Below are 1,076,592 nucleotides of genomic sequence, written 5' to 3'. Positions count from 1 at the left end.
TCCCATTCAGGTCCTAGCCAGGCATGGCCACATTTAACCAAATTAGGGCAAGGTCATGTATGTTCAGAGAGATGGGATGATAAATAGTTACCTCTAACTGGTGGTAACGTTCCATATTTTCAGGCAAAATTCTTCCCTTGCCCAACTTCGAAATCACTGGTTTCCCATGGTGGTCTCCCCTCTGTGACGGTCCAGAATTGGCCCTGCTTCCAAAATGAAATGAGAACAGATGTGTTTAGGATGCTGCACCCCAAAACACAAAAGGAAGAGAGGCATATTTTTTTGCACAAAAAGGAAGGGGCAAAAGCTGTTCTCTCCATCAATGTCTATAGTAATTGCGAGAGTTAATTTGGAATTATGTGCATGTCTGAATGGGTAGGAGAGCTGAATCTTGCCAGCCCACCCCCCATTTCAACAGGTCATATAAAATTAGACGCACAGCTTTTCAGACCCATCAGGGGGAATGCAAGAAGTAATTAAATGAGTGGCTGAGCCTGTGTCTTAACTCCTGTGTTTTATAGCCGATGTGCACCATCTTCGGGAACCTTTTACTTTGAAGTTAATTAAAAGCTTGAATTAAGACCCACAAGATGCCACTTGCGTGAAGAAATGAGACATAGTCTGAAAATAATGATTCATTAGTTTGATCCATACTTTTTATTTTTCTTTCGGAAGAAGCCCTGAAGGTCCATTTTGCGGTACAGGACTGATCTTAATTTTGCCCATAAATGAAGATCTTAAAGACAGTTTAGAGAGTGTGCTTTGAACTTTATATATTCTGCAGTGGAACAAAGAATGCTACGTTTAGTCTTTATTTTATAAAATATTTTACCCCACCTTTTACCTAAAAAAAATAAAAAGGCCCAAGGCGGATTACAAAATTAAAAGACAACATTTCGGACTAAAAACAGTAAATATGCAAATACTAAAATGAAACAAACAAATGCTGCACTAAAATTCGTTAAACAAAAGCAACACCAAAAACACGTTCAAAGCAGTAAGGCACAACCATCCATTTGAAACCCCCACTCAGTCAGGCACTCAGGGAAAGCTTGCCTGGAGACTAAGATCTTTGCCTGCTTGTGGAAGGACAGCAAAGATGGGGCCAGGCTGGCTTCCACTGGGAGGGAGTTCCAGAGTCTGGGAGCAGCCACCGAGAAGGCCCTCTCCCATGTTCCCACCAACTGCACCTGTGAAGCTGGAGAGACTAAGAGAAAAGCTTCTCTCCTGATGATCTTAGTACCTGAACATGCTTTCATCTTTCATCTTAACTGCATGCAACATTCCTTCTAATTTTTGGTCCTTCCACATGGGAGGCTTGCTCTGTGCACGAAGAATGGAAAGTAAGCAAAACAGCAGCCAGTTTCCTGTGACCGGCTCTGATGGAGCTCTGTGTGCTCATGCACGTAGCTTAGAGGGAACATTGACTACGCCCCAGAATTAACCCCAGCAACATGATCCTGCTTCCAGATTCTGGAGATCTGTACTCTAAAAACACAAATTTGCACACATCTATTCAAAATCTTTTTTTTTAAGATGAGAAAATCACTCGAAAAAGGCCTCCCCCAATTTACCCCCAAAGAGCTAGTCACAGTTATTTATACCAGAATCATTTTAATGATAAAAATCCATGGCTAAAATGTTGTTGTTGTTGTTTAGTTGTTTTCGTTTCGTTCGTTTAGTCGTTTAGTCGTGTCCGACTCTTCGTGACTCCATGGATCAGAGCATGCCAGGCCCTCCTATCTTCCACTGCCTCCCGGAGTTGTGTCAGATTCATTTTGGTTGCTTCGGTGACACTGTCCAACCATCTCATCCTCTGTCGTCCCCTTCTCCTCTTGCCTTCACACTTTCCCAACATTAAGGTCTTTTCCAGGGAGTCCTCTCTTCTCATGAGATGGCCAAAGTATTGGAACCTCAGCTTCAGGATCTGTCCTTCCAGTAAGCACTCAGGGTTGATTTCCTTTAGAATGGATAGGTTTGTTCTCCTTGCAGTCCAGGGGACTCTCAAGAGTCTCCTCCAGCACCACAATTCAAAGGCATCAATTCTTCGGCGGTCAGCTTTCTTTATGGTCCAGCTCTCACTTCCATACATCACTACAGGAAAAACCATAGCTTTGAGTATTCGGACTTTTGTTGGCAAGGTGATATCTCTGCTTTTTAAGATGCTGTCAAGGTTTGTCATCGCTTTCCTCCCAAGAAGCAGGCGTCTTTTAATTTCGTGGCTGCTGTCTCCATCTGCAGTGATCATGGAGCCCAAGAAAGTAAAATCTGTCCCCTTCTATTTGCCAGGATGAGATGGGACCAGTGGCCATGATCTTAGTTTTTTTGATGTTGAGTTCAAGACCGTTTTTTGCACTCTCCTCTTTCACCCTCATTACAAGGTTCTTTAGTTCCTCCTCGCTTTCTGCCATCAGAGTGGTATCATCTGCATATCGGAGGTTATTGATATTTCTTCCGGCAATCTTAATTCCAGTTTGGGATTCCTCCAGTCCAGCCTTCCGCATGATGTACTCTGCATATAAGTTAAATAAGCAGGGAGACAATATACAGCCTTGTCATACTCCTTTCCCAATTTTGAAACAATCAGTTGTTCCATATCCAGTTCTAACTGTTGCTTCCTGTCCCACATATAGGTTTCTCAGGAGATGGATAAGGTGATCAGGCACGCCCATTTCTTTAAGGACTTGCCACAGTTTGCTGTGGTCCACACAGTCAAAGGCTTTTGCATAATCAATAAAGCAGAAGTAGATGTTTTTCTGGAACTCTCTGGCTTTCTCCATAATCCAACGCATGTTAGCAATTTGGTCTCGAGTTCCTCTGCCCCTTCAGAATCCTGCTTGTACATCTTGCTGAAGCCTACCTTGTAGGATTTTGAGCATAACCTTGCTAGCGTGTGAAATGAGCGCAATTGTGCGGTAGTTGGAGCATTCTTTGGCACTTCCCTTCTTTGGTAATGGGCTGTAGACTGATCTTTTCCAATCCTCTGGCCACTGTTGAGTTTTCCAAACTTGCTGGCATATTGAATGTAGCACCTTAACAGCATAATCTTTTAAGATTTTAAATAGTTCAGCTGGAATGCCATCACCTCCACTGGCCTTGTTGTTAGCCAGGCTTTCTAAGGCCCACTTGACTTCACTCTCCAGGATGTCTGGCTCTAGGTCAGCAACTACATTGCCTGGGTTATCCGGGATATCCAAATCTTTCTGATATAATTCCTCTGTGTATTCTTGCCACCTCTTCTTGATGTCTTCTGCTTCTGTGAGGTCCCTTTAGTTGTTTAGTCGTGTCCAACTCTTCGTGACTCCATGGACCAGAGCACGCCAGGCCGTCCTGTGTTCCACTGCCTCCAGGAGTTGGGTCAAATTCATGTTGGTCGCTTCAATGACCCAGTCCAACCATCTCATCCTCTGTTGTTCCATTCTCCTCTTGTCTTTACACTTTCCCAACATCAGGGTCTTTTCTCTTCTCATGAGATGGCCAAAGTATTGGAGCCTCAGCTTCAGGATCTGTCCTTCCAGTGAGCACTCAGGGTTGATTTCCTTCAGAATGGATAGGTTTGTTCTCCTCACAGTCCAGGGGACTCTCAAGAGTCTCCTTCAGCACCCCAATTCAAAAGCATAAATTCTTCAGCGGTCAGCCTTCTCTCATAATTGCTATTTTTAAAAAAGGTAATTTACTTATAATAATTTTTAAGGAAGATTTTTAAGCAATACGTGGGAATCTGTGAAATGCCATATTTTAATAAGTATGATCTTTAAATATGTTTTTAAAAGTTATTTTAATTCTTGATTTTTAATATTGACAAATTAATTGTTTTAATATAGTCTGTGTATACTATGTTAAACCTGTTACCACTGTATGGTTTCATTTACTGTGAGCCACCTTGAGTTACCTATGGGGAGAAAGACAGCATAAAATTAAAAAATAGACAGACAGACAGACAGACAGACAGACAGACAGACAGACAGACAGACAGACAGACAGACAGATAGATAGATAGATAGATAGATAGATAGATAGATAGATAGATAGATAGATAGATAGATAGATAGATAGATAGATAGATAGATAGATAGATAGATAGATAGATAGATAGATAGATAGATAGATAGATAAGGTCAGTTCTCAACAGGACAATAATGTGATTTTTAATATGCCATATATCATGTTTGCAGCAAACATTTATGTGGAAGATTAATTTTACAGTGTATTTATCTGCTCGGCCAGATTTCCCCCCCCCCTCCATGTTTGGGATCTGGGTTTTCATTTTCATAAGGGTTTATGAGGTTTTTCTTTTTACTGTTGTAAACTTCTTTTTGTAATGCAAATGTACAGGAAGACTGGAATATAGGATTTCCAAATAAATAAATAAATGCCTGCTGCAGGGTTCACAAATGCATTTTCTCATCGGTCAGACAAAGTCCAAAATGATGGCAGCAGAATAAGAAGCATGATTTGTTCAGAATCTCTGGAGAGTATGATGATGATCAGAAGCCAATTAACAGGTGGCTACGTTTAAGTAGAGATGCTGTGCACCTTCACTGCAGATGGATGCTCAACAGAACATGCTAAAAAAAAACCACATACAACTTAATTGAATATTATGTGTTGTTGTTTTTTGTATAAAGAAATAAACACCTCATTTTGTTCTTGCTCCAACAGGATGCTTAAAGGTGAACATGTGTCCGGAATATATTTAGACCTTAAAAGAACACCGCTGCTGTCGTATAATTTGATGGAACAAAACAGTGGAGGTTGGGAACTCCAATGTGTAGGAGGAAAACCTGTTTGGAGATAGGGTTCAGAATGATGGAGAGCTGTTCTGAAGTTCAGACAAAAATCCACAGCAGATGTGCCACTTCCATGAAACTGAAAATTCTAGACTCTACAGGAAGTTCGAGATGACCTCCTCAAACGTCTTCTTCAACATGTGAAGAACAAGAGTTCCAGGCTGCCCAAATGAAGTTAAATGGACTGGTGGGTGAGTGGTAAGGTTTTGGAAATTAAGTTTTTGAAATGGAAGAGCATTGAAGGCTGGATTGCGCATGCACATCCAGCAGATGACGTCCGAAACATTGGGTCATTAAGTCCATTATCCCTCCCGTCACCTAAACGTTCCCCCCCCTCTGAGTCTGCAGTTGCACATTTAGCTACTAGACACAGTATGGACAGAAACTCTGTAAAAAAAGTCCTAGGATGTTCATGAACCCGGCTCAAGATCACTGATCCTGCCTTGTTTTATATTACATTGGTACTCTGTATAGCACAATGTGAGGTCTGTATTTTCAAATTATTACTTATACTTGTGATAACAACAAGAAGGCACTTTTTAATTGGGTGGAGCCAAAAGTTATTTTTAAAACCTGCAAAGTCATGTTTTCTAAATCCTTACCTGATTAGGGCCAGAAGGCATCCCACTATACACCTCTCAATTTTAATTCCTCATGATCCCACCATTTTATGACCACTTCTGTGCCACAACCAGCCATTAATAGCCTTTTATCCTCCTGTCCTCCCTGCTAAGAGATCAGGATGGCTGTGGAGGGTCGTTAAACCACCCCTCTGTCCTTCTGTATGAAGAACCACAAAGTCTTCTAACTCCTCAGGCATTCCAATCTTCTCCTTCTCTCTCCAAGAAACAATTAGTCATATTGTTTCGCCAAGGCACTGGCTGAACGGAATTGTTCTGAAATGAATAACATTTATTAAACTTGCACACAGAAGGTTATCGGACACCCATGGAAGCAATTACAATTTCATGCAGCTCAGAAGCAACTTGGGAATGATTTCAGCAGACACAAACCCAACTGCCAACACCATACTCTTGCAACAGAGTAAATACAAGAAAAATGGCATTTCACGTTTTATCGAATTCTCAGTGCAGAACCTGAGCGACATATCTTTCTCATCCCCTTCTCTGGACATTCTCCCAGCCCATAATACTGGACTCCCCTCAATGTTTCTGGATAACTAATTCCCTTTCAACACTGACCTCACAATTGGAAGACAGGAGGGCCTGGCGTGCTCTGGTCCATGGGGTCACAAAGAGTTGGACATGACTTAACAACTAAACAACAACAATGATGTTGGTTTTTGTACCTCTGTTACCACTAGGTACCTGGAAACTATCTTTCACTATAAATCCTTCCTTCCTTCCGTCATTCCTTCTCCACCAGGTTACATCAACTGTTGAATCTTCCTGATTAGCCCAATGACATCTCACTGTGTCAGGCTGTAGCATGATCCATACCAATGAACTGAAACTACAACAAAGACAATTAAGCTAAGTATTGGGAGAAACCTCCTATCAGCAGGAGCTATTTGATGGTGGAATTGGCTACTTCAAAGGGTGATGATCTCTCTTTCCCTGGCAGTTCTTAAAGTGGTTAGGTGGCCATCTGTCAGAAATGCTTTAGCTGTGTATTTCCTGTATCAGCAAGGCTTGACTTGGTAACCTTAGAGTTCCTTCAAGTTGTGCAAGTTCCACAGTTCTAGCTTTTTTTGGATGTGTGGGTGAATGGAAAGCATTATTATGGCCTCAGCAGCCTTTGAAACAACTCAATTCTTTCCCACACCTTAGCTCTTCCACTCCTGGAATTTTCCATTGTCGCCGAGGGACTGCCTTTGATTTGAAATGTCACTAAGGTGTCCCTTATTTGAAGCAAAGCAGACAGTCTCATTATCATTCCAGGCTTGCAGTTCAGGCTCAAATGTCACCGAGTACATAGCTCACCTTTATGCACGAATAGCGTCTCCATGCCTGTGGTTTCATTTCGGTGACAGATCTACTCCGAAAAGCATTCTCAGGTCTGTCGGTCATAATGCTGGAGAATGGCTAATGCAAGCAATAGTGGCAGAGCTTCTCAAGCTCTCCTTCCAGAAAGTTCAACATCTTGGTGGGGAAAACAGGAAGCATCAGGGGGGAAAGCCAAAGGGTGGACCTTAGAAACCTTGAATAGGCCCTATATCTTCTTAACGATACAATAGTAATTTGCTATTTGCTCTTTTTGGTATTATTTTGGAAACATCCGAATAAACAGTGCAATTTTGCATAATTTATCTCCATAAGAGGGACGTGGTGCTGCTGCGGGTTAAACCGCAGAAGCCTCTATGCTGTAAGGTCTGTAGATCTTCAGCTGTAAGATCGAATCAACGTGATGGAGTGAGCACCTCTGACTTGTCCCAGCTCCCGCCAACCTAGCGGCTTGAAAGCATGCAAATGCAAGTAGATAAATAGGGACCACCTCGGTGGGAAATTAACAGCGTTCCGTGTCTGAGTCACACTGGCCATGTGACCACGGAAGATTGTCTTCGGACAAAATGCTGGCTCTATGGCTTGGAAACGGAGATGAGCACCACCCCCTAGAGTCGAACATGACTGGACAAAAATTGTCAAGGGGAACCTTTACCTTTATCTCCATAAGACCAAGGAGGATCACATTCTCTATTTTCAGCACTTTATCAAGATTATTAGGAAAAATTTCTCCAAAGTGGACAATATCTGCTTCATGTCAACTGCATCAGTGGTCCCCAACCTTGGGCCTCCAGTTGTTCTTGGACTACAACTCCCATAAGCCTTCACCACCACCTCTGTTGGCCAGGATTTCTGGGAGTTGAAGTCCAAGAACATCTGGAGGCCCAAGGTTGGGGACCACTGATATACAGGACTGATTGATAGAGTTGTATGTGGTAGTGTCCTATCCCTCTTTCATATATTGATGTCAAGCCTTACTTGGTCTTGCCTCTTGACTCTTTAGCTGTTGCTACATGTCTGTTTGCCCCTTTACTCAGGCCACTGTAGCATCACATAACCAACCTCAAGTATTGAGCACTACACCACTCAGCTTAAATTAATTTAATAAGACTTTATTAAAACAATAGTGTCCAGAGGATATTGCTTTTTCCTAGGCTTTGAATTTTAAGTATTTTAAATATTGTCTTTTAATGAAGTTCACCACCATTGTAGACTCATTGTTTTCAACTTGAAATATTATCTTCCATTGTTGCAAGCTGCCTCGGGTCCTTTTCAAGGAAAAAAGGTGGGGTAAAATTATTTTAAATAAATAATAATTGAATAAAATCCATTGGCACAGTGCTTCACTCTCTCCCCCTCAACCTCCCAACACTTTTATTAAAAAACACCCCCCTTGCCTCAGTGGTTCCCAATCTTGGGTCCTCAGGTGTTCTTAGACTGCAGTTCCCAGAAGCCTTCACCACTAGCTGTACTGGCCAGGAATTCTGGGAGCTGAGGTCCAAGAACACATGGGTTATGTAAGGTTGGGATCCATTGCTCTACATGGTCTCTCTATACCCCCGAGACTGCCCCCTCAAAAACCCAACCAATACGATATTTCCCCTACTTCCTCCCAGCTATTTTTTAGCAACATTCCACACTCTTCACTCACATCCTTCCATCACACACTTACCAAACCAATGCTTTTGAAAACAATGGTAAGTGGATTGTTTTGTTATGACAATGGTGTCATGAAAGCAATACATTGAAACATAAACAGGCATTGTGTGCAGCACTCAATTCATCTACAGAAATTGCCCCATCTTTATTGAATATTAAGGGCTCGGTTAACCCTTATGCCTCCTGCTCCGTTAGGTCTGTCTCTCCACTTCATTTTATTCATGTATTTATTTTATTTGCCCCACCTTTCTCCTTTAAAAGGACTCAAGGCCACTTACACCATTAAAAAGCAATATTTGAAGCTCATAAAAGTAAGCATACAAGTGCTAAAAAGGGTCAAACAAATACCAATCAAATGAACGGTGAAGAAAAGCAATAGCAAAAATCTATTCAAAGCAGTAAGCTACAATAATTCGTTATGAAAAAAAAAACCCAACAACCAGGCAGGCAGTCGCTGAGGGGAAAGCTTGGCTGGAGAGAAAAGTCTTCTCCTGCTTGTGGAAGGACAGTGAAGATGGAGTCAGTCCAGCCTCCAGTGGGAGGGAGTTCCAGAGTCTGGGAACAGCCACAGAGAGGGCCCTCTCCCATGGCCCCACCAAACACACCTTTGAAGGGGATGGAACTGAGAGAATCCTGGTCTGCCTTGGCCCACCAATTCTTCCGGAAACTCACATTTCATTAAAATATTTCAGGCATTGTCTTGCTCCTTCCTTCATCGCTTTGTCAATGTAGACAGTGATAAGTGTAAAGGAGAGAGCTTGTTGTTTCCATGGAGATTCTTTGTGTGGGAAACCTTAAATGGAAGTAGTTATCCAAGGATGAAAAGTTTTCTGGAGTCCTCATGTTTATGACATTATTCTAAGGTTGTCTAGGAAATAGATCTCATCTCAAGGCTGCACAGTTCTTTGGACCTTGCAAAAGAGCTTCTCCTATTCAGTCTGTCTCTTGTCCATCAGGCTCTACCCTTCAGGTTTCCACATGACAATGTTTCAAGTGAGTAAATCCATAATTCTGTGGTTGAGCCTCTTATATAATTGGTAAAGGTTTCCCTTGACATTTAGTCCAATCATGTCCGACTCTAGGGCGCAGTGCTCATCCCCGTTTCCAAGCCGTAGAACCAGCCTTTGTCCGAAGACAGTTTCCATGGTCACGTGACCAGTGCGACTAGACACGGAACGCTGTTACCTTCCCACCGAGGTGGTACCTATTTATCTACTCACATTTTTACATGCTTTCGAACTGCTAGATTGGCAAGGAGCTGGGACAAGCGACGGGAGCTCACTCCGTTGCATAGATTTGATCTTACGACTGCTGGTCTTCTTACCTTGCAGCACAGAGGCTTCTGCGGTTTAACCCACAGCATCACCACATCCCTTTATATAATTACTAATAGGTATATTGTAAAGGCAACTCTAGCCGCCTAGAGTGGTCATGTTACCAGATAGGCGGGATATAAATAGAATGAATGAATAAATATTAAATTTTAATTATTGTAAGCTGCCCAGAGACCTCTGGGTAGTGTGGGCGGCATATAAATTGAATAAATAAATAAAATAAATAAATAAAAAATAAAATAAATAAATAAGAGCAGAGGAGAGTGCTTCCTACTGAAATTGTGGATTAAGACCCCCCCCCCAGACAAATGAACAAGGAGGTCCTAGATCAAATCATGCCTGAAATATCTCTGGAGGCAAAATTAACAAAACATAGGCTGTCCTATCATGAGAAGGGAAGATTCACTAGAAAAAAATAATAATGTTAGGAAAAGTTGAAGGCAGCAGGAAAAAAGGAAGAGGAAATACAAGATGAGACTAGCTTGCTAAAGGAATCCGCAGCATCAAGGTTGCAGGAATAGAAAAGGGCTGTTGAGGACAAGACATTTTAGAGATCACTCATTCATAGGGTCACCATAGGTGACTTGATGGTACATATCAACAGTAACTACAAGCCTCTGCCACTCTGTCCACAACTAAAAATTGTGAATGGACACCTGTAACATGCTTGATTTCCCCAAAGTCATGCTCCTTCCAGCTATTATTGTTCCAGAAAAGATACGTAATCATACTCGTATAAAGGGTGGATTTAGTTAAATCAAAATGGTCAAGCTTTAATTAATAAGCAGATGCCTTATTATTTTTAGATTGCACACTGGGGTCTACTTTTGCAACTGAACATAACTCTGCCTTCACTTCATTGCTTTCCACTTATTTCCCACTTCTGTCACAGATCCTGAAAACAGCATCTTCCAAATGTTTTGTGACACATGTATTCACATTGGAAAAGTACTGTCTGATCCTCAGAAATTCACATTCACAGTTGCTTTTTAGAACTGCTGGGTATATAGTGGCTGAGTCTCGGGTTTAGGTTTCCGAACACACAATATAAGCTTTCCCCAAATCCATGTCTCACAGATATTCTGGATTACAGGTCCCATCCTGCCTCACATTGTCATGTGCTCTGGGGCTGATGAGAGGTTTTTAGTCCAAAACTTTGGGGTGGGGATGGGGGTTCCATGTCACCTACGATTGCCTCTATGTACACACCAGTGAGAGAAGAAATTGGACTTCCACAAGGAGCCATAAATGTCAGAAGAAAGTTGATTTTCTTGTTTATTAAATGCATGCTAATAATGTTGCTACAAACCTAAGTGGTCTATTGATTGCTATTGTGAGTCAGAGACTGGTCTCCAGCAGGCGGCCATTCGAAATCCGCAGCACTTGCGCACGTAAAAGTCAAGCAAGGAGGTGGTTGAGTGTGGACGTAGAGAGGTGACATTATTAAACCTTGAAATAGCCGGCTTCGTGGGCTACAAATTGACCCTTGTTCCCCTCTGTCCATAAAGCACTAAGCAGCTCTTTTCTCTGTAAGTTCTGGAGTTCTATTTGCTTCAAAACCCAATGGCTTCCTAGATGGTTAGATGGCTAAATCTGTACCAAAATAAAGCCATTATATCAAACTGGCCACTGCTGGAAGCTAGAAGCTGAAGAAGACAAATCCTTGGTCTAATCCAGCAGGACATTTATCAAGTTCTTCTACAAGACATTAGAGACATGTAACTTTGGAGAGCAGAATTTATTTGTTACATAGAATCAAAGAATTATAAAATCGTAGAACCACAGAATCATACAATAATGGATTTGGAAGGGGCCTCAAAGGTCATTGAGTCCAACTCCCTGCTCAAGGCAGGAATACAACTCAAGGGATATCTGCCAGGTGGTTGTCCAAGTTTCTCTTGAATGTCTCCAGTGTTGGAGCACTCACCACCTCTCAGGCTAATTGGTTCCATTGCTGTACTGCTCTAACAGTTAGGAAGTTTTCCCTGATATTCAACCAAAATCTGGCTTCCTGTAGCTTGAGTCCATTGTTGTATGTCCTGCGCTCAGGGTTGATCAAGAACAGATCCTGGTTCTTCTCTATATGTCAACCTTTCAAGTAGATGAAAAGTGTTATCCTTTCTCATCTCAGTCTTCTTTTCTTAAGGCGAAACATGTCCAGTTATTTCAGGCTTTCCTCATAAGGCTGTGTTTAAGAAGCATAAATATGCATGTACATGTATGGACACATAGAGAAAAATATACACAGTCCTCTTATTTATTTATTTATTTATTTATTTATTTATTTATTTATTTATTTATTTATTTATTTATTCATTCATTCATTCATTCATTCATTCATTCATTCATTCATACATACATACATACATACATACATACATACATACATACATACATACATACATACATACATACATACATACCCCGCCCATCTAGTCAACTGACTACTGTTAGCCTTTAAAAGATAAGCATTGATATTTTATAAGCTTACATTTTTATGATGACTTAATTTAGGAGTTGGCAACTCCAGATACTGCAGTATTAGAACTCCTTGCTGACCAGGGCGGGGGAGAGCTGCAGTCCCACAGAATCTGGAGGACACGAGCTAACTGTGCCTCGCTTAGTTCAGCTTTGAAAGAGTCAGATCAAATTCACGGAGGAAGCCCCTGTGAGACCAAGCTTGTCATAGTTGCTATATTGTGAGGAGCTAGTGAGGAGCGAGAATTAGGAATCCTCCTGTTCTGGATGCAGCTATAGTGACTCATTCCTTGGTTGGACCTGTTCTGGCCTGCCCCAGGCATTAAGATCATCAGGAGAGGGGCCTTCTCTTGGTCCCAAACACCTTCACAGGTGTGTCTGATGGGGACACAGGAGAGGGGCCTTCTCTGTTGCTGTTCCCAGACTCTGGAACTCCCTCCCACTGGAGGCCCGTCTGGCCCCGTCTTTGCTGTCCTTCCACAAGCAGACAAAGACCTTTCTCTTCGGGCAGGCTTTCCCTCAGTGACTGGCAGCCTGAGAAGGTTTTTTTCAGATTGGTTTGTTGAGTTCTGTTGCTTTTCAATGTCTTTTTAGTATTGATTAAGTGTTTTTTAATATAATTGTTTAATTCTTTTTTAAAAAAATATTTATCTACTTATTGCTTTTAGTTTTTATATATTGTCCTTTCAGTAATGTAAGCCGCCTTGGGTTCTTTCAAGGAGAAAGGCAAGGTACGTGTGTATGTGTGTATGTATGTACGTACGAACGAACAAACAAATGAAGGAACAAAGGAACAAATGAAGGAATGAACGAACCAACAAGCAAGCAAAAAAAGAAAGAAAAAAGAAAGAGGTAGGTAGGTAGGTAGGTAGGTAGGTAGGTAGGTAGGTAGGTAGGTAGGTAGGTAGGTAGGTAGGTAGGTAGGTAGGTAGGTAGGTAGGTAGGTAGGTAGGTAGGTAGGTGGGTGAATGGATGGATGGATGGATGGATGGATGGATGGATGGATGGATGGATGGATGGATGGATGGATGGATGGATGGATGGATGGATGGATGGCAAGGCCAGTTCAAGAAACCTTCATAATTGAGAGTGAAGGCAAGATAGCAGCTCTTCCTCTTCCATAAACAAAGCCTGACTGGACTTTTAATAACATCTTTCTTCCATGCTACCAAGGGCGGCAAGCTAGCTTAGAAGAGCCGGGACAGGCTACACAGCTTGAAGCTCTTTCCTGCAACATTTTGCTGTCACCTCTCTGTTAACTATCCCTCTCTCTACTATCTAAAATGTCTGCCTGCCTCTGTTCAATGGTAGGACCAGTCCTTGTAGGGAGAGTGACAGAAGGGGTCTACTTCTTCCACCTGAGACTTTGTTTGGGCAGACTGATGTTGCTATGCTGTGTCCCTGAATAATCCCCTGCTCTGCCGTGTGGCTTAATCTGTCAACTGTGATTCCTTATCCTGCCCTTGGTTCTTATCTCCTATTTTGTCTCTGAAACCTACCTAAGACCAAGCCCTTACATGTGTCAGTTTGCCCATAATTTATGTTATAGCTGAAATCCATACACTATGAATTTCACCAAAATGGGTTGGAATCTCAGCTACAGTAAATCAAAGCAAAATGTGCTGCTTATATACTGTCCTGTCAGGCTTAAAAGGGACGTGGTGGTGCTGGGCTGAGGGCGAAGGCCAGGTCTGTTTGCATGGATGCCATGCTGAGTTGTTTTTTTTCCTGGGATTTCCTTTTGTCTCCTGAGCACATGGCCTGGGGGTGGGGCCTAGGGGTGGGACTTCCTGCTTTATAAGAGTGTTTCCCAGGACCCAGGACCCTTTTCCCTAGGAAGCTGGGCTGAGGGCGAAGGCCAGGTCTGTTTGCATGGATGCCATGCTGAATTGTTTTTTTTCCTGGGATTTCCTTTTGTCTCCTGAGCACATGGCCTGGGGGTGGGGCCTAGGGGTGGGACTTCCTGCTTTATAAGAGCGTTTCCCAGGACCCAGGACCCTTTTCCCTAGGAAGCTGGGCTGAGGGCGAAGGCCAGGTCTGTTTGCATGGATGCCATGCTGAGTTTTTTTTTCCTGGGATTTCCTTTTGTCTCCTGAGCACATGGCCTGGGGTTGGGGCCTAGGGGTGGGACTTCCTGCTTTATAAGAGCGTTTCCCAGGACCGCGCGCCTAACGGCACGCGAAATTCTCAAATTTTGTATCTGGCCTTAATATGGTAAATAGGAAAGCCAATTAGATTTGCATAAGCCGGGGAGTCAGGAAAGTTTTAAGGATCAGATCATACTTTTGCACTATTAAAGAGCAGGCCGGGTAGGTGGGGCTCGTCAGCCATGGAAGGCAGCCCATCTAGGAGAAGGAAACTCCGATTTCAAACCTCCACTGCCTTGTGGCTATATCCATTCATGGAAAAGGCTTCAGGAGTTAACCTCGAGGCAAAATCCGGAGCTGGAGTCCCGAAGGCAGCATGTGTCGTTCTGCCAACTCCTGCGACATTGCTGGAACCAGTTGTATTGGCTCTTGCCTTTCCATTGGATCATTTCAGCAATGTGGAGAGGGGGGATCTGCTGCTTGGGTAACAGCCTATCCTCCATATTACCTTACCCGGGCTTCATGCTCTGGAGAGGACACTCCTCGATTCAGAGCTTGTTACCATAGTCTCTTGAGACTGAAGGATGCCTATGCCGGTGCTGCAGGTTAACCGCAGAAGCCTCTGTGCTGCAAGTTCGGAAGACCAGGCATCGTAAGATCGAATCGTGATGGAGTGAGCGCCCGTCGCTTGTCCCAGCTCCTGCCAGCCTAGCAGTTTGAAAGCATGTAAATGCGAGTAGATAAAGAGGTACCACCTCGGTGGGAAGGTCACGGCGTTCCATGTCTAGTCGCGCTGGCCACGTGCCCACAGAAACTGTATATAGACCAACGCTGGCTCTACGGCTTGGAAACGGGGATGAGCACCGCCTCCTAGAGTCGGACATGACTGGACTAAATTTCAAGGGGAACCTTTACCTTTACCTATCAGGCTTAAAGCACTTTTTGGATGGTTTACTGCTTAACAATGCAGGCTACACATTGCCCCTCTAATGACTTGAGTACTCAGTTTACTGGCCTCAGAAAGATGGAAGGCTGAATCAACCTTGAGTTGACTACTTGAGCCTATAAGGATCAAACTCATGTCATGAGCAGAGTTTTCACTGCAGTACCACAAGGCTCCAGATGATGCAGAAACTCCAAAGCCTAACTTTGTAAAGCATTTTTGTACTGACTTTTTGTAGAAATGTAAGCCTTACATGGTCTTTTTTTTCTTTTAGTTTTTTTAATGAGAATACAAATCCATACATGAACATGTATCATATGTTTGCCAAGCCATTAAATGTGAAGAACCAGAATGATCCGAATATAATTCTCCTATCAATCGCATATGATAGTGAGTTAGTGAAAATAAATGGGACCACATTTATAGTATTGAAAAATCTCAGACAAAGACAAATATGTTCAGTAGGTTGAGAATAACAATGATATTAGTGATGCACAAATAGCTGGGTCCCCAAATGTCAAGTGACAGATTAATTCATAAATGACTATTTAAGTCAAGCCATCATTGACTTGATCTTTCCCACTAACCATAATTGAAGTGCATTACACATTTTTAACTGTCAATATCAAATAAAATAATTGCATAATAAGAACAAAATTACTTTCAGGAGTGATTAATTTGGGATACTTTGAAATGTGTTGAGATCAGAATGCAAAGCAGGGAGGTTGGGGGGTGGGTGACTTTTACAGCTGTGACCCGAGAAATCAGCAAAGGTGTCTCGTGATCAGAGTCAGGGTGGAGGGTGAGAGATGGGGGGCACCATGAAACCCAGGCAGGGGCACCACAGGAAAAGAGATGGAACACAGAGCTTTAAAGACTATGGAGGAGCTGCTTATAGCTCTATGAACGACTCCTGTATAACTTTCATAGGTCTACAATGGTACCTCAACTTACGAACATCTCTATTTATGAACATTTCGAGTTACGAATGGCTCCGTTTGCAAAATTTTGCTTCGACTTGCGAACGGAGCTTCGATTTACAAAAAAAAACTTCCCTGCGTTTTTTCCCTGCCTTTTACTTGCGAAAAGCACCTCGACATAAGAACGAAAAACAGCCGGAATGGATTAAATGGTTTTCAGTGCATTCCTATGGGAAATTTTGCCTTGACTTACGAACATTTTGACGTACGAACGCCATTCCAATATGGATTAAGTTCGGAAGTCGAGGTACCACTGTATGTCTAACAGGAACAAGTAGTGAAGGCCATGTGCCTGCCTCTCCGTTCTCCATCTCTATGGTCCCCAGTGGAAGTGCTTGCCAAGTAGCCTCAGAAGTTTCCAGTGTCAGGACCTAATGGGCCCTCGGGGATATTTGAGTGGGGGAGGGGAGGGGATGGTTGGGTGGGTCAAGTTCCTGCTCCTGATTGGAGAGAGAGCCCTAATGTCCGCTCCAAACAAGGGAAGCCCCGAGGCCAAAAATGTTTGGGAACCACTGCCTTACATCCTTGTGCCACTCCGTACCAATAACATCTGGAAGCCTTAAACTTGCTCACAAACTTTTTCCCCCCCAACATCCAATCCCATCATTATATTTTCCACTGACTTTGAAAAAAAGGGAAGGCTCACAAAAACGTCTGGCAGAATCATGGGCTGCTGGCTGGAAAACAACAAGACTCCAAGCCAATGTGAGTGTGAGTCTAAATTAGTTGATCTGGGAACAATTTAAAAGCATATCATGTGAATTTGTAGGAGTTAATCCTATTTTGAATAATCCAATTCTGAATTGGAGCAAGAGTTAGAAATGTGTGAAATTGTCATGTTTTTCTCATTGCATTTCTCATTTTCTCACTGGCATTCTTATTCCATTTTCACCCGGCATCGGATTGCAACGCACCCGTCTTCTACACACAATATCAAAATTTAAATATATTTTCTTTTGCATTTTTAGAAGCTGTATTCTTCTGGGGTATGTATTTTGGATTCTATTCATTTTCTACGGATTTGTCCATTCACTAAAACATGTTCCAGAACGCCCTTGAAATATATGCATTTTTATCCATGCATATTTTTGACATGCGCATGTGTCATCATGCACATTTCCCCCCTCTGAAATGCATTTTGTTCATTTGGAAGGTCCAAGTATTTTTAATTCAGGGTGTGTTGCACTCCATGGGAAGTCTGGGAAGGTGCAAAAGAAATAATATTCCATCAAAACCCCAAACCAACAAATATCTTACCCAGCCTCACCAGAGAGATTGCATAGACCAGTAAGCTTAAGGGTAACTTGGATCCATGACTAAGGACAATAATTAAAGACACAGAAACTCCTATCGTACATATTCACAGCTGCATATTCCCCACAAGGGGAAAACTTTCAAATTTCGTTCATTTGCAGTTTCCCTAGGGTGCATCTGCGTTCCTCATTAGTTTTTGGACCCTTTCAGTAAACCTGAAAATACCTGACAATTTTTTTGGGGGAGTATACTTTCAGTTGGGGTTTCCCACTTGAGGTTCTGGCACCAGTCCAAAAATGTCCAGCAAAGCAAGGAGATGAAGGGGAAAATACTGGAGCCAGTGGTGGAGGTCAAGATAGGTGTGCATAGTGGCAAGACCGTGACAGCAGAGGGAGAAGAAAGATGAAGTGGGCAGAACAGCAGCTGCGAAGTGAAAGAAGACAGAATAAGACTTTATAGACACGGATCAATGGACGGTAATCTGATAGAGGAAACCCAACAGAAAACCAAAATTTTCAGGTCTGTTTCATTTGGAAAGCCAAAATTATCAGGTTTTTCAGAACCTACCAAAAGACTCTTGCAGAGTGTGGGCAGCATACAAATCAAATCAAATCAAATCAAATCAAATCAAATCATATCATATCATATCAATCAATCAATCAATCAATCAATCAATCAATCAATCAATCAATCAATCAATCAATCAATCAAAAGAACCAAAACTGAAAGAAAAAGCCTTTTATGTGTTTTCTGTGTGGACGGGTGGATGCCTGTGGGTAAGAAAGAGAGTGAGCACATGGAAGAGAAGGATGTCTGTGTGGAAAGGGTCATGAATAAGACTGCATGCAAGAAGATAATTCAAAAGAGCACCTTGAGGAATGCTGATGTGACATGAAAAGGTGCTCGGGATCAGGAAGAAAACTAGAGGGGGAACTGCAACTTCTTAAATCTGCAACAGAAAGAGATTGCGGATGAAGTCATTTATTAATATTGTCAAAAGAAAGAGGCAGATCAATGACATTCCAGCAGAAAATAAAATAAAATAAAATAAAAACGGGTAAATATTCATCCCTTCATATTCGTGGGGGTCTCTGAAACCCACAAATACGGATCAACGGATATTTAAAAAATCAGCTATATTTGTTGGAAAAAGCGATCTGTTTTTATATTCGTCCTCATCTCTAATGCAGATCAATGATATTCCAGCAGAAAACAAATCTGTTTTTCAGGTTAGAAAGCTTACTCTAAGCAATCTGTTGAAGGTACAAGGGAGATCAGACAGAATGATTAGAGGGAGACATTTGTTATAAACAAACAACAAACAGTGTACAGATGTGCAATTGTCACCTCTGATTTTACTACAGCAGGCAACAGCGATTAAGTGGGGAATATATAAGCACAATAAGAGATTATTAGTAAGTCTCCTTGGAAGAAATTGTTGCAGAGATCAGTACATAAAGTTCCCTGAAAACCCATCATCTATTCCTGCCATTGGTGCCTTGGCTGTTCCTGTCGACTATGGGATCAATGAGGCTGAGTTATTAAGCAAGTTGTAGCAGGTCCAAATTAACAAACTTCAAGCACTGCGATTTGTTAGCGGCATTAAAAGAAAGGTTGGCAGAAACCTACATGGCACAAGGAGGTTTAATTCACATTACGAACTATTGGCCATTTTGTGGTTTGTCGGGGGGGAGGGGATGTAATAAAACACAGAAGCAAATTTCCTTGAAGGCAGGAGAAAATCGTTCTGACAATCTTATCATTATGGCAATCTACAAAAGCTTATCGGGGAGTCTGCTTGCTCCACTCTGTGCAGGGTGCAGAAGCTGAGACAGACATTCCTTCTTGAAGTATGATCAGCTGAAGTTGTTAGTTTACAGGTTGGAATGTGGTGGCGCTGCGGGTTAAGCCACAAAAGCCTCTGTGCTGCAGGGTCAGAAGACCAGCCATCATAAGATCGAATCCACGCAACAGAGTGAGCTCCCGTCGCTTGCCCCAGCTCCTGCCAACCTAGCATGTAAATGTGAGTAGATAAATAAGTACTACCACAGTGGGATTAGGAACGTGGTGGCGCTGTGGGCTAAACTGCAGAAGCCTCTGTGCTGCAGGGTCAGAAAACCAAGCAGTCGTAAGATCGAATCCACGCAATGGAATGAGCACCCGTCGCCTGTCCCAGCTCCCGCCAACCTAGCGATTCGAAAGCATGCAAATGCGAGTAGATAAATAGGTACCATCTCGGTGGGAAGGTAAACAGCGTTCTGTGTCTAAATCACACTGGCCATGTGACCACGGAAAGATTGTCTTCGGACAAATGCTGGCTCTATGGCTTGAAGAGCGGGATGAGCGCCGCCCCCTAGAGTTGGACACGACTGGACAAAAATTGTCAAGGGGAACCTTTACCTTTACCTTTACCTTTACCACAGTGGGAAGGTAACGGCCTTTTGTGTCTAGTTGTGCTGGCCACGTGACCACGGAAACTGTCTTCGGACAAACGCTGGCTCTACGGCTTGGAGACGGGAATGAGCACCGCGCCCTAGAGTCAGACACGACTGGACTAAATGTCAAGGTTGTCCAACAATGACAGATCCAAGGGTGTTATACCTACTTCCCAGGTATACGCCTTCCTCAAGAAATGCATCGCAGTGGGATGACACGTGGATACCATGGAGGAACAAGCAAGAAACAGATCCTCTGCCTCACGTTCATCATCTTGGAACTTCAGAGATGGAAGTCACCCTATGGATCACTGAATTCAGCCCCTCTCAGGGTGGCATCATGGGGAATCGAACTCCCAACTTCTGGCTCTACAACCAGAGAAGAACACTTCAGAGTTTTACAAAGTTTTCCAGCAATTCAAAGAAGTCAAACAAGAAAAGGGGCAGCAAGAGAAAAAAAGAGGCAGCTGAAGTGCTGGTTCTTTCCAAATTGTATGTTTCCCTATATGCTTCCTGCCTGTACCCTGGCGTTTTTATTAGGTCATAAAAATAACAAAATAATTTTGGGTGCCGGCTATCTCGGCAAACAAGATCAAATCTCTCCTGAAAATATTAGGAAGCATATTTTAAATCTTCTGATTTTATTGTATTTTTTCCCAATGTATATATTTTAACATTGTACACTAAACATATTTTATGATGTCTGGAATTGGTTTGTAATAGCCAAGAGCTTGCAATAAATTGCTCTGACTGGATGCAGACGCTTGAAAATATTTAATGGGAATGAGTCATCTACGCCAAAGGTCCCAGCAGAAAGGCCACTCACTTGCGCCTTGTGTGTTTATTACATTTGCATCCTGCCTTTTCTCTATGAAGCGGAGGCCAGCAAACAAAGGGTTCCCTAGTAGTCTTCCATCCAGCCCCTGGTAGCAAACCAGACTCAAACCAGCTGCACTTCCACAAATGTTAAAGACATCATCTGACATCAGCCAACAGGGTGATATTGTTGCCAAGAGGATGCCCAAATGTGTTCACAGTCCTTCTGTTCTTCAAGGAGGTTCCTTCCACGTTCCTCACTATCTGACATGAAAGCTGCAGAATCATTATCTGGTTGCCAAAAGCCAACTCCTATTGAGAATTCCTCCCTCCCTCCCTCCCTCCCTCCCTCCCTCCCTCCCTTCCTTCCTTCCTTCCTTCCTCCCTCCCTTCCTTCCTTCCTTCCTTCCTCCCTCCCTTCCTTCCTTCCTTCCTCCCTCCCTCCCTCCCTCCCTTCCTTCCTCCCTCCCTCCCTCCCTCCCTCCCTCCCTCCCTTCCTTCCTTCCTTCCTTCCTTCCTTCCTTCCTCCCTCCCTTCCTTCCTTCCTTCCTTCCTTCCTTCCTTCCTTCCTTCCTTCCTTCCTTGGCATCAACTCTTCCATGGTACATGTTGAGGACATGAAGTTGTCTGTTGTTTTTTTCTGCACTTGTGAAGGCCTGTGTCAGTGTGGATGCTTCTAAAAGCCGACACTTGATCTGAAACATCCTGGCAGCTGCTGGTAGCAAGGTATGCACAACTCCCTGAGAATGTCTGTGTCAAAAAAAGGGGGACTCATACAATGCACCTTCTCACTCCCATTCCAGATCAGTGTGAGAAATAGTCACTAGACATGGTCCCAACATCACTATCGTGGTATATGAAAATGACTCTCGCTTTTATAATAATAATAATAATAATAATAATAATAATAATAATAATAATAATAATAATAATAATGATGATGATGATGATGATGATGATGATGATGATGATGATCCCTGTAGTCATCAGGGCTTTGGGAAGAATATCAGGAAACTTCACACAGTACTATAAGCAGTTGCAGATCTCAAAAAATAATGCCATCAGAGCTACAAAAAATGACCATATTAAGAACAGCATACACACTGTGCTGCTATTTAACAGATACTTAGGTTTTTGGTTAAAACTTGTATGTGTTATATAATACCAGCAAATGTTTTTTATAATTTTGACTGTGCCTGGTGTTTTGATGATGATGATAATGATGATGATGATGATGATGATGATGGTGTTGGTGATGATGATGATGATGATGATGATGATGATGATGATGATGGTGATGGTGATGATGATGATGATGATGGTGATGGTGATGGTGATGATGAAGATGAAGATACACCACAAATATATCGCATATAGACTTACTGACAGTTAAGAAAGCTGACAGGGGAAAAAAACTGATTCGTTTGAATGGTGATAGTGGAGGAGAGCTTGGCAGAGGCCCTGGACTGCCTGAAAGACTAACAGGGTCGTAGATAAAATCAGGCCAGATCTATCCCTGGAGGCCAAAATGTTTAAATAGGGGCTGCCCTCCTGTGGGCACCTCATGAGGAGGCAGGAGTGTCTGGAAAAGACCATGGTGCTGGGAAAGGTGGAAGGAAGCAGGAAAAGAGGAAGACCATATACGAGATGGATTGACTCCATAAACGAAGCCACAGGCTTGAGTTTGCAAGAGCTGAGCAAAGGTGCCGAGGGGAGGACATCTTGAAGATCACTCCTACATAAGGTCGCTGTAAGTCCGAGGTGAATTGATAGCCCATAACCATGGCAGGCTCACCAAAGATATCCGTGAACTCAAACTCACTTCTGTTATCACTGGCAAATTAATGAATGCACCACTGCTTACGAGGTGTGTTTCTGGATCATCATCCCACCCATTCTAGTATTATAGTGAGACTAATAATTATTTTGATTTTGTACCTTCAGGTCTATTCCAACCTCTGGTGACCCTTCCCACATTTGTCTAATTATCCGGTCCTCAGAAATGGTTCACCTGTCCTCCTTTCCACAGGTACTACAAAGAGCATGCAGCTTGCCCAAGGCTGCACAGGCTGGCTCTTCTCCCAGGAGGCGCAGAGCAGAATGGACCTTCCAACCACTGGCCCTGCAACCAAGTACTCCAACTTACTGAGCTATCCAACCAGCTCAAGGGGGCAGGGGGGGGGAACAGCAACCAAAAACGAATGGATGGCGGGCCTTGCAAAATTTTTCAGCAGTGCTTTGCGACGGAATGTTTCCGGGCAGGGCTGCTGAGTTCAAGCTGCCTTTTCAACAACTTTGCCCTCTGAAAGCAGTTGACGCGGCTTTCCAACAGCATGAAATCGCTGCATCATCAACTAAAATAGCATTGGAAACATTCTAGGCTTGCAGGCATTCAAGAGAAAATTGGACCACTGCCTGATCTGAACTGCTTTGATTTGGGTTCCTGCCTTGAGCAGGGGGTGACACTCTGTGGTCTTAGAGGCCTCTTCCAATTCAAACTTCCTATGATTCTATGACTCTGCTGCATATTACGTTGTGTAAGTAGAAGGTAGGTTTTTTCTGCACGGAGATCACCACTTGCAAAACCCAGTCTGCACAGGTGGCATAATCCTCCATCACCGGACTGTTGAGGCTTTCTGCTTAATGCAAGCCTAACATAATGAATTCTGAACATGGGAATATGTCCAAGAAATGAACGGACTTCCTCCCCACCCTCAACCTGCTTTTCGTCATCCCCAAATCTTCATTTCAGCCAATTAATTTGGAAAAGGGATGGGAAATGTTGTCGGGAGTCAAAAATCCATGCTGACCTATAAATCATCCAGAACTTCAACAAAACATCTAGAGATCTACCTTTGGCCCACCATGGATATAAAGGGCTCTGAAACAAGGCAGCTTGTGAACTGGAGCCAGGGAGGGGTCCCGATCCAACCTTTCACAGAGGACCACTCTGCCCCTGGTCAGGGTTGATCTCTGCTCAGAAGTGAATGCCGTCAGAGGATGAAATAAAAACATTTCGTTATGTCCGACTGTGCAGGTCTCCATTTTTTAAAATCCAAATTGTGGGTTTGGCATCTTTTCGTGGGGGGAAAGGACAAAAATTTAAGTTCTAGTTAAGCACTGGAATATTCTGAAGCCTTTTTGCTGTTTCCACAACACCATTTTTCTTGTGTTGTTTTCTTTCTCTCGTTCTTTTTTCTTCCTTTTTAAAAAAACCAGCAATTTGTTTGATGTGGTTCAGAGCATCTCCAGGGGGAAAATCCGATTCTTTGCCCTCTGTAAAGTCAGCCTATTGAATAGTCGAAATACAGCAGCTTACCCTACATAGCAAATTTCTGTTTGATGCCATCAGCCAAAACTGTTTTTTTTATATATAAATTGGAATTTTCTGATTCTGCCCTACAAAATACCCCGAGGGTCTTTGGGATCCCACTGGTCATAGGGTGGCCATTGAAGGCCTACGGGGCCATAGGACTGGGGTGAGAAATGTTTGATTTCCAAAAATTGCTGCCAGCAGTGAGACCACCCTGCTGACGGTGGTTTTCGGAAATGACAGACCTCCCTCTGTCCCCTCATTCTTATACTTGAGGATTGTTGATTAATTCGGCTGCTTTTGATGGGGATTTACTTTGTGGTCTGCTGGTTTCCTGGGAAAGTGGTTATTGATTGCTAAGAGACCTCTGTCTGTGTCTTATAGGAAAAGGCTCTACATTTGATGATTGAAAAACCCTTGATCCAAATGCACTTGAGCACTAAGACATTTTGGAAACCACTGTTTAGTACTCACATTATTATTCCTTTCTAGCTCAAACCAATGTACAATCTCTCACGTAAACAAGAGGCAGCCGTTCAACCATTCGCTTTGGACTGCAAGAGAGTTTGATCATCTTGTCCACAACCTGTTATTTGCACTCCTTTGAATCTCCCATTCTTGAAATACTTAGCATAATCATTTCCCAAATATTTCACAAGTTGGGTATTTCAGGTCACTTTTCTTAAGTGATAGAAAACCCATTGAATGCATTATTTTCCCTTTGCCTGAACATCCTAAGCTTTTTTTCTTTTTAAAAAAAATATGCCTATTTTATCATGTAACTCCATTTTGTTGTTCGTGATGGGAGCAAGAAATTTCACATTGGCTCAGTGAGTCAAGATTGTTTTTGTTTACCATGGATTAAACTCTATAGGACTGTTGAACCCAAAGCGTGCTGCTTATATATAAAGTGTGCTGCTTATATACTGCTCCATAGTGCTTCAAGCACTCTCTGGGCGTGTATACAAGTTAATTATGCAGGCTACACGTTGACCCTCCCCCCCCCCCCCAGCGAGCTGGGTACTCACTTTAGCGATCTCAGAAGGATAGAAGGCTGAGTCAACCTTGAGCCGGCTACCTGGGATTTGAACCCCAGATCGTGAGCACAATTTTGGCTGCAGGACAGCAATTTAACCACTGTGCCAAGAGGCTCAGCAGTTATTTGGCCCAAAATTCCAGGTGGAAGAGCAGTGAGGAGCCAGGATGAATCAGAATTTCATTTCCAATTCATATTTATCAGAATATATGGTCACATGAGATATATATATATTCTATATATTCCTTGAATGCCAGAGAAACTAAAGTTAACGGGTTCATCACCCAGGCCTGGGACTAGGAATAAAGATATAATAAATATACAAAAATATTCTCATCCTTGATGAGATTCTCAAATTCTCAACACATTAAATCATTGTATTGAAAAGGTGGGTAAAGGTTGCAAAACATTATCTTCATACAACATACATTGTATTTTGCATTGAAAAGTTTCTGGGCCAAAAAATAAACATACATGCATTTTTTGGCCAAAAAGATGCCAATATTATTATTATTATTATTATTATTATTATTATTATTATTATTATTATTATTATTATTATTATTATTATTATTATTATTATTATTGTTGTTGTTGTTGTTGTTGTTGTTGTTGTTGTTGTTGTTGTTGTTGTTGTTGTTGTTGTTGTTGTTGTTGTTGTTGTTGTTATTGTTGTTATTGTTATTATTGTTATTAACAACAACAACAACAACAACAACAACAACAACAACAACAACAACAACAACAACAACAACAATAATAATAATAATAATAATAATAATAATAATAATAATAATAATAATAATAATAATAATAATAATAATAATAATAATAATAATAATAATAATAATAATAATTCTTAATTTTGCCCAGTGGGAGGAAATGGTCTGAATTTTTTTTGTTCATGCCCGAAAGAATAAAAAAGCAAAAATTTGCATCTCCGTGAGCAGTTTAGCAAATGATTTTCAAAAAGAGGTCTTTGAATCTTAAAGTATTCAACCTTGACAGGCGTGAATTGGGACTGTCATTCTGCTGCCTGCTGAAACATGCCTGCATGGTACATGATCTTCTCCATGCTGAGAAGAAGCTGCATCTAGTGAACTGATCCAGTGCAGATCAAGCAAATTTTGTTTAGATTTGTTTCTAAAGAATTAATCAAAATCCATAATAACTTGAGGGTTAAAATAAGAATTTGAAGGTAGGAGAAAGCAAAACAGGCAAATTTTACCATCCTTAATGGAGAATCAGGGCCAGCTACAGCTTATTCATTTGAGACATTCTGTTTCATTTTCAGATGAAGGCAGAAAGCAAATTATTTCTGCAACCAAGAAATCATAGAATCACAGGATCGCAGAATAATGGAGTCAGAATAAGGCCATTGACTCCAAACCCCTGCTCAGTGCAAGAATTCAAATCAAAGCAGGTCTGACAGACAGTTGTCCAATGTTCCCCTGAGGACTGTTCACCACCTGCTGAGATCATTGCCTCCATTTCTGTACTGCTCTAACAGTTAAGATGTTTTTCCTGATATTCAACCTACGTAAATATACCAGATGGGTGGGATATAAATCGAACAAACGAACAAACGAACAAACGAACAAACGAACAAACGAACAAACAAACAAACAAACAAACAAACAAACAAACAAACAAACAAACAAACAAACAAACAAATAAATAAATAAATAAATAAATAAATCTGGGTTCCTATAACTTGAACCCATTATTACTTGTCCTGTACTCTGGGATGATCAAGAGCAGATCCTGCTCCTCCTCTATATGGCTATCTTTCAAGTATTTGAAGAGTGCTATCAGATCTCCCTTCAGTCTTCTTTTCTCAAGACTAGACTTGTTTTGATTCAAGTCCCTCCCCGTTTCGATCATCTGCAGCAGCAGTACTGCACGTTGTTCAGTTGATATCATCAGTCCGATATCCATCCTTCAGCATGGAGGGAGGGAAATGTTGTTTCTATGAAAAGGGGCCAAAATCAAGTCCAATTCAGGTATTTGGAGAACAAATACTCTGGCATTTGGGTAAGCCCATAATGCCCATTTCTATTAGTAAGCCGTGAAGTAGAAGACCTTCATTCTAGAAGCACACCGGGCATGTTTTCATACTCGTCACACAACAACAGCAAACGAGCTGCTATTAATGGCATGCACAGCAACTGAAGCCATAATTACACTCAAAGAACTTTTCAAATAATTCTAAACATCACTTAATACCCCTATTTGTAAATGCTCAAGCGATATCAATGAATCACCGCTACGCCTATTCATTATTCTGTCAGGATGCAGATCCTGCAGATGTTATGATATGAAATCAAGAAGGCAAGTCCCCGGCCCACAACGTGCAAGCAGTGGGAAGGGCGTTAATGTATTTGCCCTATCTCTTGATAGATGAGACACAAGATCAGACGGCCAATAGCACTATAGATACATGTAAGGATATCAGCTTTGGCTTTACATTGAGTTATGCTGTTTGTTTGCCTAATCCAATATTCTGAACTCTGATCCATCTTGCTTTTTTAGGGTTTGAGGCAGAATTATTCCATGGCCCTACCTGGAAATCCCCGGAATTGCCTGGTGGAGATTCTTCAAAGATGGCATAGCTATGGTGGGAATACTGGTAGGAATTATCTGTACCCGTCATAGTATCCAAATGCCAGATGAGGCAATGCCCTGACCCAACAGGACAATGGAACAGTTTGAGATCCAGAGCTGATAAAAGAACCTGGTCATTCCTTACATGGCGCGTCTGAAAAGCTCAAAAGGACTTTTGGTAAACACCACATACCAATGCACTTCAAACCTACAAACAAACTAAGGCAGAGACGCATCCACCCAAAAGGCCAGATGCCAAAACAGGAGTAATATAGTCTATGTGGTCCAATGCAAAGAGGAGTGTTCAGAACTCTACATTGGAGAAACCAAGCAGCCACTAAACAGGAGAACGGCCCAGCACAGGAGGGACAATGGCTCAAGACCACAATCAGCAGTGTTCTTTCATTTGAAGGACAACGGACACTCAACAGACAAAATGTACTCATTTCGGACTTGAGAAGATAGGTGGTTTGAGAGAGGGGTCAGGGAGGCCATATATGTACATATAGAAAATCCCTCACTCAACAGGGTGGAGGCCTTAGATGCAATCTGTCTCCTATTTACCCAAGCTGCCCTTTCATCCTTTCCCGGGAAGATCAGGACCACACCAACCAGAAAGGCCACTCTTAATGACTGTTAATGATCCATGACAAGGGATGAAGAAGGAATGCAGGCTTGGGATTTTCACTCACCCCCCCCCTTCCATTATCCATTTTAGGAGCCTATTCAGACCAAGGGGGATTGAAACTATTGGGAAGGATATATCAGGAGTTTCCTATCAACTGTCCTGAGACTGAAGAAGCTGCTTGGATAAATAGCAAAATCTTTCAACTTAATAAGGAAGAAGTCCAGTTGCCATGACTCAGCTTCCAGATACCCTCACCTGGATGACTGAGAATCTTCACAGATATGCCGGGTGAGATTTTGTGTGCTCAGAGATATAAGATTAGACTGGCTGGACAGAGTAGAGAGCCTGCTTTTAAAAAGTTGTGCCAATCTGATACGCAGGAGGCTAGAAAATACTAACAATTTGGTGCTGAATAAGTGTTATTCTTCTGATGAAACAGGTGAATGGCTGAAGTAAGAGTTTTAAGGAAATCCACATAAAGATCTATAAGGAGACCTCGGTTTCATGTTTTGGGTCTCAGAACCTAAAGGAGACCTCAGACTTATATTCCAGACCCCGGAGTGGGTGGACTTTTGATCTCTTGCAGTAATAACATCTCAGCATTAAAGGTTGTGAAGCTGGGGCAACAGTCTGTGTTAGCAAAGGAGAATGGTAGCTTGTTGCTTTGATTTTTGCTCTCTGTAAGGCTACAGAGAGAACAAAGACTGATAGGACCCAAAGCTCTTCTGGTAGAAAGAACAAGGAGAAATGCTTCAACTCTTGTTTGGACACCACTGAGTCGTGCCCAGGACCGTCAGTAATAAGAAGGCTGAGGGTATTCCCACTTGACATCTATTAGCTGAGGTCATTACTGAAGTGTGGACATCTTTTCAAAGTGCCCTCAATATGCAGTTTTCTGAACTTAGGCTTTGATCTAATTTTTCAGGGTTGGGGAACTTAGTTTTTTCCCAAGATGGGGAACTAAAGTAGACTAAACTCGGCTCACCTTTTCAATACTACTAGATTTAAGGTTAAGGACCTATTTTAGTTCCGTAACCTTTAAACATAACCCTTTAGATTTGGATAAGTTCTATAGTTTGGCTTCTAACTCACCTACTTGAAGTGCCAGTTTTAGCTCTCTACTTATTGAAACATTGCAATATTACAGCTCAGGATTTTCAGTGTAGATAAGGTGCTCTTGGTTTGTATTTTATTTTGTACTGACCACAACAGTTACCATTTATTTCAATGGAATTATGAGGATACCAAGAAATAGCCCCCACCACCACCACCAGCACCAAGAAGTAGATGTATGGACCCTCAACATCAGCGGAGCAGAAGCAATATTATTTTGGCTTTAATCTGACTTCAGTTGGGTAAACTTAGAGAATTCACTAAATTATCACCCGAATTCTCAGATAGAAGACTCGGCTTTTCTGTGTCATCTCCTCCCCTTCTTGGCCAAGTAGAGATGTGCCCTTTTCAAAGAAAGGCCAAATGGGAAGGTGTGTGCATGCATAGTCTGTGCCTCTTTGTTTGAAGAACTGGGGTGTGATACCCAATCTACAGCTGCCTCAACTTTTAAACAACAACTCAAATGCTGCTTGCATATTTCCTGACAGGTCTAAGAAAGATGTGCCCGGTGAAATCAACCTTACTAAGAATTTTTGGACTTTGCATGGAAGGAAGGAAGGAAGGAAGGAAGGAAGGAAGGAAGGAAGGAAGGAAGGAAGGAAGGAAGGAAGGAAGGAAGGAAGGAAGGAAGGAAGGAAGGAAGGAAGGAAGGAAGGAAGGAAGGAAGGAGTTGATGATGGATGGACGGTGGAAGGAAGGAATTGAAGTTGGAGGAAAAATGAGGGCAATTAAGAAGATGCAGAGGAAAATCTGTGTTAGAAGTTTCAGTATGACACAATTCACAAACAGCCATGAACAAGACATTTTGTGAGTGCTTACCACATCACTATAACGTAATAGCTAAACTCTATACCAATACTATTCACTGTTGATCAATGGCCTGAGTGGTTATAAGGTGAACAGTTCTTATTAGGGGTATGTAGAAACCTCCCCACCCACCCTGTAACCCAAGTAAAGGGTGTATAGATTATGGCTGGTCCATCCTTTATCATTTAGAAATCAGTCTGCCCTGTTCCATCCCCAGCATCATCACATTATGTGTGTGCTTCTGTATCTCTCTTTATGAATCCGCCAAAAGTTTCCATGAGTGGGAAGGAGGGGGGAAAAACACAGAGATGGCTATGACCTATGAGGCCCCCAAATTGTATGACTTCCCCACTCAAAGCCATAGAACAACCACCCTTCCACAATCATTTGCACACTAGTCTTTCAGTAAAAGTTTCGTAAACTAAGCTGAGTAGGAGAAGAAAAGAAAATATAGAACATTCTAGAACACAAAAAGTGTGTCCAATAAGCAACACAGGTCATCTACTGCTCTGCAGCCATACAAATGGCTGAAAGATTGGCTTCAAAATGGTTACTTCACTGTGCAAAAAGTCCTTCTTACTGTTTCAGTGGTTAGTACTCAAGACCTTTTCATTTGAAACTACGAGCAGTTCAGTCTATTGTTTTACTCTTCCCTCTCCTCAAATCACAGACCATCTTTTCAATCCTTCTGATGGGATACAAAGAATCTGTTGTGATGTTGCTCGATCTAGGGTGAACAATGGCTCTTTATACCAATGGTCTTGTCAGTTAGTGTAGTAAATTACAGCAGAGTAGTCCTGTTGATCAATGGAGATTTGGCAAGCCAACTCCTCCATAAGTCCCATTGATTCCATTGGGTCTATGCTAATTTCAACTTCCTATGCTAAAGAAAGTCATGGAGTGGGCCTATTGGATCAACGGAACGTATGGAAGAGTGGACCCAACTGAATTCCCATTGATTCAATGAGCCTACTCAAGTGCAATTTACTATGCTGTCCCACAAGATGTTGCCTACTGTGTACTTGAGTTGGAACTAGACAAATGACCCTTGATTTGATCCATTTTTACACATTTGTCCAAAGAAAAGTCATATGTCTAGGTCTTGGATTTCTTTCCGTGTAGTTCTGGCTTTTAGATATTTGGCAAATTAATTCATGAGGAAGAAAAGGTGATGGGGAGCATTTTATGTCAGCTTGCATCTGTTTTCAGAGACACCGCTGGGGTCTCAGATGTTCATCTTGTGATAAAAAAGTTAACCGAGGAGAAGGTAATGAGGGAAAAGGAGGAGAGGCGTGAGCAGTTTTGCCAGAGTGTGTTCCTGAGATCCTTAATTTGGTGCATTACAGTCAACGAGCGGAGAAGGGGGAGATTTCACAAGAGATGCCGTGGCACTCCTAGGCTTTGGAAACGAGACATCTCTGCTTTTCTTATTTAACCAATATGTTTAATTAGCAGTGACGAAAATTTCTGTCCAAAGTGCATACAGATTAAAGAAAGTGCAGCCTAATTGAATCACTCCAATTCAAACACGCTTTATTGAATGCCTCCAGTCCTCTGGCATTATTAGACAAGCACGGAAGGAGAGGGAAGGAGTGGGGGGTAGAGAGACAGAGAGAGAGAGGTGCGGATTAAAAAGTGAAACTGTCCAGCGGCTTTGAGCACCGGCTTAGGCCAGAAAGCTTGGCAAAGCTCATTTTACCCAGGTCTTAAAATCCATATGCTTGCTAATGAGCAATGGGCGCCTTCCCAACATGAAAAATGGAGTGTACTTTGCTTGCCTTGTGTTTGTAAATTGGTAAATTTACATTGATCCACATCTAATTTGTTTGCTCCATTAAGTTTCATAAGGTAAGAATATATTAACCAGTTCTAAACGTGGGAAGAAGGATTTGAGGAACATTTTTAAAGGACTATACAAGCAGACTACACAGGCAGATGGTAAGCGCTATCTTGTAGAGAGGGACATGTAGAGGATTGCTTAGGTTGTTTTGTCCCTAAGTGACAAGTTAAAAATATGTATAAAGGGAAAGCGTTTAACAGCCAACGCAAAGACAATCATGACTTGTCAAACAAAATCAGCTGCCTTGCAAGGAGGGCGACTTTCCTAGGGTTGGCCCTATTTTCTACTGCATAGGACAGTGGTGGGTGGCTTGTGGCACTAGAAAATCAACTGCCTAAGGCCACTTCCCCACCATTTTCACTGCTAGGACCTGCATAGAATTCTAGCCTCAATTGCTTTGAAAGAATAATATGGATATATTTGTGGCTGGCCTTTTTTTCTTCCTATTGTGCTACCCAGGTCAAGGGGTCACTGATGTGCTGGGGTGTTGACACTGGGTGGTTGACACTGAACTCATACTGTTGTTTTCTCTTTTCAGATTTTGGGGTGTTTTACTGCTTTTCATGAGAAGAGAAGACTCCCTGGAAAAGACCCTGATTTTGGGAAATGTGAAGGCAAGAGGAGAAGGGGACGACAGAGGATGAGATGGTTGGACAGGGTCATCGAAGCAACCAACATGAATTTGACCCAACTCTGGGAGGCAGTGGAAGACAGGAGGGCCTGGTGTGCTCTGGTCCGTGGGGTCACGAGGAGTCGGACATGACTAAATGACTAAACAACAACAACAACTGCTTTTAAATTGCTCGGTAGGTGAGTGAGGGTTTTCTTTTGCTATCTGAGTAAGATTGTTGATGTGGTGGTTCTCATGGGAACCCTTGTGTTGCCTCTGGTGATGAGCAGCACAGTGGGGTGTGCCCTGCTATGAGCTTTCTTTCCCTATAAATTAATCCTTACACAGGTCTGGTGATGATTTTTCTTTCTCATCTATTGCTGGTTCCTTCTCGAGTAGATTGATTCTCTGTTGCCTTGCCTCTCTGTTTCCTTTTCTTTTTTTCTTTTTTTTGGACTAGTTTTTCGAATTCTATATGGCTTTTGAAGTGCCAGAGAACAGAAATGGGAACACCACCCCAATGAATAAATGCAAAAGAGGCTTTTCCTTTCACATTAAACCAAAGGACCACTACTTGAAAACATGAAAAATGATAGGAACAGTGGTTGTTGTGAGTTTTTCGGGCTCTTTGGCCATGTTCTGAATGATAGGAACACTTGGGAAAGAAACAGAAGAAATACAATATATTCTCAAAGGCTTTCATGGCTGGGATCTGATGGTTGTTGTAGGTTTTTTGGGCTGTCTGGCCATGTTCTTGAGGTTTTTCTTCCTAACGTTTCGCCAGTCTCTGTGGCCAGCATCTTCAGAGGACAGGAGTCAGAACTCAGCACAGACAGAGTCTGCCTACTGAGAATATTCTGCCGCCTTTCAATGATAGCTCTTCCATAGATTAAACTGCCTCAGGTTATCTGTTTAGCATGCAAGGAAACCAAGATTCAGGAGTCTCGACTAAAGCTTCTTCCACCTTCTGTTCTCTTCCATTGGATGCTACAACAATGGTATGCAATTGTGGATATGTGAAATAAAATGGACGATTAATTTCTCACAGAAGGGACAATCAGGCCAAACCACACAGTCCACCTTTCACACCTGTTTGGATAATCCTTCCTCCTGGGCAATCACCGTGTTAAAAACAAACAACAGTATTAAAAGCTAAAAAGAGCAAATTATTCAAATACTTTTAAAGAATTAAATAATTCTTATATTTAAAATGTTAGGTAAAAACATTACCGAGAAGCGACAAAAATAAAAACCATACTGGCTCTCAGTATGTATGTCGTAGGTCCTAAATATTAAAAATAATATGAAGTCAAGGATTTCCTCATAGGCTTGCTTTCCTAATCATCCTTAGAGGAGGGCAACAAGGATGATCTGGGGACTGGAAAGGCATGTTTAGCCTTGAGAAAAGAAGATCGAGGGAAAATAGGATAGCCCTCTTCAAATACTTGAAAGGTATTCATACAGAAGAGGGGCAGGATCCGTTCTCAATCACCTCAGAGTACCAGACAAGTAATAATGGGCTACAGGAAGCCAGATTTAGGCCGAATATCAGGAAAAACTTCTTAACTGTTTGAGCAGTATGACAATAGAACTAATTACCTCGGGAAGTGTTGAATGCTCCAAAGCTAGAGACATTCAAGAGAAAATAGGACAAATATCTGTCATATCTGTTTTGATTTGGATCCCTGCATTTGGTGGAAGGTTGGACTCAATGGCCTTATAGGTCCCTTCCAACTCTATTAGTCTCTTATTCTGTGACCTACACAATTGTAGCACATTTGGTTGGCAGTAGTTTTAGGGCTCATAAATTAATCTCCAATTAGCATCTTGCTGTCTTGACAAGTCTCATGCCCCACCTGTTCAGAACAGGTCAGTTTGTACTGGCATTCATGAAGATATAATTCCTTAAGGATTACCACTGGAAAAATGTCTACATTGGGTTTTTGTCAGCATAAAATGACCAGTAGCTACACACACGCACAATGAAAATAAACCATTTCACTTCAAAGATATTGCACTGATTATCTTTGTAACCACTTTCAGGTTCTGTTGCAGACTTTGCACCAAATTGGGCTTTTCGTTCCTTTCAGAATATCAATCAGACACCTACAGTTCCTTGCAAAATCTCTCTGCTAAGTGGCTGGACATGGCGACCTTCGTAGAATTGTTCATAGAGAGGGATTGTAATGATAGCAGCATTAAAAATACATAAATAAGAAAGCAACGAGGCACGATATGACTGCGTTTACAACCGGGTGAGTTACGAGCTGAAGAGAACAAGTGAGCGAGATGAGATTGCGGGAAAAAGATAGAGAGTCAAATTGTCACCCATGGAAAGGGGAGGAGGGAAATTCCCTTTGATAGCAGGAGAAAATTGGCAATTCTCTGAGACATGTATACAAATTTCCATAACTAAAATGCCTGCATCAAAATAACTCTACGGCTTCCTGACCTCGGCATTGCATGAGGAAAAATTGTTATACTACATGTAAACTGCTTTTGAATTGCCGTCTTTGATATTCACAGTGCAAAGTAGACCAATTCCTCTCAACCAGGACAACATGCACTACAAGTTTGTTCATATATTTCTTTATCTTCCTTCCCTTCCCTTTATTTTCCTTCTTTATTTCTTTCCATGACGTTCAAGGCACCAAACAGGGGTAAAATAAAATAAAAGCAAATATAAGTCAAATTGAGAAAAAACATTAACACAGAGAAACAGCTTAAAACATAATTGGATGCACATTGGTAAGGAGAAAAGAATACCCAACTTCAAATGGTCCTCCGGGAAGCAACCAGCTGGGAATCCTCCACCATATCCCCTTGAAGATACCTGATCTGAGTGCATAAGATAAGCAGGATTAAACCCAGACTGATTCCACTCCGGGTGGTTTTTAGCTCCTCCAAGACAGCAAGAAGCAGAAAATGGAGACCTCTTCCACTGAGATTCTGCCCAATCAACAAGCAGTAAGGATCCTCTGATCCTGAAGCCCAACCTGTTCTCTAGTCCTGTTTCCTGATTCATCCTCTGCTCCAGGTTTCTTCTGGCATCCAACGTTGATGAGTTTCAGAATGCTGCTCCATCAGCCAATCCTTTCAGCTGGCAGAGATCACTGCTTGGTCCAAGCCAGGAAAGCACACACGTCCGCATCAGATTTGAGCAAAATGTTAACATGGAATTGATCACTGAATCATCCAGGAAGGACTCAGGGTGCAGGGGAGAGAAGATTCAAAATAAATACAGGAGGCAGCTTGAATGTGGACAATGCCAATAGTAGCCATCATGATGGTCTGCAAGATACCCTCTTCTGTTCTGTACTATTCACAGAACAGAACAATTAGCATCTTGCTGTCCACTGACCATTGTTTCGTGTTTGGGCGAAAAGTAGTTAACTGGTGAAAAAAGGAGTCAGCTTCTGAGATTTCCCCTTACTTTGTGTTACTTTGTGAATGGTCGTGAGCAGAAAAGGGGATCCTGTAGGCCATTTGGACTGCTGCCATGGGTGTTAGCAACAATCAGACTGCTCTCTATTACATAAAGCTTGGTCTTCTTTTTCCTGCTGTCAACGTGGGCATGACATTGTGCAGCAATATAAGGTCATTTCCTAGTGGAGGATCTATCAGGGATCGCCTACCAACCCTCCTCAGACTGAAGAAGCTGCTTGGATGAGTAGCGAAACATTTCAGCCTAACAAGAAAGAAGTCCAGTTGCCATGACTCAACTTCCAAATAACCTCACCTGGATGACTGAGAATCTTCAGTCATTTTCTAGTGTTTTGAATCGTGGATGCAGGAGCCCAATATCCCACATTTATAAAATAGAGATTTTTTTTTTTGAAGAACTGGTTTTTAGAATAGAAAATTGTACCACTATGGTAATCAGCCACCTTGAACAAATTCAGATCTCTAGGGCCGAATGAATTGCATCCAAGAGTACTGAAGGAACTGGCTGAAGAACTCACAGAACCATTATTTTCTTGAAATCGTGGGAAACGGGGGAGGTGCCAGAGGATTGAAGGAGGGCCAATGTTGCCCCTATCTTCAAAAAGGGCAAAAACTACAGACCAGTCAGCCTGACATGAATCCCAGGCAAAATTCTGGAACAGATCATAAAGCGGTCATTGTGTAAGCACCTAGAAAACAATGCAGTAATAACTAGAAGCCAACATGGATGTGTCAAGAACAAATCCTGCCAAACTAATTTGATCTAATTTTTTGATCAGGTCACCTCCCAAATAGATGGAGGGAAGGCTGTAGATGTAATATATCTTGACTTCAGCAAAGATTTTGACAAAGTGCCCCATGATATCCTGATTAGCAGGCTAACTAAGTGTGGGCCGGATAGATCAAGGGTCAGGTGGATGCACAATTGGCTACAGAATCATACTCAGAGAGTGATGATTAATGGATCCTTCTCTAACTGGGAGGAGGTCACTAGTGGAGTACCTCAAGGCTCATTCCTGGGTCCGGTGCTTTTCAACATTTTTATTAATGACCTGGATGCTTGTCAAATTTGCAGATGACACAAAATTGGGCAGAATGGCTAATACCCTAGAAGACAGAAACAAAATTCAAAATGACCTCGATAGGATGGAGCACTGGTCCAAAAGGAATAGGATGAAATTCAACAGGGATAAGTTCAAAGTACTGCACCTCGGAAAAAGAAACCAATTACACAGTTACAAGATGGGCGAAAAAACTATGAGCAAGAAGGATCTTGGAATTGTCATAGATCACAAGCTAAATAGTGGACAGTGTGATGTGGCTACAAAAAAAGTCAAACGCTATTTTAGTCTGCATTAATAGAAGTATAGTTTCCAAATCCTGCAGGGTGCTACTCCCCCTCTATTCAGCACTGCAAGCTAACAATGGTGAGTATCCAAATACCAAAAGATCCAACAAATAACTTACTAAAAATATTGTTGCTGATTAGTTGTATCCGACTCTTCATGACCCCATGGATCACAGCATGCCAGGCCCTCCTGTCTTCCACTGCCTCCGGAGTTGGGTCAAATTCATGTTGGTCGCTTCAATGACCCTGTCCAGCCATCTCATCCTCTGTCGTCCCCTTCTCCTCTTGCCTTCACACTTTCCCAACATCAGGGTCTTTTCCAGGGAGTCTTCTCTTCTCATGAGATGGCCATATTGGAGCCTAAGCTTCAGGATCTGTCCTTCCAGGGAGCACTCAGGGTTGATTTCCTTCAAAATGGATATGTTTGTTCTCCTTGCAGTCCAGGGGACTCTCAAGAGTGTCCTCCAGCACCACAATTCAAAAGCATCAATTCTTCGGTGGTCAGCCTTCTTTATGCTCCAGCTCTCGCTTCCGTACATCATTACAGGTAAAACCATAGCTTTGACTATTCTGACTTTTGTTGGCAAGGTGATGTCTGTGCCTTTTAAGATGCTGTCAAGGTTTGTCATCACTTTCCTCCCAAGAAGCAGTCATCTTTTAATTCCATGGCTACTGTCACCATCTGCAGCCACGAAATAAAATTCTAAAAACTTTTAGAAATATCTTCTCAAAAATTAAAAAATATATAAATTATATTTTTAAAAAATATGAGCAATGCCAAAACACACTCAAGGTAGTAAAGTACAATAATCCTTTGAAAAGCCCCATTCAGACAATCACTCAGAGAAAGGTTGCCTGAAAGGAAAGGTCTTTGGCTGCCTGCGGAAGGACAGCAGAGATGGGGCCAGGCTGGTCTCCTGTGGGAGGGAGTTCCAGAGTCTGGGAGCAGCCACAGAGAAGGCCCTCTCCTGGGACCCCACCTGTGAAGGTGGTAGGACCGAAAGACCTCCCCTCATGATCTTAACACTTAAACAGATGTAGAAAGATAGATGCAGTCCTTATGGATCCAACAAATTTGTCTTCCACCCCTAATCGGACCTTGCATTGGGAGAAAGATACTTGATTTGATGCTGTGCCTCGGGCAGCAGAAGTACCATGGGGCAGCCTAGTTGAACGTTGAGGCTAGGCTGCCTGCTGATGGACAGTTAAGAGTCCCTGCTGCTGTTCGGCAGTTGAGGAGGGATTCCTGAAAACCAGAAGGTGTTCATTTGTCCTCTTGTTCATTAGTAGTTCTGCTAATGTTATGTTGAAGAAAAGTAATCTGGCCTTTTTGGAAGCATGGCTCTGATTAATGCCACTCCTCTGCAATTCCACCCCTTATAAAAGTTTGATAATAGACCAACCACCTCTGGCGAGAACCCCATCTCTGTCTATTCATCCTGAAGCAGCTTTAATGGATGAGCCACAATCTTACTCTCTGTCAAGGAAAGGTGACCGTAAACATAAACAACCCCAGGAAGGCGTCTTCCCTGACATGACCCTTATTCACTGGAGCTAAAAAGTTCACTGCCCTTGATTAACATTGCGCTGCTGAATTTGATATCCCGTTAGTGACATTGATCAAGGTTTGGAATAAGATGGAAAGCGCTGTGCCATGAATAGTTTTAAATCCGCTGCTTGCATTTGCTCAGCATCTTAAAAACAATTCTAAAATTAGCTGGGGAGACGGCGCCCTCCTCCCGTCATCTCAGAAGCTGCTAGGCTTGTGAACAGAAGGAGTGACGGTCCAGGTGGGGAGAAGACTTAACACTGGAGCCATAAACCACAGCATGATCCCTTGGATTAGGCTGTTGCTCAGATAGGATCAGTTGTACATTCCAGTTGGGAAGTAGTAGTGTGTTCTTGTAGCTGTTTCCTGAAGAGGAAAGAGGAAAGAGAAAGAACAATGATTGCTATTACAGTTATTGAGTATCGGCAGATCTGCAGAGCTGGAAGGGGCCCTCTGGATCATCCAGTCCAGCCCCCATCAAGAAGGCATAAGTGGGGAATCGAACTCTCAACCTCTGGCTCCCCAGCTCAGGAGCTAAACCACTACGCTACCCAGGAGTTCAAAAAGAATGGGAATCATCTTAGAACTAAAGAACTGGACAGGACATCCAGTTCAGCTGTGATGTTCACCTCTATGAAGCACCTACTTTTTGTGCCCTCACAAAGGTTCCAGTCTTTGTTTCCCTCACTGCCACCAGTGGATTACCTCTATCCACAATATAAAAGACGTCTGTCCAAACACTTGTCTAGTAAATGCAAACAGAACTTATTTATTGAAGTGTAGCAAAGTTAATAATAATCATAGATGTTCTTCAGTTTTTCCATTGCACACAAGCTAATCATTCACAGGTCTCTCTAAACATACAGTGGTGCCTCACAAGACAAACGCCTCATGGCACAAAAACCTGCTAGATTAATGGGTCTGGCTAGGGTTTTGGTGCCTCGCAAAATGAACGTTCTAATGGAAGCAGGGCCTGCTTTGCCGGGGTGGGTGGAGGCACCCCCATGCCCCCCACCCAGTGCCGCTTTCAGAGGTCCCCTTTTCAGAGGTCCCCCGCCAGCCTTACCAGCACCATCGGAGCCTGGACCCAGCAGGGAGGTGGCAGCCACTTTGTTCTCTTCTCTGCTCCCTCCCCGCCTTACAGCTGATTGGCGCTGGGTCTTAGAGGCTCCCCCAGGCTTGTCCAGCACCGAAAAGATGGAAATTAAAAAATTGTGCTTTCCTGCTGCCCCCAGGGAAGCCTCTGAAAGCAATGGGGGGCCGGGGGAAGCTATTACCAGCTCTTTTTTGGTACTGGGCAAACCCAGGGAAAGCTTCTAAGACCCAGGGCTAATCAGCTATGAGGCGGGAGTGGAGAATAGCACAAAATGGCTGCCGGCTCCTTGCTGGGTTCTGGCTCTGAGCTGTTTGGTGCTCTTTTTCCTGCTTTTTGGGGCTACCAAGGCACTGTGAGGGGCCAGGCTCAGTCTACAGTACCTAGTAAGTGACTTTATTTTATTTTATTTTATTTTGGACTTTTTTCCCCATAGGAATGCATTAATTAAATTTCAGTGCATTCCTATGGGAAACTGTGCCTCTCAAGATGAACTTTTTGCTAGACGTTATTAACCGTGGAACGGGTTAATTTCGTCTTGCGAGGCACCGCTGTACTTTCTTCTTGACATATAATTAATTACCACCTTCTCAATCTATTTATCTTAAGCAGCTTAGCTCTATTAATATCTCTTCCTTCTCTCTCTCAGACTCTATGGCTCTCTGACTCTCTCCTCTTGACTCCGCCTTTTAACCTCTCTCTCGGCTCCGCCTCTCCACCACATTTGCCTAGTACATGAATAATACATGACTTGTTTTGCATAACAAGGGGTGAATGCTACACCAGCCCCTGTCAAAAAGACAGAGTGGGGAATTGAACTCCCAACTTCTGGCTTCACAGCTAGATACCAAAACAACTGAGCTATCCAGCAGTGCCCTAGCAACTTAATGGCTGTAATCCAATTATTAGTCCCACACGTCAAGTAGATGTGTTGAATCAACATAGTTTGTGTAAGTGTTGCCTTACCATGCAGCAACTGATTCAACGGACCTACTAATCAGGATTAAAACTTCATTGTAAGCCATTATTTTCAGAAAGAACTCCCAGAATCAATACTGAAATCCTGATTTGTACCAGTGGTAGCCTCCCTGGCGTTTCTCCCACTGCAGATTCCTCGAAAGCAAAGGCAAATCCCCATTTGCATGACCCAGAAATGCATACAAATTAGGATCAAGCCAAAAGATTTGTTTTATTTATTTAAAATATTCCTGCCTCACATTTCTCCTTAGAAAGGACCCAAGGTGGCTTATCTCATAAAAAGACAATATTTAAAAGCTAACAACAATAAGTATAGAAATACAAAAAGGTAAAGGTAAAGGTTTGCCCTGGACAATTTGTCCAGTTGTGTCCGACTCTAGGGGGCCGTGCTCATCTCCATTTCAAAACCACCGAGCTAGCATTTTGTCTGAAAACAATCTTCCGTGGTCACGTGGCCAGCGTAACTAGACATGGAACGCCGTTACCTTCCCACCGTGGTGGTCCCTATTTATCTACTGGCATTTTTGCATGCTTTCGAACTGCTAGGTTGGCAGGAGCTGGGACAAGTGATGGGGGCTCAGTCCATCATGTGGTCTTACGACTGTGGGTCCTCTGACCTTGCAGCACAGAGGCTTCTGCAGTTTAATCCGCAGCGCCACCACGCTAAAATGGTAAATAAATGCAATATCAAAAATGCATTCAAAGCAGTAAGGCACAACAGTCCCTTTAAAGCCCCACTCAGGCAGGCAGCCATGAAGGGAAAGCCCGGCTGAAGAGAAATGTATTCACCTGCTTGCAGAAGGACAGAAGTGATGGGGCCAGTCTGGCTTCCAGTGGGAAGGAGTTCCAAAGTTTGGGAGGAGCAAGAGAAATGGCCCTCTGCCATGTTCCCACCAAACACACCTGTCAAGATGGTGGGACTGAGAGGAAGGCCTCTCCTGATGATTTTAACAGCTGGGTAGGCTCATAAAGGGAAAGGCAGTCCTTCAGATAGCTTGGACTCAAGCCATTTAGGGCTTTATAGGTTAAAATTGTGTCTGGAAACAGATCGGCAGCCAGTGCAGCTGCTTTAACAGGAGGTTATTTGATCCCTGTGACCAAAACATGCATCTAGTGCAGCATATGCCATCTTCCACTGGTCTTCCAGTGGTAAGACATGGAGCCTCTCTTATTGTTGTGCCTGAACTGAGCTTATGTTGGTCTGATAACCAGTTTTTCTGTCTTATAGCAACCAACAGCCATGCAAAATCATAACTGGAGGCTTTAAAATATGTTGGAAGAGTTAAGAAGGTTGCCAATCAATTGTCCTTTTATCTGATTCACAGGCTGCAAACTGACCCCAACATCTTCTCCAAGATTTGTGGTCCAAAAGATAATGACCAAGGGTGGTAACAGACTAACCAACAACATGGTACATGAATCTCTGCTCCGTTTACTCCCAGGAACAGTAAATCACGCCAGTGCCTGAAGTAGTACTTACTCTAAAACCTCTACCTCCATGGCTATTATAAGCACTTTATCTTCCTCGGGATCATTAAGGGAGCAAGTTCTCACACACCGGCAGGAAACAATTTAGACTTTCCAACACAGAAAAACAAGGGAAACAAATAGAAGGCCAGCCACTGAAGCTTCAAGAAGAATTACCGACTGAATGACAGCGGAAGGTTACTCAGCTGATGCTTTGGAGGAGCTGGATAAGAAGCAGGATTTCACCCATAACATCCTGGTTTAGTTGTCTGGGTTCTTCTGCTTCGCTTTCCACTTAACTCGAAGAATTTCTGCAAAGGATTTTAGAATGGATGCATGAAAGTTGGTTGCTTCTAGTCGGTCTCTTTTTTTTTATTTCACACACCTTCTGTTGAGTTGGGTGTCTGGCTGTGGAGCCAGAGTTTGGGAGTTTGGGATTTCCTGCTGTACATCCCAGGAGAAGAGCCAGCCTGTGTGATCATGGACAAGTTGCAGAGTCCCAGAGCAACTCCAGACAAATGGAACAGAAAACAACTATTGGGTATTCTCCACTTAGAAAGACCCAGAGATGGGGACTCAAGCCATGGGTCTTACTGTCAAGTCAGGCTTAAGTTTCATTGGCTTTTTTTTTTTTAATGACACCGGCTTGACTCACAACTCACCATCCAGCCAACTCCATCCTTATTTCTGGTGAAAAAAGCTTGCTTTTAATAGGGACTTGAACTTAAGACTTAGGACTTGGGACTTGGTACCAAAGACTCAGACTTGGGACTTGGTACCCAAGTTGTGGAGTCATACTTGGGATTCAGACCCAAATATTTGCCAACATCTCTGGAAAGACAGGGAAACATAACTCAGAATCGCTTTGAAGGTGCATAATTATTATAAACTGTCTGTCTAACTCCGCCTCTCCTGCCCTATCCTTGGCACCTCCTCCTTGAGCTTCTGTGATGGACAGGCAGGAATGACGCCACCTTTTGGCATTTTGCTACACAGAGAATTGATGTAATTGCATTAGGACTCCTTGTTGCACAGTGGTCCAATTACTGGAATGCCAAAACACTTCCCTGACTTTCCAGCATGCTCAGCTTTCCAGAATCCAAAATGAGGGGAGAGCTTTTTATGATATTGGACCTAGGGTGCAGAACAGTGTATTGGGGGATAAATCAACTGACAGGTGGGTAGTCAAACTTGAAGAATTCTCAACTGCTGATCAGTACCATTTCTGTCTCCCCGCTAGCCCATGAACCTAGAAGGAAAACCCCATCTCTCACCAATTCTTTCATGATATCAACAGCAAAGAACAGCTGGGAGGGACAAGACTCAAGGAACAGGCAACACCGCTAAGCAGAGAAAGCTGGGGACAATTTCATCCTATCCCTAGAATCCTAAATTTGAAAAGAAATTATCTACGTTACTTGCTGAGCTGTTGCCAAATGAAGGAAGAGCCCATCAAAACTGAAAATAAACACCACATAAAAATTACGTAGTACAGTGCATTCTTGTACACTCTGTAAAATTTCATTGCAGAGGTTCATTTAAAGCTTGATTCATGAATCAAGGGTCAGTTTCGGGGAACCTGTTAATTGTAACAGAGAACCTCGCAGTGCAGTGGTTAATCTGCAGTACTACAGCCAACACTCTGCTTGCAGCCTGGGTTCGATCCCAGGTAGCTGGCTCAAGGTTCACTCAGCCTTCCAGCCTTCCAAGGTCAGTAAATTGAGTGCCCAGCTTGCTGGGGGGAGGCACAATGTGTAGCCTGCATAATTAAATTGTAAACTGCCCAGAGAGTGCTTGAAGCACTATCAGGCAGTATATAAGCAGCAAGCTTTGTTAACTTATTGGGTCAAATTTGGCAGTCTAAAAATATTGCCTGGTGCCAGCTATTCATTGAAGATGAAAACCTAACTGTTTATTTGCGTTATAGAAGATCATTTGATTCCACAAGTAGGATTACATGTTCCTTGTGCTCTTAGTCTTTGCAGCATGCTGTTGTACCACAACCACAATCATAATGGGGGAAAACATAGGGCAATATTATCTAAAGAAATCCGTTCTCCATCAAGTGCTGTATACCACAATCACCAACAGAACCCAATATCATAGGTATAGCAGGTCACTGCTGAGGAAAGACCCTGTTGGTGGTGGCTTCCCCACTTTGCTCTGATCTCTCCAGGGAGGCTTGCCTGACTCCTATCACACATCAATGCTAAGCCAAGACCCCTTTAAAAATAATAAGAAGAAAATCAAGTCTTTTTAAACTCTTTAATCTAATCTCTTTTTTTTCAGTTTGCTGTTTTATTATGCTCTTTTCAGCTGATTTTGACAACTTGTTGGAAAAGGTATTTTTTGCAACAATTAATATAATGCATGCCAAAGCCATCTGCAATTAGGATCTAGAGCCACATCCTAGCAGTGCTCAGTTATGGACAGCTTCGTTATGCTACCATATTCATCAAGAAACTTATTCCTTATGCCCGCTGAGAATCACTAATAGTTAAGAAGACAATGTTTTTCTTGGAATTGGACACCAACAGCCTAACCTGGATGTGGGGGCCAATGTGAGCGACGGCTTAACTAGCTGGCAAAATTTATGCTGATGGGCTTCCATTGGCACAATTCTTCAACTGGATTCCAGCCATCCTACTTAAGAACAACTTCTCTGAGCCCTGCTTATTTGTATGTCTCCCATTTTTAAAACCCAGCGGTATTTTCTATTGCGATTGTTTCAGGAGGTTTCCCTGGGAATGCGCTTGAAAAATGCCGCAAGCATTTCTAAAAGTAGCAAGCAAAGTTAACTCACAAGGGCTCTGTGCATTTTATGTTTTAATGCCATTTGAAAGAAAAACTTTGGGATGTTACTTTGGGTTCCATACAAAAGCCGAGGGTTTTGTTCCCTCCCTACTGAGAGATTTTTCCAGCTGGAAACATTGTAGACTGACACTGGGACCTCAGAGAACTTCTGGAATGGCGTCCCCATAGAGGCTCACAGTACAAGGAGTCCAAATTTTATTGCCCTTGGGCAAAAATACACTTTTTTTTAATTCCCAAAAGTTTTCTAGACCATGAAGTATTGTTATTCAGGAAGCACTTACAAATGCTTTGTATTTTTATGATTTTTATGTTCATTCCACGTTTATATATACTTAGTTTTTAATGTTCTGTGTTACTTTGGGTTACTTAATAATAATAACTCTGTGCTGTCAAATCGATTCATAACTTCTCGACCCCAACCAGGGTTTTCTAGGTAAAGGATACACAGAAGTGGTTTCCCATTCCCTTCTTCTGGGGGGTGCCCTGGGAATGTGCAGTTGTCCCAAGGCCACCCAGGCTGGCTTTTCTGAGATGTGTGGTGGGGAACTGAACTCTCAGCCTTCGGCTCTGCAGCTAGATAGCTAACCACTGAGCCATCCAGCCAAAAGCCCTAAAGCTGGATTACTTAATCTAATAGATATGCTTCTATAATTTAATGTGTGACTAACTTCATGTTGTAGATCATTGGTAAATCCTTTATAATTAGCAGCATTTAATGTACAAAAACAACTGCGCAGAGTAAGCATAAGAGAATAGCTCAAGTCTCAGATCTACCCCTTCACACTAACTAGCACTTTTATGTTAAAACTAAATCACTATGGAAGCATTTTAAGTAGAAAAGTGTGTGTGTGGGTTATTTACAGTTGTGATCAGTAGTTTAAAAAAAGAAGAATAAAATGAAGGAAAATGGAGTCTCCACCATGTAGAAGAGATGTCCTCCATGCTTACTATATGCTTGGAAGATCAGGAAAGGATAGAGAGAGACTAACAAAGGAAGTGAAGCAAACAAACAAAATATATAAGAGGAAAGCCAGAGGTGAGGAAATGAACTTTAGCAGTAGGTTAGTGGCAAGAGACAATCATTTTATGTTGTGAAGAGTCCCTTCCCACCAAGACCCAATGTTAGCGCATGCAAGATTGTTATCTGTCCAGTACAGTGGTGCCTCGCTTGATGAGGATAATCCATTCCAGCAAAATCGCTGTTAAGCAATATCCTCATCAAGTGAAATAAAAAATCCCATTGAAATGCATTGAAAACCCGTTCAATGCGTTCCAATGGGCTGAATAACTCACCATCCAGAGAAGATCCTCCATGGGGCGGCCATTTTCTGCTCCCTGTCATGCAAAAAAAAGCCTTCCTAAACACACCGGGAAGCCATTTTGTAGACCCGTCAGCCATTTTGGAAGCCGACAATCAGCTGTTTTTGATCGTCGTAATGCGAAAAATCGGTTCCTGAAGCAGGGGACCGATCATCGCAAAGCAAAAAAACCTCATTCAAACATCGTTTTGCGATCATAAATGCGATAGCAAAAACTTCATCGTGAAGCGGATTCGTCATCAAGCGGGGTAAGCCTTAAGTGTGGCACCACTGTACTTCAGAGATTTTTTTAAAACAAGGAAATACTGTAGCACATTTGTAGAATATGAGTCTATCAGTGGTTATCAAGTATTGTCGCTCGTAAAAAGGAACCCAGAAGAAAAGATTTGAAGCCAAGGATATTGATTCGGACTTGAGTCATACTTACAAGGCAAAGGAGAAATTATTAAACCTTTTTTTTCCCCTTTCAGTGAGATGGCAGGGTTTTGTGGGGGGTTGTTTTTGTTGTTGTTGTTGTTGTTGTTGTTGTTGTTGTTGTTGTTGTTGTTGTTGTTGTTGTTGTTGTTGTTTTTAATAGTTCTGGATAGCTCTGGAGAAGTATTTTTGAGACATCTTTGTACACATTTCTGTGAAAAGCTAAGTACTCGAAATTTGAGCAAACGCAGCATGACTGGGAAGGGAACTTGTATGTGTCTTTGTGACCAACCATCCCATCATTTTGCAATGTGTGTGAAGGAATCCCATCTGCTCATCCTTGTTTTGATTGGGTTGGGAGACCGTCTATTTCCTTCCCATAGCAAAATATTTGCACATTTTCCCTAAAGTCTTCATTTGACAAAAATGTGTAACATTTGCTAGTGTTCAATTATTTGCGCATTATCTTTTCATTTTGTGTGTGTGTGCACTTTAAACCTTTAAATCTTTAAACCTTGCAACGATGAGAAATTTTGAGATGATGTGCCTTCTCCTAGCAATTCTCAGGAAGTACAAAAACACTTCTTTCATCATAACAATGGCGTACAAGTTTTTCCTCCATCCCTGTTGGAAACAATAAAAACACCCCTTCTTGTAAAACTCTCAACCTACCTAAGCTTCCTCTCTTCCCCCTTGGTTTGCTTTGCTTCTTTTGTTAGTCTCTCTTTCCTCCCCTGACCTACGAACATGTAGCTACCTTTGAAGCACAAAAGGGGCATGGGGCTTTCTTCTACTTTGTTTCAAAAGAGGTTGTAAGGAATATAAATGTCTGTTTTGTTCTTTCTGAGACTCCTCAACTGGGAATGTTGAAGCCCATGAGATTCCTTTCTTTCCGATGACAATGAGAAGACTGGTATTATTATTTTTCTCAGCAAAGTATATTTTTCTCTATCATTTATGCAAGTGGCCTCTGAATAAAACTGCAACTCTTTCTTTTGAAGAAGCAAGGGAATGCACACAACCTATTGGAACCAATTGGATGATTGCAAATAATCTTTTCCAAGCCTCCTATTCTTAAAAGAGTCGTGCCCAGATTATGGCAGTGGCCAAGAATGCATTTGCACAATTAAAACGAAATGAGCCAATAGCTACCGTTTCTAAAGAGAGCTGATCTGGCCACTGTGGCACATACTCTAGTTACTTTGTAGCTGGATTACCGTAACAAACTCTATGGGATGCTGCCAATGGAAAGTCCCCAGAAACTTCAGCCGGTCCAAACTGCAGCAACCAGATTGCTGACTGGGGCTGGTTACAGGAATCGCATAACCCCCCTTGTTATAACAGCCCCACTGGTTGCCAATCTGTTTCTGGACACAGTTCCAGTTCAATGTGCTGGTTTTAACCTATAAAGCCCTAAGTAGTTGGGGCTCAAGCTACCTCAAAGACCACGTCTCCCATTATGAACTGGCTGGGGTATTAAGATCATCAGGAGAAGCCTTTCTCTCAATCCCACCACCTTCACAGGTGCATCTGGTGGGGACACAGGGCCTTGTCTGTGGCTGCTCCCAGACTTTGGAACTCCCACCCACTGGAGTCCCAGCTGGCCCCATATTCGCTGTCCTTCCACAGGCAGGAAAGGACCTTTCTCTTCAGGCAAGCTTTCCCTCAATGACTGGCTGCCTGAGAGTGATCTTATTTTAGATGCATTTGTATGCATCACTGCTTTGACTGTGTTTTTAGCACTGCTTGTGTTTCCCATGTCTAAGAAGGGTGTTCTGTTCCTTTTTAATATTTCTGCACTTAGTGTTTTTAGCTTTAAGTATTGCCTCTCAATGATGTCCACCACCTTTGTATACTCATTGTTTTGTTCTTAAATATCATCTTTAAATGCTGTAAGTTGCCTTGGGTCCCTTTTTAAGGAGAAAGGCAGGGTAAAATATTTTAAACAAAAAAAAAGTCCAAAATCCTTTTGAGCAGGGTCCAGCTACATGACAGAAATAATGCCATCCCCAGCAGGAGATTGCTGTTGATTAAAAGATCCCTTTTGCAGTTTCAGAATGAACACAACCTCACTGTGGGAGTGCAAATTGTGTGTGTCACCAAATCGTAAAAAGGGGAGCCTTTAATCAGGGGAAATCCACTGTTGCCAGTGGTGGCCTTCCCATTGTGCAGGCGGCGCTGCACGACAGGATTTCAGCCAAAGCTGTTTTCACAGAGGCAGCAGCCTTGGTATGTTGCATTAACAACACCACAAACACAAAGAAGACTATTAAGGCACCTTCAAGACTAAACAACTCTGGTCCTTGCTGAAATCAGAATACGGGAGCAGAATAGCAGCTGATCTAGTCAAGCGAGGCTCTTTAAGTCACTTGCTGTGCAGGCAGTCACGAGCAACAGATGTTTTCACTTTCCCCCTCTTGGTCTGGCAGAAGGCTGTATTTTCTGCTTGGACTAGCAGAGGGCACTTTAGAAACTCTGCTGAATCGGAGAACATTTTGCCGGGACAGAGGTGGAAGCGGCTGTTTTAAAAACAGATGGCCAAAGGCCCCCCACGCTGGGTGCACCGAGACAGTGTCATCGACCCCCATTCCCTCACCTATTGTTGTCTTCTAGGCTGCTCAGGAGAAAAATAAGGCTGCTGTCTACAGGGACCTCTAATTACTCTACCACTAGCCTGCCAGGTTCATGAGAGGCTTTCATCCTCTCCACTCTCAAGTGGCAATGCTGTTCATTTCAGAGATTCGATTTCTACAAAGTCACCGTCTCCTGTGATTCAGAAGGCTGGCTGTGCTTCTTTATATACACTGGCAAGCCAATGAAATGAAATGAAATGAAACCAAATGAAATAAAAGAACAATTAAAACTACCAAATAAAGCACCATGGAAATGAAACAGGAAAAGGGAGAAGAATTCCAACTGTTCTTTGGGGGGAAAGTGCTATAATTAACTGCCCAACTGAAGTGGATTTTTGGCTTCTGAATGTTCTCCCTGGACAATGAGCCAAAGTTGGTGTTAATTGCTGTGCCTTCTGAAAACACCACACAAAAACAAGGAGCCTTCAAGAACTGGCTGGTTGGTTTCAATCAATAAATGCAACAGCTGCCCTCAGCTTCTTGGCCACTGTTGCCAGGCCAAACTGTGCTGCTGTGATAAAAGATGTCAAATTTCCCCCCCCAATGAATATCTTTTAAAGCAGCAGTGACTCCTTTGCAATGTAGACATGGCAGGTTGGTTGGTTGGTTGGTTGGTTGGTTGGTTGGTTGGTTGGTTGGTTGGTTGGTTGGTTGGTTGGTTGGTTGGTTGGTTGGTTGGTTGGTTGGTTGGTTGGTTGGTTGGTTGGTTGGTTGGTTCACTAATTTTGTTTCTTGGGTAACCCTCAGTGTTTAAATTTTGAATTGATTTATGTTCTATTATGCTAGTATTTATTTTTATACCTTTGCTGATGCTTCATTTGTTCTGTAGGTTTGATATTTTGCTTATTTTTTTTACTGTCTTGTGTTGTGAACCACGCAGGGTGGCCTCTCTAAATCTACTAACTAACTCACTCACTAACTAACTAACTAACTAACTAATTCCCCACTCCTTCTCTGTTCTCCAAAGAGACACTCAGAAGCCTTTGCTAAAGCACATTTAAAACACAGGAAAAGCAATGAAACTAAAACAGCAATCGAAACAATAAACTGCCCAATAATTTAAAAAACAAAACCCAAGAGCATCAGCACATTTAGCGTAACAAATGGAAAGGATTCGTGCCTGGAAATAATAACTCCCTGTATTCTTTTGTCAAGTTTGTCTGCCATTGTTTATTGCTGCGCTAAAATAAAGTATATTTAAAAAGAATTGGAAATTAATCCTGGACTTTCCTTTATGTCAAAGATCTCAGACTGCATTAAAAAAAATCTTTACTTGTGACCATGAGGAATATTTGTGAACCTTCTGTGGCAACATAATCGCTCAACCCATCGTTGGCAGAGGCTTCATTGCCACAAAGAAAACCCAGCAACAATTCCCACCAAAGGCAGCCATCTCTTAACCAGACTCTATGGGGGAAAGTGTCTCAATATTTATTTTACCTACCTCGTCCTAATGACTGATCCCATCCAAAAGACAATGAACTGCATGCTAAATTATTCCAACTTTTCAGGGTAAGCTGTTAGTTTCATGACCTTTTGACCAGCCAAGTTATGTGGTGACAACTTTTGAATACGAACATGTGGGAAGGTAGACACAATAAAACTGTTTTCTGGTCGCTCTCCTCGACCGGGACCATCGCAGCACAAAGGCAAAGAGAGAAAAAGTTTACGTTTTGGATGTTAATTCCTAAATATGGAAGAATGTAAGGATGGTGGACACATTCTGTTGCCCTAGACAATGGCAGTATCTTGTATGCTGGTCTTGCCACTCCTGAAGCAACACTGCATCACTTCTGACATGAACGAAGAAGAAGAACCAACAATTATATAGGTCCCATGCATTCAGTGGGGCTGACAATGGAATTTAGCTCTTTCATAGAATCATAGAATAGTGACGTTGGAAGGGGTCTATAAGGCCATCAAGTCCAACCCTCTGCTTGACTGCATGAATACAAATCAAAGGATATATCTTTGATCCTAGGCAGGTCTGTTACTTTTGTAGAATTTGTTGTTGTTTAGTCATTAAGTCGTGTCCGACTCTTCATGGCCCTAAGGGCCAGAGCACGCCAGGCCCTCCTGTCTTCCACGGCCTCCCAGAGTTGGGTCAAATTTGTAGAATTATCATAGTCCAATTGAACGGGGTTGAGGATTGGTGTAATGAGGCAAAAGAGTCATACTGGCCTGAGACAACCTCCATGGATTTTAGTGTGCCACTACTGGACTGAAGTAGCCCAGAGAAGAAGGATGAGATCAATCTGGCATCATGAGGGGTTGGAACACCAGTGATCTGAGGAGGTGCTGTATCCCCAGCTGTGCAGGAGGAGGAGGAGCTTCCCAACAGAGATCAACACGCAAGAACAGCTGACTCCAGGGACAAAGACTTCCTGGAGGGGTCAGGTGAGGGGGTAGAGCAAGAGCTGGTGGCTATAAGGGAACCGAAAGCAGTGAGCAAGGGGACATGGAGTCTTATGAAGAGGAGACCAAGGAAAGAGGCAAAGCAGAGGAGGGGATGATGCCAGGAATTGGCTGAGTCCATGCTGGAGAATAGAGATGGGCATGAATCCAGATTGTCAGATCATGCTGGTTCATCGTGCTGGCATCACAGGTGCCACACAGTCTCTCCCCCCCCCCCGCCAGCCAGATTCTTCCACTCACCAGCTCTGCTTCTTCTCCTCTTCAGTCATTTCACCAGGCACAGCTGGTGCACAGACTTCCCTTCTCTGCCTCCTCCAGCAGCTGCCCACTCAAACGAGGAGGTGGGGCAGGGATAGCTGCAGCGCTGCTGGAGGAAGTGGAGAAGGGAAGTCCATGCTCCTGTCACAACTGGTGAAATGACCAAAGAGGAGAGGGAGCAAAAGCATATGCTGGCTGGTGAGTGGGGGAATGCAACCAAGGGAGTGGGAGAGAGGACCATGCAGTGGTGTCAGTACAATGATCCAGCACCTTCTGACAATCTGGATGCATGCCCAGCTCTATTGAAGACCTTTTGTAGTGATTTTTTCCCCCTTAGCCTGGGACCTGGACCTACGCCTGGGACCAACACCAATCCTCAGGAAGAGTAGGAGATATTGAACCCCTTACTCAGAAGCATTTCTTCTGAAGAAAGTGACAGGTCTGGACCCTTAAACAGCTGTGGGACAATCTCCAGGCAGGTGAACCTGAAGATGTCCCCCAGAAAAGACCCGTCACCAGCCACTAAGGGCTGGGACATTACAGACTCTGTCAAGAAGATGAAGGGAAGATCCCCAAGACAGATCAGGGAACTGCAACAAAAGTTAAGAGTACTACTTGTACCTGGAAACACTGTTGGTTGGTAAGTCATTCCTTCAACAACCCTCTATCCATACAGGATCTGGGGGCACGCACATTGGCTAGCTTCTTCCTTTACTAAACTGACAAGATCGGGGGGGGCTAATTAAAGTTCACAGCTGACGGCTTTAGCAGCATTAACTTTTGCTTCTCTGCTCTTCACCGATCATCCTCATTATTACCCTAACAAATCACTTGTTTGCATTTGAAATCTCTCCTGGCTGCAAGGCTGTTACAGGAATACTGCAGGGGGAAGCAAAATTAGCAGAGGAGACTTCCATTAAAAGAGGCAATGAAATGAAGCATGTGGACAGATTCAACAGGCCCTCACAATCCTGCCTTTGGGTTTTGCTATGGAAGAATCCATTAATTTTTGCAACCTAAGTTTGGTTGCAAGCCGGAATTAAGATTGCCGGAAGAAATATCAACAACCTCCGATATGCAGATGATACCACTCTGATGGCAGAAAGTGAGGAGGAATTAAAGAACCTTGTAATGAGAGTGAAAGAGGAGAGTGCAAAAAGCGGTCTGAAACTCAACATCAAAAAAAACTAAGATCATGGCCACTGGTCCCATCACCTCCTGGGAAATAGAAGGGGAAGATATGGAGGCAGTGTCAAATTTTATCTTCCTGGGCTCCATGATCACTGCAGATGGAGACAGCAGCCCTGAAATTAAAAGGCGCCTTCTTCTTGGGAGGAAAGCGATGACAAATCTTGACAGCATCTTGAAAAGCAGAGACATCACCTTGCCAACAAAAGTCCGAATAGTCAAAGCTATGGTTTTTCCTGTCATGATGTATGGAAGTGAGAGCTGGACCATAAAGAAAGCAGACCGCCAAAGAATTGATGCCTTTGAGTTGTGGTGCTGGAGGAGGCTCTTGAGAGTCCCCTGGACTGCAAGGAGAACAAACCTATCAGTTCTAAAGGAAATCAACCCTGAATGCTCACTTGAGGGACAGATCCTGAAGCTGAGGCTCCAGTACTTTGGCCATCTCATGAGAAGAAAAGAGTCCTTGGAAAAAACCTTGATGTTAGGAAGGTGTGATGGCAAGAGGAGAAGGGGACGACCGAGGATGAGATGGCTGGACAGTGTCTGCGAAGCAACCAACATGAACCTGACACAACTCCGGGAGGCAGTGGAAGACAGGAGGGCCTGGTGTGCTCTGGTCCATGGGGTCACGAAGAGTCGGACACGACTAAACGACTAAACACACACAAGTTTGGTTCATTCTAATTTGACATCAATCTGCCACTTTTTAAAAGCAATGTTAACTACTTTCATGCCCTTTTCTCCTGACTCATTTCCCCCAAGATTTGTCACAAACATACACACTTTCCCCCCCTCCTATAATCTGCACTTATTGATGTATCTAAATATTTCTATTCCGAGATCTCAGAGTGAAGTACAGGCAATGAAATAACTTACATTCATAGATCTTTTTGAATAATTCTGCAGTGTAAAACAAGGAACAGACATCCACAATTTGGGGGTCAGAGATTGGAAGGAACTATCTATAAGTAATATTATGACTTATACCTAGAGATGGGCATGAATTGCTTATTTGGAGGTTCTACTTGGTTTGTTTACAACGTGTTCGGCGGTTTGGTGCTTTGCCCCCTTTGGTGGGCACCCACTCAGAGGCAGCACTTGGAGGAGGTGGTGCAGGGAAACCAGGACGCTGCTGCCATGTGTGGGGTCCTGTCAGAGGGGGCAGGGCACCCAACCACTGAACTCCTGTTGCAGTAGTAAACGAACTGGGAAGAACTGCCAAAATGGCAGTTCGTGCCCATCTCTGCTTATAACCATTTTTCTGGAGAAATTAAAATATGACTAAGTAACATTTTAAAGGTAAACAGTTTCCTCAGATTAAGTATTTATTTTTTACTGAAGAACTTCAGGGAAGTGCAAATATAAAAGTACAAGCAGAGTTACAGTTTGCCTCTTTTTTTAATCCAGAAGGATAAATCAGAATGGGAATCAAACAGATCACTCTGTCTTCCTCACTCAATTTACGTTCTCCCTCAAGTAAAATGTGGGGATGATATTCAAAGAGCGATATAGGGTAATTATGTCATTGCTGATTGTAATGTGCTGTTAAGTCACCTCTGACTCATGGAGCCCCATGAATGAATGATCTCCAAAATATCCTACCCTCAACATCCATGCTCCCCTCTTGCAGACTCAAGTACTGTATATACTCAAGTATAAGCCTAGTTTTTCAGTGCAATTTTTTTTGCTGAAAAAGCCCCCCCCCCTCAGCTTATACTCGAGTCAGCATCAAAATTACATGTCCTCCCCTGCAGTGTAGGTGTTCTCCGGACTCCTCCGCTCATCTACGGGCGCCTGCAGCCTTTGTGGGTGGTCCGATGACCCAGGTTAAGTACACTGCATTTCCACTTCCAGGACACTCCCATCCTCCTCCTTCTGCATATTCTATGTACCCACCTTCCTCCTCCATCCTCTGTCTCCCTCCATCTTGTTGCGCATCAGTAGAACAATAGATAAGTGCAGCAACTGATATGAGTCCTCCCTCCGCAGGCAGTGAAGTGTGTCTTGCAACTCAGAAGGGCAGTATCTTCAAAAACATTTAACCGACAGATGCCTCAATTAATGTAATTTTATTGGTATCTATTTTTATTTTTGAAATTTGCCAGTAGGTGCTGCATTTTCCACCCCCAGCTTATACTCGAGTCAATGAATTTTCCCAGTTTTTGTGGTAAAATTGGGTGCCTCTGAGTCTATCCATCTCGTATTTGGTCTTCCTCTTTTTCTGCTGCTTTCCACCTTTCCCAGCATTATTGTCTTTTCAGAGGATCACGCCTTATCAGGATACGCCCAAGACAGGACAGCCTCAGCTTCAATATTTGTGCCTCCAGAGATCATTCAGGCTTGATTTGATTTAGCATCCACTGGATTGTCTTTCTGGCACTTCAGGGTATCCCCAAAGCGCCCCTCCAGGATTGCATTTGGAGTTACTCTATAGTGTTTTAAATATTTCCTTTCCAAAATTCTGGATCACCAAGTTGAGATCTGGCATAAACTCCTATGCATGTTTTGAACAGCCATCCCTAGAGGGGAAGGTGAGTTAATTTATCTGCCAGATCAGTCTGGTTTTCCTTTTATTCCTCTTCCTCCTCCCCAGTTCCCCTGAGGGCAAAATATATCACCCCCTCATGACAGAGGTCAGTATGAGTAGACTCTCTTTCTATTAATCTCAGCTTTCTCATGCCTCCTTGTCTGGACTTGCCCTACTGATTTTAAAAACTCTGAACCGTTCCTCCACTTCTCCACTGCCAGTGAGAAGCAGATCGGCGAGGGAGGAGGCAGTAGCTCAAGAGAGCATGAGAGATCCACTTCGAGAGTCCAACACGGAAGATGCAGAATCACACTGAAGAGTCCGCCTTGAGATGCGTGTCATCAAGTCTTTGAAACAGGCCCCTAAATATGCAGACCTATCACCATCTCAGCTGGCTCGTAGCTGCAGCACCTTGATACGAAGACATACACACAGAGAGGAGTATACACAACTTCCTCACTCACTTTGATGGAAGGGGGAAGAAAATAGCTGGCTACTTCGAGCTTGGAAAAGTCAGTTTTGGATCTGGTTACCCAGCAGGATCTTTCAGCCAGCAAGACCAAAAAGCTGGCTTTCCCAAACTCTATGCACAGACCTCTGTCTGAAACCAACTCTGTTGGTTTCAAATAACCATTTCAACTGGTTGTTGTAGGTTTTCTGGGCTATTTGGCTGTGCTCTTAAGGTTTTTCTTCCTTTTTTGTAGAATTTCTGTTTTTGTCTGGCTGTGGGGTTCACCATTTCCTTTTCCATCTTTCTGTAGGAGAGGGTATCTCGATCTGGTCGCAATCTTGACTTCTCTTTATTTGGCTGGTATTGATGTGTAGCAATAGGGGTTCTTTGTCTGTGGAGGGAGCTGTCAAAAATCATTGTCTAGCGTAAATTGGTTTGCGAAGCAGGGACCAAACATTGTCCAGCGAAATTCCCCCATAGGAATCACTGTTTTGCGAATCTCTATAGCGATTGCAAAAAGTCAATGTCTAGCAAAAAAATGTCATGCAGGGTAACTGTCTAGCGAGGCACCACTGTAAATAACTTTCCTAAGCTCACAGAGCAGAAAAGATCCCCAGCAATTGCTCACGGGATGAAGAAGGACACCAGGGATCATGGCAAGCTAGCGGCTTGATGCTGAGCCATTACCTTACCATTCAGTCTTTCATTATCTTGCAGCACATTATGTGTTACTGAATTACAGTTGCCTATGACTTACCTTTCAAACTAACAACTTGATTCTGAACTAGAAAAAGAGTTAACAGTTTGGAGAATCGGGACGGACAAGGTCACTGGTTAACAAGAGTTTTTAGACAGAAGTAGTGATCGAAATCCAGTGGGACAATGTATTGGAATGCTAATTATTTCTCTTCAGAAGATGTGCCTCCCTGGATCCAAGCAGATAAAGGCAGAAAAATGTTAAGATCTTCTGTGTTTTTAAGTTACTTTGTTGTAGCAAATTAATGCTGGCAACTGCATTTGCTTAACTTCTTCTCAGAAAAGTGTTCCTCAGACACAAGATACTTGGTTTGCTTCCATTAGTGTACAATACCCTTACATGCATGTTTAATAAACCACTTGATTCACTATGTGGTCAAGCGCCTGGCCTGGACGACACATCTAATTGATTCTTGGGGGAGATAACAAGGGGTTGAAATTCTCCCAGACTTGGAAAACTGTCGGTCTCTCAGTACAGCGGAGGAAAAAAGAGGGGGGGGGGAAAGGCTTATTTGCCTCCAGTAGCCATAGCTGTTCCCTCATTAAGGAGGAACAGAGGATAAAAGGCCTGCAATAGGATTCCATTTTGCCTGCTGGAGAGAACGCGGTTAAATGGCCCTGTCAGCCATAAATCATTCACATTTTGGTCAGAGATGAGAGAGTGGTATACAGCAGGATACCTCTGTCTCCCAATTAAATTAGCATTTGGGGGAAATAAATTACTGGCGGCTACATGAGCTTTCTTCGAAGAATCCTCAAGAAATCCATAACAAGGAATTTGAAAAACCTCCAGGCTCTGATCCATTGTGTTTCTCTGAGATCAGACGTTTTCTTCCTGGCCTTTGGATAGCAGTTTGATGTTTTTATTCCTACTGAAATTTGTCCACATTTTGCACGTCTTTTCCTGATGTGAGAATTTATTTATTTATTTATTTATTTATTTATTTATTTATTTATTTATTTATTTATTTATTTATTTATTTACTTATTTATTTATTTACTTATTTACTTATTTACTTATTTACTTATTTATTTACTTAAGAAGGTTGCTCATTGACCAAATTGTGTTTGCGTTTTTATGCAATTACACAAGTGTGTGTGTGTGTGTGTGTGTGTGTGTGTGTGTGTGTGTGTGTGTGTGTGTGTGTGTGTGTGTGTGTGTGTGTATTTTGCACCATCGGGTTATTTCCAATTTATGGTGATACGTATAAGGTCCATTATACCCACTCCCTCTCATACAGAGTTCTAGCCACAGACATTTTACAATTATATCACAGACAACATAAGTAATTATAACAACAAAATGCTATTGTTTGCTTTGTTTTATCTACTGTTGTAAACCACCCAGAATAGTGCTTCACACTAGTAGGGCAGAATAGAAATCAAATAAATAAACAAACAAATAATAATATGTTCACCCAAGACCTCAACAACAATGCCAACACAGAAGGCGCCTGGGGTCCTTTTGGGGAGAAAAGCAGGATAGAAATATTTTAAATAGATAAAAATAAATATGTTGCTTGTAGAATTGCAAAGTTCAAGTGTCCTTTTAAAATTCACATTTACACAAAAATCCAAGATCTCTTCCTCAATGGGGTTGGGTGTCCATAACACAGAAGCATCAGCTCCATATGCAGAATCTTCAGAATTGTGGAATAAATTATCAGTCCAGTTGCAAATACATGACTTTTCTACGTGGGTTCACCCCTCCAGCACAAACATATAGGAATTATACCTAGACCAAGTTGACAAGGTCCTGAGCAGTAGCGAGAGCATCTGTGGCCATTTCAGTTCTCCCACTCTTTCTAATCCAAACCTTTTACTCACAGCCCTGCTCTTTTTTAGTCCCACCCCTTTGGGCTGAACGAATATTTCATAAAGGTTACATTTGCACGTTATTTCTATGAAACAACCTCCTTCACCTTAATTCTCAAGACTTATCTTCTCACAGTGACTCTCAAGACAACTGAAAGTGCTAATTTCATCACAACAGTTGGATTCAGCAAACATCTCTTCCATCCCAAACTGCATGTAACCACTGCAATGGACAAATCCACCCATCAGTCACCTTGAATTTGCCTTGGAAACGAACACGTCTCCACCTCCATCCTTACAAACCCCATAAGAGTCCTAAAATTCAGCTCCTGGTCCTACAGACATTTCTGAAATCAAAGCAGGTCCACCACCAGGTCTTCTAAAAATTCCTCAACATGGAAGGGCAATTTATGGTCTCTTGGGAAGTGCCCTTTTAGTGCAGCCTTAAAAACCAGGAATTAAAAATAGCATGTGGACATACTGTGTGGATCGCTGATCACACTCAGATTTCTAAAGGCCTTCCAGAGAAATTGCTCGAATATTACCATTCCCCTTCCCACTAGCAATTATTATTGCTATTTAACTTGAATCAAGGGGGTTTACACCAAGAACGCTGCATTGCTTCATTAAGTTTCATTTTATGACCCCATTCTTGTTACCACCAGACAATCAATCCAAGTTGGCTCCTGTAATTAAACTTTATACTACAGCACATTTATGTTTAGATACTCCTCCCAAACCACCTCCCTGGGACACACACGTATTCTCTTCTGTCTCTCCCAGTCTATATGTGTCTTCGGAATAGATGCTTGGCTGCCTACAGTAATGCCAATAAATCCTTTTTCCTTGTCTTGCCGAACTGGTTTTTATCAAACATACTGTAGAACCATAGAATCATGGCATTGGAAAAGGCCTATAAGGCCATTGAGTCCAACCCACTGAAGAAATTCAAGTCAAAGCAGATTTTACAGAGGGTTGTCCAAGTTACTCTTGAATTCCTCCAATGTTGGAACGCTCATTGCTTCTCGAGGTCATGGGTTCCCTTGTCGTACTGCTCTAACAGTTAAGAAGTTTTTCCTGATATTTCAGCCTAAATCTGGCTTTCCATAGCTTGAGCTCATTAAGACATGTCCTGCACTTCAGCTTTGCCCGCTTTTCATGCTGCTCATCTTCTTTCATACTCAAGGGGGGGGGGAATCAGAAAGTTTTGGGTGAGGCTTCTTTAGGTGAAGATTTAAAAAAAAGCATTGAAATGGTTGGCTGACTAGAGGAAAAGTCAGCACAAAGTATTTGTCTACTCAAAAAATAATATTGCCCTCACTCTTCATTGACTTCATTGCGTTCATCGTATCAGCATGCAGACTAATCCAACTGGCTGGGAACTGCTTCAATAGCAGTCCCCGTTGATATTGACATGCCTGAAAATAGGCAGATTTTTTTTGTTTGATTCATTTTGGGACAACTGTTAGTTATAAAGGATACTGGAAAGACCTCAAGAAAATAATCTTAATGCTGTAAAATTTAGCAGGCTTTACTGGCTTCCCCAAAATTGGCAGGTAACAATGAAGTCCATAATAAGAGTCCATAAGTAAAAACATCCTCTGTTGTTTGTGTTGCAGAGTTTTCAATTCCTGATCAAATTACCTTTGTATTACACTGGAGTGCATTAACTGACATTTGTTGTTGTTGTTGTTGTTGTTTAGTCGTTAAGTCCTCTCCGACTCTTTGTGACCCCATGGACCACAGCACGCCAGGCCCTCCTGTCTTCCACTGCCTCCTGGAGTTGAGTCAAATTCATGTTGGTCGCTTCGATGACCCTGTCCAACCATCTCGTCCTCTGTCATCCCCTTCTCCTCTTGCCTTCACACTTTCCCAACATTGGGGTCTTTTCCTGGGAGTCTTCTCTTCTCATGTGATGGCCAAAGTACTGGAGCCTCCGCTTCAGGATCTGTCCTTCCAGTGAGCACTCGGGGTTGATTTCCTTTAGAATTGATAGGTTTGATCTCCTTGCAGTCCAGGGGACTCTCAAGAGTCTCCTCCAACACCACAATTCAAAAGCATCAATTCTTCTTCATGATCCAGCTCTCACTTCCATATATCGCTACTGGAGAAACCATAGCTTTGACTATACGGACCTCTGTCGGCAAGGTGATGTCTCTGCTTTTTTATATGTTGTCTAGGTTTGCCATCTGTCTCAACTGGCACTTATAGTCTCCTTTATCTTCTTAGTTGTCTGGCCCTGGATTTCTGTAGCAACTCTTCTCAGGTCTCTGTCTCTTCAGCCTAGCCTTTGTATCTGCCTGATGCTTAGTCTTACTTGTTTCTTCAAAAACACAGTGTCTCTGGGTCTCTCATTTCTTGGATTTCCTTCCAACGAACTTCCCAGTCAATACTCTCCCTCACACAGCTCCTCTTTCCATAGACCTTGAGTTCAGCTATCACCCCAAATGACAATAGAAGCAAACTTGTGTGACCCTTTTGTGCAGACAGCTTTGTCCACTGAACTGCTTGAGTGTGCCTGCACATTCATCACATTATCCTTGCTTCTGCCATTATCATCTCCTTCTTGTCTACACTTTGAATTGTAAGCTACTGTGGCCAACTATTTTGTTTTAATTTTCCACCTGCAGGGCCATATCCTCTCCCTTCTATCCTTCCACCGACAGCTGAAGACCACACTTTGCCAGTCAGGCTTTTAACAATCATGATCAGGTCACTGAATGCCGTTTTAAATTAACATAGTTTCTTTTTTAATGTTTTACATGTTTTTAATCATTTAATGTATTTTAATCAGTCTTGTAGATTATTACAGTATTTTAATGGATAACTCATTGTGTCTATTCTTTCTAATACTGGGAGCCAGCTTGAGTCCCCTCATTGAGAGAAAGGCAATGGATGGATGGATGGATGGATGGATGGATGGATGGATGGATGGATGGATGGATGGATGGATGGATGGATGGTTTAGTCAATGGATGGATGGATGGATGGATGGATGGATGGATGGATGGATGGATGGATGGATGGATGGATGGATGGATGGATGGATGGATGGATGGATGGTTTAGTCAATGGATGGATGGATGGATGGATGGATGGATGGATGGATGGATGGATGGATGGATGGATGGATGGATGGATGGATGGATGGATGGATGGATGGATGGATGAAACACGAGACAGAGAAGGGTCTGAACTAGAGATGGGGGTACATGAATACGAATATTCCCACACAGGTGGAAATAATGAGGGACAGTTCCCATGGAGCCAGGCTGCCCACTCATGATTTCACTACTGACACGAGGTCATCAGACCTTCTTATCACACCATCATCTGCAATCGATTACCAAATCCTGGCAGGAGGTGGGATGACAAGCCTCTGTGCTAGGTCGGAGAGTGGCTATTCCATTGTGGACAACAAGAAGCCATTGTCCTATTGTGAGTGAAACCCTTGTTATTTCCACCTGTTCGGGGACATTCGCATACCAATATGAATACCCCCATCTTTAGTCTGAACAAGCAAACAAGACTTAACTGTATTGTATAAAGAAAGGAATATATCATGTTCTTATGCATTAATTCATTTTCTAAGTACTTCTTTTGAAAAATCCCTGGGTAACAGAATAATCTATCCAAGCCCCAAAGGGTATGTAATCACTAACCTCAATAAGTCACTTTACTACATCATATGCCTTTAAACAGCAATTCTTCAGCTCTTATGGCCACAAAAGCACACGGCTGCACACATGATATGTGGGTTTTTTCTTCCTTTTCCCTCTTTGAGGAGATGCCTTCTCCTACCAAGGCACTACCTTGGTGACCTTCTTGGGATTCAATTTAGATTAGTTACCCAAACACACTGCCTCTGAACTTTGCAACCAAGGCGATGCTTAGGGTGGGATAGGAATGCATGTTTCTGAGTTAAGGAAGGACTCCGCTCTGATGTGGGGCCACAACACACAGCTGAAAGAAGCTGCAGCGCCACCCTTGCGATAGCCCAGGCTGCAGCACTCCAAGAGGCATTCCACCATTTTTAAATTCACCACACAGCGTTCTTTCTGCCTATGCAAGAATTTGACTTTGTGGAACATTTTACAGAGAAAGCGATTTTTAAAAAAAGAAAAGAAAGAAAATCTTTTATATGTAACCTGAAGCAGTACAGTCCTTTCTGCCACCTTATTCTGCTGAATAGGTCGTTCAGGCATGAACTGTTTGCTAATGAAGGAACAATAAAGTGTTGTGAATTTGGTTTTCAATGCTAAGCACATAGACTAAAGCACAGATAGGCAACCCTACTGGAGGTGTGAAGTCCATACACATCCAAAATACAGTCATGCCCCGCTTAACGATTACCCCGTATAACAACAAATCCGCTTCAAGACAACGTTTTTGCAATTGCAATTGTGATCACAAAACAATGTTTTAATGTGTTTTTTTTCACTTTGTGAAGATCGGTGATCACTTTGTGCTTCAGGAACCGATTCTTTGCATTACAACGATCAAAACAGCTGATCGTCGGGTTTTCAAAATGGCTGCTGGATGCTCAAAATGGCTCCCCGCTGTGTTTTTCGACGGATTCCTCGCTCTACAGGCACCGAAAATGGCCATCCCTATGGAGGATCTTCGCTGGATGGTGAGTTTTTCAGCCCATTGGAACGGTTTTCAATGCATTTCAATTGGCTTTTTTATTTCGCTTTATGACCTTTTCGCTCTACAGCGATTTCGCTGGAACGAATTAACGTCGTTAAGTGAGGCACCACGGTAATCTTTTATATATATATATATCTCTCTCTCTATAGTGTTTTTTTTAAAAAAAAAAAATACTGGGGGCTCTGCTAGAGTACTGAAGGGGGCAAAATTGCCCTCCTTAGTAAAGGTAAAGTTTCCCCATGACAGTCAGCCATGTCTGACTCTAAGGTGGAGTGCTCATCCCCGTTTCCAAGCTGTAGAACCAGCCTATGTCCAAAAACAGTTTCTGTGGTTACGTGGCCACAGCAACTAGACATGGAACACTGTGACCTTCCCACCCTGGTGATACCTATTTATTCGCTTGCATTTTTACATGCTTTCGAATGGCTAGGTTGGCAGGAGCTGGGACAAGCAAGTTTGCTCCATCGCATGGATTCAATCTTATGACTGCTGGTGTTCTGACCTTGCAGCACAGAGGCTTCTGCGGTTTAATCTGCAGCGCCACCACATCCCTAAAATTGCCCTCCACATCACCACAAAACAGAAGTGCACATTTCCAACATAACAACCCCTAAATTTTAGTAGGCCAGGTCCCCCCCCAAACGGCTGGGGGTACACATTAGGGTCCTGAGATGCTGCATGCAGGTTATAGCCTGCATTTCAGAAATGAAAACCAGCCTTGTTGATCTCAGTGGCATTTACTTTTCTCTAAACATGTTTAGACTTTGGTTGTTGTAGGTTTTTCGGGCTCTTTGGCCTTGTTCTGGAGGTTTTTCTTCCTAACATTTTGCCAGTCTCTGTGGCCAGCATCTTCAGAGGACAGGAGCTAGAACTTTTCTCTGTGTTCTGGTGTACTTCTCCATGTATTATGGCAGCAACTTTGGTATACATGTAACACTTTTATTTTCTATGAGGCTTTTTGCTTACTGCTGATACATCTTGCAAACGCCACTTCACAAAATATGTATCTTCTTATTTCATAGACAACATGAATAATTATAACAACAACAGGTATAAACATCACCTCAGAAGGAGGGGGAAGGAGGCAGGCATTTATTCCTCAATCCACAGACCATCCCACACAAGTAAATTCCAAATGACAAACTAGCTGGTTGTAAAGTAGTTGCCTTTGCTTTCCTGACATCCGTCTCCCAGAGCGAAGGTGCTGTACCGGAATCCAGTGTTTAAATTCATAATCACATTTTGTGAACTGCAATTCTGCCCTTTGTACCGGCAGGAATACCTACAACACTTCAGTGGTTTGAAAAATGCACCCTGCACATGCGAAGAAAAATCATGCCGAATTCGGAGAGCCGTCCTTGGCCCTCAGCTACAGGTTCCAAGGTTTGTCTTTGTGATGAGATGGGTTTTTGAGTTAAAATCTTTTAAGGCATATGGGTTTTGTAATTAAGAAATGAGCCAGAGAGGTTCCATCTTGTTTCTTTGTATAAAGTATCTTTGCTATGCTGACAAATTATTTTCTAGGCGAGCAGAGAGAATGTTATTCTGATAGCCTGAGAAAAAGGACTCGGTGTGATTACATGGGAATTGTTGTGACTCTTTGATAAACTACAGTAACCCAAATAACATCTGGTGCGTATGGGAAAGAAGTCATGTGATGTAACAGGACTGTTTGCCTAGTAACGAACTCTGATTGGATGACATCGTGGGAAGGTGCGATGAGCCCTTGCCAGTTACTCTTGAAAAAGGAACTTTTTCCCTATGGACATTGTCTTTTCAAGACCGATCCTTCAGTCATTCGTGACACATGGGACTAACCTTTACTATACTGGATTATCCTTGGACTTATGGGATTTTTCCCTAAGGACTATGCATGGACTATTTTCTATGGACTGTTACCTATGGAATATTCTTTATGGACTTCTTTTCTTGGAATACTCCATATGGACTATGCTCTTGTAATTTTGTAAGGACTATGGTATATTTACTGGATTTTTCTTTTCTAAGGACTATGGGACATATAATGGATTTTTACTTTTGTTAAGGGATTTTTATTCTACAGTATCACTGAGGACTATAGCCTTTTTATAACCTACTTCGATTATTTTGTCTTTACTAATGATTTCCTGGACTGGAACTGTTTTTATTCTTTTTAATGGCTTTTTGTGTTTTTGTAAGGTTTTTGAACACTTTTCTATTTTTCATGTTTTCTTTGCCTCACTACATCTGTGTAACTTACCAGCACTATGCTAGTTTATTTGTTTTGGTTTGATTTGGCTTTGATACCTAGTAACATGCTTATTCTTTAATAAAATAAAGATTATAAAACTCAGTTGGTTTTCCTGAACAGTACACTTGTCATAGGGTCATCTGAGAGTGCTGCCTCGGCCTAGCTTACTTAGAGTCCTGTCAGTGGTGCAAGTTAAGTCTAAGGACTACAAAGCCCACTTGACCTTTTCATAATAATATCTGAGAGTACAAGGGTGTTCTTATGTGGGCAGACCTGTGAGAAGGAGTGTTGTATCATGGCTAGCTGAATTTGGACTCATTCAGCCCATTTTAGCATGTGCAAACTCCTGATTGCTCTCTGTCCAGGCTTACACGTGTTTTTGGATCCGTGTTTGCTGGCAGTCTTCAACTTAATTTAAGTCCAGCTGCTGCATTTTATGAAATGCCCAATTCCATCAAGAGTCAAAAAAAGAAAAAAAAGAAAAAGAGATACCCAAGGGTAGATGTCTAATTACCATCTCAGCCTCCTCAACGGAGGGCCTTTATCTGGCTGCCTAATCTTTGAAACAGTTGTAAAACCATCATCATAAATTGGCAACTAATTTACCAAGGTGTCCCAAATAATGGGAAATGATCAAGGAGATGTTAGAATGATGTCAAACTGCTAAATGCCGCTTTACAAAATAAAAAATGGACAAAAAAGCAACACAGCTTGCCAAATTAATAGGGCGAATTATGCACGACCATGTTTTCAAGTCTTCACGGGCGTCAGGTGCTGCTAAATATTAAAGCTGCTAACAAAGCAGTTAGCAATAATATGGGCTGAATTGACTTCTAAGGATTGGATTGACTTCTAGAGGAGGTCATAAACGGGCATCTGCCATGAGATTTAAGGAGGGCACAAAAGTGTACACAACCCCTTCCAAGACATTCTTGTTTTCCATCATGCACGGGGGGGGGGGATGTGTGCATGCATTAGATCCATTTCCAACAGGACAACACCTTTATGTCCATTATGCTTCCATGCAAATTGCTTTGATGGGGGGGGGAACTCCACTGATTTTTCTGCATATTTTTAAAAATATACATGTTTTTGTATATTTTTTTAAAAAATGAAATTATACACTTGTAGTCAGCTATGGACTAGAGTGTTTCTATCCATTTCTAAATGCATTCTATTATTTTTAATGTGCACATGTTATCGGAGATATTTGTCCAAGCCCCAGAAAATGCAAAATTTAACCAGTGCTGAATACAGGAGAACTAATACTTCACATTAGAGATGGGCACAAACCACTGGTTCAGCAGTCCGTACTGGTCCATTCATCAGAAGAACAGGTATTCAGTGTTCCCAGCCCCGCCTCCCCTGTTGGGCTCCCACTCAGAGGTATTGCCTGGAGGAGGCAGGGCAGGGAATCCAGGGGCCTCCTTCTGAGTGGGTGGCTGCTGGAGGAGGTGAGGCTGAGAACTGCTGAACACCTTTTCTTCCAAAGGATGAGTGAGCATGAACTACTGCAGAAGCAGTTCATGCCCATCTCTACTTCACATGATTTGGGTTCTTTGTTCATTCGTTCGTTCATTCATTCATTCGTTCGTTCGTTCCTTCGTTCCTTCCTTCCTTCCATTATCAGTCCCTTCCTTCTATCCTTCCTTCCATTATCAGTTCCTTCCTTCCTTCCTTCCTTCCTTCCTTCCTTCCTTCCTTCCTTCCTTCCTTCCTTCCTTCCTTCCTTCCTTCCTTCCTTCCTTCCATTATCAGTTCCTTCCTTCCTTCCTTCCTTCCTTCCTTCCTTCCTTCCTTCCTTCCTTCCTTCCTTCCTTCCTTCCTTCCTTCCTTCCTTCCATTATCAGTTCCTTCCTTCCTTCCTTCCTTCCTTCCTTCCTTCCTTCCTTCCTTCCTTCCTTCCTTCCTTCCTTCCTTCCTTCCTTCCTTCCTTCCTTCCTTCCTTCCTTCCTTCCTTCCTTCCTTCCATTATCAGTTCCTTCCTTCCTTCCTTTATCAGTTCCTTCCTTCCTCCCTCCCTCCCTTCCTTATCCTGCCTTTCTCCCAAAAATGGGACTCAGTGCATTCACAAAAATTAAAGAAAATGTGCACGTTACATTAAAATACGATTGGACCGACTATAATTAAAAAACATGATTAAACATGATTACGCTGAAAGCAGTCTTAGAGTCCCTTCACCTCTCAAATTAGCAGGCTCTCCTCTCTGGCCATTTACTTGGCAACATCTTAACTGAACACAAAGTGTTTGGTTTTTTTCTTGCTGAAGGAAAGATCAGCATCATAGAGCTGAAAGGGGCCCCATGAATCATTGACCCCAGCCCCTCTCGAGGAGACACAGTAGGGAATCAAACTCTCAACTTCTGCCTCCACAGCCAGAAACCTAAACCACTAAGCTATCAACCTACGGTAACTTTTATTGGGTATTTTGCAGCTGAGGAACAACAACTGAAATGGCATTTCTGGTACCCTTTTCCCCAGCAATACATCCAGCATGTAGGCATCAACCAAGACTCAGGATGATACATGGAAATCTTTATTGCATCGTGCACCAGGTCTCTGGAGAAGGAGCTGAGCCTGCATGGATTTACAAACTGATTCCACGAGTCATATTATTCATGCAATGGTTAATGAACTGAGCATTTATCAACTCAGTCAACGAATGTATACTCTACTTGCATCACAAACAACTTTTATAGAGAAAGAATGCATCCATTTGTCTGCTAAGTACGCATAGACACTTCACTGAAAAAAAGAAAAACAAAACAAAACAACACAGAGGTGGTTAAAAATCTGTCACACCGGATAGCCTGGAGACCTGCATAGGAAGTCAGACATTGCACAACTTGAAATATTGAGTTTGATAGCAAATTTATTTATTCAGCCCCTGATCTATGTAGTCCAGCTGCAATAATTGGTTTAGTCTTATCAAGGCTATAGCAAGTCTGAGGGAGAGATCAAATGCTTATTTGGATGGAGCTCATTAAGTCATGCCTTGTCTCATGTAGGGCAGTGCTCATGGCTTCACATGTTGCATCAGAGAGCAAGATGGAGTCACACAAACAATACATGCTTGTGACAAAGGGCTCCAGTTATTAAAAATCATATGTGACTAAATATCTTCAGAACCATGATCTTGAGTTTTGCAGAAAGGTACCGTGGTGCCTCGACTTACGACCATAATCTGTTTCAGAAGATGGACGTAACTCGAAATGGCCATAAGTCAAAGCACCATTTCCCATAGGAATGCATTGAAATGCAATTAATCCGTTCCAGCCGAAGGGAAAAAAATCACTGCAAGACTCATTAGAAACACAATTAATCCCTTCTGGCTTAAGGTGGGGGAAGCAATCAAGCATGCAAGGCCCATTGGAAATGCACAGAAAACCAATGGAGCAGATCGGAAATGCACAGAGAACAATGGGGGCAGGTCGGAAATGCAAAGAAAACAAAGGGAAAAGCAAGGGAAGCATGCAGGACCCATCGGAAATGGGGGGGAATCCCAAAAAACAACAAAACACCCCAAGACCCATGGGAAATGGGAGGGAAACAAAAAACAAATAAACCCCCCAAGACCCATGGGAAATGGGGAAAAACACTCCAAAAAACAAACAAACCCCCCAAGACCCATCACAGCACAGAAACATAACTCCCTCAGCTCAGAACCACGCTGCAAAAACACCCAGAACAGTTTTACACACACACACACACACACACACACACACACACACACACACACACACACACAAGGAGGCAGTCCCAAGCATACGACGACGACCCACACTCTCTAACTGCTGGGGCAAAAGAGCTACAAAGAAGCAGCCTCGTCGCCATCAACAGTTATTTATTTATTTATTTATTTATTTATTTATTTATTTATTTATTTATTTATTTATTTATTTATTTATTTATTTATTTATTCAATTTATATGCCACCCACACTACCCAGAGGTCTTAGTTAGTTAGAATTTTGAATTTCCCCTGCCTTTTTCTGTTCGTAAGTGGAAGCTCCGGTCACAAGTAGAAGCAAAATTTTGTGGCGGGAGCTGGTCATAACTTGAAATGGTCATAAATCGGAGCATTCCTAAATTGAGGCACCACTGTACTGTTTTGGACTGAATGGGATTATTCCAAAGCACTCCTTATATGACACATTGGACTCACTTGATTGAATTGTGATGAAGCACAAACACAGGTGATGCATTTATGTCCTTTCAGGTTGAATCCAGCTTAGCAGATCTCAGTAGCTGGGCACATATATATGGCAACACTAGCCAAGGTTATCTAGGTATGGAGTACCCAGAAGTATGTAGTTAACCATTCTTTTATTCTGGTGGCACTCTAAGACTCTACAGCTTGCCCAAGGCTACACAGGCTGCCTCTTCTCCCAGGAGATACATAGGGACTCAAACCTCTAATCACTAGAACACCAACTCACTGAGCTGTCCATCCAGTGACCCAACCAGGTTACTCTGAACGTCAAAGGTTAAAAACTAGGCATGTGTGTGGTCTTTGGACAAGTGTGAAAATATAGCATAGTTACATACTTATTATTATTACCGTTGGTTTAGAATTCTGCAAGACAAGAAAAGAATCCCAAATGCTCCTTTTATAAATGCTACCCAAACTGCTGGTCAGCAACCAAACATTCCTGGCTTTAAGGAGGTGATCCAGGCTGTGACTTGGTAGCAAATGTGTAAGAATGAATCTATCACCAAATTCCTATTAGTTACATCAACTGGCATAATGGAATAGGTGCAAATCTCAGCAGTGAACTGCTACCAGTTAAGATGTGAGCACAGGCATGTGCAGTTGCACACTGGGATGTGTGACAGGTTACACAACATCTAAGGACTTTGTCAACATCTTGAAATTGTCACAGTTGACCCCAAATATTTATGTCGATTACATTACATGGGGCTGGTCTAAATATATATAATTTCACATGTAAGGTCAAATGTGACAGGTTTCCTATCTGTTCCATGTCAATTCCATATATAATGGCCTGTGTCAAATGTAATGGAATTCCTTCTTATGTTTGGTCTACATCAGTTTCACATGTACAGTAGCACCCCTGTATCCACGGGATCAATATCTTTGGTTTTATTTCTCTGTGGTCTGAAAATATTTAAAAATATTAAAATAAAATAAAAACTATGAATACATATTTTCACAATGTATTTACCAGAACTGGCCATTAGATGGAACCAGAGGCTGTGCTATGTATTCTTTGCTGAAGAATGCATAGAATGGTCTCTGCCTCCCTCTACTGGCCAGCTCTGGTAATACATGGGGAAAATACTTGTTTCTGGATATATATTTTTTACTATTTTGTATAGCGTTTGCTGAAGTTTTCAGCATCCATAGGGGGTGGGGTTTGGAACCATTCCCCCCTTGCATATGGAAATCCAGTTGTAGCAATCTATACCAAATAGGATAAGATTCCTTCCTGTTCCTTTGGCCAACTCAAATTCACACGGTCAATTTCATCCACCAGTTTGTTGCCTCTAAAGCTTGGACCCATTAGCACTAATGCTAACTTGTTAACATTACGGCAGCAAGGAAAATGAATTTGCTAATGTTAAGCCATAAAGAGAGATTGATTAAATTAATTCATTACGTGAATTGTTAGCAATGCATTATTCATGTTCTAGGCTTAAATTTTAAAAAAGAAAAGAAAATGACTAAAGCTAGTTGAAAATACCGATGCCTTTGAAAAGTAATGAATGTCATTAACATAAAAGATTAGTCATTACTAAGAAGCCATTTCATTGGTATTTACTGTTTTTTTAAAAAAACAATACACCCACTTAGAGCAGCGCAGGTTAAAAATTAGGGATGTGTGCCATTTTGGACAAATGGGTAAATACAAACCAAATGAAGGGCATTTGTACAATTCACGGGAAACCATGGGGCAGAGCAAAGATTCCAGAGTTATCATTAGGGCAGAGAAATCTGCCCACAGATCCCTCATGTTAAAGCCAGCATTTACACCTCAGGCTTATAATTAGGGAAGGAGAAAACTAAGGAAAAGGCTGAGCTGGCAGTGCCTGGAACGGCATGCTACTACGCTACCAATCTTTCTTGCTCCAAAGTAACAGAGTAAACCTTCAGCCTTGTGACTGCAGCACCGACTCCTTTCAGATCCAGAGCATAGAGAAGTGGCCACTGATTACCCTTTTAAGAAGGAAGGTGTTCTGTTTGACCTTCCTTTTGGAGACCCTCGTTCTTTTTTCCAGTTGGCATTGCCCTTTTAAGGTTGAATGGTCTTTTAAAAAACCCTCCCTCCCTCCTTTCCTTAGGGCTGGGATTTTCTCCTATCAGCTGGGGAAAAAAAGAAAGGAGAAATCAAAATGAAAAATAACACAGAGTACCTAGCTCTCACCGTGTGGACCAGGAGCCTTTTGTTCTGCCTACATTATCCAGAGTATGACCTGGCCTTGAAGGTCGTCTTTCCCCATTTATGGGAATGGAGTTTCTCATGGACAATCAGAAACAGACAAATACCATCATGGATTCAGCATGAGCATCACAAAAAGGGCACAGGGCTGGTGGGGCATCAATCTATCCACCCCCTTTTTAGCACAGACCGTGTCAAACCTTGCCTTTGAAAAGCATCCTCCTTTGATCTTCTTCCATTTTTTTTAAGATTTGGAAGAAGTAATCGTTTGTGTGATTAAATCCGATGCCGGTAAAAGTCATTATTCTTTTCTTTTGTTAAAAAAGAAGTCTAAATAGCAGGGCGTGTTTCTAATTATTATAACAGGATGTGCAATGCTGACTAAATTTGGGAGTTAATTATTCACGAAATAATGGTGCTATTCTCCTTCTAATGAAACAAGGCAGAATGTGTTTTGTGGCTCAGAGGTTCCACTGCTACCAGCACAGTCTCTATATTTACTGATGTGTAGCTCATTGTAACATTTAAATGAATCCCAATCAATTCTCCTGCACAAGCGGCGTGTACAAATTTTTGCTAGCAAATTAAAATGATGACATCTAACGACTCCCGTGGGACAGAGGAAAACCCCTGTAGAAGATGCTCAAATTATTCTTTGCCAATGGTTTGAAGAAATGTTAAACTAATGCCAGCATGCGTTCTTTTCTTTCTTTCCTGGACTGTTCCGTATAATCAGGAATTATTCTCCCAATAGCTGGATGCATAAACCAAAGCAATAACTGAACAGTCTAAACCAGTGGTTTAAATGGTATAATTTCACCATGCTAACAGAACAGAAGAATAAGAAAAGGGGAATATGAGCTGAGCTCTGGATGTGACAGGCTACAGCAGTGGCTGCTTTGTGGAAAGATAGGAGCCATCATGGCAGTGGGAAGTAGACATCAGAAAAGGCTATGACTGCATACTTTGGGATACTTTGGCAGCTGTCATTCAGAGAACATTGTGGTCCAGGTTTGCATTTTTGCTCATTTTACACAGAGGTGTTTTTGTGCAAATTGTGGGGAAGGCTTGTTTTTAGCAGGGACTCAAGACTTGATGCTTTTGAGAAGAATGGATGCTTTTGAATTGTGGTGCTGGAGGAGACTCTTGAGAGTCCCCTGGACTGCAAGGAGAACAAACTTCTCCATTCTAAAGGAAATCAACCCTGAGTGCTCACTGGAAGGACAGATACTTTGGCCATCTCATGAGAAGAGAAGACTCCCTCGAAAAGACCCTGATGGTGGGAAAGTGTGAGGGCAAGAGGAGAAGGGGACGAGAGAGGATGAGTTGGATGGACAGTGTCATCAAAGCTATGAACATGAATTTGACACAACTCCGGGAGGCGGTGAAAGACAGGAGGGCCTGGCATGCTCTGGTCCATGGGGTCATGAAGAGTTGGACAGGACTAAACGACTAAACAACAATAGCAGACTGGATAATAATGTTGTATACATTGGCTCCTGGAAGTCTCAGTGAAGAGACAGATCTTATCCCCTTCTTATATTCTTACTGCTATTCCTCCCCATAGCTGTTCCTCAGCTGTATGTATCTCAGTCTGGCCTTGTAACACAGCTGTGCAATTATCTGGGCATAAAAATGTTCCTCTCTCACAAGTTGACATTAATCATTCAAAAGCTGGTGGACTCAAATCTAATAAACAAACTGTCTTTCTAAGTAGAGCTAACAAAAATACAACCTTCATGGCATGCACTGTATTTTGATCTCCTCACGATAACATTTAATTATGTTTTAGTCTTAAAATGGAATGTGCATTGCTAATGAAATTGTTTATATTTATTTGATTAGAAGTTGCACAATACAATTCAACTGTATGAAATGCTTAAAATGTTGTCCCTAGAAAGAAAAGAAAATAATGCTATAAATATTTTTTTTTGTTCTGTTTCATATGATAAAGCCCTAGAAGAAGGCTGAAAAGGCCAAGCCAAAACCCACCGGAATAAAGTGCAATACAGCCCAAGTTTAATAAATTTTAATTTGGAATAAAGTGCATATTATAATTTTTACCACCTGGGACCATCGTCTCTTCTTGCCTAACTGTTTTGGTGGATGTACCTGTTCCTTTTTATTAAGACAGCACACAAGGCAGAAGACCAACCTTCAAGAGGTAGCAAAGGTGCAGATTTCAGAAGAAGTGGTCTGAATCAGAAAGACTGTACTAAAGAAATAACAGAGAGCAAGCATTTGAGGCCTGTGTGAGCAGGGGAGACTTGATTCTATAGCAAATGTTGGACCATAGGAGTATAAGTACAGTTGTGCCCCGCTTTATGATTATCCTGTTTAACGACGAATCCGCTTGACGGTGAGGTTTTTGTGATTGCTTTTGCAATCACAAAACAATGATTCCAATGGTTTTTTTTTTTTCATTTAACGATGATTGGTTCCCTCTTTGGGAACCGATTTTCGCTTTACGACAATCAAAAACTGCTGATCGTCAGGTTTCAAAATGGCCACTGTCTGAAGAAAATGCCCCCCCACTGTGCATAGGGACAGATTCCTTGCTGCACAGGCATGGAAAATGGCTGCCCCTATGAAGGAGCTTCGCTGGATGGTGAGTTTTCAGCCCGTTCGAACGCATTGAACGGTTTTCAGTGCATTTCAATGGGCTTTTTTATTTCGCTTTACGAAGTTTTCGCTCTACAGCGATTTTGCTGGAATGAATTAACATCGTTAAGCAAGGCACCACTGTAGACAGGCAGAGGAAGTACGAAAAAAAGAGAGATTAGTGACTGTGATTATCTGAAGGAGAGTAGGATTTGTAGTCAGAGAAAATGGAGACTGTTAGGTTCAAAGTTACATGATTTTAAGGCATTGGAATGTCTTAGGCAGTGAGACTGTTTTTCAGTTTTACTGACTGCCTGGTACAGAGAGAACTGCGATAACAAGGCAAGGACGAAGAGGCTCAGGGAAACCCAAACAGGCATACTGTCTTAATTGGCAGCGAGATAACGCACCTTGATTTCGTGAGAATTCTGGGTGGAGAGTCTTGTTAAACCTCTTTGAAGTTAATGGGTTTACAGCTATTGAGTGTCAAAAGTAGGAGGTCTTAGAGATGTAAGAAAAGATGGATGATGGGATGTGTTTAGAGTATCCATATCCGCGAGGATCAAGAATCGAGGATCAGCTAGATTGTGTTATGGGATAGAACGCTTACAGAAAGTAGCAAAGGAAAATCAGTTTGTCTTTTAAAAATCAGAAAAAGGAGGGGGAATAGCCCACCTTAGAAGCTACAATGATTACTTAGCTTAGTTTTTAGTGTTTCTTATTTTAATAAGAAGTAGCTGTTTTATTTAACCATTGTAATCTTTTGGATATGTTTATGCAAATACTTTTGCAAACAACTGTTCTAAGAATCTTTATTTTCTTAATAAAAATACTTATAAACTCAACTGAGGACTAGTCTCTTGAACAGCAAGGTTACACTTAAATCCAGTGGACTGGAATAGGTCACTAACTGGCTACTAAGAGAGGTCCTACCTTGCAGAGCTGTGGTATGTTCTACGAAAACACAAAGCCCATGCTTAAGTGCTTTATGAGTAAGCAAAAGTTTTATTTTATGGTCAGGCTTGTCCTTGGAGCAGATGCTTCGCACCTCTGAGGCTTTAAGGACCTATCTCAGAGAAAGGGTGGTAGATTTGTATCCACAGTAACACCCTGTCCAAACCTCATATTCTCTTTAGGGAGAGGTGAGCATCACAGTGGTGCTGGAGGAGGCTCTTGAGAGTCCCCTGGACGGCAAGGAGAACAAACCTATCAATTCTAAAGGAAATCAACCACGAGTGTTCACTGGAAGGACAGATCCTGAAGCTGAGGCTCCAATACTTTGGCCATCTCATGAGAAGAGAAGACTCCCTGGAAAAGACTCTGATGTTGGGAAAGTGTGAAGGCAAGAGGAGAAGGGGATGACAGAGGATGAGATGGCTGGACAGTGTCTGCGAAGCAACCAACATGAAATTGACACAACTACGGGAGGCAGTGGAAGATAGAACGGCCTGGCGTGCTCTGGTCCATGGGGTCACGAAGAGTCGGGCACGACTAAACAACTAGACAACGAGAGCGTCACAATGACCATGGTTATTAACTTGGAAAACTAGTATTTTGGACAAAGAATTTTGGGAGCAGAATTCTGTCATGCCTCAATGGGAAATCTAAATGTACTATTAGGTGCAGAACACTCCTGGCAAATGTAGAGTATAATGGGTTCAGAGATGCAGCACTCAACACAAACTGTGGCTTGCCGATACTCAAGCCTATGAATGTCCCATTGAAAGCAATGGGTCTTCTCATGCATCTAGGGTACTCCCTTGCAGAAAGACTATGGGAAAAGATGATTACTTTGTGCACAGTGAACTGTGTGTACAAAAGTTAAAAACCAAAAGGTTTTAGGTCTAGGACATTAATTTCAAGCTCCTGTAAATTCAGCCGAAAGAAGAATTGAGACATAGTCTTTCCACCATTGTCCATTACACACAAAGGCTGAATTATCCAGAAAGAGAGAGATGTGGACATCCTCAGTGCTTAAGGCAATGACAGAGAAATGAGTGGAGTTGAAGTCTTTATCAGAAGCCTCAGAACCCCAAATGCCTTTGCTAAAAATTGTTTTGAAAATGAAGTCTTGACAATGGAGCATCTTCTTGAAGGGCAAGACTTAAGAGTTTCAACTAAGATCAAAAGCAAAAGGTCAAGCACAAGCAGAAGTTCTTGGGAACCAGTTCTGTGCTGCTTACTTGTGACTTCTTTGTTGCAAGGGGTGGAAACCTGGCTGTGTCAGTTTCCACGTGTTCAGTCCTGATGTTCCCCATCTCTGAATGGCTGAGGCTGGAACTGAATCAAAGTGGAGTGAAAAGCTACTTGTGTAGGTCTCATGTCCAACAGAGTCAGAGTTATGGAAGGAAGCTTGAATGTTTTAAATTCCAGAGGTAAACAGATGGTAGAAATAGCATGTTGCCTGTAACAGGGGGTGCAATCAAATGGACATTGGTCCTACTGTTTGTTCAGCTGTGGTGATGGGATGGTTCACTCCTTTTTCTGGTGATTAGAGGATCTAATTTCTAGAATGAACCAGTCTGTCCCCTGGGCATTCCTTTCTGGGTCTCTGCCAGACGATACTGTTTTGTTTTGTTCTTTTGGTATAAGTAGGATTGCTCCATTTTGCTTCATTTCCAGGATGTGCAATCACTGCGATCACTTTGGTTCATTTGGAGATGAACCAAAATGGAGCTTGTGGCTTTCAATTTCCCAATAGCATTAAGAGGTTGAAGAAGGTAGCTTAACCATTTCACAATATTGGGAAATTGAACATTTTATCCATTCTTCTCTGGAGGGCAGAGGAAGGAAGCATTTTATTTTTAAAGAATCTATTAGAAAGGTACTGAAGAACTATAACACTTAGAAAAAAAATTAAAATAATATTGAAAACTTCCTCCCAGAAACAAGAGAAAAGAGGAGGGGGCAAAGAGGAAGAATTTTTATTGTTGGTTTCAATGGGGAGACCAGTCAAATAGGTGCCATTTGGAGGCATGGATCACATGAAATGGCATAGTGGACCTCTACCTGACCTTAAGCAACTCTATTTAGCCAGATCCAGCCTGCTCCAATTGAGCCTGTGTAGACCAGCCCAAAGGTCAGAAGAGGTATCAACTGGGAAATACATGTGTGAAAGAAGAAGGTGGATAGTACCTAATTGTCCCCATTTGTTGCCCTCACAAATTAATCTAAAGGTCCTGGATAGGACCAGTAGAAATCATGCTAATGCACTCCCACATATATTCATGTGCACAGACACATAATATGAATCAAGGTTTTGCTTTAGAACAGTAGAAACAAGTCTTGCTAAAGACAGACTGACTCGCTAAAATATATATATATTTAAGTGAGTAAGCCCATCTTTTGCAGGACTGCTCTATTCACGTATGAGTTGTTAAGACAGTGCTGATTCACTATACCACTTAGAATTTTTTAAATACCAAATTAAAAACTTCCTCATGGAAACAGAAGGTGAGAGGAGGGGGCAGGAAGGGGGATTTTTTGGGGACGGAATGGGTGTGTATAGGAAGACCTAGAAAATGCTACAGAGAGACATAAAATTCTGTACCATTGGCCCATGTTCCACCACAGGTGGAAGAATGATTTCTTTGCAGAGTTTCCCAAACACTTTGAGATCTAGTACCACACAAGGCTGAAGATAGGTATAAGGTGCTATCATCTACGGACATCCAACTTTGCTGGCAGGCTTCAGTATATTATATGTTCCATTATTTAGCAAGCTTATTCTCTGAGTAATTCTTGTTCAATTTCCTCAAACACCAGGCTCCATTTTACATTCACTTAATCTACTACTTAAATTTTGGCTGGTTCCCACACCCATGTCGAAAACGAATGACTATTACAGGATGTCAGTCACTGGCATGAAGATTTCCTCTCCAGGTTTCTTGTGAATATTGTGTCCAATTAATTCCATCTGGTAGTGCAGAAGAGCTCATTTTTTTCCTCTCCGGTTGCTTAGACTTCTTATTTTCATTTGCTTCACTGATTCAGAGGTAATCCAGTATAATAGCAGCACACGGTCGCTGTCCTCTCCCCCATGCGCTTCTATACCGTCTCCTCCCTTCAGATTATATTAAAGGGCTGTTCATTTAAGGCAAGTACAAACTGGGAAGGAAGTTGGCATATGGATAGAAGCTGGAATAAATCAAGATATGCCCGCCATAAAGTAAAGATAATTTGAAAGAACTGACACACACCTTCCACAACAGATAGATTCCCTGCTCTAGGAAGTGGAACAGGGAAATGTAGACCAAAATCCTCTTGCTTAGCATAGCAAGCTGAAACTAGAGTAGGCCCATTGAATCACTGGGAAATTGGTTAGTCATTTTTCCCCAGAAGTTCCATTGATTCAATGGACCTACCTTTATTAGACTGAACAACAGAATTTCAGCCAGTGTACTTACTGTATTCTGGCAATCTTTAAGAAAGGGAACTACAGGTTTCGCCAGTCTTGAACTATCCAACAAACTGCAACAGAGCACGGACAGAGTTCCTACTCCTGTCCTCTGAAGATGCCGGCCACAGAGACTGGCTAAACGCCGGGAAGAACAACCTTCAGAACACGGCCAAAGAGCCCGAAAAATCAACAACAACCAACGAACATTAATTTGTTTGTTTATTCAATTTTTATACCTCCTGATTAGCACAAAGCAGTACTTCGGGCAGTTAACAAGAAATAAAGCAAATACAAATTATATAACAGTACATAAATAAAAGTAAATAATAAAGAAAAAAATGAAAAGATAAGAGCAAACAGGTCAGTGAATCAGCATAAAAACAATAAGAACATGCAGAAACAGCCATCGAAAACGACAGATACAAACTGCTCTTCTCCGAATTCCCCCTTTTGGACATTTATGACAGAGGAGAGCCAGGAGGTAACGTTTCCAGAGGCGTCTTCCAACAGTTAAATGGAAGACTCATCCATGTAAAACAGACATTTCTGGTTCTGCATAAAATTAGTTCTGTTGACATGTTACTTCACTCTGTACGGATCCTCGGACAAGCACAAGATTTCAGAGGGCTCTCTCAAAAACAGTGTGGTTCGGAGAGAGGAGGGTTCTGTTCTATAGCAAACAAAACCAGCTGCCGCTTTCCACATGGTCTGTTGCCTTCTATGTGCATTTTCTTTCACAACTCCTAGAACACCTTAGGTTGGTTGATTGATTATGTTTGCTAGGCTCAAAATGTTGCCCTCAGGAATATCCCAAGACTCCTGGGCAACATAGTTATTGACTATGTATGGTTCCGACCCTCGAATTTGTATCTCATTCTCTTGTAACTTTTATGCAGTGCAGAAAGGCCATATAATTTGCCCTGTTTTGGCTGAATGTCAGGTTTTTCCTGACAAATGGCTGGATAGCTTAGTGGTTTAGGCACATCGGTTGGGAGTTCAATTCCCCACAGGATTGGACCCAATGATCCATAAGGTCCCTTCCACCTCTGCAGTTCTAAGATTATTATTATTATTTTCAGACCAGAAGTATTAAGGTACTCCCCAAGTTGCTAAGCCTTCCTTAGCTGTCATACAAACACGAGTTTAGCTGTTGATGAAGATTGGATATTTTCTCTCTCGACCCACCCCCAGCCCCACTTTCAGCTTACAATTGATATATTAAAAATAAACAGTTTGACTTGTACTATGAATGGGTGACTGTATAAAATTCATTGCTTGATGAACATGTGTGTGTGTGTAGTTTGGAGGAAGCTTAGGCCAAGAAAGGTGTTGTGTCCATGGATGTATCAAAGTGGCTGGAGATCCACCAATACAATGGGAAATGACACGTCAAAATAAAGGACACTTGTCCTTGAGGTTTTCTTAAGCATTCAGAATAACCGTTCTCAGTGTGTTTTCTCTCTAATCTTTTCTGACGGGGCAAGTATTCAGAGAAGCAGAAGGGGGAAAAAATGAAAGGAGGTTTGACACCTCTTGTTTTGACATCTATGGTGGCACATGATCACTGCGGAGTTTAATCAGATGCGATCAGGTTGTGTTAAGAACATACGCTTAGCAGTCCAGTGCAAAATACACCTGCTCCGGAAGCATCCTGGTGTCATGTTTCATCTTCTAAATGAGGAGATGATCAAAAGTTCAGAGCATTGTGCACTGCCCGGGGCCCTCACCTTCTCTTTTATATTTCCACAGCTCATCGTACCTGGCAGATGAGACGGATCAGCTGCCTACAGAAACCTGCCATTATTACCCATTAATTACACCTTAGTAGCTTCACAATGGGGAAGTGCCACCTGCAAACCTATGGCAAATCCATCAAATGTTTATGGCTAATCACCTGGACTGCCACCTACCACCATCAAAGTACTGGACAATTTTAAAAACAACGAATATTATCCTAAGTGCCATAAGGTGATATTGGAAAAATGGCAGGAGTCATAGGGAAAAGGAGTAATATTTTAAACTTGCATTGATAACAGAAAGTGCTAGTGTTAAAGAAGAAGAAAAACAAGCAATAGTTTTCATGATTAGTTTAACTGCTGGATAGCTCAGTGGCTTCGACATCTGTGGAGCCAGAAGTTGGGAGTTCAATTCCCCACTGTGCCTCCTTGACAGGGGCTGAACTTGATGATCCATAAGGTCCCTTCCAGCACTGTAGTTTTAAGATGATGATGATTTAAAAATCAATTAGATTGCTATCTTCATGTTGGCATAAGCCAACAAACCTGACAGATGGAATCCAGCCAGTTGTCCCAGGGAAAGAAAACCAGTTGAATCAATGAGTCTTTGTGGCACCCAGTTCAAGTCAATAGGTCTACCAATTTTTGTACTGACAATTAGATTTGTGTGTGTGTGTGTGTGTGTGTGTGTGTGTGTGTGTGTGTGTCTTAATAGTAACTTAAGATCTCAGTGAAGATGCAATACCTTGAAGAATGGGACCTCAAGCCAGCCAGGCTACCTCCTGGAAGATTTGTGGAGCACAATTCAATATCATCCTTACCTTGTTAATTCAGCCTTCCATAACCCCTGCCTGCACCAATACCACCCTGAAAGAAATATATTTTATTAGAGCATCTGTTTTCTATATTGCAGGGTAGTATTTCAGCTCCCCGCCCCTGCCCCCATTCTTGTCAGTAATATTGATGTTTGCCTCTTACCAGCATATCTCTAGTTGATGTGGTCAAGAGGCATTGTAGTATATTTTTAACAAACACGACGGGAGGGGACCGTTGGGGCTTACAAGCCATTCGTCAAAAAGTGCAGTTAAGTGACATTGTCCCAGCAGTTTAAAGACAGATGTTTGTGTATCCCCTAGCCAGCTTCCTTTATATTACAGTTATTTCATGAACACACCCAGAACAGCAATAAAATAAGGTGTGTGTGTGGGGGGGGAAGAAGTGGGTTTATGGTCCTTCCCCCCTCTATGGAGAGTAAAATCGAGAGGGAGGGGAGAGAGATGCCCATTCAAACATAAACTTTTGCAGGCTCTTGGAAATAATATACATATTATGGAAGGTGCTACAGCCCCGGGAACAGGGCATTTCCTGTCCTCAAGGAAGAATGGACAGTTGCCCAGATGGAGTAGAAAGAGCCATTTAAATCCACCCAGGGAAAGAACATTTACAGGAATGCAGCCCTCTAAGGTGGAACACGGATATCAAGAAGCTGTCCACAGATTCTATACCATAGAGGAGTAGGTGGGACTGTGTGTGTAGCCCTTTGTGCTTCTCGTGTGCAGGGCAAAATTCTCAGTAGAGACGAGGGTGTGGACATAAACTCCACCCTAATTGATCCCATCATCTTTTCATCTGTCAGACCTTTGAAGCTTAAGATCTGAAGCAGACTCTGCAGAACCATTTGGTGGAACATAGTTAACAGACTCCTCTTTGTATTTCTGCATTCCCCATACAAAAAGGTATGTAATGCAGTGGTTCCCAACCTTGGGCCTCCAGATGTTCTTGGACTAAAACTCCCAGAAGCCTTCACCACTAGCTGTGCTGGCCAGGATTTCTGGGAGTTGTAGTCCAAGAACATCGGGGCCCCAGTTTGGAAACCACTGTTCTGATGCTTCCAGTGTCCATTAACTGGTTCGCTGACTATTCAGTTGACTCCTGCCTGAATATGTTCAACATGTTTCAAGGACAGTGCGTGGTAAAGATGAACATGAACCCAAGAAATGAACCTGGAAGTTTTGGAAAATCACTGGTTCATTAGTTTGGGTCATTTCATGTTCATCCAAACCGAAGAACATGAACTTTCTCAAACTTTTTAAGCATTTTCCTAAATGTTGTTGTGGGTTTTTCGGGCTCTTTGTGAGCACTCTTTGAGAGCACAGAGTGCTGTCCTCTGAAGATGCCGGCCACAGAGGCTGTGAAACGTTAGGAAGAAAAACCTTCAGAACACAGCCAAAGAGCCCGAAAAACCCACAACAACTATCAGATCCCGGCCGTGATAGCCTTCACAGATACATTTTCCTAAACTTTCCGGTTCATTTCCCCTGCCCCCACAGTCTGCCCCCAATCCCCTTCCTGCTGCCCCTGTCTTTTGCTGTCATTGCCTCCTCCTCCTCTGCCATTGCCACCACCAGCTTGAAAAGCAGCCAGTCTTCCCTTTTTTAAAAGACAGCCACTGGGGGCCAGCAGGACTACCTCTAAGCAAAAGCAATATCTATAAATATTCTTTTTTTTTAAGACAGCCCTGCATCAGCTGAGTCAGCTGGGCCTTTCCTCCCCCAAGACAGCCACTGGACTGTCTATTTTTTAAAAAAATTCCCAAACAAACCAATTTGTGTTTCGCCTGGGAAACATTTAGAAATTTGTGGTTCGTAAACTTTGACAAATCACGAACCGAGACAAACCGTCATCTTGCTGGTTCGTGCCCGTCTCTAGTGTGTAGCCCTTTCCTTCTTCATTGTTATCTTCTCTGCATGGAGACATGTCTGCAGAGGAAATGTTCTAGCTCATCTGCAAGATCTACAAGCAAACAAGAGCCCTGCCCTTCCAGAGTTCTAGAGCCAGCTCACAAGCAGGGGTGTCCGTTCAACTGACCAGTCATCTTCCACTCGCAGAAAGCAACAACAGATCAGAAAGGTTATACAGTGCTGGAGGGTTTTAATTTGTACTTAAATCCCTCTCACTTTCCCTGCAGAAGTGCAGGGAGTCACACAGCAGAATGGCTTCATATTCCCTGGAGCAGTCCACCCCTTTTTATCATTAATTGGTTTCCTCAATAAAAACGTGTTGCATCACTGCTGGCTCATCTGTGTCCAATTCTCTGCTGGAGATGAGCTCACAGTTCCTAAAAGCCTCAACATTAAGGCTAAGAGAATCTCTTGATTCTCCTCTTCCTTGCTGTTGATGCCAAGACATACAGGAAGTTCTCTTTTCTGAACAAGCCAGCAATGAACGAGATGGAGCTGTGTATGACAGTACTCTTGGGATATCCTTCTGGGAGTTTATGAAGAATGGGTTGGGAAAGAGAAGGCAGGTAGACGCACCCGGCCAATCAGGAACTGATGGTCGCTCTCCCACACGACGAGCCACATCACATTCGAAAATCATTTTCTGGACTGATTTTGTTCAGGCAGGACTTGGGCTGCTTCGGGTTAGGAACTACGAGTGTTTCTTTTCTTTTGAGCCTCAGTGGTGGGCCTGTCTTTGCTTCTAATGGTTCTGCCCAGACTTTTGGCTTGTTGTCTGATCCAGTCATGACACTCCCTAATACCTGCATCCACAACTGGAAACTGGGCAGAAGAGTGGGGGACATACTGGCCAAAGATTTCTGTGAGTTGTTGTCCTCAAAGTAACTTTTCCAAGCGCTGGAAACCAGGCCAAAGGAGTGGCAAACCAACAACCTCTGAACACAGCCTTCAGAGATGCCTTGTGGATATTTCTCCTAGTTACTTTTCTCAACCCGGGCCGCCATTTGCCTTGGTCTGTGCAGATCAACAGCTTGAAAGGCTGCATTCCAGCTTCTTATTCTAGAGGTGGATTCTTTTTTTTTAAAGGGGGGGGGGAGAATATAATAAAATAAAATAAATTGCTTGTCTCGTCTGGATAATAGGTGCATTCACCATCACAGCAGTAACCTAAAGGAAGGGAGGCCCCCAAGCCGACAGATCTTTCCCTCCACACGTAATTCTCTGAGCTCTCAATTATTGATACAACACAACAACACCTACTTCCGAGTTTCCAGGAGCTTTGTTCGAAAAGACCCTATTATTTTGGACACATGGGGAGGTCTCATTGCGTAAACATCATTCATAGCGATTCTGAGCCCTCGGATGTGATGAGTTGTTCAGCAGTGGGATTCCTCCCCCTACGTCCTGCCTGCTTTTGATCTCCTCTTGGTTTGGCCAAACCTTTTGCACACAACAACTAAGGAAGAGGCAGGCTAATTCTAGCATGCAATCTCGGAGACAAAGGGGATGTGCTTGTGAGACCCGTAGCCTCATACAGTGAGCTACACGCACCGTTGACTATTATCTGCGGCCGAAGCAGCCAAGACTCGATTCATCTTGCCACGAGCCCTCTCTGCCACTGATTTAGAAGGATGCTTGTTCTTTCCTCCCCAGTAGATTAGGGACTGGCAAACATGTACATATGTAGGCACCTCTATCAAAGGCTTTGCTCGGCCCCATGCCTGATCATTCGTGGACATTCAAAAAGGGAGGCAAGAGGCCAGCAGCCCAGAAATCCCAGCTGTACCCAAAGGGCAATGAGTGTACAGGTCCATGATGGGGTGCAGAAAGAGCCAACCCTACCATTTAGCCAGAGTGAGACAACTAGCTGCCTCGGACAACTTAAGCTGTGAAATGGTAGTGAAATGATGGAGAATGGTATGCTAGTCAACGGGTACTGTCCCTCCCAGTTAGACTTCTCCTTTCCTCTAGACCAGGGGTGGGCAATTTATTTCTATGGGGGGGGCCACATGAAAACTCTGAACTGTGTTTGGGGGCCGAACCAACTTTACTTAAAAATAAAATGAAACAGTGATGGTATGATTGTTTTTATTTTAAACTTGTTAATCTTCACAAATACTAAAGAGTTTTTTCACAGTATGTTAAAGATAAGCAACTGATCAACTTTAGACAAAAGGCTATAAATGGTTTTGATGTCCGGAGGGCCGGACAGGAGCGGCGCGCGGGCCGTATGCGGGCCTTGGGCCAGACTTTGCCCAGGTCTGCTCCAGACTTTGAGAGGCCTGATCTGTTACATTGCAGCTGGACTACTGTAACACACTCTACATGGGGCTACCTATAGAACATGTCAGGAAATGTCTGCGGTTCCAAAACACACTTGAACCAATTAAGTTAGGTGGAACATTTGAAATTAAAATAATTTAAAACATATAAAACAAAGTAAACTATATAAAACCACGTGAAATCTTGAATGCCTCCTCACAACAACCAGCTTTGCAACCTACTCAAGCCGAGATCCAAGAGTGTCTGGTAAAGAGGCACATTTTTTTAAAGATACATTTTATTAGTTTTTCATTCTATCTACATTTGATTTGTGCTTGTCAAACATCGTGTTACATGATTTGCTTCCAATTATTTGTTTTTTACATCTCAGTGTCTTCCCAGTTGTCTCCCCCCCAAATTCCAGACATCTTTCAAACATTCAAACCATTCATATACGTATTTTAGTATATATTATTGGCTACTGTCATAATATTACTTTCACAGTGTACAATATTCTCAAGATATTCTATTGACGTTCTTAATAAAAGTAGTTCCAGATCAGTGGCACTGAATTGAAACCAGCACCAGTGCCTGTCAGGCCTCTGAGAGAGAGTGAACAGCCAAGGTGGTGCAGCCAAAAAAAGACCACATGCGCAATACCATCCTAAAGATGGGACGTGGTGGCGATGTAGGTTAAACTGCAGAACCCTCTGTGCTGCAGGGTCAGAAGACCAGCAGTCGTAAGATCGAATCCACGCGACGGAGTGAGCACCTGTCGCTTGTCCCAGCTCCTCGCCAACCTAGCAGTTCGAAAGCATGCAAATGTGAGTAGATAAATAGGTGCCACCACGGTGGGAAGGTAAACAGTGTTCCCTAGTCACGCTGGCCACGTGACAATGGAAACTGTCTTCGGACAAGTGCTGGCTCTACGGCTTGAAAATGGGATGAGCACCGCCCCCTAGAGTCGGACACGACTGGACTGAAAATTTCAAGGGGAACCCTTTACCTAAAGATTCATATATAATGTTGTCAAGTCCCATGTTGCTAAGCCAACAGACCTAATGGAAAGTCAGATGAGAATGAGGTCCTGTTATCCACGCCGGCAAGTTTCCTAGCCGGGTCCAACTCGCTATTGGTGGCAGAATAAATGCGCATGGACACGATGTCAGCTCATTAATGTCTTGATTTAATGAATGGCTCTGGGGCCAATGTGACAATGTCGACAACGTGGGGCTGAGAGCAAGTGTTTTCAAAAGCAAATCTATTCAATGAGTCTGGGAAGAGGGGTGTCCAAGCGACAGCTTTGTGCCAGCACACTTGATAAGGGGTCTGCCGACAGCAAAGGCTGTTGCAAGAACATCAAATGATGTGAGAAGAGTTTTCCTTAGAAAAGCCCAATCAAAAGTAATTAGCAATAGAGAGTCCTTGTGGAAATCCCAGGGGAAAAAGACCTGCTGTCTATTGTGTATATATGGCCAGGAAACAGCTCTCACTAATCAAGAGAATCCTTTTAAGACCATCTGAAGAAGATCCACAGTATTTGTTTGTTTTGTTTTGTTTATATACTTCCACATTAGTGTTGCACACTATTCTGGGTGGTTTACAGAAGCTAAAAACATATAATAAGGTAAAGGTTCCCCTTGACATTTAGTCCAGTCGTGTCTGACTCTAGGGCACGGTGCTCATTCCCATCTCCAAGTCATAGAGCCAGTGTTTGTCTGAAGACAGTTTCCGTGATCATGTGGCCAGCGCGACTAGACACGGAATGCCGTTACCTTCCCACCGAGGTGGTACCTATTTATCTATTTGCATTTTTACATGCTTTTGAACGGCTAGGTTGGCAGGAGCTGGGACAAGCGACAGGAGCTCACTCCATCACGTGGATTCGATCTTACAGCTGCTGGTCTTCCGACCTCGCAGCACAGAGGCTTCTGTTGTTTAACCCGCAGCACCACCACAAAAATATATATACATATATATAAAATCACTTATTAAGCAATTTAAAATAAAAGAAAATGTCAAGAGGTGTAAATTGTAGAAATAAAAACGTGGGACACAAGGCATACAAACAAGCAAGCAAACAGGACAGACAAAAAATGCATCAGGTAGGGTTGCCCCCCCCCAAAAAGGCATGTCTGTAAAACAGTGTTTTTAAATGCCTTTTAAATATGGTATGGGAGGGAGTTAGGTGCAGTTCTACCAGAAGTTGGTTCCAGAATATTTGCACCACAGCAAAGAGTGGATGATTTCCTGGCCTCCTTTGGAGTGGTTACTCGGAGACACATGGCCTGGGAGGAGCTTCTGGAGTGGGTAGAAAACCTTGGAGAAAGACATCCAGACAGGTCAATTGGTCCCAAACCATGACACAAAGCATGTAAAGATAAGTTAGGATTCATATGAGGGTCAAACAGATCTGTACACTGATGCCCCTCTGTGGCAAGACACCCAATGAATGCCTTTGGTTCCCAAGCTTGAGTCGCTAAGATATTCTTGGATGAAAATTCTCAGAAGCCTTCATCCCTAGCTGTTCTGGCCAGAATTTCTGGGAGTTGTAGTCCAAGAACATCTCCTGAAGGTTGAGAACCACTGTTCTGTGCTATGGAGTGGAAGAAGATTGTTTTCCAAATTTCCACATGGCTCTCTCATTATGACCATCACTATGATGATTGGTTCTTCCTGACTGGTCTCCAGTATGGCTGCTTCTGGCTGAAGCCCTGTTGTTGCTTGGGCAAAAGCATGATCTAGTTTTTCGTAGGTGACATTCTAGTTCCTGTCTATGTCACTTTCCTCAGCCTGCTCCCCTTTTTTCTTCCGATGTCTCCTTATCTTTGTTCCTCTCCACCGTTTTCTGCACAATGTCTGTTCATTTAGAGTCTAAGCTGAGCCCATGGCTCAGATTTTTTTTTTTACTTGCAATCAACTCTGCCTTGGACTTCCGGACTTCTTCTCCATCCAGACTTAAGTTCCAGTCCTGGTGGGACGTGCATCTTTTTCTTTTTCCCAACAATATAGAAGCACTGGCAGGGAACCAGAAAAATTCAGACACACCGTTCAGTCAGAAGAAGAGACGACCGCAAACACAGGGCTATTGCTCAAAGTGGAAACAGACATTGACTTCATTTTCCTCTTATCCTTTGTTGTTGGAGAAATCTATATAGGTCACAGAGATGAGGTATAATAGCCATTTTGAAACATCTGAAGGGCACCCACGTGGAAGATGGGAGACATGATGGGCTGCCATGAAGGAGAGAGAGCAAACTGGTAAGTCCACATTGCGACAAAGAGTTCGAGAAAATGGTGGAAAAACACAAAAGGTATTTGACAGCGGTCCAGACTAGAGGTGGCCATGAACCACAAAAATGGTAGTTCGTGGTGGTGCATGGCTACCCACAAATCACGAACCATAAACCATCCAAACTTCTTAAATAACCATGAACCAGTCCACTTTTAAAAAAGTTTGGGCCAGGGAGGGGCACACACAGCCTGACTCCCTTCCTGCTGCCTCTGTTGCCTCTCTACCTGGTCTAGCCTCCTCTTCCTCCTCTAGTGATGAAAATGGGCAGTCTGGCACCATCTGCCCCAATCTAGCACTGCATGGTGCTGGATCACCCATTTGTAGCCTTACAGCCTGCCCCCACCTGCTTCCCACTGCCCACATGGCCTCTCTACCTGATCCTTTTGCTTCTTCTTCTTCCTCCTCCTCCTCTTCTTCCTCTGTTGCTGCCATCTTGAGAGACTGGCCAAGCTTCCCTTCCAGAAGCCAAACCTGCCGGGTCTGTGCATGTCCCACCTATCAGCTGATGGGCAGGGGCCATGCACAGCTGTGTCTCAAGATGGTGGCAGAGGCAGAGGATGAAGAAGAGGAGAAGGCAACAGGACCAGCTAGGGAGGTGATGGAAGCAGTGGGAAGGGGGTGGGGACAGGATGCGGGGGTGGGGAGGAACAAACCAGGAAGCTCATAAAATAATTAAGAAATTCATGGTTGAGATCTGTTTGGTTTCCTCAGTTTCAACGAACCCAAGCCAACCCAAAGCAAAAAAAAACAGTGTTTTTGAACAAACTTCCAGGTTTGTTTGTTTTTAGTTTATGCCGATCTCTAGTTCAGACTATTCCAGCTGCGCCCATTTCTTGAGAGGTCTGATCTGGTCATGATAACACATGTCTTGGTTACATCTTGGCTGGATAATGTGACACGCTGCCTTTGGAAAGTGTTCGGACACTCCAGTGGGTCCCAAATGCAGCAGCCAGATTGCTAACTGGGGCTGGCTATAGGTGACATATAACTCCCTGGCTACAGCAGCTCCACTGGCTGCCAGTCCATTCTGGACACAATTCAAAGCGCTGGTTTTAACCAATAAAACCCTAAACAGCTTGGATCCAAGTTATGTAAAAGACCGCATCTCTCTCTATGAGCCTACTCAGGCTTTGAGGTCATCAGGGAGGCCTTTCTCTTGCTCCCACCACCCTGATGGGTGCACTTGGCGGGGGACACAGGAGAAGACCTTCTCTGTCACCCTTCAGAGACGCTGGAACTCCTTCCCACAGGAGACCTTCTGAAATTAGGCAAAAACTTTTCTTTTCGGGAAAGCGTTTCCTTAGTCGCTGGTGGCCTGAGAAGGTTTTTTTTCAAATGGGCTGTTGTATTTCTGCTGCTCTCAAATGGGATCTTGGTATAAATAAATAAATAAATAAATAAATAAATAAATAAATAAATAAATAAATAAATGAAAGAAAGAAAGAAAGAAAGAAAGAAAGAATGAATGAATGAATGAATGAATGAATGAATAAATAAATAAATAAATAAATAAATAAATAAATAAATAAATAAATAAATAAGACCGTAGAACCTCCTCCATAGGGGGTTTTTAAACAGAGTTTGGATGGCCACCTGTCAGGGGTGCTTGTGAATTTTCTACATCAGGAATGACTTAGACTAGGTGGCATTCAGAGATCCTTTTAGTTCTAAATTTCTCACAAGTCTATGATCATGTCATAATCAGCCATCCATGAGGATACAACAGGCTTGTGTGGTTGTTTCCGCTACCAGTGGGAAATTCACATGGGGCTTTGGTGCAGAGTAGATGATAATACCATTGGAACAAACTGAATAAATACACTAGGATCCTGTTGGTGGGTGCAATTGTCCAAATACTTTGCACCTTATGGGTGGTGGCTCTTGTGCCGTGGTTCGCGTACTGCTGGTGAATTCGGTAACAGAGCTGGCATACCTTAAAGAGTGCAAAAGGCTGGTGTGATGACCATTGTGTCTTTTTACAAATGGACATTTAGCCATAGTGCTTTAGCATCCGAAAATTGACCTTGGGTGAAAGACATCGTGACTGAGCTGGGGAAAGCCAAGCGAGCTTGCAACCTTTCCAGTTATTTGGAATATTCACCAATAATGAACAAAACCTGCTGTGGAACAAGAGAGTTCAGTTAATTTACTGTTTCCTCCTTCAAAAAAGGCTGAGAAGGAAGGTTACTGAGCACTTGTAACCTTTGTCCTTCATAAGGGGAGCATTCCGTTATCTATCTCTCTGGACCCCTTAAATCGGAACCTTTCAATCCTTTGAGTCCTCTTTCTGCTCTCAGAAAAAAAAAGGAGTCACACGCATGATGAGAAGCACTTTCTTTGAGAATCTGTCCTGCCAGGAGACAGACTTTGGCCGCGGCATTTTAAAGACAACACAACCTCTCATCTGGAAATTACACTTTAGCCATGGAATCCACAGGGGAAGTAATTAAATTTCATAGCAGCCTTGTCTTCTAAACAAAGATATCCACTCTGGCCCCATCAGGGAGGGCGGGTAGAAGTGTGGAAGAGCAGGGATACCTTCTTACTCCACTGAGAAGGGACCGGCTAGCCTCCGAAGCGTTCTCACATCAGCGCAATGACTTTCATGTCCAGACTCTCCGTTTTCTAATTATCTTTGAACAAAGCCCAGGACGTCGACAAAGAAGCAAGCATGGATGACGTAGCCGAGAGGATAGGCATTTGGTTAACATGAAAAATGTAAAGGATGTCCTCTGTGTTGATAAGGTGGATTAAGGTGAAATGCTTGGGGCAGTTGATACTTCATCTATTGAATGAGTCTCTCTTTTTTTCTCAAGCCAAAATAACAACCCCATTTGAATTGAATGGGGTCCAAGTTATCTCAAGGACCACGTCTCCCATGATGAGCTGCCTCAGGTGTTAAAATCATCAGGAGAGGCCTTTCTCTCAGTCCTACCCCCTTCACAGATGCATCTGGTGGGGACATGGGAGAGGGTTCTGTGGCTGCTCCCAGACTTTGGAACTCCCTCCCACAGGAGACCAGGCTGGCCCCATCTTTGCTGCCCTCCTGCAAGCAAGAGTAAAATATTCTTTTCAGTCCAGCTTTCCCTTAATAGCTGGCTGACTGAGTGGGATTTTTAAATGGATGATTGTGTCTTACTACTTTGAATGTGTTTTTGGTGTTGCTTTTGTTTACTGTCTTTTAGTTTGATCCTTTTTAGTATTTGTACTACTATTTTTAGCTTTAAATATTGTCTTTTAATGATGTAGGCCACCTTGGCTCATTCTTAAGGAGAAAGGTGGGGAAAATATTTAGATAGATAGATAGATAGATAGATAGATAGATAGATAGATAGATAGATAGATAGATAGATAGATAGATAGATAGATAGATAGATAGATAGATAGATAGATAGATAGATAGATAGATAGATAGATAGATAGATAGATAGATAGATAGATAGATAGATAGCAATTGTAGTGGTTTGCTTAGGACGTATTGGATCCTGCCAGATGAGAAATGTAGAAATGTAAAGGTCCAGGCTTACAAATCACTGCACTGAGGCCATGGTCCATACATGGTGATCAGAGATACCAGATTGCAGATGGGAAGGTAACAGGGAGACGGAATCTCATCATTTTGAAATCATCAAAAAAAAGAAGAATTCATTCAGAATGTTTTCCTTCCCTAGCCATACTAGGCTGTACTATTCAGATAACTTTATGGACCTGTAGTAAGTGTCCTTACTTGGGACCAAGTTACTCACAGCTATATATCATCTTTCATAGTGGTAAGCGGTTACAGCTATTATCTGGTTAGTAGCCACCTTACTGCGCCTCGTCTACACCTGCCATTAAGAAGTACATTATAAATAACCCCTAAGGCATTTCATGGAGTGCTCAGCTGGTGGGTGAACCCTGCTGGCTCCAGTTTCTTTCCCTCAGACAGACGTTGTATGTGGATGTATTCTATACGTTACTTAGAGAAGTTGCTTTTGTGAACTGCAGCTCACATAATCAGCCAAGTGTGACCTGCTGGTTAGGGCGTTTTATGAGTGATGGTCTCAAAATGCAAATCCCCCAAGTTCTTGTCTCTTCACAGAGGATGATGATGGGGTACAGTCATCACTTCAAGAGGCTTCTCTCGTGACCGTCAAGGTATACAACCACCATATCATGTCTAGCCCGGTGTTGTAAACTTTAACTTGAAGGAGATCTACAGCATTTCAACAGACTTACCAGGGCGTCTCTTGGTGGTCTCTATCCACGCATTAGGCCAGTCCTACCTATAGGGACGTGGTGGCGCTGCAGGTTAAACCGCAGAAGCCTCTGTGCTGCAAGGTCGGAAGACCAGTTATCATAAGATCGAATCCATGTGACAGAGTGAGCTCCCGTCACTTATCCCAGCTCCTGCCAAGCTAGCAGTTCGAAAGCATGTAAAAATGCGAGTAGATAAATAGGTACCACCTCGGTGGGAAGGTAACAGCATTCTGTGTCTAGTCCGCTGGCCACATGACCACAGAAACTGTTTTTGGACAAACGCTGGCTCTACAGCTTGGAGACAGGGATGAGCACCGCGCCCTAGAGTTGAACATAACTGGACTCAATGTCAAGGGGAACCTTTACCTTTATGTATCTGTACTTAGCTCCCAAAATCAGGAGAGCTTAGGTTTATATAGAGGAAGCATTCTGGGAAGGTTGCGTCTCCAGGTTGACCATGACATCCCTCAATGCCCTGGATGGAGAAAAGAGTCTCTACCACTAAGCTACAACCTTTGCCCCTTTACTCTTTTAATCAAATAGGAGCTCAAAGAAGCTCTGAGACCAAGATCCTCAGGTTGGCCTGGGTAGGATTTCTCTCCACTCCAGCGGGATAACTTTTTTCCTCTCTCTTTCTTTAAAGATTCTCTCCTCTCAAATCTGGTATTTAGATTTGCTATGGTGCTATTTCAAATTTGACAGATAGAGGGTTAGGAGGTATCGGTAAAAGAAAAGGGAAGGAAAAAGGAGGGGAGAGAGATGAAGATGGATTTCTCTGAGGAGAGGAAAGAAAACTATTGAGAGAGATAATGAAAAGAAGACGTGGCAGTGAGCAAAGGGTCTTGGCTTACACCATTAATTTTGTCATCTCTGCAAAGTAACCATGATGTGTGATCTTCTAATAATTGTTTCTTTTATTGGTGGCTTCCAAGGCCAGCATTGCTAGGATACAGAATGTTATTTCTCCAGTTTAATTATTTGGCACATCATTTTCAGGGGAGGGGTGGGGAGAGAAGAGTTTGTTGAATTTGGCTGGCTTTGTCTTTTAACTGCTTACATCTTGGCCTCCAGACATAGCAAGGCCGTTGCAATTATATTAAGCTCTGTGGCTTTATGATGTGAGTGAATGGAGCAGACTTTGAAGAATGCTGCATCATTTATCTCATGGGGATGGTCTCTTTGGTTCACGAGTCTTCTGGAGAAAGTCTACGCAGATCATCCCCACCTAATCATGCAGAAACTATGCCAGACCATTATGAATGCAGGGAATCTAAGGTCTTAATGGGGATGAACTGGGAATCTGAGAGGGAAAAGAGAGGAATTTAAAAGGTGCAGTAATGACCAAGGAATCTACTAAAACAGGCTTTCCTGACTTCTCTGGATTTCACCACCACCGCAGCTCCCATCATCCTCAAGTGGTTTTGGCCAATAGTTAGTGAAGATGGGCATTGTAAGGCAAACCAACCTAGATGGCAGATTGTTGTTTTTGTGTTGTCTTCTCCTATTTAGCATTTTTTCCCCAGATGGATTACAAATCCTTAATATAGATGTTGCCTAAAGCTGGTGGAATCCAACTGGAAAGTGTCAGGTTGGAAAAAGTTTGTCTCATTCAAAATAAAAAAAGGGGGGTATCTCTTCTAACAACCTGTCCAATGGCATTTTGTCCATGAAATGAAGGAAATGAAACAAAGATGTCTTATTAACTCTTTGAAAATAAGTACGGGGCAAAAATAATAGTTAAACATGTTCTAAAATGGATCCAAACTCTGTATATGCACTGAGACAATATCTTCTGTTTTATTACATCTGTTTATGTCTTCTTTCTAAACGCAGTATCTCCTGGATTATCCAAATACAGCTTAAGAGACCTAATTTTTCCCCCCTGGACCAGCTAGAAAAATGGACATCAGAAATGAAGGTTGCAACTCCGTGCTCATTTAATTAAGCTCCATTCATCTCCGTGGGATTTACATCTAAGTTGACACATCTTTGTTGTGTGGTACTTTCTCATTTTTAAAATTTTTTTGAAAGAAAGAGACAAAAACAGACCATGTTTTGTATCCTTTTCCTACAAAATCATTCATATATTAAACTTTATCGTTACTGGACAATGTATTTTCAAAAAATAGTTAAGGAGCAACATTTGATTCTGCAGCAGACAGATGGACTTCTACACTGCTAGCTGAATCTTCCCCCCCCCCCCCCAGTCTTGGATTGGAATGAGTCAACCCCTTCCTCAACATCTCTTCAATTAGACATGGCCAGAATTAGCATGTCAAGAAACCTTTAAGCCATTGTCTGGCTTGTGGCCTCTTCAGCAAAGGACATAGCGCTGACTGATGTGAGAAGCCTTGTTAGCATTACATTAAAGGATTAAAATTAGATGAAAATGTTAAATGTCTGCTGTTATGCCCATGTGAAGCATATATTAGAACAAAGTTAACAAATTTGAATTTTAGTGAATTAAAATTGATGGATTATTCCAAAGCTCTGAGAACACTAGACAGCAACAGAATATTAACACGGTTCTTGCAGTGATTGAATTGCCGGGCAGTTAGTTTCAGAGCCCAATTTTACATGCTGATTTTTTAACTTTAAAGTCATCCATGGCCAGGGGCCATACAGAACTCTACCGCCATGTGTTAAAATATTCAGGGAATGGTTGACAGAGATCATATGCACTGTTTTCCTCAGCGATAGCCCAGGGGGGCTGTGGAAGAGCTTCTCAGATGTAATTCACCAGAGTACATGTTCTCACTGAAGTGATAAATCTGGGTCCAAGTTGTACCACAAGAAGGGGTGTAACTCAGTGCTGGAGCATACGTGGTACACGGGGGGGGGGGAAGTAACAGTTTCAACTTCTGGCCTTTCTGTGTAGAGCTGAGAAGAAAAGTCTATGTCCAAAATCCTGAAAAGTCAATGGTCTCCCTTGATGTGCACCTCAGACTATTGATGGGGATCCTTGTGACTCATCACTCCACCAAACTAATCCCTACACAAAGAAAACTATGTGGTGGTGAGACTTAGCTTTTCCTCCTGCCATGCTAGCTTTCCTTCTGCAAGGTTTTTTTTTTTGAGGGGGGCTTTTTGCAGGTTACGAATTATAGAGCTAGAGCCTACAGTTTGTACACGGGGATGCTACTGAAGGTTTAGGACAGGGGAGGGCAATTAATTTCTGTAGGGGGGGACCACATGAGAAATCTGAGCTGTGTTTGGGGGCCGAACCAACTTTACTTAAAAATAATATGAAACAGTGATGTTATGACTGTTTTTAATTTAAACTTGTTAACCTTCACAAATACTAAAGAGATTTTTTGCGGCATGTTAAAGATAAGCAACTGATCAACTTTAGACAAAAAGCTATAAATGGTTTTGGTGTCTGGCGGGCCCGACAGGAGCGGCTCGCAGGCGGTATGTGGCCCTCGGGCCACAGTATGCCCAGGTCTGGTTTAGGATGCAGGATTGCTCTTGTTACCAGAGCAATTCATGCTGCTCTTCACTGGGTTTCTCCCATGAAGAAGTTAGGGGAAAGGCAAGAAAAAAAAGCCCTGAAAAATTTGGATTAGCAAGATGTAAAACATCAGTTTTTCACACTGAGAAATTGTTCGAATGTTCGCTGTTTGTTTATTCCTAGGCCAGACCAAGTAGCTTGGGACAGTGAGCATGGGCAAAGAGACTAAGAGTCCTGAGGTCATTTTTACTGTCTCCCAGAACAAGGTCATATTGCGCAGAGTCCTGTGCTAGAAACTATAATTGTGACTCTATAAAAGCATACCATTTTTGGAATATGGTGATTAATGATAAATTAACGTGTGAGCTTGAAATAAGAAAAGGAGTAAGGTGCATTAATGACTTTAGAGATCTATAGAAGCCATTCTTGTTACATGCATTTGAGAAAACGAATGGCTTTATTCCCGGTGAAGACTTCTTGTACTTCTGGAGGGAAAGGGGGCAATCATACAATAAGTAAAAACAAGTAAGTAAGTAAGCAATTATAAATTTGGACATGTTAATAGAGAAACTATCTCAAGTGGTGAAAGGAGCACAAGAGTGTGTAGCATTATTTGCTATATTCCTTTGCTTTATCATCTTTTTCTCTTGTTATTGTGTCTATTCAATTTTAGAAATAAAACTTACGTATATATAATTTTTTTATTTCTAAAAAGGTTTTAAATTGTTTTATATGTTTAAAGCACACCATTTATGGGGGACATTTTGCAGGAAAGGGCTTACAGAGAAAGTTCAGATGGCAGGACCATGTCAGATAACAGTTGGAGAGCATCTGTTTACATGCCTAAGCTGGCTCTCCCTCCCTCGCGTAATAAATTTGTTCGGTGCAAGATTCAGAGGAAAGAGACACTGATGGATGTAGAATGGGCCACCCTTACAGGCTGTCAGTAAATCCTCTGAGATGGAAGAGAAGCACATCCTGGCATTTCTCCAGCCAAACACAAGGAACCACCAGACCAAGGAGAATGCATGCCAAGCTTTGCAATGCCTTCTGAAAACAGGATCTGACTTCGGGGAAGTCAGCCAAAAAGAATGACAGTTTTTGCATCCACAGCTCTGTACTATTTTCACCGGCCAAAGGCAAAACAGCATGACTTTCTGAATAACCATTCTCTTCTGAAGCTCAAGGGCAAGAGAATGGGGCCACTTTATACCCTGTTGTCCAATTTTTTCTTTGCAGTCTGTACAGTGGACCCTCGACTTACAGACGGCTCGACTTACAGACTTTTCGAGTTACAGACTTCTCTGGCTGCAAAATTTAGATTCGACTTGCAGCCAGAGAATCAACTTACAGACCAGAAAAAAACCAAAATGGAATAAAAATAGAATAAAAACCACTGGTTATGGGATTAATCGGTTTTCAGTGCATTGTAGGTCAATGGAGATTCGACTTACAGACTTTTCGACTTGCAGCCACCATTCCAATACAGATTAATTCCTTAAGTAGAGGGTCCACTGTATCTGCAGTATGGCGAATCTGTCGTGAAGCATAAGCCCTACGAAACTTCGCATGCATTTGTATTTCACAATTAGGACAGACACTGAAATGAGAAGACACCAATAACCTGTTGGTGTAGTTATGGAGGAAGTAGGAACAGGAGAAACAGATTACCACTTGCAGCTTGTTACTGGCCTGATCGGGTTCTGAAATTTAATGACCTGTAGAAAAATGTGGAATATATAAAGTGTATTGAAAGTCCAGCTCATTTGCAGTCTGATATGAATGTGAGCTTTCTTAAAAAAAAAATAGAATGGCATATAGCATATTTTAAAATTATCTGTGGAATCTGTATACTTTGTAACAGTAGACCTATTTTTCTGAAATTATACCAGGCATTGTCCTTCATTACTTTAATTAGATGATCTGTGATCTACGTAAAGATTTCCCCCACTTTTGAACAGAGAGTTTTTGCCATTGAAGACCTGCTCTTCACTTAGAAAGGGCCATTTTCTTGATGAACTGAATAATTTACTGTGCGCGATTGTTCATTGCCTTCAGTTTTCAAACTTGCCGGATTACTGACTTACTGCCACTTTCCCCAAGAGATCGTTTATTCAGACTCGCTGGCTTTGTTTACCTTTTGTCAAGGAAAAAGAAATCTCTCTGGAGAAGATTTGCAGCTTGCTCTCAATAATAAGATGGTAAAGGAAGGTGGCATAAAGGCTTGGGTCGGAAAATGAAGTAGTATTTACATAGTTCCAAACACTTTGGAGTAATCTTCGACTGCTGGATAGCTCAGTGGTTTAAGTACAAGTTGGGAAGTCAATTCCCCCCATGCCTACTTGATAGGGGGTGGAGTTGATGATCCATAGGACCCCTTCCAGCCCTGCAGTTCTAAGATGATGATGATGATGATGATGATTCAAAAATATCAGGCAAGGTCAATCAAAACTCTAAAAACATTGACTGGTATTGTATAACAGATACAAGTTTTGGCAAAAAACCTAAATCATCATCCTATTGGCCTACAGGCAGCACTGTCCATGCTCTGCCAATGATGATGACAGTGGTGGCATCTGCAGTCTATGATTCCACTGACACACATGCAATCATTGACTTACTGGTGAAGTTTTCAATGATTTTGAGACCTTCCACTTTCCCAAAACATTAATTTTTTAGTCCTTGAAACAGTCATTGAAATGAAAGAGAATGGCTTGGTGAAATCTCAGATATTGGAGTCTGGATCTCTGTGTACATGTGAGCATGTATTGCTCAAAGGACATATATTTAGCTAGAAGGAAAGGGAGGCTTAGGTCTTTCACTAGCTCCTCTCTTCTTTTCTCTCCAACTAGAAGAAAACAAATGCATCATGGAACTCCCCAGATTTTCAACTTACGAGTGCTTTGCACACTCCGTTCAGTTGACAGAGGATGTGTTTTCTTGATGCAGAATCCCAGCAGAGAATCAATGCTGAATTAGGCAATAGGAAAGTCACAAACATAAGCTAGCTCTTGACTCTGAATGAGTCTTTGCCAGGCCGGCCATTACAGAGCTGGTCATCAAAATTTTTTAAAGTTCCAAAATCCATGGCCAGATGTGGATGGGTGGCTCTTTTTGTTTAAAACAAGCTGCCTGCTCTCAGAGATGGTAGGGGTCTTATTTCACCTCAGGCAATGTCAATTAGAATGTCTCAAACTTGTTAGACAAAGAGCTGTAAGTCACTAAGAATCCTTCCCTCACAACCCTTGGCTTATTGAAATACATGGTTCCTTTTTGGCCAGGGACAGGGGCAAACAGAAATGTGACAGCCCCCATATCAGAGAAGTTGGGATAAAATGTCATTTTCTACACTGGGTAAGCCAGCGGCAACCAAACTAAACATATTACAAAGTGATTAAGTAGTTGTCCTCAAATCACAGTTTTATTTGGGGGGGGGTGTTACAGGTCCTTGCTTGCCCTCTGGGTTGGTTATGCAGGGTAACCATAGTCTAACAAAAAAAGAAAAAGAAAATCCATGTGATTCTACACAATCTGAAGGCAAGGGTGGGCAAAACCTTTATTAGACTACTAAAAAAAAAAATCACAGACACAAATTACCTTTCAGCCCCGTGCCAACTCTGTAATGCCGAGTAACACTGATACGGAATTGAAAGCTAGTGTTTGTGACTTTTTTTTTAACGGCCTGATAAAAGTTTCACCAACTGTCTTTGAATTGTGTACAAGGACCACATACCTTCCTGTCTTGTGAAATGTAGAATTAGAACCAATTTGATTAATTTTTTTTTTTTGCCATAGAATTCATCGTTCGGGGAAGATTCAGGAAAACCTTGGATTGCCACGAGGAGTTGATTGAGGCCAGCGACTGTTTTCCATCGTGGTGGTGGGTGTCAAATTCACAACGTCTGGGAAGAATACGGTCCCTGGGAGCACTCAAGAGTTGACAAGGGAGGCTGCAGACTTAGTCACTATGTTTGGATGCCTGGGCATTTAGGTGTGGTCTTCAGGCATGTATTATGCCTGTGATGTAACAGCCTAGAGATTGTAGCGATGGCCAAAGATTGGAAGGTATTAAAAAGAGAGTTATAAATTAAAGATGAATGGAACTTTAAAATGGTATGACTTGTTCGAGCCTGATGTACAAAAATACTTATGCTTCCAGTAGGTATTGACAGGGGTAGAAAGAGTACAACATTTTTTATTAGCTGTTAATGACCATGAACTGCTTAACCAGAAATGTGTTAATTGTCTGCCTCTTGGATATGACTCCTCCTGTTGACTTCAATTAACTGTTAGAGCAGTACAACAATGGAACCAATAACCTCGGGAGGTGGTGAGTGCTTCAAGAGAAAATTGGCCAACCATCCGTCAGATCTGCTTTGATTTCGATTCTTGCCTTATGCTGGGGGTTGGACCCGATAGCCTTATCAACCCATTCCAACTCCATTATTCTAAGGTTCTATGATTAATGGCGTACCAGTGAGATCTCAATATCAGCATGCAGCTAATCTTTGTGGCTGGCAAGACATAACACATTCTTTCAGTGTGAATGGAGGGCATTGATGCTTGACCAGGTCTGTTTCAACCACCATCAAACAGGGCACCCAATGTTCCAAGCACAACCGTATTATCATGTGACATTCCTGAGCGGAAAGTTGTCCGGTTCTTATCTTTGAAGCTTTATTTTTTTTATTTTAAAACTTCTGTGCCATACTCTCTGACATTGTGGCACCTAACGCAGTGAGTGTCATAAGAAAACAAGAGAATATACAACATATATCCCGAAATCATTTGAAAGAGCAGAAACCACCAGGCACGGAAACAGTAAGAGAACAGCCAACAAAGATGAAAAACCAAATCCAATCACGTTCCATCAGCACAAAACACTGTGAGATGTTTAGGTCCATATCTCTGTTCCCTACAGAGAGCAGCTTAGGAGTCCACGGTGGGCTGGCGGAAGCTATCATCTCTGGTTGTGATCTTTGTTTGTGATCTGCGTCTATTCCTTTCCTACAAATCTTGAGAATAATTCAAGAGAAACAGCAAATGGGTTCTCAGAGTAGCTGCCTGCTAAGAAAAAGATGAATTTTATCATAAGCAGTGAAAGATTTTCCTGGATGCAGGTGAACCCTCAAATTGTTTTTGTCCTTCTCACATGCTTATGCTTTCTTATTTGCACTTCAGCTGCAATGCATCTTGATAGATTTTACAATCACATATTCTGCAAACTTGATGTGCCTTCATCTGCAACATTGGTGAGCTCAGAATACCTTAGACACGGCTCCTGGTCACTCTCCCATCCAGAGAGCCCAGGCTCACTCTGCTTCTGCAACAGAGTTCGCTTTTATGCTTTTAACATGCATGTTGAAGGACCATACCTAGTGATCTTAGCCCTTTTTGCTTTAGTAGCTGCAGTGGTAGCTAGCCATGAAAATTATAAATGCTTGGCTTGAGCCTGTACAGATATCGGGATACAGCTGTGTATAGTGTCAGGTAATATATTACACTAATGTGAGGAGGCTGAAGGACAGCTAAGAGGGAGACAACACAAGATCAGATTTTCTAGCGACATGCTGAAATTTCCATGGATGGGAACACCATTTAGGAGAGGTTAGGGGAGGTCCGATACCTCTCCTTCTGTCCTGCAATAATATAGTAGTTCACAGAAGATGGGGCATTGTGGGTGAATGCCTTCTGGTTTTTGAGAAGACTTCAACAGGTATATGAATCTCTAAATAAATGTTCAACCCAACAGTCGTAGCGCTATGCAATATACATTATGGAATGTGTAGGGGGCATGGATAGACATCTCTCGTTCACTCGCTCTGTGCATATATGTGTACATGTAGGTAAAATAACTGAATGGCTGAACATCATGACCCATACCGAGAATTCCAAGGTTAAATAAGTTTATTGAGAATTAGCAGTTACGACGGTATATCAGATACCTTGTAATCCAAAGCTACACCTACATATTCGCCTCTAAATTCTCACATGTGTCAGTTCTCGCATCTCTACACATTCCATCACCGGTTCTTCTATTTCTAATAATATTAATAATAATAATAATATAATTATAATAATAATACAAAAGGCAATGTCAACCACCATGTTGTGCTTCATACTCCACCAGAAGAAATTCAGTTGGCAAAAAGTAAACCATTTTCAGAAAGAAGGAGAGAGGAAAGAGAGCGCGCCAAGAACTTTGTTCATGTCAAACTGGAATTGTTGAAACAGAAGCACTGTCATAACACTACTAGAAATGACTTTTAAAAGTGGGTTAAAAGAAATGTTAATATATATTTTTTAATCATCATTATCTTTGTTAAAAATAATTCACATACCGTAATGGAGGTGACTCAAAGTTAAATCATCTCATTATCCGGCCCACACATTCAAGCATATTGGCTAGTTACATGATTACACTGTAACAAAAGCAATACAAGCCGTTATGGTCTAACCATTAACAATTTCCAGATTTCCCACCTATAAATATTCCAGGCAACCTAATGTTTCTTGCATGCATTAAGGATTTTTTTTTTCCGTCCGTCCGTCCGCGCTGACTGAGGTGCCCTTCCTCCACCCTGGTCTCCCGACACCATTTTTGGGTGGCCACGATTTTGTCGCTTTTGGCCATTGTGGGAAAAGAGGTCAGCGTAACAGACCTCCATTTTAACACAAGAAACACGGTGTGTCTTTCGGGAAGAGAAACTGCAGATTGCTTAAGGACTTTTAATAGAGTCTCAGGTTGCATGCATATTGACACTGCTTCATTTATCTTGGTTCCCCCATGCCAGACGCATACAAGTCGGCAGGTATGCATACAAAAAAAACAAGGAAAGAAATAGAAAACCCTTCGTGGTGAAGCCTAGTGAATTAAAAGGAATCCATCGCTTTAAATTCACTTAGAGCCTGTACGGGAGAAATATGTTTCTTCTGAGACCCTCTTCTCACTCTTGTCTGATATTCCTCCGGCTTTTCTCTCTTGACTAACGGTTTCTTTTCCGGCGCCTTCATCTTCCAAGACACAACCGGCGAGTTGACAGCAGCTGTGCCATAGACTTTTTGATATTTGGTCGAAGCCACGTATGAAGCTTTTACAGTGAGGACCACAGCATTCATCAGGTTTTTAGCTGCTTGGATGAGTGACGTGGCACTGTCCAGCTGGAGGAAAGGAACAGAAAGCAAGGGAGAAGACGGTCAATGTAGGATGGGCTTGGAATCATTTGATCTGGTCATCTTGGTGGAGACACCCTGCACAAATAACTCTTCTACAAAGACAATTAACCGCTGGTGGATTATTTTTTTCCCAGTATGTTGGAATGATAGGAGTGGCAGCTGAGCGTTTAGAGCTGGAACTCTTAATGGTCAATCTGACCAGAAGAGAGGTTGCATATGGGCTCACAACACCCGATCTTACTTGTTCTAAAGCTAAAAGCAGATCTCCAACTGATGCCATACCTAGATCAACATAGAATGAAAGGACAGCCATGGGCGTTAAAGGGTGTGGGTGCAAAACCGGCACAGATGCTTAGGGCACATTAAGCATTAAAGGCTACCAAGGTTTTTTCCTGGCACAGCCTGGCTGTCGTATGTTTTATGACAACTGGTTGTTGTGGGTTTTTCAGGCTCTTTGGCCATGTTCTGAAGGTTGTTCTTCCTGACATTTTGCCAGTCTCTGTGGCCGGCATCTTCAGAGGATAGGAGTAAAACTCTGTGCTCTGGTCTGTGCTACTCCAGATACTCTGTGCTGTCTCTGAAGATGCCGGCCACAGAGACTGGCGAAACGTTAGGAAGAACAACCTTCAGAACACGGCCAAAGAGCCCGAAAAACCCACAACAACCATTAGATCCCGGCCGTGACAACTCTTTGGATAATTTTCTCTCCTTGTAATTTTTGCACCCCTATTCCTTCTGTTCCCTTTGATATTAATCTCTGTGTATACCCATGGACCAATTTCTTCTTTGAGCTGTGTATACTCATGGACCGAATTCTTCTTAGAGATGGAGGCTTCACGTTCATATACGAATTATGAAACCCACTGGCATGGGTGTTCAGCCTGACTACCTCCCACCCCCACCTTCTGGACCACTTACTGCATGGCGTGTGCGGCCAATGTCGTCTTCTGTGCCCCAATTACAGCAGTAGCTCAGCTGCCATAGCCCTGCCTCCCTGGGCCAGCAGGGAGGCAGGGCTATGGCAGCCGAGCTAATGCTACGATTGGGGCGCAGAAGATGACACTGGCCATGCGCACTGCAAGCTGCATGGTAAGCAGTCCGGCAGAGTCTGTGGATGGGAGGCAAGCAGGCCAGCCACCTGTGCCAGGAGGCTTTGTATTTGTATACAGATATGAAGCTCCAGTCCCATTTCTTTTATTATGCTTGGATTGGGGGGGGGGACTCCTCTTCAGCATGTATGTATCAACCTGCTTATCTGAGCTTGGATGTAAATTTCAGCTATCAGTTACCTCTGAACGACTGTTAACAGCCACCATTAAGATCTGCAGTTGTCACCTTCTAAGGGCTCTTACATAAACCTTTAATGGCCACTATTATCACAATGAACAGAAGAAACCTTTTGCTTTCCTATTACATTTTGCATTCTCCCCTCCCAGGTGTGCATTAGATATCTGACAATTGGTGTAATGCACCAGTGGCCCCCAACCTTTTTGACACCATGGACCGGTTTAGCATGCATGCAGGGTGTGTGGGCATCTGTGCGGGCATCTATGTTTGCAGGAGTACGTCTGTGTGTGCATCCGTGCATGCATGGACATGCGTGCATGGGAGGTGCGTGTGTGGGGGTAGCGTATGTGCGTCTGTTCATGTGGGGGTGTGGGAAATCTGTCTCCGCGGCCAGGTCCTGCCAAGGACACAGACCAGTACCAGTCTGCAGCCCAGGGGCTGGGGACCGCTGCTTATACACCATGCATCTGAAGAAGTGCACAGCAGTCCACCAAAAGAAAAAAGAAAGTAAGTAAGAAACAAAGCTTTCAAGGTGACACAAAACTATGTGAAACAAAACTTTCAGACATTATGCAATTCCTACTGAATTTGAAACTGCCAAATGGACTCAAAATTACTTGAAGTCAGCAATGTGTCACTGATGGCTTAAGGATATCCGTATTGATGCCTCAAAATCAGCTGAACAAGCAGACCAAGTCCTCACTTATCATGACTGGTCAGGCAAACTGCATGTATTATTCAGTTATTTATTATTTGTATCTCATTCTTTTATTAAAATAACCCATGTGGCTTATAATACACAAAGAGCATTATTATGTCAGAAGGTAGTGAAAACGATTGGATTGGAAACGCCTGTTTAACCAAACTAGCTAGCCGGTGTGAAACAAGAATCAAACTAGAGGGTAGATTTAGCATGTTTTGGGAAGTGCTCCCTCATGTCATGGAATATATGTCCATCTATTACAATTAGACATGGAGACAAATAACAAAAGGATTGTGCAATTCATGAAAAATCGCTGATTCATTAAATATTTGTCCCTTCATATTCATCAGTTCCAGAGAACCCAATGAATACGAAGGGACGAATATTTCCCCATTTTTATTCATCCCTTAGGGGTCCTATGGCTTGCCCATTCTGCCTATAGGCACCAGCCAGTCCCACAGCCACCCACCCCACAGTCTATCCCCCACCCCCTTCTCCTCCGTACCTTAGCCGCTGCCACCATCCACCACCGCCCAGCGCCGCCATCATCTACTGCTGCTCGCTGCCACCACCATCGATTGCTGCTTGTTGTGGTGGCCTCCGCAGCCATGGCCTGCCGTAAGGGACACTGGCTGCAGCTTCTTTTAGGGCAGGGAAGTTGCAGCTGCCATCTTTGCAAAGGGCAGCCTGGATTCCCTTAGCCTGCCTTGAAGGAATCCAGGCTGCCCCTTACAAAGATGGTGACCACAGCTACTCTTAGGCAAAGGGCAGCCCATAGTGGCAGAGGCCATTGCAGCAAGCAGTGCTGGATGGTGACTGCATAGGCCACTGTGGCATGGGCCTCTGTGGATGGTGGTGGTGGCAGCAGTGCAGACTGCAGCAGCCAAGGTAGGGAGGCAACAGGGGTAGTGGGAAGAGGGCAGGCTGTGGGGGTAGAGGGGTCAGCTTTTTTTAGACCCCCCCCCCACAAACTGACAAATATATTCATGCTTTGTCCATGGGGAGGATATTCGTGCTTCATCAACTTTGACGGACCACGAAGCACAACAACTCGCCAAAATGGCAATTCATTCCCAGCTCTAATTATAATACATGATTTTCTTCATCTATGTATTTTGCCTTTAGTATGCTTTCTTTCCTCCTGGTCATCTGGTTGGTCACTGAAAGGTAAACAAGGGCTTAATTTGCAAATCTGATTGTTGAGACTACCCTTTTCTATCTTAAGGAAATCTTAGGGAATAAACTGTCCCCTTAATGTCTATTTTGACCAAACGTCTGTCTGTACAACTCACAAATAAAGATACCTGTTCTTGTTTTGTACTGTCTTTAAATACGGAGATTTATTTAGTTGACATGAACTTGCTTTTTAAAAATGTAACATCAACCAGTAATGTTAGTCACCTCTAATGGCAATCCTAAATTTTGTACACAGGATGTGCACTTTGTGACAAAGTCTCTTTCATACTGCTCAACCTGTAGCTAATCATCTTTATAGGTAACTTCATTTTGTACTGCTATGAAAATAAGAGTCCGCGTGGGGAATGATTAAAATAGGACGATGAACTCAGCATAAAGAAACATCATTCACTTCGTTCCCTGACTGCTTTATCAGGTTATGCTGTCATTTCAGGATCTAAATAACAAGATGCACGTACTCTGTTGGAAGTAAGGTTCTCTAGAATGGCAAAAGATAAGTCATCAGAGTTTAGCCCAGTCAAAATGTGGAACTTGGAATTTCTATAGAAGCTAAACATCACTGATACTGACCCTAACCATCATTCTGATGAAAACCAAGAAGCTGTTATTTTAATTCATCTTATAGCATTGATGCAGGGCTTTTGATCAATTAAAATGGCTGCCACTAATGAGCATTATTGCCGTTTCTCATCGCCCCCAATGTATGTTCAACAAGGGCCCATGGATTTAGGATGGAATCTGATGAAGAACATTTTGCTGAGGGCCCTTCAGAACGGTGAACTTTTTCTACCGTGAAAAATACTGAGGGATTCCCAGGGAGCATAGTCATCCTAAGCAACAATTTGGCCAGCAGGCGTTCTAAGATACACAGAGTACCAGCAGTTCTACCGATTTCTCTTACTTCGCTGAAATGATTCATCATCATGTGTCCCTCAAACTGGTAATTAATTTTTAATCTCCAGATTCAAGAACATTTCCACCTGCCCACACAAACAGACGCTTATTTTCCATCTTTCCCTCTTGAAAGAAAAACAAGTTTTAAGATGGATAGCAACATTATAATGGCAACAACCTGCCAGCTCAACAGGGAGCTGTAATGTATTGTCGAGCATAATGGTCTTGTACCATTCTGCTTCATGATTTATAACACAGCTTGTGTGTTCGTTGGCAAATCGCCGATCATGCTGTATTAAATTAGGATATTTTAAATTACCACAAAGATCTACCGTCAAACATTGTAGGCTACTGAATGGCTCCTTTCCAACACCCATCAAATGTCAGAGCAGGAGAAAGCCGTAGGGACATGTGCCTTTAACCTTATTTTTTTGAGGGGAGGGGGGCGGTCTGTCCAACCACTCAGCGCAACTGAAAAAAGTCATTTTTGAAGAATAAGTCCAAAGATGAGGGCAAAAGTCATCTTTCCTCCTTTCTTTTCCTCTGGCCAAAGGTGATAGGTAGAGATGGGCACAAACCTAAAAATGAACCAGGAAGTTTGTTAAAAACTGCCAGTTCTTTGGTTCGGGCCCGTTCAGATTTGTGTCACACCCAGTGAATCCGAACCACAAACTTTTAAAACAAGCTTCTTAGATAGGAAGGTGCGTACAGAGACACAGCTGGCCCAACTCCCGGAATGGAAGCTGGGCCACTGTTTCTCAAGATGGTGGCGGCGGTGGTTGGAAGAAGAAGCAGGACTGGGTAGGGGGGCAACAGGGACAGTGGGAAGGGGTGGGTGGGGGGTTAGTCTTTTTTTTAAAAGAGCACAAACTTAAAAAAAGTAATCAGAACCAATTCATGCTTCACTTTTTTAAAAATTCAGATGGTTCATTGTTTGTGGTTACCCGTGACTCACAAGCCAGTACAGACCACAATTTTTGTGGTTCATGCCCATCTCCAGGGATAGGACATCTTGAACAGGAATTTAAGATGGGCCAGGCTAAAAATGAAGTTCTTGTCTGGGATTTATTATTTATGTATGGGACAGCTTATTTTCTGTATTACTGGATGATGTACATTTAATGTACACAGAATAGCAACATGCTAGATGTGCAGCATATACATTGAATAAAGAAATAAATAGTTTAGAATATATCCTGCCTTCACTCATCCTTCCTTGCAAGTAGATCCCTCCTCCAAGCAAGTATGAAAAGAAGTAATGTTTAATCTTGGAAGAGAAGCTACTCATTCCCACAGAAGCCACACAGTATGAATGGCCCAAATTGAGCAAAAGCACATTTGCTGAAGATTTCCTACAGATGTATTTTTCTTTCCAATGTGTGGAATTGGGGGAGAACGAATGGAAGGAACATCGTCTGTAGGATAGTCATTTGGGGGTTTGGTAACACGGCATTAAGACTTTGGTCCTGATAGGGTGAGCATAGCATTCAGACCAATGTGCAATGTGTGTGTGTGAGAGAGAGTAGGAGGGTGTTATGTTGTCCCTTTGCATGTAGCTTCTATGTTATGTGCTGCCAAATTGAAAGCAACTTATAGCCACCCCAACCAGGTTTGCAGGTAAGTAAGTTATTTAAGGGGTGGTTTTTACCATCCTCACAACTGTGAGTTCTAGGTCATCTATCGATCCACTACCCAGTGGTCCCCAACCTTGGGCTTCCAGATGTTCTTGGACTATAATTCCCAGAAGCCTTCACCACCACCTCTGCTGGCCAGGATTTCTGGGAGTTGAAGTCCAAGAACATCTGGAGGTCCAAGGTTGGGGACCACTGCAGTTCACCACACTGGGTATCTGTTGGTTCTACGTTGGCTCACATACCCCACCAAGATGCTTAATAATAAATACGTGATGCAGGATGAAAGAAAAACAACTCTGAAACTTGGCATTGGAGATAACATGACACTACAAATGGCAAGATCTGCATTTCTAGGAGCCTGTCTACTTCCTTCATGACCTGGAGGAATGACTCAGCCAGATGCCACTGAGAGTTCACCTAAAGCAAAAAGGGAACCAGATTTCTCCTTAGAGGAAGCATCTGAAGATTCGTACAAGTCAAACCACTTCGGAGGGGACCAACATAATTTCAGATGGGTTTGCCCCTCCCTAGAACATGAAAGGGTATGTGGGCCTAGAAGCACTTGGTTGGCCTGTTTTATCTCTTTTCGTCCCATAAGGGTGGAGAGTAATATATTTATATTACCATATTTTTCAGTCTATAAGACGCTACTTTTCCGTAACTCATTACATTAAAAATTGAGGGGTGTCTTTTACACGGAGGTAAGCTGTGATAGCTGAGGAGAGAACAAAATGGCACATACCTTGCCTCTGTAAACAGGCTTCAGTCACGAGACTTAGCTTTCTACAGTCATGGAACTGATGGAACTGATGTCTTTTGATCCTGAACAAACCAATTGGAACACACCTCCTTGGAGGTGGATTCTGTAGGGTTAGATTCAGCAGAGACTCAAAATATCCGATGTTCTGAGCCCAGAGACTGAATCCTCAGAGCTAAGTTTTCTTAATTTTTGAGTCAGAAAATTGGGGGGGGGGCGTCTTATAAATGGGGGCGTGTTATAAACGGAAAAATACGGTATATTTTGATTTTAATTATGGCATGGACATCAGGAGGGTTAACAAGGCTATGGGTTATAATAAGAACCTTTGAACTGCAGAGCTGGAAGGGACCCTCTGGATCATCGAGTCCAACCCCACTCAAGGAAGCACAATGAGGAATCAAACTCCCAACCTCTGGCTCCGCAGCCAGATGCTTAAACCACTGAGCTATCCTGCCAGGAGAAAGGAACTGTCCTGGCATTGAAGCAAGCTAGTACAGTTCCCAAGCAGGAGAAGGGGAGAAGCAACACACAAGAGAAAGGAGTAAAGGGTTCTGTTATATTTTTACCCATAGCAGGTACACAAAAAATGCCTTGGAAAGGAAGCTATTTTCTTTACCAACAGCTACCATCAAACCTGGAATGGAAGAGAAGCTCTTGATAAGGGAAGGGAAAATCTAATCTCCCTTGGCCACTCAAACAGCTTTTTCATTACGGAGCACATCTCTTTTACCACCTTCCACCTTCGGCCCTTTTTTCACTGGGATGGTATGCTTGCATCTTGGCTGTGCCAATATTAAACAACCAGGGGAGATACTCACTTGACTGAATACTTTGCTATGCAAATAAATCCTCCCACTCAGGAGTTTGGCAGGTCCGGGGGAGAAGCATTCTAGCCCAGCCGTTCCCCTGATGTTCTTGCAAAATTAAACATTTCTAAACATATTTGCCCTGGAAGCAAAGATGCAGCAAACGGTTGTAACCCCAAAATGCACATTTTATACGCACTTTGGTACTGCGTCAGAACATGCTGACAAGAAGCAAAATCAAAGGTATAGTTTCATTCCGGTTTGTAACAGATATGTATAAACACACGCACGCACACACAGAGGCTGAAATCCTGTTAGACAAATGACTACCTTTTAGAAGTGAATTGGCATAAGAAAACTCTGTAGACATCTGTTGCACTAGCCATGCAATTACACTGAGTTGCTAATTACAGCATAACTTATATATATATATGAAATGGGCACGAACCACGAGTTCATTTATTGGCCAAAGTAATTTGTTTATTGGGGCTTCCCAGCCCTGCCTCGTGTGGCAGGCACCGACTCAGAGGAAGCACACAGAGGAGGCAGAGTAGGAAAGCTGGGGCACTGCCTTTGAGTGGATTGCTGCCAGAGGAGGCAAGCCTGGCAAGTGCCGAACACCAGTTCAGCCGATAAATGAACCAGCATGAACTGACGAACTGGCCGTCTGTGCCCATCTCAAAATACTGTACAAATCCAAAGACATCTCAACATCTCTAAAACAGTATCGTGGCCAAAAGTTTGAATGAGATAGTGGGGAAGGTGACTGCTTTGAAGTCTTTTTTTCTGAATTTGCTCGCTATTACTTAAATTTGGCATTCGTGGTCTCTACCTATAAGGAGTACTGCAACATGGTCAAACTTTCACCCACATCTTAGGTTGAGCATCAGAGCTTGCAACACGTGCAATGGGGCTTTTGGGATACAATGAATGCTTTAAACATGCTAGCATCCATATGGTCGGCCAGTATAATTATTTTCATAAAAGAGACTGGGAGCTGAAACTGCTCCAATAATGACTTTCCTAAGGTCTTGTCAGGAGCAACGTTGGCAGTTTTTTTTTTTTCAATTACAAACCCAGGATCCTCCAGTCTTTATGGTTAGTAGCCATGCTAGCTAGTGGACTGGTGACTTTCAATAAAACAAAACAAAAACTTTGATGAAGATTTGCTTTGTGTTTATGGAAGAGACACCATTTAAACTGAGGGGTTCTGGGTTCTCAGCATCTTATGCCAGATTTATCCCTGCTGCAGAACAAAGTGACAAAATTCTATGACTGAAAAATTCTAAGACAAAGTTCTATGGCCGAAATCCCCCACAACTTTAAGATGCGGTGTAAGGCTGACTTAATTTCCTAAAATGGCTGCTGCCAGGATAATGAATTTCCCTCTCCATCCCACAACCCTTAATGGCTTCCCCACCATGAAACAGATCACGTTTCAGGACCTTCATGTGCTTTTTTGGGGGGTGGATTGGAAATGTTTCATGGTGTCCTTGTTGCTTTCTCTTTTCATGAGGCCACCAAGCTAAGCCGGTGGAAGCCCGAAAAGAACCTAAATTTTCTGGAAGCAATAATTATAATAATAATATTGCATAATATGAAAACTTAGCAAAATTCCTGTTTAAGGCTTGTTTCCATAATACCCACTCAGCATTAGGTTATGTGGCTTTTTGGCTTTCATTCCATTGCTTGGAGACAACTCTGAAAACACATCCAGTTTCCCCATTACTGTAGCATTTACCCATGTAGCGGGAGAAAAGCGGGAGTTTTTAATGTATACCCTTATTAGATCCTGTCAAACTGTGGATGGCTTAATTCACTGGCTAAACAACTAGAAAGTCTTGGGTTGTTTTTTTTTTTTGCAAAACAATTGAATAAAAGAATAATCACATGTTTTGCCTCTTCTCTCACTGCTATAAGGACTAAACTGGGCCACCAGCAGTGCTTGTGAAGAGGTGGATTGTTAACACTTTATCTGGTGGCGACTACCACTGCTTCACGCTCTTCCTGAAAGCTAAACCCTTCCCCTATAAAAACGCTTAACAAATGAAGACAAAAGGCCCCAAATTCTACCCGCTGTGCTATCTTTCTGTTTGCTGAGCACTGTTATAGGAATGTGTACATTCAAGAACTAAATCCTTCCACCACCACGTGCCGACTGGCCACTATATCACTTTTGGCAGAGACTCTACTATGAGTCTCTATTTATTTATTTATTTATTTATTTATTTATTTATTTATTTATTTATTTATTTATTTATTTATTTATTTATTTATTTATTTATTTATTTATTTATTTATTTATGCCCCGCCCATCTGGCCTATAAGACCACTCTAGGTGGCTTCTATGAGTCCCTACTACAGCCTACTATGAGTTTACTAGAGCCTTCGCGAATGCACTCTACTACCTCATTCCCGTTTAATTCTGCTGCACATTAAGACACCGCTCAAGCCATCTCTGTATACCGGAAGGGAAGCTTGTAATGGAGTTCTGCTGTCATTTATTGCAGGAAATCAAAGTAAGATAGCACATTTTGGAATGTAGCCATGACTCAAAGGCACACAAAGGTTTTAAGCTGAAAACTGCGGGAAATGAATCTGTTTCCCCCCACTTCTGGTTATTATTTTCTTTACTTCATCACATTTAAAATAATTTACTTATCTGGACGAGATGCACTTTTAATTCATTAAAGTAGATAGCTGGATACTATAGCTGGCCAAGCCGCCAATTACTTGCACTCATTTGCATTTTTTCAATTATTAGGAAGAAAACCACTGGGACTCCCAAACAAAATTAGTTGTATATTTAACAAATCCTGAATTTTAATGTGGCCAGTAAATGCTACCCTCTTCTGGATAACATGCAATGAAATACCCAGAGCTACAGACAGCTGTGCACCAGAAATATTTGTTACTTTGAAACGAGAAGTTAATACTTTAAGATTGCTTGGCTATTAGTTTCACTGTGCAAAAGAACAAAATTAATGGGGGGAAAAAAACCAATCCTATATATATATATAGGATTGGTTTTGGTTTTTTTCCCCCATTAATTTTGTTTTTTTTTTGCATATATATAAGATGCTCCTAACCAAGCACACGTCATACATAGATTTGCATTCAGAAAGATACATTTCTTCACCAGAATGATTTAATTGCTTTAGCCACTCTAATTTTTAAACAATAAAATTTAAAAATCAAATCGCACCTCATTTTGCATGCATGGAACTCTCTTTTTAATATAAGTAGATATTTAATTTATGATAACTGGGGGAAACAAACTAGGCACAAATGCAATCATAAAAGATAATTAAATATGCCTTAAAAATTTCAGTTCAGTCTGTGAATTATCTCACTGAAGACAGAGTCCTTGAAGAAGTAATAGATATTGTTCCACCTAAGTTCACAATCTGGAATAATTGCTCCTAACAGGTAATTCTAATTATATTCACTCTAAATCAGACTGGTTGGTACATAAATCTGTATACTTAAAACATGTTGATATGAATTACTTTATAACCAGTGGTTCCCAACCTTGGGTAGCTCAGATGTTCTTGGACTGCAGCTCTCCGAAAGCCTGGCCAGCAACAGATAAGTGATTAAATGTTCTGGGTTTTGCAGTCCAACAGCATCTGGGTTACCCAAGACTGAGAACCACTGCTCTACATGATAGCTCTAAAACAATGGTTGCCAACCCTGGTTCCCCAGATGTTTGCCAGTCTCTGTGGCCGGCATCTTCAGAGGATAGGAGTAACACTCTGTGCTCTGGTCTGTGCTACTCCTGTCCTCTGAAGATGCCGGCCACAGAGACTGGAGAAACGTCAGGAAGAACAACCTTCAGAACACAGCCAAAGAGCCCAAAAAACCCACAGCAACCATCAGATCCCGGCCGTGAAAGCCTCCCAGAATACAATTCCTCAATGAGTCAAGATCTGGCCCTTACTGCCCTGGCAGCTGCAGGATTGGGGCCAGCCGGACCCAGGAATGGCCAGGTGTTTGCAGGCTCAGGCCCTGGCCTGGGTAGCAGCTGGTGGGCCACTCCTGAGGCTCACCTGGAAACCTGGGGGGAAGCCCTATTTAAGGAGTGCTTCTCCCTTCCAGAATGGGCTTCAGTAATAAAGGTTTCTGGCTGGACTTACTGCTCCTGAGTTTGAGAAGCTGAACTGGAGATAGTGGGGTCATTGCTGGGGATTCTGCCTGTGGTGGTGGAGAAAGGGAGACTAGTGGAGTGCACAAGCACCCATAAAATCTTCTATAGGTTGCACACCTTCAAGTGCTTTTCCCTTTGCAAGCTTTGTTATGACAATTTGCCAAATTTAACGGCGGTGGAAATGTCTGGCTTGCACCATAGGTGCTCTGCTGTCTGCCTGGGATGGAAGGAAAGTCCCTACTTTTGACTTCTTTTATAAAACCAGACCTTCACATATAAGGATGTGGTGGTGCTGTGGGTTAAACCGCAGAAGCCTCTGTGCTGCAAGGTCGGAAGACCAGCCGTTGTAAGATTGAATCCACGCGATGGAGTGAGCTCCCAACACTTGTCCCAGCTCCTGCCAATCTAGCAGTTTGAAAGCATGTAAAAATGTGAGTAGATGAATAGGTACCACCTTGGTGGGAAGGTAATGGCCTTCTGTGTCTAGTTGCGCTGGCCATGTGACCACAGAAATGATTTATAGACAAACGCCAGCTCTACGGCTTGGAGATGGGGATGAGCACTGCCCCCTAGAGTCAGACATGACTGGACTAAATGTCAAGGGGAACCTTTGTGTTACCTCCACATGCAACAGAAAGGAGCTCAGATCTTCAGGTGAAGGAAAGGACTGCCCCAGGTGGGGGAATTGTGTGTGTATGTGTATGAAAGAAAATATCTGAAAAAGCTGTCAAAGAGGATTTCCCCCTAAGTACATTCAAATTGCACAGTCCATGTCTGCACTCTCCTGCACGTGTAGAGCAAATTGGGCCCCAATTTTTGTATTATGTACAATGTGGTGTAGTGGATAGAGCGACAGACTAGAACTCTGGAGAACAGGATTTGAATCCCCACTCCCACATGGAAACTCACTGGCGGAGTAGAACTGGCAAAAGCACTCCTTAAAATATCTCACTTAGCCTTGACAATCCTATCAGGGTTGCTTTAAGTTAGTTCTGACTTGACAGCATGGAACACACATGTGCAACATGGAAATAATCATCCCCACCCCAGCAACACACCCTTGTTTTGTTTGATATAGTTCAATCTTATAATCATCACTGTTATTATGATAGTTGGCGAGCCACTGAAAAGCAAAATAAGCTAACCAAACAGATGTGATTCCCAAACAAAGCAAATCACAGGAGTGTTATATACAGAAGAGAACACATTTGTGTTTTCATTACAGCTCATTATTTCTAGTGTGATTAGTGGAGTGGTTTACCATTTGCTTTTTAGTTAAACACCCATTTTACAGAATTTTGCCATCTTCCCTGTGGTTTCACTTGCAAAGGCAATAGACATTCAGTTTGCCTGGAATTTTTTTAAAATTGTAGAAACATGTACATGTCTGGTCTCCCTATAAAATAAACAGTATAACGGCATATGTTTGACTGTGTCAACCATGCCTGACTAGCAGGGGGACAGGCTTTGATAATAGGTGTCTGCAAATATCTTTTTTTCTAGTAGCACTGATGGTGATGCACGGAGATTTCCCAGGGTAAAAGCTCTACAATATTTTGTACGTTCTAGGCCATAAAGATAATCTCATGAGGCAAAGATGTTGCTGTAGTTCCCAGCTGACAGTTTACAACAACAAGCAGATCTTAAAAGTAGAAAAGTGACAATGAAAAAGAAGCCACGCTGGACAAGTTCAACAGCCCACCAAGTCCAGCAAAGAGAGCTATGGGGTGGCCCTTGAACAAGACATGAAAGTGATCATTCTGTACCTGTTTCTCAGTGACTACTATACGTTTTCTTACACACAAATACATCTTACATCCCTTTATTTGAAAATATTTTGCTTGGTTTCAGATTTCAAACTTGACATTGATGCCCCATGATTCAGTCAACTACATTTCAGAAAATTTTCTTTTTTTTTTTTTTTTTTTTTTTTGAGAATACAGATCCCAGAATCCCCAGCCCGTTGGGCATGCTGATTGTGGGATTCTGGGCACTGGAGTCCGAAAAAGGAAAGTTACCAAATGCTGGATGCAACACACTTATTTGCACCATCTAACTTTGAAGAAGGTATAATTGAAAAGGGCAATTGGCCATATGGATTTGTGCTGGACTCTGCCCATTTTCATCATCAGTGACATGGACAAGGGCCAGCCCCTTAGCCAGGTACCTCTTTGTATGTTTGTAGCATGCTACAGGGCAGAGAGATGGAACGTGCCACAACTTGGGGTCTAGAGATCAAAGGTGCATTAAAAATGATCTATTAGCGGTAATCAGGCTCCAGATGGAATCATGGAATTCACATTACCAAGATGCCGTAATTATTATGTCACTGGCCAGTGTCCTAGGTGGTTGGCATTTGTCCCCTGAATGTGCAAACATTCCAGTGCTTTGAAACAAAACATGCAATTGGAGTTAAGCAGCAGCAATACTGTCCAATTCTTCCAATGCAAGTAAGCCGGGCATTTTACAGACTGATAGAAACTGAAAAGTTCTCCCTTGTCTGTCACATATATGTCACAAAATCTGCAAGGTGGAAAGGAAGGAAGAATGCATTCTGATCATTGTTTCTCTCCTTTATTTTCTTTAGGATAAGACAGATTCTAGAAGAGACCCAACTGTCAAGAGCTGAGGAAGCCAAGATTTTGACAGGTGGCAGGAAGGCTCCAGCTATGGAAGAATGAAGGCAAGATTATTTTTCGTAGTGGGTTAGGTCTCTGGCTGTGGAGCCAGAGGTTGTCAGTTTTATTTCCCACTGGATGTGTGAGGCCTTAGAGAAGCTGCACAATCCCAGGACATTCCCATACACTTCTGAGTATTCTCTCCTTCCAAAATCCTGGAAAGGGGTGCCATAAGTTAAAATTGACTTGACAACATGTGATTAGATTATCAACTGTATCGGAACTATAGCTTTAAATTTTCTTTAAAATATGAAAATCATACACTTTGGCCCCATGAAACATGGGATCTCACATTCTTCTCTCCCCTCCCACAAATCTATGTTTGTTGAAGAGGCATTGTCTCTAGAGATGGGCATGAATTTAAAAATGAATTGCAAAATTCATCAAAAATTGCTAATTTGACAATTTGTATTCATACAAATCAATACCCACGATGAATACAAATCAATTATTTTTTGCGATTTTTGATTTGTTGGTTCATCGGGCTATAAGACAGCCCCCCAGGAACCTAGATACACCGAAACTGTGGAGATGTTTCCTCTGACTCTCCTCTATAATTCCTCCAAGTTTGGTGAAGATTGAGTTTTGGACGTTCGAGTCATACATCCATGAATACCCCACCAGAAAGTCCCCCCAGGCAACTAGAGGCACCAAAAGAGAAACAGAGAGACTTCTACTGACTCTCCTCTAGAATCCATCCAAATTTGCAAAATCAGGGAGCTGGACAGGGGACAGATTGTATTCGTCTTCAGTGTGGAAGGGATGGTCACTCTCGAATTGGCCTTTTCAGCCACACTAGACGCTGTTCCAAGTCCTCGATACAGAGCACGTTACCATAGTCTCTTGAGACTGAAGGATGCCTAAGAAGAAGGGTTTTACGTCAAGCCAACTGCTAAAGGGCACTTTCTGGGGAGACACACTAATAGACAAACGCAACACAAGGTTCTTTTACTATCAGCAAATATGATTTGGTGAGTGAATTTTTGAATATATTTTTGTTTTAAAAGAAGGGTAGGTGCCTTGTGGATTTACAGATTGAATAGCAGATGTATTTACACAAGCAAACAAAATAGGTGATATTTTAGAATAGAGATGAACTGGCATATTTTAAAAGGCTTTTCAATAAAAACCCATCTCAGTAAAGACAGGCAAGCTCCAGGAGTGATGTTTCCATTTCTGGTGTTTGTGGAGTGTAGACAAAATTCATTCTTGATTCATTCAAAAGTCATCCACATCCTTGTCCTCCGAAATTCAAATCCTTAGGGTACAATTTGACCACAAGGAACTTGAAGCTTCCACTTTCCTCCATGATTTTTGGAGATCAGAGGAGAGGACTTCAGATGGTCTCTGTAACCTCCAGGAACACCTTTGATTCCTTTCAAAGTCTTTGTCAGTGAAATGACTAAGTCCTTTTGTGCCTTTGGGAGACACTCTCAGTTTAAGATAGGGATGTGCAGCTCGGCTTATCCCCTCCTGGATCTTCAAGGGTTGCGCCTCCAACCAACTTTCTTGATGTAACAAAGAGCAAGGAACAAGGTCCTCAAAATGCCAAGCTGCACCCTTAGAAGATTCTTAGAACCCTATGTGGCCTACATGCCACACTTTGCCACCCAGCTTGGAGGGAAGTCAAACGAAGATCCTCATGCTGACCCTGATGCCACTATTGGACAGCAAAGACAGAAGGAAACACACTTTGGCTTCTGCTGCTGGCTAGTGAACTTTGGGCTCCACCCTTTGCCCACAGGAAGAACAGTTTGCTGGGAGGAATCCCTACCTGCGCCCATCCATTGGCCAGAGAAGGAGTACACGCAGAAACTCCCTCCTCCTGCTCCAGAAAGAAATACTATTTCAACTTTTCATTCCCTGAACAGAAACAGACACCAGATAAGTAGCTCCGAACCTTAAGTCCCCAGACGTTGCTGGATGAAAACTCCTTCACCACTAGCTGTGTTGGCCAAGATTGATGGGAGTTGTGGCCCGAGAACATCTGGGGACCTAAGGTTGGGAGCCTCTGCTCAAGACCTTAGTGCTGGCCCCAAAGTGTACAGGCTCCAGAGTTGTGTGTGAATGGGGCTATCTTTCAATGTTTGTAACCCACCAAGACAACAAAACAAAAACCCAAACAAACAAATACAGTGGTGCCTCGCTTAGTGAGTGCACCGTATAGTGATGTTTCCGTATAGCGATCCCTTTTTCGGGATCACTATACGGAAACATACCTGATCTTCGCAATGGGGAAAACCCGCATTGCGAAGATCAGGTATTGCGGCGGCCATTTTGGAGCCGCCGAACAGCTGATCGGCAGTTCCAAAATGGCCGCCGGAAGCCCGGAAATGGCTGCCGGCAGCCGTTTTCACGCCCTGCCCTCGCTTAGCGAGGGCGCGAAAATGGCTGCCGGCAAGGGGAATCCTCGCTGAACGGGTAAGTAAGCAAGGTATTGGAACGCATTAAACTAAGTTTAATGCGTTTCAATACGTTTCCCCTACCCGTTTAGCGCCGATTCCGCATAGCGAGGGTTAATCCGGAACAGATTAACCTCGCTATGCGGGGCACCACTGTAAGTGAAAGCCTCCCATATCTTCTAAGTAGTTCATTTAGACAAAATTCAGACAATCATGGACTCTGGAGATAGATTGTTTTAGGTGAAAGATTTCATGAAGTTCCTTATGAACAGGTTGCATAATCTAGATACAATACGGATAGTAACCGTATTTAGGCAGTCAGACTGGGGTTATATCCATATGGGAAGGGAGTTTGCTAGAATTGCTTCCTCCACTTTTGCTTTAATCACGCGAAGAGAAGAACCCCTTTATGTGTAGGTGGTCTTCACATGAACCAAGGAACCTTGGAACACCCAAGCTCTGCTTAGATGTCGACTAGAGATCGGGGGTATTTGTATTCATATTTGTACATGAATACGAATATCCCAGTGCAGCTGGACTTAATGAGGGTCTGGCCCCTGGGGGCCTTAAGAGACCATTCGGTGGCAGCCTTGCTTATCTTGCAAATCATTCCCAGAGAACCACTCTCTTTCTGCTTGGCTGGCTACTCGGAACCGTGCAAGGAGACTCGTCCTTCCTCCTTCTACCTGGAGCAGCTAGCCGAGCGGGAAGAAAGAGAGGCTCTGGGAGTGACTGGAAGGAAGAGTGAAGCTGCTCCCGCCGTTGGACACATGAGTGGACAATTTGGCCTCAGGGGTTGAACCCTCATTAAGTCCAGCTGTGCGGGGATATTCGTATTTGTATACGAATACCCCCATCTCTAATTTCAACTGTCCATGTAGAGAAGAATCTCTTCTCCTTGCAATCTTCACTTTTCACAACGTAACAAGAGAGGTGTGGGGCTCACATGCTTCCTTCCTTGCTGGCAGAATCAACCCCATTTTTTGGAACACCTGAGTAGAACTAGCATCCCATCTGCAAAGCTGGCACATTTTTAAAGGACAACTTGCGTTCTCACTATTCCCATTACATTCATTGGTAACAACCGTTAGTGAAAATTAACACTTGACAACTACAAATGGTTGAACATTTCAACACGTGCATGGTGACCGAATGGCGAAGACAGCTGATTCATTTCAGAGAGTCCCTGCTACTGATCTGACAAAGTGTTTCCAGTTGTGAGTGGGTTGTAAGTGTCAGGTCTTCCTAGTCTCTCTTTGTGTGTGACACCCACAAAACACATGGAGACCACACCAGTTCTGATGTATCTGTCTACCAGCCCAAACAACAAGGCATAATTGGCAAAGGTGGGACAGTTGAAGCAAAACAAATTTTGTTGTTTTTGTTTTTTTCCTCGAAATTCTTGAGATGTTTTGCTGTCGAGCAAGAACGTTAACAACACGTCTTTGCCATTTTGTCACGGCAGCCCCCAGTTCCATCTAAAACACGTATCAGGTTTTCGAAAATTGCTCACACTGGTAGCATCCTCTAAATCTCTATTCACTTTTTTTCCATCTGAGGGGAAGTTTGATAGCAGCTTCACTTGGGACTCTTTCTAAAGGTAGCGCACAGTAAGCCACACACCTTGACACCAATGGCAACGAAGCTGTCTAGAGGTATGTTACATGCACACAACCTGACACACACATTCTGATGTTAATGGGATATTTTATTTTCACCCAGAAGAATATCAACCCCCCCCCAAAAAAAAAATCAACTGTCTGCTCCCCACTAGGTGAGACTACAGGCTATTTTTGTACATTTTTGTTGTTGCTGCTGCTGCTGTGCAGAAAATCTTGCATTCTGAGCAAACAACTGTGTATTCTAGTAAAATACAAGGTGTCCCGTGTGGGGGAAAAAGATTTAAAAAATGGTGGTCTTTTAGCTCTCATGCAGGAATGTGTTATGTGTGGACAAATCTCATAATGATTGACAGCATTGTTTGAAAGAATATCTTGAGACATTCAAACACTCTTCCTTTGCCGAGGACAAGGGAAATTGTGAATATTGGCTACATGGTTTTACACACACACACACCTTTCTGTTTATTCTTAAAACTGCCAGAGCAACCACTGGCTGCATCAGAGCCTTAAGAAGTCCCCTTTTTTGTCTACCACTGTCTGAACCCCCCCGCCCCCCAAGACTCTACTGATTTTACAGTTACGGGCTCTGATATTTTCTTTTTTTCTTTTAAATGGGTGCATAGAATTCCGGAGTTCTCCTATTCAAATAAAAGAACAAAAATATGGACTTGCAGATGGTGTGGGAATGGATCTTTGCTGTTCCGTATGGAGAGGAATACTTTCGTTTTATTCTTCCCCCTCCTCTTTGGATCAGGGCTGTCAATAACGAATACATGTATCATTCCCCTCCACCCGTTTCAAAGAGAGAAACTGACACAATTCAAGCCCCATTCATGGTTGGTCTGAACATGTGAGTTGGGGGGAGCCTTGGGGTCAAAATCCCTCTCTGTATGCTTGAACATCAGCCTTAAATCACTCCCACTTTAAGGGCCTGCTTCCCCCGTACCCCCCACACATGCGTTTGTCTGGAAATGCATAAAGATGAGAAACAAGGCTACTCACCATGGAAGAGTCACCGCCTCCGTTTGCAAGCGTAGCTCCCTCAGCACAGGTGGGTAGGTGGGTAGAAAGTTGACTAGCCCTGCCCCCATCTATGACATCACACTCTACCTCATAAAAGGTAGTGAAAGTGCTCTGAACTCCAGTCTGATTTCCGAGAGATACAGAAAAGAGAGAGTGAGAGAGAGAGCAAGAGAAATACGGTGCCCTATTGTTGAGGGGGGGACTGAGAAAGGGGGGTGGTCGGGGAGGGACAGAAGTCTATGTGTGCTGAAAGAGCTAGGCTCGGGGAAAGTTGTCAGGGACTCTTGAGTGACCGGTGACCCTGTCTGGCCAGTCCTCTCTCTCTTGCTCCCTTAGCACAGGTCAGCTGAGCCCTGGTAGAGCTTTCCTAACAACGTGAGTTATGGGGCTCAATATTAAAACCAACTGCAATACAACCATGCGTTGCATGTTGTGTAACTAGGGTGAAGGAATGGTCTAGAAAAGCCGGGTTGGATCCTTTTGGCCACAAAATTGCTCTGGCTTAAACTCTAGTACCACCGCCACTTGGTCTGTGTACTGGGTTTGGTTCTGCCTGCTCCTGTTTCGCCCAAGGAAAGCAGTCATGCATGGTTGGAGAAACAGGCTGGGTGGGGCCCTCTGTCTGGTGATGCTTTCCTGTTTGCTAAAGGTGAATTGTCAGTTTTCTACTCCCGGAATGGCTTCTGTCCTTAGCTTCCACTTTGAAATACCATATTTTTCTGTGTATAAGACACCCCCATGTTTAAGACACCCCCACTTTTCTAATCCAAATTTAAGAAATCTAAGTGGGGCTTAGCAAGTGTAGGGGGAAAGGGATCAAAGCACTGCAGGATCAATTTGATCCCTGCTTTCCCCTCCACTTGTTTTCTCTCTCTCCTCAGCTTACCCCTGTGTATAAGACGGTCTTCAATTTTTAAAGATTTTAGACAATAGTATAGTCTTATACATGGAAAACTAAGGTATTTAATTTTGATGGGGCATGTGCATGTATATAGATGAGATGGTTGGACAGTGCCATCAAAGTGACCAACATGAGTTTGACCAAACTCCGGGAGGCAGTGGAAGACAGGAGGGTCTGGCGTGCTCTGGTCCATGGGGTCACGAAGAGTCGGACACAACTACACGACTAAACAACAAGTGCATGTGTATATGTGTGAGTGTGTGTATGTCTGTACGAGAGAGTTTAATGGACTTTAACTTATAGGAAAGAGGGACTTCCTCGGCCTGGGAGCTTTGTCTGCACGAAGGCTATTCTCCCCCCCCCCCTTAACTGCTTAAAGAGTGTCTTACTTTGTAGCCAAGAATCTAAAATTGAGGTGTATGAACTCTGCTAAGCTGTGCTGAGGGAGTAAGTGAACAGTGTCCAAGGATTTACAAAGCACACTTGAAATGTCCGGGAACTGATTGCAAATTGATAGAGAGCTGATAACTGTCTTAAGTCCACCCTTTAGGTTCAGCAATGCGAACAGAATGCAAATATGTTTCATTTTCTAGAATAAAAACAAGTGCTTCCTAAAAGATAGACAAATCCTACTAAACAAAAGGGATGTGGTTTTAATTTGGTTCAACAGAAACAGAATGAACATTCAAAATACATTTACTGTATGTCTATTTTTGGGGTCTTATTACAGGAGGGGGTGTTGGGGTAAGGAAGGAAGGGTTTACAGTAACCTCCAGAAGTTCTATTCTGGCTGGGTAGTGTTTGCATCATCATCCACAGTGGAAGTAATTCTTTTAAGGAAATTCAGAGAAGTCCTGGATAAAAAGACATGTGTAAAGGATTCCCTTGCTGAAACAAAATTCTATTTGATACCTGCTCCCTTTTCTTTACTATTACATTTATGAGTCCCATTAAGACAAACCTGTTTACCTTTGCTTTCCTGAAGTGAACTCCTTTTCTACTTATTTTTCTCTCCCTCTTTCTTCTAGAATAGACTTTTCATTAGCTTGATGGAGGGCCAGGAAGTTTCAGTTTTAATTTGTGTATTAATATTAGCAACAATAAAATAATTTCTTGTTAATTTCTTGTTATTATTGACTACTCAGCAATTATGCTGCTCCTAATATTGCTGCCTTTTGTAACTCTGATGGTGTTATATCTGAGCTCCACAACTGCTTATAATATTGTGTGAAATTTCTTGATACTGTTCCCAAAGCCCCAATGATTTCGGGACCACTGAAGTGTGTGTTTCATCCACAAGCAAGATGTTTCAATTGCCAGGTCTCTGTCCTTTGTTGGTTTTTCCAATTCTTTATCTTCAACTCTGGCATCTCCTGGAATTGCAATGTCAATGATTCTGACATTTCTGTGCAAAATGAAGAAGTTCTGGCCTGCAGAACAACTCTTGAGTCTCATTGAATACTCTCCTTGCCTTAAGAGGTGCTGAGACTCATATTTATGAACTAGGCTCCCAACCTTGAATCTCCAGATGTTCTTGGACTTACAGCTCTCGGAAATCCTGGCCAGCACAGCTAGAAGTGAAGGCTGCTATGAGTTTTAGTCCAAGAACATTTCAGAGTTTTAGTCTGAGGTTGGGAACTATTAAACTAGGGCATGCGTGTGACACTAATTTGTCTTATCCTACCTTCCACTCATATTTCTTCATTAAGTCCTCTGCCTGGGCATCCCATCTGCTCTGACCCGGGCTTTAACGTGTAACCTATCATTGATTTTTTAAAAAATGGTTTAAAACAAAAACTAGCAACAGGAGTCTTCCAAATGATGCTGAAAAATAACTTGGTGCAACACTATCAACTGACTGGATGGAATCTGAAGAGGCTTCACTATGGGTTAAGACTGATAAAGGCCACCACTGACAGCCTGCCTTCGCTCCCTCACTACTGGAAAGAGAATTAGTTAAGACACAGCATGGATTTTCAGCAGCAGAAGAAGGCTTGAGGGTAGGAATTAATGAATGACGGAAAGATTGAGAGAGAGGGAAAGTGTTAGGCTACATGATTATCCAAAAGTCATGTCAGAGAACTAAGATATTTGGAAGGCATATATTTCAGAACACAAGGGACGGAGCAGAGAATTATATCAATGTGTAATTAAATTAACACAAGCAAAATGTATGTTTTAGCAGATAGAGAGTAGATCAAGGGAGAAAGTCCTTCAATCTCGAAGCAGTTTTAATCTGAAAATTATTGGCGAAAAATATATGAAAACCTCTAATTTCTAACCCTAAAGACATTTTTTTCTCTTTTTTTTTGCATCCTGAATTGACATGGTGGATAGATAGTTATTTGTTTAATTAATGATTGCAAACGAAATGCCTTTTTGTTAAAGAATGGGCAGATGAAAGAAAAATAGGCAGAACAGTGGTTATTTGGAATACAGAACGTAAGGAGCACAGAAGTTACTGCAACTTGGTATAAAAGATAGGGATATGCTGTGGATGCGGGGAGGAAAAGTAGCTGTTGTATTACTGCATTGAAAAGAGAAGAGGAAGACAACAGAAATGGAAAACGTCATATTGTGAGGAAAACAAGTGAAGTAATGTGGGACAAAGATAATATTCTTTCCTCTAAAAGAGTTCTTTTTTCCCCACCAGAAGACTAGGTTTTGTTGCTATGTCATACTGAAATTTCTCTTTGGCATGATTTGAAGACAAGCAAATTTTGGGATTTAAAGATTCCACACCAAATAAGTGTCAGTACGAGTAGTATCCAAGCAGAGCCTGTAGAAAGCCAGCTTGTGGCTGAGAGCGGTCACTCTCTCTCTCTTCAATCTCCAGTCTAGAGCGGTGCTTCCCAACCTTGGACTACAATCCCCAGAAATCCTAGCCAGCGCAGCTAGTGGTGAAGGCTTCTGGGAGTTGTAGTCCAAGAACATCTGGGGATGCAAGGTTGGAAACCTCAAGCTGAGTGGCTCTGATCATATAACACAGTGGTCCCCAACCTTGGGCCTCCAGATGTTCTTGGACTACAACTCCCAGAAGCCTTCACTATCACCTCTGCTGGCCAGGATTTCTGGGAGTTGAAGTCCAAGAATATCTGGAGGCCCAAGGTTGGGGGCCACTGATGTAACAGACCAACAGCCATTGTTTCTCATCTTTTCCAGGGAAACCCCCAGTGAATTTGGACATGCTAATCTGTAGGAGAGTTGCTTCTCTCTCGGAACAACAATCGGCACCGTCTTCTGTGTGGGAATACTCCCGAGGCCCTTCCGTGTGCATTTCAATAAGACCGCTTTCACATTTGCTAGAAACTGATAACACAAACACACCACCGAAGGGCAGAGAGTTTCCCCTCTTCTCCCTGAGGCTGGCCAGTATTCATCCCTGACGTGGTGTTCACTCCACGGTGGCTTCCATGCGTGCAACGAAGCAAACTGTGCTGCTTATACATTGCCCCGTAGTGCTTAAAACACCCTCTGGTTTACAATTTAATTATGCACACTGCACATTTTGCCCTTGCCTCCCCCCGCCCCCCCCCGTGAGATGGGTACTCAGTTTACAGACCTTGGAAGGATGGAAGGCTGAGTCATCCCCGAGCCAGTTACCTGAGTTCGAGACTGAACTCAGGTCACGAGCAGAGTCTTCACTGCAGTACTGCAGTTTAACCACTGTGCCACAAGGCTCCTCTCTAACCCAGCTTTGAGGGTTCAATTGCTAGATGACGAATAGTTCTACCAGTTGCAGAAACTGTTCTCATATGGATGGAATTGCAAACAGGAATAAACACCTTCTGTTCAGGTGTCACTCCCCCACCAAGGGCTGCACAGGGGAGGTCAAGCTGTATCCCCCACATACCTCTCACATACCGTGTTTCCCCGAAAATAAAACAGGGTCTTATATTAATTTTTGCTCCAAAAACACATTAGGGCTTGTTTTCAGGGGATGTTTTATTTTTTCCCATGTACAATCATCTATATTTATTCCAATATGATGGATTTTCCTCTTCTTCTGGTTGCTGCACAAGGGTGGAGGGCGGGGTTTCACTTCAATGGGGCTTTTTTGGGGGTAGGGTTTATATTACGAGCATCCTGTAAAATCATACCAGGGCTTATTTTCAGGTTAGGTCGTATTTTTGAGGAAACAGGGTAGTTTGTGCTCAGATTTTACAAAAATTAATTTACAAGATGCCTCTTGCTACAAACACCGCTCTGCACTTCAGAGTGGCCACAAAATTTGCATGTCCCCCCCAAGAGGTCCAAGTGAGCTCTAAAATATTATATCCAGATAAAGCAGTTAGACAACTGTAGCTAAAACTAAGATTACATCCATAGGCTATACACAGCTACAGGCACGGAAGCAAAACACAGAAATGGAGTGCAATTTAAATATACCAAATATCGCTTCTAAATACAGTGGTGCCTCGCTTAACGAAGATAATCCATTCCAGGGAAATCGCTGTTAAGTGAAAACATCATAAAGCGAAATTAAAAACCCCATTGAAACGCATTGAAACCCGTTCAATGCATTCCAATGGGGTAAAAACTCACTGTCCAGCAAAGATCCTCCATACGGCAGCCATTTTCGCTGCCTGTATAGCGAGGAATCCGTCCCTAAACAACGGGGAGCCATTTTAATTACCCGGTGGCCATTTTGAAATGCCAATCAGCTGTTAGAAAAACATCATTTTGCGAAGAATCGGTTCCCAAAGCAGGGAACCGATCATCGCATAGCAAAATTCCCCCATTTAGATCATCATAGCCACTATAGCCCGCATGATTTATGGCTGATCTGCTGCAACCCCTCTGAACCAACAAGAAAAACAGTTTTGTCTCTTTTCTACCTGCATTTTGCATACTGGTTTCTTAACAATACAACTCAGCCAGAACACTTACAGTTCCTAGCAATTTCCACTTGAAGAGAAAGGATGTGGCTGGATGTTTATCCTTTTACGTCTCCCATCTCAGTAGCCACACACAACCCTCTGTCTAGCCTGCATTCACCGCAAACGTGGAGAAAAAGTGGGGCCATGCTCACAAGACGCAACGGATGGTTACATTTTGATGTGCTTGTTTCCCACGATCCCCAGCGGACATCCGTGTGGCCATCTGGGAAAGCAGGACTGGCCCCTCATGATTAACCCAGTATGAAAGGCCACCCTTAGGACACCATGGTGGGAGTATCATCAGAGTCACAACTAGAGAGCCACTTCCCAGGGCCACATTCCAGGGAATTGCCAGTCCACAAACAACTTATTATTCTGAGACTTTACCCAATTCCTTTTGCCAAAGAGATTCACTTTCAGCTATTTTCAGCCAAGTCCTCCTTGACGTAGGTAGGACACGGCCACAGAACTCAAAAAGCCATGGCAACAGAGCCGGAAAGAATAAAAATGGCCTTGCTGGAAATCAGGTTGATTTTGCCCAACCTTACTTTTCCAGTGAGCATTGCTGTGTCTCAGAAAATAGCTTCCCCCTCTTTGTTTGTGCCCAAATATTTCACCACCAAATGCTCACTCCATCCCAGTTTCCTCTGCATCCTATTAATAACTTGTAACCATAAGCGAACTGAACCTTACATCCCCCTCCCTATAGATGTAATTGTACCTAGGTCTTCATAACTAATGCCTCCCCCAAGGTATAAAGCATTGCATCTTGCAAAGGAAATGGAATGTCTTTTCTAAGAGAGGACCTGTTGCAGCCTGTGCATGACCCATCCCAAAATTTCTTCAGATGTAACATGAAATATGCAAGTGCAGGCACATTCATTCGTTCGTTCGTTCATTCATTCATTCTACCAACCAACCAACCAACCAACGAACCAATGAACCAACCAACCAACCAACCAACCAACCAACCAACCAACCAACCAACCAACCAACCAACCAACCAACCAACCAACCAACCAACCAACCAACCAACCAACCAACCAACCAACCAACCAACCAACGGACAACATCTTGTTGCGCAACTCTGAGCCCAGCATAACTGGGACTGGGCACCAGAAATATTTAATTTACATGAATTAAAAGCTTCCTATGGCTCCATGCTACGTTTGGAGGGTTCTAAGGGTCCCTTCTCCCTGGTGAGGCATTTTGGAGACTCGGGCCTGGGGCCAGGAGAACTTGTTAATAGTGAAAAATTGCTTGATGGCAGCTCTCCTGATCCCAGCAGCAGCGGCTTTCAAAGGCTCTTCCTCCCCCTATCCTGGGGCTCCCACAGACTTCCCACGGTAAAAGAGAACTCTAGGGAGCCTTGTAACCTACAACAGGGGGATGCAAAGCTTTTAATTAGTACAAATTACATGTTTCCTGCACTCCGTCTGCATTACGTTGGGTGCAGAGCTATGCAAAAGCCCAAACAATACTTGCGTGCAGTTAATTTCCAAGCATGGAGCCCTTTCTGAGATGTCATTTTCAGTCTAAATGAACACATGGAGGGAATTGCTGAGGTTCGTTTGTTGTTTTAACTTACATACTGCCCCATGGTGCTAGAGCACTCTTTGGGCTGTTTGCAACTTAATTATGCAAGCAATATTTAAGCAACTCCTCCCCCCCCCCTTCCCATGACCCGGGTACGCATTTTAGCAACCTGGGAAGGATGGAAGGCTGAGTCAACCTTGAGCAACTACCTGACTTTGTTGGGATCAAAGTCAGGTCATAAGCAGAGTCTTGCCCGTAGTCATTTAACTATGGGGCTTGCAGGTTGGCCTTCCTGCCTCCAAAGCATTCAAGTGTCGATCTGCATAGAATCCACATGTGTACACCCAAAATATACATAGGCTCCTGGATGTGTAATCTAGGGTTTTCTCACATTTCAAGTTACTAAACCACATATATAGCAAACTGCACGTTGCGGGGTGCATTCCCAATTGGCACCACTCCATTGTCCATCTCTTCACATTTCAATTATACTGAAACAAATGTACAAATCTAGTTTGCAACACACGGGTACCCCCACAAGTCTGTCTAGTCCAGTGATTCCAAACCTTGGGTCACCTAGGTGTTCTTGGACTGCAGCTCCCAGAAACCCTGGCCAGCACAGCTAGTGGTAAAGGCTTCTGGGAACTGTAGTTCAGGAACACTTGTGTTACCTGAGGTTGGGAACACTGGTCTAGTCTCATCTTTATTTGACTTACTGCAACTTCTCATGATCAGATCTAGGTTTTTTAAATACTGTATATTATTTGCTGTTTAATTAAATGAAAACTCCATGGGAGGCCATGTTTCCAACCTGGATCCTTATCAAAGACCATAAAGATTATTATTTTTTAATTGCAGATAAATATATAGCTTTTCACCAACTAGTTCTACAGTTCTCCAGCCTCAAGGATGCTGGAAATGTCAATGAATGCAGAGATATTTTGAGTTCGAAGATCATCAAATGAGAACACATGCATGCTCGTGTCTCCTTTGGAGAACGTACCCCTGTGTGATCTTGCTAGCTGGCCTAAGCCCGTGGAGATATGGTGGGCCACAAATATTAAAACATAAAATGGGTTTTTCCAACTGTAGTGCTTTGGGAGAGACCATGAGCTCTGTACTGTATGCAAGTTTCAGAGCAATGACACTCGGTTGTGATATGCAAATAAAAAACAGTTTATTTGCAACTGGCTATCCAAGAGAGAATGAAGAACAAGATGGAAGCAGAAAGCAGGAAGTCGGCCGCAAAGCCACAGATGAAGTGGGGTTCCAGATCTCTGGATAGTCCTGGAGCATACAGTACCAGCACTTTGAAGCAACAAATTACCGACTGCCAGAAAGGTATGGCGCTCATGGAGGTTTCTTAAATATACAGAAACAATACTCTCCAAAAGAACAAAAAAGAAAGCAAATCTTCCTATTAACATTTCATATGAGAGAGATGAAGGAAAGCCGACACCAGCAGCCTCTGGATTTGGGTTTTGGCTTCCAACACACATTGCGAATGGCAATGCCAAAGGAAATTCATTATTTATAAAGATGGCGTTTGGGTTTATGGCTGAATGAAGGGGTGGTGGTGTAAAAAAAAGGATAAAGACGGTGTGGTGATGGAAGTTTGGAAGCAACAGATGCGGAGGGCTACCAAACTGGGGATAAAGAAGTCAAACAGTTTGGCTGCTTCAATTTCACAGCATGGGATGGTCATGCCAACGACAACGGATGCAAGCAGTCGGAGCCGAGGGCCCCACACCGGCGTCGGCGGGCGGTGACAAGAGCAGAGACAGAAACGCAAAAGAAAGCACAACAGCCAAGCCAATGCACGTGCTGACTGGCAGAGTTGATTGGAGGCAGGTGGGGGAGGGGTGGCTGTAATTAATGAGAATGGGAAGCAGGTCCGGGTATGCCAGCAGGTATAAAGGAGAAAGATCTGAAGAGAGAGAGAAAGAGAGAGAGAGCTACAGATGGAAGGGTAGTTCTACAGCGGGTCAGACCGTCAAACTACCACACTCCGCCAGTGGTTCAAGAAATAGAGGAGAGGAAGGAAAAGCACAACACATTCAAGCGGGACCTTTTGGCCGGAGGACAAAGGTGCTTTCACCACAGTTGTTCAGCTTGGATGCTCCAAACCCATTCACAGGTATACAATAACAAAATCCCTGGCGTTGCGTGCGTGTGTAGGGAAGGGCGGTCGACGCAGTGCGAGGACTGAGGAACGTTTGCATGTGTGTGCGAAAGAGAGACTTTGGATACACACTATGGGAAGTATGACAAGGATAAATTGGCCTTCCAGAGCTGGGCTAGGTGAAGTGATTCTAGGCTTCATTTTTTAATTGAATTTATTTATTTTCTATCCTGCTTTTCTTTTAATACAGGGATCCAATGTGACACCCTCCCCGTGGCACTGTTATCCTTGACTGTAGCCCTTTACTTTTCCCCAGGGAAATCATTCATATATACCTGGAAGAAAGTAAAAAGGTACATTTGAGATACTACCAGAACAGATGTTGCAAATAACCTGTCAATGGAGCTCGTTCCTATTTTCGTATGCCTCCATTCTGTGCTCTCTTTGATGGTCACACTAGAGTGCAACTGGATGTCAGGAACTGGATTTAGGTCATGGCGAAAGGCCAACCTACAAACAGTCTGCACGTTTCTACTCTACTCTAAAATTAACTTTTTTGGTCCCTGTCCACCTAGTTGGATTACTGGAACGTTACTCCACAGAGAGGGAAAAATTTAAAAAAAAAAACTGGCCATGAACAGTCATTGGGATGGCTTGCTGGAAACGGTTTCAGAATTATTGTGCAAGGGAAACGCCATGTCTGGGCAACAAAGGAGCGTGTTTTATGAGTGTTTTAAAACTACATGTTTGATTTTGTTTTTCCTAATTCAAAATGTTTTTTTTCCAATTTCATCCTGGCGAATTGTTATCCATTCAGTGTAGAATGTACAGGACCCTCAGTGAGGGCAAACTTATGAAACCTGTCCTATGAAAAAATAATATTTTTGGATTATAAATCCCAGCATCCTTTGGGAAGGGTGTATAGGAAGGGTGGGCCATTGGCTTTGTTCAGACTTCTAATCTCAGGATTCTACAATAGGCATTCCGAATGCCTGCCAGACCCAGATCTAGATTAAGCCCACGCAGAAAAAGGCCAAGCTGGAAGGCTTCATGGCTTAGGGTAGGTCAAGCTCTCCCAGGGTTTGATGGGGGATTTCTAACAGGCAGCTGAACCATATCTTTGGCCTCGCCTGGGCTACGAAGCCTTCCAGGCAACTCAGATCTGGGTCTGGGGGACGGAATTCCCAAAGTAGAGAATTTTTTGAATTTAGAGTCCCAACAAACGAAAACAAAAGGGACAGCGGGCCGGGATTCTGGGAGTTTATCCCAAAAAAGTAACCTTCCAAGCTCTACTTCAACAAGAAATGGAACTCTGACACAAATGAGAACCACCTTATTCTCTCTGAAGGAGAAACAAGTGTGAATCCCCAAAGAAAGTGAATTTGCAAAGAAACCAATAGATGCAAAAGGTTCAATTCATTATAATATACATGGCTTGATGCTTATATTCATTTGCATGACTGCCATTTGTAGGAGTCCATTTTACTAGATGAAGTAGAGAATTGCTGGGGATGGGGGGGACACTGGATAACTGAGAAGCTCACTGTGGCCGCCGGAATCCTGACCCATACATCTGTTTTCTTGTGGACCTCTCTACATTGCTAATCTGAGTGAGTAACTGCCATGCACCAACCATCAGGTCTCATGAAGTGTATGCTGAAACTCACACTGGCATGAAAGATATCAGTGTGGCTTCAAGAGGGCACAATCAGGGCAAAATTCTGCCTACATCTCTCTTGATCAGAGTTTGGAGGAACCCAGTAGCCAGCTTGACCACTGCTCACACTGAGGACCTCTGGGAACAGTAATTTTTAAAAAAAAGGAAAGAAGAAAAAGAAAAAAGAAGGGTAAGGTTTCTACATTCTGCTCTTAATTCTCAGAGGACAAAGGAACTCCTAGCTTTTTGGCTCTTGTTAACATAACACAGAGCTCCTGAGAGTAATAAGGACCTTATCAGGGTGATAACCTTTATAATAATAATAGTGACATATCTTTTGAACAAGGATAACAATGACAAAAACTCGGTTGGGATTTGTTATGTATTACCCATCTTCGTACTACAGCCAACCCCCAAAGAAGGAAGGGGGAAAAAATCATTTATAAAGATAAGAAGCAGGGCAGGAATAGGGTGAAACAGGTGCTGGCTTACCCCAGACACGATAAGTTCGCCTCCCAAGTTCTGGACTTCTGCCTTCACTTTGCTACAGATGTTGAGCTGGTGACAGTAAAGGGCAATGCGCTGGAGGTAGGCTAAAAGGTCTTGCTTGCAGGCCGAATCAGGACACTGTAAAGAAAGCAAGAGATAAAGAGCACGCCTTTGATTTACCTGCAAGGGAGAAGCTGCAGGCTGGCCAAAACCCTACAAGAAGTATTTGTTTTGCTTAACCCCTTTCGCTGTGTATTACGCAAGAGCTGGTTCTCCCCTATAGCTGTAGACTGTGAATTAAAGCACAAAAGGAACATCATCAGCGCTGTTTGTCAGTTACCTGATGAGCTGTAAAGCAGACAGAGTAATATCTGTAGTCATTTTTTCAGGACACGGCTCAGTTTGCACTAATAATAACATTTTACCAAAGCATAGTATGTTATTTACTTGTACTTCCTCCAGTCAGTGATATCATTATTACTGAAATATCTGTTGTATTCTCTACATTGGCAAAAACTAGCATAGTACCTTTATGCTGATTTGTTTAAGCTATTTTAACAATGATTGCAAAGGTCTTACTGCTTAGGTGTTGACGTTAACCATTTACAGAAACACACCAGTTATACCCCAATTGTGTTAGCTTTTTGGTTAAGGGGAAGGCGCTGCACTTTAAATTTTATTCACACTTAAATTATTCACTAGTTATTAGAAATAGTTTGTTACTTAAACTTGTGCCTCGTGTCTATATTTCATCACGTTGAAAAAGGATCTCGGAAGCAATACTGATGGAGGCAATTTGTCTTCTGCAAGGGTCTCCACCGGCCCTCATCCTTCTGCTGAAGGCAAGACAGCAGGAAAAGCAAAGGTTGCAGGCAGAATCTCTCCCCTATCCCTTTTAACCAGTTCACCTCCCAGAGGAGGAAAAAACCTCTAGTCCTGAGCCTGGCTTTGGTGCACGGGGGAAACCTCTATGTGAGTAGAAGAGGTGGATTCATTCCTTCATCAGGGCTGGGTGGGTTGGTGACTTTATTCATGGGTGCAGCCCATGTTCAGGTGATATGGTCTCCAAAAGGTATCTGAGCTGCTTGTAGCTCTTAATGTCACCAGTCGCTCCTTCTCATACAATAGCCTTTCCCATGTCTTCATGCAGTAAACCTCCCCTCTACATTCAGTCCCCCCAATCTTTCAGGTTCCCTTGCACAGCCTGTGGAAACAGGAAGGATTTGGAATATTTCCCCCTTTTATTTGAGAATAAGACCAATGCAGTCTTTAGCATTTGTTGTGTTCATATCTGGGTGATGAAAAGGGAGAGGGTGTTCCCTTACTTTTAAAATTAATGTCAACAGTACCAATGGCAGTAATCAAGATGGTCTACAGAATCCCCTTTTGTGCCTGCCAGATTGGGACAAACTCTATCCACCTAACTTGTGAAACGTTAATATTAATATGGCTGCACATATCAGCATTCAAAGCCGAAGAATTCTCACCCTAAAGTTCTCTACGCTGAATCTAATTTCTTCCCAAGCAAGAAAGCTAACAAAATTGTGAGCCATCCCCTAGACCAAAGGGCAGAATTCTAAACAATGGGAGAGACTGAACAAAATGAAAATTTGGAGTCCGATGTGATGGAAAGAACTGTACAGATGGAAAGAAGGGGGTTGATAAAGATTTGAAAGAAAACTGAGTGGAGAGGCTGGTGCCCTCGCAGCAATTATACTACTTATTTTCCCTCCTAAATCAATAAAGCCAATGCTGAGAGAATTCTCTAGGGTAGTTAAGGATAATCTCTGCCTCTGTGTATATGATAATGCCATGAAATTAGTCCCTTTCTTTCCGCCCCCTCGCTTTCTCCAACTGTTGCCACATCTTTCAAGTGTAAATCCCAAGGAGGCATTTCTCCACTTAGTAGCCATTTACTGGAGTCATATTTATTCTCCTCTGGAGGCCTCGTTTCAGAAAGAAACTTTAAAACAAACTCCCTGGAGAGCTGATGTAGCATTTAAATAGTAGTAGGTTTGCAGCAAATTAAAACTTATGATCTCTCTCTCTCTTTCTCTCTCTCTCTCAGTAATTAAAAATTCAACAGTCCATATAAACTTTACTTTGCCTTGGAGGGGCTCAAAACTTCTATAAGATGTCATTATATTTGAAACTCTAAAGAAGGACCAGTCGTCTTCCACTTTTTTTGAAAAAAAAACTATGCCTCCAATAATTCTGTCCTCCCACGTTTTCCGATCGATGCCCTGATTTCTGTGTCATTCACGAGGAGTGGTAATTGAGTTCTTTGTGGTTGGCCTTGGTATGAACTTGATTTTTCAGTACTGATCACAGAGAACTCTCGGGAAATCTTCCCCCTGACCCCAAAATTGTTAAGCATCTATAAAAGGAAGGGAGCTTCCCAAAGGGGATCTATGCTGTTATCAGCACCATGAGATCCCACATTGAACTGCCACTTTGGATGCTCCCTTGAGTCACTGACAGGCCTTTCCATGCTCTTTTCAGGGCGTTAGAGCAAATCCCAGCTAGTGTTTGTGTATGAAGCACTCCTGAGTTGTTACTTACACGGTTCTCTCCCATATGATTGGTGGAGACTGCCCTGCCCAGCCCTCTCTGTTCTCCTTTTTGATGCTCTCCCCACCTTCTGTAATATCCGACCCAATGAAGGATCTTTCAGGACCCCAAAATTTGCCAGTATTTGATATTTCAGTGACCCATGTCTTTGGATTTAAATAAGCACAGCCTTTTTCTTCATTTTAAAAATGGCTCCAGATCCCTATTCAGTTCATATGTCAAGGGAGTGCACTAATCCTATCCTTTCTGTTATCACAAAACCATCTGAAGACAAGAAGGCTGTTAACCTCTCCACATGAGTTAGATCCCTTGAGAATTCACCCTCGAAACAATGCAGAAACAGCCAACATGGAAGGCTTGCATTAAATGATAGACCCTCATCTTTAGGGCATGAACTAATTTAACAAATGCACATGGAGAAGAGTCTCTGATGTTGAGGGGGATGCTCGGTAGTTCCATCCAAGTCTTGAAAGAAGAAACCTCCATCACTGCTACAAGCTGTCCTTTGTGGGCTTCCCAGTTTGAATATATGGGAGCCGTAGTTTTCCTACTGAACAGAGGGGAAGAAATTGACTTTTTTTGAAAAGTTTGGAAGCTATGCACAGCAAAACAAATTCTATTCGGTTAGTCATAATAACTGGAAAGTAAATAAAATAGATGTTGGTGATTAATGTTGAGGAAACAAAAGCAAAAGAAAACAAATAAACCAGAAGGATGATCTCTGTAGCATTAAGGACAGCCATATAACAAAAGTGTGGGTTCACTTAAAAATCAATTTTAAGCGGCTTTGCTGCCCTTTGCCTCCCAAGGATAGCTCTTCACCCGAAGGCAAATTAAATCAACATGATACAACACGTTACATAATTCATTGCTATTAAATCATGTTATCACATATTACTTTTTAAGATCTCACAGAAACTGACTTATATAAAAAATTGTCCTTGAAATGCTCAGGGGAGTTCCTGTTTTGGTGCTTGCAGGTCCTCTTCTGTGTTGACAGTTATTGGCATTGTCTTACAAATGTACCATCCCATGGTTAGATGTATGTTTAAGCAGCTTCATCCAGAACGTTGGCAGTGATGGTCTGAGGCTACACTGTGGTTCCTCAAACCATGGTTAAATATAAAATGTTGGCATAGCTGTGGGAAATGGAGGAAGGACACAAAGGATGAGATCCTGTTGCACAACTTAGTGTGCAACAGATAATGCTTAAGAAGATTTCTTACGTCATGACAATTCACCACTAAAAGTTATGCCTTTTGTATAATTGCAGAATAGGATTTCAGCCAGAGTTTGAGAGGAGAGATTTTTAAAAAGCTAATGACCATGCTAGTTAGGCAAGGAGCTTTTTTGACCATGGTTGCTAGAATTTGCTAGGAATTTCACCAGCCAGAATTCTGGAATTGTAGCTAAAGCCGAATCTACAGAGGAGTTTCAGTACTAACACCCGTGCCCTGGCAAAGCTCCCTCTGAAGCCCCCATTATTTGCCTGAAGAGCCAATAGTTAGGGAGACTACCAGTCCCTAAATCCCTTGCAGCTCCCATGGAGTTTAGCCAATCCCACCCTTTCCTTCTACTTCAGGCACATATGAGTGGCTACAGAGGAATACTTGCTCAGAGTAGATACGAAGATTGAAACTCCTCTGATGATGTTAATATTTTGGCTACAACCACCAGCATCCTGGCTGGAGGAATTCCTGGTGGATTCTGGGAGTCAAAAATTGTAGTTCAAGAATAATGTATTCTGATCTCTGCTTCTTAGTCACTAAAGTTTGGAAAAAGCTAATTATCTTTAGATCAAAAGAGACATTCAAGAAAAAGTGTCTGAAAACATTTTCCCTCTGTTGATGGGGATACCTCAGCCATTAAGACTTGCAAATTATGCTTGGGTTTACCTTCCAGTGACCAATCTAAGAGAAAAAAGGCTTGATCACCATAAAGGTTGATGACAGATGTGTTGAAGAGGTATGCACTAGTAGGGGAACATCTGTATGCCGTGTGTGTGTGTGTATGTCTGTGTATCTGTGCACACTGAAGTGTAGGGGGCATATTCACCTGCAGAGTGCGAAAGTGTAAACATTCATGCACAGGCAGAGTCTCGTGAATGGTGCTTGTGTGTGTGATTATGTCTCTGCATGGGCATGTGGTGCCACCCATGTACCAGCTAAGATTTGATGCAGCCCTCTACAATGAAAACCATTTTGCTTCCTGCTTTAAGGACCTATATTGGACAAACTCTGTATAATCTCAGTACCACTAGGGCAAACAACTTTGGCGGTTGTTTCTGCTGGCCATGTTCATGTCCGCCATGCCACTTTGAACGTATCCAGTCTCACCTGATTTCATCCACTGAGCCGTGTCAAGCCTGGTCACTTCTTGGATAAGACTCCACCAGGGAATGAACTGACAGCTTTAGGTAGAGCTAGGAAAGAATCCTGCTTGGTATCCCTAGACCAGACAGATTTGTGGTCTGATTTTCAGTGCAGGCCAGCTTCCTAGGTTCTTGTTTTTGAAGGACAAATCATAGAATCGTAGAATAGTGAAGTAAGAAGGGACCTGTAAGGCCATCAAGTCCAACCCCCCAATCGATGCAGGAATACAAATCAAAGGATATCTGCCAGGTGGTTGTCTAAATTTCTCTTGAATGCCTCCAGTGTGGGAGCACTTACCACCTCTCAAGGTCATTGGTTCCATTGTTATACTTCTCTAACAGTTAGGAAGTTTTCCCCTGATATTTAACCAAAATCTGGCATTCTGTAACTTTAGCCCATCATTGCGTCTCCTGCACTCTGGGATGATGGAGAACAGATTCTGCACCTCCTCTGTGTGACAGCCTTTCTAGTATTTGAAAAGTCTTATCCTATCACCCCTCAGTCTTCTTTTCTCAAGGCTAAACATGCCCAGTTCTTTCCATCTTTCCTCACAGGGCTTGGTTTCCAGCTCCCTGATCCTCCTTGTTGCCCTCTTCTGAACTTGTTCCAGTTAGTTAGCATCCTCCTTGAAGTGTGGTGTCCAGAACTGGACACAGTACTCAAGATGAGGCCTAACCAGTGCTGAATAGAGAGGGACTAGAACCTTGCGGGATTTGGAAACTATACTTCTCTTAATGCAGCCTAAAATAACGTTTGCGTTTTGTTGCAGCCACATCACACTGTTGGCTCATATTCAGCTTGTGATCTACGACAATTCCAATACCTGATCGGCTACAGCACGGGCCAATTTGTCCATTCTCGAACCTGCTTCTGCGATCTTCTTGGCCGCGTTAATGACATCCGACGTGTTCTTTAATGGTCCTTTCCCCCTGGAAAACACAAGGCATTGAGAGTCCCATTTAATTAAATTATGGGAATTAATAGAGTGAGTAGCCCTAAGAACAGTTTTTATTTCTTCTTCCTAAGAATGGTAGTATGACTGTCTTCCCAACTTAGCAAAACATCACCTTATTATAGCACAGTTTGATGAGGAGATGGGGGGGCAGTGGAGAGGCCTTCTGGATTTCTGCGTATCCTCCAAAAATGCTTTGCCAGCGCTTTTTTCTTTGATTTTTGCCTCCAAGCTCATGAACGATGTTAATAGTATGTGCATTTTTAAGTGCTCATTAAGACGGTGTCTCTGGAGGAATGCAGTTTTTTTCCCCAAATTCTCGTTATTCCCTGAGCAGCACTTAATGTAAAAAGCTGGCATGCCAGATCCAAAAATGGGCCAAGTCGATTCAGCGGGGAAAAGAAGGGCAGGGAGCAAGCTTCACAGGATGTTTGGAAGGACCACCATGGATGGGCGGGGAGCTCAAGACAAAAAGAGGTGAAAATGGCAGCCGAGTTCCATTAGATTCAGGGAGGCTACGCTGTTTGGGTTGTTGCTGGAGTTACAGTTAAGGAGTTAAAAAACACAACCTTCTTGCATCTCTGAATATATAACCCCAGCTAAGATAAGAACCTTGTCTCCTTATTTAAGAATTCATCAGAATAAGTACAGAATACATTGTCGCTCTTGAGGAATTGTGCCATGGGTGTGAAATTTCTTAGACAGCATATCTGTATCAAAATTAAAGCGTTTTTCAAGGTCAAAAAGTATTGTGTTCAAAAGAAAATTCAGCAGTGGAATGAAATGGGTGAAAGAACTGCATTTGGACTTCTTGATAATTGTTCCCTACACATATTGGAGCCTTCCCAACCTGCCTTCCCTCCCCCCCTCCCTCTCTCTCTTTCTCTCTTTGTGTTAACAACTTACAAGATAAACACAATCTAGGGAAAGAAAGGTACAAGGTACACATATATATAAAGGTGAGGGGCACAGTGACTTCTCCACCATTCCAGACTGTGTTTCTGAATTCCTGCAGTTCAAAAATCATGGTGGTTCTCTCAGTCCGGTGGGAGGCATCAATGGACGTGTTCTTAGCTGAAGGAACATTTAGCCTGGCCAGTGAAAAAAAACATAAGAGGGAACATCGTTCCTGCAGTCATGTTCAGAAATGATGTACTTCTGCTGCCACTCATTCCTCTCCTACTGGAGGCTGCATGTCAAGTTGTCCACTTCAGCAATGGATGTGGCAGATCTACACCATGAGGTACATTTGCAGTCAAACCAGTCTCCATGTTTTTTCTGCCAGTAATTCTTCCTCTACTTCCTTTCCTGTTTATTTTAGTTTGAATGATCAGTGGTAGGAATGTGTGTTTTTTTCCTTTTTCAGTATATGAACCACAATATTCATCTCATCCGGGACATCAGCTCTTTAAACTATTACCATCGAGAAGGAGATTCAGGGTATTGAAAGCAAGGACAAGTAGATTCAAGAACAGCTTCTACCCAAGTGCAGTATTGAGTTTAAATGCGGGGTCATAAGTTTTTGGTGGAATTTTAATTGCTGGGAGAAACGGGGTATCTATATTTATATGGTGACTGTTGTGTATATTTTAACTTTTTTTTTTTTGTAGTGGTGTTGTCCAGTTTTACCTTGGGGAAGAGCACCTCATTTCATTGCACCCACTTGTGAGTGCAATGACAAATATATTTCTTATGTCTTATGTCTTAATATTCTAGGCTTCTGTATTTTGTGAGTTTGCTAGTCTTTATTCAGCTGTTTTAATTCTTCTTCGTGGCTCACTGTCTTGATCCAAGGAATTGTTCATACCTTCTGATAAATCCACATTTGAACTGCTTCTAGTCTGTGCTAAAGTCCATGACTCTGTGCCATACAAGACTACCAGGCCGTGCACAGTAGGCCGCCTCAAAATCAGTTGTAAGTTTTTGTTGCCTGCTTTGCTTTTCATTTTAAGCAAGTTGCTCTAGGCTCTTCCCTATTCTGTGACAGAGTACTGAATACTAGATCTGGGGAAAAAAGGCATCATCTGAATGTCACTGAGCCTCAGTGGAGATACTATAGTGGTAACATTTCCCATTCTTTGATCTCTCTGCCAACAGAGCCATTTGAGTTTTCATCACTCTAGGCAGTTCCTAGAAAAGCTGGACACTCAGAAAGGCACATACATTTCATTGCTGCTGAGACAGGTATCGGAAGCGGAACATTACTCCCAAAGTGAACAGGCGCCCTGTCAGGAGGTCATTCCTACGAGCTTAATGCTCATGGGAGAAGCTGCAAGGCAAGACCAGTCAAGAGGAATGCTGGAGAAATATCACTGGATCCTGCGCCAGAAACAAAAATGCTTGCAGCCAATCAAACATATTTTCATTTCTAGAGCAAAGTTTCTATTCATAAATTATGTTGTTCCACCTTCAAAGAGAGTAACTCGAAGATCCTTTCACACACCCAGATAAGACGTAAGATCTCAGTTTTTTTTTTCCAGGAAGTTGGCCTGTGTTTGGCCTGCATAATGTCTGTGTGTAGTTGGGGGGCTCACCCCGACCACAGAAGATGTTCACCTCAAGGAGAAAGTTTCTAAGCTAAGGGTGATTTCAAATTCTGCGTGAAGATTTCTGCCATCTATTTATGACAGTCATATCTTCCTTTTTCTCCATCATGGATGCCAAAGTGTTGTTAAGAGGATTTGCTGGCAGTATTTATTGAGATAATAACAACCCTGCATGCCCTAACACTGGGTATCAGTGGGAGGAGCTCTTCACAACCTATGGTGATTATCCTCTGCCATTAACTTATTGGTTACCTTCTTTTCCCCACCTCTGCTTGCTCCTCCCCTCTTCCTGTTCGTTTGCGTTACTTTTGTTTTTTTTTTTAGTCTCTCTCCATTCCTGATCTCCAGCCATGGGGCCAGCACGGAGGGTCTGTCTCCCACATGGCTGAGACTCATCTCTCCTCTTTTTTCTTTTCCACCCCCTTCTGACTGTAACTATAGACAGCACTGTAATAAAAGATGCCTTCTTTTCTACTTTAAATGCTTCTAGAGTAGTTCTATACCAAAAACATACAACTTTGGGGGAGAGGTATTAATGAGATTTAGCTAATTTCTCCACATTTCTCACTCTGCAAACTAAGGAAATAACAAAAAACAATTTTCCCAACAGTATTTCATGCAGACACCTGACCAATCCATTTACTGTGTTTCCCTGAAAATAAGACAGGGTCTTATATTCATTTCTGCTCCAAAAAACACATGAGGGCTTATTTTCAGGGGATTTTTTTTCATGTACAGCAATCTATATTTATTCAAATACAGTCCTGTCCTCTTCTTCTGGTTGCTGCACAATGGTGGAAGGTGGGGTTTCAATTAACTAGGGCTTATTTTGGGGGTAGGGCTTATATTACGAGGATCCTGGAAAATCACACTAGGGCTTATTTTCAGGTTAGGTCTTATTTTCAGGGAAATAGGGCATTCACTTTGGCTAGTTGTCTGTATCATGCACAGACCACATGCAGCTGATTCTAGCAAAATATCTCTTTCTTTTTGACGGGAATCGTGGAGGTTGAATCTGTCCAGGTTGCAAGGAGAGGCATCTCCTCCAAAGGTGGGAAGGGGCTACTGGTCCTAATGCTTGATTTTAAATAGAAGTTGATACTGGAAGCACAATGATGCTCCCAGGAGCTTCTGCTGCTGAAGAGTGCCAAGTTGAATTGCAACCTGAACTACAACCGCCACAATCCCTGGCAGAAATGGCAAGCCTTGTTTTCCGATAGCAATGATGGGGTTTGTAGCTCAATCCGCTACCCAGAAGAGGACTCTACCAGTGCCACTGGAAGTATCTTCATCAATTTAGAGTGAAACGTGGAGAAAAGAAGTAGCTGTCTAGGAGAAGGATTTCCATTTCAGAGACCAGGGCTGGCTTGCAGGGCTGTGGGCAATTAGGTTTCAAGCCATCTTGCACCCAGTCTACTTTACTGCTCCATTGTTCTCTTCAATACTCACTTTCAAAGTCAGGGCTCAGTCCTTCTGCTACAGATATGAAGAAATATTTCAGATTTCTCATTCATCTTTGAGGAATCTTGACATAGCAAGATTTATTCTGCAGAGGGTTTTCCAGCTGTGAAGAATCTTACCTCCTGGGCAAAACCCAGAAATGTAGCACTCTTTTTTGCAGTTTAATTCATTTCTACAGAGCATTTCTGCTTTCTCCTTTCTGAAGCTAGGCACACACATACAACAAGCACATCGGTTGCTCACAAAGATGCGAACCAGCCAACTATGCTTCTTCTTTTTAAATAGTCCTTTCAGCAACAAGGTAGTAGTACAGCTGCTCTGAATTTTGTAAGATTGCAGGAAAACTCCCTCACAAATGCACACATTCTTTCGAGACCCATCCCTCACCACCATCATAGGCATCCTTCAGTCTCGAGAGACTATGGTAACATGCTCTGAATCGAGGAGTGTCCTCTCCAGAGCATGAAGCCCGGGTAAGGTAATATGGAGGATAGGCTGTTACCCAAGCAGCAGATCCCCCCTCTCCACATTGCTGAAATGGCCCAATGGAAAGGCAAGAGCCAATACGACTGGTTCCAGCAACGTCGCAGGAGTTGGCAGAACGACACGAGCTGCCTTCGGGACTCCAGCTCCGGATTTTGCCTCGAGGTTAACTCCTGAAGCCTTTTCCATTGGTGGATATAGCCACAAGGCAGTGGAGGTTTGAAATCGGAGTTTTCCTTCTCCTAGATGGGCTGCCTTCCATGGCTAACGAGCCCCACCTACCCGGCCTGCTCTTTAATAGTGCAAAAGTATGATCTGATCCTTAAAACTTTCCTAACTCCCCGGCTTATGCAAATCTAATTGGCTTTCCTATTTACCACATTAAGGCCAGATACAAAATTTGAGAATTACGCGCGCCGTGGTCAGGAGACAAAAGGAAAGCCCAGGAAAAAAAAAAAAACTCAGCATGGCATCCATGCAAACAGACCTGGCCTTCGCCCTCAGCCCAGCTTCCTAGGGAAAAGAGTCCAGGGTCCTGGGACATGCTCTTTTACAGCAGGAAGTCCCACCGCTAGGCCCCACCCCCAGGCCATGTGGTCAGGAGACAAAAGGAAAGCCCAGGGGAAAAAAAAAACTCAGCATGGCATCCATGCAAACAGACCTGGCCTTCGCCCTCAGCCCAGCTTCCTAGGGAAAACCCCTAACCCTAACCCTCACCACCACCACCACCAAAAGCAAGCTTCATTTTCAAGAAGAATATTATTCTGAGGGATACACTTCCATCTTTAAACACATGAGGATCAACTAAGTCCTGATTTACATCTGAAAGGTTTGCCCAGTATGAATTCACGCATCTGGTTTCATCCCATTGGGTTTCTGTGTTGGGCGTGAGTTGATTCCTCATCAATGGCCTTCATAGTGGCAGGGCTTAGAAATGGTATTGTTTTTGAGTATAGCTCCCAGAATCAGATGCTCAGAAGCTGTAGGTCAAGAAAGAAAAGTTTCCTGCATGAAGATGAGCCTGATAAATACATACCTTGTGAAGTCTGTCATTTCCATCATGATCATGCACATCTGTTTAGCAAGTACAATGATATCATTGCCACTGTCGTCCCACTTGGCCACTTCTGCATCCAGTTTGCTCTTTTCTTGGTGGAATATCTCTACCTGCTCAGCTATCTTAGCCTTCTCCTCCTGCGGAAGCTGCGCCATGATTGCCTGCATTAAAACAAACACACACTTTTTCTTCTCTTTGAAATGAATGCTTCTCAGGAACAAATGTGGTGAATTATCTACCCACTACTTCTGCGTAACCAGAGAAACCAGTTCGCAAGAGTTGAATCTTCTAGCTTGAATAAAGATGGGTTGGAATAGTCTCTTTGTGCCATTTGTATTATTCCCAAGAGGCAGCAATGGTTTCAGAAACCCAAAATCTGTGTTTTCACCTTCCGGATTTGAAATCTTGGCTTTTGAAAGTACAAAGGGAGCAACCTTAGCTACCCCTAGCTCTGATATTTCCCACAACGTAATGGGTTTTTTGTTTGTTTCACTTTGGGCACTAGGGCTCAGAAAGGTTCGCCGTCACTGACCTAGGGAATAATATCTCATGGGATTTGGAGACTATACTTACATTAATGCATCCTAGTGCAGGCTTTTTTGCAGCCACATCTCACTGTTGGCTCATATTCAGCTTCTGATCTACAACAATTCCAAAACCCTTTTGCCCGTAGTATACTATAACTGACTGCAGGATTACTTTCGCACCATCCCATCCTTTCTCCAGATAGTGGTCATGGAATCAGACAGAAGGTAAGCTCACACAACTCACTCAAAAGCCATATGGAGAAGCCAATACTCAAAGCTGCCATGAGGGTTTGGTGAGCTGTTCTGGCCTGTAGTGAAGCTCCTTAGTGCAAGAACTGTTAACTGTCCCTCATCTTATCTTATCAGCAAACAAAGGCAGGAAAAAACTACAATCTATCAGACCCAAAATCTTATTCCAGGTCCACAGAACAAGCAAGGACTTGGCAGTGTTTTGACCGTCCAACTTCAACGGCTCCATTGCCTCAATTCTCCATCAACTGGTTAGAGCAGATCCTTAGGACAGGAAGATCTCCAGCTGGAGAAGGTACTTTCATTCCATAGCACAGGTTTGCCCAAACTGCTTTCAGGCACACACAAAAGAGGTGTGTGTGTGTGTGGGGGGGGTCTTGAACATTATTTTTTAAAAAGCCCTCAAGGTTTATGAGCAGAGCAAAATCCTTCTAAAACTTTTTCTGAGGTCTCCAGCCATACTTAATTCTGACTCGCACTTTCTTGACTCCAGAATAGAAACAGGCACAAACCTCGTTTTGGAGGTCTGGCCCAATTGGTCACCACACTTGCAGAGGCATGGTGCAGGCATGGTGCCCTCCTTCCTTCCCTGAATGCTGGCCCATTCTTCAGGTGATGTAGGCCTCCCTCCTCCACCTCCTCCATCAGCCACCCAGTCAAAAGTATCAGTTTAGGAATCCCTGCCCCACTTGTCTGAGTGGGCGGCTGACGGAGGAGGTGGAAGAGGGAAGAGCACGCTGCAAGAGGCGAGTGGGGAGTCACGCCGGGTAGGTGGGGAGGGAAGCACATGTCACCTGAGGAATGGGCTGGTGTGCAGGGGAGGCAGAGGGAGGGCGTTGTTTGTGCACAGCGCCTGTGTGAGCACAATGACATATTGGGTTAGATCTCCAAACATGCCCATCTCTACTCCAGAATTCTTGTGAGTGCTTTGAGCATTATGGGGTGGTATATAAGCAGCACACTTTGCTTTTCTTGTGTTCCTTTTCACTTTTGCCGCTATAATTTTTCTTTCCATCTTCTTATATCTCCCCTCCCACACACTTCCCTTTGGTCCCGCGGTGACATTTTCAGGATTATGCATCCAGGAACATCAATAGACATTAATCTATCTGCTTCCTTTCCCACTTGATGCCTACATTTTACATTTTGGTCTTATTTCTCCATGAGAATATGACTTTGATGATCCGTTTGTCTTCTCGACAGGTCTGTGACTGCCTAATAAATAATAATAAAACTGAATGGAACTGCACATATGTTCAATTTCATACACATTTGTACTTGCATGCTGTGGCATTAGTTTGGTGCACCAACTCTTTAATCCATGACTTGCTTTCCACCCATACATCAACATCAGAAGCTATGTCTGAAGCAAGACATTATCTTGAATGTCGGGTTGCCTATGACAGAGAGAATTCTTAACTGCAATTCCATCACTTTCATATGAACGTGCTCAGCCAACCCTCGGTTAGCTGTTCCCAGAATTATTTCCAGCACATTCTTGCCAAGTGAAAAAGGAGTGCATTACCTTTATTAAACATTTTCTTAGGTCTAAAGGTTTCCTGGCACTTCTATAGACAGACCTACCACATTGCATAGAAATATTAGGCAGAAGGTTCTTTGGTCAAATGAAAAAAGGAGGAATTGTTCAAAACAGGTCTTCCGATTCTGATGAACCAGAGTCACAGAAACCTGGATTCCCATTGACTTCTATAACTCAGAAGTTCTCAGGTCACATTGACTGTTTCCCAAAGTCTGGAAGAACTCATAGGCGCATAGGGATTCTGAGGGGTGAGGAACGGATTGAGTCACAGACCTGCAGAATTGCAAGGGTCCTAAGGATCATCTATATAACTCTCAATGAACATAAGATGCCAATAGCTAGCTCCTCCCAGAAGATGGCCATCCAATCTCTTCTTAAAAGCCACCCATGAAGGACAGCCCACCTCTTTCAAAGGCAGTCAATTCTGCTCTTGCCATGAGGACGTTCCTCTGAAAGTTTAGTCACTGTAGACCTGGGAAAGGGCCCTATGGATTATCAAGTATCTTCCCCTTTTCTGTAGGCGTCCCTCTGCCTAATTCTACTGTTGTTAAAATTATTTGTTGAACTTTGCTGGAATTGTGTCTGGGGCGGTTCTACTCCTAATCATAGGGGGTGGAAACTGACTGCTGGCAGGGTGAACTCCCCCGCTAGTGTAGACCCACTCAATCCTGTTGCAGAAGCAGAGGTTATTTGTGCGAGGAGTACTGGCTAGCTTGCACAAACACTGAAAATTTGGGATTGGATCTTCATATTTCAAGGACGTCTGCCTCCAGAATCCACCGGGAATATTCCAGGCAGAATTCTCAGTGCGGGAGAGCAGAAATAACAAGGAGAGGTTTCCCCACTGCCTTCCACTCCATTCTCTGTGTTTCAGATTTAAAGGATGGAACCCTGCTGCTCACTGGCTACCTTGGAGTTGCTGCTCAGCTGCATGGGAAATGTAGTCTTACTATCCATTAGGATTTATACACGAACCTTCTCACAGACTACCTGAACTATGTGGTCCTAAGGGAACTCCCCTTAGGCTATACCGGCGGGGTTCTGAAACACATGGAATGGAGTAGAATGGCAGTGGGAAAACCTCTTTTTTGCCTGTCATTTGTGCTTCCTCACTTCCAGAATTCCTCCAGGGGGATTCTAGATGAATTCTGGATGTAAGAGTTGGTCAAATATTTAAAAAAAAAAGTCTTTCCTGAAAATCTCAGACCGGTGTTATGGGTGTGGTTTCCATCTACTAGATTCTAGTCTTAGATTCCAGTTTTTGTTGTTGTTTAGTCATTAAGTCATGTCCAACTCTTTGCGACCCCATGGACCAGAGCACGCCAGGCCCTCCTGTCTTCCACTCCCTCCTGGAGTTGGGTCAAATTCATGTTCATCACTTCGATGACCCTATCCATCCATCTCATCCTCTGTCATCCCCTTCTCCTCTTGCCTTCACTCTTTCCCAACATCAGGGTCTTTTCCAGGGAGTCTTCTCTTCTCATGAGATGGCCAAAGTATTGGAGCCTCAGCTTCAGGATCTGTCCTTCCAGTGAGCACTCAGGGTTGATTTCCTTCAAAATGGATAGGTTTGTTCTCCTTGCAGTCCAGGGGATTCTCAAGAGCCTCCTCCAGCACCACAATTCAAAGGCATCAATTCTTTGGTGGTCAGCCTTCTTTATGGTCCAGCTCTCACTTCTATACATTGCTACTGGAAAAACCATAGCTTTGACTATGCGGATTTTTGTTGGCAAGTTGATGTCTCTTCCTTTTAAGATGCTGTCTAGATTTATCATCGCTTTCCTCCCAATAAGTAGGCGTCTTTTAATTTCGTGGCTGCTGTCACCATCTGCAGTGATCATGGAGCCCAAGAAGGTAAAACCTCTCATTGTCACAGATTCCAGTTTACCACCCAACTTTTACAAGAACCTAGCAAGCAAGTTACAAAGTGGAATGGTCAAATTATAATAATTGGATCCGAAAATCAAATGGGCATTTTCAACAATGACTTCCAGCCTGTAGCGCTGTTTGGCTCCGGGGTCCGACCAAGCCGCATGGCATATTTAATGGGGTGTGACATATATTTAAGTGTCATTACACTTTTCCTTGTTTATGTCACTTTCAATCAGCCATAGCCTCTCTCTACGTATTCTTAAAATGCTCTTGGCTTTTAAAAAATTCATAATTGACCTTTTCCAAAACCGGAATTAAAAAAGGTTATCTAGAAACAAGAGATCAGAAAAGAGAGAGAGAGAGAGAGGAGAGGAGAAGATGTGCAAGTTAATCAAATTAAAATTCAATGCCTGAGTTTTAATTAGGCCTTATCAATGTAACTCCGCAGTCTGAAATGTTAATGTGCAAAAAACCTTTCCCCACAGAAAAAAAAGAGGTGACGACAGCAAGTGCCCAGAGTGACTGCAAGAAAACTTGCTTTATGCATCTGGTGTTTATCTGTATTGCTAAGAGGATTCATATTCATGTGTGTAAGCAGAGTCTCTCTCTTTCACACACACACACAGAAACATAGGCGCTAATTTTCATTTTTGTCACTGATAAGTGGTGTGATTCTCACCTCAGTTAACACCCTGACCTTGACTGTTGTGCTTCTTTTAAAAACAGATGTGCTTTTGAAAAAGAGCCCTCGCTCTGTAGGAAAGGCGCAGCGTTCCGACTCCGTCTGTATTTACAGTGGTGCCTCGCATAGCGAGGTTAATCCGTTCCGGATTAACCTTCGCTATGCTGAAGCATCGCTGAACGGGGCAGCGATTTCCATTGGAACGCATTAAACATCGTTTAATGCGTTCCAAATAGGCGAAATACTCACCGTTCAGCGAAGCTTCTTAATGGCCGGCAGCCATTTTCGCGCCCTCGCCTCGCTTAACGAGGGCGCGAAAACGCTGCGCGCGGCCATTTTAGGCCATTTCCCGGCTTCCGGCGGCCATTTTGGCTGCCGAACAGCTGATCGGCGGGGGTCGTTTTGCGAAGATCGGTAAGCGAAACGCTTACCGGTCTTCGCAAAGCGAATTTTTCCCTATAGGAAAAACGTGCGATCGCATTAGCGATCCGAAAAAACGGATCGCTATGCGATTTAATCGTTATACGGTGCGCTCGTTAAGCGAGGCACCACTGTATTTCTAATCATGGAGAAACATCCGACCGTTAAACCACTTGAAGCACCTCTAGAATGGAGTTGCATCTACTTATACCCTCCAGCAGAAGGATGGCAAGGCTGTTGGATTGACCAGGTCCGGCCAAAGGCTCTCCTGTCCTCCAGGACAGGGCTGCACGGAAAATGCAACTACGGGGCCCGAACAAAGAATCCTGCACCTTGCGAGTCTCAGGTTAGAACAACAGCCGTTGGAGGGGGAAGGAGAGGAGAAACTAGGCCAATGTCTAATGCTTAAGGGTGAGAAGATGAAGCTGAGAGACAAGCCTTTGATAGTCTCCATGACATTAGCAACAGTAGAACAAATTCTGAGATGTCTGCTCAATGGATATACATGCTTTCTGTCCTTTACACAGGACAGAATTTGAGGCTTTAGCATCTGGACAGTGTTGCGAATGCAGCATTCTTCCCGGACCCTGGAGATCATGATGAGCTGTTATTAGATTGCCAGGGGTTACACCATTTCATGAACATCCTTATAGCTCAGTGGTTGAGGTCTTTGGCTGGAGAGCCAGAAGTTGGGAGTTCGGTTCCCCACTGTGCCTCCTAGACAGGGGCTGGACTCGATGGTCCATAGGGTCCCTTCCAGCTCTGCAGTTCGAAGGTTATCCTTTAAGTAGTATTGGCAAACAAAACTCCAAGCAGACTCAAAATGGGAACCATCCCAAAGCTCTTGCCTAAATTTTAATGTCTCTCATACCTGTAAATAAGTAAATACGAGCCATTTCCAGCTTGGAATTGAAGGGAATTATGGAGATACGGGTAGTTTTGCAAGTTTTGGTATGGAGGTTCAGAGGCGAGCCTGCACACTTGACAACGGAAGCCCCATGAGGGTGGTCACAGGATTATGTGGCCTAGTCCACTCAATACCATGGCCAGCAAAGAGGGAGAACAAGGATAGAAGTCACAGAATTCCCCAACCAGCAGGACATGGCCATGCTGGCTGCGGGATTCTGGGAGTTGTTGTCATTAAATTAAATGCTAGAAAGGATTTTATGGACATAACTTCTGTATACGCCTAGAGCAGTAGTGTCCAACCTTGGCCCTCCAGATGTTCTTAGACTACAGCTCCCAGAAGCCTTCACCACCACCTCTGCTGGCCAGGATTTCTGGGAGTTGAAGTCCAATAACATCTGGAGGGCCAAGGGTGGACACCACTGGCCTAGAGCTTCTCTATGTGAGTGGGGATCCTGTATGGGCCAGAGTTACCCCATATATGGAGGAACTCATGCACAACCCTTCCTAACGTTCTCAGGATGTTTTGGGGAGGGTTTCTGAATTTGAGGAGATGGCGCAGGGCTAGTCCGTACAGAGGGACTGGTCTCTCACAACCACTAAGGTTTAAGTGAAATTTTGGGTCTGTTCACTACCCACTTTGTGTGCCAGTTAACCAAGTCCTTCTATTCTCCGAAGCAGTGTCAACCAGAGATGTTGCAAGGAACGTTTATATGTAAGAAAGTTGAGAGGAGCAAAGCTATTATGAGAGCTATTAAGACGTCCTGGGATTTATGTTCAAGATGCAGGCAAAAGACAGTGTTAGAGGGCAGCTTTATGCAATTTAGACCTTCCTAATTTATTCCCCCATCTACGAAGCAGAAGTAACAGCGGCCTAATAGGTTGACTGTGAACTTCTTGAGATGATCCACATTGCTATTTACCAGATATTTTGGAGCAGGGTGAAATTGCAATAAAAATAATTTTGGTATTTGGCACTAAAATGGGAGAAAGAAGGAAATGCAAGCACGTTTCGACCATACTTTCAAAACCATAGGCTTCTACTGGCTAGACGCCCCCCCATGTAGAACGCCTGCTGTGTGCATCATTGATGGATGCTCTAGGAGTTGAAAACGCAGAACAAGTGTGCCTTAGGGCCAGGGCTGCTCCATACATAGAAGGTTTGCAGCTTGTACCCAAACTTGAGCTGTTGCTTGCATTCATGTGTCCCTTAATGCCTCTGGCGAAATCCTTACAACAGCCAGTCCTGTAGCTTGGATGGTTGGGTGAGCAAATAGAGAAGAAGTAAGAAGAATAGATCTGCATGACTTTCAATCTTAGCTGCAACAGTTTGTTCCAATTACAGTGCTTGTCAAGGGAATACTACAGTTTCAGTAGAAAGTAGAACAATAGACAGAACCCAACATTTTGCTCGGATTCAACACTTCCAAGGCTGAACCTGACTAGTTAGGTCTGGAGATACAGGCCCAAATCCTTATCACATAAAGTTACATGGTGTAAACCCGATGGTGTCATCATCCAGCGGCAGTAATATTTAATGTAAGCTAATTTAAAGCTGGCAATTCCCACCGCAACTCTTTTGGGCTACGGGGATCTCTAAAGCTCCCTTTTGCTAAAAGGAAGCCTTTAGGAGCTATATGTTGGGGGTCTTTTGTCAAAAATTGCCACTGGATCCCCGTTGGCAGCCCTTATTCAGGCAGCAACAATTTGGCAGTGATTTTGGACGATTAAGACTTTCCCTGCTTCTCCACTCTCCCGAAACTCACAAAGGCTTCCTCAAGGCAAAAAGATAGCACTCGGGACCCTGAAAGAGGGGGAAAGGATACTTTTGATTATTTTAAATTAAATATACTGGTGACAGAGGATAATGTCATCTGATTTGAGCTATGAAACTTCATACAAATGGATTTTGCCCATTATTTAGTTAGGCATCCTTCATTGTCGAAAGACTATGGTAACGTGCTCTGTATGGAGGACTTGGAACAGCATCTAGTGTGGCTGAGGAGGCCAATTCGAGAGTGACAATCTCTTCCACACTGAAGACAAATCCAATCTGTCCCCTGTCCAGCTCCCTGGTTTTGCTGCTTTTGTGACTTCCTCTTTGCCTCGGCCTGCTGGACAAGGGTCTCTTCAAATTGGGAGAGGCCGTGAAACACTGCCTGCCTCCAGGCTGAACGCTCAGATGTCAGGGTTTCCCATCTGTTGAGGTCCATTCCTAAGGCCTTCAGATCCCACTTGCAGGCGTCCTTGCATCGCAGTTGTGGTCTTTTCTTCTCTGGAAACAGTAAGCATGACTCCCCATGTTAAAAACAAAGAATGCTGCATATACTCACTTATGGTCGGTGTATTTTTTTCCCTTGGATGTTAGCCTTGAATTCCACTGATTTCATGTATCAGCTTTCGCAGACCACTTAGCGAAAGGTAAACATTGAATTCAATAGCAGTGAAATACATTCTAAACATTCAACAAGCTTCAACAACCATCCTTTGAATGCAGGGGTCACCTGTCAAACTAAACTAAACTAATCTGCAGTCTTCTCGTGTAAGTTAAGGTCATCCGCAACAGCATCTTCAGTTTATCATGAAACAATTACCTGCCTAAAATTGCCCTGATTCAGAAACAAGTGCTTTCAGGCACAATTAGATTTGTAGCAACTACTTAGCACCTGGAAACCGTCCACCAAGACAAATGAGCATCTTGAAAACCATGACTAATGGATAACCGCGTGAAGTACGGCAGATGTTGGGCACTTTCAGACCCCAGGTGTCAAGTAACTTTAGGCATGTGGATTTTACCCGTGACACTATGTCTGACTCCCTTTCCCCCTAGACCAGCCCTGCATGCTATGGGCTCACAACTGTGTGCCACTCCAAACAAACACAACATTCTACTTTAGTTGTGCTTAAGTTGAGGGCTCATGCCAAGAATGGTCGAAACGTACGCCATTGAAGAAATCAACCTTTGTTTGTTTTACATGGACAACATTTCTAGGTGATCTTTTCATGTGACGATGACACACAGAATGGCTGGGGAACCTGGCACTTCCAGGAATTGAAATAGCATAGCTAAGTGGTTCCCAAGGTTCGTGGTACCCACTGAACCCAGGTGTTCTTGGACTCCATCTCCCAGAAACTCTGGTGAGCACATCTGTTGGCAAAGGCTTCTGGGAACTGCAGTCCAAGAGGCACCGGTTGTGGGTTGTCAATCTTTTTGCGATCGCAATTGTGATAGCAAAACGATGGTCTAAATGGTTTTTTTTCGCTTTGCGATGATCGGTTCCCTGCTTCGGGAACCGATTCTTCGCAAAACAACAATTTTAAAACAGCTGATCGGTGGTTTCAAAATGGCCACCGGGTAAACAAAATGGCTGCCCACTGTTTTCTGGGACAGATTCCTCACAAGACAGACAGCGAAAACAGCTGCCCTATGGAGGATCTTCGCTGGACAGTGAGTTTTGACCCCATTGGAAAGCACTGAAGGGGTTTCAATGTGTTTCAATTGTTTTTTTCCCCGCTTTACGATGTTTTCGCTTAACGGCGATTTTCCTGGAATGGATTATCGTCATTAAGCGAGGCACCACTGTATGTATTTTTGAAGCACAGCGTATTTGGTCCCTGGTTCAATCACAGGTATTGATTAGATTCCAATTGCTTTTCACAAAAGTGACAGCAGTTTATTGTTGACTGTGTTACCTCATGGCGAGTTAGCAAGATGGTGAAGCAGACGCTTCCAAAACTTCTTAGGGTTCTTTCGTATAGAGTGTTATATTTCAAAATGGTGTAGAGGGCATTAGAGACATTCCAGAGTTGGAGACCTTCAAGAGAAAATTGGACCACCCTCTGTCCGATCTGCTTGGATTTGGATTCCTGCCTTCAACAGGGAGTCGATGGCCTCAAAAGCCCCTTCCAACTCCATGTTTCTCTGATTCTATGACACATCCCCTCAATATCTAACCTTTTCATATTGCTACAGAAAGTCCAAAAACAACTGGTTGCCACATTAAGCTGAGCACACTTTCAACCTTCCATGGGTTCAAAAGCTCTTCCACTTGGGCAGAACTCTGAAGCCCCATCCATCTGTTATAGCTGCTGTCCAGTTCTTTCTCAGCAACAGAGGGAGTGGATGAGCAGGACTGGAGGCTGTGCTTGCAAATAATGACCAAACAGGGCCAAGACTCAGAGAGGAAGTGAAGTATGAAGTGAAGACAAATATTTTCAATCCAAGAAGACCACAGACTGGAGAGGACAGGGCAAACTGCAAAACTACACCACTTACTTTTGAGGCACATCTCGGATAACTTTGGAGTTCCTCAGAGTTTCAGTCACCCAAAAGTATCAGAATAAGATAATACTGTCCTGGTTCGGTAGTCCCTTTAAAGGTTCTGTCTCTCTGTCTCTGTAGGGTTATCCACTCCTGGTTCATGAATGCCCATTCTTTGACTCTCATGGACCAAAATGGAACACCTTAGTCCCCCAGAGTCACATTTTCTTGTAGAACTCACAGACAACTCAACCTGCACTGTATTCATTCTGAAGGATGGCCACCTGCACAGCTGTAAGCCATGTGCCCAACTTTCATCCATACAGCACATACCATTTTTAATACAAAATAAATTGGGACAAAAATGATTTCAGCAAATCTATTGCATTTTGCCATTACAGTATAATTTTATCCCAGCCGGTGTAAGGTGCTGCCATTTTAAAAAAGTTCTATACTGGCCAGGGAGGGGCAGGATGGCACCTATGGTGCTGTGCCAGCAAGCCACTGGGAGCCTCCAAGCTGAAGTTCATCCCCATCTCTAGTCCTAGAAGTATAAGCCAGGTCTGTACACATGTGGATGTTTTCAAAGCTTTTTTTTTTTTTTTTTTTAAAGATACCCCTACAAATTGATTTTATGTTTTATGGTATGGCTATTTGTGCTATAATTCAGTGTTTAATGTTTGTTAATGTAAATGGGGTGGTATGTAAGTTAAAAGTAATAAAGAAGTAAATACCATATTTTTCAATGTATAAGACTATACTTTTGTGTAAAATCTTTAGACTAAAAATTGAGGGTCATTTTATACACGGAAGTAAGCTGAGGAGAGAAAAAACAAGTGGAGGGGAAAGCAGAGATCAAAGTGATCCTGCACGGCTTTGATCCCTGTTTTCCCCTCCACTTGCTAAGCCCCACTTAGATTTCCTAATTTTGTGTTAGAAAAGTAGGGGGCGTCTTATACATGGGGACATCTTATACACGGAAAAACTACGGTAATAAATGCCATTTTTAAATAAACTTGAATGCCAAGAAGTATATATTCTGGTTCTTAACAGGCTGGCCCGCTTCAGGAAGAACACTGGAATTTTCAGTGGTTACAGGAAATAGAAGACATTGACATTAAACCCGAACCCAGCTACTAATTCTCATTACATGAGTATTCTCAGAGAGAACTTACTCCATCCAAGTTCTTTTACTCTGGTGGGAGAAGGCTAAATATTGAGAAATGCTCTGTGTTCACATCCCTATTATGCGAGGATATCTCCAGTTCACCACTTAATATGGGACTGCCCTGATGCTAATGACCTCTATATGGGTATAGCGCAGTAATGAGTTGGGATTTCAGCCAAAGCTTTCATATCCAATTTTTGTTTCCATAAGCACATGATCTAGAAACTTGACCACAATCTTGTGGCTTTTTGTTTGTTTTGTTTTGAACATCCAAACTGAAATTCTTAGGACACTTCCTAGTTGGACCACGTGCTGAAAGCTAGTTTTCTTCACTCCTGGTAGCAAATATTGGTCATGGGGGAAAAATGAACATCACGTAAATTCAACGACACTTTCCTTTTTCAATGAACTTCCCAGGCCAACTGGAGGTGTCCTAAATGATTTCTGACATGAGGCAACCCAAATGGAAGCTCTTCTATTTGCAGTTTGGTTCCCCAAACCAGCTTCCAAGAGCACCCCTTTTGCTGAAGAAAGTAAAGCGATGCTCATACACTGCATGGATTTTAAACTCACTCTTGCACTCTGGCCCGCAATCAGCTGGTCATCCTCTGTCTGCACACTCGTCCGGCTGCGAACATCGTAATCTTCCTGCTCAAAGTCAGAGTCATCTTCCAGCTCTTCGGGAGTCTGGATTTTAAAGACAAAGAGGAAAAGAAAGAGCAAGAAGAGGAGAAAGGGTAGGCTTTAAAAGGATGCAGGCAAATCCTGGCAATCACTTATCTGTTCCTCTTTCATCAACTACCTGCCTAGAGAACACTGTTTCTTCTTCATATTAAATTATCTTGTCTCCAAAGGCAGGCAGGACCCCAAATTGAATTGTCTTTTTTTTAAAATGATGCTCTTCCAGCCCTGCTTCCCCACCCCCCCTGCCCCACAAGTAGCATCCATCATCACCTTGCTGTGATCTCTCTTCCCTCCGTTAACAGGGTAAGAACACATTTTGCAAACTAACCCCCACAGGCTGGTTTCCCCTCCCCCCCCAGTCCTAGAATGTGATATTTCCAAATAATTATATTTGGTCTCTGGATAGAGAACACCGGTAATATTATCATGCCAAGCTGACTGGAAAATCTTTCAAGAGATTAAGGGAAGGACCTCACAAAAAGGCACTTTGAGCCAGGAGTAAAGCCAAAAGACCGGAAACATAACACAGAGCTCCCACACCACCTACTACCCCAAATGCAATTTGATTTGGACCGATTCGTGAAGTGCCGTTCATTTATTTATTACTAAGCCGGTCAGAATGGGCCAAGGAGGTGGAGCCAGCGTGAAGGTTTGGACAAGAATGCAGTATCATGCATCTGTGCCTGGATCTTCTGCTTCCACATTCCCCTTCACAGTTCCAAAGGTAGTGAGGAGCTCTGCTTTTAAAAGGGAGAGATGAGTCGTAGAAGACCATCCATGGCAATAGGGTTTCTAGTGCCCTCCTTGTCACAACTCAAGTGATGGCAAGGCACAAGATATGAGGGGCAAGGAGAGAACCTCGAAAGCTCTCCTTCCAGGGGAATCAAGATTTCATTAGCATGATCGCTTTGTGGTGTTTCCAAAGGACACTATAGGACAGATGTTCCTCTAACCCAGTTCTAGCCTCTGCTTTCCCTTGCTTGCTCCTCTCCCTTTCAAACCCACATAAAATAAGCAGGAGTTCTGTGCACATAAGAGGACAGCAGTCAGGATAACCTTTCCAGAGTAACAGGGGGAAAACGTAGCTCTCCCACACTCTGAAGGGAGGCTGTGCCATAGACCTTGACAGCCCAATAGAGAAGGGTATGGACCACTGAAATGGTAGTCCATTTTGGTTTGTGGAAGTCCATGACTCACAAATTTATAGTTTTTCCTGAACGAACCACAAATTGGTTCGTCAGCTCCTGCAGCCACAGCCTAAACTGTGCCCCCTTCCCCCTACCTCCATTGCTTCCCTACTTTGTCCTGGTGTTGTCTCCTCCCCTCCCTCCACTGCCTTTTTTTTTAAGGTACCTGGCTCTCGCAGGCCGATGGCCTCTGTGAACAGCTGAGAGGTGGGGACAAGTGCAGGAGTCAGCTGCTTTGTAAGATAGTGGCGGCCACGGTGGAGCAAGTGGCAGGAAAAGGTAGGGAGACAATGGGGGCAGTTGGAAGGGGCAGGGAGCAGGTGGTGGTGGGGCAATGAAACAGACTGTTTGTTGGGTCACCGAAAAAAATTCATTGATTCCAGAAAGTTCAGGTTCCCTGGTTTGGATGAACCTGAACTGATCTGAATAACGCATTTGCAATTTTTGACAAAATTCCCGGTTTGTGGTTAGCTTTGTGCTCATCTCTAGAGCCCAACACTCTAGAGCACAGGGTTCAAAGGAGCAGTGAAGTTGCAGGATCCATCCATCATTTGCAATCTTCTTCAGGTGACAGAAGGCTATGCATAACCTTTCCTTTGCCATCCCTGCTCCAACCAAACAACAATTAACAAGGGCAGGAAGATATTTTAATCAGACCGTGTCTTATCTGAATTTTATCCTACAACGGCCTTCTGACATGGAATAGGGGGCGAGGAAGCTTTTCGCATCCAGATATTTTGAACATTTGCTCCCAGAAGCCATATCATGCCAAGGATGGTCCATGACTGGGAATTATGGGACTTGGAAGTCCATGCTGCTTAAAATTTCCATGGATTATTGGCATGAGTGGTTTCTGTGGAGCTCCGAATCATGAAAAACTGGAATTAAAAGGGAAGGAATGTAAAAGGACAGGTGAGGAATATTAACAAATAACAGGACATCAGGTTATCAGCAATGACGGCCAAATTAAGAGGTAAATTTGACTCGGAAGCTGTCATAAGGACTAGACCTTATCACCTGATGTAATCCTTGCCTCCTAGATGTGGCTGGTTGCTCTCTCTGCCCTACTTCTCAAGGCATTATAAAAGCCCCATGTCTGAGATGTGGAGAGAGGTCGAAAGGGGATCAGAGAATAACCGCCTTGTTCTATTCTCGTTTCTGACTATTGCTTATATTAATATCTTTTGCTGCCTAATCCTTTAAGTCTGCCTGGATTGATTGATTGATTGATTGATTGATTGATTGATTGATTGATTGATTCATTTATTTATTTATTTATTTATTTATTTATTTATTTATTTATTTATTTATTTATTTATTTATTTATTTATACCCCAGTCATTTAGACAATTTCTACTCTGGGTGGCCAGCAATAAAAATAGACTAAAAGCAATCTAATATGTCAAAACAACAATTTAACAACAATAACAATATCATTCCAAATGGAAAAATAGAATATTTACCAACAGTTTCCCAATTCTTGCATCAGTGAAACAGAACGAGAAACCTCTAAAGTTACTGTAAAGCAGCCACTCTCAACAATTTCTTTTATTTTTTGGGGGGTGGGGTGGAGGGCCCACGGCCAAAAACATAATATGAAAGAAATACAGGACAAATCAGGGTTGTGTAAAGTCACCTAACGAACCTTATAAGGTGGTGTGTGAAGAATTGTTTCCATCCTGTGGCCCCTTTCGGATGCACTATAGCCCCCCAGAGGGCTAATATGGCCTCCCGCATTGAGAATGACTGCTCTTTAAAGCACTGTCAGCAATTCTGGTTATCTTGTCCATGATGACTTGAGCAAGGGGTAGGGGGATCCTCCCTGATATTCTGGGAGGAGGAATCCAGTCCTGCCCCACTGGGCAGCCTCCGGTCCATATTATAAAACCTGCGGAAGAATTTGCTCTGGAAAGGGAACACAGTGGTGTATTCACCATATATTTTATTTTATTTATTTATTTATTGGACTTATATACCGCCCCATAGCGCTACAAGCACTCTCCGGGCGGTTTACAATTTTTTTAATTATACAGGATACACATTGCCCCCCCAGCAAGCTGGGTACAAACAAACGCCAGCTCCAGGAATGTGAGAAAAATGCTCAGTCCATCTCACTGTCCAAACAGATGTTAGTCCTTGAGTTGCAATGAGCAAATCTAAGTGATGGAAAAAAAATATTGCCGACAGCAGGAGTGACGCTGAACAGCCTGTCGTATGAGGAGAAATAAGATGCAGAAGAGGACACGCATTGTGTTGCTTCTGGACTTTCTCGGCTGGGTTTCATTCCAGCAAGGTGTCCCAGGGAAATACTGTAAGTAATTGAGGCAAAAACTGTATGTACCAGTCTGCCTCCAGGGTGATGAAAGAAACAAGGCAGGCCAGTCTATTCCTTTCAATTTCAGCTGCTGAAATTATCTGGCTAAATATATTACACAGGGAGTATTTTTTTTCTCTCTTCCCCCAACTCCTAAAAGAGTGGCAGAGGGAACTAATTTTCTCCCCACCTTGATTACTAACACGATTAAGATGTCTTTACATCTCTGGTTCACCTCCACGTAGGTGGCAAAATGCAGCTCGACAGAGATGATGCTTCTTCCCTTTCGATTACCAGAGTGAGGTGAAAGGAGACCCCTTTTTGTGTGTAGTTTGAAGAATAGGCTTCCTTTCCTACGTGCTGTAAAACAAATATCCCTGCTAATTTCTTTGTTCCATGATGTGTACTCCGAACAATTACTGGAGGGGGGGGATGAATGGCTCTGACAGAAAATCTGATGTGATTACGAGTCATTTTAGCGCTCAGGCTTTTCAGAAAAGATTTAAAGAGCAAAACAGGAGACTTACTGTGCCTGAACAAACAGTTCTGAAATTATGTTCTAAAAAGGAAATTTAAGCTCCAATTTAGTGCCTTCAGTACACACTGAGCTAATGGGCCCGGATCCCCTCAATGTCAGTCTATAGGTTTCAGAAATATCAACAGAAACATCGCCATATTTCCTGTGAGAGGAGACAAACCTTCCAGTGGAGTGACACGAATATGGGCTCTTAAATAAGCTGGTTGAAGGCAGGCTGATGAAAACAAACTCACAAAACCTTCCCTCCCAATTATTATGCTGTTTAGTTTATTAAGTGGGGAGGGAGAAGAAAGAAAACGGCTGATAAAATCAAATCAACTGGTTACTCAACGTTGAAATGACAATTTCCCTACCTGAATAAACATTGAGAACTACCCCTTTGGAGATTCACTGGAGCAGCAAGTTAATTTATTTATTCATTTAGATATTAAGAACACCTATCTCTTACCCTGAGCTCAATACGTACATTAATGAGGCACAAACAGTTCTAATCTTCATTACACAATTGAACTATGGTAAAAGCGAGATAGCTGGATGCTGTGGGTAATGTGCTATTTTTCTGCACAAGAGGGGTGTGTGCAAAGGGGGGGGGATGTCTGCCTACTGTTCGTTTTCAGAGTTGATCAGGACTGAATTGCAGATCAGAGGTAAACACTTTCCAGAGCTGCCTTCCAACCCTGTTGTGATTCAGATGATGGATCTGGAAACGGATTGTATCCACTTTGCTGTTACCATTACATACAAGGGAATTAAGCACTGGTGGACTATGATTAACTAGGGATGTGGTGGCGCTGCAGGTTAAACCGCAGAAGCCTCTGTGCTGCAAGGTCGGAAGACCAGAAGTCGTAAGATCGAATCCATGCGATGGAGTGAGCTCCCGTCGCTTTTCCCAGCTCCTGCCAACCTAGCCGCTCGAAAGCATGTAAAAATGTGAGTAGATAAATAGGTACCACCACGGTGGGAAGGTCACGGTGTTCCGTGCCTAGTCGCACTGGCCATGTGATCACGGAAAGATTGTCTTCGGACAAACACTGGCTCTATGGCTTGGAAATGGGGATGAGCACCGCGCCCTAGAGTCGGACACGACTGGACTAAATGTCAAGGGGACTATGATTAAGGAGGGGGAAGTACCTCCGGAAAATATTGGGGTGAGCCTCCCTCAATTCGCAAGATTTATGAAAGAAGGTCTAAGTATTCTGGCCCAGTCCCTTGCCGGTGATTAAAGGGGCACCACAGGAAAGACCACAGACGAGGGAAGAAATACTGCTGGAATAATCTTGGCTAGAGATGGCCACGAATAATAATAATAAAAAAAACACAAACCAGGCAGTTTGTGAAAAATTGCTGGTTCATTGATTGAGATTGGTTTGGGTTTGTCCAAACTGGAGAACCTGAACTCATCTGAACCACAACTTTTTTTTTTTTTTGGCATTTTCAAAAACTTCCTGGTTTCTCCACCCCCTCACTGCCCTCATCACCTCCCTACCTTGTCTTTTATGATCCTTCCCAGAAGGAAAGCTATTGGGGAGGGCAGTGGGAAGGGGATGGGGGGTTGTTTCCGCTTAAAAAGGAGTGAACTTAAAAAAATTGGTTTTGGTTTTTAAGTTTGGATGGTTCGTGAGTCTTTGTGGTTTGTGCCCATCTCTAATCCTGGCACCTGACAGGGACCATATTAATTTAGTTCCTGAATCTAAGGGATATAACGTGTCATGTAAATATTCCAAGTATATCCTGGGGGATGGGGGTTGCAAAGAAAAAAATATTTTGAGATTTGGAAGGATGCAGTCTTGGGATGCATTTTCCCCTGTGACACAGCCTACGTGATGGGATTTTATTCCACTAAATTGTTTCATCCATTTAGGAAAGGTAGGAATGGTGAGGTACAGTGGTTAGTCTAGAACTTGAGAGATCTGGGTTTAAGTCTTTACTCAGCCAGGAAACGCACTGAGTAACTTTTGGCTCAATGCAGTCTTTCAGTCTAATTGGCCCCATAGGGATAAAGTTGGAGGGGGAAAGACCTACAAGAATGCCTCAAGCTTATGGAGGGAAAGGGGGGCATATCACACGAATATTAGTTCACACTGTTGCGTAAACCAGCATAGATGTGAACATTCAGTCCCATCCCATCTTTAACACACATGCCAGGAACACCCATCACTTGCGGGTGGTGATGGTGATGGAATCTATCTCAGTGGCATTCTCCACCCCACACCTCTTTGGGTCCTTTTAACACTCGAATTCAGCACCTCCAGTTGCACAGAGGTTGAGCAAAACCTGTCACTGACATTGCCCACCCACGTGCATGTTCATGCAAGCTCCATTTTAGGCAATTTTTGAGAGCCACAATGAAGGAGATGGGTGCTAGGTCTGGTAGGATGCTGGGTTTGGGACAGCAGAAGAGTTCCTTTTTGGACTACAGCTCCCAGAATCCACTCACCAATAGGACTGCATTGGCAGGAGGATTCTGAGAGGTGCTGAAAAGGTGATGGTTTCAAATACTAGTCTGGATGTCAGAAAGCCACTTGGGGGAGCAGAAGGACTCAATTCTGAGGAAACTCATGCCCAGATACACTGGTTAAGGGATTCTGAGTATACTAACCCAGAAATGGAACATTTCCAATCTTCTGCTTTGCATGGGGGAAAGAAACTATCAAGTTCAACATGGCATCTCTAGTTAGTAATAGTTAAGACTCTTGACTGTGACTCCAGAGATCCACTTTGAATGAATATTGGCAGTACGGGGGGCGTGTATTTGTCCGTAGAGTAATCTTCTGACTCAGGAAAAGCAAGCTTTTTATGTTCCCACATGATTCATAGATCGGAGCGCCAGCTGAGGAGACACCTGGTTTAAGGCTCAGCGCCCTTTCTATTTCATGTTAATCTATTTCACAAGGTTGGTGGAAAAACCAAGCACGCCCCAAAGGAAGGATCAAACCTATTTTTAAAAATAGATTTCCCCCCACCACCACCCAAAATGTGATCAGTTCTGGAGTGGAGGAAATCTCGTCCGTGACAAAACAATGCAAATGCCAGGCAGCAGTTCCCTTCCTGCTTTCCATCAGCTTTTTCCCCTCCAGGCTGAATTTTTCTCCGTTTCCCCAGATCCCTTGACGTACCCTTATCATCAGAACAGCTTTCCGGATGTCACGAACTCCATCATAAACCAAGCGGGAGGCGTCTATGAACTCGTTCTCTTCAAATGGCTGCGGGATGTTCGCACTCAGAGCTTCAATGGCCACTTCGACTTGTTCAGCAAAACGTGGCATAACTAGATTAAACCAAATGAAAGGCAGTGAGAAGGCAGGCCTCCTTTCATGTACCTACTTCCTGCCCTCGGGCATAAATATTTTCTAGCAGTCCCTGGAACATGCTGATGCTGTGGCACCGGGGCATGCAAAATGTTGTACAAGAACCACAAAGCTTTATTTTTTTTCCCCTTTCATTTGATTCTGGAATGATCTCTTCCTACCATTCAGGACTGCTGGGAGGGAAAATGAGGAGAACGACACACACACAGCTTGTGGAACAAAAACAACCTAGCATCAACTTTTAAAAAATAAAATAAAATCACATCAACAGGCAGTCTCCTCTGTGTTCATCTGTAACTGTACAACTGTTTTTGTACATCTTTCTTCAGTGGCACAAAGCTGCTTACTGATCTACTGTAAATTGGGCATTTCTCACTAAATATCCAAATGTCTTTGTCACTTAACAAACCATGCTGTAATGCTTCTAGCAAAGCTGATCGTCCCCCGCCCCCTCCGTGGTTCACTTACAAGAGTCGTATTTATTTTACTTCTGAAAATGAAATATATATAAATAAAAGGATATACATATAGGGGTGGTACTGGAGGAGGCTCTTGAGAGTCTCCTGGACTGCAAGGAGAACAAACCTATCCATTCTAGGAGAACAAACCTATCCATTCTAAAGGAAATCAACCCTGAGTGCTCACTGGAAGATCAGATCCTGAAGCTGAGGCTCCAATCCTTTAGCCATCTCATGAGAAGAGAAGACTCCCTGGAAAAGACTCTGATGTTGGGAAAGTGTGAAGGAGGAGAAGGGGACGACAGAGGATGAGATGGTTGGAGAGGGTCACCAAAGCGACCAACATGAATTTGACCCAACTCCGGGAGGCAGTGGAGGACAGGAGGACCTGGTGTGCTCTGGTCCATGGGTTCACAAAGAGTTGGACACAACTAAATGACTAAACAACAACAACATATAGGAGGGAATGTATGTTCTGTGAGAACAACACTTCTCCTTCATCTTTAAGAGCTACAAGAGGGCAAGTACAAAATCTGAATGTGGGAAATGTCAAAACATGGAGTCATCCATCCCTGTTCAAGGATGGATGACTTCCCAATGAATGGATGTGCTGGAGGCACCTCTGGAACGTGGTTTAGAAATTAATCACTTAACACCACCACAACCGACATGTCTTTGACTGCCAACTCCAGTCAAGGCTTGGAAACATTGTTGGATTAAAACTGCCCCGAATTCCCCAGGTCAGGGGTTCCCAAATTGTACGCCATGGCTCTGGAGGACACAGTGAAACCCGGGCAGGGATCCCACAGTAAAAGGGATGGAAGAGAGAGCTAGGAAAGGATCCTTCCTCTAGAAGAATCTAGAGGAGCTGCTCATGAATGGCTTCTCCAGTGCTCTCATAGCTTTATGTCTAAAAGGATAAGGAAGTGGAGGTTGTGTTCCTGCCTCCCCATCTCTATGGTCCCTGGTGGAAGTGCTTGCTGGGTAGCCTCAGGAGTTTCCCGTATCAGGACCTGGGAGGATGGTTTTGGGGAGAGATTAGATGGTTTGGGGGGGATGTTGATGGTCAAGATCCTGCTCCTGGTGGCAGATATTGCCTGATGGCTCTTCTGAGCTAGGGGAGCCATGGCCAGTGGTCAGAAAACGAAGGGAGTTGTGAAGACAAAACGTTTGGGAACCACCGACCCACATAGTACGGACAATGTGATGCCGGCGGGAGCATTTTGGGATTTGTAATCCAAACAAAGTAACTATGCTTTTGGAATTCAACTGTAGGCCAACTTTGCTATTCCCCAGTAAGCCTGGAAGATGCTCACTTTGAATTCATCAAGTGTTGTTCTTGTTGTTTTTAAACAAAAAAGGCACAAATAATCTTTTACTACGAGACCATTTTAGCTTGACAGTCCTAATGTAACTCACCATGAATGAGTAAAATGGCTTTTTCTTAAAACGCTAAAATCAGACACACAGGTCCCCAACCTTGGGCCTCCAGATGGACTTCAACTCCCAGAAATCCTGGCCAGCAGAGGTGATGGTGAAGGTTTCTGGAAGTTTTAGTTCAAGAACATCTGGAGGCCCAAGGTTGGGGACCACTGCCTTAAAGTATATCCGAGAGCAACATGTTTCGACGCTCCAGCAATGAGCAGAACATGAAACACGCTAATGGCTACAGACGAGCAATTCTCAGTATTAATGGTTGGGGCAAACATACATACTTTATGAATAGATGCATAATGGGCACATTCAATATATATTTCAGTAATATATATTGCAAAGGGCCTTGGTAGCTGGCAAAAGTAGAAAAAAACTGCAGAAGACTGTTCTGTTGACCTGGCACAGAAATGTGAATCGAATGGAATATTGCATTCAAAATGGAAATTGTTTGCACGGACAACACTTGACTCAACAAGGTGGTGATAACTGCCATCTGCAGGCTGTGGGCAGGTGATGGATGCCAAAACCTTGTGATGGCTTATAGCCTTATAGCTTTATTTTTGAACTGTGAACCGATACGTCCTCCTAGGATGTAGGATCGACATATCTCTGTCTTTCAGCTCCACCTGCCTTTTTCATTTGCAAAATAGAGACTTTAAAGTTGACCAACCCTGGAGGGTCAATATAAGGATTTGGAGATAATGTACACCCAATGTTTGGTTCTCTATTATCATACTTATCTATAAGTTGTTGGAGGCTCAGGCTAGAACACCATGTCTCAGCTTTTGGCTCCATATAGGGTAGTGAGGAATTTCCCCAGCCCTACCTGGATATCACCCTGACAGTCTGTCTCAATACGCTGAGACGCACTGTTGAGAAATCCCATGACAAACCCTGAACCCCAGGAGATGTCTCACCTCTGCTGCAAGAAAAAAAGAGAGAGAGAGAGTTTTTCTCCCTGCCAAAGTTCTACTGACTGCATGAAAACAGTGCTGTGCAAAACTAGTATCTTTTCTTGTTTTTAAGCAAAAATCACATGGAGTGTTCAGAGAAAGACAGGCTGAAGTCATCCTAAACAACTCATCCAACAGATCCCAGTTTTTAAAAGTCCATGCACCGAGGTAGCAGCTGTCACACTTCTGCAGGATTTGGATAATTTACAGAACTAACAGAAGTCATTCTCATGAAGGTGAGAACTGGTGGAATTATAGCACCTGAATATTATGACTTCAGGAAGTTTGGATGGGAGAGGCTTTGGGGTGAATGTCAATCACTTAGCAGCAACCAATTTTTCACTCTTTATTTCTGATTCCTTTCCCTGCCATTTTACTCAGTCAGGGTTGTGTGTCAGTTAGCAATGTTAGTGTTCTGTGTGCATTAGAGTTTGACAGTTACGGAGTCAGCAGTAAAGCGTCTGAGTGAAGTGTTTATATAACCAGTCCATTAATCACAACAATGATGTCAACCAGTTAAGATCTCAAACTATGTAACAAGCAAATATGTTTTGTTTGTTGTTCTGTCATATACGAAGATTTGTGAGTAAAACAGAAGCATGTTTTATTCTTTCTCAACACTGGAGTCTCTGAGTGAATCTATTGAAACTATGTTGTTAATAGAGGTAAAATTAATCAAACAATAATGGGTGGTACATCTGAGGGAGACTTGTAATTATAATAATCTGCTCTCTAGGTCTCTGTCTGGATTTTTTTTTCCTTTTCTCTATCATGTAGTTGGATTTTTTAAATCCTGCAGTTTCCACACTCTGCCAATAAACTTCCATTAATGCTGGGCTGATGTTGCCTTGCAAGTAAGGAGGGGATGGAAAAGAACTGTTTCTCACTTTCAGGTGTGAGGAAAAGACAGGTGAAAACAAAACCAAGTGAGGATCGTTTCATTTACTATGCTCCTGTTGGATGGAAACAGGGGCCATAGGGCCAGCCCTTGAGGTTACTATCTTGGAACGTCAGGCGATAGAGGAGGACTGCAGAGAACCACACGGAAGGCCACTCTAGTCCTCCCTCTTCTGTACTTCCAGAATTCAGCTGCAAGTTGCCAACCGGCTTCCCAGACCCCTGTCCCTCCTTGACGTCAAAGGTTGCTTCCTGCTATCACCTTCCTTCAACTTTGGCAATGCATCAAGAAAAATAAAATTAAATCAGTTTTTTTTTAAACAACGATGGGTGCTGGAGAAAAAAAAAGGACCTGACATAACATGTACTTGTTAAAGTCATCATAAGCATCAGAGGCATCCTTCAGTCTCAAGAGACTATGGTATCGTGCTCTGCATGGAGGACTTGGAACAGTGTCTAGTGTGGCTGAGAAGGCCAATTCAAGAGTGACAATCCCTTCCATACTTAGGACAAATACAATCTGTAACAAGCAAATATGTTTTGTTTGTTATTCTGTCATATACGAAGATTTGTGAGTAAAACAGAAACATGTTTTATTCTTTGCCAACCAGCTTCCCAGACCCCTGTCCCTCCTTGACGTCAAAGCTTGCTTCATGCTGTCACCTTCCTTCAACTTTGGCAATGCATCAAGAAAAATAAAATTAAATCAGTTTTTTTTTAAACGACGATGGGTGCTGGAGAAAAAAAAGGACCTGACATAACATGTACTTGTTAAAGTCATCATAGGCATCCTTCAGTCTCAAGAGACTATGGTATTGTGCTCTGCATGGAGGACTTGGAACAGCGTCTAGTGTGGCTAAGAAGGCTAATTCAAGAGTGACAATCCCTTCCACACTTAGGACAAATACAATCTGTACCCCGTTTAGCTCCCTGATTTTGCTGTTTTCGTGACTGCCTCTTTGCCTCAGCCTGCTGGACAAGGGTCTCTTCAAAATGGGAGAGGCCGTGATGCAATGCTTGCCTCCAGGCTGAACGCTCAGAGGTCAAGGTTTCCCATCTGTTGAGGCCCATTCCTAAGGCCTTCAGATCCTGCTTGCAGATGTCCTTGTATCGCAGCTGTGGTCTCCCTCTGGGGCGATTTCCCTGCACTAATTCTCCATACAGGAGATCCTTTGGAATCTGACAAAAAGGGAAGGGTTCTGTCAGCTACAACCTGAACATCCTGTGTTTATGAAACACTTGGGAAAACTATCTGGGAAAAGCCAGCACCACCAGGAACGTAACTGTGGCTGTTTGATTCCTTTCAAGCCCTGGGGATTTCCCTCACCTCCAAAAACTTACATCCATGCAGGACGTAACTGGCCTGAAGCTACAGACCTCCGTGGCAGTGGAGCAGCCGATGCACGTAACCTTTTCTGCCTTCCTCCTTTGGCCTTTAATAAATGCTTTATCAAAAGACACATTATCTTCATGCAATCAGAGTATTGTGTGCAGAACTGATGATGCATATTCGCTTGCAGGAAGGTGGGGGAGAGGGACAAACATATTGTCAGCACAGAGGGAGAACGGGGAGGTTGGTGGGAAAAGCTGCTTCCTTTATGTGAGGAGGAGCAAACGCGACAGCCACTCTGACCTCCTTCCTTTCACATTTCTGAACTTTACGCATCTTTGCTTTCTTCGGAGCTTTGGCAGGAGAAACTCTTCTGCTAAGTGCTAGGCTCCCATCATGACTCACTGGAGTGAAACCTGTTACAGGAATTAATCTATCCAAAATAAAATTAATTCTGCCAGCCTTCGCTTCTCTCCTGACATCCTTTCTAATGCCTCAGTGGGTGCATTCTTCAAAGTGGGGCCTTCCTGTTCAATACACACCATGTGTAGACACCCATAGGGCAACAACAATGACAACAACAACGACAACAATCACAATAACAATAACAACGACAAGAACGACAAGAACGACAATGACAACGACAACAACAGCAACAACAATAACAATAATAATACATAAATTTGGTGTCCCTTCACTTTGAAAAGTAAAACAGAGAAAAGCAATCATCGACTAACAGGTTGACTGTTAAGATAAATAGGATACCTCCCCAGTTCCCTGTTTCGAATCCTAAAAGGTTTGTGCAGTAAATCAACAGCCAGAGTAATTTTGCGTGATTTGTCCCATCTGCATTAAGGCACTTTTTGCAGTATCTCCACAAATTTGCTTCATTTGGCCAAAGAATTGCTCCTACCCTTGGTCTCTCGTGTTCTTTGGGAGTCCTACAAAATACTTAGCCATCTTTCTACTCTGAGAATAATTTTATGGATCTTTGTCCTCATGTACAAGGCTATGAGGGACATGGTGGCACTGCGGGTTAAACCGCAGAAGCCTCCGTGCTGCAAGGTCAGAAGACCTGCAGTCGTTAAGATCGAATCCACACAATGGAGTGAGCTCCCGTCGCTTGTCCCAGCTCCTGCCAACCTAGCGGTTCGAAAGCATGCAAAACACAAAATGCAAGTTGATAAATAATTACTCCCACGATGGGAAGATAACGGCGTTCCATGTCTAGTTGTGCTGGCCACGTGATCACTGAAGATTGTCTTTGGACAAATGCTAGCTTTATGGCTTGGAAACGGAGATGAGCACCGCCCGCGAGAGTCGGAAACGACTGGACAAATTGTCAAGGGGAACTTTTACCTTTACCTTACAAGGCTATGAAATCAAAGATTTATACCTTTAAACTCAGGGGGGTGGGGGAGGAAGAAGAGAGACCTGGCAGAGGTCAATGTCCGATGGTACATTTCCAGTAGGAGAAACTGCTTCCGCCAACCAGAAAGCGAGAGGGTAACTTTCCAATGCCTGAAACTTCATACATGGCTTAAAACCCTGGTTCATGGGACTAGGCCAGCGATGGTATAACCTATGGCACACAGAACCCTCTCTGGGGGCACGTGAGCCGAAAGTCAGCCGGCTGCCAAACCTGATGCAGAGAAGTTTTGGATGGGAAACTATCATCTAGTGGTTGAGACTAGGAAAAAGAAAGAAATAAGGGGAAAAAAATCACAAAATGGAAAAGGGGGTTGGCTCAAGCTCATAGAATCATGGAGTTTGAAGGGGCCTCTGAGGCCATTGAGTCCAATTCCCTGCTCAAGGCAGGAATATAAATCAAAGCAGATCTGCCAGATAGTTGCCCAAAGCTGTTCTTTACCAGCCCAATTTTTTTTAAAAAAATGAAACATTTCCCCATTTCCTTTTATTTGTTTAATACACATATATGCCACCTTTCCTTGAAAAGGCTCTGAAGAGCATACCTGTCTCCCTTCCTTTCCACTCCACTGACAGGTGAACCTTGCAATGTAGGTCAGGATGTGAGGCTTTGACTGGCCCAAGGCCACCCATTGAACTGCACGGCTGAGTGGGACTTGAGTTCCTGTCTCCCAAGTCCTAAACTGAACCTCTGAACCATGTCTTGCATCCCATTCCCCGGTGGGTTTTAAAAGCCCTTGCCTTATTACTCACCTCTATTCTTCCATGGAGCTAAGTAGCAGTATTGTATCAAAACAGGCTGAGTTGGGGGGAGAAATATGGTGAGGGTGTTTGCCTCAGATCTGCGGCTCCTCTAATGTGCCAATGTGGCACTAGAGACTTTTTAAAAAACTCAATGTCTCCAACATTTTTCTCCAGCACCTGCCCTGCTCTGTTCTTTCAAAGAAGGGTGTTCTACAGTCCAATAACCCATTGTTGTTGTAGTTTAGTCATTAAGTTGTGTCTGACTCTTTGTAACCCCATGGACCAGAGCATGCCAGGCCCTCCTGTCTTCCACGGCCTTCCGGAGTTGGGTCAAATTCATGTTGGTCGCTTCAATGACATTGTCCAACCATCTCATCCTCTGTCATCCCCTTCTCCTCTTGCCTTCACACTTTCCCAACATCAGGGTCTTCTCCAGGGAGTCTTCTCTTCTCATGAGATGGCCAAAGGATTGGAGCCTCAGCTTCAGGATCTGTCCTTCCAGGGAGCACTCGGGGTTGATTTCCTTTAGAATGGATAGGTGTGTTCTCCTTGCAGTCAGGGGACACTCAAGAGTCTGCCCCAGCATCACAATGCAAAAGCATCAATTCTTCAGTGGTCAGCCTTCTTTATGGTCCAGCTCTCACTTCCATACATCACTACTGGAAAAACCATAGCTTTGACTATGCGGACCTTTGTCGGCAAGGTGATGTATCTGCTTTTTAAGATGCTGTCTAGGTTTGTCATCACTTTCCTCCCAAGAAGCAGGGGTCTTTTAATTTCATGGCTGCTGTCACCATCTGCAGTGATCATGGAGCCCAATGTCAGTGCCTCCATATCTTCCCCTTCTATTTGCCAGGTGGTGATGGGGCCAGTGGCCATGATCTTAGTTGTTTTGATGTTGAGCTTCAGACCATTTTTTGCGCTCTCCTCTTTCACCCTCATTAAGAGGTTCTTTAGTTCCTCCTCACTTTCTGCCATCTGAGTGGTATCATCTGTATATCTGAGGTTGTTGATATTTCTTCTGGCAATCTCAGTTCCAGTTTGGGATTCATCCAATTCAATAACTCTTACAGAAGAGAAATTCTTCTTCAGGATACATAATAAACAACATCTACTCTACCCACACTGTGGCACCATTAAACTTTGCTTCTCCAAAGACAGCCCCTACTTCAACAGGTTGTCTCAGCTGAACATCTGCTTTGATCTACACTCCCCTGTGCAGGGCAATGGTTAAGAGCTGAGCAGCCACAGAAATGAAGGCTTCTGTGTGTTTTATGATCTTCTAGGCTGGGTTATATGCAGAAGGGCCACAGAAATTGCCGCCTAAGGCACATCAATAAGAAGCTGAAGTGCTGAATATTTTAAAGGGATTATTTACTTGATGCGGTGCAAGAGCTTTGCTGGCATCCTAAAAAATATGTATGTTATTTTAAAAAGAAAACTGCAAAGAAAGCAGGGCAAGAGGTCCTTGGCAGAGCACAGGACAACCACTGCATTTTAACAAGCTTTCTTCATTTTTTTTCTAAAATGTGTGTTGCAATTAATAGTTTGGATGTGGGAGACCTCTCCCTCAAAGTACAGATTTTATTTATATCCACCCCTGTTGGGTTGGCGCCGTACAATTGTTTCCCAGAGCAGGGGAATTTCTTTATTCCTCCCCCCCCCCATCCTTCCTTATTTCTGATACAGTTGTGCTCACACCATCCTGTTGTTGTTCTTACTTAGGGTGACCTTATGGAGAGATTTCCAGAACATTCTCCCCTCAACAGCCCTGTTCAGCTCTTGCAGACTAAAGCCTGTGGCTTCCTTTAAGAAGTCAACCCTTTTTGTTTTTGTTCTTCCTTTTGTCCTGCTACCTTCAACCTTTCCAGAGAATCCTGCTTTCGCACAATGGGCTCAAAATAAGATAACCTCAGTGTCGTCATTTTTGCTTCCACAGTTCAGGCTTGATTTGATTTAGGATCTAAATGTTTCTCATTCTGGCAGTCCAGGGAATCTGCAAAGCTCTTCTTTAACACTAGATTTCAAATTAATCAATGTTTTTCATGTCAGCTTTCTTTACTGTTCAGCTTTAAGTCCCATACATAGTGATCAGGAATACAAGAGTGTAAATGATATCGGTCTTGGTCTCCAGCAACACATCCTTATACTTGATCATATTTTCAAAATCTTTCACTGCTGTTTTTCCAAGTCCCAGCCTTCTTCAGATTTCTTGGCTGCAGTCCCCATTTGGATTGATGGTTGAAGAAAGGAACACAAAATCTCTAAATATTTTAATCCCTTCATTGTCTATTTTAACTTCTACATTGATTCTCTCATTAGGTTTTGTATCTTCTCAATGTTTACTTCAAAGTGTGCTGCTTATAAACTGTCCCATAGCACTTAAAGCACTCTGGGTGGTTTACAAGTTAATTATGCTGGCTACACATCCCCCCCCCCCCCGAGAGCTGGGTACTCAATGTACCGACCTTGGAAGGATGGAAGGCTGAATGAACTTTGAACCGGCTACCTGAGATTGAACCCCAGGTTGTGAGGACACTTTTGGCTGCTGGACAACAGTTTAACCACTGCACCATGAGGCTCTCACAAAGTCCTGCTTTAGCAGTTTCTTCTTTCACTTTAATCAGAAATCATTTCAAGTAAGTCCTGCTTTCTGCTGATACGATGATGTCATCTGCATCCTGATTCATCATTCACGCTTGCTGAAAAACAGCCCTGACAATTGCTTTGTGTTTGCGTGAGAAGTGGTTAACTGATGAAAAAAAAGGAGTCAGTTTCTGGGATTTTCCCTTGCAGGGGGTCCGCTTTTGAATGGTCATAAGCACAAAAGGGGATCCTGTAGACTGTCCTGACAGCTGTCATTGGTGTTGTCAACACTCAGGCTGCCCTTTGCTGTGTAAAGCTTGGCATCCTTTTTCCAGCTGGCAACACAGGAACAATACTGTGCAGCAATGTTGGGCCATTTCCTGGCTTTCTGAATCATGGGTACAGAAGCACTATATCCCACATTCATAAACTAGAGGGTTGTGTGTGTGTGTGGTTTTTTTTTTAAGAATTGAATCATTTGTTTATGGGGTAATGCATCATTGCAGAATATTCTAACACTGTTATCAAGAATTTTTAAAATGTACCTTCTGTTGTTCTCTCTCTCTTTACTTGGAATGACATAGTGGTTGCAACTTGAAGTTACTGTGCTCTATATTGGACATCTTGATAAAGCAGAAACGTCCTAGTTCCTACTACAATCAAGCTACCAAAAAAAAATTGTGGAGGTTTTTCGTCAATCATTTTTATATACACAGTTTTGATGTTGTTATTGTTAAGGTTACTGTAAACTGTATAAAACCTGCCTTACTGTGTGTGGAGTCGGTTGTTGGGAATACTTCCGAAAACTGGACAAAAAAGCTGAAGTGGCATTATATGTTTTAATTGAAAGACAATCATTTGATGACAAAATAGTGCAATTGCTGTTTGAAATACAAGCATAAATGACTTTGTTCAGAGTCAGCTTAGTAGAGAGTGTTCTTTCCCCTTCATCTCTCCACAAAGTTGAACATTCTCCCATTTCCCTTACTGTTATAAATTGTGGCCAGAAAAATATTTGGGTAAGCATAATAATGGGGACATCCTGACTTCCACTTTTGTTGAAGTCAGGATGGTCATAAGCACAAAAGGGGATCCTGTAGACTGTCCTGACAGCTTCCATTGGTGTTGTTAACAACAGGAGCAACTTCACTAACTTGTGCCAACTAGAGATGGGCATGAACAATGTGACGGTTCATTCTAGTTCATTTCTCAGATGAACAAGTTTTCAGCAGTTCCCTGGCCTGCCTCCTCTGGTGGGCACCCATTCAGAGGCAGCCCAGAGAAGGAGGGGTCAGGAAGCCAGCCACTGTCTCTGAGTAAGGGCCCACCAGAGGAGGCAGGGCTGGAAAGTGCCAGATGCCTTTCAGCCAACAAATGAACTGGCAGGAACTGCCGAACTGGTGGTTTGTGCCCATCTCTAGTGTCAACCATAAATTCTTTGTGTGATGAAGCAACTGGTGCACATCTGATCTAGGACATGGCATTGGTGGAAACGAGATTTTCTGCCAGTCAACCCTTCCACTCCAGAAGCACAACTGGATGTGACTTTTGTGCTGGCAATGTTAAAATTCAATGTAAATTAAATGCAGTTTTTTTGTCTCTTCATGTCCTCCTTTTCAGTGATGCACCAGTGGCCGCCCTTAGAATATCCAAGTGACACATTGAACTCTACCGGTGATAAATTATGGATAAACAAAATTAAGTACTTCTTCATACAATGCACAATTAATAAATAGAACAGAATTTATCACACATGGGAAATGCTGTTGCTCACAATCTTAGGTGACTTTTTAAAAAAAAGGATTAGGCACATTCCCAGAGATTGGCTAGTAGCTATGGTGATTAAGCAGAACCTCCATGTTTTAAAACAGTATGCCACTGAATACCCCTTGCTGAGGATGGGTCTTTGCCTATTTGTTAGGCTTTGGACTCCCCAGAGGTATATGGCTGGCTACTGTCAAAAAGAAAGATAAGAGGATAGTCCTTCAGTCTCATTCAAAAGAGCTCCTTCTATGTTGTAACACAGGGGAGGGAAATCAGAAATCTTGGGGGCACTCCAGTTCCCATCAACCCCAGCCACCAGAGCCAAGGATCAGGGATTGTTGCCATTGTACTCAAGAACAGATGAGTAGGTTCCATGTTCTTCTTATAACTATATGATTTGGGATGTATCAGTCTACACAGGCAGTGTTATCAATACTACTTCATGGAAGCTCTCAAAATTTTGCCTGTTTATTCACATATCATTGCTGCAGCAATGTTTTCCCAGGGTAAGATAAATCTCCCTGCCCCCCCCCAAAGAAATCCTTGCACTGGTGGCCCATCATCTCAGCTGGTGGGGACTGGGGGGGGGAAGAACTGCAACCTAATGCATTATGATCTCGTCTCCCTATTCAGACCGTAATCCATGGCTAGAAGAGCTTGCAAGCTAAACCGTGTCAGAGGCAGAGAAGGGAAGAGAGAAGCACACGGAACAAGACATCCTTCCCTGAAGACTTAAGAATGTCTATTTTGGGCTCTGCTTCCAAGCTATAATTAAGATAAACAAAAGACTTAGTGTTTACCTCACAGCTTCTGCTTTGGCCAAGGGAAGAAGAGAACAGATCAGCATAAAATTCGAGGGGAATCCAGGGAAACAAAAAACTGAGGCGGTTGGCACTTCCAGGGTAGAGCACATGCCTCTCATCGAGAAGGCACCAAGGACTGACTGTGGCATCTCCACTCATTCAGAAGGTGGCAAAGATTAAACTTGACATCTCTAGGCTGGCCTGGAGAATCTTGCCACTGTTTCTGGAGAACCACCGTGAGTCAGAGGAGACGATTCCCGGCCCCATGTCTCAACAATCTGAGGCTGTATAATGTAATTTCATATTAAAAACACATGTAAACTAAATATTGGTTATTTCTGGGGGCCATGGGGGTGGAGCAAAGAGCCACAAGTCATCCACAAGGCTGACCAACATCTCCACAGATTCTTTAGGTTAAATCCAGCATTTATGCATCACAATGAGAAGTGGAGAAAGAGAAGAAATCCTCTGTAAAATGAAAAAAGACAATGCTATTTACCTTAGAAATGAATTTTTCTTTTCTGTCCTATTGTAAAGTCACTCACTGATTAATCAAAACAGTGCATTACTAATTGCAGACCCAGGCAACAGAAAGGGGCAGAAGGCAGAAAAGGTCACTGAATATTGGTAACTAGGTTGACATACAAAAGGGACAGGGGTGGCACTGTGGGTTAAACTGCAGAAGCCTCTGTGCTGCAAGGTCGGAAGACCAGCAGTCATAAGATCAAATCCACATGACAGAGTGAGCTCCCGTCGCTTGTCCCAGCTCCTGGCAACCTAGCAGTTCGAAAGCATGCAAATGTGAATAGATAAATAGGCACCACCATGGTGGGATGGTAATTGTGTTTTGGGTCTAGTCGTGCTGGCCACGTGACCACGGAAACTGTCTACAGACAAACACTGGCTCTACGGCTTGGAAACGGGGATGAGCACTGCCCCCTAGAGTCGGGCACGGCTGGACATTTGTCAAGGGGAACCTTTACCTTTACCTAAGTTGACTTACATAGCTAAGAATGCACAAGAACAACAACTTATTATTAAGGCTGCCAGGATTACAAAGTTGTGCAATGTAAATCAGAAACTATGATTCCAGGCACAGTTTTCAAAAAAGCCCCCAGATCTGCAGAAGTATATGATAACATAGATGTATTTTAAAACAGCCAACAAGATTTCTATGGCTGCAACATCCGTGGGGATGAAATCATCTCAGCAACAGAATCAATCTCATGGAATGCTCATTTCCTAGAGCTTTATTCCTGGCGGTATACCGGACTTCATAGCTGAACGTTGCTGCTTACTCACAAAGTGTACGTGTTGGTGCATTTGTGTGTGACAAAGAGGGAGAAAAGGAGGATGGAGGGGGAGAGAGAGCTGCTTGTAGAATCATGGAATCGGGGATTTGGAAGGGGCCCAGAAGACCATCGAGACCAACCCCCCTGCTTGATGCAGGAATAGAAGAAAGCAATACATGCAATGGCCAGTATTCTGTTGAATATCTGCTGAGTAGAAAGTCACCATAAGATGGGTCCATGCGATTTCCATAGGAAGATTTCTGCTTAAGCGACAGCAGAAGTAGCATGGTCTCACATTACTACACCTGGCTGGACTTTCTGCTCAGCAGAAGCTCAATGGGAGACGGGTCCCTATGTCTATTTTTAAAAAACAGATAATGAGATTCTGAGAGATTTGTGGTGCAGCCAACTTTCACTGTCCTGTTAAAATGCAATGCTCAACCATCTGGAAATAAACTCATTGTTTGCTCATTGTTTTGAAGTAGGTTAGACCTTCAGAGTTTTCAGGGAGAATCTGGGGAACGGTTGAACAACAACAAAGGCATATGCAAATCCGTGTCCCTCATGCATCTCTCCTGGGTCTTCTCCTTGTTCTCCTTTCTCAAAGTAAATAGCCTCAGTTTTTTTTTTAAATCATTTTCTCCTTGTGCAAAATCTTCCTGTCCCCAATAAACCTTTACTCCTTTGCCGTCTGGCTCGCAGGAAACCTCTCCAGAGAAGTTACGCATTATTTTCTCTAATGATCTTCACCCGTCAGATCATTTCTTTTTAATATCTACATGAAGCCGCTGGGAAAAGTCATACAGAGATTGGGAGTTCATTGTCATCAATACACAGATGACTCAGAGCTCTCTCTCTCTCTCCCTCCCCTTCTCTTCTTCCGCAGGTGATGCCATGCAGGTCCTTGAGCGCTACCTGGGGTTGCTAATGGACTGGCTCAGTGCCAACAAACTGAAACAGAATCCAGATAAGACGGAGATCCTACAGTTGGGAGGGCCATCATACCTGTTAGAGGAACATTTACCTGACCTCGATGGGTTTGCGCTTCCTCTGAAGGATCACATTCGCAGCTTGGGGGTATTCTTGGTCCCAGCGCATGCGGGCACAAATCTCTGCTGTGGCCAGGAGTGCCTTTTATCAACCTTGATGGATTGCCCAGCTGCACCCGTACCTGGAGCAGAACTGCTCAACAACGGCGTTCACGTGTTGGTCTTCTCTAAAATAGGCAACTGGAACACACTCTATATAGGGCTGCCTGTGAAGTCAGTACAGAAACTTCAGGAGGTCCAAAACTGATGGATGTGCTGCGGCCAGACTGATTACAGCTCACAGCAGATATAAACGCATGTCCCTGGTCTTGGCACACCTTCATTGGCTTCCTGATAGGTTCCGTGCGTAATTTAAGGTGCTGATCATAACCTATAAAGCCTTAACAGCTTAGGACCTTGATATTAGGCAGAACGTCTGTCCCACAAAATAGCTACCCATCCCACACGCTCCTTGCGGTCCTCTGATGTTAAGAATGGTAACACCTAAAGAAGTCAAAGAAAACAAAACAAAACAAGCCAACAATCAAGTCTTCACAGTCATGGTCTCTTCCCTCTGGAACAGGCACAGTCACTCCCTGTTTTTAAGAAGCTAATGAAGACCGAATTATGTAAAACTGCCTTTTAATAGTGCAAACATTGGCCAGAGATCTATAAATTAACTCGAATCTGTGTACAGTGGTGCCTCGCATAACGAGCACACCGTTTAACGATGAATCCGCATAGCGATCCGTTTTTTGGATCGCTAATGCGATCGCATTGCAATGCTTTAAGTGCCAAAACATCGCATTGCGATGATCGGTAAGCGTTTCGCTTACCGATCTTCGCATTGTGATGTTTTTTTAAACAGCTGATCAGCGGTTCCAAAATGGCCGCCGGGTGCCTAAAATGGCTGCCCGCAGCATTTTCGCGCCCTGCCCTCGCTTACCAAGGGTGCGAAAATGGCGGCCGGATGGAGAATCTTCGCTCAACGGTGAGTTTTCCCCCTATAGGAACGCATTAAGCGGAGTTTAATGCGTTCCTATGGGTTTTTCCATTTCATTTAACGATGTTTCCGGATAGCGATGATTAATCCGGAATGGATTAATCTCGCTATACAGGGCACCACTGTACAGTCAACCCTTGACTTACGAATGGCCCTAGTTACAAACATTTCGACTTACGAACCGCTCTGATAGGAAAATATGGACTCGACTTGCGAACTTGGATTCGAGTTATGAACAGAAAAAAGTGTGGGGAAGGCAGTGAAAGTGGGAAATTTGAACTTTCAATTAGTGAAGAGGCTGCTTGTCTACTTCCTCGCTCGTCCAAGTGGTTAGAGAGTGGGAAGAGAGACCTGGGACTGCCTGAAACTGCCTGGTATTGTCATTTTTAAATGTAAAATATAGTTTAAAAGGTGCTTTGTTTGGGTAAAAGGGAGCCCGTTTTTAATTAAAACCTGCTTGGGTAAAAACGTGCTTGGTTGCTTTAAAAGCTGCTTGTTTTGATTTAGAAGGTGCTTGGTTAAAAACGTGCCTGTTTTGGTGTGATTTTAAAAGTGTTCTTTTTAAACAGTGTTTGTTTGTTCCCTCCCTGGTTTCTTGCCTTTTTTAAACAAACATTCTGCCCCTAGTGGTAGGAACGGATTAACTGGATTTGCATTAGTTCCTATGGGAACTAATGATTCGAGTTACAAACCGCCCTTCAACCTAAGAACCAAAAAACAGCCTTAACTATTTCACAGAGATGCTGTGAATTCATATATGGGCTGCTGACCTGAAGCAACTGATCAACAGAACTAAATCTGATCTGATCCTCCCAGGAGATTCAGTTCAACAGACCCAGTCGTTCCGATGGATAAGCATTAGCCTTGAATCCAAGTCTTCTGGATTGCCCTTCTTCGGGGCTTCCACGTTTAATCCTGATTCATCCTCAGTTGGGAAACAACTATCCACCCTCATCTCGCAGTAACTAAATTAAGAAATACCGCTGTGGTCTAAAACCACTTTGGCAACCTTATGTTTTTGTTTGGGTTTAGCCCCATTTATTAATTAACTCTATTATCTACAGCAACTGAATGTCTACTAGCATGTTAAAGAACAATATGCCATTCTAATGGATTACTGTAGTGGGCCTGATGCCTATATTCTGTCCCCTGGTATCCTCCAGAAGCCTCATAGTCTGCCGGTGTGTAGGGTTGCCAGATGTCAGGCAAAAGGAGGACATGTCCTCCTTTTTAGCCTAATGTCCTCCGTCAGGCAGGCAAATATAAAAACCTTCAAAAATGTCAGGCTTTTTTATATTTTATGTTATAATTTTGAATGGGAGGGGGAGAGGTGGAAGGACCCCCTTCCCCTTGGCTTTCCCCACCCCTACCTGCCCGCCCACCCCTGGTATTTTGAAAAAAAGCCTCCATTGAATTTATTTTTAATTTTTAACATGACTGTTTCTTGCTCGGTTCACTAAGAGCCATTTATTGGCAGCTATTGTAATAAAATTGTATTGATTATGGGTTTAATCTGGAACGATTCAAATGAAACATTCAATATGTCCTCCTTTGTCCTCCTTTTTGTCTTTCTATGTCCTCCTTTTAGTACCCATGTATTTATTTATTTATTTATTTATTTATTTATTTATTTATTTATTTATTTATTTATTTATTTTATATCCCGCCCATCTGGTCGGTTAAGACCACTCTAGGCGGTATCTGGCAACCCTACTGGTGTGTGAAACTGGAAGTGGGATGAATTACACTTCTAGATTCAAAACATAGGACTGTTTAGTGTGAAATGGCAGGAGGAGGCTGAAACATATTTAAATGTGAATTATTACTCCCAGAGTCTCCCAGGAACGATTCATCTTTTGGGCCCAAAAAGGAGGGATTGTGGAAAAGTTTGGGCACTCCAAAGACTGTCTTGGGGTTGGGTGGGACTTCCCACAAGGCTCCACTTTGTTCAACCCCTAAATGAATCTGGTGCCAGGCTGGCATCTTGTTGCCTTTGTATCACATCTTAGACACCTCGCTCTGTTTATCAATGTCTGCCTGTGTGTTTGGTGCTGTCAAGTCAGAACCGACTTGCAGTGACCCTTGTTACATAACAGCACTGATGTTACCTGTCTGTCATGGGTTTGGAGGGAAAGTTCCATCCTATGGGGAGTGGAAGGCGGGACATCAGGAGGAGGGGCTGTACTGTATAAATATGTGATGCCTGTGTGGTGAAGAGTAGATGCTGAGACAGACTGTGAGACACTGGGTTGGGACGAAGCAGCAGCTGGGGAAGAAGAAGCTGTTGTGGGAGTCTGGGTGTCTGACAGGGTACTACTGTGTGTCAGAGTACCAACCTGATAAGTTCAGGTGTCTGTGGGTTAGCCAGAACTGATGGGTTCAGGGTCTGTGCTTTAAGTTAAAGGTTCTAGGTGAACCAAACTGTATGCTTGTGTGTGTGAGAATAAGCCACGTTACTTTATTTTATTCACCTGATTGTTTTATTTACCCTGTTTGTATTTAAAATAAACCTTATTCTTTTGTTGTTTAAAAATCCATCCCTGGTCTGTGTGACTTATTATAGGGAATGGTTGGTGGCAGCTTAGTAACTGTGTGATAGATCCCAGTAGGTCTGGGTTTGTCACATTGATTGGTGTCCAGCGTGTGGGATACGACTGGTCCAGTTGTCCAGCGGTCCAGCAAAGCCTTGGCAGGTGTGCCCAGAGCAAGGGGGGTCTAGTCAGGGACAGTCTGAGGCGCGTAGGTAATCTTCTAGGTGTACCTCACGGGGAGGTGCGCTAGTAGAAGAACGTGCCAACTGGGGAGACTTAGATTAAGGTGCTCTGAGGCAGCCTAGTTTTGGCGGGAAAACGCTGAGGCAAAACTGCGTAGCAACAGCGAGCTAGCTTGCCAGCTGAGAGGCCCAGCAGAGGGGGGTAGGCTCTGACTTGATACTGTTACAAGTTTAGTGCTGAAGAACAGCAGCAATCTCTAGGGAGAGCTGGTTCTGAGGCAAAAAGGAAAAAAAGTGGTCGTTTTATTTTGAGGCTTGACTTTTTAAAGCAGCCTGTTCTGAGGGGGGGTATGCCCTTGACTCGAAGCCAAGTAGCAGACATGAGTGAAGTGAAAGACCCCCAGATTGACCAAGGTTCTGAGGATGAATTTGGCTCAGTGCAAGGTGACAGCACAGGAGAGCAGAACCCAGAACTTAGAAAATTGATCCTAGCCCAACAGCATGAACTGAGGGTGAGGGAAATGGAGGAAAGATTAGAGAGAGAGAAAATGGCATTTGAATTAGAGCGAGAGAGAGAGAGAATGGAGAGGGAAGAAAGAATGGAGAGAGAGAAAATTGCTCTGGAAAAAGAAAGGATGGCGTATGAGTTAAGAAAACTGGAAATGATGAACCAGAACAATAATAATAATAGGGATTCTGAGGGAGGCCAACTGTCTAAGGCTGACCTGAAGAAATTCCCTGTGTACCACAAGGGAGATTGTCCTGAGGTGTTCTTTTCCTTAGTGGAAAGAGCGTTTGTGGACTTCTCAGTGAGGGAAACTGAGAAGATGACCATCATGCGGTCTTTAATCAGTGGTAGCCTGGCTGAGGTTTATGCCGAGATGCCTGAGGAATTGATGAAAGATTTTGCAGAGTTTAAAAAACTGGTGTTTGCGAGACATGGGATAAATGCAGAGCAGCTGAGACAAAGATTCAGGTCCCTTACCAAGAAGCCAGAACAGACTTTTACCCAAGTGGGGGCCCAATTGGTGAGGCTGCTTGAGAAATGGCTATCGCAGGAGGGAATAGAGACCTATGAGCAGCTTAAAGACTTGATAGCCCTGGAACAGTTCTATTCAGTCCTGCAGGGGGAATTGAAATTCCAGGTGAGGGAAAGGAAACCGAAATCTGTGGCAGCAGCCGCAGAGATCGCAGATTTTATCTCCCAAATAAGAAAGCCCTTGGGTGAGGGGAAATCTGTAGGTAAACCCAAAGAAACCTACAGCAAGTACTCTCAGGGACCAGGGAAAAGCCAGCAAGGGGGAGGGGCCCATGGTGAAGGGAAGCCCTCAGACATGAAACCAAGACCTCAGATTTTGGAGGGAAAACCAAAACAAGATGAGAGAGAATCAAAATATACCAGAAAATGCTATTTCTGTCAGGGAAAGGGTCATCTAATCTCAGAGTGTGAGAAATTAAAGCAGCTAAAAGGAATGGTGCCTCAGAATTCTAGTGGGACCAAGCCAAAAGCTGTGTTCTGTGTCCAGAAAGAGCAAAGCTCATTGTCACAGAGGGAGCCTGTTGCCATGACTACTCAGTCTGGAACAGCTACCTCTGCTGATCAGGCTGAGGAAAATGGTCCTCTTGGGGAGGTAAAGCGCTGCTTGCTGGTAAAAACAGATTCTCAGTTGTTTGAGACAGCCGGGGTGGACGTAGGAATACTTGACCGTCAGTATAGGGGGCTGCGGGACACTTGTTCCCAGGTAACCCTGTGCCATCCAGATATTATTCCTAGGGAGTTTATAATCCCAAATGAGAGCATGAAGGTGGCAGGGATTGAGGGGCAGATAATCTCTCTGCCAGTAGCAGAGGTACCTGTCAACTTTCAAGGCTGGAGGGGAGATTGGCGGATAGCGATTTCATCGACTCTGCCAGCAGCCGTGCTCGTGGGAAATGACCTGGCTGAACATGTGAAACGGGTGCTAGTGATTACACGCTCACAAGCCACCACAGGGACAGTTCAGGGGGGTAATGATGAGCCAGAGACGGAAGCAGGTGGGGGAAGTTCAGAAGCTGTGGTGGAAACCTTAACCACAGACAGCAGATTTGGACAGGAGCAAAAGGCAGACGCCACTCTCCAAAAGTGTTTTGAACAGGTGACTGACGCCCAGCTAACACCTGAGACCCCAGTGAGATTTCTGGAGAAAAAGGGGATTTTATATAGAGAAACCCTGAGGAATATCTCAAAAGGGGGAGATGGGATCAGAAGTCAGCTGGTGGTACCTGAAAAGTATCGCCCCATGATCTTACAAAGGGGGCGCTCTGACATGTTTGCTGCACACTTAGGGGTCAACAAAACACAGCAGAGAATCACACAGAATTTCTACTGGCCTGACATAGGGAAGCAGATCAGGGAGTTCTGTAAACAATGCGATGTGTGTCAAAGGCAGGGGAATAACCGCGATAGGACCAAAGCAAAGTTGTGCCCTTTGCCTGTGATTGACACTCCGTTTAAATGCATAGGGGTGGATATTGTGGGACCTTTGCCCAAGGCCACAAAGAGGGGGAACAGGTTCATCCTAACAATTGTGGACCATGCCACAAGGTATCCTGAAGCCATACCCCTGACTAACATTGAAACTAACACAGTGGCCGATGCTTTGGTGGGGTATATGTCCAGGATGGGATTTGCCTCAGAGATAATCACAGATTTGGGCGCATCGTTCACATCAAAGCTCATGAAACGCTTATGGCAGATCTGTGGAATTAAGCACAAGGAAACCACTGCTTATCATCCTGAAAGCAATGGGTTAACTGAGAAGTTCAATGGGACTCTAATGCGCATGATTAGGGCTTACTTGGCAGAGAATCCAAACAATTGGGACCAGAAGCTGCAATCCCTTTTGTTTGCTTATCGATCAGTGCCACAAGCCAGTACCGGGTTTAGTCCATTTGAACTTCTATTTGGGAGACGGGTGAAAGGGCCCCTTGATTTGATCAAACAAAATTGGGAGCAGATCACCCAGGATGACCCACAAGACGTTGTGACATACATAGACACCTTGATGAATGACCTAAAAAGAAATCTAGAGCTGGCAGCAGAAAACCTGCAAGCTCAGAAGGTCAGACAGAAAACATGGTATGACCACAAAGCTAGAGAGAGGCACTTTGACCCAGGGGAGGAAGTGCTTTGGCTTAGGCCCTGCAGAGAGAATAAGCTGCAGCTCAAATGGGCAGGACCATATAGGGTCATTTCCAAGATGTCAGATCTGAACTACCTAATAGAGCAGGAGGAGAACCAAGCAAGGAGGGTGGTTCATGTGAATGCCCTAAAACCCTACTACAGAGGGGAACAGAGGGTTTTATTCGCGATAAAAGCAGCTGAGAGTGAGGAAGCGGAATTACCCTTCTGGGAGGGTAGAGGGGAAGTAAAATACAACCCAGAGGAGGTAAAGATCAGTCCTGCACTCACCCAAGACCAGCAGCAAGAACTAAAAACGCTGCTTAGTAAATATCAACAGGTGTTTTCCAACAAGCCGGGGATAGTGAAGGGAGTGATGCATCGGATCCACACAGGGGATGCACCCCCGCAGGCAGTATCCCCATACCGAGTAACGGGACCCTATAGGGACAAGGTGCGGAAGGAGCTGGACGAAATGCTTAGGGAGAACATAATCGTCCCCTCTTCTAGTCCTTGGTCCTCTCCGATAGTCCTTGTGGACAAGCCTGATGGGAGCATTAGGTTTTGTGTCGATTACAGGAAATTAAACCGTGTAACCACTCCTGATGCCTACCCAATGCCCAGGCTAGACAACCTGATTGAAACCATAGGGGGTTGTCGGTTCATCTCATCATTGGACCTGGTAAAGGGATATTGGCAATTAAGAATTGATCCCAGGGATCAAGAAAAGACTGCCTTTTGCAGCCCTTTTGGTCTCTATGAGTTTCGAGTCCTGAGCTTTGGTCTCAGAAATGCACCAGCCACATTCCAAAGGCTGATGGACCAGACCTTGGCAGGGCTCAGTGACTTTACAGTGGCCTACATTGACGACATAGGGATCTTCAGTAATACCTGGGAAGATCACCTGATACACCTGGAGTTAGTGCTGCAGAGGTTAAGTGCAGCAGGGCTAACAGTAAAGGCCAGCAAGTGTCAGCTGGGTAGCCCAGAAATAAAATACTTGGGTCACATGGTAGGGGGAGGAATGATAAAACCCCTGGAGGCCAAAATAGAAGCTGTTCGTGATTGGCCTAGACCCAACACCAAGAAAAAGGTCAAATCATTTCTTGGGTTGGTGGGCTACTACAGAAAGTTCATCCCGAGGTTTAGCGAGATTGCGGCTCCGCTGACCGATCTGACGAGGAAGACGGCTGATGACCGCATCCCGTGGACCAGCGACTGTGAGGCGGCGTTCCAGAGGTTGAAGGAGGCGTTAATCAACTATCCTGTCCTGCGTGCTCCAGACTTTGACCGGGAGTTCATCATCTACACCGATGCGTCTAACAGCGGGGTAGGAGCAGTTCTGTGCCAGGAGGACGAGAATGGTGACCAGCATCCAGTGTCCTACCTGAGTAGGAAACTTCAAAAAGGTGAGAGACATTTGGCAACCGTGGAGAAGGAGTGTTTGGCCATAGTCTACGCGATCCGGAAGGCCAAGCCTTACATCTGGGGAAGACATTTTGTTCTGTGTACTGACCATTCACCATTGCAATGGTTAAAGACAATGAAAACCCACAATAGCAAACTTATGAGGTGGGCTTTGAACTTACAGGACTATGACTTTGAAGTGAAGGTGGTCAGAGGGTCAGTGAACTGTGTTGCTGACGCCTTATCAAGAAGACCTGAAGACTGAAGACGGCGAAAGAACATGGACTATATGTATATAATGAAAACAAAAAGTTAAATGTACCTGGTTTTTAAATTGGTTTGTATTAATAAAGGTAAATTGATGTAATGTATATGGTAAATGTTTAAATGCCTATTTGAAATGTTTAACTTAGAATGTAAGTAAGTATAATATGGTAGGTATAATTGGTGTTGTGTGTTTTATACAGGTTGTTTTTTTGGGAAAAAGCACCTTAGCTTTCCCCCTACAAAACAACTTATAAAGAGGGGAGGTGTTACATAACAGCACTGATGTTACCTGTCTGTCATGGGTTTGGAGGGAAAGTTCCATCCTATGGGGAGTGGAAGGCGGGACATCAGGAGGAGGGGCTGTACTGTATAAATATGTGATGCCTGTGTGGTGAAGAGTAGATGCTGAGACAGACTGTGAGACACTGGGTTGGGACGAAGCAGCAGCTGGGGAAGAAGAAGCTGTTGTGGGAGTCTGGGTGTCTGACAGGGTACTACTGTGTGTCAGAGTACCAACCTGATAAGTTCAGGTGTCTGTGGGTTAGCCAGAACTGATGGGTTCAGGGTCTGTGCTTTAAGTTAAAGGTTCTAGGTGAACCAAACTGTATGCTTGTGTGTGTGAGAATAAGCCACGTTACTTTATTTTATTCACCTGATTGTTTTATTTACCCTGTTTGTATTTAAAATAAACCTTATTCTTTTGTTGTTTAAAAATCCATCCCTGGTCTGTGTGACTTATTATAGGGAATGGTTGGTGGCAGCTTAGTAACTGTGTGATAGATCCCAGTAGGTCTGGGTTTGTCACAACCCTAATAGAGCTTTCAAAGTGAGCAAGATATTTAAGGAGTGGTTTTAGCACTTCCATTACCACCACCCTAGGGTTGAGTGGGGATTGGAAGCTAAATTGCCTTACTCCTAGTCTGTCAGTCTGCCTGCTACACCACACTGGGTTACAATGTCTGCCTACTGGGACTATAACTTATGCCAGTGAAACTTTACGATGCTACGAAACTCTTTGCTGTTTTTTCCGCAATTAACTTAGCGAGCCCCCTTGAAACCTACTATTTGTACAAATCATAATGTATGCAACTTTTTAAAAAGAGAACGGATGGAGCTGAGCAATGTCCACCAGATGGTTGTCATGGTATGGGGCAAAGAGTTAAGGCTAGACTCTGAACTGGTAGTTGTCATTTGGCATTCTATCAAGAGATCATCTTGACCATAGTAAAAGTAAAGGTTGCCCTTGACATTTAGTCCAGTTGTGTCTGACTCTAGGGCGCGGTGCTCATCTCCGTTTCCAAGCCATAGAGCCAGCGTTTTGTCCGAAGATAAGTTTCCGTGGTCACGTGGCCAGCACGACTAGACACAGAACGCCGTGACCTTCCCACCGAGGTGGTCCCTATTTATGGACTCGCATTTTTACATGCTTTTGAAGTGCTAGGTTGGTGGGAGCTGGGACAAGCGACGGGAGCTCCCTCCGTCGCATGGATTCGATCTTACGACTGCTTGGTCTTCCAACCTTGCAGCACAGAGGCTTCTATGGTTTAACCTGCAACGCTACCAGGTCCCCATCTTGACCATATTTTCTATTAATTGTTTACCCAGATATGGCTTCTTTTGACATTTGTCCTCATTGCATTCTGTCTGTTAATTAATTAATATACATAATGTTAATTTTGTCACCAATTTCAGGACTTGCAGTATGAAAGCTCTCTCTCCACCCAACATGGGGTGATTTATCTTTAATTTCCTGTCTCATTACCCAGAACTTAATCCACCAAAGATGTTTTTTTTTTCTATTTAAAAAGCTACCTCTCAACAGAAGTGTCCCAAACAGCCAGCTGGGATGGACTGTATAGAAAACCTTTCAAAATATATTCAATTATGCCCACACAATCCCATTTTCTATGGCATTGCATTATTATTCTCTTTGCAAAGCACCTTCACTTGACAACAATTCTGGGTGTTCAGAAGAGCATGTTGAACCTTACAGAATGCATACTGATTTATCCCTCTCTCAAGACACTCAACACTATTTTGAATGGGGATATTGTTTTTATTCCATTCTGCCTTGCACTGAATTAATGTTTCTTGGCTTTGTGCGACTTTGGACTACACTGGAGGCCTACTGAAGAACCACCCAAACTAACTAGCAAAATGGTTCTCCAGAAGGAAGAATCGGAAAGCTTGGTTTGTTGCTAGGCTGGTCGGAGTATTAGGCTGGAATCCAGCAAATTAATAATACAGCTTTTGACCCCAGTGGCTAAGAACCAGTGCTAGCAAGGACGAATCAACAGGAAATAAGCATATGACTAAATTCTACCCATACAGGCATGTGAACAAAAATAAAAGTGCAGTTTCTGCATTCATGGACGGAAGAGTTCTTCAGATTTATGCCTGACTTTTTAATGTCCTCATCCTATACCAAGCAGGCTTCTAATTAGGAAGATACCCATATCCCCCATTTAACTGCTTTTGTAAATTAAAGCATTTCTGTCTGTTTGCTTGTTTTTGCTTGAATGCTTGTCAACACAAGAGAAATGATTAACATAGATCTTCTTGTTCAAAAAACTTTTTTAAAAAGTTAGTTATTTTTGATCCTATCTTATGGTCTTATTTGTACATGCTAGGCCAAGTTCCTGGATGCACTTTTTTAATGACTGAAATTTGCTGTCCAGGGATATTATATGTGGCATAAACCAAGAATGGCCAAACTCCAAAGCAGTTTATTTGGTCATCATCAGCCTCTAACAGTGTCTTCTTATTTCACACTCCTGGAAACCTCGAGACTGGTGATTTACATTTAAGTACGTGGTGCCTCGCATAACGAGCGTACCGTTTAACGATGAATCCGCATAGCGATGCGGATTTTGCGATTGCTAATGCGATCGCATACTGATGTTTTAATAGGGCAAAAATCGCTTTGCGACGATCGGTAAGCATTTTGCTTACCAATCTTCCCATTGCGATGGGGGAACAGCTGTTCGGTGGTTCCAAAATGGCTGCCGGAACACCCAAGATGGCCACCGGAACACCCAAAATGGCCGCCGGAACACCCAAAATGGCCACGTGCAGTGTTTTCACGCCATGCGTGAAAATGGCAGCCGGATGGGGAAACATCGCAGAATGGTGAGTTTTGGGTCCATTTGGAACGCATTAAACGAATGGGCTTTTCCGTTCCATTTAGCGATGTTTCCCCATAGTGAAGGTTAATCCGGAACGGATTAACCTTGCTATGCGGGGCACCACTGTAGGTCTCAAGGGTCTCCTACACCATTTAGCAGCCTCAAACATCCATTTTGGAAAAAGGAAGTGGATTTCAAGCCACCTCTGGTTTGACTGTTCACACTTTTTGGCATGTTGGGTTGTCGGTACATAGGGATGTTGGCAAATCTTAGGGCCCGAGTCCCAGGTTCATGTATTTGGTACCAAGTCCCAAGTCCAATTCTGAGTCTTTGGTACCAGGTCCCAAGTCCCAAGTCTGGGTCTTTCATCCCAAGTCTGAGTCCGAGTCTTTGGTCCCAAGTCCTAGTCTGAGTCTTTGGTCCCAAGCCCCAAGTCCAATTCTGAGGCTTTGGTACCAAGTTCCAAGTCTAGGTCTTTAGTCCGAAGTCCAAGTCTGAGTCTTTGGTCCCAAGTCCCAAGTCCGAGTCTGAGTCTTTGGTACCAAGTCCCACATCCCAAGTCTGAGTCTTTAGTCTGAAGTCCAAGTCTGAGTTTTTGGTCCCAAGTCCAAGTCCTTAGTACCAGGTACCAAGTCCCTATTAAAAACAAGCTTCCCCCCCCCAAAGGGAGAGTTGGTTGGTTTCTGAGTTGCAAGTTGAGTCCAAGTCATGGGGGGGGGAACTGAGTTGAGTCAATGGTGTGACTTAAGTCTGACTTGATACTTGCTTACTTCCCTAGACTTGACTTATTTCCCTAAACCTGTTTGGGCTACCCTACCCCTGCTACCTACTTTACAGGCTAACAGCTTTGAGAATGATATAATTGATCTAAATAGCATGTAGTGAAAGATTTAGAACCCAGCCTCCTGCAGCATCACAGCCCTGATTCAACCCCACCACTTGATACTTATGTTTAGACACGACTTGGAGGCTGGATCTCTAGAAACCATGTCTCGTATCCAAACTGTATCCATGTCCTGTCAGAAATTGCAGGAGGAGATGCAGGAAAAAACTGAGGAAGTAGGGGTTGTGGCTAAAGAAACATTTCCAGGACATATAAGCCTCGAAGTTATATTGTTGTGGACAACATTTGAGCATTGCAGGAATAATTAACAGTAAACGGTACACGTCCGTGTTTGTTAAAATAGTGACGGCTGACTTTCTGAAAAATTACAGAAGCAAATTAGCTGCTTTATTATCTGGCAGACCATGACCAGGACTGACAGACCAAAGCATTCATTACCTGGATGAGTGGCATGTACTGGAATAAAAACAAATTTAAAGGTAGAGAACCAAGTCCACCTCAGATGTAGCTTGTAATTCAAATTATTTCTCATGGAATTGAAAGAAGATGAGCCCTGTGTATAATGACGGGGAGAAAATTCAAGAGGTGTCGGCATATCTTAAGGGTGCTGGACTGTCTCATTAGAAGGATACAACTCATTGAAATGTACAAATATTTGAGTCTATGGGTCTGCAGTTTCATGGCCGGCATTAAACGGCAATCAAATGTCACATTTTCTCTGCCCCCCCCCCCGTTTCTCAAAAAGGGGCAGTATAATGAGACAACAGCACTTTAAGAAAGTTTTATCCACAACAGAACATTCATTAGCGCCAATGTCAAAGGGACTGGGGGAAAAACACAGATGGGATCAGATGAGGTTACAAAGCCTTCAAGAGCACAAGGGGGAGGACTTTCATCATTATAGCTGAAGGAAAAGAAAGCACAAGGGTTCCAGTAAACATCAGAACGATCTGGAAACATTCCGAAAAACATAGAAATTGGGAAGGCCAGAAATACAGGCATTTTAAAGACATATAGGTTTACACTGTCATGATCCAGTGTATATATCCCTGATCCTATTTACTTTGGTCTTCTTTCTAGTTTCTTACTAGATCACTCTCGACTGTGTTGCTTCCTATCCTTTAAGAGGAAAGGCTCATAGTGAGGGAAGGAAAATAACGTTGGTGAAATACTCACTGAACGTACTTGGCTTTGCATTTCTTAAGACATTCTTCATCTGTGGCAGCCTTAGGAAGCACATGGTCCTTTTCACCTGATCCGGACCAAGTTCTTTTCGGACCACAAAACACAACTCACAGAAGCCTCTAGAAGTGATGATTCACCTCTTAAATACACCACAGTTCCTCTGTGTTAACACCCCTAAATATCCACGTCTAGCTAGTCTTTTTTCCCCCTTTTCTTCTCTCGTGCTCTCCCCTTCTCTTCCTCTCTTTTGGCTTTTTGTGGCAATTTAGGCATGCTGTGCGCCCCAGGGGAGAAAACTGGTCCTAGGCAAGAGGTATGAAGAACAGCTGAAAATATTATTTTCAAGGGCTTTCTGGTAGAACATTACAAAGGTGTCATGCAATTCTCCCACTCTCCTCTGTGTAAGTGAGTGGTCCCCACACATACGGCCACAGACGTTCCTTTGGTTACAGCCCTCAGAAGACCTGGTCACTTCATCCCCAAGTTAAGGACATTGGAAGCTGTAATCCAAAACCATCAAGATCCCCAAATTTGGGACCTTCTGATTGATGAAACTATCAGTTGAGTTACTAACCAGGCTTTTTTTTTTTAAAGGAGAAAGACTAAAGGGTACTTCAAAGGAAGTATATCTGATGGGTGTGATTCTTTCCCTATAATTCCAGCTTTGCTCCAAAGTGCAGACATGGAAATTTAGTTTTTTCCCACTTTAATCCAACTCCTTTTCTTAGTTCTTTTCTCGTTTCATGTTTCTTCCTTTCTCCTACCTTCTTTCCTTTTTTTCTTTCCTTTCCAAATTCTGCCCGTCTACAGAGAACAATCTGTTTGCTTTTACTGCCTTCTTAATACTGTTCCAGAGTACTTACGTGTCATCATCTCACTTTTTTTGGTGCACTGACCTATATACAGTTGCTCCAGCTATGTGCCATGCTTTATCAGTGGTCAAGTCCATTGTTCTCACTTCCAGTTGTGAGCTTAAGGTTACAATTAGGGCTGAGAACAAAACAAAGAACTGCCACTCCTTAGTCAGGTGGTCTCACACTTGTATATATGTTATATACACAGTCACCGAGAGGTGTTCCTATCTTGGTCAAAATTGGCAGCAGGGCAACTGAATATGCCCCAGTTCATCCCTTTTCCTTCCTTCCTTCCTTCCTTCCTTCCTTCCTTCCTTCCTTCCTTCCTTCCTTCCTTCCTTCCTTCCTTCCTTCCTTCCTTCCTTCCTTCCTTCCTTATGCATGCACTAATGGGATGACTCCTACTCAACCAGTCTTTGGTCACTGGCTCCTCCTAAATATGAAGGACCAAAGAGTTTCTTCTTATGAGATGGGGCTTCTCAGTTCAAAACAAAAGAAAACAAATAACAGCATCTCACAACAAGGTCAACCATCTTTCAAAAAGCCTTCTTTAGGGGAAGTGATATTTTTTTTAAAAAAAATTGAAATGTAAACTTGTGTAGAGACTTCAAAATTCCACAAATTAGTATAAAAACGGGGCAGTCCTTGAATTCCAGGGGGAAGAATATACGTGAAAGCAAAAACAATCCAGGAGCTGATTGACTCACCCAGCTGCCCTTTCCCCCCCGGTTCTTGCGTCTTCATGGCCAGGCCTGGAAAAACCTAGCATCTACAGAGGAGGTCTAGCTTTGCCATAAGATAAAACGAGGCAGCCACCGCAGGCAGCAAATCTGGAATTTCACCAATAGGCTCGAAATGAGAATCCTGTACTTCAGCATTAGCTACGTTTGTGATTAGAGGATAGAGACTGAGGAAAATGAGCAAACCCAGTCATATTTGGTTCCATCCGTGGCCAACAATAGTTTCAGTCCCACTTAATTCTTGATGGAAACGTAAGGCCTGAGATCACAGCTGTGGAGAAAAATATCACTCTTGGTGTCTCTTATGGACTGGCCTGAAGTCCACAAAAGCTAATGCCCTTAAAAACTAGCTCGGTTTAAGGTGACACAATATTGGCTGTTGTGGGTTTTTCGGGCTCTTTCTGAAGGTTGTTCTTCCTGATGTTTCGCCAGTCTCTGTGGCCGGCATCTTCAGAGGAACAGGAGGAGGAACTCTGTCCATGCAGAGCGAGACATCAGGAAGAACAACCTTCAGAACACAGCCAAAGAGCCCCGAAAAACCCACAACAACCATTGGATCCCGGCCGTGAAAGCCTTTGAGAATACATTGACACAATATTCTTTGTTGCTGCTGTTGCAGCACACAGACAGCCCTAATCCATTTGAAGACGTTCTTTTTCCTCTTCTTTTTCCTCATTTTTTTCCACTTTAGCAGGTAATTCCCTTAAGAATCAAGAGGGGCAGGAGCCGTGAGCATTAACTACTCAAATTAAGCCAAGTTAAGTTAAGCCAAGAGAAACCATGATGGACAGAGAAAGCGTTTCTGGGGCCCATATTAACAATGAAGTGGCTTCTTCTTCTTTTTATGCTTTCCCACAGGCCTCTTCTCTCTAAACTATAATCTGGCTGACATCCTAGACGACTTGTGACAACATCCCAAAATATTGAAGTAAGGTAAGGTCCAAGAAAAGCCAGAAGACATGAGTCTAAATTTGCCAGGCTGGAAAAAGTCGTGAGCTCAGCTCTCTTAGCAAGGTTTTGCTAACTCTAAGTTTGTCAAGGATCAGCATGGATTCTAATTGCTGATTTCATTCTGGAACTATTAAATTAAATTAAACTACTCTAATCTACAGCCTCATCTTCACCATCAACATGTGACAGCCCCTCATCTACAGCCTAAGATCGTGTATTCAAAAACAAGGTTGTCTGCCAAATTCAACATGGTTGTTGGTAATATTATAATTGTTCCCTGATGTGCTTTCAAATTACTATTTGATCTCTAGCTAATCAGCTGACCATGTCACTTATTGGCTGAAATCTTGTTGAGTCACTAAGCTTACGTAATGTAACATCATAGTTGTGGCAGCTGCCACAGGGCTATGGTGAAAGGGTTATAAATGATGTGCCTCTACAGGCGCATTGCGCAATCAGTCAAAACAGAGAGCGACTGCACAACCAAATGGTGTAATTTTCATTGCCTGGGTAGAACAGGCAGTGTACTTATGGAGATGTAAAGTTACATTGCAGCTAAACGAACAGGATTCCTGTAATTGTGTCTTTATTTATAAATTCATTGGCCTCAAGCTATCCGGCAATGAAACACAATTTAAATCTTTTTTTTTCTTTTTCTTTTCTGCATGTGTCCTTAGAGCAGATGTCTCCATGTGAGACCTCTGGAAAATATATACCAACCCCTACAAAACAGATGGAAAATAGCATTTCCTACACAATGACATGTGGATTTTTTAAAAAACCACTCAACAGGCAGATGTTTTTCTTGAAGCGATCTCTGAAAATGTAAATAATAACTAAGAAAGGAGGCCGCACTGAGTTCCCCCATTTCTATTATTATTCAAATTAGTTCCCCTCTCGATCTTCAAAAGCTCCTCGGTGGAAAATGAATAAACGTTCAACAAAAGAAAAATAAAAAAAGGTGGGTGTATGATAAATGGAGTACAAAAGGCCATCCCCATCATCCTTCCTCGCGAACGCATCAGGACCTCTCAGGTTCATATCTTTATGTAACAACAGCAACCCACATGCTCTCACAGTTGACACCATTAGTTTATGAAAAAGGAAAACAGGCAAAAAACAAAAAAAACAAAACCTGGGGCAAACCCTGAAAGGCCCACAATGAAATTTAGAAAGCAACCCTCATAACGAAGTGATCACGACTTAACTTTTTAAAAAGTCATTATGTAGGTAATGCAATACACATACTGATAGTCCTCCACACAAAAATACTGTAAAGGCAAAGGTAAAGGTTCCCCTTGACATTTTTAGTCCAGTTGTGTTCGACTCTAGGGGGCGGTGCTCATCCCCCTTTCCAAGCCATAGAGCCAGCGCTTGTCCGAAGACAGTTTCCATTGTCACGTGGCCAGCGTGACTAGGGAGTGCTGTTTTACCTTCCCTCTGAGGTGGCACCTATTTATCTACTCGCATTTACATGCTTTCGAACTGCTAGATTGGCAAGGAGCTGGGACAAAGCGACGGGAGCTCACTCTGCCATGTGGATTTGATCTTAGGACTGCTTGGTCTACTGACCCTGCAGCACAGAGGCTTCTGTGGTTTAGCCCACAGTGCCACCACGTCTGTGGTTTATTAATTTCTTTTGGCCTCTAATCTGTTTTTAGTTTGGGGGGGAGCCCCCCCCGGACCAAAGACAACCCTGATGTGGTGGTAGTCCTGGTGGAAGAAACGGGCCAGATTAGTCATCGGTGTTTTCTTGAGTTGAAGGATTGGTCTCGACTCCTGGAAGTCACCCGCCCTAATTCCAGCTGTTAAGTCCTAGGTGGAGTTACATGGGGCAGAATTTCAGGTTTCAAAAGGCAATTTGCATCCAGCCAACCAGGCCATGTGGTTTTGGGGTCTGTGGTGATTCCCCTCATGGTACGAGGTGTTCCCAGAGATGTCGCAGTCAGCAGAGTTTTGAAAGCACACCACAGCTCTGTGAAAAACCCTTGCTAGCGGTAACACAGGAAGAATTCAGTGAACTGCAGTACCACATATGGAATTTTACTAGTATCTGCTCTGAACTGCTAGATAGCTCAATAGTTTAGGTCTACAGCTGCAGAGCTAGAGGTTGGGAGTTCAATTCCTCAATGGGCTTCATTGAAGGGGGATGGACTGGATGACCCATAAGGTCCTTTCTAGCTCTGCATTTCTAAGATTATAATTATCATTACCATCCATGCTGGTATATGGGAATACCATCCCATATGACGGCATATGGGAATGCAGCAGTGCTCAGAAGAGTCTAACAGTATGCAAGCTCTTGAAACTGGGACATGTGCTGGAAGAGTCCTTTCCAGCCTCAAATGTATTCTTCATTTAGGAAGAATAAACAGACATACTGGATTAATCTATGGAATTCTTAGCATTAGTTTCACCCATCCTTCTTGAACGCTCATTTCGTCAAGGATTGGTGCAGATTCTAATTGCTTACTCGAATCTGGAACTAATAGATTAAATTACTGTAATCTACATCCTCATCTTCATCCTAAACCCCTCATCTGCAGCCTAAGATAGTGTTTTCAGAAACAGGCTTGCCAATTTTAACATGGGTGGTGGTGACACCGTCATCGTTTCTTGACATGCTTTCAAATGGCTGTTTCATTCTGTAGATGTACTAATATTATCAACTGACCTCGTTACTTACTGGTTGAAATCTTGTTGAGCAAACCAGGCTTACATACTTTAACAACACACTTGGGGCACTTGCGATAGTGCCATTGGTGGAAGTCCTACACATGAAGGTGCATCGCACAAGCAGACAAAGCAGAGAGCGGCTGCACAAGCAAATGGCATCATCCTCGTTGCCTAATTAGAACAGCCAATATATTTACAGAGGTGCAACATTACACAGCAGCTAAACAAACAGGATTCCTGTAACTGCGTTTTTATTTGTAAGTTTTCCCCTCCAATCTTTTCGAAACTGCCTCGAGGCTCAGTTTTGGCACACAGGGAGGGCATTCTAAACTTCATCATCTGCTCTGAACTGCTGAACAGGTCAGTGTTTGAGGCATCTGGCTGTGGGGCCAGAGGGTGGGAGTTCGATTCCCTACTGTGCCTCCTTGACAGGAGCTGGACTTGATGGTCCATAGGGTCCCTTCCAGCTCTGAAGTTCTAAGATGATGACGAGTGACTGATTAATAGCTTAATAGTTGTAAGGACTAGATCAGCTAAGTGAAGACGTATGGAAGAGAGAGAGAGAAAAGGATGCATGGTTACAAAGAGAAAAGGCTTCAGAATTCTTTGTATTGCGGCAGAAAGAGAAAAAGGAATGTACTATGAAGGATTTTTGGAAGAGGAGGCTGGGAAATGGGCTAAAAAATAGGGTACTAAAACAGTTCAGATGGTTTGTTATAAAATGTGAATTAAGGATGAAAGCATTTATCTTATTCTGCTCTTTACAGTATTCTCTGGTTTGTTATATGCCCTGTGTCCCAATATTCCCGAATTCTAGATTTCATAATAATTATGTGCTATCAAGTCAATTCTGACTTCTGGTAATGCTTTCCATTGCTTCCTGTCCTTCAGGAACAGTTGACTAGTCCCTACTTCTGGGGGTGTTCTGTCTTAGTGCAGCTTACCCAAAGCTACACAGGGTGGCTCTTCTCCTACAAGGCACTGTAGGCAATTCTAGCCAGCTGAATTCCAGATTTACTGCAGTCCTATCCAGGCTTTATAACCTACAAAGAGGTATTGTTTCAACTGAACTTGTGTACAACCCCCTCTTCAGACCTTAGCAGCCTCAGGGTTTCATACTATCCCCAATGCTGTTCAACATCTACATGAAATTGCTGGGAGAGGTCATCAGGAGGTTTGGGCTGAGGAGTCAGCAATATGCTGATGACACTCAGCTCTACCTCTCATTTCCCACCAATCCAGGTGAGGCGGTTTCTGTGCTGAACTCGTGTCTGGACCTGATAATGAACTGGATGAGGGTTAATAAATTGAAACTCAATTCACACAAGACAGAAGTGCTGTTAGTGGGTGCTTCGCTGGAGAGGCTGGAGGGCCATTTCCCTGCCCTGAAGGGGGTTACACTCCCCCTAAGGGACAGGGTCCACAGCCTGGGGGTGCTCCTGGACCCCAGTCTAACTCTGAAAGCCCAGGTGGACTCGGTGGCCAGAGGCGCCTTCCTTCAGCTGTGGAAATTATACCAGCTACGGCCCTACCTGGACAAGCGGAGTCTCATGACAGTTACACATGCACTGGTAACATCTCGTATAGATTACTGCAATGCGCTCTATGTGGGGCTGCCTTTGAAGACGGTCCAGAATCAAGCTGCGCAGCTGGTGAGTGGTGCGGCCACTAGGGAACACATCAGGTTGATTCTATTCAAATTACATTGGCTACCAATTGCTGCCTGGGCCCAATTCAAAGTGCTTGTTTGACATATAAAGCCCTAAACGGCTTGGGCCCTGGATACCTGAAGGACCGTCTCCTTCCATATGAACCTACCTGGCAATTAATATCTAGCCAAGGGGCCCTCCTAAAAGAGCCATCCCTCAAGGAGGTAAAGGAATGGCTTGTAGACAAAGGGCCTTTCTCAAACTATGGAATGCCCTCCCGAGTGAGATTCGTCTGGCGCCAACGCTGCTGACATTTCAGCGCCAGGTCAAAACCTTCCTGTTCCAGAAGGCTTTTAATTGAAATAATATCAACTGTGGGTCCTGATGGCAATTTTTAGAGTATATATTTTTATTGTATTTTAATTGTTGTAAGCTGCCCACAGATCTTTGAGTACCGTGGGCGGCATATAAGTTAAATAAAATAAAATAAAATAAATAAACATATGAAGCTCTGGTTGGCATCAGTGGGGTGTTAGTGGTCAATGTTATGTATGTGCTCCTAGTCTTGCCTACTGTGACAAACCCAGACCTACTGGAGGATGCCACAGTTTCACTAAGCTGCCACCAACCATTCCCTGTAAGAAGTCACACAGACCAGGAATGGATTTTTAACAAATAAAAGAACAGGGTTTATTTAAATAACACACAGGGAAAATAAAATGATCAAGTGAATAGGATACAGTAACGTGGCTTAGTCTCAATCATACATACACCAGTTTGGTTCACACAGAACACCTTTAAATAAAGCACAGACCCTGAACCTATCAGTTCTGGCTACCCATAAAGACACCTGAACCTATCAGGTAGGTACTGACTGACACACAGTAGTACCCTGTCTGACACACAGACTCCCACTCCAGCTTCTTCTTCCCAGCTTCTCCTAACTTCTCCACACAAGCTCCACATATATATACAGTACAGCCCCTCCTCCTGATGTCCCGCCTTCCACTCCCCATAGGATGGAACTTTCCCTCCAACCCATGACAGACAGGTAACATCAGTGCTGTATGTAACACCTCCCCTCTTTATAAGTTGTTTTGTAGGGGGAAAGCTAAAGTGCTTTTCTCCAAAAAACAACCTGGATCCAAAACATACAAAAACATTTATACAATAACATACAATACCATACTTACTTATACTTACACTCTAAGTTAAACATATCAATTAGGCATTTAAACATTTACCATTTACAATACATCAAGTTACCTTTATTCATACAAACCAAGCATGTTTAATAAACAAGTACATTTAACTTTTTGGTCACCAAAATATACACATAGTCCATGTTCCTTCGCCGTCTTCATTCTTCGGGTCTTCTTGACAAGGCGTCAGCAACACAGTTCACTGACCCTCTGACCACCTTCACTTCAAAGTCATAGTCTTGCAGGTTTAAAGCCCACCTCATAAGTTTACTATTGTGGGTTTTCATTGTCTTTAACCATTGCAGTGGTGAATGGTCAGTGCACAGAATAAAATGTCTTCCCCAGATGTAAGGCTTGGCCTTCTGGATTGCGTAGACTATGGCCAGGCACTCCTTTTCCACGGTTGCCAAATGTCTCTCACCTTTCTGGAGTTTCCTACTCAGGTAGGACACTGGATGCTGGTCACCATTTTCATCCTCCTGGCAAAGAACTGCTCCTACCCCGCTGTTAGACGCATCGGTGTAGATGATGAACTCCCGGTCGAAGTCTGGAGCACGCAGCACTGGATAATTGATGAGGGCCTCCTTCAACCTCTGGAACGCCTCCTCACAGTCGCTGGTCCACGGGATGCGGTCATCAGTCTTCTTCCTCGTCAGATCGGTCAGCGGAGTCGCCATCTCGCTAAACCTCGGGATGAACTTTCTGTAGTAGCCCACCAACCCAAGAAATGATTTGACTTTTTTCTTGGTGTTGGGTCTGGGCCAATCACGAACTGCTTCTATTTTGGCCTCTAGGGGTTTGATCACTCCTCCCCCTACTATGTGACCCAAGTCTTTTATTTCTGGGCTACCCAGCTGCAGTTTGTTCTCTTTGCAGGGCCTAGGCCAAAGCACTTCCTCCCCTGGGTCAAAGCGCCTCTCCCTGGCTTTCTGGTCATCCCAAGCTTTCTTTCTGACCTTTTGAGCTTGCAGGGTCTCCGCTGCTAGCTCTAGGTTTCTCTTTAGGTCCTTCCTTAAAGAGTCTATATATGTCACAACATCTTGTGGGTCATCCTGGGTGATCTGCTCCCAATTTTGTTTGATCAAATCAAGGGGCCCTTTCACCCTTCTCCCAAACAGAAGTTCAAACGGACTGAACCCGGTACTGGCTTGTGGCACTGATCGATAAGCAAACAAAAGGGATTGCAGCTTCTGGTCCCAATTGTTTGGATTCTCTGCCAAGTAAGCCCTAATCATGCGCATCAGAGTCCCATTGAACTTCTCCGTTAACCCATTACTTTCAGGGTGATAGGCAGTGGTTTCCTTGTGTTTAATTCCACAGATTTGCCATAACCATTTCATGAGCTTCGATGTAAACCATGCGCCCAAATCTGTGATTATTTCTGAGGCAAATCCCATCCTGGACATATACCCCACCAAGGCATCTGCCACTGTGTTAGTTTCGATGTTAGTCAAGGGTATGGCTTCAGGGTACCTCGTGGCATGGTCCACAATGGTGAGAATGAACCGGTTCCCCCTCTTTGTGGCCTTGGGCAAAGGTCCCACAATATCCACCCCTATGCATTTGAACGGAGTGTCAATCACAGGCAAAGGGCACAACTTTGCTTTGGTCCTGTCACGGTTATTCCCCTGCCTCTGACACACATCACATTGTTTACAGAACTCCTTGATCTGCTTCCCTATTTCAGGCCAGTAAAAATTCTGTGTGATTCTCTGCTGTGTTTTGTTCACCCCTAAGTGTGCAGCAAACATGTCAGAGTGCCCCCTTTGTAAGATCATGGGGCGATACTTTTCAGGTACCACTAGCTGACTTCTGATCCCATCTCCCCCTTTTGAGATATTCCTCAGGGTCTCTCTATATAAAATTCCCTTTTCCTCATGAAATCTCACTGGGGTTTCAGGTGTTAGCTGGGGGTCTGTCACCTGTTCAAAACACTTTTGGAGAGTGGCGTCTGCCTTTTGCTCTTGGCCAAATCTGCTGTCCGTGGTCAAGGTTTCCACCACAGCCTCGGAACTCCCCCCACCTGCTTCCATCTCGGGCTCATCATTACCCCCCTGAACTGTCCCCGTGGTGGCTTGTGAACGTGTAATCACTAGCACCCGTTTCACATGTTCAGCCAGGTCATTTCCCACGAGCACGGCTGTTGGCAGAGTCGATGAAATCGCTAGCCGCCAAACTCCCCTCCAGCCTTGAAAACTTACAGGTACCTCAGCTACTGGCAGTGAGATCACCTGTCCCTCAATCCCTGCCACCTTTAGGCTCTCATTCGGGATTATATACTCCCTAGGAATAATATCTGGATGGCACAGGGTCACCTGGGAACAAGTATCCCTTAACCCCCTATACTGATGGTCAAGTATTCCTACGTCCACCCCTGCGGTTTCAAACAACTGCAAATCTGTTCTCACAAGTAAGCAGCGCTTGACCTCCACAAGAGGACCATTTTCCTCAGCCTGATCAGCAGATGTAACTGTTCCAGATTGAGTAGCCATGGCAACAGGCTCCCTCAATGGCAAGGAGCTTTGCTCTTTCTGGACACAGAACACAGCTTTTGGCTTGGTTCCACTCAAATCATGAGGCACATTTCTTTTTAGCTGCCTTAATTTCTCACACTCTGAGATTAGATGGCCCTTTCCTTGACAGAAATAACATTTTCTGCTGTACTTGGAGTCTTTCTCATCTGTTTTTGGTTTTCCCTCCAAAATCTGAGGTCTTTGTTTCATGTCTGAGGGCTTCCCTTCACCATGGGTCCCTCCCCCTTGCTGGTTTCTTCCTGGTCCCTGAGAGTACTTGCTGTAGGTTTCTTTAGGTTTGCTCATAGATTTCCTCTCACCTAAGGGCTTTCTTATTTGGGAAATAAAATCTGCGATCTCTGCCGCTTCTGCCACAGATTTCGGTTTCCTTTCCCTCACCTGGAACTTCAGTTCCCCATGCAGGACTGAATAAAACTGTTCCAGCGCTATCAGGTCTTTCAGCTGCTGGTAGGTCTCTGTCCCCTCCTGCGACAGCCATTTCTCTAGCAGCCTCACCAGTTGGGCCCCCACCTGGGTAAAAGTCTGCTCTGGTTTCTTGGTGAGTGACCTGAATCTTTGCCTCAGCTGTTCCGCATTTATCCCATGTCTGGCAAACACCAGTTTTTTAAACTCAGCGAAGTCTTTTAGCAGTTCCTCTGGCATCTCTGCATAGACTTCTGCCAGGCTGCCACTGATTAAAGATCGCATGATGGTCATCTTCTCAGTTTCCCTTACTGAGAAGTCCACAAACGCTCTTTCCACGAGGGAAAAGAACACCTCAGGGCAATCTCCCTTGTGGTACACAGGGAATTTCTTCAGGTCAGTTTTAGACAATTGGCCCACCTCAGAATCTCTATTGTTATTATTGTTCTGATTCATCAGTTCCAATTTTCTTAACTCAAACGCCATTTTCTCTCTCTCCAATTCCATTTCAAATCGTCTTTGTTTCTCCCTTTCCCTTTCCTGTTTCTCTTCCTTTTCCCTTTCAAACGCCATTCTTTCTTTCTCTAATCTTTCCTCCATTTCCCTCACCCTCAGTTCATGCTGTTGGGCTAGAAGCATTTTCCTGAGTTCTGGGTTCTGCTCTCCCGTGCTCTCATCCTGCACTGAGCCAAATTCATCCTCAGAACCTTGGTCCACCTGTGGGTCTTTCACTTCACCCATTTCTGCCATTTGGCTTCGAGTCAAGGGCATAATCCCCCCCCCAGAACAGGCTGCTTTCAAAAGTCAAGCCTCAAAATAAAGCGACCACTTTTTTTTCTTTTGCCTCAGAACCAGCCTTCTATAGATTGCTGCTGTTCTTTCAGCACTAACTTGCAACTGTTGCCAGCCAGAGTCCACCCCCCTCTGCTAGGCCTCTCAGCAGACAGGCTAGATCACTGCTACTTTACACAGTTTTGCCTCAGCTTTTTCCCACCAAAACAGGTTGCCTCAGAGCTCCCTAATCTAGTCCCCAGAGTTGGCACGTTCTTCCACTAGCGTACCTCCCCGTGAGGTAAGCCTAGAAGATTACCTACGCGCTCTCAGATTGTCCCTGACTAGACCCCCCTTGCTCTGGGCACACTTGCCAAGGCTTTGCTGGACCACTGGACAACTGGACTAGTCGTATCCCACACGCTGGACACCAATCAATGTGACAAACCCAGACCTACTGGAGGATGCCACAGTTTCACTAAGCTGCCACCAACCATTCCCTGTAAGAAGTCACACAGACCAGGAATGGATTTTTAACAAATAAAAGAACAGGGTTTATTTAAATAACACACAGGGAAAATAAAATGATCAAGTGAATAGGATACAGTAACGTGGCTTAGTCTCAATCATACATACACCAGTTTGGTTCACACAGAACACCTTTAAATAAAGCACAGACCCTGAACCTATCAGTTCTGGCTACCCATAAAGACACCTGAACCTATCAGGTAGGTACTGACTGACACACAGTAGTACCCTGTCTGACACACAGACTCCCACTCCAGCTTCTTCTTCCCAGCTTCTCCTAACTTCTCCACACAAGCTCCACATATATATACAGTACAGCCCCTCCTCCTGATGTCCCGCCTTCCACTCCCCATAGGATGGAACTTTCCCTCCAACCCATGACAGACAGGTAACATCAGTGCTGTATGTAACACCTACTTTCAGACTTTCAGCCATTTTCCAACTCCCTTGCCATGCAATTCCCATTACACAAAAGAAACAATGGAGGCAAATCTATCAACCCTGCCCTTTCCTTGAATGCATTCCCATGGCCTTCCACAATCTAGGGGCTGAGCACTGGCAGAATGGAGTCTTTTCTCCTTGAATGGCTTCCCTGTGCAATTTAAAACCCCGAATCATCAGGTCCCCTTCCCACTCCCTGTTGGACGGTTCTCCAATTTTCTTTTGAAAGTCTCTATCATTCAGGTCTGTGCAGTGTACGGCTGAATCAAGATTTTTTTGGTGAGTATTTCTTTTCCCCGGGGCGCACACTGCTTTTGCACGGAGCAAACTATCCCACAAAAAGGAGCTGGACATAATTGTACAAATAGCCTCTCCTGAGAACTCCCTGGACTCTGTTACTGGCAAAAGCCCACTGACAAACCACCCACGGAGCTGTGGGAGTTGCTGAAAAGAAGCCGCCTCCAATTAGAAGCCGTCTCTTATCAGCACAGCGGAACATCTAGGGCTCTTAAACTTATTTTTATTATTACGCTTTTCTGTATTAAAACCCTAAACTAGACACAGGTGCACCACAGAGCGCGGCTGGCACTTTATTAGAATTCCAGGCTTATGAAAGAACACATTAAGTATGCCATGGGACGGCTGTAGCCTTGGTTCATTGTGTTTTTATCATTGCGAATTAGTTTTATGAAAAGGAAATAGAGAAAATCTTGCATAATGCTGGTCTAGATTTTTTTTTTTTTTGCAATTATAGATGCTGAACAATTACCATTCTTTACTTACCCTGAAATCACATCACTGCAAGAGGACTTTTGAAACAAACAACATATCTATTTAAAACGAAGAATTCGGGGAAACGAATGAGAGAAATCTGGACAATCCCAACACTGAGCTGTGTGACGGAAATTTAAAACCACCCCTAGTGTGTATTTCAGCCATTTGAAGAAGAAGAGGGACAGGAAAGAACTCTAAAAGAAGGTTATTCCCATTACATTTTAGGTATTGTTAGAGCTCATACTAACTCTTGCTTCTCATCTGTAAGAAAAACTCCTCCTGTTAAGGTTCAGCCCATCTTTGCTCACACATGCTGGAGGGGGCAAAGAATCCCTCTTCAAGGACTTGTGCTGAGGAGGACACATACAACCGCCCCCCCCACCTTCTTCATTACCTGGAAGTCCATTGGACCTTGACCCATTTAATGTAAAGGTGTGAAATAGAGACAGTAAATGCATTCAGTTGAATGTCTTTTCAGACCTCAAGTCATTATCTTATCAGGGTCCCAATAACAGGAGCCCTGAAAGCATGTTGAACCAAAGGTGCATACACTGAATTTGGCCAGTGAGGGACGTAAAATTCAATTTCTGTCTGTTTTTTGGAGAATTTACCCAAATGTTCAAATCTCAGAGGTTTTAAAAAAATAGTGCAAGAGAAAGAGACTCTTCAGAATTACATTAAGATTCTGTCTCCTCATTTCTAGTCGGCACTGAAGACTTAGTCCAATGGCTTCAATGACGCAGCTCATGAGGAAAATGTCTCCTCAGAAAAGGGGGTGGTGACCAAATGCGGCCTTCAGGAGGTTTCTTGCCTACGACTTCCATCAACGTTAGCCATTATGACTACCGATGGGAGCTGCAGTTCAGAAACATATGGTGGGCTACAGCTGCTGATTCTTTCCTTAAAAGTTGACCCCACATAAAGAAGAAGAATTATGGGCCGTCAAGTCAATTCTGACTTATGGGAATCTTTTTCAGGGTCTTCCAGGCAGAGTGTTTTTTCATTCCGTTCTTCTGGGGGCACCCTGGGAGTGTGCAAAATGCCCAAGGTCACACAGGCTGGCTCTTCTCCCTGGTGGCCCATTGGGGGAATCAAACTCCCAACCTCTGGCTGTGCACCCAGATACCTCAACCACTGAGCTATCCACCCAGCTGAACAAAGGACACAGGAGCTGTACAAAAAATAGGGTGATTTAAGGCAGTGCGTAAGGACATCTATCACCAGTGATGGGCAAGAAAAAGTTCTACCAGTGAAAAAGGAGCTGATGTAGCTTTCTAAATGAGCTCGCACAGGAAACGTACAAGAAAATACCATCCGTAATTTATGCCGGCTTGACGTAGAGGCCTCTCAAACTGTTATGGGCTTCCATGTTTTCAAATCTGTTGGCAGTATCAGCAATTTGGAAAGTTAAAAAATGGCACTGGGCTCTTTAAAAAGATGTTACATAATACTTCTTGGTTTGCGTTAGAATTTGTCCGATCCAAATGGATTTCCCTTGTCCCAGTCTCCAGCTTAACTTCAAGGTTCTGAAACAAATTCCTATTTTGAATTTATGCTTCTATCAGCTAGTCTTCCTTTACTGGCTTCCCCCTTATTTGGAATAAGAACTTATATCATTAGGATATTGAACTTTCCAGAGACATTTACATCAAAATTTACAACTTTCCATAGATGGGATGTCTAGTTTATTTACCGATGCATGTTAATGCATCAACAACTTGAACATATGCCTATCCATCTTTTGAGGAGACAGGTACAAAAGTTTTGCTGAAGATGCTTATGAGCATCTCATAGAATAATGGAGTTATTCATTGACTTCAGCTCCCTGCTCAGTCTCAAACAACCCAAGCCCCCTTTGCCTCAGTATTTAGCGGCTCTGGGCAAGCGATTGACTTGCAGCCTCTGTTCCCCAGGAAAAGAAGGTCCAACCTTACAGGGTTAGATTTTTTAAAATGTTCCCCTCCCCCCACCCCCCCAAAAAAATTTGGAGATAAAGGACAACTATTAAATTGCCACAGAGACCAGAAACAGAAAGGGATATGAATGTAGTAGTTGTAGGCATCCTTCAGTCTCAAGAGACTATGGTCACGTGCTCTTTATGGAGGACTTGGAACAGCCTCTAGTGTGCATGAAAAGGCTAATTCAAGTGTGACAATCCCTTCCACACTGAAGACAAATCCAGTCTGTTCCAGTCCAGCTCCCTGATTTTGCTGCTTTCGGGACTGCCTCTTCGCCTCGGCCTGCTGGACAAGGATCTCTTCAAATTGGGAGAGTAAATATATATCTGGCTGTAAATATATGAATTTACAGCCAGACTATCAAAACCGTGAATTTTCACATCAAAGACAGTTTGCCAACCTCTCATTAAGTCCCTTATTTTTTGACTCTAGAATAAGGGAAGTTGTCAAGTGCTTAGCTGGCCAGAATATATGGTTGGAAAACTGAATTAGAACTGGGGGATTGGAGCCTCCACTCAGCTAATGACCAGATGATAGTGACTTGTTCAAAGCTGCCCAGACCGATCTGTTGCTCAGTTCTTATATGGTAAAACACTAAGGTGGTTAAGGGGAAACAAATAAAACATAAGAACCTAAGAAGAGCTCTGCTGGAGCAGGTCAAGGTCTCCTCTAGTCCAGCTTCCTGTATCTCCCAGTGGCTCCACCAGATGCCTCTGGGAGCACACGAGACAATGGGAGACCCATCTCCTGATCCCCTTCCCCTGCATCTGGCCTTTGGAGTTACCTCCAACAATTATTTCACTTAGGGATTGCATTACATGTCAGAATGGTTGGTTTGGGTATACCAGTGAGGCCCACAAAACTCTAATTGGTTCCAACTGAGGAAGAATCTAAACTCACTGCAGATTCTTTGCCGGTTCCATTTTCACATATCTACCTCCATAGTTGTTGCCACAAGACTTTGACTGTAGAGCTCTCGGTTGGAGCTTTGATCCTACTGTCATGGTTCTGGAAACTCTGAAACCACGTGGGTAACATAGTTCCCACAACTTTTGAACCTCTACTAGGGATGTGCATTTTGGACTTGTTCAACTCCAGGCTCCCATTTCTTTCCTTTCTAGGAGTTCCACCTACAGGACTCAGATCTGATAGATAACTAGCTTGTATTCACCTAGAAAGAAGGCCCAGCTAGCAGGACTTATATCTCAGGTAGATCTGACTTTTTCTTTGAAAAAGGAAGTTGCAGCCATGGTTGCTGGGAAGTTTCCCTTTCAGACAGGAAGTCAGGCCTGTCCCAAAGGATGAGGCCCTGCCAGTTGGGCTTTCTTTCCTGGTGAGTACAATTTAATTGTCAGGAAGCACCGGATCCTTCAGATGGAGCTCCCTGAAAGGAGAATTCTGGGATTTTTAATCCCAAAAATCTAAAATGCACATTTCTAGCATTTACCAGGCACATCCAGAGAATTACATTTCCAAAAACCCTTGATGTTTTAAATGTGCTGAGGCAACACCAGAAGGCATAAGAGAGCTTGCATTGTGTACCTCCATAGTAAGAACCCACCCTTCTCACTGCTGTCTGGCAGATCTTGGAAAAGTTACTTTTTGGAAGTAATGTTTCCAAGAAACTGCTAGGAAATATGATTAGTGTAGTCCAAAAATGTAATTTTTCCAAGTTCTGCTCCTATATACTAGAAGATGCACACATGAGTCCAGAATATAGATGGGCATAAACTGGTTCATCCTGGTTTGTAAAGGCACAGCTGCTGCTACTTCCCTCCCCAACCTCCTCTGACTTTCCAGGCCCGGCGTGCCAGCTTCCTGCACCTCCTCAACTGATCTGCCGGTCCCGGCAAGAGCTCAGGCTTCTCTGGCTCCGCCCTCTTGGTTGATCTCCCAATCAGAGAAAAGGGCGGGGCAGGGAAGTCCATGCTCTTGCCCATGACTGGGAGATCAGCCAAAGAAGTGGGAAAAGCAAGCAAGCTGTGCCTGGTGAGTGACTGATCGAGCCAGGGAGGGGGGGGAAGCAGCAGCACCTGTGCTGCCACCTTTACGAATTGGGACAAACTGGTTTGTGCCCATATCTAATCCAGAACAGCCATAAACCTGAGAATTGTTGGGAAGTAATGGGATGAAGGCAGGAAGAAGTAAAGAGGACATGTATCTGGATCAGTGCATACGCATGATGCCAAATGTACAGCAATTATGGCTTGATTCTGTCTCATTTGCTCTAAACAACTGGCAGTTGCTTCAGAAGCAGGAGGACAAGGTTTGCACTACCACTTTCAGGTCAGATCAGAGCTCTGTGCAAACTGGGATCAGGGTCTTTGGACGAAGGACGCATCCTCCCATGTGAGCCTTCCTGAGCTTTAAGATCCTTGCGTGAAGCCCTTCGCCTGATCCGGTGTCCCCTGGAGGCCCACCTGTTGAGGGATGCAAGAGAGGGGCTGCTCCCAAAATCTGGGTCTTCTTCTTGTGGCAGACTAGAAGTGTGTCTCCCCCTCTTGTGGCTTCACCATGAAAGAGGATGGCTTGCTTTGATGCTGCTCCACCACATGTTTTAATTTACTGGATTTTATGTGGATTTTAATCTGGTCCTGTCAGTCCTATGAGCTGCTCTTAGGACCCTTTTTGGGGTGGAAAGGCAGGGTTTATGTTAAATAAACAAATGAATGTGCCACAGGGGTCAGAGGTGAACATAAATTATGCCCCCCCCCGGGCATCCACACTCACCTGTTTCAGAAAGCAACTTCGTCGCTTCTAGCACTTTCTCTGTGTAAACGCCGGCTTCGTAATTTTCCATCTCAGCATTAATGATATGGATGACTCTGGCCGCGCGGCCTCGGATCGCCCCGGCGGTTCTGTCCAATGTATCTACGTCTCCCTCTTGAAGTGCAATCACACACTTATTGACATCCTCCAGAATATGGTTTTCTGTGGAAAAATATATATATATATATCATGGTTGCTACTCACTAGTGTAGTTTTTTTAAAAAAGGGGCTGAATCCTTCACAGCTAATCTTTACAGCTGCCCTGTTACATGGGGGAGAACAACTCCAATTTACAGAGAAAAGCAGTAGCAAAAATCATAGACAGAAATGTTCCAGAGACACTGAGGTAATCCTTGTTTGAGCCTGGTTTCAATCCAGGTTGCGATCAACCCGCTATACGTCTCAGCAGTTGAGATGCAGGCTAGTGGAACCTTGGAATTCCCACAGCATTTTTCGTGTGAGGAAAACATGAGGAAGGAAGCTAACAGGGCCTTTTGATGAGGGGAATTGTTCTCCAAAAAAAGGTAACTTTTTCAAATTCCTCTGCAAAGCACGCGTCCTACACCCCAGGCTCACATGTACATTCTGCTAAGAGTAGCTGGTTACCATGGGAGTGCTAGTTACCATGACACCCTCCCAAAACACAGCCCCAGCCTTCATTATTACGATCGATGCTATAGATCCACCCTAAAGAAAAGAGAACCCTATTCTTGGCGGAAATTATGCCTTTGAACGTACTTATTTTTGCATAAATCTCCTCAATTTGAGCCTCTACAGAATTTCCGGATGTTCTCTCCATCAACAAACATGACGAGAACAATGGTTGCAATAATGACAATGGTGTTGTCTGACCCCTGCACCAAAAGACCAAATCATATCAATGTTGATCGTCAAAGGGAGATTATAACAGACAGCGAGGAAAGAAATGTTAAAGGAGTCAGTTTAATGAGAGGATTATGAACAGATGAAGACAGACACAGTTGTAGTCTCAGTTGCAGAAGCTAGCTTTAGGAATTGGCCATAGTTCCTTGAACTGGACAGTCTCAGTGAAGTAGTGTTTTTGTCTCTCCCCTGAATTAGTGGAGGAAGATATGGACCTTATTTTGAGAATTCACACATTTCCAAAGCTTTATGAGGCACTTCAGAGAAATAAGGTACAGGGGGAAAAATTATGAACACATTTTGAAATGCAAGTGGCTAATACATGAGGGACTTTCCCGAACGGACATGTTTACTTACAAGTTTAATGTCATTTACACATTTTCCATCCGCTGATTAAAATGTGTTTTTCTACAATTTTTTTTCCAATTGTATGCCCTGAGCGTGTTTTTTTAAAAACACATTTTTGCATAAATCTGCAGTTTTTTCACCACTGGAAGGCTTTGTCGATGGCAGCCATGCCTTTTCAACCCCCTTTTTGGTACTTGTGAAGACAAAACATTAAAATCTGTTTGTCTACACTTTTTCCCCCCAATTGTATGCCCTGAACATATTTTAATCAGTGGATGGAAGGTGTGTAAATGATGTTAACCATGTAAGTAACTATGCCTATCAGGAAAATGTGTCCACGGTGTAGTTGGAAATGCGTGCACATTTCCTAAAGATAAGTGCAAATGCTACAGAAATGTGTACAAAGTTCTCAAAAATGTATCCAAATTTTAACTCTGAGAAAAAAAACACAAGGCAATATAAAACGAGCACGATGAAAATGCAGGCCAGATGCAGGGAAATATAATAGAGCCATTGCTCTGAGCTTTTCAGCTCACTCGGTTGGTTTACAGCAGTCACTTTTTACCTCTGACACAGGGGCGTACAGCCATTCAGAAATACAAATTAAAATCCCTCACCACTGGAAGGCTTTGTAGATGGCAGCTATGACTTTCCAACTACTGTACTTGCGAAGACAAAACATTTCTTTTTCATTAAAAAGGAGCCCATTGAACATCCCACACAAGATGAGCTGGCTGGGGAGTACCTACATATGGAATGACGTAACGGGAATAGACCCTGATGATGGGAAAGCATGAAGGCAAGAGGAGAAGGGGACATCAGAGGACGAGATGGATGGTCATCGAAGCGACCAACATGAATCTGACCCATCTCCGGGAGGCAGTGGAAGACAGGAGGGCCTGGCATGCTCTGGTCCATGGGGTCACGAAGAGTCAGGCATGACTTAACGACTAAACAACAACAAACGGGAATAGGGGATGTTTCTCTACCATAGCTCTCGATGGTGCTCAGCTTGAGACTGGCCAGTAAGATCTAACCACTTGAAACCACTGTCTCTTCTCCTTGATCTGGATGGAGGTCTTCCAGATACTGAAGCGACCCCAGAGTTTCAGGTTTGATCTGCCATCATCTGTTGCATGTACAATTTACCATTTGACTTAAGAGGCACCATATTCTTTCCTCCTCGAATACCAAGTGAGATTTCAAATGGTTTGTACCCTTCGTAACAACCAATGTGAGGGAGAAGATACCACTGAGAAAAAAATGCTTTGGGGAAAGGACAGAATACAAGGGCAGTGGTGTAGAATTTATTATTAGTATTATTTTAAACCAGGAAGGCTATTTCTCATCTGAATAAAAAGCAGAGGTTGCTGTTTCACAGCAAAAGGATCTTATCCTATATTATTGTCTTCAAGACTGAAAGCTGAATAAGAGATGCTAGGTAGGAGCTCTTTCAGTGAGAAAGCTGATTTCAATTGATTGGATCATGAATTGCATCACTGTTATCAAGTGATCTCTCTGACAACTATAATCATTTCAGTGCACGTACTTAACGAAGACTGCCTGTGCTGTTCCCACGTACTCAGTACAGACTAGTACGGCACATCTCTTGCTATAATGATGAGCTGGGTGTCCATCTTCCCTTCGCAATGCACATGTAACAAGAGGGGATTCTACATTTGGCTTCCTGGTTCACATTATTTTTCCATGAAACAAGTAGAGATGAAGAGGAGAAGACTGCAAGCATCCACAGACAGTGTCCATGTTTTCCAAAGCATTATGCACCCCCTCTGTAAAATGTTGCCTCCACTTTACGCACGGAACAAAGCTGTGTTCCCCTCCCCCTATCTCTCCACAGAACCTCAGACGGAAAAAAAAATCTATTTCGTGCAGTAGTCTTATTTGGATATTAAAACTTAACTAGAAGTTTCCAATCAGAGGACTGAAAACCAAGCCCTAGGTGGAAAGACTGAAAGAACTGGGCATGTTTAGCCTTGAGAAAAGAAGACCGAGGGGAGATAGGATGTACAGTGGCACCTTGACCTGCGTTTGTCCCTACTTGCGAACGATTCGAGTTCTGAACGGCTCTGTTCACAAAACGTTACTTCGATCTGTGAACGGAGCCTCGACATGCAAACCAAAAAAGGGGAAAAAACCACCTTTCCTGCCCTTTTTTTTGACCTAAGTTCACCTTGAGCAGGGGGTTAGATGTGATAGCCTTACAGACCCTTCCAATGGCATTATTCTATGAGTCTATGACTACAGCACATTCTGTTCTCACTTCCTCTACAGGGAACATAATTTATTTATTTATTTATTTATTTATTTAATTTATACCCCGCCTATCTGGCCCACCGGACCACTCTAGGCGGCTTCCAAATATAAAATCAAATAATAAAACATAGACAAATACATAATAATCAAACAAGAACAGCAGTAAAGATAAAAAGGAAAAGTAAGAAAAAATCAAGAGTTGGCTGGAGGGAAGGCCTGAATAAACAGCCATGTTTTTAATTGGGTTTTAAAGGTGCCCAGCGTGGGGGCCGCGCGAATCGCCGGAGGGAGATTGTTCCAGAGGCGAGGAGCCACCGCCGAGAAGGCCCGGTTTCGTGTCTTCTCCTTCCGGGCCTCTCTCAGCGTCAGGCTCCTCAGCCTCACCTCCTGACTCGCGCGGGTGATCCGGGTAGACCTTGGTGGGAGGAGGCGTTCCGCCAAATAACATGTTTAATGGGGACAGCCTACTGTATGTATGGAGGTTTTCCATATGAATTAGAATCCTGATTTTCTGGGGCTTCCTCTCGCAGAGAAATACAAATAGCAGACCTTCCTCCCAGATCCACCACCCTCCACACCTACGAGAATGACAGAGCCAGAGGCTTCAGAGGAGGACATTCTAACCGATGTACCTGAGACAGAGAGGAAATCGTCCACCGAAGTGATGTCGTCCACCGCCTCAGTGAGGACCCGCACCTGCTTCTCCCATTGGTCTTTGAAGACATCCATGTTGTCCTGGGCGACTTTGCTCTGCGGCCTGGCTGCTAACGTCAGGGCCGCATTGATTACCTAGGAAGCAGAACCAGTTCCTATTAGCAGTGGCAAAAAGAGAGAAAGACCCTTTTCTCCAAAGAAAAGAACAAACACTGATTAAACACGACGTTAAAAGCACAGCTATGTGCTTTGATTGTTCTGTCCATTAAGTGAGGCTCGATATACCAATGGCATTTTCACTATTCAGGCAAGGCAATCAACAGCAGAATGGAAAGTGCAAAAACTCTAATCTTGTTGTCAGGCGTTTTTCCACTTTAAATATTGGGGATAAATAAGCAAAAATGTGAATGCATAGATGAATAAATATGGCTCACCTGTGGGCACAGGCTATCAATCTGGGTTGCTGCCATACGGACTAATTTTACACCCTCTTCGTTATTGGAAATTGAACACGCCAGATTGGCAACCTGCAATTAAAACCAGTGGGATAAAAATTGGATATGAAGGCAACAAGGATTTTTCCCTCTTAATCTTAATCTCTCTCTCTGTATGTGTTTTTCTCTCTCTTGAATAGAAACTTGCAAAGGTCTGCTAAGGATCACAGGTTGTTTTTCTTCCTCAGTCCTTTATAGATCTACATAACGAGCTTTGAAACATATAAATAAAGCATAACAAGAGAAAAGTATTTATCTGGAAGTAATGAAACAAAGGAAAAAGATGCACAGGCACTGAAGTCCCACTGAGGAAAACAGAATATGCCATGAAACTACTTCTTGACCCAGTAATTCTCCATTAGTCTTTATTTATTATCGAGGAAAGGAATATTCCTTCCTTTCAATGTAGCTCTTGCACTAGTGGTTCTTCCACCTCTGTCAACTCTATGTTCATCGATACAGGAATTTTCTTTGATGAGCTTTTGCGAGATCCATACAAGTGATGTAGCTATATTGGTCCTGTACTGCATTATCTGTAAGTATAGTACCCTGTTTCCCAAAAATAAGACTTCACCTAAAAATAAGCCCTAGTAGGATTTTTCAGGATGCTCCTCATATAAGCCCTACCCTAAAAATAATCCCCACTTAAGTGAAACCCCACCCTCCACCATTGTGCAGCAACCAGAAGAAGATGACATGACTGTAAAATAAAACCTCCCCTGAAAATAAGCCCTAATGTGTTTTTTGGAGCAAAAATTAATATAAGACCCTGTCTTATCTTTGGGGAAACATGGTAATTCCCAAAGCATGGAAAAGTAACTTCATCCTCATCAAGGTGCTATCAAGTCAATTCTGATTAATGGTAACTAGGGAGGGGACTTTCGTGAGGTTACTCCGAACCTCTGGAATTCTGGAAGTTTTAGCCCACAGACCCATACCTACAGATACCTGCATTTTGCTCACCTGTAGCCAGGTCTAGTTTAGTTCTCTATACCATTTAGGCCTCATTTCCTGTGCTAGTAATTTCTAGGAAGAAGCTGCTGTAACGATTCCTGGGCAGAGTAGTTTTTCAAGAGCACTCCATACAACCTAAAAGTCAACAAGATTGCTGCATCCAGGAAACACCGCAGCAGTAAATAAGGCCGAGAATATTATACAGCCTCGGAGGACTAGGCCTAGCTGCAGGTGAGTGAAATACAGATCTCTATAAGTTTGGGACTATGAGGTAAAACTCCAAGAATTCTGGCTGGGGATTCCTGGAATTGAAGTCCAAGAAGAAAGAAAGAAAGAAAGAAAGAAGAAGAAGAAAGAAAGAAGAAGGAAGGAAGAAGAAGGAAGGAAGGAAGGAAGGAAGGAAGGAAGGAAGGAAGGAAGGAAGGAAGGAAGGAAGGAAGGAAGGAAGGAAGGAAGAAAGAAAGAAAGAAAGAAAGAAAGAAAGAAAGAAAGAAAGAAAGAAAGAAAGAAAGAAAGGAAGGAAGGAAGGAAGGAAGGAAGGAAGGAAGGAAGGAAGGAAGGAAGGAAGAAAGAAAGAAAGAAAGAAAGAAAGAAAGAAAGAAAGAAAGAAAGAAAGAAAGAAAGAAAGAAAGAAAGGAAGGAAGGAAGGAAGGAAGGAAGGAAGGAAGGAAGAAAGAAAGAAAGGAAGGAAGGAAGGATGAAGGAAGGAAGGAAGGAAGGAAGGAAGGAAGGAAGGAGGAAGGAAAAAAGAAAGAAAGAAAGAAAGAAAGAAAGGAAGGAAGGAAGGAAGGAAGAAGGAAGAAAGAAAGAAAGAAAGAAAGAAAGAAAGAAAGAAAGAAAGAAAGAAAGAAAGAAAGAAAGAAAGAAAGAAAGAAAGGAAGAAAGGAAGGAAGGAAGGAAGGAAGGAAGGAAGGAAGGAAGGAAGGAAGGAAGGAAGGAAGGAAGAAAGAAAGAAAGAAAGAAAGAAGAAAGAAGAAAGAAAGGAAGGAAGGAAGGAAGGAAGGAAGGAAGGAAGGAAGGAAGGAAGAAAGAAAGAAAGAAAGAAAGAAAGAAAGAAAGAAAGAAAGGAAGGAAGGAAGAAGGAAGGAAGGAAGGAAGGAAGGAAGGAAGAAGGAAGGAAGGAAGGAAGGAAGGAAGAAAGAAAGAAGAAAGAAAGAAAGGAAGGAAGGAAGGAAGGAAGGAAGGAAGGAAGGAAGGAAGAAAGAAAGAAAGAAAGAAAGAAAGAAAGAAAGAAGAAAGAAAGAAAGAAAGAAAGAAAGAAAGAAAGAAAGGAAGGAAGGAAGGGAAGGAAGGAAGGAAGGAAGAGGAAGGAAGGAAGGAAGGAAGGAAGAAGAAAGAAAGAAAGAAAGAAAGAGAAAGAAAGAAAGAAAGAAGGAAGGAAGGAAGGAAGGAAGGAAGGAAGGAAGGAAGGAAGGAAGGAAGGAAGGAAGAAAGGAAGGAAGGAAGGAAGGAAGGAAGGAAGGAAGGAAGGAAGGAAGGAAGGAAGGAAGAAAGAAAGAAAGAAAGAAAGAAAGAAAGAAAGAAAGAAAGAAAGACAAGAAAGAAAGAAAGAAGAAAGAAAGGAAGGAAGGAAGGAAGGAAGGAAGGAAGGAAGGAAGGAAGGAAGGAAGGAAGGAAGGAAGGAAGAAGAAAGAAGAAAGAAAGAAAGAAAGAAAGAAAGAAAGGAAGGAAAGGAAGGAAGGAAGGAAGGACAGGAGGAAGGGAAGGAAGGAGAAGGAAGGAGGAAGGAAGGAAAGGAAGGAAGGAAGGAAGGAGAGGATCAAGAAAGAAAGAAAGAAGAAAGAAAGAAAGGAAGAAGGAAGAAGGAAGGAAGGAAGGAAGGAAGGAAGGAAGAAGGAAGAAAAGAAAGAAAGAAAGAAAGAAAGAAAAGAAAGAAAGAAAAGAAAGAAGAAAGAAAGGAAGGAAGGAAGGAAGGAAGGAGAAGGAAGGAAGGAAGAGAGGAAGAAGGAAGAAGGAAGGAAGGAAGGAAGGAAGGAAGGAAGGAAGGAAGAAGAAGAAAGAAAGAAAGAAAGAAAGAAAGAAAGAAAGAAAGAAAGAAAGAAAGAAAGAAAGAAAGAAGAAAGGAAGGAAGGAAAGGAAAGGAAGGAAGGAGGAAGGAGGAAGGAAGAAAGAAAGAAAGAAAGAAAAGAAGAAAGAAAGAAAGAAAGAAAGAAAGAAAGAAAGAAAGAAAGAAAGAAAGAAAGAAGAAAGAAAGAAAGAGAAGAAAGAAAGAAAAGAAGAAAGAAAGGCACTGTTCTCAAAGCTTGCTAGGTATAAGTACCAGAAGTGGCATATCATCCTGATCATTATGGTGCTCTGAGACTGTGCAGCTTACTCAAGGCTACACAAGCTGGCTTTTCTCCCAGGAAGAACAAATGGGACTCCTCCCCTCTAGCTCTGAAACCAAATGCTCAACTCTCTGAGCTTTAGCAGTCCATTAATGTGGGTTAGGGGAGACGTAATACATTCATAGGCAATATTCAAGCTTCTGTAAACCCTCTCCCCCCCCATCATGTTGCCTGCCAACTGTCGGTGGCATTCCAGTGGCTCTCTAGAGACAGAATGTGAGCCCCATCCTCTGATTAGATGCAGTGCTCAGAAGTCAATGTGCAACAGTTAAGATGGTTGTTTTCTGTTTCCAAAAGACCCTCCCTCCAGGCAGTGTTGAACATCCTGTTTTATAGTTAGCGTCTCAGCTTCTTCTCATTCTTTTGGTCTGCTTGCCATAGGCTGAGGGAACGAGAGTCACTACCATCAGGCAACCCATCTGTCTCACTCAGACTTCAGGATTAAGTATATTTATGTGAAAATATGGGATCATCACACAACCCGTTACGGACATATTAAAACACACAAGCACACCGATCAAGCAGACATGACACACGTGCAAACATCAACGGTTTTCTTGTCAGCACACCTTGGTGTGCACAGTAATCATTGCACATACATAAAGAAGTCTTAGAAACCTTGAACAATCCCATCAAAGACAGAAATTCTGCAAACGGATTGCCTCTGAGTATTCACAAAAGCTCAGGAGCTCTTTTGGAATACTGACAAGAATCCTGTAGAGACCTCTCCCCTTGTAAACCCAGCCTAAAGCAGGAGGAGTCCAAAAACCTTATATCTGTTTAAAAGGAAAGGGGAAGGGGCTTCTTGTGCAGGTCAGCTTATTCACAGCAGGAGATGCTTTTAGGGCATGGGAATGACCTTCTCCAGAATGGAACCTCAGGGTAGGAGGGTGGCCTTTTTATCTCCCAGGGCCGGTGCCTTTTTTCCTGGGTTCAGCTTCTGAAATTAGCCCCTGAGCTTTACATACAGACTCAAGCAGGGATGTACAGTCTATTTCCGATCCACACCGTTTTGGCAGGCGGTTTATTCATGAGCCCATCCCTTTATTTCTGAACACCTTTTATTTTTAGATGAGAACGGCACCGCAAAAGTAAGCTGGCTACATAATGTTCTGATTCACACATTCATCTAAGACAGGGTGGTCAACTTCTTGACATGCTGCGCCTGCCTTCAGCCCCTGCCAGAACAGTAAATAAGGGAGGATTTTGGGGAGTTGCAGTCTAACCATATCCGGAGGCATACAGTTGCTCACTCCCGGTCAGTTCACATTAGCACTGAAAAAGGTTAAATTCCTCGAGCATCTGGTAAAAAGGGTGGACCAGACAGTGCTTGGAATATGCTCTGTCTGTGATGCTGCTCGCAACAAAATTAATTCTAACCCCATGCTTAGTGTGTTCTGTGGTGGCATCTGGCTGCGTTCATGCCAATGTCTCCTGCAAGTCATACAGTATTAGTGCCATACCTGATGCACATTGGTCTCCCAGTACGCAAGGTCTTGGGTCTCATCCATTCTCCACCTCTCAGGCTTTGAACCTAAGATCTCAAGGAACGAGATGCTGGCAACCTGGCAACCCTAGATTCACACACTGGCACCACTGAGTCTCCGCATGGTCTGTCTACACAAACTGTTTCGCCATTGTTACTGAAGACTGTCCCCTGTGAGATCACAAAGGCCTACTGCTACATCTTAAACCTTGGCCTTGAAATGCCACGGAATGCAATAGTTCTGCTCTGACAACCCAACCATAGGGGAAACATTTAACCAAACAAAACCATGGAAGAAGCATATTGGGTATGATAGGAAAATGTATTGTTGACATGCAAATGTCTCATCCTGTTCTCTTACCTTCTTCCTTGAATACATGTCTCCAGTTTCTGAATACGTACTCAGATTTCCCCTAAACATATGTTCCTCTTTTTTTTGCGCCTACTGTCATGAGTGGCAATTCATTATACAACATAAATGGCTCTCGGAAAAAAAGTTTCCCAAAACATTTTCTATATATGGACTATATCTCCCCATATGAGCCTTCTCGGCTCAGAAGAAGCCCTTCTCTTGGCCCCATTGTCATTATAAGTATGCTTGATTATAGGTACGAGAGAGGGCTTTCTCTGTAGCATCTTCCAGGCAGCAGAAGGCTTTCCCTCAGGTGAGAACATTGGCCACCTCCCTTTTATCCCTCCAACAACATCTAAAGACCCACCTTTTCAGGCAGGCTTTTAATGAGTCCTGCATGCTGGTTTTTAGTTAAGTACTTTTTTTTAAAGATTCAAATGTTTTAATCATTCAATGTAGTTTAATTATGATGATGATTTATTTCATTTTTAATGTTCAATGTACAGCGGTGCCTCGCAAGACAAATGCCTCGCAGGACAAAAAACTCGCAAGACAAATGTTTTTGGCAATGGGGGGGGGGGTTGATGACTCGCAAGACAAACGTTCCTATGGCTGTGCTTCACAAGATGAATGTTTTCATTTTTTTTTGTTCCTGCCTCATACTTGCTGATTTTTAAATGTTTTTCTATGATGTTTGAAAATTTAAAGGTTTTTTTACTGAAATTTTTGAAATCATCTGCACAATATGTATGGCTTTAAAGAGCACTTAATAAACCCTTTGTAAACCAAATTTGACTTTGTTCTGACTTTTTTTGCCCATAGGAAGGCATTAATTAGATTCAGTGCATTCCTATGGGAAAACGCGTTTCACAAGACGAATTGTTCACAAGACAACATTAACCAAGGAATGACTTAAATTTGTCTTGCGAGCCACCACTGTACTGTGTTTTTAATCCTACTTGTTTTAACCCCGTGAGCCACCACAAGTCCCCTCATCGGGAGAAAGACGGCCTGCAAACGTAACTAAACAAACAAACAAAAATAAATCCCTTCTCAAAGATACAGAACATCAGCCACTGAGCAAAGTTCAGACATTCGTGAAGCAGACTAAGCCTACCTCTTATTCTGTACACTTTTAATGCTAAAGACAAATGCTTGATGAAATTTGAAAAAAGGGGCTGAGGGAGGAATTTTTATAGAATAAAGCTTGATTTGACTGGGGATCTCTGCAGAGATTCTTGACTCCACATTCTGATTCTATTAAAACAAATAGGCGTTTAATAACTATTCTGCTTGAGTATTATTTATTGTGCCTACAGGAAAGCTACCAGTTGGAAATGATTCGTGAATAAGTTCAAATGTCCCCATTTCTCTTTGCCATTCCTTTGGTCTCCCCTTGTGGCAATAATCTGTTCAATGCACCACACCGTATAAGCTCTGATCCATCTGTTCAAGTACGCTCCCTCCCTCCGTCCCTCCCTCCCTCCCATCAGTTCACCCCACATTTCAATTCCTGTTATCAAGGACGTGGCTTGCATGCATCACTCTGTCAAACCCTATGGAAGCAACAACCACTCGAGGCGCCGAGAGAAGCCTTCCAGACATATCCCAGTCTCCCTCTTGATTGAAACATGAGGGATCGCATTTTTTATTTCAAGGGGAGACAAATGATTTGCCCTTTTCACTTAACAGCCTTGGAGCGCTTGCATCCAAAATCCCCCCCCCCCCGCTTTTAAAACGACATCCTCCAGCTGGTCTGTGAGGTTTGCTAGTAAGCTGCTGCTTTGCATACATCAAATGATACCCCTAACCTTCATTAAAAAGCCCCGAAAGCTACAACAAATAGTAATTACGATGCAAAAGGAAGGGGACCACTCAAATGCTTGAACTCAAATACGGAATGCGGGATTAAAGGCCTTAGCTGACTAGGATGGAACATTAAAGTCTGGAGGAAAAAGGGCCTCTTGTACTACAAAGTAAGCCATCTTTCAAGCTTCCCTCTCCCCCTTTTATGATCATCAAGATGAAAGAAGTGTCCTGGGGCTCAGAAAGCACTATATATCTTACCTTCTCCTAGGTAGTTGGAAACAATCTGAAAGCCATTTTAATGGCACCATAATAGGTACCTTGAGATGGCAATAGAACCATCAAGGCAGGGGCATGCAAACAAGAGCGCAGCTTTCTTTTTTATCACCAGTGGGTCATGATCTCAGACTCCTCTTTCTTCATCTACCAAATGACATCTTTAATCTCGGTCTGATTAAGTTTGTCTTCAATGTCTCCCCCACGTTTCCGCTTTCTCCCACTTGATCCCACATAATGCAAGATGCCACAAATACAGTATAACAGAATGTTTACAGTTATTAAAACCAGTTTGCAGGTGAGCAGGAAATGTTTAATGAAAGATAAATAAAAATCTGTTTATGATTTTTTTGTTTGTTTGTAGAGGGATGTTGCAAGGGAGAATCCGGCCTGGAGAGTGTTTATCACTTCTTAAGGGGAGTCATGGAAATAGACATGTCTCAACAGCATGGCAAAGAAGGAGCTACAAAGCTCTTGAAAAAGGTGAGGATAAAATAAAATAAAAACTTGGCTTTTCCTCACTTGTAGAGGGCTGGAGAAACTATGTGGGATACAACTTTGCTGTTTCCAAGTGCATATGCAGAGACAGTGTCAAAGCACTGCTGAGATGTTCTGACTTTTCCTGATTTTTTTTTTCAAAATGGGATAGCCTATATTTTCAAAGTTCTCAGCTGGTGGGCGATGGTATAGCTTGGATCTGGTCTTTCTTTGCAATTTTTGTCTCTGGCATGTATCAGAGAAAGCAGCAACGGCTTTCAACAAACGCTGATGAAAGCCAAAGAATGAACTGCACCAACAAGATTAAGTTGGACATTAAGAAGGCCAAAACCACAACAGAAGAATTACATAATTTGAATATTAACAAAGAAGAAACTGAAATAGTTAATGATTTCCTGCACTTTGGCCCAATCATCAAATGGAGACTGCAGCCAAAGAAATCAGAGGAAGGCTGAGATTGGAAAGTCAGAAAGGAAGGATTTAGATAGATAGATAGATAGATAGATAGATAGATAGATAGATAGATAGATAGATAGATAGATAGATAGATAGATAGATAGATAGATAGATAGATAGATAGATAGATAGATAGATAGATAGATAGATAGATAGATAGATAGATAGATAGATAGATAGATAGATAGATAGATAGATAGATAGATAGACAGAATGAATGAATGAATGAATGAATGAATGAATGAATGAATGAATGAATGAATGAATAGAGAAAATCCTTAGGGTAAGCTTATGTCACTGGAGACCAAGACCAAAATCTTCCAATGCTATGGTTTTCCTGATTGCTGTGTTTAAATGTGAAAACTCTGGAGACAGGAAAAATATTTAGTGATTTGAAATGTGGTGCTGGAGGAGAACTTCGTCTCTAACGTGAACTGCCTGAAGATATGTATGTGGATGCTAGTTTAAATCAAAGACTTAAGTCCCTCTCGAAGCAAAAATAAAAAATGGCAAAACTGAGACTGTCATATTTGTGCAGAATATGAGAAGACAAAATTCAATGGAAAAGATAATAATGCTGAGATAAGTGGAAAGCAGCAGGAAAAGAGGAAGATCTAACTTGGGATGGATTGGCTCAATAAAGGAAACCAGGGTCTCGCGTCTGCAAGTCCCTTGCAATGCTGTCAATAATAGGGTCTTCTAATGTGGTGGCGCTGCGGGCTAAACCGCCGAAGCCTGTGCTGCAGGGTCAGAAGACCAAGCAGTCGTAAGATCGAATCCATGCGACGGAGTGAGCGCCCGTCGCTTGTTCCAGCTCCTGCCAACCTAGCGGTTCGAAAGCATGCAAATGCAAGTAGATCAATAGGGACCACCTCGGTGGGAAGGTAACAGCGTTCCGTGTCTAAGTCGCACTGGCCATGTGACCATGGAAGATTGTCTTTGGACAAAACGCTGGCTCTATGGCTTGGAAACGGGGATGAGCACCACCCCCTAGAGTCGAACACGACTGGACAAAAATTGTCAAGGGGAACCTTTACCTTTTAAAAAGTCATTAATTAATAGAGTCAACATAGATTGGAAGTGACTTGATAGCCCACGACAACACTAATATGATTGTAAATTGTAGTCTGTATGGAATACAAAATAAGTTGCGCGAATATGCCTCTAAAACAGAGATCTAAGGAGTGATTTTTTTTCTCAAATCAGAGATCTTGGTTAGACCAGCAGGTTTTCTGTGGTATCAGACCCTGTGAAATCATCCATGCCAGTGGTCAGAATGCAGGTTTTTTTTTTTTTTTTTTTTGCTTATCTTAGATTCAGGGGATGTTCCAGCCATCCCACTACAGCTCCCCATGCATCCAAAAAATTCTGCTTTGGAGGGCTGAGAAATCACACTGAACTGGTTTTTGGTCCATAAGAAAAGGCAGAAGGCTCAGCAATACAGTGGTGCCTCACTTAGCGATTGCTTTGTTTAACGATGTATTTGCTTTGCGATGGGTTTCTTTGAGGAATTTTCAGCATCGTTTAACGATGTTCTCTATGGGGGAATTTCACTTAACGATGTCCGTGTTCGCTCATTTTTAAGTGTCTTACAATGTTTGGAACATGTTTTAAATGGTTGGAATAGTTAGTCCAGCGTGTGAAACCTATGCACACTTAGTTTGGCTTTCTTCTGAGTCTTCATTAATTTTTTGTGGTTTTTTGTTTTTTCCCTCATTGGATTTCAATGAGGGAAAAAACAAAAAATCACCAAAAATTAACGAAGACTCAGAAAAAAGCCAAACTAAGTGTGCATAGGTTTCACACGCTGGACTAACTATTCCAACCATTTAAAACATGTTCCAAACATTATAAGACACTTAAAAATGAGCAAACACGGATATCGGAAAGCCATTCAAAAGCACTGAAGCCGGCTTCAGTGCTTTTGAATGGCTTTCCATTGGGGAAACATTGTTTCACTTAGCGATGTTTCCTATGGGGATTTTCGCTTAAGGACGTTAATCCGTTCCCATTGGAACAGATTAACCGGTTTTCAATGCATTCCTATGGGAAATGGTGTTTCACTTAACGATGTTTCCCATAGCGATGGGTTTTTTGGAACCAATTAACATCGTTAAGCGAGGCACCACTGTATTGTGACCGGGGTGCTGGGCTTTCTCTCTTATTCTCCACCTTTCCGTTATCCCCTTTGCATGGAATTAATCACATTTGCCTTCTCAGACTGAAAGAAAATGGAAACACACCAGAATTATTCTAAAAATATCCTGTTGGTTTCTATTTCCTATTGTGAGCTAATAATTGTTGGCTGCAGTTTTTAAAAGGTGGGGGGGCAGCAACCTGCTTCCCCCATCTTTCTGTGGACCGTGGCTTTCCTAGCTGAGTCAGCTGTCCCGTTCCTGAGTTAATCTCTGTGACCTTGTAATAAAAAGGCCTCCCCCCCCTTGGGTTGCATCAGCCCTATAGAAAGTACACATTTAGCAGCTTGAGCCACTCACTGAATACTAATTTAAAGACCAATTTAGCCAGGTACTTTTGGAACACCGATACATTATATAAGCCAGCGTTACTGCACTCCGTTTCTTGGTGAGATTCCACCGGTGTTCTACAATTCAGGCTTCAATGTCTGCGTGTGATCTGACTGAGAAATGCATTTAGATCAGTTGTTCCTATATTTAAATCTGCCTATAATGTACTTTAGTGCAGGTGGCAAAGGCTCTAAATGGCAAAGGAACAGGATCTGTCTCTGTGTCTGTACATTCCTGTAGGAGGTTTGCTTGTCCTCTGAAAATGCCCGTCAGCCATACTGCCACTACCCACAGGAAATGCCCCTTGGCTGCACTACCACCATTATAGTTGCAATGAATCTATATTTCCGGGAGTTTTAATTCATTGTGAGGAGATATGTCCAGGACTGCAGACTGGGATATATTTAACACTGGTAGAAAAACTTCCTAACTGTTAGAGCAGTACGACAGTGGAACCAGTTACCTTGGGAGTTGGTGAGTGCTCCAACACTGGAGGCATTCAAGACAAACTGAGAGAATCACCTGGCAGATGTGCTTTGATTGCATTCCTGCGTTGAGCAGGGGGTTGGACATGATGGCCTTGTAGGCCCTTTCCAACTTCACTATTCTATGAAATTAAACATGGGAGTATAGGAGATGGCCAACTGTCACAGAGTATCCCTTTGCTGGAAGATGGTGTGATGTTTACCCTCACGGCCCCTCTCTGTTTACCCCCAACAAGGGCTCATGTTGCGTTTTCTTCTCGCTGCCACTGGTGGATTACCTCAATCCATAATATAAATGGCGTTTGTCAGAACACTTGTCTTGTGAACAGAAACAGAACTTATTTATTGAAGGGAAGCAGATTAAATAATAACAGAAGTTTCTCAGATACACAGTATACATAAGCAAATCATCAACAGTTCTCTCAGTACATACTTCTTTTCTCTTTCAACATCATTACCACCTTCTCTACTAATCAGCTTTATCACTCTGATTAACCAGTCCTATCTTTCTCAGTATCTCATCCTAGTTTCAGTTCCCTCACTCTCTCTCTCTCTCTAACCAGCCCTATCTATATATCTGCCTGCTCCTCCTTCAGCCAAGCCTCCTATATCTTCATTGACTCAGTCCCTCCAGCTCTCTCATAGGGTCATGCAAATAAGCTCATAAATATGAATAGCATGGGTGAAAGGGCCAATCACCACAGTTGGGTTTATTTATTTATTTATTAGATTTATATACCACCCATCTAGAATGTCTTTGTGAAAGTGTGGCCATTCTCTTGCAGTGCCGGCTTTTGGAATCAACTATAGAATCATAGAATTGTGAAGTTTCAAGGCACCACAAAAGTCATCCAGGCCAGCCCCATGCCAATGAAGGATATACACAGGTAGAGCTTTCCAAGCGAATGGCCATTGGACCTCTGTTTAAAGATCTCAAATGAAGGACTGAGTTGGTAAGGCCCAATGAAGGCTTGCGTCTGATAGGTGCTGGCTATAGGAGATCTAAGATCATGGTCACTGGCTGCATCACCTCCTGACAAATAGAAGGGGAAGATATGAAGGCAGTGACAGAGTTTACCTTCTTGGGCTCTATGATCACTGCAGATGGTGAAAGCATCCATGAAATTAAAAGACGCCTGCTTCTTGGGAGGAATGCAATGACAAACCTAGACAGCATCTGAAAAAGCAGATGCATCACCTTGCCGACAAAGGTCCGCATAGTCCAAGCTATGGTTTTTCCAGTAGTGATGTATGGAAGTGAGAGCTGGACCATAAAGAAGGCTGACCATCGAAGAATTGATGCTTTTGAATTGTGGTGCTGGAGGAGGCTCTTGAGAGTCCCCTGGACTGCAAGGAGAACAAACCTATCAATTCTGAAGGAAATCAACCCTGAGTGCTCACTGGAAGAACAGATCCTGAAGCCGAGGCTCCAATACTTCGGCCATCTCATGAGAAGACTCCCTGGAAAATACCCTGATGTTGGGAAAGGATGAAGGCAAGAGGAGAAGGGGACAACAGAGGACGAGATGGTTGGACAGTGTCACCGAAGCTACCACCATGAATTGGACCAAACTCCAGGAGGCAGTGGAAGACAGGAGGGCCTGGCATGCTTTGGTCCATGGGGTCACGAAGAGTTGGACACAACTAAAAGACTAAACAACAAAGAGGAGATCTCAGCAGGTCTTCTTCCAGTCATGCCAGTAGATCATTTTGGGAGAAACCCAAATTCTTCTCAGACCACTTCCTCCAGCAGGCACCAATTCAGAGGCCGTGCCCAGAGGGGGCACGGCAGGGAACTGCTGAACACCTATTTGTTCAAAGGATGAACCAACGGTTCGTGCCTATCTCTTGACACCAAATCAATAAATTCTCCCCAAATATCTGTGAAACGATTCTTATTTAACAACCACTCCTTTCCTTTGATATTACGCATTCATTTATCATTAATAGCTAAGTTCCAAACAGAATCGTCAGTTTGTGCCCATCTCAATTTTGTATTAATCAACTGGAAGAGATGTGTACCCTCGCAAGAGTCAGTAACATTTTTTGAAAGGGAATGGGGATCCATAAAAGGAAGTTCAGTTAGGCATCCTTCAGTTTCGAACAAATATGGTAACATGCTCTGTATGGAGGACTTGGAACAGCATCTAGTGTGGCTGAGAAGGCCAATTCGAGAGTGACAATCTCTTCCACACTGAAGACAGGAGGACTTGGAACAGCATCTAGTGTGGCTGAGAAAGCCAATTCGAGAGTGACAGTCCCTTCCACACTGAAGACAGGAGGACTTGGAACAGCATCTAGTGTGGCTGAGAAGGCCAATTCGATAGTGACAGTCCCTTCCACACTAAAGACAAATACAATCTGCCCCCTGTCCAACTCCCTGATTTTGCTGCTTTCGGGATGGCCTCTTGGCCTCGGCCTGCTGGACAAGGGTCTCTTCCAATTGGGAGAGGACGTGATGCAACGTCTGCCTCCAGGCTGAACGCTCAGATGTCATGGTTTCCCATCTGCTGAGGTCCATTCCTAAGGCCTTCAGATCTTGCTTGCAGATCTCCTTGTATCACAGCTGTGGTCTTCCTCTGGGGCGATTTCCCTGCACTAATTCTCCATGCAGGAGATTTTTTGGAATCCAACCGTCACCCATTCTCACGACATGCCCAAGCCAATGTAGACGTTGCTGTTTCACTAATGTATACATGCGAAAAATTCCAGCTCGTTCTAGGACTTCTCTATTTGGAACTTTGTCCTGCCAGGTGATACCAAAAATGTGTCAGAAGCAACACATATGGAACATGTTCAACTCTCTATCCTGCCATGCACAAAGGGTCCAGGACTCACTGCAGTACAAAAGTGTACTAAGGACACAGGCTCTATAGACCTGGATCTTGGTATATGCTGTCAGCTTCTGATTAAGCCATACTCTCTTTGTGAGTCTAGAGAACATGGTAGCTGCTTTGCCAATGTGTTTATCCAGCTCAACATCTAGGGAGAGAGTGTCAGAGATCGTTGAGCCAAAGTACACAAATTCATGGACAACCTCCAATTCTTGCGTGGAGATGGTAATAGAGGGTAATAGAGGGAGGGAAGTTGGTTATATCTCCAAAGATCCTGGTGGGGAGAACATTTTTCCCCCAGAATTAGTCTGTATGTTTTGCCTTATTTGCTTTTTTTCTTCATGTTTTCTAAAATTAAAAATAAATAAATAAGAATCCCCTCCTTCATTTTCCCACTAGTTCTGCACATCCCTCCTAGATTGAAGTCAAAGCACTGAAAACACATTGGGCATCAATCAAAAGCAAAGAAAGCTTAACTGGCCAGAACATTTAAGAGGGACTGAGAAACCAAACTCCCCCACACGACAAGAACACGACACGTACAATCGCGCGCAGAGGGCTTTTTTTTCCCTGTGATGCTGACAAGCAAGCCCTTTTTTTTAACTTTAAAGTCGTGCCCAATTATTTCCAGCTCTTGCTGTGACATGACAAACCAAGGTTTAGCTCTCTGCCAAACAGTGGCAGGTTCTTTAGGAAAAACAGAAAATCTCTTTTTTGTTTGTTTGTTTTCGGCTTTTAATCATGTGGGATGACATTAGAACCACTGTGCCATCAGCACTATTTCTCAGGTTTGATTATTTTTGTTTACAATTATCATAGCATACTGTACAATGTAGGAGAGGAAGGAAAAAAACTTGTGTGCAAGAGGGGAGAACTGTAGGATTCTATGAGGAGCATCTCTCTGCTCATCCAGCACTGCATTACGTCCTCCACTTGGTTAGGATAGGTATCAATCATGGATTACCGCTTTTTCGTGGCGAAGGGGCTATGGGCTCTGCCGTGCAGGGATACCCAAGATAGACAGGTAATAGTGGCAAGTTCCGACTAAACGCAATCCACCTGGAGTAGAAATTGGCAAGCCACTCCAGTATCTTTGCCAAGAATACCCCATGAACAGAAACAAAGGGATCATCTAATGACGGAAGGGAAATCCATCTGTGAAGATTCTCGGTCATCCAGGTGTGGTCCTCTGGAAGTTGAGTCATGGCAACTGGGCTACTTTCTTGTTGGGTTGAAATGTTTCCCTACTCATCCAAGCAGCTTCTTCAGCCATGACTCAGCTTCCAGACTGAAGGGAACTGTGTCTTGATAAGTTTACCTTAACAAAGTCTGGGCGCTCATGTCTAGCAAGGGTCTAGACATGAACGCAAAAACTGAGGACAACCCCCCCCCCAAAAAAAGAGGCACTGAGCCCAGATCCTAAACCAGCTGAATCGGACATCGCTGACACTTGACAGCCAGCTTGATAAGAGATTCCCAAACCTGAGACAAATTTGCCAAAACAATATGGTAACTTCCTGGGCCTGGCTTCAGTTGCATGGGCAAACTGCCCTCTTCCAGATGCTCTGCTCTCCTGGGAGTCGATATGCCAATGCCAGCCATGTGCCCAGCAGGCACTCCTGAAAAGGTGAGAAAATGCCAGGCTTGTGCCTGGGAAATGTTCCTTTTAAGGCTTCCTACTGGGTGGGGAGAGAGGGCAGCCTGCATCCATGGCCAGTGCAACTGGCCTCACTGGGAGCTCTCCTTGGTGCTGAGCTTTTCTGGCTGCCCTGCAAGTTCACTGAACAGGCCTGAGCACACCAGCACCTCATTCTGCTCTGCCAGTTGTCGAATTAAGCCTGTAAGAAGACAGTCTTATACCTACCTACTCAGAATTCCAGTAACTTGGTGGTACTTATGCCTATATAACATGAGCCCCAACTTCCTTTGTACATTGTACTAGAAGACGTTATCCAAAAGTATGAAGGCAGCCCTGAGTCAACAGCTGTACAGAAGACCAACCTTACTGAACTTGGTATCATCTGGGGATGCCAGGAATTGGGTAGTCTAACATATCTGGAGGACATCGTGTTGGATGGACCAGGATGGAAAAGCTTCCTTCCTGGTGAGATTGGCTAAGGGTGGAGGAGGACTTTCGTCCCTATTTTCCATATTGCTGTTGCTCGGATCACTTAGTGTGAAGTGGACCAGCAACCTGTCTGATTTAACCCTCCTCCCCACCTCTATACAGGAACCACGCCTGCTTCTAAGGTCTTAAGTGCAGATGGGCATGCAATGGTTCATTGCAGTTCGTAAAGGCGGTAGCGCAACTGTTGCTCCCCTCCCCTCCTTCCTCTGGGCTCAATCAGCCCCTCACCAGGCCCAGCATGTGAGCTTCTTGCACCTCCTCAACTGATCTCCCAGTTCTGGCAGCAGCTCAGGCTTCTCTGGCCCCGCCCTCTTGGCTGATCTCCCAATCAGAGAAAAGGGTGGGGCATAGAAAGCTGTGCTCTTGCTCCTGATTGGGAGATCAGCTGAGGAGGTGGGAAAAGCAACCAAGCTGGGCCTGGTGAGCAGCTGATCAGCTGAGGAGTCAGAGGAGGGGAGCAGCAGCACCTGTGCTGACCGCCTTGACAAACTGGGATGAACTGGGATGAACCGGTTCACGTCCATCTCTAATCTTACATTTCAATATTTTTAAAAGCGATCACATAGGCTGAACTCAAAAGACCCATTTTAAATCAATGCCTACAAAACTTCAGCAATAAATGTTTCAGTTTTAATGGTTTCCAAAGAGGGATAAATAACACATCCATTATGGGGAGAAGGGAATAATTGCAGGTAGGCTTTGACTGTTTCTATTTGCCATCAAGTTGGAACTGATTTATAGCAACCCTAATAGGGCTTTTAAGGGAAGCGAGATATTTAAGGAGTGGTTTTACCAGTTCCACACCCCCAGAGTGAGCTTCCATTTGGCTGAGTGGAGATTTGAACTCAGGCCTCCCAATCCCTAATCCATCACTTTGTCCACTACATCATACTGGACCTCGTCAATTGCAATATTAATTTGAGAACATAGTGAATTTGTATTCCTAAATTACTGGGATCTCTCATTTAAAGGCTGCCTTATTGCAGAGCTACCAAGACTACAAATTTTCAACTGAACAGTAAACCAAACCATATGGTCTATCTGATTAAAACTGCAATGGGGATAATATCGCTGATGAGGCCTCACGTATTATCCTGGTCCACAGAGATTTGCAGTTTAACTTAGGAAAGCAGATTACCTATTTCAAAGGAGCATTATTAGCTCATAAATACCTAAGGCCCGTTTGCACATAATTTTGATGCCTTTCTGTCCGTTTCAAAGCTCTCTGATTAGGTAGCTTTTCTTGCCGCGCTTAAACAAGCAAATTAAAAATTAACAATATTTCTGAGCAGTCAAATACAATTTTCATAATGAATTTCTAATAAGTATATCTGAAAGGAATATTTTCAGCAACCGGCTCTGTTCGGTAGAAAGTGGAAAGAAAATACAAATCGGGAAGTGCGTGTGAGTGTAATGTTTATGCTTATTTATTTTATATCTTATTTTTAAAAGGATAAAATGGCACCCGTTTGGCAATGAGGTCTAAACAGAACCATGAACTGGTTGTTGTGGGTTTTTCGGGCTTCTTGGCCATGTTCTGAAAGTGGTTCTTCCTAACGTTTCGCCAGTCTCTGTGGCCGGCATCTTCAGAGGACAGCACAGTTTGCTGTCCTCTGAAGATGCTGGCCACAGAGACTGGCGAAACGTTAGGAAGAACCACTTTCAGAACACGGCCAAGAAGCCCGAAAAACCCACAACAACCATTAGATCCCGTCCGTGAAAGCCTTCGCAAATACATAGAACCATGAACTGTTTGAAAATTCTGGGTAATATTACTCCAAGACATTAATGAACACAATATTGACTCTACTTCCCTTCTTCTATTTAAAAATGTGACTGGTAACCCCAGATGATCTGAAGGAAGAAATTTTCTCCATTTCTCCTCAACTACTCTGCTTAGCTTCCATGCCGGCTGATGAGATAAAGAAGCCTCCCTCCAACAGGTTCACTTTTTATTTTTAATGTGATCGTACATTATTTACACTTCCAAAACAAATGGGCACGAATGGAAACATGGTTATCGTTTGGTGTTAGCGCTTTGCTGCATTTTGCAATGTAAATTTTTATACACGGTCGCTGTATTGTGGGAAAGGACACACAGAAATACACGCCGTCTGTGAAAACAACAAACCGATATATGCCTTCTGATTAAGCAAATTGCTTTCAAATCAAAAAGTATTTATGAAGGGGGGAGAAATGCAATTTCAGGAAGCATATGTTGGGCAAAATCCTACTGCATAAATTTACACCAGTGGAAGCTGCTGCTGGCAAAATTTTGATTTAAATGCATCGAAAGCTTCCTACCCCCCCAAACCCCATTTTAGGTTCTGAGGCTCCCACAGCCTTCCTTTTGACCCAGGGAAGCCTTTGTGAGAACTGAGACTTTAATAGCCTTTAATAGCCAAAATTTGCTTCTGCTAGGATTAGGAACCACCAGTGGTGATCTGATTTTTGACTAATAAAGGCTCCCCTCCCCATCCTGAGGCAAAATAGAGGACTAGGAAGCCTCAGAACCTGGAAGGGGGTGGGGGGAGGAAGCTTTCAATTCATTTGAGTTGCCAGATCATGACACCATCTGTTTCCGCCAGTGTAAACTTATGTCAACAGGATTTGGGCCAGTAAAAGAAACAAGTATTGAAACATGTACAAATATTCTTTGCTTGTCTATTGCGCAAAGTGACATGGAAATAGGACCAAACAAACTTTAGACAGACAACACGAGAAACGGAGAGAAACCAGAATCAGCAGTAGCAGTTTAGTCTGTCCCTGGGTTTTACCCTAAACTTTTTCTTCCTGGGATGAATATGAGTACTGGCCTATGTTGATATTGTTTAGTTTTTAAGCAGTGTCTGACTCTTTGTGACCCCATGGACCAGAGCACGCCAGGCACTCCTGTCCTCCACTGCCTCCCCAAAGTTTGGTCAGATTCATGTTGGTCACTTCGGTGACCCTGTCCAACCATCTCGTCCTCTGTCGTCCCCTTCTCCTCTTGCCTTCACATTTTCCTAACATCAGGGTCCTTTCCAAGAAGTCTTCTCTTCTCATGAGATGGCCAAAGTATTGGGGCCACAACTTCAGGATTTGTCCTTTCAGTGAGCACTCAGGGTTGATTTCCTTCAGAACGGATAGGTTTGTTCTCCTTGCAGTCCAGGGGACTCTCAAGAGTCTCCTCCAGCACCACAATTCAAAAGCATCAGTTCTTCAGCGGTCAGCCTTCTTTATGGTCCAGCTCTCACTCCCATACATCGCTACTGGAAAAACCATAGCTTTGACTATTCGGACCTTTGTCGGCAAGGTGATGTCTCTGCTTTTTAAGATGCTGTCTACTGGCCTATATAGTTGATTGTATGGATTCATGTGTACAGTAGCTTTCCTTTTGACTGCCATTTCGCTGGCTTCTATCCTTCTTCCTGGGCTTGAGAAGGAAAGCAGGACTCATTGCCTTTCCTAGCAGAGAGGGGCATATGTCAGATCAACATCAGTTTCTGTGTACCTTAAGGGTTTCTGCTCATGACCTCTGGGAGCAGCTCCTCTGTTTGTTTTCTCCCGGCCAAACCACTGGGGACTGAAAGGTTAATGCTTTGGCATAATCCTTACATTTTCTTCTCCCCGGGATGTGGAGCCTTGGCCTGAGGTTCACACTTACCCCACCTGTTTTATATCTCAAGACAAATGCAACAAGTAAGTTTTGAGAAGCAGCTGAGAAAGAACATTGTCCTGCGATACGGCGATTCAAAAACAAACCTCACTGGAGAGTCATTTGTGAGAGACGTGTGTGAATCTTCCATAACTAGGGCAAGAATTTTAGTTTGGCAATAAAATAAAATAAAATGTACAGGACACTTAATGAAAAAAAAGAAAGAAAATGAAACTCTCAGGAGGTAGGCATACCTGAAACCCTTTTATATGCTCTCAAGCAGAGATTAAGTGGTTCAGACATCTGGCAGTGGAGCCAGTGGTTGGGAGTTTGATTCCCCACTGGCTGGACTTCATTCCTAGGATCCCTTCCAGCTCTCCAGTTCTACAATTATAAACTCCCAATATTTCTCATCCCTGGTTATATTGGTGAGGGTTAATGTTGTAGTCTAACAGTGCCTTGGGGGGTCTCACTTTGCCCAACTCTGCTGTAAAGGATCACAGGTTTAGTAGCTTGCTGGCCATCCCTTTGGTAATCATATCTGGAGGAGGGTAACTAAATACACCCGTAGGTGAGCCCTGGTGATAAGGGCTGCTGGCAGGATCATTTGGTCCAAGCTTCACATTACAGAGGGACCTCACCTCAGCCAAGGAGGCATGACTGTGTGGCATTGTTTATATGTTGTACAATGTACACACTAGTCAAGCTGGAGTCCCTGAAGAAGTAAGTACTCTCCTGCATTATACATTTTTTTTGGTAAAAAAAAATTAGGTTGCCTCTTTACAGCAAAATATATTTTATCCTTCTTATTAAACAATGAAGAAGGTTGACCGCTTGGAGAATTGATGCTTTTGAATTGTGGTGCTGGAGGAGACTCTTGAGAGTCCCCTGGACTGCAAGGAGAACAAACCTCTCAATTCTGAAGTAAATCAACCCGGAGTGCTCACTGGAAGGACAGATCCTGAAGCTGATGCTCCAACACTTTGGCCATCTCATGAGAAGAGAAGACTCCCTGGAAAAGGCCCTGATGTTGGGAAAGTGTGAAGGCAAGAGGAGAAGGGGATGACAGAGGATGAGAGGGTTGGACAGGGTCATCAAAGCAACCAACATGAATCTGACCAAACTTTGGGAGGCAGTGGAAGACAGGAGGGCCTGGCGTGCTCTGTTCCATGGGGTCATGAAGAGTTGGACCACAACTTAATGACTAAACAACAACCAGCCAAAATTATCTATCTTGCTGAGGCATTTTGGGCCCACTGGAGTTTCTAAACAGTTCCCAAAGGCAGCCCCATGTAGAACATGTTGCAGTAATTCAACAAGGATCTAATAAAGACATGTGTCACCATAAAACCTTTGCCATTCCATGTTCTTAGCGGCTAGCTATCCTACCCATTCTAATTCACTGGCTAAAGTATTGTTCAACAGGTCACTTAAAAAAAACTAATATATCCACAGGATGACTATAATCCTGCTACAGGACTCATGTACCAACAGCTACAAATATGGCACTACCAAACTGACATCACCGAAATTCACACATAACATACCTCAACCTATCCTTGCTTTCCTATCTGTGAAAGAACTGTTCAGAGGCGTCTTCCTTCTACCCATTTTTTGCAAGTTACTTTCGCTTTTACCTTGACTTTTGCTCTTTGTCAACTGTTACAAGCAGCATGATATGTAAGAGCAACATATATTTAAGTGAAATGTTAATGTCTTTATTTTTAGACACCATGATTCTTAGCTGGATGATTAAGAATAAGTGGTGATATTTTCCTTCTCTTGAGGAAAACAAGAAAAGGTTGTAATTTGAGCCTTAAAATGTTAATGGTTAAACAAAAGCATGTTGTTAATGCTGATGGTTAACTGCTGAGAGATCTTAAATGCCTGTACGTTAAATATCAAAGCAAATTAAACAAAGTAATAAAGTGTGTTTGATATATTTGTGTGCATGAGAGCTCATATATATACTGTATATTTGTAAATTTAGATACTACTGACTTAGCATGAGCCACTACTCTAAGCAGTTTACAAAATTAAAATAAACAATAACCCCAATTATATCTTTAGTATCAATTGTAGAGCACATTTCTCACTATAAGGGAACTGAAGGTGGCTTCACTACGTTAAAAAAAAAACAGAATTTATAACACAAAATATGCTCTAAAAAGCAATTAGACCATAATAATTATTAAAAATACGTTAAATGATCAAAAACATTTAAAACTTTAAAAACAAATATGCTGAGCTAAAAACCATGCAGGACTCATTTAGTAAAAGCCTGCTGTCTCTAAATCTAAATTAACGGAAATCCCAATCTGATTTCCCGCACAGTCAAAGGTCCATCATTTAATCCATTGTTAGTCAATAGCAATGCCATCTGTACTCTTGATACCCATGGGGTATCTATTCCATCCAGAAAGCCAGAGATGGGTTGAATATCAGGAAAAACTTCCTAACTGTTAGAGAAATATGACAATGGAACCAATGACCTCATGGGGAGGTGGTGAGTTGCTCCAGCACTGGAGGCCTTCAAGAGAAACATAGACAATCATCTGGCAGATCTGCTTTGATTTGTATTCCTGCCTTGAGCAGGGGGTTGGACTTGATGGCCATGTAGAGCCCGTTTCAGCTTCACTTTCTATGATTCTATACTACCCTTCTTGAATAATAATACAAACTAGAAATCAGACTTTACTGTGAATGAAATGACAGTGTGGTGGTACAGTGAATGGAGGCTCAGAGATAGCAAAAAGTCCCTGGTTGTGTCTCCTGTTTTGTCTTGCATGATTTTGTGTATGCATTCATGTTTGTGTGCACTGAAAGAGAGAGAGAAAGAAAGAGATCTAATGAGATAACACACACTGTAACCTTTGCAAGACCCTTGAGATATTCTGGGAAAGCAATGCCAACCAACGAAAATAGCAGCCCTCACTTGGTGCTTGCATTAAGAAGGAAGTAATGCACATTGGGACAAAAAAACTTTTGTCATCAGTTGATGGTTTTTTGAGCTGTCTATGACGGATCAAGAAATAGAGAACTTGGTGTGTTCTGAGAAGTCTATGCCAATGTATATACTGCCATGTATTCATTTCTAACCAAGCCTAATATATTATGATAGAAGTTGTATCACAACTCTCTCTGTGCATTTTCTTATGTCTGCGTCTTTACTCTGCTAATGAAGGGGAGGATTTGACGCAGCTAGATAAGAGGCTCTGTGAAACTTGTCTTTAGCTCCAAGGTTTGTTTTGCCCAGAGTGCTTGTACAAGCTTCATCTCCAATCTGACTCCAAGCTTTTGGAGAGGCAATAGCCATATAAACCCTCTGGAGTTGGCCGCAGGCCAACAAGTTTCTCAGATGCCTATTGTCCACATCCTAACCATGTGCAAGGGACCAACGCCGTCTAAACAGGTTCCAGATCTTAAGAACCCCTCTCCAGAAACTTACGACCCTACAACTGGTAAGAAGTGAAGTTACACAAAGGATAGGGGGAAAAATCACCCCAAGGTGGCAGAGATATTTGTGAAGAAATTCTGTAACACGTGTTGCTGACAGTCATGCTGAGTATTGTGCAATCAACTGCACAACTAAGTTGTGCGATGATAACTTCCTGGGAGTAACATGCCATACATTTCTGCAGATGGAACTTTAAAGTGATGCCAAGTTCAACAGGATTTCATTCATCATTAGAAAACGCAAAATCAATAAATTGATAAATAAAGGTCTTTCCCCAAAGTCTATTTTATTCAAATAGCTGTTGAACAAGCCCCTTCTGAGATTTTTCCAGTCTGAAATCCTTCAAGAACACAGGAAGCTGAAAGATACGGTGTCATGCTGTGTGTCCATTTATCCCCATGTAATCAACTCTGTCCAGCTGTGAGCATCTAGGGTTTCAAGCAGGAATCTTTCCTATCCCGACCATTTCCTATTCCATACGGTTGACTCTGGAGCCTCTTCTACACAAAGAGCAGATGCTGAGCCATGACCCTTTTCCTGGTAAAGGCAGCAAAGATTTAAACTGGACTTATAAAACATGTCCCCATGTCTAGCTATTGTGTGGGTCCAAACTACTAATGGCAGGAAGGAAAAGCATATCAAATTGTGAAAGCTAATTCTGGAGGTTAATGGGCCAAAAAAGGAGCTTTCTTTCCTCATGTGTTTCCCTTCCCTTCTGCCTGCTGTGCTCAATTCCCCACCTCTAATGGTTTACCCAAGAGGACTCCTGCAAGTCTCAAGCAGGTAAGACACTAAGGTCTATTGCCCTACAGAATAATTTGCATTACTACCACTCTTCATTTCTTCAAAACATGGATTTAGCAACTGACTGATTTTAATTCCTAGTTCCCCTCCTCCCGGTATATTATTTGCACTGCTGCTTATTTGTTTAACTACAACCAGGATTTGTCTAGTTATCGAGGGTCAATGCACATGCAACATGGTTCATAAAGTGATATTGAACAGAGAGAAAACTGCATTCGAATGATACCTGAATAATAATAAGCCGACTGCTGGAGAAAGTTTGGCTCTCTTCTGAGGGTTGACATGCTGTTGTTTTGTTTTCTGCCAGAAGCAAGACTTGTTCAGTGATTGTCACTCTCCTTTCTTTATAATTAATTCTTGTAAACATTGTCCAATCCCTTCTGGAAGCAATTAGGGCCACAAGCAGCTGGCGAGCAACATGGGGTGCGTCCAACCAACAGGGTCCGTCCACACCATGTGGCTGCCATAAGCTCTTGATGTACTTCAGTCCACAGACGGCAAAACACAGGTCTCTTGGCCTTGCGGGATATTCAGACTACCACCTCCGGTCTTCTCCTTCCAACACTCAGGACTGCAACAGACATGACCCAGTGAGGGGTGAACTGGCTAGATCGCTCGATTTTAAAGAAGGAAGAGTTGTGGTCTACCTTAGGTAAGCGGCTGTCTCTCCGCTGCTCCCAGGGTTCCTATCAGAATAAGTAAGAGCTTGGTTGCTATTATGTGTTTTTCAAAGGCAGTGGGAGAAAGCAGGACGACGAGTATACAATACATACATGAGTGCTGGGTGTTTCGGTTGGTTTTTGAACACTGCATTACAAATCAAAATACCCCATGGCCTGTTTGACCAGGGTTTGAAAAGTCTGGATGATCTAACCATAGTTTTTCCCCACAGCATGGCTTCTTGCCTTCAAAAATGGCAGAAAATGAGTACCAGATAAACACAATAAATAATTTGAAACACGAGAGGAGCAGGTGGGGAGTTTAATATATAACCAGGTGCTGCTTTCTCTTCTTTCTCCAAAATAGCCACTTGTTGATACATAGTATGGGTGTACAGAAGAGTAGATACAGTAAATAGGCACCACCACGGTGGGAAGGTAATGGGTTCCGTGTCTAGTCACGCTGGCCACATGACCACGGAAATTGTCTACGGACAAACACTGGCTCTATGGCTTGGAGACGGGGATGAGCCCTGCGCCCTAGAGTATGACACAACTTTACTAAATGTCAAGGGGAACCTTTACCTGTCAGATCTGCTTTGATTTGTATTCCTACGTCGAGCAGGGAGTTGGACTGGATGGCCTTATAGGCCCCTTCCAACCTCGCTATTCTATGATTCTATGAATAGATCAAGGCCAATCTTCTTCATACATTTTAGGAGACATTCTGAAACCCCTCCCTTTGCCCTGAGGTTCATGACATAATTTGCATGTTTTTGGATCTCTGCTTAAAGAAAACAGCATTCCCATGAATGGGAAGGAAATACAAATGGTCACAACTGGGGTTTACAGAGTCACTTAATCATGTGATCTGCTTGTTCAGAGCTCATACGTAATCATCGATCAAAATCACTCACATGCACAATCCTAACAGTGGAGTAATATTTCAATGAAGTTTAGTCAACAGAGCTGACAGTAAACAAACAACCTTTCAATGTATTCAAGAAGGCTTTCGTGGCCGGGATCTAATGGTTGTTGTGGGTTTTTTGGGCTCTTTGGCTCTGGTGCAGTTTGTTTGGGAGTTGAGTATTTATAGCTGTTGGATCAGCTTTACACCCACAATGAAAACATATTGATCACCATAATCACCCATCTCCTGAAAAGGACAAAGCTGATCCAACAGTTATAAATACTCCACTCCCAAACAAACTGCACCAGAGCACAGAGTGCTACTCCTCTCCTCTGAAGATGCCAGCCACAGAGACTGGCGAAAAGTCAGGAAGAACAACCTTCAGAACACAGCCAAAGAGCCCGAAAAACCCACAACAAGCAAACAACCTTTCCCCACCCCAAGAAAAACCAAGAATATTCCAGAAGGTGAAAAGGATACTTAAGGAGCAACGTAAGTCATTCTTTTTCCCTGCAGCTCTGTGAAATAACCGAGGGATACAAGAGGACATATGGTGACTTCAGTCAGAGCTTTCCCTCATGCCTAAGTGGCTGGCCGTCCCTCCCCTTCTCCTTTAGCACTGGCAGCTCAGTCGACCGTATCCCTTTCCCTTTCTCCTTTGCTCATTTCCAATCGCTAACTGACTTTTTAAACCTACGAACACTGAATAGGATACAAAGATTCTGTCGTTGGGTTACTCTGCCCCGAGGCAGAACAGCGGCTCTTTGCTGAACCCCATAATCATCCTGGAATTATAAAAACACCTAGTTTTCCACATCGATCTGAAGACAGTTTATGTGCCTGATGTCCCACCAGTTCTCAATAACTCATTTCCTTCCTCCTTCGCCTCTGAAGCATGATTTACCTGTGTTCCAGCATATGGGCCATTTTCTTCCAGAGATAAGTAATGTCAATCATGATGTCCTAAAGGTTTGGGGCTGGCATATGTGCAGGGTTCAATGTACCTTCCCCTATACTGTTTGGGGGGGGGGTCCTGCAGGTTCAGGTAGCTCCATTTTTAATCAGTACCCATCTGTAGGCCAAGCTGTGGGAGGCATGTCAAGACAAGAAGGCAGAGGTAAAGACTGCCCATCTGCGCACAGCACATGAAGACTTGGGACGCGTAAGGGCTTGCCAGCATATCAATGATACCAAATGCTTGGATCATCAGTGCCAGATGAGAGGGACGTACTCAATGACACATAAAACCAACAGATAAGTCAACTTTAAAGCCTCATCCTGGCACAGCTTCAATCATAATTAATCTATTAAAGCCGAGAACAATTTGTGAAGATTTCTGAGGGCTCCGGTCTTCTCTTCCCTTTGCATTCACCTGCTGCCATGAAGGCCATTTTCAAATTAACAAAGATAATCATCTCTCTGTAATAAGCACCAGCCCCGCGTCTGGCGTTATCAAGCAATTTTGTTATTTAATGAGCACCATCCCGAACCCAAGATAACAAGGGGAATGTCATATAATTAACAGCTTGATTTTTTTTTTTTTTTGAAAAACATGTTAACTCAACAAAGCTGCTTCACACCTCTATTGTACAGGGATTTGTATGTTATGTCGAAAATATTAATTACTGACAAATAAGAAAGAGTGAATGGCAAATTCTATAAACTGCACATTCGGATCACGAGTTGAAAGGGGCCCATGTTCATACAGACCAGAGTATACTTAGAGTGTGATTTGCAAATGGAGGAAGACAACGGGACATGTCAATGCATAAAAGGTACTGTTGATTTGATCTTAGAATTGCAGAGCTGGAAGGGGATGCTATGGATCACCAAGTGCAATCCCCGTCAAGTTGGCACAGTCAGGAATCAAACTCCCAACCTCTGGCTCCACAGCCAGATGCATAAACCACTGAGCTATCCCACAGATCTGTCCTGCATTCCCCACATCATAGACTGGATATGGCAACAATTTAAAGGAAAGGTGGATGTTCCTTAATGCAGGAGCCTTCAGAACTTCTGCAGGATGCAAGAGAACTCTGACAAGACTCGTTTTGCGTCTTCAGATCATCGCTAGTCATAACCAAGAGTGATCTGCCAGCTTCAGATGCATTCAAGAGTTTATTCCATTTTTAACCGGAGCTTAGAAGTGTACTTTTAAAAAGTAATTAATTGTGTAACTCATTTCTTCGTGCAAAGTTTTCCCAGAAATTTGTTATTTTACTCATAACTTTCTCTGTTACTTTTTTTTGGACAAAAAATTGGGTGAAGTTTGAAACTCCCCCCCCCCCGAGAACTTTTGCCTACAAAAGGTAACCAGCAATTTTTACTTATTGCAGACATAATGACAGCTGGAAGGAAGAGATGTTATATATGTTTCTTCCCACCTCATCCTCTTTCTTCCCCAGGACACCTGAGGCTGTCAAGGCCAGTGATAAAAAATAAATTTCTCAGGATTCCCAGTTGCTGGGGTGCAAGGAAAAAGAGCAACAGCAAAGCAATGGGAAGTATGGCGGAAGAGGCCCTAATCTCTCTCCATGGTGTCCGAGAGCAGCATCTCTAACCAATTCTGCAGCAGCCAGACAAATGGACAGGAAGGACAGAGGAAGAAGGCTCTTCCCTGGATTTCCGTATCAGTCAGAGAAGAACTTACAACTCACAAGACCTCCCATATTTTTAAACGCAGTGGTCCATATTGCAAATCAGGAAATTGTGAAGCCCAGGGACATCTCAAAACCAGATGCTTTTGTACAAATGAAGAGTGAGCCCATTCTAAAAGATAAAAATAGCTACAGTGCAATAACAATTGAGTTTGGCAGGAAAAAGGCTATTGAGTGCTCTAATAAAACTCTGCAGTCAAATTTCAGGACAGAGAGGTACTCTCTTTTTCCAGGAACTGGCATCCAGAATGCTGCCATTATTAGATAAGTTGTTGTTGTTGTTGTTGTTGTTGATGTCGTCTAGTCGTTAAGCCATGTCCGACTCTTCGTGACCCCATGGACCAGAGCACGCCAGGCCCTCCTGTCTTCCACTGCCTCCCGGAGTTGGGTCAAATTCACATTGGTTGCTTCGGTGACCCTGTCCAACCATCTTGTCCTCAGTAGCATCTTGGACACCTTCTGACCTGAGAGGCTCATCTTCCAGCATCATATCTTTTAGCCTTTTGTTTCTGTCCATGGAGATTTTTTTGGCAAAGATACTGGAGTGGCTTGCTAGTTCCTGCTCCAGGTGGATCATGTTTGGTTAGAACTCTCCACTATGACCTGTCCGTCTTGGGTGTCCCTGCACAGCATAGCCCATAGCTTCTCTAAATTACTCAAGCCCCTTCCCCATGACAAGGGGGCAGTCCGTGAAGGGGTATCAGATAAGTAGTTTCACTCTAATATCCTTTCCACTGGAAATCATAATCATCATGAAGAAACCATGACCTACTTCTGTTTCCTATTGCAACCTCTAACATCAACCAACAGGATTTCCTAAGGATCACACACCAGAACAGAGGTTGCTTCTTGAATCTCGGATTGCCTTCTTCTTCGAGGTCATATAACCAACATGACCCATGAACACCACTGCCAAAGAGACCCACCCCCAGTTTCTAGCTATGGAAACATTTTATGTTTTAAATGTAAAATTTACATTTTCTATGCATTTTTTTTTAAAAAAATCTCTTCCATATGCTTTATATTATATATGGGGCCAATCTTAAAAGCCCAGGACACATGTTACTGAATGGACTCAGGCTGTACGACCAAAACAAACAGAGGCCAGAAGGGAAAGAGTTACAAATAACGTCCTTTCAGCGCTGATATTTCTGATCTTATCTTGCAGGTGAAAATGAACTCATTTGCTTCTCAGATAAAGAAAGTGTGCTGTTCCTCAGGAATCCCCATGCGGTTCTTATCAGTTGATGGCTGCTTCTTGTCAAAAGGGGGTTTGCTCTTTTTGTCTTTTAGCAAAGCATCTTAAATTCAAGGCAAGGGAAGCTGAGCAAAGGGCTGCTATGCATGCATACATACAGCCTAGCTCTCATTTTAGTAAGAATTGAGGAGAGATCAGCCATAAGGGTTTGAGATTATCTCAGGGAGTCCCCGAGGAAATGCTACTGCTTTGCTTTATGTTAGTATCTGGACATATAGTAGGGTGGGGGGAATCTATTCTGTTGTGTTCTGTTTTAGCACTACATTGGATGATTTACAAGTAGCATAATAAAGTCTGATGCCTCCTTCCCCATGTAGAATCACAGAATAATGGAGTTGAAAGGGGGCCTCTAAGGCCATAGAGTCCAACCCCCTGCTCAGTGCAGGAATCCAAATCAATGCAGACATGACAGATAGAGGTCTTGAATGCCTCCAGCATTGGAGTGCTCACCATCTCCAAGGTCATTTATTCTATTGTTGTACTGCTCTAATAAAGGGATGTGGTGGCACTGCGGGTTAAACCGCAGAAGCCTCTATGCTGCAAGGTCAGAAGACCAGAAGTCGTAAGATCGAATCCATGTGACAGAGGGAGCTCCCGTCACTTGTCCCAGCTTCTGCCAACCTAGCAGTTCGAAAGCATGTAAAAATGTGATAAATAAGTACTACCTCGGTGGGAAGGTAACGGTGTTCCGTGTCTAGTCACAGCGGCCACGTGACGATGGAAACTGTCTATGAACAAATGCTCACTCTATGGTATGGAAATGGGGATGATAACCACGCCCTAGAGTCAGTCATGACTGGACTAAATGTCAAGGGGAAACTTTACCTTTACTGCTCTAATAGTTAGCAAGTTTTTCTTGATATTTAGAGAACTGTGGGAAGACTATATAACATAACTGTTTTTTTTTCTGAGCTTCCCTCCCTCTTTCCCCTTACCCAGAGCTGCCATTCAGTTCCCAAAATGTGGGCAGACTAATTAGCGTATTTTTGTGTATGAATAATAAAATAGATTCATTTCATTATGTGTCCAGTTGCTCTTACCTTAATACATCATTTCAAAGAGCAACATGGCTCTATGGTAGTTCATTTGCATTTTTCTTGTCACTTATTTGCAGTTCATCTTCATATACTTCACAAAAATCATGACCAGTTGTCACTGACTATGCCCATTCTGTCTTTACAACACTATAAGCTATTGTCAACCATAACATTTTTATAGTTATGCAACACTTAGAGGATGTTTCCTTCAGCTCCTCCACTTATTGCCTATTGATCTAATTGAAGACAATGACTCAGACGAGTTCTAGTGTTTTAAGAGGGAGGGGTGTGTGTGTTTGTGTGAGAGAGAAAGAGAGAGGGAGGGAGATACCATATTTTTCTGTGTATAAGATGCCCCCATGTATAAAACGCCCCCCACTTTTCTAATCCAAAATTAAGAAATCTAAGTGGGGTTTAGCAAGCGCAGGGGGAAAGGGATCAAAGTGCTGCAGGATCGCTTTGATCCCTGCTTTCCCCTCCATTTGTTTTTGTTCTCTCCTCAGCTTACTTCCGTGTATAAGACGACCCTCAATTTTTAGTCTAAAGAGTTTAGACAAAAGTATAGTCTCATGCATGGAAAAATATGGTAATATGTGATGTTACTTGAATAAGCTTTTCTAGATTTTTCCAGCGAGATCAACTTTCCATTTCTCTCCCAGCAGCTGGCACAAGCTGCCCGAGTAGAGGCCAAGTTGCTTTCCTTTGACTGTGCGAACGTTCGTGAATATCCTGTGATATGAAAGCCACTCAGATGATGGTTAGAAAAGTGACAGAATTCTGCAGTATTAAAATGACTCTTGCTTCTGTTCTAGAAGCTAGTCATCCTACTGGGCAGCTGCGTTCAATCAACAGGAACGTTACTCATCCTGCTTCCTTGATCTTCCTGGCTTGATAGCACTCTGCAACATCCTGCTGATCAATACATTTATAGCTGCTATTTCTGTGCCCGAATATCCTATCATTTTAGGGATTTGGGGGAAGAGATGTTCATAAGGAATAATCTATGTGTAGGTGGGAATCCTGCTGAAACACAGAGGATTCTGGTGGATGGCAGTTGAGGCCTTACCTGACACTTACAGCCTTCTGTACCTTGTGCTAAGTTCTTACTCATTTGCCTCATCACAAACATTGGTCTCTTGACAGCAAAATAGGAATAGCATCACTGCTCTTTGTGCTTAGATTGGGCTCTTGCTGTTGCCAACAAAATCCAACAGGCTAATATTTGAACAAAAGATCCTTCTGTATTGAAAAGAATTCTCCCTATCTCTCATTTAACTGACACTTATTTATGTACTCCCTGCCACTCTTTTTCACTTCCATGTCAACGTCTTGCGGTACGATGTTGAGCGCTACTATCACATAATTATCGTCAGCTTCCTGAGAATTCCAACATTGTCGGACATGTTAAAAGTATCCTACCATTTTGCACGTTACTGCTATCATCCAACTGGGCCTCTGAACTGCTCAGTGATACTCAACAAAAGTAATCAGAGCTTCATAATCCAACGTGATGTATGTGTGTCCAATTAAATTTATTTAAAATATTTTTACCCCGCCTTTCTCCTTAAAAGGTCCCAAGGTGGCTTATATACATAAAGGAAGACTGCTCAGCTGGTTTGAAATGCCAACGATGGCACTCACTGTAGCATGGACTATACTGATCGCAACATGAATGTGTGGTCTACCTTCTCCATCTGGTGCCAAGAACATACAGATTGTCACAGATTTTCTCATCCTTGACTATCAAGAATGTCTTGACACCATGAAGAAACTGCCCTGAGAACAGCGTCTAATGTGGCTGAGAAGGCCAATTTGAGAGGGACGATCCCTTCCACACGGAAGACAAATAAAATCTGTCCCCTGTCCAGCTCCCTGGTTTTGCTGGTTTCGAGACTGCCTCTTTGCCTCAGTCTGCTGGACAAGGGTCTATTCCCCCACCAAAAAATGTCATATTCCAGTCACTTCTAGTTTTGAAAAAGGGGTGGATCGATCCCTTTGAATTTGCTGTTTCCATTAACCACCGAATCCAAAAGATGTGAACCTCCTCAGGGGCCAATGCATGGATCTGTCTCCTCCACATACAGTCATGGCCAAAAATATTGGCATCCTTGCAATTCTGTCAGAAAGTGCAACCTTTCTCTCCAAAAATTGTTGCAGTTGGAAATGTTTCAGTACTCACATGTTCATTTCTTTGGTTTTGCATTGGAACAACCCAAAAAACAGTGAAGAAAAGTCGAATCTGATACAATCCCATGCAGAAACCCAAAAATGCACTGGCCAAAATTATTGGCACCCTTAATTTTTGGTAGCATCCCCTTTGGAAAAAAATAACTGAAATCAATCGCTTCCTGTAACCATGAATGAGTTTCTTACACCTCTCTCCTGGAATTTTGGACCACTCTTCTTTTACAAACAGCTCCTGGGCCTTCAGAAATGAAGGATGCCTTCTCCCAACTGCTGTTTTGAAATCTCTCCACAGGTGTTCTATGGCAGTGGTCCCCAACCTTGGTCCTCCAGATGTTCTTGAACTACAACTCCCAGAAACCTTCACCACCACCTCTGCTGGCCAAGATTTCTGGGAGTTGAAGTCCAAGAACATCTGGAGGCCCAAGGTTGGGGACCACTGTTCTATGGGATTCAGATCTGGACTCATTGCTGGCCATTTCAGAACTCTCCAGTGCTTTGTTTGTAACCATTTGCTTTTTGAAGTGTGTTTCGGGTCATTGTCTTGCTGGAAGACCCATGACCTCTGGTGGAGACACAGCTTTCTGACACTGGCCACTACATTGCACCCCCAAAATCTTTGATAATCATCAGATTTCATGATACCGTTCACACAGTCAATGCATCCAGTGGCAGAAGCAGCAGAGCAACCCCAAAACATTTCTGCAGCTCCACCATGTTGGAATGTAGGGACTGTGATGTTTTCTTTGAATGCCTCATTTCTTTTTCTGTAAACAGTGCCATGATGTCCTTGACCAAAAAGCTCTACTTTTGTCTTATCTGTCCACAGTATGTTCTCCCAGAAGGATTGTGGTTTTGCCACATAAGTTTTGGCATACTCCATTCTTGCTTTTTTTTTTTGCCTTTGTGTCAGCAGTGGTGTCCCCCTGGGTCTCTCGCCATAGCGTCCCTTTTCATTCAGACAGCGATGGATAGTGCGAGCTGACACTGTTGTACCCTGTGTCTGCAGATCAGCTTGAATTCATCTGGAAGTTAATCTGGGTTCTGTATCCATCATTCGAACAACCCCTTTTTCAGTAATTTTGCTCTTCCATCCATGTTCAGGAGGTTAGCTACAGTGCCATGGGCTGTAAACCTCTTAATGATATTGCACAGAGTGGACACAGGGACATTAAAATCTGTGAAGATGGATTTGTAGCCTTGAGATCATCAATGTTTTTCCACAATTCCACAAAAAGTTTCCACAGTTTTTTCTCTCAAATCCACAGACAACACTTTACGCTTCATTCCTTTCTCCATGCTCAGTGTCACACACAACACAAAGGTTGAGTCAACTTTTCTCCATCTTAACTGGTTGCAAGTGTAATTATTATATTGCCCACTTACTTGCAACAGGTGTGACTAAATACAAATTAAAGGAGCATCACATGCTTGAAAAGCAATTACAATTTAGACAGGGTGCCAATAATATTGGCCAGTGCATTTTTGGGTTTCTTTGTGGGATTGTATCAGATTTGACTTTTTTTCTCTGTTTTTTTTTGTGTGTGTGTTGTTCCAATGCAAATCAAAGAAATGAACATGTAAATACCAAAACATTTGCAACCGCAACAATTTTCTGAGAGAAGGGTTGCATTTTCTGACAGAATTACAAGGGTACCAATATTTTTGGCCATGACTGTAGATCCTTCAACATAGGATTTAAATCTACACCCAAACAAAGGACCTAAATCTACACTGGAACTATGCCAACAAGCTGACAAGAGGACGGGGAAGAGTTTGTGTCACATTTTTAAGCACACAACCCTTGAAAGAAATTGTCATGAGACAATGCAGTCTTGAGAGCTGTGGACAAGTGGTGAGGAACCTGCTAACAGAAATGGCTAAGCCTCTAAGACCTGTCTTCTCCAGAAGAAGCTGTGGAATGAGAGGCAAGAAAGAGCAGCTTTAATGATGGTCACCACCGCTAGTTTCTGGAAATCTAGTAAAAGATCAGAGGCTGATCTGTTCCATTTCTTGGCCTCTATTTTGTTTGAAATCTGGTGCTGGAGGAGAGCTTTGCAAATATCTTGGATTGCCAGAAATACAACCTGAAGTATTTCTGGAAGCAGAAATGTTAAACTTGAGGCTGTCCTACTTTGGGCACCTGATGAGAAGGCAGGATTCTCTGGAAAAGACAATTGTGCTGAGAAAGGTGAAAGGAAGCAGAAAAAGAGGAAGACCAGATATGAGATGGATTGACTCCCTAAAAGAGACCATGGGCTTGAGCTGCAAGAGCTGAGCAGGGTGGCTGAGGACAGGGCACTTTGGCGATCGCTCATTCACCATGGGGATGTGGTGGCGCTGTGGGTTAAACCTCAGAAGCCTCTGTGCTGTAAGGTCTGTAGATCTTCAGCTATAAGATCGAATCCACGTGACGGAGTAAGCGCCTGCTGCTTATCCCAACTCCTGCCAACCTAGCGGTTCGAAAGCATGCAAATGTGAGTAGATAAATAGGGACCACCTCGGTGGGAAAGTAACAGCGTTCCGTGTCTAAGTCGCACTGGCCATGTGACCACAGAAGATTGTCTTCGGACAAAACGCTGGCTCTACGGCTTGGAAACGGGGATGAGCACCGCCCCCTAGAGTCGAACACGACTGGACAAAAACTGTCAAGGGGAAGCTTTACCTTTACCTTGACCATTCACCATGAGTCGGAGATGACTTGATATCACGTAACAACATCTGTCTTCTTGTATATTTGGAAACATAATAAACATTACAATGATATCACAGTGTTATGCAAGTATTAACTATGTGTGATGATGAAACTCTGTGCCTCCACTTCCTGAGTCTCTACTTCTCTCGCCCTCCTGTTTGTGTAGTCTGAAGAGGAGAGCATCCATCATCTATCACGGCTTGCCATTTGAGGTGGGATTCTTATTTTCTACTGATTAGTGGCTTTCCTCTTCAGACCTGTCGACCACCATGAATGGGAATTATAATAGTGGGGAGAAGTGGTGGTGCAATCCTGCTCCTTGTCTCTGTTCATCTATCCACACAGTCACTACCTGAATAGGTCTGATGTGTCGCCAGTGCTCTCTCATCCGATGGAAACCAAGACCCGCAGTGCTATTCTTCAACATTTCCCCTATTCAGAAGGGCATAGAATTATTAATAGGAAATCCGTTATTTGGGGCTTGATTTTTCATTAATTATTTTGATGCCAGAATGGCAGCCTGTCTGATTGCACATTTCATTTTCCACCGAGAGGCTGCTATAAATAACTTACATCAACTCTAAATAACTCGGTTGTTAGATCCAGATCCCCCCCCCATTATTATATACATGAGAACACAGAGTTCTCAAATCAATAGTACCAGCAAAACAACAAAGTGGTATAATTACAATGTTCGGCACATGTGAACGTGCTTTTTATTATCTGCATTTGGAAGGGAAAGGGTACCCGGGAACCACCGTTACACACAGCAAATGTCCTCTTCTTCTTTTCCTTCTAAGTACTGAAGGATCTTAGACTCTGTCTGGGTAACTTCAGATGTTCCATTATCCATTGGTGCTGAGGTTGGACAGCCCATATTTGGGGGATATTAAAAAACAGTTCATCAGATGGTGACATCATATTCTTTTATTTGCCGGCCATAACCTTTGGAAGGGTAGACTGATGAAATATATCAATACAACAATAACTAGGGAATATATAGGCATGGTTTCAAGCTCTGGGCACTCCAGTTAATCAGTCCTATACATGATGGAAGCTGCAGACTGGCCTGTTTTCCCTTTAACTGGAAAAGCAGCTGGCTGTGATATGTCTGTCTAATACAATCACCTGTCCAACTAGCCTTCGCGGACGTCAAAAACCTAAAGGAGTCTATCTAGCAGATATGAGCAATATGTGTGCATTCTTAACACTTCCTGTGCCCAACAGATATCCATGCTGGCCACAATGGAAGTTAAGTTTCCTTTATTCTGCTCCCTTCGCTCCTGCACTTCTATACATTATCCACATTGTTTCATTTCACCCATAGTGAAATGAAAATCCTGATTTTTAAAAAAATAAAAGTGAAAAAGCAAACGAGATATTATGCTTTGGTGCAGAGAATCAACAGAAGCCAATGGAGGAGTTTATGCTGTTGCCAACTTTTATTTTCTGAGCTCAAAATTGCTTCCCTGCTACTCAATTCTTCCTAGAGGTTCCAGATGCATTGTGTGATGGAGTGGTTAGAGTACCAGAAGGGGACTTCCGGGATTTAGGTTTATATTCCTATCGAGCCACAAAACTGCTGGGTTACTTTGGGCCGGTTGCTGTCTTTCTGCTGGACTCGCCTGCCCTGTGATGGGGACGAACAGAGCCCTGCATGCCACCTTCACTAGGACATAAATGCACCAAATCGATGAAAGCATGAAACCCAATGAACAAATAAAACGGTTGGTAATACGGTGTCTAGAACAGATGAATTTGAGGGGTGAGTGGAGGAAAAGGAAGCCTGGACAACTCAAGCTTCTTCTTCTTTCTTGCTTTTCCTTCTGCTGAAAATCACAACTGCAGAGGCTTAAAATGAATCCATCCTATGCTATGAAGTTGCCTCTCCTGCTTTCTTACTACAAACAGAAACAGTGTTTAGCTTTTTTTAGATGAAAGCGCAATTTGACGGAATTTGTTTGCATGCATGACAAGTCCGCCGTGTTCACAACCAAAATACAGCCGCACCTGCTTTGAATCATAAAAGCAGAAACCCACCTAGAAACAGCCATGCAGCCGTTTTTGATATCCCCTCCCCGTCGATGAACAAAAAGTAATCCCAGTTTACAAGAGCGCAGGCATTAAATCAAAGCGCCAATTGACATGAAGCATTTAAGGAAGCTGTAAAGAGATAAAACTGCACTGTGGTGCAACAGCAGGCAGGTAAAATTCAAACTGCCTGGAAACAGAATTGGTGTGTGCAACAGGCAGGCTGTCCCAGTGGATAGTCCAAGGGGGAACACCTGTGTTGTGTACCACAGGCTAAAGGGTTGGTGGGTATGCTGCTAAACGGCAGCAGGGCCTGCAAAGCAGTAGAGAACTCAAAAGGAGAAGTGGAATAACCTTTATTGTACCAGCTGGGAATCTTTGGTGGGTCTGCAGGTGGAATTTTCTTGAGCTCCCACCGTGGGCCAAACCAGGCTTCAAAATGGCTTCAAGTTTGAAAAAGTAAAACCAGCATTTATTTATTAAATTTATACCCCACTCATCTAGACCACAGTTTAATTTAGATTACTCTAGGTCTGGAGTGTGCTTTGTTTCAGTCTTGGGGTGGGATGGGGTGGGGTGGCCATGGAAGAAGAGGGACACAAAGAACGGCTATTTTTGCCTATCATAGTGGGAGATAATGTCTGATTCATGAATGGGGGAAATGAAGAAAGATAATGTCAGAGCAAAAAAAAAAAAAGCAAGAGAATAGGTGGGGCTGCTGGAATTCGAACTCTGAAGCCTGATAGACATCAAGTCTGAAATATGGATTTTACTATGATTATCTCGGCCAGTAACATGTTGGTATTTAGCAAATGGGGAAGCAGTTCTTCAGTAAGACACTGATCATGTGATTCATCATGCAACTCATTGTGCACTCAAGTGTGTGCCTGGAACAGTGCAAAACAGCTGCTTCCTTGAGTGACAGTCTTCACACAGTAAATATAAAATTCATTTTTAAAAAAACACAACCGTATGGTTTATGAATGTGAGATATTGGGCTTCTGCATCCAGATTGCTGTACAAGATAGTGGCCACGTTGCCAGCTGGAAAAAGGATGCTGAAAGCGACATAGCAAAGGGCATCCTGAGTGTTGACAACATCAATGGCATCAGTCAAGATGGTTTACAGGATACCGTCTTGAGCTCACTTATCATTCACACTTGTCAAAAAACAGCTCTGACAACTGCTTCGTGTTAGGATGAGAAGTGGTTAACAGATGGAAAAAGGAGTCAGTTTCTGGGATTTTCTCTGGCTTTAGTGTTGTTTTGTGAACAGAATGAAACTCTGGCATTAGGTGGGGACAGCTTCGACATGTTGACCCTTTGTGGAGAAGGGTCACTGACAAACTGTGCCACGGACAACTATTAAAATAGTTTTACTTTTTAAGAATCATAACTCGTAACCCCTTTGTCCAATCTTCCCTAAATCTGGCACGGAGTAAGAACAGACCATCCTCCATATACGTGCAAAATTTGGTGTCAATCCAAAGTCCAGTTTCAAAGTTACAATTGTTTTTTTGTTTTAGCTGCCCCCATTTTTAGAATTACCTTGCAGAATGTTGATCTGCTCTGCTGCACAATAGCATAGATGCACTACTGTGCAGCTATAAGTTAGGCAATTTGGCTCTTATATTTAATTGGAGATAACTCCCTTTTAACAAGAGAGGGTTTCTGTGATCTTATCATGCTCCATGAGTCTAAATTCCCTGATCTGAATAGTTTTACTTTGCTTTCCGTCAGACTTGTACAGAGAGCATGTTTTAGATGTTGATGATGACTTCAATATGTGTGTGCGGGTGTGCTTGCATATGTGTGTGTGTTGGAGAGCAGCAAAAGTAAAATCAAAAGGATAGTCTCACTTTAAAGACGATCAGATTTGGATGCCCTAAAAATATAATGAGAGATTGAAGCAGCACTTGCCTTCTAATGATCGGTGGGAAGATCACTGAAAAAAAAAATGACCAAGAAAGTTAAATTCATAGAAAGGATCCTCAGCTGTTTAGAATTAGCTTGGAAACATTATTCTCACTCCAGTGGATAGCACTTGCTTCTGGTGAATTAAGTCTTAGCAAGATTGGTCTTTGAAACTGGAGAGGAAAAATTCACTCGGGTTGAGTCATTAAAAAATGGAAGGAAGGAAGGAAGGAAGGAAGGAAGGAAGGAAGGAAGGAAGGAAGGAAGGAGAGGTGAGAAAAAGAAGGAATCTGAGACCATCTTGTTCTTGATATAGTAACAATGCAGTGAGGTTGGGGTGGAATGTTGTCCATACAGCCTAAACATGACACTGCGAGTCTTATGACAAATATCATTTCACTCCTATGATGCTTTTTTGGAGGGGGTTTCATCCTCTTTTGTCCAGCCTTAATCTACTGTAAAAGGATACTAGTTTGCAGGATATTTTGCCCCTAACTCCTCAACTTCTGAAGTTGGATTATTTTTATTTTTTGAGTTACCACTGAATCAGGAAAACACAATTTGACTTAACGGCGCTGTAGCCGATCCACCGTGACGTGGCTGTTAAGGTTGAGGTGGCACTTTCCCACTAAGCCCTTCTTCTCGGCCTCATATATAACGTCTTCGAGCTGTTGCCCCGAGGCTGAACATTTCTCATGCTGGATTCCAAGGCAGTGGGCGAAAGCTTGTTGGGGCTTTGAAGAAAATCCGTCCAACTGTTTATTTAAGGTGTCAGTGTATGGGAAAACAGTAATTATTCTCACACAGGGAAACTGAGACTTCCTTTCCCTCCACATATTGCAGTGCTTGATATGCCACAAAGGAGCTTTCTGAGATCTGGGTCTTGCTTGTCCTTTACACTGTACAGGAATAAGACACGATGCTTGCTCATCTCTAATTCTCATCTCTGTTTGCTCTCCAGGACGCTTCAAGCCGTACCAATGGATGGTTCAGAAAATAGATGCCTTCCCAACAACAACACACACACACATTTTAATCCCTCTGGGAAAATGCCACCAGGAAGATCTCTTTCACTATTTTGATTTTAATTATTTTAATTAAATAAATGAGTGAAACAGCTAGGAAGGCTTGAGGATTCCCCTCGGTTTGCATTTTTAAACAAACAAATCCTGTTTGTACTTCCAGGCTGATCCACGGATGAGAAAATAGATCTTCGACTTTCACATTTCCTTGAGTTTGGGCTAGAAAAAAATAATGGAGTGTGACAATATTGCATATTCTAGGACAGTGCTTCCCAAGCTTGAGTAACCAAGTGTTCTTGGACTGCAACTCCCAGAAGCCTTCACCACAAGCTATGCTGGCTGCGGTTTCTGGGAGTTGCAGTCCAAGAACATCTGGGTTACCCAAGGCTGGGAACAACTTCTAGGATGTACACTATACACAAAATATGCTCCTTAGACTGATCACATTATAAGATATTTGAGAAGGCAACTTTTTCCCTGCCAATTAATCCACAATAAAGATTCACAAAAGATCTCCAGAATGGAGAATTTGTGCAGGGAAATCACCTCAGAGGGAGACCACAGCTGCGATACAAGGACATCTGCAAGCGGGATCTGAAGGAACAGACCTCAGCAGATGGGAAACCTTGACCTCTGAGCATTCCGCCTGGAGGCAGGCGTTGCATCACGGCCTCTCCCAATTTGAAGAGACCCTTGTCCAGCAGGCTGAGGCCAAGAGGCCATCCCGAAAGCAGCAAAATCAGGGAGCTGGACAGGGGACAGATTGCACTTGTCTTCAGTGTGGAAGGGATTGTGTCACTCTTGAATTGGCCTTCTCAGCTACACTAGATGCAGTACCAAGTCCTCCATACAGATCACATTACCATAGTCTCTCAGGACTAAAGGATGCCTAATCAAACAAGTCAAAACTTTTCTTCTCCTCAGTGGAGAAAAAAAGGTGTTCTGACAGACTGAGACAGCCTGTTGAAAAATCTGTTTGCTGCTATAGGATTTTTTTGCTCCTGCATCAGAATGAAAAGAGCAGCACTCCGGAGGCAGCAGCATTAGAAAGAAAGTATTGCTTTTTGCACATAAAAAATACAAGGGTACTTATTTTTGCACAAGACAACAACAACACAGTTCTGCTTTAAAAAAACAAAATAATCCTCTGAAGCTTTTTGTTTCTTCTGCCCTTTCCAGGTGACCATTCTCTTGAAAAAAAATAATTGGTTATTTCGTAAACTTGTTCCTAGTAAATACTGTGCAGGAAAGACACTGCATGTTTCTTTTCCTCACTGCAGGTGAATTTTACTTAGGAAAGGTGGAATTTTGTGCATGAATTGCCATTTCTAAAAAAAAATTCTGCAGAATTTCTCAGGAGGGAAAATATTACAAAAGGAAATCTCAATGTGAGGGAAAGCTCTCTCTCTCTCTCTCTCTCTCTCTCTCTCTGTTACATAGCGACCACTGACCAAGATGCTTTGAGGATTTGCAAGGTCGGGACGACTGGAATATATATATAACCTATAGAATATAGATAAATTGACATATTTTCTGTTTCTGTGGCTGAAAATAAAATCAAAACTATACATTTTAAACCCTTCTATAGATGTCCATGTTTCAACATGTCCACGGACATGTTGAAACATGGACATGTTGAAACATGGACATGTTTCAACAGCATGATGATGCTAAAATCGGTACCTATCTTGAGACTGGTGTTCAGCCACAAAGCTTTCTTTCCTTCTCATTTCTACCTGGGTTATCATATGCTGTTCATCATCTGCTTCAGAATCTGGAAGATATTTCAGTCAGACAATTAAGGGCACCTAGTTTTCTTCTGAAAGAGGATAATGACAAGAGAGAGCAATTTGGCTTGTTTTCAAACATATGCATCCTTTTTGAGATTTCACAGCTGGGGACAAGCAAAATGGAAAGGGTATCATTGTGAACACAATGTTGTGAGTATATGAAGTGCCATAAAATACAGTGGACTAACTTGGAAAAACAAAGGAAAAGAGAGGAGCTGCCAGTTTCCAAATAAAGAACAGTTAAAGGTCGGCACAACACGCCATACAGTGTGTTAAACTCAACATAAAGAGAATATGGTTCAACATCCTGCTAAGGATGTTGGCTCTCACTGGATGGCCCCCTTCAGCATTTTTCAGTGTCCCTTTAGCGGATGGAATTAAATGAGGCAACCTTCGAGCAACCATCCCGGCACTGCAGAGGTAAGGTGAAATATGAATGTGTTGGATAAACTACTAAGATTGCAGTGCAAAACAGGAAGATTTCCTGCTACAAATATTTAGAATCGGTGCTCAAGGCTGTTATGTTCCAAAAACAAGTTAAGAGAGCAGACGTCTCTCCGTGCATCATCTTTCAGGCGAATGCTACCAAACCTGCCATGTTCTCTCCCTGAGTACGAATGAAAATAAAAATAGAGACGATGTCTATATACAGTTCTGAGGTGCCAGCTTTCCCCATATCAGGGATAGAAAGAAAACTTGACAAATTCCTAACTTTCTTCCTTTTAGAGCTGTTGACGCAACACAACACCTTGACAACCGAATTTTTAAAACTCCATGACATTTTTGGCCTCCAGCTGAGAGTGAGGTGAAGCTTTTCTCTCCACCCCACCTCTGAGATGTCTGTAATTTATCTAAAATATCCCTAATGTCCTCTTCCATTAAGAAGGAAAGTGTGCACCTTCTGGTGGCCTACACGGACTGCACAAGAGAACAGGGCACAAAGCCACATCCCCTCGGAGTGATCTTGACTGGACCCTTTCCTGAGAGACACAGTGAGGATTCCGTCTCTACAGTCAGGTACTCCAATCCTCTGAACTGAACCAGGTCATAGAATCATGAAGTTGGAAGGGGGCTTATAAGGCCATCAGGTCCACACACACACACCCCAATCCAAATCAAGGCAGATCTGGGAGAAGGCTGTCTGATTTTCTCTTGGAATTTTTTCTCCAGCCGATTGTCATTTTGCTACTGGTATCAATTACATTTGCAGTTTGGAGTGTTAAGCAAGAGTCCCTGGGCATGATCACAAATCGAGATGAGTGCATTTTTGGAGAGGGGAAGGTGGCTTCTGAGTGCATCAAGCAAGATTCTTGTCGGTGCTTAGAAGAAAACAGCTGCTCCCCAAGGAAATGAAAGGAAAGCTGCAGTTGCTAAGTACTCTCGACTGAAGCTTCAAAAATCCAGAGTCCCAACTACTATAAAGCTTCTGGACTACTACCAAGGGCAGTTACATGCAACCAGAGTCTATTACTATACCTGCCCCAGCTGCTAATACATTTCAATGAGAGTGAATAATCTAGGCCTTTCAAAGTACTTTGGGGGCATTGCTAAAAATCCACAGGGCTACTATCACCAAAATTACTCCTGTCCATGACAATGCCCTGAGCAAGCCTGTGTTCTCTCTACTGCACCCAAGCCCTGCCAATAAAGATTGTTAAGGAATGCACTGCAATCGGCAAAACACCAGCTGTCCAAGCCATCACCTCCTCCTCCAGCCGGCTCAGCCTATTCCTGCACAGCCGGCTTGCCGCAGGGGGAGTTTTCCAGCCAGGATCCGCATTCACATCCTCTCACTGCCAACAATTCCAACTCTCAAGGTCTTATGCCAAGACGGCGGGAGCCAGTGCTGATTCCTTGGGCTAGAACTGACAGTGCCTGGATTTTCCTCCAACCTGAAGCTGCTAAACTGAAATGGAACAAAAATTATGAGACATATTGAGATGGTGGGTGAGTGGCAAAAAAGGTAGAATCAGAAGGTTCCGAGTTCAAATTCCACAACACTTTAGGCAAACCAGCTTCTTTCAGCCTCTCTGCCTGTAACTGGTGGATGGATCATAAGAAAATTACATCTCTCTCTCTCTCTCTCTCTCTCTCTCTCTCTCTCTCTCTCTCTCTCTCTCAATCATGCACACACATGCTTCTAAGTTTTTTAAAAAACTGAAAAGTTACATTGCTGTTTTCCAAGACAATCACAAAATGTGGGGAAAGGGAGGAATCTGGCCAGCAAGAAGCTTATTTAATTTTTTTTCTATCTAAGGTTGCAGTCTTACACACACCGTCAAACTCAGTGGAGCTTGCTTCTGAGTACACAGGCATAGTAAACTTGCAAAATGAATGTAAAGTTTGCTTAACAAAGGCTTGTTCTGCTAACTGAAATGCAAATCTTATGAAAATGTTGTGGGGAGGCACACTGTGGCTTACAAAAGACACACTGTATAAATAGGAAATCTTACAAAGGCACTGCGTAATTTAAATGGCTGAAGTAGGAGAACAGGGTTTCTACTTGATGCCCTTTCTTGTTATCTTGACTGTTTCTCTGATTCCTGTTATTTCTGCCATTTTTTTCTCCCTGACCCTTTTGCATACCTGCATTTTGGATTCAAAAAGATGACAACTCCAGGGGTCTTCTATTCCTTGCTACTGAGAGTTGGCATTGGACGTAGACTCCACTGTGTTAAAGAAAAAGCCCAGCCTGACACAATGTGCCAATCTGCCATTTGTGACAGGACACTGCCTCCAGGAAAGTGATGACAAATCTCGACAGCATCTTAAAAAGCAGAGACATCACTTTGCTGACAAAGGTCAACATAGTCAAAGCTATGGTTTTTTTCCAGTAGCGGTGTATGGAAGTGAGAGCTGGACCATACAGAAGGCTGACCGCCGAAGAACTGACGCTTTTGAACTGTGGTGCTGGAGGATCATCTTGAGAGTCCCCTGGACTGCAAGGAGAACAAACTTAGCCATTCTGAAGGAAATCAACCCTGAGTCCTCACTGGAAGGACAGATCCTGAAGCTGAGGCTCCAGTACTTTGGCCATCTCATGAGAAGAGAAGACTCCCTGGAAAAGACCCTGGTGTTGGGAAAGTGTGAAGGCAAGAGGAGAAGGGGATGACAGAGGATGAGAGGGTTGGACAGTGTCATCAAAGCAACCAACATGAATTTGATCAAACTCCGGGAGGCAGTGGAAGACAGGAGGGCCTGGCATGCTCTGGTCCATGGGGTCACCAAGAGTCGGACAAGACTAAATGACTAAACAACAACAACTGCCTCCAGGTCATCTGCTTGCCTGATACTGGCTACTCTGGAGCAGGCTCAAAGCTAGGTTGTTTCACAGAGTGAGTCTGAGCAGCTGTGTGGCTTTGTGCATCACAGGACCTCTCACCTGTCTCGGCAACATTGGCCAGCAGATAGTCCAGCTACAGCATCACAACAGTGTTTTGATCATCAGCTATTTCCCGTGGTTGACAGTGACACCGAGTCTCACCTTGATTTTACTAGACACAAATTGTTGAATTTTGTGAGTCAAAGGAGCATAGTAATTGTGGGTGAACTCTACGACACTTCCCTCCCCCCAACCCCCCTCCCCCAAAAAACTCACAACCCATGTGAGCTCTCTTATGAAATCATTCTTAAAATGTGTTTGTGTGTCACGTTCATGAAAGCTCAAAGTGAAACAAAATGTTCGAGCATAGACATTATAACGTAACACTTCTCTCCAGCCCTTTCTTAAGGGGGAAAACATGTGCATACATGGGTATGTGCGTGTGCACAGACACGCAAACACATGTTTTTAGAGGGAGGAGGATGAGCAAAAGATAGCATTTGAGCCTGCCCTTGACTCTTTCGGGAGCGCTGCAGCCACTGATGGCTTACTCCAATGTGCCAAGTGGTCTACTTTCCACCTGGAACAGCTGCAAAAATGTTGCACCACAACCATAATGGGCCCAAATGCCCCTATACTGGTTTTAATGTTAGGGTTTTGAGATGTGTATGAGGAAGGCTTTGGGACCAACCCCCTCCTCCTATTTCCTGCAGGTATCCAGAGCAGACAAAGGAATTTTTGTTTTGCGTGTATTTATGTATATTTGCCCTAGAAAGTCAGGAGGGCTCTGGGGTGGCCCGTGGGGTTGGCCAAATGCCCTTAGAGGTTGCATAGGGCCCTGAGTTGAGAGGAGGCATTTCCAGTCTATAAGAAGCCCCATCTGCTCTGCTGCTACTTTCCTTCTTCCCAAATGTAAAGGTCTTTTCACCAAGGAAGAGGGAAGCAGGGAACCTGTCTTGGGGGGGGGGGATTCTCGTTTCCACAGGCCTATGTAATAAAGTCTTCTTGTTGTTTATTTCCACAGGTCTGAGTTCAGAAGATCCATTTTGATCAACACAGCATATACCATTGCTAATGGGTTTGACAGGGATCATTGCAGATCCTGCACTGGCTTGGCCCGATTTCTACTCTCCTGGAAAAAAGGAAGGGGGAGGGAAGGAGAAATGCAACTTCCTTTAGAGCAAAGGAGCTGACATTTCAAAAAGTCAGGATAGTGGGGTGGGGGGGGAAGATGGAGACTAAGCGAAGGTGCCATTTCCTGACTCTGCAAAAGCAATCTTTTCCTAAATGGTCAAGGATCCGGATGGTCACGGGAATGTTAATGAATGGGTCCTGTAAACTTAATAGACAGAGAGACTATAAAGCAGGAATTCAAGTGCTGTTCCTTCCTTCCCTCTGCCTCAAACGACTATCCTTCCCTGTGAGTCTATTGATTTGCCTGCACTATATCAAATTTTAATCACCATAAAATATAGGCTTATTCAGCTCTGCCATCAGCAAGTGGCAACTGCTTTTTTTTTGATATCCCTTGAACCAAGAGGTTAGACAAATTGGCTTCATAAGATGGTCCTTCCAAATTAGCCCTGCAAAGTGACTCAGGCATATCACCTTTGGGAAGAATTCTGTTATGGCTCCAAGGGATGTGTGGGCCCTGAACGAGGCCAAAGACCCAGCAGAAGTATTTTAATAGCATTTTAACGTAGGCTTTGGCTCAGAGATGAGGGTTTCCTTAAGGAAACGAACTGTGGCAATGATCCAGACCTAGTCCTACAACTGGTGCATATGAGATTGCACCGGCTCATGCCACATTCACAAAATAACAGACTGTCCTGAGTCAAGAAGACAGATTTGACACCTATTTCCTTCTTAGTCACCAAGGCAAAAACCCATCTTAAGGGTCCCTCTGTTGATTTTCTGCTGAAGCAATTCCAGCTCGCCTCTCTTCTTACCATGAGTTGCAAAGGTAAATGCCCCCCTTTAGGCAAAAATAGACCACAAATCAAATTCTCCAAAATATTCTTCTTCTGGTTGAAAGCAGTACATGACGTTCTCGCCTTCTTAGAACTCCACACCAGAGGAAAAGGCTTTTTCAGGGCAAATACTGGATCTGAAGTGTAATGTGGGCTGCAATGGGTCTTGCAACGTTTCAGGGTTTGCTTCTCATATTAATTTGTCAAAGTGTATTCTTCAGACACCAACCAATCGACACTTTGAACATCCCTTGTCAATGGGACAAGTGCACAACATTTTTTTTAAAAGCTTAACATCTGGAACCACCTGATGAGTAGGGTCGGGGGCCCCTTTTCCCCTCTATTCCTCCGACATGCATGCTTCCTCAGTTGCAATTTTCCACCAGACTTCCAGTTCTCTTTCTCTGTTACCAAATGCCCTCACCTCCCCAACTCAAGACATAGCTCTCCATTTTAACATGTGATCTGCTAGCAGATCTGCTCTGCCAGCAGAAGAGCCAAAGGGGGGGGGGGAGGGGACCAGAAAAGGCAGGGCAAGGGGGTGGGAGTCAAGATAAACTACACTGAAACTTTCAGACCAGTCACATAGCTACAAAATTAGCACAAGGCTTGATCCCTGTGACAGACAGCCCTTACTCACTTCTAATATCCCTAGGCTGGAAGAGATTTAGATTCCACGTAGCTCTGGCTGGCCTAGGGTTGCCTTTGCTGGCCCTTGGCCATCTTTTTTTACTCACAATTACATTGTCATCTTTTTATACACACACACACACACACACACACACACCCCTCCTTTCCAAGTCCTCTCAGCTCAGCTGTCAACAACTGAAAGAAAGAAAGAAAGAAAGAAAGAAAGAAAGAAAGAAAGAAAGAAAGAAAGAAAGAAAGAAAGAAAGAAAGAAAGAAAGAAAGAAAGAAAGAGAGGGGGGAGAGAGAGAGGGAGGGAGGGAGGGAGGGAGAAGCTAAAACTTTATTTTAGACAATTCATCACGTTACAAACATATAATGCAATTAGCTATTCATCTTACTTACTAAATATTTTAACATTCTAAACACCCGCTATGGCTCTGCCATATTTGAAGGAGGGCACAGACAGGAAACAATTATTCACCCACCACCTTATAAGGCTCATTATGTGACTCATACAATCCCGATTCAGCCTATATTTCTTCCATATTGTGTTTGTGGCCGTGGCCCAAACGGCTGTTATAACACCATCTGATCAAGGAAGGGATAGTTTGCAATGGGCCAAGCCATGTGCAGTCCAAAACATGAGCCGTCTCTCTGTCTCTACATGGCTCCCGGAGTGGGGACTGGACATGCCCCGATCTTTGCATTTGATTTCTGTAAACAAAAGATCCCCCACAAGGCTGAATATAGACGTGACTTCCTTTGGTTCATTTGGTGAAAGACAGTGAGATTGGTGTCATCTCCAGAGGTCTCAAATATCAGGCTAATGTGCCGCATTTCACCTGTCTTTGCAAGTAGTATATTTTATTAAACCTGTTGGATGCATAAATCCTTTGGGTGAGATCCTGAAAACAACCCAGCTCCCCTTTGCCAAAAATAACAGTTTCCAGGCTGTTCCAGGGAACACATTGCAGTTTTATATTTACTGTAAGTAGAGTTTAGGCAGAGAAGGAGAACTGATGCCAAAGGAAAGCCACTGTTCTTTGTCCGCATTCTCTTTTTAATATGGCATCAACTATTGGGGAGAGACAGTTTAATAATTACCCAATGTGCTTTCTAATCCATTCGTGTCAGCTGCAGCGCACTGAAACATCTCTCTGGCTTTCTGCCTGGTACAGACAGCCGCCCTGCCGTAATGCTCAGCTGCCAAAGTTTTAAGTGAAATTTGCTTCTGGATTCTAGCGATGTTATTGACAAGGCACAGAGAAGGTAGGGTAACCTGCCATTGACTCCATACTCAGGATGTGACGAGTACTTGGAAATTTTCTCATTCTCAGCAATTTTCTGACTCTCACTATGCCAAGACTCCCTGATGGGAAATCTCACATATCAGAGAGATTCCCAGCTTCCCATAAATATGAGACCCTGGTCTTGCTCCCCACCCCCTACCCCCACTTCTCCACTTTTCACCTGTTGTTTTCTGCAGAAAACTGCCAAATCTTACACAGTTTAATGGCCTTTGGGAGGACTTCTTCACAGGGAAGGTGCTATTCTGAGAAGGAATTACAGTAATCTCACACAGCTTGATCCTTCTTCTACCCTTCCTAAGCAAATCCGGTGCAGGCAAGAGGCCTCAAAATGGCTGAACAGCCCCGACAGCTTGGCGTTTCTTCCAAACAAATAGGACCGCAGTACTTTAAAGAAATCCCACAAGATTTTGGCAGAGATCGGGAGATGGAACCGTGAACAGAAAAAAAAAATCTGGGAGGATAAAAGAGATATTTGTTCCCCAGTTTGTTTCTTTTTCTAAACAAAAGAACGAGCAACTGCTAGATTCACCTTTCTCTTCCATTCAGTTTACTATTGTGAAGCAGAAGACCATATAAGGCTAAATGTGTTAAGGAAATGGATTTTAACTTAAGTCAAAGGCCAATGCCAACAGTAGATATTTCAACGTTTGAGAGTCAACATTTCTCTCTCTCTCTCTCTCTCTCTCTCTCACACACACACACACACACACACACACACACACAGACACACACACACACACACACACACACACACACATTGCACATAGATGACAACTGGTATGAATATGAGATCTGAAACCTGAGGTAAGTACTGGCTGTTGCTTCTGATGTTCTCAACTGCAGGTTCAAATGTAAATGGATAGGCAAAGACTCCTAGGACTGTCCCCCATTATGCTAGACCACTATTGGTGGCATCAAGCCTAGTTCCAATTGAACCTCCTCTAGCATGGAGACAGCACATCCTTCTCCTCAGGGTAGCCAGATCAGCATCATCTCATATCTTGAACTATTAGAACCAAAGAACTGAAGAACGGGCCACAAAATGTACTGATCAAAGAATACTTTCTTCCGACGCCGTCCACCAATGCAAATGTCATGCCTTGTCTGAGCTTCTGGAGGAGTACTTGGAAATTACATGTGAAAACATGCTAGGTTTGAAGCCAAAGCTAGTCCCTTTCAGGCCTTCTGCACACAATAATCAGGGACCCAGGAATCCTTCTGCTGCATCACCCACAGGACTGGCATCGTGATAATCTCTAGCCCTAAATAGGGATGGGGAAATAGCCCTATAAGCCACAAAAAGTGACAAAATTCTGTATTGGCCAATCCTTTGGGGGGTCAGTAGAAGTTTAAGAACAAGGCATATTTTCTCCAAATTTTTTTGCCATCTTCAAATATCAATATTCAAAAATGTGGGGGTAAAGGAAGAGACAAAATTCCAAAATAAAATAATTTTAAAAAACTACACATGATGATCATTACATTTCACCTCGAACTACCAATTTGGTTTTAATCACCCTTTAGCTTCATGTCACAATGGGATTTTATCTCCTGTTTTTTTCTGACATAAAGACTGCTATGTGGCTCCCTTTTTTTCCTGTATTTCAACAGAGGGAACCAGGTGGTAATGGGCAGATTAAAAGGGTTCTCCATGAGGCGTTTGCCTACAGACAGAGGAGAAGCTGTTCCTGATAGCCCCAAACTTTAGATTTTTGCTGAACTTGCACTCTTTATCTTGCTGTGCTAAGGGCCTACCTTCAAGAGCAATGACCACAATATCTGGCTACACATTTTTAGATCTTCTCCCTATCTCCAAACTTTACAGCAGTTTACGGCTAAAGAGGAATTCCGGAAAGCATGAAAGTTCACTTGATTTGTACATTTAAAAAAGGCGGTGCCAAACCCATGATGCTGATGATGACAACGACTTACGATTTTTGCACTTGCTGCTACAATTACACCCTACTGCTATTACTACCGTGTTTTCCCGAAAGTAAGACAGGGTCTTATATTAAAATCTGCTCCAAAAAACCAGTAGGGCTCATTTTCAGGGGATGTTTTATTTTTTTCATGTACAACAGTCTACATTTATTCAGATGCACTCATGTCATCTTCTGGTTGCTGCACAAGGGTGGAGGGAAGGGTTTCACTTAACTAGGGCTTATTTTTGAGGTAGGGCTTATATGACGAGCATCCTGAAAAATCACACTAGGGCTTATTTTCAGGTTCAGTGAAACAGGGTAGTACTCACTTCTATAATATTTTCTAACTGTTGCACATAAATCCTTAATATGGTTGGGCCTGATCCCTTATACCTGCCTCCTGAGACAAAAGCTTTATTGATCAGAAGGCTATAGACTCAATTTGTAAAAATAACACACATATTTTAAATAAATAAATAAATAAATATTTGTGCTTTGTTTCATCACAGTCTCACCCACTAAAAGGCATTAAAGCACGGAATCCCCGCTTACCTCCACTAACTTGTTTGCATGTTCACGGAACACTTGAGCGTATTCCTTCACTTCTTTCTCATTACCACTCTTTGCTGCTTCAATGAGAACGAGTAACGGAACGTTGGTCTCGAGGAAGGAATCGGAGATATGATCCATCACTGCTTTCCGGAGCTGTGATAAAAGAGAACAAAGAGCAGTCAGTATATGAATGTCTGATCTACACATGGTGTGGACAATACTTGCCTGCCATTTGGCATTAGAAAGGCATTCAAGGGTCCCTAGAAAGCTCCTGCCAGAACTGTTTTTACAGACCTCTGTTAATATAAAAATGCAGAGCATCAACTTAAAAACAAACAAACACCCAAATTAAAGAGCTGATTCCCAAGGAGCTAAAAAACAAAACAAAAAGAACATAGAGTACAAAGTAAGTGGAAGACTTAAAGCACAACAGTGTTTTTCATTTATTTATTTTTATTCTGCACAACTCCGCTAAGAAAACAGATAAAACTAAGAACATTAAGACTAAAAAACTCAGAGAATAAAAATAGAAGTGCCGTCATAGAAAAAGAACAATAACAACAAAGCTAACCGCAGCTATATGTATCCTTTAATGAAAGGCAATAAAAATATCTTAAAAAACACACATCCAGTCATACAAAGTTGACATTAAAAGACCATGTGTTCAAATGCTAAAAGGTCATAAGGTCTTACAAAAATGACGAACATCTTCTTCCGTTGCAAACCTTAACCTGCCTTTCAAAGAGAATTCAAAACAAGTAGGGGTCTAAGGGAGGACATCAACATGTCTAGCTCCCTACCTATCTCATAAAATATGTAAGTGTCTAATCATACGTGAAGATGAACAACAGAATCTCAGAGCTGGGGAAGACGATTTATTAGAAGTCAGACCACTGCGTCATCTCATCTGCTATCATACCATCTCGTATTATCAACTGTGACAGAACGTGGATCTCCTGGTACCCCAGTTGTCCTATCCAAGTACTAGCCAAGTCTCAACATCTTTAGATACAAAACTTGGAGGGGTTTTGTGTAACACAGGGCGAGGCACTTAGGCTAATGAATGGGCATCTTTGGAGCCAAATTATTTCTGAGGATGACTTAGTCTGCCTCAGGGCTCCAACAAGTCCCCAGATGCTCCCAGAAGAAGGGAAGACGAAAAACATTTCTTAGTATTCTTTTACCTAGAAAAGGTCACCAATGGCATGTGATTATTTATTATTCAAAAATACCAGGCATTGTCAAATGAAATTACAAAAACATTGACTGGTATTATATAACAGATACAAGTTTTAACCAAAAACCTAAGTATCTGCTAAATATCAGCACAATATGTACGCTGCTCCTACTGTGGCCTTTTTTTTTTGTAGCTCTGATGGTGTGATTTTTGAGATTTGCAACTGCTTATAATACTGTGTGAATTTTTTTTGACATTGTTCCCGAAGCCCCAATGACTACGGGGACCACTGAAGTGTGTTTTATCCACAAGCTAGGTGTTTAGATTGCTAGGTACTTTATTAGTTTTTCCAATTCTTTATTTTCAACTCTGACATCCCCTGGAATTGCAATGTCAATGATCCAGACATTTGTTCGTTCTATTACTACTATGTCTGGTGTGTTGTGTTCAAGGTGTCTATCTGTTTGGATCTGGAAATCCCAAAAGATCTTGACTTCCTCATTTTCTGGCACATTATTATTATTATTATTATTATTATTATTATTATTATTATTATTATTATTATTATTATTATTATTATTATTATTATTATTATTATTATTATTATTATTATTATTATTAAACTCCAGGCACATTCAAAATTATAAAAACATTTACTGGTATTATATAAGAGATATAAGTTTTAACCAAAAACCTAAGTATCTGCTAAATATTGACACAGTATTATGTTGTTCCTAATATTGTCCTTTTTTAAATCTCTGATGGTGTTGTGATTTCTGAAATCTGCAGCTGCTAATAGTACTGTGTGAAATTTATTGAGTGGTCCTTTCGGACTAGATAGGCGGGGTATAAATCAAATCAAATCAAATCAAATCAAATCAAATCAAATCAAATCAAATCAAATCAAATCAATAAATAAATAAATAAATAAATAAATAAATAAATAAATAAATAAATAAATTGATATTGTTCCCAAAGCCCTAATGGCTATTATTGATATTGTTGTTGTTACTGTTGTTGCTGCTGCTGCTGCTGCTGCTGTTGTTGTTGTTGTTGTTGTTGTTGTTGTTATTATTATTATTATTATTATTATTATTATTATTATTATTATTATTATTATTATTATTATTATTATTATTGCTGTTGTTCTGTAGGCATGGGAAAAAAAACAAAGAAGGAAGCAGAGGAGGTTGCGGTGGGCACACAAGAGAAAAATAAAGGAATAAGAGACAAAACAAGGAGAAGCAGAAGATTTCTCTGTGTGAGGTTTGGACGGCTGCAGGTGGAGAAAATCATGAGTCATTTTCCTTTTAAAGAAATAGAGATAAATCAAACTTTTCCTGATCTGGCACACAATCACAAGAATCACAAGAATCGGTGGTTCATTTTTAAGTTCCTGGGCACTCGGGACTGACTTTGGCGGATTAAAAAGCCATTACCTGAACTGACCTGCAGTCCAACCAAAAGATATATGACTTAACGAGTCAAATTTCTTGCTACACCCTCAGGCTAGATGGCTTCAAGCCCGTCGGCTCTGAGTGCGCCGTTTTTCATTTTTAATAACAATTACACCCCCAAAGCTTAAGAAAATACGCTAAGCGGTGACGGTTACATGATCAGAGAACGACTGCCATCCCGACAATGCATTATTTATGGTTTCAGTCATCTTCCCAGTTACCTCAGGAAACCGAGCAAAGTTTGACACTAACGTGTAGTTCGGAGACTAGCCGAGGAGAAGAGCAGGCCATCTGTAACTAGGCTGTTCTGTACCGTGGCTATAGATAGGGTGGCTCATGCAGAGCTGCCATTTACATGGACTGTCAGATCTGAGTATCTCATCCCCGGGGAGATCCCCCGGTTCCTGAAGGCAAAACTTTTTGGGCTACTAACCTTATGAGAATCAGGGGTAATGCTACAGATGCAACTCCAAACAGATGGCGCTTGCGGCACGTAACCGAAGCTGGCAAGGATGGGCATTGCCAGAGCCAGTGAAGGCTGTAGAACAGGGAATTCAAACCCAGTTTCAGTGTGAGCTACCCAGGAATTAGGGAAATGAAGTTCAGCACCATGGATAGATCCCATAAGGCTCAGGCTGAAACCTGGAACAGATTCACCACCTCACAGACATCAAAGCCATTTGATTCTCCAGCCAGGACTCAGAACTGTGGTGGCTTTTGAATGCCTTCACCTTTCCGGAGCTTTAAACCCTGCGGTCACCAGCTGCCATGCTCCAAACTCCTAGCTCTTAAAAAAAAATGCTTTGAAATGGGAGCTGATGGAGGAAACAACTAGTATTTCATGAACAGGCCTTGAAATCCCATCACCCTGGCTTCACAAGGAAAAGTCTTCAGGGTCCCTGTGGGTCAAAAATGGGCAAAGGAGAAAGTATTCTCATCTCCGAAGAATCTGCAAAGGCTTATTTCAGGATTATTATTTTTTTAAAGCAGCATGGATTAGATAGAGTTGCTTGTACCAGACAAATGGCAAAATTAAGCCCCCAGCACTGACTTGAAATGATTTCTGATGAAAGTGAAAGAAGAAAGTAGGACTTTATGAGAGTGTTGTGGCGCCGTTGTTAAACTGCAGTACTGCAGTCCAAACTCTACTCGTGACCCAGGGTTCAATCCCAAGTAGCTGGCTCAAGGTTGACTCAGCCTTCCATCCATCCAAGGTCGGTAAAATAAGTTCCCAGCTCACGTGTGTGTGTGTGTGTGTGTGTGTGTGTGTGTGATGTGTAGCCTGCATAATTAACCTGTAAACCACCCAGAGAGGGCTTGAACTGTGATGGGGTGGTATATAAGCAGCATGCTTAGCTCTTTTTTTGCTTTGATATTGTCTAATGATTTGGGGGGTATAATCTTTAACACAAGAAAACGTACCAAGGTTGTTGTCTTATGGCTGTAAAACCTAATCAAAACATAGTTATACAGAAAGGGGGAAAGGGGAAAGGGAAAAATCAATTCGATGTGAAGGAAGAAAATCAAGATAGTGATTGTAAAGGTAAGTCAAATAAGCATTCAATAATGAGCAAGTAACTCAATGACGATCTGCTCTTCTGCTTATCTATGTTTCATATGACCCTAGCTCCCTGTGGAAAGTCTTGAAAGGTGTGCACCTGTATTAGAGTATGAAAACGGATTTTTTAAAAATTTTAAACTTACTCAAAAACTAAAACTAAAAAGTAAATGCTCATATTCTTAACTAAACAGACAACTAAAAGATAAATATATATATATATATATATGACAATTTGGGGGTTATATTTCTGGAGAGGTATCCTTCTCCTGTAAAGATTTTTTTTTAATAAATAAAGTGTACATCGCATCTATATCATTACAAATACTATTTAGTCCATCTTCATTGCAGTTCTCCTGGCTAGTTTAACCTCATCGTCAATATTTTATTTATTTATTTATTTATTTATTTATTTATTTATTTATTTATTTATTTATTTATTTATTTATTTATTTATTTATTTATTTATTTATTTATTTATACCCCGCCCATCTGGCCTAAAAGCCCACTCTAGGCGGAATTTTCTAGGGGAGAAAACTCAATACTCATACAAATAAACACTGCAACATCCTTTTTGAATTTTTTCCCCCTTCCTTTTGGAATGTCCTTGTATGCATGTTGAAAAGTATAGTTTACAGGTTTTACATATACATGGGATACCAAAAACTTAGCAATCCATCAACAATAGCCTATAAGGAATAACTTGACAAAATCATTTGTTAAATGTGACAGGAGTGTGAACATAAGGCGTTCTTCTAATAGCTTGAACGAATGCATGACAAGGGAATATTAATTGTCCCAGACAAGATATCCAAAGGTATTAGCTCAGCAGAACCAGTCTATTCTATCCAATTAAGGCCATTCATCAATGTAAATAACTGTAGGAAAGCTAATCTTATCTCCCCGCTTCCCCACACTAGCCATATCTTGCAAGAGGAATCCAGATCTATTTCGGAGGCTTTCTGTAAAACTAGCAACATTTAAGCCCCTAGTAGGAAGCAAAGAAGATCAGTGACACTTTAAAGGTTAGTTAATGCAGGCTGCAGGCTGGATTCTATCAGGTGTTGGTGTGGAATAGATATACCCATCATCTTTTCTCAAAGAGATTATGTCCCTTCAAAAATCTACCAGGGAGCCCACGCATGAAAGGCAAAGAGACCAGTGGCCCCTTGTAGGGTAACTTGTTTACTGTAACAGGCAATTTCATGCATTATTGTCCATCTCATCATATGCATAGATCACTATTAAGGATTCCCGAATAAGCAAAGCAGAGTGGGCTGGTTATATACCACCCCATAGCACTTTTGTGTCTCTCTGCCAGATTACAATATAATTGTGCAGGCTACACATTGCACACTTTTTGGTATCACCTGACAGGACAAAGTTCTAAATAGAGTAGTCCTAGATCAAGCTGGAATTTTTAGCATGTATACATTACTGAAACAGTGACGTCTATGTTGGCTCGGACATGTTGTGAGAATGGCTACTGGTTGGATTCCAAAAGATCTCCTGTATCTTTCAGTGCAGGGAAATCGCCCCAGAGGGAGACCACAGCTGCGATACAAGGAGATCTGCAAGCAGGATCTGAAAGCCTTAGGAATGGACCTCAACAGATGAGAAACCTTGATCTCTGAGCATTCAGGCTGGAGGCAGGCGGTGCACCATGGCCTCTTCCAATTTGAAGAGACCCTTGTCCAGCACGCTGAGACAAAGAGGCAGACCTGAAAGCAGCAAAATCAGGGAGCTGGACAGGGGACAGATTGTATTTGTCTTCAGTGTGGAAGGGACTGTCACTCTTGAATTGGCCTTCTCAGCCACACTAGACACTGTTCCAAGTCCTCCATGCAGAGCACATTACCATAGTCTCTCGAGATCGAAGGATGCTTAATCATACATTGCTCCCTCCCTCGGTGAAATGGGGCCTCCATTTACCGACCTTGGAAGGATGGAAGGATGAGTCAGCATTGAGCTGGCTACCTCAGCCGGTCAAGACTGAACTCAGGTTTTGAATGGAGTCTTGACTACAGTACTGCAGTTTAACTTCTACACCATGAGGTTCTACAGTGCACCTGATGGTGAGAAAAAGATCAAATGCACTAGACATTTAAATCTTCGCCTGCCTCACCCTTGTAACTGACGATGAAGAACCATTTGCATTTTCTTATGCCCTGCAAGTTGGAAGGGTCTTTTGTGGCAAGAGAAAGAAACGAGGGGGAGAGTTATTTTTGTGTAAATTAAGCAAAAGTGTGCACACAACTTTTCATTGAAAGCGAGGAGAACACACAGGGTCCCAAATGGCAAGAGCTACTTTGTTGTTGCATGGATGCTTCAGGATCAGAAACATCAGAAGGATTGTCTGTGTCTTTTTAACAACAATCATTCTGTGGTTTTCTGCTTCCTCTGCCTGTTTTTTTGTGTGTGATTGTGCTTTGCTGCTGAAAGGAAAAAGGATGCTAGCTTTTATCACAGGTAGTTTACATAACTGAGAAAGGTCTTGATGAATAACAAATAGCAATCAGCATTTTGCTTCCACCTGTAAAGGAATATTGTGGAGTTTGCAAATTCCTCTTGTGGTGCCTGATTGAGCCCGAGTCATCAAGGATGAAGAAACAACAGCACAATCCAAGTTCAAGGATGGTTTTAGAATTAGCAGAGGAATCTTGTGCTCGTATACCTTTCTCTGTGTGTGCCAGCACCACATCCCTCTGTGGGCTCATCAGATCTACTGCTATGCTTCTGAAAAACCAAAAACCAATCACCCCACCAACCAACTCAAGACCTGAGGTAGGCCAGATCCAAACCTCCCTCAGCCCTGGCCTACAGCCACTGTGACGGACCAGTGCAAAGTAAGATCAGGGTGATCTTGAATGATTTCCAACCTCCTTAGGCTAGAAGTACAGTGGTGCCTCGCTTAACGGGCACCCCGTTTAACGATGGATTTTTTGTGATCGTTTTTGCGATCGCAATGCGATGTCTCTAATGGGAAAAAATCAATTTGCGATGATCGGTAAGTTGTTTCGCTTACCGATTTGCGCATAACAATGATTTCCCAACAGCTGATCGAAGGTAACAAAATGGCTGCCGGGTAAAAAAAAAAAAAGGCACCCGCTGTGTTTTCGCCCGGATTCCTCGCTTACCAGGAAGCAAAAATGGTAGCCGTATGGAGAATTTTCACATAAAGGTGAGTTTTTTGCCCATAGGAATGCATTAAACAGGTTTTAATGCATTCCTGTGGGCTTTTTTTATTTCGCAGTGACAAATCAGTATAGCGACGATTTTGGCTGCACGGATTATCGTCGCTATGCGGGGCATCACTGTAGTTCGGATTCAACAGTCTTGGCTGGCTTCATGTCATCTCAGCTGGCCATCAGCTTTCTTGGCTACTGAGGATCATACCCTTCATGAGTCTTCTTTACTGACAGACCCAAAGATTGCCACTGGATACTCGGCTGCTTTACTAATAGATGGTGATGGAGTCCAGACCCTTGTTTCCAGCATCTTCCCTGACTCAGTGCAAAGAGGTGCTTGAGGGAGACCGTCCACCCAAGCCAAAAATGGACAGCCCGTCTTACCACTACTTCAGTGAAAAAATCAGGGTGTGCTAGAAGTATTTACAGAGTGTGAGCCAGGGTGTCCAGAATTCAAATCTCATGGCAGCTGCGTAACTATGTGGTGGTTGTGGGCAACCCACTTTGTGCACTGCTGAAATTCCCATTTCCTCTTGGAATATGGGGACAATCATCCTGGCTGACTTGACAAAACTGTAGAAAGGATTACTGAGTGCAGGTAGGTAAAGCCTGGAAATCTCTTCTCTAAATGCTAAGGATTATTACTACCCCCCCCCCATTATTAAGTGCAAATAAAATGCATAATTGATTCCAGTCTGGGGTACTCCTAATTTTGTTGTGATCTCAAAAATGTCTCCTGGCATTGGGGTGGGGGGTGGGGTGGCAGCCTCCGAAGAGGCAGACCCATAGGATTTTCCCGTGCATTCCATCACAGTCTTAAACGCCTGAAAAATATGGTCATGCAAAATGCAAAACACACCCATATGTATATTTTACTGGGGGAGGGGGTGCCATTCTATGTGTCGGAAGAGAAAACTGTCTCTTCATTCAACCTCAATTGTAACTGCACTCGGAAAGGTTGGGCTGTGCTCTGCAATGAAGCTTTTCATTACTGTGTGATTATTTTCTTCTCTTGCACACACATGTGCCGAGAGAGCGAGAGACAGAAAAGCCAGCTTCCCGCTTACAGTCATAAAGTGAATTAAATGGCCTAACGTTGACATGAGCAGGTAATGCCCCAGCGGGAGACTCATGGCTCTTGCAGATTGTTACACTTTTATTAAGCATTTGCTGTTACTAGGCTCACTGGTAACAAAAGTTTAGTGCGCCCCCCCACCTTCCCCAACAACACTGGAAAATAGCATGGCTTTCAGTGTTCCCCCTCTTTAAGGTGCAACAGCTCAAGAACCATTGACAACACTATTACTTGCTGCCATTGTGTGGGAGCAATCAAATATTGATTGGCATGAACCGAAGCGAGCTTTTCTGCGGCAACTTAATCACATCGGGAGATAGGCATTGCACCTTTGAGTCACAGGGTAGGCGGCTGGAGGGAGTGAGGGAATGCAAAAATTGTTCCCCCTCACTCTCAATCAGAGGGATGTGGTGGCGCTGCGGGCTAAACCGCAGAAGCCTGTGCTGCAGGGTCAGAAGACCAAGAAGTCGTAAGATCGAATCCACGCGACGGAGTGAGCTCCCATCGCTTGTCCCAGCTCCCGCCAACCTAGTGGTTCGAAAGCATGCAAATGCGAGTAGATAAATATGGACCACCTCGGTGGGAAGGTAACAGCATTCCGTGTCTAAGTCGCACTGGCCATGTGACCACGGAAGATTGTCTTCGGACAAACGCTGGCTCTATGGCTTGGAAACGGGGATGAGCACCGTCCCCTAGAGTCAAACACGACTGGACAAAAATTGTCAAGGGGAACCTTTACCTTTACCTTTACCTCTCTCAATCACACACGCATACGTGCATGCACACATGAGTACACCCATGTACCTACGAGCATCTTAGAATCACAGAACACAATCGCAGAATAATGGAGTTGGAAGGGGCCTCAAAGGCCATCAAGTCCAACCCCCCACTCAGTGCAGGAATCCGTTGAGGCAGATCTGACAGATGGCTCTCCAATTTTCTCAAGATCATGGGTTTCATTGTTGTACTGCTCTAACATTGAAGAAGTTTTTCCTGATATCCAGCCTAAATCTAGCTTCCTGTAGTTTGAGCCCATTATTGTGGGTCCTGCACTCTGGGATGATCAAGAACAGATCTTGTCTCTCCTCTGAATGACAGCCTTTCAAGTATTTGAAAAATGTTATCCTAGCTCTCCTCCTCTGTCTTCTTTTCTCAAGGCTAAACATGCCCAGTTCTTTCAGTCTTTCCTCAAATGGTTTCCAGCCCCCTGATCATCTTTGCTGCCCTGCTCATCTTCTGAAAGCAACTACGACGACCAGAACAGCACACCAAGCTACATCGAAGGATTAGAAATGAAATGTATGCTTGACCTTTGTGGCCATAATTGGCCACATTTATGGACATATTAACCAAAGAAGTTTGAAAATATTATCTGAGGATGGTTTTTCTCATCCATTTTCAAATTTGGAAAATATTCCTTAGGAATGAGTGAGTCTCTTTTGCTGCATTGCTGCAATTATTCTGGGTGTTTAACCTCACACAGCATTATGTTCCAATTTTATGTAAGAATTTGTAAAATTGTGTGTCTCTCTCTGTGTGTACATGTGTATATTTTGATTTAATCAATACACGGCAATAAAATATTATTTTAGACCCACGGGGTCCTCAGGACAGGAAACATTTTAAATGTGTAATTTTAAATATTTTATGTATTTTATGAAGTATTTTACAATTTGACTATTTTTATTTTCTGTCTATTCTGAAGTTTAATTATGTCTTATTATGTTTGATTATTGTTTTCTTTTGTACTGTAAACCACCCCAGATGGCTTTTGGCCAGATGAGTGGTATAGAAATTAAATGAACAAATTAAAAAATATATTTTTAAAAAAATACCCTGGGTGATGACATCATCAGCCTTCTGCCATGAAACATACAGAAACAGAATCTTTTAATTTCAGTTCCAATGTTGGGGGAAAACACATTACACTGGAAAAATGCAGCAGTGCAAATTCAGGATGTTGAGATCTTGATGATGTCACAGCACAACTTGTCCAATTATATTTTGCCTTCATAATGACACCGGTGAAGACAATTGCCACCAATATTTAGGACAGGGAATATTCTCATTGTGCATTGCCTGATCAATAGGAATGTTCCATTAGTTTGCAGTGTCAATATGTGGAGTCCCCATCGTAAGTTTCACTTGCTTTTGATGAGAAAGAAATAATCGAAATAGAGCCATTCTGAGCACTGTAAACATGTCCATAAATTCCAGTCTCTTATTCTGGCTCAAGACTAGGTTTAGGGGTTTATTGGCATATATTTCATCAGATGTAATAATAAGGAAGACCCAGTGTGATTGAGTCCGTACCATGCTTCAGGTTGATTCCTTGAATACTCACCTTCCCTTTTTAAAATGCCAATACTTGGTATGAAAAAGTCTAGCACTGTGAATGTGGTCAATACCACCAAGAACTCATTTTTTAGAGGGTAAGAGATCCCTCACACCTTGCAATGGAAGACAGCCTCAGCAAGAGAAGGCCAACATGACTGATCTGTTTAGCTACAAGCTGTTGAGATCCCATCCACTCTACCAGATCCCACTGCTCTGAAGAACCATTATGTTGTCTAAATCGATCCCTCTAAGAACAGACATTGTTTCTCCAGCTGTTAAAATACGAGACAAGGGTTTTTTTTTAACGTTGTTGCGTACTTTTAATATGGTTGAATGTCAGGATCAACATGAAAGCACATGGACAAAACCGAATACACTGAAAAAAGCAGCCAGGATACCCACAAAATAGGGAGGAAAATCTCATGACTGTTGCCTGGCCAAATGCATGCAGAATGCATGAAGAATTGTGGAAGGTTTCTCTCTGCAGGCCAGCTTAAATTTCTCAGGAGAGAAATTCATTTTCAAGAAGAGAGAAGGCGGCTGAGATAAAAAGAGATTCCTAGAAAATATCTGAAAAGCAGTACACATTTAAATGTTTGTGGGTATGTAATTCCATATTTAGATTTAAACTGACATCAGTATCAACATGAATATTTATATAAAGATAACAAGATCCTTTTCTGGGTCCATAATGGTTCTCTTGTTTATTGTGAAGGCTCCATTCCTCGCAAAGGGAAAACACACACAAAGACAAGTGAATGGTGAAGGCAGGGCTCCCCAGAGGTTCTCAGATTAAAACTCCCAGAAGCCTTTGTCACTGACAATCCATAGAGGTGGGTACTTATTTTCCCCCTTTTTTCCAGCCTCCAGGAGAAAGCTTCCATCACTTTCCTATGGCAGTCACCAGGAAGGGAATGAATTATGAAATTTAAAAGAGCAATGGTCACCGTGATGTAATCAATTCCTTCTTAAAAGGGCAATGCCTGGAGGCTGCTAATAATAATAATAATAATAATAATAATAATAATAATAATAATAATAATAATAATAATAATAATAATAATAATAATTTATTGTCATTGTAAGTATATACAAGTCCTGCCCTTCCTGATCCCTTGCTCCAAAATCAGTGGTGTTGCAGCTACAAGACTCCAGTAAGTTACAGCATGAAAGAGAAGGAAGGTCCATTTCTAGGGCTGAGTTGCTTCTTTCTCCACTTCTAATTCCAAAGTATGAATGTTGGATTTGACAAGAGGGATCTGTAGCGTGCTGATCCACTTCTTTAATGCCATTTCCCTGACCTATGATCTTCGCTCTGTGCTCTGGTCATATAAGACATGCACAAATATCTGTGATTCGATTCATTTTTACAAATGAAGTGAAGATACAGTTACATAAAAGGTGTAGAATGCTTCACTGTTTCTTCTAACTCAGTGGTTCCCAACCCTGGCTCCCCAGAGGTTCTCGGACTAAAACTCCCAGAAGCCTTCATCACTAACTGTGCTGGCCAGGATTTCTGGGAGTTGTAATCCAAGAACATTTTGGTAAAACAATAAATCATGGGCTCTTTGTTCCCCCATACCAACTGAGAATATTTTACAGAATGGTGCACTCTGTTTTGTTATAAGCAAATCAGTATCAGAAATTGAAACTGATTTACTTACAAACCAGTATCAGTTGAATCTGTTAGGCATAATAATCAGTATGGGTACCCTTGTTCTGGCCCTTGCTTTCACTGCCAAGAACCTGCTGTCTCTTCCTTTCCAAAAGAATGCTTCATGCAGCGCTCATGAAAAACAAAAGGAAGGCACTACCTACTGTATTAGGTCCTTCCTGTCTCTCTCCAGCAATTAGCCCTGTGTGGTGAGCAAGCTGGCGTATGGGTGGCAGCATGTGGAGAGGGCTGGGTAGGAGAATAGAGAACCTGGACATACCTACAACAGCTACAGGCAGGCTGTATCTTCCTATGAAACAGAGCCTTCAGACTTCACATCCAAAAGAGACAGTCCAAGGTTACATAATATCTGAGGGCACAGCAGCTTCTGCTAGAATCTGTTGTTATGTATCAGCAAATCTCTTTCAAATGATGGTGACCTCAATGGGGTTTGAGGTATGGGAGACGATGAAGGTATACTATTGCCACACCCCTTCATTGAATTTCCATGGAGAGCTTAGCCTGACTTCTAATCTAGTTCTCTCCACTACACCATACTGGCTGTAACCACTATACAGTTAGAGATGGAGGTATTTGCATTCGTATACGAATATTCCCCCACAGGTGCAGATAGAGAGGGTCCAGCCCCCTGGGGCCAGACCGACCACTCATGATTCCGCTGCTGCCGCAAGTTCTGCGCACCATTCCTACCACTCCGGAGCTTGCGATGGATTAGCCACTCCTGGTAGAAGGCAGGATGATGAGCCTCTCTGCCAGGTCACAGAGTACCTAATCTATCACAAGCAATGGAGTGATAGGAAGGCTCTGTGGAGCTTGTGGCAGTGGCAAAATCGTGAGTTTTATCTGCAGCTGTGGGGGGGATATTCATATTCGTATACAAATACCCTCATCTCTACTATACAGTATTTTCCTTCTTACCCCTTATCCCTTCCAGACAGGTAAGAGCTCTCCAGAAACAGAAAATGCTTGCTGCCTTGTGTTTTTGTGATTAAATATGATAACAACAGATATTGACAATATAGCCCAAAGAGCTTATTACTGTACATGCTTGTGATCCCTGACTTCAACGAGATCCCATCTTTCTGATGGCAATTTGCTGCTCATTGAATAATGTCTCTCTCCTAAGAACCAGATAACGAATAATTAATTCCATAAAGGTCACTGAGAAGATTGGCAGATGGGGGGAAATTGCCTGTTGTTACTGGTTCCATAAAATGAGATATCGAGGTTTAGGATATGATACAGTGAAATAACAACTCTTTGCTAAGGAAAGAAAAAACTCAGTTGCCATGATTTGTCAGCAGAATAATGACCTGGGTGATTCCAAATACATCAAACGGTATCAAAATGTCATCTTTTGATCTTTTAACCAAGGAGATGAGGATGGAGGAGACTGAGATCATTGTGTATTATTATTTTTTAACATCAGCATGAACTTTTGATTCTTGGATAGTTGACATTTTGGTTCTTGCATGGTTGAATTCTGAAGGAACTGGGATGACAGTGGTGGGAAACCCAACTGATGGTGGGTTCTACAGCCTCCTATCACTGGGTTCAATCCAGTGTTTGCACCCGCAGCTACCACCAGCACTATAATCAGCCAAGCAGCCATCTCTGCTGAGTTCAGAAAATATCAGCACTTAAAACTAGCTAGTAGTACAGAATGAAAGCAACTAGTTGCTAAAAACATTAAAAAGTCAACACTATCATTGAAAGCTTTGCTGGTTGTCTGGAACAGGGACTTGAGTTGCAGGACCCATGTCCGATTTAAGTCACACTGCTGACTCGGCATGGACTCCACTTTTCTTTTTCCAGTGACTTGGACTCAACTTGTGACTCAGAAATCACCCACCCCTCCTTTTTTTCAGGGACTCAAGACTTGATGCTTTTGAGAAGAATTGATGCTTTTGAATTGTGGTGCTGGAGGAGACTCTTGAGAGTCCCCCGGACTGCAAAGAGAACAACCCTATCCATTCTGAAGGAAATCAACCTTGAGTGCTCACTGGAAGGACAGATCCTGAAGCTGAGGCTCCAATACTTTGGGCATCTCATGAGAAGAGAAGACTCCCTGGAAAAGACCATGATGTTGGGAAAGTGTGAAGGCAAGAGGAGAAGGGGATGACAGAGGACAAGATGGATGGACATGAATTTGACCCAACTCCGGGTGGCCGTGGAAGACAGGAGGGCCTGGCGTGCTCTGGTCCATGGGGTCTCAAAGAGTCAGACACGACTTAACAACTAAACAACAACAAGACTTGGGGCTTGGGATTCAAGACTTGGTACCAAAAACGTGGACTTGGGACTTGGACCCAAAGCCATGCCAATGTGTCTGCTAGTTGTTACTACAGGATTGAACAATAGAAGCCATATTGGAAAGGTTTTGGTTTCCTAAGATTGCTTAACCCATCCCAAACAGAAATACACACAGAGATTTTTACTACTTGGCTGATGGCCTTTGTAATTTATATTTATCTGCCCCAAGCCTCCAGAAGTCTCCTTATACTTACTAAGAACCAACCAACCGTTCCGCAGCTAGTACAGTATAATGGATAGATTGATGGAGTAGGATTCCAGAGACCTGGATCTGAATCCCTGCTCAGTTCTGAGAGCTCATCGGGGTAGCTATTGTAAAAGCTCTCCTTATCTCATGTGTTTTGAAAACCGTTTTAAGGTTGCTATAAGCCAGAGGTTGGATGGGACTAGAAAATATATAATCAACAAAACTTCAGTAGTTATTTTTCTGTTCCTTAAGAGCCTCCAGAAGGAGCAGTTCCCTCAAAACCCAAAATGGAAGAATCTGTCACCTCTACCCTCTTCTCATATTTTGGCACTTCTGGTGCACTGGTGTGACCCATGGAAGGTGGCCCCACGCTGGTCTATTTGAAGCTCAGCCACACTGCTTTCCCATGCCCCTTCTTTCTACTGAGCACACGAGCCTCTTCTTTGAATTGGTTTTATTTATTACATTGATTTCTCAACCACCTCATCAGTGCAAGGTACTATTCTGAAGGCACTTTGTTTAACTATGAAAACAAATGGAAAAAAAAAAAGCAAAACACTTAATTAACTCAAGAAACCATCCAGTAAAGACTCAGGGAGGAACAGCTAGAGATAACAGCAGCAACAGGTGGGACACGGAGGTGGCAACAGTGAACCAGACACCACCAGGTGAGATCTCATAGAATGAAATACAGAGAAGGCACAGACAGTATGAAACAAAGCCACCTTCTGCAGCTGCACTCCACCAGTTGCTGTCTGATGTCATCACATAACTTGTTGTAGGACAAGTTACACGATTTAGAAATTACCAGCTAGGCATTTACTCCTCTCCCCCCTTTTCTTTTCCCTGCAAAAGAGATAAAACATGTAAACCCAAATAAACGGCAGAAGGGAACACCCTGCTGTCGTGAATGTTCCTGCCTACTGTAGCCTGCAATGAAATAGACTTTTGTTGTGTTCTGTTTGACAAGCTTGTCTGCAGGAGAAGCTCACAGAATCCTGCCAGTTGGCACAAATTCCATTCAGACTTCAAACCGCTTGTCTTGTCCATGCAGTGGAGAAAGCGGCACCCGACGCTATATGCTGCTGCTCTGACATGTACGCATACGCCGAAGCGCTCCCAGGCACTTTGTTCATGGCCTGGCTCCCTTCCCTACATCTTTCACCGAACGGCATTTGGAAGGCATTCATGGAGACGTACATGTCTCACACACCCAGGGGAAAAACCAGACAAAGAATCATTCCAATAAGAGGAAAGAATTTTAGGTGACTTGCAGGAGACCTCCGTCTAGGATTCAGAGATTGAGAAAGACTCAGTAAATTCTTCATTATCACTGAGCCAACCAGTCTTGACAGGTCCAGGCCTCTGTGTCAGGGATATTCAAGTTTTCTCACTTCCTGGGCGAGAATGCTATAAGCAGTGTTTTCCCTTCGTCAGCCGTCCTGTAATTTTTTGTGCAATGAGCCCCATTTATTCAATTCTGCAATTTGCACAAAAATTCGTTCTTGCCAATGCATGCATGTTGGAGAGCACCAGGGCATCTCCCTCCTTCTCAACAGGCAAGGAAAAATAGTTTGCAATATCTTCACTTCCTTACAAAGGTATGAGACGAGCAAGGGCTTATTTGGATTCAGTTAGCTTCCGGATCTAACCTTAGAGATGGTGACATTTGTAATTGTACGCGAATACTCCCGCACAGCTGGAGTGAATGAGGGCCAGCCCTTGGGGCTGGACTGTCCACTCACTCATCCGTGGCCGCCGGCCCCACTCTTTCTTCCAATTGCTCTGGAGTGCCCGTTTGGCTAGCCACTCGTCAGCCAGGCAGGGAGACTCATCTTCCCTCCTTCTGCCAGGAGTGGCTAGCCAACCAGAAGCTCTGGAGTGACTGGAAGGAAGAGTGGGGGTGGACGCATGAGTGCAATGCAGCCGGACCCTCATTAACTCCAGCTGTGAGGGGTTATTCGTATTTGTATACAAATACAAATGCCCCCATCTCTAATTCTTGACTTCTTCACTGCCACATCACGCCTTGCAAGACCGTACATCTATGCTGCGAGCAGCACAATCAAACCTCTGCTATATTGCAAAATCTTAACAGTTATGTTTCATCACTTTCCTTCTCTTACAAAGCTCCTCTTCCAGTCACCAGGTTTTGCCCAGGCATAACGCCACCCATGCCTGTTTTTTTCATGAGCACCGTTTCCCTGCTGGATCTCCTGTCACCACAGCTTTTGCCATGGTCACTGAAATGTGAAGAAGAACCCATTGGTTTCTGCTCTACTTTACTGACAATAAAATGTTGTTGCTGGGTTTAAATCCTCTCTAATAAGTTAGGTAGGTGTTGTTCATACTGTTTTCCAAAAGAAGATTTCAAGATTAGTTACTGTGTTGTTTAAGCCTGCAGTTCCCAACCTTTTTAGGTCCGCGGACTGACTGGAGAAGGTGGGGCACCCCCACACGCTCATGCACATGCGTGAATGGTGGCGTGGTACTTGTGCTCATTTGTGAGCATGCGCGAATGGCGGTGTGGCGCTTGTGCAAGCATGCTCGTGCTTGTGTGCATGCATGGATGCCAATGATGCCATTTGCGCATGCGCATGAATGCCCACGCACCCGCACAAGCACCACACCACTGTTTGCGCATGCGCACAAGAGCGCAGACAGGCGCAAGCAGCTTTTGCAGGGGTGAGTGCATGTGGGGAGGGTGGGAGGTATGTCTTTGTGGCTTGGTTCGGCTCAGGCTACGGACCGGCATCAGGACGCAGACCGGGGGTTGGGGACCTCTGGTTTAAGCCATCCAGCAGAAGCATCTTCTCTGTTCTACCAGAGAGCAAGCTTCAAGATTGACTAATGAGCCCCTTGGACTCCACTACAGACAGGGGTGGCTGGCACATACGGTAGCTGATGGGGCAGAAGGCACAACACAGGTGAGCCGAACTGAAAGGACCGGCAGAGCAAAGGAAATCTTCACACGTACAAACACACAAACATGCAGACAGAAGAAGGCAGGTCAAATGTTCACCCCTATAGTAGGAAAGGAACAAAGATGGAAGCTGTGAAAGGAGGCAGGGAGGAAAGCGGTGGCGAGGGGTAGCCAGCGCCTGAGGAGAGACAGTACCCCCTCTCACTCTAACGGACTAGCCACCATTTCTAAGTGCTTGGAAATCCACAATTGCAAGCAGAGCCCTGATGGCGTACAAAGTGGGCTGTGCAGGAAAGGGCGGCAGGTGTTATTCTGATTGAGGTGATGACTGTCAGCAGGTTCCAAAGGGTTCCTACTGTATTTCACTTCCCTTTTGCTCTTCCTCTCCCCTTTGGAAGGGATCATTCCTGAGCCTCGGGGCTAAAGTCAGTATGGGGCGTGATTCTGGGGCTGATTAATGGAGAAACAGGGAAGCTGTGCACATCCAGCCGCCCCACTCTAGTATGCCCCATTTCAAGGCCGGGCAGAGGTTAGACCCACAGAACTTTCTGCACATGCATCTAGGGGTCTTTGGAAGGACAATTCCCTCAACAGACCTGCCCCCCAAGTCGGCTAGCAAAGGGGGAACCTCCCTCCCTTACCCTAATCCCCTCCTGGTGGGAGTTACGATTTATGTTTAGTTCCCTTGGCTTCCCCTCCTTCCGGTTCTGACTGATCTGTATCTATAGCAAAGAAACAAGAGACGAAAGGTCTCAGGAGAGCGCAGGTAAGAAATGAAAGCACAAACCTTTTTTTTTGTATCTCCCAGTTCAAGCTCACTCAAACTTCAAGGACAACCACACACACTCTTTGTTCTATATCATAGAGACACCAGCACACTTGCGGAAGGCAGCTGCTTGTTTGGTTCCCTTGATGAGCGCCAGCACATCTCACATTAAATAAAAAGGCCTGGATTATAAGTGCCTAGGACAATTCATGCTCGGGCAGAACGTAGACCTATCTAGTCCCGCACTCTGCTCACTGAAGCCAAACCATTGGCCGTGGGAAGCCCAGAAGAATGATATGGGCAAACAACACCCTGCCAGCCCCCCACCACCACCACATTGCCTTCGGTTTCAAAGGGAGTCCACCGCCATCACCACTAGCAGCTACTGGCAGTTCCGCTCTCATGAAATGATCCAGTCTCTTGTGAACGTTGTCCATATTGGCAACCATTCTAAATTGTGTGGTAGTCCAATTCCACAGCTGAACTGTGCACAGTGTGAATATATCCTTCTTTTTATATGTCCAGTGCCCCCAACCATTCAGCTTCAATGGTTACTTTACTGGATTCTAGTAATATTTATTTATTTATTTATTTATTTATTTATTTATTTATTTATTTATTTATTTATTTATTTATTTATATCCCGCCCATCTGGTCAATTGACCACTCTGGGCGGCTAACAACAAATAAAGATAAAACAATTTTAAAAATAACAATAATACAGTATACAGCATCGGTAATCAATGGCTCAAGACGGAAAAGAAAAAAGAAAAGATAAATCAAACAGTGGCTGGAGTGGCTATATTGTGTTTGTGTGTGTGCATGTGGGAGCGAGACATCCTCCCTCTCTCTTCTTTCAGGACTGATGACCTCCATGGGTGTCAGTTGGGTGCTTTCTCTTTCCTCCACCATCTTACATTTCTTTATTGTTCTTAACACACTAATGTGTTGCAATGCATTGTTGCAGCGCCGGCTATGTACAGTATTACGCCAACATGCCACTACGCAGTTTTCTCCCTTGCTCTGGAAGAATTCATCCAGAGACCCTTGCAAGGCACAGATCGTGTTTCTCCAAGATCTTCAGCATCCCTACCCTGCATCATTTTCATGCTCTGTTGTGTTTATAGTACCATCGCTAATTGAATTTTACTGTCACTGAGCACGTATGTGATTTTGTGCACTTCCTTGACAGGCTTCAAACCAAAGAAAAGGATATTAACATCTTTTTTAAAAAAACACACAATAATATATAACTATCAGATCACAGAAAAGAGTGATCCTTGGAGACCACTGCTTCTCCCGGACTTGGCATTCTACAGGAAGAACCAGTTCTTTCAAACGTGAAGTCCTCCCCACCAGGATGGGCAAGGAGGTGCTTGCTAAAATGGGACACCTCTTTCCACACTCAGGTGGGTGGCTCAGCATCTGAGTCCTGCAAAAACAACAACAAAAACACCAATAAATTTGACAAAACACCTCTCTTACCTGTCTTCGTAGATCTCTCGTTTTCTTGGTCATCTTGTCGATCGCTATATTCAGTGGGTCTCCCTTTTCTTTCCTTCCAGTCTGTTTAAAAGACAAAAAACAAGGGGGAAGAGTTAGTTAAGAATAACAGCTTTTATGGGCATCCAAGTTGAACAGGGATTTGCCTAACGCGCATCTTTTGGGAAGTTTTCTCTCAGCTTTCCTCTTGACTGCCCACAATCTGGGTTGCATTCATGGAAAACTCCTTTGTTGTTCTTGATCCCCACGCTGCAACTCCACCAATACAGTGGTACCTCGACTTACAACCGTCTTCACTTGCAACCAAATTGAGTTACAACCAGTTCCGGTTGCAACATTTTGCTTTGACTTGCAACCGGCGCATTGAGATATGACCGGAAAAAAGGCCTCCCTCCTTTTGTACCTTTTTTTTAACCTTAGAGGTCATCTTAGGTTAAAGAAAAAAGTCTCCCCCAGTGGACGGATTAACCACTTTTGGATTAGTTCCTATGGGATTCGTTCTTACTAAAATGCTTGAGACTATACAACTAAGGTTCAATGTTATGAACAGGTCTGAGACTGGCCAGTGATTATCCAGTGCAACAGGGGTCAGGGAACACTTTTTCAACAATGATCTTGTTGCCTACTCTTTTAGGAAGTATGGAACCCTGCCTTATTCCAGGGAGGTATTCACACTCCCCTTCGTTACTCAGCCAGTCCCCGCACTTATTTTGTGAGTTAGGAAGGGCAAGAGCTGAGCATCCTTTTGAAATTCCTTTGTCCACAACCTTGAGCTGTACAGATGGTAACTTATTTATCAGCACAAGACAAGCAGATGCTAATGTTATGCCCATGGGACCTGTTACCACCTACAGTGTCCATGTCAGAGTGGATCCAAGCACATTGATCTACAAAGTGTCAAGAACATTCTTCATGAAAGACTAAGGAGGAATCTATCTTCTCTTCTTATGGACCATGCTGTAATAGCCCCTTGACCACTCAAAACAGCTGTTGGGCAACTCTAGGTATACACCATCCTGGCAGAAAAAGGACTTCTTCACTACTATCACCACCACCATCGAATGGTGGTCCTCTTAGCCCCTGTTTCATTTGATTGTCAAGCCTCCAACCTGCTCATTTCATCATAACCAGTTGCCAGTTAAACCAGGGGGGCAAAATGGCTCCATTCCCTGGGTGGTAACACTTAGGAGTGATCCTGTCTCTTCTCTCGCCAGTTCCTCAATTCCGTGAAAGAAGAATGAAGTGGTGAAGGGAACTCTGAAGGCAAATTGAGATAAAGAACGGTGGGATGAGTGTTAGAATGAGAGTTAGGTTAACTGGCTAGCTGCATCACAGATAACATTGGTTAATGGTAGAATTGTAAATCCATCCATCCAGCCTACATTATTTGCTCACTCTAGAGCCAAAGACTACAGGAAGTACAGCGGTGCCTCGCTTGACGACGTTAATCCATTCCAGCAAAATCGCTGTAGAGCGAAAATGTCGTAAAGTGAAATAAAAAAGCCCATTGAAACACACTGAAAATCATTCAATGCGTTCCAATGGGCTGAATAACTCACTGTCCAGCCAAGATCCTCCATAGGGGCAGCCATTTTCAGTGCCTGTAAAGCGAGGAATCCGTCCAAAAACACAGCGGGGAGGCATTTTGAGCAGCCGGTGGCCATTTTGAAAACCCGACGATCAGCTGTTTTGATCGTCGTAATGCGAAGAATCGGTTCCCGAAGCAGCGAACCGATCGTCACAAAGTGAAAAAAACCCATTAAAACATCGTTTTGCGATCGCAACTGCAATCACAAAAACATCGTTGTGAAGCGGATTTGTCGTTATACAGGGTAATCGTTAAGCGGGGCACGACTGTAGCTTGTGCAGCTCCCGTTCATTTCAAGGAGACTTGCTTAGCAGAAGAACCTGGCAGCTTATGCTGCCTGTCTTTATGGCATTCATTTTATTTTCAAGGCAGATGTGAAGTCCTCTTCTAAAGTACATTTTCCCCACTCTGTTGTTAAGGGGATAACTGCTGAGGGCAGCAGATTACTTTAAAACAAACCATAAAAGAATGAAGAAGGGAAGATTAAGGTGACTTAATAGATTGCAATGAAGTTTTGTGCTAATGTGTTATATCCTTGTACTGTAGCCTTTGCTCTGGAAAAGTAAAAGGGAAGAAGCAAAATCTGGCAATACTCCTCACTTTAAACGAATATTAAGAGCTTCTAATCTCCATCCCACCAGGCAGCAGGGAAGTTAAACATGATAATAAGCAGCAAAACAGCTTGAGGACAGAAGGAAAATGTTCCTTACGACAGTAACAAGGCCCACATTGGCAGGCATTAGGTGCAGAATAAGGATGATTTCCGCTTAACACTTCTTCTTCCCCTTCCCGATGCTCAAAAAGTTAAAAAAAAAAAATGCACAGTGCAGATTTGCAGAAGGAAGCTGAAAAGGAGTGGTGAAGTATTTTACCATTCCCCATCCAATTAAAACACACGTGGACCAGGAAGAGAAATAATGTTGAGCTCCTGAAATATGTCTCTCTGTGTGTGTCTGTATATCTTGCCTTTCAGGAGAAATGTGCTTCTTTAACAATTATTTTATTTCTTCCCATGTATTTGATAAACCACTGAAAGCTTTCACCCTGCTGCCTTTTATTCTTCAACGTGCTTCCTTCCCTCCCTGCTACAAGCCAGCTCTTCTGAAGTGGAAGTGCCAGCTGACACCAGAAAGGAGAGACTGCCTTTCTCTCTTCAAAATCAGTCAAGGAAGCACAGCCGTGGGTTTTCAGCAATCCACTGAACAACACCTTGTGGCAGGAGTGGGTGATTTCATACACCAAACCTAGAAATGGCCATTAAACAACAGAATGTGAAGCACTCAAATGAGTTCCCTGGTCCGTCCGTCCGTCCGTCCTCCCTCCCTCCTTCCCTCCTTCCCTCCCTCCCTCCCTCCCTCCCTCCCTCCCTCCCTCCCTTCCTTCCTTCCTTCCTCCCTTCCTTCCTTCCTTCCTTCCTTCCTTCCTTCCTTCCTTCCTTCCTTCCTTCCTTCCTTCCTTCCTTCCTTCCTTCCTTCCTTCCTTCCTTCCTTCCTTCCTTCCTTCCTTCCTTCCTTCCTTCCTTCCTTCCAGGGAAGGGTGGGATCTGGAGGCATCTCAGCCAGGCATTTGAACCAAAAGCCACTATTGCTGGAGTTTTGCAAAAGCTGACATGTTCCTTTTCAGCCAGAGGAATATTTGGGGGATCATTTTTCTCCAAGAAAGGTCTCGTGTGGCCTTTGGGGGTCAAAAAACGCCCTGGGGGCACATGTATTTTACAGGCTACCTATAGGCCACTCCAGTCCTCGCAAATTAATCTTTATGAGCTGGCTCCACGATTAATCCCAATGACAGTAGGCCTAGTGAATCAATGGGATTTGTTATGCCAAGCTTTGCATTCACCCCAATGGGTGTGCTGTGCTTGGGGCTAACAACTGGACAGAATCCACACAGGCAAAAATGGACTTTGTGTTATGGGGATTGGGCATGTTGGGAAGTTTGGAGCAGATCACTGAAGGCAGCTCTAACACTCAATTTTTAACGAAAAGCAGAGTGACACGTAAGCCATGTTCAGGCATCAAACAATGGATATGACAAATGTGGGGCTAGACACTCTATTTCAGACCTCTTCATGTTTATCTGGAAGGCTTTTGGGAGGATCTAGTACATTCACTTGGACACAAATGAAAGTCTCCAACGGATCAGGAAGGCTGATACAAGAGCACTTTCAATCACGCTGGGATTTCTACAAACCCACTTAGATGCTTTCTGTAAAAGTCTCGATGCTCAACACAGGAAGACTGAGGACACACAACACCATGGCCCCCCTGGACATGGAGAAGAGGCGAATTGGCTACTGCAGTCCATTAAAAAAGTTCCATCCACAAAAAATACATAAATGTTGGCATTTTAAGGAAGACTTAGAATTAAGAGGCGTTAACGTATCTTGCCCTATGTGTTGCAAGTAATACTAGCCACACTTCAAGGCTGTATGCAATGGTTCGATTTATGACACGGAAGTGATGCTCTTTTTCCGAACAGCTAGAAGAGAAGGTATCAAAGATGTCCACTCTCTTCTAATACCAAAGTGGTTGCCGTTCTAAGTAGTCTTTCCTTTGGTATACAAGTCAGGGGGCCAGTTTAGCAACAGCCTGTCCCCTGAGATTTCAGGGCCAAAATGTATGGCTGGGGTCAGAGCCTTGCATATATCACAAGGTCCTTGTGATGCCACAGAGGTGGGGTAGAGAAAACGGGGAGGTGAGTGCAGGTAACACCTGTTTGACCTGAGCCGGTGAGTCCTGGCACAAGCTGAGGATGGAGGGAAATCAGCGCCCAAGCTTTAAAACCACATCACACGTGAAAAATAAAACCTTCTTCCCTCTCCACCACTATTTACTGTGACATTTTCATTCTGAACTGGAGCTCTGGGGAAGTTCTCCAAACAGTGCCGTGAGACCTGGAAACCCAATATATAAGTGAAAGCTACAGCAATGCCAGCAGCTTCACTTACTAACAAATTATTACACATTGGGTGTTCAAAACATCCCAGTGCCATTTGCCCAGTAATTTATCCTAGAAGAGATAGCTGGACAGATTACCTATTGATCCAACAGCACTAGTGCCTTAATGTACATTTCAACCCCTCTCTCCCCCCACTGCCCATCCCTGATAACACCATTATTCACAGTTCATTCAGAATTTCAGTGTCATACTCTTTTATTAAGGCATAGGTTACCACTGGGGAAAGAAAACAAACAAAGGGGAAGACGGTTCAATGAAATCAGCTCACTTATTCAAAAGGCTCTCATCAAGTGAAGTACAGACGGCACACGCGTGTCTGAAGCAGGTCCAAGACTAACTCATCACGTGCCATGACTACCCTACACTGAAATGGCTATGGGAATCACTCCTAATGGAGGATCACTTCAAACTGCTAGGTAATGTTCTTCATTTGACCTAGCTGACTTTTCCCAGGAGTGTCATGGCATGCCAGATACAAAGCTAAGCTAACATGCTCCTTTTTCCATGGTAAGTCACACCTATGCAAAAAAAGAGAGACCATATTACAATGAGTGTGAGGTCTGCAGGCAGAGACCAGGATGATACTGAACCAAGGCTGCTTTGGATCAAAAGATTGAATACTGGGGGACAACTTGATCTGTGTTTCTGAAATGCCCAAAAGACGTGATTTGTTGCTGAGTATATTGGCTGAAATCCTGTTACACAACTATAGAAAAGGTATAACTTTTGGAGGTGAATAGCCTCAAGCTAAGAAATCTCTGTGGACACTAGCTGTTGGATGTGGAGTTGTGCGACTCAGTGGGCAACAGATATCGTAACCTGAGGGAATTCACCCCTCAAAAGCTACACCATTAGTGTAGTAGGGCAGCAGGAATTTGGCCACTGTGAACTTCAACCAGCAGTTCAGATTTCTGGCACAAGTCTTTTCCAGCCTTGCTTTTTAAAGACACGAAGAGCCTCAGCATATGTTCTCCCATTGTGCTACAGCCTTTTCGATAAAATCAAACACACCCTCAGATACAAGGAAAGAAAGGAGAATTAAAATTTGCCATCCAGCCTCAGTAATATTTCACCCACTGTTAAATTTCAATGAGTAAAATAGGTGTATTTATTAAATACACATATTCTTGAATGTCACAGAAGTGGAAAGGATCCAAACGGCATACCAAACCATTTGCTAGGAGAATATTATTCATCACCTTTGAGGGAGAATAAGAAAATCCAAATTATATTTTAAGCTGCAGCCATTTGCATGAAGCTCGTCGAAGGATGCAAATTCAACAAGCAACAAATATAAGCGATTGTTTTGCAGCTAAGGAAATGATTCACCATTAAGTGCTAAAAGAAAAAGAGAAAAACACACCCATTTGATTATGGTTGAAGAAAACAGGTGCTTCTAATTTAACACAAACATACACTTTTACGATGGAAGGAGATTTTTGTCAGCAGGTAGTAGATTAACCCCACTATATAGTTAAAACATTATCTTTAAGGTGCAGGGACCTTAGCACGCACACAGAAACAGAAACACACAACATGGTGACTGAACTGGCATCATGGAGAGGGAACATATTTGGAACTGTCTTATGTGCTGGTTGATCAGTTAGGCGTCAAAAATATACCTTTGTTTTAGAAAAAAATAATAATAATACGAAAACAAAACCAGTGTTGGAAATGGTTTATCACACTTTGGGAATGGTTTCAAATATCTACCGCCAGCTTGCTTTTCATCTCAAGCAAACAAACAATGTGATGCTTGCATAAATTCCAAGACCAAGGATGGGTAAATGACATTATCAGAGCACTAAAATATTAAACACACATGAGTTTTGGAGTCTAGCAATATCATCAACTGGCATAAGTCATCAGGCTAGCCACTGCAGCTCTTCAGGGGGGTGGGGAAGACTAACACATTAACCCAACAGCCATTTGGTCCATATGCTGCAGGTTCAAGATTTGAGTTAAAATTTTCCAAAACCTTCGTACTACAAAATATATAGACTGGATATTTTTGGGCTATTCTGTCCTCCCACCTTCTTTGCAAAGCCCAGTCTGATGAAGGTTCCTGCTAGACCTGAAAGCTCACCTGCATTTTGTGACTCAATAAAAGTAACTGCCCACCTTCTTTTTGGAGTTTGTGCAAGGACCACACAGCTCTTTGCCATTGTTGCTGTTAGTGGAGTATGAAGAAAACTCAGAATAGATGTCCACAGTAAGAGTTGCAACCCATGAACAGAGATGATCTCTCATTCAGGAAGGACTGTTTAACCATGTTCCTCAAAAGCGCTAAGCAATGCTCTTAAGTTGACATAACTGACCTTTTCCTTTATTTATCACTTAAATTTAACATCCAGAATCTTCTTGATGGCTTTTGTTTCTATAAGGCTCTACTCTCAAACAAAGAGCTATATACATCCATGCAAGGTAGTGGAGAATTTTGTCAGTTGATTGCTAAACATTTGTCTATAGAATTAGGGAAGGGTGACTCCGATCATCATCATCATCATCTTAGAACTACAGACCTGGAAGGGACCCTATGGACCACCGAGATCAGCCCCTGTCAACGAGGCCCAGTGGGGGAATTGAACTCCCAAACTCTGGCTTCACAGCCAGAGACCTAAACCACTGAGCTATCCAGCAGTTGACATTGCTATGGAAAAACCTGACCCTTTATGCTGATGAAACAAGCTTGTCGTCTGTATCTGGGCAGTGTTCCAGCTCAGGGATCACCAGTTAAATAAATCAGCACAGTCTTCCTCAGCAGGGATGAGACAAGAGAGAGAAAAACTCATAATTTCAATATTTGCGAATATTTGTTTCAAGTTTGCTCAGCATAAAATTAATAATCTTCTTCTCTCCTTTGCTCACAGATGAGTTCTTTTTATCTTGCACTGGATAACCATTCCCCCACTTCTAACGTATTTCTTTATCTATTTATTCTCCGTTCACTTTCATTGGAGGGACCAGAAGGGTTCCTTTCAAGGCCTACTTTGCTTTCCTTTGGCATTAGATACGAGAAGCTTGTAGTATTCAGTTTTTTGCTGTGTTTTTTTTTTCACATACACAATGTGACAAAGACAGAGCAAGAACTTTGTGGGAGGAGTGCTCAGATAGGAAGAAAATGGGTTTTCAGAAGGCCAGTTCAAGATTGTGGGAGGGAGACAAACAGCTGAGAAAACAATCGCCCTCGAATGAGAAAGGCCATCCCTACTCTTGAGATCTCCAGAAAGACCTCTCCCGAAGACCCTATAGAACTGCTTCCAGGAAGAGTAGACATGCGTATATATGCTAATGGTTTGAGTCAGGAAACTCTGCCTGCTCCTATGCTGGTATAGAGGGATATATAAGGCAAGGCTAATTACCTGCCAGATTCTGAGAACTAGTGACCATCGTGTTTTCATTTAAAAGAGAGAGGGAGAGGGAGAGAGAGAGCCCTTCTAAACCAGGTAAAAACACTCATTTTTTAATTAGTCCATTTAACTGTCCATTTCTAAGTTTGCAGGAATTAAGCGGTTGGCCTTCCAAAGGAAAGCCTGCAGATGTCTTTACTCAGATGGCAACAAACATTTCATTGAAAGAGCTAATTTCTTAATTACCATCCACCATAGCCCCCACAATGAACTCCTAATTTAGGGACCCGAAGCTTGCCAGCTGTAGATTGCAATCTGTATTCATTTACTCTTTACTTCAGTTCTCTACTTCCTGGTTTCAAACGAACGGCTCCATCAAGGTAGCATGAAGTAAGCGCATCTCCCAGCTAAGGCAACTGATGCAAAATATGACAAATGCATTTTGCAATGGAGACTTTTAAAAAAGAGTAAGAACTAATAAAAAGAGCTGGTACAAATCTCAAAAACTAAGAGGATTGAGCCTTCTTAATTTAATGTATTCGCGAAGGCTTTCACGGCCGGGATCTGATGCTTGTGGGTTTTTCGGGCTCTTTGGCCGTGTTCTGAAGGTTGTTCTTCCTGACGTTTCGCCAGTCTCTGTGGCCGGCATCTTCAGAGGACAGAAGTAGCAGAGCACAGAGTCCTGACACCTGTCCTCTGAAGATGCCGCCCACAGAGACTGGCAAAACGTCAGGAAGAACAACCGTCAGAACACGGCCAAAGAACCCGAAAAACCCACAACTTCTTCTTAATGTAGTTATATTTAGAGATGGGCGCTAGCCTCCGGTTCGGCGATTCATGCCAGTTCAGTGCTTCATGTACACAGCTGTTCTGTGGGTTCCCTGCCTTTCCAGCCCCCCACCTCCACCAGTGGGCACCCTCTTGTGTGTGTGTTTTTGTGTTATTAAGGTGTTTTTTAAAAAAGTTATCTCTCTTTTTAATTTTATGAGATTACAAATTTTAATTTTACGACATTACAAAAAAGTAAAGGCAATTGACCTCACCTTGAACTATTAGAAAATACAGATTTTTTTTAAAATACAATATACAAAATTTAAAGACACAATGATTTAGATTAATAGTTTAATAATTCAAAGTACTTTCATATATAAACGCCACACGGACAGTTATAAAACAGACATCCCTCCAATAGTTCTCAACATTCAAATCCAATAAACCATAGGTTCTCCACAGATGGTCTCCAGGTCACAATAGGGGCAAAAATAATGGAGAAATGGTATCTCCACTGGGGATGTGCCATTTGGATTTTTTGGACTACCAATCCCATAATTCTCCATTCTGAGTTCCACCTGAAAGAGAAAGAATTAGATGTGGTGGACCTTGAAGAAAGGCCTAAGATGGCCTTGTGCCCTTACTAAGCCTATTTATTTATTTATTTTATTTTATTTTATTTATATCCCGCCTATCTGGTCGGTTAAGACCATGCCTAGCTCCACCCAAACTTCCTGTTCAAAAGGAAGCTGTCCCAGGACACTTGGGTGGAGTTAGATCTTAGTTAGGCCACAAAACCTTCACGTTTAGGCCTTCCTCTCACATGAGACACATTCAAGTATTTGCAGATGTCTGTCTGTCAGGTGGGATTCATAGAATGGAGAATTGTGGGATCTGCCATCCAAATTTCCCTATGCTGCATCTCTAATCTCCACCTCTTCCTTTCTCTACACTTCCAAATACTGAGTAATATCGTGGTCTGAACTTGTCCATTCCAGGTATGATTTTGCAGTGGATGGAGACGGCTGTTGAATGTTGAATTTTGGTTAATTTCCCCAAGCCGCACAGCCGACGTGCAGGGGAATCACAAGGCAGGACTGTTTCAAGTTCCTTATTTAGTCCACCCATTTTATTCAACTGTTATTTATAGTCTCAATACCTTGCTGCAACATTTGTAGGAGAAAGAATAAAGGATTTCACTTACTTACCGATCAACAGCAAACAAAGAACAAAGACAGTTGCAACAAGTACAGTATCCCAGACTCACTACTTCCAACGGACTGTTTGACTCCAACAGGACAAAGGAGAAAGCTCTTAGTAGAGAGGCATGGCTCTCTTTAAATTCAGAGGCAGAGAAGGAACTATTGGTTAATGCTGTTAGTGATTGACAGTCACTCCAGTTCAGAAAGATCTCTCCTAGCCAAACCCACTAAAAGCAACATGCAAGGTTGCATAAACTCCATCAGAGCTTTTGATTAGGACTAAGACTCATTTGGCCCGTGGGGCTGACCAAGGCCTTTTGTGTGGCCACTGGAAACCTGAAGCCTCATTATATACAGTGGTGCCTCGCTTAACGAGCGCACCATATAACAACGAATCCGCATAGCGATCCCGTTTTCGGGATCGCTAATGCGGAGGCATAGCGTCGGCCCCAATGGGCAAAACTCGCATATTTTAAATTGAAGATTATCACATCTTTAAACCAGAATTCTGAAAAACACCCTCCCTCCATTTTTTTGGGACAAAATTTGCATTTGTCAGCCACTGGGAGCTACCTCCTGGTTTTATCTAAATAGGCAGGTGCTACTTGTAGCCGTGGGTCAGGAAAGTCCACATACACACCCTGCCCTTCATAACTGCCTGTCCCTGTTCTAGGTAGCTCCTGTACTTGCACATGCTATAATGACATGAAATATGCAAGCAACCTAGCACCATGCTGCCCACATTACTTCAACACCTACATCCTAGTAAATTATTCCCCTACCAATAAACCCAGCCAACTGCCCATGCTTCTTCTCCCCACCTGCCCACCTGCATTAAGCCTGTTTCGTTCCCAGAACCTCTCCAGTCAACATAATAACAAAAGAGTCCACCATGCTCTCTTGCAGTATGAGATAGCTGCCTCGTGTAATAAATAGAAGCAAGTACTATTTATAGAGTTATACTCACTTGGGGAGGACGGTGAATTTGAATAATGAGAATTTCTGGGTTACTGTTGTTGAGGAAACAGATTTTAAAGTGTAGTGACTTGTCAGGATTACTGTTGGTATATTGATGGAATAGGATTAGCTTTCAGACATAAAGGCGGCTCAGAGGGGAGAGAATTACCTACTTAATTATCTATAATAATCCTTAACAGTTTCTGGGAAATCTCCCCATTTAAGCCTCAACCCTGTCAGCTTTATGGATCAGAGTGGATCTCCGACCAAGGTGCAGTGCAGGGCAGGGCAGCCCGAGGTTTGCATTTCTCACAGAAAGAGCGAAACACGAATAAACGAAACCAGTAAGAAAGATGTTGATTCTATTCCTTCTCCTCCATCGACTTCCTCTGTTGATCTAAGAGCTTTAGATCAAACTATTCATGAGAAACATGTACCCCTCCTCCCCTTCAAGCCACAATGGGATTTTCCATTATCCACATTATAGATCATTGGTATCTCCCATTTGGCCGATTTTTGGACATCCAGAAATTCTGCTTGTTTTCAAAGGCCTAATTATTTCTATTTCAATTTGTTTGGGTTGTTTTCAGGCATGCACACCAACCATCAAGCCAAACACCCAAAGCATTTGTCAGATGTCGTGAGCACCACAACTTGTGTTCTTGGCAGCTAGCCTTCCTCAGCTGGCCCTCCCCGAACGGAAGCGTCACCTGCACTACAAACGACGGCCATGGCGATTAACTGCACATATAGTGACACTTCCATCTCTTGCTTTGAATTAACGGCTGGCTGGCGAAGACGACAACGATGAGGAGATCCTCATTAGTGTAAATAATGTAGCGCCACTGAGCATTAACTCTGCTCTTTGAGTCTAAGAATTTCCCTCCAGGCCCCTGCGATCAACACAGAGTCTGAAACATATATTTATTTTTATAGAGGGAGAGGAAAGGAAAGAGTCAAAGGAGGACTGCCTGTTAGTTCCACACTATTTTGAGCAACAGGTACTGCATACAACACACCAGAAAGAGAAAGAGAGCAAGCTATTCTTGCTACCACCTCCGATCAATGTTCTAAGTGATATCAATTCAAGTTGCTTGTCAGTTTAATTAGGGAAAGTGAAACACAATTACAGGGCATTAGTGCAAAGCCAGTACAGAGGGTCCATGTGGGACACATTGCAGCGGAGAAATCCACTGACTTATGACACTTTCTATCAAAAATCTTAATTAAAAGCATTACCAAGGGGAGAAAAATATAGCAAGTGCCACTAATAATCAACACTGTTTTCATCGGTACACTAATTAAAGCTCATAGATTTATTTTAGATGGGGAGTTTTGGCATTTCCTTAGCTGCCATTTGGCAGACAGGGAGAGATGGGAAAAAATTAACCAGCCATAGTTTATGAGAAAGTATTTCTGTCCACCCCACAACGGCACTTTCAGGTTTAGGCACATTTAAAGCATCTGTATGTAAAATCAACTTTACTGAGAGTGGCGATGGGTGGCTTCAGTTTTGGGAGTCGTCTACGAATCCCCTTTAGGTTTTAGTTTGTATTTTACAGGTGCTGAACCCTATCCCCAAATAGCACCTTGGACAGCTCCTACGAAAGGCAAATTAAAATCAGATTCTGTACTGTGCCTCCCTGAGAAGGGCTGGACTTGATGATCTCTAGGATCCCGTCGAATTCTAAGATGATGATAATGATAATTATGATGAAAGCGTGGGGCATGGGCATTCCTCTCCTCACAGATTAACTGCATTCTGGAGAATAGGAGAATGGGCTGACATCTTTTCCTTTCCACATTCACTCGCCCTCCTCCAACAGCACCCTCTCCTTCACTTGGAAGTCAGTCGATAGTTTAAATTCTTCTCCCTCCTTGTGCTGTCAGCACTTCCTGTTTTATTTCCTTTGTCCGCCAGGTCTTTGCAGGGGTTTATCAGCACACCAACAAGCTGCCTTATTGCAAATCTATCTTGCTCCTCCAACCCGGAGGGTCATTGTCTGATATTATTATTACTACTAGTATTCCAAGCACCGATTATTAAGCTCGAGGCCGACTGCCATTTGCTTTTGGTTCTCTTTCTCCCTCCTCCGAAAACATCAGGCAGCCGAGAGTCTACCTTGATTTTCAATTATAGTAAGCAAGCTTGGCAGGGATGTGCCAAGATACATATTTCAGCATGATGTACTGTCTCAAACTAACTGGTTTACACGCCTTCCCTGGGATCTTTTTTTCCGATACCCTGCAGCAGAATTGGGCAGTTGATGCATTCTGATGATCAGACAGGACTCCTTCACTGCACCTGAAAGTCAAACAGAATTAATCCACCAGATCTCGCTTGAGTGTCTTTTGCCTCCCATAGCTGTCAAGTAGGAGCAGTTCACCAGCATTGAGGAGAAGAAAGGGAGAAGTATGCCCGATTCGAAAGGCTGGCATAAACTTTTATAGCAGCCCTACCTCCTCTTTGTTGATCAACAGATAATTTTCAGGAAGGAAAAAATAGGGATGATATGTCACCATCATAAACCTATAAGTTTTGGAGTTGCCACAGTAACAGACTTGTATACCACATGTTCCGAATTTTCCACCAAATGATGATAATTCTTTGTCATTTGTAACATTATGCTATGTTGTGAAGCCTTCCTGAGTGATCCAGGTTCAGCTGAGGTCATTAAAGTTAGTGGGGATTTTTTTACCCTGTTTGCTTCCATGCTTGCTAGGGGTGTGGTGGCACTGCAGGTTAAACCGCAGAAACCTCTGTGCTGCAAGGTCGGAAGACCGGTCGTCATAAAATGGACTCCATGCGACAGAGTGAGCTCCCGTCGCTTGTCCCAGCTCCTGCCAACCTAGCAGTTCGAAAGCATGTTAAAAATGCGAGTAGATGAATAGGTACCACCTTGGTGGGAAGGTAACGGCATTCCGTGTCTAGTTGCGCTGGCCACGTGACCATGGAAACTGCCTTCGGACAAACGCTGGCTCTACGGCTTGGAGATGGGGATGAGCACCATGCCCTAGAGTTGGACAGGACTGGACTAAATATCAAGGGGAATCTTTACCTTTACCTTGACTAGGTATGCTCCTGCCTCATACAATATAAATGCAACAGATGAGTTATGCATTTGTAGACAGAGCAAGTAAATAATGTTAGCATATTCCAGGACCACTTGGGCCAAAACACCTTATATAGTGAGTTCCAGTTGAATGAGCCACTTAATTTTTTGGATTCCAGACAAACCCTGCCCTACGAGTGTGATAAAGAAATTCAGAACTCATGGTTGAGGAATGCCTTTATTTAATTTAATTTATATTTTACTTAAAATATTTTACCACACCTTTCTCCTTAAGAGCATGGATGGGAAACTGATGAAACAATTTTATGATTTTCCCCTGAGTGGTTGCATTGAATTGTCAACATATGGTGATGGAGGATTACGATTGGAAAAATAAAAGGGGAGAATGTAATTATTGTTTTCAAGTTATGATGTTACAAAAAAAGTGCTGGCACTTTTCAAATCCTGGAATTTCCGCCTTTCTTCTAAAAAGCTTCCGCTATCATGACTGCTCAGATAAATCTGCAGTGGGAAAGAACTAAAGGATCAAACACAGTAGCAAATGAAAAACAATCAAATGTAATTTTATTTTCATTTTAATGACTTCTGTGTAGGTAAGCTACCTCAGCTGGTGGTAACCATCCTGGCTAGCTCTTTATATCCTACCTTTATAACAAAACAAAACAAAACAAAACAACAACAAAACCTCTGAACGCAAAGTAACATAAACCATTTTGTAATAACCGTTGGAACTGAATTGTTAAAAATGCCATTGAATTTTGAAATTATTTATATGCTCTTAAAATGTTGTAATGAAACCTTGGGAAATTGTGCTAATGGAATGCCTATCTGATAAAGCACCAATCTAAGGTGCAACTTTGAAAACATACATAGGTTTTGCTAATAACCTTTTTTATCTGCGCAAATGACCAATGCAAATTGTATGTCTTCTCAGAAGTTATAGGGGATGTTCATTGCAAAGAGATAAAAGCAAGCTATTTTCTCAAATTAAAAATCAAAGTGATCACAGATCATTCCTGCTGAGGTAATGAAAGGAGATGGTTTTTCAAATATTAGCTCCATGTAAGTCTTTGGTAGCCAGTTCAGGCAAGGTAAAGACAGATCAGCTTTAGAAGGGCCAGCAAACTACTTGGTGATACTGGTATCCTTCAAATAAATATGTCCCTGATGTTTCTCGGTCAGCAATCCGAGGCTGTATGACTAGATCTTCAGATAATGAGGCAATGCTTTATTTTTCACAGACTTGGGGGAAAAGGAAGGGGTAATGCCTTCCCTAAGTCTGTGTCTCCTGCATTTTCCCCTACCCATTTAACTTAAGATGCTTAGAACTGAAGCTCTGAAGTCTAGGAAAGAGAGGAGGAGGAGGAGGAGGAGGAGGAGGAGGAGGAAGAGGAGGAGGAAGAAGAAAGGAGATGATGAAGAAGAAGAAAGGAGAAGGGAGAAGAGGAGGAGGAGGAGGAGGAGGAGGAGGAGGAGGAGGAAAGAGTGGTTACCAACCTGTAACCATGGTTCTTCTAGTGGTCCTCTGTGAATGTACACAGAAGAGTAAGGTAAAGTCAATCAGAGTCAAGAGGGAAAAGAGAGTGGAGAGGGAGACAGAGTGTGGTATTTGGGAGATCTGAGGTGTGATTAGAGTGAAGAGTGAATAAGAACTGTTATATCAAATAGGAGGTTGAGACTGATGATCCATAAACCTGGAAAAGTTACCTATGATTAATAATCAAACATCTGTAATCAATAAACAAGTTTTATTTAAAAGACAGTGAAGTTTGGACCTGTATCTTCGTCCTTCCATAAGTAATGTTGATTTAGTGATCAACTGGTGGCAGCGGGTAAAAAGGACTATTGGTTTGCCTTTGTGTGCTCTGTGTTTGGGGAATCAGGCAGGGGCCACAAGGAGCGAACGCCACAATTGGTGCCCCCACAAGGGCGCTCCAGAATCACCTCAAACCATCTCTCATTGGATAGTTCAAACTATATCATTGGCCTATGAGCTTTCAGGCAAAACACCTCCTGAACATCTAAAGGCCCATTCCACCAGAGCATTGTCAACATCCACTGCTCTCCATTGTGGGACAGAACTACCAACCATCTGCCGATCAGTGACTTGGTCCAATCCTTCAACCTTGGTAAAGCATTATCGTTTTGATTTCAGGGCAAAGAATGAAGCTGCATTCGGCAGGGCAATCCTGACATCTCTTCTACCGTGACATCCCACCATCCGGTAAGTGAGCTTGTCAGTCACCCGATTCACAGAAGCCACGAAGAAGAAAGAGAGGTTACCTACCTATAACCATGGTTCTTCAAGTGGTCCTCTGTGAATTCACACATCCCTCCCTGGCTCCCCTTGGCTCATCTCATTGTCTTTTAATATAATACCATGACAGTGGCAGACTATAGAAGGAACTGAGGGGATGTTTGGAGGGCGGAGGATGCCTTGCAGGGGGGGCTGTCTCATTGTCAAATGTTTGTTAAGCTCTATAAACTTCTGAAATGTCATGCACAGGCACAGAACCCAATTGGGTGCATTCACAGAGGCCACAAAAAAGAAGAAGAAATAATCCAGAAGCAGCCCTAAATCTGTGTTTCCCCCTTTAAATTCCAAGTTTCATCAATGGTGTGTACATGTCAATATAGCAATATGTGCAATGCACAAACACATACAGTGGTGCCTTGCTTAACGACGTTAATTCATTCCAGCAAAATCACTGTAGAGCAAAAACGTCATAAAGCAAAATAAAAAAGTCCATTGAAATGCACTGAAAACCGTTCAATGTGTTCCAATGGGCTGAAAACTCACCATCCAGCAAATATCCTCCATAGGGGCAGCCATTTTCGGTGCCTGTAGAGCGAGGAATCCATCCAAAAACACAGCAGGGAGCCATTTTGATAACCCAGCCGCCATTTTGAAAACCTGACAATCAGCTGTTTTGATCATCGTAATGTGAAGAATCGGTTCCTGAAGCAGGGAACCGATCTTCGTAAAGCGGAAAAAAACATTTAAAACATCGTTTTGCGATCACAACTGTGATCCCAAAAACATTGTTGTGAAGCGGATTCGTTATACGAGGTAATCGTTAAGCGGGGCACGACTGTACACTAATGATGACTTAAGCTGAGTCTCACCATTGATCTGATTGTCTCCTCTGACAAGCAGCAGTTTTCCAAGGGAAAGATGTTTCCTAGTCCTGCTACTGAAGGTCCTTTAACTGACCAGGATTTGAATCTGGGTCTTTCCATTTACAAAACATGTAGTCACTGGCTACAGCTTTTTCCCATTACACCGTAAATTTACTGGCAAAATAAAGCACATTTTCTGAATAATAATGATTTTAAAAAATCAAGTTGCATGTAAACTGGCTGGATTGACCGTGAAATGACATTTAACATTAAAAAAACCACCACATTTACAGAATAACATTCTTTTTCTCTTTGAAATGTGTAAGAGAATGGAGTTGAATGCCTTTCAACCCGGTGCATTGTAGAAAATGGAAGGATTAAAACAAAACAAAACCCCTCACTTCCAGAGTAAGCTAAATCAAGAGACATCTAAGCCCTTCTTATGTCATGAGATGGGTTAAGAAATGCAAATTTCAGGTGGGTGCCTCTGTGAGTCTTTCTCTCCCCCCCCCCTCCAATGTGAGTGACAAGTGTGGCAATCCCAGTGAAAGATGAGACTCGGAGAAGGATAAGTGACAAAAACTTCCTGGAGGAAAGTCCTCCTTGCCGAATGTCACTCTGTTTTCAAAAATGTACACTTTTGACATCAGAAACAAATGGCGATGACATGCAGAAGCAAGAAACTGCCAGACAGCGTGATTTGTCCTGGGTATTGTCCACTGGCGAGAACAATACCATTTCATGGATGGGAATCGAGTTTTGCGATAAGGCGTTTGTAAGAGCCTAGTTTATTGTTCTTCGGGAGGGGGAACAAAACAGTGGCAAAGAACAGTTTCTGCCACTTCATGTTTCATCACACCTTTTCAATGTAATCTGATGAGATAAACGGGGGTGGAGATTTTGATCACCTGCCCCTGAAAGAAAATCATGTTCACAAACAGCCTAATTTTCAATAACAGGACATTTTGATAGATGACTAGGCTGGAGGTTTTTCCAAACAATGGCTCTCTAGCATTGACAATTACCATGGAGCTATTTGGTCCTTTTGTATTCGAAATGTGTTTTTTACGGAGTCCAGACATTCTCCTCTCCAATTTGTATCACCTCCCTTTTAGTTCCCCAAGACAATTTCTTTTTAATCTCCTGTTTTCTTACCAAGGGAAAACACAGACCCCTGAATCTGTGTCCACACAGTGCTGCAAAAAGCCACATTTTTGAATACTGCTTCTCTTTAGGAAATACTCAAAGCCACTGGACAGAAACATCTGAAATCCATTTCCCCACTGGGGTTCTGATGCTGGAGAGGTTCCTCTCCTCGTATCCATTTGCAACTTAACAGGAAACTTCTGATCAGGAGAATCCTGCTGTGGAAATGAAATTCTCACTGAAAAGTACCATAGCACTAAAATCTGATGTGGAACAAACCCCAGAACAAGATAAACCATTGCTTCAGCTGAGACAAAAAGAAACAGAAGATGAGGGTGAAGTTGCCATAGACATTGGATCAAACTTTACATCATTGGAAGGGCAGGAAAATACAGAAACCAATATTGCAAAACTCTGTAGTATTACAGGAACTTGTGCTTTATATGGAAGAGCTATTAATTGGGGGTCTGATATGGTATATTATCTACAAAACACAAGATGCCTGTAGTGAAAACTAATTTTCTAGGGTCATACAAGGAGAGACAATTTGGATGCACAACAGGCAAAATCCTGTTGTGTAGCTGTTGTTACATAACAGCACTGATGTTACCTGTCTGTCATGGGTTTGGAGGGAAAGTTCCATCCTATGGGGAGTGGAAGGCGGGACATCAGGAGGAGGGGCTGTACTGTATAAATATGTGATGCCTGTGTGGTGAAGAGGAGATGCTGAGACAGACACTGTGAGACACTGGGTGGTGACGAAGCAGCAGCTGGGGAGAAGAAGCTGTTGTGGGAGTCTGGGTGTCTGACAGGGTACTACTGTGTGTCAGAGTACCAACCTGATAAGTTCAGGTGTCTGTGGGTTAGCCAGAACTGATGGGTTCAGGGTCTGTGCTTTAAGTTAAAGGTTCTAGGTGAACCAAACTGTATGCTTGTGTGTGTGAGAATAAGCCACGTTACTTTATTTTATTCACCTGATTGTTTTATTTACCCTGTTTGTATTTAAAATAAACCTTATTCTGTTATTGTTTAAAAATCCATCCCTGGTCTGTGTGACTTATTATAGGGAATGGTTGGTGGCAGCTTAGTAACTGTGTGATAGATCCCAGTAGGTCTGGGTTTGTCACATTGATTGGTGTCCAGCGTGTGGGATACGACTGGTCCAGTTGTCCAGCGGTCCAGCAAAGCCTTGGCAAGTGTGCCCAGAGCAAGGGGGGTCTAGTCAGGGACAGTCTGAGGCGCGTAGGTAATCTTCTAGGTGTACCTCACGGGGAGGTGCGCTAGTAGAAGAACGTGCCAACTGGGGAGACTTAGATTAAGGTGCTCTGAGGCAGCCTAGTTTTGGCGGGAAAACGCTGAGGCAAAACTGCGTAGCAACAGTGAGCTAGCTTGCCAGCTGAGAGGCCCAGCAGAGGGGGGTAGGCTCTGACTCGATACTGTTGCAACTTTAGTGCTGAAGAACAGCAGCAATCTCTAGGAGAGCTGGTTCTGAGGCAAGAAGGAAAAAAAGTGGTCGTTTTATTTTGAGGCTTGACTTTTTAAAGCAGCCTGTTCTGAGGGGGGGTATGCCCTTGACTCGAAGCCAAGTAGCAGACATGAGTGAAGTGAAAGACCCCCAGATTGACCAAGGTTCTGAGGATGAATTTGGCTCAGTGCAGGGTGACAGCACAGGAGAGCAGGACCCAGAACTCAGGAAAATACTCCTAGCCCAACAGCATGAACTGAGGGTGAGGGAAATGGAGGAAAGGTTAGAGAGAGCGAGAATGGAGAGGGAAGAAAGAATGGAGAGAGAGAGAATGGCGTTTGAATTAAGAAAACTGGAACTGATGAACCAGAACAATAATAATAATAGGGATTCTGAGGGAGGCCAACTGTCTAAGGCTGACCTGAAGAAATTCCCTGTGTACCACAAGGGAGATTGTCCTGAGGTGTTCTTTTCCTTAGTGGAAAGAGCGTTTGTGGACTTCTCAGTGAGGGAAACTGAGAAGATGACCATCATGCGATCTTTAATCAGTGGTAGCCTGGCTGAGGTTTATGCCGAGATGCCTGAGGAATTGATGAAAGATTTTGCAGAGTTTAAAAAACTGGTGTTTGCAAGACATGGGATAAATGCAGAGCAGCTGAGACAAAGGTTCAGGTCCCTCACTAAAAAACCAGAACAGACTTTTACCCAAGTGGGGGCCCAATTGGTGAGGCTGCTTGAGAAATGGCTATCGCAGGAGGGAATAGAGACCTATGAGCAGCTTAAAGACTTGATAGCCCTGGAACAGTTCTATTCAGTCCTGCAGGGGGAATTGAAATTCCAGGTGAGGGAAAGGAAACCGAAATCTGTGGCAGCAGCCGCAGAGATCGCAGATTTTATCTCCCAAATAAGAAAGCCCTTGGGTGAGGGGAAATCTGTAGGTAAACCCAAAGAAACCTACAGCAAGTACTCTCAGGGACCAGGGAAAAGCCAGCAAGGGGGAGGGGCCCATGGTGAAGGGAAGCCCTCAGACATGAAACCAAGACCTCAGATTTTGGAGGGAAAACCAAAACAAGATGAGAGAGAATCAAAATATACCAGAAAATGCTATTTCTGTCAGGGAAAGGGTCATCTAATCTCAGAGTGTGAGAAATTAAAGCAGCTAAAAGGAATGGTGCCTCAGAATTCTAGTGGGACCAAGCCAAAAGCTGTGTTCTGTGTCCAGAAAGAGCAAAGCTCATTGTCACAGAGGGAGCCTGTTGCCATGACTACTCAGTCTGGAACAGCTACCTATGCTGATCAGGCTGAGGAAAATGGTCCTCTTCTGGAGGTAAAGCGCTGCTTGCTGATAAAAACAGATTCTCAGTTGTTTGAGACAGCAGGGGTGGACGTAGGAATACTTGACCGTCAGTATAGGGGGCTGCGGGACACTTGTTCCCAGGTAACCCTGTGCCATCCAGATATTATTCCTAGGGAGTTTATAATCCCAAATGAGAGCATGAAGGTGGCAGGGATTGAGGGGCAGATAATCTCTCTGCCAGTAGCAGAGGTACCTGTCAACTTTCAAGGCTGGAGGGGGGTTTGGCGGCTAGCGATTTCATCTACTCTGCCAGCAGCCGTGCTCGTGGGAAATGACCTGGCTGAACATGTGAAAAGGGTGCTAGTGATTACACGTTCACAAGCCACCACGGGGACAGTTCAGGGGGGTAATGATGAGCCAGAGACTGAAGCAGAGGGAAGTTCAGAAGCTGTGGTGGAAACCTTAACCACAGACAGCAGATTTGGACAGGAGCAAAAGGCAGACGCCACTCTCCAAAAGTGTTTTGAACAGGTGACTGACGCCCAGCTAACACCTGAAACCCCAGTGAGATTTCTGGAGAAAAAGGGGATTTTATATAGAGAAACCCTGAGGAATATCTCAAAAGGGGGAGATGGGATCAGAAGTCAGCTGGTGGTACCTGAAAAGTATCGCCCCATGATCTTACAAAGGGGTCACTCTGACATGTCTGCTGCACACTTAGGGGTGAAAGGGCCCCTTGATTTGATCAAACAAATTTGGGAGCAGATCACCCAGGATGACCCACAAGACGTTGTGACTTACATAGACACCTTGATGAATGACCTAAAGCGAAATCTAGAGCTGGCAGCAGAAAACCTGCAAGCGCAGAAGGTCAAACAGAAAACATGGTATGACCGCAAAGCTAGAGAGAGGCACTTTGACCCAGGGGAGGAAGTGCTTTGGCTTAGGCCCTGCAGAGAGAATAAACTGCAGCTCAAATGGGCAGGACCATATAGGGTCATTTCCAAGATGTCAGACCTGAACTACCTAATAGAGCAGGAGGAGAACCAAGCAAGGAGGGTGGTTCATGTGAATGCCCTAAAACCCTACTACAGAGGGGAACAGAGGGTTTTATTCGCGATAAAAGCAGCTGAGAGTGAGGAAGCTGAATTACCCTTCTGGGAGGGTAGAGGGGAAGTAAAATACAACCCAGAGGAGGTAAAGATCAGTCCTGCACTCACCCAAGACCAGCAGCAAGAACTAAAAATGCTGCTTAGAAAATATCAACAGGTGTTTTCTAACAAGCCGGGGATAGCGAAGGGAGTGATGCATCGGATCCACACAGGGGATGCACCCCCGCAGGCAGTATCCCCATACCGAGTAACGGGACCCTATAGGGACAAGGTGCGGAAGGAGCTGGACGAGATGCTGAGGGAGAACATAATCGTCCCCTCTTCTAGTCCTTGGTCCTCTCCGATAGTCCTTGTGGACAAGCCTGATGGGAGCATTAGGTTTTGTGTTGATTACAGGAAATTAAACCGTGTAACCACTCCTGATGCCTACCCAATGCCCAGGCTAGACAACCTGATTGAAACCATAGGGGGTTGTCGGTTCATCTCATCATTGGACCTGGTAAAGGGATATTGGCAATTAAGAATTGATCCCAGGGATCAAGAAAAGACTGCCTTTTGCAGCCCTTTTGGTCTCTATGAGTTTCGAGTCCTGAGCTTTGGTCTCAGAAATGCACCAGCCACATTCCAAAGGCTGATGGACCAGACCTTGGCAGGACTCAGTGACTTTACAGTGGCCTACATTGACGACATAGGGATCTTCAGTAATACCTGGGAAGATCACCTGATACACCTGGAGTTAGTGCTGCAGAGGTTAAGTGCAGCAGGGCTAACAGTAAAGGCCAGCAAGTGTCAGCTGGGTAGCCCAGAAATAAAATACTTGGGTCACATGGTAGGGGGAGGAATGATAAAACCCCTGGAGGCCAAAATAGAAGCAGTTCGTGATTGGCCTAGACCCAACACCAAGAAAAAGGTCAAATCATTTCTTGGGTTGGTGGGCTACTACAGAAAGTTCATCCCGAGGTTTAGCGAGATTGCGGCTCCGCTGACCGATCTGACGAGGAAGACGGCTGATGACCGCATCCCGTGGACCAGCGACTGTGAGGCGGCGTTCCAGAGGTTGAAGGAGGCGTTAATCAACTATCCTGTGCTGCGTGCTCCAGACTTCGACCGGGAGTTCATCATCTACACCGATGCGTCTAACAGCGGGGTAGGAGCAGTTCTGTGCCAGGAGGATGAGAATGGTGACCAGCATCCAGTGTCCTACCTGAGTAGGAAACTCCAAAAAGGTGAGAGACATTTGGCAACCGTGGAGAAGGAGTGTTTGGCCATAGTCTACGCGATCCAGAAGGCCAAGCCTTACATCTGGGGAAGACATTTTATTCTGTGTACTGACCATTCACCATTGCAATGGTTAAAGACAATGAAAACCCACAATAGCAAACTTATGAGGTGGGCTTTGAACTTACAGGACTATGACTTTGAAGTGAAGGTGGTCAGAGGGTCAGTGAACTGTGTTGCTGACGCCTTATCAAGAAGACCTGAAGACTGAAGACGGCGAAAGAACATGGACTATATGTATATAATGAAAACAAAAAGTTAAAATGTACCTGGTTTTAAATTGGTTTGTATTAATAAAGGTAAATTGATGTAATGTATATGGTAAATGTTTAAATGCCTATTTGAAATGTTTAACTTAGAATGTAAGTAAGTATAATATGGTAGGTATAAATGGGTGTTGTGTGTTTTATACAGGTTGTTTTTTGGGAAAAAGCACGTTAGCTTTCCCCCTACAAAACAACTTATAAAGAGGGGAGGTGTTACATAACAGCACTGATGTTACCTGTCTGTCATGGGTTTGGAGGGAAAGTTCCATCCTATGGGGAGTGGAAGGCGGGACATCAGGAGGAGGGGCTGTACTGTATAAATATGTGATGCCTGTGTGGTGAAGAGGAGATGCTGAGACAGACACTGTGAGACACTGGGTGGTGACGAAGCAGCAGCTGGGGAGAAGAAGCTGTTGTGGGAGTCTGGGTGTCTGACAGGGTACTACTGTGTGTCAGAGTACCAACCTGATAAGTTCAGGTGTCTGTGGGTTAGCCAGAACTGATGGGTTCAGGGTCTGTGCTTTAAGTTAAAGGTTCTAGGTGAACCAAACTGTATGCTTGTGTGTGTGAGAATAAGCCACGTTACTTTATTTTATTCACCTGATTGTTTTATTTACCCTGTTTGTATTTAAAATAAACCTTATTCTGTTATTGTTTAAAAATCCATCCCTGGTCTGTGTGACTTATTATAGGGAATGGTTGGTGGCAGCTTAGTAACTGTGTGATAGATCCCAGTAGGTCTGGGTTTGTCACAGCTGTGCCTACATAACTCCAAGTTTTACAAGGTAAATGTCATACCCAGAAATTCATATCCACAGGTCCAATGGTGCAAGTAGCTGCACAACTAATTGTACAATCAGCCAATATCTCTAATTCGATGCATTTGATGGTACATTCAATGGTACAGTCACTCTATAGCTTTCATTCATCCCTCACCCTCTTCCACACAAGAGCTGATACTTCTACAAAGAGTATGTATCCCCCCTCCCCTTAGCCTCTGCAATGCCCAGCCTGATAAAGACTTTCAGACTTGTGTTTCTACAATATTTCACTGGTTCAATAAATGCCCAGCCCCCATTCTGTATTTTGCCCACAGACCATGATGCCTTGTTTGAGTTTCCTTCTGGTAACATGCCTGTTTCCTTTTGAGTCATACCAGCAGTCACCAGCATTATGTGCCTCGCTTTCATGTCTGGGCTCTTAGAACAGGAAAATCCTGTGACATCACAGCAGTCTGTCTAAATAATGAATAGCTTCACTGGCATCATAAGCAAAGATAGGAGAGCAACAGTCTCAGCTGACAGTAGTACTGTATTCATGCTATGAGTATCTTGCTTTAGCTAAAGGCAAAATGTTTACATCAGCTACATTGACTTTAGAACTGTAGAGAAAAGAAATGGGGGGATTAAGAGGTGGACTGCACATCCTGGTTCCCGAGTAATTTTCTTGCTTATTATATAGTATGTGGATCACCACCAAGGTGGTTCAATTCAGGAACAGCTAAAAACTGGTTGTAGCTCAAACCTGTAACTAAGAAGCCCAAGGCAGCTTTAGATCTGCAAAGAAATGCTTTCAAAACTATTAAAGAAAAAGATTTAAAGTACACTATTTCATCAATGTGCCTTTAACATTTAAAATACACAGTTTCATGTGTGTATGTGTAGCTTGGCAATAAACTGGGCTGAAAGTAGCATTAAAAAGTGTAACATGTTTGTTTAATTTCACAAAACAATTAAAACTTCCAAGACTTTTACTGGAAATGTTCCTCTTATATCAGCTAAATCTACTTACAGATGAGAATGTCTAGGGTTTTTTTTTCACTTAAGAAGAATCATTTAAAAATTCCATGCTCCAGAATGAATTGATAGCCACAACATCCTGGGACATAAATGCATGTACACATTTCTCACAGATACTAGGGCAGTCCCAAAGAGGTAACAATAAGGAATTAATTAGATTAATTAGAGGCCAAGTGAAACCAAGAGTTCGTTTCCTTATTTTATTTTCAAGGAATAATGATGATGATGATTCAATTAAAACATATCAAAATACCGCAGAAAATCTTAAAATCAAAATTAAATGGGGGAAATACAATCAAAGCCATAAACACATGGGCAGTTCCAATAATTACATAACAGCTGGAATAATAGACTGGACTCAAAACGAATTAGAAGAATTGGATAAAAAACACAGAGAAACTAATCAACATCCAAAAAGTGATGTGGACAGATTTACCACAAAAAATCAGAGGCCGTGGATTACTGCAAATACAGCAGGTAGTGAAAAAAGAAGCCTAAATTATTATAGCAGCACAAACAGAGAAAAAATTATTTACGGCAGTGAAAATGGAGAATATTTTGAAAATGACAGAAACAAAGCCTCAATATAAGAAGCAACAATTTGAAAATAAATTAAAAAGTTGGAAAAGTAAACCACTACATGAACAACATCTGAGAAATACTGATGGGAAAGCATGATCATAATTCAACATGGGCATGGCTAAAACTGGAGACCTTTAAGAAAGAAATCAAAGGATTGATTTTTGCTGCACAAGAACAATCACTCCAAACCAATGTGATGAAAGCTAAGATCCAAGGAATTAGTGTTAACAGCAAATGTCGACTCTGACAAGAAAATGATGAAACTTTGTTATATCTCATCTGTGAATATCCAAAGTGCACAGATTACAAAATTAGACATGATAGAATTGAAAAATTAGCGCACTGGGCAAAATATAACTTGTCAGAGTCCAAAAACCCATGGGAACATCAGTTAGAGAAGGTGTCAGAAAATGAGGAAATCAAGATCTAGTGGAATTTCCAGATCCAAACAAATGTCTGTTGGAAATGTGAGAAGGAAATTGGTAAATACTTTCATATGTGGTGGGAATGTGAAAAAGTACAAAGATTTTGGAAACAATTTTTTAAAGAATTAAATGATATATGTGGAAAAGACATAGAATTGAATCCTGATATTGCTTTGTTATCAATATTTAAGAATGTGGAACATGATGAGATGATTAAAGAATTGATAACTAATTTATTAACAGCAGCGAGATTAATAATAGCTAGGCAATGGAAATCAAAATCTGAATTTCAAATGGATGAGTGGCATAATGAAATATGGAATATAGCTATAAATGATAAATTAACTTGTAATCTAAAGGTTAAGAAAGGAGAGTTGAAAAAGAATACTTTTTATGAAATATGGGGCAGATTCTTGGAATATGTATTAATAAGAGGAAAGGGGAAGGCTCCAAATCAAGAATTAATGCAGTTCTGGAGAAGAGAACAATAAAAGAAGAGGAAGAATATAGATGGAGGAAGAAGCTTATTGCAAGAGGTTCCGTCTACAGTGGTGCGGAACACAGTTATATTGTATTTTGATCTGTGTATTTTATGTTTATGTTTATGTTTTAGTTAATAAAAAATAAAAAAAGAAACTTCACATAGTACTATAAGCAGTTGCAGATCTCAGAAATCACAAAAAACAACAATACAGTGGTGCCTCGCACAGCAAGGTTAATCCGTTCCGGATTAACCCTCGCTGTGTGAAAGCATCGTTGAATGGGGCAAGAAAACCAATTGGAACACATTAAACAGTGTTTAATGCGTTCCAATTGGGCTGAATACTCATCGTTCAACGATGCTTCAGGGCGGCTGGCAGCCATTTTCGCGCCCTCCCCTCGCTGAATGAGGGCACGAAAATGGCTGCGATCAGCTGTCCGGCGGGTCCAAAATGGCCGCTAGAACAGCCGAAATGGCCGGCCGCAGCGTTTTCGTGCCCTTGGTAAGCAAGGGGAGGGCGCAAAAACGCTGCACGTACCCATTTTGGGGTCGCGCGGCAGCCATTTTGGACCTGCTGACCAGCTGATTGGCGGGTTGCAAAGTGAAGGTCGGTAAGCGAACCGCTTACTGACCTTCGCTCTGTGAATTGTGCCTTATCTAGGTGCCATTTTGCGATTGCAAAACGGCACCGTTGCGCAGATTCATCGCTCTATGGAGTGACCATTCTGCGAGGCACCACTGTATTAGGAACAGCATACATACAACAGTATTTAACAGGTACTTTGGCATTTTTTTTTTGTTAAAAATATGCCTGTTACATAATACCAATCAATGTTTTTATAGTTTTGATTGACTGTGCCTGGTGTTTTTGAATAATAAAAATAGTGTACCGTCAACTCAATTCTGACTTATGACAACCCTTTCCAGGGTTTTCTAGGTAGGGGATAGACAGAAATGGTTTATTATTCCCTTCTTCTGGGACTGTGTAGCTTACTCATGACCACAGAAGCTGGCTCTATTTGTAAGAGGCAAAGTGGGGAATCAAACTCCAAACCTCTACCTAAACTACTAAGCTATCTCAGCAGTACTTGAATGTTGCGTATTCCACTGATGAGGGCAGCAGGACCTTGCATGCCTCCAAACAAAATATATCAAAGAATATGTACTTAGAAACATGTTTTCAAATACATGTTGAAAAGCCCGGCTTAAAAAACTGATGCAAACACCAAATTTCATGTTGACATTTTTTTAAAAATGCAGTAGAATGGATCTATGGGTGGATACATGCAACAGTGACAAGGATTTAAAATAAATTACATTTATTTATGAATGGCTTCCTCAATTATTTTATGTCTATTAAAAATACATCCAGTTTTGTTTCATGCATCCATGTTGGAAATCTAGCTTACTTGAACGAAAGCCTCCATACACACCACAAATATAATTATTTCACCTTTTTTACAGGTTATTGGGGGTCATACTTAGGGTACTTTTGCATGTTTCCATTCCTGTTGCCACCAAATCATTTATTATGTTCAGAGATCCTAATTTTATAAAATCTCTCACATATTGATTGATTGCTTGATTGCAGTTTTATTCCATATGGTAACAGTCCTCTACTTTAGGGAGCTAACAGTAATAAAGGGAAATAATAATCCACCCACCAATACATACACCCAATAAAAAAATCTGATTAAAAAAAACACCAGAAACAAATTGCAAATAAAACTCACTTAAAAGCACTAGGGTCTGTGAAAACATAAAAGGAGAAAATGTTTCCAAAGGCAGCTTTAAAGAGCTCGGTTTTCAGCCATTTCCTGAAAACCAGAAGGGAGGGAGCTTGGCAAAGATCGGCAAACAACATGTTCCATGGGTGGCCACCACCAAGTAGGCACTCTCGTCACTCTCCACTCTGAAATCGTTAGGCAACACAGCACATCTACAGTGCTAAAATGACTTATTTCACATTTTCATGAACGTCAAATACTGTACTTTCTGACTACCTTTTCTGGCCGGCACATTAAAAATGACCTACCGTCGAAAGTGGCTTAGCTCAACGTGATTCTCTCGCCTTTCCTGAACAATAGGCTGATCTAAAAGCAGTGCGGGTTCCAACCGTTTGAGACAGAGATGCTTCTTCGCACAGCCCATCTGCCCATAGGGCAGGAGCAACGTCACAAATCTGTTATTTTTGTGCATCACAAACAAGGAGTAACTTTTATCTGCACGATGTGCTCAAGCTTCTATTGTTATTCTGGGTGCTTTAACTTGGTCATCCCAACCATTTCACCTTGCAAAGTACACATATGTGAACACCCACACCTGCACACACCTGCACACACCTGCACACACACACACACACACACACACACACACACACACACACACACACACACACACACACACACAGAGAGAGAGAGAGAGAGAGAGAGAGAGAGAGAGAGAGAGAGAGAGAGAGAGAGAGAGAGAGAGAGAGAGAGAGAGAGAGCATCTTTCAGCAGTATTCTGATGTAACCCACTCAATCGTTCTCATCCACATCAATCATTCTCTGTGGTTCTATAATTGACTCTGTTGTTATTCTGTAGCACAAATGACCATCTTTTTTTTGCCCAACTAGCTATAATAATCTCAGAACTGCAGAGCTGGAAGGGGACGCTATGGATCATTGAGTCCAGCGCCTGCCAAGGAGGCCCAGCGGGGGAATTGAACTCCCAACCTCTGTCTCTGCAGCTGGAAACCTAAATCAACTGAGCTACCCAACAGTTCCATAATAATAATAATCTTACAACTGCAGAGCTGGAAGGGACCCTATAGATAAGCAAGTCCCTGTCAAGGAGGCCCAGTGGGGAATCGAACTCCAAACCTCTGGCTCCACAGCCAGAAACTTAAACCATTCAGCTATCCAGCAGTTCATGCAAGACATATACTTTTGCCTCAGCAGATGCATTTGGGTGACTGGGAACCTGGCTATGGGATAAAAGAAACCCTTCTCCTTCTCCTTTTTCCAAAATATAAAAAAAAATCTGAGAATAGGAGCAAAAGAAAAAGTTGAAGCTAAAAGCTGCAGATATGGATAAATTATAATATAATCTACCAATGGCTCTATTTGGGATGTTGTTGACAATGAAGACTTCACCCCAACCCAAGGGTTACGCGATGTCCTCAGCAGAGGTGTCCTCCACCAAGGATATGATCCTGTGGAACTGGAGGCTTGTAAGCCTAATGAGGTGGAGGACCTGCTTGACCCATGATCCTCAAGGAACCAGGGTTGTGAGCCTATGGATGATGGGGGCTCAGGAGCTGAGTCCAAGGAGAACAAGGGATGACCTCCCAGCCTTTGGGAGCAAAGAAGACTGCCGAGGAAGTCTCCTTGTGAGTAAGTGGTGTCCTCACGAATGAGGAAGACGCAGGGGCCAAAAACTGCAAGCTGGGTTCTTCCCGGCATCTATGTGCTGGGTCCAAGCTCTACAAGCTGCTGGAACCAACTCTTCTAAAAGCCTCTGCCTTGTCCCTATGTCTTTGACTCCCTTGTTCCAGATTGCCTGAGTTTTTGACCCTTGAGGTGGCTTCTCAGATTATGATCCTGGATTGCCCTTGTAACGGCCTCCTTCTACCTCACCAAGGAAGGTCGCTAGGTCACTCCACTGTTACTCTTCTGGTAGTCTGCCACCATCCATCCCCTGCAATAAGTATCTTCAGGCCGGAATGGATTTCAAACAAAATAACTGAAGTTTATTGATTGGTACATTAAGATTGGTATAACAAATAAATCAGGTAATCACATAAAGAAAGGCTCTAGCTCACACAGACTCATATCTCCACACAATCTGATCACTATCTCATCTCAACACTCACAGATCCTGATCTGCCCCTCACACACATTCACACCCCTATTTATCCCAGCTCCTCCCCCTGATGTCCCGCCTTCCGACCACCATTGGATGTTAACACTCCAGCCTAAACCTTGAAGGACAGGTGACATCATAGCTGTTTGTAACAGCCCTGACCGTCTTTCTGCTTTGAAGAATCGTTCCCTGCTTCTCATTTCCATCTTCCTCCTCTGCATGGAGGGTGAGAAGTCTGAATAAGGACAGCCTATGTTATCCATTGGCTAGGGTCCCGATTCACAGGGAGAGCACCTCCTACAACAGATCTCTCCCTCTTAAGATTCACTGCCCTTCATGTGCATGAGGGCAATGAGACATCAGATGGGAGGGTTGTGTGTACAGAGGGCTCCCTTCTATCCATAATGGGTTTGAGTGGTCATATCGACCAGATACGCGGGATATAAATATAATAAAATAAAATAAAATAAATAAATAAATTTAACAGACACCATCTGAGTAGGGTTCTGCAGAACATATTCAGGATCTGAAAGGTCTGAGACAAAGAAGAGAGATATGTATCAATCAAAGTAAACAGTATGCGATGCTTGTGAATAGGGAGAACTATCAACAAAAAGGATCTGCAGATGGATGAGGCAGTCGGAGGAAGCAGAAAGATCCGAAGCCAACCATACTTAGTTTCCAAAATCAGGTGAAATCGTTGTGGGCTCAGGATGGTTTGGGGTCTATGGTTTGTAGATGTACACTTGTCCTTTAACATTTGTTCCCAGTGAGTTACACATCTGAGTTTAAATAAGGACATGTACACCACCAATTATGGGGAAAGAGAAATATGTGACTACTTACTTACTTACTTACTTACTTACTTACTTACTTACTTACTTACTTACTTACTTACTCTGCCTTTCTCCTAACAAAGGACCCAAGACAGCTTACATCATTTAGAAACACATCTTAAAAGCTAAAAACAGTAAATGATTCAATTTTTAAAAAAGAATTACATTAAATAAACACATAAAAAATGTTAGGTATTAAAATTTTTAACCCCTTCCCACTAACTTCTCAGTGTAAACCTTGCATTAAGATTAATTGCCTCTTAATCAAAACAGCAGGAGAGATCTTAACACATACAGATTCTCCAAATCTGCCTGTACGCTCCTCATTTGCTAATAGACTCGTGCCGTGCTTTCGATGCAGAAATAGAATTTTTGATGAAGTACCTTGTGGCAAATTTGAAATGCTGGCCTGAGGGCCCCAGTGAGGCATAATTCACTCCAGTAGCTAGAAGAGCTCTGGCTTCAACATCCATTCCTCTAAACTCATGATTGGCCCGCGGGAAAACGCTAGCCTTAAGCAAATTTTAATGAAGACTCTGGTGTAGTCCTTGCTGTAGCACTAAATGCGATAATGAGAAACAAACCACTTAGCAGCAGTAGACACAAGACCTGTATATAACCTGAAAAGTCAGATTCTTGGGTTCTTGGGGGAATCTTCCTGGAGATGAAGCTGACATCCAAAAAGAGATTTAATTACCTTGCTAGCTAATTTGTTGCACAGAACTCAGTCAAGCTGACCAAATTCACGCCTCATCTCACTACATGCATCCATGCCATATTCTGTCACTGCCAGAAGGAAGCAAACAGTATCCGTTGGGTAAGCAGTGACTATTTATGTATGAGGTGATGCCATACTATTGTGATAATATGGTGTTATCTTTGGGACTCTAATCATTGCAATGTGGCTCCTTCCTCTACATGTGCCTCATGAAACGTCCATGCTTCAAATAATGTAGAGGGCCACTGGATCAGCCAACTGACTCCCTACAGCAAATAAGAATCTGGGTCTCCACTCCTAGGAGACAGAACAGGTGGAAAACACCATGTGTTGCATCTTCTGGAAAGTCATCATCATCTTAGAACTGCAGAGCTGGACGGGACTCTATGGCACAGTGGTTAAACTGCTTTACTGCTGTGCTCACAACCTGGGGTTCAATCCAGGTAGCCGACTCAAGGTTCCCTCAGGCTTCCATCCTTCCAAGGGTGGTAAAATGAGTGCCCAGCTCGCTGGAGGCAGGGGAGCAATATGTAGCCTGAATAATTAACTTGTAAACTACCAAATATATTTATAGAGGATGATAATTCCTCTTTCCAGAGCTCCCTTGAAACTCTAAAACAAGAAACAAAAATAAATCAAGAACCAAGCCAGCATGTTTGCCAAGAAGCTCATCACCTGAGTGAGGACAAGGTTTAGACTAGGCCACCAGGAACAAAATCAACCCAATTTCTCAGCTGCATGAACCAACCTGAGAGAGAGGCCAAAGCCTCTTGGCTTAACAAAATGGAATGAAATCCAGAAACATCTGTGAAAAATATTGTTCTAAAGAACCTAAAATTTCTAAGAATAACCCTTTGAAGACACAGATTTTTTAAATTTTATTTTAACGAAATACTATTTCTCTAGGACTGGGGTAGTCCTTAGAAAATGACAATCAATGGACGAATGGAGGCCTAGAATGATCCAATCACAGACTAAATTCAACTGTGATTCACAATCAGGAGATGAATAGGATTTGCCAGAAGGTGTTGACTGAAGAGGTCCCTGTTCCATGAAGGGTTGTACTATAACTGGAAACAACAACAGGATTGATCTCCCTGTGTCTTCCAGCTAGATGATTCCCACATTAACTTATTTCACTAACGGTTGAATCTTCCAGAGGGATGAAGGGGGATAAGCCTGCTTCAGGTGTGTATTAAGTAATGTAGATTTTGCTCTCTACAAGACATGTATTGGCAGTTCTTTCTTCAGATTTATAGGAGGAGAAGTGAAAGCAAGAATTTGCCACACAGCAGTGAAGGAACTAAACCAGCTTAACATAGCTGGGATTGTTTTTGTATCAGGCAATGGGTGGGATATATACAGTAGGACCCCCGTTCCAAGACCCTGCCCCATGGGTGCTGAAAAACAGAAATTATAGCAAACACTATTTTAAGAGTCAATGCTTTACATACCCTGTTTCCCCAAAAATAAGACCTAACATGAAAATAAGCCATAGTATGATTTTTCAAGATGCTCTTAATATAAGCCCTACCCTGAAATTAAGCCCTAGTTAAGTGAAAGCCCGTTCTCCACTACTGTACAGCAATTAGAAGAGGACATGTATTTGAATCAATGTAGATTGTTCTACATGAAAAAAACAAAACATCCCCTGAAAATAAGCCCTACTGCGTTTTCGGGATCAAAAATTGATATTTATTCCTTGTCATTCCAAAAAATGGGTTCACTGAGTTGCTGCCCTTCTTTACATTTGTTATAACATTTAATCACTAATCTCTCTAATGCAATCACTAAATCACACACTCTCCTCTTCTGATTTCAAGGTTGGAAGCCGTTTCTCTCTGGTTGGTCTAAAATAACCTAATGGGTGATTCCAGTAAAAATAGAATTGAGCCATTTATCTAGCCATGCCTTATCTATATATATACTGTATATATAAATGAGAGATGCAGGAATTTTCTAGATATTAAATGTCAGGAAGACTGGAGTTGCCATCTGCTGGAATGTGCCAAGAATGGCAACTGACAGATTAAAATCCTGCACGGGAAAAACACATTCCCACTGTGCTGTCAAAACTTACCAAGATTTTGAATGAAAGATTATTTCCCAGTGATCTCTCTGACAGTCTACGTGCATCCCTTACATCTCTCAATTCAATACCTTTTACAACAGCGCTCACTCTTTTTCTCTTGTGTAGTATACTCTTCCAGTTATTAGATGGCTGGGATCTTTCTTATTTTAATCCACTTGCTTTTAATGAATGATAGTTGATGTGTGCAATTTTAATTCTGCTAATTGGTCAGGTTTCTTCCTTCCTTCCTTGAGTTGCTTCTGCTGTTTTTAATGTCTCTAATGGGTGCACTCCCCTTCATGGATTGCTGCCTTGTCATGGCAAAGGGGCTTGAGTAGTTCAGAGAAGCTATGGGCTATGCCGTGCAGGCCACCCAAGACAGACAGGTCATAGTGCAGAGTTCTGACTAAAAGTGATTTGGCCTTGGAGTTCAAAACAAAGCAGGGAAAAGGCTAATAGAGAAGAGAACAAGCTGGTCATCACAAACACTCTTTTCCAACAACACAAGAGGCGACTCTACACATGGACATCACCAGATGGGCAATACTGAAATCAGATTGATTATATTCTCTGCAGCCGAAGATAGAGAAGCTCTATACAGTCAGCAAAAACAAGACCTGGAGCTGATTGTGGCTCTGATAATCAGCTCCTTATAGCAAAACACAAGATTAAACTGAAGAAAGTAGGAAAAACCACTGGGCTAGTCAGATATAATCTAAACCAAATCCCTTATGAATACACAGTGTAAGTGAAGAACTCCCCTGGACTGCAAGAAGAACAAACCTATCCATTCTGAAGGAAATCAACCCTGAGTGCTCACTGGTAGGACAGATCCTGAAACTGAGGCTCCAATCCTTTGGCCATCTCATGAGAAGAGAAGACTCCCTGGAAAAGACCCAGATGTTGTGAAAGTGTGAAGGCAAGAGGAGAAGGGGATGAGATGGATGGACAGTGTCACTGAAGTGACCAACATGAATTTGACCCAACTCTGGGAGGCAGTGGAAGACAGGAGGGCCTGGTGTGCTCTGGTCCATGGGGTCACGAAAAGTCGGACGTGACTTAATGACTAAACAACAATAATGGGTGCACTATTTTCAACTGGTTTCACTCTGTATGATGTTGTATTTGCATAGTTTTTGTAAGATATTTTTAATGGTTTAAATACAAAGAACAGCAGATATAACTCAACTCATCAGCATTCTCCTCCTTCTAATACTGGCTACCCTAAAGGAGACCTGGTACATCTAACAGTGTGCTCATGAGAAATTAAATAGTGAGATACTGTCACTCTCACGCATTTGTTGCAAGAATGGGCAAATTAATAATTGGAAAGCATGTTACAGAGTGAAACTGGAATCATAAATCAGGTACATACACTGGTTGTAGCAGGACGAAGAATCAGCAAAACTCTCTTCTGCGAGCAAAAATCTCCTTCCACTTGCAGAACTACCCTTATGGCAGAAGAACCTCTTTTGGTTGGCTGACATGATGGATCTTCCTGTTGGAGTTATAGCAACCCCACATGCTGCCTATAATAGGCGTGGCTGGGAGGGAACCTTCTGGTTTGGGGTAACAGTCACTAAGAGCACTAATCAATAGTACCTTCCCTGCCTCTGAATTCTAGGATAACCAGGTAGAAAGAAGCTTCTAAGAGCTTCTTTCCCTCTCTGCCAGTCTGCTGAAGTCAGTAGCCTGTTGAGGCCTGTTTCTGAAAGCCTGACAGTCATTTTTGTCCAGTTTGCTGCTTGATCACTTCACAACTGTAAGTAAAGATAAGATGAAATTTTAAATATGTGTTTGTGTGTGTGTGTAATTTCATCTTACAAATATTCCAGAGTGAGTTATTGAGACTGTAAGTGGCAGCTGATGAGAAAGCAGAGGTGGATTGAGCAGGAGGACTTGAAGCTAATTTGGCTTTGTGAATCCCTGCACCTCTGCTGTATAGCTAGAAGAATTTCAACAAAATGCAAAACACTTCCAGCCTGAGGACACAAGTACAATGCCAGCAAAGTCAGGCTGGCGTGAGGCTCATCCTATGTAATTCGCTAAGTAAAATTATTCTAACTCCTAAACAAATATTTCTTACAAAAACCATGTAAGGGGGTTATGGGTTTCGTTTTGGAAGAACTTCAGCTGGCCTACTGTCAGCTCAGCTTGCCCTTGGTGCTCTTGGCCAGGTAGGACCAATTGCACTCAGGTGAGTGAAACAGGTGGCTAAAAGACCAGTGGAGTTTCCTCTCTTGCATTTTTAGCATTGGACTGCCAACTGCAGAATGGAAGATCTTTCAAGCATGAAGATACTAAGGGATTCACCAACATTCCACAATCTGATGGTTGTTGTGGGTTTTTTGGGCTCTTTGGACATGTTCTGAAGGTTGTTCTTCCTAATGTTTTGCCAGTCTCTGTGGCCGGCATCTTCAGAGGACAGGAGTAGCACTCTGTGCTCTGGTGCAGTTTGTTTGGGAGTTAAGTATTTATAGCTGTGGGATCAGCTTTTGTCCTTTTCAGGAGATGGGTGTTTATGGTGATCAGTGTGTTTTTGTTGTGGGTGTATTGTTGTGATAAGGAGGAGGAGATGCTGGCCACAGAGACTGGCAAAATGTTAGGAAGAACAACTTTCAGAACATGGCCAAAGAGGCCGAAAAACCCACAACAACCATTAGATCCCATCCGTGAAAGCCTTCGCGAATACATCCCACAATCTGTTGCAAAATCAGGGCTTGAAGCATACTTTTTCATGCCTTCCTCAAAGAAGGAAACTTCCCATTCTTTTTTAAGGATGGAACTCTCTGCGCCGGCATAGGACACACAAAACAGTCCCCACTTCCTGGGGAAATCTGTATATTCAGCCCACCCTCTGTGTGTCACAGCACACAAAGGGCTCTGGATCAAAGTGACTATTTGGTATCACTTGCCCAGAGCTTGGAAGCAACGAGTAACACATAACAGCATTATCTGTAACCTATTCCTTTTGGGGTAATGAAGTTACAAAGGCTATTCCTTCTGCAATGTAGTGAGCAATGCAATGAAAACCATGCTGAGTCACTAAATAAGTGGGATGTCACCATAAACGTTTTGGAAACTTTACGGAGATGAACTGCTTTCCAGGAGTTTTTCCAAGTTACATTCACACATTGCTTCTGGTAAAAAAAAGTTCTACACTCTGAACAAGACTCGAGATTTATGTGTCTTTGCAGGTTGTTCATCCTGGCTGTTAGTTGCATCCAGCAGAATAAACCCTGTTGCATAAACATACAGTTTTATCTTGCAGACATACTGCCTCTTTTCTCTACTCTCTAGATTGTTGACCTTAATAGACAATTTATTCCTAAAAGAGCATGAAACAAGCAGTTCTAAGCAGAAGTTGAAAAATCTAACGCTTTTGCTTTGTCTCAGCATTCACATTTATTAAAGCTTGGAATTCTTTCCATCTCATATTTTTTTTAAAAAAAAATCAGTCATCACATGGAAACAAACATTCCACACACCTCCTTTTCCAAGTTTAGGCAAAGATAAGGACAGAATTTTTCTTTAACACAAAGGCATATAAGCAGTAACTCTAGGTTGTACAGTGGACCCTCTACTTACGGAATTAATCCGTATTGGAATGGTGTCTGCAAGTCGAAAAGTCTGTAGGTCGAGTCTCCATTGACCTACAATGCATTGAAAACCGATTAATCCCATAACCGGCGGTTTTTATTCTATTTTTGTCCTATTTTGGGTTTTTTCTGGTCTGTAAGTCAATTCTCCAGCTGCAAGTCGAGTCTAAATTTTGCAGCCAGAGAAGTCTGTAACTCAGAAAGTCTGTAAGTCGAGCTGTCTGTAAGTCGAGGGTCCACTGTACTGTTTAAGACTGCAAGTTTATCAGAGCCCAAGTCTTTCAGAGACAAGAGGGCCTTCTTAAATGAACAATGCAAAGAAATAGAGGAAGATAACAGAAAAGGAAAGACCAGAGATCTGTTCAGGAAAATTGGACATATTAGAGGAACGTTTTGTGCAAAGATGAACATGATAAAAGACAAAAATGGAAGGGACCTAACAGAAGCAGAAGACGTCAAGAAGAGGTGGCAAGAATACACAGAGGAATTATATCAGAAAGATTTGGATATCCCGGACAACCCAGACAATGTAGTTGCTGACCTTGAGCCAGACATCCTGGAGAGCGAAGTCAAGTGGGCCTTAGAAAGCCTGGCTAACAACAAGGCCAGTGGAGGTGATGGCATTCCAGTTGAACTATTTAAAATCTTGAAAGATGATGCTGTTAAGGTGCTACATTCAATATGCCAGCAAGTTTGGAAAACTCAACAGTGGCCAGAGGATTGGAAAACATCAGTCTACATCCCAATCCCAAAGAAAGGCAGTGCCAAAGAATGCTCCAACTACCGGACAATTGCACTCATTTCGCACGCTAGCAAGGTTATGCTCAAAATCCTACAAGGTAGGCTTCAGCAGTATGTGGACCGAGAACTCCCAGAAGTACAAGCTGGATTCCGAAGAGGCAGAGGAACTCGAGACCAAATTGCTAACTTGCGCTGGATTATGGAGAAAGCCAGAGAGTTCCAGAAAAATATCTACTTCTGCTTCATTGACTATGCGAAAGCCTTTGACTGTGTGGACCACAGCAAACTATGGCAAGTTCTTAAAGAAATGGGAGTGCCTGACCACTTTATCTGTCTCCTGAGAAACCTATATGTGGGACAGGAAGCAACAGTTAGAACTGGCCATGGAACAACTGAGTGGTTCAAAATTGGGAAAGGAGTATGGCAAGGCTGTATATTGTCCCCCAGCTTGTTTAACTTATATGCAGAATACATCATGTGGAAGGCTGGACTGAAAGAAACCCAAGCCGGAATTAAGATTGCCGGAAGAAATATCAACAACCTCCGATACGCAGATGATACCACTCTTTTGGCAGAAAGTGAGGAGGAATTAAAGAACCTTGTAATGAGAGTGAAAGAGGAGAGTGCAAAAAACGGTCTGAAACTCAACATCAAAAAAACTAAGATCATGGCCACTGGTCCCATCACCTCCTGGGAAATAGAAGGGGAAGATATGGAGGCAGTGTCAAATTTTATCTTCCTGGGCTCCATGATCACTGCAGATGGAGACAGCAGCCCTGAAATTAAAAGGCGCCTTCTTCTTGGGAGGAAAGCGATGACAAATCTTGACAGCATCTTGAAAAGCAGAGACATCACCTTGCCAACAAAAGTCCGAATAGTCAAAGCTATGGTTTTTCCTGTCGTGATGTATGGAAGTGAGAGCTGGACCATAAAGAAAGCTGACTGCCGAAGAATTGATGCCTTTGAATTGTGGTGCTGGAGGAGACTCTTGAGAATCCCCTGGACTGCAAGGAGAACAAACCTATCAGTTCTAAAGGAAATCAACCCTGAGTGCTCACTGGAAGGACAGATCCTGAAGCTGAGGCTCCAGTACTTTGGCCATCTCATGAGAAGAAAAGAGTCCTTGGAAAAAACCTTGATGTTAGGAAGGTGTGATGGCAAGAGGAGAAGGGGACGACCGAGGATGAGATGGCTGGACAGTGTCTGCGAAGCAACCAACATGAACCTGACACAACTCCGGGAGGCAGTAGAAGACAGGAGGGCCTGGCGTGCTCTGGTCCATGGGGTCACGAAGAGTCGGACATGACTAAATGACTAAACACAAGTCTTTCAGTACTGTAGAACCACAGAATAAGTGCGCTGCAAGGGGTCCATAAACCCATTGAGTCCAACCCCCTGCTCAGGGCATGAATCCAAATAAAATAAGATCTGACAGATGGTTTAAAATTTTCTCTTGAAGGCCTCCAGTGTTGGAGCGCTCACCAGCTCCCAAGGTCATTGATTCTGTTGTCGTACTGCTCTAACAGTTAAGATATTTTTCCTGATACTCAGCCTCAATCTGACTTTATGGAGGGTGAGACCATAATTATGTGTCCTGCACTTCAGGATGACTGAGAACAGATTCTGTTCCTCCTCTGTACCTTTCAAGTATTTGAAAAGTGCTTTCCTATCTCTTCTCATTCTTCTTTTCTAAAGGCTAAACATGCCCGATTCTTTCAATCTTTCCCCATAGGGCTTGGTTTGCAGTCCCTTGATTATCCTTTTTATCCTCCTCTGAAGACCATAAAAACATGTATGTAAAGATACATAGGGCCATGTTGTTAATATTGTATGGTCTAATTCATTCCTTTACACCAGAAGTCTTTTTGAACAGGAAGGACACTACAAAGCTCTTGAATTCAATTCTTAGGAATACGTGATGCCTAACCATAAATGGCTGAAGACAAGCTGGCAGGAAACCAAGAGATTTTTTTAAAAAAATATGGAAATAAAAGAATAAAATCTATCATGCAGTGTCGAAAGAGGAAATCATCTTCACATTCAGAGGCCGCTCAAAGGACACTGCTATGCCGTATGTCTCCAACCAACTGAGGAACACAACAGGCATTTCTGCAATTTTAGTACGTTTCTTTATAATTTATGCTGATGCATACACAGATCCACAGCTAAGCATCAGGGTTCTAGACCTTCCCACCCAATATTCAGAAAGCATATACAAACTTTGCTTTTCAGTATATCCTCCTCTCATAATTGCTTGTTATATAGCTTTATTTGACCATTTGAATTTGTAATTGTGTTTGTCCATTGCCACCATCTTGATTTTTTAATTTGTTGTCTTTTTAGACTATATTCCTTTATTTTTATTTTTTTTGGGATGGGGGATTGGTTTCCTATACTTATTTTTTTGCCACGTGGAGTAGTGGCAAGACCACTGGATGGTGCAGCCTAAAAATATAATAAACAGACACAGACAGACAGAGAAACAGAGCACTGTTTTTGTTGTGATTCTGTTTGGCTAGAGGACATGAACTGGAACACATTGGCGGAAATCCTGTTGCATGGCTACACAAAAGCTAAAGCTTGTGGAGATGAATTGGTTCAAGTCAAGAAATCTCTGTAGACCGATTATCTTTTTTCACGCTGAGTCGCACGACTCATCACAAAAGTTGTGTTGTTTGTGTCACAGCACCACAGGATTCCAGCCATTGTTACAGGCTTCTGTGACAATTTTTCTTCCATTTTATGTAGGCCGGTATGCCTTTGTACAGGGAGAGAAGAGCCAGAGAAAGGGGAGGGAAATGCTGACTGAAATCCTGTTGGTGTAGCTCAGCATGCGTGTGGCTGGTAATGTCATCAATCATGGTGTGTTATCTCTAATATTTTTTTATCTCCTCCGCCCACTCCAAGGCTCCCGAAGGATTTCCTTTGGGGGATTTGCAATGGACTTTAATGTCCGAAGATTCCTGTCAGTGGTTCTTCCCACCAGGACTGGGCATTTTTGGGACATTAAAGACTCCCCACACACACACACACACACCGCAATCTTGAGCCCCCCCCCCAAAAAAAAAAGCTTTTTCAGGGTGAAAAGGATTCCCAGGGAACTTTGGAACCTGAAGGGAGAGGGATAGGAAACTTCTAATTGGCAGTAAAAGGCTTCAGCCGATGACACCATCAGCCTTACATGTGATGACCTACAATAGCAGGATTTCAGCCGTTGTTTTATTTCATACATTGTAAACATATAAACCAGGTCAAGACATACCTTCTGAGTTCCATTTGATGAAAATTAATTAATCCATAAAGAAAAATAACTGAGGTGTAAAATGGCCCACTGTGCCCCCAAAGTCTCAAGGTGCCATGTCTGGCCATTTAAAGGCTAGATGACCCGCTCCAAGACCCCAGTAGATTAGAAACAGACTTGATCCCCTCCATTTTTGAACCAGTGTATGCATGAAAATGGGGTCACTAAAGCCTCCAGATCCTTGCTGATTCCACGCCCCTGCTCGATAACCATCTTGGAAACACTCTGTAGTGAGCAACGGCAGTGTGCTCAGGGTGTGTTTGGCAGGGTTAGCAATAGAGGATATGACAGAAAAGGACTTGGGGTCCTGGAAGAGCGTAAGGCAGTAATGAACCTCTCACTTTGTTAACATCAACGACCTGAATTGGAGACAAGCCACAACTGCACAAACATTCCATTGGAATGGCACATTCTTAGAAAACTCTGAAAGGAGATTCATTGCTTGATTCTTCTGGACGGCTACACCAAAAGGCTTCCGATGTGTCTCGAAACCAACAGTTCCCAGGGTGGTCTGAGGTAAGCCATGGCAACTCAACCAGTTTAAACCAAATCTCGACCCACATTGCGACACGTGATCGGGCTGCTTGCAATTCCACACTTGATCTACATAACACAGGTACTTCCAAGGGCTACAAAACACTTACAAAAGGAAGTGGATTCGCAGTGCTTCTTGACAGACTTCTGGAGGGCTTTTCCTGACAACTCCGCTAAGCATGATTATCCTAGCCCCTTTTTCTTAAGTGTACAGGATGTGAGCAGCCAGCAAGCAATTAGCTGTACGATAATGCATGTGAGTGGCACAGTGGTTAAAACGCTGTGCTGCAGCTAAAACTGTGCTCACGACCTGGGGTTCAAATCCCAGGTAGCCGGCTCAAGGTTGACTCAGCCTTCCATCCTTCCGAGGTCAGTAAAATGAGTACCCAGCTTGCTGGGGGGGGGCAATGTGTAGCCTGTATAATTAAAAAATTGTAAACCGCTCGGAGAGTGCTTGTAGCGCTATGGGGCGGTATATAACTCCAATAAATAAATAAATAAATAAATAAATAAATAAATAAATAAATAAATAAATAAATAAATAAAAATGGTTCCCTACAGTAGCAGTGATATTTCATACAACATCACAGGAAAGGGAAGTTATGAGGAGACACTCTTGCTTATGTTTTGGTTTCCCCTTGTTGGGTATATCCTTCTGGCTAGAAATGGTTTGGTGGTTTGTGCCAATATACTTCTTGGCCAAACAGGGATTTGGCACTTCAAAGGGCGTCCTCATCCATCAGTCACCCACTCCGAGGCAGCGGCCTGGCTTCCCTGCTCTGCCTCCTCCCGGCACTGTCTCTGAGTGGGCGCCTCCCAGAGGAGGTGGGCCTTTGAGGCGCCAAAGACCTGTTCAGTTTATAAGTGAGCCAGCCTGAATTGCCGAACTGTCGTTTGGCGCCCATCTTTACATCTGACATAGGGTTTAAATGGCAGTACTGCAATAAAGACCCATTGATGTTGGGAAAGTGTGAGGGCAAGAGGAGAAGGGGACGACAGAGGACGAGACGGATGGACAGGGTCATCGAAGTGACCAACATGAATTTGACCCAACTCCGGGAGGCAGTGGAAGACAGGAGGGCCTGGCATGCTCTGGTCCATGGGGTCATGAACACAACTTAATGACTAAACAACAACAACACTGCAGTCAAACCAGTGCTCGTCAACTGAGTTAGATTCTGACGGGTTGCTGGCCCAAGGTTGTTGACTTAGCCTTCCATTCTTCTACAATCAGCAAATTGAGCACCCAGCTCATGTGGGTGGGGTAATGAGTAGCCTGCATAATTAGATTGTAAAGTGCCCAGGGAGAGATTGACGTGGTGGTATATATGCAGCACGCTCCCTCCCCCATCACTGCCTTCTCAGCGTCCTGACAAACTGCCTCCCACTCTCTGTCAAAGCAGGCTGGCAAGGAAAGGCCAACAATATATTTATATATCATACATATGGGACATTATTGTAGAACAAGTTATGAGATAAAATAGATACAAGTGACAGTCCTGGGAAAATATTATTACTCATAATGCTGAAATAAGTAAGTTAAGGAGGAGGAGGAAGAGGAGAATAGCAGCATCACTCACTATTTATGTAGGTCACCTCCTCGACTGATCTTATAGCTACACACTTACATCTGGTGGTGAGAACAACTGTATCTACGTGAATAAATGTACATTTGGCACACTGTCAAAATAAATAAGGCTATTGAAGGAGTAGATCCTTTGCCGGAAGAGAAGAGCACATCCCATGTACGTACTAAAGAAGCAACAGCTTGAAAGTTAATGACACTTACCACAACACGTTGAAGTTCCATTGGAGTGAAAAATAGTAACTTATATTTTATGATGGGGGAGGGGGAGAAGGTCAAGCATGTCATGGTAATCTAACTTGCTGGCTCCTTGCTCAGCTGAAATTCTGTTTAAATTCCCATTTAGCAGGGGCTGTGCAGCAAATGTCAGCAGCATTCCAGATGTAAATATCAGAGAAATAACTCATTTAGCTTACTACTCTTGAAGTCTTCGTTCCCTCCTCAGTTCTTTCTTTAAATGTTCCCTTTATAAGAAACTCCATGGTTCGCTGCACTTGGAAATTAAAGACGACAGAGTAAAGATCAAAGTTTGAGTATGTCCATTGCCAGCCACAAAGGGAAATTAAAATCACCACTCAGATTCCATTTTATAGCACTCTGATGGATATTGCTTTGAAAAATGCAAGCGGCCAAGAGCAGACTGGTGATGTTTCTTGGAATCCGAGCATCCTGCCATCAGTGTCAGGTGCATATTGGTCAGAAAGACGAGCAGGGGCTACATGGCCATTTAAATTAAACCAGCTCATTTTGAAACATAGATTTTTCAGAACAACTTGTTCAAAAAAGTCGGTCTCAACCACAGTTTCTCCAAAAGATTGTTTCAAAAGATAATCTAAATGGAGAAGCAAAACCAACCGGGTGGAGATAGACCCCATTAAGACATCAGCATCATGACTCACAGTGGGAGAGTTGTGTGTGTGTGTGTGTGTGTGTGTGTGTGTGTGTGTGTGTGTGTGTGTGTGTGTGTGTGTGTGTGTGTGTGTGTGTGTGTGTGTGTGTGTGTGTGTGTGTGTGTGTGTGTGTGTGTGTGTGTGTGTGTGTGTGTGTGTGTGTGTGTGTGTGTGTGTGTGTGTGTGTGTGAGAGAGAGATTGGGCAAAAACAATGTCGACCAAAGACAGGTGAGCCACGTCTAAGGACAGCTTGTGGACCTTGTGGGAACACCGCAATCTAAAAAGGGTTTCGGTGTTGTTGTTGTTCTTGTTGCTGTTGTTTTAGAGGCAGCCCTCCAGTTTTCATCACAGGACAGCAACTGTAGCACCAGAGTCTTCAGCATTTGAGGTGAAGGGGGTGGCAAACCACTAATGAGTCTCCTCTACCTGGAACACCCTGAAAAGGGTCACCCTAAGTCAAAACTGACTTGACAGGACATGATTATTATAGAAACCAAGAAACAAAGAAAGAGTGGCGGGACCAGTGGCAATGACTTGCAACCATTACTTCCTCTCCCCCACCCCAAGGCTGAGGAAAGGGAATCCCTAGCAAGCTTCAGAATGGGGAGTGGTAGGTTTGTGCTTCAGAAATTAGTAATAAAAGGTTGTGGCTGTTGACATACATACATACATACATACATACATACATACATACATACATACATACATACATACATACATACATACATACATACATACATACATACATACATACATACATACATACATACATACATACTCACTCCCTGTTTCACAGAGCCATTAAAAGTAGAGGGGTCCTGCACTGGTTGTCTAGGAGCAGAAAAAAAAATGAAAATCTGGACAGCAAAATTATGAAAGGCTTCACGTGGTAGGGATGGCATGAGTTTGGAGCAGGGGGCTTGAAAGAAAGGAATATGTCTGAAGAAGGGATGGGGGCCCTACCTGAGTGGCCTTTTCGTGGGAAACAAGAGCACCTTATTCCCATTGGGGTCCTGGTTCATGCAGAGAGGGTATCCAAATAGCATTGTTTTAACCTCTTCAGACTATCACTTTGACATGCTGAAAGCAACCACGGAAGGGATGGTGTTTTTTAGCACAGTCTCCTCAATGCATGCAGGGACCACATACTAAGATAATGCCTGAAGAGGGCTGAAGAAAGTGAGGCCTGAATAATAGGAAGACAGAATATGTTCTTGAATAAGATCTGGAAATAAACTGAAAGTATTGCTATAATGTAAATGCACATTCAGATATATATCTATAGGCATGTTTGCATGCCCTCTGCACCAGTAATACCAAGAAGTGATTTTCTTGGTTTCTTCACCACCTCTGCCAAGATTACTTAAATTAAATGTACATAGCCCTAGCATTGATTTAGTCAGTCTCCTTTAAATACATATATATATATAGGCCTCTCCTGACAGGCTATTTAAAAATGCACACACATACGCACTCATTTAAATCATTAATTTATACAAGTTGCCACTGGCTAGATGTAAATCTTTGCGAGGAATGTGGGAGGGTAAGATTTTAGTAATAATGAGCTTAAACCAAGAAAAAGAATGAAGCAACTTTCAGAATAATTAGACTACAAGAAAGTTTTATGGGAGTAAGAATCAGCATTTGTTGACCAGTCAATTTAATGAAATGTCCTGGAGAGAAAAAGTTGTAAATGGACTCTCTTTTTTTTGCACCAAACGGCTTTACTGAGGTATGTGAACTGTTTGGATTACTATATTCCTCCTCTACAGACCTCTCTGATATGGGATGCCTCAGAGCTGTTGAAAAAGCAAACCATTTGCATAGACAGGAAACATGTTAATTTGTGTGGGGAAAATGTGCAGCAGTACTCTGATAGGTTAGTCCCTTTTCTTTCAGGGCACGGCCAGATTATGTGAATCGTAGCATCGCAGAATAATGGAGTTCAAGAAGGCCATTGAATCCAACCCCCTGTTCAGTGCAGGAGTTCAAATCAAAGCAGATCGGACAGATCGTTGCCCAATTTTCTCTTCAATGGCTCCAGCACTGGAGCGCTCACCACCTCATGAGGTCATTGGTTCAATTGTCGTACTGCTTGAACAGTTAATAAGTTTATCCTGATATTCAGCCTAAATCTGGCTTCCTGTAGTTTGAGACCATTATCATGTGTCCTGCACTTTGGCAGGACTGAGAACAGATCCTGCCCCTCCTCTGTATGACAATCTATCAACTATTTGAAGAGTGCTCTCCTATCTCCCCTCAGTCTTCTTTTCTCAAGGATAAACATGCCCAATTCTTTCTGTCTTTCCTCCTAGGGCTTAGTTTCCAGTCTCCCTGATCATCCTCACTGCCCTCTTCTGAACTTGCTCCAATTTGTTGGTGTCCTTCTTAAAGTGTAGTGTCCAGAACATTCCTTCGTGCTTATTATCCCCATGTGTGTGTGTGTGTTTTTTTTAGTTGCGTGATGCCTACGAGTGCACAATGACGCTTGTACTGTCAGCGTCAAGCCTTATGTGGGTCTTGACTAGATGGGCTGAATGGTGCCAGGTGCGGAATCAGAGAGCACAGCACAATCCCTCAGCTCTGACAAAAGGAGGACACTGGATCAAGCAAAAGAACCAGGAAACCTGAGTTAGCTGGTTACAGATGGTTAAAGGTTCATGTCCACCATCACCTGCATACTAGCCAAGCCTAGTAGGACGTAGCATTTTAGGGCAGCTTCTGCTTTATGGATAATACATGCTGCCTGCAGAAACACAGATACTTAACAATGGTTACTCATAGTTAAATCCAATGGTGCTTACTCTCAAGTTTGCACTGTACTCCAATCCCGCCCCTGAAAAAGGCTTCTGTGTCAAGAAAAGACACTGAAACTTACACAGAGACAGGAAACAATGGCTTTAGGTCTTTGGAACATCTAGGGGAGAATGTTCCAGCCATATCCCAAGGCCTTCTACATGACTGTCCGCTGAAGTGTGCTGTTGCAGTTGTTTTTCAAGTAAAAAAAAGAGAAAAAAAAAACAGATGAAAGTTCTGCTTTTTTTCCTGCATTGGTTACCATTTTGCTTCCATGCCAGGTTCAAGGTTTTGGTCTTCACAGACAAAGCCCTAAACAGTTTGGGACCTCATTACTTGTCTGAATGTCTTTGGCCAAGTTTGACTGCCCATCTCATCAGATCTTCACAGACTCATACCTGCAGATACTGACACCTCAAGAGGCCTGGAAAAACATTGGCCGGAAGCTGGGCCTCCTCGGCTGTGGCACCTTCTCTGTGGAATGCGCCGCCACAGTTATTGCCAGGCTCCCTCCCTCCATGCCTATAAAAAGCAGCTGAAATCAGCTTTTTAGAGAAGCTTTTAGGAAGCCGCTCCCAAATGGAATGAAATAGAGGAGGAGGAGGAGGAAGAAGGAGAGATCCATGGTATGCCAATTAATAAGTTTTTGCTGCCTGTCTTATTTATTTCTTGTAGGTTAGGTTTAGCTTGTCATGGTTGTTTTATATAAAATGTGTCTTTACCTCTGTTGTCTGATGCCCAGAGTAGCAATTTGCTAGATTGGTGGTATAAAAATCGAATGAATAAATAAATTCCTTCCCTACTGGCTCTCCGCTTCTCAAAGCCGATCCAGTTCCCACTGCCACCCAACAATCATCATCATCAACAATGCTACAAAAAACAGCACACATACTGCACCAATATTTAACAGATACTTAGGTTTTTGGTGAAAACATAAGTTAGGTTTTTGGTTAAAACCTTGGTTGTACAATACCAGTCAATGTTTTTTATAATTTTGGTTGACTATGCCTGGTACTTTAGTAGTACAGTGGTGCCTCGCAGGACAAAAAACTCGCAAGACAAATGGTTTTGGCAATGGGGGTTGATGACTCGCAAGACAAATGTTCCTATGGCTATGCTTCACAAGACAAATGTTTTCCATTTTTTGTTCCTGCCTCATGTTTGCTGATTTTTAAATGTTTTTCTATGATGTTTAAAAAGTTAAAGTTTTTTGAGTGAATGTTTTTAAAATCATCTGCACAATATGTATGGCTTTAAAGAGCACTTAATAAACCCTTTGTAAAACCAATTTGACTTTGTTCTGGCTTTTTTTGCCCATAGGAACGCATTAATTAGATTTCAATGCATTCCTATGGGAAAACGCGTTTCGCAAGATGAATTTTTGGCAAGACAACATTAACTTCGGAATGAATTTAATTTGTCTTGCGAGGCGCCAGTAGTAGTAGTAGTAGTAGTAGTAGTAGCAGCAGCAGCAGCAGCAGCAGCAGTAGTAGGAAGAAGAAGAAGAAGAAGAAGAAGAAGAAGAAGAAGAAGAAGAAGAAGAAGAAGAAGAAGAAGAGGAGGAGGAGGAGGAGGAGGAGGAGGAGGAGGAGGAGGAGGAGGAGGAGGAGGAGGAGGAGGAGGAGGAGGAGGAGTGGGGGGGGAAGAAGAATCAATTTAGCTTTTTTTCCTGTTGGGAGCTACTATGTGCAGAGGTGAATGAAACAGAGGTTTTCAAAAGAAGAACATCTGGAGGAGAAGAAGGCTTCCTTCTCTGCCCCTCATTGCCAAGTCCAGTGACTACACTTTCCATTAAAATGGACACGTTGCAGAAAATTTATATAGAACTCCATATAATACATAGTTTATACCTTGAACGAACTTTCCTCTGTATGTTGGCTCCTCTATGGCCCATGGCAAGCACAGATGATTGGTACTTTATAAAGACCACTTCTGTGGCCGGGGTGCTTTCCTCTCTTGCATATTTAAAGGGGAGCATCCCTGTTGTCATCCTCCTTTGTGTGGTTGAGCGACAACCCACCCGCCCGCCCTATATTCTAGTGTGAGATTAGCTGGTCACTCATCGGGGGGGGGGCGGATAGGAATTTTTGACCCATCTTCTGATTGGCCGGTGGAGGCGGGGATTTTTCACCTATCCCACACTGGAGTAGGAGCGTTGGCCTTTTTTATAGGTGGTAGTAAAATTCGGTCATGCTGGGGGCAGGTAGTGCGGATTTGAAAGGCATTGGAGCTTGGAATATATGGTAATGGCTCAAAATTGCAGCATATCTGAAGTTGCAGTGCTGCCGATCAGGCGATCTCAGCGCTGGGAGGGAAATGGGGACGCACCCGGACCCCCGGTCAGCACAGAGAGAAGGAGAGAGGATTTGGGGAAATTAGAGGCCAATAGTTATCCCATGGTAATAAAGAAGGGGATGACTGAGGCTGGAACACAGCCTGCTGGCTGTTCAATGATCACGTGATGATCAAGAGATAATCCGAATCCGCACTACAGCAGGACCCCCTTTTTGGCCAAAGGATGGCAATGGTCAGGAGAATAGAATGGAATGGACTTTAATAAAGCGTGGCCCATGTTTAACCCGTACACTTGGTCTCGCGTGGTTATTCCGGTGTAGGATGGCAAACGTTGGCTGTCAGAGTTGGACAGGCTAAGAGTTTGGCTTGATAAAAACCGCCTTCTTGTGTGTTCCTACAACTTCAGTCAAATGCTCATTTTTTTCCCTTTCAGCTACCTAAGGATCACTGCCTCGTGGCGCAGTGGTTAAAACGCTGTACTGCAGCTGAAACTGTGCTCACGACCTGGGGTTCAAATCCCAGGTAGCCGGCTCAAGGTTGACTCAGCCTTCCATCCTTCCGAGGTCGGTAAAATGAGTACCCAGCTTGCTGGGGGCGGGGGCAATGTGTAGCCTGTATAATTAAATTGTAAACCGCCCGGAGAGTGCTTGTAGCGCTATGGGGCGGTATATAAGTCCAATAAATAAATAAAGAAATAAATAAATAATTATGAATTAAAAGCTGCAATGGGACAGAGGTTGTAGCAATAACATTTCTGTCTCTCTCCCTCTCACCCTCTCTCTCTCACACACATCCATTTTAATTCAATCTTCTCTCCCCTCCTCCAAGAGAAAGGAAAGGACTCGGTCATAATTTGCAAAAGAATCAACATCCTTTTAAAAGCCATGTCAGTTGCTCCTTGAACCCACAGAGATGCCAAGATTTCTGGTTCCTCTTCGGTCCAGGCAACGTTCCACGTGTAAGCTGACCCATTATTGTCCAATGTACCCATCCAGCCTCAGGCAGGATATTATACAGCCTTCCCCTTGCCCATTCCTCTTTGACCAACCTCCCTGCTGGTTTTGTATACTCTGCTACCACTGGGCAGAAGCAGCAGCACAGAACTGCCTGCGGAGGAAATGAGGAGGCAGGAGAAGGAGGTGGTGCCGTCTTTATACCACCACCACCCCTCCCCGAGAGAAAGAAAAAGAAAGATTCCTGTGTGTTGGGATTCAAGCTTGCATCTCTCCTTAAGTATCCACTCTGCATATTAAAAACACGAGGAAGGAATGTTGAAAAGGTCAGGTTGAGTTTTGGAAAAAAAAAAACAGCAACAAAAAAACTTCCAAACACTCGCTGTTTTCAACATAACACATTGTGCCAAAATGAATCCCTTCTATATCTTTGGTAACTTTTTTTTTCATGAGCTATGGATCTGGGGAGACTTCCCTAGAATGGAAATTCATTTAACTGTCCTCCTTCTTTTCTACTAGGTGCCAAACGCAGACGTGCCACAAAACACACTGAAATAAATTCAGAAGAAATCAAGATATTGGTCAATACCATGCTAGGAAATGAGAATGCCACTCCGGTTCCGTCTCAGCAGAGCAGCTCTTGAAGAAGGAACCTGGCATGCATCTTTCTTCAGCACTGCGCTGTGATTCGAATGTGCAAGAGACCTAGGATTTAGCTATCAAAATATTGAAATTTGAACCGGTTGCTCCAAAAGCACCGGCCACTGGCAGGCTTTCAGGGGTGTTTTCAAAAGATCGGACAGCATTTCCCTGGCAACAGATCAGTTCTTCTTCCCCCAACTCACGAAAGGATGCAGAAAATGTCTGTCAACAATGGCCTTTTCCATACCTAATGATGGCTGAAAATTAGCCAGCAAGCATTTCTTGGTCGGTTTAACAAAATAGCAGCATAGTCCTAGAGAACTTGGAGGGGGGGGGGTTCTACAATCCTGGACCAACATCAACACACACACACACGAACACACGGAACAAACTACACAGTAGACTGATTCATAAACACATAAATAACTCTGCTGTATGCTGTAGACAATAACACTGCAATTTTATTTATTTATTTATTTTTGGTCACCAAAAATGCCATGAGGGAGAGCCTGTGCTAAATACTGTACATTATTAGGGTTACAATGCAGAGGAGTTAAGAAGACCCCCCCCCCAAACAGCAGCCGGTCATGCATGAACCCGGTTGTATCTGCAACAGCCTGACTTGGTTTGTGCGTGGCAACAACAAGCATCAGCCGGCCATCAACAGCAGAGCGCTCCTCTCTCCCAAACGCACACACACACACACACACACACACACATCGGAATGAGAAGGAAAACTGACACACACTTTTCCCTAAGAAATGACTGGGGGGAAAAATCAAAGCCTCCATTTCCAACAAGAGAGGATAACGCAAAGGGTCATAATCGGCGCCCATTCCTCCTGAACAGTCAGCTGAGTTCATCCAGACGTCCCGTGTTGAATCCCCTATGTGGCCGATGCACAGGGACCCCTGAAACAGAAGGAAAAAGGGGGTGGGATCTACATTTCAAAGCTTCCTCCTTAGAAATGTCTTGCTGTTCCAGCTGTGTCTCTCTGTGTGTGCATGTGTGTGTGTCTGTGTGCCTGTGTGTGTGTGTGTGTGTTTGAGCAACAGTGAGAGGGCTTAAAGTATTTTCCATTTCATCAGAGAACATATATTCCTTTACTGGTTCACTAAAATGTTGGTTTTATGCCCACCCCTTTTCCCATTTGCCCATGTCGGCGAAGCACGGCGCAAGGCATACAATCATGAAGAGCTTACGACACTCAGTGAGCGCTAGGTGCCTCTGCATGCTGGAGCTACATACTGCTCGGCTGGAAGGAAGGGGATTCTTGCTGTCTCTCTCGGTTTCTCTCTCTGCTCTAAGCATCTTCTAACAAGCCAAGCCAACCAGGAATGGGAAATAAAGCCATCTTGAGCCGGTCCGGTCCCTGAATGAAGTGTAAGCTGTCTCAGTGGAGTAAAAAGGTTCTCGCCGCTCGCTCGTCTCCAATGATGGACATTAAAGAGATGGTCAAATCCTGGGGAGCTGTTGAGCAAAGAGTTTTGGAAGGGGCTCCTTGCTTTCTTTTTCTTTTTTCTTTTTTTTTTCCTCCTCTCTCCCTCCCCACGTCACAGAATTAACTGCAGAGGAAAAAAAAAAAGGACCGAGGGGGGAAAGAGAGAAAGGGAGGAATGAAGATCAACCCTTATGCCCATACTTCTGAAACTTGAAGGTCCTGGGAGTCAGCTTAAAAATAAGGGAGGAGAGAGAGAGAGAGAGAGAAAGAGAGAGAAAAGAGCTAGCTGGACATGCCTCTCGCCCTTTGAGACGGAGCAAAGTGAGATATTGTGAGCCTGCCAGCCTCGCAGAAAGCTGAAAGAGACAGAATTTGTAGCAACAGAGAGCTCTTTTTGAGCCGTGCATATAATTAAGTCCAAACACAAAGGAAGCCGGTGAATGGAGCTTGTCACTCTCTGGAAAAAGGGTGGGTAAGACTCTTTTTAATTTCATTCTTTTGCGGAAAAGAGAGAGATTTTTTTTTTAAAAAAAAATTGTTCTATTCTTTGCTGCGGCATCTAAAATGGACAGGCACCCGTGTACCTTGTGAATGCGTCTGAACTTTAATGCTGTACAGATTTTCCTCTGCATGCTGTCTTTTTCTAGAACAAACAAAAACAAACCCTCAACAGTGACATCCTTGGCCCGATGATTCTCTTATTTTTGCCTCGTCCCTGTCCCTCTGCCCCCCGTTTGACATACAATATGGTGTAGAATTCATACGAAAAGGGCAACTGGCGAACAGAGAGATTCAATGGACATTCTCCAGCACATTTGGGGATATTCTTGCTAATGGATTTCCTTCTTATTGGTGTCTGTTTAAACTGGCTGCTGAGGAAGCCCCCAGGGTTGATCCTGTGTACGCTGGGTATTTTTTGCAAAATGCTTCCAGCCGTAAATAGCGGGTGTCCACAGCTCTGTCGGTGTGAGGGCAGGCTTTTGTACTGCGAGTCGCTGAACCTCACAGAGATGCCGCACAACCTGTCGGGTGTGATGGGCTTGTCGTTGCGGTACAACAGTCTCTCTGAGCTGCATGATGGACAGTTCACAGGGTTAATGCAACTCACGTGGCTCTATCTGGATCACAATCACATTTGCTCAGTGGAGGGAAATGCTTTTCAAAAGCTGCGGAGAGTTAAAGAGCTCACTTTGAGTTCCAACAAAATCACACAACTGCCCAACACCACCTTCCGGCCCATGCCGAACTTGCGCAGTGTGGATTTATCCTACAATAACTTGCAGGCTTTGGAGCCGGACCTGTTTCATGGGCTGCGGAAGCTGACGACTTTGCACATGCGGTCCAACGCCATCAAATTTGTGCCCGTCCGCATCTTCCAAGACTGCCGTAGCCTCAAGTTTCTTGACATCGGATACAATCAGTTGAAAAGCCTGGCTCGAAACTCCTTTGCTGGCTTGTTCAAACTCACCGAGTTACACCTTGAGCACAATGACCTGGTCAAAGTGAACTTGGCCCACTTCCCAAGGCTGATCTCCTTGCACTCCCTCTGCCTACGGAGGAATAAGGTCACTATAGTGGTGAATTCTTTGGACTGGATATGGAAATTAGAAAAAATGGACCTCTCGGGCAACGAGATTGAATACATCGAACCTCACGTTTTCGAAAGTGTACCTCATCTCCAGTCCCTTCAGCTGGATTCTAATCGACTCACCTACATTCACCCAAGAATCCTCAACTCCTGGAAGTCCCTCGTTAGCATCAGCCTTTCTGCAAATACCTGGGATTGTGGCCGTAACGTTTGTGCCTTGGCCTCTTGGCTGAGCAACTTCAAAGGCCGCTATGACAGCAATCTCCTTTGTGCCACCCCTGAATATGCCCAGGGTGAGGATGTCTTGGATGCAGTCTATGCTTTTCATTTATGTGAAGACGCAGCAGACTACACAACTGATGTTAACCTCCTGTCTGCTGTGGCAAACAACAGTGACCAAATGTTCAGCAGCAGTCCTGGCACGGTCAACTACGACCTGCAGGACCTCGAAGGGGACAGAACGACGTATGCCTTCACGGTAACTATGCCCAACGAGAACGCCGAGAATGCGGTTCAGATTCACAAGGTGGTAACGGGGACCATGGCCCTCATCTTCTCTTTCCTCATAGTGGTTTTGGTGTTGTACGTTTCATGGAAGTGTTTCCCAGCCAGCCTTAGGCACCTAAGACAATGTTTTGTGACACAGCGTAGAAAGCAGAAACAAAAACAAACCATGCATCAGATGGCTGCCATGTCAGCCCAGGAGTATTATGTTGATTACAAACCCAACCACATTGAAGGCGCTCTGGTGATCATTAATGAGTATGGATCTTGTACGTGCCATCAGCAGCCAGCAAGGGAGTGTGAGGTGTGATGATTTAAATGCTTTTTCCGGTGGGGGATTTAACCGAGTGTGCAACCAAATAGCTGTGGGCAAAGAGACGGTTGGATGAGGGTTGACTTGTGTTTACCAGTGCCCTTCTTTGACAAAAAAATGTTTAAAAAGAGAGAGAGCTGTCCAAAAAGACTCGATATTTTAGCTTTATTGTGGCTTAAAATCTCCAAGACATTCGACTTTCAAAAGATAAATGATATTTCGCAAAACAGCTCTCTCTAAAGATCTGTCAATATGCAGAGAGAGAGAAAAAAATCTGAGAGTGTAAAAAAAGTACCAATTATTGACTCTTTTTTTTGTAAAAGAAAAACAGAAATAATGTTTAAAATAAAAGGAAGATAGCATTTACAATTTTTAGACTGGTGTACATTACCTGACTTGTTAATCTTTATGGGGTAAGGTGGGGAACATGTCTTAAATTCCTCTCAGCCCTACAGGGTTGAGCCTCGAAAAGCATGGCTCAGAATAACCCACAGAGAAGCACATATTTAAATCAACTTGATGGCTGGAGGATCCTTTGGTGTATTGTACCTTGTGACTGTTGCATTTTAAAACCAAGCAGATATATATATTTTTTCTCCTTATCTCCTTATAATGCTACTTATGAAATCTGTATATAGTCTACAGAGGACCAGAGTAATCTGGCGAAGCTTTAAGGTCTAACGGCAGCTGTGCCATTTGTCAGAACTGCATAGGGCTTGGGGGCAAAGCTTTCTTGTGAGTTGCACCAAGAAACACATACCCCCCCCCCCCCAAATGCAGCATCTCTCTCTCTCCTCTTGCATCAAAATGGTCCTTCTCTCAAATCTCAGAAAACCTGCCTCAAATTTCTATCTCCTTCTTTTCTCCGGGTGCTACAAATTCTTCAAAGGCTTTGCTCAAATCTCATGTCATCCCCCTTCTGTTCATTATGATATGCAGCACCCCCCAAAGGAAAAAAAAATTAAAGAGGAATCAGCACTACAAATCTTACAGAATAAGGATGGAAGGTGAGACAGAGATGCAAACTGTTTACGGCAGTGGAAAAGCACTCTGTGAGTGTATGCATGTTTTGGGAGAGAGGCTATAGAGCAGAATACAGAGCTTAAAACAATGTTTGGGAACAGTCTGCCGACAACAGAGTTCAAGCTGCTAGAGCAAGCCCTGCCCCCCCCCAATGAGTGATAGGTGTCATTAATCCCTAAACTGGGCTGGGCCGAGTCTGTGTTAGGGATGTGGGGAGAGACCACAGATTTTGCATGTTCTACTAATTGCTGCTTTGGACATCATCGTTCAGCTCACACAGCAAAAAACTTGCTAAAGAGGCCACTTGGTGGTTCTATTTATGTTCCTTGCTAAAAATGACTGCATTTTGCTTCTTCCCCTGATAATATTGTACCCGAGTCACCCCAGGACAGGATCTGTCCACTGACTTCTCTGAAAACAGAATGTGGACCTGTGTGTGCTACCTGTGATGGCTTTTTAAAAATGGACAATCAGACAGGTGTATCCTTCCCATCCTCTTTGCCTCCGGTAGGACTCTCTCTTCCCCTTCCCACCACACACCAGCCAGCTAGCTCATCAGGCAGCTTACTATTTCAGTTAAAAGAAAATAAAAGATATATAGCAGATTTTGTAAAAAGGAAAAAAGAAATGCATGCTTGCCTGCAATTCATGCCTGGCAGTGGCAAATGCTATGGAATTATCTTGCCTTTAATTAACTCAAAATGTCATTGCTTTGAAGCAAATAAATGTATGGAGTTGAGAAGCAACACCCGGCTTGAGGAAGGGAGAGGGAGGGACAGAAGGAGGGAGGGAGGGGTACAGAACATGCAGAGGAGGCTAGCGTGGAAGTAGACTCCTTCTCTCGTCCTCCACCCCTCTCTGAATCTGCGCCTTGGAAAGCGGAAGCTAAAATCAGGAGGAGAGTCTATTTTGAAAGTCCCATCTCTCTCTCCCTGCCTCAGCCTGAGAAGAATGAAAGGCTGTTCTGTAACACAGACACATCGCCATCGGAACTAAACTAGGGAGCACCAACTGATAGATAGATAGGGCTCCTGGCACCAGGAGAGGACATATTCTTCACCGCAAAGCCCCACCCCAGATTAAATGTGCTTGTTCCAAAGCCTCCTACATTTCAGTGAAGGTTTTGCCAGTAGGGTGGGCAGAGGCAGCCTCCTACTGGAGCAGAGATGGCATAGTAGCTCTTGCTGATCATTGCAGGAACAGAAAAGCTTCTCTTTCTTCCCATCCCTTCCTTCCTTCCTTCCTTCCTTCCTTCCTTCCTTCCTTCCTTCCTTCCTTCCTTCCTTCCTTCCTTCCTTCCTTCCTTCCTTCCTTCCTTCCACCCATCATCAGCTCCTTCCTTCCTTCCTTCCTTCCTTCCTTCCTTCCTTCCTTCCTTCCTTCCTTCCTTCCTTCCTTCCTTCCTTGCTTCCTTCCTTCCTTCCTTCCTTCCTTCCTTCCTTCCTTCCTTCCTTCCTTCCTTCCTTCCTTCCTTCCTTCCTTCCACTTTGGATCTGCTAACAGGAATTTAGCAGAGTTTACTAACGTTAGCCTTCCTGGAGCATGATCACGAACAAGTCTGCAAACAGAGGTTGTAAACATTCCAAAGATCGCAGGCATCGGCTGTTCAAATCTGGCATCAAAGCCTTATTGTTTAACCATATATTTAGATGTTTCAGTCGAGACAGGGGAGGTGGTCTATTTATGAATACAGGTACAAATGAAACAAGACATGCCCAACCAACCCTCCTCTTCAAAGGGGGCAAAAGGTAGATAGGTTCTCATGGACTCCTGTTGCTTATGTGAAGATATCGCTAAGGCTAGTAATAAATATATCTTCATCAGTTCTCACTGATTATTTTTTAAAAAAGAATTTTGCTGTAAGATCTCAAGACTGGCCTAAAAGACTCTGAAAGAACTTTATCAGGAACTACAGTAGTTGTGCCTAGTTTCTTGTGAATATGTAGCAGGCAGAGAAATGGTAAGACCGATGCAGGGTCAGGCAACACTGTTTTTGCCCAGGTAGTAAGTAGCCTACCTGGCCAGCAAAAGCCAAAATGGTTTTCCTGTTGATTAAGACTGGCTATTTAAAGCCAGATACTTTGAGATACTTGTTTTGAAGCCCAAGTTTGGAAATGTATTCATTCCTCTCCTTCTTGCATCTGAAGTTGACAGTTTAAGCTAACTCTAAAATGTATTAATAGTCTACTTCTGAAAGGCAAAGCACTTTCAAAAATGTGTGATTTTGTGACATTTTCATGAGAAGGAAGGAAGGAAAGAAGGAAGGAAGGGGAAGACAGAGGGAAGGAAGCAAGGCAGGCAGGCAGGCAGGCAGGCAGGCAGGCAGGCAGGCAGGCAGGAAGGAAGGAAGGAAGGAAGGAAGGAAGGAAGGAAGGAAGGAAGGAAGGAAGGAAGGAAGGAAGGAAGGAAGGACATGCATTTCTCTAGGGATTTTTCCCAAAGTAGTCAAAAAAGAGAAATACAAAAAATAAAAAAAATATAACATTCCATCACATGGGATGAATACCAGAGCAATATGTTAACAACCTGTAATCTAACTAGTCTTGGCACTGCTGATTCAATCTATTCCACCACCATACCAATAAAAATGGCTGCTCCACAGGCTGCTTCCCAGACAACATAAGTCAGTATAAGAAATAAATAAAAATTAGCAGAGCAAAAAGGTAAGCATTAATTTCCTGCAGTAAAAATAAGATCTTCCTGGCAGGTATCAATGATTTGATGGAATACCACTGCATTTACTGTGCACATGGACCAGCAAGGAAAGGAGAAAGAGCTTTCTCTTAAGTATTTATCATTTTCCACACTGGAAAATCAGCTGCAGGAATTCAACAACAGTGGTTCTCTTCTCCTCAATTAAAGACCCTTCACCAATTTACCTCCTCCCCAGAAAGCCCTAAAGGAGGCTAATCCTCACAGCTCCATTCTTTACTAGTAAAATCCGTGTACACTGTCATATAGGCATATGTCATCAGTTCTCCAAGACAGCTACAGTGTGAAACTTTGAATGCATATGAGGATGGATGGTTTTCCTTAACATTTCTGCCTCCTGTACTATACTACTTGGGTATAGGTATCTATCACAGAATGAATTCAGTATGTGCTTTTCACACCACGTTCAGCATGTATTTTGCTTACCAAAAATGCAGAAGAAATTTCATCCATCGACTGAGGTGCCTTGCTTTACCATAAGGGTTAGAAGATTTTGCAGGGGGGTCTCTAGGCAACTGGGAACATATGGTGCGCCCTGTTAGGGATGCAGGGAGAGTTGTCTTCTCCATAGTGGGGCAAGGAAAAGATATGAGGAAAAAGAAGAGCTATTCCACAGATGGAACCTCATGTCGAACAAGCAAAGAAGCACTCAGGAGCCACAACATGTCTTTTCTTCTGCTCTGAAGGAAAGGAGAACTTGTTTTTGCAAAAGATGTGTCTATGTGTTGCTCCTTGGTTGACTTCCTTGGATAACAAAGCTCCATTTGTATCACATGTGTTTCCACTAAGCAGTGGGGGCAATATTACTTAGAGAGCAGACAGTAACAAAAGAAACAGATTCAAAAGGAGAGGTGGGGAAAGGGGGAAGGTCAAAAATGAAAGAAGCTGAATGACTGTAAGTGTGCACGTGAGCAAGAAGAAGGGTTGAGATAAATAGGAAGCAAAGGCGCCATATTGAATCGAAGGAGATACAATGCGTGCAAAGGGAGACATGACATGAAAACAGACTTCATGTCAAAACATATAGTCATGATAAGGACTGGGGGATTCAACCATTTTTGGAATATATTTATGTGAAATTTTACAGAGCATCAAAATGTAGAACCAAGCAGAAACATTCATAGATCTCCAGCTCATAAAGCTGCTCTGAGGAATTCTTTCTATCCGTTGAGGAGGTCCTGTGGAAGATCTCACACACAGTCGCTAGTTACAATGCTCCCAGAGCCTTGTTCGGTGAAAACCAGGGAGTTAAATCAGCATACTCTACAGGCATAACCCAGGAGCTAGAAAATAATTTCCTCATCCCACTTTCAAAGTGCATTCTATCACCCTTTCTCAACTGTTCTTTAGAATATCAAGCACGTGTTATGTATTGCTGTTTATTCATTTCCTCCTCCCTTCCTGATGAAAACCTGTACTTGCTCTTAAGAAAGAGACAGAGATTCTTAAAAATACATGGAGACTCAAGCTGGCAATCAATAGATCTCCTTCTGCACCAACAGGCCTTGAGCCTCCTCACTCATAGGACCAGCAGCAGCAACAACAACAAAGGAGGAAAAAAGAAATACAAATGCTGTAGTTTTATTTATTTATTTTCCTCCCAAGGATAATTTATCAACAGGCCACAAGGTTCCTTATTACACATTTCTGTCCAGTCCTGACCATATACATGCTCAGTCTAGTGTTAAGAAGTTGAGCCTCCAGGCTCAGGCAGTTTTATATACACATCCCTTTCTCAAGCCTGTTGTTTGTTTGCTTGCTCATATGTTATCTGCCTCTTCTGTTGGTGGGGTGGGTGGAAAAAGCCAACAATCTAAAGGTTAATGGTTTAAAGTATTACCCAATGGTTAGCTGGGACATCCACTTATTTCAGGCAGGTATTTAGAAAATCATGTGCTTGTTTATTTAATATAGCTAAAAAAATTGCCCAAATGGTTCTTTGATGAAGCATGGAAACCTGGTTGTGGTTTGGGAAGGACTGGATGCCACCATATCTTGAAAATGGCCTAGGGAAGAAACAGGGCCATGAGAAGGAAAATCACGTAGGGTACTGGCCAGACAAACACCTTAACTGGGTAGGTGGATGTCAATTTCAGAAATACACTGTGATTCTTGTTTGTTTGTTTGTTTGTTTGTGGGTTTATAGTTAATCCATTGGTTGTGAAATTTCCAAGTCACAAGCTGCTTCTACCTCCTCTTTTCTTTAATTAAGAAGATTGTGCTATTATTTGATATTCGATACATACAGCTCCTCCATTTCTAGCTGCTTGAACCAATTATTGTTCTTGATCTTGTTCCTTAGTATCGATCATCCATAACATGAATTTCAAGAAGAGGAACAAATGGGAAAGCAGTGCGCTTTCTGTCTTTTAATGCTTTCATTTTAAAAGTCTTTGATATAAAACAAGAGACAAAGTGTAAGAGGATGAAGATGCAGGGTACAAATGAGATCGTCCGGATCTTACATTTCAAGGAGGGACTGGTGGTGGAGGAGAAACTTTGGGCGATGGTAGCACCCATAATGCCCACTGATTGTAACAGGAAAATGTTGTGGTTCTTAAATCCCTCCTTCTGAAAGGCAGTGGGAAGGAGAAGTGCTAAAGGTAGGCTAAAGTGGATAGGCTGATTATGATGTGTGCAGTGCACAGACATTAGTGGACTGGATATACGTAACATAGACCTTAGACAGCACTATTAAAAATTATAACTGGTGTACTGGGAAAGCTACTGAACTGTAGTAATGAAGACTAAGCCAATACTCTACAACCCTGTTTGTAAGCTGCAAGCACTGGCCAACAGAGACACAGGACACAGGTCTCTGTGGTCTACACAAGAGTAGACCTTTGGTCTAGATGGGCGGGGTAGAAATCTAATAAAATAAATTAAAAAATGAAATACTAGGCAGAGGAAAGGCGACAACAGGGCATTTCTGCTTTTCCATTTCTTTGATGCAACCCTACCTGGACAAGCAAAGGAACTGCTACATCACAGGATGAGGAGAGATGCTTCTTTGCTTCTCTGATCACACCCCCTCCTCCTTCTATGGTGACAGGTACGTTGCTTGTTCTGGCAGTGGAGCACCAGTATAACAGGCTACACTATATTGGGACACTCATTTAAGGGATCCCTGATTGGTTAGGATGAGGAAGGGAAAACAGGGATGGGGAGAGATGTAAGAGCAGAAATAGAGAGGGACACACCGGATGTAAATAGCCACAAAACAGCGCAAGAGACACAGAGACTGGGAACCTTTTCGGTTTTCAATCTGGACAACAATTTGCATCTCCCCAAATCATTTCTTTCCTCTCTAAAATATGTTTGCATATTAATTCAGTCCAGCCCTCGTTCAGCTGATAAGTTTGGGATCTGAGAAATCTTTACTACAAATTTCACCTTGCTTATGAACACATTCCCCGGCCAAAGGCATTGCAAGCTTTTCTCCCTGTCTCTCTGGTTCAGCCTCATGGTCACCCACAGAGGAAGGGCAAAGGAACCATTTGCCCCCTCTAGATTCCTAAATGTATTTATTATTTGAAAGTAAACAGACAGGCCCAACAACGAAAATATAAGAGATGAATTGCCATAAGTTAAGAACGTTTTGTGACTCAGTATGTAACAGATAATGGTTATGAACATTTCTGAACTTGAAGCAATTAACATCTAAGAGTTATACCATCTGCATAACAATTGAAGAATTCAGCAACTATGGCTTAAATCATAAACCACTTTGCAGCTTTATCTCCCTACTCCCCAGATAATGGTCACCCTTGACCAGCATTCAATCTACCCTTGATCAGTTGGGAGAGAGACAATCATGCTGTCCTATCATCCAGGACAAGTGCTATCACACATCTTGCCTGAATAAACATTCATGTTTTAATGAAATTGTCATATCATTATGAACTTTCAAATAAACCTCTGAAGGGGAGGGAGCTTTGTTTACAAAGGACAGACGCATGGTGTGCTGGAGGTATTGCCTTAAAGATTCATTTTGTGAATGGTATGCTATAGGAGTGGTGATCCTCTTAAAGTAAGTGTCTCTTTCCATTCTTCCACCCCATGTGTCTTTCTAATCTAACAGGAATCTCCTCGTCTGGATATATTTTTTTAATTCAATGTCTTGAAGTTAAGACAAAGTTATTAGCTATACAGGAGGGGGGGAAAGGATCCAATCTATTGCAATTTTGGAAATCAGTATGAACTGTAGAGTATCTTATAAAATTATTGTGGAAAGAATTAGCTCAGTTGGTAAGTTACTTTTTCAGTAATCTCAATTGTGTTCTTTTGTATTTATATAAAAGTATAAGGCACTTTGTACATGATAACTGCCATGCAATTAACTATCCGACTCTTACCCAAAAAAATTCCAAAGGAAAACATTTGAAATCAAAACTGGAATTATCTCTCATCAAGTTGAAGCAAAGGACCACCTATTAGTGAAACATTCCAGATCAGGAAACAGCTCAGCTAAGTTCTTCCCCTGGATTCATCCTTTTATAGCAGTCTTTATTGGAAACTCATGGATGTTAAGGACCTCTGGTGGTACACAAGCTTTTGCTTCTGACACTAGTTTTTCCAGACACGGCCCTTCCGAGTGATGGGTAACCTGTCATTTTCTCTGCCCTTGACCTTACGCCAAATTAGAGAAGCCTTTACAGGTTTCTAGTATTTGTGTTGCCATTTGTCGGGCATTACAGTCGTGCCCCACTTAACGATTGCCCTGCATTATGACGAATCTGCTTTACGACTATCTTTTTGCGATCGCAAAACGATGTTTTAAATGGGGTTTTTTCGCTTTGCGAAGATCGGTTCACTGTTTTGGGAACTGATTCTTCGCACTACGACAATCAGAACATCTGATCGTTGGGTTTTCAAAATGGCCACCAGGTGCTCAAAATGGCTCCCCGCTGTGCTGAGGGACGGATTCCTTGCTATACAGGCACCGAAAATGGCCGCCGTATGGAGGATCTTCGCTGGACGGTGAGTTTTTTAGCCCATTGGAATGCATTAACTGGGTTTTAATGCGTTTCAATGGGTTTTTAATTTTCGCTTTACATTTTCGCTCTACAACGATTTCGCTGGAAAGAATTAACGTCGTTAAGTGAGGCACCACTGTATTAAGCTCTAAGTCCTGTAAACACTGCTGCTTGTTTCAATGATCAGCCCATATCCAATATTCAACTCCGCATAAGCCTGAGGATGTGGTGGTGGACCAGCACTGATGCTGTATGCAAGTATGCAGTGGTAGACCTACGAGAGGAATCTGATCTTCTAAAGATGTATGAATCAGAGGTCAACCAAGGTTCAAAGTTTGTTTCATTTCTGAAATTGCTTTGCACGTTCCAATTGATAAAAAGTGCTGGGAAGAGCCACTCTCTGAATCCCTTCCTACTTTCTTTTTTTAAGCACAATTTTATATCATTGACACTCCCAGGTTGTCCGGAGGGAATAAAGTATTAAAAACAATATACGGAAAGATTCTTGTGATGCCACTAACCCGCAGGTTCCATTCACTGAAGGCAGACTAGCAATCTCCTTTTATGATATAACCAGAAATTCCAAGAAAAGAGACCCAGCAGACGAGTCACCAGCTTGGTGTTTTATCTAAGCTGCCTTTCTCCACCTTAATGAACATGGCATGCCATTAAATTATGCTTGACTGATGTCATTAGTGACTAAGCACACAACCTCCCTCGTTTACATATGCTACCCCTCTGTGCTCATTTTCAAGACATGCTGTTCTGTTCTTTCTCTCCCTCAACCCACCGGGAGAAAAAAAAAGACCCACAAAAAACCCCCACAAATCTCAAGCAGGCAAGCTGTGTAGCTGCAGAGTTTAACAACAGACGACCTCAAATTGTTTTCTCAATAAAGTCCCTGACAAGAAATATGCCTGTGTATCAAACTGGTAAAGAAAGGGCTTATCCAATTAAGCTTTTCACATCAGCTTCACTGGAACAATTCTGCTCTCCTTATGTTCAGACAGCAATGGGGAGGAGACAAGGAGGGTGCTTAATTGATATAGAATTGTCACTGGGGCACATTTTCAAAAGGATTTGGAGAAGCAAAAAGAAAAAAATGGCGTTAAACCAGATCTATTTTAATAATAGGCCCACCCAATCTTCAAATTAGCCCTTCAAATATTTGACATATTATAATTTTCTATTGGAAATCTGTGGTCAGGAGAACAGGAGCTAGAAATACAAAGTTTTAAGTGACATATGCCCATGACAATCATCTGGGAAGGCCTGCAAATTGTCTGTTTCTCTTAAATAAAATAGAGACCTGACATCGATCTGGATGAATGCAATTAAGAAAAGAATCAATTCTGTGAGACACAGTGACAGAATACAGTAACATTATTTAAATGCTTGAGTTAGAATAATCTGTATGAAAAGAACGTACAATTACATAGGCAAGAATAAGGTGCCTTGTTTTGTTCGGTTTGGTTATTCTTAATCTCTCACGGCTGTATCCTGTACTTCCTTCTGAGAGATTGAAAGGGGCCCTATAAAATCACCAGGTTTATCCTCAGAACAATTCGGGGGGGGGGGGTTAGGTTGAGGAACAAGGGTTTGCTGAAGACTTCCCTTATTGGGCTCGGGAGTGGCGGGGATGGAACAGTCTGTCATGTTCACGCTAAATCCCAATTGGTCAGTGGAGATTTACATTTCAGCAGACACTTACAAGGGTTTTACTGCAAAGGAGGGGGACATGATGTAGGCTTACAAAATGCATGCATACATACACATATTGAAATCCATGTATGTGGGTATCCTCCAACATCTATCTATCTATCTATCTATCTATCTATCTATCTATCTATCTATCTATCTATCTATCTATCTATCTATCTATCTATCTATCTATCTATCTATCTATCTATCTATCTATCTATCTATCTATCTACCTACCTACCTACCTACCTACCTACCTACCTACCTACCTACCTACCTACCTACCTACCTACCTACCTACCTACCTACCTACCTACGTGGGGCTACCTTTGAGGCTGCTGCGGAAGCTACAGGTGGTGCAGAATGCTGCGGCCAGATTACTTAGTGGAGTGAGAAGATACCAACATATCTCACCCACTCTGGCCGCATTGCATTGGCTGCTCATCCGACTCCACATCGACTTCAAAGTGTTGATGCTTACTTACAAAGCCCTAAACAGTTTAGGACCTCGATATTTGGCGGAACGCCTTCTCCTGCCAAGAACTACCCGTGTCACTCGCGCGAGCCAGGAGGTGAGGCTGAGGAGCCTAACGCCGAGGGAGGCCCGGAAGGAGAAGACAAGAAATCGGGCCTTCTCGGCGGTGGCTCCTCGCCTCTGGAACAACTTACCTCCTGAGATTCGCATGGCTCCCTCGCTGGGCATGTTTAAGAAACAACTAAAAACGCTGATGTATAAGCAGGCCTTCCCAACAGAAAACTCCTGACGATTTTTCTCTATATATCTTTCTTTGATTTCTATCTCTGTTAAGCTGTAACGTTTTAAAATTTATATTGTTGCTTTTTTATTGTAAGCCGCCTAGAGTGGTCTAGTATGATCAGATAGGCGGGATAGAAATAAAATATCTATCTATCTATCTATCTATCTATCTATCTATCTATCTATCTATCTATCTATCTATCTATCTATCTATCTATCTATCTATCTATCTATCTATCTATCTATCTATCTATCTATCTATCTATCTATCTATCTATCTATCTATCAGGATACATGAAGCAAGTTACTTTTGCACACCATCATCCACATAACTTGTTTCCACAAAATGATTACCATTCATGAGGCATTCAACTAGCCAATCATCAGTCAGACGTGCTTTGATTTGGATTTCTGCACTGAATAGCGGATTGGACAAGATGGCCTGCTAGGCCCCTTCCAACTCCATTATTCCATGATTCTAGGAAATACAGTATTATAAAAAGTTCATGTAGAAGTGACCTTTGAGATCTACCAATCATGCTAACACAACACAACCTTGACACACACAGTGGTGATGCATTTTTGAAAGCAACCCAACAGAGTGAGGAGCTGTTTGTGCGGCCAGGAAAAAGAAAGCTGTGGAAGAGTTACTTCTTGGAAGATGGACTGATCCAGTTCAAGATCACACCACCAATGTTATAGATAACCAGGAATTTGAACCCAATTATTTGCCAGCCCACAGAGGATAACATGTAATGTTTTACACGGAGCCTTATGCAGAGATTTAGCTTGAGTAAAGATCTGAATATGGAATCACACAAAAGTGTCCTGCGAGGGTACAATGGCTATTAAAAGAAATCATTTCAGCAAATGCCATCTGCGATGGGCATTTGCAAACAACAAGAAGGAGAGCTAAATTGTCCTCTTTGGAGGAAAACCCAAATGTGATGCACTATATTAGTATCACTCGGATTTGGTAAGAGAGACTTTACTAAAGACCATTTATAACCCCAAGGTGTTTTTTTTAACACTTGGGAATTAAAATAATAATTAATCCTGGCTCAATACTAAAATATCATGATGAGGAATTGACTTCTCTGATCCAGACCGTTTCACAAAACAATTTCCAACGGCAAACATAAATTTGTGGCGCCTGCCAAAGTGGCTTCAATCTTTGCGCTAAAGGGGACACTGGATGTCAAAAGCTTACTTCAATTTGCATGCAAATATCGTAATTGTATTGGGTGCCATTTGCTTTGATCTAGCCACCTCAGCTGCTTCCACTCAAGGTCTTCAGCTGTAATGGGGAGGCATGCCCCCTCCCCCAAATCAATGCTGATAACTGAATGACTAATTTCACCAGCTCAAATGCAGAGCGACTCGTCCACAGTGGACTCATTAACAAATAGGGATAATCCAATTAACGAAAGGCCACTTCAGCTAGCAATTCAGAAGTGCTGGAGCCAGTTATGCTGAATAAGGGTCTTCTGCCAAAAATGGCAGGCACAAGCCTGCCTTCCCGCTGCTGTCTGTAGTTTGCAGTTTTCCATGCCCTGACATCATAATGCTCAGTTTTGCTCTTCCCTTGCTAGCGACAGTCCCTGATTGAAACATGACTGGGGAAAAGAATAGGACAGGAAAAATCCAACTGCCAGTTTCTAGCTAGAGCGGTGTCACTGAATCAGCAGCGTTGACTAAGGGGTGCTTTACCATTCAACAATTAATTCAATGAGTTTAATCATGCTTTGATTAGCAACTGCATTTAGGTCCACGGTTTCATGCCGAAAAGAAAGCTTCTAGGATTCTTATTGGGTGGACAGCTGCCGAAGGTCTAGTAACTAGTTCAATCGCTAGGTTTCGTCCACCAGTTGCAAGTTTGTTATCTCTTTTCTCCGGAAAGTCTCCCATGCCTTTTACAAAGAAACAAGAAAGGGGCAGTAATAAATAGGGGCAGCATTGGGCTGCTTTAATTTGGTAACTTGAATTTTTAGCTTACCCTTTCGGCAAGTCAACCACTGCTGAATTAGGCAAATGGAAGCTTTTGCAAATTCCAAAGACTCAGAGAAAGGGGACTCTTTAGGAGAAGCAGCCACATGCCATTTCAGAAACACACACACACACACACACACACAAACCAGTAATGCATTATTAGTAACAGAGATGGTAACATAATGAAGATCTGCTTTCTATATTAAAACACATAATAATGAACTTGTGAAATAATGCTTCACTTCATGGAACAGCTTATTTACACGTACCATCCGGCTGGTGAACCTCTCAATTTTATACCAAATCTTCTGGATTCAATAAATGTACAGCCTCGTCTATTTATTGTTTATCCTACAGAAACAAGTAGCAGATGTTGGCAGCTGCATGTTTATCAGCATTGAGAACTTCTGGAACATTTAGTCCAGTTGTTGATGAGCTGTTTCCTAGGTGTCCCAACTCATTAACTAAATGTCTGCTGGAAACAATGAGGGGATTTATTTATTTATTTATTTATTAAATTTTTACCCCACCCCTCTAGACAACGTCTACTCAGGATGGCCATGATGGCCACAATACATGGCTTTCACCAAATACTTTCAAAGATTTCTCCAGTTCATTTTATAGGTTCCCCTTCTATGTGTCCACTAATAAAACATCTCATGCATTTGATGTGAAAAAAATATTCATGGTATCCTTTCTGTATTTTTATTAAAATTCTTTTGGCATCGTGTTTTAGCAACATTTGGAAGCATTGCATACGTACGAATGCAGCTTGGCCCACCAAAGAATACATTCAGTCAGGAGTGACTTTTCCACGATTGCTTTTTTACGGCGTTTGATTAATGCATGCATGCATTCCTTGTGATGAAAGTGCAGAGAAGACAGAAATGAACCAAGGGAATTGAAAATTGCAGCAAACGACACATGCTACAGTTTTACTAGTTCCCCTGCTTAAACGCCAATTCAGATTGAGTGGGATGGAAGATAGGATCACAGCAAAGCAGGAATTGGAAAATCTACTTATAAAAGCATTCAAGTTCCTTTCCAGTTGAACCAACATTCAGGACAAAGTCTTTAGCAGCACAAATTCCCCTTTTATGGGATGAGCTTCAGTTGCTAACTTCAAGGATATAGACAAAGTGCTTGGCACAGGTTCCTTATTCAACTACAAGCCTGCTTGATCCTTTTCCATCTTGGCTGCCGAGGGGCTTGTGGAGGGAGGCGGATGAATTCAGTCCTAGTAATCATTAACACATCATTGCAGGAAGAAGGAATGCCATCTGCTCTTAAGGAAGCTATAATAAGGCCACTGCTAATGCAGTTTTCCAGCTATTCCCCTGTCTTAGGAAATACGAAACCCAGAGAAACAAAATGGCAGATTTCCTGTCCTGCAGATCCATGTGCACAAGGTTGATGATGTCATCGCCAGCAGCAAATAACCTAGGAAATGCAAACTGATGCTGATTAAAGGTGATTTCAGGGTGCATGCAACTTGTGCCCAAAGCAACAAAACCACACGAACCCTGAAACTGCCAAAAGAAACCTGTAATCAGCAGTGATTTGCTGCTGCGGCTGCTCCTTGAGATGATAATACCATCATCATTGCACACATGGAGCTAGCCTGATCGTACGGTGGTTAAACTGCAGTCAAGTCTCTGCTCATCACCTGAGTTCAATCCCAACTGGATCAGGTAGCCAGCTCGAGGTCAAATCAGTCTTCCATCCAGCCACATTGGGGATTGGGAGCAAAGTGTTGTTTGCATAACTGTAAACTACCCAGAGAGTGCTCTGACACTATGGGGCGGTATATAAGTCTCAACAACAACAACAACAACAACAACAACAACAACAACAACAACAACAACAACAACAACAACAACAACAACAACAACGTTTCGGCCAACTTTTCCATTGTAGCTGGGACTAGGCAAAAATTCCAGTTCAGTGTATTTTTATTAAGTTTATTTCCAAATTAGCAAATTCTTTCATATGTAGGCTAGAAGGAACTTTAGACAATAAGAAGTGTATAAGAAATAAAAATTTGACAAATTTGTCCATCCAGGGCAAGGGTTTTGACTGTGTGTAACTCAGTGTGTAAGTCTAGCTTTGAATTTTTTATTCTTCCATGTTAGTGCTGAATTAGGGCCACTCTCCTTTCTCCCTTTCCCCTTCTTTAACATGGAGATGGCAGACAGATACAGTGCGATCTTAGAGGACCTAGGTTTACTGACTTTGGCCAATGTAGATGGGGAAGAACTTCATTTCAGCTTATTTCTACAAAATTTACTAAAACCTACAAATTTCTCAATGTTTCAGATGAAGAGAGAAAAAAAGTTGTTGTTTTGCCAGAAATGAAACTAGGATATTTCCTTGACTCTCTGTAACCAGTATGGTTAAAGTGGGGAGTGAAATATGAATTTTGGGTGCTTTCAGATTAAAACATTTGACATTCTGAATGTAAACCAACTTGTTCCCCCTAGAATCTACAGTGGTAGAAATATGGGGTGGTGGTTCTGGTACACGTGACATTTTACAGATCTTTTAATGTATGTGGATGACCTTCATAATAGCTGTCTTGTGTAGTTCTCATGTAGATTAGGACCACGACATCATGCTTTGCAGTGCTGGTGGCCTAGTTTTCTAAGGATGGTTTCAAGCTGTGATGCTGAAAGATCAAGGAGTTACTTTCTTGAATGTTAACAAATAAATGTGTTTTTTTTTTAAAAAAAAAAAAACATTACATTTAAGTAATGTTCTTTTCTATAATTTCCCCTTGATTCCAAAATATTTAAATATCTGTATGGAACCACTGGGTGAGGATTTCTGGAGACTGAAGTGTGGTGTCATTGATACGTCTCCGGCAGCTAGCTTTATTTCTGCTTTCTTTTCATATCTGTTGGTGACACTGTTTTTTGCGAAAGACAGGTTATGTGTCATGTATTCCATCTCATTTATTCAGTAATGTGGCTGAATAAACCAACATTCAATCCGCACAGCGCAAAATTGCTACGAATGAAAGACCAGGCCTATTCTGGACAGTATCAGCTCTCACCGAGACCCAAGAAACAGGCTTGCAGATGGGGTATGCTGTTGGATCCAGGATTGCTCCTCAACCTCCAAGAATGGCTCCCCACCCCCACCCCACCCCACCCCTCTTAAGCTGGTGTTCCTGCTCTAGAGATAAGATCTTGGTCACACTCCTTATTTGTTGCATGCCTTGGTACTCTTTCAACATGACCACCAACTTGGGTCTGTGTTGGGAGATCTTCCAGAAACTCCTACAGGAAGAAAATGTGTCTGCGAGAATTTTGTCTAGAGTTGACTCTAGAGCTCATACAATACTAGTCTTTTATCCTCTGTCAACCGTGACCAAAGCTCATTTGTGAACATGTGCGCGCACACCCTACTACATATGCAATGTTAATTAACACAATTAACAAAAATTTAAGAAATGCAAACCATGTTGGAACAAGTTCAGAGGAGGGCAACAAGGATGATCAGGGGGCTGGAAACCAAGCCCTGAGGGGAAAGACAGAAAGAACTGGGCATGTTTAGCTTTGAGAAAAGAAGATGGAGGGGAGATCAGCTAGCACTTTTCAAAGACTCGGCAGGTAGTCATTTAGAGGAGCAATAGGATCTGTTATCAGTTCTCAATCATCCCAGACTCCAAGACATGTAACAATGGGCTCAAGCTATAGGAAGCCAGATTTAGGCTGAATAAGAGGAAAAACTTCCTAACTGTTACAGCAATATAACAACAGAAGCAATGACCTCAGGAGGTGGTGCGCACTCCAACGCTGGAGGATTTCAAAATAAATTTAGACGACCACCTGGCAGATATCCTGCACTGTACCAGGGGGTTGGACTCAATGGCCCCTTCCATCTCAATTAGTTTATAGTTCTGTTTCTGTGTCGCAGTACCACTGTAGGCAATCCTCTCTATCAATAGTAATAATAATAATAATAATAATAATAATAATAATAATAATAATAATAATAATAATAATAATAATAATAATAATAATAATAATAATAATAATAATAATAATAATAATAAAGCCACTACCACCTCCATCAATGGTGGTTCCTTGCCCAAGTGGCATCTTGCAGTCCTTACAGACAGTAAAAGATCTTCCAGTACCTTTGGTAGGAAGATCTTATGTAGCTAAGATGCAGAAGGACTACTGCTTGTGCAACATGAAAAACAAACATATTGTGGCAGTACAACCAGATGACCAGGAGAAACAAAGTCAGAAATTTCATAAAATAATTTCCCCCGTTTTATCATTCTGCAATAAAGAAAGGGGATTTCCCTCCCCTTTACAAGTCAATAGCACATTTGTCTATGAGTATATTTTCAATTAGGGATGTGGTGGCGCTGCGGGTTAAATCACAGATGCCTCTGTGCTGCAAGGTCAGAAGACCAGCCGTCGTAAGATCAAATCCACACGTCGGAGTGAGCCCCCATCACTTGTCCCAGCTCCTCGCCAACCTAGCCGTTCAGAAGCATGTAAAAAAAAATTCGAGTAGATAAATAGGTACCACCTCGGTGGGAAGGTAATGCCATTCTGTGTCTAGTCACACCAGCCATGTGACCACGGTCGATTGTCTTCGGACAAATGCTGGCTCTACGGCTTGGAAACGGGGATGAGCACCATGCCCTAGGGTCAGACACGACTGGACTACATGTCAAGGGGAACCTTTACCTTAAGCGTAGTTCATATCTTTTACCAGACCAGTGAAAAATCAAGCAGAAATACATTTGTTTGGACTCCGGACTGCAATTTTTCTGCACTGTCCATGGAAACGCAGTGATCAGCCTGATGAAGTGGAATCTTCTCCATGAAAGCTTGCAATTAGTTTGCTTGGTGTTTTTTTTTTAGTGGTCCAATAAAAGGCATCATGCACTCTAACAGTTCTCAGTTCTCATATTCAGCTTTTCTGGGCTCCATAAAAGGGGACATGGTGGGGCTGCGCGATAAACCGCAGAAGCCTCTGTGCTGCAGGGTCAGAAGACCAGCAGTCATAAGATCGAATCCATGCGAGGGAGTGAGATCCCGTCGCTTTGTCCCAGCTCCTGCCAACCTAGCCATTCAAAAGCATGTAAATAGGTACCACCATGGTGGGAAGGTAACAGCGTTTCGTGTCTAGTTGCACTGGCCTTGTGACCACAGAAAGCTGACAAACGCTGGCTCTATGGCTTGGAAACAGAGATGAGCACCGCGCCCTAGAGTCAGGCACGACTGGACTAAATGTCAAGGGAAACCTTTATCTTTACCTATTGTTATAATTGTAATTGTATTCTTTTAATGATTTTATACATGTTTATATTGATATGTTTTTATCTATGTAAGCTGCCCCGAGTAGACATTGTCTAGAGGGGCGGGGGAAAAATCTAATAAATAAATAAATAAATAAAAATAAAATAAATTTTGAACTACAGGATCATTTTCCTGTTGCCATGATGAAAATATATTGGGGAGTAAATCTCCAAGTTGTTTTTGATTTTTTAAAAAAGCATTTAACAATCACCCTGCCCAATATGACAAAAAAAGCTTACAAAAAACTAAATAATTATTCATTTTAATTTTTCTGATTTCCTTCCTCTTACATCATCTTATAACTGACTGATACTTGTATTATTTCCCCCACACACACACACACACACCTGTTCTAGATACCTGTACCTCTGGCAGAACACAAGCATTCTCAATCTGCCCATCTATCACACATGCCACACACTTATTCTTCACCATTAGGTTTCTTGGCAGTGTTTTAGCAGCTGGAGGGTAAATCCACAACACAATTACTGTCCCTGCTGTAGTGTATTTTGTACAGAAAACAGCTGTATGTTGGACACAGTATCTTTTTTTTTCTATTCCAGACCTCTTTACCCTTTCCCAACAGCTCTAAGTGTATTCCTCATGAGAGGAAATGCAAAATGAATTTACCTGTCAATTGTGAAGGAGGAGCACGTGGCAGATATTGTGTGATGCTGTTATTTTAATAAGAAAGGCAAGTTTGTAGAAGTCCATAAGCCTTCTCAGTAAGCACCTTTACGATCCTGCTGAGAGATAACAGGTTTTATAACAGACTTAGGGGGTGGGGGCTGTGTTTAGCTTGTGGAACAAAAAAAACTGGGACAGCTGGTGATAATTTCACACTTTCCATGTACTTAGAAGGATCAACTATGTTCTCTTTGTATGGAAGACGACGACCACGACTTAGACATCCAATAGATACTTTTGCAAAGGAAAGATCCAGCATCTCACGTTTCATTGAAGGCCATGACAATATGGTTCACATCAAATAAAATAAAACAAAATAAACAGAGTTTGTACCCGTTACTTGGGAGGCTGGGAAGGGTGGTCAGGTGTCCTACGTGGCCAAGGGCAATCCTCTCTTTGAGAATATCCACTTTCTGTCTAAGCCTTGAAGAGCAAAAAAACATGAGAAGAGACAAGACCATCAGGACCTAGCACGAACTGAGATGGAGCAGACTAGGAAAAATCTCACCTGATCACAGTTTCCCCAGTGATTGGAAGGATACAACCTTAGATAAGGGTGCAAGCTGGAGATGGACTCCTTTTCTCACAACTTGAAGGCCACTTATCAATACGGAAGACCGGACACTGTATAAATGACACAACAGGCTGGGCTGACATCACCCCGTCAATAAATACTACATCTCTTCCAATGGCATATTTTATTTTGCTGATTGCAAAAGGGGGGAAGCGGCAGGAGGGGGAGACTAAGGACTAACTGTTTGATTGCAATGGTTCACCGACTAAGAAAAATGTTACTGTGGAGAAATAAAAAAATCCTGGAAAAAAATATGCTGTGCGTTCCCCAAATATGTAGCTACTCTCCCTCTAGTGGCGAGTGTCTGCAGAAAACGGAGAAGAGGAAAAGAAGAAGAAAAAATGGGTGTTGGAGGGAAGAGACAAATGTTATCTCTAGAAACTACACTAAATATATGTTATCGGTAGAAAATTACAGGATACCATTAAAGGTAAAACCGACAAGGATTTTTTAGACAGCTGGAAATGCCACACATTCCATTCAGTCTGAAGTCTCACAGTAAGCGTCCCCAAATTGATGGGTGTGTGTGCATTAGACCACAGAAAGTGACATCTCTTATTCCAGAATTGCTATCATGCACAAGTTATCAAGCCATAATTATCAATGCATATTAAAGATTAAAATGTGAGCACCAGCACCCTGAACTTATGCCAGGGTGTCACTGTTCCTTGTAAAGCTGATGGAACCTTTAAAGGTTAACACAATGTATGACACATGTATATGCCTGTATCAGTCCTAAAAAGCAAAGTTATGAAATTCTAGACATATGCAAGGGCCACCCCTCGAAAACAAGATGTGTTGGTGAAACTCTGATACAATCTGCTTGTGTCAGTGGTTGGTAGACTGCTTCTGCAGAGATTTTGGAGCTGTTTTGGGTCTAGATCAGTGTCTAGTGCTCGTAATGAACTGGATGAATGTGAATAAACGGAAACATAATCCAGACAAGAGAAGGTCAGTTGAAAGGCAGATCATAGAACAGGGATGCAAAGTGTGTTGGACGGGGGGGGGGACACTCCCCTGGAAACCGGAGGGCATGTACTCCTGGATTTGTCTCTGAGCCTGGATGCCCAGGTTTCGGTTGCTGCCAGGAATGTGTTTGCACAGTTAAAACGAGAGCGCCAGCTGCGCCCATTCCTGGAGAGGTCTGATTTGGCCAAAGTGACACATGCCTTAGTGACATCCCAGCTGGATTACTGTAAATGCACTGTAAGCAGAGGTGTCTACGGAAAGTGTCAGGAAACTTTAGCAGGTTTGAAACAGAGCAGCCAAATTGCTAACTGGATCTGGATGCAGGGATACCACTCTGTTTCTCTCTCTCTCTCTCTCTCTCTCTCTCTCTCTCTCTCACACACACACACACACACACACACACACACACACACACACACACACACACACACACACACACACACACACACACACACACATCCATTACAGCAGTTCCATGATAGTCTGCAGTGGGTCAAGGTCTTCCATCCTTCACATATAATTCTGCAGGAGGAGTGGGCAGCATGTGGCCCCTCCAGAGGCCCTGAGGCAGGTCCTCCCACTAAAGGGCCTCTACCAGTACCCCCAAAATAGAGAATGACTTTTGATTGGCTTCAGAGGTCCCCATGTGCACTTTAGCAGCTGTGCCATATTTTGAGGGTCCCCAGAAGCCAGCTCGGCATTATAATATTTTATATCTTTGGACTATTTACTACACAGGTTGCAAGGATGCTTTTCTGGTTAACACACACACACACACACACACACACACACACACACACACACACACACACACACACACTTTTGCCCCTCCCTCCCCCAAAAGATCCAAATTGTGGAACAGGACCCCTGGCGGTTGTCCATCTTGTTCTAGAAGAAGACCAACCCTTTCTTGATCTCTGCTGAGAAAACTGTCCTACTGAGACCAACTCAGAATGAACTCTCTCTTTTTTCATGTGGCTGTGCCCTTTTTTGTTTTTTGTTTTTAATCTTATTAAAAACTCAGGGCACCCATTGCCCACTGCTCTCACCCTGGATTGTTTTCTTCCTGAAATCATTTGTTGCTGAAGATCAGTTTGCTCGCTGAAAGAAGTTTGATTGCTGGATCACATGGTTGGTGGTTATGGAGGCACCTCATCCACAACACCACTGCTCCACAAGAGAAAAAAACAACAACCCACAACTGGTAGGAGGCGGCGGCTGCTGCCTACGGCTGCCATCTTTGATTCCCTCCAATGCTAGTTGATCGGAAGGGGGAAAAATCTGAAAAGGAAACCTGCCTTCAGTCCTCTTCTAGAGAAAGATACAGGATGTAACTTGCAAACGTATAAAGACAATCATGCCCTTTTTCCAACTAACTGCTAGCAGGCTTACTTTGCCCGTATAACACAGAGGACTGCAAAACTATTTAATTCCACTGAATTAAGTGTTCAGTCCTAAAAATTGACAGGCGAGGAGACATGTTTGCAAAATCACAAATTTTCCAATTTCAGGAAGCTTATCATCATTGTCGTCATCAACTCAATGTGTTGCATTTTACCAAAGCAGGGGACAATTCAAGGATAAAAAATAAGACCAACAAGGAGTTTATTAAATGTGTAGCAGAGGAATTGCTTGCTTTTGCATTTTTTCCCCGCTCCTCACCCCTTGCCCTTTCTTACGGGATGTAGTCCTTTGGTGCTCTGTTTATTCCACGATATAGCCTATTAATTGATTTCAGGGGGAGCCATTACTGCCATAAATTAAGTGTCAAGCTACAGGTCAATTAATCATGCATTAATAAATAACAGCAACAACTCCCTTTTCATTACCGAGAACATAGAAAGCACAAGAACTCCCTCCACAATCTCATTTCAAAGAACTTTTCCTCTTATCTACCTCAATAATATTTTTAATAATTTTAATGGCTGGTTATTTCCCCTTCAGTAGAATTAAATCATAAAAAAGCTCTTTAATTAAGTGAAATAATAATTGAGCAGCTGTAGACATGCAGGGGATGACAATGGAAGACGCTCTCCTCTTAAAATCTCAAACATTTAACATCCTGGCATTGCCAGATGGAAGGAGGCGCATATAAACAGCCTACACTTTGCTGATATTTCTTGCATGTGAATAAATCTCTGCTAGGAAGCTCAGCTGTTCCTTGATCCAGAGATTGCTAAGGTCTTTCATAAAATTAACAGAAGACAGAAAATATATCCTATTAAAAATAGGATATAAAAATATCCTATTTTTTTCCCTATATGCAGAACACATACCATAATTACAAAACTAACATCTTGGAAAAGTTAATTTTTGGACAACTCCCAAAGTCTCCCAGCCAGCATTATGGGGGGTAGTTCAAAAAACAGACCTTATCCAGCGTTCTGCTCTGCAGATACCCATATCTGATAACTTTGATATCTGGAACAAATGATTCACACATACTTGGATCCTACTATGAATTCTGTAAAACAGTGAGAAAGTGTTCAACTATGTCCTACAGGTTTAGCTCAGTGTAGGATTCCAGTGTAGGACGTGCTGGCGCTGCGGGCTAAACTGCAGAAGCCTATGCTGCAGGGTCAGAAGACCAAGCAGTCGTAAGATCGAATCAACGTGACGGAGTGAGCACCCGTTGCTTGTCCCAGCTCCCACCAACCTAGCGGTTCGAAAGCATGCAAATGCAAGTAGATAAATAGGGACCACCTCGGTGGGAAGGCAACAGCATTCCGTGTCTAAGTCGCACTGGCCATGTGACCACGGAAGATTGTCTTCGGACAAAACGCTGGCTCTATGGCTTGGAAACAGGGATAAGCACCGCCCCCTAGAGTCGAACACGACTGGACCAAAATTGTCAAGGGGAACCTTTACCTTTACCTTTAGGATTCCACTACATATGGAAAACAGACAATGCAAGAGAGCTGTAGAGAAAAAGATGGCACTATTCTACTTCTATATATGAATGCAGGCATCCATAGTTCAAGTAGCTGACTAGTCTCTAATATCAGGACTGGAGATGAATACTAATCACTTTCAACTTATGGAATCTTATGAATCAATAACCTCCAGATGGTCCTGTCATTTGCACCCCTGCTCAGGCCTTGCAAACCCAAGGCTGTGGCTTCCTTTATGGAGTCAATCCATATCACATTCGCCCTTTCCCCCTTCCATACTTTTCAGCCACCATCCTGCAATGTTCTCTGTGCAAAACTGGGCTATTTGTGCGACTGCATGAATTGCAGATATTGTCGAAAACTAGGAAGATGGCTGCTTGGTTTGAGAATCTGAGGCACTGGAAAGGGGTTCCCCCCTACTCTCACCCCACACTTCTTACTCTGTGTTTGAGCTTGGTGTTTCAAAGGGAATGGTCACTGGATTTATATTCTGGGCAAGTTACAGAGACCTGGGGAAGGTGGAATGGGAGTAAAGAGGTAAGAGCTTTTTCTCTTGTCTTTGGAGGTGAAGAACCGTTTGGGGCTTGAAAGGTTCCCATCAGGCCCTCTTACCATGCCAAGACTGCCTACATGGGCAAAAACAAGGAATTTGGGCAGCAATTTTTCCATCTGTTGTTGGGATTACCAGTTTGATTTAGTCCTATGGGTTGGCATATGAGTGTAAGACCATCCACCTGCTCATGGGCCCTAGCAACAGAAATCCTGAGGCTTAGATAGCCCCAGTTTGGAAGGGTAGAAAGCTGCATTTTCCTACTTAAGAGACCAAGGATTAATAGAGAGCAATCAGCAAACATGGGTGTGGACAATTTGTGCATGATTTAAATTATCTTTTGGATGGAAATTTTCTGTGTTCCTAATGACTGTGATATTGCATAGAATCATAGAATCATGGAGTTGGACGGGGCCTCTAAGGCTATCAAGTCCACACACACACACACACGCACACACACACGATCAATACAGGGATCCAAATCAAAGGATATCTGACAAATGGTTGTCTAACTTTCTCTTAAATGTCTCATGAGAAAGTATGTATTTTATGCCTTGCAAAGTGTTTTGAGAACTCCCCTGGCTGTGTGAAGCAATCGATACATCATCATCATCATCATCATCATCATCATCATCATCATCACCACCACATTATTATTATTATTATTATTATTATTATTATTATTATTATTATTATTAGTAGTAGTAGTAGTAGTAGTAGTAGTAGTAGTAGTAGTAGTAGTAGTAGTAGTAGTAGTAGTAGTAGTTTTCCTGCCAACCTAGCCCTTTGAAAGCATGTAAAAATGCATGTAGATAAATAGGTACCACCTCGGTGGGAAGGTAACAGCATTCTGTGTCTAGTCGCGCTGGCCATGTGACCATGGAAGCTGTCTTCGGACAAAACGCTGGCTCTATGGCTTGGAAACGGGGATGAGCACCGCGCCCTAGAGTCGGACACGATTGGACTAAATGTCAAGGGGAACCTTTACCTAGTAGTACTTTTATTTATATGCTGCATTTCTCCCAACAAGGGACCCAGAGTGGCTCATAACGTTAAAATTCACACAACTTAAAAACACAATAGGTTAAATATTAAAAGATAAATTAAACAATATATGATTTAAAATACAATTAAAAGATAAAAACGTGAAAACATAAAAAAAATTTAAATTATCTGCTAAAATGGGATTCAGGGATTCGGTTATAATTGTTAAAAGCCTGCCTGACGAGATGGGTCTTTAGCTGCATGTAATAAATTGTACTACATTAAGCAGCTCATAGAAGCTTCCAGAGGCTGAACCATCCTTGGTTTTGTGATGTCTTCCCTGTATCTGCTTTGGTAGCCACTTCTGTGCCCAGAGCAGTCAACTGCTCCAGAAAAGTCTACTGGGAATATCTTTGAGACGTCACCCTAAATGAAGTCTCAACCCATCCTGGCTGCCAGTTCTTCTTCCTTTGTGTCCTTCTGCCTTTCCTTTCACCATGACCTTCTGTTCTTCTCCCTAGCATTCTTTTCCAAATGCGTTTCAGCAGATCTCCCCATTCTGTCCCTCCCTTTTACATATCTCTCACACTTCATGAGTAAGAGCTTAGCAACAGGGTTTGCAAAATGTTCAAGGTTGGGCTGGAATTCTTCCCAGGAAACAAGAGTATTAATTAGTCTGACCATGGACTACGGGCTCTTTGCACTCTCTCAGCAGCTGGTGGGTTGGTTGTTCTGGCCTCTGGCCTCCAGCAGGGAATCACAGCGCACGAGAATTAGCACAAGCAAAATGCCACCAGAACAAAGCGTGCCTCCAACAAAAAAGTGGTGTGTCTCCAAATTTTCGAGGGACACCATGGTGGAGAAAATCTTCTTAAATTATGCAGGGGCACGATGCAGCTCAGCAGACCATGAATTAAAAAAGAAAATCCCTGCCACAGTAAAAGTGGAATGGTTAGCTGGCCTGTCTTTTCACACTGACACATGTCAGATCATCTACTAGCTACCAACAACAAAAGACTTTTTGCCAGAGTTCAAACTGCATGGAAATACTGAGGACAAAATTGATGCCTGTATTATTATTATTATTATTATTATTATTATTATTATTATTATTATTATTATTATTATTATTATTATTATTATTATTATTATTATTATTATTATTGTCATCGTCATCGTCGTCGTCGTCATAGTCATCGCCGCTGTCGTATTTTCCCATGTATAAGACTATATTGTTGTCTAAAATCTTTGGACTAAAAATTGAGGGTCGTCTTATACATGGAAGTAAACTGAGGAAAGGAAACAAGTGGAGAGGAAAGCAGGGACCAAAGCAATCCTGCAGTGCTTTGATCCCTTTCCCCCTACATTTGCTAAACCCTACTTAGATTTCTTAATTTTGTGTTAGAAAAGTGGGGGGCGTCTTATACATGGAGGTGTCTTATACACAGAAAAATACGGTATATTGCTTCCAGTGCTTGAATTCACAAACTGCTCGGCGGCCAAAAAACTGGATTTTTCAATTTGTGGCAGAACAAGGACTAAACAGCCAAACAAGCAGACAGGCAGACAGGCAGACAGACAGAGGAGGCTCAGTCATTGAAAAGGATAATGCCAGTGCTAACTCTCCAGTGTAAGAATCAAACCTAACCCTAGAGTTTTATAGGATTAAACATATAAACTGGAATGGCAGTCCTTCACCACACCATCTGCTTTGTTTTGCTTTACAACAAGTGTGGGTGGGAAGGAGGACTGTAATGGACTGTGGACCTGCAGAAGGATGATTGCCTCTGTTTCACCAGAAACCCTGGCTTTCCTGAGGCTCCATATATTGTTGGGCAGGGAAGCAGGCAAAGAAGACTAGATAGCTGCTTGCTGATGAATGATCAAACCTAGCGCTGTTTGTGCTTGAGCCTCAAGAACAGATTGATCTCATTTACTGAAATAGATAAGCTAGGAAATGCAATTATCGTTTGTATCCCATTTTGCAGTAACCCTCTCCTTCAGTATCCTTAAATAGCAAAAGGAGACTGACGCTATTTTAGTTAAGGCATCAGGAAAACAGGTCCTCGCTCACATCTGTCAACGGATTTGATGTTTTCGAAAGCCCTCCGGGAATTAAAACAACGCATTTCTCATGTGTAAAGCGCAGCATCACTGATACACCTCTGTGAAATAATTTGTTACTACAGATTAAGTGCATAGCAGTCCAGAGAGGAGAGAGACACAATTAATTAATTATAGCAATTAGAAATCCCTTTTCAGCCCTTCAATGTCTCCAAAGCAATGTGTAACAGCAACAACAAAAAAGTCTTTAAATACAGATTTAAAGGAACGTGGAAAAACAGACTATAAAAACTAATTTTGAAAACCAAAGACTATATGAAACATTTCTACTGAAAGTCACTGAGAAAGAGCTATATTAAAAACATGGCTCTGAATTGCCAATGATACCTTGACTGAAATCCTGTTGCTTAGTGCAGTGGTTCTCAACCTTACGTAACCCAGATGTTCTTGGACTGCAACTCCCTGAACCCTTTCACCACCTGTTATGCTGGCCAGGGTTTCTGGGAGCAGTAGTCCAAGAACACCTAGGAAACCCAAGGTTGAGAACCACAGGCTTAGTGTAGTCAATCATAACTAGAGTAGGACCATTGAATCAGTGAGGACTTGGTGAGTCATATCCTTTACAACAGGGGTCTCCAACCCCCAGGCTGCAGACTGGTTCCGATCCATGGTCTTGGAAGGACTGGACCACTGGGAAAGATTAGCGGTGAGCAGGAGGTGAGCCGTTAGCGAAGCTCCGCCTCTTGTCAACGCACTCTTGTTAGGTTCTGAGCTGCTGCTGATCTGACAAGAGGCGGAGCTTCAATTGCAGCTCACCTCCTGCTCCTGCTTACCATTTCCTTTATGAGCGTGATTCAAAGCTATCCTCCAACAACCTACTGCATAACAAGTACACCCCGCCCCGGTCCTTGGGAGAATGGTTTCAGCTAAACTGGTCCCTGGTGTCAAAACCACTGGGGACCACTGCTTTACAATACCCGTCGATTCAACGGGCTTGCTCTAACTGCAGCTGATTATGCTAAACAACAGGTTCAATCAATGTGTTCCTGATTTCTACATACATGTGACCTCCCATGTGTTCTCAAGAGATAAATTGGGATATTTTGCAGAGATGGGGTACAGATAAGCACATTATGCATTATCTTTGGAGCTATCCATGGGGCGAACAAGCAGATCTTCCCAAAACAAAGAAATCTCAAGAGATAGGGTGGTGGTGCTTTAACTTATTGATCTATTGAGCAGGAGGTTGAATTCTATGGCCTTATACAGGCCCCTTCCAACTCAATGATTCTATGATTCTGTTATTCTAGATCACTTCAGAATTGACAGACAGACAGACAGGAACCTTCATTGGCATACTGCATAAATAAAACACAATAAAATACAGCTAAAATGTTCAACGGGTAACAGGTGGCAGGGACCGGCCAAATGCATATTTAGGGCTCCTCATTCTGCTAGAGCACGCTATGACGTCTCTGCATAATGACATAGACGTATCTAGCAGTTGACAAGCTAAGTTCCTTAATACTGCCACTTAAAAGATGTTGCATTTTCCTCAAATCGTCCCATCCGGAACTGGAGGAGAGAAAAGTGCTCAAATGAGGCAGGCGGATATCCTTGTACAGAATACAATAGAATAACATATGCTGTAGGGATTCAACCTCTCCCTGACCACATGGGCAGACTCTCAGTTCTGTAGGTCAGTGATCCCAAACCTTGAGCCTCCAGATGTTATTGGACTACAACTCCCAGAAGCCTTCACCACAACCTCTGCTGGCCAGGATTTCTGGGAGTTGAAGTCCAGGAACATCTGGAGGCCCAAGGTTGGGGACCACTGCTGTAGGTAAACCCATATACCAGCCCTGCGCTAAGCTCGATGGTACTATATTGCACCTGGCACGGGTAAATGCCCATCGATCTTGTGGCTGTTCTAAAAGATAAAGATAGATCGGTCTACTGCCATTGGTGAGGGGCAGCTGAAAATAAAGCAGTGAACAAACTCTTTGGGCAGCCCTATGCAAAGTTTGCCCTTTATATCCAGAACCCTTTTTTGATTGTTTGGAACACCCTAGAGGGGGGTATTGAGCCCAGAAAATCTGGTGACAGCCCCAGGGTCTTAATTTTCTTAAGAAATAGGGCCAAACCTTTTGGAAACAGACTGTCAGCAAGCAGCGCTTGGAATAAGGTGTCCTGAGCTGAGAAGAAACAGATTCTATACTCTGGTTTCTCTTCAGATCGTATAATTCAAAAACTTCAGAATTGGACCACATGCCCTCCCAGGGGTTTCATTTAGCCAAATGTTCTTGGACTAAAACTCCCAGGAGCCTTCACTGTGCTGGCCACAATTTCTGGGAGTTGTAGTCCAAGAACCTCTGGGGCCCCAAGGTTGGGAGCCACAGCCCTGGGAGTTTCTTGATGAGAGCGAACACCTGGAAGCCAGGAAAGTCGGTTTTATTTAGTTGGAGTCCTTCTTGTTTGTCTACTCATGTAAAGACGACTCATGCTAACATCAGTGCAGCCGAGGACACAACAGGTTGTGGCTTTTATTCATTGATTGATTGATTGATTGATTGATTGATTGATTGATTGATTGATTGTCATTGTAAGTATATAGACAGTATACCCATACAATGAAATTCACAGACACCCAGAGACCAGACACACGCACACACATAAAATTTCCCAAACACTCCCCACCCGCTAAAAAATCCCCCAACACTCCCCACCCACTAAAAGTCCCCACTAAAAATACAAACATCTACACCGCAGGCCAAGTAACACAGTCCAACTCACTATTCACTACTGGTGGTCTTTAAGCTCATTATTAAGTGCAATTATAGCGCTGGGATAAAAACTATTCATAAAACGTGTGGTCCGAGTCTTAATTGTTCTATATCTTCTGCCAGACAGCAACAGTTCAAAAAAGTTATAAGCAGGATGGGAAGTGTCTCTCAGGATGCTGTGTGACTTCCTTAGACAGCGGGATGTGAAGATGTCATCCAGGGCTGGTAGCTGGAGCCCGATGATATTCTGGGCAATTTTAATGGTTCTCTGTAGAGCTTTTTTGTCCGCTACAGAGCTACTCCCAAACCATGCCAGAATGCCATAGGTTAGGACACTCTCAATGGTGCTACGACGGTATGACAAAAGTAAATGCTGAGATAAATTTTCAATACCTCTTTGCTTGCACATTAGTATAAGGATGATTTCCCTTCAAACCTTTCCAGATGAATAAAATGTGCTAAACAAGATTCACAGGCGATGCCAACAAAAGGCACATGGGAAAGCCAGTGTGTCACTGGCTTCTCAGTTAAAACCATATATCAATCAAGTAAGGAGAGTTTACAGACAGGCCTAATCATGTGCTTGGGGGAACATGCATGTGTTTAAAGCAGAGAGTGGAGAAACATGCAAAACGGGCCCACAGGCAATTCCCCTTCTGAGGTTTTCCATTCCAGAACAGACGTCTGAAGGTGGTCTTCAAGGACATTCAGTTCGGCCCCTGGCCTTATGAGTGCTTCCAGATGCACTTAGCTGAACATGGACAGATGCCTCCTTCAGAGGACAGGGCAGTGGACAAAGAGGTTGGAAGTGGAACCAACACATTTGAGGAGAGAACCAGAACTAAGGCTTGCTTGCATCCCTCCCTGCCACAGCCGAAGCACACAAATATTTGCCTGAATGGGGGAGCAGGATTCGTCTCAGGTTCTGGAAAACAGATACCTTGTTTCTTCTACTTAAGACAGGCAAAGGGCCAGTTCAGAAGTCTGAACCACACCTAAGGATAGGATAGAACTGGGTACAAAAAGCAGCGCAGGATGCAAGCCACAGACAGAGCCCATTTTCAGGACAAGAGAAAAAGAGAAAAAAAATTAGAAGGTTTGGGTGAACTGAGGGAAAAGTTCATGAAGTAGCCGAAAGGTAAACAAGAGACAAAAATGGCACGCCATCTGTGGATTGGTGCATCTGTTCATATGGGAACAATTATGAACAGAGCATGCCTGCAGTGGCATGGGAGAGGAAAATAGAATCCACTTAAAACCTGCAAGGTCAGACATGTTGGAGACAGCTCTGAAGTTGTGTTTCTAAGATACAGGGTCAAACATTTCTAACTTCCCACTTCCAAGCAAATCCACAGACTACTGCGGGTTAATGCAATGCAATGTGTCACCTGATGGAATCCATCTGGAAGTCTGGACAGTTTTTCTCCTACATTACCTTTAAAGGTATTATGCAGATGTCCAGATCTAAAGATCAGGTCTCTCTCTTTTCCCCTCCTTGCTCACTTTTGGGGCTTTGTTGGTTCAAAATCCAATACACAGATTTTGGAATGTCTTTCATGGTCTGCATCTCTCTCTCTCTCTCTCTTGCTCTCTCTCTCTTTAAATACCTAAAACCTAACACTTGGACACAATAGATTCACCTCTTCAGTTGTATGTCTCATATATGTCGATGTTCAACACTTGGAAGTACTGCTATTATTACAGTTGTTGTTATGTGCTCTCATTGGAAATGGCTTCTAGGGATTTCAAGGTACCATATTTCCCCGTGTATAAGGACTATTCTTTTGTCTAAAATCTTTAGACTAAAAATTGAGGGTCGTCTTATACACGGAAGTAAGCTGAGGAGAGAAAAAAACAAGTGGAGGGGAAAGCAGGGATCGAAGCGATCCTGCAGGGCTTTGATCCCTGCTTTCCCCTCCACTTGCTAAGCCCCACTTAGATTTCTTAATTTTGGGTTATAAAAGTGGGTGGCGTTTTATACATGGGGGTGTCTTATACACAGAAAAATACGGTATCTCCCTCTCCCTCCCTCTCTCTTTCTCTCTCACACAACAACACACACCCCTCCCTCTTAAAACACTAGAACATTCTGCTCAGCTCTTGCTAGTCAACATTGCTCTACTGTATAAATGTTCTGGACAAGGTCAGCTGAAACTGCTGGGCAGTTTCAGGTTCTCGGTGGCCTGCCAGTGTTTCTGTAGCTCCTGTTCCAGCACCATTAATCTTGCGCATTATCCCTGCTCCAAATTCTCTGCTGTTATCAGTTCTGTCCTGCTGTACCTATATTGTCACCCTGGCTAATAATGCTTACTCAGCGTAATGAACACTGTAATTATTTCCTCCTTGGATTCTTCAAGGAATTGAGGGAGGGAAGGGAGAGTCTGCAGAGCACATAATTTTTTAAAAAGTTGTGCGCCCACACACACACACACACACACACACAGAGAGAGAGAGAGAGAGACAGAGACAGAGACAGAGAGAGAGAGAGAGAGGTGGGTGAGGGAGTCCTGTTAATGATTACTAATGCTGACTAGACAACACTATCAGCACAATCATCTGTTCTACACAGTGTTATATAAGAAGGCTGAAAATACAGACACACAATAAAGTTTTCTGCTGAGTCATATAAAAAAATAAAGAAAAAGATTTTTAAATTTCTCATAAAACCTTACATTAAATATTCACACTTCCTTCCAACTTTCCAATGCATTTTTAATTTCATCTACACTGGAATGGTATGTAAAATTATGTATAATGTTTTCCTTCCTTCCTTTGACAAAGGAATAATTGTGACGGTGTTCTGTAAAATCATAATATTAATAGTGGAGGTAAAACTTTTATTTTAGAGGAACGGTGGTTTTAAATTTGCATCGGTAGGCATTTTCACTGTGAAAACTCTTGCCCCCTCCCACCAAAAAATGGAAATAACCTCATTCAATGCAACAGTTTTGACAAAATTATCCTCCTGGCACTTTGCAAGACATGTTTTAGGAAGATACATCCTTTCCTTGAGTGTCCACACATCTGTGGAGGTTACGGGGCATTTTGGAGACATGAAGTATACAGAAAACAAGGCATGCATTTTAAAATGTGATCGCCTTGAGCGTGCAAAATACGAACTGGCTGAAACCTGTGAATATAAAATATTGCACATCTATTATAAGTGTGTCACATAGCGAGCTGCCCATGATGCCTCTGGAACTAAGGCCTAAATCTAATTGCTATTTCTAGACATTCATCAGGTCAGCTGCGGAGTACTTATTTAAATCTCAGTGATCTGGTGGGTTTACTCTAGTTGAGACTAACAAATCGATTCAGATCTTCGGCTGCAATACAGAAAGAGAGAAAGAGAGACAGAGAGAGACAGAAGAGAGGGGAGAGGCACACAGATTTCAACTAGCAGCTAGAGTCCTCTACCTCTTGACTTAAGAGCTACTTGGCATGGAATCTATCTGTCTGTCAGATAGGGACACGGTGGCATTGTGGGTTAAACCACAGAAGCCTCTGTGCTGCAAGATCAGAAGACCAGCAGTCGTAAGATCAAATCCACGCAATGGAGTGAGCTCCCGTCGCTTGTCCCAGTTCCTGCCAACCTAGCAGTTTGAAAGCATGTAAAAATGCGAGTAGATAAATAGGGACCACCTTGGTGGGAAGGTAACAGCATTCCGTGTCTAGTCGCGCTGGCCACGTGACCACGGAAACTGTCTACGGACAAATGCTGGCTCTATGGCTTGGAGTCAGGGATGAGCACCGCGCCCTAGAGTCGGACACGACTTGACTAAATGTCAAGGAGAACCTTTACCTTGGCATGGAATGCATGAACATTTGTGGTACAGTAGGACCCCCTTATCTGTGGGATCAGCTTCCACTGATTTGCTTATTCATAGTCTGAAAATATTAAGATTTTTTTAAAAAATCCCATAAATATATATATTTCTAACAATGAAATTACTGGAAGTGGATACTAGAGGGAGACAGATACTATGGTTTGTATAGTGTTTGCTCTTCTACTAGCATTTGCTATAATCCACGTTTTCAGCATCTGCAGAGGGGGAGCCTTAGAACTGATCTCCCGTGAATATGGGGTTCCGACTCCATCGGTTAAACTAACCAATCAGCAAAGAGATATCAAGCCCACTAGGGCCTGGACAGGCTACTTATTTGGGAGTGTCGCCAAAGCTGCTCTGAGATACCCGGAAAGAATGGAGTAGCAGAGGTTAAAGGAAAAGACAAATAAAACTTCTGGTAGGTAAGGCTGCAACATGTGAACAGAAGATACTGCATCCTTGTTAACAAAGCAATGTCACTATTGTGCTCCGAGGACTCTGGCCTAAATCTAATTTGCTAGTTCTAGCCAGAGTACGCTCATCAGATCAGCTATGAAATGGTGAAGATGCTTATGTAAATCTCACTGGTCCAGTGAGTCTACTCATTTGGGATTACCAAATAGATTCAGACCTTAGACTGCGGTACTTGGTTGCAAACCCATACCCATGCAATTTTATGCATTTTCTTCCAAGGAAAGAAAGAAAGAAAAAGAAAGAAACAGCAAAAATCTGTATACTGGAGAACACATTTGGATTTACTAATTAACTCGCTACTTTACAGAGAGGGACGTAGCCGTGCCTAAGATTATAAAAGGAAGGCAGGTTCTGTGTGATATTGTTCTGTTTATCAGATGTTCTGCCATGGGAATATTAACCAGCACTATGTGAATTTTATTTCAGTCCTTTGAAAACAGACTGCTCTAAAAGGCCAACAGATAGGCCTTCCGTATCTCCAGGCAGTGTATAATTTAGAATTCTTAGAGAACTATCTTGATCTGCCATGGAAAGAACTCCTTTTATTCGCTTTATTATGGCAATACTAAAACATTAATGAATATCTTGATGGAAGAAAAGCCCTTCTGTTTCTCTCACAGGTCTTTTTTGGGGGGCAGGGGGAGAAAGTTATTCGAAACTTGGAAGTCAACGTATGAACGGAGCGATCAGAAGATCCCCTACATACTGTCTGGGCTGAACAATGGGAGAGAAGGACAAACTCTGAAGTAGGAGAATTCTGGAGGTTAAGTACTGTGGAGATTGCGCTAGAGAAAGGGTGCACAATCAAGGCTCGGGAGTGGGTAGGTACCACAACATGGTATGGCATCGTGGCATATCATCTCTCCCCTCCTGCCTAGGAGAGGTGGTGCTACCAATCCACTCCAGATCGAAGCCTGAACTTTACAGAAGCCATCCACAGTGCAAGGCCCTGTCTTTCCAAAACATGTTTAGTACTTCAATAGCTTCTTTAAACTCCGGAGTAAAACTCTTGAGTGAGATTGCCAGACATCTGCCATCAGAGCCAGCCTATCTGCTGCTCCAGCCCAATCTTTAGGGCTAGGCATTTGCGGTTTTATCCTCCTTATCATTAGAGATGGGCACGAACCAAAAACTGGTGGTTCATGATAGTTTGTGGTTCGTGGTGACCTATGAGCCACAAACCACTACAAATTCCCAGGAAAACAGACCAGTTCTCAGTTTATCTGGTTCATGTTGGGGGCAGGACTGCCCACCCATCCACCCTGTTCCCACTCCCCCCCATCACTTCCTTACCTGGCCCACCACTGCCACCACTGCCAGAGATAATGGACCAGCATCGCTTCCAGGGAAGCTGGTCTGCTGTCTCTGCACATGGGCCTGTCTTATCAGTGGCATCAGCAAGATCAGATAAGGAGGCAACAGGAGCAGTGGGAAGAGAGCAGGCGGGCTTCCATTTTGCCAAAGCAAAACGAAGGACTGAGGGGAACAAATAATCAGTGCTTCCTTTTTCTTTGGCAAAACAGGATTCCTGAACTGGGTCATAAACTGAACCACAAACCAATTCGATTTGTTGGTTTTTCTAGTTCATGGTTCAGTTCATGCCCATCTCCACTTGTCATCCCGGCCTTGTTTCCTTCTCTCAGTTCCCCTTATTTTGTTAAACTGTTTTATGACTCAGGCTCTCCCCTTGCAACCCACTCCAGAGGGGGCTCTCCTGTTCTTTCCTGATATAGGCCTCCTTTGCAACAATAACGTTTCAATTTTTAAAAAAAATCTCATAATATCATACTCTTCCTTCTCTCCCCCTCCTTTGTTAATGTTGCCTGCTGGCATGCTTCTTTTCTCTGGAATGGAACATACTACCACCTCTCCATGACTGCCCATTTGGTGTGAGGTGGGTGGAAGTACACTCATCTAGTTAGATATTAATACATATAGGTAGGGTGTATTCTGACTACATACTGATTCCGCTCCATAATGGATTCCCTGATCTGATTTGGAGCGCTCATCTCCTCCCGAGGTAATTCGTTCTGTAGTCATTCTATCGCTGTACTGCTCTAACAGTTAAGTGCTGAAAAGAGGGACTCTAGTAGCTCATGGTATTTGGAGACTAAACTTCTGTTAATTCATTCTACAATAGCATTGGACTTGATTTTTTGGAGCCACATTGCACTGTTGGCTGATACAGTGGTGCCTCGCTTAACGAGCACACCGTTTAATGATGAATCCGCATAGCAATCTATTTTTTTAGATTGCTAATGCGATCACATTGCGATGTTCTCAATAGGCAAAACATCGCATTGCGATGATCGGTAAGCGTTTTGCTTACCGATCTTCGCATTGCGATGTTTTTTTAAACAGCTGATCGGCGGTTCCAAAATGGCCACCGGGTGCCCAAAATGGCCGCTGCAAGTGTTTTTGCGCCCTGCCCTTGCTTACCGAGGGCGTGAAAATGGTGGCGCTATGGAGGAACTTCGCTGAACAGTGAGTTTGGGAGCCATAGGAATGCATTAAACGAAGTTTAATGCGTTCCTATGGCTTTTTCCGTTCCGTTTAGCAATGTTTCTGCATAGCAATGATTAATCCGGAACGGATTAACGTCGCTATGCGGGGCACCACTGTATTCAGTTTGTGATCTACTACAATTCCAAGATCTTTCTCACTTACACTTTTACAGAGCCAAGTATCCCCCATCTTGTAACTGTGCATTTGGTTTGTCCCCTCTTAGGTGTAGAACTTTGCATTTATCCCTGTTACATTTCATTCTGTTGTTTTCAGCCCAGTGCTCAAGCCTATTGAGATCTCTTTGAATGTTGTTCCTGTCTTCCAAGGTCTCAGCTATTCCACCAAGCTTTGTGTCATTTGCCAATCTGATAAGTATTCCCTTCATTGCCTCATCCAAGTCCTTAATAAAAATGTTGAAGACCATCGGTCCCAGGACTGAACCCAGGGCTACTCCACTTGTTTCCTTATATTGTATCTGTTCTTATTTCTGTTAGTGAATCGTATAAGTAAAAATAAGTGATTTTTATCATTTCACCATGCTGAGAGGTTCCATCAAAAGCTTCCCGGTACTCATTGGATTTGTAACCCCTGAGAACAATCAGAGCGATTTTCCTTTGGTTTGTTTGAAAGAGTTTGTTCTGACCTGGAAAGGGATAAACTCAACAGAAAACAACTTCTCCTCGGGTGGGAAGCTTTGGTTGTTAAAATTAATCCACAAGCAAACAAAGACAAAAATCAAGCTAATAACTTATTTTTAGAGGGTATCCCCAGCTTAAAATAGTTGACATGTAAGACTGCTGATTTCCAAAGCAGATTAAAAGTAGAGTGATTCTCCTTTGTCAAGGACTGATATGAGACATTCACAATCACAACACTCATCTCCCCCACCCCAACCCCTGAAGCATTACAAAACAAGCCCAGGAAAGAAAGGGGGGGGGAAGAAAGATGACAGGATGCCCCGAATGTTTTTAAAAGAGGAGGTGTGAAAGACAGTTGATTTCCAAAGGAAGTTCAAAGTAGAGTGCTTTTTCTACTATAAATAGTCTGAAATGGAAAGCTCTCAATAAACTGCTGATCTCCTGAAGGAAAGAACAATAAAAAGGAGTTTAGCTTGGAAAGTAAGGGACCTGGTGGCGCCAAGGGATAAACCGCTGAAGCCTCTGTGCTGCCAAGTCAGAAGACCTGCAGTTGTAAGATCGAATCCGCGCGACAGAGTGAGCTCCTGTCGATTGTCCCAGCTCCAGCCAACCTAACGGTTCAAAAGCATGCAAAATACAAAAATGCGAGTAGATAAATAGGTACCACCACGGTGGGAAGATAAACGGCATTCCATGTCTAAGTCGCACTGGCCTGTGTGACCATGGAGGATTGTCTGTGGACAAACCCTAGCTCTATGGGTTGGAAAGGGAGATGAGCACCACCGCCTAGAGTCGGACACGACTGGACAAAATTGTCAAGGGGAACCTTTACCTTTTTAGCTTGGAAAGTAAACTCACATGATTTGCTGTGATATTTCACCCCCTAAAAAATCTTGCAAAGGGAAACCTTGGAGCAAAAGGAGAAGGGAGTTATTTCCCCCCCCCCAACCCTTTCCTCATGGAAAGAGTAAAAAGGCACAAGACCCACCTCCCTGATCAGATCCAAGTACATTAGAAAGTAAGGAAAACTTCTGATTTATACACTTCACACTCTACCGCGCTTTGCAGCCTGAACTTAGAGTATAACACTTGACATCATCCGTAAACCCTGGAAGACTCTGTCCCTTGGGTTGTGTAACAGTCTCCTTGGTAACGGTAAGATTTTATTCAGAGCAACCAAGGAAGATGAAAGCTAGAACATCTTGCCATAACTTTTTCCCCCCGGTTTGTTAGTTACTCTACTAAATATATATTTGAAGTGATTAAGAGCATCCTTCTGGGATCCAGAAGAGACTCAACTGACGTGCTGTTTCATTATTTTAGAATCTCCTCTCTCACCATAGCTATTTTTATATCTTCCCACTCCAGAAGAGCTTATGGACAAAGCCACCCACCAATATGGGCATGGGGCTTGTCCCTCTCTCACTTTTAAAATCTAAGCTATATGCGTTGTCAATTACTGTTCATTGGGATAAACAGATTCTCTAATAAGGATGGGCCATCACAGATTTGCTTGCTTCCTCATGATCACCTTGTACATGAAAATTAATGACTTAGATTTCATTTGAGTGTGTTTCGTCCTTCTAGGAGTTGTGCTAGTCGTAGTTCTTGCCATCCCCCTGCAAGCAGCAACAACCAGCTATAAGCTAGTATTTAAAATGTACCTTCTCTACTGCTTGACAGCCCACAAACTTTGAAGTGGATTATGTTAATTTCTACTGAAAACACCACCATTTTATAACTGCACATGGGATCTCTCCTGGAACAACATGTCACAGATAAATTATCAAAGGATGATACAAGGTGTGCATCTCCCAAAATGTCAAAGTAGATGCCTGAGTAGTTTGCGGTGAAGTAGAAAGAAAGAGGGAAAGTGTAAGGGGAGGAGAGAGGAAAATCTATCTGAACCTGTAATAAATGATGTACTTTATGGGAGGCATCTCTTGTCTCTTGCTGATCACAAATAATTTGTTACCAAGTTCCATGCAGATATACAACTCGATCCTTGTTACAACTCTTTTGGGAATTTAAGCTGGAAATACCTGCATCTTTTCCCCACTTCTGTCTTCTTAATAACGTGAAACCCATGTCACAGAATTGTCTGGATGTCAATATGAGAATGTATTGGCCAGTTATTGCGAATGGTTGTTACCGCAGACATCTTCAAGAACTAATGCCACGCCGTCTCTGTATTCTAACGCATACATCTGAAGAAGTGGACAATGTTACACAAAAGCTAACATTAAAATACAGGATAGCAGCTAGTCTTTAAGTTGCCACAATGTCTTTTTGTGTGTGTTTGTTTTGTTTCTGTTTCTTGTCTTAATACCTTTCAAGGTTGCTGGATATTTGTTTGGTGGAATCTGGACACTCTTAGCTTTCACTGCAAAGCAAACAACACAAGCAACTCCTCTGCACAAATTTGTCCCGAATGTGGTCACCTACATTTGGGATCTTTGCTAGCAGCTACTCCTTTGTGCATTAGCACAAACAACTCCTTGCTTCTTCGAACTCACAGCTCTCATCCAGGTGAAGTGCAGACATGTGGGAACTAACTGTCCTTTAACCTGATAAGCGCAGAAGAATTCCGAGATAAGAGAGGACACCATTCACACCTTCACATTATTATCAGGTTCTCAAGAACCAAAGCCACATTCTCCTGGAGGGGCTTGGGAGAAAAAAAATGGCAGATAAAGCCGCTAGAAATAAATACCCTAGTGATTTGTTTCATTAGCTGCATAATCAGGCCATTGTTCTTCTGGGTGACCTTTCTTGCCACAATTATTAATCCCCGACACGCACCCTGGATGCTGTCCTTTCTTAAAACCATAGTATCTCTCACCCAAACCTTTGGAGGATTGGCTTTTACCTTCTTAGAACTAAAAAGGTGCAGCGTCCTCCAAAGTACATATTCTTATCTGTCTCCTTGAACTGTCTGATCATGGTAATTGATCTGAGCAAAGTAACTCCTGCTCAAATTAACCTAAACCCCCACCACCTGAAGGGGGGAGAGAGAGAGAGAGAGAGAGAGAGAGAGAGAGAGAGAGAGAGCTTTCCCTCTTCTCTTTTCCATGATTCTGACACTTGGTGTACTAGTTCTGGCATGTTTCTGTCACTGGCAGATGGATTCCTCCAATGCAAGTCTACTTAACTTGTGTAATCATACATCACCTCCTACTTAAGATATGTGCAAAAATGTCTTGATTTTGCTAGCCGTTTGCCTGTGTACCTCATCATTTGTGTACGTGTCTGTTTCTCCGAGTGAGTGAGTGAGTGAGTGAGAGAGCACAAAACCTTGCATTTCCCAAAGTTGGCTTTTGCATGAAATGAGACATTGTGCATCCAGTACAACACCAACCGAACAGGAAATGAAGCAGTAGGATCATAACTGAAAACTCTGGGGAACTAGACCACACTTCCTATCTTATCCCGCATTCAACTTCCACAAATGGTAAAACAGATATGTGGATGAAAAGGCTTGAAACAGCATGGCATACCCCACTGACCTTCCCTAGCAGCTGACATCCAGAAGCTCATGTCGTTCGATATTGGATGGGCTAATTGGAGGGTTTGGACCAGCCAGAGCTCAAAAGAGCAGGCATTTCCCAAGCCCTGATAAAGCCGGAAAGCCATTGGCATACTAAGAAGGTTTGCTATGGAGCTAGTTGAAAGGGATTCAGGAAGACATGGTGTAGCAAAAGAAAACATGCTCTCTCACACACACATGCTGGGCATCCCAGCTTGTGACTCCTGCTGGGTGTGGTCCTTGAGGACACTCCCCTTGATCGGAGCACTAACTGTATGTCTATATATCTGCTGATGACTAGAAAAACATTAGCTTAAGGGGGGGGGGGGTCATCATTACCATTGTCTTCTTAGAACTGTAGAGCTGGAAGGGACCCTATGGATCATCAAGTCCTGCCTCTTGTCAAAGAGGCCTAGCGGGGAATCAAACTCCCAACCTCTGGCTCCACAGCCAGATGCCTAAACCACTGAGCTACCCAGACTTCACCACACCGGTGACTCAGGTCTGTCTTTTGGTCTATGAGGAGCCCTAGATCGTTCTCACAGGTGCTACTGCTAAGGCATCCTCTCTTTGTGCGCCAGGATTTAATTCCTCCCTCTGCTGACACTCATTTCGTTTGAGCATGGTTCTCCAACTTGTTGCTATGTGCTTCTGTACCACCTCTTTACCCATCATGGACAGCAGCCCTCTTCACCTTTTTCATTCCTGAGCTGTGATTTCATCTTGGAAGAGGACGGAGATGAAGTAGAAGTGGCAGCTCTACCTTGTCTCTTTCACAAATTAGCATGCTTCCACCCTCTCCACAGAGCAGAAGAAGGTCAATCTGTTCATTCCTCCTGCTCTCATTCCTCCTGCTCTCACAATGAGGCCTTCCCTCCAGCCAACTCTTGATTTTTTCTTACTTTTCCTTTTTATTTTTACTGCTGTTCCTGTTTGTTTATTATGTATTTGTCTATGTTTTATTATTTGATTTTATATTTGGAAGCAGCCTAGAGTGGTCCGGTGGGCCAGATAGGCGGGGTATAAATTAAATAAATAAATAAATAAATAAATAAATAAATAAATAAACTAGAAAGGAATTTTTATTATTTTTATAATCTCTTCCAAATCTGCATTCATGCTGAGCGTTAACCACCTGGTTCCTTGCTTGTACTCTTCCTTGGTTATCTGCCCCTTGCACTTCCTGTGTATGGTACTTTTAAAATCTCAGCTCATCTGAGAATGCCTTGTGCCACCTTCCAAGCTTTTCTGGATGCTTCTTACATTTCATGGATGTGCAACCAACATTTGAGGTTTAGGAAAGCTTCATCCACCATTAACTCCTTTCTGTTTCAACCTTTCTAACTGAGGGAGATAACCTGTTTTCTTCAAATAGAGACAAAAGCAGCATAGAAATGCAATTGATCGATCGACCAATCAATCAATCAATCTTACTGAAATAAGGTTACGCTAGAGTGAGCATCACCTTGCCAACAAAGGTCTGCATAGTCAAAGCTATTTTTTTTTCCAGTAGTGATGTATGGAAGTGAGAGCTGGACCAGAAAGAAGGCTGACCACCGAAGAATTGATGCTTTTCAATTGTGGTGCTGGAGGAGACTCTTGAGAGTCCCCTGGACTGCAAGGAGATCACACCTATCCATTCTGAAATAAATCAACTCTGAGTGCTCACTGGAAGGACAAATCCTGAAGCTGAGGCTCCAATACTTTGGCCATCTCATGAGAAGAGAAGACTCCCTGGAAAAGACCCTGATGTTGGGAGTGAAGGCAAGAGGAGAAGGGGACAACAGAGGACGTGATGGTTGGACAGGGTCATCGAAGTGACCAACATGAATTTGACCCAACTCCGGGAGGCAGTGGAAGACAGGAAGGCCTGTCGTGCTCTGGTGCATGGGGTCACGAAGAGTCGGACATGACTTAACAACTAAACAACAACAAACAATAAAGAGTGAACATTATATTAACCTTGGCTTTCCCCCTCCCAAATATAACAAATCTCAAGACATTGTGGTCAGTTTCACTCAAGGGTCCCACTATTGACTAGTTCTTCCCTATTCAACGAGGGTTAGGTCCAGGATCTGGGTGTCTTGCCCCTGAGAGAAACAGTCAAACTGGTGTTCCAGTCCAGCAGAGTTCTTGCATCATTAAGTCCTGTTCCCTCGAGTTTAAGGACAGGCACTAATATGAATGTCTCAGAGGCATGAATCTTAAAGACTTGTAGAGCTTTTGTTCATGAGATTTATAGAGACATTTACCAAAAAAAAAAAAATCTAACGTCAGCAAAGGGAACTATTTTTAACACTATATATTGTTTAACAACCCTTGATGATCATCAAATTTAGAACATCTATAAAATGCAAGACAGCTCCTGAGGATGAAAATGCAATTTCGGAAATCCTTAAGAGGTGATATCTAGCAAACCTATCAATAGCACCGCCACTGAATTAACGCCAAACGGGTATAAATGAAGTTAGGCATGGAAGGTCAGAACCTTGGAGACAGGCGAGACAATGAACCTCCACTAAAATCAATGTAGTTTTGTGCTTTTATAAAGCCAACAAGGCTCTATTTAAATCAGTTTGATGCTAATCTCATGTAAAAGAAAGCTCCCCAGACAGAGCAATACTGAACAAGCCTGTATTGCATTAATATGAAATAAATACAATATTTATGGCTAGCCCTGAGTTGTACCTTCCATTCTCTTCTCTTCAGAGAATTTGTTAACTGTGCCTCGATATAAAGACTGTGCATGTCACTGCATCAATTAAGTAGTTCAACATCAGCAAAAACACTTTCCTGCTCGGAAATAACGCTAATGACGCTCCCCTCTTTTATATAGATTTTTTTTAATTTAAAAAATGGCAAATCCTTGTGACACGTCTGCAGGGTTAAGAGAAATAAATTTCTGGTTTTGGCAGATACGGGTCACATTTTAAGTTCAATGGGCCTCCGACATCTGTGTTACTTGCACATTTTTCCTTTTGACTGTTCATCATATGAGAGCACTTAGACACCAGTGTACCATGGCCCATACTTTGAGAAGGTATGACGTATTGCAGGAATGCAGACTCAAGCCACAGGACTCACAGTCAAGTCAGACATAAGTCACATTAATGACTTGACTCAGACTCAAATCAAGTATTTTTTTTTTCAATGTCTCAGAGTCAACATGCGACTCGGAAGCCACCCACCCTCCCTTTTTTTCTCAGGAAAAGAGCTTGTTTTAAATAGGGACTTGGACTTAGGGCTTGGGACTTGGTACCAAAGACTTGGGACTTGGGATTAAAGACTCAGACTTGAGACTTGGGACCAAAGACTCAGATTTGGGACTTGAGACCAAAGACTCAGACTTGGGACTTGGGATCAAAGACTCGGACTTGGTATCAAAGACTCAGACTTGGACTTGGTATCAAAGACTCAGACTTGGGACTTGGGAGCAAAGACTCAGACTTGAGACTTGGGACCAAAGACTCAGATTTGGGACTTGAGACCAAAGACTCAGACTTGGGACTTGGGACCAAAGACTCAGATTTGGGACTTGAGACCAAAGACTCAGACTTGGGACTTGGGACCAAAGACTTGGACTTGGGACTTCGGATCAAAAACTCGGACTTGGTATCAAAGACTCAGACTTGGACTTGGTATCAAAGACTCAGACTTGGGACTTGGGAGCAAAGACTCAGACTTGAGACTTGGGACCAAAGACTCAGATTTGGGACTTGAGACCAAAGACTCGGACTTGGGACTTGGTATCAAAGACTCGGACTTGGTATCAAAGACTCAGACTTGGACTTGGTATCAAAGACTCAGACTTGGGACTTGGGAGCAAAGACTCAAACTTGAGACTTGGGACCAAAGACTCAGATTTGGGACTTGAGACCAAAGACTCAGACTTGGGACTTGGGATCAAAGACTCGGACTTGGTATCAGACTCAGACTTGGATTTGGTATCAAAGACTCAGACTTGGGACTTGGGATCAAAGACTCAGACTTGGGACTTGGGATCAAAGACTCAGAGCCGGACTTGGGTCTTGGACCCAAAGCCTTGCCAACATTCCTGATATATTGTTGGTGTGGTTTGTTTTCCTTTGTTTTCCAAAACTCTTTCTATGGTGTAGGCCCACAGAGGGATTAATTAATATAAAATCAAGAGCTCTTTGGTGCCAGTGATATACTGCTTTATATTTAAGTTTAAAACATGTGTAATATCTTTGGAGGTTACCAGGTACAGTGGGTTACAGTGATGGACTACAACTCAGAAGACCTGGGTTTGAGTCTCAGCCATGGAAACTTAGATGATGGTGGAGGGTTGGTGAAACCACTCGTTGAATATCTCATTTACCTTGAAAGCCCTATTAGGGTAGCAATAAATTCATTGTGGTTTGATGGCACAATACGTGCATGCACACACATGGAGAGAAAGAGAGAGGGAGAGAAAATTTGTCTGGAGCTGTTCAAAGAGTTGCCAGAGATCATGGAAGTTACAGTTCAAATCTCCATGATTCCTGGGGGTCTTAAGAAGAGAGATCTTGCTGCCCTGATACTGGCAACGACCTTCTGAAAAACAGCCAGACAGGAAGGAGAGTGGACCTAGTAGGCCTTCCCATCCTCAAGATAACCAACTTTACCACATGCTATCCTATTATTATGCAGAGGTTCTTTCCTCTTGGTGATGGGGAAAGGATAGTAGACCACAAAGGAGGCCTTCTAGCACTTAATCTCTTTTCTCAAGGGTTGAGACTTCAAATCAATCAGAAAAGGAAGCTGATTCATTTTGGGAAGCACACACTGAGAAGCTTGATCAGCTCACAGCTTTCTTGTAACTCAGCCAAAACTGTAATTGATTTGATTAATCCAAAATCTTCCATGAATGTAACTCACAATAACTCCCAGCCAATACACAAGACCGCTGTGTGGGTTTGTATTCCATACTGGTATGCAGAAATTCCATCAAAGTCTCATTTATAGCTGAGACAAGGATTCTTTAAGCCCCCTGCAAGAAATCTCATCTCCAGCACAAAAATTTGCACAAAATGTCTCCAAGGTATTTTTTTTTCTTTTGTGAAAATGCACACTCCGGCACATTGAGTACAAACTGCACTCTTGCTCAGAAAGATGCAAGGAATTGAATTCATACTCCTAAATTTTGATAGTTCATGCAATAATGCAGTAGTTATCAAGGTTAGACATTTCACATATTTACAAAATATGTGTGTGTGTGTGTCTCTCTCTCTCTCTCTATGTGTGATCTGTCTCAAAAATCCAGAAATTCTGTCCAACTCTGTGACATTGCTTCATGTATTTTAATTTTTGCCTTGCTTTGGCAAGGCTTTTTGGCCTGAAATGTGACAGCATCATCACACAAATCGTGGACTTAGTTCGTCCGGCGCTTCTCTGCCTCCCTGCACTGCTGACCACTCTTGTGAGGAGGTGGGATGATGAGTCTCTCCACTCAGCTGCTAAGTGGTCGGCAGCACAGGGAGGTGGGGGAGCACTGGCTGGGCTACTTCCTCAATTGGTGCAATGTTACCAACAATGGCTACATGCACCACACGAAGCCTGGTGAGTGGCTTAGCTGGTTCTGGAGAGAAGGTCGAAAGGGCCTGACCCCCTGTGATGGCAGCATTCATATTTGTTTCTCCGGGGAGGAAAATATGAATACTTCATCTTCAACCATGGTCTAAATCCAACTGCACCTACCAACTAGAGTAGACATGAAAAATCAATTGATGTCAGTACTTAATGTAAATTCCATTGCAACATGATGGGTCTAATTTAGTCGGGACTAGCAATTAGGTTCTGCATATAAAAGATCAGGCAAAACCCATTTCAGATTGTTTCTAGCAGGGGGAAAATAATGAACGGTTCAGCCATCATACACCCATCATGTTTTAGCTGAGTCTTGCTCTGTGTACCAGGTCAGGAAGGGCACATGCCTTTGCACCTCTTGGTCTTCCAACAAGGGGGCTGAAACAACTTGGAAATTGGCTCCCTGGCACACATGGAGGTGAAAGGTGTCCAGAAAATCTCAAGAAGGAAAAAAGGTAGCTCAGCACTTGTTGTTGTTTAGTCATTAAGTCATGTCCGACTCTTCATGACACCATGGACCAGAGCACGCCAGGCCATCCTGTTTTCCATTTCCTCCCGGAGTTGGGTCAAAGTCATGTTGGTCACTTCGATGACCCTGTCCAACCATCTCGGCCTCTGTCATCCCCTTCTCCTCTTGCCTTCACACTTTCCCAACATCAGGGTCTTTTCCAGGGAGTCTCCTCTTCTCATGAGATGGCCAAAGTATTGGGACAAGAAAACAAAAGGAGGGGCCAAAGAAGGATTGTATTGGCATCACACCTAATTTTTCCAATGAATTTTGAGAGTACAGAGGGTCAAGAACATGAAACATGAGGAACATCCCTGGTTGAAGCGTGGCACCTCCAGTCCACAATGATGTAGTTCCGCCATGCTAAGAAAAAACATCATCCAAAGAACTTGGTTTGCTTAAACAAAGGACAACATCGGTAAAGACGGGACAGCGTGCTCAGTTTTTTAGAAGTGGGCTCCTCCCTCATCTACTGACAACATTCATCCTTGAAGGCAAAATGTATCAATGCGTTGTCGAAGGCTGTATGGATGGAAACAGAACATTCAAATAATAATTGCACTTTTTGAGAGAAGGTTCTTAGGCTGAATAATTTCAGCTGGAGTTTCACATTAAAATACTTCAAACTCCTTTGTTCCCGAAGGGAAATTGTTCTTCAAGCTCATTAGGTAACTCACATTTATTTTAAAAAAGGGACATGCCCCCTCTCGTCATATTGTTCAACATAATAATTAATTGTTACATCTGAGCAGCAGCTTCAGGCTCTGCCTCTCCCCACGCTCACCTTCTTTTCAATGGCAGCTGGAGCGACAATAAACTAGAATTATCTCAGTCATCTATCATTCTTTTTTCAATAGCAGGAGTAAGAACCTTCTCTCAAGCAGTCTAAATAAACACAGAAGAAAAATCCATTTGGAACAAAGGCAGGCGTCTGACATCTCAACACCTTCCTCGGTTTTCTTTTCTCCTTGGTTGTCTCTCTTTTTGATGTCTCCCCAATCTTTTGTTCTTTGTGGGGAGAGAAAAAGAAAAAGAAAACTGTCAGATGAAGATTTGGACAAGGTGAGAGTGACTGACAGGACTTTCAAAGGTCTGGGCTTGGGGTGGAGATTCAATCAGAGTTTGGAATCGCCTGGGAGACATTAATTGTCAACAGGAGGCTAATGCCAAAAAAACGGCTGCAGCAGACATAGGATGCCAATACAGACAACTTGAAAATGCTTGTCAAAATTAGAACAGAACTACTTCACCCAATACGGAATTAAATATTTCAAGACATTAGATGTAAACACATAGAGCTTAAAAAATGGAGCAACCAACCAGGTATTGCTATTTCAACCATACTAAAGATCACAGAATCGTACAACCATGGAGTTGGAAAGGGCCTCTAAGGCCATCAAGTCCAACCCCTGTTAAATGCAGGGATCCAAACCAAAGCAGATCTGGATAGATGGTTGTCCAGTTTTTCTCTTGAATGCCTCTGGCGTTGGGTCTGTTATATTCTGCCATTTAGACCTGGGCTGTGAATCTGCGTTCTCTTCTCCTGAATTCATGCTTCACATCTATAACCCTGCATTGCTGCCTGCTGAGAGAATCTGGTACTTGACTAGCAGCAGTCCTGCTTCTTCCGTAAGCAGACAGCGGAGGGTAGAAGAATCCCATGTAAAGTGTGCTGCTTTTAAGACATCAGCACAACAGTATCCTGTCATCTCACTGCTATGCCCGTTGAGCTGTCCCTCAACAGGACATGCTCAACCATGCCTGTCCTTGAAGTGTTCAGCAGCCTGCTCTTTCACAAGCCCTCTGGAACATGGAATATTTGCAACAAGAACAGCTTAAACCTATGTTTCTGAAATACAGGGGCTGAATGACACTCCCTCCCATAGCACTAATATCCATTTGCCATACTTTGTTAATCGACAAACATAAACACTGATCTTGAGTTTTCTACTGTGGGTTAGTTTCTGCAGACAGTGCTTTAGTCTCTACGAATGCAGTCCTAGGAAGGTCAGGAAGGCAAACCAACTTGTCTTGCTTTTTCACAAGAGTAGACCAGTTAGCCATGTGGCACCTTTGCAATAAATGGATGCACTGCAGCATAAACGGCCAGCCTGGAACCTCAGATGCAAGAAATATGGATTTCTTGGATTGTTAATGGATTTCTAGAATGGTTGTAACTAAAACTTGATAACACAAGCAGATCTCACATTGCACCTCAAAGAAAGGGGGAAATGCCTTTTGAAAGGCTGATGGCATGTCATTAAACTACAAAAGAAGAGGCATAGACAGGGTAAAAATTCCCATGTGCCATTTGGTCAATACATAATTTTGTTATTGGAAAAATGCCTTTAAAAGACTGAAGAGTAAGGGAGATGCTAATTATGATCTAATCACTATTTCGTACAAAACAAATTCAGGATACAATGGCTTCATTTTTCACCATCCCTAATCACACTCCTAGTCAGATTCGATTCTGTAACCTGATGGTGAACCCAACCTCTATCTCGGCAGTGACCTTCAAACAGACACGGCCCTAATCAATGCAATATAAATGCACACTTAAACCAGATCTTAAAAATCCAGTCATAAATGGCAATAAACACCAGCTGAGGAATATTTACAACCGTACTGCCACGCCAGGATGGATTGCAAAGCTCACGTCAACATCAAGAGCATTAGCCACTAGAGGACTGGTGCATCCGGGCATGAAACCAACGTTTATTATTTATTTATCTATTTATTTTGAAAGCCTCTGTCTTGCCTATTTCCCTCAAAAGGAAGGAAAACCAGCCTGTTTGCCTTTACTACACTGTGGTTCCTGGCCATCTCCCTCCCTAGAACATTGCTTGGCCAGAGACTTGTGCTTGGGGAAGAAATATCATCCTCAGCCATTTTTCCATTCTCACTCAAATTCCTTGCACAGGAATTATTCTCAGCTGCCATTCTGCTTGCTTTACACATGTGCCAGACCCAGAGGACTTAGTAAATTGTCAAGGGGAACCTTTACCTTTACCTTTACCTTTACCTCTGAAGAAGACAAGGGTGGGAGCGGGGGCAGATCTACTATGAAACTGATGAAGCTTAAGCTCCGGAGCCCCTAATCCTGGAGGGGCCCCAGGATTCTAGCACTAGAAATATGTATCAGGTAAACCCACAAGATGGGGAGTGTGCTAGCCTCTCTTCCCCCTTACAGAAATCTGTTACAGTGGACCCTCTACTTAAGGAATTAATCCGTATTGGAATGGTGGCTGCAAGTCAAAAAGTCTGTAAGTCGAATCTCCATGGACCTACAATGCACTGAAAACCGATGAATCCCATAACCAGTGGTTTTTATTCTATTTTTATTCCATTTTGATTTTTTTGTGGTCTGTAAGTCGATTCTCTGGCTGCAAGTTGAATCTAAATTTTGCAGCCAGAGAAGTCTGTAACTCGAAAAGTCTGTAAGTCGAGCCGTCTGTAAGTCGAGGGTCCACTGTACCCTCAATACATAGACAAGAGAACAATCTCATTGATTCATGGACGCATTCCATACAAAGTGGAAGTCTTGCATTTTTGCTTATACAGAGTTCTCGGTTTTGGGGGGTTTTTTTAAGCAATGAAAGAGTGTGTGGTCTAGTTTAACATATCCCGGTGTGTCTTTCATGTCTTTTTAATTTTATAAAAATAATCAACATGAAAACATTTAATAAACCAATTTAAACACACTTAATGCAAACCAAGAACTACCAATCTTGTGCATCTAGCCACCTCAATTGTTACGTCGTAAGCGGTTGAACCATTTACGTTCTGGACATCTTTTCCCTTCCAAATTTCTATAGATTCATATATAACATTTTGTCCTTTCCTCTCCAACACAACAAAAGCAGTCTATTCTCCTTCAATTCCTGTAAACTAGAGATGGCTACGGATCACTAGTTCAGGCAACGGCTGCACTGCTGCTCCACGGTTTGTTGCCCCACCCCCTCTGGGGGGGCACCCCCTCAGAGGAGGTGGACTAAGGAACATTCTGGATCCCCAGGTGCTGCCTCTGAGCGGGCACCCGCCAGAGGGGACAGAGCGCCCAACTGTGGAATAGCTGTACGGCCATTGGCCAAACTGGTGGTTCATGCCCACCTCTAGTATAAACCCATCGTCATCAGTTATCTCCTTCTTAATACTACAAGTAAGTTTATCATTAAATTGCTATAATAAGGGAAGGCAGAAGAGGCAGAAGTGCAGCAGCCAGCGTCTCAGGCCAGAATCCTGTTGGTTATTTGTGTGGGTGTTAAATTCAGTGAGGCAAATGGCACTGGCAAACTGGCAGTAGTTCACAAGTCACCTCTTTCATCGCTCCTCACATTCCAGTGGGTTGGTAGAGATTACAAAGCAACAATGAAGTATACAAAGAAGGGCTGGTTAACAAGCACATTCACTGCTACAATTTGCATCACTCTGTACTTATTTCAGTGCAAATACCCAACGGGATTCTGGCTTCTCTATTTAACAGGAGAGAGAGAGAGAGAGAGAGAGAAAGATCCATTAGAGATAGAGTGGTGGTGATTTTCATTTATAAAGCATCATCTACGTAAGTAGCACTTTATAAATAACTGGTCTGTTAAGGTCCTGCTGCTAGGGACTTGCAATTTAATAACAAACATAAGAAAATAACAAATGGGAGCACAAAAGGAGTCGGGATTAAACGGCATAAGAATACTGTAAGTAATTAGCTAATACCAGGATCTTGCTTTCACACTGGGGTTAGAGGCGCTGTTGCAGATGCTTGGGGTTGGAGAGTTTTGAAGAGTAGCTCAGAGAAAGTAACAGTGATGGACAGGAGAAGAGTTTCTGCAAAACAATTCTGAGAATAAGGATAGTGGAATTTTAAGGTCATGCCATTGTGCAACAAGAGAGAAACTGTAGAGCGATTCCCAAGGGCCGAAAACTCTTAATGTGTCGGCTGTGGTTGAGATGAACCAGCAAACATTACAGAGGTTGGGACACAACAGCGAGAGAAGAGGGGCAAGTGGGACGTGAGCTTTGCACTTAAGAACAAGCAGCTTGCAAATGATTTAGTAGCAGAGAGGAAGGACCTTCCAGAGGGATGGTATTTAATAATAATAATAATAATAATAATAATAATAATAATAATAATAATAATAATAATAATAATAATAATAATAATAATAATAATAATAATAATAATAATAATAATTGTTATTGTTATTGTTATTGTTATTATTGTTATTGTTATTGTTATTGTTGTTGTTGTTATTATTATCATTATTAGTATTAGTATTAGTATTATTATTATTAGTAGTAGTAGTAGTAGTAGTAGTAGTAGTAGTAGTAGTAGTAGTTAATATTATTATTATTAACATAATTGATGTGTTTTAGATTGAATTTTAATATCACAGCATGCTAGAATGCAAATTTCTTTTCATTTGGCAGTATTGTATTCGACTTTGCCATGAGCCACCTTTGACTGCATTTTGCATGATGTTGAGGGTGTTTGGTTAAGATGCAGGAGATCCCAGTTCAAACCTTCTCTGCGCCACAGAATTCACTAGTGATGATACTTGTAGTTTTCAAAGAAGCTATGTCAGTCCGTCCAAGCCTCCAATTCAAGCATTCATGGATACATCCCCTTCTTCAGATACTGCAGCCCACTCCCACAGATGGGCTTTTCCCTATTTTGCATGTGAAGAAGTGAACTGCAGCCCACAGCTGCTTCTGCTAATTATAACTTTTTTTGGTCAAAATCCTATTGCCAATTTACCCTTGTGTCAGGGAAATCACACAGAAAGAGGGCTGACCACCAAAGAATTGATACCTTTGAATTGTGGTGCTGGAGGAGACTCTTGAGAGTCCCCTGGACTGCAAGGAGATCAAACCTATCCAGTCTGAAGGAAATCAACCCTGAGTGCTCACTGGAAGGACAGATCCTGAAGTTGAGGCTCCAATGCTTTGGCCATGAGAAGAGAAGGCTCCCTGGAAAAGACCCTGATGTTGGGAAAATATGAAGGCAAGAGGAGAAGGGGACGTCAGAGAACGAGCTGGATGGACAGTGTCATCTGGATGGACAGTGTCATCGAAGCTACCAACATGCATTTTAGTCATTCACTGGTTCTTAACCTTTGTTACTCAGATGTTTTTGGACTGCAACTCCCAGAAGCCTTCACCATCAGCTCTGCTGGCTGAGGTTTCTGGGAGTTGCAGTTCAAAAACACCTGAGTAACAAAGGTTAAGAACCATTCTTCCTGATCCCATGGACCAGAGCACGCCAGGCCCTCCTGTCTTCCACTGCCTGCCGGAGTTGGGTCAAATTCATATCGGTAGTTTGGTCAAATTCATGTTGCTGTCTTCATATACACTGGTGTAATAACTAATGAAAGTATGAATATGGTAAGTGGGGACAATTAAATGCTATTACACAGTGAAATTAAAGCAAGCATTTTCTCACAAAACGTGTCCACTAAGACTAACAAAGCAGAACCGGGGGAAGAAGAGAGAACCAATCGGAAAACAATTCCCTATGTTAATGCATTCACAACAGGATACCAGTTTATGTGAGGTATATTTTCCAAAGCTCAAGCAGCGTGGGAAAACCTTTCGCTCACTTTCAAATGTTACTCTTTGTTTTCAGTCGGTGCAGAGTTAGGAAAAGATGTAATCCTGCTTTCTCTATGGATATCAACAGATCCGTGGCAATACGTCCGCCGTATGTTCTACCTGTCAGGTTGTTCTAAGCCGCTTCCGCTCTTGTGATCTGCTGTTCTTCCGCTCTTATTCCGGTGGGGAGGGAGCGAGGGGGATGAGAGCTGTTTTTCTGTTTTATGTGTTCCAGGTACAATGAGAAGGATAGCGTAGCGGGACCCATTCTCTTCAACAGAGAGACTGGGAAAAGGGAGTCTTCTAAATCTCACTCGAAGAGTCAACTGGCTTTAAGCCACTCTACATGCAAGACAAAATGTACTTATTAGCAAATGCATTTCTTTCTGGCCAGGTGAGAGCAGCGATGGTATGTGCAGGCTTGTCACATCTAGACTGTAGGAGTGGAAAGTGGTACCAGGAGGGAAAGAGATGGCCCTGTCTGAGGTTTGCCTTGGCAAGCCATTCCACTCAGTTCCTGCCATCCGAATTTGCTCAGGTGTCGAGGGACACAGGGTCACATTTAGGGATGGACAATTCAGCTGGAAGGCTTCAGGGGGGTAGCTTCCTGTTAAAAAAACAACAATAACTGCCCCAGTCTTTGCCCTCTTTCCAGGGAGCTTCCTTTTTGAACCAGAAGGGTGGGCTATGAAGCTAGGCCATGAGGATGTCCAGATACTCCTTCTCCTTACAATTAGGGGTCTGTAGGTGGGGATGTGGTGGCGCTGCAGGTAAAACGGCAGAAGCCTCTGTGCTGCAAGGTCAGAAGACCAGGCACCGTAAGATCGAATGCACGCAACGAAGTGAGCTCCTGTCGCTTGTCCCAGTTCCTGCCAACCTAGCAGTTTGGAAGCATGTAAAAATGTGAGTAGATAAATAGGTACCACCATGGTGGGAAGGTAACGGCGTTCTGTGTCTAGTCGCACTGGCCACGTGACCACGGAAACTGTCCTCGGACAAAATGCTTGCTCTACGGCTTGGAAATGGGGATGAGCACTGCCCCCTAGAGTTGGACACAACTGGACTAAGTCTAACTTCTGGAATGGAGATTTCTAGGAGTTGTAATCCCCCCCCCAAAAAAAAATCCATATAGCATAATCCCTTGTCACGATCAGCAAAATAAATGGGAGCATCTGGACTACCCGGATCAGATATGTACTGAAAATGCTTTCTTCATTTTTTTTGTTAAAGAAGATGGTATACTACAGAGAAATGTTTCAGAAATCAACACCATTCCTTCCTCTCTGTACGTTAAACAAGAAAGAAGGACTCCTTGTATCATCCTCATACACAAACATGGAAACACCTTGGCTCTTTGCACAGATTACACAAACTGCACCCCATCATCTTTCTGGACACTATAAAGAAGCAGCCCTATTCTTGCGATAGACCAGATGGGCGGGGTACAAATCAAATCAAATCAAATCAATCAATAAATAAATTTCACCTTGTACAGCTAATGACAGACATACAGAGAGAGAGAGAGAGAGAGAGAGAGAGATCACAAAATGCAGGCCAACCCCAAAGATGGAAATAATCCACTAACACTACCACTTTTACTAGTCCTTCCTAGAGGAAAACAGTTACTTCTGTTTTAAATGTTGCATGTTTATGAAAGTACACAAAAAAATAAATTATGCATAAAGCCTCCTCAACATCTCTGTCTTTTTCTAGACGCAGATGTATTTTAACCATACAAAGGGGAAATCAAATCAAGGTTGACATCTCTAGCCAACAGATCTCTTTCGAAATATCCTGATTCCTGGTGGGGGGTGTTGGAATCTTGGCTTGCCTCCAAATGGATCTGGGGGTTATGCCTATGGAACATGTGGCTTGATAAATAAATACTAAATTCAGAGACATCCGTTGACACGTTAGCCCCCTCAGTAATAATTTTGTCTCACGTCTGGTTTGGGATGGAATCCAATTACAATCAATGTGATTCATTTAGCTTCAAGGAGGTCCTATTTTTAGTTAAACTAAATAATTGGCCAGACGGTTTTAATGGTGTAAAAAGGAGAACTGGAATGTTATGTGACTTCTAATTCTCTCGAAACATATGGGATGGAAGAAGGAAGAGGGGAAAATCAATGATTTGGATAGAAATAATGAAACCTGAAGCTGATCAGTATCATCACTTGTATTCCAAGAAGTCTTCTCCTCAAGAGTTAGTGGTGGTGGCTTACTCTGATGGCTTGTCCCACTCTTAACAGGTTTTCAGTATCAGATGAAGAGTATTTTATATTCTCAGGCCTTTTTAAGGAGGCTGATGGTGGCATTTTTGTGTGTGTTTGTGTGTGTGTAAGTATATGCATGCGTGCACTTATGCTGAAGTGCATACACCACTGTGTACACATGCGCGCACACACACATGTATTTATGCGTGCCACACACACACACACTGACATGATTATATTGCAGAGATGCTTTGAAGTTTCTTCTTTGAAGAATAGCACATGCCAAACAAACATGAAAAAAAGAAATAGTCCAATAAATGCATTATTATGATTGCAGAATTACTGGAGGGAAGAACCAAGGTATAGGGCTTCATCCGGATCTCCCTTCCATTTTTTTACAATCATTCATTCTCTCGCGCCAAAATGCAGACACATCTTCCCCCACCCCCCAAAAATCTAATGGCTATGCTGACCGCTTCAGTTTCTCATGGACGCATAAAAATTTCAGCCCACAAACAAGCAAACAAAAGCTATAATGATGAATACGTACCGGCAGAAGAACAGAAAACATACTGTGATATCTTCTTGCAAAATAGGTACTCCAAAATAACGATACTACACCATAAAATTATTTGCAATCTCCTATATGTACATTTCCGACTGCATTTATTTAATGATCAGCATCACACACACACAAAACAGTCACATTTTCCAACCTTCCAGCAAAACCTCCTTTCAGTTCTACTTGTTTAGAGAGAAACATCAAAGAGGTAGTGCATGCGTCAGCCCATTTTCCTCTTCCCTCCCTATTCTTATTTCTTTTGTGTTGTATCTCTCCAAATGATAAGCTTCAGGGAAGGAAACAAAAAACACTACCTCTGCATGACACTAAGATAAATGGAAACACTTTATAAATGAACAACAAGGAGAGGCAGGCTCGAGGGCATGCATTCCTAATATATGGACACATATGTTTCAAAAAGCAAAGGTTCTTTCTGACGTTTCATACGGCATTTCTTTCCCTCTATCCCCTCTCTGGCAAAGATCTAATGCACATCTCTCAAACTAAGATTTATAGGTCTTCAGTCACCCCTGTCCCCTTATATTTATTCCCAGTCAGAAAATCATATGCTTTGACTGTCCCATTCACTTGCTGTCCTGCCCCATCTAGTGATGTTATCATAGAACATATTATAAAGATCAAAAGCAAAACAAAACAAAACAAAACAAAACAAAACACAAGTGTGCTGCTTATACTGTATACTCTTAAATCTCTTTCTGGGCAATTTAAAATTTAATCATGCAGGCTACATATTGTCTTCCCCCTACCCTCAGCAAGCTGGGTACTCAATTTACCGACCTTGGAAGGATGGAAGGCTGAGTGAACCTCGAGCCGGCTACCTGGGATTGAACCCAGTTTCTGAGCAGAGTTTTGGCTGCAGTCCAGCAGTTTAACCACTGGGCCAGGATGTTCCCCCTCAACCTTACTGGATAATGAGCGAAGTCACAGTTTGAGGTGGAGGTGAAGCCAACCCCTTGTATTTATCAGGCAAGCTTCCAAATATCATGCTGCCATGTCTGGCTCAAATTTTCCCCTGAATCACCCCCCATTTTCCCATACAGGCTATTATATGCCAGCCACACGAGACATATCTACATGCACAGACTTGCAGTGATTACATTTCTGACTGTATATGATCCCTCTCTCCCCACCCCAAGATACTGCAACCTTTGATTTGGATTGTAGAGAACACAAGAAAAAAGCAGACCACGCCAGTCTATTTTTAATGTTCAGAGAGTCAGCCAAAAGATTTATGATTACAAGAAAACTGCAAAGGGGAAGATAAATGGCTGCCGGGCCCTCCTCAATCCAGCAAGAGAAATTGTGAAGCTCATTTGGTCAATAAAGTATTTAAACCCTTGGTGATATGTGGGTTGTTGCAGATTAATTTTTGAAAGTCTTTCATAGAGTAACAAGGTCTTTAATTTTATTTTAACTCCAGGCATCAGATTGTGTACTGCCTGACTTCTATTGTCCAGAGTATTCTTCTCAAAACAAGGCTTTTAGATCTGGTTGTACAAGACAAAACACTCAGCTATTGCAGCTAGTCTTATAAATATTCACAGTGAGTTAAATCCTCCTGTCCCCTGGAGATGGAACATGAAAAAGGAGGGAGTAAAAAGACATCAGCGTATTATGCTATAGGTTAAATTCATCTTTGATCACTGGGGGTGTAACAACAGAGAGCCCCCAAAATCTAAGGACTCAGGAATTATGTTGAGCAAGCTTTCTTTCTTTCTTTTTTAAAATCTGGTCTCATATACATTCTCTCATCTGTTAACCATATTCTCCACGCTCTCCTTTTCAGGCCACAGAATTCTGTTTCTTCCACATCCTGAGTCCACGCCTGGGGCACAGGGAAGGAGGACAGAGAAGAAAGTGTCTGGTGGATAAATCCAGGAGGGAAAAGAGAAACAAATCAAGGTGGAAGGAGCCCAGATACATGGAATCCATTTCATGGATAGGTATTTTACTGGGATGGGAACCCTAAGTGCTCCAGGTCAGGGATGGTGGACCAAGTTTCAGCCAAGAATAGAATCTGTACTCATATTTTGTATCTAGCGGTAAATAAGTGGGTGCCCAATCAAGTTAAGTGTGAACTCTCACTAGAGCAAAAATGAGTAAATTGATGCTATCCTACCATGGCCATGTAACGAGAATACAGAACAGGAGTTACCATTAGCACAGAATATGGATCAAATGAATGGTTTCCTATAGGCAAAATGTCAGACAAGGGTGGATTTTATTCCCTTTACTGTTCAATCTGTACACAGAATGTATCATGGAAAGCCAGACTAGATTCAGATGAAGAAGGAGTAAAAATTGGTGGAAGAAACATCAATAATGTAAGGTATGGAGGAGTCAAAATTCTGTCTGTGTTCTGGTGCAGTGTGTGGGATCCTCTGAAGATGCCGGCCACAAAGACTGGTGAAACGTTAGGAAGAAAAACCTCCAGAACATGGCCAAAGTGCCCCAACAACCTACAACTACCATTCGATCCTGGCTGTGAAAGCTTTCGAGAATTTAGTAAGTCCCCTGAGTACAGCTGCCAACTAGCATCTGTGGTCAGAAGATCAGTCATAAGAGACAACAGATACAAAAACATTCGATTACTAATTTTTCCCCCATAGTGGAAGGAACTTTAATGGGAGTAGTTTGGGGTAACCTAACTTTCCCCTCCCTCCAACCTCCTTAGGAACTCTCTCTTATTCTGCATTAGGAAGCATCAAACAAGCAAGGGTGTTCTGTGTTCTTGGTTATAGATGCTCTGGCAGTTGTCCTCTCTATGACCTCTGATTACGGATCCTAGAGCTTTGTCAAACAGACATTCTACTATCTGTCCTTGAATGCTTAGCCATACAAAGTGTAGCTAGTAGAGAGCCCGTCTGACCTGATTTGGGTAGTGGTGTTGACTCCATTCGCCAATACTGCCAACTGGACATACATTGTGCTGGTTGTTCTGTGACCCCTTTCATCCACGACTCTGGATAAGTTGTCCACATCAGAGGTAGGAAGCACAACCTGGCAATACTTCTGCACCTTTTTGGATAGACATTCCCAAGAAGACTGACTTTTGCTGGCAGCAATGAATCTAGAGATTCTTCTCTTTTGAGTTTCACAGTGTTCAGTATCTACATGAAACCATGGGAAGGGGCTATCAGAAGATTCAGTCAGAAGTGTCCAATATATACAAATGGCACTCAGCTTTGTTATCTTCTTGCTTCGTGTGCTGTGCCTAAGCTGAGGGAATGCCTGGATCTAGAAGTGGTTCAGACTCCAGAGATGATAAGACAAGACAGAGGTGATGTTTGAGGGTGGTTTTTCCACCTAGATGCATTGTGGTCAAGCCGTTCTAAATAGGATTGCACATGACCCTTACGCTACAGTCAGGGAATCCTTTTTTAATTCAGCATTCTCATTAGAAACTCAAATTACCTCTATGGTTTGAAGTGCCTTGGTGGCAACCTTACCTGGATGGAGATAGCTTGGCTATTTTTACCCAAAGTCTAGAAACCCCCATTAAGATTAACACAAAGCTTTACACAGCGCTGTCTCTTTTTTAAAAAAATTGGAAACTGCAACAAGTTAAGCTATAAATGGCTACAAGATTATTATGCTGTACTTAGATGTTTGACTACAGTACAGCTCCCACTTCCACCATTTCTGGTGTCAGTATTCCTTAATGTAAAACCATTGCCCTCCTTTAAAATTGCATTTTAATTGTGGGGTTGTGAGTTTTGTTTTGTTTCTAGCTTCTATAGTTATGTTAGGTTTGATGCTATTGTTTTATGCCTTATTTTTTTAAAAAATTAACTAAAGACTTATTTCTCTTAAGTGGCCTGGAAACATTTATTTTATGGTGCAAAAATCATAAATAAATTGAAAAATGTGCCATAAAACGAGCAGCACCATTCTGTTAATATCTCTTTCTTTATTTCCATTTAGAAGAAGAGACATGAACTAGAGATATCTTAAACCAAAATGGCTTGACAGGGAGTGTCAAGATGGTGTAATTTGGGTTGTACTAGTATTAGCATCCATAGTTTTTCATAGCTCCCAGGTTCATTTCTCCCGACACACACTTCCACACAAAGCACAGCCAGGAGAGACCAAGCACTGTTTGTAGGCAAAAAGACTTCACCAAGTGGAAAACGATTAGTACCAGTCAGCACTCAAAATTCTGTGCAACACTGTGCCATCTTTGGGAGCACGTCCCTTCCTACACGCTTGCATGTTGCAAAAGTAACTTTTTAGTAAATCTGTCCAGAACCTGATGCATGGATGTTTCTCTTTCCAGAGGGACAGTTCAGTAAAATTCGCTTGATGCGGCCTGTGGGAGTTAATCCCTAATTTATTTATTCTTTGAATATACACAGAAAGACACTGTCCAGAAGCCAATGGATGTTCGTATAAGATTTGTGCAACTTGCTGTGGCTAATCGACAAGGGGAAGGAACACATCCCATTTGTGCAATTGGGTGCACGGCCAGGCATGCAACTGAGGCACACCTCAACACATTGTCAATTCGCTGTAATTAGCAACGGCAAGTAAGGCAAAACCTAAACACCAATAAGGATTTGGGTCAGAGATGCATGCCACACACAAGGACTATGTTAACATATCACTATGCGGTCTCTCTCTAGGGAGCTGAAATCCTATAGACAGTTTTCCTTGTTTATAATAATTGTTAACATTCATACAGTTAATTATTCAGCTCTACTACAAGTACGGAATTAAACTTTCCTTCTTCATTAGAAGGCAATTACTCATGCCAGCCCCTCTTGGTTTCAAACTGCACATTCCAGTTGCGAGGGACGTCTCTTCCCACAGAGGTGGTCCCGCTGGAAGGCAGATGAAGGTCAGAAGCCCTGGCTTTGGAAGTGCGGAACGCCCATGGAATAAAAAAGGATGTAGAATTTAATGATTCTAAGCTCCAGTGAGGGGCATTGCAGCTGAAACAGAACAAGCTTGGAAAATCAGATAGGAGGTACCTTCCGCTCTCACTACATGCTTCCATTTTTTCCTCCTAATTAGGCCAGATCAACATGCATGCAACAAAGCAATGTATAAATTATGTTCCCCGTCTCCCTACCCTACCCGTATACCTGATGCAAATGAAGTCTCCATACTAAAAATTAATCATGTTACAGAACAAGACTTCACATATAGTGAAGCAGGTTAATCTGAGGGTCTTCAGAGAAAACACGTTCTGTGGAAGCTTCCAACAAGATGCAACATGCTTTTTCTTTCTCAGCAGGGATGTGGGGTATCTGTTCGCTCCACAAGGAGAATTATTATGGGACAGACTGCAAACAGAACCCAGCCCTTTCTCACAGCAGCTGGAGTAACTGGAAGAGAGGGAAGGAAACTGTTTCTGGCTCATTTTCATCAGTAATTTTCTAACTTGCAGTTTGGACTCAACCCCACACGATGGCGCCTAGCCCTACATTTTTGCTTTATGACCTATTATTACCACAAGACCACTGTGTTTCAGCCACCATAGGCAGCTGTTTCCTCTTCTCTGTTTTCACACATAATTTCAGGACTCATCCTTTTTTTGCCCCTCAGTGGTTTCTGCAAACTTTATTGCTATGTGTGTGTGTGTGTGTGGAGGGGAATGCAGACTCCTCATAAAGGCTAGAGAAATCATACCACTTTCACATCGGTGTGAAAGCACCAGGTGGCAATGCCTTAGCAGGTTTTGATTTGTTTTAAACATTGACTACACTCTTCCAGCCAAAACGTTTTAGCGCTTGAAGCTGACCCTATAAAAATAACTCAGGAGACGCTGCAAGAGAAAGCTCCCCCTTGTCACGCTTACTGAATAAGATGGGGATGTCCAACAGCCAAGCTGTGCAATTGCATAGAATCCATGTATTATAGCACAGCTAAGAAGCGGGCAAGAGGGGAGGGCCTCCCAAAAGTTTGCTAGCCATGATTAAGATCCATTTGTCTCACATTTTGCCATCTGGAACAAGCACGGCTGAGACAGATTCACCGCCAACCCTTCTCTGACTCTTAGAAGAAAGGACCCTTCCAGTCATTTCCTTCTGGAGCACATTCATGGAAGGAAAACCTGAATGATTTTTCCTTCTTTAAAAAAAATGCCTTTTTCTTTTTTAACAGAACACCCTCCCCTCCCCCAAAAGAAGCATATCTGATACAGAAAGGATGCTCAAGAGATGCCCTTCTTTCCAAACCAGACTCTCCCTACTGGGTTGGCCAGAACCTTTGGGTGCGGAGGATCATTTGTCTTTCAGCACCCACTGCTGAGATCTTGGGAGCTGTATTCAGCACAGACATGCCACATGTTTAAAAGGTACACATTTCCTAGAATCCTATTCGTATGTCACTCACCATGGAAAACTGTAGCTAAATTGCCAAGGTGGTGGGGTACATCTCAGGTGTGTACATGTGACAAGGTCTCCCATACTTTACTTCATGTCTTTATCTCGCTTACAAGGGGGGGGGGGTCATATAGTTTTTTTAAAAAGTATAGTAGATCTGTGCTGCTGGATTGTGTAATAAAAATCACGCTAGCTGCTGCTTTCAATTCCTAGATCGAGATGCCACCGTTTCCTAGGACTCCCTCAGGGCTAGAGAAGTCAGCAGTGAGTGATTCCAGAGTTAAATTATCCAGCTAATGAGACAAACCCACAAAGGCAGGATGCCAAGTTGAGAAAGGACAAAAGGACCACAGGAAAGGAAGGAGAGGTGTTGGATGATCCGTGTGGAAGAAGGTGGAGGGAGAGGAGAAAGAGAAGTTTTGCCTACATGCTGAGACAGACTAACTCAAGTATTTCTTTGGAAGCGAAATGGAAGGAGTAGGGGAATTGGGGTCTAATCCTATTAAGAATGGGAGTCTTTGTTAGGTAAAAGTAAAGGTAAAGTTTCCTTGACATTTAGTCCAGCCGTGTCCAACTCTAGGGTGCGGTGCTCATCCCCATCTCCAAGCCGTAGAGCCAGCGTTTTGTCCGAATACAGTTTCCATGATCACGTGGCCAGTGCGACTAGACACAGAATGCTATGACCTTCCCACCGAGGTGGTCCCTATTTATCTACTCACATTTTTACATGCTTTTGAACCGCTAGGTTGGCAAGAGCTGGGACAAGCGACGGGAGCTCACTCCGTCGCGTGGATTCGATCTTACGACGGCTGGTCTTCTGACCTTGCAGCACAGAGGCTTCTGCAGTTTAACCCACACAGCCACCACGTCCCTTTGTTAAACCATTTCAAAAGACGACTGGATTTTCTAACTGTCAGGCTACGGTCACAGGTTATGTAACACGAGGAGCCCTCACTGGTAGGAATGAAAGAAGTGGTTTCTACCACTCCCTCTATGGCTTCTGTTCATACAAGGGTCATTCATGAAATGGTTGCTTTTCGTCTTTGCATTTTTTGTCAATAGTGGTTTCTTTGGGAAAGGGTGAATTCAGAGTTCCAACTGAAAATGGAAGGGCATGCACACATCATTGCCCGCAAGACGCCACACCCTCAAGATCCATGCAACCATCTGTTTGTGCAAACAAGCAGCGCCCAGACAAAAAGATAAAAAATAAAGCTTTTTTTTTTGTTCTCGAGTGTCTGAATCTTGAAATCATAGGAAAGAGTTTATCAGGGGGGGGGGAAGGATGTGAAAATTGCTAGGAAGTGATACAGTGTGGCTTATACATTGTGTTGAATGTTTGAGATTCATATTCAAAACTCTTTTCAGCCAGTAAGTTTCTTGTGTGACCTGGGCATCAAGGACCACCCTCTGGAATCACCTACGTCACAACAGCTTTGTCCATTTGTTTTCAACAGAGCAAACAGGACATCTATGAGGAAGAAACAAAATTCAAGGCTGCTGCATCTGCAGCACTAAGTCGGGATGCTAGATAGAAACCAGCATGGTAAGCTCACAGAGTAGCCGGGCAAGAAAAAGAGGTTTACTCTGCAGGGCAACAACCACATATTTCAGTCTGCAAGCAAACCATGTCTGGCAGCACTCCTGGCACCTGTTCCACTGGAGGCTTCTTTCATTGAGTCAGCAAGCCGCTATCCAAATAAATTAACATTAAACATCAGAACATTTTGCAATTTAAGTTCATAGAGGACACCAGCCTGATGCAAAAGTAGTGTTCAGATAAATAGTCTGCAAGTATTTGAACTATCAAGAATGCAATTCTCCCTAGAATATAACTTCCTATTATTCATCAGTCACATGACATGCATAGACAGACAGACAGATGTTAGATAGATAGATAGATAGATAGATAGATAGATAGATAGATAGATAGATAGATAGATAGATAGATAGATAGATAGAGAGATAGAGAGATAGAGAGATAGAGAGAGAGAGAGAGAGAGAGAGAGAGAGAGAGAGAGAGAGAGAGAGAGAGGGAGGGACGGACGGACGGACGGACGGACGGACGGACGGACGGACGGACGGACGGATGAACACTCACACAGACAGATCTCCAGCAATGAGAAAAATGTTGTCGCTGTTGACAATGACATAATTGTTAGGCTGCAATGGCTTCTGCAATTATTATTATTGCTAATGAGGGTTGCTATTGTGCCCCGTAACTGCACCTGTAAATTGAATCTAAATTGTTACGTAGTCAGCTGAATTTTCATAAGTTATTTTCTCTGCTTCATCAGTCAAAAAGACAATAAGCAGAGCCTGTCAAAGAGGATCATCTAACACTCCCCAGACAGTTTCACAGTAAAGTCTCTAAGACCAAAGGCATCCATTTGTCTTCAGGCCAACAATACATCATGTTCCTTCCCAGAGACCATCACACAAATGGTCCTTGCTGAGGGATCTTGAAAGTGTGGGTGCAACTAAACAGGGAGGCTGTCTTAGGTTGGTCTAGATGAATTCCAAGTTTTATACAGCAATTAAATCACTGTTATCATTCACACAGATTGTTTAACTATCCGCAGTTACCAGAAGCGTCCATACTACATTTTAAATTCCCACAATTCTCAATGGGATCACAGGTTGCCATTTCTCCTCTGTCACTAATACTGCACTCTTCTTTTCCTTAACTCTTTAAAAATTGGCAAGTCACATAGCGCTGAACTGATATAGCAACTTGTGAAACTGCAGTGCTCATCTGACATAGCACTATACTGGAAAATAAATTTTGAAAATTAAAAGAGACAAGAGGCACTCACATTAGGAGGATGTTCCCACTGTGCTGGCATACCTCTGCACTGAGTTTAACCTTGCCATCTCTAGCACAAACTGCAGGAATTAAATCACTGCATTGAACTTTAGTGTGCCTAAGCAATGGGATAAACTGCAGTGTAGTCATACCCTGTGTCAGCTTCTCTGGCAACAATATTGCGGATTCATTGGACCTAGTAGGTCTTATAAGTCCTCACGCACAAAAGACGTGCTTCGCATGTGACAGCAAAATCAGAACAAATCCTCAGTCTTCTATAAAAGCATCAGGGAGCCCAACTGTACACCCCCTGCTGCAGAATGGGACTGAGGACAGGCTGAAAAATCCTCAGCTAACAGATATGAAAGAGGTGTCAGGCTTCACTTGGCAGGATCTAAACAAACACTTTGGGGGAAAATATTGAGGCAGATCCCACTGTTCCTTTTTATCAAACACGGGGGGTTGGTTGGGGGGTGTCTTTGTTTGCAAGAATGTAAAACCCAGGAAAATTATGTTGCCTTAATAACAACTAGGTGCAAACACACACCAGGCCATATACTTGTTAGTCCAGATGAAACTACAATATGTTTAGGCCAGAGCATTCATCTGGCCAGCTAGGGGGGCGTTGGTTTACAGAGTCGCTAGATCAGATCCCGTACATGGCAGTTCTTTTTATTTCTGAAAGGGTGGAAAACTAATATTCTGAATGAGTTAAGCTGGCCACAGTGATATTCCCGCATTGGCAAAAGATTGTAATAAATAACAAGAGTAACACAGTTCATCTTTAAAACAAACCACAATAACGCAGTGATCTATTAATGGCACCACTGGCGCTGATTGATGCTGAATGACATTTATAGGGAACATAGCACTAAGAATATGTTCCTTTTACTTATGCCATAAAAATTAACATAACTTAGGTTGTCCTAGAGTTACTGACTTTAAAAAAGGTACTGCAAACAAAGCAGAGGTGTGGGGTGGGTGGGTGTGTACATGCATGACTGTACACACACACACAGAGAGAGAGAGAGAGAGAGAGAGAGAGAGAGAGAGAGAGGCACACACCCCTTCTCCCCAAGGCAAAGTTATATTGGGGATACGGCACCTGAGAAGACAGAATGAATAAATTTGTTACAATTGTCACCTTTTCATACAGTTTCTTTCATACAGATGCGTGACTTTCTCCATCTGTCCAGTCATTGCACTGGAGATTCTCATTAAAAATGCTTCTCAGTGAGAGCATTATGACCCCCAATTTTATGCCAGTTTTTGAAAACGATCTGCCAGAAAAGGTGACAACATTTGATTCAAAGCAAACCTGGTCTTCCCCATGGAGTGTGAGTAAATACAGTATTACAGGCACATAAACTGAGAAACAGGACAACCTTAACTTCTGCCGAAGCACCTTTTAATTTGTGCACCACGTATGACAAACACTTCCTTTCTAGTGGGCTACATAGTTTTTTGTTTTAGGATTCCTTGAGGAATCAACCGCAAATGACAGATTTGGGGAGCTGCTAATTCTGACAGCATGCAAGACACACTGACGTGACTCTTGGGTCACAAATGAAAGAAGAAGGCAGATGTCTTCTTCAAAGCCCACATAAACTCCCACCGAAGGGAAGAAAAATCATATGATGGCCCAGCTGTTTTATTGGCCTGAAACTGGTGCTGATGGCAGTTGAAAATTCTGTGTTATGTATCTCTTTGTACTACGGGCTACAAATCAAAATATGGACATTAGTATGGTTGCAGAAAAAAAAGCCTAAGTACATTATGTTCAGTATTAATTGTGTGCTGTCAGGATGATCCCCACGTATGGCAAACCATTCCAGGGTTTGGTAGAGAGTCCTTAGAAGAGGACTTCCATTCTCCTGGGGATGCCTCGGGACTGTGCAGGTCACCCAAGGCCACCCAGGCTGGCTCTTCCCCTACAAGGCAGAAGGCGGAACTGAACTCCATAACCAGGTGCTCCAAGTCACTACGCTATCTAGTTTCATCTCAATTACGTTTTATTTTGAGATTTTTTTAAAAAAAATACATTGTAACATTGAAAGCAGGTATAAGTATGCGGGGTCAGGGAGATACAACCTCTCCCAGAAGAGTGTTGACTAGGAAAACGTAATTCCCTCTTTATTTATTTGTTCCTTTTATAACCGTAGAATCTGAAGCCAACTTCTGGTTTGTCAGCAGGACTTCAGATGTTGTGCGTTTGTGCTGGGATGGAAAAAAACAGCATCTGGGGCTGCCATTCGGCCACTTCCTTCTGGAGCTTACAGATGGCCGTCTTAGGAACAAAGGACGTCATGGATAAAATCATGGGAGCAAAGGGCATGGCTTTGTTAGTACGAATGTTGGGGAAAAAAAATCAGTTCTTTCGTTGTCTGCTTCTGAAGTGGCATTTTTCTCACAGTTTAAGATGCTACCTGAAAATTCAGTACTGGCATACCGATAGTAAAACATACTGGCCACTTCCAAGCAACCCCCACACACAGTTGCCTCCTGTACCCTCTTCCTTACAATCTGCAAGTGATCAGACGATACGAATGACTAAGACAACACTACCTCCTCCGACAGCATGCATTGTTTTGCTTTCTTCCTTAGGAGAGATGGACCTAGGAATCAATATTCTTTTGTGTTCGCTTGTCCTTACAGCCTCTCTTTGGTTCAAGAAGCTGCGTCTTACCACTGGCTGGTAAGTGTGACAATAATAATGTTTATGGATCCTATGTTTTTTAAATATCAGAGGTCTCTGTGAACACTTGCAGTATTCAGGTACGGTCTGAGCGATATGCCCGTTTGGAGGGTGCCTTTGCCCTCCACAGACGTCAACCCAACAAGCAAACAAAACAGTCTGTTGGCGCTGTGTCTCTGTGCATTGTGGGTTTCTTCCTTCAAGACAGTGGCTGCTGTTCTCAGTTGAAATAGGTTTGCTTATAACTAGCCACCAAAAAAAGAAAAGAAAAAAATAAACTGCTTTGAACTAAATTGAACTGAAATCTAATGAAATATACAAAACGTAGAGTCCCCTACTAGGTTTTTAATCCCATTCCATTCATTTATTCATTCTGCTATAAACTTCAAAAATCTATGTAAGGACTTCCAGCTGCAATCATTTGATCAATCAGCTAATGAGATCGATTTCATGAGATTAACAATTGATTCCCAATGTTAAGCAGCCACAGACATTAAAGCAATTAATTCTGCAAAGTTCTGACTTGTTATCCAAGACTGTCCCATGGTGCCCTTGACCAAGGACTGGCAAACTGACTACGCCATCTACTTACACCGATACTACCACTCATTCAAAGCTCTCGAAATCATGGTGGAGGGGTACAGTGAATCTAATCTCAAAGCTCATCTGAGTGGCTGTTGGAGCATCTCTCCCGAAGAACAACTATCTGGTCCGCCCAGTCCTTGCTTCTTAGAGTGGCCACACTGAGAAAGGTCAAAAGAATGTCAGCTAGAAACTGGGCTTTCTTGGTGGTGGCCCCATTACTATGGAACGCTCTGCCACTGGAAGTGCACCAGGCCTCCCCCCTTGGTATTTTTAGAAATACAAGTAGATCTCTCTCTCTCTCTCTCTCTCTCTCTCAAAAAAAAAGCTCTTACAAACGAATTCCCATTCAGATCAAAAGAACAGCGCATTGATGAACTAGTTTCATCAGCATACACAAAATACTGAAGACACTGCATTTCCTGAAAACATTTCTTCCAGAGCTGCTCCTTAGCTGTCAATCTTCCTGCCTTAAACACATATTGTTAATCCAGATCATGCCTTTTTCTGTATTTTCTCACCACCTCTCCTGTCTAGTAGCAGGGATGGGAATTGTTAAAAAGAAAACAAGATGGGGCAGTTCGCAGAGCCTTTGTGTGGGGTCTTGCTAATAGCCTGCTCTCTTGAAGTATCCTTTGAGCAGAGGACAGCATTAACGCCAAAGGAAGTCCCCGCTTGATAAATGCAGCTTCACTGTGCAATCTCAGGCAAGCATTTTATAGTGGAATTGCAAACCGTCACCCTGCTTGCCCTACCTACCAAGAGAGGGGGAGGACTAAACTATCTGCTGGTCTGTTGTGACCTCCTATTGACAAGCTGCTTCACACCAAACTGTTAAAGACATGCTAAATACACATTATTGAGCTGGAAAGAACATCTGATGCCATCCATTTCGGTGTGGGCGGATGGAAGTCGTGTTCACACAAACACAGACATCCATGCAAACCCATCCATTCTTCTTCAAGTCTGCTTGACATTCAGAGACTTCACACACACACACACACACACACACACACACACACACACACACACACACACACACACACACACACACACACACACACACACACACACACACACACACACACACACACACACACACACACCCCGAACATTTGGCAACTGCTCTTGACCATGTCAGCACAACGGATGAACACCACCTTTAAAAGGAATTCTGTGTTTCCCCCTCCACCTTTTTGGACAGCTTAAAGGCTGATTGATATGATGGCGGCTGTCAGTCATGCTTGTCCGTGAAGGCAAACTGATTTGGTTTTGCTGTCAAGCCAGCAGTTTCATTATTCCTCTGGCAGCAGAACCAACTATTGTTTCGTGTTTCTCCAATTGGAAATGAAAGCGATATCTAACTAATTCTTCTTCCTCTTCCTCAAACAATCTTTGTAGACTCCTTTGTAGAAAGGGAGTTAAAAATAACAGTAATGCACTAAAGAGTCATCACCACTGCGCATCTGTATTACAGAAACCTAATTATTTGATAGGACATGCCTTGTCTAATAAAAAGAAAAGCCATTAGTCTTCTGACTGAAAACATTAACTACCGGGAGTGAGGACGTGCTATATTTCCGATTACCCATGGATATTGATTGCACGTTTATGACAAAGATGACTTACACCAATATAGCAGAGACTAACCAGTCTACAGCGTATTACCCAGCTCTAACCAGAAGATGTCCCCTGAGTTAAGTTCATAAAAAGAAGAAGAAAAGAAAGACATTTTTGTTCTATGGAAAAGGTGTTGATAGAATGCCAAAATAAATAAGGCCATTTTGACTGGGTTCGGTGTTTTATGTTTATTCAGCACCTTGCCCCACAGGCTCAAGGTAGCCTGGAAAATTCTCACACCCACTAGCCTACTGCTTGGACCAGTCCTTTGATTTCCTTCTGGCCAGCAAATGTCTGCCTGAATCATCCTCAAGAAATGCCTCCCACAAGCTAACAAGCTGGGCAGGGCAGGGAGCAATGTTTCAGCACCCAGATAGAAGAGATCCAGCTTCATGTTGCAAAACACACACACACACACACACACACACACACACACACACACACACACACACACACACACACACACACACACACACACACACACACACACACACACACACACACACACACACACACACACACACACACACACACACACACACACACACACACACACACACACACACACAAAAGATAAAATAAAAGAAATAGTTGTTTTTGACAGTTGTGTTGAAGAGATGCTCAAGGGCTGAGGGGTAGAAAAATTGATATTTTGATGTCACAGACTACTGCGTCGGAGGCCAGAGAAAGGACACTAGAGCAAACTATTTGCAAAAGAAAAATATTGCTGAAAAGGGCAGGGAGGTGCCAGAAACATGACAGGATATACAAGCTTGATCTATACAGAAACTAGCTCTGATGTGAAGATCAGCCGCTAGTGCCCCATGCTGAAAAAAAAGGGAAGATGTGTTCACGTGGTCCCAACCCACCCTTAAAAGACTAGCAATACCCAATCAAAGATATGACCCGCTTCTACAAAGAAAGAAATCAATCCCATACTTGTAGAAACAGTGAGTATCATCATCATCTGAAAGCAAAAGAGCTGGAACGAACCCTATGCATCATCGGGTTCAGCTCCTGTCTAGGAGGCAGAGTGGGGAATTGAACTCTCAACCATTGCTAAGTTTCCACAGGACTGCCCTGTTAGTTTGCTACAGGCATAAACTCACTCAGTCACTCACAGGGGCACCTTGAAGACTTACAGATTTATCCTTCTAGTCTAGTAGTATTAGTTGTAGGTAGTTAGGTATTTGATTTATATATGTCATGCGCTATTCTTCAGAAGGGTCTCCATAGAAGATATTGACAAAGAGGGGAAATGTTTGAAAATTAAGAAGTATCCTGAGGGTTCAGTCACAGAGTAAAAGAAGCTAGCACAGAAATGAATCTCACACAGTGTGTCGTTCCTGTTGAATGTTCATGTTCAAACTGCAACACAAAATTGGAACATGCAGGGCTAAATTCAACAGTGGTGTGTCCCCGTCCCCCCTAAATATGATCTCGGGGCACAGCTGGACTACAAAGGAGAGGCCGAATAGTACCCACTAGTGCTGTCCATTCTGTTACTAGAAGGACAATATTTGACACACAAACCTTGACTTGCATCACAACGCTTTTTGTACGTCAAATGAAACCCATAGAAATATCAATCAGGAACGACGGGACATGGAAAGGAAATGAGGAAGGATGGCAGGAAAGGAAAAATTCACATAGTTAATCATTTAGGGGATTCGTTTTCCTTAATCAAGAAGGAATAAAACTAACCTACACCAACTAGCCTGTATTTACTCTTCACACAGAGGATCTGCAAAGTTCTCAGCTTTGAAGATGGGGCACAATTGCCTTTATTGGTTGGATAAGAGAGACGAATGGGATTTCTAAATTAAGTACGAAAAAGAAAGTATTGTCTCACAATCAGTCTCTTATATACAATATGCACATGTAGACAGGAAGGCTGATTTCTAGTCTGGGTTTCTGAACAGTGACAAAACCGATGGTTATTAAATGAGTCCGAAACACAGTAGATTATTGTTTGGTCAGTCCTATCTCAAACGAGGACAATTTTTCAGTGTTGTATTTATTTTATTTTCATAGTTGCTGCGTTCGTGTAATAAATGAGACACATTTTCTGGCATTTTTCTCCGAAGAGACACATCATACTATCAATCTTCCTAGGGACGTAGAAATGCATTAAAAGTTGAGCCCATCTTTCTTTTCAACAGAATTCTCCCCCTCCGTTGCAATATTAATATCCATGCATGTCCACACATTTATAAGTCAGTGGAAAGAGTTACAAGATCTGAAATCAGTTTTCGGGAAATTAAAGCACCGTATTTAATTTCATCTTAATTTAGTGTCACGCTTGACCTTTCTCTTCTGTGAACAGAACCCCACAGACCCTTGAGTGTGCAGGGCCTGTGGAACAGAAAAGGTTGTCTAATGTGAAGGTCCAGCTTGACCAGAACCTTTCATCCCAATTCCCTAAGACACTGAAAGAGATCAAGAGTGTAGCTTTCACTTGGGACTTACACCGCATCCAAAGCTTTGTTGAGGTAGCCTCAGATCTTTGGAGATGACTCTTGATTTGGAGTAGGGTCACTGAGAAGTTTTCAACCACAGGTCAGATAGAGAAGCTTGCCATGTCAGTGTTGACATCCCTGTGATGCTGATGGCACTGTTGGAGCTATCACAGCAGGTAGACGCTTATGGTGCTGTTTGTGTTGAAGTTTGTTTGTTTGTCTGTTTTGGTGAGTAGCTTCTTGAAATAACTATCATGGCAATCTGTCCCTGCTAGGTATCTCTCTTCAACGGGTGTTCAGTGTTAATTTTTAAAAACAATAAAGCTATTCCAATAATTTGGAATCAACAGGTAGAACTGCAGAGTTGGAAGGGACCCCTCTGGATCAAGGAGACACAACAGGCTCCACAGCAAGAGACCTAAACCACTGAGATATCTAGCAGTTGTTCCTGTGCGTAGATTTTGCCCTCTTTGCAAGACATCTAGTTAAAAACAAAGTCAATGTAGATCCTGCTCATCTCAGCATAGAGTATCCAGAGAGGGATGTATGAGAGAGTTAACCCAGCTCTGAGCTCAAAACATTGTCAATGTTTCTGCTGTCACAGCTGAGTTTTGACCCTCAGGAATCAAAATAAGGCCAACTTCCGGGAAAAATAGATTAATTAGCATAAAATCCCCAGGATCCATCCAGAGGGGCTTGAAAAATCTTTGTCTATGTCCTGCTGAAAAATATATTTATTCTATAGTAAGGACATGGTCACACAGCCAAACAAAACTGGGATTTGACCTGTATTAAAAACCATGCAGATTTTCTCGGTCACACAATGAATTCAAAAGTATGTATTTATTTTCCTCTGGCTTGCATTATTTTCTCAGGAAGTGAGTTAAAATAAACGGCCACCAGAGGGTTGTTTATTTTAGCACACTGTCTTCTTAACCTGCTTAAGCCCATGGTGAACTGTAGAGCCAAGGGTTTTTCAGTTGCTCAGTAGGAATGCAGGAAACGACTCAGAAAACCACATGACTTGAGTTGGTTAAAATGAAAACACTACATAATGTGGGTTGTTTTGTTGTTGTTGTGGTTGTTGTTTTGAGAAATGTAGGCAGGCTCTGAGAGGGAATGAGAAGATGACTTGGAATATCTGGGGAGAAAATGTAGACATGTTTTTAGGAAAGGAAATATGCAAGTTTGTTTGAGACAAAGGAGCAAACTGGAATAAGAGATCTGGAAGGACCTCAGTTGCAAAAACCAACAAACAAACAAAAACAAAAACCTTCCCAGGGGAGGAGAAATGGAAAATGGAACTGGAAAAGGAGGGAATGATTCAAGGAGTCTCATGCCCCAGTGGTCAAACCGCAGTACTGCAGCCAAGACTCTGCTCACATCCTGAGTTAAATCAGGTAGCTGACTCAGCCTTCCATCCTTCCAGGATTGGTAAAACTAAGTCCCAAGCCTACTGGAGGGGGGGACAGAAATGTATAGCCTGAATAATTAAATTGTAAACTGTCCAGTGATAGCTTTAAGCACCATGGGGCAGTATATAAGCAGTACACTTTGATTTAGTAAAGCTACATAAAGGTAAAGGTTCCCCTTGACAATCTGTTCATTCGTGTCTGACTCTAGGGGGTGGTGCTCATCTCCGTTTCCAAGCCATAGAGCTAGAATTTGTCAAAAGACAGTTTCCGTGGTCACGTGGCCAGCGCAACTAGACACGGAATGCTGTGACCTTCTCACCATGGTGGTACCTATTTATCGACTCACATTTTTACATGCTTTTGAACGGCTAGATTGGCAGGAGCTGAGACAAAGCAACGGGAGCTCACTCCATCGCGTGGATTCGATCTTATAACTGCAGGTCTTCTGACCTTGCAGCACAGAGGCTTCTGCGGTTTAACCTGCAGTGCCACCAAGTCCCAATATATAAGCAGTACACTTTGATCTAGTAAAGCTACGTAGTCTGCTAAATCTCTTTGAATCAATAAGTGACTGAACCACCACTTCAACAGGAGCAAACAGGGCATCTAGATGGGTCCTGAGCCAGTGAGGCACGAATCACACTCGCTTGCTCTGAGGTTACACCCTGACTCCTTTGAGGACTGACTACAGATGAAAGAGCCTCCTTTTCCCTATTTGGTACCCTTAAGGAAGGACCAAGCATCCTTTCACCGGCTCTCCAACAGCCAGGAAAGGAGTTTTTTAAATGCACATCTTTCCCTACGGAAAGGAAACCATTGCAGCTGAAATGTGTCAGGTTTTTGTTTCTGTCAGCATTTGCAAACAGGAGCTGAGCTCCATAAACAATATGCAAACCGTTCCGGAGTTCATTGCCAAAAGGAGGAAGTAACAATGCCACAAGTGATTCAAGTTATTCATGTAGCAATTTCGGACAGAAGTAAATTTATTTGGAGGGGGGAAAATACATTTCCGGTCTTTTTCTGATGTCTGATATCATATGGAAGAAAGATGGTGTCAATATATTATTGTGCTGAGTCTCAAAAAAGCCATTCTCAGGCAGACAGTGGACTTGCAAGTATCTTAAAGTTCTACTAGTGAAAGTTGACCAACTGCTGTCTTGTACCCCTGGCCCGTGTGTGCACAAAGGGGGTGGCCCCAGAGGCACATGGAAGCTATCTTCCCAGTAAAAGCCGTGAAATCTGTTACCACCATTTTTGCTGGAGAAAGCAGAACGGATCTCACATCCTTATGAGATCTGCACAGTCCCACTCCAGGTGTTACAACAGAAGCAGAGAATCAGGAATTAAACTTCAGCAATTCTCCCATCTCACAATGTGGTTAAGAAGCAACTCAAACTGACTGCTACAATTATCAGCGTGCATCAGGCAAAAAAAATGAAGCTAGTGGAGAAAGAGGAGGGTCTGAAAAGTTTGGTGGAGGCTTGTCACTCCCAGAAAAATACTGTCCCCTTTTCACATCTCTTCAATCTTCACAAACTCCAAACTGTTTAAAAGAATTAAAACGAAGATCATGTATGCTTTGTAAAAGGACGGGTGACCCATTTATAATGAACAAGGAGACACTGACAGAATATACACTGACTTGAAAGATAGCCGAACCTGCTGACATCACAAATCCTGCTATTGCTAATTAAATTCAGCAGCGATGCCTAGATGCTCTGGAAATTTCATCCAAAAATAGACTGTCTGCAATGTGAGTGGAATTCTTTTGAACTCCCAGCAAAGGATCGCAGGGGCTGGCAATGCTACACCATAGAGGCCACCTAACTTCATCTGCACATATTAAGTGAAGGGCAGAAATAATCAATAGCTGTGTAGCCTCTGGCAATGATAATCCATTAGAAGCCTAGTTGGTTGAACATTAGTTCATTTAGTGAGGGCCATTCAACAGTTTTGGAATCGGGTGCAGGTGGGGTGGGGAGATTGCCATACCCTCTCCTATTATATTTACTGATGAAGCTTCTGGGAAGGAAGACCTTCCCCTTTGTGGCCACGCTCCACAAATGCCCTTTCACTTCTGCCTCTGTTATATGAACTGGGCACACGGCCATAGCAGACAGGGTGCTTGTAGTTAAATATATTTGTGAAGGCTTGTTTGTAGTTAGTTTCGCTATTGCAGAGAGACCCACGAAAAGATGTGGTTTCTGATGCTGCGCCCTTGAGGGGAGTAAGGCAGTTGTTATGACAGGCAGGAGGTTCTCCAAGACCTGTTTGGGCTTATACCTTGTTCGCAAAAGAGCCAAGACTGGAAGCTTCTTTAAAGACCATTAGGAGACTCATTAGCCAAACGCAGGGCAAGAGTGCTTCCAAAGTAAAATGTTCTAAATGGCAAAGGCCTCAGGAGAAGCATAGTTTTTTTTTTTTTTTTTTACAAATTACCTGGCATGGTGGTAGCTCATGCTTCCACTGTACAGCATGCTTTCTGCTTCAATCCCTTGTGTTATCTGGTTGTTTGTTGTTTAGTCGTTTAGTCATGTCCGACTCTTCGTGACCCCATGGACCAGAGCACGCCGGGCCTTCCTGTCTTCCACTGCCTCCGGAGTTGGGTCAAATTCATGTTGGTAGCTTCGATGACACTGTCCAACCATTTCGTCCTCTGTCGTCCCCTTCTCCTCTTGCCCTCACACTTTCCCAACACCAGGGTCTTTTCCAGGGTTTCTTCTCTTCTCATGAGATGGCCAAAGTACTGGAGCCTCAGCTTCAGGATCTGTCCTTATATTTGGTCAAATTCATGTTGGGTTCTATGGTACACAGGGGTTATTTTTCAACCTCTCTTCTGGCTGGCAACAGGATGGATGTCTGGGCAAATTCATCAAACATCTCGGCATTTCATGGACCCCACAACTGCACACTATATTATCACAGCAGCTGGTCGTGCTACACTATAGATGCCACCTAGCTTCATCTGCACACACACACCCACACACCAAAGACTTTATTCCCCTGCAGAATTGCTACACTTGTTCAGTCCTAATATATTCTCATTTTTGCTGCTGCTGCTGCAGCTGATGATTATCATAGTGGTGTGGGGGGCATATACGTGTCCATGTTTGAAAAACTGCACCAGTCATTTCCCCCCTGCTAGTTAGTTTCCACTGGAAAAAAAATCAGTTTTGAATTATGTATTTCTAACTTTCCTCTCTTGAACATAAAGCAGCTGCACTATATCAAAAGAGTGGGGGAGTTGTGTGAATCTGCTTTACCCCAAACGAAATTCCATCTTTTTGTTTTCAAATACGGATTTCGAATCAATCCATTCTGATTCAATTCAAGGAACCCCGTATGAAATAAAAGCCTCTTGCAGACGAAGCAACCACTGCTGGTGTCAGAAAGGTATTATGGAAGGCAAAGGGTGATCCAAAAAATAATAATAATCTATGCAAGCCACACAGAAAAGTTTATTTGCATACATTTGGCTTACGAAACAAAACATCTTTGGGGGAAAAGACCACAGAGGCTGGCACTAAAAATCATAAAGTGAACTCTCAACAGTGTTCCTGGCAATGAAGACAGAGCAGAAGGTTCCCTTATTTTTTTTTCCCCTGCCTTCACATGAATGCTTCCAACAGAGACACTGGGCAACAGAATGATCTTTGTGTACCAGTAACCAATTCTGTCCCAAGTTGCTTCCATTTTTCAAAGAGAAAAAGCATTCTCTTTGCATGTGTCCCTTGAGGTGTAGGGGACATGTTGGCGTTAAGGGGTTAAACCGCAGAAGCCTCTGTGCTGCAAGGTCAGAAGACCAGCTGTCTTGAGGTCGAATCCACGCGACGGAGTGAGCTCCCGTCGCTTGTCCCAGCTCCCGCCAACCTAGCGGTTCGAAAGCATGTTAAAATGCGAGTAGATAAATAGGGACCACCTCGGTGGGAAGGTCACGGCATTCTGTGTCTAGTCACGCTGGCCACGTGACCATGGACATTGTCTACGGACAAACACTGGCTGTATGGCTTGGAGACGGAGATGAGCACCGTGGCCTAGAGTCGGACATGACTGGACTAAATGTCAAGGGGAACCTTTACCTTTTCCTTACCTTGAGGTGTAACAAGGTAAGACTAATCTAACCAATATCCCTCCCAAGACTCCTTGCGGAACATTTAACGGTTGTTTTGTACCAAGAGCTTTCCTTCACGATTTTGACGAAAGAAGGACGGGACCTGGCCTCTCCTCTCCATTTCTGCTCACGTCCATGTCGAAGCACATCATGGCAGGTTCTTAGCCAGTTGGATCTAAGTTTGGTGCCTCTCCTCTCCAAAGGCAGTGGGACAGCAGTTTTCTGTAAGGATTCAAGGCTTCCTAAAGGTACCATCTTAGACAGCACATTATTCTTCTTAGATTAGTCTTACCTTGTTACCCCTCAAGGGAGAAATGCAAAGAGCATGCTTTTTCATCCTCTGGCACACAAAGGCAAAACACGTACGATTTCGGAGAAATGGTGAAAAGATAAACTTAAAACAAATCAATAAGCATTGTTACTCAGTACTGTGCTGCCTTGGTGATTACAAAAATAAAACGGAAGGAGAGCAGAAAATAAAAATAGTGGTTTTCGTTTTTTTCTTCAGGTGTGGGCTTGATTATTTCTTTTGTTCTTCTGGCCAGCCTCACTAGCTTAGAAAACACAAGAAAACATTATAGAGAACATCTGAAAAAAATCAGGGGATGTTCCCCTCTATAAGGTGTGTACCGAAAAATATGCACATTAATCACAGCTCCCAAGAAAACTGTTCAGGACTGTGCCTGGCTTTGAGGGCCCTCCCTTCAAGTCTAGAGGCAGAAACATCTCTCTCTTTCTTTTCTTTTCTTTCCCTCTTTTTTCTTTTTCTTTTTCTTTTTTGCTCCTAATTAAGGGATTCTGGGAGTTGTAGTCCAAAGTATAACATTTCCCCAGACTTTCTTTAAATCCTTGTTCTCAGTCTTGAATGGACATGTCCTTCCCTCTCCTGGGTTTTCCATCTAAATAAATATTTGCTTTTTTATTTCTCAAGAAGACTCTGAACAGTATCAATTAACAAAACATACACAGTGTCAGTTACTGCCCCAAAAATCTATAATGTCTTCTGATACAGATCTACAGCTTGTTCATGCACACATACATACATCGCAAATTGATACTAGCGTTGCATCGGTCTATGCAGCGGAGATACCAGACTCTTAGAAATCCTTTATAGGCACTGTTATTTTATTGCCCCTGAGGAAGGACATAAAATAGTTAAATAGTTAACAACAATCAAGCCATTAATAGCTGCCTGAGAAGTCTCCTTCTGGGAGGCAGAAAAAGCTGACTTAAAACAAAAATGCCACTGGAAATTCTCTTAACAGGTAAGATGCTCACTGTCTATCAGTAGGAAAACTGGCTTTATCTTCATCATCCCTCTTGGAAGCATTCAAAATTCACATAAAAAGCAGAGAAAGGATAATGGCATATGCAACTATGGGCCTGTCCATATTGGCATCTAGATAGGGCATATGGATTGCTGACCGCACAGTTTAAATCAGAAAAAAACCCTAACTACAAGTGGTGCCTCGCAAGACGAAATGAATCAGTTCTGTGGTTAATGCTTTCTAGTGAAAATTTCCTCTTGCAAAGCGCGTTTTCCCATAGGAATGCACCGAAATTTAATTAATGTGTTCCTATGGGCGGGAAAACTCAGAAGCCAAAAAAAAAAAAAAAGTCAGTAAAAGTCACTTACCAGGTATAGTAGACTGAGCCCCGCTCCTCACAGTGCCTTGGTAGCCCTGGAACAGCCGGAAAAAGACCGCCAAACAGCGGAGATTCGGCAAACAGCAGGGAGCTGGCAGCCATTTTGTGGTCGTCTCAGCTCTTCCCCCCCTCTCCCCGCCTCTCAGCTGATCGGCGCTGGGTCTAAGAGGCTTTTTCCGTGCTAGGCAAGCCTCGGAAAGCCTCTTAGACCCAGTGCCGATCAGCTGAGAGGCGGGGAGAGGGGGGGCAAGACCTCCCCTGGCCATTCCCCCTCACCCAGGCACATCAGTTGTCCACAGCTAAAATAGCATGATAGCAACTGGGATGTTTTACAAAAAAAAAAACAAACAAATAAATAAATAAATAAACAAACAAACAAGTAAGTAAGTAAAAATACAATACAATCTTTAAATCATGGTGTGTGTCCTCTTCTGCCTTCTTTCTGCTCCTGGAAGAATCTGACAGTTCTGTTTTCCTTAGTATAGTTACAGCCGCTCCACTGGCTGCCAATCTGTTTTCAGAGCAATTCAAAGCACTGGTTCTAACCTACAAAGCCCAAAACGGATCGGGTCTAAGCTGTCTCAGGGACGACATTTCTATTCCCGAGTCTCCTTGGATGTTAAGATCATCAGGAGGGGCCCTTCTCTTCGTCCCAAACACCTTCACAGGTGTGTCTTATGGGGACACAGAGGAGGGGCCTTCCGTGTTGCTGCTCCCAGACTTTGGAACTCTTTCCCACTGAAGGCCAGCTTGGCCCCATCTTGGCTATCCTTCCCCAAGCAGTCAAAGACCTTTCTCTTCAGGCAAGCTTTCCCTCATTGACTGGCAGCCTGAGTGGATTTTTTTTTTTAATGGATTGTTGTGCCTTCCTGTTTTGAATGTGTTTTTAGTGTTGCTTTTCTTTAACATTTGCAGTGTGGTTATTTGTTTGATAACCTTTTTAGTACAGTGTGTGGATACTGTTTTCAGCTTTAAATATTGCCTTTTAATGATGTAAATTATCTTGGCCTCTGTTTAAGGAGAAAGGTGGGGTAAAATATTTTAAATAAAGAAATTAGTAAAATGAGGGTTTCTAGAAAGTGGGGCAGGCTAGGTCAATGTTCTCCTAATTTGAAATGTTCCTTTCATATGAGGTATGAACGTATGAGAAAAAGGGTTGCTTCATCAGCATTTTCTATGTTGGGTTTTTTTCCCCGTCAGCACACAATCAAACAAATCTGGAAAATCGTCTGGAAAGAAAGTGCACCTTTTTAAGAAAGCTTCAAATATACAACAATGTTTTATTTACTGGACTGACATTTAGCAAACATATCAAAACACCCATAATATTTTATTGTAAATGGTGTATCCCAATACAGGTTTTTTGAACAGCTAAATGTGTTGCAAAACCAGTTAGAATGATTAAATTTAACTCAGCTCATATATATTGGAAATTCTAAATTAAATTAATTAAAAACATTACTTGCAATAACTTTGCTGAATACTTGCAAATACTTGAAAGTGTGCCCACTCAGTCCTTAGATTTTTGCATTTTAAGACAACAATAAGACACTGAAAAATGTTAATATACTAATTTGAATGGCCTGAAGAGCAACATGTCAGATATATAGTTATTTCCAGGGGGGAAATTAATTATGGTTTTAGAAGCTGCCTAGTTTAACTGGTATTCCATATTTCGAACACCACCAGGACTGTTCTGCCAAATTAATGAGTAACAAATGAATCTATGCAGTGCCTATTCATTTGTGTCGCTAATTAATTTGACAGAACATGGAGGGGGATTGGGAATATAGCAGCAAATAGGGTCAAAATGCAAAGTGACATTTCGTAGAACGGAACTAAAAAAGCTTTTCTTATGAAGCTCAGTACCCTGCTATCATCCGAAGCCAGATCTGTGTTGCCTAGCTGAGGAAGTTTTCAAACTGAACGAACTTGTTTATTTTCAATATTTATGTACAACCTGTCAACGCAAGGTTTTCATAGTAACAGCAGTCAATGAAAACATTTTAACTTTCACAAGAGTTTTATTGTCTGCTTTCTTGCTGAAAAGGAGCAGTGCCTCTTTGGCCCTCTTAACTCTTCTTTGATACCTTGACGAGCTTAGGGCAGCCATTGGGCAATGGTACAAATCCTCTCCGGCTAACACAAGAAATTAGTATCTATATAGAAAGAAAGGCTCCCTCTCACCTGAGTGGATGACGTAGATAACTGCAGGCTCTTTTCCATGCTTTTGCAATGTCTGTGTTGCTGCAGTATCTTGTAGCATTACAAATGTGTGTAGCAATACCTGTATTCACCCATCTATCCTTGCAGCCTAAAATAAAATGTCTTAATCTCAAAACATTCAATTTAACAATGAAATGGGAAAGATGAGGGTTCTTTGTTCATCCTTATCTCAATCTGAACCCCCCTTTCTTTTCTCTTTCCAATATCTCACTACATACATGAATGTACAGAGAGAGAGAAAGCTCTCAAGTTTTCACAACATGAAAATTTCAGCCAAAGGGATAAAATGCTCTGCAGTGAGGTTAAGGGGTCAGGAGGAGTCTAAACTGCGTGGGATGCTGCAGCACTCCCACCGCCTAGAGTGGTCTTATAGGCCAGATGGACGGGGTATAAATCTAATAAAATAAATAAATAAATTCTAACCAATCCAGTCAGTTTTACCACTTCAAAATACCCACTCCTCACCTCCTGAAAATTCTGACTGACTCCTGATACCAGCCACCACAACAGTATTGGATGAAATATTTCCCGGGCAATTTGACAGACTAAGAGTAAAGGTTTAATTAAAGAGGGAAACCTGAAAACCCTCTGAAACTTCTGTGTCCCTCTCTTTCAATAATACAAAACATTCATGTTTAAGAAGTTCTATTTCAGGACACTAAAAAAAATCACTTTTTTCTCCTTTCATTAAATCATGAAACTCCCATCATTAGTTCCAAGCATGAGATAATCTTAGTGTTTCTCTGAATTGGAAGCTTGTCCAAGTACCCAGACATCCCTTACACACACATGTATCCTATCTGCTGCTATAAATACCTTCCATACCCACCATTTCCTGCGTATATATTAATTTAGGGCAAATCTTGCTTTAAAGATTTTGCTACCATTCACAGTGTATTGGATTATAAAAACCAATTACAATTGTATGTACTTTGTAAGCCGCTCTGATTCAGTGAAATGCTCAATCAATAAAGCATAACTACTATTTTATCTATATATTCCTATCTGAATTATAAAAACGGAAGCAATTACATGCCTTCTACTAAAACTGTAATCTACTATTAAGATAATGACACATAGGAATACAGGGATGATTTGGAATTTGAAGACTCCTATTTTAAATTTCCTTTCTTTAAGAGGAAAACATTTTCAATATGACTAGAAAATTAATAGAAATAACTTCTACAAATGTTCTGGACGTACGGTCACATCTCCATTTTATTGATGCTGATGGGTTTAATCAGGAAGGCAGGTAGAGGAGCTGAATCTGCAAACACCACACTCAAAAAGATGACGACAGTGGTAATTAAATAAGCAGTAGTTAATGTGAGTTTCAAATCCCATTTTTTATCACTTGGTTCCAACCATTCCATGCAATTATTTCTCAAGCCAATGCTCAATCGGTTAGCTTCAAAAATGTTTGCAAGAGTCTTAAATCAGAGTCTTAAATAAGAGCAGAAGAGGTGGTGCCTGGTGCAAGAGGCAAGAATGAACTCATGCAATCCACTGGACTGAATAAAAGAACACACGTGTACTCACATCAAGACTTACCATACAATATTGGTGTATTGGTATTATGAACTATTTCCCTAACCACTGAGAGGGATATCAATTAGTGGAATGCATGCCATCTGATGCCATGTCCATGCCCCTCCTCCTTTTGTCCTGGTCTGTTACAATAAAAATTACAAGCCTGAATTAAGTCTGTTTGTAAAGAAGAAGAGGTAAAGCAAAACGTAAGCAGTTGTGTGAACATTCTACCTGCTATATTTGCTTTAATGTATAGAACCTTTAAGTATTGTTACTGGCTCAAGGTGAACTGTTAGTATTAGGGATGGAAGTTTAAGAATTCAATGGCTCCCAGTGTCATCTTTTGGCAGGAATCCTCCTCCACTTCAGGAGTAGGAGCTCTCCAACCCAGCAGAAGGTAAAATCGCCTCATCACCTCCATGCTTTCCCCATGCAACTTGAAAAGTGTCCCACTGCACCATGAGAGCCATGAGGATTTCCTGCAATTCATGAGGGAACCTATAGTCACAGTATGTCAAGGAAACCTGGGTCCAACAAGCACTGTAGATATACATCTGCATTTTCATATTAAGATATGGAGAATTTGCCGAAACAAGTCATACGAATGAATGTTTTCCAGTTAAGAGTTCTTGATCGCTGTTATCCATTTTGTTCTTATCTCTACAACCCCACTCTGGTATGGAGCTGGACTTGGGGATCCCTGGTGTCCCTTTCAGCTCTGCAGTTCTACGATTGTATGATTATTATTGAAATTGGCTTCCATGGTGGGTAGAGGAGAGAGAAGAGAGTTTGGATTCTGTTTGGATTCCTCAGTTCTCTTCATGGCCCTAGATGGAACTTTCGGGAGAGTGTAATATGAACAAGAGTATTTCCCAGTTAAACTAATTCAAAAGGAAGAAGCTTCACAGCACCAGCATACTGGTCCCCAAAACAAACTCATATTAGAGCAAATCTCCGATGGAGAGTCCTCTTCATGCAGATACACACTGGAATAGATAAGACATCCTACTCTCTTTCTCTCTCTTGCTCTCCCTATATACCCTCTTCTGCCTCCTTAATGCCCAACAGTGACAGATTTTACTTTCTTGGGCTCCATGATCACTGCAGATGGTGACAGCAGCCACAAAATTAAAAGACGCCTGCTTCTTGGGAGGAAAGCGATGAGAAACCTAAAAAGCAGAGACATCACCTTGCCGACAAAAGTCCACATAGTCAAAGCTATGGTTTTTCCAGTAGCGATGTACGGAAGTGAGAGCTGGCCCATAAAGAAGGCTGACCGCTGAAGAATTGATGCTTTTGAATTGTTGTGCTGGAGGAGACTCTTGAGAGAACCCTGGACTGCAAGAACAAACCTATCCATTCTGAAGGAAATCAACTCTGAGTGCTCACTGGAAGGACAGATCCTGAAGCTGAGGCTCCAATCCTTTGGCCATCTCATGAGAAGAGAAGACTCCCTGGAAAAGACCCTGATGTTGGGAAAGTGTGAAGGCAATAGTAGGGGACAACAGAGGACAAGATGGTTGGACAGTGTCATCGAAGTGACCAACATGAATTTGACCCAACTCCGGGAGGCAGTGGAAGACAGGAGGGCCTGGCGTGCTCTGGTCCATGGGGTCACAAAGAGTTGTACATGACTAAATGACTAAACAACAGCAATGCCCAACATATTTCCAGGCTAATGTCTACCTCAACACATTATTTGAATCTCACTATACTTGACAATTACTACTCAGTCTCCAATGTCCAATTTTTGGGCAAGGTGGTTGCAGCGTGCGGCAGCTTCTCAGCTACAGAAGCATAGAACTCCCCCGTTACAACAACTTCACTGGCAGCTGGTTCATTTCTGGGCCCAATTCAAAGTGCTTGTTATGAGCTAGAAAGCCCTGTATAAGAAGGACTGAATCTGTCCATGAGCCTTCTTGGCTCTTATGATCTTCTGGGGAGGCCCTTCTCAGTCCTACTACTACTCACAAATAACACCTGGAGAGAACCAAAACGAGGGCTTTCTCAACGGTTGTGGAATGCTGTCTCTCTCTCTCTCTCTCTTTCTCTCTCATCCTTTCAGCAATGGCCAAAGACCATCCTTTTCAGAGAGACTTTGAACAACCAATTGGCCAATGAGGGATGGTTATTTTAGATATTGTTTTACGTATGTTTTAATGTGTTCTTGAGGTGTTTTAAATGTTCTAACAGTATTATACAGTGGTCCCTCGCTTGACGACATTAATTCATTCCAGCGAAATTGCTTTAAAGTGAAAACGTCATCAAACGAAATAAAAAACCCATTGAAACCCATGGAAAACTGTTCAATGCGTTCCAATGGGCTGAATACCTGCTCGTCCAGCGAAGATCCTCCATAGGGTGGCCATTTTCCAGTGCCTGTATTGCGAAAAATCAGTCCTAAAAACAGTGGGGGACCATTTTCTTCAGCTGGTGGCCATTTTGAAACTTGACAATCAGCTGTTTGCTGATCGTCATAAAGCAAAAATCGGTTCCCACAGCAGGGAACCGATCATTGCACAGCAAAAAAACCCATTTAAACCATCGTTTTGTGATTGCAAAAACATCAACGTTAAGCGGATTCATAGTTAAATGGGGTAATCAGAAAGCGGGGCATGGCTGTACTTTGTTTAAAATTGTGAACCTCTTTAACTTCAATTTTTTGGGAGAAAGGTAGCACAGCAATGGAAATAAACACATGTCCATCTTGCTATTTTGGTCAGACTTGAGGGTGATTCTTCTCCCCCTTCCTCTCCATACACACGTGTGCGGCTTCATCAAACTTTTATTCTCTTGTGTATGCTAAATTGAACCAATTGGGTTCTGGCCCCAACAAAGTGTTTTTCGCATACAACCTTTGCTACCTTCTTTAACAAATCACTTATTCCATCAGTGTAAAATTCCAACTTGCTTGGTTTGCTGTTCTTTTGCCAGGTTGATTCCCCGGTTGCTGTCACTGTGTCTTTGATCCTTGACACCTGTCGGCCGGATGTGGGTGAACGAAAAATAAAAATATGGAAATAGACAAGAAGACAAACCAATCCCACAAATATCTGCCAGAGGCTAGAATGGAAACTGGACCAGCAATGATGGACACTGCCCGCCTGGAAAACTCTCAGGTGGGGCTAAATATCGGAATGTAATTTGAGGAAAGGTAGAACCATATTATAGTGGGTATGGTGATGGATGTTATCCTGGGCATAGGACTCAGTTATTTGAAATGAATAGTTTTTCCTGTTTCCCACACTCCAGTGTAGAACAATGTTCCCTGCTACCTCCCAGCTCAGTGCCCTCATAAGTGCCGTCGTTCTATCTTTTCATACTCATCACAAAGCTACCCCAACATCTATGAATTACCTTATTACAAGCAACACGTCCTCATTCTTCTGTACATTTCAGAAATTGTCCTCCTCTGATTTCTTCCCCATAGTAATGTAAAAGATTTCATTTTAGTCTTCTAGAGTTATAAGAATGATGAACAAGGGTTTGTGTACTGCTGTCAGGAAACCACAATTCCAAAGTCTCTTAATTTTTAAGCTGTCTTAAAATGTGTGAAATATTATTCAAAAGACGCAGAATGAGGTAGAAAGGAATGCAAGAACATAACTTTCTATTTGTTTTCCTAAAGCAACTGATTGGCATACTTTTTTAGAAGGCTGATAATTTTATTCTGCAGCTTGTTACCAGTTCTTGCTTTGGACCTCATCTTAAAAGGTATTATTCAACTGTAGTTTCATCTACTTATGCTATACCTTTGTTACAACTGCTGTGTGCTGGTGGAAGGGAGAAACCCTGTGGTAATTCTGACTTTCTAGTTTGCATTTTCTCCACGTGCATTTCACTCTTGCCAATTTTAGCCACATGTCAGCTTCTGCAATTCTGCAGCTATTCTCCAAATAAAGGTATATACACAAAGGAGTGGAGACTGTGCAAAACCTTCTTAAGCATCATTTTAAAGGAAAGGGTACTTCTAGTAAATATTTCACTGAACTAAGGTGGACATTCTGCGATATGTGGAAGTGAAGGATGCAAAACAGAAGACGTTGCAGAAGTTCATTTATTCTGAAGTCAATAGCCGGCCCAAGTCCATCATCTTCACTGGCACTACAGCAGGCAGTTCAATTTCTTTTGGCTCACACCTGCAATTATGTGTTTTCTTCCTGTCACAAATCCCTTGGTTTTCCAGAGAAAAATGTACTAAGTCATTGCTTGTTCACATTCTCCAGTGGCCATAACAAGACAAGGTGTCATTAAGACGGACAGTTCCACAATTGGATTCAAACTTACCTGTGGCACAAAACAGCGTGGTCTTGCCCTCTTATATGTGATTCTTGACATCCACGGTTATGAGAAGCAGCCAATTATGAACAAAACTTTCTTGGAAATGGGTTTTTTGGCATTCAACAAGAATTGCTGATTCTTCAAAGAGTCAACAACAAAGGTGTGATTAGATTCAGATAGGTCATCAGAGAGCTTTCAAAGTACCACTCTGAAAACTTTCCCGCTGTTCCTTATTAGGGCAAGACTCAAACTGAACACTATCTGTCTGGTTTTCAAGAATTGTGAATGAAGGAGGGGATTAGCATGCTGAAAGTCTCGATTTCTGGTTCAAGGCTCAGAGTGCTTATGTAGTTATAAACTTTGAAAATGGGATCTAGAGAGGCCCTTAGATGTCCAGGTCACTGTAAATATTGCACTTTGTAAGAGTTTCTGCTGGAAAGCAAAGAGAGATCATAACTTTGCATTTCTTAGAAGGCTTGACTAAGAAAGAGCAAAATAAGAATCATTGAAGGCCCAGGCTACATCATATACTTAGCCGGTCCTTAAAAAGAGAGCTCTGTTTAGAACTAAAAGGCATCTGTTTATTCCATCTCAAGCTTGCTTAAAACAAACTGATGTTCCAAACTGCCTTGGTTTTGTTTATGATTGCTCATTGGGAGGTAAACAAAGGGCTCATTTGCGAGTCCGATTTGCTTAGGAATGGAGCTTTGAGAGAATTGTGAAGAGTCAGTTGCATGTAGAAGACCAAGGGAAGCCTACAAAATCGCTTTTCTCTACCTGCAATGAAAACTCTTAGACAAATGTATCTCACATTATGTCTAGACATCAGCATGGATCTGGACAGGATATGCATTAATAATCTTGAAACATTATAAGAGGCAGGCGGTACATCACGGCCTCTTCCAATTTGAAGAGACCCTTGTCCAGCAGGCCGAGGCAAAGAGGAAGTCACAAAGGAAGCAAAACCAGGGAGCTGGACAGGGGACAGATTGGATTTGTCTTCAGTGTGGAAGAGATTGTAACTCTCGAATTGGCCTCCTCAGCCACACTAGACGCTGTTCCAAGTCCTCCATACAGAGCACGCTACCATAGTCTTTCGAGACTGAAAGATGCCTACTACTATAAGAGGTTTCTATGTATAAAAATTGCTGGCAACTTCTGAAGGACTTGTCAGACACTGTGGAGTGTCAGAACTGTTTTTGTCCCACTTAGTTGGTCAGTTTAGAATCTTTCTTTAGCAACTTGAATAGGGCAGTATTTTAGCAATTTGAGATATATGTGCAGATTCCCCATTTTTCTGCACAGTGCTGGATGTGGGTTTAGGTCTCTGGATGCAGAGCCAAAAGTTGGGAGTTCGATTCCACACTGTCTCCTTGACAGAGGCTGAACTCAAATAATCCATGAATCTCTTCCAGCTCTATAGTTCTAAGATTATCTAAGATTATTATTTAATTAATTTAAAGGTAAGAAATTGTAAACAATAACTATGTTGCCTTCACCGTTCTTCAATTTTCAACCATCCTTACTGGACAAAATAAAGATTTTAGAATATTTGTTGACCAGAGAAACGAGACAGCAGTTGAGTTTCTGGACAACACTTGCATATGTTTACCATCTTTCTATTCTCTCTGATCCCCCAACGTCTTATTTTTATAATATCAATGGACATGGAAATGCCCAAGGCTTAGTAAGCATCGACCAAGGATTTATATGGGCATTTTGAGATTATTCCGTATATGATTAATCTGAGTTTAGGGAAATCAGAGAAACTAGTTTATGAAAACACTTCAGCAAAAAAATGTAAACACATTTATTCCGTGTCAGCAAAATTCTGACTATCAGTTAGGTTAACTGAACTTTACACAGGAGCAAGGGATATAAAAACCCAACAAACTATAGTGCTAAGAAACCTCCAGAAGACGGCCAAACAGCACAAAAAACCTACAACAAGCATATTGTGCTAATTATTTGCAAATATTAAAACATGCTTTTCTTTTTCTTTTTTTACTGCAGACAGCACACCAGGCACCACTCTCAAATCTAATCAGTATATTTAGCAGCCAGTTAAATAAATGAAGTGATAATAATGGAGCAGATTATAAAAACTATTCAAAAGCCTGAAGAAACTTTGTCTCTTTGGTAAAGATAGACGCAGCTGCAGAATTACAAATAGTTACAACCCCTATGAAATTTCTACTGTGAGCAATTACAAGGACACGTATTTAGCTATTGCTTCGTGATTAAATAAAACCTTCAGTGTTAATGGGCCCTGCATTGAAAACGAAAGGCACGGTATTTTATGGACTGCTTAAGGCTTTAATTTCTTCACCGCATATTAAAATATAGTCAGTCTTTTAGCCGTTTTAACCTTGTTTAGCATAAGCGGTTAAATGTGAAAAATTCGTCGGTTCTTATGGCCCATGGAAAAAGTCATTAAGAACTACTGTAGTGGAAAAATTGTCCCCTCTTATGTAAGTAATAAATGCAGTCAGTAATCCCGTACTAGATGATCACATGTGGTCCCACTGAAGTCAGTACACTTCACCACATGTAACTTGGCCAAGGACTGCTCTCACAGTTAGTACTCCCAAATCATTTACAAGCTATTGTTCCCAAACATTTCCATGCTTTTTACACAATTTTCATCCGAAGATTATGAAGTGCCATGAAAAGCTGGGAGGTGTTTTTTTTTAAATGAAAGCAAGGACTGAGTCTTATTAGAGAAACAAAACCAATTTCTCCAAGAGCCACTGATATTTTCCAGAGTCATCTTAATGACCTGTTGGGGGAAAGACACCATGTCCTCCTTTGTTAGCAATGTCACAGTATATTCTGGCCATGGAGTTGAGAGAATACATACTTATTGGGGCTGATTTTCTCGTAGCACCCTTACCAAGCGCATATAATTCTAGGAAATAAGAAAATAAACATCAGAGATTCTGTTTGTTTCCACACTATATGAACAGCAAGAAACGCAAGAGAGCAATTACAGAAGATCCAATGAATGACTGAAATCCTGCTACATGCCTTACACCTGTGGAAGGTGATGATGTCATCAGTCCAAGTTGATTAATTAAAAATGTTTAATCAAAAAAACGATCCTCTTCCAGTGACAGTATGAGTTGTGTCTTGCTTGTGTCAGTATGAGTTACACAACAAGATTTCAACCAATATTTTTCACGTGTACAGTCACTTCCCCACCCCTTAAATTTATTGATATTTGGGCCAGCAAATATAACAAGAGAACAAAGTGGAGGTATCAGACTATCATCAGTCTTCATGAACATCTCAGCAACCTCAACTGGATATCCTTTAGAACCATTTCTTTTAAAAAGTTGGTTGGATTTTTTTGTACACAAGATTATATTAGTTAGGATGCATACGTGCCATCAATGTATGCAACTGGACAATTAAACAATTTGTGCAAGATCCTTTGAGCAAATACAAGGTCACTCAATGAGACGAACAGATATAGTGGTGCCTCGCATTACGAGTGCCCCGTTTAACGACAACATTGCATTACGATAAACTTTTTGCGATCGCAAAACGATGTTTCCTATGGGGGAATTTCACTTTGCGATGAAAACGACGATTTTCGGCCAGCTGATCGGCGGTTTCAAAATGGCCGCCGGGTTAAAAAAAATGGCTCCCCGCTCTTTTCTGGGACGGATTCCTCGCTGCACGGGCAGCGAAAATGGCCGCGCTATGGAGGATCTTCACTGGATGGTGGGTTTCAAGCCCATAGGAACGCATTAATCGGGTTTTAATGCGTTTCTATGGGCTTTTTAATTTCGCATTACGACGTTTTCGTTCTACAGCGATTTCACTGGAATGAATTAACGTCATAATGCGAGGCACAACTGTAATATATTTCTGTCTTGCATGCTTGGAGAATTTTGTGGTGTCTGATTATCATATGCAAGATTTTACCTTCCTGATTGCATATGGCTGAACCTTAGAGCCCTTAAATTGCATGAAACTTGTTAGTCACAACTAACCTAGGTCTCAGTGACCTCACTGGGTCTACACCAGGAAAGAATACTCCTGAATTTAACCTCTCCAGTGGCATTCTTCCCCCGGCTGTTGTTTTCTTTTTCATTCTAATAGCAGTCAGTTTAAATGGCGCTACAATGAAAGTCATTCTGGAATTAGCTGTGTGGATATTTTCCTCCAACAAATAAACTTCTGAATAGGCAAAAGTATTTTAACACAAAATACAACAGATACATTACCTCCACCCCATTTCACAAACTAGGTTGCTTCCTATTATATCCCCATATATTATAATGCATTCTCTTTGTCTCTCCTTTTAAATAATTAAAGCCATTAACTTTAAAAGTCTTGTAATTAGGAACTTGTTTATGTGCAGTGTTTTAAAAAAACACATTTTGCCTATTCATTTTATTAGAATGAAAAAATATTAAGGCACAAGAGATAAATCCATTATGAACTATTCCCAGATGACTTAATATGCTTCTTCACAATGTACATTACAAATTGAAAATTAATGAGGAAATTTGTTTAAAAAATGACTCTAAGGGTTCCCCAAGTGAATGCAGAACCTATTTTGAAGTGATAAATAAGTCGCAATGTTTCTCAAAATTATCATGTCTAAATGCATTTCTCGATGTTTTTGTCATTATGAATATTATTACAGCATCTCAGCAAACTGCCTTATGCAGTGTAACACAGTTATGTAAATTATATTTCCCCAGGCAAATGCAATGTACAAAAACCTGGCATTCAAGGCAAATGAACCATGATCGGGTATAAATATTCTTCATGAGTGAATGACAGAAAACAGCTATCACAGTAAGCCTAAAACAACAGAAGTCTACAATTCTTCCATACTTAGAACCCAATAATTTCCCCCCAAAGAAAGAAACATTTGAAGAGTGTGTGTCTAAGAATGGACAGGGGCAACTACTGTAGAGGCCAGTAAGTCCTCAGCCGCCACCACCCCCCACAGAAAAGCTAGAGAATGGGTGTTGACACTACCCAATGAAACAATCGGAGAGGAGTTATAACACCATCCCGAGACAATTGCAACTAGTGCAGGAAGACAGACTCTTGCACAACTTCGGGCCAATAGGGTACACAACATCTATGGTAGCCACATTCTGTCCCACATCCCCACCTTCAGATACGCACACAACAAATTGCAACAGTGCAGGGAAGGTTCAAAGTGACGAGACTGTAACAAACCACTGGAACGCCAACCACCACCTCTCCACCCTAATACTAAAGAGACAGCTAATCGACAGAAATTCAAATCTGCTTTAGAACTGAGAAACTGGCACCAAACAAATCAGATACCAGATCAAATCAATGCTGGTGATGCCCTACTACAGAACACTGTAGTAATGCTCCCACTTGTCTCATCCTTGCAGGTGAGGATAAGGAATTGCATTACTCCCTTCCTATCTTATAAGAAAGTGAGATGTTCTGTTGCCCTCTTAATATGCAATACAAATGAGAATGATTGTGTGTGTGTGTGTGTGTGTGTGTGTGTGTGTGTGTGTGTGTGTGTGTGTGTGTGTGTGTGTGTATGTATGTGTGTGTTTTTCTGTGTGTGTGTGCGTGCATTTAAACAACATTTGGCAAAATATCACTTTAGCACAAATCATCCTTTGAGGCCAATAACTGAAGTTCACCAAAATGAAAATATTTGCTACTTTGTTGCATGGACTTCTAAGGATCAGGACCATTGGGGTTTCAGGGTCTCCTGGAGAAATCAGCCATTGTCTTATAGCGGCTGTGCCTGTGTGGAATCTTGCTCAAGGGAAAGGACATGATTCCTGGCCAGCCCGTTTGCTTATAGTATGGAGAACCAACCAGAGAAAACAGTGCTCCTAGGCACACTTTTGTTTCAGGCCATGAAACCTTGTTTGGGCCACACATTCCTCATTGAGATGTCTGTCAATCCAATCGGAGTTGGAAGAGTTTTACCCACACCCACACCTACACCCATGATCCAACTAGGTATTAGTGGAGTAGATATATAACCCAATCAAAAAATGATACCTCTTACTCCACTAGCAACCTGTCATTTATTGAATCCACCAAATGATGAGCAAGCGAGATGATTTAAGGAATCATATATCAGAGTTACTTTATGATTTTCCTGAACAACATCTGGCTTACAAAATGGTTCAGACAAGCGAGACAAACTGTACATTACATTGAAGGTGTTAGAGAATGGGATTTAATACATAAAGGCAGAGAACATGATACAAACCAAAACATCTAAAATTAAAATATCAAACTCAGTTAAGAGTTGCAAGATCTGGACACATATTTTAACCTGGAGCAGCAAATTTTAATTATACTGATTGTCCAATTAAAGCTTTAATTGGCATCCCTTTTAGTATCTCCACCTAATCAAAATTGGCCCTCTGGGCCAGTTCATACTTTTCCTTTCTGAAAAATAACCTTGATGAAGCAAACCGACATGAAACTTGGAAGAAATCTAAGTGGTGCCTGCTATTGAGCTGAAACAATAGATCAAAACCCTTGTTCAAGGTATTTTCTAGTGTTTATCAATTTTATCCCAAAGCACACCGTGTTGTTTGTACAAGTTGTAGAAAACCCTAATAGTTGCTTCTTTGTTTGATTTTTTTTCCAGATGTGATATCAGATGAATGATGCATATCTTTTTCACAATCAGCTGCTCCTTCTGTGCTTGCTATGTGTATGTGCTTTGCTTTCCTTATTAAATGGAAAAGTCATCTCCACAGGCGTCCACAAAGCAATTTTGCATAAAAATCTTGACATAAGAGTTGGAGTGGGCACTGCGGTTCCCCTCTGGTGGCAAGGACGACAAGGCGGAGGCAGCATATGACCTGCAGCAGGCTGCGATGTAGGGGCCCCTAAATCCTCAGCCCCTTCCATTGCCAAATGGGCCGAGTGGTAGATGGTGGCCCCAAATGTCCTTTATTCCACCTTGTATCTCCACAGAGGCACATAAGATGAGGTCCTACTCTTTGGCCACCTCTCCTCATGTCTCCTCCTCCTCTGATGACGACGACAGTCCCATGTCCTCTAGCTTTAGGCCCTTTATCCCTACCATTCTTTCCCTGTTCCGCTGTCCCAAATCAGGCTGTTGCCCTTCCTCCAGTTGTAGCAGTGCCTCCCGGTCTGCCGGAGGTCTAGGAGGCTCCCAGGGCTTGTGGGGTGAGGCCAGATGGCCCACCAGGACTACCGGAGGCGACCCTGTCACACAGATATATACATAGTCCTATAACCAGAGCATGTTACCATAATCTCTCAAGACTGAAGGATGGGAGGATACAGATAATAGACAAAGTGACAATGGCTCATTAACAAAGGAAGAGAGAGAACGCTTTTTTGTTTGTCTTTTTTTCTTAGCATTCTCTAAATGTTTAGCTTGAAAAAAAGTTTTTAAAAAGTAATATTTTCCACACAAGTTTTTTTTTGTGAAATATGCAAGCTTCTGTGAAGAAAAAAAAAATACAGGAGCCTTTCCCAATTTTTCATTTTTTTTCCCTTTGCAAAAAAAGTTTCAAAATGAAAAAGAAATCCCCCCAAAAATCTGAAACTCTTTTTTGGTCTCATTCACAAGAATGGAGTCAGTAAATATTTACATGCCTGGTCTGGAGTTCTTGACAGGCAGCCATCAAACTGTCTGTACTTCTCTATATTATGTATCCCCAATACAGCTCAGCTACTTCAGAATGAAGAGATTTTTCTTTCCTTTCATTTCTATATACTCATTTTCGCTCACTGGTATCTATCCATCAGTTTATAATAGCATAATTTGCCAAAAGAGTATTACCTTTTTTTCTCCCTTAAAAAAATTAATTGGAATGGCAGTAAAGGCTCTGATTCTACTTTGGTTTCTTTATTCCACTTCTTTACTTGATTAGAATCTAATTAAAGGACACACATTCTTCTTTTTTCTGCAGCATAATCTAATGGAAGTGGTACAATCAGTTTCATTGTGCTGCTACGTGAGAAATGAAGATGAAAAGTAGGCTTGGTAGTGAACACCTACATATATTTAAAGAAATGCTGAGATGTTACGTTGAGTGGAGCTGAAGAGAAATGATAGAGAAGAAAAGTGATCATTTGTTGAAAGGAAATGACAGGTTACTTACCTGTAATTGTAGTTCTTAGAGTGGACCTCTGTGATTCACACTATGGGTAATCTGCGCATGTGCGGAATATTCGTTGGAATATTTTAGCGCTTCTGCAGTAGCAAAGGAAAATACATTAGCATAGACCCCTTCCCCCGGTATATGTACCAAGGCTCTCCCTTCAGTTAGGTCAACCGCCGCATAAAAAAAAAGGTGTGACAGAGGTGAGGCCGGGTCGCGATGTGTGAATCACAGAGGTCCACTTGAAGAACTACAGTTACAGGTGGGTAACCTGTCGTTCTTCTTTGTGGCCTCTGTGAATCACACTATGGGTGACTAAATAGCTACCGTACCCGGAGGAGGGTGTCATGCCAAGGTAGATGATAACACAAGCATGCCCAAAAGCAGCATCAGATTACTGCCGAACATCCAATGTGTAGTGATGGATAAACGTGGAAGGTTGTGAACATGTGGCAGAGGTGCAGATGTCTGGTATGGGGACACCCCGAAGAAATGCCGTAGATGTCGCCAACGCCCTAGAATGAGGGCGGATACTCTGTGGCGCTGGAACGCGAGCAGGCTGATAAGGAAGCTGGATGGTAGATGCAACCCAGTTAGATATTCTCAGCGAGGCAACTTGAAGGCCCTTGGCAGGAAGTTGATAGCTGACAAAAAGTCTAGCTGAGCATCTGAAGGATTGAGTGCGGGCTATGTAAAAAGCCAGAGCCTGTCTTACATCCAGAGCATGGAGATTCCTTTTTTGACAAGTAGAAGGAGAAGGAAAAAAAGAAGGAAGAACTAAAGGTTGGAATAGGTGGAACTGGGAGATATCCTTGGGTACGAAAAAAAATCTACAAAAAGTTTAACCTTATCTGGGTAAAACTGGAGATAAGGGTAGTCAGGCCGCAGGTTCACTGGGACATCGAGCTGACATGATGGCCACAAGAAATATCATTTTGAAGGTAAGTAACTTGAAGTCAGTTGATGCCAGGGGCTCAAATGGGGCCCTTGTAAGCTGTTGAAGGACCAATATCAGTGACCACTGAGGTGGTGGAAGGTGGACATATGTGGTAGAGGTGTGAAAGCCCCTTGAGGAAACGTTTCAGAGTAGGGTATCTGAAAAACTTAGTTGCCTGAGAGGTTGGTGGTTGATAAGCCACAACTGCAGAAAGGTAGACCTTGTGGGACGAGAGAGAAAGACCTGGTGTTGCAACGTGCCTGGAGCCGAGGAGTATTGATTGGCTTGGTTGGGGCTCTTAGGTGCTGGCAGATAAGAGGTGCCAGGTAGTCCTGGGCGATCATGGTAATAAGATCGCTTTGACACCGAAGGCTCACTAGCAGAGACATCCTGCAGGGGCAGCGCCACCGGACCAGGAAGAGCGACGGGCCGATAGTGTTTGGTGGGCTTCTCTGTTAGACACCGATGGTGGTGCTGAGCATGAACTCTTTCCATGCGAGAAGGCAAGGGGATGCTCATATAGGCTTGGTGCCTTTGCTGATGTGCCAGAGGCCGAGGTGGTAGGCCTACAGGGGCAGAGTAAGGCATCGTTTCTGGTTGTGTTTCAGTGCCATGGATGTCTGGTGCGGCAATTTGTGACGACTCACTCGGAGAGCCCAAGCCCAAGGATTGTTGTGGGATATCAGGGGAAGCCGTGAATCAATCAACATGCTGTTCCCATTTGGGAGACTGTGATGGTGAGGTTGATGAGGTGGAAGTGCCTCCTCATCTGAAAGCGAACCGACATAGATGAGGTTTCTGGACTCCGGTGGTTGTGGAGTCTGGGAAATGGTTTTGGAAGGTTTCAATTTCAAAGACATGGCCTTCTTTGGAGGTGACGGTTCCGGTGCTGAGGAAGTGTCCATGGATGGTTTTTTCGTATGTATGTATTTATTTATTTATTTATTTATTTATTTATTTATTTATTTATCTATCTATCTATCTATCTATCTATCTATCTATCTATCTATCTATCTATCTATCTATCTATCTATCTATCTATCTATCTATCTATCTATCTATCTTATATGCCGCCCACTCTACCCAAAGGTCTTAGAGGCCATTTTTGATGTCGAGGGTTTCGACGTCGAATGTTTGGCTTTGTGCACTCACGTGACCATCAATATCCAGGGCAGAGTAGGTTATCGATTGGAATAAGATGGAGTAGCTGATGGGTGGTGTTTTGTCGCTTCAGAAACAGCTTCACCCATGGCTTTAGGGATTGCTCGCTCCCAAAGCCGAAGCTTGAGTCTAGAGAGGCAAATGTGGAGACCTCTGAGTTTAAAGTGTTTGCAGTGAGGGGACGAGGACGTTTGATGGCCTCAACGAGGCAAAAAAGGCATTAGGAGGCCATCAGAGAATGGGATCTTGTTATAGCAGGCTATGCAGCTTGAAAAGCCATGAACCAAAAACTGGTTTTGAAAGGAAAACAATGGAAAGGTGTGGGGGGGGACACTTCAGCCCTAAGGCCGGAGTGTATCTTGTTTTGAAAATAATAGGGATAATTCTTATTTACTTTAATTACGATCAACAGATCAAATGCGAATAACACAGAACAACTGCATAAGAATAAACAGAATCAATACAACTATAATATGCATTATGTGCAGCAGACTCTTAGGGAAACAAATTCCATAAATAATTGTTCAATAACTTTCCTACTTTTGTTTTCAGATTTCTTACAGAAACAACGATCGAGGCTCTCAATGCAGCGGTTGAAATAAACTGAAGGGAGAGCCTTGGAGCCAAGGTACATATACCAGGGGGGAGGGGTCTATGCTAAAGCATTTTACTTTACTACCGCAGAAGCTCTAGAATATTCCGATGAGGCTCCATGCAGGCGCAGATTACCCATAGAGTGATTCAGAGGCCACGAGGAAGAACTGGCCCATAATTTATTTTACTGTGTTAAAGGCTGCATTCTTCAAACACTGCTGAAAAATGAGAATCCTTTGAAACTAATTGTTATAAACATATTTAATCATATCTTTGAAGTTAGTTCTAACAGTGCATTTGCCTTTAAATTGCATTAGATTAGGAGACATCCTTTTTGCTTCCTATCAACTGTAGCTTTACTGCATACAGACACCCAGACAAATCACAATACCTGCCAGGGAAAAGGTCATAGACAAGGAAAATCGGAGGCCTCTTTTGTACCAAAGTGACGTCCCAGCCTTGTTGCTGTTAGATGGAAGACAATGGCATGCAAGGAGGGACACTTGCAAAGTGATAATAAAACAGTAAGTTAGCCTTATCATATGTCTCAAGGAGACACTCATTAGGCCAATTAGGAAGAAACCAAATTTGGCGGCGGATGATATTGGCAATTACAGGCCCGTCGCCAATGTTTCTTTCCTTAGTAAAGTGGTGGAGAGAGTGGCGGCCGACCAGGTTCAAGCTCTCTTGGATGAAACAAACACCCTGGATCCGTACCAGTTGGGCTTCAGCCCGCGCCATGGTACAGAAATGACATTGGTTGCCCTGTTGGATGATCTGTTCAGGGAGGCTGACAGGGGCAAAATGTCTTTGTTGGTCCTCCTCGATATCTTAGCCACCTTTGATACCGTTGACCACGGTATCCTCCCGCGGAGGCTCTCCAAGTTGGGAATCGGTTGTCTGGTGCTTGGGGGATTGTCCCCAGAGAGTACAGCTTGGGGAGAGGGTGTCGGCCCTGTGGAGTCTCAATTGTGGGGTTCCGCAGGGTTCGGGTATCTCCCTAATGGTGTTCAACATCTATATGAGGCCGCTGGGTGGGGTCATCAGGAGGTGTGGGGCTTTATGTTATCAGTATGCTGTTGACACTTAGCTCTACATCTCCTTTTTTCCAACCACAGTGGATGCTGGTGTTTTTAAGATCCGACTCAAGAGCTGGCTATTTAGGCAGGCCTTCCCTCCTGTCACCGCTTGATTTCTATTTTCCCATCCTGAATGATATTGTATTTGTTGTTAAATTGTTGTTTGATACGTTAGATTGTTTTTAGGTTTTTTTTATTGTTAGCCGCTCAGAGTAGACCTAAATGGATGGGATATAAATTTAACAAATAAAATAAAAATAGAAATTATCAAAGGGGGATGCTGCTAAGCGAGTGGGAAAGGACTATTCATGCTGCACTAAAAACATTCATTTTCAAAAAAACAGCATCCCAGATTAAGATGTGAAACCTTCCCAGTAAAAGATCCCAGTCCTGCAACCAAAGAAGTCTGGGAAGGGCATAAAACTGGTCTAGTAGGACTATGATAGGTGGATATGACTCCTTGATAACTCACAGCAAAGGCAACTACAAAGTGAATCCAGTCACCGCACACTCCTAAATGGAGAAGGCTTGGCTAAATGCTCTCCAGAATAATCTAGGCCTTTGATTAACAAAGCCACATGTTGGGGGGGGGGGGGGGACACCAAATTTCCTCATCGTAATGTCACTTGAAATAATTTTGAAATATGGATGACAGACAGCATGTAAAGCAATTTGTGCATGAAGTACAATTAAAATCCCTGAACACTGAAAAATCTCACACTGCAGCAAAGAAAAGCTGATTATAACAGTAGAGATGAGAATATCAAGACAGCATTTTTACACCCACCCCAGCGATTTCATATCTAACGAGAGTTCAAGACAAGGTTACCACAAAATCAAAAACAACAGAATAAACTTGTGACACTAAAATACACTTGAAGAGATTATAATATTAAACACTACTGAATTTTTTAAAAGTTTACAAGTAATAAATAGAACTGATGTCCACTTAACAACAGGGAGGTAAGAAGAAGCCCAGTCCAGTTATTAGAAAAGCCACATGGCAACTACAGACAGAGTGTGTATTGCAAATCTTTTGGTCTCCACCCAGCTTTCCCCCCCTCAAGGGACTGTGAGGAAATATATCTGAACTTCTGTGGAGATAACTGACCAGCTGTGTCATCTATCTAGAAGAAATTTCTGTCCACCTTTCTGGTATCAGTTGCATCAACACTGAGCATGGTAACATGTGCCCGCAAAAGGAGGACTACAGTCAAGAAGTGGGGCAATATTCAAAGTTTTTGAGGAAAAAAGGAATAGACTTCCAACAGCCAAACAGGCAAAAACAGATGATGTCTTTTGAGTTTTTTTAAAAAAAACAATGCAGTGATCCTTAATGGCATCACAATGGGCTACTAAACTGTATTTAATCTTCTCAACCAGGATCTTGCGCCTTCTTGTAATGAGTAGTGTCCTTCAGGCAAAAGTTGTCCTATCCCAAGTTGGCTTGTTTAGCCCAGCAGGGTCTGCCCAGATTGTTTGGGACTCTCAAAAGTCTTTATGCTGAAAATTTCTCCAACTCTGCTATCTGAGATCCTTCACTTTGGGAAGAAAAGTAACCAGTTGTTAAACTAGGGACCTCCTGTCCTCAGAACAGCAGGGCCCACAGACATCAAAACAAATGTGGGCGTTCACTTTTATTTGGAACCAAAATGATCTCTTTAATATTTCTGATTTGGAGTGATCCAAGAAATTAATGGTCTTCAAAAGTCCTGTCACTAACAGCCCAGGTTTTTTTTTTTATTTTTAAATTAAAGGCCACGCCTTTCTTCACTGAATCCATCTGTCTCATGTTAGATCTTCCTCTTTTTCTACTACCTCCAATGTTTATTAAATTACCTTTGTTTCCAGTAAGCCTTACTTTATCATGATTTGCCCAAACTATGATAACCTCAGTTTAGGCATTACAGCTTCTTGGAAGAGTTCAGGCTTGATTTGAAAGATATGTGTCTTTTGGCACACCGAAACACCTGTGAAGTATTTACTCCAACAAATTTGATACACATCAATTCCGTCCCCTAACAGATTTTGTCTTGGCTCACTTGATTGTGTTTATTCTATGGTTTCACTCTGGCAAGAAGATTGTAGCACAGTAAGATGAGAAATAATGCATTCAGCACAAAACAGGGTTTCCAACAAGCAGACAGAAGAAAACTCACTGTCCTAAAACAGTGGGTTTTAGGATATTTATGAACATTAAGAAAACTATGGAAGGACTAGCCAGACCTTCTTGGGCCGAGAACATGAAAGGAAGCCTCGTTCTTGTTCTCACTCTAAATCATACAGCAAGGGAACAAGAGTATCCTCTGCAGGTCTTACAGTCTTATGTTAGAGAGGGCATTCAGGATAATTTGACCCATTGACCATCTCATGCTCTCCTGCCATTTACAGCTTCAACGGCTGCATGAGAAGCAGCATGCCAAATTTTCCAAGAATGCCAACACTAACCAGCAACCTATGTAAGCTCTTTGTGCTTAAGGTATGGCCATGCTTTAATCTTGTAGCTACTATGTCCTGGATTTCCTCATAATCAATACCTTTGTGGAATACACAAGAGAGAATTGGCTCAATTAGGTAATGGACAAATTGGTTATTGTTCAATATGTATGTATGTATGTATGTATGTATGTATGTATGTATGTATGTATGTATGTATGTATGTGCGTGCGTGCGTGCGTGCGTGCGTGCGTGCGTGCGTGCGTGCGTTAATGCATTAATGCAGGTGTGCATTTAGCTATTACCTCTGTTAAAAATGTCACAAGCCAAAATGATTGGGCTTCCGTTTAAATTGCAGCTCAATACAAATATGTCACTTTGTCTCTACTCTGTTTTGTATGTTTTTCCTTCTCACTTTCACTAGTGCTACCACTTTTCTCAGATACTCCGATTCATTGAAACATACTGCTGATACTATCAAGATATCCATTTAAGCTTATTGCTGTATAATCTCCTTTGCTCTGGGCTGATAAATCTGTAAGTTATTTTATCATTTGACTTTTTTAAAAAAATAGTTGAACTGGATTCACAACTATTTACAAAAATAAAAAAGTACGTAGTCAATATATCATTAAATGACAGCTTGCTTCCTATCTCCCTAACAGATAATTTTATTCAGTTGTTGCTGATGCATTGTTAGTATGCATGACTCATTGCAGAATAATATAAGCAAAACAGAGAGAGGGACCACGAAAGAGAGAACCATCCCAGTAAGCTCACGCTCTACAGTTGGGCAATGAGGAGAAATGGCAGGTAGAAACAGAAAGGAAAATATGTCAATGACAAAGGTGAGGGAGAAGAAAAAAGAAAAAAGGGGGAAATGCTTGTATCCATTCCAGCTTGGAGGCTGTAACTGAGACAGCTCCAGGTGATGTGTGAAGCCCACCACTTGCACGCTGGACCTTGTCCAACCTGGCTCAGAAGACAGCCTGGGAGATCTCACGGAGTTGGTAAAAGGAGTGGTGAATTCCTCTCGTCGATAAAACGGGATTCCAATTTGCCTAAAAGTGGCAGTTGTAAGAGAACTGTTAAAAAGCCAACCTTGAACTCCACCATGCTGGCGAAATACTAGCCGTTCTCCAATGGCTCATTATTAGGCAAGACACTTGAGCATATGGTGGCCTCCCAGCACCACAAACGAATTAGCTAGATATCTCCATTTCAATCTGGTTTCAGGTCTGCGTACAGGACAGAAACACATGCAGGACAGAAGCAGCTTTGGTCCCCTTATTGGATGACCTTTGTCGGAAACAGGAGAGGGAAATGTGTTTTTGTTGGTTCTGCTGGACGTTCCAGCACCTTTCAACACCATGCTATTCTTTTGGATAGTCTCTTTGGAATGGAAGTCAACGGCGCTTATTTACTGAGACTCCAGTTCTCCTCAGAAGGCCAATCTCCTGGTGGCATCCAACTCTAATTCATATTTTTTTTATTTATTTTTTTTATTTATTTTATTTCTATCCCGCCTATCTGGACATATTAGCCCACTCTAGGCGGCTTACAATAAAAGAAACAATATAATTTTAAAACATTGCACCTAGACTAAGATAGAAATCAAAGAAAGATATAAGAAAAGAAAAATCGTCAGGAGTTTTCTGTTGGGAAAGCCTGCCTATACATCAATGTTTTTAGTTGTTTCTTAAAAATGTCCAGCGAGGGAGCCACGCGAATCTCAGGAGGTAAGTTGTTCCAGAGACGAGGAGCCACCGCCGAGAAGGCCCGATTTCTGGTCTTCTCCTTCCGGGCCTCTCTCGGCGTTAGGCTCCTCAGCCTCACCTCCTGGCTCGCACGAGTGACACGGGTAGATCTTGGTGGGAGAAGGCGTTCCACCAAGTATCGAGGTCCTAAACCGTTTAGGGCTTTATAGGTAAGCATCAACACTTTGAAGTCGATGCGGAATCGGATGGGCAGCCAATGCAGTGCGGCCAGAGTGGGCGAGATATGTTGGAATCTTCTCACTCCACTAAGTAATCTGGCCGCAGCATTCTGTACCACCTGTAGTTTCCGCAGCAACCTCAAAGGTAGCCCCACGTAGAGCGCATTACAGTGGTCTAATCTTGAGATTACGAGCGCATGCACCAAGGTAGTAAGCGCCCCCACATCAAGGTAGGGTCGCAGCTGGGCTATCCGCCTAAGATGGAAAAAAGCGGTACGGACCACAGACGCCACCTGAGATTCCATAGTGAGCGCCGGGTCCAGATGGATCCCCAAGCTGCGGACCCCATCCCTGGCGGGCAGAGTCACACCCCCAAAAGTGAGGGAGTTTCCCAAGTCCCCAACTGTGGGAGCGCCCACCCTTAGTACCTCCGTCTTGTCCGGGTTCAGCCTCAGCCCGTTCTCCTGCATCCATTCCAATACGGTCCCCAGGCAACGCTGAAGGGACAGAACGGCATCTCCTGCAGTTGGAAAAAAGGAGATGTAGAGCTGCGTGTCATCCGCATATTGATGGCACATCGCTCCACACCCCCTGATGACCCGCCCCAGCGGCCTCATATAGATGTTAAACAGCATTGGGGAGATGATCGACCCCTGTGGGACCCCACAATTGAGGCTCCACGGGCCGAGACATTCTCCCCAAGCTGTACTCTCTGGGGGCGGTCCTCCAAGAAGGAACGGAGCCAGGCGAAAGCCTGGCCACCTATTCCCAACTCGGTGAGCCTCCCCAGGAGGATACCGTGGTCAATGGTATCAAAGGCCGCTGAGATATCGAGGAGGACCAGCAGAGACATTTTGCCCCTGTCGGCCTCCCTCAATAGGTCATCACACAGGGCGACCAATGCCGTTTCTGTTCCGTGGCGCGGCCTGAAGCCCGACTGGAATGGATCCACTTTATATAGAGATTCAAGAAAATGTTTTGGTGCTAAACAAGTGCCTGGAGACAGTAACAGAGTAGATGAGGAAGAATAAGTTGAAGACAAAGGTGTTCATCATCAGTTTTCTATATCTGAAGGAAGAATATGGAAAGGCACTATGAACCATCTCTGGGAGGTAGGGACCCAGACTATAAATCACATCTCATGTATGTCACCGTGTGCATTAAACCGGAGTGAGCCTCATTGAAAGCACTTAAATATCAGTGTTTATTGTTCAAGCAGCCTTTCAAAGGCACTCTTTTATTTTATTTCATTTTACTTCTCTACCACCTTTTACTCTGCAGAAATGCCGAATATTTGAGACATTTCACTTACGTACAATTGCCTTTTTTTTGTTCCATCACTGATGTATGTTTCAAAGTGCTTATAGCTCAAATCTCTTAGAATCTAATTTGAAAAACAATTAGGGAAATGTATTCAAAACAAATTAAGTTGATCCACCCTGATTTGTCAATACCATTCAACTGTAGCTAACTGTCATCTAAAGGTCACTCATACATTACACTCTGTGTGGCATCAGCATTAACTTGCCATATAATATCTCTACTGCTGCATTTAACCCAGCTGAATACTTACACACGGCTCTTTCTGCCCATTTGTGGAACACTATTTTATTATGAACAGCAGAATCAATTTGAACAAAACTTTGCAGAAACAACTGGCCAAGAACCAACTTGGTATAGATTTGATATTGACCTTGCTCTTCTCCATTCTGCAAAGATAACAGAACAATTGTCATTCTCTTGCTTGAAATAATAAAACTAAAGAAGCTTGACAGGCTAACTTTATAAATTCATTTTTTTAACAGAGTTCTCTGAAGTTCCACCACTCCATAGTTGTTGGCTGTAAACATGTATTTAGACAGTAAGAAGACTATTGCTAAGTATTTCAAAAAAGTATTCAACACTTTTCTGCCTGACATAAGTCTTCAAGTTAGCTGACAGTAACTGGCGTGCTCTGCTCCATGGGGTCACGAAGAGTCGGACACGACTAAACGACTAAACAACAACAACAAGAGAGAATGGATGCACAGAACTGCATAATGCAAGTGTTATACCTAGACTTAGGAAACCTCTGTGGGAGGCTAATGAAAAATATTCACTACTCATGCTTGAAATGGTGGCCCTACTCAACCAGCCACAAAAAGAGTCTGGAAGAGTTTTCTCTGTGAGAGTCCATGTCTATACTAAGGCAAATGAACCAACAGGACTACTAGGGAGGCAGGAGTAACAAGGAAGCAATTGGCTAAAAGTATCAAATGCAGGTGGTATGTAGAATGTGGGGCTGCTTTTGGGAAGAAAGGCCATTGACTGTTCAACAAAGGTCTGGATTTAACTCCTCCCTTTAGTGCTTAATCAAACCTCACCCATATCCAAGAGTTACCCACCAGTCTTCATTTAGAAAAAAATATGACTAAGATCCTTAGAAGACAGTATTTTATCACAACAGCCTCTTCTATGAAACTAGTTGGGGAGGCCTGTGCACCAATGTGGCATACAGACCGCAACTGTGATGTGACAGCATACTACCAAGTAGTTACACAGGTTTCAACCTCATCTGCAACATAATAGTTTCAGACAAAGTTGGACTCCACTATGATCCATTTATATCCTCTTTACATTACATCTGCACAAACAGGATTGTGCTCAAAGAATATAATTTCTCCAGATTAAACAGTAGTAATTAAACAGTAGTAACTCGTGGCGCAGTGGTTAAAACGCTGTACTGCAGCTAAAACTGTGCTCACGACCTGGGGTTCAAATCCCAGGTAGCCGGCTCAAGGTTGACTCAGCCTTCCATCCTTCCGAGGTCGGTAAAATGAGTACCCAGCTTGCTGGGGGGGCAATGTGTAGCCTTTATAATTAAAATTGTAAACCGCCCGGAGAGTGCTTGTAGCGCTATGGGGCGGTATATAAGTCCAATAAATAAATAAATAAATAAATAAATAAATAATTTATTCAGAATAAAAACAGGGGCAATGTAAGCATGAGGAGGAAATGTGAGACTATGGACATTATGAAACACTTGAATACAAAGTCAACATTTCTGGTTCCCATTCTTGACTTTGCTACCAAGTACATTATAATTCTTAAAGCTCCCTCCATCTCTTGCCTATCATAATACAAGAGTGACAAATGTTAAGAGAAACAAGAACTCTTCTTCTACCACCCACCCAAGACTACAGTCCAAGAACAAATTCTGATTTATTGAATGCAAGTGCTAGTAATGACTTATCAGTCTGGGTGAGAGAAGTCTATTACCCTCTAACCATATATCAAGTGGTTTTCATTTTTGTTATATATAGTGTGTCAGGTAGCCCACCGTCAGAGCTGAACACTAAATTCACTCCAGAGTTAATAAAACTTCATAGTGAGCAAGTATGACAGACAAGGTCTTGATTACAGAGCACAAGACAGCAATTTCAAACAAGAGCCTCCAGATATTGATATAGGTTTTCCAAAGAAAAAAGTTGAAGAACTGAAAAGGGATAAATGACTTCAGGATCTGGAATGTAGCTGCTTATATGCTTAAAAACCTTTCTTCCAGTTCCCAAATATATAATTCTAAAACAAGGACATAGAACATGGAATATTATACCTAAAAGGAGCTTGTCATGCTGCTCACTGCTTTTGGAAAACCAGGCTGTCATTGTTATTATTCCTGTTCTCAGTATGTTCTCTTTAGCATTTTTCTAAGTGTTCGCGCTATTCAGATTTGGACACTAAAGAAAACTATGCAGTGGTTCTATGTATTTTTCAAGTGTCATGGCCATGACAACATAATTTGCTACTGATGTTTAGTGTAACAAAGCATTTGCATGCAGTGAGTAGCATGACAAACTCCTTTTAGGTGTAACATTCCAAGTTCTATATAAAATGTCCTTGTCAGAAGCAACTTTTGAAATTAATTAAAAACATAAGTAAACATTTTTCCCTGCAGAATCAACTTAGTGTTTACATCAGGTTTATGAAACTAGGTGGGGCAAAGTGATGAGGTGCCAAGGTGCGTCTTAGTCACCTGCATGGCCACATGCCTGCCTGTGCAAGCACGGTGCATCCTAGGACTTCATAATTTAGTTGCAGCAAGTTATACTGAGTGACATAAATGCTGAAACAAGCACAAACAGAATTCCAAGTGTTAAATCAAAAAGTAACCTTTATAACTATTGTGAAGAAACTGAGAAGTTGGGAAAACAGAGATTCTGGGACCTTTCTGGAAAATTCACACTTTTTCGGTGCCTGGGAATGGTTGGCCAGGGGAAAGGTGGGACAGCTTTTTCCTAAGTGGTATGTCTATTTTTTTTTTTTTCAAAAGAATGGAAGTACCACTTGTGGTTTATATTTTGAGTTCAGACTTCAAGGCTGAGTCACCTTGTTCCCTGGTACTATGCTAAGTTGGAATTGACTTCAGTTGTATATGAAGAGAGGAAGGCAGAAACTGCTCTTGTCTTCGTGAGCATTTGAGGGAGCTTGAAGCCTGATTCACATAGCATCTCAAAAGAGCTAGAAGGTGATGAACAAGGTATAACAAGTATTTATGAAGTGACTTTAGTTGGCTTAGTTATCTCTTGGGAAACACTATGCTTAGTTGCTGCCCTGTTAGGCTCAGAGTACACAGAGACTATGCTGATGACTAGTATATATGTACTAAGTAGCTTATATAATTTAACTAACTTTCTTATTTTCTGGTGCATGTGCTCTGTATTGCTCCAGCTTTAGACTTTGTTTGCTTCAAAATAGTTCTGATGCCTTTTTTAAACATTTTGAACATTTTGTCTTTTTCACTGTATTTAAGAAAATATAAACGTATCTCCATTTAATTGTCTGGGGCTTGTGGTACATAAATGCAAGTCTTGTCTTCACCACGTACTGGGAGTTGGTAATTCTGGTGGGTGTGGTGGAAGTTCTACCTTGCAGGCTTGGCTTGAGGGTTTGATAACTTTTTGAAACTCCCTGAAAGCACTGCTGAGCCAGGCTGGCTAAAGTATTAGGAGTCACAGAAATCCTCTGGAAACTGAGAAAGTTCCAGAGAAATTGGTAGAAAATTTGTTGTTGTTGTTCAGTCATTAAGTCAAGTCCGACTCTTCGTGACCCCATGGACCACAGCATGCCAGGCCCTGCTGTCTTCCACGGCCTCCTGGAGTTGGGTCAAACTCATGTTGGTCGCTTCGGTGACACTATCCAACCATCTCATGCTCTGTTGTTTCCTTCTCCTCTTGCCTTCACACTTTCCCAACATCAGGGTCTTTTCCAAGGAGTCTTCTCTTCTCATGAGATGGCCAAAGTACTGAAGCCTCAGCTTTAGAATCTGTCCTTCCAGTGAGCACTCAGGGTTGATTTCTTTCAAAATGGATAGATTTGTTCTCCTTGGAGTCCAGGGGACTCTCAAGAGTCTCCTCCAGCACCACAATTCAAAAGCATCAATTCTTCGGTGGTCTGCTTTCTTTATGGTCCAGCTCTCACTTCCATACATCACTACAGGAAAAACCATAGCTTTGACTATGTGTTTTATAAAATTAGTATAAAATTTAGTATAAGATTAGTATGCGGAAATTTTCAGAGGAATTGGTGTAGAATTGTTGTGCAGATGTTGAAACTGATGTGCAGAAACAAGTTCAACTAGTTTTTTGGAAACAGGCTCACAGTTTTTAAGAATAGTTAAGCTTGAGCCCATGGAGTCTCTCTCCACAAATGCAAACATGTTGAAATGCCAAGGAGAGAAAAAAAAGTGGTGGTGCTACAGAATTAGAGGTGATAATGGAATGCCTTAGCATTTTCATGTGTTTAATTATACTTCTTTTCTTGACAGCTTTTAATAATGACATTGCATCATTCAGAGAAGGAAAATAAAACAGCAAAGCTGAATATGAGAGATTATATGCTATTTAGCATAACAGAATTGTTATTTTGTCCCCAAATGGCCTGGTGTTAGAGCAGCTTATAGCCTCAAGATTTGAAATCCAGCCAATGTATTTGTTTGCTAACAGTGCTCATTTTAGCACTGCAAATCACAACTAGAGTGGGTCCATTCAAATCAATAGAACTTACAGAGGAGCTGACTCACAAATTCCCACTGATTCAATGGGCCTGCTCCAGTGCAATTTATGATGCTAAACAGGGTTTCAGCCAATGCTTGTCCTTAGTGATAAAATAAATACTTCTGGCTTTTAGGGACATAGTAAACTAGGCAATCATGTGGGCAACTGGGAAAGGTACTCTACGTTTTCGGTTTTCCAAAGAGAAATTGGATGAAAGACTGTCAGCAAGCAAACAGAAAATGTTCACTAGACTCTTAAAAAAATTATGTGCACACAATTCTTAAAGGAGAATGAAATAATACACCCTTAGAAAAAGCAAATGCTCTTCCAAAAAGCTTAAGCACCAATTTTTAAAACAAAAGAAGAAAACCTAGACAAAAGTGAAAAGGTGAAATTTGTTGAAATACATTACTTGCAGCAAGCTTATGAACAGCTTAATTGTCCTAGTCTTTTTGTTCCTGCATGCAACACTGGATTCGTCAATCTGCCACCAAATTTTCATGCCATATTGTATTTCATTGGAGTGTAGAAAGTCCTGAATGCATGCCAACGTGATTTTAATCGCATTAAAGAAAGTGATCCAAATTGAAGGAATTACATTATTTTAATTGTAGCAATCAATTGTAGTATTTGCTTCAATACTGTTATCCAGTATTTAGCATACTACCCTGCATGAACAACGGACGTGGTGACGCTGCAGGTTAAACTGCAGAAGCCTCTGTGCTGCAAGATCAGAAGACATGCTGTCGTAAGATTGGATCCACGCGACGGAGTGAGCTCCTGTCACTTGTCCCACCTCCTGCCAACCTAGCAGTTCGAAAGCATGTAAAAATGTGAGTAGGTAAATAGGTACCACCATGGTGGGAAGGTCACGGCGTTCCGTGTCTAGTCACACTGGCCACATGACCACGGAAACTATCTACGGAAAAAATGCTGTCTCTATGGCTTGGAAACGGGGATGAGCACCATGCCCTAGAGTCGGACACAACTGGACTAAATGTCAAGGGGAACATTTTACTTGCATCAACAGCATACCTGTTTCTCTCAATATATAACATACCATGTGGTTTCCTGCCCCTTCATCCTTCTTGTGCAAATTGTTAACTAGAAAGTTGCATAAGTAGACACAGAAGACTTCAGAGTAACAGAAAGTACAAGCGTACAGTTTGCTGGCTAAAAGGAAGCTTTTAAGTAGGGTAGCAATTGTTTGGCTCATGGGGTGTCTGTAGCCTTCCCAAGATCACTAGTATAACCTCCACAGCCCCCTCGAACACCAGAGAAAAAAGTGTGATCCACAAAGGGCCAATTGGATCTCCCGAAACTTGCAGGAGGTAGTAGTTATTTACAGGCTAGTGAGAGGGCAACTGATTTATGACGACCAACACAATCCAGCCAAAATGTAGCGGATGAAAATAAGTTGCATCCTCCCCATAAGGCTCTGCTACTATCAACACATGGAGTCATTCCTCCTTTTGCAACATGTTGTTCCATCCCCTTCTGGGGAGGTGTCCTCTTCTCACAAAACCCCAGGGATTGTGCAAATCTAGGTTCACAACAGCTTCCTTTTTTCATCTCCCCTGTGCTGTGTTGTCCAACATATCCCCTCCTCCTCCTCTTCTTCATAAACTCCTCAGCTCCTTTTTGGAGTTAAGTAGAACCAGTGTGAGCAAACTGTGGACCTTGAGCGGCCCACGGCTGCCACGAGGCTTTGGGAGGAACGTGGAACAATTAATTTCTGTCTAATGCACTTCTTTAGTTGTTTGATGCTTTAATAGTTCCAATTGCCAGTTCAATGGGCCTCAAAGGCCTGACAGTCCAAATGTAACACATTGAAGGGGAAAGAGGAAACAGATGACGTTTATTCTGAATAATCCAATTAAGCTGCCACAAAATACCATCGACTTCTTTCCTAATGGCAAACCATTGTAAACCTCAGCCATAGCACAATCGCAACTGCCCATTTGCGGTCTTTGGTGACACTCTGTAATACATAAGCAGGCGCACATTTCAAGCAAAATCAATGTAGCTGACAAACACTTAGAGGCTACAAAATGACACCCTATGCTAAATTTAACTGGATCCGATCAAGCACTTCTTCGGTCCTATTAACCAGTGCAGTGATCAAGACAGATTCATATGAATTGACCAGGAGACCAAAGCAGAAAGAGAGAGCTTGCTCAAATGATACCAAGCTGACAACAACAACACACCTGTTTGTGTGAGCAGCCAAACAATGTATTAAGGGTCCTGCTTGGAGTGAACATGAATCCACCTGGCGAAGCATTCTGGCTTCAAGGAAAGACAGTCAACTGTTACCGAGCAGCTGAATCATTGTGGCTTCTCTGGATTAGCAACTTAGATTTTATACTTGTGCTGACATTATCCTCATACGCAATATTTCTAATATGGTTTCAACGGTATTGCTTCTTTTTATTTTTATTTTATTTATTTATTTATTTATTTATTTATTTATTTTATTTATACCCTGCCCATCTAGTCAACTGACTACTCTGGAACTACTACTGTTCTGAAAAAGATTACCGCAAAGCCAAGAGAGCCTTCCCTTTGTGGTGGTCTATCATGTTTGATAGTAATAATCTGCTGACCCCATCTGAGGGTGTTGGTGTACTTATCAATCATTCTTCTCACCCATAAAACACTGAGGTCCCAACACTCGATATGGGAAAGGGTGCTAGATGCACTTTAAAGTGCTTGGCAGGTTATTAACTATATCACAGGGCCTCCAAAGGTCAGTACGCTGAGCTCTGAGATCCAGATAGCCCTAGGGCAGACCTTTCGTCAATGGTATCCTGACCCAAGGAAATAAGAGAAGCCCAGTAAGCAAGTTCTACCTTAAGCAACTGTGACCCTCAGTCAAAATGTCTATTTCTGAACTTCCAACGTGTCTAGCATTAAGGACCTCATCTCCTACTCTTCCCTTTTGTTTCCAGGTGGTTCCTTATATTTGGATTTCATAATTCTGCTTTCCCTCTCTTTTCCCTTCATGTTCAAGGCACAGCAGAAAATCAAATCCCTTGTCAATGCTGGATCCGCTTTGTAAACTATGACAGGTTCCCGGGAGCAGAAAGGTAGATCTCTCATTTTATTTTCTCCTCTTCTTTATCAGAGAGGCAACAAGTGCTGCATGAGGAGGTTCCATGCAATTAAGTATTCAATTGGCTGCAGATTTTCAACCACAGCTGAAGAAGAGATCCATTACATGCCCAGCTTTTCATTTTCAGCAAGTACTTAGGGCCCTCCTTCCTGCATTTCACTGTCACAAGATTAAGAGCAACTTAGATTTTACTATGACATTAAGTGTTCAAAGCACTCCCCACATTTTATCTAAGTAATGCAATCAAGAAACTAGTGTTGGTATGGCATGCTCCAAAATAATAACACTCTTGGGCTGGAAAGAGACGAGAAATAGGCAGTTGCCCGCCACTGAGGACAAAGCCTCCGGAGCATTCACTGCCTCTTCCTTAGAACTGCAGAAGAAACAAGCAATAATTTCCCCCACTTGGTGAAAAGAGTCAGCACCTTTTTGCCAACAGCAACAATTGGACTGATCTCCAATTTAGATCTAATTGAGGTGGTGGGAGGTCTGTCTGTCTGTCTGTCTACTTACCTACCTACTTCCCTTCCCCCTTTCTCTCTTTTCCTGCCTTTCTTACTTCCCCCTCCTGCTCCCCCCCACCTTCCCTCCCTCCCTCCCTTCCTTCTTTCTGGATTGGTTCTCCTGGATTGCTCAACAGCTTTTAATATCATCGATTACAGTGACTTCTGGATTGGCATCCCATGTCAGGATTTCGGTCTTTTGAGGAGTGAGAGGTCTAGAAGGTGGTGCTGGAGAATGTATGTTCCACCTCTTCTTTTGTGGTGTCTCACCTTTCTATTACCCTGTGTGAAAGCAGGAGAAGAAATAATCCACAGATTATCCTCAAACTCATCCACATTTTACTTGTGGTATCATCATGATGAAGATACAACATAGCTCTACATCTCCATTCCATCCTCTATGGAAAGAGGTGGTGGATGCTCTCAACAGGCATATGGAGGCCATTCTGGGATGGATAATGGCAAAACTAAATTAAACAAAACAAAACACAGTGAGAGTAGATGTTCTGAGGGCTGGTCTGGATAGAGATGTACAGATGGTCCTGGAAAAATGTGTAACTGACTCTTTGCTTTCCATGAAAGGCAGGAAGTCTTGGGGTTCTTCTAGATTCAGTAGTATAAACAGAGATGTGGGTGTTATCTGTAGCTTGGATTATTTTTCACCATCCGTGGTTTGTATGACGAGGTGGATCTTGCTTTAATGACCTGTACTTTGGTTACACTGATGCTAAATTATTAAGATATATTGTATATGGAGATGTTTTTTATACCAGTGGGCACACTGACACGGTGTATAAACTTGATCCAGAAACTACAGATGGCCTCCCTTCCAGGTCAGTTGGTAAAGATGGTGCCTGCTGACTGGTTTGTTTAAAGGGTTGTTTTTGTCTATGCTTTGGAATGTCTACCAGCTTTCTCTTTTAGTGCATCAGTTGAATCAAATGTATCATTTTACATTCCACCCTCACTTTGAATGGCTGTAAGTACCTCTGAGTGGTGGTGCACAGACAGTAGGCTCAGGTCACTTTATGCAAAAATAAATAAATAAAAATAAAGAAATGTGGGCACACTTTGTGTGCTTTGTTTTAGCTCAGCTACTCACTTGTAGAACATCAGAGGTAACCTCGTCAAATTGTGGCGGCGCCCTGCTGGTTGCACCCTAAAAGCAGACTTGTGGGCAACTGAAGTGTTTCCCCCCCAGACTGACTCCAGCTGCCCACCTCTATTTCATGGAATTCTCTGTGCAATTTCCTGAAAGGCAATGTTAAACTTTCTTAATGAAAATAAAGACAACAGCTGTCCAAGTGATATTGTTGTTTGTTGTTTAGTCGTTTAGTTGTGTCCGACTCTTCATAACCCCATGGAGCAGAGCACGCCAGGTCCTCCTGTCTTCCACTGCCTCTCAGAGTTCGGTCAAATTCATGTTGGTCGCTTCAGTGACCCTGTCCAGCCATCTCGTCCTCTGTCGTCCCCTTCTCCTCTTGCCTTCACACTTTCCCAACATCAGGGTCTTTCCCAGGGAGTCTTCTCTTCTCATGAGATGGCCAAAGTACTGGAGCCTCAGTTTCAGGATCTGTCCTTCCAGGGAGCACTCAGGGTTGATTTCCTTCAGAAGGGATAGATTTGTTCTCCTTGCAGTCCAGGGGACTCTCAAGAGTCTCCTCCAGCACCAAAATTCAAAAGCATCAATTCTTCGGCAGTCAGCTTTCTTTATGGTCCTGCTTAATGATATAGCCATTCATAAAACAGTTTGTGAAAAAGCTATAATCTGTCATGTTTTAAAAAGCAAAACAAAGCAGAAATTAAACCAACAAGCAAAAACCGTATTCAGAGCAGGACAGCAGCTCAGCATTGTCTTTAATGCAGAAAGCAATCCTATCAGTGTATGTGTGCTTTTATATGCATTAAAACCAATCCAGTCCATGACATTCACAGTCAGACACTAGTATTTAGAAATATATCAGGAGAAGTGAAACAACTTTGTGATATCAGATCATAAAAGCAGATCCATTACCTTACAACTAAATGTTCCTGTCAAAATGAATTATGGAATGTTAACAACTTGAATAAAAATAAATAAATTTGAATACTCAATTACCATGGTTTATGCTAGAAAGAGATATATGGACTGAATAAAAGGGTGAAACTGGAAGTTATATGACTCTCCCACCATAATTTTCTTTAGAAATCCACTAAAGAGAAAGGAGCATCTTGGACTGTAGCTGTGAAACTGCTCACCCCAGTCACAATCCAAATCTTCCTCCCAGACTATTAGCAATGAAGGGGGAGAGGCAGACACAATACGATGCCTGTGTTTTCCCATTCTTTGTGGGTAACAATATTCCTTGGCCACTTTTTTCAAGAAGAAATTGGGAGGTTCAAAAAGCTGATCTCCCAGTTTTGATCTTCAGCTACATTAAAACAAAGCACAGACTTGTTATGATGACCATCTGCAGAGTGCCTTTTTGCCTCCCACAAAGTAATCATAACAAACGTTCATAAGCTTGGAACTACAGTGAGTGTGGAACTACTCATCAACCACCCACACCTCCGGTGGTGATGGCTTCCAAGGCTACTAACAAGATAGATTCAAACATTTCTAGTTTCTCATTTCACCTACCTGTTCTATATCTTCCTCCTGTTTCCCCCCCCCCCTTGGTTTTCAGCCACAAGCTTCTCAGGCTGGCATTGTCCATGTTTCTACCCTGCTTCACTTTACTAAATTTGTGCCTCAAATTTGCCTGATGGATGATCTGGCTCAGACCTATAGACTACACAGTATTCTGTATTTTATCTTATCTTACCTTCTCTGGCTTGATGTCTTGTCCCTACTAGGACATAGAAAGATTTCCCAGTTGTGGCCTGCGATCTAGCCTGGAGTAGGTTAAACACATTCAAATATAAAGAGGTTACATGCATTACCCCACCCCTAACATCACATCTTCTCTCTCTCTCTCTCTCTCTCTCTCTCTCTCTCTCTCTCTCTCACACACACACACACACACACACACACACACAGAGAGACACACACACGCACACCATTCAAAAGAGAGCATTGCTGAAAGTGTTATTTAAAAAACCAATGAACACATATAAATTTAAATTCTCAAAATGAACTATCAGCTCTACAATAAAGCACTTTAAATTAAGGGCAGATGAATGGTGTTATTAACAGTGAGATTTATTGTATGCTTTACATATAGATCTCCGTATATGTTAAGGTATGCAGCGAACCTGGATATACACTATAGGACTACCAAAGAATCTGCCTAAGCAAGTTTATTAGGATTAATTTATAAAGCTATTATAGTGCACGCCAAGCCCATTCTCCTGATACAAATGCACAGACAACTAAGCTATTTTGGAAAGCCAGGTTTGTCACCGATATCTTCACTTAGCCAAGAACAGTTCCAGGATAGAATTATAAAGTCAATTTCTTATGAAAGAAACCAGGGGAAGGGGCAGGACACATGGAGACCGAGAAGTGAAGCCCACCATATCAGCACCTGACCAGCCTGAAAAAAGTTGTTTTAAAGAGCCTCATGGCGCAGTGGTTAAACCGCTGTACTGCAGCCAAAACTGTGCTCACGACCTGGGGTTCAATCCCAGGTAGCCAGCTCAAGGTTGACTCAGCCTTCTATCCCTCCGAGGTTGGTAAAATGAGTACCTAGCTTGCTGGTGGGGGTGGGTGGGCGCAATGTGTAGCCTGCATAATTAACTTGTAAACTGCCCAGAGAGTGCTTGAAGCACTATGGGGCAGTATATAAGCCGCACGCTTTGCTTTGCTTTACTTTCAGAAAACTCCTTTTTGGAGGCCACAGCAAAAATTTGCATTCTTTTTGTTGCCGAAATCAATAGCTCAAAACTTACACACACAAGCTGGGTTCCTTTAAGATAAGAAACTTCATTCATCAGAAGTGAAACTAGCTGTACCACGTACAAGAGAACCGACAGTCATACTTTAGGATCAGTTTGGATAGGTAAAACAAATTTTGGCTTGTTCAGACTTCCAACTGCTTTGCCTGTCTGTCTAATTCTGATGTGGCCTCTTGCTTAGATCCAGACCTACCTTTTGCTCTGTTTGATGGAACGTCACCTCTGTTTCACCCAAGCTTGCTCAACAAAGCCTCATCTCTGCTTGACTGGGTCCTGAACTCGGAATAGCAACTTGTAACCTGTCATCCCTGGAAACTCTGCTGAAGACTCACTCTTATTCTGGTTCAATCTCCTCTGGGCTAGGGCAGAACAGATACTTCTGTAATGTGGTTTGTTTGCAAATACGCAGGTAAAACAGGTCAGAAATAAGTAAACACAATATTCACTCTAAAGGGCAAACAAGCAAAAAAAAAAAAAACCCTACTGTATTCCAAGGAACTGCTTTCCAATAACCCTAGCGTTCTGAAAAGTTAGAACGGCTTGCTTTTTTTCTTCTTTCCCCCACCTACATTCAAACTACAGTGGTGCCCCGCATAGCGAGGTTAATCCGTTCCGGATTAACCCTCGCTATGCGAAATCGTCGCTAAACGGGTAGGGGAAATGTATTGAAACGCATTAAACTTCGTTTAATGCGTTCCAATACCTTTGTTACTTACCCGTTCAGCGAGGATTCCAAGTGCCGGCAGCCATTTTCACGCCTTCGCTAAGCGAGGGCAGGGCGCGAAAACGGCTGCCGGCAGCCATTTCCGGGCTTCCGGCGGCCATTTTGGAACTGCCGATCAGCTGTTCGGCGGCTCCAAAATGGCCGCCGCAATACCCGATCTTCGCAATGCGGGTTTTCCCCATTGCGATGATCGTGGATGTTTCCGTATAGCGATCCCGAAAAAGGGATCGCTATACGGAAACATCGCTATACGGTGCACTCGTTAAGCGAGGCACCACTGTATATCAATTTCATGTGAACCCATCTTTCAGGTTGATGTCATTAAAGATACATTCTACAGTCTAATTTATGTAATGCAGTCTGATGTATTAGCAGCTATCAAGGAAATGCTACAGTTCATCTTCAGCACTCAGGCTACACAACTAGAACACAAGGGAATCATTTTGTGCCATTTCTCTATCATTATTACTAAGCACTTCCTGTCTGATTGGCAGTGGCCTTAGAACCAGCATGCCTCTGAATCTCAGCTGAAGGGAATCAGCAGCTGATGAGAATTATTGCTCTTATTTCCTTCCTATTGGTTTCCCATAGCCATATAGACTGCCACTGTAAGAAACAGCATCAGTCTAGCCTTTGGTCCGCAGCTCCATGGTTCTTATGTACTTCAGATGCACTGGACCAATTCCAAAATTGTAGCTGGGTTGGTCTGCTACAGCAAAAACAAAGGCTCCTGTAGCACGGTAAAGATCAGGAAATATATACTCTTGTAACTACCCTGTTTTCCCGGAAATAAGACCTAAACTGAAAATAAGCCCTAGTATGGCTTTTTAGGGACGTGCTGGTGCTGCGGGTTAAACCACAGAAGCCTCTGTGCTGCAAGGTCAGAAGATCAGCAGTCGTAAGATCGAATCCACGTGACAGAGTGAGCCTCCGTCGCTTGTCCCAGCTCCTGCCAACCTAACAGTTTGAAAGCATGCAAAATGCAAAAATGTGAGTAGATAAATAGGTACCATCTCAGAAGGTCATGGCGTTCCATGTCTAGTTGCGCTGGCCATGTGACCACGGAAACTGTATACGGACAAACACTGGCTCTACAGCTTGGAAACGGGGATAAGCACCGCACCCTAGAGTCTGACTCAGTATTAAGGGGAACCTTTACCCCTTTACTTATGGTTTTTCAGGATGCTCGTACTATAAGCCCTACCCCAAAAATAAGATACAGTTAAGTGAAACCACGCCCTCCACTCTTGTGCAGCAACCAGAAAAAGAGGACATGACCATGTTTGAATAAATGTACAGTAGATTGTTGTAGCTGGGAAAAAAATAAAACATCCCCTGAAAATAAGCCTTAATGCATTTTTGGAGTGTGTTCTTCTCCTCCCCCTCCTCTTTGACTATTCGACCAGTCTCTGGCAGGAAAACGGGCTTCCCTGCCCCGCCTCCTTGGCTGATTGCCCATTCAAAGAAGGAGGCAGGACAGGAAAGCCTGTTTTCCTGCCAGAGACTGGTCGAACAGTCAAAGAGGAGGGGGAGGAGAGCATGCTCTAACTGGTGCATGGTGGATCATTGGCCAGGGAGGTGGGGGAAGGAAAGAGGAGATACAAATATGAACTGGAACAAACCTCCAATGGTCCGTGCCCATCTCTTCTTGTAACATCTTAAAGACTAGAAATTTTCTGTTAGGCCCAGATTTTTATAGAATGCAGCTTACTTCATCAAATAAAGGGAGCGTAGTCTGAATAAGCAGGACATTTACACACACATGCAAGGGTTAAATCTAGAAAAAAAATCAAAAAGTTGGAGCAAATAACACTGTCCTTATGAAAGAGAGAAAGGGAAAAGCTGCATGGTCCTTGTAAGCAATCTGAAGGCCAAGATGGACGGCACTTTTATCTGACCATTAAAATGCCACATGCAGAAGCTGGTCACCAGGAGTCTTCAACAGGATGAGAATTAAAGAGCTTCTGGATGGTGCACAAGAAACACAAAAGTTCTGGAATCAATGGACAGATATGAGGGCCAGATTTCCTTCTTTAAAGTAAGTTCCAAAACAAGGACTTAAAAAAAAAAAAAACCTAATAGGTGATAAGACTTCAGATTTCACTTGTCAGGGTGTATCCAAATTGTTTGTTCTTTCTTGGGATGGACATTCTAACCCAGAGGTGGAATCTTTGTGAGCAGGAGGAAGCAAGGACAGAGCGAGGCCACAGATGCTGCCCAAAAAGGTCTTTTCTAGCAGCCTAGAGTGGTTGTAAGACCAGATAGGTGGGATATAAAATAAATAAATAAAATTTTCTCCAGAGGAGCACATAGGTGTTTGTGGATATGGGTCTGTCAGGCGGCAATTCCAGAATGGAGATTAATAAGATTTAAAATCCAAAAATCCCTTGCGTATTCAAGATTCCTACTGAGTCAAAAAGTCACCTTTCCTTCTGAAATTTCAGTGGTCTACGAAAGCTATCACTCAGTTTTTTCTTTAGATTCTGGGCTTTCTGCTTTTCTTTCTAATAGTCTGCGGCCAGCATCCCCAGTTACTAACCCTCTGAAGTGAGTGTAAAAAATCCCCCATGCCTTTTAGTAATATATATGTTAATTACTAGAGAAAAATGACTGCCAGGCAAAGCAATGATTTTTTGTGAAGCACCTGTTTTAAAAACCAATCTGCAAAATGGTGGCCAAAATCCTGTTGCTTAACGTAGTAAAACTGTACTACAGGAGCACTGTTGAATCGATGGCCATTTAGTGAGACAGCTTCTCCATAAATTATATGGATTCAAAAGAGTTACTCTAACTGGGACTTAACATAACACAGTAAATCACAGTTAGAGTAGTGTCATGAGTTCTGCCAAAGAAGATCTGGAATCTGAGGAGTTAATTACAGCTGAGGAGAATGCTAGGCAATCAGAATCACAGGCAGCTGAATCACCACCAGATTCTCCTCCCCCAGTAGCCAGAGTAAGAGACAAGCTTCAGCAAGGACTCATGACACGGAGATCCGAAGCCTGCATGAATGCTTCCCATAGGAAATTCAGGTCGACCAGCCCTGAGTATTAGCAGGATGAGGTGTTTAGATGGCTGCTGTTGCTATAAAATCTGCACCCAGACACTGGCAAGCTTGTGGAAGCAACAAGTCAAATCTCTGGCTTGCATCCACGCTCCTGACTACCTTGAACCTTGTTCTCTGGACCCTTAGCTTTGGACTCTGACCCCAGACTATGTTGTGTGATTTGGCTTTGGACTCTGACCTCGGATTATGGTTTGTGATTTGGCTTTGGCATTTTGATATAGGCAAGATGGGACGCTGATTCTGCAAGACTTTGACTTTGAGATCCACAGTGTAAAAGGGACCCAGAATGTCATTGCTGATGTTTTGTCTTGAAGGCCAAATGACTAACAGGTGTATAAAAGTTTGTAATATTGTATTAATTGTTTTGTTTGCATAATAGTTATGGAATATGATTAAAATGCAGAGTTTGCTTGGATGTTGATGAACTGAGAGGTGTGTATAGTGATGGTAAAAATAATGGTGAGTATCCTTATTAAGGTAAAAGTAATGTAATGTAATTTGTATTCATATAAGTAATGCAAGAGATTAATAGGTCTTTCTTGATGCAAGAGTAATGTAATGTATCTTTAGTGATGCAAATTATGTAAAAGGTTAGTATTTGTGTCTTTCCATAAACCTTTGTTTGTTTATGAGGGCAAACCGTTAAGTTTCCCCTCCTAAAACAAACTTATTAAGGAGGGAGGAATGTGACATCTGCCCACATCATGAATATTCATATGCTATCTGCATAGACCAATGGGAATGCTGAAGGGGCGGAGTCACGAGACAGACGAGACTCAGCAGGAAGACAGGAAGTTTAGTTAGAGTGTTAGATAGAGAGTTGAAGAGACTGAGAGTTTGGAGAGTTTTGGGAGACTGGGCGGGAGAGTGGTGGCTGAGAGTGGATAAAGGAGGATGTTTGTTTAAGAGTTAACAACAAGGCTTGTCCCGTCAACATATGTAACAATAAATAATTTCTATTTGATTCTTTTAAAATGACATAGGGCCTAGACTTCGATTATTAATAAAAGGTAATGTTGATGTAATCAACTGGTGGCAGCTGAGGGGCACGTAGCATGAGCTCTTAGTTTGGCGAAACAAGCAGGGGCGACGTGGGGATCGTGACAGGCACGAACTGCTGTTTCGGTGGCTCAGTGCAGTTCATTTCCCGACTAAGCCATTTCCCGGTGCCTTCTAGAGGGCAACCCAACCCACTTGGCGGCAGCAGCACCTGGAGGAGGCGGGGAGGGGGACACTGCTGCTGAGTGGGCACCAAGTGGAGGGAGTGGGGCACCAAACTGCAGCTCAGCTGCCAAACCAGTGGTTGGTGCCCATCTCTAAATGGTGTGATCTCTTATGCCAAGCAATAGGATTTTGGCCAACATCTCCTACATATGAGGATGCTTTGTTAAAAGGAGATCTCATCCCGAAGATCTGAACCACTGAAAGAAAATGGGAAAGTACAGGAAAAAAGAGAGAAGACTGTAAATGTGTTTTAGCCGCATACATCTTACAGCATGATTCTTCCTTTGTGTAGCCATGCACTTGAGTGAAAACACTCATAGCCACACATTTTTAATAGGATGTCAAAAAAACTAATTCATGGTTTTATTAAATTATTCATCCTAGCTCAATAAATGGCCTCAGCATCATTCATCACTCATTTTTTAAATGGTTCATTTCCCTTGGCCTTTATTCACTACTTAATATTCCTAATGAGCTTAATGTGGCAAATGATGTAATCAGACAAAAGAACTGCAAGAACTCTTTCCACCACTGTAAGCACAATCATCTCTCACTAAAGGTTCAGTGCTCACAAAAGACCTTAGTTAGCTCACCCAGATGAAGGTGATCATCCAGCTTTTAACTGAGGGCTTGACTTCCTAGTTTTTCATCGTCACCACCACACAGGGAGACTAGCTGTTGATCATTTTATACTTGGTGCTTTTGCCACTCATCATGCATCTCTCTGTGAACGAAGACTTCTGGAAAAAACACTGCTTAGAGGAAATAATAATGTAAAGGATGCTTACTAAATTCTTCACTCTCATTGCTACATGTCTTCTCCATGAGGAATTTTCCTGTCTTCCAGGCAACAGGGAGATAAAGTGTGCTATTTTTTTTTCCTTTTCCGCATCAAAGTCTCCACACACTGTGCAAAAACTATGTCCTTTCCTTTTGAGAAGCAAAGCATATACACACATAACAATACTGATTGTTAAAATAGGCACTATATAGGAAGATGGTAAAGATGGATAGCGTATGTACTCAAGTAGCACTCACATTGTGAAATAGACTTCTGGCACATTTACTGAAAATACTGGCCATCACTATGGTAGTCCGGTTGTTCACAATATCAATATAGGTATGCCAATTTCTTTTTGGTTTTATACATTTGTATATGATCTTTCCTTCAAGAATTTCAGAGGGTCCCAAATGATTGCCTAATCAGTTTCTAGGCATTCACAATAACCTACTTCCGTTTTGGAGATGGATGTTGTAAGTTCTTTTCTGACCTGTTAACTCACGGCTTTGCCAAGAACTCATTAGCTATACATTCCCTTCCCAAGAGAGCTGCTGAACCACATGTACACTTTTCAAGGCCCATATAGTTTCTCAAAGGTGTCTAATCTTCTTTTACCTAACATTACATGTTTTCCTTCCCCTCACACCTTGGCACTAGCAGCCAACACATCTTCAGTGTTGCACTGTAGGTTTTCCAGAGTTATTCCAGACTAGCATAGCTGGTTAGTTTCTTCAAACTCATGTGCCGTGTTCCATAAAAATGTCATGACTGAGCACAAGGAAGTAATTTTATATCAGACAGGTCTTTGCACAACAAATCCCTATGTCCCCAGCCCTCACCTTAACGTTTCCTTCTAGTAGCATTCCAGCTAGTAATGAAATTCAACTGGAGAAGACGGAGTAGAGATATGATAGCACTTTTCAAATACTTGAAAGGCTGTCATACAGAAGAGGGGCAGGATCTGTTCTCAATCATCCCAGACCGTAGGACATGCAACAATGGGCTCAAAGTTACAAGCAACCTGATTTTGGTTGAATACCAGGAAAAACTTTGTAACTATTAGAGCAGCATGGCAATCAAACCAATTACCTCAAGAGGTGGTGAGTGTTCTAACACTGGAGGAATTCAAGAGGAATGTAGACAACAACCTGGCAGCTATCTTTTGACTTGTATTCCTCCACTGAGCAGGGGGTGGGACTCAATGGTCTTCTAGGCCCCTTCCAACTTCATGACTCATAGAATAGAGTCATAGAATAAACTGTTGGTCACTCATCCTCCCATTGTGATTGCTGTAGAGGCACCACACAGCCAGGATCTAATATTAATTTAAACTCTTTAGATCCAGGCACAATAGCAACTTCGCACAGTAGAAGAACGTTTAATTAAAATTTGTGGAACTGTTTGCCAGAAGATGCAGTGATGGCTGCTAACCTGGATAGTTTCAAAATGACAAAAGATTGTGAAGATAGGTGCATTAGTAGCTATCAAGCAAGAAGTCTATGTGACACCATTAGTATCAATAATGCCTTCTGCACTGCAGAAGGTAGAGTTAAACTCATGTCTCCTGGTATGCATCCTACAGATTTCTGGCATCCAGTCTGATCCAGAAGGCCCCTTCTCAGCTCCTGTTTTTTAATCTGTTATTTGCCTATCTTTCTACAGCATTTCTTCTTCTGCTCTACAATCATTTGTGTTTTTTTAAAGTATTTTTTATTTTGTCCAAAAGAATTCCTGCTTATCAGGGATCATATAGACAGGGTAATTGTGTTTACATGACACAGATTTGGCTAGAGAAGACTATTTCCTGCTCTTCTGAATGGGGAAATATATTAAAACTCTTTCAACAGGCCTGCACGAATAAATGATCTATTTCAATATGGTGGCAACTTAAATTAAACACCCAGGGCTTGCTATATTTCAGCAAAATGCAAAATAAATTGCTAATTTTGCTCACTAAAAAGTCTAAATGCAATGATGGGGTTGCACAGATTAAAAGGCACAAATTGGATGAGTTTTTATTACCTATGTCTGAAAAATATTCGGTTCATATTATCCTTATCTAAGGTCTGTGGGGTTGGTAAAAGGATTCAAATGAAACTTGGTAAAGAGGTACTTCTGCCCACATGGTAGAGTACTGTACAATGATGGATTAATACACAGAAGAAGATCCTGCTGTGAACTGTTATAATGTAAGTTTCCTTGATTTGAATGAGGAAAAATTATCGGGGCGAGGAGTGGGGAGTGTCTTATCCAAAGTACCGTCCCCAGTCAAAGGCTGCCTGCTTTCCTATTGCTTCTGTGGAACCAGGGTGTCACCTGTATTCAAAGGTTTCCCGCTACTCATTCCTTGGTGTTTTGAAGACTTTTCACAGCCTTATCATGAAATAATGCAATTGATGAGTGAAAAAAGGCTGCACTCACTAACTAATGAATTAGCTAATGAATACTCCCAAACTAATCAAACTGTACATTGGAAACAGCTAAATTTTCCCATGAATTAACAAATTGGCAAATACACACAGAGGAATGAAGCCAAGGTTGCTTGGAATGTATGTTTTTCTATCCAGGAATATATTACATCCAGGTAAATTGCTACTGCGGCATTACCATGTTCAAATATAGCAGAATATTTCTCTCTGCAGAACTAGCCCCAACCTGCTAGACTAGTTACAATGTAACTAGAAATCAAAAGACATCCATTTCCTTGCCAGCTTTGGACCCTACATCCTCGAAGTCCTATTTGAGCAAATGTCATCTTAAATGGGTTCACAATCATACAGCATGCACTGCTTCTTCAGATTCCCTCACATGGCTTCATCTGAGCTAAAAGAAATGCAGCATGCAGGCCCTACTTTGGGCACATCATGAAAAGGCAGGATTATCTGGAAAAGACAATAATGGTGGGAAAGGGAGAGGGCAGCAGGAAAAGAGGAAGACCCAATGTGAGGTGGACTTGACTCCCTAACGGATACCACAGGCTTGAGTCTGCCGGAGCTGAGCAGGGCTGTTGAGGACAGGACATTTGGAAGATCATTCATTTGAAGGGTTGGAATAAGTTGGAGATGACTTGATGGCACATAACAGCAACAAGCCAAGGAAGCATAAAGAAAGTAAATTTGTTGGTTTTATGAAACAATCAGGTCAAGGGCTTTGAGGTGTTGTTGTTTTTTTTTAAGATAATATTGTCTCTGCAATGAGTGGAGAAAGCTTAACTCCAATAGTACAGCACATTCCTTTGCAACACGGCCACAGCTCTTTAAAACGTGTTGTCCAGCAAGCAAAGGAGACACAGGTAATTCTTATTTTTCTCTCTCAATTTAGGGTGATGACAATTTCTATGTGTTTGGATGACAGGGGCAACAAGCCTAGCTGTGGGTTTGTGCCACCTGGAGACACCCAGACCTGATGTCACCCACAGAAAACCGTGATAAAGGTGGGCTTTTAAATTGCTGCTGGGGGTGCTCTGGGATGGTGCAGGTTGCCCAAGGCCACCCAGGCTAGCTCTTCTGGGATACACAGTACAGAACTGAACTCCTAGCCTCTGGCTCCCAACCTAATTCATGGAGTTATCCAGCCAGCTTCAATTAAAATATCAGAATATTTTTTTAAATAATGTGTAGGAAGGCCTCCTAGAAAATGCAAATCATATGTTGTTGTTGTTCAGTTGTTAAGTCATGTCCGACTCTTCGTGACCCCATGGACCAGAGCACGCCAGGCACTCCTGTCTTCCACTGCCTCCCGGAGTTGGGTCAGATTCGTGTTGGTAAATCATATAAATAGTACCTTTTTAAAAACCATTTGCTTTAATTGGAAGCTATTTTTCTTCCCCCCACCTTCAAGGTTTGGCTATAATCTCCATGTGAAGATAAATTGCTTTATTATCTTCAGAAAGACTGCTGAAAATCATTGAATTTTCAGTCCTAGTTGCAGAAGATATTTCTTACTTGACAAAGTACATCAATACCTGCCAGTGCCACAGAGATTGAATACAAAGCCATTTATAGAACAAAAGAAACAAGGAAAATTTAGCTGTGACATTCATTTAAAGTAAAACATCCACATGTCAAAGCTGTCTAAGTTTGTAGCGGAAAGTTTGTTTTTACATTCATTTTAATGAAGGATCCACAAATTTTGACCTGACTTGCTAACCAGCCTTTCTTTGACGCCACCACTAGCCTTCTCTTTACTATATGTGCCAGGAAAAAAGAGAAAGGCAGAAGGATGATCTTTTCTTCTAGTTTTTATTTATTTATTTATTTATTTATTTATTTATTTATTTATTTATTTATTTATTTATTTATTTATTTATTTATTTATTTGGTGGGGTTTTTGCAGAAGACAACCACGTTTCAGGCCAGCCCAAAGAGTAACATATTACAGTTCTAGACGATTAAAGGAACACTCACAGGACCTCTCACACATCACCTGCAACCTCATAAGTAGATCTGTGAGGTTATTCTGGGACTCGTTCAACAGATACAACCGACAGCAAGAACTAGTCATTTTTAGATTAAACCTCTGTTTTTAAAACCTTAACCTATGCTTCTCTACTTCTCCATCTCATTGCTTACTTCAGCTGGTATAGGGTGGTAGGTGTGTAAGAAAAGAAGTTTCCTACCACCCCCCAATAATTCAGAAAACTATCAGTATCATGGTAACAAGAGAGGGTATTCACACCTTGGAAGAATAGCAATGAGATTGGAGAGTGTTTTTTTCCTAATTTAAATTATTCACACTATATATTTCCGAGTGTACACAAGTGATCCACAAAAGATCAATACTGATCATTACCAATATTGAATGTTGAAAATCAGACAACAGAAAGAGAGATACAGGAACACTACCATGTCAGTAATGTTTGTTTTAATTGTTTTGCCATTATAGGTCTAAATGTAGCAGATACGATAAAGACACTTTTCATATGAGGACCGATAATTTTACACATCGGTTTTGACTATAGTTGCATAATCGTAGAACAATGCCCCTTGTGAGTTCAATTTTGGAAAATGTAGCATCCCTTTGGACTGAAATCTTTGCTGTTGCTCTCTAGAGTAAATAACTGCTCTATGGTGTTTACATCGGTCTCTGTTATCAGTCAGAAATGGTTTCGAAAAGCCATCACTCCATTTGCACATCTCCAGCTAGACTATGTTGTCAGACCACTTCCATTTTGTGCTGATGCCTCCATTTTGTCTCTTTCTCATTGGTTTAAAAACTGAGTTGCTGATATTAATGACAGTCTAACAAGGCTAAAGGAAGACACCGCCTTGAGTTTACAAGAGCTGAGCAGGGCAGTTGAGGAGAGGACATTTTGGAGAGGGCTCCTTCAAAGGGTTGCCATAAGTCGGAGGCCACTTGACAGGTTGTCTGCCTGGACTGGCATGTACGTCTCTCCTCAAAGCCTCCTAAAGGCTGGCGAACTCTCAGACGTGCTAAACTAATTTCAAGGGTAAACCTACCACTCATTAATTTGTAACACGGAGAGTCCTCTGCACTTTGGATCATCTTCTAATTAACAATTGCTGGCTAAAATCCAATACAACTAGAATAGGCCCATTGAATCAGTGGAATTTACATAGGTATAGACTCACCAAGTCACCCCTGGTTTCATAACAGGTTAATCACCTGGAAAATCTTAATGGGGATGAAGAACGTGCTTCTCTTTTTTCATTGTTGGTTTCATTGAATATATCCATTGTTCTTTTCCTTCTCTCATTATGTATACATGTACACACAAACACATGAACACATTCAGTCTGTCCATCATTAAGATTTCAACCACTGGGCAAACCATGAGCCGTGTGATTACTAACAAAGAAGTATATCTGTTATGAACCTGTAAAAGCAGAACAAGTAGTTATTATAAAGACAGCTTATTGCTAAAATGATAAACTACAAAAGATATATTTGACTTACACATGTCATCCCTTTTAACAAATGTTTCAGAAAGATGAATATGTAAGATAAACTACCTTGGGTATATTGCTTCTTCTGCAATCTCACAAAGGAAAATTATTGGAAGTGGGGAAATGAATCATAATTCAGAATGATCCATTTCCAAGTTCTTATCTATTGAACCGAACTGCAGAGTGAAAAGGAAGGAGGGCTGACTTGTATTTATGGATCTGAAATCCTCTTTCTGTTCAAGACCAATCACTACACTTTGCTAAGCATCAAGATTCTCAAAATTAATTATGCAAATCCCTAGGTAGAAAGAAGAAATAAGGTAAATGGCTTTCATGAATGCCTAACAGTATGCTTAAATTTCACCATTTGGCACCAGAAATGTGACAAATATTTATTTGTGGTTGTGGAAGGGGGAAATGGCCCTAGAGAGCCACTGAAAGCATCTCTCTGAGCCTTGGTTTGCCCAGTGTGGTTTACAATGCAGTCAATGTTTCTTCCAAATAATCACAGAAATGAACTTGGATTATTACCCTCATCTCACAGAGCAAAGTTGAAATGGAGAAATAAGGTGTCTCTGTAACCAGGATCTGGGCTATCTTACACATCTTGGGTGTCAAGTACTGGCTGCTCATCTTCTGTATTAGTATCATCATAAACCACTCTTAATTCAGACTCCAGATGGGAGGGACATGGTAAGGCTGCAGTGCAACTTCATTTGAACTGAATTATGCAGAGGGAAATAGAATTAAACTCATTGTATTATTAAAATAGAATTAAAAATAAAGTACTTCAGTATATGGGCAAGGGAAAAGACAGAATTATCATAGATTGTGCTAAACTGATACAGAAAAGGCAAACTATAGGCTTAAGAAAAATACAGGAATATAATAGACATTCCATGCTGAACCCAATTTACCTAGAAGGGTATGTTGTGCTTCATATTTCACAGCTTACAAAGTAAAGAAACAGCTAACACAGTAGTAAAGTGGGCTCCTGGGGCACATGGTCATTTGCAAGACAAGCCTGACATTGTTGATGACAGAAAGAAGTTACTCATATAAGCATTTTGCATCCACCTCCCAATATTTAAATGCATTGAAATTAGCACCTGTCGGCCTATTAGAATGCCAGTGGTAAATTGCAGTGCAAACAGTACACAATGGGGTTCTAAGTCCACATACAAATCAGCCAGTACAGGTGACGAATGCAGCTAAATGCGACAGGCTGCTGGCAGGTTTACATGGTCACAGAGTGATGTACAGGCTTCTTGCCTTATTCAAGGCTGACAGGTTTTAGCTCCTGTAGCAGTCTGACTGGCATTCCAGATGTCTGGACCACCAACTACATCTGATAATAATCACCGGAGAAAAGAAGCTGGTAGGGCTTTCCAGTGATAGCTCTCACTATTTGCTGGGAATTAAGTCATTTCAAGATGTTATCACTTCAACATTTGTTCGTTCATTTGTTCCCTCCCTCCCAAACTTCTTATTGCTCACTAGGCCCCCACAAGTTACCATGTAATATATAAAAATATATGCAGAAGTCATTAAGAAATACTGAGACAGTTCTTGAAAATGTAATATGGCAGAATCTATGGCACTCCTATGTCTGGTAATAATCACAACAGTTTAAATATCTGGTGGGGAGAGAAAACCTTTGCCATTCACCTGAGAATATAAAGCAAAGCAATCAGTTCAGACATCCTCAGGAGGGGCACCTCAATCTGTTTGCCATTCCCGAAAGAGTTTTGTCCTGCCTCCCAACCAAATGCATCACAGTTTAAGATAAGATGAGAGATTCCAGTTTCAAAGCTCGGAATTCAGGGAAGAGAGAAGCACTTAAGAATGTAGCAAAGTTAACATTTTTCTAAGTAATACAGTGTAAACTAGTCTTTCTGCAAAGAAGAACAAGAAAGAAAGAAAGAAAGAAAGAAAGAAAGAAAGAAAGAAAGAAAGAAAGAAAGAAAGAAAGAAAGAAAGAAAGAAAGAAAGAAAGAAAGAAAGAAAAGAAAGAAAGAAAGAAAGAAAGAAAGAAAGAAAGAAAGAAAGAAAGAAAGAATTGTATCCTGCATTACAGAGATAACATGTAGTGTTTATCTAATGCAAGAGCAAAATGTGATGGATAAATGGCAAGAATATTAAGAGACATGCATGCCAGACAGAGTTAAGCCTATCTCAAACTTCAAACCATTTCCCTGCAAGAAGAAAACAAAACTCAGTAAAAAAAAGATGGATAATTTTCACCTCCGCTTGATTGCAAATGCCACACTGCAAATGCCAAATTAAAAAACCAGATGGCAAAAGAAAAAAGTTAAATATCAAGAAAAAAGGGAAGTGTGAGAGAGTGGGAGGTATTTCACCACAGCTGAAGATAAGGTGACAGGTTTTATAGACTGAAGTTTCAGAACTCAGGATTGTTTGAAGGGAGAAACAAACAAACCAAAAAGATTGCAAGATAAACACCTTCTCACAGTGATTTAATGTATTGTGAATGTCGCCATAACCTAATAACACATCAAATCACAGTGAAAGAGGTCCTGCAGCATGTTCAGTCTGTATTTCACAAAGTATTTTTGATGGCATACAGGGGCAAATCTGTAAGTGCTACAATAATCTTCAGTACAGTATATAAAACATGTACCTATATAACCGATCTGATTTACTGAAATGTGTCAAAATGGGATCCTCTGGGATTTTGAGCAAAAATATGAGGTACAGTGGGAACAACTTTGGTGTTGCTTTCACTCAGCAAAACCAAAAGGGATGGATTTGATCATCCTTAGAGTACCATCCTTATAACCGGTTCCATCTGGTCCTTAGACTTGCAGCCAAGCCATCCAAAGTCGTTATTTTAGAACACAAGTTCTGAATCTGGCACAATGCCCTTATTAAGAGGGGATGCTGGAAAAGAGCTGCCAGTCCCAATGACAACCAGGAATACAACAGCACACACTGTTGTAACTGATAAACATTTGCATTGTACAAATGATGCTGTTCCATCATGACACTCCCTGAATCAGGGAATGGGAAGGGCATGAAAGAGGGGAAGAAATCAGAACTCCAAAGACATCTGTGATTAAAAAGGAGCCCCAGGTTTCAGTCCTGAAGACCAATTATAAAAGGAACCAAGCTAGTTTGTAAAATCCATGAAGTACGAAAATCCCACTGTGCACTCTGAATCCTCCAGCCTCTACGAAACATCCCTTTCTGTTGGTTTCCATATGCATCGCTTTGGATGGCTCTCATACGATGTCTGTATTTCTCCCTCTCTACATGCCCCTTCCACAAACCAAGCACAGACTTCACTGATTCCCTAGCAACATTTTCCTACAAATTAACCAAGTGTCTTCCCCTCTTTTCTGCCCTTAGATATACCATCCCTGCCACCCCTCTCATGACACTTGTCCCTACATGCCTGCCATACACAATATCTGCAGCCTGAGCTATTTTGAAGTCCTGGAGACGCAAGGGAATAGATCGTTCCTGACAGTGTTAAATGGCAGGAATACCACTCTGAATCTTGCTTGGTTAGTAAATGAGGCATATCAGCCCCAGAGCTTGCTATCAAGTTAAAGCCTAGTGCAGAATAACTAGAATCTCTAGGATACGCCTAGGAAAATATCAGCATAGCATAATGCAGGGAAAAAAATAGTTTACTCTGCTGAGAGCTCTAAAAAACAGGCACATTTAGGCATAAATATTAAGACACCCAATTCCTTGTTACCTCATTAACATCTTCTGCCAAATTTCAGTGCAGAGTGAAGGTCCATTCAAGTTAAGTGATTGTGAAACCCCAAAGGAAATAAAGTGTAGCTGAGTAGTAATACTGCTCAACCACTAAAAAAAACCACATAAGTGCATATAAGCCTCAACAAGCAGACGTCTGGCTGACATTTTCAGTAATCTGTGCATGTTTTGCCTATCTTCTGCTTATCCTATGTCAATTACCCATTTTCTATGCCAGTTCATACAACAAATGGGAAGAGTAAATCTCATTGGGGCAGAGTAAATGGTAGGATCAAAGACCAGCGTGTTTTATTTCAATTCAGAGATTTATCCTGAGGCACTTCAAGTAGAAAAAAGGGGGGATAAAATGGGAAGGCTTTTTTTTTCATCAGCGGGAAGATACAAATTAGAAAGAAAAAAAGCAAACCTTAAGAAACGAAAGGCTCCTAAAACACAGCACGTTTGCATCCAAGTTCAGCCTGCCTTGTGTTGATTGGGGGAAAATGCTTTTATTTGTTTTGCTTTTACTCTCTAAAAGCAAAACAAATATGTGAACAATGTATTTTAAATTCTACACTCAGTTTATCTTAAGTACCCTGTTTTCCCGAAAATAAGACCTAACATGAAAATAAGCCCTAAAATGATTTTTCAGGATGCCCGTAATACAGACCTGGGCAAAGTGCGGCCCAAGGGCCACATACAACCCGCGAACCAGTCCTGTCCAGTCCCTGATCAGTTTTGAACATCAAAACCATTTATAGCTTTTAGTCTAAAGTTGATCAGTTGCTTATCTTTAACACACCGCAAAAAACCACTTTAGTATTTGTGAAGATATTAAAATAAAAACAATCATAACATCACAGTTTCATTTTATTTTTAAGTAAAGTTGGTTCGGCCCCCGAACACAGTTCAGATTTTTTATGTGCCCCCCCATAGAAATTAATTGCCCACCCCTGCCGTAATATAAGCCCTACCCAAAAAATAAGCCCCAGTTAAGTGAAACCCCGCCCTCTGCCCTTGTGCAGCAACCAGAAGAACATGACATGACTGTATCTTAAGAAATGTTGATTGTTGTACATGAAAAAAAATTAAAATGTCCCCTGAATATAAGCCCTAATGCATTTTGGGGGCAAAAATTAATATAAGACCCTAACTTATTTTCAGGGGTGAAATTGTAGTAACGAGGTTAATATGAAACCATCTGAACATCAAAAAGTTAAACCTAAAACCAATCTTTGTACTGAGTCATTTTTTTTTTTTTGCAAGATACATTGAATGATTGATCTGGGCCAGGGAGATCCAAGATGAGGGCTAGAGATGGGCATGATAGTTCGCGGTTCATTTTTCTGGTTCGTACCCAACTGGCTCTCTCCATCAGACAATACTGTAAGTACAACTCTGGTTCCTTTCTCCTCTTTTTGGCTTACACATCCCCCTCAGGGACTTGCATGTCTACCTTTGTGAGACTTCCCACACTGTTAACTGGTTCCATCCCTTCTTTTCCCCTGACCCTACCTTGGGTTCCCCAGCTTAGTTCGGAATAACCGATAACAGTGGCCAGCTGCTTAGAAAAACTGCTGCTTCAGTAAAGTACAATTTTATCCTTAAATTCCCTTAGCCCTGAAAAGCACTGTCTATGTCTCTTTCATGTCAGTGCAAAAATGCCAGCTCATCTGATAATGCCCTACAGAATCTAGATGAGCACTGGAAGATCCCCAGTAGGTATGAAGTTACAATAGGAAAACTACAGCTGTTGTCCTTCGAGTGTCTGTCTTCCAATCACTTTATGCCTTAGCCATCTCTTCTCTGTTTGATGGAGTGGAAATATATTTTAGCTCTCTCCCACCCACACAGAATCTCTCATGAAATACTATTTTAACTTCTATCCTGACAAACTGCTGCAGATTTTACAATAGGAAAAAGGACAGATGATTCATCACCAAGCTAACCCTTCTCCCTTGCTAATGAATATCATGGAGATAAAGTGTTGTTACTATTATTCTTCCTGAATGAAAGAGTATTAATGACCTTTGCAGATTTACTCATCCTTTCTTCCCCAGGGCTGTGATCCAAGACTTGAATAAACTCAGCAGCCTAAACTATGCTGGAAAGGGCTTTGAATCCCGAGGTAAGAGTCCCATCCCAGTAAAATGGAAGAATTCTCTAAGGTTGTAGCACAGTACTTCAAATAAACTCAGTAATCCAGCTCTGCTTTAGTGTACCTGATCCAGTCGTCATTTGTTCCAATCTAAATATATAGACCGTAGGCTGAACAGAGACCAAAAGTTATTTTTCCTTTAGACCCCATGAATCTTTGTTTTTAATCTTTCCTCTCCCATCCCACAACTTTTTTTGTCGTGTATGATAAGTTTCAATAAGTTTCTGGCAGGAAAATCCTTTACCCCACCCAGCCAATAACATGGTGTTCAAGTACCACTGCATCACACTCGAGACAAGGGGGGGATTGCTACATTTGTAGACTTTACATCCTAACAATCATGTCCCCAGTCCAGAAGATCACTTGAGAAAGTCTATGCAGTTGGGAATACTCTATCCACACCTTCCATAAGCTGTCCTCCAGGAGACAGCACACTTTTATTCAGACAGCTACTCAAGAAGGAAGACGTAGAAACCTCTTGTCACAATATTGATATACTTCTGCTTTCTCGGCCACTTTAATCATTATATATTTTATTATAACCACATCCTACTGGGAATCCAAAACAAAAGGGCTGTTTTGAGAGTTTCCAAATTCCCCTCCTACAACGGAAAAGAGAGCATGAAGCCTTCTGAAATAGGAATACTGTAAGCCATTCCGAACAGCTTTTCGGAAAACTCATAGAACATAATAAAGAGTAACATGAGAGGGCCAGTGCATTAAAAAATTACCAAAACAGAAGAGGCACCCCCTGAAATAAACTTCCAATAGAGGTTCAATAGCTCCTTCCCTCCAAGTTTTAAAGAAATGGGTGAAAACTAAACTTTTTAATGTTGGTCTGGGATTTTTTTATTTAACTGTTTGTTTTTATTTAAAGCCAGGTTTACTTGTGGCAGGGGACTAAATATTTATTGATATAAATTGTATGTTTGTATTGTACTTTGTACCGAAGAATTGATGCCTTTGAATTGTGGTGCTGGAGGAGGCTCTTGAGAGTCCCCTGGATTGCAAGGAGAACAAACCTATCAATTCTAAAGGAAATCAACCCTGAGTGCTCACTACTGGAAGTACAGATCCTGAAGCTGAGGCTCCAATCCTTTGGCCATCTCATGAGAAGAGAAGATTCCCTGGAAAAGACCCTGATGTTAGAAAAGTGTGAGGGCAAGAGGAGAAGGGGACGACAGAGGACGAGATGGCTGGACAGTGTCATCGAAGCAACCAACAAGAATTTGGCCCAACTCCCGGAAGCAACCAACATGGAATTGACACAACTACGGGAAGCAGTGGAAGACAGGAGGGCCTGGCATGCTCTGGTCCATGGGATCACGAAGAGTCGGACACGACTAAACGACTAAACGAAACGAATTGTACTGAGTATTATTTGACTGAATTTACTGTTGTAAAACATCCAGAGAGTGTTATGCACTATGGGAGAGTACACATACATACATACATACATACATACATACATACATACATACATACATACATACATACATACATACATACATACATACATACATACATACATACATACATACATACATACATACATACATACATATCATTTTGCCTGCAAAAGATAAGACTGAAAGGTTATATGATAGCTGTTTTGCATTGGTTGAAAGACTGTCACATGAACGATGGAGCCAGCTTGATTTCTGCAGCCCCAATGGGAAAGATTTGTCGCTATGGCTTCAAATCACAAGAGAGATTTTGACTAAACATGAGAGAGATCTCCTTGAGAGTACGCACTGTTTTTGGCTGTGGAGCAGACTATTGGGGAAGATGGTGGAATGTCCTTTATAGGACATTTGTAACCTATCAAGGACACTTTAGGATCCCCTGCATTGACCGGGGACTGGAGCATACGACCCTTGATCTCTCTTCCAATTATGCAGTCCTATGATTAGAATTGCTGACTATTACAAAATCAAAACCAATATTATATTCTTCTAAAGGAAATAATGTCCTTGTTGCACATTCTTCGCTTTTTACATGTCGGAAGCATACCAAAGAACTTTCCAGACCAAAAAACAAAACAAAATTTTTTTGCAATTAAATCTGAAGATGTCCCTACTTGATTTGTATGGCAACACAAAAAAATCACCTAAATGTGCAAAAAAAGGTTTTGGGAGTCAAGGAAAACAAGCATTATTTCAAAAACTGACTGAGTAATGGGATAGATTTAAGTAAAATGGATTGTGTATAACCCATTCATAATACAGTAGTCTTTTATGAATAACTAATAGACTAACAACCGTAAAAGTTAAGAAAGTATTTCCAATTCAAACCTTTCTTGCCCATCTTTGAGGAAGAAAACATCTTATTCTATATTATCCAGAAAAGATCTGTAGTGGACCCATACTAGCACATTATTATTATTATTATTATTATTATTATTATTATTATTATTATTATTATTATTATTATTATTATTATTATTATTATTATTATTATTATTATTATTATTGTTGTTGTTGTTGTTGTTGTTGTTGTTGTTGTTGTTGTTGTTGTTGTTGTTGTTGTCGTCGTCGTCGTCGTCGTCGTCGTCGTCGTCGTCGTCGTCGTCGTCGTCGTCGTCGTCGTCGTTGTCATCGTTGTCGCTGTCGTTGTCGTTATTTTTATTGTTTTTATTGTTATTGTTATTGTTATTGTTATTATCCACTAATTAGTATGTGAAACATTACAAACAGTATGGGAAGAACAGATCTTACAACTGAGTCAGGCCATTGTTTCATTTAGCTGAGTCTTGTCCATGTTGACTGGAAAAAACTTGAACTCTAGGGCTTCAGGTATGATTACTTCGTAATCCCAATATTACTTAGATACTGTGTTTCTGATATCCCCTGGTGATTACCCTTCCAAGTGCTAACTACCCTTATAACCTATTCAGCTTCCAGAAGCAGATCACACAGGCTTCAAGAGATACGGTCATTTATAATGTGTAGGGTAGGCTTCATTCTTATTTATCATTCAAGGCATCTACTCTAAAAATGTCGCCCAGTGGTTGGTGGTCCACTGACCCCCACTTCTCTTTATCTCCTGTGCATTTAAGTAAGTAGAGGAGGTAGAGAAAAGAGATAAAGGCAATCCTGGTTATGGACGCATGAATCTTTTAAAAGCTGTGTAACTTATTACCATGTTTCCCCGAAAATAAGATAGGGTGTTATCATACTAGGTTTTATTTTCAGGTGAGGTCTTATTTTGGAGGAAACAGGGAAGTTCACCTGTAATAGAAGCCAACTCATCACTGTCACCAGCCCTCTCTCCCCTTCCCCAAATGTAATTTGCGCAAACACCTAAATCACACTAATGCACTTAGTCTACTGTGGGGTTAGTGTCTGGCTCAGTGGCTCATTAATAAAGGAATGACCCCTGTGAATAAAACACAGCTGGGTCATTCCAAGATAATGAGCCTTCAAGTTTTATTGTCTACAATGAATGCATGTGATTACTCCAATAAAGTCTTGGGATACATACTTTACTGGGACATGGGTGATGGGAGGGGCTTAATTTGGACTTTGCTACAAACTGTTTAGTATAGTCATTAACATTTTCCTTTGCATAAATTCTATTTGCATAACTGTTCAAGGTTTAAAGGAAAGGGTCTATCTTGAGCTTTCCTTCAAAGAAAAAAAATGCTTTTCAGGTTATGACAAGGATGCATATTATTGCTCATATACTCCCTTGTATAGCTACAGAGTTGTCATTGATATTTTATGTACTTGGGGAACCTCAGAGACAAAGAATGAAGAGATGGAGTAGATATATTCAGGACATGACAGTGAACACACCAGCAAGCAGTACAAAGCATGAGTTTAGTTTTAGTCTTCGTTTTGCTATTTTTTAAAAAAATGTAAATAACTGCAGTATTTTCTAAAGAAATACTGTATGCAGTATCTATAATTACTTTCAGTGTCACACAAAAATGAGTCTGATCTCAATAATGTACATTTCACATAACAAAAAATTCAGACAGTTAATGTATAATAGAAATGAAGGCAAGATGGAACAAAAGGTGAGTCAGTAGCACTGAGCATGTTCATTAGAATTAGAATCATTAGAGTCAGGCAAGGAGTAATTGAGAGGACAGTTAGGTCTGAGAAGTACAACCCAGCGTTATGTCATTTAGGGAAGGATCTAAATCTAAGGGCTGGGAAGCAGGCAGACTCCCTAAATGGAGCCACAAATGAGTGGGAGGCTCTACCTTTCTAGACGTCTTGGGCATATCCGGAATTGCGAGAACGCATCCTGAGTTGTCATCCGAAAAGTAAATGCTTTTGGAGCAGGATATCGCTCAGCCACAAATTTTTCCCATCTCTGGGTTACTATTTTGTGTCCCCTCTCCTCTCTTAACACACAAAACCTTGCCTCCAATTAAAAAAGACGAGAACACAGAAATTCAATATTTTTTAAAAAAATACAGTCCTGGATTTTATTTAACTATCCCCTCAAAAAAAGTTTGAGAAGGAAAAAAGGTTGGAATTTGGGGCAACCAATTGCATAAAGGTGCACCAGATGGCAGGACTAGAAAAATCTACCAAGCTAACATTCCATTTTGTTCTCTTCTCTTTCTTTCTTTCTAACACCAATACCCAAGGGGACCCATTCAGCCTTCCCCTTTCCTCATCACCTATTGTTAAGCAACAGAAATTGTTATATATTCTTTTTATCTGTCTCGCACATGCATATATTTATGTCAGGTTCATTAGGCAGGTGAGATATATAGGAAAAGGCCCCACATTTTTCCAGCCACAGAAAGGCCAGGAGTGATGGTTTGAATAGCCCGGTCCTCCAGAGCCTTACCCCTAACCAGCTGTAAGCTTTTAGAAAAAATATCAAGGCTTGCTGTTGTTGAAGTACTCTTGATAAGCCTTCCTACTCTTGAGGAAACTAGTATCAGTTGTTCTTCATTAACTTGTATCTTATGGACAGATTGAATTAATTAATCTGTTCTAAAATAAAATACCTCTGAAATACACTCTTTTCAAGATTCCCTTACTATCCATGCCAACTGCCCTAAAAATAGAATGCAAAAATCAGATATCAGTAAAAGCCATTTAAGCATAATACAACTGAGTCCTCTTCAAGAAAAAAACATGGTGTGTGTATAAATAAATTCAATTCTTTTTTAAAACTTCCAGTTTATGAATGTGGGATATTGTGCTTCTATATCCAGAGTTCAAAATGCCAGGAAATGGCAATATTGTGCCCACGTTGCCAGAAGAAAAAAGGATGCCAAGCTTTACACAGCAAAGGGCAGTCTGGAGGTTGGTAACACCAATGGCAACAGTACAGATGGTCTACAGAATATCTCTTGTGCTCACTACCATTCACAAAGTGACACCGAACAAGGGGAAAAACTCCTCTCTTTTTTTGTTATTCACTTCACAGCCAAACGCAAAGCAACTGTCAAGATTTGTTTTTCAACTAGTGAAAATGGCAGTGAGCACAAGAGGGTATCTTGTAGATGATTTTGATTATTTTGGAGTGTTCTTGAGGCTAAGCCTGTTCCATACATGCTCAGTTTATAAAAAAGGTTACTGTTTTATTCTTTTGAAAGGTCTTTGTTTTTTGAGGATCAGTGTTTCAGCCCCTGCAGCCTGGATTCCTTCCCAATAAAAAAGTGGGTGGGACCAATCATTCTCTTTCAAGATAAGCAAGATTTCCATTTATTTGATTTGTTTTAAATTCAGGGAGTGTTTAAGATCACTTCTTTATGCAAGGGGAGAAGAGTTTTACTTAAAAAACAAATTCAAAACCCGTTTGCCCATATGTCCCCAAATTTGACACAGAGAAGGAGCAGACTCTCTGCTACATATGAGCCAAATCTGATGGTGATCCATAGTCCAGTTTCAAACTTATAATTTCTTGTTTGGGCTGCCCCAATCTTTAGAATTACCTTATAGAATGCTGATTTGTTCTGCCAACACAGTAAAATCACTGTACTCTCATGCAGTGATAATAAATAAATCAGCAAAACAAATTCAACATCCAATTTATCAGAATGTATGTTCATCCAGACCTCAGATCTTATTTTAAAAATGCCAATGTAGATGTTGATTGAAATGTCCACAAAGAAGTGGAGAAACTGGTTTCTCTAGGGAGGATGTTACACAACTCTCAGTGAAACTGGAATATAATCATAATCACCACCACTATGTTAGAACTGCATAGAAGGAATCATATGAATCATCGAATCCAGCCCATCAAGGAGGCACAGTGGGGAATCCTACCTCTGGCTCCACAGTCATATGCCTAAACCACTGAGCTATCCAGCAGCTGGAGCAACACAACTTGAATGCCTCTCAGCTGACAGGTACTACCTGCTGCTGGCTTGACTATCTGAACTTTCTCACCACTTTTCAAATGCAGCCTCACTTTACAAATATGATATACAACTATATCCAGACTGTTAGGTTACAACTTTTTGGATTGATGGGAGTTAATGTCTAGAACATCTGGATGGGCACTAGATAGGAAGGACTGGATTAGGGCATGAATGAGCACAGCAGTTGCCTGTTTAAAGTATCAACATTACAAGATGAAGAATGGATGGCTGCAGCCCAAACAGTGTTCTCCGTAATCTGAGATACTAGCTATATCAGAGCACTGCAAAGATTTTAACGAGTGATATTATTGATCCTTAGAGGACTACAAGCATATTATTTCACACGAGTTCCAGTATTTGCAAGCGCATACAGAGATCTTTGGCACAGTCAGCCCAGATGGTCTATGAAGTGAAGAGTCTGGATTCTGACCTTTCAAAATGGTTTCTCCTGCTATTCAAGCTGGTTACTAATAGGAAAATATATTCCTCATGATGAACCATGAAGCACATAGCCCATGCTCCATGATGGGAGATGGGGAGAGGGAGAAACACCCTATCCGCAATCTATTTGCCCATGCACCACTCTCTGGATATTTCTCTGATGACTGGACTATGATGGCGAAACCACCAGTAACTCCTTGGTTATAAAAGATTTACCTTTTTCTAAGCAGACACAGCAAATGTGTACTGGACACGGTTGGCCAAAAATCCATTTAAATAGATGGCTTTTCAATTCAATTGTTGGTCAACACAAGCCTTTGGTATGCAAAGCACCACTGGGCTGTAATACTTAACAGATATGCATTTATAATCATCATCATCTTGCAACCACAGACCTGGAAAGGAACGACCCGGCAGTACTATTAGCTTGACTAATGAAATATGAATTCAGTGCTTAGAGGTTTACAACCTTATTTAAATTTCAGTCATTTGAAAGAGTCTATGTAAAAGCTGAACAAAAGACAAAATGAGGTTATTGGGGAAAAGGTCACATCTGCAATAAAAATTAAATTCTGCACTGCTTAAAAAAACATCATAAGCTTGTTAATAAGTGAGATAAATAAGGTAATGCTACTATCCTCTCGGAGTAAGCAGTAATTTGTTTTCCCTTTTTTCTTAGCATTTTTTAAACGAATTCTCTGCTTGAATGGTCCCCTACCAGCTTTGTGAAACTCAATTTTGTTTTGTCTTTCAAATGCCATATAATAAGTAACATGGACTTGCCTGGTTCCCGGGATTTCTAGAGTTTGGTGTACCATGATTACATTGCAACCACTGTTTGTTCCGCCTATCATGCCCAATCTCAATCAACCCGACCATGATATCCCCTGTCATTGATATACGGCATGGTCTTTAATACAATAGACAAAAAGAGCTGGGGACTAGATTGCATTAATGTCTCTCTGGCTAATTCTACTTTATCTACTTATTCTGCTTAGCTTTAAAACTCAATTAAAATCTAATTTATCTGATCCCTAGATTCAGAATACTATTTGACAATGAATCTGACAGCCTTGCAGTAACTGCATTACTATATAGGGTGCCCTAAGGTATTCTGGATTGTGTTTAAAATACTCAGCTATTCTCCATTTTAAACGACAAAGAAACCTGTGATTTCACATTGTAGAATAACCAGCTGACCACAGTGAAAATGTGTGCTAAATATACAGCATATTCTCAGTTTTCTCCATCTTAACTGTGCTTGGGTTCTCCGCAGAGATACAATGATCAGAAATACCTTATACTGCAGTGGTCCCCAACCTTGGGCATCCAGATGTTCTTGGACTTCAAATCCCAGAAATCCTGGCCAGCATAGGCGGTGGTGAAGGCTTCTGGGAGTTGTAGTACAAGAACATCTGGAGGCCCAAGGTTGGGGACCACTGCCTTATAATCATCTCCCATGGTAGGCATATACTGTACCTCTAGGACAGCATCAATTCTTAAAGCATTCATTGCATTATTGCATATGAGAAACATGTATGAACTTCTTTGTTCCAATATCACGCAATGCAGTCTCTCTGAAGTGTCCAGTTAAAGTGTCAGTTTCTATGGCAGGAGCACAACAGCTGCTGCTTTCCCCAACTCTTCTTCACATTGCTGTGGTTACCATGCAATCACTAGAAATGTAAAACCCGGAGCAACATGCATGTGGATTTAGCATGCATGACTTTTCCTGTGTTGCATCATGCCCTATACAGGGAGCACTTGAGGATACCTTTCTGCATAGATGCAGAAGTGCAATTTTACTGGCAGAATAAAGATGCAGAAGTGCAGTTTTACTGGCAACCTACAATGGCAGTACTCAGCAGCCACTCACCACTGCCCAAACGGAGTACCTTTCAGATGTTTTGCAAAATATACACTCCTTCCATTGGAAAGGATATAGAAACTGCTGGAAAGTAGAGTAGGTGAACAGAAGCCAAAGCAGCAATTTGTTACACCAGCAGAGCACAGATAAAATCACTGACACTCTTTAAATGGTCTTAAAACCAGCCAGGAAATGAGAAACATTTCTGTCTGACATTGAAAATGCATAACGCAGGCACCTGGCAAACTTCTCCAGGTAGAGTATACAGCCAAAAAAAAAGGTCTTCTCTTGGTAGGCATCTGTGTTACCTCACTTGATGGAAATACCCTGTGACCGGTATATAAAGAAGACCTTAGAGTCCATGTAAGTAGCTGCATGAAGAAGTACTGTAATCCTTCAAGCAATCTGGATGCAAACTGCTCAAGACTTTAAAGATTAAGACCAGTGTTATAATGAGATCCAGAAAAAGAGTGGCAACCTAGGCAAATGGAAAAGTACTGGCATGATGTGATCAGTACAGCCAGTCATTTCACCATGCTGTTTGGACCAGCTGATGCCCACTGTTTTCGAGAAGCAGCCCCATGTTTAACATTTTCAGTTATCCAAATGGGAGGTCGCCAGAATGTTTATAATTGTGTCACACCTCTTTCTGTCTGATTAGGATCACAGTTCCGATTGTTACAGCTTAAGCTGATGGACGATACTTTCCATACCCCTGCATCACCAGTGAAATAACAGCACCCTCCCTACCCTTATAACCTTATTCTCCAGCAACAGCTCAGCTCCCTGCTAAACTGGCTGAACCATTCATGTCTGTAGAGAAACCACCTAGGAACCTCACCTTTGTCTTATCTGACGTGCATCTCCATCAGTTATTGCTCCTCATTTATTCTAATACTGGGTCCCAACAGTAATTCAGATTTTTCTCAACCTCACCTAAAAAGAAGAGGCAGAGTTGGATGTCACCTGCCAAGGACCCTTCATGCCCCATCTCAGAGTGATGTCTCCCAGCAGCCATGAATTATTGCACTCATTTCAATCGCTTGTTTTATGTGTCTATGCTACTGTGCTGTTACTCACTAAAAGATGTGGCTGGATAAATATCTAAATAAACTCTGCAATACCGAACATGTCCATAAATTAGACTGATTCTACAGCATTGTGTACACTTATTACAGTTAACAGACTGAATTCAGAGTGGAGCGGAGCATTCCTGCACAGTTTGATCTCTCTCTCTCTCTCTCAATCTTTCTGAGATGATGATGAATTTCATTAAACATTTCCCATCAAAGCATTTAGAAAAGGGTGCTAGCACCCATCCATGAGACACTTGGGACTTTTTTTTAGCTGAGAAGAACTACAGCAAAATCTGAACATTTTTATTCTCTCTCACCTGCTTCACAGGGAAAATTCAATGCAGCGGGAATGTCAACTGGTTTACAAAAGCACGTCTTTAAACAACAATGGGAGAAGGTCTACATGGAGAATGACACAACTGTCAAACATTCTAAGGTATTCAAGGAGGGGATTGTTCACTGACCCAGCAGCTCATCTGATGATTCACTGGTTATAGTGGAATTACTATGACAAGTCACATCTTACATGTATGATGTTATATACTTACTTACTTACTTACTTACTTACTTACTTACTTACTTACTTACTTACTTACTTACTTACTTACTTTACTTAAAATATTTTTAGCCTGCCTTTCAACCATTGTCGGTTCACTTTGGCTTCCTCCTGTGAGGGTTGTTTAATTTTCTATAAGGAAAAGTTACCATATTTGATATACATACAGCACGCGACATGTTAAAATAGTACTTTCTGAGTTCCCTCTGCACTTTCAAGACATTCAGACTTTGTATATGAAATACTGTCCTTCAGAATGTGAGTGCCCCCCCACCCCTGAATCTTAGATTTTGAACTTTGATCAAAAACTATACAGACAGACTTCATTTAAATATGTAATTAAATATTGCAATCTATAAATGAAGACTACGGTCCCCACTATTAAACCATATATTTCAGCTAAGCAATTAACCTTTTATTTATTTGTTTGTTTGTTTATTTATTTTTGTTTGTTTGTTTACTGACTGCCCCATTAATGCAATGAACTATTCTGGGCAGTTTACAACAATTATGCAAAGTACTATTATGTATGCTTGTAATTCTTACCCAGTTTAGTGTAGTGGATACATAAGACTCAGAATACCTCCTTCTACATACTTGAGCAGCCACAGAAACTCAAGGGTATACAGGTAATACTGGTAAAATTACTCCTTAAATATCTCCCTGACCTTGAAAAACATACTAGGGATGCTGCCACATACAGTGTAACACACATACATAACAACTTGCATCAGGGGACAAATTCTATTTGTCTTCAGTGTGGAAGGGATGATCACTCTCGAATCAGCCTTCTCAGCCACACTAGATGCTGTTCCAAGACCTCCATACAGAGCACATTATGAAGGATGCTTAATCTAAACAATTTGCATGATCTTGTTAACTTCAGTTTATTTTCTGGTTTATTTTCTTAGCTCTTGTACATATATGCCTGTAAACCTTCCCAAAATAGCAGGCTACTGTCAACAAAAACTCATGTCACAACTACCAGCAAGACTAGTCTAAAGGGTCTCCAAAGTGTTTTCATATATTTATATTAAAAAGGAGGGCACTTAAACCTTTAGTAGGACCATGTGCATCATCAAATTATGCTAGAGAAACTTTCAGACTTGTTGCCTTATTAAAGATCAGACTTGTGTCTTGTTAAAGATTCTGAATATCATAAAAATAAGCTCAGCATTTTGTTTATTATTATTGAATCTCACTTTTATTATAGCCGTACAGGAGCAAAATGCAGACATGTAAATGATGCAGAAAGGTATTGTAGTATGCAAGTAATGCCCTCTACTGTCTGTCGGAGGAAATGTTTTACAGTGCAAACAGCTTAATTGTATATTTTTCAGGGGTTTCAAAAAATAATGTGTCACAAAGGAAGTGCTTCACATTACATCTGCTGCAGGAGACACCAGTGGCAGAACATTGATTTCAGCAGCAAGCACATGCAGACATCAAGCATGCATGTGTATTCACCTCGTAGCACCCTCATGAGAAATGGAACTGGGTCAACAATGTGAGGAATAAATTACAGTTGTAAAAGAAACCCAAATATGAAACAAGCAAAATTATGATTCTCCATATGTTAATTTAAAAAGAACAGAAAATAAAAACTTCTGACACAAATACTGATGTTGGTTCTCCACATTGGTCAGTGTCAACAAATACTGGGCTATAATGACCAATGGTGCTTCATAGTCCACTTATAATATTATAACCCTCCATGATGTCAGCCTCTTCTTTAACTATTTCTTAAAAGCAAATTTCATTTAAAACCCTTATGAGGCTGGCAGTGTTATTTTCCACTGACTTCCCAAAAATCTCTAACATGATCTCTGTTTAAGTGTTAAGGAATCATGAGGAATACACATACGAAGACGGGGGATTTCTAGTCCCATCCTCACTGTCACACTTCTGTTTCCCTTCTATACATGAAGGGCGATACATCTGAAGAAGCTCAGCCTCTGCTGTCTGTGGGGACTCTCCACATGAAGGGAGATCCTGGAAAGTCAAGTAGATGAGGGAGAACTCCTTCTGGGAGGGAGAAGGCACATCCAGAGTATTCCCACTGCGTGATTATTCTACAGAATTTCTAATGTCTGAACATGGCTACAAGGAGACTGCAAGGAGAACAAACCTATCAGTTCTAAAGGAAATCAACCCTGGGTGCTCACTGGAAGGACAGATCCTGAAGCTGAGGCTCCAGTACTTTGGCCATCTCATGAGAAGAAAAGACTCCTTGGAAAAGACCTTGATGTTAGGAAAGTGTGACGGCAAGAGGAGAAGGGGATGACAGAGGATGAGATGGCTGGACAGTGTCTATGAGGCGACCGACATGAGTTTGACACAACTCCGGGGGGCAGTGGAGGATAGGGGGGCCTGGCGTGCTCTGGTCCATGGGGTCACAAAGAGTCAGACACGATTAAACAAGGATGACGAACATGGCTACAGAGTTGGCGTTGTCAGCCATCTAACGTAAGCCCCAAATTCCCTCCTGTTTAGTTTAGATGCCACAGACGTGTATGTGAAGCTGGACAGGGTTGCTTCATCTTGCACTGAGTTATAATTAATTCCAAGTTCTGTTTCAGCTTCTATACACCTGATCTGAACGCATCCTTTCAGGCATCCTCAAAATCTACTTTGTTTTCACTCTACTGAAACTAACAAGTGCCATCCATTAATTTGGATATATCATTGCTAATTCTGGATAGTCCTTAAATTGTTGAATGGAAAAAAAATGTTGCTTCCTTTATTCATTTGTTGCCATGTTCTATGTGTTTAACCATCTACCAACTGATAAGGTGTGCATTCCATTATTCCCATTATTTCCAAGGGGGGGAAAGTCAGGAGCAGAACAGAAAACCACAGGAGATGTCTAGAACATCAGTTACCTTAATTGGTGGTGATGGAACTGGAGGTCAATCATATTCCATGAAATGTCGTACAAATCGCAGTGGCATGTTATGCAGGCATCAGAAACTGGAAGCCATAACTGTTCTGCATTTGCAGAAAAACCAGGTCCGCTGAAGTGGCCTTCAGTTGGTTTCAACTGTTTTAATGCAATAGCTCTTCCACAAGCATTTACAGGTGTTTTTACATGGGCACATTGAGGAATATGCTACAGCATTCATTTTCTGTATTGCAGCAGGATGCTGGGAAAATATATCAACCCTGAAACATTTATTAGGTATGCATTTGAAATATTTATAGTTTACCTTGTCTGGGGTAACCTCACCTTTCCTGTGGTAGAAAGCTGCTGAGAACAATAATCATAAAATACAACTCTTTAAAGAATACCACTCAATATCACTGGACTTTATTAAATGCAGAAACAAATTTAAGGAGGTAAGACTGAAGTGTCAGAATTTCCCTTGAAAGTAAGCTTTACAGCAAAATTTTGTTCTGATGAAACGAACGAAATAGGTTAAAGAGTTGTTGTAATAATTTCTACTAGCTTTACTACAACTCACTTTGCAAACACAGAAGAGGAGGAGGAGGAGGAAAAAGTTGTTAAACGAATTAAACTTTAGTTGTACTTCTAGAAATAGGATGTATGTCCCTGGAGAAAGAAGTATAGAGAGGAAAACAAAGCAGGACAGCATGGGACATCTGTAAATTATGAATGCACAAACTGTACCTCAGGAATAGGTACCTGAGGAGTTGCATCGGGGGGGGGGGCGGGAGAGACAGGCAATGACAGAGGTGCAAGATGGGGGTTACAATACCAATCAGTGCTTAAATCTACTGCATGACTTTTGTGTTCTAACCATTTCTCTCTCTCAGCAGTCATGGTGTTTGTATATACAGTACAGTGTGTGATTGTGTATATGTGTGCATGCACGCTACACACTCACACACATACGTGAGCTGCTTGCAAATTAACTGGAGCTGAAGTTATGCTCAGCTGAGGATGGTTTCCTAGGGTCAGATCCCAAGGTTGCATATATGTGACAGCTCTCAAAGAGTTCTTTAATCTCTTTAGATTGAGAGTGAAGATCAAAGTCCAACTGAAATTCATGTGGGATTTCCTCTTCGCTGATGATGCAGCTGTTGTGGCTCATTCTGCCGAAGACCTCCAGCAACTTATGAATAGTTTTAGTAAGGCCTGAAGGTTTTGGATTAACAACCAGCCTGAAGAAAACACAAGTCATGGGCCAGGGCGTGGACTCACCTCCCTCTATTACCATCTCCATGCAAAACTTGGAGGTTGTGCATGACTTTGTATATCTTAGCTCAACAATCTCTGACACTCTCTCTCTAGATGTCAAGCTAGATAAACACATTGGCAAATCAGCTACCATCTTCTCTAGACTCACAAAGAGAGTAGGGCTTAATAAGAAGCTGACGGCATATACTAAGATCCAGGTCTATAGAGCCTGTGTCCTGAGCACACTCCTGTACTGCAGTGAGTCCTGGACCCTTTGTGCACGGCAGGAGAGGAAGGCGAACACGTTCAAGATGTGTTGTCTCTGACACATTTTTGGGATCACCTGGCAGGACAAAGTTCTAAATAGATTAGTCCTAGAACGAGCTGGAATTTTTAGCATGTATACATTACTGAAACAGCGACGTCTACGTTGGCTTGGGCATATTGTGAGAATGGCTGACGGTCAGATTCCAAAAGATCTCCTGCATGGAGCATTAGTGTAGGGAGAGCACCCCTGAGGGAGACTACAGCTGCAATACAAGGATACAGTGGTGCCTTGACTTACGACCATAATCCATTCCAGAAGATGGACGTAACTCGAAATGGTATAAGTCGAAGCACCATTTCCCATAGGAATGCATTGAAATGCAACTAACCCATTCCACCGAAGAAAAAAATTACCCCCCAAAAAATCACTGCAAGACTCATTGGAAACACGATTAACCCCTTGCGACCAAAGGGGGAGGGAAGCAATCAAGCGTGCAAGATCCATTGGAAATGCACAGAAAACAAACAGAGCCGATCGGAAATGCACAGAGAACAAAGGGGGCAGGTCGGAAATGCAAAGAAAACAAAGGAAAAAGCAAGGGAAGCATTCAGGACCCATTGGAAATGGGGGAAAAAAACTCAAAAAGCAACCAAGCCCCCCAAGACCCATTGGAAATGAAAAAACACCAAAAAACAACCCCCCCAAGACCCATCACAGCACAGAAAAATAAACCCCCAGCTCAAAACCACACTGCAAAACCATCCAGAACAGTTTTTTAAAAGCAGAAAACAGCACCTTATCTTACCAGGCTGCCCGAGGCCTTCCTGCAAACACACACACACATACACACACACGGAGAGAGAGAGAGAGAGAGAGAGAAGCAGAAGCAGAAGCAAGGCAGTCCCAGGCCTCCTCCAACACACACACTCTAACTGCTGGGGCGAAAGAGCTACAAAGAAGCAGCCTCGGTGCCACCTACAGTTAGAAATTTGAATTTCCCTCCTTTTTCCCCTGCCTTTTTCTGTTTGTAAGTGGAAGCTCCGGTCACAAGTAGAAGCAAAATTTTGCAGCCAGAGCTGGTTGTAACTCGAAATGGTTGTAAGTAGGGTCGTTTGTAAGTTGAGGCATCACTGTATCTGCAAGCGGGATCTGAAGGCCTTAGGAATGGACCTCAACAGATGGGAAACCCTGACATCTGAGCGTTCAGCCTGGAGGCAGGCGGTGCATCATGGCTTCTCCCATTTTGAAGAGACCCTTGTCCAGCAGGATGAGGCGAAGAGGCAGTCACGAAAGCAGCAAAATCAGGGAGCTGGACAGGGGACAGATTGGATTTGTCTTCAGTGTGGAAGGGATGGTCCCTCTCGTATTGGCCTTCTCAGAAACACTAGATGCTGTTCCAAGACCTCTATTCGGAGCACGTTACCCTAGTCTCCCAAGACTGAAGGATGCCTACTCAAAGTCATGCTGTTTCCCAACTGACTAGTCACAAAAACAAACTAATTTGCCAAATATAGACTAAAGCAAGCTCATGCTACACAGCCCTTTCCTCTTGAGGGTGTACTGCTTCTAGGTGTGGAATCAGCATCTCTTTCATTGAGATCCTTAATCTTATTTCAGCTCATTATAAAGAAACTGGGTCCCCCCTAGTTTTAGAATTAGAATATCCCTCTTTATACAGCTGGGGGGGAAAGACAAGCACAATTAAATGTTATCCCTGCTGCCACATCAAAAGGAAAAAAAATGGGGGGTGGAAATGGGAAACAAAATGCTACCAGATAAAATATTAAAGCAAAGAAAATATCCATATATCCTCCATGAATGGAAGATCTGGGTCAGCATTTCAACAGCATGCTAGAGGGAATGAGATCATCTAAGCAAAAAAACAAAAAAAATGATACCAACTGTTCTGATGCTGTATTGGCAGTCCTGGGGTGTTCCATGTTCTTATGTTGTTTTGAACTGGGCTTACTGGTCGACTGACTGCTAGTATTTTGAATTTGAAAAAAATGAAGAAATGCCAAGACTAAGATAGATCAGCAGCAAGTGATTCCCTTGGAATAACAGAAGCTACTGGTGACCCAGAAATGCTCTGGACCTTATTAAGATCTCCCTGGCTTTTTCCAGATCAACATATGTGCCATCTCTACAAGAAATTAAGTTGGTGTCAACAAAGGAGAGACTCTTGGGCATGTTCCTCATAGGACCCCCTCCCTAAGCAGATCCTCTTGGTGCCATTGTCGAGAATAATTTCTTTCCTTCTCTCTCACTACGAGTGCCACCAATCCCACCATTATCAATAGGATGACCCTCATCCATTCTGGAATCCAAACACACAAGATCAACCGTAGAAAATACAATGGGTTTTTATTAAAATTGAAGGCAATTCAACAACAGGCATCAGTTCTGCTCTAATGGGCCTCATTGACCCCATCAGCCCAAGGTCAGCCTTCTCCGTGCGCAACTCCCTGGTTCCTTTCCCTGGAGAGGATCAACAAGGAGTGTCCCTGCTGTCACCAAAAAGCTCTTTGAATCTGTGAACAGAAGCATCCCATATTTGTGACCAAGACAGGCTGTGCCTCAACAAGGAGGACAGCTGGGGAAAAACTTTGCCATGTTACAAAGCTCTCATACTTCACTGAGTGAGCGTCACAACTCATTTGGTACACCCTTTACTAGTCTCTGTCTGTCAGGATGAGTTGTTGTTTTTTAAACTCTGCTGTCAATGATTGCTAGGGTTTGTACTTTTTAAAAAAAATAGTGGGAAGGTGTTCCATTTTAAAGCAGTGGAACTGAAACTTTCATTTGTCCTGCTTTAATTCTAATTTCATCTGTCATAGCAATAATTACATCATTCATTTCTCAGCTTTAATTAGTTTACTGTGTACTACATTCATGTTTTATTTAACTTCCTCAATATTATTAAGGTAAGTTTATGAGGAAGGCACCAGGAAAACAGGAAGAACGAATATGAGTTGGAGTGACCCTCTAAAAGGGAACCACAGATTTGAGTTTGGGCAACTGAGGACAGGAAATTTTGGAGACTGCTCATTCATGAGGTTGCCATAAGTTGGAGGTGACTTCATGGGACATAACAACAACATATGAGGCAAACTAATCATGATGAAAATTAATTCCACAAATGTTTGTTGAAAAAAAACATAATATTTTCACACAGTCATTGCATGCTTTTTGCACTCATGCACCCATGAACGCTCCTCTCTACCCATTTATCGATCTCCATAGCGATAACAGTTTGTCATCTCCAACAGCAGGTATAACAACTCCGATGAAAAGCAATTGAAAGAATATATTAATTCTTTCTGAAACAAGGGCAGTCTTCAAATATGGACCTCAAAGGTGTACTATAAAGTGTGGTCAACAATTTTCAAGCAACTCGTTTTGACATTTACCATATTTTTCCATGTATAAGACAATACTTTTATCTAAAATCTTTAGACTAAAAATTGAGGGCCATCTTCTAAATGGAAGTAAGGGGGGAAAGGGATCGAAGCGCTGAAGGATTGCAGCCCTTTGATCCTGCAGCCCTTTCATGGCTGCTTTACCCCTCCACTTCCTAAGACTCATGGGGCTTAAGAAGTGGATGGGGAAAGCAGCAATCAAATTTTCTTATTTGAGGTTGGAAAAGTGGAGGTCGTCATATACATCAGGTCGTTTTATACACAGAAAAATAAAGTCAATTGTGTCTTCACACAAATTATAGTCTGACATCCTTCTTCCACTAATTTGGCATTCCCGTCTAAAATGAAGGGGGAAATTATCAGCAAATCCTTTCCTTCCAGTTAGCAAACACCATTATAATGAAAAATGGTAACTTGGAATTTGAATTTGTGTACTTCGATCTGTTACATAAGCTCCTTGGGTTTATCAAAAGTTGTTAATTAATTTCAAAATGCTAGCATGTACTTTTAATAGCCTTGATTTGCTAAGGATTCTTCAAAGAGCAAGAAATACAGTTCTGTGATCTCTTGATATATAGTATAGCACAGTCTAGGCTACCATAACTAAATTAACACAGTCCTGATGACTCAGCTATCCACCACTGTCACCAATCACTGACGTCTGAGCAGGAGCTGGCGATGGATATTTTGCTGTCATATGAAGGTAATTTACTGCTCACACTGTCTTACAGATTAACCTTGTGCAGTTCTAAGTCACAATTTGAAGGCGCTCAAGATTGATCCCCTCTCAAGCATGAAGCTCAGACAAAGTAGTTAAATATGAGCTAGGGTAGTTTCTTGTGAGTATATAGGTATACAGTGTTCAACATAATATTTCACTTTTCACTTAATGTTAACAGCTGCTTAGCATACTATTTTTGCAGTATATAGTAAAGCTGGCTTTATTATTTCTTTGCCGTTGTAAAATCTTTCTGTTGGGATCAAACAGGTCTACTACCTTGCTGTCTCATGATTCTCTGCTTCATCTTAATCCAACTTGATTTCCTATTTTAACGTCTCTTATTGTGTGACTTTTAGAATATAAGCACAGAACCAGCCACCCTGCTCTTTCTACTGCCCTTTTCTCAGTCTTCAGTTTCAATGTTTTGTTTCCTTATTTTTCTCTACAAGTTCTCACTGCATTAAGTACGGATTAGAACTGTGGCAACAAGTACTGTATATCCAAGACTTGTCAATCGTTTGGTGAACACTATCACAATTGATTTTAGATTTTAGAGTAGACTATGTCTAGATGGGCAGCATATAAATGCAATAAATAAATGCAAATAGATTTTTAAAAATTCTTTATTTTATTTTATTTTATTTTGCTTTGAACAGCAGTGATGAGGAACGCTTCGGCAAAACTTTGCTTAGTGGATCAGTTACAACCTTTCCTGACTTGAGTCATATAGGCCTTCGTTATATAGCATTTTGACTACTGTGAAGCAGGGCCGCCCATGAAGACGGTCCAGAGCAGTGACGGCGAACCTTTTTGGGGCCCGAGTGCTGAAATTGGGGAAGAAAAATACCCAGGGCACATCGACGAGTGACTTCTCCTGGGCTGCCCCGGCTTGTGGAATGAATTTGTGTTATCATCATGATTCATTTCCATCCTCATGCTTTTAGTAAACACCTCTTCAAACAGGTCTTTGAAACTTTTTACGCATACTGAGCATGATTTATGATAATACTTTAATGTTTGTATTATTCAGTTGGTTGTCAACTTACATTTAACTTATTTTTCATACCTGTAGGTTGCTATTTGAGTCCTATTCCTTAACAGGAAAGAAATAATAGGAATAATAAAAAGTAAAGGTTCCCCTTGACAATTTTTGTCCAGTCGTGTTTGACTCTAGGGGGCAGTGCTCATCCCTGTTTCCAAGCCAAAGAGCCAGCGTTTTGTCCGAAGACAATCTTCCGTGGTCACATGGCCAGTGCGACTTAGACACGGAACGCTGTTACTTTCCCACCGAGGTGGTCCCTATTTATCTACTTGCATTTTGCATGCTTTTGAACTGCTAGGTTGGCAGGAGCTGGGACATGCGATGGGCGCTCACTCCGTTGCATGGATTCGATCTTACGACTGCTGGTCTTCTGACCCTGCAGCAGGCTTCTGCGGTTTAGCCCACAGCGCCACCACGTCCCTAATAAGAATAATATAGCAGTTGTATTCTGATTTTGATAGATCTCCATGATAGAATTCCACTAGAATTGTCAGAATCCTGTTGCGAACATACATCTGAGGCTTCATTAGACAGCCGCAGCCAGTGCAAAATATAATCAACGAGAGCAGTCATGTATTATCTTATGATGCTTCAAGACAGAACCCCTATGAGTGTCAGAATAGCAGGTGATAAAATGTATACCAAGACAAATATAGCAAATGCTTTCGCAAACAGGGATTCCACTCTGATGGCAGGCATAAAAAAGAGCTGCTTGGCTTAAAACGCTAAGGATCAGTCACGAGTACCAAAATTGTCTTTCACCATTAGACATATTTCAAAAATTATCTATGTAATTACTTATTGGCCCATGGTAAAAAATGGCTTTCTTTAAATGTTTAAATATAAGGACAGGTTATCTCACATAAGCACTGAAAGGACTATATCTTTGATTCTTTCAGCATAAGTACGTATGTGTATTTACCAATTGGGAGACATACTAAATATCAATACTGTGGTGTCTTATCCATATTCTATGGCCAAACTGTACTAAAATCTTCTTGATTATAATACACTAGATTTTCAAAATGTTATAACCATGGCTCACTGCAGGATCTGCACTTCATGAAATCACGTGGTGGTCAATGTTTTCACTATTTCATATGACTTACTAGTACTCGTTTTTAAAAAAGCATTCTGAATGGTATGCTGAAAAGGGATAACTGAGTCCTCTAGCTAGCTGATGGATTGTGTATCTCTGATCATCCTGCAAATTCAGACTCAATATGGCTGGTACTTAGAAGAGCAACAGAGAGGCAAAATCTGATCCCCTTCCCCTGTACATGTTATGCAAAAGATATAGCATTTGTTTGACTATAAAATATACACAACCATTCATACATCAAAAGTTTGAAAGACAGAGATTTCTCCTAAAGTATCATAAGAAAACAAGCTAAACGAAACCTTACAACATAGAGTAAAAGTCTTCTGCTATTATACAAGTTTGCACATAAACACAGGTATTGCAAGAAACAGAAGTCAACCATCTGACAGCCCATGAACACTCTTTGGCAAAGATCTTTTAGAGTTTCCACCAGCAATAATTCAATGAGAGAAGATTGCCTCAACAGAATGGACAAAATGGAATATTTCACATTATCGTCACTGCCTGTTCTTTAGCTCAGCAATTTTATGGCTCTCACCTCACAATAAACCCACAGCTACCTTTTATTGTCATTTACACTCAAGCCTCTTATCTGTCACCTGATGAAACATAGCATCTATTTATGCCTCTTAGTGTTATACCTGGGAAAGAAAGACAAAGTCAACTACATTTGACCAAATGATAAAAGCAAGCAAGCAGCTTAAAATGCAGTTGCCTTTAACTCATAAAACAGCAATATTAAGACACCCGCATTTCTTTCCTTCCTTCCTTCCTTTAATAGTTCACATTACTTTCATGCTAAATAAAATATGCTTTTTCATTCATTTCTTTTCCATTCAGTTTTTGAACACCTGAATGAGATGTGTGTGAAGACGGACAGCGCAAAATCAAATTACGGTGTCCTTTAAGCAAGACAAACCTAAAACACAGAAAGAGAAACCACTTTTTTTGGATGCATGGCCATTTCTGTTCATTTTTCTAAAATACATATAGAAAATCCAAGGAGACACACATTCCTTTCAGGAAAAACCACTGTGTAATTAATTACGATTAATTTCCAGTAGAAAATGTCATGGTATTCCAAGTAGGGTAAATGCAGCCTTTGTCAACAAGAGAAGAAACTGCAGCAGACTAAATGATAAATTCCTAATATGTGTTCAGGATATTGCAAATATTTCACCTTCTGCACTGCTATAAAGATAGAAATTATTCAGCAGCTGTAGGGAACCCACACACTCTTCTCTCTTAATATGCCCAATTAGAACTTCTCCTCCAACAACATATGGGCTTTCAGGGCAGACGTACAAAATGTGCAAAAGGCTCAGAAACAAAGCTTCTAGCACCACTAATCACCCCTCTTCCTAAATGGTGCTGATGGGAAAAAGGTATTGTCTATATCTGCCCCCCTTTTAGGGAATCATGAAAGATAACGAAGCAAATAGGACACTAAAGTAAATTGGCCACGCACCATTTCCCCCCCCCTAAGGAGCAAAGAAGCTTACACACCTGGTTCCCAGGTCATAATTTACAGAGCCAGGTTCCACAGATGAAACTTTTCTGCCTTCGCACCATTCCATGGAGCACGAGTCCCAAAAGGAAAGAAATGTCAAAGGCTCTACATTATTTATATTTACTTTCATAGGGTCAGAACTGCCAGGGCTCAACAAAATATATTCAGCTGTAACGATGCATGTACAGTGATTTGAGTCACATAGGAGGAAAGTCTCAAGAGGAAAAAAAATTCACTTACATTATTCATGTATTCACTCAGCAAGTCTTGGAGGGCCTGGCGTACAGCATTGCACTCCGCAACAATCCTCTCCCGCCGGTCATCACGTGTGCAGGAGGAGTCTGCCATGAGCGCTGCACCGCTGATGATGCTCTCCAGCCTCTCTTCAAGAGACGGTCGAAATCGGGCTTCGCTGAATGTCATGGGGTCTAAAATGATCTTGTTCTGGGGAAAAAATTAAAACATGATCAATTAAGAGCCTGTTTGTTTTCTTATTGTTGTTTATGAGCACAGTTAGCTTGATGGAGATATTTCTTTGCACGTCGTAGATACTAACAACCCTTTAAAAATCAGTGATGCTTATAACTGCTTTTAGTCTAAGCAAACTGTACAAATTATTGCAATACTCTGGGACCTCTGAAATGGGAAGCCTTAAAATATCTCACTGACCTCTAGCCTTTATTGAGGGCGTAGCCCAAGGAACTACAACTCGCAGGAAGGACCACAGCAGCTCTCTTTTTTTTGTATAGGAAATGCCTGAGACAGTCATGCAGCCTCGGAGATCGGCCCTTCTACAGGTAAGCAAAATGTAGGTGTCTGTAGGTGCAGGTCTGTGGACTGGAACTGCCAGAATTCTTTCTGGGAAATTCTTAGAGAGCTCTTGGAGAACTCTTGGCAAACACCAACCAACAAAGAAAACGAATGTCAGATCCCTAGTTCCAACAATACCATGACTTTAGAGCTGAATTACTATCAGGAGAGTGCAGAACCAATGTCTCAGATACCTCTGTTCACTCAAACAAGTACGTACATGAATTCTATGCAGACAAGGCTGTCACCCAAATGAGGTCCCCATTTCATGTTGCAAGCACGCAACTGGTAAGCAATGCTATCTAGACAGAGGGGCATCCTTTAGGCAGGAAGTGAGAGACTGCAGGAGGCTAAAAATTCTATTTAAAAACATAAATGCAAAACACAGAGACACAGCTCAGTGAGTTAGTTCTCTGGCTGTAGAGCTAGAGGTTGGAAGTTTGTTGTGATTCCTAGGAAAAGAGCCAGCCTATGTAGCCTTCAGCAATCTGCAGAATCCAGGGGGAGGTAAACCGCATCTGAGTATTCACTACCTGGGAAACCCTAGAAAGGGTTGCCCTAAGTCAGAATTGATTTGATGGCACACAATTATTAATATTCCTTGATCAAATGAGATACTAGAGTCCAACTAATGGACTTTGCACTAACCTAATAGAAAAATGCATTTGTGAAAAGAAGAACACCAATTAATGTATTTAGCCCCAATATTAATATCTTAGGGTACAAAAAAATCATATTAAGCTGATTCTGACCAATGGGTCAGAATTAACCCTTTGGGTCAGAATCCCCAATGGGTCAGAATCAACCAATGGGTCGGAATCAACCAATGGGTCAGAATCAACCCTTTCCGGGGTTTTCTAGCTATAGAGAACTGAGAAGTCTTTTCCTAGTCTCTTATTCTAGCACCTGACAGTGACACTGTGCAGCTCGCTCAAGGTAAGATGCTGGGCCCTTGTTCCCCAAGGCACAAAGGGAAACTGAACTGCCAACCTTTGGCTCTGTAATCAGGCACCCAACTCCATCAGCTATCCAGCCAGCCTATTCTGTCAAACTGCAGGATGTAATCTGTTGATGTTTAAGTCCTAAAAATAAACTAGTTCATGCCTTTTCTCTTTTCGATTGGCAAATACTGTGTCTTAGCCATGGAAAAGTTGCATCCCCATTTGTACTGATGATGGTGGACCATGATTCATCTGATCACACAGGACCTTTACTGAAGCCTAATACTGCAAGAAAGTCAAGCCACATCATGTTTATTCTGTGTACTCATTTCATAGAGAGGACTCTTGATTACCACACATATGCTTTATCTCGATCGGAGTTCATTGCTGTAGTTGCTAAAAAACTAGGACTCAGAAATCCTTGTCAATCACATGCAAATTACTGGAACAAACCAGGAGATCCAGCACTACCCTTCCGCCTACCCCTGAAATATGTGACTCAAGAAAAACCTCCTACTTTATTGACTAAATAGAAAGCCATTACTTAGTTCTTCAAGTTAACCATCATATCAATTTTGTCAGCCTCAAGCAGGGAAACATCAAGAACTAATGCAGTCCCTTTCCCTCCCACACTCACAATGCAGTTGTTTTGTCTAAAAACTCCACACTGAAATATTTTGTTATGTTTTGCATTGCACGCTTCATCAGGTGCAAGCATGAGTTGCTCACACCCCTATTTGTCCGTGTACAGCCAGCCACCTTTACTACCCTTTCCTTAAAGCAATTCTGGCATGCCTTACACATACAACTCCTCTATCGGTAATTCGCACCCCCTGTCTGTGACCTTTCTGCTTCCCACACAGATAGATGAAGGTACACAGACGACAGAGAGAGAGCGAGCCAGATCTTTTTAATTTGATTAAGAATTCTTCCTACAAGGCGTTTCTGTATCAAAGCAGAGAGAGAGAGAGAGAGAGAGAGAGAGAGAGAGAGAGAGAGAGAGAGAGAGAGGTCAGCTATCAAGGAAACATGTCGGCAATTAGAGAGGATTAGATCATCCTGATATATTTTGAGTAGGAAAGAAACACTCTCAAAACCAGATTACAGAACTGAATAGCTCTTGGAAATAGATTAGACTCTGAGCCATGAACTCCTAATCACACTTGCTCTTCGACATCAGGTGGGTAAAGCCACTGAGTGATCCATTCTCAGTTAGAGAAGCACACTACTTCAAAGTAATGTTTGTTTTGGTGAGAGCAATTCCTGCAATTTACAGGGCTTACTATATTAAGAACACACTTTATTGTCACATTAATGTTTCTTGCACCCATCTACCATCGGACTAAAGGGACCAACAAAAATAAAATCTGTCTGCCAAAACAATATGTTGTCCTGTCTCCACAGCTTGACCTTAAACTGATGGACAAAGCAGGGTGGCAGCTGCCGGTGGCAGGGCAGTTCAATAGCAAGGGACTAAGGCATTGCTCTTCAGCCTCCCTCGGGCATCAGGGTTTCCAATTTCACAAAGGAAAGCTTCCACAACTCTGTGTCTGTGGGAGAAAAGAAAACATGCAACATGAGGCCTCTCTAATGCTGAACCATCACTAAGAATCCAGACAGGGAACAGTCTAGCACCACTTACTGCTATCACAATTCCTACTCACCCTCTGTAGGTGGGATATGACTATGAGAAGAGGTGAGGGTTTTCAAAATCCATGATAAATCTTCTAGGGACACTGATTTTCCAGAACTTCAAATTACATGGTGAGTGCTCACAGATAAGAAAACCCCTCCATATATCACAGCCAATCAGAAACTTTATGATGGGGGCATGGAGCTAAATCCCTCTTGAGGCACCATCACCTGGGTTGCACATGACTAGATGGGGCTACCTAGAAAGCTATTTGTCTCATCATCCTTGTACACAGCTGAAGTAGATTATCTCTTCTAGTCTTTTGCACTACGGGCAGGATATGATCAGCAACTGCACAGTGGAACTGCTCCACCGTTGCTCCAGAGATCTCTGGCTTGCAAGCCCGAGATGATCCCATTTAATCAGGGTTTGCATACAGACAAGGAGGTAATGAACATCACTTTGATTGATTAGCCAAACCCAAAAACATATATGTTAAGCCCCCCCCACACACACACACACCGCTACAGAGACTGCTTTGCACAACTCTAGACAAGGATATGCCCTCATTTGAGATCTAGCCCTTTTGAACTGAATTCTGTCATCAGTCCTAGGAGGAAAGACTGAAAGAACTGGGCATATTTGCCTGGAGAAAAGACTGGGGGGAGATAGGAGAGTACTTTTCACGTACTTGAAAGATAGTCCTCTGGAGGAGGGGCAGGATCTGTTCTCAATCATCCCAGAGTGCAGGGCATGTAATAATGCATTCCAGCTACAGGAAGCCAGATTTAGTCTTAGTATTGGGGAAAACTTCTGAATTCCCAGAGCAGTACAACAATGGAACCAATGACCTCAGGAGGTAGTGAGTGCTCCAATGCTAGGGGCATTCAAGAGCAAATTGGATAACCACGTGTCAGATCTGCTTTGATTTGGATTCCTGCACTGAGCAGGGGGTTGGACTTGATGGCATTAGAGCCCCCCCTTCCAACTCAATTATTCTATGAATCTATCATCAGCCATGACACTGTGTCAAAATTGTTTCTTAAACTTTAAAAAAAGAATCTCATTCTTCACGTACACCAGGCTGTATACTGGAAATAAGATAAGTCTTGGGGGTGGGAGGCGAATTCAGATAAGCCTAACAAAATCTGACTTTTAATTTACCCAGTGTTTAAATGGTGTCCTCTAAACTTCCCACAGCTATTGACAGTCATTCAGTGAATGACTAATGTAAAGTGTTCCACTTCATTTACATTTATAATTAATCAAAACTATTAAAGCCATAAATCAAAGCCTGACAGTGTAGTTCAGATTATGATTAATTGCCCCAAGGTTCGTAACTGCCAAAGAAAGAAAATATATCTGAGATAGAACAGCCAATATGGAGATTTCAGTTCCATGATCACAGATGTATTAAAAAACTAGCAGTCGCACCTCACTTAAGCTAGAAGAGAAGTTCTCCTATTAGCCAAGATCCGTCAGACCCGGAGCCCTAATTCTAGGGGCCAATTATAATAAATAGGAATTCTTAAGAAATTAATCTCTTTTGGATTCTGACTCAGATTTACATGTTCAGGATGCAAATGATGATCCATCTTTATGATATGGTTCCCAGGGCAGAAAACAGTAGAGCAGAATTATTTTATTTGCCTCGCTTGTCCTCAAATGGCAGCACAAGGAACCACAAAACTGTTATTCCTCACTCTGCAAAAGGGAGAGGTATTTTTGTCACACTCTCTAAAGGGGAAGAGTATTTAGAGGAAATCACACAATTAGACATTTAATGAATGCACCTTGAACTTGATGGATCAGAAGCACCTGCTTTTTCTGTTTTTGTCTCATCCTCTCCCCAGTCAATCAGTCAGTTCTTCTGAGCCTGCCCTGCACACATACACACATTCAGGAGTCCTTGAAATAACTGAAATAACCCATGAGAACTGTTTATCACTGTTTATAAACAGTGAGAACTGAGCCAAAACAAACCAATTTTCAAAAGAGAAAAATGTAAAGTTATACATCACAGCTGGCAAAAGCACACACACAAAAAAGAGGGCAGCCGAAGTTTGGCTTGGAAATCACACGTGTGAAAAGGCTCTAAGGGGGTCTTAACAAACCACCAGCAAAATGAGTCCAGTGGGAAGAAGAAGCAAAAATTAATAATAATGCAATACTAAGCTGCATGCATCATGCCTAAAGAAGTGCAGTTTGATCCCTGAACGCTCACAACACTCAAATAAATATGAATGTTCACAACACTGAAATTAGTCTTTACAGTGCTACCTTTTGACTTTTCCAATCCTCTCTCCCCATCCCCTTATTTTAATTTTTAATGCTGCCAATAGGTAAATTAAAATAATGTTAAATAATCCTGTGTACCATCAAGGCTCTCCTAAAATATAGCAACCCTAATAAATATTTTTTGTAAAGTATGTGAGATATTTAAGCAGTTATTTTATCACTGCTTCCCCCTAGTGAGTGTCCCTAATTAACGTGGGAATTTGAATCCAGATCTCTTCAGTCACAGTCAGTCACGCTGTCCATGACGCCACATCATTCAGCTTTGGTTAGACGTCACCCTAAACCCCACGCACCCCGTGAGGTTAACAGACAGTGGCAAGGTAGCACCTTACTGGCTGGGGGCTGCCCAGCTTAAGGCGGGCGGTATCTACCTAGTAAGGTGCAAAGACATCTCCCACCGTCAGAAATAGCGCCTGGCCTCATGCTCTACACCAATTGAGCAAAGACTTATAACTGGGAACTGCTACTTCCCGTGTTATTTCAATGCTGTATATGAAGCTGGAGTTTCTTCTCCAGAGCATGAAGCCTGGGTAAAATAATATGGAGGATAGGCTGTTACCCAAGTAGCAAATCCCCCCTCTCCATATTACTGAAATAGTCCAATGGAAAGGCAAGAGCCATTACAACTGGTTCCAGCGACGTTGCAGGAGTTGCCAGAATGATATGAACTGCCTCCGGGACTCTGGCTCCTGATTTTGCCTTGAGGTTAACTCCTGAAGCCTTTTCCATCAGTGGATATATAGCCACAAGGCAGTGGAGGTTTGAAGTCAGAGTTTTCCTTCTCCTAGATGGGCTGCCTTCCAAGGCTAACGAGTCCCACCTACCCGGGCTGCTCCCTAATAGTGTGGAGGTAGGGATCAGCTGTCAGTATCATACCAAAGTCTTGGTTACTGGGGTGGATCCTTCCCCAGCACTGAACTGCTGTTGAGTTTCCTATAGTGTTGCTCATAGTGGGAAAAGAAGGGTAAACAGATGGGCCATTTCTGGTGATGGTTCCATACATCTTGGAGTGCTCCATTAACGAATCCCCAAACACTTGACGTTTCAACTAAAATGCTTATGGCTGAGGATCACAATCAAAATACTGAAGGTTTAAAGAGAACCAAAATTCATTCCCTACCCTAACCCCTTCCATTCCCAGAGTTTCATGAAAAAGCATCAGATAAGTTGCTGGACAACCATCATGTGGCCTGGAGAAGCTCCCACTGTTGCCCTGGTACAGTGGTGCCTTGCAGGATGGGCGCTCCGTTTAACGATGAATCCGCATTGAATGGGGATGACGTTTTGAATGGGGGAATTTCGCTGCGTGATGATCGGTTCCCTGTTTCGGGAACCTATTTTCGCTGCCTGACGATCAAAACAGCTGATTGTTGGGTTTTCAAAATGGCCGCCAGGTGCTCAAAATGGCTCCCCACTGTTTAGGAGCCATTTTTCGCTGCACAGGCACCTGAAAATGGCCGCCCCTATGGAGGATCTTTGCTGGACAGTGAGTTCTTAGCCGACTGGAACGCATTAACCAGGTTTTAATGTGTTTCAATGGCTTTTTTATTTTCGCTTTACGACATTTTCATTCTACAGCGATTTCGCTGGAACGAATTAACGTTGTAATGCGAGGCACCACTGTCTATCTGACTGGCAGATGTTGGTCACTAATCTGCTGGACTGGCTTTCTAAGCACAAGCCACTGACAAAATGCTGGATGAAGCTGCCTTTCATCTTCCATTTCTGATTATGGTGTCATGCCTCCAATTTCATATCTTCTTCAGAGTCATTGTAACTTATGGTCACTGGTGATCCTTCCCCGCCACCTATTTCAGTCCCCAAACTCTTAGAATACTTCACCTGATGACGGTGTCATGCCTCCAATTTCATGTCTTCTTCAGAGTCGTTGTAACTGGTGGTTTCTGTGGAGCAGTACAAAATCAACTGCAACATATAGAGTGCCATAGAATTGACTTCCTCGCCCTGGTTGTCTTGTTTGAGGAAAGGTCTTCCTGAGTCTTTCTGGAAGGTCTTCCTGGGTCTTCAGAAAGGTCTTCCTATGTGTTGATGGCAAGCTGTTTTCCTCTCTTGAAAACATGATGACTCTCCCTAAAGTCTCTGCTGAGCCAGATATTTATAAAGTTGACAAAGTGACATCACAAAGTGTGGTCAAGGTATTGTTACCCGGTGTGGGGGTGCCATTCCCAAGGTTGCTAAAGCCACATGGCTGTTGTAGTCTACCTGCACAAACATCAGTCCCATTCATGGGAGGCAATAGGGCTGTAGCTTTAATGAAAAACTGGGGAACAAACCTTTTCAAGGGACCCCTCGGTGTAACTGGGCATCTGATCTTCCAGTTCTATGATCAGATTTTGGCTCCACCTGTCATCCTCGATGGTTTTCAGGGACGTCCTCAGAAAGTCAGACAAGAATGCAAGAATTTTCCATTATATTGCTACAAAAAAATCATTCATTAGGTTTTGTCTTTAGTGCCCTTGATAAAAAACTAGCTTCCTCAAACTGTTTCCAGTATCAGCCACCATGAGGCTACAGATGTGCGCTGTAATAATTTGGAGAAGGTCTCCACGTGAGCAAACAGTCTCCTCATGAGACTGGCCACCTGTGTGCTGAGCAGGGCTCCAGTAGCAACTTGTCTAACACCCTCTGCATTGGTTCGAGCATGCCTGAGTCCCTTACTCCAGATTACTTAGATGCTGTTTGACTATTTGGCGGGCTATGACTTTGAACTTCACTCTGCTTCTGCCAGTCAGCTTCACAGTTTCTGCTCCCTCCGGCTTTAACCTTCTCTTGGTCTGGGACTTCACTAGCCAGCAGCTTCACATGCCTCACCCAGTGGGGAACCAAAAAGAGCCATAAAATTCATGTCTAGGATAGCTGCCTCGCTGTCATCTGAAAAGCAATGATGTTGCTTAACGACATAGTTCCAGCTGTGATGAGTAAGCATCCAGTTACCTATTCTCACTCTGGTCCCTGACTACTTAAAAGATAACCTGCCCAATTAGATAAAGTGATGACACACACCATGAGCATGCTGGATAGCTCAGTGGCTTAGTCATCTGGCTGCAGAGCTAGAGGTTGGGAGTTCGATTCCCCCACTGTGTTTCTTTGACAGGGGCTGGACTGGATGATCCACAGGGCCTCTTCCAGCTCTGCAGTTCCAAGAGTATATGTGGACTGACCTCATGGTGGCAAGCTCAACCGACCGGCCAATCCAAGTTCAGTTAAGTGATCTCTGCAGTCCCCAGGTTAAGGTGTGAATTTTTCAATGTACATACTATTAAAATAATTAAAGGGGTGTAGAAAAAGCAGATCCCACATTTAGCACGAAGAATATCCATTTTCCTTAAGCTGGCAGATTTGTTATTAATGTTGTGTGTCGAGTCGTCTTTTGTTAGTCAATGTACTACTGAAGATGACATTTTTTGCTAATATAGTGACAGGTGTTGTGGGGACTGGGTGTGCCATGCTGGGATCCAAAAATGACAACTGCCGTTTTAATTCAGCGGTTGCAAATGATTAGCCTAAGAAGGGAAACAGCTTGGAAAGGATGAAAAGAAGCTTGGAGGTGGTGTTGTACCTGTTTCACCTCAAGTCAGCATTCCTAATAAAAACTGGAGGACCCTAAAAATAAAAGCTTGACCAACTATTTGTCAGCTATTTCGAGTAAAAATCGCCATGCACTTTCAGATTTATAAATATTTTCAAAAAGAAACATCTATGTAGTCCCAGGACACAGAAGCAACAGAAAATTTCTACATAACGTGGACTGAAAGAAATCACATCACAGCCACAGTCTGAAAGAAACTGCATAAATTATTCTGTATCACTTGCCTGCTATTTTACATCTTCCTGGCACACAGGATATCTTTTTATGTCACAGATTGGTGGTGACTGAAACCAGTCTATCACACTCCACAATTAATATGAAGTCTTGGCTAAAATCTGACAACTTCATGAGGTAATGTAATCTCAAGTTTAACTAAACCTAACAGTTTGAAAGCATGTAAATAAATAGGGACCACCTCGGTGGGAAGGTCACGGCGTTCCGTGTCTAGTTGCGCTGGCCACGTGACCACGGAAACTGTCTATGGACAAAACGCTCACTCTACGGCTTGGAAATGGGGATGAGCACCACGCCGTAGAGTCGGACACGACTGGAATAAATGTCAAGGGGAACCTTTACCTTTACCAGGTGAAAAGTTTTAGAGCCTATTTTCAGAAACATGCTAAAGTATGCAATGCCTTTCACCTAAACCATGTACCATTAAAAAAATAGTTGCCTTAAATCATGACAGACATTAATAAGGAGAACACTGAGAGACATAGTTTGTGAATTTAAAGTTTTTACTAACTTGGAAAAGAAACTATTCTACACATTGTCCACTAGATGTCACCATGGAACAAAAAATGAATACTGTATAATAAGACCTGAGTACAAAGATTATCAATGGGCAAAATGTTGTTCATGAAGGTGTAACACAAAGCCATGCCCGCATAAATGTGCTGGGCATGACACCAAGCAACATGGAATTGCACAATCTGTGCAATCAGTCACACAGTTCCCATGGTGGCCGCTGTGCAATGTGCCGGCAGAGATGCTTTGTGGATAGCAGTTCTGCCTTGGTGCTACTCTAGACCCCATCATGTTACACCCACATAGCTAAGCGAGAGGACTTTGTCGACTGTTAAAAGGAAGCAGTAAACTGATAGCATAATCCTATGGTGTTTTAATCCATGAAAGCTCATAAACTGCATGATGAATTTTTAGGGGTCTATACAGGTATCACTATTTTTGCATTTGTACAATTCTGTTGGTTAGTTACACCAGCATACATGTGATGACATAAATCAGAGTAGCAAATTGCTATTACTTAAGGAGTTGCTACTTGTACTGTACATCTCTTCACATAGTAATACTGTCAGGTTATATAAAATAAGCCAAATAAAACAGAACCCGAATTTTACAACCATGAACAACAATAAGCACAAAGTTTACATACAAAGTGTCAGCAGGTGTGCCTGACAAGGACACTGGAATATCCATCTTAAAGATGATGTCATGTCTCTGAGAACCAATTGGACAGTGTAAGTATATATAGATCCTGTGTAATAATTTCTTTCTCTTGGCTATTGTATACGGTTGTGGACTGTAATTCTGCTGCTGCCATGCATATATGTAAATAGACTTAGTTGCTAAAGTCTATTGTCTCTGCCTGATTTATTTGACTGCTGGGACGAGAAAAAGGTGCTTCTGCAACAGACACTGATGAAACTGCGCCACTCTGACAAATACAACTGGCACACCAGGAAGAATGCAAGGAACAACTTATTAATTAGCTGCAATCTGCTACTGCCATTTGCATCACTGCAGTTATGTCAGTGTAAGTAACCAACACAATTCTGGCTAGTGACTTTTCATGGATTGTTAAAGAAAGAAGCTTCTGAGCAGAGGCATTTCAGCAGAGGTACAGAAGTTAAAAGTGTTTCTAAAAAGGTCTCTTCCATGTTTTCCCAAACAGAATACAATACACCTGTTGCTCAGAGTAGCAAGTTGCAGCTAGAGTATGCCCACCGAATCGGTGGGGATTCAGGGAGTCAACTTCTCCATGAGTTTCACTGATTCAACAGGGCCTACTCTAGAGGTGACTTACGAGTAGGCTAAAGAAAGTCACCACTAGAGTAGAGCCATTTATTTAAATCAATGGAAGTTAACAGAGGAGTTGACGTACCAAAAAAAAAAAAACCCAGATACAACAGGCTTATTTTAGTTGTGATTTACTATACTGAGCAACAATGATTCAGCCACTGTTGAACAGGCACCTTTTCATAGTGAAGCATAAGAAGTAGGTGTTTCACTCCCCGACTTCCAAAGACCAGGAGGTCACCTAATAATAGTAATTTCAATTCGTCAGGTCATTTCTGACTTATGACAACCTTTCATGGCTTTTTAAGTATCATTTATCATCCCCTTCTCCCCAGGAGGCACAGTGGGGAATTGAACTCCCACCTTCTGGCTCCTTAATCAGATACCCAACTCAGGATGCAGCCAGCTGCTGGTTGCCTACAACTGCTCATTTCCCTATCTTCGCCCTGTCCTGCTTCTCACAACAGAAGCACTTTGCAGGAAACTGAGGCTGGAAATGAACCAAACATTGTTGAAGGAGGTCTGTGCACAGGGGACGGTGAGTGTGGACTGCTGAGGACTTGCACTTTATTCTTCAAGAAGGGTGTTGGGTTTGCTTCTGTGATTATGGCACTAGCCTCTTTCATTTTGTTTTCAGACACAGGCCGTGTCCCCAGCCTGTGCCGGCCTCCTATGTTGGAGAAGAGCACAAGCGGATGATTTCCCCCCCCGGCGCCGCCGCCCCTTCATCGCCACCCCACCGCCTTCAACGCCTGCTGTTTGTTTCTGTATTTGTTAACTTTGCCACGGGAGCTGCAGACACAGCACTAATGGAAAAGAGTTGCTTTTATTTTCTGTTACTGGGTTATTCTACGATCACATAAGCAGAATTTTCCCATGATGGTTTTTTTTTTTGTCTAGACTTTTCCCTTTTGTCTGCCATCTGATGCAGTTTCGCCTTGCTTTGTGAGCATTTCAGCACAGTGCATCTGTTTATCAGTTATGACAGAAATGATCCGACGTTCAGCCCTTGACTGCTCAGAAGTCACATCCAGGCGACGTCCCTAGGCCCATCGGAGTTGCCATGAGCCCCGCCACTTGCTAAGAAGCAGGCCCTCAAAGCTGCCGGGTCCTTAGGAGACCAACCCAGAGAGACCACAATCAGAGAGAGCAACTGCGTAGCTCCAAGAAGCCTGTAAAGCTCGCCACCACCAAAAGAACCCACTGGGAGAAACACTGTTTCTACCCAGGGAGATGAAAATTGGTTTAATTTCAAACTCACTGCTTCACAGTGTCTAGTTCTCATACCTGTGAAGGAACTTGTCCTATAAAATAACTATCCCCCAAAATTATTTTGCTAATGCAACTGACCTTGTACCAGATCATACCAGGAAGTGATGTTAAATCACTGGTTCTTAACCTTGGGTTACTCAGGAGTTTTGGACTGCAACTCCCAGAAGCCTTCACCACCAACTGTGCTGGCTGGGGTTTCTGGGAGTTGCAGTTCAAAAACATCCGAGTAACAAAGGTTAAGAACCACTGTGTTAAATCACACCTTATCTCAGCTTCAAGATAAAGAGATGAACACACTGCTATGTTCTAAAGTTGAAGTGGGAAGGAACTATACAGGCAAGGAAGAACACAGGGATTCTGCTGGGTCTACCTTAAAAAGGCAACAAACACTCACAAATGTTCTTATCCGTGATGAGAAAAGGCGTCTTGACACATTGAGATGCTTCCATCAAAAACAAAAACTAAACAAAGGTCAGTGGCTGCAATATTTTCCATTCCTGCCTATGTGTGAAAAACCAGGATTTATTTTCAGCAGCTGTACCAGCAACAAAAAAAGAGGAGATTTTCTTGTATAAGAAAGATTTCTGTGATGGGGTGGTGGGGTAGGGATTATGTAAAGATAGGAGTTGGTACTTGACTAATGAACAAAACAGAGAGAGAGTGTGTGTAGGCTGGCTAGCAGGGTTGTGAAACAAAAGGGCACAGCAAAGGTCTCAAAAAGAAGCAAGATTTGCAAACCGGGAAAACAGGCAGCAAAATGGCAAAGGCAACACTTCCATTTAAATATGCACTGTGTAATTAATATAAAATATCAAGTGATGTGCACTGAGGGACAGGGGGTAGCCTAACTACACAGAAAAAAAAACTGACCAAGTCTGACTAGCAGTGACTCACTGGGCAGGGAAGAATGGGAGTGTATTGGACAGCTCAATGAAATAATCAACCCTTTGTGAAGAAGTTAAAGAAAATTGCATGTTGGGGATCATCAAGAGGGAAATTGAACATGAAAATGCCAGTAACATTCTGCCTTCCTTTAAATTGCGGAACCTCAAAAAAGAGAACTGTCAAGCTAATGAAGTGTACAAAAGAGCTATTAAAATGATCGTGGGGCTGAAACAAGTCCTCCGTGAAGAAAGATCGCAACATTTCGGGCTTTTTTTGCCATTTGATGCATGGCCGATTGGGCTACGGTGACACACGCCTCAGTAGCTTCCTGGCTGGCTTACTATAACATGCTCTTAAAAAGAATCCCCTTTGGTGAGTATTCAGAAACATTGACTTGTTTAAAAAGTTGCAGCCAGACTACTGGAGCATCATACACAGCATGTAACTCCACACTTACAAGAGCTGTGCCAGCTCCTGGTCTGTTGTCAGGCTCCATCTGATGTGCTGGCTACGTGATTTATATAATTTCAGCCCCACCTAGACTGTATTTCTCCTCTTAAGACCGGCCAGGGAAGCCTTCTTTTGACTCCACCACCCTCACAGGACCCTACAAGAGAGGCCCTTTTTTGAAGTTTCCTCTAAGCTACCAAACATCTTCCTCCATGAAGCCAGACTAGTCCACTAGACAAGTGTCTAGCAGCAGAATCAGATACGGAGAAAGGATGCTATGTATTTCTTTTTTTTTTATGTTACTGTTCAGATTTCTTTTCAAATATCTGAAATGTTTTAAGTTAGCAACATTTTTATTACTGCTGTACATTTAACTGCATTTTAATAACTCATGTAGCTTTCTTGGTGTTACGATTTCTGTATGCTATGTACTTAGGGTCCTTGCTTTGGAAGAAAGGTGAGATGCAAATTAAGTGAATATGTAATATAATAATCTGGGTGGATTTAAAAACTGTCTGACAAGCAGTTCTATTGTCTGGCCTCTCGCTGGCTTTTCAGTCCAGCCAATTCCAGTAGTCAGAAGCCAACGATGGGGAGGCAGGGATGAAGGAAAGGGAGTTTTGAATGAGTGCTCAAAAGCTGTCCTGTGGGAATCTTGTTTGAAAAAATGTTAGCACAAGAGGACATGGATGTGGTCAGAAAGTTCTAAAACTCAGTTTAAATGTGTGGTGTAAGAGGAAAAAATGTAATAAATTGGTGCCTAGGATATAATGCATACATAATCTGAAACTGTTTTAAGGCTGAAGGTAAGGTAAAGGTTCCCCTTGACATTTTAGTCAGTCATGTCCGACTCTAGGGCGTGGTGCTCATCCCCGTTTCCAAGCCGTAGAGCCAGCGTTTGTCCGAGGACAGTTTCCGTTGTCACGTGGCCAGCGCGACTTAGATTTGGAACGCTGTTTACCTTCCCACTGAGATGGTACCTATTTATCTACTCACATTTACATGCTTTCAAACTGCTAGCTTGGCAGGAGCTGGGACAAGCGACGGGAGCTCACTCCGTCGCATGGATTTGATCTTACGACTGCTGGTCTTTTGATCCTGCAGCACACAAAGATTTCTGTGGTTTAGCCTGCAGCGCCACCACGTCCCTTAAGGCTGAAGAGAAACATGTAAATGTAACCACATGTAAGAATCTTTAAAGTGACAGATCAACTCCATATGGCTTATGTTCCTGTTATGACAGCATGAATAAGTCATTATGAACTTACAGGAACAACAACAACAACAGCAACAAAAACAAAAACTGCATGCCATCATGGTGACTCCTTCTGGATTTTTCTAGACAGACAATACTCAGAAGTGATTTCCCTTCTTCTGGTGGCCCTTCTGAAACTGTGCAGCTTGCCCAAGGCCACACAGGCTGGCTGTTCGTCCAGGAGGCACAGCGGGGAATTGAACTTATCCACCACAATGTCTCTTATGTTCTTATGACATAAAAAGGCTTAAATAAATATTGACAATAAGTTTCACAATATGAGAAAGAAACCAAGGGAAGTTTTTGCAGGATTCCAGGAAGAGTGATATACAAGCTCTTGCCAGCTCAGGTTTCAACAGGCAGTCATTACAAGTCCCACATCAAAAGTGATCCACTTACGTTATTTTGTGAGTTCTAAATATTGATGTTATGATTTTGTGATTGCCCATACATGTTCTCATAATACACCTGGGATTTCATTTATGAAAACGGGAGGAAAGAAAAGCTTAACATTATAGAAAGTTCCCAACTGGATGACAAATGGGCCATGCCCACACTTCATTCGCCCAGTTCTAGAATGACTGGTAATCAGCGATCTTCTGTAATTACCATCCAATTTCAAAAACAGCTCAGTTTTTACTGCAATCAAGATACCTTCACTGAGACCAAATAAGGGATCAACTTCTGGGCATCTTCCAAAAACGCCTACCAGCCTCAGATGCATAGTGGGATGAATGCTCAATACAAAGGTGCAGAGTTACACCTAAGTACACCTTGTTTTAAATCATAATTTCAGAATAGGGCGGGGGGGTGCCATGTGTTAGAAATCAGTACTGGAGGTAAGAAGGAAATCTTATGTGGCAGCAAAACCATTTTCTCAGAAGTGTTTCGTAGCATAAGGGCTTCTGAGCAAAGCAAGGGATCAAATTTTTTTTTCAAGCAGTCCAGAATTTCCATTGAATGGTCTACTGACAATATATAATGTGACAGAGCACTTTGGAAGTAGTTATAGTGTGTTTAAAAGGCCACCACAACAGCAGCAGCCTCAATGTTGCATACTTAACAGCACAGATATAAGAAATAAGCTGACTTGAGCATGGAAAGGGGTGATGTTGCCAATGTTTTATCTTTTCTGTAGTTCAAAATGCAAAATAAATTAAATCCACTAGTACCCCCAAATAAAGGAGACCCACACAACAAATAGAGCTTGCATTATGGGTGATTAACAAGTCCTATACATTTCAATCAGTCTGCCCTAGCTGGGACCATCAGTGGCTTGTCTAGATCATAAGATGTGGATATATTATGGGATAAGGTATCCATCAGATGATAATGTAAAACAAGACACTGCCCATATATTGCCAGTTTTAACAGACCACAAACCGCCTGGTGGTGTTGGTGGTGTTAAATTTCCAAGTGTCTCTGCACAAATTAAAGATGGTCCAAGCAATTATAATTCCATGGGGGAATGAAATAAAATACAATGAACATGCACCAACACTGTGAACTAAAAGAGAACACTCAGAAAGGAAATGAGATTTTCCTTCAACATTCACTGAGGAAGCTTGTAATTACTAAGCATGTTCCAAATCAAGCTAAACAGAGTTTGTTCCAGCATTATAAAGACAGACACAAGAAATATATTTCTCAGTGTTAGTGTGAAGTGGTAAAATCATTAAAGAGATATTTCCCATATATTTACATATATTAGTCAAATTTCATAAAGGAATGATAGATAAATGCTTGAACTTAATGCACTGCCATTTACTCTGTAGGCATCTTAAAGCGAACACACAAAACCTTGGCTCACAAATGGAAAAGATTTGCTTAATGACTTTATCAGTTCAGACATGAGAGACATGAGAGACACGGAGCCTCCCCCAAGAAGATACAAATTTTTTAAAAAAAATATATTCTTCTGTATGTAACTAAAAACATTTCTGAATCAACTGTGTATATTACATCAGCTCTTACCTAAATCAAAGGTAGAATGGGGTGTACATTAACAATGACTAACTTCAGTGCCATTTATTTCTGTGGGCCTATTCAAAGTATAAAAAAAGTCTTGCTATAAATCACAGAAAACTATTCTCTTGTCTGGTACATAAGCAGTCAAGGGCAGAAACCTGTTTGTTCCCAAACTTGTACCAAGTGTTAGTCAATACAGTGGGGTCTTGACTTGAGAACTTAATCCGTATTGGAAGGCGGTTCTCAGGTCAAAAAGTCTGTAGGTCAAGTCTCCATTGACCTACAGTGCATTGAAAACCGATTAATCCCGTAACAGGCCGTTTTTGTTCCAGTTTGGTTTTTTTCTGGTCTGTAAGTCAATTCTCTGGCTGCAAGTCAAACCTAAATTCTGCGGCCAGAGAAGTCTGTAACTCAAAAAGTCTGTAAGTCAAGCCGTCTGTAAGTCAAGGGTCCACTGTACTCTGCTATGCAAGTACAAGGTCTATTCACTGCAGCATGGCAGTCTTTCGCTTGTATGACAGACAGCAAAACTCCATCTGACTTTTGCAAGATCACAAGAGGATTCTGGGCCCAAATCTCCAGAAGCATCTTCCAGCATTCAACACTTTCCTCTAATAATGCAGTCAAGCAAAAGGCATATCTGAATGTGCACTTTTAGAACTGAAGCTAACAAGAGCAGTTTAAAAACTAGGAAATAGCACATTCCAGAAAATAGATTTGTGGATTCATGATACTCACATGAATGGTTATTCTAGACATGTACATTATATTTCGGTGTTATACTGTAATGTAGAACTATTATTCTGCAGAATTATTGAGAGCTGGGAATTCATGGACTTCTCAGATACAAACAATCCTACACTGAACTCTCTCCTAAAGTCTCTGGCAAAAATCCTATTGCATAGTTCTGCCAGCATTACATTAACAGCATAAAATTTGGAGGCTAATTGTCTCAAGTTAATGAAATCACAATAGACATTATCCAGTAACTACTGAGTGGCACAACTCTGCACACAGATATTAATGTCAACAATGGCCACTCCAGTGTAATTTTGCAAGAAGATTTTGTTGTTTGTTTCAAGAAGTACAACTGCAGATTCAGTTCTTTAAATACTTACTAAAAGCAATTTGTTTCTTCCAAATGTTTCACCTGTCAAAAAGTGATTCTTGAGTTAAATCTAGTTTGGAGATCATTTTGCTCTTGGTACTCTGTTTCAGAAGATTCTTTCTTTCCCTGAAATTCCTGAAATCAGAAGATTCTTTCTTTCCCTGAAATTCCTGAAATACAATCCTACCATTATGCTATCCATTCGGAGATGATTTGATAGCACAAATAGGGATAAACCGATTTTTCATCCCAAGTAGAGCAGAATGACTGAAATCATACAAATTTACAGCGTTGACTGTTAAGTTACACTCATTTCAACAGGTCTAGTTAGTCTTAAAGCAGCTTTAGATTATCTCAAATGATGTCAGGAAAATTTGGGGACATATAAAACTAGGCAATGCTTAAACCTGACAAAATGAAATGCAAGCTTTATTTTGAAGGTCACCGCCATACACCAATCTCAGGAATATCTACAGTAGCCTACTTACACGTTGAAAGAAAAACAGTAGAAAAAGAAGCAAGTCGCTAATCATAAAGCCTGCTTGTTCAATTGGAAGTATCCTCATTATTTCATATCAGCTAACTCATAACCATTTTGTCCTTTCACTTTTCCAAACACTCCATTGCCTCCTCGAAACTAGATTGCTCATACATTTACAGATGTTACTGCAAAACACAAAGCAGCTTTTCCCCAACCCACTCCATCATGTGAAAAACAGGTTACCTGCAGTTAAAAGGAGGTACACATCATACAGCTATGAAGAGTATGTACTGGAAACTGTGCCTACTACCTTCCCTCTGACCGTATCTGTGTTTATAACCAGACAATGCAACATTGCCCCTAGAGTTCACAACTGCCCTTTCTCGACAGCAATGCCCGGCATCAGCTTGAAAATGGCCCAGCATCAGGTGATTCTCGTGAGCTCAAAATGAGGAGAAATTGTGGGGAGTGGAGGGAGTTCTCTGCCAGTTCCATAATGTGATCAACTAAATTAGCATGTCTTTATGAAGGTTAGAGTGACCAGATGCAAAAAGAGGACATGGAGCTTAGAAGACATTTTAGCATCTGTGGCTTTTGATACAAAAAACACCTGTGGGAATTTCCTTCTCCACAAAACTACTAAAGGTGCAGACACCTTGCCCTTTTCCCCCTTTTAGTCATCCTAAGGAGATTCCTCCCACCATTTAAGAATTTGCACAACCTGTATAGGCAGCTTAAACTGCACCGGAGGCTGATAACTTCTCTGTTAAGACTTTGTACATGCTTGACACCAATTAGGTTCACTCCTCCTTTACTGCAGGGCATCTGAGCAGTGCCTCAGCTGCTCAGAATTTATACTTGAGCAGCAGGAGTTGGGAGAGGAAAAAATAAGGATAGGGGCAACAGGAAAAGAGGAAGACCACGTATGAGATGGATTGACTCAATAAAAGCAATGTATTGTTGTGGCAACTACAAGCATGGCCGAGAACAAACCCAGAAATCCCCCTGGGCCTGCTTGTCTATCAACCTGGAAGCATAGAATCGCAGAGGTGAAAGAGATTCCAAGGGTCACCAAGTCCAACCTCAAGATAAAAACCTTTTTTTTTATCATATCGTAGCTTCATATCACATTGTAGCTTTACTGTATTCATCCCTATTTTAGCCTAGATCTTTGCCAGCTTGAAACAGGAACAGAAATTAAGCTGCATAACACAAATGAAACTATGTTGGAGCCTACAAACATCGCAAAACACCGTTTTTGAAGACCTTAGATCTGGGCTGACAAGAAGTGGAATTCCGCAGCATCCCCTCTTTCTCTTTGCATGTGCTTCAGAGAAGGCCCAGACACATCAAACTAGCCCCACTTACATCGAACTCATTCAGAGCTGCAGCAAGTTCGCCAATGCCAGTGTGGCCTTTGTTCTCATCGGTGGGCGAGGTGGCTTGAGCAGCATTGGAGATGCCAGCAATGGCCTCCTGAACTTGCTTGAAGACATAATCCCTATTGGCCCTGGTTGCAGCTACATCAGGATGGCGAAGAAAAGCTTGAGAAGCTGTGTAGAGCATTGTGGCATTCTTCTTCAGGGCGCCCCGGGCAGCGGCCATTTCATCCCTGCAGTGGGGGTCCTTTAGTTCCTGTCGTACACAAAGAGACAGCAAAATCAACATGGCGCATCTACAGAATCGGTTTGTCTACATGTTCATCCATTCTTTTCCCTATGGGCTATGCCCAACCATTTTCTTCCAATTGGCAGAACATCCACCATTAGCAGAAAAATATCTAACACACATAGCCCACTTGTGCCCCTGCAGTCTGTTGGATGATCTGGCACTACTGAGTGGGTGTAGGGGTGGGGTGGGGGGCATGTGAACGGCTGCAGTGAGAGGCCAAGGAAAGAAAATTCCACTATGTGAGCAAAAGCCTGCTTTCATCTCACTGGGCTTCACCTAATTAGATTACTGTTCTCCTCTTTCTCCATTGCACCCAGGACAAAATCACCTCATTTTAACCTCATAACTATTCCACGAGGTAGATTACACTGGGAAACAATGATTCACCTCAGATCACTTGGCAAATTGCACAGGTGAATAAGAACTGCTGCAGATCATGGTAAAAAAAATGTGTTCATGGTATTTTCAAGAGGGAAGAGAAGGGATTCAGTACCAGAGAGGAGTGGTGGTTTGCTACTCTCAGGTTCGCAATCCAGCAGAAAGAACAAAGGCATGGACTGAGTGACTCTACACATCCACATACGGGATGTTGATCACAGCTACTCAAAAAAGAGACGTCTTGGTCACAGAAATGATGCAGGAGGAAGTGGCCTGGACAAGCCACCACAGACCACAGGCCTCAAATACTGCTTCTATACAATCCCCATTCTACACAGCCCAAATGTTTTCATGTACAGGCTTTTAAAGTGATCAATTAGAGTGAAAGTTTGGACAAAGATTTGCTGATCATAAGATTGCTGGAATGAAAATGGTAAATTACAAGGACACTGAAATATGGATCATAAATTAAATGGATGTTCTTTTGAAATCAACAGTTCAAAACCTTGTTGGAGAAAATATCACACCTCTTTTGATTCCCCAAGGACCAAGAGAAACACCACAAACAATATTTTACTATGACTTTTAACCGTCTCAATGAACTGAAGATACATTGTTTTGCACACAAGGGATCCTTTGTTGTTGTTGTTGTTCAGTCGTTAGGTCGCGTCTGACTCTTCGTGACCCCATGGACCAGAGCACATCAGGTCCTCCTGTCTTCCACGGCCTCCCAGAGTTGGGACAAATTCATGTTGGTAGCTTCGATGACCTTATCCAACCATCTCATCCTCTGTCGTCCCCTTCTCCTCTTGCCTTCACACTTTCCCAACATCAGGGTCTTTTCCAGGGAGTTTTCTCTTCTCATGAGATGGCCAAAGTACTGAAGCCTCAGTTTCAGGATCTGTCCTTGCAGTGAGCTCTCAGGGTTGATTTCCTTCAGAATGGATAGGTTTGTTCTCCTTGCAGTCCAGGGGACTCTCAAGAGCCTCCTCCAGCACCACAATTCAAAAGCATTAATTCTTTGGCGGTCAGCCTTCTTTATGGTCCAACCCTCACTTCCATACATCACAACAGGGAAAACCATAGCTTTGACTATGCGGACCTTTGTCAGCAAGGTGATGTCTATGCTTTAATAAGGGATCTTTATTCCTCATTAAAAAGAAAAATGTTCAGAAGCATTATCACATGTTCCATATAGCATCAATACCCAACACATTTTGGGTAGGAACACAGCCTATCCATGCCTTAAGACTTGGGGAGAAAATGGGTGTTTTTATATTCAATTTCCAGCTGAATGTTCTTCCTCTGTTCCCATCCAAGCACTGCATTTACACCTGGTAGTTTGAAAGCAGTTAAACTGTTTCACTGCTTTACAAATAACAGTTTTTAAAAGTTGGCATCGTTCACCTCCCCTGCCTCCAAATAATAACTTTCAGTCTGCATAAACAGATAAGATCCCGCTTCTAGTGTAAACTTTCAGCTGAACGTCACCTGAAACCCAGGACAGAAAAAAAAACCCTTTCTACAGTTTTGCTTTTACCGAAAAGCCACATGGGATGCACAATATAATCCTCCTTTAGCACTTGGCATGATGGTGATGTTCAGCCCAGATCAATTTACTTTTTTTAGGTTGATGCCAAGGCTGGACAACTTATGCCTCCCTGGACCCTTCTGAACTGCTGCTACCATTAGTGGCAAGGGGATGACTGGGTTTGCAGTCCAACAACATCTGCGGAGCCACATATTCCCCACCCCTGGCATACAAGATGGAATGTACTGTAGACACAATAAAGTATTTGCCATTTTCAGTTTTCAGAATGTGTACTCCAGCGGTTCACAGTCTTCTTCTTCTTCTGCTTCTTTGACACAAGGCAGACATAATGGCCAGGTGTTCTTCCTCAGCTCACATTGTAGATAGAACCAAAGAGGCTGCCTTACCATTCTCTTTTCCCAAATTGGCTACAAAGCAAGAGGGACTACTTAAATAACAAGATCTTTCTGAAGGAATCTGGCTTTCTCTCTTGCTTGTCTAACTCTTTTTAGCATCCAGAAGATGTAAAAGTTGTGTACTATATAATAGGAGTCTTCTATTCATATTAGAAGGGGGGGAAAAACACCCGGTAGTCCACACAGTCAAAAACACTGGGAATGCAAACTGCATTTCTGAATTGAGAAATTGTATTGAGCCTCGTGGTGCAGTGATTAAACTGCTGTATTGTAGTCAAAACTGCTAACGACCCAAGGTTCAATCCCAAGTAGCTGGTTCAAGAGTGACTCAGCCTTTCCATCCTTCCGAGGTCAGTAAAATGAGTACCCAGCTTGCTGGGGAGGCAATGTGTAGCCTGCATAATTAACCTGTAAACTGCCCAGAGTGTGCTTTAAGCACTATGGGGCGCTACATAAGCAGAAAACTTTTTTATTTTTTCTTCATTTCACCTAAAACACAAACAGAGGCAAAAAAAAAAAAAAAGGTGTGTCCTCCAACCTCCTTAGGAAATGCCTCAGATTACTAAATCTAATTTCAACCCCATATGGGCAGAGTTTGGTCATCACTATACATGTCACTTTCTGGTCAAGCAAGTCTCTGAAATTGATCAAAACCAAGTATTACTTTGCATGTTAAGTTAGAAATTGTAGCTTTGTTTTTATTTACTAATTTTATAATACCTACCTGTTGCCTTCTAGCAGCTACATAGTTAAGTTTGACCATCTCTTTTCCAAATTCTTTGAAGCGATTTGCAAGGTCTTGTTCATTTGTGGCATTCTTCACAGCTTCTAAAGCTTCTTCCACCTACAGAGGGAGATAAAACAAGAAACCAGTCTATTTAATGTAGTTACCCTCTAATTTCCATTTATAATGCAAGACAGTTCTATGTATGATAGACTTGGCATGTGTCCCACATCATATAGAACAATCAACTATCATAGGGTTCTAAATAGGTCTCCAGCTGCCTGCAGGTGCCTGGTGTGTTTTTCTGACTTTCACACAAGTCAGTTTCACATATCGCACAAGACAGAATTCTACTGGATTCCAAGTTACAGGAATATAACCTGATGGCATATACCAAGATCCAGGTCTCTACAGCCTGTGTCCTGAATACACTCCTGTACTGCAGTGAGTCCTGGACCCTTTGTGCATGGCAGGAGAGGAAGTTGAACATGTTCCACATGCGTTGACTCCAATGCATTTTTGGCATCATCTGGCAGAACAAAGTTCCAAATAGAGTAGTCCTAGAATGAGCTGGAATTTTTAGCACGTATACATTACTGGAACAGCAACGTCTACGTTGGCTTGGGCATGTCGTGGGAATGGCTGACGGTTGGATTCCAAAAGATCTCCTATATAGAGAATTAGTGCAGGGAAAGCGCCCCAGAGCGAGACTACAGCTGCAATACAAGGATATCTGCAAGCGGGATCTGAAGGCCTTAGGAATGGACCTCAACAAATAGGAAACCATGACATCTGAGCATTCAGCCTGGAGGCAAGCGGTGCAGCATGGCCTCTCCCATTTTGAAGAGTCCCTTGTCCAGCAAGCCGAGGCGAAGAGGCAGTCGCGAAGCCAGCAAAATCAGGGAGCTGGACAGGGGACAGATTGTATTGGTCTTCAGTGTGGAAGGGATTGTCACTCTCGAATTGGCTTTCTCAGCCACACTAGACGCTGTTCCAAGTCTTCTATTCAGAGCATGTTAGCCTAGTCCCTTGAGACTGAAGGATGCCTACAGGTTATAGGGGATAAGTCCTATTATTTTTTAGTCTACCTTGTCAAGGAAGAGAGGCAGCTGACTCACCAAATAAACTATTCACATTGGAGTAATTAGGCATGGGAGTGGGCTTCCTGCTGGTTTGTCAATGAGAACTCAAAACACTTTCCGTAGAAATGAAACCCTAGTTTTGTATGCTATCTGAATAAACAGAGAGAAACATACATGGGTATTTATTTCCTATATTATCAGAAAACAGGCATGGATTTAGGTGCATCTTGTTGACTATTGCAAGGGACAGGGGTGGTGCTGCGATTTAAACCGCAGAAGCCTCTGTGCTGCAAGGTCAGAAAACCAGCCATCGTAAGATCAAATCCACACAACAGAGTGAGCTCCCGTCGCTTGTCCCAGCTCCCGCCAACCTAGCAGTTCGAAAGCATGTAAAAATGCAAGTTGATTAATAGGGACCACCTCGGTGGGAAGGTAACGGCGTTCCGTGTCTAAGTAGCACTGGCCATGTGACCACGGAAGATTGTCTTCGGACAAACGCTGGCTCTATGGCTTGGAAATGGGGATGAACACCGCCCCCTAGAGTTGGACATGACTGGACTAATTGTCAAGGGGAATCTTTTCCTTTTGCCTTTTGACTAATGAGGGTGCTCCCGGCTTCAGTCATGTGCACCTATCCCTGGAGCAAAGAACTACAGAATCAATCCCTAAAATGGGTCTTTTCACGGGGACATGCCAAACCCTTTAAAATGTATATTTGGATCCCAGGTTGTAACTATAATAGGTTATTTTTCATTAGAGATGAGGGTATTCATAGCTGAATACAAATATCTCCTGCAGCTAGACTTAACAAGGCTCCAGCCCCCAAGGCCAGACTGTCCACTCATGTGTCCTGCTGTGGCGGTGCCCCCCCTCATCCTTCCAATCATGTCCAGAGCACCGCTCCCTTTGTGCTCGGCTGGCCACTCAGCAGCCATGCAGGAAAACTCGTCCTCCCTCCTCCTGCCTGGAGTGGCACCTGAGCCGGAAGAGAGTGGCGCTCCAGGTGCGATTGGAAGGAGGCCACCCCAGTAGCAGGATGTGTGAGTGGACAATGTGGCCCCGGGGGTGGACCCTCATTAAGTCCAGCTACGCAGGGATATTCATATTCATATGAATACCCCCATATCTATTTTTATACTTAGATTAAACTGATGAAATAAGTTCCTCCCATTATGTGGGAACCAGCATCATTCTAGGAGTGTGGGGAGAGATTTCATGTTTCAAACTTTTTTTTTGAGAGGGAAGATACTGACCTCCAGCAACAGGTGATAGTGAAGACCAGCAAAACTATTGCATAGCTCTCATTCTCATGCAACTGAAAATGTAAAGTTTATGGAAAGTATACTGTTCCAAATACAGACACAGGATGGCATATGTGTGAAAAATAAATGAGTTGTTGCATGCTTCCTATGATCAAAATATTATTCTGTTTCTACATCCTAAGGCATGAAGCTAATACACTTTGTGTGCTGTACCGCCTGTATACTGCAAGCACCCTGCAGTTGAAGAGGGTGGAGGGCTGTGAAGGTTCTTATGTTGTGCCATATGCTGTACCCGTTTTCAGAAACGAAAGAACACAGCTAAATCAATGTCCAAAATAGCAGCTAAAAATAACAATGGTTTTGAAACTTGAGTTTTTAACATGTACGATTCTATTACAAAACTAGTATTTTCATAATTAGCCAAGGACAACCAGTCTGGAAAACTGCCCACCCACAGCCGATTCATGTCTGCTGTACACAAAGAGAACTCTGAGCTTTATTTTGCATCAGTATGGCAAAATATAATGATAAATATTAGTAGTTCAGGATGGATGATATAAAAGCTGCTTATCGTGACAACAATGAAGAACTGCATGTGATGCCCTCCGATTGCAAAATGTTCCTACACGGGGGGGGGGGGTGCGGGTAGGGGAAAGCAGCAATTACATTTCACATGGCAAGGAGATTCGCCTGGTTCCACTGCTTCTCTATTCTGTGTATATCACATGGTGGCAGGGTTTACAAAGCAGAAGAAGAAAGCAGAAAGAATACTAGAATGTGCACCCCTGGAACCTAAAATACAGCGGCAGAAGTTTCCAAAGAAATACCTATTTAATAGGGGCACTAGAGCTTGTTTTTGTCTTGCAGATAATAATTTGAATATGGATTTCTGCCTCTTTTACGAAACCACAATATTTATCCATCAACAGATGAAACAGGGGACTAAGTTGGAAGCTATGTTTGTGGACATTTTGCCAATACTTCAGTTCTATGGCACATGCACCACTCTATTTAGTAGCTCAGCTGCTTTAAAGGAAAAAAAAAGAAAAAATTAAATTGTAGGCTGGTCTCAGCTCACTTACAGGTGGATTTCAGCACTGCAGCCCAGGCAGGAGGGAGGGAGCAATGAAAGAAGATGGCAGTGGGGAAGACAAGGGAACGAATCAAGTAACAAATTAAGAAAATGTAGCAGGAGATGGCTTGAAAATAAACCAAAAGGTTTGCAGGGGTTGTGGTGGTGAAGTACAATATTAAAACAAATTCTTCCACTTCATGTGTGGTCATTCAGATGTTGTACTTTAAATCTGTCTTGGGCAGCAGAGCCATCATGAAGGAGAATGGAAACTACAAATGAACAACATTTAGATGGTCACACATTTATAGAACATGAACCAGTATATCAGCAAATTCTGCCAGCAATGGGGAGACTGGTCCAAGATGTCTCTAGATTTAATGTCTGGACTGAGGCTGGCAAAAAGCTGCACTGTAATATGGCCTGCTACAGTGATAACATCACGGTGAAGAGAAATTAGGCAATTTCCAAAGAAAGAAAAGGCATCACTATATAACAGTTCCAAAAGTCAAATGTTGCCTCCTACCTGTCATCATCTTGTGATTTGATAGCCCTCAGCTATGATGTCCAATGGACCTCAAGTCACTGACAGCTTTCTCAAGGGGTAGAATATTTAAGGATGCTAAGTTTGGTGAGATGCTAATAAAGCCAACGTTCACAGTTTTCATCTCTCTCTCTGTGAGCCATCGTCAAATTTGACTTATGGCAATCCTTTCCAGGGTTTTCAAGGTAGTGAGTACTCAGAAGTGCTTTACCATTCCATTCTTTGGGGGTCACCCTTGGACTATGCAGCTTGCCCAAGACCACACAAGCTGGCTCTTGTGAGATGCACCGTGGGTTAATGAACTCCCAACCACCTTCCAAATCTGCAGTCAGATACCAACCTCAGGGGCTGGTCTCACTGCTGGAATAAACTGGGAGAGGGATTGCGGTCTTTGATTTGGACTAAAGTCACATGGACTTTAGCCTGAATCGCCAAACTTTGGGCTTGGTATGTGCATCCTCACCACAACCACTTCCACCACTGTCTCCAATCAGGTGGCTCCACTCAGCCGGGACCTGGGAGAAGGGAGCAGCAGGGAGAACACCTTCTAGGAGAGGCTGGAGGATGGGAGAGAAAAGGGTGGAAAAGGAAAGAGGGGGCAAGGGATGAGGGTGAGTGGGCGGGGCTGGGCAGACAAGCAAGCAAAGGAGTGGGCGAGCAAGGAGGCAGGAGAGTGAGTGAGCAGGCAATTTGGTAAGCGAGCAAAGGGGGAATGAGCAAGCAGATAAGTGGGGCGAGTAGGCAGGCAAACAAACAAGTGGTCAGAAGTGGGCAACCAGGCACGGGGGTGGGGGCTGACAACTGATCCAGGATGCAGCACAGCTGATCCAGGCAGAGAAGCCCAGTGCTCCTGCCTCTTCCATGGCTGGTCTTCCTCCTTTCCACCCCCGTTTCTCCCCCCTTGCCAGTAAGATGCAATTTACTCAGACAGAGTGATTTATGTATGTCAAAAATAGTTAAAATAATTCAGTCTGGCATGTGATTTAAAAAGATTCCTATTGTCTACAATGCCAACAGTTACTACTGTTACCAATTGTAGTAGCAGCACAATTTGAGAGAGAGAGAGAGGGACGGAGGGAGGGAGAAACTGTGCTTTAACCGCAGCTAATTATGAGCCCCACCTCTAAGACACTGTTCAAAAATTTCTCACTCTGCTAAAGAAATTCAGCAAAATTGCTCCATCAGCTTCTCTTCTCACAGAGCAGATAATTTTAGAAGAGTGTTGATGCGCAGCTAGAATACAGAATGATATTCCAATTCTGTCCTTCTGTGTGGGTGGTACTGGCTGAAAGTTCAGTATTTATAACCTGAAATGTAACTTCAGCTGCATCAACGCCGTATGCCCATTAGAGTGGCAGGCAAATCTAGGATGGAGGACCAACATTTTGCCACTACTACTCATCTAGCTCAGAAACAGCGGACTGTAAAGGCCCCATACCTGCATCCAGCATGACAATCACCGCACAGAATACCGTCCCGTATGTACGTTATTTAAGCAAAACATCAGTTAAGGCCATATCTGACGCTTCCTGGCATTGGGGAAAACATAGATGTCTTAACACAAGACATCAAAACTTAATATCAGACAGAAAATATTTTATTTAATTGAATACATCAACCCTTCAAGTCAGAAAATTAGGCAGAAACATGCCAAAAGATGGGACACCGTCCATGGGAAGGTATTATCAACCAGCTTTTTGTGGTTTTTAAAAATGACTGAAGAACCAGACAACATCAGCTATATACAGTATAGCACTCTTATTACTGATTGATTGCCTTTGACTAGGTAAACAGAGAACAAATCTACGTAGTTCAGACTCTTAAATACTAAGAGAGATGAGCCTCAGTATTGAAGGAAAACCTGTATCTGGAAATCAAAGCAATTTAGAGTTTGTTGCTCAAAGAATAGTTTTACATGACGGCCTTTTGGAGTTCTCATATTGATGCTAATGTCGTACAAGATCACAGAGCCCACCAATACTTTCCAGTTCAGCAGATGATAAGCTCCTATTTCTCTTATGCATCAAAAGCCCAGAAATAAATGTATTTATTCATTCATTTGTATGTTGGTTTATTTATTTATTTAATTTGCATCCTGCTCCCATTAGTGTCGAGGCATTACTCTACATGGTTCCAACATGTACAACAGAAATAAAAAATAAAGGTAGAAATGTTAAAAGGTAGTAACCCTAAAAAGAGATGGCAGGGACACATTATATAAACCCAGAGTGGATGGAGGAAATGGGGAGGGGACGGAAAACGGAAGGGGGGTGCAAAGGGGGTGGAAGGCAGGCAAAGGGGGAGTGAAGAAGTGATGATTACCATAGTGACTGGGAAGATTGTGGGAGAGAAAGAAACCCAGAAGTTAGTAGCAACTTAAAGCAAAGCAAAAATTATAGCATTTGGGAAATGGCCCTGCACTCACAAGAGGAAGATTAATGGCGTTAATATTGAGGAAGTTAAGAATTTTAAATATTTAAGGATCTAATCCGACAAGAAAAGTTCCCGGGTTTAGCCACCTGGTACCAATGCAAGTAGAAACCTTTTAATCAACTCAGCTAGAGAGACATTTGGCCAATATAAGTGTTCCAACATTGTCTAAGAAAGTTATTCATGCATCTTGTATGGAACAGAACAATGGGTTGTGGCTGGCTTAACATAACATCATTCAAAATTGTTTTCTAAGATACAACCATTGCCTCTTCCCTGTAATATTGCGAAGAAATATTGAATAACTGGTTCTGCTCACCCATGTGGCCCAAGTGCATGGAACATTATCCTCAATGTGATTAAAATAATCACGTGAACAACAGACAAGTGTTTAGTTATTATAAAAGCATTTCACAGGCTATTATCCATGCAAAACTGGAAGCCAGTAGTAAGATTTGTGGCAAGAAAGCATTCATTGTAGCCTGTATAGCCATCTGTATTTATTGTTTATTTAAAATAATTTTACAAAGCTATGGTTTTTCCTGTAGTGTTGTATGGAAGTGAGAGCTGGACCATAAAGAAAGCTGACTGCCGAAGAATTGATGCCTTTGAATTGTGGTGCTGGAGGAGACTCTTGAGAGTTCCCTGGACTGCAAAGAGAACAAACCTATCAATTCTAAAGGAAATCAACCCCGAGTGCTCATTGGAAGGACAGATCCTGAAGCTGAGGCTCCAGTACTTTGGCCATCTCATGAGAAGAGAAGACTCCTTGGAAAAGACTTTGATGTTGGGAAAGTGTGAAGGCAAGAGGAGAAGGGGACGACCAAGGATGAGATGGTTGGACAGTGTCATCGAAGCAACCAACATGAATTTGACACAACTCCGGGAGGCGGTGGAAGATAGGAGGGCCTGGCGTGCTCTGGTCCATGGGGTCACGAAGAGTCGGACACGACTAAACGACTGAACAAACAAACAAACCCCGCCTTTTCTCCTTGGAAATGGGGCCAGCCTGGTCTCCTTTGGGAGGGAACACTAAAATATGGGGCAATAAAACAGGGTGTTTGTGTTTCTGATAGAACTGTAACTTCAGATACTACTTTTTGGAATAGCCATAATCCATAGCTAACCATTGTATTATGGGATGTGTAGAAAACTTTTTTTTTTAAAAAAAAGTGCCTAATTAAGGCCTATAACACCTCATGTGGCATTGACCAAAGTATCTGAACGATCTCATTTCACTCCATGAGACTTCCCCGGTTTTAAGAACTTCTGAAAAAGACTTTCTCTTGGTAGCTCTGTCCCCACAAGAAAATATACTGAGAATACAAGATTCAACTCATTTTTTAAATTGTTGTTCCTCAGCTGTGGAACTCCACTCCACCATAAACTGAGATGGACCCTTCCCTATTGCAAAGCCATTTCTCATCAGAGAAGCTGCAGAGAAAGAAAACATTTAGTGGTGGAATACTGGGTGTAGGCTTTTTTCTTTTCTTTTCTTTTTAAAAAAAATTATTTATCTGGTAGGTTTTTACGCTATTTTGATTTATTATACAGTATGGTCTTTTCATATTGTAGTATGTTTAATGGCATTCTGAGTACAATTTAATAACTTACATATCTGTTCTTTGTTTTGTTTTTTGTAACTTTGGATCCTTCCATGGGGAGAATGGCAGTGAAATAAATAATAAATAAATAAATGAGACAGTATCTGTAGACAATGTCTGAAACACTCGAAAGATAAAAGCTCCTTTCTGATAGTGGTGGTTATAATTGCCCAATCACAGCATCAACTGACTCCTCTCTTGTTCAAAGAAGTAGAAGTACAAACCTTACTGATTGCCATAATAGTTAAGATAATTATAATGAAAACCAACACCTCATCATCACGCCGTTTCTTCCTGTTGTTGCTTCACCACCACTGAATATACTCACTAATTCTGTGACATGGAAATTGCTATGATGCTAGCATAAAGAAGACTGCCATCAGTTCCATTTTCATACAGTACAAATGAAAATGCTGCAGATTTCTACTACACAGCATAGCTTTCCTCCCTTTTTCAATTAATGGCAGATTCTGCCAGAGAGCAGGGGAAGTACAGAGAGCAGCTATTAAACTTGAGTATCGAGTATTTATGAAACTGTTGGTCATCACCTTAGGATAACAGGCTCCCATCATTACTTCTGAAATTTTTCAGTTATAAATGTGGTGATACGGACATAAAGTTTACTTGCAGAGAAATGATACAGATTCGCTTTCATGTCAGGAAACTGTGCTGAAGGGACCACATATCATTTCTGTTACATCATTTCTGTTACATCATTTTATTGGCAAAGATTTAAATATTTTATCAGACTCTAAGACAGCAGCTTGCTGAGGACATGAAGGCCTGGAGAAAAACAAACAACTTTTAGGGTCAAAATCTTTGTCTGCTGAGGCAACTTGCTGCTAAGAAGCACATTTACATAATTAGTTGAAGAATCCTTTGGAGCAGGCTGATTTCCATGGGAGAACAGCTTTGCTCAGCTCCCATTTGCTCCAGCGGGAGCTGTCAGAGTGCAACACCTGCTAGAAAACACATCACAGTCTTTTCAAATAGGATTCTTCCCCAAAATGGTCCACCTGCCTCTTTACGGGCTTGCAAGAAGCCAATGAAAGGAATGAAAGGTATGAATCAGAACAGGGCTAGATCTGCGGTCCTGGAGTATCAATACTTCATCGACAGTACAAGAGCGAGACAAGGGGGAAAAGAGAGAGATTCTTGGGTAGGCAGCCAACTAATCTTGGTTTTTATGGTACTCTCAGGACTGTGAAGATAGACAAGAAAAAATAATTTTGATCACAGCCATTCAGATTTCTTTTTTCATTTACTTCTCTGTGGCTTTGCACTTTTCTGTATATAGTCTGAATATGCCTTGTAAATAGTTCTTTTTCTCTACGGATGGTTTCAAAGCTAGATGTAGTGTCTGTGATATGGGCACATGGCAAAAACAGCAGGGGCCGGTGTGCAGAAATCCCTTCAGGTGCGTCAGCTCATATTCTTCCATGTTAAACTTTGTTCAAAGTTCAGGAACACGAAACATTCTTCCTACATCATGTGGGATGGAAACACTGGCTTCTACGTTTCTGAGAGAACTCACACACTAATTTTTCCTCCTCAGGATGCACAGATGAAATGTTTGTAGCAGGAACAGAAGAATATAAATACTCAGCATAGTTCTCACCCAGACATTATGGCAGCCTTACCCCCTTTCCCTCAAATATATGAATTTGCTCCTCTTAAGAGTATAAATAAAATTAAAATAATAGAAATAATAATTACAGCATGGGCAGGAAGGGTAATACAGAATGTCTGAAAAGGGAATGTTTTCTCATTACATTTCCACTTCAGTAAATAGAAAGAAATTCTCTCAATATTGCTGTCTGCCAGTAACTGTGGAAACTCCAGTTTACTAACTACACTTTTTGTTGTTGTTTAGTCGTTCAGTCATGTCCGACTCTTCGTGACCCCAAGGACCAGAGCACGCCAGGCTGTCCTGTCTTCCACTGCCTCCTGGAGTTGGTTGAAATTCATGTCGGTCGCTTTGGTGACCCTGTCCAACCATCTCGTCCTCTGTTGTCCCCTTCTCCTCTTGCCTTCACACTTTCCCAACATCTGGGTCTTTTCCAGGGAGTCTTCTCATGAGATGGCCAAAGGATTGGAGCCTCAGCTTCAGGATCTGTCCTTCCAGTGAGCACTAGGTCAGTGTGCAGTAGTTCACTGTAGCATTAACTACACTAGAAGACATAAATATTATGAAATACTTAAACTCCTGCTATTTGCTCTCAAAGCCTGCAAAGCTTAGGAGACCGCTACCCCACAAGGCTTCAGTGTGGTATGGCTACTTTGTGCTATTTTGCATCTGCTTAGTTCTTCTTTTTGCAGGGCAGAAAGCTTGAAGGCAAAATCCAGCCATGTTGGGACCACATAACAAATCCTATCCACAACAGGAGTCAAAATTACATCTGGCCTCATGGCTGACAAAACTGTGCAGAATGTTGTGTCCATTCATTCTTCAGCAGCAGCATAGCAGTGAAAGAGTTTATCAACTGTCCTTCCCACAGCAGTGTGAAATGATATATTTTTTTTTCCTTTTTAAAGATACATATTTAAGTCATGAGAAAATATTTGTTACACACAGACAAACACAAGAGAGACATATTTTAAAATGAATTCAAATAAGGAAAGGCCAGGAGAGACGGCTGGTTCCATCAATAACTCAAGGAACTATTTGTTAGTTTGAGCGAATGCTGTGAATAAGCCCTCCCTCAATTTTTCTGATGCAATTTACACGCATACACACACACACACCAACAATAGAGAGATGATCTGAACTAGGCTACCCTTCATTGCAAACTGAAAAAATGTGACTGGCTACTCAAGATAAACATCACAGGAAAACACTGTATTAATTAAAGCATGGATGGTCACCCTCCCTGCAGGGAGGATTTTGACATTTCCCATTACCAGTCCAGGTTCTAGAAATTCAAAATGTGGCTGCATGGATCTCATTTGAAGTTAAAGGTCGCCATGCATCATTGCCTTCAGAACAATAGTATACAACAGTTTTAAGGGAAAATGGAAAATAACTAGGGCCAGGAGTGACTGATCAAGAAGATAAAACAGATTTGAAAACATCTGGCTCAGCCCAGTTTACACAACAGATACTTTTTGCCCTCAATTAGGAAACAGAAGAGAGAAATGGGAAAATCAATCGTTACACTGGTTAGTTCCAATTACAAAGCATTTTGTCATAAACCTCTGTAGGCACAAAGGCAGACAGCAGCAAACCAAACACAATCCCGCAGTAAATCGCTCAATGCTGCATTACTCCTCGGTGTGTGTCATACCCCCGGCCCATTCTTTGATGATTCATTAAGCACTACTTGTTTCCCGCTCCAATCAAAGTTCTGACATTTCGATGTACTTAACTTCACATCGTGACTCACAGGAGGAAGAGAAGTCAGTGCTTCGAATCAACCACAAGAGGGAGATAGCCTACAGCTTCCATATTGACAAAGAATTGTCTCAAAATCAGGTCTGGCAGAACAACTCAGATTTTGACATACACCTGCTACATCCAACCCAGCCTTAACCACATCTAAGACGAGTATTGCTGGAACAGTCCAAAGATTTGTATAGTATCACATTCTATTCTTATGGAAGGCATCTAAATCTTTGAGAGGCTCACAAGCTGGGCATGTAGGTGATATCACCCACACCCTGTATCCATCAGCAGCTGTATCTTCCATCAACTGTACTATAGTTTACTTTCCATGTGAAGCTAGCGTGTCTATTCTGAGAAGTATGGATCATAATGATCATGATCAGTATGTGTTGTCAAAGCAAGGATAACTTGACACCTAGAAGGACTCTCATGTATTCATTCCAGTGATGTGATGTGTCACTGCATGATGTGGCTACAGATTATATTCCTAATTACAGCACATGCATGCATGCATGCACACAGAGAGACAGAGACAGAGAGAGAACTATAGACATGGAATGTGCAAGTACAAATATCCATCTCAAACTGAGGTGTAAACAAGCATGGCCTTTCCGAACAGCAACAGTAAATTTTGGGGAAATGCTTGGAAATGTTGATTAACACTCAGTGGTGTTTGGAACACATACTTCCAAATCTTAGATGCTATTTCGATTTGCAGTTTTGGTTATTCATTATACACCTGCTGTGATGTATTTCCTCTTTCAAAATAAATAGATATCCAGAACTGGATATCCCAGCCCCAAGAAGGGTTCCAGTTCTGGTAAATTATGCTTGTTCTCTTGAATTAGATCATAACTCATCAGCCCAGACACAATAACAGTGGTGGGCTTGATGGCTTAGGGGAGTGGTTCTCAACTTAGAGGTACACATGAGATTGTTGGGAAACATAAATAGTCTAAGTGGACCCAAGTTTTCGTACTGATTAATAAGAATTCACTTTCCCTCAATCCTCCATCATCTTGCTACTATTATGTGTTCCCCCCAGACAAACCTACTGTATATATTATGAGTTCTCCATTTGTGACTTTTGACATGCTAATCATAATTTTTGCCTGTTCGCTCTGGCCATCACTTTGCTGCAAAAGGTAAGTACAATAGCATACTGCCTAGAGACAAATAAATATCTTTTATCAGATAAAGTGGCACTTTTGTTTTTGTTAGGGAAGAACTCAGGGTTTTTTTCACAGAAAGAGATAAATGTAATTTAAAATGTCAAAAGTTGAGAACTGCTGTCCTGGGAGACAATTTAATATTTTATTTTCAAAAATTGTATCAGTTGTTTAAAGTTAGCCTGTATGAGTTAGGTATTTGGCTGCACAGCCACTGGGGGTTGGCAGTTCAGTTCCCCACTCTGCATCCCAAGAGAGCCAGCCTTCGGCAAGCTACACAGATCCCGGGCAGCTCCAGAAGGAAAGAAGTGTAAACCGCCTCTTAAGGTCCTGAAAAGGATCGCTGAAAGTTAGAATTTACTTAATTGCTGCTGCTGTTGTTTAGTCATTAAGTCTTGTCCGACTCTTTGTGATCCCATGGACCAGAGCAAACGCCAGGCCCTCCTGTCTTCTTCAGGGAATGCAGAGCCGATATCCAAATATCAAAGCCAAAACGCACAACATAGTCCAGGGTCAGAGTTCAAAGCCAAGGGTCCAGAGAACAAGGTTCAAGGTTGTCAGGAGTGTGGATGCAAGCCAAAAGTTTGACATGTTCCTTCCACGGACTTTCAGCCATCTGAGAGCTGTTTATATAGTAAAAACAGCCCTTGAACTGCTGGAAGCCTTTTCATCCTGTCAGAACTCAGGGCTAGTTGATCGGATGTTTCTGAGGGCAGTCTTCAAGCGATCCTTTGAACTTTTTGTCATAAGTCTTCCCCGAAGTCTGGCCCTCAGCCTGTCTACTGGGGGAGGAGAATCTGAAGGCGATTCAGGTGTTTGTATTTCTAATCGCTCAGCATTCTCCTCAGCTACAGTTAACCCTTCAGGTTCCAGATCTTCAGCTGCACTCATGACAAAGGTAAAGGTTCCCCTTGACAATTTGTCTAGTTGTGTCCGACTCTAGGGAGCGGTGCTCATCTCCATTTCCTACCCACAGAGCTAGTGTTTGTCTAAAGACAATCTTCCGTGGTCACGTGGCCAGCGCAACTTTACACGGAATGCCATGACCGTCCCACCAAGGTTGTCCCTATTTATCGACTCGCATTTTTACATGCTTTCGAACTGCTCAGCTGGTGGGAGCTGGAACAAGCGACGGGCACTCACCTCCACCGCATGGATTCGATCTTACGACGGCTGGTCTTCAGACCCTGCAGCACAAAGGCTTCTGCGGTTTAACCCGCAGAGCCACCACATCCCATACAATAATTATTATATTCATCTACAACAAAGCCAGCAGTGCCCGACACTTCTTCTAGTCTTCCTTTGCAAATAGTATATTCACGTAATCTCTACAAGACCAGGGAACTGCAGTTGTTAAGAACCATACCCTTTGTAGATGTTTTATTTAAGCAACAGGTATATGATATGACATATTCACCACGACAACTGTAACTAATGTTAAGAAGCCTTACAATTTTCAGGTGAGACAAAAGCCTCATGACATCTGCCATGTCAGCCAGGATGAGCAGGCGAGTGACGGCTGATAACAGTGCTCGGGCCGCCCGAACCATAGTGCCACGTTTGACAGAAGAACAGGGGTCATCGGCAAATTCTGACGAAGCAATTCTCATCGTCTCACCTGAAGAGCAATTAAAAACAAGCATTTTTTAAAAAAATATGATTTTAAAAGTCACAGACAAAAGACATTCAGCCATTGATTCTGCTTCAAACATCCCACAAATACCCTTCCACTACAAATCCCAGCAGGACCTAGTAATGCTGTGTTTTAATTAGTAATCATTGTACCTTCTAGTGAAATTAATAGGAGACTTTAAAACAGTGTTCCAAATTTGTAGAACAGGATTGTACTTGTACATGGCATTATTTTTTCAAACCATGCAGCTACTTCATAGGAAAGTTATTGCTGTCTACAGAGCAATCATATTCCTATAGATTTCATACATGTGAAATCTGTACTTAACTAAAATACTGCGTATATGCAGATGCAAATAGCCCTTTAGATAGCATTTGGAATTCAGAATTACAACCAAGAGGGTCTTCTCCCCCCTTGATAATCCACCATTAAGTTTAATCATTCTTATCATGATTTGTGCTTGAGTACAAGTGAAATCAATCCAGAAAATGTCGAACTGTTATTTCACTCGAATTTTAGAACTATGCTTTTAGAACTATGCTGATGAATTATAACCACCTATTCGTCTAAGAGTGTGAACGACCAATTGTGTAAAGGTGTAGACAGTGGAATCTCCAGTTCAGCAAGGCAGCACATTGAACGAACCCTAGATCAGTCATTCATTCAAATTAATTACCTCATAGGCTTGTTAAGCTAGATCCAAGCAGGCCCACAAAATGGATGAACTCCTCTGCTTTCATGTGGAGGAGCAGCTCATTGATGTACACATCCTAGCTGGAATTTGTGCGGCATGCCCATTTTTAATGTAGTAATAAGGGTACTTCATTTTGAATTCAGCACCCAGATGAGTTCCACAGGTAAACTAACGAATACTGCATTCAAAACAAGTGGCATTCAAGGAGGAGACAAAAATGACTGTAAAAACTAGGTGTAATGGATTTGGTATAAAAGGCAGGTGGAACACCAAGTACTGCAGGACTATTTTGATAATCGGAAGTAAAAAGAGTTAGTGAAAGGTGCAGACTCCACAGCTCAGCAATTCTTCCGCTGGAGAAAGACAGACGCAAATGTCCGTGCTTAAGGAGGAAAAAAATAGGTCAAGGTTAATCATATATACAGGACGTTTCTGCTGAAAGAGAAATATGCTGCCCTCAGTCCTCATTCTATATCTTCTTTTAGTAAGCTGACTTTTCACGAAGTTAGAACATATCTAAGGTTGCAGAGCTTGCTTGCAAAAGAGCCTGGACAGAACTTTTTTTTTCTTCTAGGGGAAAACAAAGAAATAAGCCCAAAAGATTAGAACACGTGCACACATACATGGCAACTGAACACTTAATCTAAACTAAAATGAATTCTTAAAAGGAATTAATTCATGTTAATAGGAAAATAATTCATCCATACTTCAGTTTTACTTTGTCTAGAGCATTTTATTGTGCTGCCCTTTGCAATCATTTGTAAGGCAATGTAACACGCACATCCCACTCAACGTATAGGACTCTTCAGAATACATATTAATATATATGATAGATAATCTCTTGCCAAAAACCACCCATAATTTCCTGACAGGTTGAGGGGAAAGAGTTACAGCTCCAACAGTCATTCTCTGTCCACTAGATTCTACAGCTGCCTTCTTACCTGCCCGGGAGTAAGTCTCACTGAACTCAGCAGGGCTCAAGGCTCCCTCTAAGCTGCATGCAGCGCTTCGCCCCTCCACACCGCATTCCTCCTCTTCCTCCTCCTCCATGCACCTACAGTGAGTGTTTCCAGCCACTCTGGTTCCAGTTGTGGCAGAACCCCCGCATTGGGGGGGGGGAGTCATGCTCATGAGGCATGGAGCCCCGCCCAGCGAGGTTGAAAATTAGAAAGAACGTTGGTGGGACTTAATTCTGAATAGAAATACAGAGGCTCCTACTGCAAGGTTCTCAGTAATATCCAAAGCACAGAGCTTATATCTGACAGATTTGTGCAAGCCAAAGCCCAAGAGTGCCAAGACACAGATGGGCCAAGGAGAACCTCGTGAATTTGGGATTGGATACAGGAGTTGATGAAGGGTGTTCCCAATTCCTCTCTTACTTGCTATTTTGTTTACTCCACATCATCAAGTATGAGGTGAACTTCTGTATCTGCCAGTCTTAATGCACAGAAATATCATCATAAGCCTTCTTAAGATAGACATGCTGGTTGACAAATGCACCACCCTCTTGTTAGCTATGCAGTAAGGATAATGGCATATTTTATATGAGCTACCACTACTGGAGGGACGTGGTGGCGCTCCGGGTTAAACCGCCGAAGCCTCTGTGCTGCAAGGTCAGAAGCCCAGCCATTGTAAGATCAAATCCATGTGGCAGAGGGAGGTCCCGTCGCTTGTCCCAGCTCCTACCAACCTAGCCATTCAAAAGCATGTAAAAATGAGAGCAGATGAATAGGTATCACCTCAGTGGGAAAGTCACGGCGTTCCGTGTCTAGTCGCGCTTGCCACGTGACCACAGAAGATTGTCTACGGACAAACATTGGCTCTACAGCTTAGAAACGGGGATGAGCACCGCGCCCTAGAGTCGGACACGACTTGAGAAATTGTTAAGGGGAATCTTTACCTTTAACCATTACCTTACTACTACTGGCCATGCATATTCCCTGAAAGCATTTTGCCTTCCCATGGATCCCAATGCAAACTGGGATCCAATGGACTCTTGTTCCCCTGCTCTGCTTCACCTTAATTCATCTGTCACCTACCAATGTCCCTCCCTTTCCTACCTCTAACCCAGATGTGTGCGGCCAGGAAGCCTGGAGAAACCCAAATACATGCTTTCTCGACATACAAGCACCTTGGCTTTCTGAAAAGGATGGCAATCTCAGGGCAGGGGAATAAGAGAGACATCCACCCATGCTTGTCAGGTATAATGGTTCCAAACATTGCCAACACATTCTGTTTAATGAAGTTCAAGGTACACCATCCTTTAAATAACAGTGATTAGCAATTCTTCTGGCAATGATTCACACTCCCACTCTCTGTCTAAATTCTAAGCAGCGTCATTAACTTCCTTTAAATAGATTCCATCTTTATGACACCTGAATGCCATATCCTTCCTGAGAAGGAGGCTAGAGTTTTAAGACACCCTCTTCTCCCCTACAATGACCAATAAGCCTACTGTTGCGTATTTAAAAAGCTAGCAAAAACTGAAAAGCTTCAGGACCCACAAAAACAACATCAGTACCAGTTAAAGATTATATAACATACTGAATTTTCTTAACGTTATTACACATTTTTAGATTCAGTCATACACAGCTTCACATAATGTACAGACCATTAAATGTATGGATTTTAATTATCGTAAATACAGTCTTTCCCTGAGGATGTTAGAGAAGAATGAAGAACTTCATGATCTTTTGAGTTATAAAACTGTCAACCTGACCTGTACAGTACCTCGAAAATGTCACCTTGTGTTAACCTTTCTTTCTTTCTTTCTTTCTTTCTTTCTTTCTTTCTTTCTTTCTTTCTTTCTTTCTTTCTTTCTTTCTTGTTATGTCTCAGTGACTGCATTGGCCTCACATTTCTTTATCCCTCTTCAACACAGTGACATTCAGTTGCATATACAGTGGTGCCTCACTTAGCGATGTTAATCGGTGCAGCAAAAATTGCTGCTAACCGAAAACATCGCTAAGCGATTTTAAAAAGCCCATAGGAATGCACTGAAACCCCTTCAATGTGTTCCTATGGGCTTAAAACTTACCTTTAAACGAAAATCCTCCATACGGTGGTCATTTTCGCTGCCCGGTATGCGAGGAATCCGTCCCTAAACACAGCGGGCGGCCATGTTTTTTTCCAACGGCCATTTTGGAACCGCTGATCAGCTGTAGGAAAAAGATCGCTATGCAATAATCGGCAAGCAAAACAGCTTACCGATCATCGCAAAGCGATTTTCCCTATTTAAAACATTGCAACGTGATCGCTTTTTCAATCGTAAAATCTTAATCGCTAAGCAGTTTCGTCGTTAAACAGGGCGCTTGTTAAGCGAGGCACCACTGTACTTTTGATGAAGTTTGTATTTGCAACACACACACACACACACATTGTTATTATGCACTGCCAAGTACAACTAATGGGGACTCCATGAATCAGTGATCTCCTGAAAGTCCTATTATCAATAGCTCTGCATAGTTCCTGCAGACACAAGGCTGTGTCTTCCTTCCTTCCCTGTTTCACAACTTTGCTAATGGGAAACCATACTTTTTTCCCCATAGCCTGTCCTAACAGTAGCTTCTTGTCCAAAGTAGAGGTTATACATTGGGCATATTTTAGGGAAAAAAATCATAACTTTGTATGATCCACACAGACAAAGCATAGGCTGATTTTCTTCTAAAATTCTTTGGCATGCACAAGTAGCCAGCAAATATTTCAATGTGATATTTAACACCTATTCTTTTTTTAATCCAGCTTAAACATCAGGCACTTCTCACTCCATATGTGGTATTTGCTGCAAAAACCTAAACATCATTTTGTTTTCATGGGAAATTAATACAATGGACCTACAGTTACAGTGATCATTGACATCTCCTTTAAACAAGGAGATGCAAATGAATTAAATGTTTCCAATCTATAGGCCATTGTTATATTATAGTCTTAGAATTAGTTGTGGTTTTTTTGTTTTGTTTTTTAAGAGCAGTGCATTTATTCTAAAGAAACATGCTGCTTTTTAAAAAGAAGGGACTATTTACACGAATGATTACAGAGGGCCACAACATAGAAATAATCATTTACAGAAACAAAGAACCAGAGAAACTGCCTAATATGCAATAAACACTATATACATTGTTCTCCAAATATCAACTTGTATAAAAGCTATATCTGTTTCATTACCTATGCACAGAAAACTTTTTATATTAAATGAAAACATAAGAGAGTATAATGAACTGTAACAAGCACTGACCTATACTTGATTTCTGGTAAAATTTTAATACTTGGCATTTTGCTGATGACAGAAATCACAATTCTGTGGCAACTTATGTTAATGCAATATTGATAGTATTCTCTTATCACAAGATGCATAACACATTGATGTTAAGGCCATGAGTTCCTTTATTGAGTCAATCCATTTCTTATTTAGTCTCCCTCTTTTCCTGTTGCTTTCAACTTTTCCTACTATTACTGTCTTTTTTCAACGTGTCTTGTCTTCTCACAATATCTAAAGTATAATAGCCTGAGTTAAGTCATTTCCCTCCCCCCTAAAGGAGAGTTGACCCTTGATTTCATCTCAAATCCACTTATTTGTCTTTCTGTCAGCCCATGCTATCCACAAAGCTTGCCTCCAATATCATACTTTGTATATATATTATGAAGAGTCATATATAGGCTTTCTGATCTAACTGTTCTGACAGGGATGCATAAAAGGAAAGGAGATGTATCTCAGATTGCATGCAGTGCAGTATGGAAGAATGTAGTTCTTCGAGTAACCTTCACCCAGATCACTTACGGCTTAAAAGTGAATGACTGAATTTCACCCTAGACTAGTAAATACACTGCTAACAAGGTTCAATTGGTTCAGTATTGGTGCTGCATAGTCCAAATACTTAGTACTATTCCCAACCTATACTAGCTGAAGAAACTCTAGCCAAAACCTTCCCTAGCATCAAGTCCAGAAAAACTTCCAGACTGTGCACTTGATCCTCCAGAAGGATATGATCCTATTTGCCACTAATTGCAAGTAGCCATCCAGAAATATCAGTTTACCTATCTACAGTTTCCAAGGCTTTGTTGTAGTCTATAAAGTGCAGACTGATCTTCTTCTGAAACTCTTTGGTGCGACCCAGTAGCAGAAAAAGATTAAGACTAGGAAAGGCAGTAATGAAGAAACCAGAAAGATCATCATCAAGTATAAGGATGTGTCAGTGGGGACCAAGATCATCCACACTCTTCTATTAAAACTAAAGTTGTCCAACTTTGGGCACATCATAAGACAGGATCCTCTGGGAAAGACAACGCTGGGAAAGACGGAAGCCAGCAGGAAAAGAGGAAGCCCAAATATGAGACAGACTGACTCCCTAAAAGACCCCAAAAGCTCAAGTCTGCAAGAGCTAAGCAGGGCATTTGAGGGTAAGACATTTTGGAGATAACTTATTTGTATGGTTGCCACGGGCCAGAGGTGACTTGATAGCACACAACAACAACAATCTACAGTAGCTCCTCTTGTTCAGAATGTTTCAGTTCATTTCACCTCATCCATCCCAAAACTGCCTTCAGCCATCAGTCATTTTTTGCTTTCAGCTGTAATCTGAGCTACTGAATCTTCTTTTAAAGTTTACCATATGCTTTACAGTACTTGTTGATTCATCTCACCTTTCCCCTACACTCACCTTTTCCTTATCATAGAATAATGGAGTTGGAGGTGGCTTTATCAGTTAAAACCCCCATTTTGAATTGTGCCTGGAAATCTGAATGAAATCCTAAATGTTCCCCTCAACCCAAATAATTCAGATCTCTGAGCCTCTCTTTTGAAAATTCATGAAATAACTGAAAAATGGAAGAGTCTCTTTCCTATTTTTTTTTCATTTGTTACAACATGAAAGTCCCATTCATGCTAAGTATTTGAAACCTAAATTTCTAAACAAAACAAAGTTGTCTGAGGGAGGAAAGATACTCAGGCAAACAGGTGAAGCCAGTGAAAAGAGCTCAAGGCATAGGTCATGAATAGGGAAGAAATAGTACTGAATGGGAGCTGGCCATGTGAGCAAGGATAAGAAAGAACTGGTTCTATCCATGAGTCTCACACGACTTTTTTCTTATTTGCCATTTTCTTATGCATAAGAGTGATCTGACTTGAATATATTCAAGGCATGAAGTTCTTCCCACCACTTTATCTCTGTGCTTGGCTTCGCAAAGTTTCACTCACTTAATTTCTGTGTAGCTGCCTTCATGTTCTTAAAACACTGCTTTATTTGGCACCGGTTAGGCCTCATATTGAGTCTTGTGTCCAGTTCTGGACACCGCACTTCAAGGACAATGCTGACAAATTGGAACAAGTTCAGAGGAGGGCAACAAGGAGGATCAGGGGGCTGGAAACCAAGCCCTAGGAGGAAAGGCTGAAAGAACCGGGCATGCTTAGCCTTGAGAAAAGAAGACTACCATTCGGAAACAGGACAGCACTTTTCAAAGACTCGAAAGGATAGTCCTACAGAGGAGGGGCAGGATTTGTTCTCAGTCATCCCAGATTGTAGGACGTTTAACAATGGGCTCAAGTTACAGGAAGGAATATTTCAGCTGAATATCAGGAAAAACCTCCTGACTGTTACAGCAGTACAGTAATGGTGGCGAGCGCTCCAGAGCTGGAGGCATTCAAGAGAAAATAGGACAACCATCCATCCGATCCGCTTTGATTTGCATTTCTGCATTGAGCGGGAGGCTGGACTTGATGGCCTTCTAGGCCTCTTCCAACTTCATTATTTTGTGACTCTAAAGACACAGAATGAAAGCTAGGAAAAACATCTGACAATCCTCTTGAGGAGAAGACATCTCTGAGGAGGGCACCAGACTTTTGAAAAGTAGCCTAGCATCACATGCAGCCTAACAGTAGCAGTAGTTATGACTATGTATAAGACAACAACTATTTCTCTCTCTTTCCCTTCAGACCCCTTGGTTCACGCTCATGCACTAGCAATACCGAGAAATAGGAAATGCAATATAATTAACTGCTGCTGCTACTACTACTACTACTATTACTATTATAGTAAAATGATAATACTCTCTCTCTCTCTCCCTCTTTCTCACCATCTCAGGTTTATATATTTAATTTGTACAGTGGTTTAATAAAAGACAGTGGTTTGCACTCTGTATAGGCCATGCCAAACAAGAACCCCAGATATTATTAAGATGCACAGCTCTACCTTCCTTATTTGTTTTTCCTGATAACCATCCAGTAAAATATAATATTCCTATGAGAACTGAGGGTCAGCATCAATCCTGCCAGTTTGTGACAGAGGTAGGCTGCAAAAGCTGTCCGAAGAAGCAAACGTGTTCACCAAAGCTCACATTATAATATAGAAGTTAGTTTTTAAAGTGCCACAATGTTTTTCTCTTCTGTATTTTTTTTGTTTTTTGTTTCTTGTTTTTGATTGACATGCCAGCACAGACTAACATGGCTACCTCTTCTAAACCTCCTGCTACTAAACTCTCTTGCTGCAGTGGTTTACATCCACCCAATGCACCTCTTCTGAATATACACAAAAGTATACTTCTGAAAACACAAAGATAGTCCACATCAGAGCTCTAAGTCTTTTGCATGTCGGAGAAGCTCATCTGTTGCCTTTTATTCTGTGGGGTTTAAGCATTTCAGATTTTACAAATTGCTTTTCACAAAATGCTTTGCAGTTCGTAGCACTGCTGCTGTTTTTACTTTGGCCTTGTTCTGCAGCTGATCTATTATTTTTATTTTTAGTGGTCTTGTGGGTTTTTTACATTTTTATTTCTGTTTTATGAATAATCAAACAGAAATGGTGTTACAGAAAAAAATAACTAAAATAAACTAGCAGCATAGAAAACAGCAAAAGAAACCAACAAAATTGTTGTTAACTACATACATTTAGAAAACAAAACAAACATGTTGTGTCTGAAAATGAATGGAGCAGGCATAGGACTGAACTCCCTGGAGAGATTGAAGGGGGGAAAAAATCCCTCATCAGATCACCTCTTTCCTGAACAATGCCAAAAGGGGCACACAGAAAATTGTTTTTCTTTATTATCTTATGATGAACAACCTCATGAAGAAAGCGGTTTCTCAGACAACAAATACAGTAGGACCACAGTATGGAGTCTTGGTTCCAAACCTCATCCCAGCAGATGCCAAAAAACAAGGGTATTAAAACGCTATATATACGTCTCCGCTTTTCTCTAGTACCCAAATCTGGTAATACACACTGAAAATGCATTTTTCTGGGTGGTCTTCCTTAACATTTTCAGGCAGTGGATAAATGAAACAGTGGGTATTGATCTTGCGGTCCTACTGGACTTACACACAGTTTATATCTAATTCTTTGCATGAGCAGGCACATGTTATCATGGGCATTCTGTGAATCCTTCTCTAGGCAACGCAACAAACCTGCATCACCTGGAATACACTTACACAGATTGAGTTGTAGTGCCATGAAAGAGAAGTGGTCATGGACAGTTCAGGTCCAGATCAAACACTGAGATGAAGACTGCATCGTGTTTATTATTGTATCAAGTGCCATAGCCAAACCCAGATAGGCAAATTGTTTTGTTCAGATACATTTGGTGAATATGACAAACATGCAAAAAGTGTAGAGAGAGAAAATGAAAGTCCTCCCTCCTCAAGCTATGAAAGAGCCTTACAAGACTTGAAAGTGTACCTATTGTTGATATTTTAGTGATCCAGCAGAGCTGCTGCCAATCATTGGTTGTACATTATTTATTTATTTATTTATTTATTTATTGGACTTATATACCGCCCCATAGCGCTACAAGCACTCTCCGGGCAGTTTACAATTTTAATTTTATTTTTTTTTATTTTTTTTTTACATTGTGCAAGAAAATATTAAAGACAGAAATGAAGACCACCAATGCTATATTTGATCATAAAGGCTAGTGGCCCCATCCCTAATTTCTACAGATCCTAAAGTGCCCCAATTCTGTTTCTTTCTGAACTTCTCGTACTGGCACTATAACATTTCCTCTTATCCACCACCATTTTATCTGTCGATCAGATGGGTCATCTCAAAAACACACACCTCTTCTAAGATCTGATGGCCCACAGCTTCTAAGAGATAGATGTTCAAATTAGGATGTGCCCAGTTCAAAAGCTGTAAGTGTAACGAACTCACTAAGTGACCATGACACATCATTATTTCTAGTTCCTTTTCATCCCATATAAAATCTTCAAAATATTTTGGCTTGCCTTAAGGGATCACACTGGATAATAGATGTGGAACACGCTGAACATCTAAACCTGCAATAAAAATTACCATCATTATCAGGACTTCATCTTAAATGGGTCAAATAACCCATACGATAGCAACAACATACAAAAGGCCAGCACCAGTTAGCAGAAAACCTGGGATATCCCTGACCATCCTAACATGTCTTTCAAGTACACCAGAGCATGCATTTACGAATGAATGTCTGTACATATATATGAATATATTTAATATGTCACTTCTTCTAGATCTATGACTCAAGGAAGCTTAGAATACACATAAAAACAATTTAAACATTAAACCCCCAATAAAAATACAAATGTGGGTTAAAACGCAGAAGCCTCTGTGCTGCAGGGGCAGAAGACCAGCAGTCGTAAGATCAAATCCACGCAACAGAGTGAGCTCCCATCACTTGTCCCAGCTCCTGCCAATCTAGCCGTTCAAAAGCATATAAAAATGTGAGTAGATAAATAGGTACCACCACCGCGGGAAGATAAGGGTGTTCTGTCTCTAGTCGCGCTGGCCACGTGACCACAGAAACTGTCTGTGGACAAACACTGGCTCTATGGCTTGGAAACACAGATGAGCACTGCCCCCCTAGAGTCGGACATGACTGGACTAAATGTCATGGGGAACCTTTACCTTTACCTTACATACCTGCATGCATATTCTGCCGTACATGTTATCAAAATACAATTAAAATTAAAACACTTTAAACTCCTTTCATTAAAATGCAAGTATTCATTAACCTTAAAAAAGAAATGAGCAGCATGATGCTAAAATAAAAATAAAAATGTAAAATACACCACAAGACTAAGAATAAAAATAAAAGATCAGCTACAGAACAAGACCAAAGTAAAAACAACAGCAGTGCTATAAACTGCAAAGCATTTTGTAAAAGCAATTTCTAAAATCTGAAATACGTAAACTAAATAAATAAGTATGTCTAAATAAAAAGGTCCTTTTTTGCCTGGTAGAAGGATTGCGGGGAGGGGGCAAACCTAGCCTCTTTAGTACAGAGTTCCAGATCCAGGGAACAGCTGCAATGTCCTATCAAATAGGCTTATGAAAATATGTAGGAAAATACAGGCCTTTCTATGTCCTGGACCCAAGCTGTATGGGGCTTTATAGATCCTAAAGGATGCTCTGAATTAAGCCCGGAAACAGACTAAGGGTTGGATAATATGGGAGAAAGCACGTCAAAAGAACAGTGAAGAGAAGAAAGTGGTTTTAAGATTGTTCTTAACATGAAGAAATGCACCTGAGCCAAAAAGCTAGACTTGAAGAATATCCATTTTTGTATCTTTTATTTGTCAAATGTGCCCATCCAATATAACCCTAATCAGACTTTCTGCAAAGCATTTCTCCAAGCCTTCAACATCAGAACAATGGAGTGTTCTCCTCCTTGACCAAAATTAAATGATTAGAATGAAAAATGCAATAAATGTTTTTTTTGCTTTGGGTTTACTGGCAAATCTTACATAAAAATAGCTTGAAGTGTTAATGATATGCATGCAATTCTGTAACGGTGGCCTCTAGAGCAATTTGCAAAAAGGGGAAAAATGAATTGCTGGGTAATGAAGTTGAATCAAATGCACGGACTTCATGCAGAAAGACTGAAATCATTACGTAGCTGTGCTAGCCTCAAATGTGCCATGAATATAACAGGAACAGTTTCAAAAATGGGGGAGGAAGCAAACACTTGAGCATTCTGTGCAAAAGAGGCTCTCATTCTATCTTTTCTTAGAATATAGGTTGAACTTTGTTAATGAAGGAGGGTCCCAGATCCAATTTGATAGAAGGGGGCAGGATGGTACACCATTCCTGGCACAACTGCCCTTCTGTTTTGGCCGCAGTTCGACAGATAGTTTGCCCTACAATACGACGAGATTCTAGATAGGCCGGCATGCTTCAGAAGTACAGTAAGCTCTTTCTAGACCACCATCACTCTCTGTGATCCTTTCTCTCTGTGTAGTGCTATTTTAGCTATTTTAGCGGGGCAGCCCAAGGATAAAAGTCTGTGTTGCATATTAGTCATGTAGCTAAAAGGTGCACATTCTCCATGCGTTCTGCTACCCAACTCTCTGCATCCATATACACTGCAATCAACGCTCCTAAATGTCCCTGCTTTAGTGCTGCACACCCACAGCCAGTGGTGCCACCCATTCGGTTCTGGTTGCATCCAGAAACCTCAGCGTCAGGTCCCGCTCCCTCCAGGCACAAACCAGAAAAAAATAAAAATAAACTGTGAACGGGTTCATTTCTCTTGGGTTCAGGGATGGTTTGTGGTTCTTGCGCCACAAACCATGAACCACACTGATTCATCATTTTTTTCCTGGTTTGTTTGTTTGTTTGTTTGTTTGTTTGTTTGTTTATTTATTTATTTGATTTATACCCCACCTATCTGGCCCACCGGACCACTCTAGGCGGCTGGTTTGTGCCCATCTCTAGCAGATACTGTTGTAAATTCTTAAACAGAGTGGGAAAGGAAGGAGATTCAACAACAGCGGCAGCTTATAGAAGGGATACTGTTTTTATTATTATTATTATTATTATTATTATTATTATTATTATTATTATTATTATTATTATTATTATTATTATTATTATTATTATTATTATTATTATTATTATTATTATTATTATTATTAATTTACTACTGCTACTGCTACTACTACTTGCAATTTTCCCACTCCTAAAATATGCAAAATTTACCATTGCAAGTTTGTAGTTTGTGACATCAGTACTGGATTTTAATAAAATAAAATGAACCAATGGCTTGCCCACATGCAGTACAACACAGTAAACCATTTTGTGTGTTCTTTAAAATAAAGTGGTAATACAGTGGTTGTGATGATCGCCCACATCACTCATGCCATTCATATTCATGAGCTGATTTACATGATCCTATGAGAGGACTGGAGAGGCAGAGTCAGCAGCTACATGAAGCTTGACTGGAGAAGGAGGAGTCAGATAGGGCTGGTTAGTCAGAGAGAGAGGGAACAGATACGGAGAGAGATAGGGCTGGTTAGGAAAATAGGCAGAGAAGGTGGTAATGATATAGCAAGAGAAAAGAAGTATGTACTGAGAGAACTGTTGATGAATTGCTTATGTATGTATCTGAAGAATTTCTGACCAGGAGAAAATAAAGAGAAAGTGGAACCAGTATACTGAAGACCTACACAGAAGAGATGAAAGATGACAGATTCCTTTCAAGAATAATTCTATGATGGAGAACCTGCAGTTCTAGAAAGTGAAGTGAAAGCTGCTCTGAATGCAGTGGGAAGAAATAAACTCTGGGGATAGAGGGTTTACCAATAGAACTAATATGTCAAAATCCTAAACAAGAATATGCCAACAAATATGGAAAATAAAACAGTAGCCATCAGACTGGAAATTTTTCGTTGTGGGGCAGTTGTTTTTGTTCTGTTTTTGAACAGAAGTATGGCTTTTTGGAAGAAACACACTGCTCTTTTAAAAAGTGTAAGAGGGAAGAACTATTTTACAAGACCTAATACAGTAGGTCTGCTACCTAGAAATAATCATTTATAAATACAAATAACCCAGGAAACTGCCTAATATGAAATTGAGGAACACATATGATTCTTCAAATGTCAGCTGATATGAAAGCTACATCTATTCTTCTACCTATGCATACGAAAATAGGTGACGTTAACTTAGAAGAATACATAAGAGAGCATGAAGAACTGTAACAAGCACTGACCTATTCTTAATTTCTAGTAAAATTTTAATAGTTTGGCATTTTGCTGATGATAGAAATCACAATTCTGTGGCATCTTATGGTAATGCAATATTGATAGCATTCTCTTATCACAAGATGCATAATGCATTCATGCTTAAAGACCAAAACACTTTCAAAATTGTGAGGCAAACAGATAACAGCACAATGTACAGTTAAAGCATTATTTTTACTGAGGCTATCAATGAAGCCAGGGAGGAAGCAGATGGGCCACTTCTGAATCTTTCTGGTGACTTTACTGTACTGGGTTTTTCTTTCCCACTCCTCCTGAATACTATCAACCATCACCATTTGTTTTGAAAAAGAAATATTTTATGTGTGTGTGTGTTCATTCATTTTGTTTTATCCTCCCAGCTCATAATCTAAGCACTCAAGATACATGTTAGTTTGAATAAACTTCAGTAGCATTAATCAAGAATGTAACAGGGATTTCATAGATATTTTCAAAGCCTCTCCTTGGAAAGTTAGCAATGATTTCTCTGCTATGGCAAATGCTCATAAAGGAATGAACTATGGAAATGAGAGGAACGTGAACAGAAAAGAACAGGGGTCAAATCACTATATGAATGATTCAGATATAAAGTTAATTAACAAAAAAGTTATGCAGAAACAATAAATTTAATTTAAAATGATAAATTAATAGAGTTGGTATTGGCTTTTGCTCTTCCCTCATTTAGCAACAAATTTTTAAAAACAAGTTTATTGCTTATGATATACTTCTGTATTTCTTAAAAAAAGTAAATCCAACCTATCCCCATTACCTCTCAGATTCTACACAATGTCTGCTCATTTATCACAAGTGCTTTGTATCATTCTGGAACAGGGAATTAAATGCCTTTCACAATCTCTATTTTCTGAGAGCAGAAAGATAATTAATGGATCTGGAAAAGGCCTGAGAGGACTAACAATAGAATATTTGCATAGAGTGACATTTAGCACACAATATTTCACAGAACAAGCAGGAGCAAACCTGAATAGCAATTGGAATGGAAAGCAATACTTAGAACAGGTTATGAATATTTCCCTCAATAAAATATGATGAACGGTTATGGATACATGAGCACTAGCTCCTATTATGACACAACTACATTTAACAAGGCTTCTGCTCTGATATTCCGAGTTTGCTAGTGGTCTAAATTAACCAGGCTGAAAGAAGGTAAGACTGGCATTTTCAATGGACCAGACCTTTACACATTATTGCAAATATGGCTGCACAAAAGTGTCATTACAAAACTGAATGTATTCTTCCCAGAACATTTCCTAATACCACCCCCCAGAATGAAATATGCTTTTATTGTCCACAAGTGTATACTAACTAGATATTTTTCAGTGAAGTACTCCTATGAGGCTAATATCTATTTCCTGCCAGCTGTGCTCTGAACTAACCCATGTAAATGTGATATTTTGCCCCAATGTGTATCACTGACCCTTACCGACAGTAATTCCTAACTTGTCAGGCACTGGCCATTCACTTCTGCATTCAGGAAGGTTTGTATGTTTTATGCCACTTTTCTCCCAATTATGGTACCCAAGGAGGCTCACAAATGATTAAAAAGCAAACAAGTTTAAAACATGATATATTATAGTACTAAAAACAATTAAAAGATGCCTGCTTCTTAGGAGGAAAGCGATGACAAATCTTGACAGCATCTTAAAAAGCAGAGACATCACATTGCCAACAAAAGTCCGAATAGTCAAAGCTATGGTTTCTCCTGTTGTGATGTATGGAAGTGGGAGCTGGACCATAAAGAAAGCAGACCGCCAAAGAATTGATGCCTTTGAATTGTGGTGCTGGAGGAGGCTCTTGAGAATCCCCTGGACTGCAAGGAGAACAAACCTATCCATTCTATAGGAAATCAACCCTGAGGGCTCACTGGAAGGACAGATCCTGAAGCTGAGGCTCCAATTCTTTGGCCATCTCATGAGAAGAGAAGACTCCCTGGAAAGGGAAAGTGTGAAGGCAAGAGGAGAAGGGGACGACCGAGGATGAGATGGCTGGACAGTGTCTGCGAAGTAACCAACATGAATTTGACACAACTCCGGGAGGCAGTGGAAGATAGGAGGGCCTGGCGTGCTCTGGTCCATGGGGTCATGAAGAGTCGGACATGACTAAATGACTAAACGAAAAAACAATTAAACATATATTGATATTAATATAATGAGTTAAAAGTACTTAGAACACCTTAAAAACAAATTCAAACATAAATAAAATGAGATGCTGCTCCCAAAATTAAAACTCACTGATCCATTGGCTCTTAAAAGTCTTCCTAAAAAGTATGGTCTTCAACTTCAGCCAGAAGGACAAGAGGAAGAGGGGTGGGAGTGGAGACAGGGGTATGCATGTCGGCTTTGCTCCTTCATGACCCCACCCCATTTGAAAGTCCAAAAATCGATTCTTGTAGTTCCCACTTAGTCCTAACCCTGCCTGTGGAGAAGAGAAGAACAAGGCGGCTCTGTCTTCTGCACGACCAGCCCTTTTAGATATTTCAGGACAGCAGTCACATCTCCTCTTAAGCTTTGTTCTCCAAATTAAACATTTCCCAGTTATTATTGTGACAAACCCAGACCTACTGGGATCTGCCACACATTAACTAAGCTGCCACCAACCATTCCCTGTAAGAAGTCACACAGACCAGGGATGGATTTTTTAAACAATAAAAAGAATAAGGTTTATTTAAATACACACACAGGCAAAATAAAATGATCAGGTGTATAACATATAGTAACGTGGCTTATTCTCATTCATACATGCATACAGTTTGGTTCACACAGAACCCTTAACTTGAAGCACAGACCCTGAACCTATCAGTTCTGGCTAACCATACAGACACCTGAACCTATCAGGTTGGTACTCTGACACACAGTAGTACCCTGTCTGACACACAGACTCCCACACCAGCTCCTTCTTCCCAGCTGCTGCTTCGTCACATCCCAGTGTCTCTCTTCCACCACACAGGCATCACATATATATACAGTACAGCCCCTCCTCCTGATGTCCCGCCTTCCACTCCCCATAGGATGGAACTTTCCCTCCAAACCCATGACAGACAGGTAACATCAGTGCTGTATGTAACACCTCCCCTCTTTATAAGTTGTTTTGTAGGGGGAAAGCTAACGTGCTTTTCACCAAAAAAACAACCTGGATAAAACACACAACAACAGTTATACATACCATATTATACTCACTTATACTTACATTCTAAGTTAACCATAGCAAATAGGCATTTAAACATTTACCATATACATTACATCAATTTACCTTTATTCATACAACCCAAATTCAAAAAACAGGTACATTTTACTTTTTGTCATCATTATATACACATAGTCCATGTTCTTTCGCCGTCTTCATTCTTCAGGTCTTCTTGATAAGGCGTCAGCAACACAGTTCACTGACCCTCTGACCACCTTCACTTCAAAGTCATAGTCCTGTAGGTTTAAAGCCCACCTCATAAGTTTGCTATTGTGGGTTTTCATTGTCTTTAACCATTGCAATGGTGAATGGTCAGTACACAGAATAAAATGTCTTCCCCAGATGTAAGGCTTGGCCTTCTGGATCGCGTAGACTATGGCCAAACACTCCTTCTCCACGGTTGCCAAATGTCTCTCACCTTTTTGAAGTTTCCTACTCAGGTAGGACACTGGATGCTGGTCACCATTCTCATCCTCCTGGCACAGAACTGCTCCTACCCCGCTGTTAGACGCATCGGTGTAGATGATGAACTCCCGGTCGAAGTCTGGAGCCCGCAGGACTGGATACTTGATTAACGCCTCCTTCAACCTCTGGAACGCCTCCTCACAGTCGCTGGTCCACGGGATGCGGTCATCAGCCTTCTTCCTCGTCAGATCGGTCAGCGGAGCCGCAATCTCGCTAAACCTCGGGATGAACTTTCTGTAGTAGCCCACCAACCCAAGAAATGATTTGACTTTTTTCTTGGTGTTGGGTCTGGGCCAATCACGAACAGCTTCTATTTTGGCCTCCAGGGGTTTTATCACTCCTCCCCCTACCATGTGACCCAAGTATTTTATTTCTGGGCTACCCAGCTGACACTTGCTGGCCTTTACTGTTAGCCCTGCTGCACTTAACCTCTGCAGCACTAACTCCAGGTGTATCAGGTGATCTTCCCAGGTATTACTGAAGATCCCTATGTCGTCAATGTAGGCCACTGTAAAGTCACTGAGCCCTGCCAAGGTCTGGTCCATCAGCCTTTGGAATGTGGCTGGTGCATTTCTGAGACCAAAGCTCAGGACTCGAAACTCATAGAGACCAAAAGGGCTGCAAAAGGCAGTCTTTTCTTGATCCCTGGGATCAATTCTTAATTGCCAATATCCCTTTACCAGGTCCAATGATGAGATGAACCGACAACCCCCTATGGTTTCAATCAGGTTGTCTAGCCTGGGCATTGGGTAGGCATCAGGAGTGGTTACACGGTTTAATTTCCTGTAATCGACACAAAACCTAATGCTCCCATCAGGCTTGTCCACAAGGACTATCGGAGAGGACCAAGGACTAGAAGAGGGGACGATTATGTTCTCCCTCAGCATCTCGTCCAGCTCCTTCCGCACCTTGTCCCTATAGGGTCCCGTTACTCGGTATGGGGATACTGCCTGCGGGGGTGCATCCCCTGTGTGGATCCGATGCATCACTCCCTTCACTATCCCCGGCTTGTTGGAAAACACCTGTTGATATTTACTAAGCAGCATTTTTAGTTCTTGCTGCTGGTCTTGGGTGAGTGCAGGACTGATCTTTACCTCCTCTGGGCTGTATTTTACTTCCCCTCTACCCTCCCAGAAGGGTAATTCCGCTTCCTCACTCTCAGCTGCTTTTATCGCGAATAAAACCCTCTGTTCCCCTCTGTAGTAGGGTTTTAGGGCATTCACATGAACCACCCTCCTTGCTTGGTTCTCCTCCTGCTCTATAAGGTAGTTCAGGTCTGACATCTTGGAAATGACCCTATATGGTCCTGCCCATTTGAGCTGCAGTTTGTTCTCTCTGCAGGGCCTAAGCCAAAGCACTTCCTCCCCTGGGTCAAAGTGCCTCTCTCTAGCTTTGTGGTCATACCATGTTTTCTGTCTGACCTTCTGAGCTTGCAGGTTTTCTGCTGCCAGCTCTAGATTTCTCTTTAGGTCATTCATCAAGGTGTCTATGTATGTCACAACGTCTTGTGGGTCATCCTGGGTGATCTGCTCCCAATTTTGTTTGATCAAACCAAGGGGCCCTTTCACCCTTCTCCCAAATAAAAGTTCAAATGGACTGAACCCGGTACTGGCTTGTGGCACTGATCGATAAGCAAACAAAAGGGATTGCAGCTTCTGGTCCCAATTGTTTGGATTCTCTGCCAAGTAAGCCCTTAAGTGTGCAGCAAACATGTCAGAGTGCCCCCTTTGTAAGATCATGGGGCGATACTTTTCAGGTACCACCAGCTGACTTCTGATCCCCTCTCCCCCTTTTGAGATATTCCTCAGGGTTTCTCTATATAAAATCCCCTTTTTCTCCAGAAATCTCACTGGGGTTTCAGGTGTTAGCTGGGCGTCAGTCACCTGTTCAAAACACTTTTGGAGAGTGGCGTCTGCCTTTTGCTCTTGTCCAAATCGGCTGTCTGTGGTTAAGGTTTCCACCACAGCTTCTGAACTCCCCTCTGCTTCCGTCTCTGGCTCATCATTACCCCCCTGAACTGTCCCTGTGGTGGCTTGTGAGCGTGTAATCACTAGCACCCGTTTCACATGTTCAGCCAGGTCATTTCCCACGAGCACGGCTGCTGGCAGAGTCGATGAAATCGCTAGCCGCCAAACTCCCCTCCAGCCTTGAAAGTTGACAGGTACCTCTGCTACTGGCAGAGAGATTACCTGCCCCTCAATCCCTGCCACCTTCATGCTCTCATTTGGGATTATAAACTCCCCAGGAATAATATCTGGATGGCACAGGGTTACCTGGGAACAAGTGTCCCGCAGCCCCCTATACTGACGGTCAAGTATTCCTACGTCCACCCCGGCTGTCTCAAACAACTGAGAATCTGTTTTCACCAGCAAGCAGCGCTTTACCTCCACAAGAGGACCATTTTCCTCAGCCTGATCAGCAGAGGTAGCTGTTCCAGACTGAGTAGCCATGGCAACAGGCTCCCTCAGTGACACTGAGCCTTGCTCTTTCTGGACACAGAACACAGCTTTTGGCTTGGTTCCACTAGAATCCTGAGGCACCATTCCTTTTAGCTGCTTTAATTTCTCACACTCTGAGATTAGATGACCCTTTCCCTGACAGAAATAACATTTTCTGGTGTATTTTGATTCTCTCTCATCTTGTTTTGGTTTTCCCTCCAAAATCTGAGGTCTTAGTTTCATGTCTGAGGGCTTCCCTTCACCATGGGCCCCTCCCCCTTGCTGGCTTTTCCCTTTTATTCTCAAATCCAGCTCCTTTTGCTTGGCCTCAAACTCAGCCCTGATCTGTAAAATTTCTTCCTCAGCCCTAGCTTTTATCTCTTTTACTTTTTCTTCCGTCTTATCTCTGATTTCTTTTAATTTAATGTCTTTTTGCTGATTATATTTTTCAAGATCTTGCTCACTTTGTCTGGCCTGAGCCTCATACTTTTCTTTCTTTGACATTTCTTCCACTGATAAATTGTTAATAAACTTATTTAGGAACTTCAATTCTAATTGTACCATTCTAATTTGGAGTTTCAGTTCCATCTGTTTGATCCTCATGTCCATTCCCCTTTTCTTGGCATCTGCCTCTGCCTGACTGATTTCAGCTCTTTCTTTTCTTCTGATTTCCATTTCCCTCACCCTCAGTTCATGCTGTTGGGCTAGGAGCATTTTTCTGAGTTCTGGGTTCTGCTCTCCTGTGCTGTCACCCTGCACTGAGCCAAATTCATCCTCAGAACCTTGGTCAATCTGGGGGTCTTTCACTTCACTCATTTCTGCTATCTGGCTTCGAGTCAAGGGCATAATCCCCCCTCAGAACAGGCTGCTTTAAAAAGTCAAGCCTCAAAATAAAACGACCACTTTTTTCCTTCTTGCCTCAGAACCAGCTTTCCCTAGAGATTGTTGCTGTTCTTCAGCACTAACTTGCAACAGTAGCGAGTCAGGGCCTACCCCCCTCTGCTGGGCCTCTCAGCTGGCAAGCTAGATCACTGTTACTACGCAGTTTTGCCTCAGCTTTTTTCCCGCCAAAACCAGGCTACCTCAGAGCACCTTAATCTAAGTCTCCCCAGTTGGCACGTTCTTCTACTAGCGCACCTCCCCGTGAGGTACACCTAGAAGATTACCTACGCGCCTCAGACTGTCCCTGACTAGACCCCCCTTGCTCTGGGCACACTTGCCAAGGCTTTGCTGGACCACTGGACAACTGGACCAGTCGTATCCCACCGCTGCCACCAATCAATGTGACAAACCCAGACCTACTGGGATCTGCCACACATTAACTAAGCTGCCACCAACCATTCCCTGTAAGAAGTCACACAGACCAGGGATGGATTTTTTAAACAATAAAAAGAATAAGGTTTATTTAAATACACACACAGGCAAAATAAAATGATCAGGTGTATAACATATAGTAACGTGGCTTATTCTCATTCATACATGCATACAGTTTGGTTCACACAGAACCCTTAACTTGAAGCACAGACCCTGAACCTATCAGTTCTGGCTAACCATACAGACACCTGAACCTATCAGGTTGGTACTCTGACACACAGTAGTACCCTGTCTGACACACAGACTCCCACACCAGCTCCTTCTTCCCAGCTGCTGCTTCGTCACATCCCAGTGTCTCTCTTCCACCACACAGGCATCACATATATATACAGTACAGCCCCTCCTCCTGATGTCCCGCCTTCCACTCCCCATAGGATGGAACTTTCCCTCCAAACCCATGACAGACAGGTAACATCAGTGCTGTATGTAACAATTATTATTTTAACCATTCTTCAGAGAGCTGTCCTCTGAAGATGCCGGCCACAGAGACTGGCAAAACCTTAGGAAGAACAACCTTCAGAACACGGCCAAAGAGCCCGAAAAACCCACAACAACCATTAGATCCCGGCCGTGAAAGCCTTCGCCAATACATTCTTCAAAGAGTTTGATTTCCAGACCACCATTCCTGTCACCCTTTTTTTGGTATATAATTCCAGTTTTTCACTGAAGGGAAGCCAACCAAAGAAAGCTTTAAATGTGTTAAGCTGAAGTTACTTTCAGGACCACCCCAGACCTCCATGCTGTGCACATCAAGTTCTGTTGGATATCCTTTGCGCTGTGTGGAATAGAGGGGTGAGGTTTACATGCATGACCTCACCCCTGCAGCCTTGGGACCTTAACTACTTTCAAGCTTAATGCATGCATAGGAATGACCTCTTTGTCAAAACAGGGGAGAACTAAACTGGACACAGTACTGAGGAAACAATCAGACCAGAAGACAACAGAGAAAAACGCTTGCTTCTCCTGGTGTGAATCCTACAGAACTAACTGGTTAGCCTGTAGTTCAAATAGGAGTAGACCAACTGAATGAATGGGTTCAACTGATACAACTCCCATTGATTCAACTGATCTAGCCATCCTACTCAGTGGGATGCAACTAATGAAAAGGCTTTACAGGTTAGGTTAACAGAAGCATACGAGCACCAAATCCAATCATTAATCTTAAGAAAAATAGTTGAAACTAAGGTGGTGGTAATGATGACAGCAGCAACAGCAACACTATCCAACAAACACCACCAGAGCACAGACTGAGTTCCCACTCAAGTCCTCTGAAGATGCCGGCCACAGAGACTGGTGAAACGTCAGGAAGAACAACCTTCAGAACACGGCCAAAGAGCCCAAAAAACCCACAACAACCAGTAAGGGAGCTCTCATCTAAAACAGGAGTAAAAACATACCAAGAAGTAAAAGCCTACATCTTGTTTGTCCTCTCTCCTCAGTAAATTCTAGGATATTCTCATAGTAGGATATTCTGCTATGTGAATTATATGGGGAGAGAAAGAGACGTTTTTTGTCTTCCTTCCCCTCCCCCCAGCAACTATGCCATGTCTGCTCTCCCCCTTGAGTCTTGGCAGATGATAACTTTAGCTAATGGGACTCCCAATGGTGGGAACTTGGCAAGCGCATAATGTTCCTGCCACAAGAGAAGACATCTGTAATCAAAGTCAATCAATGTAACATGTTTGTCATGAAAACTCATTTGCAACCTGCTGTACATATCTCATAGCAAGTTCTAAAACAATTTGGGGGGGGGTCTAAAGAGAGTAGAAGAATATTTGTGGCAAAAAATCAGCTGAAAGGTTAAAAACTTTACTCCATTGTATTTGAAAGCAAAGTTATAAGAGCTGAAAGTCACATGGACACTTTTCAGGTGTTTAGCCTGAAACCATGTCAAAATAAATAGAGTATAAGGATGTAAGTATGGAGGTAAGCACCTTCCACCCAGTCTCTACCTAGAAATCATCCATGTTCATGTATTCAGAATGAAGGTCTGCATATGCTCATTTAGCTGAACACACAGCCCTGGTAAGAAAGGGAGCACAAGAAATCAGCCAAACATGCTTACAAATAGTTATGCGGACCTTAGCGCTGAACATGCAGAGGTCTTCAGGGCTTCCAGGTGGGATAAGGACGTGCAAGGCATGCCAACCACTCTTTGAGTGTCATACATTTTCAGACTGAATGCCTGAATAGGACTGAATAGCTCAGGAAGTTAGGTATCTGGATGCAAAGCCAGGAGAAGAACTTGCCAATATAGCCTTGGGGAAGCAGCACAGTTCCAAGGTGCCCCAAAAGAAAGGGATCATAGAGGATTTCTGAGTATTCTATACCTAGAAAGCCCTGAAAAGTGTTGATCTAAGTCACAGCCAATCTGATGGCATGTAATTATTCTCCTTCTTCCAGGGCTAGGAGCTAAACACACTGAAGCATTCCTACTTGGCATTAAGTAGTAGATAATACCAAATATGTCTCATATTCTAAATTGTTAGAATACGTTTTGTAATAGGAGTAAACATACACTTCTTTAGTCATTGGTCAAGAATCCCTTGCCCGCGGTCTAGAATGCAAGAGCTGAAATGCAAGAATCAGTGAGGATATTAATTAATTCAGAGCTAATGAGAGTAAATTTAATAAGGAACAGCATAGCAGTACCCAATGCATGAGCATCAGAAACTCTGAGTTCACCAGGAGAATAATAAGTCAGCTGGAGATAATAAGAGTCCAAGTCATCATAATCATCTATGGCAGAGGGCTAGAAATCAAAAGAGGAAGACCTATGCATGGTGTTATATTGTCTGTTTACTCCCTCGAAACTCCTATGGGATAAAAGTGGCCAGCATCTAGTCTATTTCATTATGAGCATGACCATTAAGAAAGACGAAATGCAGTGAGCAAATATTTTACTATTTATCATCAGTACCCACATAGACTAGCATGAATCCCATGTGGAATAGGCGAGTTCTCTCGGCAGGACAGCCAGATGCTGGTCTTGTCTTATATACATAAGAGCATTTGAAATCCACACGTCTATACAGTATAAGACTCTTTGGAACAATGGGCAGGCTCAGAGGGCACATATATTCTTTGTAACAATACTTTTTCCTGCTCTTAATTTTTATTAGTTTTATGAGTATAACCAATAAAAGGGTATTCACAGTTTTTCCAGGTATAAAAGATTATAGATATTTTATTAAGACCACTAATTGCAGGTTTTCTGACTCTCTTATTCACCATGCTTTCTCAGAAAAATAAAGAAATACAGAATTGATCAGCACCAATGGATAACGATGAAAATCCTTTTGCATACGTTACATCTGTATATAGGTGATTATATCACCAGCCAAAGGAGATTTTCAGTAATTAAAGAGTTCCCACTTGTACTCTACAATTTGCCCAACACAGCCCCAACCAGTGTTATCACATGGGTGCACTGGGATGGAAGACCTCTTTAAATACCAAAACACTGCCCTGCAAGATGACTCTACAGGCAGAGGGAGATTTTTCAATCATTGGAGAATTCTGCCTTCTCTCTTGGGCCTCTCACACCTTGCACACAAGGAGACGGATTACACACGCATTGAACAAATAGAATTTGTCCAAGTTTAGATGATACAACAAGATGCACAGCTAGTTCTGGATGTCATTTTTTTCCCCTGGCATCATCATTAATCTACAAAAGAAGTGGATACTTCTGATTTTTTTGGTGACAGTATTAGAAGAACAAAGAGAACCAGAGACTTGCTGTGCCTTATTCGAAATCCAAATGAGGACAGTCCCTCTGACATGTAAGCTCATACTGACATATAATCTCATTCATCTTTCTAAGAAATGGACCGCAGAGCGATTAACTTCCAAGCAACATACAAATGGCATCCCACAAACAAAAATGGATAAAAGGATATGGACAAAGTAGGCTGAATAAGGAAATACCCTTTTTTGTCCTGCAATCCACCTATTTAGAGTGCAATCCTAACTAGCCAAGATGGTTGAGGGCTGGCTGGGGGGGACACAAGGCCATCAGAGCCTATTCTGAATCCAACTCTCTCCCAACCTAGGAATGCTATGAAATACTCACACCTAACTTTGTGCTGGCATAGTGGCTGTGAGTTTGGGCTGAGAAGCGTTTGGATCGGCTGTAACTCATCTATCTCCTCCTGTTTCCCCCACACCTTCCCCACCTCCTTTCAGCTGTTCTCCTACCTGATTTCAGCCAGCACAGCAGGTGTGCTGGCAGATCCAGCCACACTGGCAAAACTGAGATCAGCTAGCATACAGAAGTTTTGCCAGCATAAGCACAGTTGAGCTGGCATAAAAGATTCCTGTCCATTCCAAACCCACTGTATCTGGGGCATCTTTGCATTTGGATCTGACTGTTAATAAAAAAATTTCCTCTGTCAGCACCAGGAAAAAAATGATACTTCTCTGATTACTTTTCACAATAATTGTCTGTACTAAATAACTAGTACTGGGATCCCCTTCTCCTTAACTGTGTCATACTACACAATTTGTAGAAAATAACACCATTGCAATGACAACATAGCAACAGACAGCTAATCCCATTTGCCTATATGGTCTTATAAAGCCAGCTGAAAATAGAGGGTTCAGTAGAAAATTATACAATTGTTCTGTTTTTGTTTTCCTATCTGCTTAAGAAGCAGGAAATAAATGATTGAAGACTAGAGATGGGCGCAAACCTCAGCTGAACACATAGACAAGGAGGTGAGATGGGGATTGCTGCAGCACTTTCTTTGAGTGGGCAGCTGCCAGGGGAGGCAGGGGAAGCGGAGGAGAGAAGCATTTGCTCCTGTGGCAACTGAACCATCATGTGAAGAGGAGGGAAAGAGCAGTGTGCACCTGCTGGTATGTAGGGGGACCAAATGGGTGGAGGGAACATGTGGCAACAAACTGGCACACATGTCCAAAACGAGGTTCATGCCATCTCTACTTAAGACTGTACAAAGAACATAATAGATATCTTATGCTTCTTGAGTGATAATTAATAAAAAAAAGCTTCAGTCAGAATCCTATTGCAAACTACATATACATGAGTAAAATCACACAAGCTGTGGCAGTAAAACTGCTGATAATTAACAATGTGCTAGTCACCTCCCTGGTTATGTGCTCGGCATTCCACGGGCAACTAGGAATGCAAACCATGACTTTGTAAATTACATACCACCATGACCTAATTAATTTCACTTATATATAATACATAATAGCCAATAGCCACTTATATATACATAATAGCCAATAGTATTCTAGCCACTATATAATTAATTAAGCCCTCTCCCAGGATGCATAGCCATTTCTAAAGAATAGTCACAGGAAACAACTGCCATTTCAAATAGTACCTTCACAAAAAGCCTCTGAAACTGTAGAATGTTCATGGAAAGCTCAACTCTGAAGAGATAGTGCCACCTAAAGCAATTTTGAATGGCACCATTACACACTTGTGTACTGGCAGATACCAACATTGCCAATGGACTTCTCATTATGCAGGAGACACCACTATTTGTGTTTTTATCATAAATACTGTTGTTGTTCACTAATACACACCTTGTTTGCGCACATCCTCCACAGCAGCGACCAGCTCCTCTTTCAGATCCTGGCTCTCCTTTGCAATCTGCTCTCCTTTTTCCAAAAAGTTCTGAGTCGCCTGTTCTACTGAAGCAGCCAGCACATGGGCCTTCTTAGACCGACCTTTCTTTTTACCAGATGGTCCCTTGTTGCTCGTATTTACGAGGGTCGTCACCTTAAAAAAAAAATAACAAATTGTTTTATATTTAAATCCTTGCCTGTCCAGTTTGCTCAATAATACATCATTCAAAGTTCTCCTGAAGACATAAACACCCACTCTTCCTTTGCAACTAAACAATTAACCTCTAATAAAAGTTGGTATATGAACAAATGTTCTTTCAGGTATTTCAGTCCAATTCCATTTTAGGACTTTCAAGGTACATGGCCGCACCTTGATTTAGGGCTAAAAACAAACCAGTATCCAGTGACATTCTTTTAGAATTGAAATGACATAAGGTTAACTTCTGAAGGTTAATCTAGAAATCAGGTTAATCTAAAACGATGTGTGGTTAACCTTAATCATAACATTTTAAAATTAACCTCTGATAATTACCACCAAATTGAGGAGACTGGTACAAGCTGTAGGAATCACATCTTCACGCAGGTGTTCCACATACATGCGCAGTCCATCTGCAGTTCTGAGCAGTGATGAGCTTTTTTGATATCTTGGACTACAAATCCAATAATTCTCCATTCTGGGAGTTCTACTTGACAAACACCTGAGAGAAAGGTCCCACTTGTAAGGTTTTGAGGCTTACCGAGGCCTAGCTTTGCCGAAGCTTCCATTTCCTGACCCAGTGGGAGCTGGGAATTTTCTTTCGGAACAGGAAGCGAGGTGGAGCTAGGCCTAGCTAATCCTTCCAGTTGAGGTTTTTCTCCCAGATGAGCCAAATTTAGGCATCCGTCAGTCAGAATGAACTCCCAGAATGGAAGATGATGGGTTCTGAAGTCCAGGATATTTTTTTTAAAAAAAAATGCATACTATTGATTTATCCCTCTTCATTTGGCACACTTATTTCCAAACTGCAAACTTGAGCTCTTAGTATTTTCAGTCTTCAAATTTTATATTCTCCCATCAAAAGAAAAATATAATTCCTTATATGATATAACACTATGAAGACGCCTGGGTCTCCAGCCAAGGAAATAACTAGGGGGAAAGTGTTCCTTTGCAATCATATCACTATACTAAATGAGATCTACAGTGTTGTGTTAACTTTCTGTCACTGTGACCAAGAGCCAAAAAGGCCATTAAGCAGAACACGATAAGGCACCCTTGACACCTAAGAACTCTCTCTCTCTCTCTCTCTCTCTCTCTCTCTCTCTCTCTCTCTCTCGCCACCCTTAGGCATCCACTTCAACAATATCATTACTACTTACCATCATACAGTATATGACTTAACTGAAATGAAACTGAAACAAGTCAGAGACTAGGCAAAAAGGGCACTCCCATGTCAGAATCATACACTGGATCCCCTTGCTTTGTGAGGCAGGGAAATCAAAACTGTCATGAAGAAAATGCAGCAAGATGATGACTGGCCAGTTTGGGGAACAGTGACTTGTTCACTTTCTAGGCATCTTAATTTTGTTTACATATCACAAAAAGCATGTCTGGAGTGTAACAGATGAAGCATACCATTACTTGACAGTATATGAATACACCATGTTTAATCCCCTTCAGTCATTCTGTGATTACAGCTAGCTGAGAATCATTCAACACTCAAAAGTGCAAAGCCAGTCTCCTACCTTCAGACTGTCATCCCCAGGAAGACTGGGGTTGGGTTGAGGCAGAAGCAGCAAAGCTAAAAACCCTACATTGTTTTCTCTCCCCACCCCACCATGCTATTTATATTGAGAAAATAACTGGAGAGGGTTCTGTTGTTTTATATCCAGCTTTTACATCTAGGTTTGCCACATACCCCCTTCACGGGTGGCTGCCTTGTCATGGTGAAGGGGCTTAAGTCATTCAGAGAAGCTATGGGCGATGCTGTGCAGGGACACCCAAGACAGACAGGTCATAGTGGAGAGTTCTGACTAAACGCAATCCACCTGGAGCAGGAACTGGCAAACCACTCCAGGATCTTTGCCAAGAATACCCCATGAACAGAAACAAAAGGCTAAAAGATATGACGCTAGGAGATGAGCCCCTCAGGTTGGAAGATGTCCAACATGCTACTAAGGAAGAGTGGAGGACAAGGACAAGTAGCTCCAGAGCTAACAAAGTGGTTGGGCCAAAGCCGAAAAGATGCTCAGCTGTGGACGTGCCTGGAAGTGAAAGGAAAGTCCAATGCTGCAAAGAAAAATACTGCATAGGAACCTGGAATGTAAGATCTATGTACCTTGGTAAGCTGGATGTGGTCAAACAGGAGATGGCAAGAATAAACATTTACATCCTGGGTGTCAGTGAACTAAAATGGACGAGAATTGGCAAATTCAATTCAGACAATTATATCTACTGTTGTGGGCAAAAATCCCATAGAAGAAATGGAGTAGCCCTCATAGTCAACAAAAGAGTGGGAAAAGCTCTACTGGGATAGAATCTCAAAAATGATAGAATGATTTCAATGTGAATCCAAGGCATGTATGGAAGTGAGAGCTGGACCATAAAAAAGGCTGACCGCCAAAGATTTGATGCTTTTGAATTGTGGTGCTAGAGGAGGCTCTTGATAGTCCCCTGGACTGCAAGGAGAACAAACCTATCCATTCTGAAAGAAATCGACCCTGATTGCTCACTGGAAGGACAGATTCTGAAGCTGAGGCTCCAATACTTTGGCCTTCTCATGAGAAGACTCCCTGAAAAAAACCCTGATGTTGGGAAAGTGTGATGGCACGAGGAGAAGGGGACGGCAGAGGACAAGATGGTTGGACAGTCATCAGACCTACCAACATGAATTTGACCAAACTTCAGGAGACAGTGGAAAACAGGAGGGCCTGGCATGCTTTGGTCCATGGGGTCACGAAGAGTTGGACACGACTTAACGACTAAACAACATTGCCACATACATAGATATATATATATGGAGGAAACATGTGGAAGGTTATAAATCTGTCAAAAAAGCAAAGTAAAGGGGAAGGTGATTTAGCATTACATGAACTTCCACTTAATTTTATTAAGCTGGAACATCTACTGAATGCAACATAGATATGCACCTTGATTCCCTGCCTGAGTGGATGGTAGAAGCTGTAAATTCTTCTTTAAGAGAAGGACATGTTTTCTTCTCTCCAAACCAAGGGTGGCAACTGTCAGAGATTCATGGGGCACACATGCTCCCAGAACTTAAGAGGAATGAATCTTCAGCATCCTAATGAAACTGTAATCAAGAGACCCTCTTTTACATTCTACCATTGAGAGAGGCAATGTTGGTGGGTAATCTAGAGAGAAATGTGACCTCCAGGTCCCCTTCTAAGGACTGAAAGCATGTTCATCATTATAAAACTCTGGAGTGGAAGGGACTCTGTGGCTTATTTACTGCAGCTCCTGTCAAGGAGGTACAGTAGGGAATCGAAATCCCAACCTCTGGTTTCATAGCCAGATATCTAAACCAGTGAGCTACACTGTGGCAGTAGGAAAGCTCCCCTCCTCACTTTCCATATACCATCCACAGTTGTGGTGGCTGCCCCAATAGAGCCAGGTGACACCTGCATAAACCAGCCTACTCCACAGGGATTCTGACTTTACTTGTAGGCTCAGTGTGTTGTCAGACTTGCCAGCCTCTAGAATGGTTCCCAAATAAATGTAATAGCCAATGGCTGCATATTCTGTGCAGCGCTGTACACAACTGACTACAATTCACAAGCCCACTTCGCCATAATATCAAAATTGTGTACCGTGTCTGTGCAATCATTTTGGATGGCTGTTGCGTGTTCAGACAAATCAAGCCACACACTTGGTTGTATACTTTGTGGTGTGCCTGGGTGTTCTATAGATGGCCAGAAAACAGCACAAAGACACTCACATGATTTTTCATTCATCAATGGTTTTCTACAAGGATATTAGCTACAAATTTGTACAAGCCCATCTGCTCTTATGTACCTATGCCACTCATCTTTAGCAATTCAAGGTTCCCAACACAACCAAGGATATCTCCTGTTACTGGCCTGGCTACAGTTTCTTGCCACAGGCAACCATATGAATGTTACAAAATAGATATATTCAGCAAAGCAGTTTCTAGTATACATTTTGTCCAATTGTGCCTTTGGAAGAGAAAAATGGAATCCTCTAGCCTGAAATATTATCCTAGTCATTGTACTGTCAGGATAATGTCATAGTATAGCCCCTGGAAGAATTTTTCAAGCCTTTGCTTCTGTTCTAAAATGCTCATTTCTTATTTTGTACACTCCATTACCATGCAGAATAAAATTATACTAATCCTCCTGGCTATTTGTTGCATAGCTAAAATGTTGTTCTCACAGTGACAACAAGCACTGCCACATGGAGTTAAGGCAAAAGTCAACGGCCACAGACAGTTAAAGTGAAAGGACACAGGAAACGTTACCATGATGGAGCAGTTCAAAAGGTATAATCTCACCAGTTGCACCCAGCACCTTAAGCAAGTGTCAGATGGTTTGTGGTTTTATACAATATAACAATGTATTCAGCATAAAGCAGCAACATCTGAGATGAAGACGCAAAATTGCTGGTAGCTTTCATACAATGAAACAATAGTTGCCTAACATGCTAAACTGAGAACAGGAAAAAGGAGGAGAACAATTAAAGGGTTTAAAAACAGGCTGCAAAGAAAAGGGAAATACGAAGAACAGTCCCTTACTTAAAATAGTCCTGAGATTCCACAAAAGGAATATGTCTCTTCAAAGATACTGAATGCCTAGCCTTCCACTGATGACATACACTTGATATAATTTGATGCTGGTCTTCATATAATGAAGTTTCAGGCCAAGAATCAACCCACTAAAGACAAACAACTTGAAATTGCTTTTCAAAGGCCATCTGCTAATTTGGAAAATATACACTGAGGTGTATAATCAAGAGCTGCATAACTACAGAAGATGCTGAGCATCAATCAAGCAATGATGCTTAACAGAGCCACATGATCGACATCCTGTTTTGAGAAGCATATGTATCCGATCTAAAAATCTAAATTCCTGCTTCTCTCATCTTTGCCATTGCTCTGTGGAAGGGCAAAATATTTCCCAGAGATATCTACTCAATCATTTTTAATACAAACTATGTACTCTGTGCAGATTATGCAACTTGGATGATTTGTATAAACTACTCAAAACAACATTAACTTTTGCTTTGTGTAGACTTTTAAGACTTTGTTGCATTAAACTGGTTGTTTGCATCTCTGTTATATAGGGACATGGTGGCACTGTGGGGTAAACCGCAGAAGCTTCTGTGCTGCAAGGTCAGAAGACCAGTAGTCATAAGATCGAATCCACACAACAGAGTGAGCTCCCGTCGCTTGTCCCAGCTCCTGCCAACCTAGCAGTTCGAGAGCATTTAAAAATTCAAGTACTGTAAATAAATAGGGACCACCACGGTGGGAAGGTCACGGTGTTCTGTGTCTAGTCATGCTGGCCACGTGACCACCACGGAAACTGTCTTCAGACAAACGCTGGCTCTATGGCTTGGAGACGGGGATGAGCACCGCACCCTAGAGTCGGACACAACTCAATGTCAAGGGGAACCTTTATCTTTATATATTGTTATTCAGTAATGCACACTTTCTTACAATGGTCCTTCTTTAAACAAGTGATCCATAGCTTCATTCACAGTGAAAAAGCCATCCCTATCAAATGACAGACCCAGTAGAAGTCAGTTGGTGATTGCAGAAGACAGGGCTTCATAGCAGATCGTAAGTGTGGAATATCTGCCCAAGAAAAATCACTCTTCCTCCCTCCTTTTTCAACGATGGGCCGTGTTGTTTCATATAGTCTTTGGCTTTGGTAGGTGAAAGTGTTTTTAAAACTCTTGGTTCTTAAAGAATGCTGATGTTCAATATTTGTTTTTAGGAGGCATCCTTCAGTCTCGAGAGACTATGGTAACGTGCTCTGTATGGAGTTCTTGGAACAGTGTCAAATGTGAATCCCTTCCACACTGAAGACAAAGACAATCTGTCCCCTGTCCAGCACCCTGGCTTTGCTGCTTTCGGGACTGCCTCTTTGCCTCGGCCTGCTATACAAGTGTCTCTTCAATTTGTTTTTAATAGTCATTTAAACTTTCAAAACGTTTTAAAGGTTTGTTTTTGTCTTTTTGTTTTTATGCATCATTGTGGAGTGTCCTCATTGGCTGAACAGTGATAAATAGATTTATAATAAATCAGTAAGTGTGCACCCACTCATTTGCGTCCCACAAACTTTAGAGATAAACTTTAAGAGAACTGTTGAAATGCAGGCTCTTTTCCAAATCTGAAGATATGTGTTATTTACATAATATAAATGAAACAAAAACAAGGCTGAAACAATGTTTTTTTCCTTTCTCTAAGAAAATGCATTTCTCTTTTTCAAGGTCATTTTGTTTAAAGAAGTTGGTTTGTTGGATCCCACAACGACACCTCGATATTTTATATGCTAAACTGCAAAATGTGCTTTAAAAGATAGGATCCAGAATTAAAGATGAATCCATAGTTCCAAAACTCCAAAGACTGCTTCTGACTTAACACGGGTATCTAGCACTGGAGATGTGCAAACCTCTAGGTGTGACTAAATCTTTGTATAACACCCTGTCAAAAGACAAATGCAAGTATAAGTGTTTGTTAGGGAAGAACATTTAAAAGTGCATTACTTTAGCTGATTTTGAACATGTTACAGGAAACTTTAAGTAAACAAGAAATAAAAACCAGTGATTAAAAAGTAATTTGGATGTCCCTAATTCTTCTGAAGAGGGTTGACTTTTCTTAATTTGTGTTAAATCAAGAGAAACTGTCAAAAACACAGCTGAAGAATAACAGAAAGGAATACACCTGCTGGGGATTATCCCAAGTTACTGCATTCCTTGAACAAAGGATACCATTTAAAGCTGCATTATGAATGAAAAACATCAGATTTCCTAGTTTTGGAAAAACTGAGAGTTAATGTAATGGCCAGCCCAAGATATAACCTTGTTCTGCATGCATGCTAAATTGTAAACGGTTGACAATCTAGGACGCAATCCACATAAAAACAATCCTACACTGAAATAGCTCACATGCTAAGATCTAATTTTTGAATTGATGTGAGATACAGGACTGAAACAGCAAGAGAAGTCAGAGCACAGACAGCTGAGAGGAACTAGCAGTCACCTGTTCAAATGTTTCCTGCTGATGCAACTACTTTGCAGGAAGGACTATATGGCTACTCAAGGTTTTTCAAGGGAAGAGACTGATTCTCTCAGTTACTCGCTGAGCCTCAGTATATTTGGTTCCTACCTCTGTGACTTTGCTGCAATGAGCAGTCGCTGCAGGATTCTCCCTCGTGTGTGCTTGTTAGGCAACACACGGAATTAATAGCTTTCACACAAATGCTTGATGAAAAGCCATGTAATTTTCTTTCTAAACATGAATAAAGATGAAGAGCAAATTGCTTCAAAAGAAGAAACTGAAGGGTAGTTTTAAAAGAGCATAAAAAAGATTTTTAAAATATATTTTGCACATGCTGAAAGGTAAGTGTGAACTTTGTTATCATTTTTGAACAACTCAGCTTAGTATAAAGCTATCACTTTCAAGGTATTTTTAAGAAGTGGCTTTAAAATAAGTTCTCAACAAACCTATTAGCTGCTCAAACCACCCCCAAAATGGAAAAATTATTCCCAAATACCCATTTGTTCTCCCTATCATACCCTCAAGCCTTAATCTCTTTCACCAGCATATATCAGAATTCAAGCACAGCACCATGACAAGCAAATGAAAGAAGCTCTCTGAAGCAAGACAGGCAAACTCAACATCCATCCTGAAAAGATGCTTTCCTACTCCACAAATCCTCCAGATTGATTCTGACAACGAAGTGCTATGGGCCTCCACTCAAGCTGACAATCTAAACTTCTCATTTGAATGCCGGTCATGGCATTTGAATTTGACCTTTGAAGCAAACACTGTTATTGTAATTGCTTTTTCTTTAACAACTAACATGCTGTGATATTTTACTTTTAAAAATTAATAGCATTCAAACTGTACTCTATGTAATTATCAAACTACTAATACTAAGCTAAACTTTAAAAAAATCATGAGACTCTGACGAACAAAGCTCTAAACTAGTTCTGGTACAACAGCCTAAGTGCCAAAGGGTAAACCAAGGAGGATACATCAAAGTTCAATTAGATGCTTCCCAAAACGGCAGCGACACATGTAGACTTTCTATCTAAAACTATGGTTGGTTCGGCTATGATGTTTGTTTGTTAAATATAACTTTGATGGAAGCCAGTCAGACTTGTTGAGCCAAATGTTTCTTATGGATCAAGCAGATAAGTAGATGACGGACCAAGTATCCAGCTTGGATCCTGGAATCATACAGAGGCTACTTGGGACAACTGCAACAAGCAAGATCATGGCAGAATCCTAATTAAATGCATGCTATTATAGAGTATTCAGAAAATCTATACTTATGATCATGTGCTTCTTTACACCACCTGTAGGCATCCTTCAGTCTCAAGAGACTATGGTAATGTGCTCTGAATAGAGGTCTTGAAACAGCATCTAGTGTGGCTGAGAAGGCCAATTTGAGAGTGACAACCCCTTCCACACTGAAGACAAATACAGTCTGTACCCCGTCTAGCTCCCTGATTTTGCTAGTTTCAGGACTGCCTCTTGGCCTTGGCCTGCTGGACAAGGGTCTCTTCAAATTGGGAGAGGCCACGCTGCACCGTCTGCCTCCAGGCTGAATGCTCAGATGTCAGCTTTCCCCATCTGTTGAGGTCTCTTCCTAAGGCCTTCAGATCCCGCTTGCAGATCTCCTTGTATCGCAGCTGTGGTCTCCCTCTGGAGCACTTTGTCTTCGCTAATTGTCCATACAGGAGATCTTTTGGAATCCAACCATCAGCCATTCTCACGACATATCCAAGCCAATGCAGACATCACTGTTTCAGTAATGTATACATGCTAAAAATTCCAGCTCGATCTAGGACTACTCTGTTTGGAACTTCGTCCTGCCAGGTGATACCAATAATCCGTCAGAGATAACACATATGGAAGGTGTTCAGCTTCTTCTCCTGTCATGCACAAGATCCAGGACTCACTGCACTAGAGGAGTGTGCTCAGGACACAGGCTCTATAGACCTGGATCTTGGTATATGCCATCAACTTATTACTAAACCATACTCTCTTTGTGAGTCTAGAGAACATGGTGGTTTCTTTGCCAATGCATTTATCCAGCTCAACATATAGAGATAATGTGTCAGAGATCATTGAGCCAAGGTACACAAAATCATGAACAACCTCCAATTCGTGTGTACAGATTGTAATAGAAGGAGGTGAGTCCATGCCCTGGCCCATGACTTCTGTTTTCTTCAGAGTGGTCATACCGCCTAGAGTGGTCATACCGTCCAGATAGAAATAGAATAAATAAATAAATAAATTCAGTCTGATTATTGGTCCAAAATCTTGGCAGGCCTTACTTAAACAGTTCGTAGGTTGTTGCAGCTCCTCAGCAGAGTGGGCAACAATGGCTGCATCATCGGCGAAGAGGAAGTCCCGCATGCATTTCAGTTGGAATTTGGTCTTCGCTCTCAATCTAGAGAGATTAAAGAGCTTTCCATCTGATCTAGTCCAGAGATAGACACCTTCTGTTGCAGTTCCAAAGGCCTGCTTCAGCATGACAGCAAAAAAGATCCCAAACAGGGTTGGCATGAGGACACAGCCCTGTTTCACTCCATTTCGGATGTCAAAGGGATCTGATGTTGAGCTGTCCAAAACTACCATGTCCTTCATTTCCTATGAAAGGACTTAACAATGTTAAGGAGTTGAGGTGGACATCCAATCTTGGGAAGTATTTTAAAAAGGCCATCCCTGCTAACCAAGTCAAAGGCCTTTGTGAGATCTATGAAGGCCACAAAGAGTGGTTGTCGTTGTTCCCTACATTTCTTCTGCAACTGTCGGAGGGAGAATACCATGTCGGTGGTGGATCTATTAGCTCGAAATCCACACTGTGATTCGGGAAAGACTCTGTCTGCAAGCACCTGGAGCCTCTTCAGCACAACACGGGCAAGCAGCTTCCCTACAACGCTAAGAAGAGAGATGCCACAGTAGTTATTACAGTCGCCCCTGTCTCCTTTGTTCTTGTACAATGTGACGATGTTTGCATCCTTCATGTCCTGTGGTACTCCACCTTCCCTCCAGCAAAGACAAAAGACTTCATACAGTTTGGTGGTGATGATCTCCTTACAGCATTTCAGCACTTCAACATGGATGTTATCCCTTCCAGGTGCCTTGCCAGAAGCGAGGGAATCCAAGGCCGCTTTTTATTTCTGCTAAGGTTGGTTCACTGTCCAGCTCTTCCAAGACAGGCAGGCACTCAATGTTATTTAATGCTTCTTCAGTTACTACATTCTCTCTGGAATATAGCTCAGAGTAGTGCTGCACCCAGCGTTCCATCTGCTGTGATCAGTCCTGGATGATCACGCCTCTAGCAAACTTCAAAGGAGCAGATTTCTTCTGTATTGGACCTAAAGCCTGCTTGATACCACCGTACACTCCCTTGATGTTACCTGTGTCTGCTGCTATCTGTATCTGAGAGCAGAGTTGAAGCCAATAATGGTTGGAACATCTCCTGGCAGCCTGTTGAACTTGGCTACAAGCAGCTCGAAGAGCTTGCAAGTTGTATTCACTAGGACAGGCTCTGTATGCTGCAAGAGCTCTCCTCTTCTCCTCGATGGCTCGCATCAACTCCTCCGAATGGGCTTCAAACCAGTCTGGCATCTTTTTGGTCTTCTTGCCAAATATGGTCAAGGCAGTGTTATAAACACCGTTCTTGAAATGTTCCCATTGTTCAGCCGGGCCTGGAAGAGTTTCCTCAAGTGCTTGGGCAAATTTCTTGACTTCTCTCTGATTGAGAGTCTTGCTGATGTCAATATGTGATCTTCCTTCCTTTTTCGTATGATACAATCTCTTTATTCACACTTTTACTATACTACACACCAGGGAGTGATCAGTATGACAATCAGCACCCTGATAACTGTGTGTGATCATAATACTAGGAAGGCTAGAGCGTCTAGTGAGTATCAAACCGAGCTGATGCCAATGCTTCAATCTTGGATGTCTCCAAGAGACTCTGTGTCAAAGCTTCGTATTAAAGAATGTGTTGCTAACACAAAGACCATAATAATAGCACAACTCCAGCAAGCGTTGGCCATTTTCATTTATCTTCCCAATGCCAAAGCAGCCAAGACAAGTGAGCCAAGAATTGTGATCAGCACAAACTCTAGTGTTAAAGTCTCCAAGACTGAACACTGGCTCTCCCTCAGGGATTTTTTTGATAGTAGCTGCCAGATCGTCATAGAATTTGTCTTTGACTTCTGTTGTGGACGAGTGTTGGTGGACATGCACTAATAAGAGCGACCAGTCCTGCTGATGAGTGGAGCTGCAGAGACAGGATTCTTTCACTCCCCACAGTAGGAAGTGGGGAGTGAAAGAAGGGGAAATAACAGCATTACTGACATATATCAATATGTCTGGTTTGAATGGTAGAGTAAACGAGTGATCCTGGCTTACTGTGGACAAGCAGAACGCCCAGTGTATGTTGTTCAATTGCTCCTGCTTTCCACAGAAACCAGTTAAACCTACTATGGAGCTTTGCTCCACAGTTTTTTTTTTATCATATCCTACATAAAGTTTCCATAATCTGGTTTGTTCCCTTCCATCAAACCAAATAAAGAAGCCAAGAATAAAGCCCAGGTTCTTTATCTGGTTTCCTCCAAAAGAACAAGCCAGAGAAGGAACTGCTATCTGTCAGACAATATGATAAACCAAAATAATGAAACACTGAGGTTTGTTTAAGCATTCCAGCTGAGAGCAAGAGCTACTGAGCTGCATGCACTAGCTTGCTTTGCTGAGTGTGTTTTGCTTGTTGCATCATGCAAATTTGCCCTTTATATCACGGCAAAGATGCTTTTTTAGTAACAAGTTTTATTGGGAGTACAACCTCTGTATGTAGACAGTTATGCATACAGCAGGAGTCAGAGGTAAGATGTAATGGAAATACAGAAGTTCGCAGGAAGGTATTGATTGTTGACAGTCACATTTAGTTGTTCAACAGTCACTAGCAGATGACAAGTACATATGAGAACAAATATGCTTAAATCTTTACTTACTAAGTATATTCCATATATCTGATGAAGTAGGCTACAGTCCATAAAGTGTATGTCAAATCAAACTTTTTAGTCTTTGCGGTATACCAAGCCTCTTCCTGTTTTTGCTGCAACCAACTGACACAGCTAAACCATGGGAGGAATCACAAGATGTCACCCAAGGATCATTATTCATTCATAACTAAAATACTTTTGGGCCATTTGAGAGAGACACAAAGGGAGCAGCGACTTTGCAACTCACAAGCCTTCCTGTTGCACAAGCTTTGGCAGCAGAGGTACAAAGCCCAACCAAAATAATAACAATAACAATACCCTCCTGATCTTTGCTTGCCCTCTGTGACATTAAAAGTGCCTGCCTCCCGGGCTCATATTTTGTCCCTGAAATTTCAGCAAACCAAATGCTGCTGTCCTGGCAACCTGACTTCAAGGGAAAGCAACTGGAAAACAAAATCTTATACGGTAACTAGCACTACATTTGTCTGCATGAATCAGTCTGCAGTTTAAACCAATGCAGATAGCAGGAAAGCCATTTCCAACTTCAAAATACTGTTCCTACTATCGTTCTAGTAAGCAGTGATGCTATTTAGTACTACATACAAACAAGCTGATATTTTTCTGCTTGCATTCTGCTTGTATTCAGTACTGCATTCTGCCATTTCCAACCAAATATAAATGCCTGTGGATTATTCTCCCTCTTCATAAAATTCCAGTGTATCACTGAATTTCTGGAAACAGTCAATGACCCGAATAAAAGTCAGTCTTGACATTTTAGTGTGAAGACTTTACTCCTCCTAAATATAATACCAGCCTTCTACTTGAATACACAATCTTGTGGGCTGACTGATAATACTAATCATATCTGTCTACAGAGCAGGTTTTCAGAATCATTATTATCTTGGGGGCAGAGGGAAGTAATCCAGAAAAAGATGGATAAGTATACAAGTTGTATTTGGGATTCTGCTTGTTAACCACTTATTAACAGCAAAAACTTTGTGGTAAGGATATTACAAATTGTATACAACTTGATTCCAATTCAGTCGCAATTTGACTGTAAATCCATTAAATCAACCTTTAAAACTATCTTGGCTAAAGATACTGCTACAGATATGAAAAGGTTCAACAACATAGAAGTCAGCAAATGTTCTTACCATACACCAACTTCGTTTATCTTTGAGGATCTTTAAACCAGGAGTGTTAAACCCAGATGACACAGTCCTACAACCTCCAATACCAAAGGTGGTATGTCTTCAACACCTGCAGCTCAGGAATATGACAAAGAGAATACTTGCCTCTGGGTTTCCTGACAGCATCTGACTGGCCACTGTGGGAACTTTAATTTTACTCCAAATAGCCGGAATCATACTAATTGTCCACCAGAGTGACTTAACTGGCAGAAATCTCAGCAGTGAAGTGCTGCAAGTTAAGAAGTCAGTCTAGGCAAGAGTGGTCTAGTATGACCAGATAGGCGGGATAGAAATAAAATAAAATAAAATAAAATAAAATAAAATAAAATAAAATAAAATAAATAAATAAATAAATAAATAAATAAATAAATAAATAAATAAATAAATAAATAAATAAATAAATAAATAGGCATTTACCGTTGTGTGTGGAGTTGTGCAACTCAGCATGCAACATCAAAAGCCTAAGATGACTCCTTAGCTGCAGCAACTTGCCACCAAGGATTATACTGACTGCATCGTGCCAGCATAAAAAAAATGAAGAGGATGCTGGCCATATTCTTTTTTCATATTTCTGTTCCAGGCTTTTGTACCCTGCTTCCATAATAATATGGTACTGAACATTCTCTAAATAAATGGGCTGAGTGAAAAGCAGCATGTTGGACAAGAGAGGCCTTTTGTCTAATCCAGCATGGCTCTTCTTAGCCCTATGCAGGCACTCCTTTCGTAACTCTGCGGAGACGGCCAACTGGAAAAAGAGAGCTCCATGTGCATCCACTGCAGCCCTGAACTCTTCATGGTGCTGAGGAATCAGAAAAGGACTTTACTTGTGTTTCAGCTGAACCAGCTTACCAAACTCCATAGAATCAGAAGCCCCGTGTTATCAACGTTTGCAGTCCTGCAGACCGCTGCAAGCGCAATCAGCAGAATGCATGCGGAGCTTTTTTTTTCAGTTCTTCCCCAGCAACACTAGCTAGATGAATGCCTACACAGGAAGCCAACAAGCAGTATGTGATTACTCATGTTTCACAGCTATGGAAATGCATGCTTGCATGTCCTTGTATTTGTTTCAGCTGAAGAACCAATTTCCATGCTCAAGGACCACACCCACATTAAACATACATAAAACTGAATGAGCAGTTGCAGTGAGGAAGTGAGACTTCAGTAGCACCAGCAGGGAGAATTTTAAAATCACCTCCACAGTTCACAGCCAACAACCTCTATAATCTGTGAATTTCTTACAACATTACCTGACCTATATTAGTTTTTCTTTAATCAAGATTAGTACAGTGCATTAGACCACTAAACCAAACACAAGAACAAACACAAATTCTTATTTTTGAAACATTCTGTATATTTGCTAGAGCTAAACTCAACACGGTCACTTTGACCCCAAGGGCCTATTTATCTCCAGTCATTACCTATTTGCCAGCAAAGGTGCCTACTTGAACCTTCAGGCCATGTTTGAGATTTGCTGCACTCTCATTAGCAATCAAAATACTATGACCTTACAAGCTATATTTAAAGAAATGACTTTGTCCAACATGTTTAGCAATATTAACTAAATTAAATGCCAGGTATTTCTTTATTTCAAGTTATTTTTGCCTGCCTTTTAAACAGCCTTCTTCCCAAGCTAACATACATAATAGAAGAAACAAGTGACAAATATGTATGTAGCCTCTGTTCCATCCATAGAGCTGCTAGTCAGCATATCCTTGGATTTCAGGGGCAACACCTGACACCAGTGAGTAGGTCTTGACGACATCCCGGGAGCTCACCTTCCAATGTCACCGGGATTGGGGAAGGCAATGACGGAAAAGGAACAGAACTGTCTTTGTGCCAGCTGATTATTGGAATGGGCCTACTAACAAACGGTCCCATAGTCAAGGTAATTTCATTAATTAACTTATAAGGCAATACAGATCCAGGCAGAGGAGAACACAATTTCTGAGTGAATGGCCCTAGGGCAAAATGTGCCATCACCTGCATCATTTACTCCCATTCTCCTGAAGACTCAGATCCTGTGTATCCTTCCCAACAATATCCACAGCATGTGGAAACCTTTTCTTGTCCCTACACTGCTACTGCTGTTTCTGGCAGGCTCACAGCAAGCCAATAGACCCACCCAAAGATCACACAAATTGAAAATCCAGCTATCACAACGGTGACACTCCACTTCTTTTTTTGCTCAAAACAGCAGGATAGGCCCCAAGTGCGTGCACCCACCAATTCTCTCCAAAGTCTACTCCCATCACTCCTGCTTCTCTGATGTGCTGATAGAAAGCAACTGCAATGCACTTCACAACCACTTCCACCAACTCATTATTCCCGGCCACCAGCTTGAAATGGGTGGAGATAGTATCCAGGCTTTAAAGCCATGTCATACACATAACAAAAACAAACAAACTTTCTCCCTATCTAGCACTGGTCAACTGTGGAGATTTGCCTTTCCACATGAAGAAACAGAGATGCACAGGAATTCTCTGAAACTTCAGATGACACCCCGAGACGTGGCAAACCTAATAAACACTCCAGGACATTCATCTCAAGAAGGATAAGCAAAAGGGACAAATCCACTCTAGCAATCTAGATGTAGACCAGAAAACTAAACCTGCAGGAGAATGGCATGCTGAAAGCTTCAGGTGACACCATTCATAGCTTAAAGGCTTGAAAGCTACTCTCTAAAGGTTCAAATCATACTCATGTGTAACCTTCTTAAGCTAAATAGTCTGCCTGGAAATAAACCAGCCATCTGTATTTCAGGATCCAATTTCCTATGATCAACATCAGCAAAATAAATCAGTGGAATGTTTTTGCCTATTTGATGAATATAATTGGAAACTGTTGGAAATCACTGACCAAAGCAGCAAGACAAAAATGGTACATTCAGTTTAGTTTTAATGGGGGTGGGGGGAGAGAGCATATTGTTGCAAAAATGTATGCCTCGAGTTATTATGTTTCCCTTCAAAGTTCTCATATTTTAAAGTTTTGCACGTATTTTTGCCAAATCTGGTGTCAGACAAACTAAAAATAATTGGACAGGTGTTTAATCGAGCTAATTAAGGAATACACAGCTTTTTTTCCTGTTTGCCATTTGCTCTCTATGAAGGCATGTTATTAACAAAACTGATTATTTAACTGTCCTATTTAAAAAATCTGTTCAATGTCTGAATATTAAGTACATTTGAGAAGCAGAAAAGACTGTGTTCTGCTTTTCTTCAGCTTTAGCCAATTTCCTAAGGCTAATCATATTTAAAATTCCTACTATTTTTTTTAATTTAAAACTATTTTTTTAGAGCAACCGTGGAACAAGGAGGTGGAATATCCATACGTAGTGGAATTTTTTTATATAATGCATTAAATGGGAACAGACAGTTTAGTGGGAGTAGCCTAAAAGGAGCTATCAGAGTTCAATAGACAAGAGGATCCATCCATTAGCACTGCAGAAGGATGCTTGGAGTGGTACTGCCAAGTCCAAACTCCTAGTGGACAGAATGAGCAAGGACTGGAGAACACAGAAGGGCTGCCCTGAAATAAATGGAATAATACACATAATCACCTAACCTTCCTATAAAACCATTAATTACCACACCAATCCTTCCAAAGGGGCACAAGTGAGCAAAGGAAAGCAGCATGCATCCCAAGCATGAATCTGAACCATTAGCACTAATTTAGCTCAGTACAATGGGCATCGGCTGGCAGTTGCTTCACAGCATTTCAGGCATGATGGTTTCCTACTCCAATTTACAGATGACAAGGATTGAGCCTGGGACCGTGTGCAAAAATCAAAGGGGCTATTTATCAGTGTCATCTATCTCAGGGCTCGATCACACCTGCCAAAAGAAGCCCAGTTATACCACTTTGGCTGTTATTTGGATCGTTTCAAAATTTTCTGTTTGCATGACACACAGCTAACATCAATTCATTTGCCCCAGTAATTGGTTTATTTTCTCCTTGCTGGGAGGGTGGTTTTAAATTGTACCAATGTTACACTGCTTTATTCCTTATAATTTCAGTGTGTGTCAACATTGCTGTTGATTTTTATCCTTTACAAAAGGGTCTGTTTTAGGGGTGTTGTGGCCACTTCATGGCCAGTGTGCTTGTACACTCTTTTATTTTAAAAAGAAAAAGATATTGGTAAATTGCTAGTAGCAGCCACCGCCACAAACATTGCTCAGAAGGAGATAGCCTTCTCTCCTTTATGAGTGATTGCCCCAAGAGACAGTAGAGAAAATAAATTGATACAAAATTAGAAAACAGTGTAGCCTACTATAATGGTTGAAATAGAAGGAAATGAATTGACAACGTTCTAAACAATGTAATGCTCCCACCGATCATATATATCACATGACTGCTAAAAATGTATTAGTATAAGAAAGGGATGAAAAGAATCCATATAACTGGGGCTCTTTTCTTACATGTGATTAAGCCCTCAGTAAAACACTCTTCAAGAAAATGTCATACACAGATGGCTTAGCTTCTGCAGAACACAGCACAGCAATGTCAGGTTGGTTATCAGACAAAGGTGTCAGCACAGTTACACAGAAACTGAATCATAAAGGAAGAAACAGTTGGAATAATACCAACCTTGCATGCACTAACACTTGGTATAAGAGGGAGGGGCCTTTACAGCCTAATGTGATCGGTGAAATTCTTTCCCTATCTCTGGCATCTGAGGCAAGGTTCCACTCTCTCTTCCTGTTTGTGGTGTGTGTGTGTGTGTGCGCATGTGTGTGTGTGCATGTGTGTGTGTGTTTTGTTTTGTTTTGTTTGCTTCCATTGTTTTGTTGATAGTCCTTCTTCTTTCCCATCCTCCAAGCAGCAGGTATGCAGGTTCTCTTGAATGCTGGAAACTCAATTTTGACCGTTTTCTCTCTTGACTCTAACTACAGATGGTAACTGTAAGTAAAGATACCTTTTCCCACTCTAAATACCTCCAGAGTGCTTTTATATTAGCTTGTGTGCAAAACCAGGAAGGGTGCGCAGGAGAGTGGCTAATTTCTCCACATTTCTGTGTTTTTGTTTTAGTGTCCGCCATGCCTTATACTCTGCTAACTAAAAGGAATAACCAAAATCCTAGAAAAAAAGAGGTTACTTCCCTCTGACTCTGGTTCTTCAAGGGTCACTTGAATTCGTGAATTCACGCTAATGGGTTAATCTGCGCCTGTGCAGAGCAGCCTCGGAATTTTCTAGAGCTTAAGCACATAGTGCCATGACCTCCCGCATGCTATCCATAACCCTGCCCCAGCACCAAGTGCCCCAGTTCTGTAGAACAATTCACCACTGTCCAGCATGCAAAGGGCACACATGACAGACAGCAGGGAGGAAGGGTGGGAAGTGTGAATTCACAGATGACCACTCGAAGAACCAGAGTTACAGGTAAGTAACCTCTTTTTCTTCTTCGTGGTCTCTGTGAGTGCACACTAATGGGTGACTAGCAAGCTGACTTACCCAGAGGAGGGACATCATGAGAGTAGAGAGACCAGAATGGCACAGCCAACAGCAGCTTCAGCCTTAGCCCAGATGTCCATATGATAATGGGTCACAAATGTAGATGGCGTAGCCCATGTGGCTGCCTTGCAGATATCAGAGAGGTCCACTCCCCTGAGGAACACTGTGGAGGAGTCCACAGCCCTGGTCAAATGGGCCTTCACGGTATGTGGCAGATAGAAAGTCGAGACAATCCATCTAGAGACTGTCTGGGAAGTAACTGGTGCTCCCCTGGAATTACTCTAGGTAAGCCAACTCTCCTGCCTGACGTGTAGAGGTGATTTCTTCTTCAATGCCAAGGCTGAAGATGGCTTCAGTATCGATGCTGGGGCAGTCGACCTCAAGCCTGAGGAGGACACCTTTGCCATCTTTTTAGACATTTTCGGCGAACAACCAGCACTGGAAGAATGCTCCGAAGAGCAAGCCTGCGGCAGATCCATAACTGGATCCCGTGGTGAGCGGAAAGGAAGGAACAAAGGCTTAAGTGCTGTGAAGTTTTTACAAGCAGCACAAACAGCCGGCTGATGCTCCTCTCCCAAACAAAATAGGCAACAAGAATAGCCGTCCAATAACATTATCTTGTTCAGGCAGGTTGTGCAATGCTTGAAAGGGCCCAAAGTGACCATAAACAAAAAATAGATGTCAGGGGAAAAACGAAAATGTAACTCTGTTTTATGCTTTTGTCTAACTCACAGATTCAAAGGAATCATCAACAGTCTGTAGTCATGAGCCGGGAGGTCAAGTAAGTAACTTCTTTTTGAAAGCATGAAACCGGGAGCTCTGAAACCGAGAAGCTGCTGCAGTGGTGGCAGAAAAGGAAGTGAGGCACTTGGTGCCGGGGCAGAGTTATGGGTAGCATGTGGGAGGTCCCGGCACCATGTGGTTAAGCTCTACAAGATTCTGAAACTGTTCAGCGCAGGCACAGATTAACCCATTAGTGTGCATTCACAGAGACCACGAAGAAAAACTCTTTTTAACCAAATTTTCCCAATAGGCTATGAGCCCAGATTGAGTAGCTTAGCTCAGAGAAATAGCTAACCAGTATTTTTGGGAAGGGTGTTTGTTTTTTCATTTCTAAATATTGCATACTTTTCTCTCTCAATCCCCAATTAAATCACAAACTACAGTAGCTGAAGAGAAAGTTGTTTTCTAATTCCTTTTTCTAAGATCAATAACCAAAATCACTCAGAAATGAAAGAATGGATTTTTATCATAATTTTTTTCCTTGAAAATTACCAAGGCTTACTTTTTTCACAGTGGAAGACTAGAGTATAGATTAGCTTAAAGGCCCTGCAAGTCCAAAACTATACTGAAAATGATAAACCAAGAGAACCAGAAGCTTAGATAAAGTAGAGGGGAAAATGATTCAATTGCAAAAGCAATGATCTGTGAAAACTAACCAGACTAGTAACGTATGCATAAAGAAATGTGAATTTGGCAAAGACATATTAAATGCCGTAGGGAAATTCTGTGGCTTTACCAGTTTCAAATCACAAGTTCCTGCATTAAAAAAATCACGATACCGAAACATAACTCTAAGAAGGACTGAGAAGTCCATATGGGGCAACATGGATCCTTCAGATAGGTTTCGGGGTAACTCCCTATGCCAAGTAAGGTTTCCCCCTATGGGGTCCCAGTTTCTAAAATATAATCTAATTTCTTCAATGTTACAGTTGAACGTGGTGAACCTGGAATCAGTCACTCAATGAGCATCAATGAGCAGTTTACTCCACACAACCCTGAAAATAGTTTCCACTACTTGGATAGAATGGGTATAATTTTTAAAATGCAGCCAGACTCATAGATGCAGACCAAATCACTCACATCTGTTGATCAGTTCATCAGCCAACTGCACAATTTGCTAAATACACAGTTCTGTTTTCTTCTGTTTTCAATGTTGATTGTAAAAATAAAACCTACCCTTACAGGATCAAATCTAGTGGTCAGCCAAGAATTCTGAGCAGAGATGGTCTGGGCTTACTAACGTTAAATTGATTTTCTACCCATGAGCTATTTTCTGTGGGAAACATCATTTCACAATATTTAGAATTATCTTTTCAGCAAGTAAACATAGAAAAGGTCACCACTGATCCATAAAAAAGCAAAGCTAAAATTTGCATTCAGTGGACTCCTGGGTACTAAACCTAAAATGTAAGCTTCAATATTATTAACTGTGAGCTTTGATCCAAAAAAATGAAGATGTCTTTCACAATTAAAACAATGCAAGTATTTAACTAATACTCAAGTGAGAATCCAGAGCTAGGATCTGAGGCGGCATTCAGATCAACTTGGAAAATCAATTAGCACAATTCCCTGATGCATCATTCTAAATCTGCAAAGAACCATTCTGACTTTAAATCAACACCAGAGCAAGAAAGCAATGTTCTCCATTTATATATATTTTAATTGTATTTTAATTGTATTTTAATTGTTCTAAATTTTATTGTATTTTAAATTTTGTAAGCCGCCCAGAGAGGTAGTGTGGGTGGCATAATAATAATAATAATAATAATAATAATAATAATAATAATAATAATAATAATAAGAAGAAGAAGAAGAAGAAGAAGAAGAAGAAGAAGAAGAAGAAGAAGAAGAAGAAGAAGAAGAAGAAGAAGAAGAAGAAGAAGAAGAAGAAGAAGAAGAAGAAGAAGAAGCAGGGATTCAGTAAGCCACCAAAAGTAATGATGTCACTGCCTTAACAGATCTTTGCTTCTGTTAATTCCATGTGTTTGCCATGTACAATATTTCTATACAGTACTAGATTCTACTCATTATATACCAAAAGTATCTCTATTATGCATGTTTGCAAATCAGATTTACAAAATATGCAGATACCCATATTTACAGAAGATATAAATGCCTTCCATCCTGTTTCTGATTTGGATAACAAGCCACTTTGAGGTTGGAATGCCAAGTGGAAAGAAAAAGTTTAGAAACATTCAAGAGTTTTCAAAATGTTCACTTAGATTTTCAGCTAAATAGAATGTAAGCCACTGTTTATACCAAGGCAAATTAACCAGAACATATAGTTGAGCATACTGTTCGTAGTGAGCGGTGCCAGCCCTGTCGAATTGCAAAGTGGGATTTCCCAGTCCAACCTGAGATATCGGAGATTGAAGGTGACGTGAGTGTTCCATTCATGAGCATGGTTCTTCCTTCCACTCATGGAATGCTATAACGATTAAATAACATCCAATATATACAACTTGGGGGGGGGGGGGTGATTGTCAGATCTCAGAGCAGAGATCCAATCTTTTACATAGGTGGGAGGATCCCCAGCCAATGTGTACCATTTATACTGACTTCACTGTCAGCAGCAGTGAGCAGAAGAGAGCAGCAACAGAAAAAGACCCCCTTTTGTATCCTCACCTAATGGACCTATGAGGGCAGCAGGATCAAATGAAAGGCCCCTTCAATCGTTTTAAACCCAGGCAGGCTCACATATGGAGATGTAGTCTTTCCAGTAACTTAGATCCAAGTCATTTGGGGCTTTATAGGTCAAAAACAGCACTTTGAAAAGGGTGTTGAAATGGACCAGTGGTCAATGGAGCTGTAGCAGGAAAGTTGTGTGCTCCTGTAACCAGTCCCAGTCCCAGCTGCAGCATTTTGAACCGACTTCAGTTTCGAAACCTTGCATTAATAAAATGAAAATGGTCCAGGCAAATGAAATATATATGTGTGTTTGTCTATAGGTATGGTCCAGAACTCCCAGAATTCTGTCTGGAGAATGCTTGGAGTTGGAGTCCAAAAAAATTAAAAAAAAAATAAAATAAAATAAAAATCTGAAAGGCACATTCCAAACACTAAGCAAGAGGTCATTCCCTGACGCAACTGCTGCAAATATTTCTAGTTCGGGGTAACTACTCAACACTCACACTCAGTTCTCAGCAGCATCACAGAAAAATCCCCTTCTCCATAGAAAAAATTGGAAACTCCTCTCCCATGAGTCACGGAAAAAAGAAGAGAGTTCAGTCATGGCAGTAGGGAATCATGTACTTGACGGCTCTGCAAAGTTAACAGGACAGCATGGCAAAGTCCAAGCACATGATGGGTAGCTCCAATCTTGTTTTCATTCCTTTATATCTAGCCGCCTAGAGTGGTCTTATAGGCCATAAGGGCGGGATATAAATTAAAAAAAAAAAAAATCTAAAGAATTGCTGAGAGAACGGAGGAGAAAGTAGACTCTAATACTCACCTACCAGCTCATCAAAACATGCTTTCCCAAGCCAGGTGCCTTATCTAACTTGGAATATAGCCCCATCCACCTACAAATGCACCTGTATCACCATGTCCTCTTTGTTTCTTAATCTTGTTTATCCGGCACCCTTATTTCTCTTCAGTTTTGATGTGCTCCACTCCAAGCCTGTTTCTGTCTGCTCAGAAGTAAATTTAACAAATTCAATAGAAAATACTTTGGGGTAAATGTGCAGAAGGCATCAACCTTAATTTTGTTTTCCTCTCTTTCCTATGAATGCAATTTCTCTATTATGCTGGCTATGAATGTTGGGGCTGTACCGCACAACAAGTGAAGGGTTACATACAACCCTTTCCGGGCTATAGAACGATCGGAATAAATGTACAAAACAACCTATATTCCTTCTTTACACCTCATCACATACTGTGCCAAGAAACTAATGATGATACAGTTAAAAGTTCAATGCACTGATCAAAAAATTATATTCAATTAGCATGGAATCTATAAAATGTACCTACTGTTTTGCTAACTGAGCCAAGAAAATCTATTAGCGAAAGTCTATTAGTGTTAACAGATGGTGAACACAGTAGACAAGGGTTTTGAGCACAATACTACAGACGAAATATCTGCATGACAAGTTATTTAGACTAAGATAAAACAAATAAAAAGGCAAAAATCACTTTTTATGTCATATAAGGTAGATTAAAGCATGCCATCCACTAGATTCTGAAACAACTGGGAAAAGGTAGCCTTTTCAAAAGGTAGAAAAATCAAAATGAAGTTATTTCCATTACTGGTGTAAAATAAATTACAGTAGTACCTCGCAAGGCGATTACCCCTCAAAACGATAAATCCGCATGATGACGAGGTTTTGCGACTGCCATTTTGCTTCGCAAAACAGTGATTCCTATGGGGGAATTTCACTGAATGACAATTAGGTCCGTGCTTCGTGGACCGTTTTTTCGCAAGACGACAATTTTTACAGCTGATTGTTGGCTTTGCAAAATGGCTTCCCTAGGGGTGATCTTTGCCAAATGGGTGTTTTGGGCCCGTTTTTCGCAAGACAGCAATTTAAAACAGCTGATCAGCGTTTCACAAAGCGGCTTACCTATGGGCGATTTTCGCTGGACGACGACGATTTTTCCCCATTGGAACACATTAAACAGGTTTCAATGCACTCCAATGGAGAAACGCTTTTCGCAAGACGATGTTTTTACTAAACAGCGATTACAATGGCACGAATTAACATTGTCTTGCAGGGCACCACTGTATATTCCTCACTCTTTATTAAAGTTGTGCTTCAAGAACACTTATAAAATTATCGTTGTTCTTTAGTCGTTAAGTTGTGTCCGACTCTTTGTGACCCCATGGACCAGAACACGCCAGGCCCTCCTGACTTCCACTGCCTCCCGGAATTTTGTCAAAGTCATATTGGTCGCTTCGGTGACACTGTCTAACCATCTCATCCTCTGTCGTCCCCTTCTCCTCTTGCCTTCACTCTTTCCCAACATCAGGGTGTTTTCCAGGGAGTCTTCTCTTCTCATGAGATGACCAAAGGATTGGAGCCTCAGCTTCAGGATCTGTCCTTCCAGTGAGCACTCAGGGTTGATTTCCTTTAGAATGGACAGGTGTGTTCTCCTTGCAGTCCAGGGGACTCTCAAGAGCCTCCTCCAGCACCACAATTCAAAAGCGTTTAATTCTTTGGTGGCCAGCCTTCTTCATGGTCCAGCTCTCACCTCCATACATTGCTACTGGAAAAACCATAGCTTTGACGATGCAGACCTTTGTCGGCAAGGAGATGTCTCTGATTTTTAAGATGCTGTCTATGTTTGTCATCATTTTCCTCCCAAGAAGCAACCATTATCATTACATTCCTTTAAATTCCATTATAAACTGTAAAAATCAAAGTTCTTCATAAGATTAGGAGCACTTGATTTTCCCCCTGTTTCTGATTAAATATTAATAGTGGAGACCAAAATTCTATTTAATTTTTAAAATTCATTTTCTTAGGTTTGATAAAACAAACTATGCAACTCTAATCTAAAGCAACCTTGAGATTCCAAGTAAGTGCCAGCCTGCTTTGACATTGTTTAAGTAACCATTTACTTTATCAGGTCAACTCTGGTACATGATGAAATGACAAAACACACATTTTGAAAATTCCCCAATAGAGAATAAGATTTTAACATATGCTGCAGATGATAATGATGATAATAATAATCTCAGAAATAACACCATCAGAGCTACAAAAAAAACCCAGCAATATTAGTAATAGCATACATAGTGTGCAGATATTTAATAGATACTTAGGTTTTGGGGTAAATTTTTATCTGTTATATAATACCAATCAATGTTTTTATAGTTTTGATTGACTGTGCCTGGTATTTTTGAATAATAATAATAATAATAATAATAATAATAATAATAATAATAATAATAATAATAATAATAATAATAATAATAATAATAATAATAATAATAATAATAATAATAATAATAATAATAATAATATGTGCTGTCAAATCAATTATGACTTATGGCGAAGCTTTCCAAGGCTCTCTTGGTGTAAACTATTGCGAAATGGTTTACCAGATCACTCAAAGGCTATGAAGGCTGTCTCTTCTCCTGGGATGGACAATGATGAGCCAAACTTTGTTTTGCAGCCAGATAACTAACCCACTAAATCAGGGGTCCCCAACCCCCGGGCCGCTTAGTGGTACCAGTGTGCCGGGACAGATGAGCAGTGAGCAAGAGGTGAGTGGCGAGCAAAGTTCCACCTCCTGTCAGCCTGCTCCTATTAGGTTCTAATACCATTGCTGATCTAAGAGGAGGCGGAGCTTCAATGGCAGCTCACCTCCTGCTCCTGCTTACCATTTCCTTTATGAGCTTGATTCCAACAAACTACTGCATAACAAGTACACCCCACACCCAGTCCTGGAGAGAATGGCCTTCAACTAAACCAGTCTCTGGTGTCAAAACGGTTGGGGACCACTGCACTAAACTATCCAGCAAGGCTGCATCAGAAAAAATAAATTACAAATAATGAACAATTAGTAGTGTCTCTTTTGTTGTTAGGGACATGGTGGCGCTGCAGGTTAAACCGCAGAAGCCTCTGTGCTGTAAGGTCTGTAGATCTTCAGCTGTAAGATCGAATCCACCTGATGGAGTGAGTGCCCGTCGCTTGTCCCAGCTCCCACCAATCTAGCGGTTCGAAAGCATGCAAAGGCGAGTAGATAAGTAGGGACCACCTCAGTGGAAAGGTAACAGCGTTCCGTGTCTAAGTCGCACTGGCCATGTGACCATGGAAGATTGACTTAGGACAAACACTGGCTCTACAGCTTGGAAATGGGGACGAGCACCGCCCCCTAGAGTCAAACATGACTGGACAAATTGTCAAGGGGAACCTTTACCTTTACCTTTTGTTGTTACCCAAATCCTTCCTAAAGCCAAACAGAGGGTGCTTCAAAGGAATTTTCTGCAAGATAAGAATGCAGTAAAAAATGCCAAATGGCAAGGTGCAACCCTAGTATTTGGCTGACCTCTCTTAAAGAGAAATATGAAACAACTTTGAAGGATCCTAATCCTGTTAGACATTAGCAATATTGTTGTTGTTTAGTGTTAAGCGGTGTCCGACTCTTTGTGACCCCATGGACCAGAACACACCAGGCCCTCGTGTCTTCCACTGCCTCCCTGAGTCGGGTCAAATTAGCAATTTTACAAGAAGGCAAAAGAATGCCAAGGCTTCTAACATTTTTTTGAGAAAGTCTAAAGAAGCTTCAGGCTCTTAAGTTTTCTGATAGGAACTGTGTCACAAACTGTAATTCCCCCCAATTAAAAAAAATTAAAAAAATAAAGATTGTGTAAAGCTAAAAGCAATGTAAAAGATTTCCGGCAAGAAATATACACAAGGAGGGATACATTATAAAGCACATGTGTCAAACCCAAGGCCTGCAGGCTGAATCCGTCCCACTGGGCCGTTTCATGTGATCCTCACAGTGTTGCCTGCTACTGTGCAGTATACAATACACAGGCGCTTACTCAATCACCCACAGTGCTCCACAAGGATGCTGGGAATCCGCCCAGTGGGACTTCTAATCCCAGCATTCCAAGCAGCAAGAAAGTGCAACCACTTGGGCGGCGTACAGCACCTTGGGAAATGTAGTCCTCACTATATGGTATGATAAAGCGTAGATAAATTTATATAGTCTTACAGATACAATTGGTCCTTTGAGAGCAACCATAATGCTGATGCAGCCTGAGATGAAATTGAATTTGACACCTCTGCTATAAAGCATGAATGTGTGCATACACACACACAGTGGTAAGCTAGGTGGTGCTAGTATGTAGAACTGTTAGCACCTCACTCTAATCTTTATATTAAACATGAGAACACAGCATTTACACACAATGTTTATCTCACAAAAATATTCAACCACTTTTTAAGAGTGGGAAACCAACTGGTGGTTGCGTGTAGAAACTGGTATCATTTCAACTAGTTCTGTGTGCTAAAACTGTTTACTTGTACTTGTAAGCACACATCAATAATCTCCACTTAGTTCTGCCTTCCAGGACTTCCCCACAGGATGTTGGAAACCTATGAAGTAGTAACAAACCTTGCAGTTGCAAAAATATCTACTCCTTTATGCAAGTCATGTGTACATACTAGCTATCACAATATCCTGCAGCAATTGACTACATCAAAAAGAAATGTGAAGCATGAAATAAATCTTCCAAAGGGAAAAACAGGATTGCACAACTACAAAGATTAAAGCAGAAGCACCAAATTCAATTCCGTTCTTTCTCTTCTCCACCCCAGCAGAATCACAGAAACGGAAGACACATCAAATGTTATCTGGTCCAACCACTGCTGATTCAAGAAATCTGCTTCAAAGCAACCTTGACAGATTCTAAAGCCACCTGTTACAAAGTAAAGTCCACCAGCTTCTTAAACAGTCTATTTTACAATCAAATGGCTCAAGGTCAGTAAATTATTCTCAACGTCTCACCGGCGTTCCCTTTTGAACAGTTTGGGCTTGTTCGATTAGGCCCTAACATTTGGAGCAACACAGACCAGATATGTGCGTACCACCATGAATGTATTATTTATTTATATAAAGTAATTTGTTGGGCTTGTGAAGTGTAAACAGCTCCCACAAAAGCTGACAGAGAATAATAGTAAGTGGACAGAGGAAGTCTGTCCCTGTTGGTTCTGCTGGCTCTCTCAGCAATCTTCGATACCATCAACCATGATATCCTTCTAACCTGTCTCTCTAGGATGTGACTTGGAAGTGCTGTTTTATAATGGGTCTGGTCCTTCCTGGAGAACTCAGAAGATGGTGCTGGGGGACTCCTGTTCAACACCCTGGCAAATGGCCTGCAGGGTCCCTCAGGGCTATGTTTTGTCTCCTATGCTGTTTGACATCTAATGTACGTGAAACCACTGGCAGAGGCTGTCCGGTGTTCTGGGGTTTGGTGTCATCAGTGATGACACCCAACTCTATCTCTCCTTTCCATCTAAATCTGAGGAAGTTGTTTCAGCTCTAGATCAGTGTCTAGTGTCAATAATAGACTGGACAACGGCAGTTGAACTGAAATTTGATCCAGACAAGAGAGGTCCTCTTGGTGACTCAAAGGGCAAATCAAGGAATCAGTAGGCAGCCTGTGCTAAATGGGATTACACATAGCCTGAAGGTACTCCTGGATTCAGCTCTGAGTCTGGATGTCCAGGTTTCTGCGGTGGCCAGGAATGCATTTGCCCAAATAAAACTAATGTGCCAGCTATGCCCATTCTCGGAAAGGTCTGATCTGATCATGATGACATATGCCCACCTGCATTACTGTAACACACTCTACATGGGCTTGCCTTTGGAAAGTGTTAGGAAACTTCAACAGGTCCAAAACATAGTCACATCACTGTCGCAAGCTGCTTACAGGGATCACATCAACCCTCTGTTACAGCCGCTTCACTGGGTCTAGATCAGTTACCGGGCACAGTTCCAATTGTTGGTTCTAACCTCTTGAGAGTCCTCTGGACTGCAAGGGGAACAAACCTATCTGTTCTGAAGGGAATCAACCCTGAGTGCTCACTGGAAGGACAGCTCCTGAAGCTGAGGCTCCACTACTTTGGCCATGTCGTGAGAAGAGAAGACTCCTTGGAAAAGACTCAGATGTTGGGAAAGTATGAAGGCAAGAGGAGAAGGGGACAATGGAGGGTGAGATGGTTGGACAGGGTCATCGAAGTGACCGACATGAATCTGACCCAACTCTGGGAGGCAGTGGAAGATAGGAGGGCCTGGTGTGCTCTGATCCATGGGGTCACGAAGAGTCGGACATGTCTTAATGACTAAACAACAACAACCTATAAAACCCTAAACAGCTTGGGCCCAAGCTATCTCAAAGTAATAGTAATACAGCCCTTGCCCTCAATCTTAAAGATATAACTTGGAAAAAGGAATGACAGGGAGGATGAGAAAACCAAATTGGTTCTTATCAGTGTGATTTCTAGCAGAGAAGAGGGGGACAAGCAACCAGCAGCTGCTGCTTCTTTAGTTATTGAATGGAGCCAAGCCAGTCTCTGCCATGGTCCTCCCGGGATGCAGAAGTCAATCTCCACATGGTTCCTGGATCCTTGTTCTTTAGTCCTAGGCCAGCTCTATGTCTACATAACAGAACCTCAAAGATCTTAAGTTGGTTGTCTTATCATTACCTCTTAATAATTTTCTCTGGGTGAAACCTCTTTTGATCATTCCTAACAGAACCTGGTTACCAGGTTCTTGCTCATCTTTGACACTCCTCGTTGGGCAAACTGGAGGTTGTTAATGCCCTCCTTAAACTGTACGCCCAAGAAAGGGGCACATGAATCCAAATTAGATTTCACCAGAACAGAACGGAGTCCTATTATATTGCTTACCAGCTGAGCGTTATATGTTTATTTATGAAGTTTGGACTTAATGTGGCATTTTTAGCCAACACATTGCTCTGTTATTTCACATTTATTTGTAGAGGAACTAAACTGCTAAGGTCCTTTCACAGGCACTGCTGTCAAGACAGATGTCTCTCATCTTGTAATCATTCATCTAATTTTTCTAGCTGCAGAACTTTGAATTTTGTTAGCACTTCACCCTCTTGTCAAAATGCGGGTTGCAAAACACTTTGGGGTAAATGTGTTTCTTTTTACTGTGTTGTGAGGAACCACATGTCACCAGCAGTTGAACTATCCTTAGGACAGAGCACAGGGGATATAAGCACAGGACTTTTCATACCTGCAAAAAGGCTTGTAAAGTTACTCCAGTGATACCCCCTCCCCACTGAGACTCATAAAATGAAAAATCTCTTCCTATTGTAGTTGGAACTACAATGCAACTTTGTGCATTTTACAGCAAGTATTGGTGACTAACGGTATATGAAGGACAAAAATATTATGTTAAACGGCTTTACATTTAACACAAACTGGAAGACACAGGGAGACATTTTAAAGAGAGAAAACAGCACTGATTGAAGATGCCTTCTTAATTGCAAATATAACTGAGTTCCTTAAAAAAAAACTACAAGCCAGCTGGGTCATTCAAACCCACTGAGATGCTGTCAAAATTGTCACAAGCCTGCCTACATCCATTTTTGGCTTTTGTTCCTGAGATTACCCAAGATTCACCAGAGTAAATGTATGAATAACGTGAAGCACTTATCTAGAATGTTTTATTGTTAATGTGAGAAGAGAACACAGTACAAATGTGTGTGTGAGTGTGCGTTACAACACTTTATTAGCAATGTAACACACACACGCACATCCCAACCCCCACCACAGAAAACCTACTTTATAGCAAAACATTTTGATAAAATATTGGGGTAATTGTGCTTTACATTTAGCCATTTAGTTAGTTCTTGGGTGTTGCTTTTATTACACGTACATAAGGAGGATCATTTAAAAGAGAATACCTGCTGGATGGAACACAGATTCTAATTCAAAAGGCAATTTATGCTTCATGCAATAAGGCTTCCTTAAACCATTATGACACTTAAATTCACTTCTCTTCGTTGTGTGCTTTACACACATCTACTGTCTACATCACAGTGCTATCCATTAGCTTCACTGATTTCCAACAGTCTCTAGAGATATCAGAGGAAGCTGTAAAAGGAAGCTGTAAAGCCGCAGCCTTTTGCTTTCTTCCTTCTTGCCTTTCTACTATTTGGTTTTTAGCTGGATTAGAAATATCAAACTTATCTCTAACTGTACAACTGCAAAAACGAGGAAGATACTTGCACTGACGTTTAGCTTGCTTAATCATTTACTGTGGTTAATCAAAGCTAATGCAAAAAAGCACTTTGCTGTCTGCTTTAGAAACTGCTCCTCTTCTCATTCATTCTTTGAAGGAGAGAACATCTCCCTGTCCTTCAGCCCTATATCCTTAAACATAATGTATACAATAATATAGGTCTACTATCCATTATGTTATTAATTCTATATTCTATTTCTTCATTTTACCTATTGTACACATTTCCCACCTTGATCATAGTGTCTTTGTATGTGTGTTTTTCAACTGTACACATATCATTAGGTCATTGTTAGACAAACTGGCTCAGGAAGTAAGCTGCGTTCCCATTTACAATGGGGCTCAGAAGGTGCAAAAGGGCTGTTTTCCTTAAAACTGCTGCATCCAGCAAAGTTCTCTTCTCTCCCTAATGACTCAAGAAGCCAAAAATGCTATACATGCTTAGGTTAACCATTCAAACTCTTCTACAGAAGACAGTTGTCTCTTTGAAGATCTGACAGAGGGCATGTTTGAATGGGCACTTTAGCCACTCGAAATCTAGTGTAAAAATAAAGAACCGTAAGGAGGGAGAACAGCGCCTTTGAGATTCTCCATCAGCACTTAAGACTTGGACAGCGACAAGGCACGCATAAAGTAACAGTGTCCAAGTCTTCCTCACTGAATGCAATGTGGTGTATTTCTATCTCAACTCAAACAATGATCTCCAATGTGTATGTGTGTAAATTTTATGCAAATCTGTGTCCTCTTTTTTCATAATAGAACTTGTCTTTATTCGTGATGCAATTAATATGTCAAATACTGTCAATCAATTCCTGGTCATATCCTACTTGCAGAAATCTCCACCACTGCGCACCCAGTCCTGAAGCAGAGTTCCCCCTACCTAGGTTCATGACACCTACCACAGGCAATCATAGCAGGAAAGGATCTCTGAAAACCTAGTTCCCACTGCTCAGCAGCATCCTTGAGAATATGCATTGGCTGTGGCTGAGTTTACCTCAGCCTATTTGCTACATTTTTGTAATGTCACAAACACAACTATTTTTGGTGGTGGCAATCCAGACATGCAACAATATATTGCACAGTGATGAGATGCCAAGTGATCATAGTTCATGTTTTCTTACCAGCTTCCAGAATCACTTCAAATATCACCCTCCTATACCTGAAATATGTAGCTACAACAATATATGTGGTTAAATCTGTATTTTAACCTCTCTACCCTTGAGGTCATCCTGTTACTCTACCCTTTCATTTTTCATCCTGCTTTCCTACCTAAATCCTTTCCCACTCACTTCTTACTATAAGACCAAAACCTTAGCTGTGATATGCACTAGGACACAAAACCCATCCTTTTCATAGCATAACTTAAAATTGATTCTACTTTGCCTTTTGGTGTAAAATGTTTCATTCCACTTCCGAAACTTAACACACCTCTCCTCGCTGTGCTCTGGCTTTGCAAGCTTAGCCATGTTACTTTCAACTGAACTCCATTCCAAACATTTGTCATTTACAGTCATCATTTGGGTTTTGGATTCAGCAATCATGCCTTCTACAGAGCTCATCCAGCTACTTCCATCTCCCTTGGCCACCCTAATGTTTGACCATGGAAGAAGCCTTGGTGGGCAGAGTAAGAGTGAAAGAGCCAGAAGGAAACACCTAGACAGTAACATACTTCCCTGAACCTCGCTTTGTTCGACTGCCAACATTGCAAAGAAGTGTGTCAGTTATAATGAAATCAATTTTTTCTGTTATAGTGGGAAGCTTCTCTGCTAAGGGTTTGATTCACACTAGTATTGACATTTTGAAACTCTTTTTCCCAGACAAGAGGATCTCTACAGAAATGGAATCAATGTTTGTTTTTTTTTGTTTAAAGACTTTTTACTTAGATGTCAAACAGTGAGGAAGAAAGGTGTGAAATTTTTCTATTTCTATCTTGACAGCACAAAAAAGAAGAAGTTTAAGAATAAGTTATTCTACTTATAACATCACACAGTTAAAGTGGATAATTCAAAAATTTTAAAAAGCCTCAAGTCAAAGTTATGATGTGTTTCTAAAACATAGAAAAATATGTGGGTTTTATGTATTTTGAGGAGGAGCACTTAAGATTTTGCTTTGCACTAGACACCACAATAAGGATACTTGTGAAGCTTCTTGACGTTTGGTTTAAAATTTAAAGTATAGTTGAAAAATACATATTGTCCATGAAGCTCTGTGAGTACGAAGTTGATGGTTCTCCTTCTAAACATATTTGTTTCTCTGTCTTTCTAAAAACCTGTGTTCTTCTCAAGCCTGGTGATACTTCTGCTCTTACATGGGGCATGGGTGTATGGTTGGTGGGTGAGTGTGCAGACTTAATAGAAGTTGAAACGCAATTTACATGTCACAGAAAATCAGTATTGCTTAAAACAAAGAACAATGGGAGCTTGTATCTAGTTTTAAAGGAGAACTTCACTGTGTGAGGCTTCCAGATGTGCAATTCTCCTTTAAAACAGGGTGTGCTTTGTTTCAAAAGGAGACTGTGGTTTACAAGTATTAGTACCAAGAAATTCGGCATCAGAGTAGGGAAACTTTGAGGCTGCAAACAGGAACAGGGGACATATGGTCCATGAGCTAAATGATGCCCATCTCTGATGCATTAAATTAGTTATGACATATTAGAAGATCCCTGGATGAAGCAAATTGTCTAAATCAGTGGCTCCCAACTCAGGTGACCCAGGTGTTCTTGGACTACAACCTACAGCAGCCTTCACCACTAGCTGTGCCTGCCAAGGTTTTTAGGAGTTGCAGTCCAACACCTGGTTGGGAACCACTCATCTAGATCCACTTTAATCTGGCTTCAGACATGGTTATGGGACAGAGACAGCTTTGGTACTTTGGTGGATGATCTACATTAGGATCTTGACATTGGGAGTGTGTCCCTGTCAGTTTTGCTGGACTCTCAGTGGGCTCTGATAGCATCAATGAAAGTATCTTTCTGGGGCATCTCTCTGGGATGGAACCTGGAGGTAGCATTTTATAGTGGGACAGTTCAGATGAAGGTACTGGGAGATACCTGCTGGATGACCTGGTCATTGACCTGTGGCATCTCTCTGGATTTTGTTTTGTTCCCTTACTATTTAACATATACATTAAACCGCCGGGAGAGTGTCTGAAGGCTTGGGGTTCGGTGTTACCAGTATGCGGACGACACAGAACTTTATCTCTCCTTTCCACTGAAATCCAAGGAAGCTGTTTCAGTTTGAAATCTGAGTCTGGCATCAGTAATGGGCTGGAAAAGGGTAAACAAATTGAAACTTAATCCAGGAAAGACAGTGGTGTTCCTGGTCAATCAAAGGGCAGATGAGGGAATAGGGACTCAGTCTGTGCTACACACTCCCTGAAATTTCAGGTTTGTAGCTTGGTGTAGTCCTGGATTCTTCCCTGAGCCTGGATGCCCAGGTTTCAGCAGCAGCTAGGAGTACATTTGCACAACTAAAACTGGTGTACCAGCTATGCCTATTCCATGAGATGTCTGATTTGGCTACAGTGACACATACCTTAGTTACTTCTCACCTGGATTACTGTAGCATATTCCCTGTGGGGCTATCTTTGAAGGTGGTTCAGAAATTTCAGCTGTTTCAAAACGCAGCAGCCAGACTGTTGACTTGGACCAACTTACAGGGATCATATAACTCCCCTGTTACAACACTTGCACTAGCATCAATAAAACACATCAATTTCCAGAGTGCTGGTTCTTGCCTATATGGCTTTGGTCTAGGCTATCTGCAGGACCACATCTCCCCACATGTGGGTTCCCAGTTCCTAAGAACCTTCAGAGGAAGTCCTTTACTCATATCCATTGCCTTCAAAGACACATTTGACAAGGGCACAAGAGAATACTGTATTTTTCAATGTATAAGACTATACTTTTGTCTAAAACCTTTAGACTCAAAATTGAGGGTTGTCCTATAGACGGAAGTAAGCTGAGGAGAGTACAAAAACAAGTGGAGGGGAAAGCAGATATCAAATTCTTCCTGCAAGGCTTTGATCCCTGCTCACCCCTCCACTTGCTAATCCTTAGCAAAAGGAAAGCACGGATCAAAGCGCTGCAGAATCGCTTTGATCCCTGCTTTCCCCTCTGCTTACTAAGTCCCATGGGGCTTAACAAAAGGAGGGGGAAAGAATCAAAGCAATCCTGTGGCTGTATAAGGGGAAGAGGGATCAAAATGATTGTGGAGTTGCGAGATTGTTTTGATCCCTTTCCCCTTCCTTTTGATAAGCCCCATGGGGCTTAGCATGAAGGGAGAAAGGAGGGATCAAAGCAATCCTGCAGTGCTTTGATCCCTTTCCCTCTACACTTGCTAAGCCCCACTTAGATTTCTTAATTTTGGGTTAGAAAAGTGGGGGTGTCTTATACATGGAAAAATACGGTACCTTCTCTTTGGCTACAAACAGGTATAACACTGCTCATAAAATGTGTTCAACTTCCAACACTTCTTTTGTTTTAGTCCAGTATACAAACTATCAACATGGGCATGTTGGGAGCTGGGTGTATTATCACATCATGGCCCCCTTATCGATTTTGTGAAAAAGTGTTTATGCCTGTATTGGCATATGTAATTTAAATTACAAGATAAAGAAAAAAGAATCATAGGTCCACATGTACAAATGGAGGCTCAAAAGTGTAAAAAAAAAATAGCAGTCAAGGGAGATAGCAAAGAGAGGTAGTGAACAGGGGAGGTAAAGAAAGTCCAGTAAATAACTGGTGGGGGAAAAGGCACAGTCCTGTATCACCCAATAAAGTGGTATATCTATAAAAACAAAGCAGAAAAGAATGGCATTGAGGGCCATTTTGAACCACAGTAGAACCTGATATTATGTGATATGATAAGAGTTCCTGTGGATATTATTCAGTTTTTCAGGTGCATGTAGTTTCACCTTCAGATTACTAAATGATTGGAGGTTTTGCAATATTTAATCGATCTGGATTCAGCTAACAACAAATTCTTTATTTTAAGAAACCAACAGCTACAGTGCATTGTGCAGACCACTACCTCAGTATGCCTAGAATTCTACTGTCTGTTCTTATACCTAAAAATCTAATGTTCATTGCAGGACAAAAAGCCTTCCCTAGACTTGTCAATTAATATTTCCACTTTAAAAATGTCATTAATCTCTTATGTTTACTATGAAAATTATTCCAAAGTATAATGATTACCTTGTTTGGAATGACAGAATTGAATCTCAAGAAACTAATTTATATAGTCATTGTGAATAGGAATCATTCAATCATAAATTATGTAAAAAGAATAAGTCAAATTCGGATTCTACTCATAATAGTAAATTAGCAACGAACATCAAGATACTTCTAAACTGCAGATAGAATGTTCAATATGGAAAGCCATCTTTGAATTCGAAGTCACAGAAGTTATAAAATCTACAAAGAATATGGGTTATTGCAAATGTGAAATTTGCATCAAATCTGGAATACTTTTAATTATTTTATCACTTGTCCCTAACAGTTTATCAAATGCTGTTTGTTCTTCATAAAAGCCCACTAAATAATTAAAAGAATGTACGACTACCTCCTAAATATGAAAATGGAAGATGAACTAGTGAAAGATTGTATGTATGATAAAATGGGCACAAAACATTGGCTGTAATATTGATAGTGGGCACAAATTTGGCAGAATAATATTAAATTTACAAAATCAGTAAATTTTAAAGAAAAATATACAGTATAAGATGCTTTATAGATGGCATATGACTCCAGCTAAACTATCTAAAATGTATGAAAATATCACCAACAAATGTTAGAAATATAAAATATAGGAGGGTACTTTTATCATATCTGGTGGACATGCAGGGAAGCAAAAAATTATTGGAGATCAGTACATGAAATGTTACAAAAATTGTAATCTTGTGTGATACCATTTAAACAGGAATTGTGTTTATTGAATATTAAGCCTGAAATTGTAGATAAAGACATGAGATATTTGATAATACATGTAATTACTGCAGCAATGATACTATATGGGAAACATTGGAAGAAAGAAGAAGTATCACATCTTGAGGAGTTGATAGAAAAGATACTGGAAGTGGCAGAGATGGATGTATTAGCAGAAGCATTAAATGAAAGGCCATCTCAAAAAGGACTCAAAAACTGGGAACGATTTTATAATTGGATTTGAAATATGGATAGAAAAGTATAGATAAAAGAAGAATGTGAACGTCCAAGGGAATGAAGAGATTAGTAACTATAGATACTCTGGCAAAAAATTGCCAAATTGTTTCTTTTTCTGATCTTCCTCTTTAGCACAATTGTGTATGTATGAATACTCTTCCGATCTCTGGAATTTTACTCCTTCTGGATCCTTATCCATTTCCTATCCCACCCCCTGTATCCCCATCCCAATGCCTATTCCCCCTGAAAATGAATTTAAAAAATAAAAAAAATAAAATTATAAAAAGATCTGTAATACCTTTTTCTTAAAACTCCAAATGTGAAAATTAATATACATGCCAGTATTCTGAACTTTGGCTTGGCCAGTGTCACTTTCCATAATAATCTGTGGTCAATTAAAGCATTTCTAGCCTTGAGTTAAAGTTTAATCACCCTGTTCGCTCTGCAGATATGTTTAATTTAGTGTGAAAACTTCCAATAGATTATATATGGCCTCTGGAAACAATTCAATATTCAGCAGTAATACTGGATGCCAGATTCATTATGCCAGATTGATTATGCTTCCACATGAAGAATATGAAATACTGTAAGTTACTACTGTTAACAAGAGAAGGCAATATAGAGAACTTTAGATATTACCTTTACAAAAAATCAAAACACTAATTTCTGGATATGTTCCATTTTATCAGAATAGTAAGAAACAAAGCTAAAACAGAAAGATATTTAATGAAATTTTCTAGACTAGCATAGAAAATGCAACAGTAAATACAGAAGCTTCCTACTTTCCAGTATTTCAGTAAGATGTGAAAGAGAAGGGATATGATATTTATTAGATATAAGTGGTATAATTTGTGGTTTCCTGTGTCTAGAATACACAAAACAAAAAGAGTTTTTAACAAGAAATGTTTATGCCTGAAAAGCTCACCCACTAACACCCAACATCACTAACACTTGTCTCACAAGTCACTATTAATGTTATGAAGCACTTGCAAGAAACAGGACAACTTCATTGTATAAAATTAGACTACCATATTCATATTATAAAATTTAATGCAATTAACAGAATTTCTGTTGCAGAAATTCACATTGATGGCAACTTTGAAATCTGTCTTGTTCTACCTTAAGGAATCCAGACAGAGATACAACAAATCAAAAAGGTAAAGGTTCCCCTTGACAATTTGTCCAGTCATATCCAACTCTAGGGGGTGGTGCTCATCTCCGTTTCCAACCCATAGAGCTAGCATTTTGTCTGCAGACAATCCTCTGTGGTCACGTGGCCAGCATGACTAGACACGGAACGCCGTTTACCTTCCCACTGAGGTGGCACCTATTTATCTACTCGCATTTTTGCATTCTGCATGCTTTCACACCGCTAGGTTGGCGGGAGCTGGAACAAGCGACGGGAGCTCACTCCATCGCGTGGATTCGATCTTATGACTGCAGGTCTTCTCACCTTGCAGCACAGAGGCTTCTGTGGTTTAACCCGCAGCGCCAGGTCAAAGTTGAAGGAACAGGACATACTGATTTCTTTTCAAAAAACTAAGAACTCAAAACTAAGTGGTCCTTATCTGTATCCTTTATTAGGATGAAAGTTCTACCACAGGAACTGCAGGGTTATAATTTTAACTAACTTAAGATGCTAGAGCAAAAGCTTGTGAAAATCAATTAGAATAGAGATGAAACAAGATTTTGGCTAATCTCTTTCCTGCCTATTATGGAACAGCTGAAGTGCAACAAGGGACGCCCAACATGAAGTTTGCCAATCCCATTCTCTGTTATGATGCTATTAATCCTAGGCGCATAAGATCAGCAGCTTTCAGTATCTACAACCAAACATGGTTCTGTATCAGATTCCCCAGTTTTTGTGTGCATATTGCCAATACATAATTTTTTTTTCGTGTTGTTGTTTAGTCGTTTAGTTGTGCCCGACTCTTTGTGACTCCATGGACCAGAGCACGCCAGGCCAACCTGTCTTCTACTGCCTCCCGGAGCTGGGCCAAATTCATGTTGGTGGCTTTGATGACACTGTCCAACCATCTCATCCTCTGTTGTCCCCTTCTCCTCACACTGCCTTCACACTTTCCCAATATCAGGGTCTTTTCCAGAGAGTCTCCTCTTCTCATGAGATGGCCAAAGTATTGGAGCCTCAGCTTCAGGATCTGTCTTCCAGTGAGCACTCAGGGTTGATTTCCTTCAAAATGGATAGGTTTGTTCTCCTTGCAGTCCAGGGGACTCTCAAGAGCCTCCTCCAGCACCACAATTCAAAAGCATCAATTCTTCGGCAGTCAGCTTTCTTTATGGTCCAGCTCTCACTTCCGTACATCACTACAGGAAAAACCATAGCTTTGACTATGCAGACTTTTGTTGGCAAGGTGATGTGAGGTTTGTCATCGCTTTCCTCCAAAGAAGAAGGTGTCTTTTAACATAAAAAAACATAATTTTTTTCATATGTATTTGTAAATACAGGAATTCTTCCTTGTGATCTGAACTGCATCACAAATTTTAACACATATTGACTTCTGAGGGGAAAATGGGTTTGGGCACACATTTGGTTTAAGAGATTGCAAATTGTATAAAGAACATAATAAATCTGTGAAGCAAACAGATTTCTGAACCATCTCTAGCATGCTCATGGATATTCACCATATCTCAAACTAATTAATCTCAGACACTTCCTCTGAGTAAGGAACTATAATTATGGAAGAAGAATCCTCCGGCTGTGGACCTGGAACTGAGAGTCAACCTCCTGAAATCCAGTGATATCTACCTTGTGAATAAACATGTATTGGGCTATGTACATGTCCTAATATGTGCATCATGAAGGAAGGGAATGACATAAACATACCCACTTAGTAAATAAGGCAAGATCCAGTCTTCAAAATGTAAGGAAGTCCACCTGCATCTGTTTTAGTTACAGTGGAAGTAGGGGTAACAGATAATAAGCATGGGTCCATTCTGAGCAAATTTTGTTGGGAATGTCTTCCTTCCATTTTGAAATTATTCTAGGAAGCAGGGAGTAAGAGTATATTTTGAATTGTTAGAGTGAAACATATCTGAAATACTGTACCAATATCATTCTAATCCAGAATACAGCAATTAAAATGTCCCTAATTTGACTGCATTCCTGATCTGCAAATGTGCAGCCAACCTCACTTCTTTCCAAACTTCTCTATTTATGTATTGATTACGGAATTACCTTGCTAAATATTGCAACTGCCCTACATTCCATTTGCTGCTACATATTCCCCTCGGCTCAGAAAGTTTCAGCTGAGGTGTCAGGCTCTGAATGATATCCATTAATTTCCTTTCCAATGCCAAATCTTATTACAGTATGAATCCCGGTGAGTCACAAAAGCGAAGGAGCAGTCTCTTATGCTAAATTAGTGCTGGGCAACTCATTCAGCATCAAAGGCCAAGTTGGAAGTACATCATGAACCACATAAAATGTGCACATTTTAATTGTATATGATTAACATATTATGGATACCATTTTCATGAGCAGGAAATAATTTTAAGATAATACGTATGAAGATTGTATTTACTCCACAAATTTTTTATTCTGTTATTTGACCCCATCATTTTTTTCCAATGATATTATCAAACGATCATTTCAACCAAACTATTTCATGATGTAGAAAAAGTCTACTAATAGTTTTAAGCTTAACATTTCTGGTTTGGCATGAGGTGTCACGAACATCCCCTTCATGGATTGCTGCCTTGTCGTGGCGAAGGGGCTTGAGTAACTCAGAGAAGCTATGGGCTATGCCATGCATGGACACCAAAGACAGACAGGACATAGTGGAGAGTTCTGACTAAACGCAATCCACCTGGAGTAGGAAATGGCAATGCCACTCCAGTATCTTTGCCAAGAACGCCCCATGATCAGAAACAAAAGGCTAAAAGATATGACGCTGGAAGATGGGCCCCTCAGGTCGGAAGGCGTCCAACATGCTACTGAGGAAGAGTGGAGGACAAGTACAAGTAGCTCCAGAGCTAATGAAGTGGTTGGGCCAAAGCCGAAAGGACACTCAGCTGTGGACGTGCCTGGAAGTGAAAGGAAAGTCCAATGCTGTAAAGAAAAATACTGCATAGGAACCTGGAATGTAAGATCTATGAACCTTGGGAAGCTGGAGGTGGTCAAACAGGAGATGGCAAGAATAAACATCGACATTCTGGGCATCAGTGAACTAAAATGGACAGGAATGGTCAAATTCAACTCAGATGACTATCATATCTACAATTGTGGGCAAGAATCCTGTAGAAGGAATGGAGTAGCCTTCATAGTCAACAAAAGAGTGGGAAAAGCTGTAATGGGATACAATCTCAAAAATGATAGAATGATGTCAATACGAATCCAAGGCAGACCTTTCAACATCACAATAATCCAAGTTTATGCACCAACCACCATTGCTGAGGAGACTAAAATTGAACAATTTTATGAAGATTTACAACACCTTCTAGAACTAATAACAGAAAAGAAAAAAACAGAGATCTGTTCAGAAAAACTGGAGATATTAGAAGAACATTTTGTGCAAAGATGAACATGATAAAGGACAAAAATGGGAGGGACCTAACAGAAGCGGAAGACATCAAGAAAAGGTGGCAAGAATACACAGAGGAATTATATCAGAAAGATTTGGATATCCCAGACAACCCAGACAATGTAGTTGCTGACCTTGAGCCAGACATCCTGGAGAGTGAAGTCAAGTGGGCCTTAGAAAGCCTGGCTAACAACAGGGCCAGTGGAGGTGATGATATTCCAGTTGAACTATTTAAAATCTTAAAAGATGATGCTGTTAAGGTGCTACATTCAATATGCCAGCAAGTTTGGAAAACTCAGCAGTAGCCAGAAGATTGGAAAAATCAGTTTACATCCCAATCCCAAAGAAAGGCAGTGCCAAAGAATGCTCCAACTACTGGACAATTGCACTCATTTCACACACTAGCAAGGTTATGCTCAAAATCCTCCAAGGTAGGCTTCAGCAGTATGTGGACCGAGAACTCCCAGAAGTACAAGCTGGATTCCGAAGGGGCAGAGGAACTAGAGACCAAATTGCTAACAAGTGCTGGATTATGGAGAAAGCCAGAGTTCCAGAAAAATATCTACTTCTGCTTCATTGACTATGCAAAAGCCTTTGACTGTGTGGACCACAGCAAACTATGGCAAGTCATTAAAGAAATGGGAGTGCCTGACCACCTTGTCTATCTCCTGAGAAATCTATATGTGGGACAGGAAGCAACAGTTAGAACTGGATATGGAACAACTGATTGGTTCAAAATTGAGAAAGGAGTACGATAAAGCTGTATTTTTCCCCCAGCTTATTTAACTTATATGCATAATACATCATGCGGAAGGCTGGACTGGAGGAATCCCAAGCCGGAATTAAGATTGCCGGAAGAAATATCAACAACCTCCGATACGCAGATGATACCACTCTGATGGCAGAAAGTGAGGAGGAATTAAAGAACCTTGTAATGAGGGTGAAAGAGGAGAGTGCAAAAAACGGCCTGAAACTCAACATCAAAAAAACTAAGATCATGGCCACTGGTCCCATCAACTCCTGGGAAACAGAAGGGGAAGCTATGGAGGCAGTGACAGATTTTATTTTCTTGGGCTCCATGATCACTGCAGATGGAGACAGCAGCCACGAAATTAAAAGACGCCTTCTTCTTGGGAGGAAAGCGATGACAAACCTCGACAGCATCTTAAAAAGCAGAGACATCACCTTGCCAACAAAAGTCCGAATAGTCAAAGTTATGGTTTTTCCTGTTGTGATGTATGGAAGTGAGAGCTGGACCATAAAGAAAGCAGACCGCCGAAGAATTGATGCCTTTGAATTGTGGAGGAGGCTGGAGGAGGCTCTTGAGAGTCCCCTGGACTGCAAGGAGAAGAAACCTATCCATTTTGAAGATAGGAGGGCCTGGCGTGATCTGGTCCATGGGATCATGAAGAGTTGGACACGACTAAACGACTAAACGACAACGACAACGTCACGAACATGGCCCAAGAAAACCCATTCCATGGCTATGCCCCCAGAAGCTCATGTTCCAATAAAACCTGCTAGCCTTCAGCACAACAAACATTCCTCATAGCAGTACTTATTGCTTCAACACTTGAAAGACAAAAAAGGCAGTTTCATATCAAATAAATGTATTGTCATGGTAAGTATATATATAGTATACCCATAAAACAAAATTCTGGGCACTTACAACTCAGAGGACCTCCCATGGACTATAAATGCCAACATGCAAGTGAAGAAGGCACAGAAGAGGCTGTATTTCCTGAGAATGCTCAGAAAGTTACATTTATCTCTGCATTTACTTCTGTCCTACTATCGTAGCACCATTGAGAGTGTCCTAACCTATGGCATTCTGGTATGGTTTGGGAGTAGCACTGTAGTGGACAAAAAAGCTCTACAGAGAATCATTAAAATTGCCCAGAATATCATTGGGCTCCAGCTACCAACCCCAGATGACATCTTCACATCCCATTGTCTGAGGAAGTCACACAACATCCTTAGAGACTTTTCCCATCTTGCTTACAACATCTTTGAACTGTTGCCATCTGGCAGAAGATGCAGAACAATTAAGAATTGTACCACACATTTTCTGAATAGTTTTTATCCCAGAGCTATAATTGCATTTAACAATGAACTTAAAGACCACCAGTAGTGAATAGTTGGACAGTATTACTTAGCCTGCGGTATACGTAGATGTTTGTATTTTTAGGGGGGATTTTTAGTGGGTGGGGAGTGTTTGGGGATTTCTTAATGTATGTGTATGTGGGTCTGGTCTCTGGGTGTCTGTGTGAATTTCGTTGTATGTGTATACTATGTATAGACTTACAATGACAATAAATTTATTTGATTTGAAAATAAGCCCTAAAGCGTTTTTTGGAGCAAAAAATTAATATAAGACCCTGTCTTATTTTTAGGGAAACATAGTAATTTTGATAGTCTACAAGGGTTACTCAATCAAATCAATGGAGTACAATATGAAAGTGTTCTAAAAATGCTTTTTAAGAAACCATGCTCATGCTAATCAGTACAGAGGAAGATGACCAAGAAATGCTGTTAAAGATCCAAATTAAAATGTAGAGCATGTTGGCCTTAACACTTGGTTGAACTAAAAGTTAGAATGCAGTTTCCCAATAAAATCGTAACCGAGATGGCCAGAGAGGCCTCTTTAAGAGTAAAAAAAAAATCTGTAATACAAACTTAAAACTGGCTTTTGAGAATGTGCATTACATGGTGTTCTGTATTCTCGAATCTACTGCATAGCATTAAATTCTGGACTTTGATCAGACAGCTCCAAAGGCATGTACCTGATTGCACCAGGAAGTGCTGAATTAATGAAGAAAGAGTGAAAGAACTGGGCATGCTTAGCCTTGAAAAAAAAGAAGACTGGGGGAAGATATGATATCACTCTTCGAATACTTGGAAGGCTGTCATGCAGAGGAAGGGCAGGATATGTTTTCAAGCATTCCAGAGTGCAGAACCTTGAAGACTGACTTGAACACAACACGTAATGGCTTACCGGAGTTGCATTCAAAGTCAGAATAGATATCACGATTACCCAATCTCTGGTAGGAGAGGAACAAGAAGAATGTATCAAGTCCTCCGAAGCAGTGGAATTAAATGGTAAATATTATCAGGTGGTTAGACTAGACTTTCAAACTTGGATTCAAGGTGTTAAAAATTTATACAGCTTCTGCATCGGTTAATCATCTGGCAACCAAATTCTGAACCAGCCAACACATCTGTTCTTTGGAGGCAGCTCGGCGAACCTCCTTATAATGACCCAAACTGAACAAAGCAGAGCACGGGGAACAGCAGGCAATCCAACATTTCTTCACAGAACTGCAGAAACTGTGCTAATTTAGGCAAAGCGAGTAAAAGCGACTTTTACGTATGCCACCTGCGATTCTAGGAGCGCTGTCAAAAAGCCAACCTGATTTTTAAGGGAGAGAATGAACTTACAAACACCCAGAATTAAAAACAAAAACAAACAAAAGCCCCCAGGTTTCTCATCGTCCAATATATTGAGTGATGGCCAGACGTTTGGGGTTGTTTTGTGCCCCCCCCCGGGCCATTATACAAACAACTATTTTAAGAAGCAAAAGAAGAAGAAAAAACACCTCTGGGCAAGAGAAATGAGGCAAGAGATTATTTCTATCTTCAAGCTGCCTGCCAGCATACTGGCAACCTGAGCTGCCAATGGGATTTATTTAGAACGGAAATATTCATTCACCGTCCTGACAACAGCAAGGAGAGAAGTTGTAATTCCATTTTCTTAATGAGTGTTGTCCTATCCTATTGTGTTACGATTTCTTAGGGGCTTCCTTGAAATGACTATAAATCTAATTTAAGAGCTGTTCAAAGACAGAATCAGTAAATAAACACCCAGAAGCATTAGACAAAAATAAATAACTGAAGTGTAGAATAGCAATTTCTCCATTTCAAGAGTGTTGCACAATTTAAAATTATGGATGTATATGAAATATAGGTAAAATTTAAAAGCAAATTAAAATGTCAAAATAATTCGACTGTTTTTGACCAATAGCGGGTTACTTCAAAATGTTACCTTGTCCATTTTCTATGTCTCCTTTTCTACACGTGGTGGGGTAGAACTGCATGCACCGATGTGCTACACTGATTGAATTTCTTCACAGTTACAGAAAAGTTGTCCTGTGTCCAAGTAGCCCCATTTTAATCGATTAATATTTGAGCTTCCTACTTCATTTTAAGAGCTATCAGGTGACTTCCAAATGGTCCAGCCAGAATCCTGTCCTCGTGGGAGACACTTCAGAATTCATCCATTTAGCAAAATGTGCTGCTTTTGCTCTCCATAAATTTAGCCTAGTCTCTTCTGGTTTCATATTTACAGCCTGAGATGTGTGCAGAAAATGTTTTCTTGATTTTATTCATTCAATAATCCCCGTCATTTGAGGGTTAGTGTTCATGATGTGGAGGGGGCTGGTGTTGTATTACCTTATTTCATTAACTGATAGATACCACCTCTCCACATACTTACAGAGAGACAATGTCAGGCAAATAATATACTTTTTCAATGGGGGGGGTGGTAGATTTCAGGCAGCCAGTAATAATCTTGCATGATTCATCGAGAGCTACAGCCACTTATCTGGCATATGCTGATTTGCACCATACAGCACTAGCATATTCTGCCATGGAGTAATACAGTACAGGGATAAATCTGTTGTTCTTATTGTTTGTGAGGTGCATTCTAGTCTTACCCAACCAGTTTCCTAAGTATGTTATTTCTGGTGCCAACTTTCTGTTGGATGTTTAAATATTTTTTTTTTTTTGGTAGATCAGGATTTGATCCAAAGTGACACCCAAATACTCTGAGGAAGGGCAATGTTCTAAAAATTTCCAGAAGTATTGCACTGTAATGAACAACTGTAAGTGGTTTTCTTGTCTTTGGGGGCATCTTGTATTTGGCTTTGTGCTATACAACTTTTTGCTGCTTGCCATTTTCCAGAATGGAAGAGAATATATTTAATGTCTTATCGCTGTCATTCGTATAACTACCATCCTCATTTTGCTTTCTAACAGTCCTCAGGTTTATGAATATCTGTATATGTCTGATATTGCAAAAAAAATGATCTTAATAAAGTACCCAAAGTTTATCAACAGTTTAAAATGTTTAATAATACAGAAGTAACATCTGCCCTTCTTTCATCCTCTCATTTTGCAAACACACCTTATTTTCTTCTTTTATGGCAAATATTCTCTGTTCCTGTATTTTGGATTGGTTCACGTTATTGTAGTTATGTGTCCATCTGTCTTGTACAGATGACAAAGAGTTTCTAGAAAGCACTAAGTCCTTGTGAAAAGTATTTTCAAATAGGAACTATAACTCCAAGAAGACTCGATCCTTTCAAGGTTACAGGTCATTACGAAAGCTTCTGCAGCTATGTCAGAACGGCTGACTCCATAAGAAAAAAAAAATACGTATCTTTGGTACGAAGAAAGTCTCAGCAGCATTGATCAGGAAAACAAAAAACAAAAAACACTTTCTTTTAAAATGTGCTGTGCTGTTGCTCTTGCAACCTCTTTTAAAAAAAAAAACACAAGAAATAGAATGAAAACTATTATTGTTACAGGACAACAATGTGGAAGGCACGTTGCTGAACAGCATATAAAAGGCAATAGTTTTCTTTCAGCAGTGCACATACCCCCTAAATAAGCAGAATAAGTCCTGTAGAAGAAGTGATATCCCTGGTATAATTATAAAAATATAGCAGCCAGCACACTGTCATGATACATTACTATACTGGTGAGCAACCATCACTGTGCTATGTGCCATCAAGTCAGAATCGATTTATAGTAATCCTAATAGGGCTATAAGGGACGTGATGGCGCCATGGGTTAAACTGCAGAAGCCTCTGTACTGCAGGGTCAGAAGACTAGCTGTCATAAGATCGAATCCACGTGACGGAGTGAGCTCCCGTCGCTTGTCCCAGCTCCTGCCAACCTAGCCATTCGAGAGCATGTAAAAATGCGAGTTGATAAATAGGTACCACCATGGTGGGAAGGTCACAGCATTCCATGTCCAGTTGCGCTGGCCACGTGACCATGGAAACTGTCTAGGGACAAACGCTGGCTCTACAGCTTGGAGACGGGGATGAGCACCGCCCCCTAGAGCCGGACATGACTGGACTAAATGTCAAGGGGAACCTTTACCTTTAATAGGGCTATAAAGCTAAGTAATACATTTAAGGAGTGGTTTTATTAGTTCCACATACCCCTAGTAAATTTCCATGGGTGAGCCAGGATTTGTATCTAAGTCTCATGAGTCCTATGCCATCACTCTATCCATGATACCACATTGGGTATAAACAAAATAATAAATACATGAAATGTTTCATGAACTTCCACATCATTCTTGTGCATCATTTTTAATGTTCAAATGATCCGTGTAAGATGAGGATCATCACTGAATTACCTTTTCTATTTTAACATATGATTATCTGCCACACTGAAAACTCGATAAATACATATATTAATTTAGAGCAGTCTTCTATCCGGCTTGAAACCTGGTTCACTCTTTTTCAAAACCGTTGTGTTAACTGAAGCTTGAAAAATGTGCAATACAACTTAAATTAAATAATTAAAGTTATTGCCACATCAGCCTTTTCTGTCTTACATTCTTCAGCTATCAGTGAAAAAGTTGCACTACGAATACTGATGGTAATGACATACAGTTGGATAACAATCGAACTATTGGAAAACTTACCTGTGTAACTAGTGGTTCCAGTAACCTCTCCACCGTTAGTGTTCTGATTTCCAAACTTTTGGGGTCCCATTTTAAAATGATAGGTGAAGTAGCAGAAGTCATGCTCCCTAAAATGAAAATAATCATGTAAGTATGATTCCAAGCTATATCCGTAGCTATATGTTCGTTCTCATTTTTAACTATTCTAAGAATGGTTTACACATAACCCATACATCTTCTTTAGTATTATTATTTTCACAAATTAGAACCACTGGATATACCAAAAGAGGCTTTGACCAACACTCTTTATTTTCAATGGTTTCAACATGAAAACAAAAAGCAGGTCAGTTGATGAAAATGAAGACAGTTTATAAAGAAAACCCTATTCAAACAGCTGCAATGATAGCTATCATTTGCAGCATAAGAATTAAATATAAAGCAGAAAAAGGGTGGGGGTTGCTTTCATTTTTCACCTAAGTTGTCATAACTTGCACAAAACATCTATGTATAAAGAGTTTTCCCCACATTTATGAAGAAAAATGATATACTGATCAAGTACAAAAAGATGACCAACTGATCAAAAGATTGCCAATTACCAATTGGATATTGTTTATCTAACAGCTTGGTCTTTTTATGCAATCTGCACAAAATTTTTCTTGCAAAAGTGAAATTGCTCATGAAGTGGAATAAAATATCTCATCGTTTTGGAAAAGAAGTGAAATGTTTACAAGAACATCACTCTGGATCTATCTGTTTTGACACCAGATGGTTCAGACTTTGCTGCTGAAACTCAGAGTTCTTCTGATCCGCATTGCTCCATACGCTGTGCCTCACCAACTCCCCTAGTACAGAGGTGGAAAGCTCTGTAGCAGCAAAGTTCAGGGGTTAAGAGTCCATGCCCAGGATTCACTATGTGCTACACTCCCCCCACATCAGCACAAAGTATGAGAAATCAAAAATGAACGTTGCCAGAAGCCCACTTATAATTTCAGTTTTATGTCAAGGAAATGGAGATCCCAGCAATCTATTTTCTTACAAATCACCAATCCAGGAGGCTTATAAAACACATACATGTTTTTTTTTCTTGCAAGTGGGGGGAGACATCCAGGACTCCCCATTTTCATACTGTTTTCCTTTAGAGATAGACTTCCAGTCTAATGCTAAGGTCTGTCTGTCTGTCTGTCTGTCTGTCTGTCTGTCTGTCTGTCTGTCTGTCTAATCTATCTATCTATCTATCTATCTATCTATCTATCTATCTATCTATCTATCTATCTATCTATCTATCTATCTATCTATCTATCTATCTATCTATCTATCTATCTATCTATCTATCTATCTATCTATCTTCCTTAAAAATAACCCAAGGTGGCTTTTATCATTAAAGGACAATCTTTAAAAGCTAAAAACAGTAGGTATAAAAAATATTCAAAAATAATTAAACAAGTATTACATTTAAAACAGTAATAAAATCAGTAAGGGTTGATATAAATGAAGGTATTGTTTGCCCCTAATTTCCTCAATTTTTAGAATTTAAATTGCATCATGGCCTACACGTCTGCAGAAAGTCTCAATATTTGGGGGTTTGTTGGAGATGTGTACATATACTGTACAAATCCACATGCACATGTGAACAAGGGCATTCAGTAACACTCCTGACTAGTATTAAACTCCAATATTGTGAAATGCCACATTGCTACTTCAGATAGAAAATTATAAATACTATGCAAGAGCTTTGGGCACCCTAAAGTATGGGTGAACCAATTCCCCAGTCAGAGTGCATCAGGGCCCTGGAGAAACCTAGTCAAGGCTGTTGCCAAGGCCACCCCACTAGTCATCAACAGCTGCTGCTGAACATCTCCCTGCTGTCAGAGCTGTCATCCACATTTGGCAGTAATGTACAAGTAGATCAGTTTCTGTGGTGCCACAAGGTTCCAATATGCCCGCCCACACCACAGAACCATGCCAGTTTTTAGCACAAAGTAAGACTTTCCTTTCTAGTAAGGAAGAAAAAGCTAAGAATGCTGCTTCTCCAACAGAATAGATGGCAGGTCTTGCAACATTTTTGCAGCACCACCGCCTCCAATATTTCACATGGCAGTCCTGGCAATGGTTGAATCTGCACCAGTGACTGCAGCAGTGCAGTTTGCATAATGGTGGCAAATGGCAGGGGAGGGAGCACAGAATCAAATTCAAAAACTATACAGCATGTAGTAGCCATGTTGCCCATCCATGCCACAAGAGTCTGTAGCCAAGCCCAAATGCAAGATGTTCAGAAACATCTATAAAGCAAATAATGAATCATACAATTAGTTGTAATCGGATATTCTGGAAGCACCTACAATTCACATCCAGTTTCAATCAGGAAAAAAAGAAAACTGAAAAGGAAAACTGGGAGGACGGGTGAGGGCACAAAGAAATGTAATTAGAACTGGGGAAGAGAACCAGAGGTTAGAAGCAGCAGCAACAACAGAAACAAAGCAAGGCATTTTCGGGGAAGTGAAAGGACACACAACAAGGAAGACATCAAGAAAACACCCTTTGGTTAGACGAACCTGTCATTATTCACTGACAGGCAGCACAGCCCCTGGGAGATCCTGCTAAAATAATACAAGGCAACAACAGGAGGTCTGAATTATCTTTTAGGCAGAGAAAGAAATGGAAATAGGTCAGGCAGATGGTTCACAGGGATTACTTCTCCCATCAAACCACACGTTTTGAACATCATCGTTTATTATGTACTTTCAGATTTTGTTGCATTTCAAATCATTCCTCAAGGTTTTATAGAAGAAAAAGGGCTTTGACCAGTTTCTTTGGTTTGCTGTATCCAGATGCAATGACTGCTGTACTCTATATAAATAAAACTTATGGGGAGGTCCATTCCTTTATTTATACTTCCCTATTTAGGCATATCTGTTTATGTGCATATACTAGGGACATGATGAGTATCGGAAAATGTTCTGATTCATGGTGCTTTTCGGAGTCTCATCATGCCAAGACTCTCCTCCAAGACTTCCTCCTGCACGAGCAATAATCCTCTGGGCTTTGGAGCTCCACAAAACCTCTGAGAAATCCAAAGGATGCTTTCTTGGTTGGAAAAACCCGGGCACAGAGCTCTCCCATCAACACAACGTAGATTATATGAAAGGACGATGGAAGATCCACTTATCCAGTCTTGCTAGGAATAGGGCTGTTCAAACTACACTCAGAAACGCTTATGAGACAATGCATCTATTACAATCATGATCTGCTCCATGCCTCAAGACCTTGGACAAGCCAAAAGAACAGGGACTTTGGAAATTGCTAGGATTCAGAATTGTAGAGACCCACCTTACAGAAGTGGTGCCACTTTTTTGAAGACTGAAAAGAGTAACATCACAAGACACTGTGCTTTGCAACCAACTATTTTGTTCTGAGTATATTGGTACTAAGAGTAGAACGTAGAGCCAAACACCAACTTTTGTTGCCCTACAGCAGTGGTTCCCAACCTTGGGTCCCCAGATGTTCTTGGACTGCAACTCCCATAAATCCTGGACAGCACAGCTAGTGGTGAAGGCTTCTGGGAGTTTTAGTCCAAGAACATCTGGAGACCCAAGGTTGGGAACCACTGCTCTACAGCACAAGGGTTTATCCAGTATTTTCTCTAAGCACAGTCACAGCCAATATGTCTGTTGGGAAATGGGAAATAAAGATCTCAAAACTACCATTTTTTGGTTGTTCAGCAACAACCAAACACTGCTCTCTAGCTGCCAAGACATTCTATAGAGCCAGATATTTTCTCTCTTTCAGCTAGAGTCTGTTTTTCCCCCCTCATCTGCCGCTTTCTCACTCACCTTTCATCCAGTATCCTCCCACCTACTCTTTCACCCTCTTTATGAGACACAACCTTACCCCCAAGGCCTCAAAAGCACCAGCCCCTTTCTTCAGCTTAACTGTTTTTTTTTTTCAGGTGGCTGGACTCCTAATTATAGACCAGTACAACTAACACAAGGGAGGCCAGTTTTTGTTGTTGTTGTTTTGGCAGGGGGGATCGGTAGCCACTAAGCTATCCTCAATCTGTGGGGAGAAGGTTGTCCCAAACTGGCCTGTACTGGGGAGGGGGAGGTAATGTTCTCCCACTACCATCACCAATGCAGGGTACACTCTGTCTTCTACCAACTTACATTTATTTATTTAAGCTGCCTAGAGCGGTCTGGTAGTCCAGATAGGCGGGGTATAAATCAAATAAATTAATAAATAATTGATTGGTTGGTTGGTTGGTTGGTTGGTTGGTTGGTTGGTTGGTTGGTTGGTGGGTGGGTGGGTGGGTTGGTTGGTTGGTTGATTGCATTTATATGCCGCCCATCTAGACATAGTCTACTCTGGGTGGCTCACAACATACAAAATAAAAACAATTTACAATATACACAGTTTTACATAAATTTAAAAAAGAGAACGATATAAAATATTACAATAAAAGAATTACAATTTTAACAATTAATTTGAAGGAAACAGTCCCAAGATGGCACGAATCAAAAGAAAAAGAAAAATGGAATCCAACGTATTTAATCCCACATATCTTTCCCTCTTTCCTCTGGTTCCCCCACTAATTGGGAAAGAGTGGAGATGGGCACCTGAATTTTAAAGCTGTTTACACAAAATTCAGAATATCTCCTCCACTAGTACTGCTCTTTGGGATATTTTTCTCATTGTCTGGAATTCTGAGATCTGGCAATCCAAAGCACCAGAAAGCAGGCAGTTCAAAAGGTCCCTGGCACACGCTATCTTTCATAACTGTCTGGTCATAATTAGCAGCTCTGCTGAAAGGTGACAGTTGCTATATACAGTGGTGCCCCGCATAGCGACAATAATCCATTCCGGAAAAATCGTCGCTATCCGGATTCGTCGCTATGCAAAAAGAAAAAGCCCATAGGAATGCATTAAACCCCGTTTAATGCATTCCTATGGGCTTAAAACTCACCGTTATGTGAAAATCCTCCATACGGCCACCATTTTCGCTGCCGGTATGCAAGGAATGGGCGCAAAAACACTGTGGGCAGCCTTTTTTTTCCAGCGGCCATTTTGGAACCACCAATCAGCTGTTTTTAAAACATTGCTATGTGAAAATCGGTAAGCGAAACAGCTTGCCGATCGTCGCAAAGTGATTTTTTGCCATTAAAAAGATCGCAATGCGATCACTTTTGCGATCGCAAAAAACAAATCGCTATGCGGATTCTTCGTTAAATGGGGCACTCGTGAAGACTAGAGTGGTCGAAATGACTAGATAGGCGGGGTATAAATACAATTAATAATAATAATAATAATAATAATAATAATAATAATAATGATAATGATAATGATAATGATAATGATAATGATAATGATAATAATATAACATATGGGGGAGAAATGTCACTGGGTAGAAAAAATGACGTATGATAAAGTACACATTTGCCTAGTACAAAGAACAAACCTCATAACATCAATTCTCAAACTGTTTATTCTTTATTTAGTAATTATCATAATTCTCTTCAACCGATTCAACTGCATCATAATCAAGAGGATAGCACTTTTGAATAAATGTGTAAAGCTTTCTTACTACTGCTGCCAGAATAGTGCTCCGATGGTTTTGAAGAAATTGCCTGTGAAGTTCTTTACACAATCAATTTGATATAGAAGGGGACTATTACATTTCTCCAAATGTGTTCTCCGTAATCCCCAAGAGTGAAGGGAGGGCATATAGCGAAAAGCAATATTGGTTCTGCAGTTGAAGCATAGCTAGCGGAATGGATTCCAATAACAGATTGAATTTCCTCTAGCAATTACTGTATCAGGACTCATTAACTTGCATTTGGCCACTGGATTTCTTTCAGAAAGGCATCTAATCTCCATTCAAATGTTAAAAGTGGTAATCCACATTCCTCTACTGGATTCTGCCTTAGGGCTAATATAACCGTCACTGTAAAGAACGTATGTCCACAGAAGCAACACTAAGATGAAGTAATTAGGTTTTTCCTTTTACAGGTGATGTCTGTCAAAGACAGAGGAAGAAAATCTTTGAAGAACTCTTAATTTTTACAGGAACATTTTTACTAATGTTCTTGACTCCTCAGACTTAAACGGTAGACTAGAGAACAAATCAGAATGGCTAATTGCCTTAAAGGAGTAATGGGTGAGTGCAGACAATAAAGGAAACAATGAAATATATCAGGCATTTGTGACTGCAGGACTTCTTCCACATCTTTGACAACAACTAAGCAGCAGAATAATTTCCAAAATTAGTTTGCAAATTATTTGGTATTTAAAAGCAAACAGAGATTGAACACAAAGAGCATTCCAAGGGGAGTGGGGAGCTGCGGTAAAATGGTATTTCTAAATATTAACCCTGGAAAATAATACATTAACTTCAGGTAACTTTAAAGTAGTTATCAGATTTGTGAGACAATGATCAGAATTCTCTTTAGACCAAAAGAATTAACTCTGCACATTAAATATTAAGTCAAGCAAGTCTTCCTCTAGCCTCAAAATTGTGCAGTAGCCATATGTATAACCTCTTTAGCAAATTAAGTGTTTCAAAAAGAGGCATGTCTTTCTGAAAGAGGTTAAGGGGTCTTAGTGGCCCAAAAGCTAAACGCAAGTCAACAGAGCGAAGAGACATTAAAAAATCGAATGCAGTACTATGCTATATCAACAGACACACTGTGCCCACATCAAGAGAAACATTATAACTTAGTGGTTTAGGCATTTGGCTGTGGAGCCAGAGGTGGGGAGTTCAATTCCTCCACAGCGCCTCCTTGACTACGACTGGATTCAATGATAATTTGTTGTTGTTGTTGTTGCTGTTGTTGCTGTAGTTGTTGTTGTTGTTCAAAAATACCAGGCATAGTCGAATTTATAAAAACATTGACTGGTATTATATACGAGATACCCTTCATGGTATTATATACGAGAATCCCTTCATGGATTGCTGCCCCCTTCATGGATTGCTGCCTTGTCGTGGCGAAGGGGCTTGAGTAACTCAGAAAAGCTATGGGCTATGCCGTGCAGGGACACCCAAGACAGACAGGACATAGTGGAGAGTTCCGACTAAACGCAATCCACCTGGAGTAGGGACTGGCAATGCCACTCCAGTATCTTTGCCAAGAATGCCCCATGATCAGAAACAAAAGGCTAAAAGATATGACGCTGGAAGATGGGACCCTCAGGTCGAAAGGCGTCCAACATGCTACTGAGGAAGAGTGGAGGACAAGTACAAGTAGCTCCAGAGCTAATGAAGTGGTTGGGCCAAAGACGAAAGGACGCTCAGCTGTGGACGTGCCTGGAAGTGAAAGGAAAATCCAATGCTGCAAAGAAAAATACTGCATAGGAACCTGGAATGTAAGATCTATGTACCTTGGTAAGCTGGAGGTGGTCAAACAGGAGATGGCAAGAATAAACATCGACATCCTGGGCATCAGTGAACTAAAATGGACAGGAATGGGCAAATTCAGCTCAGATGATTATCATATCTACTATTGTGGGCAAGAATCCCGTAGAAGGAATGGAGTAGCCTTCATAGTCAATAAAAGAGTGGGAAAAGCTGTAATGGGATACAATCTCAAAAATGATAGAATGATGTCAATACGAATCCAAGGCAGACCTTTCAACATCACAATAATCCAAGTTTATGCACCAACCACCACTGCTGAGGAGACTGAAACTGAACAGTTTTATGAAGATTTACAACACCTTCTAGAACTGACACCAAAGAAAGATGTTCTTTTCATTCTAGGGGACCGGAATGCTAAAGTAGGGAGCCAAGAGATAAAGGGTATTACAGGGAAGTTTGGCCTTGGAGTTCAGAACGAAGCAGGACAAAGGCTAATAGAGTTTTATCAAGAGAATAAGCTGGTCATCACAAACACTCTTTTCCAACAACACAAGAGGCAACTCTATACATGGAAATCACCAGATGGGCAATATCGAAATCAGATTGATTATATTCTCTGCAGCCAAAGATGGAGAAGCTCTATACAGTCAGCAAAAACAAGACCTGGAGCTGACTGCGGCTCTGATCATCAGCTTCTCATAGCAAAATTCAAGCTTAGACTGAAGAGAATAGGAAAAACCACTGGGTCACTCAGGTATAATCTAAACCAAATCCCTTATGAGTACACAGTGGAAGTAAAGAACAGATTTAAGGAACTAGATTTGGTGGACAGAGTGCCTGAAGAACTTTGGATAGAGGCTCGTAACATTGTCCAGGAGGCAGCAACAAAAACCATCCCAAAGAAAAGGAAATGCAAGAAAGCAAAATGGCTGTCCAACGAGGCCTTATAAATAGCAGAGAGGAGAAGGGAAGCAAAATGCAAGGGAGATAGGGAAAGTTACAGAAAATTGAATGCAGACGTCCAAAGAATAGCAAGGAGAGACAAGAGGGCCTTCTTAAATGAACAATGCAAAGAAATAAAGGAAAATAACAGAAAAGGAAAAACCAGAGATCTGTTCAGGAAAATTGGAGATATTAGAGGAACATTTCGCGCAAAGATGGACATGATAAAGGACAAAAATGGGAGGGACCTAACAGAAGCAGAAGACATCAAGAAGAGGTGGCAAGAATACACAGAATTATATCAGAAAGATGTGGATATCCCGGACAACCCAGACAATGTAGTTGCTGACCTTGAGCCAGACATCCTGGAGAGTGAAGTCAAGTGGGCCTTAGAAAGCCTGGCTAACAACAGGGCCAGTGGAGGTGATGGCATTCCAGTTGAACTATTTAAAATCTTGAAAGATGATGCTGTTAAGGTGCTACATTCAATATGCCAGGAAGTTTGGAAAACCCAACAGTGGCCAGAGGATTGGAAAAGATCAGTCTACATCCCAATCCCAAAGAAAGGCAGTGCCAAAGAATGCTCCAACTACTGCACAATTGCACTCATTTCACACGCTAGCAAGGTTATGCTCAAAATCCTACAAGGTAGGCTTCAGCAGTATGTGGACCGAGAACTCCCAGAAGTACAAGCTGGATTCCGAAGAGGCAGAGGCACTCGAGACCAAATTGCTAACTTGCGCTGGATTATGGAGAAAGCCAGAGAGTTCCAGAAAAACATCTACTTCTGCTTCATTGACTATGCAAAAGCCTTTGACTGTGTGGACCACAACAAACTATGGCAAGTTCTTAAAGAAATGGGAGTGCCTGACCACCTTATCTATCTACTGAGAAACCTATATGTGGGACAGGAAGCAACAGTTAGAACTGGATATGGAACAACTGATTGGTTCAAAATTGGGAAAGGAGTACGACAAGGCTGTATATTGTCTCCCAGCTTATTCAACTTATATGCAGAATACATCATGCGGAAGGCTGGACTGGAGGAATCCCAAGCCGGAATTAAGATTGCCGGAAGAAATATCAACAACCTCCGATATGCAGATGACACCACGCTGATGGCAGAAAGTGAGGAGGAATTAAAGAACCTTGTAATGAGGGTGAAAGAAGAGAGTGCAAAAAACGGTCTGAAACTCAACATCAAAAAAACTAAGATCATGGCCACTGGTCCCATCACCTCCTGGGAAATAGAAGGGGAAGATATGGAGGCAGTGACAGATTTTATTTTCCTGGGCTCCATGATCACTGCAGATGGAGACAGCAGCCACGAAATTAAAAGACGCCTGCTTCTTGGAAGGAAAGCGATGACAAATCTTGACAGCAACTTACAAAGCAGAGACATCACCTTGCCAACAAAAGTCCAAATAGTCAAAGCTATGGTTTTTCCTGTCGTGATGTATGGAAATGAGAGCTGGACCATAAAGAAAGCAGACCGCCGAGGAATTGATGCCTTTGAATTGTGGTGCTGGAGGAGACTCTTGAGAATCCCCTGGACTGCAAGGAGAACAAACCTATCAGTTCTAAAGGAAATCAACCCTGAGTGCTCACTGGAAGGACAGATCCTGAAGCTAAGGCTCCAGTACTTTGGCCATCTAATGAGAAGAAAAGACTCCCTGGAAAAGACCCTGATATTGGGAAAGTGTGATGGCAAGAGGAAAAGGGGAACCTGGTGCTAGGAACCTGGTGAGTCAATTGCTCTGTAAATTCTACTGACTCCATGAGCTTACTTGAATTACAATTTGTTACTGGGTTTCAACAAGCTGTAGGGCGACCAACATGATAAAACATCTGGAAAACAAATCCTACAAAGACCAGATGTGTGTGTGTGTTTAGTCGTTTAGTCGTGTCCGACTCTTCGTGACCCCATGGACCAGAGCACGCCAGGCCCTCCTGTCTTCTACTGCCTCCCGGAGTTGTGTCAGGTTCATGTTGGTTGCTTCGCAGACACTGTCCAGCCATCTCATCCTCGGTCGTCCCCTTCTCCTCTTGCCGTCACACCTTCCTAACATCAGGGTTTTTTCCAAGGACTCTTTTCTTCTCATGAGATGGCCAAAGTACTGGAGCCTCAGCTTCAGGATCTGTCCTTCCAGTGAGCACTCAGGGTTGATTTCCTTTAGAACTGATAGGTTTGTTCTCCTTGCAGTCCAGGGGATTCTCAAGAGCCTCCTCCAGCACCATAATTCAAAGGCATCAATTCTTCGGCGGTCAGCTTTCTTTATGGTCCAGCTCTCACTTCCATACATCACGACAGGAAAAACCATAGCTTTGACTATTTGGACTTTTGTTGGCAAGGTGATGTCTCTGCTTTTCAAGATGCTGTCAAGATTTGTCATCGCTTTCCTCCCAAGAAGAAGGCACCTTTTAATTTCAGGGCTGCTGTCTCCATCTGAAGTAATCATGGAGCCCAGGAAGATAAAATTTGACACTGCCTCCATATCTTCCCCTTCTATTTCCCAGGAGGTGATGGGACCAGTGGCCATGATCTTAGTTTTTTTGATGTTGAGTTTTAGACCGTTTTTTGCACTCTCCTCTTTCACTCTCATTACAAGGTTCTTTAATTCCTCCTCACTTTCTGCCATCAGAGTGGTATCATCTGCATATCGGAGGTTGTTGATATTTCTTCTGGCAATCTTAATTCCGGCTTGGGTTTCTTCCAGTCCAGCCTTCCGCATGATGTATTCTGCATATAAGTTAAATAAGCTGGGGGACAATATACAGCCTTGCCGTACTCCTTTCCCAATTTTGAACCACTCAGTTGTTCCATGACCAGTTCTAACTGTTGCTTCCTGTCCCACATCTGGTCCCACAAAGACCAGATAAGGAAGGTGAAAATATTTAGCCAGGAAGAGAGAAGGCTGAGAGCTGATACAACAACCATCTTGAAATAACTGAAAGACAGACACATGGAAGATGAAGCTTGTTTTCAGAAGCTCTAGAACCTTTTTGGGTCCAAATGCCCAAACTGGAGGAGCGACAGCAGATGGCGGGCTGTGGTGGCAGCAGTAGCAGAACCGGAAGTGGCAGCGGAAGGGAGAATCCCAGGCACTGAGGGGCCTCAAAACCCCTCTCCAGATCTGTCACTAGCGCCAGCTGCTACGGATCCTGGCCCACCGCTTGTTGGAGCGCCAGCACCATGGCTGCATCTGCCTCCTGAGGTTTGGTTGTGGGGGGGGCGAGTAGTGATCCGGCAACTTATGGCTCACGTCCTCTCAGAAAGGGCTCTGCGTGCCAGCTATAGCACACGTGCCATAGGTTCGCCATCGCTGGTCTAGAGCAAATGTTCTCAAGCTCTTTTTTTGACCACTGCATAAACACAATATAAAGGAAATACTGTACAGGCTGAATCAGAACTGTATAAGTCATATAATGAACCTTATATGTAAGGTTCATTACGTATAAGGTTGTAACGAACTGTAAAGAACTGTTTCCAGCCTGTGGACCCCTTCAAATGTGCCATGTTCCCTGTTCAGAATGGCAGTTCTAGAGGGTAGGTCCCAAAGGAACTGACTCAAATTCCAAGAAAAGAGATTTCAACTAAACAAAAGGAAGAATCTCTTGACAGTAAGAGCTGCATGAAAATAAAATGCACTGCTTTGCAAGGCAGTGGACATTGTTTCTTCAGAGGTTTTTAAAATAGAGTTTGGATGGCCATCTGTCAGGGATATTTTAACTGTGGAGCTCCTGCTTTGTCACAGGGCTGGTCTCAGTGTCTCTTGGGGTTCCCTGCAGCTCTACAACTCTATAGTATTATATCTTACTCATAAAACCCCAGACATTACACAATGGAGAATAGTAAGAGCGATGTAAATACTGATGTAAGCCTTTGCAGATTTAGCGACATGATGATGATGATGTGGCATCCAATCAATTCAGACTTATGGCAAACCTTTCCAGGTTATAAAGCACTCAGAAATGGTTTATCATTCCCTTCTCCCGAGGGCAGTCTGGAACTGTGCAACTTGCCCATGGCTATACAGGCTGGTTGCTCTCCCAGAATGAACATCTGGGAATTAAACTCTAGTTCTGCATTAAAGTACCCAAGTCATTGAGCTATCAAGCCAGTAAAATATCTCTAATCCACTCTGTATCAACCAATCTCGGACAGTAGTTTTTTTAAAAAAGTTAAAGAGCTAAAACAATTTGAATACTTTGAAACAATTTAAATACTTAAATACGGCAGCAAAATATCAGCACCTCCTTTCATATTACAGCTTATTATGGAAACTCTTGATCCAGAAATATCATTTTGGGAAGAAAGAAAAAAATGTTTCTTAAATACTAAATATCGGTTTGGAGAAAGAAAGAATATTGTTTTCATAGCCCAATGGACAAAAGCCCAATGCATGAAAACACGGTTGTATTTGAAGGTTTACAAACTGCATTGGAGAAAAGTTATAGGAATCATTAGATTAAAAAGAAGTGAAAATCTAATTTATGAAAAACTTATCCGATGACATAACCACCTCAACTTTCATTTGTGCTCTGCAATACTAATAAGAATTGCCAAATGTTCCTTTGGCATTACACATCGATTCTCAACATAATGCAGCATATCCTAACCTACAGCTTGCCTTCAAGCTGGATGTTAAATTCAAAAGAGTGAATCCAGTAGGCGTTTGAGCAGCATCAGGTAAAAAGAAAGTCTATTTCAGTTATATAAGCAGGTTCACTTATTAACTGTGACACAGCAAAATGTTAGAAGAGATTCCACAAGGCATAACAAGAAATCAAAGAGGCTAAAAGGTGATCTTTCATCCAAGAATCAACTTCCAGCAAACAATCTTATGCACCGTTTTCACTGCTCAGCATTAATTAAATTTTCAGAGGTTGTTATCCAGTATTGCTGCCTCCAGAATTCTGGTCAGTACTGGAAATAGTCATCCTTGTTTGTGACTTCAACCAGTTCCCCCAGAACCATCTTATTCTGTGATATATGACTTAAATTTCTGTGACAAGATATTTTGCTGTTTGTCCCTGCACAGTGACAAATTCTGAAGTTTGGGCCTTTCATTTTCTTGAGAGGAGAACCAATGGGTTTTACGGACCTGAGAGGAGGGGAAGCTAACAGCCCCTTGGTCCACCTCAAATCCTATGCATTCCATTCTCGCCTTGCTCAAAATATGCTGGAATCCTGATACAAAGACCCAAACAATAAAGGGAAGAAGGACTAACACTCTTCCATGCTGGTAGCAGTTCAGTTGCATAGAGACAACGATCTCCTACCTGAGGCTCCTATTCAGCATCCTAAACCGTAATGAGTAGCAAACAGTGCCACTGCTCTTCACAAGCCGCAGTTGAGGAATATAAGGAAGTGTGTTAAAATGTTGTTGTCTGAATGAAATTTCCAATAAATATGAGAGTGAGAAAGCAAGGTTTTCAACTGTTAATATTAAATCATTTATCCCCATGTAATTGTACTCCAGGTAAGAATAATACAGCCACAACTGTGGAAGGTGATCAGATTTTTTTAGAGGCCTTTGAAATAGGAAAACAAAAAATGTACCAGACAAAACTTTAGTGTGAGTTGGCAGACCTATTTCTGTCAATTCACTGCAAAGAATTCTGTGCAGATATTACTACTAAACCAAAATGAGTAATATTTCTTAACTGTAGATGATCTTCTCATTTAGACTGTAATCAATCACTTTGGTTCTTCAGAAGACAAAGTAATCTGGCATTTATTTGAATTTTGCAAAATTTATGCGTAAACGAGACTCATTAATTAACACCATCACATGGAAACGCATGTTCTTAATTCCACAGTAAAGTACAGTGGTGCCTTGCTTAACGACGATAATCAGTTCCAGGAAAATCGTCATTAAGCGAAAACATTGTAAAGCGAAAATAAAAACCCCATTGAAACACATTGAAACCCGTTCAATGTGTTCCAATGGGGTAAAAACTCACCGTCCAGCGAAAATCCTCCATATGGTGGCCATTTTCACTGCCTGTGTAGCAAGGAATCTGTCTCTAAACACAGTGGGGAGCCATTTTAATCACCCGACGGCCATTTTGAAACCGCCGATCAGCTGTTAAAAAAACATCGTTTTGCGAAGAATCGGTTCCCACAGCAGGGAACCGATCATTGCAAAGCGAAATTCCCCCATTTAGACCATCGCAATTGCGAACACAAAAAGACTGTCGTAAAGCGGATTCATCGTAATGTGGGGCAATCGTTAAGCGAGGCACCACTGTATTGTCTAGAAGGCTCCCAGTTTAAGATATTACAGTAGTGACATTACTTTGAACATTTTTAAACATAAAAGATCTGTTTAAGTTGGCATCCCTAACATTGATCATAACTGTAATGCTAATTTGTGCCCATATGTAATTATGGCCATGAAACATAGTACACTTTTAAGGAAGAAACGAGACAAGGCAGGAGAAAAAAATATTGTAAATGCTGCACTAGAAATTGATTACTAACTGTGGGATGAAAATGATGAAAGTTGAGAAACTGAGGATTAATATTAGAACAGAACATTTGGATGGCTTTGATATAACCACCAGGAGATAATCACCGTGTTTGCTCGGTTAAGCCAGATAGTGAAAACTGGCAGAAAAGAAAGTGAATGTTTACTGCTATTTTTCTGCCATTCCTATTTTGTAGAGCAAACAGAGGACTTAATTTCACAGTGTAATAATCATTAGTAAACATATCTACGGACCACTCTATAAGAATTTCTACAAGCCTATGGCCATAGCAGCTTTATTGGGGCTTGTGCCAAGAGAACACTTTAAGGATAAGAACCTTGGCCGTAACAAGACATTGGATCATGCCTGCTGGGTCACTGCCATAGCACCGACTAAAACCTTCTATGCTTAAAGAAAGGAAGGATGCTGGGTATGAGAACAAGCAGATACTTTGGCAAGACCGCAGACTCTGCTGGCAAAACATATGGGGAACTGGCTCACCAAAAGGTGACCTCAATAAAACAAAGCAGGAATTAAAATTTATTGCAAGTACTAATCTAATCTAATCTACAAAAGCACTTATTACATGTGCTGACCTACTCTACATATGCCTCTTGCACTTAAATAATGAGGTTTATACTCCACCCATGACTCAAATACTTTGCAAGGCTAGAACACAGGAACCCATATAGCCAGTGCACAAGAACAGACTGTCACATACCAAGATGATTTAACATAAAAAAAACAAACTGATTCAAATGCAAGCTCTGCATGACAATAAAAATACTAATGGTACAGACTACCTAAGCAAATATTTCTCCAGATACACTGATCAGCCACAGTATTAAAACCACTGACAGGTGAAGTGAATAGCATTGATTATATCGTTAACAATGGTGGCTATCGAGAGGTGAGATATATTAGGCAGCAAGTGAACCGTCAGTTCTTGAATTGCATATGTTGGAAGCAGGAAATATGGGCAAGCGAAAAGACCTGAGTGACTTTGACAAGGGCAAATAGTGAGAGTTACTGAGGATTTTTCACAGCCATGAATCTGAAAGCCCTTTGGGGACCATGTCCTGAGCATCAAGAAGATCACTGGGCTTGGAACTAGCTAAGCCAATGGCTAAGCATAAATGTGCATTCCAGATAAATGGCAACAAATCATGCAGGGCTTCTAAATACAAGCATAGATCATGTTTAGACTACAAATGTAAGAGTGGATGATACCTTTTATTAGGCCACTAAAAAAAAATCAAACAAATTGCAAGCTTTCGTCGAGACGATTCTGCTTCATCAGGGTAAGTACCACCACTACATGGATAGTGCAGAAAAAGCCCAATGAAGTGGAATCTTCTCCATGAAAGCTTGCAATTGATTTTTTTTTAGTGGTCCAATAAAAGGTATCACCCACTCGTACATCTGTGTAATCTTAACAACCACACAACCTTTTCCTAATTCTTTCTAAACTACAAACTGTTTTCTATTATCAAAGCCCACATCTACCTATTTATTTTATTTGGAATCCACAAATACCTCATACAGATCATCCCCCTCTCCATCATCATTTTTAAATATACAAACAGAACATTTTTGAGAGCATCCTGCCATTTCCTTCTGTGATGTTTGAAAGGCTACTTGATCTCCCATCTTTCCATAGAACTTTTACAGCTCTACTGTGTCTAATGCCATACCAGAGACACATACTCCCTTAAAGGTGGCATTTGACAGATGAGGATGAATTTTTTAAAAAAGCAAAACAAAGCATATGAATGTAAAGATGTAAAAGTCACATTTCCTCCTACAGTGGTGCCTCACAAGACTATGTTAATTCATTCTGCAAAAAACGTTGTCTTGTGAAAACATTGTCTTGCAAAACACGGTTCCCCATAGGAATACATTGAAATCTAATTAATGTGTTCCAAAGGGGGCAGAATCGTAGTCTTGCAGAACAAAAATGTCTTGAAAAACGCGTTTTCCCATAGAAATGCATTGAGATCTAATTCATGTGTTCCTATGGGCAAAAAAAAAAAATCAGAACAAAGTCAAATCTAAAAACTTTATAAATATCATAGAAAAACATTTGTCTTGCGAAAAAGTGTCCGTTAAAAAATTGTCTTGCGAGTCACGGACCCAATTGTCAAAAACATTGTCTTGTGAAAAAGTGTCTCTTTAAAAAATTGTCTTGCAAAGCATAGACCCAAACACTGTCTTGCGAAAATAGTCCATAGGAAAAACTGTCTTCTGAAGCAAAACAGCGATCGCAAAAACTAATTGTCTTGCAGATTAATCGTCCCGTGAGGCAATCATCTTGTGAGGCACCACTGTATATATCTTTGTAAATTACTTTCTTTTTTTACCCCAGCCTCCCTAAAATATTGAAGATGATCTTTACTCAAGCAAAAATGGCTTTTTGATAGTACTGTATTCTCAGTGCTGCAAATATCTAACAGGTGGAGAAGCTAATGCTAGAATTCTCCTCCTCCTGAGGTCAAACAAAGCTGGAGCTTGAATTGATTAAAATTAAACAAGCATTTCATGGCCAGAGATGAGCTGCTTTGTGGCAGATTTATTTAAAATACTGGAAATTTTTATAGCAAGTTTCATAACATCAAATATTGTATGCTTTCATGGAGAAAACGGCTTTAAAACGTAATTGAAAAAAAAATGTCCTTCCATTAAGTTATACATTGTTTTCTGAGAACCATTCTGCCATTTCTCACTCAGATAGTAGCTCTGTATGCTATAAAACTGTCAAGCAGTAAAGGCTGAGAAGGTACTTCAATGGCCCCTTTTTCTGTTTCACTGAGTCGTTTGAATAAAATCTGACTCTCCCAATTCTGAAGGGATGTACAAGCTCTAGAGGCAAAAAAAAAAAGCTTGTTTGTGTCTGATCAGGGAGGGAACAAGAGATGCAGACTTTGTATTTTTAATTATAAATCAAAGCCCAAGGAACTAGAAGCATAAGGCATTTGTGTTTCCTATTCACTAAATTGCATGTAGTTTATTTACATTCAATGAAAAATTTCTCTGGGCAAATTCTGCCTTTCTCCATGCTTCTTTTCTAAGTACAAGCTCAAGAAAATGCATTCCTCTTGCGAATACAATCTTTCTTCCTTATTTGTGTAAATAAGATTAGCTATAGCTCGAGTATCGGATCAAATGCAACTTTCTAGCTTCTTTCACCTCAACTCCCCCATATCAGAGCATAGTACAACTTAGAAAGTATTCCCCGTTCCCAAGTCATTCACAAACATGAGGAAAACCCGAAGTCCTCTGTTTCAGCACCACATTTAAACACACCTGCTATCAAACATCTGATATTTCCATCAACATCACTCCAGAATATTCCAGGGCTTTGAATTTTCATTCAAAAATTAGATCAACAAGACGGTGTTATCTGTTTCTGGAAAACAGTCTATGAAATCCAGTAGCAGAACTTATGCAGAGAACGGCTGATAATGTTTTCAGCTGTCACAGATTTTTATGAATTAAAATTTTCAAATCTCCCCTCTCTTTCCTCAACAGGAAATTGTCATGGGCCACGCGATGGGGGAGGTATTTAATTTCCAAAAATTGCCAGCACCAGAAAATCTTAGCAGTCATGATTTCAGAAACCAGGCTATTCCCACAGTCCACAGCCCCAAGTTCTTGCTGATGAAAAGGCAACCTTGGTGTCAGAAATTTTTAATTTATGAAAAACTGGGACAGCTGAGGAGGTCATGGACCTTACACAGCCTAAGTGCTAGTGCTGGATTTCTTGAATGGTAAACGTATTATGATTTACACTGAGACTAAAGTAGGCACATATTCATTTTGGGGGCAACATTTTCACCTTAAATCCCCTCACTATCACAAACCCCTAAATATCTCTATGATGTGGCAGTTCGAACAAAGATGAACCTACTTGTTAAAAAAGAGTCCCACATACAGACACACACATTTTAAAAAATTTTCAATTCTGTTACAAAGCTGTTCCTTCACTCATCAGCTTTACAGTGAAAATGGCCAGGAAGAACATTATTCTGCCATATACAGTTCGGCAAATCACCACCGGCTTCCTATCCCCATCCAATCTAATGAGGACAAAGAAACGTGCATATATTCCATTTTTCAGTCTTGTGTGCAGTTGTACTGTACAAATCTGGCACATACCCCTCCCTTCATCTATGCCTACAGTTTGGTGCAAGTAGCAGAAAAAACTCTGCAACGATCATTACCATAGCAACAGTGAAGCCAAGTATCACTCTAGCACTGATATATTTTAGCAGCATATGTTCCTTAATCCATTATTTTGGCATGTAAAGTAGCTATCCAATCTCTTTCCTAAAGGTTCTTTAAAAGTATGTATAATTTGGGGGTGGGAGTGGGGGGACAAATAGTGAACGTCTCTTTCCTAAAGGCCTAACAGACTGCTGGTGACCAGGACAGAAGTACAGAGCTTGGAAATAATTTTTAATAAATGTAGCTCACTAATCTTTTGCTTAACAAGGGCATAAGGGCAGCAATTTAACTGTCTGGCCCAATTTAATGCTTTGGTGTAATCATCACTCTACGCCTTACTCAAAAGATCCCAATGGGGCAGCTTCCCCTTAAATATTAAGGGTTATTTGACATGCTGTCCTCTGATATCTAAAAAGTGTGAGGATGGAGGTTGGAAAAAAATAATCATAAGAAAAATTAGTGTGGTGGCTAACTAGACATCTGCCTTCCTACAGAATGGCTAAAATCCCATTTCACTCAACATAGGGTTGAGTGATGCCTTCAGAAGTTCACAGGGAGTTCTATCTGGCTGTGCAACTAGTTGCACAATTGCATGTGCCCGACTGCTTGCTGGTTATGACTTCCAGCTCAATGGAAATTTTGCAACTGCTTGCATAACTTCAAATTATGCAGCTGTAATTAAGCCACAGGATTTTGGCCATTAAAATGTTGCCCATTGAGGAATTCTTTCAAATTACAGAGATATGTATGAGTCTGAAAGAATATGAGACAATGCATATGCTGTTCCAGCCTGTAGCTTTCCTTAGCTGGTGGAAAGGGAAACCTTTAAAATTACAGTATAGTGATGCAGGTTTGCTGAGTCATCAACCTCCCTGCAACCTTTACTTCTAGTGGCCAAAATCTTGTTCAGCTGTCTGTGCAACAGGAATGACATCTCAGTGAAGACTTCAATTTCAGGGGAAGCATGCCCCAGATTCAATTAAATAAGACTGAATGAACCCCAAAGTTGGGGGGGAGGAAGTCTTCAATGATACATTTCTTGTGTAGGCAGAAGTTGCCCAACAGGATTTTAGCTAGCAAAGCTATTTTCCAGACAAAAATTTTCCAGGTTTGCAAACCCAGTCAAGTCAGTTTTTTATAATCTGGAGATGGAAATAACTTAGAAAAAATGGTATAAGGGTGTGCAAACTATAGATCCATGCTAGAGAATTGTTAACTATTAATATTTCTATTTTTTGCCATCTTGATAATGCATTGCTTGGAATTAATCATTATAATTGTATTCTTTATGATTTTATATATGCATACTGATGTGTTTTATCTATGTAAGCCACCCCGAGTAGACATTGTCTAGAGGGGCAGGGTAAAAATCTAATAACTAAATAATAAATAAATATTGCCATCAGGTGATTTCTTCACTGCACCTTCATTCATTTTAGTTCATATTAGTTCAAATTATTACTTAAAGGGGGAAATCATGTTTATTTTCATGGTGTATTGTTACCTAAGAAAATAAAACATGTAGCTTTATATTTATATTTATAATAATATAATAATAACCTTTGAACTGCAGAGTTGGAAGGGAGCCTATGGATCATTGAGTCTAGCACCTGTCAAGGAGGCACAGTGGGGAATTGAACTCCCAACCTCTGGCTCCACAGTCAGAGGCCTAAACGACTGAGCTACCCAGCAGTTTTGTCATATGCCATTAAAAGGGAAAAAGCAGAGATAAAGAGAGACAGAAGGTTAAATATTGTGGCACTTTAAAGAATAACAAATTTAGTTCAGTGTGAACCTTCATTGGTCAAAATCTACTTCTTTGGACACATCTCTAAGAGGTCCTATAATTAGTCACTTAATTTGCTCAGCAAATTAAAAGATGTGATTTCCTTTATTCAGCAAACCCACTCCCATTCTCTCCCTGCTGCCTTCAAAATTTCTCTTCCTACTGCCTTCAACTTTTTACACCATTACTGTCTTTTCTAGTGAGTCTTCTTGTGATGTCCCAAAAGTACAATAGTCTCCATTTTGTTAATTCTGCTTGTAGAAAGAGTTTAGGCTTAATTTAACCACTTGTTGTCCTTCTGGCAATCAATTGCATCAATAGAGGTCTACTCTAATCCAACATTTGAATGAATCAGTTTTTCTCCTTTCAACTTTCTTCAGCACATGTAACAATCAGAAATACCATGCTGTGGATTATCTTGGCCCTGATCTCCAGTAACGCATAATTACTCTTAAAGATCTTTTCTAGCACCTTAACGGTTCCCCTTCAATGTGTCTCAGTCATCTGATTTCTTGGCTTCCATCTCCATGTGGACTGATGAACTGTTTCGATTTCTTCATTGACATTAAAGTTATGTAGTTCTTCTATATCCAATTTTTTTTTTTTGTTTTTTTTGTTTGGTTGCAATCCTGCTTTAACACTTCCAACAGCAGTCATTTCAAGTCATGGTTATTTCCTGTCACTACTAATATGACAAAGAAGATCAGTTATGAAACATAACTGAACAAGTTGTAATATGAGGTCCCATAGTTTAGGACAGACTATCTTTCCCAGTTTGACAGCTAGCAGACATTATGGTTTCTGTCATCCCCAGCCATCAATACTATTGTGGAATTTTTTATTCCAATTTTTTTTTGGGGGGGGGGGGAATGCAGACTGGGAAAGCAAATTGTGTAGAATCAAATAATAAATGTAGTACTGGGAGCTCAAGACTAACAATTAAGATGTTATTCTTTGCAAATACTTCAACTGATGACTTAATTAACACATTAATTAATGCCAACACAACAAATTAACTATTTGATTTCCCTACTGTAGCAGCAGTGAATTATTGTTCCAGTTTCTAATATTAAATATTAATGAATTGATTTGCAAACCTACCGTTAGAAGCTCTCACAATGCATTATCTTAAAACTAGGTTGGGAACTAGACTGGAAATACATTTAAGATTTACAGTGATTGGTAAAGATGTGGGAACAACCCAAAATATGCTTGCAGCAGAATGCAAATGCAAGAAAGAAAACACAGCGATTACAGAATACTGAGGATGCCGTGTCACTTGCGCTTCAGAATTCTACTTCTTGCATCCTGGCTGACATCACTTCAACTGTTCCTCTAGAATGCATGTAGGGACTGCAATACTTGTCAGTAGGAATTAGAACTGAGCATTATTCTTTTGCATTCCAAATACACTAAATGCATGCATTCTGATTTGGAATGGTTTCTGTCGGATGTTGTTGTCTGTTTTTCATTCACGTAGTAGAATTAAGGCAGCACTGCTTCATTCCAGTAATACTGTCTAGACTGTAACAATATTCTTTGAAACAAACACATAGTTGATAAGCTTTCAGCCTCAAGCGCTATGGAAAATGTGCTGACCACAATAAATGTAGGGAGGTTAGCATAATGAGGGTCCAGTTGGCAGAATCTGCAGGACAACGGCAGATTTCACAACAGTGGGGCTAATTTTGCAATCAAAGCCAAATTAATATTGGCAGACAAACTGATCAGCAAAACACATATTGCAAGCAGATGGGAAAAACAGAGGAGGGTCCTCCGCCATACAAACTAAAGTAAGAATAACACCTCAGATATATTCACCAATATCTAGGCCAGAAAAAGTCATTTCAGTGCTCAAAATGACATTTGGTTGGCCACAATGGGAAACAGGATGGAAGGCTAGATATGCCTTTGATGTATTACAGCACAGTTCTTCTTAGGTACAGTAGACAAGAAACAGTAAAAAGGTTCCAGGGGTGGGGGAGGGGAGAAACAAACATTTTTCTGAATCACATACACACAAAAAGAAAAATCAGCGGCATTAAAAGATAATTTCAGAAAATATCATGAATGTGAAAAACTAAGCAAAACTTTACCCAACACATGGGGAAAGATCTAAAGAGGGAGGAGGAGAACCGGCATCACAATGCACAAGATTTCTATTAAAAGTGTTTTTTACCTTCACCTAATTTCCAAGAACTATAACTTCATTTTTAGAATGACACAGTACTGGAGAATAATATTCGAGGATAAATCTTGTACCTTAATATTGAGTGTTCTGAGAAAAATAACACAGTTTAATATGGAGAAAAGTTCTACTACATACAGTCTCTGATAATTATATAAGTGGGTTGTCAGTGATGACCAAAAAATGCCATTCCAAAATACCGTTAGTCAATTTCTATGGTCCTTTAATACCAGATTAGAAACCATCAGGATAAAGAATGGCACAGTTTAAATTGTGACCTTATTCTCTGACAGCAACACCAAATGGATCTAATAATTCATTTGCCATCTGTACAAACCAGTAAGCGGCACCATAGTTCAAGATGAACACTTCACTGACAAAGGTTATTGTTTGTATGCTGGAATATAAACTGCTCAGCTCTTGCAATTACCAGGATCTATTCTGAAGAAGCCTACTGCCACCATATGTGACCAACTCCTAGGAAGAGGCAACTGTCTTAACATATCACTTCTAAGTTGCTTGCAATATAATTTAAAAGCATTACTGATTTTAACAACAGAGATAATTCCCACAAGCAAACTCATTCAGGTCCAACTGGCATCAGCATGCCAGGCAGAAATATCTTAAAGGAGAGAACAACTGAAAACACTGAGTTTTACCGCATCTTGAGTACCCGGTTCTATGCAGGTAATACGGCTCTGAAGTTCCAGACCAGCTAAGATGTTCATACTAAAGCTGTAGCTAAACAGGGAACTCAAATTATTCTTCATTAACCAGAAGGATTTTCTTTCCTCTCACAATCAAGCATATACATGATGCATGAATACTGAATAATGTCCCAACTGTTTAAACTGATATTAAGGAATACTGTTGTGAACTCTACTGTTATCTCTCTGTCACCTTATCTCCAACTCCAATGCAGAATGACATCTGACACTACCCTTATGGCTCATACGATTGTGATATAACCTGATTTGGTCCTGGGGAGCTCCCCCACCACACCTCAGACCTCAAAACTAGACTACAAACAGTGAAAATATGTCAAACCAACTTTAAATTAATTGATGAACTTATTTCAACTCTTTAATTCACAACTGCATCACCAATGTACATAACATCCCATATATCTCAACTGCCACAAATGCATGTCGAACATATGCATTGCTTTCGGTACATGCTAGTCACAGGAAGAGAAGAGAAATCTCCCTGGAAAAGACCCTGATGTTGGGAAAGTGTGAAGGCAAGAGGAGAAGGGGACGACAGAGGATGAGATGGATGGACAGTGTCATCGAAGCGACCAACATGACTTTGACCCAACTCCGGGAGGCCGTGGAAGAAAGGAGGGCCTGGCGTGCTCTGGTCCATGGGGTCACAAAGCGTCAGACACGACTTAACAACTAAACAACAACAACAGGGTATAATATATTGACAATTTAAAAAAAAACAAATAAGTGTGTTTTAGATTAAATGAAGCCTGAATGCTCACTAGAAGCTAAAATGACTACACTGAGGCTACTGTGCTTTGGATATATCATGGGAAGACTCAACTCACTGGAAAAGATAATGATGCAAGAAAAAGTAGGAGACTGTGGGAAAAGACATAGCATGAGTTGAACTGACTCTCCAAATGAAGTCACAAACTATACTTTGCAAGACTTTGTCTGAGGTGGCTAAGTATAAGATCTTTTGAAAGTCATTCACAGGATCACTCTAAGTCAGAAGTGTCTCTTCATAACAGGTAACAACAACATGCCGTACATGTGGATGTATGAAATAATATTTATCCTGATGGGGCAGAAAGAAGAAAATAACATCTCATTCTTGAAATAAGTTGCTAAATAAATGGAATTAAGTGCTTTCAAGCTGGAACCTACTTACAGCAACCCAAACAGGGCTATCAAAGTAAGTTAGGTATTTAAAGAGCGGATCTACCAGTTCCACATCCCCAGTCCTGAGTTTTAGTCCATATCAAGGCATTAACACCTCCCAGGATGTGATTAATCCCAATTTCTAGACAACTGCTGAAGTATAAGCACCTACAATGATTTTTCCAAAACATGTTATCTTCAGCACCTTTCTCTTCAGAACCTCAATAATCCAGGATGCCTAGATATTGAAATAAAAAAAGATAACCACATGTGTTCATAAGTGAAGAGAAATATAGTACTATAAAACATTTATGCACAAGCCTGATTGCATCAACCATTATATCAAAGCATCAATTATTCTAGAGTACATAAGGAACAAAGAGTTAAGAATATTACTCTACTAATTAGAATTGTTCCACTGTTAGCTCTAGTATATTTGATATTTCAAATTAAAAAACAACATGAAAACAAAACAGGACATAGTTGGGGTTTTTCTGTTTTGTTTTTTGTTGTTGTTGTTGTTGTTTGCTGTGGAGAGGAAGGATTGTTCAAATCCCTAAAGCACACATAGACATACTGATCATAACAGACTAGATCATTTTGTATCTCTATTATTGATCTTTTGTACATTTTTACATTTAAAGCCCATCCCTTCCCAAAGCAACAAAGCACTAAAATCAAATCATTTCTCATATTGTCAGTTATTCATTCAACTGTATCTATTCGGCTGCGGTGACCAAGGCTTTTGTCACTCTGTCTTAAAAGTTAGTCCCTCCTCTTACATTTGCAAGAATGGCATTAGCAATTAAAAGAGATAAACAGAAATTCTAAGGGTTTCTAAACTTCAAAAGGTTTCATTGAAACAATACCATCAGATGAGAAACCTATAACTTATTCCACCTTGAGGGTTTTATGTGCATCAGCTTTGGAGAGCATATGCTTTTCCATGACTTCTTTCCTTTTCTTACCACAAAAGATTTCCCCCCTACCCCAATGGTTAGCATAAAAAGTCTTGCATTTTGCACTAGAGCACATCTCAAAGCATTTCCACCTTCATTGACATTTTATCCAAAACTCACAGGAAACAGAATATGGAGAGGCAGGGAGGAGAGAAAGAATAATTATGTCTTTTTGACTGGAGCCCAGAGGTGTATAGGAGTTAATACCCAAAGGAACACTATTTGAAAGCCTAAAGCAATCAAGGTTTGAGAAGGGCTGCTTCTCATGGAAGCTCTTCCTACTCTCCTAGCCAGATGCAGCATGACCATTTCTGCATCCAAACAAGATTCTATGTGGAAAGACTCCCATACAGCATTCACAGAAGGCACTGCTGCTTGTTACTGTGATGCAAAAAAACAGAGCTGGGCTTCCAAATCTGTACGTCTCATCATAGTTGCATATTTAAAATTGCCAAAATGCCATCACATAAACATGCCCACTGATTTTCTAAAAACCCACTTTACATGTTAAAAGACTCACATGCTCTTTTCCACTGTATCCCTTGCAAACATAGATACAATGTTGCAGGGCTTTGTTGTTTTAAGAATCTTGGGCTTTCTTTTTACACATACAAAGTAGAAGAGAAAGAGCTTTCAATCAAATATAAATGATAACATTATGCGGCAATATGCATATAGAATTCTCTTCTTGATAATTAGTCTAACAGGCACAGTTCCAGTTATGATCTAATTACAACTGGCTGATTTAACTGAAGATATGCATTTCAAATGGCAGGTATAGACACTTAGTAGCAATTAATTTCCTTTTTCCCCTCTAACTTGTAGCAAGAGTCTTCTGTTCTACTGATAAGATGGAAGCTTTTTAGGTGTTGTTGCCAAATATAAATAAACAGTTAGCTACTATAATGATACTTTTCTTTTTTCTCTCCTTCCCCTCAGAATTACATCTGCTTGATCAGCTACTAGAAAGTAATGAACACAAAGTGTTTCAATAAATTAGAGAGGTCCCAATGAAATGCTGCCCAGATTACTTGAACACTACTTAAATCTCACACAGTGTAGCAATGAATATATTTCAGGTGCTTAAATCCTAATCTAAACATGCCTCGGAACAAATATCTTCCTCTGAGGCTCTTTTCCAGATGTGCCCAATTAGGGATGACTGCACACAAGAGCTTATTTCTTGCTGTATCCGGACCACAGCACTCCAGCAACAGAGATCATTGGTCCATTTTTTTCATTACCGTTCAAATGCCAGAAGGTCTGTCCTGTTTCTCTGGGGCTGGGGATGGGGGAGTTAAAATGTTAAATAACTGTACAGGCATCTCAGTAACCCATGTCACTGTAAACGTTGCTGGAATTCAGCACCATCATTCCTGGCCATTGACCATGCTGGCTGAGGCCGAAGTCTAAAAGACATTTTAAATTTCAGGGGTTCTCAAGGCCAGCTGTATAGCTTGTTTTTCTGCTTGATTGGAACTGTATCTGGCTGGTAAGGAACCTGACCTTCTGGTGGTCAAAACATTTCATGGGACACCTAACATCTTATTTGTACTTTCCTATTCTTGTCCTACACCTGCCTTGCATTTACAGTGGTGCCTCGCATTACGAGCGCACCGTATAACGACGAATCCGCATAGCGATCCCTTTTCCGGGATCGCTAATGCGGAGGCATAGCGTCGGCCCCAATGGGCAAAACTCGCTTACCGATCTTCCATGTGGGGGGCCCGTCGGAAGGAGCCGCCGCCGCCGCCGAGAGAGTGATGCGGGGCCGTGCTGGCTGGGTAGAAAAGCAGGCGGCGAGACAGGCAGGCGGAGGGAGGGAAGTGGCGCGCGCTCGTGTGTCTGCGCCCCTTTCCCTCTTCATCCTCCTCCCACCACACTTTCCCTCTTCCTCCTCCTCCCTCTTTTGCCGCCGCCGGGGAGGAACGCAGGCAGGCAGGCAGGCAGATGGAGGAAAGGAAGTGGCGCGCGCTCGTGCGTCTGCCCCCCTTTCCCTCTTCGTCTTCCTCCCCCCACACCTTCCCTCTTCCTCCTCCTCCTCTTGCCCTCGGGCGATCAGCTGTTGCCGGACACCCGAAATGGCCGCACGCAGCGTTTTCGCGCCCTCCCCTCGCTTACCGAGGGCGCGAAAATGGCTGCCGGACCCCGGAAGCATCGCTGAACGGTGAGTTTTGGGCCGATTTGGAACGCATTAAACAATGTTTAATGCGTTCCAATGGCGTTTTTTGTCCCGTTCAGCGATGTTTCGCTATAGCGAAGGTTAATCCGGAACAGATTAACCTCGCTATGTGAGGCACCACTGTATATGATGTTTGGCATATTTATTTTTTTCTTCTGATAAGGCTTCCTAGCAAAAAGGCTGCATGCCTCTAGCGCTAGTTGGCAAAAGCTAACCAAAGAGAGAAATTAGGACAGAAATGAGAACTTGAAATGATTCTATGCATATGCTCGGCTCGGCATCATTGTGGATCTTTCACGATCAAGACATGATCTTGAGTATGTTCCTAGCTATGTCAAACTAGTCAATGTTCCCTGTTTTTTGGTATTATACATTTAGATTCTTCAGTGCTAGGATGCCTAATTTTTTTTTGATATAACAGGAACCTTGGTAGGAGATCCAAAAAGCTGACAGCCCAGCAAGGAACAGCTTTGATCATTTTAACGAGCTCATACTGTCAATGTGGTACACCCTGCTCATTTAGGTTTCTGACATTTACCTCTTTAATAGTAAAATAAGCTAAAACAATTTCATCCCACCTATGTGCAAGAATTCCATATCACATAGAAGAAGATGAAGCAAGCTTGTTTTCTGCTGTTCCAGAGGGCAAAAGTACAGCACAAGGGATATTTACCAAACAACAAGCACATTCTGACAGTAAGAACTGTCTGAGAATGGGATGTATTCCCTTTGCAGGTGGCTGTCTCCCCTTCACTGGAGGTTTTTAAACAGTAGTAGGATAGATACATGTCAGAAAATTTTTAGCAGTGGATTTCCTGCAACAGCATGTGGCTGGACTAGTTGATTTTTAGGATTTATCTATAATTCTGTGATTTTGGTGAGTTTTTCTAGCATGGGACTGAGTGACTGGTCTAAAACTGGAACTTCGGTCACCTACTGTCATATTGAATGGAGGCAACCCTGAGAGGTTGCTTCAGCAAAAACTGAATGGGAGAGTAACAAAGATGCCAAGATGCTTTAAAATGCTGGCTGTTATCTTTTCAAATCTAGAGACTGTGCCAGATTTCAAACTGTAGAGCCAGCACTGTAGCCTGAAATTAGTCCAAACTGATTTGGCAGCAAGGTATCTTTGTTACCGGGCCAGTCCTTTCAACGCCTTGCCCAGTGGGGCTCTGGCAAACAAGGTGCAGGTGGACAAATGTTGGAGTCACGAAATGAGAAGGCTGATGGGCTTTGTGATCCCTAGTAATTAGGACATCAAATAGTCTCTTAGAGAGAGAAGTTAAAGAAGTCAGCCACACACAGGGATGCCTGCCAGCAGTGCCCCTGATGGGCGACTAGTAGAAGAGGCAGAATCAGACTGAATGAATTTCTCCCTGCCCCCAGGAGGACTGTGCTTTTATTAATCTTACAAGCTCACAGATAGTGGGCAGAGTTCAGACAGACAGGACAATGGTTACATCATGCCATTATGATTGGCCCAAGGAAAGGCAATTAAGCAAGCTCTCTATCGCCTATGAGAAAGAAGAAGAATGGGTAGTCACGCCCCTCAGAAGCAGGTGTAACGTCATCCAGGAGGGTTTGCCCTACTACCATAGATTAAGCCAACAGCTTAGCAATTTTGGGGAGAGGCATTCCCCCACAGACAAAGAAGTGTTTTTGTTTTTTCACACTGATACTGTCAATTCCAAATGTTAAGAAAGGTTCCCAACCTTTCTAAAATAGTTGCTTCAAATTCCTGCTTAGGTATTACTTCCACACTACCCTCCCTCCCCATCCCCTGAAGGATCAGTCCGCCCCTCATATTTGGGTCATGTGGTAATAATGTAGAGCTCCATCAAATACCAAGTCTTCTAAGATAACAAAATATTGTCATATTCTATATTTTAACGACATGCCTACACTTATTAGTCACCCCCATTTCTGACTACAGATGCAAGTACAATGATGCCCCGCTAGACAATAATCTCGCAAAACAGTTTATTCATGAGACAATGAGTTTTTGTGATCGCTATAGTGTGTCACAAAACGGTGTTTTTTATGGGCGATTTCTGCTGGACAACGTTTCGGTCTGTGCTTCAGAAGATGTTTGGGGGGGGGCGTTTTTCGTAAGACAATGATTTTGACAGCTGAGTCCACACTTCGTAAAACAGGTGTTTTGGGGACTGTTTTTCACAAGACAGCGATTTTGACAGCTGATCCACGCTTTGCAAAATGGTTTTCCTATGGGTGATTTTCGCAAAACGATGACAATTTTTCACCATTGGAATGCATTAAATGGATTTCATTTTGCAAGGCGATGTTTTCGCTAAACAGCGATTTTCGCAGAATGAATTAACATCGTCTTGCGGGGCACCACTGTATACAAAAATATAGTAATAAACAGATAATGCAAAGAAGCCCGAATTTGCTGTTCTTAATTGTGTCCCATCTAAATCAGCTCTCCTCTTTGTCCCATTTTAGAGGCCATGGACTGCCACAAAGTGCCTCATCCTCTGGATCCATATCCAATGATTTGACTAAGCTCCAGATACATATAACTTGACACAAACTTCTATATGAACTCACATGGAAATCTGGTTTCAATACAGTCAGCAAATGTGATTTGAGGAGAGCATAAGCACCAAGGAGAAAACTAATTTCCAATAGGATTCTGCAAATGCACAGATATCTACCTATCCATAATGCATCACAAATACCTGTCTAACTATATTTCAAGTGTCCGTTCCAGCTGCCAGGCAAAACTGATAAGACTTTCAACAAAATGATAGCAGGCAGTCATGTCACTTGCAAAATTTTAATATGCACTGCAGCATATACTGCAAATTATTGCTAACCACTCTTAGCAAAATGTGAACTAAAATCTCAGAGCAATAAAGCTGACTTCAGAAATTTCATTCAGCCAGTTGATCTTCAGTAGAACAACTAGCTGGACTGCAGGAAGACATGGTACTAGTTAAGCAATTATATCTCTTAACATCATGATAAAAACATTTTCGAACAAAGAGAAAGAAAAGAGAACCTAAGACACAGTGCGCTATCACAGATTTGTATGACAGACACAAAACAATGGACTAATATTTTCAGTATAGTGAGTCACTGGTACAATTACAGATACCAGGAGACTTATTGTGCTTATATTACTAGTTCTTTTTTATACAGTCGATTTATCTTTTCAGTCACAATCCTGTCTCATGCAAAACCGCAACAAACTCCCTCTCATTTCAACTAAGCTTATGAAGGAGGCATCATTCCCTAAATTGAACCAGATTTCAGCACTAGCACACTCCAGTTATCTTTTCAAAAACTGTGTCTATACAATTACAATGACAAAGACACTAGTAAAATGCATCCATTTCGAATATCTAAAGCCCATTCATGCACTATAATTTGGATAAACTCAACAGACATTTGGGTGACATTGTTATCCTTACCAGTTTAACCACCATTTTACACAGGGAGCATTATGAACCGGCAGAGAAAGGGCTCTAGTATTAGTGGCCATAATGTAAGTTGGGAGCCTCACCTTCCACAGTCCAAAGTTACATAGATAGCCCCTCACAGACAGCAAAGAGAGGCAAGTTCTTTCTCTTTTAGATTTATCTAAGAATAGACAGCATCTTAAAAAGCAGAGACATCACCTTGCCAACAAAGGTCTGCATAGCCAAAGCTATGGTTTTTCCAATAGCGATGTACGGAAGTGAGAGCTGGACCATAAAGAAGGCTGACCGCTGAAGAATTGATGCTTTTGAATTGTGGTGCTGGAGGAGACTCTTGAGAGTCCCCTGGACTGCAAGGAGAACAAACCTAACAATTCTAAGGAAATCAACCCTGAGTGCTCACTGGAAGGACTAATCCTGAAGCTGAGGCTCCAATACTTTGGCCATCTCATGAGAAGAGAAGACTCCCTGGAAAAGCCCCTGATGTTGGGAAAGTGTGAAGGCAAGAGGAGAAGGGGACGACAGAGGACGAGATGGTTGGACAGGGTCACCGAAGTGACCAACATGAATTTGACCCAACTGCGGGAGGCAGTGGAAGACAGGAGGGCCTGGCGTGCTCTGGTCCATGGGGTCACGAAGAGTTGGACACAACTTAACAGCTAAACAACAACAAGAAAAATGTATCTATGAGACCTCTTCCCTTACTCACTTTAAATTTCCTCAGACCTCACAGTTCCTTTGAAGCACCTGAAACAAACTCTGCCATTCCAATAGCCTAGAGTAACTAAGCCGAATGCATGCCACTGAAAGAGTTCTGTACTTTTCACATTTATCCCTGGCTTCATTTTCCTTCTCTCTTTCCCTTATCACATTCTTTGAGCCTATTTGTAAGATTTCAGTTCCTTTGAGATAGGAACTTCCACAGCTTATTCCTTGTGGTGTACCACATACACATATGATAGTAAATAAACAAGCAACAATTAATTCAGAGGCACAGCCAGGTTTGAGGAAGCCCTGAACCAGATGTCCTCTGTGTGGCAGAGAAAAGATCCAGACAGTCATTGCCCCAAGATTCGCCACTCTCTCCTAGTACATCTGAGCTCATGTTGATTTTCCTGCCCAAAGCAGTGTAATAGAGGTGAACAACTCTGCTGTTCCAGCTCTGCCATATGGGAAGCCTGTTCACCAGGGAAGATGAAAGTTTGTGCTACTTTGATCCTTATTGTTGACAGTTAGGAAACCATTATAATAAAGCGAGGGGGGGCATTATGAAAACAGATTGGATTGATCTTTTTTTCACCACTATTAAAAAAAAATCCAGGGGGAAGTTAACAATACCTTAGAGTTTGTTTAAACCTTACAGCAAAACTATTTGTTAGCAATCTAGTTCACAGATTCCAATATTTTTTGTAATTTCCCAAACTCTGTAATGGACATTTAGTAACACAATGGATAGCCAGAGACCACCGAAAATTGTGAATATACGGCATCTACATGGATGGTCGCAATTGACCAGATAGGCGGGGTATAAATGGAATAAATAAATTAAATAAATACATATGCGTGAGCCACCCAGAGTAGACTATGTCTAGATGGGTGGCATATAAATGCAATAAATAAATAAATAAATAAATAAATAAATAAATAAATAAATAAATAAATAAATAAATAAATAAATAAATACATACATACATACATACATACATACATACATACATAAACAAACAAACAAACAAACAAACAAACAAATAAACAAATAAATACATACATACATACATACATACACAAACAAACAAACAAACAAACAAACAAACAAACAAATAAATAAATAAATAAATAAATAAATAAATAAATAAATAAATAAATAAATAAATAAATAAATAAATAAATAAAATATACAAAAAGCTACATCCACTGATGTATATGTACCATTAGTATCCAGGGAACTTTAGGGAAACCCTGATATGGAGGGTTCACTCATACCAATAAAGAGAGGTGCATGTTTTATATATTCTACTGTGCCTCCTTGACAGAGGCTGGACTTCCATAGGGTTCCTTCCTAACTCTGCAGTTCTAGGATGAAGATGATGATCATGATGATGATTCTGTAATATCTTAATTCTAAACTACAGTACTCTAAAAACCTAGTGCATAGGATAAAAACACAGGAATGCAAGAGTTGACTACCCAGTGATATTTAATTAGAGCAGTTTCATCAAAACAAGTGACACATTAACAGAGAATATCCATACTACTCATTTTGCATTTGATCACTTAGCTTGAACAATATTAGTGGTAATAAAGAAACAGGCAACTGTGTTTGATGGCAGCAATTTCTCATGACATATCATTCCTTTAAAAATACTTGTCCTTTGTGTTCAATGAAGCCAGCAGTACGACTGTTCTGTTCCTAAACTGCAGTGAAACAACCTGTGATAGCGTGCTTCAATAGACAGGTAGATAATTCTATTATTCGCTGCATTTCACTTCAACTTTCTTCTTAGGAAAACTTCACTCAAGTTTTTTTTAACAGAAGAAAATTTAACTGGTAAGAAACAATGACATGTCACAACACATTGATTTCTAAACCATGATATGCATTCAAATGGATTCAAAGTACCCAGTCGTAAGAATTTAGAAAAATCCTCCTCCATATCTTCTGATGTTCAGTAAGAATATCAAACACAAACTAAACTATTATAGACCCAAGGCTTTCTTGTTGTTTGAAATGTTGTTCATTGCAGAAAAATTGCAAAATGGTTGAAATCCAGTTGCTTAGCGTAGTAAGTCAAAACTAGAGTAGGCCCATCAATTCAATATAACCTATAGAGGAGATGACCTGCCAAGTCTCCACAGATTCAATATGCATGCTCTAGTTGCAACTCACTAAGCTAAACAATGGGATTTCAGTCAGTACTGCATGCTTACTATGTTAATTCAAGTTGGGAAAGTAAGAAATTAGAGTTTAATTCTATTACCTAATGTGTTATTTCTTTTATTTTAGGTTTTTCAGCTTTTCCCCCCTGTTATATTACCTCTGTTCCACTCAACTTAGGTAGAAATTAAACAACCAGGAAGCACATATTTTCATATTTAAGAAAACAGAAGAGAGGACCAATTACAAATACAGCTCCATGACCAAATCCAACCAATTCTACCTTAAGTAAAGGTAAAGGTTGCCCTTGACATTTAGTCCAGTTGTGTCCAACTCTAGCGTGTGGTACTCATCTCTGTTTCCAAGCCATAGAGTGAGCATTTTGTCTGAAGACAATTTCCATGGTCTCGTGGCCAGCGCGACTAGACATGGAACGCCCTTCCCTTCCCACCGAGGTGATGTCTATTTATCTACTCACCTTTTTACATGCTTTCGAACTGCTAGGTTGGCAAGGAGCAGGGACAAGCGACGGGAGCTCACTCTGTCGCGTGGATTCGATCTTAACGACTGCTTGGTCTTTTGACCTTGCAGCACAGAGGCTTCCGCGGTTTAACCCGCAGCACCATCACATCCTGAATCCCACTCACCCGCTGCCTCTCCTGTCACAGGGCCACGTTCTACCTTAACCAGGTTCAAAATACAGATTCCAAAGCAGCCTTGCAGCATCCATGTATTACTGGGCCAATGAGAGGCCCTCCTCCGCTTATTCACGTGGTCTGGATTATTAGCCTACCCTCTGAGAACTTCCCAAACAAGAGTTCAGTTAAAGATGTTTATTTAAAAGATTATTTTCAACAAAAACAAGGCACTATAAGAATAAATGCTTTAACAATCACACCAAAGAGCATTTTAAGTAAACAGGTGGCTACCAATCTCAAGAAGGTGCCAGGGTTGAAAAGGACAGAAAGACGTCCTGGCCAATAATGCTTATCCCACTACACAACAACTAAAATTGTTTCACATAATTACGAACAATTCTGCCAAAATCTAGAGAATGATTGGCCCTTATTGCTGCCAAAGCCTGCCTCTGCCAGCAAGAGAAGCCCTGCTTCAGTAAAAGGAGACGCTCCTTCTTGTGATCATCTGGTTCTTCAGTTCAGACCAGCTATTCCTATAACCTCTTTCAGGTTTTCAAAATTTCCACTCCCCGGATCTATTCTTGACTGGACATCCAAGTACAAACCAGTTACATCATCAGCAACTACTCTGTTTTATAATCATTGTTGTCACCATGTGCTGTCAAGTCAATTCTGACTTATGGCAACTCTTTTCAGGGTTTTCTAGGTAGAGAATACTCAGAAGTGGTTTACCATTCCTTTCGTCTGTGGGGCATCCTCGGACTGTGGAGTTATCCCAAGGCCAGACAGGTTGGCTCTTCTGGGTAGGCAATCAAACTCCCAAACTCTGGCTCAGAAGTCAGATACCTAAGCCACTGAGCTATCTAGCCAGATTTTTCCCCCTTTATACACTAACATGATCCAGGTACACTCCAGGACACACACTCCCAGATGGAATTTGCACTTGATATTAGAAAGCTTAGCATCTTAGCAACCAGCACACAGAATGGATTGTTTACCTTAACAACCAAAACTTATAATAAATTGAATTAACATGTACAAAGTAAAAGAGTTGTTGTAAAATCCCACAGCAACAACTACCAAGGCATTAAAAATAATAACCAGGCAACACCTTCAAATTCCAATTTGGCTCTACATCTGAATTAACGTACAAATCTCATGTGAGAAACTGCCCTAGTAATTCAAGAGGAAATTCTGTGGGGCAGCAGAAACCATGCATCTGCTAAAATTTATACCTACATAACATACATGATCAAGTATAGAGAAAGGGGCTCCCATTTTTAAAATTTGTAGCAGGCCCAGAGAAATGTTACGGTAGCAAAAGAGAACACTGCAAAGGCCTTCAACCCCAACAGCCCCATCTGTTATATAACAGTTTCCAAAGTGGGTGAGTTGGAAATAAATTTGAAAAATATTACTGCAATGTCAACAATTTTGATTGTTTCCCTGACCTTTGAACCACTAGATAACGTAAATGCTGCACTGCTCTTTCGATGCTACAGGAAAAGAATTGGTTAGTTCTCCCATTAGGCACATTCAGTGTTTGCTGTCAGCGGGAACATGGAAAGCCCACACCAAACCACACATTGTATATCTGCAAAATAACCTTGTTCTAAGGGCCTCTGGGCCTGCTCAGAAAGCAAGTACCAAGCAAAATGTGGTTCCTTCCCCACTCAAGTATAAAATCATAGCTCCAGGACAGACAATGGTTTGATTCAAAAGCATTCACCTTCCAGCATGTGTTGTAAAATACAAGGCACTTCATTAAACATAGCTATAAGCTTCCCTCTTTTAGCTGACTGTGGAATCTTGTTTGGAAGTGAAACTAAAGATTATCTAGTCTGATCTTTGCTACTGTGAGGAAGATTCAACACTTGATTTCCAAGAATCACAAACTAAGGCAATCCAGTCACAAAACAGACATTATTAAGACAAAACTTCAAACCTCTATGTCCATCTTGTACCCATACAAGAAGGTACAGGTATGCTGTCTTACTGTAATTCTCACTGGACGTATGCTATCCCATACAAGCTCACACACCTTTTAAAACCACAAAAATACTCTAATATCATATCCAAGGATTGTAACAAACACCTTCTCAAATTACCATCTAAGGAGTAGAAGAGTCATAGCTCAATGGCAGAGAATCTGCTTTGCATGCTAAAGGTCCCAGATTCAATCCCTAATGTCTGCAGACAGGGTAAGCAATAATCTAGACTCATTTGTCGGCAATACTGGGATAGACGAACCAATTGTCTGACTCAGCATGAGACAATATCCTATATTCCTTTGCAGTCCAGACTGTTCATTCATATACTTCTAGGCCTGAAGATTTTCTGAAGAACTATCCTTTTTAGGAAAATCATATCTTTTCTTACACCTCCTAACATGTGGTCTTTCATTAGGCTTAACAAAACAAAAACAGTCACATATTTTTAATTAATTTGCCATTATCAGATATAGATGAATGAGCTGTCATTGTAAACAGCATATATTTTATTGATTGATTGATTGATTGATTGATTGATTGATTGATTGATTGATTGACTGACTGACTGATTGATTGATTGATTGATTGATTGTATTTATACCCCGCCTATCTAGTCATTTCGACCACTCTAGGCGGCTATATAGATCTACTACATAATGGCTGTCTGTCACTATACAGTTCCAGGAAATAGAAGGAAGAGGAAGAGGAAGATGAGAAAGAAGCTGTAGGTAAATGCAGATGCATAATTACCAAGCTCTTTAAAAACAACCAAAACTCTTGAGGAATCTTAATGACTATCATGTTTTATCTGGTATAAGGTTTGGTACACTTCATTCTTCTTCTTCAGATAACATAAAGGGGGACAAAGTCTACAAAACTTTATGACACACAAAACATGTTCATGTTCTCTGAGGTACCACAAGACTCTTCCTTGGTTTTGCATCACGAGGAGGTTAACTTTCTGTATTCATAGTAAGGTTGCAGTCTTATGCACACCTATTTGGAAATAAGCTTAACTGTACAAAGCAGGACTTGTATATAAAGAATTCATGGTCTGTAAATATGTGCTTTTTTCCTGAATTATCTGAATCTGAATTGTAGCTATTATTTGTGCAATATAAATTCAGCCGTTGTTCATGCTGACTGCACATTTACAAAATGTTTGGCTAATCTGTCACAGCTTTTTAAAGATGTGGAGATCAGAGCATGAAAATCTCATTTTCTCACAGCTGTACTTTGACATTCCAGATCTGTTTCTCCTTTCCACCTGACCCAGACGATGCATTTTGAGTCTTGCATCAATGCTTGAGAGCAGCAGTAAACTGTATGAAGACAAAACTTGTTAAAACTTAATCCAGAAAGAAAGAGAGACGGGGGGGGGGGGGAGTCCATGACCTTGAAGTAGAAAGTTATGCTATTCTTTAAGAAGGCATGTGTGTTCTTGAATGCGCTTACATGCTCTGCTTGCTACATTGCACATGTCCGCTACTGGAAAATAATAGCTTTGCTTTTGCTTAATATCCTTTGGTATCTTTCATATGTTTGACCTTCCTTGGACAAACTGTAATCGATACAGAATAGATCACCAGACTATTGACTATTAGCCACTGTTCAACACCACCAACTAATTTCAAGGTAAAATTAAAGAGGTAGGATGGTCAACTAGCTGAAAGACTGTTTGTTCCCTAACAAACCTATGTGCTCAAGACTTAACCTGAGGCCTCACTTCATTTTTCATCTTAATCTTTTATCTATTGTATTTATGGGTTTCCGTTTATGCATATAAACCATACTGTACTGTGAAGTGCCCCGGGTTCCTTTTGGGAAGGAACTAAGAATGCAAAAGAAATCTATGGTTCATATTTTAAAATATATCAACAGAATTCTCATTTCCTCACCTACTATGCAAAGCAGAATGCAATTATGCTTCAACTCTTGAACCCCTCCAAATATTACGATGCACCTCTCTGACTAAAAAAATACATTTACAAAATCAAATGTACAGAGAAATTAGTACATCAGTGGAGGATCTATGAGGCTATACCTGCAGCACGACAAGATGGTTGCCCTTCTGGAAGAGAAAGTGCAGCAGCTTGAGACCCAGCTCAACAGATTATCCTGAAAAAGCAACAGAGAGGAAAAGCCTATAGGAAGGAATAATACCTAACACATAAGTTCTCAGAGGAAGCTACAACACTGGTATTAGGTCCTATGCATGGATAGTAATTCTGGGATGCTTCAGCCTAGCCAAGAGACCCAGGACATCCATATGCAATGACTCTGAGAAACTGAAAGGGGAACAGCAGTCCAAAGACTTTCATATACACAATGTCTCTGAGACACTGGAAGAAGACTCCAGGCCTAGGTCCCTTCCACCAGAAGTTTTTCAGCCGCAGGAACAGGAACAGTGGGGAACAGAGAGCATGGATGTTGCAACAGAAGATACAGCAGACAGAAGGATTCCTGGCATTTCCCAAAGGAAGAAAAGACACATCGTGGTAGTAGGCAACTCCTTATTGAAAGAGACGGAGGCAGCAGTTTGCAGACCTGACAGGATATCTTGAGAGGTGTGCTGTATGTTTGGGGCAAAGATCAAGGACGTGACAGAAATCTTTCCCAGAGTCATCAAGCCCACAGATCTTCACCCCTTCCATCTCATCCTTGTAGGAAAAAATGATGCTGCAAGACACAGTCTTCAGCATATTGAAACTGACTACATGGCTTTGGGTAGGAAGGTTAAAAAAAGACTTCAGAGAACAGGTCATTTTTTCACCACTACCTTTTGTTGAAGGTCTTGGCCCAGCAAGAAAGAGAGAGCAGTTGGTGCCATGATGATAGGGTTTTACTTCTTGGACCACAGCCTATGGTTCCACAGAAAACAATTACTAGCAACTTGCAGTGGTTTCTTTGAAATTCTTGCAATCAATTTTTCATGTTTCATCCAGATCTTCTCCTTGATTGGGCAGTTGGTAGTAGACACCAACTAACACATTTCTTTTCTTTTTTGCCCCAATTATATTAATCCAGATGATCTCAGTGGGACAAACAACTTCATCCTCCCGTATTTCTGTGCAGGAATATTGAAATATACTGCAACTCAAACTCCCTTTCTATCCTTTCTTCCTTGGTATGTTTTTATGAAGATCGTCACTGGGCCCCATTACAGCGGCTCAGTCTGTTCCTCTTATTGTACATAGGTTTACATCAGTCTTTATCTCTGTGCTTGCATTGCCCAACCTGCACCTTTCCAATTCAGTTTAAAGTCCTCTTGATCGAGTTCTTCATACAGTACTGTGACCAACCACATTGTTCCACCCTTTCCATTCGCTTTCTCACACATCCGTGCAACATGTAATTTAATTTGCTGATTTTAATACAAAATTTATTGAATCTTTATGTTTTTCTTGTGTATTTTATACTATGTTTTCAGTGTTATGAATTTTTTATGCTGATTTGGAATTTTGTCAATGAAGGATAGCATACAAGTATTTTAAAAACAATAAATAGAGACTTCTTTCATGTTTCCATATTATTGAGTCTTCTCAGTATATGCATACATATGTAAAAATTCTGAAGATATGCTGCTGTTTTATGTGATCTTCAGTCGCCACACAAGATAATATATTTGTTAAAGGGAATTTTCTATCATTACTAAACAGACAAGTTTGAAAGTATGTAGCCACTAATGTTCTAAACCAGTGGTCCCCAACCTTTTCAGCCCCGCGGACCGGCTGGGGAAGGCGGGGCACCCCCCTGAGCTTTGCATGTGCAAAGGAGCAGGGGTGCTCATGTGCATGCGCAAAGGGTGGCACAGCACTCATGCGAACATGCTCATGCGCATGCACAAAGGGCGTTGTGGCACTCAGAGGGCCCTCATGCGCAAAGGGGTGGGGGAGTGCTCTCATGGGCGCAGGCACACACATGCAGGGAGAAACGGGCTGTGCGGGGGGGAGTGCATGCAAGGGGGGAGGTCTGTCTCCGTGGCCCAGTCCAGCTCAGGGCACAGACCAGCATCGGGCCACGGACCGGGGATTGGGGACCTCTGTTCTAAATGGTTCAACACCACCATTATTATTCTTGATGATGACACACAGTGATTGGGGTTTCTACAACCTGCATAATTTCCTAGTATTATCTTGCTCCCTTACTATCTGTACTAGATATTTCACTATCTTCCTAACAACACACTGGACTGGCTCTACTTCCTTCTGCCATGGCTTCCATAATTTTCAGATATCATACTCTCCCTTTTTCTCCCTCAAATTTTTTATTTCATTTAGCTGGTATCCTTCTTTCTCCTTCTCATGTTAAATTTATTCCTTCTCAGCATTGCTGACCTTGGGGCAGACCAAAGAGGCAAGGCTAAAACTTAGGAATCAATTCCTAAAAATCTGTAGATGTTTGCAAAATCACTGATATTTTTTTAAATTTCAGAAAGCAAATTAGAAGCTATTGGCAATTGTTTAAAATTAGTAACCAAGGATTTTGAAATAATTGTGCTTGCTCATATTAGCATAAAGGGGAGACTAACTGATTTTCCTCACACATTATTTGAGTTCTGCCTCCCATTTTTTTGAAATTTTCTGTATTTTTGAAGTTGTTTCTTGATGGAACTTCAACTTGGAAAATATGTGTTTCTTGTTGTTTATTCATAAGTATATTATTATTACTATTTCAACATCATCATCATCATCATCATTATGCATTTGCCATGTAACTTTGATTTTTCTTTTGTGGAAATGTATTGTCCTCAACAACAACAGCATCAGCAGCAACAATCTTAGAACTGCAGAGTTGGAAGAGATCCATTGGATCATGGGTTATTTACCTTGCAAAATTACTTATGGTCATTATTTTACTTTTGTTTCCCTCTGAACCACCATGAACACATTGTTCACAGAAAAGCAATGTACTAATAAGATGTGAAAGCAAATGGCCCCAATTTAGTAAACAAAGCCAGTATCTCAAAACAGTGTTGTATACAAACCTTGAGCATATGATATAAGTAACAAACTACTGTTCAGACTCAGCAAAAGAAAAATTCAATTAGTTGGGAGAGATGAAAATGTAAACCAGATTTCAAGGATGTTAGCCAACATTCAGATACTTGTCTAAACATGCAAGGGCTATGAGCAAGTAGAGAGTGGTGTGCATACATAAGCCCCCATCCAATACCCCTATATGAGTGGGCATGTCTTCAAATATTCAAGCATTGTGCTCTCAAGAGGGATTCTGTGAGAGTTTAGCTTAAAGAAAGATCTGAAGAGTATTCTACATAGGGCAATTGGAAATAAGCATTCATGCATGCCCCTTACTCAACATTAATTAGCTTTTTACCTTTGGGGCACTCGTTCCTATCACAGCCACTGACACTGCAGTTATATTTCTCAATTCTACCACCTTCCAGAAGACTGAACTCTCCATTTCTGCCCTTTAACCAAATGACCAATGCACAGTGGCAATTATGTGTAGAAACTGTGGTTTTCTACTCTATTCTACCCCCATCCCCAACTCTGAATAGGACTAACTTTTTGTTGAACAAGTTTAATCCAGAAAAGTGTTCCCCAGAGATTGAGAAGCATATCAAGACTAATATGACAGGGTGGGTTTCTTTTTAAAATAGGCTTAAATATCAACTTCCTCTCTTTTATGCCTGAGTGTGATTTTTTTAAGAGCTCCAGACAGAACTCATTTGAAGACATTAGTCTGCTTTCTGCAGTGAATTCAAAATGTAATCTGGTTTCCTGTTCACTTTTTCATATTTTTCCCTCTTTACTTAACCTTGTTCAGTAGACAATCTTTCTTTTCCCGACATTGTTGCCTACATTACTTTACTACTTTACTATACTGGAAAAAGCAGGGAAATTCCCAAAGAGTAAAAAACAGTTTAAATCAGCAGCTGAAATCCTGTGGTACACTGGAACTAGAGCAAGGACACTAAATTAGTGGAGATTTGGTAAGTCTATAAATTCCATTGAGTCAATGGGCCGATTCTAGTGGTAACTTACTACAACAAGCAACAGAATTTCAGCCAGAAAGTTGGAGTTGAAGCTACACTGCCAAGTGCAAAGAAATTCAGACCATGGATCAATCCCCCTACCCAACATATGATGCACTTTAACTTCCACTCCAAAGAAGCACACGTGGTGAGTGCCACTCTTTCATCCCCTAAAGAGAAAAACAAACCTTCTGTTTACCCAGGAGTAACTCCACAACATGACTCCCTTACTACAAATATGAATGAATCATCTAGACTGGGCTAGTAAAGATTATGTAACTGTGAACAGCATTGTGTTGCAAATCTACCATTTATAACATTAATACTATCAAAGCCAGTGTTTTCTTTCAGCTCATCCTACACCACTGATGATGTGCAATATAGGGAGAAATGGCAAATGGGATAATAATGTAGGGTTATACTGCAAGATGCTCATGTATTGAGTGAAGTGGGCTGATCTATAGATGGATTTTTTTATTTTTTTATTTTTTATTTTTTGCTTTGAGGAGCAGATTATATTTTCAACCTTAACGTTTTGCTTTAAACAGAAAGTTTCTTTCCTTTGATATATATCCTGCTTTTTCCGGATTCTTACCATTTCTAGTTCTATGTATAAAACAGAAAGCCCATGAAATAACATACATTGCTTGTGCCATTGCTCTTCCACACTTTGTAATTCAACATGATGCTGGTCTGGGTTTTTTGTCATTTATAAAGAATTACACCATATTTGAACTCAAAAGGGAATGTGGTGGCATTGCGGGCTAAACTGCAGAAGCCTTTGTGCTGCAGGGTCAGAAGACCAGCAGCCATAAGATCAAATCCAAATGATGGAGTGAATTCCCATCGCTTTGCCCCAGCTCCTGCCAACCTAGCAGTTCGAAATCTGCTATGCAAGTAGATAAATAGGTACAATTTCGGTGGGAAGGTAAAACGGTGTTCCCTAGTCGCGCTAGCCATGTAACAATGGAAACTGTCTTCGGACAAGCGCTGGCTCTCTACAGCTTGTAGACGGAGATAAGCACCGCGCCCTAGAGTCGGACACGACGGGACTAAAAATGTCAAGGGCAACCTTTACCTTTACCTGAACTCAAAATACAATTAATGCAGCAATATTGCAGGATGAAAACAAACTGAAAAATTACACTCAAATGCAATTACCAAAACCTGGTTTCATTACACATCAGTGATATGATATTACATCTGTGTCATTAAAAAAAAAAAGATACTATTGTGAATGACATTTGAGGAGAATCTGTCCTAACATAGAATGTGGTACCATACTGCAGTGGTTCTTTCTAATGTGAAGATCCTTTAGGGATTTGACTGGATTAAATAGCATACTTGCAGCTTTTAAGCTCCCCCCCCCCCATGGGAGAGTAGGATGAATCAGAAAGGCAACTGCAGAGGGAATCTGGCCTTCTGGGTGAGAGTTCTATTTAGCCAAACAGTAAAAGGTACTGTTATCAGCCTTTTCTCAGAAAAGAGAGCCTGCAATGCTCTCACACATCCTCCATCACCCACACAACATTCGGAGAGTTTTAAATACTCAAAGATCAGTTCTTAGAATGCAACTGCAATGCCATACAATGCCGCTTCCTCATAAAGCATTCAAGAGCATCTTTATGGTTGGGTTATTGCATTATCTGAGCAGCTTGACAGCCACAATAGTACTTCTCCTTTTCACACTTCTAGGGCCTTGGAAAGAAAGAAATCCACCAAAAGAGAAAAAAACTACATTCTCCAGAGGTTCTCATATTCTCCTGACAACATGGGCACAGTAGCATTGTAACACTTCTGCTATACTGCAAGAGTAATATTCCTACACGCACTGAGCCTCACATGTGAATATTGTTGTTGTTTAGTTGTTTAGTCGTGTCCGACTCTTCGTGAGCCCATAGACCAGAGAACACCAGGCCCTCCTGCCTTCCACGGCCTCCCAGAGTTTGGTGAAAGTAAATATTACTTATAGTTATTAAAATGAACCGCAAGAAAATGTGAATCTATGACCACAAATCTGGGTTTATATATGGATTACAGAAGCAGACATTATTTGTTAGAGGAGGATCCACATTTCCTTAATAACCACCTCAAATCTGAAGTGCTGTCATGTTGTTTATTTTACCTTCAGCGGTTAGCAGAAGAGAGAGTAGCCATTACAACTAGCCAGTCACATGAGACATTAACATGAGCATACACCACATTCATCAGATCTGCTAAATGTGCTCAGCTGGCAGATTTATTATATACATGTGGAAGAAGTGTGGAGAATTAGTGAGGTCAGAGGTAACAGAAATGCAAAACTACAAACAATAAATGTGACCTTCACAAAACAAATATCCTTGCTCTGATTAAACTACACACCCATTTAGTATGATAGAAAGCCTTTATTCATCCAACCTCAGAGCTACTTAGTCTCACCTCTTTGTACTGACACAATAGAGATGCATCTCTTCTAAAAAGCTGTACATATTGTTGTAATATGTGAGGCTACCACATACTGATTGCAATTTGACTGACAGCTATCCTATGTATTAAATAGAAAGGGGATAATTAAATCCATTAACTAAGTCTTCATAGAAATTCTTAATTAGCTTTAAAGACTATTGCTCCTTTAGCAACAATACATTCTCTATTTACATGTATTACCGTTTTTGCATCTTATTACCTTCTCTGTAAGCAGGCATCACTTAATTTCACCTAAGTAAGTTTAATACATGCAGCAGCTCCAGGAAAGCATGGAAGCATTCAGGGAAAGCAGAAACCCGTGAACCAAAAAAATGAGGAATGAGTTTACTAAATGGTCTTTAGTCAGCCACTATATCCCTCTCTCAAACGATTACTTTGAGGATAGTGTGCAAACGATGTGCACTACCCTGAATTATTTTCAGAAGTATAACCTTAATTTGTTATTTTCCAAATAAACAAACAAATTGCATTGTGCAGAACTGAAAGTGACAAAACTATAACTAGACAAAAACTATAACTAGACTAAACTATAACTAGACTATAACTAGACAAAAACATGAAGGTAGTTTTATACATGGAAGGCAGCCACTTTCTCTGCCTTTTGCAAAGGATCGCACCCCTCTAATCCTGAAGCAGCCATGAAAGTGCTTTAGGATCAAAGGGATGTGATCATGCAAATTTTCAAATTTTCTAATTTGGGGGCTAGAAAAGGGGGGGTTGTCTTATACATTGGGTCATCTTATAAACAAAAATATGGTAAATGTTTCAACAAAATGATTCCTTTTCATATCACTGTTTTTTAATTGTTTTTGTTTTTAGTCCCAGCCAATGAAACATAATGGGATAACACAAAAGGCCTGTGTTGTGCAGCCAATTACACTTCCTTCGGAGAAAGAAATCACAAGGAATAGATAAACCTATCCATGTCGCACATCTTCCCCTAGCACATCTCCATGTCATTCCTTTCTTTTCATCTCACTGTGTCGACTCCTGGTATAATTAGAGGCTCAGTCTCCCAGTATTTAAAGCAGTCCAAACTAATTTATTCTAAATTACCAACACAAGCTCAATTCTTGGCCTTCTAATTAAACAGAATATTAATGGCGCGTGTAAATAATAAGGGGCATAGCCAAGCGGACTCCAACAACGAGTGGCCTACTGGTAAATTTAGAAGTGAAGGTGCCCATCGTGACACTACCCATAGTTAGCCACCCAGCATAACAAAGGTCTAAAAAGACCGGCAGCAGGATCGGTCCATATCAATAAATGAGGAGCAGTTATTTTGTGAGGGCTCCTAATTGCTCACTCCAGGCCAAAAAAAAAAAAAAACCTTAAAATACTTTGAATTACAACAGGGATAAATTGCAACAATATGCTACTCAAAAACTAACAGGGCTTTGACCCTGCAAGTCCTAGCTCCGCCATGCCACTGCTGGCATTTGGCTACACCTCTCATACTAAATTTAGACCATACATGAACTTAACTTATAAAGATGGGCATAGACACATACCGCAAAGTTGTTAGAAACCAGAACCTGCCTGCAAAAGTACTAGTCAGACATTCAAGAAATAACAAATTTCAAAAAGAAAGAACAAAGGGATTCACAAAACGTTAGAAAAAACATCCACCAAAAAGCCTATTGTTTGCTACACATGAATTATTGGACCTTACAATTTTGTTTACTTCCACTTAGAATAAAATCCAAAAATATTCAATTTAAACAAATTGGGAATTGGGGACAATTTTTATTCCCATTTGTAAGGAAAGAACTGAGCTATGTTGCTACTTTTATCTTTATAACTGAAAGTTCTCAAATACTCTATGTGGGAGGATATTCTAGAAACCCAGACACACTGAAGCATCAGCAAGTATATCTGACTTTCACCTATTGCATCTGAAGGCTTGAGATTTCATTTTTGCTTTTAACAAATTTCAACAGGAGAGTCGCTCACATTTCTTTGCAGAGCACATTAAGTATTTATAAGCTTGTACAGCTTTACAGTCAAGGGTATTTATATATGGGCTATTTCAAACAAACCAAAAAAAATTTGTTCAGCTATTGAAAAGCCTACAATCTCATGTCAAGGACCCAGTCAGAAATTTGGGAGTGGAAGGGAGGCACAGAGCATTTCACTCAATTCTGAGCATCGCATCACGAACAGCAATAAAAAAGAAAAATGTGTTGGAGAACATTTCAGATTTCCTGGATGCTTTTTAAGTGACCTGAAAGTGGCTCTTTTAGGTGGGGAAAATCACAACAGAACTGGACTTGAAAGAGAAACAACAGAGATAAAGTAAATGTGAATGCAGGAGACACCCATAAATGAATGAACATCAATCAGGGATTCCTAAACCATTACCAAGTATGAAATCCTTCACTGATTCCCGTAATCTACCCCTTTTGTCAACTACGCTCTTGTTACCATGTAGAATGATAACTGAAATTGTTTCCAAACAATTCTGATAGTCAGATTTATTACTAACAAACTACTGCGGCTTTGTCCATTATCTATATCTGCACCTGGTCATGGGACCACATATGACAGTCATATGTCTGAGGAAATGTAATTGTTGGGGGGAGCTATTTTGTTTTTGTCTCACCTGCTTGCACAAACAAACACAGCTACTTCTTCTGGTACTACAAGTATGAGAGAAGGAGGAAATTTGATAAATGAACCTCCTTCCATTCCACCTTTTTTTCTGGCTTACGTAGAACCTAGGAAACCTGTTCTCTTACAATAATGAGATGTAGCACACTTGCCAAATCAGAGATTGAGTCAATATCCCACTCAATTTCAGAAGTGTCACCCAGTGCCCCTTCTGACCATCAGCTGTCCTGGATTCAACACATTTAAATTACAAACAGAAGTGGGTTTCTAGCTCGTCTAAAACTAGAAATAGAAGGCAAAACATGAAGTCAGCGCCTTGGCCTACTGTTTGGGAGAAACAAGCCTTTCTAAATGCTCAGCCAATGAATGAAGTCATCCACCATTTCCCTGGGTAAATGTCACAAATTTAAGAATGCATCATCTTTTTTGCATACTATCAAAATCTGTTTGCAGAAAACCCTGCAAACAGAGCAGTGCTCAAAAAGCAATTAACTCCTAGCAATGACAGCTAACTGGAAGATTATGAGAGCTTTAATAAAAAAGAGGAACTTTTCAGAACTCCAGTATTATCCAATTTACTGTGTTTTCTGCTTTGGCAGGGAGCTGAACTGAATTATCCCCCCAGTCTCTTCCCGCTCCCTCTGGCTCTACAGGTTTTTTTTTTCCTGGAACACTCTATAGTGTTCCAGAAACTTTAAATTCCAGGTTATCTACCATAGGCTCCTGAGAGATTAACTGAGAATTTAGCTAGGTGCAGCCTTAAGAAAAGCTATAGTTGATCCCTTCAAACAACGTAGTGCACATAAATTATTAAAAGATTCTGCTTGTCATTTTTGTTGCTATTATTGGGCTATATATAGTAGATTTCTAGGAAGACTTTTCAGACAATCAGAAGGAACAAATTCTACATGTATTTGATTTGATAGGGCTCTATAAAGTATTTGTTTAGATATGTGTTCTATAAATTAAATTCCTCTTACCCCTTAATAAATTTGCCTAGGAAACTGACATATTTCTATTCATTAGGCTCCCAGAATCACCTAGTCAACATGGCCAGTAATTGTTTTGTCTGAGGGCTTCTGACTGGATTTTTTTGTTAAATCTAGGATATTTTATTGTTATAATAAATATTGAGACTAAATCTCTGAAAGAAATGACATCTTGGTTTTTCTTCCACATTATCTCTGCAGCCTGTGCTCACTTTCTCCCCCTTTTTCCCCCTGTAAATCAGGTGTGCGTCACTCATGGAAGATTCCTGTGGTTTTCACATAGGCTTATAGAAAGTTCTTGTGCCATCAATAAAAATGGAGACCAAAAGCAACATCTGTATTATGAGAACATTACCAGAAGCCTAATGTATGTGGCAAAGTGTTTTTACTTGTTTATACCACCAGCATTTTAGAACTGCACAGCTGGAAAGGACCCTATGGATCATTGAGTCCATCCTATCAAGGAGGCCCAGTGCACCAGCCGTGTACATGGCTGCTTTATACGGTTTTCCCAATTCCCATTTTATTCTGAAAATAATCCTGTGAAATTGTGTTTGGTTAAGAATAATTTACTAGACACCTAGTAAGCTTTGTGACTGTGCAGGATCTGAATATGTATCCTCCTGTTCCAAATCCAACACTCAAAAAGAGTCCCTCCTTCATTTTTTAGGTACACGCAACTTCATTGCACACAAGTTGTACACACCCTGAAACCGAAAGTGCTACTCTCTAATTTATAACAATGTGCCACTATCACACTCCTGCTGTATTAGCATAGTTACATAACGGAATATTCACCACTAGTAGAAAAAGAATGCCACAAAAATAATGCAACAATTAATGTGCTTCTTTGCATAATGTTGAAATATTCATTAATTAGTATAATATGCAAAATTGTAGTGTGCAAATTGAACTACCTAATTTGCCATATACAGTACAGATCAGGCTGTGCAGATATGGAGAAGTGAAATATAGATTTTAATACCGTTAAATACTACCCTTAATTGTGCAGTTTATGGTTAGAAAAACTAAAACACTCCAGCTCAATTGATTTTTTTCCCCATTGTCTGCTGCTGATTAAGTACTTCAGAAAAATCTCAGGAAAGAAAATTTCTTAGGGATGTGTAATCTTTCAACAATTCCATTCCTACTTGGCTGGTTGTCAGCTAACTGGAAGAACAAGCTTTGTGCATTTAAGCTGTCAGGAGAATACCTGGCACCACATTTCAATGTCATGTTATAATTCAGGGGCTCAAGAGAATGATTAGGTAGAAGGCAAACTGTACCCATGCATGAAGATGTGTGGTCCAGAAAAAAGGAACCCAGTAAAATAACCCTACTATACAGATGGTGGAAATGAACTTAGGTGGTTTTTATCACACCTACGCAAAAATAGAAACCTCACCTTCATATCCCCAGACATACACACACACACACACACACACACAGAGAGAGAGAGAGAGAGAGAGAGAGGATGCATAGTTAAATGTTGTTCTGCTCTATTTCATGTGCATAAACTCAACTGCAATTGCTGTTTCACAATCCAAGGTTTTAACTGAGAAATAAATGGGAAAACTTACTGGCATAATCAAGTATAAATGTGCTTTAGTCGAGATTTATATAGTCAAGTTATCTGTCATTTAATAAATCTAAGTAAATTGGTAACTACTTCCATTATCAGAATAGCAAGACTTTATAGGGAACTTTGTTGTGCTGAATTATCCCTTTAGTCCAAAAGCAACAACCTGGTTTGTCCCAAAACCAGGGTTCTTTACAAACTGTGGACGTCTCTGGGTCACGTGAAACCAGACTAGAGATGATGTTCAGATACATTTGGGAAGCAAATGGGTTCATTGCAGTAAATTCTTTTCCTCAACTCTCATCCAAGGACGCATCTTTCTTCCCTTTTAAGGGTGACTTCATTCTTCTTAATTAATTGATACCAAAGTCACAGAAAACTGCAACATGAAGGAGTAGATCACAGATAAAGCCATAGTGCCAGAGGCAGAAGGATCTGAATATTCAGTATTTTTCAGCCAAGCAACTCTCTCCAGCCAACCTCAAATGCTTCCATACTGGCACACAAGTGCACTACTGCACAAAAGGCATCACGCTAATACAAACTCCACATGATTAAGAGAGTAATGTAATAATGCGTATCAGTATTGACTCTGTGAACTGATAACTAATACACTCTCCAATCTTCTGACAAATCTCAATTCGAATGAAATCACAATAACAAAAACAGAGCATTTTATTCGTGAAGGCTTTCACGGTCAGGATCTAATGGTTGTTGGTGGTTTTTCGGGCTCTTTGGCTACAGTGCTATTCCTGTCCTCTGAAGATGCCAGCCACAGAGACTGGCGAAACGTTAGGAGGAACAACCTTCAGAACACAGCCAAAGAGCCCGAAAAACCCACAGCAACTACAGAGCATTTTATCTGTGCAAGAAGTCCAGGTTCCAGTCTCACTATGAACACACTGTGGCTATTATACAACCATTTTATTTGTTTGTTTGTTCATTCGTTCATTCATTCATTCATTCGTTTGTTCATTCTAAGGCAGAAGAAGAAGCAATGTTCTGCCTGGTAATGGATCAGCAGCCAGTGGAGCTACTGCCACAGAAGAATTCCCTGTAACTGGGCCCAATTAAAAATCGGACTGCAACATTTTGGACCTGCTGGAGTTTCCAAACACTTTCCAAAGGCAAATCCACATAGAGAACATTACAGTAAGGCAGCCAAGACATAACTAAGGCATGTATCACCATGGCCAGATGAAACATCTAAAGGAATAGGTGCAGCTGGTGCACTAGTTTTAACTGTGCAAAGGCACTCCTGGCTATCTCCAAAACCTGGGCATCCAGGCTCAGAGACAAAGTGAACAGCTTTTCCAAGCTGCACGCATGTGCTTTCAGAGGGAGCGTAACCCCATCCAGCCCAGGATACAACCCTGTTACTTGATCTTCATTTCGGCTGATCGGGATCATCTCCGTCTTGCCTGGATTAAGCTTCTGTTTATTCACCCTCATATAGTCCATTACTGACACCAGACACTGAGCTAGAACTGAAACAACCTCCTTGGATTTAGATGGAAAGGAGAGATAGAGTTGGATGTCCTCTGCATACTGGTGACATTGAACCCCAAAACTCCAGACAAACTCTTCCAGCAGTTTCACGCAGGTGTTGAATAGCATGGGGACAAAATACAACCCTGAGGAACACCACAGATCAATGGCCAGGGTGTTGAACAAGAGTCCCCCAGCACCAGGAAGGACCGGAGCCACCACGAAACAGTGCCTCCAAGTCCCATCCCAAAGAGACAATCCAGAAGGATACCGTGGTCAATGGTATGAAAAGCTGCTGAAGAACCAGCAGGGAGACATTCTCCCTGTCCAGTTCCTGTTGGAGGTCACCGACCAAGATGACCAAAGCAGTTTAAGTCCCAATAACCAGGCCTAAAGCCAGACTGAAATGGATCTAGATCATCCGTCTCATCCCTGGAGTCCGTGGAGGTTGAGAAGCCACAACCCACTCTAGCACCTTGCCCAAGAATGGAACATTAGAGATTGGTCAGTAATTATCCCATACCAAAGAGAGTATTTTCAGCAATGGTTTTACTACTGCCCCCTTTAAGCATGCTGGGATCCTCCTGTGCTATAAGGAGGCATTAACCACTCGTTCCCACTCAGCCAGTCCCTTTCTGGCAGGCTAAGGGTCCAGCAGACATACAGTAGCCTTCACCTCTCCAAGGGTTCTGTTCACATCATCAGGCTGCAAAAACTGAAACTTATCAATTAATACAGGACAAGCAGGGGCCATTGTAACATTCACAGGATGTGCATCAACCACAGCACAGAAATCAGAGTGGGTCTGAATAATTTTGCCGGCAAAGTGTTGTGCAAATTCTTCACAGCGAGCTGCACTGTGATCTGCATTCTCTTCCTGCAAGACAGCATAAAGTTAGCTCTTGACCACCCAAAAGAGTGGATGAATCTGTGTAGACACGTTGGTGGCAGAGAAGAATGACTTCTTCGCCAACACCATTGACACAAAATAGGCCTTCCAATGTGCCCTAGCCTGTGTTCCATCAGATTCACTCCAAGTTTTCTGCCAACATCCCTCTAGTCTTCCGTCCCACTCATTTCATCACCACTAGCTCCTCTTTAAACCAGGGAACCAGACTGACTCTACTTTGCAGGAGGGAATGCTTAGGAGGGATTGTGTCAACAGCCCTGGCCATTTCCATATTCCAGAGATCAACAAGTGCTCCAATAGAATCACCTGCCAAGGTAACAGAAAACTCCCCAAGAGCTACCAGAAAACCACTTGGATCCATCCACCTCCCTATCCTCCAGGTCTTGCCTGCTGCTGCATAGAAAACCCTAAGTGAGACCGACACCCCCAGCCTCATTCAACCAAACCTCCGTAATGCAAGTCAGATTTGGCATGCTCCTGCAAGGCCAAGTCCTGGATGGCTGCTGTTTCCCCATTTACCAATCTGGAATTTGACAGCAGCACTATCAGCCCAGAGGGCCTAACACCAAGGCTGTCCAAACTCTTGCTGAATCCAGTTTCGGCCATTATTGAAACCAATTTCCTCAACATGTTGAGTGCCCGTGTCCCACTCCTTTGTCACTGCTTTCTTCAATGTGCAGTCTGAAGAGGATAGACTCCTTATTTACGTGTATCCTCTACAAGTGAGCAAGGACCCCCGTTTCCCAGTCTATTTTCTTTTTTAAAAAAAGAAGAATGTAATTTGTTCACTCAATAGGTGAAGAAAGCAACAACCAAAGGGGCAGGGGTAGACACTCCCTTATTAAGTATGTTCAGAAAATCACAGTCATGTGAATAAGCCTGCTGAGTGAGTCCCCTCAAAAAAAAGGATCAATAAAAGCTAAGGAGCAGAGCTTCAGTTTTAAAACCCTGCTCAGCCAGACTGTTTGCAAATTTCTTTCGTTTGCACCTCTGAAGCTGAAAGACGAAAACACCATTTTGAACTCCTTGGAAGAAAGACAATACAGGTGTGCTGTGGCTGACGATAAGAAGAAACAAAAACATTCAGCTTTAATGCTTTGCTAAAAAAAAAGGGGGGGGGACCGTGAACTTTCTCAAAGGTTTATTATAGTACAACTGCCATTTAGACATGAAAATGTTTAATGAACATAATGACTGCTTATCACTGCTGAATGAAAAAGAAGACTCCAAAATGACTTTATAAAATGGTGTATCTTAACTGTAACTAAAATTGTTCCTAGAGTCAGTCGGGCATCAAAGTAATCTCATGTATCTCAAATTATTATCGAAAGAAAAAACTACAAGTAATTTTCATGCTTCTCTTCAAAAGTGTTATTCCATTCATACCTGAAAGCATGAAAAGGCAGGTGCTACACACCATTGCTCAACCAATACATTCTGCACCAAATTTAAAAAAATACAGTTTACATGTGCTTCTTCTATAATTTTCCACTTGCTAATCTGAAATCTATTTTTAAACAAAACGATTTTTAGTTTCTAGGTCTAGATCTATTTCCTGATATCTCTTACATACATTACTGCATAGTGAAATGCTGGAGAAACTATCTTAAACATGCATTACATTTATATTAATCTGTCGAGAAACTTAGATAACTCAAAATATGAGAGATTCTATTCATTTTTTCATGGCAGGAATCATGAAAATGCTGACAACTTATTGTACTAAATACTACTAACATACTGTTACATACACCAAGAGGAAGTTGCCGTACCAATTTCAGAGTCATCATTGCACAGATTAACAGTTCAATCTCAGCAATTAAGCATCAAATATGCTAACTTTAAGGCACAGTAAAACGTTTAGTTTTGTTTTCACTTTTGTTATACAATGGTACCTCACTAGACAGTTACCCCGCACGACAGTTTTTTCACTAAACATTGACTTTTTGCTATCGCTATAGCGATTCGCAAAACAGTGATTCCTATGGGGGAATTTCGCTGGACAATGTTTGGTCCCTGCTTCACAAACCAATTTTCTCTAGACAGTGATTTTGACAGCTCCCTCCGCGCTCGCAAAACGGGTGTTTTCGGGACCTAAGCTTCACAAGACAGCTATTTAAACAGCTGATCAGCGGTTCGCAAAGTTGCTTTCCTATGGCCGATCTTTGCTAGACAACGACTATTCTTCCCCATTGGAACGCATTAAACAGGTTTCAATGCATCCCAATAGGGAAATGCTTATTTATTTATTTAATTTATACCCTGCCTATCTGGTCATCATTTTCTAGCTTTTCGCTAGACAATGATTTCGCTAAACAGAGATTTCAGTGAAACGGATTATCATCGTTTAATGAGGCACCACTGTACAAGACTAACAGTATGATCCTATGCATCTCTATCTGCAAACAAACCTCAATAAGTAAATGGGGTTTATCCCCAATAAATGTTTGTACTATACAAGACTACAGCCTAAATTACCCTTGTATAAAGGAGTCTAGAGATTTATGGAAGCTATATAACATTCACTTTATTTACAAGTTTACAAGCAGAGTGTAAGAACAGAGATAAGCAACACTGTGCATCAGATCCGCAGAGAGAAATATACTTCAAGGTGGAACTTCACTTTCAGAAAATTCACAGCTCTCCTCACTTTCCCTTTACTGTGCCTCCAAATTCTGAATTTGCATAAAAACTGTTTCACACTCTGCTCAGACACCAGCTGCCACATCCATCAGTCAAAACTATATTAGAGCTGCTCAGTGATTATTGTGGAGGCTTAAACCACCTTTACAGAAAGGTCTCAACACAACGGTTGACATTCCCTGGAAGGCCTAGGGGTACTGGCCTCCACAGTTTCAGATTCACACTGACAAACTGAAATGCACCCAGAAGAAAATAAGACGGTTGGTAGACAGACTAGAAAATAGCTCCTACGAAGAAAGATTAAAGGAGCTGGGTATGATTAGTCTGCAGAAGAGATGCTTAAGAAACTACTAGCGGCATTTTAAAAAATCTGAAGGGCAATCACAGATATGATGGTGCAGATGGAATAAATCAAGAATAAATTCAGTTCTAGAGAAGAGGACAATAGAAGAAGAAGAAGAAGAAGAAGAAGAAGAAGAAGAAGAAGAAGAAGAAGAAGAAGAAGAAGAAGAAGAAGAAGAAGAAGAAGAAGAAGACGACAACGACAACGACAACGACAACGACGACAGGTGGAGGAAGATTACAGCAAGAGGTCCCGTTTATGGTGGTGGGGAACACAGTTAAATTGTATTTTAGTTATATGTTTATGTGTATGTTATAATTATAGAAAATAAAAAAAATTGAAAAAGACAAAGGTCTTATAGGTGAGTGCTTTGCAGGTGTTAGGGACAGGTAAGCCACTTTTTCTGAATAAGGTTACTTGTCCTCTGAAAGTGCAGTTGTGCAAACTAGTGGTGTCCCTGGCTTCCTCTTTATCTAGATGCCTCTGTGGCTCAGGATATCCCTGTGACTCAGAGTGTCTTCTGTCTGCCTCAGTTGGTATGCTACGTGCAGCAATTCTTGAACAGAAATAGCTTGGCCATGGTGGTTGAGGCATTGACAACTTCAACACTGGTCTACAGCAGAGACGGGTAAACTTCGCCAAGGCACCTTATATTTCAGCATGAAGCAACCTCACATTTAACATCAACTTCTAAAGATTTTAGTTGCTACAGAAATCACAGTAGACATCTTTAGAAGAGAAACCAGAAGAGATGATAGTTCTTCTGTACACTATCTACCCTTCTTAGAATTATTTGACATTCGTGCTTGCAGACTGCAGCAGTCTAGTGCTAACTTGTGACTACGGAAGAACAGTAATTCGCAAGAATAGTATTAAGCAAAAGCAAACACTTTGTATTGGGAAATCTAACAAAAGGAAGTGTTGGATGAAAAGACTGGTGAATTTATATATAGAAGCCATTCAAACTGGTTTCCCTCTGTGCAGGGCTGGTAGTAGCCATTAGAGGTAACCATGTGTTACCTCCTTCAACTAGAATTTTTAAAAAAAGAAAAGAAGAAGTAAGTAGTGGACGCAGAGAACAATGGAAGAGGGCTTAACAATCCTCACATAAAATTAGAAGGGGTGCAAAACATGGAGATTATCTGCCTATTCCTCCCCCCATCTCCAAAAGATATTTTATATATATTGGCGTTCTCATCTAACTTACTTCTTCTCATCTGCCCATCCACCACACAGAAATCAGTTTGTGCCCTCTTCCCCCACAAATATCTAATTATATATATATATATATATATATATATATATATATATATATATATATATATATATATATATATATATATATATATATATATATATATATATATATATATATATATATATATATATATATATATATATATATATATATATATATATATATATATATATATATATATATATATATATACATATATATATATATATATATATATATATATATATATATATATACACACAATTGTAATAATTGTATAATTAGGTATTTGTGGGGGAAGAGGGCATAAACTGACATTTCAAATGTTGGGGGATATAAGGGAAAGCTTAATGAATGTAAGGTTCTTTTTACTTGCATAGGTGGGGCCAATACAGAGCAAATAGTTTTTGTGTTAAAACAGTATTGTCAATAAGGATCTACTCCTATGTCTGTCTTCAAGTTTTCTTTACCCAGCTGAAACAGAAAAAAAGGACATTCCTATAACACTGAAAGCTTTGAAAGAGAACAAGATTAATTTTAGAAGGAAAGAAATCTTTTTTTAAAAAAAGAACTTAAGGGGCTTTGAACATAGCCCAAACATTTGGGGTGTGTGTGTGTTATTTTGTTTGTTTCTTTTACACTTAAGGATGTTGCTGGAATGGGGTACAATAGGGTAAAAGTGCTCCTTCATAAACAGAAAGCTCCAGTGTGAGTGTTAGTCCTGGAAACTCCTCTTATGCTCACAGAAACCTCTGTGGGCATAAAACTAACTCCAGAAGTTTTCCCACTACTGGCAGGCCCCAATATAAGGCATTCTGGCAGGGGGTAGAGGTCTTCTCCCATGGGTTCACAAGTTTAACTGTATATCTCTTTTCATCTTCCATATTAAATAATAGAACGGATATAAGTTTGGGTGAAAAACTGTGAGCAGGGATTTGAACACAGGTAATTCCATTCCCGGTTCAGTGCACTAACCCCGCATACTACACCAGCTCTCACTGATGGTCAAGAACCTAAACAGAGCCTATTACAGTGGTGCCACTCAAGACAAATGCCTCTCAGGACAAAAAAAAACTCACAAGACAAATGGTTTTGGCAATGGGTTTGATGACATGCAAGACAGATGTTCCTATGGCCATGCTTCACAAGACGAATGTTTTCCGTTTTTTTGCTCCTGCCTCATGTTTGTTGATTTTTAAATGTTTCTCTAAGATGTTTAAAAAGTTAGTTTTTTGATTGAATTTTTTGAAATCATCTGCACAATATGTATGGCTATAAAGAGCACTTAATAAACCCTTTGTAAACCAAAATTGACTTTGTTCTGACTCTTTTTGCCCATAGGAATGCATTAATTAGATTTCAATGCATTCTTATGAGAAAATGCATTTTGCAAAACAAATTTTTCACAAGACAACATTAACTGTGGAATGAATTAAATTCGTCTTTCGAGGCACCATTGTATTACTATCTCTCTGCCAACTATTCCTTCTTTGCTCAAAGCTGTTGTTGGTCCCTCCAAGCACCACACATACGTAAATGTTGGCTTGTAAAAACAGTATTGTCAATATGGATCAACTCCTATGTTTTTCTGAATGTTTTCTTACCCATTTGAAACGGGGGGGGAGGAGTACAGAAGATGTTGCTTCAAGGCTGTGCTCATATCCTCTATGTTTTTCTTCTCTGATACCTCTCCAAGAAAAGTATGGGGGAGAAAGGGTTCTCAGATGCTTGAGAGTAGAGATGCAGGTATTCGTATTCATATACGAATATCCCTGCACAGCTGGACTTAACCAAGAGCCAGCCCCAGGGGCTGGATCATCCACTCAGATGTAGCCTCGCTACATCCTTCCAATCAGTCCCAGAGGGCCACTCTCTTCCTGCTCAGCCTTACAGACAGACTCGTTCTCCCTCCCATTGACCGGTGTGGCTATCCGAATGGTGCTCCAGGAGTGGCTGAAAGGAAGAACAAGGCTGTCACTGCCGGACATCTGAGTGGATGGTCCAGCCCCAGCTGTTCAAAGCCCCGTAAGTCCAGCTGCATGGGGATATGCATAGTCGTATATTCGTAGCATAAAAATCATGAAGGCCATAGAACAGCTAGATGAAGTACATACACATGGAAAGAAAACAGAGACAAATAAAACAAAAGTAAGGCTTTTAGTAACTAAAACCAAAACATGTACTCTGATGGACCTGACTGAATTCCTTCTAAAAGGGAATATTCTATCCCCATTAAAAGAGAATAAGGCAAATGTAAGGAACCTAGGCAGCAGATTGTAATTCATGAAAGCTCAGGCTAAAATGTGCGTTACTTATAGAGGGACTGGCCCCTGGGCCACCTTTGATGAGCAGCACAACCACAAGGTGCCAGAGTATCAGGTGGCAAGCTAATTAACCTAACCCCCAGAAAAGCCAATAGCTTGAGGTACGGAAGCTCAGCCAGAAGGCCTGGGACGGCAGCAAATATCAGAACCAACTCAAGGCCAAAGAGAACAAATACCAAAGTCCACAGCACAAAACTAGAATACCTTGAGAGTTACAAACACACTTCTAGAGATAAACAGGTTTTCATATCTACACCTGTATCAAGCTGCTCTTGGAAACATCATTTTAAGAAAGGGCACCTCATCAGAAGTTTATAACAAAACAACAGAAAGCATCATTAATGCAAATATGTCAGCCCATTCACAGTAAAATCAAACAATACCATCACATGCCATTACCATTATTGATAAAAAGGAACCAAGAGACCCAAATTCAGCACGACTCTAGACACATCCACAGGAAAACTGAGTGCCAGCTTGCAAAGAATCCAGCATAGTGCCTGTCCTAACAAAACTAAATTCATTCTACTTTGGACACTGTGACACAACACAGAATGGATTTTCCAAACTGTGAAAACTCATGAAACAGTAAGATCGAATACACTGGGAAAAAAAAGATGAGGGAATACGAGGAATTGCATGCAAAAATGTGTTATCATTTTAGTCCAGCATATACTAAGCAGTAGGCTGAAGCACGTCTTTGGAACTGCAGCAGAAGGTGTCTATCTCCGGACTAGATCAGACAGAACGCTCTTTAATCTCTGTAGACAGCAAGGACCAAAGTCCAAATGAAATGCATATGGGACTTCCTCTTCACCGATCATGCAGCCATTGTTGCCCACTCTGCTGAAGACCTCCAGCAACTCATGAATCGTTTCAGCAAGGCCTGCCAAGACTTTGGACTAACAATCAGCCTGAAGAAAACACAAGTCATGGGCCAGGGCATGGACTCACCTCCTTCTATTACCATCTCTACACAAGAATTGGAGGTTGTTCATAACTTTGTGTACCTTGGCTCAACCATCTCTGACACCCTCTGGATGTCGAGCTGGATAAACGCATTGGCAAAGCAGCCACCATGTTCTCTAGACTCACAAAGAGAGTATGGCTCAATAAGAAGCTGACGACACATACAAAGATCCAGGTCTATAGAGCCTGTGTCCTAAGCACGCTCCTGTACTGCAGTGAGTCCTGGATCCTTTGTGCACAGCAGGAGAGGAAGCTGAACACCTTCCATATGCGTTGCCTCTGATGGATTTTTGGTATCACCTGGCAGGACAAAGTTACAAATAGAGTAGTCCTAGAACGAACTGGAATTTTTAGCATGTATACATTACTGAAACAGCGATGTCTGCGTTGGCTTGGGCACGTTGTGAGAATGGCTGACGGTCGGATTACAAAAGATCTCCTGTATGGAGAATTACTGCAGGGAAAGTGCCCCAGAGGGAGACCACAGCTGCGATACAAGGACATCTGCAAGCAGGATCTGAAGGCCTTAGGAATGGACCTCAACAGATGGGAAACCCTGACATCTGAGCATTCAGCCTGGAGGCAGGCGTTGCATCACGGCCTCTCCCAATTTGAAGAGATCCTTATCCAGGCCGACGCCAAGAGGCAGTCCCCAAAGCAGCAAAATCAGGGAGCTGGACAGGGGCCAGATTGCATTTGTTTTCAGTGTGGAAGGGATGGTCACTCTCCAGTTGGCCTTCTCAGCCACACTAGACACTGTTCCAAGTCCTCCATTCAGAGCACGTTACCATAGTCTTTCGAGATTAAAGGATGCCTAACTATTCCTCTTCATCCACCCCCCTCACTCAAACTGTACATTGTCTATTTCCATAAATCAAAGAAAAATAGTTTTGGGGTACTTGAACCCTTGTTTGATGGCATTAATGGAAATAACAGGGAATATATTGTGCCAAGTAATGAGATATGATGCTTCAGCATCTACAGTTTTCAACAACTGGAAGGCGCTGTTTATTTTAGAGAAATGTAAACTTAGAGTTAAGATAGCGAGTTCCTATGGTCGTCTGTGCCTTACAGATAACCTATCACAAGAAGATTGAATCTCCAAGGATCTGATTGTTTGTGGTTATCATAGCATGAGCTTTTCTCATCTCCCATCAGCTGCAAATGTCTTCTTTAGTGACGGGTCTGCAGGCCAGAAACACTGTTCTTTATTGGAACATCTATTGGCTCTGTCATGAAAGAGTGCCTCAATCACATCTCTCAAACACTATTGTACTTTAAAAAGATCATGAAGTATAAGGATATATCACTGAAGACCAATGTTTCCTCTAATTTTCAGCCCCGCTGGGTAGGGCTCTGCCCTTTGCACACACGACTCTGCTCCCCCCATGGGGTTCCTCCATGACCAGAACCAAAGCAGCTGGAAGCAACTGCTGTAGGAAGAGGAGGGACACTGCATGGAGCAGGCCGGAGTCACGCTTGCTCACACAGCCGCACAGCTAAGAGGGAACCTTGCTGGAGGCCAAGGTGAACAACATCCGTACTACTGTATTTTCAGTTATTATGTATCAGCGTGAAAGCCTGACTACAAAGAAAGCTATCAATAAAATCAATGATTTGTCAAAAATACAGAAGAGCTTTGAAGATATCTTGGATAGCTAAAACAGACAAACTAGTGGGTGCTAGATCAAGTCAAGCCTAAACTCTCTCTGGAAGTAAAAATGATGAAACCAAGGCTATCACACTTTGTGCACACTAATAAGAAGGCTAGAGTCACTGGAAAAGACATTAATAATAGGAAAAGTTGAAGGCAGCAGGAAAGTATGATCAAATATGAAATGGATTGATCCCCATAAAGAAAAGCACAGCCTTATTGAGGACAGGACATTTTGGAGGTTACTCATTCATAGGGCCTCCCTAAGTCAGAGGCAACTTGACAGAACTCAACAACAGTACAAAATAAGGCAGGACAAAGCTCCCAGTTATAATGGCTCTATATTATCACCAGTATCAAAACCAATATAAATTTGAATACTAGTCAGCACGGAAAACAAGCTTTCCCATTTCTGTCCTGCCTGCACCCTTCCCATAGATTGTCCACTGTGAGAACAGTTTGCTAAGCGAAGGAGGCCTTTCATCTGATCCAGCAAGGTTGCTCTCATGTTCTTTTAAATCTCCATATCCCTGTCAAAGATTAATATAAGAAATGTCTTAAATGATTCAAACATGCAGGGGCCCTCTGACACATCACTGATGTCATATTTGACATTGAACTCTATTCCCCTTCTACAAAGACATCCAAAATAAGAACAGCAGTTCTGTTGTGGCATTCTAGCTCTGAAACACCCAAAAATGTGATTTACCTGGCCATCGGAAGAACCTATGAAACAAAGAAGAAAATGCCCAATCCTAAATAGAACACATTTCCTTCAAGTTTTACAAAAGTAAATTGAAGTAAGTTGAAGAACAGGGTTTTCAATTGTGCAGCTTTTTACCGACAGTTCCATATCATGCTTTACAAAGAAAAAACTTACTCTCCTCAGAGTTCATACATACCAATACGTTTCTTTCAAGAAGTACAAGATAACACACAGCATTTGAAATTGTAGAAACAATAGTTATGCATATATGATAATTTATTTGTTTTTAATTATTATATTGCTATATGGTTTTGTTCTGATATGTAGTGATAAAACATCACTCATGTGCTTTCCTACTTAAATATACATTTGATTGACTGAAGTACTTAAACTACAAACTGTTTCTAACTACTACACTCCAGTTTATACGGAACATACAAATGAGAATACTGCCAATAATTCTGGTAAGTTAAGAGAATCTAACATCTCTAAGGAAATATGAACCATCTGTAATGCACAAGCCGCTGCACTGCTGATGGTGGTATTTTTAAAATGCTGAACTCCCAGAGCAGAGGCTCAGGTTGACAAAGTACAAAATAAACTTCTCCGTTCAAATGGCAAGTGCACAAAAAGGAAAGGCATCTGTTTAAACAACAGAAAACGCTAACAGTATATTCACTATAAAAAGGGGAAAGGTAGTAGCTGCTCATAAAATATATTAAGATATATGAAATCAGCACTTTATAATTGATCCAGGACTGGAACATTCTTCGAACACTTTTCTCTGTGAGAAGTCAACTGTACATGTGAATGTAGGAGAATCACATACATTTTCAGCTTGGGAGTTTTCTTAAATATCTTTTTTTGCACAACATTCCACACTGTCACTTTGCAAAAAAAAAGTCACCATAAACCCAGGCATTTGAAGCTGTTCAAAGAATTCTCAGACAACTCCAACTTTGTTCAAAGTGAATCCTCCGAATTACTTCCCATCCCAAAATTTTCTTAACTTTCTCCCTATTTGTTTACGGGAAGAGGGAGATATGTATCCAAAATGCTTAGGACAAAGAAACTTCATTGCATTGGTTATGAATTTTCTCTCCTTCACCCCTCTCTGCCGCCCCCCCCAAAAAGTGCCTGGATAGAACCAGAAACTTCTGATTTTGGATCCCAAATCAAGTTCTAAGCAGGTGGCCGAAGTTAGTAAGAAATGGGAAGGGACCAAACGGGGAGAGGAATTTAAAAAGATGCTTTCCCCCCTAGACTTCCTGTCAACCACGCTGCTCTCATCCTCGCCTTCTCCATGTGGCTTCTCAATGAGAAAAATGAAAAGCAGAGGATATAGATGAAAGCGGGCCAAAGGGGTTTCTTCTTCTTGTAGATGTGCAAGGTTCTGCCTGAAGAAAACACCACCTCTTACTGAAGAAAAGGCCTTTTTCCAAAAAAGAAGAAGCGTGGAAGCAGGAACCAGATTTCTTACACACAGGGACACATGCCCAAAGCCACCCTGGTCCTTTCCTCTTCTCCAGTGTGCACAAGAACGCAGGCACACACACACACACACACACACACACACACACAAATACGCATATGGGCACAGGCTGCAGGAGGGGAAATGACCACTTATGCTAGCATATATGGGGTGGGGGGGTGGGGTAGAGAGATTATCTGATTAATCTGTGATGGTCTCCCTGTGCATTCATGAGAGCGAAACAAGAGAAATTTGGCATGGATGTGGGTCTCTCCCTTTGAGTCAGAGATGCAAAACCTCGTGAAAGGAGCATGCATGGCGGGGCGGGGGGGGGGATGAGGACCAGAGGAAAGAGGGAGCTTTTGCTGGCTGGGGATGGCGAGGATGCACATAAAGGCGACAGGAGGAAAAGGTAGGGATGGAGGAGGGCTGGGTGGAGGAAAAGAAGGGAAGATGGGAGGGAGGGAGGGAAGGAAGGAAAGGGGAAAGGTGACAGATGGAGGCGAGGCGGAGGAGGAGGAAAAGCGGGGAAAGGGATCGGGCGAGAGGATAAAAAGGAAGGAGAGGGAAGAGAAGAGGAGGGTCAGCGGGAAGGAAAAGCAGGTGGAAAGATGGGGACGAGCGAGGGGAGGCAGGGATGAGGGGGAGAGGAAGATAAAGAAGAAGAGAGGGAGGGAGGGAGGCACCCGGGGGAGGGATGAAGGGGGAGAGGAGAGGACGGAGGAAGGGATGAAGGGGGAGCCCGGAGGAGGAGGAGGATGCTGTCCCCTGGCCTCACCTCAGCTCGGTGGGTGGGTGGGTGGGTGCGTGAGGGAGAGAGCCGCCGCGGCCGTTGCTGCTGTTCCTGCTGCTCCTTCTTCTGCTGCTGCTGTTGTCGCCGCCGCCGCCACCACCGCCACCTCCTCCCTCCCTCCTTCTCCTCTTCTTCTTTCTCCTCACGCCCGGTGGCGGCACCAAAGGACCGAACGGGTTGGGATGGGCTGGGCTCGGCTATCCCGCACAAGCTCCCCTTTCCCCTCACACAACACAGAGAGAGAGAGATGGGGGGGGGGGCGCAGAGGCAGGGAGGCAGGCGCGCGCGCGCGCAGCTCACCCAGCCAGCCAACGAGCGGGACCAGCGGCAGGAGCAGCAGCAGCAGCAGCAGCCGCGCCGGCGCCCGCCTCCCTCCCTCCCTCCCTCTTTCCCTCCCTGCCTCGGCCCCGCCTCCTTTTGCCTCACGCGGCGAAGGATGGAGAGAGGATGGAGGGATGGAGGCGGCCGTTGAGAGAGAGCGCGCGCGCCCCTCCACCCAACCCCCCCTCCCTTCACGAGGGAGCGCGCCTGCGCCGTGGAGGGCCGGGGAGGGGAGGGAGAGAGAGGCGCAGGTGCCGGCTGAGGCGGAGGGCGGGTCCGTGAGGGAGGGAGGGAGGGAAGGAGGGAGGGGGGACGAGGAGGAGGAGGAGGACACCTGAGAGAAAAGGAGGGAGGGAAAAAGGGAAGGCGCTCCCCCCCGGCGGGCGCGCGCGCGCGCGAGAGGCCCAGGCGGCGCCCACTGCGCAGGTGCCCGGTGGGCCAGTTGTGAGGGTGGGGATGGCAACCGCGTTGCCGAGCGACGGAGGGCCACGCGCCGCCCGTCAGAGGGGAGGGAGGGAGGGAAGGAAAGAACGCGCGGGGTCCCTCTCCCTCCTGGAAGGTGGAGGCAAAGCAAGGGGCCGGCTGGGCTGGGGAGGGAGGACCGTCGCTGGCCAAGGTGCTCGCCCTGGCCAAGGGTGGTGGTGGTGGGCGGCGGGCAAAGGCCAAGTTAGCCCCTGGCTCGGAGGGTGGGGCAGGCACGGGACACCCCGCGGGCCGCCTGGTCACCCTTCCCCTCCTTCCCCCGGCGAGTGAGATGATGCTGGCGCTCAGTCTGCTCGAAGGAACGGGGAGCATCTCTCGGTGCGTTTGCATATACTGTACATTGCACGGAGAGAGAGCATATTTAAAAGGAGAGCAAACCAAGAGACTCGTTTGCAACCTATATATATATATATTGCAAACGAGTCTCCTGGTTTGCCCTCCTTTTGGGGGATGCCTAAGGAGACGTCCCCCCCCCCGAAAGCAAGACAGTGGTGGTGGGGGTAGGTGTGAGATAACTGCTGGAGAGCTCTGCGGTTGAGGCGTCTAGCTGCAGAGCCAGAGGTTGGGGGTTCAAATCCCCCGCTGGGCCTCCTTGACACAAGCTGGACTCCCAAGGGTCCCTTCCAGCTCTGCATTCTAAGCTGATGATGATGGGTCTGCTGGATAGCTTAGTGGTCTAGGCAAGGGTCTCCAACCTTGGGCTTCCAGATGTTCTTGCACTTCAACTCCCAGAAATCCTGGCCAGCAGGGGTGGTGGTGAAGGCTTCTGGGAGATGTAGTCCAAGAACATCTGGAGGCCCAAGGTTGGGGAGGGACCGCTGGTTTAAGGCGGAGAGGTGGAGGTTGAGAGTTCGACGCGCTGGACTCCATGATCCCAAGGGTCCCTTCCAGCTCTCCACTTCTAAGATGGTTAAATGTAGGCTGTAGGTCTTTGGGAAGACAGGATGGCAGATAAGTGGACATAATTCCTGATCCCTCTCAGCACAGAAGTTGTAGTAGGTTTCCTCTCTGCAGAATGAAGCTAATAGAAGGTAACTGACCGTTCAAGATGAAGCAACCTGGAAAGATAGGAGCAGCTTCTAGGACAAAGTTAAGCTGCGTGCTTTTTGTCCTCTCTCCTACATCTTCCTCCCTTTTCTTTATTCGCTTGTTACATTTTTTAAAAAAGTTTGTTGACAAGCTAACTGTGAGTGCTCTCCAGACAGTTTACAAATACAAAACTAGAAAGAGTCAATACAATCACAAATGTTACAATAAAACACTCCTGTCATTTCTTAGATGACCTAATACAGTATATAACTTTCCTGGTCTGCGTCCTGGTCAGTGAATGAAGAATGGGACTCGAAAATGATCACTACCGTTGGCTCTGACAGGCTCCCAATTGCTTGCCTGGTCATACCTCTAATCTTGCAACCAGCACAAGAACCAGGATCTTGCCAGAGTTGGGGGAGTTCTTATATTACTGCCCTTCTGCTCTGTGTTCATTTAGTCTATAGTAGCCCTTACCTCTCAACCTGCAGTCATTTAGCCACATACCTGAAAGAAAGAACCTCCTTCAGAGTAAGCATATATAAGCTTGTGGTATCAACTCCCTCGACTTTTCCATCTCACCTTTCTTCCCACTTTGTCTGTCTGTTCACTGACTGTCAACAGAAATAGGTGCAGAGAGGTTTGAGGTCATGCTGCTGCTCACTTTCTCCGACACACTTCCGACTTCACAGTTTCTGCTCTCACCTGAACTCAGACCTCCCAAATCCACCTGGTGGACAGAGGACAGGTGAAAACAAATAGAGGCCTTTTAATTCATATTCAATTTGAACATGCATTTCCAACATTCCAAGCCGTTTGTTTCAGAATTGGTAGGGGTGAGAGATTGTTTTGTTCTATTTATTTGAATTATTAAAAGGCCATGGGTGGGGTGGGGGAGGTACGTTGTACATTGAATCAGATCTATGCACCTTCAGACCACACTTTGAAATGTCACTCCATCATCCTTCCCAAATGAGGCCTGCTACCATCTGGGCATTCAGGTGTCTTTCTTTTTCCTTCTCAAACACCCAGGACAAAGATATGTCATGATGTGTCATACAGCAAGGAAATCTAAGAAAGAAATGGCCCACCATTTCACAGCCCCATCATTTCAGGCATTCAAGGGAGATAAAAATGACAGCTGCTTGTCAGGAAATTAGTTGGGTTGGGGTTTTTTTTTTTACACTCTCTTGCCGCTGAGCTATGAAAGGAAGAGGCTTTCCTCCCCTCTTTAACCACTTGCCAAGTCCAGCTGAACATTTGGAGTTACGAATGTTCAGATTAGTATTAATTGAATGGCATGTATAAGTGGTTAAGAGGCAAGAAATACTGTTCTCTCTTCTGCATGGTATACATAGTATGGTAGCGGCTGACCTGTTGGATAATCAGATCAGGCACTCTCATCCATGTAGTTTCCAATGGCCAGATGCCTTTGGGGCAGCAAATTTTTCCAAGTCTTAATAGGCTTCCTGTGAGGGGAAAAAGAAAAAGCAGGATAAATCTGTGTGCGTCCCCTCTGATGTGCTCAGAGGTGGTGTAAAATATAAAGGTTAAAAGAAAAAAAAATCCAAGTCAAGAGCTAGAGAGATCATGCAAGATAATTTATGTGAGATTCAAACAGGAAAGGCTATGGAAATGTGAGTCAGGGTGCCCAAGATATAAGATGTGAGGTTATCCATCCATCACTGTGAAAGAAACACATCACGGAAAATAAGGCAAGTGTGTGAATCACAATGGCTTAAAATATATTTTTACAATATGTATCCAACTAAACTTCCAAAGAATAGCAAGGAGAGACAAGAGGGCCTTCTTAAATGAACAGTGCAAAGAAATAGAGGAAAATACATGAAAAAAAAAACAGGTCTGTTCAAGAAAATTGGAGATATTAAAGGACTAAACAACAACTAAAACCATAAGAAATTATTATAGTAACAACATATAAAGGGTTTTACTAAAACTACAAACAATCTAAAAAGACTTTTAGACCATATTTGTTCAGATAAGCAAAGGTACAGCACTTCACTGTGCATTCAGAATGCCCAGCATTGCCTCCTTTATTGGTGGCAGTACAAATTTGCTGGGGGTACACAAGTGGAAGGGTGTTGTTGCAGTTCCCCTGCTCGTATGGCGAGGTGTCTGTTCTACCAAGAGGGGGAAAGAGTCCCAGACTAAATAAGCCTTCATTCTAATTGGCCATGTCTTGTCCTACATTCACAAGGTAGGTGTAAACTGCTCATCCCCAACAGGGACAGAGAGGTCCACATGCTATGTGCTTGTGCTACTCTAACATATGCAGCCTGACAAGAATTGTCACCATAAAGCCCTCATTAAAGTCAAGGAGTGGTAAAGAGTCACAACGACCCCAATAGTGGCAACGCAACCAGGAAATTACTGTAAATTGGCAGGTATAAATCTCTCCTACTCGTTCTAGAAAACCTGTTTTCAGCCACAGGCAACATTTACGGATTCTTCATTCTCTGTGGTTATCACTTACAGCGGATGACTTTTATTCTTTCAGAAGACGTGACTCCAGGAGGGTTTATTTAGGGGAACCTCAGACTCATCAAGACCAGAGAATTTCATGATCAGCTGGAAAGCTGAGAGTTTGTTTTCTTTTTGTTTCTCTCTGCGAGAAACAAATGTATCCAGAATTGTGTATCTCTCACTGTTATGCTTGCATGCTGAGTTTGAAACAAATTGTTACATCCTTGAATTAGTGTTAGCTGCCTCACCAGAATTGAAGCAATGTTTTAATTTCTGCTTGCTACCTAAACCAGAAGCCCCATCATTCTTCCTTGGCTTCAAGCATCTCTATGCCTGAAAAAGCAGCATTTATTGCTAAGCCAGAGGATGCTGTTCTGCTCCTGCAGAGCATGATGACACAGTTATATTATTCCTTGCTCAAAAATTATGCTCTCCCTCATGTTGATTTTCTAAAACCCAGGGGTGAGGGGCATCAAAAATAGGAAACATTTCCAGGTTTCACAATCCTGTCCCATCAATCTCTACAACTAAGGCTGGCATCTCGCTTCCCGGGGTTCCCTCCTTTGAATAAACTTGCAGGCAATTCAAACCAGCTAATTATGTCACTGGCAAAAGTTGTGGAACATCCGTTGCTCCTTGAGTTTGGCAAACTTGCCAACTTGGTTTCAATCCTCATTTGCTACTAAGCTCTTAATACAGCAGCTTCATGCTGGAGCCTCATTTTGAAATTTTGTACTCTATGTGTGTGTGGCTTTGGAATCAGCGAAAGAATATCTGGAGAGACTAAAATGTTCTCACACTAATTTCTGGAGGTTGGGGTCTTTTCACGCTGGATTTGTGTACATATTCTTACATAGAAACCAACTTCTTTGACTTTTGCTTTGTTCCTTCCCTGTCCATTTTCATACCACTGAATACAGAAGAGGAGAAGAAACAACAGAGATAAACAGATTGCTCCTTTTTCTTTTGGATATGAAACTCTGGAGATGCCAGTCGGATCTTCATCAGGCTTCCCCGCATGTGAATCCGATCTTGGTCTGATCCCTGATTGATAGAACATTATCTTGTTACTTTTTAAAAGGAGGTAAATAGAAGTTTCAGAGCCTGCTGGATCACTTTTGTGTACAAGACAATAGCAATATTTGCTGACTGAGTAACCTAACGTTGGGATGTACTTTTATGAATTGAAGGAGGTCGCTTCTGTGGACAAATAAGAAATAGGACAAGTAGACCTTTCTCATTTAAATTGCTTTCTTAAACTTGGAATTTATTCTTATGGAAGAATCCTGGATGACATAAGCACATGTCTGCAGCATGACAGTGAGACTGTATGTTAAGGCAGACAAGTATGTTTTGCAGTTCCAAAATTATCGCTCCAGAAATTCAGATCTTTCTGTGCTATGCACTTGAGATGCCAGACATACAAATGACACCTCTCTCCACTTGAAAAACAAATGCAACCCAATTTGCCAAATGGCAGCCTTGTGTGAGCATTTAAGTTGCCTTTTTTTTCTCAATAGGCAATCTTCATAGTGAGAACTGAAATGATACAGGCTGAGAACTAGGACTTTGAAACCAGATTCTTGTGTAAGTCTTTTTCTCATTTCACTTGCCACCGCAGTGTTATCTAAAGGCCTAAGACTGACAAATAAGAGCATTAGCCGCCTAGCCAGCATGTGACAGTAAAGCTGTCAAATCTTACAAGCCATTTAAAGCAAGCATCTAATGTGAACTTTGCAGCAAGCTGAGGCTTTACACTCATGGTCCCACATCATGCCCTCCGTCACTCTGTTCCTCATTGTCTGGCTCAGGACAACCTGCCATTCAAAGCAGCCCAGGTCCTTAACTGTGGTTTACGTATCTTCCAGGCTAGAAGGCAAAAGTGGCACAGGTAGAGTCTCCTGGGGGCGAAATCCCAAAGGGAGCCCTCCACCTTCCTCTGCCTTTCAAAGATGACATTTCCCTTTTGAGAAGGCTGGATTTAGAACTAATGAGACTTCAGTCCTGTACTCGTATATGCTTACCTTTGGGGTAAGCCCAGTTGAACACACTGGAATCTTTTCTAAGTAAATGTAGAGATTGAGCTAAACATATGGATAGCATCTGTTCAGGTCTACCGAGATGCCTGCAGAATAAGAGGCCTGGTGGGGAATATATATTTAGGATGTATAGGATTTTGCTGTAAACTCCCATCCATTTAAAAATAACTATATTACTTTATCCCCCCTTTTCAGAGCTCTGAAGTACTGTAGTTTTCTTTCTTTTAATGAGCCTTGGTCAGTTTCCCCCACCCTTTCAGGGTGCGGTCTGAAAAAAATAGACACATGAAAAATAGACTCTTTGTTTGCTACTTAGAAACCTGGAACATATTCAAAGGACATGCTCCTTTTATAGCACATCCGACTTTAAAAAAAGTCATAATAGCAATTGTGAGAAATGTTTTAATGTATATCTTGTTGATTTCAGTAGAGCTTACTCTCAGGTAGCATGCCCAGAATCACAGCTGTGCAATGCAACCCTATCTATTTGAAATACCATATTTTTCCATGTATAAGACTATACTTTTGTCTAAAATCTTTAGACTAAAAAATGAGGGTCGTCTTTTACAAGGAAGTAAGCTGAGGAGAGACCAAAAACAAATGGAGGGGAAAGCTGGGATCAAAGTGATTCTGCAGCGCTTTTATCCCTTTGCCCCTACACTTGCTAAGCCCCAATTAGATTTTTAAAGTTGGGTTAGAAAAGGGGGGTGTCTTATACATGGAGGCGTCTTATACACAGAAAAATACGTAAGTCCAGCTGAGTTCATACAGCTTCTCAAGTGGAAGTGTAAACAGGCAAAAACATCTTGGTAACACCATAGTTTGCGTGCGAGAGATCCTAACTTCCATCTCTGGGATCTTCATATGTCAGATGGCATGGCTAAGAGGCACACCCAACCGGTGGCCCTGAAGAATCTGAAGCAGTTCAAATGGGCTGCATGGAACTAAGTGTCTCTTAGTCTCATTATAAAGCATTATCACATGTTTTTAAGCATCAACAGAACTGCACTTGTGAGCCTCAGGAAGATGTTTACCTGACCTTCCAATCTTCTTCTGTACCACAGAGAGCCACAGAGATAGCTGTCTTTCTCACCCTCATACACAACCAAATAGCACAATCCTCAAACACACAGTTTTTGAAAGATAGCCTTGTTTGAGTTTTCTCAGCTTCGTGGCTGCTTGCCTGTCTAATCCACACTACAACAGCTTTGAGAAGCATCTGAGCTGCCTTGATAGTCTTATCAGGTGTCTCTAGACCTCTGGAATTAAAATCAAGCCAATTAGTTCTCAGATCTCTACCTCTTTGAGAGCTGGTTTAACTGTGCAGGTGGATATGTACAGCAGTCATCTCAAGAGACTGTGCCACATCACAAGGCATGCTGTGGCTCTCCTGTTTGAAACTCCTCCAACATATGGATGACTAATATATCAAGACTTTGAAGTGATGCATGTTTGTGATCCTGGAAGGTTAAAAATGGGCAGGATATGCCCATATCTGGATCCGGGGTAAGGAATTTGTGACCTTCCACATGTTGTTATTCATAAACCACAACCAGTGTATCCAACAAGGATGACAGGAGCTGTAATCCACCAAGAATTGGAAGGCTGCATGCAGGGCCATGTCACCCTGGCTTTCTTGTTGTGGTTTATTATTTTGCTGTAAACTGCCCAGAATAGTGCTTCACATTTATGGTGTGGTATACAAATCAGATAGATAGATAGATAGATAGATAGATAGATAGATAGATAGATAGATAGATAGATAGATAGATAGATAGATAGATAGATAGATAGATAGATAGATAGATAGATAGATAGATAGATAGATAGATAGATAGATAGGCAGACAGACAGACAGATAGACAGATAGACGGACGGACGGACGGACGGACGGACGGACACCCTGAAACTGGATCTGTTCACTGAAGTGAAAGTTGTGTTTTATTATATTCACGAAGGCTTTCACGGCTGGGATCTAATGGTTGTTGTGGGTTTTTTGGGCTCTTTGGCCATGTTCTGAAGGTTGTTCTTCCTAACGTTTCGCCAGTCTCTGTGGCTGGCAACTTCAGAGGACAGCAACCAGAGCACAGGTATCCTGTTGGAACTAATTGTAAGCTATTAACTCAGGGCAGCAGGTACTGCTGCGTGCTTATAGACTGTCAGGTGTGATCTTCAATAACACATTCTTGGGACTGATTTGAACAGTGTATCTGGGCAAACAGGACAGCCTTTCTGCTGTTATATATGAAAGGAACAATGGAGCGATCGCGTGAGATGCTACTAATGTGCGACTCCCCTGACCTTTATATAACAAACATTTATACTCAGTAGAGTTGAGACATTTGCTGTCCTTGAATAATCAGTCTCTAAGTAGCAAATTAATCTTTTATTCTTTTGCCTTGTTTGGCTTATTCTTTGTTCTGCTGACGTGTGCAGCCCAATAGCTTCTGCTACCCATGTTTTTTAAAAAAAGAAAGCCATATTATGATAAATCATGGGAGAAATGTGGCATACGAATAAAACTAATAAAATAAATAAATAACAAATGAATAGGAACATTATTCTATTTGGCACACCTGTGTGTGTTCCCTTATGAAAGCTAGGAAAGTGACACTACAAGATTCAGTCCAGCAATCTGTAACTCCACAGAGGGCTGGACTCCCAGCCTCAGGTCCATGCTATGCATGCATGCACGCACGCACGCACGCACGCACGCACGCACGCACGCACGCACGCACGTACGTACGTACGTACGTACGTATGTATGTATGTATGTATGTATGTATGTATGTGTGCATGTGTGTATGCATGTATGTGTGTATGCATGTATGTGTGCATGTGTATATGCATGTATGTGTGTATGCATGTATGCATGCATGCATGCATGCATGTATGTATGCATGCACGCATGCACGCATGCATGTATGTATGTATGTACGCATGCACACACGCACGCACGCATGTACGTAAGTATGTATGTATGTATGTATACTGCCTGCTGCCTTTCTTCTCACAGGGGACCCCAAGTGGCTCACAGCAATTAAAATCATAGTCATAATCAGAAGTATATATTTACACATAATGAACATTGATCTGCATTGAAAACAATTTTAAAAATATTTTGAAATTTCTAAATTTGGAAAAAAAAAGAATGTTCTCTCCAAACTTATCCTGCCTCAAAAGGAATATTTTTTTTGTTGGAAAAATGGAGGGAGGTCAATCACACTTCTTGGGGCATGGCCTTCCAAAGCTTGGGAGCAGCCACTGAGATTGGAAAATGCTTTCTAATCAACTGTAGTCTGCGTTCGATCGGATTTGCTATGAGTTTTCCATCGTCTTCTCTCTAGTCTCCACCTCCCTCATTTCATCAGCCCCAGCTCCCTAGTAAACCGAGGAACAGGTTGGACTGCACCTCGTGGGAGGGAATGCTGAGGACCAGACACGTCAATAGCCCTGGCCACCTCCACATTCCAGAGATCGATCAACGTCTTGACAGGATCACCTGCCAAGATAGCAGGAAACTCCCCAAGGAAAACCATTTGGATCCTTCGGTTTGTTAGGTTAGACCATTTTAATTATCCCCCACTCACCTCTGCAGAGTCCCTGAGTTCCAATAAGTCTAAATCCTACCACATAGTGATATATCCACAACAACCAGAAAATGGAGAGTTTTCATCATCACCCTGCCCATTAGAGAAAACCAGGTCAAGAGTATGCCCTGCAACATAATTGGGGCCAGATAAGAATTGGGACAGTTGTCTTGGTGGACCTGAAGCCCTGAGCATCTCCTGACAAGCTGGTCTCCACATGGATGTGGAAGTTCCCCACTACAATAAAGCCAATATGACCAGATCAGACAGCATCAGGGTCAGTGGTACACCAAGAGAATCCCTATTCCGTCGCAGGCACCTACTCTCATGTACATGAACTCATACCCATCAGTCTATGGGGCAGGGCACCTGATAAGGGTGGCTGAATTTCAATAGACTATTGCAACTCTTCCTCCCCATCTGCCCCAGAGCTGGCCTGCTACTGCACAAAGTAGTGGACAAAGCTGAGAAAGTCTGACTCCCCCAGTTTCATCCAGCCGGGCTTCTATAATGCAAACCAGGTCAGCATGCTCATTCAGGGATCCAGTCCTGGATGTTAGTTGTCTTCCCTGTTACTGACCTGGCATTTAGCAACAGCGCCTTCAACCCAGGGGGCTTGCCATCAAAGATACCAGGGATAACCCAAGAGGCTATAAATGAACATGCACGCTAGTGCCAGGCGCAAATTAAAACACAATGTTCATAAAATGAAGATGCCATGTCACTCAACGTTATGGACACTAGCCAGTAGGTGCCAGCAAGACCTGTGCAGCCCCGCCCCATGCTGCAGCCAGTATACAGTGCAGTAGATTCAGTAGCTGGAGAGTATGCTTAGGTGAACACAGTTTAAAATAATTAAAATCACAATTGCAACTGAAGCAAAGTTTTAAGTGAAATTTAATGGCCACAATTCTGTTACTTTACACCCAGTAATATAATTTTCAGAGGTGAATTTCCAAAAATTAAGAAACTGGCATACATGTCTCCTGTTGTACACTAGTCAGGTGGCTTGGTATGTGATAACAATTGCTATACTTACTTCTTAACTTGAAGCAATTAGTTGCTACCAGACATCCCAGTGTAAATATACAGTAGGACTCCAGATGCTTGTTGAATTCAGGCTTAATTAAATGCTAGACCCATTGCATCAATGGAGATCATGTGACCCATGAATAACTTAAATTTCCATTAATGTGAATGGGTTTGGTTGATGTCTGAGTCCAACCGATTCTGATTTCCTTGCAAAATCAGTGCCACCCCAGAGAAACACCTCTGGATTTACTCGCAAATACTCAGTGATGGTGCACACTGCTTCCATCATTTTGTTGTTGTTTAGTCATTAAGTCATGTCCGACTCTTCGTGACCCCTATGAACTAGAGCACGCCAGGCCTTCCTGTCTTCCACTGCCTCCCGGAGTTGGGTCAGATTCATGTTGGTCCCTTCGATGACCTTGTCCATCCATCTTGTCCTCTGATGTCCCCTTCTCCTCTTGCCTTCACACTTTCCCATTATACACTCGACTAAAAAGAAGTAGTGAGCTGCTGGCCAGGATCTTCAACCCAAAGAAACAAACTTGCATGGAAATGGTTTCAGCTGGAAACCAAAACTTTTCTAATGACAATGTGAACACTTTACTAATTTCTTGAAATGGGAAAGTTTTTTTAAAAAAAATGTCATTCTCCATGAAGTCAGATTTCTTTGAAAAATATAGTGTGAAATAAATAAGCTCTAAATGCTTTTCCGCCCAACTTTGCAAGTTCCTTCATTTGTTATCTCTGTCAGCCAGAAATCACAACCAGACACCCTTCGGGTATGAGCAGTATGTCTTAGCCGTGTATTATCTAAATTTGTGCTGCACAACAATCCTAAGTATCTTTATTCAGGCCTAAGTCCCAGTAAATGCAATCGGACGTACACAAATAAATACACTTATCAGCGCACTCCATTTCCAAATGGTACTTACATGGAAGTAAGCGTGATTGTTTAATGGGGCCTGTTCCTAGCTTAAAATGTGTGCAACATTTCAATTGCATACCCTAGCCATAGCCATCTTTGTCATTGTTATGAGCTGTCAAGTTGGAACCGATTTATAGCAATGGTTCCTGAATTGTGCGCCGCAGCACAAACTTGGCTAGGGGAACCACGGAATCCTCCACTGTGAAACCAAGCCAGGACCAATGGTTGGAAGCTAGCAAGCAGCCCACTGACTGAGTGACTGATTGAGGGGAGCCGGAGAGACACAGATACACCACTGCCATCACAGCCCCATGTGACACCCAGAGACCTGTGGGTGAGAGACTGGAGGGATGTGTGTGTATTTCCCTCTCTCTGTGTGCCTATGTTGGGGCCACCACCACTGCCCCATACCCCTGCCCCCTTGCTCCATCTTTTCCCCCTCCCTTCTCCTCCCTCACCCAAAGTATCGTGTTGGAGAGAGTCACAGACAGTGGCCAGTAAGTGAAAAGAGCCACAAGTCAAAAAAAGTGTAGGAACCTCTGGAGTTCCAGTAACCCTAATAGGGCTTTCCAGGTAAGTGAGATATTAAGGAGTGAGCTTCCATACCTGAGCAGGGATTTGAACCCAAGTCTTCTGAATCCTAGTCCATCATTTTTACCCACCCTGGGTATCATATCCATCTTTAACCAGAAGTACTAAATAGCACTGAATTGACTTCCCAGTCGGTCCTTCCCTGTGCAAACGATTGGAGTCTTACATCTTGATCCTATTCATTTTATTAGTGTTCTAAAGCAAGTGTGCATAGGATATAGGATTTTTCCTTGATTGATTTGGTTTAGGTTTTCTAGTAGTTCCGCACATACTTATTTGAAAGTTAACCCCACTGAGTCCGACAGGAATCTTGCGTAAACATGTGTCAAACTGGACAAGGGATTTGTTATCTATTTTTATGTTATTTGGCAACGTGACCTTAGTATACGAGTAATTAGCCTGTTCAATGGGTGTTTGGTTTCAAAAAGAGCATTGCCCTGATTCCCAGTGTTTATTCCAATTAAGGATATCACAGATGGTCACAATTATGTCCTTGCTCCCAAAGAAAAAGTGTTTATCAAGACTCTCTGCTGAAATTATCTTTGTGTTTCTGCAAGACTTTGTACTTTGGCACAAGAATGAAAGGAACAGTGTTTTTTCCCCCATCAGCACCAGAATAAGCAAACTATTCCATATATTTGGACCAAAAACCAATATGTTTTATTCAAAACCATTGCATACGGAATGAAATACAAGGATTTTGACTGACTGATTATGCATAATTCAGTTTTTGTATATTAAAAAAATTCACAGATTTTCCCCCACTGAAGTACCAAATTGCAAAACAACAACAACAACAACCCACACACAAAAATGCTCACAACTTTGACAGGCAAGGTGAAATTATTTGCAATTTTCCATTCTCACCAGAATTAACAAAATAAGAATGAAATAAATGAAGATTTGTAACAAAAGTAAAGCCAACTAATCAGCCAAGCGATAGCAGCAATTTTCTCCTCTGCCATTAGCAGGTCCTTTGTACAGCTAATATCTCTCAACTTCCCATTGAATACCACATAACCTACAACATTTTGTTTTACAACCAGGACAATTTTCAACAATATATGTTTATTGGAAAAATCCAGCCCTCTCTCTCCTTCTAAAGAGTGAAGATTCCGCCAAACTCTGAAAAAGGTGGGAAAGTTTATGGGGACAGTGTGGTAAATATTGTACTCTTGAGATGATTTCTCCTCTGCTAATCTGAACATACTTCTTCAGTTCCATGAGCCTCAACTCCCCTTTACCACTGCATGGTGCCTACTCTGGCTGCATGATAAAAAGAGGGTCAGGATCCCAGCAAGCCTCAAAGCACAACTGTCATGCCTGGTTTTGATTCTTACCTTTGATAAAATAGCTTTCCATTAATAACACTGAGTAAATTTCTTACAAATATATTTCCCATACACAAACACATTGTAATTTTTTTAAGAACTGAAAGCATTTTGTATGCTAATTGCTAATAAATTCACACTGTGTATATTTTAATTCATTTGTTTGCAAGTAGCATTTCACTGGGAATCTGGACCGAAAGCCGATGACCCTCAAAACATTCCCAGGATATTAGAAATTCACTCTCGTAGTTCTCTTGTTTGAAAAGATTTCTGCTGCAGAGGATCGCCTTTGAAAAACAACAAAACGAGAGAAAGTCTTAATTTCCCCACTCTTTTATCTCCATCCTCCTTCTGAAATCGGCATCATTACAAATTATAATGAGATTCCTGAAGTGACCAGAATGGTAATTGAAAGAACAACTTAAAGACACAAGGTACAGCATAATCCTGTGTATCCATGTAGAGACATTAGGGATAAACTAGTATCTGGTGTCAGATGTTTGTTAAAGCAACTGCAGGGATTGTGCGGAAAGGAAGTGTGCAGACTGAAAATCTCTCCCCTCCCTGAGAATTCCTCACGTTCATTCGTTTAGTCGTTTAGTTGTGTCCGACTCTTCGTGACCGCATGGACCAGAGCACTCCAGGCCCTCCTATCTTCCACTGCCTCCCGGAGTTACTTGTAAAGGCCTTTAAAGTCATTTGAGAGACATTTTGGCAGGAATTTTTCAGGTTCTATGCCTTTCTCTGGTCAGCAAAGGAAGTATTCTTTGGTGTTGTCTTATATTTATAAATGTTCCCAAGAAATGGTATCCAAATTAGTTGCTGGAGGGAACCAGAATTTCCCTGTATTTTTCCAGCCTGTCCATGGCAACAATTAAGGATTTCTATTAGGATTTTTTGGACTCCAACATTCATGATTCTAAAAGAATTGCCCAGACAAAATTCTGGAGTTCCAGCCTACAGATCCATAGCTACAGATGTCTTTTGTTATTGTTTAGTTGTTAAGTCATGTCCGACTCCTCGTGACTCCATGGACCAAAGCATGCCAGGCCTGCCTGTCTACCACTGCCTTCCGGAGTTGGGTCAAAGTCATGTTGGTCACTTCGGTGACACTGTCCATCCATCTCATCCTCTGTCGTCCCCTTCTCCTCTTGCCTTCACACTTTCCCAACATCAGGGTCTTTTCCAGGGAGTCTTCTCTTCTCATGAGATGGCCAAAGTATTGGAGCCTAAGCTTCAGGATCTCTCCTTCCAGTGAGCACTCTGAGTTGATTTCCTTCAGAATGGATAGGTTTGTTCTCCTTGCAGTCCAGGGGGCTCTCAAGAGCCTCCTCCAGCACCACAATTCAAAAGCATCAATTCTTCGGTGGTCAGCCTTCTTTATGGTCCAGCTCTCACTTCCATACATCACTACAGGGAAAACCATAGCTTTGACTATGCAGACCTTTTTTGGCAAGGTGATGTCTCTGCCTTTTAAGATGCTGTCTAGGTTTGTCATTGCTTTCCTCCCAAGAAGCAGCCATCTTTTAATTTTGTGGCTGCTGTCCCCAACTGATTGTTCAAAATTGGGAAAGGAGTATGACAAGGCTGTATATTGTCCCCCAGCTTATTCAACTTACACGCAGAATACATCATGCGGAAGGCTGGACTGGAGGAATCCCAAGCCGGAATTAAGATTGCCAGAAGAAACATCAACAACCTCCAATATGCAGATGACACCACTCTGATGGCAGAAAGGGAGGAGGAATTAAAAAACCTTGTAATGAGGGTGAAAGAGGAGAGTGCAAAAAACGGTCTGAAACTCAACATCAAAAAAACTAAGATCATGGCCACTGGTCCCATCACCTCCTGGCAAATAGAAGGGGAAGATATGGAGGCAGTGACAGATTTTATTTTCCTGGGCTCCATGATCACTGCAGATGGAGACAGCAGCCCGGAAATTAAAAGACGCCTGCTTCTTGGGAGGAAAGTGATGACAAATCTTGACAGCATCTTAAAAAGCAGAGACATCACCTTGCCAACAAAAGTCCGAATAGTCAAAGCTATGGTTTTTCCTGTAGTGATGTATGGAAGTGAGAGCTGGACCATAAAGAAAGCAGACCACCGAAGAATTGATGCCTTTGAATTGTGGTGCTGGAGGAGACTCTTGAGAATCCCCTGGACTGCAAGGAGAACAAACCTATCAATTCTGCAGAAAATCAACCCTGAGTGCTCACTGGAAGGACAGATCCTGAAGCTAAGGCTCCAGTACTTTGGCCATCTAATGAGAAGAAAAGACTCCCTGGAAGAGACCCTGATGTTGGGAAAGTGTGATGGCAAGAGGAGAAGGGGACGACCGAGGATGAGATGGCTGGACAGTGTCTGCGAAGCAACCAACATGAATTTGACACAACTCTGGGAGGCAGTGGAACATAGGAGGGCCTGGCGTGCTCTGGTCCATGGGGTCACGAAGAGTCGGACACGACTAAACGACGACGTCCCCATCTGCAATGATCATGGAGCCCAGGAAAGTAAAATTTGTCAAAGATGCCTTTAGACATGCCTATATTTCACTCACCTGGAGAAAGGCCTAATTTGAAGATTATGTGGCGTAGTTCCAAACTAGCTTCCTGTTAATAAAGGAAACTGCCCCAGTGTTACCTGGAAGTTCTTGGACTTCCTGGGAGATGTAGCTAAACCAGAGCTTGGCCTTTCTCCAGGTGAGTGAAACACAGGTGTATCGGTAGATATGGATCTATGGGTTCAAACTCTTGTGAATCTTTAGTGACAGTTACTTGCATAAATTACTTGCTCATCTGGAACAACAATAACAACAACAACAATCGGACTGCTGAGGAATAATGAATAACTTGACAAGTTTCTCTTAACATCTGACATTCTGTTCCCCAACAGTCTGGCCTGTTCCTTCATGTAGTTCAGGACTGTAGCTCAAGGTAGACAGCTTGTTTTGCCCACTCAAATGAATCTTAATAATAACTTGGAGAGATAGGCCAAGCGGTGAAATTGCAATGGTCTCAGCATCACTTAGTGTGGGTCTCAGGTGGATTGAGGTTTGAACCTCCATCTAGAAGTGTCCAGGTACAGTGGTGCCTCGCAAGATGGGTGCTCCGTTTAATGACGAATCCGCATTACGACGAGATTTTTGCAATTGCAAAAGAGATTGCAAAATGACGTTTTGAATGGGGGGATTTCGCTGCGCGATGATCGGTTCCCTGTTTCGGGAACTGATTTTCGCTTCCCGACGATCAAAACAGCTGATCGTCGGGTTTTCAAAATGGCCACCGGGTGCTCAAAATGGCTCCCCACTGTGTTTAGGAGCCATTTTTCACTGCACAGACACTCGAAAATGGCCATCCCTATGGAGGATCTTCGCTGGACAGTGAGTTCTTAGCCGATTGGAACTCATTAACCAGGTTTTAATGCATTTCAATGGCTTTTTTATTTTCGCTTTACGACGTTTTCGTTCTACAGTGATTTCGCTGGAACGAATTAACGTCGTAATGCGAGGCACCACTGTAGCTTTTCCAAGCTTTAGGAATGAGTTGATGGAGTTTGGAGGTTAAGTGCCAAACTATTGTTCTTAGAAGCTTCCAGAAGCAGGAAATCCAATTGAACATTGCAGGACTAAGGTCCAATTATGCGTACTTAAAATTGTGCCATGAGATCCTAAGATAAACTTAGATATATGTTACTATGCTTCCTTTGGAGACAATATGCTAAGCTATTCCTTCCTGGCTGAACATTATTACATAACATGACCATTAAAGGTACTGTATCTCTGCAGAAGAAAGAACATCAGTTTAACGAGACCAACATGATTGCTCAAGTTACCATTAGAGAATAGAAGTGACTCACAGATAAGACACAAGTAGTCGTTAAAAGTACAGTCATGAACCTCTGTTTTAAGGTAAGCCATATATCCTCAATCTTTCTTCATATATATTAAATGCTAGCAATAACAAATATAAGATCTCTTTATAATCTTTATATGTTCTCTTTTAATCGATCCACAAAAAAGGTTTGCCCAGGATGTTTTTGTTCTGGAAGCATTTAATCCAAATTACCTTTCTGCCAGTGATAAAGTATATAAAGTAAGCACATCCCTTCTGTTTCAATAAGGGAAGCAGGAGGGGTGTGTGGGGCAGAGTAAATGACACAGCTGAGGAATAATTAGAAAGGCTTTAAGAGCCATAACAACATGTTGTGCAGATAGTGGCATTACATGGAGCAAGGGGAAAAACAATGCTGGCTTAAAAGCATTAACGACTTCATGAGCGATAGCAACAAAAATCAGCAATAAATCAAACAAGGATCTGGAAGAGAGGCCCAAAGCAAAATGCAGCCCCCCCCCCGTTGCTGCAGAAATAGCTCTTCCCAAATCATTCCTCCTTAAATGAAAAAAAAAAGTATATGCAGACAACACAAATAAGCATAATCTAGCACCAGATCTCGACTGGAAACTAAGCAAGAACTGTCATTAATGGCTGGAATTGAATGTCACATCATATGGATGGATGGATGGGGGCAGAACTCCATTCAGCTGGTGACATGTCTCTCCTGCATGTAATCGTCATTCTCTTCCCACATCTGGATGTAACTTTTCCATATCCATGTCACAGCTAGCTGTGCCTGATCTGGTCTCAATACAGTACATGTTTAGTGGAGACATAGATATTCAACTGGGAAACGATGACGACGACGACGACGACGACGACGACGACGACGACTACTACTACTACTACTACTACTACTAATAATACTAATACTAATAATAATACTAATACTAATACTAATACTAATACTAATACTAATACTAATAATAATAATAATAATAATAATAATAATAATAATAATAATAATAATAATAATAATAATAATAATAATAATAATAATAATAATAATAATAATAAAAGTCAAGGATTCTGCCTTTCTGAATCTCCTGTTGTACAGTTCAAGACACAAAGACAGTCATGGCAACAGGCAGGGATGTTGGCAAGTCTTTGAGTCCAAGTCCCAAGTCTGGGTCTTTGGTACCAAGTCCAGAGTCCCAGGTCCTATGAAAAACAAGCTTTTTACCCCAGGAAAAAAAGGGGGGGAGGGATGGATGGGTTCTGAGTCACAAGTCGAGTCTGAGTCATTGTAAAAGAAAATCTGAGTTGAGTCCAGGATGAGTCACAGGTGCGACAGGAGTCTGATTTGGCAACAAGTCCCACGACTCAAGTCCCCAATCCTGGCAAAACGGGGCATTGATTGGGAAATCCAGAGTTGCACCACCCTGCAGGTTAACCTGAGATTCAAGTATATGGCGAGGGGATAGGGGAGGAGGGAGGGATGCCTGCCTCTGAGTGTACAACAGTCCTGAGTTCCACACAGTGAGTTTGCTTGTTTTGCATTTCCTTGCAACCAGGGCCGAGTGGCTGGAAGGGTGGGATGTGTGCTCAAGGCAGCTTCTGCAGAAAATGCCAGCAGAAAGAGTTGCATCTTTCCAACAGCAGACCATTATGTCCTTGAAATTTCAGTGACTCAGGTCAAAGCTCCAGACTTACTTACAGGTCTGTTCTAAACCTCAGAACAAAACACAGAGATGATGTATAATGCAAATCATTTGCCATCCCACCTCTCCCCATTCACACGTAAGTTGAAATGTCATTGCCTAAAATTAAAACTATTACAGTCTAATCGGTTCTTCCTGAGCTCTTCTTTTCTCTAAATCAGTGGCTTTCAAATATGGAGTCCTATATTTTCTTGAACTGTGTTGGGTAAGGCTTCAGGGAATTCTGATGCAAGAACATTTGGGCCCCCAAGTTTAGGGCTGTTGAGCCTGCTATCTTCCATTTCCCTTGCCTGTGTGAAGCTACTTCAGCATGAGTTCTTGGCAAGGAAGGCGGAGGGTAGGCAACAGAAAATGTAATCAAGCACTGCTAGTGAGCTTGTTGGTGCTTTTCCATTATCAGCCATGGATGCTTTAGCTTATCATGGCAGGGACACGGCATGGGGAGTATTTTACATGTCTGTGCTGCTCATTAGAGTCAGTCATAATAATATGTTTCCCAACTGCAGCCTATAGGTGTAAACAGCAAAATGTTATAAAAACTGGTTGATCTGCCCACTCATTTGGATTTCTCACAATGGCCTGCATGCTAAACTGTCTTTTCCAGCCTGTTGAGTACACCTGGATACTTGTAAGTTACTCAATAAACTCTGTCTTTGGAAGCAAACCTGGAGATGACTTACAATTTTTGGGGGATCTTAATAATTCCTGCTTCACCCAAAGCCAGGATGGGCAAGAAAGATCAACACCTAGGCAATACCAATCTTGTCACCAGAGCAATTGGCTAAAGGACTCTTCAGCTGGTGGAAGTTGAAGAAGGACTGAATGCCATCACCCTCTAATAATTGAGTTGACAGGCCAGTCTTAGCTTGTACAACCCAAGATTTGTTGGCTGCACTGAAGTCAGTATCCATTAGGGCTGTGCACTGGCTTTGGCCAAATGTCACTTGTCACTTGAATTGGGGCCATTAGCATTGACCTGCTATGCCCTTGAAAGAAGCAAATAGTTGACTCAATGCAGGTTCAAATTAGAATCATTGTGGATTCAATAACGGAAAATTCTGCATTAGAAGAGTTAAAGTTTTTGTAGCACATTGGCTTTTGAAGGCTTACTTTGATTTAGGAATAGGTGTGTGTGTGTGTGTGTGTGTGTGTGTGTGTGTGTGTGTGTGTGTGTGTGTGTGTGTGTGTGTGTGTGTGTGTGTGTGTGTGTGTGTGTGTGTGTGTGTGTGTGTGTGTGTGTGTGTGTATGACTGTGTTGAGTGCTTGTTTTCTTGCCTGGGCTTTGACTGATTAGGCTACCATCCAACAACCATTCCAGATATTTGAAAATACAAATGTCATCCCAGATCCTGAGTCTGGATCAGGATTATGGGTAGCACTAGATCAAAGCAGATCCTGATCCAAGCTGCCAAACCATCACCAGGATCAAAGCAAGAGGTCCACACACAGCCCTTCTATTGATGCGAAAAAAGAAAAACAAGATGTATGTGTATCACTTATAAGTTCTATGAGGCTATTTGCTTACTCTTGATGACTCTTGCAAACACAATTTCACAAAATGAGTCTCTTCTTATTTGCATTTATGTAATAGACAACACGAGCAATTATAACAACAACAAAATGTTACAATTTGGGCAACCGAGACCTTGGCAACAGCACCAATACAGCAGGTGCTTGTAGAATTCATGAAATTCAAGCTTTCCTTTGATTCGAGTCAGACCAAAATCCAAGACCTCTTCCTCAACTAGGTTGGATATCCATAACATAGGAGAATCTTCAAAAGCCTACAATAACATTTCAATACAATTATATGAAATTCATGAATTCCCTATGTAGATTCACCCCACTAACACGGACATATAAAATTATACTTTGACCAAATTGGCAAAAGACTTTAGGAGTTTAAGTGGCAACAGCAGCTCCCAGCCTCTTCCAGTTTCCCATCTTTGTGAGATTCAAATCTCTTACTCATAGCCATGCTCTTTTCTTAGCTCCACCCCTTTAGACTGAACCAATATTCCGCAGGAGTTACACCTGCATTCAGGTGTAGCAGTTATGTTCCTCTTTTGGTTTTTGCACTTAGCTCTTAGTGTGTGCACTTTATGTAACTTTGAAGAGCATGCTGATTGTTCCTATTTCAGGCAGTTCTGCCTAGCAGTCCAGTCATATGTTCATATGGGTCTTTAGACAAATCTGGGACTTTTTTAATGCCCTCTAGAGTCCTGACCATGGTTGAAAATGCCTGGAAAGTGTCAACACGAAAAAGCAACTGTTCTCTATTTCTGGTTCAATGTGCCTTTGTACATGATATAAATGAGAGATTTCCTCCAAATGTAGTCTCAATCAGGTCATAACAGGGGGAGAAAAGAGTTAAACTCTCCTCACCCTGCCAGCTGTGATCCTGATCATTATGAACCTCTCAATGGCTGCTGTTTGCAGTTTTTAAAGCCATCTGTGTTAAGTATAAAGGCATGACTAGCATGCCCCTGCAGTTACTAGCTTTGGAATGGCTGGGGCAGGCTTATGGTGGAAGCATCTACACCACTAACACTTGATCCAGAGAAATCAGGTATATTATAGTATAAAGGTAAAGGCAAAGGTTCCCCTTGACAATTTGTCCAGTCATGTCCGACTCTAGGCAGCGGCGCTCATTTCCATTTCCAACCCATAGAGCTAGCGTTTGTTCGCAGACAATCCTCCGTGGCCAGCACGACTAGACACGGAATGCCATTTACCTTCCCACCGAGGTGGTACCTATTTATCTACTTGCATTTTTGCATTTTGCATGCTTTCAAACCGCTAGGTTGGCGGGAACTGGGACCAGCGACAGGAGCTCCCTCCGTCACGTGGATTCGATCTTATGAGGTCTTCTGACCTTGCAGCACAGAGGCTTCAGCGGTTTAACCCACAGCACCACCACGTCCCTATATAATATAGCATAGCAACCACTTAAAATAGGACTTGAGCACCCAGAGGTGGTGTCACCATTTCCCTCCTCCATAACACATGCCTCCAAAATGAAAACCCACCTTCCTTGAGATGGTGATCTGTTTTGACCTGGATCCATGCCTTGAGCAGGGGGTTAGATCTGATGGCCTTATAGACCTCTTCCAACTCAATGATTCTATGATTCTATGTGTCTCCATCAAATTAACTAGGCAAGAGGGTAACACAAGCTTCCAGATTGAGAGAAGAGCATTTTTTTTTTGTTTGCAGTTGATGCAGCTGGTTTCAGAGTTTTGGACTGAAAGCATCAGTCCATTTGCTTGGTGCATTCTTGCTAATGGCTTAAACTGAAGTTGGAACTGGCTAATAGAGACAGATGAATCCTTTAAAGAGGAAGTAATCTCTAACACAATGCTGTTCTTGGCCAATGTTTACGCTCAGTGCTCTTTCCCATTCTGGTAGGCGCACAGAGAGTGTTTGAGTTAAACAATCAGCAAATGCTTCCAATATGGCATTTTAGCTTCACTGGCTTCAGATAAAATCATCACCAGTGGGATGTTCTGTTACTTTGTTTGCTATATTTTTAAAAAATCTACTGGATTTCTTTTATAGTTCTTTTCCTCCCTTAGGAAGGAAAAACTTGGGTATACAGTCATGCTGTCATTCTCATGCCAGAAACAGAGAAGATGACAGTTTTGCAATGAGAAGAGGATTAAAAAGTTATCGCTCCACAGATGCAGGTTTCACAGCAATCATGCTCACACAGTCAACAATGAAGGTCAATATTTATCTCACGGGGATCGATCACCAAACAAAAACGATTTGCCATTTGCAAAGCTGCATACTACTTTTGGAAGATAAGCCAGGGCCCTTTACTTTTTAAGGCATCGCTGCTTTTAATTGCAAATCTGCTGTTCAATCTGCTCCTCTCCTTAAATGGCACATGGCATCGTCTGCTTCACAGATCTGTCCCTCCCTGGAATGAATGAAAAGCACAGGTAAAAATGCATCCATCTTCCTACACATGACAGCCACGGGGTGTGAGGATTTTTCCTGGCAGCTGAAGAGTGTGTGTGTTTGTCCTCCCCCACCCCCAAATTGGAAATCCTTCCAGCTTTGAAAGGCTGTGATCATCTAAACGAGAAAGACTTGCAGCTGATTGTTCAGCCTTTTCTTTCTGTGGTGATGGTTGATTTGTGATTTCTAAAATGGGTATAAAAAGCCTGTTGTCATTTTCCTCTGGCACTCTTGATGTGGCACCCTAAGCAGTTGTAATCTATAAAATATATTACATCGTTGGTCTAGCGGATGAGGTAATGTTTAATGTAATAGGCCTTTCTAATATTTCTGCTTTTGAAGGTGACACTTCCCCTAGGATATGTACGAGCGCTACCATGGTATGACCCAGAACTGATGGTAAGTGCTTTTGGTTGAGCTCTCAGAAGTAATTTGTGTCAGACTGGAAGGAAATGAATGGAGGCTGGCTGATGATTTTTTCCCCCATGGCGTTGTAAATTTGCTACCAAGAATTGCATTGGCATCTTCTTCACCCCAAAGTAATCATTAGGGGGATGCTGGATGAAAACTTATCACAAACAAGTGGCATATTCCCTCAGGCTCTGTGAAGCAGACACAGCTGGGAAGATGTGAGTTTTTTGGACTACAACTTCTGAACTACTCTGGCCAAAAAGCAATAACTTTTTCAACCTCACCACTGCAGGAGTATACCGGATACCTTGCAGTTGTGGACAGGTATATATTGGAACCACAAAATGCAGCATTCACACCAGAATCAAAGAACATGAGAGACACTGAAGACTAAAACAACCGGAAAAATCAGCAGTAGCTGAACATGCCCTAAAACAAGCTGGACATGAAATTCTATTTCAAAATATTGAAGCACTGGACAACACCAGCAATCATTATGTTAAACTGCACAGGGAAGACATTGAAATCCATAAACATCAGCAGAGCTTCAACAAAAAAGAGGAAAGTCTAAAATTTAACAAGGCCTTGCTCCCAGCACTGAAAAATACAGTCTGCAAAAGGTCAACAAACTCTACTTAGCCACAAGGACCAGGGATCATTGCACAAAAAAAGACCAGCTGAAGACACCCATCAATCACAGTGACAGATAATCTCCCCCCCTTATCACATCAATACATTCACAACAACAACACGCTGATCACCATCATCAGCCTATCTTCTGAAAAGGACAAAAGCTGTTCCCACAGCTATAAATACTCAACTATCCAACAAACAGCAACAGAGAATGGACAGAGTTCCTACTCAAGTCCTCTGAAGATGCCGGTCACAGAGACTGGTGAAACGTTAGGAAGAACAACCTTCAGAACACAGCCAAAGAGCCCGGAAAACCCACAACAACCATCAGATCCCGGCCATGAAAGCCTTTGAGAATACAACTTTTACAAGCTTTTGAAGTAACATTTTGATGCTCTGCTTTCTTGGTAGGATAGACCAGTGATTCCCAACGTTGGGTTGCTCAGGGGTTCTTGGCCTGCAACTCCCAGAAACCCCCAGCCAGCACAGCTAGTGGTGAAGGCTTCTGGGAACTGCAGTCCAAGGATAACTGGATTGCCCAAGGTTAGGAACCACTGGGAAAGATTCAACATCACAAACCATGGTTACAAGCCATGATGGGGATGTATAATCTCCAGGTTTAAAAGGAAGGTACCTACAAATGATGCTTTTGAATTGTGGATACTTTTGAATTGTGGTGCTGGAGGAGACTCTTGAGAGTCCCCTGGACTGCAAGGAGAACAAACCTAGCTATTCTGAATGAAATCAACCAAGAGTGCTCACTGGAAGGATAGATCCTTAAGCTGAGGCGCCAATCCTTTGGCCATCTCATGAGAAGAGAAGACGCCCTGGAAAAGACCTTGATGTTAGGAAAGTGTGAAGGAGAGAGGAGAAGGGGATGACAGAGGATGAGATGGTTGGACACTGTCATCGAAGCCACCAACATGAATTTGACCCAACTCCGGGAGGCAGTGGAAGACAGTAGGGCCTGGCGTGTTCTGGTCCAAGGGGTCACGAAGAGTCGGACATGACCTAATGACTAAACAGCAACAACAACAACAGCAACAACAACAACAACAAACCCCTAAATGCCAGATGCAGGGGAGGGGAATCAGGAGAAAGGTCTCTTGTGGGCTCCCAGAGGCCTCTGGTGGAGCTACTGTGAAATAACAGGAAGCTGGACTAGATGGACTAGAGTGAGGCGGGACAGGATAAGGACACATTTCCTAATGCTTTCAAAGATGGAGGATAACTTGTAGCTCTCCAGGTGACGTTGGACAGCAACTTCTGCCAACCTGTCTTCAGCAACTATGATGGCCAAGACTGATGGGATTTGCTGGCCAACACCTTTGGGAGGGCAACATGCTCCCCACCCCACCTCACATTATCAGCATAATGTGCACACAATTACAGCTACTTATGAAGAAATCGCTATTATGGAACAGAGTACACTATTTGGCACTTTAGACAAAGAAAGAAAGGACCAAGCAATTATTTTATATAATGGAATAACTTTCCACCTTGCTTCAGTTTAAACATGCAGTAGATTTAAATTAGCAAACCACACTCATCCTTTAAATTGGGAAAGAGGAGAGGAGGGAGAGAGAAACTTGGTTGCAGTGGTTTCTGGACTGAAACTCTATATTACAGATTTTAGCCCAGAGTTAACGTCTGCTGCTAATTCAATGTAGGCACTTAAATTAGAACCGCTGAAAGGTCTTTAATTACAGCGAGGTGAACAAAGCCTTCGTAATTTCATACTAATTGTTCTCATAACGAGATTGTCCTTCTCTTCCAATGTTTGCAGTAACTTCTTGGTTTCTTTCGGGAATTTGAAGCCAGCCTTCTACATATTCTGTGACATCTTTATACAGCTTACTGTTTTGCTGCCTGTGAGATCTAAACTTACATCCATTCATTCATGCCGTGGAACTTTGTAGAGTGTGAACTAAGAATGTGTACTGACTACAGGTTTCTGTTTGTATCCTGATTCCACTTAGACCAATTGGGAAGCTTCTCAGTTTGACTCGGGTCCAAATTTGAATCTTGTGCCCTCCATTGTCATATAACTGGCTAATAAAGGACTACTGCTCTACGTCTCCTTCTTGGAGGTGAATAAAATGCTATCAGGATGCTATTTTGAGCATGCAACAGAAACAACAGTTGAAAAGACCTTCAAGTACAGTGGTGCCTCGCATAACAATGTTAATTGGTTCCATTAAAAACATCGTTATGTGAAAACATCGTCAAGCGAAACACCGTTTCCCATAGGAATGCATTGAAAACCGGTTAATCCGTTCCAATAGGAGCCTATTGAATACATTTCAATGGTGAAAAAAAATCACCAAAAATTCAAAAAGACTCAGAACGAAGCCAAATTACTTTAATAAAGGTTTTATTAGGTGCACTAACGATTCCAAGCATTTTAAACATTTTTTAAATATTTTAGAATATTTTTAAAATATCGAAAACAGGACTGTCAAAAAAAACGTTAAGCGAAACAGGGGACCTAAAACTGTCATCGTTAAGTGAAGCAAGGTCCCAAACATCGTTATGCGAAAATCCCCCATAGGAAACATCGTTAGGTGAGGCGGCAAAATTTCCAGCAAAGGCCATCGTTATGCGAATTCATCGTTGAGTGAGGCACTCGTTAAGCGAGGCACCACTGTATTTAACAGCAAGAAGAGAAGGAACCAACAAATTGGAGCAAGTTCAGATGAGGGCAACAAGGATGATCAGGGGACTGGAAATCAAGCCCTAAGAGGAAAGACTGAAAGAACTGGGCATTTTTAGAAAAGAAGGCTGAGGGGAGATATGATAGTACTTTTCAAATACTTGAAAGGTAGTCATACAGAGGAGGAAAAGGGACTGTCCTCGATCAGGCAGCCAGTTTTAGGCTGAACATCATGAAAAACCTTAAGTGTTAGAGCGGTATGACAATGGAATGAATTACTTCAGGAGCTGGTGAACACTCCAAAGCTGGAAGCATTCAAGAGAAAAATGGGCAATCATCTGTCGGACCTGCTTGGATTTGGACTCTTGCATTGAGCAGGGTGTTGGTCTTGATGGCCTTATAGGGCTTTTCCAGCTCCATCATTCTGTGCATCTATAAACCCGTCCTTCATCCAAGGAGAGAACATCCCAAAGCTTTGACATCTTTTTAGAGAGGAGCAATAACTCAATGACAGAGCACATGCTTGTACGCTGAAAGCCACAGGTTCAATTCTCGGGTTATCTCGAGGTAGAGCTGAGAAAGAACATGATCGAAAACTCTGGAGATCTACTGGCAGTTATTTATTAACAATTCATCCAAGCTGTAACCAAGAATCTGTGACAACAAAGAGGCATGTAAGTGTTTGCTGACTGGCAGATTTTATTTGGCACAAATTTTTGTGGACTATATGTCACTGTGACAAACCCAGACCTACTGGGATCTGCCACACAGTTACACCAAGCTGCCACCAACCATTCCCTTTAAGAAGTCACACAGACCAGGGATGGATTTCCAAACAATAAAAAGAACAAGGTTTATTTTAAATACACACAGGGAAAAATAAACAATCAGGTGAATAGGATAAAGTAACGTGGCTTATTCTCACTCATACAAGCATACAGTGTGGTTCACACAGAACCCTTAACTTAAAGCACAGACCCTGAACCTATCAGTTCTGGCTAACCAACAGACACCTGAACCTATCAGGTTGGTACTCTGACACACAGAAGTACCCTGTCTGACACACAGACTCCCACAACAGCTTCTTCTTCCCAGCTGCTGCTTCGTCACAACCCAGTGTCTCACAGTGTCTGTCTCAGCATCTAAACTTCACCACACAGGCATCACATATATATATAGTACAGCCCCTCCTCCTGATGTCCCGCCTTCCACTCCCCATAGGATGGAACTTTCCCTCCAAACCCATGACAGACAGGTAACATCAGTGCTGTATGTAACACCTCCCCTCTTTATAAGTTGTTTTGTAGGGGGAAAGCTAACGTGCTTTTCACCAAAAAACAACCTGTATAAAACATACAAAATCAGTTATACATACCATATTAGATCATACTTACTCATACTTACATTCTAAGTTAAACCATAGCAAATAGGCATTTAAACATTTACCATTTACATTACATTAATTTACCTTTATTCATACAAACCAAATTCAAAAACCAGGTACATTTAACTTTTTGTCATCATTATATACACATAGTCCATGTTCTTTCGCCGTCTTCATTCTTCAGGTCTTCTTGATAAGGCGTCAGCAACACAGTTCACTGACCCTCTGACCACCTTTACTTCAAAGTCATAGTCCTGTAGGTTTAAAGCCCACCTCATAAGTTTGCTATTGTGGGTTTTCATTGTCTTTAACCATTGCAATGGTGAATGGTCAGTACACAGAATAAAATGTCTTCCCCAGATGTAAGGCTTGGCCTTCTGGATCGCGTAGACTATGGCCAAACACTCCTTCTCCACGGTTGCCAAATGTCTCTCACCTTTTTGAAGTTTCCTACTCAGGTAGGACACTGGATGCTGGTCACCATTCTCATCCTCCTGGCACAGAACTGCTCCTACCCCGCTGTTAGACGCATCGGTGTAGATGATGAACTCCCGGTCGAAGTCTGGAGCACGCAGGACAGGATAGTTGATTAACGCCTCCTTCAACCTCTGGAACGCCGCCTCACAGTCGCTGGTCCACGGGATGCGGTCATCAGCCTTCTTCCTCGTCAGATCGGTCAGCGGAGCCGCAATCTCGCTAAACCTCGGGATGAACTTTCTGTAGTAGCCCACCAACCCAAGAAATGATTTGACTTTTTTCTTGGTGTTGGGTCTGGGCCAATCACGAACAGCTTCTATTTTGGCCTCCAGGGGTTTTATCATTCCTCCCCCTACCATGTGACCCAAGTATTTTATTTCTGGGCTACCCAGCTGACACTTGCTGGCCTTTACTGTTAGCCCTGCTGCACTTAACCTCTGCAGCACTAACTCCAGGTGTATCAGGTGATCTTCCCAGGTATTACTGAAGATCCCTATGTCGTCAATGTAGGCCACTGTAAAGTCACTGAGCCCTGCCAAGGTCTGGTCCATCAGCCTTTGGAATGTGGCTGGTGCATTTCTGAGACCAAAGCTCAGGACTCGAAACTCATAGAGACCAAAAGGGCTGCAAAAGGCAGTCTTTTCTTGATCCCTGGGATCAATTCTTAATTGCCAATATCCCTTTACCAGGTCCAATGATGAGATGAACCGACAACCCCCTATGGTTTCAATCAGGTTGTCTAGCCTGGGCATTGGGTAGGCATCAGGAGTGGTTACACGGTTTAATTTCCTGTAATCGACACAAAACCTAATGCTCCCATCAGGCTTGTCCACAAGGACTATCGGAGAGGACCAAGGACTAGAAGAGGGGACGATTATGTTCTCCCTCAGCATCTCGTCCAGCTCCTTCCGCACCTTGTCCCTATAGGGTCCCGTTACTCGGTATGGGGATACTGCCTGCGGGGGTGCATCTCCTGTGTGGATCCGATGCATCACTCCCTTCACTATCCCCGGCTTGTTAGAAAACACCTGTTGATATTTACTAAGCAGCATTTTTAGTTCTTGCTGCTGGTCTTGGGTGAGTGCAGGACTGATCTTTACCTCCTCTGGGTTGTATTTTACTTCCCCTCTACCCTCCCAGAAGGGTAATTCAGCTTCCTCACTCTCAGCTGCTTTTATCGCGAATAAAACCCTTTGTTCCCCTCTGTAGTAGGGTTTTAGGGCATTCACATGAACCACCCTCCTTGCTTGGTTCTCCTCCTGCTCTATTAGGTAGTTCAGGTCTGACATCTTGGAAATGACCCTATATGGTCCTGCCCATTTGAGCTGCAGCTTATTCTCTCTGCAGGGCCTAAGCCAAAGCACTTCCTCCCCTGGGTCAAAGTGCCTCTCTCTAGCTTTGTGGTCATACCATGTTTTCTGTCTGACCTTCTGAGCTTGCAGGTTTTCTGCTGCCAGCTCTAGATTTCTCCTTAGGTCATTCATCAAGGTGTCTATGTATGTCACAACGTCTTGTGGGTCATCCTGGGTGATCTGCTCCCAATTTTGTTTGATCAAATCAAGGGGCCCTTTCACTCTTCTCCCGAATAAAAGTTCAAATGGACTGAACCCGGTACTGGCTTGTGGCACTGATCGATAAGCAAACAAAAGGGATTGCAGCTTCTGGTCCCAATTGTTTGGATTCTCTGCCAAGTAAGCCCTAATCATGCGCATTAGAGTCCCATTGAACTTCTCAGTTAACCCATTACTTTCCGGATGATAGGCAGTGGTTTCCTTGTGCTTAATTCCACAGATTTGCCATAAGCGTTTCATGAGCTTTGATGTGAACGATGCGCCCAAATCTGTGATTATCTCTGAGGCAAATCCCATCCTGGACATATACCCCACCAAAGCATCGGCCACTGTGTTAGTTTCAATGTTAGTCAAGGGTATGGCTTCAGGATACCTTGTGGCATGGTCCACAATTGTTAGAATGAACCTGTTCCCCCTCTTTGTGGCCTTGGGCAAAGGTCCCACAATATCCACCCCTATGCATTTGAACGGAGTGTCAATCACAGGCAAAGGGCACAACTTTGCTTTGGTCCTGTCGCGGTTATTCCCCTGCCTTTGACACACATCACATTGTTCACAGAACTCCCTGATCTGCTTCCCTATGTCAGGCCAGTAGAAATTCTGTGTGATTCTCTGCTGTGTTTTGTTCACTCCTAAGTGCGCAGCCAACATGTCAGAGTGCCCCCTTTGTAAGATCATGGGGCGATACTTTTCAGGTACCACCAGCTGACTTCTGATCCCATCTCCCCCTTTTGAGATATTCCTCAGGGTTTCTCTATATAAAATCCCCTTTTTCTCCAGAAATCTCACTGGGGTTTCAGGTGTTAGCTGGGCGTCAGTCACCTGTTCAAAACACTTTTGGAGAGTGGCGTCTGCCTTTTGCTCCTGTCCAAATCTGCTGTCTGTGGTTAAGGTTTCCACCACAGCTTCTGAACTCCCCTCTGCTTCCGTCTCTGGCTCATCATTACCCCCCTGAACTGTCCCTGTGGTGGCTTGTGAGCGTGTAATCACTAGCACCCGTTTCACATGTTCAGCCAGGTCATTTCCCACGAGCACGGCTGCTGGCAGAGTCGATGAAATCGCTAGCCGCCAATCTCCCCTCCAGCCTTGAAAGTTGACAGGTACCTCTGCTACTGGCAGAGAGATCACCTGCCCTTCAATCCCTGCCACCTTTATGCTCTCATTTGGGATTATAAACTCCCGAGGAATAATATCTGGATGGCACAGGGTTACCTGGGAACAAGTGTCCCGCAGCCCCCTATACTGACGGTCAAGTATTCCTACGTCCACCCCGGCTGTCTCAAACAACTGAGAATCTGTTTTTATCAGCAAGCAGCGCTTTACCTCTATAAGAGGACCATTTTCCTCAGCCTGATCAGCAGAGGTAGCTGTTCCAGACTGAGTAGTCATGGCAACCGGCTCCCTCAGTGAGACTGAGCCTTGCTCTTTCTGGACACAGAACACAGCTTTTGGCTTGGTCCCACTAGAATTCTGAGGCACCATTCCTTTTAGCTGCTTTAATTTCTCACACTCTGAGATTAGATGACCCTTTCCCTGACAGAAATAACATTTTCTGGTGTATTTTGATTCTCTCTCATCTTGTTTTGGTTTTCCCTCCAAAATCTGAGGTCTTAGTTTCATGTCTGAGGGCTTCCCTTCACCATGGGCCCCTCCCCCTTGCTGGCTTTTCCCTGGTCCCTGAGAGTACTTGCTGTAGGTTTCTTTGGGTTTACCTACAGATTTCCCCTCACCCAAGGGCTTTCTTATTTGGGAAATAAAATCTGCGATCTCTGCGGCTGCTGCCACAGATTTCGGTTTCCTTTCCCTCACCTGGAATTTCAATTCCCCCTGCAGGATTGAATAGAACTGTTCCAGTGCTATCAAGTCTTTAAGCTGCTCATAGGTCTCTGTCCCTTCCTGCGATAGCCATTTCTCAAGCAGCCTCACCAATTGGGCCCCCACTTGGGTAAAAGTCTGTTCTGGTTTTTTAGTGAGGGACCTGAATCTTTGTCTCAGCTGCTCTGCATTTATCCCATGTCTGGCAAACACCAGTTTTTTAAACTCTGCAAAATCTTTCATCAGTTCCTCAGGCATCTCGGCATAAACCTCAGCCAGGCTACCACTTATTAAAGATCGCATGATGGTCATCTTCTCAGTTTCCCTCACTGAGAAGTCCACAAACGCTCTTTCCACTAAGGAAAAGAACACCTCAGGACAATCTCCCTTGTGGTACACAGGGAATTTCTTCAGGTCAGCTTTAGACAATTGGCCTCCCTCAGAATCCCTATTATTATTATTGTTCTGGTTCATCAGTTCCAGTTTTCTTAATTCAAACGCCATTTTCTCTCTCTCCATTCTTTCTTCTCTCTCCAATCTCTCTATTTCAAATTGCCGCTGTTTCTCTCTTTCCTCCATTCTTTCTCTCTCTAACCTTTCCTCCATTTCCCTCACCCTCAGTTCATGCTGTTGGGCTAGGAGTATTTTTCTAAGTTCTGGGTTCTGATCTCCTGTGCTGTCACCCTGCACTGAGCCAAATTCATCCTCAGAACCTTGGTCAATCTGGGGGTCTTTCACTTCACTCATGTCTGCCACTTGGCTTCGAGTCAAGGGCATAATCCCCCCTCAGAACAGGCTGCTTTAAAAAGTCAAGCCTCAGAATAAAACGACCACTTTTTTTTTCTTTTTGCCTCAGAACCAGCTCTCCCCAGAGATTGCTGCTGTACTTCAGCACTAACTTGCCACAGTATCAAGTCAGAGCCTACCCCCCTCTGCTGGGCCTCTCAGCTGGCAAGCTAGCTCGCTGTTGCTACGCAGTTTTTCCTCAGCTTTTTCCCGCCAAAACTAGGCCGCCTCAGAGCACCTTAATCTAAGTCTCCCCAGTTGGCACGTTCTTCTACTAGCGCACCTCCCCGTGAGGTACACCTAGAAGATTACCTACGCGCCTCAGACTGTCCCTGACTAGACCCCCCTTGCTCTGGGCACACTTGCCAAGGCTTTGCTGGACCACTGGACAACTGGACCAGTCGTATCCCACACGCTGGACACCAATCAATGTGACAAACCCAGACCTACTGGGATCTGCCACACAGTTACACCAAGCTGCCACCAACCATTCCCTTTAAGAAGTCACACAGACCAGGGATGGATTTCCAAACAATAAAAAGAACAAGGTTTATTTTAAATACACACAGGGAAAAATAAACAATCAGGTGAATAGGATAAAGTAACGTGGCTTATTCTCACTCATACAAGCATACAGTGTGGTTCACACAGAACCCTTAACTTAAAGCACAGACCCTGAACCTATCAGTTCTGGCTAACCAACAGACACCTGAACCTATCAGGTTGGTACTCTGACACACAGAAGTACCCTGTCTGACACACAGACTCCCACAACAGCTTCTTCTTCCCAGCTGCTGCTTCGTCACAACCCAGTGTCTCACAGTGTCTGTCTCAGCATCTAAACTTCACCACACAGGCATCACATATATATATAGTACAGCCCCTCCTCCTGATGTCCCGCCTTCCACTCCCCATAGGATGGAACTTTCCCTCCAAACCCATGACAGACAGGTAACATCAGTGCTGTATGTAACAGTCACTTCCCCACAGGTCTACAGATGCTGTGGTCTTTTTGGTGCAAAATACACATGGGTACCACTCTGGAAATTGAATGTCATTTAAACATTCTAAAATACAATACCATTTGACAATGCAACACCATCTCATGAAAAATACAGAAACAAGCAATGAGAAAGAAACAATGGATAAGAATCCGCATTAACAAAACTGTGCATTGTCTTCATTTTGCGATCTAAGAGGCCAGCATTGCTGTTCTTCACTGTCTGCGGCCTGAGATGGTTGTCTCACTCTGCCTATTGGCCAAGATGGCCTGGTGAGAAAGGGCACAGCCTGCTTTTTTAACTTTACCCAAAACTGTCTCCCCCTTGGTTACTGCTTTGTGACTGTAGTGCCCAAGCCTCCCTAAGGGGCTTGTGCACTCGGTCAGAGAGTTCGACAGGCCACTGATCTACCACCTTTGCACTGAGGCAAGTCCCAAGACCTCAGCAGTGCATAGCATAAGGCCTTTGAACAAGTCTGACCTTAAAAGAACACTTTACTTTTACCCAGTAGTACAGACACATGGGCTTTGTGATTCCTTAGAACTCACAACAGCTCAGTTAGGTAGGACTCTTAAAGATAGCTAGTTTGTTACCCTCTCCACCTCCTGGATTTAGCCAGACCCTGCTGTTCAAGAGACCAGTCCTTTTGTAAGATTTTTTATAATTAATTTTTATTAGAGTTTCATAGAATCAGTTTATATTGCTCAAGCTTTAGCATAAGGAACATATTCAAAGATCATTACAGTGAAATAAAATAACTAATCTCCATTGAAATAATAAACACTATTAAGCTGGGCTAAGGTGGGCTAGCCCCACCTCTTTCTTTCTCTTCATTTACATTTTTTTTCCTTCTAGCCACATGCTCAAACCATCAAGTTCTTTTTCTCTCCCATCATCATAGAATGGAACTTCTGAACTTCTTCCACATAACCCATCATCCATTTTCTACATTCCCTAACTCCTCCCTTCTTCTTGACACTTCATGGCTGTTAACCAATTAGACTCGAGGGGCTGTAACACCTTCCTCCTCCCTCAATTCCCATGAAAATCCAGGTGTTTATCTCTTCTCCAACTAGCTTGGAATGTTCAGTCTTCAATGGGCCCCTTTTTCTGACCTTCAGCTTATTACAAACCAAGCTGTACTGGTTCAGAATAAGCTGAAGGTTGCTGTACTTTAGAAAAACACTCTCATAGCACTTAGAAAAACACATTCCAATGTCCCTCAAATCATCTTCACACAGAACCTGTCAGACTCCCACTTACATTTCTCTGACTGCGTACCCCATACTGCTTCAACTCCATGACAGTCATCTGCTGGAGGCAGGGGTTCAGCAGAGCTGTGTCTAGCCATTTGCCCCCCTGGAACAGATAATTTCTTTCTAATGCATTGACATGAGCCACCACCAAGATAAAGGAGGAGGTGAACATGGTGCTCACCCCAAATAAAAGAAAGTTTAAGCTTTCCAAAAGAAAAGAAAAGGCTGGGGGCTGTTGTTATTTTTCTAAAATTGTGCAGTTGATTCGCCTCTTGATTTTAGTGCCTTCTACTTTTTTGATGCCCTGGGGTGAAGCCTTGCCCTAGTTACAGTCCGGAGCCTCAGGACTGTGGGTGAAGAAGAGGAAATGTGGGGTGGGGGTTAAGCAAAAAGGAACTGGGCCTCCATCATCATCAAAATATGACCCATGTACAGTACAGCAATGTGTGTGTGGGGGGGGAGGAAACAACTTTCTATGAAATCGTAATAGCCAGCAAGTTGGAGCTGTCATTCCAGCTTTTAGTGATCTTACCCTGTCATTAAGCCACCCTACCATTATAGTTCCATTCACAGACCCCAGGCAGGATTGGGGAAAGAAAAGGCCAGCTACAGGCAAATACACTGGATCTGACATTTCCTGCCTGCTGTCAAGACGTCAAAAGGGAACTGGGTTCATCGAGGGCCTCCTGTGATATTTCAGCCCAATGAGATCTGAGTGCCTTTTTTTTCAGCAGGCTTGGGCTCCGTGTCTCCAAAAGTGGAAACTCCTGTACACACTTTGGTTTTTGATCAGGGAACTAGAATGACTTTATCTTCTTGAAGGGTACAAAATATTGCAAAGGCTAGCCAAGTGCCAAGCATCTGTCGTGCTTTTGAATATAGATGAGCTGCAGCATCTTTTCCAATTAGCTTCAGGAGAATTTGAATGAACTAAGACATGTTGATAAAAGTGTGGGTGTGAGAGAGAGAGAGTGTGTGTGTGTGCATGTGCACACCTATATTATACCTGGAGTTAGAGCAAATAGTGCTGGCTGGATAGCTCAGTGATTTAGGTCTGGCTGCAGAGACAGAGGCTGGGGGTTCAGTTCCTGACTGTGCCTCCCGAGAAGTAGCGCCAGCCTGTGTAGCCTTGGGTGATCTGCACAGTCCCAGGACTCCCCCTGGAGGAAGGGAAGAGGAAACCACTTTTGAGTACTCTCCAACTGGACAATCTTGAAAAGAGTTGCCAAAATTCAGAAATGACCTTGACGACACATTGATACCCAGTGGATAGACTGGCAGACCAGGAGAACAGGGTTTGAATTCCCACTGCCACATGGGAACTCACGGGGGGGGGGGGTGGAACTGGTAAAACCACTCCTTAAATATCTCACTTACCTTGTAAGCCCTCTTAGCGTCACTAGCGTCGCATTTCCCTCCTCCTGTTTTGGAGGCAGCTTCGCACATGTGCCTCAGACCAGAGTGGATGAGAAATCTGCTACTTGCACCGAGTGCCAAAATTGCCAATAATGGCTCTGGTAGCCATCACTGGCCTTCCCCCTGTTCAGAAGCAGGAACTGCTGGATAGCTCAGTGGTTTAGGTCTCTGGCTGCTGAGCCAGAGGTTGGGGAGTTCAGTCCCCCACTGTGTCTCCTTGAGAAGGGCTGGGCTCAATGATCCACAGAGTTCCTTCCAACTCAGCAGTTCTAAGAAGATGATGATCTCTGCCTATCCCATGCTTAAGAAAAATAAAAGGGGGAGACTTGTCCCTTCATGTCCTATTTGTCGTTTTCTATGAGCCATAAATCTGTTCATGGAGTGAATATATACCTTTAAAGCTGTTGACATAAGTTTACCAACGTATCGGCACTCTGGCCGTGGGGGGGGGAGGAGTAGAAAGGCAGCCGCATGACGGTAATGGTGGCTACCTTCCCCAGTGAATTTGCTTCAAAAAAAGTATTGATAGGATCATACACCCATGTTGTACTGCTAAGGAATATATTGACACTACCGGGACAAAGAAACAGAAGCCTCCTGCTGAGTGGGAATTGAACCACCATTACACCCTGCTGGCCGGTAAAATGAACCACTAATGACTGTGCATTGTGAGGCCACAAAATTAAGCTGCAGTCTAACTTGGGCAAAAGTAGGGAGCAATTCCGTCGTGTGGTCGCAATCTTAAATACTTTTTTCCCTTCTTATTTAGCAGACATTAAATTAGGAATAGACATGGGGGATGAATTTTAAAAACAATCACAATATTCGTTAAAAATGGCTAATTCATTGAATAGTCATCCCTTCGTATTTGTCAATTCCAGAGATCCCAATGAATATGCAAGGGACAAATATTTCTTCATTTTTATTTGTCCCCCATAGGCAGAGAGAGAAGACTAGTCTTTCCTTCTCAACCTACGACCTTCCCACTCTGCCTAGGAGCCTGCTAGATAGTTTATTGGTGGGCCCACAGGCAGATAGCCCCCCACAGCCACCCCCCCACAACCTGCCTCCTCCCCCCTTCCCCTCCCTCCCTTGGCAGCCACCACCACCGCCACTGGTGGCCACACTGCCGCGGCCTCTGCCCTCCGGCCCCCACTGCCAGGGCCGCCTTTTGCAAAGATGGCGGCTGTGGCTACCCTTAGGGCAGGGAAGCTGCAACTGCCATCTTTACAAAGGGCAGCCAGTTTCCCTTATGGCAGGCTGCAGCAGTGGAAGCCACCATCATGGGCAGTGGTAGATGGTGGTGGCACCAGGTGTTGGTGGACAGGCCACCACAGACTACCATGGCACAGCAAAGGTCATGGCATCAGGCTGGTGGCAGTGGCGCAGCACAGAAAATGGGTACGGGTGGTGGAAGCCAAGGTAGGGAGGTGATGGGGGCAGTGGGAAGGGGGCAAGGGGGCAGGCTGTGGAGGTCGGGGCTCACCTATATTTTTTAGACAGCCTCAGACTGTCTGAAAAAAAATCCCAATGAACTGATTCATAGTTCATGAGTTCACAGGCAGGAAATTCATGGTTCGTTTTTCATCAACCTTGACCATTTCGGCAGTTCATCCCTATCACTAATTAGGAAACATTTTCTCAAACTGCCAAACCATGTTAGGAGCTGCATCCCCTTCTGTCGTTGCCTTTTTAAAATCTTGACTTGACCTCATAAAAGCTATTATGATCTAGTACTGCCCCCCATCACCCCAAACATACAGTAGGGAGACGATAATGATGATGTACTTTACCAGCACATTGTACTGATTTTGTGAAATCTCTGAATCCTGTAAATCAGGAATGGGCAAATTATAGTTTTCTACTTATTCCTGCAACTCCCCTCAATGCTCACCACCGAGAATGCTCACTAGAGAGTTGCTAGGGAGTCTAGAGAGTTGCTAGCAAGTCTTGTAACAGCCGAAGTGTGGTGGGTTGCACATCTCTGTTCTAGTTTCTGAGCTTTTTCACTAGTAGGAACAGAAACCCTTCCATCCAAGAGCACTCCCTGAAGAAGGGAATGGTAAACCACTTCTCAGTACTTGGAAACCCTGGAAAGCGTCAAAGTAAGTCTGAATCAACCTAGTAGCATTTTTTTATAATATAAGGAGACACGGATTAAGCTTAGCAAAAGGAAAGTTAAGGGACTCTGCCATCAGCCTAGTTGTCCAAAACATCCATCTAAAAGAGAGACTTTTCCATTGGCTGCTATCTTGCTTTTCCCTGTTGAGTCATCTCTCCATTTTTTGGGGGGTTATGTCTTTAGCTCCACATCCTTAGCTTGAAGATAAGACTTAAACACATTGTTTTCAAGTTTCTATATAATGTAAACCAAGCCCTCTGAGGAAAGACTGAAAGAACTGAACATGTTTATCCTTGAGAAAAGTACAGTGGTACCTCAACTTAACGAACGTCTCTACTTATGAACATTTCGAGTTACGAACGGCTTTCCGCAAAATTTTGCTTCAACTTGCGAATGGAGCCTCAATTTACAAACGGAAAAAAAAACTTTCCTGCCCCCCCCTTTTTTTTGACCTAAGTTCATCTTAGGTCAAAAGAAGAAAAAAATAAAAATAATAAAATAAATTTCTCCCCCTAGTGGTAGAATACGGATTAACCGGTTTTGCATTAGTTCCTATGGGAACTAACGCCTCCACTTCCGAACCGCGCCTCAACATAAGAACGAAAAATAGCTGGAATGGATTAAATGGTTTTCAATGCATTCCTATGAGAAATTTTGTCTCAACTTACAAACTTTTTGACATACGAACACCATTTCAATATGGATTCAGTTCGTAAGTCGAGATACCACTGTAGGCTGAGAGGAGATAGGATTAAAGTATATTTCAAATTAGATAGTAAATTATCATTTAACACATACGCACAAATAATCTGGGGTTTATGTTTTCTGTATACACTTTCAAAGAGCTATGACTCTGCCAAGACAATAGAGAGGAATAACTAACTCTTGACTATCAGAGCCCAGCTGTTCTCACGGTATTTGCATTTCCTTTGAAACGATGTGGAATTAAAGTAAATTTGAATATTATCTGTAAAGAAATTCTCTGCGGAATAATCAACAAGAACACTTTCCATTATATCACAATTATATCATCAGTGTCTGATGAGCAGAATGTAGAGCAGATGATTTTCATGATGCGATTATGCTCTTGTAACAAACATTTCAGAAGATTCAGCTGCTACCCTCCCAGTCGCTCAAAACATCTCATTTGCCCAATTAATTATCATCCCTCCATTCCTCTTTCTCTATACGCTCACCTGTACGTATGGCACCAGAACAGGAAGTTAATGGTTAGACCCACATACAGTCCTAAATGGCTTTTAAACTATTTTGACTGGGGAGTTATGATTGTATGTGCATGTGGATTTTTAAATCACAAATCATAATATGTTGCAGTAAGGAGTGGATGGCCAAGTCAGTAGCATCCTGTTCCTTGAAGTTCTAGGACTGAGCTCTAAGACCATTGGATGGAGGTGTGGAGTTGTTGTGAACAGAGGGTTTAGCCTTCTACTTATGTTTCTACATTGGATTGGGGATTAACTATTCCCTTAGTTTGGGGAAAGTTAAGTGTGTAACAGATGTTGTGTTGTAAGCCGCCTAGAGTGGTCGCAATGACCAGATAGGCGGGATATAAATAGAATGAATGAATGAATGAATGAATGAATGAATGAATGAATGAATGGATGGATGGATGGATGGGTGGGTGGGTGGGTGGGTGGATGGATAAACAAACAAACAAACAAACAAACAAACAAATAAATAAATAAATAAATAAATAAATAAATAAATGTCAGAGAGACAGAACAGGCAACGTTTGGAAAGAAGGGATAACCCTTTCTCCCGCCTCGCCCCCCGAACACACACTGCTTATTGGTGCTAGAAGGACTTGCACAACAAGAAGACTCCTGAGTCATGGTGCTCTATTCCTGGACTTTCTTCAGAATGGACTTTGAGTCTGGTACTGATGTGCACAATGCCAGAAATAAAGGAATGAGACTGGAGAGAGAGATGGTGGATGTTTGCCCTTGGGCCCATCATGCCATGCTGAGTCTAAGCAGCAGCTGGAAGTGGGTGGAGATGGGTATTAAGGCTGGAGTGCCCAGATGTTCTTGGACTAAAACCCAGAAATCCTGGCCTGCACAGTAAGAGATAATGGCTTCTGGGAGTTGTAGTCTATTAACATCTAGGGACCCAAGGTTGGGAGCCACTGCTATATGAGATTTTGGGGGTGGAGCATGGCCATCATCATCATCTTAGAACTTCAGAGCTGGAAGGGACCCTATGGATCATTGAGGCCAGTCCTAGTTAAGGAGGCACAGTGGGAGAATGGAACTCTGCAGTGGGGGAATTGAACTCTGACTGCTCTGTAGTCAGATACCTAAACCACTGAGTTATCCAGCAGGATGAAGAAGACAGAGAGAGAGATGGGGCAACATAGTATCTTGGAAGAATAGGAGAAGAAAGACTGATGCTTAATAGAGAAATACAGCTCTGCAAGCTTGGTTCAGCTTCTCAGAATCATAGAATAGTAAAGCTGGAAGGGGCCTCTAAGGCCATCAAGTCCAACCCCCAGCAGGAATACAAATCAAAGGATATCTGGCAGATGGTTGTCTTGCAATACCTTTTTCAACACCTGCTTGCCATGACAAGATCTGCCCATGATAAAGTTGGAACATGTGGCCCTCCAGACAGTTGGACTACAACACCCATGATGCCTCATAACCAGCTCTCCTGGCTAGTATGGATATCTGTTGCAGTCCAAGATCTGGAATCGTATCTGGAGGGGAGCACTCTTATTTTTCTTTCTTTCTGGGTGTCCTCAATCCTTCGAATATAAGTCCACTTAGAATTAAATCTTTCAGGCTTGTTTATATTTCCGAAATTCGTTTTTCTACCTCCTGCTTCTTCTTACCAGTCCTGTATCTTTTTAAAAAATCAAGAAAAGTGTAGGAATTGTTCACATAAACTTATCTACATTCTCACATCTTACAGTAGAACCTGGAGACAGTAAGAGACCCTTTTAAAACGTGCACTGTAGCCGTCTAGTTAGCTTTCGCAAAGTCATGTCTTTCACATATCAGGAAAAGAGGAAGAAGAAAAATGAACCCTACAAAAGACAAAAAAATGTGGTGGCACCTTAAAGGCTGGTATATTTGAATGTGAACTTCTGTGCAACTTCCCCCATTCGTTTAGACATGTGTGGTTGAATGCAGTGATTAACACAGTAAGACATTCATGCCTGGCTCTAAGAGACAGTAGTGTGTGGTGTTTCAGAGGCTCACCGGATCAAGCTACAGTATTTCATGAAAACTGGAGAACCTTTCTTAGAGATGTTCTTGAAACAGGAGTGGTGAAGTGTACTTGCAATGAGATGCCTCAGCCCTGCAGCAAAATTAATTGGAATAAAACCAGCAGGTAGAACGCACGGCTTGTTTGCTGCCATGTCTCTAACAGAAAGCTGTTATATCTCCTCTTGTCTCATGGCAACATCTTCAAAAATAGAGAGAAAGGAATACGTGTACTTGGGCAGGAAACCGTAGCGCTAAATCGCTTGAAGTATTGCTGAGTCACCTTAAAAACAAGTTCATCATCATTGTTGCATTTGTCCTCATCATGTTCGAGGGTCATTGACTCATGCCTTCAGCCATATATAGGATACTTCAGCCTTATTGCAGACATTCCAGAGTTTTGATGTTTTTGTTGTTGTTTAGTCATGTCTGACTCTTCGTGACCCCATGGACCAGAGCACACCAGGCCCTCCTGTCTTCCACTGCCTCCCTGAGTTGGGTCAAATTCATGTTGGCCGCTTCAATGACACTGTCCATCCATCTCATCCTCTGTCATCCCCTTCTCCTCTTGCCCTCACACTTTCCCAACATCAGGGTCTTTTCCAGGGAGTCTTCTCTTCTCATGAGATGGCCAAAGGATTGGAGCCTCAGCTTCAGGATCTGTCCTTCCAGTGAACACTCAGGGTTGATTTCCTTTAGAATTGATAGGTTTGTTCTCCTTGTAGTCCAGGGGACTCTCAAGAGCCTCCTCCAGCACCACAATTCAAAAGCATCAATTCTTCGGTGTCAGTTTACTTTATGGTCCAGCTCTCACTTCCATGCATCGCTAATGGAAAAAAACATAGCTTTTTGGAACTTTGTCGGCAAGGTGAAGTCTCTGCTTTTAAAGATGCTGTCGAGGTTTGTCATGGCTTTGCTTCTAAGAAGCAGGCGTCTTTTAATTTTCTGGCTGCTGTCCCCATCTGCAGTGATCATGGAGCCCAAGAAAAGAAAATCTGTCACTGCCTCCATATCTTCCCCTTCTATTTCACAGGAGGTGATGGGGCCAGTGGCCATGATCTTAGTTTTTTTTTTTTATGTTGAGCTTCAGACCATTTTAGGTAAAGGTACATTGACATGTCCAACTCTAAGGGCCAGTGCTCATCCCGGTTTGTAAGCCAAAGAGCTGGTGTTTATCTGTAGACACTTTCCGTGATCACGTGCTGACATGACTAGACATGGAATGCCATGACCTTCCCACCAAGGTAGTCCCTATTCATCTACTCACATTTGCATGCTTTCGAACTGCTAAGTTGGCAGGAGCTGGGACAAGCAACAGAGGCTCACCCCGTTGTGCGGATTCAAGCTGTTGACTTTCAATCAACAGCCCAGTGGCTCAGTGGTATAACCCGCAGCACCACCTGTATCCCCACTTTGATGTTTTAGCTCGATCCAAAATATATCACTGGGCTCTGGGATCAGTCTTGAGGGCTTGGTCTCAAAAAGAACAGGCGCCTTTCGTTCTTTTTAAGGAGAAAGGCAGGATAAAAATATTTTGAACAAACAAACAAGCAAACAAACAAACAAACAAACAAACGATCCAAGAGTTGGCAGGTTCTAGTCTGAAGTGAAGATAAAGAACTGCAAGGAGAAGAATCAAGACCCTTGCAAGAGTTCTATTCCCAGTCAACTTCAGATCCAGTGGGCTCACAGCTCACTTGGTCATAGTTTTCCTCTTGTGTGGTTCAGGTCAAATCTGGTATTGCAATTTCTGGTCAAATCACAAAGAGCCATTTATAATTTGGGGCCAAGGCAACGAAATCAGCATATACAACTTTGTGCAAACTGGGGTCTTATTTTGTCCTCTTTTTGGGGGAATGACACATCCGATTTTTGCCCATCCCGGACCACGTGGTTTCTTCTTCTTTTGGTCTTTCCATGTGACCTTTGACTTGCCGGTGTTAAATCCTGCTTGGCTTGTGTGAAAACGACCTAGAGGACCACCTGTTTTCCAACCAGTGCGTTTAGTGTCTGCACACTGGGAAATAGGGGTGTCAGATCTTAGGGATGTGCTTGAAGCCTTGAGCAGTTGCTATTTTTCCCTAGGTTTCCAGGAGCTAAGACACATCTCGGAGCGAGCACTGTTAAATGTGAAGAGCATCTGATGTTTGTGCATAGTAAGGTGTCTTTAAAGCCTGGACACTCATCTCCACTCTTTCTCACATGATGCCAAGGCCTGCTAGTTCATCATGAAACTTTTTTCACATGTTGTACCTGCACAACATCAGCATTCTGGAGTTGGGGAAGGGATTGCAAATTGTTCTGATTTATATGTTATATATCATATGATTGTAAAATTTTATCATAAAATGTCTTAGCATTAAGAACCTGAACAAGCCCCCTTGGACTTCATTATTTCATGTTATTTCATGAAAGAGTTTTTTCCCCATTATCCTTCCCACTCCCAATCCAGTAAATCTAAAAGATCAATAAAAATCAATGGTTGTTGTTGTTTAGTCATTAAGTTGTGTCTGACTCTTCGTGACTCCATGGACCAAAGCATGCCAGGTCCGCCTGTCTTCCACTGCCTCCCAGAGTTGGGTCAAATTCATGTTGGTCGCTTCGATGACCCTGTCCAGCCATCTCATCCTCTGTTGTCCCCTTCTCCTCTTGCCTTCACACTTTCCCAACATCTTCTTTCTTCTTTCCACAATCCACCAGAAACTAGAAGTAGTTTTGACCCCTCTCCCAACCTTTGTTTGCCCTACCTTTATGTGTCAGAAGAACCTACCCCAGTGACATTACACGGACTCTCTTCCTTTGCCTCATGGAAATGAATGTTCTTACTACTGATCCGGCACCCCTACCAGTTAGCAGAGGTGCCTTTTTCGCTGTCCCACCAATGGTTGAAGTACAGTTGCACACTGGCTAAGAGAAGAGGAACCTATTTCTATTCGCATCCATATCATGGGAGACCTTCTCTAATGAAGCTTATCTCCCCCACCTTGTTTTGGGGCTAATGAAGACCTGGTTGTGTACTGCATCTTCAAGAGGTTGACTCAGAAGGCCTCAGTGGCAGCCAGCCATGCTAACTTTCAGTTATTATGGGGATATTTTCAGTTTGAGATAGAAGAGATTACAGAAACTAAGGACAGCTGAAAAACCAAGTGATCATCAAGCAGACATGACCGTCTGTTCAGAGGGCAGGGAAGCGCTGCCCTATGTTTCTTTGAAGTCTGATTTTTAGGACATAACTGTTAGCTGGAGACATCTTTGTGTAGTTCAGTTTTCTATACTCAGAAGTTTTTTCTGTTGTGGATTTTTTTTTTTTGCCTTGCTGGGTATATATCTTGATTTTAATTGTAAAAGAAAAATGTATTTAATTGATGCTCTTTTTTTTTGCATCATTAGGCTGTAGTTTTCATTGATATGCACTGCCTGGAGTGACAGAAGCGGGCATAAGAAAGGCTGGCAAAAATCAGTCTTATAAACAAAACCAGCTCGTAACAGCTTAATGTGTATTCTTCGCAGCTGGTAGTATCTTAATGAATGTGGGAGTGAGAGCAATGGGAAGGGGCTCAGGACCTGGGTGGGGTACTAAATGTTTGGAGAATTTCCAGAACCAGCTATTGAGCTCTCTGAGGCAACGGAAAAGAAGCCGACACCCATTTCACACACAGAAGCCAACCAGATGGATATTTGAAACTTGGTTTGAAATCAAGAAGGAGGCATTATCTTCCATCATGCTTGAAAGCATCAGGCTAGCTTAGTGGGTACAGGAAAGGCCATGGGGCATGAGGTAGCTGGTTAACTCCACCTAATAGCAAGGCTGGCCATGAGTGGCCATGGGCGAATGGAGAAGGGTTCAGTGATCTGCTACAAGAGGAAAAAGACGGATCCTTCCATCAGAGCATGAGGAAGAAAGGGCAGTCCTTGAAGATGCCAAGGCCTTCACTACAGGGAGCAGCAAGAAGAAATCGATCTGCTCGTAAACCAGATTCGGGCCACAACTTTGAGGACACCCCCCAGCCAGCAGTGCCCATGCCTCCTGGGGTATTCTGGGAATTGTAGTCCAAGATGCAGTGTCCTCTATCTTGTTCTAAGCCAAAAGACCCATTCCCAAGGATTTAGTACTGGCATGGCTGTCTGCATCTCCTTAGATAAGAAGGTGGAGGGTCCATGCTGTGAAATCAGCAGTCACACACACACCCTCGTGTTGTCTTTTCCTTTTATTTGTTTGTTTACAGGTGAATCTCATCCAATTTCAGCCCATGAATATGTCATGTTTAACGTTGCATGTCCCTCTACTGAGCTGACCCTCGAGTTTTCATCCAGGCGTTGGTGATCAACATGGCAGAATTCCTGCTGTGTTTGGCAGTCACGGTCTCGCACTGCTTTTTATACCAGCTTTGTTTAAATAACATGTAATTAGTTTACAAAAGGCAATTAAAGGCACCCAAGAAGCAAAGAAGAATTGATTTTCTGTAATGGGTTGTTGAGAAATTCTTGCATTGTGCGAGAGAGGCTGGAAAATATTGCCTGAGCTGAGTGATCCCGATTGAAGCCCAGCAGAGGATCACTCAGTGCTCACCATACTGCTGCAGTAAAAGCTGGAGAAAGGGGGACAGGAGGGAAGAGAGCCCTGTTGCTATAGTAAGATTGCAAATTATGAGCGGACCATGTGCAACGGAGTGGAAATGAGCACCTGAGTACATTGGAACCAGATCCCTGTGGAGGGAAAGGAAGATACTGGTGACACTACCTGGGGTCCGCAAACTCTAGTTAATAATGTATTCGCGAAGGCTTTCACGGCCAGGATCTAATGGTTGTTCTGGGTTTTTCAGGCTCTTTGGCCGTCTTCTGAAGGTTGTTCTTCCTGACATTTCGCCAGTCTCTGTGGCCGGCATCTTCAGAGGACAGGAGTAGGAACAGAGCATGGACAGAGTTCTTACTCCTGTCCTCTGAAGATGCCAGCCACAGGGACTGGCGAAATGTCAGGAAGAACAACCTTCAGAACACGGCCAAAGAGTCCAAAAAAACCACAACAACCATCTAGTTAATAATAATTGCATGCCATCAAGTTCATTCTAACTTATGGTAATTAGAGATGGGCATGAACCAGTTTGTTCCAATTTGTACCAGTTCCCCTCCCCCACCTCAAACAACCACTCACCATGCCCATGTGAGCTTCCTGTCCCTCCTCAACTGATCTTCCAGTCCCGGCAACAGCTCAGGCTTCTCTGGCCCCGCCCACTTGGCTGATCTCCCAATCAGAGAAAAGGGCGGGGCAGAGAACTCTGTGCTTTTGCTCCTGACTGGGAGATGACCTGAGGAGGTAGAAAAAGCAAGCAGGCTGCCTGAGAAATGGCTGATTAGCTGAGGAGGCACAGGAGAGGAACAGCAGCACCTGTGCTGCCACTTTTATGAACTGGGACGAACAGGGTGAACCATTTCATGTGCATCTCTAACGATGATACTTTCCAGGGTCTTCTAGGTAGCAAATGCACAAAAGTGGTTCGTCACTCCCTTCTTCTGGGGAGGCAGGCACCCTGGGACTGTGCCGTTTGCCCATGGCTGCACAGGCTGGCTCTTCTGGCTATTTGGGCAGGCTTAAATTCACACCATACCATCTTGGATTTATAGTGCATGTTTATTGGTTTAACTGTTTTATTTGTAATGCTGCCCAGAGTAGACCTTTGGTCTAGATGGGCAGGGTAGGAATCCAATAAAATGAATAAATAGAAAATAAATTCTCCCCGGAAGCCCAGTGGGGAATTGAGCTCCCAACCTCTGGCCCCACAGCCGGATACCTAACCCACTGAGCTAACCAGTCTACTTTACCAGTGAAGCAAACCCAGCCAGCAAACTCAGGTTAGGTAAAGGTAAAGATTACCCTTGACATTTAGTCCAGTCATGTCTGACTCTAGGGGGCAGTACTCATCCCTGTTTCCCAAGCCATAGTTTGTCCAAAGACAGTTTCTGTGGTCACATGGCCAGTGCGACTAGACACAGAACATTGTTACCTTCCCACCGAGGTGGTCCCTATTTATCTACTTGCATTTTTACATGCTTTCAAACTGCAAGGTTGGCAGGAGCTGGGACAAGCGACGGGAGCTCACTCCATCATGTGGATTCGATCTTACGACAGTTGGTCTTCTGACCTTGCAGCACAGAGGCTTCTGCAGTTTAACTCACAGCACCACCATGTCCCTAAACTCTGGTTAGCAATTTTTAAAAATAAACCTTTGGGAAATTCAGAGCAGGCCACATATGGATCTGCTACAACTTCTCTCTTCTTTTCATGGCATGTGGTTCTTTAGGGAAAGAATGTGTTGTTGCCGGAATTCATACTAAGCTGTTTTGAATTTAGGAATGCTTGAGAGATTTAGTATTTGTGTATTCCAGGATGAATTGGCTTGATGTGCACTGCTTGGGCTGAAACCAAGGATCTTTTCCTTATAGAAGTAAAGGACATCCATATGGAGAAGTCAGAAAAACAGGTTAATTATTTTAAAAGATGAAGATGACCTCAGCAATGCCTCCAAGCCTTCAAAGTTTAAAAAGCAACTTAGCGGCCATCATTGTTCTACCAAATGGGCACTATTTTCACAATTTTGCTGAAATTGTGAACTTTTACTTATATTTTGCAAAAAAAAGAGAGAGGCCTTGTTCTCTACTCTTGTCAGGCGCTCCACAAAATACCTCACCCTCTTGCCGGATAAGGAGAATAATTCTAGAATTCCTTATGGTGACATGGAAGGCTAGTAATTGATATTTAATCCAATTTGATCAAACGTTCCTGTGTAAACAGGAAAGCTTTGGAACATCAATAGAATGGACAAAAGGTAATCCGCCCATTCTTAGCTGCAATATGTGGAACAAAATTACTATTGATAGAACACACTGGGTGGATTCTTGTGCTTCGTATTTTGTAATACAATTGCTTAGAATTGTTTGCCAGAGAAGTCTAGAGCAGCCATTCTCAGTAGGGTCCTATGTCCTCCTTGGGAGACCCTGGCACATTTGTTTGCACACAGCCCAAGGCTTTCCTTGTTTGGCAGAGGAGTCTGGAACCTCAGAAGAGCATTTAAAAGGCCATGTGAATCGCTTCTCTAGAGCACTACAAGTGAGAGCTGGACCATAAAGAAGGCTGACCACCGAAGAATCGATGCTTTTGAATTGTGGTGCTGGAGGAGGCTCTTGAGAGTCCCCTGGACTACAAGGAGAACAAACTTATCCATTCTAAAGGAAATCAACCCTGAGTGCTCCCTGGAAGGACAGATCCTGAAACTGAGGCTCCAATACTTTGGCCATCTCATGAGAAGAGAAGACTCCCTGGAAAAGACCCTGATGTTGGGAAAGTGTGAAGGCAGGAGGAGAAAGGGGACGACAGAGGTTGAGATGGTTGGACAGTGTCATGGAAGCGACCAACATGAATTTGACCCAACTCCGGAAGGCGGTGGAAGACGGGAGGGCCTGGCATGCTCTGGTCCATGGGGTCACAAATAGTTGGACACGACCTAACAACTAAACAACAACAGAGCACTGCGCTCCTGAGGTCCAGCACTATATTCTATGAAGAATCTGTTCCCATGTTATTGGCACTGGTCCTGGCTAGGTTTAGGATGATCTTCATTCATCAGGTTGTCATCACCTCTCGTGGGGCGCAGGTCCTCCATGGCAGGGTCATATTGTACCTCAATTTTCTGTGCCTCTAGAAAAGTACTGTCAGTTGGGGACTCAAGATCTTCCCCGGCCCTTACCTCCCTTTGCTACTCTAAGCCATCCTCCTCTGAAGATGTCTCGACCAGATAGGGCTTGACGCACAGCATGTAGACACAGAAGGCATCCATGCAAGCAAGACTGTCCCTGCTCGAACTGTTGGTAGCCATGCAGGTTTCTAGGGCCAGCGGTGGAACTGACAGCTCAACATATGGCTGGAGAAGTGGCAGAATAAATCTCTGCTGGTTTGGAACACAGAGAAGCTCCCATGGAGCACAGCAACAAGACAAGCAGAAGGATGAAAGTCAAGAATGCGAAGCAAACAACGTGAAGATCTTCAAGAAGAAAAATGTGTGAGAACATTGGGGGAAGCCTTGCCAATTTTTTAAACAAAAGCAGCTCTGTTTGTTTGGCTTTGATTGTCACTGTGCGGGATGAAGGGAGACTTTTGCAAATTCATGAGTGATTTCTGTTTTCATTATTGCAGGCACGGAGAATATTGTTGGGCATTTATACCAGACATGAGCTGCAACAAGTAGCATTATGGAGGGGGGAGAGGAAATATGCTAAGCTCCTGGAGATAATGACATTTTAAAAATATTTTTGCTCTTGCTGAATTTTGAGAGACAGCCAACTACAATTTCATGTGCCAGAGAAACAGATATATCAGTCTGAGTTTAGTGGAAAGGTACGAAAGATCAGGTCCCTAAGGTGTATCCAGATGAGGGTTGTTCCTAGATGGCATTCATACTCAAGCAATTGGGATAGCTGCATTTGGTTCCCTAGACTCACATTTTGTTCCAGAATTCACAAAGCATCATATGTACCTATTCTAAAATGCTTTCTCTTGAAACATTATGAACAACGTCCCCACATTCTGTCACTCACCATACAGGTTTATTTTTCCTCCCCCTTTTTAATGGCGTGGGGTGGGGAGAGAAGCAGATAAAAAGGGATTTGTTTTTAAAAAATGTCCCAGCCAATGTATGTATATGGGACAAAAGGGGGGGAATGACACAAAACCATCCTACCAATGCTCAATAGAAGATGATGCTGAGAATCAGAGGTTATAAACTGTGGTGTTCATTTGTTTTTGAGTTCTCAGTGGGTTCAGGAAACAGAAGTTGTGCAGATTTAATCTCTCTTCAAACCCTAAGGTAAAGGTAAAGATAAAGGTTCCCCTTGACAATTTGTCCAATCGTGTCCAACTCTAGGGCGCGGTGCTCATCCCAGTTTCCAAGCCATAGAGCCAGTGTTTGTCTGTAGACAGTTTCCGTGGTCACGTGGCCAGCGCGACTAGACATAGAATGCCATTACCTTCCCACGTTGATGGTACCTATTTATCTACTCACTTCCCCCCCCCATTTTTGCATGCTTTCAAACCGCTAGGTTGGCAGGAGCCGGGGGAAGCAATGGGGGCTCACTTTGTTGTGTGGATTCGATCTTACAATGGCTGGTCTTCTGACTTTGCAGCACAGAAGCTTCTGCGGTTTGACCCATAGCGCCACCACCCTAAGGTAAAGGTAAAGGTTCCCCTTGACAATTTTTTCCACTCATGTTCGACTCTAGGGGCGGTGCTCATCCCCATTTCCAAGCCATAGAGCCAGCGTTTTGTCCAAAGACAATCTTCCGTGGTCACATGGCCAGTGCGACTTAGACACGGAAGGCTGTTACCTTCCCACCAAGGTGGTCCCTATTGATTTACTTGCATTTGCATGCTTTCGAACCGCTAGGTTGGCGGGAGCTGGGACAAGCAACGGGAGCTCACTCCATCACGTGGATTCGATCTTACAACTGCTTGGTCTTCTGACCCTGCAGCACAGGCTTCTGCGGTTTAGCCCACAGCACCACCACGTCCCTGCCACCACCCTAAACCCAGCCCTAAATCTAGTCCTAAAGCAAACTCCCTCCTACAATTCAGTATATCAGAATTCTCATAGAGGTTGAAAATCTACAAGAAATGACTTATTGCAAATTGTGTTTGTTATTTGTTTTAGATTTGATCAGTGGTTTCCAAACTGTACGTTGTGGCACCCTAGGGCACCAGCAAACCAAGCCAGAGGTGCCACAAAATCCACAGAAGCACTACTCAGTCTGGGCTTCCCTCCTCCCTTCTCCCTTCTCGCACAGAGTATTGTATGGGGGGGATCTGTGGCCAATGGCCAGCAAGTCAAGGAAGCTCAGAGTCAAAAAAGTTTGGGAACCACTGGATTTGATGAACAAGCATTAATACCAGTGTTTACCCCTCCCTAAAATGCTCGAGCTTCCGTTCTTCAAGTCTGTCCTTTCCAGAAGGTTGACAAAGATAACTGTACACTAAGGATGAACACGGAGTGAATTTAAATAGAAGTAGCATACCTGTGAAGCCATCAGTAATGAACCAGACACAGCAGGTAGATTCAGATGGCCCAGGTTTGTAATAGTATACGTTAGCATGGCAATGGCGTCCTTGCAGGGAAACCCTACATTCTCGGCAGTTGCTCAGTCAAAACAATGTTCTGTAGCCATGATTAAATTTTTGGGAACCATTCCCCAGTTGTTTTTCATTCTCTTCTTATATCCATGCCACTTGCCACTCCCTGTCTCAACACAGCTGGCACCTTCCATCCTGAAGACCACAAGAAGACGGTAGGGCATTTTTCTGAATTTATATTGTGTTGATCTGAGTATTGTCTTTGATCTGGTACCAGGAAGGCTAAGATTCAAGCTCCTATTTAGCTGTGAGGTCCATAGGCCATTTGGAGCACATTTCTGTATCACACCAATCAGAGAATCATGGAGTTGGAAGGGGCATATAAGGCCATTGAGTCCAACCTCCGGCTCAAGACAGGAATCCAAATCCAAACAGATCTGACAGATGGCTGTCCAATTTTCTCTTGAATGCCTTCAGCGTTGGAGCACTCACCACCTCCTAAGGTCATTTCATTGTCATACTGCTCTAATAGTTAAGGCATTCTTCCTGATATTCAGCTCAAATCTGGCTTCCTGTACCATGAGCCCATTGTTGCATATCCTGCACTCTGGGATGATCGAGAACAGATCCTGCCCCTCCTCTGTGTGACAGCCTTTCAAGTCTTTGAAAAGTGTTCTCCTATCACCCCCCAGTCTTCTTTTCTCAGGGTAAAAAAATCCCCAGTTCTTTCAGTCTTTCCTCCAAGGGCTTGGTTTCCAGTTGCTTGATCCTCCTTGTTGCCCTCCTCTGAACTTGTTCCAGTTTCTTAATGTGTGGTGTCTGGAACTGGACACAATACTCAAAAGGAGGCCTAACTGGTGTTGAATGGAGGGAGACTAATACTTCGTGGGATTTGGAGACTACCGTATTTTTCCATGTATAAAATGACACTTTTTCCTTAAATAATTAGACAAAAAATTGAGAGTCATTTTATACATGGAAGGCAGCCACATTCCCCTGCCTTTTGCGAAGCCACAGGGCATCGCAAAAAGTAAGGGAAGGCTCCCTTCGGGTAAAGCAGCCATGAAAGGGCTGCACAATCACAGCCCTTTGATCCTGAAGCCCTTTCATGGGTGCTTTAACTGCTTTAGCAGCCATGAAAGGGCTTCAGGATCAAAGAGCTGCGATTGTGCAGCCTTTACCTGAAGGGAGCCTTCCCTTCCTTCTTGCTAAGCCCCTTGGCTTTGCAAAAGGCAAGGAAAAGCGGCAGTCAAAGGGAGCCCTTTGATCCCTGCTTTTCCCTTCCTTTTGCTAAGCTCTGTGGCTTAGCAAAAGGAATGAAAAAGCAGGGATCAAATTTTCTAATTTGGGGTTAGAAAAGGGGGTGTCATCTTATACATTGGGTTGTCTTGTAAACGGAAAAATATGGTATATTTCTGTTAATGCAACCTAAAATAGTATTTGCCTTTTTTTTTTACAGCCATGTCACACTGTTGGCTTGTGATCTACAACAATTTCAAGATTGTTGTAGATCAAGAATTCCAAGATTCTCACTTATATAGCCACACATCCCCCATCTTGCAACTGTGTCAGGCGCAGAATTTTGCCTTTGTCCCTTTTCAATTTCATTGTTGTTTTCAGCCCATTGATCAAGCCTATCACAATCTTTGTCCTCGTTATTCTGCCATCGTCCATTCAGGTGTGAATATGTTTGGTAGGGTTCTGAAATACACCTCTGTGAGCTCACAGCCCAAATAAATGTTCCAATATTTTCAACTAACCTATCTCAGATGGCTGTTGTAAGTAGGAAAAGAAATCAAAGATATACTCAATGTAAATTATTTTAAAGCTTCTTTTAAGGTTAAAACTCCACAAGATTCTCCTGACCTATGTGGAGTGGAATGCAGATAAATTAATAAATACCACCTGACATCATTTTCTACCTGACAGGGCCTTCCTCAAAGACCCAAATGGCATGTCTCAGCAGAAGAGGGTCTCAGATGGCAGTCCCTCCCAGAGATACAGGGGGCCAAGCTTCACCTCCCCAGAAAAAGGAGGATCTGGAAGGCAAAAGGCTGTAGAATACCAGTGGCCCAATGTGCAGAACAAAAGACAACAGCTGAGGCAAGACGTAGGCCAACTGCATCAAATAGCTAAGGATATTCAACCGTCAGATACACATGGAAGACAAATGTCAACTATGTGGCTGCAACCAACATTCATATTCTCTCCTGCTTCTTGTTCCTGCCTGCCTGAGTTTGACTCTTCATTGACCCCACTTCTGGCTTCTCCCTGTTTGGATTGTCAACTTGGTACATTCATGATTTATGGACTGACTCTGGCTTTGGATTGTGGTTATTCTATGTCTGTTCCCTTCTGGTATTGACCCATAGAATTACTCCTCTGAAGTCTTGGGGCCTTTACCTGTCTCCATTATTTCTAGGTTTTCTTTGCTAAAAGTTTTTGAGAATTCTAATCCAGTGGTTCTTAACCTTTGTTACTCAGGTGTTTTTGAACTGCAACTCCCAGAAACCCCAGCCAGCACAGTTGGTGGTGAAGGCTTCTGGGAGTTGCAGTCCAAAACTCCTGAGTAACCCAAGGTTAAGAACCAGTGTTCTAATCCAATGGTTGTTGTTGGTTTTTTGGGCTCTTTGGCCGTATTCTGAAGGTTGTTTTTCCTAACGTTTCACCAGTCTCTGTGGCCGGCATCTTCAGAGCACAGCACTCTGAAGATGCCGGCCACAGAGACTGGCGAAACCTCAGGAAGAACAACCTTCAGAATACGGCCAAAGAACCCGAAAAACACACAAAAACCATTAGATCCCGGCCATGAAAGCCTTCGTGAATACATTAAATTCTAATCCACTTCATCAGATGCATGGAGAATGGGCTTTGTTGACAGACATAGGAAGGATGTGAAGAAATATTCACATCAATTTTTGATAAAATCAGTACATGGCCAAACAGCCTGTCTAAGATACTGAAGCCTTCACGATCTCCTCTCCAGAATGAGATCAAGATGGCAAGCCCTTTCCTCTCTCTCGTTATGATTTGCACTATTTGTGAAAAACAGCCCTAAACCAACACTCTCCATCACTCCCATCATTTGACTCAACAGAAATACCTGTCCCTTTGTGTTAGGAAGAGAAGGATAAAAGATCTAAGAAATCTAATTCTCTTGTTCGTGAACTCTGTGATACAATGTCTTCCAGTTTGTGGAGGAAATAAAAGTCACATCCCTTCTGAATTAAAGCAGGCCATGTTCAGGAAACCTTGCCATTGTCTAAGATATAATGGATGGCCCAAGAGGTCGAGGTGTCCCATTATGGCCAACCAGAATGCTATCTATTGAGGACCTTTGCAACCTCGTTTGGAGTACAGGCTTTTGTGTCATTATAGCCCTTTGAAGCCAGGATTTCTGCAAAAAGAAAGATGGGCGTACAGATGGAGAAATCCAAGTTCTAGTTCTCCAGAAGTGCAGCTTGTAGTTGGGGATTTGCAGAAGGCTCAGGAAGTGATCAGGCTGTTGCCAGATTTGCTACAGGTCAATAACCAGAGAGAGAACATGCACATGAATTACGTAACTTGGCAAAGCTGCTTGTCTCTTTCCTAACATCATTTGCATGTACAATGTACTTTGCTTGAATCCGCTAGAAAGTAAAGGCTTTAAATGACGATCAGCGTTTAATTCCAGCTTTTCTGTACTCTCTCCGAACAGATATTCCACCTGCCCTGACCTAGTTTGTCAGACATCAAGCACAACAGGCTCATTCCCACTTTTCTTAAGACTCTAACAGTGCAATCATGTGCATGATGACTCAAACAGACGTACGTCTCACTACGTTCAGTGAGGGTTTCTCCCACAGAAGTTGGGCACAACTGCAGCTTTATACTTGAATCTCCCTGAAACCCCATTGTGCTAGATGATTAAGGTAAAGGTTCCCCTTGACATTTAGTCCAGTCATGGACTAGGGGGCAGTGCTCATCCCTGTTTCCAGGCCATAGAGCCAGCGTTTGTCCGAAGACAGTTTCCGTGGTCACGTGGCCAGCGTGACTAGACATGGAACACCGTTACCTTCCCACCGAGGTGGTACCTATTTATCTACTCGCATTTACATATTTTCAAACTGCTAGGTTGGCAGGAGCTGGGACAAGCGACGGGAGCTCACTCTGTCGCGTGGATTTGATCTTACAGTGGCTGGTCTTCTGACCTTGCAGCACAGAGGCTTCTGTGGTTTTAACCCACAGTGCCACCATGTCCCTACATCACCACGTCCCTACAGTGCTAGATGATTACCTGCCCAATATTCCATTCTGGAGCAAGGTGCTGAAGGCTGTGGTAGCCTTCCACCTCCACAGATTCATAGGTGAAATGGATTATCTAGGTCAGTGGTTTCCAACCTTGGGTAACGCAGGTCTTCTTAGACTGCAACTCCCAGAAGCCTTCACTATTAGCTGTGCTGGCTGGGGTGTCCGGGAGTTTCAGTCCAAGAACATCTGGGTTGTTTGAGGTTGGGAACCATGAATCTTGAGCCATTTCAAACCTAGTTTTCCAGCCTCATCCAAAGGGCTGGCAGTGACTTGACAGTGCATAACAATAATGCGCAGACAGCATCCATTTCAATACTTCCTTTCTATCTAAACCCAAGGAAGCTGGGTTGATTCTAAACCAGTGTGACCAAAGTAACCACATTACCCACCTCTCCCATGTGACGCCGATGTGCCTAACGGAAAAGAGGCAGTTTGTGTGGCCTAAGAATCAAGTTCAGGGTTTAACCCGAAGTCAGTTTACGTGCTTAACCAGTTCTTGATATAACAAAAAACAAAACAAAAGACAGTTCAGTAATACTCCCATTTCTAGAGTGGGTTACATTGTCCACAACTGCACAGGAATGCTGGTGACAAAATATGGTCTGACCTTGGGGGGATGCTTTTGGGGAACTGTGGGTGCTGGTAAAAATTTGGACTAGGCACTCTTTTGATCTTCTCAGTTATTCTCTTCAGCAAGAGACTAAAATAGGACTTTTTCTATTAAAAAGTACAGCTTCAGATGAGTATAAGAACAAGAGATTTTAATTAACGCTTAGCTCAGTAAAGCTAAAAAGAGGTCAAAGGGAAAAGCAGGCCTGCTGCGCAGTACATTTGGAATCAGTCTGCAGGACCTAGAATTTACCTTCTGTTTCCCATCCAGCTTTCCTTCTTCTGCCCATTTCTCTCTTTCACGGACATCTGAGCAAATGATACCTATACCCTTTTGAAGCTTCAAGGAAGCAGCTGGAGTTTAAGCTTCCAAGGATGGCAAACAGCCAAATGATGCTTTTTATTTCCCTGGACAATGGAAAGGCAGAGAAAACACAATCACAGGGCAGAGCCTTATTCAGATGTGACAAAGCACACACTGGTACCGTATACACTCTCTGCTTGGTTCTTATACCATTCTCTTCCTTTAGGAGCAGTTTATTATTTCAGGCCTACGGAGTGAGCCTAAAACATTGGTGGATAAGCAGGACTAAATAATGGGGGAAAAGGATGCATCTGGATAATTGGAGGATCCAGACTGTGAGGGGTGAAGGAACTTTGTCTAGGCAGAATCTTGGCAGCGATTGGTTGAATTGCTGTGATGTCACAGAAGGCACGTAACTATCAGAATGTTCCAGGGCTCTCATTGACTGATCTCAGCGTAGGGTGAGGGCAGGAATAAAAATGATTGAAGAAAGCAAAGACTAGGGAGAAAAAGAAAGAGAAGAGTGGGATAGTCTTTGGAAAAGAAGGAGCTTCCCAAAAAGGGACAGTTAGGGTCCAACAAAATAAGGAGAAGGTTGGATAGTGTCAAACGATATGCTACAGAAAGCGCAGCACTAGAAACTGAAATCATATTAGCCTTCCAGAGATAGATTTCCAAAAGACCTTCATGTCTGAGCCATCATATTTGCAAACAAGGCCCAATTATCTTCCAATGAACCATCACAAAACAAAGCTGCTAATTTGCCATTAGTAGTGGGTGTGGAAGCCTCCTGCTCTGAAGACCAAATATCCTTCTGCACTTAAGTCATTCCCACTTCTAACAACACGTTATGTCCAATCCTGTAGGAATGAAAGCTGGGATCCATAACCGATGGGGAAGGAGAAAAGACCAAGGGACACAAGGGCAGTAGAGGGGCAGGAGGCTGAAATCGTTTTGAAACTGCCCACTAAAACTTTTGAGACCACTGTTCTGTTCCTGCAGTGGCTAGCCAGAAGCCTCGTGGAAGTTCCACCAGCAGTAAACAAGGCGTCTCTCACTTGGGCTCATGTCTTGTATATGTAACACAAGAGACACCACGAGAACTTTCATAGTCTCCACCATCCCCTCAAATGCTCGAGCCAGTGTCCTGCTTAGTGTTGCAAAGCAAGAGGTATGTCCCCAATAGCAGAAGCCCTGTCACTCATTCCTACTTCTGTTTGGGAAGAGGGGGAGGCAAAAGAAGAGAAATGTGACATCTCTTTTCCTCAAATTTAATAGTCTTAGAACCGCAGACCTGGAAGGGACCCTCTGGATCATTGAGTCCAGACCTTGTCAAGGAGGCTTAATAGGGAATAGAACTCCCACCCTCTGCAGCCAGACATCTAAACCACTGAGCTATCCTGTAGTTCACCCATCCAGTTGCTTTGTGTGGATAATGCCTGCCTTTGGGGGCGAGGTCTTGTGGGAAGGATAGCCTGGGTGATTTCTGACTGCTCGTCTCCCAACACCTTGGCAATGAAGACTAGCAAAGCCAGCCATATGGATACAGTCGACCAAGACACACCTCTAGCATGGAGGTGGGAAGGTGCTGATTCTGAAAAAGCCCGGCCATCTGAGCCATATTTGTGCTCATGGAGGGAGCAAACAGGATACTGACCATAACATTTTTGAGTTGTACCAGAGTTCATACGTTTATCTGAGAATGAACAAGGGATGAGGTCTCAAAGGATGATCACATGCATAAAGCTAGGAAGAGTTTATGGATTTCTGCCCCAAACATACTGCACCAGAGCACAGAGTGCTACTCCTGTCCTCTGAAGATGCCGGCCACAGAGACTGGCGAAACGTTAGGAAGAACAACCTTCAGAATACGGCCAAAGAGCCCGAAAAACCCACAACAACCACTAGGAAGAGTTACTTTTTTGACTACCAGTCCCAGAATCCTGTAGCCAACATGGCTGGGGGAAGGTAGGAAGTGTAGTCCAAAACATCACACACACATAGGTTGTGTAAACAGTGCCAGGATCCCATAGTTTCTTTTGCATTTCTGTTGCTACTGAGTTAAGACCTCTTCTGGAACGCATCCTTTCCAGCTCGTGTTCTCCCTTGAGTTGGCAGCTGTTTGAGTTGTTTACTCCGAAGTCCTAAAGAGTTTCCCTTGCAACGCTTTTTGCCTGGCTGCTCAATGTGCCTGCCTACTCAGCTTCAGTGCTTTAAATAGATGTGTTCTCACCACATCCCTGGCTTTTCTGGTATGTTTTTAATTTTACATTTTTATTAAACAGAAAGAAAGGCTATAAAAGCTACATTTTACAAAACAGTACCATATATCCACTTATAACATAACACAAACTCTTCAGTTCTGTGCAACCCACCCACTCCACTTGGGACTAGTTCCATGTTCTTAATTTTTATATTTCAGATCACCTCACTTCACTCCAGTTTTTTCTCCCAGTATATAACCCTTCCCCTTTTCTGGAACACACGCACCAAAAACAAGTTTCATATTTGTTTCAAATCATTACATGTCATCATTCCTCCTCTAATCTTAATCTCACAAGTTAATTCACCATTAATTGCCATATTCCACATTTCTCTATACCACTCCTGCATACTAATTTGATTATTACTTTTCCATTTTTTTTGCAATGATTAACCTTGCCACTATTGCCACTATAATAATTAATTTTGTTCTCTCTTCAATTGATTGGTATCAAACAAACTCAACAAAGCAATCATTAGGGACTTTTGTGCATTCACATCAATTATTTATCTAAATCTCCTTGAAAATTGTTATTCATTCCTTCTTTATTTCAGAGTGTCACCACATATGTATGTATACCCCCTTTTCTTTTTTACATCTCCAGTATAGTGAAGGAGTATCCCTATGTATTATATTCAACTTTTTTTTAATTTAAATTTTGTTTTTCATACCTTGGAATAGGGTAAGGGGTACAAAGGGTAAAGGAAAGAAATGGCTATGAAGAAGAGGAGACACAAAGATATATTAACATCCCTTCTATTCACAATATCATCCTGAAATTCTATTTCCGCTTTTCTACTCTTTTCTGCCTTCTAGATTTTATTGTATTATATTCAACTTTAACAGTGTGATATACCATCTCCAGACTACCTTGTAACCTTCACCCTTACAAACATGTTTTTCACTATTCTTTCATTCCACATTTTCCTCCAATCTTCCTTTTAAATTTCCTCATCCAGACCTTCCTGCCATAAGACTAACAAACTTTTAAAATATTCTGCTTGTATTAACATCTTATATATTACACTTACTGTTCCCTTTCTATTTTCCCTTGTTTCTCTTTTTTCTCTTTTTTTCCTATAATCTCCTCAAATGTTGTCATCATCATGTTTAATCATGAAATCCCCTCTCCCAGCATCTCTTATGCATTCCCTATCTTGCATTTGTTTTATCTGTTTTTTTTTATCCTCATAATTCCCTTACCCAGTAAAACTCCACTAAACTTCCCTTCAAGATTATCTGGGAATTTTTTAAAAAAATTCTACAGCCTGTGATAGAGGTGAAGTTGGTGGGTTGAACATTCCCTATGATTTTTCAAACATTCTAACTTTTTAAAAAATGGATTATTCTATATTTTTCCTCTCTCTCTTGATTTTCCCTGTTTTAAAAAATATTTTCTTCTTGGCTTTTACTTGAGGGATTGCTCTCTCTCTCTCTCTCTCTCTCTCTCTCTCTCTCTCTCTCTCTCTGAATTCAGACAAAAAAAATGAGGTGGATACTTGGCTTTGAAGGAGGGGAAGGGGTGGCAGAGACAAAAAGCTATTCTGTAATTTCACCTGGCCTGCTAGGAGGCTATCTAAAGCTTGGTGTGTGTGTGTGCGTGCATGCAATCTATTTTCCCATACATGTCCACCACACTGGCAAATCTTTTGCCTAGCTGTACTGTTTGGTTCTTGCATCGCAAATTAAAATTGCCAAGTCTCAGTCATGAGCTCTGAAGGAGCATCTACTTAAGATGGTCCATGTAAGGACACCTGATCCATCCAGACTTTGTGGCTGCAAGTGGGCATCCTTAGAGAGTCCCAGAAGTCTTCCTCTAGGAATTTGGGCTTCCTCAGTGATGCCCACAATGCTATGGAACTCATGGCCTATTGATGTCCACCAAGCTTCCAGTCTTAACCTTCAAGGAACATGTGAAGGCTGAGCTTTTCAAAGAGGGCTTTGGTGACATCCACCCGTATGATATAGTCACAGGCTCATTCATTTTAACTTAGAGCGTTGTTGGCCATTGCCTAGATCTCCTTTTTATTGATTAATCTTTAAATTATTGTTCATGGGTTTATGTTGTGGGAGGGGTTTTATTTTTATCATTCCTGTTAGCCAGCTGGAGTTTTTTGTTTAATCGTTTAGTCGTGTCTGACTCTTTGTGACCCCATGGACCAGAGCACACGAGGCCCTCCTATCTTCCACTGCTTCGCGTAGTTGTGTCAATTTCATGTTGGTTGCTTCGCAGACACCGTCCAGCCATCTCATCCTCTGCCGTCACACTTTCCCAACATCAAGGTCTTCTCCAAGGAGTCTTCTCTTCTCATGAGATGGCCAAAGTATTGGAGCCTCAGCTTCAGGATCTGTCCTTCCAGTGAGCACTCAGGGTTGATTTCCTTGCAGTCCAGGGGACTCTCAAGAGCCTCCTCCAGTACCACAATTCAAAGGCATCAATTTTTCGGCGCTCTGCTTTCTTTATGGTCCAGCTCTCACTTCCATACATCACGACAGGAAAAACCATAGCTTTGACTATTCGGACTTTTGTCGGCAAGGTGATGTCTCTGCTTTTTAAGATGCTGTCGAGGTTTGGCATCACTATCCTCCCAAGAAGCAGGCGTCTTTTAATTTCATGGCTGCTGTCTCCATCTGCAGTGATCATGGAGCCCAGGAATGTAAAATCTGTCACTGCCTCCATATCTTCCCCTTCTATTTCCCAGGAGGTGATAGGACCAGTGGCCATGATCTTAGTTTTTTTTATGTTGAGTTTCAGGCCATTTTTTGCACTCTCCTCTTTCACCCTCATTACAAGGTTCTTTAATTCCTCCTCACTTTCTGCCATCAGAGTGGTATCATCTGCATATCGGAGGTTGTTGATATTTCTTCCGGCAATCTTAATTCCAGCTGCTACTACATGGGTGGAATACAAATTAAATACTTACCTACCTACTTGACCCTGGCTATGTGAAGGACCTCTCTTCAAGGAGAAACAGTAGTCCCAAGGATGTAAAATGGGTACCAATCCTTTATTCAAAGATAAGCCTAGCGCGTTTCGGCTATTGCACTTTTAGGCTTCTTCTGGGGCCCTGATATTGTGCTTATGTAGAATCTGTCCTTGAGGGTATTTTTGTGGACAATCTCCCACTCCTTTTCGGATAAATGAAAGACTGCATTATCTCCCTTCTCAGCTCATTAGTGAATTTACACTACTCTGGGTGGGGCATAAACAAGCAAAACACCACAACCACCTCCCACGTCAGTCCCATAATAACATAATTAAAATGGTGCTATAACCAACTGGAATGTCAGGAAAAACATCTTAAGTTTAAGAGAAGTACAGCAATGAAACCAGTTTCCTCAGGAGGTGGCAAGCGCTCCAGCGCTGGAGGCATTCAAAAGAAAACTAGACAACCCTTATTAAGATCTGCTTTGATTTGGATTCCTTCACTGAGCAGGGGGTTGGACTTGATGGCCTTCTAGGACACTTCCAACTTCATTTTCCTGTGATTTTATGTATCATAGAAAATCTGAATGCCATTCATTAATGACTGGGATGGGGGAGTGCAGGGAATGCTTGTCAAATTTGTATATGATACAAAATTGGGCAGAAAAGCTAATACCCTAGAAGACAGAAACAAAATTCAAAATGACCTTGATAGGATGGAGCACTGGGCCAAAAGCAACAGAATGAAATTCAACAGGGGTAAGTGCATAGTCCAGCACCTCAGAAAAAGAAACCAATTCCACAATTACAAGATAGGGGATACCTGGCTCAGCAAAACTACGAGCGAGAAGGATCTTCGAATTGTTGTAGATCACAAGCTAAATATGAGCCAATAGTGTGATGTGGCTACAAAAAAGGCAAATGCTATTTTAGGCTGCATTAGTAGAAGTATAGTTTTCAAATCCCATGGAGTGCTAGTCCCCCTCTATTCAGCACTGGTTAGGCCTCACTTTGAGTATTGTGTCCAGTTCTGGACACTACACTTCAAGAAGGATACTAACAAATTGGAAGAAGTTCAGAGGAGGGCGATAAGGATGATCAGGAGGCTGGAAACCAAGCCTTATGAGGAAAGACTGAAAGAATTGGGCCTGTTCAGCCTGGAGAAAAGAAGACTGACGGGAGATAGGATAGCACTTTTCAAATATTTGAAAGGCTGTCATCCAGAGGAGGGGCAAGATCTGTTCTCGATCATCCCAGAATGGAGGACACGCAAAAATGGGCTCAAGTGACAGGAAGCCAGTTTTCGGTTGAATATCAGGAAAAACTTTCTGTTAGAGCAGTGCAACAGTGGAACCAATGACCTCATGGGGAGGTGGTGAGTGCTTCAGCGCTGGAGGCATTTGAGAAAAACTTAGATAATCACCTGGCAGATATTATTTGATTGTATTCGTACATTGAGCAGGGGGTTGGACTGGATGGCCTTGTAGGCCCCTTCCAACTTCACTTTTCTATAATTGAATCATTATATGATTTCATTCTGCCAGGCCCACGATAAAGCATGGCTTCTAATATTTCAAATACTATTGATATTAAGCATTATACCTCCCTAATTACAATTTGCACGCATAGTTAGTGACTGAAGATGCTAATTTCTGTTTTGCAGTTGCTTTCCTTGCTTGAGCCAGCAGCGGCAGCCACCGAACAAGCACCTCTGATTAATTCCAACAGAAGTTCTCTTTTCCCCCTCAAAAAAGCACAAGACTTCATTTGAACAATTTGTTCTCTTTGACACGAGAACCCGTCATTTGTTTAAACACAAAAAGGATAGTTGCAACCACTCTCAATGAGTCGATTCCATTTTCATCTGTAGCATTATGACCTTCATTCTAGCAAATCTAGAATGATCCCTTCCAAGGCCTCTGAAGCTTATTGGAAGCACATTTTCTCTGGAAGAAGGTCATAATCATTTAGGATAACGAGAACCTGGAGAAGCTAATTTTTTGGGGCGGGGGCTAAATTCCCACATCCTGGCAAATCAAAGGGGAAGATATGAAGGCAGTGACACATTTTACCTTCTTGCGCTCCATGATCATTGCAGATTATGACAGCAGCCACGAAATTAAAAGACACCTGCTTCTTGGGAGGAAAGCGATGACAAACCACGATAGCATCTTTAAAAGCAGAGACATCACCTTGCCAACAAAAGTCCGCATAGTCAAAGCTATGTTATTTTCCAGTAGCGATGTATGGAAGTGAGAGCTGGACCATGAAGAAAGGTGACCGCCGAAGAATTTATGCCTTTGAATTGTGGTGCTGGAGGAGACTCTTGAGAGTTCCCTGGACTGCAAGGAGAACAAACCTATCCATTCTAAAGGAAATCAACCACGAGTGCTCACTGGAAGGACAGATCCTGAAGCTGAGGCTACAATACATTGGCCATCTCATGGGAAGAGAAGACTCCCTGGAAAAGACCCTGATGTTGGGAAAGTGTGAAGGCAAGAGGAGAAGGGGACGACAGAGGATGAGATGGTTGGACAGTGTCTTCGAAGATGCCGACATGAATTTGACCCAACTCCGGGAGGCAGCGGAAGACCGGAGAGCCTGGCGTGCGCTTGTCCATGGGGGTCATGAAGAGTCGGGCATGACTTAATGACTAAACAACAACAAATTCACACAATCCCCAACCCTGCATGTTCCTACTCTTCTTTTTTTGCATTGTTCTCTTTTCCATCTATATTGGATGGGAGAAATGGGTGGTTTGTGGACCTAGGCAGGGAGTGGGTGCTCTCCAAAATTTGGGGGGAGTGCTGCCTTAACTTGGTCATGAATTGCCCTCAGTTGGAGGTAAAGGAAGGCAAAGAAATAGTTCAAGATAGAGATTAAACAAATCCTCACCATTGGTAGGATTATAGGTGGGGCCATTTTCAGATCCCCTGTCCAAATGAATTAAGAAGTAACCCAACTTAAAAGATAATCAATCTGTTATTTTTAACATGTCAATATTTTTGTAGTGAATTTCTTGAGGGAGGGAGCTCCTAACAATTTATAAGATTAATTACTTTTAATAAATTACTTCTCCAAGCCCTGGACAAAAGAAGGGTAATTGTGACCATGCTACTTTTCTTGTCCCCGAGAGAAAGCGTAAAAGATGTGTATTGATACAGATCAGTAGATCGGCGGGTGTGTAAAAAAATGGGTTTAATAGAGTTTCAAAGATAAATAAACCCTTGATAACTAAAGCGGAAGTCATGGGCATAATGAGAGATATTGTTAGCCTGTAAATTCATGGATATAATGGGAGATACAGTTAGATGTAAATCCAGTACAAAACATATAAAGAATACTGTCATAAGGGAATTCATCTAAATAAATAGATTCTCTCACTGGTCTTACTTCTCCCACTTCCCTGTCGTTTCTAAAACACTGTCAAGTCTTGTGTGTTTCCTCTGGCAGAAAAGACGGACAGACTCTTGTTGTGGGAATATGTTAAGCAGCTTCCATATTGGAAAAGCTACACAAGACATTCCCTGAGTGAGGAGGAAATACATGTTAGCTGTGCTTCCACCCGACCCCACCCCCCACTCTTTTCCAAGCTTGTCTGAAACAGCCCTGTGAAATCCGGAAGAGGACGGCCAATTAGGATCAAGCGGTAGAAGTTAAATGGACTGCATATGCCATTTGTGCAATTTTCAGGCACAAATAGCAACAAAATTGGCCACTCTAAATGCATGCATACCTTGAGAGCGCCCAGCGCTCGTCTGCCACTGGCACATATTCATGACCCATTAATAGCCAATTTGCTGAATGCATGCTCTTTCCTTAGGCATTGTTATCAAATGATGCTTTTTAATGCTTACTGAATAACTCCCAATAAGCCTTACAGGGCATCTGCATCTAATTTTTCTTTTATGTCATCCTCATTATTCACCATTCAGTTTGTTTAATGGAAGTAACAATTATTTTGCCCGTTTGCTGCTTCTGCTCAAATGTCTGAGTCAGTTCTGACATTGAATGGTGCATCTTCTTGTCAGCTTGACCCCCTTTACAATTCGGGTCACAGCGGAGAGAAAAAAAAAACTAGTGTTATAAAGGACACCCAGCCACAGTGGGCTTGTTAGATCAACAGGGCGATGTTTTTGCTCCCCGTCATAATGGAAAGCAAAAGAAAATTTTGCCCTTGGTTGGCAAGGGGCTTAAATGCTTACATTCTGCCCCCACTCTCATGACATGTCAATGCATCCTAATCGCCTGCCGAGCAAAATATATTTATTTCGAAGCTGCAGCATTTTGAATCTTATAATATCCTGCCGAATAAAGACAGAACCCACTGGAAATGTACAAAGTTAATTATCCGAGCCAATGCAGCTCAAGATTCTATGTACTTAGTTTAAAAATAATTTCCCTACATGACGTCTGTTGCTACCCAGCTTGGTACGGATGGAGTTTGCACGGATCAGATATGCTAAGTATATTCACTTATTTATTATAACTTAATCCTGCCATTGCTCTGAAGAGCTCAAAGTGACACTGTCAGCCAGCACACCATAGTGGTTGGACGACAATTCAAGAGATGGGTTCAGATCTCTGCTTGGCCATAGCACTCATCCGGTGACCCAGGGCTGGTTGCTGTCTGTCAGCATGATCTACCTCGCAAGATTGTTGTGAGGAGGAATGGCAGAGGAGGGAATAAGAGTTCATGGAAGGAAAAGTGGGTTAGAATTGAAAGAAACATATTGTTCAAAAATACCAGACACAGTCAAACAAAATTGTAAAAACATTGACTGGTATTATATAACAGATACAAGTTTTAACCAATCACCTAAATATCGGTACAGTATTTATGCTGCCAAACATATACTGCCTCTATTTGTAACTCTGATGGTGTTATTTCTGAGATTGGCAACTGCTTATAATACTGTGTGAAAGTTCTTGATATTGTTCCCAGAGTTCTGATGACTACAGGGACTACTGAAGTGTGTTTTATCCACAAGTGAGATGTTTCAATTGACAGATCTTTGTATTTTTTTTAACTTTCTAATTCTTTATTTTCAGCACTGGCATCCCTTGGAATTGCAGTGGCAATGATCCAGACATTTTATTTCACTCTGTTACTACTGTACTGTATCTGGTGTATTATCTTAGGAATCTAATCGGTTGATAAAGACTAGGCTCACTGCCCTTTTGATGATATTTTATCATCAGAAATGTGTGGCCTGCTGTCATCCAATCTTTGGTTGTAGAATTTTGAAATAAGTGATTAAGTTGCACTGCTATGCATTGGTGGAGAGTTGCTAAATGCTTTAACCAAAATCTGTGCAGCTCATCTGGTCCAATTTTTCCCAGCCTTTTCTTGCCTCTTTCCATTGTTATTGTAATAACTTATTGTCCATTTTTCCCCTTAAGTTTCTTTACAAATGTCTTTAATCCATTAGCTGTTTTTGTTATGTGTCAAAGACCAAGATATTACAGGCAGCCTCTCACCATGGGCAAGGGCACCAGGAGCCAGTCCACCACACAAGATATCGAGTCCAAAGACATTCACTGCACAGCTAGCTGTGATCAAGCAGAGGCAGGAGCACCAGGCTGGGAGCAATGTTGCAGGACCGGGGCCATGGAGCCCAGAACAAGGTGCTGAGATGCAGGAGACCAGCAGAAGCAAGCAGGGGCAGGAACACTGGACTCCAGGAACAGAGGGAGCAGGAGCAGGAGCAGGAGCAGGAGCAGGAGCAGGAGCAGGAGCAGGAGCAGGAGCAGGAGCAGGAGCAGGAGCAGGAGCAGGAGCAGGAGCAGGAGCAGGAGCAGGAGCAGGAGCAATAAGCCCAGCCAAAGACCTTTGTTGCTGAAGCCCATTCTGGAAGAGAGAAGCACTCCTTAAATAGGGCTTCCCTCCAGGTTTCCAGGTGAGCCTCATGTGTGGCCCAGCTGCTGCTACCCAGGCCAGGGCCTGAGCCTGCAAACATCTGGCCATTCCTGGGTCAGGCTGGCCCCGATCCTGCAGCTGCCAGGGTGATATGGGCCAGATCCTGACATTATGTCCGGTTGGGCTTTCCCCAAATTTCTTTCCAAAATTTAGAGCTGTCTGGCTTGGGAGACCCTTCAGGTAGTAACATTACAGCCAGCATAGCTCTCAATCTCATTGAAGCACACAAGCCCCTCCACCTCAGCAAGGTCTGTGTCCATGAAGGGAATGATGATGTTGATGATGATGAGTCACACAATCCTTCTTTCCCCACCCCTTATTTTCAACTTCTTAGGGATGCAAGATCTTGAAAATGTTAGTTTCTTGGACTACAGCTCCCAGAATCCCCCAGCCAGCATGGCCCCATGTGTAATGTCTCCAAGAGTTGAGTGGTGTATTAAACTGAGAAATAGGGATTGCCCAGGGTCACCAGGGTAGCTCCATGCTTGTCCGTAAGGATGTGCCTCAAATTCATTGTCTTTCTTCACCTCTTTATTTACTTCTTCTCCTTGTTTTGCATTAAAGCTGGAATATTTTTCTGCTTTTTCCCCCAGCCCACAGAAATCTGTGAGCCTTTTAGTACTTGTTGTTCATAAAGTTTGCACTTTTTGTACATTTTCTGTCATGTATACATCCCCTTCCCGTTGTTCCCATTCTGCTAGTGTGCATGCTTGAAAATGCACAGTTGGAGTTCTATGTATGATGGTTGTGATGTTTACCCCTTGGGTCCAGCTTGTCTCCCCAAAACAGAGAGCTCAGGAAGGCAAACCAAAGAAAAACACCTTTCCACACGCTGCCACCAGTTGATTTCTTTATCAATGTACTTTACTTAGGAAAAACAAAGGTCCATTCATCACTGTCTTTTGAATAAAACAGGTTTATTGATTATAGATGTTTCTATAATAATTCATAAGTATCTTCTTCAAGTTCATCAAGCATCAATAACAATCTTCTATATTATCCTACAGCTTACTATTCACTCCTCAGACTAATCTCTCCTCAGATTCCCAAACTAACTCTCTCTCTCTCTCTCAATCTCTCTCTCTCTCTCTCTCTCCTTTCAAACTCAGATTCTGCCTTTTAACATCTCTAGGCCCCACCTCTCCACCACATCAGCATAAAACATGAATAATGCATGATTTAACATTTGCACTTTTTACACATTTTCCATCATATGTACATCCCCCCCATTGTTCCCATTCTGCTAGTGTGCATGCTTGAAAATGCACAGTTGGAGTTCTACGTATGATGGTTTTTAAATAATTCAGACAGGAAAAAAGAACAAATCCCTCTGCCCCTCCTGCTTTCTATGTGATGGAAATCTGCAGGATATGTACACTCTGAAGAATTTTGCAGATCACAAACTGGATGGATGTATCACCAATTCAGTGAATGCCAGTTCCCCCCAACTCCTACCTTAAATAGTTTGGGACCTCAGCCAATTTCCTCCAACAGAGTCTGCCCGTCTTAACCATACATCCCAGACTGGGCACCTGTACACGTTAACCCTGAAGCAGACCCAGAAGGAGAAAACAAGAACATGGGCTTTCTCTGCAGTAGCAGAGCTCCTACCTGAAATTCACCTGGCCCTGTCTCTGATGACCTTTAAGAAATCCCTTGGAACGTCCTTATTCTGTCAGGCTTTCCCAAAATATTCTATCTGAATGCCCACTTAAGTTATTAGCCCATCATCTTTTACTGCGGCCTACTTTTAAATGCCCTTCACTGGAAGGACAGATCCTGAAGCTGAGGCTCCGATACTTTGGCCACCTCATAAGAAGAGAAGACTCCCTGGAAAAGACCCTGATGTTGGGAAAGAGTGAAGGCAACAGGAGAAGGGGACGACAGAGGATGAGATGGATGGACAGTGTTAGCGAAGCTACTAAGACCCAGCTTCAGGAGGCAGTGGAAGACAGGAGGGCCTGGCATGCTCTGGTCCATGGGGTCACGAAGATCGGACACAACTAAACGACTGAAGAACAACAATTTTTAAATGTAATCTTAATTTTCATTTTTAATTACAATTATGTTTATAGTGTTATATGTTATTATCATCGCTGAACACTGTCCAGAGTGACCATTGGTCATATGGGTGATATAGGAATTGAATGAATGAATGAATGAATGAATGAATGAATGAATGAATGAATGAATGAATGAATGAATGAATGAATGAATAATTGGAATACTGGTGCAACATTCTAAATACTGCATCTCTCTGTTCTTGGTCTGCAAAACCATATTTGCAAAACTTAAGTGGAGTTCTCAAAATGTACTGCTTGATGAGGAGCTAAAAGGCTCCTCATGCCCATCATAACCTTTCAAAGCATTGAAGCTTGCGGAGCTTTATTGATTATTTATGTACGTCAATTTCCATCTATTAGCTCTCCCCCCCCCCTTCCTCCCCATTTCTCTGGCCCAAGTTGAGTGCATGGGCGGGCTTCCAGGTTTTGTTGATTTAAGTTCATCTGACACGAGTGAACAATTTGTTAGATGCTACAGGAGGGTCAGTTTGGCTCCAGCCCCGGAACTTTAGAATTCTTGACAGGACAGGATCCAAAAAGCAAAGAGATAACTGCTTTTAAAGAGAGACAAGGGTTGTGACAATGTAAAAGGCATGCCCTTTCGATTATGCAATTCTCTTGCCAGTTTCCCGTGTTCTTGGAGAGGATGTGGCTTCAGAAGAATCGCAAAGTTCAAAAACAACATCTGGATAATCCCATGATGCCACATGGATGGCTGCAGTCAAGTGGAAATATCAATTTTTTTCCAGCAGCCTAGATTCCAAGACTGCAATCTGTCATTTACATCATGTGCATCACAGACTTTAATCTTCTCAGATGAAGCATTTGTTTGGTGGACCCAACCACCATAATTGTTCACTATGTACAACCCACTGGACTGTAAGCCATCAGCTGAAGATGCACCAGAGAAGTAGGCTTCAGCAGAAGTCAGAAATATTGCTTTAAAGACAAATTAATAATAATGGTGATGAACCATCAAGTAGATTCCAACTTGTTGACCTTTCCAGCTCTTCCCAGGTGTGGTGGACTCTGAAGTGGTTTATCAAATTTTAGTGCCATACTACCAAATCTGCATTCTCTTGAACCTGAAGAACTGAAATCCTCTTGAAAGCTGTAACCATTTTTATTAGACCATGCCCTATACTGAGTCTATACTCCAGAAGCAGGGTACAATACTATAAAAATAATAATAATTGGTCAAAAGTTGTATCTGTTATATAATACTAGTCAATGTTTTAATAATCCTGATTGACTGTGCGTGACATTTTTGAATGATGATGATGATGATGATGATGATGATGATGATGATGATGATGATGATGATGACGACAACGACGACGACGATGACGATGACGACAATGACAATGACCATGACAATGATGATGATGTGCTGTCAATTTAGTTCTGACTTATAGGAACCTTTCAGGGTTGAACTGCCAACCTCTAAAACACTGAGCTATCCAGCCAGCATAGTTCTATAAAGCTGATGACAACACCTACTAGTCTGTAAGGTGTCAAGTTTTATTGTTTTCATTGTGTTAGCCTCTACAACGTAACATTTCTACCCATCTGGATCCTTTTGTGCAGGATTTCTCAAGGTCTTTGCCTTCCTTGAATTCTGATGACCAAGTATGGCTTGCTGCTGTTTTTTTCTTGCTAAAATATGGTTTATTCTGATTCATTTGGCAACATCCTCCAGTACCTCACTGCAAGAAATATGTCTTGTTCCCCACTGATGATGCCATCCAGTTTTCTGAACCCTAGCATACTTATTTCATATGTAAAATTTTCATTTTTATGGGATGTTTTCAGAGGCGCAAGCTCTGTTCAGAGTGATGCTGGGCAATTCAACATTAATTTTGAACTCTTACCTTGAACTTTTAGGCACAGGAAATCTATCCACACAATATGCTCATGCAGGGAAAGGCATCTCCAGCATTATACGAATGAATGTGAAGAAAACAGCAGGTTTCTCATGTCTCCAAGGAAATAAAGCAATTTAATCTGGAAGCACACAATGTCAAATCATTTCAATTGTCATGAATACCAAAATAAGCAAAACAAAGGGGGTGAATAGAAGAATACGAACATTTCCCTCAGTGAATTGGTGATCAATGGGTGTCTGAAGTATGAAACTGAGCATCTGGGGGCAGCAGTTCTGAAGAAAGCTTCCTTCCAGCAATGTTTGAACAAGTTCTGGTGAGTTTTAGCAGCATTCAGTGTTATCAGCGGGCATGCTGGTAACTCCAACGAAGTTACCAACAGCATGCTGAGTTTGTCTCAGGTTTTAGTCTGAACATCAAAGGAACTGTCCAAAGCTGACTCTTACTTTAATTCAAGTTCAGCACCTTGAACAGCTCTTATGAACTAGAATGAACCCAGAGCAGAATGGGCATCCCCAATACTGGAGTTACCAATGTGGGCCAAGTAGGCCAAATATCAGGAAAAACTTCTTAACTGTTAGAGTAGTATGACAATGGAGATAGTGACCTCAGGAGGTTGTGAGTGTTCCAACGCTGGAGGTGTTCAAGAAGAAATTGGACAACCATCTGTCAGATCTGCTTTGTTTTGGATTCATGCAGTGAACAGGGGGTTGGACTTAATGGCCTTATAGATCCCTTCCAACTCTATTATTCTATGATTATTCTTTGATTATATTTTCTATAAGGAAAAACTAAAACATTTAATGCTGAAGCACACATGAATGAGTGGAAAGAAATGCCTTCTTCCCACAGGTAAACGTGTACCATGAAAATCAGAAGACTGACCACCGCAGAATTGATGCTTTTGAATTGTGCTTCTGGAGGAGACTCTTGCAAGGAGAACAAACCTATCCATTTTGAAGGAAATCAACCCTGAGTGCTCCCTGGAAGGACAGATCCTGAAGCTGAGGCTCCAAGACATTGGCCATCTCATGAGAAGAGAAGACTCCCTGGAAAAGACCCTGATGTTGGGAAAGTGTGAAGGCAAGAGGAGAAGGGGACGACAGAGGATGAGATGGGTGGACACTGTCATCGAAGCGACCAACATGAATCTGACATGAAAAGAGGTCCGTACAGTTCATTTTGACACAACTCTGGGGGGCAGTGGAAGACAGGAGGGCCTGGCCTTCTCTGGTCCATGGGGTCACGAAGAATCAGACATGACTTAACAACTAAACAACAACAAAAATAGTGATCATTTCCATCCTTGTTGAGCATTCCTGAAATGGGTTCAATGAACTGTCATTGTCGTTTAGTCGTTTAGTCGTGTCCGACTATTCATGACCCCATGAACCCGAGCACGCCAGGCCCTCCTATCTTCCACTGCCTCCCGGAGTTGTGTCAAAATGAACTGTATTGACCTCTTATTATCCTTTCTTGGTTTTGCTGCAACAGGCTGACATGGCTAACCCTCTTACAGTTGTGATTTTTTTCAAGGCTCATAGAATCTTTTGAGAGACAATATCTGTGGAGGTGAGCTCTAGTCACATCTTTGGCCAACTCTGCAAAGTCAAGACTGAAGACAATAAGCATCATCATAACTCTTCCTTTCCACTGAATGTGTGGAACAGGTTTGGATCTTGGATTCCTTTTAAAAATATCTTCAACAGAAGGAGGAAGTACCCCCATGCCATGCTACAGTTCTCTCCTTCTGTCTGTCTCCCTCCATTTTTAATGCCACTCTATACTTCCATGGTAATTCAGGAAAAGATTGATGCTGCTCAGAGTTCTCAATTTCTCCCATCACCAAGCTGGCAATGATAGCTGCAACAGAAGAAGCACTGAATGAAGAATAAATCTATAAAGATTTAATTAACCTCCACAGTGCTTATTGAATTTTAACGGGATTTTATCACAGTTCTCTGAACTTACAAAATGCTTGGCATAGTTGGGAATCTTGTAAAGCAGAATGAGTGTGCTCTTGGCATTTTTAAAGGGTTCTCTTTTTTTAGTATATCAGATTGACGGATGTACAAAATCACACGTCAGTGTGGAATGTGAGATCCTCACATCTACATTCCTTAGACAGAGGGATTGTTTATTAAAATGAACTGAAGTCTGTAAAAAATTGAAATGTCAGACTTAGTTCTAAAGGTGGACTCTGCTTGTATGGTCTTCTCCTCGGAACGTATCTCATAACACATGGCTTAGGAAGGCAGAAATCCTGTTGCTTGATGTAGTAAGTTGTAGCTAGAATAAATATGGTGAATAAATGGAATTTGTGGAAAGGTTTGTGTGGAAATAAGATATAAGTAGCATGGAAATGGCATGCGAAGAATGGGAATAGCATGTAGGTCACAGATATCATGCAAGCTTTGACTCATGAAGAGTAGACCTCTTTGAGGTCAAGGAAGACAGGTGGGGAAGGAGAGAGAGATCTGTGCTGGAATAGAGGAATTGTTGCATTATGTTAAGCAAGAACTGGCCACAGCTAAGTCGTTCTGCTGTGCTCTGGAAGCTATGAAAAAAGGGCAGAGATAACTTTGTACAGAGGCTATAAAATGCCTAACACTGTGTGACCAAATCGCCTTATGGCACAGGAGACACTGGCTCCCGTTGCTTCATGTGCCCTAATTGCAGTTAGTACTTTTACTTTAAATTTGCATTGAGATAGCCTATTTGATTAGGAGTCTTGAATTATCTAACATGTTGATTTCAGCCATAATATAAAAATAATATATAATACCTCAGAACTGCAGAGCTGGAAGTAACCCATCGAGTCCAGCCGTCGTCAAGGAGGCTCAGTGGGGATTCAAACTCCCAACCACCAGAAACCTAAACCCCTGAGCTATCCAGCAGTTCATGTCATTGTGTCCACATTCTGGAACTCTGAATGAGGGCAAATTTCTGAGCAATTGACACCTCTTAAAAACCTATTTCGAAGAAGCTTTCCCAGTATCAGGATTCTACTCCCCCGACTTTTGTTGCCTTGCTCCTTTCACTTATTGGCTTTTTATACAGCTTTATAAATCATCATCATCATCATCATCATCATCATCATCATCATCATCATCATCATAATCATATTGCTTGATTCTGTAGCTCTCAAGCAAATATAGTTACTCAACCTACACTCCACTTAGATGGGAATCATTTGTGAGTTTGAGACTTTCCTCTCCATGCGTGTTATTCTGAATTTGTGGGGATGTGAAATCCACTCCAGGATTTAATCTTTACAGGAACTCTCCAAAGTGCCACGTCCTATGCCCCGAACAAGTTCAACACCTTGGAGAGCTCCTGGACAGTTCAGAGCAAACCTCAGGGCTGGTTCACAGCTCCATGACATTGAGGTCTCCAGCTTTCACTGCAGGTTGATTACTCTGGCTGTGGGATACCGGTAGAAACAATTTGGAAAATAAGTGTTTCTCTTCTCTGATCCTCAGCCCATTACCAGTTCTTCCCAGGCAGAATTCAAAGTGCTTGTTCTAACCTATAGAGCCCTTAATGGCTCGGGCCCAAGAGGTTTCAAGAACCGAATCTCTCTTTATGAGCCTGCTTGAGTATTAGGATCATCAGGAGAGGCCCTCCTCTCAGTCCCACTGCCTTTACAGGTGGGGACACAGCAGAGGGCTTTCTCAGTGGCTGCTCCCAGATTCTGGGACCCCCTCACACAGGAGGCTAGATTAGCTGCAGTTTTACTGCCCTTCTGCAAGCAGGTGAAGACCTTTCTCTTCAGGCTAGCATTCCCTGAGTGACTGGCTATCTGAGAGGTGTTTTTAAAATAGATTGCTGTACCTTACAGCAGCTGTCCCCAACCGTTTTGGGACTGCTGACCGGTTGAGCCTCTGAGAAAGGCGGGGTGCCCGCCACAGGTGCGTGTGGGTGCGTTCTCTCTCTCTCTCTCTCTCAGGTGCATGTGCGAAGCACTGTGGAAGCGCCCGCCCACCAGCACCAGCATGAGAGCTCCCCCACTCCTTAGCGTATGTGCAGGGGTGCTTGCACGCTGGCCCATGTGCCTGCCCACCCCTTCGCATGGGCACGCGGGCACTCCGGCGCATACATGAAGGGGTGGGGAGAGCTCACACCAGCGCTGTACCTTACAGGTACCTTACCTGCATGTGCAGGTGTGCAAAGCAGCTGTGGGGAGGGGAGTACATGCGAGGGAGGAGATCTGTCTTCACAGCCCAGTCCGGCTTAGGCTACGGACCAGCACGGGGCCATGGACTGGGGGTTGATGACCTCTGCCTTACAGTGTTGAATGTATTTTTGTGTTGCTTATATTTTTTGGTTGTGCATTCATTTACCCTTTTAGTATTGTATACTCATTGTTACAAACTTAATACTATATTTTGATTGTTGTGAGTCCCCTTGGGCCCTTTTTATGGAGAAAGGCAGATTAAAAATACTTCAAATAAATTAATACATTTTGCTGTCCTTTTTTTCCCCTGTGGGATGCACATGTTTTAGAAGCAACGTATCTTCTCTTTCACGCCATTAGCATATGCCAGTGAGCAGAAGGAAGACCAAAACCTTCTCCTGAAAGCGTAGTCATATCTTGTCTCTGGCAAAACTCGTGCTTCATCCTCTTTCTCCCTGACAATACAGAAATGCAGAAATGACCCATGGACTGAAATCGTGTTGCATGTGTGCACATGAGCGACGGAGGTTATGTAGAGATGGGCACAGACCTTTGTTTGGAGGTTCATGTTTGTACATGTGTTCCCTTCCCCTGCTTCCCCAGCTGGATTCCCCACTCTCCAACCAGAATGCACTCCTCTCCTCCTCCTTGACTGTTCAACCAGTCTCCGGCAGGAACACAGGCTTCCTTGCCCGATCTCCTTGGCTAATCACCCACTCAGACAAGAAGGCAGGACAGGTAAACCCATGCTCTTGCCAGAGACTGGTTGAACAGCTGAAGAGGAGGAGGAGCGGAGCACACTCTGACTGGCCAATGGGTCACTGGCCAGGGAGGTGGGGGAAGAGAAGTAGAAACTGGAATAAACCTCCATCCTAACGTCTGTGCCTATCTCTGTGATGATGCCATCACTGGCAGCAAGTTGTCTTTGCTTCAAGTCTGATTGTTGCTGGACAAAGGCAATTATGGGGTGCACACAACTCAGTCATAGGTATAAAGTCATTTGCACCCCCAAAATCCCAAAGCAAGTCTTTAATCAGCAGCGGTTTCCTTCTGCTGCTATCATCCCTGTTATGCATGGAGAGCTGTGTAACAGGATTTCAGTCATTTAAATGGCTTCTCATTTGAAGATATTCCATAACGTGTAGTGTAGTGGATTCCTGGCTTGCAGGGTGGAAGACTGGAGATCTGATCAGCAGGGACAAGGACCTCCTCTGCCACCCCCACTTCTGAACTTTTCTGCCATTTTCCTGTTACCTGGGAGAGAAACAAGTTTCCTCACATACTGCTGTAAGTTATTTGTCATAATGCAGACAATGTATTTCTTTTTAAAAGCAAAACAAACAAACAAACAAAAACTATACATGCCCAACAACTCAAATTCTACGACGTTGTATAATTACAACTCCTTCCTTTTTTTGGGTAAGACCAAGAATGTAATGTAAAATGTCTACCTAGCAGGTCTCATTCGGTGTGAATTCTGGAACAAAACGGGACTCTCTCCAATAACCCATCTGCCTGGGTGAGGGCTTATGCAGAGCACAGAGCCATGCCTTGGGTGGATTAGCAGTCCCAGTTATACTGCCACAGGGATTCTGGGAGTTGTAGTCTAAACCCGTGTGTATGCATTTAATCTCTAAGAATGTTGCTTAAATATGAACTGCGTGTATTGAGCAGAAGCCACCCAAAAATATCCCAAGACAAATGCTTGGCTTGTACAGTACTTTTTTTGTGGGTGATCATTGAACAAAGGAAGGCTAATTGCCTTAGAACAAAGGAGTTGACAGCGCGGATATCCAAACCAGCAGAGCCTACTGGCAATGCCCTGAGAGCTCTTTTATTTACTTAGCATGATTTACATAGTATGTTGTTAGAATTCAGATAGGATACTAGTTACCTAATTGTAACTAGGATTGGCTAAAATAACTCTTTGATCTTATGCTCTACCTTTAAGCGAAAGGGCAGAAGAAGGGGCTACCCTGCCTGCCGGCAGCTGCCGCTTCCTGCCAGGAGTGTTTGCACGTCACTGGAACAGAATGCAGCTACGGCCTTGAAGCCGAAGTTTCTCACAGTTTTTCACCAGGACAACACGGGAATAAAAGCAAAGCATCTCCCTCATGAATGGTGGCTTCAATACCTCCACCCAGTTGCTCTTTAAAGAACAAAAAGTAGACCTTTCGGAGGCCCACAAACATTCAACACTCCTGACTCATTCCCAACGAAGATGAATGTTCTCTCTCTCTCTATATATATATATTTTGCAATGCACAAAGAAGAAAAATCAGAAACATCCAATGAACTCAATTCAAATCTATTACATCTGATGAATCACAATTCTCTCAGTAGGCCAATACCACTTTGCCACATAGCTGAAGTGTTGCCTTTCTAACTTCTAAAAATAATTTTGTTTTTTTTTTTAATGAATTGCTCAGGAACATTTTAGAGAATGTAATAAAAATGTTAAGATGGGACTCATAGGTTTTAACAGCTCAGTATGAAAGTAACTTATACAGAATCAGACCACTGGTGTCTAACTAAACCTGCCCGGGCAAGCAATTTTTTTTAAAGCTTCCAACAGACTTTCTTCACATTGGAAGTTTTTAATAATAGATTCTTGGCTCTGCCTTCTTCTTAGGATGTTTTTAAGACACTCAGAGGACTGGAGCAGATTGTTTGATTGTTTTATTACTTTTTAAAAAGTATTTTTAACCCACCTTTTTCCTTCTATAAGGACCCAAGGTGGCCTTACATCAATTAAGATCCCTTCCTCCAAGGCTCCTCCCACTATATAATTTAGAGAACAGTTTGCGTCAAGTCTCATGTCTACCATCAGCAAAGGAGGAAAAAGTTAAGGATGTCTATACATCTTTAAAGGATTATTTCTGACATCAGGATGTTAAGATTTTATGACTAAGTTGGAGAAGCTGTTTACAGACTGGCTTCAATTTATATTCTGAATATTTTGTTATCTGATCTTTTTCTCTCTCCTATTTTTCTCGTCAGCAATTTCAGAGATGAGCTTATCAAAAGGCGTTTTGTCTCACAAGATCTGAATCTGCAGATAAAACAGATAAAGGCGGCAGTCTTGACTGTCCCATTGTGAGACACAGCTTATTCTTCCAAAGCTAGCTGACTTGAGAAATGCTTTCTCCTTGAAATTGGAAGGCTTCGATAAAGGCAGACAGCTGCGGTAACATTTGGAAAAGCTTCAACCAGGTTCTTACTGTAAATTACCATCAAATGATGATGTGCAGTAATCTTAGGCCCCTCTGCAGCTGGGGTTCCCAGATGTTTTTCCCATCTTTGTGTGCTTTTTCTTTTCTTTTTTCCTTTAAAAAAATAACTTCACACCTCTTTACCTCTCCTCGTCTATCAATTCCAATCCTCCACATTTTTTCATGTGCAATTAGAAATCTGTAATTTGCATCGATACTTTGAAATTAAAAATAAATACAAAACCTTAGAAAAAATATTTTGAATTTAAAAATAAGCACATTCTTATTTCATCTTTCCTACAACGTATAACTGTTTTTTTAAGGGCGGAATGCAGGAAGAGTTTTTCGGACCAGCCTCTCAAGGCACAAGAGAGATTGTAAAAGACGCGGAGCATTGGGATTCAGATTAAAAGGGATGTTCTCTTGGGAAATCTTAACAGATCCTGGATTCGTCTCCTGGCCTGATGTGGAGATGTAAACTCCTCGGGAGTCGCTGGCAGAACATTTTAAAAAGGAAGGCAAACGACAGTAGCCATTTGTTTTTAGTGGGGGGTGGTGAGAGCTCTCCTTCCTGCTTCTCTTTCTTCACCTGTTGCACCAACATCCCACCGTCTTACAGCTGCCACATTGCCTGTCATGCATCATAACAAACACTCCCTGCTAGCCAGGGGGATTCTGAGGTTTATAGCTGTCCATTTGTTTTCCCTCCATTTCAACTGCAATGTTGCGATCGCTGCCAAGTCCATGACTTTGGGCAGTGGGAACGCTCTTTCTTATCCACCCAGGATGGAGCGAGACTGTTTTTAAGTCCCTCGAGATGTGTGAAGGGTGGGAAAGCCCAGGGTACTTAAAGGTCTTTCCCCCCTTGCACCACCCTCTTCTTTTTTTGGGCACCTGCCCGCCCTCCCTTTTTCTAGTGTAATTTTTTTCTGGTCGCCTTTTAGGGGCCGGATAGGAATTTTTGACCTTCATCCTGATTGGCCTTTGGATGGGGGAATTTTTTGCCTATCCCACACTGGAAGAGGGTTGTTGGCAATTTGGTGGATAATTTTTGGTCACACCGGCGGGTAGTGCGGAAAGAACAGGTATTTTCAGTGTGTCCCAATTGTAATCTCAGGTAAGCCAACAGCGCATCCGACCTCCCGGCACTGCGGATCGTGCAAATACGGTGCCCGTGAGAGGAAGATGAGCTGGGCCACTTCTGGACCAACAGTCATCAGCAAAAAATGGCTTGAGGTCTGGGGGTGTTTATTAGCAGCTGGCCAGGTTCCTGCTGCTCTGAGCAGGAGTTGGAAGCAGAATCCCACCCTGAAACAGTGGAATGCCCAGATCAAAATCTGCCCCCATTCAGACCACAAGCTGCTCCTGGTTGCAAATTCCACTTCTTCTGCCTTCTTGATTTAATTGTTTTCAAACCATTTTGTGGGCCACCCGCAAGTGTCTCCTATTGATTACTGGCAGCAATCAAAGTTGGGTTTGTAATTGCATCCTGTCGTTTGATTTATTTCCTAGGCACATTTTTTCATTTGGATTAAAGTCTTCCTGTTCTCAAGACATTTTCTACTTCAAAAACCAAGAAAGCTAACAAACAAATTTTCCCCATTAAGATTAGTTTCTCCTGCGGCAGATAATTTAGGCTGATTGGTTTTGAAAAAAAGAAAACAAAATAGCAACTTTTAATTCTTTGCTAATTTATTTTCCCGTGTACACAGCACAGTTTGCTTTGAGCAATCCGTTTCCATGACAGAAGCACAGGCAGTCCCTTGCAGTATTTCAGTTGTAAGGACTTTCGGATTGAGCTTTAACTTCCTTATCCTGTTTTCCACACAAGACCCTAAAAAGCCCAGCTGAGTTTCCAAACACTTCTCTGACATAGCTTGGGACAGGGAGTTTATCAATTTTCTTGCTATTTTTCTATGTTACTGTGTGCTCTGATTTATTTCTTAATTGAATTCTCCATTGCCTCCCCAACTTGAACATTTGCACAGATTTGCAAGTGTGTTTTTAAAATATCGCCTTTCTAAAATGTACAAAACCTGTGAGCACTTTTGCAGAAGTATTTTTTCTTCAAGCATGTTTTCAGTGCTAAAATGCCCCCCCCCCGTGTAATAAACATGCCTCTGTGCACAGGTGCACTATTTGAATATGCATTTCTACACCTTTTTTAAAAATAGACTACAGCGCAAATTTTGGAAATTGACAAATTTTGATGGTAAACTGGATTCCTATGGTTTTGGAGTGGGGGCAAATTTTGTAAATTATCATTGAAATGTGGACTGACCAAATCTCTCACCCATTCTTAGTCATACTTGAACATTCATCTTCATGATGCAGTGGTTAAATTGCAGTACTTCACCCAAAACTCTGCTCACTGTCCAGGTTCATTCTGCCTTCCATCCTTCCAAGGTTGTTAAACTGAGTACTCTTTAAATTGAATACATACTGCTTTGGGAGGGGCAATATGTAGCCTGAATAATTTAACTGTAGAACACCCAGAGAGTGCTTTAAGTGAATTTCATTGTATGGGTATACTGTGTATATACTTACAATGACAATCAATCAATCAATCAATCAATCAAAAAAAAGTGCAATGGGACAGTATATAAGCTGGAAGCTTTGCTCTGCTTTCTTTTTGTTTTTTAAGTTTTATTGCCAATTCTTGATAGTTCTTGAAATAGATTTGTAGGTGGATTAGATTTGTAGGTGGATGACATGTCTGTCCCAATAAGAATTCCCAAGCTTGCAAATATAGGAGCTCTCTCTCTCTCTCTCTCTCTCTCTCTCTCTCTCTCTCTCTCTCTCTCTCTCTCTCTCTCTGTGTGTGTGTGTGTGTGTGTGTGTGTGTGAGAGAGAGAGAGAGAGAGAGCTGTTGTCCTACACACTTTGTTGCACATGACATTTGATTCATTTCAGTTTTGGGATACCACTCGTGCAATGGCTGAAGTTAAGACAGAATGATAAAGGATCACAATACACTCTGCCTTCCACTCCTCTGAATTCACTTCCTCTACAGGGGGTCACAACATATTTTTTGAGGGCCCAGGACACTTTTCCTGTTGCAGTTATCAAACGAAGGCTTACTCCATTCCTATTTTCCTTTCCCCCATTACTGTGTTTGTGTTCTGCCAAGTGCATTTGGAGCAACAGCTCAGTTGGAAATCACCAGTCCTGAGAGAGAAAGAAAATCAGATCAATAGAGAATCATTCCACAAATAAAGAAGACGAGGAAGTGGAGCACAGTGGGGACAACAGGAACCTGGATAATACAGCCACAGCTTCATCTGACAGAATATGGAAACACAGGGGGAATGGGTGAGATATTCTTTCCATTTGTGTTTGTGAAGACTTTATTAAAATTTGCAAATTTCATAAATCATAGACTTACTGAGTTGGAAGGGGCCTATAAGACGCTCAAGTCGAACCCCTGCTCAATGCAGAAATTGAGATCTGGCAGGTCGTTGCCCAAAGTTTCTTTGAATGCCTCCAGCATTGGAGTGCTCACCACCTCCTGAGGTCAGTGTCTCCATTGCCATACTGCTCTCATAGTTAAGACTTTTCCCCCCAACGTTTCACCAAAATCTGGCTTCCTGTACTATGAGCCCCTTATTACATCCCTTGCATATCTTCCTATTGAGAACTGAAAGTATTTGAGAGTTTTGGTTCTTTTTTTTAAAAAAAACCAACATGAGAGAAACAGAAACTGACACATTGACCCACCCAGGTCTGGGGTTTTGAATGCTGCACATTTTAACGTCTTGTGTTGGCTCTTTCTCTAGTCAACAGTGTGAGTGCTAAAGAAGTGTAGAAGTCCGGCCAACGCCAGGACTGATAGAAGAACTGGGTGTCTCAGCGCAGAGATAGAGCTCCTTAGAGTTTCCTCCGACCCCTTTGAGTGATCTCAGATTTGGCATGCAACCGGGAGGAGAAATGATTTGTTGTGGCCGTGGTTTTCTGAATTTGCAAACATAATTTGCACAGGGCTTCTCTTCCTTTAGGGTGTGTGTGGTGGTGCTGCAGGTTAAACCACAGAAGCCTCTGTGCTGCAGGTTCAGAAGACCAGCAGTCATAAGATCAAATCCATGTGATGGAGTGAGCTCCCGTCTCTTGTCCCAGCTCCTCGCCAACCTAGCAGTTTGAAAGCATCTCAAAATGCAAGTAGATAAATAGGTACCACCTAGGTGGGAAGGTCACGGCGTTCCGTGTCTAGTTGCGCTGGCCACGTGACCACGGAAACTGTCTTCGGACAAATGCCGGCTCTATGGCTTGCAGACAGGGATGAGCACCGCTCCCTAGAGTCGGATACGACTGGACTAAATGTCAAGGGGAACCTTTACCTTTACTTCTCTTCCTTTGCTAAGTAATGCCTTTCCTCATTATAAGCAAACCCAGAGAAAGTAAGCATGAAAGGACAAGGTGATTGAGCATAGAAGCAAACAACCTATTCAATGCTGCCTTTTTTTTACTACCTTCTCCAACAAAAAGGGACATTTATCACAGTCGTCATATTTGCCAGTTGCAAAAGGCTTTCATGAAAATGCTCAACATTTCTGAGGACAGAGCGAGGAAAGCCTCTTGTCTGGCTTGTATCAAGAAGAATACAATCTGAAGTTTTGTTGCTTAGAGGATGAATTCAGCCCAGAGTTAGTTCAGACTCAAGTTGCCTGGCTTTAAAAAAAAACAAAAAACACCTCATGAGTAATACCTTTATGGCAGGCCAGTACATTCTCCTCCTCTCCATGTTGAGAATAGCTGCACACGCTCAGCGAGGAGCCACTTATTTCTGGATTATCCCAGGCCAGTTGCAAGTCTTACGCTCTTGATTGTTGCCCTTCTAGCAGAGCTGAGAGGGAATTTCATGAGCCACGTTCTTGTGCCAGATCCAACCCCTGGAGTCCCGGTTTGAAATTCCCTAGCATAGGCAAGATGCCAAGGAAACCCCCTCTTTCTATTCCAAGCGAGTTTCTCTTCTCTCCTTCCCTTGTTTAGAAGGCACAGCAATTACAGGAAGAAGAAAAGCTTGGCTATTTCTATGCTGTCTGCTAGAGAGTTGCCAAAATAGAGGTGACCAAGGGAAACATAAATGCTAGCAGTATTAAAGCAGGAACAAGGGCTTCTGTGCCACCCACCCTCCTTTATGTTAAAAAGCAAGGAAATTAAATGCAAATGTGGCTACCCCTCTATGTGCATGCATGGATTTGATCACTGGACGTCACCCACTGCTCTGTTCAGCTGTGAGATTCCGAGTGTTCTTTAATTCACACAGAGATTGACATTTCCAGTGGGGGGGGGGCTGAGCAACAGAGGAAATTGCCTGGCGTTGCTGGGAATAACCAGTTCCCCTGGGAACAGAACAAAAAAGGATTGTTGTGCAGCAAACTGAGAGGCGGGCATTCGTTTGCCTATCGCCTTAAACTGGAATGTGACTGGGGAGCTCTTTCATCATTCATCCCATCCCTCCTGTTTCAATGCTTTTAAGGCCGAGTGAATAGGGCGAGTGCCCCTACAGAGTTTACCTACAAGCCCCCCCCATCCTACCCTCATCCACGAACTATCGTACCCATGGCTGAAAACCCGGGGGCTTCAGCTAGCCTTCTAGTTAGGCTAGAAGAACCTGAGGATAAGGCAGATGTTTTTAAAAAGCCCAAAACGCTGCTCTGACTCTGAGGTGCAATTTAGACCATGGAAACAGTGCTAGATAAGTGTTGTTGTTTTTTTAAAAAAAACAACCCTCCTTCCCATCGGATTTCCCTGATCAAAATGAAGAGTAAAGTCCTTGTTTTGCATCTGTTTTTCCCATCTACTGTTTTTGTGACTTATGGCATCCCTATGAATGAGTGATCTCCGAAGTGTCCTGTCTAGGTAAAAGTAAAGGTTCCCCTTGACAATTTTTGTCCACTCGTGTCCGACTCTAGGGGGTGGTGCTCATCCCCGTTTCCAAGCCATAGAGCCAGCGTTTGTCCGAAGACAATCTTCCGTGGTCACATGGCCAGTGTGACTTAGACACGGAACGCCATTACCTTCCCACCGGTGTGGTCCCTATTTATCTACTCACATTTGCATGCTTTCGAACCGCTAGGTTGGCGGGAGCTGGGACAAGCGACGGGCGCTCACTCCGTCACATGGATTCGATCTTACAGCTAAAGATCTACAAGCCTTGCAGCACAGAGGCTTCTGTGGTTTAACCCGCAGCGCCACCATGTCCCTGGTGACAAACCTAGAAATGAACCAAGAAGTTTGTTGAAAAATCTCTGGCTCATTGGTTCAGGTTCGTTCGGGTTCGTTAAACACAGTGGAATAAAACTGATCCAACCATTAACCTTTCAAGCAATTTCAATGAACTTCCTGGTTTGTTCCCCCCTGCCCCTTCCCACGGCCCCCATTGCTTCCCTACCTGGTCCAGCCATCTCCTCCTCTTCCTCCTATGCCACCACTGCCATCTTGAGGGACAGCAGCCCGGCTTCATCTGATGTGCAGGCTCATGCACAGAGACAGCTGGCCCAGCTCCCCCCTCTCAAGATGGTAGCCGTGGAAGAAGAGGCAACAGCACTAGATAGGGAGGTGGTGGTGGTGGGAGTGGAAAGGGGGCAGGAAGGTTAGGGTTTTTTTTATGGGCACAAACTTCTTTGAAAAAGAATCAATTTATGGATCATTTTTTTAAAGTTCAGACAGTTCGTGGTTTGTTGCTACTCATGAATCACGTACCACCACGAACCACACTTTTGGTGCTTCGTGCCCATCTCTAGTCCTGTCCTCAACAGCCCTGCTCGACTCTTGGAGACTAACATCTGTAACTTCCTTGAAGGAGTCAGTCCATCTCATATTTGGTCTTCTTTTTTTCCTGCTGCCTTCAAACTTTCCCAACCATACTGTCTGTTTCAGAGAATCCTGCCTTCTCGTGATGTGCCTCGAGTAGGACAGCCTTATTTACAACATTTTTTTGTCCCCAGATAAAGCTCAGGCTTGATTTGATCTAGGACCCACTTGTTCATTTTTCTAGCAGTCCAGGATATCCACAAAGCTCTCCTCCAACACCACATTTCAAATGAATCATTTTCTTTTCCTGTCGATTTTTTTTCCTTGTTCGGCTTTCATACCTAAACATTGTGATTGGGAATACTATAGATCACATGTGTCAAACTCAAGGTCCGCCGGCCGAATCCAGAATGCTGGGCCATTTCATGTGGTCCTCACAGTGTTGCCTGCTACTGTACAGTATACAATATGCAGGCGCTTACTCCATCACCCATAATGCTTCACAAGGATGCTGGGAATCCGCCCAGTGGGACTTTTAATCCCAGCATTCTAAGCAGAGAAGAGTCAGAAAGTGCAGCTGCTTGGGCCGCGTACAGCACCTTGGGAAATGTAGTCTTCGCTAATGCCCACTCCTGTTCTTACGTTTATGTAGTCTTACAGATATAACCGGCCTTTTGAGGGCAACCCTAATGCCGATGCAGCCCAATATGAAACTGAGTTTGACGCCTCTGGTATAGATAATCTTGGTCTTGCTCTCGAGTGACACATCCTTAGATTTGATTATCTTTTCTAGTTCCTTCATTGTTGCCCTTCCAAGTCTGTCTTCTTGTGATTTCTTGGCTGCAGACTCCATTTGGATTGATGATTAAACCAAGGTATTTTTTAAAAATCTCTATTTCAATTTCTTCATTGTCAGTATTAAAGTTGTGTAGTTCTTCTGCAGTCATGATTTTTGTCTTCTTGATATTCAACTGCAGTCCTGCTTTGGCACTTTGTTCTTTCATTTGCATAAAAAGTGAATCATTGCTGCTTTCTGCCAGTAAGATGGTGTCATCTGCTCATTCTGTTTTCCTGTGGATCTAATAAGAGCTGTGTTCCATTGTGATTGAGAAAAGGCTATATAAGAAAATTAACCCCCTTCCATTGTTGTCCTGCCCTACAGTGTTCCCACCTCACCTTTATTTTCCTGTAACAATTTTTCCCCCAGACATCACACAACAACAAACCAGGAATTGCCACCGTATGTGCACTTGGCTGCATACCATGGACAATCCCCTTTTAATCAGTCATTTTCCCCATTCATGCTTCTGCTTTCAAGTGTATCACTAAAAGTAAAAGAAAACCCTACCAGGCTTAGGGGTTCGGGCCCATCTCTACCTCGTCTTTATAATGGGAGGAAAGTAGGAGAAGATTCTGATAGGAGGTGTGATGGGGGAAAAGGGTTAAATCCTTCCCTCATGCCATGGCCATAACCTGGCTTCCTCCGACTCTTTCTCAACAGCTCTTTGTTAAAGAAAATCCAATTTTCCAGGAGTGATAAATGTCATATATCTGGTGTACATTTCATCCCCAACTTTAGTTTGGTACGCTGTGGTCCTGTTCCATCTGCTTCTTTTTTTCTGTTCAGTGAGATTGCAACCATGCAGTAGGGACAATCCCACAGTCTTGTGCACGGTTGAGTTGTATACTTGTTAATGCTGCCTATGCAGCCTCCACATGCAATTCTGATCAAGAGTGGGCAGGCAGGCGCCAGTGTCTGGTATTGCACCCTCATATTTTAATAAAAATGATTCCATCTGCAGCCTACCCTGCATGCCATGTAGACTAGATGGCGATGACTCTGCAACAGAACTAGCTAGTGCAAGTTGTTGTTTAGTTGTTAAGTCATGTCCGACTCTTCGTGACCCGATGGACCAGAGCACGCCAGGCCCTCCTGTCTTCCACTGCCTCCCGGAGTTGGGTCAAAGTCATCTTGGTCGCTTCGATGACACTGTCCGACCTTCTCATCCTCTGTCGTCCCCTTCCCCTCTTGCCTTCACACTTTCCCAACATCAGCGTCTTTTCCAGGGAGTCTTCTCTTCTCATGAGATGGCCAAAGGATTGGAGCCTCAGCTTCAGGATCTATCCTTGCAGTGAGCACTCAGGGTTGATTTCCTTCAGAACGGATAGGTTTGTTCTTGCAGTCCAGGGGACTCTCAAGAGCCTCCTCCAGCACCACAATTCGAAAGCATCAATTTTTCAGTGTTCAGCCTTCTTTACGGTCCAGCTGTCACTTCCAGTGAGTGCAAGAGTGAGCCATAAAACCTGAATCTCTGGACCAAAGACTCAGAGCTGGTGGGAAGGGAGGCTGATTGAAGCATGCTCAGAAATCAGTACTGCAAGAAATAATATGGCACTTGCTTGCTTGCTTATTCGCTTGCTCGCTAGTTCGTTCGTTCATTCATTTATTCGTTCCATTCTGTTTCATTTCACTTCTATATCACTCCATGAGGGTAAAGCACTATTCTGGGCAATGAACACAGTGGCAAAATACAAAAAACATAGCAAGAACAAAATGAAGGAATACAATTATAAAATCATAAAACAAACCAACAGAATTAAATAAATTAAACCACAATGGTGAGGGATTTCCATATAGGCAGCAGGGCACAAGGTGAAAAAAATCAGGCGAGGCTGCATTCAACAGCTTCTTGGAAGAACACCATCTTCAGGAACCTCATAAAAATGGACAGGGGCCACGTGCAGCTCGACTGGGGGTCAGATCCAGAAGGCTGGGTGGGTGCCACTGCCAAGAAGGCCTGACTTCTCATTGATGATTTTCTGACTTCCTTCAGGGCGGCTACTCAGAGGAGCATTTCCTGAGAGGATCTGGTGGCCTGGGTGGATGATCTTGGGAAAAGACACTCTGACAATGAACAGGGTCCCAAACCATGAAAGGCTTTATAGGTGAGCATCAAAAGCTTGAATTTGGCCTGGGATGTGACCAGTAATCAGTGCAAGCAAGCCAGGACTGGAGAGATGTGATCAATTTTACTCAGACCTGCCACCAGCCTGGTGGCCCCATTCTACACTTTCTGCCATCTCTGGGTCAACTTCAAGAGTAGCCAATGTATTGTAATTGTGAAGCTGTCTTTTCAAATGCCAGCTGTGGGGAAGGAAAGCTGGACAGTTCTTCTGACTCTTCTCCCAGAAGCTCAAACACTATGTAAAGCTGAGAAGGAGCATCGTGGGCGAGGGGGAAAACTGGCATGCAAAATCCCATGGTGGCTTTGTGGCTTTTTCAGATGGCTGCATCGGTAATGTTACTATTAGATCCGGAGTAAAGAGTCCCCAGTGGGTACTCTAGAGCCGTTTGCCTGCAACTGATTGTCTGGAAACCGCTTCCCATTGCAGCTGAAACCAGAACGGTAAGAATCAAAGTGGATGGGAAATGAAAGATTTATTACTTGTGAAGTGGCTAATGTGATTAGCTTTATTGTAAGGGAGAGTTAGTGAAGTTACAGTTTTTGATCTTGGGTCTAGCTTGGGAATTGTAACCATGTTCTGCGCTAGGCTCTCAGATCTTAATGCTTTGGGCAAAGGGGCTCATTTCTTTGAAGTCTGTCTTTCTCTCCTTCAAGTCCCCCCACCCCCTTGCCAGTCCAGGCGCAGAGAAACAGAAAGACATTGAAACAGCCGAGCTGGTTGAAAAGGACAGCATCCCTGGTTTCAATGGCTCCAGATGTTATATTTGCGAAGGCTTTCATGGCTGGGATCTAATGGTTGTTGTGGGTTTTTTGGGCTCATTGGCTGTGTTCTGAAGGTTGTTCTTCCTAACGTTTCACCACTCCCTGTAGCCAGCATCTACTCCTGTCCTCTGAAGATGCCAGCTACAGAGACTGGTGAACCGTTAGGAAGAACAACCTTCAGAACACGGCCAAAGAGCCTGAAAAACCCACAACAACCATTAGCTCCAGATGTTGTCGGTCTGCCCTTTCCACCTCTCCAAAACAACTTGGACCCACTTTGCACAGGTCAAGCTGCCTTCCCTTTGAGAGGTTTTGGACCCCTGAAGTTACGGTTGTCATTTCACATAGCAATACTGACCAAGGGATTCTGAAACATCTGATCCAAAGAAGTAACTTTTCCAATGTCAATTCTGGCCTGAATCTCATGGGATCTCGTGGCACAATGGTTAAACTGCAATACTGTGGTGAAGACTCTACTCATGACCTGCGTTCAACCTTCTATCCTTCTGAGGCTGGTAAACTGAATGAATACTCACCTCACTGGGGGAGAACAATGTGTAACCTGCAAAAACTTATTGTAAAACACCCAAAGAGTGTTTTTTTAGCATTATGGGGTGGTATATAAGCTGCACACTCTTGCTTTATGTGTTATTGACAGTCATTGCCCATTAGTTGAACCAACCTGATAGAGGTAGTGTGAGAATAAAGGGGAGCCATCTATATTTCCATGAGGTTGTAAGGGGGTGGGCAGGATCAAATTGTAATATTGCCACATCCTCTGGCTAGTAGTAGCACTCCATCTGGTACAAAGGAATATTTCCAAGACCTTCTCCCTTCAATTCTTTTCAGATGCCAAGGACAAAACCCAGGTCTTTGGGCTTAGGATCCCATACTCTACCACAGGGGTGTGCTGATTTCCCAAAACCAAAGGTGGCCGATGAAGACCCTCCAGAAATGTTGGCCAACAATTCCCAGTGTCCTTAGCCAGAGATTATTCCTGAGTGATTTGCGCTCCATCTGATTTGGTTTGTGTCCCAGATACAGGATGATCTGTAAATTTGCAAAGTAATTTTGGACAGATATACATGAAGTCTTGAGCCATGACACGCCATAAAGAAGAGAGTACGCCTGCCTAGTTTCAGACAGCTGACCTAAGAGGTATTTGGGGCACCGCATGGGAAAGGAAGAATCATTGGAAAGAAAATAATGCTGTGATAATTGTACTGCCATGTAGAAAGATTCCTAATTGTACACTGAGGCCTGCACACGTACAAACACCACCCCCGCACATAGGCTAGCTAACATGCAAAGCATGTAAGCAAAAGTCTCAGAACTGCCGGTAGCAATTTGGGGGGCATTAAAGTGTTTACCCCTGACTTTCATGGCTCCCAAAGCTTTCCCCAGAAGGAAAGGGACCTCTAGGGAGCCCAGGAATTTAGAAGGAGAAAATAGGAGACTTTCATTCCCCTCCTAATGACTGGAACTCATGGTGTCATCCAAGTTGCATAAAGTTGTGCAGTAGGAATCCAGCCACAAGTGTTTTCAGATTCATCAAATTCCACAAGAATGGTAAAAAAATATGAATATATGTGGGGGATAAGGGGATGCTCTATATGGATAGGATGCATATCTTAAAGATCTAGAATAGCTTTCCCCAATCTGGGCACTTCCAGATCTTTTGGCCTGCCACTGCAAACCAGAACATCTGTATGCACCAGCAAAGGCTTGTCTAAAATCCACAAGGCCGATGGAAGCAGATGTTGGCTTTGTTTTCGTGGGTAAGGTGGATCTTTTCCACATCTTTGTCTCAGGTTTACAGAAGTTCTCCAAAGACCCAAACTGACGCATGTAGAGCAGTGGTCCCCAACCTTGGGCCTCCAGATGCTCTTGGACTACAACTCCCAGAAGCCTTCACCACCACCTCTGCTGGCCAGGATTTCTGGGAGTTGAAGTCCAAGAACATGTGGAGGCCCAAGGTTGGGGACCACTGATGTAGAGGATAAGATTCAGCACTCTGGATAGCTCCAGGAAAATTCTTCCCAGCTGTTTGATTACCCCAGTGAAGTCGGAAACCATCAAACTTCACCGCACTGTGCCGAATGGCTTGGAGGTAAACCTCTCTGAGCCTAGTGGTGCTGAAGTCCCAGTTGAATTTGCCTTGAGTGGGACCGGCAGCTAAACAGGGCACTGTGGAGACCTGCTATAGAATACAGATATTTAGAACTCCAGCCATTCCATGCCATGTGCTCCTGTTTTCTTCCTCCTAACCCCCTGTCAGTGTGCATTCTTTAGCCACTGAGCACAATCAGTGCTAATCGGCCTTTTTTTGTCTCTCCCCCCATCTCCCCATCCCAGCTGTTCCCGTGTTGCTAGGTAGCGTTTCTCAGGTAACCTTTTGAGTTACAGAAATGGATTTAATATCCATATGTTGTTAGCAAAGCTGCCAAAGAAAGATAGCTCTTTTCTGGCTTTCTTCCCCCCCCCCTTCTCGTAAGCCATCACTATTTAAGATGCCGCTCACCTAGATGCGTTCCTCTGTTCTCTCTTGTTTAAAATAAAGGGTGAAATTTAATGGAAAATCCACCAGAAAGGAAGGAAGGAAGGAAAAGAAAGGAATGAATGAATGAATGAATGAATGAATGAATGAATGAATGAAGGAAGGAAGGAAGGAAGGAAGGAAGGAAGGAAGGAAGGAAGGAAGAAAGAAAGAAAGAAAGAAAGAAAGAAAGAAAGAAAGAAAGAAAGAAAGAAAGAAAGAAAGAAAGAAAGAAAGAAAGAAAGAAAGAAAGAAAGAAAGAAAGAAAGAAAAGCGTGCTGCTTATATACCACCACGTAGTGCTCAAAACACTCTCTAGGCAGTTTACAAGTTAACGATGCTGGCTACACATTGCAATGCATTTATTAGCAGTAACTATAATTCCATCACAGTGTGCAAGCTTTTCATGTTCTCCAAAGCCCTCCAAAACTCCAAGACTGAGTGGTTTAAATATTTTTTTTAAAAAAATAGAAGGGTGTGTGTGTTGAAGGAGAAAGGACTGAACTGCTACCAGCTTTGTACTTGCAAACACGTGGAGCTGCTGTTTTATCATCATCATTATCATCATCTCTGTCTTAATCTTAGCAGTTATTGCTAGATGACATGTACTACATACCTACCATGGACTCATCACACCTTATACCTTGGGAGTTAGTTTAACCCCAGACCTAACAGCTTCAAACATTTAACCCCATTTCTGGACCTGCATGCTTCTTCCTCACCCTATTTTTTTTCTTTTTTTGAACCACCTAGCCTGATGACGGCATCAGGAGTACTTGAAAGCGTGCACATTCATTGTTCTTGTACAGCAGGATGGTGATCCTTCTTTTAACTGCGAAACAAAACAGGCAAAAGGCCAGCATATCGATTAGCTTCAATAATTTAGGCAACAATTACGTGGTCAAATACTGTGGGATTTGCTTCAGGTGCAAAATGGATGAATTCACTAAAAAACATGACCACACAAGACAAAAACCAATTAGAATCAGTCTGGTCCTTTTTGCTCCCAGTGTGGAGACTCCGCCACTGGAGGCTTCTACTTCTTTCAAGCTGGGATGATCCAGATAGACTGCCCCCCATGTGATGACTTGTTTTTTCCTCTATAAGGATGAGAGTGAAGGATGAGTATGGATGGTATTCTAGCAAGTGCTAAGCTGGGTGTGACACTGTAGACAATGATAACACCCACCCCTGCAATCTTTCTCTCTAGTTGCTCCAAAGCATTATTTTTAAGTTTTAAAAAACAAACTACAATATCACCATATCTCTAGATTGATATACTAGTTTAACCTAAGATCACATCCACATGGACAAAGAAAAGTTAAAAATCATGATGAAATGGAAATTGTTTCATTTCGTTTAGTCGTTTAGTCATGTCCGACTCTTCGTGACCCCATGAACCAGAGCACGCCAGGCCCTTCTATCTTCCATTGCCTCCCAGAGTTGGATCAAATTCACTCACCTAGATGCATTCCTCTGTTCTCCCTTGTTTAAAATAAAGGGTGAAATGTAATGGAAAATCCACCAGCAAGGAAAGAAAGAAATGGAAATACTCCCACAAATTACAGCAGATTACTATGTTTCAACAGCATGTTTTTTCTTTGTTATGGAGAACTTTGGAAAACCGTCCTTTTTTCCCTGCCCTCTGCAACACTTTAAACAGTCCAAAACATTCCTGGAGTACCAGACATGTTGCTGGTTCTATATCTGCCATGTGATTGTGCAAGGAACCAGGTGTCTTGTTGGCTAGAGGCAAGTCACTGCCTCAGCTTACATGATTTCACTCATGCACATGTAAATTAGCAAAATGATTCTGGCCATGGATTAGAAAATGCTTAGAACACAGGTGACCTGCAGCTTGGCACAATACATTCATTTGAAATGTATGTTTGTATCCCATCTAGAAGGGGAAGATATGGAGGCAGTGACAGATTTTACTTTCTGGGCCCCCTGATCACTGCAGACGGTGACAGCAGCCACAAAATCAAAAGATGCCTGCTTCTTGGGAGGAAAGCAATGACAAACCTTGACAGCATCTTAAAAGGCAGAGACATCACCTTGCCAACAAAGGTCTGCATAGTCAAAGCTATGGTTTTTCTTGTAGGGATGTATGGAAGTGAGAGCTGGACCATAAAGGCCAACTGCCGAAGAATTGATGCTTTTGAATTGTGGTGCTGGAAGAGACTCTTGAGAGTCTCCTGGACTGCAAGGAGAACAAACCTATCCATTCTGAAGGAAATCAACCCTGAGTGCTCACTGGAAGGACAGATCCTGAAGCTGAGGCTCCAATCCTTTGGCTATCTCATGAGAAGAGAAGACTCCCTGGAAAAGACCCTGATGCTGGGAAAGAGTGAAAGCAAGGGGACGACAGGGGACGAGATGGTTGGACAGGGTCACCGAAGTGACCAACACGACTTTGACCCAACTCTGGGAGGCAGTGGAAGACAGGAGGGTCTGGCATGCTCTGGTCCATTTGGTCACAAAGAGTTGGACATGACTTAACGAATAAACAACAAATCCTATCTATAATAAGTTAGCATAAAGAGTGTGCATTTTGGTTTCTGGAGACAGCAAGTCCTATAATTCTCATTCTTTGGAATTTCACCTGCAGGGCCTAGACCGGATAGACATTGCTTTCACTTAGAGAGAAGGCCCAGCTGGTATTATGACATCCTGTTTGAAGAAGAAGCTGCTCTGACATTTGCTGGACAGCTTCTTTTTTTGAACAGGAGGTTAGGCCTACCCAAAGTGTAAAGCCTGCCATCTGGGCCTTCTCTTCAGGTGAACACAATTTAGGTGTGTCTAACATCTGGGTCCTACAGGTGGTACTCCTAAGAAGGAGAATTTTGTATTTTATGAGTAAAAAAAACCCAAAATGCACATCCCTAGTGTGAAGTCCAGAAGGGGATGCTGTGCTGTCTTTCAAGTAATGGAGTGAGGTAAGATGGTCTGAACAAGAAAGAATAGCTAGCGGACAAGTTATCCCTTGGAAGCTTGTGGCTATGCAGCATTCAGAGCCCAGTTTTAACAATAATAATTCTTCCTCCTTATGAAAAGAAGACTCAGAAGAAGAAGAATTAACCGAAGTGGTGTAATCCTTTTACAAAATGTGAAAACAAGGGTGGATCATACCTTTATTGGAACGCTAAAAAATTAAAACACCCAAGCTTTTCAACCCAATAGGACCTTTCTTCATTTTAACATTGCAGAAAGTTTGAGGGAGCAAGAGGAGAAACCAAAAATATATCTCCAATATCATGGTGACCAGATGTTGCAGAATCAGGATTTGAGTTAAAGGAATGCCCCAAGATGGAAACTGAAAACTTGTTGAAGTTTTCAGTTTCATCTTGAAACGCTGAACTTTGATGTTTCAACTTGATGTTGAAGCTCATGCAGAAGAAGCAGGAAAAAGTGAAGCCGAAGCACCATACGGACTGAGAAAGACCATTCTCTTGGACTACTTCAAACCTCTACATTTCCAGAGCAGAACACAACTTGGAAAAGTTACCTTTTGCACTGCAGCCCCAAGAATCCCCCTCCCAGCTTGGCCATTGTGCTACAACACACTCCCCTAATCTGATGTCCACCACCAGTCATGTTGAGCCACAACTCCTAGAACATCTCAGCTGGCAAGTAATCTAATATGTTGGGGAAAGCTGCTTTGCTGGAGCTTGGAGACGTTACTACTACCTCTTCCAGAATTGCCCAAACCAGCTTGGCCACTGGCAATGCTGGCTGGGAAATCCTGGAAGAAGTACTCCAAAAAAACCCTAAACTTCTTAGGTTCTGTGTTCTTTCTGGGAATCATCATTTGTATCTTTTCTGAAGCTGGATCACCCACCACCCATGCCATTTAAGAAGGAAGTGGGGGAGAAAGGGTAGCTTATTATTCTTATTTTGATTAATTCTAGCACATGCCCTAGAAAGCAAACAGGAAATTTCCCCTGGAACCTATTCCTCATTTACACATGCTAATTACTTTGATTTGCATAGTTCTATGCAAAGACGACCATCTTCCCTATTAGAGGGGATCACATTTCTCATTAACTTAAGTAAATATCCCCTTCTTTAATACGAAAACCCAATGGTAGCTAAATTTAACATTGTTTTATGTATTTAGACGTCCAAGTATCTCTGTGGGATTTTTCCTATCTAGTTTTGGTAGCGACCTAAAAAGACAGTCAGAAAAGAAATCATTTATTAATAATGAACGGAGGGTAAATCTTTTACAAGTCTCCCATCTTGATGCTGCCGTTAGTCTTTGTTTCTCAAACACTGAAAAAATGTGCAGCCGTTGGCTGAGATTTCTCGTTTATGTGCACACAATCACAGCGCCTGCAGGTATGTGAGAAGTAAAGGCCGTTTTGCTCTCAAGCACTCTTCCCATTGCCTGTCTGAGTCAACCCAGGTCCGGGCTTAATTTTTAAAGTGGAAAGATCTGCCTTTACTCAAGACTGCATTGATCAGGAAGTCTTCCTCTTTTACTAGGGCAAGAATAAGGATGCTTTCTCGAGCAGAGAGTCATGTTGGTTTCAGAGGAGTCCTTGACGGCTCTCTTCTAGTGGGGGCTGGTCCCCCAATGGCCATGCATTTTAGCTTAAAGTGCTTACTGCTGGTAATGAAGGATAAGGATAAGCATGTCAACTTTTTAGAATAAGTACAGAAATGGGGAAGCCACCCAAATCCTGTTGCGTAACTTTGTCCTGGTGTAACCCAGATGGGGTCACGAAGAGTCGGAGATGACTTAACGACTAAACAACAACAACAAAGCCAGATCAGGTGCTGGAAGCTTTTAATTTAAAGTAAATAAAAGCATCCTCTGCCCCTTCTTTATAGGATTTGAGGCTGTCTCTCTGTGTGTCTAGCAATATGCTTAAACACTATAGGTTGCTCAAAGTTATTATAATGCTTTTTAAAAGTGATTTGTTTTAGCGATATACAGTATTCTTTGCTGCCAGAAGATCTTAAAAGCTAATTAAGCTCATATGAGGTGATATAATCCTTCAAATGCTAGTTGCTGGTAGGCATCCTTCAGTCTCGAGAGACTGTGGTAACGTGCTCCAAACAGAGGTCTTGGAACAGTGTCTAGTGTGGCTGAGAAGGCCAATTCAAGAGTGACCATCCCTTCCACATTGAAGACAAATGCAATCTGTCCCCTTTCCAGCTTCCTTGTTTTGCTGATGTTGGGACTGCCTCTTTGCCTCAGCCTGCTGGACAAGGATCTCTTCAAATTGGGAGAGGCCATGATACACTGCCTACCTCCAGGCTGAACACTCAGATGTCAAGGTTTCCCATCTGTTGAGGTCCATTCCGAAGGCCTTCAGATCCCACTTGCAGATTTCCTTGTATCGCAGCTGTGGTCTCCCTCTGGGGCGATTTCCCTGCACTAATTCTCCATACAGGAGATCTTTTGGAATCCAATCATCAGCCATTCTCATGACATGCCTGAGCCGCCCCGAGTAGACATGGTCTAGAGGGGCGGGCTAAAAATCAAATCAAATCAAATCAAATCAAATCAAATCAAATCAAATCAAATCAAATCAAATCAAATCAAATCAAATAAATAAATAAATAAATAAATAAATAAATGAATGAATGAATGAATGAATGAATGAATGAATGAATGAATGAATGAATGAATCACTGTTTCAGTGATGGATACATACTAACAATTCCAGATCATTCTAGGACTACTCTGTTTGGAACTTTGTCCTGCCAGGTGATATCTAAAATCCGTTGGAGGCAACACATATGGAAGGTGTTCAGCTTCCTCTCCTGCCGTGCACAAAGGGTCCAGGACTCACACTATAGTACAGGAGTGTGTCCAGGACACAGGCTCTATAGACCTGGATCTTGGTGTATGCCGTCAGCTCTTTATTAAGCCATACTCTCTTTGTGAGTCTAGAGAACATGGTAGCTGCTTTGCCAATGCGTCTATCCAGCTCGACATCTAGGGAGAGACTGTCAGAGATCGTTGAGCCAAGGTTCACAAATGTATGAAAAACCTCCAATTAAGATGGTAATAGAGAGAAGTGAGTCCACACCTTGGCCCATGACTTGTGTTTTTGAGCACCATGGGGCAATATATAAAAACATGGTGGCAATCCTTCAAACAGATTGATGGATATCACTTTCCATCCATTGCCCCATTCCTTTTGTGTCTTGATTCGAGATGGTTCTGTGGTTTGGTGAAGTTCTGTTGTTCGGCCGCACAACTGTTTCATGGGCTCCCTGCCTTCCTTTTACCCCTTCTCCTTAGTTGGGCTCACATTCAGAGGCAGCAGCATAACTTTCCAGAGCTGCCTCCTCTGATGGGTCCCCCTTGAGTCCCCACTTAGGTCACAGATCACCATATTTTTCAATATGATCCATGCAATTGTTTCTTCAAACTTTTCCATCTTCATCGTCGAGAGTTCCAAGCCAGTGTACCAGTATGTGATTGTATTACAAAAATTTCAGTCAATATATTTTTAAGGTGAGTGTGCTTAAACACATAGGTGTTGTTCCGTCAGTCCTCTGCTGCAAATACTTAAATGTGAAAACTAGGCATTTTTCATTTAAAAGGTAACTATATATAGTGCGGCAGTTTAAAAAAAAGAAGCAGCTTATATTTGATATCTTAATAAGTAATCTTTGAATGTTTCAGAGTTGTGTTCTCCTTATCAGGTTTGTTCTTTCAGAAGAAGAACATATATAAATCAGAAGAAAACCTGGTCAGACTGTGTCGAGAACACAGAGATTTCTGTTCACCATTCAAGAGAGATTAAGAGTCGAGCCTTTGAAGTGAATAATATAGAAATACAGTTCACGAGAACTCCCATTTTTGCATATTTTTTCCATAAAACCCTTCTCTTTCTTTGTGTGCTTACAATAGATGTCACATCATTCTGATGTTCTGAGGAGACCCATAAGAAAACCTGCCACTTCCCGCCATCTAAGGCATGTCTGTATATCCTGTCACTACAAGGCTAAATAAATGCATAGGCAATCTGCTTATTCCCCGAATATTTGCAAAAGCCTTTAGAGATGAAGATAATTTTATGCTTTGGGCATTTAGTTGAATCGGCTTCTGAATAGGTTTGTGTAGCCTGTCATTTCTCTACACTCACAACTGTAAAAATCCAATTCCGAGGAAAATCTGGCATTCTCCAATGAACGGGAACAATCCCAGATGGATTTTGAATGGCTGTGGTTTTATTATCTCCAATATTTACACACAGTGTTCTTGGAAACAAAAGTCACATGAACGGTTCGCGGATCGTAAAATCGTGAACGGCGCCTAAACAAAAAGCAAAACTGAATAAAGGAGTTTACAATTAGAGCAAGAGTTAATGAAACACCACAGATTTCCAGCATGTTTGTATTAATTCCTGAAGGCAGAGCAGAGTGAAAACATTTGTTCATGTTTCCACGAAGAGACGAAGCAGAAATAGAAACATAGCTTTGGTGGGAGAGTTTTGCTAAATTCCATAGGCATTGCTCTTGGCAGTGACCAGCTTCAGGTTTCTGAAACTTGCCAACCTGGAGTCATGTCTCAACAGATAACCTTAAAGCTCTAATTAGATTCTGGGGAAAAAAAGTGGTCTAGAATAGGACCCCAAAACAAAATGGCAGTCAATGGAGGTGTTATGAATACAAGATATTCACATTGACCAGCCCCTGAGGGTATATTTTCAATTGTATCTTTATTACAATTCTCCCTTCTCCCACCTACATCTACTCGTATCACTCGTTTTAGCCAAGAGGGGTGGTTGAGGAGCCTAACGCTGAGGGAGGCCTGGAAAGAAAAAAACAAGAAACCGGGCCTTCTCGGCAGTGGCCCCCCGTTTGTGGAATAATCTCCCTTCCAAGATCTGCTTGGCCGTTTCGCTGGGTATTTTCAAAAGCCAACTCAAAACCTGGCTATTTAGGCAGGCTTTCCCTCCGGGCGCCACCTGATTTATCTCCCATCTTGAATGATATGTTTATTGCTGTGAAAATGTTGTTGATATTTTTAATTTTTTTTTATTCTATTTGTTGTGAGCCGCCCAGAGTAGACGCAGTCTAGATGGGCGGGATACAAGTTTAATAAATAAATAAATATTGTGCAGAAATGCTGGGGTCTTGATTTTTAAACATGACTATCCCAGGAAGCTCACCCTGCATAGCATTCTGGATTTCCCCCCTTTGTTCTTATGTGTTCAGCTACATTGCACTCGAAGCCCTTTTGCTTGACCAAAGACCCTTTCTAAGGTGAGTCAGAGGATGATGTTCTGTCAAGAGTAGTTTTCCTGGGTACAGCACCTCTGTCCCTGACAGGCTTATACTCATGATAGATTTGCTGCCTATGCTGAAGTGTTATCTAATGCTCCCTCATTAGGTTTCATAATGAACCTAAAAATGTAGGTCATTGTAGCTACTTTTTGACCAAAAAAAAAAAAAAAAAAAAGGAATCAAAAGTGATTATGGCTGATTTTGTCATGATCACCAAAGAGTTCACAGCAATTCTGAGTTTCAAATCTGGGTCTCTCCAGTCAAATACATTGAAGATTTTTCATGAACCTTCATATTCTCTTTAAATCTGAGAGGAAAAAAAATAGTCAGGTTAACATTCCTTAAATTTTGCAGCAAAGAAATATCACATGGGCTCATTACTGAACAAAGAGACTTAAAATTCTACTGTGACTGATTATCAATATTAATGAATAGCTATGGAATGCTTGATCAATCAGTGCATTGCCTCAACAGTGAAACTTTAAAATATAATTCATTTATCTATCCCATTTTTTGTTGTGTTTTCTGTGCAAACAATTAACTTAATGATTTTTTTTAATGATGAGGGGACGTGATTGAACAGAAGTATTCAAGGCTGTGAAATGATGGGGAAATTAACAACTGGGAAAAATTAACGTTTTTTGTTATATAGAGTGAAAGTGAGAAAAGCAAAACTATGAAATGGAGGGTGAAACTCGGGCATTTCAACAAATAAACCGAAATATATATTTATGGATGAATTACAAGAGTTTGAACAGAGGTTCAAAGGATGAGCAATAGAATGAGAATAGATCTTTGGAAAATGCATTAGAAAATTGTCTGAATCAAGATTTTCCTCTCTTGGGGTGCTAACCTCTCACAACTGCAGTAAACAGCTGCTGAAAATGGTCATCAGAGATGGGATTTTGGGATGTCTTGGACTATTAATCCCACAATTCTCCATTTCAGGAGTTCTACCGGATTTACACACACACACACACAATTGGAACTAAACTGGAACCTTTGAGGCTTAGCTAGGCCTAGCTCGTCTTAGCTTCCTATTCAGAAAAAAAAATCCCGGGTAGCAGTGGAACAGGAAGTCTGGGTGGAGTTAGTTCTACCTAAGCCTCCAAGGTTCTTAAGCCTTTTCTCCAAGATGTCACACTTAGTTGTCTATAAGGTGCGTCTAAGTCAGGTAGAACTCCCAGAATGGGGAATTATGGGATTTTCAGTCCAATTTTTTTTATTTAGAAATCCATCCCTAGTTTTAATCCGAAGAACAGAATCTTCAAGCTGTGTTCAGATGTTACACTCTGTTGCATTGTACCCCATACAGCATGTATAAGGATCCATTTGTTTTGGTCTATTTTCACTTAACTAATATGGTGTTGAATAAGTGTGTTGACCATGTGGTGAAGAGCCTGTAGTGTCAAATAGAATGAAGCTGTGTTACTGATTGTATTTTGGAGGATAAATAACTTCAGCCAGTACCCTCTTGCAGAGCTCCACCTACATAGAAGGTATGATGTCACCGATGGCAGCAGAATGCTGTTAATGAAAGAGTTCCCATTCCAGTTCCAGGGGATGTGCAACTTAGTCCCGTTGTGCCTAAGTTGCTACTGCTGACGACATCATTCCTGGTCTCCACAAGAGAGTGGAGTGAATAAAGCCACAAAGACTTTTTAATAAACTCATCCTGTAGGTATACCTGTTCAAATGTCTGTGAGAATCTTCTCGTTTAGGTATCAGCCAGAACATGTAAGGGCTATAAAACAAGGAGGCAGATGGAACCCTGCTGACTTGACCATGTGTATCCTTGCTGATGTATGAACCTAACTTCCTAAATCTGCCTACTGACATGTTTACTTACTTCTCCTCATTTTGCAGAGTGATTTAAAACGCCAGTCCACCATTGATTGCTCAAATGCTACCTGTAGTCAGGGATTCTGTAAACACAATTTCCTTCCCTCACAACCCAGTGAGTAACATGGGGGCATATCCGTAACTCCCGGTGTCATTGGGACTCTAGACAAAGCACCAGCTGGAAATTCTCAACTCAGACACTCAGGTGGAGACCAGATGCGTTCCTTTTTCTCCCTCCCCGAGGGCAATGGGGGGGTGGGTGGGCAAAGGGCTTCCAGATGGTGCTTGCAGGAGCTGGCTGGGTGCCAACCTTCAGGGCTCAGTTGGCTTCCATAAGAGAAGTTGAGTGTGCAGCTTGGCTTTACTTGTCCTTCTCCAGCTTCCCTGCTTGGAGCCATGGGGGAGAAGCAAAGTCCTCTCAACTGAGGCTTTCTTCTCAGAAGAGATGACTCCTAGCATGCATAGCCAGCTTTGTATGCTGCTGGCCATCCCTAGTGGGATGATGACTGTTGCAAGAAATGAATCTCCACTGTTGTCATGAGTTCTGCTGAAGAAGATCTGGAATCTGAGGGGTTAATTCCAGCTGAGGAGAATGCTAGGCAATCAGAATCACAGGCAGCTGAATCACCACCAGATTCTCCTCGCCCAGTAGCCAGAGTAAGGGACAAGCTTCGGCAAGGACTCATGAAATGGAAATCCGAAGCCTGCATGAATGCTTCCCATAGGAACATCAGGTCGACCAGCCCTGAGTATTAGCAGGATGAGGTGTTTAGATGGCTGCTGTTGTTATAAAATCTGCACCCAGATGCTGGCAAGCTTGTGGAAGCAACAAATCAAATCTCTGGCTCAGATCTACGGTCCTGACTACCTTGAACCTTGTTCCTTGGACCCTTGGCTTTGGACTCTGACCTCAGACTATGTTGTGTGATTTGGCTTTGGACCCTGAGCTCGGCTTATGGTTTGTGATTCGGCTTTGGCATTTTGGTATCGGCTTTGCATCCTCTGAACTTCTGATACTGGACTGGCTTATCGGACTTTGCTCTTGAAACCCCTGGGAACATGACAACTGTTTCTGATCACTGATCAGAGATAACAGCAGGGGGTTGTCTCTGTCTTGCTAACCACTGCTATTGCAAGTGGCATACAGGGGAGTCTACATTATCTCCAGTCACTGACTGGTGATAGCAAGAACTTCTCTCTCTATTTGGCTCCAGTGTTAGGGTTAGATGCAGGGACTGGATTTGACTAAGAGGCTTTCTGGACCATAGAAACGGCCCCTGTCAGCCTGAGGTCCTTCCCTCTTGACTCAAAGAAAGCCATTAAAAGAAGCCATTGCCAAAACAACTCAAGCCGAGCTCAAGGATTCAAGGTGAATATCTTAATGCTGTTCTGAGCCTGTTAAGCTGCCTTTGCCAATAGATGCTTAAAAGTCTGTGAAATGGCACTGCAGCAGCTTGAGATGAAAGTGCATCCTAGTAATTAACGGCACAGAAAGGTCACAAGGAATCAGATTGTAAAGAGCAAGCAAATAACCAACACTCTTAGCAGGATTATTCCTCAGGTCTTTTTTTTATAAAGCCGCTTCGGCAAAACAGTTGCTGAGAATGAAGGTCGCCGCAGGTATTAGTGAGCGATGATGTATATCTGGGTCCAGAAAAATAAAATGCCACGTGAAAACGAATGAGAAACAAGAGCGGTTGAAATATGGTGCTTCGTGGTTTCAGGTGGGAGCTGCTTTGTAGAGCCCTGTTTGTGGCACAGCAGCGGCTGACAGCCGATGAAAAGAAGCACGGTGCAGCTGTTCCCCGTAATGGACTGTTGTCAGGGGCAGTGAGTTTGACTGAGGAAAAGCACGGTATCCGGGAAACAGAGGAGACAAAAAGGTGCGTTTTACGTGCATACGTTCATTTTGCCGTCTCAGTCCCTGAACTGAGGCACAGATAACGCAAAGAGGCCTTACAGAGTACCTGTAATGGAGCTGATAAGGCAGGCTTATTATTATAGCATACAGCTGGAAATGCTGGAGGCGTCTGCTGCCCTGCACATTTGAAAATCAATGTATCACATAAATATTCCACCTTTCATCCAATGTATTGCTACGAAGGCCATGCGATGCAGGAAAGCATAAGAGTATATGGTTTTTATGCTAATAGCAGGCACTTACATCTGCCACCTACTTTCCAGATGAACTTGATCTTGCTTCCACTTAGTATCTTGATCCTTCCACTATCTACCAGCTATTTGTTCCTCATTCTGCTATCAGTTATTGACTCCCGCTTCCAGCTGTGAACGCCAAAGAGCTATCCACAATCTGCTCTGCAGTCACAGAATATTTGTCTTATATCTAAGCAGCCCCATTTTACTTGATTGTTCTTTGATCTTCCTACTTTGCTTTGAAGTCTGTTAAGTGACTTCCAGATGGTCCGACCAGAATCTTGTCCTGGTGGGAGATGCTCTTCAGCATTCACCCATTTGGCAAAATGTGGTGTTGCTTTTTTCTTCTCCATAGGTTTAGCCTCACCTCTTCTGGTTTAACGTTTTGAGCTTTAAATATGTGCAGAAAACATTTCCTTGAGTTTAGCTGTTGGGGATTGGTGCCTATGAAGTGGAGAGTGTGATGTTGTGTTACCTTATTTTGTTCATTATCTACCAGCCAAATAATTGACTTTTTGAGTGACAGTAGGTATCCTGGTAGTCTTCAAGAACACAAAGACCCCATATTTTGACCACCTCTCACAAAGCCAAGGCAACGGGCTAACTGAGTTCCTTATAGATGGAGTAAAAGGATCTGAAAGGACCAATCCACATATCAAAATGCCTACTTGGAAAGAAAACAGAGAAGCCACCTGGCTTCACTATTTCCCAGGTGGCCTTGACCAGTTTCTTTTTACTTATTACAACTGTGTAGCTTTCATTAAAAAAAGGGGGGGGAAGTGATTTTTTGTTGTTGTTGCCGTTGTTGTTGTTAAGTCGTTTAGTCATGTCTGATTCTTTGTGACCCCACAGACCAGAGCACGCCAGGCCCTCCTGTCTTCCACTGCCTCCCAGAGTTGGGTCAAATTCATGTTGGTTGCTTTGGTGACCCTGTCCTACCATCTCGTCCTTTGTCATCCCCTTCTCCTCTTTCCTTCACATTTTCCCAACATCAGGATCTTTTCCAGGGAGTCTTCTCTGCTCATGAGATGGCCAATGTATTGGAGCTTCAGCTTCAGGATCTGTCCTTCCAGTGAGCACTCAGGGTTGATTTCCTTCAGAACGGATAGGTTTGATCTCCTTGCAGTCTAGGGGATTCTCAAGAGTCTCCTCCAGCACTAGAATTCAAAAGCATCAATTCTTCGATGGTAAGCCTTCTTTATGGGCCAACTCTCACTTCCATACATCGCTACTGGAAAAACCATAGCTTTGACTATGCGGACGTTTGTTGGCAAAGTGATGTCTCTGCTTTTTAAGTTGCTGTTGAGGTTTGTCATCACTTTCCTCCCAAGAAGGCTCCCATTAGAGCCAAGCAATTGTTCAGGTGTCATAATTACAATAAAATTGCCATGTCTAGAAGGTTGCCCTCAACCACATTGAAGGTAATGAGTGTGAAGAGGAAGAACCTCCACTGTCCATAGGGTGTCTGTGTGTCCCTGTGTAAGTTAGGACCTAGGAAGATTAGGGTACATGGGTGACAAAAGTTAGGATGGAGGAAGGAAGGGCAAGAATGCTCCCCTCTAAATGTGGTGAATCAGCTTGAATTATGACGTTTGATGGGCCTTTGTCTGGAATGGAGACAGAATTAGAAATCCCATTGGGCTCAGGGAATACAAGAAGCATGGCTGAAACCTTAACCCTCTACCCTAGCCACAACCCTAACCCTACCCTCACATCTCCACTTGATCTCCACTAGAGATGAGCAGGCACCCACCAAAGGGCAAGAGTGCGGGACTCCAGAAGACTTGTTGGGCTGGTGGTTCACACCCACCTCTCATCTCCCTCAGTCATTCTCCACTTGTTGGTCCTTACTGCATTTTCTACCTCGGGATTTCATAAATTCATTCTCTGTGTCTTTCATGCTTTCCTTGATCCGAGTTTATGGATAGGGAAATAAAGTAGACAGGGCAGACATAATTCTGACTCATCTCTTCCCAGCATGGAAGCCCAGCAATTTGAAAAGCTGTCGTTTCAAATTCCCAGAAACTAGGACAGCATTGCGTACGGCGGCATCTACCCTGTGCCTGGATGCTGTTGTTAAGATTAAGCTGCTTCCTTCCAATCAATGAGTGTGATTTGTATTTTGTTTGCACAGCTGCCCGGCAGGAAGCCTCAAACTGCCTCTTATGCAAAAGCAGCAGCATTAAATTTAAAAAGTAATGGTGCACTGATATCACGGTGTGACTTCCACAAAATATTTGCTCTGCATTTTGAGATGTTGATGGAAACAGAGGTTCACTGCTTCAGAAGAGATGGCTGGTTTTGCTTTCTCTGCTGGTATCAGATGTCAAAGGGAATCACATGACCAGGGGCACATGGAGGGAATGTGACAGAACTGCAAGGCCAGTATCCTATACGCTGTTTATATGTGTGGAATTCAAATTGCACAAGCTGCCAAAGGGGATGGAAAATAAAACAGCCAGCATTATAATGCCATTGTACAAAACACTGGTAAGGCCACACCAGGAGTATTGCATACAGTTCTGGTCACTGCACCACAGAAATACATATTGGAACTAGAAGAGGTGCAGAAAAGAGTAACTCAAATGATGACTGGGCTGGGGCACCTCCCTGATGAGGAAAGGCTTCAGTGTTTGGGGCTCCTGAATCTAGAGAAAAGGTGCCTGATGAGAGGTCTAAAATGATGCAGGGGATGGATCAAGTAGAGAGAGGGAAGCTCTTTTCCGTCTCCCGCAAGACCAGAACCGGGGAACATCCATTCCAATTGAGTGCTGGGAGAGTGAGAACAAAGAAAAGAAAATCTTTCTTAACCCAGCGTGTTGTTAGTCTGTGGAACCCCTTGCCACAGGATGTGGTGATGGCATCTGGCCTAGATGCCTTGAAAAAGGGGATTGGACTCCAGATTCCTGGAGGAAAAGTCCATTGCAGGTGACAAGCCATGATGGGGATGTATCATCTCCAGCCTTCAAAGGAAGGTACCTCCAAATGCCAGATGCTGGGGAGGGGGATCAGGAGACAAGTCTCCTTGTGGTTTCGTGGGCTCCCAGAGGCATTTGGTGGGGCCACTGTGAGATATAGGAAGCTGGATTGGACAGGCCCTTGGCCTGATCCAGCAGGGTTTTTCTTAGGTTCTTATTCTGTTGTTCTTATATTGGTTATGGCATTTGTCCTGAAGGCCCATTTCCCTCTATCTTTGTGTACCTCTAGAGGAGGGGCCTCCAAAGTACGGCCCATGGGCCACATCCAGTCCGCCTGGTCTTTTTATCTGGCCTGTCTGTGTCTGCATGCGCATGGGCACATGTGCAGGTAGACAGGCAGGGGGTGCAGCCGTGTGTGTGTGTGCATGTGTGCAGGAGTGTGCACCGGAGTGTGCCCGTGCATACATGTGTGCATGCGCAAATGCATGGACATGTCCGTGTATGTTCCTTTGGCCCTAGAAAATGTCGCAAATATATTATGTGGCCCTCCGTGTGAAATGTTTGGAGACCCCTGCTCTAGAGCAAGCTGAAGAAATCCTTCTCTGTTATATTTATTGAACCATGGGTTTCTGCCTAGACAATGGGAGAGGATTCCATTCATGAAAGAAGGGTTATTTTTATAACATATGAACAAAGTGAGAAAGGCAGAAGCATGGTGCCAAGTCTTTGAAAGCAGATCAGAAGGACAGACCCACATCACAGATGTCCTCCTGGGAAGACCTTTTGGCCAGTATTCCACTTTGGAGTTCAGCCTTTGCTCTTTGTCCTGCTGCAACGAGGTAGCAGAGTTTATCATATGGCTTCCTGTGTCGTACTGTGAAGTATTGTGCCTTCTTTGGGAAGTTCAAATGACTTCAGCAGTAGCAATCTTTCAGTGGTGCCTTGCAATGAAGTATAGTGTACAACATCTAATTTTAAACAGAAGGACACCAGCTGGGAATAAGTCGTGAGATGGATGGGATTTTTATTTGTGCAACGAGAACCTACTCATATTAGATTTTTATGAGAAAAGGATTCACATAATAAAACATCCTATTTTCATCTATCTCCTGAAAACTGTAGCCTCAAACATTGCAATATGGTTGTGTGCTACAGTCTGGATATTTAGAGAAGTGCGTTGCGTGTAAGAATGTTGGCTGTGCACATTTAAATCTTTTGTTTTCCCTTGACATTGCTTCAGTGATTCTCAAAATTAATGTCAGTATTTCACATAAGAGGAAACTGGTGGTGATGCTGCAGAGGAAGTGAGTGAGTAACTCTGGAAGGAAGCATAAATCATCTCTTTTTTTCTCAGATTTTGGGGTTATCATGTAGGAAAAAGAATTCACGCATCGCCAACAGTAGGAGATAAGGTAGTGGTACTTGGTTGGGAAGCTGTGGTTCCCCACTCCATGGGGAGTTTGCATTAATTCTCAGTTTGTGAGCAGTGCAGAAGAGTGAAAGGGGGATGTGCAAAAGAGAGCAGGACCTGCTTTATATGTTACAAGAGTCCAACATATTTGCCATCAAACATCTACAAAGGAAGTCATCCTTGGCTAGGACATTATGTCCAACCTAGGTGGAAAAAAAATTCACATTGCTTACTTAGTGTCTTCAGTGCATTTATTTACATTGGGAAGCCTGGACTGGTTTTTACCGTGTTCATAGAGTGTGAAAACCCAACAAGGCTCTCTAACAAAGGGAAATATCCAAGGTTCTGAGAAGCAACAGTCAAGGGATTGAGGTCGCTATCTTCAGCAGATGTTGGCAGCTTTTTGTTTTCTTCTCTGCTTAATGGAAAGGTTGTCCATGAAAGAGATGCCTTATTTTCAGACTTTTGGTCCATTTAGAGCAGTATTGTTGGCATGGACTCCTAGTGAGTCTCCAGGTCTTCTGTAAGGATTCTATCCTAGTCCTACCAGAGATGATAGGATCTGAACCTAAAACGTTATGCATTGCAAAACATGTGCCTTACCAATGAACTCACAGATGTATTCTCGAAGGCTTTCATGGCCAGGATTCAATGGTTGTTGTGGGGTTTTTTTTTTTTTGGGCTGTTTGGCCATGTCCTCAAGGTTTTTCTTCCTAACGTTTCACCAGTCTCTGTGGCCAGCATCTTCAGAGGACTGGAGTCAGAACTCTGTGCTCTGGTGCAGTTTGTTCGATGGTTGAGTATTTATAGCTGTGGGATTAGCTTTTGTCCTTTTCAGGAGATGGGGTGATTAGGGTGATCAGAGTGTATTTTTTGGTGTGGGTGTATTGTTGTGATAAGGGGAGAGATGGTCTGTCGCCGTGATTGATGGGTGTCAACAAAGCCTGGCTCCCAGCACTGAAAAAATACAGCCTGCAAAAGGTCAACGAACTCTATCCAGCCACAAGGTCCAGTGATCACAAAAGGCCAGCTAATGACACCATTCTATAAATTCCTGGGATCTGGGGTTAGAAGAGGGATGTATAATTTTCTGATAGATAACTCTAGTCCAACCCCTCACTACACCCCAGTTATAGCACCAGAGCCCTCTAGGAGAGAATGCCAACTGCCTCATCAAAGCACAAATCTCAGGATGAGGAGTACACTTTTGGGCGACATGTTTATGACCACTTGTGTATGTTAGGCAGTGCTCAAAGACCTGTATAGCATCCACAGCAGATGAAGAGGAGGAGAGAAAGAGCAGAATGTCATTAGTGCATTGGTGGCAGCAAATCCCAAATCTATGTACACATGACTTCACCCAACAGCTTTATGTAGATATTAAAAATCATTGGCGAGATGATCAACTTCTGTGGGACCTAATAGAGGAACCAAGTGATGGGGATGGCACTCCCAAGCCATACCATCTGGAACTGGCCATCAAGGAAGGCCTAGAATGAGTTGAGAATAGATCCTCCAGCCCTTAAACTCAACAGCCGTCCCAGGAGGATACCATGGCCGATGGTATCAAAGGCTATGGAAAGATCCAGGAGGACCAATAGGTTGACACACCCCTTGTCTGCCTCCTTTAGGAGATCATCTTGCATGGTGGTCAATGCTGTTTCGGTACCATGTCATGGCCCAAACCCCAATTGAAATGGATCCACAGTGGACTATCAGTTTCTTCCACAAACGCTTGCAACTGGTCAGTTACCACCCTCTTGATTAACTTGCCCCAAAAAAGGAATGTTTGAGACAGATCTGTAGTTGTTCAAATTATCCATCACCGGATTAGTTTCCTTTAGAATGAGCCTTATTATAGTTTCATTTAAACACAAGGGCACATGGCCTTCTTGGAGAGAAGCATTGGCGATTATGAACCAGAAGAATCAAACCAATCGACAGTAACAGGGGTGACAGTCAACATTAGAGCTGGAAGAGAAAAATAATCATCCAAACAAACACATCCTCAGCCAAACCATTATGTTCTGTCACAGAATCTGGCTTCCTTCTGGAATGTTCACATTTTATCTCCTAGTGACAGTTTCTGAAGAAGGCCACCAGGAAATAATTTTTCCCCGCATACTCTCCTACAGATTCCACTTAGAAGTGATGGTCTTTTATCTCAGTGGGGTAGAGAAAAAAAGGAATGTCATGTTTGACTCCCGTCTTTGGTCTTCATAGTTATAGCTTCTTTGTGTGCTTGTCGGTAACACAATATTTCTGAGCCATCACGAATGAAATATTTTCTTAGACTTGCTTCCAGCTGTCTTTGAAATCTCCAGCTGGATGAAAGTAGCCCATTGTCTGAAGTGTGTATCTCTCTGTGTGTGTGTCTGTGAGTGTATCCGTGTGTATGAAGTGTGTGTGTATCTACCCATCTATCTTCCATCTGAGAACATTTTTGCTGCACAAAGATCTTGAAAAGCCATCTCTCTCTCTCTCTCTCTCTCTCTCACACACACACACACACACAGAGTGTCATTTTTAAAAAGTCTATTTCAAACTTGTATATCAGCCTTTGTTCAGAAATATGAAAGGACTCCTAACTTAGAAATGAACCAGTACAAGGAGTTTGCACTTCACAAACCCACCAATATTTTCTGCAGGAGAACTTTCCTTCTTTACGGCCCTGTTGCAAGAATTACCTCTGATTTGTTTAAATTGGTCTAACGTGCCCTCACCTTTCCTGCATTGCCAGTGATGTAATCACACAACCGTATCTGATCTGTGTGGTTGTCTTGCTTGTTTCCTCCTCCTCAGGTGTTCTTTTTGTCACCTTGCAATGAGCTTCTTGAGGATGTATGAAGAAAGTCACCTTAGCAGGAAATCTTGTAGCTAGAGAAGAAAAGTCCTCTGTCATACACATTAAAAATAGATAACACAATCCATTCACAACCATTAGAGCAATGAAAAAATTGCTCCTACATTGAGCAGGGGATTGGACTCAATAGCCTTATAAGCCTTTTCCAACTCCGTTATTCTATGATTCTAAACAACAATAATCTTAGATATTCTGAGCTGGAAGGGACTCTAGGGATCCACCCTCTGTCAAGAAGGTGCAATGGTTGAATCAGATTCCCAACTTCCATAGCCAGATGCCCAAACCAATGAGCTATCCTGCAGTGACCCAACCCATATCACAGTTATTTATTTCAGTGGTTCTTAACCTTTTTGAAAGAAACGCCCCCTTGAGCCATTGAGGAAGTTATCATCGACCCCCTCCCCGCGGTGATGATACCTTTCTTGTTTGTTTATTTGTTCATTTGTTCGTTTGTTCGTTTGTTTGTTTGTTTGTTCATTTATTTATTTATTTATTTATTTATTTATTTATTTATTTATTTATTACACTTAAATCCAATGACCCCTGAAAACAAAATTCAATTCCAAGAAAATGAAAGGCCCCAAAATGTAACATTTAATGATTTAGTTGCAAGCGAATTTTAAGACGCAAAAAGAAATATAAAAAGGGCATAAAAACAAACCACAATACAGGAATTAAAAATTTCAAGACAAAAACTCTGAAACTAAATTAAGATTGGAGGAAAATATATATTCATGCACACTGTAAAAAGTCTGCAGCCATCTTAACAGGTTTGGCTTGCTCCAGCGCCCCCCTACTGCCCCCTTCTGCTCCAGCGCCCCCATGCCGCCCCTTTTCGTTCTACCGCCCCCCTGAAAAATGAAATCGCCCGCTGGGGGGCATTATCGCCCAGGTTAAGAACCACTGATTTATTTCATCCTGCTCTCAATTCACTGTTGACCTTCAAAGAACAACCTCTGTTAACCGTTTCTTTCCTGTTGTTTCTCATCTACTTTTCTTCTTCCTTTTGATGCTTCACCCACCTTCCCCTTTTTCTTTTCTTTTTTGAATCTGGTCTCTCTCAATTTGTCTCGGTCTGATATCTCTTTTCCCGGCACTTCTCAAATTTCTACCCCAAGCTTTGGGATCATGTGGTCTTCTGGAGGTTATTGGCTTGTGACTCCTATCTGCCATTGCGAGACGAGCCAATAGTGAGAGATGCTACAAAGTGCTCCTCTACAAGAGGGCTATTCTGGGAGATAATTCATTGGCCAGGATATTCATGTCTCCGATGCCATTTTGATGGGAGTTGTTTAGAACTATATACCTGCCATTTCCTCCTTGGCTCACCTGTAGATGAGAGGCCATTTCTTTTCTGCCGTTGTATTTAACCTGTACTTATCCTTGACCTGGCAAGTTTTCCACTTAAAACAGTCTGTGGCATTCACATCCATATCTAGGCAAAATGACTCTGCATGGGTATTCTGAAAACCTGGCCTGCTTGGTATCAATAGTGGTTCAGCATCTTTATAAATGGCATGTCTTCAAGATAGGTGCTGGAGGAGGCTCTTGAGAGTCCCCTGGACTGCAAGGAGAACAAACCTATCTGTTCTGCAGGAAATCAACCCTGAGTGCTCACAGGAAGGACAGATCCTGAAGCTGAGGCTCCCAATACTTTGGCCTTCTCATGAGAAGAGAAGACTCCCTGGAAAAGACACTAATGTTGGGAAAGTGTGGAGGCAAGAGGCGAATGGGACGACAGTTGGACAGGGTCATCGAAGTGACCAAGATGACTTTGACCCAACTCCGGGAGGCAGTGGAAGACAGGAGGGCCTGGTATGCTCTGGTCCATGGGGTCACGAAGAGTTGGACACGACTAAACGACTAAACAACAATAACAACAGAAGGAGTAGAGAGGGTGCATATCAAATATTTACCTGACAAATTTGATATAGGATGGATGCACTTGGTTTGGCCCTTATAAGTCTGAGAAAGAGCGAGTCATCTCAACAGATCACTGCTAAAGATGAGTCAATCGGGTGATACAGCAGCACAAACTAAATAAAGAAACCAATTTAAAAAGCTAACACAGACTGTGACTGCATCAACAGAAACACAGCATTCCAGGAAAGCAATAGTATGGGCTTTTCTGCTTTCCTCATACCTCGCCGGAAATAATGTGTTCAGTTCTGGCAACCACAATTTACAAACCATGTTGACAAGCTAGAATACAGTATCCCCAAAGGAGAGCAGCCAAGATGGTAAAGAGTCTCGTAAGGAACGGTTGAAGGACTTTAGTACATTTCGCCCGGAGGAAAGAAAACTGAATGGGGAATGGGAAGCCATTTTCGAATATTTGAAGGGCTTTCATGTACATAGCAGATGGAGCACCCTTGTTTCCTGCAGCTCTAAGAGTAGGATCTAGCTAATGGATTCAAATTACAAGTGGACTGAATTATTTTGGAAGGTGGTGGCCACCTGATTAGTTGCATGACCAACAATCAGTTATGATTTAGCAATGGATTTACTGCAGCAGAAGTTCAGATTCAGTTGTCCTTGTGGCCCCTTCCAAATCTACCATTCCATGGTCCTATTGTCACACAAAACACAGCACTGTGACTATGTTATAATTGCTACGTGGTGCTCTTTGGGTCAGATATTCACGTGACCTATTCAGGAAGAAAGGTAGAGCAAGCAATCTAATATTTTCAGATATATTCCATAAGACTGCCAGATATTTACACACTTTGTTCTGTACATTTATAACAATTCGATAACATTCATTCATTCATTTTTCCAAAAATGCTGCCTTCCTCTCCATACATGGACAAGAGGTGACCTATCTATATTTAAAAGAAAAATATTAGTATGGATGAAAGCACAATAAATTGCAATACCGAAAGCAATTAAACATATTACATGTTGAAACGGCAAATGAAAATCCCCTTTTTTGGCAGCCAGTGACTTGCCAAAAGTCTGCTTGAAGGGAAGGACAGCAGAGGGGGGGCCAGTCTGGTTTCCTGTGGGAAGGAGTTCCACAGTCTGGGAGCAGTTACAGAGAAGGCCCCCTCCTGTGGCCTCATTGGGCCTGCCTGAAAAGGGGACAGGACTGAAAGAAAGATCTCCTTAAAATATTTTAAATCACCACATGGCTATTTTCTCTGAGATTCAGGATAGTCATTCTCTCTCCATTTTGTGCTAAGCCTTACTCATGTGGATTGGACTTCCGTGAACTGAATGGATGTGTAACCACCACCTCATCCCTATTTTTAAACATCTTATTTAAGAAGGAATTACTATACATTAAATGGATCATTAATATTACTATGTACTCCTTTCTCCTTTCTCAGAAGAATGGGAAGTTCTCTGGACATGGATATTTGCCATATCTGTGCCATGTTTAATTTTATTTTCATATACCTGTTACACCATTTTGCATATCTGATAAAACTCCCTTTTTGCTATGCAGCAGAAGCACAGAGATCCATGGAGATCTCCAGAGTCTACCCCTTTCATGTTAATGAGCACTTAAAGTCTCAGTAACTCACCCTGAGACATTTGTAGGAGAAATAATAAAAAACATTTCTTTACTAACAGTGGCTCGATATCACAGACTTGTGTATACTGCTTTTTTTCTTGTACACATTGTGAGCAACCAATCGCACAGATCAACAGCAAACAAACAACTGCCACCAGGAGAGGAAAGAGAGGAAAGAACACTCAGTGGGGAGGCAGGGCTCTCTTTGAATTTAAAAAGCTGGAAGGAATGATTGGTTAGTGCTGAATAAATAATCATCCCAACCCAAAGAAATCCCTCCCAGTCACACAAATTACAGACGGCTTACAAGTAAAACTCCAACATGTTCGTTCTATGCTGATTTACACAAATGTTTTGTCTGCGCCAGTGGGTCTGATGTCTGTTTTGTCAAAGTTATTCTGCCCCAATCCAGTCCTGCCCATACAAATTTGTCATTGCAATCAACTCTCTTTCTGTAATGCTTTTCAGAGCTTCTAGCAATTTGAGACCGGCAAACATACTGCTGCATTTCAGAAGCAAGAAAGAAAGAGAACGAGGCCAATGTAATCATGATTCCATTCATCTGCGTGTGTTTTTGAGGGAGAAGGTGGGGGGTAGATCCAAGTTGCATTTTTATAGCCATCATATCAAATAACAACATTCTTGACCAGGAATGAATGTGGTGTGGAAGAAGTCACAGAAGCAGAGAACTGGTAGCTACTGATCAAAATCAACTAGTACGATGCTATAGATTCTGAGGACAACTCTTCCATTCTTCTGAGATTACTCCAGAAAGAAAAGATCCAGTTGAAATGACATTGTGGATGCATATACACAATGCCTTCCTTAGATAATCTTATACTTGTATTTTTTTTTCTTTTAAGGTCTGGTTGCCAGCTGACTTGGTACTTCTAAGGGCACAGTGGGCCTGTCCAGCCTGGCTGTTTTGGGTATGGGATGGATCAGGTTACAAAGGCTCTGCTGAGGTTGCAGAAGCAGTGATGTGCCATTTGGCATGCTCCTCCCATCTGAACGGCAAATGGAGGCTGCGCTCTCCCAGCTAAACAGGAACAATGAGCAGGCCAAAAAGAATGCATGTCCTACTGATGGGCCAGAAAGGTGTGTGACAGCTCTCAGATGGGAAGGATGGATCGTTCTAAGCAAAAATACTTGCCGGCATAGTCTTTTTTTAAAAACTGTGCCATGAGTGATCCATATGCCATTTCTATATGCCAGTGTGGACAGGCCCAGGGTTGAAGATTCAGTTGGACAGTTCTCTCCTCTCGAGTCTATGAATGATGTTGCATGGCTAGTAAAGGGAGAGTCCTGGAAAGAAGGCAGTAATGAGGTTGTCACCTTTTAACCAACAAGTTAAGCATTGGTCATGATAATGAAGCAAAATGGATAGGACTTCCAAGGATTAATTGCAACCAACCATATTATAATCAGAGGGCCTATATTCAAATTTCATTAATTATTTGTACAGAGAGAATTTTTAGTGTTTGGCAATGCTGTACTGGAGAATTATTTTGGTTATCAGTCGTACACTTTGCTCTATACATTTTGAATTTGGAGAAGGTGCCTTTTGTATTACAAGTTCCAGGTGCCCCCTTGAATATAGCAGCACTGGCAAGAGGAATGATGGGAGGTGCAATCCTAAACCCAACATTTCTAAATCCGGGGTAGATTCATTTCTTCCATCTAGCCCAGCACTGAATGCTTCATCTGCAATTTGACATTCATGCCAAGTGCACCATTATCCTCTGGGAATTTTGTTTCCGGCAGCACACATAATGGATAACAACAAAATACAGACTTAATAAGGAGAGAGCTCCTCAAATATGAACAATCTATAACCGTTATGAATAGGTGGTAATGCTTCACACAATCCTGCCAGCAACACTCCATCATCAGAAAGAGCAGGCTGCCACTTCCCCTCTGAGAAGCCTGCAAGGGCAATTCGTAAACAATTTTGATCCTTACGGAGGCTCTGTGTCTGTTGCATCACTGTGCAGAAGACAAATACACTTCTCCCCTTCAACAAGACTGGGCTTGGGGGGGGGGCTGGACCCCTCTGTAGTTCAAAATCTGTGAATAACTCTTATGCCCCCCTCCAAAACGTAAGTACAAAGCATAAACAGTTGATTCTCTCTCAATCTCTCCCCCTCCCTCTCATAGACACAGAACAATTCTCTCTATTGGGGTTCTCTTCCATAACATTGGCAATCCTTTCCGTACAGTATTGTGTGTAATGAACCTCAAAGGTCCTTATGACTCCCTGATCTAGAAGCTGGACTAGAGATGTTGTGTTTGGGGGCAAGTAGACCACTTTGACGCTTTTGGTGTTGAACTCACCGGGTTCTGGGTGGCCAGGGGCACCGTATTATTTCATTCGTTCGGTCGTTTGTTCATTCATTCATTGGAATATTTATTTATTCATTCATTGGAATATTCTGGGTGGCCAGGGGCACAGTATTTCATTTGTTCATTTGTTCATTTGTTCGTTCGTTCATTCATTCATTGGAATATTTATTTATTCATTCATTGGAATATTCTGGGTGGCCAGGGGCACAGTATTTCATTTGTTTGCTCATTCATTCGTTCGTTCGTTCATTCATTCATTCATTCATTCATTCATTCATTCATTCATTCATTCATTCATTCATTCATTCATTCATTGGAATATTTATTTATTCATTCATTGGAATATTCTGGGTGGCCAGGGGCACAGTATTTCATTTGTTCATTTGTTCGTTCGTTCGTTCGTTCGTTCGTTCGTACGTTCATTCATTCATTCATTCATTCATTCATTCATTCATTCATTCATTCATTCATTGGAATATTTATTTATTGAAAAAAAATGAATAACCAAACCCATGCTATTCAGACCAGTGCAATTCAAGGAAGAAGTGTACCTATCTAGGATGCTGGCAGTTCCCAGCCTTTTTTTGGGCATGAATGATATTTTGTGTGCTCAGAATTAAGTGGATCCTGAGTGCTTGGCTTGAGCCACTGGGTTTGGCATGGATTTAACTCAGCACTGTGTTTACTCAAGTGAAACGCAGCCATGTTTTTGATTTTCAGTTCTAACTTCTATTCCTCTCTCTTCCACTCCTCTGATTGAAGCCACCCCCTCCTTATTTCATACCGAAAACAAGTTCCCAGAGAAAACTATTTGATCGTATTGTAGCCAGTTTGTGGGGATTCTGCAATGCTTTTATTACATTCAATGAGTGGAAAGAAATTTGAAACTGGAACAACATGAGAAATGCCTTCGTTGTTTGGACCAAGGAAGTATCAATTTCCTTGGTTTGGTGGTGGCAGGAAGCTTTTTTTATTTGAAGGTTTTTCAACCATAAAACAGCAATACATTGACCAACATTTAATTAGTGAACAGACTGTTAAATGCTCATTTTAAACATAACTACCACAATTCAATTACATGTCCTCTTTTTGGTGTAGTGGATAGAGCGCTAGCCTAGGATTCAAGCCACCTGAGTCCAAAATCTGCTTAGCTGTGGAAACCCATGGGATGTCTGTGATGATAAACAACTCTTGGAACATTTCACATATCCTGAAGATCTTATTAAGGTTACTTGAAATCAGAAGCAATTCAGTGACATGCAACATTCTCCTTTTACAATTAACAGGGATCAAGTTCATTGAAAACATTTATAGCCTCTTCCTGCACATCCTTTGAGCTTATTTATCAAAAACTGGGTTGGATTCAGACATCCATGTTCAGAAAGGGAACATAGAAATCAGTCTTATCTGGAGTGAGGGCTTTTGTCCACCCACCCCTGGACAGTCAACATTGACAGGTTGGAATTTTTAGCTTGTATACTTTACTGAAACAGTGATGTCTACATTGGCTCGGGCATGTCATGAGAATGGCTGATGGTCGGATTCCAAAAGATCTCCTTTATGGAGAATTAGTGCAGGGAAATTGCCCCAGAGGGAGACCACAGCTGCGATACAAGATCTGCAAGCAGAATCTGAAGGCCTTAGGAATAGACCTCAACAGATGGGAAACCCTGACATCTGAGCGTTCAGCCTGGAGGCAGGTGTCGCATCACGGCCTCTCCCAATTTGAAGAGACCCTTGCCCAGCAGGCTGAGGCAAAGAGGAAGTCACAAAAGCAGCAAAACCAGGGTGCTGGACAGGGGAAAGACTGTCTTTGTCTTCACTGTGGAAGGGATTGTGTCACTCTCGAATAGGCCTTCTCAGCCACACCAGACACTGTTCCAAGACCTCTATTCAGAGCACGTGACCCTAGTCTCTCAAGACTGAAGGATGCCTACTACTACAACATTGTGAAAAGGACAAACAAACTTTCTGTTTTATTGCATGTGAGGAAATCTGTTTAGAATAGTGGAGGCAAGAAAAAGGCTAAACTTGTTTAAAGAAATCCCTAGAGTTGATTTCCAAGTTCACAGGACTATTGTTCTGTCTAACAAAAGCAGAGAAGAGAAAGAAGAAGCAAGGTATGGCCAGAACTTGCAATGTTATTTTTGAAAAGGAACTTATACTTCTTTTTGGTATTGAGGCAGTTGGATAGTTACTTTCCCTCTGTTGGCAAATGCTGTTATCTTTGCTGGTAGGTCTTAAGCATCATTTTGCATATATGAGTGATTATTGCAATGGTCCTATAATTCCTGTAGTCTGTTGAGATTTTGATATGAATATGCATTAAATATAAATGTTGTATAGTTAAATGTAAAATGGCTGATTTTACCTGAGTCACTGTACTGGTTGTATTCAGGTATGGGTATCAAGGATGAAGACTTAATGTTGTACAGCTGTGTACAGGATGAAACTTGGTGTAACAGAAAATGAAGTAATGTATTTTCTGATTGGTCACAGAACTGTACATAAGTCATGTGTAAAACGAACGTCTTTATCTGCTGTAAGTCAGATCACTTTTTCTTATGTTATATGTTGCTTCATGTCATGTTATGCTGCCAGACGAATGTCTAGATTAAGTTGTTGGTTTTATTCTCTCAGCGTCATAGTGTTGTAAGTATCTCTGCTAACCAATATTTCCTTACTCTGCTGATGATATGAGAATACACGTTATAATCAAAACTCTCAACAGGGTTATGCACCCAGAGGAGATTGTTTTTCAAGCAGATAAGTGCTGAATGTCTGGGAGGAAGAAATACGTAAAAGCCAAGGCTGAAGTTGGAACGGAGCTGAGTTCTGACAGTGCTGAAGTAACTGAGAGTGGAAGTACTTCAGAGGACGAGGAGCAGACTGTAACAACAAGTTCCATGATGCAGCAGGAAAGTGGAATAATGTGTACGAAACTAAATGACACTAATTATATGTCCTGGTCTTTTAAGTTGGAGATGTACTTGAGGAGAGAGTCACTGTGGCAGTATGTAGAAAATTCTCCTGATGATGATGATGATGATGGATGTGCAAAGGATGATAAAGTGAGAGCCATGATAATATTGTGCTTGGAAGATTCGCAAGTGACTTACATGAGGAATCTGAAAAAACCAGGCGTGTTGGTTTGCACTCAGGAATGTCTATGTACGAGATACAGCCGGGTCCAAAATGGCTGTGGCATATAAGCTATATCGCAAGCGTTTAATACCTGGAGAAGATGTGTCTAACCATATTAAAGAGATGTTAGATTTATTTCTAACTAAGTTGTTGTTTTTACTCTCTCAGTGTCATAGTGTCATAAGTATCTCTGCAAACCAATATCTCCTTACTCTGCTGAAGTTATGAGAGTAGACATTATAGTCAAAATTCTCAACATAGCCTTCCTTTGGGGCTAGAATGTATAGTATGTTGAACGTTTCCAATGTGGGCCATTGCACTCAGTCTCTGTGGCTTGAAAGAGTTCTATTGGTATTCCATCTACCCCAGTGATTTATTTCTCCCAATTAGTTGAGAGCACCTTTCAATTCACTTTCTAAAACTGCAGATTCTGCGTCAAAATATTATTCTTCAAAGAGGTATTTCATCCTTGTTTCTTTCCATCTTCTCCTTTCTGTACTGCAGTCAAATATTATATCCTCCCACCCTGTAATTTTTCGAAGGTACCCCAAAATCATTACTCACTAATGTAGGAAATCAAACTTATGATTATTCATTGCATTATTTCCAAAGAGGAACTTAGTTATATATGTCACCGAGCTACATCTGTCTAAGGCATCCTTCGCACTTTGCTGGTCAGTTTGTCCAGCAGAGGTCTTCAGCTTTACTGTGGGAGAATCAGTTTCTCCTTTGATGCCGGCAGCTGAGCCTTTTTCATCTTCACTTCCTCAGTTCAAATCTCTGGGTGTCCCCCCCGTCAAAGAGTTTTAAACCCCATGAATGCTTGATGAAACAGAAAGAATCCGTGGAGTATTCTCGAAGGCTTTCATGGCCGGCATCTAATGGTTGTTGTGGTTTTTTTGGGCTCTTTGGACATGTTTTGAAGGTTGTTCTTCCTGACGTTTCACCAGTCTCCGTGGCCAGCATCTTCAGAGGACAGGAGCAGCACTCTGAATACAGCCTGCAGAAGGTCAACGAACTCTACCCAGCCACAAGGACCAGTGATCATTACATGCAAAAGACCAGCTAACGATACCCATCAATCACAGTGACAGATAATCTCTCCTCCTTATCACAACAATACACCCACAACAAAAACACACTGATCACCATAATCACCCATCTCCTGAAAAGGACAAAGCTGACCCAACAACTATAAATATTCAACTCCCAAACTAACTGCACAGAACACAGAGTTCCTACTCCTGTCCTCTGAAGATGCTGGCCACAGAGACTGAGGAAACATTAGGAAGAACAACCTTCAGAACACAGCCAAAGAGCCCGAAAAACCCACAACAACCAATCCATGGAGTGTTGCAGCATGACACAGTTGAACAACAGCTCTTTGCTCTGCCCCACTGTCTCCCTGGAATGGTACACCGAATCCTGCTTTGGTCTGGTTTTACACATCCCTAATTTATGCCGATTATCCTCCTGGAATACGTGTATTATTTTTCATTTGTTTTATGATGCTTCATGGAAGGGAAAGAGAACATACCTACGTGTATTCCTCTGTGACCAGCTCTCACTTTCTCTTCTGCGCTCCTCTTCTTCTGTTGTTGCACGGCCTTGAAAGCTTTGCCGTCTTTAGCAGAGAAATGAGCAAAGGGAAATTATTCCGGGGATGAATAAAATCGTGAGGACAAATAGGATTAGATAGGGTACTAAGCTCAAATTGAAATGAAGTTTTGAATAATCTCTGTGATTAAGGGATGCACAGATTTTGCTTTTCTGTTGTGCAGCATGGGAATAACCGAGCCTCATCTTTCTTTTTTTGAAGATGAAGGGAAACTTTAGCTGTCTGAGCACAGGAAGGAAGGACTGGGTGCCTGGGGTAGTGATGTGAATCTCACATCCTCTCTTAGTGAGAACCTGAAGAGAGATAAATCCTTCTTTTCTCCTTGCAGTGAGACTTTTTGTGTGTGTGCGTGTGTGTGAAATCTCTCATGGGATTTCTTTGATGTTACGTGTCCATGTTCTCCCCTGAAGAAAAAAACACCCGTTTGTACAGAATTGTTTCCTCTCCAAAATGGCTCCATTGCTGCATAAAAAGGCCCTAGAAAGGGCATATATTTATTTATTTTATTTATATCCCCAGCCATCTAGACCGAAGTCTTCTCTGGGCTGCTAAAAGCCATCCAAATAATAACAATATAAAATAGAACAACAACATTAATACAATTGAAGATGGCAATAAATAAATTAGGTATCGACAGGAGGGAAGGCCTGCCTAAAGAGCCAGGTCTTGAGTTGGCTCTTAAAAACACCCAGCGAGGGAGCCAGAGAGATCTCTAGGGGGGGAGATTGTTCCAAAGGCGAGGCATTGAGCTGCACAGAGGTTGGCAGCTTCAGGTGCAAAAAAACAGGGAGGGGAATACAGGTGGGGAAAGGAAAGACAGGACGGTGGTCTCATTTTTTACAGAAAACTGAGAAATGTCTCTGGTGCTGGAGGAAGTCTCAGCAAGAAGTCTCAGCACAGGGAGACTTGTAAAAACACCACAAATGAGAAATGTGTTGAATATTCTACATCTCTCCAGTCTGGGGAATTCCTGGAGTTGTACTCCAAAACCACAAATATGTGTATCTCTAATGCACAGGATAGAATCTTGATTCCCCAGAATGTTTTCTTTCAAATATATATTTTTAAGTCACGATAAAGGTGTGTGGTAGAAAGTGTGCATGCATGGATGTGCACTGTGTGCTTTCTGGGTGTGGGCACATATAGATGAGACCACTGTTGGCTGAAAACCGGGCATAGTGTGACCTTATCTTCTGTAGTGTGAAATGTTAGCAGCTCCATCCACAAAGGAATTAAGGAGTCATGCCCTACGGCTACAAGAGTTCTATGAGTGTGTATATTTTTGTCCCATTTATAGAATTTTCAGAAGGCAAGCATTAGATCAGTGCTTCTCAACCTTGAGTCCCCAGATGTTCTTGGACTGCAACTTTCTGAAATTCTGGCTAGCACAGTCAGTGATGAAGGTTTCTGGGTGTTGTAGTCCACAAACATCTGGTGAGCCAAGGTTAGGAATCATTGCTTTAGATCAGTGGTCCCCAATCCTGGGCCTCCAGATGTTCTTGGGCTTCAGCGCCCAGAAATCCTGGCCAACAGAGGTGGTGGTGAAGGCTTCTGGGAGTTGTAGTCCAAGAACATTTGGAAGCCCAAGGTTGGGGACCACTGCTTTAGATGATCCAGATCTCTGAGCTTTAGCGCAAAGTAGAGATGGGCACGAAGTCATCCGGTTTATCAAAAATCCCTCCACCCATATTCTGGCCAGCTACCCCGCTCACAAGCTGGCATGCACTGGCCACGTCGTTCTCCTGTGGCAACTGTCTAGTCCAGACAGAAGTACGATTTTTGATGAACTGGGCCGTGCCCATCTGTAGTGCAAAGACAAAGTTGGATCAAGCTACTTTCAAATGTTTAAGGTTAGGGCGGATGCAGCATGTCCCTCCAGACGTTGCTGGGCTCCAATTCCCATCAGCCCTTACCAACAAAGCCAATGGCAAAGAATGCTGGGAACTGCAGTTCAGCAAACATGTGGAGACCTGCACTTAGCTTCCTGAGCTGCTTCAATCTGATCCCTGAAGTGGTTCACTTTCTCTTCCTCTCTATTTTTTTCTCTTGTGTCCATTTCAGTCTTAGGATCCATTTTTCTGCTGATGGCTAACTTTTTTTTGGCCTGTTCCCTGATGCACAGGTGTGCTCTTGGCTTTTTCAGGTTATTTCCTTTTCCCCGCCATAGATTTCTTGGCTCTCTCCACATGGATCATGCTTAGTTCCTGCTACCAACTCTTGCAACCGCCTGCAGCTGCTACTGCGGGAAGGAGATCCTTGCGATTCCCAGTTGCAGACTCGCATTTCTGGAACCTAAACGTGGATTTGTACCAGTAGAGTGCCACCACTTTGGTTTAAGCCAGTCCTCAGTCCCAAAGAAATAGAGGCCTCCAAGCTATTCTCCAACCTATGCCAACACTGGGCTTCCTTATAGCTACAGGAACCCAAGGCTCCAGGCTCTGAATTTACTTGGTAGCTTGGCGTATAAAATATATTACATTTATTAATATTTGTTGTTGTTTAGTTGTTAAATCATGTCTGACTCTTCAGGCCCTCTGGTCTTCCACTGCCTCCCAGAGTTGGGTCAGGTTCATGTTGGTCGCTTCAATGACACTGTCCAACCATCTCATCCTCTGTCTCCTTCTCCTCTTGCCTTCACTCTTTCCCAACATCAGGGTCTTTTCCAGGGAGTCTTCTCTTCTCATGAGATGGCCAAAGGATTGGAGCCTCAGCTTCAGGATCTGTCCTTCCAGTGAGCTCTCAGGGTTATGGATTTTGTTATATATGATTAAAAGAATGTAATAGGTGTGGATGAAAAGGAACTCCAACAGTTTAGAAACACAGAAGAGACAATACTTACAAACAACGCCACACATAGATATAATCAACTTCTTACTCCAAGTAGCCCTGTCTCTCACCTGGTTCTTGGGACTTAAATGGGGATAGCAAAGGGAGCCACCTGACTACCTGCAATCAGCTGGCAGGAGGGGGAAAATGGCTTCCATCCTTCTTATAGTCATTCACTCCTTACCTCTCCCAGCAGGAACAGCCCACTGCACCACTTAGCAATTCGATGACTGTGAATCTAGCCTGGTTTATTTAGCCTTTGCAGGCAAAACAACGTAGGAACTTCCCCAATTTCTGGGGGGAAATAATTCATGCAGCTGGGGAGCACACAGCCTGCACCAAACTACAGCATACACAGGGAGTGAATTCAAGACTGTTGATACCCTGGGCATCAGAGTAGGCACTGTCTTTGTATTGGGGGTACCGCCCCTTTTTCCTGACAGGTGTCACCTCTCTAATGCCTGTATCATGGTCATGGACAATATAACCCATAGAGATCTGCCAGATCATTGTGTGGCAGGACCTCCTTTGTGTCACCACACTGAGTTCAGCTGGTCACCCAAGCATTTGGTCATTAGAAAGATCGTGATCTGGTTTTCAGTCCTTCATTTCCTGTTTTTCTCTTGATTGGTTTAACTTTTAAACGTCGCTAAAGTGTTAGAAAAAATTTTTAGTTGTTTTATAATCTTGAAACCATACTAATTCTCTACATGATTTTACTGATTGTACCCCATCCCCAGTTCCAGGGCACCCCCAGAAGAAGGGAAACCTTTTCTCTGTATTCTGTACCTAGAAAACCCTGGAAAAGGTTGCCATAAATCAGAATTGACTTGATGGCACACAGCTATTATTATTAGGAATATGTTATCTGGTTGCATAGCTCAGAGTTCAATTCCCCTCTGTGCCTCCTGGAAGAAAAGCTAGCCAGTGTAGCTTTGGGCAAGCTTCACAGTCTCAAAAGGAGCGTACAGTCCGGAGTCAACTCAGCAGAAATAATGGAGGAAGGAATCAGAAGGGAAGGAAGCAGCAAATTAGAAAGCCGCATGCAGATGATTTAGTTGCACATATTCAGGATGAGTCAAAGTTAGGGGCCCTGTTGCCTTCTTGAGATTTTGGACTACAGTCTCCACAAACCACAACCACCATGGCCAGTTAACAAGGGCAATGGGACTTGTAACCCAAAATGCCACAAGGCAAAGTGTTCTCCCTTTTAGCAAGTACAATGGGAAAGTGGTGTTGTGTGAGAAGCTTCATGGGAAAGGCTGTTTTGAAGGGAGATCTAACTGATGCAAAAGAGGTGTTGTCACACAGGTATTGGCTTCTGGGGAAACAAGGCAGATTGTGGCGCATTCCACTTCCTCAGCAAAAGTTAGGAAATCTTCTTATGGTGGTGCTGGAGAAGTGGATGTCCAAGACAGGGCAATCTATCAGCCTGTAACAGTAGAGAGACATAAGAGAATACACTTTTCCCTTGAATTGCACAGGATCAAGCACTGCAGTTTGGGTTATACACAGTTTTTTTTTCAACAGAGAACCAACCAACCAACCAACCAACCAACCAACCAACCAACCAACCAACCAACCAACCAACCAACCAACCAACCAACCAACCAACCAACCAACCAACCAACCAACCAACCAACCAACCAACCAACCAACCAACCAACCAGGAAGTTGCCTGATAAAGATGGGTCTTGAACTTACTGAGTCCCCAGTTATTGGCGATGCAGCAGCCCCTGGTCTGATGGTACTGGCCTGGTCAGCCCCCTCTACTGGCATGGCGGCTCCATGTGGTGGCTGGGGAGGATGCTGGCGCATGCTGGAGGCTGGCGCAGGTCAGAGGAGATCACAACGTTGCACTGCTCTTTTGGAGGGTGGGGTGGGGGGAGACGAGGAGAGATCACATCTCCATTTTCCTGATAGAGGCTTTTGTTACATTTGATCGAGCGTAAGACTTATACACTGATTTTGAACTAAGTGGAGTTGTGGCACTCCTAACTCCAGCATTATTGGAAGAAGAAATGTAATGGGTATTTATAATAGCAGAGTACAGCAGTATATTGTTGAACTTGTGTTTACTAACAGAAAATGAATTACCTGGGAGCTACTCGTTGTTTTTTTAAAAAAGAATGCAGATGTTTTCAATTCCTGGAAATCTGTGGAAGGGAAGGATCAAAAAGAAAACCTAACTTTCTGCATCCTGGGGGCTACATCACCAGCGAAAACCTGAGCTCATCTGTAATCCTGGAGGGAAGAGCTTTCAATCTGCATTGCATCTCCGCCTAACAGAGAAGATGATTCGTACGGACACATTAGCATAGCTGAGCATATCCTGCCTTTGTAAGGACTGCGGTCGGAAGCCATGCCAGGTGCTAAGCTGTCCCTAAAAGCTCTGTGAAAATAGAGGAAGACAGACCCAAGCCATGGCTGTAGTATGAAAACAGGGGATGCAATGAGGATGGTTAGTTAGAGAGGGGAAGGAGAGCAACTGTCAATGGGTTATTTGGCTGGAGGTTTCATCTGGGACCCTCTCCTGATCCTTTTGTAGGCAGAGCACAGCAGCTGATGATGGAAGCTGGCAAGAGTTTCCTTCTGACACATCTATAAACCTACCCCTTGCCCTGAAGGGGCAGTAATTCCACCTCTGGAATCCATTATGCTGTCAAGAATCGTATGTGCTGAGCAGCAGAGAAGGACTGGAAGAGCTTTCCGCTTGCTGGGGAGAATTCACTTATGCTAAATTCATTACGGAGATAATGGAAGGAGACGGCCTGTTCCCAGTTTTGCTATCAAGGGAAGAAGGAACAATGGGCATGGCAGAACATCTATTCCACACAGCAGCCCAAGTTGCCTTTACAAGCATCATAATAGAAGCAGAGGATCTGCAAAATAGATGGGGATTATCTTGTATTTTTAATATGCCTTTTTGGCAGTCGAGATACCCAGAGAGAGGGAGGGAGAGAGAGAGAGACAGAATGAGAGAGGATGTAGGCACTTTGTATACAAGTGAAAGCTTCCCAGAATTTCAGAACATACTCACATCTGCCTCTGTTTTGAATCTAGAGTGAGGTTTTAACAACCTGCTTCGGAACGGCATTCATCTCGAATAATAATAATAAAAATTGCTTACCTCCTCTGTTTCCGCAAAATAAAGGATAACTTCAGCAACAAAGAACCGATAATCACAGCAATTGTGTAAGTTGTTCACTACCTTGGCATTTTGTGTGTAACTAAATATCCTGATAAGAGGATAAATAGTAATTTTAAGTATTTTCTCCTCCCTCCCTAGTCCTAGTTAGGAAATCTTCTATTATCTTGCTCTGAAAAGGGATTTTGAGAACTCTCTCCCCCCCCTCTCTGCACGGTAAAGGAAGACAAGCTGTTGGTATAACATATATGTGCTATACTGTGTTGCTGTAAATATCAGCTTTCAATTGGCATTTCCCGAGACACAGAGAAAAACATGGTGTGGTAGTGTTCTGTGCAAATTCTCCACAAAATCCTATGACAATATAGACCATCACTGCAGGTTGTTGTACCATCTAAGCACTTCCAGCTGGTAGATGACAGCAATAGCTTCAACGTTTTATGTTGCATTTATCTTTGTGATTGTTGGTGGTGTAACAGTTAGGCAGAATGTTCACTTGTGATGAGGGAAATGTGGATTCATAGTAGAGATGGACATGAACCGCCAGTTCGGCTGTTGGTGCTGATTCATTTACTGCCACCCTACCCCCTCCAGCAGGTGCCCATCTTCCCTGCCCTGCCTCCTCTGGCAGCTGCTTCTGAGTGGGCACCCACTGGAAGGGGTGGGGCTTAAAAGTGCCAAACATGTGTTGCAGTGGTAAACAGACCATCACAAATCATGTCCATCTTTAGTTCCAAGCCACACAGCCATGACGGAACCCAGGCAATTTTGAGTTCTCATTGTGTTACTTTTGATCAGTTAATCATCACCCTCATCATTTTAGAATTGCAGAGCTGGAAGGGATCCTGTTGATCACTGAGTACAGCCCCTTGACAAGGAAGCATAGTGGAGAATCGAACTCCCAACCTCTGGCTCCACAGCCAGATAGATACCTAAGCCTCTGAGCTATTTAGCAGTTCTTTCTTGGAAGATACTCTTTGGAATGCATTAATTGATAAAGAAATACATATCTTAATAAATGTAGTTCATGCTTCTCTCAAGACAATTTGTTCCATGCAAGTAATTCCTTATGTAGAACTGTGGTCCTCATCATAATTGGTGCAGCTTTTTCATTAACTTTTGGTGTCCAATGTTGTGCTGTTTAGTCCAAGGGGCCCATCAATCAACAGACAACTTTACTGTGAAGTCAATTCTGACCTTTGATGACCTTTTCCAGGATTTTCTCGATACAGTTTACCATTCTTTTCTTCTGGGAGTGCTCTGGGACTGTGCTGCTTGCCCAAGGCTGTGCAGGCTGGCTCTTCTCCTGGGATGTACAGTGGGGAACTGTATTCCCAATTTCTCTCTCCGCAGCCAGATACCTAACTCTCCTTCTGGTTGTTGTTTAGTCGTTAAGTCGTGTCCAACTCTTCGTGACCCTGTGGACCAGAGCACGCCAGGTCCTCCTGTCTTCCACTGCTTCCTGGAGTTGGGTCAAAGTCATGTTGATCACTTGGATGACCCTGTCCAACCCTCTCGTCCTCTGTCGTCCCCTTCTCCTCTTGCCTTCACACTTTCCCAACATCAGGGCCTTTTCCAGGGAGTCTTCTCTTCTCATGAGATGGCCAAAGTATTGGAGCCTCAGCTTCAGGATCTGTCCTTCCAGTGAGCACTCAGGGTTGATTTCCTTCAGAACGGATAGGTTTGTTCTCCTTGCAGTCCAGGGGACTCTTAAGAGCCTCCTCCAGCACCACAATTCAAAAGCATCAATTCTTCGATGGTAAGCCTTCTTTATGGGCCAGCTCTCACTTCCATACATCACTACTGGAAAAACCATAGCTTTGACTATGCTGACCTTTGTCGACAAGATGATATCTCTGCTTTTTAAGATGCTGTCTAGGTTTGTTATCGCTTTCCTCCCAAGAAGCAGGGGCCTTTTAATTTCATGGCTGCAATCTGCTATTCTCTGTCACCTTTTCTTGTCCAAACCCTTCTGCTTGAGGAGAATGTTGGTGATAAGAGCCCCCAAATCTGACGGCTCTTAAAAAATTATAACAATTCCAAACACAGCCAACTTAGTGACAGAGAGACAATTGCTGCAGTAATGGATATTGTACTAAGTGTGGCAAAGGACACATGATACCCAATGGCATGTGTCACTCCCCATGCCTTAAGTGCTTCAGAAAAACACAACCACTTGAGAGGAGGGAAGTCTGGAAATGAAGGAAAGGAGGGTTGCCCCCTTTTCATTTCTTGATTCCCAAACAGGCTCTTCAAAACATCTCTCTGTGACAGCTGATATGTACAACTGAGGAGGGTGGTGAAATTCACTTGGGACGTGCGTATGATTTGAAGTGGAAACATGGGTCTCACAGAAAGGAAAGCATGGCCCTCTCTCTTTGTGACTCCTTTCTAAATACTTCTTGTGCAAGTTTCATTCGTTCGTCCATTTCCCCCCCCATTCTTTTGCTCGAAACTTAAAGGCACGGTTGCATGCATCAGTCTGCAGCTAGCGGTTAACCCCTGAGATGTGTCAAGCTGCCTCCGGAGAGAATACACCTGTGGAAATACCATTATCAAGATAATAATTACAAAGGAAGTCTCTTTTATTGCCCGCCGTGCTAATAAGCAGAGTCACTGCAGAAACTTCTCAACCATCAATTGGAAGGTCAGGAAATGCCATTTTGCCAGCAGCTGGGACACGGCGAGTGACTCTTCCACATTGTAATAAGACATTGACACATCATTTTACAAGTGTGTCACATCACTGCTGCCGTTCCCCGCCACCACCTCCAGCCCTCTTCCCTGCCTTGCTGACAGAAGATGGCAACTCTCTTCGCTGCAAGCGGAGAAAGCCCGATCCTCTGGATTGGCTTTAGTTGTTAGCTTTACAGGCCCTGATTTCCGTGGAGCTAACTGAGTGACAAAATGTGTGACTCTCTTCTTGGCAGGGGCCACAGGACTGGACGGCTCAGAGAGACTGAAATCTCTGCCGCTCTCTGTTGCCGAGTTTTAAATTTCTGGTTAAAATTTTCCTTTCGATACAGTGGTAGAAGGAGTAGCCGTGTGAGTCTGTGAAAGTATCATAAGTAAAAGCACAATAGAAATTTTAAAAAAATAAAGAAAGAGAAACATATGGTGGGCCTTATTAGGCTCTTGTGTCTGATGAAGTAGACTGGTCCACAAAAGCTCGCATTAAAAAAATATAAAAGTTAGCCTTTAAGGTGCCACAACATTTTCTCTCTTTTTTAACTTTTTATTTCTATCTTACTTTTAGCTATAATCCTTTTAGGGTCGCAGTGGTGCTGCGGGTTAAACCGCAGAAGCCTCCGTGCTGCAAGATCAGAAGACCAGCCGTCTCAGATGGTTCAAAATGGCTATATCACAAAAAGATTCTTTAGAACAGTGTTTCTCAACCTGGGGGTCGTGGCCCCCAAGAGGATGGCAACATGTTTTCTGAGGGGTCGAGGGTCACTTATGTGTGTTGTAGCCCTTGTCAAATAATTTCTCCTTTGACCGTTCGGAGTGAGATATTAAAGTCAGGGTGGATGTGGATGTATGAGAAACAGGCCCTTTAGGGGAGAAATCAGCCTCTGCTTTCTGAGAAGGGATGACTTTGTCCCCCTTAAAATGCTTTTTTTATACAAACGTGGCAGGGTATGTGTGTCACAGATTACTTGGCTATTATAAAAGAGGGTATAACTCAAAAAATGTTGGAAAGCACTGCTTTAGACCAACAATGTCCTTCCTTCCTTCCTTCCTTCCTTCCTTCCTTCCTTCCTTCCTTCCTTCCTTCCTTCCTTCCTTCCTTCCATTCCTCCCTTGTCATCCCAGCTTACTTCTGCTTTCAAACAAACACTAGAACTATTTTAAAATGCCCGAATCCCGATGTTGAAACATACTAATAAAGCAATTAACAATAAGATTTTAAAAAGGACCAAAGGGATATAAAGACACATTAATCATCATTATTTCTAGCTAGGGATTTTAGCAGCTCTTAGAGAATAAGCCCGGGCAGACCCTTCAGATTGTTCATACAAAGTTTCCATTTAAAAATATTCATTTTCTAAACAGATAAATAAATAAAGTGAGATTCCTGGATGAATAAGTCCCATGTTTGATGTTGTTGCTTTGGGACGGGGCAAATCTGGGTCAGGGAAGCGAAGGGTACTTATCGGGAGAACATCTCTGCCTCAATTCTCTCCCTACCTGAACTAGCAAATCACAGCTCTGCTTGCCTTTTGTTGTGTGTTTCCCTCTGCCTGAGATGTTGGCCCCGTCTCTCCTTTCCCCCCCCCCAAATAAAATAAAATCTCTTTCTGAAGATGAAAAGCAGGGGCTTCTTCAGAAGTAAATCCTTGATTCGGAGAATGCCACTGGAGTGAAAATAAAATGATTGGTGGCCCTCATGCCTAAGCCAGCCTTTCAAGTGGAGGCGTGGAGCTCCCGGAGAAGATTTGTCCAACTTTTCACCGATCTGAAAGAAGATTCCTCGCAAGCACAAGGAAATGGAACAGCAAGCAAGACTTTCATAAGAAAACCATTTTGAGCCTGCTTATGCTTCCTCATACTTGACGCCATCTTCAAACTCCACTGCACTCTTCGGCAGCCCTTGATGTCTCCCTGCGAGACCTGAATATTTATCACGAATTGGAATTTAGAGGAAAGCAGTATCCATTGCTCTTTCACTCTGTTTCGAAATCCACTCATCTATATGCTCCTTGCATTTGAAGGACTGTGCATAAGCACGGCGTTGTGGGAAAGACTTCTTTTGATTTTTCAAGTGGCCAGCCCACAGGGTTTTAACTCAAGACACAGATTAAGCACATAGGGGCTGCTCTTGTGTAAATATACCTGTTCTTGTTTGTTTGCTTGTTCTACTCTGCAAGTTTGCTCCTCTCTGGTTCTATACCAATATAGGACACTTGTGAGTCCAAGGAGAACATCTCTGTCGGGTGAATACATTATCCTTTCTTATTATTTAGAGTTGCCACTGTAGCATGGCTGTCTTGGAGCATTCACGCTAGCTATGGGTAGAGATTAGATATGAGCACAAATTAAAAATGAATCAACAAATGTGTTCAAAAATTGCTGATTCAGCAATTCGTATTCATATCCATCAGAGCCCCTGACAAATACGAATCAACCAATGTTTAGCAATTTTTGATTTGTCAATTCATCTGACTATAAAACAGCTCCCCCCAAGCACCTAGAGACACCAAAATTGCAGGGAAGCTTCATCTGAGCCTCCTCTACAAACCTTTGAAGCCTGGTGAAGATTGGGTTTCCCCAAGCCAGCTGCTGAAGGGCACTTTCCTGGGGGGGCACTTTGTGGGTGTATTACTTGGATGTCTGAAAGTCAATCTTCACCAAACTTTGAGAGATAGTAGAGGAGAGTCGGTAGAAGCTTCTCTGTGATTTTGGTCTCTCTAGATACGTGGGGGAAAATTTCCTGGGGGTCCTTAATGTGTATGTATAACTTAAACTTCCACGACTCAAACTTCACATTACTTGCAAGACTTGTAGAGGAGAATCAAGGGAAGCTTCCCTACAAATTTGGTGTCTTTGGGTTCTTGGGGGCCATTTTATAGGGTTTAAAAGTCAAAATTGAATGGATGAATCAATCCGTTGATTCATCAGAATTTTTTTTGTAAATTCATAATTCATGATTCGTAGACCTTGACAAATCACGAATCAAAACAAATCACCATATTTCTGATTTGTGCCCATGTCTACTGAAGATTATTATTAGTGGTTAGAAACTTTAGCTAGCTAGTGTTGAGTTAACAAGTGCTTTTTACTCAATCTGTGTTATGTTCGGTATTTGGAATTCAGAAACATTATGGAATATGAAACAGTCCTTAGAATTCTGTCACCATTACAGCATTGGCGTCCTTGGTGGTGGCACTGATGGATTATTGATGGCTGTGCTCCCTTGTAACACACATCCCAGAGATTCCCTTCCTTTCCCATTTCCAGATGGCTTGTAAAAAACATTATTTTATCCCAAGAACAAAAGTCCTGTAGCAAATCAAAGACTAACAATTTCAACTCGCACCAACCGTCGTGGGCAGTTTCCTACTTCATCAGGTACCCATAAAGCTGGATCCACTGGATTATATTTATTCATATGTAAGTATGGGGGAGAGACATAAAAATATACACCATTCCATACTTCTGATGAAGTGCATGAAAGTTTATGGCAGATAAAACTTACTTGTCCTCAAGTTTGCCACAAGATAATGGTTTCCCTTTTTTTTTTTTTTTTTTTTTTTTGATAATAGATGAACATGGCTACTTCTCTAGAAATTTGATTCCAACTAGAGATGGGCACGCACTGGAAAAATGATGAATCAGGGTGGTTGATTCATCCACGAACCATGAACGACACTCAAAACTTGGAAAAATGAAGCTGTTCATGGTTCACTTCTCCCGTTCATGCCTGGCGGGAAGGGAACCTAATGCCTTCACCCCCTCTCTACCTGGTCCTGCCACCTCCTCCACTACCTCCTCTTCCTCCTCCTCTGCCACCATGTTTAGAGACAGCAGTCCAGCTTCCCTTCAGGGAGCCAGGCCAGCTGTCTCTGCGCATGTGCCCACCTATCAGTTGATAGGTGGGCACATGAGCTGATGGTTTTTGCCAAAGCAAAACCAAGTGCCAACTGGGAAGAAAGTTCTGTGCTTCATTTTGTTTTGTCAAAATGGCTTGCACAAACCAAACCACAAACCAAACCACGAACCAGCCCGGTTCATGTTTTTTTTCAGTTCATAGTTCAGTTCGTGCCCATCTCGAATTCCAACTACTTTCATCTGTTATGTTAGGCATCCTTCAGTCTCGATAGACAAGGGTGACGTCCTCTGTATGGAGGGCTTGGAACAGCGTCTAGTGTGGCTGAGAAGGCCAATTCGAGAGTGACAATCCCACACTGAAGACAAATCCAATCCATCCCCTGTCCAGCTCCCTGATTTTGGGGGTTTCGGGACTGCCTCTTTGCCTCAGCCTGCTGGACAAGGGTCTCTTCAAATTGGGAGAGGCTGTGATGCACTGCCTGCCTCCAGGCTGAACGCTTGGATGTCAATGTTTCCCATCTGTTGAGATCCATTCCTAAGGCCTTCAGATCCCGCTTGCAGATCTCCTTATATCACAGCTGTCGTCTCCCTCTGGGGCGATTTCCCTGCACTAATTCTCCGCACAGGAGATCTTTTGGAATCCGACCGTCAGCCATTCTCACGACATGCCCAAGCCAACATAGACATTGCTGTTTCAGTAATGTATACATGCTAAATATTCCAGCTCGTTCTAGGACTACTCTCTGGGGAACTTTGTCCTTTCATCTGTAGTTTAGTTGTTTCAATAATACATTCTCACGTACCACTCTGTTCAGTGGTGAATCATGTGCTTTATATACGAATGGCCCCAAGTTTAATCCACACCATTTTCCCACTGCAAGGAGCATTTGAGTGGATCTCAAGGGGGCTACTCCAAGTGAATGTTGGCAGTTACTGATTTATACAATCAATTTACTTTCCTTACTGTAAGACAGCTTTGATGTTTGCTCATGGAAATGGCTCGACCTTTTCCAGTCAGCTTTAATTGAGATCTTGGCTTCTGAAAACGTAGTTCGCCATGCTAGTGTCCGTTCATATCCTCTGTTTCTACAGCCCTGTTGGCAGTTCCCAATCAACGCTACCCTTTCTTTCAACTAGTGTGAAGTTATTTTAAAGCACATGGGCTGAGATGATGGAGTGCTTCCTCATTATTGCACATTGCCACCCTAACCTTAATTACTACTCATAATGAGTGACACTGTGAAGGTTTGTGTAGATGCCTTTGTAGAGTAAATAGAATACATTTCGCCCTCATTGTCACAGCAATTCACTCGCCCACACAAAACAAGAGGGGGAAATTAGTCTGTCTTTAACTGTGTTAAATCAAGATTCCTTGAATTCTGCAAGACCGGATATATCCTTAGATTCTAATTCCCAGGGTGGGCAACCTGCAAGATGGCTATGTGTTTTATTTGAGGACATTGATGGCTGTGTGTCTTATTTGTGGCTTTGTTTGAGGACAGTCTTCTTTATTGTTATTTTAATGACTGGGGCAAGTTCAGGAAAGGGCAACAAGGATGATCAAGGGACTAGAAACCAAGTCCTGTGAGAAAAGACAGGAAGAACGGGGCATATTTAAGAAAAGAAGACTTGAGAGGAGATAGACAATAGCACTTTTGAAATACTTGAATGCTCATCACACAGAGAAGAGGGGCAGGTCCTGTTCTCAATCATCCCAGCATGCAGGACACATAATAATGGGCTCAAGTTACAGGAAGCTGAATTTTGGCTGAATATCAGGAAAAACCTCTTAACTGTTAGAGCAGTACGACAATGGAAGCAATGTCCTCAGGACGTGGTGAGCGCTCCAATGCAGAAATGACCCACAATGAGGGATCATTCTTTGTGCCAGGCACCTCTTTGTGCTGTCTTTGATGATGGCGAAGGTTGAGGAGGAAGAGGAGGAGGCAACAGGAAGGGGAGGGGAAGTGGGCAAAGGCATCCATCTTGTCAAAGCAAAATGCAGCACCAATGGAAAATCTGAGCACTCTGTTTCATTTCAGCAACACATGAACCAAACCACAAACCAGCCTGGGTTGGGTGTGTGTGTGTGTGTTGGTTCATAATTTGGTTCGTGCCCATCTCTAACTGGAAACTATTCAAACTTTTATTGACATCTCCCCATCGTCTGTTTGGCTTCACCCCATGAGCCGCATTTGAACGGAGTCCGGGAAAATTGGGTTGAACTCCCACACGGAGATAATATTTGTAGCACCGCTTTTGGGAAACGTGGAAACAGGAAAAAAAAGCAAAGGATTCAAAGAACCACCAGCTCAAGCAAGAGATGTTTACGCATCCCCGTGACGAGAGAACTCTGTTCTTCCTAAGGGCTACAAAGAGCTCCCATATTTCAGTCTATCTTGAGGGTCTGACCTTTTCCCTTTTTCCAGGAGTGACTTTGCTGAATAGGCAACATAGCTCACAATGTGCTGATGGCAGTAATCTTGGGGGGTGGGAAAGGGTGCAGACAAAGAGAGGTACATAAAATTTTCAAAAGGTGCAATTCTTTCAGGGCCGGAGTGCTGCAGCAACAGCAACTTTACGTCCAGCACATTCCAGAGTTGTCACATCTCCCACAGCAACCACATCAGCCGGGACCGTGGAGCAAAGAGAGAGATTTGCGCCCATGAATACAAAAGCCTTCCCTGCTCGCTCTCACTTCAGGAGCGAGAGAGGGATAAATGCGTACTTTCTTTTTTTGCACAGGCATTAAAAGTTTATGGATTTGGCTCAATTATGTTTTAAGACAGATTCTGGAACATAAAATCATTGTGATGAGATTAACTCATGATGATGACCCATGATCCTGTCTTTTTCCGGGCCTTTTCCACAGTCTTTCTTCAAGCTTGCCTACCTTTCACTTTTCTTACAGGACGTGAACAACTGATAGGAATTCTCTTATTAAGGATCTCACCGGATGTTTGTGGATATTCTATAATGTCACACATATTCAACTTTTGTAGAAGGCTTATGTTCTGTTATATCCCTGTGAGAATTGCACGGCTTCGGTGCCATCACATGGAAGTGGAGCACAGAAGTATTGCTTTGCTAATTTGACAACTTGCTAATTATTCCACGGATAGCGGTATCTTCCCCTTGGAAGTTCATTTAGCTAAGCCTGCCTGAGCAACAGAACTTCTCAGAAAAGATACTGCCTACATAAAATCTATTACTTTGGGTCAGAGGGAGGGAACGGAGGAAAGCTGAAGGCTCTAGGCACTAGAACAGAATCAGCTTGAAAACATTCTTTCCTTGGACTAAAATTCCCAGACTCGCTAATGCAGAACAGGCAATGGGTTGGAGTTTTTGCAAGCTGGCATGCAGCCTGTGAATGACTAGGAAGGACCTTTCTGGGCTGAGGTGACTGTCAACCTATTCAACAGTAACCAATGGTTTCCTCACACCTCTGAGTTCTTAGACAGCCATGCCTTTCTGCTGAGCATTCTTTCCCTCTGTTAAGTCTGCTGAAGTCATCGAAAGCAGCCATATATCTCAGTTTGCTGTTTGATCTGTTCGCAACAGGAAGTATGAAACTTTTTTTAAAAAAAAAAAAATATTTCTCCTACTAATGGTTCGGAGTGAGCTATTGAGACTGTAAGTGCCAGTTAATGATTTTAAAAAGGGGTGGTCTGCTCTGGAGGACTTGAAGTTACTCTGCTCAGTGAATCCCTGCACTTTTGTTACATGACTAGAGGAATTAAACCAGAAATGCAAAACCCTGCAACGTAGATGATCGTGGTAGCCGGGGATTTCTGGGAGCTTTAGGACACCAAAATAATTTTCCTCGCAAAGTATAATCTGGAATTATTAAAAGTCGTGAGAAACTCCTAATCGTTGAGCAGGGATAGCTCAAGACATTATGCTGCCTAAGAGAAGGGACAAAACGGTACCTCCTCCTTCTCTCACTCCACGTGTGAAAGCCAGTCAGGCTGACTATTGATTGACTATTCAATGCTGGTGATTCCCTTTCACTTCCTTCTCTGTGGGCAGCATGCCATCCACAGCTTCCCCAGTCTAAGTCCAGTTAAAAGGTAAAGAACCCTAAGGAGGACTTATCAAGTGGGAGGAGCTTGGTGCCAGAACCAGGAGGAACACAAGAGACACCGTCAAATGCTCTTTTAGGATGAATTAACCAAAGTATAGTCTCCAGATCCCATGAAGTATTAGTCCCCCTCTATTCAGTTAGGCTTCATCTAGACACCATCCTTTAAGAAGTTCAGAGGAAGGCGACAAGGATGATCAGGGGTCTGGAAACCAAGCCCTGTGGGGAAAGACTGAAAGAACTGGGCAAGTTTAAGCCTTGAGAAAAGAAGACTGAGGGGAGACAAGATAGCACTTTTCAAAGACTCGAAAGGCTGTCGTACAGAGGAGATAGGGTTGCCAGATGTCAGGCAAAAGGAGGACATGTCCTCCTTTTTAGCCTAACGTCCTCCGTCCAGCAGGCAAAGAAAAAAAACCTTTAAAATGTCCAGCTTTTGTATATTTTATGTTATAATTTTGGATGGGAGGAGGAGAGGTGGAAGGACCTCCCTGCCCCTGTCTTTCCCCACCCCTACCCCCTGTTCCCTGCCACCAGCACCAGACCCCCTCCCACTGCTGCCGCTGCTGCTCAGCAATCCGCCATGTCCACCCAGCCCACGTGAAGCACAGAAAGGCAGCGCGAGCAGAACACCGCCCACCAAGTCAGGCAGGAGCAAGCAGCACCTGAGCACATCAATGGGAAGGTGAGTGCCCGGACTGTGTGTGTTCAAAAATCCCTTTCGGGGACTCCAACTCCCCACCCTGGAACTTATGACCCTCGGGTGAGGGATGGCTGCCTTGTTCGTTTTTGCCCGGTGCCACTTTTCCCCTGCCTGCGCCGGAACCTTGATTGGGCATCCAGAATAGTAAGGTTGCCTCTGAGCCTGTGCAGAGTGCGAGTGGCCGGGGGATCCTTCAGCTGGGCCGGGGTGGGTTCGGGTACCATTGGCTGTTTAAATAATGTTTTGTGGGTTTTTTTTTTTTTTTTGGTATTTTGAAAAAAAGAGGCTCAATTGAATTTAGTTTTATTTTTTAACATGACTGTTTCATGGTCGGTTCATTAAGAAACATTTATTGGCAGCTATTGGAATAAAATTGTATTGATTGTGGGTTTAATCTGGAATGATTCAAATGAAACATTCAATACGTCATCCTATGTCCTCGTTTTTGTCTTTCTATGTCCTCTTTGTGGTACCCCTGTATCTGGCAACCCTAAGAGGAGGGGCAGGATCTGTTCTCGATCATCCCAGAGTGCAGGACACGCAACAATGAGCTCAAGTTACAGGAAGGCAGATTCAGGCTGAATATCAGGAAAAACTTCTTAACTGTTAGAGCAGTGCGACAGTGGGACCGATGACCTCCGGAGGTGGTGGTGAGCACTCCAATACTGGAGGCATTCAAGAGAAAATTAGACAAGACCTGCCCGATCTGCTTTGATTTAGATTCATGCCCTGAGCAGGGGGTTGGACTTGATGGCCTTAGAGGCCCCCTTCCAAATGATTCTAGGATCCTATGAACATTCCCCACCATGATGCAGGAATGGGTGTGGATCGCATGTAGGGATGGGTGACAACCTATCAAACATACCCAACAGGTCAGTGCTCAATAGTTTAAAACACATCAGTTTAGTCTGACCGGTGGATCAAACCCACCCCAGGAGGAGGACTCAGTGTAAACCAAGTCTTTCAAAGTTTCCCTAAGAATCGGCTGTGGCAAAGATGTCCGAAAGGAAAACCAGACCAGACACCTCTTGTGGATTTTTCTCATTTGTTGGGAGAAAATATCTTGCAGTGATTCAGCCCTGAAAGAACACTCAGGAGAAGAAAACATGCATTTTTTTTTTTGCTACTCCTTTTAAAAGAGTAATAATAAAAAGAGAGAGGTGAGCAGCTTGGTTTAGGAGCTAGGCTTTAAAATTTATCCGCGGTTGTCCCATCCCATGGACATGAAATTCATTATTTGATGGAAAGAACCCAAGTTTCACCCAATCCTCCTAATTAGAGGCAAGATGGATGTGTGCAGGTATTAATAAATTCAGTGTCGGTTCACGGGGGGACTTGTTAACAATTTCTTTGACAGAACTGAATAATACTCAGGCTCGCTCCGCCGGACGCCCCTTGCCAACAGTCCCTTTTCATCATTGCCAGAATTCGAAGCCAGAAAGGCTGGCCGATGGGACTTTTCTGAAGACAGAGGTCTGCTACAGAGGTCTTCGCTGGTATTTTGAGCAGACGCTATCTATTTCATGCCATATTTGAGTTATCCAACAATAAAGCAGTGCGAACGTACTTGCTTCCTTGTTCACAGATATGTTTCTTCTGTTTCTATTAGAATTATACCTTCTATCAGTCCTCTGGGCATTTATTACGCTGATATACTGTATATTAAACAGGCCATGGAAGAATCAGCTGTTCTCTGACCCCATTTTCAAAACGTGTGACAACTTTACATCCCCACACCCTTGGAGGGAATTGAATAATGGGAGAGAATGAGGAAGAAAAAGCTTTGCACCTCACTGGGGCAAGCCCCACTTTTACTCCCCTAGCCCTCTTTGTGACAATACTGTTTCAGAGTTTTGATTCCCCCCCCCCTTGGTTAAATTTCCTCTAGTTGCACAGCAGAAGTACAGGGATTTGATGAGCAGAATAGCTTCAAGGACCACCCCAAAGTAGTCCACCCCCCTTTTTTTTTTTATTAAATGGCACTTACAGTCCCAGTCACTCACTCTGAGATATTTGAAAGAGAAAGAATAAAAAAAGATTTCTTTACTTCCAGTTGTGAACGGCTCAAACAGGAAAACTAACAAACCTGTTTACAACAAGTGACCTCAACAGACTACACTGATTCAAACTGAATTCGGGGGGGGGGGCAGGATTGAAATGGGCTGTCAGAAATAGGAGGAAATAAATGATTGGTTGTCCAAAGGTAAAGGTTCCCCTTGACCTTTAGTCCAGTCGTGTCCGTCTCCAAGCCTTAGAGCCAGCGTTTGTCCGTAGACAGTTTCCATGGTCACGTGGCCAGCGCGACTAGACACGGAACACCATTACCTTCCCACCGAGGTGGTACCTATTTATCTACTCGCATTTTTACATGCTCTCAAACTGATAGGTCGGCAGGAGCTGGGACAAGCGACGGGAGCTCCCTCCGTTGTGTGGATTCGATCTTACGACAGCTGTTCTTCTGACCTTGCAGCACAGAGGCTTCTGCGGTTTAACCTGCAGTGTCACCATGTCCCACTATCTTGCTGTACTGAGACCAAAGCTGAGACAATGGTGGGACCCCCCCCGCCCCAATACTCCTGTACACTGACAGAGTGCATAATTTAGCTTTTGTTTGCATGAGAACATTTTGACATTGAGCTTTAAATTGTGTGTTGTCTAGCATTTCCGATACACTCAGCAACTTACTACTACTTCGGCGGACATGACATCCTATAACACTGCACAAATAAAAATCCTTAATTTGCTGCAAGTCATAAGCATAGTTTTTTTAAAATGCGCACACACACACGCGCGCGCACACACACACACATACATAGAGGAAGAGACAGACAATTTGCAGCCTCTGAATTTCCTCCCTTCCCTTCCGATTTATTGATCTGGTGCCCTTGAGCTCCTCAGTCACTATCAATTCCCTGCAGGATCTCTTATCTGTTTAAAACCAAATAATTGCCTTCAACAATGATATCCATTTTGTTCGAGCTTTTTGGCTTCCCTCGCAGGTTTCTCTGGATGCTAATTTGCTTGGTGTCACAGTAACAACACGCATCTTGTCCGCACTGCTTCATTGGGGGGGGGGGGAATGAAACAAAAGTAGCTGTTGTTGTTTTAAATTATAAACTAGAAGAAGGGGAGAAATCAGAAAATCAGCGAAAGGGAGACCTGAAATCTCAACGAAGTGGGGCCTTCGGGAATTAACTCCTTTCAAGAAGATAAATTATTCACAGCACCCATGGCCTGTGTTGATAAGTAGCATATATAACTGACTCCCTGGAAAAGACCCTGATGTTGGGAAAGTGTGAAGGCAAGAGGAGAAGGGGACGACAGAAGACGAGATGGCTGGACAGTGTCATTGAAGCGACCATCATGAATCTGACCCAACTCCGGGAGGCAGTGGAAGACAGGAGGGCCTGGCGTGCTCTGGTCCATGGGGTCACGAAGAGTCGGGCACAACTTAATGACTAAACAACAACAATATATATACCTGCCATGGAGGTTGCCCAAAGGAAGTGCAGTTAATAGTAATTTGCATCAGTTAGTTCTTCCCTTCCTTACGGCCCCTCTAGGTCCGTGAAACGACTAAACAACAACAATTTTTAAACGTAGTCTTAATTTTCATTTTTAATTTCAATTACGTTTATAGTATTCTATGTTATTGTCATTGCTGAACACTGTCTTGTTGGATAAGAGGCAATTCACTGCCACAGCTCACATGATTTCACTCATGCACATGTACATTAGCAAGACAATTCTGGCCATGGATTAGAAAATGCTTAGAACACAGGTGACCTGCAGCTTGGCACAATACATTTATTTGAAATGTATGTTTGTGTCCCATCCAGAAGGGGAAGATATGGAGACAGTGATAGATTTTAGTTTTCTGGGCTCCATGATCACTGCAGAGGGTGACAGCAGCCACGAAATTAAAAGACTTCTGCTTCTTGGGAGGATAGTGATGCCAAACCTCGACAGCATCTTAAAAAGCAGAGACATCACCTTGCCAACAAAAGTCCGAATAGTCAAAGCTATGGTTTTTCCTGTCGTGATGTATGGAAGTGAGAGCTGGACCATAAAGAAGGATGACCGCCGAAGAATTGATGCCTTTGAATTGTGGTGCTGGAGGAGACTCTTGAGAGTCACCTGGACTGCAAGGAGAACAAACCTATCAATTCTGAAGGAAATCAACCCCAAGTGCTCACGGGAAGGACAGATCCTGAAGCTGAGGCTCCAATCCTTTGGCCATCTCATGAGAAGAGAAGACTCCCTGGAAAAGACCCTGATGTTGGGAAAGTGTTTGCTCAAAGGAAGTACAGTTAGTAGTAACTTGGATCAGTTAGTTCTTCCCTTCCTTACGGCCCCTCTAGGTCCATGATTTTTCTTTATGTTTTTGTTAATTTATGATCCAAAATGTGGGTCCCTTTGCCCATTCACAGATTCAAAGATTGTTGTCCTCAGTTTCCACTGATGGGCATTGTTGATTACCGATAAAGCAATGTTTACAAAAAGCTGCAACTACAGGAATCAAGCTGAAGGCACGGCTTCACTGATCATTTGAACTACAATTAAATCAATGTAAGTATTATTCAAATCAATTTATAAATTTCCAGGTGCATGGTGCATGGGTAGAAGCAATTTAACTGGGCTGCAAAGAAAGTTTGTTTTTTTAAAAAAACTGACCAGTAGGGGCTTTTTAAGATACACTAGGGTCCTATATCCATGGGGGATTGGTTCCAAACCCTCCTTAGGATGCTGGAAAACACGGATCATATTGAACTTTTATTATAATAGTGAATACTATATGTGGCATGGTCTCTGGCTCCCTCTAGTGGCAGTTCTGGTAATGACATCGTGGGAATATATTTCTCTACTGAATACCTTTACTATACATAGCATGTTCTCTGGCTCCCTCTATTGGCCAGTTCTGGGAACTTCATCATTAGAAAACTGTTATGGGTTTTTAAAAATATATATATATTTAATATTTGCAGACCATGGATAAGTGAATCAGTGCATACTGATCCCGTGGATAAGGGAGTCCTACTGTAACTCACTTGTAAACTGGTACATTTAAATTCAGGAGGGTGGTTGTGAATGCCTTCTGTCACTTTATTTTGAGCACCATTAATACAAAGGTTTTGCCACTCCATTAAAAACATTTTAAAAAATATTTAGCAATGCATTGCTTAGTGCACTGTGACCGCAAATCTTTTTCCCCCATTGTTGAGAGTTTATCACTGTATCCCTTCATCAGTACATTCAATGATACAACCATTTTCCTGATTTGCTCCTGTTTTGTGATGAAAACTTATTCCCCCCGATTATCACTTGTGCTCTTCTCTACATTATGTACAATCTTCCAGGACTGCTTTCTGATGTTTAGAATTATTTTTCAGATGAATGTAGCCATCAATTTAGTGATGTATCACTCTTTTTAAAGCAAAAAATAAAATACAATAAAAAAATACAGTGTGCTCCTACAAAAACAACAACAACCCCGAAATGAGTCAGTTTCATCATGTAACAACTAAAACCAGTTTTAATTACCAGAAATAGCTTGAATTAATTTTAGTCAAAAGTAAACATGGCTACTGATTTATACACCACTTGACTTAATACAAATTTCTTTAAAAACACGAATCAATTTGAATGGGCAGTGAGGTTGGAAGTAGGAGAAAGGTGGGGTAAAAATAAATAAATAAATAAATAAATAAATAAATAAATAAATAAATAAATAATGTAGCTTCACAGTGCTGATCCATGTAATTCCATAGAGTGTACCTTGCTTGTTGGTAGCTAGGTGTTCAAAGTTTCAAACCAGGAGTATAAATCCTATCCAGACCCCGGGAATAATGCATTTCATTTAACATGTTAAAATGGTTTCTCTTGTGTGAAACAGGAAGAACAGAACCATTCAATTTAATGTTTTGAAAGTCATGCAGAAATGTTACCTTCAAAATAGGGTTCTCTAGATGCATCATTTGGTTTGTGCTACTGGTAGGGAAAAGCAGCAGTTCTGAGCATCACTGCATTAAATCTAACATTTTATTCCTGAGCAGTGGTCTTACCCGGAGTAGCAATATGTGAATCTTTCACTCTTCCTCTTGTGGAGTTTCTTATTTTCCCACTGATCATCGTGTTCTATTTCTGTCCTCATCAATCTGTGAGACTTTTCCTTCCCTGTGGAAATGCTGTTTTTTCTGTGCAGTTTTTTAAAAATGCAGCCCATGTTTTTAATGCATTTTCTACTCTATGCATTTATTTAAATGATTTTTCCACTGAATAAAGTGTTAATGTGTGATTTTTTTTTAAAAAATGGGCACACTTCCAGTTGTTCACTTTCACAAATGTGCCTGTGATTTTCTGCAGTTTCACCTTCTGAAATGTAGCACCTCAAGTCTTTGCAACGTACACATGTCAACCTATGCAATCTGCTTCACCATCAAAACAGGTCCCAATAATTTTGAGACAGAAAACTGTAATTTTCCTGTGGAATAAAATCCTAATGAAGGCATTGCTCATTCTTTCCCTGGAGATACTGTGACGACGTTTCTCTTGCAAAAGACCTTGAGTACACCTACTGTAACTGATTTATTCAGGACAGACAGAAGTACATACGTTGGCAACAGATGTGTTTTGCAATGTATGACAACAACAAATGTAGATTACTATTCAGGTAGGCGTCTTCAAAACTGACGGCTGCCAGCACAGATGACTTGAAACTGTACTTAGAAGAATTTATGGATAACTCCATGGCAAAAATGAACCATGAGGACTACATGAGTCCTTCATGCTCAAAGCTGGTAGTATGCTCGTCACCTGGGAACTGATAGCAAGCAGAGATGGGCATGAAGCACTTCGGCCATCATTGTCATAGCAGCACCTCCTGCTGGCTTCTTCACTCATCTGCCCTCACATACTGCTCATTCCCTCCTCATCAGACAATCTTCCAGTCTGGGCAGGAGCCCGGACTTCTCTGCCTCCTCCTGCAGCTGGCCACTCACAGGCAGCACTTCAGGAATCCCTGCCCCACCTTCTCATCTGAGTGGGCAGCTGCTGGAGGAGGCAGAGATGAGAAGTCCATGCTCCTGCCTGGACCAGAAGATAATGCAAAACAGGGAAGGAATGAGCAGCGTCCATCAGCAAATGAGTGGAGGAATTGGTGGGGGGTGAGGTGGGGCAGAGAACGTACAGCACCTGTGGTGCCATGCCAACAAGTTGCAACAACCCGGTATGAAGTGCTTTGTGCCCATCTCTCATAGCAAGGTCTAGCATACCTCCTTTGTGGCACTGTGTGGGTCACTGGATGCGATGGTCCTTCAAGTTGATCAAGCTGGGAGCTACTGATCACCCACCAATAAACTTGTTACACTGTTTGAACCACATTACTCTTATCTTAACTAGTTTATTCTCTAGCCAAGGGTCCAGTGATTGTAACTTCTCCTTCAATTGGAGGGGGGATGATATTTTTTAAAAAAATATATTATCATTCATTGGCATTCCACTTTTTATCTGAAGAGTACAAAGCAGCCTAGAGGGAGTCCCTTATTGTTATCCTCAAAGAACTATGGCAAAGAAGATTAGTGACCGGTTAGAGTTTTACTGTGGGCCTAGGGTTTGAATTCAGGGGTCTTCCAGAGTGGTGCAGGCTAGGAATCAGGGGACCTGGATTCAAATCCCTGCTTGCTACTGAAACTCATTGATATGTGGTGGCAATGGTAAAACCACTACTTGAACATCTCACATACATTAGAAACTCTATATTAGGGTCACCAAAATCTGGACATGCCTTGATGGCACATGGTCATAGGTCCATCTTTTGCCACTTACAGTGGTGCCTTGCTTAATCAGGATAATCCATTCCAGCAAAATTGCTGTAGAGCGAAATCCTCGTTAAGTGAAATTAAAAAATCCCATTGAAACACATTGAAAACCCGTTCAATGCGTTCCAATGGGCTGAAGAACTCACCGTCCAGCGAAGATCCTCCATAGGGCCGGCCATTTTTGGCGCCTGTAAAGCAAGGAATCTGTCCCAAAACACAGCGAGGAGCCATTTTACACAGCGGGCGGCCATTTTGAAGCCACCGATCAGCTGTTTTAAAAATGTCATCTAGCGAAGAATCAATTCCTGAACTGATCATCGGGAAGTGAATTCTGCCTATTAAAACATCATTTTGCAATCGCAAAAGCGATCACAAAACAGTAATCGTATAATGGTTTTGTCATTTAACGAGGTAATCGTTAAGCGGGGCACCACTGTATACCACACCAGCACTCAAAACTCCATTTTTTCTGATCCTGAGTCATAAAACTGCCTTCCAAATGCTTCCTACGATGGAGCTGTTACAAGACGTTGAGTCCTTATTCAAGGTGAAAGCCAGCAATCTAAGAGGGTTTTTTTTTTTTGCCAGGAAGGAGTTTATTTTCAAAAGGATACATTATAGTGGTGGGAAAAGATGATCCTTGTTTCTGGAGGCAGAGTTACCCCATTGGATCTAATTGGCTCTAATGCTTAATTTCCAGATAGAGAAATTACAGTTACAGAAAACAGCATGAAACTTCCTTGAACCTAATCCTCTTTTTAAAGTTTGCTGGCCTGTACAATCATGCCCCACTTAACGATTGCCCCACATTACGACGAATCTGCTTAACGATGATGTTTTTGCAATAGCAATTGTGATCGCAAAACGATGGTCTAAATGGGGGAATTTCGCTTAGCGATGAGCTGTTCCCTGTTTCGGGAACCAATTTTCGCTTTACTATTATCAAAAACAGCTAATCGTCGGGTTTTCAAAATGCTTAAAATGGCTCCCCGCTGTGCTTTGGGATGGATTCCTTGCTATACAGGCAGCGAAAAGGGCCACCGTATGGAGGATCTTCGCTGGACAGTGAGTTTTTACCCCATTGGAATGCATTGAATGGTTTTAATGCATTTCAATGGGGTTTTAAATTTCACTTTCCGATGTTTTTGCTTAACAGCAATTTTCCTGGAATTGATTATTGTCGTTAAGCGAGGCACCACTGTATCTTGATACACAGTCTTCAGTTTTATCTTTCCCCTTGTACAAATTCCTGTGTCATAAAAATCTTTATACCCACATTCACCTGTAAAGTCGGATACATTTTGCGATGCTTGTAATGCACTGCACCCTTTAGTCACACCATCCTCACATCAGTTGCAAAATGAATACAAGTGCTTACTTGACTTCTTTTAAAAAGATATATGAGTTCCATTTTGAGGTACTATAATTGTTGCCCGAAGGCCTTGTTTTTAGAGATAAAAACAAGATCAATATGTGCTGGCAGTGATGGCAAATTAGTGAAGCTGTAAATTGCACGCCCCACTTGCTTCGGAGCTAAAATGGAATTAATACCGTTACACCTTCCTCTCTCTGGGAAAGTCTCCAGTCTCAACAAAATTGATTGATGCGGCTGCAGGTCACACCTCTTCATTGACGTACGCTTGCAGAATTCCCACACCTTGTTTGTGCTGAATCAGAAGTAACAGCAAAACAGCCTCAAGATTCTGCCCCTGAATTATGAAACTGGTGCTTTCTAACTCTCCACCATTATTGTCAGAGATAATGAGAAAAGAGAAAAGTTACTTTTTGGGGTAAAGGTAAAGGTTCCCCTTGACATTTAGTCCAGTCGTGTCTGACTCTAGGGCACGGTGCTCATCCCCGTTTCCAAGCCGTAAAGCCAACATTTGTCCATAGACAGTTTCCGTGGTCACGTGGCTGGTGCGACTTAGACACGGAATGCCGTTACCTTCCCACCAAAGTGGTAACTATTTATCTACTCACATTTGCATGCTTTCGAAATGCTAGGTTGGCAGGAGCTGGGACAAGCGACAGGAGCTCACTCTGTTGCGTGGATTCGATCTTACAATGACTGGTCCTTGTAGCACTGAGGCTTCTGCGGTTTAACCCACAGTGCCACCACGTCCCCTATTTTGGAGCAGAGCTCCTAAAATTGCATAGCCAGCATTAGAGATGGGCATGAACTTCGCTTTAGTGGATCAGGTGTTGCACGACTCCAGTTCATGCCCATCTCTAGCCAGCATGGTCACTATGAGTTGTCATACAAAAACATAGCTTTCCCCATCTCTGGTTTCCCTAAAGCCTAAGCATCTTGCTTCCAAGTGTACCCAGTTGTCAGATGGTGGGTCAGCTTCCTCAGCAGAATCTAGCTCTGCATTAAAGCTAGGATTAAGGCTGCGTGAGAGTTTCATTTCTGCTGATTTTTTCCAATCAGGATTTAGCGAACTTTGCACATTGCTGCACCTCTGAGATGAAAAGAACTTGAGATTTCAGAACGCTGAAGTGGGAGAAATCAAGACTTGACAGGTTTGTCTGCTGGGCCCGGAGGATTTGACTATTTAACCCGTGGAGTCCTTGTGTATTCCAGCCATATTTCAGGTGCTAAACAGCCATGAGTGCTGTCCTCGTACAAATGTACAACTACAAACCAAATTGGGGGTATTTGTGAGTTCAATTGGTGACCAGGGGTTGGAGATAAGAGCTGCTAATCACCCAAGAGGTGAAGCATTATCCCCACAAATCCCTCATGTTAAACCTGGCATCCGTACTTCATGATGAGAAGTCATTGAATTATAGAACCATAAAATAATGGTGCTGGACGGGGTTTATAAGGCCCTTAGTCCAACCTCTTACTCAATGCAGGAATCCAAATCACAGTACAGTGGTGTCGCGCTAGATGATGATAATCTGTTCCACTGAAATCACTGTTTAGCGAAATCATTGTCTAGCGAAAAGCATTTCCCCATTGGAATGTATTGAAACCTGTTTAATGCGTTCAAATGGGTAAGAACCGTCATTGTCTAGCAAAGATCGGCCACAGGAAAGCCGCTTTGCGAACCGCCGATCAGCTGTTTAAATTGCTGTCTTGTGAAGCTTAGGTCCCAAAAACATCTGTTTGCGAGCGTGGAGGGAGCTGTCAAAATCGTCGTCTAGCGAAAATCGGTTTGCGAAGCAGGGACCAAACATTGTCCAGTGAAATTCCCCCATAGGAATCATTTTTTGCGAATCGCTGTAGTGATCGCAAAAAGCTAATGTCTAGCGAAAAAACTGTCATGCAGGGTAAATGTCTAGCGAGACACCACTGTATATCTCTCGGAAGGCCGTCTAACTTTATCTTGAATTTGTCCAGTGTTGGAGTGCTCACAACCTCGACAGGTAACTGGTTCTACTGTTGTATCCCCTGTTAGGAGGTTTTTTCCTTTCTGAAAAGTTTCATCCCATAACTTGCACCCATTATTATGGGTACATCGAGAACTTGCTGAAAAACAGCCATGACAATGCCGTTGTGTTTGGGAGAAAAAAGTGGTTAAAGAGTCAGCTTCTGGTATTTCCTCCTGCTTGGTGTCTCTTTGTGAATGGTAGTGAGCAGAAGAGGGGATCCTGTACATCATCTAGACTGCTGACCTCGGTGTCATTAATGTTCTGGCTGCCCTTTGCTATCTAAAGCTTGGCATCCTTTTTCCTGCTGGCAACGCAGGCATAGTATTGTGCAGCAATATGGGGGCTTCTCCTGGCATTTTGAATTCTGGATACAGAAGCACCATATCCCACATTCATAATAATGGATTAATGAATACAAAATTGGAGATGTTGGAAGCCCCTGCAAGTGGTCAATTTCTCTTTTAGATGGGTCAGAGGCCTCCTTACACCATTTAACACCACAAAATACCATATTTCAAAACAGTATGTAGATTTATAGCTACCTCCAGGTTCATTTTCTTGGTTCTGATTTTCATTTTTGGAGGTATGTGTGTCCCGTGGGAGGTTCTGGGGGCAGAATTCAGGGAATTTGAATATTCACCAATCTTAAAGGTTTGGCATTGATGATAATCTACCCACATCTCATTTCAACTTTGGCAGTTCAAGGCCCAATTTTCTTTCTCCAAAGCCTCCCAGACAACACACAGACTTAGTAGAGGGACTGTCTACAAAGTAAGTTTAAAAGATGATGGCAAGTCTGTATATTGCAAGTTTGTCTTAAGTAAAAGGTAAAAATAAAGGCTCCCCTTGACATTTAGTCCAGTCATGTCTGACTCTAGGGGGCGGTGCTCATCCCTGTTTCCCAGACGTACAGCCAGCATTTGTCCATAGACCATTTCCATTATCATGTGGCGAGTGCAGCTAGACACGGAACGCCATTACTTTCCCATCATGTCTTAAGTAGAGATGTGCAAATTTATGGTTTTAGAACATAACTCCCAGACAGCATGCTGCCTTGAGAATTCTGCGAGATGTTGTCCAAAAGCACAAATCTTCACACCCAGGTCCAAAAATGGTTAATCAGCCCCAGGCATTAAGCTTCAGGGAGAAACTTCTGCACAGAGTTTAAAAAGATACTTTTAAGTTGTTCCGTAGCTCATCAAAAAGTCTCTCCAAAGTAACTCACTATAATTATCATGTGGAATTAAGTCAATTCCGGATCATGGTAACCTTTTCCAGGGTTTTCCAAGCACAGAGTACTCAGATGCGGTTTCCCCTTCCCTTTCTCTGGAGTGCCCTGGGACTGTGCAGCTTGCCCAAGGCCACCCAGGCTGACTCTTCTTGCAAGAAGTGGAGAATTAAACTCTCAACCTCCGGCGAGGCAGCCAGATACCTATGATTGAACTATCCAACCGGCTAAATAAATTATGGCCACCACCTTTCTTTACAGCAGCATTTTACCTTCTTGCAACTTTTGTGTTACCTTTAAGAAACACAACAGAGTACTAATAAGAAAAGAAGCTGGTGCCTCCCTCTCCATGGGTCCCGGACTTGGCTGGCCTCTGCTGTCTGCCTACCAAGGCCTCACAGGTATGGCTTCCAGTGGCCTGCAGGACCAAGCATTGTGTTGCACAACCATGACATGGTCAACCCCTGAGGATTCCCTGTCCATTTGGGTATATTTTGTGGCTGGTGCTGCTTTAGGCAGAGAGTAAGCAGGTAGTGTGGTGCAAGGTGGGGTGAGATGGAAGGGTATGGGAGGGATGTAGGGAGAAAGAAAAGGAGGAAGGCAAGTGGGATGAGTGAGTGAAGTGATGCCAATAATTGCAGGGGCACTTCAAAGTAATGTTGCTGCTTTTAAAAGTGTGTGTGGGGGAAGTAAAGAGAAAGCATTACACTTCTCCCTTGAACTACGTAGGTTTGAACAGCACCATTTGGATCATGCACACATTTCACCCCCAACCAACCAACCAACCAACCAACCAACCAACCAACCAACCAACCAACCAACCAACCAACCAACCAACCAACCAACCAACCAACCAACCAACCAACCAACCAACCAACCAACCAACCAACCAACCAACCAACCATGGTGGCTCTGGTAGTTGACACAGGCCAGGGGAACTCTCTCTCTTTCTCTCAGTCTATTAACTGTTTATACTTTGTAGTTATATTTGGGGGGGGGGGATAAGAGTGATACACAGATTTTTGACCTACATGGGGGCCTGGCACCCCTAACCCCAGTGTCGTTGAAGGGAGTAGTGTATATGGATGTAAAACTATGTTTCAGTTCAGCCTAATACCAATAATGTTCTAACACCATTGCTGCAGGAAAAAAGATAGTGAATTACAGATATCATCATAGGCATCCTTCAGTCTCGAGAGACTATGGTAACATGCTCTGAATCGAGGAGTGTCCTCTCCAGAGCATGAAGCCCGGGTAAGGTAATATGGAGTATAGGCTGTTACCCAAGCAGCAGATCCCCCCTCTCCACATTGCTGAAATGGTCCAATGGAAAGGCAAGAGCCAATACAACTGGTTCCAGCAATGTCGCAGGAGTTGGCAGAACGACACATGCTGCCTTCGGGACTCCAGCTCCGGATTTTGCCTCGAGGTTAACTCCTGAAGCCTTTTCCATGAGTGAATATAGCCACAAGGCAGTGGAGTTTGAAATTGGAGTTTTCCTTCTCCTAGATGGGCTGCCTTCCATGGCAGCCCATTACAGATAACACTGCTGCTTTATATCTTCCTATTTCTATACTTTGGTTTTGGCATCTGGAGTCGGTTCTGTACTTGAGCCCTCCTCTGGCTTCCGTTGAACTTCGCAGGAGCTCAGCAGGAGAGGGTAACTGCCATTCCCGGCTGCTTCACAGGGTCATGGGTAGATTTTTGTTTCTTGGGCAGCAGCCTTGAGGAACAGCCCAGTTTGTCTGCACCGAACAACCTTCGTGGCCGGTTCTTGTGTTTCTCTCCTTTCAACCCAATTTCCTTTTGGAGGCTCTAAACACAGGTGCCAGAGAATTCCCAGCAGAACAGCGGTGTTAACCTCCGAGTTGGAGATGAGAAACTAGGGTGCCCCATGAGAGTGAGAGAGAACAAAACGAATCTCAAAGAAGCCTGGATCAGACACACATTTTATAAACAGGCCCCTGTGTTTCACTGAGAAGTGGAAAGCTTGCCTAATCCCGTAACAAACCCAGCCATTCTGCTGCGTGTTCTTCTTTCAAGTGACTTTGGCCACAGAGTTGTTCTCTGGCAGGTTCTCTTGTGGCTTCCCCTTCCCTCCAGTCCTTCTCTGAACATATAGAAGGAGATCAGCGCATAAAAGAACATCTGTGCCTGAGCAGTTCACAGACTTCAGCGGGGTGGACCTTTCCTCCCTCGTCGGCCTTCGGCGGAACGAGTTGCAACACACCGTTTGGAAGTCTGTGTTATCAGTGTGGGAGCAGACGTGCGCTCGAGACACAAAAGCTTTCAGCTCCGGCAGTTTCGTCGACAGTGTTATCAGAAGGACATTTTATACACATCGCTTGCCAAGGGAGAAGCTCAGCTTGAACCCGAAGCCCTCCTGTTGAGAGCAGCACATTGTGTACAGCCGAAGGAAATACCCCAAAACATATTCACCTTGGCAGAAACTGGCGTCGCCCAGATGACATTCCGTCCCTCAACGGCGGCACACACAGTCCTCAACTCAATCTGCTTATGATAAAATATCTTATTACAGCATATTTTGGTTAATAATGTTTGGGACACCTCGTGTGGAAGATGCTGCCTGTTTATTTCACGCTAGCCCTCTTAAGTGATTGGATAAAGGAGCATGAAAGCACTTACTGTGTGTGCTAAGAACTTCAGAGCATGGGGATTGGTTCCCCCCCCCCCCAAGAAAACACACACAATGACTTTTTAAATTTTATTTTTTTCTTTCCTGTGGTCTCAAGGGTAAAGGGCTGATGATTTTCTGTTCTGCCAGATTTCACACAATCAGTCCTCCAAGTTAATGTAATTCTGGTCTCGGAACGTAATGGTCTCCCAGGGTGACGGCGGTGGTGGCGTCTTCAGAGGGTTATGTGTATTATGAAACTTCTTACAAAAGAAGGTAGGCTAGCCCGGAAGTGAGAAAAAAAATTGCTTTGGGCATTACAGCTCCAGCAATGGGCATGCTGGCAGGGAGATCCTGGCAGCTGTAGTTAAAAAAAAAAAAAAAAAACTTACTTTTTTGGCCTAATCCTGTTGCAGTTGGGAGGGGAGGCTCCTATGGATATGATGTCTGCAGGAAGGATGTGCCAGAAATCGGCTAGTCAAGGTCAGTCTGGTTTCACGCACAGCCTAATTGTCAGGCTCAAGAACAGCCAAGCGTCCAAAGCAAAGCAACCTCTTCATAAACCACTTACCAGTCTAAGAGGTAACAAGCCGGTCATGTTTGAAATACAATCCAAGTTGTGTGCAGGTAGATACAGGTCAAGGATGGAGAAGGTGAGTGAGATGTGAGACAGAGATTGTCTGTGCTGCTCTGATTGAGATAGCTTTTCCCCCTTTTCTTTTATGCTTTATAACACACACAAGACAATAAACATTTAAACATAAACTACAGTATGCTCCTTAAATTCACGATTGTTATACAATATCACTCTTTACATTGTTCTTCCCCCTTGGGACTAGCTTCCAATGCTTTCACTTTACAATTCATACCACCCCATATCTCTCTCCAGAAATGCATTGATTCTTGAGAAAGCTGTATTGATGGCCCTTCCTTTGAGCCTCCTGGTTGCAGTTCATTCCACTTCCTTTTCAACCATCAGTGGTTGGTCTTGAAGATGCTGGCTTCTTCTGTTTGGGGGCCTTTCCTACCATACCCTAAATTAGTGGTCCCCAACCTTGGGCCTCCAGATGTTCTTGGACTACAACTCCCAGAAGCCTTCACCACCACCTCTGCTGGACAGGATTTCTGGGAGTTGAAGTCCAAGAACATCTGGAGGCCCAAGGTTGGGGACCACTGCCCTAAATCTTCTGCCTGGAAGGGCGTTTCCATGCATTGAGCAATGCAGTAAAATCACCCTGTTGCAGGAAACTGACTCTGAAGGACTTGCTGTCTGGATTAAAGGATAAGCAGGCACATATCATTTTACCTGCAGTATCCTGAGGTGGAGCTGGCTTGGTGGCTCAATAGTTGCTGCCAAACCAGAGGTTGGGAGTTCAATTCCCCACTGTGCCTCCAGGGAAGAAGAGCCAACATGTGTGGCTTCGGGCCAGCGGTACAGTCCCAGGGGGTCCCCAGACGGAAGGAATAGAAAACCACTTCTGAGTGTTCTTCGTAACTAGGAAATCCTAAAAAGGGTCACGGTAAATCAGAACTGATGACAGGACATGATTATATTGATTTATGAGTTGCAGCAGCGGCAGCAAAAACAGTCACAAGCCAACATCCAGTTGCAAAAGGAGTGTGTGCTAGATTAACAGCACAAGAGTTTTCCACCCTTTGGCTGGCTGGCTGTCGTGCCATCGGTCATGCCCTGGTTGCTAAATCTTCCGCACAGCTGGCATCTCGCCAAAAGGTGGAAACGACTCATGCGCTTAATGTTGGACCCTTGGAGTCTTCAGGATTGATGTGCTCCGGATCTTAGCTGCAGCAGCTGCCTGGGTGCTAGCTGTGTACAGTCATGCGCCCGTTCACACAATCGGGTCATGCACCCAGGCGCACCCTCATATGTGGCTGGCCCCTCACCGGATTACTGCCGCAGCTTTTTTTTTCATCTGCCGCTCTGCATGAATCAATATTGATCAGGATACAACCCATGCTTTTCTCCAACCTGATATTGGCTGTAGTATTTATGCTCCTATCAGAAGCCGCTTTCTTGAACACGAAGTGACAGATGCTTGGTTGTTGTTTTTCCCTTCTTCTTCTTTGGCAGCATGTTCTTGCAAGTACAGCATGGGGCATCATAATTATTCCTGGTTCCCTGCACAGAGGGCAGAGCCTTCGGCTGCCAAAAATAGACTCTTGAGGCCAGTTTGCACTTCAGCACTGCGGTGGTCGTTCGAAGCAGCTGCCCCGAACCTCTAAACCTATTACCCATCAATTTCATTGAGTGATTCTGAGTTGTGCCTTGTGAGTCAAAAGGACGCTCCCTTCTTCATATCTGCGCAAAGCAACGGAGTGACATGCACCCAAGGTGACTTTCACCTGATGCTATTTTTGCAGTCGGTTCCGGAAAGGGCAAATGTGTAATAAACGTGTATAATTGTTAAACCATCAATGTCAGTCCGGGCTCTCGTGTGATTGAGCTACCTAGCAAATTAGTGCTGCATCACAGCGTTTAGCGAGCCTGTCCAGAGTTTAAACAGATGGTTGCAAAGTGGCCCTGGCATTTTGGGTGAGAATACTTTCTAGACAAACAAGCCTTTGGGGCTTTGGGTTTAACATATGAAGCGGCCTCTTCCTGGAGTCAGATCACTTGTCTCTCCGGCAGAGAACCGTTTCCTCCGATCGTCAAGATTTTAAGCAGGGATGGCTTCCTCGGCCTGTAAAGGTGGTTGAAAAGGAGAGCCAGCCCTACCATTAGGCAGAGTGAAGCCGTTGCTTCAAGTGGCAGGTCTTTTCATTAACATTATTTCTTTATATTTATTTATATAAATGTTTTTTGCCCCACCGTTCTCCTCAGAAAAAGACCCAAGGCAATTTACAGCATCAGAACAAAACACTGAGTATACAAATGGGGGTGTACATCATTAAATAACAATATATAAAACAAAAAACACTACAGAGATATTTAAAAGACCAAATATCACTCTGAGAAATGGTAAACCTGAGCAATACTAAAAACACAGTCAGAGCAGTAATGCATAACGCTCTATCTAAAAATCCCACTCAGGCAGGCAGTCACGGAGGGAAAGCCTACCTGAAGATAAAAGTTTTTGTCTGCTTGTGGAAGGACAGCAAAGATGGGGCCAGGCAGGCCTCCGGTGGAAGGGAGTTCCAGAGTCTAAAGGAGCAGCCACTGAGAAGGCCCTTTCCTGTGTGTCCACACCAAAAACACCTGTGATGATGGTGGGATATTAGCACATTAAGAAGTGTTTTGAATATAATGAGTTGGTTAATTAACAAAAAGTTTATATTAAATAAAATTTAAAGTTGCTGAAAAGAGCCAGTAGTAAATTAAACAAATTAAAAAAAAATCCCGACTCTTACAAAAAAAAAAAAAACCCTAACAAATTGTGTTTATCAATTAAAGGAATGAATTCTGAAATTATTGTCAATTATTTTAAGGAATTAGGTGTTACAAACTGATTTATTTCCAAGCTTTGATAGGAACCATGACAATGAGTGACTAGGAAAAACTCTTCTAAGGGAAAGGCAGTTTCCCAGGGCAGGAGACACTAGATTTGTGTAGCTGAACTACACAACTGTGCATAGGTACTGAAGGGGGAATGTTATACATTTTTAATGTTTTCCATCAATATGAAAATAGAAATACAAATCTCCCTAGAAATCTCCACATTTCTGAATGTTATAAAGGCATCCTCTGCATACCAACGCAAGTATGAAGGAAAAGGGCAGTTTCCCACCCTTTGGCTGGCTGGCTGTCATGTAATCAGTCATTCCCTGGTTGCAAGCACTATAGTAGTGAAAATAACACTTAAAATGCAAGCACTATTTTTGTTGTTTAATCGTTAAGTCGTGTCCGACTCTTCGTGACCCCATGGACCAGAGCACGCCAGGCCCTCCTGTCTTCCACGGCCTCCCGGAGTTTGGTCAAATTCATGTTGATCTCTTTGATGACCTTGTCCAACCATCTCGTCCTCTGTCGTCCCCTTCTCCTTCTGCCGTCACACTTTCCCAACATAAGGGTCTTTTCCAGGGAGTCTTCTCTTCTCATGAGATGGACAAAGTCTTGGAGCCTCAGCTTCAGGATCTGTCCTTCCAGTGAGCACTTAGGGTTGATTTCCTTCAGAATGGAGAGGTTTGTTCTCCTTGCAATCCAGGGGAATCTCAAGAGTCTCCTCCAGCACCGCAATTCAAAAGCAAGCACTATAGTAGTGAAAATAACACTTAAAATGGATTATAATAAGAAAATCATTTGCAAAAATCTATATAATAGGAAAAATGTGTTCAAAAACGAATGTTAGGAGAAAAATACCAAAAATATGTACAAAAATGTGAATTTTCACCTGCACTTTTCAAACAAAACATTCTTAAAATCTGAGATAAACCAAGCTTCAGAACTGAAAAATTCTCAAAACATGAGACAACCCGAATGTATGACTGGGAAAATAATACATACAGAAGAACCAAAACAGATAGATTCATGTGAACTGAGAAAGGGACCTAGGCCACCGAGAAGATGATAACATAGCATCTCTTTCTAGATGTGGCCATGGATGTGTGAAAAAGCTCAGGTGAGCACCTAGATTTGAACTAATATTCAACTGTGTTTTCTTCTTTTGTGTGTGTGCTCCATGCCACGCGGCAGGCACTTCCGGGCCTTGTTCTATTTGGAAGGTGAGCTGCCGTGCAAGTGGAGACAAACAACAGAAAATGTTCTGCGAAGGCATGAAAACAAAAACATGTCAGCCATACAGAGATTCCTGGAGATCAAACACGTTATTGCTTGGTGAAGCATCATTCCCAGCTGTCTGGATAGGTGGAATTAGTGGAGACGACTTGACATTTACCTCGATTCCTGCACCATTAATAGGGTTGACAAAAGTGCTCCATGAATTATTTATACCAAGCGAGTCTCAGAAGGGAAGAGTCTCCCTCTGCGCAGTTTCTGCAACAGAAGTGGAAATGGGGGTCAGGAAAGGAGAGGACAGAAAATGACACCGAAGGTGCCAGGGAAAGAAGATTGACCGTCCTTTGTTCTCAGTCTTTCATACATATATTTGGTTGATTTATTTGTGGTCATCTACAGCAGTGTTAAGGGACGTGGTGGCACTGCGAGTTAAACCGCAGAAGCCTCTGTGCTGCAAGGTGAGAAGACCAGCAATTGTAAGATCGAATCCACGCAACGGAGGGAGCTCCTGTCGCTTGTCCCAGCTCCTGCCAGCCTAGCCATTCGAAAGCGTGTAAAAATGTGAGTCGATAAATAGGTACCACCTCGGTGGGAAGGTCACGCCGTTACATGTCTAGTCGCACTGGCCACATGACCATGGAAACTGTCTATGGACAAACGCTGGTTCTACGGCTTGGAGACGGGGATGAGCACCGCGCCCTAGAATCGGACTGGACTAAATGTCAAGGGGAACCTTTACCTTTACCTACAGCAGTGTTTCACAACTTGGGGTTATGATCCCCACAAGGGTTGCAAAGTGTTTTCTGGGGGTTTGTGGGTCACCTTATATGTGTTGTAGTGTTTGTTAAATAATTTCTTCCTTGGCCTTTCAGGATGGGATATGAAAATTAGCGTGTATGGGTCTGTATGAGAAACAAACCCTTTTTGGGGAAAAAGACCCCTCTGCTTCCTGAGAAGGGATTACTTTACCCCATTAAAAAGCTACCAACATGAGTTTGACCAAACTCCGGGAGGCCGTGGAAGACAGGAGGGCCTGGCATGCTCTGGTTCATGGGGTCACGAAGAGTCGGACACAAGTTAACGCCTAAACAACACCTGTCTGAGTATGAAAAACTAGCTGTGCCTCACCCAGGAGTGCATCCAAGGCCTTTAGGAGACTCATTGAACCCTTCTATTTGGACTAGATTGGAAAAAGGAAAAAAAAAACACATCAGAGTGGCTAGGTTAACATGTGAAAGCCAAACCGATGGCCAGGAAGATGAGGTGGAATTATCACTATTCGATGAGGTGGGAATTATCACTCAAGTCCATCTTTTAGCAGCAGAGCTTAGAATCATAGAATCATAAAATCATGAAAATCATGAAGGGGCCCGTAAGGCCACCGAATCCAACTTCCTGCTCAAGGCAGGAATATAAACCAAAGTAGATCTGAAAGATGGTTGTCCAGTTTTCTCTTGAATGCCTCCAGTGCTGGAGCGATCACCACCTCCGGAGGTAATCGGTTCCATTGTCGTACTGCTCCAACAGTTAAGAAGTTTTCCCTAATAGTCAGCCTAAATCTATCTTTGTGTAACTTGAGCCCATTACTGCATGTCCTGCACTCTGGGATGACTAAGAGCCCTCCTTCCTAAGACTACCTTTCAAGTATGTGAAGAGTGCTCTCTTGCCTCCTCTCCGTCTTCTTTTCTCCATGTTCAACTGCTTCAGGGGGCTGGTCATGGTTACTTCCAAAAGCCAATGCCTCTCCCCCCCCCCCCCAGGGAAGTCTTGAAACTGTGGTCTAGAAAAGTAACTTTCCAAAAGACTGCTTTGTGCATCAGATCATTACAAAGGAAACGTCCTCCCCCTTTGACTGCCGCCATTGTGGGATTTTCCTTCATAAGAAGACATGCCTGGCGCCGACTTAACGAGCTTTCAGACATTTTTGGCATAGCTGGTTGCCCAGCTATTGCAAAGTTATACACGCTTCTGCATTGTTTCTGTGTTTTTATTTGATGCCTCTTATCATGCTAATCTAATACCGATGTTATACAGGGAGTACATCACCCTGAAAACTGAATCTGATGAATGTCTGTATAAAAGTGTTTTAAATTTACAGTAAGTAAATGGGTGTGTGATGCAATTACAACAATGTCTGCTCAAAACCAACATGTTGATCCAGTGCCAGCTGTTTTGTTTTTCCAAGTCGTGGGAAGATCTACATTTTGAAAGCTTTTTTTCCCCTTGCTCTCCCCCCCTTCCCGGATGGGAACGCTGCCTTTGGATGTCAATTTTGTTCCTCTCGTTAAAAGCAGTTTAATTTTTTCCCCCTGTTTAATGGGGCCCTTTGAGTTAATCAAAATGTGTGACATTTAGAATTGTTGTCAGAACGTGGCATAAAAATTAATTATGGAGGAATGTTTCATGCTATAGACCATTGACTGTGCAAGGATGTACATCAGCAAAAATTACAGAGAAATCAGATCGGCTTAAACAACTGGGAAGTATTAAGGGCCTCGTATATTTCCGAGAATAGGGTCATACCTCTTGGAACTTCGTGGATGCCTGTAGAAAGGTCTAATTAACAGCTAACCAAGGGCCTTCACTTCCTTCAGCTTCCAAAATCCTTTTTTTAAATTATTATTATTATTATTATTATTATTATTATTATTATTATTATTATTATTATTATTATTATTATTATTATTATTATTATTGTTGTTGTTGTTGTTGTTGTTGTTGTTGTTGTTGTTGTTGTTGTTGTTGTTGTTGTTGTTGTCGTCGTTGTCGTTGTCGTTGTCGTTGTCGTTGTTGTCGTTGTTGTTGTTGTTGTTATTGTTATTGTTGTTGTTATTATTGTTATTATTGTTATTATTGTTATTGTTATTGTTATTGTTATTGTTATTGTTATTGTTATTGTTATTTTGGTATTTCCAATCAACCTGGGACTGACTTAGTTCCTTGACAGTCCTGTGAAGTGTGAATAATTAAGTAGAGTTAGAAAAGAACTTTGTTATTGGTTTTATTGTTGCTTTTTGCTTTCTGTCTTTCTTGTCCCTTTGTCTTCGTGTTATTATGCCATTTTTTAAAATGTATTTGTCAGAAAGCTCCAAGTGAATCCAACCAAACATGGGCAAGGGCCCCTTGGAAAGCTTGTTCCATGCCAATGGTGGTGGTGAAGAAGTCATTCTTCCCTGCTACCATTTTGTCTGCACAGAGTTGTCTAGTGGAGCTTTTTGGATAGGTCGAAGGCCTATTAGATACCAGCTCACAGGAACAGAATGCAGACCAAATGGTAGTCCCCTGTGAAGAATTTACAGGCAGGCAAAATTGCTCGGCTCCACTCTGACTTAGAGGTTGTACTTGATCAAGTCCTGTGATTGTCGCCATGGCCCCTACTTGTCTCGTGCTAATAGATTAGTTTCTGTTTTTACAGCTTGATGATCTGGACAGGACCCTTGGGGAGGTAAAGGCTACCTTGTGTCTGTAGGGCCGTTGCCTTTCCTGGCTTATAAAAGATGCCCGAGAGGAACTGGCCGTCTGAGTAGGAGTGGTGAACGATTCTTGACAGTAGGGGAGGATCCCAGCATGCTTATGGAAACCCCTAGTAAATGATTGTTAAAAATATTTTAAATAAACAAATACATACTTTGAATTTTTTTTAAAAAAAATGGTAAATAGCATGTAAAAATTGCAGTCCAGCCTGTGGTTTCAGTTGCATAAAGGACAGGTTCAAAGGATGAGGCAAATTGATATTGGAATTTGGATAATGGAATTGATAAAAACAGAAACTTATCTGTGAATTTACTGAGGTCTGCTCTCTCTTGGTCCCAAAGTAAAAGCAGAAAAGAATGGGACTGCCTGTAGAGGGTTCCCAGTATTCTGGTCTGTACTAGTTAACAGTTGTTCTTATGAGCCATCAAGTTTGAACTGACTTTTGTTGTTGTTTAGTCATTCAGTCATGTCCGACTCTTGGTGACCCCATGGACCAGAGCACGCCAGGCCCTCCTGTCTTCCCTGGCCTCTGGGAGTTCGGTCAAATCCATGTTGGCCGCCTCGATGACACTGTCCATCCATCTCGTCCTCTGACTTACAGTGACTTACAGTGACTCTAAGAGGGCTTTCAATGTAAGTGGAAGATTTAAGGAGTGGCTCTCCCAGTTCCACACCCCCAGCGAGCTTCCATGGCTCAGCGGGGATTTGATCCAAGCTTCCTGAGTCCTGTGCCATTTGCTTATTTGGCCCCAAATCTTCCCCAAATGTCTTGGACTTTTTTCACCTCTCTTCTTTTCAGGTTGCCGTCTTCTGAGAAAACCTGAAGAATGGAGGAAGTACAATTCCACAAGTAATGTTGAAAATCCTGGTTCTATATATATATAAAAGGGCATTGCTCAGGAATTTGTGTCCTCTCTCTCTCTCTCTTTCGAACCCACATTTATAATAATCATCATCTTTGAGCTACAGAATTGGAAGGGACCTTATGGATCATCGAGTCCAGCCATAGTCAAGGAGGGACTGCCAGAAATCGAACTCCCAACCCTCTGACTCCACAGCCAGAGACTAAACCACAGAACTATCTGGCAATTGGTTTAGCTGCGAGGCTGTGGAGCCAGAGGTGGAGAGTTTGATTCCCCACGGTGCCTTCTTAACAGGGCGTGGACTTGATGGTCCATAAAGTCCCTTCCAGCTCTGCAGTTCTCAGATTCTCAGATTCTAAATTGAATAATCTTAGAACTGCAAAGCTGGAAGGGACCCTATCAAGCTCATCCTCTTTTGAGGAGGCACCATTGGGGGGAATCAAACTCTCACACTCAGAAGTCTAGGCCACTGAGCTATCCAGCAGTCCTTCAGTTAAGGAGTGGCAGATAGGATTTGATCAGATGCCGGTTGGATGCATGAGATTTCTCCCCCGGATCCTGTGATCCAGTCATGTGCTCAAGATCATGATTGTACGTACATGGCACCTTGTCTGGTGACCACAGCAGCTTCCACCTCCAATTCTCTTTGCGTACAAATATGGAACGAGAGGCTGGTCCTAGGTATTCATGTAAGTGAGCATTTGTTCAAAATCCATTCCAGACATTCCGTAATATGTAGGTTTTCCTACATTAGAAGGCGAAACCATGTTTCTAAGTTGTATACTATACAACTTAGAAACATGGAGTTGGGAAGAGTGATTTCCAGTTCCTTCGTTCCCCTAGCTTTTATAAAGAACATCTCAGTTTTGGGTCATGTAATTTTCGATTAGGCTAATTTGGGAGCAAATGCTTTGGCAGTCATAGCCCAGTGACTTTAATAACCAGGGAACATTATAGAATCTATGTTGAACCAGCCTAGGCTAGACCCAGAACACGACACTTTTTGCAGCAAGAGATTAACTGAGGAGGCTGAAACCAGAGTTTTCAGTGGGGAGGGAGACATTTGAAATGCAGATGACACTATGTAAAAAACAAACGTACAGGTTGGTTTTTATTTTTTATTTTTAGCAGCCCTGCATTTGTTTCATCTTTCAAAAACGGTACACTGTGTTTCCCCCCTAGATAGCCAGGCAGATAGATAGATGTGCCTAGGCAAATTGAGTTTAATTAATGTTCTGAAACTTACAAGCATCTGCTTCATCATTGGGCGCCCTGAAAACTGAAACTAAAAATAGAGATGCAGCCATACATTTCTCTGGAATAGTATTATGGGATGAAAAACTGGCCTTCTTTGACAGTTCATAGTAATAACTGTGTGCTGTCAAGTCGATTCAGACGTACGTCAACTCTTTTGCAGAGTTTTCCAAGTCGAGAATACTGAGAAGTGGTTTCCTGTTCTCTTCTTCTGGGGGAACCCTGGGATGGTGCAGCTTGCCCAAGGCCACACAGGCTGGCTCTTCCCGCAGGAAGCACAGTGAGGAATTGAACTTACAACATCTGGCTCCACAGCCAGACACTTAAACCTCTGAGCTATCCAACCTGCTATGAGTAAGCCGTTAAATGTAGCACTTCAGAAGCAAAGGCCACGCGCTAGTTCTTCAATTTGATTTGTTCTTTTATTTACTCATGCTGTTTTTTATTTATTGTTATTTCTATTTGATTGTATCCATTTTACCCACCCAGAAAAATACCTTGCACTATTGTGGTGGTGGTGGGGACATGGTGGCGCTGCAGGCTAAACCGCAGAAGCCTCTGTGTGCTGCAGGGTCAGAAGACCAACAGTTGTAAGATCGAATCCACACGACGGAGTGAGCTCCTGTCACTTTGTCCCAGCTCCTCGCCAACATAGCAGTTCGAAAGCATGTAAATGCGAGTAGATAAATAGGTACCATCTCAGTAGGAAGGTAAACAGCATTCCGAATCTAAGTCGCGCTGGCCACGTGACAATGGAAACTGTCTTCGGACAAATGCTGGCTCCACGGCTTGGAGACGGGGATAAGCACCACCCCCTGGAGTCGAACACGACTGACTAACATGTCAAGGAGAACCTTTACCTATTGTGGTGGTATAAAAATCTATGGAATGAATACATAAATAAATGTGGCCTCAAGATCTGCTCCACTGATCTTTTGGCTTTTGTTCTAAAATTGCTTTTCTTCCTGGAAGAAGGAGGGGGAGCAACCAGCCTTCCCTTCGGTTTGGAAATATTCGTATGACTTGTCAATTTCTTACAAACCTGCCTTTGGAGGTTTGCAGCCTCTTTCGGTGACAGCGTTCTTAGCCATGTGAAGGTATTCAGGAATACCTCTGTACATTGTTCAGGAGAGGGAGACTATACATTTAGCACATGCGGAGCAGTAAGGTAGAACCTTTCCTAGCAAAATACTGGCTGGTTGGCCCTGGCAACATGAGAAGGCCACATATTGAGCCCCCCTTCCTTGGGTTTACTGGCCCCCGCGGTCAGCAGTAATGCTGTGATCTGCAGAAGGCAATTCTTGTTTCACCTGTGTGTGTTGCGTGCCAGAAGGTCACCTCTGTCTCAGAGTGGCCCTTAACAGGGTTCTCGAATTATGAGAATGGGATGCGGTTGCTGCTGCCACCCTGGTGGGCCGTTGGCCACCATCCCAGACACGACAACCAGGATGCTGGAGTCGGCTCCTGCTGGCTTTGGGAGAGGTGCAGGTGTGGAATGCCAGACCTGGCAGAGGGAAGGGAACTCAAGCTAAGGGGCAGCTACTTGGAGGAGGGTGGGCGGGAAGGGTCTTCCCTACAGCTGAGGGCCAAAAGAGAGGCCCTGGAGGTAGAGGAAGGAATCAGCCAGGATGTGCAAGACCTAGAGAAAGAAGGGGATTGAGGTGACACCCAAAGGAGGTGGGGGAGAGCTAGAGCATTGAGGAGCTTCCAGAGCCTGAAGGCAAGTGGGGGTACTTTCAATGCAGCGACTGGCCAGGGGCGAATGCTATTAATATTCCTCTTGCAGTGGGTAACAGGAATGAAGGCAACTCCAGAAGCCGTTTCTTCTCTTCCCTTGGTTCCAAGAAACCCCATTGAGCAGAAGCCGGACCGTGTCCAGTTCATGGGTATGAGCACAGAGGAGGGGCCACGGGGCTTGCTGTGAGATATTGTGTGTGTGTGTGTGTGTGTGTGTGTGTGTGTGTGTGTGTGTGTGTGTGTGTTTGTGTGTGTGTGTGTGTGTGTGTGTGTGTGTGTGTGTGTGTGTGTGTGTACACAGGGTGATCTCTGTGGCTACTCCCGCTAAATTTGGCACTCAGTTGCCCTGTTCCAGTTATTGCCCAGAAATGGAAAAACCATTTAAAGAAAGCAATTTTTTCTCCCGTTAGTTGTAAATTGTCTCAGCAAAAGAAATTATGCAAAAACAAAAAAACTCCTCCAACCATATTCATGTTATATATGCTTGTATTACTGAAACGGAACCTCTGCAATTTTATTTTGCTTGCTCTACCCTCCTTTAAGGATATTAATTTTACATGTAAGCTAATTTGAGGCATAAATTCAGGTGGATTTATTGTACTCGTTTTAATTTCATGTTCCGCCTATTATTATGAATGCGTTATTTCCAAACAGCTCCTGAAGGAGGCCACAGAAATATTTTCTGGCTGAAATGGGTTGAGCTTATTGGTAGGAATTAAAACTACTTTTAAAAAACAGAGTGTGATTTTGTTTTTATTTTGCATCGGCTGCCAGGGAGGTTAAAGCCTCCAGCGGGAATGGAAGGGGAAACGTTTGCCTCCCAACCTGTAGAAGTTGCTTATCTGTGGGACTTTGACTGCAAAATCCTGCATTCACATCCGTTTTTAGACATTAAATTAACTTGGTAGTCACAGAACAAATCATTTGTTTGTTTGTTCAGTCGTTTAGTCGTGTCCGACTCTTCGTGACCCCATGGACCAGAGCACGCCAGGCCCTCCTGTCTTCTACCGCCTCCCGGAGTTGTGTCAAATTCATGTTGGTTGCTTTGATGACCCTGTCCAACCATCTCATCCTCGGTCGTCGCCTTCTCCTCTTTCTTTCACACTTTCCCAACATCAGGGTCTTTTCCAGGGAGTCTTCTCTTCTCATGAGAGGGCCAAAGTATTGGAGCCTCAGCTTCAGGATCTGTCCTTCCAATGAGCACTCGGGGTTGATTTCCTTTAGAATTGATAGGTTTGTTCTCTTTGCAGTCCAGGGAACTCTCAAGAGCCTCCTCCAGCACCAGAATTCAAAGGCATCAATTCTTCGGCGGTCTGCTTTCTTTATGGTCCAGCTCTCACTTCCATACAACACTACAGGAAAAACCATAGCTTTGACTATTCGGACTTTTGTTGGCGAGGTGATGTCTCTGCTTTTGAAGATGCTGTCAAGGTTTGTCATTGCTTTCCTCCCAAGAAGCAGGCGTCTTTTAATTTCAGGGCTGCTGTCTCCATCTGCAGTGATCATGGAGCCCAAGAAAGTAAAATCTGTCACTGCCAAATCATAGGATCATAAAATAATAGAATAGGAAGGGGCCTATAAGGCCATCAAGTCCAACCCCCTGCTCAAGGAAGGAATCTAAATCAAAGCAGATCTTAACAAGGGTTGTCCAGTTTTCTCTTGAAGGCCTCCAGCGTTGGAGCCCTCACCACCTCCCAAAGTCAATGGTTCCACTGTCGTACTGCTCTAACAGTTAGGAAGTTTTCCCCTGATATTCAGCCTAAATCTGGCTTCCTGTAGCTTGAGCCCATTGTTACGGGTCCTGTACTCTGGGAGTGATCAACAAATCACTTGTTGAATCCATAGTCTGTAGCAAAAGAATCACCTGTCCTCCAACCTCCCAGACTTGTGAGATGCATAACTATGCCCTTCCAATATGCTGCATCGTACAAACAAAATGTACTCCAATGTCACATCACTTAATTACAATTAGCGATGTTCACCCAAATCTTACACAAACGCCAATACCATTTCAGCCACAGAAAATAATGAGGGAGTAATCCCAATTTTTTTCTTGCTCCTTCTCCATACATATGAAAAGAGGGTCATGGCCACAGTTCCCATCACTTCCTGGCAAATAGAAGGGGAAGATATGGAGGCAGTGACAGAAATTTACTTTCTTGGACTCCATGATCACTGCAGATGGTGAGAGCAGTCACAAAATTAAATGACACCTGCTTCTTGGGAGGAAAGCGATGAGAAATCTAGACAGCATCTTAAAAAAGCAGAGACATCACCTTGCTGCCAAAGGTCCGCATAGTCAAAGCTATGGTTTTTCTAGTAGTGATGTATGGAAGTGAGAGCTGGACCATAAAGAAGGCTGACTGCCGAAGAATTGATGCTTTTGAATTGTGGTGCTGGAGGAGACTCTTGAGAGTCCCCTGGACTGCAAGGAGAACAAACCTATCCGTTCTGAAGGAAACCAACCCTGAGTGCTCACTGGAAGGACTGATCCTGAAACTGAGGCTCTGATACTTTGGCCATCTCGTTCTTCCAGATCATTTTCCCAAGAGGAGACCTGCTGCCTGTCAGAGAGGGACCGGATGGACTACAAAATGCAACTCCACATGAGTCACTTTTAAAAGAGCAGCTGGCATGCCATCCAAACTTGGGCATCTGTTATGTGCTGTCTTTCAGTCAGTTGTCACCCTCTAGCAGCCCCTCTTCCACTTCTCTCACACTGGGAACAGTATTTTGCTCATGAAATATTTCTAAGAGCTAATTGCATAAAGATCTAAGCATTATTAATTAACCCTTGGAGGTCACTACAACTGCGCACTAACAAGCCGTAACGGTAACATGTACTACTTACATGGATGTTTAACCAAGAGTTACTCCCCTCTGGGGAGCCTTTTATTGCACATTCTGAAGCTTAAAAGTCGAGATTTCATTTCATGTTCCCTTCCCAGCTTTTTTTCTTTTTCTTTTTTTTGCAGCGCGAAATGATATTTATATCTCCCAGCAGAAGATAAGACCGGCCGTCTACTATTTTCAACGATATTTCAAGATGGCCAGTCATCATTGCTCTTAAGTAGTAGAACTAATATCCAGACCAAAAAGGCAGACAGGATAGCAGGCTGTGATTTGTCAGGGAAAAACTCTGAAACGTCAGCTATTTTTCCAAACCTTAACAAAAAAAAAAGGTTCAGCTCTCCCATCATACTGATGGATATCCGGCAGTGTAGAAGACAGGACCTTACGGATGACATTCTGTGGTGCTAAAGACGGAGTTGGTATCAAGGGCCTGTGGATCAGGATGGGCAGGAGAACCTTTGCCCAAAATTTCAGGGCGTATTCGCAGTACCCTGGTCACAAGCCACCTCTGGTTGGTGTGAATACACAAATGTGCAGTCAACACCAATTGCATAGGTGATTCTCACCCACAAACTGGAAAGAGGGTACCACCGTGCTTAGCGAGTAATTTTTTATGAGGCTGACATTTTGTACTGGGCAGGGACCAGTACCACTGGAACCATTCATCAAAGCCATTTGAAGTCATTTTGCTGCCAGAGGTGACACACAAGATGATGACTTGGCGTTCCGTATTGACGCTGTATTCAGCACATCCTCTGCCTCGTTTGAAGGCACCTGGCTGGACTAGGTGACACCAGGCAGGCTGAATGAGAACTCTTTCTACCACTGCCTATCACTATTTCTTATGTCTCTGTATGTGTCTAATGTAGGACAATTTCTACAGCAACATGAGAGTGCAATAATGATATTGTGTGGCTAAACAAATCAGCATTCTATAAGGCAATGCTGAAACTGGGGACACTCCAAACAAAAAGTTATAACTTTGAAAGTGGGCTTCAGATAAGAACCAAATCTGGCATAATTCTAGCAGACAGTTTGTTCTTCCTCTGTTTCAAATTTAGGGACAAATGCTTTTGGAGTTACAGTAGGACTCTCATATCTGTGGGGGATCAGTTCCAAGACCCCTGCAGATACTGAAAACCGCGGATAATAGCAAACCCTATAACCTGTTGGGCTGAGGACTCTCCTAGTACCTGTAAGAACAATAACTGACCGTGCCTGGCGACAATGACTCTTGGGAGGTAAGGGGAATCACCCGAAGCTGGCAGGAGACTAGGCAAAATGGCAGCCAAAGACCTATGTAGTGTAGTCTCTGGATCCCTCTAGTGGCCGGGTCTGGTAATTGTATCATGTAAAAACATATTTCTGGTTTGTTAGTTTTTTCTTTTAATTTTTTTATAGTATTTTAAGACTGCAGATAAGTAAAATTGCAGATATAGATCCCATGGATAGGGAGATCCTACTGCATAATATTTTTTAAGTAATTCTGTTTTACCCCTCTCCCTCTCCCATCAAGAATTAGACAACCCTAAGCTGTGTCATGTTTAAAGCTGCTCACATAAATTGCAAATACCAGTCCTGTTTATCTTAAAAGAGAATTGTTGGTTCCACCTGCTTTTCTTCATTTGGAAAGAATCCAGGGTTTAGATGCTGAAATGTTGGTCCTCAAAAAATAGCCTTTTCAGATGGGAGAAACAGTGATTTATTGTAACACTGAGCATGTGTGGTACCAGCTTGCCATATATGCTTTGGCAAGGCTGCAGCTAAGTGTAGGGCATACCTCGGCTGTTCTTGCTTCTGTCCTCTCCCAGCAACAATTTTTGGGATCCTCTAGCATGGAGTGATTCTACATGAGAAAAGTTTCTTTTTGGAATTTGTGTGTATGGTATATATACATGAACTCCTATTTTTAAAATTGTAGAAATTCAATATCCTACATTCGTAGTCCTCTGGTTTATGAATGTGGCATATTGTGCTTTCTAATTCAAGATGGCAGAAAATGGCCTGATATTGCTGTGCAAGTTTGCGCCTGTGTTGCCAGCACGAAAAAGGATGCCAAGCTTTGCATAGCAAAGAGCAGCCTAAATGATGACACCAATGACAGCAGTCAAGATGGTCTACCAAATCCCCTCTTGTGATCGCTACCAAGTCACCAAGCAGGATGGGGGAATCTGCAAATCCCAGAACCTGCAAACTTTCACTGTGTGAAACTCCTAGCTAGCCCACTAGCTACCAACAAAAGCAGTTAAAAAGAAGAAGACATGAACACTCTCTTTGATACTCTAACCCTTAAAAGTCAAGGCATTAAGATGCTATTTTGTGCAATTTTCCTTCCATTGTGCAAAAATGGTTCTTATTCTGTCCTCTTCTTGAATGCCAGGTGAGGAGAATTGTGCTGAGGTTTCTTATTGTGTCAGGTCAAGGAAAAACTGACATCCCTACTATATACAGGAAAGAATATTATAATCTCTAAAGTACTAAGCAGAACAGCCAAGACAATGAAATCAGGGAAGGAGAAGGATCAAACAGAAAGTCATCAGATAGCTTCCACCTGTCTGTCTCTAGTTTCAAATGAGCAATGAGTCATCCTCAGTGAGTGAAATTGCCTACAATGTCATGAGTCAATGGGACCCTTGACTGCTTTCCATGGGCTATGATCGGCCAGGAAACAATTAATGATGATGTACTTCAAAGCACAAACAGATGGTATCATGAGCTTCTGTGTGAGAATGATGAGAAGGACAGGAGTCATTTACACTTGCCGTGTATTTGATTAAGTGTTCAGACTCTGGTGGAATTAAAAATCCTTTGTCACCATCAATCACAATTTAATGAGCTCTTGCCATGAATGCAGTGATTGCTTGGGGGTTCTTGTAAGGGGACTTGGAGCAGTGTCCTTGATAGGTTTCATGGCTTCTTGAAAGGATAAGAGAAATGTAGATGGGACAGGTCTCCTGGTGGTGGTGAGAAATGCCAGCTAAACCGCCCTTCCATGTTCAGTTTAATGTCATCTCTGTGTATCAGGCGACAGGGTCAAAAAGAAGGACCCTTCAGGACTTGCTTTTGGGCTTTCCAAGGATATATGACCAACCACTGCTGGAAGCAGAAGGCTGGGCTAGATACGTTTTTGCTCTGGTTCAAGATGCTAGATTAACTTGCCCAGGGAGTGTGCATTTTGGATGTTTGGGAATAAAAACCCCATAATTCTGATATCTGGGAGTGCCACCTGCAGCCTCCAGCTGATCTAACCGAAACCTAAACTGTGCTCACTTGGAGACAACGCCCAGCTGGAAGCAGCTTGCCCTGGATAGCCCTGATTCCCAGTTTGAAAAGGAAGCTGCTGTGCTGGTTGTTGGGAAGCTTCCTCTTCAAACAGGAAGTTAGGCCCATCCAAAGCGTGCATCTGGCCTTGCCTCCGGGTGAGCCCGGTTCACGCAGAAGGAGGTGATTTTGCTCCTGCAGAGCTTCAGCCAACAGGTTTAATAGCATGGGTTTATTTTGGGAAGAAGAAGAAGAAGAAGAAGAAGAAGAAGAAGAAGAAGAAGAAGAAGAAGAAGAAGAAGAAGAAGAAGAAGAACAACAACAACAACAACAACAACAACAACAACCAACAGCAGCAGCAGCAGCAGCAGCAGCAGCAGGAACATTAGGAACAGCATATATAGTTGATATTTAACGGATACTTAAGTTTTTGGTTAAAACTTGTATCTGTTATATAATACCAGTTGATGTTCTTATAATTTTAATTGTGCCTGGTGGTGGTGGTGGTGGTTGTTAATAATAATAATAATAATAATAATAATAATAATAATAACAACAACACATCATCATAACAACAATAACAATAATCAGCATGATTGAGATGATGATGATGATGATGATGATGATGATGATGATGATGATGATGATGATGATGATGATGATGATGATGATGACGACGACGACAACGACAACGACAACGACGACAATGACGGTGAAGGTGACAGCGACGATAACGACGATGAGATCTGGCAATCAAAAGATTTTGCTTGCGAATAAGACATACTACAGCGGTCCCTATTGTCATCAAGGCTTTGGAAACAATATCAAGAAATTTCACACAGTATTATAAGCAGTTGCAGGTTCCACAAATAACATTGACAAGGTTTTTTTAAAAAAACGGCAATATTAGGAACAGCATACATACTACATCGATATTTAACAGATACTTATTTTTTTGGTTAAAACTTGTATCTGTCATTTAACACCAGTCAATATTTTTATAATGTTGATTGTCTGTTTCTGGTGTTTTCGAGATATTTTTATGCTAACTAACTTTGAGGGACATTTCCCTATTCCCCTAATCTGCTTCTATCAAGATCCATTACAATCAAATAGCACCAATGAAGATTTTGTCTAATTTACTCAAATTATGCTGTAAAGAGTTCTGCTTTTTGTCTGGAATGTATTGTGCCTTAATTCCTCTCTCCCCCCCCCCCTTTTAGACTTCTTTCTCACTCTTAATTCTAGAAGCATAACCTGGTTTATGATACACACTTATCTCATTTGACCTGACTTCCAGAACAAGACTGAGTCAATTTCCTTTTGGATGCTTGCATAACAGCTTTAAATTTCATCTCCATCAGTGTTGGCAGCTGCAGCATAGACTTGAATGACGGTTATGCTGATAGGTTTTCCATGGAGTCTGATTGATAATATTTTGTCAGACATCACATTAGAGCCCCTTACTAAGGCCACGGTCACACTAGAGAAATGCTCCCCCTTCTTTCTCACATCTTCTTTTTCCTGTTTTGTCATGTATTGTGGCCACATGGTATATATCCTATGATAGAGGTTTATACATTTTTTAACTGTTCCACTTTTGGGGGTGAATTAGATGGGGTACATTCACCTACACCCATCAAGTCAGACATTTCCCCTTCCTTTTCTTGTGCTTTTCTCAGCATCCCCTCCCCCCTTTTTAAAAAAATTTGTGTGGGTACATCAATGTGTTGGCAAAACATCCTTGCTGGCCACGTACTGTCCTGGGCCATTTTTCCCTCCTGTTTCTGTGCTTTGTTATCCTCTATGATGGAGACCTGGCAGTGCACTGCAGTGGCAGTCAAAAGACACTAGGGGGACTCATGCTCCGTCTTTGACAGAAGTATACCAATGCGCCAACATTCCTGTTTGAAAAAAAAACATTTTTTTTTAAATTTAAGGGAGTTGAACAACAGAGGGTGGGGGAAGTAGGACCGCATGCCAGATGCATAGGAAATGGATCAGTTTGGGATCAGTGGGATGTTGGTTGTACTCCTTGATGAAACACGGAACAAATATAATAGTAGCCTCCCAGCAGACTGGATTTGATGCAGAGATAGCGGGGGGGGGGGGGGAAGACTCGATACTGGCTTTACATCATCTCAACCCTCCAAAAGGGTAGAGATTCATGAGGAGTAACTCAGAAACATATTGTTGGTGTAACTGCAGTTTCACTGTGCTACATCTTGCCTCAGTATTAAAGCCACTCATTTCTTTTGCCATTTTAAGAGTAGAACACTCTGCAGTTGTTTGATTTAAAATATCCTGTTCCAATCCAATAAATTCACTGACACTAAATGCCACTATGTTCATATGTTCCATTTCTTGGTTTATACCTTCCAGTTCATCTTGATTCATACTTCTCACATTCCATGTTTCAATTGTATGTCTTGTACAGCTTTGGACTTTCCTTTTCGTTCTGTGCATATCAGCCACTAGATATCCTTTTGGCTTTAATCTAGTTATATCATTACTGACAGAGCTATTAGTCCTTTACTCTTCCCCAGTAGCTGATTGTTTCTGAACCTGAGAGTCTCATCTTCCAGCACTATCTCTTGTTTCATTTTGGACTGTCTCATCATAGGGATTTAATCATAAGGAAAGTTCAGCAGGGGTTTACTATTGCCACCTACTGCACAGTAGTAGCAAACATTTTAAGTGTCACTGCTATTGACTCCTCCACCAGTGCCACTTCCAGCTACTGCTGTTAATTATTTACTGTACAAAAGACTCCAAACCCATTGTGAGATTCATTCAGTTCAGTACATTGTATTTGCTGTTTTTTCTTTCTGTGCTAATGGAATTTTCCACAGCTAAATAGCTATTTATATTTCTCTATGCATCATATAAAGGCAAAGTGTAATTTTATTAGAAAACCTATTTGTAGGAATGCAGAGCTGATGCAGTTAGTCTTCTGAAAGTCAGCCAGAACTTTTAATAAAGATTTCTGATACCCTGCGGAGCCTGAAAGCATCAGATCTCTAAGTGGTGGTATATTTAATACAAATTGCTTCAGATAGATAGATAGATAGATAGATAGATAGATAGATAGATAGATAGATAGATAGATAGATAGATAGATAGATAGATAGATAGATAGATAGATAGATAGATAGATAGATAGATAGAACACCAGTGGTAGAGATAGGATTCATAGAATCCTAGAATAATGGAGTTGGAAGGGCCTATAAGGGCATCGAGTCCAAACCCCTGCTAAATGTGGGAAGCCAAATCAGTTAGAACTCACTAATAGTCAACTAGCTATTAATATTTTACACTATGCTTCCCATCTGCTGTTAGAATGGAGGATGGGTAGTGCACATGTGTTGCTTCCTTGTCTTCTATGACTATGTCTCTGCTTCTTGGACAAAATGGCATTCTTAGAATCCGAAGTACCATGGAAATACAAATGCATGGAGTTACTGCTTGGTAACATTGTGTTGCCTTGAGTCATGTTTGTGCTATAGTCCTTGCTGGATGTTTCTTCTTCATCTCTATGTATGAAATGCTACATTGTTTGATAGTGTCCCCAGCTTTCTTCTCCCAAGACTTTTTTGTGGGAAACCACTTGCCACGCTGTTAGAATGTGTAATTGTTTTCTTCCAGGTTCAATTTCCAAATTGTCCAGGTCAAAATGTGTCAGAGGATAGGCTCAGTACTTTGGGGTGCCTGTCTCCAGAGATGGAGTCTAAATCCCCAGGAGAATCATCATGACTCAGGATCAACTTGATGGCATGAATTATTACTGACATGATTAAGAGAGACCCATCCTGTCCTTTTTGATGGCTTCTACAGCAGGGCTGGGAAAAACATATCCCAATGCACAGTTACAAGATGGCAGATATCTGGCTTAGCAATACTGCATGCATGAAGGATCTTGGATCACAAGCTGAAAGTGAAATTGTGGACCACAAGCCAACAGTGTGATGTGGCTGCAGAAAAAGACAAATGCTATTTTAGGTTGCATTAAGAGAAGTATAGTTTGCAAATCATGTGAAGCACTAGCCCCCTTCTATTGGGCAATGGCTAGGCCATATGTAGAGTACTGTGTTAAGCTCCGGACACCATAAATTAAGAAGCATGCAGAGATACTGGATACCAGAAGTTTAGAGGAGGGCAACCAGGATGATCAGGGGACTGGAAGCCGAGACCTATGGAGGAAATACTGAAAGAACTGGGCATGTTTAGCTTTGAGAAAAGAAGACTGAGGGGAGATAGGACAGTACACTTCAAATACTTGAAAGTCTGTCATACAGAGGAGGGACAAGATCTGCTCATTCCAGAATTCAGGTCACATAATGCTGGGCTCAAGTTGCAGGAAGCCAGATTTTGTTTGAATATCAGGAAAACCCTCTTAACTATTAGAGCAGCATGACAATGGAATCAATGTCCTCAGGAGGTGGTGAGTTTTCCAACACTGGAGGCCTTCAAGAGCAAATTGGTCAACCATCTGTCAGATCTCTGGATTCCTGCCTTGAGCAGTGGGTTGATTTGATGGCCTTGTAGGCCCCTTCCAACTCCATGATTCCATGATGCTATGATTCAAGAGGGTGCAAAGGAGCCGTTTCAGTTTGTTTAAAAAGTTGTTTAAAAACTTGTTTTAAAAAGTGACTTTAGCATGGGGCAGGTGCTAAGATCCAGAACTGGGTGCGTGTACCTCTCCGAGAGCATTGGACATTGTCCAGCCTTTTTCTACAGGAAGGATGGAGAATGTGACTCAACTCAAAGGTAAAACTGAATTTCAGAAAAGTACCGTATTGTTCCATGTATAAAATGCACCCGTGTATAAGACACACCCACTTTTCTAACCCAAAATTAAGAAATCTATTTTTTTTTCTCCAGGACAGGGGTGTTCCAGTGGTGGGTATGGCTAAGGAAAAAGAAGCTAGTTCAAGAATAATAGCATTTTAACCTTTGCACTCTCTGCCAGAATCTGCACCATAGGCAAGACCTTTAAAGTCCTAGAGCACTGTTGGAGGCCAGATGTGCTACATTACTGATAGAATCGTAGAAATCATAGAAAAGTGAAGTTGGAAGGGGCCTACAAGGCTACCAAGTCCAACCTCATACTCAAGGCAGGAATCCAAGTCAAAGCCTACCTGCCAGGTGATTATCTACGTTTTTCTTGGATGCCTCCATCTTGAATGTTGGAGCAATCACCACCTCCGGAAGTCATTGGTCCCATTGTCGTACTGCTCTAACAGTTCCTTGCAAGGAATGCCTTACTCATAAGAATCCCTTTTATTCAAGGGGAGTCCTTCTTCCTCAGGTGGGCAAAAGGATAGGGGAGGATATGGAGATCAGTGGCAGAGGACCTGCTCTCAGTACAGGAACTTGTGGGCTCGGGTTCCAACAGCATCTCCACTTTGGCCTGGGAAGGACACCTGTCTGCAATCCTTGGAGAACCATTGCTGCCAGCCAGTGCCAACAATACTGGGCTAGAAGGACTAAGGGATTGACTCAGTGCATGAAATGTTCAAATGTTCTAGTTCCGTGTGTGGTGGCAGACTGGGCTTGCACCTTTAGACACTTGAATGCTCTAGCAGAGATGGGCACAAACTGAACTGTGAAGCGGGAAAAAAATATATGAACTGGACTGGTTTGATTCGCGATTCAGTTTGGAGATCCCATTTTGCTGAAACAAAATGGTGCACCAAACTTTTTTCTGCCTGATGCTTTGCTTTGGAAAAACAGATGCCCTTCTCCCCCTGCCCCCGTTGCCTCCCTACCTGGTCGTCCGCTGCCTGCTCCTCTTCCTCCTCTTCTGCCACCATCTTCAGAGACAGTGACCTACTCTCTCTGTGCATGGACCTGTAGGTGCTGCATGCACAGAAGCAGCTGGCTTAGCTCCTGGAAGGGAAGCCAGATCGCTGTCTCTAACGATGCCAGAGGACAAAGAGGAGGCGGCAGTAGGACTAGGATAGGGGAGTGGGATGGGCAGGCAGTAAAGGATGGAGACGACAGGTTGCCTTCCCCTGGACAAGAACTGGAAAAACGAACCACAAACCTCCTCCATGATGTTTTGGCTGAAGGATCTCCAGGACACCCTTCCATCACTTCACGAGCCAGAATCTTATTCCCTCTTCAACGGCGACATGTACTTGTACACTGTTCTTACACATTTCTTACACATTTCCATGTGTGTGGCTTATCGTTCATTCCTCAATTATTTGCTCGTTCTGCTAATCAGCTTCTTAGTTGGGTGATTTGTTCTTCCTTGTTCTCATTTGGCCTGTTGCAGTAGTTATCCATGCTTAGCCCGTAGGTTGCTGGTAAAATGACAAGCCTGAATCATCTTTATTAAGAAACAAGAAAGACAACCTGAAATACTTGTACAGCAACAATGAATTATAATTGATTTTAGCTTTATTTAATTTTGTTGTAAAACTACAGCAACAGTCTGATGTGTGTTGGTATATCTATTCCCCAAAGCTTCAGTTTTTGCTAATACATTTATTAATGTGCTATTAAATATCATCATCAGTCATTGTGTTTTTTTTTTATTACATTGTACATGACAAAAAAGGCATTTTAGGGAAAGTTAAAAATTGCTTTTTAAAAAAAGGAAAATTCATGTGCTCAGGTTAAAGCTGCACAAAAACTGGCTGACAGATATGAAAATCTCTGTTCCTATTTTGTTGTGTTTCTCTGACCTGCATTGTTGTCTCATCTTTGTTTTGAATCAGGCTGCCAGCCTTTCTTTCATTTCCTCACACAGAAATGAGTATGGGTTCTGGTACACACATTTTCTAATGTCTGTACTTCCCTGTGCATTGAAGTGAAACACTAGTACGGTTGTTAGTCCCAAACAGAATAGACTCCTAAATAAGAGAGATTTACATAAACTTTGATTTAGAATTCAACAACGGATAAGCATATTCTCCCCAGGCCTAGGAATTTGGTTTAGGTCTTGGGTTATAACTCCCAGAATCCCCACATCTTCCTGGCTGTTGGTTGGAGAATGCTCAGAGTCGTAGTCTTCAAAGACCCATGTCCATGCTTGGCTTGGTTCCAAATTATAGACAGACTCCATTGCTGATTTCTTCCCCAGAGTGAAGGATTTACGCCACAGTTGTCCTTGCAGGGTTTTTTTGTCTAGATTAGGGAAGGGAAACATTTGGATCTAAAGCTAAAAAAATTGCAAGTTTTAGTACAGAGTTTGCTTAATAAAACCAGATAGCAGAGAGTTCAGTTTTAATCACATTCAGATAGCTGCTATTATCAACTAATGTGTCAGTTCCTTTTGCTGCTGGTGACTCTCGAATTCACAAGGAGCCATCTTTGTGACTTATACAGTGTAGGCCTATACACTTCTAGATGGAGAAGGCATCCCCATGGCATTTAGCTCATCATGTGTAGCCACATAACGTTGTACAGCCTTGATGGATTTCCCTTTAAGTTTGCAGTATTTTTATGTTCCTATCTATAAACCATTTAATTTTACATCTGCTAGAGTCCGGAATCAGTCCTCCTTATCACTAGTGGAGCTCTTCCTACAGGTACAGCTGAAAAGCTGGGTCATCTTGAGGCAATTATTTTTATATATAGTATGTGTGTGCGTGAGAGAGAGGGGGAGTTACAATGACACTGATATGTAATATGGGAAATGCTATGGAATTAAGATGGTCTGATTCACTCTCCCCTCTCCCCAGTTGTGAACCATACAGTACAAGTGAACCTCAGAAATATTCCAGTGACATCTTTGGGCAATCCAGTCAGGGTAAGGGTCCAGAAAAAGGATGGTGAAGAAGCTACTTTTCTCCCAAAGAGCCCTTGTGTCATAAGAACATCAGAAGAGTCATGCTGGATAAGGCCAAGGGCCCCTCTAGTCCAGCTCCCTCTATCTCACAGCAGCCCCACCAGATGCCTTTGGGAGTGCATGAGACAACTAGATAGCTGTCTCCTGACCCCCCTCCCTTGCATCTGGCATTTGGAGGTCCCTTCCTTTTAAGCCAGGAGATTATACATCATCCCCATCATGGCTTGTCGCCTGGGATTGACTTTTCCTCCAGGAATCTGTCCAATCCCCTTTTCAAGGCATTTAGGCCAGATGCTGCCGTCACCACATCCTGTGGCAAGGAGTTCCACAGACCAAACACATGCTGGGTCAAGAAAGATTTTATTTGGTCTGTTCCTACTCTCCCAACACTCCATTGAAGTGGCAGTCCCCTAGTTCTGGTCTTGTGTGAGGGGGAACAGACCTTCCCTCTCTCCACTCTTTCCAGCCCCGGCCAGAGAAGGAGAAGAATGGGGTCACCATTCAAAGTGACACTGTCAGCTTGGGCAGCAGCAGTGTGCTTGCTATTGCGGTCGAGAAAAAAAAGATTTATGAAGAGTTAGTTACACCACCCTTCGATTTTTTCCCCTCACAATGTAATCAACACAAGTTATATGTCTGAAAAATACTACTACTTTTACTTCTAATTGAATGAAACCCTTGCTTTGAACCCAATTCAGAAACCAACATAAACCTTGAAGGAGGAAAAAAAAAGGTGTTTTTAAATTTTGTTTTCAAGGAAGCATGGCATTAACCCCTTCACAGGGCAATTTTGACCTCTAACAAGAAAGCAGTCTTCCGCAGAAATGCCTCACAAGGTGGGACCGTTCCAGGCACTGTACAGGCAACCAGAGCACATCGCTTTGATGGTCCTTGTAAATACATTTTCTGCACCTGAGAGATCCACCATCTGTTGGATTTTGTATCCACTGCCACGAGGCAGAAATAACAAGCAAGAGAAAGGTCTAATGTCAAGTGATGCCAGCATATGCTGTGTCACTGGTCGGCAGACGTCCTGCCAGTTCTAAGCTAATAAAAAAATTATCTCCTGTTCAGTTTTGACAAGTGTGGGGATATGAGTCAATGAGTGTTGTCATCACACTATAACCAAGCTGAGCTCTGTAATAAACTATACCTCTCTATAACAGGAAGCCAGATTTGGGCTGAATATCAAGAAAAGCTTCTTAACTGTTAGAAGGTTACGACAATGGAATCAATTACCATGGGAGGTGTGAGCGCTCCAATGCTGGAGGTATTCAAGATACAACCCTCTGTCAGATCTGCTTGGATTTGGCTACCTGCCTTGAGCAGGGGTTGAACATGATGGCCTTAAAGGTCCCTTCCAACTCCATTATTCTATGATTCTATTCTAATGCATAGATTACATAGGAAAGTATTAGAGTGATGCCTCGCAAGACGAATTCCTCACGCAGTGAAGAACTCGCAAAACAACGGGTTTTGCGATTTTTGGGGTGATTCGCAAGATGAATTTTTCTATGGCCATGCTTCGCAAGGCGAATCTCCCCCCTTTTTTTGGTTTGTTTTAAATCGCATAACCGGTAGTACCGCGCTTCGCAAGATGAAATTTTTGCAATACGACACGACTCGCGGAACGAATTAATTTTGTCTTGCTAGGCATCACTGTATTTCCACAAGAAATTATTCAGAAATTGATTTTTAGCATCGATTCTTAGTTCTCATTCTTCCCATTTCCAGGGCCGTGATGGTTCTGAGTGAACAAGAGATCGTCCTCTGTGCATGTATGTGTCTGTTTTTCCTTCCACTCTGGCCTTTCTGGGGATCTTTGTCTCTACTTGATCCTTTCTCATGGGATCAGGAAATCTTCTGCCATTTGGATGACCACAGTGCCAACCCCCAATGTTTCCACGTACACCTACAGGCATTCCCAGAGGCCGCTCCTCAGCTCTGCTTCTACTTAAAGAGAGCTCTGAGGTACTTAAGGAGTGTTCTGGGCGAAGATTATTTTCAGATCTCTAGAGAAGCTTCCAGCAGGTAGCAGTCCATCTTTATGGTCAGATGCGTAGTGCTCAGAGGGTGTCCACCAGGGGTGGGGGGTTTTCTGCAGACCAAAAGCACTACAGAGATCCACCATTTTCAGATATTCAGCAACTTTGGTAGTTCTCACCCCACAGATTGGAGGTCACGACCTCCAGTGCTCAGGCAGATATACTATACAGGTGTTCCTTCAGCTAAGCTGAAATGAGCGGGAGGAAAACCCTTTCCTCGCGGGAGTGTCGTGAGGTAAAAACTAAGGAGGCTTATTTATGCCAACTCAGGTTCTTGGAAGAAAATATGGAAATGAATGTAGCTAGGAAATAAATCACTATTCAAGGTTTGGGTACCTGGGCAAAAAAATGCACCTACTGAATTGCATCCAGTGTTGATAAGTGAGCTCAATTCTGAGAGAAGCTGCCTTTTTTTATTCTCCCTCTTATCAGGAGGAGCCAGGCGGTCGCTCCTCTTAATGGCCACTAATGATTCGATAATTTAGGAAAGCAAATTTGCGGTCATTTTCCAGGGATGAGAGAGAACTATTTATTTATTTTCTTCTGAGCAGCACTTCAGTTCCGACCTTCTTTCTAACAAACACATCTGTCTTTATGTTGCCTTTGTTTTCAAGCTACACGTAAACCAAACATGCAAAGGATGTTGCTTTTAACGGTTGTTTTTCACCAGTATGTCTTATACAACTTGGAAGGTGAGACTGGAATCAGATTGGGCTTATTTTAAATTAATTGCCCCGTTGTCTTTTGAGAAGGGGACACCTGTTTGCTTGCAACCTTCCCATGGGGGGGGGAGGGGGAATAAGACATGCCTTTTGCTAATTTGCAAAGTTTTCTCAGGAGAAAACAAATAACAAAATGAGATTATGCATTCTCTCTCTCTCTCTCTCTCTCTCACACACACACACACACACACACACACACAGAGACACACAGACACACACACAGACACACAGACACAGACACACACAGACACACACACACACACACACACACACACAAGGAAACCGCAATCTAAAATGACGCATCCTTCCAAAATCCCCATGCCTACTAGGTGTTGGCTTGTTTCACTGTTTCTTTTGCATCCAATCCTAAGTATCCTCATTTCTTTATGTTCCCTTGTCTGGTGCAACAGAGGAGAGCATAAATAATGCTGGTTAGGTCATTCTAGTAGCAGTTACTGTGGCACATGCAGCCTTGGTACAATGGCTACCAAGAGAAACCAGCCCATAACAAGTAAAATAGAGAAATTTCCCATTAGGGCTGAATGTCGATTTCTCTAGAAAAGATGGGAAACACTACCGCCGCTGGGTGCATTTTGCCCTCGTCTCACTCGGTGGCATGAGGGTGTTTTTGCCCAAGGAACTGGGATGTTGAAGCCCCTTGAACTGGGGTGGGTCCATCCTATGGAAATTTGGCGTTTATATTACAGCCAGGCCCTTGGACTTTGCTGCCAGAGAGATCTAGCGCCGACTACATGAGAACTTTCTAGCTCCCAAATCTCAGAATCTCATCACATTACATCTTCCAGGACTCCAAAGGATGGCGTCACAACAGCTAAAGTGCTATCCATTTGAAATAGCACCGTAGCAGAGATGTAGTCAAACCCCCAGCCCTGTAATCTGGGATCCCTAATGACTTGCACACGGAATTCTTAAGGAACATTGGGTGTAAAAATTAACAGAGAGACAAGCTTTAAAGCAGTAAACTTTCTGGGCAGTGTATTTTACAGGTTTTCTAAGGAAAGTCCATTGCATACCTTAGGTTTTATGAAGTCACAACATATTGTGCAACGGGAAAATGTTTCAGGGAAGTCAAACACACTAAGAAGGCCAGCACTTCCAGAAATGTCGCTCTTGCTGTTTTCAAAGCACATTAGTTTTGGCACACAAGTGGAAGCTAGGATGAACTAACTTTTTAGAGACCAGGATCGATATTCCATTGACCATTCATGGACCATAATGCTCCATCCATTGACCATTCATGGACCATAATGCTCCATCAATGACTGGTCTCCACCTGACCTCCATCACCGAGGCAGAGACGACAGAGCTGTCTTACAACAGGAGAGCTTCCATTTAACTAGACACCTCCTTCTGTAAATTCCACAAGCATTGTTCTCCCAACACAATGTTGTGTGCAAGGACACCAGCTGCGTAAACAGAATGCTCAACCAGGACTTCATTCTGAGCCTGCACCAGCTCAATAATGAAGTAGGCATGTATGGTTGAATGCATCAGTGCATTTGCAACCTAATTCCAAGTATGGATGTGGACCAGCTTCAGAGAAAAGTGTTGACATGGGGTAGGGCAGAGTTGTTTGTACGCTTCTGGATCATCTGTGGGGCAGATCAAAAAGTCCCCAACCACCCCAAAGTTGGTTTGCCTGCCCCTATAAATCATAAACATTCATTCTAGCATTTTGGGGGTTAGAAATGCAGAAATCTGGGGCAGGAAACTTGGTGCTAGTTAGGGTAGCAAAAGAAGGAACTGCTGTGGTTGAAGATTAACAGCTTTAGACTCAGTGAAAGCTGAAATTTCTCAGAAACCCTAATCTTCCCTCAGGAGAGGGCTTAGACTGACCTCACCAGATGCCATATATTCCTATCCATCTGTCTTAGCAGCCATTCTGCATCTCGCCATGTCAAAGGAAAGATGCTCCGCTTAGTAGCCTCGCTGCATTCTAGAATCACCATAGTTTTCTTTTAATTCGTCACATGGAGTCACAACACCATTGGGAATAAACAAACAGATGTAGTATTGAAAAATAATGGGGAAAGTCCATACAAAAGCCCCCCCCCCCGAACAAGCAAGAATAGATATATTAGAATCATAGAATAATGGAGTTGGAAGGGGCCTCTAAGGCCCTGCTCAAGGCAGGAATCTGAACCACAGAATCATAGAAGAATTGAGCTGGAAGGAGAATTGTCTATACAAGTACTTCCCCTACAAGATGGATGACAGATTCTCTTGCGCAGGATTTGACTGGATAGATCGAGAAAATGCTGCTGTTGCTCCCTGCTTTCGTTTTTAAACACCTACTACTCTTTGCACGGTAAGTAAGTAAAGAAACCTTTTTATTCTTCCCACTACTAATGTCTCAGAGTGAATAATTGAGGCAATAAGTGCCAGTTAGTGAGAAAAGGGGTGGACCTACTCCGGAGAATTTGAAGGTATTCTGCTCTGTGAATCCCTGCACTCAGTTGTGCAGCTAAAAGAATTTAGCCAAAAATTCAAAACTCTGCAACATCTTCCCATGCCAAGTTATAGTTCTTGGTTTTCCCCATTTGGGGCTTCACCCCCCCCCACACACACACATGTCTGGAAGTATAGAAATACCTTCAAGGAGCTGTGAGCAAATCAATTTGGACACTTCCAAACCAGCTCAGGCTGAGTTTGTGTTCTGCAAATATTTGGATACAAATGAGATTGGATGCTAGTCATATACCCATAATATTGTGTTATATCTTCCAAGAATTAAAAACACAACCTCTGTTTTGGACAAGCATGTGTTTTCACCACCCATGGCTATTTTCTGTCCCGTTTCTATGCTTGTCATGAACTTACTAATCAGTGTGGAGGGCATTCACTTGAATTAAGGGCCTATATCTGCTTATTAATTCTGAGTCTGACTAGAGTGAGCACCTTGAATCAATGGCAATTATAGAAGTGCTGATTATTAGAGTTTACTTTTTTAAAAAATGCACAATTTATTGCATTTTTAATTCTACATGGTGAGTCGCCTTGAGGCCCCTTATTAGGAGAAAGGCAGCCTACCAATGAGAGTAAATAAATGAAATTTAAAACATACAAATAAAAGAAAAAAAGTTCACATGGGGAAAAATAAAGCATGTTTGGCATTAGAAATCTCACGTGTTGCATACCACACTAAAAATGGTTTTCTATGTGAACAGCAAGGACTCGTGAGCGAAATAAAGCTTCGGCTTAAAACGCTTCGGTCGATTGTTTTCAAAAAAACATTTTAAAAAGGGCCAAAATTGCAAAACAAAAGAAAAACAACTTCCATCCTTCTCCCCAATGAGATTGTATAGTTGCACCCAGAAATATGTGGAAATAATTATTGAGAGAATGATATAAGCAAAGATTGACATCCTTATCCTATAAATAAGAGAAACAAATCTCCTTCGACAATGTCCAGTTGTTTCTCTCTTTCACTCCCGCTCCCTGTTTTTGTGATGACTGATTAATTTCATCTGCTTCCGATGTTCATCTTCTGTATAATTGCTTCTGAAAGACTCGGGGTAAACAGAAAGAGAGCAGCTTGAGAAACGGAAGCTGAAAAAGATAGCAAAGCAGAACAATATTTGGGCGCACGCTGTAATTTTAAAGGTCAGCAAAGCTCCAGGCAAATGTTCTAAAGAGAACAACCCAACCTGATAAAAGAAGGGAGTCTGAATCTTTTCATTCATTCCGTTGCTAAATTAGTTTAACAGCTTGCCTTTGACTTTTATCATTTCATCTTGCTTATCTTTCTGCAGGCAAGTTTCTCCCTCCTGTTCTGTCTTTTCAAGATTTATAAGTTCAGCCTTTCTTTTAAAAAAAGAAAAAGAGAGAGAGGAAAAAAACAACAACAGGGCATTTAGAGAATCCAGAAATACCCTTCACAGTGCTCATTAAATTTTGTTTTCATGTCTTCCCTCGCAGAGTTCAATCCTTGAAAGCAGATGAAGATAATGGAGAGGAAAGGAGAATGTTGTGCGCTGATGTTTAAGAGCACAAATATCCTCCACAAAGATCCCACCGGTTTTTGGGGAAGCTTTAAATCCCCTCTGCCATTACCTTTCCAGGTAGTTTTAGATAAGCCAGTATTTCTTGTCCTGGAAGATCATCCATCTGTAAGATGGGGACAAGGCAGTTAACACCTTACAGCCTCGATGAGCCGCATGCTTCACGCAGGCTCTATTTGAACTATAACACCCATCATTCCTTATCAGCATAGCTAAGGGTGAATGGATCACCAGAGGTTCAGTTCAACAGCAACAAGAGTGTGACCTGTTGGCAGTCACTGGTTTACAGCAAAGATGGGCTACTGTGTATATTTTTTCTCCTGTAACTGCCATTAGTTGCAGCCAGCAAAACCAATGATGAAGGTTCCTGCAAGTTAAGCTCATGTTGTGACAAGCCTGCAAAACAAAGCATGCTCAATGCCAGGTGTGCAAGTGGGGATAATCATGCACTATGGTAAGAAGATCAAACCTACCATTCTAAAGGAAATCAATCCCGAGTGCTCACTGGAAGGACAGATCCTGAAGCTGAGGTTCCAGTACTTTGGCCATCTCATGAGAAGAGAAGACTCCCTGGAAAAGACCCTGATGTTGGGAAAGAGTGAAGGCAAGGGGAGAAGGGGACGACAGAGGACGAGATGGTTGGACAATGTCATCGAAGCTACCAACATGACTTTGACCCAACTCCGGGAGGCAGTGGAAGACAGGAGGGCCTGGCGTGCTCTGGTCCATGGGGTCATGAAGAGCCGGAGATGACTTGACTAAACAACAATAAATGACAAGATACCTTTTGTCACCTGGGAGAGGACATCTTCTCGTTTGACTCACAAGCCCAGAGACATGGCTGCTGACTGTGAGCTGAAAGTACTGTGTTGAGACAGGAAGCAATCTTTGAGAATCTGGTATGAGCTGTAAAACCTGTTGCCTGCCGAGATGGCAGACTGCTTCCTGATGTTCATCCTTTATGTGCAAATTTGGGAAGGAACCGTGGATTACAGAAAGGATCATCAATCTCCTTTCTCCTCGAAGGGCTGCCAGAATTAAATAGAGGTGTCCTTGGGACTTCTCGCCGCTTGGGGGAAGTGATAAAGTCTGTACCACTATTATTTGGAGGACACAAGAGCTCAACTGTCTAGGATTATTATTATTATTATTATTATTATTATTATTATTATTATTATTATTATTATTATTATTATTATTATTATTATTATTATTATTATTATTATTATTATTATTATTATTATTATTATTATTTATCTATTTATCTATTTATCTATCTATCTATTTATTTATTTATTTATTTATTTATTTATTTATTTATTTATTTATTTATTTATTTATTTATTTATTTATTTATTTATTTGATTTATACCCCGCCCATCTGGCCTAAAAGACTACTCTAGGTGGGGTATAAATCATCATCATCATCATCATCATCATCATCATCATCATCATCATCATCATCATCATCAGTATTTTAAAACCCTCGTCAACAAAGCCACGCAACCAAGCATTAGGAGCCCTTGTTTTCCTCTGTGTTGTTTGCATGTGTGCAATTTTCACCCTGAGAATTCATTTCCTTTTCCCTTCCCCAGATTTTGCTAATCACGTCAGGCCTCTGGTTAAATTTAATTTACATGCCAGTCTGGAGAGATTCATTTTGCGGAAATAATCGTTAGGCAGATGGGCTTCCTGTCTAATACCACCTGTAGAGGAAACCTATAGAGCAAGACGCACCACCAGGCGATCATGATTGCTTTCTCATTTTTGAAGCAGGGATTACTCGTCAACCAATTATTCAGCGCTGAGTGCATTTCAGCCCTGGCCTTCCCCCATCACCCGACTGCCCCCCCCCGAGCAGTGTGCTCTCTACTCTGGAGAATGAGAAACGAAGCCACCCTAAGTCAATCAGGTCCTGTTGTCCGCATCCCTCCTTCACAACCCACTTCAGGTTAGATGAAGGATATTAAGGTGGGGGAGAGCTTTCTGATTAGACCCGTCGGCCTATCAAGTCTGTTTTGTAAATCCGTTCACTATCTTACATCAGCCTGATAAATGCCTTGGTTCGCCAAGTAATGATTTTCTGAAAGAGGAGGTATCTCAAGGTTTCCTACTGACAAGATATCTTTTCTCCGTCTGATGACTCTGAAGACAGGGAGTCCCAAAGGAGAAGCTTGCTGGGTCACAGATATTGCCGCCGCCCCCCCCCCACCCGAAAGGTATGTTCAGTCATCCCTTCTTCTGGCTAGTCTCAGGCTTTGGGACTGAAGAAGGGATTGCGGCTAGTCGAGCAATTCTAGAGTTTGGGGTTTGTTCTCAGGGCTTCTTCCGGTATCGTGCTCCAAAGTGTCCTCGCATTTTTCAGTACCTGGTGGGTTGTAGGTTTGTTTTAAAACCATCACAAACTTGTTTGGTGTTTTCAATGCACACACGGTGGGAGTTTCTCCAACCTTGCATGCTGCCTTAAGTAGATTTGGCTGGAAGGGACCTTTCTGGGCTGGGGGAGACTATCAGTCTATCTAGCAAGAGCCAGCAATTCTTTCCTTACCTATCTATCTATCTATCTATCTATCTATCTATCTATCTATCTATCTATCTATCTATCTATCTATCTATCTATCTATCTATCTATCTATCTATCTATCTATCTATCTATCTATCTATCTATCTATCTATCTATCTATCTATCTATCTATCTATCTATCTATCTATCTATTTGTTCTTACGGCCACTCTGATTTGAAAGAGATCCCCACCTTTCTTCTCTGGTTTCTCTCTCTCTCTCTTTCTCTCTCTTGTCTGCTGGCAGTTAGTCCATCAAATGCAGTCTGTGAGTTTGTTCAGGCCTTTGCTGCAAACAAAGCCGCCTAGAGTGGTCGTAATTGACCAGATAGGCGGGAAATAAATAAATAAATAAATAAATAAATAAATAAATAAATAAATAAATAAATAAATAAATAAATAAATACAAACATTCAGTCCTATTTGGTCAGTTAGCTCTTTAATCTGTTGAGACTGGCAAGTAAAGAAAATGTTTTTCTTTCCTTTTCTCTTACTAATGTCTCAGAGTGAGTGAGTGAGACTATAAGTGCCAGTTAATGCAAAGAAGAGGTGGACTAAACTGGGGAACTCAAAGCTATTTTGCTCTTTGATCGCCTGCACTCCTGCTGTGTAGCTAAAGAAATTCTCACCAAAAATTCAAAACTCCGCAATGATTCCATTGTGTGCCCGGAGATTCTCTCTTTTCCCTTCTATTGTGTAAGAGGGAGTCCAAAAGAGTTAGGGGATTTGTGGATTTTTTTTGTTTTAAAAGTACTTTTTTTTGTTTTAAAAGTACTGGCCACTGAAATCAGTAAAGGTAAAGGTAGAGGTTCCCCTTGACAATTTTTGTCCAGTCGTGTCCGACTCTAGGGGGCGGCGCTCATCCCGCTCTTCAAGCCATAGAGCCAGCGTTTGTCTGAAGACAATCTTTCCGTGGTCACATGGCCAGTGCGATTTAGACACGGAACGCTGTTTACCTTCCCACCGAGGTGGTCCCTATTTATCTACTCGCATTTGCATGCTTTCGAACTGCTAGGTTGGCGGGAGCTGGGACAAGTGATGGGCACTCACTCCGTCGTGTGGATTCGATCTTACGACTGCCGGATCTTCTGACCCTGCAGCACAGGCTTCTGCGGTTTAGCCCACAGTGCCACCACGTCCCTGAAATCAGTAAAGATCCATTTTAATTGATAAGTTAATCGATGGTAGGAAATTACTGCCTCTCTCTCTGCTCAAGAGCACTTGCAAATTCCTCGCCATCGTTTGCAAAGAGAAGAATGCAGCAATTCTTTGTCCCTGCTCAGAAGGATGAGCCACGTGAGGATCCACGCCCTTCATTTTTTCTCACAAGGAGTCAGTAATCTACTACCATCAAGAGCAAAATAGCATCTTTTGTAGATATGGCTGGAGACAATGAAATTCTTTTCTATTGCTAGTATCAACCCTTCCTAAGCTTTCAAGCACCTGCTGCCACAATTCCTTCATTGATGGTAAAGGACGTCATAGTCCCCACAGTTTAGAAAGACCTCCGGCTTGAATCCTATGAGTCCTGGTTCCACTACCACTAGTCTTCCTGACTAGTTTTCCCTCAAGGAAATGCTGGCACTGTTTGTTAAAGTGAGTTTCTTCACCTGTATCTTGTGGAATTCATATATGGACTGTTTCATCCAATGCAAGTTGGCTCTCTAGCTATAAAATGGTGCATTCTTGAAGTGAGTTGTAAACCAGAAATTATAGACTAAGAAACCCAAAAAAACAGCTTAAACTCAAGGGGAGGCTTGCAATCTTTTTTTTTCTGCACTGGGGAGAATACCAAGGGAAATCATTTGAATGAAGAGGATGAAGTAAGCCCATGCAATCGTCATTAATTTCACTAACTAATTTCCCTCTTATTGTTTCTGGTTCATGAAGAATTTTATAGAAAAGGGTGGAAGGAGGGAAAGTCAGCATTTGAGTCCTTGAATTGTTCTAATTCTCATCCAGCTTCTGATGATGCCATCCTAATTAAGCATTGGTTATTACCTTCACTGTCATTAAGCAAATTAGTTCCATGGGAGATATCCCTGTGAGTTGGGATTCCTATTAAAACGGATCTTGATTAAATGGCGGTGTTATATGTGGAGGGATTAGAGAAAAGCTGTCTAATATTCTGGCCCTATGGGATGGAGGGAAGACCCAGCTACTTCATATTCTACCTGTCATGAGCGCTTGTTAAAAATGTGAGAACTGGGGAGAATGGTAGCTGAATAGTGTGTATATTCCTTACGAGCAAGACATTGAAAACAATTTTGCTGGAAGTGCAATCTTACCCTCCAAGCTTTCTGGCTCCAGAATCAGGCCTACCATTAGAAATTTGGGGATTTCGAGGCAGGGTAAAAAGGTTTTAAATAAATAAAAATATTTTCCCCCCCCACTAAAATTAGCCATGCATTTACAGTGTGTGACTATCAACCTTATCAAAGAGATTTTAACTCCCTATTTCCCCCTTCGGGCAAGCTAACTGACAGCTGAGCTAAACTGAAATTCTATGATTCCAGAATCAGACATGCTCCAGGTTCCAAAGTAACCAGGTCCTGCCATGGCTTGTTTGAGTGTGGCTTAAAGATGGGTGCAAATCACAGTTTGGCAGTTTGGCCCCCAGTTTGGCACGGCACCCACACAGATGTTTCCATGGGTGCCATACACTCCTCTCTCCTGCCTCCTCAGCATACTTGCCCATTCGCTGGCCAAAGCATGCTTCTCTCCCCCACTTTCTCAGGGCAATTGCCCACTCCCTAGTGGCAGCATGGGCTTCTCTCCTCCACCTCCTCTGGCAGACGAGGAGGCGGGGCAGGGAAACCTGTGGCTCTGCCTTTAGTGGGTGGCTGCTAGAGGTGGCAGAGGAGGGAAGTGCACGCTGTGATAGGTGAATGGACAACCATGCTGAGGAGGCAGGGAGAGGAGTGCCGAAAGCCAGTGGAGCACCTGTGTGGGCACTGCACCACACTGGGCCAAATTGCCAAACTGAAGTTTGTGCCCATCTCTAGTATGACTTTCTTTCTTTCTTTCTTTCTTTCTTTCTTTCTTTCTTTCTTTCTTTCTTTCTTTCTTTCTTTATTTATTTATTTATTTATTTATTTATTTATTTATCCATCCCACCCAACTAGTGGCAGAACCACTACTCTGGGTGGCAAACAGATCACAATAACACAATACAAACAACCCGTGTGTTTGTGTGTGTGTACATATATAATGTACATATATACATATACATACATATACATACAACCCATAGATAGATAGACAGACAGACAGACAGACAGACAGACAGACAGACAGATAGATAGATAGATAGATAGATAGATAGATAGATAGATAGATAGATAGATAGATAGATAGATAGATAGATAGATAGATAGATAGATAGATAGATAGATAGATAGATAGATAGATAGATAGATAGATAGACTCATACTAGAAATGGGCACAAAGTATATTTTTTAAAATATTCAATACAATAATATTAGGTGGCAAAACCAGGGCGGGATAAGCAAATCATAATAATAGCAGTTTAAAAAAAAGTCCAATCGATTGACAAGATTACTCTGGAGTAGCTTGTGAGAAAAGCCAAGATTTAACCTTTCTCCTAAAAGCCAGGAAAGATGGGGCTAATCATACTTCAGGTGAGTTCCAAAGTGATGCAGTGACCGCAGAGCAGTGCTGGTTGGATAGCTCAGTCAGTTAGGTATCTGGCTGTGGAGCCGAAGGTTGAGGGGTCAGTTCCCCACTGTGCATCCCTGAAAAACCAGCCTGGGTGGCCTTGGGCCAGCTGCACCGTCCCAGGGCGCCCTCAGAAGAAGGGACGGGGAAACCACTTCTGAGCACTCTCCACCTAGGAAACTCTCAAAAGGGTCGCCATAAGTCAGAATTGACTTGAGGGCACCCAATTATTTTTATTTTATATCAGCAATAGCTTAGAGGTGCCTGCTCACCAGCATCTGGAAAGAGAAATATTTGGGTCCATCTCTGGATTTTGAGCAGTGCACACACATGCTCAGTTTTCCTACTGGGCTAATGAGTAAGACTCAAAAGTAAGGAAGTCCAACCTGCACTGTGCTGCCCCCCTATGGTGAGCCATTGAAGGTGCGGCCTGAAAGGTTCACTGGAGACATGGTATTTCCGTAAGATCTGTGGCAACCAGGCACAGTGGTGCCTCACTAGACAGTTACAACGCATGACAGTTTTTTCGCTACACATTGACTTTTTGTGATCGCTATAGCGATTCGCAAAACAGGGATTCCTATGGGGGAATTTCGCTGGACAATGTTTGGCCCCTGCTTCACAAACCTATTTTCGCTAGACGTCGATTTGCTTTTCACTAGACAATGATTTCGCTAGACAGCGATTTCAGTGGAACGGATTATCATCATCTAGCGAGGCACCACTGCATGTCCAAAAGGCTGATTGGTCAACATCCATGATTTTTCTTCTGTGATTTACCGTCCAAACCATAAATAAACCTTGTTATATTTGGCAGCAGTAGTCTGGGATTCATAATTGGTACAGTGAGGGTAATATCCTCTGGTGGCAGCAAAAAGAACAAGTCGTGTCCGAAGGTGAACCTGTGAGTGGGAAAACAAACGGGACACTGGAGGTGCGCAACACTACCTATCTATCTTAATTTGAACACACACTCTGTGTGCGCGTGTGTGTGCATGTGTGCATGCATGCATGCATGCATGCACGCACATCCCTAGTAGTAAGATAAGAAGCACTTGTTCTTAGGGAAACCATAGGTGATAGAATTTAATTTCATTATGATTTTTTTCTTTGCATTTTTTTATCCCTCCATAATTTTGCCTCCAATGACCCTTGTTTGCCACCCTCTTTTTTTTTTCATTTTCACTCCTCTAATTTTTCCCTGTAATCTTTTTTGTTCACATTTTTTCTAGGCAGGCTGAGAGGTGGATCTCCATTTCTCACTCGGATTAGACAAAGATTTGGACCAGACGCACAGTAATCTGCTTATCCATGCTAGGATGTCACCTCTCAACAACTGTGAAATGGCCCCTCTTGAAGACCATAAATTGCTGCTAAGTTTTACATTACCCTTCTTCCATAACCCCACCAGTGTGTGTGTGTGTGTGTGTGTGTGTGTGTGTGTATGTGTGTGTGTGTGTGTGTGTGTGTGTGTGTGTGTGTGTGTGTGTGTGTGTGTGTGTGTGCAGGTGCAGGTGCGTCTGTGTGCACACACTAGTTACATTTCATTTAACTTGCCCGTTTTGCCATATAGCAGAACAATAAAGCCCGATACAATAAAACAAGATTAAAATGGAGAGTAAGATGAATATAATGAAATTAAAATTAAGAATTTAGAGCAGAGCAGACGTCTGCAAAGGCTTTCTTTGTTTTCCGCAAGAGGAAATGTATGAAATGAAGACTAAAGAGGGCAAGAAAGTTAAGGGATTAGCAAATTTAAAACAAAGCTGTGTATTATTCTGGGAATTTGGTTTTCCCAAAGGAGCAGCATAATCTTTTTGCCATCATACAACCAACAAAAGGTTGACCATCACGTAGATGTTCTACTGTAATATCCTGGGATGTATTCTTGGTATGGTCGACAACAATATAAGTGAGTAACTTCTTTCTTTCTTGTATGAAAGGCAATACAGAATATAATGTTATGTCTAAGGTCCTCAATCTGATCACAGGTCCAAATGCAAGTTTGTTCTAGTAAGGCCATGTGCCCAGGAGTTCCCGTCTACACAAGCAGAATACATTTCCTAAATTTTTTAATTCAGTGAGTGGCAAATGAATCTCAGGAGAGGACAGAGTATGGAAATAAGATGGCCTAGAATGACAGACTTAGTTAAGTTGAATTTGACATGTGCATGAACCAGTTCATCCCAGTTCATAAAAGCAGCAGAACAGGTGCTGTTGATCCCTTCCTTTGCCTCCTCTGGCTCTGTCAGTCAATACAGGAACCACACCTGCTTCTAAGGTCTTAAGTGGAGATGATGGGCATGAAATGATTCATCCTAATTCCTCCCAGTTTGTAAAGGCAGCTGCACAGCTGTTGCTCCCCTCCCTCCTCTGGGCTCAATCAAACCCTCACCAGGCCCAGCATGTGAGCTTCTTGCCCCTCCTCGACTGATCTCCCAGTCCCGGCAAGAGCTCAGCCTTCTCTGGCCCCGCCCTTTTGGCTGATCTCCCAATCAGAGAAAAGGGCGGGGCAGAGAAGTCAGCGCTCTTGCTCCTGACTGGGAGATTAGCCAAGGAGGTGGGAACAGAACAAGCAAGCTGGGCCTGGTGAGTGGCTGTTTGAGCCAGAGAGGGGAGCAGTAGCACCTGTGATGTGGCCTTCACTGGGGCGAACCAGACGAACCGATTCATGCCCATCTCTAGTGTGTATACATGCATGTGCGTGTCTGTCATTTGAGGCCACACTCCATGGATCCGATAAGGCAGGCTGCCGTCCAGAAAAGTTTATGCTGATTAAAACTTGTTGGTCTTTGGGCATCCTTTATTTTAGTCCTGGAAAATGAAATTTCATGTTCTGGTGACTCCATGGGAAATTCGTATCTACCACAAATCCCCATGGTTTGGTGGCTGTACCTCAGAGGAAGCATGGGGTAGAGTCTGAAAATAAAGAAATGATAGAAGGATGAGGAGCAGCCCTACCCCCAAAACGGAATGTGCCGCATTCTTCTCTGAGCAAGTTTTCTGTAAAACGTATAAATCTTTATTTTGAAAGAGCAAATGTTCCCGAGCTGTTTTTGAGACATAATCCATCTGTTTATTTAACAACTTACGGAAACGGTTGATTTCCTAAAATTAACTTGTCTGATACATTGTCATGGGTGGTTGCCACAGAAACCCACTAAGTCTGTTGCCACCTCAAAAATTAGCCTAAGAGCTTTCGGTTCTCTTTTTACATATTTACATTTGATGCACTGTGAGTTCTGCCCAGCTGCCAGATCCTGATTAGGTGGCAAGCGAATGCAAAGAAGGGAATAGGAGGTGGAGATCCTTATCAGTAACTAACCGCAGGAACTTTTTCCCTTATCAGTTTTAATGCTAATGCTAATGTTGGGTTGCATAAGGAATACAAACAGACCGCAGACAGGCACAGATTTTGCTGTGCTCGGGGCAGCCCGTTTGTTCAAATTTGACTGCAGAAACTTTTGTGTTGCTTGAACCCCTGGAGTTCCTTCAGAGCTTATCAAAAATTCCACATTGGGGAGATGAGGGATGATGGGGGAAAATCCTCTGAAAGATGGCCTGTGAATCACTATTGATCCTCTCATCAAAAGGCAGTGAAAGGGGAAGGTTTCATGTGTTCTACAACATATTGTCAATTTACGTAGGTCTATGATCTGGTGGCCAGTGCTTTACACAAGGGTTGGCCAAGGTCAACAGAAGCAGCCGGTGCTTTACTCCTGGAATCACTACAGTCATTTTTGGACTACAACACCTATCATCCTTTACCATTGGCTCTGCTGGTTTACTCATGTTATTTTTTTATGGAGACGTCCATATTTTAGTGTCGCTGCAAGAGGATATTTGCTTTCAAAATAAACAAGAAGGGAACTCCTACTTTTTCTAGCTCAGGCTGCATTTCAAATGAAAACTAAAGTGACCCCCCCTTGGAGTTTCTAACAAGGCTATGAGTTGTCCAACACCCCTGCCAGACCATGGCTAAATAAGGATTGATGACTGGTGCCTGATTCATCCTCTGCTCTTTGAGTGACACTCTGACCTGACCAGATCTTCCCATGTTTCCCAATCTCCATGAAAGCCCACATTCCTACAAATGGGAAGAGGCAGACTTCAACGACTTGGGGTGCAGGGTGCAAATTGGGGCTACACAGCATCCTCAGCTTTGGGGATGTGGTAGACGCATACAAAGACACTGCTGAGCAGGTAACTCCTCTGTTTGTAGGCACGTTTTTAGCCATAGCCCACACGCCCACAAGCACTTGTGTTTGCATCACCCAAAACAACAAATTAAAAAGAAGAAAAGTGGGGAGAACTGCTGGATAGCTCAGTGGTTTCCATCTCTGGCTGCAGAGCCAGAGGTTGGCAGTTCAGTTCTCCACTGTGCCTCCATGTCAGGGGATATCCATCCATCCATCCACCCATCCATCCATCCATCCATCCGTCCATCCATCTGTCTGTCATTCATCCATCCATCCACCCATCTGTCCACCCATCCATCCATCTGTCTGTCATCCATCCATCTGTCCACCCGTCCGGCAATCTGTCTGTTATCCATCCATCCATCCATCCATCCATCCATCCATCCATCCATCCATCCATCCATCCATCCATCCCTCCTTCCCTCCCTCCCTCCCTCCCTCCCTCCCATGAAGTAATATCTGTCCAAACCCTTCCTCAGGCATTAGTGTTTGCAGTGTCCAGAGGAGGTTTTCAGGGCCTCAACATCCACTCCTTTGATTCCAACTGAATTTTGCTAAAGACGGCTTATTGCTTCTGTTTGCCCTCTCCTCATTAGGAATCAAGGCACATCTTCTATTTTTTAAACTGCACAGATGCCAGATTAAACACGAAAGATCCATCCAAGGGGTTGCCAGTGGTAACTTGCTCCAAACTGCGGTTATCCCTAAATCGGACAAATAGTTCCAGTTCAGCCCATTTGCACATCTTTCTCCAAAGACAACACACATTAGTTTGTAACCATTTATTATACATACCTGTCAACCAAAACAAACCCCACTTTTATTTGCACCCATTGTAATGCAGTGCAAGGAAGACTTTTCAGTCGAGGAGTTAAATTTCAGTGTCGGGGTGCTCTAAGGAACCCTATTCCAGTAATGTGGAGTTGATTATAGATGCAGGCACAACCCCTCCCTCCAAGGTAAACTGGGCAGAACCAGATAAGATTCTTAGCTACCGTAATTTAGATATTTTCTTAAGCATGCAAAGCACAGTTCAAGGCACAGATACCCAAAGAACAGTTCAACTGAATGCGTGCAAAGCACAGCTTAGGTCTAGACATATACAATTCTAGTCTCCTGGGTTTTTAAAAGCTTAAATGCTTTTAAGTCTCTGCTCATCCTCCCTTAATTTGTCTAATTCTCCTTCAAAGCTGTCTCAGCTGGAGGTCATCGCTGTCTTGTGGCCACAGATCCTATACTTCAATGACCTCCTATGTCAAGCTCCCTGCCAGAGGCGTGTAGGGCAAGATGACAGTGATGTTGCATCAAACACTGCCATGCACGGAGAAAGCAGGAAAGCACACCCAGAAGCTGAAGGAAACACAAATACAGTTTTTACTGCCATGCTAGAAATGTTACCCCACTTTCACGCATTAATCAGTCAACACCAAATTGTTAGCATCAAGGTGTTAGTAACATATAATCAAAAACTTCGGAAAGCAAGACTTTAATTCTTCAGTGGTATAATTTCTTGATAACAGAGATATTTCAGTTTGGTTCCATCCAACAGGATTTCTATTAGTCTAGATCTTAAGGTAAATGCCTTCTGTGACTGCAATTTATACTATGATGGCATAGAGTCTATGAAGGCCATCCTTCATCTTAAAACCCTTATTTGCCAGGATTTATTTTAAAAAAAGAAGAAACAACCAAAAGAAAAAAGAAAAAGGAGCACCCTGCACTGAGTTTTGAGTTATTTTCTGATCCCATAAAAAATCCAAGATTTTGGGGGTTAGCAGGAGAGTTAGGGCTGGAAATAAGGTTTGGGGTTTAAGGTACTGTCTTGAATTTCCTGAACCCACTGAGAAATGGAACTCATTAACTAAAATAAAATTAAATGAAAGTGAGTTCGTTGACTGCAGGTTTCTGTAGACCTCACATTTATATGAAAAGTAGGTTGAGATCTGACGGTTCAGTAATTAGAAGGATTACAAACTTTAATTGGTAGATCAGGTTATGTTTCAGCTCATGACATTGCACAGCTTTATGAAGCTTTATGAAGAAATGATAATACTGTGCAGATCTGAAGCTGTGAGCACTCTGGCATTACAGAGAATGGAACAGAACAGACTGGTAGGAGGACCCTTTCCTGACGCCTCCATTTTTCTCCTCCAGATGTCCCAGACATATTTCCTTGTAGTTGGGCATCATGCAACAACCAAAATTTAAAGCTGTGGAGGTCATTTCATTTATCTGCCTCTCAGGACTGGAGGTTTTGTAACTAAAGCAGCTCTGGCAGATCCAGGCTGCGTAAAAATCTTTCTTTTTATGCTGTTACTATTTAGATGCTTTCTGCATGTTAGAAGCTGCAAACCAAAAGCCATGTTGAATTGGACTGGGGTCCTTTCTAATCTAACACTCTGTTCCACCGTCACTCAACCAGCCGCCTGTGGAAAGCCCACCAGCAGAACATGAGCACAACTGTACTCTGTGTCCCATGCTCCCCAGCAATTAATACAAAGCCATGTTGTCCCTTGACACTGGAGGTAAAAAAATCACCATCTTGATCCATAGACATTGGTGTGTGTCCCTGCTGTGAATTCCTCCAGCCACCTTTTGCAGGACTCTGAGTTAGCAGCCACTGCAAAATCTTGTGGCAGTGAATCCTACAGTTTAATTGTATGCCATGTGAAGAACTGCTTATGAATATCTGGCCATTCTGTTTATGTGGGTGACTCCTGATCTGGTATTGTAACGCGAGGGAAGAAATCCTCTTTTTGTCTACTTTGGCTGATTGTTAAGCACTGTACTAATGTGGAATAAAATAAAATAAAATATGATTTATGGACAGGAGAGCATTGGGCATGAGAGGAAACCACCAGCAACAGTAAGTGTTAAGATGATATTTACAAAGCTAATGAAGGAATCAAGGACTGTGTCTCAAAACACAAAGGGAAGGGGAAACAAAGACAGAGTTAAAGGGTTTGGAAAGGAGAACCAAATATATTACAATGTCAAACTCCACAGAATCTTTCAAAGTTGGATGAGACACTGGTATCTCAACCACCTTTGAAAGACTATGTGGAACAACTGATAACCAGAAAAAAAGATGGTTACCTTTCCCAGAAAAAATGTCCAGAATAGATGGGATGCTCTGACAGTTTTGCCTTGTCTCCCATTTGAGTTTATGAAAAAAAAATCTGTTGAAAAATTTGAGACACAGAGACAAATTTAAGTACAGTGGTGCCTCGTAAGACGAAAGCCACTTAGTATCATGAAAATGATTGTCTTGAGAAGCGAGAAATTGCCTTCAATGCATTCCTATGAAACACCTCGCAAGACGAATGCCATTTTTTTTGTCTTGCAAGAATCAGTGCAAGACAAAAAAAATCGCCTTCCGAAGCATGGCCATAGGAAAAACCATCTTGCGAAGTGCCTAAGACACTGGAAAACGCTTTCGTTTTGCCAGTCTTTCATGGCATGAGGCGTTCATCTTGCAAGATACCACTGTAATAATCTTTGTCTAATTCTCTTAGGAAAAGGTAAACAGGACATCCTAAGAAAACAAGAAACCTACTGAAGCTGCATAACAAAACATACGAAAATAAAACAAGTAAGGGCGATGGCAGCTCAGACAATGCCAATAAACTCAGGCAAGCACACATGGTCTCTGCCTCGCTCAGTCAGTCAGCACCAGTGAAGTGTGGGTTTGAGAGAGAGAGACAAAAACAATTAATCCCCTCTTATAGAGCTTCACTGAAAAAAGGGACATGTAAGGTCTTTAAGCGCATTAACTCACAATGGGTAGAATGTTGGACCATATCCCAACAAAATCAAAGTTTTATTTCTATCTTGAATATGAAGAAATTGGTGAATGCTAGTAAGGTTTCCCTTGACATTTAGTCTAGTCATGTCCAACTCAAGGGGGTGGTGCGCATCCCCGTTTCCAAGCCATAGAGCCAGCCTATGTCCATAGACAGTTTCCACGGTCACATGGCCAGTGCGACTTAGACACGGAACGCCATGACCTTCCCACCGAGGTGGTACCTATTTATCTACTCACATTTACATGCTTTCGAACTGCTAGGTTGGCAGGAGCTGGGACAAAGCGACGGGAGCTCCCTCCGTCGCGTGGATTCGATCTTACGACGGTTGGTCTTCTGACCTTGCAGCACAGAGGCTTCTGCGGTTTAACCCGCGGCACCACCACATCCCTGAACATTGGTAGATTTGTCAAAAATGGAACAAAACAGAATTATCCTCCCTCCTCACTGACTAAAACGAATAGATACCATTATACCCTGGGACGCGAAACTGAGTTGCAGGACTTGCTGTCCAGTCGCACTGAAGTCGGACTGTTGATTTGACTTAGACGAAACTGGGACTTTTTTTCAATGGCTTGGGCATGACTTGCAACTCAGAACCCTAACCCACCCCTCTCTTTTCTTCTGGGGGAAAAAAAGCTTATTTTTGGTAGGGACTCAGACTTGGGGCTTGGGAGGTGGTATCAAAGACTTAGACTTGGAACTTAGACCCAAAGCCTTTCCAACATTCCTGGCTAGTCCCTCCCGCTCATCAGAGCTGGTTGGATAGCTCAGTGAGTTAGGTCTCTAGCTACAGAGACAGAGGATGGGAGTTCGATTCCCCCATGGGGCCTCCTGCAAAGGAGAGCCAACCTGGGTAGCTTTGGGCCAGCTGCACAGTCCCAAGATGGCCTACAGAAGAAGGGAATCGGAGACCACTTCTGATTATTCTCTGTCTGGAAGGCCCTGGGAAGGGTTGCCTTCTGATAATTTGTATAAGTCAGCATTCAGTTGATGGCACATCATCATTATCATTCAAAAACACCAGGCACAGTCCATCAAAACTTTGAAAACACTAACTAGTATTTCTGTAAAGATTCTCAGTCATCCAGGTGGGGTTATCTGGAAGTTGAGTCATGGCAACTGACTTCCTTCTTGTTAGGTTGAAGCGTTTCGCTACTCATCCAAGCAGCTTCTTCAGTTTGAGGAGTGTTGGTCGGAGATCCCTGATAGATCCTCCATGTTGGTTTCACTTCCCTCTAGGCTGAAATTATGATGATGATGATGCAAAGCCAAAGAGACAGATTCCCTCTCTCTCATCTCTTCTTCGTCTCAGCTTGTGAACTGACTTCTTGGCCATTTCAAGCTTCACCATTCCCGTGGGTTTTCAGTCTAGCTACAGACCGGCTGAAGTACAAAGAAGAAAATCAATATGAGGAAATTATGCTGACAGCATCGGGATTGATAAAGGGTCGATGGATCTCTTCCTTCCTTGGGGAATGATACCCGTGCAGTCCTACGCAGTGTGGGTAGGGAGGGCGGATGAGACAGAAGGCTGTGTGCCTCAACCAAGAAGGTCAAGAAAAGCTCTTTAGATACTGTGGGGCATCCATCAATGATTTGACAAGTACATTTAGAAGCTTAGGAAAGGGAGGTGTCAACAAATCTGTCTAAACCCAATTGCTAGTCTTAATTAGAGTATATTTACTGAATCGATGAGATTAATGCAAATACCGATTTGCCATTTAGCAATTGATTCAATGGATTTATGTTAGCCAGGATTAACAACCCAATTTAGGCATAAATCCTTCCTTCTCCTCCCTGTGCTGCTTTCACAAGGGGGGGGGAAAGGCCACCCATTGGCTTTTATGGGGTAAAATTCAGCTTCTGTTACACCTGTGCCCTTGTCCACCCCCTCTGTGATTGAGGAATATATTTGCCATTCTTCATTTCGTCTTCCTCATTGTAGGGTATTTCTGTCGTCCCACAGACCTAGGTGGAGTGGACTATGAATTTAACCTGTGTAACCCTGCTTGGGCTTAATTAGGGTCACGGCAAAACATAACGAAGGCTGGAACCAAGAGCAGTCCCATAATATCCATTGCTGAATGGTAGGTCAAAAACCTATGTAAAATAAGAGGCGTGGGGTTTTCAGAATGTTGCCACCATTCCCTTCAAGAGACTTGCAAGAGTTTTCCATCTAGCTGTGGCGGGACCTACAATGCAGATTTTTCGAGAGGCTTACTGTGCAGAGGCTAATGAGCTAAAACTGCCACACCCATAATCCCTTGCAACTCCAACAGAGCAAAGCCTAGTGATGGGGAAACTTTTTGAGCCCAAGTGCCCAAACTGCAATACAAAACCGGCTTATTTATTTCAAAGTGCCAACACTGCAATTAAATCTGAATAGTGAGTTTTTAGTTTGGAAAAGACAACTGTCCCTGTACTGCAACATTTTAAAGCTTGTTGTTGTTTTTTCCTTAGGGGTGGTATTAACAGAGAAATACTTACCAGTCCTACAATTCCCCCATTGGGTTAGACTTGTAATGGCCACCATTGCACCCCTCCACTGGACCACAGCACCAGCAGAGGGGAATGCCAAAATCCGGGATCAGATGATGGGTAAGTGTTTCTCAATGGTGAGTTATGACTACGCATGCCCACAGAGAGGGCTCTGTGTGCCAGCTATGGCACGCGTGCCCTAGGTTCGCCATCCCTGGCATAGCCCTTTCACTCTATTTCCCTTCTTTTCCAAGATGAAAATGGAGTCTGAATTCATTAGCCATGCGACCATGAGAACATCTATGAGGATGTTTCTTGATTGAAGCTCCCATAAGCCTGGCCGGGGGAATTGCTGAATCCCTCAGGGGGCTGTCGTCTACTAATTCTGAACAAAGGGCCCCAAACCCTGTACTTGGGTGGGTAAATCTATTCGTTTTGCTTTCCCCCACATGGAATTCCTTTCGAATCTCAAGCTGTTTTGATCAAATCGATGAGTAAAGATACATATTTTGTAAAGCTGACACCGGCAAGAGAATCAAACAGTAACGGAAGTATTGCTAGTATCTAGGGTTCACCTGCAAGTGTTTACATGCATGTTGATTACAGGTGTGTTAAGAATCCATTCAAAGATTGAATGAGTTTCTCTCAGCTTGCAGTTCCTGCACATCCTAGAATGAGGCAATAAAGATGCAAATGTGTCAGGAAATATGTGTGTGTTGGAAAAAGGACAAGGAGAGAAATGCACACATTTAAAACACATGAAGATCATGACTTGAGCATTCTTTTGCCTCGGAATGGACAAAGTGTGTCCTTCAGATATTGCTGGACTGCACATTGAGCAGCCCTAGGTAGCCTATTCTATGGTGAGGAACGCTGGGAGTCGTAGTCAAACAATGCATAGAACAGTGATTTCCAAACTTGGGTCCCCAGATGCTCTCAGACTATAATTCCCAGAAATCCTGGCCAGCATAGCTAATGGTGAAGGCTTCTGGGAGTTTTATTCCAAGAACGTCTGAGGACCCAAAGTTGGGATCCACTGATCTAGAGGGTTAGCCCAACTCTGCTTTAGTCATTGTTGGGAAATGGATTTAACCCGTAGAATTTTAAATATGGACATGTTCCAAAAAAGCAAAGCAAAGTAAGAAACACAACCTGAAAAAAGAGAACAACACAAATGGATCTGGTTGCAATCCAGTTGGGAGGAAGGGCTGACAAAGATATGATGCTTGCAGATCTGACTCCATATAAATGGAGAGGTTCCTCAGCAAGGTGAAATGTTCTTGTCTTCTGTTTAGAACAGCCCTTCTCTCATGTCGGGCACAGCAAAAGTATTTCATTCAGAGAAACCAAGCTTTGCCAGTTGCTGAAATATGGAGGGTCACTCAAAAACAAAATCAACCATGCATATATGGCATAAGGACACAAGAGGGTGCACTAAGCTCAATGTCTGGCATTTTTTGCTAGGAAAACGAAGGAAAAAGAGATACATGCATATGTGCTTGCATTGGGATTTAATTACTGAGAGAGTGTCATGCTGGAGCCACTCAGAGTGATTCGTGAAAAGCAGAAAAGGACATGTTTTTTCAAAGAAGGGATTCACCACCAGCTACTTCTTTGTGATTAGAACCAGAGGTGTTACATCAAGAGCAAAAGGGCAGGAATGGAATAGGGTTCACCTGGTTTGGTTTTGATCTATTGCAAAGTAAATGCAAAGAGAAAGATATGGATAGCAGTCGGGGTTCGCTTGTATTTTTCCAGTTGTACCGATTCGCTGCCTATTTGGTGCCTTGGGTGGGGGGAGTTCTTGAAAGAGTTCTTAGATGCTATTTTCTTACCTTCTCATAATGAAAAAAGGAAAAATCTGGAGTTCTTTGTCCTCAGCTGTGGAAGAGAAGACAGAAAGGGGATTTAGTTTCCTAAGCTACAGTATGGATCTCAACTGCCTCAGCTACATTCGATGTACAATGGATTCCACCACACACCCACCCATTTTCTGTCTGGTCTTAAGCATAATCATCATCCCAACGGTGAGCTTTGCTACTGAAGTCTTCAACAAAGTTTATGCCAGGATTAGCAGAGGCCTTTTAACTCTTAAGGCAGCTCTGCTTCTAACGAGGTGCCCATGATACCATCAAAGCTAACGCTCAGCATGGCTGCTGGTGAGGTGATGTAGAGAGAAAATACCAGAGATTCCACAACTCAAAGTAAGGGAAGAAAAGGCACATCGTTCTTTTCACAGAACTCACCCAGGAGACCGTCAATGTCCTGGTTGCTTCTCCACCCCCTTAGCTGCATCCCAGCTGGACTACTGTAAAGTACTCTCTGTGGGGCTGCCTCGGGAGAGTGTCAGGAAACTTCAGTGGGTCTAAAACGTGGCTGCCAGGTTGCTAGCTGGGGCTGGTCACAGAGATCACATAGTCCCCCCCCCCCGTTATAGTGGCTCCACTGGCTGCTGATCCATGTCTGGGCACAATTCTAACCTACAGAAAGCCAAGCTATCTCAAGGACCCTGTCTCCCTGTTTATGAGCCTGCCTGGGTGTTAAGATCATCAGGAGAGGCCTTTCACTCCATCCCACCATCCTCACAGGCGTATTTGGTGGAGACACACAGGAAAGGGCCTTTTCTGTTGCTGCTCCCAGAGACTCTGGAACTCCCTCCCACTGGAGGCCAGCCTGGCCCCATCTCTGCTCTCCTTCCGCAAGCAGGCAAATAGACTCCTCTCAGTAACCGGCTACCTGTGTGTGATTTTTGAATGGATTGTTGTGCCTTCCTGCTTGGAATGTGTTCTGATGTTGTCTTGTGGGGTGGGGAGCAAATCTGGTTACTGCTTGTGGTCGTTATGTGCCGTCAAGTCACCCTCGATGTATGTTGACCTCACGAATGAGAGATCTCCATAAGGTTTTGTCTTCAACTGCCCCGTCCAGCTCTTGCAAACTCAAGCCTGTGGCTTCCTTTGGGGTGTCAATCCATCTTGTATTTGGTCCTCCTCTTTTCCTGCTGCCTTCCACTTTTCCCAGCAGGATGGTCTTTTCCAAAGATTCCTCCCTTCTCATGTGGTGCCCAAAGTAGGACAGCCTCAGCTTCAACATTTTGGCCTCCAGGAATCGTTCAGGCTTGATTGGCTCCAGGACCCACTTGTTCTGGCAAGTCCGAGGTATCCACAATGATCACCTCCAGCAGGACATTTCAAACGAATCATTTTTTTCCCTGTCAGATTTCTTTACTGTCTCATACATGATTATGTGAAATACAAGAGTGTGGATGATTTTGGTCATCCTTACACTTGATGATGATGATGATGTAATTCCTTCCCTGCTGCCCTTTGTAGTCTCAGCCTTCCTCTGAGTTCCTGGCTGCAGTGTCCCTTTGGATTGATGGTTGAACCAAGAGATACACCATCTTTCTAACTATTTCAATTTCTTCATTGTCAACATTAAAGTTGTGTAGTTCTTCTGCAGTCATGATTTTTTGGGAGGTCTTCATCTGCAGTCCTGCTTTGGCATTTTCCAGAGCAGAACTGCTAAGCATCTGCATCCTGGAAATGTGTCTATATACCAAGATTTAGAATAATACAGGATGGTGGCACTTATATTACAGGTCTTCAGGAAAGTAGCATAAATGTTTTCTTGCATATTCACCTTACGTATACCCCTGCTGAGGCAGGCAATTTTCGGCTCACGTAGTACAACCTTCAAGATAATAGCAACATTTTAGGAAGCCTATGAAAATTGGAAAACCAAAGCAGTTTTGAAGTCCATCCTGGATTATTCACACTGTAAATGTGGTTATTTCAGATAATCGATTAGATGTGTGATCTTCTGTGATTAAATTACAGCCAGCAACGGCACGTTAAAAGTAACTGGGAAATGCCACCAAATACCTTAAAAATAACAACAGTAATAATGTGACATGTATTCTGTTCACCGAGTCATCTTCCCACATAAACCTGCGTGAAAGAATGAACATTGTGATGATTATCCCAGCTTTAGTAATGTAAACTAAACATATACGAATGAACAGACGCATAGCACAATGCAAGCAGAAATGAGTAATGTAAACCATCCCCTCATTATTTTCACGGTTTTATACCGAGTCCTACTTTAAGCGATAGAAGGAAGTCATGCCTGGAAATATGGCACTAAATATATCAGCCGTGCCAATTAAGACCACATTAGGCAAATTTTATGACGTCTCTCCTTAACTATGCGCATTGTGAACACAGTTTAGTTCTTAAGAGAATCTGTAAATCATGTTTTATTGGCATTAAATTAAAGCATGGTATTTAGCCAGAAATACTATGAAGCAGATGGTGTAAATCTATTCATTAACCTATTCTTAGTGTGGATGTTTGCTTTCCTTCCCGAGTCATCTGTCAGCCTTAAAAACGGGCCCCTTAGCCCACTTAAAACTGAATCATATTAAGAGGATACGGTGAATATGTGACCCCTAGCAGGAGGATGTACTTCTGTGGGGAGCCACAGATGTTGTATAGATCTATACTGCCGGCTAAATGTATGGATATTTTGAATCTGCTTTGATTTGCCTACAAAATAATTTTGGTTTTCCTTCTCAATATATGCAAGGGTAACCATGAGGATTTGTGTAGGATCCACAAGGAACGAGGGAATGGTCAAATGAGGAAATCAGTGTCATTGTGGTTCCTTAAATGGATCAAAAGCAGTCTTAAGGTCATCGTCTCTGTGTTGTCAGGATGAGAAAGGTGACCAAAGACATATTACTCAGCTTTGGTGGCTTCAACACAAGCAATCATTTTCCATGAAGACTTATCAAGATTCTCACCTCTAGGTAGATGACAAGAGTGTGGTAAACCAACTCAAACTGCAGCCAGGGATATACAGGATAATACAGCATAATATACAATTGGTTGTTTTGTGTCCAACATTTGGTTACTTAGCTCTAGTTTTTGAGGTATGGTAGGCTACCGGCCATCTACATTGGCTCGGGTATGTTGTGAGAAAGGCTAAGAGTCAGATTCCAAAAGATCTCCTATATGGAGAATTAGTGCAGGGAGAGCGCCCCAGAGGGAGACCACAGCTGCGATACAAGGAGATCTGCAAGCGGGATCTGAAGGCCTTAGGAATGGACCTCAACAGATGGGAAACCCTGACATCTGAGCATTCAGCCTGGAGGCAAGCATTGCATCATGGCCTCTCCCAATTTGAAGAGACCCTTGTCCAGCAGGCCGAGGCAAAGAGGCAGTTCCGAAAGCAGCGAAACCAGGGAGCTGGACAGGGGACAGATTGTATTTGTCTTCAGTGTGGAAGGAATGGTCGCTCTTGAATTGGCCTTCTCATTAGATGCTGTTCCAAGCCCTCCCTACAGAGCACGTTACCATAGTCTCTCGAGACTGAAGGATGCCTACAGGCTTCCAGCCAAACAAATAAAAGTCTTTTATTATAATGCTACCAGATCATTGGGGGTAGGGTTAGGGTCACAAGGATGAATCAGAGGCAAAAGGGGATAATTGGTTACTGCTGGATAGATTGAAAGCCGCCTCAGGCCAGAACGATCCCTCTCAGTCACACCTACTGGGGGCAGCATGCGAGGTTGGAAAAACTCCCAACAGTTTGTAACTTTATCCAGAAATCGTGGTGTTAAATATGGAATGGCAACAGATGGGGTTCTGCCGCAGTCCTGCAGCAAATGTGATTCTACCATCATGTAATGAGAACTTCTGCTAGGGCACGATCAATCTTGTCTCTCGTGCCAGTGTTGGGGAAGTGGGAGAGAAGTATTCGCTGATGTTGTCAAGGACAAATCGTGCAATTAAAGAAGACAATCTCTCCCCCCCCCCCAAGCCTATGTACAGTGTCATAAGCCAGAGAAAAATATTATTGATGGGAGATGTTAAGACCCCAGGCTTGACTTTGCTGATGAAAGATGAGGGGAAATCTGCCTCCAGATTCTACACAAAAGAACGATACTGTGATACACAGCTTCTCCTGCTAAAGGGGAAAAATATATTAATGATGGCTTAGGTAAAGGCAAACCTAGTGGGATATTTCTCTTCTTCCCCCATACGACATGTAAGAAACTGAAGGTCTATCACTGTAGCAATGTAGCCTATTTGCAGATAATCAAGATTAAGATTTGGTTTCAGAGGGTTCTCAGGATGTGGGATTTATTTAAGCTTCTTTATAAATGGTTTTTTGGATTTAAGAGAAGGCTGCCTTGCCTTCGGATTTCCAGTCTTCTTAGCGGCTGTATCAAGTAGCGTTTCACAGAGCCAATTGTTAAGACCAGTCCATGGGTAGGAAAATGGTAGGAGGCTGGAACGCAACGAGTTTGGCATATTCAGAAATCCTGTTTGCTTCATGTTCTGACTGGTATCTGTTGGGTTCATGCATGAATCCAAGATCACGACGCTATTTTCACATTTCTCTGTTCCAAATTTTGTAATGCAGTTTTTGTTTTTTTTTAAAAAAAAAATAACGATAACCAGAAAGCACACAAAGTGTATATTTTATGATCAAATCTGTTTTAAAATGTCTACTGCAAGAAGGAAGTTATCTAGAAATGTGTACATTGGGCAAAATAAAGTTCAAAAAACCCAAACAAACAAACAAAACTACCAACAAATTCCAGAGTGGCTTAACTATCACTCTGAAATTGGAGTCACTCACCATCATTGCTAGACAGAAGACCCCCTTCCCATCTCTGGGGTGATATGCCTATTTTAGGTTAGCCATATTTCTACCTCCTTTGGGTTGAAGGAAGGGTAGCTTTTGTGTATGTGTGTGTGTGAGCGAGCTATTTCTGGAGCTATTTCTGCAAGACAGGTATGACAAAATGGCCGCCCTATGGAGGATCTTCACTACACGAGCAGGTATTCCCCCCATTAGAACGAATTAACCAGTTTTCAATGCCTTCCAATATGTTTTTTCGCTTGATGACGATTTTGCTTAACAGCGATTTTCCTGAAACGGATTATTGTTGTCAAGCAGGGCACCACTGTAGTTTGCCAGGGCTTTCATGTTGTTAGTAAAGATATCTGTCAGAGGATGATCATGGCACACTTGAAGGAAAATGATGGACACCTTCCTCTTCACCGCTCTTACCTCCCTTGCCTCCAAATGCTTTCACTCTTAGGTTTCTCTTCAACCAGCCCTCCCTTCCTGTCCCATTGACAGTTTCAGAAACAAAAGCCAGAGTAGAGCAACTTGTGTGTGTTTTTTTAAAAGGTATCATTGCGTGATTAAGGAGCTATTCACAAAACTATCCCCCTTGGAGTAAAGAGGTACAAAAAAAGAAACCAGAGTTTGGAGGACGAGTTTAAAAAGAAAAGAAAAGAAAAGAAGAGGGGGGAAAACAGGATGAAAATGGTAGTTGTGGATTTTTCGGGCTCCTTGGCCGTTTTCTGAAGGTTGTTCTTCCTAACATTTCGCCAGTCTCTGTGGCCATGGGCATCTTCAGAGGACAGCACTCTGTGACAGAGGAGTGCTGTCCTCTGAAGATGCCGGCCACAGAGACTGGTGAAATGTTAGGAAGAACAACCTTCAGAACACAGCCAAAGAGCCCGAAAAAGCCACAACAACCATTAGAACCCGGCCGTGAAAGCCTTCGCGAAGACACAGGATGAAAACATCATCTAGAACTTAGGGGGACTTCCAGTATGATCTGGGCTGGAAGGGGACCTTAAAAACATGCAAAGGTTCCACCTGGAAGATGTCTCAGATTCTTAGTCGATAATGCCTGGAACAATACAGATGGCTTGTCCTTTCTTTTTATAGCCCATGTGGCTGTCCGCATGCCAGTGTAAGCAGCACACCATCCAGATCCCAGCGATCTGTGCTTTCAAGCTGATTGTTGCTGGTGTCATCTTGTTTCCTGGATAACAATGGTACCACCGCACAGCACCTCCAAAGCTCACCCTCTTCCATTAGCAACATGTCAGCAGAGACGACGTTGCTGACTCTTCCCTTTGTGCCTCTCTTTCCTCTTAGACAGGAGCTCACTTAGTGGGTGGAGCTGGGCTAAATTGCTCTGAGATCCTTTGGATGAACCACTTAATTCTCGACCCCTACGGAATCTAGATGTGTGGAGTAGAATGCAGTAACTCCAACCCTTCTGTTGCACTTGCTTTCCCTAGCGTTCTTCTGCCACTCTCCTGTCTTGAAATTTCAGTTGTAAGAGTGGAATATGGCAAAGTTCTGTTCTGTTTCAGATCCTAGAGGTGCTGTCCATATTCACGGCACATGCCCAGGACACAGGTCCAGATCTGTGAGCATAACAATGACAAACACCGCCACTGTTCCTTCTAACAATGAACTCATGTGCTGTGGACTAGTAGAAACGTAACCAGAACAGGTTTACTGAGAAACTAATGTTTCAGCTTGTTTAAATGAGACTGGAGCAAAGTTTGGTTGCAACTAGTTACAAGTAACAGTCATCTATAACTAGTTACTTTTTCAGTAACTAGTCATATGATGTGAAGTTACAAAGTTATTATTGGGTGCAAGAAGCAACACAGATATTTTCAAAAGTTACTTTTAAGAGCATTTTGAGACAATTGTTTTCAGGTTCTATGCCATCAGTCCTAAATAGTGAAGGAAGTATTCCTACACTTTGTTTTTCATATTTTTATAAATATTTCCAGGGTGAAAAGTCAGAACTGGCCACTGGCCTGCTGGGAATAAAATTATTAGAGAGATCAGAACAATGATAATGATCAAGGCAACCTAGCTGTTGGAAAGCGATTCAGTGAATGTTTTCTAAAATGTAATAATGCCAAATGCTGCTCCAGAGATCTGATAATGTGCAACCACAGCGTAATGAGCTCAAGATACAGCAAGCCAGATTTAGGCTGAAGATCAGGAAAAACTTCTTAGCTGTTTGTGCAGTATGACAATGGAGCCAATGACCTTGGGAGGTGGTGAGCGCTCCGACGCTGGAGGCATTCAAGAGAAAACTGGACAGCCATCTGTCAGATCTGTTTCGTATTTGAATTCCTGCACTGAGCAGGGGGTTGGACTCCATGGCCTTACAAGCCCCTTCAAACTCAATTTTTCCATGATTCTGTGTGCATACTCAATGGTCATGAAATAGATTTTTAGTCAAGAAATTAAAAATAAAATAGACAGCGGAGGGAGGGATAGTGGAAAGTATTGCTTGGGGTGAGTTACTGACTAGAACTTGTGGCTCTTGTGGTTAAAACTGCTGTACTGCGGCCAAAACTTGTGCTCAGTGTTGGCTAATCAGCAATCCAAATGGGAGGAAGGGGCCTGCATCAGAGACTTAACTCTCTTTTTTTGCCTGTTTGTTTATATACTAACCAATCAGAGGGATTTGTTATTTCCCGAGTTAAATAACCCCGCCCCTTGTCACTCCCCTTTTTACCATGAGGTTTGAGAAACTCCATTTTGTAATCCAGACCCTTCTTCACCTTGCAAGATTCTAGACCTCCAGGCAGGATCTCTGAACCCCAGAGATCCTCCTAGCCACGTGAGCTGAGAGAAGAAACCTTTGCTTTTACTATTTTTTTCCTTCTGTATCAGCCTGAACCCTGAAACCTACTGAGTCCCTATTCATGGGAATTAAATATACAAAAACCTTTTTTTACACTTAAAGATCACCTCCTGAGTGTTGTTTAATCAAAAGTGCTAGGCATTGGTCAGGGTGGATAAACAAGGGAACTTCCTTTGCCAACTCTAAGCAGAGTTAGCTGGCCTTCCACTGTGCATTTTATTAGAACTTACACAAGTTCCAAGAACTCTCAACATTCTCAGGACCCAGGGTTCAATATCAGGTTGCCCGGCTCAAGGTTCACTCAGCCCTCCATCCTTCCCAGCTCGGTAAATCAAGTACCCAGCTTGTTGGGGGCAGGGGCAATGTATAATCTGCATAATTAACTTTTTAACCCCCCACAGAGTGCTTTGAGTGCTACGGAGCGGTATATAAGCGGCACACTTTGCTTTTTGCTTTACTTATGCAATCTGTTTTCCCTTTAGTGATGTATGGAACTGAGAGCTGGACCATAAAGAAAGCTGACCACCAAAGAATTGATGCTTTTGAATTGTGGTGCTGGAGGAGGCTCCTGAGAGTCCCCTGGACTGCAAGGAGAAGAAACCTATCCGTTCTGAAGGAAATCAACCCTGAGTGCTCCCTGGAAGGACAGATCCTGAAGCTGAGGCTCCAATACTTTGGCCATCTCATGAGAAGAGAAGACTCCCCGGAAAAGATCTTGATGTTAGGAAAGTGTGAAGGCAAGAGGAGAAGGGGACGACAGAGGATGACATGGTTGGACAGGGTCACCAAAGCAACCAACATGAATTTGACCCAACTCTGGGAGGTAGTGGAAGACAGGAGGGCCTGGCGTGCTCTGGTTCATGGGGTCACAAAGAGCGACTAAACAATGCAATCTGTAATATAAAGCAGCAGTATATTCTCTGTCCTACAAGCATTACTTCTAGATTTGGGGAAAGCAGGTATAGACAGGAAGGTATCTATAAAACTAAACTCAATTTGTTCATTCAGGAAAGAGTACAACAAGAGTACAAACTCTCCATTAATTTAAATTAAGCTGCATAACTCACTGGCTTAAGAGTCAGAGGTTGGGAGTTCAATTCCCCACTTTGCCTTCTTGAGAGGTCTGGACTTGATGATCAATGGGATCCCTTCCAGCTCTGCAGTTCTAAGGTTTATTATTATTCTTCAAAAACACCAGGAAGAGTAAAAAAAACTATGAAAACATTGACTGATATTATATAACAGATACCGGTTTTAACAAAAAACCTAAATATCTGTTAAATATCGATGCAGTATGTATGCTGTTCCTAATATTGCTGGGTTTTGTAGATCTGTTATTATTGTTGTTGTTATCTGACCATTGCAAGATGCTGACATCATCCTGTTTGCATGGACTAAGTTATGCCAAGAGGATATCAGACATTAGATTTCAGGCTGCCAGTTCTTCTTGCCACTTGAAATTTATTAAGGGCCTGAAAAGCAGCCAATAAACTTGGAATACTTGGAACCACATCTAATGTGGCTAAGAGGGCCAATTCAAGAGTGACAATCCCTTCCACGCTGAAGACAAAGACAATCTGTCCCCTGTCCAGCTGCCTGGCTTTGCTGGTTTCAGGATTCCTCTTCGCCTCGGCCTGCTGGACAAGGGTCTCTTCAAATTGGGAGAGGCCATGATGCAACGCCTGCCTCCAGGCTGAACGCTCAGGTGTCAAGGTTTCCCATCTGTTGAGGTCCATTCCTAAGGCCTTCAGATCCCGCTTGCAGATCTTCTTGTATTGCAGCAGATCCCGCTTACAGATATCCTCTGGGGCGATTTCCCTCACTAATTCTTCATACAGGAGATCTTTTGGAATCCGACCATCAGCCATTCTCACGACGTGCCCAAGCCATCATAGACGTCGCTGTTTCAGTAATGTATGCATGCTGAAAATTCCAGCTCGTTCTAGGACTACTCTATTTGGAACTCTGTCCTGCCAGGTGATACCAAAAATCCGTTGGAGGCAACGCATATGGAAGGTGTTCAGCTTCCTCTCCTGCCGGGCACAAAGAGTCCAGGACTCACTGAAGGACAGGAGTGTGCTCAGGACACAGGCTCTATAGACCTGGATCTTGGTATATGCCGTCAGCGTCTGATTAAGCCATACTCTCTTGGTGAGTTCAGACAATGTGGTGGCTGCTTTGCCAATCCATTTATCCAGCTCGACATCTAGAGAGAGGGTGCCAGAGATTGTTGAGCCAAGGTACACAAAGTCATGAACAACCTCCAGTTCTTGCATGGAAATGGTAATAGAGGGAGGTGAGTCCACACCCTGGCCCATGACTTGTGTTTTCTTCAGGCTGATTCTTAGTCCAAAGTCTTGGCAGGCCTTGCTGAAACGAATCATGTGTTGTTGGAGATTAATCACTCCTCCAAATAACCTGTGTTCATGTATTAGGTTCCCTGCTTAATGGTGACATGATTATAGTTGAAAGCCAAGTTCACACAGCATCTCACATTGGATCCTCAGGGATATTTACAAGGAAATACAATATATGCTTATTCAGAAGTAAGTCCCATTTCTTTTATTGAAGCTTCCTCCCAGGTAAGTAGGCACAGCAGAGGAGGCAAAGATGAATTAAGTTTTTATTTCAGTTGCAGGTCAATTCTCATTACTCCACATGAGCCCATCAAATAAGCCCTAATTAGTCACTCAAGATCCCAGTGGGCTAACCATAGAAAGAGAGAGACTGAGCTGGTCCTGCCACCTCCACCATCCGTTTGCAGATGTGAAGTGACAGGTTTAGAGAAGGGAGCATTTGGAGTCTTTGAAGGCCCTCATGAAAGAGAAACTTGCTTTTTCTGTGTTTGGCTCACAGGCTGATAAGTCAGTATTCTCACATACTGGGGGATTACAGATCATTAGAGTTAGTGTTAGGGAGGCTCTTGAATCTCCTGAACCCATGAGAATCCTGACGTTCTTCTTCCCCCTCAATTGGACTAGCCTGTTGACCACCAAAACATGCCCCTTCTGCATTGCAGTACCATAGCTCAAAAAAAATGGCCTGGGGGCTTTTTTAAAAAAATCCCAATATACTAGATTGGTTGTTGGGGAGGGGATGCCCCCTACTGGCAAAATGTAACAGATTTCATGAAACTGATTTATTGTCCCAGGTGCCTGTGCATGGCAACTAGTTTATGCCTCTTCCAATGTGGTGATCAAACTAATGGATAAGGATGGGATGTTTAGATTTCATGGACTATATATTCTGGAACTCCTAATTTTAAGAGTCCTACTTGACTCACACACATCTTATCTAATTTTTGCTCACCTGGGAGAAAAAGGCCTTGACTGGAAGGATCTCAGGATTAGCTAGGCCTAGCTCTGTCCAGCTTCCTGGTTTAGAAGGAAAGCTCCCAGCTAGCACTGGGGCAGGAAGAAGAAGCTTGGATTGAGCTAGGCCGAGCTAGGTCTCAAAGCCTTCTAGTTAAGTCTTTTCTCCCAGGCGAACCTCATTTAAGTGATTGTGAATTCTTAGAATGGGTAATGATGGGATCCGTAGTCTAAGAGATTAAAACATCTCAAACTTAGTAGTAGGTGAGTTCTTATCCTTGCACGAATGTATAACCAATAAATATTTGTAGCTCAGAACTATCATTTTAGTGCTAATTCTGGGGATTTGTCATGTTTGCTTAAGGAACCAATCTACAGCTTAGAAATTATGAATGACCTTACATGATTCCAACAGATTCTCCTGCTTCCTTAAAAAACATCTCCCCATCTGAATAGCCTTGATATTTAGATAAATAAGCAACTGATCTGACAGAATATGCAATTGAGTAATATTTGCCTGTGGGAGCGAATGTGGTTTTCTCCCGCTGTCTGAGTGATTTGCTACAATATGTCTTTTTACCTATTAAAATGTCAGTGTTTTCTAGTTTCTTGCATGAATATACCCCAAAGCAGTGTGGGGGAGTATTATTGAATGGAAATTATTCTAAATGTAAAGAGCCTTTAAAATCTTGCTCTAAACAATATATTGAAAGGATTTCAGCAGTGAGGCCATGGAAACTGCTGTGGGTCAACCGCCCCCCCCCCAGTGAATTGCTTATTCTCTATAGCACACATTGTTTAAACAATTGCAAGCATTTGAATTCCACAGACAATAGTGCATATGGGAGGGAATGATAATTTGAGATGAATCATGCCACATATACTTGGTGTACATGCATATTATATATGTATGTATTTCAGAATTCAAGCAGGGTGGTGTGGGAAAACAGGAATGTAGAATATTTTTCATTGAATCAGATCATTGGCCATCTAGACCAGAATGGTCAATGCTGATGATCAGAGATGGGGGTATTCTTCTAACCCAGAAGAACAACCTGGCCAACCCTCAGAGGCTTGTGAGTGGGGCAACCAGCTGGGGTGGGTGGGTGGAGGGAACGTCTAGTACCTCTGGTGCCTTGTGTGTAACTTTTGATGAAGCACAATGAAGTGCTTCATGCCCATCTCTCAATATAAAGTTTTTAGACAAAGGAATCAACTGCAGTAGCAAGTTATTTGTAAGTAGTTATTATCAAGCTCTTCTTGGACTTGATGTTCTCCTTACCCCTTCTTGGCAAGGAACTGGAAGGAAAGGGATTACATCATTTTTGATCACTGACAAGATGGTAGCCTAGATTCCTCAACTCTGCACCAGCCCCACCTTAGCTTCAAGGCCTTTGTAGAAGAGACTGGATTTTATTGCACTTTTCCGGTGTTTGAGCTGCAGAAAAAAAGCTCTGCATATTACTGTGATTGGCGCCTTTTAACCACGGACGTCCCACTGAGACTCTCCTAGTCTTACTCTTTTTCATCCATAATTTGAACGTGTTTCTGAGCTTCCAGAAACGGTCTCAATTGCCACAAGGACGCTGCATTTATACCTCATCATAGCCATTTTCTTCCACCGCCAATCAGAGGACATCTTATATAAAAAAGCATCTCCCCAGTTGGCAACGGCGCTCAGAAATCTCCCAACCCTTCTTCCTCATTTGGTTCATCAAAGGCTATTGTCTTCCTGGCAGACATTTCTCTGGCTCTGCTCTTTTTTGATGCCCTCTGGTTTAAGTGCGGGTGATGTCCTTGGCAAAGGACCAGCACTCCAGATGTTCAGATGTTACTGGAGTAAACTCACATTTTGGGGAACAGATCAAGAAGTTTCATCTAAGGTGTCCCTTAATTCTGGTCAATGCATACACTCATTCTGTGTTTCCAATCCACTTTGTCCAGATTAGAGATGAGCCCAAACCGGTTCATCCTAGTTTGTAAAACTCCGTGACAGTGGCCGCACAGCTGTTGCTGCCCCCTTCCCCTTGCCTCCTCTGGCTCAAGCAGCCTCTCACTAGGTCCAGCCTCCATGATCTTCAACTGATCTCCCAGTCCCGGCAAGAGCCCAGGCTTCTCTGGCCCCGCCCTCTTGGCTGATCTCCCAATCAGAGAAAAGAACAGGGTAGGGAAGTAGACTTTGTCTGAGTAGGCTTTGTCTAGAGGGGCAGGGTATAAGTCTAAATAAAGTAAAGGAAAGGAACTCTGTGCTCTTGCTCCTGACTGGGAGATCAGCTGAGGAGGTGGGAAAAGCAAGAGAGCTGGGCCTGGTGAGTAGCTGATTGGCTGAGGAGGGGAGCAGCAGCACCTGTGCTGCCACTTTTACGACTGGGACAAACTGGGATGAACCAATTCGTGCCATCTCTAGTCTAGATGGAACAGTTCAGTTCGTCCAGGTCCCTGCCAGGTAACCAATGCCCAGTTTTGAGATAGACTTCCCTATGGGGAAATGCAGAGTAGTTTCTCGATTTTAATACCCTTTAATTTCTAAAGGGTTACTCCCTTAATATTGACATTTCTGGACAGAGAACCTTGTTAGTCCGTTGCTGGCAGTGGCCAGCAGGTTCTCCTCATTCTCCATGGTTCCTTGAGGCCCCCCTCCATATTGACCTTCTCCTTCTTCACTATGGGATGCAGAAAGCCAATCATTATAATTTCACAGCACAGAGGATGGATTTGATGCCCCAGTGTTGTTTTTCCTTCTCAGATAACAGGTACTTTTCTCCTGGGAGGGAGGACCAGTTTTTCTCCTCTTTCATGGCAGGGGGGAGCATCCTGCTCCACCGAACATTTTTCATTTGTAGAGGATGGGGCATCCAGAACACACCCCACCACGGGGAATTGTGCTGAGCTTGGAAGTTGCCCAAAGCAGTCCTGATGTTCTTTGGGATTAGGGAGAAGATGCCCACTCAGGCATTAAAACCAGAGGATACAAATCAGTCTTTCTCCTCTGCCAGCCTTGTTTGACTCAAAGTATGTTTCCATGCCTGGAAATCCAGAGAAACAAGATTTGGCAACCCTACAAAGTTCGTCAAATTGGGACCGAGCTAGAGTGAACCAAATAGGGCTTTCAAGATAAGTGAGACGTTAATGGGACCGGTTCCACTTCTTCTATGAGTTTCGGTAGTTATGTGGGGATTTGAATCCTGGTCTCCAGAGGCCATCACTCTACCTACTATGCCACACTGGTTACCCCACCATATTTACATTTAATTTTAAAAAGACAATATGCATGCCCGGAAAATGGACACCGGTTTGCATAAATTTGCAAAGGGTTGATTTAGATGTAGAAATACACTATTAAAATTAAGGGCAGTAATTGAAGCAGGATTAATGTGTGTATGGTGTTAGGTTTCCATTGAGTCTGCTGTCCATGTGCTACTCAGTCTGGATGGGGAAGTTCAGAGGCTGGTTCTAGTCTTTTTGGTTCATTAACTCTAAAACAGATGAGGAGAGCATTAAAAGTCTGATAAACACCGTCACGGAGAGGGATGCCCTCTGGAAGATCCTCAAACAGAGGGCCCCCTCTAGTGCAGAAGTGCACACATGGCTGCTCTAAGCAATTTTGGAGGTTTTCCCCTTCTGGAGCTGGCAAGTGCCTAGGAGGGGAGAGGAAGGCAACACTCGTCTCTATGGTGGGGTTGGCTCCTCATCTCCGGTAGTTGACTCCGTGTAGAGAAAGGCTGATCTATACACCTTTTTGGACATGATGAGAGTAAAATTCATGCCCAATCATCCTTTGACCTGATCCAGCACACTTGACAGGAGATGGAACTGTGGAGCCCTTGAATTGTGTTAGCAGTGACGTGGTGGCGCTGCAGGTTAAACCGCAGAAGACTCTGTGCTGCAGGGTCAGAAGACCAGCAGTCATAAGATCGAATCCACATGACGGACTGAGCTCCCGTCACTCATCCCAGCTTCTGCCAACCTAGCAGTTTGAAAGCATGTAAGTGCGAGTAGATAAATAGGTACCACCTCGGTGGGAAGGTCACGGTGTTCCATGTCTAGTTGCACTGGCCACGTGACCACGGAAACTGTCTATGGCCAAACGCTGGCTCTATGGCTTGGAGATGGGGATGAGCACTGCGCCCTAGAGTTGGACACAACTGGACTCAATGTCAAGGGGAACCTTTACTTGATTTTTATTAAAATATGAATACATGTGTTTCACGTTTTCCAGAGATATACGCAACAACAAAAAACTTTAAACTGTCTCTGACAATATGAATTATATAATGCAATGCGTTCTCCCTTCTATTGTATGGTATGGATCAAGACTTTTAACATAGGGTACTATTTTTTAAAAAACCCAGAGAATTGTTTGTGATTGTGGATTTGTGATAAGAATTTGTTTGCTTGAGTGGGTGACCCACAAAGAGGCAATGAATAAAGACGAAAAAAATCACGAAGAATGTAAAAGGCCGGGCTCAATGATCCATAAGGTCCCTTTCAGCTCTACAGTTTTAATATTACTGTTATTATTTGTTCTCTTAACATGAAATGAAATGTACTGGTGGTTTCCCATGATTATTCAAGGTACAATAAATGAAAGAAGAAATTAAGAGAGGAGGAACATGTACTGGTTGATGAACTTTGGAGTCTGGTTTGGACGTGAGACAACTCTATTGCTTAGAGCTACCGTATCCTGAGCCAAAATAGCTATGATTGCACTGAAGCTCCAGCAGAAGATGGAAAAGGAGAAAGAAGGTAATACATACGGGCTAGTGGATTAGATACCAGAATGCAGATACTCTATATGGCCTCCTGGTGTCACTCTAATACAAAATATCATACTGTTCATTGTTAATAGCATACTGTTCAATACAAAGGTTTTTAAAATCCTGGATAGTAGACCTTTACAGATATTCTGGACTGTCAGAAAGACAAACAAGTGGGTCCTAGAGTAAATCAAGCCTAAATTATCGCTGAAGGCCGACATGATGCAACTGAGGCTGTCCAACTTTGGGCATATCCTGAGAAGGCAGGATTCTCTGGAAAGGACAATGCTGGGCAAGTCAGAAGACAGCAGGAAAAGAGAAAGACCAGATACAAGCTGGATTGACTCCTTAAAGGAAGCCACAGGGTTGGGTCTACAAGAGCTGAGCAGGGCGGCTAAGGACAGGCCATTTGGAAAGGTCGTTCATCCATAAGATCACCGTTAAGTTAGGGGTGATTTGACGGCATGTAACCTTAGGAAGTTCCATGCCATAATTTCCTCCCAAGAAGGACATGAGAAGAGAAGACTCCCTGGAAAAGACCCTGATGTTGGGAAAGTGTGAAGGCAAGAGGAGAAGGGGGACGACCGAGGATGAGATGGCTGGACAGTGTCTGCGAAGTGACCAACATGAATATGATCCAACTCCAGGAGGCAGTGGAAGACAGGAGGGCCTGGTGTGCTCTGGTCCATGGGGTCACGAAGAGTCGGACATGACTTAACGACTAAACAACAACAACCACCTTAGGAGAGTTGTTGCAAAAACTTCATTGAGACATTTCTGTGGTGACTGCTCCAGTGGCTTCTGAAGGATTTGATTATGCTGTACCTATATCTTGGAAAATTATTTTCCAGAAATAATCGCAGTAGCTTGGAAACATTTATTGGACTACAGCATTCAGTATCTCCACCCCACCCTCAGCATGGCCACTGGCCAACTTTGCAGAATGGTGGAGGAAGGTGGGAGGAGGAAGGTGGGTACATCGAATATGCAGAAGGAGGAGGATGAGAGTGTCCTGGAAGTGGAAATGCAGTGTACTTAACCCGGGTCATACGACCAGCCACAGAGGCTGCAGGTGCCCATAGATGAGCGGGGGAGTCCAGAGAACACCCGCACTGCAGGGAAGAAAATGTAATTTTGACACTGTCTCAAGTATAAGCTGAGGGGGGGGTGCTTTTTCAGCAAAAAAAATTGTGCTAAGAAACTAGGCTTATACTCGAGTATATACAGTACTTTGTGGTGTATGGAGTAACACTAATTAACTTTCAGAACCTACTGTTCTGAAAGTTTTTAGAAGCCATTCAAGGCATTTTCAGAGGCACTTTGGCAATATATTTTTCCAGGTTCTCTTCTGCTTTCTTATCGTGGGACTCCTTTTGCCTTTTGTGCTTATATAAATATTTCCAAAATGCAATACGACAACTGGCCAGTGGTCCATGAGTAAAAAACTGCTAGCGAGATCCGATCAACACTGACAATAATCGCCAAGCGGTAATAAGCGATGCAACCAGTTTCTTTTAACATTTACCTCTCTGCGCTCTTGATAGTAAACAGCCATCAGGACTGTGAGTGGAAGACAGCCATCTGTCCAGTCCTCTTTCACAGCTATCTCAGCTGCTGGCCATCTCTATATCTTGGGACATCTTGTTTCTCATTTATCCCTGGCATCTAAACAATGCCCCCAGACCTTTGTCAAATCATGGCATTCCTGTGCTATCTTTTTTCCAAGGGGCTGATTAGCAGGACTCAAATTTCCTGGGGAAATGTAGCATAATTGCAGGCGTGAACCTATAAGACAACTGCCATAATTTGAAGGATGATAGCATTTTGATAGTAGGGCTGCCCAGTGAGGAGAAAGATGAATAGGGCAGAGGGGAAATAAAATCTCTTTCCCTTGGAAAGCTCATCTCTTCTTTATTCCTGGCTCACTTAGCGCTATGTTGGTAGAAGAATCTCGGAATTGCGCTGACAAGATGATGGTCTAAGAAGCGGTCATGGTTCCTCTGATGGTTCCCCCACAGAGCTTACACTTGGCATGGAAGATGTGCAACATGCAAGGAACACTGAACATGACAAGTTAGTACAGGATTAGTAACATCCATCATGTTGTGCCATCACCTGAAAGCAGCCCAAGCTTGCTGTTTCCCACCTTCAGGATGAGACAGGTGTCGTTATTTATCTCTCCTTCAGCATTTAGGGAACTTTGAGGAAAGACTAATGTGGTATTCATTTTGCGTTGCATCTTCTGTACAGATTCTGCCGGGCGGCGGATTGTCAATCAGGAAAGCCTTCAAGGATCAGCACAAAGCCTAATCTGCTTAGCATGGCCATGGGGAAGGTCTCCAGCGGAACAGAAATGAGGAGAAGACAGGAACAACGGTGTTAAGGTATGGGTGCAAATAAGCCAGCATTACTGAACCTTCAGGGAACATTTGCGGTGGGATCATGGGATGGCATGTTTCCATTCATCTAGAAGCTCCCTTTCTAAACAAGACACCAGGCTGCAGTTGTTGTTGTTGTTTAGTCTTTAAGTCGTGTCCGACTCTTCGTGACCCCTTGGACCACAGCACGCCAGGCCCTCCTGTCTTCCACTGCCTTCCGGAGTTCGGTCAAATTCATGTTGGTCACTTCAGTGACCCTGTCCAGCCATCTCATCCTCTGTCATCCCCTTCTCCCCTTGCCTTCACTCTTTCCCAACATCAGGGTGTTTTCCAGGGAGTCTTCTCTTCTCATGAGATGGCCAACGTATTGGACCCTCAGCTTCAGGATCTGTCCTTCCAGTGAGCACTCAGGGTTGATTTCCTTTAGAATGGATCGGTTTGTTCTCTTTGCAGTCCAGGTTACTCTCAAGAGTCTCCTCCAGCACCACAATTCAAAAGCATCAATTCTTCGGCAGTCAGCCCTTTTTATGCTCCAGCTCTCACTTCCATACATTGCTACTGGAAAAACCATCACTTTGACTATGCGGACCTTTATCATGAAGGTGATGTCTCTGCTTTTTAGGTCGCAGCTAGGCCTCTGCTGAGTCCCGATGCCTTCCCAGCTTGGCCTTTTCTCCTGGTGAGGCACATTTCGATGTCTATAGTCTGGGTCTCTGAAGTGGAACACTCAGAATGGAGAATTATGGGATTTGTAGTCAAAAGATTCCGAAAACTCCCATGGCTAACAAGTCCTATGCAGAATGGCATCTTTCATGCGCAGGGTTCAACAAGAAAGGGCAGAAGAAGTACCAAACTGCATGGGGTTATTAGAGTTACGACAAAGAATGCTATCATTAATACACAGGATTCAGCATTTGGTTCTTTCCAGCAGGTGAAAAATGGGGGTGGGGGTGGACAGGGAAGGGATCTTGTTTTTTTTCCTCTCAGGAAGCCAGGAAATCTTGCAGGTGCTGGGTTCAAAGAAGTGCCCCCAAGGAATCTTTCCAACATGACAAGATTCAGAAAATCACAAAGAACAAGGAATATTCCAAACACCCATCATATCTCTAGTTTAGAATATTTCTAAGATTGTGTAGGATTAGATTTCAGTGCCGAAAAGGGCAGCATTCGTGAGATTTGTTTTATGCACAGGAGCTGAACGGAGAGAATTTGTTTGGAACCAAAGACAGTGGCCATGAAGCCGGATTGTCGCCTAAGATCCTCGCACTGCAGTATGACTCATATTGCCTACACCAAGAGCTATTCAAATGGAAGAAAGTGAGGAGAATAATGAAGAGACTAATTTTTCTTTAATGCCATGACAGGGGGAGAATTCTGTCCAGGTTATAGTTATTCTTGAAGGCTTCGTGCATTTGGCTTGAGAAGAGAGGAAAAAAATGAAAAGAGATGGTCCCACAGACAATAAAAGGCCCAACTGGCTTGGGCTCCAAGTCACAATAGGTCTCCTCAGAGTCAGACTGCAGGGGATCCTGTTCAAGATGAACACTGTCCATGGACTGTAAAATAATCAGACTGTTATTAGAATGGAGAAATATACTGTTTTGAACTCTGGTTCCCAAAATATCCCAGCCAGTCTGGCCACTGGCTGGGAGGTTCTGAGAGATGAAGTCCACCATGCCAAATTGGGTAAGTTACTTTTTCAGAAGTAATTCAGATTACTTCTTTACTAATTACTTTCATATTAAAACTGAAGAGTGTCTCAGGCCAAGACTCTGGCTGGATCATCTGCAAGTACTTAATAGATTTTTGAAGGCTTTCACAGCCAGGATCCGATGGTTGTTGTAGGTTTTCCAGACTCTTTGGCCGTGTTCTGGAGCTTTTTCTTCCTAATGTTTCACCAGTGTCCGTGGCCGGCATCTTCAGAGGATAGGAGTCAGAACTCTGTCTGTGCTCTTGTGCAGTTTGCGGGATAGTTGAGTATTTCACAACCATCACTTAATAGACTTTGAAGTGAAGTAGGAAGAGCAAAGAATAATTGGGATCCTTGGATACAGGACAAATTTTCTGTGACTGTGGAGAAATTCAATCAACGCCACACTTATGTGCATGCAATTTATGCCCCACCATATATATATATATATATATATATATATACAGAATTTATTTATGTATTTTATTCATTACATTTACACCCTAGTGCCAGGGCACTACTCTGGGAAGCTAACATACAAAGTTAAACATAAGGACAGATCAAAGTGTGATCTGTCCTTTCCTAATCACAAGGCATAAATAGGGAGGTTAAAATAATAATAATAAATCAAACCCCGGATATCTAAAGAAAAGGAAACATGGATGGACAATCAAGACAATAACCATTTAAAGGTTGTCATAGGGGTAAGATGTTTCTAAAGGCCTCTTCAAACAATAAAGTTTTCACCTGTTTTCCAAAGGCCAGAAGGGTGGAAGCTTGGCTTATATCTGCAGGAAACGCATTCCATAGCATTGTGGCCACCACCAAGAAGGCCCGTTTCCTGGTGGTAGATTTCTGGACTTCTCTAGGCATGGCCACATGCAAACGCGAAACATGACTGGATTGGGTGGCCAAGGTAGCCAATATTAGGGAGGGACGCTCCGTCCCATAATGAGGTCCCAAAACTGTTGAGGGCTTTATAGGTTAATACCAGTATAAAAGAAGACCTAACAAGCGTTGTCCCATAGAAAGCTTCCCTGCCCCCCCCAAAAATAAAATGCCCATCATGCCTGCAGAGAAAGGGTCCCCCCCCCAAAAAAAGTAAGGGAGCCTGATGTACCTTTTATCATATTGACCAGCAGAACATCAGCCCGGGCAGAGTATGAATGGCCAGATTGTTGGCTAAGTCTATTTTCAAAGAGCTATATTAATTATCTTAAGAAGGCTGAAGCCCAGAGGACGAGCAGAAATCACGTCTTTATAGACAACAGAAAACCAGACAGGCGTAATGCTGGTGCCTCTGTTTATCTTGCAACCCCGTGTACCTGTTCGGAATGCAGATGAAGTCATTCTGCAAATAGCCAAAGTGTGATGCTTAAATAGAGATTTCGTATTAAAACTGACCAGGAACGGTGGCGGCAGCTTCTCTCTAGGGAGTGAGTCATAAGTATTGACGTTTCTGGCTAAGAAAGGATGGCAGATCATTATGCTTCTGCATTTAGTGTGGATTACAAGGCATTTTTCAATCTCCAAAGCAGTGGTTTTGCCATTCCTTTGAGATGGCTGCCCATTCACCAAACGACCAAATGATCTGGCCTTCTAATGCACACTTGCTGTGCGGAAATCAGCAGAGAAAAGTTTCATCGTGCAAAAAAACAATATATTCATTTTTTTTAAAAAAAAGGATGTAGTAGAGATTAAAATTTTGTGTCTTCTGGCACCAGCTTGGGCATGGCTGGTACAAAGACGGGTTATACCCCAATCGATGGAGGTCTTGATTCCCTCTTTTACTGAAGGAAAAAGAGAGGTAGTTTTTTTTCTGCAGGCACTTGTTCCGCTGAATATTTGCAGTTTGTGATGTGCAAACATGGAAAACCATCAGTGGGCAGAGGGATGATTGCTCCCGATATCACGAGGGGTCCTGAGTAAAAGAATTTGTGGCTTGCTGATGCTTGGTTGGGGAGAAAAGCATTTGAGTGGAGGGAGAGACCGTGACAGCTGTCTCAATAACTCACTCAGAGTAGAAAGAATAATAATGTCTCCTTACTTACAGTTGTGAATAGATCAACAGCAAACGAACAAACTGACTGACTGGTCTCAACAGACAAGAGAGAAGAAAGAGACACAGGGCAGAGAGGTGGGGCTCTCTTTGGATTCAGAGGCTGGGAAGGAATGATTGGTTACTGCTGGAGAGATTGACACTCACCCCAGCCTATAAAGGTCCCTTCCAGCCAAACCTACCAAAGGCAGCAATGCCTCAATAACCACTACCTCACCATACATGGTCTGTTACTTTTACTGGGATTCCCATGGTCACCCAAGTAAAGTGCTGAAGTACTCGTGTTAGTCTGTTGCAGCAAAAGCAGTAAGAGAACCTTGTGATTCTCTCTAAGATCAACCAGATTTATATAACTACCTTAAACGACAGGTGGGCTGCAGTCAACTAACACTTAGGCTAAATGAAGCCTGTTAAGTGCCAGGGCAATCTTGACTGTTTCCTGAAGTATTGAAACAATCACGCTGATGCTTCCACACTAAATCCCCACTGAATGGGGTGGCTGATAATGGGAGAAATGTCTGTCCTGAATTCTGGAGATCCTCTGCAGATCAAAGTGGACAGTATTGGTCTGTGTGAATCCAAAGAGTCTGACAGGCTAGAAGGTAGCTTTCCTGGAGAAGCCCACTTAACCATCCAGGAAGCGCTAAAGCCAACATGGGACTTCCAGTATAAAATCTCTAGCTCTGTCAAAGTCTACCTGCTTTCATGCCCAACTTTTCAAGTTTTAAAGACCTGTTATGTCTGGCTGAAAAATGGATCTCGTGCTCCAGGCCTCTGGTGTGACTGTTGTTGTTTAGTCGTTAAGTCGTGTCCGACTCTTTGTGAGACCATGGACCAGAGCACGCCAGGCCCTCCTGTCTTCCACTGCCTCCCGGAGTTGGGTCACATTCATCTTGGTTGCTTTGATGACCCTGTCCAACCATTTCGTCCTCTGTCGTCTCCTTCTCCTCTTGCCCTCACACTTTCCCAACATCAGGGTCTTCTCCGGGGAGTCTTCTCTTCCCATGAGATGGCCAAAGTATTGGCGCCTCAGCTTTAGGATCTGTCCTTCCAGTGAGCACTCAGGGTTAATTTCCTTCAGAATGGATAGGTTTGTTCTCCTTGCAGTCCGGGGGGACTCTCAAGAGTTTCCTCCAGCAACACAATTCAAAAGCATCTATTCTTCGGCGGTCTGCTTTCTTTATGGTCCAGCTCACACTTCCATACATCGCTACCGGAAAAACCATAGCTTTGACTTTGTTGGCAAGGTGATGTCTCTGCTTTTTAAGATGCTGTCTCTAGGTTTGTCATCGCTTTCCTCCCAAGATGCAGGTGTCTTTTAATTTCATGGCTGCTGTCACTGAGCAAGACACAATGTTTATTTTCAGGACAGACTTCTCTAGAAACTGATGGTAGCCAAGGCCGGCCCTAACAGTAGGCAGAGTGAGGCAGCTGTACTGTACTGGCTAGCAGGCTTTAGGTGCTATGAAAGGACAAATGACTATTTAAAGAGTTGTAATTGCATTTCAGATGCCAAGGATCAGAGAAGGCTGCGCTTGTGGGGTTTTCTGCATGCTCCTATGCCAGAAAACATAGTTCTCTTTGGATAATCTGCACTTTGAGTTGCATGAGGAGGGGTGCACCATTTCCAGACGGATGAGACAACAGAATCTCTTTAGCTGACCTTGGTAGTGGTACATGCATCTAAACCACAGGAAGCCGGCTAATTAAGAGAAACATTTTTCCCTTCTCTTCTTAAAAAAAAGGCAAAGTAATTGCTAAATTGTGCAACATTTCTGTAATGAGGTTTTAGCTTCCCCCCCCACACACACACAGCTGGGTCTAAGCGGAGAGAGGTCAGAAAGGGTGACCTAAAAGCTTCAAGCATTTGTCTGGCAAGCGCAAGTGTTTCTATATGATTTATTATGTCATTTTTTAAAAAAAGTAGATCCAGTCCAAGAATCCTAATGGCTCTCAGAGTTATCCTTTGGAAGCCCATGAAGAACAGATATTAAATAACAACAATTCCTTTAAAAAGACCACCAAAGTACATAAGAAGAGTGATGCTAGATGAGCAACAAATGGGTATGACATCATCCAGGGTCATTCCATCATTCCACCATTAGAAGGAATGAGGTGCTTGCCTCAGGCAACAGATGGTGAGAGGCGGCATCAGCAGCTTTCCAGCTGTTCCTCCTGAACTTCCAGTTGGTCTCATTTCTGTCAGAACCTGTGCCACACCGTATTTTCAAACTGTCCTCCCTAACTCGTCTGCTTTTACAGTGTGTTGTGGGTCACTACCCCACTGCATCTGTTTAAGTAAGGTTGTGTGGCTGGTAGGGATGGGCACAAATGAAATTATAAGCTGGGGGGAAAAGCAAAACCAAGAACTGGGCTGGTTCATGGTTCGGATCATGGTTCGGTTCGTGACTTCCGTTTTGCCCTGAACTTTTTTTCTGTCTGGCGCTTCTTCTTGGCAAAAAGGGATGGCCCAGCCCCTTCCTGCTCTCCCAGTCGCCTCCCTAGCTGGTGCTGCTGCTCTTCCTTCTCTGCCCCCGCCATCTTCAGAGACAGCAACTCAGCTTCCCTTTTGGCAGTGGTGGTGGTGCCGCGGGAGTGGCGGCGCAACTGGAGAAGGTAAGAACCGCCACCCAGACGGTGCACAAACAGAAAACAGACAACTGAACCGGTTTGTGATTCAGTGTTCTGCTTAGTATGTGGCTGCTCGTGGCCAACCATGAACTGTTACAAACCACAATTTTTCAGGTTTATGCCAATCTCTAGTTGCCATTCCAGTTGACCTTTAATCGTGGAATGGAAAAGGGGCACCCTCTTATCTTTTGCCCCAGGTAGCTAAAGGCCTTTAGCCGACGCTGAGAATACCCTTGTGTTTCTTTCTTAGGCATCCTTCAGTCTAGAAAGACCATGGTAATGCACTCTGTATGAGTGTCCTCTCCAGAGCACGAAGCCTGGGTAGAATAATATGGAGGATAGGCTGTTACCCAAGCAGCAAATCCCCCCTCTCCACATCACTGAAATAGTCCAATGGAAAGGCAGTAGCCAATACAACTGGTTCCAGAAACATCGCAGGAGTTGCCAGAATGAAACAAACTGCTTCCAGGACTCCGGCTCTGGATTTTGCCTCGAGGTTGACTCCTGAAGCCTTTTCGATCAGTGGATATAGCCACAAGGGAGTGGAGGTTTGGAATCGGAGTTTTCCTTCTCCTAGATGGGCTGCCTCTCAGGGCTGACAAGCCCACCGACACGGTCCAGGTGGATCACGTTTAGTCAGAACTCTCCACTATGACCTGTCTGTCTTGGGTGTCCCTGCACAGCATACCCCATAGCTTCTCTGAATTACTCAAGCCCTTTTGCCACAAGGCAGCAATCCATGAAGTGGACCCATGCATTTAGCTTTCCTAGTAAGTGGTGTATAACTTCTCCAATACCAGAGGTACTATATTGCTAATCTGATAAGCGGACATTATCTTGTGAGGTACTAGTCCCCCTTTTAATTGGCACTGGATGCTAACAAACTGGAGCAAATTCAGAGGAGGGCAACAAGAGCGCTCAGGGGACTGTAAACCACGCCCCATGAGGAAAGACTGAAAGATGCATGCTCAGTCTTGAGAAAAGAAGACGGAGGTGAGATAGGATAGCACTTTTCAAATATTTGAAAGATAGTCATACAGATGAGGGAGAGGATCTATTTTCAATCATCCCTGAGTGCATAATGGGCTCAAGCCAGATTTCGGCTGAATATTGGGGAAAACATCTTAACTGATAGAGGAGTACAACAATGGAGCCGACTACCTTGGGAGGTGCTGAGCATGTTGGAGGCATTCAAGAGAAAATTAGTCAGCCATCTGTTAGATTTTCTTTGATTTTGAGCTGGGGGGGGTGGATTTGATAGCCCTATAGGCTCTTTCCAACTTAATTATTCTATGATTAATAGCCTGGCCCTCTGTCTATGTGGCTAGGATGGCAAGTGGTGAATGTGCTGTGCAAAGAAACAGCTCATGATCTCTTTCAGTCTCCCACCATTCAAGATAGTGGCACAAGCTTCGGTTCTAGTATTCTGACAGAGGAGAAAAATGTGCTTTCTCACAAGACATCTCTTTACATCTCTCTACTGTGCCCTCCTCGCTCACCTTTTCCTCTAAGCTAAAAACCCTCCCGTGTTTTCATGGTCAGACCACTTCCTGGTCAAATTTAGTCTATTAGCTTCTTCTTCCCTCTGCAAGGGTGGGGGATCGATTAAGATGATCCGCCCCCGGAGACTAATGGATCCGGATGGTTTCCTGAATGCTCTGGGGGAGTATCCGTCTGATATGGTTGGCGCTCCTGTCGAAGCTCAGGTCACCCTATGGAATAGGGAGATGACCCGGGCGGTTGACACGATTGCGCCTAAGCGCCCTCTCCCTGCTCGCCGAGCCCAGACAGCTCCCTGGTATACTTCTGAACTGCGGGCGATGAAGCAAGAGGGGAGACGGCTAGAGCGCAGGTGGAGGAAGTCCCGCTGGGAATCCGATCGAACACGACTTAGAGCCCATTATCGGGCCTATTTCGTGGCAATATGGCTGGCGAAACGGCAATATTTCTCCAGCCGTATTGCTTCCTCAGAATGTCGTCCAGCAGAGCTGTTTCGGGTGGTCTGGGATCTTCTTCAACCGGGAAACCCGGTGGAGGTCCCGGACTGCTCATCAGCTCGCTGTGATGAGTTTGCTATTCATTTTGAGGAAAAAATCGCTCAGATTCGCAGTGGGCTGGACTCCACTGTTACTGCAAAATCGGAAGATGTGTCCAGTGGGCCGTGCTTAGGTCAAACTTTAATGGATGAGTTTCAATTGTTGAGACCCGAGGATGTGGACAGGGTGCTTGGATCTGTCCGTTCTACCACCACGCCGCTCGACCCTTGCCCATCTTGGCTAATTGGAAGATCTGCCAGGGGGGTTCGCACTTGGGTCCAGGAGGCCGTGAACGCCTCTCTGAGAGAGGGAGTGGTCCCTACCGCCTTGAAAGAGGCGGTAATTCGACCACTCCTTAAAAAGCCTAACCTGGATCCAAGGCTGGTGATTAACTACCGACCAGTGGCGAACCTCCCTTATTTGGGCAAGGTGTTGGAGCGGGTTGTGGCCGGGCAACTCCAGGCGCTGCTGGATGAAACGGATTTTCTGGATCCATTTCAATCGGGTTTCAGGCCGGGTTTTAGTACAGAGACAGCCTTGGTCGCCCTGTATGATGACCTTTGCCGGGAGAGAGACAGGGGGAGTGTGACCCTGTTGATACTCCTGGACCTCTCAGCGGCTTTCGACACCATCGACCATGGTGTCCTTCTGGATAGGCTGGCTGGGTTGGGAGTTGGGGGCACTGTTTTATGGTGGTTCCGCTCCTTCCTGGCTGACCGTGTCCAGAGGGTGGTGCTGGGGGACAGTTGCTCTGCCCCATGGCGTTTATGTCATGGGGTTCCTCAGGGCTCGATACTGTCTCCCGTGCTGTTTAACATCTACATGAAACCGCTGGGAGAGGTCATCAGGAGGTTTGGGCTGAGGAGTCAGCAATATGCTGACGACACTCAGCTCTACCTCTCGTTTTCCACCAATCCAGGTGAGGCGGTTTCTGTGCTGAACTCGTGTCTGGACCTGATAATGGACTGGATGAGGGTTAATAAATTGAAACTCAATCCAGACAAGACGGAAGTGCTGTTAGTGGGTGCTTCGCCGGACAGGTTGGAGGGCCACTTCCCTGTCCTGAATGGGGTTACACTCCCCCTAAGGGACAGGGTCCGCAGCTTGGGGGTGCTCCTGGACCCCAGTCTAACACTGGAAGCCCAGGTGGACTCGGTGGCCAGGGGCGCCTTCCTCCAGCTGCGGAAACTATACCAGCTACGGCCCTACCTGGACGAGCGGAGTCTCATGACAGTTACACATGCACTGGTAACATCTCGTATTGATTATTGCAATGCGCTCTACGTGGGGCTGCCTTTGAAGACGGTCCGGCGACTGCAACTGGTCCAGAATCAAGCTGCGCGGCTGGTGAGTGGTGGGGCCGCCAGAGAGCACATCAAGCCGATTCTGTATAATTTACACTGGTTACCAGTTGCTGTCCGGGCCCAATTCAAAGTGCTTGTTTTGACATATAAAGCCCTAAACGGCTTGGGCCCTGGATACTTGAAGGACCGCCTCCTTCCATATGAGCCTACCAGGCTGTTAAGATCTAGCCAGGGGGCCCTTTTGAAAGAGCCATCCCTCAAGGAGGTAAGAGGGATGGCTTGTAGACAAAGGGCCTTCTCGGCAGCTGCCCCCAGACTATGGAACGCCCTCCCAAATGAAATTCGCCTGGCGCCGACACTGATGATATTTCGACGCCAGGTCAAAACCTTCCTGTTCCAGAAGGCTTTTAATTGAAATAACATTAACTGTGGGTCTTAATGATGGCAATTTTAATTGTATTTTTAATTGTATTTTAATTGTATTTTAACTGTATTTTAATTATTTTATTTTATTGCATTGAATTTTAATTGTTGTGAGCCGCCCAGGGACCTTTGGGTAGAGTGGGCGGCATATAAATTAAATAAATAAAAATAAAATAAATAAATAAATTAAATAAATAAATAAATAAATAAGGTCAGTGTCTCCGATCCTTCTGTCCCTCTTTTTCAGCTCTGCCAGATATTTTTGAGGCAAAATCGGCTGAAGTGTACACTGCATTCCTAGCACAGTCTTACCCTGCTGTTCTTGTTATATGCTGTCAGGTCACTTCCTACGCATGGTGACCCTCCAAAATAATAGCCGCTGAAAAGTTCTGTCATTCACGGCCCCACTTTCTTTGTGCAAACTCAGTGCTCTGGTTCCTTTGCTGGGTCAAGTCATCTTAGAATCATGGAATAATGGAGTTGGAAGGGGCCTCTAAAGCCATCAGGTCCACCCTCCCTGCTCGAGGCAGGAATCCAAGTCAAAGCCATACCGACAGAGGGTTGCCCAGTTTTCTTTTGAACGCCTCAAGAGCTGGAGCAGTCACCAACCTCCTGAGGTCATTGCTTCTATTTGCATATGGCTCTAACAGTTAAAAAGCCTAAATCTGGCTTCCTGTAGCTAGTTTTTGGTCATCTTCTCCAGCCCCACCATCTTGTTGTATCAAAGCTTGATAAGTCTTAGCAGTTTTACTGTCACCCATTTCCTAATGCTTCTCCACAGGTTTTTTTTACCACATGGGCAAGTATGTTTAGCTTCCACTTGGAACGCACATGAGAGTGTAGTGCCTGCATCACAACTTTAGCCATCTGGTTGTGGAGCCAGAGGTTGGGAGTTCGATTCCCCACCGAGGCCAGACTCGATGATCCATAGGGTCCCTTCCAGCTCTGAGGTTCTATAATGATGGAATGAGGCAGTGTAATAATTCTCTCAACAACATGGAGGAGGGTTCATTGCAGTTGCAACTGATATATATCAGTTCATCCCCATTAACTTTCACTCAGGTGCATTTTTTAAAAAAAATAATAATTCTGAATGAGTTCTGTCGTTTTGTTGTTGTTGTTTTGTCTCCATTGAAATTCCAATACATGCAAGGTCAGCATCAGAAATAAGCTTGCCGAAATGACTGGGATCAAGGGAAACATTCAAAATGCGCATTGTATATTTCCCGAACCCACTGAAATTTGCACTCCTCCGCCTCTCACCCCAAGGGCCATGCAGAATAAGAGATTTCTGATTCTTGGCTTCACCAATACAAAAAAAATATACAATCTTTATTGTATTTTAATTGTTGTAAGCCGCCCAGAGACCTTTGGGTAGAGTGGGCGGCATATAAGATAAATAAATAAATAAATAAATAAATAAATAAATAAATAAATAAATAAATAAATAAACAAACAAACAAACAAACAAACAAACAAACAAACAAACAAACAAACAAACAAACAAACATATTACATCTGAAGGTTAAAAAAAGTAACCAAAAGGATTTACTGGGGCATGTTTTGTACCAGAAATTTCCCTGTTTGTCTTTAAATAGCAGCAGCAACAACATTTTGTATGCAGTTAGTGGTAGGAACCTGAGATTTAAGCCAGGGATGAACATAGCACACGATGTATTCCTCTCAGTGTTACTGGCATGTTTGCTTTGGCTTCTTTTTTTTTCATACCATTCGTATTCTCTTCCACCGGCCCATGTATGATCCTTAAAATCACGTGACAGCGACCCCGGTGGCGTGTTGTGTAATGGTCTGGCTGCCTCTACGACAGACCATGATTTAGAGCTCTCCGTGGTCAGGCAGAGGCTGTTGTATGTTTTAATAGCACGTGTTGTCCTCGTTGCAACAATAAAATTATGATCTTTGGAATTGATCTGAATCATTTCAATGAAGGCATAAATAAAGCTGGATCATGAGAAGCATCGCACAGTTTCACAAATAAATGTGCAAGGTCAGACCAAAATATGAATAGCGGTGCCTTGTTGGCTCTTGCAGTCATTGTTGAGGGGGAGCAAGTGAGGACATCTAAAATGTTGTTGTGTAGCAATAGGAAAAACAGAGCAGGATGAAAACAAGAAAGAAGTAGGCATCCTTCAGTCTCAAGCAACTATGGTAACATGCTCTGAATAGAGGTCTTGAAACTGTGTGGCTGAGAAGGCCAATTCTAGAGGGACAGTCCCTTCCACACTGAAGACAGATACAGTCTGTCCCCTGTCCAGCTTCCCAGTTTTGCTGGCTTCGGGACTACCTCTTGGCCACGGCCTGCTGGACAAGGGTCTCTTCAAATTGGGAGAGGCCGTGATGCACCGCCTGCCTCCGGGCTTGAACGCTCAGATGTCAAGGTTTCCCATCTGTTGAGGTCCATTCCTAAGGCTTTCAGATCCTGCTTGCAGATCTCCTTGTACCGCAGCTGTGGTCTCCCTCTGGGGCGGTTTCCCTGCACTAATTCTCCATACAGGAGATCTTTTGGAATCCGACCATCAGCCATTTTCACGACATGCCTGAGCCAATGTAGACATTGCTGTTTCAGTAATGTATACATGCTAACAATTTCAGCTCATTCCACTTGCCAAGTGATGCTAAAAATGCATCGGAGACAACACATATGGAACGTGTTCAGCTTCCTCTCCTGCCGTGCACAAAGGGTCCAGGACTCACTGCAGTACAGGGGTTTACTCAGGACACAAGCTCTATAGACCTGGATCTTGGTATATGCCATCAGCTTCTTATTGAGCCATACTCTCTTTGTGAGTCTAGAGAACATGGTGGCTGCTTTGCCAATGCATTTATCCAGCTTGACATCTAGGGAAAGAGTGTCAGAGATCGTTGAGCCAAGGTACACAAAATCATGAGCAACCTCCAGTTCTTGTGTAGAGATGGTGGTAGAGGGAGGTGAGTCCATGCCCTGGCCCATGACTTGTGTTTTCTTCTGGTTGATCATTAAGCCAAAATCTTGGCAGGCCTTGCTAAGACAACTCATAAGTTGTTAGAGATCTTCGGCAGAATGGGCAACAACAGCTGCATCAACAGTGAAGAGAAAGTCCCCCATGCATTTCAGCTGGACTTTGGTCTTTGCTCTCAATCTAGAGAGATTAAAGAGCTTTCCATCTGATGTAGTCCAGAGATAGACACCTTCTGTTGCAGTTCCAAAGGCCTGCTTCAGCATGACAGCAAAAAAGATCCCAAGCAGAGTCAGCATGAGGACACAGCCCTGTTTCACTCCAATTCAAATGTCAAAGGGATCTAATGCTGAGTCATCAAAAACTACAGTGCCCTTCATTTCCTCATGAAGGGACCTGATGATGTTAAGGAACCGAGGTGGACATCTGTAGCACACCCCCAGCTTCCCTTACAGCCAGGTTCGCCTTTGGGTAATACGTTTTCTTTTCTTCCTTGTTATGCTGCCACCAGAGGATATTCTCCTCACTGTACCCAATAAGAATACTGAATCAATGCTGTCAATTATAACAATATTTATTTAAGGATTTGAAGGTGAAACCTATAAGGAAAATCATGGATGTTCTTGTAGTATTTATTCATTAAACATGCTTTGGATTCACATTAATCACAGTATTACACATTCAAACTGTTTATTTAATTCTTATTATTTTTACTTCTTCAGTTATCAAACACCAGCTTTCCAAGTCTCTGTCCTAATCCTAACCTACTGATCTATCTTAACGCCTTCAATCCATCTATATATCTACTTCCATTGGTTCCATTGGTTCCGCCCCTCCTGTCCTCTCATAGGCTCCCACACCAGAGCTCTAACCTGACGGACAGGAGTGACGTGTGAGCTGTCCATCACAACATCCAATCTTGGGAAGTATTTTGAACAGCCGTCCCTGCTAACCAAGTCAAAGGCCTTTGTAGGATCTATGAAGGCCACAAGGAGTGGCTGTTATTGGTCTATAAATTTTCCTGCAACTCTCTGAGGGAGAATACTATGTCAGTGGTGGATCTATTCACTCAAAATCCACACTGTGATTCTGGGCAGCAGTTGAGCAAACTGGGTGCTTCAGATTTGGGAAGCTGCAGGTTTCCAGTAAGAGCCAGTAATTGTCCAGGCAGGTGAACATCAAAGGATCTACTGCAAGGGGGTTTCGATAAGAGCAACATGGTGTCCAATGACGGTGTCAAACACTAGCAGGGCCAAGCCCTTGGATGTCTCAAAAGGCTCTCTGCTACAGGAGTTGTACACAACATTGAGAAGGCCAATGGTCACGAGGGAGATTTCTCAGGTTGCATTTCCCAGCCTTAAGACATCATGTCTTAAGGCTGTTCAGATTCTAGATTCATTGTTGTGGCTACAGGATTGTGGGCATTGTTCTCCAACAGATACAGAGGAAGCCCATGGAGGGAAGGCTGAATCACAGGATTTGTGTGAACGCATCATCCTTTTTTAGTATCTCCTGTGATCTGCATCTACAGTGATGCTGTTCGCATATCTTTTCAAACTAAATGTATCTTCTTCATCATGTATTTTTATGCAGAACCGAATCCAAAGGAAAAGAATGGGGGATTTTACTGAATGAAAATAAGAGGAAAAAGATCATTGACGCTCTTTACTCATCCACCACAAGTCTAAGGATATCTAACGTTAAGTGTGCCTTCATCTTTGTACTATATTTGTAGATTTGCATTTGGCTGCCATCGCTCCCAAAGTGGTTCGAAATAAAAACAAATTAAAAGCAGAACCCGCAGTGAAAAGCAAACCGCGTCTGACAAAATTAATCCAAAAGCCAATATGTAAGGAAGCTAACCAAACAGCAGCCACCGAAGGACAATCAAAACAGAGCGTGAGAACAAGCAATAAACAAACCCACATCAAGAATCATTTGTTTAATCTGGCCTCTGCAAACGAAGCAGAATGATAACGGAAGGTCTCAACTCTGCTGCAAAAAAGAAAGGACAGCATTTATCCAGTGAACATCGAAGGGAACGGGCGTGAATTGTACAGAAAAACTCATGCCCTTTGCGAAGATCACCTGAGGTAGAATCCAAGTCTGAGATCTTACCAGACAACAAAGCTCGTGCAAAACTGATATCAATGGCCCGTAATTGTGAGCCATTAGATTTGCAAATGTGTTTAGTGGAAAGGTCAGTACCTTTAGGCCTCTAAATATTTTGTTGACTGCAGTGCCCATGTTCCTTCACTGTTGGTGAGGCTAGTAAGGGCTCATGGGAGTTGTAGTCTAAAACTTTCAGAAGGATTTCAGTTGCTGACTCCTGGTTTAAGATTAGGTTCAGGGATGCACTGGTACAACGGGCTGACCTCCACAGATGGGAAACCCTGACATTTGAGCCTTCAGCCTGGAGGCAGGCGGTGCAGCATGGCCTCTCCCAATCTGAAGAGACCCTTGTTCAGCAGGCCGAGGCAAAGAGGCAGACCTGAAATCAGCAAAATCAGAGAGCTGGGCAGGGGACAGATTGTATTTGTGTCCAGTGTGGAAGGGATGGTCACCCTCGAATTGGCCTTCTCAGCCACACTAGACATTATTCCAATACAGCCGTGCCTCGCTTTATGATTGCCCCGCATTACAATGAAACCGCATTACAATGATCTTTTTGGGGTTGCTCTAAATGGGGTTTTTTCACTTTGCGATGATCGGTTCTCTGCCTCAGGAACCGATTCTTCACAAAATGACCATTTTTCTACAGCTGATTGGTGGTTTCAAAATGGCCGCCGGGTAAACAAAATGGCTCCCCACTGTTTTCTGGGATGGATTCCTTGCAAGACAGGCAGTGAAAACGGCTGCCCTATGGAGGATCTTCGCTGGACTGTGAGTTTTGACCCCAATGGAATGCATTGAAGGGGTTTCAATGCGTTTCGATGGGGTTTTTATTTTCGCTTTATGATGTTTTCCCTTAACGGCGATTTTCCTGGAACGGATTATAGCCATTAAGCGAGGGACCACTGTACCTCTATTCAGAGCATGTTACCATCATCTCCCGAGACTGAAGGATGCCTAATCTTGGAGGAACCCGGGCCCCCTTTTCTTTCCCTTTCTACCTGCGGTAGAAGTACTGTATAAATCAATGTGCCATAGAGATTTTTCAGAGATTTCTTGCTGCTTACATGCCACTCTGCCCACTCAGCCCAGAACAATGAGATGAGACACAGTATATGGGGTAACTAGGGCCACAACTTAACTTATTTTTTTACAAAAATTATTATTTCCAGGGTAAGGGGAAATGACTCGGGATAACAGTGAATATATCATGCCATTTCTTATCACATATTATCTGTACTTACACATATCATTACATTAAGAACTTTTGTATCTGTTAATTGCCTATATACTTCCAACTAGAGTTACTGTATTTGACTATTTCGTATTATAGTCATTGCATTTGGCTTTCAAATTGTAGAACAGATCCAGTTACATATAGGTTCCCATTTTTCAGTTGCTTCTTGGATTGAATTGTCTTTCAAAGCTTCTCTTAATATGTCCATCTCCACCACTTCCATAATCTTTTCCGTATGTTCTTCACGCTTTATTAATTTATTTAACCTTAACTTTAACTTTCCGTTTCACAAGAGGGCCCAACCATAGTGCCAACAGGTCTGCGGCCGGAGTCCGACCTTACCCTAGGGAGTTCCTATTGCGAACGTGCGCTGTCCTACAAAATAGCATGCTTTTGGTCCTCTGATAGCCGGAGTACCCCAAGGTGGTCCTCCTGGCCCTCAGTGCCCATCACCCCCTGGGTTCCCCTGCTTACCCTCCCCTCATCCAAACTTCTGCTAATCTCCTTCTTAGAGGAGGGGTGCCTTACACCCACTGGGTGCCCCTTTTCGGAACTCACCAGCACCTGTTCCTTTCGCACTATCTGCTCCTGTGACCTGATCATCACGCCAAGATACCCTTGCGTATAAGTATGGGACAGGCAAAAACTCCTTTGCACCTAGGGCCAAGTGGGGTGCGGGCCCAAAATCCCAATCCACCCCCTCAGCGACCAGATAATCTCATTTTTACCACAGAGTAGGCAGGTGGGCACTTGGGACGTGGTGGCGCTGCAGGTTAAACCGCAGAAGCCTCTGGGCTGCAGGGTCAGAAGATCAGTCGTCATAAGATTGAATCCACGCAACAGAGTGAGCGCCTGTCACTTGTCCCAGCTCCTGCCAACCTAGTAGTTTGAAAGCATGTAAATGCAAGTAGATAAATAGGGACCACCATGGTGGAAAGGTCACGGCGTTCCGTGTCTAGTCACGCTGGCCACATGACCACGGAAACTGTCTTTGGACAAGCGCTAGCTCTACGGCTTGGAAATGGGGATGAGCACTGTGCCCTAGAGTCAGACATGCCTGGACTAAATGTCAAGAGGAACCTTTACCTTTCCTATGTCTTTCCCCAACACGCTTGCCAACTTTGGTGAAGATTGGATATCAGACACCTGAGTTATCCACCCACAAATTGGATGCCTCCAGGAGAGTTTATCACACCCCACAGAAGCCCATTCTGCCTACCAGCCGCCGATCAGCTAATCAGAAGCTGATAGGCAGCCACCCCACACACACAGCCAGCTACCCCAACAGCCTACCCCCACATCCCCTTCCTTTCCCTACCTTAATCCCCACCCCACTTCCACCGACACCCCCTTACTTAAATAGCTGCTGCCAAGGTCTCCATCAGGCCTTCGCAGCCACAGCGTGTAAAAAGGGAGACTTGCTGTCCTTTGCAAAGATGGCAGCTGTGGCTTCATTTAGGGTAGGGAAGCTGCAGCCACCATCTTTGCAAAGGGCAACCACTTTCCCTTTTTACATGCCATGGCTGTGGAGGCCTGATGAAGACTTCGGTACAGGCATTGACAATTACGGTAAGGGGGTGTTGGCAGGGGTGGGACTAAGGTAGGGAGAGGAAGGGTGGATAGCTGTGGGGGTGGGTGGCTGCATATTCGCCTGCCAATCAGCTGATTGGTGGCTGGTAGCAGAATGGTTTCTTTTTTAATTACAAAGGGATGAATAAAATAGGCAAATATTCATCCCTTCATATTCGTGGGGGTCTCTGGAACCCACGAATATGAAGGGATGAATATTTAACAGACCAGCGATTTTCCAAGAATATCGTGATTCATTTTTATTTGTCCCCACGTCTACTACTGAGCCATCACCCTAATCTCCATCTTAATATACGAGGTCATTGCACATGTTGGTTCCCTCGTGAGTGTTCTACATCTGAGTCCAAACAGAAACACAATGTTTTGTGCTAATTTTAGATGAGACATGGCACACATTCAGCTGAAACATGGGAAGAAAACGTGTCTTTAGAAGACTAGGGGACCAATTTTGGCTCGCTGATGTCTCTTTTTAGATTAAAAGCCCAAAATGAGTGACAATTTGATGATGAAAATGTCAAACACTCTTCAGTCGTGCTTCCCATCACTGACAAACATAGGGCATTCAATCCAAAAATAAGTAGACAGTTCAAATCCATTGATTCTGCTAGCGAATATTTTTGCAACTTTGCTTTTGCTTCCCCCCCCCCCCAAGTCTTTATTTGGGAAAAGAAGAAGGAAAGAAAACCAAACTTGGTTGGTCCCAAGATATTTTCAGGCCTCCTTAAAGGAAAACAAATATTGTGTCCCTGCCCTGTTCAAGGGACCAAAAACCAGCTGGACAGCCCATCGAATCAAGCATCTGCCTTCAGGAGTAGGACTGGACCTACGAGCAGAAATAAAGTTGCTAGGTGTAACATTATGGTGCTGGAGGAGACTCTTGAGATTCCCCTGGATTGCAAGGAGATTAAACCTATCCATTCTAAAGGAAATCAAGCCTGAGTGCTCACTGGAAGGACAGATCCTGAAGCTGAGGCTCCAATCGTTTGCCCATCTCATGAGAAGAGAAGACTCCCTGGAAAAGACCCTGATGGTGGGAAAGTGTGACGGCAAGAGGAGAAGGGGACGACAGAGGATGAGATGGTTGGATAGTGCCACTGAAGCTACCAACATGAATTTGACCCAACTCCAGGAGGCAGTAAAAAACAGGAGGGCCTGGCGTGCTCTGATCCATGGGGTCATGAAGAGTTTGACACGAACAGGTGCAACAGGGAGATCCATAACCTAAATCTGATATGAATGTGCATCATGTTACCATCCGCATTGCCTTTCACACCTGCATCCTAAAGAACTCGAGACATCTCTTAATATAGCTGCAGACCTCCATCACCTTCTAGGGCCAGCACAAAGCCCTAAAAGTGAAGAAAGATCTTTGCTGTGTTCTGGAAAGTTTTGGTGAAACTAGAAATAAACCATGTCAGTTCTGGCAGAATCCTGCGATGGATTTTGGAATCTGGGACGGATCCTGCCATGCGCTTCAGTGATGCCCAAAGAAATCTAATGGAGGAAGATTTGTAATGATATAGGCATGGTTATTCTTACCTTTTGGCTCCTCAGCTTCCCAGGTGCTACTAGGGTGGCCAATTGTTCTGCTTTATAGAGGGGAGTCCTTTGTTTCTAAGATGATCAGAGGACCATCTTCCACGTAAAGGCTTCTCCTGTCTGTACTTAAGACAGAGGAGGAACCCAAAGGCAGAAAAGAAAGTCCTTAAAGTTATTCCTCAACAGTAGTTCCTGGAAGGCAGACTGAGGTGACACTTAGGTTAAGTCTTTGCACAATAGTATAACGTATTTATATTTATATGACAGCAGTTCTTGTTAGAACAGAGAATCAATGAAAAGACTATAGGAGCATGTGATTTGAATCAGGGTATGTTTATAAAGATGGCTGTGTTTGTCCCTCTCTTGCATTTCCCAGATCTGCACACGGATAGTCCATCCTCGATGCTTCCTTCCATTTTCTCTCTTTTTAACGGATGTTTCCTGCTTCTTCCTCCTCATTTGGGGAAATGGCTGCCAGTGGATTTCGCATACAGAGGCCAGTTGTAAGAGCTTCTGTGAGTAGGGTTTGGAACTCTTTCACTCCTGTGCTATCATTAAATGGAGTTCCTCAGGAGTAAATAGTGAATTGTTGTTCCTTCCCCCACCCCCAATGTCTGTTTCCATGTTGGTTATTTCCCTCCAATGACATTAAGTAATGTATTAATTAATTTTCACCAGGCCCCTTATGCTCTAGAGCCAGCAAAGTAAATCCCAACAATAATTTTTAAATTTTTACCTATAAAACTTAAATTAGCATAGGCCCTCCTTTGTCTCCTGTTTTGCTGTTGCAGAAATAATTGCTAAAATTATTTCTGCTTTGCTGGCTCCAAAGTGCAGTGTCCTAGTGCATAACTGGTGAAAATGAATTACAGAAGGACCCCCATACTCCGAGTGGAAAAGGAAAGATGGGAAGGTGGCTCCATCAGACATCTCAAGGCAGATACAGTTTGGGATGGTGGATGTTGCTGGTGGGCTTTGTATAAATGTTGGCCTTACCCAGTACTTGATTTACCACCAGCATCACCAATTAATAAGTAGCCCTCCCTGCTTTTCCCCCTTAGGAAAACTTTAGCTTATCCATCCCCCTTTTTTATAGTCTTCTGCTTTCCAGCCTTTTGCTTTGAACTTATATTGAAATAAAATAAAATATCTGGTTCTTGAATCACAATAAGAAATGTAGAACTGGGTGAGAAAGAATAAAGCAGCGTTCCGTTGCTGATGCGATATTGAGATATGGTCCAGGTGGATCTTGACCAACTAAGATTCTGGCCTCAGGGCTGGAATGTGGGTGTCAAAGAGCCTGAAAAAGAGAACCTTAGCCATGGGATGGTTCTTTTAAACTCTTGCAGTGGTGAAGGAAAAAAAATGAATGAATGAGATGGAAAAGTGAAAAAAGAATGTGAGTTAACAAGCAATTTTTTTTCCCCTTAGGGAATTTGGGTTGGCTTTGATTAACACCAGGAAGAGACACCTAATCAAAGTCTAAGGCAGAAGGTGATAGTAAATGTCTAGGCAATCAAATGTGAACCAGAATGTATTAGTCCTGTTTTACATGTTCATGTATACCTGAATGCATGTGTGTATGTATTCACACTGTATGCATGCATTATGTCCTTGAATACCTTTTCAAAGCTACGATAGATTTTTAAATATTCACCTGGTTTTAATTATTTGATTGTATTTTAATTAGTGCATAGTTTCATTGTTTTTAATAACTGATTCTGCTTTTAATTCTATAATTCTATTTAATATTGTGAACTGCCTTAGGTGCCCTTACCAGGAAAAAGACAGCCTATAAATGAAACAAACAATGAATATTAACCTACAAACAGTATTCAAGCCCACCACAAAAATACAACAAATGTTACGGTCAGCAAAGGACAGAAGGGACCCCCTCATCATTGCAGGAGTATACCGGATACCTTGCAGTTGTGGCCAGGTATACGTTGGAACACAAAACGAAGCATCCACATCAGAATCAAAGAACATGAGAGACACTGAAGACTAAAACAACCGGAAAAATCTGCAGTAGCTGAACATGCCCTAAAACGAGCTGGACATGAAATTCTATTTCGAAATTCTGAAATACTGGACAACACAAGCAATCATTATGTCAGACTGCACAGGGAAGCCATTGAAATCCACAAGCACCAGCACAGTTTCAACAAAAAAGAGGAAAATATGAAGCTCAACAAAACTTGGCTTCCAGCTCTGAAAAATACAGCGTGCAAAAGGTCAACGAACTCTACCCACCCACAAGGACTGGGGATCACTACACACAAAAGACCAGCTAATGACACCCATCAGTCGCAGTGACAGATAATCTCTCCTCCTTATCACAACAATACACCCACAACAAGACACACTAATCACCCATCTCCTAAATAGGACAAAAGCCTATCTCACAGCCATAAATACTCCACTGTCAAGCCAACTACACCAGAGCACAGAGTGCTGTCCTCTGAAGATGCCCATGGCCACAGAGACTGGTGAAATGTTAGGAAGAACAACCTTCAGAACATGGCCAAAGAGCCCGAAAAACCCACAACAACCATTAGATCCCGGCCGTGAAAGCCTTCGTGAATACAATAAATATTAACGTTGAAATTATTAGTTTCTGCTACAATTCTCTTTCACACCTGGAAATGCACAAATGTTTTCATTCATTCATTCATTCATTCATTCATTCATTCATTCATTCATTCATTCATTCATTCATTCATTCATTCATATGTTGTTCTTCTCGCCAAAGAGACACAGAATGGCACAACACATATAGCAGTGAAGAGAAAACCTCTGACTTTTTCCCTGTTCGGTCCCACCTTATCTCTCAAAGGTTTACAGCCGCTGAAAACTGAAACTGAGACTAAAACTCTAAAGAAATACTACATAAGTGTGCCAGTATATATTAGCTTAGAAGCATCCACTTTATCCCCAGACACTGCTGATAAAGCGCTTCACTTGCACAGCGCTGACAATGCCTGCTCAGTTATTCAGGATTGGCAGGGAAAAAAATCTCTCCCCCCCCCCATTCCTTATGCGGTGAATTGAATCTGGTTGCTAATGGGAATATTGTGATCTTCACTATCTGTGTGCTTATTGCACTGCCATTAATTAGAAGTGCCTGATAAAACACATCCATTTGCACCGGCACAGAGCTGCATTTTTCACATGGCCTGGGGGGAAAAGAGGTGTCAAGTTTAGCTATTTAGCACCAGCACATCTTATGCTAATATAGCCAAGTGACAGAACTGGGATCATGTAGCCTAAACATCTGTTTGCAACTTGTTGCAGTCAGGGAAAGGAATAGAGTAGGACCGCAGGGAATCGGTTCCCACATGGACAATGAAAAATGTGGAAGTAGCAAAAGCTATACAGAACGTAGCATCGTCTCTGGCTCCCTCTAGTGGTTATTTCTAGTACATACTATGTGGGGTTTTTTTATTTACTATTTTCAGACAGTGGATAAGTGAATCTGTGGATGCTGATCCAGTGGATAGCAGGGGCCCATTGTATCTATTTCAGTACCCTACAGGTGACAGTCTCCCCGGGATTAATGGTTTTGCTGATGAGAGTCAAATTAGCATAGAGTTGGGTGGGGGAGGTGGGAGTTGTGAATAAATTGTGCAGCTGTGAAATGCTATATCCTTCCTTCGTTCCCATTTTTTTGTTTCTTCAAAAGAAGAACTGATAGAAAAATAATGAGCATTGCAAAAACAGATAAACTCTCCGACTTATTCGAACGAAACAAGAAACAGACACAAAATGAGAAATTTGAGTTATTTTATGTGTGGCTCCAGACAAATATTTAAAATATAGAATATGTAAAATGACTCATTAAAGAGATAAAGAAAGTTGAGATATATCTACGGGTAAGGATATATACACCGATGATAAACAGATCAATAAAGAAAAAAGAAAAAGAAAAAAAGAATGCAATAATAGTAAATATAGTGTCTGGTTAACTCTGTACCTCAAGTACAGTGGTGCCCTGCATAGCGAGGTTAATCCGTTCTGGATTAACCCTCGCTATGAGGAAACATCGCTAAACGGGACACAAAATGCCATTGGAACGTATTAAACTTAGTTTAATGCGTTCCAATGGCTTCTGTACTCACCGTTAAGCGAAGTTTCCTCATAGCGCCGCCATTTTCGCGCCCTCGGTAAGTGAGGGCAGGGCGCGAAAATGGTTGTGGTGGCCATTTTGGGTCATCCGGCGGCCATTTTGGAGCCACTGAATAGCTGATTTCCAGGTGTCGCAATGCAAAGATTGGTAAGCAAAATGCTTACCAATCTTCGCAATGCGAGTTTTGGCCATAGAGGCCATCGGTAAGCGATTGCATTAGCAATCTCAAAAACGAGATCGCTATGCGATTCCGTTGTTATACGGTGCGCTCGTTAAGTCTTTGGTTCTTGTTTTATGTTTTTTCCCCTTCTCCTCTTTTCTATATGTATTATCTATACTGTTTGAAACCAAATAAAGTGAGGCTTTTTTAAAACAAAAGACTGTGCAATTCCAAGGCAAGTGCAAGGCTAAGCAAAGAGTCCAGACACACTCACAAGATGAAGTGGCACCCGGTAGAGGTCCCTTATGTTAACTCCTGCATTTGTAGAATTATTTTTTTAAAAAGATGCCATGAGATTAAAAGATGAGGGGGAAGTAAAATTAAAAGAATATACACTCTATAAGTCAGTGATCCCCAACCTTGAGCCTCTAGATGTTCTTGGACTTCAACTCCCAGAAACCCCGGCTAGCGGAGGTGGTGGTGAAGGCTTCTGGGAGATGTAGCCCAAGAACATCTGGAGGCCCAAGGTTGGAGATCACTGCTATAAGTAAAAGGCTCGGGCAGCACTGAAGGAAGACAGTGTTAAGCTTTTATTTCAGAGAAGCCCAAAATTCTTTGGCACACTCAGATCGCTGAGAGTTTCTGAGTAAGGTCACAGGGCTGTGGAAGGCGCTCTCCACATTTTATGCTAGCTACAAGGAGTGCCAGAGACTGGGAGTTTGATTCCCCCCACTGTGACGCCCAAAAGAAGAGCCAGCCTGGGTGGCCTTGGGCCAGCTACATAGTCCCAGAGCTGCCCCCAGAAGAAAGGAATGATAAACCACTTCTGAGTACTATCAGCCTAGGCAACCTTGGAAAGGGGTGTCATAAATCAGAATTGACTTGAGAGCATGTGGTTGTTATTATTATTACTACAGTATGGAGTGACTTCATTTGGCGTAGTGTATTGCCTGATCTCTATGCCCTAGAATTTCCCTTCTCTCCCCTTTAATTTTCATTTAACTTACTTAGATGACTAGGACTGAGTACATGCGTGTGTTCAGATGAATACCTGCACTGCTGTATGGACTTTGAGTGGTTTGCTCTTAGACACACACCCTGCACCATCCATATATACACTTGGATTTCTTTTTTCTTTTTTACCCTTGATGGTGTCACTGCCAGAATCCATTACAGCTGCCACCTGTTTCTCTTTTTCTAGTATTTCTGGGCTGAAAGTGGGCAAATAATTCTGCCAAAAACAATTGCCATGGTGCGTGCAACCTCCAACATCCTATGTCACAGCAGTTAGCCCCGTTCATGGGAATGGGATTTTTCATGGAAACCTACACACTTACACACATTCTCACAGTCTTGGATAGTGAGGGTGGAGTGTCTCCAAAGAGCACAAGGTGAGTCCATCCTATTTGGGCACAAACTGGGTCGGGAGGTCAATGCACATCCCTGATTCGCATGGTCCTGTGTTAGAACAACACCTCTCAAGACATTTCAGTCAACACAGTCTTCTGCCTCTGTGCAACTAGAGAAAAATTAAGATTTGTTTTCCCTGACAGGCAAAATAACACAAAGACGGACAAGAGTAAAAAGGGAAACAAGAGATGGGGACAATGGAATGGGAAGATAATGCTGGGCTAGATTGAAAATCATTTTGTATGTCTCCATACTGTAAGTATTCGCATTCAAAGAAATACTAGATTTCTAGGAAGTCATTTATCCAACCCTTTGTTGAAAATCTGTCTGCAAGAAGATCCTTCTGCTCAGGGTGGTTGATCCCATTGTCCAGTTGCTTTTCCTCATAAGAACCAAAGCTTGTGATATTATGGGGAACTCATTGCATTATGCACTGCTTTGACACGAGCAAGCTGTTTGTAATCATTACTCTGCTTGGAAACAGTGGTCTATTGTATTGTGCATTATTAACACATTGTGTTGTTGTTCCCAGCATGGCAGGAAAGTACAGGCAACCAACCTTCAATTTCCTCTGATAACTGGCTTTAATATGGCACCTTGAATCTACTCACAAAAATATAAAAGAGGAAACAATACTTCCACGGGCACACGGGATTGATAAGAAAAAGGCCCAGGACATAAAAAATTGAAGCCAAAAGACCTCTAAAAGTTGTTTAAAGACACTTTTTGAAAGTGATTAGAAATGGTTACTTGTTACAGCTATCCTGGCTGGATAGCTCAGTGAGCAGAGGGTGGGAGTTCAATTCTCCATGGTGCCTGCTGTGATTAGAGCCAGCTTTAGTAGCCATTAGCTTTAGGGACATGATGGCACTGCGGGTTAAACCGCAGAAGCCTCTGTGCTGCAGGATCAGAAGACCAGCAGTCGTAAGATTGAATCCATGCGACGGAGTGAGCTCCCGTCGCTTGTCCCAGCTCCTGCTAACCTAGCAGTTTGAAAGCATGTAAATGTGAGTAGATAAATAGGTACCACCATGGTGGGAAGGTCCCGGCGTTCCGTGTCTAGTCGCGCTGGCCACGTGACCACGGAAACTGTCTTCAGACAAACGCTGGCTCTACGGCTTGGAGACGGGGATGAGCACCGCACCCTAGAGTCGGACACGACTGGACTAAATGTCAAGGGGAACCTTTACTGTACCTTAGTCGACAAGCTGCACAATCCCAGGTTGCCCTCAAAAAAAGAGAATGGAAAACTGCTTCAAGACAAGATTGGTTAGACGGCACATCATCATCATCATAACTTGTTCCCTGAGAAAGGTACTTTGGAAATACATCTCATGTTGTGTTTGAAATGTGACTTTGATGCATCCTCAGTGCTTCAAAATGTAGCTATGTACAGGTGTGAGGGATGGCCTCAAGCAGGCCATCTAGCCCTGCCCTACAAGCTCATGGGAGCCCGTGAGAAAGCGGGTCTCTCCTGCCCCTACCCAGCAGGGATACACCACCGTGTGAGAAGGACCAACACCTGATACAGAACAGCAGTCAATTCAAAGTCTGGAAGGAACGATTACTTAGTGCTGGATAGACAGACAATCACCCAAGCCCAGAAAGGTCCCTCCCACTCACACAAATCGCAGCATGCAAGATTCTACACAAAACACCCAACATCTATTCCTTGATTTCCTCCCCTCTCCCAAGCCTTCTTCCCAATCCGTAGCATGCCACAGTATCAGTCTCCCACTTCAACAACCCTCGCGCTGGGACTGAAGTTCTGCATCCTGCAGTGTTCATGTCGATGCCCTGTGCAACTACGATTCCTTCCCCCATGCGCAGGAAGAGGTGTAAATTGTGGGAGGATGAACTTGTTGTTTGGAACATGGTGAGGGGGGAAATGGATGCATCGCCGTCTACCCTCCTTGCACAGGTCTAGTTGCCAAGGGAGTAGTAGCTGTAAATATACTCAAGAAAGTGTGTTGGTAAACATCGTCTAGAGGGGCAGGGTATAAATTTAATAAATAGAGAAATAAAGAAATAGAGGAGATATTTGGAAAGCTCACCTGAGTATCGCATGGCCAAACCTGACATTGTGATATAGTGCTTGGTCTTTTATACTACTGCTATCTGAATTGTCTATGTAGAGCTGGCAATAGCTATGAACATTTATACCACCTCAAAGTTTAGGGATCTGTAGTGTTTCAAACATTCAAATGGAACACCCTAGCAGATGGGGAAAACCTCGGCAGCCAATTAAGGAAGCAAAGGCTTAAGATCTCACCATAGCACAGAAACCAGGGATCTGTGGGTTGCTTTCTTCTTTCTCTGTCTTTGAAAACCACACAAAATGGGAGCCACTTATCTTCTGCCTCTCTGCCTCACCGGTGCAGCATGCTGTCACCTTTCTGCCTCTGTCGATGCCAGCGTGACAGCTGGAAACTTTTTTAAAAACAAGAATTCGTGTTTGAACCGTTTTTGCAAGCCGAGGGGAAAAAACTGTTTGTTTGGGGAACAACGATAACAGCTTTGTGGGATGGTAGCCCAAGAAGAGCAGTTTATCACGTTCTTTATAGTGTCCTGCCTTTTCATTGTAGCTTCACTGAGTTAGGTCTCAGTAAAATACTCAACTAGTGGCATTAAAGATTTAATTCACAGACTAGTTGTTGTGTGGTATCTATCAGGAAGAAAATATCAATGGCCAAAGAGTGGTTAATATATGTACATCCCATAGATCCTTACATTAGGACTTGCCTCTTTTGAAGCATTATGAAGTTTCAAGCAGGCCAGTTCTTAGTATTATTTGTGTTCTACTCAGATTTGTAGGGAAGACCCAAGTTTCTTTTTGTTACTGATAATACAGAGTAGTCTGGATTTTGTTTTGGACTTGTTCCTGCTCAGCTTGATTTCCTGGTATCAGTCCGTACAATAAAAAAAAGAGTGAAACCAGATTAAGCTAATATATTTGTCCACAGTGGAAGAAGACAAGACACTTGATGTTGTAATCACAAGGCTCATAAACTTCCTTTAAGAGGGCAGTTACAGATGGGGGGAAACTGTTATATTTGAATCAGGTTTAGCATGTTTGAAAACCATTTTTAAAAAGGTGACCACACAGATTTTTGGGGGAGGGCTGGGAAGCATGGGTTTGTTGTTGTTGTTGTTGTTGTTGTTGTTGTTGTTGTTGTTGTTGTTGTTGTTGTTGTTGTTGTTGTTGTTGTTGTTGTTGTTGTTGGGAAGTAAGGCATTTTACTTGGCTACAAGAGGGTCATTTATTTAAAATTACTTGTGAAATCGATATGTTTCCATCATTCCAGCATATGTGATTGCTTTTGTTGGTGTAAATTGTGTCTGTGGGGTTTGGCACTCACTGGTGCGTCTTCCGTGCTTCCTCTCCTTCTCCACCCCCTTTGTGTGTAAACGTATGTCTATGCTGATCTAGTCAAAGTGTATCTGGTCAGTTTCATTCCCCCCTCCTTTAGAAGCCCAGTGAAAGGTTTGGTCAGTTTCTGCCCCAAAGTCTTTTGCTCCTTCTTCAACTCTCTGTGATTGCCTACCTGCCTGTTTCCATGCACATGGAAACAGGCAGACAGAGCTGCAGAGATACCTCCATGTTATTTTTTTCCTATCTGTCATTCTGTACTAGCGCTATGTTAGATTGAAAGAAATGTTTTTTAAAAATAAAAATAACACTAGAGCAGCAGCAACACCTAGTGGCTGTGAGAGGCATCCAGGGCAAGGGCGGGCAAGCACAGAACAAAGCCTCAAATGCATTGATTCAAAAAGTTTGCCCCCTTTGATCGATATATCGTCCACTTTGATCAATATACAGGAATAAAAATGGAATAAGAGTTTTCCCAAGAGGTTCCACATACTGACCAAAAAAAAGTGTAACTAAACTGAATTCAAAAACCCTGATCCCTCTCCTAATATATTTCAGCTGTATAACCATACCGTAAGATTTCTCTTCTGCTGAAATGGAGAGCTTCTACTCCAGACTAGAAAATAACAGACCCGGATTGCTACCTCTTTAATATCCACAGCTAATATAGATGGAGAACCTCTGACATTCCAGCTTTATTTTTGTCTCCCTTGGATAATTTGGGAAAACCTACTTTTCCAAAGCCTTGACAGCAATGAGATTTGTTTAATCCCCCAAATGGCCATTCGTGTCCCCCAGATAGATTTTAGGGGTTGAATTTGCCATTTTTACAGAATCAGGGGTGCAGGTTGGGGATGCTGGGGCATATTGGGGGGGCTGGAGAACTACACTGGGAACATGGGGTGGAAAGCCACATGGGGCCAACATTCTCCACTCCTTACCTAGAAGAAGGAGCACTATCCATATCATGGGAAAGCTGCCATCTCAAAGGCCAAAACCATGGGTTTGAATGAAAGAACTCTCCTTTTTTTTTATCTTAGAGGGACCCATTTCTAAGTAGACATATATGGGACTACAATATGAACATGTCATCTGGAAAACGGCCTCTTCCCATTTCTGTTGCTCTCCAGCATGCTCATAAAGCAAAACATAAATAAACTGGTTATAAAACAATAATAAATATGCATCCTTCAGAGTAAGGGGCATGTGACCTTCCAGGGTCTGGATTATTTTCTTAACCTCAACCTCTTTGCAGTTCCTGGACACTAACATGTCCTCCTTCTTCCAATCTGGAACATTTATTTTTCCTGAGAAATTTCTCTCAGACTAAGCCTGCCCTCCCCTCTGCTTTCTCACTCTCTTTTGTGGTATTTTAAGTATTTCTACAGCTTGAGGACAGCTGACCTTCCTCACTACAGCTGAACTCTGTCACTGTCCTGGTGCCAAAGGCAGGATCAAGCTGTTCCCCAAGAACAGACATGCAGTCCATCTCATGATGCTTAACCCCTGTAGGGCAGAAAGCAATTTGCTCTAGCTATGATAATTTAAAAGAAGGCTGACTGGCGAAGAATTGATGCTTTTTAATTGTGGTGCTGGAGGAGAATTTTGAGAGTCCCCTTGACTGCAAGGACATCAAACGTATCCATTCTGAAGGAAATCAACCCTGAGTGCTCCCTGGAAGGACAGATCCTGAAGCTGAGGCTCCAATACTTTGGCCATCTCATGAGAAGAGAAGACTCCCTGAAAAAGACCCTGGTGTTGGGGAAGTGTGAGGCCAAGAGGAGAAGGGGACGGCAGAGGATGAGATGGTTGGACAGTGTCATCTAAGCTACTAACATGACTTTGACCCAACTCCAGGAGGCAGTGGAAGACAGGAGGGCCTGGCGTGCTCTGGCCCATGGGGTCACGAAGAGTCGGACACAACAAAACAACATGATAATTAAAAAGAAAAAAGAAAATAATTGAAATAAAAGCATACATGTCTAGTGTATGGAACTTGCAAACTTAGTTTGAGCATGTAACTGTGCATATAGTATCCTTGAAAAACCCTACTAGCTAATTATCTTTATGTCCTGAGCGGAAAATGCTTTCTTGGGAGGATCCCCACCAATTCCTAGTGCCTGTGTAGATACATCTATTTCTTACTCTGCATTGCACTTCAGAAGAAAACGTGTCTGGTATTGAAACTATGTTTTCCAAGATTGTTTAAAATTGTGACATCCTAACCTTATACATCAGCCTATCTGGGACCTAGAATCGTAGAACAGTGAAGCTGGAAGGGGCCCATGAAGCCATCAAGTCTTGCAGGGGTGGTAGTGGTATTGTGTGTGCATCTAGCTACACTGCAAACATATATCTCAGGTTTATCTCTACTTAATAGTTGAAATTTCTCACAAATAATCTGGGAATTGTAGTTTGATGATAATTCTTGAATTCCCCATAGTCTTTCCCCCATACAACCATAGTGCCGGAGGTCTTTGGATCTTAGAATTGCAGAGCTGGAAGAGACCGTATGTCAAAGAGACACCATGGTGAATTCAACTCCTAACCTCTGGCTCCACAGCCAGATATTTAATCCACTGAGCTATTCCTGGGTCTCTGGGGGGAAAGGATGACTCTTAAACACATCTAAATCTACGTAGCAGATATGAACTCCATCTGTATATACCTGCTGATCTACAGCTCTGCCAGAGATTCCTCTTCAAACCAGCACAGCAGTGAAAGGGTGGAGCTGATGCATCTCCCCAAGAAACCCGGACGGATATATCCATAAAGCACCCCATCTCCATTCCAGCTTGTCAAGTGTCAGAGCATGGCCTGGAGTCTCAGGGAACTACAATGCTTCTAGATGGGAGAAAAATCTCAGGTCAAGCAGCAATAGTAGAAGAGTCTGTTTCAAACCGGCATGTGCGTTGGCTTTAAAACCGGGGTACGCATCTCCAAACATTCCCAGCTGGTGCCAAGACTCTGAATTTGGGTGATTTCTCTGAACCCTTTCACCAATCTCTTAAATCACGATGGCTGTTGATCAACAATTCCCAGAGTTCAAAGTTGGGTGAATGACGAAGACAAAATGTACTGAAATGTACTTTTGGGGGATGTGTGTGTGTGTGTGTGTGTGTGTGTGTGTGTGAATAGCACAAATAAATGTATTATGCATTACAGAACTGATTAGTCGTAGCAACTAGGAAGCCCATTGCTGATCCTAGGACATGTAGACGTAAAATGGAATTTATGGTATCTGAAGCTCATGGTGCAGCTTATTAAAATTAGCCACGTGCTAGTCTTTGTAAAGGGACCGGCACACTCAACAGCACAGTGAAACCTAGAAAAGGATTAGAAGTATGCTAGAAAATGCAGTAAAAGATTATGTTCCCCTGGCTAAACCAAAACAATTCTAAAATTGGTTCTTTTGAAAATGTAAAATACAGGGTTCAAGGGCCGGTGTCTGGTGCTTTCAAATTGTTAGCCCAAGTATTGACTTGGTCAGGTTGTTAATAATAGTGCTTTTGGAGATCACCATAAGTCAGAAGTTAGTCGAGATCACATACCAGCAAGAAGGTGGGGGAGAGTCCAATAGAATGTTTACTTGTACAACCTTAACAGCATCCTTGTCTTATCTTCATTTTTCTAACAACGAAATGGAGACATCCATAAACAGGTGCTGGAATTTTGTTGCAGGTTGGGGTAATGAAGGTTATACAAATAGCAGATGTGCTATATCAGCTGTAGTAGTGCTCATGTGGCCCTTCAGCACTAACAGACACTACTGCTTGCAAGAGGGGAAAATACAATAGGAACTCATAGTATGTATATACCTCTCCTCCACTAAGGGTACCATATTTTTCATGTATAAGACTATACTTTTGTCTAAAATCTTTAGACTAAAAATTGAGGGTTGTCCTATACACAAAAGTAAGCTGAGGAGAGAACAAAAACAGGTGGAGGGGAAAGCAGGGATCAAAGCGATCCTGCAGTGCTTTGATCCCTTTCCTCCTGCACTTGCTAAGCCCCACTTAGATTTCTTAATTTTGGATTAGAAAAGTGGAGGGTATCTTATACATGGAAAAATATGGTATGTTAGTTTTAGACGAATATTGAGAGACATATGGATGTCACACAACCTTATGTGAAGTTCTGTATATTTTTCATGTTAGGTAAGTTCAGTCGACTCAAAAGTAACTCCCATTGTCAACAGTGTAAGCATGGCGACAACAAAGAGGGTTGTCCAAAGATAACTCGATTCTGAAGAACTTCCATAACCTGTTTAAGCAGAGGCATCGGTCTCCTTTATAATGCACATCAAATGTCCCTAAATTAGAACCTGCTGAACACTAATGGGGTATTAGAAAATCATAATTTCCGTCACTACAAACTGAGCTTTATTTGTACATGAATAGGTGTCTACTAGAGTTGGGCATGAAATGAACCACAAACCAAAATAAATAAATAAACAAACCACAATGGACCCGGCTGGTTTGTTGTTCATTTCTTGACCCAGGCTAGGAATCCCATTTTGCTGAAGCAAAACACAATACCGAACTGTATTCTCTTTGGCATTTTGTTTGCTTCAGCAAAAGGAGGTGCCCATCTGTCCCCTTCCCATTGCCCTCGTTGGCTCTACCTATCTCTCCTCTCTCCTCTCCCCTCCAGGCACAAACTGTAACAGCAACCTGCAAAGTGGTTCATTTTTCTGGCGGTTTGTGGTGGTTCGTGGTTAGCCACGAACCACAAACCATCATGAACCACCAGTTTTCCAGTTCATGCCCATTTCTAGCCTACATGTTCTGCAATGCCCCATATATTGTGTGGACCCAGCCCCAAGAAATTGTATCCTTCTGCTTTAAGGGCCAAGCTGATGGTCTACCAGTTTTCCAAACACAGCCAATTTGTATCTGCATTGTTTTTCATGATCTGATTTCTTAGTCCCAACGTGGAATCAGGATTTTGGAGGGCCATGAAATAGTGGCAACTTGTGGTTGGGTTTTGGAGGGGTTGCCCCCTTGAAATTCCGGAGGGAGGTGACCTTCGCCTCCTAGCCCATAAGTTTCCCATGCAATGGGAGGTCAAAACGCTGTTTCGTTATCTTCTGTAGAGATTCTGGCAAAATGTTGGCTCTCATCTTCAGCAAGACATTCCCATAAAAGCTGGAGACTTAAGAAAACAATACAGATGCAAGATTTGGAACTGATTCCACACTTAAGAGAGAGAGAGAGAGAGAGAGAGAAATTGAAACCACACACACAAACATCCACACATGTTTACTAAGAAGCCTTTTTTGGCTCTGAGAAACAAAACAAATAAAGAAAACGCTAAGAAAATATAAGACACCAACTTTAAACAGGGAACTGTGACTTCACAGACTAATATGTTTTCAATCTATAATCTCTGTAATATTGATCTGATATCTACATATATCTCTTTTATTCTCATTTTATCCTTTTATCTTTTATCCGCCATCAGTTTTTCATTTCCGGTCAAGAGCCCTTGTCCTGTGTTCTACGAGGAAACGTCTATGGACAAACTGCCTGCTCAGATATGAAGATTGTGTGCAATTACCTGGAAGCATGTATTACAGCACTCAAGAGGCTTAACTCCTCAATTACTTACTCTGGAATTACTTCCTCCAAATCTGTTTTACTTTACATTTACAGCCTATTTATATTAGCGTAGTACTGCTAATAGACTCCAGTTATGTTTCCATTTATCTGTTTCTGGAATCTTTTCAATTTGCATTCTCCATTAGAGCCAGTTTCCATAAATGAATGCTTTCTTGTTACCCTGACAACATCTTATTTAGGTTGTTAATTTTCCCGGCAAGCTTACATCCCGCTTCTTGGTTATCTGTTGACTGGTACAGGGAACTATCTCTTGTTCTTTCCTGTGTTTTTCCTGACTTTTGTAGAAGGCCTGCATGCCCAGAAACATGAATATTTCTGTGGCATTGCTCATGAATGCCATTTATTTTGAGGGTACTGCATGGATGAGAACAATGAGGATCAAGGCTAATGTATACGAATCATATGTATATGATCATGATGCCACTACAGACTCTTGAGACATTGTACAGATCAATATCTTGGAGTGACAGCATGATCTGCTATATAGGTCGTCAGAATTTGGGATGACTAGGACTGCTTTAATAAATTCATTTTTGGCCCATGTCCATTGTGCAGGACTGTTTCTTTTAAAGTCCATTCTGAGCTGTTCTGAGTTCCTCTGTGAATTTATTTTATACTTAAATAGGAAAAAAAGATGATGATTAGGTCAAACATTTTGGCCTTTTGAGCTTCGAAAATAGGCAAGCCAAAAAGCAACATGTTAAAGATCTATGAAATCGTGTATGGTGTGGTTGTAAGGCGTAGAAAGACGGAATGTGGAGTCATCTAAAGCTGAATGGTCAGAGATTTCAGGACAGATCAAAGAACGCTCGGTAATGATCCAAAGTTCCCTTCTATTGTTTTACTTGTAATCATTAATGTGCTCAGGATCTGCAATTCTATATATTACTACTACTATTTATTTAAAATATTTTTAACCCACCTTTCTCCTTAAAAAAGACCCAAGGCAGCTTACAACAATTGAAAGATAGTATTTAAATTGGCAACAATGAGTATACAACACTAAAAGGATCAATGAATACAATACCTAAAAACATAAGCAACACCAAAATAAATTAAATGCAGTAAGGTATAATAATCGATATATATTTTTTTTTTTAAAAAAAATCCTATTTGGCAGCCATTCATTCACTCAGGGAAAGTTTAGTTGGAAAAAAAGTCTTAATCTATTTGTCGAAGGACAGTGAAGATGGGGCCAGGCTGGCCCCCAGTGGGAGGGAATTCCAAAGTCTGGGGGCAGCCACAGAGAAGGCCCTCTCCCGTGTCCCCACCGAAGATATCTGTGAAGGTGGCAGGACTGAGAGAAAGACATCTTCTGATGATTTTAACACTCGAGCAGGCTCATAAATGGAAATACAGTCCTCAAACTTTGCTATTTGATAAGCTACTTCTGGATAGGTTGGACAAATGGTGGCATTTTATTGTTGTTGTTATGATTGCTTGTGTTGTTCATTATGTAACCATGAAGAAGCAGCAGCTCATTTTGTAAAATTGAGTTTGCAAGGGTCATCCATAGATATCGAAGTGACTAAAAAGCCCCATACAAGTTAAAAGTGTTCTGCATGCACGCCAAGAAAGCAGACAAGGAAGGAATGATTGTTAGAAAGGCGATCTTCCAGTCCTTTTGATCTTCAATGCAGAAGCCTTCAACAGAGTAATTCTGGAGTTCCTCATCTTGCATGAGAGGATGAGACAAGCCAAGGCTTACATCCCTAATGGCGGAAGAGCCCAGGCCGCTTATACTTTTGCTGCTATCCTCTGACATATGACAGCATGTTCAGTTTGATTCTTGTTGCTGTTTAGTTGCTCTTCGTGACCCCATGGACCAGAGCACACCAGGCCCTCCTGTCTTCCACTGCCTCCCAGAGTTGGGTCAAATTCATGTTGGTCACTTCGATGACCCTGTCCAGCCATCTCGTCCTCTGTCGTCCCCTTCTCCTCTTGCCTTCACACTTTCCCAATATCAGGGTCTTTTCCAGGGAGTCTTCTCTTCTCATGAGATGGCCAAAGTATTGGAGCCTCAGCTTCAGGATCTGTCCTTCTAGTGAGCACTTAGGGTTGATTTGATTGTAGGCCAAGCTTAAATGGACCAATTCCAGTTTGATTCGAATGGAACGCTTTGTTTACAGTACTCATTTGAGACGAAGCCATTCTGACTTACTGAAAGGAGCTTGCTCACTAATGGCGCTTTGCATCATTGCTAGAATTTGGAGAGGGTTGAGCCTGAAGTCACTGTGCTCCATGATTTAGCTTCCCAGAAGCCACAGCCCAGAGTGCACCATAGCAGAGAACTGTTCTCTGAAGTTGGAAAGCCCCAGTGCCAAAAATTCTCTGGCTATCAGGAAATGCTGAGTGATCGCCAAAGAAGATGATGGTAATCCAATTAGAACTTCAAAAGCAGGAGAAAAGATTTAGATATGGACTGGCTTTCCCACCTATCCAAAGTCTTTAGCATTATAGAGCTGTACCTCTTAACATTACATGGTGATTGAGAAATAAGCCAGCCAGAGGTCTTCAGTCAAGAATGCAGAGGGGATGTTGTTAAGACATGGATTCAGCCTCAACCTGGCCAAGATTAATAGAGCGAGAGAAAAAAGCTCTCCAGGAAAGATGCTTTTTAATAATAGTGGACATGAAACAGGGACAATATAATCAACACATCAGTACCACTGGAACTCCCTTGTAAAATCTAGTTGTACTCTGCTTCTCCTTTCCTCCTTTCCACATGTAGCAAAAGAGCTTGCTTTTGCTTTGGAAATGTTTAGCAGGAGAGGAACATGAGCTTCACGGCAAGTTTGATTGCTTTACGCATGTAGCTTTGAAGGAATTCTGTCTGGGAAATGTGCCACTCTTAAGCTCGTGTTTTCACCTAGTCTGGCCCTTGCACAGGGTGTGCACGATATTATGAGGAAGGTCCCAAGAAATAATGAGTATGAGCTCATTAACAGAATGTGTGAATTCCATGTAGAATATCTGAGGCTGAATGACCGTGCAGGGGTAGGCAATCGGGTGCTCTCCCAGCGTTTTAGATTAAAGATCACATCAGCCCTAGGCAGCATCATTAATAATCAAGGATGATTGGTGTTCAAATTAGAGATGGGCGTGAACCAAACCATGGACCAGGAAAAAAAAACAATGTCCTGCTGCCCCCATCGCCTCCACCCACCTGCTCCTGCTGTGGGGCTCTGGTGCCAACTTCAGAGGAACAGCAGGTTGGCTTCCCTGCCAGGAAATGAACCAGTTGATTTTTCAGCAGGTTCGTGGTGAGTTATGGTTCACCACAGATCACAAACCATCAAGAAACACTGGTTTTCCAGTTCATGCCCATCTCTAGTTCAGTCCATCTGGAGAGAAGCAGGTTGTATGTATACCCTAGAACAGTGCTCCCCAACCTTGGGCCTCCAGATGTCCTTGGACTTCAACCCCCAGAAATCCTGGCCAGCAGAGGTGGTGGTGAAGGCTTCTGGGAGTTATAGTCCAAGAACATCTGGAGGCCCAAGGTTGGAGACCACTGCCCTAGAATCTTGGGAAGCTGCCCTCATTCAAAGCAAGGCATCATCAGAGTTTTCTGATATTCTTGTGTCCTAGATGTTCTTAGACCACAATTTCCAGAAGTCTTGACCACTGGCTGTCCCGGGTCCCCAAATTCAGGAACCACTGGACATGTGCAGATAATGACTAGCTGGCTGGACGGATACATTATAAGGCAGCTCTGTATATTCGTCTGCTGCCTGACTTTTAAACTGCAAACATGTAATAGAGCTGACATCTCTCTCTGAATCTCTCGAGCTGCTGTTCGATATGAGATAAGCCTGCTAGGCAGTGAAATTGCTTGTCATTTTGAAAGCATCGTACAATGGTGATTCCACCCTTCCAGGAAATGCATGCATACACAAAATATGTCATCTATTCATCTCAACCAATAGAAGAAAAGGAAAAGAGCAACCGGTTCATACTTACTGCACCCTGTGTTTACACAGGAGCCCATAAATAGGAATGCTTCAGGAATGGAGAACGTGAGGCCCCTGAGATATTGCTGAATGACGGCTTCATTAGTCTTCCTGGGCCTTTCAGTGGCATTTGATACCATAGACCATTGATACCCAACATTGGGTCCCTAGATGTTCTTGTACTACACTTTCCAGAAATCCTGGCCAGCACAGCTGGTGATGAAGGCTTCTGGAAGTTTCAGTCCAAGAATATCTGGGGATCCAAGATTGGGACTCAGTGCTGTAGACCATGGTACCCTATTGTAACACCTAGGTAGGTTGAATATTGGAGGCACTGTATTACAGTGGCCCCAATCCTTTCTCTCAGAGTACAATCAAAAGCTGTTGTTGGCAATCACTGTTCAATGCCATGAACTTTGGCATGTGGTGTCCCTCGGGATTCCACCTTACCCTCTATATGATCTGTTATTTATATGAATCCACCATGAGGGGTCTTCTGAAGCTTCGAAGCAAGATACCACCGATATGCTAATGACATTCAGCTTTGGTGCTCCTTATCATTTGACAGCGACAAATTACTCAAGACCCATGAATGCTGCCTGAGCTGAAGAATGGGCTAGATGGGGGTGAACAAGCTGAAATTAAATTCTGACAGGATGGACGGGCTACTGATCAATAGAAAGTCAGATTTCAGAACTGGGACTCCAATTGTTCTAGAACAAGTTGCACACGGACTGACTCTGCACAGTTCCCGGATTCCCGGGTGGCAGCAGTGAAGAGGGGTTCCTTTGTACATTTCCACTTGACTTATCATCTCCAACCTTTCCTGAGCTGATCTGACTTAACCGTAGTTGCTCATATTCATGATTTAGTTAGATCACACCTTGACTACTGCAATGTCTTCAATATGGAGTGAATCCTAGAGACATCTGGAATTTTAAGTTCATACAATATGCTGCAGAAAGAGTGCTAGCTCATGCACAGTATCAAAATCATATGCCCCCCTTATTTTATTTTAATGATTATTATGGTTCTGTTTGAGTTCCTTCTGTTTTTATTGTTTGATGAAGATTGAAAGCTACATGGAGTACTACTTTTCAGTGGCGAGGCCCAGCATAAATTTAATTAGTCAATGAACTCCTGTCGCATCTCGTTATTGGCCATGCTGGCTAAAAGTGATGGAAGTCCAAAAGCATCTGAAGGACCTCATGCTCTTCATTCCTGTTTAGAGATGGGCATGAACTGCTGGTTTGCTGGTTCAGTACAGTTTGTTTCTAGGCTGAACAGCTGATCTGTGTTTTGGCACCCAACCCTCTCCAGTGGGTGCCCACTTGGTAGCAGGGCCCAGAGGAGGTAGGGTGGGGCACTGCCACTGAGTGAGCATCTGCTGGAGGGTTGGGCCCTGAAACAAGGATCAACTACAGTGGTACCTTGCTTAGCGATTGCCTTGCTTAACGAGGAAATTGCTGTACGATTAGGTTTTTGCGATCGCAAAATGATGGTTTAAATGGTTTTTTTTTCGTTTAACGATGATCGGTTCCCTACTTCAGGAACCAATTTTCACTTTATGACTATCAGGAAACAGCTGATCGTCGGGTTTCAAAATGGTTGCCGGCTGAAGAAAATGGCTCCCCACTGTTTTTAGGAAGGCTTTTTGCTAGAGAGGCACCAGAAAATGGCCTCCCTATGGAGGATCTTCGCTGGACGAGCAGGTATGTAGCTCATTGGAATGCACTGAATGGTTTTCAATGCATTTCAATGGGCTTTTTTATTTCACTTAACGAGGTTTTCCCTCTACAGCGATTTCACTGGAATGGATTATCCTCGTTAAGCAAGGCACCACTGTACTTGGCTGGGAAACTAATGGAACCGAACCACCAAACCTGTGGTTCATGCCCATCTCTATTCCTGTTTTACAAAGTAGAAAGATTAAATGTACCATTTGGTAACTGATGCTCATCATGTGTAAGAGCCAGAAGTGTAAGGCAATAAGATATAGAGAATAAAGAAAAACTAAATAATAATAATAACCAATTTTCCAGTTTTTCAAAACAGACAAACAATGCTGGGCAAGTGGAACCATATTTGTTCTGGACCCAGAGAAACAATGGTCAGACAATGGGTAGATGTTTTGAAAGTTCCTACACAACCAGATGTGAGGATTTGCATTCCATCTGACCACTTCCTGTCTATACACCTGGCTTCTTCTGAGATACGAAGAACCAAGGCAGGGGGACAAGATAGTATCCAAGTGAGTAGGGGACACCTGGAGAGGAATGGTATTTGTTCCCTGCAAAAGGCTGTAGCAGCTTTTGGATCAGCTAGCTTCTGCAATCAACCAGAGGCTTCTCAAGACATGCAGTGACGTTTTCAGGATGCTTTGAAGAAACGGGGCTCAGCTCCTTGATGCCCATGGGAAAGGAGTTGTGAGAATATGAAAACAAGCTCAAGCATCCATCAAGATTCATTTTTGGCAATCTAATGCAAATATTGTATTCGCAAAGACTTTCACCACTGGGATCTAATGGTTGTTGTGGGGTTTTCGGGCTCTTTGACCATGTTCTGAAGGTTGTTCTTCCTAACATTTTGCCAGTCTCTGTGGCTGGCATCTTCAGAGGACAGGAGTTAGAACTCTGTGTTCTGGTGCAGTTTGTTTGGATAGCTGAGCATTTATAGCTGTGGGATTAGCTTTTGTCCTTTTCAGGAAATGGGTGATTATGGTGATCAGTGTGTTTTTGTTGTGGGTGTATTGTTGTGATATGAGGGAGAGATTATCTGTCACTGTGATTGATGGGTGTTGTTAGCTGGCCTTTTGTTTGTAGTGATCATCTCCTGAAAAGGACAAAGCTGATCCAACAGCTATAAATAGTCAACTCCCAAACAAACTGCACCAGAGCACAGAGTGCTACTTCTGTCCTCTGAAGATGCTGGCCACAGAGACTGGCAAAACATTAGGAAGAACAACCTTCAGAACACGGCCAAAGAGCCCGAAAAACCCACAACAACCATTAATGGAAATATTGCTTGCTCTTTTTGCCTCAGCTTCATCCCTTAATGTCTTACCATGGGTCAAAGCACATGGAAATCTGCATGGTCTGGATCTTGTCTGTGGCTAAAATAGACTAGATGTGATGTATGAAGCAGCTCCCAATGGGTACCATTGCCCGATTAATATTTTTCTCCTTTTGAATTCAGTTTATGAAATGCATCTGTGATGTGACTAAATGAATTTACCACTTTTGTCTGTTTTGATTTATCAGCAAAGAAAATGGAATTCTTGGCTCCAGGCACTCTCGCTCTCTCTCTTTAACAATCTATTTAAAATCAAATAGGGTATCAAAACAACACCACATGACCAATGCTATTTGTAGGCAGATTGTGAGTCTCATAAGAGCAGTGGGATACCCAATAAACAAATCTTAAGCCAAGGGCAGGACACATAATATCTTATTGCTTTATTTACTATGTGGCCTCCTCCCGGTTTGAGACGGAGCCACTGATAAGCACTCTTTAATTATGATTCTGTAACCAACTGCGCATCTACTTGACAGCTGTTCTATCCAGCCCACACCAAGTTAGCTTGCTAATCAGAATATCATGGGGCACTTTATCAAAAGCTTTGTTTCAACTCATAAAGACAACAGAAAGTAGGAATTCAATACTTCAGAATTCAGAATTTGGATTCACACCAAGTTTAGCAGATGTGCACTAAAGATGGAAGGAAGACTTTCTAATTGCTTTGTTTGTTTTTTTATCAGTTTTTAATCTCTTGACTCAGTGAGGCACCTTGAGAACTACATGAGGTTTTTTGGTCTCCTGTGTGAGAGCAAGACAAGAAACACAATTTTTCCCGATATTCAGCCTAAATCTGGCATCCTTTAGTTTGAGCCCATTATTACATATCTTGCACTCTAAGATAATCAAGAACAGATCCTGCCCCTCCTCTGTATGACTACCTTTCAAGCATTTGAAAAGTGCATATCTCCCCTCAGTTCTTTTTTCTCAAGGCTATGATATGAAGCAATATTGTGACTTTGGAATTACAGGCAGTATATAATTCAGTCACAAACACAATTCAATCCGATGGTCATCGACCAGTGAAACTCATGCCATTTTTGTGTCACAGAAATAGTCCAGATTTACCTAAAATCTTCATCAGGATTCCTAAGAATTCCATTTCTCTAAATTCCCATATATATATTTTTTTGGGGGGGGGTTGTTTGTTTTTTGGTCCAAGTAATTTGCCATCACTTACAATCCTCACCTGCAATGGATCATCCATCTGTGACCTTCTGGCATATTAAGAACAACTCTGAATCCTCACTACTTCTCCCATCTTCTAGTTTCTTCTGTCCACCAACCTATCATAAAATAATAATATTACTTCAGAGCCAATGGGATTATGTAAGCTGAAGTGTCAACGTGCAGTTAATTAGCAAGGTGACAAGTGTCTGCCTGGTAGTAATGTGATCAGTGATGTGCCTAATATATCACTGGCCCCACTTTTCAGAAGTTGTGGTCCAAGAACACATGGAACTAAACGTTGGGGGCCATTGTATGATGGTAAATACACATTGGCTGAAATCCATGAGTAAATCACAAGTAGAGTAAGCTCCCTGAATCAGTTGAGATTGGGTGAATCTCGGGTGAACAGCTTGCCTCCCGATGTTGTGGGTGTCCCATTGCTGGAGGTTTTCAAGAAAAGATTGGACAGCCATTTGTCCGGGGTGGTATGAGATCCGGGATGGTATGAGGTCTCCTTCCTTGGGTAGGGGATTGGACTAGAAGACCTCCAAGGTCCCTTCGAACCCTATCATGATTCTATGATTCTATGAGATTGGGTGAATCCATAGTTCCATTGATTCAATTGGCCCATGTACTACTGGATTTCAGCCGTTGTAACTTCCAATCTCAGCAGGAATGATGGCCATAAAATTTAGCTCTGTTGGTCATTTATGAGATGCTTCCTCAAACACATTAAAAACAGAATTTGGGGCAGTCTTCATTATTTTGATGTTCTCCAGAGATGCTGAACTACAGCTACAGCTTGTAGTTAGAGAACACTCCTTAAAAGATTTTGGAAAGCTCATTCTGAAGTATGTTTAAGTTTCAAAGGAGAAATAGACATTTTTGTGCAATCTGCTAAACTCTTCCACAAAAGGCTCCCCTTCATTACAACTCACCCGCTTCTACCAAATGATAATTCTTAAAGCAGCTAAAGTGCCTCCCATTCTCCAGCCTCCTTCATCACCCGATTGAATTTTAAAGAGCACTTTTGAATGTACAAAATTTTATTCATACAACATCAAACTGCTCTTTCAGATAAAAGAACCGATAAACCCACACTCTTTCATGGTATCCCATCTCAAGTTTATCTGGAGAAAACACATATTACTTTGACATAGAGCTTTCTTTGAAAGGTTTTCAGGATGAACATTATCTTTGGCATGTTTTATATCCTAGAGGCAATTTGTCTTAACACCACTTGGTTACATTTAGAGATGCTGTTAGTAAAACCAAATTGCTTAGTTTTCTTTTTGCAGGTCAGGTAAGGGAGGGAAAAGACATTGATGGTTGGAATTGTCTTATACATAGCCTGAAATTCTGTTGTTTAGTGGAATAAGATTTGTAACTTCCTGTTTATTCCTGACTCTTCCCCCCAAAAAAGTCCCTACCTCAAAAATTATGGCACAAATGTTTTGTTTGCCAGGTAGAATTTTCTTACACTGAGCAGCAGGATGTCAGCCACTATATGTGAATTACATATGGGGTTTCAGCTGGTTGGATAGCTCAGTAGTTTAGGTATTTAGCTGTAGAGCCAGAGGTTGAAAGTTTGATTCCCCCCCTGTGCTTCCTGAGAGAAAAGCCATCCTGTGTAGCACTGGGCAAGTTGTACAGTCCCAGGACAACTCCAGAAAAAGAGAATGGCAAACCTGTATATTCGCTGCCTAGATAACCCTATGGTTTTTCCAGTAGCGATATACGGAAGTGAGAGCTGGACCATAAAGAAGGCTGACCACCGAAGAATTGATGCTTTTGAGTTGTGGTGCTGGAGGAGATTCTTGAGAGTCCCCTGGACTGCAAGGAGATCAAACCTATCCACTCTGAAGGAAATCAACCTTGAGTGCTCACCGGAAGGACAGATCCTGAAGCTGAGGCTCCAGTACTTTGGCCATCTCAATGGAAGAGAAGACTCCCTGGAAAACACCCTAATGTTGGGAAAGTGTGAAGGCAAGAGGAGAAGAGAAGGGGACGACAGAGGATGAAATGGCTGGACAGTGTCATCAAAGTGACCAATTTGCTCTAGCTATGATAATTTAAAAGAAGGCTGACTGGCGAAGAATTGATGCTTTTGAATTGTGGTGCTGGAGGAGAATTTTGAGTCCCCTGGACTGCAAGGAGAACAAACCTATCCCTTTTGAAAGAAATCAACCCTGAGGGCTCACTGGAAGGACAGATCCTGAAGCTGAGGCTCTAATACTTTGGCCATCTCATGAGAAGAGAAGACTCCCTGGAAAAGACCCTGATGGTGGGAAAGTGTGACGACAAGAGGAGAAGGGGACGACAGAAGACGAGATGGTTGGACAGGGTCATCGAAGCGACCAACATGAATTTGACCCAACTCCGGGAGGCAGTGGGAGACAGGAGGGCCTGGTGTGCTCTGGTCCATGGGGTCACGAAGAGTCAGACATGTCTTAACGACTAAACAACAACAAAGATTGACTTGTGATGGCATCCAATTATTATTAATAGAATTTTCAAGGCAAGTAAGATACTGTATTTATCTAGTGGTTCTACCTGTTCTGTCCCACAGTGAGTTTCCATGGTAGGACCAGGGAATCAAACCCAGATCTCTTGATTCCGAGTCCACTACACAATCCAGTATATCACACTGGGTACCAGTTTTGTGATGACTAGAAGTCAAATGAGAGAATTCACTTTTCTAAAAACCATTCAGTTGTTTTTTTCATTTGCCTGTATCCAGGGGGACACGGGGACACATCGATCACATAACAGCGATGCCCAGAACTTGTTTACCTCTTTGAACTAGACAATCGTTCTCTCTCAAAAGACACAGGGAACTATGGTAACCCATTTGTATACAGCAGGGCAGAAAGATTCTCTGGCAATGATAAATCACTTCACGGCTGCAAGGAAGTATTAAAAATGACACTTTTCTTCTTCACAGTGGAGTCTTCAAGGAAACAAATAATTTCCTCTACAGGTGAAGAGTTGGTTCGAAATGGACAAAAACAGAAATCACGGCAAGATCAGTCCCAGAAGTACAAATGGGTCAGATAGCCCTTTGAACTGTGACAAATTATATCAGTTCTGATAATTTCTCCTCTGAATTGTGATACAGACTAGATGGTCCACCCTCATATACTTCCTTCCAAAGAGGTGCTTTTCTCAAACCAAAAACTGGCATATATTATTATTGTAGCTTGTTAGCCTTTCTCCTAGCCTATCTCCCCTTTTCTTCTTTTTCTTTTCTATCCTTCTTCTTCCTCTTCTTTTTTTCCCCTCTTTCTTTTTTCCTTTCCCATCTTGGATTAATCTGGATTTTATCTTAGTTTATTTTTTATATTATATGTAAACTGCCCAGAGTGGACCCGTTCTAGATGGGAGGTATATAAATCTAATAAACAAATAAATATAAATAATTGCTGTTGTGATGTGCTGTCAAGTCAAAACAAACTTATAGTGACCCTAACAGGGTTTTAAGGTGAGAAATTTAAGGAGTGGTTTTATCAGTTTACTCCCCCAGTCATTTTCCACGGCAGAGGGAGGATTCAAACTCTGTTCTCCAAAGTCCTAGTCCATTACCCTATCCACAATACCACACTGGGAACCTATTATTGTAGAGAAGTGTCCCAATACATATTTGGATATATCATCATGGGAGAGAGGAAAGGAAAGAACGCCATCTTGATGGAACACACTGATGTACAGTTAATACACATCATGAAGGCATAAATTGTTGTCTGTGCTTGTGTATAGGGAATATCATGTACACTTGAACAATTGTGCAAATGATATGCCAACTATGATTCGGAGTGGCATTGCTGAGTTAGAGTGGAAAGCTGGAGTTAGAAGCTTCATAATCTATGGCAGGAATGGTCTGTAAAGCTCTCCTCCAGCACTTAAAATAAATCATTTTCCCCTTTCCCCTTTCTTTATTGTCCATCTTTCACACCCATCCATGAGGATCAGAAATACAAGAATGTGGATGATCTTTTACAATCATGGAAGTGTAGAGCTTCATTGTAGAGCGATCATCGAATCCACCCCTCCAAAAACCAACCAACCAACATCTAAAGCATATTGACCATCAAAGTTTTATTTAAGTAACTTCCATGAATGGGAGTTCACAACCTCCCCAGGCAGTCCATTCCATTGGTGAAGAGCTCTCCTTGTTCAGAAAAATGTTCAGACAAAAATCTCCGTTCTTGTAATCTGAAACTGTTCCTGAAGGTCCTTCCCTCTGGAGCCACCAGAAACAAGTCTGCTCAGTCTTCCACATGATGGCCTTTCAAATATTTGAAGATAGGTATTGTATCACTTCCCAGTCTTCTCTTCTCCTGGATAAATATTTGCAGCTCCCTCAACTGTTCATCATAGTTCTCGGTTTCCAGACCTTTCATCATGCTAAGGACCCTCTTCTGGACATGTTTCAGCTTGTCGATACTCTTCTTAACAGAATTCATCTCTTCACCTGTCTCAACTTTTCAGTGTGTCTTCAAAATAGTTAACCCTCCACATACTGATTTTCCTGGTACAATCTGGAAAACCTTGCTCCAGAGCAAGGCTGATCAATTTAATCTAGAATCAGACAAATAGCATTCTTGCTTTCATAAGCATTGTTGTAGCAGTGTCTCCAGTATGTGTTAATTGCATATATCAGAACTTAGAAAATTTGTTTCTTTGTTCTAAAGCTGCTCGAATCCTCCAGCCATCAGGGCCACTGTGAGAGTTTGAGAGTGGTGAGACAAAAACAGTAACTTTTCCAATATCTGAGAGCCCTATCAAATTTTCAGGTACTACAAAGTGCCTGAAAGTGGAAAGCTACGTAGATTCTGAGTTGTTGTAGTGAGATGTTCTGTTTGCAGTATAACGTCTCAACAAAGCTATCATCAAATAACTCTTCTAGGTGGTTTACACATTTTCCTAGACCACTAATTCATAACTTACTTAGTAATTAAGTAATTGTAGCTGAATAGGGAGAGGTGTATATAAAACAGGAGTGGAGAAGATCCTGGTTTTAGAGGCTCTCACAGAACCCATCAAATTACGAAGTGTTACTGCAGTTTCTGCTACCACTGCTCTTGCTGCTAAAATTCAGCAGCAACTGCAGTATCTCTCTGTGGCACAGGAAGGAGTGAGAGCAGCCTTCTCTACCATAGATACTGCCAACTGGCAGGCCAGAATGTCTCTTCCATTCAGTGACAGAAGGAAAAGCTGAAACAGTGTGTAGAGGTTACAGTACTTACTTGAAACCAGAGTTACAGGTAAGTAACCTCTCTTTTGGGGTTTATGTATGTCATGGGCAGTGTCTGCACAGCTTCTGTGTGTAGAGCAGACCAAGATTTGTTAGTTGCTCTTGGCTTCTGGCAATGTCTCCTTCTTGAGTCAGTTTTGCATCATGCCCACCACTGATACCCAACTAAGTGCTCTTCCCTCCTAGTTAATTCCTGATCCCCTCTTCTTTTCTTTCCTAACGTTTAACCCAATTGTCGAAAGTTTTCTTTTATGTAATTCTGTTGTTTTTATTGTTGTATCCCTTGTTGTAAGCCGCCTAGAGTGGTCTATCGACTAGATAGGTGGGATATAAATAAAATAAATAATAATAATAATATTTCACTGACTGGCTTCCAGATGTCAATCTCTTGTCTTACCATGATGCACAAGGAACACCTTTCTTGGGCACTGACAAATAGTAACAAAGACACTGAGTTGGGTTCCCGATTTGACTATGGCCCTTTCTTTAATGTATGTAGAAGAATTATTGATCCTAGTCTCATCGCATGCCTAGATGTCTTCTGAGTATGCAAATTCATGTCCCTGATTCCAGATGCGTGGACAGCACTAATGACGACTGCCTATTTAGTAAAGAGTCTAGATCCGAATTACTCTAAATTGATATTTCGGATGTTCCCGAATGGATCACACAGAAAACTTGTCTTGAACTTAAATGAACCCTGGCTTCAAAGAAACTATGCCTCTTTTGTGCTGCCCTTTTCTGTTCTCTTTGTGCGGTTTATTTCCAGAGATTTAATAGCATTTAAAGTGTTGCAATTTGTGCTATATTAACATTTATAGATCAAAATGGAATTGCACCCTGGCCGTAAATTCCGCATCTATAGAAGCTGCTGGCAACTAATATGTCCTACAGAACTATAAAAATTCTGATGGATGAACTGCTGAATTAAGAGATGAATCATTCAATTGTGGGGGCAGGAGAATTAATGAGGAATCGTTAGAGGGAACTTTATAGCTGATGAAAAAAGTGTTTGGAAGAGCAAAAAAAGAGAGGAGGTCATTGTGTATTCATTTTCGGCAGCGTGACCACCCTGGACAGGTAGATGAAATCAATGAGGACAAAGGGAGAATAATAGAGATGGCCTGCCCACCACACTGAAAACTCCAGAGCCTCGGAATTTATATTTTGGCAATAATTCTTTTCCATGACTCATTTCAATGTAAAAGGAAAGTAATGTAGAGAAGTGAAGGGTGTGTACTCAGAAGAAAGAAACATCAAAATAAGTCTGTCACCTAAATAAATCTTTAAAAACTCTACTCAAAAATCTGTAACCATGCCATCAAAATGCCGTACAATTGTAACTTGGAAGAGTAACTAGAAAATGTTACATGAGGAAAATGCAAGTCAGAATTGTATTAGTGTTTGTGTAAGGTGTGATCAACCTGATGTTGCTATTCGTGGCTAATTGACAAGGTGCCAGCCAACATCTCAGTTGCATAATTGGACACATGAAGAAGACAACCCCTGGCACCCCATCAATTAGCCACTGTTAACCACGGAATATTATGCAAACTTTATGCATATGCCAAAATAATTGTGCCCATACAATTGTCTCCTATTGCTGTGTTGGTTACAAAAAGAAAACACCCACAATGCATTAGAGTTAACATTACTTGTAATTCCTTGGTTGCAATCCTGTTGAACAGCTTTATACCCTGCAACAGTGATGATGTCATCAGCTTCAGCTGCTTGAGGGGAATTGAATGCTTACTGGGAAAGCCTTTGGGAGCTGTGGAAGAGAAGGGAATGAATGCCAGAAAATGAGTTCGGTTGCATATTGGGAAAAACTTTCTAACTGTTAGAGCAGTACAACAGTGGAACCAATGACCTTGAGAGGTGGTAAGTGCTCCAACATTGGAGGCATTCAGAAGAAATGTAGACAACCACCTGGCAGATATCCTTTCAATTTTATTCCTGCCTTGAGCAGGGGGTTGTACTTGATGGCCTTATAAGCCCCTTCCAGCTTCACTATTGTATGATTCCATGATTATATGATTCGAATGTTCCAACCCATATTCAGTTTCCCCAGGATGAAAGGATTCACTGGGATGAAAGGGATTCCTAGCAATTCACAGAATCTGGGGGAGTAGGATAGGAAGATTTTAATTCCCTGCAGTTCACTACAGCAGATGAGATCACAACTCTGTGGTGTATAGTCATGCAACAGGATTCCATCTGTTACATCTAAGCTCTGAAAAAGTCAAAACAGTCACCTCGGCTGGCTCTTCCATTAGGCAGAAAGAGACCCCCCGTCTCTGGTTGCAGATGATAGGTGCACAACTGCCAGTGCTTTATATTTTCATCTTGAGAATCCTAACCATTCCTCTCTGTCAGAGGACAGAGGGCTGTGCATCTATCGTACAGCTTGCAAATGGGCCCACAGTCTTGGCCATGAAGGATGACACCATTTCATTCTATTATTCAATCAGCTATTTAGTCAACCTCTACAAACAGAATGGGAAAGGGATGCTATCTTGTCCTTTTCCTCAGGCAGCAAAATGAATGGGGTCAGCTCTACCAACTAGTTCTTCTAGTGCTTTCTAGCCTGTCAGCAGGGGTAGTTTTCCACTTTGAACACTTCTGTCGCAAGATACTAAGTGGTTGAAAAATGGTGTTTCAACCTCCACCCACAAGCATTTGAAAAGTGCACTTAGTGGAACAAACACGTTCCCAACGAAATCACAGTTTTGAAAGTGATTTAAGTCTTGAGAACAACCATAAAATTGCTTCTAGAACAATCCAGACTCTGCAATGATATGAAATGATGTGATTTCTTGGATGCCTCAGCTGTAGCCATGTGGGAATACACTACAAGGATTCACAATGATCTCCTGTGTTACTTGCTAAATACTTTCCTAAGCGCCTGATGCTAACCTTACATTTATCTGTTCAACTTGAATCCTGCTGAAGATCATAATAAACAATGGTCATGTGGTTAACCCCAATCTGTCGGAACACCACTTCTGTCTCTGAATTAAATCTTTTGATTGGAGTTGTTCAAAGCCTCCAAAGAGGCCCACTTAAGATGTCAAATATAAAGGTCAAAAAGAAAAGAGGAAATGACTTCCAGAGTTGGATTGATTTTGGTCGACTGGCCCAAAATAACACACTTCCAACACACTTCCAACCGTCTTTGTCGTCATTACTGACACAGACGAATCTACCTTTTGTCCCAAGGTAAACACTCCTTCCTTTAGGGAAGTACAACAGATTGAGTAACAAACCCCACAGAGCGAATTCAGGGGTGGGGGACATACCAACCCCCTTAGCTGCTCCTGCTGAGCTTCTTTGTGGGAAACTTCTGCTTAATGGTTGTTGTTGTTGTTTAGTCATTTAGTCATGTCTGACACTTCATGACCCCATGGACTGGAGCACGCCAGGCCCTCCTGTCTTCCACTGCCTCCCATAGTTGGGTCAGATTCATGTTGGTCGCTTCAGTGACCCTGTCCAGCCATCTCGTCCTCTGTCGTCCCCTTCTCCTCTTGCCTTCACACTTTCTCAACATCAGGGTCTTTTCCAGGGAGTCTTCTCTTCTCATGAGATGGCCAAAGGATTGGAGCCTCAGCTTCAAGATCTGTCCTTCCAGTGAGCACTCAGGGTTGATTTCCTTTAGAATTGATAGGTTTGTTCTCCTCACAGTCCAGGGGACTCTCAAGAGCCTCCTCCAGCACCATAATTCAAAAGCATCAGTTCTTCAGTGGTCAGCCTTCTTTATGGTCCAGCTCTCACTTTCATACGTTGCTACTGGAAAAACCATAGCTTTGACTATGTGGACCTTTGTCAGCAAGGTGATGTCTCTGATTTTTAAGATGCTATCTAGGTTTGTCATCGCTTTCCTCCCAAGAAGCAGGCGTCTTTTAATTTTATGGCTGCTGTCACCATCTGCAGTGATCATGGAGCCCAAGAAAGTAAAATTTGTCACTGTGGATGTAGCTACATTCTGTTCCAGTGATGTGCACATACTCCTGGCAGGAAGTGGCAGCTCTCGGCAGGTGGGGTAACCCATCATTCTGCCCTTTCACTTAGAGCTAGAGCATAAGATCAAAGAGTTTCTGCAGCCAATCCTGGTTACGATTATGTAACTAGTCCTATCTGAATTCTCACAACATACTATGTAACTCATAAGTCCATAAAGGGAGCTCTCAGGGCGTTGCCTTTAGGCTCCGCTGGCTCGGACATCTATTGTCGACTCCTCTTTGTACTTTCTCTAAGGCAAGTAGCCTTCCTTTGTTCCGTGATCAGCCACACTTCTGGACATTCCCCACTATGGGAAGGCAGAGTTGCATGTGCTACATACCACATCCTGAGCCTTCAATTGAGCTTCCCCTTGAATGTGATGGAAGACACTGGCTGGGATCCAATTGTTCACACAAGGTTTGGAGCCTTAGGATTCTGGCCATGATCCCATTGTCAGTGTTGGTGTAAGATTTGGGTCCCTTCCAGTTCTGCAGTTCTAAGATGATAATGAAGTTTAACGAGCTTCTGTCCAACAAATGGAGAAGATGCATCCTCTTGGACAATAGTGTGGCTTATTTCATTGTCTATTTGATGTGGACGATGGCTAGCTCACCCATGAATATTAAGAAGGGGTGCTCAGTCATTGTCAGCTGCTTGAAGTTGCTGCAGTTCACAAATGTTTCTACCCAACACAATGTGGGTTTTTTTTAAAGACATCACAAAATGCTTAACTGTTTTGGGTAGTGTGTAGATTTACGAAGGATGCATCATTGTTTGCCCAAAGGAGACATCTCCAATAACGAGACAGAGGTTTCTCCTATTTTGTCTGCAATACAAATAGAAATTAAAATTGGTAGTGAGAGGAGCCATTAATCCACCAACTCTCTTAGCTGTGATCATCATCATTATTTTTTTTAAAAAAAAAAAATCTGTTCTGGAAAAACTACTCATTAATTTGTAATTGATTATATTTACAATCTTTGCAGAGAAGGCTTAATGTTCTCCCCAAATGACATTTGAAGTGCACCTGATTTTTTAGAAGTACTCTCGAGTACCGTGTCTTAATGAGAGGAGTTGGCAAGGTTAAGTGTTAAACTGTTAAAATTATATATGTATTCTAGATTAATGCAGGTTTTCTCTAATGAGGGTTATTCCATTATTTGGAGCACACCATTATACATTCAGGGACCTTTGGCTTGTTATTTTTTTATATAATGTTTTATACATCTATACCAGAGAATGTGAAGATAGAATGCAGCAAATTCTTGTCTGCAAAGAGGGGCTATCTTTTCTCTCATGCAGGAATGAAAAATCTCCCAATAGTTGACCATTTTCATGAAGGTTGAGAAAAATTGCAAGTATTTGTTATGATCTATGTGAGATACATTTTCTGGGTCACTGAACAGAGTACAAAGAGTTTTAGCATCCTTCACTTCCACCACCACCCCCCACTTCTTTGTTTCAAATTAAAGGTATGAAACTCTTCTGGTTAAATGTCAGTTAAACCTGCATTTTAATACCCTTCCACTGCAAAACACTGGTGATTTGGACAGCGCAGGTATTCATCATGATAGCCCCCCCCCCCATATCTAGCCATCCCCATTTAAGGGAGAATCCATAATGCAGACAGCTCAATCGAGCCCAGAAATGAGGAACAGGTCTTTTGTGAAGTTAATGGTTCTTACTTGTCCTTTCATGAGCCCAAACTACTCTCAAATACTTTGTGTTGCAAGAGGGACAGTTTGCAACATACTCCCCCCCCCCAAAAAAAACCCCACAGACTCTTGTTCCTGTGAGTTCTGGCTTCACCGCAACACTACCTTTCAAGATTAGAAGAAACTGTGTGTGTGATTCTTGTGTGCTAGAGCATTATTATGTGCTTGTGTGCATGTGTGTATAAAGTGTGCTTTTATCCATTTGATTTGTAAAGGGACACAGTAAATTATAAACAGCATATCTCCTTCCCCATCCATGTAAATGTGTGAATTTTTCAAGTAAGATGTAATTTCTCTATGCAGTGAATCTCGGGATGTGTGAAGAAATGACAGTAATTGAGATTGCAATATTAAAGTGTCTTTCCCATTTTCTTTGAAGTGCATCTTCTAATCCTTGGGTTGGGTGCAAGATCAAATGAAGCTTGAACTCTCTGGGCAGGAGGGGGGAGGCTATTGAACTTGGTATAAATAATAAGAAGGCAAGACTCACTGGAAAAGACCATAATGCTAGGAAAAGTGGGAGGGAGTAAGAAAAAGGAAAGATCTAATGTGATATGGATTGACTCAATAATGGAAATCACGGATCTTAGTTTGCAAGAACCGAACTGGGCTGTTAATGGCTGGATGGTTCAGAGGCCAATACTGTGTAGGGTTGCCATAAGTAGGTTGCAACTCAACAGCACAATGCCTGTGTGATGTGGATTTTCTTCTTACTAGGACAGTGTGATTTGGATGCTCCAGAAAATCGATTTTTTGTGTCCTGGGAACAGCAAATGGTGAATTATGAATTTATTACAGTATTTTTACATTGTGGTCTCGGGAGGAGCATTCGTGAGGTTTTCTAGCAAAACAGCATGGTGGAAGTTAGATAGGTTATACCTTGACAGCATGGATGGCTAAGTGACCTGAAAGAAATTTGGAGGCACCCCTTTCTGTTCCTCTTCTCGGGTTTTCCTTCTGCTTGACAGGCAGCAGAAACTCTTAGACCAGCTCTGTGCCCTTGATGCAATCTACAGCCCTGTGGAGTTTACTTCTCATAAACCCACTTAAGATAAACAACTGAGAAACATCCATTTGTTTTCTAACTCAAGCTAACTTTTCATTCCAACTGTGTCAGATCCCAAAGTAAACATCTCTAAGTCAGTATGTCTAAAGATCTGCAGGCCCACACTTATGTAAAGAAGGAGGAAGTAAATTCCTGGCAAACAGGAGGAAAACTGAAGGAGGTGTTTTAGAGGACATGAAAATTGGAGATTGCATGTTAACTGCATTTCTCTCGACCTCTTTCCGATTATTCTATGGCTGTATCACAGCTTCTAAGAATGGCTGGAATTTCTGGAAATGTTTGCATTTCATCTTTGTGGTGTGATTTGTATCTCTGCTGTGCCTGGTGTGAATATGGAATCAACTCCTATCTAGCATGAAGAAGATGGAAAGAAGGTCAGGGGTTTAAATATACACAGCATCCTCTGTCCAGCTATTTATCTATCTGATCGATCACGTTTTCCGTAACATTCCCAGGCTGGCATTTGTTTCTGAGCTTACCCATAAAATAAATTAGGAGATGTTTGAACTAGCTGGTTTGTTTCACCCACATGGGACGACCATACCACTTCTCCCCAAGATCTGATAGTACAATGTCAAGTTTTCCTTGTGTAAACATTAGCACTGCATTAAAATTACATTAATGAGCGATGCCACCCTCATGTCATCTGAAAACCACGAGATGCTTGACAGAATGCTTCCTATTTGCTAAAAGTATCTGATTATTCATCAGCATAATCTCTGATGTTCAAACTATGCATATGCTTGGATTCAAAGCATTGCTCCCTTATATCCTGAAAGATGTTTGCTCAGCCACATATTTTCCCTCACTTCTGGATCTTGCATTGCAGCATGCTCTGTTTTGTGATTGGTCAGTTGGAGGTAAATATGGACGTAATCTGTAAGTCTTATTACTTATATGCCTCAGGATATGGGAGGAATAGCTAGCTAATTCTAGGGAATACACACTTCCTATAACTTTTGGATTGACTTCCAATGCAAGTCTCTTATACTGCTGCTCTCGCATCATCTCTTGCCCCATCCAGAAGCAAGACTGCAGGAGCTTCGAGACGGAAATGCTATCCCTTTTTCTTCTCACTCTTGCTACTGTTCATGGAGAAAACAGAAAAGGAAATTCACTGTCAGACCCGTTAGGAAAAATTAAAAAATGTCTTGGTTACATTACAGCTTAATCCTAATTGGTTTTACTCTCCGTTCAATAGAAGCTTTGGAAAGCTCAGGAATTTATGCCCCACGATTACATTCTAGGCTTAATTACTATATTTAATTTGTGTTGAAGAAAGAGAGTCTGAATAGAACCACTAGAAATGTCCAGATATACTCTATAAATCGGCCTATTGATTTCATAAGAACTTTACTTGGCTTTTTACTTCCTCAGGCATCCTGGACTTTGGAAAGAGTGAAACTCCGTTTAAAATCTGCACATAGAACTAGTTTTCTGCTTGTAGTCTCGGTTGACCCAGAGAATTATCAACATCTCCCTGTTGCGTTTTACTGTCATTACTCAAAACAAGGAGGGGGAAGTCAAGAGGGTGACACTACAATAATTGAACCCTGGAATTGAGTTCAACGATCATGCATCACACCCACTATAAGGATTTTTCTTTTTCTCCCATACCTCCTGCATACACAATTTGTAGTTCCATTATATAATTTAAGGTGATCGGGAAAGAATTCTGTTGTATCTGCCTACTCAGCATGTTGGGGTTTTTTTTTTGAAAAATAAAGATCAGGAGTCTCTCAGAAGAAGAAACAAAAGGTGGCTGCTCTCGTTGGGCATTAACTCAAGAGTTAGTGCAGATACAGTGAGTCAACACCAGATTTCAGACAAGTGTAGAGTGTGCGGCTTACATATGACCTCATAGCACTTAAAGCATTCTTTGGCTGGTTTACAATTTAATTACGCAGGCTACACATTGCCCCCATTCCCCAGCAAGCTGGATAATCAATTTACTAACCTCCGAAAATGGAAGATTGGGTCAACGTTGAGCTGGCTACATGAGCCTGTTGGAAGCAAACTCAATAGTGAGCAGTGTCTTGACTGCAATACTGCAGTTTAACCACTGTGCCGCAAGACTACATGTAGAGCACTGTTTTCCAACCTGCGGGTCGTGACCCCCCCCAAGGGGTACACAATATTTTTTTCTGAGAAGATGCAGATTGCCTTATTTGTGTGGTAGCCCTTGTTGAATTATTTCTTCCTTGACCTTTCAGAGCGGGATATTAAAGTTAGTGTGTATGTGTATGTATGAGAAACAGGTCCTTTGGGGGAGGGAACCCCTACTTTCTGAGAAGGGATGACCTTGTCCAATTAAAAATGCCTTTTTATGCAATCATGGAGGGGGGGTAGCAGGTCATTTGGCTATTATAAAAGGAGGTCACGAAGTGAAAAAGTTTGGGAATCAGTGGTTTACAGCCTGCATGGATGATTTTTTTTAAAAAAATTATTTCTAAGGAAAAGACAATCCATCTTATTCCAAGTAATAAATAGAAAGCTTAACATAGTAAACTGCCATCTTACTTATTATAGAATTTAACTGTTGACCAATTGCTATTCCTCACATTTCTCAAAATCACATTTACACCATTCCCCATCTCATCTTAAAGAAATATCAGCCAGCAATCTAAGTGCTCCAAATTGTTTTCCAATCCACGTGTCTCTAGATTTATTTTATTGGCATATTTTGATAAAGGCTTCCAATTTTTTTTGCATGGATGATTTTGCATTAAATAACAGATCTTCTGACATTGATTTTTTTTAAATAGTTCCTTTCCATTCAGAATATGAAGAAATATGTGGAGCTTGTTTAGGTAAAGGTTCCCCTTGACATTTAGTCCAGCCATGTCCGACTCTAGGGCGCGGTGCTCATCCCCATTTCCAAGCCATAGAGCCAGGGTTTGTCCGAAGACCGTTTTCGTGGTCACTGCCTAATATTGATGATAGCAATCAAAGGATAAATTATATATATAATGCCGTGCAATATAAATATTGTCACTAAACTACGTGAATCTAGCACGGAGTATCACTGCCTAATATTGATGACAGCAATCAAAGGATAAATTATATATATAAGTAAATGAATGATGAATTAAATTATTTAATTCATTAAATAAATAAATAATAAAATAATATTGGTGCAGGCTTTCTACTCTACAGTTCATGGTATTAGAATTATTCCTCCGGCTATCACTTTAGGAAAATGATTGAAGGTTGGTCTAAGGAAAGGGGCAGATTCAAGAGTACCTATATTACAGGGACTAGTAGAAAGCATTTGTAAGTAGTGCTTGGTTACATAGAGAGATGAGTATGAAGTTGTTTTATTCAGGACCGCATCCTTAATAACTTTTCAGCACCATCAGGATTAGTGAAGGGGTAGCCACTGGAAACAACCTCAAATATGCAAGGAGATCAAATCTATCCGTTCTGAAGGGAATCAACCCTGAGCACTCACTGGAAGGACAGATCCTGAAGCTGAGGCTCCAATACTTTGGCCATCTGATGAGAAGACTACCTGGAAAAGACCCTGATGTTGGGAAAATGTGAAGGCAGGAGGAGAAGGGGAACACTGCATAAAAGTGTGTTAGCAGAGCTGTCTGCAGTTGCCTGGATCAGTGATTGGTCACCAGAGGATCCACAGGGATAGGCCTGAGTTTCTTTCAGTCCAATGGCATACATCCATTTGGATGTCTTGGAAGACATCAAGGGCGGGGGCTGCTTTTGGAGCTTGGTGAGCTTGATGGCGGGCATGGGACTTAGCATTGCTAGTCCCAATGCTGTGGCTGGTAGTGTGGAAAAAAACAGGTTTTGGGGGGAGTCCCATAGCAATCTCAGGTAATGTATAGCTCATCTGAACTCCCAGCACTGCGGATCGTGCAATTACCATGCTTGGGGGGGGGCAGAGATGCACTGCGGCCTCACCTGGATCAACAGTCAACAAGGAAAGGGTGGCTTGAGGTCTGGGGGTGGTCAAATTTGGGCTGGCCAGGTTTCTCGCTGTCTTCATGGCTGCGAAACCCTGGGCCAGGGACTCGACCATTTGTTTAATGGGGCCATGCAGACCTCTTTTGTTTAAACCTGATTCTGCACTATGGCAGGATCCCCCCCCTTTTGTCAAAGGATTGGCAACATCGATTATGTGGCCCGTCTTTAATCCACAATTCTGGTCTTGCGTCATTATTCTGGGGTAAGGGGGGCAAAAGGCTCTGGTGCATGTTCAAAGTGTCCATCATGACTGGGAGCCTGGGAAATAGGATTCCCAGGTCCCCTTTGTTTTATTGAGTTGGGAAGCTTAGGGAAATCCCATCACCAAGACTCCCTTTTTAGTAACGGAGATGGCACAGAGGTCCAAGTCTGTATTCTTGTCCAGATGATGATCCTTCTTTTCTCAAGGCCTGCATTATAGCTAGAAGAGGGGGGAAAGGTAGTTGGTGTGCAGATGAGGGATGCTTGTCAATTATTATTTGCTTCTCTCCCAGTGGTGTCCAACCTTGGCCCTCCTGATGTTCTTGGACTTCAACTCCCAGAAATCCTGGCCAGCAGAGGTGGTGGTGAAGGCTTCTGGGAGTTGAAGTCCAAGAACATCTGGAGGGCCAAGGTTGGACACCACTCTAAGCATTTCTTAGGAAGAAATCAGACAATCCTTATGAGGCTGTGCTACTATAACAGCTTTTCTCTCTGGTGTGGAAGAATGCTGGCTTTCTTCCCATGCATTACTGCCCTGACCTGGATTTCAGCCAGGGGATCTATTTAGCCAGAGGAGATTCCCACACTGTGTTGATTAAGTTTGAACTGTCATGCAGAGGAATTGATTCTGAGACACAAAAGCAGGCTTGTTTCAGATGAAATAGGTGACAGTATTCCCCAGCTGCTGAAGGATATTACAGCTGATCCCTCAGGAGTGCGATATGCATATTTTCACTACAGCATAAAAGCCTATTATAGAAAGCACCAGTAAAGGGGGGAAAAACAGTGTTCTGCTTATATATTGCCTTCTAATGCTTAAAGCATTCTCTGGGTGGTTTACAACTTAATTATGTGGGGTACACACTGGCATTCTTCCTCCCCCCCCCCCGCAAGTTGGCTACTCAATTTACTGAGCTTGGGAAGTCAGGAAGGTTGAGTCAACTTTGAGCCAGCTACTTGAGATTGAATCCAGGTTGTGAGCAGAGTTTTGGCTGCAGTACTGCAGTTTAACCCCCTGCATCACGGGTCCACTGGGGAGAAGAGTATCCATGGGAAAGTTTAAACCATACAGATATAGAATACAGTAGGATTCCCATATCTATGGGGGATTGATTCCAAGCCCTCCCCTGGCAGATGCTGAAAAGCATAGATAATAGCGAGCATTATACATAGAGCATTTTAAAAGGAAAAAATCCAGAAAAACGTATTTTCACCATGCAGTTATCAGAACTCAAGGGGAAAAAAGATCATGCTATGTATTCTTCAACAACATGAATATACAGCATGGTCTCTTGCTCCTTCTAGTGGCCCGTTCTGGTAAATACATAGTGAAAATATATATTTCTAGTTTTTTTTCTTTTAATATTTTTCATATTTTCAGATCAATGATAAATAAAACCATGGATACCAATTATACAGATATGTGGGTCCTACTGTACAGTGGTCCTTAAGCATACAAATCTTTAACTTTCCTGGGGAACTAGTAGGTTGAATTGTCTGGAAACCAAGATCTGTAGGCAATGGTTTCAAGACCTGACATGTCTAACCTCAAGAAGAAAGGGGGTAAAGGAAGGCATGAGAACCATCTTTTTCAGTTATTGAAGGATGACCATTTAGTGTAAGGAGCAGGCTGCTGACTCTGATCTGTCTCTTACTTTCTCTTGCCCTGAGAAACAGGACTAGAAGGACTGGGTGGAAGGAAGACAGATTTCAGGTGACCGTTAGGATAAAATTAATAATAGATGGAACTATTTCAAAGCTGAGCAGATTATTTTAATGAATGGTGGATTGTTCTGTGCTGGCTATATATTGAGATGAGGTCCAGTGGTCATAGGTCACAGACGCTGTAGTCATACTGCCCAGCACAGATCCTGAACTTGAGATCAGGATCAGGCAAGGGATTAGACATCCTACAACTAGACATCTCTTGCAATTCTAAGTTCCTCCTGAATCTCCTCCTAACATTCTTCAAGATGGATGGATGGATGGATGGATGGATGGATGGATGGATGGATGGATGGATGGATGGATGGATGGATGGATGGATGGATGGATGGATGGATGGATGGATATCCCACCCATCTAGACCGAAGTTTACTCTGGGTGCCTAACAACACTCAAGAATAATAAAAAATAAAACAACATTGATAAAATTAAAAATAGCAAATATATTAGATATTGATGGGAGGAAAGGCCTGCCTAAAGAGCCAGGTCTTGTTAGCTCTTAAAATATTTGAGAAAGGGTTAAAGCTTTGGAGGCAAAAGGGTTCAACTGGTGGTATCTCCAGAGAGGGTTGCAAAGAATCTTTCTCAGAAGATGCTGAGGACTCTGATGTCACATGGACAGTGAATCCATTCTGTGCTTTGGATCAGATTGGTCCAAGGATCTCAATCCTAGTGGCAAATATGTTCAGCACCTTGGATAGCTCAAGCTTGGTCAGGGGTTTGGAAACCAAGTCCTATGAGGAAAGACTGAAGAAACTGGGCAACTTAGCCTTGAGAAAAGAAGATCAAGGGGAGATATGATTGTTCTTTTCAAAGACTTGAAATGTAGTCATACAGAGGAGGGACAGGATCTTTTCTTGATCATCCCAAAGTGCAAGATATGTAATAATGGGTTTGAGCTAAAGGATGCCAGATTTAGGCTGAATATCAGGAAAAAAATTTCCTAACAAAGCAGTGCAATGATGGAACCAATTATTTCAGGAAGTAGTGAGCAGCACTCCAACCAAGATGGCATTCAAGAGAAAGTTAGACAGCCCTCTGTTGGCTCTACTTTGATTTGGATTCCTACACTGAGCAGGGGTTTGGACTCCATCCATTTAAAAGCCCACTCAGGGAAAGCTTGCCTGAAGAGAAAGGTCTTCATGAAAGGACACAAACATGGGGCTAGCCTGGACTCTTGGGGGAGGGAGTTCCAAAGTCTGGGAGCAGCTACAGAGAAGGCCCTCTCCCATGTACTCACCAAATGCACCTGTGAAGGTGGTGGGACTGAGAGAAAGGTATCTCCTGTTGATCTCAACACTCAAGCAGGCTCATAAAAGGAGATGTGGTCTTTGAGATAGCTTGGACTTTAGCTGTTCTGCACTTTATAGGTTAAAACCAGCACTTTGAATTCTGCCAGGAAAATTTTGTTTTCTATTGTTGTTGTTGTTCAGTTGTTAAGTCGTGTTCAACTCTTCATGACCCCACAGACCAGAGCACACCAGGCTCTCCTGTCTTCCACTGCCTCCCGGAGTTGTGTCAAATTCATGTTGGTGGCTTCGATGACAGTGTCCAACCATCTCATCCTCTGTCATCCCCTTCTTCTCTTGCCCTCACATTTTCCCAACATCAGGGTCTTTTCCAAGGAGTCTTCTCTTCTCATGTGATGTCCAAAGTATTGGAGCCTCAGCTTCAGGATCTGTCCTTCCAGTGAACACTCAGGGTTAATTTCCTTCAAAATGGATAGGTTTGTTCTCTTTGCAGTCCAGGGGACTCTCAAGAGTCTCCTCCAGCATCACAATTCAAAAACATCAGTTCTTCAGTGGTCAGCCTTCTTTATGGTCCAGCTCTCACTTTCATACGTCGCTACTGGAAAAACCATTGCTTTGACTATGCTGACGTTTGTCAGCAAGGTGATGTCTATACCAAATGCAATTATACATTTTATGTACATCAGTCTAGTATATCCACCCAAAGACCCGACATTCATCCCAAGCAAAGAGGCAAATGGATTTGTGTGCCCTGCTCCCATCAGAGCAGCTTGGCAATGACATTCAACAGGTGAACCTCATAAATTTGCCCGGATTTTTGCATTCAGTACCTGCTGTTTCCTGCAGAGGGACTAGAGTATTGCCTTCAACACGGCTGAAGAGACCGAGAGCTTCAATGAATCTCAGGTGGCTTGAAACAATTAAGGGTTTATGAACTGAACTGCAGCCCTCCGTCTTGCACGGCTGTAGCGTTAAGATACAGTTCTGTAGACAAGAAACAAAGATTTGGTACAGAAAGTAAAGATATTATGGCTCCCAGTGGCAATTGCTGGCAAAAGCCCTGCAGCATATGATCCTTCGTTTTCTAGTTCCTAGCATTACATTCATCCAAACAACATTCATCATTCTTATGCACAAGCTTTGATTCTTACATTTCTGTTTGTTTTGCATTTACATGGCAATTCAGAACATTTGCTGTGTGAATGTCACTTCCATTAGGCAGGAGGAACTCCGCCACCTCAGGTATTGGCAACCAGAAAACATGCCGGTGCCTGGAGCAGAAGGGACATTCCTTGGGTTTTCTGCTCCAGACACCAGAACGTTTTGTGCTTCCTCTTACTCACAGTGCCTGTGAAGTGAGTTACCTTCACAACAGCCCTATAAGGTAGAACATTAGTAAAATCTCTAAATTGTAGGGAACTGAGGCAGAGACATGGAGACAAAGGAAATTTCACAGGGAGACCGGACCATTGTTCTGTCCAGCTGATTGTTTTAGGATCATCAGGGGAGACCTTTCTATCAGTCCTGCCACCTTCACAGGTGCACTTGGTGGGGACATGGGAGAGGGCCTTCTTGGTGGCTGCTCCTTTAGACTCTGGAACTCCCTGCCACCAGAGACCAGGCTGGACCCATCTTACTGTTTTCAATGTGTTTTGATGTTGCTTATGTTTTTTTGGGGATGGTATTCGTTTTGTCTTTCTTAGTGGTGTTAGCTTTAAATACTGTCTTTTAATGATGTAAGCTGCCTTGGACCATTGTTTTAGGAGAAAAGGAAGGTAAAAATGAAATAAATAAATAAATGGATGGATGGATGGATGGATGGATGGATGGATGGATGGATGGATGATAGATAGATAGATAGATAGATAGATAGATAGATAGATAGATAGATAGATAGATAGATAGATAGATAGATAGATAGATAGATAGATAGATAGATAGATAGATAGATAGATAGATAGATAGATAGATAGATAGATAGATTGATAAAAGTTGACATTGATTGGCGGGAGGCTTCTATGATTTTCTTTCCCATTTTCTCTGTGTTCAGCACACAGGTCTGAAATGATGTTCTGATGCTGGTTTCCATGATAAAAGTCTACAACCACAACACATGGCACTCTTACTTCTGCTAAATTCAGCTTTAACAGAATCCCTGCAAGGATTTGAAACAATTACGGAGGAAGGCAGAAATAATGGCTACAAAATAATTAAACCACTTTGCAGATACCATGTGCTGACAGAAAGACCAACTGTGGACTCTAGATCAAAACAAGCCTGATATGCCAGGCTTGAAGCCAAAACAAATAAAATCAGACCAGCATCCTTTGGGCATATCATGAGAAGAATGGCTCAGTGGAAAATACAATAATCTATGGAACAGGGGAAAGTCAGGAGGAAACGAGGAAGACCTGAGATGAGATGGATTCAACAGAGGCAAACAATGCCTTGAGCTAATGACAGGACCTCTTGGAGATCATTGATGCATAGGTCAACATAAGTGGAAAGGAACCGGGCAGCACACAACAACAGCAGCAACAGCAGCAGCCGCACTAACAACAGAGTCTTAGGTCAGATCTTGCCCTTCCATTGTGGCAAGGTTAGAAAAGGGATGGGAGGGACTGGGTGCACACAGCGACATTACGGACGCAGCTAGTATGGCTATTTCTATCCTTGCCTGCACTTTGAACACCAGGCATGGTTTCAAATGTATGCATACAGTTAGACAGAAGATGAGAGAAATGGAGTGAAGCGTTCCTGTGACAGGCATCAAAGGTTGACATCTCGGTGCATCTGCTACAGTCCATGTCCCGATAGCTGGTTATGAGCCCTGGAGCCCTGGAGCTTTTCTCTTTCTCATCCTGGCCTCCACATGAATGAGCAGTTACAGAAGCAGAAGAAAGCAGATCAGGCTCCAGTGACATGTTCTCAGCCTTGGGGCAATGAAGCCTTTCCATCCTGTAGAGATGAAGCAACAGCAAGAATTAAGAGGTGGTAAGGATGCTGTTACATACAGCACTGATGTTACCTGTCTGTCATGGGTTTGGAGGGAAAGTTCCATCCTATGGGGAGTGGAAGGCGGGACATCAGGAGGAGGGGCTGTACTGTATAAATATGTGAAGCCTGTGTGGTGAAGTTCAGAAGAGGAGACGAAGCAGCAGCTGGGAAGAAGAAGCTGGTGTGGGAGTCTGTGTGTCAGACAGGGTACTACTGTGTGTCAGTCAGTACCAACCTGATAGGTTCAGGTGTCTGTATGGTTAGCCAGAACTGATAGGTTCAGGGTCTGTGCTTCAAGTTGAGTGTTCTGTGTGAACCAAACTGTGTGCATGTATGAATGAGACTAAGCCACGTTACTATATCTTATTCACCTGATCATTTTATTTTCCCTGTGTGTTGTTTTAAATAAACCTTATTCTTTTATTTGTTGAAAATCCATCCCTGGTCTGTGTGACTTCTTATAGGGAATGGTTGGTGGCAGCTTAGTTAACGTGTGGCAGATCCCAGTAGGTCTGGGTTTGTCACATTGATTGGTGTCCAGCGTGTGGGATACGACTGGTCCAGTTGTCCAGTGGTACAGCAAAGCCTTGGCAAGTGTGCCCAGAGCAAGGGGGGTCTAGTCAGGGACAATCTGAGAGCACGTAGGTAATCTTCTAGGTGTACCTCACGGGGAGGTGCGCTAGTAGAAGAACGTGTAACCTCAGATTGGGGACTAGATTAGGGAGCTCTGAGGCAGCCTGTTTTGGCGGGAAAAAAGCTGAGGCAAAACTGTGTAGTAGCAGTGATCTAGCCTGCCTGCTGAGAGGCCTAGCAGAGGGGGGTAGACTCTAACTCGCAACTGTTGCAAGTTAGTGCTGAAGGACAGCAGCAATCCATAGAGAAAGCTGGTTCTGAGGCAAAAGAAAAAAAAAAGTGGTCGCTTTATTTTGAGGCTTGACTTTTGAAAGCAGCCTGTTCTGGGGGGGGGGATTATGCCCTTGACTCGAAGCCGAATGGCAGAAATGGGTGAAGTGAAAGACCCCCAGGTAGACCAAGGTTCTGAGGATGAATTTGGCTCAGTGCAGGGTGACAGCACGGGAGAACAGAACCCAGAACTCAGGAAAATGCTCATAGTCCAACAGCATGAACTGAGGATGAGGCAATTTGAAATGGAGGAAAGGGAAAGAGAGGAAAGATTAGAGAGAGAAAGAAGGCAATTTGAGATAGAGAGATTGGAAAGAGAAGAAAGATTAGAGAGAGAGAAAATTGCTCTGGAAAAAGAAAGGATGGCGTATGAGTTAAGAAAATTGGAAATGATGAACCAGAACAATAATAACAATAGGGATTCTGAGGGAGGCCAATTGTCTAAAGCTGACCTGAAGAAATTCCCTGTATACCACAAGGGAGATTGTCCTGAGGTGTTCTTTTCCCTAGTGGAAAGAGCGTTTGTGGACTTCTCAGTAAGGGAAACTGAGAAGATGACCATCATGCGATCTTTAATCAGTGGCAGCCTTGCTGAAGTTTATTCAGAGATGCCAGAGGAACTGATGAAAGATTTTGCAGAGTTTAAAAAACTGGTGTTTGCAAGACATGGGATAAATGCGGAACAGCTGAGGCAAAGATTCAGGTCAATCACCAAGAAACCAGAGCAGACTTTTACCCAAGTGGGGGCCCAATTGGTGAGGCTGCTAGAGAAATGGCTATCTCAGGAGGGGACAGAGACCTTTCAGCAGCTCAAAGACTTGATAGCGCTGGAACAGTTCTATTCAGTCCTGCATGGGGAACTGAAATTCCAGGTGAGGGAAAGGAAACCGAAATCTGTGGCAGAAGCAGCCGAGATCACAGATTTTATTTACCAGATAAGAAAGCCCTTAGGTGAGGAGAAATCTGTAGGAAAACCCAAAGAAACCTACAGCAAGTACTCTCAGGGACCAGGGAAAAACCAGCAAGGGGGAGGGGCCCATGGTGAAGGGAAGCCCTCAGACATGAAACCAAGACCTCAGATTTTGGAGGGAAAACCAAAACAGGATGAGAAAGACTCAAAATATAGCAGAAAATGTTACTTCTGTCAGGGAAAGGGCCATCTAATCTCAGAGTGTGAGAAATTAAAGCAGCTAAAAGGAATTGTGCCTCAGGATTCGAGTGGAACCAAGCCAAAAGCTGTGTTCTGTGTCCAGAAAGAGCAAGGCTCATTGTCACTGAGGGAGCCTGTTGCCATGGCTACTCAATCTGGAACAGCTACCTCTGCTGATCAGGCTGAGGAAAATGGTCCTCTTGTGGAGGTCAAGCGATGCTTGCTCGTGAGAACCGATTCTCAGTTGTTTGAAACCGCAGGGGTGGACGTAGGAATACTTGACCATCAGTATAGGGGGCTGCGGGACACTTGTTCCCAGGTGACCCTGTGCCATCCAGATATTATTCCTAGGGAGTATGTAATCCCAAATGAGAGCATGAAGGTGGCAGGGATTGAGGGGCAGGTGATCTCACTGCCAGTAGCGGAGGTACCTGTGAACTTTCAAGGCTGGAGGGGAGTTTGGCAGCTAGCAATTTCATCGACTCTGCCAGCAGCCGTGCTCGTGGGAAATGACCTGGCTGAACATGTGAAACGGGTGCTAGTGATTACACGTTCACAAGCCACCACGGGGACAGTTCAGGGGGGTAATGATGAGCCAGAGACGGAAGCAGAGGGGAGTTCAGAAGCTGTGGTGGAAACCTTAACAACAGACAGCCGATTTGGCCAAGAGCAAAAGGCAGACGCCACTCTCCAAAAGTGTTTTGAACAGGTGACTGACGCCCAGCTAACACCTGAAACCCCAGTGAGATTTCTAGAGAAAAAGGGGATTTTGTATAGAGAGACCCTGAGGAATATCTCAAAAGGGGGAGATGGGATCAGAAGTCAGCTAGTGGTACCTGAAAAGTATCGCCCCATGATCTTACAAAGGGGGCACTCTGACATGTTTGCTGCGCACTTAGGGGTGAACAAAACACAGCAGAGAATCACACAGAATTTTTACTGGCCTGACATAGGGAAGCAGATCAGGGAGTTCTGTAAACAATGTGATGTGTGTCAAAGGCAGGGGAATAGCCGCGACAGGACCAAAGCAAAGTTGTGCCCTTTGCCTGTGATTGACACTCCGTTCAAATGCATAGGGGTGGATATTGTGGGACCTTTGCCCAAGGCCACAAAGAGGGGGAACAGGTTCATTCTCACCATTGTGGACCATGCCACGAGGTACCCTGAAGCCATACCCTTGACTAACATTGAAACTAACACAGTGGCAGATGCCTTGGTGGGGTATATGTCCAGGATGGGATTTGCCTCAGAAATAATCACAGATTTGGGAGCATCGTTTACATCGAAGCTCATGAAACGCTTATGGCAAATCTGTGGAATTAAGCACAAGGAAACCACTGCTTATCACCCTGAAAGTAATGGGTTAACTGAGAAGTTCAATGGGACTCTAATGCGCATGATTAGGGCTTACTTGGCAGAGAATCCAAACAATTGGGACCAGAAGCTGCAATCCCTTTTGTTTGCTTATCGATCAGTGCCACAAGCCAGTACCGGGTTCAGTCCATTTGAACTTTTATTTGGGAGAAGGGTGAAAGGGCCCCTTGATTTGATCAAACAAAATTGGGAGCAGATCACCCAGGATGACCCACAAGACGTTGTGACATACATAGACACCTTGAGGATTGACCTAAAGAGAAACCTAGAGCTAGCAGCAGAGACCCTGCAAGCTCAAAAGGTCAGAAAGAAAGCTTGGGATGACCAGGAAGGCAGGGAGAGGCACTTTAACCCAGGGGAGGAAGTGCTTTGGCCTAGGCTCTGCAAAGAGAACAAACGTCAGCTGGGTAGCCCAGAAATAAAATACTTGGGTCACATAGTAGGGGGAGGAGTGATAAAACCCCTAGAGGCCAAGATAGAAGCAGTTCGTGATTGGCCCAGACCCAACACCAAGAAAAAAGTCAAATCATTTCTTGGGTTGGTGGGCTACTACAGAAAGTTCATCCCGAGGTTTAGCGAGATTGCGGCTCCGCTGACCGATCTGACGAGGAAGAAGGCTGATGACCACATCCCGTGGACCAGCGACTGTGAGGCGGCGTTCCAGAGGTTGAAGGAGGCGCTCGTCCAGTATCCAGTGCTGCGTGCTCCTGACTTCGACCGGGAGTTCATCATCTACACCGATGCGTCTAACAGCGGGGTAGGAGCAGTTCTTTGCCAGGAGGATGAGAATGGTGACCAGCATCCAGTGTCCTACCTGAGTAGGAAACTCCAGAAAGGTGAGAGACATTTGGCAACCGTGGAGAAGGAGTGTCTGGCCATAGTCTACGCGATCCAGAAGGCCAAGCCTTACATCTGGGGAAGACATTTTGTTCTGTGCACTGACCATTCACCACTGCAATGGTTAAAGACAATGAAAACCCACAATAGCAAACTTATGAGGTGGGCTTTAAACCTGCAAGACTATGACTTTGAAGTGAAGGTGGTCAGAGGGTCAGTGAACTGTGTTGCTGACGCCTTGTCAAGAAGACCTGAAGAATGAAGACGGCGAAAGAAACATGGACTATGTATATATATTGATGACAAAAAGTTAAATGTACCTGTTTTTTGAACTTGGTTTGTATGAATAAAGGTAAATTGATGTAATGTATATGGTAAATGTTTAAATGCCTAATTGATATGGTTAACTTAGAATGTAAGTATAAGTAAGTATGATATTGTATGTATAACTGTTGTTGTGTGTTTTATCCAGGTTGTTTTTTTGGGAAAAAGCACCTTAGCTTTCCCCCTACAAAACAACTTATAAAGAGGGGAGGTGTTACATACAGCACTGATGTTACCTGTCTGTCATGGGTTTGGAGGGAAAGTTCCATCCTATGGGGAGTGGAAGGCGGGACATCAGGAGGAGGGGCTGTACTGTATAAATATGTGAAGCCTGTGTGGTGAAGTTCAGAAGAGGAGACGAAGCAGCAGCTGGGAAGAAGAAGCTGGTGTGGGAGTCTGTGTGTCAGACAGGGTACTACTGTGTGTCAGTCAGTACCAACCTGATAGGTTCAGGTGTCTGTATGGTTAGCCAGAACTGATAGGTTCAGGGTCTGTGCTTCAAGTTGAGTGTTCTGTGTGAACCAAACTGTGTGCATGTATGAATGAGACTAAGCCACGTTACTATATCTTATTCACCTGATCATTTTATTTTCCCTGTGTGTTGTTTTAAATAAACCTTATTCTTTTATTTGTTGAAAATCCATCCCTGGTCTGTGTGACTTCTTATAGGGAATGGTTGGTGGCAGCTTAGTTAACGTGTGGCAGATCCCAGTAGGTCTGGGTTTGTCACAGATGCTTCAGGAAGACACCTCTGAGAACACTCTGCTCAGCCCCATGTCATTTCATAGAAGTGAGAGTGCTTATAAATAACTCATTAAAGCAACACAGTTACACATCACTGATTACTCTTTAGAGTAATGAGAGTGTAACTAAGTTACATTCCAATAGCAGTATAACTGATAGAAGTTATTCTTTAATGTACACATAACATTTTCTGTTACTTTCAAATGATACTTTCGTGTTATGTGCTGTTATAATTATGGTGATCCTATTAATGAGTTACCTCCCACCCTTTAAAAGTTTACTTTAAGCCATTTTAAGAGACATTTTAAAAGTAATTGTTTAGGTTGGATGCCATACACTTATCAATTCTGAATGGCAAAGGAACAAGCTCTCACCTTTTTTCTTTTCAAGGTGCAGTATCAAAATTGGCCACTAGAAGGAACTGGAGAGCATTTCTCCTTGTTTTTCTGTTGCTGCTGCTGTTATTTAAACATTTCTAGCCTGCCCTATCTCACAGGATCTCAGGGTGGTTACAAAGCTGTATAAAACAATGTTAATACATGAGTTATTTAAAACAATTTCCAATCAAACAATACAAACGTAAAAGAGTCAAACGTAAAAAAACATTGCAATAAAACCTGCGCAGGTGGCGATGATAAGCCCCCTAGCTATATGTTGTAAACCACTCAGAGTGGCCTTCGGTCAGATGGACAGTATAAAAATTAAATTAAATTAAATTAAATAAATAACAGAAGTTAAATGCCTTTTTAATGGTTTGCTTTTGAGACATATCAATGATACAAATCAACAGCTCCCCAAAGTTTTCAATTAAACAACATGTTCCATCATTTTTCATTTTTAAAAAGAGCATTCTTTCAGCTTCTGGCCGGTTGCACTGTTTTGTCACAGCCATTAAACCACGAGCATCTCTCCATGCGGGGCCCTTTGATCCCCTATGCTCGGTTTTTGTAAATTTGGGATGAGTTACCCCAAAGATCCTGATGGAATGGATCATGCTATCTTTTCAATTATCATCCTTTCAAAAGTTATTTCAACGTTCCTTGCAGGTGGAGCACCAACACTGAAACTCGCCACTTCAAATCCCTTTTAATCGGAGATCCGGGAGAAATATCTATCTGACAGAAATCTTTCCACCATTTTCTCCCTTTGGAAATGCAGATGTTGGCCGTTTTTTTCCCTTGGCAGCAACTCTTCAGGAGTCTAGCTTTTAACTCTCCAGGTGATCCCTTCTCAAACCAAGAATGTGGGGTTGCCCCTAGCAACCCAACAGGTCTCTCTTCTTTTTAAAATCTCCCTCAGGCGTTTGCCTCAGGAGGACCAAATTATTATTCCCATTGTCTGCTCTATATTGCACATTATAGATCTCCATCCCACGCAGAAGTTTTAGTCACATCCAGTTCAGTTTCTGTTTGGCGGGATTCTAACCTTAGAAACACAAATCCCGCAGAAATAATGTTTTAAATGATGGGTTTGTCTACCCAGCGGGCCCATTTATTCCTCTTTTTCATCTCAGCCCTATTCAATCATTCATGCTTGGGTTGTTCACCACGTGAGCAGAAGGAATACTCGCGCCTGTTCTTCTTTGTCTCTGGTCTCACTGCCTGGGAATATGTGGAAGGGAACGAGTCTGGAGAGGCTCCATTAAAATGGAAGTCTTTGTGTGATTTGGAATCCTGGAAAAATCTGAGTTCCAATTTACATGGGCAGCCCTCACGGGATAGCAGGGGGTTATTGTCTGACAGACATTTCCCTAATAATAATGATTATGTGCCATCAAGTCAATTCTGAATCATGACATCTCTTTACCGGCTGTTCTAGGTAGAGTTTCTCTCTCTCTCTCTCTCTCTCTCTCTCTCTCTCTCTCTCTCTATCTATCTATCTATCTATCTATCTATCTATCTATCTATCTATCTATCTATCTATCTATCTATCTATTGATCCATCTCTCTCTCTATCTATCTATTGATCCATTGACCTATCAATCTCTCTCTCTCAATTCATCAATCTCTCTCTCTCTCTCTCTCTCTCTCTCTCTCTCTATCTATCTATCTATCTATCTATTGATCCATCAATCTCTCTCTCTCTCTCTATTGATCCATTGACCTATCAATCTCTCTCTCAATTCATCAATCTCTCTCTCTCTCTCTATCTCTCTATCTCTCTCTCTCTCTCTCTCTCTCTCTCTCTCTCTCTCTCTATCTATCTATCTATCTATCTATCTATCTATCTATTGATCCATTGACCTATCAATCTCTCTCTCTCAATTTATCAATCTCTCTCTCTCTCTCTCTATCTCTATCTATCTATCTATCTATCTATTGATCCATCAATCTCTCTCTCTCTCTATTGATCCATTGACCTATCAATCTCTCTCTCTCTCTCTCTCTCTCTCTCTCTCTCTCTCTATCTATCTATCTATCTATCTATCTATCTATCTATCTATCTATCTATCTATCTATTGATCCATTGACCTATCAATCTCTCTCTCTCAATTCATCAATCTCTCTCTCTCTCTCTCTCTCTCTCTATCTATCTATCTATTGATCCATCAATCTCTCTCTCTCTCTATTGATCCATTGACCTATCAATCTCTCTCTCAATTCATCAATCTCTCTCTCTCTCTCTCTCTCTCTCTCTCTCTATCTCTCTATCTCTCTATCTATTGATCCATTGAACTATCAATCTCTCTCTCTCAATCCATCTCTCTCTCTCTCTCTCTCTCTCTCTCTCTCTATCTATCTATCTATCTATCTATCTATTGATCCATCAATCTCTCTCTCTCTCTCTCTCTCTCTCTCTCTCTCTCTCTCATTTCAGCTTATACAGTCCCATGGCGCTCATATTCTCTGGGTGGTTTACAACACAACACGTTACTCAGAAATGACTTACCAATGTCTTCTTCTGGGGGCCCTCTTGGGCTACGCAGCTTGCCCAAGGCTGCACCAGCTGCCCCTTGTCCTGGAAGCACTGCAGAGATTTGTACTCCCACCCTCTGGTTCCGCAGCCAGATGGCTAACTCGCCGGGCTATCCAGTCAGCTTGACATGCTCCCTAGCTTTCTGATTAAAATGAATGGAATGCTAAGCTTCAGGGATTGGTGCCCAACATCTGAAGAAGAAACCTTTGAAAGGATGATAATAGAAAAGATAGCGTGTTCCATTCAGCCAAGTTCCATGCTTCATTTGCATTAGGTGGAACAAACCGTATGTAGGTTGTAGAAAATAGAAAATCAGGCTTCCAGTTCTTGAGGAGAAGAATTCAGACCCATTCAGACTCATTGGCCTGAGTGTCTGGAGGATGATGGAAGTGACGAGAGGACACACTTCCTTGACTTCTTCAGTGATACACTTATGTGTTAATGTCTGAATAGAGCTTATATAACCCTAAGCCCATTTCAGACTTTCTCTACTCTTTTTGGGTAACCACAAGTAAGGGATTGTGCTCTGGCCCATCCTTCATCGCTCTCAAACCCCTTCATCGCTCTCAAACACATGGAGGGTGTCAAGTCTGAAGACAGACATCCTCCACGGTCCAGGCAGGCTCACCATAACAGTCAAGATCCTGTAAAACCAGGGCCCTGATTCATGTGGAGACCCTCCACAATGGCAGAGCTTCTCCTCTTCAGACTCATTGCTCCCATATTGAAGAGAGCAACGACATCAGAAACAGAAAACAAGAGGTTACAGCCCCTATTCCTGTGGTGACTTGAAACATGTAGAGGGCTCCCAAAGCAGGATCTCATTTTGGCCAGTATATTTAATGACATCTTTATACTTTGAAGAGATTCTAAAGCTCTGTCCAGGCATTGGTGAGAGCTATAAATGGGTATAGCTCTCCTGAGAAACTATGTGGGACAGGAAGCAACAGTTAGAACTGGATATGGAACAACTGATTGGTTCAAAATTGCGAAAGAGTATATTGTCCCCCGGCTTATTTAACTTATGTGCAGAGTACATCATGTGAAAGGCTGAACTGGAGGAATCCCAAACCGGAATTAAGATTGCCGGAAGAAATATCAACAACCAGATGATACCACTCTGATGGCAGAAAGTGAGGTGGAACTAAAGAACTTGTAATGAGGATGAAAGAGGAGAGTGCAAAAAACGGTATGAAACTCAATATAAAAAAACAAAAAACAAAGATCATGGCCACTGGACCATAAAGAAAGCAGACCGCCGAAGAATTGATGCCTTTGAATTGTGGTGCTGGAGGAGGCTCTTGAGAATCCCCTGGACTGCAAGGAGAACAAACCTATCAATTCTAAAGGAAATCAACCCTGAGTGCTCACTGGAAGGACAGATCCTGAAGCTGAGGCTCCAGTACTTTGGCCATCTCATGAGAAGACAAGACTCCTTGGAAAAGACCCTGATGTTGGGAATGAGCAAAGGCAAGAGGAGAAGGGGACGACAGAGGATGAGATGGCTGGACAATGTCTGTGAAGCAACCAATAGGAATTTGACACAACTACAGGAGGCAGTGGAAGATAGTAGGGCCTGGCATGCTCTGGTCCATGGGGTCACGAAGAGTCGGACACAACTAAACGACTAAACGACAACAACAACAATAAATGGGTAGATGGCCAGGGCTACAGCTGAGGATCACAGTTCCTACCTATGCCCTTCCCCTGGACCCCAGCCTCCCCATTATAAGAGGTCAGAAGGGTGGGGTGGTCTGTCCATCTTCTCTTGAACATGAATAGGGAAGTCCATATTAAAACAGGGTCATGGGAGTATATTGGGTTAGAAGATGGCCCATGTAGCCCAGTGTGGTTGACACTGGGTTTCATTTCCCAAACCCTTTCTATCTAGGAGGAAGGCCTTATTCTACTCATGATCCCCAGACAGAATAGTCTCCAAACACACAGAATGTTCTACTCACTCTCTAGTACTGTCAACACGGGTTGGAGCAGCTCATCAGGATTTCCAACTGGAATCTTTCCACCTCTACCCAGAGGTGCTGAGGATTGACCTTCAGACCTTATGCACGCCAGCCATATGCCCTACCCATGACACCGCCTGCTCCCGAATCTCCAGCCACGCCAAACAATTCATTTACATTCAGACAATGGTGCGGTGGTAAATGTGGAGCATGGAATCTAAGAATAATGGACTTGGAAGGGGCCTGTAAGGCCATGGAGTCCAACCCCCTGCTCAAGGCAGGAATCCAGGTCAAAGCATATATGACTAATGGTTGTCCAATTTTCTCTTGAATGCCTCCAGTGCTGGAGCCCTCACCACCTCCTGAGGTCATTGGTTCCATTGTGGTACTGCTCTAACAGTTAAGAGGTTTTTCCTGATAGTCAGCCTAAATCTAGCTTCCTGTAGTTTGAGCCCATTATTACATGCCTTAAATTCCGGGATGATCAAGAACAAATCCTGCCCCTCCTAGTGCTATCCTATATCCCCTTAGTCTTCTTTTCTCAAGGCTAAAAATGCCCTGTTCTTTGAGCCTTTCCTCCTAGGGCTTGGTTTCCTGATTACCCTTACTGCCCTCCTCTGAACTTGATTCAGTCTGTTGGCATCCTTCTTCGAGTGCGGTGTCCAGAACCGGACACAGTATTCTAGATGAGTCCTAAGCAGTGCCTAAAAGAGGGGAACTAGTATTTCATGGAATTTGGAGACTAGAATGCATCCTAAAATAGCATTTGCTTGTTCAGCTGCCCATCATGGTGGTATCCCCACTACCATACCATAAGGAGAATCCACCAACGGGGAGATCCCTGGATCAGTCTATGCCAACAAACAAGGTCTTCTGTAAATGAAATGTTTCTGAATGACCTGTTCAAAACCAAAACTGGGCAATGCTTATTTTGCATTCAAACAGGGATAGCTTAGAACAATATACGGTTTTTGATTTTTCAAAAAGCTCCTTCCCCAGCTGTTAAGAAGACTGAATCTCACGTCAAAGGGATTAAGGAAACCTGGGGAGCAGTGGAGGAGGATGCTGGAATCCTTGTTGCTAAGAAGGTCCTGGGTCATCAGTGCTGCAGGCCCCAGTTCCACTACACCAATGTATTTACAATGGCCATGAGTAGAAGCCCTCTTGAGATCCTGATGCTCATTACAGCAAGGCTGGCAACTGAGAGGGTACAGACAAGCTGGTATAGAGATGGAACGGGTAAATTCACTCTACCTGATCCTGCCACTCTGCACCCTTCCAACTCTCAGGCATTCAGGTACCTATCTAACTACCACCCAAGAGGAGACCTCCCTGAATAATGCCTACCATCTGCAGGTTTCCCTTCTCTTCTTAAGAATATTTAAACCTTTTAGGAAATTATGTTCCACCATTCACAGCAGGACCCTCATAGCACAAGGGTTCAGGTCCAAGCCCCTCACCTCCACAGATGCTGAAAAACATGGATTATAGTGAATATTATTAAAACATTTAAAGAAATATTATTAAAAAACATCAAAAGAAAAAATCCCCAGTAAATGTATTTCTAACAATGTCATTACCAGACCTGATCACTAGAAGGCGCCAGAGACCATGCTATAGCATGGTCTCTGGCACTTCCTAGTGATCAGGTCTGGTAATGACATTGTTAGAAATACATTTACTGGGGATTTTTTCTTTTAATGCTTTTTAATATTTTCAGACTGTGGATAAATGAATCAGTGGATACTGATCCAATGGATAAAGGCGAGCTACTGTACTTTGTTCGAGGGCCATTTCTATTGCTGCCTACCTTGATCAGGAGAAGACTTGCATGAGTTAAGTTTTGAGGGTATAGACGTGGCCATGGTAGCTGAGATGTTTCTGGGTTGTTATAGCCAAGAAGGTGACTTTTCCCTGCTCTTATCAAGGGGAAAATAAACCCTACTCCTTTCCCCCCCCCCCATAGTTTCACCAACAATGAAAAAGGCTCAGGATTCACCTTTGTTGTTTTCGTAGCCTGCCATTATGAAAACTCCTTTTGGACCTGTTTTAGCCACAGTGCTTGAGACTTACTTTCAACAGATCGAGTGTGGAGTGGAAGCCGTTCTTAGCTATAATGCAGGATATTTACAATCCAGATCATTCCTCAGAAGTGAAATCATGAGCTCTTTTGTCATCGTCAGAATGAAAATAATAATACCAATCTTTTTTTCCAGGGGTGTTGTAAGCACTATTGAGACAACAGTCTATTTGAAGCATTTGAACAGCCTAAATTGCTAAATAAGTGCTAAGCATTAAAGTTATTACTTTCCTCATCTTGGTAATTCTGGTGCTTAGCCAAATGGGTTCTAACACTCAAAACGTCCTTCCCCAATGACAGCATCTGTCATTGTCCAGGGATTTTCTGCTGCTGTGGAACATTCTCAAGAACAATTGCTTTCTGCGTCACGTTTCCTAGGAACTGGTGCTGTTCACCAGACTTGGAGACATCACAGATCCCCAACTAAATGGGCCTGATCCAGACAGATTTGCATGAGGTATGAAACAAAGTGGAATGGCGAGAGCTGTTTCTGGGGTGAAGTGAAGCAAATTCACAAATCAGTTTGTGTCTGGAGCATGAACTGAACTGGATGAGGTACACATTCTTCCATCCTTCAACCAACCAACCAACCGACCGACCAACCAACCAACCAACCAACCAAAATCTAAATCTAAATCTAAAATTACAACTTATTATGCAAAGCCCCAAGGATGAATGAAGCAGATTTATCCCCATGTTTTAGCATCCATAATGCTTCCAAATTTAAATTGTTTGTTTGTTTGTTTGTTTATATGCCACCTTTCTCCCAAAGGATCCAAGGCAGCTTACAGAATTAAAAGGAACAAAATTAAAAGCAAAATAACAATTTATAACAATATTTGAAAAGCACTAAATCAGTATCATATTATATGTATAAGTACATATATTAAAAAAACAAGTAAAACACAGAATAAAATGCTTCCTTTAAAAAAATCCCCATGCACAAACCAGTCATTTAAAGGAAAGCCTGTCTGAAGAGAAATAAATTTGGTGACTTTGTGATCAGTTGCATAATGAATTACATTTTTTTTTTCATGATGCAGTGGGTTAACTGCAGCATTGCAGTCAAAACTGCACAGCCTGGGTTGAATCCCAGAGGAATCAGGCAGCTGGCTCAAGGTTGACTCAGCCTTCTTTCCTTCGGAAGCTGGTAAAAGGAGTACCCAGTGAGGGCAGTGGAATATGTAGCCTATAGAGATGGGCACAAATCAGAAAAATTGTGATTTGTTTTGATTCATGAATCATTAAGATTGGCAAATCACAAATTATGAATTTATAAAACAATTTTCTGACAAACTGTCATAAGTTCAGCCCAAGAAGATCTGGAATCTGAGGGGTTAATTACAGCTGAGGAGAATGCTAGGCAGTCAGAATCACAGGCAGCTGAATCACCACCAGATTCTCCTCCCCCAGTAGCCAGAGTGAGGGACAAGCTTCGGCAAAGACTCATGACACGAAGATCCAAAGCTCGCATGAATGCTTCCCATAGGAACATCAGGTCGACCAGTCCTGAATTTTAGCAGGATGGAGTGTTTTCTAGGACTTTGATGGTTGCTGCTCCTATATAATTTGTACCTAGAAGGCTTGGAAATCTGTGGAAGCAACAAGTCTGTTCTCTGGCTTGTGTCCACATTCCTGCTATCTTGAACCTTGCTTACTTGACCCTTGCCTCTTTGACTCTGACTTCTGACTATGGTTTGTGTTTTGGCTTTGACACTGTGGCATCTGTTTTGTATCTCCTGGACTTCTGACTTTGGACTAACTTATTGGACTTTTGCCTGCTGTATCCCCTGGAAATGTGACACAAATTGATGAATTGATTTGTCAATTCATTTGTTATTTTAAAACCCTTTAAAACATCCCCCAAGCACCCAGAGAAATCACACAGACACTTCCCCTGACTCTTCTCTATCAGCCTTGCACGTTTGGTGAATTTTGAGTTTTGGACATCCGAATTGTAAACCCACAAGAAGGGCCTCCTGGAAAGTCCCCCCCCAGGCACCTAGGGACACTAAAATCATAGAGAAGCTTCCACTGACTCTCCTCTACAACCTCTCCAAGTTTTGTGAAGATTTGATTTCAGACATTCAAGTTATACACCCACAAAGCGGGTCCCCCCAGAAATGTGCCTTTTAGCAGCTGGCTTCAGGAAACCCAATATTCACCAAACTTGGAGGGATACTAGGGGACAGCCAGGAGAAACTTCTCTGTGATTATAGTGTCTCTAGTAGCCTGTGGAAAACTTTCCATGGGGGGGGGCTCTTTGCGGGTATATACTTTGGACATCTGAAACCCAATCTTCACCAAACATGGACGGATTGTACTGGAGAGTCATGGAAAGCTTTCTTGCTATTTTGGTGTCTCTAGGTGCCTGAGGGGGGCTGTTTGATAACCAAACAAATAAAAAATCACTAAAAAATTCATCGATTCATATTCATCGGGGCATTGATTCGTATGAATATAAATTGACAAATTAGTCATTTTTTTAACAAATTCATTTTTTAAATTTGTATCCATCTCTTGTAGCCCATATAATTAAATTGTAGACCACCCAAAGAGTGCTTTGAACTCTATGGGGTGTATAAAAACAGCACGCTTTATGTTAAAAGCAATTTGGCAAGCTCTGGCACAAAGCAAGATGATGGGCTAGGCAGATCTGTGGGGTCTCAACCCGCAGAGCTTGTCTGTTCTCCTCATCACCTCCCCAAGTTCTGTTTCTGTGTTAATTGGTGCCATATCTCTATGAAAGGCAACAGCAAATCTCGAGACATTTCCAACATGAAATGTTGAACTAGCAGATGGTAGCTGTGAATGAATTGGAGAGAGAGCAGCTGCTTTACACCCACCGGTGCAAACAATTTCTCTGTACACAGACGTGGGCTGGGGGTGGGGTAAATTTAAATATGGAGGCTACTGTAGAAGTCACAAGAGACATATCCGTGGGATGAGGGCTTGAGTTGCAGGACTCACTGTCAAGTCGGACTTAATTCACACTGGTGACTTGGACTCGGGGTTTTTCTTGGTGGTTCAGACTCACCTTGAAACTTGGAACTCAAAGGAGGTGGTTCACAAGTGTTAGGCCTGCTCACACATACCCCACACTGAACCCACCCGCCCCTCTCTTTTCTCTGCAGAAACAAAGCTTGTTTTCAGTAGGAACTTGGACTTGGGACTTGGGACTCAGGACATGGTACCAAAGATGGACTTGGGACTTGGACCCAAAGACTTGCTAACATCCCTGGGTACCTCCACGAGAGCTTCTTGTTCAAATCAATATATCCATCACATGTAGAAGGGATGTGTTGGCATTGAGGGTTAAACTGCAAAAACCTCTGTGCTGCAAGGTCAGAAGACCAGCCGTTGTAAGATCGAATCCACGTGATGGAGTGAGCTCCCGTTGCTCGTCCTAGCTCCTGCCAACCTAGCAGTTTCGAAAGCATGGAAATGCAAGTAGATAAATAGGTACCACCTCGGTGGGAAGGTAATGGCGTTCCATGTCTAGTCGTGCTGGCCACGTGACCACGGAAAAGGTCTTCAGACAAACGCTGGCTCTACGGCTTGGAAACGGGGATGAGCACCCCGCCCTAGAGTTGGACACGACTGAACTAAATGTCAAGGGGAACCTTTACCTATCCATCACTGAGTGATCTAAGTTGGGAACATCTCAAAACTCAGGAACTTTATGATGTGTGGATCCTTGGAAGGCATCTTATATATTGTGGGTGGGTGTTTAATCAACATAGGAACAGGTATCTATGTAATATATATATATGTAATATATATATATATATACCCATGGTATATACCTATGTAATATATATATATACACCCATGGTGCCATTAGGAGCACAAAGACCCTTTCCTGCTGCACCACTGAGACTTGTCACAAACCAGACAGACGGAGGCGTCTCCAGAGCAATGCACACATAAAAATCAAATTATTTCCTTCTCCAGTAGCACTTCTATGGAGATTTGTCTCTCTGACTGGAGAATTGGAGGCATGCACCAGTTCCTTGAGACTTCAGCCCAAGCTCTGAGACCTCACCATCGCAAGAAGCCACAAGTGGCGGAGGTTATATCCTTAACATGTGTCCCATCTTGTTAAACAGTAAAGAGCTCAGTTATAACTTTCCTCCTTTAGTAAATGTCAGAGCGCCTTTCAAATGCTGTTAAACTTTGCTTAGTTTAACATATTCCAAACTTTCACATTTTAGAAAACAGAGACCTTTCGAAAGAGAAATAAGAAAGCGTTCACCTCCGCTATCTACAGTCATTTCAATGCAAACACACAGGCAACTGTCTGCATTAAAATGCTATATTATGTTCACAAACATACACTTCCCAGAAGCAATTTCTCAAAGGCACTTAAGCGTGGTCTATCTTTCCTTCTGTGCCCTGCATTTATCAGTCCTTCTCCATATTATTGTTTGCTCCTCCATGAACCAACAAGTATCGTGAAACCACCATGCATTCCTGCAGTATTTGTGTGGGGGCGTGTTTGCCTGTATATTTCATCAGCTTTGGATCATCCTTCAGGTCATCCTTGTTTGAATGGGGTTAGGAGAAATCAAAAAGTCTTTAGTGCAAATTAGATCTGAACCATTCACAGTGAGGGGCCAGTATACTACATCGATCTACTGCCCTATGACACTTAATACCGTGTTTGCCCGAAAATAAGGAAGGGTTTTATATTAATATTTACTCCAAAAACGCATTAGGACTTATTTTCAGGGGATGTTTTATTTTTGTCATCTACAACAATCTACATTTATTCAAATACAGTCATGTCCTTTTCCTCTGGTTGCTGCACAAGGGTGGCAGGTGGGGTTTCACTTAACGGGGGGTTATTTTGGGGGTAGGGCTTATATTACGAGCATACTGAAATATCATACCGGGGTTTATTTTCAGGTTAAGTGTTATTTTTGGGGAAATGGGATAACAGTGACAATCATGCATCCTCTGTTGTTGTAGGAAGAATTACCGTATTTTTCCGTGTATAAGACACCCCCATTTTTCTAATCCAAAATTAAGAAATCTAACTGGGGTTTAGCAAGTGTAGGGGGGAAGGGATAAAAGCCCTGCAGGATTACTTTGATCCCTGTTTTCTCCTCCACTTGTTTTTGTTCTCTCCTCAGCTTACATCCGTGTATAAGACAACCCTCAATTTTTAGTCTAAAAATTTTAGACAAGAGTATAGTCTTATACACGGAAAAATATGGTAAAATAAATGTGAATCCTATAAGGACTACACTTGCTGTCTGAATGGGGATCCTAAGGTAGCTAAAATGTTACATCGGCATACAAATGGAAGCTCTCACCAGCCTTCAGAAGAAGAAGAAAAATGAAGCCTGCAGAAATATTGAAAAACAAACAAAAATATTTTTTGTAAAAAAAGGTGTAAGCATTGTGGTAACTTCAAACCAGCTGAGCAAAATAGCTAGCGGCTGCTGCAGGCTGGCTAGTCTCAGGGATGGTAGTAAAGAAAACAGAGGGGCTCCTTCCCTCCAAAGGACTTCAAGGCAGCATGAATGGCTCTAGGCCTCTCCACCTGCTTCTGACAACAATTCTATGAAGTAGTCCAGGCTTAGGGAATATAGTTGGTCCCAAATCACTTAGTAAGATTCATGGCCAAGATGGAAGTTGAACCCAGATTCCCTGAGTCGTTGTCCAGCACTCTACAACCGCACCACAAGTTGACTTTTAAACTGTGGCTCTCAAGTATATACAATTGGGCAGATATGCAGTTAAGGAGACTTTCGTTGTTGTTGCCATGAAGAAAGGAAAACTTATGAGGAAACCAGGCACAGGGAAGGGAAGGAGTCTGCCGATGTGCACATCCAGATGTGTCCATTCCTTGCTTAGCCAACATGACCACCAAGTGCATGGATCAACATGTGGACCAGCAGCTGATGCCCTTCTAGGCAAAACAGGCCTGAATGCAGTTCTGTATTGAGTCTCTAGTGCCACATTCCAATGTAATTGAACAGTGCCCAAATGAACACTGGGAAGAAAAGCTAATTCTCTCAATGGCACGAGGGGCACGGACATCATTCAGATAAAAGGAGATCTGGATAAGCAAAAGAGACTTTTAGTGGAAAGCAGGGTGAGCAAGTTGGCAGGACGTGTTGTGGAATTTCAGCTGCATGCCAATAAGGAGTCGCTTTGAGTCATTGCTTCGGGTGGTTGACCTCTCCTGCTGGCCAGCTCTGGGAGGATTACTCAAGTTGAGAACACTCCCCGGCATGTCTCCCTACAGAGGCTAGGAAACCAGTTCTTAAGAAGAAGGAATATAATGACCTATAATGCTCAATTTTGAAGCCATCCATAATTGAGCCATGACAGAACAATGCTCTCAGGCAAAAAGCTTTTGCAGACCCACTCTGTTCCGGCAAAGTGTGCAGCTGGAGATCAACACAGAGCTTCTTCTGTGCAGTCGTATCGCATGAAGAATACAGGTGTCAATCCTCCCTTGTCTTCTCATGGGGGCGGAAGGACCAGGAATCGCAACATCCTTCTTCTTGCCAGCAATGATAACAAAGGATTTCCTGAGTTGTATTGGGAATGAAACAATTTCCATGCAAACCTGTCCATTTCCCCCCACGCAACTGTGCAATTACGCATGACTCGAGGAGAAGGAATGAAATGTATTTAATTTCGGCTTGACATTTGACATGTTTGACTGATTTTAATTTCAATTTTTTAAAAATAAATGCCTTTCATGTTTTAAAACCACAAAGATTCATTTCTTCTTATTATTAAAAAATGCCAAGCACAGCCAATCAAAAGTATAAAATTATTGATTGGTATTATACAACAGATGATGATGATGATGATGATGATGATGATGACGACGACAACAACAACAACAACAACAACAACAACAACAACAACAACAACAACGATGACAACGATGACAACGACGACAATGACGACGACCTTTGGTCTAGATGGGCGGAGTAGAAATCTAATAAAATAAAAACAAATAAAATGGCGGTGGTGGTGACGACAACAACAACAACAACAGAGAGGGGAGGGACTGGTTGATCCTCCATAAGTGTGTTGATTACAACCAAGGAGGTAAGGGCAGAATAGTTGATCTGAACCAGGACAGAATAGACAGACAGATAGCCCAAGTGTTTTCTGTTCTGCCTTGTCTTTTTAAGATCTCTACATCGACTGTTAATCTTAGGTAAAGGTAAAGGTTCCTTTGACATTTAGTCCACTCGTGTTTGACACTAGGGGGCGGTGCTCATCCCTGTTTCCAGGCCATAGAGCCAGCTTTTTGTCCATAGATAGTTTCCGTGGTCACGTGGCCAGCGTGACTAGACACAGAACACTGTGACCTTCCCATCATGGTGGTACCTATTTATCTACTCACATTTTTGAATGCTTTCAAACGGCTAGGTTGGCAGGAGCTGGGACAAGCGACGGGAGCTCACGTTGGTCTTCTGACTGTGCAGCACAGAGGTTTCTGCAGTTTAACCCACAGCACCACCATTTCCCTCCTGTTAATCTTAGACTTACTTATTTCTATCTCTGAGGTCACTTCCTGTTTTTTTCTTGTTCCTCCATCAGACGTGGAAACCAATTTTAGTGGCTTGTAGTGACAACTTTAAGAACCTTTTCCCCTGCACCATCCTAAATGGATCTCCTGGAGTGTAATAAAAGTACCTTTTCTTTTTATTTCCTATCAATCCTCAGAATGGTTATTCTTTCTCAGTAGTAACTCAGCACTAGCCCACTGTGCCTGCCACTTTAAACACTATGTAATCTTAACATGATTACAGATTGTACAATCTTAATGAGTTATAAAAGCAAATTCCTTTTTCTACTGCAATGGGTAGTCTTGGACATGTAATTTTCAACTAAGAGCAACCTCCCTTCCCTGATTCTTTGAATATCCACCTTTAAAAAATAATAATAATTGTTATTAGATTCATAGAATACTGAAGTTGGAACGGGGCTGTAAGGCCATCAAGTCCAACCTCCTGATCAAGGCAAGGATACAAGTCAAAGTTGGTCTGCCAGGTGTCATGTGCAGTTTGGCTGTCGATCTTCCAGGTGAATGTCTCTGAAGACTTGAAGGAACAGAACTGTATAATAAGGACCTATTGCAGAGGATGTTTCATCTGATGTCAATGGTTGCGAAGGAATTTTCCAGTAGTGAACAATTAAATACTTAAACATCCTTAAATTTATGGTTTTGGGGAGCAATGGGAGACAGAAAGGAGAGGCTCTGTAGAGTTCCTGAAAATAAAAATCACAAAGCAAAGCGAACAGGTTTCCCCTGAGAAAGACCAGATGGTCATGAATTGGAAAAATGGTGATTCATTTTGATTTGTGGTACATCGAGGTCAACAAATCACAGAATAACAAATTTATGGGGTTTTTTTCTGATGAACTGAAACATTTCAATCTAATAAGAGAGAAGTCCAGTTGCCAAGACTCAGCTTCCAGATAATCTCACCTGGATGACTGAGAATCTTCACAGATATATTGGTTTCCATTCTTTGTGGGTCATCAATTAGGATAATACGAATGACCAAATTAGCAATTTTGACAAATTTTGAAATTTGTTTTTTAATTCATGCCCCTCTCTAATCAGACGCCTTGTTAAACCTAGATTCCTACTAGATGATCAATTCAGTTGTTAAAAAACAAAACAAATAAGGAACATCTGGAGAAGGGGAAGTGAAGCATCTAATTAAATTTGACAGGAGGTGAAATTCAAAATGTTATTTACACCTTAGCAAAGAAATGTTTAAAAGAAGCTCCCTCAGTTAATGGAAAGAGAAAAATGGAGAGGGGAAAATTGCTCAAGGTTTGCAAGCATGCTGTGCATGTGGAAGAAGAAAAGCAACACATGATTGATTGATTGATTGATTGATTGATTGATTGATTGATTGATTGATTGATTGATTGATTGATTGATTGATTGATTGATTGATTGATTGATTGATTGCCCCATTAGTGCAAGCACTACATTGGGTGATTTACATAAGATTAAAACTTACAATGCCTAACAATAACCAAAAATAAACTCAAATTAATGTGGCAATGCAACAGACAACAATTACAACCCAAAATTACTTTTTATAGTTATTATGGTTGTTTATTGCCTTATTGAATGATAACTGCTTACTGTATGTTTTTATCGTCATAATTATGTTACACTGTATTTTAAGTGTTTTTGACTATTGGAATGTGCTCTGGTATAGAGCGCAATATAAATAAATATTATTATTATTTTAATTTTATTATTATTAATAACCCTATAAAATCTAGAATTATTTTTTTTAAAGTTGCTGTTGACAGCACCATAGAGTTTTAGCTATTAAACACTTTACCACCTTTCTAAGCATAAGGAGAGAAGGAGTCTGGCGTATCTCTGTTGGCTTTTCATTCCAGAGACTAGGAGCCACAATCAAGAAGGCACCATTCCTTCTATTCACCTTTTTGACCTCCCTCGGTGTAGCAACTTTCTAACAACATGAATTGAGAAGAGCAGGTGGGATGGATAACTGATTTCTGACAGAGACAAATATCAAGATCACAAACCAATTAAAAGGATGTGCCTCTATTCAGACCTCATTACCGCTGCCTCTTCTAGAAACGTTCACAGATTTTGTTCCATCCGGCTTTCAAAGTGTTAATCATGCCCACCCACAACACCTACCTATCCACCCACCTTGTCTTACGTGTAGGTGGAAACACCGTGGCCCTTCCAGCTTTGCACTACAGTAGTGCCTCGCAAGACGAACACCTCAAGGGATGAAAAACCCACAAGATGAATGGTTTTTGCTATTGCTGTGCTGTCTCTCAAGACAGCTTCTTCTATGGCCGTGCTTGGCAATATGTTTTTCCCCCCCTGAGACCGATGCCTCACAAGATGAAAACAATTCATTTGTCTTGCGAGGTTCCCATAGGAACGCATTGCAATGCATTCCTATGGGAAACCGCTTTTCGCAAGACGAAAATTTTGCAAGACAGTGCTACTTGCGGAATGAATTACTTTCGTCTTGTGAGGCACCACTGTACTTTAAATGTTGTGACGTAGTTCTCAGCTCCCCCCTCCCCGCCTGTGAATAAAACTTTTCCACTGGTGTCCATATCTTCTGGGCCTGCCTCTGCTGACATCAGTCCTTGCGCCAACTGACGTCATTGGGAACTGCCCTTCTAAAGTGGGTAAAGCTATTCAGGTTGAACACAGCAGGAAAAGATCACCCCGTGTTGCTCCTGTGATCCTTTGGCTCTTTCTGAACCTGTGCAAAGTAGTAATAACCCAGCAGAGATTCAGGATGGGATATAAGCTGGGACTGTTTTAGAGGTTCTTTGGATGCTATTAAATAACTGTTCCACTGCTTACACGGTGAAGCACGATATGGTGATGCACGTGAGATGACATTTATTTGCTCTGCTTTTGTTATTTGTATTTATTGACATTTTTAACATTAATGTGAACTATTTCATTATTTCTTTCTTATGTTTGTTAGACATGTAATGGTTGTTTTGAAGCTGTCAGAAAAGTCATTTTTAATTGTGTCAATTTCAGATAATGAAAGACCCTATCTCATGGCCCCCAATAGCTTCCCAAGGATGAAAGAGATTAAGTGAGAATCTTAAGACATCTCAGCAAGAAATCAGATTTAAAAAAAAAGACTTCGGAACTCCTTGCCACAGGATGTGGTGATGGTATATGACCTAGATGCCTTTAAAAGGGGATTGGACAGATTTCTGGAGGAAAAGTCCATCACAGGTTACAAGCCATAATGGGGATGTGCAATCTCCAGGCTTAGAAGGAAGGGACCTCCAAATGCCAGATGCAGTGGGGGGAGTATTAGACGACAGCTATCTAGTGGTCTCGTGTGCTCCCGGAGGCATCTGGTGGGGCCACGGTGAGATACAGGAAGCTGGACTAGAGGTGCCCTTGGCCTGATCCAGCAGGGGTCTTCTTATGTTCTTATGACTGCTGTTGATGATGTCATTAGCCTTATGCAGAAGACTTTATGCAGTATTTCAGATAGTAAAGCTTAGAGATAAATACTGTGACAAAAGGAACATTCAAAAATTCTATATAGAGACACACATTTCCACAAGGCTTATTTTAAAACCAGATTAATAAGGAAGCAGCATATGTTCGGAAAGAACATATTCAAAATTCACACAGCTATGAAATGGAATATTTGTTTGTTTGTTCTATATATAGGTCATCTTTCTTCCAATAAGGGGACCCAAGGCAGCTCACAAAATTAAAAAGCATCGAATTAAAAACATACATGAAACAATGAATAAATAGATAAACTTTACACTAATGAAAATATAAGTGAATAAATAAAAGCAAGTATGCAAAAGCCTTTGACTGTGTGGACCACAGCAAACTATGGCAAGTCCTTAAAGAAATGGGAGTGCCTGACCACCTTATTTATCTCCTGAGAAATCTATATGTGCAGCAGGAAGCAACAGTCAGAACTGGATATGGAACAACTGATTGGTTCAAAATTGGGAAAGGAGTAAGACAAGGCTGTATATTGTCCCCCGGCTTATTTAACTTATATGCAGAATACATCATGCGGAAGGCTGGACTGGAGGAATCCCAAGCCGGAATTAAGATTGCCGGAAGAAATATCAACTACCTCCGATATGCAGATGACACCACTCTGATGGCAGAAAGTGAGGAGGAATTAAAGAACCTTGTAATGAGGGTGAAAGAGGAGAGTGCAAAAAAACGGTCTGGAACTCAACATCAAAAAAACTAAGATCATGGCCACTGGTCCCATCACCTCCTGGGAAATAGAAGGGGAAGATATGGAGGCAGTGACAAATTTTACTTTCTTGGGCTCCATGATCACTGCAGATGGAGACAGCAGCCACGAAATTAAAAGACGCCTGCTTCTTGGGAGGAAAGCGATGACAAACCTAGACAGCATCTTAAAAAGCAGAGACATCACCTTGTCGACGAAGGTCCACATAGTCAAAGGTATGGTTTGCCTCACTAGTTTCCTCCCAGGTTGAAAACTCCACTGGATAACTTCTCTTTAATTGTTTACATCAGGCTGAGAAGAGCCCTTTGTATGAAATTCATGCCGTTATCAGGCCGCTGCTTGGTGTGTGCTTGCGTTCCGTCTGTGGAGGCAAGCCCGACACTGCTGTGCAGCAAAAGTAGCATCCCAACGGCTTAGAAAAAGAAAGGATTGTGAGCAAAAGAAGATTATGTTTATATTGTCAGGCAAAGCTCCTTTTTCTGCAGATCCCTGATCCCTCTCCAGCCTTTTAGTAAGCTAAGCAACTGACTATATCTTGGGAGGTTGTAAATTTCATCCTTTCTTCTTTACAGCTTAGAACAGCATTCCACATTTTCTTCTCCCCATGAGATTGAGAAGATGCAAATCCCTGTGACCTTTCTTTTTTTGAAAGAAGGGTGATCCCATTTATATTCCACATCCATCTTGAAGACTGTTTCTTCATTTCGTCTCAAATGCCCAAGGCCTTTCCCCTCGTTGACTCTCAAACCAACCCTGTGACAAAAGTTGGACTGAGACTTGAGATCACTGCCAGTGATGGGGCTGAGGTCGGCTCCATGTTTATCCAAGCCACTCCCCTCCTCTCCTCGGCTCATGATGCTTTCTCACATTTTCCCATACGTTGGTGCACCATGTTCTTCCATGTGTTTGGGACATTGTATACGGTCCTGCTTCAAGTCCTCGCTGCTCCTCTCTTCTCAGCTGACCTCTGAGGAACTTTTCACAGAATAGTTCTAGTTATTGTTTGCCTGCTGGATGACAAGATTCATGTACATTATGAGAGAAATGCAAAATACCAAAAGCTGCGTGATTCTTTATTTTGAATGAAAAGGCATGTAAAATAAACCAGGAAAGTGAGGCAGTGGGGAAGCATTTTCACAATCCTGAGGTCTCAGTGGACTGTTTACACTGGAGGGGAAAAAAAATTAAGTGTCCTATTTTAAGAAAACTGCAAATTACTATTTGACGGCCGCCACCATGAATTTTTCACCTAGCAAATTTTCTTCCAATATTTTAAGATTCTCACAGTAGGCCAATCTTTTCCTCCTTTCTAAGGTATCAAAAATTGCAGCCATGTTTTATTCTAGTTAATTGGTCACAAAGAAGATAATTTTCCTATTTCTTTTGCCTCTCTCTCTCTCTCTGTGTGTGTGTGTGTGTGTGTGTGTGTGTGTGTGTGTGCGCGCGTGTGTGCGCGTGCATGTGTATGCATTCGCGTGTGTGTGCATGGACTCAGCTCAGCATTACCTCTGTTCCCAGATGACAATTATTTTTGTTTCTCTTTAATTTATCTGAAACTTAACTTACTTGTTACTCTTTAAGATACTTAAATCTACATTGATTGATTGCTTAAAAAAATATAATCAGCAATATTTTTTCTCCCTTGCCGCTTTTTAATGTACTTGGTTCACTTGTCCATAAAATCTATGTTACCCTTGAACGCACAGCTAAAGGAAGTCCCTGAAGTGATTTGCAAGAATTAAAGGGGGGAGAGAAAAGTTCCGTCCACCCATCCAAACAAACCAAACACTAAAGGCACCTCCCTCCATGATTTGGCAGAGGAATAAAGGACATAAATAACCCCCAAAGCCATTGAAGGGGCAACCCAACATCTATAGGCCACATGCAATTTCCTCAAAACCCTTCCTTTCTGCACCCTCTCAGTAATTCCCCCACCCTCTTCCAGTCCGGCATCATTCATTGCTGCTGGCCAAGTTCCCTTTCTGCCACCTTGCACCTTTTATCACCTCCCCCGGATGCCACCTATGCAGCCAATATGTTAGCTTCACCAACATAGTGTATTAAAAAAGGATATGGGACAGCTTTCCCATTGCGCTCCTTCCTCCCTATCCTTCCTTTTCCTACCTATATCATTCACTCAGACATCTTACCATGTACCTTAAGAATGGTCAGTGTTAGTTATTGTTGTTGACCAAACTCCAGGAGGCAGTGGAAGACAGGAGGGCCTGGCGTGCTCTGGTCCATGGGGTCACGAAGAGTCGGCCATGACTTAACGACTAAACAATAACAAAAAAAGTTATTGTCATTTAGTCGTTAAGTCATATCCTACTCTTCGGGGCCCCATGGACCAGAGCATGCCAGGCCCTCCTGTCTACCACGGCCTCCCGGAGTTGGGTCAAATTCATGTTGGTTGCTTCAATGACCCTGTCCATCCATCTCGTCCTCTGTCATCCCCTTCTCCTCTTGCCTTCCCTCTTTCCAAGTGTTAGTACCAACATGCTGAAGTCAAATACAGTGGGAGTCCTGTATCTGCAGGATCAGTATCCGTGGTTTCATTTATCCAAGGTCTGAACATATGAAAAATATATATTTTTAAAAAACTAGAAATTCTTTGGATTTTTTTTCTTTTACTTTGCTATGTAAAGTATTTGATATTATCAGTGGTTTTCAGCATCCGCAAGAGGGTTTGGGACTATTTTCCTGTGGATATAAGAGTCCTACTGTAGTTAAAATAATCTGAAGATCTCACTAGAAAAGTTTCTGTATCTGGGAAGAGTGTATCATAAGGAGAGAAAGGCTATGCCTTTAGCACGAACATGATTCAATCCATATTTGGCAAATTCATTCATTCATTCATTCATTACACTTCTACTCCATCTTTCCATTAAAATAGTACTCAGAGTGGTTTATGAATGTCTTAAAAGAATAAAAATAAGTAAGACCATATTTAACTAAAACAAACCCCATAAAATCAAGTAAACAAGTCCCACCTATACAAACCATTAAAGTCAAGTAAATATATTAAACCATTAAAATATTTTTAAAGTTACATTAAAAACCATAGCACAGGATAGGTTAGCCTGTTTTTTGTTTTACAGCTGATCAGTTAGACATCGCAAGATTTGGTTACATGTCTGATGTCTCAGGCTTATAGCAGTGAAAGATTTGTGTGCCTGAAGGGATAACACTGTAAGAGGAGGAAGTACATTTTTCCTTAATATTTGATCTGATCCAGCTTCAGTCTTCAAAAACAAAGAATTCTAGTTCATTAGCTGCTTCCTTAATACTTTGTTAGATCTTTAAACCTGTGAACTTTAAAATATCACCAAGACCGGCTGAAAATGATCATAATGAGTTAACCTAATGAGGAATGGCAAAACGGCATCATTAATAGATTAGGGTAATGGAATATCTTTTAACAAATATTTCCAAGCTGTGTATTGCCCATCCCCAGCCACACCAACAGCCATTAAAATGTCAGCTTTTCTGGTGCTGCATAAGTCCCGACAGGCTTCATGTACTCCCCCCCCCCAAAAAAAAACCTACCCCAGTGGCTACACAGAAAATGCCACCATTCAAACTCCTCCCTGTCTACTGGTACTAAAAAAATGAATTTTCAGGATTAATTGGCTACTAGCCATGCTATCTACTCCTCTATGTCCCAGTAGGACCTTCTGGAAGTCATTAATTTATTGGACCACCCTAAGTGACAAGCAACATGATGGCAAATTGCAACTTAATGATGTGTTAGAAAGTTGTGATTGCACCAGAGGAAAGGAAAGGAAGAGAAGTGTCGTAGAAAATAGAAGTAACTCTGTGACATAATGACAGTACATCTTCTAACAATAATTATTGGCAGAGATGCTGATAATTGCTTCAAGTTTCCCTTCCAGTTTCTGGAAAGAATGGCAATTATGCCAAGATATTTTATCTACCTCCTTTAGGCTAACCCTTTCCTCTGGCTTTTCTCACCCATGATTCAGGGCAAGACCCCTAACAGATGTATGTTCTATGGCCAGTCCTGAAATATCTGATAAGAGTGATGACTGTAGAGAACAACCATTCTGAAAATTGGCCTTAAAAACAGGAGAAAATTTGCTATTTTCATTTAAAAATTGAAGAAGAAGAGGTGTCACATGTACTGAAGAAGACTCTAGAGCTGACTCCTTATAAACTACTTGTAAAAAAAATGGAGGAACAAGAAGAAGGAAGAAAGTAGGGACTCCAACTGAAAGTAGATCTAGATACATAGATCTAGAAATGGCAAAAAAAGAGAGAAGAAAGCACATTCTCTCTTGCCTCCCTCACTAGTGCGAACCACTTACTGCACGTACTGGTGCCCTGTTTCTGTCAGAAACAGTAGCGTTCACCTTTGATCAAGGACTCTCCACAAGGACCTCAAAAAGAGAAATGTTTTGACTGGTGTCAAAAGGATTTTTAATTTTATTTTATTTTTTTATTTTATTTTATTTATATCCCGCCTATCTAGTCAATTAAGACCACTCTAGGCGGATACTAAAGTACATGTTTGGTGAGCTCTCCTTATGAAAACATCCCATAATTAGGACTGTTCTCTTGCCACCACCCTTCACATGCTTCTTGGAGAGGGCCTGGAGAACACCTTGTTTGTTTTGCTTCACAAGTAAGTAAGGCAGTTTTCTTGCCTGCAACATTTCTTCCTCAGCTGGTGTTGCCGAGCATTTCCCAAACAATAGCAAAATGACATTTTACCAGCCCACATCCCAGTTATGAGCTAAGTGACAGAACACATGTAGGTGTTCGGTTTGCATTTTCAAAAATGACAACAGATGTTGTATTGGGAAGAGACAAGGCAAGGATGACAAGGGGTTTTTGGAAACGAAAAATGAAGGAGTTTTGAAGTTGACTTTGGATAAACAGTAGTTCGAAAGCTCAGCGAAAATCAATCAGAGCTAGTTACGTTACCTGCTTGCTAAGGAATGCGAATTGATCTGGTGCTGCTTTGGGATTTTGAAGTGGTGACGACAGCAAGGAATCTGAGCAATTGTGTTTAGAGCATCAGCTGCTAGCTGACAATGAGCTGGCTGGATAGCTAAGAGGTTTAGGTATCTGGCTGTGAAGCCAGAGGTTGGGAGGCTGATTCCCCCACTGGGCCTCCTGGGAGAAGAGCCGACCCACACTGTGACCTCAGACAACTTGCGCACTCCCGGGGCGCCCCCAGAAGAAGGGAAGGGCGAACCAATTCTGAATATACTCTCCACCTGGAAAATCCTGGAAAGGGTAGCCATGAGTCAGAATTGACCTGACAGTACGTGATGATGATGATGATTGCCCATGCTTTGGTCACTTTATAGTGATATGTTCTAAATCAATGGTTTCCAACCTTGGGTCTCCAGATGTTCTTGGACTAAAACTTCCAAAAGCAACCAACACTAGCTGTGCTGGCCAGGATTTATTGGGAGCTGTAGTCCAGGAATATCTGGGGACCCAAGGCTGGGAACCACTGCTCCAAATTAGAGATGGGCACGAAGCAGTTCATCCTGGTTCCTCCCAGTTTGTAAAGGTGGCAGCACAGGTGCTGCTGCTCACCTTCCCTGACTCCTCAGCTGCTGCTCCCCTCCCCTGACTCCCCAGTCAGCTGCTCACCGAGCCCAACTTGCTTGCTTTTCCCACCTCCTCAGCTAATCTCCCGGTCAGGAGCAAGAGCACAGAGTTCTCTGAAACTAAGGAAATGGCCATTTTAACGTCAGAATATGCTGCAAGTGTTATTGAAATTTTAATTTGCTCTACATGTCAATCATCTGCTGTGTCATTCTCTAGTTTGAATAAGCATATGTTACCCTTTCAGAAATGGATCTTTGATATGTATTTTAGTAATCCTGTACACGCAATTTAAACTCTGAGTTTATTTTGTTAAGATGCAGAGATAATGCCTATGTTTCTTTGTGCAAAGAGATAATATACCAGCTCTGAACTTGATCATGCAGTGCAGTTACCCTTCGTATTTCAAAATGCACCAGAAAACTTGAGGTTCTCTAAATGCTAACAATAGGCAATGGTGCAAAAAGAAAATACTTGAGATGATCTATCAACAAACAATGCTCAACTTTTCATTTCTCACCGCAGTTTTTAATTTTTCCCTGTAGGGTTAGCCTACGTTGTGCCTTATTTTCCTTTTTCTGTTGAGAGAGGAACTTGGGTTTGGGGAAAACAGTCATTGCAAAATGCTAGACCAAAAACCGTCCCTGCGCTCTTGTTTCCCAAATCTTTTGGACTTGTTCCTCCTTAAACTTAATCTGCTTTTGGCACTGCTGCCCGCCAAGTACCAACCATCTGCCTAGTTGATGAGCATGTTGGATGGTGGGTAGAAGGGCTGGAGTCCAGTAGGAAAACACACCATTTGCAGGCAGAAGGTATGGGTTCAGTCTTCCAGCAACTCTTGGTAGGACTCCTAAAGAGTCCAGCCTGAACATCTTTAGTGCCATGTCCAGCCAGGGCCAAAAATGCTGGATTAGATGACCTTATGGTCAACATTAAGACATTATTCCCTGTCTGCGTATGTCCATATTCAGGATGTGCACTCCATTTGAACTAAGGTGTTGAAACCAGACCCAGGGGATTTATGCAGTTCTGGGGCAGCAAAGAGTCTCTGCTTATTTGCAAGGCAGAGTAACATCCCCAATGTTCATTCTTCTTCCAGCTGGCATTAGGGAGGTTATATCATTTGTAGGCAAAAATGCAGAGCCCTTTGAGCTGAGGGAAATGGTAGTCAAGAATACTGTACCGTAGTATCAAAAGAGAAGGTAATTCACAGCTACCTCCTCCTGAGCAAAGCTTAAGATCTTCTGGACAGCTGAATCACTAAGGCACTAGGGAGGATTGAGGCTCAGCCCCTACTGTGTGCTATATAGTCCCAAGCAGCCCCTTGACCAGCCATTCCACAGAGCTGCAGGGCAAAGTGAGGAAATCCCAACACTATATAGGTCAGTCTTTGCTGATCTCTTCCCCCCTCTTTGTTTTTAGATAATGTCTTAATATTTTCTTATTAGTATTACACTATTAAAATTAAAGGCATGTGTGAGTGTGGAAGGAAGTTTGCTATATGGGCTTTGAGTGAAGTGATCACAAAACAGTAGAATCTGTCTCCCTCTTATTTTATTAGGCATCCTTCAGTCTCGAAAGACTATGGTAAAGTATGGAGGACTTGGAACAGCGTCTAGTGTGGCTGAGAAGGCCAATTCGAGAGTGACCATCCCTTCCACGTTGAAGACAAATGCAATCTGTCCCCTATCCAGCTCCCTGATTTTGTTGCTTTTGTGACTGCATCTTTGCCTCGGCCTGCTGGACAAGGGTCTCTTCAAATTGGGGGAGGCCATGATACAATGCCTGCCTCCACTCAGCCATATTTCTTCTCCTTTATTTTTAACTTGTTGGTTTGGTGGGCAAATACCAAGGCCTTCCAGCTTTTGTTCCATAGGGTACCTAGGGTTTCTTACAGCCCCCTTAATCTGTTGGGCATTGCTCCATCTTTCCTTGGTGAGGGATTCATGCAAGGGTAGTAGCCAGGGAAGGAAAAACCTTAGGGGTAGGTGGATTGAGTAACGCTGGGCGCTAGGATCTAGGAACTAGAGGGAAATCTCTAGGAACTAGAGATCTAGGAACTAGATGGAGTTGAGCAAGAGTGGAATAGCTCTTTCTTTCCTTGTGGCAGGTAACATTGAAAGCAACAGGACACCATACTGGAGAAGTTGCATATCTCCATAATAGTACAGTACACTCAATCTATCTAATGGGGTATGAAAATAAGGCCCTTTATTTGCCCCAGCGGGTGGAAGGTCTAAACAGAGATAATCGAGGCTATTCACGGGTGCAATTAACTTGAAAATTAAATCACGGCAGATAAATAGGGAGTATGAGCCACAAAACGAGTATGAGCCAGTCTTCTACCTCCTTCCCCTGATTAGTAGGGAAACTCAGATAATTGTAAACTCTCCCTAAGACTGAATGGTCTTAGGGAGGAAAGCACTTTAGACACAAGGCCTGACTCAACTAGTATTCTTTTCACACAATGGCTAATCATTTCCTGGTGGGAAGCCCACTGGCAAAGCATGAGTGCTCCTTAACCCCTTGCATCCCATTTGCTAGCAAAGCAGGCTCACTACCTTTTATGATGAGGGTATGATCAACTATATTTGGGGGTGTGTTTTTTTTAAATTTTGCACACCATCCAGAGTAGCAGTTTTCTAGTTAGGCAATCAAGCAACCAACCACTCAATGAGTCTCCATCAGAACTAGCAGACTATGATGTCTACTGTCACACTTTCCATGCCCATAAATGAAGACAAGATATATCTGTGATTGGAAAAACCATTGGCTAAGCACATGGCTATTGCTTACAATATGTTGCCTCTACGTGCGCACGATAGCTAGTCTCACAAACACCATGGAATGCATCTCAAAATGTAGCACCCTTGAAAATAAATTGCAGACAACTCCAGTGTAGACCAATGATGACCAACAAAATAAACTTTTACTTGTCATTTACTCTAGAGAACAACCATTCTCTACATTCTGTCATTCAAGCATACACATGATTTCTTTTTGTAAAAAAATATATATTTGCCTGGCTTGTTTGTCTTCCCACAAAATCTATTCTCCAATCAAACCATAATTATGCAATTTCCTTTGTTGAATAAGGCAATTATTTAAAAAAGGCCATCTTTACATGTCAATAATTCTGAATCTCTGCTTATTTGCTTTTGAAAGGAATGTGATTTTTAGAAGAAGACACTGTTAGTCTATGAAATGTCAGTTGAAATGAGAAGTTGTTGTCAACAACTTGTGCCCAGGAAACAGTCTATTTGTTTTGGGGCCATGTATAAATGTATAAACATTTGCCATGTAGTCCCACCTGTACACAAAGGCTCACATTAAAATAGTTAGTATCACAGTAGTAGTTAGTAGTATCAAAGTTAGTATCAACGTTATTATCAAAGTTAGTCGTTAGTATCAAAGGCTAACAGTAGTTAGCCTTTGACTGTGTTGACCACAGCAAACTATGGCAAGTCCTTAAAGAAATGGGAGCGCCTGACCACCTTATCCATCTCCTGAGAAATCTCTATGTGGGACAGGATGCAACAGTTACAACTGGATTGGTTCAAATTGGGAAAGGAGTACCACAAGGCTGTATATTCACCCCCTGCTTCTTTAACTTATATGCAGAATACATCATGCAAAAGGCCAGGCTGGAGGAATCCCAAACTAGAATTAAGATTGTTGGAAGAAATGTCAACAACCTCCGATATGCAGATGATACCACTCTGATGGCAGAAAGTGAGGAGGAATTAAAGAACCTCTTAATGAGGGTGAAAGGGGAGGGCACAAAAAATAATCTGAAGCTCAACATTAAAAAAAAACTAAGATTGTGGCCAGTGGTCCCATCACCTCCTGGCAAATAGAAGGGGAATATATGGAGGCAGTGACAGAGTTTACCTTCTTCAGCTCCATGATCACTGCAGATGGAGACAGCAGCCACGAAATTAGGAGGAAAGCGATAAGAAATTGAGAGGAAAGGGATAAGAAACCTCGACAACATCTGAAAAAGCAGAGACCTCACCTTGCCGACAAAGGTCCACATAGTCAAATATATGGTTTTTCCAGTAGCAATGTATAGAAGTGAGAGCTGGACTGTAAAGAAGGTTGACCACTGAAGAATTGATGCTTTTGAATTGTGGTGCTGGAGGAGACTCTTGAAAGTCCCCTGGACTGAAAGGATAACAAACCTTTCTGAACTGAAGGACATCAACCCTGAGTGCTCACTGGAAGGACAGATCCTGAAGCTGAGGCTCCAATCATTTTGGCCATCTCATGAGAAGAGAAGACTCCCTGGAAAGGACCCTGATGTTGGGAAAATGTGAAGGCAAGAGGAGAAGAGGATGACAGAGGATGAGATGAGTTGGTTGGGCAAGGTCACTGAAGCTACTGTGTGAAGGAGTGTTAGCTGTGGCCGGCGTCTTCGGAGGACTGGAGTAGGAACTCTCCCCATGCTTTGTCCAGTCCTCTGAAGATGCCGGCCACAGAGACTGGTGAAACGTCAGGAAGAACAACATTCAGAACACGCCCAAAGAGCCCGAAAAACCCACAACAACCATCAGATCCCAGCTGTGAAAGCCTTCGAGAATACATTTTAACATAGTCCCAACCAATGATGCAGGATATCCCTTATGCTTGGTGCAATGGAAGATTGTCAGAGATGGGTAACTGGAAGTCTAACAGGAAAAAAAGGCATTTATTCACACACACACACACACACACATGCACACTACTCACCTGCACTTGAATATTCATACCTATATAAAACCATATGGAAACAGAGGAGATTCAGACCATCTCTGGTAAAGAGGCTGGCAAAATGAGGTGGTGGTTCGTAGCCTGAGCCTCAGGTGGTGCTGTGCCCTTCCGGCCATATCCATGAACCTCTACTGGTCCAAATCTTTGCACATTTGCTTCTAGAGTTCTTTGAAAGATGAAAAATCACTTTATAGATCAGCAGACCAGTTGTGCAGCTTACACCAAAACTTAAATCCAGAGTCAATAAATTGCACTTTATTCCCAGTTTTCTGATGGAAGTATCATACACTGCATGGATTTGCCAGAACTCAGGAGCACTTAAGAGTTACTAAAAAAAAAGCAAAGTGTGCTGCTTATGTACCACCCAATAGCACTTAAAGCACACTCTGGGCCATTTACAATTGAATGATGCAGGCTACACATTGCCCTCCCAGCAAGCTACGTACTCAGTTTGCCATCCTGGGAAGGCTGGAAGGCTGAGTGAACCTTGATCCAGCTACCTAGGATTGAACCTGGTCATGTGCAGAGTTATGGGTGCAGTACTGCAGTTTAACCACTGCACCACAAGGGTCCTACTACATGGTCATTGGGAGGGAATTTTTTTTTATCTTTTGCCCATTGTAGAAGAAGCAGTAGAAATGGATGAATTTGAAAGTTCTTGGCTTTTTTCGGATTTCCTGTCTTGACCTTGTCCCAGCAACATTCTACATCTGCCTCTGATTTTTTTAAAGTTTATGTCAATATTTGTATTTATTTTTGTGTACAGTTTTCTCCAGTTTCATAACCCTAAATGTATAACAGTTAAGATTCCCCAGATGAGCAGTTCCTGGTCCCTTGCCATCCTGAAATTGATACCTGAGACCAGGGGTGAGTTCTTGAGATGTTACAAGGAAGGCCCTTGTGCACGAGAGCCCACCACAATGCATTTTGGACACATGGAGATGGGTGTGTTCCCTTCACATAGACAAAAAAATAAATAAACTTTGTCTTCATTTGGTCACAGATGCCCTGAAATTTCTCTCCCAAGCTGGAGATTTGGAGAAGCATAAGAGTGCCGTAAGACTTCAGCCAAGACTTGGCAACCGAAATTAATGATCAATTTCTTGCAATTCCATAGTCATGGAATAATTGACATAGATAAGAATGTACATCTGGTTTTTTTAACCATCTGCTGTATGATCTGGAAATACGGTCTTTGCTTTAACAGCATCTCCATCAACATCTGTTGAGTTACTCCAATGTCTGTTTCCCCCAGATGGTCCCCTTCGTTCCAGATTTTCCCTTCTCAAATCCCTAATTCCTCATTTTTTTAAAAAAAGGGCCTATCAGAGCATCTGACATATTGACCCCCCAGAGTCCCTCTGTCTTTGGTTTTTGCTGACCTTCTGTCCACTCTCCTGGCCCCCACAGCTTTTGTTCCCATGGCCCAAGTAAACAGAGCAATTTACATCTGAGGCCCTTACTCAAGAAGAGGAGAGTCCGGAACAAGGTGGACAGAAGGAAGAAGTCGGTCAGAATGCCCTGCCCGGGGAAGAAGAAAACAGAAGGTCTTGGGGGATTTGGTACGGTTAAAAAAGGGCACCATCATTCATTCTGAAGCATCAGATGAGCTTTAAATACTCCGCCCTGTCCAGTGTCTTACTGAGAACACATCACTGGATATCTTTCCCACCCAGGAGGAAGTTCATGCAAGAGATTTATCTGAAATACATGACCTGACCAAAAAATGTTAGTATCTGAGGATTTAGTTTATATACAGATGATAATCATGTGCCAGCAAATCGATTCAGACTTATGGTGACCCTATTTCAGGGCTTTCCAGGTAGAGAAGACTCAGAAGTGATTGATCATTCCCTTCTTCTGGGGGAGAGATCCTGGGGCTGCGCAGCTTGCCCAAGGCCACACACGCTGACTGTTCTCCCAGGAAACACATGGGTGACTCAAACTCCCAACCTCTACAATCAGATGGCTGCCTCACAGAGCTATCCAGACAACTCATGTGTCATCAAGTCCATTCTGATGTATGGTGTCATCAAGTCCATTCATGTGTCATCAAGTCCATTCTGATGTATGGTGACCCTTTTTCAGAGTTTTCCAAGAAGAGAATATTGAGAAGTGGGGGTAAACCAAGAGTTTACTTCTGAGGAGACACAGTTAGGATTGCACAGCACAAGAGACCTGCACAATGTGTTGCCACAAAGCTAAATGAACACCTCAACCATGGAACATATAACATTGCCACACGCCAGGATAGATTATTTGCCTATTTTAAACCCTGTCTTTCCCCCAATACAAGGACTCAGGGCATCTTGCAGAATAATTTTAAAAAACAGCTAAAATGTAGTAATTTATAGATCAGAATCCTCTTACTTATACCTGTATACAGCAGCATAAGTCAAATGACATAAATCACAGTGGTAAGTTGACACTTGTTGAGAAGTCAATGCTTGTATTTCTTGTCATGCACCAGTTGTGTGATTTTGCACACAGTGAGAAATACAGGCATCAGCAAGTAACAGGAAGGCATTGCACTCAATGGACCCATCATCTCCACCCAGGGTTGTGCCGCTTGCCAGGAAGTGAGTGGAGTGCTTGTGCTTTAAACCTGTCAACAGAAGTTGGTAGGATCTGGATGGTGGCAGGCCCTGGCAGCTGCAGGATTGGGACCCAGCTTGATCCCAGGAAGAGCCTAGCCTTTGCAAGACCAAGCTGTCCTGCGGGCCGCTGGGGCTCTCATGAGGTCCACCTGAAAGTCCTGAGGGAAGGTCTACTTAAGGTAGGACTCTCCCTCCCAGAAGCTGCCTCAGCAACACACGTACAGTATGTCTTTGGCTGATACGGTAAGTTCCCCTGTGCTCTTGAGCTCCAGTATTTCTGTCTCCGTGCTGGTGCACTGGTTTCTGCTCCTATCCTGGCTCTTTGGTCTCTGTGTGTGTGAGAGAGAGGCAGTCATGAGGCAGTAACAGCAGCTGTCTTCCATGGTGAAGTTGCTTTGAAAAAGTATCAGTAGGGTAATTCATACATGCCATACCACTAAGGAATATCTTGAAACAACTGGAACAAAAATACAGAAGCGAGGGGGGAACGTTCCACAGTTACACTGCTGGCCAGCAAAACGATTTGCTAATGGCTATGTGTCATGTGACCAGCAATTTATGCTCCGATGTAACTGTGGGATAACTGGGGAACCTTTGGCTGGTGTGACAGCAGCCTCAGTCCTTTTCAGGAGCAAAGGAATGTGATTTCCCCACAAATCTCCTTTTAGTTTCCACAAAATGCCATTCCCCCTCAAAAAAAAAGGGTGCTTTTTTGCACCACCCAGCTTTTTAAAAAGGTCACAATGTGCAAAAATCTAATTTTAAACAGTAGGGAGAAAGCTTTCCAATTTTTTTCCTGAAATGCATGAGGATGTATGTTCCTAGGTGCTGGCTGCCTGTAAAAGCTCCTTTCTCATTTTATTTATTGATTTCTTCCCTCACTTGCTCTGTCTGCAATCGAAGTGAAGGTTTTTTTTCCCCCCTTCCAAAAAGCTATCTTCCTTCCTCACTAGCTTTTAAAAAGCAGGTCGAAACAGCAAAATCCTAAATGGATCACGACACCTATTGGTTAATGAGCTGCTTTTAACTTACTAGCTCATTACAGGCCATGAAAGTTGAGTTGAAAAGCACCCATCATGGAGCGCAGATTTTAGGGTGGGAGGAATCTCAAAGCCCATTTCCAGGAGTTGTTTTAAAGCCATCCATCCACTACATTCACAGGAGAGCTTCCGGCTATGGCTGGGCCAAATCATTTTGCAGCACTATTACAGTAATTGTAGCTGAGGTTCAGTCGGTGTTGCTGTGAATGTCACATTTCTGGAAAGAAGTTTCAAAAAGTGATAAGGAACTTCTCATGTGCTTTTCAAAGAACCAATACTGTGTATATTTGTCTTGATAAGAATCTTTGATTTAATGGTTGTTGTAGGTTTTTCGGGCTGTTTGGCCATGTTCTTGAGATTTTCTTCCTAACATTTTGACAGTCTCTACGGCTGGCATCTTCAGGGGACAGGAGTTAGAACTAAAACCTGCAACAGCCATCGGATCCCCGCCATGAAGGCCTTCGAGAATACAATCTTTGATCTGTTCATTCAGGTATAGATCCTGCTAAATTAAACTGACCTTATACTTCAGCAGTTGCAGTTAATGTGGGTTTTGCACAAAATCCCTTTAATTTTGCAATAAATGCACTTTTCCCTTGAAATAGATATATATGTTTATGTATGATGTTTAATAAGCCGAAGAAAGTTAAGATGGAATTTTTCTTGTTATGATTACATAGTCTATGTATCTTTAGTGGAAATTATATGTTTTCACACACACACACACCCAATTTCTGCAATTTGCTCTCATTTTCCTGAATCTCACTGTTTTGGAGCTTTATTTACATTCTGCTGGTTCTCTCAAATTACTAGTGCCTATGATTGTGATGTGAAGGTTGAAGTGTACTTGGAGAAAAAAGCAACAATGAATATGCTTAATTTACATAATATGAAAAACTCACATTAATTTGCACAATGTGCATACATTTCATAAGACATTGCAAAGGAACATAATCATTGTATGCAAATTCATCTGCCGGGTTTGGAGAATGGCTAGCCCAGTGCCAAATCTTTTGTCAACATATACAAACAATTCCAGGAATGTGTTATTTCCCTTAAGGCAGTTCACTTCCTAATTTTCTCTTCAATTCCCACGACTTGCTTTTTGTGCTGGGATGATTTCTTTGAGCTAGATTTCCACATTATCATGCTGAAAACCACTTAAGTTTCTGAGATATCTGCTCATCACGTTAGGGGTGGGAAATAGTTGTCTTAAACTGAAGACAAGTCGGCACAGGAAAAGGTCTTATAATTGATCTCACAAGGGAAATGTGTGGGTGGGAGTGGATATCGAACCCATTGTCATTTTATAGAAAAGAGAGTTGGTTTTCTTCTTCTTGATTTCTGCAGTATTTTTAAAATACGAAAAAAAAATGGGGCAATCTTTACCGGAGGTTTGTTTTCCTAACAGATTTGTGTGAGAGTTTAGCTCCTCTGTAACACCACCATTGTGGCGATAAATGAAAGCCAAGCATGGGGGAAAGCTGTTGGTAGAAAGGCCTGCTGTTGCGCAGAACGTTTAATGGAGAAAAACATTTGAAATAGAATTACAAAAAAGCAGAGCACTCCCAACGCATGGGATACAACTGGAGGCCACAAAGACTTTTACACAATTATCATCACCATCACTCTTTTTATTATTACCTTACGTCTGCCTTCAATATGACGGTTCTGTAGGATGTTGCAGGGAAAACGCAATATAATGTGAGCAGCTCTCTCAAGACTCTTTGGAAGATGCTTAATTGCGTTTTCATTGGATTTTAACGAGATATTAGATGTTTCCATTAGGAAAGCAATCAAATTTCTTCTTCAAGCAAGTAAAGGAGGAAGAGGAGGGGAAAGTCACATTGCTCAAGCCACAGTGTTTATGTTCTGAATGTGAGTGTTTGAAGAAAGGAAGCTTTTCTTTTCTTTTTGATGGAGCTCTGTACAAAAGTAGTTTGAATTAAGTCTGTCTTACCCCTGGATTTTGACAACAAACTGAGCTCATATCTAGAAGAAGTGCTCTTGAAATGGTGCAAAATGGTTGCAAAAGCACATGAAAAGCAGAAGTATAACCCACTTACTCAAATGTCTACTGTGGCCTCCTTTGTTGGTCTGATTCTTTGGATGCATAGAACAAAGCATCATCTTATGGAGGAAAAACTCTGAAAGACTAGGAAATAGGCCTGACGTGCTCTGGTGGGGTCACCAAGAGTCGGACATGACTTAACAACTAAACAACAACAACCTCAAATTCTTGGCTGTGGTCCAGAAATGTGCCTAGAGTGTTTGTTCTAACAGAGAATTCAAAATAAATGGTCTTCGTAGGCCTTGTTACAGGTCAAGTGGCACCTCTATGGAATCTTTGTGTTAAATCCCTGTGCAGATGATGAACCCACTAACGGAGAAAGCAAGAAAAATCAAGAAGATGCATTGTCAATACCTGCTGAGAAGACTATGGTTGTAACCATAAAATAAACAGAACTTACTTGCCTTTCCTTCTGCAAAATCATTGATTAAATGAACAAAGTCTTGTGGCCTCAGAACTGCTAATTTCATATCCAGGAAACAAAATGGAAAGATTTTTTAAAAGAAAAGAAAAACCTGTAATATTTTTTTTTAAAATTCAAACGTGGTCAAAGTGAAGCTAAGAGATTTGGTCAGCCCTATAAAGCTTCCGATCTTCTTCGGCATAGATTGTCTTCACAAAACTGGGCAACGGGGAGGCCAAGACGGCTGTCTACTGCTAAAAAGCACGGACAACCAGGGAATCATAGAATTTTAGTTGGAAGGGATCCCACACCGACTCTAGTCCCAACTTCTGACTAAGCAGGAGTGGCCCCACACGAGCTGCATGTATTTCAGAATTCTCTGCACCATGTTGACCATTGTTGCCAACAAATCACTGCAGAACAGAATCCAAGGAAGAGCAAAGTCTGAAAATCACTGGGGCGAGATAAAAACACACAGTTGATGTTACAATTGTGGGCTGAGCGCCAAACACCTGCTGAGCAAGAATGGACAGCACTATAGTTTTAGAAACTGGCTTTCCCACCCCTCTTGAGAGATTGCTTTTGTCACGAAAACTTTCATAAGAGAGAATTATGGCTTGGCTCCAGTTGATTGGCAGGTGGTTATGAAGACACCCAGATAAGCTTCAGAAAAGTCTCCGGGATCAGCTGGCGCGAGGAAGGAAGGCTGGAACATGGTCCCTGGAAATCAGCGCTCATTGGCACAGGAACCATAGCCGGCCTGGCTATTTTTATTTAAGATGCACCAGAGGATACAGACACAAAGAAACTGGTTGAAAAGAAATGAGGCATTTACATGGAAATATAATGAAGCAGGGAGGCAAAAAGCTGCATTTGAGAAAATCGTTCAGCGGGAGTTGGAAGGCTTCTAAATAAGGAAACAAGGACAGTGCCGAAGTAGCAAGGTGGTAGTTGCCCAAGCTTTTTGGATAATCTTGAAGGAAACAGTCATCTGGTTTGGGATTAAACCGAGGGATGGGTAAGACGAAAATGGTGTTTTGTGGTTCGTGGATAGCCACGGACGATCTGAATGCTTAAAAAAATGAACCATAAACCCATTCCTTTTTTTAAAAAAAAATAGTCTGTTCCTTTTTAAAAGAAAACTAACCCCACTGCTCTGTCATCTCCCTACTTGGTCCTGCCACCGCCTCCTCCTCTTCGTCCTCCTCCTCCACTGCCACTGCCATCTTGAGAGACAGGGGCCCGGATTCTATTCCGGTAGCTGGGCTGGCTGTCTTTGCCCTTGTGCCCACCTATCAGTGATGGAGGACAAAGAGAGGACAAGGCAATGGGATCAGGTAGGCAGGTGAGAAGGGCTCTGGGAAGGGAGCGGCTGTAGGGGCAGGGAAGGGGGACAAACTAGGGAGTTTGTTTAAAAAATGTTAAATCACAGTTTGGGTCAGTTTGGGGTTGTCAGGTTTGATGAACCCGAACCAGCGGTTTTGCACAAACGTTCTGGCTCGTTTTTAGGTTTGTACCCAAGGGAGGCACAGTTATAAGCAAAGATGTAAAAACCAACTCTGTTGGTGTCTCCGTGCATTTCCAAAATGGCCATGGGCAGAAGCCAAAAGAAAGGACAGAAGCAGTGTAGAGAAAAGCAGGCTCTTCGTTGCCCTTTTAAGAAGGAATCCAAGTGGAGTTTCCCTATTGCCCTTTTAAACTCTCTCACTCCCTTCCTGGTGACTGCCTCCAGGAATTGCTAGGGACAGTCTCCTGGTGACTGGAAAAAAGGAGGAGAAAACAAAAGGTAAAGCAAAGCTTCTAGTTTTTCACCCGCTGTTGTCCTGCCTGCACCATTCAAGCTATGACCCGGCCTTGACATTTGCATTGCCCAATTCACAGGAATAAGGTCTTCACAGAGAATAGGAGAGTCACCAATACAGTTCTGGGTCTGGACACTGATCAGGTCACAAAGTCTATAAAAGGGCATGGAATGGCCTGGTCTTGAACTGTGTGCACCTTATTTGGGAGTGGAGAGGCTCAGAATACTATCAGAACTTACCCAGACCCCTTGAATATCTAAAATGAGATAGAACAATCTCAGATGGAATATTTCAATGATGAGATGTACAGATTTGTTCAACCGGGCAAAAGACTTGGAGGCACTAGTGTCACGTTTCCAGGGGTTTTAACAGGCAAAAGTCCAACAAACCAGTGCAATATCAGAAGTCCAGAAGATGCAAAGCAGATACCAAAATGCCAGAACCAAAACACAAACTGTAGTCAGAAGTCAGAGTCCAAAGCCAAGGGTCCAGAAAACAAGGTCCAAGATGAGCAGGAGTGTGGATGCAAGCCAGGGTATTGACTGGTTGCTTCCACAAGCTTGCAAGCATCTGGGTGCAGATTTTATAGCAACAGCAGCCATGTAAACACCTCATCCTGCTAAAATTCAGGGCTGGTCAACCTGATGTTCCTATGGGAAGCATTCATGCAGGCTTCAGATCTTTGTGTCATGGGTCCTTGCTGAAGCTTCTCCATCACTCTGGCTACTGGGGGAGGAGAATCTGGTGGTGATTCAGCTGTCTGTGATTTTGATTGCCCAGGATTCTCCTCAGCTGTAATTAACCCCTCAGATTCCAGATCTTCTTCGGCTCAACTCATGACAACTAGCTTTTAAAACTCTGGGTTTGACTCTCTACCTATTGAAATATATTTATGGTGTTGAATTAACGTGCCACACCCTTTTTACACACATACTCACACTTAGGGGAGATGGGAGCAATCCACGCAGTCAGATTTTTTAAAAAAAGCCTGTCACCAGCAAATGGAAATGGAACAGGTGCAGCTGCTGTTCAGAAATCTGCAAATTTATTTACAGAACTTGTTGTGTATTCCACAGTATGCCATGTTTGCTAAAACACACGCCTTCAGAAACTGTGCCTAGAAAAATGTGTACATTGGGGGGGGGGGGAAACATCCTTTGGTCAATGGGTGAATACATGTAAACAACACATATAATTTGAAAAATGCACAAAAATGAATTAAGGTTACATTCTTGCTGAATTCAGACCCTAGAGAGCATCTGCCAGTTAAGGAACGTATGGTTTTATTCTTCTATATTCTTCAGACAGACAGATTGAGATCAGTGTGGGCTGGACACCAATGTGAAGAACAGATTTCATCAGAACAGTTCCAAGCATAAACAAAGGTTAAGATCCTGGGTTTTGGAGAGCTCAGTTTTAGGGCTATTTATAGACGGTACATGACTGCTGCTCAAATAGAATAATTCTTTTCAGATCAAGCAACTTCAGTATTGGAAATGCCCGGCAGCTCATGGCAATTTCTTTCTTCTGATCTGGGCCACAAGTGTTGGTCACAAGAAGCTTGAGAAATAATTGGTCAAATTTTTGACAATTCAGATAAATTTGGATGCTTCTACTGGGTCATTAAGTAGTTGGAGTCATAGATCTGAACTTTCCGTAAACTTGCGGGTCAAAAAATTGTGCCTTTCACAACATCTTAGAACAGTGGTCCCCAACCTTGGGCCTCCAAATGTTCTTGGACTACAACTCCCAGAAGCCTTCACCACCACCTCTGCTGGCCAGGATTTCTGGGAGCTGAAGTCCAAGACCATCTGGAGGTCCAAGGTTGGGGACCACTGTCTTAGAACATGCCTTCTACTGTGTTGGACTGCACCGGTTTCTGTTAAATTGTATTTTATTTAAGTTTATTTGAAAATGGATGGATAACTCAGTTGGCTAGATAGCTAGGTGGTTTAGGTATCTGGCTATGGAATCAAAGGTCGGGAGTTCGATTCCGCAATGGGCCTCCAGGGAGAAAAGCCAGCCTGGGTGGCCTTGGGGGCAAATTGCACAGTCCCACAGCACCCCTAGAGGAAGGGAAGGGTAAAAACCACTTCTGAGTATTTTCTGCCTGGAAAACCTTGAAAATGGTCACTATAAGTCAGAATTGCCTTGACAACAGATGATGATGATGATGAACATGGTGATCAGAGATGGTATCATAAAGGGACCTGGACCTCAAGAGGTTCTCTGGATACCCAAGGCTATATCTTTTCAATAGCCATGGGGAAAGAGCTTAGAGGGGGGAAATTGGATTATAAACCCCCAGTATTCCAGCAAACATGGCTGATGGTGGATCCTGGGATTTGTAGTACAAAAATGTAACTTCCCCCAGGCTCCAGCAGGGAACCCTTGGATCAGTTTTGCCAGAGATTTCACCAGAATCGCTGGGAAGACACCTGATCCATGTAATATTAAAAAAAAACATGAAAGCAATGTGGATTTCCACGGGTTAGCAGTGGCACAGAGTACATTTCCAACAAAACCCATTTCTTACTGATAACTTCCAGTAATTGAATAACATTCCTAATATTGCTACACCGTTCTCCAGTGCCTTTGTGTCTGTGCGTGCGTGTATATTCCTAAATGTTCTTTCATGCTACAGAAACCGACCAGCAGCAATCTCCTTTCCAGTCCATTAGTCGCAGATAAAGGCTTTGCAATGGAAATGACAATATTATCCGAAGATGAAAGGGGGAAAGTAACAAGGCACTGCTTGCCTTTGCCTGGGGAAGAAGAACAGACTGAGAAGAAAAGTGTGTGCATCCAAAGGTAGAACTGTCTCACCTGTCAAAGCAGGGCATCCAGAGTTTACGCCTCTTTATTCAGGTGTCTGTCTCTCTGCATAGAGGAGCTGGAGCAGATAGGAGGAAAGGCAGGGACGTTGTGATAATTCACTGTCGGAAAGGTGGGGTATAAAGGCAGTTCCCAAATGCTGCAGTCAGAGTGCTCACAGGGATCACGGTAACCCTGTTACAGCAGCTCCACTAGCTGCCAATCCATTTCCGGGCCCAATTCAAAGTGATGATTTTAACCTGTAAAGCCCTAAATGGCTATCTCAGGACCCACATTTCCCTTTATGAGCCTGTCTGGCCGTTAGGGTCATCAGGAGAGGCCTTTCTCCCAGTGGCACCATCTTCACAGGTGCATTTGGTGGGGGACACAGGAGAGGGCCCTCTCAGTGGCTGCTCCTTTAGACTCTGGAACTCCCTCCCACAGGAGGCCAGCCTGGCCCCCTCTTTGCTGTCCTTCCCCAAGCAGGCAAAGACCTTTCTGTTCAGATGGGCTTTTCCTGGTGGTTTGAGAGGGGATCTCAAATGTATTGTGTCTTGCTGCTTTCAAATGTGTTTTTGGTACCGATCTTATTTGCTGCTTTTAATATAATATTTGTTTAATTCTTGTTTAATATTTGCATACTTACTGTTTATAGCTTTTAAATATTGTCTTTTAATGACGTCGGCTGCCTTGGGTCTTTTTTTTAAGGAGAATGGTGTGGTAAAATGGTTTCAGATGAAGCAGGGAAACAAACAAACAAATGTATACAATGAACTGAGAGAGCTCAATTGGCACAGTCTGTTCCTTTTTTCACGGTGGGACTGATGCCCAATGCCTTCTCAGAATTTTTATCTTCCTGGAAGCCCTGAGAAGATATTGTCATGGTTAAGATTATTAAGATCAAAATGTGAACTGAGGATGGAATATGTAGTTGTGGAAGGTTAGAGAAAGAATCCATATTGGTTCTGTGTTAGCATGATTTTGTGCCATGGGAATGTTTTCTCCACGAGGTGAACAGAAAGTTCCATGTAAACAACCATGTTATGAGATGATAAGGAGTCAAGACACAACACCCTTGTTTGGATCTAGACCCGAGACAAGGAGATGGAAAAACAACACCTGTACTTCTCATGGGAAAAGGAGGCGTGATGAGAATAGACTGTCCTTTACGCCCATTGGTCAACATTTCGAAGAGATGAAGAAGAAGGGCGGGGCCAAGAAGAAAGAAAATGGAGGATGTGAACCGATGGAGAGATTGGAAGGCTTAGAGAGCTTCCAGACTCAGATGCCACATTTTAGTTTCTAGAGAGCCATTTTGAATGCTTTATGCCAGTGGTTCTTAACCTTTTTGAAAGAAACGCCCCCTTGAGCCATTGAGGAAGTTATCATCGCCCCCCTCTTATTTCTTATTATATCTTATTTATTTATTTGTTTGTTTGTTTGTTTGTTTGTTTGTTTGTTTATTTAAGACACTTAAATCCAATGACCTCTGAAAACAAAAGTAAATTCCAAGAAAATGAAATGCCCCCTAAAAAGTAACATTTAATGATTTAGTTGCAAGCGAATTTTAAGACTCAAAAAGAAATATAAAAAGGGCATAAAATGCAGGAACTAAAAATTTCAAGACGAAAACTCTGAAACTAAATTAAAATTGGAGGAAAATATATATTCATGCACATTGTAAAAAGGCTGCAGCCATCTTCACAGGTTTGGCTTGCTCCAGCGCCCCCCTACCGCCCCCCTTCTGCTCCAGCGCCCCCATGCCGCCCCTTTTCGTTCTACCACCCCCCTGAAAAATGAAATCGCCCCCTGGGGGGCATTATCGCCCACGTTAAGAACCACTGCTTTATGCTAAGATGTAGTATAGTGAGAGAGTTAGAGGAGGGGGGGCTAGCCCTTGCCTACCCTTCATGAAGCTTTTTTGAATGTTATTTCATGTTTGCTAAATGAATTTTGTTATGATTCTAACTGCAATATCCTATGGAAATGTAACTTACGCTTTGCTTATGCAACGAACTGAATATCTCTAAATGCTTTATTTTTCTAATAAAAATTATTCTTAAAATCCTTAAGTTTGATCTCTTGAGCAGCAAGTCTGCTGAGCCTGCTTCCAGAAGAATAGTTAGGCCACAGGATGCGACAGAGTCCTTTAGCCTGAGCTTTGTTCATCCTGGCAGACTCCAAAGCTCATGATTTTATCCTTTATCTTTATTTCTTAATTACTTACGAGAACAGACTTGTGGGAAGGGGTTTATGCTACATCCTGGCTGAGTCACCCGGGCTCTGCTCAGCTAATTAGGACTACACTTGCACCTGGACCCTCTCTGTTCGGGCAGCAAGAAATCCTTTAGGGGACCTTGTTTTTGACAGATATTTCCAAGGATCTTGCTTTTGCAGGATTCTGTAGAAACAATATCAGTAAGCCCTCACTAACAAGAAGCTGAGGCTCCAATACTTTGGCCATCTCATGAGAAGAAAAGACTCCCTGGAAAAGCCCCTGTTGTTGGGAAAGTGTGAAGGCAAGAGGAGAAGGGGACGACAGAGGATGAGATGGCTGGACAGGGTCACCGAAGCGATCAACATGAATTTGACCCAACTCCGGGAGGCAGTGGAAGACAGGAGGGCCTGGCGTGCTCTGGTCCGTGGGGTCATGAAGAGTCGGACACGACTTAACGACTAAACAACAACAAAACAAGAACTTTGATATTTAAACCTCAGAATGTGCAAGGAAGTGAAATATTTCCAACCCCATTTCCCTTCCAATGCTATCTGCTTCATGCCCAATGTTCTCTCTGTCTCTCTGTGTGTCTCTCTCTCTCACACACACACTTTTTACCAAAATGCATGTGCATTTGTGTGCATTGATAAAACACTGAAAAACTAACTAACAAACCTGGTGTGTCTGTACACAGAGTTTATACAGGATGCTACCAACATACTGTAAGATTCCCAGTGTGGTATAGTGGATAGAATGACAGACAAGGACTCTAGAGAAGAGGGTTCGAATCCTGCTCAGCCATAGAAAACTCACTGAGGGGAGTGGAACTGGCAAAGCAACTCCTGAAATATCTCACTTACCTTGAAAGTTCCCTTAGGGTCAGTGTAAGTCAGTTCCAACTTGATAGCACAGAACACATACAGCAATGTTAGTAGTAGCCAATATCATGTCCTGAATTTTGTTAAATGCCAGTCTAGCATACAGAGTTCAGTACGATGTCCAACTGGAGTGAGCAGAGATGGCTAGAGATGGGCATGAATCCAATAACAAATCGGGAAATTTGTTGAAAATCGCTGGTTCATTGAGTCGGGTCAGTTTGGATTCATCCAAACCAGAGAACCTGAATTGACCCAAACCACAATTTTTAAAAGCCATTTCCCAAATTCCCTGGTTCATCCCCCCTGCCCCCATACAGTCTGCCCCCATCCCCTTCCCACCGAATCCGTTGCCTCCCTACCTTATCCTCCCACCTCCACTTCTGCCTCTTCCACCACCGCCATCTTGAGAGACACCAGTCTGGCTTCCCTTCCGGCAGTCAAGGCTACCGCAGCCGAGAAGCGGGCGCATGTGTAGAGGCAGCCTCTACAGACACCCTGCTGGAACAAACGGATGTTTGCGTTTGTACCTCCTTGTATAAGCTCTGGGAAGAATGAACGACTCCAACTTGTGTTCCATTAGCCACAAACAAAAATCTGGCCTATACACAGAAGTCCCGAAGGCTCTTCTACACACAGCTACATTAAGATTGCACACATTCTCACTGCCAGTATTTTCTCAAATGTCCACATACCCATCAGTGGGGTGAAGGTAGGGAGGTTTAAAAGAGGAAACAAAAGAAGAGAAAGTTAAGGATAAGTTTCTGGTTTGGAATTGACTTTAGAATTGCTGGATTTTGGAAAGAATAAAAGGTCAAGTAAAATGAATTTGAGGCATAACAATGAAACTGAATCAGAGAAGTTCCCAAATTCTACCTTTTCAGGTTTAGGTTTATTTGTTTTGGTGGTTTTGGTTGGCTGGTGTTTTAAGGACTGTTTGAACAGATGACAGAATCCTATTAGGGTTTCACTCCGAAGTAAAATAATGTGAGTCATGGTGCACCTCATTAACAAAGCACCGGTTGTCTTCCTGGTTCTGCACCGGTATACAGTTGGATGCACAGACAAGCATGTGGCCATCATGTCCTTAATTAGCTACAGTTTATCATTATGATTTCTATTATTTCACTTAGGCATCCTTCAGTCTCGAAAGACTATGGTGTCGTGCTCTGTATGGAGGACTTGGAACAGCGTCTGGTGTGGATGTGGAGGCCAATTCAAGATTGACAATCCCTTCCATGCTGAAGACAAATCCAGTCTGTCCCCTGTCCAGCTCCCTGATTTCGCTGTTTTTTTTGTCTTCCTCTTTGCCTTGGCCTGCTAGACAAGGGTCTCTTCAAAGTGGGAGAGGCCAGGCTGCACCACCTGCCTCCAGGCTGAACACACAGATGTCAAGGTTTCTCATCTGTTGAGGTCCATTCCTAAGGCCTTCAGATTCTGCTTGCAGATCTCCTTGTATCGCAGCTGTGGTCTCCCTCTGGGGTGATTTCCCTGCTCTAATTCTCCATACAAGAGATCTTTTGGAATCCAACCATCAGCCACTCTCACAACATGCCCAAGCCAACGTAGACATTGCTGCTTCAGTAATGTATACATGCTGGAAATTCCAGCTCGATCTAGGACTACTCTATTTGGAGCTTTCTCCTGCCAGGTGATAACAAAAATCCTTCGGAGGCAACGCATATGGAAGGTGTTCAGTAAGTGATTTCACTTACTCTGCAGTCAAATCCCAATAGGATTCTAGCCATGGTGACCTAAAAATGTGAAAGCCCTTCTCACTGCTGAGATAGCCCATAAGGCAGTAGCGGCCACTGTACCTCCCAGAAATTCCCCATCCAGAATAAGGCACATGGGACCTGTAGTGGAAAGAACAGATTTTTCCAAATGGTGTGTTTGCTTCACTTTAAATGGATAAAAGAGAACTTTAGTTTGCTTGCTGAGGTTTATTTTGTTCTGGCACACAGTTATAGCGAGAAATATGAGACATATAAATTGTCTGCCAGGGTACCTAATCTCCTCCTTCATTTTCTATTTCTGCATGAGGCTAGGACATTAAAAGAAACCTTTAATTCCAGGGTGGCAGGTCTCGCCAGCTTCTAGACAAAATTAAATTATTGCCTCTGGTCTACCTGGCGTCACAGCCTGGGGTGCCGTGGACATGTATTTCCATTTCCTGTGGCGAAAATAGCACATCTGTCCAGGCAGATAAGCAAAGTTCTGAACAGTTGTGAAGAGCTATAAGAATAACTTCTGTTATAACAAACGTACAACCAAGAGTTCTGTTCTAACACAGTGTGAGCCCCGCCAGCCCTCCCCAGGTCAGCAGGTGGCCCCCTCCTCCACTCTTTCCTCCATAGAGTCCAGACCAGATTGTGCAAAATTACCGTCTTTCACTGAAACTTGGGAGAGGGAATCAACAGCAGAACATTTAACAGAAAACCTTGGACTCCGACGTTGGTGGAGTTAAGGAGCCCAAAGGGTGAAGGGCTGAAACCCCGATATCCTCACCCACCCTCCACGTCTCAGCTGCTGGGATGAAAGGTGTGTCCAACCTGAACTCCAGACCTCTGGGTGGAGCTGAGAGGGAGAGGCGACCACAATGCAACTCCAGCACTGGAGGCAACAACGCCAGAAGGCTCATCTCTGTTGCCAGCAAGAGAAGCAGCAATGAGTATTGGAGAAGATGGACAAACCAGGACTGGGGCCACTGATAAGCCACGTCCTTTATCCTCATTGTGGGTGTACCAGCCCTCGCTTCTTGGGCCCCAAGTTTCAGGGGTCCTTGACACTCAATATTGAAATCACAGGTGGACTCAGATCCTCCAGTGAGGTTAACTGGGGGGACGAGAAACTGAGTCAGGGTCAGCAAAGGCAACTAATGCTAGGGTCAGGATCTTCCATAACCATGTAATCCCACTCTTGAGTGGGTCCAGGGACTGCCATTTCTGCATGACAAGCTTCTCCCAACATCTCTTTTATGTCCCTCCACATCCTTTCATCATTGTCTTCTTCCCTTTCTGTATCTCCTCCTTCTCTATCACCATGTCAGGTGTCTTTTCTCTAACACTCTCAGTCTGTCTCCCCCTGGCCTCTTCCAGCACTGCTTTTATAGTTTCCCTCTGCCTCAGCTTTCTCCCCTTTAGGGTCCTCTGGGGCCAAATCTGGTCAGCCCTGTTTCCAACTCTTCCTTGCTTGATTTGGCTGAAATGGGCTCCAGTTTGGCAGGAACGGGCTCCAATTTGCCCAACAAAGTCTGTGAGTCTTGAGGCTCGGTCTGCATAGCTCTGGCTGGTTGATGCTTACTTTCTCCCAGCAGGCAAGGTACGCAGTTTTCCTGGTGGCCCATGGCCCTTTGGAGGCATCACCGCTCACCTCTTCTTCTTCTTCACACCAGGACTTATTTTAAAAGAGAGAGAAGACACTGAGCAGAAATTCGTTGCAAAAAGTGGCTGGGAACCAAGGCAAAAGGAAGGAAGGGAAAGAATGAGCAAGTGGCGGAATTTGTAAACCAATTGCACAAAAGGAAAAAGTGATAGTTAGACAATATCTTGGAAATTTTTATTTATTTATTTAATTTATACCCCGTCTATCTGGTCATTGCGACCACTCTAGGCGGCTTCCAGACAATATAAAAGAAAACATATACAAATACCAAAATAAGAAAAGTAAATCAGTATAAGACAATAAACAATAAACAGTTATTTGTTCTTATAATTTGTTGTTACTGTATTCACAACCTTGCATGTTTCCTTCCCTACCCACCTCCCAAAATACACAGGTTTCCCAGCCCTGTCTAATAAACATTTAGAGTGTATAAAGAAATGCAGGAAGAGCAGGGGGATCATCACCAAGCTTGATGGAAACAGCGGGATCTCCTCCCGAAACCTCCAAATGTGCTAAATCTACAAAAATTCTTATAATGTCACCTGCGGGGGGCGGGGGTGGAGAGAAGAAAATTTTTAAATGCCTCACTTGAGGCAATGACGTATGTGATTTATGTAATTAATCGAGGTGAGGAAAACAAATTCACATAAAACTGACGTCAGGAACGAATGGGATTAGGACAAGTATTAATCTGTTCCCACACAACTAATCCATTCTGTCCTCCACCCACTTCCAAAGGGGCATAGATTGTATTATCAACACAGCCTCTGCTCTGATTCCAAATTCCCCTCAACTCCCCTTTTGTTAGAAATTCTAGCAGCCCATCCAGCAAATCATCTCCCCTTCTCCTCCCTTCTTGTAAACATGGTCCATGAAAAGATGATCTGGAACTCCAAACCCATGGAAAGATCCTGTGTTGGAGAATCCCACACATAACACCTCTAGAAACAATGGATTTCTGTGGCAAGGCAAGTGTTGTGTTTGTTGGCTTTGATTCTATGACACATGAGGTAAGAGAAAAGAACAAATCTTCTCCAGGTGGTGTTTGCAGAATTCGGTGTCTTGTCCATAAACCATGCCTTGGCTCTTCCAAAGGTGTGGGCCGTCTCGCGTATCTTGACATAATTAATGAACGTCAGTCTCTCTCCGTATAATCTTCTTATCTGATTTTCTGTCATGCTTCGCAATGGTTACGAGTGAATTGCTTGCTCACAGTGTGCTAATTTAATCGTTGGCAGTTAATAACTCGTAAGTACCACTTACGTTGTTCTCAGCAGCTTTTATCTCTCAGATGGTCGTGCGTGTGGTAATTTTTCATTCTGTTTTTTCTTTTCTTTTTTGGATTCCTGGAAAGTCATCACAGTTTGACAGAAAAGAAGAAAGATTTAATAACATTTGGAAAACTTGCTTATAATGTTAATGTAGCACGTGGTGAATAAATGAGGACACATTTTGCCATCCAATATCAGCGGGGAAGTTTTCAAAGACAACCGGGGAGCTCCTATACTTCTTTCATCTTATTTGATAAACAATACATTGCCATCTTGTACCCGCCACCCAATTTCCATTATATTAAGTTCTGCTTCCATCTTACACCTGTGTGTGATGGAACGTCCTTTCAAATTTGAAAGGATCCTTTTTGTGAGTCACAGTGTGGGGCTGTTTATGCAAAAATATAGGTGCCAGTGATTTGAAAACAGTTTCTGTCCCTCACAACTGTGAAATCCTTTTGAAAATCCCTAATGTCTCAAAAAATAAATAAAACAAATTTTCTGTACAGTAGGACATGGGTCCCCTGGATTGCAAAGAGAACACAGAGCTAACACAGTTTTTGAGAAGTTACTAAAATTTGACAAATTAGAGCTGTCGCGTTTTTTACAACCTTTCATGCTGCCTCTAGTAGGTGTGACTGGAAGGGCCTGTCTGGGCTGCTGTGACTGTCAATCTGTCTAGCACCAACCAATAGTTCCTTCCCGCCTCTGAATTCAGAGAGAGCCCCGCCTCTCTGCTGAGTGATTCTTTTCCTTCCCTTGAGTCCACTGGAAGCAGTTTGCTACTGTACTAACCTGATCGCATCTGCAGGTAATGAGACATTTTTATTCTTTCTCCTACAAATTTCTCAGACCGAGTTATTGAGACTTTAAGTGCCAGTTAATGAGAAGTGGGTGGACTCTCTGGGGAACCTGAAATGATTCTACTCTGTGAATCTCTGTACTTCTCTGGTGCAGCACAAGGGATTTTACCAGAAATTCACAATTCTGCAACAATTCTTTAGACTTCTGGCAGAAACAGGAAGAAGGAAAAAAAGGAAAAGATGGGGAAGGAGAAAGATAAAAAGATAGGGAGAAGGAGAGAAAGAAGGAGAAAGAAGAGCAGGAGAATGTAGAGATCAGAAGAAAAATAACTCACAAATTGGTTGTCGCTTGTCCAATCTAAACTGGTCAATTTCTGGGCTGTCTTACTTTCAATGTTATTTACAAGTCTATCTGTAGTAATCTGTAGTAACCTGAGAATTTTTTTTTTAGAGTTCAAAAATTTTATTTATTTATTTATTTGTTTGTTTGTTTGTTTGTTTGTTTGTTTGTTTGTTTGTTTATTTATTTATTTATTTATTTATTTATTTATTTATTCATTCATTCATTCATTCATTCATTCATTCATTCATTCATTTGAACATGGCACTACCCCGGGAGGCTTACAAAAGATTATTAAAATCATATATAACATATAAAAAGAAAACAAACAAACCCTACCCCCCCCCAATAAGATCACCCATCTAGGGCATAAGATGACAGATAACGGACCAGCACAATTTTACGAAAGGGTGATGTTTGGGAAGGGTTAGGGTAAAAAGGCAGGCTTTAATTTGCTTGTAGAAGGTCAGGAGGATGGGGGGGCAGTTGCACCTCCATGGGAAGAGAGTTCCAGAGCAGAGTGGCCACTACTGAAAAGGCCCTGTTTCTGGTTCATGCCTTCCAGACCTCTTGTGGACTGGCCACCCACAACATTAAAGAGCGGGAGGTGCAGGTGGAACAGGAAGAAGACCTGAGGGAGAGGCACTTAAACCGTGAAGGGCTTTATAATTTAGTGTCCATACTTTGAATTTGACCCGGAACCATACTGGCAGCCAGTGCAAGCAAGCCGGGACAGATGAAATATGGTCAAAATTAGATGTATCAGTGACCAGCCTGGCCACTGCATTTTGCACTTGCTGCAGCTTCGGAACCACCTTCAAGGGCAGCCCCACGTAGAGAGCATTGCAATAGTCAATCCTCGAGATTACCAACGCATGAACTAGTGTTATTAGGGATCTCCTGTCGAGAAGGGGATGGAGGTGTGCACTTCGGTTTGTTTCGTTCTGTTTGCTTGTTCGTTGCATTTCTCTCATTTCGTGTTTTGTCTTCCTCTTTTCAACTTTTCCCACCATTATTGTCTTTTCTTAGAGAATCCTGCCTTCTCATGATGTGCCAAAGTCGGACAGCCCTAGTTTCAACATTTTTGTCTTCAAAGATAGTTCAGGCTTGATTTGATCTAAATCCCAATTGTTCATTTTTCTGACAGTCCAGATTTTAATTTTAATCAACCATATCCCAGTCTAGCCGTACAACTAGCATACCCCTCTTACTTAAAACCTGTTTTTCACAAAGTGGAGTTTCCTAAATAGCAATTCTTTCAAAATAAACTAAAAATTACTATTTATAAAACGGAGAACAGCACTGGAGTATCTGGGTAGCAGCAAGAATATCTTGCAAATCATCAGAATATACGGATGACAGGAAGGCTTGTGAATAATTCTGGTTTGCAAGAAAAGCAGGCCCATTCATATCAGAAGTCACAAAGGTAAATTCCCTGCAGGTGAGCAATAAAATTGTTCTGATATATTAAGCATTCTAAACCTTATCAATCCTATTTAAATCTTAGATTATAGCCACACTTGAAAAGGGGAGAAAACTTGCAATGAACAAGCCGTACATTGAATCCACAGCTTGGATTTGAAGTCCAGAAAATGACAGCCATTATTGACTGGTATCTAGATATAAGGGGTGGAGGAGAGGAAATCTGAACCAATCCTCAATCTTTTCTTTGATTAGTCACAGATAATTTTCCCTAATTACCTTCCTAAAGTGGCTGTCAGTTCACTCGTCTCAGGTGTGTCTCTAGAGGCAACGATTATGACCTAGAAGCATGATACCAACCCCATTTGTTCTATGTTTTGGTCTCTGACAAGGTTAACAAATGCTTTAGCCATCTGCTCAGCTTAAACATTTATCACCCAGGCAGAAAAATTCTGCATTTATATTCATAGATATTTGACGTGTCAGGACCTTGGGCATAGGAGGGAAGGAAACACTTCTAGCATTAAATATTAGCGCATTACTTCAAGAACATCATCATAAGCCCTTTTCATTTGCCGAGATGCTGAGACATGGAGTGGAGCCAAGAAGGCACATATTCTGTGCTGACTCATTGGCCCGCACTCTCTTTCATATTCAGTTGCACAAGCACCAATGGTGGAACCTGTAGTGGTGATGTCATGAGGCGCACACCTGCTCACACACAAGCTGGTGCCTTTTCAGGTTACTACAGCTGCTTCGACGATTACAGCTACATGTAATGTATAAATAATGAACATGGTACTTGCTTTTGAAGGGATGTGGTGGTGCTGCGGGTTAAACCGCAGAAGCCTCTGTGCTGCAAGGTGAGAAGACCTGCAGTCGTAAGATCAAATCCACACGACAGAGTGAGCTCCCGTCACTTGTCCCAGCTCCTGCCAACCTAGCAGTTCGAAAGCATGTAGAAATGCCAATAGATAAATAAGTACCACCTTGGTGGGAAGGTCACGGCATTCTTTGTCTAGTGCGCTGGCCATGTGACCACAGAAACTGTCTTCGGACAAATGCTGGCTCTACAGCTTGGAAACGGGGATGAGCACCACGCCCTAGAGTCGGACACGACGGGACTAAATGTCAAGGGGAACCTTTACTAACTTACTTTTGGGTCTCAACGAGATACAAACACTACAAATACAGTGGTGCCTCGTTTAACAAGCGCCTCAGTTAACGATGAAATCGCATAGCGATTTGGGTTTTGCAATCGCAAAAGCGATCACATTGTGATGTTCCCAATGGGAAAAAATCGCTTTGCGATGATCGGTAAGCTGTTTCGCTTACCGATTATCGCATAGCAATCTTTTTCCTACAGCTGATCGGCGGTTCCAAAATGGCTGCTGGAAAAAAACATGGCCACCCCCTGTGTTTTGGGATGGATTCCTCGCATACCAGGCAGCGAAAATGGCTGCCATATGGAGGATTTTCGCTTAAAGGTAAGTTTTTTGCCCATAGGAACGCATTGAAGGGGTTTCAGTGCATTCCTATCGGCTTTTTAAAATCGCTTAGCGATGTTTTCGGTTAGCGGCGATTTTTGATGCACCGATTAACATCGCTAAGCGAGGCACCACTGTATTGCACTATACTGCATCTCCCAGGTATTTTTCCCTATCCTTAACAGATCCACCTTGGAAATTTCCAAAGTAAACCAGATTCTTTACTCTACACTTCTGGTCCCCCCCTTGTCTGGAGTAATTCACAAAGGATTGCAACTGGTTACTAAGAAAAGCTTGTAGAGAGGGAAAGCTCATCAATGACTGTAAACAGCCATCTAATTAAGATTCATGTTGCTCTACCAGCTCTGCAGTCCAAAGGTTACTATCATTCTATTGTTATTGTTATTATACCATTGTTAATTTATGAAAGAAGTTCTCTTGTTATTTACTGTACAGCAGGGGTACGAGTCTGTGGCTTTGGAAGGACTGGGCTGCCAGGACAGATGAGCGACGAGCAGGAGGTGAGCGGCGAGCGAAGCTCCACCTCCTGTCAGCGCACTCTTGTTAGGTTCTGATGCCCCTGCTGATCTGACAGGAGGCGGGTCTTCACTGCCCGCTCCCCTCCTGCTGCTGCTAGATCAGCTGTGCCTGTGGCATTAGAATTTAGCAGGAGCCTGCCTTCCTATTAGGAGCTTCTAATACCATTGCTGATCTAACAGGAGGTGGAGTTTCAATGGCAGCTCACCTCCTGCTCCTGCTTATCATTTCCATTATGAGCGCATTTCAAAGCTATTCTCCTGCAAACTACTGCATAATAAGTACACCCCGCTCCGGTCCTTGGGAGAATGGTCTTCAACTAAACCAGCTCCTGGTGTCAAAAAAGGTTGGGGACCACTGCTGTACAGCACCAGCTTCTATGAAAGACCTGCATATCCAAGATACTATCATCATAATGGTTAACACCCACCGATGTCCAGCCAACCATGATCTCTGTATTTTAATATCTAGACTGTCTCTCGAGACTGAAGGATGCCTATGCTTTGATGTCATGCCAAAATGTTTGGCATGTGATATTGTCTCTCTCATGTCTGATGAAGTGGACTTGTCCACAATAGGTTAGGCATCCTTCAGTCTCGAAAGACTATGGTGACGTGCTCTGTATGGAGGACTTGGAACAGCGTCTAGTGTGGCTGAGGAGGCCAATTCGAGAGTAACAATCCCTTCCACACTGAGGACAAACACAATCTGTCTCCTGTCCAGCTCCCTGATTTTGCTGCTTTTGTGACTTCCTCTTTGCCTCGGCCTGCTGGACAAGGGTCTCTTCAAATTGGGAGAGGCCGTGATGCACTGCCTGCCTCCAGGCTGATCGGTCAGATGTCAGGGTTTCCCATCTGTTGAGGTCTATTCCTAAGGCCTTCAGACCCCGCTTGCAGATATCCTTGTATCGCAGCTGTGGTCTCCCTTTGGGGCAATTTCCCTGTCCACAAAAGCTCGTGTTAAATTTATATATATAAATTAGTCTTTAAGAAGTCACCACATTTTTGTCTTTTTTAAAAAACTTTTTATTTTTATTTTGCTTTCATATATAACGATGCTTACCATTATAAATAACTTCTGCCACTGTTTTCCCTCTGCTACCTTTAGTCCTCTCCCTCTATAGCATATTTCAACCCCCAAATGCTGGCCTTCCATAGCTCCTTCCCCAGTATGAGGTATTGTGGGAAAGATGGCTACTGTGTCTTGCTCTGGGGACTTAAAACACAACAATGCATGGCATACTCTGGAGAATGACAGGGAAGGGTCTGGTAGAGCTTTCCAGAGACCACCAGTCTTGTTATCTTAGCATAAGGCAACCCTGTGTTCTCTTAATTAGCAGAACAGTTCATTCATGTGAACAGACCACATTTCTGTGTCCCTATACAGCCAATATATTTTCTGTCTAGGTACCTTATTTCAAACTCTTGTGGTTGTATTCATAATAATAATTGTATATTTTTGTGCTCTTTCTAAGTAGTGCATTGCCTCGAATGGCTCTTATAGCAAATCAAGTAATCTGAACACTAGCAATACCATCATCCATCAGGGCACAATGGCTCAGAAATGTCAACCCAGTTCTATTTGCATATAACAGATATGTAAACTTGTACTGGAACAGTGAACACAATCTGTGCCAGCACTGAGAACATTTCCTGTCAGTCAACCAGTCATACGTTCGTTGTTGTCATTTCAGAAGTGACTCAAGGGTGAAAAATCTGCTGCCAGTTCTTGGTTTTCCAGAAGACAATGGCTTTCCCCCGCTTCCTTCTTGCCTCAGAAGCACAAGGAAGTCAACAACACTTTCCGCACTTTGAGCCTGGAACCAGCTGGATATTCTCAGTGACTGTCTATGGGTATCTCATCGCATCTCAAATAGTGATGCTCAAAATCCCATGGCACAGTTTGGAAAAGTGTAATAAGATCTTTGCTGGTTGTAATGGGTGATCTCCCTCAGGTCAGTGTGGCCAGCAATTGCTTGCAAAAGAGTTAACTCCTCTCCCTTTCCAGAATCCCACAACAATTTGCATTTGTACATGTCAGTTTTTGACCGTTTCTCTCACCATCCTGCTCCAACACCACCTCAGCCATCAGCATCCACCATGAGTTTCCATATTCTTAATCCCAACCTCCCTTCCCTCCATGGTATCTGTGAAGATTCTCAGTCATCCAGGTGAGGTTATCTGGAAGCTGAGTCATGGCAATTGGACTTCTTTCTTATTAGGTTGAAATATTTCACTGTTCATCCAAGTAGCTTCTTCAGTCTGAATAGACTTTCATCCATCCTCAGAAAGATCAGGACCACATCCACCGGAAAGACCACTGTTAATAACCCATGTCAATGGGTGGAGATGGACTGCAGAAGTGGCATTATCCCTCACTGCCCCAGTCCTTTGTCCTTCTAACCAGCCTATTCAGACCAGGGGGAAGTGAAACCAACGCGGAGGATATATCAGGGGTCTCCTACCAACTCTCCCCAAACTGAAGAAACTTCTTGGATGAGAATGAAATGTTTCAACCTAACAAGAAACATTGGTTGTCATGATGCAACTTCCAGATTCTCTCCAGGGTGTTCAGAAGACGAGCCTGCCTCCCCCCCACCATAAAAAAGAGGCCACATTGACCCATAGGAATAATATAGAATCTATAGGTGGACAAACTCTTCATAAGAATCATCTACAAACTCACAAAATGTGATCGCAAGATGAAAAACTGGGGAGAACCTGAAAGCTTGTACATTTTGTGAATGTATACGGTAGTTTATTCTGATAAAGGCAATGCCAACGACTGGATATTGGGCTGTGTTTTCCTACCACCAGTTCTCCCTCCTTGTTCCAGCCAGGCAAAGAAGTCTTGTTGCATCAAAGCTCCTCCCTAAACAACCAGGAAACATGGTTAAATCAAGCAGCAATCTTCTCACTTTCAGTTTTATAAACTATTGAAAGTTACAAACTATTGAAAGGGATCAATAGAAAATGATCATCAAGGCAGTTCATGCATATGAAGACTTTTGACGAAGAGACATCCTCTTGGGATCACGTGTATGGTTACAGAACACAATGTATGGGTCACTGTGTCAAGGGGGCACAGTGGGGAATCAAACTCCCAACCTCTGGCTCTGCAGCCAGAGACCTAAACTACCAAGGTATCCATTGTCTTGAAACTCATTTGGCATCTCTGGGCTAGTCATAAATGCTCTCTGCTCGATCTATTTGACACGATTATTGTAAAGACAAGAGATGGAGAACACACCTAGCGAACAGGTTCCCAAGGAGGTTCCTGGGAGGGGGGGGTCGGTCACCTTGGTTAATTTTAGTTGCAATTATTTCTATTGAAAATTTCACCACAAAGGTTTTCAATGCTTATTTATTACCCAGCTACAAATATCGCATTAAATATTAGGTTAGAATTATATTCTGAAAAATCTATTTTTGGTGTGTTTTCTTTACCTAATTAATAATGCCTTTCTATGCAAATGTGGCAGGGGGCCACAGGTCACCTGGCTATTATAAAAAGGGCTCATGGCTCAGGAAAGGTTGGGAAACACTGACCTAAGGCTAACCAGGAAGAAGGCTGTGTGTGTGTTTAGTCGTTTAGTCGTGTCCGACTCTTCGTGACCCCATGGACCAGAGCACGCCAGGCCCTCCTGTCTTCTACTGCCTCCCGGAGTTGTGTCAGGTTCATGTTGGTTGCTTCGCAGACACTGTCCAGCCATCTCATCCTCGGTCGTCCCCTTCTCCTCTTGCCGTCACACCTTCCTAACATCAGGGTTTTTTCCAAGGACTCTTTTCTTCTCATGAGATGGCCAAAGTACTGGAGCCTCAGCTTCAGGATCTGTCCTTCCAGTGAGCACTCAGGGTTGATTTCCTTTAGAACTGATAGGTTTGTTCTCCTTGCAGTCCAGGGGATTCTCAAGAGCCTCCTCCAGCACCACAATTCAAAGGCATCAATTCTTCGGCGGTCTGCTTTCTTTATGGTCCAGCTCTCACTTCCATACAACACTACAGGAAAAACCATAGCTTTGACTATTCGGACTTTTGTTGGCAAGGTGATGTCTCTGCTTTTCAAGATGCTGTCAAGATTTGTCATCGCTTTCCTCCCAAGAAGAAGGCGTCTTTTAATTTCGGGGCTGCTGTCTCCATCTGCAGTGATCATGGAGCCCAGGAAAATAAAATTTGACACTGCTTCCATATCTTCCCCTTCTATTTCCCAGGAGGTGATGGGACCAGTGGCCATGATCTTAGTTTTTTTGATGTTGAGTTTCAGACCGTTTTTTGCACTCTCCTCTTTCACTCTCATTACAAGGTTCTTCAATTCCTCCTCACTTTCTGCCATCAGAGTGGTATCATCTGCATATCGGAGGTTGTTGATATTTCTTCCGGCAATCTTAATTCCGGCTTGGGAAGAAGGCTAGATGGTAAAAAAAACGCCATGTTTAAGACACTCCCATGTAGATGTTCCCCAATTTTGACCTTTTTGATCCTGAGTGTCCAAATCAGTGGGCGCCCTCCAAGCTGGTGTGTTCTCCGGATGCGGCAATGCACCCTCACCGGGCTGGCATGGGCAGCACCATCAGCATAGCTCATGTGCCCACAGATAGGGCTCTGCATGCCAGCTGTGGAACGCATGCCATAGGTCTGCCATCGCTGGCCTACATGCTCTCCTCCGCATCAGCTTACATCGTTTACGTAAGGCTTGTGATTGGAGGAAGCCTGTTTGCAGAGACATGGGCCATTTCACAAGCTTGTCGTTTTCTCCTCAGCTTACTTCTGTGTATGAGAAAACCCTCAATTTTCAGTCTTAACTATTTTAGGAAAAAGTATAGTCTTATACTCTGAAAAATATGGTAAATCTTCCCATAGAAATGAAACTTTCTGCTTTTAATTTCATCTTGATACTAAAACCTACAAAAATAAGCTGTGTTTTCACTTTATGATTTAAAAAAATAAATTCAAGTTTCCAGCTAATGAACGTATTATATGCTTCCTACATCCAAAGGTTGTCAAGTTGGCCATTCAGCCTGTGAAGTAATTAGAGAAGCGTTTGTCTTGCTAATTACCGTTTTGTCTTTCTAAAACTTGTCTTGCTAATTATAGCGACTGTCAAATGCTTTACTGCAAAGTCTGTTCGTGGCATTCACAAACTGTAGGGAAATGTAATTGCATTCCGTATATGCTCAACTGTGTCACGCCAATGTGAGTACCTCACTGTGTTGGTTCACACCCAGGGATGAAAAGGACATCTCTCAGTAACAATGCACATGTTTTGCATGGACAATTTCTTAGCTTCTGCCAGAAGCTGCACCTGTAGATCAGATCCTGTCCCTGAAGAAGTGCTGCCAGTCTCGCCCAGTGCTGACAATACTGGCCCCAGGGGACTGATGGTTTGACTCAGAAAAAGATTAGCTTATATATTCCCACATGCCAACAAACTCTGATTTGGTGCTGACAGACGTTCAGGCTCATATGCTCTCTAGTCCCTCGGCAATGCTCAGAGTTTCTTTTTGGCATGTGCTTGGAGAGCCTGGAAATAGTACAAATATCACAATGACAAAAACAACAACATAATTGTGTGCCATCAAATTGATTCTGACTTCTGGCAACACCTTACAGGGTTTTCCATGGAGAAGAATAGAAATGGTTTCCCCTTCCCTTGTTTTGGGGGCGCCAGGGGACTCTGCAGCTGGCCCAAGGCCACCAGGCTGGCTGTTCTCTCAGGAGGCCCACTGGGGAATCGGACTCGCGATTTCTGGCTCCACAGATGGATACCTAAACCAATGAACTATCCAGCCAGCAAAATTTATTTTATCATTGTAAGTTGTGTTAGCTTTGTTGGTTAAACCGCAGAAGCCTCTGTGCTGCAAGGTTAGAAGACCAGCAGTCATAAGATTGAATCCATGCGACGGAGTGAGCCCCCATGCTTCTCCCAACTCCCACCAACCTAGCGGTTCGAAACCATGCAAAATGCAAAAAAAATGCAAGTAGATAAATAGGTACCACCTCAGTGGGAAGGTAAACAGTGTTCTGTGTCTAGTCACGCTGGCCATGTGACCACAGAGGATTGTCTGCGGACAAAACGCTAGCTCTATGAGTTGGAAACAGAGATGATAATCACCGCCTAGAGTCGGACACGACTGGACAAATTGTCAAGGGGAACCTTTACCTTTTTTACCTTGCTGGAAAAGGGTGTCTTGGCACATCAATATCACTTTTTTTAAAAGGGCAACCACTGGAAGATGTTTTGTCCTGATAGGAAGGTACAAAAGCCAGCTTTTTTCCCCCCACCAACACTGGCTGCCTGGGCAAAATACAAGGCTTTCTATGAAAGACAGACGCATTTTGTGCAGCACCTCCCCCTTCCTGTTAATCTTTTTTGCAAACTAGAAAAATGCTGAAAAATATCTCACCGCATGGCCCTAAAGGGAGTAAACTTCGGAAAGGTTTCAGCCTCACCTGTGAGAATGGAATCAGTGAAGATTTACAGCCCTAAGCTGTGTCCCCCCCCCCAGCTGTTTCAAAACTGCAAACTCACGGCTGCTCTCTGTTCCAACGATGTGTTCCCTGCTTAACTTTACCAATTCTGAAAAAGAGATAATTTGTGACCATCTCTACCCTCTCCTGCTTGCAAATGCCTTCCCTTTCATTTTGACAACCCTGTATTTTTCAATCTGCTGCTCCTACAATACTAGCAGCTGGCAGTGGCAGGAACAATGGCCAATTTTTGCGATAGATCTGGAATCTATTGGCAGCAGTGGGTGGCCACACAGATGCTTGATTTCTAGCATTGTTAAAGCAATCATTCCAAAGCCTCGTTATTATACAGAAACAAGATGCCATGTCTATGGAGAACTAATGACTGGCCCAACTTGTTAGAGGTTTGGCACCACCTTCAGTAAGATGTAAGAGAATATGCAAGGTACAGATAAACTGGAAATATTTGCTGATTCATTACTTAACAAGTTTTTCTGGCTTCTTTGTTGAGAGTGGGCATGCCAAACAACTGACATACAATCCATAAAATACAGTTTGTGTCCACAGGCTTTCTATCTATCTATCTATCTATCTATCTATCTATCTATCTATCTATCTATCTATCTATCTATCTATCTATCTATCTATCTATCTATCTATCTATCTATCTATCTATCTATCTATCTATCTATCTATCTATCTATCTATCTATCTGTCTATCTATCTATCTATCTATCTATCTATCTATCTATCTATCTATCTATCTATCTATCTATCTATCTATCTATCTATCTATCCATCCATCCATCCATCCATCCATCCATCCATCCATCCATCCATCCATCCATCCATCCATCCATCTATCTATCTGTCTGTCTGTCTGTCTGTCTGTCTGTCTGTCTGTCTGTCTGTCTGTCTACCTGCCCGCCTGTCCGTTCGTCCATCTGTCCGTCTGTCCGTCTGTCTGTCCATCCACTAATCCATCCATCCATCTCTCTCTGTCTGTCTGTCCGTCTGTCCGTCCATCCATTGATCCACTGACTCATCCATCCATCCATCCATCCATCCATCCATCCATCCATCCATCCATCCATCCATCCATCCATCCATCCATCCATCCATCCATCCATCCATCCATCCATCCATCCATCCATCCATCCATCCATCCATCCATCCATCCATCCAAAACATTTTACCTCATCTTCTTAAAAAGGACCTAAGGTGGCTTACATCAATTAAAAGACAATATTAAAAGTTGAAAACAGTAAGTAGAAAAATACTAAAAAACAAATACCAAGCTAAACACGGTAAACAAAGACAACACGAAAATCACATTCAAAGCAATAAGGCACAAACCATCCATTTAAAAACCCTACTGAAGCAGCCAGTCCGCTTGGCTGAAGAGAAAGGTCTTGGCCTGCCTGGGGAAGGATGGCCAAGAGGGGGGCCAGCCTGGCCTCCAGTGGGAGGGAGTTCCAAGGTCTGGGAGCAGCCACAGAGAAGGCCCTCTCCTCTATCCCCATACAAGAAAAAGGGATTGGAGAGGAAAAGAGAAAAGATTAAGTAGTCTTTCAAGTAGGGCTGGTGGATCTGTCCCACTTCTGATCTACTCTTCCTTTGCTGGCTGCTGATGGAATGACTGTTGCTACTGGGGGAAAGGCTTCACAGATTGTGGGATCTTCCGTGGATCATGTCCTCTGTGTTACAGAGATGGGGTAGTATTTTCATCATGGGTGTGGGTGTAGAATTGGCTTGCTTCCTGTCACATCATCTCTGTTGCAGATGCTGACAGAATGATCCTCAAGCCTCTATGTGTTTGCTTGCGTCTTCTGTTAATGTAAGTGCAGGTTGACCATGGATCAAGTCCCCTCTGATACAGAGATTACATTCACGTCAGTGTTCAACTTTCAGAACTTTCTTGACACACGACAAAAGAAACAATAGAATAAACTAAAAGCAGGCCGGCTGTAGGCTGGACTTGCAAGACTGAACTGTATCTGAAGTTCTAATTAACTAGATGATGCAGTGAGCAAATCATGAGAAGCAGAGTTTCCTTAACATGGAAAGGAGGCTGTAAGGAAAAGTAAATGGTTTTCTGGCAGGTTAGTGGAAGCTAAGCACCAGTTTCCTTTGCATGTCATTCATGTATCACTGTATTTCTAGGAGCTTCACATTTTAGGAGAGAAAGGATTGCTTCCCAATTTCTCTAACATCTGATTGGTCCTGAAAGGCAGCGGGCTTGAGCTGGCAGCTGCTTCCTCTGGGCTCATGGCATTGGGAAGCCCAGACAGTCCGTGTGTGCTCTCGGTGGCACGTAAATGCTACATGCAGGGAGAAGAGCACACCAAGCATAGCTTTTGCCTTGAGTATAAATTATAGAAGGATCAATGTGTCAGACCTTCCTCATATCTCCATGTTTCTAGACTGTTATAGGACATAGCAAAAAAAGAAATCCAGTTGGTTTCCAAGGGAGCACATCCCTGTAAACGTTTGTGGCAAAATGATCCCTTGATCCAGTCGCAATGTTTTTAAATTTTTCATTAAATCCCCCTAGCTACATAGCAGAAGGGCAGGGATTCACAGAGCAGAACAGGTTGAAGTTCCCACAAGATTTGTTGTTGCTGTTTAGTTATTAAGTCATGTCCAACTCTTTGTGACCCCATGGACCAGAGCACGCCAGGCCCTCCTGTCTTCCACTGCCTCCCGGAGTTGGGTCAAATTCATGTTGGTCACTTTGATGACCCTGTCCAACCATCATGTCCTCTGTCGTCCCCTTCTCCTCTTGCCTTCACACTTTCCCAACATCAGGGTCTTTTCCAGGGAGTCTTCTCTTCTCACGAGATGGCCAAAGTATTGGAGCCTCAGCTTCAGGATCTGTCCTTCCAGTGAGCACTCAGGGCTGATTTCCTTCAGAATGGGTAGGTTTATTCTCCTTACAGTCCAGGGGACTTTCAAGAGCCTCCTCCAGCACCACCATCTGCAGTGATCATGGAGCTCAAGAAAGTAAAATCTGTCACTGCCTCTATATTTTCCCCTTCTATTTGTCAGGAGGTGATGGGACCAGTGGCCATGATCTTGGTTGTTGTTGTTTTTTTTTATGTTGAGCTTTTTGGCGCTCTCCTCTTTCAACCTCATCAAGAAGTTCTTTAATTCCTCCTCACTTTCCGCCATCAAGATTAGTCCACCCCTTTTCTCATTAACTGGCACTTGCAATCTCAAGAACTCACTCTGAGATGTTCATAAGAAGAAAGAATAAAAAGCATTTTCTTTACTTACACCCGGGAACAGACCCAATAGCAAACTGACAAAAATGACCGCCTTCGGGAACAGACTTCAGCAGACTTGGGAGAAGGAAAGAGCACTTGGCAGAGAAGACAGCTCTGTTTTCAAATGAGAAGGAGGGATGGAATGAAGGGTTATTGCTGGAGAGACGGACAGTTCACTACCTCAGGAAGGTCCCTCCCAGTCAAATCTGCCAAAGGCAGGATGCAAGGTTGCGAAAACTCCAAGGGATCCAGCCTTGGTTTATTAAAATGATCTGGGCTAAGTATGTCTACTACCTAGATTTTCTGATTGAATTTAGGAAGACAGTGGTAGGTACCTTGGGTCTTCGGGATGATAGATAATTAAAGCCCCTTGTCTCCCATGCAAGCTGGATCACAGAACTGTTCTCCTCTCTCCTCATGAGGATAAGGTGCTTTAGGGTGCAGTAAATCTGGTCAAATAATGTGACTGTGTTCATGCCAAAAACTGGAAATTGTGCCACATGATGTCTTGTTGCATAGACTTTTAAAGATTAGAAGCACTGGAGAGAATTGTGTGCATTTTAACCATCAGCCAGCCTTGCGTGCTCTCTCCCTCCCTTTTCCCCTCTGTATGTGTTTGTGTGTGTGTGTGTGTGTGTGTGTGTGTGTGTGTGTGATTTATCACTCAAAGGGGAAATACACTAGTTTTGTGAGGAATCTCACAAGATTTGAAATATCCTCACACAAAGCGGTGCATGTGTCAAATTGACAAGCGCGAATGATTTGGCAAATATTCTTTACACCCGGAGTCCTCTCCTTTGCAGCTTGGTGAAAATCCAAATTCTTCCTTCCTTCTTGCCCCATTGCACAGGCCCATCTCTCCCTCACGCACATAAAGAGGTTTTTTTTTCTGATGCCTACACAAGGAAGGGTCCAGCCCCTTGAGATCAACAGAGACAATCAAGTGCCGGTGCAGAATTTTGTCCTGCCTGTGGATAACAGGATAGTGGCCAACATTTCTAAACTCCCCAGCACCTGATTCACCCAATATCCCCCTTCTTTGTGCTAGAATCCAATTATGCATTTAACAACGGTTATTACAATCCAAAATCCAATTGCCTCAGGGCTATAATGCAGAAACCAGCCAGACTGGTAGTTGAATCTTACTTCAGAAACGTTGCAGGTCAGTTCAGGGAATATAGACAAGGTTGCGAAGAGGTTTTGGAAAAATGGACCAAGACTCTCTCATTGCTGAACCCACCCATTTGCTGTTTGAAATGGCTGCGTCTTTCTGCCGAACGCTGGAGCTGGCCCTGTGCAATAAACACACACACACAACGCTTACTGTGGCAATATATGGTGTTGATGGTATGTGTATGAGAGTGTACAGCTGTTTCGCATTAACGGACAAGAGAAGATTAAATTATTGACTACAGCAAAATCTGTTTTGGAATGGTTTGAAAGAATGTGGTTGAATGTGTTAATGACAACATTAACTTAATTTTTGAGAGCTGATGATAGAGAAAGAAAAGAAACAATTTTGTTGATAGATGGTTTGTTTTTGTTAAGTAGTAGAACAAAAAAAATCAGGAACATGTTCAAACTTATCCTAGTGTTTTTTTCCGTTTAAAAAAAAATCAAGGAAAGAGAACATCCTTGGCTTAATCTCTGAGCATGTACTTTACACACAAAAGCATGTAACCTCTTCAAAGCTGTGCTAGTTGTGGATGATGGGAGTTGTTGGCACTGGTCTGTTGATAAATTTGGAAGTGAGGTCACTTGTGCCCCTCGAAGAGAGTCCAAGATTTCAGGCAGAGGGATGGATCCATCTCAAGAAAGGAACTCCTGCAGTGGCTGATTCTACCAGCACCGGTTCTTTTGTAAGGCTAATGGCTCTTGATTGCCCATTCAAGACCAAAAGAACTTCAAATGCTTTGCATTACAATAGGAACAGCTTGCAATACACGGCCCCTGGAAAAATCCATGATGGGTGTCATGTTTCCTAAACATGGAGTGGCAAGGAATTCGCATAACTGTAAATTGTTGTTAAATTTTAACTGTTTTATTCTACTTGTTATAAACCACCCAGAGTAGTCAATGACTAGATGGGTGGGATATTATTATTATTATTATTATTATTATTATTATTATTATTATTATTATTATTATTATTATTATTATTATTATTATTATTATTATTATTATTATTATTATTATTATTACAATAACTATAACAACCACAACCACAACCACAACCACAACCACAACCACAACCACAACCACAACAACAACAACAACAACAACAACAACAACAACAATAATAATAATAATAATAATAATAATAATAATAATAATAATAATAATAATAATAATATGTTCTCACATACAGTAAGCTGTCTGTTGTGTGACTAGTTCTGTGATCAATCACACAGATAGTGTTACAAGAATCCTATGATGATGAGCCTGCTGGAATTGGAAGAGAGCGAATGCTTATGCCATCTTTCTTCTGCTCTGCATTTAGACAAGGGGACACTCGCCTTTTTCTTTCCAGTCTCAACAAGGAGTGCGGCTGAACTCAGAGGAAACACAGGAACCTGAGGTGTGGGTGGTGAAGAATGTCATTATTATTGGCAACCAGAAAGTCCACAGTCTTCCATACTGTGGTGTCCAGTTTCAATATTTCCCTGGTTGTAACCAACCTGTCTTGAAGGCAGTGTTCTCAAGGCATGCCCAAAATCTGGTTGGGCATGCCTTGAGCAGATAATACGGAGAGCCCATCCATGCTGACCATTTGTTCAACATTCATTATACTCATGATAATAATAATAATAATGAATGCAAGACTGAAATGATTGTCTGGGGCCAAAAAAACAAAAACAAAAACAAAAATTTCTTGGTTTGGGGAAACATACAAACAGACTGATGCCACTGTACAAATCACCGAGCAATCAGCAGCCACATTAAAGCCTGAAGCAGGACATTCAATTTTTCAAAGCAATTCCTCCCTATCTGTCTTAGGAGATCATTCCTGCTCTCAAATAAGTTGTTGTTTAGTCATTAAGTCATGTCCGACTCTTCGTGACCCCATGGACCAGAGCACATCAGGTCCTCCTGTCTTCCACTGCCTCACAGAGTTGGGTCAGATTCATGTTGGTCGCTTCGATAACCGTGTCCAGCCATCTCATCCTCTGTCGTCCCCTTCTCCTCTTGCCTTCACACTTTCCCAACATCAGGGTCTTTTCCAGGGAGTCTTCTTTTCTATGAGATGGCCAAAGTATCGGCGCCTCAGCTTCAGGAACTGTCCTTCCAGTGAGCCCTCAGGGTTGATTTCCTTCAGAACAGATAGGTTTGTTCACCTTGCAGTCCAGGGGACTCTCTTAAAGAAGAGACAGCCTTTTAAGCTTGTATTTTAAAGAGCGAGGTCCTGAACACAACGGGGTGTACTGTACTAATAACTCCATTCCCCATCAGATGTGGTTTGCAGCTCAAAGTTTCCCCCTGGGAAACACAAATGGCAGGTTCAGATATTCCCCATCAAAACTGTTCCTCTTCGAAATGGGAGCATGGTTTAATCTTTTTGCTCTTTATCTGCTAATGCGCCTTGTCCTTTTTGGGTAAAAAGGCACGAGCAGAGAGAAGAATAACCTTTCAAAAGCTGTCAAGACTGAGAGCTAGAACAGCAATGTCTGTAGATAATGGCTATAATATAAAAGAAACCCAAAGACAGATGGGAAGGTCCACCATTAATTTTCGTGAGGGAGATACCCTGCCACCCGGTAATCAAGTATAATCATAAGATGACTTGGACACTGTATTTACCTGTCTTTCTGTCAGGAGCCAAAGTTGCTTGTTGTTGTTTAGCCGTTTAGTCGTGTCCAACTCTTTGTGAGGCCATGGACCAGAGCACGTCAGGCCCTCCTATCTTCTACTGCCTCCCGGAGTTGGGTCAAATTCATGTTGGTTGCTTCGGTGACCCTGTCCAGCCATCTCGTCCTCTGTCGTCCCCTTCTCCTCTTGCTCTCACACTTTCCCAACATCAGGGTCTTTTCCAGGGATTCTTCTCTTCTCATGAGGTGGCCAAAGTATTGGAGCTTCAGCTTCAGGATCTGTCCTTCCAGTGACCACTCAAGGTCGATTTCCTTTAGAATGGATCGGTTTGTTCTCCATGCAGTCCAGGGGACTCTCAAAATCCTCCTCCAGCACCACAATTCAAAAGCATCAATTCTTCAGCAGTCAGCCTTCTTTATAGTTCAGCTCTCACTTCCATACATCACTACTGGAAAAGCCATAGCTTTGACTATGTTGTTATTTATTTCTAAAACTTTTCAGCTTGCATCCACTTTATTTCAAAACAGGCATATCTCTTGTACCTGTTTTTCAGAGTAAAATATAAGCCCCCAAACAACTGTCCGAGCTGTGTATTCTGGTATTCAGAGGTTGACATGCTGCTGGGAGAGATGGAAAGTTAATAAGTAAGGAATTTTAAAAAGTAATGGATCTAATTTTAGATGCAAACAGGGCAAGGCCATTACAGTTAGAAGTGCCTGGAGAATGTTTTGCATCACTGTCTACCTTTACAACCATTTCTCTGAAGTGGCACCCAGTGATTGATTATATATGAGTGGATGAATTACTTAACCAACCCAGCACTGAGCGCCAAGCATTGCTTTAATGGAGAAAAATTAATTCCATAACGATGCTTCCATGTCCTTAATAATTGAAACTCAGTGGGATCAGGCCGAAATTCTGTTTGGTCGCGGGATGTTGTACCACTTCAAATATCTGAGTAGTTAATGTCCTACAGATATCTAAGCTGAGACCTGGATTTCAAAGTTTCCTTCCAAACTGTCCTGTGGGAAGAAAATCTAACCCCTCCCGGAGGTTGGTATTCTGGCTCCTGGATCAGACAAATCATCTGCCAGATGTGCCTCTGTTTTATCTGGACTGACCTTGAGGCGTTGAGGAGTCATGCATCTAGTCCTCAGGCTCATGTTCAGATTGTCCACTCCATCACTTCACTCACAAGGAAGATTGATTCCTAAAAAGAAGTCACAGGCTTGAGTTTACAAGAGCCGAGCACAGTTGTTGAGGACAGGATCTTTGGGAGATGAATAAGGTCACCATAAGTCGGAGGTGACTTGATGGCAGATAACAATTTACTCAAATGGAAAAGGGAGAAGGAAGTTATCAGCATCAGCAGCACATGGATGATGGCTCACATCACCTCTCCGAATGATCTCCCATCGTAGCTTCATGTAAATCACAGGTTCCCCAGTCTTGATCCTGGTGCAGTTCCCTATATAGCCTTCAAGAACTTTTACAGATTATCACACAAGCAAACAGTTTATACATTTCGATAAATATTATAGCTGGTAGGAGTCAAACATTTATCGAAAGAGTATTTAAAATGCAGCCATTCCTAACAATTTATTGTGCATATTGGTGAACATGTCACGCTAGGCACATACAGTACAGGAAACTAGATGAAGGTTTGAGCTAGTGTGATGCTTTGTTCCCACTCCCCGTGATTGGTCATTGGTCTACTTGGTTCACTCTCCTTACCTTGATGACCAATTAGATGTATCTCTGTTCCGTGGACCACATGCAGTATTTTCCTGGGCTACCAGAAGTCCATGAACCACAGAAGGTGAACCAATGATCTAAATGAACCAGTGCAAACCACCGATCTACATGTTAAGGACCATGATGAATGAAATAAAGTCCCCATGGGCCTCCGTTGTAAATGTGCTATGGTATAGAATAGAAGGGCTCTGCCCCCACCGATCTGGCAGACTAGAGCAGGAAACTACAGGATTGAGTTGAGTTCCCATTTCTGAAGAACAACCTGGAAGGCTCAGATGTGTCAAGGTAATCTGTATCAATCAAGAATGGCCAACAGGTTCATAAAGCATCTTGCCCACCAATGCAAAAGATCAAGAAGAGGCTGCAGTAGATTCAGCCTTTAGGGTGGAGGAAAGGTTTCTTTAGGAGGTGCTATGTGATCATCTAGAGTGATGTTGCTCAGTCAGCTCTAATCCTCAAGGAGAACCGAATGATTCCTACAGTACATCCTGTGTTTTGATGTGTTTAGTGTAGCACCACTAGATACTTCCAGAATGGCTTGTGCTTCCTGGAAGGTACTTGGATGTACTTCCCACTGCCTATTCAGAATGTGATTTTATTTAATGGTTGTGTAATTCCAATTTTCTGAGTATTTTATACCTAGAAAACCTTCAGGTGGAGGACTGCAACACAGCCCAATTAACCTGAAGGGACATTGTGATATAGGCTGGCATGTTCTTAGTTTCTCAGTTTTTACAATTCACTTTTACACTTCCGAAATCCATATGCAAGGGAATCCTGAGCACAAAAAAAATGTGAACGCTGGTGAAATCAAAGTACAAAAATACAATGAACAAATGCATGCATCAGAAATCTGTATCACGTTGGAAGTGGCAGGAGGAATGACTTTCTCAAAGTTATCATTATAAAATAAATCCATTTTATGCATGTATTTCACAATTGCTTGCATTTCTTCTCCAGAGAATATTAATCATCCACTTGCAATGTCAAATAAAAGCAGTTAAACATCTATCTGCTGACGGTTTCTAATGAGCCTTAAGTAACGCCTTTCTGGCCATTTTCTCCCACCTTGATGACAACATTTCAAGCTGAGGGAGGTGGTGGAGAAAAATACCTCCAAGCCTGTAGCAATGAATCTTTCCAGCCTGGGAGATTTATATTATTTAAGACTATACCTTTCTATAATAAAACAGCCTCTACTTTTTTTTTCCAGTTTCATTTGGCAAGAGAACACCCCTCCGACAGCCCTGCCTTCTGCTTCCTGCAGTAGAAATATTGCCTTGTTCAAGTGCAAGCAAACAATGCATTTAATTGCTTTCCGAGTGCCAAACGGAACAGGAGAGTTGTAAGGAGCTGCTCTCACGGATATCAAAACAAGCTTCCTGCATTGAGAAATCCCAGTTCTTCACATAATATGGTACAGGATTATGGAAGACGTTTTAAGCTCTCACCTTGAAGATCTACGTGGAATGGATGCGCCTTATTCCTGGGCAAGTTGTCCTTGATTAGCATAACTTATTTGCCATTTGCAAAGAGTAAAACAGAAGGGACCCTCTGCCTACTGTCACGAAAGCCTCCTGTTATTATAACCAATTATTTCAAGCATGGTTGAGAAAGCAGAGCTTGGAAAGCAAACCTTGTTGAAGTTACTTTTTTTGTGAGATGCGCATGAATCACCAAAGGGCCTTGTGGTAATGTATTCTCAAAGGCTTTCACGGCCGGGATCCAATGGTTATTTCAAGTTTTTCAGACGGTTTGGCCATGTTCTGGAGGGTTTTTCTTCCTAACGTTTCACCAGTCTCTGTGTCCGGCATCTTCAGAGGATAGGAGTTAGAATTCTGTCTGTGTTCTGGTGTAATGTGTGGGATAGCCGAATATTTGTAGCTGTGGGATCAGCTTTTTGTCCTTTTCAGGAGATTGGGTGATTAGGGTGATTAGGGTGTTTCTTGTTATGGGTGTATTGTTGTTGTAAGGGGGGGAGATGATCTGTCACTATGATTGATGGGTGTTGTTAGCTAGTCTTTTGTGTGCAGTGATCATCAGTCCTTGTGACTGGGTAGAGTTCATTCACCTTTTTGCAGGCTGTATTTTTCAGTGCTGGGAGCCAGGCTTTGTTGAGTTTTAAACTTTCTTCTTTTTTGTTGAAGCTTTGCTGATGTTTGTTGACCGGTGATCACTGCACACAAAAGACCTCATGGGGCCAGACCTTCATTATTTCCACCTGTGTAGGGATATTCGTACTTGCATACGAATATGAATAACCCCACCTCTATTCACAAGTTTTACTCAAGATGCATCGTTGTGGGTTGCAGTCACCTCTCAGATATAATTTGTAGATGTCACAAGAGCTCTAGATTTATCTCTAAAATCTTTAGTTTCTTTTATGTGTGTGACTTCAAGTCCTCTTCAGGCTTCTTTGGTGGGGATGTAACTCCAGTTTCACAGACAGAAGTCAACTGGTCTGGCGGATACATTTTACTTCCACGCCAGTAGGGGTCACTGTCTTGCCCTCAATGGACTCCACCTAATGGTAGGGCCGGCTCTGATTCTTTTACATAACTTTGGACAACAGAGGGGGGAGGCCAAGATGGAGGCGAACAGGCAGTTCTACGAAAGTGCTCTATATTTTGTTTTTCTATCTTTGTCTTTTCTAGGGGGGAGGGTTTGAGCAGCTTCTCTTTCATCTCTTTCATCTGAGAACTTGTTGCATTCCCTCCCAGCCCCCATGAGAAAAGTAGCAAAAATACTTCACTTTTTCATTTAAATTTTCCCCTCTTAACTATTGGACATAAAAGGCAGTCCTCACTTCTCTGCTCTCCCCGTGCATGGACTGTACATCTTTCTTTAATTAAATACCCTGCTTTTTCTTGATTACAATAAACAAAAGAAAGCATGCTGCTCCCGTAAAGGAGGCAAAATCAGTTCTTGAGAGAAGTTTCTGTCTTTAATATTATAATTGGGTTGGCTGGAGATAAATCAAGTGTCGAAAGGCCCGAGCAATCAAACATTGATGTTATCTTCTCTTGACACACGCATTTTAATCCCTGTGGCCAATGTTCCTCAGCCATGATTACCTCTTTCTATTGAGATGTTTTCTGTTTTGCAAGAGGACATGCAACCATGAAGGACAAGCATGGTACCCATAGTCTGAAAATAATACACATATAAAAGGAAATAAGTCCACCTCTTTTTCAAAACAAGGCCATGGGGGATATGGGTAATGGGAACCTGAGACACAGATCTGTAGCTGGTTTTTGGAGCGGTGCCTGCGTTGTCAAATCTGACCCCAAAGAAAAGCGAATGGAGTCATTTGGGGGCCAAAAAAAATCCTGTTATTAAAAGGTGGGGTGCATGGCTGGTCAAAGATATAAGGCTTGCTTATTAACCTCAAGAATGTTGTGGAGGCCCTAGAAGAAAGTAGCTGGAAATGAAGTTAGGAATTTCTGACCTTAAGATAGCATTTATCAGCATCCAGTGTATTCGGAAACTAGCATCATCTTAGTTCTTATTCTTTATGTTTAATCAGGAAGAAAACCAGCGGTATTCCAAACATTTATACTTTGGACTTTCATAGGTAATCAAGGACAGCTGTGCAGGCCAGCAAAGGTATATTATCAATGTATCAAGCCATGAATGGCGAGAGAATTTCCTTTGAGCCTTAGCTCCATGCATTCTTCTTTATTCTGCAGAATAAAGATTAAAAGTCTTTATGTTGCTGGTGTTCTCTTTCTCTGGCACCTTGGAGATGATTAGGTCTGACCTATTAGGTCCAATCTGCCAAGACGCATGAACCAATATTTTTCCAACACGTCTGTGCCACTTTTTTGCTTCCATAAGGCAATATTTTTAGGTGAATATTGCAAATGCTGTATATTGTTTCCCTGCTTATTTAACTTATATGCAGAATTCATCATGCGAAAGGCAGAATTAAGATTGCCGGAAGAAATATCAACAACCTCCGATATGCAGATCATACCACTCTGATAGCAGAAAGCGGGGAGAAATTAAAGAACCTCTTAATGAGGGTGAAAGAGGAGAGAGTGATGTTGAACTTCAGAAAGTGTCTGAAGTTCAACATCAAAAAAACTAAGATCATGGCCACTGGTTGGCCAGTGTCAGGGAACCTTCCAGCATGAATTTGACCCAACTCCGGGAGGCAGTGGAAGACAGGAGGGCCTGGCGTGCTCTGGTCCATGGGGTCATGAAGAGTCGGACATGACTTAACGACTAAACAACAAAAATTGCAAATGCAATTGCGAAGATTATTGCAAAGATGATGAACTTCAGAAGGGACTGAACTTTTGCAACCATTTGGCAAAGACACAGAAGTCCGATCAATGTCTGTTACCCACGTTAGTTCATCTGGACCTCCATGGAGGGGCTGCAGATCAGCAGCAGAACACATGTTTTTTTATTAGGCAGACAAAAAGATCTAACTACACTGCCCTGACAATGGGAGCCAAGGTGGCGGTGGTTGTCACTTGGGAGATCAAGTTGGCAGGCTCCACTGAGCCACGGAGCTCACTGGGTAATCTTGATCCAGTCACTTTCTCACCCCCTGACCTATCTCACAGGGTTGCACTGTCAATCAAATAGGAAGGAGAAAAGCCATGGAGGAAAATGTTGGAGTTTCTGCAACCTCACATGCTGCCTGGAGAAGGTGTGGCTGGGAAAGACCTTTCTGTGCTGGCTCAGTTTATCCCACAATGGCTAACTGTTCCTTTTCTGCTTCTGAATTTCAAAGGGACCCATGCCTCTCTGCAGATAAGTTTCTTCTGTCTCTATACAGTGGTGCCTTGCTTAACGGGCGCCCCGTTTAACGACAAATCCGCATAGCAACAGATTTATTGCGATTGTTTTTGCGATCGCATAATAATGTTTCTAATGGGAAAATATCGCTTTGCGATGATCGGTAAGCTGTTTCGCTTACCGTTTTTTCGCATAACAATGTTTTCCCAACAGCTGATTGGCAGTTCTAAAATGGCCGTCGGGTAAAAAAAATGGCCACCCGCTGTGTTTTCACACCCATTCATCGCTTACCGGGCAGCGAAAATGGCGGCTGAATGAAGGATTTTCGCATAAAGGTAATTTTTTTGCCCATAGGGAAGCATTAAATGCATAGCGACGAATCCGTATAGCGACGATTTTGGCTGCACGGATTATCGTCGCTATGTGGGGCACCACTGTAGTCTGTTGGAAGGCAGGGAGTCTCTTGAGGACTGTGGCTCAAAGCAGGTAATGTTCTGTTTAGCCTGCTATAGATCTGTTCAACCAGAAGTACCATATTTTTCCTTATATAAAACTATACTTTTGTCTAAAATCTTTAGACTAAAAATTGAGTGCCACCTTATAGATGGAAGTGAGCTGAGGAGAAAACAAAAACAAGTGGAGGGGAAAGCAGGGATCAAAGTTATCCTGCAGGGCTTTGATCCCTGCTTTCCCCTCTACTTGCTAAACCTTAGCAAAAGGAAAGCAGGGATCAAAGGGCTGCAGGATCGCTTTGATCCCTGCTTTCCCCTCTTCTTGCTAAGTCCCATGGGGCTTAGCAAAAGGATGGGGGAAAGGATCAAAGCATTCCCATGGTTGTATAAAGGGGAAAGGGATCAAAATGATTGCGCAGTTGTGAGATTTCTTTGATCCCTTTTCCCCTCCTTTTGCTAAGCCCCGTGGGGCTTAGCACAAATGGAGAAAGCAGGGATCAAAGGGCTGAAGGCCCTTAGGGTTCTTGATTCTGGGTTAGAAAAGTGGGGGCATCATATACATGGGGGCGTCTTATACACGAAAAAATACAGCAAATGAAACATTTTATTATTTTCCTACTTATGTCTCAGAGTGAGTTGTTGAGACTGAAAGTGCCAGTTGATGAGCAAAAAGGGGTGGACTAATATAGGGAATTTGCAGCTATTTCTGCTCTGTGAGACCCTGCATTTCTGCCACAGAGGAAGAGGTACTCAACCAAAATTCACAAACCTACAACAGAAAGTAGGGACATAAATGTAGCAAATAAGTAAGCTTGTGAGCAAACAAAAAAGCAAAGAATGTGTCCAAAGTCAATGGGAGAAGACAGGGAAGGAGGGATCTGTCCTTTAGGTCCAGCTTGACAAACCTAGAGAAACGGGGCAGGTATCTGTTGCAAACAAAACACTTATTTGCTCTTCTTGGACCTAGAAAGAAATCCTTATACTTTCTTCCTATTTTGTCCTGTTATGTGGCTGAAAATCTGGTTCTTCCTGCTGCATTTCTCACTCTCCCCCCCCCCCCCATGGTTTAGTTTCTAGATCAATCAAAATATCAGTCTCTTTGGCTTTTGTCTGCTTTAGTATGAAACGTTCATTTCCAAGGCATCCTCTTGGCAATCTATGTTTTAAACCTGTTATTTGTTGTTCCTTCTGCTCTTGTTTTATCGTTTTACATGCCGCTGATATTAAGAAAAACAAGCCGGGAGTTGCTCTAATGCACTGCGTAAGAGAAAATGGACCAACATTTTGCTCTTGTTCAACTGAAAAACATCCCTCCACCTCCTACGTCATGCTGTTCCAGCCTTCCCTCCTGCAGTGTCCACTGAGTCACCCAGCCTTATGAAGCTAGGAACAACTTCAGAGTGACTCTTGGGGAATACAAACTCAGAGCAGGCATTCTAAACAAGAGAACAACCCCCTCGGTGTTTTAGCACAATAAGATTGGGTGAGAATTCAGACACAGCAATAGCTAGGGTTGCTAGTTCTTAGTCTGCCAGCTGACGTCTCAGTAATTCCTTTGCCGTCTCAGATCTCTCTGGGTAATGGTCTTGAGCTCATTATATTTTAAAAGGAACTTTTTGAGTTACTCATTACTTTTTTTTGGCAAGCAAGTGGTTGTTATCATTAGCACTGCTCCACATGTGCAAGTAATTCATTGTGTGGTGTGCGCATAAGGCATGTGTTGACCCTATCAATGGGCCAGAACAATGCAAGGAGATACTTTCTGATTTCCCCCTAATGGCCGATTCTGATACTGCACTTTGGTTTTATTTTCTTTGTTTTAAAGACAAAAGCAAAGCCTCTTCCACTGTTAGCAGAATGGCATACAGAACTTTTGAAATTAGGTGTTACCCATCACGCTTAAATAATTAAGTTGTTACCTGTGAAACTTAAAGGTAGCTTTGTAAGAACTATTGATAGGGATGTTACTTATAACTAGTTACTTCCAAGCTCTGGTGGTGCTATAGAAGAAGGGCATTTTATTTTATGAGATGTAGCAGCTTTTAGGGCCTGGGTGCCCATCTACTCCTGACTCCTAATAGGCAGCTAGGATACCATTCACAAACTCATACCATGCAAGGGAAAATCCAAGAAGCTGATTCCCACCAGTTAACCACTTCTCACACAAACACAAAGCAATTGTCAAGGCTGTTTTTTCAACAAGTGTGATTGGTAGTGTGCACAAGAAGATATTCTGTAGACCATCTGGACTGCTGCCTTTGGTATTGTCAACATTCAGACTTCCCTTTGCGTTGTAATGCTTGCCCTCCTTTTTTCTGCTCTCAGTGCAGGCATACAACTGAGCAGCAATATTGGGCCATTTCCTGGAGTTTTAAATCATGAGTACAGAAGCATAGGACCCCACATTCATAAACTGAAGAGTGTTTTTTTTTTTAAAAAAAAGATGTTAATTTATGCTTGTTTGAAAGAGAGAGCTATCCCTACTTCTCTCTCCTTCTCATAGAGGCAAGGCGTTTGACAGGGCATTTTCTGATGACCGGCCCAGGCTGAAGAGTTTTGAGTCAAAACTCTTCTCACTCCCCACCCGTGCAGCCTCTTCCTCAAATGTGGCCAGAATGGACAACTATAGCCATCCAGATATTTTTGGCCTACAACTCCCATTAAAACTAGTTAGCATAGACTTTGGTGCAGGATTATGGCATGGAGACGTGGTGGCGCTGCGGGTTAAACCTCAGAAGCCTCTGTGCTGCAAGGTTGGAAGACCAGCCATCCTAAGATCAAATCCACACAACGGAATGAGCTCCTGTCGCTTGTCCCAGCTCCTGCCAACCTTGCAGTTCGAAAGCATGTAAAAATGCAAGTAGATAAATAGTACCACCACGGTGGGAAGGTCACGGCATTCTGTGTCTAGTCGCGCTGGCTACGTGACCACGAAGATTGTCTTCAGACAAACACTAGCTCTACGGCTTGGAACAGGAGATAAGTACCGCCACCTAGAGTCGGACACGACTGGACTAAATGTCAAGGGAAACTTTTACCTTTACCTAATCTCCTAAAAGGCCACCATTGCCCATGCTATAACAAGATGATATGTTTAGTGTGGTTATTGTTTTTGTAAAGGTGCTCCCTCAAGTAATAAAAAATATCTATTTTTGTCATGGCATGTGGTTCTTCCTCACCTCTGTATCTTGCATTTAGCATGCTATGTTTTGTGATTTCCTATGGGAACTGAAGCATCGGCTTAATTTGCAGGTTGAATGGCTCTGGTGGGTCTCTCTGGAGAAAATTCCATTGCAGAGGGAGAACCGGGCTCATTGTAGGGAATATACGTTCACCTGGGCATCTACCTTGATCCTCCGAGGCTTGCTCAGGCCCCATGCTGGACGTTTTGTACAGAGCAGGTGGCAGCCCTCAATGAAGCCTTGAGAATTTAATGAGGCAATATATTAAACATGCATTGATTTTTTTCAGCAGAGCATACAGCATACCACTGCTTATTCTGAACACAAAACGTTTCACGCACACCTCCATCAGAAAACCTGTCTACAATGTCCTTGAGGGAAGTGAATTGCCTTGACATTAGCTTCTTAACTTGTTTTGCTAGGGAGCTTGCATGCATTAAATATGCAGGAAACAAGATGCTTTAATATCACTCGAGGGCCTGCGCAAAGTTAGTTCCCCTTTAACTCCCTGTACTTACCGAAGTCAATTATGAGGAAATGGAGTAATTGGAGAGACAGCCTTATAATGTGAGACTCAAATAATACATACGTTCATGAGAGGAATATTTTTGCTCTTTCCTTTGACAATCGCCTAGAGCGTACAAGAGTTATGAAAGAACTTTTATCAAGTGACTCAGAAACCAAAATTGGAAGGAATTAGGTACCCATAACTGCATAATAGCGATTTCCCAATAATCCGGCAGTCCGTCCTGCTGTTTTCAGGGATGCTGGTGAATCTTTGGGTCTGAGTTTGAGGGTTTGGTACCAAGTCCTGAGTCCCAAGCCTCCGGTCCAAGGGCCTATTAAAAACAAGGTTTTCTCCCCAGAAAAAAAGGGAGGGATGGGTGGATTCTGAGCTGTGAACCATCTGAGTCATTTAAAAAAGAGTCAACTTTCAGTTGAATCTCTGGTGCAACTTAAGTCCAACTTCCCGGTGTGTTCTGCAGCTCAAGCCCCATCCCTTGCTGTTTCACTGAGCACTGGTTGATCTACCCTCTGCCTATAGTGCCCCTGATCTTAATGGTTGCTCCTGCACCTTTTCCTGCTAATGGAGTGGAGATGCTGACGGCAGATAGTGGGCGCAGAGGATGTTATTTCTGGCTGATCTTCTCTGTACCACTGCTTCAGACTTAGGACAGAGCTGGCTTGTGATTTGCAGGTGGCCGCAAATAGTTGTAAGGAACTCCTGCACAAAGGCCGAGTAGCTGAATGGCACTGGATACTGGAGCCAGTGGACAGGAGATGGTAGAGAATAGCAGGAGAATTGAGAGATCAGAGCAGGCTTTCTGCTCAAGTCAGTTGTGTTTCATACTACTTTATATAAAAGGTAAAGGTTCCCCTTGACAATTTTGTCCAGTTGTGTCCAATTCTAGGTGGTGGTGCTCATCTCCTTTTCCCACCCATAGAGCCAGCATTTGACCAAAGACAGTTTCCATGGTCGCTTGGCCAGCGCAACTAGACATGGAATGCCGTGACCTTCCCACTGAGGTGGTCCCTATTTATCTACTCACATTTTTACATGCTTTCGAACGGCTAGGTTGGCAGGAGCTGGGACAAGTGATGGGAGCTCACTCTGTCACGTGGATTCGATCTTACGATGACTGGTCTTCTGACCTTGCAGCACAGAGGCTTCTGCGGTTTAACCCGCAGCGCCCCCATGTCCCCTACTACTCCATATAGCTGAGTGCTTTCGGTCTCTGACTGGCGAGCCAGCGGTTAGGAGTTTGATTTCCCATTGTGCTTCCTGTGAGTAGAGCCAGCCTGTGTGGCCTTGAGCAAGCTGAAGAGTCTCAGGTTGCCCCCAAGAAGAAGGGAAAGATAAACTACTTCTAAGTATTCTCTACCTTGAAGACCCTTGAAAGGGTCACCATGTCAGAAATGACTTGACAGAACATTATGATTACTGTATTCTCAAAGGCTTTCACAGCCAGGATCTGATGGTGGTTGTAGGTTTTTCGGGCTGTTTGGCCGTGTTCTTGAGGTCTTTCTTCCTAATGTTTTGCCAGCCACAGAGGCTGGCAAATCATTAGGAAGAAAAACCTCCAGAACACGGCCAAACAGCCTGAAAAACCTACAACAACCATTATCATTATTATTATTATTATTTGTGACCCCATGGACCAAGCACGCCAGGCCCTCCTGTCTTCCACTGCCTCCCGGAGTTGGGTCAAATTCCTCTTGATCGCTTCGATGACCCTGTCCAACCATCTCATCCTCTGTCGTCCCCTTCTCCTCCTGCCTTCACACTTTCCCAACATCAGGGTCTTTTCCAGGGAGTCTTCTCTTCTCATGAGATAGCCAAAGTACTGGAGCCTCAGCTTCAGGATCTGTCCTTCCAGTGAGCACTCACGGTTGATTTCCTTCAAAATGGATAGGTTTGTTCTCCTTGCAGTCCGGGGGACTCTCAAGAGTCTCCTCCAGCACCACAATTCAAAAGCATCTATTCTTCGGCGGTCGGCCTTCTTTATGGTCCAGCTCTCACTTCCGTACATCACTACAGGAAAAACCATAGCTTTGACTATGTGGACTTTTGTCGGCAAGGTGATGTCTCTGCTTTTTAAGATGCTGTCAAGGTTTGTCATTGCTTTCCTCCCAAGAAGCAGGCATCTTTTAATTTCGTGGCTGCAGTCCCCATCTGCAGTGATCATGGAGCCCAAGAAAGTAAAATCTGTCACTGCCTCCATATCTTCCCCTTCTATTTGCCAGGACGTGATGGGACCAGTGTCCATGATCTTTGTCTATGTTATCTATTCCTAATTGATTCTGGCCCGTTTGTTTCACCACCTAAGTATCCCAACACGCCCTTTAACACGCTGCCACCCGTTGATCTCTTTATCAACCGATATTTCCTATGAAAGACTGAGGTCCATTCAGCACTGAACTTTTAAACAGAACCAGGTTTATTGATGATAAGCGTGATGTGAACAGTGAAGAATGAGGGGTATGCTCTTGGTTCTGACCTTCTGTGTGGAGCATTCAAGGCAAAAAGGATGCCAGAATTTATTTATTTAAAATATTTTTACCTCACCTTTCTCCTTAAAAGGACCCAAGGCGGCTGAAGACAATTAAAAGGCAATATTTAAAAGCAAAAAAAACCCAAACAAACCAGTGAGTATAGAAATATTTTAAAAATAATGAAATAAGTATTATATTTTAAATGGTCAACAAAATAAGTACTAAAAACACATTTAAAGTCAAGAGAGCACAAGAATCCATTTCTTTAAAAAGTTCTCAGAATAGGGATGACAAAAAAGCAACACGTTGCCAGATCTGATTGGCTACCTGACGTCACATCACCATAATCGTTATAGGATCACTGATTGTTTAGGCCTACTGTGTGAGTATTATTAGGAAGCCAGGATGTGGGGAGGGCTCCTTGATATGGAAAGAAATGGTGCAGCCACTGATAAGAAAAGCAGAAGTGATAACATTCATCAGATAAAAGCCCATTCTCAAAAACAGATGAACGACGCACAGTTGTTGTCCTGCCCTCACCTCTACGGTGCACTTTCAAATCAAAAGGAGAAAACATTTAGTGCAGCTTTAGTTCTTTTCTGTAAGGCCTTATCACCCGAAGGACTCTCCTCTTTCATGCTTAACGGAAGATAACTAAGAAATATTTACTTCGTTCTTATTGGAAGTGTTGACAGGAACATCACAAGGCTTTCAGTTCATTGATTTAGAACAGCCCGCTGAGATCATGAGCACCACACATTATTTAACTGCAAAATACATCCCTGAAGGATTGTAGTCCCACTCAGTCCTATTTAGTTATTCTTCATGGCACAGTCTTGTTCTTATTTTCACCTGTTTCCCCAATAATATCTAGTGTTCTTTTGAAAGAACACTTTTGTATCACATTCGTGATGTACACCAGAGCTAGGAAACCTTCTCTGGGTGAAGGACCACATGGCCTTGATATCTAGTGTTCAGTGGGCCACCTTGTCACACGATCACACCTTTGGAACCATGTACATGGCCTCCCTCCATGGTATCATCATGCAATGAGACACAGGAAGCGCCCGGTGCAGGACCGCCCCATGCATTTCTTTGCTGTGAAGAAGGTAGAGCTGGAGAACCTCTTCATGATGATCTCTGAGCAGAAATTATAGATCACAGCAGGGATTCTCCCACCTAAGTCTTCCCCTTCCCTGCAACCTGAAACAACCCAGTTAGGAATGTGCATGCTAGGCAACCACAGAACTTTGAGCGCCTGTTTGGGGTGGCAGCTTGGAGAAGTGCAATGGAGCGTCCTGACGAAAGGGGATTGTCGGTTGGCCGGAACACTTCGCGTGAGGACATTCAGTTTATCTTCTTGCTTGCCCCATCTTTGGCTTGCCAGCATCATCGCCCAGCCTCAACCCCAACTTTGTGGAGACCCTGGGGTCTGGCGAGGCACTGGGACCCCATCCAGACTTAGCAGTGGAGGTGCAAGCACCTGAGACAACAAGAGGAGGGGACTACAGAGACCATTTATCAAGGGTGAGCAGCTGGCACTGCAAACCCTCACTCGAGATATGGGATGGGTCTGAGCTGTGTTGAAGGTCCAACCCTACCAACAGACTATGAGCAGCCTGACCTCAGTGATGGAAACTCAGAATTGGGGGGAGATATGGTGCCGGGTGCAAGGGATGCTCTTTCTGTTCTTGCACCCCATTCACCTCCTTTAATAAAATCAAGTGTAACTCAGAGAGTTTGAAGTTTTTGAAGACCGTATCTGACAAGGGACTCTCTGCTGCTGCCACCCTCGGTGATGGGTGACAGCATACACAGTATGATACAAGAAAGGTAGCAGTCCTCTGACCCATCTAAGCTCCATCATTTGAATGTTTTCCTTGTTATGCAACAAAGGAAATCTACCAGAATTGGATTTTTTTTTTCTCTCTCTCTCCAATCTAGCTGCCCTAACTTTATTACAAAACGATGGCTTTAAATCTCAACTTCTAGCATCTCGGAGCTGTAAGAACAGCAGTAAATGTTACATCGGAATCCTACTGTTTGCGGAACGTTATCCTGGTAAATGTCACTGCTCTTAGCCGGATTTCTTCGGGGCTCACTCAGAAATAATTTTGATCCCTTCCAGTCTTAGCGATTGTATTGAGGTGGAAGAAAACAGGCCGAACTTGAACAGGCAATCAACCTAAGCAGCCCTTCATGACACCAGTACGTAGACAGGGGATCCAATAAAGCGGGGTAAAATCCAAGTATGTGACCCAGAGGAAGTTAGGTGGAATGCATGGAGACATAACAGTACTGAGCTTCAACAAATGCAGACTATTGTGTGTGAAGTACTGAGACACAGGAAATAAGGTTTCTGATGCCATTTTTTTATGTTCCTTCAAGTCAATTCTGACTCAAGGTGAACATTTTTTCAGCGTTTTCTAGACAATACTCTGAAGTGATTTATTCTTCCCTTCCACTAAGGGCGCTGTTGGACTGTGCAGCTTGCCCAAGGCCACACAAGCTGGCTCTTTTCCCGGGAGGCCCAGTGGGGGGAATCGAACTCCCAACCTCTGGCTCCACAGCCAGGTACCCAAACCACAAAGCCATCCAGCCAGTGATGCCATCTTCGCAAGCTGCAAATGCAAGCAAAAATAAACCCAACACCTCCCTTTTCTGTCCTTTTCCAAGAAGGATTTGCTGCTGTTGACGAAGCCGTCCAGTTGATATTCCATTTGCTGGGCGATGTTTTAGCCATAAGAGGACCTTGGCGTGGAGCATCGGAGAGTGCTGGTCCAGCTATTTTCAGCAGAGTGTCGTCTTTCTCGACCCTGCCAACCTCCATTAGGACTGAGGGCAAATGATAGACATCCCTCTAATGATGTCAGCTCACGGTCCAGTCTCATTCTATGCGGTGCCATGACACCCAAACAGTCACCGTCTGCTCTTTGATTGGCCGACATCCTGTAGCAAATGGAAGGGAAAGCTTAAAATGGACGCCAAAGAACCAGCACTTTCGGGCAGTTTGTCGAAATCATTGAGCTCTACCCTTGAGAGATAGCGTGGTGCTACGGTTAAAGTGTCTGACAAGGACTCAAGAAATCGGGGTGCAAATCTTCGCTCAGCCACAGAAATTCACTGTGGGTGGCAAGGATTTTAAAAAGGCCATTTCTCCCTCTATGGGGCATTTAAGATCATCAGGGGAGGCCTTTCTCTCGGTCCCGCCACCTTCACAGGTGCACCCAGTTGGGACATGAGGAAGGGCCTTCTCGGCGGCTTCTCCTTTAGACTCTGGAACTCCCTGCCAATGGAGGCCAGGCTGACCCCGTCTTTCCTGTCCTTCCCCAAGCAGGCAAAGATCTTCCTCTTCAGGCAGGCTTTCCCTCAGTGACTGGCTTCCTGAGTGGGATTTCCAAACTGGATTGTTGTGCTCTGTTGCTTTTAAACATGTTCTTAGTATTATTATTTTTTTACCATTTTTGAATGCAATGCTTCTTTCATTCTTATTTTATATTTCTATGCTTATTTTTTTCAGCTTTTAACTGCTGTCCTTTTAGTGATGTAAGCCACCTTGGGTCCTTTTAAGGAGAAAGGCAGGGTAAAAATATTTTAAATAAATATATGTATTTTAAAAAAACCTCACTCCTTGAACATCCTCATATATCTTGAGCGCTCTACTAGGGTCACCATAGGCTGGAATCAATTTGACAGCACATAACACAAACAGGGACGTGGTGGCGCTGTGGGCTAAACCTCAGAAGCCTCTGTGCTTGCAGGGTCAGAAGACCAGCAGTCGTAAGAGCGAATCCACCCAACGGAGTGAGCTCCCATCTCTTTGTCCCAACTCCTCGCCAACCTAGCAGTTCGAAAGCATGTAAATGTGAGTAGATAAATAGGTACCGCCTCGGTGGGAAGGTAAAACGGCGCTCCCTAGTCATGCTGGCCACGTGACAATGGAAACCGTCTTCCTACAAGCACTGGCTCTACGGCTTGAAAAACGGGATGAGCACCGCCCCCTAGAGTTGGACACGACTGGACTAAAAAATGTCAAGGGGAACCTTTACCTTTACCTAACACAAACAGTCCTCACTTTGGTCCAGTTTTTTGGTTGATCATGTTTTTTTTCCTCCACTGGAGATTTGTCATATCTCCTTCCCCACCTTTAGGCCACCTGATGTCAATTGTACCAACACAAGAAATTTTTGTCTATTCCAAGTCCACCACAGCCAGTCCATTACTGAGCTAAAATTGCAATAGTCTACAGAGAGCCATTCTCTGTTGGTAGGTTGCCTTTCAGAGCAGCTTTGAAAGCACAGGAACCCTATCCAGGATAGGGAATGGCTCTGCAAGTAGAGCATTCAGTCTTCTGTTCCCTTCTCTATACAGCTCGGTCATTAAAATCTTCATTTGTAGTAACCTCCAGTCGTTCTTCATGCTGTGCATCGAACAATGAAGGAGAGGAAATTCCAACAGTTGCCACAGAATGCAAGGGGAATATGATTAAGCGGTCTCCCATCTGTAAAACACGGGGGTTGATATAATCACGTTGGGACCTGGATTGACTGAAGCGCTATGAAAAACATTCTCCCTGTAATCCAATTAGCAGGTCCTTCCAGCAGTAGAAGTGGGCCATGGGGAGACTCCTTCACACCATGAATCCTAATATGATCCAATCATCTGAAGCAGTTTCTGCACTTCAGTTCCAGCGGACAATCAGGGCATGTTCAAAGATTTAGGTGGGGGAAGGCGTTCTGCCGGATATCGGGGCCCTAAACCATTTAAGGCTTTATACGTAAGCATTAGGACTTTGAAATCAATGTGGAACTGAACAGGCAGCCAATGTAAGGCAGCCAGAGTGGGGGAGATATGATTACGTTTCCTCACCCCACTAAGAAGCCTGGTTGCCGCATTCTGCACCATTTGAAGCTTCTGCATCAATCTCAAAGGCAGCCCCACGTAGAGCGCATTACAGTGGTCTAATCTCAAGATTACGAGCGCATGGACCAGAGTGGTGAGAGACCCAACATCTAGGTAGGGACGCAGCTGGGCAATCCACCAAAGGTGGAAATAGGCAGTGCGGACCACAGACGCTACCTGGAATTCCATGGCAAGCGCCTGGTCCAGATAGACCCCCAGGCTGCCCACCTCACTCTTCGCAGTGAGAGTCACCCCCCAAAAAAGAGAGGGAGTCTCCCAAACCGCTGATGGTAGGGCCATCCACCCTCAGGACCCCCGTCTTGTCCAGGTTCAGCCTCAGCCCATTTTCCTGCATCCATTGCAGTACAGACCCCAAAAAGCGCTGCAGGGACAGAACAGCATCCACTGTAGTTGGTAAAAAGGAGATCTAGAACTCTGTGTCATGAGCATATTGATGGCACACCGCTCCACACCCCCTGATGACCTCGCCCAGTGGCCTCATATAGATGTTAAAGATCATTGGGGAGACAGTCGAACCCTGTGGAACTCCACAATTGAGGTTCTATGGGGCTGACTCACTTTCCTCAAGCTGAACTCTCTGAGGACGATCCCCCAGGAAGGACTGGAGCCAGGCCAATGCCAGGCCACCAATTCCCAACTCGGCGATCCTCCTCATGAGGATACCATGGTTGACGGTATCAAAGGTGGCTGAGATATCGAGGAGGACCAACAGGGACGTTTTCCCCCTGTCGGCCTCCCTCAATAGGTCATCTAACAGGGCGACTAATGCCGTTTCTGTACCATGGCATGGCCTGAAGCCCAACTGGAATGGATCCAGGGCATTTGTTTCCTCTAAGTGCGCCTGAGTCCAACCCCCCCCCCCCCGCCATGAAGCTGATCGGCCACTACCCTCTCGGCCACTTTGCTAATGAAAGAAACATTGGCGACGGGCCTATAATTGGCAAGATCGTCTGCCACCAGATTGAGTTTCTTTCTAATGGGCCTAATGAACGTCTCCTTTAGGAAAGACCCATTAATTATCATTGTGGCCCATTCAGTTGTTGTGGGCCTGGCTGCTTTGATTAGCCAGGCCGGGCAAGGGTCAAGAGAAGAGGTGGTGGCCCGACAGCGATCAAGCGCCTTGTCCACAGAATCAGGCATCACAGGCGGAAAATGATCCAAACTCACCGGGCAAGGCGGAGCGCTGGACATCTCTGCTCGATCCACTGTCACCAAAAAAGGAGAAAAGTTCCCGGTGGATGGCCTCCACTTTAGATTTTAAAAAATGCTGCAAATTGGTCAGGGGGGATACTAGAAGGAGGCCCTTCACCCTGACCAGTTCCAGATAGGTTGCAAACTACAGTATACGGAAAATTTCAGCCACTGCTCTACAAAGCTCCTTCACTGGTCATTTCTGGCAAGACTCTTGTATCAGGTAAAGATGTTCTGCTGACGTTTTAGACACCTTGACAAAAAAAATCAGTTTGACCCTGATCCATGCCCCAACTGGATTTTTTGGGTCCAGAGGCAGGGCTCCTGTTTTCTCGTGGGGCAGGCTGGTGCAATTCCTAAACAGGCAGGAGGTCACTTTGAGGGCGATCATCCCTAACGAAGCAACCCTTCCCAAAACTTTCTCACTGTCTGACTCCACCCTTTGCTAGTATCCTTCACATTCCATAATTAACAGGCTGCTAACTCTGCACCCTTCCTCAAAGAGCAAATCAGGCTCCAGCATCCTCATTTTCTTCTTTTCCTTCTGACTGGGAGAGATCCTGCTGCAGACTTGTGTTAGGAATCATAGAATCACAGAGTTGGAGGAGACCACAGGGGCCATCGAGTCGACCATCATCACCATGCCATGCAGGAACATCCATCAAAGCACTCCCGACTGATAGCCATCCAGCCTCTGCTGAAAAATCTCCAAAGAAGGAGACTCCACCACCCTTCGAGGCAGCCTCTTCCACTGCCAGACAGCTCTGACCATCGGGAAGTCCTTCCTCATGTTCAGATGGAATCTCTTTTCCTGTCGTTTCAAACCGCTGCTCCGTGTCCTACTGTCTGGAGCAGTGGAAAACAAACCTGTCCATTCCTCGACATGACATCCCTTCAAATATTTAAACATGGCTGTGATGTCCCCTCTCAACCTTCTTTTTGTAAGGCTAAACATTCCCAACTCCTTAATCCGCTCCTCATAGGACATGGCTTTCAGACGTTCAACCATTTTGGTCTCCCTCCTCTGGACACATTCCAAGTTGTCAACATCCTTCTTGAATTGAGGTGCCCAGAATTGGACACAATACTCCAGGCGAGGTCTGACCAAAGCAGAATAGAGTGGAACTATCACTTCCCTTGATCTGGACACTATACTCCTATTGATGCAACCAAGAATTGCATTGGCTTTCTTGGCAGCCGCATCGCACTGCTGACTCATGTTCAGCTTGTGGTCTACCAAGACTCCTAGGTCCCTTTCATAGGCACTGTTGTCTAGCCAGGTGTCTTCCATCCCATAACTGTGCAGTTCATTTTTTCTGCCTAGGAGAGAGCTGGACATAAGCTTGTAAATAAAACAATTGCATCACTAACACTTCGATACAATGCTCAGGGTTTGCAACAGACAACACTTTACCAAACATTGCAAGGCTGCTGTTTGACTGTTCTAAGTTAGCCCAGAGAGAGACAACCGATAATCTATTGAAGTTTAGCACAGAACACAAACACACAGACCAGCTGGCTTGCGCGGGGGGGGGGGGGGGGAATGATAGTTCTTTCTCCAGCTAAGAGTGGATCAGTGGAGTGTAGCTGGAGAATGAGCAAATAAAGACAAGGACTGAGATTTCCAGTGTTTTCTTTGTAACTTTTCCATTCCTCTTTGCAAGCTGAAAGCCTCAAGGAAAACATTTCATTGCCGGGGAGTGGCAAAGATAACTCAGGCTATTATATTAAAAAGATGTGCATTCATCCAGAAAGGAGCAGATAGCTCAAGGAGAGATTGCCAAGGGGGAGCAAGAATGTCTTCTCTTTCATGCACTCGCACCTTCCTCAAAATCCAAGGTTTATTGTTATGTGAGGGTGTGAGGCCCCCCCCCCAGCAATCAGTGGCTGAGGCATTCCCCTGGCAAAAATCCCAAGGGGTCCAGCCTGGTGGGGGGTCACTCGCAGCAGCTTTTATTAAAGACACAGTCAGTGCAGCTGGTGCCCCAGTTGATTTTACTGGGGCTGCTGAAACTGCAGGTCTGGAGAAGCAAATGGGAAATATGAGTCTTGATCCTTTTAGGGAGGGCTCTGGTGGCTGACAGATTTTTCTTTCTTGGGCTCCATGATCACTGCAGATGGTGACAGCAACCATGAAATTAAAAGACACCTGCTTCTTAGGAGGAAAGTGATGAAAAACCTAGAAACCTTAAAAAGCAAAGACATCACCTTGCCAACAAAAGTTCACATAGTCAAAGCTATGGTTTTTCCAGTAGTCATGTATGGAAGTGAGAGCTGGAACATAAGGAAGGTTAACCGCCGAAGAATGGATGCTTTTGAATTGTGGTGTTGGAGGAGGCTCTCGAGAGTCCCCTGGACTGCAAGGAGAACAAACCTCTCCATTCTGAAGGAAATCAACCCTGAGTGCTCACTGGAAGGACAGATCCTGAAGCTAAGGCTCTAATACTTTGGCCATCTCATGAGAAGAGAAGACTCCCTGGAAAAGACCCTGATGTTGGGAAAGTGTGAAGGCACGAGGAGAAGGGGACGACAGAGGACGAGATGGTTAGACAGTGTCACCCAAGCGACCAACATGAATTTGACCCAATTCCGGGGAGGCTGTGGAAGACAGGAGGGGCCTGGTGTGCTCTGGTCCATGGGGTCACAAAGAGTCGGACACGACTAAACGACTGAACAACAACTGGTGGCTGGGCTCTGTATCACTGCTCTTCTGGGAATCTCCTTCAAGATACCTGTTACCCCTTGTATCTCCAGCACTAAAGCTGGGTTGGAGTAGGCTCTCTGGCTACCCATGGACTGGTGCGGTTGCCAAGGCTGGGTTGACCCTTGGTTAGCTGGGGGCTAGGTTGCCAGAGCTTCAGATCACTGACTGCCTCCATGGTCAGAGGGTTGGGCAGAAGCAGGTGGTTCCCCTTCTCCTCTCTCCCTGTTTGCACCTCTGTGGAGTTGCATAAAATGGGATAGTAGGGCTTGAATGATTCTTCGATGTCTCCCCTTTGGCTGACGTGTTCGCTGAGGACAACCCTAAGCCTGGCAACTCCTGCTCTCTTATTCCAGCTGTTGTGCTTTCCTCCAGCTGCCTTGCATCGGGCAATAGCCTTGCCTCCACCTGCAGCTCACTGCCTTTCACACTTGATGAAAAATAGCTCTGACAATTGCTTTGTGTTTGGGTGGGATACCCTGATGAGGAAGAAAGAAAAGGGAGTTAGCTTCTGGGATTTTCTCTTCTGTGGTGTCACTTTGTGAATGGTAGTGAACAGAAGAGGGGATCCTGTAGACCATCTGGACTGCTGACATGGGTGCTGTCAACATTCAGGATGCCCTGTGCTAGGTAAACCTTGGCCTCCTTTTTCCTGCCAGCAGCATGGACATCACATTGTGCAGCAATCTTGGGCCATTTCCTGGCTTTTTGAATTGCGGTACAGAAAAACAACGACTCGCATTCATAAACCAGAGGTTGTTTGACGTGCCGAATATGCATATAGCTGAAATGTATGGAGGTCAAGTTTCAGTGACATATGCTAATCTGAAACCATTTTCTCTGGTTGAGTCAAAATATAAATCTTTGCTTATTTCTCTCTTGCAGGTGAGAGTGAAGGATTTCAAGCATTTTTCTCCAAAAATGATTATTTTATGCATGTTTTGTGCATTTTTACCATTTCAAAGTTCCCCTGTAAAGAACATGAAAAAGTTTTGTCACACAAAGACCTTAATTTTCTGCGTAAAATATAAGTTTGTTGTTGTAATAGTGTTGAAGAGAATGTGATAAAGTTTAATTTCTGAAGGAAATGTTTACATTTTGCACCAAAGTACACTTTACTGCAGTCTTAGGAAAACCAAGCTAGCTACTTCGTTTGGAATCTAGTTGGCATTCTGGCACATTTCTGCAGAGTTCTGTTGGGAAAGTTACCCCATTAGCTCCGAAACAGATAGATGAGAATGAAAAGGGTTGTTAGCAGAAAAAATTGAAACCTCTAGAGATTATTACTAGATGGATGAGCTTAACAAGATTTTTGCTGTCTTGAAAAACACATCATTTTTTAAAATTTGCATTTGATGATTCACACTTCAACCTGTCAGACCAAAAACAGCTATTTTTACAGCTTAGGACAAGCATGTTTCCTTATTGAGATGAATTTGTAGACAGTTTTTTAAAAAAAGCATCAATTTATTTATTTTCCTCCACTTCAATAACATGGAGAGAAATTAGCCTTATGTTAGAACCCAACCAACTCAGTCTGGTGAAGGGAATGCCATTAACTTCAATGCCTTCTCTTATACCTATAACTAAGCTGTCAAAAGTCATGTCTGGGGAAGTGGCTGTGTTTTCTTAACTGTAGGAAATTCAGCTGCTTAAGTGCTGTTAATTCATTATTAAGAAACACATGCTTTTGTCACTTATACTGGTTCCACCATCTCCGAATATATTTCTAATGTTTCTAATAGCCTTGTCTCCTCATTTGACTATAATTAGAAATGGGCCCAGTGAAACATGGAAAAATGGAAAATAGATATTTTATTTTGTTAAAGTAACGCATCCACATTGGCAGCTTATGTATTGTCTGCTTTTAGTATATTCATCAGAGTTATTCACCTGAATTGTCTGGTACTTGTATGCTGTGTGGGATGTAACAATAATTGCATGCTTTCAAGTCAATTCTGACCAATGGCGACCTTTTCCAGAGTTTTCGAGATAGATAGTACACAAGCGTGGTTTACCATTGCCTTCTTCTGGTGTCGCTCTGGGACTGTGCAGCTTGCCCAAAGTCACGCAGGCTGGCTCATCTCCCAGAAAGTACAGTGAGGAATTGAACGCCGATTCTCTGGCTCTGCATCCAGGTACCTAAACCACAGAGCTATCAAGCCAGCTTGCGTGCAATGGTTTACTTTAAATATATTATCCAGGAAATCTCGTTGGCTTAGAGCTACTGTGAATATTGTCTAATTATCACTCAAAGAGAGGGACGTGGTGGCGCTGTGGGCTAAACCGCAGAAGCCTGTGCTGCAGGGTCAGAAGATCTAGCAGTCGTAAGATCGAATCCACGCAACGGAATGAGCACCCGTCGCTTTGTCCCAACTCCTCACCAACCTAGCGGTTCGAAAGCATGCAAATGCGAGTAGATAAATAGGGACCACCTCGGTGGGAAGGTAAACAGCGTTCCGTGTCTAAATCACACTGGCCATGTGACCATGGAAAGATTGTCTTCGGACAAAACGCTGGCTCTATGGCTTGAAGAGCGGGATGAGCGACGCCCCCTAGAGTCGGACACGACTGGACAAAAATTGTCAAGGGGAACCTTTACCTTTTACTATCACTCAAAGAAAAATGGACAAGGCACATGCTCATCTCTTTGAAATGGCAAGTATACAGGCTGAATAGACACTATAGTGAGGCTGTTTTGCAGGTGGGCAGAACTGGCCCCTAAGCAACATTGGGCACCCTGAAGGGAGGTTTTGCTCGAGTTAACCTCGAGGCAAAATCCGGAGCCAGAGTCCCGAAGGCAGTTCGTGTTATTCTGTCAACTCCTGCAACGTCACTGAAACCAGTTGTATGGGCTCTTGGCTTTCCACTGGACTATTTCAGCGACGTGGAGAGGGGGGATTTGCTGGTTGGACAACAGCCTATCCTCCATATTGTTTTACCTAGGCTTCGTGCCCTGGAGAGGACACTCCAGCTTCGCGCACAGTGTCAAAACACTAGACGCTGTTCCAAGTCCTCCATATAGAGCACGTTACCATAGTCTCTCGAGACTGAAGGATGCCTATGATGAGATGACGACGACGACGACAACGACTACTACTACTACTGCTACTACTACTGCTACTACTACTACTACTACTACTGCTACTACTACTGTCGAGAAATTCTAGACAGTGATAGCTGTTAGAGAGTGCAATGGACTGCCTTGGTGAGAGGTGAGCTGTCCTTCATTTAAACAGAAGTTAGATGGCCACCTGTCAGAGCTGCTGTAGCTGAGGATAACCTGTTTTGGCAGGAAGTTTGACTCCATGACCCTTGGGATTCCTTCCTGCTCGAGAGTTCTCTGATTCTAGGATTCTGTGACTTGAGATGATAAAAGAAAGCAGGAATGAAAAAGAGAGTTGCATCATTCTTTGATTCCAACATACTTTATCTGGAATCCTGTTGCGCAATCATGTGTTGAGTAAAGGGATCCCTAGGGAGCCTTAGAACCAGAGGAGGGAGAAAAAGGGAGTTGAAATTAAAGATTACGGTGTGAGGCTGATGACAACATCAGCCTCACACCGTAATCTTTAATTTCAACTCCCTTTTTCTCCCTCCTCTGGTTCTAAGGCTCCCTAGGGATCCCTTTCAGCCTGAAGAAGCCTCTGGCTGCCTTTTGGGATGAGGGGGGGAAGCCTTTAATATCCCAAAATGGCTGCCACAGAAGCCACCACTGGGATCAAGACTGCTGGTAGCATTTCGGGGGTATTATAAGCTTGACCCCGACCCATCCTGAGCTATAGCTCCCACAACCTCCTAGCCAGCAAAATTAATGGGGTATAGCCAGGAGTTGCAGTCTAAAAATGAAGGATAGCGAGGTTACATATGTAGAGACATGACACGACAATCCTTTTTTAAATTCTCTCCCCACCAAGAATGGAGAGAACTCTTTCTCTACTACCAAAGGTGATCCTGATAACATTGTTCTTTCTGCCGATAAAGAGTATTCAGCATGAGGGTGTCTGAGGTGTGAAGATTATGTGGTATTTATGTATGCAAGGTGCAGCAGCTTAATGCTGACTTTGTGACTAGTGAAAAGGAATAATCATTCTGGAAACTGCGAGAAGGCAGAGGGGGAAATCTCCTGTTAGAAAAATTAGAAAATTAGAAAAAAATAATTTATAGATAAAGCAGGAAGAAAATAATTATCTGAGCTTAGACAGAGAAGGATATTACCTTCTATGCATGCAGGACTGTGGGCAGTCTTTATTTGCCTCTCACTGAAATGGAGGAGCAAAAAGAAGTTGGAAGTGTTTGCAGAGAAAGGAGGAAGGAAAAGAACCAAGGAGGAGCAATCCAAGCCTGGAAATAGACAAAATATAAGGAGAAAACCGCACCCAAGCAATTTCTATGTCTACCCTGTCCCCTGCTGTTTCAGATTGCTTGCTACATGGGTTGATGTTCTGCTCTAACAAGGGGAAGAGAGTGCAGAACAATAGCAGGTAAAATATGGTCTTAGTCAGAAAATCTGTGAGTGAGGAAGAATTTTGTGGGGGCCTGTGGAGACGATTCTGGGTGCTTAAGGGCTGGGCAAGTACACAGAGCCTTCAGCCATGGAAGATATTGTCTCTGAACTGAGAGGCAGGAAATAAAAGCAAGCAAATGACAGGATTTATGGCATCTACCGCTCAGAGCAGCTGTTCACATTAGATTTTTAGATACAGCCTGTGATGAATTCAAGCTGGTTTATGTGCTCAGTTTACGCTCCGCTCACCACAACACAGTGCAGTGTTCACATCGGTGCAATGAAAAACAGCTGTATGACTCCCAGCTCTCTCGGTAACTTTGTAGTGTGGATATTCAACTTCTGATAGAAAAAAAAGCATCTAGAGATGAAGATCTGAATTCTGATGAAGACGCCTCAGATGCCAACGCTGCTTTCAATTTAATGATGTTTTGCCTGAAACGAAGTGGATGTGGACACGCATCCACCTTTCCCTGTTCTTAGAATTTTGTTTCTGGGAGAACTTTCTTTAGAATTCTCTTTCTCCCCAAGAACAGTTCCAAGTATGGCTTCTCTGAAACCCATCTGTTCCAAAGGAAGGAAAGCACTGTAAATTTCAGCCTCCTACGCCTACCACTGACTCCTGAAACAAACAAAATTATAAAATAATGGAGTTGGAAGAGGCCCATAAGGCCATTGAGCCCAACAATGTTCAATGCTGGAATCCAAATTAACGCAGACCTGACCAATAATTGTCCAATTTTCTCTCAAAGGCTTTATGATCTCTCAAGGTAAATTGTTCCATCACTGTACTGCTCAAAAACTTAGGAAGTTTTTCCTCCTATTCAACCAAAATCTGGCTTCTTGTAACTTGAGCCCATTGTTGTGTGTCTTGCCCTCTGGGATGATCAAGAACAGATCCTGCCCCTCCTCTGAAGGACTGCCTCCCAAGTATTGGAAAACTGCTATCCTATCTCCCTTCTTTTCTCTAGGCTAAACATGCCCAGTTCTATCAGTCTTTGCTCTTATGACTTAGTTTCCAGTCCGCCGACCATCCTTGTTGCCCTCTTCTGAACATGTTGGCATCCTTCTTAAAGTGTGGCATCCAGAACTGGACACAGAACTCTTGATGAGACCCAAGCAGTTCCAAATAAAGGGGGACTAGTATTTAGAGACATCCCCCAATGTAAGAATTAGCAAATAATTGCAAGTTAGCATTGGTGACATGTGACAATGCTTTCCCCCCCCCCCCAATATTCTGGTTTTTTAGACATCCAGTTCTTTCCATAACAGGTCTGAAGAAATGTGTGTGGTATGCGACATCAAGTCACGTCCAACTTATAGCAGCCCTTATAGGATTTTCAACATATGTGATAAACGCTCCAAAAAAAGAACTGAAATGACATCATCTCCCATTTCCATCCTTCCATATTTTCAGCAATACTTCCCATGGTAAAATCCTGTGTCTACTGTGGAGTTCTGGATAGAGTGATGGACTGGGACTGAAGGGAGGTTCAAATTTCCACTCAGCCATGGAGTGGGGATGGAGGGTGATTTTGGTAAAGTCACTCCTTAAATCTCTCACACAGGGGGGGAAATGGTGCACTCATGTTCAAGTTGCTGTTTCGCCTTCACAGATTTTAAGGGCAGATCTGCCACTTAGGTCCACAGCATGCTGCACACAAAATGTATAATTACAGCACAATGAGCCTACTTCAAAGAAGGGCAAACTGCAACCACAATGAGGAATGGAGAAGTGGCCACAGGGGGACATAATCCTTCCTCTGTGCTGTCTCTGGGGATTAGCAACTCTGGGTGTGTCACCTTCTATAAAATCACGTTCTACTGTGACTGAGATTTCTGGAGGAAGGAATATCAAGAGACAAAAAGATTAAATGTACACTTCATCTCCTGATGCCCCCATAGTCACTGATCTGCAATTATGGGTAGATTACTTGCATCTTAATTATAAATATTCATGTCCATGTAGATGTGATGCCTGCATATTCATAGCTTTAATTTTTTGTAAACTTCTTTTTCCATGCTTGAGCAGCAAAAAAGAATCCAGGTCAAGACACACAAAATCCTGCCCAACTATCACAATCAGGTCTCAGCAGGAAAGGTCACATTAAGCTGAAAAGTGTGCAGATCAAGACATGAGAAGCAATGTCAAGGCAGAATAAAACAGGACCATGGATAGCTCCCAGTTTCTTCTGTGGACTCAAAGTCTTAGGGTCAATCTACATGTTATGGGTAGCCCACCACTACTCTACTGGATAGAGTGATGGAATAAGACTCAGGAGACGTGGATTCAGATTCCCACCTGACCATAGAGACTCAGTTGGGGTGGGCGATTTGCACTCATAAAACAATTGCTTAAATAGCTCACATAGTTTAAAAACCCTATTGGAGTCACCTCACAATCAAATGCAACTAGATGGCACACAGCAGCTACAGCTCACCATTAGGAGTTGAAGCCTCTTAATCTCCCAGTGATGCGAATTAGACCTTTATGCCTGAGCAACCATATTTACAAAGCCTGGGATAATCTCTCAATCACAAAACAAATCAAATCAAGCATAGAACGTTCCTACTAGGACAAACAAACATTTTTAGCTCTTAAGCCTTATGGAGTATTCTTTTAAGGAACACACTCTTTTACTGAGGGGTTAACTGTAAGGTAGAAGTTTGGCCCTTTTCTACTAGGAGAAGATGAAGACGTTGAGTCATGAGGCAGCTCAGACCAACTGAAACCGTATGTGAATTGAGCTACAGTGTGTTCATTGATGCAACTCCTGGAGGAGCTGATAGACTGTCCTCATTCAGTTTTTATCACTCAAGACTTCACCAAAGCAATAAGGCAATTGGGGTTCTGATGGAGATGCATAGTCTCTGAAAAAGATAGCTGGGTTGCTTTTTCTGGCCAGGAGAACTCAAAATAAGTCAATGACTCTCCTGGCCCTCAGGAAAGCAGCTTGTGTTTTCCCTTCATCAGAACTGTCAGCTTCACATGAGAAGGCCCAGGGATCCATTTGAATATTTTTGGCTATTTTCTACCTGGTGAGGCTTAGCTGCCGGTTGGATGATCTTGTAAATTCTTGATTCCATGCTCTTGAAATGACTCAAGCGATGGCTACAGACTGACTGCGGCTGAGATCTGCAATGGACTTCAGCAAAGGGCTGCCAGCCTCCGATGGGCCACCCGCAGTGTGCCCATTTATTTATTTATTTATTTATTTATTTATTTATTTATTTATTTATTTATTTATTTATTTATTTATTCATTTATTCATTTATTCATTTATTCATTTATTCATTTATTTATTCATTGATTGATTTGATTTGATTTGATTTGATTTGATTTGATTTTTACCCCGCCCCTCTAGACAACGTCTACTCGGGGTGGCTTACATAAGTTAAAACGCGTTAAAATAGCATACAAAATGCAATTATACAATTAATTCTAAGCAACAGATTTCCAAGATGGCAATAGTCAAAAGAATTGTGCCTTCAAACCACTCAGACCTTTTCTAACATGCTGGTGGGGGAAGGTTTTCCTGATACCTCCCACCCAAGAAAAACTCAAAAAAAAATGGCCAGTAAGGGTCCCAGTAGCCTCTAGACTGTCCTCATTCAGTTTTTATAGCTCAGGGCTTCAGGAAAGCTGTAAGGAGACTGGGGCTGTAAGGAGACTAGTCAACATTGGCAGGTCCTGGAGCCAAATGTGTTCCCTCTGACCCACCAGCCATAATGGAAGGAAGGAAAGGAAACCAGAAGTGGGTCCGGTTTTCAGAAACAAAAAATCCTGGAAGGTGTCTTTGTCTACAGGTTTATAGTCAACAAAATTATGTGAATGAGATCTGAAGTAAGAAAGATTAAACTCTGCATTGCAATGTGAGGCCAGGCTGCAGAACAGTATAATGAAACTTCTCTTCTCCAGGGAAGAAGCAGGAAAATGTGTCGCCAGGTTCACAGAAAGGTAGCAAAGAGGAAAGCTGTAAAATATGTGTTACGGGTGTGAGGAACAGACCTTCACTCTGAGAACTTTGGTGCTCCTTATTTCAGGAAAAGGAGGTGGGAGCGAAATGGGCATATAAAAATATATACATAAGCAAGCACACTCGTACAGAGAGACTTGAGCAGGGAATTGTAATTTAAGGTATCGATTTAGGGATGCTGAGTCTCTTCTGTATGGAAAAACATTAATGAATCCCAGAACCTTCTATTCAAGGTAAATAAAATTCAACCTAAATAATGTCAAGATTAGGAGACGGGAGTTTTACGAAAGGACTTGATTTGGCCAAGAAGTGCCAAGTCTCTGAATTACATGGTGAGGTAAAAAATGCATATGACAGTTGTGTAGTTTTTGATGTTGCTGCTGCTGTTTGTAAAGGGCAATGGCTACAGTGCAGCAGGATGGCAAGCGGTCTCTGCCCTGATGAGCTTACAAACGTAGGGGGCAATCAGACAGCTACCATGGAACCCCTATGGACTATTTGACTCAGCCCAGTGGGTTGGGGAAATCCTACGAAGGGGCCATGATTCAGGATCTGAGTCAGAAAGAGTGGGAGGGCTGGAGAGGCAGCCGCTACTGTTCTCATAGAAGAGGATGAAGCCTTTAGCATCTCGGTTTAGGTAGTAAAATACCAAAACGTTTGTGCAGGAGAGTCACCGGAAGGGTGAATCCACACCATGATCTTGCCTAGTTGCATTTGCATTTTATTTTGGGGTCTTCGAGATTTCCACTTGGATCCCATTCTTTTATGTTGCAGGTGTACAGTATTACCTCTCAGTCCATGAATATATCTGGGTCTTTGTTCTCATATGGCTTCAAAGAGAAGATTGATAGATCGGTAGATAGATCAAACCAGAGAGTGCCCCATGCCTGCCTTCTTACACCAGAAAGAGTGGCTTTACAGGGACAGATCTCCCTTAAACTGGCCCTCCCATTTTCTGGAGAATCACTGTAGCCTAGCCCCAGAAAGTTGAAGCCCTACAGCTGGACCAAAAAACTCCAATTTAGACAGGGACTGAGGTCTGGCCGGAGTGCATTTCCCCGTACATTGTGTGATTGACAGGAAAGAAATGGCAGCTGACCTTGCCGCAAGAGGTCAAAACAGTGATTTATTCCTGTATAAAGGTAAAGGTTCCCCTTGACATTTAGTCCAGTCTCTAGGATGTGCTGCTCATCCCTGTTTCCAAGCCATAGAGCCAGCATTTGTCCAAAGACAGTTTCCATGGTCCTGTGGCCAGCGTGACTAGACAAGGAACGCCATGACCTTCCCGCCGAGGTGGTACCTATTTCTCTATTCGCATTCTTACATGCTTTCAAACTGGTAGGTTGGCGGGAGCTGGGACAAGCGACGGGAGCTCACTCTATCGCGTGGATTCGATCTTACGACTGCTGGTCTTCTGACCTTACAGCACAGAGGCTTCTACGGTTTAACCCGCAGTGCCACCACATCTTAAGGTTGAACTGAAAAATGGTCATCAGAGAGAGTCAAGAGGAGGAGGAGAGCTGCAGCTGGAAGGATACATTCATCTCCGTTGTGCATCTGTAGGCTTTTCTTCATTCATATCAGAATGTTGCACAATTTAAAATCATGGACACATGTGAAATATAGGTAAACTTTTAAAACAAATTTAAATCTGATAGAGATTATTGTCATTTGTGGTCCTAAAAGGGAACACAGAGTCATTTTACTCATCAACAAGTTTGCAGTGCAACGCTTCCGGAAGTGAAGGATTGGGCTGAACGTCATTGCTCGGGGGACCCTCAAATGTATTTGCGATGTTTTTTCATTATTCAGGGAGGTTCCTTCTATTATTTGAAGGCTTATTTCCAAGGAAAAGAATAACATTTCTTTGATCCTAAGTAACACTGAAAATCTGTCTTATTTTTAAAAATCTTACTGCATTTTCCAATATCCCATGGACATTTGCATTCAATCTGGGTTTCCGATGGGGTATTGAGACCATCTCTGTCCTTCACATTGGTGTGAAATCACTTGTAAAGCAGCCCTTCAAACCACTGTCATGCTTTCCCATCCATTATATTCTGATTTTTTCCCCTCAAAAAGCAAAAAAGTAAACATTTCTCTTAACTCCACTAATAAATGGGAGAGGAGTTATAAGAAAAGAACATTCTTTAGAAAGAGAGGGTGATTGATTGAATTCTAATTGGTGTAGACTTATTTGAAGTAACAAGCCCCATTGATTGTAAGAAATATAACTTTCACTGGGACTAACACTGGATTTAGCCCAGTCTCTTAATCCCAGTCACGGATTCATGGAGAACTTCACTACTAAAAGATATATTTTTCTCATGAACATCTAGTTTCCTTCTAGTTTCATCATAGTTCATAGATCAGGTTATATCATTGCTTCTTCCCTTTTGCTCTGCTAATTATCCATGGTGCACTAAAGGAAAGATGGAAAAAATGAAGGAAGAGAAAACGTAATGTAGAAGGTGAAGCTCATGCCCTCCAAGCTGTGTTATGCTTTTTTTAGGAAGTGTTGATTAACCTCAACAACTTGAGATGTCAAGACATCTAGATAACTCTACAGAACCAGAAAGGCATCATGACTTTGCATGATCTTATGTTCTCTATGTTCTTAATCTTTAGGGAGAAAAAAAGTATCACCAATTAAATTCAACGCATGAATCTATATATCCTCAAGTCAAGGCATTGCTGATGCAATGATCACAAGCTAAATATGAGCCAACAGTGTGATGTGGCTACAAAAAAGGCTCATGTTATTTTAGGCTGCATGAATAGAAGTATAGTTTCCAAATCCCACAAGGTGCTATTCCACCTTTATTCAGCACTGGTTAGGCCTCACCTTGAGTATTGTGTCCAGTTCTATCCACAGGCATCCTTCAGTGTCGAGAGACTATGGTAACGTGCTCTGTAGGGAGGACTTGGAACAGCATCTAGTGTTTCAACCCCACTTCAAGAAGGAGGCTAACAAATTGGAACAAGTTCAAAGGAGGGTGACAAGGATGATCAGGGGGCTGGAAACCAAGTCTCATGAGGAAAGGCAAAAGGAATTGGGCATGTTTAGTCTTGAGAAAAGAAGATTAAGGGGTGATAGGATAGCAGTTTTCAAATATTTGAAAGGCTGTCATACAGAGAAGGGGCAAGATCCGTTCTTGATCATCCCAAAGTGCAAGACACGCAACAATGGGCTCAAGTTAAAGGACACCAGATTTCAGTTGAATATCAGGAAAAACCTCCTAACTGTTAGAGCAGTACGACAATGGAACCAATGACATAAGGAGATGGTGAGCACTCCAACGCTGAAGGCATTCAAGAAAAACCTAGACAATCACCTGGCAGATATGCTTTGATTGTAAGGTCAGGGTTAGAGTTAGCAGGGGGTTGGACTTGGTGGCCTTGTAGGCCCCTTTCAACTTCACTTTTCTATGATTCTATGAAAAACCTGCATGGAAATATCCTTCTGCATCACTGTTGCACTTGTACAATCTGGAAGCTTTCAGGTGTGTGCAAAAACTGGGCAAGGCCTGAGGATCACGTTGTCTTTGAGATGACGTTCTATAAACACCTTTTGAAGGGGGTGGGGAACAGAGGGCAGATCAAAATGTACAATGTGCAACACACAATGAACATTTAGAAAATTCATTAGTAATTTATAACAGCTTGACAGCTAATGTTATAAGGAGGCTTTCTTGTTCCAGCTGAGATTTCAGTTGAACAACATAGTCCTCCTGAGCTTTGATATGTTCCTGTATCTTTTGGCTGTCCTTTGGTCCGTGTCTCTATCTTGTTCCTGATCCCTGCCTCCTGGTGTGTCTTTCAGACTGCTTTCAAGCCTGACTGTTGGCTTTATATCAGATGTTCTTGCACAACTTTTTGACTGGAGATGGGCACAAATCTGAAAAATGGCATTTCATGATGGTTCGTGGTTCATGGTTAGCTGGGAGGAGGGTGCCAGTGATCCGCTTCCCCATAAGGAGACAGGGTACTTTCTCTGCACATAGTGCCCAAGTATCCGGGGAGGTGATGGTGGTAGCGGCAGGAGAAGGTAGTGGCAGGAGAAAGTGGTAGTGGCAGAAGAGCAGTGGGAGGCATCCCATTTTGTCGCACCAAATCAAAGTGCTGAGTGGAAAAAAGTTTGGTGCTTCGTTTTACCACAGCAAAATGAGGTCACAAACTGAATCTCAAACCAGCCTGATCTGTCAATTTTTCTGGTTCATGGTCTGGTTCATGACCATTTGTGCTTCTGACTCATCCCTGATCGATGCCTGTCACTCAGCCCCAAAAGCCAAGGAGTTGACGTCGTAAATCATTGTCAGCTGAGACTACCATCGCTGCCCTGAGTCTATGAGACGGGCAGCCCCCAAATGCCCGGAGGGCTTGGCCTTTGCCAACATCTGGCATAGAGTCAAGACGCTCTGCATAAGAGCACCTTTTGGGGAAAAGGAAAATGGTGAGCTTTGGCAGTCTGGGTAGATATACTGTCTATCTTCTGCGAACCTCAGAAAAGCAAGAGAAGGACTCTGTTTTGCTTATCACCTTAGTGTCTGGAAGGTGATCTAAAACTACGGA

The 1,076,592-nt window shown here is 42.6% G+C and overlaps 2 protein-coding genes and 1 long non-coding RNA gene across 13 annotated transcripts; 1 reads left to right on the top strand and 2 right to left on the bottom strand.

Annotated features, from left to right (window-relative positions):
* Positions 1–103,053: 103,053 nt before the first annotated feature.
* Positions 103,054–681,645, bottom strand: CTNNA2 (catenin alpha 2). 11 transcript variants are annotated; one of them, XM_078394460.1, is made up of 19 exons: positions 681,587–681,645; positions 616,213–616,319; positions 567,405–567,600; positions 540,513–540,679; positions 526,517–526,636; positions 523,165–523,431; positions 503,289–503,492; positions 289,527–289,607; positions 269,386–269,538; positions 217,439–217,531; positions 216,983–217,139; positions 212,808–213,008; positions 165,985–166,136; positions 158,719–158,832; positions 146,500–146,681; positions 140,845–140,950; positions 135,082–135,216; positions 123,473–123,616; positions 103,054–104,325 (listed from the first exon to the last, which is right to left on the bottom strand). In XM_078394460.1, the coding sequence occupies exons 2-19, from the start codon at positions 616,312–616,314 to the stop codon at positions 104,038–104,040; spliced, it is 2,862 nt and encodes a 953-aa protein (XP_078250586.1). In that variant the 5' UTR covers positions 616,315–616,319; positions 681,587–681,645; the 3' UTR covers positions 103,054–104,037. The 11 variants fall into 11 exon arrangements, with proteins under 11 accessions (XP_078250586.1, XP_072858198.2, XP_078250585.1 ...); XM_073002097.2 differs by lacking the exon at positions 681,587–681,645 and adding an exon at positions 681,272–681,475; XM_078394459.1 differs by lacking the exon at positions 681,587–681,645 and adding an exon at positions 655,148–655,223.
* LOC144589571 (uncharacterized) lies at positions 200,067–210,441 on the bottom strand. Its single transcript, XR_013545749.1, has 2 exons — positions 207,318–210,441; positions 200,067–202,036 (listed from the first exon to the last, which is right to left on the bottom strand). It is a non-coding gene; the product is annotated as an uncharacterized LOC144589571 (long non-coding RNA).
* Positions 343,498–345,438, top strand: LRRTM1 (leucine rich repeat transmembrane neuronal 1). The gene has a single exon (XM_020815172.3). The coding sequence runs from the start codon at positions 343,498–343,500 to the stop codon at positions 345,064–345,066; it is 1,569 nt and encodes a 522-aa protein (XP_020670831.1). The 3' UTR covers positions 345,067–345,438.
* Positions 681,646–1,076,592: the final 394,947 nt, after the last annotated feature.

The sequence above is a fragment of the Pogona vitticeps genome, chromosome 5 (genome assembly GCF_051106095.1).
Source record: "Pogona vitticeps strain Pit_001003342236 chromosome 5, PviZW2.1, whole genome shotgun sequence".
In the NCBI taxonomy this organism is placed as follows: Eukaryota; Metazoa; Chordata; class Lepidosauria; order Squamata; family Agamidae; genus Pogona; species Pogona vitticeps.
Note: the sequence above shows the minus strand (reverse complement) of the source record. Positions and strands in the feature narration are given on the sequence as shown.

Bases quoted from the DNA above. Each gene is read 5' to 3' on its own strand.
- LRRTM1 (XM_020815172.3), top strand. From the start codon at position 343,498: ATGGATTTCCTTCTTATTGGTGTCTGTTTAAACTGGCTGCTGAGGAAG.
- CTNNA2 (XM_078394460.1), bottom strand. From the start codon at position 616,314: ATGACTTCTGCTACTTCACCTATCATTTTAAAATGGGACCCCAAAAGT. The intron at 269,539-289,526 runs GTAAGAGAGGTG...CTTTTATCACAG, and splicing joins CGAGAGATCTACGAAGACAG to CTCCGGAAAGCAGTGATGGA. The intron at 166,137-212,807 runs GTGAGTGTGGAT...GGTTTAATCTAG, and splicing joins GAAGTTGCTTTCTGAAACAG to TTATGCCACGTTTTGCTGAA.